Consider the following 1,153,433-nt stretch of genomic DNA (forward strand, 5'->3'; position numbering starts at 1 on the left):
ATCATGTTTGTGTCTGAATTGCTCCACTAAGCATAATGGTTTTGATTTCAACTGCGATTCGACGTTTCTTCTGGTGTAGACCAAATATTGTGGTGCCACTGTTTCCCCTTCGTTCTTAAAATGATTTTCCTGCTGCTGCGTAGCCAGTCAGTCCGCCTGGGGGCTCTCCCCATGCGCAGCAGCGCGTCACAGAAATGTCTATCTGTTGTGGGTAACCATTGCACGAAATACCCGAGTCTATGATTCTTAGGCATTTAGGGGCAGCTAACAGCTCAGATACCGACAGTGCAATGTGTGCATCGTGAAGGTACCCTAGCCCTGTGTGTATTTCACGACCTTCCACAACGCGTTGGATTCAGTATCGGAGTAAGGGCATATGCATCTATCACAGTCACCAGATGGATAAGATGGACCTACATATTTGGGTAGAAGCGGTCCTCATTATGTGACCTTCCCTGCACATGCTGTACAAATCATGAAAAAATTTGATTAATGGAGGATTAAACATGTAAAACGGACCATTCTAAATTGCTCAAACCACTGATTAGTTATTAGACACAAGTAGTAGGGTAATGGGGCTGTAACACCAATTTTGATATAAAACTGATATGCAAATTAATTAAATTGATCAATTTATTACGCCCTACCCCCTACCCACACCCCTGGATGACATCATGTCTTTTCTTCAGCTACCAAATGGGTCCCAGCCCCTCCCCCTCCTCCACCCCCTCCTCTTCCCCATCCCCCAGCTACCCTATTGGCGGGAATATCGGATGTTGGAGGGAATTTCGAATTTTTGGCGGGAATTTCAAATTTTGGTGGCCATTTCATTGTTCCAGGGCTGTGAAGACGTCCCACCCCAACCCCTCCCAAAGAAATTGGAAGGGAATTCAAAATGGCGGTGCCACTTCCGGGACATGAACCTTGATCTTTCCAGACAGAAAGCCCAAGTGCACTCCCCAAAAAATAGAAACTGTCCCGATGAAGAAGAGGAAGGTTAGGTTAATGTAATTCATTTATTTAGATTGGGAAACTGAACTGAAGATTCAAACTTCCTGGCAGATTAAAGCTGTGTGCTGGACTGAGACTCGAACTTGGGATCTTTGCCTTCCGCGTGCAAGTGCTCTACCATCGCTTCGCAGAAGAGCTTCTGTGAGGTTTGGAAGGCAGGAGACAAGGTACTGGCAGATGTAAAGCTGTGAGGACGGGGCGTCAGTTGTGCTTGGGTAGCTCAGTTGGTAGAGCACTTGCCCACAAAAGGCAAAGGTACCTAGTTCGAGTCTCGGTCCGGCACACAGTTTTAATCTGCCAGGAAGTTTCATATCAGCACACACTTTGCTGCAGAGTAAAAATCTCATTCTGAAGTGAAGATTGGCCCTAAGTAACTAAGTAATCAGAAGATCGGTGCTCATATAACTGCTATATGCATATTTCTACACAAGGAGTGCTTAAAATTGCAATACAGCTCAAAAATTGACAATAACATACAACTGGTGTATCCAGCTGGGAAAAAATTTGACAATACGACTCGAAACTAGTGGTAGACATACTCAAACTCGACCCTTCATCTACAAGTTGGTGGGAAAAAGGGTGGTGTGGGAGATACTATGTTTATTTGTTTGGTGGAATTGTGCTCAACTGATGAGATACTAGCACTGGACAGAGAAGAGTTTAATAAATGTTTTACCTATAAGAATATAGCTGAGGACTCTATCTGTAGTGAAGTCATCATGATGTCAACATCAACTCTGGCCAGCGAGATCAGTAGATTTCTCGTCAGTTGAACATGTATGGGACATGACAAAACTGGAACTCACTCGTTATCGATTGTCGAATCACAACAAAAGGCGTAAGATACTTGGGATAATGTATCGCAGGGTGCTATTCGGCAGCCTTATGACCGTTTGCATGATAATAAACGCCTGCCTTGCCGCCAACGGGTGGTACGCTATGTGTTTGATGCGAATGTTTGGGCACCCTTTCCTGTGATGTGTGTGGATCATTTGGTCTGAATTTATCATAATATACTCCTACAATAATGAACTACCTGTTATCTCAGTTGTCAATAAAATGACATTGCCCCAGGTGTTGTATATTTTTGCAGTGTTCTTTCATGCCAGCTTCCAACGATCACATGTTTCAAGCATGGAAAGAAATTTCTCAATATGACGTTCGGAGGCAGTTTGCTTCCAACTCGTATCGAATACAAACGTGTATTTGTAGCCTCATATTGATGTTGATGAGAGGAAGATTTCCGATTGGAATGAAAGTTTAATCGTGCAGTACTCGTTATGTAATGAATATATTCACAAGTTTTGAAAAAAATCCGAACTTGTACTTCATTTTCTTGCGTTCACCATCCGCATCAGTGTATAAACGAGCCGTAGTGTCTTCTAGATGACGAAACTGGGTAGCTATGATGCATCGAGCGCTAGGAGCACTGTCTGTTATCTATGCCGCAGGCTACTCCGTATCAATAGCTCTTCCAGCACCATGTACAGTGTTCAATTGGCTGTAACATGTAGCATGTAGCGGTGCTTACTGTTATTAGTGGAGGCTTCTTTGCAAACACTTGGTGTTGTTCGATGACGCTTACGTTGGTGCGGGTATTTCTGTGTGGGCAGATCCGGAGCGAGCTGTTCGAGGCGTGGAACCTGCGGAGGCACCAGGACACGAGGGAGAGCGCTCCGCAGATCGCGTCTGTGATGCAGCTGCTCGTCCAGAACGACTCCTCCGAGTCGGAGCTCGACGACTGGCGCTGACGTCACCTGCCGCAGGACGGCTACGGCGGCGCGCGTCGTCTCGACAAAGTGCGGAGCCGAGTGCGTTCAGTACCACGGCCGCTTCATCAGGCGTTAATAAGTCACTTAAGATGTTTACCCAGGGCAAAATTCGTCCGTAAACTACAACAACAAATAACCTTTCGTTATGACTCCTTACGAACACTATAAAAATTGTTATTTATGCCTTGTTACAATGTGTTGCTTACAAATTGCATGCAAGTATTTGGCAAAGAACGGAGATACTTTTATTTGGTGCCAACTTTTGTACTATTTTGACGGATAGCGAAGAATTTTTGGATACAGTGGTTTTGTACATTCGTTATGAGTGAAAGCACGCAACGGTTTACATTTGTATTTCCTTTATCCCTAGGAACAGTTTTCTCATTGTGTTATGTTATTGGACACTGTACACAGAGCTTAAGCTATAAAAGATTTATTACAATTATCAAGGACCGTTCTCGCCGACTTGTACGGTTCCCAACGATTTCGTGATTGTTATCGCTATTCATAATATAAATGCGTGTGATATCTCATACCATACCTCTTTGAGCACAACCTTGAAGATGTGATGAAGTTCAAGAACGTCAACAATACTAGCCCATTCTTTATTGTTCCTCAGAATTACGGTCCTTCATGAAAATTTCATTGTGAATGTTTTACCCTTTCGCTACTTTCTAATTTAGTAACAAGCTTGCGAGGTCCTTCCTTGCCAATTTCACACGTACTTTTCGACTACTTTAAAGACAGGTTTATAAACTTTTGAACGAGATATGTCCGTTCAACAACGGAGCGTTATACTAATCGCATTAATATAATACTTCGTCCTTCGAAAGTACGGTCAGAATCTTCAGGGTTGTTCAGATCATAATAAAGGCTAGCGTTTTTATAGAGACAAATGAATATAAAAAGAAATGCATTAGATTTATGCAAACACATGTGTTTTGTCCTTGGCATCAGCATCCTTAAGAAGCTTTTTATTAATAACAAAGAGTACCAAGGTGTTCTGGAATCATTCCAAAACTTCATCAAGAGACTAAAAAATAAATTCACAAAAACTGCTAATGAGCTTTTAGAACTTTTTAACTGTGTGCGCTATGCAGATACATAATATACAAGGGTTGTCCAGAAATTTAGTTCCGATCGGTCGCGAAATGGAAATCACAGTCAAAACCAGAAACGTTTTATTTGCAACAGTTAGGTACACCTTCCACCTACTTCTCTACATAGTCGCCGCTCCAACTTCGAGTTTTGTCGTAGTCTTGTATCAACTTTGCAATATCCTCGTCATAGAAAGCAGCCGCCTGTGCTTTCGGCCAGTTATCTGCACTGGTCTGCAGCTCGTTGTCTGTGGAAAAATTTTGTCTTCATAGCCAGCGGTTCTTGTGAGCAGATATGAGACTCAGGGGGAGCCAATTACGGACTGTATTGTGGGTGATCAAACACCTGTCATCGGAAACGCTGCAGGAGCGTCTTCATTGCACCTGCAGTGTGCGGTCCAGAAATGGCATGAAGAAGGAACTGCTCGACAGTTGTGTTATGTGGGCTGCACGACACAGGCGAAATCTCTAACCAGGCCCTCATACTTAGCTGGAGACGCTATTCCCTATGCATGTTTACGTGCTCACTGTTCACTCAAAACTGAAAAGAACGGCGCGACACGATCGACGGGAATACTAGAGACACTGCCAACACATCTGTGCAAACCTTTACCTGATTTTCCCAGTGGTTTCCATCTGGCGAACGATCGGAACTTACTTTCTGGACAACCCTTGTATACTAGTGTTAACGTGGTTGTGATAGATACGTCTTTTCATCATTCTTGGAAATGTAATTTATGAGAAGCAAATAAATACTATTTTCGCCTTTTAGCGACTTTAAAGTTAAAGGTTTTAGAATGGTTTTCAACCCAAACTGCATTGCTTGTTGGAACACCGAATATTGATTTCTAAGGTAGCCGAATAATAGAAAACTTACGACGGAGATGCCCTAATGCTGTTCAAAATAGACATTAGACACAGATGGGTGATGCACGGCTCTGTTTGGAATGTTAGTTCGATAAAGTCATAGATTCTATCTGTGACATATCTGCTTTCAGCTGGAATCTTTGACACTTTACTCAATTTTAGCTAAGCGTTGGGAAGTAACGCTAATTTAAACATTACAGATTGTAATGCAATAAATAATAATAACAAGATAAAAAGGTTGTGTTTATTCTAGCCCGCATCTCGTGGTCGTGCGGTAGCGTTCTCGCTTCCCACGCCCGGGTTCCCGGGTTCGATTCCCGGCGGGGTCAGGGATTTTCTCTGCCTCGTGATGGCTGGGTGTTGTGTGCTGTCCTTAGGTTAGTTAGGTTTAAGTAGTTCTAAGTTCTAGGGGACTTATGACCACAGCAGTTGAGTCCCATAGTGCTCAGAGCCATTTGAACCATTTTGTTTATTCTATTTAACGAATATCAAAGGTTTTAGATTGTAATGAACTGATGATTTATTCAATAATTTCAACACGAAAATAACAAAACAGTTGCTGTACAAACATCATTTAACCATGAAATAAAGTTGCAGTAATAATAAAATGCAGTAAAGCTTGCGAGATTGCCTATTTAAAGTGGTAGCTGACTGCCCAATCGCTATTTAAACATCAGTGGTCTACAATAAAACAGAATACCATCCTGTTACCTAAACACAAAATTTCATCCTGGCAGAGAGCGAGGTCAATGAATGTTTCGTTATGAAACCACAAACACCCACATTCTACACTCAACCTAAGATCCATAAGACCAGATAACCCATATGTGCTGTAGTGAATGATACTGAGAGGCCTGCATACAGAATTAGTAAGAAACTTGATAATCTAGAAATAAATTACACTTTTGACGCAGTCTATGAAAGTTAAAAATGCCATTTATGTAGATATCGAGATTAAACATCAGTGGTCTACAATAAAACAGAATACCATCCTGTTACCTAAACACAAAATTTCATCCTGGCAGAGAGCGAGGTCAATGAATGTTTCGTTATGAAACCACAAACACCCACATTCTACACTCAACCTAAGATCCATAAGACCAGATAACCCATATGTGCTGTAGTGAATGATACTGAGAGGCCTGCATACAGAATTAGTAAGAAACTTGATAATCTAGAAATAAATTACACTTTTGACGCAGTCTATGAAAGTTAAAAATGCCATTTATGTAGATATCGAGATTAAAGAAACAGTAATACCTATAGAAGGAAAATTTCTTTCATTTGATATAGTAAATCTGTTCACTAGCTTTCCAACAGCAGAAACCACGGACATTATAAAAAAGAACCTACTCAAACGCAAAAAAAAGAATAGTCGAAACTGAGGAAATTATTGAGTTGATGCAGTTAATCTTATCTTTCTATTATTTAAAAATGAAAAATATGGTATACTCACAACCAAATGATGTTGCAACGGGCAGTAAGTGTTGCTAGCACATTGGCAGATATTTTTATAAATCATACAGAGAACCAATTCTTTGAAAAATTTAAGTGATACTAGTAATAAGATTTTTTATTAGAATATGTGTGGACACAAACTTTTGTTCTCTTCAACGACACAGTAGCTGAAATCGAAAATGTGTTTTCACAGTTTAACAGTGTACATCCAAAAAAACGTTTTCAGGTTGGATCTAAAAAAACTACGATCAATTAATCTTTTAAATTTGATGATAAAGAATGATAATGGCGCCCTCAAATTCGGAATATTTCGGAAACCAACCTCCACTGACAGCATGATGCACAAATGTTCGTGCCTCCGGGAAATACATGAGAACGCTATTGATTGGCGACTCCATAGTGTCCTGTGCACTACGACCAGATAATGGGTATACTTGAAAGGAGAGACAGCATTGGTCGTATATTTTTGTTTATTATCGCAAAATCTATTTTCGGTCACTTAGTGACCATCTTCAGTGCTGTAATATATAACTTAAATTAGTAAGCGCTGGTGTCAATAAGCGATCATGTGATCGCCGTAAGCTTATTGACACCAGTGCTTACTAATTTAAGTTATATATCACAGCACTGAAGATGGTCACTAAGTGACCGAAAATCGATTTTGCGATAATAAACAAAAATATACGACCAATGCTGTCTCTCCTTTCAAGTATACATGAGAACGCCTTTTTTCACTGCATGATCAACGGAATCATTACCATTGAGTTCAGTATACTAAAGCATATTTGAAATAAATAACAGCTACAGTGCTGTAAAGCTAGACAAAATATATACTACCAAATTACATAATAAAAGCAACAGAATAGATAAAGAAATAACATTAACAAGAGAAGCAGATCCAGAAGAAACGAAAGACATTGCTTCACCTTATTATGGTGCCATTTCAGACATAATAGCCAATAATTTTCGTAAAACCAATGCATCAGACATACAACCTACAAAACAAAACCATTTAACAATCAAGGATTTATAAAATCGAATGTGGTGAGTGTGAAAATTTCTCCGTGGGGCAAACAAGTAGATGTTTCTCCACCAGATTCAGAGAGAAAACTGCAAATCTCCATGAACTGCACATCTAAGAAACTACAATCATAACACTGACAAAAGCGAGGAATTTTTGAAGGTCGATTGATGGACACACTAGAAGAAATTGAAATTTATAGCGCCTCAAAAGACTAACCACAATACATATTAAATGAGCAAACAGACCTCAGAAATAAAAATTTTCTCAATTGTTGTAGACATGTACGCTAATGTATTATGAGTGTAAGGTTTTAGATGTGTGATGTATACAATCCGCTCAAAGTCAAAGTGTATAAAATGGAATATTAACAAGTACTGTTGATTATTTGTTCTTTGATATGCGTATTACATTGTTATCTCTGCCTGACTTAAACATATATATCAGACTCTTATAAGTATGGTATATGAATGTCTACAAACTACAAAATATGTCGTACATACTATTAATCTCACTATAAATGGTTCTCGTTACGTTCTATTATGTTTAAAGATGAATGAAAATGGTTTATTGCCGAAATTAAAATCGTAAAATAAAATTATAATGGCTGAATGCAATATGAAATGGTTCAAATGGCTCTGAGCGCTATGGGACTTAACAGCTATGGTCATCAGTCCCCTAGAACTTAGAACTACTTAAACCTAACTAACCTAAGGACATCACACAATACCCAGTCATCGCAATATGAAATCATTTTAAAAAAATTATTGAAACTGTGGACGCATATTACAAGAAAGCTGCCTTCATTTCACTTGTAATGAATACTGAGCAAACGCTGTAATAAGATTTATCAATAAATCTAAGTTGCTGTCAGTTACTGAGTCTGTTGTATTATTTAACGTTTTAGTATGTCGTTCAGTCACTGCACTTCCCTTTGACTACACTACACAGTAGTGACGTTCTGTTATCGGCTTCCAATATTGTTCATTTTCCATATGCGTCTGCAGATTTCCATGGCTCCAGCAGCCATGTACTGGGTCCATATGCCGATTTGCAACCACCGTCAGGATGGGTGTGTTTTAGCTTTCGAAATGCGACTACGGTATAGTTTTCAGTAATAAGGTGCCATACGCAATCGCAATAGACCAGGCTGTGAACGCCTCCCCCTGGGAGATCGATACTTATACAAGACAATATATTGAGAGAATTTTTTAAAAAAAGGCGCTTCATTAGTTGTGAGTTGGCTTCTTCATTTGTTCTGCTGTATGTTGATCGTCCTTTTCGGTGGTCCATTTAATCGAAGGTATGCTATAGTGCCAGGACGTAGAATTGCCAATTCGACCAAGCATACGATTACTTATTGGTCACACAGTTGCTCGTGCAGTGTTTCTAGGAATCTGTGTTCTTCTGACAGGTTGGGTGGATGCCATTGCACCTCTTCACGAGTAATTATCGGATTTATTTAATTTATATTTTTTTCTTGACTTCCTGGTGTACGGGTTTGGAGTTGTGACTGAGCATTGTAACAGGGCTAATTACGCGGACACTTGTAGGTTGCAATTCCGCCACAGTTCACTCTGTATGGTAGTGAAACACGGACTGTGGGAAAAACGGAACAGAAGAAAGTCGAAGCGTTTCAGACGTGGTGCTCTATAAGAATGTTGAAAATTGGTTGGGCTGATAAGGTATGGAATGCGGGGATTCTCCGCAGAATCGACGAGGAAAGGAATATATGGAGAAGACTGACGAGAAGAAGAGAAAGGATGACAGGACGTCTGTTAAGACATCACGGAATAACTAGCATGGTACTAGAGGCAACTGTAGAGGCTAAAAACCGTAGAGGAATACAGAGACTGCAATACGACCAACAAATAATTGAGGACGTTGCAAGTGCTAATGAGATCAAGAAGTTGCCGCAAGAGAGGAACTCGTGGCGGGCCGCATCAAACCAATGAGAAAACAGATGACTCACAAAACAAAAGACGCCCCGAAAATAGTGCACGACAGTGTATATGTCGACGGTATGTAGTGTGTGTCTTCCACCACCGATTATGTAACAACCCGCTTGTACTCAAATAAGCTACCGAAAAAGACTGCAGACAGGCCTCACTTAACCTCACAACTTGTTCCTAGCAACATTGCCGGAGTCTCGGGAAACAAAATCTTTGCGAACAAGATTCAAAATAATATGTAATATCAAATACTTGACTTTACACAACAACAGTGAACTTTTTCACTCTAAACAACCCTCACCAAGTTCGTTTTTCAGCCAACACATCCTCGAGCTAGCTGTTAACTTTAATATCAAGCAAAAGGTTGCTGCCGAAGAATCACGTGCACTTAGGCCGATCACAACACTCGCCTCTGAGCGGATAACTACTCTGCTCTGGCGAAAAACTCAAACAGTTTAGGGCTGACTGGAAGTTATTCGTGCAGCGCCTCAAACTGCTCAACACCAGTTTATTCTGTAACTGTTCACATCTACGTTCCATTGACCCATTACAAATAATAGTGGCAGACGTGTCAATTTTCCTGCAAAAATATATGCGATTTCAATCAGAAGAAACAAGCATTAATACTGAGTCAAATACTAAATGAGAAATACAAAAACTACTGTTTTTGCAGCTTTGTAACACAACAACGCAGTGTATAACCTAAGAAAATTTTGTAATTTTGAGTAGTGGAGTAATTTTTTATGTAACATACTTTTTCACTATTTCGTAAATATTTTCTTATGAATGAATATGATTATGAAATTTAAATGCAATGTCTAGAAAAAAATTATATAACAACATGTAGTAAAGACGCTGGTCTAGTCAAGGCGATTTGCTATTCTGAATAGTCGAAGAGTATGTTTGTAGTAGGGAACGTTGTCGCTGGGCGCGGACGCGAGCTCTTGTGCAGTGAGAGTCTGATAGAAGCGCTTCGGCCTAGTAGTTGCTAGCGGCATACAGTGCGGCGTATTGTAGCTACCAAACTGGGAGAATCGTGCGTCATGGTCAGCCATGATTACGGTGTTAAGTAGGCACAGTGAACAGTGCAAAAAAACATCAAGAGGAATTAATATAGAAGAAGAGCACTGTGGATCCAGAATTATTTATCGAAAACCGATGATAAGAAGAGCCTGTAGCCATGCATTGTCGGCAGCTATTATCTTACGCAGCACTAGCAGACACTCACTGAAGTAAGACCGAGACCAGTTTTAATATTTAGAAGTATATCAAGGCTAGTCGGCGTAGTAGCTTAATTTTGTGAATAATTACCAACTTAACGTTAGCACTGTGTTACAAGTGCTTAAAACTGAACAGTTATCAAGTAGGGTGCTATTCTGTCATTATAAAGCCGAGTGTTACTGTTGATGATAAAAAGACTAAAATTACTGAGCTAATTTACTTTTGACAGTTTGTTTAAGAGAGTGAAAGTTATCAAAACATAAAAATAATAGACTGATCGATAAAGATAATGGACTTCGCTGCTCAGCGAAATATTCACTTAAAAACCAGTATTAATATTCAGTGTTTATGAAAAATTTATTTTAGTGAATTTTTAAGATTACTGTAGATCAGAATGTTTAATTTCTTTGTGTGATCAATAATTTCTGCTCTCATTTCCAAAACACTTAACAGTGTTATTCAAAAGTTAATCAATAGTTAATTGATGAAAGTTATTCACTAATTAAGATATATTGCTTAACGAGAAATATTTCTTTATGAACAATAACGATAGTAGGCTGCGCGAAACTATTTATGAAGCAAACTGAGTGTCAGGCAATCAGCAATCAAGTGCATATGCTAAGCGCAATTTGCTTTGGTAATTTCACAGTTAGATTTATTTCATGGTGTTAACTGTGTATATGAATCTGAGCTCGAGTCAGTGTTATTTTGCGCGCTCCCGCGTGATTGTCTTGCATTAATTATTATATAAGTGCTTTTCCGAATTGATTGACAACTATGTAATATTGTTCGCTGACACGTGAGATGGGGGTCGTTTTCTATAACCAGTGTAATCCAAACTAAAAAATATTTAACTTTATTATCTGAAATTTCACTAATTAATTTGCAGTTTTTATCATTTTTCAAAAAAATCGCGCAATAACGATTCCGTTATAATTGAGTCTACGTATTTTTTGATTTGGTTTGTTCATCGGAAGAGTTGCTTTTCCCCAGAAAACATGGACTTTAGGAACACGCTTAATAACTTATTTCAATTACCCGAAAATGTAGGTCCGTTAGAAATTGATTTGCGCAGAAATGAAACATCACATTGTTAGGATGAGGTACATTAATAGGATTTTAAATTCGCTTCATGTGGATGACAATATTTCCTTTACCTCTAGTCAGTGTGTGATCACATTTGCTTCTTGCGGGTGACATCTTCCTTCCACATTAAAATAAAACAACAAAATAATTAATTTAAATAGCAGACTATTCTTTCTTGAGATGTATTGAATTGCACCATCTTGTTGATTTGTTTTAATCACTTTAGTGAGTGGAAAGAATTGTACGTAAAATTTTTTGGAAGAGTTTAGTGTATTGATCCTTTAACCTTTTTTGGAGCTTCCAGTGCTGATCTGTTAGGTACAATGATGAGTCGTGTTTACACCGTGGCGTAGCATTTCAGTTTTCAGACGCCACTGAGAAGTTAGATTATTTTACTCGTTTCTTTGACGACTGCATGACCTGACACATTAAAAGTGAAACGAGTCAATATGCTGGTAAAATCACTGCAACGAAGTAACGTATAGACCACCTGAAACTAAACTCTATGTGGTACAAATGGTTTGCAATAAATTTACACAAAATTCTTTCATCATATCCACACTGCTGTTATCAGTGGAGTAGAACCTGACACTGCAACAGAGGGGGGAAGAGTCTAAACTCAGTTGCCCCCAAGACACTGAAGTTAGGAAAACGCTTCACATACGCAGTGAGCCTGCCCGTATTTACCCAGTTGAATCTTCGAAGAAGCCCTGTCTTCATTAAGTCACTTAAGTAACCACTCACAGTGTTCTAATATACCATCGCAAATGTAACGTGGAACGCTTCTAATCTGGCTCCCATTGGTGTTGTTGCGAAAAACACCACATGTATAAAAATCACAAGATCAGCAATTACAGAAATTCTGCTATATGCCGCTACTGTCGATCTAACTGCTTCCGTAAACCCTGCCCAAATATCATCTCTCCTTCTAGATGCAACACTCCCAACCTGCAAAAATCCTGTACAATCCTCAACTGTAAGACTGAACTCCTTGCAACTAAAACAGACATAACACTTTCCAACAAACCTACCAACATTGTTTTCTTCCTCAGCAACTTCCTCAGCCCGCTTTCCATCACTGAAAGCATCATAAGATTCTTCAGCATTTATACTTAAAAATATCCACTCATTTCAAAAGCGACACACACTACAACAAATCTCGCTTACTGTGTCTTGTGTTTTCTGTTTAAAATCTCAAACCACTTAATCCTGTAACCATACTCATTTTCATGTTTTCGCGACGCAAAGACTCTTCCATAAAATTTGGGGCGTGCAGCCGCATAAATTCAGCTAATATTTCGGCTGAATACCGTCCGTCCATCTTCAGGGTGAGCCGAGGTGACTAACGCTCCAGTACTTGCTCCGTCCTTTTAAACCAGAGGACCGAACCACTGCGTATGCGGCCAAAGATACACAAGGCGCCAGAGACGTTGATAGGCGGCAAAGAGGTGAATTTATGGGGCTGCGCAACCGAAATTTTATGGAACATGCTCATTTCATTTTCAACAGCTTCAGTTACTTCAGTAAAACCGTTTCCATGACTCCATGAATAACGCAGCATCCCTAACCTTATAACATGGCTTGGTAACATTACATCATCGTTTTACATAATTATCCACTTCTTATCAGGAAAAAATGAACCTTATTTACGCATACCCTCTCCCAACAATAAGGCCTTGTTCTTACATTCTCATGACATTACCGAACCCCTCGCTACACGGACAACACACTTTCTATGAACAGAGATCGAGTCACTGCCAGATACTGCAAGAACGTCATTGTTCAGGCACTATCCGTCTACAATACTGCTACTAAGAAGCTTGTCTTTAGTTTTTCTTTTCCTCAAAAACCTTATCGTAACCTGCGCTAGATGATGTTTCAGAACGTCGTTGATAAACTTTTAAGAGGTGACAAGTAGCACACAGGGGATTATTTTTTGTTAAGGAACATGAACAACGTAACTGTGAGTAATCTCCAGGAGTGTGTGTGTTGGTAAGGGTATTCAACGCTCCGTGGCCACCTCGTAGTTAATTGTTCTTAGCCTTCGATGTGCATATGCGATTCTGGATCTAGCATGCACTGAGAACCAAATGAACGCACTGACATTATTATGCCTTGCCGTCAATAGGTGGGCGATAGAATAGACGATTCCCATACCTGCGAGTATCGTTTTCCTAATAGAAGAGATCCACACCACAGAAACTTTGCTGTATTTTATGACAACTTTGTCTTGAGTGTATTGAGAATGGAAGGCCTGATTTTAGAACACTGGATTTTAATGATGCCGTGATAGAAAGGTTTAGTAGTGCACCTTCAGTCAGTGCACGTTGTGTGGTACGTGCAGGCGACGTAACTGTTGCGGTGGAAATGAAATGACAGTATGGCATCGTTGACCGGGAGGCCCATATTCAGGGAAGTTCGGCCGCCAAGTGCAAGTCTTATTTCAATCGACGCCACATTGGGCGACATGCGCGCCGGCGATGACGATGAAATGATGATGAGGGCAACAAGACACCCAGTCTCCGAGCGGAGAAAATCTCCAACCCAGCCAGGAATCGAACCCCGGCCCGCTTGCATGGGTGGCTAGCACGTTACCATCCAGCCAAGCAAGTGGACACTGTTGCGATTCTAATGCAGGATACAACAACGCGTGCTATCTCGTCAGACTGCGGAAGCACTAGGACTACCCGATACACAAGTCATCGGCCAGGACCCGTTGTATGGTCACTACATTTGTCCGAGTTAAGGGCCATTGATGTTTTCTCGCGGGTATGTCAAAAGTTTAGTATGATTTGGTCCCATTACCACGATGCGGCACTTTAAGTTTCCCGTGTGACATTACTCCCAGGGGCGGAAGAGCGCGACTTCTTGTGACTATTATGCAGTATCCGTCGTGCATCGCAGGTGCACATGTGCTTTTCAGACACACACAGCAGAATTCTACTTAGCACTTAACTCGAAACTTCATGCAATGTCTCTGGTCACTGTAGGCATTAGTGATCGACAATCGTTAATAATTCACCTTTATCGCTACGTTGATCGCTACAGATTATGTGCTAGATGGCAGATGACAATGATTCAACTAAAAATAGAGTGCCAAGACATTTGTTATTGAGTTCCACTGCAAAATGAATAAACCTATTCGCAAAGGTGTTGTGACTTACTATATACGAGTTGGAAAAGCCCACAAAAGGAATTGTACGGTACGTTCCACACTGTACGCGCCTGTGACACTCATTTGCCTTGTTCACAGATGAGCGACCGCTGTTAAAGCGTCCCCACCCAGTCACCGCCAAACCTGGTCTCTCGCTTTGTGATTCTTCATCATAGCATGGGCCCCTGTTCTCCCCCAGCCAACCAGAAGTCAGGAAAAGCAACGCTGTCTTATGAAGTGATGGACTGCGTCTACTCTCGTGGTCTCAGATCCACCAGCGGACGACGAGGAAGTACGATGTAACCTTATCAGGCAATACCACGTGTCTCAGCACTTAACTGTGAGTGCAAGCCGTTGTGCGCAGTACTGCCTCTTTTAGAAGCCTACTCTTAAGACAGCTACACTGTTTTAGTACACGTATACAGGTGAGTAGCCACTTAAGTTACAAAGAGAACTGGCCCTATTACCCGAATCAATGACTTTCTCACGATAAGAAGCAAGGCTGCGCCATAGACGACAGACTTGGAAGCTCATTCCGGCGAAGGTATGAAGCATGAAACTCTGCCAATAGCAGAATATTTCAAAATCTCTTGTAAATTTATTCGTACATGGTTGTAATAAAATGTAATTTATGTAAAATTGTTGTTATCCTTGTTCTGAACTTATGGATCTCTGATGCCTTGATAGATTAAAAGCAATATCTTTCTTGACATTATTTGATAGTATGTGTGAGCACCATTTCTCAGAGGTTGTTTGTGATTTCCTGGAGCACCCTACGTAGACCAAATTTCACCATCCTATTTCTTAGAGCATCACACCTACATAGAAGGATGTTACTTCACTGATTACAAAATCGATCCCAATTATCAAAGAACTTGGTAGTATGAAGCCACTTATCGGTATGACCAGAAATCCTTGTCTTCTTTCCATTTCACTTCACTGGCTCCGCTATTTCTAGATTGAGCCTTAGCGTTTCCCTTTTCAGATTTTCTAGCTTCCCTCACACCTTCAAACTTCTGACATTCCACGCCACGACTCATAAAAGGTTATTCTTTCGTTGGTTATTCCATCTTTTCCTCAAAGTCACCTCGCCCTTGGCAGTCCCTATAACGGGATGTTTTGCCAATGGAGAGATCATCATGATACTTTTTCAATTACACGCCACATGTTCTGTGGATACCCGTTATGTATCTTTAAGGCAGTGGTTTCCACTGCCTTCTGCATCCTCATGGCGTTGATCATTGCTGATTCGTCCACCTTTCCCACACCATGGGCAAGAGATTGCTCTGAACCTCTGTCCGTTTCTTCACCCTCTTTGACAAGGCCGTTGGTAGAATGAGGCCGACCTCCTGTGCCAGAAGTCTTCGGCCGCCAACACTCATGATTTTTACTCAAAATTTAAGCAGTGGCGAGGTTCGAGCCCGCGACCGAGGACGTTTTGATTAATAATCAAAGACGCTACCTCTAGAACATGGGTTCAGGATAACTGGCGAGAAAAGGGCAAGCTGAATTTCGCACGAGCGGTGTTTTCTAAAGCCATGCTCATCTCTGGACAGGAGCATTTGTGTCCAAAGAAAATTTATTATTTTCGCACTCCAATATACTCAAGAATTTTACACTAAATCGATAACAAGGATATTGGTCTGTAATTTTGCGGAACCGTTCTTTCACCCTTCTTATGCACATGAACCAGCAGGGTTTCTTTGCAGTCGCTTACAACGTTGTGCTGGGCGAGAGATTTGCGATAAATGCAAAAGCAAACGTTCGTCAGATTCGTATTATTACTCATCAGTTGGGACCCTTACCAAGTAGGATGAACAGAAGGGACAGAGAAGATCCAAGGAAGAGTGGCACATTGTGTCTGGAATCGTTTAGCTGTCGGTGCTAGAACGTTACGTAGATGCTCAACAAACTATAGTGGTAGTCGCTGCAAGAAAGGCGTTGCATATCACAGAGAGGATTAGCGTTTACATTTCAATGTACATGGATACTCTGCAAATCACATTCAAGTGCCTGGCAGAGGGTTCATCGAACCACCTTCACAATTCTCTATTATTCCAATCTCGTACAGCGCGCGGCAAGAATGAACACCTATATCTCTCCGTACGAGCTCTGATTTCCCTTATTTCATCGTGGTGATCGTTCCGCCCTATGTAGGTCGGTGTCAACAAAATATTTTCGCATTCGGAGGAGAAAGTTGGTGATTGGAATGACGTGAGAAGATTCCGTCGCAACGAAAAACGCCTTTTTTTAATGGTTTCCAGCCCAAATCCTGCATCATTTCTGTGACACTCTCCCATATTTCGCGATAATACAAAACGTGCTGCCTTTCTTTGAACTTTTTCGATGTACTCCGCCAGTCCTACCTGGTAAGGATCCCACACCGGGCACCAGTATTCTAAAGGAGGACGGACAAGCGTAGTGTAGGCAGTCTCCTTAGTAGGTCTGTTACATTTTCTAAGTGTCGTGCCAATAAAACGCAGCCTTTGGTTACCCTTCCCCACAACATTTTCTATGTGTTCTTTCCAATTTAAGTTGTTCGTAATTGTAATACCTAGGTATATAGTTGAATTTACGGCTTTTAGATTAGACTGATTTATCGTGTAACCGAAGTTTAACGAGTTCCTTTTAGCACTCATGTGGATGACCTCACACTTTTCGTTATTTAGGGTCAACTGCCACTTTTCGCACAATTCAGATATTTTTTCTAAATCGTTTTGTAGTTTGTTTTGATCTTCTGATGACTTTATTAGTCGATAAACGACAGCGTCATCTGCAAACAACCGAACACGGATGCTCAGCTTGTCTCCCAAATCGTTTATATAGATAAGGAACAGCAAAGGGCCTATAACACTACTTTGGGGAACGCCAGAAATCACTTCTGTTGTACGCGATGACTTTCCGTCAATTACTACGAACTGTGACCTCTCTGACAGGAAATCACAGATCCAGTCATATAACTGAGACGATATTCCATAAGCACGCAATTTCACTACGAGCCGCTTGTGTGGTACAGTGTCAAAAGCCTTCCGGACATCCAGAAATACGGAATCGATCGGAAATCACTTGTCAATAGCACTCAACACTTCATGTGAATAAAGAGCTAGTTGTGTTAACGATGTTTTCTAAACCCATGTTGACTGTGTGTCACTAGACCGTTTTCTTCGCGGTTATTCATAATGTTCGAACACAATATATGTTCCAAAATCCTGCTGCATATCAACGTTAACGATATGGGCCTGTAATTTAGTGGATTACTCCTACTACCTTTCTTGAATATTGGTGCGACCTGTGCAACTTTCCAGTCTTTGGGTACGGATCTTTCGTCGAGTGAGCGGTTGTATATGATTGTTAAGTATGGAGCTAATGCATCAGCATACTCCGAAAGGAACCTAATTGGTATACAGTCTGGACCAGAAGACTTGCTTTTATTAAGTGATTTAAGTTGCTTCACTACTCTAAGGATATTTACTTCTACGTTACTCGTGTTGGCAGCTGTTTTCGATTAGAATTCTGGAATATTTACTTCGTCTTCTTTTGTGAAGGCATTTCGGAAGGCTGTGTTTAGTAACTCTGCTTAGGCAGCACTGTCTTCGATAGTATCTCTGTTGCTACCGCGCAGAGAAGGCATTGATTGTTTCTTGCCGCTAACATACTTCACATACGACCAGAATCTCTTTGGATTTTCTGCCAGGTTTCGAGACAAAGTTTCGTTGTGGAAACTGTTATAGGCATCTCGTATTGAAGTTCGCGCTAAGTTTCGAGCGTCTGTAAAGGATCGCCAATCTTGGGGATTTTGCGTCTGTTTAAATTTGACATGTTTGTTTCTCTGTTTCTGCAACAGTGTTCTAACCCGTTTTGTGTATCAACGAGAATCAGCTCCGTAATTTGTTAATTTATTTGGTATAAATCTCTCAATTGCTGCCGATACTATTTCTTTGAATTTAAGCCACATCTGGTCTACACTTATGTTATTAATTTGGAATAAGTGGAGATTGTGTCTTAGGAAGGCGTCAAGTGAATTTTTACCTGCTTTTCTGAATAGGTATATTTTTCGCTTATTTTTCGCGGATTTGGGGATTACAATATTCAATGTTCACTAATCAATGAATCGGTTTTGATGCTGGTTATTAACTCAGGATTATTTGTTGCTAAGAGGTCAAGTGTGTTTTCACAACCGTTTACTATTCGCTTGGGCTCATGAACAAACTGCTCGAAATAGTTTTCAGAGAGTGCGTTTAGCACAATTTCGGATCATATTTTATGCGTACCTCCGGAATTAAACATGTATTTTCGCCAACATATAGAGGGTAAATTAAAGTCACCACCAACTACACTCCTGGAAATGGAAAAAAGAACACATTGACACCGGTGTGTCAGACCCACCATACTTGCTCCGGACACTGCGAGAGGGCTGTACAAGCAATGATCACACGCACGGCACAGCGGACACACCAGGACCCGCGGTGTTGGCCGTCGAATGGCGCTAGCTGCGCAGCATTTGTGCACCGCCGCCGTCAGTGTCAGCCAGTTTGCCGTGGCATACGGAGCTCCATCGCAGTCTTTAACACTGATAGCATGCCGCGACAGCGTGGACGTGAACCGTATGTGCAGTTGACGGACTTTGAGCGAGGGCGTATAGTGGGCATGCGGGAGGCCGGGTGGACGTACCGCCGAATTGCTCAACACGTAGGGCGTGAGGTCTCCACAGTACATCGATGTTGTCGCCAGTGGTCGGCGGAAGGTGCACGTGCCCGTCGACCTGGGACCGGACCGCAGCGACGCACGGATGCACGCCAAGACCGTAGGATCCTACGCAGTGCCGTAGGGGACCGCACCGCCACTTCCCAGCAAATTAGGGACACTGTTGCTCCTGGGGTATCGGCGAGGACCATTCGCAACCGTCTCCATGAAGCTGGGCTACGGTCCCGCACACCGTTAGGCCGTCTTCCGCTCACGCCCCAACATCGTGCAGCCCGCCTCCAGTGGTGTCGCGACAGGCGTGAATGGAGGGACGAATGGAGACGTGTCGTCTTCAGCGATGAGAGTCGCTTCTGCCTTGGTGCCAATGATGGTCGTATGCGTGTTTGGCGCCGTGCAGGTGAGCGCCACAATCAGGACTGCATACGACCGAGGCACACAGGGCCAACACCCGGCATCATGGTGTGGGGAGCGATCTCCTACACTGGCCGTACACCACTGGTGATCGTCGAGGGGACACTGAATAGTGCACGGTACATCCAAACCGTCATCGAACCCATCTTTCTACCATTCCTAGACCGGCAAGGGAACTTGCTGTTCCAACAGGACAATGCACGTCCGCATGTATCCCGTGCCACCCAACGTGCTCTAGAAGGTGTAAGTCAACTACCCTGGCCAGCAAGATCTCCGGATCTGTCCCCCATTGAGCATGTTTGGGACTGGATGAAGCGTCGTCTCACGCGGTCTGCACGTCCAGCACGAACGCTGGTCCAACTGAGGCGCCAGGTGGAAATGGCATGACAAGCCGTTCCACAGGACTACATCCAGCATCTCTACGATCGTCTCCATGGGAGAATAGCAGCCTGCATTGCTGCGAATGGTGGATATACACTGTACTAGTGCCGACATTGTGCATGCTCTGTTGCCTGTGTCTATGTGCCTGTGGTTCTGTCGGTGTGATCATGTGATGTATCTGACCCCAGGAATGTGTCAATAAAGTTTCCCCTTCCTGGGACAATGAATTCACGGTGTTCTTATTTCAATTTCCAGGAGTGTATTATCGTATGAGTCGAGTGCGTGTTTGAAATCAAACTCAAGTTTTCTTTGAACCTTTCAGCAACTGTATCATCTCAATTGGGAGGTCGGTAAAAAGATTCCAATTATTATTTTATTCCGGTTGCCAACAATGACCACTGCCCATACTAACTCACAGGAAGTATCTGCTTCAATTTCGCGACAAGATAAACTACTTCTGACAGCAACAAAGACGCCACCGCCAACCGTGTTTGGCCTATTCTTTCGGAACACCGTTAGGTTCTTCGCAGAAATTTCGGCTGAGCTTATATCCGGCTATAGACAGCTTTCAGTGCCTATAACGATTTGAGAATCAGTGCTTTCTATTAGCGCTTGGAGCTCTGGTACTTTCCCAACACAACTACGACAATTTACAACTGTTATACCAATGGTTCCTGTATCTACGTTCTTCCTGTGTTCAGCCTGCACCCTTTGTTACTGAGGCCCTTCTTGTGTTTTTCCGAGACCCTATAACCTAAAAAACCGCCCAGTCCACGCCATACAGCTACCCGTGTAGCCGCTTCCTGCATATAATGGACACCTGACCTATTCAGCGGAATCCTACGAAAGCGCGCTCGAATGAGATCTGTATAACATATTATTTTCACCACGTCGAAAAAATAAAAAGAATTAGAGCTCATACGGTAGCTTACTGATAGACGTTCCCCCAACGCAGTATTCGCGAATGAAAGAATGAAGTGGGAAGATGGTGGTGGGAGAAGAGGTGCCCACCACCAAACACCGTAAGGCGGTTTGCCGAGTATACATGTAGATGTAGATGTTGATGCATTACCTCACAGCTACAGGACTACCATTGATATTTGTTCAAACACAATCAAATACTACTTAAGCAGCAACTGATATGTCTAGCTAGAAGACGTATGGACCCATTGGGAAATCACCATTTCAATTTTCGACATGCAATTGGTATTTTCTACTCTGCCACCGTGTGCCTATCCCGCATCTTGATCCTAGGATTCGGTATCGAGACAATACGTTACAGACTGTGCTTAACACAGCAATTACAGTACACAAAATCCAGCAAGAACTTCATAAAAAAATGCAACATGGACCCCATTCAAAACTGGCGTACCTGTCGATACTTGAAAGAATCCATTTACTATTTCCTACTAATCTTTATCGCCCTGTACAATGTGATACTTGTTAGGCTAACATTATCGATGTTGTTGTGGTCTTCAGTCCAGAGACTGGTTTGATGCAGCTCTCCATGCTACTCTATCCTGCGCAAGCTTCTTCATCTCCTAGTACCTACTGCAGCCTACAACCTTCTGAATCTGTTTAGTGTATTCATCTCTTGGTCTCCCTCTACGATTTTTACCCTCCTTGTTGCCCTCCAATGCTAAATTGGTGATCCCTTGATGCCTCAGTATATGTCCTACCAAGCGATCCCTTCTTCTAGTGAAGTTGTGCCACGAATTTCTCTTCTCCCCAGTTCTATTCAGTACCTCCTCATTAGTTATGTGATCTACACATCTAATCTTCAGCATTCTTCTGTAGCACCACATTTCGAAAGCTTCTATTCTCTTCTTGTCTAAACAATTTATCGTCCATGTTTCACTTCCATACATGGCTATACTCCATACAAATATTTTCGGAAAAAACTTTCTGACACTTAAATCTATACTCGATGTTAAGAAATTTCTCTTCTTCAGAAACGCTTTCCTTGCCATTTCCAGTCTACATTTTATATCCTCTCTACTTCGACCATCATCAGTTATTTTGCTCCACAAATAGCAAAACTCCTTTACTACTTTAAGTGTCTCATTTCCTAATCTAATTCCCTAAGCGTTACCTGATTTAATTCGACTACATTCCATTATCCTCGTTTTGCTTTTGTTGATGTTCATCTTATACCCTCGTTTCAAGACACTGTCCATTCCGTTCAACTGTTCTTCCAAGTCCTTTGCTGTCTCTGACAGAATTACAATGTCATCGGCGAACCTCAAGGTTTTTGTTTCTTCTCCTTGGATTTTAATCCCTACTCCGAATTTTTTGTTGTTCTCTTTAATGCTTCCTCAATATAGAGATTGAATAACATCGGGGATAGGCTAAAACCCTGTCTCACTCCCTTCCCAACCACTGCTTCCCTTTCATGTCCCTCGACTCTTATAACTGCCGTCTGGTTTCTGTAGAGATTGTAAATAGCCTTTCGCTCCCTGTATTTTAACCCTGCCACCTCCAGAATTTGAAATAGAGTATTCCAGTCAACATTGTCAAAATCTTTCTCTAAGTCTACAAATGCTAGAAACATAGGTTTGCCTTTTCTTAATTTAGCTTCTAAGATAAGTCGCATGGTCAGTATTGCCTCACGTGTTCCAACATTTCTACGGAATCCAAACCGATCTTCCCCGAGGTCGGCTTCTACCAGTTTTTCCATTCGTCTGTAAAGAATTCGCGTTAGTATTTTGCAGCCGTGGCTTATTATAATGATAGTTCGGTAATTTTCACATCTGTCAACACCTGATTTCTTTAGGATTGGAATTATTATATTCTCTTTGAAGTGTGAGAGTATTTCGCCCGTCTCATACATCTTGCTCACCAGAGGGTAGAGTTTTGCCAGGGCTGGCACTCCCAAGGCTATCAGTAGTTCTAATGGAATGTTGTCTATTCCCTGGGCCTTGTTTCGACTTAGGTCTTTCGATGCTCTGTCAAACTCTTCACGCAATATCATATCTCCAATTTCATCTTCATCTACATCCTCTTCCATTTCCATAATATTGTCCTCAAGAACATCGTCCTTGTATAGACCCTCTATACAGGGTGTTACAAAAAGGTGCGGCCAAAGTTTCAGGAAACATTCCTCACACACAAATAAAGAAAAGATGTTATGTGGACATGTGTCCGGAAACCCTTAATTTCCATGTTAGAGCTCATTTTAGTTTCGTCAGTATGTACTGTACTTCCTCGATTCACCGCCAGTTCGCCCAATTGCAGGAAGGTAATGTTGACTTCAGTGCTTGTGTTGACATGCGACTCATTGATCTACAGTACTAGCACATCAAGCACATCAGTACGCAGCATCAACAGGTTAGTGTTCATCACGAGCGTGGTTTTGCAGTCAGTGCAATGTTTACAAATGCGGAGTTGGCAGATGCCCATTTGATGTATGGATTAGCACTGGCCAATAGCCGTGGCGCGGTACGTTTGTATCAAGACAGATTTCCAGAACGGTGTCCCGACAGGAAGACGTTCGAAGCAATTGATCGGCGTCTTAGGGAGCACGGAACATTCCAGCCTATGACTCGCGACTGGGGAAGACCTAGAACGACGACACCTGCAATGGACGAGGCAATTCTTCGTGCAGTTGACGATAACCGTAATGTCAGCGTCAGAGAAGTTGCTGCTGTACAAGGTAACGTTGACCACGTCACTGTATGGAGAGTGCTACGGGAGAACCAGCTGTTTCCGTACCACGTACAGCGTGTGCAGCCACTATCAGCAGCTGATTGGCCTCCACGGGTACACTTCTGCGAATGGTTCAACCAACAATGTGTCAATCCTCATTTCAGTGCAAATGTTCTCTTTACGGATGAGGCTTCATTCCAACGTGATCAAATTGTAAATTTTCGCAATTAACATGTGTGGGCTGACGAGAATCCGCACGCAATTGTGCAATCACGTCATCAACACAGATTTTCTGTGAACGTTTGGGCAGGCATTGTTGGTGATGTCTTGATTGGGCCCCATGTTCTTCCACCTACGCTCAATGGAGCACGTTATCATGATTTCATACGGGATACTCTACCTGTGCTGCTAGGACATGTGCCTTTATAAGTACGACACAACATGTGGTTCATGCACGATGGAGCTCCTGCACACTTCAGTCGAAGTGTTCATACGCTTCTCAACAACAGATTCGGTGACCGATCGATTGGTAGAGGCGGACCAATTCCATGGCCTCCACGCTCTCCTGACCTCAACCCTCTTGATTTTCATTTATGTGGGCATTTGAAAGCTCTTGTCTGCGCAACCCCGGTACCAAATGTAGAGACTCTTCGTGCTCGTATTGTGGACGGCTGTGATACAATACGCCATTCTCCAGGGCTTCATCAGCGCATCAGGGATACCATGCGACGGAGGGTGGATGCATGTATCCTCGCTAGCGGAGGACATTTTGAACATTTCCTGTAACAAATTGTTTGAAGTCACGTTGGCACGTTCTGTTGCTGTGTGTTTCCATTCCATGGTTAATGTGATTTGAAGAGAAGTAATAAAATGAGCTCTAACATGGAAAGTAAGCGTTTCCGGACACGTGTCCACATAACATATTTTCTTTCTTTGTGTGTGAGGAATGTTTTCTGAAAGTTTGGCCGTAACTTTTTGTAACACCCTGTATACTCCTTCCACCTTCCTACCCCGGCCGAAGTGGCCGAGCCGTTCTAGGTGTTACAGTCTGGAACCGCGCGACCGCTACGGTCGCAGGTTCGAATCATGCCTCGGGAATGGACGTGTGTGATGTCCTTGGGTTAGTTATGTTTAAATAGCTCTAAGTTCTAGGGGACTGATGACCGCAGCAGTTAAGTCCCATAGTGCTCAGAGCCAGCCTTTCTACTTTCCCTTCTTTGCTTAGAACTGGGTTTCGATCTGAGCTTTTGATATTCATGCAAGTGGTTCTCTTTTGTCCAAAGGTGTCTTTAATTTTCCTGTAGGCAGTATCTATCTTACCCCTATTGATATACTCCTCTACATCCTTACATTTGTCCTCTAGCCATCCCTGCTTAGCCATTTGGCACTTCCTGTCGATCTCATTTTTGAGACGTTTGTATTTCTTTTTACCTGCTTCATTTACTGCATTTCTGTATTTTCTCCTTTCATTAATTAAATTCAATATCTCTACTGTTACCCAAGGATTTCTAGTAGCCTTCGCCTTTTTACCTACTTGATCCTCTGCAGCCTTCACTATTTCATCTCTCAGACCTACCCATCCTTCTTCTACTTTATTTCTTTCCCCCATTCTTTTCAGTCGTTCCCTAATGCTCTCCCTGAAACTCTCTACAACCTCTGGTTCTGTCAGTTTATCAAGGTCCCATCGACTTAAATTCCCAAATTTTTGCAATTCCTTCAGTTTTAATCCACAGTTCATAACAATTTCAAACCTGGTTCCTAAATCTCTGTCTTACCATTATATAATCTATGTGGAACCTTCTAGTATCTCAAGGCTTCTTCGATGTATACAACCTTCTTTCATGATGCTTGAACCAAGTGTTAGCTATGATTAAGTTATGCCCTGTGCATAATTCTACCAGGCGGCTTCCCCTTTCTTTCCTTAGCCCCATTCCATATTCACCTTCTACGTTTCCTTCTCTTCCTTTTCCCACTATCGAATTCCAGTCACCCATGACTATTAAATTTTCGTCTCCCTTCTCTATCTCAATAATTTCTTTTATGTCATCATACATTTCATCAATTTCTTCGTCATCTGCGGAGCTAGTTGGCACATAAACTTGTTCTACTGTGGTAGGCGTGGGCTTCTTACCTATCTTAGCAACAATAATGCGTTCACTATCCTGTTTGTAGTAGCTTACCAGCATTCCTACTTTTTATTCATTATTAAACCTACTCCTGCATTACCCCTATTTCATTTTGTGTTTATAACCCTGTATTCACCTGACCAGAAGTCTTGTTCCTCCTGCCACCGAACTTCACTAATTCCCACTGTATCTAGCTTTAACCTATCCGTTTCGCTTCTTAAATTTTCTAACCTACCTGCCCGATTAAGGGATCTGACATTCCATGCTCCGACCCGTAGAACGCCAGTTTTCTCTCTCCTGATAACAACGTCCTCCTAAGTAGTCCCTGCCCGGAGGTCCGAATGGGGGACTATTTTACCTCCGGAATGTTTTACCCACGAGGACGCCATCATCATTTAACCATACAGTAAAGCTGCATGCCCTCGGGAAAAATTACGGCTGTAGTTTCCCCTTGCTTTCAGCCGTTCGCAGTACCAGCACAGCAACGTCGTTTTGGTTAGTGTTACAAGGCCAGATCAGTCAACCATCCAGACTGTTGCCCCTGCAACTACTGAAAAGATTGCTCCCCCTCTTCAGGAAGCACCCGTTTGTCTGGCCTCTCAACAGAGACCCCTCCGTTGTGGTTGCACCTACGGTATGGCTATCTGTTTCGCTGAGGCACGCAAGCCTCCCCACGAATCGCAAGGTCCATGGTTCATGAGGATGTGCGGGACTAAGGACGCACTGTAACCATTTTGTAAATGCAACTTTTTACTTAGTAATGTCAAGAATATGTTTTGTTTATCCTCTAAATTTTGATTTTCATGACTTTCTCACGTTAATACCTCAGTTTATTAATCAGCATGATATGAAATCTAACTGGTAAATGAGGCATGGAATCATAGTGTGCAATGATAAACTCTCAATAAGGAAAGATACGAGTGATAATTCCCAAGATTCTCAAATTCATAGTGCTGAAAATGTTACATCAGTGCCACTAGGGCATAGTACGTTCGAAGCGCACTGCCAGAGAGCATTGCTGCAAGAAAAATATGGAGAAGGACATAGAGGTGCTACTGGCTGAATGCACTTATGTCAGAAATACCGGTTATCTCCTCCCTGACTATATTTTCTGTAATCGCAGAAATCTGAACCCTGGTCACACATACTGTCAATTTCCAGAACCATTTTAGGAAGCTGCTGGCTTATTGTGATCGATGCATTTTCTAAATTTCCTTTTGTGACGCAAATGTCTTCAATTGCGTCGATAAAAACGATTAAGCCTCTGTCAGGTACCTTCTCCGTTGAAGGGCTGCCGGAAGCAACTGTCAGGGACAAAGGCGCTCAGATTTCATGTCAGAAACTCAAATTTTTATTTGTAAACGGAATGATATTTCACACAGCAAAATCTTTCCATTTTATCCTGAAGCCAACGAACTTTCAGAAAGCTTGGTATGAACTTTCAAGCCTAGCATGAAAATGTTTGTTTTGCGGTACAATAAAGGCAGTGATTTATTGATGTTTCTCTCTCAGTGCAGAGCTAGTCTGCATTATGCCAAATCTTCGGGTTAGAAACTACGTGGGAGACCGCAGCGCACTATAATGTCAGTTTTAAAACTACTCGTGCATCGGCAACCCGAGCTTCGACAACAATCGATACAGAAATTTTAAAAAATAAATGACCCTTTACTTATTGCAATATTAGTGGGTGGAGTGGGAAACAGTATTGATAGGGATCAGGGCTACAGCATTGAGTGTGACCTGGTGAAAATAGCCTCAGCAACGACCCATACCAATGTTGGGCTGGTGCCTGCTTTCGTGCGGCATGATCAGCCCCAGTTGAACCGCTCTGTCAGGAGGGTAAATATGGAGTTGGATCAGTTGCGTAGGGCGGCCACACTGTCAGACATTGGATTGGTTCCTGTCGAGGCTATTGATAGGGGGGATTTCACAAGGCATGGCATACATCTCAATAGGAAAGGGAGGGGTAAACTGGCAGGGTTGTTAGCGAAATCCATAAGGGGGGACATTAGTACTCATGGATGTACCTCTTTTTTAGGCTAATATCAGTGTCCAATGAGAAGTTCAGGCAGGCAGGTGCTAAAGAGGTCCAAAACCCACAAAATTCTCACAAAAGGAAAGTAAATAATAATGTTGCCATATTTAACCAAAATATTGGTGGATTAAAGATAAAAGTAGATTCGTAGAAAAGTGAAGTAAAAAATAATGTTACCATATTTCACCAAAATATTCCGGGATTGAAGAATTAAGTAGAAGAGCTCCTGGTTTGTTTAGATGACATTGAATCTGATAATGTAATAGATATACAATGCCTGTCTGAGCATCACATTGTTTCTGATATGGAAAAGGTAAATATCAGTGGTTATAAACTAGCTGCACATATGAGTAGAGAGAATAAGATGGGAGGAGGAGTTGCCACATACGTCAAAAGTTATCACTGTGTAGAAAGCTTAGATACAAAAAAGTTTTATCTAGAGCAACATATAGAAGCATGTGCCTGTCAACTTAAACTGAAGGAGGGCTCTTTTACAATTGTAACAGTATATTTGTCCCCTTCAGGAAACTTTCATTTATTCCTGGAAAACTTGAATGCCTTGTTGTGCTATCTGTCAGATAGGGGAAAGCAAATTATTATTTGTGGGGACTTCAATGTTGATTCACTGAAAGAGTGTAATAGGAAGAATGACCTGGAAGTCTTGCTCGATTCTTTCAATTTGACATCTGTCATTAATTTTCCTACTCGGGTAGTAAAGGACAGCAGCACATTGATAGATAACACTTTTATAGGCCAAGGTAGGCTTAAAAACATAAATTCTTGTCCTGTTGAGAATGGGCTTTCTGATCATGATGCTCAGCTAGTTACAGTATATGACATAGCTCCATTCAGTAATTCAAAAGTACCCTCCAAAGTTGTGCGTTCAATTAATGACTCAACAATTAGAAATTTCAGAGAAAATCTTCAGCAGTTAGACTGAGATGAGGTGTACAAGGAACCCAATGCTAATTTAAAATATAACTTATTTCATGATACACTTGTAAGAGAATTTGAAAAGAAAGTAGTTAAATCTAATTATAAAAACTATGCAAAAAACCTTTGCTTACTAAAGGAATAAAAATATCTTGTAACCACAAAAGGAAACTGTATCTAACAACAAGAAACAGTAATGACCCAGAAACAGCCAAATATTATAAAAACTACTGTGCTACATTAAGAAAGGTTATTTAAAAGTCCAGAAGCATGTGCGTCATGTCTGAGATAATACCTCTGATAACAAAATCAAAACAATTTGGAATATTATTACAAGGAAGACAGGACAACCAAGGGTACAGGATGATGGCATCACCATCAAAGCGAATGGAAACTTGATATACAACAAGCTGGAAGTCGAAAACATTTTGAATAATCATTTTTTAAATGTTCTAGAGAAAATAGGATCTAAATGTTCATTAGAAGAAGCAATGCAGTTAATGGAAGAGGCCTTACCCACACCATTTGATACAATTGAAATTCCACCCACCTCTCCATCTAAAATTAGGAAGATAATAAACTCTCTCAAACACATGGGATTGATGACATTTCCAGCAGGATAATAAAAGCTTGTTCCCAAGAAATAAGTGGGATTCTTAGCCACATATGTAATAGCTCTCTGAAGCAGGGTATTTTCCCACATAGACCGAAGTATGCCATTGTTATATCACTGCATAAAAAGGGGGATACGTCTGATGTCAACAACTACCGCCCAATCTCTCTTCTGACTGCCTTATCCAAAATTCTTGAAAAAGTAATGTATTGTAGAGTAGCTTCACACGTTTGTAAAAATAAAGTTTTAACAAAATGTCAGTTTGGTTTCCAGAAGGGTTTTTGAACGGAAAATGCTATATATACTTACACTAATGAAATATTAAATGCTCTTAGTAACCGGAAGTCACCCGTTGGGATTTTTTGTGATCTATCAAAGGCTTTTGATTGTGTAAATCATGGAATACTTCTAGATAAGCTGAAGTACTGTGGTATGAATGGGACAGTGCTTAAATGGTTTAAATCATACCTAACGGGAAGCGTACAGAAAGTTGAAATAAACAGTTCACATAATATGCAAAAAACTGGTGATTTCTCAAACTGGGGAACAATCAAGAATCGATTGCCGCAAGGTTCGGTCTTGGGTCCTCTGCTGTTCTTAATATTTATTAATGACTTGCCATTCTATATTCACGAAGATGCAAAGCTGGTACTTTTTGCCGATGATACAAGTATAGCTATCACACCCGACAGACAAGAATTAACTGGTGAAATTGTAAACGATGTTTTTCAGAAAATCATTAAGTGGTTCTCTGCAAATGGGCTCTCATTAAACTTTGACAAAACACAGTATATACAGTTCCACACAGTAAATGGAATGACTCCATTAATAAATATAGACTTCGATCAGAAATCGGTAGCTAAGGTAGAATATTCAAAATTTCTAGGTGTATGCATTGATGAGGGGTTGAACTGGAAAAAACACACTGTGGATCTGCTGAAACGTTTGAGTTCAGCCACTTATGCTATTAGGGCCGTTGCAAATTTTGGCGATATACATATGAGTAAATTAACTTACCACGCTTATTTTCATTCTCTGCTTTCGTATGGCACCATAATCTGGGGTAACTCATCATTGAGTAAAAGAGTATTCGTTGCACAAAAGCGTCTAATCAGAATAATTGTTGGAGCTCATCCAAGATCATCCTGCAGACACTTATTTAAAGAGGTAGAATATATATTCACTTATGAAATTTGTTATTAACAATCCGAACGAATTCAAAAGTAATAGCAGTGTACATGGCTACAACACTAGGAGAAAGGATGATCTTCACTACTCAAGGTTAAATCTAACTTTGGCTCAGAAGGAGGTAAATTATGCTGCCACAAAAGTCTTTTGTCACTTACCTAATAGCATCAAAAGTGTGACAGATAGCCATACAGCATTTAAAAGGAAATTAAAAGAATTTCTTAATGGCAACTCCTTGTACTCATTAGATGAATTTTTGGATATAGTAAGTGGGTAATTCCCCAATTACAAAAAAAAATTAGTATCATGTAATATTTTGTCTAATGTAATATATTGTATAGACACCTTTTATTAACCTGACACGTTCCACATCATTACGAAGTGTCGTATTCATGATCTATGGAACAAGTACTAATCTAATCTAATATAAACCCGCCAGGGTAGCCGAGAGCGCTAATGCGCTGCTTCCTGGACTCGGGTAGGCGTGCCAGCCTCGGATCGAATCCGCCCCAGTGGATTAACGACGAGGGATCGTATGATGGCCAGCCTGGATGTGGTTTTTAGGTGGTTTTCCACATCCTGCTAGGTGAATACCGGGCTAGTCTCCACATTCCACCTCAGTTACACAACTCGCAGACATTTGAAAACGTTCGCACTATTTCATGGCTTACACTAAACGCAGACAGCTGGGGTACACTAATTCCGTCCCGGGGGGATTCAGGCACCACCACCTAGAGACTCTCTCTAGGTGGTGGTGGTTCAGGGTGACGGCAGGAAGGGAATCCGGCGACCCTCTGCAACTAACAGTGCCAAATCCGTTGTAACACGGCCGACCTCGCATTGAAGCGGGACAAAGGCTGACAGGAAAGAAAGACTTATTGCAATAAGAAAGACTTATATATGACGGTTGTATCTGTTCCCGAAAGAACAGTTACCGTAGATGACGAAGCAGCTTTGCTAGAAATGAAATGATAATTAAATGGACACCCTAGCTGCAAACAGTCGATGACGTACTTCACTGCGGACATGTTGAAATGTAAGCGGGAGATCCCGGGTTCGAGTCCCGATCGGGGCACACATTTTCAACATGTCCCAAATGAAGTACATCATCACCTGTTTGCAGCCAGGGTGTCCATTCAATTATCATTTCAGAAAGACTTATTCCAATATATAAGTCTGGCAAGAAATCATGGGTGTCTGGTACAGTTATACAGCGGCTAAGCAGTGCAAAGATTGGAGTAAAATATCAGGGTGTCTCAACACACCATAGGAATGAAATGTGGCTGCAATGCCGTCCGCGGTGGCCGTGCGGTTCTAGACGCTTGAGTCCGGAACCGCGCGACTGCTACGGTCGCAGGTTCGAATCTTACCTCGGCCATGATCTGTGTGATGTGCTTAGGTTGGTTAGGTTTAAGTAGTTCTAAGTTCTAGGGGACTGATGACCTAAGCTGTTAAGTCCCATAGTGCTCAGAGCCATTTGAACCATTTTTTTGTGGCTGCAATGTGCTCAGTCACGTAGAGGCAGAACTTCTTGCTTGTTCACTTTTTCAAACTCAGAACACTTCAGTGCAACCAGCTGTCTTGTGGCCCTCCAGGTACAACCGGCAGCGAGGTTGCAGCGAACCAGAGGCGCCCGATTGGATGTGAAGGTCGAGCCCCATCCCAAAGACGAGCCTATGGAGCTAGACTGGTGCAATGCTTAGCTGAGCTCCCGCTAACTGGGGTTTTGTGTGGGCTTTCCCCAGAGCCATGGGCAAACGCCAGGGTGAGCAAGAGGTGTGCGCCCACCATATTCACCTGTCAGCAAGCGAGGAAGCATTAAACCAATGAAGCCAGTTTCATCATCCCACCCTGTGCCCTCTCCTCCCGAGACAGGGATGCTGTGTATTCAGTCACTGGTACACAGCAATATGCATCAGAGGGCGCCACAATGCAGCCATTCCAGTTGTGGTGCCATACTGAGTTCCAGTCTGTTGCCACAGAGACGGCTCTTGTAATATGTGGCGGATTTCTACTCTCGCTATAAGACTGCCCGCAAGTGTCATAATCATAAGCTGCTACTGATATCAGTTGCCACTGGGGGGTGTTGATATTCAGAATTACTTTCCTCTTCGCAGATGCAAGGTTATTTCACCAATCGCGGGACAAATAGTGACACATGACCACTCTCATCCAGTTTACACCTAGTTCCAGTTCACATCCAGCGGAGTTCATGCCGAGTTCACACGCAAGTGCCTACAGCTCTACAGTTCCAGTCGTCGACAGACAATGCTACCTTCATTCGCCATTGTAATAGTTAGCCACTACCTAAGAGTATATGTTGGACTGTTCAACACCAAGTATCCAGTGAAGTTATTAGTCACAAACAGAACAGAGTACTGTCGAACACAGCAGACCAGCTAAACATTTAGATTAAAAAGTTATTTTCAGTGTGCTAGGATAGTCAACGTGTTGGTCTTTGAATACCTTTCCACGTATCCATCATGCTGAAAGCTGAGTATTGATCACAAACTTAATAAATGCTAATTATTTTACTCATTGTGTGTTGCCTATTTCATGTGTGCTTTAGAGCCCTTTAGTTGCGTACTGTGCACAGCAGCCACCTTGCACATCACCTAAATATCTTTAGCTGGAAATTCACTTCCGGCCGGCCGGTGTGGCCGAGCGGTTCTAGGCGCTTCAGTCTGGAACCGCGCGACCGCTACAGTCGCAGGTTCGAGTCCTGCCTCGGTCTTGGATGTGTGTGCTGTCCTTAGGTTAGTTAGGTTTAAGTAGTGCTAAGTTCTAGGGGACTGATGACCTCAGATGTTAAGTCCGATAGTGCTCAGAGCCATTTGAACCAGCCAATTCACTTCCTGTTATCTGTGTTGGTGGAAAGTCTAGTGAATACAACAGTAACGTCATGGGTGAAGACCCATAAGATGTTAATTCATGAGGAATGAGAGAAACAAAACTTTAATGTAGCTACACTCATGCTCATAAATTAAGGATAATTGCAAATGTGGTGCCACACAACGTGACAGTACACAATACTGGCGCTAATAGCATAGGCACACACACGAGACGGGTCTGTATGTCCACGGTATTGGTGATAAGTTGAGAAAACCGTCCCTAAACACATGTGCTACAAAATGCCACAACTTCCTGCGCATGTACCCCGACATCAATATGGAATATGATCACGATGCACACATAAACAGGCCGCACAACGGGTTGGCATACTCTGGATCAGGTGGACGAGCAGCTGCTGGGGTACAGCCTCTCATTCTTGCACCAGTGCCTGTTGGAGCTCCTGAAGTGTCGTAGGGGTTTGAAGACGTGCAGCGATACGTCGACTGAGAGCAGCCAATAAATATTCGAAGGGGTTTAGTCTGGAGAACAGGCGGGCCACTCCATTCGCCTGATATCTTCTGTTTCAAGGTACTCCTCCATGATGGCAGGTCGGTGGGGCCGTGCGTTATCATCCATCAGGAGGAAGGTGGGACCCACTGCACCCCTGAAAAGGCGGACATACTGGTGCAAATTGACGTCCCGATACACCTTACCTGTTACAGTTCCTCTATCAAAGAGATGCAGGGGTGTACGTGCACCAATCGTAATCCCACCCTCCACCATCAAACCACGACCTCCATACAGGTCCCTTTCAAGGACATTAAGGGGTTGGTATCTGGTTCCTGGTTCACGCCAGATGAAAACCCGGCGAGAATCACTGTTTAGACTATACCTGGACTCGTCTGTGAACATAACCTGGGACCACTGTTCCAATGACCAAGTATTGTGTTCTTGACACGAGGCTTTACGGGCTCTCCTGTGACCAGTAATCAGTGGAATGCACGTTGCAGGTCTCTGGGCGAATAAACCATGTCTGTTCAGTCGTCTGTAGACTGTGTGTCTGAAGACAACTGTTCCAATGGCTGTGGTAAGGTCCCAAGCAAGGCTACCTACAGTGCTCCGTGGCCGTCTGCGGGCACTGATGGTGAGATACTGGTCTTCCTGTGGTGTTGTACACTGTGGACGTCCCGTACTGTAGCGCCTGGACACGTTTCCTATAGTTGCCATAATCTTGAGATCACACTTTGTGGCACACGGAGGGCCCGTGCTATGACCTGCTGTATTAGACCAGCCTCCAGTCACCCTAGTATTCTAACCCTCATAACGTTATTAGTACGTGTTCTTTGAGCCATTTTCAACATACAGTCACCATTAGCACGTCTGAAAACTTCTGCACACTTACTCGCTGCACCGTTTTCTGACATGCACCAATACACCTCCACGTATGAGGACTGCTGCCAGCGCCACCGTGCTACGACCGCAGGTCAAATGCACTGCATGGTCGTACCCCGAGGTGATTTAAACCCGCAAACGCTCACCAGAGCGTTGTTTCACCATGCACCAGCATTATGAGTGTAGAAGGATGCTGTGGGCGCCCACTTCATACACCGTAGCGCCTACTACATAGGCATCCCACTTCACGTCCAATCGACACGGGATGCCTGCGTCACATGGCGTATATTCACCAGGAAAACTTAGATCGTCTGTGTTCCCAACACAAATACTTACTGACTTCCACAACACAACACCAGATCTCCACCAACGACCTCCAGGAACCACAACCCGTTCGCAGAGCCTACAGAACAGCTTCACCAGAGGTTGCAGCTAGCCCAGGAACTACTTCGATACGCCAGGCACGTGATCGCAAATAGTTCCAGCAGATATATCCGCCAAACGGGCTTTATAGGGCGGCACACTGCAGGCAAAGGGCAGTTCGACGCACCACTTAAAGCATACAGAGCTGCTATCCCGACAGCCACGGCCAGACGCCTCTTCTAACTGCCTGATCTCTTGCAGATGGACTTGGTATAATCGACGAACATCTTGGCATTGTAGAATTGTTGTTGAGATCTCTCCCTGTGAAGAGTCGGGTCTTTTCTATTATTAATTGTTATTTTGTATTTCTGACGATCCGCAGTTGGGATCGTGTCTGTTGTTCTTTTGGAGACTGTATTATTGGTTAGTTCTGGTGAGTCCAATAAATTGTTTTCGGACTTGTGTTTTTCGTATCTCTATTCTGCTACAGCAGATACTTCAAACGACTGAGAAATTAAGTTGTTGACCAGGTTGTTGAAGGGATATTTAATGATTTATTTATGGATATAAAGAAATTGAGCATACAGAGCTGCTATCCCGACAGCCACGGCCAGACGCCTCTTCTAACTGGCTGATCTCTTGCAGATGGACTTGGTATAATCGACGAACATCTTGGCATTGTAGAATTGTTGTTGAGATCTCTCCCTGTGAAGAGTCGGGTCTTTTCTATTATTAATTGTTATTTTGTATTTCTGACGATCCGCAGTTGGGATCGTGTCTGTTGTTCTTTTGGAGACTGTATTATTGGTTAGTTCTGGTGAGTCCAATAAATTGTTTTCGGACTTGTGTTTTTCGTATCTCTATTCTGCTACAGCAGATACTTCAAACGACTGAGAAATTAAGTTGTTGACCAGGTTGTTGAAGGGATATTTAATGATTTATTTATGGATATAAAGAAATTGAGCATGTAAATTTTTGTAGAAATGTGTACGTTATCGAAAGGGAAATCAGGGAGGAGATTGGAGTCTATTTAATGTAGGAAACTGTGTTAAAGAGAGGACCTGTTGTTCAGATGATTCTTACAGTGGGAGCAAGGAAAGTGAAAGACATTGCACTTTCACTGTTCAACGCTAACATGAATAAAACGGCAAAAGGCCCCCTAAGACCCCCCCCCCCCCCCTTACCTCCCCCAAGTTAGGAACACCCTTTTTGCCTCACATGCAAATTTTTTGCGTAGTTTAAAAATGTACCTGTCAGAAACTTCGACACACGTTCAGCTTCACAGCTGCTCTAGTGCCTGAATCAGATAACCCCATATAAGGGATGTCGAAGGGTTTGCCTACCCCTCAGGCGCTAGAGCAGCCACGAGGCTGAACGTTTGTCGAAGTTTCAGACAGGTATATTTTTAATATGTCCAACAAAGGTGCATGGGTGGCACCAAGGGTGTTGCCGAACTAGTGGGTCCGACAGAACAGACACCACACATATAGTTATGTTCATATACGCGCCTTGATGGCGAAATGGTATCTTCTGTGGGATGCACTTACGCGTCCAAACCCTTGTGGGACACAGCTGACCAGCTGTGAGTAAATAGGGGATAATGGACTGGAGATAATACATCTGTATTATGTGGCGTATGGGAATTTGTGCTAGGCGGCAAGTATACTCAGATGGCCAAGGTAGTGAACACAACCGTCTAGAGAAGCAGATTATCTGGGTTCGATCTGGGTCTGGCAAAAGTTTTCGTATGTCGCCCTTATGATTTATGCAATGCCCATATGCAACTAACATTTGTAAATTTATGTTTCCCTTAACCTGAGATCTGAAGACCTCTGCTGTGCAGTATGCATCAATACCCTGGAGAATCATCGGTCACATCGGCGGCGGTCTCCGGGGTAGTGCTGTTGTGTAAATGGCATTGTAATGGTGTAGACCACTAGTTTTTTGGCGAACTGGGTAGGCATCTAGCGGACGGGTGTCACCGAATGGATATTAGCAATAAGCACTAAGGAGAAAGCTGGGACTGTGTAGAACATGTGTGATTCCTTAAGTGGTGCCCTGTTCAGCTAAAATGGTCTCACCACGTGCTTGCAGGTCGCAGGCCAGATGCTGGTCGTAAAAAAAATCGTTTTACGGTGGTTGGAAAGGTGGATAAGATCTTATTTGGCTCGTGAGTGTGTAAAAGTCGTCTTCGGGGAATGGAACTTTGGCTGTGTTATGTAAAGAGCCAGTCTGCTGACAATTTGTCACCAGGCTATGGAGTTTGTTGACCAGAGCGCTGCAAAAGGCAGTGGGAAGAACGGTGATTGGACACTGCCAAAAGAGGAGTTTGAGTGGGGGATTGGACTCTGTTTTCTGAGGTTAGCATTGAAACTTTCTCCAAGAATGGAACATTGTTACTAAATTGCTAATATATTGCCAACTTGGAAAGTAAGGAGGTTGATAAACAGTAAAACAAACTTTGTTTGAGGAGAGAGTGCACGTTCTGCTGAGAGATTTCCTATTGGGAGAATGATTGACAAACTTTCTGACTGGAAGACGAATGTGTTTTGGCGGGTGTTCTGTGAACAACTGGGAGCAGAGAGGATTTTGGGAGGTGACACTTGAAACAGGTACTTGGACTGTAGGTTAAGAGGAATGTCGACAGTTGGTAGAGACACATTTGGAGGCTGCAACCTATTGATGAGACTCGCATCCAGAATCTGATACGGGCTGTGAATGACAAGACGATACAAACAGGCCACGTTGCTGTCCTAATGGTGATGGATTCGGTAAGCACCCTCCTTTGTCGGCTGAGGTTTACAATGAGGTTGCAAGCATTCTGTCATCACACTTTTATGATGAAGCGTGGCGTGGCCTTCCTCATCAATGACTTACTGGAATGTGAATGTAAATGTACATACTTACGTGTGTTTTCTGAGTAATTATTTACATTTGTGGAAAATGTTTATAAGGAAGGTGCTTTTTCTACCTTCTAGGTGATCTGAATACTACGTGTGACTGCTCTTTGCCGATCAAACCACGGCTTCCCTAATGGATGATTTGTGGGATTTTTACGATCTGAATATGATATGTGAGCTGTCCCAACCATCAACCCAATGATCATGGGTTTTGGCCTAATTGTGGAGAATCAGATACATACGTAGTATTAATTCTTCTTTTTCTAAAGATAATTTTACGCTTACATGCAATACTTACGAAGCGTGTTGTTTTTCTGATGCACTTGACGAGAAAATAGCCATTGCTCTGAAAGCTGAATTAGAAGAAACAGTATTAGAATGTATATACATTACTGGCCATTAAAATTGCTACACCAAGAAGAAATGCAAATGATAAACGGGTATTCATTGGACAAATATATTATACTAGAACTGACATGTGATTACATTTTCAAGCAATTTGGGTGCATAGATCCTGAGAAATCAGTACCCAGAATAACCACCTCTGGCCGTAATAACGGCCTTGATACGCCTGGGCATCGAGTCAAACAGAGCTTTGATAGCTTGTACAGGTACAGCTGCCCATGCAGCTTCAACACGATACCACAGTTCATCAAGAGTAGTGACTGGTTTGTGACGAGCCAGTTGCTCGGCCACCATTGACCAGACGTTTTCAATTGGTGAGAGATCTGGAGAAAGTGCTAGCCAGGGCAGCATTCGAACATTTTCTGTATCCAGAAAGGCCCTTAGAGGACCTGCAACATGCGGTCGTGCATTATCCTGCTGAAATGTAGGGTTTCACAGGGATCGAATGAAGGGTAGAGACACGGGTCGTAACACATCTGAAATGTAACGTCCACTGTTCAAAGTGCCGTCAATGCGAAAAAGAGGTGACCGAGACGTGTAACCAGTGGCACCCTATACCATCACGCCGGGTGATACGTCAGTATGGCGATGACGAATACACGCTTCCAATGTGCGTTCACCGCGATGTCGCCAAACACGGATGCGACCATCATAATGCTGTAAACAGAACCTGCATTCATCCGAAAAAAATGAAGTTTTGCCATTCGTGCTCCCAGGTTCGTCGTTGAGTACACCATCGACAGGCGCTCCTGTCTGTGATGCAGCGTCAAGGGTAACCGCAGCCATGGTATCCGAGCTGATAGTCCACGCTGCTGCAAACGTCGTCGAACTGTTCGTGCAGATGGTTGTTGTCTTTCAAACGTCCCCATCTGTTGACTCAGGGATCGAGACGTGGCTACACGATCCATTACAGCCATGAGGATAAGATGCCTGTCATCTCGACTGCTAGTGATACGAGGCCATTGGGATCCAGCACGGCGTTCCGTATTACCCTCCTGAACCCACCGATTCCATATTCTGCTAACAGTCATTGGATCTCGACCAACGCGAGCAGCAATGTCGCGATACGATAAACCGCAATCGCGATAGGCTACAATCCGACCTTTATCAAAGTCGGAAACGTGATGGTACGCATTTCTCCTCCTTACACGAGGCATCACAGCATCGTTTCACCAGACAACGCCGGTCAACTGCTGCTTGTGTATGAGAAATCGGTTGGAAACATTCCTCATGTCAGCACGTTGCAGGTGTCGCCACCGGCGCCAACCTTGTGTGAATGATCTGAAAAGCTATTCATTTGCATATCACAGCGTCTTCTTCCTGTTGGTTAAATTTCGCGTCTGTAGCACGTCATCATCGTGATGTAGCAATTTTAATGGCCAATAGTGTAATATGCCGAAATATGAAGATGATCAGTTATTGAGCATACTAGCATGACTGAACCTCAGCTTAAGTATCAGAAATTACTGTTACTGATGGGTGCAAATGTATATTGTGTGTTGCACACACAAGATACTTATCAATCTTGCTTCTTTCTTTGCAAAAGTATTGGAACCTTAAGGACATGGGCTTGAAAGCTTATGGTCAGATCTGAATATGATACCTTCACTGACTCCTCCTGTAAGTCCATTGACACCACAGCAGGATGCATCGATGATGTTTCCACTTTGGGGTGGCCCCATTGACGATGCATTCACTGATACCATACGCAGGTCCTTCGACACTGTGGTCTAGCCTGCCAACGGTGCATTCACTGCCAGTACATCGCACAGAAATCGACAATGTTCTGGAAGTAGCAGCAGAAACCCTACAGTCCGCTATGTTATCGATCGTCAGCCAAACCACACAGGACTACCTGTGCTTTTGGGGATAAGAACTTAGAATCTCATACTGACAACAATAAAGCAGGTTACTTTCCTCAATGTTTGACAAGCAGTTTTGGATAGAGGGCTCCTCTAAATCATCAATGACCCACAGTATCCCGGTGTTAGGCGCAAGGTATTTCTGTTATGTGAGCTGATGCACCCCACCAAAGAAGGCTATGATGCTGAGGAGTAAAGCATCGTTAAAGTTTGGAGGAAACATGGCGTGTTATCTCACGCTGTTAATTGCAGCGTGGTTTGAAACTATTCCCAAGAGTGTCACAGTGGGCCATTTTTCCAAAGTGGGGGGTAGAGTGTCAGGTATGGCACTCAGCCGTGTACTCAACCTCGACGTGTACTTGCATTTTTTTTGACACTGCTAATGGGGAGTCCAGTTTCGTCTCCCGAAAAGATATTGCCGCTAAAAAAAGCATTTATTAATGTCCAGAATAGAGCTGAGGAAGATGAAAGCCGCTTTGCATGATCACTTATGATCTGGGACAGAAATTATCCGGATCATGGTCTGTATACAGATATATCTCGACCGTCTAATCACTGCAGGCATGATAACCTTGAAGGCATCTCATTCCCCATCAAAACCCAGGACCTATCAAAATTCAAAACCCAGGTTAATCAGTTCACATTTACGGCCTGGCTTTAGATAAGAGGAAGCCAGAAGATGACGAAGAGCACACTGCATGGAAATAAGAAAAGCATAAAGTAGTCAGATTTTCCAAAGTAGGCAGTCAGTATCCCAAACACGTTAATCTGCTGCTATTCTCCAAAGGTAAGTAGTATCGCTATGTCTGGGTCTAAAACATGTCCTGACCACTTTCCTCCCAGTTGACGAACCATCATGGTATGAGGCATTTTTGCAGTAGATGCCTCAATTCTTTCACTAAGACTGAATGTCTAGGCAGGCATCTGATCAGCTGCTCAAGCCAGGAACCAGTATGTGTGGAAATGCCCACTGAAGGCAAAAAGTAATGAAAGTTCAAGAATTTCCTCCACCAGGAATGCTGCCCTTTCATTGTGCACACTGATTGTGAGTGCTCACTAGGTCCTGTGGCGCATTGTGAAGGTGATCTCACTGCCTCTCATACGATCTTCAATGAACGAAGTGTACCATACACATGAGCATATGAAGATTTATCCTCATGTGACTGTAATCTTAATCAGTTCGAATCATGTATCAGCGATAATCCTGTGATATGGTAGCTCTCTGAGCTTGAAAAATACGTTGGGAAGTTCATCGCATTTATCGCAACAGCATTCCCATGACCGGCTTGCAGGAGAATGTGTCTAAATCAAGCAGGCAGTTGACTATCATAGTTGTGGGCTGCTGCTGGACAAGCAAGCGGAAATTCTACGTTGATACCATTGACGTCTAACAATACCAACTGCCATGACACACAGCCATCTTCTTTCATAGTTTGAGGAGCTGTGATGCTCATTTTCTTGCTGGGCATTTGGGTGATTTTGGATTGAAGGATGATAAGGTCAGTGTCATACCAGACAATGCAGAATATTACATTTCATTTTCCAAGCAAATCACGCCAAGGGTAACACTTTTCCTGGGTTCATTACACTTCATGCACGCGTTTCCTCAGAAACTTGCTGAGATAATGGGTCGTGAGGGCATGTATATTACCAGAGCTGCATATCCCGGTGATGCTAATTCCAGCTTGTGATGAAGCAGGGGCTACTTCCTTAAAAATACCTGGATTCGAAGAAGAGACTTAATGAAACTAAGTTTCCCAACATAAGCACATTCACCAGTAAATACAGTCACCGCCATAATGGAAGCAGAGTATGAGCATGCGATAAATGTTTTGCAGGAGTGCAACATCTTTGATTTAGCAGAACATATTCAATTATACGAACAATGATGTCCACCTACTTGCAGACATTCTTGAGAAATTCCAGAGTTTAGGCATGAACACGTACAATCTGGATCCTGTCTTCTATTACACTGTGTCAGGGATTTTGTGAAACACTCAAAAAGAACCCGTAACAATATCGAACTATTGACTGATATTGATATGTTGTTCCTTTTTGGTCCTAGGATTCGCGCAGGACTTTGCCTGTGTGTGTACAGGTACATCAAGTAGAGTAAAACAAGAATGAATGATTGAAGAGGAGTACATGACATCTGACGATTTGAATTACATCCTTTACTTAGATGTAAACAATCTCTACGGCACGCTACGCAACAATCTCTCCAGTTTGGAGGGTTCCGATGTCTGTCCAAAGAGAAAATCGTCAGACTGGAGAAACGGATCCAACATGTTGCCGCAGATTCTCATGAGGAATATGTCTTGGAGGCAGACCTGGCATATCACTCCCATTTGCATGGTGCTCATAGCGACATGCTGCTGTGTCCAGAGTGTCAAGTCCAACAAAAAGGTTCCGACCTCAAGCTGATGACAATGCTGGGGAATAAGCAGAGTTGTATTCTGCACTTACTGTATGGTTAAATGATGATGGCGTCCTCGTGGGTAAAACATTCCGGAGGTAAAATAGTCCCCCATTCGGACCTCCGGGTGGGGAGTACTTAGGAGGACGTTGTTATCAGGAGAGAGAAAACTGGCGTTCTACGGGTCGGAGCATGGAATGTCAGATCCCTTAATCGGGCAGGTAGGTTAGAAAATTTAAAAAGGGAAATGGATAGGTTAAAGTTAGATATAGTGGGAATTAGTGAAGTTCAGTGGCAGGAGGAACAAGACTTCTGGTCAGGTGAATACAGGATTATAAATTCAAAATCAAATAGGAGTAATGCAGGAGTAGGTTTAATAATGAATAAAAAAATAGGAGTGCGGGTAAGCTACTACAAACAGCATAGTGAATGTATTACAGTGGCCAAGATAGACATGAAGCCCATGCCTGCTACAGTAGTACAAGTTTATATGCCAACTAGCTCTGCAGATGACGAAGAAATCGAAGAAATGTATGATGAAATAAAAGAAATTATTCAGATAGTGAAGGGAGACGAAAATTTAATAGTCATGGGTGACTGGAATTCGAGAGTAGGAAAAGGGAGAGAAGGAAACATAGTAGGTGAATATGGATAGGGGCTAAGAAATGAAAGAGGAAGCCGTCTGGTAGAATTTTGTGCAGAGCATAACTTAATCATAGCTAACACTTGGTTCAAGAATCATAAAAGGAGGTTGTACACATGGAAGAACCCTGGAAACACAAAAAGGTATCAGATAGATTATATAATGGTAAGACAGAGATTTAGGAACCAGGTTTTAAATTGTAAGACATTTCCAGGGGCAGATATGGACTCTGACCACAATCTATTGGTTATGAACTGTAGATTAAAACTGATGAAACTGCAAAAAGGTGGGAATTTAAGAAGATGGGACCTGGATAAACTGAAAGAACCAGAGGTTGTAGAGAGTTTCAGGGAGAGCGTAAGGGAACAATTGACAGGAATGGGGAAAAGAAATACTGTAGAAGAAGAATGGGTAGCTTTCAGGGATGAAATAGTGAAGGCAGCAGAGGATCAAGTAGGTAAAAAGACGAGGGCTAGTAGAAGTCCGTGGGTAACAAAAGAAATATTGAATTTAATTGATGAAAGCGGAAAATATAAAGATGCAGTAAATGAAGCAGGCAAAAAGGAATACAAACGTCTCAAAAGTGAGATCGACAGGAAGTGCAAAATGGCTAAGCAGGGATGGCTAGAGGACAAATGGAAGGATGTAGAGGCTTATCTCACTAGGGGTAAGATAGATACTGCCTACAGGAAAATTAGAGAGACCTTTGGAGAAAAGAGAACCACTTGTATGAATATCAGATGGAAACCCAGTTCTAAGCAAAGAAGGGAAAGCAGAAAGTTGGATGGAGTATATAGAGGGTCTATACAAAGGCGATGTACTTGAGGACAATATTACGGAAATGGAAGAGGATGTAGATGAAGATGAAATGGGAGATACGATACTGCGTGAAGAGTTTGACAGAGCTCTGAAAGATCTAAGTCGAAACAAGGCCCCAGGAGCAGACAACATTCCATTAGAACTATTGACAGCCTTGGGAGAGCCAGTCCTGACAAAACTCTACCATCTGGTGAGCAAGATGTATGAGACAGGAGAAATACCTTCAGACTTCAAGAATAATATAATAATTCCAATCCCAAAGAAAGCAGGTGTTGACAGATGTGAAAATTACCGAAATATCAGTTTAATAAGTCAGGGCTGGAAAATACTAACGCGAATTATTTACAGACGAATGGAAAAACTAGTAGAAGCGGACCTCGGGGAAGATCAGTTTGGATTCCGTAGAAATGTTGGAACACGTGAGGCAATACTGACCATGCGACTTATCTTAGAAGCTAAATTAAGAAAAGGCAAACCTATGTTTCTAGCGTTTGTAGACTTAGAGAAAGCTTTTGACAATGTTGACTGGAATACTCTCTTTCAAATTCTGAAGGTGGCAGGAGTAAAATACAGGGAGCGAAAGGCTATTTACATTTTGTACAGAAACCAGACGGCAGTTATAAGAGTCGAGGGGTATGAAAGGGAAGCAGTGGTTGGGAAGGGAGTGAGACAGGGTTGTAGCCTCTCCCCGATGTTATTCACTCTGTATATTGAGCAAGCAGTGAAGGAAACAAAAGAAAAATTCGGAGTAGGTATTAAAATCCATGGAGAAGAAATAAAAACGTTGATGTTCGTCGATGACATTGTAATTCTGTCAGAGACAGCAAAGGACTTGGAAGAGCAGCTGAACGGAATGGATAGTGTCTTGAAAGGAGGATATAAGATGAACATCAACAAAAACAAAACGAGGATAATGGAATGTTGTCGAATTAAATCGGGTGATGCTGAGGGAATTAGATTAGGAAATGAGACACTTAAAGTAGTAAAGAAGTTTTGCTATTTGGGGAGCAAAATAACTGATGATGGTCGAAGTAGAGAGGATACAAAATGTAGACTGGTAATGGCAAGGAAAGCGTTTCTGAAGAAGAGAAATTTGTTAACATCGAGTATAGATTTAAGTGTCAGAAAGTTTTTTCCGAAAATATTTGTATGGAGTATAGCCATGTATGGAAGTGAAACATGGACGATAAATTGTTTAGACAAGAAGAGAATAGAAGCTTTCGAAATGTGGTGCTACAGAAGAATGCTGAAGATTAGATGGGTAGATCACATAACTAATGAGGAGGTATTGAACAGAATTGGGGAGAAGAGGAGTTTGTGGCACAACTTGACTAGAAGAAGGGATCGGTTTGTAGGACATGTTCTGAGGCATCAAAGGATCACCAATTTACACTCCTGGAAATTGAAATAAGAACACCGTGAATTCATTGTCCCAGGAAGGGGAAACTTTATTGACACATTCCTGGGGTCAGATACATCACATGATCACACTGACAGAACCACAGGCACGTAGACACAGGCAACAGAGCATGCACAATGTCGGCATTAGTACAGTGTATATCCACCTTTCGCAGCAATGCAGGCTGCTATTCTCCCATGGAGACGATCGTAGAGATGCTGGATGTAGTCCTGTGGAACGGCTTGCCATGCCATTTCCACCTGGCGCCTCAGTTGGACCAGCGTTCGTGCTGGACGTGCAGACCGCGTGAGACGACGCTTCATCCAGTCCCAAACATGCTCAATGGGGGACAGATCCGGAGATCTTGCTGGCCAGGGTAGTTGACTTACACCTTCTAGAGCACGTTGGGTGGCACGGGATACATGCGGACGTGCATTGTCCTGTTGGAACAGCAAGTTCCCTTGCCGGTCTAGGAATGGTAGAACGATGGGTTCGATGACGGTTTGGATGTACCGTGCACTATTCAGTGTCCCCTCGACGATCACCAGTGGTGTACGGCCAGTGTAGGAGATCGCTCCCCACACCACGATGCCGGGTGTTAGCCCTGTGTGCCTCGGTCGTATGCAGTCCTGATTGTGGCGCTCACCTGCACGGCGCCAAACACGCATACGACCATCATTGGCACCAAGGCAGAAGCGACTCTCATCGTTGAAGACGACACGTCTCCATTCGTCCCTCCATTCACGCCTGTCGCGACACCACTGGAGGCGGGCTGCACGATGTCGGGGCGTGAGCGGAAGACGGCGTAACGGTGTGCGGGACCGTAGCCCAGCTTCATGGAGACGGTTGCGAATGGTCCTCGCCGATACCCCAGGAGCAACAGTGTCCCTAATTTGCTGGGAAGTGGCGGTGCGGTCCCCTACGGCACTGCGTAGGATCCTACGGTCTTGGCGTGCATCCGTGCGTCGCTGCGGTCCGGTCCCAGGTCGACGGGCACGTGCACCTTCCGCCGACCACTGGCGACAACATCGATGTACTGTGGAGACCTCACCGCCCCACGTGTTGAGCAATTCGGCGGTACGTCCACCCGGCCTCCGGCATGCCCACTATACGCCCTCGCTCAAAGTCCGTCAACTGCACATACGGTTCACGTCCACGCTGTCGCGGCATGCTACCAGTGTTAAAGACTGCGATGGAGCTCCGTATGCCACGGCAAGCTGGCTGACACTGACGGCGGCGGTGCACAAATGCTGCGCAGCTAGCGCCATTCGACGGCCAACACCGCGGTTCCTGGTGTGTCCGCTGTGCCGTGCGTGTGATCATTGCTTGTACAGCCCTCTCGCAGTGTCCGGAGCAAGTATGGTGGGTCTGACACACCGGTGTCAATGTGTTCTTTTTTCCATTTCCAGGAGTGTAGTATTGGAGGGCAGCGTGGAGGGTAAAAATCGTAGAGGGCGGCCAAGAGATGAATACACTACCTGTATGCAGATTCAGAGGGATGTAGGTTGCAGTAGGTACTGGGAGATGAAGAAGCTTGCACAGGATAGAGTAGCATGGAGAGCTGCATCAAACCAGTCTTCAAGACTGAAGACCACAATAACAACAAGAACATATTCTGCACTACAGAGGCCTCCAGTAATGTTTCAGTGTGGGGATAAAAATTTTTGGAATCACTCACGTCATCTCCTTCCAGTTTCGTCCTTGGTTGAAGGAGGAGTACGTTGATGTAAATAGCGAGACGTGGGCTCTTGCAATGTGTGATTTTGAAAAGGATTTTTATAAATTAATGAATAATTCTGTTTTCCTGAAAACCATGCAACACTTTGGTAACCACCACGAAATTGATTAGCTTACCGTTGGGATAGGTGTTACGGTGCAAGAAATTACATCGACAGGCCAAATTTTAAGTGGGCTATTCCTTAAATGAAGGACTAGTCGCAGTGGGGATGGCTAAGGTTTTAGTGGACTTTACGAAACCTATCCATATGGGTAAATGTATTCAGAACCTCTCCGATTTCACTACGAGTTTGGAAAACCAAACATCAATGATGTCAATTTACTTTACGCGTATACAGACAGTTCCATCTACTAGATAAAGGCTGTGATCCAGATGAAGTAATTAGGTACAATCCTCAGGCATTCAACACGTCTGGATACACGGCTGATGATCCGTATGGCATGACACCCCAGAACAAGAAGGCTATTGGCCGGATGAAAGACGAGGTGAGTGGCTAGTGGATTGTGGAGTTGTTTGGGATCAGATCTAAAATGAGTGCATATCTTATAGATGCATGAATCACCTAAAGATGGGCTAGGGGCGTGCATCATGCTGCCACATAAGCTCTCATGATCGACGACTACAATGACTGCCTGTGGAGTGGTGCAGATGCTTTTCTGCACATGATGCGTCAAGTAGTCTTTTGGTCGCAAGATCATGAGGTGCATATTCCACTGCAACTGAAAGCTGGACTATCACGTGATGGCAACAAATGATTCACCTGTGGGGGCGGGATCGGGATCCTTACACTCTCACACTATTCGCTCTATTGGTTCAGTATATGGATGTGTAAATAGTATGTGTGTGTGTGTGTGTGTGTGTGTGTGTGAGAGAGAGAGAGAGAGAGAGAGAGAGAGAGAGAGAGAGAGGGAGATAGAGAGAGAGAGAGACTGCTTCACCTGTTGCTGCTTCTGGTCCACCCGTTTCCCATATATATACATATTTTATATATACAACTGACCAAACCAACCACAAAAAATGGTTAAAAGTATAAATATTGCATAAACCAATGATGAAATAAGAAACATTGTAATAGATTCTTTATTAGTTTTAGTATATATGTACCTGACAATATTAGTTTAACGAAAAAATAGATCATCTTTAAAGAACAAAAAGAATTTTTCAGGGTTGTCTAAATGTCATCTTTTTAAAGTACAAAAAATGATTGCACATAAAAAATTTAATTTCGTTGCTGTGTTTAAGTTATCACAAAAAAATTCTCAAAAAAACTATTTGTAATACTAATAAACCGTTAGTTATTTTGTTACATCTTTGTAATTATTTACAAAAGAGCCTAATCCCTTCATAAACAAATACCTCACTCACAGAGCTGCTGTGGCTGCATATCTTTATAATTGATGGGGCGAGGTAGCAGCAGACAATTTTGTTCGCAAATATTATTATTTACTATATATTTGATAAACCAATAAAAATTTGTACATTGCGTGCAATAATTATTCGTCTATAACATAAATCCACTGATTCTTTTTTTTCACCAATGAATGATGATGTCAAGAACAGTCGTGCTGCTGTGCATCCTGGTCCTGTAGTTCTGCTGAATGCGATGCGCTGCTGGAAGAAAACAGTAACAGTAACATAACTACAAACGAATATATTAATAGCATTAATAATAATGGACAGAGAGCTACTTACTTTTCAAATGTGTTTAGAAGCCGCTGTCTGAGTTTCCCAGTCAGGTGATGCATCTTCATGCTATACTGCTGCGTTGGTGTTATTTGCTGAACAGTATTCCTGTGTATACATCTCTTGAAGGCTGGGTAATCCGAACAAACATCATACGCTCTTCCATTATCAAGTCGGTCCATTCTTGGTGTAGAAGGCTGTGAAAATATTTCTCTGGTGGCTGCTTACAGCATATATAGTTTGTTCAAGTCTTCTCTGCTCGACATGAGCATCTCACCAATTGAGCGCGTGACACCCAGAGACCCAGTACTAAGAAGAAGGACTCTGATGGCTCTTCACTGTAACGTGTAGACCTCTAATGGGAGACCCATTAACTTTCTAGCGTCTCCATTGCGCGACAGCCTTTCATTTCACGTCTGAGTCTGTGGGAGTCATCTGCACCTCGATAGGGCTCAGTTGATACAGGTCAGAATGGCAGCCACTTACAGGCAGCTTTCGCTGCTACCACTGGCATCCCAAACCTTGGCGTGTGCCTCGAGAGATATGAAATAATAATGGAAAAATCATGCTATATTCTTACATCTAGTTCAAAGCCATTTTTCCCAACCTTTGTCTCAAATAACTGATCTGACACTTTCTTCAATGCTGCTCCACATGCCAGGTAAATCAGCTACTAGTCGAGGCATAAACATGCCCGTAAACCTTTAAAAATCCTTAAGGGTAGTACAAGACACTGCATAAATTGAATGATGTGACTACGATAAACTTGGTCGTCATCCTTCGCGTCAAAGCAACGACGTCATCAAATGTTTCCTGGTATTAAAAGCGTGTGTTGGCTTATAGCACCAAACTTCAGCTGGCTTTATAATCAGTCAGTGACTTAAGACATGGTCCCACACAGGCTTATAGACAGTAGGCCTGTGGCAACCCATCTAAGAATTAGAGCCAAGCAAAGCACTCCTAGTTATGGACTTATTTCACCCCTTCTAGGACTCAAAGAAAGTTAAAAATGTGGTGTACAACAGTATACAGGCTAAAGTTTTAGAGTAGAACTTGTCAACTGCCTCTTAGATTAGCTTTCGTAAAGGATGCTCTGAAAAGGACGCCACACGTAATCTCGTAAAAGATCTCAAAAAAAAAAAAAAAAAATTCTCTGCTGGTTTATTCTGTGCCCTCACCAGGTGATTACTGCGCGGGCCTTAAAATTCTTCTTGGAAAACTAAAATGTTAAGGCATCCAGTTGCATGGATGGAGTCTTATCTTCATTGCAGCAAGAAAACACTCATTTTGAGAAATTGCGCCACAGCAGTAAAACTAAAGACAGAGTGAAGGTACATGATGATAGCAGTACAAGACGAATAGTAGCTTTTTAATATAACTGCATAAGAAGCAGCTTTCATTTTTACGAAAGAACGGCTTTCCGTCTAATTTTAGCAAGTTAAATTTTGGTGCTGTAAGCGCAAATAGTCTTTAGTATAATGATACTTATTAATGCAGCTACTAAAATTTTCATCTGTTTGTCATTGTATAATTTGAAGCTATCGAAATTACTGAATATTCTTCTTCATGATAGAATGAATGGAACATGATGAATTGATAAATTACAAACAGATCTTTTATAGTGTCATATCAATGATGAGGTGCAACAATTTTCCCCGAAAGTACTATGATTTATTTTACATTTGGAGGAAGAGTCATAGTTGTAGCATATCAAAAGCAGTTCCACTCAGTTTCTCCAGTTAAGCAAAACAACTCATATATTTGCCTTCGGTATTTGCCACTAGTCTTTTCATATACCTTTTATCGCTAAGTAAATGTTGCATATCCTTAAAGTACAGAAATTTTTACGCACTCCATTTTTTTATTTAGTGCGGGCGAATTGTAATGTTACGGGACGCCCAATAATTTCTAATTACCCTATATTTCAAAATGAAGTGCTTAATATCGCAGTCGTCCATTACAAACTTAATGATACCCTACAGGTATCAGCCGAAGGTATAGTTCCCTTTGGAATTCAAGTAAAATACTGGTAATGACTGATAACAAAAAACCGTGAAGGAATGAAAGGCTGCATTGACATGAAAAGTGATCAGAAGCGGTCGTACCTGGTGTTGCAAACAGTGCACCACACTAGGACACCGGTTCCAGGGGCACGCCAGAACCTGAGCGCATCACTAAACTAGTCTACTCATGCACATTTCGCACTCTTAATTAAAGTCACACACCTTTCTTCTTTCAAAAGAGTGGGAAGATATGTTCAGAAGACAAACAGGATATGTTCAAATTTACAAAATAAAGTGAGCACTGGCTGTACTCTGTTACTGATCAAAACGATATCTTGAGAAGTAGTTTAATTTTGCTGGGCAGGGAGGATTTCAATATCATTTGCATGGTATGAGAACAGAGGAGCAGGTAAGAATGAGGAGAAATTTTGATAGTGGAAGTATTCTGAGTTGGGCAGCTTTTCTACACTCAAGATAAACCATGAATTGCTTGGCTGAGTACTCGAACGTACTCTAACATGTACACTGAGATGCTAGACACAGAACTGATTAGAATGTATGAGGACCTAGGGGACGAAAGTCTAATTTTTCAACAAGATAATGTATCTGCGTATTGTCCTGCTAGAACCAAAATATGTTTTTAAGATAAAGATGTCGATGTCTTGCCCTGTTGCCCTGGTCTGTACGGAACCTGGATTTGAACTCCATAGAAAACCTTTGTGGGATATTTGGAAGGCGTGTTTATCGCAATGGAAGGCAATTTGAGGCAGTCTGTGAGCTGAAAAGCGTTATGAGAAGAGTGGGCGCAATTTCACTGCGAGTACTACTAAACACTAGCAAAATCAACACCGAAGAGAATTTTTGAGGTAATTAGGAAGAACGGTGTTTGAACAAAGTACTAACAATGCAATAACACAACAGGAAACTGAACGCCTTTGTACCCGTTTCCACCCAGGTATTGCAAGAGCCTTATTTTGTTTCTCGTGTTATGAAAGAAACTTTTTAATTCCGCCATGATTATTTAAGTCTTATATGTATCTGCTACTTTCATAGTAAATTCGATACGTACATGCTTCAGACTTTGTACTATTACTTTCCTGAAACCGTGCCTTTGTCGTGATTTCACCACTGTACCGCTGAATATACCTGGAAAATCACATCATTTTACGATACACAGTTCAGGAAATGAAATGAAATGATCGTATGGCGATATAACGTAACAGATACTGAACTGAGTGCAAACGAAACAGCAGGCCCAAGTTCACTAGAGATGCAGGTGAAATACATGTACAGATACATGAATAAATTATGTTAAATTTATGTGGAGCATAAGTGATGTGTGCATATGTAGGAAAAGCTGTGAATGAAAAACTCCTCCCAAACCGCTGAATCCATTTCAACCAAACCTGGTACACAAATTACTTACTATCTGGAAAGAAATACTGTGTGGGTAAGAACCAACAACCTCCAATTAGTGTGGGGTCATAACATGGAGAGAGAATGGGAGAAGGAAGAGACGGAAAGACAGAGAGGGGAAAGAGGAGATGACCAGAGATATGGGGGAGGAGGAAGTAGACAGAGAGAGTGGGGAGGAGGAGATGGACAGAGAGAAGGCCAGATGGCGATGGACAGATAGCAGAGGGTGGAGGGGGTGGAGAGAGAGAGGTGGAGATGGAGATGGGCAGAGAGAGGGCGAGGGAGGAGATGGACTAATAGAAATGGAACAAATACATACCTGGGTAACGCTAAATACTCAGCTGATGAAACTTAAACTGGTTGACCTACTTCACAACAGCTATGGATCGCGTAACTTCTTTTTGTTATTTTTGAATGAGGAAAAATTTTTCATTGTGAGCTGCTGCACCCGGTACCGTGAGGTAAATTCTTAGTGCTGTCAATGAATTAGGAGTAAACTTGACTTGTTTCAAAATAAATAAGTGAGTACGTCTTTCGGCATTGTTCAATCATTAAGAAAGATTGGAAACTTGAATACTTTGACTCTCAAGTGCACCTGGGAGGAACCCACCATCTGTTTTTTAGTCGTCATTAACTCCAAGGACAGACGTACGGAGACCACCTGCAGGACTTACCTCGTGATTGCCGTTTTCATTGGCAATAACCTCAAGTGCAAGTAATTATACGCTGCTTTCTTGGACAGAGATATGATTATATTACATACCTAGGATGATCGTCATAAAACTGATTTCCTAAAACTTAAGAACCCGTTTCTATAAACTTTATTCCCACCACGAGGGTTCAAATGGCTCTGAGCACTATGGAACTTAACATCTGAGGTCATCAGTCCCCTAGACTTAGAACTACTTAAACCTAACTAACCTAAGGACATCACAAACATCCATGCCCGAGGCAGGATTCGAACCTGCGACCGTAGCAGTCGCGCTGTTCCGGACTGCGCGCCTAGAACCGCTAGACCACCGCGGCCGGCTATTGCTCATCAAAACCACACATTGCATGTTGTATCACCATACTGCGAGACCTTCAGAGGTGGTGGCCCAGATTGCTGTACACACCGGTATTTCTAATACCCAGTAGCACGTCCTCTTGCATTGATACGTGCCTGTATTCGTCTTAGCATACTCTCCCCAAGTTCCTCAAGGCACTGTTGGCCCAGATTGTCCCACTCCTCAACGGCGATTCGGCATAGTTCCCTCAGAGTGGTTGATGGGTCATGGCGTCCATAAACAGCACTTTTCAGTCTATCCTAGGCATGTCGATAGGGTTCTTGTCTGGAGAACATGCAGGCCAATCTAGTTGAGCGATGTCATTATCCTGAAGGAAGTTCAAATGGTTCAAATGGCTCTGAGCACTATGGAACTCAACTGCTGTGGTCATTAGTCCCCTAGAACTTAGAACTACTTAAACCTAACTAACCTAAGGACATCACACACATCCATGCCCGAGGCAGGATTCGAACCTGCGACCGTAGCAGTCGCACGGTTCCTGACTGCGCGCCTAGAACCGCGAGACCACCGCGGCCGGCCCTGAAGGAAGTCATTCACAAGATGTGCACGATGGGGGAGCGAATTGTCGTTCATGTAGACAAATTCCTCACCAATATGCTGCCGATATGGTTGCACTATCGGTCGGAGGATGGCATTCACGAATCGTACAGCCGTTACGGCGCCTTCCATGACCACCAGCGGCGTACGTCGGCCCCACATAATGCCAACCCATAACAGCAGTGAATCCACCTTGGTGCACTCCCTGGACAGACAGTCTAAGGCGTTCCGCCTGACGGGGTTGCCTCCAAACACGTCTCCGACGATTGTCTGGTTGAAGGCATATGCGACACTCATCGGTGAAGAGAACGTGATGCCAATCCTGAGCGGTCCATTCGGCATGTTCTTGGGTCCAACTGTACCATGCTGCGTGGTGTCGTGGTTGCAAAGATGGACCTCGCCATGGATGTTGGGAGTGGTAGGTAGCGGTCGTCCGCTGCAGTAGTAGCCACTGGGCAGCCTGAGCGAGGCATGGCATCGACAGTTCATATCTTTCTGTATCTTCTTCATGTCTGAACAACATCGCTTTGGTTCACTCCGAGACGCCTGGACGCTTTCCTTGTTGAGAGCCGTTCCTGGCACAAACCTAAAAATGCGGAAGCGATCGAACCACGGTATTGACCGTCTAGGCATGGTTGAACTACAGACGACACGAGCCGTGTACCTCCTTCCTGATAGAATGACTGGAACTGATCGGATGTCGGACACCCCCCGTCTCATAGACGCTGCTCATGCATGGTCATTTACATCTTTGGGCGGCTTTAGTGACATCTCTGAACAGTCAAAGGGACTGTCACTGCACAAGTATCCACAGTCAACGTCTATCTTCAGGAGTTCTGGGAACCCGGGTGAAATTAGTGTCACTGACAAGAATTCTGCAAATATTAAAGCTCAGGAAGTAGATTTTCTGTAGTTTTTTAAAAAATTGCATGGCTAGTTATATGTTATAGAACTGTGTATGTCACAAAAAAGAAGATTCTGCAAAATGTGCTTTTGTATAAATTGTAAGACAAAACTGATATTGCGATAAATTTTTGAACACTAGGGCTGGATTAGCTAGTGAACCATAGATCATCATCAGCTGCGAGCACCAGGATAGCGCTCGTATACCGGCGACGAAGAGGCTAGTCCGCCTCTGCAAGTGATTCATTTAGTTCAGCTGTTAGCGGTTGCTAGGGACGGCTTGCAGTTGAGGCTGCTGCGGCTGAGCTTTGGAGGAGCAACCGGAGCGCCGCACCGCGGCAGCCGCCCTAACCACCAGCTCTTGAGTCGCCTCCGACTCGGAGGCCGCTGGCGGAGGCGGCGGAGGCGGTGGCGGTGGCGGCGGCGTCTGGGGACGGACGAGCTCCCGCCTAGGGGGCAGCCGGATAGGCGGACGCCTGGCAGCTGCTGCAGCCACCGGCCGTTGCTGCGGGGAACACGACAGGAACGTACAAACAATCATCATATCTACTACACACTCAATGACGGTTTTCGATTTAGGGGGTTCTACGGCACGATCATCAGCGCCACTACTGGATATCAATAAAATCACCATGTTGAAGATAAGATGGGTAGATCATGTGACTAATGAGAAGGTAATGAATAGAACTGGGGAGAACAGTTAGCCTTCTGCCGCCGACCAATGTGTCAGCAGTGCGCAAGTAGCAGCAAGTGGCTTATTTAGCGTTCATATAAGTGAGGTAGTCAAGGTGAAAATTTTTTGAGTGTTCTTAGCGCAGTTGTTTAGTTAAATCCGTCAAATCATTGTGTAGTTTCGTAACTAGCAGGGGTAGATCTGCATTTTAATATCTGTGACGTGTAAGGTCGCGTAGTCGTCTGTGATTTGTTTATTTCTTTCAAATAGTCTTTGTACGTTACTGACAGTACAGTTAGCCTTCTGCCGCCGATCAGTGTGTCAGCAGTGCGCAAATAGCAGCATTGTTCTATTTACTAGGCAGTCTTGTATTTTAATAACCGTTTAAATTTTGTGTCGAATTGTTTGTGCTCTCTGTAGATTAGTTCAGACGTTCTTTGCACAATAGTATTTAGCATGGATAGGGACTGCGACTGCTGTGTTCGGATGCGGGCTGAGTTGGCATCCCTTCGCTCCCAGCTTCAGGCAGTGTTGGCTTCGGTCACACAGCTTGAGGCTGTTGCCAATGGGCATAGAAAAAAGTTCAAATGTGTGTGAAATCTTATGGGACTTAACTGCTAAGGTCATCAGTCCCCAAGCTTACATACTACTTAACCTAAATTATCCTAAGGACAAACACACACACCCATGTCCGAGGGAGGACTCGAACCTCCTCCAGGATCAGCCGCACAGTCCAAGACTGCAGCGCCTCAGACCGCTCGGTTAATCCCGCGCGGCAATGGACATCACTGTGGGGGTCCAGATGGGTGTTCGTCGGGGACGGCCAGCTCGTCCCACGCATCCCCCGATCGGACTACGGCTGTGGCTGCCCGGGTTACTACCCACATTGAGGCAGACCCCTCACACATAGTAGAGTGGGAGGTCATCTGGAGGTGTGGCAGGGGGCGAAAGACATTCCGGAGGGCTGCACGGAAGGCCTCTCCAGTTTGTCTGACGAACCGGTTTTAGGCTCTGTCTCCAGCTGATACTGATCTTCGGCCGGACATGGCTGCTTGTCCTGTTCCAGAGGTTGCCCCTCAATCTGCAAGATCCGAGCGGTCGCAGAGGGTGGGTTTACTGGTACTTGGGAACTCCAACGCCAGGCGCGTAATGGGGCCCCTTATGGATATGGCTGAAAGGGAGGAGAAGAAAACCAATGTGCACTCCGTGTGCATACCGGGTGGAGTCATTCCAGGTGTGGATAGGGTTCTTACGGATGCCATGAAAGGTACAGGGTGCACCCATCTGCAAGTGGTCGCTCATGTCGGCACCAATGATGTGTGTCGCTATGGATTGGAGGAAATCCTCTCTGGCTTCCGGCGGCTATCTGATTTGGTGAAGATTGCCAGTCTCGCTAGCGGGATGAAAGCAGAGCTCACCATCTGCAGCATCTTCGACAGGACTGACTGCGGACCTTTGGTACAGAGCCGAGTGGAGGGTCTGAATCAGAGGCTGAGACGGTTCTGCGACCGTGTGGGCTGCAGATTCCTCGACTTGCGCCATAGGGTGGTGGGGTTTCGGGTTCCGCTGGATAGGTCAGGAGTTCACTACACACAGCAGGCGGCTACACGGGTAGCAGGGGTTGTGTGGCGTGGACTGGGCGGTTTTTTAGGTTAGATGGCCTCGGGAAAGTACAGAAAGGGCAACAGCCTCAAAGGGTGCGGGGAAAAGTCAGGACATGCAGGGACCAAGCAGCAATCGGTATGGTAATTGTAAACTGTCGAAGCTGCGTTGGTAAAGTACCGGAACTTCAAGCGCTGATAGAAAGCACCGAAGCTGAAATAGTTATAGGTACGGAAAGCTGGCTGAAGCCAGAGATAAATTCTGCCGAAATTTTTACAAAGGCACAGACGGTGTTTAGAAAGGATAGATTGCATGCAACCGGTGGTCGCGTGTTTGTCGCTGTTAGTAGTAGTTTATCCTGTAGTGAAATAGAAGTGGATAGTTCCTGTGAATTATTATGGGTGGAGATTATACTCAACAACCGAGCTAGGTTAATAATTGGCTCCTTTTACCGCCCTCTCGACTCAGCAGCATTAGTGGCAGAACAACTGAGAGAAAATCTGGAATACATTTCACATAAATTTTCTCAGCATGTTATAATCTTAGGTGGAGATTTCAATTTACCAGATATAGACTGGGACACTCAAATGTTTAGGACGAGTGGTAGGGACAGGGCATCGAGTGATATTATACTGAGTACACTATCCGAAAATTACCTCGAGCAATTAAACAGTGAACCGACTCGTGGAGATAACATCTTGGACCTACTGATAACAAACAGACCCGAACTTTTCGACTCAGTAAGCGCAGAACAGGGAATCAGTGATCATAAGGCCGTTGCAGCATCCCTGAATATGGAAGTAAAAAGGAATATGAAAAAGGGAGGAACGTTTATCTGTTTAGCAAGTGTAATAGGAGGCAGATTTCAGACTACCTAACAGATAAAAACGAAAATTTCTGTTCCGACACTGACAATGTTGAGCGTTTATCGAAAAAGTTCAAGGCAATCGTAAAATGCGTTTTAGACAGGTACGTGCCGAGTAAAACTGTGAGGGACGGGAAAAACCCACCGTGGTTCAACAACAACTACTGCGAAAGCAAAGAGAGCTTCACTGCAAATTTAAACGCAGCTAAAACCTTTCAGACAAACAGAAGCAAAACGATGTCAAAGTTAGCGTAAGGAGTGCTATGCTTGAAGCGTTACGTGAATTCGAAAGTAAAATTCTATGTACCGACTTGACAGAAAATCCTAGGAAGTTCTGGTCTTACGTTAAATCAGTAACTGGATCGAAACAGCATATACAGACACTCTGGGATGATAATGGCATTGAAACAGAAGATGAAACGCGTAAAGCTGAAATACTAAACACCTTTTTCCAAAGCTGTTTCACAGAGGAAGACCGCACTGCAGTTCCTTCTATAAATCCTCGCACGAACGAAAAAATGGGTGACATCGAAATAAGTGTCCAAGGAATAGAAAAGCAACTGTAATCACTCAACAGAGGAAAGTCCACTGGACCTGACGGGATACCAATTCGATTCTACACGGAGTACGCGAAAGAACTTGCCCCCATTCAAACAGCCGTGTACCGCAAGTCTCTAGAGGAACGGAAAGTTCCAAATGATTGGAAAAGAGGAAGGTAGTTGCAGTTTTCAAGAAGGGTCGTCGAGCAGATGCGCAGAACTATAGGCCTATATCTCTGACATCGATCTGTTGTAGAATTTTAGAACATGTTTTTTGCTCGCGTATCATGTCATTTCTGGAAACCCAGAATCTACTCTGTAGGAAACAACATGGATTCATGGATTCCGGAAACAGTGATCGTGTGAGACCCAACTCGCTTTATTTGTTCATGGGACCCAGAAAATATTAGATACAGGCTCCCAGGTAGATGCCATTTTCCTTGACTCCCGGAAGGCGTTCGATACAGTTCCGCACTGTCGCCTGATAAACAAAGTAAGAGCCTACGGAATATCAGACCAGCTGTGTGGCTGGGTTGAAGAGTTTTTAGCAAACAGAATACAGCATGTTGTTCTCAATGGAGAGACGTCTACAGGCGTTAAAGTAACCTCTGGCTTGGAACAGGGGAGTGTATTGGGACGATTGCTTTTCACAATATGTATAAATGACCTAGTAGATAGTGTCGGAAGTTCCATGCGGCTTTTCGCGGATGATGCTGTAGTATACAGAGAAATTGAAGCATTAGAAAATTGCAGCGAAATGCAGGAAGATCTGCAGCGGATAGACACTTGGTGCAAGGAGTGGCAAGTGACCCTTAACACAGACAAATGTAATGTATTGCGAATACATAGAAAGGAGGATCCTTTATTGTATGATTATATGATAGCGGAACAAACACTGGTAGCAGTTACTTCTGTAAAATGTCTGGGAGTATGCGTACGGACCGATTTGAACTGGAATGATCATATAAAATTGATTGTTGGTAAGGCGGGTGCCAGGTTGAGATTCATTGGGAGAGTCCTTAGAAAATGTAGTCCATCAACAAAGGAGGTAGCTTACAAAACACTCGTTCGGCCTATACTTGAGTATTGCTCATCAGTGTGGGATCCGTACCAGGTCGGGTTGACAGAGGAGATAGAGAAGATCCAGAGAAGAGCGGCGCGTTTCGTCACAGGGTTATTTGGTAAGCGTGATAGCGTTACGGAGATGTTTAGCAAACTCAAGTGGCAGACTCTGCAAGACAGGCGCTCTGCATCGCGGTGTAGCTTGTTGTTCAGGTTTCGAGAGGGTGCATTTCTGGATGAGGTATCAAATATATTGCTTCCCCCTACTTATACCTCCCGAGGAGATCACGAATGTAAAATTAGAGAGATTCGAGCGCGCAAGGAGGCTTTCCGGTAGTCGTTCTTCCCGCGAACCATAAGCGACTGGAACAGGAAAGGGAGGTAATGCAGTGGTACGTAAAGTGCCCTCCGCCACACACCGTTGAGTGGCTTGCGGAGTATAAATGTAGATGTAGAAGCTGTTACTCAGCCTCGTTAGAAGAAGAGATAGACACATTCTGAGACATTGAGGGATCAAGAATTTAGTACTGGAGAGGAATGAGGGGGAAAATCGGAGAAGGAGACCAAGAGATGAATACGGTAAGGAGATTCAGAAGGACGTAGGTTGCAGTAGGTGTTTAGGGATGAAGTGGCCTGCACAGGATAGAGTAGCGTGGAGAGCTGCAGCAAACCAGTATTCGGACTGAAGACCACAACCACAACAACAACAATAACTATTGTCACAAAGGAGATTCCGCAAGAACACATTTATGCAGCATTATTCAGAATATTCAACTTTATATTATGGGCAGCCGTAGGCGTTGAAACTCATGGTAAACTGAACTTGAATAAACCGTAGACATCTGTTGAGTGATGATTTATTTACGACTGGCGTCGCTGCGTTAGAGCAGCATCTTCAAGTTGTTCTACAGAGGAAAGAAAGGATCCTTGTAATCTATATATTAAAAAACTGTTTAAGGATGGCCAATAAAAGTAAACTTAAATAAAACTACACTCCTGGAAATGGAAAAAAGAACACATTGACACCGGTGTGTCAGACCCACCATACTTGCTCCGGACACTGCGAGAGGGCTGTACAAGCAATGATCACACGCACGGCACAGCGGACACACCAGGAACCGCGGTGTTGGCCGTCGAATGGCGCTAGCTGCGCAGCATTTGTGCACCGCCGCCGTCAGTGTCAGCCAGTTTGCCGTGGCATACGGAGCTCCATCGCAGTCTTTAACACTGGTAGCATGCCGCGACAGCGTGGACGTGAACCGTATGTGCAGTTGACGGACTTTGAGCGAGGGCGTATAGTGGGCATGCGGGAGGCCGGGTGGACGTACCGCCGAATTGCTCAACACGTGGGGCGTGAGGTCTCCACAGTACATCGATGTTGTCGCCAGTGATCGGCGGAAGGTGCACGTGCCCGTCGACCTGGGACCGGACCGCAGCGACGCACGGATGCACGCCAAGACCGTAGGATCCTACGCAGTGCCGTAGGGGACCGCACCGCCACTTCCCAGCAAATTAGGGACACTGTTGCTCCTGGGGTATCGGCGAGGACCATTCGCAACCGTCTCCATGAAGCTGGGCTACGGTCCCGCACACCGTTAGGCCGTCTTCCGCTCACGCCCCAACATCGTGCAGCCCGCCTCCAGTGGTGTCGCGACAGGCGTGAATGGAGGGACGAATGGAGACGTGTCGTCTTCAGCGATGAGAGTCGCTTCTGCCTTGGTGCCAATGATGGTCGTATGCGTGTTTGGCGCCGTGCAGGTGAGCGCCACAATCAGGACTGCATACGACCGAGGCACACAGGGCCAACACCCGGCATCATGGTATGGGGAGCGGTCTCCTACACTGGCCGTACACCACTGGTGATCGTTGAGGGGACACTGAATAGTGCACGGTACATCCAAACCGTCATCGAACCCATCGTTCTACCATTCCTAGACCGGCAAGGGAACTTGCTGTTCCAACAGGACAATGCACGTCCGCATGTATCCCGTGCCACCCAACGTGCTCTAGAAGGTGTAAGTCATCTACCCTGGCCAGCAAGATCTCCGGATCTGTCCCCCATTGAGCATGTTTGGGACTGGATGAAGCGTCGTCTCACGCGATCTGCACGTCCAGCACGAACGCTGGTCCAACTGAGGCGCCAGGTGGAAATGGCATGGCAAGCCGTTCCACAGGACTACATCCAGCATCTCTACGATCGTCTCCATGGGAGAATAGCAGCCTGCATTGCTGCGAAAGGTGGATATACACTGTACTAGTGCCGACATTGTGCATGCTCTGTTGCCTGTGTCTATGTGCCTGTGGTTCTGTCAGTGTGATCATGTGATGTATCTGACCCCAGGAATGTGTCAATAAAGTTTCCCCTTCCTGGGACAATGAATTCACGGTGTTCTTATTTCCATTTCCAGGAGTGTATTTACGGTAGTGTCACATAGGCAAGGACACGGAGACGCCACTAACGTTCATTGTCACACAATCCAACCCCATGAAGAGGGGAAGTCGTCAACAAATAATAAGCGACACAGCATCGGGGCGAATAGTGCAGAGGATGATGCACTACACAAAAAGAACCGTAGTTAACGTAACACATATGGTTAAAACGTAATACAAGGAGAATAAATGAGATACGTAAGTGGAGCGTCTGTCTGAGAACTGTAACCCATTAGCCAGCCATGTCGCTATAAAGATAGGAATAAAAAATCCTAGAAAGAGAAAATTATGCAAGATTACAAATCAGGAGGCAGGACGTTAATTAAGCTGTTGAGCGTACGTGTAAATCCTTGTCCAAATGGGATGTAGATGAAGGGGTTACTATATTAAAAACCTTAAAAGGTTATAAACTTTATTTAAGACATTTACCAAAAACTAATAAGAAACGAGAATAAACATCAGGTAACAGGAAACCCCATTCATAATGACAAATTTAGGAACCAAAAGAACAGATTAACTTGAATTTCCAAGTATACCAATACACGAAATTTTCATACGCTGTAGTTGTTTATCGCAAGGGTGAAGAACAGGAGGCGGTGAGCTGTATAGTAAACTGGTGGGGGATCGCCATACGACCGGAGGAGCTAGTGTACGACGGAAGACCACAACACATGAAAGGCGTGGTTGGATTTTGAATTCTGAAGGCTGTGGAGCGCCTTAACAGGAGAACACTACATCTCTGCGAATCAAAGAATACACTGAAAACAAGATGTGACTATCATCACGATAGCTCATTGTACTAGTCTGAGTGCTTACAAATGAACATGCTGAGGAAATAACGTACCAAAAGTGAAGGAAAAATTCATGGGACGCAAGAAATAACTTTCCACTTTTTAAACAATCAAAATCACTTAGAATACAGCAGTGTCTTAGCGCCATTTGATTATTTAAAGTATACAATGGAAGTGTATTCTTACTGCAAACAACCTGAACCTCCTCGAGGAAGTTGAGAATCAGGCGTTTCTCCTGACGGTACATAATAGACAAATTGAAGTCCAAGTTTGTGACTCTTATGTTCCCCTTTCGCGAAGGCTGACTTCGAACTGGCCAAATTGATAATAAATCATCAATTAACAGCCGTTCATGATTTATTCAAGTTCAATTGACCATTTCTTCAGAATTTCTGTCTTTCTCGACACAAGCATGACATTCTACACTGATTAAATCAACATATGCGTTATCTTGTTATGTATTCAATTTCACAAACTGTTTGGACAAAACATTCTTATGACACAGTGGCTCTTATATGTGAATGAGTTAGCACTTAATAAAAAACTGTGACCGAGCTATTCGGTCAGACCTTAATGACTAACTCTCCCCAATATTTTAGGTAGGAGGCACGGATACTACACAAAATTTTTAACAGTTTGTTAAACTGTTGTGATTGTCAGATAGAGCACTGGACAGACCTCCACTAAAGCTGAGGATTTTCTGTATCTCAGAACACGAAACACATGTAGTCAAAAATTTGTTATAATAAAAGTGGTATTCCGTAAGCTTTCCATATTGATGGCTCATACCGATGGAGGAGGAAACTGTGCGTCAATGGGCAGTGTGCTATTCATAAAATGACGAGCATCACGTCCTTCCAGTGGCCTAGTTAGCGAGAGGTTCGTCATTCCTGAGTGAGCGCTTTTCATGTGAGCCGGCACGACACACTATTGTGGGAATTTCTGTGGAGTCGTAAGCACAGCACGCACCACAGGGCTTCACCACAGGCGTCGATAGATCGACAACCCACTCCAGAGACGGAGTATAGCCCAGCGATTGCCGCACCAAGAAGTCACAGTGGCGGCGCCACCAGAGAGGTGATATGCGCCAGCGGGACAGCAGAAGGGCCAGTTCCTAAATCATCTCGACTTCCGAGAAGACAGCCTTCTTCTTGTGTACTTGGCGCTACATTGTCTGCGCTTAGCGAGTCCGCTGCAGCCCGTCTTCAGTGAACATTCTAATGGGACAAGAACTGTTTACTAACTTGTCTTAGCTTCTGGAACAGCAGCTGAACTTCAGGGACTGACGCATGAGCCGATTTGTACAAAATTGAGTATTCATCAGTAAATGTGTGTGTTCTTGTCACTAGTCATTATCAGTGTTTCAGTATTTTCCTCTCATCATGTTTGCCTCAGCACACTATAAATAATTGAGTGTGGCGACGAGTAAAACCTCCTTCTGCGGTTACATCAGAACTACGATACAATTGCTTCTCAGATGACAGCGTCACTGGAGCACTGGCAGTCACTCTTAGTATGATGACAGCTGTGCACCAACCCGACACGCAAGATGTCGACTCAGCGCTGCATCAATATCGATACGTGACACTACATACTCGTATACACACGATCGTTCAGCCACCAGGGCACAGAAACTGTGGCCACGGTAACTGAGAATCCATCACATTAATTGTCTGATCGAACTTTTGTCTACTGTTCTCGGACAGTTGCCGTTCCTTGTGTTATCGAGCTGAAGGCCGGGTGCTCCATGTGTTCAGCACCTTTTGGGTAACCTCTAATATGACATTTATCTATATCGTCTATTAAATATTTATTGCTTGAAATTTACTTAATCTGCTTTGGGACAATCTGGAAGGTGGATGTAACACAGGCCTTCAGCAATTAGGGGTATACTTCTATCAATGGCTACCTAAAGAAAATGTGTAATAAAATCCTCGGATATTGCAATAAATATTTTATTTTGCATGTAACTTGAACCTTATCTTTTGCATTTCACTGTAATAGATACAGAAGTCATAAATATTCGTTGTTAATGAAATTTTTCAAATAAAAAACAAGGCGACTGGTTTCCTTCATTGGACCATGCAGTTTACGTTAACGTGTCCTAGTGTAATAGCTGTTAAATACTACATGCGAGTAAATAGGTGACAATACAGTTCATTTATATTTTATTTTAGGAGTTTTTTTGGCATCTGAATCCGAATAACATTTATTCGTAACCACGTTGTTAGAAAACATACGTATAATGGAAACCATTACTTAAATTTTGTTCATAGTGGCCCACTTAGGCCTAAGATTAGAAAAAATTCGAGGTGGTTCATTCAAGCCAACTCGCACTGCGTTGCCTAACAATACGTAGTCTCCCTCCATAGGACATACTTTCAAGTTTTGAATATGCCAAAACGGTGTGAATTTCTCGTACTTTCCAATGAGGGCTGTGGAAATGTAATCACTATTACCATATTAGTACGACGCTTCTATCATTAACACTAGTCAATTGCAAGAACACGGTGCAAATCCTACCATTTTCCACCGTTGTTTTTCTATCTTCGCGGAACAATGGCGACTAGGACGGCAACTCTTTGGCAAGATGGGGTACACTTAATGACCAGGAGTATGCACCTACATCTACATCTACACGATTACTCTGCAATTCACATTTATGTGCTTGGCAGAGGGTTCATCGAACCACAATCATACTACCTCTCTACCATTCCACTCTCGAACAGCGTGCGGGAAAAACGAACACCTAAACCTTTCTGTTCGAGCTCTGATTTCTCTTATTTTATTTTGATGATCATTCCTGCCTATGTAGGTTGGGCTCAACAAAATATTTTAGCATTCGGAAGAGAAAGTTGGTGACTGAAATTTCGTAAATAGATCTCGCCGCGACGAAAAGCGTCTTTGCTTTAATGACTTCCATCCCAACTCGCGTATCATATCTGCCACACTCTCTCCCCTATTACGTGATAATACAAAACGAGCTGCCCTTTTTTGCACCCTTTCGATGTCCTCCGTCAATCCCACCTGGTAAGGATCCCACACCGCGCAGCAATATTCGAACAGAGGACGAACGAGTGTAGTGTAAGCTGTCTCTTTAGTGGACTTGTTGCATCTTCTAAGGGTCCTGCCAATGAAACGCAACCTTTGGCTCGCCTTCCCCACAATATTATCTATGTGGTCTTTCCAACTGAAGTTGTTCGTAATTTTAACACCCAGGTACTTAATTGAATTGACAGCCTTGAGAATTGTACTATTTATCGAGTAATCGAATTCCAACGGATTTCTTTTGGAACTCATGTGGATCACCTCACACTTTTCGTTATTTAGCGTCAACTGCCACCTGCCACACCACACAGCAATCTTTTCTAAATCGCTTTGCAACTGATAATGGTCTTCGGATGACCTTACTAGACGGTAAATTACAGCATCATCTGCGAACAACCTAAGAGAACTGCTCAGATTGTCACCCAGGTCATTTATATAGATCAGGAACAGCAGAGGTCCCAGGACGCTTCCCTGGGGAACACGTGATATCACTTCAATTTTACTCGATGATTTGCCGTCTATTACTACGAACTGCGACCTTCCTGAGAGGAAATCTCGAATCCAGTCGCACAACTGAGACGATACCCCGTAGGCCCGTAGCTTGATTAGAAGTCGCTTGTGAGGAACGGTCTCAAAAGCTTTCCGGAATTCTAGAAATACGGAATCAACTTGAGATCCCCTGTCGATAGCGGCCATTACTTCGTGCGAATAAAGAGCTAGCTGCGTTGCACAAGAACGATGTTTTCTGAAACCATGCTGATTACGTATCAATAGATCGTTCCCTTCGAGGTGATTCATAATGTCTGAATACAGTATATGCTCCAAAACCCTACTGCAAACCGACGTCAATATAAGCAGAGAAATTGAGCTGGTCCATCGAAGGAACTGGCCCATCGATAGCAACCTCCCCTACATCAGTCGTGCCAAGGAGTTAAACTATCTGCTGCGCTGCATGTTGTAAAAAGGGAACATTTTAACAGAGCCGATCATGAAATCAACCAACAGGTCCGTGAAGAGAAAGTCAGTCACTAGATACCTAGGTGTCTTCCTGGACGAGCGAGAAAATTATGGCGTACGTATCGAGGAAATGAGCAAGAAACGCAGGAACATGACGAACAAAATTATTAGCCTAGCCATTTACGATTGTAAACTATCAACACAAACAATAAGAATGTATCGTAACGCTACGCTAACTTTGGTCATGGGATACTGTGCTCGTAACACCAGCACGGGTAGTTAACAGAGTGCAGTGCGAAATACGGAGTGGTTACAATTAAACTTTTGCTGCTTGAGCCAGTGTAGACGGAAAACTATTTACCGTATGAGTGCCTAACTTACTGGAATGATGTTCAGTCTGTGTGCTGTCGGTTTTGCGTAGTTAGCAGTGTTAATGTCATGAGCTGCCTTTAAGCGCCGGTATTGGTACGGTGACACAAACATCAGTGCGCATTGCAGTTGCAGACAGTCGACACTGCTCACAGCAACAATGCTGTTGCTCTTCTCGAGTACCGAAGCATTAAAGGACTTTCCGCACCGGTGTTGAAGAACATGACTGGGAAGTTAGAATTACCTGGAGATTTGGTAATTGCTCCTGGGAGAGGCCGAGGGCCAATAGCGGCACAAATTGTTGAGGAAGTTGCTGTTACCACGGCTGAGAATGCTGGACGCAGTGTGCACGAGCTGTGCAACGGCAGCTGAATATTCTATCGTCCACCATTCGGAAAGTGCTGAAAAAATTCGTAAAATGGTATCCGTACAAACTTCATTTTTGCCACGTGACACAGACATTCGAGTAGACTTTGCTCTTACGTTTCTCGCAAGGGCTGAAGTTGATGACATGTGGCCTTGCAACATTTTGTGGAGTGATGAAGCTTTACGCTCGAACTTGTCGCGTTTGGGAGCCATCACCGCCAACAAACGTTCATGAAGTTTTCTTGCATAGTGAATGCATCACTGTGTGGTGTGGCTACACGGCATATTCATGATTCGTCCATACTGCTTTGAGGAATTGGGACCGTACGACCAAGTACATGCAGCGTGAACCACAAACGATACTGTGATCTGCTTCGCCAATATGTGATCCCTGCAGACTCGACTGTTTTGATACACGATGGACCTTCTCCTCACACTGCTCGTGAGGTCATTCGGTTACTCCTAACACAGTAAGGGGAAATCGAATCATTGGCCGATCGTTCCAAACTGCGGGCCACCAAGACCACCAGATTTGAACCTCTGGCTGCGAGATTACCTGAAGGACAGGTTTTATCAACGGGACACTGACGCACTTTAGAGGTTGAAGATGAGCATAGCGAAGCAGGTAGCTAATATCCCACCTCAGATGTTTCGGGAGTAATAAAGCAATCTCTAGAGCGGTTACAGGATTTCGTGGATGTTGATGGTCATCACAATGAGCAAAGTTTATAATCTGGAACGTAAACATAGTATGCAATAAGCAAAAGTTACTCTCTCATGTCGAAATAAAAATGTGATTCTTTTAATGGTTCCTTCGTTAGTTCTCTTCCGCAGGTACTTACAAATGTTTCCGCAAAGTTTCATTGTCCTACGACCCTCTCAAGTAGCGAAAGTTTCTCTATAAATACCCTGTACTTCTTTGGTTGACAGGAACTTTTGGCAATTCAGGTGCTGTGCCCTCTCGATCTCCAGATAGGAAAAAAAAAGCGGCGATATATTGGCTGAGTCCGCAGCTCGTGGTCGTGCGGTACCGTTCTCGCTTCCCACACCCGGGTTCCCGGGTTCGATTCCCGGCGGGGTCAGGGATTTTCTCTGCCTCGTGATGACTGGGTGATGTGTGATGTCCTTAGGTTAGTTAGTTTTAAGTGGTTCTAAGTTCTAGGGGACTGATGACCACAGATGTTAAGTCCCATAGTGCTCAGAGCCATTTCAACCATTTTTTTGTATTGGCTGAACAAAGAACAGCATCATGAAGTGAAGAATTTAATAAGAACAAGCTCCACAAGCAAGCAGCAAAGTCACAGTCAGATCTTCCATCTATGGCAGAAACGGCGTGATGATGCCGAAACAGCGAGGCGCACCTAAGGTTTCCTCTCAAATATAAAACAGAGAATGGGCACCTTAGTCCCTCAAGAGGCCTGGCACACTTCTTGACTTCTCTGTCGGCAATAGCACACCTTCCTCGTTCTCACTGTCAGTAAAATTAATGATATTGACAGGGAGGTCTCGCAGCTTCCTATAAAGTTATTTTCCACAGTCAGTCTCCTTTCTCCCTCTGCGAGGTAACAATGTGCCCTGCTTTGAACTGGAATATGACTGTTGCTACTAATGTGGCTGAGTTAGTCCCCAGTATAGCCAGGTTATCGGATCACTTTGGCGAGTAACACGTTCAAACGATATTTATGCTGGAATATCAGTCAGCGTCAACAGCGTTTTTAATGTAGTGCACTTGCCGTCTTTCCCTTGTATCAGTCACGCCATATCTCTGTCAGCAAACAACAATGTTTTCACTGTTCAGTGGTGTAAAAATGGCCAGATGAGTTCCAAAATGTAAATATATGAAATAAGATTATAGGCAAAACAATTACACAGCTACAAATTTCTCATCAGGGTGGATTTTCGTTTATCACCTTGATGAGTAAAAATTACTGCCAAAATCTGAAAGCCTGCTTTTGAGGAATATTAGGATGTATTTTCATTTGATTTTATTTAGCATGTAAAACTTATGAGCCTTACCCGCTGTCTGGCGGCGAGAGCACATAGCACTGCCGAACGGAAGCCGCATGGTTGGCATGGGGAGGCTGCTGACAGCGCGGCGGTCGGCAGCCCTGCGCAGTCCAGATCGCGCACCTTTTGCAGCCACTGAGTCCGCTCTGGCTCTGGTTGACTTCGGGCCTCAGGTACGCGTTGAACTGAGGGGAAGCGGCATGCTGGTCTTGTATCTGAAATTGCCCGCAACGCATCTGTCAATAACTCTGGGCCCAAAATTTCATTTCTTTCTTTCCGGTTATTTAAACTAGCTGAAAAAAAATTAGACACCCTATTAAAAGAGGGCACAGGTCTCTTTGGAGCGCTGGAGATGAACACCAATGAGGTGGTCGTGTGACTCACTAGCACTGTCATGTATTCACAGTGAAATACTCTGTATCTACCAGACGGCTGTGTGCATTCTGTAATGACCTGACGTTAAACCATCCGCAATATGTTAAAATAGAATGAAAAGATGGCAGCAGACAAAGTAACTATCAAGATACAGCGTTATTCTAAATAAACAACTTGAATACTCAGTATTAATGTTCCACAATAATATTTATTTAATAGTTCGTTATGAACCGGCTTTCAGTTTCTTGGGCTATCGTCAGACAACGTAATACCAAACAGATAGTCCTCACAACTTCAGCGAGAACTCAAGGCTAATAAAGATTGCTATACAAAGATATAGCAATTTTTCTTAGCTGCTTGTTCTCGCTGAAGTTGTATGTACTATCTCTTTAGTATTAAGTTATCTGACGATGGCCTAAGAAGCCAAAACCCAGTTCATAACGAACTATTAAATAAATATTATTGTAGAACATTAATACTGTTTTCTCAAGTTATTAATATGTCCATGTTCCTCCAAGAACCGACGCAATATTCCATTAATATTAGAGGTTGTGCTACAAATATGGAATACCATTTTGTTTTTCATTCATAAATTTCTCACTTTTTCACATTAAGCAAACAAAATATCTGTAGCGCCTACTCTGGGATGTATTTTAATGCTTCCTATATTTTGGAATACATACTTCATTAGGAACATTTCTAAATTAGGCTTAGTACAAAGGATGACATTTTTAGCACCTCAGCTTACAGGGTACAAATATGGAATACTCCATTTGTTACAAGTTTGTTAAAGTTAAAACAAATAATGGAAAATCCAATAATTCATTGTCAAAGAAAACACTATAAAACATAATAACACAATGGAAAAACACACGAAATATACCATTTTCAGTGATTAAAAGTCCTTACTTTAAGTAATTTCACTTGCAGAAGTGACACTCGTATTGTCCTTTAAGGGGATATTCTCGTGAAAATGACCAAAAATTTGAAAAAAAAATTCTTGGTCTGTAGAGAAGAGCATTTCATGCTGATTTCAAAAATGTATAGTTTATGGGCATTATCATTTTCCGTTCGTTCTAAAATTGAGGTTGAACGTAATGCTGCACAAGGTCCACACCCATCTGTCAGTTTGAAATGCGTCAGAATACGTGATGCTTCTTCTTCTTTCTTCTTCACGGATGTGTCACTTAAGACCACGCGTAATCAAAATTTTTTGGCCTTCCTTTTAGCCCAGTATTCCCTCATACGCAACGAATTGGCTAGTTTTCGTTGCGCTGACCATGTATGTCAGTTAGTTTTTCTCTCTTCTTCCTCAAAACCCCGTGTGTTTGTGATTGTTCTGATTTTATTTCTGTCGTATATATTTGGAGACGCTAATTCTCTCAGGTCTTTTTCCATTTGTTTGTACCACTCAGGTCTTTTTCCATCTGTTTGTACCAGTTCGGTCTTGTAGTTTTTTTTTTTTTTGTTACAAACGTATGGATTTTGTGTGTTAACCTGTCTGAATACATTCTCTCTAAATGCCCCGTGAATTGTATTCTTCTCATGCGCATTGTGTCTGTTATTTTGGAGATATTTTTAAATATTTCTGCATTGGATTTTGGATAATGCACACCATCTTTAGTTCTTGGTCCTAGGATTTCTCTCATTATTTTACTTTTTTTCACTTCTAATTCCCCTTTTAGTGTTCTCTGTTGATGATTTAGTGTCTCAGATCCGTAGAGAGCTTTGGGTTTAATTACTGTTGTGTAGTGTCGTATTCTGCAGTTCCACGAGAGACCCTTTTTGTTGTAAACCTTTTTTGTTAACTGAAACGCCATCTCCATTTTCTAGACTCTTGATCTGACAGATTTCTTTTCATTACAATTTTCTGCAATCCATTAACCTAAATATTTAAATTCTTTTACTCGAATTATTACCAATTTTGTGGTCAGAAGGTGCATCTTTGAACTCGGTCATAAATTTTGTTTTTTCAAATAAAGTTTCTAATCCTATTTTTGCTGCCTGCTCTTGTAATAATTCTAGCTGTTTCTGTGCATCGGTAATTCCTTGGGCAATCAGGGCCATGTCGTCAGCAAATCCTAAACAGTCTAATTCTATGCCCTTACGTTTTGGTCCCAGTTTGTGTGCTGGTGCACTTGCTTTTCTCCATTCACCAACAACTTTTTCAAGAGCACAATTGAAGAGCACTGGGGACAGTCCATACCCTTGTCGTACTCCTGCGTTTATTTCAAATTCTGTGCTCAATTCTCCCATAAATTTTACTTTGGGTTTGGTCTCCGTGAGTGTTTCTTTTATGATGTTTGTTGTCTTTTGATCTAATCCAAATTCTGCTAACACTTCGAAAAGGGATTATCGGTGTACTGGTATATTGTCATATGCTTTTTTAAAGTCGACAAACATGATTACATAACTTTTGTTCGAAGTACTGTGCAAATATTTCATCGAGTTTTTCAAGTTAAGGATTTGTTCTACGCATGATCAACCTTTCCTGAATAAACTTTAGTATTCGCCTAGTTTTGAATCCAGCTGAGGTTCTGCTCGGTTTAGTAGAGCTTTAGACAGAATTTTGTATGTTATTTACACTAAAGAGAGTCCACAATAGTTGTTGGGGTCTGTTTTACTTCCTTTTTTGTACAGAGGATGTATGATTGCTGTCTCCCAATCTGGATATTTTTTCAGTTTTCCAGATTTCATCTACAATTTCTTTGAGTTCTGCAGTAAGATTTTCTCCTGCCTTTTTCGATGATTCTGCGATGACTTGGTCTTCTCCTGATGCTTTGTTATTTTTCAGTGACTGAATTATCTCTTTAATCTCCTGTTAGCTTTGTGGCTTTGAGTCTGGGTTTCGTTGCGTATGATGGAACTAAAATTTTTCTGCAGGCTTCCCACAGTTCAGTAATTTAGAAAAGTATTTTGCAAGAATTTCAGCGTTTTCGGTGTTGGTATGGGCAGTTTCTCCATGTTCATTTTTGAATTGGAGTGATGGAGGAGAGTACTTTGTTAATTTTTGTTTGAATACTCTGTAGAAATTTCAGGAATTGTTTTTCTTGAAATGATCTTCTATGTCTTGCATTTTTTTGTCTTCATGTTGTTTACGGACTGTTCGTTTTGCTTTTGTGGCTATTTTCCTGGTATCTTTGAGATCTTCCAGGGTCCTTTAATTTTTGTTTCGCAATCAATTTTACCACGCCTGTTGTCTGAGATTTATCACTTGGTCACACTCATCTGTCCACCATGGGTGTTTACATGTTCTTGTTTGTGGTGTTACAGTTTCAGCTGCTTTTAAAAGTCCTGCTAGCAGTTGTTGCCAATTTTGTGGTTTTAAATTTTGTGTTTCTTCTGTAAATTGTTCATTACCATTGTCTTTTGTACATCATATTTACAGTGTGGAGATTTCTTAGTAAATTTTCTTTTTCCGGTAATGACATCTAAGGAGAATTTTGTTGGGTAATGGTCAGAATCTAGGTCTAGTCCGTTAAGACTTTAAGTTTCATGATTTCTATTGTATTTATGCGGGAGATCATTACATGATCCAACTGATATTTACCTAGTAATGGATTAAGTGAGATCCAAGTTTTGGTTTTCGAGGCTCTCTTCTTGAAAAATTTCGATTTGAAAAATAGGGCATGGTTTTTTCAGATTATAATGAGTCGCATGCCATTCCGGTTGGTCTTTGTATGTCCTGACCATTTACCTACCCAATATCGATATTTCTTTTCTTTACCAATCTGTGCATTGAAATCGCCCATAAGAATTTTGACATGGTTATCTGGAATTTTTTGGAGAACATTATGTAATTGGTTCCAGCATTCTTTTACTTCTTCTACTTTGTTTTTGTTAGTGATGTTAGCTGGTACCTGTCCATTGATTACAGTGTATACCTATTAGCTGATTTTATTGTCAGGGTGGAGAGCTGACCTGAGTAAGATTTGAAAGTAATGACTGAATCAAGTATTTATTTATCATCTAAAAATACAGTTCCGAATTGTGGACGATTTGCCATGGCTCATTTTCCAGGATTTCCTTTGTATATCCCGTATCCTTCTAAATCAAAAGAATTTTCATTTGTATATCATGATTCCTGAAATATAATAATTTTGTTTTTATGTTCTCTGGATTTGTCCAGGATGTTTTTTAGTTTTCCCATTTTTAAGAGCATTATTTTGTTCTTCCGTTTTTTCCATCGTTAGTTACAGATCGTTAACACAGGTATATTCTAGAAGGCACTGACTCCTGGAACCAAAGAACAGGCATGTCTATAAGGCTATGGTTCGAATGTAAACAAAGATCTGAGAATATACGATTTCAGAATGTCAAACGCCTGTGTATTTGTAGTTACTGTGTGTTGTTTTGTTTCTGTGTGTGCGTTTCCAGTGGTACAATTGCCGAGAGTAAAAAAATTTAGCCCCAAACGAAAGTTTCGTGGTAACCAGTTCCAAACACAATCAACTAATACATATCAGTTGCCTCAAAAGTCGCCTGCAGAAACTGTGTCTACAGACAGTGCTTCTAGAAGTAAACTTTCGATTTCTGAATGTAATAATAACAAGCCTAGTAGTATTGTGAGCAGCAATAACGACGGAAATGTTATTGAGAACCTAAATATGCTGTCAAGACCTTTGAAGAATGCTGTGAAACGTATGTACTGCAATTGTGAAGATAGTATTGACGTTCCTGAGGACTTTTCAGCAAGGAAGGGTCTTTCAAGTCGGTTAGTGATTGCCTGTAACTCGTGTAAGATGCACAGTGATACTAGGACATCGCCAGTAACTGATAGTCGACATTACAGTGTAAATATTCAGCTTGCTTATGCAATGCAGTGTATTGGAAGAGGAAAGAGAACTGCGCAGTCTTTTTGTGCAGTGATGGATTTGCCTTCACCTCCACTGAGGTTTGACAGATACAATAAATTAATACATAATGCTTCATGTGGTGTAAGTGAACATTCAATGAAAAGAGCAGCAGAAGAAGCAGTAGCATTGTCTGAGAATACAGACATTGTAGAAGCATTTGCTGGATCTTGGCAAAAGAGAGGTCATACTTCTCTGAACGGGGTTGTAACTGCCACATTTATTGAAACTTGTAAGACACTAGATTATGAATGTCTAACAAAGCACTGCTAGGGTTGTTCAAGTAAATTTATTGGCACCCATGTTTGTGTAAAGAATATTGATGGCCCACATGGAAACATCGAAACGAAAGGAGTTCTAAACATTTTTAGAAGATCAGAGGTCAGTCGTGATGTGAGTTATCTAGGCTACCTTGTAGATGGAAAATTTAAAGGACACACTACTGTTGTTAATGATAGACCGTATGGGGACACACTGATGGAAAAGCTTGAATGTGTTGGGCATGTACAGAAAAGAATGGGAGCTCGGCTGGGAAAATTATGTGAAGACTTCAGTGGAAAAAAAACTGTCAGATGGAAAACACATAGGTGGTCCAGGTTGTCTTACAAAAAGTGAAATTGATTCTTTGACTCAGTATTGTGTACTAGCAATAAGGAGAAGTGTAGGAGATTTGGAGAACATGAGACGAGCTGTTTGGGCAACATGGTTTCACAGAGTGTCAACAGATGAAACCCCACAGCATGGTTTGTGTCCAAAAGGGGAAGATTCGTGGTGCAAGAACTGGTTAAGCAATGCCACAGGTATACAATACATCCACAAGCATTCCTTACCAGTTGTCGAAAAGGAGGCAATTATGCCTATGTATAGGGATCTGGCAAATAAAAATCTATTTAGGAAATGTATGCATGGTATCTCTCAGAATGCAAATGCAAGCTTCAACAGCTGTATATGGGAGAGAATACCCAAAACTGTATTTGTTGGGCTGACAGTGCTGAAGACTGGTGTAATGGCTGCAATAATGACATTCAATGATGGTGCAATTTCAAGGATCAATGTTATAAAGAAACTGAACATCCAGACGGGAAGGAATATGGCTTCAGCTCTAACTGCTATGGATAAGCGGTGGGTAACCGAAGCAGAGACAGCTGCAGAAGCTGCTACCAGGGAGTGAAGGATAAAGAAAAGAATGAAGAGAAATCGTATGGAGGATAAGGAAACAAGAGGACAACTGGGGTATGCAGCTGGAATGTTCTATACGAGCAAAGTGCTAAGTTAATAAATCTGTAAATCTTCTTTTGCGATTTACTGAAAACTTGAATTTTCATCATTCAGGTAAACTTTTCTCCTAAATTACTGACGTTAAACTCACAAAAATTGGTAGAGGTATTTATAATGACTTCTTCTACTTCCCTTGCCTACTATTTCCTGGAAAATGTATAGCATGATGATGATGTCGGTGATATTTGAGCTACATTTTTAAACACTTTTGTTGTAGTAAAATAAATTACTTGTCTTTTTTACAGATCAGCATCAGGGAAGGAAATTGGAGGCGTAAAACACTTATGTGAATGTTGACTGTACTCTGTCTCTTTTTCCAAGCTGTGCAAGCAGTGGTTCCAAAGAAAATGGTACCACAGTGAAATAGTGTTCCACAGTGAAATAGTGTTCCGTTTTTTATACTATTATAAATATTGTTGTCAGCATCAAAATATAATAAATAATTCAATGATTTTTTGGGAAATGCTTTGACTAATGACCCTAATTGTGTGTAAGGGTTTTGAGTTATCTCTCATTTATAGATCAGTTGCACTGTGAGGCTGAAGATAATGCTAAAAATGCAACCCGTTCAATTGCGTGTCCCCTTATCAGAATGTGCACATTCTGTGTGCGCCCACATTTAGCTCATTAGACACATTACTCATTCTTCTGCCTCGTTCTGCGAAAGTATACCGAAGCAAAAGAGACAATTGCCTTCTTCATTAGTTGGTACGCTGTTGTACAGAGCGCTACCAATGGAGGACGGATCATCTTCCATTCTATAACCATCATCCTCAGAATCAGATGATTCTTGTTTCCTACGCTTTTGTGGCCTCTGCTTCTTTATCTCTGGTTTTTTTTGTTGCAGTCGTCGGTACTTCAAAAGATCTCATGTATGGAGACAAGGTTAGGATTGCTGAAGGACCTGCTTTTCTTCCCTTCATTCCTGCAATGGGCGATATTTGTCAAGGTGTAATTTCAGATGTTGCAGCAGATGTTCCTCCCTCGACTTCAACCTTAGCCTTTCCACCTTTACAATCCACAACTCCTGCAGATGGTTCGTTGACTGTGTCATTAGGCAAATCCCTAATTATTCCTCCATTGCTGGCAATGAAATGTGCATTAGTGAAAATTGAGAGTTTAACGGGTAAATTCCTATCACCCTAAACCCATTGACTGCTACCTCCCCTGTCTAGCACTTGAGGTAGACCTTCCCATTCAGTTCGGCGATGTCCATGGACCTGCATTTTCCCTCATCCACACGCTCATCAACTCAGAATAATAGGCTTTTAAATGACTCACGAAAGTTCCATGCAGCGCGTGCATCTTGTGGAAAGCATGAGGGGGCAGACACAAGCTTTTGACATGGTTTCGCGTGCAAGTTTTATAACATCCATATTTATGGAGTGGCCCGCTTTCTTTTCTCTAACATTTTTAATTGCTGTTCACGTAGCGGACTCATCCCACTGCTTTCGAGATTGTGAAGTCATTTCTTAAGCAATTCCTATATGTACAACACGTTGTGAAAGTACGGTAGAAATATGGAATACTACGGTACAGTATGATAGGTCGGTTGATTTTGGAGGGAAGGGACCATCGGTCCCATCGTATCTGGGAAGGATGGGGTAGGAAATCGGCCGTGCCCTTTCAAAGCAACCATCCGGGCATTTGGCTGAAGCGATTTTAGGGAGAGCACAGGAAACCTAAATCAGGATGGCCGGACTCGGAACTGAACCGTCGTCCGCCCGAATGCGAGTCCAATGTGTTAACCACTGCGCCACTTCGTTCGGTGGTACAAATATGGAATACTAGCATCCATATTAGATACACAGCCATCTTGAAATTCAGAAACGCAAATGAAAGAGAAAATTAAATTTAAATAGGCCATTTTACGGGTTAATCTATTAGTTAGACGTCTGTTAACAAAATGTGTTAACAGCTTATGTATTATGACAAGAGTGAAAATGAAAACCAGCATTCTGCAACAATTATGTCTCCTAGTAAATTCGTTAAAATGGCTTCACTCACTCGCAATGCCTGCCAACTGTAAGACGAATGCATCCCAAAGCAGTCTATAGTTGCTGAACGTAGTTTTTGAACAGCTAACCAAAGCAGAGCACTTACAAGGCGAGGAATCATAGTATTCCACATTAATAATTCTGTTCTACATTTGCACCTCTTCCTCTACTCTCAATTAGTTACCTAATCGTGCAGAAGATTTAGTTACTTGATACAATTTATTCTCATTTCTGAAACTGAAAGAGCATCATGCATCTTTCTACAAATGTTCCATGTGGCTTCGTCTTCTCACACGCCAGATATCCCATCTGTGCGAGAGTTATTCGCACATGTGCCGGAGCCTGCTACCCGTGGCCGACCTTGGCCTTTCTCTCGATATGCTAGACAACCTCTTACCACAAACTATGCTTTTATAGTATTTGCCTGTGGCGGAGCTTTGTGATACTCCGTTCCTAAGCGTCTTCTTATAACTGGCGACTGCGTTTTGTGGTACCAAAAGCAACCCTTAGCAGATTCCGCACCGCTGTATGTCTGCATTGGTAGTGCGATCACGCACTGCTTCCGCATAAAGAGCGAATGGAATCACATCCGGAAGCGTAGGACTGAAACTTGAGGAAACGGCGAGAGGTTTGAAGAACTCCCGGATAATAATCAGTCAACGGTTTTGAAATTATTTACGATTTCATTTAGGTTGCTAATCTAGAATAACCCCTTAGTTTAAATCTCAAATGCTCCTGGGGGAGGCAGGGAGGGAGCTACATATAAAGATTTATAGTATAAAAATCCGCTTCTGTTGCTGATAATTTTCTAAATTTATTCAACAAGTTTCACCAGATAATTATGTAAACGTAAATGTGTTGCAGTCGATACAGTCAGTCATTAGGAATCTCACCCACGTCAAACAAATGCATGGGAGCGTAGGACCGGCAACCACAGCGCCCCCTGGTAAGCACTACACGGAAATCACTAGTGCACACGGTCGAAAAAACAGCTGACCGCTGCGGCGGAAGCGACTGGCATAGGAGACGACGCGTTGCGGAATCGAAGTAATAGAGAGATCGCCGTGTCATCCGAAAGGCGTCACTGGATGCGGATAAGGAGTGGCATGTGGTCAGCACACCGCTCCACCGGCCGTTGTCAGTTTTTGTAACCGGAGTCGCTACTTCTCAATCAAGTAGCTCCCAGTTTGCCTCACAAGGACTGAGTACAACCCTCTTGCCTACAGCGCTCGGCAGCGCGGACGCTCTTCCATCCGAGCCTGACAGCTCTTACCTAAGTGATCTGATGGGAACCAGCGTTGCCACAGCGTCAAGGCCGTGGGCAGAAAAGGAGAGAGAAAGGTGGGTTGTAGCTGGCCATGAAAGTGCTACAGGTATGTTGCAGGGAACAGCGTCGCCAAAATAGCGCTTAACAGCTTAGCGACAGGACGTGGTGCCCAGCAGGCGTGAATGGCCTCCGTACTGGCGTCTCTCGATTCCATATTCCTCTGACATGACGGAAGTAACAGCCGGAGCGGACTCGACACGCTTGATGCCAAGGTAATGGAGATCATTCTGCTGGGACGATGGACACATTAGCAGAGAACGGTAAATGAATGAGGAAGCGTGAGACACGGCTGAGCAAGAAATGTGAGGGATGAGGTGGACTGCAATGTCGCCGGCCATTTTATAGCACGGGTAGTGTGTATCCATGGCTAAAAGCATAGTCTGCATTGACAGGCAAGCTGCACTAACCCATCCCGGTTACATGTCTGTGGTGGGGACGAGGATTTTCCTAACTGTAAGGTTTTCATCTGCACGTGGCGCCAATGCAGGGACAACAGATACGCGCCTCGGTGCACGACCACAGTGCGCCATGAAGAAAATTTGAACAGAAACAGCTTCTCCTAACGGAGAACGAGTACTTTTAATAAAATTGATTTTTAGGTATCACACGATTATTCCGACATTACTGTCTGACAGTCCTGTCCTTACACAACACATTGGTACTTTCAGAATTTCGCGCATAATTAATTTACTGGGAGAGACTTACGTGCCAAGTTTATCTACAGACATACACCGCAAACCACCGTACAGTGCTCAGCAGAGGATACCTTATGCCTTTAGCAGTCGTTTCCTTTCCTGTTCCACTCGCAAACAGAGCGACGGAAAAACGACTGTATGCCTCCGTACGAGCCCTAATTTCTCACACCTTATATTCATGTTTCTCACGCAAAATGTACGTTGGGGGCAACAGAATCGTTCTACAGTCGGTCTCAAATGCCGGTTCTCCAAATTTGGGCAATAGTGCCTTACAGAAATGGTATGGTCTTCCCTCCAGGCATTCCCTTTTGATTTCACGACGCATCTCCGTAGTACTTATGTGCTGATCGAACCCAGCGGTAACAGAGCTAGCAGGACGCCTGCGAACTGCTTCAATGTCTTTTCTTAATCTGACGTCGTGGGGATTCCAAACACTAGAGCAGTACTCGAGAGTGGGACACACTAGCGTTCTATATGCCGTCTCCTTCATGGATGAGCTACACTTCCCCAAAATTCTTGCAATGAAACGAAACCGGGAATTCGTCTTTAATACTACAAAACTGATGTGTTCATTCCATTCTATATCGCTGTGTAACGTTAGGGCTAGATGTTTAACAGAAGTGACTGTGTCGAGCTGCCCCCTACTAATGCTGCATTAGAATGTTACATAACCGCTCTTCCCATACATCCCATTAACTTGCGTCTTTCCACATTTAGACCAAGCTGCCGTTCATCACATCAACTAAAAATTTTGTCTAGGTCACCTTGTATACTCCTACAGTCACTGAACGACGGCAGCTTCCCGCACACCACAGCGCTATCAGCAGACAACCGTAAATGGCTGCTCACTGTATACATCAGGTCATTTATGTATACAGAGAACAAAAGTGATCATATCAAAGTTCCCTGGGGTACTCCTGACGGTACCCCTGTCTCTGGTGAGCACTCGCCATCGAGGACCCTGCACTGTGTCCTAGGTATTTACTTAACATAGAGGTGTGGAAAAAAATATAGAAACACCGAAAGCGCGACACTTTCCATATGCAATATGATGTAGAAAAACTGTTGGCATTCAAAGCAGCTTCCAGTCGTCTCGTAATGGATAAACATAGGACCCGTATGGATTTCAAAGGAATTTTATACAATTCTTCCTGCAAAATGATGGTGAGATGGAGCCGGATAGCGATCGTGCACCCTTTTCTTCAAAGCAGACCACAAAGTCTCAATAACGTTGATATCTGGTGACTGTGGTGGCCACGGGACATCCGACAATTCATCCTCGTGCACACGAAACCGGTCCTGGACAATGTGAGCTGTTTGAACCGGGCCGGCCGCAGTGGAAGAGCAGTTATAGGCGCTACAGTCTGGAACCGCGTGACCGCTACGGTCGCAGGTTCGAATCCTGCCTCGGGCATGGATGTGTGTGATGTCCTTAGGTCAGTTAGGTTTAAGTAGTTCTAAGTTCTAGGGGACTGATGATGACCTCAGAAGTTAAGTCCCACAGTGCTCAGAGCCATTTTTTTTGTTTTTTTGTTTTTTGTTTTTGTTTGAACCGGGACCCTGTCGTCTTGGAATACAGCTTCGCCGTTCGGGAACCAACATCGTACCATGGGATGGACCTGATCGGCTGAAGTAGTCATATGATGCTTGGGAGTAAAGCGACCTCGCAAGTTACCGTGGGGCGCGTGGAATACCACGATATGCCTGCACGAATCATCACCGAACCCGCGCCGTGATTCACTCTTGGGACATGAGCTCAGCCAGAATCGGAAAATATGTGGAACAAGATTCATCCTAGGAAATGAGTTTCCATTGCTCCATAGTCCATGTTTCATGGCTCTGTCACCATGTTTTCCTGTTATGGGTATTCGCGTCACTAATGAGTGGTTTTGGAATTTCAATCTCTCTGAAATTCCCTGCTTAAGGAGATTCTTTTGTGTTGTTTTGGTACTGACAGGATTCGCGAGTGCGACATACAATTTTTTAGTGACTTTTGCTACTGTCGCCCTCTTATTTTTCGCCACAATCCACTTCAGTACCACCTGTCACAATCACTCACCACACACTCTTATCCGCATTGTGACTTACATGTCTTTCCGCTTTCCAGGCATACAGTGTAAGTGTTTGACACGATGCCTCTTGAAACACCAAACACTTCGACTCCCTTGGTTACGGAAGCAGCCACCATGTGAGCATCAACAATTTAGCCACGTTCGAATTCACTTAGTTCCGACGTAATGCACTCACAGTTAGACGGAACACTGTTCTGACCACGACGGGCACTTGCAACGTATCGACGTCATTGCACAGGTATCGTTCGTGGTGAAATACAACAGCGCAACCTGCAGACTTGGTTAGCATCAACACATATGCTCAAGCACGCATTTTTAGTGGTATTCCCACATTTTTGTCAAACCCTTGTATGTATAATCGTCCCATGGTTCCGGTATTGGATTCGTTAACTCATCAGCTGTCCGAATTCTTTCTTTCTTCCTTTCTTGGGCCTTTGTCCCGCTCCAACGCGGGGTCGGCTTTGTTATTACGGATTTGTGAGTGTTAATTGCAGAGGGTGGCCGGATGCCCTTCCTGACGCCACCCCGAACCCCCTGGGACGAAAGTAGTGCACCCCAGCTGGCTGCATCTAGTGTAAGTCACGAAATAGTGCGAACGTTTTCAAATGGCTGTGAGTCGTGTAACTGAGGCGGAACTTGGGGACCAGCCCGTTATTCACCTAGTGGGATGTGGAAAACCGCCTAAGAACCACATCCAGGCTGGCCGGCATACCGTCCCTCGTCGTCAATCCGCTGGGCGGATTCGTTCCGGGGCCGGCGCGCCTACCCTAGTCCAGAAAGCAGCGCATTAGCGCTCTCCGATACCCTGGCGAGTTATTCATCAGCCGTCCGAATCTGTGAGTATAATTTATTTACACTGAATTACAACATTCTCGGCTTTGTATGGACAGGATGGAATAGCTGAGTTGGTGTGAGCGCGAGTCACTCTGGAAAAGTCTGTACACACGGTAGATAAGATGTTGGCCAACTGAAAAAAATATATGGAGATAGTCATTAGATTCTCATCTGATCACTGCAATTTCAAAACGAACAGAATTACTATGGGCCCAGATGTTGTCAACAACAGTAATAATAATAATAATAATAATAACAATAATAACAAAATTCTGTTCGCAGTTGCATCCGCCATCAAAGAAGCAGGTCTCAAGACTGGGAGAAAGCGACAGCATATTTCATATCGCTATTCGTCTTTCTTACAAACTCCTAAGTTTCCTTGCCTATATTACATAGCATAACGTTCTTGTTATGCCAGAAAAATTTACAAATTTCATCTGGAAACGTAATAATAGGTTTATTGTAAACCGAGCGTTCTGTTTCTCGTTCAAAAATGACTCTGAGCACTATGGGACTTAACATCTGTGGTCATCAGTCCCCTAGAACTTAGAACTACTTAAACCTAAATAACCTAAGGACATCACACACATCCATGCCCGAGGCAGGATTCGAACCTGCGACCGTAGCAGTCCCGCGGTTCCGGACTGCGCGCCTAGAACCACTAGACCACCGCGGCCGGCTGTTCTGTTTCTCGTAGTGAAAGCGAACGGGTGGCCCCTCAGCTTTTGACGTGCGAGCAGATGAACTACGAAGGAATTATCCGTGTGGGACGGAAACCAGTAGATGTGACATTCGTCCAGAGACAAACAAATCATTGCAATTTCAGAGAAACAGCTACACAAATTGAATAATTCAATAACGCATTGGTCAACTTCTGACCCGTGTGCGAGCAGTTATTCGGCTTGGCATTGACTGACAGACTTGCTGGATTTCCTCCTGAGGGATAACGTGGAAAGTTCTGTCCAATTGGCGCATTAGATCGTCAAAGTCCGCAGATGGTTTTTCATATAGATCTTCAGGTATTTTGGGGAAAGATATTAATATCAAGATTCATTCGAGAAATTATAAAAATCGGAAATGCAGAATGCAAATGGAGAAAAAGCAGGAAAAAAATTTTGAGAAGGAAAGTACAAAAAGGTGCACTTAGGGAGCAGGTGCCAAAAATGGACATAGAGAGAGGGGAAGTAGATATGGACATAGAGAGGTGAGAGGACGAGATGGACAGAGAGAGAGGAGAAGATGGACAGAGAGAAGGGGGAGAAGAATTGGATTGGATTGGATTAGATTGGATTGTTTGGGGGAGAGACCAAATAGCGAGGTCATCGGTCTCATCGGATTAGGGAACGATGAAAAGGAAGTCGGCCATGCCGTATCAAAGGAATCATCCTGGCATTTGCCTCGAGCGATTTAGGGTAATCACAGAAAACCTAAATCAGGATGGCCGGACGCGGGATTGGACCGTCGTCCTCCCGAATGCGAGTCCAGTCTGGTAACCACTGCGCCACCGTTCTCGGTAAGGGGGAGAAGGTGGACTTAGAGAGGGAAGAGGAAGGGATAGAAACAGAGGGTGGAGGGGATGGAGACATATAAGAAGAAGAAATGGATGGACAGAGAAAGAGGAGGAGGAGAGTGGTAGAGGGAAGGGGAGTGGGACATAGACTGAGAGAAGGGAGGACGAGATGGAGAGGGAGAATGGAGGTAGGAGATACATAGAGGGGCGTGGGAATGCAATATTTTCCGAAACGAAAGGAAAAGTGAAAAATGCAATTGGCCAGGGATACACCCATGTGAGGAGCTCGCACAATGAGCAGGAATGTACAGTCCATAAACGTAAACAAACATTACTTTCTACACAAGATTACTTTTTTTTAAACGGCACATACACGTCTTTTCCGCGGAAGACTCAGAATTAATGACGGCAGGCTTATTTTCACTGCTATAAACTTGTATCCACTGAAATATGTAGACTTTACACTTTTACAAGAGAGCAAAAGTGCCACAGTTTCTGCCTTAATGTGCAGACCATGGGTTGTCTACAGCAGGCTTCAGGATTGTGAAGGTCGCCCACATTACAACAATACAGCATTACTGCACACTGTAACACCGTTTCCATTATTTGAAGTCTAAATATTCGAAAAGGTATAAGGTTTCGAGCAGTGAAACCAAGTCTGCCATCAATAATTGTACCTCTGGTTTCCACTTCCAGGGCAAAAACATACATGTGCCACTGGAAAAAACGTAACTTTGTGTTGAAATTGATGTTTGTTTACATTTATTGACTGGGTGGTCCTGCCCATTGTGTGAGTCCCCGACACAGGTACATCCCCAGCCTACTGCATTTTTCACTTTTAGTTTCTCTCGGAAATATATGAGCTGGCAAAGATATGTGGGACACCCTGTATATATTCCTTTTCGTTACGGCGAGATATGATTGGTAATACGAACTTCAATTCCTTTTATTGCTCTTTTTCTTCAGTTTCTTTGATCACCGTTTTTCGTTTTTATTTCCTCTTCCTTTCCCTTTCTCTCTGCTGATCTACTTCTGCCTCTCTCTCTGTCCATGTCTTCCTATTTCCTCTTTCTGTCCACATCCTTCTCTCTGCTCTCACTACATCTACATCTACATACATACTCCGCAATCCGCCATACGGTGCGTGGCGGAGGGTACTTCGTACCAAAACTAGCATCTTCTCTCCCTGTTCCACTCCCAAACAGAACGAGGGAGAAATGACTGCCTATATGCCTCTGTACGAGCCCTAATCTCTCTTATCTTATCTTTGTGGTCTTTCCGCAAAATGTAAGTTGGTGGCAGTAAAATTGTACTGCAGTCAGTCTCAAATGCTGGTTCTCTAAATTTCCTCACTAGCGATTCACGAAAAGAACGCCTCCTTTCCTCCAGAGACTCCCACCCGAGTTCCTGAAGCATTTCCGTAACACTCGCGTGATGATCAAACCTACCAGTAACAAACCTAGCAGCCCGCCTCTGAATTGCTTCTATGTCCTCCCTCAATCCGACCTGATACGGATCCCAAACGCTCGAGCAGTACTCAAGAATAGGTCTTATTAGTGTTTTATAAGCGGTCTCCTCTACAGATGAACCACATCTTCCCAAAATTCTACCAATAAACCGAAGACGACTATCCGCCTTCCCCACAACTGCCATTACATGCTTGTCCCACTTCATATCGGTCTGCAATGTTACGCCCAAATATTTAATCGAGGTGACTGTGTCAAGCGCTACACTACTAATGGAGTATTCAAACATTACGGGATTCTTTTCCCTATTCATCTGCATTAATTTACATTTATCTATATTTAGATTTATCTGTCATTCTTTACACCAATCACAAATCCTGTCCAAGTCATCTTGTATCCTCCTACAGTCACTCAACGACGACACCTTCCCGTACGCCATAGCATCATCAGCAAACGGCCGCACATTGCTATCCACCCTATCCAAAAGATCATTTATACAGATGGAAAACAACAGCGGACCTACCACACTTCCCTGGGGCACTCCAGATGATACCCTCACCTCCGATGAACACTCACCATCGAGGACATCAAGAAATAGATTCTCGTGAACTTTTCGTATATCGTCACGAGAATTTGGTGACGCAAATAAAGATGAAACATAGCACAGCTTTTCCCAAACTTTCTGATGCCACGACCAACTCGGTACTTCGAGTAGTTGAGCGGAAAGTGCGGTGAGCGGCCGCGTGCTGACCGGGCCTGGCGGCGGCCGGCGGGGGCAGCAGATGTGGCGGCAGCTGGCAGAAGAGGCTGCAGCGCGCCGCGTCCGCGCCGCCCGCCTCGCGCCCGAAGTCCAGCACCAGCGCCGTCCGCCGGCGCGCCCGCTCCTCCGGCGAAGGCTCGTCGCACTCGTCGCTGTCGCTGCTCAGCCAGTCCTCGTCGTCCACCAGCTCCACTGGCTTCTGCCTCTGCAACCCGGACAACCACGGTCACCGACAGGGGTGTCATCCATCGCCTTGCTAACAGTATAAATATCGGGAGTGCGCGGTGGAATACACTGAGGTGAAAAAAGTCGTGGGATACTTGCGAATATCGTGTCGGACCTCCGTGTGCCCGGCGTAGTGCAGCGACCCGACGTGCCGTGGACTCATGTGGTTCAAATGGCTCTGAGCACTACGGGACTTAACAGCTGAGGTCATCAGTCCCCTAGACGTAGAACTACTTAAACCTAACTGACCTAAGGACATCACACACATCCGTACCTTTCAATACCGGCTCCTTGACCAGTGTTCAAGTTTTACAGCTGAGCTTTTTGCTCTCTATCAGGCTGTTCAGTATATCCGTCATTCTCCCTATGCCATCTGCTCTGATTCTTCGAGCGCCATGCACAGTCTCCGTGGCCCATATTCGGACCTCCCTCTCGTGCAACGAATTCAACGGTCCCTTCAGTCGCTAGCTGATATCGGCGATCGTGTCCTTTTTTTGTGGATTCCTGGCCACATCGGTGTGCCTCGGAACGAAGCTGCTGATGCTGCGGCCAAGGCTGCTGTCCTCCTGCCTCGGACAGCTTCCTTTTGTGTCCCATCAACTGATGTTCGTGGGGTTCTTTGTCGCTGCGTTTCATCATTGTGGGATGAGGGTTGGTCCTCTCTCCGTGAAAATAAGCTTAGGGCCATCAAACCGATCCCGACGGCTCGGACGACTTCCTCACGCCCTTCCCGGCGAGAGGAGGTCATTTTGGCCAGGTTGCGGATTGGGCATTACAGATTTAGCCACCGCTACCTGTTGTCCGGTGACCCCCGCCCCGCAGTGCCCCTGTGGTCATCCATTGACGGTGCGCCATGTTTCATTGTCCTGTTCCCGTTTTATTCACTCTCGTGTTGTCCTATGTCTGTCGTATACCTTACAGGACCTTTTAGCTGATGACGCTCGAGCTGCTGCTCGTGTCCTTCGTTTTATTACACTGACGGACTTGTCCAAAGAGATCAGATTCCTTTATTTTGTTCCTCTGCGTCCTTGTAAGTGCTTTCTGATCTTGCCCCCTTGCGTTTTTCTACGCTGTTAGTGCACTAACGTTTGTGACTGGGCGCTAATGACCTTAGTAGTTGAGCGCCCTAAAGACAAATGCAAAAAAGAAAAAGAAGAAGAAAAAAATAAGGAAAAGACCTGCGACCGTAGCGGTCGCGCGGTTCCAGACTGAAGCGCCTAGAACCCTCGGCCACCCCGGCCGGCGCGTGGACTCATAGCGAAGGTGTTGCCAGTGCAAGATTTTGTGCACGAACTGATCTCTCGATTATGACCCATAGATGTTCGATGGGATTCGTGTCGGGCGATCTGAGCGACCAAATCATTCGCTCGCATTGTCCAGAATCTGCTTCAAACCAATTACGAACATTTGTGGTCTGGTGACACGGTGCAGTGTCATCCACAAAAATTTCGTCGTCGCTTGGGAACACGTCAAGTCCATGAACGGCTGTAAATTGTCTCAACGTAGCCTAACACAACCAGGACCCCGTCCATTCCACGTAAACACAACGCACACCATTACAGAACTACCACCAGCTTACACACTGCCTTGTTGACAACCTGGGTCCTTGGCTTCGTGGGGCCTGCCTCACGCTCGAACCATTCCATCAGCCCTTACCAAATGAAATCAGGACGAGCCGGCCGAAGTGGCCGTGCGGTTAAAGGCGCTGCAGTCTGGAACCGCAAGACCGCTACGGTCGCAGGTTCGAATCCTGCCTCGGGCATGGATGTTTGTGATGTCCTTAGGTTAGTTAGGTTTAACTAGTTCTAAGTTCTAGGGGACTAATGACCTCAGCAGTTGAGTCCCATAGTGCTCAGAGCCATTTGAACCGTTTGAAATCAGGACGGTTTTCCAGTCGTCTAAGTGAGCAACCGATATGGTCAACAGACCAAGAGAGGCGCTGCAGCCGATATTGTGTTGTTACCGAGGGCACTCGTATCAGTCATCTGCTGCCGTAGCCCATTAACGCTGAATTTCACTACAATGTCCTAGTAACAGATACGTTCGTCGCACGTCCCGCATTCATTTCTACCGTTGTTTCACGCAGTGTTGCTTGTCCTTTTGCGCTGACAAATCTACGCAAATGCCGCTGCTCTCCGTCATTACGTGAAGGGCATCGGTCACTGCATTGCCATGGTGAGAGCTTAGGCCGAAATTTGGTATTCTCGGTACACCCTTGACACTGTGGATCTCGGAATATTTGAATTCCCTAACGAATTTCGAAACAGAATGTTCCAACTCGAACTACCATTCCGCTTTCATAGTCTGTTAATTCCCATTGTGCGGCCATAATGATGTCGGAAACGTTTCACATGAATCACCTGAGTACAAATGACAGTTTTGCCAACACACTGCCCTTTTATACCTCGTGTACGCGATACTACCGCCATCTGTATACGTGCAAATACCTGTCCCATGATTTTTGTCGCCTCACTATATAAATAATGCAAGGCCACACACTCACTCACACACACACACACACACACACAGTTACAGACAGACGTACTTGTACGCTCTCACAGATACATTGTAGTGTCTGACTATTCTATGGGCACTGCAGTCCGACTGAGGTGAAGGCTTATATCGGGTGAAATGGTCTGCTGGATGCACAAGGCAGGGAGTGTGAGTTAGGGCTGTAGAAAAGAGTTGCTGACCCATGCGTGGGTAACAAGGAATTTCGAGACTAGCTCTGTAACACTCCAAAAGGTGCAGCTTGTGCACGAGGATCAGCACAGGAGAATCCAACCATTGCTGTCATTGCCAGTGTGTCATGTGGACCTCCGACAGGCATTCCTTGTACGTGATTTCAGCGAGCAGTGTGAAGCAGCAAGTTCATCTATTCATCTACATCTACATCTACATGGATACTCTGCAAATCACATTTAAGTGCCTGGCAGAGGGTTCACCGAACCACCTTCACAATTCTCTATTATTCCAATCTCGTACAGCGCGCGGCGAGAATGAACACCTATATCTCTCCGTACGGGCTCTGATTTCCCTTATTTTATCGTGGTGATCGTTCCGCCCTATGTAGGTCGGTGCCAACAAAATATTTTCGCATTCGGAGGAGAAAGTTGGTGATTGGAATGACGTGAGAAGATTCCGTCGCAACGAAAAACGCCTTTTTTTAATGGTTTCCAGCCCAAATCCTGCATCATTTCTGTGCGCTCTCCCATATTGCGCGATAATACAAAACGTGCTGCCTTTCTTTGAACTTTTTCGATGTACTCCGCCAGTCCTACCTGGTAAGGATCCCACACCGGGCACCAGTATTCCAAAGGGGGACGAACAAGCGTAGTGTAGGCAGTCTACTTAGTAGGTCTAAGTGTCGTGCCAATAAAACGCAGCCTTTGGTTACCCTTCCCCACAACACTTTCTATGTGTTCTTTCCAATTTAAGTTGTTCGTAATTGTAATACCTAGGTATATAGTTGAATTTACGGCTTTTAGATTAGACTGATTTATCGTGTAACCGAAGTTTAACGAGTTCCTTTTAGCACTCATGTGGATGACCTCACACTTTTCGTTATTTAGGGTCAACTGTCACTTTTCGCACCATTCAGATATTTTTTCTAAATCGTTTTGTAGTTTGTTTTGATCTTCTGATGACTTTATTAGTCGATAAACGACAGCGTCATCTGCAAACAACCGAACACGGATGCTCAGCTTGTCTCCCAAATCGTTTATATAGATAAGGAACAGCAAAGGGCCTATAACACTACTTTGGGGAACGCCAGAAATCACTTCTGTTGTACGCGATGACTTTCCGTCAATTACTACGAACTGTGACCTCTCTGACAGGAAATCACAGATCCAGTCATATAACTAAGACGATATTCCATAAGCACGCAATTTCACTACGAGCCGCTTGTGTGGTACAGTGTCAAAAGCCTTCCGGACATCCAGAAATACGGAATCGATCGGAAATCACTTGTCAATAGCACTCAACACTTCATGTGAATAAAGAGCTAGTTGTGTTAACGATGTTTTCTAAACCCATGTTGACTGTGTGTCACTAGACCGTTTTCTTCGCGGTTATTCATAATGTTCGAACACAATATATGTTCCAAAATCCTGCTGCATATCAACGTTAACGATATGGGCCTGTAATTTAGTGGATTACTCCTACTACCTTTCCTGAATATTGGTGCGACCTGTGCAACTTTCCAGTCTTTGGGTACGGATCTTTCGTCGAGTGAGCGGTTGTATATGATTGTTAAGTATGGAGCTAATGCATCAGCATACTCCGAAAGGAACCTAATTGGTATATAGTCTGGACCACAAGACTTGCTTTTATTAAGTGAATTCAGTTGCTTCACTGCTCCGAGGATATTTACTTTTACAGTACGTTACTCATGTTGGCAGCTGTTCTCGATTAGAATTCTGGAATATTTACTTCGTCTTCTTTTGTGAAGGCATTTCGGAAGGCTGTGTTTAGTAGCTCTGCTTAGGCAGCACTGTCTTCGATAGTATCTCTGTTGCTACCGCGCAGAGAAGGCATTGATTGTTTCTTGCCGCTAACATACTTCACATACGACCAGAATCTCTTTGGATTTTCTGCCAGGTTTCGAGACAAAGTTTCGTTGTGGAAACTGTTATAGCCGTCTCGCATTGAACTCCGCGCTAATTTTCGAGCTTCTGTAACAGATCGCCAATCTTGGGGATTTTGCGTCTGTTTAAATTTGGCATGTTTGTTTCGTTGTTTCTGCAACAGTGTTCTAACACGTTTTGTGTACCAAGGAGGATCAGCTCAGACGTTTGTTAGTTCATTTGGTATAAATCTCTCAATTGCTGCCGATACTACTTCTTTGAATTTAAGCCACATCTGGTCTACACTTATATTATTAATTTGGAATGAGTGGAGGTTGTCTCTCAGGAAGGCGTCAAGTGAATTTTTATCTGCTTTTCTGAATAGGTATATTTTTCGTTTATTTTTCGAGGATTTGGGGATTACAATATTCAATCTTGCTACGACAACCCTGTGTTCACTAATCCCTATATGGGTTTTGATGCTGGTTATTAACTCAGGATTATTTGTTGCTAAGAGGTCAAGTGTGTTTTCACAACCGTTTACTATTCGCTTGGGCTCATGAACAAACTGCTCGAAATAATTTTCAAGGAATGCGTTTAGCACAATTTCGGATGATATTTTATGCGTACCTCCGGAATTACACATGTATTTTCGCCAACATATCGAGGGTAAATTAAAGTCACCACCAACTATTATCGTATGAGTCGAGTTCGTGTTTGAAATCAAATTCAAGTTTTCTTTTAACCTTTCAGCAACTGTATCATCTGAACTGGGAGGTCGGTAAAAGGATCCAATTATTATTTTATTCCGGTTGCCAACAATGACCTCTGCCCATACTAACTCACAGGAAGTATCCACTTCAATTTCGCGACAAGTTAAATTACTTCTAACAGCAACAAACACGCCACCGCCAACCGTGTTTAGCCATCTTTTCGGAACACCGTTAGGTTCTTCGCAAAAATTTCGGCTGAGCTTATATCCGGCTTTAGCCAGCTTTCAGTGCCTATAACGATTTGAGCATCAGTGCTTTCTATTAGCGCTTGGAACTCTGGTACTTTCCCAACACAGCTACGACAATTTACAACTGTTATACCAATGGTTCCTGTATCAATGTTCTTCCTGTGTTCAGCCTGCACCCTTTGTGACTGAAGCCCATCTTGTGTTTTCCCGAGACCCTCTAACCTAAAAAAGCGCCCAGTCCACGCCACACAGTCCCTGCTACCCGTGTAGCCGCCTCCTGCGTATAGTGGACACCTGACCTATTCAACGGAACCCGAAACCCAACAACCCTTTGGCACAATTCGAGGAATCTGCACCCTACACGGTCGCAGAACCGTCTGAGCCTCTGATTCAGACCCTCCACTCGACTCTGTACCAGAGGTCCGCAATCGGTCTTGTCGACTGTGCTGCAAATGGTCAGCTCTGCTTTCATCTTGCAAGAAAGACTGGCAGCCTTTACCACTTCTGTTAGCCGCTCGAAACCAGAGAGAATCTCTTCTGATCCAAAGTGACACACATCATTGGTACCGACGTGAGCCACCACCTGCAGTTGGCTGCACCCTGTGCTCTTCATAGCATCCGGGAGGACCCTTTCCACATCTGGAATGACTCGTCCCGGTATGCGCACGGAGTGCACATTGGTTCGTCCCAAAGATGGTGACCCAGGAGCAGCACCGCGTTGAAGTCTGCACAAACCTCCGTCAGAGTGCCATGGATAACACATTCTTTATCCCGGGAATCATTATGGGTGGCGAAACGTGGATGTACACGTCCGAACTAGAGACAAAACAATAGTCTTTCCAATGGAAGGCTTATCATCTCAACGGCTGAAATAGGCAAGGCAGGCCACAGTGCACCCGAATGCATGCATGCTCGTCGTATTGATCTATTTTCGTTGCGTTGTGCATTAAGAATACTTTGCCATCTTCTCGAAGCTGAAGATTCAGCACAAAGGCGTCTGTTTAGTCATCACTGCAGAGATCCAAAGCGATTCGCAGAAGGTGCTTGACAAACTTCCAGAAGAAGACTTCCTGGACAGATTTCAGCAGCGGCAGAAGCACTAGGTAAGCTGTCTTGTTACTTTGAAGGTGACAGTGCCTAAACATAGATGTTGTACATAAAGTTTTTTCTTCTAAAGAGAGGTGGTCTGAAAACTATTCTTTGTGCTCACTTAAAGAAAATGTTCCTACCTGTTGCTAACTCTGGAGAATCAGGAGCCGGCCGAAGTGGCCATGCGGTTAAAGGCGCTGCAGTCTGGAACCGCAAGACCGCTACGGTCGCAGGTTCGAATCCTGCCTCGGGCATGGATGTTTGTGATGTCCTTAGGTTAGTTAGGTTTAACTAGTTCTAAGTTCTAGGGGACTAATGACCTCAGCAGTTGAGTCCCATAGTGCTCAGAGCCATTTGAACCATTTTTTTGAGAATCAGGAATTATGACTATGAATGAAACTTTTGAGTTCTAACTGATTGATGTATTCTTTAAAAGTTCACACACAGAAAATACAATATTTTCCCAGTAATGATAATAATAACAATAATAGTAATAATAATAATAATAATAATAATAATAATAATAATAATAATAATATCCCTACCAGAAACAACACCATTAACAGTTCAGAGGTGATCTCTACGGTAAATTTCAAATAAAAGGTTCTATCGCTCTGACTTATAATAACCAAAAGTTAATTGCTCGCCACTCTCCACGCGAATTTGTATACACTTACTCTACATACGAACAATTACTTCCGTGAAATCTAAGCGGTACAGGACAGTGTTCAGTCCTCGCGAATTCACTTCCTGCTTTTACAGAAAACGCATTCAAGTCTGCCCAGCTCTGACGTCATCCGAGGCACACTGCACACAGGCGTTTGACTGACGCGCACAGTTTGATTCTCGGTGCGAAGTGTCTCTCTTACTGCCTCTCTGGCCGTATTTATATATGGGTGCAACGGACTGCGAAACGAAATATCAGCTATCAACTACCCTAGGTACAGTTAGCAGCATCTAAATGGTCCCTTTCTCATGCCCATATTCATTAACATCTCTGTTGTTTTACAATTTACAACCGTCTTAATTTTTATATAAATAGAGTTAAGTTTGCTTTAGTTACTGCAGAAGTTTTAGCTCGATTGCATTCAAACCTTGTCGGCTAGAATGTTTAGAACGAAACCGACATACACGACCTCTGAACTGCCTCATTAAGATTTCTTGTAACCGTAGTTATGAATAAGGACGTTTTTGTTCCAATTTTGGTTTGTAGTAAGTAACTTGTAAACTAATAGAAATAGTTTATTGGTGTCACATACACAAGGTTTTTTTACATGTAACTGATGTTACATACGAATTTTTATCTTTGGAGTCTAATATTTAGCGCCTTCAATGTTTCCTAATAACGCCGATTTTTCCTAACATATTCATTTGATCATTCTGGGACTTAACAATGTTGACATTAATATATTAAGGCATATTCTGGCAATGTTTGGAAAAGTTATTTTAATTTTACTCTAAGATTATGGTGCAATTGTTGGTATGTTTAGCACTGACGCGTTAGTGGAAGTGAACTGCGGTAAGCCCCGGCACATACTCACTCACTTCTGTACCTCTTACAGTGACAAAGCGCTTGTTTGCCCTCATTCTACTGTGACTCCTGCACAATCCTTTTTTACGTGGACATGGCGACAAACAAGACATCCTCTCAAATGAATGGCCACTTGCAAAATGTGGCCTAGAGCGAAGTTGACTACCCAGTCTCAGAAAATTCTGCCGAGGACATGTTCGCCGTCACTAGCTGCTGCTTCACAGCGCATGGAAACCACGTCTCTCACCCCCCCCCCCCCCTCTCACCCCCCCCCCCACCCCACTGTCTCCACAATACCAACTTCTCTGAACTACATAAAAAGAAAGAAGAAGAGAAACAGACAACGATCGTCGTCAAAGAATGTGCGACACATCATTCCACCCAAAAGTGCTCCTGGCCTCATTCTCCGCTAGCCCTGGTCTCACAGTCACCTCCGTGTTATGCATTTCACGAATTATACACTTAACTCTCTTTTCCTTCTTCCCTTGTTCCAGCCATCCTCCAAGTCGACTCCCCCACGACACAGTGATCTGCCAGCAAGTTTACTGAGATCATTTTAAAATCTGATCGTAACACCTAAGAAGCTCATGACACCTCAGTAGCTATAAGATTTTGCTCAAGACACCACTCCCAGCATCCTTTCTGGCTTCTGTACAACCGAATGAAATAAGAGTATTGCACTGATTCAGTGACTCAAAAAGCATACATACAGCTCTTCCACTACATTCTCATATTCCAGTGTTTCACTGTCAGGCCACAATTAAGCCATACTCCTAAAGTGGTAAGTCTGGTAAGCAAATAATTTTTAATAGCAGCATTGAAGTCACGCCATCTCACGCCGCATAATACCACTATTGCGTCTGGTACATCACTGTACTATACCACATGACTGAGGCCCTGTACTGCCCCGTTCACGTACCATGTCTGAGTACACTGCCGTACTATTCGATCTTGTTAACGCTCTATCCTATCCCGCCTGGGTATCACAGCGCTAAACCACACGGTTCGGATAATGTGCTGTACTGCACTATATTGAATACTGCTGCTAATGTGCTCTATACTCCTGTACATACGGCTGATACTCACTGGGACAATCTCCCTCCCACAGACATATTTTGTAGTTCACCTGTACATGCTTTTAATTCTAACGTGTTCAGATCTTACAATTCCAGTCGTGTATGATTGTGACTCATCTTGCCATATGGTACAGGGCATACACTGGGTGAATATAAAGGACGTTTCAGCACATTGGTTACAAACTTTCAGGAGAGGTAGAGTATACCTAGACGATGGAAAATCACACAGCAACGCATGGTCGTAAACACTTTCCTGGCGAAGTAGTGGCAACACAAAACACAGTAAAGGGAAGACACGAACATGGTGAGAAAACATGTGTATCAGGCTTAGTACAGAAGAAACCAAGAAATAAGAAGAAAAACAGATAACGGTCGTCATCAAAGAATGTGCTCCAAATTACGACCCAGGACCGTGATGCAGGTCCCACATCTCTGGGGCCTGGAGATCAACAGATCTCACTTGCCTTGACTATTTCCTCTGGAGACCTTTCAAAACCCTTGTGTACGGGAACACTGTTAAGAGTGCTGAGGAACTCGTCGCACGCTTTAGTAGCAGCTGCAGGGGAAGTCCGGGACGGGCCTGGTACTTTCCAGAACATGAGATCTTCCATGCGCTGAACATGTGAGGCCTGCATCAAGGTGTGAAGTCGAAATTTCGAGCACCATCTTTGATGATCGTTGTCGTTTTTGATCTTATTTCTTAGTTTATGCTGTACTAAGCGCGATACATACGTTTTCTCACCCTGCTCATGTCCTTCCTATTGTATGTTCTGCCGTTACTACCGTGCCAGGAAAGCGTTTCCGACTGTGCACTGTTATGTGATTTTCCATCGTCTAGGTGTACTCTATCTCTCATAAAAGTTTGTAATGACTGAGCTGAAATACTCTGGTATGTAGGACTAACCATCTATCACAGGAGGAGTTCCTATCTTGGATTCTGTTTCGTCCAATAAGAAGAAGAAAGTGTCGTTTGCAGAAAAAAAACTAATGTGTAAGTTCACAAGATAACTGCTTGCGATTTTGCCTGTTGTGCCGCATGTGAACAGGGGCCTGTGACTGTAGTTATTTCCATAAATGTATCGGAGACCTGTCCAAAATTTTGTCAACTTGACTGGATGAATACCATAGAAGTCATACGTAGAGGAAATTTCATGAAAAAATAGATATCTGAATAAAGACGTATTAGGGGATGCGACTAATATTAAACTTCTGGAAACTGACGGGTTTTAATCTTAAAACATCAAGTGCAGCGGCAACAGAATAACTTTGGACTATGAGGCTTGTCAACAACGTTCAAATGTGTAAAATTTGTTTCCTTGAAGAGATAAGAGTGCTCTTCCCATGTAGATGTATTGCTGTAATCCATTAGATTTTCCCGGCGATCCGTTGTCACGTCGTTGAGATCAGGAGCTCTACCATTAAAAAAAATGGTTCAAATGGTTCTGAGCACTATGGGACTCAACATCTTAGGTCATAAGTCCCCTAGAACTTAGAACTACTTAAACCTAACTAACCTAAGGACATCACACACACCCATGCCCGAGGCAGGATTCGAACCTGCGACCGTAGCAGTCCCACGGTTCCGGACTGCAGCGCCAGAACCGCTAGACCACCGCGGCCGGCGCTCTACCATTAGCCCGCGCCTTTCCGACATGACATTGGTTACCAGACATATGCATCCACTAGGTGTGCACTTTCGTCGGATGATGTGCCGGTTATTTTCGACCTTTACCTGGACGGAAAATCCCCAGTGACTGACCAACGACAGTCAAGGGAAATCGACTGCACCTGGCTGACGTCTTCCTGTTATTCCTAGCCTTGATGAAGCCGGCGTGGAGTAGCGCCCGCGATACTCACGCACCTCTCGCCGTAAGCCGCTGATGCAGCCACCGCACGGCACCCTCAACAACAGCCAGAACCCTCCCGACAGCTTCCGCCAAACATCTTGGAACTGATCACGGACAAAAACCGTAACACGGCAACCCTCGACGAATCGGCAATTAAATCGTCTTCGCCGTGAAATAAAAATCGTTGTCGACCAGCACCGAAATCTGCACTGGGAGGGCGGGCAAATAGCCGGCCTTCGAATTGCGATAACAGCGCATGGCACATCACGAAACAGTTTCTGCGGAAGAAACATCTCACTCTGCTGCTACAAGTCGGGCGTGAGATTGTTTGCGAGCCGGAAGCCAAGGCAATGCGTTGGCCTGCGCGTTCGCGGAGAATTTCGCATCTATCGATGATGTTGTTGATGCAACCACATAAGCTTAGTGGAAGAGCGTTTACCTGTTTTGTTGGGGAACCTCTTTAACATTATCGTTCTCTTCAAAATACACTCCTGGAAATGGAAAAAAGAACACATTGACACCGGTGTGTCAGACCCACCATACTTGCTCCGGACACTGCGAGAGGGCTGTACAAGCAATGATCACACGCACGGCACAGCGGACACACCAGGAACCGCGGTGTTGGCCGTCGAATGGCGCTAGCTGCGCACCATTTGTGCACCGCCGCCGTCAGTGTCAGCCAGTTTGCCGTGGCATACGGAGCTCCATCGCAGTCTTTAACACTGGTAGCATGCCGCGACAGCGTGGACGTGAACCGTATGTGCAGTTGACGGACTTTGAGCGAGGGCGTATAGTGGGCATGCGGGAGGCCGGGTGGACGTACCGCCGAATTGCTCAACACGTGGGGCGTGAGGTCTCCACAGTACATCGATGTTGTCGCCAGTGGTCGGCGGAAGGTGCACGTGCCCGTCGACCTGGGACCGGACCGCAGCGACGCACGGATGCACGCCAAGACCGTAGGATCCTACGCAGTGCCGTAGGGGACCGCACCGCCACTTCCCAGCAAATTAGGGACACTGTTGCTCCTGGGGTATCGGCGAGGACCATTCGCAACCGTCTCCATGAAGCTGGGCTACGGTCCCGCACACCGTTAGGCCGTCTTCCGCTCACGCCCCAACATCGTGCAGCCCGCCTCCAGTGGTGTCGCGACAGGCGTGAATGGAGGGACGAATGGAGACGTGTCGTCTTCAGCGATGAGAGTCGCTTCTGCCTTGGTGCCAATGATGGTCGTATGGGTGTTTGGCGCCGTGCAGGTGAGCGCCACAATCAGGACTGCATACGACCGAGGCACACAGGGCCAACACCCGGCATCATGGTGTGGGGAGCGATCTCCTACACTGGCCGTACACCACTGGTGATCGTCGAGGGGACACTGAATAGTGCACGGTACATCCAAACCGTCATCGAACCATCGTTCTACCATTCCTAGACCGGCAAGGGAACTTGCTGTTCCAACAGGACAATGCACGTCCGCATGTATCCCGTGCCACCCAACGTGCTGTAGAAGGTGTAAGTCAACTACCCTGGCCAGCAAGATCTCCGGATCTGTCCCCCATTGAGCATGTTTGGGACTGGATGAAGCGTCGTCTCACGCGGTCTGCACGTCCAGCACGAACGCTGGTCCAACTGAGGCGCCAGGTGGAAATGGCATGGCAAGCCGTTCCACAGGACTACATCCAGCATCTCTACGATCGTCTCCATGGGAGAATAGCAGCCTGCATTGCTGCGAAAGGTGGATATACAGTGTACTAGTGCCGACATTGTGCATGCTCTGTTGCCTGTGTCTATGTGCCTGTGGTTCTGTCAGTGTGATCATGTGATGTATCTGACCCCAGGAATGTGTCAATAAAGTTTCCCCTTCCTGGGACAATGAATTCACGGTGTTCTTATTTCAATTTCCAGGAGTGTATGATCGTAATCTGGTACAGTAACAGTACAATTTAATTTCGCAATTAAAAATGGCGAAACGTTAGAATTACTGCCTACACGCGAGAGACAGTGTTTTGACCACCGAGCGAGGTGGCGCAGTGGTTAGACACTGGACTCGCATTCGGGAGGACGACGGTTCAAACCCGCGTCCGGCCATCCTGATTTAGGTTTTCCGTGATTTCCCTAAACCGCTCCAGGCAAATGCCGGGATGGTTCCTATCAAAGGCCACGGCCGACTTCCTTCCCCGTCCTTCCCTAATCCGATGAAACCGATGACCTCGCTGTCTGGTCTCCTTCCCCACAGCAACCAACCAACCAACAGTGTTTTGTTTCCCACACATAGATGAAATTAAATTTGGTTTGTTCCATCATACAGCGGATTTTCTGTGGCCAACATACATCAGCTCCAGTAGTCACATGACCACGGTGCATTGTTAGGTCCGCGTGAAGCGCTCTGCAGATTTTGAATGTTAGTACGCAGTTGGTATAGATTGATCCCTTTCGAAAGTACTGTGGGTTTCGTACATGTGGTTCATAGGTATCTAAACAAGTTGCATTCGATATCTGAAATGAACTTGACTTAAACATTTGAAGTGATAAATGAAAGGGGATTTCACTGGTTTCCGACTAGCGCCACACCTCCGGTGTCAGTGTCTTCTTTTTCTTGTTACACGAAAAGAAGGAATAGCCACCACTCTTTGATTTTTCTTTGTACTGCACCTAATCGTTTTCCGAATCTTAATAAATTATGCTGCGGCTTCCAGGTACGCCGAAGTGAAACTGTCCCGACAAACATCGACTTTGGAGCTACGGCATGCAGCAAACTTGCGATGTACCTAACACTTTCAAATATTTTAGGAACCAAATTCTTCCGATTCTGCTTTCTCGTTCAATGTTTTTAGTCTTTGTTCATCCTTAGGGGAACGAAGGTGTTAATCGCACAAGTTATTCACCATGTCGCAGGAACTTTATGACTACTGTAAAATAAGTACTGTGGTTTGAAAACTGATAATATGAAAAAAGTTACTCGTATTGTCATATATAAATGTTATCTGCATATAGACATTGCTCGCAATGTGTATGCTTTCAATTGATTGAATTGCACCGCACTGAGGAACATCTTTCAGACACCAGTGCATTGTTATTACAATTAATGCAACAAATGGGACAAAAGCTTCAAAAGTTAGACACAATGGAATAAAATATTCAAAAGTTACACACAATGGAACAACACCACAGACAAACACAGCAACAGTTAGACGCAATGGAACAAAATCTTCACACCACGCTTGAACAAACACGTGAAGATTTAACTACTGAGTTACATAAAATCGAATCGAAATGTCAAAAAGTCTGTAATGACGTAAAAACACAAATTTGTGAGCATTTCCAACCTATTTTTTCGCGGCATGAAAATACATTACAGAATCACGAAGCAGCCATAAAAGAACTGCAAACTATTGTTCATGAAAATCATGAGACCTTGCAAGCTAAAATTGACTCAGTTGCATCTACCGATTCGGTTACGCAACTTGCAAAAACTCAGGAAAATTTAAAGGACACAGTAGATACGATTTCAACACAAATGGACACACTGAAACTTGGTTCAGAAAAACACACTGAGGAAATAAGTACACTATCGGAGAAAGTAGCCGAACTTTCGGATCAGTTCACTAACTTATCTACAAAGGTAGATGATGATCTGAATGACACAAGACCTGTAGCCATCACTGACACAGAAGAGTATGAACAAATTAAGAAATTCAAACAAAATCAGAATCAAATTAATACGCAACACAAAAGAGAAATCCGGGAAGTACAAGATCAGTTGGCACAAGTAATTCAAAAATTACATATTTCAGAGGACACTCGGGCTCCAACACGGAAAGAGGGACTTAGAAATACGGAAAAGCCGCAAAATAATAACACAGGGCATTTCGGAAATTATGAAAGAAATTGGCAAGGTGCACCGAATTTTGAGATGGAACCGCCGACACGACGTAACAGTGACCGATATGCGACTCACCGACACGATGATTTTGACTATAAGCTGTTTATTACTACACGTAAATTCAAAACATTTAAGAATTCTGGCAACGACATTCATCCACAAGCGTGGCTCCATCAATTCTCTCATTGTTTTCCTCCCAACTGGTCATTAGAGCACAGATTAGAATTTGTGTGTGGCTACTTAGAGAATGAACCAGCTGAAAGAATGCGATCGGTCATTCACGATTGTCACAGTGAAGGAGAATTTTATCATGCCTTCCTCTCAGCATATTGGTCTCAAGCTACACAAGACCGAGTAAAACATAGCATCACAATGATGAAACATTTCGAACAATCTGAATTTTCCAGTCTTGTGAAATATTTTGAAGACATGTTGCACAAGAATCAGTACCTGTCAAACCCATACAGCCCCTCAGCACTCATCCGCATTTGCTTAATTAAATTGCCTGAACATTTACGACATATTATTTTAGCAGGACGTTGCAAAGACGACATTGAAGCTTTTCAGGGACTGTTACAAGAACTGGAAATTGACACTGACAAGCGCGGAACACGAAAACAGGAGCACAACAATTACAGGTCACATCCGTCACAATTCCGCGATGACAGAAATAATAACTGGAAATGACAAGGCTATTCTTACAACGTATCGTGACCAAAGCAGACACCACCCGTATGACAACCATTGGCAGAATAATAGTTACAGAGAAAGATCGCACTTCCGTAGTAATGAATATGACAGAGATACCCATAGAAACAGACAATATGGGAACCAAAACAATTATTATCAAGGGAGACAGAATAACTTCAGACGCTACAGTTCAGCGCGCAGTTACGATTCAGGGAGAAACTCTCCACCACGTGACTGACAAGAAAGCAATTATGGAATCTACCGATATGACGACAGACGATATAATCGTAACGACAGACCTGAATTGCATCAGAACTGGCGGGATTCAAACAGGGCAGGGCCCTCTCGACAAGGTGAATTTCTAGAAGTTAGGTCTCCTAATCCCAATAACGACGTGCGCCATTAAAGAGACGGACAATGACTTGCACCGCAGGCAGCCACGTGCGCTGGCTGTCTCAGAGAAAAATAACATAGACGACAACCTCGAGAAAAATTTTAGCATTCCTTAGCGACGTATACCGCATGATAATTGCGTTCAAGTTGAAATTCTGCGTACTAGGAAGAGTAAAGGATTGCACCACATTTCACATGTAAAACCGTTTATTGAAAGATAAACTGCTTTTTAACTTAGTCTTTGCCATAAAATTTTTCACTTCACGCTACTAGTACGTTGTCACACTTAGAAACTGTTAACATGCAACAATGTTTGAAGTTAAATATCCAGTCAAGAACCAAGAGAACTTATTTGAATATAAATTACGAATGCATTGTTATAGTGAACAGACGACACAGTGTTATTATTTGTACACTCTTGCTTGTTAATTGCACGATCACGTAACGACTACAAGGCTCACATACTTAGAACATATACCGGCACTGCTAATGAGATTTTAATGCAACATTTTGGTTTAGTTGAAAAGACATTCTTTATTTGAAGTACTTTCTGTGAGATTAAAGATGACTTAGCATTTGGTTTCTTTGACAGCTACACGATTGTATCACGACGCTACTAATGTGTGACACAATTTACATTGTTGCTTTTGTGCTGTATCTGCTTTATATCTGCACAGTTTTTATGTATTATTCTGGAAAGTAAAACATGTTTTAGTAGTAACTTTTGTGGTATAGCTACAATGAGACAGCCTTTTCCGTAGCACAACAATACGTTACAGTACAGTACTTTCTTCATCATGGCAATAAGCATAATAACTACTATATACGCAAAGCATTTCACTTTTGTTTATGATAATGTGAGTACATTGACTTCAGCAGAACTTTGCTTACAGAGGACGATAACTACGACACTTCCGCAGAATTATCTTGCAGCAAGACGCACATTTAGCACTACGGGACTTAAATTTGAGTGATTAATTTTGTACTTAAAACATTTATTTTTAGAGATTTTTGAATTACAAAGAAAGTTTTCCGTGATACATTTCATTCCATTGCTGTAATCTGTAACACCTGAGGGTATAATTACATTAATCCGCAGGGGGGTACACACATACTCTGTGTGCCATGTGTTTGGCAAGCACAAGGAGCCCTAGCTAATATGGTATTTGCTTATACAACTTTACACATCGGTACCATATTTCTCTAACACAGAATCACGCAGCTATCTGATCATTTAACTGAGAGATAAAAATTTTTTTACTACATCAGTGACACATGTTTACACAATTACCAGTTGGATAACTGCAACTTATGAAACTGTATTTTGTCCATACTTTGTGAACTGTTCATATTTTTTCGGAACCATTGTGATACTATGAGAGCTTTGAATGATGTATTTGGTATGGGATCATGATTTTTAAAGTACATTTGAGGTAGATGACACTATTGAAATGAGCAGAGAATTTTTTTAGGTTTTGAAATTATTGCAGAAAACTACGACGTTTTCGAGATTTGGCTGAGGTTTTATGATATTATTGCGATGACAATGTGTATTATGCTGCTGAGGTATGTTTATGATCAATAAACTGATGCTATATGAGGAATTTGATTATGCTATGTATTTATTATGATGAAATATTGAAGTGTCGACGAATATGTATATAGGTAATAAGGTAAGGAATAATGAGTAGTGGTTAGGCACTCTGATTTGAGTAAAAGGATGTTGGAAACCAAGAATCATACTTTAAGAGTTATGAAATGTGTGTAAATGCGTGAATATATCACAACGCCGGCGAAAATTTTTTGGACACTGTTATGTTTATAGGATTTTGTTTCTACTGTAATTTCTCGACTTGTGAAATTTTATTTGTATCAAACTGTCACTGTAGCGGAAAGGTCTGTTGTAAATTTCGGTAAGAAAGCTAAGTGACCTCGACGTAATGCGTCGTTGACGCCCAGCTGTGCGTCGCATGGAGAAAAAGCCATTAGGTGGAGAAAAAAAAGGCCATTAACCTCGATCTTAACAGTTCTTTGTAGAAAGCATCGCAAATACGACACGCTCAAACTTGAAAACATGATTACACTGTAGAGTTCTTAATTTATGATATTTACTGAAATGAAATGATGAGAAACATTTCACATCTATTGTCTTGCTAGTTGAAATATTGTTTACTGCATTATGAAATGCCATATGGCTAGTGAATGACGTTTCACGCCTTGCTTCGCCTATTTTGTTTAATATCTAGTTTCTAGCTCCACTGCAGCATTGGGTAAAATAAAATTTTATAAATGTACTAATATAAATATTTTATGCCTACAGATCCAGTAAATAATAACATTATGATGTACTTCAAAAAAAAAAAAAAAAAAAAAAAGAACGAAGGAATACAAAAGACATTTCCCTTCACAGGAATTGCATACAGAATTTTCTTTTCAAGTACTTGGTAATTTCTTTTGTAGAATAAGTTGTGGTGCACCACTTTAATTACATAGACATTAAGACGTGAATATACATTTCCCTTATCTGCATTGTTGTCTTTAGTTTAATATTTTTTCTGCTTGAGCTTTGTCATATGTAGGTATAAGTTATAGCATTTGCTGCTGCTGTTTGCCAGACATAGTGTTACTGAATTTGACTTTGTATTACTCTGTCAAGGCAGTTTTACTACAAATTTATTTTTCTTGTTTGCTGCACATTGCCTTATATTAGTTGTAATATTGCAATTGCTTTGCTAATTTATATATACTGCTGCTTGTTTTGCCAATTTCCATTTTTTGTCATTGCTGTTTGTGTTAATTTGTTATGTGCTGCTGCATTGCCTCGTCCCTTGGTATATATATCTGAGCCCAGTAGATTTAAGTTAGCTTAAGATGGGGTAGACTATATAAGAAACTAACAATGACGAATTGGAAGAAATGCATTGAGAAGCTATAAGAAAATGGTTTGGCCAAAAAAGTAGTGTACAGTGGAGAAAAACTATTTTTGAAAGAGGATGTGAACAGAATACAGAAAGCATGCTTGGATAGGATTAATTTTTTGGTGGAAACAAATGTTGAAATAAGAGGAAAGATTAAGGAAGGAAGTTTTAGGTTGGACTGCAGTACCAAATGTCACACTGAAAACAAACCCTGTCCTGTACTTTTGTATTATTACGCTATGTGAATTTGTGTTTTTCCTGTCTCTATGTGTTTAGCTAATAAGATTTACGTTGTAGAATTTTTCTGATAATATGTTATTTACTTTGTAAAGATGTTTAGACATTATTTATTCTGTTTTGTTTTAATGCTCATGTGTGAAGTTGATGTTTCAAAAGTTATTCTGATCTTTTATGTATGTACGTATGTCACAATTCTTATAACACTGATGTACATGTTTATTTCTATTCTTTTGTAAAGCCTGTTTTACTACAAATGTTATCTGTATTGTTATGTTATTTAATGATGTATTTTGTACCTTTGTTATTGTATTCTTACGTTATAAAATTGTAATTGACGCCACTTCATCAAGTTAAGTAACTTGTAAGTTACATTTCACTGCACACGTTTCTGTTGGTCATAGTATATGGACAATATTTGAGAAGTAGGGACTGTTAGTGATTGCACATGTGTTGATAATTCAGCAAGGGACTGGTTAACAGCATTGCTGGTTCTAAGGATAATTCCAAAAACTTTGTGAGTGCACAAGTGGTGGTTTATGGACTTGCTATATAGTACAAGACTCTTCGATGGTGATTGTGCACCTGCACAGTCGCAACAGATAACTGCTGGCCGTCTCTACAAGGACTGAAGTGGGTCTGCACCTTTGATGATCCACCAATACCATTATTTCTACAAGGACTGCAGTGGGTCTGCACCTCTGGTGGCCCACCAATACCATACTCTCTACCAAGACTATAGTGGGTCTGCTCTGTGATGACCTACCTACCAATATTCTTCAAAACTTCGAATGACTCTGCTGTGGGTTTGCTCTGTTGTGGCCCATTACCTGCCTGCATGTCAAGAGTCAGCACTGTCTTTCCATTGGAAGGACAACACTGCTTCTTCAAGACTGCATGGAAATCCATTACTTCAGTGTGCATTTTCTTTTACTGCTCAGACTTTGAGAAAAACACTGCAATTTTACTGTGATGAACGATCAGGACTGTCTTTATGGACTGTGAGAAAATTTTAGCTTTTGACCAACATTGTATCGATAAGTGTGTGGATTTGATTTCTTTGTTATTGTAATTATGAAAAAACTTTTCAAATCTGTATTGGCCACTGCCCAAAACAATTTGTAAAATTTTTTGTGGGGAGCATGGGGGCTATGTAAGTAGGCTGTTTAGGTTCTTATATTGGTAACGCCACCGCCACATAGCGCTCTGTATGAAAATCACTGGTTGTGCTACGTGCAGTCTGTGGCTGGTTTGCATTGTTGTTGGCTATTGTAGTGTTGGGCAGTTGGCTGTTAGCATTTGGAGGTGAGCCGCCAGCAGTGGTGGATGTGGGGAGAGAGATGGCAGAGTTTTGAGAGCGGATGATCTGGACGTCTGTCCATCAGAGACAGTACATTTGTAAGACTGGATGTCATGAACTGCTATACATATTATGACTTTTGAACACTGTTAAGGTAAATACATTGTTTGTTCTCTATCAAAATCTTTCATTTGCTAACTATGCCTATCAGTAGTTAGTGACTTCAGTAGTCTGAATCTTTTATTTAGCTGGCAGTAGTGGCGCTCGCTGTATTGCAGGAGCTTGGGCAACGAAGATTTTTGTGAAGTAAGTGATTTGTGAAAGGTATAGGTTAATGTTAGTCAGGGCCATTCTTTTGTAGGAATTATTGAAAGTCAGATTGCGTTGCGCTAAAAATATTGTGTGTCAGTTTAGTGTTGATCAGAATAGGTAAAGAGCGAAATATCTGAGTATGTTCAGTTGTGCTGAGCTGTTTGAAAATCAAATAATGAAGAGGTTTATCAGCACAGTAATTCATTAATTTTTTCTATGGGGACGTTTCACATCTTGATCAGTTGACAGAGTGGAATCCGTCTGCAGACGGCTAACTGAATACACAGTAGTTTCTTTTTAGTAAGAGTTGAGTTGGTATTGGTTTTTTATTATTATGGGAAAGTATTGTGGTGCAGTGATTGGGCCGAGAACTATGTAAAAGGAAGTAATATTTCGTTGCACAGGCGAGATAGTTTTTAAATACAGAAATTTTACTAAGTCTGTTTTTAGTTCTGTGACCTATAGGCTGAAGCGAAGGAATGATGTCATTACTGAGCAGATAAGAATGATATTTTTTCCGGGTGTTTATGAATAAATGTTACGCATTTTAAGGCGGCGTTCGCTGCACTTCTGTCTCGTAAGGAAATTTATAAAAATCAAGTACCCGGTTTTTCTTTTTCTATGTTCATGATACAAACTTCATTACTTCTTTTTACATTAAGTTCGCTTGTAGTAACAGTTTTCCCACTGATAAAGTTTGAAAGAATGTATATGCCCTTGCCTTCAAAAAGGGAGTATTTTAAGCAAACCGACCACACAAAGTATTGCAGGAAACATTTTATATACCTCAAAGATTTGTTATCAGAAAGAACCCTTAACCATGTGCTGTGCCATTATCTTTTTTAGTTCTTTCTGTATTTGACACCTAAGGCACAGAAAATAACTGGAAATCACTAATTCCAAGAAATACGCAAGTAGCGTCACTTGCTTCGGCACACGTAAGATCATTTTTTCGTACCTTTATCGGCATGGCGTGATCAATAAAATCGAATGTCATTTGTTGAAACACGGTAACATAAAAACATTTCTCCCGTTTTTTATACAAATTAACTAACGCCAAACTAATGTTTTTCCTTCTAGTCCTGCGGAACGGGAACCAAATCACGTACAGTAGAGCAAAAAACTGCAATACTCCGATGGACATGTAATTCCGAAGCTTGTTAAACTTATACGGAGGAATATTAGTGTTTCTAACTTTGGTGCAAATTCACCTGTCGGAAACATCTTAATAATATTAAAAGTTCCGCAGATATCACGTTAACTGTAGTGTAGAACGTATAATACTATACAGCAGTTCACTAAGTTCTTAAAGTCAAATCTTGGTTTCAGCAAGTAATTAGAAAAACTCTGTCAGATCCACTTTGCATAGCGCGTAATGACAATGACAACATGAATTAATTATAAAGTGGTTTCAAAGCGCAACACGACAGAGGTAGGCGCGTAAGCAGTCTAAGCAAAATACGGGTAATTTCCAAGAATGATTGCCTATTGGAATCGCGGGATCGAAACGATACATATCGAACGTACGATCGTAAATCGATCATGCGACTCCGGTGGCGGGTGTTGTGACAAATTCTTTGAGATCGTCATTTTTATCTGTTATCCGTCGTTCCCCTACTTGCTCTAAATTACATACCTCCGAGTTGTTAGGGAAACCGAGACGATTTATGTCGTTAGTGAGAGGGATGTCTTATGTTCTTGACGTTTCTTCGGCGAATTCTCTCACATGAATAAATCTAATTCCATGTTTATCAAGCGTAGAAAATTGTTTGACTTTTTGTCTCAAATAAGGAGTACTACCAGATGAGGAAAGAAGGGACTGTGGTGGTGCGAAGTGTTTAAAACTTCCTAAGAACAGTTTCGATGTTGAAATACCCTTAAAATTTCATTGCGTTGAGTGCGGAAAACGAACGAGTATCAGGAAGAATACATGGTTCGATTCTTCCAAATTATCCATCCAGACCACCGTAATGGACTTTCACATGACGACAACACCGACTACGAGCAAGGTAAGTTGTCTCCTTTGCAATTACAAGTATTTTTGTATCACTCTTCTTTTGTCGTTGCTGCAGTGACCATTGTAAACATACAACACCCGCCACTCGAGTCGCATGATCGTTTTACGATCGCACGTTCGATATGCGTCGTTTCGATCCATGACTTCGATAGGTAATCATTCTTGGAAATTACCAAAATACGCATCAAGAAATGACGTCACAGCAGCCAACTGATATTATGGCAGTTGTCAAAGCGGACGGCTACCATCGCCAATCCGGCTTCGGCACTGCCACGTGAGCTGCGTACTCGGTTACCTCCACGTCAGTTACTCACGTCGCTGCGCGCCACCGATCCGCTGCTGACGGACTCCAGCAGCCAGGCAGAGGGCGCTCGGATGCTGTAGAGGCGCGCTGCCTCTGTCACGCGGCGAGCAAAAGGCGCTATCACATCGCTCTTACGCGCGAGGTCCATCTTTTCGCCGCCTTCTTGCATCTGGAACCTGTTATATTGCAGCTCGTCGTTATTCCAAAGGGTTTACACGTAAAAATCAACCAGAGATCATGTATATAGTTTTCAGATGTTTCTTCAGGAAGAAAGCAGTCGACAAGTTACACCGCAATACATACGATTTGTGAGGTGGTGGTCATGATGGGACTTAATGGCTCAGTTTAAATTGCTGAGAGTGAAACAAATACCGACGAATTTTATAGTATGTCGCATGATGAAGTCGTAACGTTGTGAAGTAGCCTTAATGTTAAAAAATACTTATTGAATCTAGCGGTATTAGTACACTAGTAACGAAAATTCACAAAAAATAGGGTCTAAAGAACACTGGAATCGGTAACTAGAATTACGCTGTATAGGTCAATTCTAATTACCGATTCCAACCATTTCCTGGTACATTATGGTTTTTCCAGTAGTTATGTGCACTGAAGTATAATAGGATTTCGGCTTTTGTAATTGCTCTTTGAAGTTCTGCGGAAAAAAGACTAATATTGGAATCGGTAAGCAGAACTGATCTATACAGGTTGATTCTAGTTACAGATTCCAACTATTCCACGGTTCAATATGTAGACCGTTTTAACAACAAGTGTGTGCGCTATAATGTTAAAGGATTTCTACATTTGGTATTACTCTTTTCACTACTATGAAAAAGAAAAATGGTTCAAATGGCTCTGAGCACTATGGGACTTAACTTCTGAGGTCATCAGTCCGCTAGAACTTAGAACTACTTAAACCTAACTAACCCAAGGACATCACACACATCCATGCCCGAGGCAGGATTCGAACCTGCGACCGTAGCGGTCGCGCGGTTCCAGACTGTAGCGCTTAGAACCGCTCGGCTACCCCTGCCGCCTGAAAAAGAAAAAAAATTGGAATCTGTACCTACAATATTTGTCACTTTTTCGTTGAACTTCTGAGATCAATAAGAAATGCAGAAATCATACAAAAACTTAGCCCACAGATTTACTGCAAAAATATCCAAAATTATGAACCATCGAACAGTTGGATACAGTAACTAGAACTGTCCTCCTATATAGGTCAATTCTGGTTATCAATTCGAACCATTCCATCGTTCATTAACTAGATCGTTTTATCAGGTGTCTGCAACTAAAATGTAGTCTAGTAGGATTTATGCACTTGTAACTGCTCTCTGAACTAATGCGAAAAATTTAGTACTATTGGAATCGATAACTACAATTGACCTACTAGGGCAATTCTGCTTACCGATTCTAATTTTTATTATATCACCGCAATATCTTTAGAGAACAATAAAAAATAAAGAAATGCTATTACGTTTCAGAGCATCCAACTCCTGCAAATATAATTTACATACGAATCATGGAACGGCTAGATTTAGTAACTGAAATTTACCTATATAGGTTAATTCCAGTTATCCATTCCAATATTCGTTCCTTTTTGTTGATTTTCGTTAATTGTGTAAGTTTTTTCTTCTACAATTTAGCGTGTCGGTCTTTCCACATTTCATGCTGCTGTTTCGTATTTATTGCCATTCATTTCATTTTCCCGTTGTTGTGTTATATTTTAGTTTCTCCCCGTCCAAAACCCCAACTTTTCTGCGCTTCTCCCGCTAGACTCAACAATTAAAAGTAAAATGAACGCTATTTGATAATAGTATGACTTCACTATTACGTTACTGTAATGCAATTTAAAGGTTCTCTGTGCTTTTCTACACACGTATACTACGAGAATAATTCTTATCAGACATGAAAATCTGTTTTTAATTCTTCTTATTTATTTTCCTTCTGTGTAATTCGTTTGATATAATTCATAATAAATAACTGCGTGAAATGTAGTAATTTTATCACATGCTACATTCGTTTGTGTACGAGTTTGATCCGCTGCTTTCACTGACTGCCTATACGTAGCGTCTTTGCCTTAGGGATGACGTCATTGCTCTAAGCCGACGAGTGGAATCGGACACTAGAATTTATCCCATTTTTTTCGCAGCCTTTATCCATCTGCAACATGTTACATCGCAGCTTGTTGTTATTCCAAAGAAATCAACCAGAGGTCATGTGTAGAGTATTCAAGTGTTTATTCAGGAAGAAAGCCGTCGACAAATTATAGCTATTTTTCGCAATACATCACGACGTGTGAGATGGTGGTCATGATGGGACCCAATCGCTCAGTTTAAATTGCTGAGAGTGAAACAAATACCGTCTAATTTTATTTACGGAGCACAGGAAATTATGAACGAGCAACATGATTGGCTAATCACGTCCGACTCATGGTTCGTCGTGTTTACTTCCCATCACTCATCACGCGGACCGTTGCCAACAGCATGGCGCAAAAGAAAAACCTTGACACCTTAAGTATACTTTTACCAGGAATTGCGCTAACATGCCAAGAAACTCTGTCTGATTATAATGTACCCACGTATCCAGGAACATATTCTTTCATTATCTCATTATTTGTGCAGTTGCCCAGGTAAGCAAATGATATATGCAATATAGAAAAGACATAGGGCTGCGTTTTCTTGTACAGTGATTGCGCAATCTCGCCAAAACGTTCAAGAAGAAACTGAAAGCCAGCAATTTTGTGTACGATCTTTAACGGAAGCCGCGCTCCAATCGTAGCGCTATAGTATCCTTATCGCTCGATTCCGTTATCTTTGGGTTTTCTTGACACGCTTTTCAGGGGCGTTGTCCCATACGACTGCATTGTGTTCAAGTACGAGGCGGAGTAGCGCCTTGCACAGTATCACTCCGAGATGTGGGGCAATCCCGAGTTTGGACTTAGCACCGGGTATAAAGTGTTGAGTTTTCCCTTAGCCTTTCTTCTGATGTCGCCGACATACTGACGCCATGTTATACACTCGTCCAACGTGCCTCCAGAATAGTGTGCAGCGTCGCCCTAGAAAAAATGCACTGCCGACTAACTTGATGGGCCGAAGGTCTCCCAGAAAGGTCGGTGAGTGACGATGATGGACTGGGTTTTGGCAGAGTTGAAATTTAGTCTCCACTTGACGGCCCTGACGGAGAGATAATCACGTATGCTCTGTGGTCGGCGCTGGAGAATTAATGAACCCATACTGGGAGCGAACACCGCCATATCACTTGTATACAATGTCAAATGACCGCAGTCACCCCTGGGTGAGTCAGCAGCGTTCAACGTGTGAAGGATAGGAACGAGAACTGATTCGTGTGGTACACCTGCATGATACGGCGTTTGGTGCACGTGCTATTTTATACAAGGTATCATAACTTTGGAGCAGAAGAACGTGTGGTGCGAGGGCGCCATATAGAAGAAGTTGGTATACAAGTCTGTCATGCCACAGGCTGTCGAAGGCTTTGGAGATGTCCTCTACCAACCGTCGATTGATCGCATCGAAACCCGAACTGCTCTTCGGGTAGGTGGACCTTTGTTTCGATGTGACGTCGAAGACGATAGAGGCACCTGAAAATTTCAGTAAAAATATCCGTCAGCTGGGCTATGGCTATAGTTATAGCTGCTACAAGGACAGTGTTAGGAATGCCGCCCGGTTCTTCTGCCTTCTTGGTGATGAGACGATGGAGTGAAGCTGCAACCCCTTCAGCTGAAATGGGTTGACTCTCGTAGTCCTCATAGCGGGCTGCGAGACTCGTCGGCAGCCGTTTAGCTAACATGGCGATGGTATTGTCGTCCACAGGATCTTCAGTGGATCGAAAATTGGCAGGAAGTGTGTCTGCAAGGTTGTTGACTCTCTCATCAGGATCACAAACAACTTACTGGCCATCTTGAAGTTGACGAAGTCGTTGTATGCTTCGTAGAAACCTTTTTGTTGCCTTCCAAACAGACTGATCTTCAAGTTGGATCCAGGCGACTTACTGGCCCAATCTCTGTGCTTCCAACGTCGCCTTTATTTAATTGGGAAACGGGCTTAGCAGCCTCTTCATCTTAGATTGTCTCATGAGCTGCCATTCCCTGCAGGTACAGTTCTTCTCGCTAGTACTGCCAGGATGTCAGGCGGCAGCTGTCCAAGAGTTGTCTCTTGTTCTGCATGGCGGGCACTGCGTGGCTGTCTTGCTCTCAGTGCTGCCGTCGTGATGTGTTCAATGGCTTGCTTCGACGCGAGCGTCAACTGGACGTGGTTCTCACGTCGCGGTTTCGGCGAGAATGCTCTTGAACTGTTGCCAGTCGATGTTTTTAAGTTTTCTACCTCGGTTGGGCTCTGCAATTGTGTCAGTATCGTTGCCGTAAGCCGCACTCAAGTGGTCAGATGACAAAACCTTGCCCGTCGAAACATAAACACGGCGTCCTAGGCTCTTCATGACTACATCTTCCCTGATTTATGGATTACTGTCGGCTCGCAGAGCCCCACAGTAATTGACCCGTAGCTTTCAGTTACGCAAGGTAGCCACCGGCTACTGTTGTTGCCCAGCCTGGAGTTCTAAGCGCAATGTTTGGGCTGAAATTTCCAACCAGAGAGTTTTACCGCAGTGTGATAGCAGAGCGACAAAATCAGCAGCATCCAGTGTAGCAATTTGCCGCATGTGGACTGTAGTCAAGTGTATGCGGCCCATTGAAGTATCTGCAGCAACTCGAGTAGCATCCAGTGACGTTAACCCTAGTAAGGCATCTGCAAGTGAGCTGTGGATGTAGACATCCACGGTCAGTCTGTCTGTGCAGTACTCGTGTAGTTTAGCGCCCTAACATATACAACTGATTTGAGACGCGTTTCACACACCAGATAGTGTTGTCCTCTCTTATAAATAGTCTAAGTTCTTCAGTCTGTTACTGCCATTCATCAGCTACGACAGTCAGCCCATACTTGCGTGGTCCATGTCGTTTATTGAGAGTTAATGTGCGTTTTGCTGGAGCAGCAGTCTTCAGAGTTGCACTGCTTAGAGTTACAGGTCAACGGTGAAAATAGAGATGTTGGTGAGTAGCTTCTCCTCTAGGGTCGTCAAACTTGTTACTTCACTGACGGTTCCAGAGCTGGTGCCGCTACAAGGCGTCGGTTTGAAACGCTGCATGTTGTTGTGTTCTGTTGGTTCTTGAATGGCTCGCCTTTTAGCAGGACTGGGTGCTGGCTGCTCCATCGTATTACGCTGTCTCGCTTGCTTCAGGCAAGCTTTCTCTTCTTTGCAGGCGCCTAGGATGAGAGTCCAGCCACGATGTTGCAGCATCCTGTGGTGCCCGGTGTTTCGCTGATGGGGCTGCTGCATTTGCTGGCGATGAGGCGGTGGTTGTTGTTGCCTCTGGTGCGACGGATGGGCCGTATGAGATCCCAGGACGTCTGGTGGTGGCAGGTTGCTGCTCTTGGCCTCCAGGCAGGCCGCGATTGTGAGACGATAGCCTGTTTAAATGTCGTACACCCGCGACTGCTAGCAACGAGCGGGCCGTTGCAGTTAGCTTGTCCTCTTTCTTCAGTGGCCAGTCACGGCTGGGAAGGCTGTCGCTGCATTTTACGGATTTTTCAGGCATCGGGCAGCTTCTGGCGACGTGCCGAATCCCATGACAAAAAAAGCATTGCCGAGGGCCTCTTTTAGCCCTGAGATTTTCTGCAGGGGTCCTCATAGCGCAGAGTTTTCAGATATGGAAGAGCTCTCGGTCCTTCAGCATATCTTAGTAGGACATCCAGGACGGATTGCGAGTCTTGGTTAAAGCGTGGAACTTTCAGGCGAACTAGAGTTCGTGCGAAGAATTCAATCCCATCGAGGTCATCTTTAATAAAATCCGTGGGGAGGTTGTAAGGCGGTTTGCTCAGAACTATCTTCAGAAACTTCTCAGGCTGCGAAGCGTATGTGTGAAATGACCAGTTGCTTCGCAGACGTTTCTTGTATCGCCCTGCGGAAGTCGGTGACGTTCTTCAGATGCATCGTCTCGATGGACTCGATAGGAATTGGTGATAGAGCTGTAGAGGTTTCTGTCGGAAACTGAGTACCAAAAAGTCGCTCACTTTGGCTTCTTTCATCACGTGCACAGCAGGCGAAGGGATGATCCAGTCCGCCTCTGAGCACGCGAGCACTTTTACATGCGTGCGAGACCTCGCAGACAGATTGCGTGTTTCCGTAATCGTCTCGGAAACCCTGTTCAGAGCGTGTTGGAGCGGGAGATGGAGCCGGCGGAGATGCCCGTCTGCTGACTCTGAAGCGGCGGAGGCGGCTGCCTCCCACTGCTTCTTCCTGCACATCACTCACTCGGATGACTATTACTATTGCGTCACCGTATCAATAGTTTCCGCTATATATTTGTTCCAAGTTGAGGAAGTGCAGGTGTTCAGGTATGTAAACGATAAAAATAGTGTAGATAAAGACGTATGCAATGATATTGCAGTTTGAGATTACTTTTTCGCTATATTATACTTTTTCTTTAGTCTGGATTGTCAGTGCTAAGTTTACTGTTTGGACACGTCTATGTCTGCCTCCATATATCTGGGAAACTTATGATAAAGGGCACTTTCCTCTGAGCCACATATTAGGGGATTCTACTCGTTCCAACGGCGTATGGAGCTCGGGAACAATGACTGCTTAAACTTCTCTGTGCACGCTGTAATTACTGTTCTTTCACACCGTCCAGAACCAGGGCACCATAGTTCTGGAACGGCAGAAATCGGGAGAAATTGAGCTGCTAATGTTTTGTGTTCGGCCACTTCCAACAATGGTGATCTAACGATACAGTACTATAGCTGTTACAAAGTGCTTGTCGTGATGGAGAAGCTCGCGAAACGCTCGCCTTACTCGGAAGTGACCTCAAAACGGCGTGTACGTGACCAGCAACACGTTTTGAGCAAGTGGATCCTCACAGATCGCAACATCGACATAACTTTACCCTGGGTTTTCAAAGTGCCAAGTCCAGGTCCTGTGCTTCGAAATGTTCCATTAAGAAATTATCCATCGCTAGACTAAGCAGGCTACCGATGGCGACGCCTTTCAGCTGTTCATAGAAGTCACCATTCCATATGAAATAGCTCATGGTGAGACAAGCATGAAAGAGCTCGGTGACGTCATGTGGGAAAATGGAAGTTTTAAAAACTTAGACCAAACGAAATCCTAGTCATTTTTGAAGCTGCTTCTTTGTTTACCAATCTGCCACTCAGTGATTCTCTGGAATATATTATCTCCATTTTCCCAGTTTTCCCACAAAACATCACCAAGCTCTTTCATGCATGTCTCACGAAGATCTATTGCATGTGGAATGGCAACGTCTATGAACAGCTTGAATACGTCGCTGTCGGTAGTCACTTAGTCCTGTGGTGATCAGCTTCTTCATCGTACATTTCGAAGCACAGGGGCTGGACTTGGTGCCTTGTAAAGAAAAGGTGTGGGACAGACATGCCGACAATACCTTCGTTGTGCGGAGCCATGATGAGAAACAGCTGGCTGGCTCCCTAAGACACCCGATCAGTTTCCACGCAAACATAAAATTTTTTCCTGGAGGTGGAAAAGGGCTAACAGCTATCCTTTCTATATGCATTGGTTATGAGGGATGGTAAGAACCTGGGGCCACAGCGTGTATCGAAAACAGATACACACGGGCGATACATGCACAAACTATCAGATTACTAGGCGAGCCATAAAAGAGGCACGATTAAATACACTCGTATCGTGCACAAGACGAATGTGTGAACCACAGAACCTCAGGTGCGACATGCAGCACATACACTGAAGCGCCAAAGAAACTGGCATAGGCATGTGTATTCAAATACGGATATATGTAAACAGGCAGAATACGGCGCTGTGGTCGGCAACGCCTGTGTAAGACAAGCGTCTGGCCCAGTTATATCGGTTGCTGCTGCTTCAATGGCAGGTCATCAAGATTTAAGTGATTTTCGGCGTGATGTTACAGTCGGCCGACGAACGATGGGACACAGCATCTCGGAGATAGTGATGAAGTGGGGATTTTCCTGTACGACCATTTCACAGTCTATCGTGAATAACAGGAATCCGGTAAAACATCAAATCTCCGACATCGCTGCGGCCGGAAAAAGATCCTGCAAGAACAGGACCAACGACGATTGAAGAGAATCGTTCAACGCGACTGAAATGCAACTCTTCTGCAAATTGCTGCAGATTTCAATGCTGGGCCATCAACAAGTGTCAGCGTGCGAACCATTCAACGTAACATCATCGATATGGGCTTTTGGAGTCGAAGGCCCACTCATGTACCCTTGATGACTGCATGACACAAAGCTTTACGCCTCGTCTGGGCCCGTCAACACCAACGTTGAACTGTTGATGATTGGAAATATGTCGCCTGGTTGGACGACTCTCATTTCAAATTGTAACGAGCGGATATAGGTATGGACGTGTATATGTGTGGAGACAACCTCGTGAATCTATCGACCCTGCATATCAGCAGGGGACTGTTCAAGCTGGTGAAGGCTCTGTAATGGTATGGGGCGTGTGCAGTTGGAATGATATGGGACTTCTGTTACGTCTAGATACGACTCTGACAGGTGACACGTATGTAAGCATCTTGTCTGATCACCTGCTTATATTCATGTCCATTCCGACGGACTTCGACAATTGCAGCAGGACAATGCGACCCCCCACACGTCCAGGATTGCTACAGAGTGACTCCAGGAACACTCTTCTGAGTTTAAACTCTTCCGCTGACCACCAGACTCCCCAGATGTAGCCGCGCGGTCAGGGCGCCTTGTCACTGTCCGCGCGGCTCCCCCACCCCGTCGGAGGTTCGAGTCCTCCATCGGGCGTGGGTGTGTGTGTGTCGTCCTTAGCGTAAGTTAGTTTATGTAGTGTGTAAGCTTAGAGACCGATGACCTCAGCAGTTTGATCCCATAAGACCTTACCACAAATTTCCTACTCCCCAGACGTTTCTGAGTTTAAACAGTTCTGCTGGCCACCAGATTCCCCAGACATGAACGTCATTGAGCACATCTGGGATGCCTTGCAACGTGCTGTTCAGAAGAAATCTCCTCCCCCTCGTGCTCTTACGGATTTATGGACAGACCTACAGGATTCATGGTGCCAGTTCCCTCCAACACTGCTTCAGACATTAGTCGAGTCTATGCCACGTCATGTTGCGGCACTTCCGCGTGCTCGCTAGGGCCCCACACGATATTAGGCAGGTGTACCAGCTTCTTTGTCTTTTCAATGTAGAAACCGTTCTACGGACCAATGGGTACTTTACAGTTACATAAGAAGTGTTACAGAAACAAACGCTCGGCTAAGTGACATATCAGAAGAAGAATCGTATATTGCGCAAGCACGGCACAAAGATCAAAGAGTGTTTCAGATCGGAAAAGGAGGAAATGGACCCATTTGCAATGTCGATAATATATACCACATACTATGTACATGTGGAAAAGTCTATGTTGAAATGATTGAACGGTCAACCAACACCAGGATCACCGAACATAAACGGACTGCACCGTGGTGGAGCAAGCGCTGTGTGAGACCGACCACATAATAAAATTCGCCGACACGGAAGTTCTTGCTGTAGAGAAGGGCTACCACTACTGCTTGTTCAGGGAAGCTATAGAAATCCACAGATATGACAGTAGTTTTAACAAAAAAGTGGAAACCCTCATGGTGAACGGATCCTGGATTCCCGTGCTGCAGCTTACGATCTATGCACGTAGCAGCGATAATGACCACGGAAAAGCCCTCGGACGTTGACGCGCCAGGTACATATAATCTGCAGCCGCGAGCTCGACTCCAGTCCGTCACTAGCTATGGAGGGTGAAGCTATGACAATGCAGCCACACGTGCTGGCGAAACGTCAGAAAAATTATCAAACAAACGTCGGCCGAAGAACCAGAAACAGAAGCCAACAGGCACTGTGTGAATATTATTATTCAATGTAGGAACTCCTATAGGCTACTACAGAACACATGTCATTAACTGACATTTAGTTATAAGAAATGACATGTTTGTGATAAGCCTTCGATGCTTCATTGCCTTGAAACGGGATACTGTCATAACAAACAAGTTACCACACACAGAAAAAAAGAAAACGAAATATAACGAAGTATGGCGTCTCAAAAGTGGTAACATCAAGTGATATGCTATTTTGGCATTACTTTCAAGTAAGCTGTGTGTATCACATGCTTCTCCCTTGTCGTGTAGTGTAGTTCCAAACCAGACGAATTTATGTAGTGACAGCGCTGCACGGCGAAAAAGTGGCTTCGCCCCTTCCGAGAGTTGAAACTAAATTAAAATCAAATGGTAATTTTTGAAATCTGCGCCAGAGTTAAGCAAGCGAATTTACAGTATTCAGTATTCCCCAAGCAACCTTACTTTGTGTGCCCGACGTAATGTACTACCTGTACCAGTGACTTGTGCTCCCCATCCTGTTCGAACCGTGGGTGCCAAATATTAGCAGGGCTTCCCGATCTGCCAGAGCAGAGAACTATCAACAAATGAAGAACTACAGTTTTAAAAGTATTTTATTCTAATTTCGGTTTATTTGCTTTTAACATGCTTATTAACTCTCTTAACAAAAGGCTTATGAGGTTGTTGCTGTGTGTTAACAATTATAGAAAAGAAGTTACTCAGAAAAATGTTGTGAATGCTACACATTTCAGGTAATTTAATACTTTTTTGTCTGAAACAAAACACATTTTTGCAAATGTTTGATATTTTTAAGTATCAAAACAGCTTAAAACAGTAGTTTTTGAAGGTTTGTTCCTTAACTTTTGACCGAGTCCTGGGTCTTCTTTCTCTTCTAGGCAACCGGCCCCTCCTACAAAACTTCATTAATCCGCCACTGCTCCTTGGCTGCTCATGTGAGAGTCGGTGCTTCCTCAGTTCTCCATTCTCCTTCTCCACCTCCTCCTCGCCTCCCCCGCCCCCTCCCCAGTCCCACAAAATCCACGAGAGTTCGTTCAGGATTTTGTGAAATAACTGTAGACTAATCTTGATTTCGCGATCCCTACTGGATCAATAAATAGGGAAATTAAGTATATTCTTAGATTCTTCACTTAATACTGGTTACTGAAACTTTGTAAATGAGTCGATGTCTATTTTCAGGCGCCTGCCAGTTCAGTTTTTTCAGCATTTGCAGCTGCCAGAGAGCGTCAGAAAACAGGCGTTATTGTGCCTGCACATCAATAAACATATGTCTAGCTGCTAATTGTCAAACTTACATTTAGTTTTACGTCATGTTTGATTCCGTTGTTCCAAACATAAAATGCCATTTTGACAGATTTCGTACTACAGTTTTCGTACTAAGAAAACGTACATAATAGACATAAAATACCTCCAGAAAGCCCTTAGAACAAGTACACCGTTGTAGCAGAGCAGAAAAGTGTTGCCTGTGTTGGCAAGTTTTATATTTGAATTCCTTGATGAAAAGGGCTATATTTGAATTGTCTGACAATTGCTAAGGGACATAGACATTGATAGACACTAATAATCACAGGCAATGATGAACGACATGAAACGCAGTACATACATAATAGTGGTGAAGTGGTATTTGTATCGAAAAACTGTACAGATTTCACCACATGAGAAAGCAGCATAAGAGACATAAATAACGTTCATGTTTGACACAGGCCAGACTCACACCGTAGAGGTCGACATCACACTCTCAGCAAGGAATATGCACTCCTCGGGTACTAATGGACATTTTGCGCCTATTATTCATGCTGGCTACCAGACTGTTAAAAAGGCCTTAGGGGATATTGTCTCACCCATCTCTCTTGTTTTCATTTCTTGCACGGTTCGGGAAGGGGTTGTTCATCGAGAAACGAAACACGTCTGGCAAGAGTACCCAAGGCATGCTCTATAGGGTTTAGGTACACACGCCATTCCACACGTTCAGTATCTTCACTTCCCTGTGTGTCCGACACCTCTGCTGTCCTGTGTGGGCGGGCTCTGTCGCCCATAAACGGAGAATCGGGACCTATCTCACTCCTAAAACGACGAACGTGATCCAGAATAATCTCCCTGTATACCCCTGTGTTATAATGGTAGCTCACGCAACGACACGCGACTGTGTTGAGTCATTGTGCATAATGCATGCCCACACCATAACGCCTAGGCCGTACCGATGACGTTCATCAACTTTCATCGGTGTGTAACGTGTTCCCCTCTCTCTCTCCACACTAAATGGTGGCTAGAATCACTTGACAGTGAAGCAGCATTTGTCGGAAATCATCACTCTGGAGCGCTGTTGGTGACCCCAGTCAACATGCTCCGTACACCAAAGAACTCTTATCGACGATGGCGTGGTTGAAGTGGTATGCATTTAACAGACTACCGAGCATACAAAGTAGCCTGATTTAATCGCAGCTAAATGGTTCTGGCAGAGAGCCGTGTACCGCTAGTGGTTGCAAGATCTGTAGCGACATGCCTAGGAGTGAGAAGTCTGTTCCTAATGGCCACTGGGGCTACATATCGATCCTCTTGCGATGTGGTTGTCCGTCTGACACCTAGGGCACGCTTTCGCATAGCACTTCCACCGTCAGCGACCTTCTATAATCGTGAGACGACACTTTTGGACACACGCATTACTGTGGCTATAGTAGTGACACTTTGACCGGCTTCTAGCCTTGCAACTGCTTGTCCACGATTGAAAGCAATCACGACATGTACACTCATGTGACAAAAGTCACGGGATTCCTCCTAATATCGCGTCGGACCCCCTTTTGCCCGGCCTAGTGCAGAAGCTCGATGTGGCCATCAAGGTTAAAGGTCCCCTACAGAATTATAGAGCCATCTGCCTCTATAGCCGTCCATAATTGTGAAAGTCTTGTCGGTGCAGGACTTTCTGCACAAACCAACAACTCTATTATGTCCCATAAATGTTCGGTGAGACTCATGTCGGACGATCTGGGTGGCCAAATCATGCGCTCGAATTGTGCAGAATGTTCTTCAAACCAATCTCGAACAATTGTAGCCTGGTGAACATGATACATTGTCATTCATAAAACTTCCTTCGTTCAGTGGCTGCAAATGGTCTCCAAGTAGCCGACCATAGCCTTTCAGTCAATGATCGGTTCAGTCGGACCAAAGGACCCAGTCCATTCCATGTAAACACAGCCTACACCGTAATGGAGCCACCAACAGCTTGCACAGTGACCAGTTGACGACCTGGGCCCATGGTTTCTTGGGCTCTATGGTACACTCGAACCCTACAGTCAGTTCTTAGCAACTGAAATCGGGACTCATATGACCAGGCTACAGTCTTCCAGTCGTGTAGGGTCCAACCGATACCGTCACGAGCCCATGAGACGAACTGCAGTCAATTTCGCGCTGTTAGCAAAGACACTCGCGTCGTCTTCTGCTGCCATAGCCCATTAACGACAAATTTCCTAGCAACGGATACGTTCGTCGTACGTCCCACATTGATTTCTGCGGTTATTTCACACCGTGTTGCTTGCCTGTTAGCACTGACAACTCTGCGCAAACGCCGCTGCTCTCGGTCATTAAATGAAGGCAATCAGCCACTGCGTTGTCAGTGGTGAGAGGTAACACTGAAATTTGGTATTCTCGGCACACTCTTGACGCTGTGGATATCGCAACACGGAATTGCCTAACGATTTCCAAAATAGAATGTTCCATTCTAGCTCGAACTACAATTCCGCTTTCAAAGTCAAGTCCCCAGCTCACGTGCCGATCCAGGGTCAGACCGACGTATTTCCCGGTTCGTGACCCTGGGATGAAGCCTCCCATGATGCGAAGCGGTACTAAATCTGTAGGAAATATTTTGCTGGTAATGACCAGGGCTTGGCTTTTAGCCACATTAATCTTGAGTCGCCATTTGGTCGCTCAAGATCCAAGGTTATCCCATGCTTCATGCAGACGACGCCTCATTATGTGCGCACTGAGACTGCTCGCAAAGAGCGCTGTGTCGTCTGCGTGAAGCACAAGCTCGACCCTGCGAATTTTTGGCACGTCAGACGAATATAGTGTGTACAGCATGGGATAGAGAACAGACCCCTGCGGCACTCCCGCCCGGATTCTTCTTGCTGTGGATTTGAATCGGTCCGCTCGAACGTGGAAATTAGATACGATTTGAGCAGTGAGACGTGTGACACCTGTACCCCCTGTACAAGAAGCCTGTACAGGAGGCCGTTATGCCACGCGCTGTGGAATGCCTTGGACACGTCAAGGAGTACCGCCCCAAGGTACGCTCTACGTTCCAGCGATCTCATTGCCTGCTCAACCAGCTTAAGGAGCTGTTGTTGGGTTGAGTGCCCCCTCCGGAAACCGAACCGCTCATCTCGAAGGAGGCGCTCATCCTTCACGTGTTTGGCGTAAAGCCTTTCGAAAGCCTTAGTAGGCTTATCGGCCTATAATTGTGCGCGAGTCTTGTATCCTTACCGGGTTTGGGAATGGCAACGACCTCTGCGTGTTTCTACACAGAAGGGAAGCTGCCAGTTCGTAAGATATTGTTAGAAATATCGCTCAGAATATGGACTGCGCTTTGCGGCATTTGGCGGAGGATGGTGTTTTTTTCATCTGATCGGCATCGCCTGCTTTACGGTGGTTGAGGTGGAAGGTTGTACTAGCACTTCTTCCTCAGTTACTGCGTCAATGACGTCGTCCTCGTCCCAAGTTCCCAGGAGAACGCTCTTCCAATAATCTTGTCATCAGTTACGTCGTCGATAGGCGTAAAATCCTCCGCGAACGTGTCCGCCAATGCATTTTCCTTGGCTTCCGGCTCGCAAGCAATGTCATACCCGACTTGTAGCGGCAGAATGCGATGTTTCTTCCGCAGAAACTGTTTGGAAGGGCTTCCTCGTGGGGAAAGGTCCACAAAATACGGTGTAGAGGCAGCGGAGGTCCCGAATCAGAGATTAAATGTCCTTTGTCATATTGCTATGACGGATAGAAAAAAAAAAGGCGGTCGACAGCCCTCGCATCCTTTGCTGAAACAGCCAAATAACTCAGACGGAACACATACATGAGAACGTAAATGGTTAAAAAAAAGGACAATCGGTCAGGAAATCACGAACCGTCAAAGGTTGACGACAATGGCGAGGGATCACCACTTAACAAATAGCGATGGCTAAAACGACAACGCCCAACACGCAACGGAGCTACAGTGGTCTCCTCACGGCGACAGGGCCGAGATGAGGTTGGCCAAGCCGCTGGGCGACGTTTAAGTGCCCATAGCTTGTTCCCGTGAAGAGAAGAATATTGATGATGCCAAAGTGACACCACCTGCCGACAGAGGGCAACACGGAAATAATCCGAAGGATGGAAAAGCTAGCGGACGGAGTTAGGAGGACTATAGTCTTCGAAGCAGCGTCAGCAGCATCATTTCCCATCAGACCGACGTGACCAGGAATCTACATGAATATCACAGTGGCCAGATAGGAAGAAATCATCCAATTATCTCTTGTTTTGTACTCGTGTGAGACACTTTTCGTGATATAAGTAGTTGCGTTCTACTTGTGAGAAACCATGCATCTTTTACAGCGCTGTGAGAAGTTCCTTTGGTTGCTTACTTTCAGGACGAAAAAGAACAAGGGATGAGTAGTTACGTATCACAGCCAGTCTGAATGTCTCAGTATTATTTAGTGAAAGTACAGCGAAGCGAATTAGAAGACAAAACAGAGAAACTTCATACCTTATATCGCCAAAAACAGTACTGGCAGGAGAAAGAAGTTGGCATTGGGCGAGTTTACACAAGAGGAAAATTCATGAGATTGGTATGGAAAAGCAGTTTCCAAGAGTAACAGTATTTAAAAATTTTAAAGACTGAGGTGGAAGAGTTTTCTGAGACGATCGATACAGCACTTTGGCATGCTACTCGTAAACTGGGATTCAGATACAAAAAGTTCAACAAGAAATCCGTGCTGATGGAAAACCGAATAACAGGAGAACGCAACGAGTATTTGCCGGAAATAAGGCACCCTGGATGGACTATTTATTACACTAATGATAGTTGGTATGATGCAAATCGTTCCAAAAAAAGTGTACATTGCAGGAATAAAATGCCTTATGCACTAGAAAATGTATACTAATATCGCAAAGGAGGTGTTCAAGAGTGGAAGACTGGAAGGGAAGGATTCAATCTCCACCCGTCTCAGGAAAAAAGGATTATAATGTGACACATTCGGAATTAAGATGGGTTCATGCAAAATGTCTGCTTATGTTTTACAGAGAGAAAAGATGGGTTGAAAGCCAGACACTACGAAGATAGATTTAGGAGCATTCTTGAAAAATTACCGAAGAGATCTGCGATTGTTGTAGATCAGGTTTCGGGTTCTATTATTGAATGGAAGAAAAGCAATAACGTAGTGCTTCCATCTAGTGCCACGTCATGCAAGGAAGTTGCTATAGCAGGTCTACTGGAACATGTGCGATCATACTCCTGGTCACAAGAATACCATTTGGAAAATATATTACACTCAACAGACAAGGAAATTAAACTTCTGTGGTTGCCTGTGGCGGGCTGCAAATTCAACGACTTGGACTTACGTGGACCTGTATTAAGAATATGGATTTAAGAAAATTAAGAAAAATGATATTTTACGGTTGTGTCTCTCCACTCTGGAAAGTACTCCCACAAGTGTCTGGAGAAATTCAGGGAGCCATGTGCACAAACCTGAAAACGGATATGCACAAAATGTCCACCATCTTGGCATTGCAATAGAACCATTGCCTGTCCAAGTAGACGACTGCAGTAGCAGCGGAGAAACCTCAGACAGCTGTGAAAGCGATGAAGGTAGGTTTTATTTCATTTATCATTATTTTCTAAAAAATTTATTCGAGCTAGTCGATTTTCAATTCACTGTAAAAATTTATTATTTATGGTGAATCTGTTAAGGGGTACAACTAATGGGAGTGGTACTGGGGTAGACAGGGCAATTACTGCGCCGAGTTGTTAAATTATTTTTTGACTGTGTTTTATAATTACATTGGCTATCCAGTGGGGTGTCTGTTAGCCCTAGCCGCACAGGGAGAGGGCTGTCATGTAGCGGACACTGTGGACTGTTGAAGATTGTCCTATGTTGGTAATGTTGAACGAGCAGTGAATCTAAATGCTGTTCAAGTACTGGATTTTGTGGAGGCAACTTGTTGTAATTATCTTGGATTTATTTTGTATTTATAAATGTTTATCATTATACATATTCAGAGTTCTGGGCACAAATTATAATTTATTGCCGCTATTTTTGATCATTTCTTGGGCTTGAGTGCTGTAATCTTATTTAAGTGTGTGTATTTAAAAAAAAGAAAGAAAGAGGGATTAAATGTGCAGAACGTTCTAGTGGTGAATTAGTCTTGTCCTTTGCGTAGTTACTAAGATGATCTAACACTTATAACAGTATTGGATGCTAACCCAGCTGCTGGTTGTCCGACCGGACCGAACCGTGGCGGTGTACCCCACCAGCCGGCAGCCTTTACGGTGAGAGAGGGAGCGGGAGTGGTTCAGGGCGGAGGCCGGTACTGGCACCTCTTTTGGACCGCTATTCCATGCCGGGTTGCCGTTGCCGGTCGTCCGTCACTTACGTTCTTATGCTTATTGTGACGATCTGTCCTAGGGATCTTCTGAGTTTTCCATTCCTTGTTAAATTTGCCCTTGCCTGCCTTCCTCCCCCGAAATGAAGCCTCAAAATTGTGCAAATAGGAACGTTTCAAGCCACCAGACAGTTACTAAATTTCACCCAAGTTAACTATATATATATATATATATATAATGTTAACGGCCAAACTCGATTTTAGGATGAACTAGTTTCGCCTAGGTCAAACTCGTTCATCCTGTTACTGATAGGATAAAACAGTTTAGTCTAGGTCGAATAGGTTAGAATTTACATGCTTTAGGATAAAGTGGTGCGTCCTAGTCTGAACTAATTTCACCATGTTTGTATCTTCTATTAGCTTTTCAAAGTAAACTGAATAAAGAAGTAGAAATAAAATAGTCAATATGATTCATTAAAGTTATTTATTAACTAATCAGTAATTTCACATATATCACTAGATCAACTTATATCAATTCATCCACAGAAATCACCTTATCTGCAATTTGCTTATTTACTTATTTTTGCAAGGTTTACTTTGGTGGCACTTAGAATTGCTGAGTACTTTGTTTTTCTTACAATTGCATTTGTTTGTTGTACAATTTTTCATGCAACTGCATTTCACGGAGCCCTGCCCTGAACCAACAGAATGTTTTGTGGCTGCAGTCCTTAAAGATATTTCAATATCATCGTCAATATTTCCCTCATCTAAAAACTCCTGAATGCAGACGTCGAAATCAGTTCTAAAAAAATAAAAAGGAAGTTCAAACAAATGTTTTAAGGATTTATTACAAAAATTTATGGAAAATTTTAATAAAATTATACCTGAAATAATGTTTTTGAAGTACGCCATGTTTGGTGCCAACTTTGTAGAGGCCCTCATCAGTCTTTTTAAGTATTACTCCAATTATGTTTCGAAGATCACCTCTGCCTTTATCTACATCTGGAATAGGTGTGGTTACGTTGTCTCCAACGTTGTCAGAGGAAGCTTTCATTATTTTAGCTTGTTTTCTTAAAATTTTCTGTCGCATTTTTTCTGACATTTTGAATGTCACTTGTGTCAATTTTCACAATGTTATCATCACTGTCTTCGTAGTGTTCAGTATTGCTGTCATCTTCGGTTGCCTTCTTTAGGTCATCTTCATCCTGAATATCATTTATGATTTCTTGAGGCAACGAGGAAGTGGAAAGTCCTACTCTAGGTTCGATTCCGAATAATGCTTTGTAAGGTGATTGTTTTATGCCAGAATTTTTCATGAATTGGACTACCTTAATCCTTCCAACCAGTTCGTTGAATTGTTGTCCTTTAACTAAGAACTTATATTTTTAATGTCTTGGCTGGCACGTTCAACAGAACCCTGACTTTGGCTGTGCCTTGGTCTTCCATGCACAATTTTCAGTTCTGACGAAAGTTTTGCGAGTTCGCTTATAACATTGACAAATTCTCTGCCATTATCAGACTGAAGAACACATTGATAAATACAAGCATATTATTTCCTTCGTGATCTTGGCATGTTTTTTTGATGTCTCGGTTAACATCCTATCGAGACCACCATGACCCAAAGCTACTTGAGCTGCGTCAATCACATCATAAAGTTCATCAGCTGGAACAAAGTATTTTATATTCCCTTCACACTGTGCAATGAGGTTTATCACATCACCAATTTCCAAACAGCAAATCGTTTCAGTCTTCTTTTTTGTAATGATGTTGTTTTTTTTTTCAACTTTTCCGCGTCTTCTACTTGTTAAACCAAATCCGCATATTCGTCTACCATTAACACGTTATAAGACTTTTGTTTTCACTCTGCAAAATTTCCTCCAGAAACTTTTCTGTCCACAGCTTTTAACTGGATTGTCTACTACAAGAAGGCTCCCCCATGATGAAACGACTCACAATAATTATACTAGGATTATAATAAAATCTTTTAAACGCAACCAGTAACTTAACAAGCGCACTCGTCGATGCAAAATACCGTTCGAAACAGATCAGTTGAAACGTCCGCTTTGAAAAACTATAAATAACTGCTTAAACTGACACACAATATTTTTAGCGCAACGCAATGTGACTTTCAATAATCGCTACAAAAGAATGGCCCTGGCTAACAATAATCTATGCCGTTCATGAATCACTTACCTCACAAAAATCTTCGTTACTCGTACTACTGCAATACAGAGAGCGCCAATACTGCCAGCTAAATAAAAGTTTCTAACTACTGAAGGTACTAACTACTGATAGGCATACTTAGCAAATGAAAGATTTTGATAGAGATCAAACAATGTATTTACCTTAATAGTGTTCAAAAGTCATCACGTATATAGGTCAGTTCATGATATCCAATATTACAAATTTACTCTTTCTGACGGACACACTTCCAGGTCGTCCGCTCTCAAAACTCAGCCATCTCTCTCCCCACATCCACCACTGCTGGCGGCTGACCTCCAACTGCGCCACGCTACGCACTGTTAACAGCCAACTGTCCAACACTACAATAGCAAATTCCAACAATGCAAACCAGCCACAGACTGCACACAGCACAGTCAGTGATTTTCATATAGAGCGCTACATGGCGTTACCAACATAAAAACCTAAACAGCTTACTTACGTAGCCCCCATGCTCTCCACAAAAAATTTTACAAATTGTTTTGGGCAGTGGCCAATAATGATTTGATAAAATTTTTCATAGTTACAATAACAAAGAAATCAAATGCACGCACTTATTGATACAATGTTGGTTAAAAGGAAAGATTTTCTCACAGTCCATAAAGACAGTCCTGATCATTCATCAAAGTAAAATTTCAGTGTTGTTTTTCTCAAAGTCTGAGCAGTAAAAGAAAATGCACACGGAAGTAGTGGATTTCCATGCAGTCTTGAAGAAGTAGTGTTGTCCTTCCAACGGAAAGACAGTGCTGACTCTTGACATGCAGACAGGTAATGGGCCACAACAGAGCAAACCCACAGCAGAGTCAGTCGAAGTTTTGAAGAATATTGGTAGGTAGGTCATCACAGAGCAGATCCACTGTAGTCCTGGTAGAGATTATGGCATTGGTGGGCCACCAGAGGTGCAGACCCACTGCAGTCCTTGTAGAGATGGCCAGCAGCCATCTGTTGCGACTGTGCAGGTGCACAATCACCATCGAAGGGTCTTGCGGACAATATAGCAAGTCCATGAACCACCACTTGTGCAATCACAAAAATGTGAAATGTCCTTAGAACCAGCAATGCTGTTAACCAGTCCCTTGCTGAATTATCAACACACGTGCGAGCACTAACAGTCCTCTTTTTTAACATATTGTGCATATAGTATGACCAAGAGAAACGTCTGCAGTGAAATGAAACTTAATTTGAAGAACTGGTGTCTATACAATTACAAATTTACGACATGAGAATACAATTACAAAAGTACAAAATACATCGTTGAAGAACATAATAATACAGATAACATTTGTAGTAACACAGGCTTTACAAAAGAATAGAAATAAGCACAAACATCAGTATTACAGGAATTATGACATAAGTAAATACATAAAAGATCAGAATAGCTTTCGAAAATAATGTCTAAACATCTTTACAAAGTAAATGACATACTATTAATGCAAATTATATTTGAGGATAACAGTATCTCTCATCATAGTGAATGTAGCTTAGTATTAGAAAAATTCTACAACATAAATCTTATTAGCTAAACTCATAAAGACAGAAAAACACGAAGACACATAACGGAATAACACAAAAGGAAAGGACAGGGTTTGTTTTACTGCAGTATTTTGCAAACAGAACTTTCTTTACTTCTTGGAGATCTCCCTTAGTTAATCATTATTCCCAAAAAGTCCTAGCTATACCTGCTTTCTGTTATCTATTCATATCCTCTTCCAAAATAGTTAATGTTCACTGGTCACTACTTTTTTTTGGCCATACCATTTTCTTATAGCTTCTCAATGCATTTCTTCCAATTCATCACAACACGTTCTCTCATATAGCCTACTCCATCTTAAGGTAACTTAAATCTACTGAGCTCAGATGCATAAACTAAGGTATGAGGCAATGCAGCAGCACAAAACAATTAACACAAACAGCAATGACAAAAAATGCAAATTGGCAAAGCAAGCAGCAGTATATCTAAATTAGCAAAGCAAATGCAACATTACAACTAATATTAGCTAATGTGCAGCAACAAGAAAAATAAATCAGTAGTAAAACTGCCTTAACAGAGTAATACAAAGTGAAATTCAGTAGCACTATGCCTGGCAAACAGAAGCAGCAAATGCTATAACTTATACCTAAACATGACAAAGCTCAAGCAGAAAAAATATTACAGTAAAGATAGGAAATGTCTAATAACTATGTTACATCTTAACACTAGAGTGATGCATCACCTTGACTTACTCTACGAAACAAGTTACCCAGTCATTGACAAAAAGTATGTATGCAATTCCTGTGAAGGGAAATGTCTTTTTTTAAGTAGATCATAAAGTTATTATTTACATGGAAATCCACTACTTCCGTGTGCATTTTCTTTTACTGCTCAGACTTTGAGAAAAACAACACTGCAATTTTACTGTGATGAATTATCAGGGCTGTCTTTATGGACTGTGAGAAAATCCTTCCTTTTGACCAACATTGTATCAATAAGTGTGTGCATTTGATTTCTTTGTTATTTTAATTATGAACAATTTTATCAAATCATTATTGGCCACTGCCCAAAACAATTTGTAAAATTTTTTGTGGAGAGCATGGAGGCTATGTAAGTAGGCTGTTTAGGTTTTTATGTTGGTAACGCCATGTAGCGGTCTATACGAAAATCACTGACTGTGCTGTGTGCAGTCTGTGGCTGGTTTACATTGTTGGAATTTGCTATTGTAGTGTTGGACAGTTGGCTGTGAACAGCGCATAGCGTTGCGCAGTTGGAGGTGAGACGCCAGCAGTGGTGGATGTGGGCAGAGAGATGGCAGAATTTTAAGAGCAGACGATCTGGACGTGTGTCCACCAGAAAAAGTAAATTTGTAATACTGGATATCATGAACTTATATATATACACTCCTGGAAATGAAAAAAAGAACACATTGACACCGGTGTGTCAGACCCACCATACTTGCTCCGGACACTGCGAGAGGGCTGTACAAGCAATGATCACACGCACGGCACAGCGGACACACCAGGAACCGCGGTGTTGGCCGTCGAATGGCGCTAGCTGCGCAGCATTTGTGCACCGCCGCCGTCAGTGTCAGCCAGTTTGCCGTGGCATACGGAGCTCCATCGCAGTCTTTAACACTGGTAGCATGCCGCGACAGCGTGGACGTGAACCGTATGTGCAGTTGACGGACTTTGAGCGAGGGCGTATAGTGGGCATGCGGGAGGCCGGGTGGACGTACCGCCGAATTGCTCAACACGTGGGGCGTGAGGTCTCCACAGTACATCGATGTTGTCGCCAGTGGTCGGCGGAAGGTGCACGTGCCCGTCGACCTGGGACCGGACCGCAGCGACGCACGGATGCACGCCAAGACCGTAGGATCCTACGCAGTGCCGTAGGGGACCGCACCGCCACTTCCCAGCAAATTAGGGACACTGTTGCTCCTGGGGTATCGGCGAGGACCATTCGCAACCGTCTCCATGAAGCTGGGCTACGGTCCCGCACACCGTTAGGCCGTCTTCCGCTCACGCCCCAACATCGTGCAGCCCGCCTCCAGTGGTGTCGCGACAGGCGTGAATGGAGGGACGAATGGAGACGTGTCGTCTTCAACGATGAGAGTCGCTTCTGCCTTGGTGCCAATGATGGTCGTATGGGTGTTTGGCGCCGTGCAGGTGAGCGCCACAATCAGGACTGCATACGACCGAGGCACACAGGGCCAACACCCGGCATCATGGTGTGGGGAGCGATCTCCTACACTGGCCGTACACCACTGGTGATCGTCGAGGGGACACTGAATAGTGCACGGTACATCCAAACCGTCATCGAACCCATCATTCTACCATTCCTAGACCGGCAAGGGAACTTTCTGTTCCAACAGGACAATGCACGTCCGCATGTATCCCGTGCCACCCAACGTGCTCTAGAAGGTGTAAGTCAACTACCCTGGCCAGCAAGATCTCCGGATCTGTCCCCCATTGAGCATGTTTGGGACTGGATGAAGCGTCGTCTCACGCGGTCTGCACGTCCAGCACGAACGCTGGTCCAACTGAGGCGCCAGGTGGAAATGGCATGGCAAGCCGTTCCATAGGACTACATCCAGCATCTCTACGATCGTCTCCATGGGAGAATAGCAGCCTGCATTGCTGCGAAAGGTGGATATACACTGTACTACGTATCAGACAATTAGAAAAAGTAGAACGGAAAATACTTAGGAAAATATTTGGCGCAACTAACAACAATGGAATATGGATCAAGAAACCTACAGAGGAACTGTACAAACATACGGAGTCAATCACAGAAAAGATTAGAAAACGCAGACTACAATTCTATGGACACCTATACAGAATGCCATCACACAGGCTGACCAAACAGATCTTTGACTGGGTAACCACTAGAAACAACAAATGGGTGGCAGAGGTAGAAAACGACCTGAACCAGCTCAACATAACAGCAGACACAATAAACGACAGAATAAAGTTCAGAAACATCATTAAGAAAAGTAAACGACATGAGATACAATGCGACAAACGAACAGGCATAAAATGGACCGAAGAACGCAAGCAAGATCACAGACAGAAGATGAAAGAAATATGGGCAACCAAAAAGGCAATCAAGATGAAGCCGAAGACACAAAGCCGACAAGAAGCATGGACAGAGGACCGGAAACAGAAACACAGCGAGCGAATGAGGGAAGTTTGGGCAGCAAGGAAGGCAGCAAAAGGAACTGACCATGTAGTTTAGTCCAAATGCGCTCTTTAAGGGCAAAACACCAATAATAATAATATATATATATAGCCCGCATCTCGTGGTCGTGCGGTAGCGTTCTCGCTTCCCACGCCCGGGTTCCCGGGTTCGATTCCCGGCGGGGTCAGGGATTTTCTCTGCCTCGTGATGGCTGGGTGTTGTGTGCTGTCCTTAGGTTAGTTAGGTTTAAGTAGTTCTAAGTTCTAGGGGACTTATGACCACAGCAGTTGAGTCCCATAGTGCTCAGAGCCATTTGAACCATTTTATATATATATATATATATATATATATATATATATATATATATATATATATATATAATGACTTTTGAACACTGTTAAGGTAAATACATTGTTTGATCTCTATCAAAATCTTTCATTTGCTAAGTATGCCTATCAGTAGTTAGTACCTTCAGTAATTAGAATCTTTTATTTAGCTGGCAGTATTGGCGCTCGCTGTATTGCAGTAGTTTGAGTAACGAAGATTTTTGTGAGGTAAGTCATTCATGAAAGGTATATGTTATTATTAGTCAGGGCCATTCTTTTGCAGGGATTTTTGAAAGTCAGATTGCGTTGCGCTAAAAATATTGTGTGTCAGTTTAAGCACAGTCATTTACAATTTTTCTAAGGGGACGTTTCATATGTCAGTTTGGTGTTGATTAGAATAAGTAAAGAGCGAAATGTCTGTGCACGTTCAGTTTTGTTCAGCTGTTTAGAAATCAAATAATGTAAGGGGTTTATCAGCACAGTAATTCACTAATTTTTCTAAGGGGACGTTTCACAGTGCGAGCGAAGAGCGGTTGAGAGGCACGAGAGGCGAGTCAGAGATGATTCGGGGATTCCCTGTTCGTACAGGCAGCGACATGCGTTCCGGCTAGGCAAAATTAGTTAAGACCATTATGTACCAGCATTTTCTAAAGCATGTAAATTCTAACTAGGATAAACTGATTCGACCTAGGCTAAACTGTTTTATCCTGTCGGTAACAGGATGAACGAATTTTACCTAGGAGAAAGTAGTTTATCCTAAAGTCGGGTTTGGCCCGTAAAATCTAGGGATTGATTGATGAGAGGATACAACACAGAAAACGTCTAATGAACTTATGTCGGGAAATGTTTGGTTTCCATGCTGGAGACCATGTATCCAATCATAAATTGTTACTGACACTGCAGTCTAATAGGCCTACGTGCTGCATCATGCAGCCACAGTTACAGTATGTGTTGAAAATGGTTTTGGTTCAAATGGCTCACATGGCTCTGAGCACTATGGGACTTAACATCTGAGGTCATCAGTCCCCTAGAACTTAGAACTATTTAAACCTAACCAACCTAAGGACATCACACACACCCATGACCGAAGCAGGATTCAAACCTGCGACCGTAGCGGTCGCGCGGTACCAGACTGAAGCGCCTAGAACCGCTCGGCCACTCCGTTCTGCAAAATGGTTATCCTGAGCCTCAATGCATGGGTGTATGAGCCGTAGCATGTTCTGTCTCACCCGTTCACATCGGCCAGATTGCATCCGAACAGCGTCAAAGGCTGCATGAATACACTGCTCCAGAGTCTCCAAATCTGGAATGGGCTCTATATACACGATACTTTTGAGATGGTCCCATAACCAGAAGTCACATGGGTTGAGATCCGGTGAACGGGCAGGCCATGCAAATGGACCCACTTGTCAGGTCTGTCGATCAGGGAAGACACAATTGAGATAGGTGCGGACGTTAACAGCGAAGTGGGCTGGAGCACCATCATGTAGCAACCACATAGTTCTTCGAATCATCAGTGGCACTTCTTCCAGCAGGGGAGGCAAAGTTTCCTGCAAGAAATGATGATAGTTCCGGCCTGTTAGGCGACACAGAAGAAAGACCGGTCCCAAAGTACGGTCGCCAATTATCCTGGCCCACACAACCTGGTTGCACCAAAGCTGATGAATCGCTGTCTCCATATCATGGGGGTTATGCGTACTGTCCCACAGATGACTGTTATGAAAGATAAAGATACCACTCACCATAAAGGTGGCCTCATCTGCGAATAGTATGGAATTGTGGTTGCCTGGTGAAGAAATCAGTGACAAAAGTGTTCGTGATGTGGAAAGTCTGTCGCTAATAAGCCCTGCACTCGCTGTAAGTTACAAGGGTAGTAAGAATTGTCATGGAGAATGTTCCACATGGTCCTCTGGCATACCCTGTACTGGCTCAGCATCTGCCTGGTTCTGACACAGCAATCGCCTTACAAAGTGTTGATCACATTTTCCTCCAAGTTGTAACCGCTCTTTAGAGAGTCGGTATTCAGAAACGAATGTTAGATTAAATTCTGTAATACGAAATGACCTAAGAGCCAAAAAACGGTAGTTGTATTTCGAAGTAATAGTTAAAATTTTACAAAGAATAGATATTTGAAATAGAGTAATGCAAAGTAGTACAAATGGAATCCAAGGAAGACATAACAGAGCTGCGTTTTGTTTTGAATATAATATATAAACCAATTCGCAGCATTGTTAGCTCTCTTGAGTGTTTGTTTTCAATGGTGCATGTTCGCAGTCTTCCGTGGTAGTCGGAAGTTAGGGAAAATAAGCCTAATTAAATATCATTCTGATAACTGGATTAGACATTGGAGTGGTGGATAATAGATTATTTTGAGATATTGGGACAGAAAATAGTTGGACCTTATCACACTAATATCTTTTCCGATCGTTGTCAAGGCGATTTTGCTAATAAACGAGATGTGAGATATAGTGCCTGTGAAAAGACTAAATTTGTGCTGAACAGACATTGAAAGAACTGAAACTAATGATTAATACTGTGTCGTGAGAATTAAGAAGCTTAGACACTGTAAAACCAAAGACATATTTATGATTTATCAGATATTAATGGTAAAGTAAAGTGTAATGGGAAATCATATCTTTGGTTATAGGAACGCGAAGGAGTGTGGTACAGACTGACTGTTATTATACCGAAACGATATACACCAGGATCAACTCCCCCTTCGTTGATTCCCCAGCGCCATCTCTAAAAAATTTAAGAAGTGAATTGTGTCAATAAAACACCATATATACAAGACTTTCTTCGTGTTTTCTAAATCCCAAAAATCAGCTAGTACATAGACAATTATATCTGTGAACATTCAAGGGTTACTGAGAAAAGCTGATCAACCTGTTACAAACAGATAATAGGATTTAACGAAGGCATATTGACTACGAAGGTAACTAATTCAAATTGTTTGGGGAACAAAAATTAGGAAAAATAGACTGGAACCCGATTGCTACGTTATTCCCGAGTAATAAATCTTTGGATGCGTCGTGGTTGAAAGCGTATGAAATATCTCTGGGAATAGAAAACGAGATCAATTTTCAACTGCTAGTTCACACAATTAGATTCACAACGTAGTTCAAAGATGTTTTATGCCCGACCCACACGGCAGGAAATGGCTCTCTACTAGCCGGGACAATATATATATATATATATATATATATATATATATATATATATATATATATATATATATATATGTTCAAACTTGTGAGATCAGGGGGAGAACGTCGAAACGATATCTATGCAGTCGCGACGACGGTGGGTGTGCGGCCATTAAGTCTGGTGTCCAAATATTTCGGGTACGTCCTTCATATTTCCTACTTCCTGAAACGACCGTCTCAGACAAACGGCGAAACACTGTTGCAAACATTGAATGCTGTGGTTGCTGTCGGCGGGATTAGGTCTCCTGATACAATCTTGCTGCCCGCCACCTGTAGCCATTTGCGTTTCCGTAAGTAAACACCATGTCGGCAACCAAGCATATTGTAACTGTGGTTGCATGGCACAGCGCGTCTTAGATTGTAGTCTCTGTAACAAACTATGATTGAATAAATGATCTATAGCATGGAAACCATGCATTTCCAGAGATGAGTTCATTAGACCTTTTCTGTTCCGTATTCTCTCGTCGATCAATCCCTAGAGTTTGTACACGTTGGAAAAAATCACTCTGTCTATTTGAAATTGTTGCCACATTACAAAACGTTTAACTCTCTACAGGCCTGCTTGCTGTCACTGTTTTTACGTTTGTTATATTGCTGGTAGCCACCACCGTGGCCTAGTTGTTTGAAGCGGGTCATTTACTCTCTTAAATTGTTTTGGAAGAATTGTAAAATATCATGACCTATTTCTGTTAAAGCGCTTTTCTTTACTTTTTTAAGGGAATATTTCTAAGCCTCCTGGGGCTCTGTATTGATCTTGACCTTGCTGTAATACTGAAAGATTTCAAGGAAATTTCTAAGCCTTATCGATTTTGATCTTGTTGAAAATTTTTTTCAAGAGAGAATTTTAAAATGAATTCTAAGACTTCTGGCGCTCTGTGATTATTGATGTTAATCTTGTTCTAATTTTTTTAAAGTGATTAATTTCAAAACAAATTTTTAAGCCCTTCTTGTGCTCTGTGATTATTGGTTGTTGTTAACGCTTTCTGCTTCATTCCATTGTAAAGAAAAATTGTAAATGTTTTCACGAAATCAATCTAGATGTTGTCAACCACAAGTAGTGATGAAACAGGGTCTTTGCCCTTCCATGAATTCCTGCAACTGCCAATGAATGACCATTTGAATGGTGGCTGCAGAGTGTGGCTGTTCCATTGTGTGAAAGGAGGGTGGGGAGAAAAGTTTGTCCCCCCCCCCCCCCCCCTGTTGACATCACTCACGGTTTCATTACTGAACTGTATTATTGGTTAATATTCTTATCTAATATTTGTTGTGGTTTTGTATGGGCTTATTATGGGAGATCCCAGATGCTGCCTTGGCCTGGCCTATTTAGAAAGGGACCAGCTTGGGTATGAGCTTAAGTTATGGCAGTAAGAAATAAGTGGCGGCGTTGCTGAGTTAACAGCAAGGTTGCGCAAGTCCTTGGACAGCCCAATTCACATTTCTTGTGGTCTGTTTGGCGAGGTAGGTGCAGTGCTTTCTAGCTCTTCTACTGCTCCCAGTGAGCTTAGTCGCAGTATTGGATCAGCCGAGTCACAGACAGATAGCGAGAGTTCAGGCTCAACTTTTGCACTGGGCAACCGTATCTCTGATTTGAGGCACTTCCCCCTTACTAACAAGGGAACCTCGCCATCGCACCCCCCTCAGATTTAGTTATAAGTTGGCACAGTGGATAGGCCTTGAAAAACTGAACACAGGTCAATCGAGAAAGCAGGAAGAAGTTGTGTGGAACTATGAAAAAAAAGCAAAATATACAAACTGAGTAGTCCATGTGCAAGATAAGCAATATCAAGGACAATTATAGCTCAGGAGTGCCGTGGTCCCGTGGTTAGCGTCAGCACCATCTGAACGAGAGGTCCTTGGTTCAAGCCTTCCCTCAAGTGAAAATTTTAATTTCTTTATTTTCGCAAAGTTATGATCTGTCCGTTCGTTCATTGACGTCTCTGTTCACTGTAATAAATTTAGCGTTTGTGTTTTGCGACCACACCGCAAAACCGTGCGATTAGTAGACGAAAGGACGTGCCTCTCCAATGGGAACGGAAAACATTTGATCACAAGGTCATAAATCAACCGATTCCTCCACAGGAAAACACGTCTGATATATTCTATACGACACTGGTGACGGCATGTGCTTCACATGACAGGAATATGTTGTCGACCCACCTAACTTGTACACTTGGCGAATGGCTAAAAAGATTCTTCTACCTTGCCCGATTTAGGTTTTCTTGTGGATGTGATAATCACTCCCAAAAAAGTGATGAAAACATAAGAGTTTGTCACATAAACTGCAACAAATCAATGCAACAGTTTCACAGTCGTACAGTTTTCCCTGTGCTCTGTCAAAACATATGTTTTTAACGTTTTCAAATTTTTCCGTGTGTATACCGTCAAATCCTGCATATGTCCAAGCAAATCTGAACATGTCCTGGAATTTTGGAGAGCGAAGTTAATTATGTGTGAGTGCCTGAACTTTGATAATTGTCTGAAAACAAAAAATTAAACTTCTCACCCGAAGGTAGACTTGAACCAAGGACCTCTCGTTCCGCATATCTTGCACATGGACTACAGTTTGTATATTTTGCTTTTTTTTCATAGTTCCACACAACTTCTTCCTGCTTTCTCGATTGACCTGTGTTCAGTTTTTCAAGGCCTATCCACTGTGCCAACTTATAACTAAATCTGAGGGGGGTGCGATGGGGAGGTTCCCTTGTAAGGAGCAAGACGACACGATTACTCCATTGCGTACTCACGTAAAGGATTTTCAAGTAACCGCTAGCGCGATGAGTTTAGAAAGAGAGGAGAGTGACACAGAGAGGTGAGGCGACACCCAGCACTTGTGAGGTGAGGCGGGCCAGGATACTGATGTTTACCTTCCCCATAGATTGGCTATAGAATCATTTGCTAAGTTGCCTAACCCAATTAGTAAGTTGCCTAACCCAATTAGGCATTTGTTTTCGGGCGTTTCCTATCTAGCCATTGATCAACTGTCCCAGGTTGAAGAGCTGCTACCACAGAGTTATATTCCGTTTGTTATATACTTATATTGCGAGGTTCACTGAGTATTGTACTTTCGTGTCTGGACCTTTTCTTGTATTTGCTACATTGTTTTTCTTTGTTGCATGGATAATGGGATCATATCTGACGAGCCATTCCCATTGAATATTTGTAAAGACCAAACAAAAAGACGAACCATTGAAATGGTTGATGAAACCTACATTGCATACGTGGATTCAAGGTAAGACATCGCATTTTTACATTAGCAAGCTAGTCCAATCGCTTTCAGTAATTGTAGTTTGCTTAGTAGCTTTGTCAAAATTTTCCATAAACATAGCAGTCATTTTTGCGGAAGATCGCGTATTCCAAATTATTTTTATTCATATAGTTTCTTACAACAATACAGTCATACCATTCCACAAAATGGCCGAACTCTGTCATGTGCAACCCAAAATGGCAAGCAGCCATGAATGTTAATTTTTTCACCATTAATTTTAATTCTTGCTCAGTTAAGCCAACATTGTTGACATACGAAATTAATTTCATGAATTCATTCTCAAATGATTTGAAAGATTTTTCGTGCAATATACATCAAGCGTAGCATAGTGATAACGCGTAAACAATTATCAAAATGGAACACGACAGACAACACACGCAAACCGAATCCAACTTGTACAGTGGACAAAACATTGACAGTGACTCCAGAGTTGATACCAATAGTAACGAGCAATCAGCATTTAACTTGCCTAGTGACGGAAATTTCATAAATAGACAGACCAATAGTCAAATAGCTAAATCCAGCTCAGAGACCATTCTTGTCCGTGACGTCATGTCAAACGACGTAGCGGGGGTAGAGCAGTTTCAGTTGACAAACATTGCCAGCCTGTTTGACACTGTTATCAAGCAAATGACTGAAAACAAAAATCAGATGACTCAAAACAAAAAAGACACTCATGTTGCCCTTTCTGAATAGTTGCTCTAGTATTATAAATTGACTACAACTGACAATCATGATCAGAAAGACTGCTTAGTATTTGATTTCTCCATTATACTTGCTGAACATGATTTTATCTAAGACACTATTGTCTGTGCACCCGTCACAATTTTTTGTCACTGAAGTGCTGAAGTTAGCCACAGTCCTTAGATTCGAAGTGCTCATTACACATTAGAAATCTTTCTTAGCAATCAGCTAAAAGTTTAATTCTAAAACCACTTAGAACAATTACTGATTATTTATCTAATTTTATGAAGAGACTTGTTTTTTTAAAAACGAATATTAGCTGCACTGAAGAGGTGCCATGTAAATTAGTTGTTCACTTAAGGTACGTTCAGTGACAGTTGCCTTAAAAACATGATCTACACAATTTGTCATAACCCCTTACGTCATTGTCAGATTTAACAGCAGCTGCAAACGTCCATATATATATATATATATATATATATATATATATATATATATATATATATATACTCCTGGAAATTGAAATAAGAACACCGTGAATTCATTGTCCCAGGAAGGGGAAACTTTATTGACACATTCCTGGGGTCAGATACATCACATGATCACACTGACAGAACCACAGGCACATAGACACGGGCAACAGAGCATGCACAATGTCGGCACTAGTACAGTGTATATCCACCTTTCGCAGCAATGCAGGCTGCTATTCTCCCATGGAGACGATCGTAGAGATGCTGGATGTAGTCCTGTGGAACGGCTTGCCATGCCATTTCCACCTGGCGCCTCAGTTGGACCAGCGTTCGTGCTGGACGTGCAGACCGCGTGAGACGACCATCATTGGCACCAAGGCAGAAGCGACTCTCATCGCTGAAGACGACACGTCTCCATTCGTCCCTCCATTCACGCCTGTCGCGACACCACTGGAGGCGGGCTGCACGATGTTGGGGCGTGAGCGGAAGACGGCCTAACGTTGTGCGGGACCGTAGCCCAGCTTCATGGAGACGGTTGCGAATGGTCCTCGCCGATACCCCAGGAGCAACAGTGTCCCTAATTTGCTGGGAAGTGGCGGTGCGGTCCCCTACGGCACTGCGTAGGATCCTACGGTCTTGGCGTGCATCCGTGCGTCGCTGCGGTCCGGTCCCAGGTCGACGGGCACGTGCACCTTCCGCCGACCACTGGCGACAACATCGATGTACTGTGGAGACCTCACGCCCCACGTGTTGAGCAATTCGGCGGTACGTCCACCCGGCCTCCCGCATGCCCACTATACGCCCTCGCTCAAAGTCCGTCAACTGCACATACGGTTCACGTCCACGCTGTCGCGGCATGCTACCAGTGTTAAAGACTGCGATGGAGCTCCGTATGCCACGGCAAACTGGCTGACACTGACGGCGGCGGTGCACAAATGCTGCGCAGCTAGCGCCATTCGACGGCCAACACCGCGGTTCCTGGTGTGTCCGCTGTGCCGTGCGTGTGATCATTGCTTGTACAGCCCTCTCGCAGTGTCCGGAGCAAGTATGGTGGGTCTGACACACCGGTGTCAATGTGTTCTTTTTTCCATTTCCAGGAGTATATATATATATATATATATATATATATATATATATATATATATATATATATATATATATATATATCCTTTCGGCATGCACGTGCGCTTACTGGTTTGATATGGCACATCATAACAATCACTTTATAACAGCTATGGTACACACAAGAACTGTATTGTTAAATCTACGATGTTGGCACTGGCCAGATACAACACTTGTTGTGGCCTGAAGTTAACTGACTTCTAACAGCTTTAGTCAGTCAAGAACTAGAGATGTTATGATCCAATAGTACTTGTTACATACATTCTTCTCAGTTTCCACACTAGAACAATGTACACTTTTCTACTGTATCTTGCAACCGATTTTCTATTATCGCATGTGATTAAAAAACTGATGCAAAATAATCACAAACAGCATTGTCAATGACTTTAAAGAATATGCAGCAAGCTCCAAATTTCATAACCATTATAGCCAGCCGGAATGGCAGAACGGTTCTAGGCGCTACAGTTTGGAACCGCGTGATCACTACAATCACAGGTTCGAATCCTGCATCATGAATGGATGTGTGTGATGTCCTTAGGTTAGTTAGGTTTAAGTAGTTTTGAGTTGTAGGGAACTGATGACCAAAGAAGTTAAGTCCCATAGTGCTCAGAGCCATTTTTTTTCATAACCATTATATAAATTTGTCTTCATAAAATATTTTCTGATGAATGGTCTAGCTGTAGTAACATAAACATTTCCCAAAAATTGCTTTACAATTAGATGGAATTCGGAAACTTCATCTGACTGTGTGCTATAGCCTCACTGCTTGGGGTTAAAATAAGTTTTGATGGATATTGGACTTTTCTTCAACTATTACTAAATGATTATTATTATACTATCATAAACTATATTAAGGAAGTAATAGCTTGACACACTACAGAAGAATGTGTCCACAGGGCAACTTACAGCTCAAGTTAAAATCTAATATGCTGAAAAGAAAAAGAGATTATATACATACTTAAATTTAATTGGAGATAGAACATTAATACTACATTATATTTTTATCTATTTGGAAGTATTGTTAATACATACTTTTCTGTGGGCCTGTAATTTTTCTGTTCCTGTGTCCAGTCTAGCCTAAATCCAGCACTATCTATGACCTCAAATATTACATTTGTGGCACTGATGATGTCGACACCAGTATCAATCTGAGTATCGTCTTTGAACTAAGCTAAACATTATCTTTGTGCAGTTCTGCCATCCAGTTCTTTGTAAGCCTTACTTGTGTAAAGAGGTGAATAAATGAACTCCTAACTATAAGGTGTTGTTTGGTGTAACTGACCCGAGCATCCACCTCACTGGTGACCCCGAGTTGTAACGTCTTCCGTTTTTGCCTTTTTACTGTGTCCACGGCCTCCACATCAGTTATTTTCGCGTGTATTACTTCAACACAACATTCGAACAATGACTTTGGCCCAACGCCATCGTGTTGCGGGCGATGTACACCTGCCAGGAGTGCAACACGATGCCTCTCACTCGACGATTACGCCGATTCGCCAGGCGTTTTCGAGCCTGCAACAATAAGTGAGGTTAGGAGTGTGCATGACTCCGACTATCAGACGCCTTTGTTCCCACCACATGTGCCCTCCCTCATCGATGGTGCAGTTCCCTCTTACGGATCTCTGTGCAGTGCGGGATCAATGCCAATTTCCGCAAATGCTTCGTTGGATAACCTACCACCGCCAGGACAACGGTTTGTCACGCCACAATCCGTGCAGCACAGTGTGGATTCCTGCCACGTGGCTGGAACTGCTTTGTTCACAGGTCAACCTCCTCAGCATCTGACCACGCCCGCGCCTGCTTCAGTTCAGCATCAGCACATGCCTTCCTGCTTCAATACCTCGACCTGCAACAGGTACAATGGCTTGTTATCTGTGCCTGACGTCCATTTCCGTCCTATTGCTATGCCTCAGTGCTTTGTGCCACGACATTCACCTTATCCGTACACCGTTTAGAGTGGAGTGACTATGAACAGTGAACATTCACACATTCTGCCCGACGTTCGACATCATTTTCCTCACACTGCTTCTGGACAGCCCACACCTCTGCAGCCTCCCTGCAACACAGATGGCTCTGACTCTGATCGTACGTCGAGTTTTCCGTGGACTGGCAAGCGTTTTCAAACTTTGAACTTTTTCTCACCTTTCGCCCCTGCACCGACTCCAGTCGAGCTTCCGCTACTGTTCTCGGCACATCTCGGTGCCTCATCCGCGTCAGTCTTCCACGATACGTCAATTCGAACACACCCGCAATGTGTCGAACTTCCGCAACCGCAATCGACACATTACGGTGTCTCACCCACGTCGGCCTTCTGCGTAGCGATGGATCGCGCTCAACCACAACGCATCACCTTCACGCTGCCACCTGACCAGCCGTCGTCGCCACATTCCCTGGAGACACACTCTCGTGGAATACTGCAGCAACAGCAGCTCATTTCAGGCAGTGCCCCGACGAATTCAACTCAACCTGTTCTTCCGAACGTTCTACAATGCTTACCGATGCTGTCGCCGTTCAATCCTGACAGTGCAACAACCTGGTTCAAAATTGTGGACGAAGTGTTCGACCATTTCAAACTCGACGAATCAACCAGATTTCTGTGACTTATCACCCACCTGCGCGACCAGGAGGACTTGATTACTGACCTGTTCGACGCCCCAGACTCAGCTACCTAGTACACTCTAGCCAAAAAGACAGTTCTATGTCAGCTTGCGTGCTCAACTGAGACAGCAATACGGCAAGTGCTCCACGTCGAGCAACTAGGCAATGACAAACCTTCACAACTCTGGAGACGGCTACGGGCCCTGGTCAGCGACAATCTACTCTCTGACACAGTTCTCCTCGCCAGCTGATCAGATAAACTACCTCCCCACATCCGCTTTGCTCTGGCTCAGAGGTCTCCCGAACCTGTCGAGCAACGAATGACAATTACTGACAAACTACATCATGCATCACTGCTCTATTTCGCCAGCCACTGCCTACCTGGCAAGTCTCAGGTTCAGGGTCCTCGTCCCGCGGCCGGACGCGGCCGGGGCCGCACTGTACTGACTGTTCTGCTCGCTCCGGGACGCAGTATACAAACAGCTGGGACGTCACCGGCTCCGCCCTCGGTCATGCCCCCTCCTGCAACTGAACATGCTGCGGCCACCGAACCTCAACCACCGCCTCTGGCAACGAACTTTCCGCAGGAAATGCAACCGCACTACCCATACTGTTACTTCTACACACAGTTTGGTGAAGCAGCACGGAACCGCAGACCACCCTGCTGTTTCCCAAACGCCAATCGCAGGTAGGTCCGAGTGCTGCCTCCAGTGCACAACATGACAGGCACCCCCCAGTGCTCTGTTCTGTCAGGGGACGACCGGTTAATTGTGGACGACTTTACATTAAAGACATTTCGTCAGGATACCTTTTCTAGTGGACACAGGCGCCGATGTTTCACTGCTGCCCACGTCCTTAGCATCGTCGAACATCTGCCCTCATCATACTTCACTGCAAGCCGTGAATTCAACTAAACTACAATGCTTGGGTTCAACCTCACACGTCGTCTCACTCTCTGCAAACTGAAAACTCGAGTGGGCTATTTTAGTGTGCGACATTGACGAACCTATACTAGGCATTGACTTCTTGTGACACCACAAACTTTCACTGGACCTAGTGTGAAACACTGTGTTTCACCACCCATCCAAGACTCACTTCCCCTGTGCTCCGTCTAGCAGCCCACCCCGTGACACATCAGTCTGGGCTCATCTCATCCGTACATGCTTGTCTCTGTCGACGACGTTACAAGAAACCACACATAAGTGCCTTGTCGAGCTTGAACACGTTGCTCGCCTACGCAAGGAAAACTTCGAGCTCTACCTCCGGCTCCACAAAACACAGCTCCAGCTCTCCGATGCAGCAAAGGAATTACAGACACTACAGCAAGGACAAAGCAAGGTCAGTAAGTTCGCCGAATCTGCTTGCATTCCCAGCAATCGAGCTTCCATGTGTTTACCTCCTGCTACCCCTCACAACTGTGCTGTCAAGACTGCCATAACGTGTACTGACAGGGCCACACCCCCAAATGCGGCAGTGTTTGACACTCGGCCGGACACAAGTGTGCATGTGCAACGAGCGTCACGTGTTCCCGAACTGACGGCTCCTACCCCGCCCCTCGAGGACAGCACCTCAAACAATCCGACTTCGGCTCCTGCGCGCCGCCATGCAACCGCCACTGACAACACAAACAGTGCACTCGCGCCAAGCGTTTCACCCGCGACCGTGCTGCCACAGGCCGTGCCCTCGGACAATGGACTCACTAACGCTTCACGAGCTCTACTGAGCTCTCCCGAACACGGTGCTACTGCTTTGGGCCGGCGGCCATTTTGTCACATTGACTCCTGAGACACTCCATTGCCTCAGCTCCCGACGGATCCGTTGAGTGGCTCCGAACACCACGATCTTGCCTCGCCTGACCCGCCCGCCACACATTGTAAACAAACCGCCTCCCGTGCCGCCTGCAGCATTTCCGTCGTCACCAACGGCATGGTTCACAAGCTTCACCTCACGCCAGGCCCCCTGATCTCCAGTAAACCGCATCGACTTTATCCCGAGCGCCTCTCCGACCTTAAAAAGCAGATTGCTGAACTTCTAAGCTCTGGCGTCATTGAACCCTCTGCCAGTAGTTGGTCTACGCCCATTCATATGGCACCCAAGAAAGACGGGTCCTGGCGCATGTGCAGAGACTACCGTCGACTAAACACACGAACAATTATGGACACCTACCCTATAGCCAACATTGCCGACTTTACCAGTCCCCTCGCAGGTGCAACCATGTTCTCTGTCATTGATTTCAAACGGGCCTACGACCAGATCTCCATGGCTCCTGAAGACATCGAGAAGACAGCAATCACCACCCCAATTGGGTTATTTCAGTTTCGATTCATGCCCTTTGGTCTGAAAAACGCAACCCAGACCTGGCAACGCTTCATTAACGAAGTGCTATTCGAACTAAAATTCTGCTTTGCATATCTTGATGACATTCTTGTGTTCAGCTCCTCCATCGAGGACAACATTTGTCATGTGCAAACTGTTATGAACACTCTTGCGGCAGCAGGCATCGAGACCAACCAGGACAAATTGCAGCTACATCAACCTGCTGTCACTTTTCTTGGTTTTCAGGTTTCTGCTGACGGCATTTCACCGCCCTCTGAGGAAGTGCAAACAAAACTAAACCTACCCAGACCTTCGTCATTCAAAGAGCTCCAGTGCTTTCTGGGGATGGTTAATTATTATCGCCGTCATCTACCTCGTGCTGCGGAGATTCAGGTTCCACTGACGGATGCCTTGGCAGGCAGCAAGACTTCCGGAGTTTGGCCCGTTCCATGGACCCCAGCTATGACTGCCTCTTTCACTGCCCTCAAAAATCTTCTTGCCGAGGCCTGCACCATCGCACATCCTCATCCCAATGTGCAGCTTTTCATCACCACAGATGCGAGCGATACTGCCATCGGCGCTGTCCTTAACCAGACAGTCGACGGCCAGACTTCACCTCTGCAGTTCTTTTCGCGCAAGCTCACCAATGCACAACGGAAATATTCCGCATTTGACAGGGAGTTGCTCGTGGTCTACGAAGCGATCAAGCATTTTAAGTCTGACGTTTCTATGTTTTAACAGACCACAAACCCCTGGCTGCGGCCATTACAAACCCGCCAGCTGACCCGCCTCCTCGCCACTTCAGATACATGGACTTCATATCTCAGTTCACCACCGATGTCAGACACACAAAGGGTGCTGACAATATAGTTGCTGATTTCCTTTCATGAGTCGACGCCGTTCATTCGCTGTTAGACCTCTCTGAAGTGCCTAACCTCCAACCCGCCGACGAGGACACGCAAAACTTGATTTCAGGCTTTACCTCTTCACTGCACTTCGTCCGCACCACCTTCCCTGGCATTTCTGGTGAGATCTTATGCGACGACAGTACGGGCACGTTACGCCCCCTCATCCCAACTGCGCTCCGTCGAGCTGTCTTCAACACACTGCATAATTTAACCCGCCCCAGTGTTCGTGCGTCCGCCCGCCTCGTAGCGGAGTGCTTTGTGTGGAGAAATGTCAACAAGGCCCCCACCCCCCCTCGGCGCCTTTTCGGTCCCTCCTGGGCGTTCCCAGCATATTCATATTGACATTGTCGTCCCTCTCCCCCCTCTAATGGCTTTCGTTATGTTCTCTCGTCTATCGACCGAACAACTTCGAGGCTGGATCGAGGCTGTCCCACCTTCCCAATATCACGGCAGAAACTGTTGCTCGAGATTTCGTCGAGTCATGAGTATCGCGTTTCGAATGTCCAGCCAAAGACCTTGTAAAAAATAACTAGACTCACTTATGGCGCTGCAGTTGCGGGATAATTTGAACCTTCGGCTGGACGCCATTATAGTGGTTGTAGTCTGATGTGTTGTGTAGTATTGTTGTTTATGAAGACCCTGGTTCAACGTTGTATATTTGTTGGGGCGTACATACAGTATTTGTTAATCGTAATTCTACTGTCTGTACGTTTCAATCAAAAGAAGTACAATGGTGAAGAGTTGTGCAGCGATTAATTGTACAAATAAATTCGAGAAAGGAACGAATATTACATTTCACAGGTATGTGGATATTTTAAGTTGTTTTGTATGTCAGTGCACTTGCTTAATAAATGTTTTTGTAACACGGTATTAGCATAATGTGTGCATCTATTTGCAGGTTTCCTTTCTCAAAACCACAGCTGTTACAAAAATGGTTACACGATGTCAGGAGGCAAGATTTCCGACAGACAGAATAACTTTTTATATGTTCTGATCATTTTGAAGAAAGTTGGCTCATCGTAATGTTTTTATGGTCTAGGTTAGGATGAAACTTGATAATTTGGTCGTGAGTTGCCAAAGCACTATGCCATATATAACGCACTTCTCGTCATAAAATCTAAAGCAAGGTAGAGTCAGAAAATATCTGTTAATATAGTGGGCAAATCTTAGAGTATTTTGATGCATTTTGCGTACATCTATCATAAATGAACTACGAAAAATGCTACGGGTCCAGTACATAACTTTTAGCAACGGCAGATTCCATGTAGTACGTGAGATAAATTCATAAACAGTGACTAGTTGCTGTTTGTTCATAAATTAAAAAGTATATTGTAGTAACGTGTTTAAATGAGGCATTATGTTTGTGACCTAACTCAAGGGAAGGCATTTTATAACCAAAAGTGGTATAAACATTCGAACTCGGCGCGTCAGTTTACCACTCTAATGGCCGCCGCCCAGCTATTCAATTTGTCCGCTCTTCACAGTCGACCACTCGTGCGGATGTGGGGGCCTGTGTCCAGCTATCATCACGAATGACCAGGGCAGACAATTTGAGTCGGCCCTGTTCAACGAGATTTGTAACATTTGCGGCATCCGGCGCATCTGTACCACAGCATATCACCCGCAAAGTAGTTGAGTGCTGGCACCACACTTTCAAGGCGGCTCCTCAGTGCCACGAATCTCTATGGACGGAGGCCCTTCCCCTTCTGCTACTCGGCATTCGTGCGATCTATAAGGAAGACGTCAAAGGCACAACAGCCGAGTTCGTATACGGCCAGAACATTGTTATCCCTGGCGAACTTGTGAGCCCTTCTGCTTCTCTCCCTCAGTCTGACTTACCTTCCTTCGTGGACCGTGTCAGACGCCACTTCATCATACTCCACATCCCTCTGCCCACCAGCCATTCCCACTCTAAGGTTCATGTCCCGAAATCTCTGAACAATTGTGAGTATGTCATGCTCCGAGATGACACTGTCTGTGCTCCCCTCCAACCTCCATATACCGGCCTGTACCGAGTTCTCCGGCGCTCAGCCAACATCTATGACATCCAGATAAAAGATTCAGCTGTTACAGTCTCTCTCAACAGACTTAAGCCTGCTCATGTAGAGCCCGCTTCTACCCCCCTTCAGGCCACGACCACGCCACTCACTGTCGTGGCTCACAACGCTCCGACCATTCCCTCCACGTTGTACTTACACACTCGGTTGAGTGACTTCTGACTCCAATCGTCAAGCTCCTCTCTGACCTCACCCTCTACTCCGGTCTCACGCACTCCGTCGAGTGATCATATGCTCCCCACGTTGAGCTTACCTATGATAACGCCATCGCTGCCAGGCCCTTCTCCGGTCCCTTCGAACTCTCCCCGTCACCTGGCTCGCCCTGTCGAGGTTTCTCATGCCCCCCCATCCTGAACGTGCCCTCGCTCGAGGTGTTTGTGCCTGTCCCCCTGGAAATTATCCACGACATCTCTACAATACTACACGATGACACACTGTTCATCATGTGTTTCCCTTCATCCGGTGCTCATGAAACAACCTCCGCCATTCCCTGCCCCCTGGTGAAATGTGTTTCCCTCTCACTTGATGTCGACCTGGACATGCTTCGTGTATTGGCCATGCCCACCAGAGACATCATTGTCATCGCTCCGTTCCTCCCAAAAACCGCCAGCCTACCTGTCGCCGCACGACCAGCACGCCCAGTACAACGCCCGGTGCACTTCAGCGACTTCCAGGTTCGGTGGCCAGACCATCCTTCACAACATCATCTATCCACACAGCTCCCTGATGATGCTGTCCAAGCTGACCATGGTCCGGCTCCCTGCTGACGCCATAGTCTACCCCCCCCCCCCCCCCCCCGGCCTCTCAAGAGTACTCCGTACTGCGGGCTGCGGGGTGGGGGGGCTATGTGGCGCCGATGAGGTCGACACCAGTATCGATCTGAGTGTCGTCTTTGAACTAAACTAAACATTATTTTTGTGCAGTTCCACTATCCAGTTCTTTGTAAGCCTTACTTGTGTAAAGAGGTGAATAAATGAACTCCTGATTAAAAGGTGTTGTTTGGTGTAACTGAGCCAAGCATCCATCTCACATGATTTTTAACACATCAGGCTACACTGCTGGTCATTAAAATTTGAACAACAAGAAAAATAGTGAACAATTAATTTTACTTATTGTGATAATATATCACAGTACATAGCATACATGATTAAATTTGTAGGTGATCTGGGAGTATACAGGGTAGGGAACTTAGTATACAGAGCTGCCATCTCTGGAATCAACAATGGTCGAATTCTGCTGGGCACCAAGCTAAACTGATTTTGAGTGACAGATATGGGAATAACATTCCATACTGTTTTAATTCTATGCCAGATATCATTAATCATAATAGCTGGCAAATGGTGGCACACCAATCTTGTGGCAGGAGATATCTTGAACGTGTGAGAGGTCTGGAGAACATGCTGACCAGACCAACAGTCAAACACTCTCTGTATCAAAGCATTGGAAACATGAGAGGCAACATATGATCTTGCATTATCTTGTTGAAAGATACCATTGAGAATGGTTCATAAATAAGGTACAGCCACTGGCCTTAACATGTCACAAATGGTACACCTGATGTCCAAGTTACTGACTATACAAATCAAAGATGATCTAGTTGTGTGTCCAGTGGCACCCCATTCTGTAATTCCATGTGTTGGGTCCATGTGACCGTGACAAATACACCAAAGAAACTGCTACATCTGCCTAATATCGTAGAGGTCTGCCCGAGTACACAGAAGTGCCACAACATGGTGTAGCATGGACGTGACTAGTGTCTGAAGTAGTATTGGAGGGAATTGACACCATGAATCCTGCAAGGCTGCACATAAATCCATAAGAGTACGAGCGGGTGGAGATCTCTTCTCAACAGCACATTGCACCGCAAACCAGATATGCTCAATAATGTTCATGCCTGGGGAGTCTGGTGCCTAGCAGAACTGTTTAATCTCAGAATAGTGTTCCTGGAGCCACTCTATAGCAGTTCTGGATCTGTGGGGTATCACATTGTCCTGCTGGAATTGCCCAAGTCTGTTGCAATGCACAATGGACATGAATGTATGTACGTGATCCGACAGGGTGCTTACGTACATGTCACATATCAGGGTCGTATCTATACATATCAGGGGATCCATATCACTCCAGCTGCACCCGTCCCACACCATTGCAGAGTCTCCACCAGCTTGAACAGTCCCCTGCTGACATGGAGGGTCCATGGATTCATGAGGTTGTCTTCATACCCGTACACATCCATCTGCTCATTACAATTTGAAATGAGAGTCGTCCAACCAAGCAACATGTTTCCAGGCATCAACAGTCTAATGTCAGTGTTGACAGGCCCAGGCGAGGCATATAGCTTTGTGTTGTGCAGTCATCAAGGGTACATGAGTGGGCCTTCAGCTCTGAAAGCTGATATTGATGATGTTTCGTTGAATGGTCTGCACAGTGATACTTGTTGATGGCCCAGAATTGAAATCTGCAGCAATTTGCACAAGGTTTCCACTTCTGTCATGTGGAAAGATTCTCTTCAGTTGTCATTGGTCCTGTTCTTTCAGGATCTTTTTCTGGCCACAGTGATGTCAGAGATTTGATGTTTCAGCAAATTCCTGATATTCACAGTACACTCATGAAATGGGTTGTACGGGAAAATCCCCACTTGATCGCTATGTCGGAGATGCTGTGTGCCATCTCTCATGCACCAACTATAACACCACATTCAAACTCACTTAAATCTTGATAACCTGCCACTGTAGCAGCTGTAACCGATGTAAGAAATGTGCCAGACACTAGTTGTCTTATATAGGCATTGCCGACCGCAGCGCCGTATTCTGCATGTTTACATATCTCTGTATTTGAATATACATGCCTACACCAGTTTCTTTTATGCTTCAATGTATGATCTAGTAAAGATCATTATCAGTGGAGCCTACAAACTTGAACATGTCCAATTTGATACTGTACACAGAAAAGTCATGGTGACACTCATGTTCAGTGCTGTTATTGGGCGTAGCACAGTCACGCACATCTTTGCTGCCACATAGAGGGAAGAGGCAACAATGAGTGCTTTCCTGATGCCTGTGGTGTTCCAGACTCATTCACACTGTTCATGAGAATATTTGTCTTTCCGCAAACAATCCCATTTCCTGACTCAAGGTACATAAGTGCCCACCACAACACCTACTTTGAGCCTGAGCATTTGATGACAGCTACTTTACAAGTTTCTTTCTTACATGCTTATTGTAGTGGCACAAATCTGAGGTTTAAATATTTGGCAGATAGTCATAACATAATGTAGTTGTAGTCACTGTATGTCCAATTTCCTTATCACAATTTTTAGTTAATACCATGTCTTTCAATTACTTTTGAAATGATGTATCAGGTGTACATAACTGGTCACAATATGAGCCAAAATTGTGACATGATGGGAACTTTTCTTCGTTCTTCATACTTTCATTTAAGAAATTTGTGCCTGCATACTTGCGAACTGCTTTTGACACCATCTTGCAAATTTTCAGAAAACCAATTTTGGAAATTAATTAATTTTGGATGTGTTCTTTATATAAAAAGTCTTGAAAAGGTAATTGTTAAGTGCAGTTTCAAGTTCAGAGCTGAAAATTGTAAGACAGTGGAAAATTCCTGAATTTGATGAATCAGTGACCTCCCCCCATACGTATTGGGAAGAGGAAGTGGAGGACCCTTACCCCCTCCTGGAACGGTGAATCCAGAATTTTTATTCACTACAAAATTCTCATAAATTTCTTGAAATTATGTCTGTCATTCTCATAAATTGCACATTTAGTCTATTATGGCATTTCATTACCAAGCATGACCAGAAACACTGTGGTAATTGCAATCACTACAAAATATAGGTTTGCTTGTTTGCCATGATATCTGCAGCAAATGATGCCACTTTATTAAGCTCAATAGTGATTCAGTGTCATCTTACAGTGAAGACTGATGTGAAAATTTGCAGTATAATGCCAATCAGTCCCCAAATTTCTCTTTGTCTCTTTCTGATGCATGCCCTTATCAAGCCTCTCCACCTCTCCCCTCCTCCATCTTGCATAACTTAATCAGTACAGTACTAAATATTTCCTTTGTGAACAACAGAGAGCCTAGATCTGCTGTGGCTTACTGGAGCAGCATTACATTCTGTGTGGCAGTGATTGAAATAAGCACTGTAAGACACGGCTGTGAGAATGTTAGCATTGCTGACCAGAGATAACGGCTCATGGTCTTATCACTGATGGTTGATGGGAGCAGTGCAGTTTGCTCTGTGACTAGAGTGTGTTACGTCATGTATTCTTGTATGTTATTTTATTATTGTATGTATCGAGTTTCCATAAAATAAAGTGTGTTGTGTAATCTGTACCACTGTGTGTCTATCATTCGCTGTTACTATTTGCTGGAGTCCATCAGTGACCCCCAATTAGCGATTATTGCTCTCTGTCGCTATGTATGTCATGCGAAATGACACTAATTTTCCTGCACCCTCATTTTACATGTCACACTATGACATGGAACGTTTGTGTGTAATGTGTCAAACTCTGTTGGAATATGTAGAGTACTGACTGCCCAGTGCATCAAAGGTACTCTGCCCTCCATTGGTGCACGAGAAATGGCTCATTTTGGCATGGAAGATATAATTGCCATGTTTGGTGCTCCACAGTGTCACATCCGATGGTCACCAATGGCCTACGCATGGACCTTCTCCCATTGCTTCCAGTTTTCTCCCTCCAAAACACAGGTTATTGAGGCAACCAATGCCTAGATGTTGTAGCACAGTCCCATTGCTCGGGTCTTATTTTTGATAAAAAATGCTGCTACATATTCACCACCTGAAGACTACCTGAATGCAGAAGCTTAATGCTCTCTGCCTCCTGGCGCACACATCTTGGGGTGCAGACTGTGCTACTCTTCATCTTTGACACACTCTGGTTTTGTCCAGGCTAGATTATGGTTGTCAGGTTTATGGTTTGATGGCTTGGCAGCTCTTTTTACTCTGAAACTAATAGACCCTGTTCATAATTATGGACTGTGTCTGACTATCAGTGCCTTTCGTACTAGTCCTATCAACAGTCTCCTCGCAGAAGGGAGGTATCCCCCTCTACAAATACGATGGAGCCAACTCCTGGTTTCTTATGCAACCACCATTTGATGGTTCCCTGACCACCATATGTAGCTCATCCTCTTTGCAAACGAGGGAAGTCTCCATCCTGATACTATCCCTTGGGTGCCAGTGTATTTCCTCCTACAGCATCCACCCTCCCCTCACTCCTGGCCCCCCCCCTTCCCTTGCCCCCCCCCCCCTCCCCGCACTTGGCTGATGCCTCGAATGTGATTAGGAATGACCTGTTCCAGGGTCCTAAGGTCTCTGTCGCTCCTATGATATTCCTGTGTCTTATACATTCCATTCTTGAAGTGTTCCAGGATGCCACATCTTCCACACTGATGGCTTTAAAATGATAGATAAGGAGGGATGCTCTTTTACAGCCCCTACTGGAATCAAACGCCATTTACTGCCAGAATATGTTCACAGCAGAGTTGCTAGCCTTTAACAGGTCTCCCCATTTTGTTTCTCAGACCTCCTCCAACAGTGTTTTAATATGAACCAATTCAGTTAGTAGTTTGCAGCTATAGTCAGATGCTACTCTTTTCACACTTTGGTCTCTGCTATCCATGACCTTGGCATGACCCCTGGCTGTGCCACCTGCTCTGTTGTCTTCCTCTGGGTCCCAAATAATGTAGGCATCCCAGGAAACAAACTGGTTGGCTGTTTGGCTACAGAAGCAGATACTTAGTCCCCATTCTCTTTCATGATTCCAGGTGCGGAATGTGGATACACATCAAATCTCTATTTGCTCAAAAGAGGAATTAAACCTGGTGGGCTACTGCTCTCAGTAATAAACTCTGCACAATCCAGGAGACTTTTGCATCTTGGCACTCTTTCTTACACTCCTCTTGGAAGGAGTCCCATGCCTTATACCGCCTATGCATTGGTCGCACTAGGTTCACCCATTGTTTCGTCTTGCATAACGAGCCACCCCCACAATGAGGCTGTAGAGCCAGACTGATGGTAGCCCATACATTGGTGCAATGTCCCCTTCTTTTGGCCTTTCATACTAAGCATAGCCTTCCAAATTCCCTGTCAACATTAACAGATGATTCACAGACAGTTGAGTTGGTTCTCACTTTCCTACATGAAAGTGGTTTTTATTTTCAGTTATAAGGTTTTGCTTTGTTCTGGAGCAGGGGCAGGATGGTTGTAGTTGGTGCCTCACTTCATGTTTTCTAGGTCTGCGACCCATGACCAGTTCCCTGTGCAGAGACTGCTCTATTATCCCTCTGTTTTTCCAGTTTCAGGTTTTCAGGTTTGGCCTTTCCTTTTGCCTTCTACTGTGCATGGTTTAATATTATTACTTTATACTTTGGCCCTTCTGACTGGATCCGCCCACTTTTTGTGGATCCTCTATCTCATCCAGGCAACTTTTGAATTGCGGGACTGATGACCTCACCATTTAGTCCCAGAACCCCTCTCAATCAATCAATCAATCAGTTATTTGCTTCACTGCTTATTGGAGTTCCACGCGGCCATTTTTGGCAGTAGATTTGCCTTTCTAGGCTTCACCTTCAGATCCAGAAATAAAAAGAGTCATTTCCAGTGCTAGAAATGGAAACGAAAACAGTACGAAATGTTGATCAATTACAAAAAAAGTGTCAGGCTCTAGAGATGACACCTTCTCTAGCATAAAATGGTGGTAACATGACAAAAAAGCATCACACCAAAAGAAGGAAATAATGGCCATAATGCTGTGTGTCAATTAATTCTGCATTTGTATATAATGAAGTAACATTTTTCAAAGTACAAGTTACAAATGCCCAAAATACCATTTGCTTATGTATATAAATGCATGAACTCATCAGACTGTGGACTTACGCCAAATTTTCAACACTCCTCAGTTCTTTCAAATGCTTTGCAGGTTTCTACAAGACTCTGATGCAGTATTATTGTTGTATGTTGTATATACTAATTGTTTTAGGTTGTCCCAAAGGACTCAATTCGGGGGGAATGTTCAGAGCATGGAACTGGTTCTCCCCATAGACCTGTCATCTGTTCAATGCATCTCCAGCAGTGTGACTGAAGTATGCTTGTTTCCTCTTATTTTCAGGAACTAATCTTGTAACAAATCTGGATGAGTGCTCTGAAAAAAGTTCTTTGTGGGCAGCACCCATAAGACATGCTTTAGCTGACGTTTCGTTGTTCTATATAAAACAAACAGTGCTAACTTTTCTGCTACACAAGCAGCGATCTTTAACGGCAGTCAGATGATGTCACAATTTCTCCATTGTGTAGTCTCCAGTAAAGAGGTTTGGCAGTTTCAGCTAGCTAAACAAGTTTTATCAACTAGGGAAATTCTTGGCTGGATTAATATACACAAGTGTACACACACAAACACACACACTCAAATTCACACACCCATGGTGAGATTGACTGTTGATTATCGATAGCAGTTGCCTGGGGACGGTGAGGGGGTAGGTAAGGACACACAAGCTGCGGAGGGGGTGGGGGGATAGTGTGAGGCAGGTGTATCAACAGATGATTCAGCGGGTGCACAACATGACTAAAGGAATTCAAAGGGTAGAGTGTAGAACAGGTAGCGAGAGTGAGGGGGAAGGATAAGAGGCAGTGGAGGAGAGGAAGGGAAGGTGGAGATGAAGAGGAAAACAGGGAGAGAAGAGAGAAAGAGGGACGGGTGGAAAAGAGGTGTGTGTGTGTGTGCGTGTGGGAGAGAGAGAGAGAGAAAGAGGGCGGGGGGAGGGGGGGGGGGGGGAGAAGAGAAAATGCCCATATGGGGGGAAGGGGAAAGAGTTGTGAGAGAAGGTAGTACACAATCTGGATGGAGGAGAGGTGTCGACACAAGAGAGAAGGGAAAAGATAAGGCAGTAGGAAACAGGTTAGTTTAGGCCAGGGGGATTGCAAGGATGTAGAGATAATTCTTACCTGTCGAGTTCAGAGAAGGTAGTGCTCAAAGAAAATATCTGAATAGGTGTGAAGCAGCGATTAAGTCAATTTGTGTTGTGGTGCATAACATGTTTGACAACTGGATGGTCAAGTTTGAGGGTCATCACAGATTGGCAGTGGCCATTCATGTGAACAGAAAGTTGGTTACTTGATATGTCCACATAGAATGCTGCACAGCAGTTGCAGCTTAGCTGATACATAATATGGCTGCTTTTACGCATGGCCCTGCCTTTTATGGGGTAGGAAATGCCAGTGACAGGAATGTGGTAGGAGATGGTGGGCGGGCATGTGAGACAGGTCTTGCACCTGGGTCAAGCACAAGGGAATGTCCTATGAGGTGCAGGATTGTGAACAGGATTGGAATAGGAATGGACAGAACATTCTGTAGGTTGGGTGGGCAACAGAACACAACTTTGGATGATGTGAGTTGGATTTTAGGTAGGATATCCCTCATTTCAGGACATCGCAAGACATAGTCAAAACTCTGGTGAAGGATGTGGTTGAGCTTTTCAAGGCCAGGTTGATACAGAGTGATTAGAGGAGTGCTGGTCAGGGGCAAGTAAACAGTGTTACTGGTGTCAGAGGAGGAGACACCACAGGAGATCTTTTGATGGATGAGCTGGATAAGATACCATCTGTCAATAAACATTCTGTCAATGTCATTGGTATATTTTGACAACTCCCTCTTGCACTGCAGATGCAGCATCCATTGGGTGGTGAGGCTGTAAGAAAGAGACTTTTTGACATGGAACAAGTGACAGCTGTCAAGGTGGAGGTACCGTTGATGGTTAGTGCAGTTGATATGAAAATACATATTTATGGAGCCATCTGAGAAGTGGAGATCTGACATCTAGCTAGGTGGCTCATTGAGTTGAGATGGATAAAGTGAAGCAGATCCGGGAGCACGCAGTGAGGTTATGGGAGACAGAGGAAACCCTGTCCTTGCCATGAGTCCAGACCATAAAAATGACCTCAAGGACTCTAAACCACACAAGAGATTTTAAGTGGTGACTGGTTGGGAAGCAGTTTTCTAGATGGGTCATGAGTAAGTTGTCGAAAGATGGTGCCGTGTGAGTACCCATGGTAGTAGTGTGGATTTGTTTATAGATTTGACCTTAGAAAGTGAAATAATGGTGGCTCAGGATGTGGTTGGCTAGCAGAATTAGGAGAGAGTTGGTGGGCTTGGTACAAGGATGACATTGGGAAAGGAATTGTTCCAAGGCTGGAAGGCAAGTTTCAAGTCTGAAAATTAACCAGCTACATTCTTCTAGCCTTTGAAGATGTTTCCTGCAGTACTAGATGAAGTGTTAGGTGCAGAAACATGCCATTGACCACGCACACTGATATTGATAAAACGAATACCTTCAGTGATAGAATATCTGCATGCGGTATTGGTAACTTAACTGCAGCAAGTAAGAGATTTCTCTTGTCTGTCATTGCTGAGTAGATTCTTGTTGTTTCAGTTTCAGAAAAATAATAGTGCAGATACAAATTAATTTAGAAGTATGCCATTGTGTCACATTGTCAGAAAGGGTGATCGAGGATGGGAGATCTCATTATAGTGAGGTTCATCAGAGTATGTGTAGTTAGTGAGTGGATGCACACTGGAACATTACTCCAATGCATAAAATAAGATAAATTTTCTGCCTCTGTTCCTTCCATCACACCTTCACAGTTGACTCAAATAAGTCTGAAGTGGACTACAGGAGTTCATTAATGATGTTTTTCTGCTTTGTATATGATGTTTTTTGTATATGAGGAGCAACCAATCAAGACATATATTGTCCACCTGTGGACAAAATTGAGTTTGAAACAGTTTCCAGGAGTATTTTATGTGCTCTACATGACCCACCAATCAGATTGCGTCTATCTGTATATTGTAACACCAAGTGACTGTTTAAAACAAATTTCATATTGTCCACATGACTGAATGAATCAGAATGTATAATGTCCACCATTTACTTTTCAGTTTGCTTTTGTTTCATTTTGGCAGTACTGTGAAGTTTAATTTTGGTCAATGCTTGCAGCTGTTCAAAGCCTTAGTCAGCATAGTTGCTTTCTGGTACTGTTTGACATCGTTTTAGCAAAATTGCTACTTTTAGTACTGCACAGCAACAGTATTCTGTTGTGTTTTTTGTGTACTGCATCCATTGGATGTAGAAGAGGAAAGTGTGATTGTAGGGGAGGAGCATAAAGATCATGGAACAAGAAAAAGAATGAAGAAGAAATCAAAAAGAGAAGTGGAAACTGAAATCAGGTAAATCTTCTGTTTATACCTCCTTATTAGAAAAATAGAATTTGTTTCTCTAGTATTCATCAGTAAATAATGTCACAATAAATAGCACTTTCTTATTCTTTTTGTCCTAGATATTGTGATAAAGATCCTCATTCAATGAATTTTGATCCTCCATGCCAACATAGAGAGGGTCGTTTTAATTGCTGCTCTATCCCATTAAATGTTCTGTGTAGAACCAAAAGAAATGTGTTATCTACACCAAATAAAAACACAAAGTTCAAAAAATGTTGCACCTTCTGGATGTAAGCAATCCAAAGTGTTGGCACATTCACAAAGAAAGTGCCAAAGTAAAACCATCAGATATCACAGTGAACTATCACTTAATTTGGGGATTTAATACAGATTCACACTATTTTTAATTTTAATTTTTCTTCTCAATGAAATGTATCTTTGTACCAATTCTGAACAGTAAATGATCCAACAGTCTCTGTAACACTTGCAGTTATTGTTCCAACATACTAATCTAAATAAAGAACATTATTATTTCACAAAGTTAAGCAAGTAACTATCGCATGATAACATGGGTTTTTGTAAATTGCGGGGGAAATCAGGAATGAGAAAATTCCTGTACATGTTGCATTTTTTTGGAAACACTTTGGTATTGGATAAACAAGATTAAATACCATTGTGAAAGGAATTGTGTCTGGTAGAGGACTAAAAGATAAAAGATAGGGTGATCATAAGACTGCAATGTATGAAACTAAAAGAAAGCATGTGGTAGAATTCTTATCAAAATTGAAATCCACCGAAAGTCATTACAATAGGAACAAAATCTAAAGACTGTATCTCTCATGTGAATTAAACATAAACTAGCTTTTAGAATTATACAAAACCTCAGCAGCAACTGATCTCAAAGTTAAAAGATCAGCCTTTACCATAATTTTCTACTCCTGCCAGTGGTAGATGTAATTATTACCTTACAATGTAGCATGAAATTCAAAGTGCTGTAGATATAAATCAAAAGAAGAAGTTAATGACTGAACTTTGTGCTCATAGGCTGGAAGCTTGAGCTGTTCTTAAATTAATGAAGCAGTCACCACATGGAAGTAAAACCTTTGCATTTGACTTGCAGCAAGTCCAGTCTCTGCCAAAACTGAGTATTGGAGAGGCATATTATGCCCAACAAATTGCATTTTATAGCTTCTGTATTATGAAAAGGAAAGTTGCTACTCAACATCAAAAAGACTGTCACAATTAAAGCTTTTGGCAATGAAGGCCTTTGTCGGACACACACACACACACACACACACACACACACACACACACACACACACATGCAAATGCAACTCACACACACAACTGCACTCAGGCAACTGAAACCACATCACCAAGTTTCAGTTGCCTGAGACTGCAGCAGTCGTGTGCGAGAGTTTCGTTTGCATGTGTGTGTGTGTGTGTGTGTGTGTGTGTGTGTGTGTGTGTGTGTGTGTGTGTGTGTGTGTGCGTGCGTGCGTGCGTGCGTGCGTGGGGGTGTGTGTATTGTTGATGAAGGCCTTAATGGCCGAAAGCTTCAATTGTGAGCTATATGGTGAGTAACAACTTTCCTTCTCATAATATTGTTACATTCCATCCTGGATTTTCCATTGTTTGTTTTTATAGCTTCTGTGTAACAAATATTGGAACCACACACCCTGATTTCTATGTACAGAATGAAGCTGAAGCTGGAAGAGAGTCACAAGAATTGCATCAGCCACCACGGATTTTCTTTCTGAAACATCCTTTGACTGGACTACGACATCTGTCAGAGCCTTTTGCTGATGAGTGTGGTGGCCAGAATGCTATTGCATTCTGGCTACTGAAAAGTTATCCGTTACATATGAAGGATTTGTGCCTGTATTTTCCAGTTTGAGGGCATTCCTTTTTATCTTCAGACAGGGTCTTTGGATGAGTTGAGAGAATACTGCACCAAATTCCAGAAATTTTGAATCCACTGGCGTATGTACAGATATATAATGAAGTTGGGGAAATGGAGGTAACTTGAAAAGACTGGGAGCTAAAAGAACTGTAAAGAACTCACAAAGGAATGGAAAAAATAGATGGTATCAGTGAAGTAGAAAGAACAGTTTTGTAAAAGTCAAAACTGAAGAGTGTCAGTGATCAGGATACAACATTTGAAACAGAAATACATTATTACTTCAGTGGCCCTTCTAAATCATTAAGCATCAGCAAAAAGTCGACATAAGATGTTCTCTGCTACTGAAAGACCTACACCAGTATTGTCAAACATTATAAAGGAAGAGAAAAGGGAAGATGTGAAGAAACAGCTCACTTTAAGATTCAACACACAATGTAAAGAAGAAGAACAACCTAATTTTTTTTCACAGGGTTTAGAGGTTCATGCAGCAGCTTCACTCCAGAATATATTGAATGTGATTGTTTACAAGAAGAACCAGGAATGGACAAAATTTAAGTAATTCTGCCTGTAGCAAATTATTGTGTTGCACAAATTTTTTTATGTAATTTAAGGCTTTGTATCATTCCTTCAAGTAAATATTAATGTTACATTGTTCTAATAATTATTTCAGGTATTAAAGTTTGTGTGAATTAACGAAGATTTAATACTAAAAACACATCAAAATATGTAACGTCATAGGTGACTGATCAAAACATGTATTGTCCAAAACATAAATTCATTTTATAGCCATCCTAACCAAATTTTTATTTGTTGCAGAGTGGGATCAAATTCAATATCCCAACATGGAATTAACTGTGCAAACAGCATTATGTTCCATTGAATAGTTTAGCAAGTATCAGTTTGTCACTTTTCCTGAAAAATTTGAATCAATGGACATTATACATTTTGATTAGTTTCTCCTCAAATGATGTTGCATTAAATGGGCCTCACTACTAAACCTGAGAGTGGAGATTGAGTGGTGTTCACTTAGACTACTAAAAACACATCAGGCATACAGCATAGTAATAAACATATTATATATTCACAAGAGTGTTTGGAGACACCTATGATTAATGGGTATGGCTACATTGTGATGTGTGAGATTCACACTTACAGCCCAGTTTACTTGCCATTGGTCTCATATTATGTCAGAAGAGATAAAAGAAATTCTGAACAACATAAAGGTATACAGACAAATAACTGAAAATTACTTAGCTTTTCTGATAAAACCTTCTTCAGAGGAAGTATACCTTTGAATAAGGAACTGGGTAATAAAGGAAGGGGAAAAACTTAGGAGGATACATTTAAAATGAAGCAGTTTTTCATCTTTTCTAACTGCTGTCGGCCAACATCACTTCTATCGTGTGGGTAGGCAGCAATTCTCATTTACACATCATACATACATATCATGTAATTTTTTACCATAACCTTGTGCCTTCTCTTATATTCTGTAAGCTAGCACCATTTATCCTTTGTTATATTATTTTGGTGTTTTATCTTCCTTTCTTGATATCCATCTGTAAACTTCCTCTGCATCTTTTATTATCATTATTGCCCATCTCTTTGTTCAAATAAATTCTTTCTTTCAAATTTCTCATATCATCTATATCTCTGTTTGGCTGGTCAGTGCCACTCTACTTTTTTGACAAAGTGCTTGACAATACATAGACTTATTTTTCTTGCACTTTGGAATGATATCTCTAAATGCTGCAGACAGAGTAATTTTCATACTCATGAATAAAGTTTTTACAGAGCTAAACAGGAAACATATCATTTTTTGTGACCTGTCCAAGTACATATATGACAGGTTTGTATTTTTATGTCAGTGAAATATTTACGTACAGTATTATGGAAAGAACAGATTTCTACTCACCATACAAAGGAGATACTGAGTCACAGACAGGCACAACAAAAAGACTGCTAGATATTTAAGCTTTCAGTCAAAATGTCTTCTTCCAAAGTGGAAAACACATGCATACAACACAATCACAACTTGCACACACATTAGCATTGTCTCTAGCTGCTGTGGCCAGAGACAGTGGTCATGAGTGAGCTGTGCCTGTGTGTTTTTTCTACTTCAGAAGAAGCCTTTTGGTCAACAGCTTGAATGTATAGCAGTCTTCTGATTGTGCCTGTCTGCAGCTGAGTGTCTCCTCTACATGATGAGTAGCAATCTATCCTTTTCATAATAATGTTGTTATTTGATCCTGAACCTTCCAGAATTGAAAAACAGCAACAAAGCAGATACAGGTGGAAATTTAAAAATGTGTTCTCTTTTCAAGCTTTTGAAATATTCTAACATTTTACCATCAGAGTAAAGGAAGCCGAATGTCCTGTGTGGTGAATCAGTTTCCCACGTTGATGTAAATGACTCAGACAGTGAGATGGAGGTATCACAACTGTTCAAAATTGATCCATACTTGCCACCTGCACTGTAAATGGCACTGCAAGCTGTGAGAGGCCAGAACAAGCCAAATGCCCAAAAAAAGCAAGCCCCTCACAGTGATCACTGCATCACCTGGCAGGATCCTGTGGCGGACCTGCTTTGTATAAGCAGGTTGGTTGCTGGTGCTTGTTGATGCTCCATATGGTCTGCATAATACACCAGCTGCTTTGTGATGACAACTACACCTGAGACACAGACTACTTTTGGACTGTGTAATTCTGTACTTGTTCACCATTTGTGTATCCAATAAACACAGGATAAAAAGTGTTGGTAAGTGGGAACCTCAAAACATGGCTTTGCTGTTTATTCCTCAAGATGCTCTTCGCAAAATTCCGGACACAACCTAACATATTCACTGGAAGATCATAACTTGCACTGTTCACACTCCCATTGATATCATAAATTTCACCAGTGGTGGGGTTGACATGACTGATACTGTGTGCATCATGAAAGTTTTATAAAGTGGCTACTCATGTCATCATATCATAGAACATGATATGTATATTATAGAAGATGGGTGGAAGTAATTTAAGTAGTGTTTCCCTTGTTTTAGGTCATTATAACTTAAGAAAGCCATACTTTTGTAGTGGAAATCAATTTATAGATTTCAAATTCTGCATGAAAGCATGTGATAAATGGAAGATACTTTTCTTGTTTTGAAACAGTATCATTCTTTTTCATGTGTTACAAAAGCCTGATGAATTTGCATTTCATCAGGCAGACCAAAATTTTCTTATACACCCTCTGAGAGAGTCTGAATCAGAATGGATTTCACATTAAAGCCTAAGTTGTAAGGGAGGGAGACAGAGAGTTAAGAAATGAAACTTTTTAGTCATGATGGTTGTTTATATTCATAATACACATATCACACCAAGTATATTCTGGTGACATTTTGGTTGTTAAGTTTTGCATTATAAAGCTGAAACAATAAAGGGTTTTTGTATATGAGCAATTTTCCTTTACAAAATTAATACTTTCATAGCTAATACTGCTTAGCAAACAACAGAAATACAGTAACAGAAGTGAGTTCCACTTGTTAATTAACAAGAAATTATAATTATGCTATGTCTTGTCTTAATCACTGGAAGGATAAAATCACATTGCACTTTTGTTGTTCTTATCTCACATGCCTCTGCATAAAACTAATGTATCATGTGCACAAAAAATACTAAGTATATTAAAATACTATACAAACTCAATTGTAAAATACACACAGAAATAAAAGATTTAAATTTGAAACAATAGAAGACTGCATGGTCCTATTTGAATAAAGGTATGTACATGCACACAGGGCAAGTTTATGGTTTTTCAACTTCTCACATTCTGAAAATTGTGCAATAGATAATGGGTGCAGTTTATCCACTATCAAACCCCTAGAACCCATGAAACACCAACTACAGGATACTTATATTTTTAAATACAGTTATAGCTCTCCAAAAATTTCTGTTGAGAAAATTTCAAACAATTACAAATTATTTATCATTATCATCTAAAAAGTCACTCATCAAGCTCTGTAGCAGTTCCACATCATAACTGCTTTGATGAAGACATTAGATGTCTCTTTTCTGTGAAACTTAACTTCAAGCATTGTGACTAAATCATTTTTCGAATGGGTATCAGATGCATATGGGACATGAGAATGAGAGTATGGAGGCTATCATTCAAACAATGTAAAACTATCTACATTGTGCTTTGTCTTTCTTTTTCCTGCAACTTGTGATGTCTGTTTGCACAAATCAGACAGATATATTGTGGAGTATGTACTAAACTGAACTCATACAGATACTTTCCTATCAGCTAGATGTAGCTAAACAAGATTTCTCACTGCTGTACAAAAATATTATTTTAAGCCCAATATAAATTTTCAATTCCCTTTAAGTAAATTTAATAAACTGTATGAAAATGTTACTATTTCTGTGGATTCTTATATCATGGGGCAAATATTTCTGCCTGCAGAGACATATGACTTTGCAAGTGCCACTACCTATTGCATTTCTATGACCACATCACTTAAACAGTAAAATCACAGAAGAAAATAATACTGTGGTAGCACTCTCATTACTACCACTGACATCTGAAAGACAGCAAGTCTTGACACTCAATGTACATACAAAATTGGCACACAAAGGTGAAATATAGATATATATTCAAACCGTATATTCTGCAAACCTGTTTCAGTTACATTAGTTTCAGATGCAGGCTTGCAAAAGTCAGATGTCCTGATACATTTGCCATTAAGTGCCACAAAACAAGTCACATTCATAATACATCTTTCATAACACACACACGTGAGAACATGCATTATTATAACATTCAGATTACATATAATGTCTATTAATCTTATGAAGGAAAGATTTCTTGTTTTCTTGTTGAACACTTATTGTAGCTTAGAAGAACAGACAATGAGATAAATACATATTTTATTTTTAGGTGTGCAAAAATATATACATTCATTCAGAAATACCCAATGTACTCAGCCTCATTCTATTAAATTACCTACACACACAAACATAAATAAATATAGTCAAGAAAGGCTATACTCAAAAAAGTACAATTTATTACTCTTCCAGCAGAACATAAAATTAGTTACTGAAAATTGTACATTCATGACTTCTTTTCATAACTAATGAGCAAAAAAGTGTAGAAAGACATTCACTGTGAGGAGCTTGTAGCAAAAACTGCAAGTAATCAAATAGATAAAAAGCAATTGCAAAGTAAATTACAAGAAACATTCAGTTGTTTACCGGCCAAAGAGCTCCAGTCTGTTGACAGAGCAGAACATCAAAAGAAATCATGCATTATTTATTTGCACGCCGAACATTAAGTGTATCGTCCCACTCATAAGTCCTGGTTATGAACTGACTACATCCATACAATATATATTGTTAACATGTGAATATAGAGACTGAAGATTTCTGACAATCCTCTGCACCCCCCCCCCCCCCCCCCACCAACACCCCCCCACCATCACTCCCCTTTTGCTGTCTCTGCCACAGTCCTTTCCCAATACATACATCCATTCCTCCTCTCACCTTCCAAGCCCCAAAGATGCTCGCAAATAAGTTTTTGATTTGAAAAACCTGTGGAGCTAACATTTACACCATGAGTTAACCAAAGACAGTAAGTAATAAGTATAAATGACTAGTTCACAACTATCTGAATCACAGTGAGTTAATTCTCAAAGGATAATAAATTTAGTAATGAAATGATACATTCAGATAATAGAGACTTATAGACACTCTCAATTATAGATGTTTATATATAAAATATAGACACTTTTTTGCATAAAAATTGTAATTGGTTTTTTAATGCAAACCAAGTCACAGTTTTGTTGTGACATGATATTTAAATATATGATGTTCTCATGATTTTCTAAAATGTTCTCTGTTCTAGATGAAGCAACATATTCTTTCCATAAGTTAGCTAAAATTTTGAGAATTATTCTTCATATGTAATCACTTTATGCAATAAATATGTATACCACAACTCCAGAGCAACAAATAAATGATTTGAATGGTTTATTATGAGGTAATGGCACTAAAACCTTGGTGCAGAGGTTCTTTTGGTTCAATATTAGTTTCTATAACTAATGAGTACAGCCTCTCTTTAATGTGTATCTATTTATATTTGTAAGTATAAGTCACTTCGTTATTAACAGTTATAAAGTACCACTTCAGTTTGGATGATACAACTTCCATAGATACATGCATGCATCAAGTAGAAGCTCAGTAGCTAAATTAATGTGTACAATACCATCTTTGCTGGCAATAAAGTAAAGAAAAATATTTTTATTTCATAGAATGAAAATTCCAGGTGTCCATTACATTTATATACCAGTGACTATCACTGAAGACACAGAATCTTAGTTGCATGAATTTAAATATTTAATCTTAAAATTACAAGTAAAAAATTATGTTGTATACCTATTTACAATACCATTTGCTACACATGGATTAAAGTAGCAGATGAATATTACAAGTGAGAAAATATAGTTCAATGTATATTTCACATTATTCATCTCTAGTAATACTGAAATAGCTACAGAAGTGTTACAGTAAGTTCCAGAAGTTCTCAAACACTGTACACTTAAATGGGATTTGGACACATCTAAGATAAATATAAAATTAATGGTAAATGATAGTGACAACGAAAAAAAAATATTAAAGGAAATGATATATGGAGAAGGTGGAGGAATCTAAGTATTGTGGATGCCAAACATAAATTCCTCAAAATTTTTCTAGGCTTTCTATTACAGTTAGTCTTTACTGACAGCATCAAAGTGTTATTCAGACAAAACTACTTAAAATTATACAGTTTTTCTATATCCTATATGACATTCCAGAAATTTTAGTATTAAAGTATTGTTTTACTTCAAACATAGAACAAGAGGGCAAAATCATTCAATTTACTTTTTCATAATTTACAATGACACTGATGAGCTACAATGGGCAGACCCTCATAATTCTCTGAAATGTTTATACAGTAAAATCAGGGTATCATCTAGAAAAACATCACTAACTCAGTGCAGTAACCTTAAAAAAATTCTTTCCCTGTACAACAGGGTATTCAATGCACATGTAGCCACAGATAACTGGAGTGGCTATGAGAACATGTTCTTCATGACAAAGAATTACACTTGTGATGTCAAAGTCCATGAATATTTTGTCAGTAACAACAAAGCTAAAACTTTGTGTTAGACAGTTGTTGATTATTCTAGCAGCAATATTTGTGATAATGACACACTAAAATACATCATTATTTCATACACTTTGAAATGTCTGTAAATCACATTGACTTCATAACCCAATAATTACCTTTCTATTCAAGTTATTTTCATTATTATACAAACTGAAACAGAGTGATGCTACATTTCATTAAATAAAATAAATATGGTAACTCATGAAAGAAGATGTCGGGTGGTTCTGTTCAGAGCATTACCTGTAAATTGGAAAACAAACTTACAGGAACTTTTGTGCATAGCATTGATACATTTTCCAAGTTCATGACTCAGCTACAATAAAAGCCATTACATAAATAGCATTAGATTTATCAAAGGGGTGTACTAGAGTAAGTATTATAATAAATTTTGGCAATTAGTGAGCAATTTATAAGTGAATCTTTGAAACTATATCAAACAATTATGGGAAAGGAAATATAATAGTATAAGTAATGAATGTCATTCAAAACTGTTTCAGATAAGATACAAATGGCACACCCAAATCCTTCTTTCTAAATCCCCACCAAATCAAGCCAAAAATCCTTATGAGGTAAAGCATAATAAGATACAACAGTTCAAAAAAGCCATATTGTTTGATTTCATTCAATGACATTGATTACTCACAGTGTGTCCCATGAGAAAAACTATAATTAAGATGAGATTAATATAACACAGAAGTATGAGATATTGTCAATGAGTTATACATATGTCTATAGTTTTACGTATTTGTTAGTAAGAAATTGTTATTCTTCAAGAATTTAATCCTCCCTCAGAACTCTGAACTATTTTCTCATTCTTCAAATAATAAAAGACATTTTATATAACACACTTCTTTGAACTAGTGTAAACTGAATGCATTCTTTGATGATGTTGGCCTACTCTGTTGGATATAATGGGGATACACTGTAATTTGTAAACAACCTGTGGTTTATCAATATGCATTAGAGATCATGTGTCAAAAAGAAAGGTAACAAGAAACATCCAGCCATACTACTTCTTCTGATTTTTTAAAAATCCAAAACTAGTCAAATTTCCTAAAAAAGGCATTTTTTAAATTATGCTGGACAAATATGGTATTTATTTCACATAATCTAACAATTTCATGTGCAACATATTTCTTATCTGGTCCTCTACTTAGCAATTTAATTCTGTATAAAACCTAAATCATGTTGTAGCTTAGTAATGCAAGAGGCCACAAGTAGCATATGAGAGTCCAGGTATAGGCACCAAGATACTATTTCATTGCTTTAGAAACAAAAACCTTAAGTACTGAATAATAAATGTTTAAAAGTGCAGCTATATAATTTATATGCTGTGATGAATTAAGCAGTCAGAACTAATAATAAAAACAGCTGAACAACAGTGAAAATTATTAATCCCAACAGTTTTAAAACTTCCATTTAAATTCTGTTAATTTCTATGAGTGGGACTGTATCGTGAAACACAGTCATCAAGTGAAGACTGTGTGTTCTTAGTATTGTTTTTTGTAGTATTGTGTAACAGATGTTTTGTTATTCTGCAAAAGAATATTACAATTACATGACAATACTCAGTGAGAAGTAGTCATTGTTACTAAATGCACTTTCCCTGTGCACTTGTCACTTATTATTTTCTATCATGAGACTGCGACAGACAACATTATCAGCTCACAATCTGAAGTTTGACATGGGACTTAAAGCGTCTTTTGTGCCAGTTATAATCAGCATTAGAAAAGAAAAGTTCTGTGGTCCCCCTGTCTGAACAAACCATTCACATTATTATATTTAAATATTTGAATAACAGTCAAAAGAAATCATTATTGCATTGTAATGAATTAATACACTTCAGATGTGATATATAACTTGAGTCGAACTTTGATTTAAAAGAAAGATGTGTCATATTTCATGTTCATGGAAAAATAATTTTTCAAGCAAGAATATTATTCTTTTAGCATTCCTCTAAAAGATAAAATATCCTCAGATTAATCTGCCTTAAGGTAGTTTTACATGCCAAATGATACAAGATTATTTTAATAACAGTCTATATAGTTTTGATATGTATGTTGTCCTTACTTTTCCATTTTTTTATTATACCTTTGCATATTGTTTCTGCACTTTTTACAGTGCTAACTACTGTAATACTTTGCATGTGCTTTGTAATCAATCATCATATAAAATTCATTTCATATACTCACAAAAAGCAGTAACTTCAGATACCCTAATGTACTGTATACAAGAAATGTTAAGTTCAGCCTACACTTCTTCGATAAATATATACTCAAAATAAAATGCATAAAACTTATAAGTATTTATTGTATATTTGCTTTCAATAATGATAATAAAAAATTCAATGATAAACAGTTATGAAATAAAATTACTCTCTTCTTTGCAAATTTGTCCAAAGAAATCTGGTGTCATGCATTTTTCATGTAAAACGTAGTAAAGTGCAAAATGTACCAAAGACAAACAGGGTGCACAGACACAGAGAAAAAAATGTCTGCCAGTAAAGAAAAAAAAATATTTCAACGACTATGTGCTGCAAAACAAAGAAATGCAAAAGCAAAATAAGTATCTACAAATTTTGCTGCATATATAACACCATATCAGGACCTGAAAATACTGCTTCACCCGTCTAATCCTCAAAAATTGACAATATTTTGTGCATAATTTTGGTCATATGACCAGAATTTCTAGTATAAAAAATACATAGTTCTTTTTAACCAATACAAATCTGGTACATTGAGTCAAATGTCACATTGTGTAAAATATTACTTACACTGTGGTTAACATGGGGTTTAGATACTAAATTATGTGTTATATTAGCATGCTAATGTAATTCCATACAGTACAAAACACTTAGATACAATTTTTGGGAAATTCTTCACCACAATTACAAATATTACATTTCCAAATATAAAGAATGTCAATAGCAACAATGCTTAAAGTTTCTGATCTAGTCAGATACCTTCCTATCAACAAACAGGCCAGGCAAAAGGAACAAGAAAATGTGTGGAGACGCTGTCAGCCTCAGAAATGGGGAACAACCACAGATGTAACGTCATTTGAAATATAGAATAATCAAGGAGACAAACAGTGGTTAGACTGACTGATATAAAACTGCAGCAAGAAGTAAAAAGTTAACAAATTATGAGTTATAATGGGAATACATAAATTATGAAAACAAATGCTATTATTGAAAGAGCAGTCTTACATAAACTGGTATGGAGGACAAGTTCCCAGGTGACTGGCCAAGAAAAAAGATAATTGTACAAAAGGCAAGACAAAAAATCAGAAATCTTGCACCTGGGTTAAATGCCATATCCAGTTAAACAGCCATATGTAGGCATGAAAAATTCATCCATCCTGCTGCCTGAATCAATGACAGGACAAGCGTATTACCAATGTACTACCAGCATTACTCCTGTCCAAGAACATTAATTTTATCATTAAACAAAGTTTACAAATGTTCAAAATTTTTTTTTTCATTTGCTTGGAAACCTGACTGCTTGGGGCTGAGCCCAAGAGAAAATTTTAATGCATTCATCAAATTTCAGTCAGTAATACGATGATTAAGATTCAACAAGTACATGCCAACGACAAATCTGCTCTCCATGTACACCACGCATGTCATTCCAGTGAGCTAATTCCTCCTCTCCAGAGCTATTTAAACCTAAAGAAAACCATCCAATCATCTCCTTCCGCTTCATGCTGCGCTTGCTGTATACTGATACCATCAGTGTTACATCTGGCAACTGGAACAGTGCTACCTAAAAGAAGAAGAAGAGTTTTTCTGCTGCAAGGCGAACTTCCAGATAAAAGCCTTAACTTTATATACATACAGTCATTTGTTTAATACAAGTAAAAGGAAAAATGCATCAATGCATTATACATTGATAAGCCTTAATGCAGACAGGCACCATATAACAGCATTCAGTTTTGCTTAAGAGTAAACATTCCAGATTCTGATATAGATACATAGTAGCAACCAGTTGTATAGTAGAAAAGGAAATAAATTCACAGTTATACTTTATTTCCAATTTAATATATATTATCAGTTTTTAGACAGCAGTAACTTGTCGTATGTACTTGTATGAAATGAAAATAAATGCTCTAAAGCGGAGCTTCTGCATATGGTCACTGGAGGGCAGATCATATGATCATGCAAGCAAGTGGAGTTATTGAATGTTTTTAAATACCATTAAGTGTTACAAGAGCCAACGGCCTTGCCGCAGTGGTAACACCAGTTGCTGTCAGATCACCAAAGTTAAGCACTGTCGGGCTGAGCTAGCACTTGGATGGGTGACCATCTGGTCTGGCGAGCGCCGTTGGCAATCGGCGTGCACTCAGCCCTTGTGAGGTGACGAACTGAGGATCTACTTGATTGAGAAGTAGTGGCTCCGGTCTCATAAACTGATATACAGCTGGGAGAGCTGACCACAAGCCCCTCCATATCCTCATCTAGTGACGTCTATGGGCTGAGAATGACACGGCGGCGAGTAGGTACTATTGGTCCTTCTAAGGTCTGTTTGGATGGAGTTGAGTTAAGTGATACAAGAAGTGTGTGCCAGTTTGACTTGTCGTGATTTGTGCATCAGTCTCTGTGAGATCAACAATGGTGCTTGTCTTCAGATACATATCTGTATGCCTGTGCTGCTTGAAATCAGGATAAAAGGCATGTGAACATTCCTAGTATTAGTAGTATTAGCACTCATAACATCTGACATTTCTCTTCCAGCATGTTGGTCAGTCCTTTGGAAGAACCATCCTGTTTCCTACAGGCGCATAACACAGCCTTGTTGAATTGCAGTTAACTATACAAATTGTGGTTGTTGGTGACATTCTGGCATGTTTACAATGATTACTAGCATGGTACAATGCTCATAACAACAGACAGCTCTTCCAGCAAATCAAAAACAGCTGTTACATTCTGAGCATCATGATACACAAATTTTACTACATCTATAGCACAATGCTTTGAGTCAGTACTTTTACTAAGGGTAGATTAAAGGGGGGGGGGGGCAGAGGGAGCGGAGGCTAAGGGGGAGAGGGCAGAGGCAGCGATTGGCCCCCCTCCCCCCAATGGGGGTTTGAACTAAACCAAGATCAAATAGTATTTGTTGTAGTATGCACCAAAGTTAAGTATGCAAATCTAGTGTCTTGATCAGTGGATTTAGCCATTTAATTCAGTATTTCCCAAGTCCCCTTTCTCTATGTGCCTGAGAGAATGTACTACTTGTACCAGTAACTTGTGCTCCCATTCTGTTGTGGGGAAAATTGCTGAACAGGGCTTGTTTTATGTATGTCCACAGAGACATCATTACTAACAAAGAAAAAGTTACAGATATGTATATTGAGGAGAGCAGAAAGAACAGAACAGATACTTTTTCTTATGTACAGATAATATTTAATACAATGGCAGCCACTATTCTGTGATGTAAAAAGATTGAATAATTGGCATTTAAACACATAGATAACAATGTTGTATAAAGACTGAAAATGTGTGAATCAGATGCTAATATGCATGAAGCATGTCAAAAAGACACATCAAAAAAAGTTTTGCATCACCTCAGTTCTGAGAGTTCTGGAACCTGTACAGAAAATTGGAACACGAGATCAACATAAACATCATTTCTGCCCTTTTTATTGCTCACAAAAACCACACATTGCATGTTATACCAACATACAGCGAGACCTTCAGAGGTGGTGGTCCAGATTTCTGTACACATTGGTACCTCTAATACCCAGTAGCACATCCTCTTGCGTTGATGCATGCCTGTATTTGTCCTGGCATACTATCCACAAGTTCATCAAGGTGCTGTTGGTCCAGATTGTCCCACTCCTCAATGGCGATTCGGCATAGATCCCTCAGAGTGGTTGGTGAGTCACGTTGTCCATAAACAGCTCTTTTCAGTCTGTCCCAGGCATGTTCAATAGGGTTCACGCCTGGAGAACATGCTGGCCACTCTAGTTGAGCAATGTCATTATCCTGAAGGAAGTCATTCAGGAGACGTGCATGATGGGGGCATGAATTGTCATCCATGAAGATGAATGCCTTGCCAATATGCTGCCGATAGGGATTGCACTATTGGTCAGAGGATGGCATTCACGTATCGTTCAGCCATTACAGCACCTTCCATGACCACCAGCACCATACGTCGGCCCCACATAATGCTACCCCAAAACAGAAAGGGAACCTCCACCTTGCTGCACTCACTGGGCAGTGTGTCTAAGTCATTCAGTCTGACTGGGTTGCCTCCAAACACGTCTCCGACAATTGTCTGGTTGAAGGAATATGCAACACTAATCGGTGAAGAGAATGTGATGCCAATCCTGAGTGGTCCATTCAGCATGTTGTTGGGTCTATCTGTAATGCACTGCATAGTGTCACGATTGCAATGATGGACCTCGCCGTAACACGACGTCCTGTGGCTGCACGAAAAGCATTATTCAACATGGTGGCATTGCTGTCAGGGTTCCTACGAGCCACAATCCGTACGTAGTGGTCATCCACTTCAGTAGTAGCCCTTGGGCAGCCTGAGCGAGGCACATCATTGACAGTTCCTGTCTCTCTGTATGTCCTCCATGTCCGAACAGCATCTCTTTGGTTCACTTCGAGACGCCTGGACACTTCCCTTGTTGTGAACCCTTCCTGGCACAAAGTGACAATGTGGACATGACTGAACCACAGTATTGACCATCTAGGCATGGTTGAACTACAGACAACATGAGCCATGTACCTCCTTCCTGGTGGAATGACTGAAACTGATCGGCTGTTGGACCCCCTCCATCTAATAGGTGCTGCTCATGCCTGGTTGTTTACATCTTTGGGTGGGTTTAGTGACATCTCTGAACCATCAAAGGGACTGTGTCTGTGATACAATGTTCACAGTCAACACCTACCCTCAGAAGCTCTGGGAACCGGGATGATGCAAAACTTTTTTGATGTGTGTATATACTGTATGTGTACAGAACTAAAATGAAAGCTATAAACATGATTGCTTTTTGTAAAAAGATCTTCTTTGTCAGATTTTAACCATCAGTGCACCAAAAAAGACAATATTAAATTCAAAAATATGGCTTTATGTAACTGCAAGTAAGCTTTGAGCTACTGTAACAATGTAATGTCACTCTCACTGTTTACATTGTACTTCTTTGGAGGTATTAGTCTCAAATACATTGTTTTGATAACCTAATGAATATGGATATTGCATTTTTGTTCCCACAACATTTGTTTGAAAATGAGTATCATTGTTGAATTGTATTGATAATAATAATAAAAAAAATTGAATATCTTTTCAAGACTGAAGAATTATTATTTTCAAAATGCAAGTATTTATATAATTATGAACTAAACTGGCAAAAATATAACTGTCAAGAAATTAAGAGCTACAGTTTTAACAGTGTTATATTCTAATTTTAGTTTCTTTGTTTTTAATTTGCTTATTATCTCTGTTAACAACAGGCTTATGAGGTTGTTGCTGTGTGTTAGCAATTATACAAAAAACGTTACTTGGAAAAAGGTTGTGAATGCTACACAATTCAAGAAATTTTAAAAAAATTTGTCTAAAATAAAAACAAATTTTTGCAGTTGTTTGATATTGTAAGTACCAAAACAGCTTAAAACACTAGGTTTTGAAGGTTTTTCCCCTAACTTTCAAGGGGAGGACCCATGAGACTTCTTTTGCTTCTTGGTAGCCACCCCCACCCATAAAATGTCATTAATCTGTTCTTGGCATTTACTGCTATCTAACAGTGCCCTATTGGAACATAGTGGTTCTCTCTTTCATCATTAGATGGGTTCGTTTTTGTTTTGGACTTCTTTGTGTATTGCAAGTTTTTTGCTTCTGAAATACAAAAATATATTTCATAACACTGAAAATAATCAATTATTGATAATATAATAAAAATGGATAGAGCAAAAAATCTACTCACCAAGTGGTGACAGGGTAACACACACACAAAAGAATTTGGAAAGATATTCAATTTTTAAAATTTTTACAAGCTTTTCGAGCCAGTGGCTACTTCTTCTGGCAGAAGAGTTGAAGGGGAGGGAAGAGGGGTGAACCAAAAAGAACTGGAGAGGTTTAGGGAAAGGAGTACAGTTCAGAAAAGGCACCCAGAACCCCAGGTCAGGGGAGATGAGAGGTGAAGAACAATCAGTCTTTCGTTCTCATCCAGTATAGTAAGTCTCCTCTGAACTGGGGTCCTGGGTGACTTTTCTCAACTGTACCCTGTTCCCTTAACCTATCCAGTCCTTTTCCTACACCCCTCTTCCTTCCTCTTCAACTCTTCTGCCAGAAGAAGGAGCCACTGGGTCTGAAAGCTTGTAAAAATTTAAATCCTTTTGTGTATGTGTGTTACTCTTCCGCTGCTTGGTGAGTAGATTTTTTATCTGCCAATTTTTAAAATATATTTTATGACTGATTATATTGCTTATGGCAAATAAGGCCTGTAAAATGTGACAAAATTTTGAGAGGTGTAAGAAGCCTTATAAATTAGAAGAAAGTCTAATAAATATGGATCTGAAAGTGCATATTTCCTGAGATCCAAATACTTGTACATAGAAGGATTTCGACATTATGTCCATTCATGACACTTTTCTCATATGAGGTGCTCAGTATGTTATTCATCCATGATAATGCATCCCTATACCCTCCAGCATAACAGATCATACATTTTTTGAAGCTGACCAAACTGGTGTTGTACATACTGATATGATTTTAAAACACAACATGGTCTTGCAGTGCTTGCATATCATTGACTGGAGTGGTGTGAGCAATTCCTTAAAGTGCCCACATAACCAGAAGTCTAGGGAATTGACATCTGTGTAATGAGAATGCAAAAGTATGGGACTTCACCAGCCATTCCAATATTCCCGATATGCCAGCTCAGACATTCACACCATTTACTGCTAAATTATTGGAAGTAATGACATCCGTCTTATTACTTGTGTAGCAGTAGGCTTCCATTGCTAACAACTGGTTGAAAAGAGAAAAGAAAATGTACTTAACAGAACATACATACAAACAGCACAGTGTAATGGGAAACACAAGTTTTATGTAAATAGGGAAGATGCCATAATACATTTCCACAGTTGTGAGCAATTTACTACACAATAACACACACTAACATTTGATTTGATTTATATTAATCCCAGAAATCTTGCAGTGTATTGTTCCACATGGATATGGGAAAAGTCACAATCACAATTTGTATAAATATTATAAACCAGCTCAGTGATTGCTACTTCACTTGCATACACTGTATGGCCCGCAGTGATATTTTTGTTTTTATTTAATCGAATTTTTATGTTGTTAGCCAACTGTGACACCATGTAAGCTTTACACACTAATTAAAGCCATATAAGCATGGTATTTACTGAACGTATTTCAGACCAAAAAGCAATTTGGAAGTTGGAGTCCAGAGTTTTTGTTAATCACGCCTTTCGCGTTCTTGTGGAGTATTTCCATAGCAACTTTCATCCCCCGACAAATATTTCTGTATATCTAACCAAGAAGGGAAATCCAATTTTCATAAATTTAACTGTAAAATTTTTTAGTGTAGGAAAATATTTTCTTAAAACTTTTCATCTGCTACTGCACTCCCTCGGGGGTTGAATTTCCAGAAACACTCAAAAACGTATTTTTTTATTTTTTATATTTCCAACCAAGGAGTCAAATACCAATTGTCATAAATGTAGCTTTAAAAATCCTTCAGTAGTTCTTTAGCAATTATTTATTTTAAAAACATTTCATTCTCTATTTGACCCCCTTAGTGGCTCAGTTTTTGAAAATGCTGGAACACATAATTTTATTTTCTGTCTGAGAAACCAAATACCAGTTTTTGTAGTTCTAGCTTCAAAATTCCCTTAATAGCAACATACCTTCAAAAAGCCTTTCATCCCCTATTTCAGCTTCTTATGAGTGGAATCTCAGATGACCCCTTGTCAAACGAAGTCTGCATTATATGATCTATACCCCCTCCAAACTTCAAGTTTCTATCCTTAGCAGTTTGGGTTGAGCAAATATGAGTCAGCGAATCAGTCTGACCCTATTTCAGCCCCTTAGGGGCTGAATTTCCAAAAATAATGGAGCACGTATCTCTTATCTCTAGCTGAGAAGCAAAACACCAATTTTGAAAGATTTAGCTTTAAAAATGCTTTTGCAATGAAATATTTTTACAAAACATTTCACCCCTTATGGGTTGAATCACCAAAAACAGTCAGATGTGTACGTTATTTCTAACACAGAAGCCAAATACAAATTTTCATAGATTTAGTTTTTGAAAATGCTTGCACAATGAAATATTTCCATAAGAATTTTCATCTCCCATTTCACCCCCATAGTGGCTAAATTTCCAAAAATAGTGAAACATGTATTTTTTTATTTCTAACTGAGAAGCCAAATTAAAATTTTCATTGATTTAACTTTAGAAATTCTTTCATGACAAAATATTTTATTAAAAAAACCTCATCCCCTATTTCACTCCCTTAGAGCTCAACCAAGATGTAACCATGAAGTCAAACACCAATGTTCATACATGTAGATTACCAAGAAATTCCCTTCTTAAACAACACCTACAGTATAAGATCCACATCTTCTCCAAATTTCAAGTTTCTATACAGGGTTATTACAAATGATTGAAGCGATTTCACAGCTCTACAATAACTTTATTATTTGAGATATTTTCACAATGCTTTGCACACACATACAAAAACTCAAAAAGTTTTTTTAGGCATTCACAAATGTTCGATATGTGCCCCTTTAGTGATTCAGCAGACATCAAGCCGATAATCAAGTTCCTCCCACACTCGGCGCAGCATGTCCCCATCAATGAGTTCGAAAGCATCGTTGATGCGAGCTCACAGTTCTGGCACGTTTCTTGGTAGAGGAGGTTTAAACACTGAATCTTTCACATAACCCCACAGAAGGAAATCGCATGGGGTTAAGTCGGGAGAGCGTGGAGGCCATGACATGAATTGCTGATCATGATCTCCACCACGACCGATCCAGCGGTTTTCCAATCTCCTGTTTAAGAAATGCCGAACATCATGATGGAAGTGCGGTGGAGCACCATCCTGTTGAAAGATGAAGTTGGTGCTGTCGGTCTCCAGTTGTGGCATGAGCCAATTTTCCAGCATGTCCAGATACACATGTCCTGAACGTTTTTTTTTCACAGAAGAAAAAGGGGCCGTAAACTTTAAACCGTGAGATTGCACAAAACACGTTAACTTTTGGTGAACTGCGAATTTGCTGCACGAATGCGTGAGGATTCGCACATTGTGTCTGTTCACTTCACCATTAAGAAAAAATGTCGCTTCATCACTGAAAACAAGTTTCGCACTGAACGCATCCTCTTCCATGAGCTGTTGCAACCGCGCCGAAAGTTCAAAGCGTTTGACTGTCATCGGGTGTCAGGGCTTGTAGCAATTGTAAACGGTTAGGCTTCTGCTTTAGCCGTTTCTGTAAGATTTTCCAAACCGTCGACTGTGGTACGTTTAGCTCCCTGCTTGCTTTATTCGTCGACTTCCGCGGGCTACACATGAAACTTGCCCGCACGTGTTCAACCGTTTCTTCGCTCACTGCAGGCCGACCCATTGATTTCCCCTTACAGAGGCATCCAGAAGCTTTAAACTGCACGTACCATCACCAAATGGAGTTAGCAGTTGGTGGATCTTTGTTGACCTTCATCCTGAAGTGTCGTTGCACTGTTATGACTGACTGATGTGAGTGCATTTCAAGCACGACATACGCTTTCTCAGCTCCTGTCACCATTTTGTCTCACTGCGCTCTCGAGTGCTCTGGCAGCAGAAACCTGAAGTGTGGCTTCAGCCGAACAAAACTTTATGAGTTTTCTACGTATCTGTAGTGTGTCGTGACCATATGTCAATGAATGGAGCTACAGTGAATTTATGAAATCACTTCAATCATTTGTAATAGCCCTGTACTTAGCGATTTGGGCTGGGTGATGATAAATCAATTAGTTAGTCAGCCAGGACATTTCCTTTTATACATACAGATACCTCATAATATGAGGAAACACTGGATATGAGGCAAGTTTCAATGACATTATAATAAACTCATGATAAGAAAAATAGTGATCCTTGAGTTTCTCCCGGCGTATTTGATAATCAAAATATCCACAGGTGTACTGCCGGTCTACAGTGTCCAACGGGCACAATACTTCGGCGATCATACATGTCGCCATCATCAGGTGAACTGACGGACTGAGCTCCTGTGAACGTGCCGGCACGGAGATCCGTACACTATGACTGCTCAGGGGGAACTGGGTTCGGTCGCGGCTGCGGCCGATTTAAATACCCTCCGCCCGCGGCGCGCTCACTCCGCCGTCCGCGCCCTGCGCCACGGTCGTGCAGTGGAACAGATTGCGACGGCGTCTGAGATGACGTCGGTGTGATGGCTCTGTCCGCCGTGGTCGTCACAACTATACATTTGCTCGATTTACTCTTGATTAACCCAATCACTGGTTCCCAAGCCTTGCTAAGATTATAGCCACAGTCACGGTTTATGAGGTCGTCATTGGTGCGAATTTCGATGGACTCTCTAACAACGCTGTCCCAGTATCTTGACGTCTGTACCAGAATCCTCGTGCGTTCATACTCCATAGCGTGATTTTCTGACAAACAATGTTCAGCGACCGCCGACTTGCTCGGATACATCAGTCGAGTGTGCCTCTGGTGTTCACGGCATCGATCCTCGACGGTACGCATCGTCTGACCAATATACGACTTGCCACATTGACACGAAATCTGGTACACGCCGGCCTTCCTCAAACCGAGGTCATCTTTGGCGCTCCCCACCAGTGCACGAGTTTTATTCGGAGGACAAAACACAGTTCCGACGCGGTGTTTCTTCAAAGTGCGGGCGATTTTCCCAGAGAGTACGCCTGTATATGGGATAAACGCAGTGCCTACCTCCTCCCTCGTGATTTCATCCATCTCCACAGGTTGTGCTGTAGTGGGTGGGTGGAGAGCACGTTGAATCTGCCACTCTGAGTACCCATTTTTTCGAAATACAGTTCTCAGATGTTCCAATTCCTGGGGTAGACTCTCTGCGTCAGAGATAGTGCGCGCCCTATGTACTAGAGTTTTAAGCACCCCATTCCTCTGTGAGGGGTGGTGGCAGCTGTCTGCGTGCAAATACAGATCAGTGTGCGTTGTCTTCTGATACACCCCATGGCCTAGGGTGCCGTCAGGCCTTCTCTTGACCAAGACGTCAAGGAAAGGTAGTTTACCCTCTGTTTCAGTCTCCATAGTGAATTTGATGTTGGGGTGTATGGAGTTTAGATGTGTAAGGAAGTCAAGGAGTTTATCCATACCACGTGGCCAGATGACGAACGTGTCGTCCACGTAACGGAAAAAGCAAGTAGGTTTCCATTCAGATGACGACAGGGCTTCCTCCTCGAAGTTCTCCATGTACAAATTCGCTACCACCGGTGAGAGTGGGCTACCCATGGCGACTCCCTCTGTTTGTTCGTAGTATTCTCCATTAAAAAGAAAATATGTGGAAGTCAAGACATGCCTAAAAAGTTCAGTGGTCTTCTCGTCAAACTTCTGACTAATCAATTCTAGTGACTCTCGCAGGAGTACCCTCGTGAACAAGGAAACGACGTCAAAACTCACCATGATATCTGACTCACCCAACGTGAAGCTATCAAGGCGTTTAACAAAATCCACGAAATTATGGATGTGATGAGGGCATTTACCCACATAAGGACTTAATATTCCCGTCAGGTATTTGGCCAACAAATGACGATTCCTACCGGAAGATCAGCGTTGACCCTACAAAGAAGGTGGACAACAAGACGAGGTCGCTTCTCAAGGACGCAGATTTACCGGAGGGTGACGCTAAGAAATTGTTACCCCAAGGTCCGGTACCGCCTAGACTATATGGACTACTGAAGGTTCACAAAGAGGGGGTACCATTACGCCCCATTGTCAGCAACATCAGGGCACCTACATATTTGTTGGCCAAATACCTGACGGGAATATTAAGTCCTTATGTGGGTAAATGCCCTCATCACATCCATAATTCCGTGGATTTTGTTAAACGCCTTGATAGCTTCACGTTGGGTGAGTCAGATATCATGGTGAGTTTTGACGTCGTTTCCTTGTTCACGAGGGTACCCCTGCGAGAGTCACTAGAATTGATTAGTTAGAAGTTTGATGAGAAGACCACTGAACTTTTTAGGCATGTCTTGACTTCCACGTATTTTCTTTTTAATGGAGAATACTACGAACAAACAGAGGGAGTCGCCATGGGTAGCCCACTCTCACCGGTGGTAGCGAATTTGTACATGGAGAACTTCGAGGAGGAAGCCCTGTCGTCATCCGAATGGAAACCTACTTGCTTTTTCCGTTATGTGGACGACACGTTCGTCATCTGGCCACGTGGTATGGATAAACTCCTTGACTTCCTTACACATCTAAACTCCATACACCCCAACATCAAATTCACTATGGAGACTGAAACGGAGGGTAAACTACCTTTCCTTGACGTCTTGGTCAAGAGAAGGCCTGACGGCACCCTAGGCCATGGGGTGTATCAGAAGACAACGCACACTGATCTGTATTTGCACGCAGACAGCTGCCACCACCCTTCACAGAGGAATGGGGTGCTTAAAACTCTAGTACATAGGGCGCGCACTATCTCTGACGCAGAGAGTCTACCCCAGGAATTGGAACATCTGAGAACTGTATTTCGAAAAAATGGGTACTCAGAGTGGCAGATTGAACGTGCTCTCCGCCCACCCACTACAGCACAACCTGTGGAGATGGATGAAATCACGAGGGAGGAGGTAGGCACTGCGTTTATCCCGTATACAGGCGCACTCTCGGGGAAAATCGCCCGCATTTTGAAGAAACACCGCGTCCAAATAGAACTCGTGCACTGGTGGGGAGTGCCAAAGATGACCTCGGTTTGAGGAAGGCCGGCGTGTACCAGATTCCATGTCAATGTGGCAAGTCGTATATTGGTCAGATGATGCGTACCGTCGAGGATCGATGCCGTGAACACCAGAAGCACACTCAGCTGATGTATCCGAGCAAGTTGGCGGTCGCTGAACATTGTTTGTCGGAAAATCACGCTATGGAGTATGAACGCACGAGGATTCTGGTACAGACGTCGAGATACTGGGACAGCGTTGTTAGAGAGGCCATCGAAATTCGCACCAATGACGACCTCATAAACCGTGACTGTGGCTATAATCTTAGCAAGGCTTGGGAACCAGTGATTGGGTTAATCAAGAGTAAATCGAGCAAATGTATTGTTGTGATGACCACGGCGGACAGAGCCATCACACCGACGTCATCTCAGACGCCGTCGCAATCTGTTCCACCGCGCGACCGTGGCGCGGGGCGTGGACGGCGGAGTGAGCGCACCGCGGGCGGAGGGTATTTAAATAGGCCGCAGCCGCGACCGAACCCAGTTCCCCCTGAGCAGCCATATTGTACGGATCTCTGTGCCGGCACGTTCACAGGAGCTCAGTCCGTCAGTTTACCTGATGATGGCGACATGTATGATCGCCGAAGTATTGTGCCCGTTGGACACTGTAGACCAGCAGTACACCCGTGGATGTTTTGATTAAGAAAAATAGTAGTTACGTCTGCAGAATGGAATAAATCAGCTAAAAACTGATGACATTTAAAATATTTAATTTGGTTATTTTAGTTTCATAATAAGAAAAATAACAGTAACATACCTAGAATGAACTTATCAGCTGCAGAGTTGTGATATAAAGACAATATTCAACTTGAAAATTTTAGACTGGCAGCCATAAATTCTTCTACTCTGTAGAAGCAGTTCCTCTGAAGTAATGGTTTTACTTTTGCTATGAATCCTTCTCTATTTCCCTTTTGAACTTTGGGCTAGCTTTTTGTATACAAGAATTTCCATGTGCCTTACACTCCTGTGTCCTTTATATAGCTGTGGTCTAACTATATATACATCTATCGAATCATGAGTCTGATCTTTTACGAAAGATAAAGACGGGTGGGGGGAGGTGGGGAGGGGTGGGTGGAAGACGTTCCTGTTCGTAAGTGCCCACTATGGTGTTGTGGATGCTTTGGAGAGCATCTAGGTACTACTGTGAGGGAGACTTTTCTTCTAGGGCAGAAAGTGAGACTCACAAAATTTTATAATTTAGAAAGGCCCTCCTTCCCCTACGAGAGGAAAATTTTAGGGTAACTGATTGCACCTTCAGGGCATCTAATGCTGGGTGTGGATGCCTCAGCAATGAGATCATTGACAGTGGCAGAGTATGGAGGTATCAGTCAAGTCACAGGGGGGGGGGGGGGGGGAGGGGTGACAGGCGACATCCATGGTACGTGATAGCCACCATATTGGCAGTTGGGCATGGTGGCAAAATGTGTGATGTGGGAAATTAGCTGGCTGCTGCTGGTAGCCAGGGTGGTGCAGAGACAGTGGCAGTGTATGATAGCAGTGGGCAGGTGACGGGTGGGGTCCACAGTGCCTGCCTCCTGCTGTGTTGACAGCAGGGCAAGCCGGTGCAGCGTGCGTTGGAGGAAAACAAATTATCCCTGCCTGGGTGGTGAAGTGGTGATGGCAGCTTGTGACAGTGGTGGGCAGCTCCTGCATGTAATGGGCACCCTTCTCTAACATTACCTTTCTTTAACAGAAGTTATTGATACCAAAAATACTTTCTACCTTTTAAACAGGTTAATATTATCTCAACTGTTTAACTACATGAATTTCAAATGATTTTGTTTATGATGTATTATATTTCAGGCTAAAATGTACAAAAAGAAATCACTTTATTACAATCGATATGTATTAACTCTGTATGTACAGTTAAAATTACTTTTCTTTTGGAGATGTTTGAAATTATGAAACATCTGGCACACTTAAAATTCCTATTATTAATTGCACAATCTAATGCTAATTATTAAATTTCTTTCTGGATTCATTTACAAAATAATGATATAATTTGTTGAAGATTCTTCCTTTGTCAAGAAAGTTTGTAAAATTTTTTATTTTGTATAATCTTTGGAATGTTGTTAGTACTGCAGAATGAATTAGTAGTGGGCATGCCTTTGATGTGATTGGATGTGTTTTTTATGTTTGACAATAACAATGTAAATTTCTGTTTTAAAGTGGAGATTATAAAGACAGTGTGACATAGAAAAATGAGATAAAATAAAAACGTCATAGAAACAGAAATTACACAGTAGGCTTACTTAATCAGTTATCATGTCACCTGGAACCTAGAAAGTCAAAAATGTAGCCTCAAGAATCTACCCCTAGATGTGCCGAACTGCAGCCAACAGTGAGAAAATAAAGAGAATCAAATAGTTATTTGTACATGTTACTCCTCTTGAAGCTTATGAAACGAATCAATTATTATGAAGAGAGTGAAAATCTACTGGTGATGTGTGGGAGGGTAAGATTACAACTGTGGGCGTCATCCAGGATGATGTTTTGTCTTTTGCAGAAGAAGAAAGAACAATGATTTGTGTCAATTGCAGTTTATATGAAATTCCAGTCGCTCAAAGAAAGAAGACTGAGAGCTGCCCAACAAAGTTGTATCAACAGTGAAAAGATACTGCCTACATGATGGACTGGATCAATTAAGAGGACTTTACAACTATGACGAGGGACGTCACAAAGGAAAGATAAGTACAACCTATGTGTGAAATTAATTATTTTTTGTGTGGACTCTTGTGATTGCTAGCAAAATGAATAGAGATGACAAGGGACGTCACAAAGGAAAGATAAGTACAACCTATTTGTGAAATTAATTATTTTTTGTGTGGAGTCTTGTGATTGCTAGCAAAATGAATAGAGATGAGGATAGTAGTGATGAGGAAGTGAAAGCTGTGAGACCCAGTCAGGACATGTTTGAACTGAGTGAAAGCATAGTCAGCAAAGAAACTAATATTTTGCAGTTAATTTTGGCAATACAAGAGGAAGTAGCAAATTTAGTGCAGTTAATGAACAGTTAACTGGAATATGGATGGACAATGATAGCAAAGTTACTTCATTACAAGGACAATTAAATGACCTAAAAGATTAAAACAATAAGAAAATGGACAGGGTACAATACTAAATAGACCAGCTTAATAATCAGGTTTCGGAACTAAAAAATGGGTTGTCAGATGGATTAAAAAGTGTGAATGAAAAAGTTGATGTCTTGGAAAACAAATTTATTGTTTTGGAAAATGAGCTAGTAAGTGAATCGGTGAGACAATCAAAGAATGTTAATGATGTCGGAGTTGATCAGAAGGCTGTAGTGGAAAAAATGGAACAGAACTTTAGTGGTTTAGATCAAAAAAATTTTAATGCTGAAAACAATATGCAAACTAATGTAAATGTCCTACACAAAAAATTTCAACAGTTCAGGAAAATTATATTCATAAAAATCTGTATTCAATAATGGTATTGTGTGGTCCAACATTCCAATCAAAAGGTTTCCATCAGACAATTTACACCCAGTGGACTTTCTGCACCACTGTATACATAATTTTGTGTCAGGTATGAGTGATGATCAAAACATTAAACTTGTTTGGAGGTGAAGCTCTGTCTTGGGTAAATTTAAATTTAAATTTAAGTCAATGGGAAACATATCAAAGTTTTGAAAAAAGTTTCTTAACTAAGTTTTGGTTGGAAGCTGACCAGGGGAGAATTAAAAGTGAATTTCTGAATGAGAATAGGGGTGGTACTGTGAAAGAGTTTTGTAAGAATCAACTTAAGAAACTAACACACCTTGACAAAGCATTTGACATTGATTGATGCACCAAAAAAGGAGATTACCAGAAAGGTTGCAGTGGGATTTAGTACACAGACCTGATGATGGCCTTGAAATTTTTTTACGATATGTTGACAGGCCAGATAGGGCACTAGAAAGAAGCATGTACCATAATAATTGAAATGACAGAGATCACAATGGTAATAACTACAGAAATAGAGAGAACATTAACTTCTATCAGGGTCAAAATGGTAATAAAGACAGAAATTTTGAACATCAGCAAAATAGGAATAATGGGGATAACCATGGGTGATTTAATAGAAGAAACAATCATAGAGGTAAGTACATGGGAAACAGCAGTCTGCCTCAGTGAAGGTCCACAGTTTTGCGGAGAGGAAATGCAACAAGCACAGGACCCCCAATTTACACTTGGAATTAGACAATAATAATAGTCTTAATAATGTGGCACAGGTATCTAAAGTTGAACAGAAGGAATATCAGATTTATCATTTATATTTTGATCAAAAGTTTAGGGAAACTATGTTTAATAATAGTGTTGTAGGTGCTAATCACAAACCAGAATGTGAGAGTAATGAAAATTTTGATGTAGTGTGTACTAATCAATTCTTCTCTTGGTCAGAAAACAGTGTTATTGATGTATGTAAATCAGGTGTTGACTTTATTGGATCTGAATTAGGTGGTATTTTTTATTAGATGTGAATGAGAGCTGTGAAATAAGTGAGGTTGGTAAGTCTGAGACTGATAGGTTATTGCAAATGAATGTAGATGAAGTGTGTGACTATGATGGAGATGAGGCCTGAGTTGTTAATGATGTTGTTGCTGAAGTACTTTTGGAAGAATATGATGATGATGATGATGATGATGGTGTTGAGTATCAGTTGTTTGTGGAGTTTAAGAGTAATGAAGTTTCACAGTTATTTGTGAATACAGGTAAAGTAAGTAATGTATGTGTTGATGTAAGTGAGAGTTATGGAATACCAGTCCAGTCAAAGCACTTTTTCATTAACGTCAAGCAGAGTGATGATACAAACAATAAAGGTGAGTTATCTGTAAGCCAAGAGAATAAAGGTGAAAACTTTTTGAAGTTTGTTTGGGACCAGATTGATAATAACAAAGATAAATGTACATTCTGGAATACGTTAGTTGTGGTTAGTCAAAATTTGTATCCAAATTAGTGGAATGAAGTAAAAGAAGATCTAACTAGGAAACGTAATTTTTACAGTTATATATTTTGTGTTTCTTCTGTAATAAATGATGAAATCCATTCAGTGTGTTCAATCTTTACCTGTCAACATGAGTAACCAAAGTAATGCTATGATAACAGTTAAGTTGATAAAACCCTGCAAAAACAGTGTGGATGTAGCTTTTGACAAAATAGAAAGTGATGTTTTACATGAAGTGCTAATAACAGAGATGATGATTCAGATTTTGGGTGTTCTTACATTAAGAATACGATGATCAGTGAGAAGGGAACTGTTTGATTGATACAGGTAGCCCAATTTGGGGCATATTTAAACAATTGAGAGACAAGATCCAGTATAGAAAGTATTTAATGGAAATGTCCATTGCACATGTAAAGATAAGAAGAGCAACTGGTAAGCAAAGCAAGTATGTAAAATGTCTAACACTGTTAACATTTAGTACATAGGACAAGACCTATGAACATGGATACATAATGATACGTAGTCTAGAAGAAAATATACACTATGTTTGTAGGTTTATAAGATTATAGAGTTGTGTTTTGTTTGTCATGAATGTAGTATGTAAGATGATGTGGCTTCTAAAGTTGTCTTACCTATTGAGTGAGTTAAAATCTATGTATGATATGCTATATAATTATGTTCTGTAACAGACCTGTGCTTTAGAATTTGATACATATATGTTATGAGACTAAATGAGTAGATCCTTCTGTAATTCTGTTATGTTCTGTAACAGATCTGTGCTTTAGAATTTGATACATATATATGTTATGAGACTAAATGAGTATATACTTTTGCAATTCTGAAATGGGACAATGTTCATAATTTGTACTGTAAAAATAGGATTAGTATCTTAGTAAATCTGTGTGTATCACCTTGTTAGTTCATTCTTTTTTCATTGCATTTAACTCTGATTATTAATGTTTCTTATGTGAACATTTTTTAATCGCACCTGACATAAATCCTAAATATCTATCTTTTGGCAACATTTTGTACACCATTTGGCAAACCTTATAGTCTGTCACAATATATTGTAAACACATTGTTTCCAAATTTTGTCTGGGGGATATTGTAATGGGACACCCTCCTCTAACATTATCTTTCTTTAACAGAAGATATCAATACTAAAAATATTATCTATCTTTTAAAAAGATTAATATTATCTCAGCTGTTAAACTAAATGAATTTCATGTGATTTTGTTTACGATGTATTATATTTCAGGCTAAAATGTACAAAAAGAAATTACTTTATTACAGTCAATATGTATTAACTCTGTATGTACAGTTAAAACTACGTTCTTTTTGGAAACTTTTGAAATTATGAAATATCTGGCACACTTAAAATTCCTATTATTATTTGCACAATCTAATGCTAATTATTAAATTTCTTTCTGGATTCATTTACAAAATAATGATATAATTTGTTGAAGATTCTTCCTTTGTCAAGAAAGTTTGTAAACTTCTTTATTTTGTAAAATCTTTGGAATATTGTTAGTACTGCAGAATGAGTTAGTAGTGGGCATGCCTTTGATGTGATTGGATGTGTTTTTTATGTTTGACAATAACAATGTAAATCTCTGTTTTAAAGTGGAGATTGTAAAGACAGCGTGACATAGAAAAATGGAATAAAATAAAAAAGTCATAGAAACAGAAATTATGCAGCAGGCTTACTTCCTTAGTTATCATGTCACCTGGAACCTACAAAGTCAAAAATTTCAGCCTTAAGAATCTATCCCTAGATGTGACAAACTGCAACCAACAACTAGAAAATGAAGATAAGTAAAAATGTTATTTGTACATGTTACTCCTCTTGAAGCTTATGAAACAAATCAATTATTATGAAGAGAGTGAAAATCTACTGGTGATGTATGGGAGTGTAAGATCACATGCAGCACCTAGGTGGGCAGGGTGTGGTGGAAGATGAGCTAGGCAGTTTGCTGTGTGTGGTGGTGGGCAGTCGTTCAGGACATTCAATGCAGGATTGCATGCTGGACCACACTGCTGAAAGTACACCTGGTGAGGTATGATGTGGCTGTGGCTGCAACTCAAAAAAAAAAAAAAAAAAGGTGTTGTGTGATAGAGCAGTGGGTATGGAGGGGTTTTTGGACTGCATGAGATGCTATGATGTGACGCTGTCTCACTGAATGCAGGGTGTGGGGGTGGGCACTGAGGCAGGTGGGTCACAGATGTCTACACACTGTGTGGCTGGCATGTGTGATGCAGCATGGGCCAGAGGGCACAGGGACTGGTGAGTGCTACTGTTGTTGTTGCTTCCATCTGCCAATGAGATGCTGGTGCAGCAGTGAGGTACAGTGTTGACTCTGGGGTGTTGGAGACTGCATTTACAGTTATAAAGGGGGTTGTGGGGCTGCTGGAGGAGTGGTGTCTGTGACTCCATTGGTGGCAGCCATGAGGTGTCATGTGCTGTGTCCTTGATGTCTGACTCTGTGTGCAGAGAAGTGGGAGTAGGAAGAAAGGTGAAGGGAAGCGAGGTGGGTGTGTCTGGGCACAGGCTTCAGCCAGTGGATCAGCAGTGCTGATGGGGGCAGTGTCAAGAGCAGCACTGTTGGTGTCAGGGGTGGCACCACTGCCGGCATCTATGGCATCACTGGTGGGCGGGGAGAGCTGAACTGTTGGCGGAGTACAGCTGTCATCGAGGGCAAGCATGTAAGTCTGCTCTAATCTGTAAATGGATGCAACCGAAGGGGCACCGTGGAGATGCTCAGTAAATGTTTTGTCACTATATTGAAAAACAAGGTGAGGATATGAGTATTGTAAGCAGGCCAGGGGCTGATAGCTGTCAAAGCATAGCATCACATGAGTGGTCAACACAAGGTTGCGATGCACAAAGCTCTTGTGTTTACAATGGCGCTGTGGAGATGTCAGTCATAGCCATAGAATTTAGAGAGGTGCCATTAACATTATTGCTTTCTTCTTTCCTAAAGAGAGGAGCTACTTTTGCTGCCTTGAAAATTTTAGGGAATCTGTTCTACATCAAGGAACAGTTAATTATATCTATATCTGTTCTACATCAAGGAACAGTTAATTATATCTATAAGACACATGATGGCAGATTTATTTGAGAAGATAATCAGATATGCCATCAAAATCAAACCCAAATGCATGTCAGTTTGGTTTCTGTTTTATATGATCACAGATTTTGCGTGGTGTAAATGGATAAAGAAACAATCTTTTGGGAAATATCTCTAGGTCTGGACAGAAAGAGGGCACTGGAGCACCAATTTGAGGAGAAAATTTGTTGCCAGTGTTTATCAAGTAATTTTTGAATAGCTCATATATTTCTTTAGGGTCAAAGAGAACACTAACCTCATTTTTTATGAATGCTATTGAGTGTGCCTTGTTTTTCTTCTCAACCATCTCATTGATAACTTCCTACCTGGCTTTAGATTTATTCTTAGAGTTTATTATAAACTGCCAGTTGTGCAGTTTCTTGGTTTCATGAATATTATATAGATGAATAAATAGATTATTGTCCATAGTTCTGCTGTATAAAAGCAATTGCTTTTCAGTTTTGCAAGATATTCATATTCTTAAACAGGGGAATTCTACTTACTTAATGTTTTTCAATCAGTATTGCACAGATGTAAACCTGACTGAAAATGCTGTATCATAACAGCAGGCTACTGCAAAGTACTCATTAATTCAGCTACCTCACTGTCAACATCATAAGCACTATAAACAACTCCCACCTTTCCTCCAGTAATCTTTATGAAGCAAATGTATGAAAGTTAAAGCAAATGTATGAAAGTTGTCACAAAGTTGTTTATGTCCACTGATGATTGCTTGTATGCATGTTGATATGTTGCTGTTTTGTTATCTGTTTATGGCACAGCTCTATATTCAGTATCAAACAGTCATGTTTGGATGTATCATTAACAATACTGTGTAATGTTGGTTTTGACAAGAAATCTGTCAATAGGATAGGAACTAGTAGCTGTTTTCTTGTCAGTCTGTGATCCATGTTTTTCATATTTTAACATTTTAACACATTCACAAGCTGAGGACTCTTTTAAAACAACTGTGTTAAGGTCACTACATAACAAAATATTAGGGCAATTTGAGCTGTAGAGTTGTCTAGTTTTGTAATGAATATTGATATGCTACCACTAGGCGGTCAGAGGAAGCATTTAAGTAAATTCATGAATATAATCTCTGCTGCTACATATTTTTTGCACTTAAAACATTCGGTTTTAAGTAACAGATTACAGTTTGCACTGTTCTGGTAAGAAACAGACAGCCATTCCCTTTTTGTCAGTTCTGCAAAAATGATTAACGCAGCGGTGCCTTGAAGGGAAATATTGACAACTTTACTATGTGGGGACAGTCGACTGCCAGTAACTTCACCGGCGAAGCACAGAGTAAAAGGTCTTTGGAGACTCGATCTTCTTTGGCAGTCCCGTCTGCGACTTGACTAGTGATACAAGTGTCGTGAAATTGTGCATTGTTTTTCTTGTGTTTCTGTAAATATACGAACCGTAATAAAAGTGTCTTATCGTAATAAGTTGGAATTTTTGGTGCGTGGACCATCACTATAACCATAAAAACCCACATTGGTGACCCCGAGTCGCGAAAATACGTTGCAGTCGCTTGCTGTGTATCACTGGTTTCGCGCCAATAGACAATGTCACAGCCTCCAGTTTTTACGGCAGTGCACGACACCGCGACTGCAGAATGGACATTCGACTGTGAAGCGCAACGCTTCACCCCGTGTGCCACTAATACACCAGGAATGTTCGTATCTCCCGTGTTTGCCTCGCCTGGCTGGACGACTCTAACCTCTGCTGGCATACCACACTGGGCGCCGTACACATCATCGCAGACACCTTCTACAGCATTCTACGCTCAACAGAATGCCCCTTCAGCACAGGACCCCAGAAACCCCGAGTTTCTACCGCACAGCATGGACCACGCGGCTGGCCAGTTTCTGGGTCCACATGCACGGCCGCCGTTTAACGTGCCCCCCTTTGCGCCGGTCGAAGGGACACTCGCACCAACCACGCCAGACCATTTATATGGCTATGCATCCTGCCGCCCCACACACACCTCGGGCGATGCACCTGCCGTGGTTCCGCTCCATCACTCGGCGCTCAATCGCGATCTCGCACCTCTGCTCGAGATTCCGGCTGCACCGGCAGTTGACCCACCCACGCCTGCCGTGCCTTGCTTGTCGTGTGGCCGCACAGATTCCGTACCTACATAGACTGGATACCACGTCTCACCTACACAGCTAACGGATGTTCAACGCAACACATCGCCTGCCACTGAGGCACATTTCGCACCAGTGAACACCGTGCAGAATCCCCGTGCGTTTCGGGCCTCTCCTACAGCCCCACAGACACTGGCCCCAAGTCGTTTTCCAAAGCTGCCGCCGTTACAACCGGACAACCCAGTGACGTGGTTTACCTTGGTGGACAACATGTTGGACTACACGGTATTGCGGTTGACAGCACCCGTTTCGTGTGTTTAGTGAACCACCTGCACGACCACCCTGATCTCATCAGTGACATATTGCTGAACCCACCTAAGAGCAACAATATGCCTCTGCTCGCACATTACTTATCGAACGCCTGCCGGCTGATACTATTCACAACATAATTTACGACGAGACTTTAGGTGACAGAACACCCTCACAGCTGTGGCGACACTTGCGTGCACAGGTCGGTACCGAGATCCTGCCGAACTTAGCGCTCTGGGCATTGTGGTTGGTGAAGCTGCCGCAAGAACTACAGTTACATTTGCTTCCACATACCGCAGCGTCACTTGAGGATAAACTATGGCTGGCGGATCAGGCATACGCCATTATTCGACACAGCACAGTGTCTAACACCGCCGGGGTTGGTAACCCTGTGTGTATACTACCACCGTCGGGCGGTAGAGGCCGGGCGCGTGCGAATCCCGGATAGCACACGGAACAGCAGCCACCTAGTGGCCAAGACCGGGAACCACCAGCGGGTCGGCAACAGCCGCTCCCCACCCCAACAGGGCTAGCACCTGCCCGCCCCGCCTTCCCCCCGCCTGACGCTTCGGCTGGTAGGACGAGTATAGCCGACTCACGCATATGCTGGTTTCACACCACTTTCAGGGACGCCGCTCGCAACTGCCGTCCGCCCTGCGTGTTCCCAAACGCCACACACGGGCCGCAGTAGGCGCCACGGCCCGCGGATACAGGCAGGGGCGCCCACAGACATTGATTCTGTCAGATCCCCCACCCCACGAGGACGTCTGTACGCCTTGGATGTAGGTTCGTGCCGGTATTTTCTCGTCGATACCAGAGCAGACGTTAGTGTCATACCTTCCACATTTTCTGTAAAGGACACGACACCAACCAAACTGTCCCTTCGAGCAGCAAATAAGTCGACACTTCGTGTCGAGGGTTTGGCCAAGTCACCTATTGAACTCATACCTGGTAAACAGTTCACTTGGTCCTTCTACGTGGCTGATGTCAAAGATCCAATATTAGGCATCGACTTCCTTTTCCACTTCAGACTGTCTCCAGATCTTCAGTCAGCCGCATTACTGCACCACGCCTCATCCACGCACATTGCATGTTCAGTTGCCTCTTCGGCCCCCCCTCCCCCTCGGCTGCCCAAAGACCTGGACACAGCTCCCATCAAGTGCTCTTCATCGGCGGACTGCCTCACCCACCGCCCATCTCCAGCCTGAACGCCATGCAGTCGACGATCTCCTTCCTCACAATGTCGAACGGAACCATGCCAGATCATCAGCTATGCAAGCCCTCACTGAGGCATGATGCCTCGTACAACGCCTGCCAACGCCGCCACCACCTGACACCGGAGATGCACCTCGTGGAACTTTGTCGACACCGAAGCAGACTGCTTCCCTGGCACATCAGGTTAGTGACTCTTGAGTGCTACCGATCCCTGTTCACAACGGCCCCCAAATGAGTTTGCCAGCCAAGCTGAACGCTACTACGAATGGCACGACACACAAAATTGTCACGACAGATGGGCCTCCAGTGTGCCATAAAGTGCACCGACTACCACCACAGAAGCTACGCCTTGCTAAAGCGGCAGTGGAGGAACTTCTAAGGACAGGCATTGTTCGCCCATTGGACAGTAACTGGTCCTCCCCCATACATTTAGTTCCCAAAAAGGACGGCACTGTGGGCCTGTGCGGTGACTATCGTCACCTCAACACGTGGACGGTATTAGACAATTACCCGATACCTCACATACAAGACTTTGCGCAAGTACTTAGCGGAGCACGCATCTTCAGTGTCTTGGACTGCCACAAGGCATATGTATAGATACCAATGGAACAGAATGACATCCCAAAGACAGCAGTAATCACACCTTTTGGCCTGTACAAATTTTGTTACATGCCTTATGGTCTCAAAAACGCGGCCCAAACTTGGCAGCGTTTTATAGACTCACTTCTTTTTAACTGCACATATTGCTATGCATACCTCGATGACATACTAATTTTCTCCCCCTCTGACAGGGAACATGAACTCCACCTGGCCACGATACAGGACTTATTGACACGTAACGTAGTCGAGATCAATAATGACAAGTCACAACTCCGCTGCACTGCTGTGTCTTTTCTTGGGTGCACAGTCTCCTCGGATGGTATACGCCCCCCGCAGGAGCGGGTTGACTGCATTCGTGAGCTACCCCTCCCAGTGTCGTTTCACGAATTACGCCGGTTTTTAGGAACTGTCAATTTCTACCATCGTAACCTGCCGATGGCGGCAGCAATTCAAGCCCCTTTGACTGATGCATTGGCCGGAAAACAAACCTCAGGCAGTCGCCGAGTACCGTGGTCTGACAACATGGTGAGAGCTTTTGAAGACCTTAAATCAGCGTTAGCACGTGGTGTCACTCTCGCCCATCCTTTGCCAGATGCCTGCATCTCGATTACAGCAGATGCAAGTGATTTTGCAATCGGTGCAGTCCTACAACAGCATGTCAATGACACGACTCAACCACTCCATTTTTTTTCCAAAAAATTATTGACAGCTCAACGTAAATGGTCAGCATTCGACAGAGAATTGCTTGCAGTTTATGAAGCTGTAAAATATTTCTGCACAGACATTGAAGGAAGGAATATAACAATCTTCACGGACCACTGCCCCTTCGCGGAAGCTATCTGTAACCCCGCTACTGACCTTCCCCCACGTAGGTTCCGGCAAATGGACTTAATTTGCCAATACACAACAGACATCCGTTACATTCGTGGGTCAGAAAATGTGGTGGCTGACTACCTATCACGTATCACTGCAATTTCATCCCCCATTAATTTTGATGAATGGGCCTACTTACAGGACAGTGACACCGAATTGCACAACCTCAGACAGGGCCCAGATACTTCCCTTCAGATCGTTTCATGCAACCTACCGGGCTCGGCCAAGCCACTGTGGTGTGATACATCCACCGGCACCGCTCGGCCTATTGTTCCCCTTGCGCTGCGTCGCCAAGTGTTCACTACTTTACATAACCTGGCACATCTTGGTGCTAAGGCTACTACGCGCCTGGTTACAGAACGCTTTGTGTGGCCAGGTGTGAGGAGGGATTGTCGTACTTGGGCTCGTGCTTGTTTACAGTGCCAGCGCAGCAAAGTCGGCAGGCACACGCAACCCAGTCTAGGTAAATTCCACATCCCGAAAGGCCACTTCCGTCATGTACATGTGGATCTCGTAGGACCATTACCCATGTCGGATGGTTTCAGGTATATCCTGTCTGGCAATGATCGCGTTACACGTTGGGTGGAGGCAATCCCCCTGCAGGACATCACAGCAGATTCCGTAGCACGCGCATTTGTATCCTCCTGGATAGCTCGATTTGGTTGTCCTATATCCATCACCACCGACCAGGGAAGACAGTTTGAATCCCTTCTGTTTAACAAACTCTACGTCCTCTGTGGGGTGGATAGATTCCGCACTACAGCTTACCACCCCCAGAACAATGGACTGGTTGAGCGGTGGCACAGAACGCTGAAAGCGGCACTCATGTGCCACGGTGGTGAGTGGTGCGATGCCCTTCCCTGGGTTATGTTAGGAATACGCACGGCTTACAAGACAGACCTCCAGGCTTCACTCGCTGAGCTCCTGTATGGCGAGACCCTAGTCCTCCCCGCAGAGTTCATCAATGACGAAGCAATCGCCGACCTGTCCGACCTCCCCATGCTAGTTGAACGGGTCCGGACACACATAGCCACGATCCGCACGCCTCCTCCACGGCCACATACCCGCCCTCGTGTGTTCAGGCATGCGGCACTGGACTATTGTGAGTTCGTTATGTTACGGGATGACACAGTCAAACCGGCATTACAACCACCCTACTCTGGCCCACATCGAGTAGTGGCTCACAGGGACAATACTATGGACATTCTCATCAGTGGTCGCCGGCAGACAGTTTCCCTCCAACGCGTGAAACCAGTCTGGACGATCGAAGAATCTGTAACACCCCCCCCTGCCCCCCACCCCCTGAGTCGAGTGTTCTTCCATCAGCTGGTGATGACCCCGATCCCACATAGACCACCCACCGTCCTGCGTCCCACCATGATCGTATGTGCACCGAGCCTACACCTGAGGGCGACTCAGCAGTTGCGTACGATGATATTCTACCCTTGTTCCAAACAGGCACTGCGTGTGACAATCCACAACCTCAGGCTCAACCTCATGTTGCGTGTGACATTACACCGTCCCAAGTGTTGGTACCCAATACCTCCACAGAGTGTTCCAATGTTTCTCCTGAACTACGTTACTTTTTGCCCCCATCCCCCCTAGTGCACCCTACATCTACTGTCGACGAAATTTGCATCACAATCAATGCCTCTGAGTGCCAACGCGATGAGCTTTCCTTGCAGCTCCACGAGGGATCCATCTTTGTCCTCTGCATAGGGGACACTTCACGTGGGTCCACACCCACGTCACACATCACCATCCTGCGCACAGTCCTGATCCCAAATGGGGTGGATACGGCTGCCATAACCGCAACGTTCAGCACCAACGGGATGCTCAAGATTCGCATCCCCCTCTCCGCCGGTACTGCAACAACATCTCCTGTGCCCGTTCCAGTTCATGCGCGCAGGCCGACCGGTCCGCCGCCCCCACTGGATGGCGGACTATACGAGCGCTAGTCCACCCTGCACAGACAGTATGGACACTTAGCACACGCTGCTATCAACCAGTGAGCATCCCAGAATGTCACTACACAGGAAGACACCCATGTTCTTCCCCCAGTGCTCCGCACTCCTTGGGGGGGCTGTGTGGTGACAGTCGACTGCCAGTAACTTCACCGGCGAAGCGCAGAGTAAAAGGTCTTTGGAGACTTGAGCTTCTTTGGCAGTCCCGTCTGCAACTTGATTAGTGATACATGTGTCGTGAAATTGTGCATTGTTTTTCTTGTGTTTCTGTAAATATACGAACCGTAATAAAAGTGCCTTATCGTAATAAGTTGGAATTTTTGGTGCGTGGACCGTCACTATAACCATAAAAACCCACAACTATCTTTGAGATGATGTTCAGCTACACAAAGCAGATCTACAATTTATGACTGATTTTCTAAGAGTATTTATAGGTCTAAACTTTTGTTTCTTATGCTTTGCAGATTTTGGAAGAAAACACAAAATTATAATTTCTTCATTTTGTATGAGTGCATTGCTGTTTGTTGATGTTTCTCCTTCCCACAAAATACGACAGCACAATACAACCTGAATCACACTACTAACTGTAGACTACTAATATTCAGAATAATTGGCACCTTCTGTGACACAGAACAACATCAAAACACTTTGTTCACTCTGTGGATTGAGTGCCAACACAATGACTGTGCTCGTTTGAACAAGTGTTCAGACCTCAGAGTGTACGTATTTCTTGACCCATCTGTCTCGGATGTGTTTTTGTCATTAAATTATTACTTTCATTCCTTAAAATAATTGATTCTTTTTTTTTCACCCTGCATATTCGGGATGTAATAGCCACAGATATTCGTGAAAGCTATTCCAATTTTTTCCTTAGAAGCACGGTGCTTTAGTAAATTATGTTTCCTTGTAATTAATTAATAATATCCAGAGATTCATGTATTGTTATTTTTGTTAGTTTCCAAGAGAGAAAGTAGTTAGTAACAGTATAATGTAACATCCATTCATAGTATGATCAAATTTTTCAACGAAATTTCCAAAACTATTTTTACAAATCAGATCAAATTGTGATTCTGTATTATTATTTTGCTGAATATTAATATATGCACTACTTGACACATCTTTTTTCACTAACATAATACTATTTCAGACTTTTTCATTTATGTCGTGTTCTGCAGTTGCTATCATAAAGTTGTTCTACAAAATATTTGTATTCCATTATAAGGTTATATTCTACAACCTGTCATCAGTAGTTTCAGCTAAGATAGCAAAAATTACTCATAGCATACATTCCTAACAATACCTAGATGTTAAGACTAACCTGGAACATGAATGTCTCTTTAAACAATGGATTAGGCTGGCCTCGCCGAATAGATGTCTTGCTCCTTGCCATCTCCTGACCAGTGCTGCTGACCAGACAAAGCTTCACAAATGTATCAGGTGCACGTGTCATGGCCATATTTCGACAGTGACGTGGATAATTTAACAAACTGCAAAATGAAACAACTTTTTTTATTCATTAGGAAGTCTAGTAATAAAGCAAGAGTTAGATTTTTCTGCATCTTTCAAGAGTGACTCATGTAACATACAAGCAACAACAGAATTAATATGTTTATGACATACTATACACATGACCATCATATGAAATATGATTTTAGACTCCTGAAATTTTCATTTGCTGTGTATGTCGTGGATAAAAGTTTGATGCTATGACATTATTTGACTGTGACATCATCAATGGGTTAGATAACAGCCATGTGTCAGCAAGTGTCTGTTAAAAGCGTTTTACTGAAGTTCAGTGGCTAAGTGACAGCTCTGAACATCACGACAATTTCTTTACTACAAATGCTCTGATTATTTTTGATCAAGTGACAGCCAATGAAGTTAATAATGAAAATCTTACAGGCTGCAATAATCATAATAATAATAACAAATCCTTTGACTACAAAAATGGAATCATTATAGATTGTACTGCAAAATTTTAAAGAAAGTAATATAGAAGTCAAAATCCCTTTTCTATAAGGAGAAAATAGATAAATCTAATAATGAAATGAAAACTATATGGAACATTATAAAAAGTGAGACAAAGACTAAAACAAGTGACACAGATGACCTAAAAATCAGGCATGGGGGTAACTTAATAGAAAATCAAAAAAGTGTGGCTGAAATTTTTAACAAACATTTCCTGTCAGTAACCCAACAAATAGACTGTAGGCCCTCTGTTGAGGAAGCTATGACTTTATGTCAGGATGCATACTCCAACATAATACCAGAAATGTACATTAATCCTATCACTGTAGAGGAAATTCAGTCATCTGGTCTTTAAAGTGTAAGAACTCTGCAGGAGTAGATAATGTATCCAATAATTTATTGAAATTTTCATGTAAATGGATTAGTGATATTCTGTGCCATATTTTTGATACTTCATTTCAACAAGGTATTTTTCCTGAAAGGCTTAAGTATGCCATTGTGAAGCCCCTACACAAGAAGGGTGATAGAGCTGAGCTCACTAACTACCACCCTATTTCACTGTTAACAGCCTTCTCTAAAATTCTAGAAAAATTAATGCATAATAAAATTACTGAACACCTCATAATGAACAGACTTATCAACAAGAGCCAGTTTGGCTTTCAAAGGGGTTGTTCGACTGAGGATGCAGTGTATGCACTTACAAATGAAGTACTTGAATGTCTAAATCAAAAAATGATAGGAATTGGTGTTTTCTGCAACGTATCAAAGGCATTTGATTGTGTAGATCACCACATTCTCATGCAGAAAGCCAAACTACTTGGAATAAGGGGTGTCGCAGGTAACTGGCTGCAATCTTATTTTCAGGAAAGAAAACAGAAAGTAATTTTAAACAGCTCAGATGAGTCAAGGGATACCTCCGCTCAGTCTGAATGGATTTCTATTAGTTGTGGTGTGCCTCAAGGCTCAATTCTGGGTCACTGTTGTTTTTGATGTTTATAAATGATTTGCCATTGTGTGCAAGCCTGCCTTGCAAATTTACTCTTTTTGCTGACAATACCACCATCTTCATGAGTGGAAAATCAGATGTTAATTTAGAGGAGTCAGTTAACAACATACTCTCTGAAGTGATTAACTGGTTCCATGTTAATAGTCTCTCTCCAAACTCAAGTAAGACAAATTTTATCCAGTTCCATACAAAAACAAAAAAAGTGAGAGAAATAAATGTAACATGTGGAAATCAACCAATAGACAGAATGGATGTGTCTAAATTTCTTGGAGTACATATCGATAGGAAAATGAACTGGTCCTTCCATATACAACAGACCCTAAAAAAATTGAGCTTGGCTATGTATGCTATCAGAATGATGTCTTCCATTGGAGATTTAACCACTATGAAGTCTGCATACTATGGGTATTTTCACTCCGTTATGTGTTACGGAATTATCTTCTGGGGAAATTTAGCTTTGGCGAAGAAAATTTATGTGGCCCGGAAAAGGGCTATTAGAATTATGTGCAGAGTACCCCCTCAGACACCATGCCGTAACCTTTTCAAAAAGCTGCAAATAATGACCACTGTATCCCAGTACATATATTCACTGATGTGTTTTGTAATTAAGAACCCTGCACAATTTGCATCAAATAAGAACTATCACAAATATAATATAAGAGGGAAATAAAATCCTCATTGTGAACTTAAGAACCTGACAGTTGTTCAGAGAGGTGTCAAATGGTCAGAAACAAAAATTTTTAACCATCTCCCTGACCAGATAAAATGTTTAAGAGAAAATTAATCTCTTTTTAAAGCAAAACTAAAGGAATATTTGTTAAATATGTCTGTGTATACATTAGAAGAGTTTTATGGTGCAAAAAGGGAATTAGCATTTAGATAGAATTACCCATCTTGTTAACAAAGAAATGTGCTTGCAATTTTTCTCCAAATTAAAACATGAAATTTTGTATTAACACTCAAAGAAATCTGCTGTTATATGTACAATATCTGTTTTTCCTTTAAACTTTGTATTAACTATATGCAGTTATGTAGAACATTTTTCATGTATTTAATGAAGACTGTTTTGTATCTTTTTGTATGTTTGTTGTTTTGTATGTTTGACTCGTTCCACATCTCATGTGACGTGCTCACAATATGAGATCTACGGAACATGAAATAAATAAATAAATAAATAAATAAAGTCATTAAATGCTCATTATCTAATGGTGAAAGCATATGGAAGGCTGGAATATGCTCTCTGAAATCTTAAAGGTAGTAAGGAGGGAAAACAAGGAAGCAAAATGAAGTTCTAAGAGTTGAAGGACATGAAAAGGGAGCAATAGTTGAGCAGGGAACAAGACAGGGTTTTAACCTATCCCCAGTACTATCCAAAGTGTACACTCAGGTATCGGATAACTCTAAAGGCTGCAACACTATTATGAAAAGTATAGGTTACTAAACACCATACAGATGAGATGTTGATTTGTAGAAAGGCACAATAACAAGACTGCTATACATTTAAGCTTTTGGCCAACAGGCCATCTTATGGAGTAGAAAACACACACACATTCATGCAAGCATAACTCACACACATATGATCACTCTTCCTGGTCGCTGAGGGCACTGCACCTGACGGGAGAAGCAATCCATCGGCAGTGGTGTTGAAGAGAAGGCTGGGGGCAGGGATGGTAGGGATTGCAAGGTAAGGGTAGTGGAGGGTGTAGTGCTCCTTGTGGAGCCTGCAGTGATGTGGGGGGGGGGGGGAGAGGGGGAGTGGGGGGCAGAAAAAGAGAAGTATAGAAGGGGAAAAGAGTCTAGTGTGTGGGTTGGTGGAACTGAGGGCTGTGTAGTGCTGGAATGGGAGCAGGGAAAGGGATAGGTGAATGAAGGACAAGGAATAGCGAAGGTTAAGGCTGGTGGGGGGGGGGGGGGGGGGGTCATGGGGATGTAGGCATAATTCAGAAAATCTGGTGTTGGCAGGAAAGAACCAGATGGCACAGTCTGTGAAGCAGCACAACCATAATCTGAACCATTCGACTGCACCTAACTTGTCCCCACCACATCTCTGCATGCTCCTGCAAGCAGCACTACACCCTCCGTTATCCCTATCCTGCCATCCCTCCCCCCTCCCTGGCCCCAGTCTCCTCCTTAACATCCCTGCCCATGGATTGCTTGTCCCATGAAGGCAGATTGCTCGCAGTCTAGCGTCAGTTGCCAGAGAGAGTGGTCATGTGTGTGTGAGTTGTGCTTGCATGAATGTACTTGTCTTTTGTATTCCAGAAGATGGTTTCTTGGCTGAAAGATTAAATGTATAGCAATCTTGTTGTTGTGTCTGCCTGTGATTCGACATCTCCTCTGAATCTATCCTTTTCATAATACTGTCATTATTCCCTGCTGGATTTTCCATTGCTCGATTAAATATAAATGCTATCAGTTCAACTAAATTCATGGAGATAACAATTACAAACAACTTCAAATGGAATGGTCTCATGGCTAATGTTTGGGGAAGGTGATTGTAGACTGCATTTTATTGACAAAACATCTAGAATATGCAACAAATCCACTAAAGAGGCTACCTATACTATGTTTGTTTGTTCTCTGGTAGAGTTTTGTTGTGTGGTATGGGATCCTTACCAGGTAGGACTGACACAGGACATGAATAAAGTTCAAAGAATGGCAGCTCATTTTTTATTATCACAAAATAGGAAAGAGAGTGTCACTGATATAATAAGTGAATCTGTGTGGTAATGACTGAAACAGAGGCATTCTTTGTTCTAGTGAGATCTTGTCACGAAATATCAATCTTCAACTTTCTCTCAAAATGAAAAAAATATTTTGTTGACACCCACCTACATAGGGAGAAAGGATCAGTGCTGGCAGGGATAGATTTAAGTATTGCTTTTTCCTGCATTCTATTCGAAAGTGGAACAGTAGAGAAATAGCCTGACTGTGGTTTGAGGAACTTTCTGCCAGACATTTAAGTGTGAACTGAAGAGTAATCATGTAGACATAGATGTAGATGTAGATGTAGAGTGTATATAAAATACAGGCTGACAGTGGCAAGAAAAGCATTTCCAAAAAAGAGAAGTTTTCTAACATCAAATATAAATTTAAGTTTTAGCAAGTCTTTCCAGAATATATTTTCCTGGAGTATAGCATTATATGACAGTGGAACCTTGATGACAACCAGTTCAAACAGAAAGGGAACAGAAGCTCTTGAAAATCATGGTTACAGCAGTATGATGGAGATTAGATTGATATATCAGGCAACTAATTAGGAGATATGGAATCAAACTGGGAAAAAGAAATTTATGACATAATTTGACTAAATGAAGGCATTGGTTGATAAGGCACATCATGAAGCATAAAGGAATAGTCAGTTAGATAATGTAGGGGAGTATGGAGGGGTAAAAATTGTAGAGGGAGACCAAGGCTAGAGTACAGCATGCAGTTCAAATGAATGCAGGTTGCAGTTGTTGGACAGACCTAAGGAGGCTTGAACAGAATAGCCTAGCATCAAGCAGTGTTCCAAAGTAATCTCTTAAATGAAGCCCACTACTACAATAGGAAAGAAAACTCTCATTACAGAAATACCTGGAGAAGCAAATAAGAAAAAAAGAGGTGTTTATTGAAGTTCATATAAGAACAGTTTAACAACAGAATCTGTAACAAAAGGAAACTAATAGAAAGTTTTTAAGATAAACATCTGACAAAACATTCTGAAAGGAAGGGTTTAACATTCCAACAATAAAGAAGTTGTTACAGACAAATGTTCAGAAACATCAAATTATCTGATTTTTGTGGCAGTTGTCTAGAGGATAATTTTTTGTACACATTAGGTTAAGCATTTAAATTTTATTTCCAGATACTAATTAGTGTGAAAGGCATTCAAAGAGGTGTTTTCTGAGATCTCAAATGAGAAGAGAAATGAAAGTGGGAATTGATGAAAATAACAACAACAGTAGGTGGTGAGAGAAGACCATCAAAGTGTTAGCCAAATTAGCATGAGATTCAGAATTAATTATTTGATTCAACCTTGTGTACATTATATTCATCATAAGAGAGAATGTTTTATTACCTGGAATGAGTCATACTATATTTTACCACAAAAATGAAGCAATAAAATCTTACATGTTTTTTCTGACACCATGTTAGGCTTCTGTAAACTACACTAACAAATGACAGTTTTGATGTGATAGATGTCTTCCACACGTCCAACCTCCTGTCCACATGCTGTAGGGGATTACCTATAGGGGCAAAATACAGTGGTGGCTGCCAGTGTGCCCTGAGACTGCCATGGTAGCTATGAACATCTTACAGGATGCGAGCTAACACCCCAAAGGTGTTCGGGCTCACATGCGGTTCCTCTTCGTCGAAATGTCTTGCTCAAACTTGTCTAGGGATTGAACTGCAAGTGTCACAAATTAGAAATTTAAACCACAAAGTAAGAAGACAAATAGTTTTGAGAGTGGAAATCATAACTACTGTCCGAGTAACTACTATGAAAGACATCTGGGAAGTTCTCAACGGAATACAAACAACAGTTTTGATAAGGGAATTGGTAACAGGAACACACCCAATGATAAATTTCAAAGGACTAATGGGAACAGATACTTCGTGACACGGACCGACACCAAGAACATAGATTTGAGGGACCAAAACCTGGTGAAATGAACCAACATAAAGGGAGATCGGTAAACTAAGTTTCACTGCATCTCAGGTCTGGAGATGGGAAAATAAACCGGCAATCAATAGGATGCGAGTAAACGGAAATGTGATGGGTGTTAATAAATTGGCAGAAAGGCATCAGAATATTGAACTGAAATTAGTAAGAGATGAGAATCAAACAGGTAAATTTTCAAATCATATCATACATAAAAGGCATAATCCTAAGATAATGATAGATAATGATAAAGTTGATGATGACTATTTTTGGGCTAAATGATTTGTTTTATGAATGTAAGACAAAAGAATGTGTTAATGTTAATACAATGAAAAATTCTATGTGCCAAAAGAAGGCTGAGGTGGAGCTGAATTTGGTGGAGTTAGATGAGATAGAACATTCTAAAGAGGTACTAACCAGCAGTAATGATTATAGTGATGAAGGTGATGAAGTTTCAGGTGATATCGTGACGGCAAAAGTTGATAAGGAGGTTAATAAGTGCGGTGTAGCATTAGTCTCATGAGCTGTTGATGAATTTGTGTGTGTATCGGCAGATACTGGTGAATTATTTTTGAAGGGAGGTAGTAATGATGTTTTATGTGCTGAAGTTACAAAATTTGAAGCTGCTGGTATTGATACTTCAGGGAAAGAAATCTATGCATATCTTTCTACTAATGGAGGTGAACCCAAAATTTTGGATGGATCTGTGGGTCTCGAATGTTTCTTTGAGGATGAATTTGGATCTGAATTTGATGTGCGATCTGCAATTAATGTGGCACAGGAGCATGTAGGAGAGGATATGGTATTATATTCAGGTTTAAATCAAATTTGCAGCAGAATTTAATGGTACTGTTGGTTCTGAAATTGCACAATGCTGTAGCTATAATTTATGTGATTTAATGGCAGAGGCAAGTGAAACTGAGAGTTGTTTTTATATTGGTGATTTGTCAACGGAGGTAAATGAGGTTTTATGTAGCGAGTTGTATGATGTATCAGTGGCTGTTGAAAGTGCTGTTCATGAAGGTGTTTGTAATGACATGGAAGTGAAAAGTAATGAATTATTTCATGATAATGACGTTGTAGCTACTAATATCAATAATTTTAAATGAGAATACAGTGAGTTTGATTCCTATATAAAAAGTGATATATGGGCAGAATGGTATCTTAAGGAGAAATGTGATTTTACTGTAACTGATTGACGATGGTATAGTAGAACATTATGATCATTATTGCCTCATTTGTGGAGTCAAGAGAAGTTTAAGATAGCAAGAGGTCTGGAAGGGAGAAAAAATGAAATTGGGGTGAAAGAAGCATTTGATGAATTATTTTGGAACAAGTACAAGATTGAGGCATGTATCGAACAGGATTTTTGTACTCGAGACATGGAAGAGAAGGGGAAAATAGGTTAAGAAATAAGTGTATCTGTTTTTTGATTATAAGATTATTTGGAGGGGTAATTTGCAATGTTTTATTTCAGGACTTGTTGTGGCTTGTTTGTTGCTTTGTCACATAAGGATTTTTTTGGGCACAAGTTCTGTGCAGTTATAAATAGATAATTTAGATGCACATTTGGGTGCGAGGAGGTCGCAGAACTCAGTTATTTGGTGAATGGTATCAAGTCAAAAATCATTGTACTATTTGCATATAAATTGGGGTTTTGGGGGTATATAAGGGATTTATTTATGTGTATGTATGTGTTAGACTTGAGTTTTTAGATGGTTTTATGTTTATTGTAATTTCCAAATTATAAATTATGGTAGAGCCAATTTGAGTGCATGGAGGTCAGAGAAATTTGGAAAATGAAAATTCATAATGCTTACCTAGGAAGACAAATGTATGTTTATCTACTTCACTGCACGGAATTAAACAAGGTGTGAGATTTGTTCATATTTGTCATTAGTTTTGAGTCGAAGGGAGTTATTTAAATTAAAAGAAAATATTAATTTGCCAATGAAGTCGATTGGACATCTGTCATGAGATGCAAGTCTCTAGTGGGACTTGAATAATGTATCAGATTTAGTGAAGAATTTATGAGCAGCTTGCAAATGCTGTAAACCAATTGTTTACTGTATAGTTTAGATCTGTTTGTATCGATTCCACTGGGGGAAATGTTCAGTGCAGATCTTGTGTGGTTTCGGAAAGTGTTTATTTTCTGGTATGTACACCCAATTCAAAACTCAACAGATCTGTTTCCAAAAAATGATGGCGATGGAATGCAGAGCCATAAAGAATTTCATCAGTGTACTCAGCTCCAAATCTGTGGAGTGCTGCTGGAGACTTCATTGTGACAAGAAGGTTCTATGAGAGTGAGTGCAGCGGCACTGATATTTCTGCTACATTTCAGTAGACAGTCAATTTTGATAAATATATAGTTTTATTTGGCATTTATTTATTATGCCGCAATTCATAATTTATGTTAGATATAAGTTTCTTTAAATATAAAGCATGCTGCACCAACACCACTACAAATAATTACACTATTGATCAGGTGCTTAGGATAGTTATGTTATTGTATTAAGAATTTGTATCTTATAAATTTGGGTGCTACTTCATAACATATGTGGAATGGCAACATGTTATGAAATGGAGGTGTGTGAGTTAACAAGCATTGCACTCTCATTTAAATATATGGCTGAAAGTGTTGGCCTACAGGAATTGTGAAATGAACCCTGTCATGCAGGACTGTGTGCCACAAAGAGTGCAGATTCACCACAGGGTGGGGAAACTCACAGGCATCAATTGTCTATTGAGGCCTAAATGATGTAGTGCGTGACTGAGACAGACGAGAACATACATCATAGGGAAACCTAATAGAAGGACCAGGGAGACGTAACAGTGTTAAATAAGGTGGACCGAAGATAGGCCATAAAGGAAAACATTTATGAAAACTATTTAATTCTGTAGTAAGACAGAGAACGAAGCCACAGTAATTTTAATCTACATCCATAAATTTTCATAATAATCCCAATAAAACTTGAATGTTGTTCATATCTGTAATAGTTTAGGATTTACTGTTGAAGTCAAATTAACAAGTTTTGTAACAAAGACCTGAATGCTTAGGTCGATTTTAACGATTGATATTTCATATACAAGCACATGATTAAAATGACAAATCTTGAAAATATCAACTCTGTAACTTTATTTGTTTAAAAGCTATAGTAAATTTAAATTATCAGTATTTTCAGATAAGCATCAGATCATAATTTCCTCCACACAAAACACATCAAATGATGACAGCATGACATCTCATTGAGTCATTAGGTAATAGAATATTTGTTGTAAAGTTTAGTGCATAATAGTTACTTTTGTTCTTTATTTATTTATCAGAAAGCATGCTGATATGAGGCTATTGGCTATGGCATTCAAAGCTAAGAAGGAAATTATATTGGTTTTATGTAATAGAATTTAACTTTTATTATGTAATGGATATTATTATTACTTCATTTAGAATGTGAAAGTGGTCAAGCTTTGATTATTTAAATATCTTAAAATTCAAAATAATGTAGAATAAGCTGTAGCCAATCAGATGGATGGCTTCAGGAAAACGGAACTGCCCTAGTCGGTTGAGCAATGATGTTCAGTGTCCGGGGAAACACGGCCAAGGGCAGGCAGAGGGACAGTTCTGGTCGAGACACCAAAGGGGACAGTTTGACTGGAGACACCAAAGGGTATACACTCCTGGAAATTGAAATAAGAACACCGTGAATTCATTGTCCCAGGAAGGGGAAACTTTATTGACACATTCCTGGGGTCAGATACATCACATGATCACACTGACAGAACCACAGGCACATAGACACAGGCAACAGAGCATGCACAATGTCGGCACTAGTACAGTGTATATCCACCTTTCGCAGCAATGCAGGCTGCTATTCTCCCATGGAGACGATCGTAGAGATGCTGGATGTAGTCCTGTGGAACGGCTTGCCATGCCATTTCCACCTGGCGCCTCAGTTGGACCAGCGTTCGTGCCGGACGTGCAGACCGCGTGAGACGACGCTTCATCCAGTCCCAAACATGCTCAATGGGGGACAGATCCGGAGATCTTGCTGGCCAGGGTAGTTGACTTACACCTTCTAGAGCACGTTGGGTGGCACGGGATACATGCGGACGTGCATTGTCCTGTTGGAACAGCAAGTTCCCTTGCCGGTCTAGGAATGGTAGAACCATGGGTTCGATGACGGTCTGGATGTACCGTGCACTATTCAGTGTCCCCTCGACGATCACCAGTGGTGTACGGCCAGTGTAGGAGATCGCTCCCCACACCATGATGCCGGGTGTTGGCCCTGTGTGCCTCGGTCGTATGCAGTCCTGATTGTGGCGCTCACCTGCACGGCGCCAAACACGCATACGACCATCATTGGCACCAAGGCAGAAGCGACTCTCATCGCTGAAGATGACACGTCTCCATTCGTCCCTCCATTCACGCCTGTCGCGACACCACTGGAGGCGGGCTGCACGATGTTGGGGCATGAGCGGAAGACGGCCTAACGGTGTGCGGGACCGTAGCCCAGCTTCATGGAGACGGTTGCGAATGGTCCTCGCCAATACCCCAGGAGCAACAGTGTCCCTAATTTGCTGGGAAGTGGCGGTGCGGTCCCCTACGGCACTGCGTAGGATCCTACGGTCTTGGCGTGCATCCGTGCGTCGCTGCGGTCCGGTCACAGGTCGACGGGCACGTGCACCTTCCGCCGACCACTGGCGACAACATCGATGTACTGTGGAGACCTCACGCCCCACGTGTTGAGCAATTCGGCGGTACGTCCACCCGGCCTCCCGCATGCCCACTATACGCCCTCGCTCAAAGTCCGTCAGCTGCACATACGGTTCACGTCCACGCTGTCGCGGCATGCTACCAGTGTTAAAGACAGCGATGGAGCTCCGTATGCCACGGCAAACTGGCTGACACTGACGGCGGCGGTGCACAAATGCTGCGCAGCTAGCGCCATTCGACGGCCAACACCGCGGTTCCTCGTGTGTCCGCTGTGCCGTGCGTGTGATCATTGCTTGTATAGCCCTCTCGCAGTGTCCGGAGCAAGTATGGTGGGTCTGACACACCGGTGTCAATGTGTTCTTTTTTCCATTTCCAGGAGTGTAGTTCAGATTGAGACACGAAAGCAGACAGTCGGTTATTAGGCAGCTAGGAAGTGAAACAACTTAGAAAATTTCTAATTTTTCTATAAGGTCCAAAAATTTGTCTATTGAGTTGCTAGGACTCTGCACTAGATCCCACAGCAAATTTTCTGGTAACCACTTTTTCAACATCATAATTTCAGTAAGCACTCCCAATGGATGTTTCACATGCATTAATCTCACAAGTTCCCATTTACAAAATTCTCACATTGACCCATTCCCGTATTTAAATGTTGGCCCATTCAGAAGCTCATTTTGAAGTCGCATTTGCTTCGCTTAATCTCAGAACTTGTTCGGAGAACTGCTTTCAGTTATTTCATAGGTAGTGAACGTATCACTGCGTATATTTGCCCAGGATTGGGGCTCACCTTCTAAATGTCTTTTCATGAATTTTATCTTTGCCTCGTTGGTCATTCCCCTTATAAAACCGTTCCTGCATGCTGCTAGAAAATTTTCTGGGTGATATTTCCCATCGTCTCCAGAACATTTGACCATTCCTGAGTTCATCCATGGAACACTGATCACTGTAGAGGTTTGATGTACAGCTAAAGAATTCAACTCGCTTTTGGTTTCATTGATTTGCTTTTTAACTTCATCATTTTCAATTTTAATGCCAGATTCTACACTACTGGCCATTAAAATTGCTATACCAAGAAGAAACGCAGATGATAAACGGGTATTCATTGGACAAATATATTATACTAAAACTGACATGTGATTACATTTTCATGCAATTTGGGTGCATTGATCCTGAGAAATTAGTTCCCAGAACAACCACCTCTGGCTGTAATAACGGCCTTGATATGAACAGAGCTTGGGTGGCGTGTACAGGTACAGCTGCCCATGCAGCTTCAACATGATACCACAGTTCATCAAGAGTAGTGACTGGCGTATTGTGACGAGCCAGTTGCTCGGCCACCATTGACCAGACGTTTTCAATTGGTGAGAGATCTGGAAAATGTGCTGGCCAGGGCAGCAGTCAAACAGACTTGATGGTACGCATTTCTCCTCCTTAACACAAGGCATCACAACAATTTTTCACCAGGCAATGCCAGGCAACTGCTATTTGTGTATGAGAAATTGGTTGGAAACTTTCCTCATGTCAGCACGTTGTAGGTGTCACCACTGGTGCCAACCTTGTGTGAATGCTCTGAAAAGCTAATCATTTGCATATCACAGCATCTTCTTCCTGTCGGTTAAATTTCACGTCTGTAGTACTTCATCTTTGTTGTGTAGCAATTTTAATGGCCAGTAGTGTACTTGTTCCTTTATTTTATCTACTTCTTTCTCCCTTTCCCTATTCAAATGGATAAGTTGCTAATAGCCTCTGTAATTTCAGCCATTAGAGCATCTTGCCTACTCATACAATTTCTTACCTTGCCTCCCAGATCTGCCTGCAACTTCTCCACCTTATCACTGGAATTCTTCTTGGCTTGATCTACCTTAGAGTCAAGTATTCCAACTTCATCAGAAATTTTGCCCTTTTCATCCTGAATGGTTTTAAATTTTCCATCCATCAATTACTCAATTCCACTAGCCATTTTACCTGCTTCATCTGTCACAACCAAATCTATTTTGGATAGAAGCGAATCAGTTTTTAAATTTACATCATCCATATCAGTTTTAACAGAATCAATTTTGGATCCCAATTCTCTTATTATTTGCATTAATTGCCACATCATGTCTCCCCCAATGTCATCTCCCTTGCCTGATTTCGGACTGTTTACCCTACAAAATTCACCATTGTTCACACTCTCCCAATCTGACTTCGGGCTAAGCAGATTGCTAGTATTTTTGGATCCATGCAAACTGCCTGACTGCTTAATATTAGTGACGTCTATTATTGGCGACTGAACTACAGAATGATACATAATCTCGCTATAAACACAGGTATTTAGCTTTGTCGTGCTGGATCCTGCTGCCATGGTATTGCTGCCGATGTTGCAGTTGAAGCCGATGCTGAAGATCTCGTAGCCTCTGCTGTGATACTGCAACCAGCGCTGCACAATGAATCACCATTGAAGATGCCACTGCTGGCTAGAACCACGTGCTTTCGATGTTGCCTCTTCTTTCGCATTACTTTTTTATCACTCCTAACCAATGCTAAAACTCGGTGCACACAACTGTTGTAAAACTCGTAGCTCAGAGCTCCCACACAAACTGCCTAAACTGCCACAGACTTGGGACTCAGATCACAGAATATTGTTAACTGTGAAAATTACTATTGTAATTTCACAACCATTGAAGAAACCTAATATTCAGTCCTGAACCGATCTCACATTTAATTTTTGCTAGAGATCCTGCCTATCGAAGTACAGATAATACTTTTGTAAACATTTTGCAGAATTAAAATCCAATTCTAAACTTTCCAGAGTTCATATTCCGCAACTAACACTTTCCAAAATACAGTCCTGTTCCAACACTTAGCAAGATTCTTATCTCTCAACAAACCCTTTTCAGATTCTTATCCCGGGTGAGAATCCAATTGCAAGCTAACCTCCCAAAGATGTTCAGGCTCACATGCGGATCCTCTTCATTGAAATTTTACTGGCTCAAACTTGTCTAGGGTTTGAACCGCACTTGTTGCATTACACATCCTAAATTAGAGACCTGTGACCCTTTGGTTAAACTGTCTGGCTGATGGCAAGTTTGTCAAATACAGTACTAGAAATCTACTCTGTAGGAATCAGCATGGGTTTCGAAAAAGACGGTTGTGTGAAACCCAGCTCGCGCTATTCGTCCACGAGACTCAGACAGCCATAGACACGGGTTCACAGGTAGATGCCATGTTTCTTGATTTCCGCAAGGCGTTTGATACAGTTCCCCACAGTCATTTAATGAACAAAGTAAGAGCATATGGACTATCAGACCAATTGTGTGATTGGATTTAAGAGTTCCTAGATAACAGAACGCAGCATGTCATTCTCAATGGAGAGAAGTCTTCCGAAGTAAGAGTGATTTCAGGTGTGCCGCAGGGGAGTGTCATAGGACCGTTGCTATTCACAATATACATAAATGACCTTGTGGATGACATCGGACGTTCACTGAGGCTTTTTGCAGATGATGCTGTGGTGTATCGATAGGTTGTAACAATGGAAAATTGTACTGAAATGCAGGAGGATCTGCAGCGAATAGACGCATGGTGCAGGGGGTGGCAATTGAGTCTCAATGTAGACAAGTGTAATGTGCTGTGAATACATAGAAAGATAGTTCCCTTATCATTTAACTACAAAATAGCAGGTCAGCAACTGGAAGCAGTTAATTCCATAAATTATCTGGGAGTACGCATTAGGAGTGATTTAAAATGGAATGATCATATAAAGTTGATCGTCGGTAAAGCAGATGCCAGACTGAGATTCATTGGAAGAATCCTAAGGAAATGCAATCCGAAAATAAAGGAAGTAGGTTACAGTACGCTTACGCTTGTTCGCCCACTGCTTGAATACTGCTCAACAGTGTGGGATCCGTACCAGATAGGATTGATAGAAGAGATAGAGAAGATCCAACGGAGAGCAGCGCGCTTCGTTACAGTATCATTTAATAATCACGAAAGCGTTATGGAGATGATAGATAAACTCCAGTGGAAGACTCTGCAGGAGAGACGCTCAGTAGCTCGGTACGGGCTTTTGTTAAAGTTTCGAGAACATACCTTCACCGAAGAGTCAAGCAGTATATTGCTCCCTCCTACGTATATCTCACGAAGAGACCATGAGGATAAATTCAGAGAGATTAGAGCCCACACAGATCCTTCTTTCCACGAACAATACGAGACTGGAATAGAAGGGAGAACCGATAGAGGTACTCAGGGTACCCTCCGCCACACACCGTCAGGTGGCTTGTGGAGTATGGATGTAGATGTAGATGTAGAAAATTAACATAACATATAATAACAGTAATAATAATATCAGGAACTAATTAATGACCCATAAATGATGTAGGCCACACAGTTACAATTTGGTTAGAATAATGTTTATTCAGAAAGCAAACTAATAGTGAAAGTGATTGTATTTAGAGTTACCGTTACACTCAAGCACATATCCATTTGACACAGTTTGATCATTCACAATCTCATCGCAAATTACAAGTCCAATATTCCACACAATAATTTAGAGTTCACACCAAGCACATGGCTGCTCACCACTCAGAGACTAAGTCCTGTGATACCACACAATGCGAAATATTCTAATTTGTTTCACTTCCTAGCTGCCTAATGACCTACTGGCCTATTTTGTGTCTCAATCCAAACTGTACCCTTTGGTGTCTCCAGCTGAACTGTTCCCTTTGATGTCTCAACCAGAACTATCCCTCTGCCCATCCCCGGCCGCCTTTTCCTGTATGCCGAACATCGTTGTTCAACTGACTAGGGCAGTTCCATTTTCCTGAAGCCATCCATATGATTAGCTACAGTTTATGCAACATTATTTTACATTTTAACATATTTAAATAATCAAAGCTTGACCACTTTCACATTCTAAATGAAGTAATAATAATATCCATTACATAATAAAAGTTAAATTCTTTTACATAAAACCAATACAGTTTCCTTCTTAGCTTTGGATGCCATGGCCAATAGCCTTGCACCAAAGTGCTTTCTGATAAATAAATAAAGTACAAAAGTAACCATTATGCGCTAAACTTTACAACAAATATTCTACTACCTAATGATTCAATGAGATGTCATGCTGTCATCACTCAATGTGTTTTGTGTCGAGGAAATGATGATCTGATGCATACAGATAATTTAAATTTGCTACATCTTTTAAACAAATAATGTTACAGTGTTGATATTTACAAGATTTGTCATTTTAATGAAGCACTTCTATAAGAAATGTCGATTATTAAGATTGACCTAAGTGTTCAGATTTTAGTATTCAGGTCTTCGCTACAAAACTTGTTAATTTGACTTTAATAGTAAATCCTAAACTATTATACATATGATCAATATTCAAGTTTTATTGCGATCACCATGAAAATTTATGAAGGATGGTAAATTAAAATAAGTGTGGCTTCATCCCCTGTATTACTACAGAATTAAATAGTTTTCATAAATGTTTCCCATTATGGCCGATCTTAGGTCCACCATATTTAACACTGCTATGTCTCCTTGACCAAAAATGCCTTCTACTGGGTTTCCCCATGACATAGGTTCTTGTCTGTCTCACTCGCACACTACATCACTTAGGCCTCAATAGACATTAGACGCCTGTGAGTTTCCCCACCTCAAGGTGAATCTGCGCCTTTTGCGGCACATGGTCCTGAATGACAGGGTTCATTTCACAATTCCTGTAGGCTGACTCTTGCAGACATGTATTTAAATGAGAGCACAATGCTCATTAACTCACAAGGAACCCTGGAAACTGATAGCCAATGGGGCTATGGTGAAGTTATGAAGAGGCAGCAAGCCAGCTCATTTGCCTCCAACAATAAAAAAAGCCTCAGATCAAAACCAGTACCAGAAGTGACAAAGCCTTTTAGTAGATGTGTCACATATGACAACTAACATGGCCCCAATGAAACACAGATTGTCCAAACAAATATATAGGAATTGGGACTGTCAATGGTGTATCCCTAGAAAAGAATGGAACACTCCAGGAAATCACATGGACAGTGACAGAGAGGAACAATGACAGACTGTTGGAGATAAGAGAAATTGGGAAGAGGCTCTGTGGATGACCTGCTTTGGCAGAAATGAAGAAGAAGAAAGAAGAGGAGGAGGAGAAGGAGGAGGAGGAAAAGGAGGAAAAGAAGTACAGGCACCTGATACCCAAATCCTGCCGCAGTTACACAACTCCCAACATTTAGAAAATATTCATACACTATCATATGGTTAACAACACACATAGACAGTTTGGGGTAGAAGTATTCCTTCCTGGAAGGTAACAGAGTGGCTGCATGAAGGGCATCCAGCCAGTCCTTAAATTAATCATGTCAAATCCAATAGTAACCACGCTGACTCCATGTAGATGTGGGACAAAGTTACAAGCCAGAAAAAAAAAAAAAAAAAAAAAAAAAAAAAAAAAAAAAAAAAAAAAAAAAAAAACGAAGAAGAAATAAGATCTGGTAAAACAGATACAATTATAATTTACTTGTGCTTTTCTGATGATCTCTAATTTCCAGTCTTAGTTTTGTAAAAAGCCTGTCAGTAACTACCGTACAAATATAAAGAATCACACTGGGAACCCAAGAGAGTGATGAAAGTATTCACATAACAAATGTTGTCACAGTTGTGTTTGGCTCCAGCAGGGTTACTAGAAGTGATGCAAAAAAATAATATTACTGATGCCAAAGGAATCTCAGACAGAATGGCAAGACTTGTTTTAAAAATTAATGAAAGCTATTCCAAGTAAATCATTTAAATCAATACACCAAGAAGCTCACTTTCTAATGAGGAGGTATAAGACCTCTAGGAAGAGTCAAACAGTTGATAAGTAACAGCAACTCTCAAAACAAGATGATAGTGAGAGGTCTGAATGCAAAAGTAGGTCAAAAACTAAAGAATGAGGTATCAATGGAAACATATCTAATTCCATAAAAACAGAGAGCATGTGCTAACAGAATTTGGTGATAACAGTATGTTTGTTCTTAATACATTATCCAGAAGAAAACAAATTAGAAAATGGATTTAGAAAGACCAAATGAAGCTAGACATGAAACTGACTACATTTTTAACACATAATTAAGGAATGATCCAGGATAAAATGCTCCTAAATGTTTTTCAAAATGAACATTAACTTGTAAGATGAAGAGAAAAAATAGATGAAATGCTAAAACAGAAACAGATTTCTGTGTCATTAGGTCTGAAATGTAGAGTATGATAATTTATTTACAGTTTTGTGTGATACAAGATTTGGCTGAAAAAATCTGATTATTTAAATAGACAAACAGTATGGACTTCAGGGTCAACCACAAGACTGCTGATATCTGATCCTCCTCTCACCATTCCCACTACCCATTCACGGTTCCCAGACTTGCAGTTGGGCCATGACCTATGGGTGTGTGAGAACGTGTCTGCAGCTTGTCAAAAAAAATTCATAGTGTTTCAGAAGAGCAATAATTAATGTGGAATTTTTAGTGAAGCTTGGGAAGTCCACCACACAGGTCCATTCTTTATTAAGCACAGGTACAGTGACGAATGTCTCTCATGAACTCAAGTTTTTGAGAGGTTTAAGTGGTACAAAGAGGCCTGAGAAGACACACGTGAGACATGTCTAGGGCAACACTCAACATCAACAACAGATGAAAACAATGAGAAAAATGGAGGTTTAATCTGAAAAGACCATTGATTGAGTAATCATGTTGTTGCTGATATTGTAAAAATTGGCAGATTTTACATGAACATATTATAACAGAACGTAAAATCATGTATGTCAGTAATTTCTTTACGTGTAATGTTTTATGTAAAGATAGCCTTTGACTGCGAGTTTAACAACTAAGAGACGGTTATCTTTGGTCATGTGGGAAGGAGGTGGATCTTTGGAAGAGGTGGTTGGCGGTCTTTGGATCAGGAGCGTGGGTTGGAGGAGGTGGTGATACAGATGTGGTGTAAAACAATGTCTTATTTCATATGATTGTAGAAGTGTTAAATGTGAATAAATGAATTAAATAGTGATGTGCAAAACTAATGTAACATTTGCTCTCTAAAAATCAAAATACCACGTCACCCTACAAACCAGTTAGTCTCATCCAAACATAAAGAAAACCGCGGGAACATCGCAGTGGAATCACCTCTAGACTTCACGAAGACAACAACGCAGCCATCGATATGAGTTAAGTACCAAACTGTTCATACTTGTTAATGGCCTCAGACTATAAATTTGAATCTCCTGTAGTGCCTGAAGTCACCATGTGGACAAAGCAGTAGGCCAACTTATAGCCTGTGGAAATCTTAGGAAGAGGTCTGTTAAACTTGGGGGCTCGTCCGGGATATTACAGTTAAATGTGATGAGACTAATTGTGCTTGGTTTGCAGGACATTATAAACTTTATAATTCGTAAAACATGAATAACATTGTACACGTTTCCTGGACCAGAAAAAGTAGTGTGAGAACCGACAAAGTGCTGGCTTATTGGAGATGTGGACGTGTGATCGACGTCGTGGTGTGAAAAGATAAGTACAAATCTTCTTTGTTTTAAACTTTTCGTCAAAACTGTGTCCAAACACATGGTTTCATAATGACGCTATCAGAAGAAATTAAAAAGGAAGTGGGAGAAATGTTAGACTCGAACATTTGTGGTGTAAGTGACGATCCAGGTGACTCACAAACCGAAAGAAAACCGGATCAACAGTACTGGGTAAGGTTACTCTTTGCCAGAATGGAACAAATGCAGTCCGAATTAACAATGGCAATGAATTCAAATAGTGAACTCCTAGAATCGAAAATAAATGCATCCAGTGAATCGCTAGAAGTGAAATTAAACTTAACTAGTGAATCGCTGGAAGCAAAAATGAAAAGCAACGGTGATGTACTGAAAGAAGAGATCTCGAATTTAAAACTTCAATTAGGAGAAAGTTTGAAGGGCGTGAACTCCAAAATTGAGGCCATAGAAAATAAGTTTGTGACCTTAGAAAATAAATTAGCCACAGTTAGCTCAAGTCAAGGGAAAGAGATTGAAAGGTTAACCGCAGCTCAAAGAACTGTGGAGGAGAGGGTAGACAAATTAAGTCTAGATACAGAATCAAAAGTTAATTCCTTAGATGCTGAATTAAATAACATACAAGAGTCTGTAACATGTAATTTAAGTGTAATAGACAAGAGATTCACTGAAATGCAAGATAATTTTGTGTCTAGAAATTTATGTATGAATGGTGGAAGTGTGTGGAGTAATTCACCTGTAAAAAGTTTTCCTTGTGATAATTTACACCCTGTAGACTTTTTACAACACTGCTCTGACAACCTTGTTCCTGGTATGTCTGATAATCTAAAGATTAAATTTGTCAAAAAATTTATTGAGGGAGAAGCTTTGTCTTGGGCAAACCAACATCTTGATGAGTGGAAAATGTTTGATGATTTTAAGAAGAGTTTCTTAAATAAGTTTTGGTCTGAGACTGAACAGGATAGAATAAAAAGTGAATTTTTAAATGGGCCTAGTTTCAGGGGCAGAAACCACTCAATGAAAGACTTTTGCAGGGATCAACTTAGGAAATTGGTGCATCTAGATAAACCCTTCAACGAAATGACGCAAATTGATGCCCTTAAAAGAAGGTTACCTGAAAGAATACAGTGGGAATTAGCGCATGGACCTGATGACTGTTTAGACAAGTTTCTAAAATATATAGACAAATTAGACAGGGCAATGGAGAGAAATGTGTAACAGTTTAGTAATGGAAACCATTACAGTGGGAGGTGGAATTCTGATTACCGTGGGGAGAACCCTAGAAGGGACGATAGAGATTTTCGGAATGAACACCAATATGATAGAACAAGAGAGTACAATGCTAGTGGGAGAGGGAGAAACTGGGAAAACAATGGTGTAACTAGGAACAACAGATGGGAAGGTAACAACAGAATTAAAACGTATTGGAGGAGTGACAATAAGGTAGCCATCCGGAAAACTCTGGACCGCCTCAATGAGGGTTCATAGCTTTGGGGCGAACAGATTTAAACATAATAGTACCGCTAACTGTCACACAAAACCAAATAGTGTAAACAACTGTACCATTAACAAACAGGTTAAAAACCAGGAATACCTAGTGAATTATATAAATTTTGATAAAAAATTTTGGGATGCTATGTGGCACAGTAGACCACCACAAAAGAAACGTAGGAGAGATCAAAGTTCTGACTCAATTCTGGATGAGGAGATGTTAAGTGATTTTTACAGCTGGACAAAAAGGGGAAAGCAAGCCAATAATGGAGAGTAATAAATGTTTTAGTTCAGAATTGGGGGGGGGGGGGAGGGGGGGGGGTTGTTCACACAAGAAGGTAATAATGAATCAGCTAATGATAAACCTAAGCAACAGGAAAAAGAATCAACCATAGAAAGTGAGAAACAGAGAGAAATAGATGAAACTGGCAGTGAAGTATACCATAGTAGTGATTATGTTAGTATTATTGATGTGAGAAGTATGGTAAGCAAACCAGAAGGTGAGTACAATGTTTTTATTGAAATAAATAATGAAGTGTTGAAACTTGATGATAGTTGTCGTAACGAAGCAAAGGACTATGATAAGAATAGTGAAGTGACAGATGAAAATCAATTGCTACATGTCTGTCCTGATCATTTCATGGTTAATCAAAGTGGTGATAACAAAAGTGAAAATATTGTGAAAGAATTAGATTTGTGTGATATTATTGAAAGTAAAGGAAGCCAATTTTTAAAAATCCTGTGGAACCAGTATAATGAGAGTTGTAGTAGCAAAGTGTTTTGGTATCATCTAAGTATAATTAGTAGAGTTTTATGCCCACGCTGGTGGGAGAGTAAAAGAAAGAGTCTGAGTGAAAGGTACATAAACAGTAGGGAGATATTTTGTGTGCAGCCAAAAAGTGTAAACTTGATACTAGTAACTTAGAATCTGAAACTCAGGTAAACCTGATGAAGACTGAAAGGGAGGAAGTAGATGGAAATTATAAAGAAATTGAAAAAGATTTATTATATGAAGTCCCCGAGGGGAAGGCAGATGAAAAGGAATTAGGCTGTCCATACATTAAAATAAGAGTAAATCAGTGGGAAGGACACTGTCTTATTGATACAGGAAGCCCCATATGTGCAATATCAGAAAAATTTAGAGATAAAATTAGGGATGGTAAGAACTTTGTAGAAATGCTGGTTGTAGGGGTAAAAATCAGAGGTGTCACTGGTAGGCAAAGTAAGGTAGTTAAGAGTCAAGTATTGTTAACGTTTGAAATTGAAAATGTGGAATTCGAGCAGGGTCGCCTTGTGGTCTCAAGGTTAGAAGAAAATATCATTTTTGGCATTGGTTTGGTCTTAAAAGTGGGTGTAAGCTTCTCTTGGGAAGATAAGAGTGTTATAATTACTGAACCTGAGAAAAATAGTATTCTGAAAACAGAAATGTTCATCCTGAACTGTAGTAATTCTTGCAACCATATCAAAGCTGTTGTAAGCGAGGTAGATAATCAAGCCATAAGTGATAACACATCCTTTGACCTTATAAATGAACAAAATTTTGAAGAATTAGTCGAAGTCAAATTGAAGGAAGCTGTAAATCTAAGCGAAAGTCAGAAAAATCAGTTAAGAGAAGTGTTATGGGAATTTCAGGATACATTTAGTGAGAGACCAGGGAAGGTAAAAGACTATCAGTGCAGACTTCAACTCAGAGATCATTATCCTTTCTTCCTAAAACCATATGGCATTCCATTCTCCAGGAAAAAAGATGTAGAAAGGGAAATCCAAAAAATGGAAACTTGGGGGATTATAGAAAGAAGTAGAAGTGCTTACAACAACCCATTAGTAGTTGTGTCTAAGAGAAATGGTTAGGTTAGACTTGTACTTGATTCTAGGCACCTTAATAAGTTTTTGATTAGATAAAATGACCATCCTGACAATATGGATGAACTTCTGCACAAATTTGATAATGTAAAATTTATGAGTAGCCTAGACTTGACATCTGGTTTTTATCAAATACCACTTGAACTTGATTCTAGGAAGTATACTGCCTTTTTGTATGGTGGCAAAAGTTACCAATATTTTGTTGTCCCTTTTGGATTGAATGTATCTGTGGCTGAATTTATCAGAGCATTGGATTTTGTATTAGGTGATGAATTGTCTTCAAAATTAATAGTATATGTAGATGACATTCTTGTAACTGGAAAAATGTGGGAAGATCATCTAAACCTTCTGAGACAAGTCTGTTCAAAATTGAGGGAAGGGGGAGTGACTGTAAAATTGGAAAAATGTTGTTTTGGAGTTAATGAACTGAAATTTTTGGGGCATAATATTTCAGAAAAGGGAATCTTACCTGATACGGATAAACTTGAAGCCATTGTAAACTTCCCTACTCCCAAGAACAAAAAACAACTCAAGTCCTTTTTTGGTCTCACTGGATTCTATAGAAAATTTCTTAGTACCCGAGCTTTAAATGCAAACTGCTTATGTAACATACTAAAAAAGAATACTGTTTGGGATTGGACACAAGAATGTCAGGATGCATTCGTGGAAATAAAACAACAACTGTCCCAAAGTCAGATGTTGTATAGACCTGTTATGTCATTACCATTCTGTATAATGACAGATAGTAGTGAGACAGGTTTAGGGGCACACTTGTTTCATAACATAGAAGTAGAAGGAAAATTAGAACACCATTCTATTGCTTTTGCTAGCTGTGTCTTACAAAAGTATGAAAAATCATATACAGTCACAGAGAAGGAACTACTTGCCATCCACTGTGCATTCAATAAGCTTAAAAGTTATCTGTTAGGGCACAAGGTACTTGTCTTCTCTGACCATAAAGCTCTATCTTACATTCAGGAGTGCAGACTCTATCATGACTGTATAACAAGGTGGGTTTTATTCCTTCAACAGTTTGACTATGAGATCAAATTTATTCAGGGTAAACATAATGTCATTGCAGATGCCTTTTCCAGACTACCAGTAGGTGCAGATGCTGAAAATACTTATGGAAAAGAGGAGAAAGAGTTCAAACTTATTTACTTAAAGGGTGTAAAAGATGAAGCTGAAGTACTAAAAATCTGTAATGATATACATAGAAATAAAAATCATGATCAAAATTGGAAGTTGGTTAAAAGTTATATAGGGAAAAAGGGAGGAGAAAAGGTAGATCAGTATTATAAATTACAAAAAGGGATTTTGTTTAGGAGACCTAGACCTGACTTAGACAATTGGAAACTATGCTGGCCTGAGCAATGTATTGACACGTTAATCAGTTACATACATGAAAGCTTCGGACACTGTGGAGCAACAAAATGTATACAGAAGATACAGGAAAATGTATACTTCTATAATATCAGTAGGAGAGTGAAGAAAAAACTTGAAACCTGTGATCGTTGTCAGAGAGTAAAAGGGAGCAACCAAACATCTAAAGGACTGATGCAAAACATTTTACCAAATAAAAACCTTGAATTGACAGCTATCGATTTATATGGACCACTACCAAAATCAAGAGGAGGGTACAGTTACATCTTCGTTATAGTTTATGTTTTCTCTAAATTTATAAAATTGTATCCATTAAAGAGAGCAACCAGTAAAGAAATTATCATCAAGCTGACGAATCATTATTTCACAAATGTTGGTATACCCCAGGCCATCATGTCTGATAATGGGTCACAGTTTACATCTAATTATGGAAAAATTTTATTCAAGATACAGGAATAAAACATATTTTGATTTCGGTTTGTCACCCATCAAGTAACCCAGCAGAAAGGTACATGAGGGAAATTGGAAGACTCTGCAGAACATATTGTAGTAAAAATCATGTTAATTGGATTGAAAATGTTACTGACTTCGAGGATATAACGAACAGCCTACAGCATTCATCCACTGGTTTTTCACCTTATGAAGTAAATAGATGACCTGCAAATTTGATTTCCGAGAATGTTGATTTCCCACCTTGTCAAACTATGACACCCCAGGAAAGAGAGACAGCTGTTAGGAACACTATGAAAAGACATGGAGAGGTATGAAAACAGAGACATGATGCAAGAAGTAAAGGAGTACAGTTCAGGATAGGAGATCTGGTTTTAGTAAAAACACAGGAAAAATCTAAATTGATGAGTTCAGAAATAAAGAAATTTTTTGACATCTATATAGGCCCCTTTGAAATCAAGGAAAATCCGCACCCTAATGCCTATAGGCTAATCTACCCAAAATCCAAGAAGTTATTTGGACTGCGCAATGTTACAGAGTTAAAACTCTACAAACATGACCCTTAAAATAGTCATTAATAATTAAAATGCTGCTCAGAAAGAACTAGTTGACTGGCCCAACTATATCACTTTATTGTTTTATCATTCAAGGAAAACTTCATGTCAAAGTGTGGTACTATGACAGCTAAAAGTATGAAGTAGATTTTGTTTTAATGTGAATTATGTTTGTACTAATTTCTCTTTGTTCTCTAATATACCCATTCATTAAATTTGGTATGAGATCAGTGTGTCAGACTACAAACCATTCTACAGTGTCATAGTAATGTCTCTTAACAGAAACCAAAGTTAATGCTGTGGACACTTTTAAAGTAATAAGATATGAATAATGATTGTGTGTAAGAAGACAAAACCTTGTCATTTGTAAGCTATATCAGATGGAACATTATTTAATGGATAAAGCAAACTGTAGGTACTTGTCAGATTATGAGAGTGTGCTTTAAAAGACCAGGTATGTTGTAGTGTGTTAAAAATATAGTGGGTAGTTATGAAATTTAATTATGTGAATTAAGAATGTATTGAGGTTTAGAGCATCATGGAGACAGATGTTGATGTGTTACTTTTGAAACCCTTGTGATGGATTGAAGGTTATGTGATACTAATTTTGAAGTTTATATTGTGGGAGAATATTTTGTAATAGTTTAGATAATTTAATGTTAGGAATTTATCCCATACTCTGTTACACAAATTTTGTAATAGTTTAGATAATTTAATGTTAGGAATTTATCCCATACTCTGTTACACAATTTGAAATAATTTCTATTCATGGCAATATGCTATTTGAGCACAGGAGAGTAAATCAAAATGAAACACTGTTTAATAATGATGTAAAGTTAAGGTATAAATACTAACAATCTTACACAATTTAAGTGTAGAGTTTGTCATAATTTGACCTATAAAGCTGACATAGATGTACAATGTGAAGATACTGCAATGATAGTCACAATCATATATGAAACATCTCAGCTACCTCATTATAAAGGAAACATTAAACCATAAATATGTAAACCAATCTGACTATGAAAATACAGTGCTGATCACACCTAATTGAATTTGCACTGGATTCACCATGTGATTACATTCATCACGTATACATGAATTTTCCCTAAGAGACAAACATTTAACATTGTGTATAAGTATTACAATATTTTGAACTATGTCTATTTTATGTATGTGGTTAAACGAACCTGTTTATTTTAGAATAATGATTTCTTTAGATTTAATGGTTGTTTTGGGCACAAGCCATGCCATAAGGTATTTTATTGAAGCATTTATATTAAAACATTGTGAGAGATGCCTTCATTCCACAGTTCACTTAATATATTCTAAAGAAACCACTGACAATGTTTCCTGCTATCAGAATAGTGAGTTTAACTAAGATGCATTAAGTCAGTATTGAAGTAAACATCAGTTTATACATATACTATATAATTATGTACCCATCTTAACACGGCTCTGCAGCTACCGTGATCAATTAAATACAAGGTGCCATATTTTATTGTTAGCTATAAGCTCATTACACTTATTACTCAATACAGCCAATGTAACCTTCAAATTGTATATCATGGAAAGTATATATATAACTAAGATCACTTGGGAAACCAATTTTATTACTAACTTTCGGAACTGGAAATTTTATTATGATGTGTGTATTAGATATATTTTATTCCATAGTGACACAAAATCCCATGCATGCCATGCATGGACTTGTGTGTGTGTGTGTCGGGGGGGGGGGGGGGGGGGGTATTATAACAGAACGTAAAATCATGTATATCAGTAGTTTCTTTACATGTAATGTTTTATGTAAATATAGCCTTTGACTGCGAGTTTAACAACTAAGAGACTGTTGTCTTTGGTCATGCAGGAAGGAGGTGGATCTTTGGAAGAGGTGGTTGTTGGCAGTCTTTGGATCGGGAGCATGGGTTGGAGGAGGTGGTGATACAGATGTGGTGTAAAACAATGTCTTATTTCATATGATTGTAGAAGTGTTAAATGTGAATAAATGAATTAAATAGTGATGTGCAAAACTAATGTAACATTTGCTCTCTAAAAATCAAAATACCACGTTGCCCTACAAACCAGTTAGTCTCATCCAAACATAAAGAAAACCGCGGGAACATCGCAGTGGAATCACCTCTAGACTTCACGAAGACAACAACGCAGCCATCGATATGAGTTAAGTACCAAACTGTTCGTACTTGTTAACGACCTCGGACTATAAATTTGAATCTCCTGTAGTGCCTAAAGTCACCATGTGGACAAAGGAGTAGGACAACTTATAGACTGTGGAAATCTTAGGAATAGGTCTGTTAAAATATTCACATGAGGAAAGTGTGTTCACAAGTGGTGCGCAGGAAGCTAATGCCTGTCAAGTTTTAGTTGGCTAAACATAAGATCCACCTTACTCACCAGATCTCGCTCCATATGACTTTTTTTTGTTCCTGAAAGCAAAATCTGCAAAAAGGAACAAGATTTGAGACAGTTGAAGGCATGGTAGAAAAATACCGTGAACAAGTTTTCAGGAGATAACTTCAAACACTGCTTTGAGCATTGGAAAATTTGCATGGAGCCATGTGGAGAGGACTATATTGAAGGTTATAAACTGAAAGTTGTGAAGAAGTAAAAATGAAGAATGTTGTATTCTTAATATGGTTACTTTTTAGTCAAACATTGCATTAAAGGTGAAATTATGCAGTTAGATCAGATTTTAGAAAATAAAGGGAATACCAGTGAAAAACAGAGCAGAGGTATTTGTGTCAACAGCAAAAAGTGTTGCAGGTATAAACATCTGCATCTGTACTCTGCAGACCATTGAGAAGTGCACGGCAGATGGTACTTCCTATTGCACTACATTATCAGGGTTTCTGTACAGTCCATTTGTGTTCTTTGTGCTACATAATATGAGTGTAATCAACAGGACTGATACATATAGCTAACTACTGCTCACTTGAAATAGAAATTAACTGATATGGTTTTATATTTGTTAATGATACTTAACAACAAAAGTTATTCCTGAAAATTACATAAAATAAAATTAGATGGATAAAAAATTTACTCATTGAGTGGCGGCTAGAGAAACACTGATTGTTGGCAGTCCCCAGAATTTAATCTGTCTTTGTTTGTCATTCCATCTGGTAACTTTCCCATAACCTGGATTTCTGGGTGACTTTTCCATAACTTTTGCGTTTCCTAAACTTTGCCAACCCTTTTCCTTCATCCCTCTTCCTTTCCCTTCAACCCTTCTACCAGAAGAAGGAGCCACTGACTCTGAAAGTTGCCACATTTTCATAACTTTTGTGTGTATTTTTTCCTGCCATCACTTCATGAGTAGATTTTTTTATTTATCCTAATATATTATACTGTTTATATTTATCGTTTTTATTGATACATACCAGTAAAATTAAATGGCTTTCAACAATGGCTACTGCATAAAGGTGATAGTTATGACTGACTCTGCTCAAGCAGAATATTCTGCTGGCATGAGGTCATCTGACTTGTACCAATACAGAACTAGGACGTCCAGATGATAAGAAAAGTGAATACATAATAATGATGTACAAGAGGTAGATTATGTTACAGTAATCTTTATGAGTAAATGTCTATGAATTATTTTTCTTTCCATTGTTTTCCTTTTGAGTCTGTATTCTGAACCATGTTCCTCTCATATTTTAGCCCATTGTCTTGGTCACCTATCCACCCTCCTATAAATGCATGTAGTGGTTTCATGAATGTCAAAACATGTGTTTCACTAAGCATCTCTTTCAAAATAGGTTTCATTAGGTCTTTTTCTTTAAAAAATCAAATTACACAATAGATTCTAAATTTATTTGTAACAGGAAAAGAAGTTTGAAGATTTTTTTGAAATGAATGAAGCAAAAGAAGTGTTACGAAGTGAAATAACTGCTTTAATTCATTTTTGTTTTTTAGTGGATTATCCAATATATGAAAGAAATTTTGATTGAATTTTTCTATCACTTAATTATATTGGATAGCTGTACTTACAAAAAAGCAAGGATAGGATAGAAAAGGAAAAAAAAATGTTGATTATTTTTTTTATTTTATTTATTTATTTATTTTTTTTTTTTTTTGTCTTCAAGCATATTGTGAATTACCTGAAATGACTTCCTTTGACAACTTCAACAGACAGCCGTCCAGTAGTCCCATTGTATGCTAGACCAAGGAGGAGCTCTGGGACTCCTCCATGCTGCATTGAATGTGTTGATCCTGTGCTGTCACTTCTAGCCAGGCTCAGGAGGTCTGAGGCTGATGAGTTTAGCTGTAAACAAAATGAAAATAATAATAATAATAATAATAATAATAATAATAATAATAATAAAACAATCAATGAGAAGCAATTGGACAGAACATGTGACTACTTCTGTACTCTTATAAAGTTTGTAGACAATGTAGACAATTAGCTGTTGCAATGAAAAAATAAAGAAAAAATAACACCACACACATCTTCTCAAGAAATGAAGTGAACACTGTTCAAAGGAGAAAGCATGGCACAAGGTCCAGACAACATACAGTGCCAAATATAATATTGCCTGGCAATGTAAATAAGGAAACCTCACTGCAGTTTTTTGAATAAAATATGGAACAACTGAACTGATATTCCTGATACAAGATAGTGAGAGCAGTTTTATTAAAAATAATAAGTACAGACACCACGTTCCACATTGCTTTACAAAAACTCTGCTAGAAGTGCTCTTCCCTAGATCACTGACCATAAAAAAAGTCTGTGGTGGATGTGAATGAGTAAAAGTCCATAGTTCTGGCACTGGTGCAAAGGAACTGAAATGAAATACATAGTTCTACCTTCTTATGCTCTATCATGTGACTATAGCAAATCATTAAAGAGAGGTGGAGACTCATGAATTTGTGTTAAGGAAGGAGTTTGCATTGTAAGAGGGCCAACTGGACATTTCCTAAAATATTATATGGAGAAATCAGCTTTCAAGAACTGGGTAACATAAAGTATCAGAAAATTCTCTGAAACATTCAGCTTCCTCACCTTTATCAAAGATAATGAGTGTGTGGCGGAAATGTGGTCACAGCAGACACAAATAGTACCCAGCATTCGCCAGCCCATGTATGTAGATTTACTGTTACACCAAATTTTGGCAATGGTGTGATGCACACTGGACCAAATGAAACAAAGCAAGTAGTCAGTGCAAGATGGATAATGCAACGCGACACACGCCTCTAATCTTTCTCACTGCAGACCATGTGGGTCAAAACGTGACTCCCCACAAAAGTGTACAAGAATTCTTGCCTATTCATTCATTTTGCAGTGTCTTTCATCCATCTGCAAAATACATGAGACTCTGCGACCTGCACTGTAAACAACCATTTGGAGAAATGACCTTTGTTTTGTTTGGTTCACAGGCCATGGAACATGTTTATCACCAGAGTGTATGCCCTCTAGGATCGGTCGTTGAGCCATACCAGCAGAGCACTGCACCAGTACAGATATTAAGGATAAGAGTTTGTTCATAACCTCTAGCAAGGTATAGCAAAATAAACGTATGTCACTGACAGAACAACTCTTGTCAATTCCCATCATGTTCCTGTCACCAAGCCTCTTCCTTGCATATACTGCATGGATGTGTCAGAAAAGCCAGGTCATTGCACATCTAGGACTGTAAGTGGTGAAAACACATGTCCACACTTCACTGGAAATCCAACATGACCTGAGGTTAACACGTGGTGATGAATGTTCATCAGAACAAATGTCGTGGAACCACGAGTAGACTGGTGCTTATCATACCACATCTGAACAGTGCTCTGTAGAGATACATGATCGACTTTTTTGGGTGAACATATATACATATATATATTCCATTTTTTGTGTGTATGCTTCATTTGTGAACCTTCTGGTGAGTGTGTGTGTTTTTTGTTTTGTCATGTTATTTCCTTTTTTGTGCTTTTTCCTTGTACAAAAACTTGACTCAAAGCCAAGATGTTGAATTTAGAAGAACTACAAAAGCCTATAGAAGATTGTCTTGCATGCAACCAGAGGCTGGAGAGTGAATTACAGACATGCCCTGCATGCAAGGAATATGTGCACCCACAGACAGCTCAGGAAGGTTTCGGCATGCAAAGCCCCACCACACCAACTCTCCTACTGTTGCTGAAGTGGGGGCTAGCACTGGATGGTTGTTGTCAAGTATGCCTCCTTTTTGCCCTTGTGACCCAGTCAAGTGGTTCAGCCAAGTGGAGGTGGTCTTCATGAGCAATAATGTAACTCGTGACCTCAAAAAATTCAGGCATGTAGTGAGCCAGTTTGACCAAAACTACACGACCAAAGTATGGGACTTAATCACCATCCCACCAATACAGTCCTCTTACAAATGACTGAATGAACAACTGATCCATCAGATCTCGTTTTCAGAGCAAAAATGAGTGCACGAATTGCTGTGCCAAGAGGAATGCAGCCATTGGAGATCTTCTATGTTCCTGCACCACTTGCAGAGCCTCACACTGTCTGACATGGTACCAGACTCAGTTTAACACACTATCTGGGTATGCAGTCTCCCCACTCAGGTGGAGGCAGTAATAGCACTGAAGAGAGAGATGCAGGTGGAGGCCGTTGCATACTTGGCTGACGGGATGCACGAGCAACCTGCTTCAGCTAGTTCACAAGAGGTGGCAGATCTTACTGCACAGGTCAACCAGTTGGCACATTCATGGACAGAGGGCAGCAGGCACCATAGTAGCAGTCATTCCAGCCACCATTGAACTGGCTTGTACAACTGGCAATGCAGCTGCAGTCATTTTAGCAGTGCTCTATTGACAGTAGAGCAGCCACCGAGCAACTTCTTTTGGTACAACGCATACTTTGTCAATGAAGTAACAAAATGTTATCCTCCCTGCACCTACCCAAATGCCAGCTGCAACTGAGTTTCTTGTGGTACATGCGGCTGTGAAACATTACCACCCATCAGCAGAAGCCTGACAATTTTTCATTTTCACCGACCATAAACTGATAACTCATGCATTTTGAAACAATCAATCCAAGTGTTAACTGTGCCAGCTCCGGCAAGTAGAATATGTGTCACAATTTACAACAAACAATCGCCATATTTCTGGGACAGACAGTATAGTTGCTGATTGCCTGTCCCGAACGTGTGCCGTTAAGCCCCCTGTGAACTTTGACAACGTCCCCCCAGATGCAGGAAAGTGATGAAGAACTGCGTAGTTTCCGTCACGACACCTCCATTGGTCTGCAACTGGAGCTAGTGCCTATTCCTGGCTCTTCAAGGAAGATTTGGTGCAACATTTCGACTGGCACACACTGACCGCTCATTCCAGAAAAATTCCAGTGCAGTACCTTTGACCATGCCCATGGATAAACGCCACTGCAATGCTTGTGGCTACACATTTCATGTGGCCTGGGCTCTGGAAGGACTACCATGAATGGACATGCACTTGCACCACATGCCAGCAGGCCAAAGTACAGAAGCACATCCACGCACGTGTGGATGCCTTTACTGACACGACACTTTCAATTTGCACATGTCCTTGTTGACCTCGTTGGTCCACTCCCTCTCTTCCAAGGCAATTGGAATCTACTAACTATGGTGGACCACTTCACTCACCAGCCAGAGGCAATGCCCATCATGGACATCATTGCTAAGACCATTGCCATCCCCTCTGTCAACACCTGGCAACAGACTGTGGCCGCCAGTTTGAGTGTGCATTGTTCACACACATTGCCAGACTGTGTCACGTCCGATTACACAGAACCATGGCTACCATCCAGCATCGAATAGCATGGTCAAATGGCTCCTTGGGACTCCAAAAGCCACCCTCACATGCCACAACACCACCTGGACAGACGCACTCCCACTGGTGCTGATGGTCCTGCGAGTAATGCTGAAGGAGGAGATCAACATGTTGTCTGTTGACTTCATTTATGAGCAACCTCTCACAATCCCAGGTAGTTTTGTAGAGAAAGTACCAGCCTCCCGCCCTGTCAGAACATCTGTGCACTGACACGGATAGTCTCTGAGCCCACATACTGATGCGGCATGGCGCCGGAAAAGTATTCGTGCACTCTAAGCTGCAGCGCAGCATGCATGACATGTTGCCTACCAATGTAGTACAGCCACCTTTCTAGGCACCCTACTCCAGAGCACACCACGTGATTGCCTGTTGAGAAAAAACATTGGACACTGAGTGCAATGGGAAGCCATCTACAGTCTCGGTTGACAATGCCAAGCTGGCCTGTGTCTTGCCTGCTCCAGCAGCCAACCACTTCTTCAAAACAGTGGAAGATTTGAAAATAGATGGCACTCCCTCCAACAGCAGTAAGACAGAACCAGCACTTGTAGCCAACAAAGACACACACCTGCAGCCAGCTGTCATCGCACTGACACATACACCTCCCACCAACTTGCCCAGGAAGCTAGTACTGCCACCTGGACCACCCCCACCACGGGTCCATGGGTCACCCCCACCACAGCTGCCAGCACACTACCTCACACACACCAGCTGCCACATCTGCTTCAAACACCCGTGCTGCATCGTCAAAATACCACATCGTGCAATACAGCAAGCATGTGCTACAGTCGCCACACATATCTAGAATCTGGTTCCCCTCAGCCGCAGTCTGCTGTAGAGACATTGTTTCCAGCTTGTTGTGCCTGTAGCTGGTATCTACAGTTAAGTATGGGACACCATCTTCCATGTCAATGGCTACTTGTCTATCATAGCTCCTAGACTTGCTTTCACATCCCTAGGCTTCCGCCATGTTGGACATGTTGGAGGCAGGATTAGAGTCCATGCCAGTTTTCATACTCAAAATTCCTGTTGAGATTCAGACATCACCCTCTGTGCCAGCGGTCTTGTCCGTCACAGCTCCGGAACCAACATTCAAGTCACAGTGACAGTGTACTCATGCACGTTTATACTTAAAGTGCAATATCTGTACCTCTACTGTCTTGAGCATTGAGACCGGATCAAGTGCAACACTGTGCTTCCACAACTGAGTCCGTTGGTGAACTTGTGGGACAGTGTGACTCATGAACCCTGGATTTGTCATTCTGAATTATTAAAATAGTGAGCTTCATTCTACTGTAGTGCATTAGCTGTAATGCAAGTGAATGCTCTGTGCCATTATTAAGCTATCAGTGGATCAGCCTTTGAAACGTCTTTCCAAGTGACTCACAGCCCCACTTCTACACTGCAAACTGCTACAGGCACTTCTTAGCCAGCACCAATTGCCACTGCCATCACTATCCGACTGAGCGAGATCATGTCCACTGCATGGTCGCCAGCCCTGCGTGTTTACATCATGAGCTGCCGCCCTTCCACCGCTGACCGACTCCTCACCATCATGCTCATACTGATGTCACCACACAGCATGTGAACTCTAAACACACACGACACAGACTGATGACCACACTTTCTATTGAGCTATGGAAGTCCCCTCTCCGAGGGGGGATCTGTGTGGTGGCCATTCCGCAGAAACATATGAATGGTGGAACAGCGGTCACAGCCACCAACATAAGCACACAGTGCCCAGCATTCAGCAGCCCGTGTGTGCAGATTTACCCTTAGCCAAATTTTGGCAATGGTGTGACACACACTGGCCCATATGGGACAAAGCAGGCAGTCAGTGTGAGCTGGACATGTCTCCGATCTTTCTAGCCATAGACCATGTGGGTCAATTTAATGCAACTCACCACAAATGTGCATGTGAAGTTTTGCTCATTTGTTAATTTTGCCATGCTTTTCATACATCGTGAAAGACATTATGCTCTATGGGTCACGTTATAAAATGACCATTTGGAGATGCAACATTTGTTTTGTGCGGTTGACATGGTAGCACAAGATACTTATCACCAGGATCAGTGATCCAGCCATACTACCAGAGCAACAGACCAGTATGGACATTAGAGATAAACATTTGTAACATCTAGCGAGGTACGGCAAGATAAATGGATGTCACTGACAAAAAAACTCTTGTCAATTCTCCTGACAATCCCATCACCAAGCCTCTTCCTGACCATAGCACTTGGGTGTGGCAGTAAAGCAGCATCTATGACCATAAGTGGCAATAACACATGTTCACATGTCAAGTGTGACCGAAACATCTTATACTTTTTTCTCAGATACAAAAAGCCTGCAAGAACTTACTATAGGATGCAAAATGAATTCAAAGTGATAAGGCAATACAGAACCATGATGGTAACAACAAAGCAGTTTGAAAGACAATAAAACAAGTGACTGGTAGCACAAAGCTGAAAAAGATAAAGAGAGAGGTTAGAAATAAGGATTGTTTAATTGATAAGCATAAGGTTCTTCACAACCTCATGGACAATTATTTAAGTCACATAGCAATGAAACTCAAAGCACAGTTTCTTACAATACAAATAACCATACTGCTATCTGCTACTGAAAAGGAAATCAGTGAAAATGTGCATAGAGTTAAAATTAAAATGTCCATAGGCTACATTCCATTTTGCCTACTAAAAGACTGCAGTATCAATACTAAAGCACTTATAAAAGGTATTCTAAATGAGTCTTTGAGATCTGACTGTTTCTGATTACCTGGAGCAAGTAAAAGTTCTCCCCATCCACATTCATTCATTCCTTTCATTCATTCATTCATCATGTTCTGTAGATCCCATCAGTTAGGAGGAACTTCAAGGACATACAGTAAGATAACACAAAGATATGACAGAAACTTAAATTATGCGGTCTTAACAATAATCTGCCATTGCACTGATTAATATTATTCACACTTACGTCATCTATATTAAAATGAGTAAATTAGTAAGGAAGCTGCTACTCCTCAGTTTTCCTATGTATCTGCTACTAGTAGCGTAACATTTGCTTGATTAGAATGGTGTTTTTGAAATGAAATATTTTTTACATCTATAAATGCTGAGTCCTATTTGTAGTATACACTGATCAGCCAGAACATTATATCTACTGACCTACTATCAATGTAAAACCATCCAGTGTCACCTGACAAAGAATGACTGCTAGTGATACACAGGCATGGAGCCTGTAGTATCAGTGAGCACACTATCCTTGTGTGGAATGGGAAAGGTGCACAATCTATCTGCATTTGAGCGAGGGCAGATTGTGATGGCCTGGAAGCTGACAAGAGCATTTCCAAAACTGCACAACTTTTTGGGTGTTCAAATAGTGCTGGGGTGAGTGTCTTCAACACATGTCAAAACCAAGGTGAAACCACGTCCATGACATCTTGAGTTTGGTGGCCACCCCTCATCGGACGTCGCAATCTAGTCAGACTAGTAAAACAGGACACGCAGTGAACTGTGGTGGAACTAACATCAGACTTTAATGCTGGTCAGAGCACAAGTGTATCTGAACACACAGTGCACTAGACACTCTTAACTCTGCAGCCGACAACCCATGTATGTGCCAATGTTAACACCACAATATTGGCAACTCTGACTGAAATGGGCACTTGACCACCAGCTCTGGGCATTGTCATAGTGGTCTGATGAATCCTGATACCTTCTTCATCATTCTGATAGGAGAGCGCACATCCATTGTCTTAAAGGGGAACAACTCCCTGACACCTGTACTGTGGGGAACAGACAAGCTGGCAGAGGCTCCATTATGCTCTGGGGAACATTCATGTGGGCATCCATGGGTCCAGTGGAGCTCGTGCAAGACACCACGATGGCCGAGGTGTATCATACACTGGTTGCAGATTACTTACAACCCTTCATGATGATCATGCTTTCTGACAGCAGTGGTATTTTTCAACAAGATAATGTGACATGTCACAAGGCTAGAAGTGCAATGGAGTGGTTCAAGGAACACAGTGGTGAATTCTAATTGATTTTCTGGTCCCCAGATCACCAGGTTTGAACCCAATTGAACACATCTGGTATGTGATTGAATGTGGCATCAAAGCTCACGGCCCTCCTCCCCAGGAATTGGGGACTTCTGTGTGCAGCTGTGATGACAACCCCCTCCAGTGACCTACCAAGGCCTCATTGCTTCCATGCCACAATATAGCACCACTTTTATCCTTCCAGAGGTGGACATACTGGCTATTGGGGGAGGGGCAAGGGGGGGGGGAGTGCAGTAATAATGTTCTGGCTGCTCAGCATATTATTATTTATCATAGATGATGACAAACATTGCTACATGTCATGTAAGTAACAGAACTTTTCATTCCCTGAATGGAGAGATATTCAAATGATTCATAGAAAGATTTGCTGATGATGTACAGTTTTTGTCTTCTTTTGACTTGGTAGGGAATCCCAATTTATGGCTTTACATTAGATGGGGGCTTTTTGAGTTCCTTAGTACCAGAGTATATAACTCCATTCTTAGCCCTGGACCAGGAAGCAAAGTCTAGATGAAAATTATTTTTTTGTCTTGTACTGTGACTGTGTGTATCACAGATCTGTTGCAACTGCCTTTTTGTATCGGCAACAAAACCATTAATGAGTAAATATGTGGAGAAGTGAAGATAAAAACTCTGAAGATCTGTATAACGGCTTCTGCAAGAAGCACAGTTACCTATTATACTTACTATTCTTTCTGCTCACTCCTGCTGAAGAAATATTTTATATACTTTGGGTGCACTACCCCAGGAGATAATTCCATAAGGTAACAGAAAGTGAAGATAAGTAAAATAAATCAACACACTTATCTTTCAGTCAACACAGTGAGAAATGTTTTTAGGGGCATAACATGCTGAACTGACCCATCTTGATTAGTTTATCCTTGTGTCAAATCCATTTTAACTTGGACTTTCCTGGAGTTTCACACATGTGCTACATTCAGTGCATGACCATTAACGTCAGCTTCTGCTGCTAAAATATTATTATTCCTTGTTTGAAACTGCATATTATGAGTCTTCATCAGATTAAGGCTTAAATTATGACTGTGAATAACTTGTAAGTCTGTTCAGCTATCATTTGAGCTGTGTCTCCTATGGATGAGTTTCAACCATTGATTAATATGCTTGTATCATCGAAAAAGATTACAATTTGTGAACTGCCCTTTAAAGTCATTGGAAGATCATTTATATAGGTTAAATAAAACAATAGAAACCCCAGGTTGGAATATCAACCATGTAAGGAAAAGATAGATTACTACTTACTGTAAAAGTGGCACATTAAGTTGCCGACAGGCTCAATTAAAAAGACACACATTAGCTTCTGGCCACAGCTTTCATCAGAAAAAGAAAGAGAAACACACATACATTCATTCACACAAGCAAGCACAGCTCATGTACCCATGACCATCATCTCCAGCAGCTTGGACCAGCAGATTCTGGTCCAAGCTGCTGTGGACGACGGTTATGGGGGTGTGAGGTGTGCTTGCTTATGTGACGAATGTATGTGTTTCTCTTTCTTTTTCTGATGGAGGCTGTGGCCAAATCTAATGTATGAACGTCTTTTAATTGTGCTTGTCTGCAACTTAATGTATTATTTACATAGGTTAGAAATAAGAGTGAGTCCAGTACTAATCCCCGTGGTGCTCAGCATGTTATGCTTCCCATTCTGAGGTTATGTTCATGCCTGAGATATAGTCTGTTAATGAGGAGCTCTGGTTTCTGTTATGGAGATAAGATTTCAACCATGTAATAGGGTTGCAATTAATCCCATAACATTTGAGTTCAATAAGCAAAATTTTGTGATCCACATGAAGGCTTTGGCAAGTTCACAGAATATACCAACAGTGTTTGAGAAAGTGAACCAGGATGTAGCACTGACTCATTTAATGGCGCACAACTTGTTAACTGCCTCTACTTGGTTGGCTTTTGTAAAAGATTATCCCCACATAAAACAGTATACGATCTCACAAATGAAGTGCTAACAGAGCTAATGAGAAAAATTATCCTGTTGGTATATTCTGTGAACTTGCCAAAGCCTTCATGTGGATCACAAAATTTTGCTTTGTTTGTTTGTCTGTAACTGAAACACTATCAGAAAGATTTAAAGAATCTTTTATATGAATGAATTTTTATTCAAAATTTGTTGTGTTCTGTTTCGACACAAAATACATTGATTTTTATTAGAATCTCTAACATTTATTTCATACCCTATCGATAACCCTCATCCAAACATTTCTTAACTAAACAACACAGTGCGATCAAGCAAATCGTCCTCTGACTGGTATGCAGACCTGTGTGGATGGAAAAAACAGAATATATAAATCTTTCCATACAGGCATTGATTTCTCTTATTCTGTTATCATGGCCATTTCTCCTCGTATAGGATAGGGTCGCATCGTTTTATAGAACGCATCCCATGACACTCTCTCTCCTGTATGTACAGATGTTATTTATACACAAGCAGGTTGACTATCACAGTATAGGATTGTGATTACAGATCTCTAATCACTAAAGAGAAATTCATTCGATCTTTGCACCAGAGTAAACGATATTATTACCACATCTAAGAGTAAATCGTCTTTTGAGTCAGGTGTGACTTTGGCATATTTTGAAAGGCCCTTTGCTGCACCTACAGAGGTGGGAGCCATGGGCAGGGATTCCTTGCTCTTGCATTTCCCTGATTCTGCTTCAGGGTCTGTGGAGACTTAAGCTGAATACTCTAGGTGGTTGGAGGTTGTGGCATCTGGCTATGTTGTCCTTCCAGTGGATATCCTGCCACAGTTTGCATCATAGAGAATGGAGTGCCTGTGTTATCTGTAATTGGTATCTGGTTGGGGTAGCAGCCCTGTTTGAATGTGGTGCTGTTTGACAATGACTTGGCCTCTGCTGCATCTCATAGGGCAATCCTGAATTACTGCCTACTCCTCCAACAGTCGTTAATGGTGGAGGATGGATGTGGATGTCAAGGACCTGGTGTAGAAAGTGTATCCTTATCCATACTTGTGGCATGTGGAAATAGGAATGAAAGACAATTGGTTGTCTGGGCTAATGACTGCAGTCTGGTCCCACATGAAAGGGGCCCTAGGTCATAGATTTCCCTAAAAGATCCAAGGTGTGCTGTAAATTATTCTGAAGAATTTTCAGCCCAACCTGAAGAGAAGTTGAATGTGCTCTGGCATGCAGGAGCTATGAGTCTAATTTATGACTGTTGTGCTGTGCCACACTGTTTGTTGGAGAATAATGGTCTTGAAGTTTGATGGTCTTGAAGTTCTTTGAGTTTTCTTCAAAGCTCTTGGAGATCTCAGAGAGTGTCTCCCATCCAGTAGATCTCAAGGAGAGTGTTACGTTGATTGCTTTTGGAAGAGCAAGATGGAAATAAACCACACTACAACCTCACACATTCTTCTGAGACATTTTTGCTACATTGCAGCTCCTTTATTCTCTTCTCATTCCCCACCTCTTTCCCCACTTCCCAGTTGCACACCAAATCATGTGGAGTAGTTGGTTGATGCTATCAATGAAAGATTGGGGGGGGGGGGGGTGATTCCAGTCCCTCAGTGCTTCTGCCATCATCGTTGGATGTGGAGGAAGTCACTCTCAGATGACACTGAGACTTCAGTTGGTTGAGCGCTGGATCCTACTTTTTACTGAGAGTGAAGCTGCTTTCTTTATTGATCAGGCTGTCTGCCACTCATATTTCAAATCCCTCTTTAGAACACTGACCAAGAATGATGAAGTCTGTTTCCACATCTCTGTTTCTACATATTTCATTGAGTCCCCAGTAGCCACACAATTTTCTGCAACTACAGGGTTTGCTGGCTGCTGAAAGTCAGTGTGTTTTCTGTGTTCCCTGCACGTTTCTTTGACTGTCCATACAGTCTGCTCGATGTGCACCTTATTGCATTTGCATGGAATATGATAGACACCCAGTTTACAGAGCCCAAACTCATCTTTCATTATACCTAACAGTGCACACATTTTTGAAGGCAGATGGAAAATGCATTTAATGTTACATTGAGCCAGGATTCTGTCAATTTTGTTCAATACTTTGGCAAAATGGGAAGATACCCCATTGTCTTATCCTCCGCACCATGTTCTATTTTATGAGCCTTCTGCCTGAAAGCAATGTTGAACCAAGTAGTTTGGTCCATATCTACATCTGCATCAATATGGTTATCCTTCAATTCACACTTAAGTGACTGGCAAAGGGTTCATAGCACCACTTTCAGACTGTTTCTCTATTCTTCCACTCACATACAGTACATGGAAATGTGAACACCCCCTGATTTATTTAATTTTATCATGACTGTATTTTTTCTCTAAGAAGACGGGCATCAGCAGAATATTTTGAAACTTGAGGGAAACCTTATTAGTCCTATTTATTTGTAATAGCAATTTTTATTGCATGAACTCTTCAGCTGAACAGAAATAGCATTTTGTAATTGTACCTGAGGTAATTCTGTTCTCTTGCAGTAAATGAGGGAATAGTACTGCCAACACATTAACCTATAGAACACAATTTTATTTGCAAATATGGAATACACAAAAACACAGTATGTGAAAAAACCAGTGCAAAAAAACAAAGTGAAGTTAAAGCCAGAGAATTGGTGCAGGCAAAGCATAAAGTCTCTGTTTGAGTGGTTGGTAGTTGCCACATGTTTAAAGGAATTTATTAAATTTACACAAACAAATATATCTTTTGACACTTTATTATGTAGTATGTCTCATTTGTAAAACATAGTGGTTTAATATTTCTAATGCACTATTGGAGTAATTACTGTATCTGGTATGGTGATCTGATATGTAGCTCTTTGCTACATAATTTTCAATGTTTTTTCTGAGTAAAAACTGTAGTTTGGAAAATTCATTCACTCAGAACTGTCAAAATACTCCACTTTTTAAATAACTCAATGCAGTAGGATCTTTATTGACATACGGTCATTATTCTGAAGGCCTTTCCTTGCAGTGTGAATACATTTTCAACTTTTGAGCCTTTGAACGCAAGAAATTATGCCATAATTGATGATGAAATGTACATGTGCAAAGTGGCATATGTTGCTCTTAAACATGAGCTATTACTCACAGTGGTTAATATTCATAGGATACAGCCCCCTGTGCTAATTCTTTTTCCAAGTACTCTGATTGATCGTCCCATTTTAATTGCTGAATACCATACAAACCTAAAATGTTTTTGCTAGCTATATACACTATTGTCTCATTATGTATTTTAATTATTGTTGTATTAGATTTTTCATTTGTTTTTTATTTACCTGTATAGCATTCCTTTTTTATTAGACTTTTTCATATTAAGAGTTATCTTGACCAGCTGAGAATTGCTCTTAGTGTCTAACTTTTTCTAGTGCCCATCGGTAATTATTAAATTGCAATCATCAATAAATAACAGCTTCACCTTGTGTGATCCACTGGGGAAAGTCACTAGTGTAAGTAACAAATATATTGAGCCTAAACCATTCCCTTGAGGAACTCCAATGTCACATATTCTGAATCTGGAAGATGATCCACTATATATTTCAAGCCACTTGTCATATGCATGGTCTCGCCGAGTGCATCCTGTTTCTTAGATAAATTCTAAACCACTTATATTCAACTCCCTTATTCCCAGTGCTTCAAGTTTTCATGGAAGTATTTCATGATCAACCATGTCAAATACTTTACTGGGGCCCAGGAAAATATCTCTTACATGTTTTCTTCCTTGTAGGGCTTCTAAAACTCGATTTGTAAATTTTGATATAGCAGCTTTTGTTACCATTACAGACCTGAAACCAAACTCTTCTTTGTGCAGAAGTTGGTTTTGCTTAAATAATCCGTAACTTTGTTTGTGATAATGGTATCTATTATTTTTCAAAAGAAGACTGTAACGAAACTGGTCTGTAATTCTCCACATTTTCTGTGTCACCTCTTTTTGAACCATCAAAACTAGTCATCCAAATGAGATTGAGCAATCCCTAGAAAATACCTCTGGCAGAAATGGTAACACTTTCAAATCTTTGGCAACTAAATTAAATGATTACTGCTTCACAGTGCTTTTAAACAATAATAAACAGCCAAATACAGGTGTGTTTCATTTACTTGTGCAGATCCTGCATACGCCACCAATAGACTTCAGTTTCAAAAGTGCAGTCACTAAGGAGATTACACTGTTTATCAAGTCACTAAATAGTATTAACTGTACTGCCTATGATTGTGTCTCTATCAGAATATTAAACTCTTAGACTGACTTGATAGGATTATCCTTATGCTATCTTTGTAATCAATCAATTACTTAGGGCATATTTTCTGACAGACTGAAATATGCTGCAGTAACACTCATCTACAAAACTGAAGATAAGCAAACCTCCACTAATTACAGATCTGTATCACTCCTTCCAGACTTTTGAAAAGTGTTTGAGAAAGTGAACCAGGATGTAGCACTGACTCATTTAATGGCGCACAACTTGTTAACTGCCTCTACTTGGTTGGCTTTTGTAAAAGATTATCCCCACATAAAACAGTATACGATCTCACAAATGAAGTGCTAACAGAGCTAACTGGCTAGCCACGCAGTCTAACTAACGCTCTGCTTCCCAAGCGGGAAGGCGTGCCGGGCCACTGGGGGGCCAAAACGCACAACCGTGTGGAGCGGCGGTGAGGTGAGTGGACTGTTTCGGCCTGCTGTGGGGTTGTGAACTGCTGAAGGCTACGGCGGGGCTAAGCCTCTCCGTCGTTTCTAGGTCCCCGGTTCAATACTCAATACACACACAAGTTTTGACAGTTTGCTCCATACAGCGTATTACATACAACAAAACTGTAACGAACTACTCAACAGTTCTCATCCAAGTGCTTGGCATAGGTTTAAGAGATTACTTGTCGACCATTCCACTTTCGAATAGCACCTAAGGAAAAAATATGCAAAGCTTCTATTAGACACCCAAATCTTTCCATGTTAATTAATTACATCTGTCGACTTTTTCCACATATTGGAGTTCAAAAAATGACTCTGAGCACTATGGAACTTAACTTCTGAGGTCATCAGTTCCCCAGAACTTAGAACTACTTAAACCTAACTAACCTAAGGACATCACACACATCCATGCCTGAGGCAGGATTCGAACCTGCGGCCGTAGCGGTTGCGCGCTTTCAGACTGTAGCGCCTAGAACCGCTCGGCCACTCCGGCCGGCTTATTGGAGTTCGATCTACTTGAAACCTGCTGAATACAGTCACAAATCTGACGCCAGATTTGAATTTTGTTTGTTTGCTAAATGACTCAGTATAATCAAACAAATCATTTGCTGAATAGTATACAGGTTCACATGGGGGGAAAATCTGAATCTTTCCATATCAACTCTGGTTTTTCTTATTCTGTTGCATTGGTCATCTCTCTCTACGTAAGAGGGCGTTCCCAAAATTTACCATCGTTTTACTGATTGCGATCCCATGGCAGTCTGTCCCCTGTATGTATAGATTTCATTTTTATGTGAGTAGGTTGTTTATCATAATATGGAAGTATGATTACAGATTTCCGATCATAAGAAATTCATTTGATCTTTGTAACATAGTAAAAAATGACATTTCCAGGTCTAACTTCCCTGTATTATTTTGAAAAAAAAAAAAAAAAAAAAAAAAGCTCATCTTAGTTCTGCTAAAGCAATATCAAATTCATCCATACATTATAGTGACTCCTGCTAGGGTAACTTCCAACATTAACAGGTGGTTGCCTTCACCTTCTTCTTTACTTTGGTTGTTCTATACAGTTGCCTGAATGGGATGTAATGTTAACTTGGGTATGACAAATCACATACAAAAATACTATGAGGCTGCTATTTTCATAAAATTTCCCACTTAAGTAACTGTTTTGGGGTGTGGAGTAACATTGTGTGTATAAAAACACAGCGTGTTGCTTGTTGTAGTACACATGTACAATTACACTGGGGCTTTACAGTTTGTATGGCATTACCACAAAAGGATGCAAGGTAGCTGTCAAGCGACAATGTAAGTGGGAGGGAGGCGGTAATGAACCCAGCTAAATTTCCTCCCTAAGTAGGTGTTTTGGGATGGAGAGTAGCGGTATGTGTACAAAACACATACAGGTTGCCTATTATATTATGCAAGTGTGATTACAGATCACTGAACATAAATGAAAAATTTATTATTTATTAGTATTAAAAATGGCTCTAAGCACTATGGGACTTAACATCTAAGGTCATGAATCCTCTAGACTTAGAACTACTTAAACCTAACTAACCTAAGGACAGCACACACATCCACGCCCGAGGCAGGATTCGAACCTGCGACCGCAGCAGCTGCGTGGTTCCGTACTGAAGCGCCTAGAACTGCTCGCCCACCGCGGTCGGTATTTATTATATTAATTATTTATCAAAATACATAATATTTCAAGTACCAAATACATGTGACACTAAAGTTGTAATTTACTTGTTCTATAGCCATCAAAAATACACATACGTAACATATTGGTACTACTGATAAAATCGCATTACATTATTAACTGGTCGTGGCATACCCATGAAGCAGCACCATTATAGATGATCCAGCGTTTAATGTCAGAAGTCCATCAGGCTGTTCACAGAAGATGCAGTTGCGTACAAGAAGACAGCAACAACAGAAGATGGTAGGAAATTGCAGGAAGACCTAAGATGATTGCTGATTGGTGCAGGTCCTGGATGATGACACCAAATGTAACTAAACATTATGTAGGGTGCATAAATTGGCCTACAAATCCAATACTGTACAATTACAGTAGGCCTACTGATGTCAAACACTACAAACAGAAACCAATGTAAAACACCTGGAAGCAACCACCCAGAGCAACCTAAAGTGGAATGACCACAAAAACAAAACATGAGAAATAGCAGGTGCCACGTTGAGATTCTTTGGAGAAATCCTAGGGAAACATAATCCACGAAAGAAGTGGTTTACAAAACATTTGTAACTTTGGAACGTACTGTCGGAACTTGAACTTTCATCCTAGTATACTGTACTGCTTTGTGTAATAGAAAGTAGAAACATTTCATAGAAGTGTTTACTTTCGTTCTAGAGGCATTAAATAAATTATTTTTTATTACCAGCCTCTGGTCGCCGTAACTATTTAGTCATTAACTTCAGTTTAGAACACTTTGTCTATTTACAATTATTAGGCACTGTGCCTCAGCTACTATTTTGTCTTGAAACCAGAAGGATTTATTTCATTCATGACTATTTTAAGACCTGTTTCCAAGAAGGAAATTTAAGTTCCTTTAATTCAATAAAACGTCTTGACCACCTATGGCAGATACTTTAACTGGTAATGAAGTGTTTGTTGTTTTTCCAAATCAGTGCTTGCATTTGTCCTTCTAGCCCAGGTAGATAGTGTTTTGCTTGTTCTTTCGTTTCTTCCTGTGGCTTTTGTGGTTCCTGTGCCACCTTTGTACTTCTTGTCCCACAGCTGTTGGCATCATGGTAATTGTGGTTCTTTATTTTTCGCACGCAGTGAAAGTTTTGTTGTTTCTCTTCTCGTCTATGTGTTTTTTGGTCTGCTTGGTACACACTAGTTTCTGTTACCAGTTTTCCGTGTTTGTGCCCAATTCATTCCCGCTACATATTTTGAAATGGTGTATGTTGCCCCTGCTCCAGTGTCTAGTGCAGGGCTACCTTCTATCTACTCGTTACTGTGAGACTACTGGGAAATGCAACGCTGTCTTCTGGAACTGCTGGCGTGCATTCCATGACATCAGAGTTTCCCTGTGGGGTTCCTGGCCTTCAGACTCCGCCACAGTCTCAGGCACAGCATCCAATCCTGGAGTAAGCGTCTTCACAGCTCTGGAGGTACGTAGCCATTACACCTCCATGCTCCCAGGCCGACCATCTCTGGACACCACTGGTGCCACACCATACACACCAGACCCCATGGCTACCATTATTATGAAACCAGCCGCCTCTTGCCTTCGTCCCCAGCACTCCATAAGAGTCTACGACTGGACTACACCACTTCAGCTTCCTCCTCCAAACACAGCAGCTGCACAGTCTTTTACTTTGATCCTCCATGGTTCTTCCTCTGATGACTTCCAGAATGCATCCATCATTGCGCCTCCCCTTTTCCGCCTGCCCTAGCCCATCCCTATCCCATGAACGCACTTTCTGCTGCCTTTTGTACCTCATCCTTGCACATGTTTTAGACATTCCATTTCCATGCCTAATTCAAGCACGCAATACCCTAATTTCTCCCAAGTGCATCTGCACACCAGAGATTTACCCCAAGTGCATCCTCACACCAAACATTTGTCCCAACTGCTTCTGCACAGCAACTATTCATCCCAAGTACTTCTGCACAATACTTTTCCCTCCAAAGCGCTTCTGCACACCAAATTTCTCTCCCCAGTGCTTCCACACAACACTTTCTTATCCTATGTGCTTCCACACAACACATTTTTTTCCCTGATGCTTTCGCACAACATTACATCCCTAGTGCTTTCATGTGGCCAGTTTTCCTCTCAAGTGCTCCTGCATGGCACCTTTCTCTCCCGAGTGCTTCTACACAACAATTTTTATCCTACCTAATCTCACACAACATTTTTGATTCTATATGTTTTTCACAAGTAAATCTCATCACTAGTGCTTCTGCACACTCAGTCTTCTAACTCATTTTCCATGTTTTTTGGCCCACTGTTTCCAGTCTATGACTTACATTATGTGGGCTTCTTACAGACTGGCCCCAGACAACCCTCTCATTGGTAACTGCCATTGTTACCGACCACTCGAGGTCTGCCCACACCAGTCCCACAGAAATGGGCACTGGATGTGCTGGATGCTGCCAGCTAGGCTCAGCTCTCATTTACTGTCGACTACTGGGGAGGAGGGGGCGACCTCTCAGGGACTCCATGTGCTGCCGACTGGGATTCTGCTTCTCCATGATCCCCGACATGGATCCCCGTCTCTCCTCCCTTTCCAGAGGGAAGGTGGTGCTGAATCACAGTGCTTAGAGAGTTTTTCAAGAAGACACATCAGGACTGCCAGCTGCAGTGCTCATGGAAGCGGATTTCGCAATCCCCACGTTCTTTGTAATCAGCTCGAGCACAACACTGCTTGAGGTCGTTCCATGGGGGTCCAATCTCTCAGCCTAGTGATGGGGTGGGACTTTTGCAGCCCTGTCTGCAACCCACACTACATCCAAGCTACGCAGGCAGCCTGCTTCCCTACAGATGAAACTCGAGGGGCTGCCATGCTACACACGACCATCAGGAGCGCCAAATGCGCTAACAGAGGTCCCTGCTCTGGCTCCAAGGACCTCTTTTCTACGTCAGCCATGTGACAAAGCAACACCGACTGTATCGTGGAGCCAAGTGCTGTACTCAAGTCGGCGTGAGCGCCTTAGGAGGCCAGCTCACTCTCAGTGAGCTTCCAAGCCAGGCACTGCATGTTCACGTATTTCTTCAGCAGGAACTCACTTTGGAGCCGCCGCGACGACAAACCAAAGCTTCATGATAGTGTTTCTGTGAGTGGGCTTGTATGAATTCTGGACTTCACTATGTTTTCGTCGTACTGGAACATTAATAGTGGACTATTGTTCGGTGACCTTAAACTCGAACTTAGTCAGAGTTCTCAACACGTTAGCTTTGGACTGCTCTGTCGGGACATGAACTTTTTTGCTAGTGTGCTATTTTTTGTAGTAAACAGTTAGTAACATTTTGTAACAGTGTTTGCTTGCGTTCTAGATGTATTCTACTTTCGATTATATTTATCTTAATTCTTTCTATCACTGGCCTTTGCCTGCCGTGATCATTTAGTAATTAACTTCAGTTTGGAACACTTTGTCTATTACAATTACTAGGCACTCTGACTCAAGTAGTGTTTTGTGTTTAACCAGAAGGATTTATTTCGTTCATGGCTACTTTAAGACTTGTTTTCAAGAAGAGAAATTAAGTTCCCTGAATTCAATAAAACTTGATGTTCATTGCATACATGGATCTTTGCTTTTTGATCACCTTTGGTGGATACTTTAGTTCCAGTGCAGAATGGCACGCAAATGATCGTTTAGACAGTGCAAGAACTTTGTGGGGATGCTAAACAAACTCCAGTGGTAGATGATACAAAAGAGATGTGGTGCATCACAGAGAGGTTTACTGCTCAAAAATCGAGAGAGCACGTTCTGCGACAGAGATGGGCAGCGTACATCATGCGAAATCACCACAATGAGAAAAACCAAATAATTAGAGTTTGTATTGACGCTTTCCGAAATCATTCTTTCGACAGAGGTTCACAAATTGAACAGGGATGGGGTTAAGGGTGGAAGTACCAGACAATCTCGATCGCATGCCGTATGGTGTCATGTCAGTGTTATGCATCTGATTTTCGGTACAGTCTTCACACAGACAATAACATCACTGGGGAAAGCTTTATGGAGTGTACAATGTTATCTACTGTAAACAGCAGAGGGTACAAAAGTGCTGTTTAGGTAAGGATGGGAAGCTAAATTGGTTGTATCCTTCTCTAAAGAACCATCAGTCCTTTCTGGTAGGGATTTCAGAATACAAAGCAATATTCTGGAGATGTCTCGACACTCGTAGTGTATGCAGTCTCTTAGATTTGCTTCATCTTCAAAGTGTTCTGGCAATGAATTGCAGTTTCTGACTCACCCTTCCACATGACCTAAACACTATTGTAGAGTATAGTAGAGACAGTCTGATCCACTTGTGTGTATGTACAGATGTTATATGGAACATGAAACCACTAAACAACGCATAATTGTAACTTAAACGAGAGAAGTTACTATATAATACACTGTTAAAAGGTTGTACTCCTAATGGAATGGAAGAAAACTGTGTTATGTGTACTATGTAATGGTTCGTTCGACCTTGGCTTCATCATAGAGTCTCTAACCTACAATTCTTTAACCAGGGAGACATTGTCCCATCTTCGGAACGAAACTTAAGTAATAAATTTGTTTATAAAAAAAACTGTTTTTCTACCATGAGTCACGATAATCTTTTTAAATATATTGTGTGTTCTGACGGGTGGACACAGCCCATATAAATGTCAACTAGTTGGTGTCCAGATAGTTTTGATGTCATATTCTATGCATATTGTACAGCACAAAGCACTCTACAAGTAACTAAGGTGGTGGTGGTGGTGGGGGGGGGGGGTAGGGGGACGTTCATGCACGTGCACTGTCCAAGCAGCAGGAGGTACATACAACTCCTAACCGAAAACCGACGTTAAAGTAAACCATATAGACTATCTAGCCTCGAATGACAAGTGGGAAAAAACAAGGTCGCTTGTATTAAACATCTATATCATTCATTACTCTTAAAGTAGCTCTACACTGTGCTCCAACCTCACAGGGGAATTGTTGGTCCCAGGTACGTGAGATGACGGACGAAGAAAAGGTATCTCTGCTATGGGGTGCTGAGTGAGGTGAGGTAAGCTGAATGAGACAGGCATCTGTCCTGCCTTCCTTCTGTCCCACGCAAAGTGGTGTCCACTTAAATGTTTTACCATTAAATAAAGCGTCCCTTCAACTCCTCTGGTCCCAATAATGTTACCTGCACATAATATATTATCCTAATTGGATAATAAATATGAGTGATAAGCATCCTAAAGAAACATCCTTCTCCACCAACACAATAATAGTTTCCCCTAATTGACTGGTAAATTACAGTGATAATGGAAAGGGCAAGTATCTCAGGGTAATAAATTCTAGTGGTAAGGATAATAAATTGGGTAATAAACTGGGGCGATAAGAAAAAGGGTAAGAATCCTGGGGTAGTAAATTATGGCTATAGGAGAATAAATTTTTATAGTGAGAAGGATAATGAATTGTGCGCAAATTATCTGATTAAGCATTTGTATCCCCAATCAGTAGGCTGACAAACACAATTTTATATATTAGGTGTTTGATGTAGATGGGTGAGGGAAGAGTTGGGTAGGAGGGGCAAGGAGTGTGGGAGGTTGAGAGATCTGACAACAACATAGTAGCAGTCGCACTGGCTTAGCCTTCATACTGACATCACATTACACGATTGTTTGCTTATTACTCTCTTATAAAATACTGGCAGTTACTGAAGATTAAAGACTTCATGCACTTGCACGATAATATGAATTTTTGCTCACTGCACTTTGAACCAAATCACTTTATGAGTGCCATCAAACTCGTTGCTGAAGAGAGAACTGCAACTCAGTCATGATAATAAAATGTCAAAAGCAGTGAAACATAACACAGAGAGGAACGAAGCTCCACAACTACTGCTGTATCAGAGCCAGAAACATCATACCAATAAACATCATAATTTTGAATGCAAACGTCTTCTTAAGATGAAGTGATTAAATACAATTATATTTGTATGGTGGAAAATCCAGTGAAGTGTAAGAAAGCATAAATAATCAGACTCTGTGAAAAACTATTATTGAATATGACAAAGTAACATATACTCATAGAAATATCATAGAAACAAAGGAAAAAAGACAAGCATGTATTCAGAGAATTGGATACAAAAAATGATGCTCTCGATGTATTGTGAAGACAGATAGAAATGCCATTGAAGTGAAAATGTGAGATAAGATGGAAAGATGAAAATGAGTTCGGAAATATCTATTCATGAATGTGTGGTAGTTTACTTCATTTTTTATGAGCTTTGGCTCTGTTTACATTTATTGTACGATCACTCACGTCCCTCGGTATTTAAGTAATTTTTCAGATGTGATAATATTGTAAATATTTCATAAATTAAGTAGAAAAAGAAAAAAAAAACAAACATTATTCTTGCGGCTCATGCTATGTTAAGAAATGGCCAGCTTTCTCTGCTCTTGGAGCGTTAGTGTCAAGCCAGCATGTCAGTGTCATGTATGTAGGACTGAGCTGCAGTCAAGAGGCCCTGGTAGGGGATGGTGGCTCACCGTGAGGTTGGCACGAGGCTCCAGCGCCAGCCAGAGAACGGTTTCCAGCTCCAGGTTGACGGACGCGAAGCTGACGACGCACTCGCCGATCATGCGCTCGCGCCGCATGCGTTCGCAGCCGTACAGCCGGAAGCGCACGCCCATGCTGTTCACATCCTCTGCAAAACACACAATCAGCTGGCCACGCCTGTCCCACACTCAACCTATCAGTAATGGCGGCGAACGGGGCGCAGAAACGTGCATGAAACTACAGGCTGGCGCAAATAAAAGTAGCTGTAAGCGTAAAGGAAACGCAGTAAAACTACAGAAACGAAGAGCTGAAATTGACTTACCATTTATTTACAATAGTAAATACAGTGAAAAATGCACTTATACAAAATCATGAAAGTGACCCCTTGCAACACCAATACATAGCTGTCCATGTCTAAGCATATTCAGATATACCCGGCATTATTCAAAAGCCACGTACAGTAATCTACACGCTCCTGTCATCCTCCCATAACTGCTGCACAACGGTCACACAATATGGCTTAAAATCAAGACTTCTCAATCTTCGCTGGCAACTCCTCCTCCTTAGATGTATCTGTTGGACCAATTTATGTGTAGACTTCTTTGGGCTCTGAATAGTTCTTCGCCAAATGTCTCAGCTAACTTCTGCTGTGCGAACTGATGGAATTCTCTGTCATTTCACATTTCACACAGATTCGTAGGTGTGCCAATTTTTATGCAGACTTTGTATTTCCCTCTTTGCTGGTAGTCCTGTGTCCGGATATTTGACCCCGAAAATTTCAGAAGTTTCCTTAATGGAACCCGTTGTCACATATGCTATCACAATTTCAATTCTTTCTTCTATTGAGAAAGTCATTTTGCGGTCCGCAAAGAGGAACGTCTAACTGACGAAATACGCTGAAATGCTGATAGAAGAATGCTAATAACCGATTATTACATAAAACTGTCCACTGTTGTAGCTGCTTATTTCAGAAGTCGAAATACTGCATTCACATTCAAAGGGAACGTGGGCTACTACTACCTGCGGCACCCTGTTCTTTACTATCGCTGATCGTACGTCATAAGCTAAAAACTGTGACTCAAACGTTGACACCTGGCTATCATATGACTTGCACTTCCTATGAGAGCCTCTGAACATGTCTTTCAGAATGCCTCAAAAATTAACATTGAGCGTAAAAGTCAAATGTTCAGTTTCGAGGCCTTCCCCAGAAAACATTGCACGTGTGATAACGACCAAGAGTTTCGTATTATTTGTCATAATATAACATCTCCTTGATTTAAATAATGAAAACTGCACCATTTACTTATTTTTTGCTGCTTAGCACAACGCGTTTCGAGAATTTATTCTCATTTTGAAGTGAATTTGTGTGTATGTTTACATGAATATGTTTGGTGATGTTGGCATGTGTGGTTTTGAGCCTCTCTTGCGTCTTTTAGAAGTTCCACTGCAATCGGAAAATCGGACAAAATTAATTTTTGACAGTTTTTAAACGCTAACATTAGCATTTGCTCTCTTCGCTGGTAGTCCTTTTCCGATTGCAGTGTAGCTTCGAAAAGACGCAAGACAGGCAGAAAGTCATACATACCAACGTCACCAAACATATTCTTGTAAACTGCCTTGTGCGAGATCACTAATTGCATTTGAAGCATGTAAATTTCCAGAAGCGCAGAAACTCATTTGTGTAGCGTAAGCCAGTTCGTGGACGATATTATCTTTTCGAACCTTCTCCGTCCTCCTTCGTTTAGACCGATCACTCAAATAGTTCCAGGTTGTGGGAGGAAGCCCCTACGTGTCTGCCTCGCGGGGTAGCCGCGCGGTCTGGGCGTCTTGTCACGGTTCGCGCGGCTGCCTCCGTCGGAGGTTCGAGTCCTCTCTCGAACATGGGTGTGTGTTGTCCTTAGTTTATGTTAGTTTAAGTTGGATTAAGTAGTGTGTAAGCTTAGGGACCGATGAGCTCAGCAGTTTGGTCTCATAAAACTTTACTACAAATTTCCAAATATTTTTCCCAATATGTCTTTCATGGAAGTCTTCGAACCTCCATTTTCAACCGTGAAATACACAGGAACGTTGAGCCACGTCAAATTTTTGGAAGCATTTGATTTCGTTCCTGCTCACTTGTTGTCACTTATTGAATTACGATGCCAATCTACCCACGGCATCTTTCACACTTTTCGGCAAAATGTATGTATGCTTTAATTTTTTTGACACCTCCATCATAACAATGTCAGTGACCACGTTAAATTTCCCATAAGGCGTCTTGTCACGATTCGCGCTGCTCCTCCCGTCGGAGGTTCGAGTCTTCTCTCGGGCATGGGTGTGTGTGTTGTCCTTAGTATATGTTAGTTTAAGTTAGATTAAGTAGTTCGTAAGCTTAGGGACCGATGACCTCAGCAGTTTGGTCTCATAAGACCTTACTACAAATTTCCAAATATTGCGTGTCGATGGGAATGAAATGATGGTGATAGGGACAACACAACGCTCACTCCCTGAGTGGAGAAAATCTCCGACTCAGTTGGGAATCGAACCCGGGTCGTTAGGTATGACATTCCGTCGTGCTGACCACTCAGCTACCAGGGGCAGACATTGTAGCTATTAAACAATAACTACCACAATGCTTGTTCAATAGTACCAACTCGCACCAAACCATCAGCAGCATGACTTCGATATGTTTGTAATTCCAAACGATTGTGTTTCATAAATAAATCTCAAAAAAATATTTTTTTATACTTACACAAAGTTTTTCCTGCAATTAAATAATGTGGTTTCTTCACGGTTTGCACACCTACGCCGTTGTTAACTTCAGTGCCTATCTCATCCTTGATAAATACTATTCCAACTCATGGAATTACGAGTTTCCCATAAAACCGAGCCTCGTCGAAACGTTTCTCACCCGTTCGTAGCATAACTGTTTAATCACTCACTCCTCTTGGTCGTGGCGGTGTCCATGGCCTCACATATACGCTTCTCTAGATTTTAATCGTTTATACAAGCAATGCTTCTGATTATGTTCTTCACTTGCATGCTGCCGGATATGATCGTCTTCAGTACACGATATTTCAGCGATCATTCTGGCCGCCATCTTCAGGTGCGATCGCCGAGACAGAATCACGCCTGAACTGAACGACCATCAGAAACTGCGGCTCCTTTATACCCCGGGTCAAGGCCTCCGCCATTACCGTCTCATCCCGGATCTCTGCAGTTCTTTTTTATTACAAGGCGACGAACTACATCCAATAGGGGGCGCCTGAGTGACAGTGCTCCGTCCACTGTAGACCTCCCCCACCACCGCTAGACATGGAGACCGCAGATGATCTGGCATTACTACGTGCAACACCGTGCGACGAACTCCACCAAAAGATCACGGCCTACGAGAACATCTTCAAAGAGAACAACAAAACATGTAAAAATTAATACTGACAAATGCATACTGCGACAGCCTTGCGCCACGTTCGTCGGCCACTTAGTCGACGCAACAGGCATCTGGCGCACACAGGACAAAATTGAGCAGGTTACTAACAGCTCCTCTCCCACAAATTACCAATAACTACGTAAATTTCTCGGCGTTGTCAGTTTCTATCGATGATACCTATCCAATGCAGCTGAAACTCTACTTTCAATCACAGAAGTTCTACGGGGAAAAAATTACATCGGGGAAGAGGAAGCTAACATGGGCAGCCGAGATGCAAACTGCATACGACAACGTTAAAGCTCAACTAGCCCACACCGTGACACTCGTACTACCTTCACCGGATGCTCATCTTATCATTACATCAGACGCGAGCGACAGAGCGATAGGCGCTGCATTACAACAGGAAGTGCCAGGGGTGGCCAAACCTCCCCGTTTTTTTTCTTAAGGAAACTGACAGACTCTCAAAGGAAGTAGTCGACCTTTGACGGCGAACTGCTGGCCATGTACGGAGCGGTGCGCTACTTCCGCGACGATATTGATGGGGGACCACTTAGTATTTATACAGACCATCGACCGCTAGCTGACACAGTAAAGAATCCGTCTACCAACGCCACACCACGCAGGTTTAGGCACTTGGACCACAACAGACGTTGACCCCGTGCGCGGAGCGGACATTGTGATTGCGAACTACCAGTCTGACCTAGCGGCGTGGCCACTCAACTGGATTTCGATAACCTCGCGGACGCACAGGCAACAGATAAGGATCTGGAACGATTCTTGTCAGGCGGCAACACGGGATTACAACTACGACAATGCCCCGTGCCCAGAACCAACAAACTAGTTTGGTGCGATGTGTCAATGGAGAGGCAACGACCTTTCGTCCCTGCCAACTATCGCCTAACAATATTCGACTTGCTCCATAAGTTAGCTCACCCCGGAGTGCGCCCTACGTCGAAACTAGTTTCTGAGCGTTATGTGTGGCCGAATATGTAGAGGTATTGTGCCACTTGGACACTAGCGAGCATTCCTTGCCAGAAGGCGAAGACAGGACGACACAACCAGCCGCCGTTAGGAAGCTTCCCTGTCCCGAAGGGTCGTTTTTGCCACGCACATGTAGATTTAGTGGGGCCACTACCAGAATCTAACGGATTTCGTTATATCCTATCAGTAATCGACCGAACGACTCGGTGGGTGGAGGCAGAGACAGTGGCGAGGTCGTTCATCGAGCTATGGATAGCGAGATTTGGCTGTCCTGAATCGTTAACAACCGATCAGGTCAGACAATTCGAATCGACCCTGTTTACGGAACTGTGCCGCCTCTGCAGCTGCGATCGATTCCGTACCGCACCCTACCATCCACAGTCATAGGGTCTAGTGGAACGGTGGCACCGCATGCTGAAAACAGCACTGGTTTGCCACGATAACGAATAGTCAGAGGCCCTATCCTTGGTGCTTTCGGGTGTCAGAAAGACCTACAGAGAGCACCTGGATGCTTCAGTAGTGGAGATCCCCCACGGCGACGCGATTAGTCGCCTGACGGAATTTCTCACACAGACAACGGATGAAGGCAACGAGGACCTCCCAGACCTTGTACGACGGGTCAGCATCAGAATCCTACCGCCGTCGCACCACACAACACCCACTGCATTTATGGACAAAAACCTACAGACTTGCACTCACGTAATGCTGCGCACAGACAACATCAAGCCAGCGCTGCACCCAGCGTACAGTGGACCGTACAAAGTACTAAGGCGGGGACCCAACACATTCGAAATGATGCTAGCCGCAAAACCCACTACTGTGTTCGTCAATAGACTGAAGACAGCACGGACTTTGGCGGAGACGCCGGAGAACAATACCGCCACGCCATGACACAACTCCATTTTCTGTCACAGTCAGTGCCAAACACTTCCAGAAGATATCATAGTGTCTCTACATGACACGATGATCGTGGTACCTGCCACGTACGGAAACTGACAGGTCGGCAACAGCACGGTGTCGCGATCATTGTACCACTCCACACCGATACCACAGTCGGTCTATGCAGCTGCACTGTTATCTACGCTATCCAGGGATGGCGTACTACATGTGCCAGCCCCAGGATCAACCTACACCACCACCATAGGGTCACGTTCAGCGAACGGCGGACGATGTAATGACGGCACCTCCAGTGCCACCTACACAGCCAGCACCGACGTCACGAGTAGGCACACTGCTGCGCCGACCAGGAAATCTAGATGAGAACGAGCTAGACAGAATCTCCAGAGACGACCTGAACTACACCGTAACACAACTTGACCACTCCATGCCTTTGGTGAGTGGGGGGGGGGGGGGGGGGGGAGGGGGGGGGCCTGTAGGGACACAAGCTCTATGGACTTCCATCCCTAAGAACATCGCTGCAAAAACATTATCTCTGGACCTTGGACAACGTGTTCTGAGACGCCAAGTGTTTAAGTTGTATCTGTCCATATAATGTGAGTAAATAAAGATTGTGTATGTGAATTGGTAACGTTGACAGTCATTACACATCATGAACATCGTGTTCGTTACCCAAATCCTCCAAGTGTAAAGACTGTGCAAAGTCACTGTAGGCACCTGGAAACAAAAAAGAATAATACATAAAACATTCAACACATCACCAAGAGCACCCTAAATGTTGTTTCATACGTATCTTGCTTGGGGTGTTTATTCCATACATTTGTAGAACTGTTTTTTTTTCTTTTCTTTTCACTGTCTCCCTCTCCCTCTTTCTTTCCATATATCCAGAAACGTGTAGATATTTCGTTGATGCGATTTTATCTATTAAACAGCATATCAGAGAGAACTATTCGTGTTACACAAACTAACACAGGAAAAAAAGATTGACTGATACATACCCGGGTTGACTCTGTGCAACAAGAAACTCTCCAGAAATTGTGGGTTTTCACCCTGGCGAATCTTGGTCTTGTGTTTTTGCTTCTTGCTCGGGAGCATAACTAGGCGAACCTGTGTGAGATAGAAGCAGTGAAACAATTAAAACGAAATGAGAATGGTTAATGCCTGAGCAATGTTTGTATAAATGCTTAAATTTTTTATTACTCTGTGTTGCATAAGCAACGACGCCGTTATGTGTGTGAGATGACATTTATTTGTCCTGTTTTTACACATTTATTTTTTGATAGCAGCTATGATATGTAACTGTTGCTGCTACGGATGCAAATCGAAGTACATGAATGGTAGAAAAGTTACAGGAAAGTACCACTAAGGTCTAATTGTAGTTTTATACTAGTAAGAGTCACTTTATGTGTTGGTTAATATCGAGACATAGTATTATAATGAGTTAATATCGTAGGGATAATTTACGTAACTGTATGGCCATATATTTTCAAGACATGTGCTAGTCGAATTGAGTAATGTGGGAATGTGATGTCAATGTATCCGCTGAAGAAATACAAATTTCGAGCAGTTTTCACATGGAGACAAGATTTATGGACAGTATGTGTCATTACCTCCGGATCATTCACCTTTACAAACCATTCAGCTTATTTTAAAGTAGGCGTAATAGGAGCTATAGTAGTCCACTAGTTCAAATGTCGCGGAAAATGAGAGTGCCATTACTGATTTAGTCCTCAAAAAAGAAACGAAAATTAAACATACGGCAACAGAAAGGAAGGAAAAAACGAAAGAAATCGTCAGAAAAATATTTCAGTGTGTGACATCCGTAATTTACTGAATGTCATAGCTCAAAATTACATGTTTTTTCGGGACGCTTTCACTTTGGTGTGCTAGTAAGCCATTTCGCAGTGCCGATGCACCATAATGTATTAAAACACAGACGCGGCAGTGCGAGCAGGTGCAGTACAAAACCTAAGAAACAGCTCTGCTTGTGCCTTCTTTTCCTGTAACGAAACAATTAGCGGCATCTGAGCTGTGACGCCTGTCGCAAACAAGTGAAATTATACTTCTATATCCTAAAAGCATTAAGGCGAGACCATTCGACATATCGAATACAAATTACATTATCCAATAGTGAACATGTAACTGGGATGAAATAAATGTTTGTTAACTAATCGACCACGCTGGTAACGCAAACGACAGTGAAAAACTCGAATTAGCTCTCGTTTCCAAGTTAAAGGGGGGTGCGTTTAATCATATTTTATTAAAATTCATTGTCAATCCCTTCCCATATAGGCTTCGTAATCTCGCTGAAGGTAGACAGGGTGATGAAGTTCCACGCAACAATAGTTGTGCGTATTTTGTCGCTAATCTTAGCCCGGGATCGTAGCAACATGGGGAAGGGGAAGAGGAAGAGATGAGCGGAGCATATTTCATTTAAGAGTGATTTCAGTCTGCTTTTTGTTCATATGCTGGACGAACGTATTATTGAACTGCAGTTAGTGCGTGAGCCATTGTAATTTCTGTGATTCAATGTGCCTTGCAAATGCATACAGAAATCGGGGAACAGTACAAGCCCTGGTCTCTTATGTATGTTGCATATCTTGTGTCTCGAGTCTTCATTCGTGATTGAATCGTAAAAGATCTTCCATGGTCTTTGCTATACCCACAATCTGGCGACAACCATTATACCATGTGAATGCTTGTTGGTTTTGTATGACAACTCCATTAAAACATGGTATTTACACGAACAAAAAGTCTTCCTTGACATATCGTAACATAACGCCGGCCATGCGACCAGTGCCTAATGGAGGCGGACTGCCTGCTCCTGTCCCACCTGATTGTGATCGCACCTTCAAAATCCAGTTCTCTGAAAGATCCTGATTTTGTGTGTAGCGATGAGCGTACAGAGTTTCACAAAATAACACAATGATAACTTAATGACTTAGTGAGAGACCCGAAATTCCCAAAGGTAAAGCTGAGCTGTTGGCGTCAATACTACAACAGTGGAATTCTTTTAATAAGACGGTAATTGTCAAATGCCATTCCTTACAATTTCCGAAAGGGAAAATGACTTGGATGTACAGGAACTAATGGTAGCTGTGGGCATTGTCTATAAGAGCGATCAGTGGAGGTTATTCATCAACTCCTCCAAGGTAAGTCTCAAGTGTATCCTAGTGCATGGTACCATCGATTCCGATTGGGTATACTCGTACCTGAAAAAAAACATATGATGACATGAAACAGTTGCTATTGCGATTAAAATACAAGTTTAAATGGCAGATTTCCGGGGATCCGAAACTCATAGGCCTATTGTTTGGTCTACAACAGGGCAACAGCAAATGTTGTTGCTTCCTGTGCCTCTGGGATAGCCGCGCCGAAGCACTTAATTACAAACAGAAGGATTGGCCAAAGTGTCAGTCACTTAAACCAGGATCTCACAATGTTAAGCACGAAGCACTTGTCGAATCCAAGAACACAATTCTCCCTCTTCTTCGTATAAAACTAGGCCTACTGAAAAACTTCATTAAGGCCATGGACAAAATACGGGAAGCATTTTCTATTTGCACGTGAAATTTCAGGTCTTAGTGAGGTGAAAATAAAAGGGGGAATTTCGTGGTTCCAAGATACACAGATTGTACAAAGTTCAGTATTTCAACATTTTGTTGGCTAGTGTTATTCAGATGTCCACGCATTACGCGTATAACATCTGCAGTTCCTTTGAGTAGCATCAACCTGTGCTGATAAGTACTGACATTCAAAATCTGCAAAACGCTTACCGAAAAAACGTTATGTCAAAGAACAGTCACGTTACATGTTGGCGACAAATGGTCAAATGGCTCTGAGTACTATGGGACTTAACTTCTGAGGTCATCAGTCCCCTAGAACTTAGAAGTACTTAAACCTAACTAACCTAAGGACATCACACACATCCATGCCCGAGGCAGGATACGAACCTGCGACCGTAGCGGTCGCGCAGTTCCAGACTGTAGCGCCTAGAACCGCTCGGCCACTCCGGCCGGCGTTGGTGACAAAGATACTGTTCCGCGCACCTAAATACTCACACCATAGACACTCATCTGCGCCTACATCTACGCATGTAATCCGCGAGCCATTGTATGGTGCATAATGGATGATACTTTGTACCATTGTTAAACATTCTCTTTCCTGTAACACTCGCAAATAGAGCGACGGATAAACGGCTGTCTACATTCCTCCGTACGAGCTGTCATTTCTCTTATCTTGTCTTTGCAATCCTCATGCGAAGAGTACATTGGCGTCAGTAGAATCGTTTTGCAGTCAGCCGCAAATATTGGTTCTCAAAATGTTGTTAATAATGTTTCTTGCAAAGAACGTTATCTTCACTCCAGGGATTCCCATTTAATTTCACAAAGCAGCTCCGTAATACTCGCATGTTGACCGAAACTACCGGTGAGGGTACAAGGACCATCAACAGCGATAGGATCGTGGTCCAGGACGGTCCCATCCTCGACACGGTAGATCCGGCGATAATGTTCCACAAAGCAATCGACTATGTCCGCTTGGTAGGTGACCCGCTACGCACGATAATCTACGAGTTCGGTGAGTAAGTTTTGTCTGCGGTGTCTGCTATCGTGCACAATATGATGCATGGAGGGATCCTCCCGTCACACAAACTCAGGTCTGCGGGCATGCACCACAGCCCCTGTAATTTCTAGCGAGTAATAGCTAGTAGCTTCGCATAATCATGCTGCATTCAGTTTGTACGCCCAGGAAAGATGGCTGGCCATCAAGGTCGTGGAGGGCCCTGAAGTAGAAGTCTCTAGTGTGTCTGTGCCAAGTAGCCACCTCCTGCTGCAAGCGATGAATGTGCGCCGAAGTATCGGTTTGGTATATTTCAGCCACCAGTCCAAGATGGATGCGTAGGATCGGAGATGCTGTTCGCATCTTGTCCACGCCAGTGATACTTTGGCGACAATCAGGATCCTGCAGATGCTGACTGTTGAGATTCCATGGTGCTCGACTCTTACAGGTAAGGAGCAATGTAGACGTGTACGCACAGTGGTCAGAGAACACTAAAGGCCAGCACTCTACATCGAGCACTGCATCAGCCAGCCTAGGGGAGGCATAAATGCGGTCTAATCGACTAGCCGAATGGCTCGTGTGAAACGTGAAGCCCGGGTCGTCTCCGTGCCGTACGTCCCATGTATCCCGTAGGGCTAGAACATGAACAATGAGACGCAGCTCCTGGCACGCTGTAAAATTCGGTTATTGCTCTTTCCGGTCGAGTACGCAAGTAAAGTCCCCTCCAAACATAAGATGTTAATGTCGACCTAAGAATGGTCTAAGAATAGTCTAAGAACAGTGGGGCGACCTCCTCCGCATAAAATCGTGCTCTTTCACGCCGAAGTCCACGATCAGAAGGGGCGTAGACATTAATGACATGGGTGCACTGATTCTTAAAATCCATACCTCTGGCAGATGGGAGATACATAATGTCGTCAATCAGAATGTCTTCGAGTACATAGACCGCCACTCCACGGCCAAGATGATCCCCATGAGAGGCATATAAGTCGTATTCTGCTATCCGGGATAGCGCTGCTAAATGCAACTCCTGTAACAGTGGAATGTCTAGTTCCGAAACCCATATCATTTCTTTAAGAAGATGGGTCTTGACCGGCGCGCGGACGCCGTTGACATTCAGTGTGGCGAACCGTATGCGTGGAGCCGTGTCCTACCACTGTGGCGGGCTGCAAGTCGCTGCTGTGAAGATGCGTGGCACCCGGCAGCAGGAGCTGCTGCCCCCCCCCCCCCCACCCCCCAACCCTCGCCCCCGCACGGGGCAGAAACTGAGACCAGCAGGTCGCCACCCCCCCGCCTGTATGGGACCTGCTGTTTCTTCAAAATCCTCGCTCCACGCCCGCGGTGACTCCGTCGCCGTGGTATCCATATGTTCAACTGCTGCCGCCAGATCGACTGGTATCGTTCCTTCTTCGGTAGGGGCTTCAGGATCAGCAACATTCCGTTCCGTCGATGTGAGATTCAGTGAGGGCCGCCGTTGCACAGACACACTGACGACGACTCCGTCCACGGTTCCAGACTCTAAAACGATGATTTCCTCAAGAGGCAGTGTATCAGGTGGACAGGGCGAAGAGTCCCGTTCCGATGTCATACGTCGTACGTAGGGGAGGATTCTTTACGCAATCGTCCTTCCGTGTCCAAAGACGGGAGGGAGTCACGCCGGTCTGGCAGAAAGGCTGCCGTCGGGATAACCAGAGAGTCGACCAAGAAGTCACGTTCGACATCAGCGTTGGCCACAGGCGCAGCCGGAGCAATCACTGGAAGTGAGGACATGGCTGAAGTCACATCGTCAGTCACCTCGTTCGCAACAGAACGAAGTACCACTTCTCAAGTTGGTAGCTGCGTTATCCGTCGCTGCAGACATTCAAATCTGAAGTGTCCCTATTTCCCGCTCACAGAACAAGTGCGCGGCTTCCGTCGTAGCTGATTACAGCCCGACATCCGCTGATGGTCAAGTAAGGCAGAACACGACTGCGCAGATCAATTGTGATCTGACGTACTCCGTAAAGAACAGGGTGTGTGCGGAAGTGAGCCCAGCGTTCTGCCTCATGATCATGAACAGGGCCGTATGGCTGGAAACCCACTATGACGGCCTTTGCAGGAACCTCGATGGCAGTCCAAACACGCGAACACTTCTAAGCCTAATCCCGCATGTTCGACTTTGATCAAGCCGACGTTACCGTCAACGTGATCGAAACGATGTCCCTGTTTGGTCGCGTTCAAAATGCGCTCGCACGCAGCCTCATTGATAATTTTAACGTAAACGGTGTTGCTGAGAATCGAGAGGTGGATACCTAGAAGTTCCAATGGTGGGACCTTCGCCTCCTCACGGAGGAAACGTTCGACATCTAAGGCTTTCGGTCGTGCAAATTCCGGGAAAAATTCTAAACTTAATGTCCATTTCCTGAACTTATTTGCCGTGATCTCAGTGCGCGAAGCCCGCGCGCAGGCTAATTGTAAGTCGCAATGTAAACGAACACGAGCTCATATGCTCCGCAGGCGGAAGTACGGCACTACACTTCGGGCGGCCGCTAAAGCCAGACTGGCGCGTTCGGCTATGCGGGTGGGTAACTAATTGAAAAGCTGAGGGGATGTTACAATTAACGGCTTCACGTGGTACTCAGTATATTGCACTTCTTCAACCACGCCAAACAACCTGGTCAGTATTATTTGTAATGGGCTGTTGAACTTCAAGGTATCGTCGAGAATTGCAAATTCAGTGCACTGCAAACAACTGTAGAAGTCGTACACAGGTGTGCTCATTTGGGACGGGCTTGTACAAGAAGCACCTGACCACCAGGTCAGGGCAGAAACGCTGAAAATAGCCTATGCAAGTTCGATGGCACCCTAGCATCAGCACAATCCTTTGAACTGGCACAAGAGGCTAAACAGTTGCAGAGTCTCACAACTGATATAGCGTTGCTAGCAAGACGCCCCAAGATCTTCATCCAACTCCATGGACTAGCCGACCATACAGGCACCACAGGAGAGCTCTTTTCCTGCCCAGATTATTTCCAACACCACTCTCGTAAGGAATGTCCCAACCGCCAAACGTCTAGCACAAATTTTAGTTGGTGAGGCCACTTGGGATCTGTGTGTCATTTCACTAAGAGGCGAGTCCCGAGAGCTACATCGCTCATGTGAGTCGAAGCTGTTCATACGATGCAAGAGAAGACACAGTAGAAGAGCCTGTGAATACGTCTACAGAGATCTATGAATCCAGCTCCAGATCGACACAGGTGCCGATGCTACGCTGCTGTCAGTCGAAACCTAGGTCCAATTGGAGCCCCTCCGCTTCAATACCTTTAGTGAGATTTGGCAGAACCCCATTTTCGAGCAACATACAAACAGCTCACTAGAATTCTGAGGTTCTTGATGGCTGAGCAAGAAGATGTCCGAAACATCTTCGGAATTGACGCTTTTATCACATTCTAGCTTGCCACAGTGGACTCAGCTCATGAGATTATTATGGCACATCGGTGAATTAGTGAATCGTGTGCCTTATTTCCCGACTATTTGAACAAGAATTGGGATGTGTAAAAGAAGTTTCTGTACACATGGCACTCAGAGCCGATGACCGTCCCTGATTTTTGAAAGCACAACCGATTTCATATGCAATCAGAGATCAAGTCCGACAATAACAGTTAGTAGACCGCGACGTGCTATGTAGCATCCCCAACGGTTATAGTTCACAAACCAGATGAGTCCCTCCGAACCTGTGGAGATTTCCAGTTTACGGTAAACGCCCGAGCCTTAAAAACCTTATAACCCAAGACGGAAGAGTTAATTTGAAGATCAGCGGGGACCCACCGCTACTCTAGCTGCCTCTGGCTCAGGAATTACAGGAGTTCATGACAACAAACACACCATTGGACCTGTACCAATACCAGAGGTTGCGATTTGGCGTGTCTAGTGCCTCAGCCATTTAAAAAGGTACTTAGAACAATTACTGTCATATTCCACAATGCTCCAGTTACCTTGACGGCATCACTGTGACAGGATCAAAGCAGCAACAGCACTTGGGAAATATGAATTGAACACACATTCGCTGCTAAAGCAAGAAGACCAGCATTGCAATCTTCAAAAGTGCTCCTTCTTTCGACTAGAAGTCGAGTATTTGGGGCACTTAATAGGCGAGGATGAAATGTGATCGACAGAAGCCTATCTCCAAGCCATTAGGTACCTTACAGGACATAGGAATCTGAAAGAATTACAGGCAGTATTATAGATGCTTCATAGCTCAAGCAGCAGCCACAATAGTGCCATCTTTAAACATCTCCGCAAGGCAGGTGTACCATTCACATGATCAGAAGAATGTGAAAAAGCTTCCACATACTTAAAAATGTGCCTTACGTGAGCACCCCGCCTTTGACATTAACTATTCTGAGGCAACCCTTTGCAATGGACACATCTCAATACAGAGTGGGTGCAGGTCTATCCAACCAAGTACCAGATGGATCAGAATGCCCAATCGCGTGCAATCAAAAACATTATTGTCAAATAAATTGCAATACCCGAAAACCGGAAAAGAGGCGCTGGTCATCATCTTCAGTGTCCAGAAGTTTCATGGGTACATATTTGGTACTACCTTTGTTCTCGTTGCTGACCAAAAAGCACTGCTGGCTATTTTTTCCCTAGATCAGAATATTCCCCTATGAACAGCGTAGTATCTACAAACATGAGCTTTTTTATTAAGTAGTTATAAGATCAGTTTTCGTTCTACAGCCTCCCATGTCAACGCAGACGCTCGTAACAGGGATTCCAGAACGACAAGATGAGAAGTTCGATGCGCCAAGACAAATCTGCTATCAGTTGGAATATGACAACGCGGCGTGCTCACAGATCTCCCACAAACAGGGATTTCTTAGATTCCTTGAATTTCCCGTAATGAGGAGAACAAGAAGAGAACGATAGCATTCCAGGAGAGAGAGAAACAACATTAAAACGAACTATTTAAGATGGCGTACGAGGACGTGCCTAATCTTTAGGTCTTTCTGAGAAAAATCATGAAGTAGTGAAATCCATACAATGTAACTTGACCTAAGGGTGGGTCTAACTGCCGAAGGAAACAAAATCGTTTCCGAAATTTTGCAACAGATTCTGAAGCGCCGGAGAGGTTTCGGACGTCTTCTCTAATCATTTACGATTCACAAAGCCCTTTCTGGATTCCACAGAATTGTCTTTATACGAACATGGGGCTGTAATGAATAAACTAACATTGCACCTCCCACCCTCCACGCTAAAGATAAGTGTGATCAAAGTTGTTCTAAATAATATTAAGGATCCATTATGAAGTGTCAGTCAAAGACGTGTAAACACCTACTGAGATTCACAAGAAATGGAGTCCTTCACGAATTATGGGAAGGCGTAAATACGATCTGTTGAGTTGGTAAATCTTTTTATTGAAAATGTTTTAAGGTTCCTCTGGTACTCGTGAACAAGTAAACAACATGGGAGTTTAACACACTACTGACGCACAGATCATTAGAGAGAGGACTTTAGTTGGACAAGGACGCGGAAGGCAACGAGTTGAGGCTTTTCTGGAGAAATCACGCCAGTGTTCGCTTAAAGTAGCTTAGGAGAATCCAGGGAGAACTAAATCATGATGGAGGGTATACGTAGTAAGCTCATAAGGAATACAAGTCCATTCTTATTTTGGTCGGCTTTGGGTCAGTCTGACTGAGTGGTTGACAGATGTTTATGAATTAGGCAATGCCTTCTCGACAGTTACACTTTGTTTTAGTGGAATAGACGCTTTAGCTTGTAATGCGGGTAACAAGCCACTATGATGACTACAAAATCAGAGCTTTAGAATGCTGACTGTGTAGCTACAAGCAACTCAATCACACATATGATTAGTGATGATATAAATAATCAATATTTCAGACTGTTACAACTAACAAAATAGAAGCGTTTGATACTTGTCTGCCATATTCCTTGGGTTTGAGTCCGTAGTTACCGATACTGACCTTACTTCATACTTTCCGATCTACAAGAATATACTTTTTTATCATGATGATAATGATGAGAATATAATTTATTTAGTTCTCTGTTATGGTTCGGAGAAACTACGAATTTGTCGAAATGAAGTGTTAGAGTGTTATCGTGATGAAATGTAGGCCCTGGGCTGGACGGTGCTGGAAGAAACGTGTGGCTCTTCAAGTTTCGCTAAAGCAGCAGCTGATACTTTGAACAGCCGCACCTCGTAGTGGACATGATTATCAGAAATAAATGAGTCAGGCTGCATGATCATATCTGCCATTCAGTGAACTCCAGAATGTTCGCAATTAAGTATTCTCAGCACATCTTTCTTTGAGCCGCCGTATCTCTAGTCCTCAACCGATTGCAAGATTTCTGACCAGGTGTAGTGCGTTTTATCTACTGTGATCAAATAGTACTTAGCGCAGTGGTAGCCACTTCTCCGTTTTGTTTCTTTATGTACTTTGACCGTCTCAAAGTGTAATATGATATCAATATCTTTTTGAGGAACATTCAGGCGTTCGATTTGTTTCTGTGACACTTTTACCTTTGTAGTTTTCTAGTACGAAGCACAAAGTGGAAAACACAGTAGGTGGCGTTTATCAAGTGGCTGCCTGCATGGAAAAAGTGAAGATTGCTCACAGTTCACCGTTCCTCTCCCCAGGGTAGCGACATTAAACGTTTGCTTATAAACTATTTTAAATTTGGGTTGAAGGTTTCACTCTCCCCTGGTAATACCTTTATAACATTTCTGTTATTCTCTTGTGTAGTGTAGTTAAGAATAAGGTCTTCTATTTAAATGAAATGCAAATAGTTTTTCACACATATACATTTTCGATTTCGACTTAGATTTGTGATCTTAAAATGTGTTTTCTACTACACGGGGCATGAAAGTTTTTGTTGCAGGAAATGATCAAAATGTCCTCCGTTAGCGAGGACACATGCTTCCACCCTCCGTCGCATGGAATCCCTGATGCGCTGATGCAGCCCTGGAGAATGGCGTATTGTATCACAGCCGTCCACAATACGAGTACGAAGAGTCTCTACATTTGGTACCGGGATTGCGTAGACAAGAGCTTTCAAATGCCCCCATAAATGAAAGTCAAGAGGGTTGAGGTCAGGAGAGCGTGGAGGCCATGGAATTGGTCCGCCTCTACCAATCCATCGGTCACCGAATCTGTTGTTGAGAAGCGTACGAACACTTCGACTGAAATGTGCAGGAGCTCCATCGTGCATGAACCACATGTTGTGTCGTACTTGTAAAGGCACATGTTCTAGCAGCACAGGTAGAGTATCCCGTATGAAATCATGATAACGTGCTCCATTGAGCGTAGGTGGACGAAACTAAAATGAGCTCTAACATGGAAATTAAGCGTTTCCGGACACATGATTAGATTAGATTAGTTTTTCGTTCCATAGATCCGTGCTGAGGAGATCCTCGTCGATGTGGAACATGTCAATTTTTTTTAAGCTGAAATAACAATACTAATAGTATGAATATATACAATACATCATTTGTTTCTATTAAAAAATTCGTCAATAGAGTAGAAGTAGTTGGCCACTAGTAAGTCTTTCAGGCTCCTTTTAAACTGATCTTTATTTGTAACTAAATTTTTTATGTTTACTGGCAAATTATTGAAGATGAGTGTTCCTGAGTAGTGGACTCCTTTTTGAACTAAAGTAAGTGCTTTTAAGACCTTGTGCAGATCATTTTTGTTCCTGGTATTGTATGTATGAACTGAGCTGTTTGTTGGAAAAAGAGATATATTATTTAGGACAAATTTCATTAATGAGTAAATATAGTGAGAGGCAGTAGTTAGTATACCCAGTTCTTTGAAGAGGTTTCTACAGGACGTCCGTGAATTTACTCCACAAATAATACGTATTACACGCTTTTGGACTCTGAAAACTTTTGTTTAACTTGAAGAGTTACCCCAAAATATTATACCATATGACATTATGGAATGAAAGTAGGCAAAGTATGCAAGCTTTTTCATTTTGATGTCGCCTATGTCTGCTAACATTCGAATTGCAAATACAGATTCGTTAAGGCGTTTCTGCAGTTCTGTGGTGTGCTCTTCCCAACTGAATTTATTATCAAGTTGTAATCCCAGTAATTTAAGACTGTCAACCTCTTCTATCTGCTCTTCTTCGTATTTTATGCATATGCTGGGTGGAAACCTCTTACAGGTTCTGAATTGCATATAGTGAGTCTTTACGAAGTTTAATGTCGGTGAGTTGGCTTTAAACCATTTATTAATATCCATGAAAATATCATTAGCAGATCTTTCTAGAACTACACTTGACATACTATTTATTGCATTACTTGTGTCATCTGCAAATAAAACGAACTCTGCTTCTGGCAGTGTAACTGATGAGAGATCATTAATGTACACAAGAAAAAGCCATGGCCCTAAGATGGATCCTTGTGGGACACCACATGTAATTTCTTCCCATGCTGATGATGATTGATGACTTAATTCACTAGTCCCTTGCACTGACACTCTTTGTTTCCTGTTAGTGAGGTATGACTTGAACCATTTTGCAGCACTGCCTGTGACACCATAGAATTCTAATTTACTTAAAAGGATGTTGTGGTTCACACAATCAAATGCCTTTGACAAATCACAGAAAATACCTGCTGATGGTAATTTGTTATTTAATGAATTAAGTACGTTTTCACTGTAGGTGTAAATAGCCTTCTCGATATCAGAACCCTTCAGAAATCCAAACTGTGTTCTTGATAATATGTTATTTGTGGTCAGATGGTTGAGCAGCTGCCTGTACATTACTTTTTCTAAAATTTTTGAGAATGCTGGCAAAAGTGAAATCGGTCTGTAGTTTGATGGTATCTCTTTATCCCCTTTCTTGAATAGAGGCTTAACATCTGCATATTTTAGCCAGTCAGGAAATGTCCCAGTTATAATTGACTGGTTACACAAGTAACTTATAATTGTACTAAACTCATAAGAACATGCCTTAATTAACTTTGTTGATATTTCATCGTACCCACTAGAATGCTTTGTTTTTAAAGATTTTATTATGGATGTTATTTCTTTTGTTGAAGTGAGTGATATATTCATGTACTTGAAGCTATTTGTGAAGGCTAGTTTCAGATATTCAAGGGCATTATTTACTGATCCTGAAAGTCCCTTTCTATCAGTAACGGATATAAAGTACTTGTTACATAGATTTGCCACACTATGCCCATCAGTTACTAATGTGCTATTTGCTCCTGTTCCTTTCTGGTTCTACCCGCCTGCTCTTTCACTATATCCCACATTGTTTTTATTTTGTTCCCTGACATTGCTATTTTCTTCTCATAGTGCATTTGTTTAGACGTCTGAATTACTTTTTTTAATGTTTTACAGTATTCCTTGTATTTAGCTAAATCATCAGCATTGGAGCTATTCTTGGTCGACAGATACATTATTCTTTTTGTCTTACAGGAAATCTTTATTCCTTGTGTAATCCATGGTTTTATTATAGACTTCTGTTTAATTTGAGTAACTTTTAGAGGAAAACAGTTTTCAGACATGGTACTGACATTGTTCATGAATGTGTTATATTTTTTATTCATGTCATGAGCACTATAAACATCTTTTCAGTTCATATCTTTGAGCAGTTTTCTAAAACACTAAATTTTTGGTTGATTGACTACTCTCCTGTACTCAGATTTAGCAGTCTTGATAATCTGCTTAGAATTTACATCTAAAACAACGAGCTGCATGTCATGATCTGATAGTCCATTTATAACAGGTTTTATGATATGATTTTGTTCCTTTGATTTGTCTATAAAAATGTTATCAATGGCTGTCCTTGAGGATTTAGTGATCCTAGTTGGAAAGTTTATGGTGTGAGTTAGATTGAAAGACAACATCACTAACTGCAGTGAATGTTTGTTTACTGGAAGATTGCATTAGAAAATGTGTATTAAAGGCACCAGCAATCAAAATTTCTTTGTTTCTTCCTGTTAAATAACCCAAAAGAGCTTCTAGATGATCTAAGAATAGATTATAATTTCCTGCAGGTGCTCGGTAAATAGTTATTATTATATAGGATCTGTTATGGAACTCTACTTCTGTTGCACATGCTTCTAGATGCTGCTCTAAACAGAATTTATTAATGTCAATGTTCTTGAATTTATGGCAGTTTTTGATAAATGTGGCAACTCCTCCTCCATCCATATCTACTCTGCAGAAGTAGGAAGCTAGTTTAAATCCTGAAATGTCTAACATATCTATATCAGTGGTCACTTGATGTTCAGAGAGGCAGATTATGTCAATTTGGTTAGATGAATTCATTTCATTGATACAAATGAGTAGTTCATCAACTTTATTGCTAAGTCCCGGAATGTTCTGGTGTAATAAAGATAACTGATACTGCATACTAATGGGATTGTAACTGCTTTGGCGAAGTTGAACTGGCAGTTTCTGATTACTTTCTGTTAAACATTGTTTAAATGGAGGCTGTATGATAAAATCTGACTCCTGTTCATCTGTTTTCTCAAACTGAGTGTGTCTGCCAGTCTTTCTTAAAACTCGTTTTCTTTCTCCCTTCCCTATCCTAAAAAAGGCATCCCTCTGAACCTGTGACCACTGGTATTTTACCACTTGTGCCAGTGTCCCCCCTTAAGTTTTCTGCAATCAACCCCGACAGTTTTCCCTTCCCTTTCCTATTGAGGTGAAGGCCATGCCTAGTGACGTCCCATCTATCGATAGCATCCACAGGAATCAAACCAATATGGGACCCTATATCCGTCCTAAGCAGCCACTCCAACATGTCCACATAACATCTTTTCTTTATTTGTGTGTGAGGAACGTTTCCTGAAAGTTTGGCCGTACCTTTTTGTAACACCCTGTATAATGGCCTCTTCAATCAATTTTAATAAATTTTTCTTTTCCTGACAGTTTCTATATTTTTTCTCATATTCACATAGGTTCAAAAACGCGCTTCCACTTCTCTTACGAAAATCTGATTTCGACACCCACTCGTGTCTATATTTTCCATTTTCTTGTTTTCCTTTTTCCTACTCACTACTTTACTACTCCCACATAACATGAAACACTTAGCCACTCTGACAATCACTTAAGATTGATAAAATGAGTCCTGTGATGATTTTGGTCGAAGTGTTTGTTTACTTGTCGACTTTCAACCTATGATCACATGAGAGGAAATGCAGAAACCGCCACGACGGATAAAAGAAAAACATTTATTACGCACAGAGGTGAAAAACGTCATGGGATAGCGACATGTACATATACATAGGGCGTTACTATCGCGCACACAAGGCATAAAGGGGCATTGGCGGAGCTGTCATTTGTACTCAGAGGATTTATGTGAAACGTTTTCCCAAGTGATTATGGCCGCTCGACGGGAATTAAAGGAGTTTGAACGCGAATGGTAGTTGGAGCTAGACCCAAACCCATGGGACATTCCATTTCGGAAATCGTTAGGAAAATCAGGATTACGAGATACACAGGGTCAAGACTGTGCCGAGAGTATCAAATTTCAAGCATTACGCCTCACCAAGGACAATGCAGTTGCCGACGGCCTTCAAACAACCGCGAGCAGCGGCGTTTGCTTAAAGTTGTGGCAACAGACAAGCAACACTGTGTGAAATAATCGCAGAAATCAATGTGGGACGTATCCGTTAGGGCAGTGCGGCGAAATTTGACGTTAATGGGCTATAGCGGCAGACGACCGACGCGAGTGCCTTTGCCAATAGCACGACATCGCTCGCAGTGCCTCTCCTGGGCTCGTGACCATACTGGTTGGACGCTAGACGTCAGGAAAACCGTGGCCTGGTCAGATGAGTCCTGATTTCAGCTGGTAAGGGCCGATAGAAAGGTTTGAGGGTGACGCAGATCCCACGAAGCCATGAAGTCAAGTTGTCAACACGACACTGTGTAAGCCGGTGGTGTGTCCTCTGATCCAACTGAACCGATCATTGATTGGAAATGGTCATGTCTAGTTACTTGGCGACCATTTGCAGTCATTCATGAACTTCACGTTCCCAAACAACGATGGAATTTTTATGGATGACAATGCGCCGTGTCACCGGACCACAATTGTTCGCGACTGGTCTGAAGAACATTCTGAACAATTACAGCGAATTATTTGGCCAGTCAGACCGCGCGATGCTTTATGGGACATATTCGAGAGGTCAGTTCGTGCGGAACACCCTGCACAGCCATCACTTTCGCAATTATAGACGGCTATGGAGGCAGCATGGCTCAATATTTCTTCAGAGAACTTCGAACAACTTGTTGAGTCCATTCCACATCGAGTTGTTGCGCTATGCAAAAAGAGATCCGACATGATATTAGGAAGTATCCCATGACTTATGTCACCTGAATGTATTTTTCATTATTTCTGCTAGATAATGGAAGGAAGTCTTTCAACATATATGTGTTCTTGAGGAGTAAGGTATAAGGTTACTGTTTATGGTTAAACCGTTTCATTTGGTTGCATGGCTAAAAATTTATTTGGTTATCAAAATTTACGTTGCAGTTGTTTGTATTTGTGTACACTCTTTTCCTCTTCGAACTTCATTGCAGATTCGAAGCGCATAGTGGGGAAGGGTGAACAAAGAAAGTGGAATCTTTCTAAAATAACTAAAACTGTTGATGTAATTCAGAACAAGATGATGCGTTGGAACAAGGCCACAAAACAGTTTAACGTTCCCAAACAACACTTATGATGTTGTGCAGTATGATGTTTCAGGCTCCCATGTATATACATCAGAGGATGCCGAAAAAATAGGCAGAGCTAGAATTTGGTACAAAAACCTTGAAGAGAAGCTAGTTTGCTGTTGTCTTGCTGTGGAAGCTTTTTTCTTTGCGCTAAGTCATTATGTCTTGGGAAAGCGGCCGTGTAGTTGGCAGAGAGAAACAACAGTGAAAACCCTTTGAAAGACGGAGTAGTTGGCGAAAAATGGGTTACTGTTGGTCTTAAAAACCACAAAACCAAACTATCAGGAAGAAAACGTACAGGAGCATTCTAAAGCAGTGCTCTTTGGCTCAGCAAAGGAAATAGAGAATCCCTATAATCTTTTGGGAGATATTACAGTACACCTATTTTGACGCTAGGGTATATTTTCTGTGATTTAATACCTTTTTCTTGTTTTCTTTAAAGATATATTAGCAACTACTTTTCAGATTCGCTAAGTGTTATGTTTTTGAAAATAGTCACTTCATGGTAAGTTTGAATGTTATTTTCTAAGAGTAAAATATTGTTCATAATAACTTTATGGTATTTTCTAAGAGTAAAATGTAAATGGGGCGTAATACTATAAAGTAAATATTACATCCTCTTAAAATACAATTTTTATTATTTTCTATTTTTTTGAAATATGTAAAAAACAAAATGGGGGTCTGGGTTTGGGCACTTGTCTCTAATACTGCAGAAAGAAAAAAACGTTTCATTTTTGCAAATTGACGTTTCCGTCGACCTTGTACCGTAGACAGGTGCAGCTGCGGCGGTACTGACCTGCGAGTGAGTGGGGCCGCCGCGGTCCCTGGCCGGGATGTCGCGCGCCTGCAGCACGCGCACCGTCATCTTGCGCATCGGCGCGTCGTACGCGAACGCCACCTCGAGGTGTCCGCACTTGGACACCAGCTGGCTCTGCTGCTCGGCCAGCGTCAGCTCCGACACGTCGAACACCTGGTCGTGGTCGTGCTCGTTCTCCTGCGGCAGCACCACGATACACTACCATCAGAAGTGCCACCTGTCCTCTGTTCACCGTCAATGTTGATCATACAAGTCGCACAGTCTGGTCGTGTGGCTGAGTATGCAACACTTTTATGAAATGAGCATTCGCGAACACTGATAATTTGTGTATTGTGTATTAAATCGGGGATCTAGAAACGACAGGGAGGCTTCGTCCCGCCGTAGCCCTCAGTGGTTCACAACCGCACAACAGGCCACAGCAGTCCACCCACCCCACCGCCGCCCCACACCGAACCCAGGGTTATTGTGCGGTTCGGTCCCAGTGGACCCCTTCCCACCCCTCCCCCTCCCACGGAAACGTCTTATACCAGACGAGTGTAACCCCAAATGTTTGCGTGGTAGAGTAATTGTGAAGTAGGCGTACGTGGAGACAAAGCTTACGCAGCAATTGCCGACATAGTGTAAAGGGGAACCAGCCCGCATTCGCCGAACCAGATGGAAAAACGCCTTAAAAATCATCCACAGGCTGGGCAGCACAATGGATCTCGACACTAATCCAGATTCGTGCCAGGGTCCAGTATGCTTTCCCGCTCGGGTAGCAGCGCGTTAGACCGCGCGGCTAGCCGGACAGGCTCTGATAATTTACTCGAATATCTTCGCATGTTCTCTACGTACAGGAAACTCGAAGATCAAAACCCTCTTTTTGACCAGAAAATTGTCCTGACGTCTGCTCAACCTAATAGCTACAGCCCAAGTCCCAATATCCTATTTTAGATCAAAGCCTCAGTGCTCCTTCCAGCGTCCTGATTATTAAAAATTGACGCCCAGTTTCCTTCTGTCGTAAAGACAACTTCTCCTCATCCATCACACTCCCCAGCCCAACATCACCATCCTCGTCCCTAGACATAACGGTCCCTTCATTTGCACAGCTCCTCATCGTTCCACCCTCCTTTTCTACCATCACTGCATTTATCGCGAGCTGATCTCGAAGGACCTGCCAGAAGCATTATCGACTAGATCTACCATCGTCATCTGAAGTCAAAACTACACGGTAGTTTCAACTTAGTTTGAATGAAGAGCACATGTAAGTCTGCTACCAGTCCACCATACATGTTGGGAAAATGAAGTGACCAATGACGAAAGAAAATGCCATTTTCGAGAACCGTCCATAGCTCTATTTCTTGAAACAATTAATGATTTGTTGATGAAAACATAGTCTATTAAGTTCATGCCATTGGGTTTGGAATTAGTTTAGGTTATCCAACGTCTTGAGGACTACTGTGGAGTAGTGTCCGCCGGCACTAAGTAGCGAAATGCCCAGAGAGTCAGAGGACACTGACGACCGTTCTGTCCCAGAGTTTCAGGTAGCAGCACTTTCAGAACTCACAGTTCAGTGGGGAAAGACAGAGAGCCATCTGCTGAGCGGTTATGAACCTGGATTGCTGATTGGATTCAGCTGGATCAAAGTATAACCACTGACGCTAACGAGAAACAAGTGTCAAAATGTGCGATCTCAAGCGACACCAAAAAGTCGTCACTGGTTACAAGGCGGTTTGTCATACTCTGGAAGGAAACCTAAGCAACAAGGGCGTTCTGCGCCCAAAAAAATTGCCAGTACTGGTACTTTTAAATGGTATGAAAGGAACTGTGGCAACTGCAAGGGAGAACGCCTTTTGCCATTTGGCTGTAAAATTTGTAGAGGCGTATCCAAACAGGTGGTTCTTCCAGGAGAGGAAATAGCTTTACTTTTTTGTGGACGCTACACAAAAACTCGGGAAAGGGGATGCACTCATGATCTTGAAACTGTAAGAGGTCTGGAGGAGAAAGTAGTCTTCATTTTCGTTGATGGAAAAGGTAATCTCAGACCTTGTTCAAGCCAGACTTGATGCTGAGGAAGTCAGGGACAAGGATGATGAACTGCTTGGAAGTCTCAAATGTGTAGTTTGTGTATTATGAAATATGGATGTAACTGCGCATTTAAATCCTCTGTGGAGCATCAGATGAACGATTAAATTTTGTTAGGGTTTAATGTTTGACCAGTCGACAAGCGGTCTGAGGCATCTTGTCGCGGTCCGCGCGCCTCCCCCCGTCGGAGGTTCGAGTCTTCCCTTGGGCACGGGTGTGTGTGTGTGTGTGTGTGTTGTTCTTAGTGTAAGTTAAGTTAGATTAAGTAGTACGTAAGCTTAGGGACCTATGACCTCAGCAGTGTGGTCCCATAAGACCTTACCACAAATTTCCAATTTTTACCAGTCCAGAAGCCCTGTCACAAAACACGAAAAGGCGAGAAGGCAAATGCATTCTATAAGTAACTAAATATCACACGACGCTAGATATGCTGGGTATAAGCTCCGTATCCTTTTGTGATCAGCTGCTTGCCCATTGTAACCTATTCTTCAGACTCTAGCGGAGGGTGCTGATACGTTTTTCGGCGACTGGCCGTCCCCGGTAGCGGTACTCAAAGGGGCAACACAAAACGACAAGAATAAGGGTGAAAACAGACACACTAGTCATTGATTGATTTCAGGAGATGCGTGGCGGGGGAAGAAGAGGAGCCACCGCTGCTCAGCGATTACCAGGAAGGGAACGGAAGGGCGGGACTAGCAGAAGCACAATAGGGACGTCAGAATTCCCATTTCAGGAATATCGAAAGCTGACAGCTTTCCCCAATGATGTTTCTTCTCATACTGCTCAACGACATGAATGAGGCGTTACACAGAGCGCGAATGGCGATGGCTTGTACAGACTGTCATATAATCGAAAGATTATGACAATAAATACTGTATGTGCTCAACTGAAAGTCTAACGCAAAAAAGTGAGAAAATGTGTGAGCTACATGGGGGAGGACAATTGAGAAAAAAATCAAGAGTAAAGATAAGATCTGGACTGAAGTTACAGTCCTTGTAGAAAGTCGGGTGGGACAGAAAAGAGTTTGTGCTGGAAAATGTCCCACTCAAAAAGTAAATTATGGTATTCAAATATAATCAACATCACGCTTATCTCGATGCAGTTCCACGCAGATCCTTGAATTGAGTCCATAGATGTGCAATCAGTATCATAGCGGAAGAATACAAGTATGTTTCTTTGCAGTTCAAACTTTGAATTCTGTGCTAAAGTTTTATTGTCAGATGAGGTGAAAACTTTGTTCATTAACATTCATTCTTGTTTCTGGAGCTTTCGAGCGATGCTTTGGACGGTACGACTAAAACTATGTGATATTGCCACGAAATACATGTCCGTTACATTCTGGAGAAGACGTCGACTTTGGTGAAGGATACAGCAGATTGCAGGGGATCCCATGCCAGCCATACTGAAAACGACGAAAATTTCAAGAGAGGACCCAGCAAGGAAACTACAATGTTGCTACTTAGATTCGGCTGTCTACTGGACGGGCTATATTCAATGCATCGAATGCGCTGTTATGATGATGACGAAACTAAAGAGCATTGCTTGGCGAATACGCACACACTTTCGCCACCACAATCAACACGCTGCTGAAATCTTCCGCCTACAGCTGACATTACCACGTGAAGCAGAGGAGCATTTCTTAGCGACGTCATTCAGTGCATCCTCTGTGAGTCTCACCAATATTAAATTATGTCAGGAAAGACTTAAACATCCATCCAGTTCCGCGGCTCGGATCAGAACCTTCGCATTCCAGCTTGAAATGCATATGCATTGCATCAATCCTTCCTTGGAGAATCAGGATTTGTAGTCGGAGTTTACTCGCTTATAAAGTTTGGCTTCATTGCTGCACCGCCGCGGATTGCATTTCGCTTCCCTCACGACTCGATCGGCGAGCTGACGCAATTAGCAAGCTAACGCAATGAGCACCGAAGACGTAGCATGTTTCTGCCGTGCAAGTGAAGTCACCACAAAGGAAATCATTGGAAAAATCCATGATATAGTAATGCAAGACCGCCGAATAAAAATTTTTTAATTGCCGAGACTATAGGAATGAAACAGAGCGAGTACATGATAACCTGCACGAAGAATTGCTTATGAAGAAGCTGTGTGCGAGTTGGGTGCCGCGACTGCTCTCAGTCGACCAGAAGAGCATCCGGCACAACATTTCAGCACAATGTCTAGCGATGTTTAATCACAATCGACAAGACTTGCTGCACCGATTTGTGACTGTTGACGAAACCTGGATCCATCATTACGCATCATGGTCAAACCGGCAGTCAAAATAATGGAAAAATGCTACTGAAAGTGCACCGAAGAAGGCAAAGATCACTTTGTCAGCTAGTAAAATGATGGGCGCTTTTATTTGGTATTCCCAAGGAATGATCCTAACAGATTCTTGGAAAAGGGTAGAACCAAAACTGGACTCTATTATGCTTCATTGTTGGATCGTTTTAAACTTGTATTGGCTGAAAAAGGTTAAGTTTGGCGCCATCCCACACGTCAACGGTAACAATGGCGAAAGTGCATGAACTGGACTTTGATTGGTTTCTCATCAACCCTGTTCAACAGACATGGCTCCAAATGACTTCTTCCTGTTCCATAACTTGGAACTTCGGCTTGCTGGAAATAAATTTTCATCAAATGAGGAGTGATAGTTGCAGTAAATGAGTATTTTGCCGAGTTTGACAAAACCTGTTTTTCCGATGGGATGAAAAAGCTGGAGGAGAAAGTGTACATCCAAAAGAGACTATGTTGAGATGTAAGGTGACCTGTTTACGAAACAAACTTTTGTTTTGTTTTTTATCACAGTTGTGAAGCCAACGGCGTATACACTGAAGGAAAAAGAATCGCAACACCAAGCAAGAGTTGTGCGACATAAACGGAAGTTGCCAAGCGTTTTTTCTACATCTGAAAAACGATGTCTATTCAGATTTCACGCCAGTCGCATAAGAATGGCGCTAGTAGCTGATGTTAGTCAAGAATGCCTTTAAGGCGGCAAAGACGTCATTGTCGACACGTCATTGGGATTGAACGAGGTCGTGCAACAAGCCTACGAGAAGCTAGATATTCCTTATGCTGTGCTGCAGAAAGACTTGGCAGGAATGTAATCACTGTACATGATTGGTGGCAGCTGTGGTCACGTGAATGTTCGGTCGCCAGAAGATCGGGTTCTGGACGGCCACATGACACTACCGAGAGAGAAGACCATCGTGTTCGGCGTGTGGCTCTGGCGCATTGTACTACATCTGAAGCGGCAGTTTGAGCGGCAGTGACACAACGAAATGTTGTAAATCGGTTGCTTCAGGGACAGCTCCGAGACAGAAGCCATGTAACGTGCATTCTACTGACCCCAAACCACCACCATTTGCGACTTCAGTGGTGTCAAGCGAGAGCTCGTTGGTTGGCAGGATGGAGGTCTGTTACGTTTTCTGATGAAAGCTGCCTCAATGCCAATGACGGCCGTGTGCTGGTTAGAAAGAGGCCAGTTGAGGGCCTGATCTGGGGTACGATTTAGTATGACAGCAGGAACACTCTCGTGGTTATCCCACGCGCACCCTGACTGCAAATTTGTACGCCAATCGGGTGATTCGATCTGTTGTGTTGTCCCTGATAAACAGCATTCCAGTGGGTGTTTTTCAACGGGATAACACTCGTCCACATACCCTGTTGTAACCGAAAATGCTCTACAGAGTGTCGATGTTTTGCCTCGGCCTGCTAGATCGCCAAATCTGTCTCGAATCGAACACATAATCGAACACATATGGGACATTCCCGGATGACAACACCAACTTCATCCACAAACAACTTTAACCGTCCCTGTACTGACCGACCAAGTGCAATACGCATGGAACTCCATCCCACGAATTGCATGCGGCATATGTACAAAACTGTGCACGCATGTTTGCATGTCTGCATTCGACATTCTGGCGGTTACACCGGTTATCGATGTACCAGGGTTTCAAATTTGAAATGATTTCTCTCGCGCTTACATTAACCTGTGGTCTTCTAATGTTAATCACTTAAATATGTAAGTCAGACAAACGTATTCCAGAAATTTCATTACTATACATTAATTATCTTCTAGTGATGAGATTCCCTTCAGTGTATGTATGATTTAAACAGCACAGCGTTCGGCCTTGTTGCTAGATTAGACGTTTATGAGGGAACAACATTGTGTCTGGAGGAAGCTCCCAGCGTGGGCTGTTGCCCGGGAGGCGACTCACGTCTTGGTTGGCGGCGGGGTCGGGCTGCGGCTGCGGCAGGCGCCGGTAACCGCCGTGGCGCGGGTCTCGGTGGCGCAGCTCCGCCGCGGCCGCCGCCGCCTCCTCCTCGGCGCTGGTGCTGCTGGAGGCGCTGCTGCTGACGCTGCCCGCCGGCGCGCCGCCCCCGCCGCCCCCGCCGCCCACGCCGCTGCCGCTTGCTCCCGCGCGGCCCTTCTCCGCCAGTGACGCGGGGTCTCCGGAAGGCCCCGCACATGCAACCATCGCGCCGCCTCCACCGCCTCCACCGCCTCCACCGCCTCCACCGCTGCCTCCAACGCCGACGCTCGAGCAACCCGCTGTCCAACACACACGCAGACACACACACATATACACCTTGCGCTGTCGAGACACTCTCTAGTCTGGCACAGTGTGCTAACGTCAAGATCAGGAAGGTTCAAAAAGATGCATCCCATCACACAGAACTGTACGCTCTATATAGATACAGGTAGAAACTTTGGGTAACTTTGAACTTGTGGATAGAAAGCAAAAGTTTACCTTGGCAGTGGTTGACAGGCGCCCTTCCCGTGACTGTCAGTGGGCTAGCTACCTCACTCGATCGTTCACTATTCATTGTGAGTCAGATGGAGATGTCGAGAACACAACAAAAGCCGTTTTACGTTCCCCTTTACAACAGCTGCAATTCAGTTACAACTGTGCGGCATTAATGTCGCTGAGAGTGCGGCGCTGTACCTCCTAAAGCTTGCGAAACTGACGTCTTCCAATAAATTTTACACTAATATCGTACGTCTGGTTAGTGATCACTGTACCCGCTTACGACGGTCCTTTTTTTTTTTTTTTTTTTGATAGTAAAAAAAATCACTAAGACGCAACGGTTGCCTCATATTTTAGAGCAGACCACCACTGCAGTATTTCTGTAACAAAGATTTCTACCCTTCGTAGTTGATTCTTCCTGTGTGTACTGATTACAAGTGTAACAGTATCTCAGTTACGCCACCATCTACGTGAGGAAAGATAACAATGATCCTCGTTACACTGAGGTGACAGAAGTCATGGGATGGCGATACGCACATATAAGGATGGCGGTAGTATCGCGTGCACGAGGTATAAGAGGCCAGGGCATTATCGCTCAAGTGATTCATGTCAAAATGTTCCCGACGTTATTATGGACGCACGACGGGACATAACAGACTTTGAAGGCGAAATGCTAGTTAGAGCTAGACACATGGGACATTCGTTCCGGAAATCGTTAGGAAATTCGATGTTCCGATATCCACACTGTCAAAACTTCTCTTACCAGATTTCAGGCATTACTTCTCATCACGGGCAGCGCAGTAGCCGACACAGCCTTCACTTCACCACCGAGAACAGGGCGCTTGCGTAGAGTTGTCATGCTAGCGACAAGCAACACTGTGTGAAATAACCGCAGAAATCTATGTGGGACGTGCGACGAACGTATCCGTTACGACAGTGCGACGAAATTTGGCGTTAATGGACTATGGTGGTAGACTACCGACGCGAGTGCATTTGCTAACAGCACGACATCGTCTGTGGCACCTCTCCCGGGCTCGTGAACATACAGGCTGGACCGCAGACGACTGGAAAACCCTGGCCTCGTCAGATGAGTCCTGATCTGAGCTGGTAAGAGCTGATGGTATGGTTCGAGTGTGGCGCAGATCCCACGAAGCCACGGACCCATGTAGTCAATGAGACACTGTGCAAGCTGGTGGTGGCTCCATAATAGTGTGGTCTGTCTCTACATTGAATGGACTGAGTCCTCTGATCCAACTGAACCGATCATTAACTCGAAATGATTATGTTCGGCTGCCTGGACACCAACTGCAGCCGCTCCTGGACATCATGATCCTAAACAACGATGCTCCGTGTCACCGGGTCGCAACTGTTCGTGATTGGTTTGAAGAATATTCTGGACAGTTCGAGCGAATGATTTGGCCACCCAGGTCACCCAAAATCAATCACATCGAACATTTATGGGACATAATCGAGATGTCAGTTCTTTCAGAAAATCATGCACTGACAATACTTTCGCAGATATAGCTCACGATATTAGGAGGTATCCCATGACCTTTGTCAGCTCAGTGTAAAAGCCAAATACCACCGCCGTCGTCTCACAGTGTGGTACATTGTTTCTTTCCGAGTAACAATAGGGATGAGGGAGTTCCTCCGTCAACAAAGTTGAACTTTCTAGAGTGATTGTATCAACAAACTGGTCTCTCCTTTGCAGAAATATGTTCTTCGCCAGGATGACTATGTTGACACATAAATACGTAGACATGAAAAATGAAGACGTAGATATTAATTACGTTCCTTTTATTTAAAAAGCTTTAACCGCTTTCACATAAAAAATTCGGAGCCGTAGTTTTTCAGCACGAGCTCGTACATTTACAATGGTTACCTGTTTTCCTAAAACAGTCACAAATTTACTGCCGAGACAAAAATTACAAGATTTGGGGCTTATGCAAGCTACGTGAGATCTGACTCCCTGTCCAAGGCATTTAAACTCCTCAGATGCTCATTCAGTTAATATTACACCTAAGCTACAAGCAGCTTCCCAGGAGCCTGTTTTTAATGTAGTACTCTGCAGCAGTTACTAATCTCTCTTACTGGTTTTTAAATCGCCAGCAACTTTTCAAAACACCTTCGTACTTTGTTGAAAACAAGTATTCTTCCTGTGCTGTTCAGAAAGTAGCGTGAGACTTGAAGATACATAAGAGGAAGTGCAACGATTGAAAGACGACAGATAGTCTCTACGCTTATCGGGCACGCAGCCATTATTGCCACTCGTACGCAGGAGTGATATGGTCGAAATAGCATACGACGTATACGAATCGCACACAAGCATTCATCGCCAGTTCTAGCCTATTTGTATCAAACTTGCTGAAAATCTGACAGCATTATATGGAAGGGAAATGTAATAATGAGGAGAACACGCTGGTGCTGTACATATTCAGGAAGGAAGACATCGTCACGATCTCTGAATCATTTATGTATTATGCAAAATATCAGGGAGCCGCCGGCCGGAGTGGCCGAGCGGTTCTAGGCGCTACAGTCTGGAACCGCGCGACCGCTACGGTCGCAGGTTCGAATCCTGCCTCGGGCATGAATGTGTGTGATGTCCTTAGGTTAGTTAGGTTTAAGTAGTTCTAAGTTCTAGGGACTGATGACCTCAGAAGTTAAGTCCCATAGTGCTCAGAGACATTTGCACCATTTTTTTTTTTTTTTTTTTTTTTGCATCAGAGAGCCGCCTCGCGAGGGGGAAAAAGCTTTACAAGTCATTTTATTAACTTCTATAGAATATTTATCAAATAGTCTCTGAATAAGAAAGCTATTAGAACCAATGTTTGAAGCGTGTCATCGAATTTTCCCCCCACAGTCCACGTTCAGTTCGACTGCTTACGACTCTTGCATCCTTTTTCTGAGCAATAACTTCCGAGAACCACATGAAAGTTCAGTAACGTTTAATAGACAGGCAGTGGGACGAAACCTCTTTAGCTTTATAATCAAGAACCTTTTACCGCCGCAAACTCCTGTGGAGCCGGAAAATATCAGTGGAGCCTTTCTGAAAGCGGGGACTATATTTAATGACCCCAATACGAAACTCGGGTGCGAACTTTAATGAGAGCACGAAAGCTCGATACCACATACATCCGATTCCTCTGGTTCCTAAACACAAGAAACCCTTTGTTGTCCCGGACCAGGTGGAAGGTCAAGAGTCAGCTGCATAGGCGACTGGCCTGTCAGTGACAGGTCGGAAATTACACGACTGACTGGCGGTCGGCGTTCGTTACATCTTGACAGAAGACCTTTTTGTGGGACCGCATCAACCGACTCGAACATTGCGTAATCATCTGTCTGACGGACGTCTTCATCAAAGTGTACCACACGCGATAGGAATTATTGTGGTGAAGACGAGCAAAATATGTGAAACCATTCATTGTGAAAAAAAGAAAACAAAGAAATACTGTTTTTTGATAGGAAAACGCATGAAGCATACAATATTTACGATGGTTTTGCTACAAAGAAATCTCGGATCTGTTAGAGCCGTTACGTATGAGCATTATTTAGAGACGAAGGCTACATCAAGCTGCTGGTATGAAAGGCAGCAGTGTGACTCGATACTGCAAACCCCAAACTACTTTACGCCAACGAAGTAGTATGTGAAGGGAGAAGTAAATCTAGAATTTCCGTACCAGTTTTGCATTATATCAATTACATATTCCTTTTATTGTAAAGTAATCGTAACTACTGATTAGAGTCCAAGGGACAATTTAAAATATTGTGCCAGAAACATCATTTTGAAAACAGTCGTGAATGGGCGTTTGGTAACTGAAATATGTCCTGATGGGTAATAATCCGCAATAAATATTTTATTTAGTAAATAACTGAAAATATTTTGCTCCTTTATTTTTTACTATCATTGTAAATATGTAAAACGAAAAACTGTTAAAATAACGAGCGTTAACAATTCTTCATTCTTTAATATTTATTATTATTACTGTTATTATCTGTGCCATTAATACCTAAAAGGAAAAAATGCTAAACTGTGGAGCGACGGATTATCATATAATTAGAAATAATTTCTCTATTTTTGGTGCAGTTCATATAAAAATAATATAATTTCTGAAAGCGATACAAGATTAGGTCACTAAGACGAGTAACTACGGTAGGTATATCCTCAAAGAGCAAGGAATAGATTGTAGCACTAGGAAGTGTGAGGATCAAAAGGAGACGATACCACACATTACACTCATACTTAAGATCCTGGCCTGGAATCCACGGAATATTTGAAAAGGCATCACGAGGTCGCCAAAATAAACCACCAGAAGTTGGGAAAGTGGTATCAGTTAATGAAAGACTGTCCTCGATAGAACACGTACGATCCTCTTAGTGTTGTACAGAACTTAAAAGATCAAAATCTACTGGAACTGCAGCTTCATAATCGATAAAACAATCGGTTGTAAGAGACCTGACATAATAGTGATCAATAAAGCTCAGCACGTCACTTTCACGACGGACACTGCTGTGTCGTGCATCGATACCTGGCAGATTTGGTGAAAGCCCTGTGGAAATAGAAACCTGTATACATCGTCTCTGTGGTAATATCAGATGCTGTCGTCCCAAAATGGATAGTGAACAGCCTACAGGACATGCAATGCATACTTCGCTATGTTGGCAGCTGCGTAAGGAAGCTGTACTGAACACTTCCAGAATACTTCGTCGGTTTCTAGGAGAACGCAGTTAACTTACTGACAGTTTGTCGTTAAAACCGTTACCATTATATCAATACCTTGTAAAAAAGTGTGAGCCAATAAATAATAATAATAATAATTATTATTATTATATAATAATAATAATAATAATTATTATTATTATTATTTAATAATAATAATTATTATTATTATTTAATAATTATTTATTATTATTATTATTATTATTTATTGGCTCACTCTTTTTACAAGGTAATGATATGATAACAGTTTGATAACATATTGACATTAAGATAATTATGTATAATATTTTCACGTTAGTATTAATGTATACGCTCTGTAATTAAACGGGTTGTTCATGACATATTCACAACAGTAGCTACCACTGGAAAAGAAAGCATTGGACATTTAGCTACAGAGATGAAAGAAAATATAATACTAATCAAATACAATAATTATTGAAACATATAGTATATTATATAATTTTTAAATTTCATTTTTATTAATTAATTACTATTGAGAAACGCATCATTGGTCTAGACGGTTCATGTAATTTGGACATCTGTGCATTTTCGTTCATGAGATGAAAACAGTTTTTACAGGAACAGATATCACGCAAAGGGCAAATTATTTTGACGTTTGCTAAGTAGTCTTAACTTTATCCATCGAGATCTTGATGTAAGTATGTTTTCTTAACCAAAGATGATACTTCATTATATGCACAGCGCTTTAAAAAGAAATTCAAAACTGTAATGATCCTTAATGCTTGCATTGAATGTCTTTGGAACAGTAAGTAGCAGTTTTTGTATACATCAGGCTAACGACCACTTAGAGCTCGTTATGCTATGTTTATGTGTCAATGGAGATGAAATTCCACTGTTACAGGAGCTTTGCTCTTCACATGTAGCACATGTTATACATACTTCTGTGTGAAGTTTCGCTGCGAGCATATCACGGATTACATCACTGTACTTCTCTTTTTACGATGTATCGAGTGAAATTGAAAGTAAACCATTTCTTTAAGAAACACTTGATTTAGTATCTTTCTGTTTGTAATTACGTGGTTGTTGCAGATGGGACATTAACCCTAGTTTTCTTTGTGCCTTTTGCTTCAGTATCGCAGTGGAAGAAAAAATGACACAAATAATAACTACTCAGCTAAAAGTTCGTCTTTTTGTGAAAAAATTGAGGTGTTGTTGGTTACGTTTGGCACCACTAAATACAGGAATTCTTAATATTCTGAGATTAGCTAGGATTAGATCCATAGTTTGCTGCTTCCATTCATGAAGATAATCAGGAGAGTTACGGGCTTTCTTTATTGAACACTATTTGTACTCAGTGTTGGTTTCACTTCACCTTGTATAAGCCAACAATATGGTATCAGGGCGAGATGACCTATACGACAGCTTTATAAGACCAAAAACGTTCTATCACATGTAACGTTGGCTGCCGTAACAGATTCCTCGACTTGCGCCATTGAGTGGTTGGATTTCGGGTTCCACTGAATACGTCAGGAGTCCACTACACGCAGGATGTGGTTTACACGGGTAGCTCCGTGGCGTGGACTGCGCAGCTTTTTAGGTTAGAGGTTCTCGGGAAAACACCAAAAGGGCTTTTACCGACCTCCCAATTCAGATGATACAACTGCCGAAAAGTTCAAAGAAAACTTGAGTTCAATTTCAAACACGTTGCCGATTCATACAATTATAGTTGGTGGTGACTTTAATTTACCTTCGATATGTTGGCGAAAACACATGTTCATGTCCGGAGGTACGCAGAAAACATCATTTGAAAATGTGGTAAATGCATTCTCTGAAAATTATTTCAAGTAATTAGTTCATGAGCCCAAGCGAATAGTAAATGTTTGTGAAAACACATTTGCCTTCTTAGCAAAAAATAATCCTGAGCTAATAATAAGCATCAAAACTGATACAGGGATTAGTGAACACAGGGTTGTCGTAGCGAGATTGAATATTGTCCTCTAAAAACAAACGAAAAATACACCTATTCAAAAAAGTAGACAAAAATTCACTTGACACCTTTCTGAGAGACAATTTTCACTCCTTCCAAATTAACAATGTAACTGTAGACCAGATATGGCCTGAATTCAAAGAAATAGTATCCGCGGCAATTGAGAGATTTATGCCATATAAATCAACAAACGACGGAGCTCACCCTCCTTGGTACACAAAAGGGTCAGAACACTGTTGCAGAAACAACGAAAAAACAAGCCAAATTTAAACGGACGCAAAATCTTCAAGATTGGCGATCTTTTACAAAAGCTAAAAATTTAGCGGGGACTTCAATGCAAGATGCTTATAACAGTTTCCTCAACGAATCTTTGTCTCGAAACCTGGCAGAAAATCTAAGTAGATCTGGTCGTATGTGAAGTATGCTAGCAACAAGACACAATCAATGCCTTCTCTGCGCGATAGCAATGGACATACTACCGAAGACAGCGCTGCCAAAGCAGAGTTACTAAACACAGCCTTCCGAAATTCTTTCGCCAAAGAAGACGAGGTAATTATTTCAGAATTCGATTCTAGAACAGCTGCCAACGCGAGTAACATATAAGTAGATATCCTCGGAATAGTCAAACAACTTAAGTCACTTAACAAAAGTAAGTCTTCCCGTCAAGAGCGTATATTAATTAGGTTCCTTTCAGTACGCTGATACAATATCTCCATACCTAACAATCATATACAACCGTTCGCTCGACGAAAGATCCCTGCCCAAACACTGGAAAGTTGCACAGGTCAAACCAATATTCAAGAAAGGTAGTAGGAGTAATCCACTAAATTACAGGCCCATATCATTAACTTTGATAAGCAGCAGGATTTTGGAACATAAATTGTGTTCGAACACTATGAATGACTTCTAAGACAACGGTCTACTGATATAAGAGTCAACACGGATTTAGAAAGCATCGTTCTTGGTGAACACAATTAGTTCTTTACTCACATGAAGTGTTAAGCGCGATTGACAGGGGATTTCAAATTGATTCCATATTTCTAGATTTCCAGACGGTTTTTGACACTGTACCACACAAGCGGCTTATAGTGAAATTCCACGCGTATGGAATATCGTCTCAGTTATGTGACTGAATTCGTGATTTCCTGTCAGAGAGGTCACAGATCGTAGTAACTGACGGAAAGTGATCGAGCAAAACAGATGTGATTTCTGGCGTTCCCCAAGGTAGTGTTATAAGCCCTTTGCTGTTCCTTGTCTACGAGGGCCATTCAGTAATTAAAGAGACAAATTACTCTGGAGAAAAAAGCGTTTATTTTTACAAGACAATTCTTTTTCTACTTTTCCACATAATCCCCTTGAACATTTGTGCACTTGTTCCAACGGGCTACAAGCTTTTTTATTCCAACTGAAAAGAACTCTTTATCTTAACGTTTGAACCAATTTCCGACAAACTTTTTCACGTCCTCGTTGTTCTGGATCCTCTTCCCACGTAATGCCTCCTTCAGTGCACCAGACAAATGGAAATCACTATGTGCTAAATCAGGACTGTAAGGGGGATGGGGCAGTACTTCCCAACCAATTTTGTCGATGCTTTCAGGGGTTGGTTGAGCAATATGAGGACAGGCATTGTCTTGCTGGAGAATCACACCTCTCTCTCTCTCTCTCTCTCTCTCTCTCTCTCTCTCTCTCATGGCTGGCTTCACCTTATTTGAAAGCAAATCCAAGTAGTATTGGCTGTAAATTGTACGCTGCTCTTCAAGATAATCACAAAAAACTGGACCTTCAGCATCCTAAAACACCGTGAACATGACTTTTCCTGCTGATGCTTGGGTTTTGAATTTTTTCTTGACAGGTGAGTTGGTGCGCGTCCACTCCACGCTTTGTCTTTTTAATTCTGGTTTATAATAGTGAACCCAAGTTTCATCACAAATTAAAATTTTGTTGAGGAAGTGCTCATCTTTTCTTTCATAACGTTTCTTTAGCTCTGTGCACACTCTCAACCTTGTTTCCTTGGGTAGCCGCGTCAACTCCTTTGGGACCCTTCTTGCACATGTGTTGCGGTACTTCAGCTTGTTACAGATATTGTTGTGAACTGTACCAGTACTAACTTGAACCTTATCAGCTAACATTTCCAGTCACACGACGGTCGGCACGAATAGTGTCATCAATTCGACTTTCAAGTGAGGGAGTTGAAACTGCAACTGGTCGGCCAGAACGGTGTGCGTCAGTCACCATTTTTGAACGGCTCTACCCACTTGTAAAAATTTTCAAGATTCATACAACCTTCACCATAAACTTAAGACATTCTACAGTACATATTCACTGCCTTCTCGCCTTCAGCAAGTAAATAACGAGTAACAGAACGTAGCTCAACTAATGTGGACGTTTCAAGCGGACTCGCCATCTCGAAATGTATTTTTGAGGTTATAAACAAAACAATGTTGATACATCAGCCGATCAGCGCTCATCCTAGTGATACCAACTTAAAGCCATAATAGAACCAAACTTTCACTACTAACAGTTTTTCCCCCAGACTAATTTGTCTCTTTAATTATTGAATGACCCTCGTATATGAACGATTTAGGAGACAATCTGAGCAGCAGTCTCAGGTTTTTCTGCAGATGATGCTGTCGTTTATCGTCTAGAAAAAGTCATCAATAGGTCAAAACAAACTGCAAAACTATTTAGAAATGATATCTGTTGGGTGCAAAAATTGACAATTGACTGTAAATAATGTAAAGTGTGAGGTCATCCACATGAGTGATAATAATCCGTTAAACTTCGGTTACGCGATAAATCAGTCAAATCTAAAGCCCCTAAATTCAAGTAAATATCTGGGAATTACAATTATGAACAAATTAAATTGGAAAGAACATATAGAAAATGTTGTGGGGAAGGCTGCCCAAAGACTGCGTTTTTTTTTTTTTTTTGTCAGGACACTTAGAAAATATAACGGATCTACTAAAGAGAGTGCCTACACTATGCTTGCCCGTCCTCTTTTAGAATGTTGCTGCGCGATGTGCGATCCTTACCAAATAGGACTGGCAGAGTACATCGAGAAAAGTTCAAAGAAGGGCAGCACGTTTTCTACTATCGCGAAATAGAGGAGAGAGTGTAACTGAAATGATACAGGATTTGGGGTGGACATCACTTAAAAAAAGGCGTTTTTCGTTGCGGAAGAATTTTCTGTCGAAATTTCAATCACCAATTTTCTCCTCCGAATGCGACAATATTTTGTTGAAGCCGACCTACAGAATGAGAAACGATCATCATAATAAAATAAGGGAAATCAGAGCTTACACAGATAGATATAGGTGTTCGTTTTTTCTGCATGCTGTGCGAAGTTGGAATAATAGAGAATTATTGTGAAGGTGGTTCTATGAACCCTCTGCCAGACACTTAAATATGATTTGCAGAGTATCCATGTAGGTAGACGGTGCATTTATTTGGCTTAGTCCGCTGCGTGGATTATAGATAACTGCAGCAGTGTGCAAATAAGTAGGCGGGTGCGTGATGTGCTCTACAGACTGTCCCAGGAGGAAAAGTCAGTATTCAAAGATATGACATGAACGATCATTCGAAGCAAAAAGTTCGCGTTTGCACGGGCTCTAAAATACATACCTTAGAAGCTATGAGCACCCCTTAATTTGCAGTACTATGAAACAAATCACTTGTACTGCAGTCTCTTTGCGTTCCATATTTTGAGAGGTTGTAGTACGGACCAAAACAAATTAAAAAAGTGTGCAGTAAACATGGGGTCTAAAGAGAATACTTTAAGAACTAAGAGCAATTGTCCAGTGGAAGGGATGTGTTTCACAGTAGCGAAGCTGAGCAAGTGCTCATAGCTTTTAACGTGTTCACTTTAGAGCCCATATTTACGGGACATTTCTTTTGTGTTCTGGTTCATACTGCTACCTCTCAAAATATGTAAAGCAAACAGCTTGCAGTAGAAGAGATCTGTTTCACGGTACCGAAGATGAAGGGGTACTCATAGCTCCTAAAGTATGTAGTTTAAATCGCATTTTTACAAGACTTGCTTCGAATGATGGTTCCTCTCATATCTCTAAATATTTGCCTTCTTGTGTACATAGAGGGACAGAGCATACTCTACGGTGTCGCCACTGGACTGTCTCTCTGTCTCTGTCTCACGCCACACCCTTCCAGCAGTTGCCTATCATGGTAACTGGCGACGCTAGATTAGTGCCACATTGGACAACTGTTTATGCTTATGACTCTCGCTGGATAAATTAACATGTTCGGTAAACTATCGCTGTCGCTTCATAAGCTGATAATTGTCATTTTTTCTTTATGCCTCACATAAAGCACACTACAGTGACTGGGTACCTTCACCATTCAGAAACTAAAATGAAAATGGAAGCTAAATGTCTTACGTGCACCACGAAGCGAAAGCTACAGACAGACGTGGCAGAATGACATCGTAGGCTGGAGGGCCACATGGTACAACGCTCCTTGCCTCTGCGCATCGCCCCACCACCCTCCTTCTTAACACGCCCATCACTTGGTTCATTTCACCCCGTAAAAGCCAACTACAAGATGTCCAGGCGAGATTTAGTAGAACGACATCATAAGGCTCAAAACATTGGCCATGGGCGAGTAGGACTCTTGTGCGAGGGCACCGTACGAACTTAATTGTTTATACAGACAGTTCGTCCATTTCTGGAATCGAGGACTTCGACGATTTTTGGCTTTTAATGACTTTAATACTGCAAAATATCGGTCCCTGGGATTCCAAGTCTTTTGAGAACGTTTTAATATTAAGTTTGATGTCGGATAATCGTCTGATATAATTGCAGATTAATAATTTTCGTTTCTTTCCCTTTACTTGCACTGTGAAACGTTACTTCTTTCCAAATTTCGTGATTCTATGCCAAGCGAAAGTTCCCTATAGATCTGTAATGAGTGACATTGCGCGTATCAAAATATGTGGCATACGTGACCGTATCTTTTGATTGCATTGACTTAGAAAATAATGTTTATCATACGGCCAAGGAACGGTAGGCCTTACTATGTGACACAAATTTCAACTTGATACGCCTACCCGTTCCTGAGAAAAAGTCGCCTTAGCGCACGGGCGTACAGAAAGACAGTCGGATAACAAACGACAAAAAAAAGTTTTTTCAAGTGGCATAATAAACAATTAACAATTTCGGATTTGTTCCTTTATCTGTAGCGTGAAACATTGCTTCTTGCCAAATTACTTGATTCTAGGCCAACGGGAAGTACCGCATGGGTTTTGATAAGTGAGTTTGCTAGGATCAAAATATGTGACGTAAATGACCGTATCTTTTGGTTTCATTGAGATCGCCAAGTGACTATAGACCTTAGTATGTGACACATATTTTAGTTTAATATGCCTAACTGTTCCTGAGAGAAAGGGGCCTTAACAGACGAACCACGGATAGGCAGCCTGATAACAAATGACAATTTTCTTCTTGAGATATAATTGCAGATTGACAATTTTCGGATTTTTATTTCTTTGGGAGTAGTGTTAAAACGTGCTTCTTAGCAGATTTCATGATTCTAGGTCAACGGGCAGTATCCTGCAGGTTTTCATGACTGAGTTTGAGAGTATAAAAAAACGTGACACATTTGGTCGTTTCTTTTGATTGACTTAGTAGCTTCACACCTTACAGAGCCAAGGGACCGTAGACCTCAATATGTGACATGAATTTCATCTTAATACGTCTCCCTTTCTGTGAGAAAAGGGTTTTGAACAGTCGGACAGACAGACAGACAAACAGACGGAAAACAAAGTGATCCTATAAGGGTTCCGTTTTTACCTATTGTGGTATGAAATCCTAAAAAGCCGTATGTAGCATTGGCTACGAGATTAGGCGATCTATCAGGCTGTTTGCTTTATGCTGTACGCACGCTAAGCACTGCGTGAGCTTAGGTAGTACGGCTGTTGGTAAAATAATGATACATCGACATTTTCCAATAAATATCGATATATATCTAAGATAAATATTTCACCGATTTATCGAAGTCGAAAGGCAATATAGAGAGCCGATAGTTTTATTACATATTATATTTTTTCGCATTTTTCTGTAAATATTTGAAACTGTGCTTTTGAAACTGTAGTGGAACATCGTTTAACTTTCACTGTATAAAGGAGCCTTACTACTTTTTGAGCTTTCATCTCGTCCAGCAAGTATAGATGACACAAAGAGGTAGTCTGAGTGCACTGGGTAGTGGCGGTGTGAATGGAATAACAAGATTTCCGATGTGAAGAAATAGCACACCAGTTGCGTTAAAAATGCTTTTTAACGCAACTAGTCAGCTATTTCTTCACATCGGCATTCTTCAGAAACACTTGTCGAAACTGATGAACAAAAATCTAAATGACAAGATTGGTCTTTGCGGTGGGCGGAGACATGTGAGTGGAAATGCTGACGTAATCGGCGCTCGGCGCTACCATCAGAGACTGCAGCGTTCTTCACCACGCAATTTTGATATTACGACTGCTACTATCGCTGGCGTTTGCAGAAATGAAAAAGCAGGGAAGTCGACATGAAGTGTTCGAGACAAATCCGATACGCGATGAAACCGAACGACGGACCCATTGGACACCTTGTATTGCGTCACTAACATACAGTCACTATTAAAACTTCGTGGCAGATTAAAACTGTGTGACGGACCGAGACTCGTACTCGGGACCTTTGGCTTTCGCGGGCAAGTGCTCTACCATCTGAGCTACCCAAGCAGGACTCACGCCCCGTCCTCACAGCTTTACTTCCGCCAGTTCCTCGTCTCCTACCTTCCAAACTTCACAGAAGCTCTCCTGCGAAATTGTTAGCAATGTGGTTATCGCCAAGCGTGAACGTGCGTCGTTTTCCTTTCAGTTCTTGCTCTGAGGGAGAAAAGCAGGCTGCTAGCTTGTTGATGTATAAATATCTAATAATAAACCAATACTTAAATATACAACTCTCAGACTGGAAGTTTATTTACAACGTACAGCCGATATTTCTTTTGGCCGGTACATCGATATTTTTTCCCTCGATATATCGATATAATGTTAATATTTTCAGATATATTGAGGGCCGATAATGGCATTTCTGTAAATAACGATACATCGGATTTATGTTTAAAAATGTCGGCAGCGCTAGAAGGTAGGTCCGCAGCAGGATGTGGGAGTGGGTGGGTGTACTCACGTGAGGAGGCGCCGTGCACCACGGAGTGGAGGCTGGCGGAGCGCTGCAGCCGCCGCAGCACGTCCTCCTCGCTGTCCGAGCTCGACTCCGGCTCCTCGTACGAGTACGCCTTCCCTGCAAAGCACAGAAACACGCACCAGCACTCTAAGTTCGCCGGACAAAATGTTAGACACCCTTTGAAAGAGCGCACTGGTCGCTTTGGAGCGCCATACTAATGACTTACCATTCTACACTCCTGGAAATTGAAATAAGAACACCGTGAATTCATTGTCCCAGGAAGGGGAAACTTTATTGACACATTCCTGGGGTCAGATACATCACATGATCACACTGACAGAACCACAGGCACATAGACACAGGCAACAGAGCATGCACAATGTCGGCACTAGTACAGTGTATATCCACCTTTCGCAGCAATGCAGGCTGCTATTCTCCCATGGAGACGACGGTAGAGATGCTGGATGTAGTCCTGTGGAACGGCTTGCCATGCCATTTCCACCTGGCGCCTCAGTTGGACCAGCGTTCGTGCTGGACGTGCAGACCGCGTGAGACGACGCTTCATCCAGTCCCAAACATGCTCAATGGGGGACAGATCCGGAGATCTTGCTGGCCAGGGTAGTTGACTTACACCTTCTAGAGCACGTTGGGTGGCACGGGATACATGCGGACGTGCATTGTCCTGTTGGAACAGCAAGTTCCCTTGCCGGTCTAGGAATGGTAGAACGATGGGTTCGATGACGGTTTGGATGTACCGTGCACTATTCAGTGTCCCCTCGACGATCACCAGTAGTGTACGGCCAGTGTAGGAGATCGCTCCCCACACCATGATGCCGGGTGTTGGCCCTGTGTGCCTCGGTCGTATGCAGTCCTGATTGTGGCGCTCACCTGCACGGCGCCAAACACGCATACGACCATAATTGGCACCAAGGCAGAAGCGACTCTCATCGCTGAAGACGACACGTCTCCATTCGTCCCTCCATTCACGCCTGTCGCGACACCACTGGAGGCGGGCTGCACGATGTTGGGGCGTGAGCGGAAGACGGCCTAACGGTGTGCGGGACCGTAGCCCAGCTTCATGGAGACGGTTGCGAATGGTCCTCGCCGATACCCCAGGAGCAACAGTGTCCCTAATTTGCTGGGAAGTGGCGGTGCGGTCCCCTACGGCACTGCGTAGGATCCTACGGTCTTGGCGTGCATCCGTGCGTCGCTGCGGTCCGGTTCCAGGTCGACGGGCACGTGCACCTTCCGCCGACCACTGGCGACAACATCGATGTACTGTGGAGACCTCACGCCCCACGTGTTGAGCAATTCGGCGGTACGTCCACTCGGCCTCCCGCATGCCCACTATACGCCCTCGCTCAAAGTCCGTCAACTGCACATACGGTTCACGTCCACGCGGTCGCGGCATGCTACCAGTGTTAAAGACTGCGATGGAGCTCCGTATGCCACGGCAAACTGGCTGACACTGACGGCGGCGGTGCACAAATGCTGCGCAGCTAGCGCCATTCGACGGCCAACACCGCGGTTCCTGGTGTGTCCGCTGTGCCGTGCGTGTGATCATTGCTTGTACAGCCCTCTCGCAGTGTCCGGAACAAGTATGGTGGGTCTGACACACCGGTGTCAATGTGTTCTTTTTTCCATTTCCAGGAGTGTATATTCACGAAGATGCAAAGCTGCTGCTTTTTGCAGATGATACAAGTATAGCTATCACACCCAACAGACAAGAATTAACTGATGAAATTGTAAACGGTGTTTTTCAGAAAATCATTAAGTGGTTCTCTGCAAATGGGCTCTCATTAAACTTTCACAAAACACAGTATATACAGTTCCACACGGTAAATGGAATGACACCATTAATAAATATACACTTCGATCAGAAATGGGTAGCTAAGGTAGAATATTCAAAATTTCTAGGTGTATGCATTGATGAGGGGTTGAACTGGAAAAAAGACACTGAAGATCTGCTGAAACGTTTGAGTTCAGCTACTTATGCTATTAGGGTCATTGCAAATTTTGGCGATATACATCTCAGTAAATAGCTCAACTCGCCTATTTTCGTTCTCTGCTTTCTTATGGCATCATATTCTGGGGTAACTCATCATTGAGTAAAAGAGTGTTCATTGCACAAAAGCGTGTAATCAGAATAATTGCTGGAACTCATCCAAGATGATCCTGCAGACACTTATTTAAAGAGCTAGAGATCTTCACTGTAGCCTCACTATATATATATTCACTTATCAAATTTGTTATTAACAATCCGAACGAATTCAAAAGTAATAGCAGTGTACATGGCTACAACACTAGGAGAAAGGATGATCTTCACTACTTAAGGTTAAATCTAAGGGGGTAAATTATGCTGCCATGAAAGTCTTTGGCCACTTACCTAATAGCATCATAAGTCTGACAGATAGCCATATAGCATTTAAAAGGAAATTAAAAGAATTTCTTAATGGCAACTCCTTCTACTCATTAGATGAATTATCAAATTTGTTATTAACAATCCGAACGAATTCAAAAGTAATAGCAGTGTACATGGCTACAACACTAGGAGAAAGGATGATCTTCACTACTTAAGGTTAAATCTAAGGGGGTAAATTATGCTGCCATGAAAGTCTTTGGCCACTTACCTAATAGCATCATAAGTCTGACAGATAGCCATATAGCATTTAAAAGGAAATTAAAAGAATTTCTTAATGGCAACTCCTTCTACTCATTAGATGAATTTCTGGATATAATAAGTGGGTAATTGCCCCAATCCCCACCAAAAAAAAAATTAAAAATATTAAGTGTCATGTAACATTTTGTCTAATGTAATATCTTGTATAGACACCTTTTATTAACCTGACACGTTCCACATCATTACGAAGTGTCGTTTTCATGATCTGTGGAACAAGTACTAATCTAATCTAATCATAGATCGTGTAGAACTGGTACTACCACGCGATCACGTGACCCACCATCGATGGCGTAAGTCGCGGCAGTGAAGTGCTTTGTACACCATCCGATTTAATGTGAGTGCAAACCAGTAATTGGACATTAATATGGGGTGAGTCTGTATGCAGAAAAATTTAAGTTAATGCGGATGAGAAGGAGAAACAAACCCGTAATGTTCGGGTACAGCATCAGTAGTGTCCTACTTGACACATCACATCGTTTTAATATCTGGGCGTAACGCTTCAAAGCGGTATTAAATGGAATGAGCATTGTGGTAGGAAAGGCATATGATCGACTCCAGTTTATCGGGATAATTCTAGAAAAGTGTGCTTCATTTGTAAAGGAGACCGCATATAAGACGCTAATGCGACCTATTCTGGAGTATTGCTCAAGTATTTGGTTTCCGTACCAGGTCGGATTAAAGGAAGACATCGGAGCAATTCAGAGACAGGCTGTTAGATCTGTTACCGGTACGTTCGTACAACGCGCAAGTATTACGGAGATGCTCCAGGAACTCAAATCGGAATCCCTGGAGGGAAGGCGACGTTCTTTCCGAAGAACACTATCGAGAAAATTTCGAGAACCGCCACTTGAAATGATTGCAGAACTGTTGTGTTGTCTCCAACGTTCATTGCACGTAAGGACCACGAAGATAAGACACGAGAAGTTAGGGCTCATGCGGGGACATATAGACAGTCGTATTTCCTCGTTCTGTTTACGAGTGGAATAGGAAAGGAAATGACTAGTAGTGGTACTAGGTACCTTCCTCCGCGCGCCGTGAAGTGGATTGCGGAGTACATATGTTGATGTAGGCGTAGACCGTAGACGTCTGAATGTCTGTGGAGGAATGGCAACCCATTCTTTCTCAGGAGTCTAACCCAGACAAGGCAGTGATGTCGGACACTGGGATCCGGAGCGAATTTTACGTTTTAACTTATGTAAGATGTTCCACTGGGTTCGTGTCGGGATTCTGCGTTGGCCAGTCTTTTGCAGGAATCTCATTATTCACAAACCATTCCCTCACAGATGGTGCCTTATGACAGGGTGCATAGTCGTGGCCATGCAAACAATCCGAACTCTCCCTCTGCTGTATGCAGTACACAATGCTGTAAAATGTGTTCATATCGCTATGCATTTAGCGTTTTCTTACGCGCAGTAAGGGAACCACACCCTAACCACGAAAAAACCCCGTACCAAGGTACCTCTGTACTTCACTGTTGGCACTACGCATGATGGCAGGTAACGTTCTCCAGGTATTCGCCAACCCAAAGCCTTCCATCGGATTGCCACAACATAAGCGCGATTCATCACTCTATACCACTCGTTTCGAGTCATCCACTGCCCAGTTGCGCCGCTCTTTATGCCGCATCAAGCGTCGCTAGCTCTGAGAAAAGTGCGGCTTACGAGGAGCTGTTCGACGACTGTATCCCATTCTGTTTACCTCCGTACGCGCTCTGATTGTACCAGCTGGACTGCACAAAGCACTTTGGAACTCCCGGGTGATTCCTTCCGCTGATTTCATGCGATTTTTTACAACCACCCTCCGCAATGGTCGATGGTCCTGTTCGTCAGAAAGTGAGGTATCACTGGTCTTGGTTTAGATGTGGTTGTTCCTTCGCGCTTGCACTCCTCAGTCACGTCACCAACAAGTGGTTCAATTGGCTCTAAGCACTATGGGACTTAACATCTGAGGTCATCAGTCCCCTAGACGTAGAACTACTTAAAACTAACTAACGTAAGGACATCACACACATCCATACCCGAAGCAGGATTCGAACCTGCGACCGTAGCAGCAGCGCGAGTCCGGATTGAAGCACCTAGAGCCGCTCGGTCACAGAGGCCGGCCGTCACCAACAGTTAACTTCGGCGGCCTTAGAAATGTAGAAATGTCCCTGATGGGTTTATTACTCAGGTGACATCCAATGACTAGTTCACATTCAAAGTCACTGACTGTGAGTTTTCCTGACCAACCTATTCTGCTTCTCTACTGACAACACAATGTGGCATCTTCCATGTATACTCGTGGACTTGCCTCTCATGACAGCTGGAGGTCAGTCCCACATTACATAAGGGTGTCCGGATACTTATGATCAGGTAGTGTATGTTCCAGGCGGTTGCATACAATTAGCAAAACGAGGTGGGTCGACGAGGAAGCGCAACGGGTTGATATAAAGTAGCTACCGTGTTTCGACGTGCCTGCAACCGCACCGCACTATGAATGAAGTTGGCCGATTTGTTCGTGTATCAGTGTCGACTACCCGACGTATCTACAACGAATGATGTATAGCTCCCAGTTATGTAACAAGTCGTAAGAACAATACTCGTAAAAAAATCCCAGCCGGCATGGATTAGAGACATCGGAGTATTAGGATAAATGGGAACGTTGAAACACTGAGGGCATCAATAAAACATCTTCACGGCATTAATGCTACTGTCTTTTGTATCTGTGATCGATTTGACAAGAATGCTACAGTCGCTCTTTGGAATGCAACCATACTGTATGATGTTTAAGAAAAAGGTTCCCTTGAGTATCTTGCCTGGTGCGACATAGCAGAGTCTCGCTGGAATCTTTTGGTATTAGCTGTATCTTCAAATCTGAGTACACTACTACATGACCTAAGAAACGAAATGATCATCTGGCATTGATGGCCGGGAGGCTCCAACCGCGAAAGTTCGGTCGTCGCGTTGCAAGTCTTATTTCAGTCGACGCCACACTGGGCGAGTTGCGCGCCAGTCATGGTGACGAAAGGATGAGGAGAAAAACACAAGACCCAGTCCTCCAGCGGAGAAAATTTCCAACCCGGCCGCGAATCGAACCCAGGACGGCTACATGGTAGGTAAATACGTTACCACTACTTAAAAAAAATACAACGTCACATTAGTTTGTCACCACAAAATGGTGCCACGTATTACAAAACTTTCCGCAGTCCAAAACATACAAATAAACTGTATCATGCCAGAATACACCTGATTACAGTATTAATATTCAGTTATTCATATATTACTCATTCTGTATCAGCTACGCAGGCGGACACATAACCTAAAGTTTACTGTGATCGAAGACGGACAACCTTTCCTTTCAATACAACGGGGCATCAACGCTCACTTTTCATTACTCACACACGATTTTGTGAGAATTTTTTTTTCCCTGGCAGATTCCTAGTAACTAATGTCAGCGACAGTCGCCCTGATACTACTGAACTGTTAAGGAAAGAAATACAGCCAAACGAAGACGCCATTCTGCCCGTGATGACCCGTAGAGTTATGAATATTACAAATTCCGGCATTGTTTTTACAGTCTGGAGACTCTGTGACTGTTAAAGTAGCGAATTATTTGTACTTTTCCGACACACTCATAGTCGTCTCCAGATAGTTGCTGTGCTGAAGGACCACGTGTTGTCTCTCCTATGCGGCGACTGGATCTGAAGATAGCCATTTGAGAGGGGCGAAGCCGGCCACGCGTAAAGATAACTGGGACTGTGTAGTAAAGAAAAATATTTTAAGTTTTGGCTAGCTCCTGTGAATGGCTTCAAAAGTGTGTGATCAATTATGGATGGTAATTGACCGATAATATTGTTCAAAGTGACCGTTAAAATAATTGTTTCTTTATAGACTAAGGTATATTTGCAGTCCTTGTAATGTCTGATTCTTATAATCTTCAGAAAGTGGGATTTATTGGTGAACTGTCATGTATTTTATGTTACGTCCGCTGCGCAGAACTAAGCTTCTCGTGTGTCTATGCACGCACCGGGAAGCGCTGTACTAAATGCCGAGTGTGCACAACGCCACAGGATGAGATGTGCTAGCGTGGCCACGAATGCCGCTGAGCGGGCACGGACCTCCACTCGTGTCTCTCCGTTCTGCTGCCAACTTCGTACTGTCGCAAGCGCCTTCTCTGTACTTAGTATTTGCTACTGCCGAGGCTGTCGAAGCTGAAAGGTTCACGATGCCCTCGAACCTACGGCACGTGAACGCCTGCTTTATTCTGCGTTGCAGAGTCGCCTTTGTTGGAAGTACGTCTCTTACGTCTCTTACTTCGTATTCCAACACGAATAACACTTTTACTAAGCTTACTTCGTGATCTAGCTTGCTGGATTCTTTCTGTACCAAGACCGCTGATAAAACGTGGTCTGTTTCTCGCTTTTAAGCTGCCTTGCCAGACGACATTAACCCAGTACAAGTAAAACTGAAGTATATACATTTATCTGAACAACAAACAAGCTGTCGTGCAGCTCAGGGTGCTGTAGCAAGACCTTAAGTATCTTGGTGACACCCTTGAACCCTCCCTTTCACACAGAAAACATCTTCAAGATACTGCTTCCAAGATAAAAAATCCTAACAATATTATTGAAAAATTGTGTGGAACGACATGGGGAGCTTCAGCAGCCATCTTGCGCACATCATCCATTGTACTGGTCTTCTGAGCAGCCGAGTATTGTGCCCCGGCGTGGCGAAACAGCAGCCACACCAAGTCGAACGACGTCCATTTGAACCACACTATGCGGTTAAAAACTGGGACAATCCGACCAATACCGATTTATTGACTTCCTCTACTGAGCAACATCTATACGCCCGCAATACGTAGAAGCTAGGCCTTGCTTAGGGAATACCGCAAGCTACAGGGGAATCTGGAGTAATTACCCATATAGAAAGACGTACCAAGGCCACGACGAAATAGACTCCGTTCAAGAAACCCACTATTATGGCAAGCAGAACAGCTAGATGCCAGTAACACCGGGTTGAGAGACCTGTGGGATCAGAACTGACAACTTACTGAAAACCTGAAGAGCGTAAGTGATTCCGAAAGTATAACTGTGATACTGCTGGCACAGAACTAGACACAAAACTATGGGTCAAACAGAACAGAGCTCACACTGCGCATGGACGATGTGCAGATTCTCCTTACGAATGGGGTGCTACAGAGTCCCCGGTAGGTGACAGTGAGGCTCCGAAACAGACAGCCAAGCACATTAGAGATGAATGCCCCTTGCTTTCCTATCAGGGGAATTGGAACGACCTCATGAAAGCTGATGACACAGCTCTTATGTGGACTAGGAACGTAGATACTGACATTTAGTTAGTTTTATACGTAGCTTTGTATTTTAGTATTCTTGTTATGTACATATACTAATGTTATATACCGGTATTTTTAAAGTGAATGTGAGCCATACGAATAAATAAAATAGAAAACCTCACATATCAAAATCCTGCCCCTATTATATATCGCTTCGAACACAATACCTATCAGGTATTATCGCACCGTCACTCACCTATTCTTGGTGCATGTTGTTTCTCAAGGGCCGTGTGGAGATACCTTGACATGCCACAAGGTATGAGTTGATATAAAGAAATTATATTTTTATTGTGTTAGTACATCTTCCGCAATAGTGGAAGTCAAGTGTCGAACAATATTTTAACGCATATTGGGTTTTATAGCAGACATATAACGTGAGTTTTGTTCAAATACACCGACTCAAAGCAGACCGTACCTGCATTTCAACAGTTATAGCCAGGTCTCCACAAACATGAATTACTTACACGTGAATGTTCCCACCACCACTTGGGCAAGTCAGCCGACGTAAGGAAACACCCAGCTTACACACTGTCAAGCCAACCTACGTATACGTTAGGAAAATTAAAAGGAGTTTAACTTTCCTGCACGAAATCACTTCCATTGTCTACGAGCTTCAGCAACTGTCGGTGGGTAGGTCTGCTCTCATTCTGCCTTTGTTCGTTCGACAGTACAGGCGATGAATCATTTATTTATATACGTGAGCAGTTGTCATGGTAAAATATGGATTTACTCTTCGTCTAAATAAATGGAAACTTTCAAATTGCAATACGTTTTATACTGTGAAAGCAATATGTATTTTTCTGTGAGGGAATATGTACCCAAATCATGCGACAGGAATCTCATTCTATCATTATCAATTCCTTATAATCACTTATATGTAACAAGGTAACACTGCATCCTTAAAAGCGACGAAACGAATTCGAAAAATGTTATAAGTCAGAGCGTGGACTTGCTGAGAGTCTTACCACTGCAGAACAGTCAGTACTGTAAAGGTTGTCTTTATTTCAGTGTAATGACAATAACTTTACGCTGTAGTCATTGAGTGTAAACATTACAATGAACTGGAAAAACAAATTTTATTTGTGCCTTTAGAAATTTATAGCAACTTTTTGCCCTAAATTGGAAATATATATGAGTAACCAACAGTGTTCGTATTGATGCAGTCACTTAGTAATGGCTGTTCTGCACACTAGTACAAAGTTTGGTTACGAAATTAAGAACCGTTAATGAGCAAAGGATATGTTGTGTTTGCAGCACCTGTGACCTATGTAAACCTGGAATAACTTTAAAAATAAAAACGAAACAGAAGTATTGAGACGAAAGCCTTACTTTCAGATGTACCTTCAGTGTGTCGTAGATAGCACACGGTATTACAAAAAAAAAATTATTTTTATTGCTCTTCGGAATGCGTTCGTATGTTGTAATGATGGCAAAAAGTGCCTAGTTACCACATATCGTATTATTACTTGTAATTTATAAGTGTTATAAGTGAGAGCGTGGACTTGCTGAGGTTCTTACCACTTCAGATAGTCTTTATTTCAGTGTAATGACAATAAGTGTGTTGCAGTGATGGCAAAGTGTGTCTAGTTTCCAGATATCGTATTTTTTACTTGTAATTTCTTCCCCCATGAACCATGGACCTTGCCGTTGGTGGGGAGGCTTGCGTGCCTCAGCGATAGAGATGGCCGTACCGTAGGTGCAACCACAACGGAGGGGTATCTGTTGAGAGGCCAGACAAACATGTGGTTCCTGAAGAGGGGCAGCAGCCTTTTCAGTAGTTGCAGGGGCAACAGTCTGGATGATTGACTGATCTGGCCTTGTAACATTAACCAAAACGCCCTTGCTGTGCTGGTACTGCGAACGGCTGAAAGCAAGGGGAAACTACAGCCGTAATTTTTCCCGAGGACATGCAGCTTTACTGTATGATTAAATGATGATGGCGTCCTCTTGGGTAAATATTCCGGAGGTAAAATAGTCCCCCATTCGGATCTCCGGGCGGGGACTACTCAAGAGGACGTCGTTATCAGGAGAAAGAAAACTGGCATTCTACGGATCGGAGCGTGGAATGTCAGTTCCCTTATTCGGGCAGGTAGGTTAGAAAATGTAAAAAGGGAAATGGATAGGTTAAAGTTGGATATAGTGGGAATTAGTGAAGTTCGGTGGCAGGAGGAACAAGACTTTTGGTCAGGTGATTACAGGGTTATAAATACAAAATCAAATAGAGGTAATGCAGGAGTAGGTTTAATAATGAATAAAAAAAATAGGAGTGCGTGTTAGCTACTACAAACAGCATAGTGAACGAATTATTGTGGCCAAGATAGACACAAACCCCATGCCTACTACAGTAGTACAAGTTTATATGCCAACTAGCTCTGCAGATGATGAAGAAATTGATGAAATGTATGACGAAATAATAGAAATTATTCAGGTAGTGAAGGGAGACGAAAATTTAATAGTCATGGTTGGAATTCGTCAGTAGGAAAAGGGAGAGAAGGAAACATAGTAGGTGAATATGGATTGGGGGGAAGAAATGAAAGAGGAAGCCGCCTTGTAGAATTTTGCACAGAGCATAACTTAATCATAGCTAACACTTGGTTCAAGAATCATAAAAGAAGGTTGTATACCTGGAAGAATCCTGGAGATACTAAAAGGTATCAGATAGATTATATAATGGTAAGACAGAGATTTAGGAACCAGGTTTTAAATTGTAAGACATTTCCAGGGGCAGATGTGGATTCTGACCACAATCTACTGGTTATGAACTGCAGATTGAAACTGACGAAACTGCAAAAAGGTGGGAATTTAAGGAGATGGGACCTGGATAAACTAAAAAAACCAGAGGTTGTAGAGAAAATAAATGGTTCAAATGGCTCTGAGCACTATGGGACTTAACATCTGTGGTCATCAGTCCCCTAGAACTTAGAACTACTTAAACCTAACTAACCTAAGGGCATCACACACATCCATGCCCGAGGCAGGATTCGAACCTGCGACCGTAGCAGTCTCGCGGTTCCGGACTGAGCGCCTAGAACCGCGAGACCACCGCGGCCGGCGGTTGTAGAGAGTTTCAGGGAGAGCATAAGGGAACAATTGACAGGAATGGGGGAAAGAAATACAGTAGAAGAAGAATGGTTAGCTCTGAGGGATGAAGTAGTGAAGGCAGCAGAGGATCAAGTAGGTAAAAAGACGAGGGCTAATTGAAATCCTTGGGTAACAGAAGAAATATTGAATTTAATTGATGAAAGGAGAAAATATAAAAATGCAGTAAATGAAGCAGGCAAAAAGGAATACAAACGTCTCAAAAATGAGATCGACAGGAAGTGCAAAATGGCTAAGCAGGGATGGCTAGAGGACAAATGTAAGGATGTAGAGGCTTGTCTCACTAGGGGTAAGATAGATACTGCCTACAGGAAAATTAAAGAGACCTTTGGAGAGAAGAGAACCACTTGTATGAATATCAAGAGCTCAGATGGAAACCCAGTTCTTAGCAAAGAAGGGAAGGCAGAAAGGTGGAAGGAGTATATAGAGGGCTTATACAAGGGCGATGTACTTGAGGACAATATTATGGAAATGGAAGAGGATGTAGATGAAGATGAAATGGGAGATAAGATACTGCGTGAAGAGTTTGACAGAGCACTGAAAGACCTGAGTCGAAACAAGGCCCCGGGAGTAGACAACATTCCATTAGAACTACTGATGGCCTTGGGAGAGCCAGTCATGACAAAGCTCTACCATCTGGTGAGCAAGATGTATGAGACAGGCGAAATACCCTCAGACTTCAAGAAGAATATAATAATTCCAATCCCAAAGAAAGCAGGTGTTGACAGATGTGAAAATTACCGAACTATCAGTTTAATAAGTCACAGCTGCAAAATACTAACGCGAATTCTTTACAGACGAATGGAAAAACTGGTAGAAGAGGACCTCGGGGAAGATCAGTTTGGATTCCGTAGAAATGTTGGAACACGTGAGGCAATACTGACCTTACGACTTATCTTAGAAGAAAGATTAAGAAAAGGCAAACCTTCGTTTCTAGTATTTGTAGACTTAGAGAAGGCTTTGACAACGTTAACTGGAATACTCTATTTCAAATTCTGAAAGTGGCAGGGGTAAAATACAGGGAGCGAAAGGCTATTTACAATTTGTACAGAAACCAGATGGCAGTTATAAGAGTCGAGGGGCATGAAAGGGAAGCAGTGATTGGGAAAGGAGTGAGACAGGGTTGTAGCCTCTCCCCGATGTTATTCAATCTGTATATTGAGCAAGCAGTAAAGGAAATAAAAGAAAAATTCGGAGTAGGTATTAAAGTTCATGGAGAAGAAGTAAAAACTTTGAGGTTCGGCGATGACATTGTAATTCTGTCAGAGACAGCAAAGGACTTGGAAGAGCAGTTGAACGGAATGGACAGTGTCTTGAAAGGAGGATATAAGATGAACATCAACAAAAGCAAAACGAGGATAATGGAATGTAGTCAAATTAAATCGGGTGATGCTGAGGGGATTAGATTAGGAAATGAGACACTTAAAGTAGTAAAGGAGTTTTGCTATTTAAGGAGTGAAATAACTGATGATGGTCGAAGTAGAGAGGATATAAAATGTAGACTGGCAATGGGAAGGAAATCGTTTCTGAAGAAGAGAAATTTGTTAACATCGAGTATAGATTTAAGTGTCAGGAAGTCGTTTCTGAAAGTATTTGTATGGAGTGTAGCCATGTATGCAAGTGAAATATGGACGATAAATAGTTTAGACAAGAAGAGAATAGAAGCTTTCGAAATGTGGTACTACAGAAGAATGCTGAAGATTAGATAGGTAGATCATATAACTAATGAGGAGATATTGAGTGGAATTGGGGAGAAGAGAAATTTGTGGCACAACGTGACTAGAAGAAGGGATCGGTTGGTAGGACATGTTTTGAGGCATCAAGGGATCACAAATTTAGCATTGGAGGGCAGCGTGGAGGGTAAAAATCGTAGAGGGAGACCAAGAGATGAATACACTAAGCAGATTCAGAAGGATGTAGGTTGCAGTAGGTACTGGGAGATGAAGAAGCTTGCACAGGATAGAGTAGCATGGAGAGCTGCATCAAACCAGTCTCAGGACTGAAGACCACAACAACAACTTGTAATTTAGTACCAGCTGACACAGCACCTCTCATATGAGTACGGATAGAGGCAGAAAACGTGGCTCAAAAGGAATGCAAAATTTATTTTGGTCACTCGAAAATGATTTTCAAACGAAACTTCGTTTTCAGCAAATAGCTCTCTTATTATCGTGTTGCATGTCCCATAACAATTTCTAGAAAATATTCCTTTCCATAACCAACATGTATGGGTCAGTTTTCTCTTCGTCAGCGTCACTATAAGCTTTTTTGCTAAAAGCTGAGCAACCAAATTAAAATCTCAACGAATAAATTCACTTGTTGCCACCTTGAAATTTGCAGAAGTAGTTTTTCCACCTTCGATAAGCGGAAACGCTAACTTGCATGTTAAGATAGTGATGCGAGGATGCACGTGTAAGTATTTCATGCCCTTGGAAACCCGGCTTAAGAAATGGGTGGCTGAATTCATCAGTATTATACTTCTCTTGAAGATTGTCCATGTTCCAGAATTGCGGTCACAGATGAAGATATCGAGAAAGTGCGAAATATACACTACCGACCATTAAGACTGTAACGTCGTGAAGGTGATATGCGACAAATCTTCAGTTAGAATGAAGTGTACTACGGGCAGTGAATAAAAAACAAAATACTGCAGTTTGGATTTGAGCTCCAATCTTCTAATTGCACAGTAGTTTGCGTCACTGAATGCTATTGTAGAGACACACAAACCCATCATTTACTTTTATAGACGTATGAGAGAAAAAATACTTCCTGTACAACTTCCTCAAAGAGTGGAAGATCACCTATACATGTCATAAATTAGCGTCGGTCGCTGCGTTTGTCTCTATGTGAAGGCCAATCTCATGAACTACTGTCGGGATTTTGACACAGTTTCTCCAATAGGTAGACTGAGCCACGAGAAAGGTTTGCGTATAAAATGTCCTTAACAATTTCAGTATGTCACTGTTTATGAACAGTGCAACGGTGGCATCGGTAATTGATCATGTAGCCCCAAACATGGACAGGGAAAAGTATAATTGGCTATAAAAGATCTTGGCCTCTTAGGCCACTTCTGCCAAATAATAACCGTAAAATCAGGTGTGGGAGAAATACTTAAACTGTAGGACTACAAAAGACTTTTATCATAACTCGAAATGCAGGAGTTTTCAAGAGAATTAGCTAATCAAAGTTGGACTGAAGTGTTAGAGAAACCTATACAAATAGAAAATGTTCTGTATTTTATTTAAACTTAACTTTGAGAAGACATTTCTAAAGGTTGCCACGTCAGTAGGAATTCATAATAAAAACAAATGGACAGCAGACATTAGAAAGTCCTCCCGGAGTTCCTAAGTTCCATGAAAAAAAGTCAAAATGATCCAGATTTATTGATTTACTACAGTTTTCAATAAAATATGTATAGGAGGGTGCTGCAAAAAGATATTTAATGACAAAATTATACGCAATGCAGAGAAGAAAAGTAGAGAAGTCTGGAAAAACAGTAAACAGGAAATGGGGAGAGACAAAGAAAAACATAACAACATTCTGGTAAAGAACGGTGTTAAAGTATTAAATGATCCACACTAGCAAATTTTGTCAGTGAAGATTTTTCAAATGTTGCAGAGAAATTACAATACAAATTTCAAAAACAAATATATCATCTCCTTAGCAAACATAATCAAAGGGTCATTCGAATCAGGGAACTTTCCAGATTACTGAGTGAGAGTGTACGTCAGGGTTCTTCTCCAACACATCTGGCTCGATTTCAACCAAATGTGGCACACAGTCAGTTCTCAGCACTTAAGAGGTATATTCTTCGACTACTATAAGGTTTTTGATAGTACTGAGCATTAACCAAAAGATTCTATTGAATAAACTAGCATCATTAGTAATAAGAGGCATAGCTAATGACTGATTACAATCATACCTAGGTGATAGGGCACAAGGAGTAGATATATCACAAACTTCAAATGAGGACAAAACCTTACTGATACGCTTGTCAGAAACAAAATACATTAATATACGAATTTCTCCGAGTAGCATATTAAGACTAACACTGTTCCTCATTTACATAAATGACTTTCCGAATAATGTTAATCATGGGGGAAAAGTTTTCTTCCCTGATGACAGCAATAGAACAGTCACTGACAAAACAGTAAATTTATACACTGAAGAGCCAAAGAAACTGATACACATGCTTAATGTCGTGTAGGGCCCCCGCGGGCACGCAGAAATGCCGCACCATGACGTGTCATGTCTAAAGTGGTGCTGCAGGAAATTGTAACCATGAATCCTGCAGGGCTGTCCATAAGTCCGTAAGAGTACGAGGGGGTGAAGATATGCTCAATAATGTTCATGTCGGAGAAGTTTTGTGGCCAACAGAGGTGTTTAAACTCAGAAGAGTGTTCCTGGAGCCACTCTGTAGCAATTCTGGTCGTTTTGGGTGTCGCATTGTCCTGTTGGAATTGCCCAAGTCCGTCGGAATGCACAATCGACGTGAATGGATGCAGATGATCAGAAAGGATGCTTACATACGTGTTACCTGGCAGAGTCGTATCTAGACGTATAGTGTACCATATTACTCCAACTGCACACGCCCCACACCATTACAGAGACTCCACAGCTTGAACAGTCCACTGCTCACATGCCATGAATTCATGAGGTTGTCTCCATACGCGTACACGTACTCGATACTATTTGAAAGGAGACTCGTCCGACCAGGCTACATGATTCCAGTCATCAACAGTCCAACGTCGGTATTGACGGGCCCAGGCGACGCGCAGAGCTTTGTGTCGTGCAGTCATCAAGGTTATACGAGTGGGCCTTCGGCTCAGAAAGCCCATATCGATAATGGTTCGCACGCTGACATTTGCTGATGGCCCGGCATTGAAATCTGCAGCAATTTGCGGAAGGATTGAATTTCTGTCACGTTGAACGATTCGCTTCAGTGGTCGTTGGTCCCGTTCTTGCAAGATCTTTTTCCGACCCCAGCAGTATCGGAGATTGGATGTTTTTACCGGATTCCTGATATTCACGGTACACTCGTGAAATGGTCGGACGGGAAAATCCCCACTTCATCGCTACCTCGGAGATGCTGTGTCCCTTCGCTCGTGACCCGACTATAACAACACGTTCAGGCTCACTTAAATCTTGATAACCTGCCATTGTAGCAGCAGTAACCGATCTAACAACTGTGCCACACACTTGTTGTCTTATACAGGCGTTGCCGACCGCAGTGCCGTATTCTTCCTGTTTACATATCTCTGTATTTCGATATTCATGCCTATACCAGTTTCTTTGGCGTTTCAGTGTAATGAACATAAAGAAATCAACTGAGATAAATATCAGTTTCAAAAAGGAAGACGACAGTGTTAAATTAAATGCACATGTTACATCTATATATTGTATAATTAATAGAGGAAAGGTGCCTAATATGAGACACACTTTTGTAAACCCAACTGAAAGACCTAAAAGTAAGTGCAATTGTATTTTTATGATGATAATAATATCTTGCATTATTTAATTTTATCACACAATTACAGTATTTGCAATAATAAACAATCTTGCAGAGTAGTTATTAAATCTTCATAAAGAAGGCATTTCGTAGAAATGAGATCAAGATTTCCTAATATGAGACAGTAATAATATTTTGCTTTAATTATTTTATTACAGAATAATGGCATATGAATATACAATTTTTACATGTTCAGCCATTTATGTTATCCTTCACTCATTTCACACTACTTAGGTTTATATTAACGACATCTGGGGCAAACAAAATTGTCTTCTGTGACACCGCAATCTTCATGAGCCCAGCGATAACATTTCGTACACTGTGCCCATTTCTCCACGTGTTTGTCTTCAGAAAAGCGCCCAGTACAAACAGACGCTCTGCGTCATCGTCATCACTGCTGTCTGGATCCCCACTGTCATCAAGATGGACATCGGATGCCGAGTTACTAGACGATTCTTCTGCTTTAGGTCTACGATTTGAAGATTTTCCACTCTTCTCCCGAAATAACTTTCTGGCTGCTTTCGTAGCTTCATCCTCTAATTTCTTCTGTTTAGATTCTTGCAATTGCTTCACATAAGGAGTTGAAGTAAGTAACGCAGCAGAGCACGAACGCGATGTTTGACCTATTTGACTATCTCCAGGTGGTTTTGCGATGTGTGGGAGAGATCTGATGTCTGCCGGGCTGACAGCTGTCCACCGTCAGTAGTTTCATTTTCTTTTTTGGCATCTCTTTCTTGAAGAGCGTCAGCATGACGATGAACTGAAAATTCATGTTCCCTAAAGATGTTTGTGTTGCATGGGATGAAACCTGTTTTTCTGAAGACATTCTCAGATGCTTCCTTTATTGCTGTTCGGCTGTAAGCTGCCCAAATAACCTGGCTGTTAATAATGGGGTGATAACACGACCTCGGTTACTTGCCAACCATGTTTCTCTCTCTTGGGCGTAGTAGGTTTTCAAAGGTCCCATTAATCCGACGTCAAGTGGCTGCATTTTATGCGTTGAGCGAGGTGGCAAACATACAATATGAACATTGTTTTCACGTGCTTTATCTAACACATCGAGATTCTTTGTGTGGGAATAATGCCCATCAAGAATCGAAATGACAGTGTCATTTGAAGATGGCTTTACATGACTCACAAAATGATCAAACCACTGAATAGAAATGTGAGTTTGTATTCAGCCACTTGGATGACAAGCTGATATTGATCCTGCAGGTGCACCGTCGATCAATTCCTGCTTGATATTCTTCCTTGGGAAGACGACTAGTGGTGGAACACAAGTGCCAGCTGCGTTCATACACGTTACAATTGTGATCAGATTTCCCCTTTCTGCTGAAGTCAAGGCAGCAACTTGTCTCTTCCCTTTAGTAGCAATAACCTTGCTGTGTTTGTGCAGCACAGACGTCACCCCAGTTTCGTCAATATTGAAGACTCGATGCGGGTTATGGTTGACTTTAGATAGCACAGATTCGTAAATACCACAAAATCTCCCCACATTTTCTGGAGTGAAAGCTTTCACTCTTACTGCTGCAAGACCCTGAGGAGTTCTCATTGATAAAATGGGATGTCTCTTAAGGAAAGCTCGGAGCCATTTTTTTCCTGCTGAAGCGTTTTCTGAATTGAAGGGCTTCTTCAGCCTATTCCTGACAGCTAACTGGAAGGCCATGCTTCGTATGACCTTTAATTTAAGAGCATAAAATCGCTATTCCATTGCAAGGCAGTATTTCACTAGTTCATCTTCCAGCTGAGATGAAAGAACAGGCCTTCTGCCAAGATTAACACCAACCAGCTTCTCGGGTGTACGTTTTTTATCCTTCACATATCTTTCCATACTACATTTTGGTACAGCAAAAACTTTTGAGGCTTTTAAGAACCCCATCTCGCCATTTCTCACACACGTAATGGCACGAACCATGTTGTCTTTATCCCAGGTTTTCCTTTTAGGTGCCAATGCCATCTACAAAGAATAAATACAATAATCAGACATACTTCTTAAAGAACTTCAACTTCTATGATTTTATTTGTTAGATTATTTTTTATAAGTACTGTGAACGGAGTACTTTTAATTTGGAGTAATATTGATCAACTCCTGAGCAAAATACTGCCTTGAAAGAAAGTTCCACAAAACATTCGAATTTCTGATCATAAGTCTAGTCAAAGTATTCCCTGTTTATGATAATTTAATCGAATTAAAATAAACGCAGTTGCCAAAATTTTACTACAATAAATGATAAAATATTGTTATCTCATGATAGCAAAGCGTAAATTACATATAACAAATCGTGAGAGAAGGAGTTCCGCCAATATACGATTGGTATCGTAATATGCGACACTGTCGCTTATTTGGATCCCCATACTATCGCATATTAGGAATATCGCCATCTTACAAAAGAATCACGCACTTGCTGACAACGTTCGTTGGAAAATGAACCTAATTGTCAATAATTATAGGTTATACCGTCACTAATAACAACAATAAAAGAGTGCGGTAATATCCACTCAGCTTTAAGCTGAAATATTGTCTTAACACCGATGTCGCAAAAACTCCAAACACAAGAAATTTTGTATCAACTTCTACGTACTGTGTCCGGCTCAACTATGGCGTCCTACTCGCTGTGTCGTTGTCTGGCACGCAGTAGACGTGTTGAATAAACTCTCCACCAGAGTGCAGCCTCTAACATGAGCACAGTTGGGGTTTCTCATATTAGGGAACTATCGCATAATAGGCACCTTTCCTCTACAAGTGGTGTGGACAAAATTACTTGCAACAAAAAGTTATCAGCATGATATTCCCTTAAAAACCTCTCATTAGTGTTAAATAGCGAGTGTCTTTTACGCACTATTCATATGTACACTCAGTTCTTAGCAGCAAAATTCTTTTCTGTAGGACTAATGTACAAAATACGAACACAGTTTTCAAACTTTGGTGAAGGGCCATAAAACAATAGCCAAAAATAGTAATTGGGCTCTTTGTAAATTTTTGTCCAAAACATTGATGATTTTAACCAAGCAGTCTCATTATATACACCTATGTACTACGTACATCAATAATAACCATGACAATTACTGCACAAACAGTCGTCCGTGATGAGGAAACTAGATACAGACTAAAATTACATTGACAAACAACGAATAGAAATGAAACTCAAAAGAGCATTTTCTATGAAGAAATTGTACAGTAATTTGCCCAGAGAGATTAAAGGGATTAGTAAAAAGCTTATTTAAAAAGGTAGTTAAAATATTAGTTAAGCAATACATTATATACCCTGAAGGATTACATAGATAATACATAGTAAGAGTTTGGTAGAAAATGTGAGTGAGGTAAATAACAACAATGAATCAGGCTTTTGCATTATACTCTTTTCCTTTCCTTTCTTTGGAAAAACCTTTCTTCCAAAGCTCTACAACGTATAATACTAACACCTTATCCTTTGTGTGAGCTCAACAACTCACTTTTTATAAAGGGATGCTGACTAAGTTCTTCGTGCAAGCAAATGGAATCGAAACATCATCGCTATAGTCCTGACGTCAGATGATAGCTTGTGTAAAGCTGTGAAATACTGTGTGTGTAATGTGTGTAGTGTGTGCAGTGATTAGTATTGAGTAATAAATGAAGAGTGTAACACCATCTTCTTGTATTATTAATTAACTTGCAAAATGGTACTTTAGATTCAGGGATGAGGTAGCACTAGTTTAAACAGAGTCACCTTATCTTAGGGAGGATGCAGGCTCCAAATATTCATCTGGCCGTCCTGATTTAGGTTTCCTGTGGTTCGCCTAAATTACTTTAGGCAAATGCTGGGATGGCTCCTATTGTAAGCTGACGACCGACTACCTAGCCCACCTTTGTCAGACTAGATTTTTTAGTATGTAAATACGTGTATGTAACAGTTATGTCTTTATTTGTTTGTTCTTAAACTGTAATACATGACATGTCCAATGTCACAAGTGATCCACAGATGAATAAAACTAAGAGCGTTTCTCATTCTGAAATGGGATTTGAAAGTTGACTTTTTGTGAGATTACTGTGCTGTACCTCGTATAAACAGGAGGAATGTCTCCCAGCTTGTATTGGAATCCGACAATGGAAGAATCGTGGCCTATCGAGACTGTGGTTTATCGTTCCACGATCTTTCTGTTCGCGTTGGTCGAGATCCCATGAGAGTCATGCAAATATGGAATCGATGGGTTCAGGAGAGCCACACCAACACCATAAAGGATCTCAATAGCCACACATGACTTGCGCCTGAGAGGACAGACACTGTTCACTCGGCCATGCAGGATCATACAGCCAAGTCACGTATGTTAAGTGAGGAAATGAGTTTATCTGGAGCATGACAAATATCTACACCGATAATATGACGACGGCTCGAGCGTCAGGGACTGTCAGCAAGGCGACCATTGTGACGTCTTCCGTAGATGTGACAGCAAAGAGAGGCGTGCCGTCAATTGTGTGCCTGAAGACAACACTGTCCGGGCTATGCTTACAGCATGATAACGGTCTTCCCATGTGTACAGGCTCCGAGGAGAGCAAACGTTATCAGATTGCATTCGTTATCGTCACACGGAACCAGCACCTGGCGTGATGTGAGATCCCACTGGGGACAGAAGATGTTCACTTCTGGTTAGCATGGCCAGTAATTTAGACAGTAGAAGTTACCTTTCTGACATGTTAAGATCGATGATTGTGTCCTAACTTCGAGGTCTCGTGACGTTATCCTTCAACAAAATAACACAATGCCATACGTTGCTTAGGCTGTCCTGTTGTGCTACTTTTACCGTGGCCAGCTAGATCTCAGATCTCTCAACCATTGAAAACGTTGAGTAATGGGTTGACGAGAGACTGAGTCACCATTCGATAGCCGCTATGACTGATGACCTCTAATGCAGAGATGAATTAATATTTAATGACATTCCCGTACCCAATCTTAGTTCGATTCGATGCCCATCTGCATTAGTCCCCTAACTGCCGCTGGAAGTGGCAGCTTTATGTACTAAATTTCGCACCGTGAATACCCCTGAATAACCTACAAATTTCATCATGTATTTTTGCTAGTGTACTGTATACGCATAACAAGTAAAAATTCGTTATTTGCTGTCCTTCTTGGTGTCCCATGTTTAATGGTCAGCATGATCAATAACAGTGGACAGAAGAGCTGACTGCATATGATATGAAGAATTAACTACGAGAATGCTATGTGTGAAGTGGGTGTCACATTCGTTGAATACTGAGGACAACAAAATGCTACAACTAACTTCTCAATAATATTTGGTTCGTTTTAAGAAGTATGTAACTGATTTTGTGCTTCGATTTGTTACTGTGCCTGTGACATGAGCACAACTTCACGCCAAGAATGTTATCAAAGCAACTGGGGGACCTGTAGTTCTGCATAAAAAAGGTGATGTCTGTTTAATCTTTTGGCTAAAATGTGACGATCGGTGTTTTTTTGAGCGCGTACAGAATTATTTTTGTTCATTATCTTGATACGGACAAAGCAAAAACTGTACAGTACTAAGTGAGTCATCTCGACCAAGTGGGAAAAGAAATGCCGGGGAAGATACCTAGATTGCAAAGAAAAAAATGTAAATGGAATCAGAAAAACTGAAAGAAAATGGTTGTATGAGGGCAATCAAATCACTGAAAACGCAGTGATAAGAAAGAAGATATGAAAGCCCTCAGATACGTTGAATCCGAAATGTAATCAATATATCATGACCGATTAAACTTCGTGCTAGACCAGGATTCGAATCCGGCTTTCCAGTTTTTCTGCGAGCAGTCGCCATAACCATTAGTCTGGCTGACCTCCCTACCATGCCTAAGGGCACTCCAGGTGAACCCATCGCTTCAAGCAGAAAAAGAAGAAGAAGATAATGATGACGCCAATGACAGTGTACTGAAGGTCTGTTGCTACTAAATGCTGCACGAAAGTAAACGGGGAGGGAAAAGCCTTTGAGACTGAAACTTTACGGATGGTAAGTTATTCTAAATTGAGTAGCTTTAGACAAGGAGCGAATGCCAGATATCAATATATAATTATTTATTGACATAAACAGTTTATACTCCATACTATCTTACGATAAAGTTGTAATTGCTGCTCCTTGAGGAGTCTGTTCTTGAATTCTTCAAATTGTATATTTCACACGAAAGTTGACGAATATTTATTGATGAATCTTCGTCCACACGATCCAATGCAATCTCCTCAAATTATACTCTACGAACAGTTCGCTGTCGAGAACCTGGGGCAGCTTTCTGAGACTTGAACGACACAGTTTTTCATAATTATCTGCCGACGCCAATGAAGTTCTTGCAGTTACGGTGATGTGAAACTTCTCTGTGTTCATTCTTTCGACTTTTCAGACAAATACATTCTCCTGTGCTATACATGAAGTAAGTCTATGGAAGTTCCTGCAACTAGTACTACTTCCTCTTAGAAAATAAATAATGAACTTTAAACAATGGTGAACTCGGCCACGGATGCAACGCATTCGATAGTGTATTGTTTTCAAGGTGGCGCTGCAAACATTGATGCGGCAAGTTATCGCTCGTTGTCATACAAAAGCAATTGAAATGCTTCTGCTGTTCGCATGGACTCGTTTTCTAAGCACGCATATCGTCACTTCACTGTTTTCCAAAGAGGCATATACTTACAGGTACACTACTGTGCCTTGGCCAATTGTCGCCTCTCTCAAATAGGTGCAAGTGACATACCTTGCATGAATTAGCAACTTTGGGAAGCGTGAACCAATCATGCGAGTTGCCGCGGATTTTCGGTTGGTTGAAGAATGGTCAGATGGAAGTTACACTCTGGCCCTGAATCTTGTTCTGTTAGGGACCACTACGAAGCCGAATTTTGTACTGAAAATTGATGGAGTGTGGCTGCGGTTCTCATCATACTGCATTACACTTGTTACGTGAGCTTACAATATGCTTTAAATTTAAGCAACGTTTTTCAGTCGTATCTGACTACATTTACGTTGACGTGTTAGTTTTTCGAGATTAGCACAAAAAAAAATCCTCTCGTGCAATACTTGTTCAAATTGCAATGGAACTTCGCCTTCCTTTGTGATCAGTTCAGAATCTCTCCAAAAGAACAGACACTATCCTCGTATAGATAAGGCTTACTGGCCAAAGATCTTCTTCAGTGTAGATGCACTCAAATTGCCCAAACTCTTACGTGAATCGGTACATTGACTGGCGCGAGTAATGAGTATAGTGGGCAGGGGCACTACAAATGTAGTGTGTGGACAGAAAGATGGAAGTGTGGGTCTCACGGGGAGCGTGCCAGAGATAAAACCCTGCAGTCGCACCATGCTGTGTGTCCTCGGTGGCTCAGTCGGACAGAGCGTCTGCCCATGTAAGCAGGAGATCCCGGGTTCGAGTCCAGGTAGGGGCACACGTTTTCAACAGACCGCGTTAATATTTATCAACGCCTGTAAGCAGCTAAAGGTCTAAATTTCTCCTGTCCTTTCGTACATGTCCAAAAGAACATGCACCATTTTCATATAGATCCTCAGGTATATTGGGGAAAGATATTAATATCAAGATTCACTCGAGAAATTATAAAAATCAGAAATGCAGAACACAAATGAAGGAAAAGCAAGTAAAAAAATTTTCAGTACAAAAATTATGATTCCAAGACAGGTGGGCTTAGAGGGCAGGTGCTAAAAATGGACATAGAGAGAGGGGAAGTATATATGGACATAGAGAGGTGAGAGAACGAGATGGACAGAGAGAAGGGGGAGAAGTATTGGATTGGATTGGATTGTTTGGAGGGGGGAGAGACCAAACAGTGAGGTCATCGGTCTCATCGGATTAGGGAAGGATGAGAAGGAATTCGGCCGTGCCCTATCAAAGGAACCATCCCGGCATTTGCCTGGAGCGATTTAGGGAAATCACAGAAAACATAAATCAGGATGGCTGGATGCGGAATTGAACCGTCGTCCTCCCAAATGCGAGTCCAGTGTGCTAACAACTGTGCCACCGTTCTCGGTAAGTGGGAGAAGGTGATGGACTTAGAGAGAGGAGAGGAAGATATAGATAGAAACAGAGGGTGGAGGGGATGGACAGAGAAAGGGGAGGAGGAGAGTGGCAGATGGAAGGGGAGTGGGAGATGGACTGAGAGAAGGGTGAGGACGATATGGAGAGGGAGAAGGGAAGTAGGAGAGACATAGAGAGAGTGGGAAGACAAGATGGATAGAGAGAGGGCGCAGGACAAGATGTAAAGAGAGATAGGGAGGTGAAGATTAACAGAGAAAGGCGAGAGGAGAAGGTGGATACAGAGAGGGAGGAGGAGGAAATGGACAGAGAATCGGTAGAGGAGATGAAAAGAGAGAGGGGGTGGATGAGATGTGTGTCCCACATAACACTGCCATCTCATACATTTTCCGAAACAAAAGGAAATGTGAAAAATGCATTTGGCCAAGGATACACCTATGTGAGAGGCTCGCACAATGAGCAGGAATGTACAGTCCATAAACGTAAACAAACATTACTTTCTACACAATATTACGTTTTTTTAAACGACACATATACGTTTTTTCCGTGGAAGACTCAGAATTAATGACGGCAGGCTTATTTTCACTGCTCTGATCTTTATATCTACTGAAATACGTAGACTTTACACTTTTACAGGAGGGCAAAAGTGCCACAGTTTCTGGCTTAATGTGCAGACCATGAGTTGTCTCCAGCAGGCTTCAGGATGAAGGTGACCCACATTACAACAATACAGCATTATTGCAGAAACTGTGACACCGTTCCCATTATTTAAAGTCTAAATATTCGAAAAGGTATAAGGTTTTGAGCAGTGAAACCAAGTCTGCCATCAATAATTGTACCTCTGGTTTTCACTTCCATAGCAAAACCATACATGTGTCATTGCAAAAAACATAACCTTATGTTGAAATTGATGTTTGTTTACATTTATGGACTGGGTGATCCTGCCCGTTGTGTGAGTCCCCGACACAGGTACATCCCCAGCCTACTGCATTTCTCACTTTTGTTTCTCTCGGAAATATTTGAGCTGGCAAAGATATGTGGGACACCCTGTATACATTCCTTATCACTATGACGAGGTATGATGGTCATACGAACTTCAATTCCTTTTATTGCCCTTTTCTTCAGTTTCTTTGATCACCGTTTTTCGTGTTTATTTCCTCTTCCTTTCCCTTTCTCTCTGCTGATCTACTCGTGCCCCTCTCTCTATCCATGTCTTCCTATTCCCTCTTTCTCTCCACATCCTTCTCTCTGCTCTCACTACATCTACATCTACATACATACTCCGCAATCCACCATACGGTGCGTGGCGGAGGGTACCTCGTACCACAACTAGCATCTTCTCTCCCTGTTCCACTCCCAAACAGAACGAGGGAGAAATGACTGCCTATATGCTTCTGTACTAACCCTAACCTCTCTTATCTTATCTTTGTGGTCTTTCCACAAAATGTAAGTTGGCGGCAGTAAAATTATACTGCAGTCAGTCTCAAATGCTGGTTCTCTAAATTTCCTCAGTAGCGATTCACGAAAAGAACGCCTCCTTTCCTCCAGAGACTCCCACCCGAGTTCCTGAAGCATTTCCGTAACACTCGCGTGATGATCAAACCTACCAGTAACAAATCTAGCAGCCCGCCTCTGAATTGCTTCTATGTCCTCCCTCAATCCGACCTGATAGGGATCACAAACGCTCGAGCAGTACTCAAGAATAGGTCGTATTAGTGTTTTATAAGCTGTCTCCTTTACAGATGAACCACATCTTCCCAAAATTCTAGCAATGAATCGAAGACGACTATCCGTCTTCCCCACAACTGCCATTACATGCTTGTCCCATTTCATATCGCTCTGCAATGTTACGCCCAAATATTTAACCGACGTGAGTGTGTCAAGCGCTACACTACTAATGGAGTATTCAAACATTACAGGATTCTTTTTCCTATTCATCTGCATTAATTTACATTTATCTATATTTAGAGTTAGCTGCCATTCTTTACACCAATCACAAATCCTGTCCAAGCCATCTTGTATCCTCCTACAGTCACTCAACGACGACACCTTGCCGTACACCACAGCATCATCAGCAAACAGCCGCACATTGCTATCCACCCTATCCAAAAGATCCATTTCCTCCTCCCTTCCTCCCTTCTCTTTCTACTCAGTCCTGTCCCTCCACATGTATACTGTCTATAATGCATTCTGACTCTATACACACACACACACACACACACACACACACACACACACACAACATGTTAGTCATGCAGGGCAGCCGAGATGTCAGGTGTTACCAACCCTTTTCAAGTTTTCAAACCCATCCCCAGACCTAAGGGAGCCTGGTGGAGCTTACCTCTACGTACTTCTTTCGAGACTGTTAGTGGCTTGTGTACGAAGTTAGGTTGAAACCTATCGAGTGGTTTATAAGGAGATACGGAACATTCATACAAATACACAAATTTTTTTAGTATATAAGATGTATACGTATTTTACGTCACACTTGTTTCGTTTTTTATTTGCAAGACTCGTTCTAATGACCTATGAAAACTTTTCTGTAGTTTATAGTATTTTGTAATTTCTTACCCTTTTTTTCATAAAACGCACCGGTAATGAATTGAATGAATTTATGCAAGCGTAGGCTTTTGTGGTCATTGTCATAGGCAATCAAATTCTTTTGGATCTGTGACCACACGTGTAAACTTCCAACGTTTAGGCCACTAACGCAAGTGGCCTCCCTCGGGAAATGATTTTATTTATCTCCATTTTTGGTAGCAGAAGACTTTTATTGACTATGAATGAACTTAGCTTTAGAAGAGGATCAGCAGGTGTAAGAGATTTATGAGCTGACTGATCGGCTGTGTGTTACTCACCGAGGTGGTGGCTGGCACGTCCTGCGCGGGTGCCAAGCGGCTCGTCACAGCAAGGAAAGCCGCCCACGCCATAGAAGCACCACTTCTTGTTGAGGTACAGGAAGAACACCAGCAGCAGCACGACGAAGGCTGCCACGGCGCCCAGGAACGCCGTCGCCTCCACCGGAACTGCCGACAGCAACCGAGACCACCTTTCACGAACACTGTCGTGGCGATAGACTAACAAGTCTACGATTGTGTGTAACTGTTTCTCACAGCTACGTCACTGAACAATCACAGCATTAAGAAATTATAGTAACACTAAAAGTGAAACATTTAAATCAAATTTTAGTTCACTTGACCCTGGACATTTATAACCAAATTGCGTAGGATGTGTTGCCATACACCAGGTATATGGGCTGTGGTACATGTGAGATCCCCATAATCATAATAAATTTACGTATGGTACAATTACAAGACATTATTACCAAAGTTACCACTTATCAAAAACCAGAAACTCTGTGCCGACGATATGTAATTACCTTCAACATAAACAGAGAAACTCCAGATTCTGTTAATGTAAATTATACTACTGACCATTAAAACTGCAACACAATGGACCCAGTATACAACGAATGCAAAATTGGCATTCACTGAACTATAGCTTCGACATGAAAATGATCCGCACTGTAACACAGCTGCACAACGTAGGTGGGAGATAGTCTCATGCACTTCGTATACAAGCGAAGATTATACAGCGGAGTTCTCATTCCGAAATTGCATTTGAATGTTCGTTATTTGGGAGAAGATCATGTTATGCCTTATGTAAGAGAAACGTGGACTGTGAAGACTGCAGTTTAACGTTCTACAGTAATTGTTGCGCAATGACGAGTCAAACAGATATAGAAACAATAAGATGGGGGGGGGGGGGGGGCTGCTCAATATCATGCAGGATGTCAATGGTCACGTGACTAGCATCCAAAAGGACAGACATATTATTCACTCATCCATCCAGGATAGTACACCTACATCACGTACCTTGTCTGCAGCAAGGTAAGTAGCCACAAACAATTCGAAACATCTGGAACCCAATGTGCTGGCAGCACAGTGACCAACGTTTCGGTGATGCCGCTGTGAAGAAAGCCTTGCTGAGAAAGGTATGCCCAACGACACTACTGGACACACAAATGGCACAACGCTGTACTTCCAGACGAGTTCTGTTTACAGCCTAATGACGGGCTTTCCACGAGTGAGGGTTCCGAGGAGAATGGAAATTGCCATATTTGCATTCTTCATCATCATACGAGCCCAGCACATGGTGAGGTGATATGGTGTGGCATGGTGAAGACAACACCATCACCTTTGGTTCCCGTTGCTGATAATTTATATGGAAGCTGCCACATTTCTGTTGCACTAAGACCGCTGGCTGTATTGTACCTTCGAAATCTCCAAGAAATAATAGAATAATAAGATAATACAAGACCTCATTTCCCCTACTGTCGTAACAAACATGAATGCAGAGGGTTGGTCGGCTGTTGCCCTGGCCAGCGCGCCCGCTTGATCTCTGATCCACCGAAAACATCTGGTCGTTTGACGTCATGAGGTTGCCACGCCACCAGTAACCATCCACTACGACTGATGGGCATTGTTGCAGAACTGAAGCAGCGCTGAGTGACACTCCCATATCTTTCATTAGAGGTCTCGATGTCCCGCTTCGTTAGAGCAATAGATGCTTCCAGACATTTTTAGCTGTGGTTAGTAATGTCGCATTTATTATCAGGTATTATTTGTACTGTTATGTACACTGACAATAAGTAAAGTTTCATTATTTGTCGAGATCGTATTTCATACGTGAAATGACAGCAGTAATGTTCTTAGGACTTGCACTTGAATACATCTGGTTATTATCATCCTATTCATTATCTGGCGAAAGTACCCGGACACACCTATATACTGCGGAATTAACCTCTAGACATCATAAGAGGCAGACGCACCAGTATAAAAGGAGGTACTGAATACTGTGTGACAGCAGCCAAACAGAACGTCGCAATGGGTTGTTGAGAAGAGCTCAGTGACTTCCAACGTGAAGTAGTTTTTGGATGCCATATGTGTAATAAATCAACGAGCGCCATTTCAACGCTTCTAAAGGTACCAAAGTTGACTGTTGGTGATGTGATTGTGAAGTGGAAACGCGAAGAAACAAACAGTGCTATACCAAGACCAGCAGACCTCACGTACAGATGGACAGAGACCGTGAAGCAATGCGGGGGGCGGGGAGTAAAATATCGCATTAAACCAGCGAAGGAATCACTCGTGATTTCCAGAGTGCTGACAGGGCTGCAACTAGCACAATGACTGTGAGTGGCAAGTTGAAAAGAACGGAGTAATGGAGTACCGTATAATGGTAGAGTAGCTCCTCAAAAGCCACACGTTTAAAAGTCAGTGCTAAGCGATTCTTGAGGTGAGTTAAAGAACGACGCCACTGGGCAGCGGATGATTGGAAACGAGTTACCTGGAGCGGTGAACCACGCTATATTCTGTGGCAGTCCTATGGATCGTTATGTGCCACCATGTTTAGAGCCAATGGTGAAATGTGGAGGCGTTGTTACAGTATGGGGGTGTTTTACGGTGATTAAGGTGTGGTGTCCTTACTGCGCACAAGAAAAGGATGAACGCGGAAAGATTTGAACACATCTTACAACTTGTAGAGAAACAATTCGGAGATGATGATGGTTTGAACCAGCACAAGAATGCATCCTGTCATAAATCAGCATCTGTGTGGCAATTATTTGTGGACAGTAATATTCCAGAAGTGAACTTGGCTGCCTGCCCAGGGTCTCGACCTGTATCGAATGGAAAACTTTTGGGATGAGTTAGAATGTCGACTTCGCTCCAGATCCTAGCGTCCAACATTGCGACCTTCTCTGGTTTCGACTTTTCATGAATAATGGACTGCCATTACTCTGCAGACATTCAGACACGTCACGGAAAGTGTCCCCAGCAGAGTTCAAGCCGTCATAAACCAATGACTGGACACACCCTTTATTAACGTTCACTAATAGCTGTCCGGATGCTCCCGCTCAGACAGTAGAGTGAAATACAGACTAAATATCATTGATATACAGAGAGGAAAGCAGTGGATACAGGGGCTTTGTACACTTCACCGATTATCTTCTGTTATAACAGACGAAGGGCATTGTAACGTTCCCCAAGTGTTACTGGATTTCGTGACTATGTGTTTTCGCGCAGTAGTGCTGAGACGATTTTATCACTGCTTAATAGACACTGCAGTTACAATAAAACCTCTCTGTAATTTCATTATCTATGTCAAATGAACCGGACCGGCAACTTTTTTGTTCGCTCTCTTCTTGATCAGCCATTGTCCGGTACGGTCGCAACAATCTGTGTTACGTAGAGATTCTGTTCTTTTTGCTCATTTTGCGTAATAATAACTATTTTATTTCATTGTTTTTATCATATCGACTAATCATACCTTTTTTCCTCAGTTTTTTTCATGAATTTGATAAGTAAATGTGGCTTACTTTGTCTGGGGGCGTCTCTTGGTGAATGACCGCATATTAACGGCACCAATAAGTGTACTACGTTTGGTTTGCTTTCAAAATAGAACCTGCATCTAAAATTTCACTTATTGCAAAACGAAGTCCGATAGCTTTTAGGCGTAAATCACGTCCCAAAATTATACTCGCCAACAGACAATCCCGGTAGAGAAGCCTAGCTAAAAAATTTGGTGGTAATTAAACTCCAAAATTTCAATATTTAATTTAAAAATAAATAAATAATAATTTCAAAACAAAATAAAAATAACAAAATTTAAAAACCACCTCAGCATGACGATCCCTAACTTCCTGATGTTGCAGTTTTAATAGCCAGCATTGTATACACATTTAGAGAAATTAGGTGTACAGTGACAGCCATTCGGTGGTATGGCTAAAAATAATTCTCAAGAAATGAAACAGAAAGCAGGAGTGGAGCAGGCAGAAGGTGCCTGGTAAACAGGGCTCGACTTGCCTGGCACAATGTGTGGCGTCCCGAACCGTCGGGAGTTCACCGGCGTCGCCTGCACAGCCCCGGATACCGTACTCGCTACGCAAAACAGAACATAACCTGCATGCAAACAGAAAATAAGGGCAGCGAAACAGAACAAAAAGAAAACAAAGAGGGCCGAAACAAAAAGCGCCTGACGTCGGGAAGCCCGCAGTCTTTGTCACCACACAGCACTGAGCGAACGGAGCAACAAGCCCGGCTTCAGTTTTGTTTTCAATCTGATATTTGGACAACAAGTTAGTAACGATTTAAAAACGTCTGTAACAGATACGATAAATTACGAAAATCATACAATCAAAACTTAAATGGAAGTATGCTAGCATTGGAGTAGAATATTAGTCTAAGACCAGGGAAATGTTCAACAAACGTACAACATTCTTAGTTTACTCTTTCCTTAAATAAAAATAGAGTGCCAACAATATTCGCTTTTGCATGTAAAATTAGCAGTATTCGACAGTTGGCGAGTAATAGATCTTCAAGTCGAAAAAAAAAAAATTACGGCTTGTTGTGTTAGCGTACATCGACTTTTCGAGATCAGAAAGTTGTTTTTCCCACTACAGCAGCACACGAATTCCATTGTTTTCCTGGTGTTTATGCGAGATGGTGGTCCCATTTTCCTGCACAATACTTCGATGATTCGTTGGCCTCCGGACAGTGAACACATCAGAAATATCGCTTTCTCTGGATGAAGATGCCAAAATATTGCTCAGATAAGTGGAATTGCCAATCCGGTGAACACCCTTAAACGTATATTTTGACGTTAAAATCACTATAATTTAATGTATCTTAAAAAAGTGGTATACATTCCACTCCAATCAAACTGGGAACGCCATACTAGTTTCTTTCGTTGCACGTAATTCAAATTTTAACTGTATATTATCGAATGCGAGAAATGGCATCAATTGGATCAATAATATCTACTCAATTTATGTAACATCATTGAAAGATTGTTATAAGCGAAACCAGGATGATCTAACAATGTGTATGTCTATGCTAGTTTATCATCTTCGTTTTTCCCAATCAGTTCATCGAAATCTGTGAAAAATTCTCGTACTAACTCTCATTCCAAGTTTGCGTAGAATAGAGCAAAACATACATTTTCGTCTTTTTCGAATTCTCAGTTTCTGAAAAGATAAGTGTTAACGACGATTCGCTTTCTACTCCGGTTTTTGTACAAAGATCTACACGGACGCAAGGATATGTTTCTGAAAGACATAATCAAAAAAATGAATAGTAAGATAAACTACCTCAAACAGACTTACCTTGCGATCAGAGGAAGCACAACCTTTCGTATAGTCTTCCATATTTTTATTGCTATCATTATTTGACTGATATGATTATAACCTCGCACATATATGATCAAGGAAAACAGAGGAACACGATGCTGACTAGGTTAAGTAACAAGTAAATGAGAAGAAAAGTTGTTTTAACGACTGCAAAGTCATTAAAGACGAAGCACAAAGTCGCCTTCGTCGAAAATGAGTCAAGAAACAACACGTGAGCTCTTCAGTCATGGATTTACTCTTTCTCCTACTGAATGCTCTCCAATATTTCAACACTGTATTCCTAGCTTAACTGTTGCAATTGAGTGGGCCGAATAAAAAGTTAAATAAAAAACAATCTGATCTTTCGGCAAAGAAGCTTCTGTCCACAATGGCTATGTTCGCTAACACCTCCACATTTCTGAATATCAGCTGCTGAAGTTGAATACACTTGATTGTAGCAATATTTGCTGTTAACAATGTCAATTTTTGTGTACCGTTTCCAACCTTTAATAATTCGCTATCTTAATTTTGCTCTGTCTAGTGTGTGAATAAAACAAATGTCAATCAGCTCTAAATAAACGCCATTTCTACCAGTCTGACACCAAAAATTGTATTACATTTAAAAAAAGGCCAACTTGCATAGAAAAGTGAATGACGACCTAGAAGAACTTGATATAAATAAGCAAGAAGTCGAGGACAGAATAAAAAGCTGAAAAAATTATGAAGTGAAAAGTGTCTAAGACAAAACACTACGAAAACAGCAGCGAAGAACACGCACAGCAGCCAAAAGGAACAACACAGTGAAAAGATGAACATTACAATATACTTTCACATATTATTTAAAAAAAGCAGTTTTATCGCATTTAGTGTACGAAATTTTTCTCCAGACGCACCAGACTCACACATAAATTAATCTAAAGATTTATTAATGTCTTAGAAACATCTAAAAATTTCGGAGGATACTTGATTCATCACAAATCATCAGATGCTACTTCAAAGGGCATGATCGACATCTCCTAGTAAATTTAGTAAGAGATGTGAATTTAATAGCGCATTTAAATCTTAATTGTAAGAATTAAGCACCTTATCTCGACGAACTTATCGTTTCGATCTACTCTGAAATAAAATATTAAAATGTTAACTACGCTTATATGGGAGAGTGCAATAGAAGGTGATTCTCTTTCTTTCTTTCTTTTTTCCCTCATAAACTGTTAGTAGCCTATTAAGTTTAATAATGGCTGCGCTATTGCTAGTCTCCCATTGGAGGCTGCACGGAAGTTACAGCAAGAACTTCATTCAACGGTGTTCAGATAAAAGGCAAGTATAGATCATATGTTACGGCAGCTACTTCAATCACTATTTAAAATATACTGAAAAAAACATGCATTTTAGAAATATTGCTCTTGCGTTTTTGAAAGGCGAGCTGGGTAGCTCAGTAGGTGTCAGATTATAAGTGGATAGATCTGGGATCCAGTCCACATTGGTGAAAAAAAAATTCGGTCATTTACCAATCTTCTCGCCTCTGGCTATGATTTGTGTAAGCGAATAATACTGAGTTCGACTGTGCTCCGGAATCCACATTATTACACTACTGGTCCTCCTATAACTAGCTGGATAAGTCAGCTTAAATGTTAATGAAAGGCGAAGGCATACCACCTCCTTATGGCTATTCCAATGAAATGTTGCGGGGTTCAAATAAGTCTTCAGATTGAGGACAGCTTTATCATTTTACCTTAGATTGATTTAAAAGACTTACACCTTGTAGCGTATTACACAGTACCTAATGAAACAATTTTAAAGGCACTCCGAAAGCAACAGTCTGTCAAAGATTAATACGGAAGGGGTCATGTTCCAGATGAGCAACACTCAAATCTACATCTGGCCATTCTGACGCAGAAACATTTACATCATACAGCAACAAAAAATGGAGATCATAACAAAATATTTTCATTCGCCTTGAAAACAATATTTACTGGCCACAATACGTTTCTGCGAGGTTTATAAAGCTACTATAAAGTCTTCTTTTCATTTTCTGTTAGATTGTTCTCGTTTATTTCAGAATCCTCGTATGTTGGATATTTCTAGACAATACAACTGAAATGCATCGTATTTAGTGAATAGAATTTCATTAAACTTTCTGAAAGCGTACCAATGGGCTTGAACTTCAACATGGGACAGTGGATAGTAGATGCGCCAGTTATTAGCTGTAAAGCACATTATCTGATTCTTAAATCGCAATGTAAATAATATGAATGCTGTAAGTTTCGCCAACAACGAACTTAGCTGTTGATGTAATTCATTCTAGACATTCAGCCATTGTCACTGAATGAATATCTTTATTTTCCTGCAAGTCCACAAAGTTTAACATGCTTTCGGCATTGCCCACTCATAAGCTTTGGGACATCTACATTCCAAGCTTGAAATGTGCGATGGCACTAGTGAAAAGAAACTTTTGAGTAGCTCTAAGATGTTAAAAGTAATTAAACAAAAACGTTGTACTGACTAAAATGGAACAACTAAACTTTATTTCGAAGAGGAAATAATTCAGATTCTAAATGTTTAAAAATTATGCCTGGTAGATGACACGTATTCATCCACACAATCCTCTGTTGATGTTCCCCATCATTCACTCCAATATTTTGGAGAGAGTTCTACGAAATTCATCTAAAATCCATTACTTTAATTCATCAGTTGTTCTTGGATGAATCTTTTATACAAGACTCGTCAGACATCCATATTAAAACCAACGTCTGAAGAAGACTAATCGATGATCTAAGACAGGGAATGGGGAATGACACAGAATACTGAAACCAGGTAGCTGATGGAACCCCCTCCCCTTCCCACAAATACACACACACACACACAGACAGAGAGAGAGAGAGAGAGAGAGAGAGAGAGAGAAAGAGAGAGAGAGGTGGGGGAGGGGGCGGGGGGAGCTATGTTGTGTGCCTTGCAAGCGCTTCCTTGCAATCTGAACGCTGACGATCCCGTTAAGACTACAATGCATACAGCTTCAATACTCCATAGACTACTGACGCTTGCAGATCTTCCAGCTCGTCCTGCTAGTTGCTTTTTCACAACAGATCCAGGCCGCTCAAAATTTTTGAGGCGTGTATTTATCGGTTATCTCGAATACCATCGACCTTAACGCCCTAATTGGAAGAAACTTTGGAACTTCCTCTATGTGACTTCCAAACTGACACTGTTTTTCTTAAACGTGTTTATTGATACGCTGTTCCTCGACGAGGTTGAAGCTCAAGATCATTATTCCGCAGTGGAATCAACTAAACGAGTCAGGCACGATATATTACAGAAATTCTCATTGTTTTGAGTGCATTTACTGTCAAATATACATCTATACTACGGACATCGCTGTGAAGGGAGTAACAGTGGCTAATTCCGATCGCACTAATATATAATTAGGGATTCTTCCTGTTACATGGAGCGCAGGAAGAATGATTCTTAAAGACGTCTTTGAGTGCTGTAATTAGTCTAGCCTTCTCTTCACAGTCCCTGCAGGAAGCATACCTAGGGGGTTGTAGTACATTCCTATATTCCTCATTTAATACCGCTCCTTAAAACATTTCAAGCAGCGTTTCGCAACTGATGTACGTCGTTAAGTGTCTGCCAGTTCGTGTTTTTCAGCGTCTCCATGGCTCTCTCCCGTAGGTCAAACAAACCTGAGACCATTCGTGCTGTCGTTCTTTGTATACGCTCAATATCCACTCTTTGTCTTGTTTGGTGTGGGTCCCATACACTTGAGTATTACTTAAATACGTTCAGCACAAGAGTGTTTTATAAGCAATATCGTTTGCAGACTGACTGCATTTTTCCAGTTTCTTGCGAATGAAGTGAAGTTTCATTTTGATCAATCTATTTCATATTCCTAGAAGTTGTTACTACCAAATATTTGTATGAATTGAGCCATCCCAGTTGTGACATATTGATATTGTCGCAGTATACTACGGTTTTCGTTATGTGGAGTGCACAGTTTTACTCTTCTGAACTTTTAAAGAACGTTTCCAATCTTTGAATCACTTTGAAATCTTATCAAGATTTGACCGAATATTTGTTCAGAAGCTTTCAGACTGTGTTTCACTATAGAGAACTGTACCATCTGCCAAAAAACTGAGGTTACTGTCAATGAATGTAGAAGAATAATCATTATTACAAATTACAGAATAGGGGGCGATCATTAAAGTTGGTTCAGAATCTGGAATAAATACAATGAAGCAGTACTACATTGGAAGTTTTGTCAACTAAGGGATTGTACACTGGTATGAATATTATCGACTAGCTGCAGTTTGGTCCTGATCCTAGGATCTAAATCAGGTCTCTTCCTTTCAATGGCAATGGTATACAAATGGAGCTATTTGCTCACATCGCGCTGTCCGATCTGAAGCTGCAATCTGCTTCCGCTTCTCTCGGTGAGTGCTCAGTTTAGTCAATACGAGGTGTCAAGCACAGCTGACACCGGTAGTCTTTTCTTCTGATTTTTAACCTTTAATCTGTGACGTGTGATGTCCCACACCGATCGATAGTTCTAAAGTTTTACGTTGGCGCCTTGTTTTGCGTTTGCTGCCCCCAACTTCCGTCTGCCCTATGCACTAACGTCCTTGAGCATTGCTGAGGTTTCAATTTCTCTCCAGCTGTTACCGAATGAGAACTGTAGCATTATTGTGAGTACATGCGGTCTGCGTGACGCCTATGCGTAGCAGCGTTCGTCCAAGTGGTCCAGGCTTCAGTACCGTACTACAACCGTAGCTAAATGGCGCAAGTGATGTTGACGAGTGTGAGGAATACTTCTGAATGGAGCATTCAGATTCTACGATTTCTGGCGATGAAAGGGATGAGTCTGCAGTAAGCAATGTTCATAGTAAGGTGCGTTCGCGGCCCGTCGTCTTGCGGTAGCGTTCTCGCTTCCCGCGGACGGGGTCTCGGGTTCGATTCCTGGCGGAGACAGGGACTTTCTCTGCCTCGAGATGACTGGGTGTTGTGTGTCTTTCATCATCATTTCGTCCTAGTCGCCGTAGTGGCGTTAAAGAACTTGTGGAGCGGCGGCCGAACCGCCCCACGATGAGTCTCCCGGCCACCAATGCCATACGCTCATTATAATCATGTCCGCCCCCGGTAGCTGAGTGGCCAGCGCGACAGACTGTCAATCCAAAGGGCCCGGTTCGACCCCCGGCTGGGTCGGAGATTTTCTCCACTCAGGGACTGGGTGTTGTGTTGTCCTAATCATCATCATTTCATCCCCATCGACGCGCAAGTCGCCAAAGTGGCGTCAAATCGAAAGACTTGCATCAGGCGAACGGTCTACCCGACGGGAGGCCCTCGTCACACGACATTTCATTATAATCATTATTTATAGTAAGGTGTATTATGAAAAAAAGTGTTCAAAAGGTCTTCTGATAAGTGAACTTTCGTGCATTCTTTATAATAGAATGATGCTGAGAGTATTAAAAACGTGTTTTTATTCTTCTTTACAAAACATTGTTGTTGTGGATCATATGTAACAGATGCTTGCAATAGTGTTAAAAATGTAAAAACCGGAATACATTATCATACATCCAGTTTTCAATGGTTCAGTTGCACCCATTCATCCTTCAGTTTGTAATCAGTTACGTAATATTTATACTAATCCACTTAATACAAAGGCTGCAATCAATTCTCTCTTCATTTTTTTAGTTGAGTTAAAGCACGTTGTATAGAGCATACATACGCAGTTTCCCAAACACATAGTATTTTTTCAGTTGCTGTTAGTCACTAAATACTGTTCTGAACGATCAGGATATCAGATATGAGATTTCTATAACTTTGGAAAAAAATAAAGCAAAGAGGTCTGGTAGACCTCATCTCACAGGCTATGATCCAATATAAGTACCTCACAAGTTAAGGGTTAAGACGATTATGGTGCTTCAAATAGCTCTTAACAAGTTAACATGAAACGTGAAACGCAATACTCTCTAGTCTAAGAGAGTAAAGGTAACTCTCCCTGTAAGCTCGGAACTGAATGTAGACGAGGAGAGGTGCGAGGGCTGTGGAAGCCTCGAGGGAGAGGCGCGCCTGAGGACGTGCGGGGCCGAGACCGCTATCGACCGGCGCCAGCCACGCCTGCCCTGTTGCTAGGCAGCCGCTCCTCCGCCACAGCAGCCATCAAACAACAGCCTGCAGGCGGCACATGTGCTCACACGTCCCGCTTGCACCCCTGAACAGGGGCGGTGCTCTCGGGAAAGCAAAGTGCCTCTCGCATTTGGACGTAGACCCTACAAATGCGAAGGCTTGCCTCTAAGATCTGTTGCATCTTTGAATAATAAATATCATTCACCAGCTCAAGGGCCAAGATATTTGGCTGGTGCATAAGTTAGCAGCGTTTTCGCATAAGTCTAATAAACACAACAGATACACATAAGAGGCCGGCCGAAGTGGCCGTGCGGTTAAAGGCGCTGCAGTCTGGAACCGCAAGACCGCTACGGTCGCAGGTTCGAATCCTGCCTCGGGCATGGATGTTTGTGATGTCCTTAGGTTAGTTAGGTTTAACTAGTTCTAAGTTCTAGGGGACTAATGACCTCAGCAGTTGAGTCCCATAGTGCTCAGAGCCATTTGAACCAAGATACACATAAGAGGCTTTAGTCGTCAATAATACACTGAAGCGCCAAAGAACCTGGTATAGGCACGCGTATTCAAATACAGAGATATGTAAACAGGCAGAATACGGCGCTGCGGTCGGCAACGCCTTTATAAGACAACAAGACTCTACATCGACATGTCTACATCTACATGATTACTCTGCAATTCACATTTAAGTGCTTGGCAGAGGGTTCATCGAACCACAATCATACTATCTCTCTACCATTCCACTCCCGAACAGCGCGCGGGAAAAACGAACAGCTAAACCTTTCTGTTCGAGCTCTGATTTCTCTTATTTTATTTTGATGATCATTCCTACGTATGTAGGTTGGGCACAACAAAATATTTTCGCATTCGGGAAAGAAAGTTGGTGACTGAAATTTCGTAAATAGATCTCGCCGCGACGAAAAACGTCTTTGCTCTAACGAGTTCCATCCCAACTCGCGTATCATATCTGCCACACTCTCTCCCCTATTACGTGATAATACTAAACGAGCTGCCCTTTTTTGCACCCTTTCGATGTCCTCCGTCAATCCCACCTGGTAACGATCCCACACCGCGCAGCAATATTCTAACTGAGGACGAACGAGTGTAGTGTAAGCTGTCTCTTTAGTGGACTTGTTGCATCTTCTAAGTGTCCTGCCAATGAAACGCAACCTTTGGCTCGCCTTCCCCACAATATTATCTATGTGGTCTTTCCAACTGAAGTTGTTCGTAATTTTAACACCCAGGTACTTAGTTGAATTGACAGCCTTGAGAATTGTACTATTTGTCGAGTAATCGAATTCCAACGGATTTCTTTTGGAACTCATGTGGATCACCTACCACACCATACAGCAATCTTTTCTAAATCGCTTTGCAACTGATACTGGTCTTCGGATGACCTTACTAGACGGTAAATTACAGCATCATCTGCGAACAACCTAAGAGAACGGCTCAGATTGTCACCCAGGTCATTTGTATAGATCAGGAACAGCAGAGGTTCCAGGACGCTTCCCTGGGGAACACCGGATATCACTTCAGTTTTACTCGATGATTTGCCGTCTATTACTACGAACTGCGACCTTCCTGACAGGAAATCACGAATCCAGTCGCACAACTGAGACGATACCCCATAGGCCCGCAGCTTGATTAGAAGTCGCTTGTGAGGAACGGTGTCAAAAGCTTTCCGGAAATCTAGAAATACGGAATCAACTTGAGATCCCCTGTCGATAGCGGCCATTACTTCTTGCGAATAAAGAGCTAGCTGCGTTGCACAAGAACGATCTTTTCTGAAACCATGCAGATTACGTATCAATAGATCGTTCCCTTCGAGGTGATTCATAATGTTTGAATACAGTATATGCTCCAAAACCCTACTGCAAACCGACGTCAATGATATAGGTCTGTAGTTCGATGGATTACTCCTACTACCCTTCTTAAACACTGGTGCGACCTGTGCAATTTTCCAATCTGTAGGTACAGATCTATCGGTGAGCGAGCGGTTGTATATGATTGCTAAGTAGGGAGCTATTGTATCAGCGTAATCTGAAAGGAACCTAATCGGTATACAATCTGGACCTGAAGACTTGCCCGTATCTGGCGCAGTTGTTACATCGGTTACTGCTGCTTCACTGGCAGGTTGTCAGAATTTAATTGAGTTTGAACGTAGTGTTACAGTCGGTGTACGGGCGATGGGATACAGATCTCCGAGGTAGCGATGAAGTTGGGATTTTCACGTATCATCATTTCACGAGTGTACCGTAAATATCAGGAATCAGGTAAGACATCAAATCGCCGACAGCGCCGCGGTCGGAAAAAGATCCTGCAAGAACGGGACCAACGATGACTAAAGATAATCGTTCAACGTGATAGAAGTGCAATTCTTCCTCAAATTGCTGCAGATTTCAGTGCTAGGCCATCAACAACTGTCAGCGTGCGAACCATTGAACGAAACGTCATCTATATGGGCTTTCAGACCCGAAGGCCCACTCGTGCACCCTTGATAACTGCGCGACACGAAGATTTCGCCTTGCCTGGGCCCGTCAATACCGACATTGGACTGTTGATGACTGGAAATATGTTGCCTGGTCGGACGAGTCTTGTTTCCAATTGTATCGAGCGGATGGACGTTATGGGTATGGAGACAACCTCATGAATCCATGAACCTTGTATGTCAGCAGGGGACTGTTCAAGCTGGTGGAGACTCTGTGATATGGGACCCCTGATACGTCTAAAAACGATTCTGACAAGTGACACGTACGTAAGTATCCTGTCTGATAACCTGCATCCATTCGTGTCCATTTTGCATTCCGGGCGATTCCATCAGGACAACGCAACATTTCACACGTCTAGAATTGCTACAGAGTGGTTCGAGGAACACTCTTCTAAGTTTAAATACTTCCGCTGGCCACCAAACTCTCCAGACATGAAAATTATTGAGCATATCTGGGATGACTTACAATGTGCTGTTCAGAAGAGATCTCCACCCCTCCCCCCCCCCCCTCCCCGCATGTACTCATACGGATTTATGGACAGCCAGCAGCATTAATGGTGTCAATCCCCTCCAGAACTACTTCAAACATTAGTCGAGCCCATGCCAAGTCGTGTTGCGGCACTTTCGCGTGCTCACGGGGGCCCTGCATGATATTAGGCAGGTGTACCGGTTTCTTTGGCTCTTCAGTGTATATTCTCCTTCACTGTTTACAACAGTCCGCCAACTCTGGAGTAACTTCTCGATTCGGCGTCTGTAGAAATTACGTACTTTTGGGGTAAAGAACTCGTCGAGCCACGTTCGGATCGCATTTTCATCTAGAAAGGAAGTCCCTTGAAGGTTGTTTGACAGAGACCGGAAAAGGGTAATGTCTGAGAACGCAAGATGAGGTAAATAAGGCGGGTGCGGAATTACTTCCCAACCTAACTCCTGTATAGTTTTTTACTTTTTGTCAGTCTAGCTGAATGCGGACCGGTGTTATCGTGGAGTAGCATCGCTGCAAGTAGTCTTCCTGGTCTTTTTTCTTGGATTGCGTCTGCGTGACGTCTCAGTTGTTGACTATAAATGTCAACAGCGGTGGTTACCCATCGGGGAAATAATTTGTAGTAAACCGCACCGACGTTGTTCCACCAGATGCATAGCATTGTCTTTTGTGACAGCGCACAGGTATGGGGAGTTGCTGCTTTGTTTGGGCTCAATCATTCATTTCTTTTCGCCGGCTGGGGTGGCCGAGCGGTTCTAGGCGCTACAGTCTGGAACCGCGTGACCGCTACTGTCGCAGGTTCGAATCCTGCCTCGGGCATGGATGTGTATGATGTCCTTAGGTTAGTTAGGTTTAAGTAGTTCTAAGTTCTAGGGAACTGATGACCTCGGAAGTTAAGTCCCATAGTGCTCAGAGCCATTTGAACCATTCATTTCTTTTCATTATGTTAGTGTAAAAACACCATTTCTTGGCACCAATAACGATACAGGATAGGAATGCTCGGTGTTTTTTAAGAGCCAATTGATGACGAGTATACGGAGATGCACATTACCCACCTGCTGATTATTGTGATTTTGTCTTAGAGAATGGGGTTCACGTACACCCGATTTTTGTACCTTTCCCAGTGCATGCAAATGTTGCACAATGATGCAATGCTCACAGTTCATCACATTTGGCAGTTCCCAAGTACACTGACGTGGATCATTGTGGATTAATGCGTTTAAACAACCCTCATCAAATGCCGAAAATCTTCCTGAACGTGGCGAGTCACTAATGTCAAAACGACCCTCCTTAAAACGAGAAAAGTCTTTTCTTGCTGAACTCTGTCCAATGGCGTTGTTCCCATACTCGGCGCAAACGGCTGCCTCCGCTGCTGTCACCCATATACTGAAATCAGTCGGTACCCAAAACCGATATTTTAAATAAACTAGCCCCTGAAATGATTAAAACAATAATTACATGACGGAAATGTTCCGATTTCTCCACCTGGCACTCCATTTTCTAGCGTCCACAGTTCCACTCAGTATCTCCAAATGATAAAAGACAATATGTAAACTCAAGTAGCAACAGCGAACTACAAATAAAAAATGACAATCGATAAATAAACCCGTAGCAGCCCGAATGCCAACATACAAAACAAAATCGCTGCAACTTATGCACCAATCTAATATTAGTCATCCCTTTCACTGCAGACGCCGGTTGCTTTGGAGCGCTCTAGGTGGTATAGAACTCTAACTAGGAGGTCATGTGACATCCACTGGTGACGTAAGTCATGACAAGGAAGTGGTGTGTATGTGCGAGTAGCTTGTATGTAACCAGTACAGAAAGAGGGGTAGACGTCTAGACGTGGCAGAATGGCCCATAACCAGCCCATGAGTGAAGCTGACCAACAGTTTATTCACACGGATAGTCCACTGTGTCTACAAGGAATGGTGTACACCTACTATTGCAACCGTGTAACACAGACGAGCGTCTTGCCTTTTCAACGACAATCTGTTTCGAACCATAAAGGAATGGCCGCTGTAAGTGACTGTAGGTTCATCTCAACCAGTTTCCGAGAAAACATTGTCTAGAAAACTGCACGCAATGGCCTTTCCGAATCAGATAAGTGTGAGGATAGCAAGATGGGGGACTTAAGTGCTGTAGCATCTACCGTATTTGGTGATAACGCGTGTTGTGTTAAAGCCAGAGAGCTCGGGGTCGGATGCAGAGAGAAGTAAGTGCAAGTGCCGGTGATTTTTGCGTCGTGCCGAGTGGAGCTGCAGAGGATGTTGTCGCTTTAGCCATAGGGAATGTGCGAGAAGTTCTTGATCGTTGTGCTGCAAATGCTGTGGCAGAAACGGTACAGGCACATATATCTCCACTGAAGCAGGGAGAACTGAGGAAGAGGAAACGAGTTTGCGGAATGGACGGTCAAGTCGACAGGGCTGAAACTGTCGGAGAATGTACGCCAGAGGTTCAGAATTAAGCGCGAGCGAAAGTGGTGGGCCACAGCCTTGCAAGGATAAGCAGCTGACGTGTGCAGGGAGCTGTTTACAGCACAACCACACTCTGACGTACGCGACGAGTTCTAGGCGCTTCAGTCTGGAACAGCGTGACCGCTACGGTCGCAGGTTCGAATCCTGCCTCGGGCATGGATGTGTGTGATGTCCTTAGGTTAGTTAGGTTTAAGTAGTTCTATGTTCTAGGGGACTGATGACCTCAGATGTTAAGTCCCATAGTGCTCAGAACCATTTGAACCATTTTTTGAACGGCTTTCTGTAAATAACTTGTCACACATGTCAGTTGTATTTATTTCTGTTCTTAAAGGATTTCAACTATGTGAAATACTGACCAGCTATTCACAATTAAATTTTTCTGTACTTGTATTGTTGTAATGATGTTATGTTTGAGCCGTGGTAAAAGTTGCTGTTCGCGCCGCAGCGCGTAGTGTGAAGCAGTCGCCCTCCGTTTCTGGCGGTGGCGCCGCTTTGGCAATCACAGCTTTGGTGTCTCCCTCTGGTGGGAAAGGGGAAAGGTTGCCTGTTCACGTGCATTTAAGGGGCGCTATGAGCTCGCTAGAGGGCGAGTCTGGTCAGTTGGTCAGCCGGGTAAGTGTGGGGCAGTCAGTGTCTGTCTGTCGTCCGGAGTGCTAGTATGGATTAGGCTGCCAGTCTGCTCGAGTTTGTTCAGGCAATGGTCATTGGCGGCTGGATCGATCGGCTGATCGGTCGCGCACTGGGACACATGATGACCTGTCCGTCTTGAGCGTCGGCGCATGTGAGGTCGCCACGTCAGTCCAGTGGGCCGCGCCGTATAGCGAGGGGCAGTGGCTTCGCGGCCGACACGAGAGCAACAGGAGTCAACCCACGACGTCGGTCTGGCCGGTGCGAGCTGCGACGCAGTGAGACGGGAGATCGGCGCGCCTTCCTGCGTCCGTTGAAGCGGCTGGCAGCGGACGGTTTGGGAGAGCGTTTTGGGGGTGCTGCGCCAGGTCTTCGCCAGACATCGCAGTTTATTAGAAGTTAAGTGATTCGTGATATGTTGTTTCATTTACTAGTTAAATTCTACTTGTTTTCTCGGTCAGTCTTTCGTCCTCAGCTTGATCGTCTGCCTCCCGTCCTTATTTGTTAGGCAGTTAGTGTCTGTCTGTCTGTCTGTCGGTCTGCCGTACGTTAATAGCTGCCTCTGTCATGTTTGTCAGATTTGGTGTTAACTAATTTATAGCTTAAGGTGTAAAGGCCGAATTTCTGAAATAAGTTTTTATATTGCCTATCATCTTGAGAGGCGGTATATGTGTAATGTAAGACTGCATTTCATGTGTTTCATTTAAATGGTCATTTTAGTATATAAAGTTGCCACCCTTCCACCGTAAGAGTTTTCTTTTAAAAACAAGTTGCACTTTCGGTGGCAAGTAATTTTCTTTAATGTGAGTGTTTTGTACCATTTCCATCCGTCCTACGAGGTGCATAGTTTATGTGTTTGTGTGAGTTGTTAAAATTTTTAGTTTAAAGTAATCTGGTGTGTTGCGGCGGCAAGGTTCTCAGCCCAAAAACTCATACTGTCAAAAAAAAAAAATTATATATATATATATATATATATATATATATATATATATATATATATATATATATATTTCTGCCTCTGAATAAATTGTAACTTGATATTTAGAGGGTGCTTTCTGATTATAATTTTTAAATCTGTTTTTTTTAAAGGAAAGGGTTTTTAGGAGTAAAATTTCCATTGTTGAAAGAAGTTTGTTTTCATCAGTTACCCACTGGCAACTACTTCCACGCTCACCTAGTGTGATTAAATGTGTTAATGTTCTTGATGAATCGCTACTAAATAAAGTAAATTCTTTAAGAAAAGATTTTGAAAGTAAATTCACGGTTCAATGTTCATAAATAAATGCAAAAAAAAAAAAAAGTGGGTGAAGAATGCAACGCGAGCTTGAATACGCACAGGCGTAGTTCGCCACCAGGCACCAGCAAGTTGCTTCACTTAAGCAGGAGGACCAGGAAATCAAGCATTTCGGGGAGTATTCAGTCTAAATTGAGCGCTCTAGTGGGAGGAATAAGTGGGACTATTTGTCGAAGTGTTGTAAAAGATAGTTCAGTACGTGGTTCTCTCATGAGCATAGATTGTTTTGTGGGTAGGTTTGTTGGAAAAGCATAAGTCATGAGGTCAAAGTTCCGAAACTTGTTTCAAAACAAAACACTTAGAAAATGAGAGGAAAGACAGACAGGATGCCAAGCGGAAGAGTTTAATAGACCAGGCCTTGTATCGTTAAAGATGACATGTTAAGAATAAGTTATTAAGAAAGAACGAATGCCATTTCTAGTTTGTAAGTGTGGAACGGAGAGTTAGAAGCCATATGTGCATAAGCACGGCAACATGCCTAGCAGTGAAATATGTCTCGTATTATTTGAGATAATGAGCAAGGCAAGGGACCCTTGAGAGATGTTGTTAGGCTAAGCAACACGAGGAGTGATTCCAAGATTATGATAAGCATAGTAAGTGTACGAGAAATATTGTAGTATCAGAGAGAAATGTATATTTTAGACCTTACGAAGGTGAAATTGGCAGAAGCACAAAAAAGTATAAAAGATAGACTCGTAAGCGAATAGCATAAGCAGCATATTAATTAAGGCTGTATGTAGTGTCTCCCCACGTGGACAAGTCGCCAATATCAGTTATAAAATTTTTAATATATAGCTTGGTATGCAGCTGGTTTTGAGATTGACCAAAGGGACTGGGTCTTGCTCACAGAGAGCGTATCGCAGCGTAAGGACGATATATGGGCATATTAGAGTATGTCTCAGCTGTGTATTGCAGCAGCGCTAATAGCAGGCTAGCGCAGCATGTTGTCACTGCAATAACTGAACAAGCCGAAGGGAATATTGCGATGCCCGTTAGCTTCCTGAAACAGCGAACTCAGCAGTACTGAAGAGGTTAGCGCAGCAAGTGGCATGGCAGATTTCCACACTGACAGTGGCAGTAGTGTTTTAGTATACGTGACTCGTAGTGGCGCATAGCAAGCACGCTGCTGCCGCCTGTTTAAGAACTGATCATTTTTGTAGAGGAATTATTCTGAGTCTCGCAGCCCAACCAGGACGGCGGGGCTGTGCTGGGCGAGGACACCACGTGGAGCTGCCAGTAGAAGTCGCCGGTTCGAGGTCATGGCAGGGCAACAGCTCTTCGCGATGAGTCCTTCCCCGTACTTAGTGCCACAGCACAGCTTGTTATCCCAGGTCATCTCCAGCAGCAGGGAGCGGCCGGTTGCTCCTCATGTACACCAACCATATTTCTCCATCGCAGGACGAGCGTCTCCGTGCGAGGGGCATCCCCTGCCGCGACGCAGCCGGGTGGCGTCTGTGGCCGTAGCGGACGTAGCGTCGCCGTGAAACGCCACTGACGCGGGAACTGTATAGCTGGCTCACGTAACGAGGCCACCGGCGCGGTGAAGTACTACGTCAGCATCGAGGGGCGTGCAGACTCCGAGTCCAGCAGAGTCTAGCAGCCAGCCGGCCACTGGCTCGATGTATCATGCAGCGCCGATGCGTCAATAAAAGAACTTATTACATTTGCAACTGTCTTTCTCTGCATATGCATATGCATAAAATACGAAAAAGAGCAGATAGAAGAGGTTGACAGTCTTACATTACTGGGATTACAACTTGATAATAAATTCAGTTGGGAAGAGCACACCACAGAACTGCAGAAACGCCTTAACAAATCTGTATTTGCAATTCGAGTGTTAGCAGACATAGGCGACATAAAAATGAAAAAGCTTGCATACTTTGCCTACTTTCATTCCATAATGTCATATGGTATAACATTTTGGGGTAACTCTTCAAGTCAAACAAATGTTTTCAGAGTTCAAAAGCGTGTAATAAGTATTATTTGTGGAGTAAATTCACGGGCGTCCTGTAGAAACCTCTTCAAAGAACTGGGTATACTAACTACTGCCTCTCAGTATATTTACTCATTAATGAAATTTGTCCTAAATAATATATCTCTTTTTCCAACAAACAGCTCAGTTCATACATACAATACCAGGAACAAAAATGATCTGCACAAGGACTTAAAAGCACTTACTTTATTTAGTTCAAAAAGGGGTCCACTACTCAGGAACACACATCTTCAATAATTTGCCAGTAAACATAAAAAAATTAGTTACAAATAAAGATCAGTTTAAAAGGAGCCTGAAAGACTTACTAGTGGTCAACTCCTTCTACTCCATTGACGAATTTTTTAATAGAAACAAATGATGTATTGTATATATTCATACTATTAGTATTGTTATTTCAGCTTAAAAAAAATAAATTGACATGTTCCACATCCACGAGGATCTCCTCAGCACGGATCTATGGAACGAAAAACTAATCTAATCCAATCTCATCTAATCTGGAGCCATCTGGGCTGCCACCTCGCCTCCAGCACCCACTCGCACCATTCTAGCTCATATCCGCCCCACCCTGCATTAGGGGACGCTATAATGTGATCAGGAAGATCGGAAACTGGAATGTTGAAAGAGACCTCACCACGAGCGACCACAGCGTTGTAATATTTATAGTTGACTCGTGCATAAATAAACCTAGAGATGACGTTACATCGAATACGTTAAAGACACTGTTCAGAATAAGGAAAGGCGACTGGGACCATCTTAGGAGTATTTTCCGCCGTCTGGACCCGTGGAAAAATAGGACAATATGGGCACAAAAGCTGAAGAATTCGTCACCGCAGTACAAGAGCTCATGTAAGGTGCAACACCAGCCCAACCGGCTAGCCGCGCGGTCTAATGCGCTGCTTCCCGAGCGGGCAGGCGTGCCGGTCCCCAGCACGGATTCACCCGGCGGAACAGTGTCGAGGTCCAGAGTGCCGGCCAGCCTTTAGATGGTTTTTAAGGTGGTTTTCCATCTGCCTCGGCGGATATGGGCGGGTTCCCCTTATCCCGTCTCAGTTACACTGTGTCGGCGATTGCTGCGCAAACACTGTGTCCATGTACGTGTACATCATAATTACTCTACCACACAAACATTTGGGGTTACACTCGTCTGGTATCAGAAGTTCCTGGGGGAGGGGAGGGAGGGGTCCGCTGGGGGCTGAACCACACAATAAACTTGGGTTTGGTGTGGGACGGCGGTGGGGCAGGTGGACTGCTGTGGCCTGTTGTTGAGTTATGAACCACTGAGGATCACGGTGGGACGAAGCCTCTCCATCGTTTCTAGGTCCCCAGTTCAATACACAATACACAATGTGCAACACCAGTCATAAGGCAGACGGGCTAGGGCTCACAAGTACAGTGGAATGAATGCCTCCAAAGGTTGGTAATAGAAGCCAGAAGGACAGGAAGATTCTACCAGGAGGCCACACTGGTGAAGAAAGATCTCACAGACTGGACAGATACGGAGACTTAAGCAGCAGTTTAAGAGACGATCTGTAGCAGGGAAGTATAGACAGTTGGAAACAATTTGTGAAATAGAACCGGCATCGCGACCCGCGGGGTGTGCTGTATCACATCTCTCAAAAGATAAAATCTCTGACAATGTTATCAACTCTAAAACGAGCAGACGGTTTATTAACTATGGGAATCTCCAAAATGCGTTGTGTGAAGATTTAAAGCAAGTACATCGATGTTTTGTCACACCAGTAGGAAATGTTTACGTCCGACAATGTAACTAGTTTATATTACAGACGTGTTTCCTTACAAGTGTAACCTCTCCGCTAAATAAAACTGTTAGTAAGACGAGCTGCTTCAACATTTGAGTCTTATTCACTAGTACATCTCGTTAATGTTAAGACCAGAGAGGGACGACAGTAGAAGTGATGGGAAACTGTTCGGTCAATAAGGAAGATAGATATTAAGAAGTCGGCTTATTTATTTTATAGGTAAAAAGGAGGAAAGGAGAAATACAAAAATCCAGCAAATAAAGCAGGGCGAAAGGGAATACAAACGTGTAAAAAATTATTTTGACAGGATCTGAAAAATGGCTAAACAGGAGTGGCTAGAAGACAAATGTAAAGATTTAGAAGAATATTTCACTAGGGGAAAGACAGATACCGCCTGCACGAAAATTAAAGAGGCCTTTGGGGAAAAGAGAAGCAGCTGTATAAATATCAAAAGCTCAGATGGAAAACCAGTCCTAAGCAAAGGAGGGAAAGCTGAGACGTTGAAGGAGTATATAGAGGGTACATACAAGGGAAATGAACTTGAAGGCAATGCTATACAAATGGAAGAAGGCAGAGATTAATATGAGATGGGAGATATGATACTGCGAGAAATTCACAAAGCACTGAAAAATCTATTTCCAGTTCAAAAGAAAGCAGTTGCTGATAGGTGTGCAAATTACCGGACCATCAGTTTAATAAGTCGTGGCTGCAAAATACTAACACAAATTCCTTACAAAAGAATGTATAGGGTGTTTCAAAAATGACCGGTATATTTGAAACGGCAATAAAAACTAAACGAGCAGCGATAGAAATACACCGTTTGTTGCAATATGCTTGGGACAACAGTACATTTTCAGGCGGACAAACTTTCGAAATTACAGTAGTTACAATTTTCAACAACAGATGGCGCTGCAAGTGATGTGAAAGATATAGAAGACAACGCAGTCTGTGGGTGCGCCATTCTGTACGTCGTCTTTCTGCTGTAAGCATGTGCTGTTCACAACGTGCAAGTGTGCTGTGGACAACATGGTTTATTCCTTAGAACAGAGGATTTTTCTGGTGTTGGAATTCCACCGCCTAGAACACAGTGTTGTTGCAACAAGACGAAGTTTTCAACGGAGGTTTAATGTAACCAAAGGACCGAAAAGCGATACAATAAAGGATCTGTTTGAAAAATTTCAACGGACTGGGAACGTGACGGATGAATGTGTTGGAAAGGTAGGGCGACCGCGTACGGCAACCACAGAGGGCAACGCGCAGCTAGTGCAGCAGGTGATCCAACAGCGGCCTCGGGTTTCCGTTCGCCGTGTTGCAGCTGCGGTCCAAATGACGCCAACGTCCACGTATCGTCTCATGCGACAGAGTTTACACCTCTATCCATACAAAATTCAAACGCGGCAACCCCTCAGCGCCGCTACCATTGCTGCACGAGACACATTCGCTAACGATATAGTGCACAGGATTGATGACGGCGATATGCATGTGGGCAGCATTTGCTTTACTGACGAAGCTTATTTTTACCTGGACGGCTTCGTCAATAAACAGAACTGGCGCATATGGGGAACCGAAAAGCCCCATGTTGCAGTCCCATCGTCCCTGCATCCTCAAAAAGTACTGGTCTGGGCCGCCATGTCTTCCAAAGGAATCATTGGCCCATTTTTCAGATCCGAAACGATTACTGCATCACGCTATCTGGACATTCTTCGTGAATTTGTGGCGGTACAAACTGCCTTAGACGACACTGCGAACACCTCGTGGTTTATGCAAGATGGTGCCCGGCCACATCGCACGGCCGACGTCTTTAATTTCCTGAATGAATATTTCGATGATCGTGTGATTGCTTTGGGCTATCCGAAACATACAGGAGGCGGCGTGGATTGGCCTCCCTATTCGCCAGACATGAACCCCTGTGACTTCTTTCTGTGGGGACACTTGAAAGACCAGGTGTACCGCCAGAATCCAGAAACAATTGAACAGCTGAAGCAGTACATCTCATCTGCATGTGAAGCCATTCCGCCAGACACGTTGTCAAAGGTTTCGGGTAATTTCATTCAGAGACTACGCCATATTATTGCTACGCATGGTGGATATGTGGAAAATATCGTACTATAGAGTTTCCCAGACCGCAGCGCCATCTGTTGTTGAAAATTGTAACTACTGTAATTTCGAAAGTTTGTCTGCCTGAAAATGTACTGTTGTCCCAAGCATATTGCAACAAACGGTGTATTTCTATCGTTGCTCGTTTAGTTTTTATTGCCGTTTCAAATATACCGGTCATTTTTGAAACACCCTGTAAAAGCTGGTACAAACCGACCTCGGGGAAGAGCAATTTGGATTTCGGAAAAATGTAGAAACACAAGAGGCAATACTGATCCTAAGACTTATAAGATAGGTTAAGGAAGGGCAAACCTACGCTTATAGTATTTCTATACTAAGTGGAAGCTTTTTACAATAATGACGGGAATACTATCTTTGAAATTCTGAAGGTCGCAGGGATAAAATAGGGGACCGAAAGGCTAGTTACAACTTCTAAATAAACCAGATGGCTGTTGCAAGAGTCGAAGGGCATCAAAGGGAAGCAGTGGTTGAGAAGGGAGTGAGACAGGGCTGTAGCCTATCCCTGATGTTATTCAGTCTGTCTGTTGGGAAAGCAGTAAAGGAAACAAAAGAAAAATTTGGATGAATTAAAGATCAGGGAGAAGAAATAAAAACTTTGAGGTTTGCCAATGACTTCGTAATTTTGTCAGAGTGCCCAAAGGACTTGAAAGAGCAGTTGAACGGAATGGACAGGTTCTTGAAAGCAGGACAATGGGATGTAGTCGAGTCAAATTCTTTTTGGTTTCCTTTATTCCAATGCTCGACGTACGGATTGAATAATCTCAGGGATAAGCTACAATCTTGTCTCAATCCATTCTCAGCCACCGTTTTTCTTTCATACCCCACGACTATTATAATTACCGCCTGGGTTCCGTACAAGTTGTAGACAGCCTTTCTCTTCCTGTATTTCACCCTGATTCTTTTATAATTTCAAATGGTGTGTTCCAGTCAACATTTGCAAAAGCTTTCGCTTTGTCTAAAAATTCTATAAACGTAAGTTTGCTTTGCCCTAATTTATGTTCTATCAGTATTGCCTCGCGTGTTCTTAAATTTCTCCAAAGTGCAAGCTGATGTTCCCCAATGTCAACTTATACCAGTTTATCCATTCTTCTGAATAAAATTCGTGTTAGTACTTCGAACCCATGACTTATAAAACTGATAGTTTGGTAATATTCACACCTGTCAGTCCCTGCTTTCTTTGTAATTCTTACATTTCACTTGTCTCACACTTTTTGCATACTAGGTCGGACAATTTTGTCATGGTTGGTTCTCATAAGAATATTAGTACTCTTGACTAAATGCCATCTACTACAGGGGCCTTATTTCGGCTTAGTTCTTTCAGCATTATTTCAGATTCTTCTAGCTGTGTAATATCTCCTGTTTTCTCTTCAACTGCGTCCTCTTCTCTTTCTAAAATATTGCCTTCAAGTCCATTTTCCTTGTCCAACCCCTCTATATACTCCTTCCACCATTCGGCTTCCCCTTATTTGCTTAGTACTGATTTTCTCTCTGAGTTCTTGATATTCATACAGCTGCTTCTCTTTTGTACAAAGACCTCTTTAATTTTTCCTGTAGGCGATATCTATCTTTTCTCTAGTTATGCATGCGTCTAAATTCTTTCATTTGTTCTCTAACTCTCCCTGATTATTCATTTTGCACTTCCCGTCAGTCTTACTTGAATACGTTTGTATTTCTTTTCACCTATTGCATTTGCTGCATTCTTATATTTTCTCCTTTCATCAGTTCAATTCAGTATATCTTGACTTATGTAGGGATTTCTACTAGGCCTTGTCTTTTTAGCTATTTGATCCTCTGCTGCCTTCACTATTTCACCATGAAAGCTACCTATTCGTCTTCTACTATATTCCTTTCCTCCCTTTCAATCAATCATTGCCTAACTCTCTCTCTCTGAAACTCTCAATAACCTCTCGTTCTTTCAATTTATGCAGGTCCCAGCTCCTTAATTTCATATAGTTTTTCAAATTTTTAACTTTTAATTTACCGTTCATAACCAATAAATTGAGGCCAGATTTCACATCTGCTGCTGGAAGTATCTTACAGTTTAAAATCTGGTTCAGAAATTTCTGTCTTACCTTTATATAATCAACATGAAACCTTCCTGTGTCTCCACGTATCTTCCATGTACAAAGCCTTCTTTCATGATTCTTAACCAAGTGTTAGCGATGATAAAATTATCCTCTGTGCAAAATTCTAGCAGGTAGCTTCCTCTTTCATTCTTTTCCACCAGGCCATATACACCTGCTATTTTTCCTTTTCTTCCATTTCCTATTATTGAACTTCAGTTCTTCATCACAGTTCAGTTAAATTTTCCTCCCTTCTTACTATATAAATAATTTCTTTTATATCATCATGCATTTTTTCATTATCTTCATCATTCGAGGAGCTAAGCAGTATATAAACGTGTACAATTGTGGTGAGTGTCAGATTCATTTTTATCTTGGTTACAATAATGCATTCGCTGTGCTGTTCATAGTGGCTTACGTGCGTTCCTATTTTCTTATTCATTATTAGACCTACTCTTGCAATACCCCTATTTTGTTTTGTAATTGTAGCCCTCCATTTACCTGACCAGAAGTCTTGTTCCTCCTGCCATCGACCTTCACTAACTGCCACTACATCTGATATAAACCTATCCATTTCCCTTTTTGAATTTTCTAAACTACCTGCCCGATGAAGGTATCTTACATTCCATGTGACGATCAGTAGAAAGCCAGTTTTGTTTGGTCATGAGTAGTCCCCGCCCAGAGATATGAATGAAGGGCCCTTTTAACCCCAAAATATTTTACCCAAGACGATGCCATCGTTGTGTAACCATACCGTAAAACTGCATCACCACAGGAAAAATAATGGCTGTAGTTTCATCTCGCTTTCATCTGGTTGCAGTATCAGCACAGCAAGACAATTTTGGTTGATATTGCAAGGCCAGGGAAGTCAATCATCTAGACTGTTGCTCCTGCAACTACTTAAAAGACTGCTGCCCTTCTTTAGGGATGACACATTTGTCTGGGCTCTCAGAAAATACTCCTCCATTATAGTTTCATCTAAGGTTTAGATATCTGTATTGCTGAGGCATTCGAAGCCAACCACAATGGCAAGGTTCATGGTTCATTGGATGCAGGAGACAGGGAGGGGGGGGGAATTAGCTGTAATAATTGGGAATAATATTGCATTGGATGTTGGACGTAATGGTGTAGATTGTACAATCAGTTGCCAATTGTAGAAAAAAATTGTTGTTGATAATAATACTTTGTACAAGAATGAATAAAACCTGCATTTAAATTATAGGTTACAGGCAATATTGCGTTAAATAAATAAATACTATATTACTTAGAAGTCTTACATTCAATGTTAGAAAATCTTTTTGCTTTTGATAATTAAGGATATTCATTTCTCAGTCAATCAATAGGTTAATTTGTGTGTACCTACAGGAAACACCGCATGAGTTCACATATCTACGAGGTGACTTCAAAAAGTAAGTTACACGTTATTATGGCAGGCCAACTAATTTTGTTGAACACTGCGCTACAGTTAATAGTGACACAAATATATGGATATTTTTCAGCATAGTAATCACGTCTCTCTATACAATGAGCGGCACGTTCTAGCAGTTGTTCAGTTACTTGACGACACAAACCTGCTCCTTGATCACAGAGCCATTCAAGGACCATTGTGTGAATCTTCTTTGGTGGCAAATCTGTTACTGTTGTCAGTCAGTTCCTCGACTGCCTGGACACTGTCGTCTATGGTCCCTGTTGATGGCCTTCTTTGCCACTCAGCATCACCCACGTCAGTTTGGCCTTGGTCAGTTGTGGGCATGATTACACAATGGTTAGATGCAATATTGCATTTGGTCCATGTATCGGCAGAATTTAGCGGTGAATCACATGCAGTTTAGATGCGCTACCCACAAGAATTCTACTGTCCCACGTACTTCAACTGTGGAATTTGTTTCCAATTGTTGCACCATTTCATTCCCACAATTGATGCACCTGTCACCTGTACTGCAGCAGAACTGTCTCTATAGGAAACCCCTAACATGTAATCTCTTCTCACAACGCACCTCTCCTGTTGCAAAACGGTATTAGGGTGGTTTTTTTTTTTTTTTGTGACTGTCCCATCGCCTTTACACTGAGATGTGTAGTAAAAACGAAAATAGATTAACTGGTCACTCTAGAAGTAATTCAGTCTGTCTCGTTTAGCTCTTGGGCTACTCCTGTTGTAATAATAGGAGACCAATGAAACATTACAGTTGAGTGTTGAGTTCAGACCGTATTAGTGCCCAAACAGATATTGATTCTAACTCTATTCCACAGCTGGATGCATTATTTTATAAAGTAAATAGACAAGAATGCTCTTCGAAAAACGATTTTTCTGATGCCTGTCTACTGCAGATTCTTAAATAGCCCAAACATAGAATGAAATTTTCACTCTGCACCGGAGTGTGCGCTGATATGAAACTTCCTGGCGGAATAAAACTGTGTGCCGGACCGAGACCCGAACTCAGGACCTTTGCCTTTCGCAGGCAAGTGCTCTACCACGTGAGCTACCCAAGCACGACTCACGCCCCGTCCTCACAGCTTTAATTCCGCCAGTACCTCGTCTCCTACCTTCCAAACTTCGCAGAAGCTCTCCTGCATACCTTACAGAACTAGCACTCCTGGAAGAAAGGATGCTGGCGGAATTAAAGCTGTGAGGACGGGGCGTGAGTCGTGCTTGGATACCTCAGTTGGTAGAGCACTTGCCCACGAAAGGCAAATGTCCCGAGATTGAGTCTCGGTCTGGCACAGTTTTAATCTGCCAGGAAGTTTCATATCAGCGCACACTCCGCTGCAGAGTGAAAATTTCATTCTGGAAACATCCCCTAGGCTGTGGCTAAGCCATGTCTCTACAGTATCCTTTCTTCCAGGAGTTCTAGTTCTGCAAGGGATGCAGGAGAGCTTCTGCGAAGTTTGGAAGGTAGGAGACGAGGTACTGGCGGAATTAAAACTGTGAGGACGGGGCGTGAGTCGTGCTTGGATAACTCAGTTGGTAGAGCACTTGCTAGCGAAAGGCAAAGGTCCTGAGTTCGAGTCTCGGTCTGGCGCACAGTTTTAATCTGCCAGGAAGTTTCAAACCAAACATATTTTGGTATGTACTATACCAGTTTACATCTATCTGGCTCGAACATGTTATGAAAAGAACGATACCAGTTCGAAATTTTTCGAGATATCTAAACAATTATTTCTTGTGTTTCGTCACTATAGGTGTAAAAGTACGCTGTTTGGACTAGCTAGTACACCCGCCATATCTGAGCGCATTTTACTGATAGAACAACGCATTCAACAGAGCTGATACGCACAATTTACTTAAATTGCATCACCACGGTAAGTCACACCAAGAATTGGGAATTTGAGACTGCTCCTCTCACGTCTTCCCTGCCGCTAAAAAACTTCAAAGTATTGGGTTGGTGCGTAAGTTCGTAGTGTTTACCACAGTTTAACAAAAACAACAGATACACACAATGGAGACTTTGATCATCAAAACGGACTTTACAACTTCGGAATGATATCGAAATTTAATGAGATAACATGCAGAATCGGCAGAGGTACCATTTTGTAGGAAACAACCTCAGGTTTCATATTAAAGTGTCAAGTGTAATTTCGGTTCGATTTAACTACCATTTATGATGCGGCAGACATCCCACCGGTAATCAATTTCTTCCCACACTCGTTGTAGCAAATCTGATGTAACTTGTGCAATGGCAGCGTAAATTCAGTTTTTCAGGTCTGCTAAATTTGGAGTAGGGAAGGAAAATATGCACGACCTTCAATGAAACGCCAGAGAAAGAAATCCAGTGCTGTCAAGTCTGAGGAGCGAAGTGGCAATGTGACTGGTCCTTCATGGCCAATCCACTAAGATGAGAAGGGATTATCGAGGAAACTTCGAACTTCCATGAGGAAATAAGGTGGTGTATCGACTTGCTAGTAATAAACCGTCCCGTCTTGGGCATCTTCATCGATCTGTGTAAGTAAAAAGTTTTCAGGCGTATGCAGATACACAATACCAGTGACAGTTTTCTCCACAAAGAAGAAAGAGCAGTACACGTTCAGTTTGATTAGGGCACAGAACACGTTAACTATGCGGCAGTCACGAACGTGATCCAGGGTTGCATTTGAATTTACACCGAACAGTTTTGCACGGTTCGTTTCAAAAATGGTTCAAATGGCTCTGAGCACTATGGGACTCAACTGCTGAGGTCAGTAGTCCCCTAGAACTTAGAACTACTTAAACCTAACGAACCTAAGGACATCACAAACATCCATGCCCGAGGCAAGATTCGAACCTGCGACCGTAGCGGTCTCGCGGTTTCAGACTGCAGCGCCTTTAACCGCACGGCCACTTCGGCCGGCACGGTTCGTTTCATGAAACCAAAACACGCAACGAGTACACTCCTCACCAGCGAAAGTTGCCAGTTTAACTGTGGACTATGCTGGCGCTCATGGTGGTGGGATGAAGTACTGATGCACTAGATGAACGAAACTTGAGGTTGCTTACTACAAAATGACACTTCCACCTATTCTGAAAGTTATCTCAATAAATTTCTATATCATTCGAAAGTTGTAAAGTCCTTTTTGACTCACCCTGTATAATCTCCTTCACTACTTCCCAGAGACTGCTAGCTCTGGGGTAACTGTTCTATTCCACGACTATAGAAATCGAGCGTTTTGAGGCGAAGAACTCATCGAACAATGTTCGAAGCGCATTTTCATCCAGAAAGGAAGTGCCTTAAAGATTCTTCGATAGAGAGCGCTAAAGGTGAGAATCTGAGGCCGCAATATCAAGTGAATAAGGTGTGTGAAGAATGAATTGCCAACCCAACTCCTGTATATTGTTTCTTTTCAGTCTAGCTGAATGCTCGGCGGGCGTTATCGTGGAGTAGCATCACTTCACACAGTCTTCTTGGTCGTTGTTCTTGGAATGTGTCTGCAAGACGTCTCAGTTATCGACAGTAAAAGGCAGCAGTGATGGTATACACCTTGGGGAAGTCATTCGTTGTTCACCACACCATCGTTGTTTCACCAGATGCATAACTTTATCTCTTTTGGATGTGCACATGTCTTTGTACAGGGAGTTGCTGCTTTGTTTGAGCTCAACCATTCCTTTCTTTTCCTTATGTTAGCATAAGGACACCATTTCTTCTCACCAGTAACGATACAGGATAAGAATGGTTGATGTTGTTCATGAGCCAATTGACGATGAGCAAGCAGAGATGGACATATGGCCACAGCCCAGTTGCTATGGTTTTGACTTAGAGCATGTGGTACCATTACACCCGATTTTTGAACCTTCCCCATTACATGCAAATGGTGGAACGATCACAGTTTACCACTTCTGCCAGTTCTCGAGTTCAGTGATGTGGTGCATTATGGAGTAATGCGTTTAAAGATCTTCACCAAACTGCAAAGGTCTTCCTGGATGTGTGGAGTCCCTAATGTCAAAGTGATTCTCCTTAGCGCGAGAATATCCTTTTCTTACCATACTGTGTCCAATCGCATTATCCCCTTACATGGCACAAATGTTTCTGGCTGTCCCTGCTGCTGTCACCCCTCTATTCAACACAGGAATAAGAATATGTCGGAAATGTCCCGATTTCTCCACTTGGCACTCCATTTTCTAGTTTCCATGACACCACTCACTATCTCTAAATCGCAATATGTAAACTCAGATAGCGACAGTACTACAAATGAAAAATATGGATTGTTAAATGAACCCAAAACGACTTTAATACCAACACGCAAAACAAAACCACTATGAGCTTGTACATAAACCTCTTAGTTAAACCATTTTTACGAAAAACGAGTTATTACACATGGTTTCTTGTGTGCGAAATGGAAATCTCACAGTCCCTAAATTTGTTGAGTATGAAGGAGGCCTCATTAAATTGGACATCTGCATGTTACCAGGGGTTTTGGTAAAGAAAATCTAAGATTCCTACATTATTTGGCTAGATACACACCATGCAAACTTTTGCAACACCATGCAAACTTTTGCCCTTGCTTCTGGAGCCTCACATCTTGAAGTTGAGGCGCTACTGCTCCATGGAGATTCAACCTGAATCAAGGATCCGACTGCTAACAAACCACAACGTCTGGCCCCTGCATATAAAAACTACATGCTGATAAAACGTGAGGCACTGTACATTATACATAGCCACAGAAGGATTACATTTTCGTTGTATGGAATGAAATGTCATATTGTTACTAACTATAAATAAAACATTATCGATATCAAAGCCCATGTGCCAGAAAAATCTCAAATTTGATAATGTTAAGAAATACTCCTTAAGAAATATAAATAAGGAAAATAATCTTGAAAACTATATTGTAGAAAGAGAAGGAGAAGTAAATGATGATGGTATAGGAGATATGATATTTCGAGAAGTATGTGACACAACTCTGAAACACACAAGTCGAAAAAAGGCTCTTGGAGTGGATGACATTTCTTTAGAATTATTGAAAGTGTTGGAGAATCAACCACAACAAAACTATTTCATCTGTTATCCAAGGTATATGAACCATCAGTTTAGTGAATCATGGTTCCAAAATACTGACTTGAATTCTACAAGAACATTTTGGGTTCCATAGAAATACCGGGTGACTCCATAATTGTGTTACAAACATTCAAGGATGATGGAGAAGGGTAAATGTATGAATCTGAGGTAAAGAACCCTAGCATGGATATGACTAACTCGAATGGTAAGAGCGAAAATCTACTCAAGCACTGCCTTAGCAGTATTCAAACTAAGGGCCTCAACTTCCAAACCCTGATCATAACCTACCGAATTCCCAATAAATACTTCTTAAAACCCTTTGTTAATTTCCCCTGTTGATGGACTAGTAACGGCACAAGTGACTTGATGTCAGAGAGACCAAAAATCTACAGTGCAGCAATAATGATTTCCATGCACCTGCACGAGTTGCACAACCTGCAACATTTATTACAAGTGTTCAAAATTGCGTCCCCCGGCGTCTCCCTCAGTCGTATAAATCTCTGTCATAAGCGATCTAGTAGTTCAACAGTGTTGCAGGCAGTGAGCATTCTTGCCAGGAGATCCTCCCCAGTTTACACAGGTGTCTCATACACAAGACTTTTCATATGACCCTACAAGAAGGAGTCAGTTACGATGAGATCAAATGAATGTGCTGGCCATGAACCAGGACCTCCTTTGCCTATCCACTTTTCAGGGAAGGTCTGGTCCATGTGTTCATAAACCCTCAGTCCAAAGTGAGGTGGGTCTCCATCATGTTCAAACCACATAGGTATATGAATAACAAAGGGGTGTGTTCCAGGAACATGGGTACTTGTCTGTGATAAACATTGTGTACAATGATGCATTTAAGTGGGGAGGAAGAAGAAATGGGCCTAGTACTTAGCCAATGATTAAGCCTGCCACACACATATACTGATAATCTGTATTGATGACTCTCGACAATTGTAGCATACAGATTCTCATCAGCCCAAATATGACTATTGCGCCAAATTTGCATTCCGTCTCTGGTAAAACAGGCTTCATCCATGAAAAGCACATATTCAAGAAAGCAGGGTTCATCTGTAAGGCTCTGCAAGAACCATTGGCTGAAAACGACATTAGATCAGAAGTCAAAGCATGCACTTTCTGTGGGTGGTAGGGGTGCAGCCATGGTTCCATAAATCTCGCCTCACACTGATCTGCGAAACATTCATTTCACTTGCAGCTGATCGACTGCTGATTGTTGGAGACTCATCCACATGAGCAAGCACTGTATTTTTCAATTCGGGAGTCTGCATAGTTCGTCATTCTCCTTGGTTGTTGTACTGTAGTACCAAATGCCTTGTTTCATTTAACTGCTGGAACATTCTTGGAAATGTGATGAATGCTGGATCTGTTGTATGCAGGTATTTAGTTCCATACAACCTTTCCATTTCTCTACTGCTCCCAGTTTCTTGTCCATACAGGAAGATCATATCTGTGACCTATATCACCGTGTACAAGTCTAATTAGATTATGGCTAATTGACGTTAGTACTTTAACTTGTAAACACAGAGTGCAGTGTGCTACAGTACAGACATTGTGCACCAGAATTACACATACCAGTACACGGTATGCCATCTGCATTGCATTAGCTGAGTTATTATCCCAACCTCTACACTTAAGTGCCTGTTGGGACTGCTAGCCTACAATCTTGGCAACAACAGTACCAGTACATGTATTCATCATCAAAACAGTTTTCACCTTTCGAATTGCACTTTTCCTTTCCAGGGTTCCTTACTTCAGACTGATATATTTTCCCTTCTCCATCATCCCTAAGAGTTTGTAACTCCAACACAGAATCAACCAGTATAGTAACACTTGGTGCAATACTAACTCTATGGCTAGACTGAAAAACGACAAACCTACATTTATAGCACTTGTAGATTTAGACAAGGCTTTTGACAATGTTGGCTGGAATACAGGCTTTGAAATTCTGAAGCTAACAGAGTTAAAGTACAGAGAGTGGAAGGTATCAGACTGCAATTATAAGAATTGAAGGTCATGAAACAGGAACAGTAGTTAAAAAAATGCGACATGGATTTATAGCCTACCTTCATTACTATGGTATGGAGTCTGAACATCGAGCAATCAGAAAATTAAATCAAGGAGACATTTGGAAAAGCTAATTAAAGTTCAGGGAGAATAAATAAAAACATTGAGGATTGCTGATGAAATTAAAATTTTGTCAGAAATGGCAAAGAGCTAGGAAGATCAAGTGAACAGAATTGATAATACTTTGAAAAGAGATTGTAAGATTAAGGCAAACAAAAGTAGAACAAGGGTAATTCAATGTAGTCGAATAAAACCAGGCATTGATGAGGGAATTGAAGTAGAAAATTAAACACTAAGACTTTTGCTGTTTGGGCAGCCACATAACTGTTGACGACTGACAAAGACAGGATATAAAATGCAGACTGGCAGTAGCAAGAAAAGCGTTTCTGAAAAACAGAAATTTGTTAACATGACTACAAATTTAAATGCTAGTAAGTGCTATATGAAGGCATTCGCTCGAGTATGGCCTGGTACAGAAATGAAATGCGGATGATAAACAGTTCAGGCATGAAGAAATTTGAAGCTTTTGAAATGTGTTGCTACAGAAGCATATTGAAGATGAGATGTGTAGATCAATAACTAATAAAAAGGCACTTAACTGTACTGGAGAAGAAAGAAGAGATCAGTGGATAGGACACACCTTGAGGCATGAAGACATCATCAATTTTTTAATGGAAATAAGAGTGCAGATAGAAATTGTAGAGACAGACTAAAGCAAGCAGTAAGCAGGTTCATATGGACATTGGTTGCTGTAGTTGCAGAGCAGTTAAAAGACTTGCACTGTATAGACTAGTATAAAGACAGCTGCATCAAGTAAATCATTGAACTGAACACCACGTCAACAACAACTACAATTATAAGGTCCGTATTACGTCAATGTCTCAACATATTATTAAAGGTAACAGAAGTTTTAGCACTGCTCCATTGTGACCATTAGAAGACGCCACAAATGAATGCCTTCATCTGCATTCTATAAGTCCTTATTTACATACCATGGGGATCATTGCACTGAAAGCACCTTCCACATTTCCCATTTGTAGTCTGCTTTGAGTTCTCTACTACAGAAACAACAATGATGCCTACGTAACAATTTTTTGCACTTGGAAGATTCCAACATGCATTTCTATAGACAATGGTCTACAATTTATCTCTCGCCCGTCTTCTGCATTTTGTATGAAGAAAATATAGATCTTTATACAAAGTTTCATCGATAGACCAATGAGAGTGGTATGAGGCTCACGTGAAACTCAAAAACAACAGTGCTGCAATCAACAAGAAGGTCAACCTTTGGAGGCTCCCATTACATTGTTCTTCACATCAGACAAGACAACAGTGAGAAACTATAACGGCATAAATATTTCATGAATGACCCTACATCATTACCTACACCTGTTACAGTCAAGACTTTGAGCACAGGGTCATGCTCTTTATGACCCTGGTGTGTGTGTGTGTGTGTGTGTGTGTGTGTGTGTGTGTGTGCTAACTTGCACAATTGGACAGACTCTGAGGAACGAATCTTCATTTGTGTGGCCATATTGTCCATAAAAGCTTTGTAAACATTGCAGGTATTTTAAAAACTGTCTTTGTAGCTACAAATTACGAGTTTTCTTGTACACTGCGCAAAAAAGAAAAAAAACCATAAGTACACCTGGAAAGATGACATCAATTTTGATCTGATGATAGCATATGCCACCTGGAAGATAGTAATTGTACTGATAATGTTTTCACAGTTCTGGCAGCAGATGCCATAGTTACTTGAGCGCCATCTATGTCTACCATTTATTAAAGGAATGCTCACAGCCAGAACATTCAGTGTGGTGTAAATGTGTCAAGCAAGCAGGCAACCATGCCCCAGGGATGCACTCCTACAGCCATACTGAGTGAGTTTGAATGGATCAGATTGTGGCCTTCCAGGTGGCGGAATGGTCATTTGGAGAGCTGCCACACCAGTTGGATGTGCTGTGTCTGTTGGGCAATGATGCTGGAATCAGTGGTCACGTGAACATTCTCAAACACTTAGATAAGACTCTGGACGTCCACACAGCCCAGACGCCAACCATGATCGTCGTATTGTAAGGGTAGCAATGGTAGATCGTACAGCTAACACAGCATAGATAAGACAGCTTGTGAGCTCAGGCATGTCAACACAAACCTTTGTGAACCGGTTATTAGCAATGGGATTATGGGTTTACTCACCTCTAGCCTGTCTTAGGGCACGGCATCAATATGCACTGTTCTAATGGTGCCATCAGAGGATCACTTGGAAGATAGAATGATGGACCATGGTATTCAGCAATGAAAGCAGATTCTACCTGCAAGCAAAATACGGTCGTTTGCACCTACGACGTGGACCTGGTGACACCTGTCTTGTAGAGTTCATTCATCCAATACACACTGGCCTCACAGCAGGCCTTAAATGGTCTGAGATGCAATAAGTTACAACTCTCATTCACCTGTGGTGTTTATGGAGATTATGTTAACCAGCGCTCAGTACATGCAGAATGTTGTTGGACCCATTCTTTTGCCATTCTTGCAACAGAAAAGTGATGTGTTGTTCCATCAAGATACTGTTAATCCACACTTAGCCTGTGCAACTCTGAGCCCTCTGCAAGACCTACAACAACTTCCCTGGTCAGCACAATCCCCGAATTTGTCACTTATCGCGCACATGTGGGATATGATGAGACAAGAAGTAACTCATACGACTCTTCAACCAATATTTCATGCAGAAATGAGCGAACAGGTCTAGCAGGCATGGCATAAAGTATCCCAGGATATTATACATCATCTATTCAATCGAATGGGTTCCAGAACCAGCGCCTGCAATGTCGCCTGTGGAGGGTATACCATGCACTAAAATGGATTTTTCAGCATGGATCAACACCTGGTACCTCAGAATTGCTTATTCTACTGACCTGTAACAAATTATTTGATGTACTCAATATATACTGTTGCAACAATAAATTGTGAGTGAAATGGAAACCTCTAAAAGGGTGTATTAATAGCTTTCGGCATACAAGTCTGCAAACACTATTTGTCAGCTGTCATATTTATCTCCTCAATAAAATTTCTTGTTGGCCTAGACAGTCGCTCGTTAATGGACGGCAGTTTTCACATACCGTAACTGTAACAATTTTGTGTAACAAATGAGATATCTTCAACTTGTTTCAGAGTATACTGAGATTTTCAATTCCCTGCCTGAAGTTTATCAACTACCTGTTATAAACTTTTGCAACACAATACAAAATTCCATTCTGAATTCGAGATAGGGATACGTAGTCTACTGAAATGTCTGAATACTGTGGTAGTGAACTGTACAGTTTACCCTAAAACCCACTCTTGTTATGAACCACATAGGCCTATTCCATTAGCGAGTAAATGTACTGACAGACAAGTGTAAGAATCCCTATATCCCTGACAATGTTGCAAGGCGTTCCCTTATCAAATTGACAAAATATTCTGACTGCATTCATCTGAAGAATAAATATTTTTATTTTACCTACACTACGGTACCACAGAATATTGTGGCATAGTACAGTACCGAGTTAACAATAATTTTGTTTTTAAGTCTATTGTGTCTCTTTTAATAACAATTTCGTTTGAAAAATTTTTTCTGTGCAACAGAGTGTGCTGATATGAAACTTCCTGGCAGATTAAAACTGTATGCTGGACGGGGAAACCGAACTCGGGACCTATGTGTTTTGCAGGCAAGTGCTCCGCCGACTGAGCTACTCAAGCACAACTCATTGTCAGGACCCTTCCTCGTGGCTTCCTTGTGCCACAGTGAGTCGTGCTTGGGTAGCTCAGGCGATAGAGCTCTTGCACGCGAAAGGCAAAGGTCCCGAATTCAAGTCTCGGTCTAGCACAGTGTTATCTGCCAGGAAGTTTCAGCATTTTTCTTGTTTATGGTGGGGTCCGCTGCTCTTGTATTCTCTATTAAAAAATGATAAGCAGCTGCTTTCTTATGTCGATAGCTGCAATCCTTGGTCTTAATTCTCCACAAACATGTGTGACTCCTTTACATTGCATTAAAAAAGAAAGTTACTCATGCGCAGGTCTCCCGCCCTTCAGCTACGATCTGTCTGCGCAGAAGTGTTGTGCGCAGACTATCGTGCAGACAGATCGTTGCATGTTGGCCTGCCTACATGCATGCCGCAGCAAACATGATGTGTAGCCGTCTTCGCAGTGTAACTTCCTTGGCGGCAGCGTTGAGTTTTATCTGCGCCAAAGTGATTATTATAGGTTGCCGGTCGGTGAACGCGGCAAATTGTATTGAAATTAGAAGGCAGGGGGCGAAGCGCTTGGTATTGAAGAGGAGATAACTTCTGCCATGGCTTGGCAATTTTACTGCCCCAGACACTATGGCTTAACCATGAACGCAGTTAATGATTTTGTGCAACAACATTCGTTTGTGGATGTGAAACTTGTATGCAAGAACAAAAAGACTGTGTATTCCCACAAGTTAATACTGGCTTCAGCTAGCCCGTTTCTAAAGGCTGTTATTGAAGAAATGAGCAATTCCGATGATATGGCTACCTTGTTTTTACCTGATTTCGATTATAATATTGTTACTCTGTTGCTGACGTTCCTCTGCGAAGGTATTATGAAACTTACATGGGAAGAACTAGGAGAATTCCGGGAGCTTTGTAATGGGCTAGGTATGAATTTCCCTGGTGCCGACGTAGTAAAGGTATTAAATGAGTCTCATTACTCGCAAACGTCGCAAGCAACTGACATCGCAGCAAACCCAAACGCAAATACAGAACGCGGAATACGTACTTCGTCTTCGCTCGTGTCTTCCAGAGAAGCTTTCCATAGTGAGTATTACTAATAATTCCATAATTACCGAACTGTCCTTTCACGACAGAAAATCAAACTTAGATGTTTTTGTCCATTTAACATTGGAGTGACACACACAATTAGCAATCATTTAAAAATGTGGGCTAGGTACTTAATTTATTAAAAAAAAAAAAAAAAAAAAAAACCACACCGGAGCATAAAATGCTAACATCGCGCGCTGCAACATCTTTATAAAAAGTCACGGACTTCCAATATATTTAGAAAGCGCCGAGGTACTAAATTCTCGTGTATGTGTGCCTGAAGTATTTAACAAATGCTGCATGATTCGGTGATAAATTATAAGTTTGATGTGGATAACACATCGAACACAGTCTCGGTTTTCTACAGAAACACATGTGATTTACATGTTGTATGTGGGGGGGGTGTAGTGAAAAGCACTATAGCGGCGTAAACTCTTTCCTTTTTTCATTTTCAAGGACTCTAGCTCCCCTACAACTCAACAACTGCAAATGTTTTTATTCATAGTTTGTGACAGCAATTGTTTTGATCGAGGGACAGTTTTAACGTAAGTACATCCTGTTTTAATCTGTAACAGTACTCAGTCTCTAATGACCTCGTTGTCGACGGGACGTTAAACACTAACCTCCTCCTCCTGTAACAGTACTATAGATAAGTGCACATTCGCTCATGAAGCAGAATGCAACAGAAAGTCTTTCATTTGTCTCAGTGGTCTTTATTTAATGGTAAGAAACTTCGAATGAGTTTCTTGTAATCTGCCAGGTTCATCTGTAGGGATGCATATGGTTTATATAATATTCCAACTGTATTGACTTGCAGTGTGTTGAAACAGCTCCAGAATAAATGCTGTGCACAGATATATGTATGTTTATATTTAAGTGGAATTACTAAACAAAAGTTGCCCTGTCATTCATATATCTTGGCCCAAATGTATAGAAACAAACTTGGGGTCCAGTGATGACATATGGATTCTAGTGCTCTATGTACTTTTTGCTACAGATTGTACTAAATCATCGTACATTTTACTACTCTAAATTTCATTCAGAGGCAGTGAGTGATAAATTATAGTTAATGCACTAGTGAATTACATTATGAGGTCTTCAGTGTTATGTCACATACAAAACAGGAACAAAATGCCCTCTTTTTCACCCTATATTGGCAATACCAGGTTGGTACGAATCACAGATTGGTACTAACTGCAATAGTAAATTTTACAAGGGTCTATTAATCTAGAGTTATGGACCAAGCAACACAAATATTAAAAATTGGGGGAGTAACTATTTTATTCCTATATAAATCAATTAAACAGAGTTGAATTTAAGCTTTATAGGGCTTGTAGATAGAACATTGAATCCAAGGAAAAAACTATACACCTGTACATTGCCAGACTGACTTTATTGGTTTTTATATTGAAAAGGGTGTTCGAAGAAAAAAAATCTTAAAAACATATTTCACTGTTGTAATATTTTTCTGTCTCGTAATGTACGATGATTTGGAGAATTCTGCTTGACATACATATTCCTACTCCATTCATAGGTGTTGCTTATAAAATCACAGAGAATAATTTGATACAATGTGTAAGGTTATTTTCACTTTCATAGGTTAACTCTGTCAAGGTTAACATGATTTCTTTTTTCTGGTAATTTTTAATTATTTATTTATGTAGTGATGGACTATATATTTATTTATTATTGTAATATAGTTTAACATGACACAGCAACTGCAAATATTTGATCAACATTAATCTGAAAAAAAAAAAGCATTAGAAAGAAAACATATGGATAATCTTTCCTCTCTGTGTGTAGGTTTGTATTGCACAGTCTCGTTAGTAACATTGTTTCACTTTCTTAATTTTGACTCTGTGCTACTGCTTGAGAGACTGTTAAGTGAAATCTGTATGTTCCAGCACCAGCGAAGGTACCTGATACAAGCAGTGCCTTCGCATCCATAGTACCAAAGATAGAAGACTGTGAAGACTGTCAAAATATTCAACTGACGCAGCCTGTACCTAGGAATGATAGTCAAAACACAGTGCAGAATCTGGATGTTAGGAATATACAGCATAGTCTTACTGACAGTGATTATTCTCAAACAGAGGAACATACACAGATGAGTTTGGAGACTAGTGAAAGTGTTATGTATTCTAATGCCACAAGTAGTGGTGGCTCTTGGAGAAAAGTGATGTGCTCACACAGTGATACTCATACAGATTTAAATGTGTGCCATGCTAAAAGTTCAATGCAAAAATCATCACAAAGTAATGAAACATCTCGCATGCATTCCTTGCCTTCTGTGCCAATGTCTGTTGAACAAGATAATTTTCATAGCAGCAACTCTCACTTTGCTCATCAAAAATCAAGTACTCACCAAATTGTGAAACAGTCAAAAGCCACAGAACAAAGTGCATATCACCAAATAAAGAAACAGTCAAAAGCAAAAACGAAAAAACTCCATAGTGATGCAGGTGTACAAAAGACGCATTTAACACAGATTTTGAATTCATGTTCTGTTCACAAGAAGCTGCCAGAACTACCAGGTGCCACTTCTCATAAAATAAAACTATCACCACATGTGAAAAGTAGCAGTAGACCGAGTAACTCAAAAGGCCATAGTAAAACACAATCTGTTCAAAAATATGTACGTTCAAAGAAGAGAAAAAATAGTGAGGGATCTGGGAGGTAAGTTTTATTCAGGAGCGGATATGCACGAAAGTGTTACCTGTAACGTCCACAAAGTGAATTTTGTTAATCATGTTTTATCTCAATATTCATTGATAATTTCTTACCATTAGACATTAGCATTTTTACTTTCTACGACATTTTGGCCATGTAATAAAGCATGCACTCATTCAGTCAACCATTCTTTTGGTTTGCGATGTACTGGATTTTTAATGCTAAAACTTATTTTATGTTGGTAATTATTCTTATCGATAGCCTCTTAATTATACTGGGATTGCAACTACAGGAATGTCGCATTGGGGGCATACAGAGCACCTAACGATGGGTGTGTGTTTCGTGGCCAAAATTTCCTGTGTGTACACTGTTATATCATTACTCGAGGTAGCCAGCTGTCTAAAATAAAGCATAGGGCACAAATACATTGCCCATTTCCATTTTGAAAAATCACATTTCCCTGAGCCTTTGCAGTGAATCAGATCTGATTTCCTTACTACTAGTTTTATGTGGTTATTCCACTCTTGCTGGGTATACTAGTTGTTGACTCCAAGAAGGCTCGGTGGAGGGTCAGACACAGAGTATATTTATAGCTGTTTTGAGATACCCACTGCTTTATTAGTGAGCTAACTGACTCTGCCTTTGTTAACAGATCACACTGTACTGTGTGTGGCTAAATACTTGAAAATGAAACTATATTATTAAAATTTAACACTGACAAGGGGATATCCTCTGTATGTGGCTGTAATCACAGGGCAAAGTTAACATGGAAACAGTTACGTTGCAATGTCAATGTGCTAGCACGCAGTATTGAAATTTAACAACTGGAAACAAGTGAATATTGATCTGAAGTCACAGACACAATCTTGTGCCTTCTATTGAAATGGTTACGCCTATCAGCCACCCCCACCTCCTCATCGAGTCATTTTAGAGTGAACAGTCAATATTGTGTTAAATTTTTTGTGGCTCTTACAGCTTCCAATATTCTCCTGTCATGTAACTGAACAGTAATGTGTCTGTCTGTCTATTTATGTTCAGCTTATTGCTTTTATTTATATAAACTTTAACTGCCAGTCCTTACAGTGTTTATCCTTTACAAGTTCACCTGCATTATGCTGTTTTTCTAACGTTGCAACATTCCTATACGCAAAAGAATTTTGGATACTGACAATGAAAGGAAACACTGGCTTTTTCCTTGTGCCCATAACTATGAAGTACATAATTTTCACCATTTTTGTGCCACCTGAGTATTAAATAGACAGTCTCTCGGTTATTTATGAAATATGTATTGTGTGAGTATTTTCACATGTGAGATGTTTGATGGAGAAATCAAGTACTAACTAATGGATATTACCCATCCCTATACAATGTAGCCACCTTCGCCATAGTCTTATCTTTTAGAGTCTAATGATTTTTTCCCCTTTTTTTTAAAAGAGAAGTTGGCTGTCAACTTTTCATGTAATTTATTTTCATCAGGTCTTTTTTTACCATTCATGTTTTCATCTCTTATTGTTATTTTATTGTAGGCGTTGTTGTTGTGTGTGTGTGTGTGTGTGTGTGTGTGTGTGTGTTTTAACCTTATTTGGCATGTGATCCCTGTTCATTATAAGAAAATACCACAATTTATTTTTGTGAAAAATTATTTGGCACAAGACTCGTAAATAAATATCAAAATATGTCCATAGGGAGACTTCATGTAGACCCTGTAACATAATGAGTCTGTAAAAATTGGGGAAACATACAAAAGTGGATTTACATGTTATTAATTTTCAGGGGACAAAGGGAAATTTTATTAAGTGTTGGTAAGAGTGAGCTTTGTGTTTTATTCAAACATACAGATGTTTACTGGCAAATATTTTAAGTGACTGTAGTCATATATCTTGTAGCAAAGCAAGAAAGGTCTCTTGCAATGACAAAATATTTGTATTAAAAACTGAATTCTGCAAATTATAACCAGAGTTGAGGGCAGTTCCAGTATTTTTTTAAGTGTTAATTAGTGGCCACATTAATTTAAATTTGATAACGTAAACATTACTGATTTGCCAGTGACAATGGAACACTCACATTAAGATTCATGAGTAGTTTAAAGTGTCTCAGATGAGTACATTCTGCATATGTAGCAGCAGAATTTTAGGATGAATGTTATACTTGTTTCTGATAGAGGATTATGTAAATTTGGATAGAAGTTTCTGCTCTTTGTGGATAAGGGAACAGGGCTCTTCACTAGATGAGAGGCTCTGAACTCAGAGGACAGTTTGTTAATGAATAAATTGCAGTTATTGCAAAAGTTATTACTGCGTGTTTTACTTATCCTTCGATCCTCGGAAATTTTAAAATAGTTTTTTTTCTCATTGACGGTATGGTTGTTCATAATACTTTTAGCAGAATATTTTTCCCCTTGTATTAAAATGTGGAGAGTATACTCATATACACCAAGCTGTTTGATGTATTACATTTAATTTCCTTACAGTGCCCCAGAGTAGGTGGAATAAATTGTAAAAAAACTCGAGTTGATGACAATTTGTGTGAGAAGTGTGACAGTTTGTCTTGTGAAAGTTGTGTTGTATACTGTTGTGAAGAACTTCAAACTATGGGGGAGGAGACATTGTAAGAGAATAGTGTACATTCAGGTAAGAAAATTTGTCATGAGGTTATAGATTAGGCAACACGAATTAGTTTGGGATGAGGCAACTAATTGGAATTGGACATAAATTTTTTCACTACCTTAAATAAAATGAAATTAAAATTTGTAATTTTTCATGTCAATGGTTCACAACTGAATGCTTATAGATAACAGATATAAGTGGTTCTCCCATACAAAGCTTGTCATTTTATCACACATTTTCTTTTCTTTTTTCGTATTCCATGGATCATTTTTGCTAAAACCCACAATGATGTGTGATGTCAGTAGATTGACAAATAATATACATTTTCTCTGGCTACATGTTTCCATTTACATTACTGATTTTTTTTTGTTTTCAGTCTGCAACAAAATTTGCTAAATGTGCCACACTCACATTCGTAGTTGCTGTATGTACATGAGAGACAACTACTGGAAGATGGAAACTCAACTTTGGAAATATTTTTGACTGACATGTTTAAATGTTAAGACCAGTAGCTGCTGTTCTGGGTCAGTCAAATATTGATTTCCTGATTCCCAGTTTTTTTGACACAAGTGACCTCTGTAAATCACCTATTCTGGTTTTTATGTAATCAGAACAGTAGTTTTTTTTAGTTGTATACCAAAGGTAAACATTTCCAGTCTATTATTTCTATTTCACCTTCATTGCATAAAAATTAATTCTGTCTAAGTTATTTGAAAAAATTTTAAAACAGTATGTTACCTGACAGTCCAAGCACATTTCAAAAACATTTGTACATTTACAATGGAGCAAAAATAGATTGTAGCAAAGGAAATCCAGAATCTAGAACTACATATCCAGAGTCAATAATGGAGTGTTTACATGACCAACCAGATGTGGTATTGGGAAACTGGTTTATGAAATCAGGTTTTGGGAACCTCATGTTGATGTAGTGAGTATCTACTCAAAAAGTCATCAGTGGAGCAGGAGGAGTTGTCAAGTTTCGAATGTTTCGTATATTGCTCCTATTGTTGTTGCAGCTCTGTTGGGCTTATAGTGCTTACACCAACAACACACAGCTCTGTATGTGCTTTGAATGAGTGTAAGATGGGACATATTAGAACATTAGCAAGCCAAGAATTTACCACTGTGAAAATCCGGAACTAATATGTCCACACTCGAAAGATTCAGCATGAGAGCTACTTGTGTTCAGCTAGTAGGTACCTTTATGTGTGTTCTTGGTGCTGGCAGCTTGAATGAGCGAGTCAGCTAGTGTGCTCATTTGTAATATGGTAAACTCATTTTATATCACTGTCATTCAAATTCAGTTGCTTGTACAGTTGCCAATCTTACTGTTACAGACATGGAAGTTTTAAGTGCTGTAAGCTAAATAAGTGTTGTTAGTGATTTAAAACTGGTTGGCATGGTCCCATGGAGTAGTTAGTTTAGCCAGATTATGGAGATCCATAGTTTAAATCCCCATTCACTTAGTGTTGTTAAGAATTTTTTTGCTTCCGTAGATCGCTGTGAATGCATAGGTAGTTTCTTTAACAGGTCTTGAGCATTTGTCCATTTCAGCTGCTCTTGAAGTGAATCTCAACACCTTGTCCCTGATTTGTCATACATTTACTTGTCCTTCTGTATTGACATTTTCCTCATTCCATTTCGAGAAGAGGTATGGAAAAATGATTGTTAGTTTCTCTTTGTGTAAGCTCCTTGTCTAATATTTTCATGGATTCAATTTTCAGAATCATGACAATATATTAAGATGTTGTTGCCAAATTTTACCTCACTCCATTGGTCAAGATCAGATTGATATTGGGTACAATTTTAATCAGAGACCACCCACACCTGTAAGAGGTCTTTGATTGAAACTAACACAATATGTGTAGTTACTAGTGTACTGTTCTGTGCCACCAAGAAATTGTCAGTTCAGTTGCAAACCTGGCTACATACTGTTTTACTAAGTAAATGATTTTTGATGGAATTAATTTCATATTTTTTAAGCCCAAAAGCACCTAATCCTGTCGACCTATGTTCCCCTGTCACCTTTTAGGTTATTGTGTGTAAAGAACCCATTTATTTTTAACATTACATGTGTGTTCAGAATCACAGTTGATTGTCACATATGATGATTGGTTCTCTGTAGGTCATTGTGTTGTTTGTGTTGTGCTCGTAGCACTGGTGTACAGATTTTGCACATTTGGAATAATCATAATTTGCCTCAAATTATAGACATACTATTCATTATTTTTGCAGAGGAAAGCCATGTTTCCTGTAAATGAAATATTAATGATGCTGTTGAAAGTATCTGCTGTAGGAAATATGTTTCTCAGCTTTAAATGTAAGTGTGGAACAAAATAAGGAACCACACTGAAACAGTGTTCAAATCACAATCGGAGAAAGGGGAGGAATATCACCATTGAAGTAATTTTTAAGTGTAGTACTCATATTAGAAGGAAGAACAATAGAAAATGAAGGTATCTTATTTGTATTTTCAGTCTTAGATAAAGGTATTGGTAATATGAGGTGCTATAAGTCCTTCAAAGTACTGCATGGGTCACACATGTCTACAGGCAGGGCACCAGAAATAAAAATAATAATAATAAATCTACATTCTGATATTATTGACATCCACCTGTTGTAGAATCTTAGGACATTTCAGATGTAATGAGATGTATTGAACTAAAGATGTCCTCCATGCCATCCAGCACAGATTCCGAAAACATTGCTATGCAAAACCCGATTTGCACTTTTGTATCGTGGTATCCCGAAAGCTATGGATCAAGGCAATCATCCGACTCATACATTGTTGCTTATTAATGAAAGTATGATCATATAGACTATGAAACAAAATTTGTGACTGGAATGAAGATTTTGTGGCAGGGAGGGCAAATCATTCTCTTTGAGGAGTGTCATTGACAGATGTAGAAATGCAGGCATGACCTGAGGAAGGATGTCCTTGCTTTTCATGTTGTATATTAATGATCCAGCACACAGTGTTAATGGTAAGCTCAGAACTTTAGCAGATGCAGTTATCTGTAATGAAGTACCGTCTGGAGAAAGCTGCACAAATATCTAGTGAAATCTTGGTAGTATTTCAAAGTGATGTGGAGATTTGCTGCTAGCTTTGAATTTTCAGAAATGTAAAATTGTGCACTTAACAAAATGCAGAAATGAAAAGGATGGTTTGCTACTCACCATTTAAATTTCAGTGAGATGTTGAGTGGCAGCATACCAAAAAGACTGCTAAACATGTGGGCTTTTGACCAAAAGGCTTGCTTACACACACACACACACGCACACACACACACACACTCTCTCTCTCTCTCTCTCTCTCTCTCTCTCTCTCTCTCTCTCTCTCTGCCTAATGCATGTATCTGCACCAGGAAGCCTGTGTTAGGTTTCTACCTGGACAGGAGTTACCAGAATGGCCTGTCTCACTCGGTGCTTAATATTTCTTGAATGCATTTAGCAATATTTAATTCTGATGCGTAATATTTGTTATCCTCAGGGTGAACATTATTGGAGATGTAATAATTTGTTTCTGACTTTGAAGCTTCTTTGTGAATTTATGGTTGTTACAGATCTGCAGAGATATAAAGATCTTCCTTTCAATAATTCTTGATCAGATTTTTGTAACACATTCAGAAAATAACTATTGCTTTCAGATTTTTTATACTCTGAAGATCGATCAAATACATCTCTTGCTGACACATAAAGACTGTACATCTAATGATGTAGAGGGCTTTTCAGAATCCGTGGAGAAGTTGTTACTTACTCTGACACTCAATAATTTGTCACTGGCACTCTTTATAAGTATTATGATGCTCTCTTACTCAGTGGAACCACATTATCTTATCATTCTCTTTGTAGAATAAATAACTAGAAAAAAGTGACATCACAAAAGAGAAAAGTACTAAATACAACTTAGAGGTCACAACAGTGAAAAACTAGTGAATTTTGGGGGAAATTCCCTTGCAAACCTAAAAACATGTCACCATCACTCAGATAACCAATGGCTGCCATGTCTGTACTCGACACTAGTGCTCAGGGGTTGGCAAGGAGGCCTAAATTACATTGTCAATACCATTGAAGGAAAATTCAGAGGCAGCACCTGGGGAGTGGCGGAGCAAGACAAATTAACTTGTTCGGCAATCAAAGGATTAACTTGTATGACAAATGAGTTACATGGAAAGTATCCACAAAATTACAGTACAGGAATAGATCTGCAAGTAGGGAAAGTAACAAATCTAAGATTTGAGTTTTATGGTCATTCTGGCTGAAGAAATTAAAACTTATGAGCATAGAGAAATGCAGTGGATGGCACACTTAGCCCTTAGTTTCAATCAACAATTAGCAGAGCAAATTCTAGCCATGACTGGTTGAAAAGAGAATAGAGACTCGACAAAAAATAATAGTGATGATGACTCAGTTGTAGACATACTGGTGACATTATCTGCTGCATAGCTGGAGATGCTCAAAACTGATATCAGACGTGGACTGGCACAAGAAAATTATACTATCTTCAACAAAAGCCCTGCCGTCTGAAAGTGTGTTTCTTAAGCACAGAATTTCATAGAAAAGGAATGTGGATTGTGGGGAAAAGAAGGCAGTCAATGGTATTCAATTGGAATTTGGTTTTACAGAATTTTGTAAATATTTCAGTGTACAAATACAGAATAAAATTAGTAGAAAAATAGATGATGATACAGGAATATGGAAGGGACGGTATGATAGGACACTAGCTAAGGCCCGGTGTGGATTTAAATGTTCTCTGAAGGGAAGAACAGTCATCTTTCTTTAATCTTTATTGGCACTTGTTTCTTTTGATTAATGCATACTTTTTACGAGTGCATTCCCTAATAATAGGGTTTGATTTAGTCTGACAGTTGAACTAATGCACAAGTTATGATAGTGTTGACTAACAGTACTCGAGAAACTATAATTGTATGAAATCTTATGACTGAGCATTCTCTAACATATCTATGTACAAAATTAATACATTGTTCCATTCTCGCTTGGCAGAAATGTAAGGTATATCACTGAAGACGCAATGCAGTGCAGAAAGTCCACTGTTTTTATTTTCAGTTGTAACACTTAATTCTGTAGGTGCTTCACTAGTTACACTTTTTTTAGATTTATGTAGTTTTTCTCTACACTAGACCAGATGTCCTCCCAAAAGTTGTCACACATATTTTCTCCGGCATTTCAGCAGATATTTGCAATATGGTTTCACAATGTATAGCTGCTGTCATCCAAGATAAATAGTGCTAGTCACATCTTTCATGCAATGCCCAGTGTTAGTGGAAAGAGTCAGTTTGTTTTCCACTACAAACAAAATTATTTTTAAAGTGAAATTTTACATGCCCTTTTGATAGAGCGGTCTCAGATTAATATGATGTGATTCTTGTTTTATTGATGTGTATTAACAATGACATTAAAACAGGAAGAAAAACCAGCACACCAGCATCAAATGAGCACCTCTTTAGCTTAGTGACAGCAGTCAGGACAGGCCAGGGCAATGCTATTGCTGCTGGAATACTGGCTCTTCTTCATGTTATTAGATGTCCCTGTTAATACATCTCAATAAAACAAAAATCACACTAGAGTAATTTGGGCCACTCTATTGATTGGTTACATAAAATTCCACTTTAAAAATAATGTTGTTTGTAATGAGAAGCAAACGAATGATTTCCACCAGCCATGGGCATTGCATGGAAGATGTGATGAGCCGTATTTGTTTGGGATGACTCCAGCTACTCACTGCGCCGGCCATGGTGGCTGAGCGGTTCTAGGCGCTTCAGTCTGGAACCGCGTGACTGCTACGGTCGCAGGTTTGAATCCTGCCTCGGGCATGGATGTGTGTGATGTCCTTAGGTTAGTTAAGTTTAAGTAGTTCTAAGTTCTAGGGGACTTATGACCTCAGCTGTTGAGTCCCCATAGTGCTCTGAGCCATTTGAACCATTTTGAGCTACTCATTGCAAATATTTGCCGAAACACCAGAGAAAGTACACCTGATGACTTTTAAGCAGGACACCGTGTATAATTTGGAAATATTATAGAGTTTCATATGTTGCATCACACTAGAGTAAGGAAATACACACAGTGCTGTAATCACCATAATATCTAATGCAGAAGGCTGTAAAGCAGGGTGTTCAAATCACAGATTGCGTGCAGCCCAATAAGTGAGCACCTACCACAAAATCAACAAAAAAGGAAAAAAAATCCATGAAATCCCTGCTGTGAAGCATATGAAATGTATTTATCATCTCGGCTTGCTCTTCATGGTGTGGAGCAAAACAACAGAGGCATGTTTGATGGTAGGAGTATGCTTTGTTAGCTTTACTGCAAATTGGTTTCTTCACACAGAGAATTATGCTCAAATATGTTTTGAGAATGATGAGTTTTATGAGTTCTACATCTACATTTATACTCCGCAAGCCACCCAACGGTGTGTGGCGGAGGGCACTTTACGTGCCACTGTCATTACCTCCCTTTCCTGTTCCAGTCGCGTATGGTTCGCGTGAAGAAAGACTGTCTGAAAGCCTCCGTGCGCGCTCTAATCTCTCTAATTTTACATTCATGATCTCCTCGGGAGGTATAAGTAGGGGGAAGCAATATATTCGATACCTCATCCAGAAACGCACCCTCTCGAAACCTGGCGAGCAAGCTACACCGCGATGCAGAGCGCCTCTCTTGCAGAGTCTTCCACTTGAGTTTATTAAACATCTCCGTAACGCTATCGCGGTTACCAAATAACCCTGTGACGAAACGCGCCACTCTTCTTTGGATCTTCTCTATCTCCTCCGTCAACCCGATCTGGTACGGATCCCACACTGATGAGCAATACTCAAGTATAGGTTGAACGAGTGTTTTGTAAGCCACCTCCTTTGTTGATGGACTACATTTTCTAAGCACTCTCCCAATGAATCTCAACCTGGTACCCGCCTTACCAACAATTAATTTTATATGATCATTCCACTTCAAATCGTTCCACACGCATACTCCCAGATATTTTACAGAAGTAACTGCTAGCAGTGTTTGTTCCGCTATCATATAATCATACAATAAAGGATCCTTCTTTCTATGTATTCGCAATACATTACATTTGTCTATGTTAAGGGACAGTTGCCACTCCCTGCACCAAGTGCCTATCCGCTGCAGATCTTCCTGCATTTCGCTACAATTTCTCTAATGCTGCAACTTCTCTGTATACTACAGCATCATCTGCGAAAAGCCGCATGGAACTTCCGACACTATCTACTAGGTCATTTATATATATTGTGAAAAGCAATGGTCCCATAACACTCCCCTGTGGCACGCCAGAGGTTACTTTAACGTCTGTAGACGTCTCTCCATTGATAACAACATGCTGTGTTCTGTTTGCTAAAAGCTCTTCAATCCAGCCACACAGCTGGTCTGATATTCCGTAGGCTCTTACTTTGTTTATCAGGCGACAGTGCGGAACTGTATCGAATGCCTTCCGGAAGTCAAGAAAAATAGCATCTACCTGGGAGCCTGTATCTAATATTTTCTGGGTCTCGTGAACAAATAAAGCGAGTTGGGTCTCACACGATCGCTGTTTCCGGAATCCATGTTGATTCCTACATAGTAGATTCTGGGTTTCCAAAAACGACATAATACTCGAGCAAAAAACGTTCTAAAATTGTACAACAGATCGACGTCAGAGATATAGGTCTATAGTTTTGCGCATCTGCTCGACGACCCTTCTTGAAGACTGGGACTACCTGTGCTCTTTTCCAATCATTTTGAACCCTCCGTTCCTCTAGAGACTTGCGGTACATGGCTGTTAGAAGGGGGGCAAGTTCTTTCGCGTACTCCGTGTAGAATCGAATTGGTATCCCATCAGGTCCAGTGGACTTTCCTCTGTTGAGTGATTCCAGTTGCTTTTCTATTCCTTGAACACTTATTTCGATGTCACCCATTTTTTCGTTTGTGCGAGGATTTAGAGAAGGAACTGCAGTGCGGTCTTCCTCTGTGAAACAGCTTTGGAAAAAGGTGTTTAGTATTTCAGCTTTATGCGTGTCATCCTCTGTTTCAATGCACTCATCATCCTGGAGTGTCTGGATATGCTGTTTCGAGCCACTTACTGATTTAACGTAAGACCAAAACTTCTTAGGATTTTCTGTCAAGTCGGCACATAGAATTTTACTTTCGAATTCACTGAGTGCTTCATGCATAGCCCTCCTTACGCTAACTTTGACATCGTTTAGCTTCTGTTTGTCTGAGAGGTTCTGGCTGCGTTTAAACTTGGAGTGAAGCTCTCTTTGCTTTCGCAGTAGTTTCCTAACTTTGTTGTTGTACCACGGTGGGTTTTTCCCGTCCCTCACAGTTTTACTCGGCACGTACCTGTCTAAAATCATTTTACGATTGCCTTGAACTTTTTCCATAAACACTCAACATTGTCAGTGTCGTAACAGAAATTTTCGTTTTGATCTGTTAGGTAGTCTGAAATCTGCCTTCTATTACTCTTGCTAAACAGATAAACCTTCCTCCCTTTTTTTATATTCCTATTAACTTCCATATTCAGGGATGCTGCAACGGCCTTATGATCACTGATTCCCTGTTCTGCACGTACAGAGTCGAAAAGTTCGTGTCTGTTTGTTATCAGTAGGTCCAAGATGTTATCTCCACGAGTCGGTTCTCTGTTTAATTGCTCGAGGTAATTTTCGGATAGTGCACTCAGTATAATGTCACTCGATGCTCTGTCCCTACCACCCGTCCTAAACATCTGAGTGTCGCAGTCTATATCTGGTAAATTGAAATCTCCACCTAAGACTATAACATGCTGAAAAAATTTATGTGAAATGTATTCCAAATTTTCTCTCAGTTGTTCTGCCACTAATGCTGCTGAGTCGGGAGGTCGGTAAAAGGAGCCAATTATTAACCTAGCTCGGTTGTTGAGTGTAACCTCCACCCATAATAATTCACAGGATCTATCCACTTCTACTTCACTACAGGATAAACTACTACTAACAGCGACGAACACTCCACCACCGGTTGCATGCAATCTATCCTTTCTAAACACCGTCTGTACCTTTGTAAAAATTTCGGCAGAATTTATCTCTGGCTTCAGTCAGCTTTCTGTACCTATAACGATTTCAGCTTCGGTGCTTTCTATCAGCACTTGAAGTTCCGGTACTTTACCAACGCAGCTTCGACAGTTGACAACTACAATACCGATTGCTGCTTGGTCCCCGCATGTCCTGACTTTGCCCCGCACCCGTTGAGGCTGTTGCCCTTTCTGTACTTGCCCAAGGCCATCTAACCTAAAAAACCGCCCAGCCCATGCCACACAACCCCTGCTACCCGTGTAGCCACTTGTTGCGTGTAGTGGACTCCTGACCTATCCAGCGGAACCCGAAACCCCACCACCCTATGGCGCAAGTCGAGGAATCTGCAGCCCACATGGTCGCAGAACCGTCTCAGCCTCTGATTCAGACCCTCCACTCGGCTCTGTACCAAAGGTCCGCAGTCAGTCCTGTCGACGATGCTGCAGATGGTGAGCTCTGCTTTCATCCCGCTAGCGAGACTGGCAGTCTTCACCAAATCAGATAGCCGCCGGAAGCCAGAGAGGATTTCCTCCGATCCATAGCGACACACATCATTGGTGCCGACATGAGCGACCACCTGCGGATGGGTGCACCCTATACCCTTCATGGCATCCGGAAGGACCCTTTCCACATCTGGAATGACTCCACCCGGTATGCACACGGAGTGCACATTGGTTTTCTTCCCCTCTCTTGCTGCCATTTCCCTAAGGGGCCCCATTATGCGCCTGACGTTGGAGCTCCCAACTACCAGTAAGCCCACCCTCTGCGACCGCCTGGATCTTGCAGACTGAGGGGCAACCTCTGGAACAGGACAAGCAGCCACGTCAGGCCGAAGATCAGTATCAGCCTGAGACAGAGCCTGAAACCGGTTCGTCAGACAAACTGGAGAGGCCTTCCGTTCAGCCCTCCGGAATGTCTTTCGCCCCCTGCCACACCATGAGACGACCTCCCACTCTACCACAGGTGAGGGATTAGCCTCAATGCGGGCAGTATCCCGGGCAACCACAGTCGTAGTCCGATCGGGGGATGCGTGGGACGAGCTGGCCGTCCCCGACAAACCCCCATCCGGATCCCCACAGTGATGCCGATTGGCAACAGCCTCAAGCTGTGTGGCCGAAGCCAACACTGCCTGAAGCTGGGAGCGAAGGGATGCCAACTCAGCCTGCATCCGAACACAGCAGTTGCAGTCCTTATCCATACTAAAAACTGTTGTGCAAAGAACGTCTGTACTAATCTACAGAGAGCGCAAACAAATCGACAAAATTTAAACAGTTATTAAAATACAAGATTGCCTAGTAAATGCAGTAATGCTGCTACTTGCGCACTGCTGACACACTGCTCGGCGGCGGAAGGAGACTACGTGATTTTACACTATTCAGGTACTAAAACGCGATGCTACAACTCTCAAATACTATAATACACCCCAAAATTTATGAATTAAACAATGCAAGTACCAAAAACACGCAAAGAAATTAAGAATTAAACTATGTAACAAATGAGTGAGCTAGGAGTATACGACTTGCTGCTGCAGCTGCTTATCCAACGGTGGCAGGGAGCATTTCTGCAAACCAAATTGTACATAGTTACTTATCTTTTATGTGAATATACACTGATAATGTCACTTTACCACCACATTGCAGCATTTTTCAAGTTCATTTTTATCACAGACATTAGTATTGTACGTCATCTCAGACATGTAATACTCAATGCACACAGAGTGGTACTCTGTAATACACGAATTAATGCTGTAGTATGCAAGTACAACATCTGAGGTACAATTGAATAACAATGCATCAGATATGAATTTCTTTCCTCTAATGTCAATGTGTGCAGAACAAATAAATGTTCCTCAGTAACTATGCTGGATCTGTTTATCAATCATGTATGTATCAACAAATAATCTGTCAAATGCCATAATGAAAACTTTTTCACAATGGTGCAGATGTGGAAGAGGAGCATTTAATAGGCCAATAGTTTCTGAATTCATCCTCTGTTCACAAGAAACTATCAAAAAAATAGGTGCCTTTTTCACACAATGAAACAGTCAGTCACGTATTTTGAAAATTAACAGTACAAAAAGTGAGAGACCACCAGTTCAGAAGTTTTAATCTGGGAAAAAAAAAAAGAAAAAAGAAAACAGAAGAACAATCATATGTTTCCTTCATAAATCAGAATGTACAAAAGTTTTCATGAAATTTCTGCAAAACAAATTGTACATAGTTACTTATCTTTTATGTGAATATACACTGATAATGTCACTTTACCACCACACTGCAGCATTTTTCAAGTTCATTTTTATCACAGACATTAGTATTGTACGTCATCGTTTCTTCTCTTTCTATTCCTGTAGTTCAGTACATGAGCCTCCTTAAGATTAAAAGTTTTCTTCTCATTGCATGTTGTTGTTTCTTATAGTCGATAACGAGATTGGGGTTTCAGAACAAATGTAAATTAGTTGCACCCCTCAGTTTTTGCACTGAATAAAGATTTGCAGGGATGGGGAATGGCTCATTTTGAGATTGGTACAAATCATTGGAGACTCATTTTCAGTCCAGAAATTCCTTTTCATATATTGTTCGGTATATTGGTGGATCCTTCAGATGTGGTGACTTGATGCCTGACAGGGTGTACACCAAAACATTTTTCTTCCTTTTCCCCCTAGGCAAAACAGGATTTTTCACAATTTTCAGTTAAAAGCGCATGAAATAGTCTGTCAGTGACTCATGGCCAGCACTTCCACTACTTTGTTACAATGCACTGACACCACTTCTGTTATTAGCTATTTTTGACATTGGCCTTAAGTCAACAGGCCTAAATAATTGTTTGGTAGTGTAATATTTTGTTCATGTATATTGTTACTTTGTCTGGAAGCCACATGAAGAAAATGATTGTGAATAAATTATAACTAACCCCATATTCTGAACTTTTATTTTTATGTCTCTTACGTATCTGTATGTCATTACCTTGTGGAAATGGAAGATCTGATGAATAACTGTTTAGTGCTTATATTAATGACTTTAATATTGATGAATGATTCCTCTTTTAACATTGTATAATTCTGCCATTATATTTGCAGTCAAATAAATTTCCTTCTTTTTATATAATTTTATTTTTAAAAGTACATTTGTTAAGAGGACGTGGACAAAAGGCATCTTCAGCAGTTTGTAAATTGTTTCAAAATCACAATTATAATATATGTGTGTACATAATAAATAGCTACCCATGCATGCGGCTAATTTGAACAGGAAATAAAAAAAAGGTTGCTATAAAATTTAACAGGTGCACCTAAAATCCAGTTGTTCTTGAATTAAGGTCTATAGACATTATTTTGGCACCTGACCCATACTTTTAGTAATACTTGTGAATGTGGTAAGTTATCAGCCACACTGTGGTTCATATTCTTCCTTGCACTATACGTCCCCACATACATGCTGTGAGTTCGTCAGAGGATGATTAGGACCATGCCAAATAAAACTTATACTACCTTGATGCTGGTGACTGAATTTACATCTTATCTCATTCACAGTGTCGTTATTTTACTTTTTTTCAAACACATGCACAACTGTGTAGCCTTTACTATGCTTAGCATTGCAAGAAGGAAAAGGGAATCAGCAAATAGTTGCAAATCTAATCAGTTTTTTTTATTGTAGATCTAGATTTCAGCAACCAAATAGCTATCTTCTTTGCTAAGAAAATAAAAACCAATTATATGGAAATCAATACTTAAAAGATGTAAATTAAAACTACATTGTACACTAGTATTGGTGAAGTTTGATAACATACCATTTAAATTAAGTCATATAGGCTTGTTAAGACTTCGACGACATTTTATTATATGACCTTAGGACGTACGTGGTCAGATTCTGAGGCTGTTGTCTATAGAGAAGTACAAGCAGCCTCAGCGTACATCATACATGTAGGACAACCCTCTGTTCCACTAACATCGACTCGGTTCCCAGTACAATGTGTTTTACATAAAATTGATAATATAATTAAAACCCAACAACCTTTATTAAAATGAAATAGTTTTGGCATAAAGCAAATACTATGTTAAAAGTTTTGAGTCATTGAGTTTGTGGACAAGTAACCACATAATAAATGTGGAAGAAAATTCAAAATATTGTAAGACTTTTTATAAAAATTATACATTGATAAAAGCCTAGAGTAACCGTTCATACTCAATAATTGTAATTACACTGCTTCCTATTAATGTAATATGTCCATCAATAGTAATGTAAAAACATCATTTGAATTGAAATGGCTTAAAGTATATAAACTGCCTTATAGTTTAACTACCAGCATATCAATTTATACAGATTTTGATGCAATTGAAGCTAACAATGTTAATAAGCAAGATAAAAGTGAAAAATAGTAGTAACAAGATTTGTTTTCACACTGTGCATTGCCAAGTGTTGTCATATACAGAGGGGAAATTGTTAGGCATGCTACGTTTCTCCTCGGTTGTGAACATCTTCTGTCCTGAAGTAGGTGGCCATTGAAAAGCTCCCAAAAATGGTTGCTTTTCACCACCAAAGGCAGAATACTGTGTCCACTCTCAATTAGCTAGGCAGCGAAGTCAGATTTTTTTCAGATATGTTGCATTTATCCGTGCCACATGTTCACCAAGCGCAACTTCTAGTCTTCTTCCTGTCTGCCCCCAAATAAAAGGTGTCACAGTGTGGACATTTAATTTTATACACTCCTGATTGGTGACAAATACTTCTTCTGTCAACACTTTTAGTTAATATACACCCAAGGCTATTTGTAGTTGACAATGACACCATTACCATATGTTTCCTAAAGACTGGTGCTATTCTTGTACTAATTTTGCGGAAGTATGGCAAATATATATACAGTATTTATCTTTGCTACCTTCCATCTTGTTGTATTCAGTAACAGTTGTACAATAAATTTTATTTACATAATTTGGAGTATATTCTTTTTCTTTACCAATGTATTTAATGGTATCTAGCTCTTACTTCTTACTCAACTTGTGAGAGTGGGTGGTGCAAAGATAGGCAACATGCTGTAAATCTTCAGAAATGTAAAATTGTGCACTTCACAAAACAAAGAAATATCCTATCAGTGAGTAACTGCTGGAATCGGCCAACTCATACAAATACCTGCGTGTAAAACTTTGTAGGGATATGAAATGTTATGATCACATAGCCTCTGTTGTGCGTAAAGCAGGTGATAGACATTGGTTTATTGGTAGAATACTGGGTAAGTGAAATCAGTCTACAAAAGAGATTGCTTGAAAATCACTTGTGTGACCAGGTCTAGAACATTGCTCAAGTGTGCAGGACTCATACTAAAGAGGACTAATAGGTGATATTGGGCATACACAGAGGATGGCAGCAGGAATGGTCACAGATGTATTTGGTCCATGGGAGAGTGTCACAGAGGTACTGAAGAAACTGAAATGGCAGACTCTTGAAGGTAGACATAAACTGTCTCGAGAAAGTCCATTAACAAAGTTTCACGAATTGGCTTTAAGTGATGACTCAAGGAATATACTACAACTCCCTATGTATCACTCATATAGGGATCATAAGGGTAAGATTGAATAATTACAGCATACACCGAGGCATTGAATCAATCATTCCTCCTGCCCTCCATACTTGAATGGAAAGGGAAGAAACCCTATTAACTGGTACAATGTGATGTACCCTCTTCTTTGCACTTCATGGTGGTTTGTGGAGCATATATCTAGATATAGTGGGAGACTGAATAGGCAATTAATAGCAAAACTGAAAAAGCATTTTTATGTTGACTTGGATGGTTTGAATCATATTTTGCAATAGCATCAGTGCAAGTATTTTTTCCTGAAAAATCCCTAAACTGTCTTTTCCATTTTCATCTAAAAAAATTAATGGAACCATTGATTTCCACTTCACATGTAAACTTGATTTTCTTACATAAATCATTCATTAATAATGTGATTATTGCCATTGACTAACAAAGCTTGTCATCATGTATCCAAAGTAGTGCAGCATCTTTTCTGTTTAAGTGGGATTTTCAATGAAAACGTTTTACGAGGTAGTTGACAAAAACATCAGCCAAAACAAGAAATAGAGCTTTCTATGTTAAGTCCATTGTTTTGAAGGTATATTTCATAATTTAGATTTAAAATAATTAGACTTCAAGGTTAGTGACAATACATTGATGAACTAATGAATTTCATATCTAGAAATCATTTTCTGACTGATTAGATTCTTCCTAATAATTTCAGTGGTGTTATTAACTGGTATATTAGTGTAAAGTTTACCATATGTTAGGACATAAATGTCATGTCTGCTGCTATTGGTATGTTGTAAATGTTTCTGGCCAAATCACAACTATTTTTCTGTAAAAAAACTGAGTGATTGCCTGGCATCTTTACTGAAAGGACCACCTGTTCTGTCAGCAATCTGTCTTAGAATCATATATTCTTATGGAATTTAAACTGTGCCCTAAGCATAGGTGTTTGTGGATTCTGTTTGAAAATAGCTCTCTACATGTTTTTAGCTTTTTTATTAAGTTTTTCCATGCTTCAGAGGTTAGGTCTCTATTGATCCTTTTAATATTATTTTCATAAAAAATCTTCTAGTCTTAGTTATATATTCAGCATTTCCCACAACCACCACTGAGTTTACCATATCCACCTTCATAATGATGGCACCTTTAACAGTGATTCTGCTACTCGTCCCATCCACAGTTGATTTTTCAATACTTCTATTATTGGAGAACATATTGGATTCATTGTTAACAATTTTGTTTACAGCTACTGCAGTCATACTTCACCCAGTCTTTGAAGTCTTTAAATAGTCAATAGCATACTTCACATTCAAGATAATGTATTTAATGGCTGTGCCACTAATTTTAGTATTCACTTTATATTTCAAGTATTTTCTTAACATTACCTCCTTGCGTTCATTGAAGTTAATGTAATATAATGTGAGTACTATGATTAGTGATAGAGCTATTAAAGATGTTTTTTATATGTGAAATATACCATTGATGCTCTAGCAAGTTCAAAGATTGAGCAAAATAGGGTTGCAGTAGCTGTAAACAAAATCATTAATGGTGTTGATATTGTTCCATTCTTCAGTCTGAAGACTGGTTTGGTGCAGCTCTCCATGCTGCTCTATCCTGGTCAAGCTTCATCATCTCCTAATAACTACTGTAACTAACATCCTTCTGAATCTGCTTACTGTATTCATCTATTGGTCTCCCTCTATGACTCCCCCCCCCCCCCCCCCACACACACACACCTCTAATACTAAATTGGAGATCCTGCGATGTCTCAGAATGTGTCCTACCTAGCAATCCCTTCTTCTAGTCGGATTATGCCACATATTTCTTTTCTCCCCATACTATTCATTACCTCATCATTAGTTACGTATTCTTCCCATTTCCCATCTAATCTTCAGCATCCTTCTGTAGCACCACATTTCAAGAGCTTCTATTCTCTTCTTGACCAAACTGTTTACTGTCCACGTTTCACTTCCATACAGTTCGGAGAAGACTTCCTAACACTCAAATCTACATTCATTGTTACCAGATTTCTCATCTTTAGAAATACTTTCCTTGCTATTGCCAGTCTACATTTAATATCTTCTCTACTTTGACCATCATAAGGTGTTTTGCTGCCAAAATAGCAAAAGTCATCACCTGATTTAATTTGACTACATTCCGTTATCTTTGTTCTGCTTTTGTTGATGTTCATCTATATCATCCCTTCAAGACTTTGTTGATTCCGCTGATCTGCTCTTCCAAGTCCTTTGCTGTCTCTGTGACAGAATTACAATGTCATTGGCAAACCTCTTCTCCCTGGACTTTAATTCCTAATCTAAATGTTTCTTTGATTTCCTTCACTGCTTGCTCAGTGTACCGATTGAATAACATTGGGGATATGCTACAACGCTGTCACTCCTCCTCATCCACTGCTTTCCCTCTATGCTCCTTGACTCTTACAGCTGCCATCTGGTTTCTGTAAGAATTCTAAATAGTCTTTCACTCCATGTATTTTACCCCCACCACCTTTAGAATTTAAAAGAGAGTATTCCAGTCCACATTGTCAAAGATTTCCCTAAGTCTACAAATGCTATAAACATAGATTTGCCTTTCCTTAACGTATCTTCTATGAGACGTCTTACGGCTAGCAGTGCCTCGCATGTTCCTACATTTTTCTGGAGTACAAACTGATCTTCCCCGAGATTGGCTTCTACCAGTTTTGCCATTCTTCTTTAAATAAATTGTGTTAGTATCTTGCAACCACGACTTATTAAAGCCATAGTTTGGTAATATTCACACCTGTCAGCAATTGCTTTCTTTTACATTCTTCATGAAGTCTGAGGGTGTTTTGCTGTCTCATATCTTGCATACCAGATAGAAGAGTTTTGTCATTTCTAGCCCTCCCAGGGCTATTATTAGCTGTGACAGAATGTTGCGTACTCCTGGGGCCTTGTTTCGACTTATGTTTTTCAGTGAGTGATTTGTCAAATTCTTCCTGCGGTACCATATTTCCCATCTCATCTATATCTATGTCCTCATCCATTTCTATGATGTTACTTTCAAGTTCATCTCCCTTGTCTAGACCTTTTATATACTACTTCCGCCTCTCAGCTTCACCTTCCTTGCTTGGAACTGGTTTCCCATCTGATCATCTTTTGATATTCATAGAGATGCTCCTCTTTTCTCCAAAGGCCTCTCTAATTTTCTCGTATGCAATATATATCCTTCCCCTAATGAAATATGCTTCTAAAAGCTTACATTTATTGTGGTTGGTAGGTTTAATATGGACAGAGACTGTCTTTAAGATGGAGGTTAACATCGAGGAAGGTGGCACCCATATCAAACATACCAACCACCAGCAATACCTCCACTTCAACAACTGCCAGCCATTGCATACCAAGAAGTCCCTTCCATACAGCCAAGCCCGGTGCAACTCTCTGATCTTTAATGATGAGTGGTCCCTCTCGAAATAACCAAGGGTCTCACTGAGACCTTTACAGATCGTAATTACCCACCCAACCTTGTACAAAAATGATCTCCCGTGCCTAATCTTTCCATTCACACAACACCTCCCGAAAACTCACTGTCCGGCTACAGAGGAGCATTCCCCTCATGACTCAGTACCACCCAAGACTGGAGCAACTGAATTACATTCTCTGCCAGGGTTTTGACTCCCTCTCCTTGTAGCCTGAAATGAGAAATGTCCTACTCACTATCCTCAGTGATATTCTGCTGCCCACTGAGCCTACACAGTATCCTCGTCCATCCCTACACAACAACTGCTCCCAACCCCTTACCTCATGGCTCAGATCCGTGTAATAGACCAAGATGCAATACCTGTCCCATACATCCTCCCACCACCACCTACTCCAGCCTGGTCACAAACATCACCTATTCCATAAGATTCAAATGGCTCTGAGCACTATGGGACTTAACTTCTGAGGTCATCACTCCCCTAGAACTTAGAACTACTTAAACCTAACTAACCTAAGGACATCACACACATCCATGCCCGAGGCAGGATTCGAACCTGCGACCGTAGCGGTCGCGCAGTTCCAGACTGTAGCACCTAGAACCGCTTGGCCACTCTGGCCGGCTATCCCATAAGAGGCAGATCTATTTGTGGAAGCAGTCATGATATACAAGCTAATCTGCAACCATTGTGTTGTATTCTACGTTGGCATGACAACCAGCAAGTTGTCTGTCCACATCAGTGGCCACCAACAAACTGTGACCAAGAAACAACACACCACCCTGTTGCCAACCAACACCAGCCTTTCTGTATCGTGCAGGAGGGAACTCTCCCAGCAATATATCCTACATTCCCCTAACCCTCCTGCCCTCAACCTTCATTAGCCATTGTCCTTACCCGTCTAGCCCCTTCCCTGTCCCCATTCCAGCACTACGCACCTCTCATTCCACCAAAGCAACTAATCTTTTTACTTCTCCCCATTTCTACTACCCCTACTTTCTTCCCCGCCCACCATCTAATCTCCTGATTGCACCTAGCTACCCTACTCTCCACCCCATCCCTGCAAGCTCTCAGCAGCACATTACCATCCCCCAGCCCTATCCTGCTATCCCTTGCCCTCTCTATCCCAGCCCCCGCCCCCTTCCCCCACCCAGTTGCCTCTCCTATAATGTGCAGCTGCTCGCAGTCTGGCTCCAGCTGCCAGAGACTGTTATCATGTGCTTGTGAGATCCATTTGTGTGTGTGTGTGTGTGTGTGTGTGTGTGTGTGAGAGAGAGAGAGAGAGAGAGAGTGTTTGTGCATGCATGTGTATATTTTCGACAGAAGGCTTGTTGGCCGAAAGCTAACTTTCCAACAGTCTTTACGTAGTGCCTTTCTGAGTCTCAGAACCTCTGGTGTATGGTGACTAGCAATGATCCTTTTCATTATATTGTTACATTCCATCCTGAATTCTCCATTTCCCTTTTTAAATTTTCGAGCCCACCTGTGTGATTAAGGGATTTACCATTCCAAGCCCTGATCCGTAGGATGCCAGTTTGATTTCTCCTGATGACATCATCTTTCTGAGTTGTCCCATCCAGAGATCTGAATGGGGGACTAGTTTACCTCTGAAATATTTTACCCAAGAGGATGCCATCATTATTTACCCATGCAGTAGAGCTGCATGCCCATGGGAAAAATTATGGCTGTAGTTTTCCCTTGCTTTCAGCTGTTTGCAGTACTGGTACAGCAAGGTCATTTTGATTGATGTTACAAAGCTAGTTTGCTGTCTTGCAACTACTGTAAAGGCAGCTGTCCCTCTTCATGTACCAGACATTTGTCGGGCCACTCAACAGATGCCCCTCCATTGTGGCTATCTTTATCACAGAGGCAGGCAAGCCGACTCACCAGTGGCAAGGAATAGTGAACCTAAAATATCCTTTAATAATAACAGTAATGAAGAATCAGTTGTGGATCGGATCAGCACCATGATTATGAAGGCAAACAAAGGAAACTCGGTGGTGATGGGGGGGGGGGGGGGAAGCTGAATACATACCTAAGATTAAAGCTTTATCAATGAAAATAATAATAAAAGGATCGACAGGGACCTAACCTCTGAACACAGAAAAAATTGTGTGATAAGCTATTATATACTGGGTACTATATTCAACTGGAGAAATACAACAGCTTAAGGACATGGATCCATGTACACTTATGATTAGGGCACAGATTGTCCATAAGGAACATATGCCTAACTTGACAGCAATGGTCCTTTCAGTAAAGATGCCAGGAAATGTCTCACGTTTTTAAAGAAATATGTTTCACTACGATGGACAATGTTCAGTCAAAAATAGTTGTGATTTGGCCAGTAACATTTATAAACTATCAGCAGCAGCAGACATGAAATTTGTGTCCTTAGATGTAGAAAAGTTGTACCTCAATATACCAGTAAACAGAACCATAGAAATTATTAAAAAGAAACTGACCAATCTGAACAGGCTCTCTAGATATGAAATTAATTTGTTCATCAAAGTGGCTAAGCAGGAGTGACTAGAGGAAAGATGTAGGGATTTAGAAGCAAATTTCGCTAGGGGAAAGATAGTTGCCACCTACAGGAAAATTAAAGAGGCCTGTGGGGAAAAGAGAAGAAATGTATGAATATCAAGAGCTCAGCTGGAAAACCAGTCCAAGCAAAGAAGGGAAAGATGAGAGGTGGATGGAGTATATAGAGGGCCCATACGAGGGAGATGAACCTGAATGCAATATTATAGAAAGACAAGTGTACTTAGATGAAGATGAGATCAGAGATACGATACTGCTTGAAGACGTGGCCTGCAGCAGCTGTAGTAAGCGTGTGTATCTTCGGTGTTCACGCATCTCTCAAGAACAGTCCGTCTTGTCTGATCTATATATGACTTACCCCAATTTCCACAAAAAAATCTGATATACATCCCCCGTACAAAGCAATAAATCATCCTTCACAGAACAGAGTAAGGCTACAATCTTCATAGGAAGCTGGTGTTTCTCGAGGAAAGAGCTCCCTTATAATGCAAAAACGTTCTTGATCTGAAGGTATTACTTTCTTCTTCCAGATCACGTACTTGCATTCTAGGGTTCTCATTGGATGCTCTGCGAATTTATTGCTGGAATATCCATTCCTTAAAAAAAATGCAGATGGCGGAGAGGGAGGGGCAGTGAAAGTGCTTGTTCCTTGAGTTTCTGCACTTGTAGCGGAGCTTGCAAATAGATCATCTTGTCACAGGAAATTGATTTGTCCAGCTCAGGCTAATTTGATCTTTCCTCTTCTCTGTGTAACGTGTGTGCAAGGCAAGTGGGCAGAGAATATGAAGCCCCTTGGCTGCTTCATATGAAGTTTCATCTGTTACTAGCAGCGAAGCGTTGTCTGTTAACATGATACGGACACAGTAGCTTCACAGAACTATGAAAAGCAGTTGTTTTCTCACATGTTAGGAGAGATATTTGCTCAGGACCGTCAACTTATAGAACACCACCAACAACATTTGCAACATAACTCCCACCCTCATCGGTGGTTTCTTGTATGGACACCCAGACCTTTTGGTCAGCAACATTAATCCGTATTTTGTTGAGCACCTCCTCATAGCATAGGGCTAATAGTTTTTTCTCAATGCAGATTTATCTGGAACTGGGCGTGTTGTGTCCTTCACCAGAAACTGTCTTATGCCTGGATTCTTCAGCTTCTCAAGTGCGTCGTTGTAAGACACCGTCATCTCACAAAAGTCCTTGAAGAATGACTGGATGGTTGAAGAGGTCTGTCTGCTCTTCGAACAACTGCTGTGTTTGCCGGTATTACAATGTTGTTGTACATTAATGGGTTTTTCAGCACCAACTTTAACTTCACATAGTGTCCAAAACAATATTTTCTCGTCACCACTGGAGAACTTCTCTCCAGAATCACGAACAAAACCTTGCAACTTCAAGTTGTTGGAGCATTTTATTTTCGGCATGTTGAACCAGACTGAGTTTGTATTCAAACTGAATAGTGTAAACACATGTATGATGTTTGTTACAAAGGTACTCGCCTTTGTTGGCTCCGAGAGCGTTTTCTCTGCCCTGCGCAACGATGTAAAATTTGGAAATTTGTGGTAAGTTCTGTGGGACCAAATTGCTGAGGTCATCGGTCCCTAAGCTTACGCATTACTAAATCTAACGTAAACTAACTTACGCTAAGGACAACACACTCACCCATGCCCGAGGGAGGACTCGCTCTGACGTGGGGAGCCGCGTGAACCGTGACAAGGCGCCCTTGACCACGCGACACGCGACTGTCTTTCGCCAGCGAACAGACTAGTGTTTTATACTGCTTTTCTACTATAGTTTTGATAAACAAAGCTTTGTAGTAATTATTGCATTTATTTGTGACAATATCAAGTGAAAGATTGTCATGTGAGCAACATTTTCATGTTTTTATTCCTGTGTCCTTAAAGATACGTCAAATACACTCCTGGAAATGGAAAAAGAACACATTGACACCGGTGTGTCAGACGCACCATACTTGCTCCGGACACTGCGAGAGGGCTGTACAAGCAATGATCACACGCACGGCACAGCGGACACACCAGGACCCGCGGTGTTGGCCGTCGAATGGCGCTAGCTGCGCAGCATTTGTGCACCGCCGCCGTCAGTGTCAGCCAGTTTGCCGTGGCATACGGAGCTCCATCGCAGTCTTTAACACTGGTAGCATGCCGCGACAGCGTGGACGTGAACCGTATATGCAGTTGACGGACTTTGAGCGAGGGCGTATAGTGGGCATGCGGGAGGCCGGGTGGACGTACCGCCGAATTGCTCAACACGTGGGGCGGGAGGTCTCCACAGTACATCGATGTTGTCGCCAGTGGTCGGCGGAAGGTGCACGTGCCCGTCGACCTGGGACCGGACCGCAGCGACGCACAGATGCACGCCAAGACCGTAGGATCCTACGCAGTGCCGTAGGGGACCGCACCGCCACTTCCCAGCAAATTAGGGACACTGTTGCTCCTGGGGTATCGGCGAGGACCATTCGCAACCGTCTCCATGAAGCTGGGCTACGGTCCCGCACACCGTTAGGCCGTCTTCCGCTCACGCCCCAACATCGTGCAGCCCGCCTCCAGTGGTGTCGCGACAGGCGTGAATGGAGGGACGAATGGAGACGTGTCGTCTTCAGCGATGAGAGTCGCTTCTGCCTTGGTGCCAATGATGGTCGTATGCGTGTTTGGCGCCGTGCAGGTGAGCGCCACAATCAGGACTGCATACGACCGAGGCACACAGGGCCAACACCCGGCATCATGGTGTGGGGAGCGATCTCCTACACTGGCCGTACACCACTGGTGATCGTCGAGGGGACACTGAATAGTGCACGGTACATCCAAACCGTCATCGAACCCATCGTTCTACCATTCCTAGACCGGCAAGGGAACTTGCTGTTCCAACAGGACAATGCACGTCCGCATGTATCCCGTGCCACCCAACGTGCTCTAGAAGGTGTAAGTCAACTACCCTGGCCAGCAAGATCTCCGGATCTGTCCCCCATTGAGCATGTTTGGGACTGGATGAAGCGTCGTCTCACGCGGTCTGCACGTCCAGCACGAACGCTGGTCCAACTGAGGCGCCAGGTGGAAATGGCATGGCAAGCCGTTCCACAGGACTACATCCAGCATCTCTACGATCGTCTCCATGGGAGAATAGCAGCCTGCATTGCTGCGAAAGGTGGATATACACTGTACTAGTGCCGACATTGTGCATGCTCTGTTGCCTGTGTCTATGTGCCTGTGGTTCTGTCAGTGTGATCATGTGATGTATCTGACCCCAGGAATGTGTCAATAAAGTTTCCCCTTCCTGGGACAATGAATTCACGGTGTTCTTATTTCAATTTCCAGGAGTGTATATGCATTTTTGTCAAAAGTTGACCGTAACGAGCTATTATGGCAAAAATTGGCCAAAATGTGACCTATTACCAAAGAAGGTGTAAATATGACTTTACATGCACAATATAAAAACAGTTTAAACACTGCAATATCTGAATTCGAGCTTAGATTGTTATAAAACTTACCCCGAAGTTCAGGAAAAAACATGATTTGTCTCTAAAATCGGAGCTCTAGTCATGACCGGTCCCTTCCTTCATCTTTCTGCTAGTTAGTTATTGCTGTTAATTGTTGCGTGTGAATGAAATGTTGATGCCTCCCACACAATCAAGATCTTGGTGCAGCATGTCGAATTGCCGAATGTCATCCCCAAATAACTGGTAGATGTTTGCAGGACAGACAGTAAACCCAATGGGAACAACTATTTACACGTATTTTGTGAGGTACACATGTTGTGCTGTGGGACGATCGGTGAGATTGAAAAAGAACACACTTCATACGCCGCAGTCTAGACACTTCTATTGTTCCCAGATGACCGGACTCATCAGTCTTATGCTGCCATCATCTGATCTTCTGGGACTTATAAAATTGTCGTGTTACATTCACATGCAGTCAGAGCATACCAGGCACTCCCCACGTATACATGTCTTGATAAAAATGGTAAAATGCACACAAATGATAAAAAGCACACAGTTAATGCCTTAGTGGTGCTGTGTGGCAAGCTTGTGAGAACAATGTTCGCCACCAGCTTACATGGACGATACGAAAATTTTAACTGTATGTACGCGATTGGGTACTCTATCAAGTTTCTATGTAGGTCAGTCGTTAACGCAGGCATTGTACAAAACGTTATTTACATTGTAAAAGAAAGCGCTTCACAAAAACAGTCGAGTACACGCGACGATGGTTATTAGGCGAATGTGGTGATAGTCTCTTTAAATTTATTTGAATATTGGAGCGAGATGGAAAATAAATTTCGCTATTAGTCGCAACAGTTCCATTAAACGTTGTCTTGTTTGGCGATATGTCTTTCTTGTTAAACAAAACATCGTAGTTTACAGTTGGATTTTTGCAGTTACTCTGCACACCACTAAGAAGCATGAAAATGTAAACGAAAAATTAACTCAATGGCCGACCGTTTACGCTATTCAATGCTCACTTCTGCGGTACTTCCAAATATTGAGAAAATGGTCCTTCACCATTTGTTTAATGATTTGCTAGGCTAACTATACCTCGATCAGTTGGACTAAACACTACGCAGAAGCTTCACTGGTAGATGATCCACAGTTGTCCTTCGACGAAACAAAGTATCGAAGTCTTATTTGTCTGTTCACCGACGAATAGGCAGCATAATCACGCATTTTTGCATTATTGCTCCGAATCGTGTCTAGATACTTGCCTGGAATATACGATTGCCTGTGTTGGTGCACGTATCGAGTAACTGCATTGTTTAATAAACTAATAAAAAAGAATCATACAATAAAAACGAATCTCATTTTCCTCACGGTAATGCATCTGCTCAAAAAAATGCTTTGGCGGAGAGAAAACTGAGGAATCTGAAGCGTGAATTGCTGGAACATCCACCTTATTCACCACGTCCGTGATCTTGCGGTCCGAATTCGAACTCCTTACAATTTTGAAGAATTTGTGACTGGAAAATATTTTGAGCCTAATTAAGAGATTATCATAGTAATAGATTGATGTTCCGCAGGCTTGGCAGATTAGCAGTTCAGGGATGGAATATGCTCTCTAGAAATGCAGGAGGCAAAGTACCTCAAAAGGGCCGGAGACCACACCGACAGTAAGTGCATGTCTCGACAAGACGAGAACGTTACGCCACTCCAACGGGTTCATGGTTGCTTTAGTTAGACGACTGAAGAGTACGTGCGCAATGTTTCGCCGTGTTCGTATTGTGACTGGTTGCGACGGTTTGCCCTGCGGGTATTCCTAGCAGCAGCTGCATTATCTCTGTTGGGCCCAGCCCGTCGTTCTACCGCTGTCAGGCCGAGTGGCCTGCAGCAGCAGCGCCAGCAGAAGGCAACCCTGCTAATTAGCCCTGCTTAATTGCGACACGTGCCGACTGCTTGCCGACGTCTACAGTCGAACACAGCACAAGTGCTTCCTGTAAGGTAAATAAATCCACTCATGCACAAGCCGCAAAGGAACAGGAAGAAATAGTGTCTATAGCGTAGCTCGTTCACATTCGCAAAGGGGAGAAACGTCACGGAGTAAGCACAGGCAAACGTATCGCATGTGTGCAGCAAGACATGCGCGTAAGGGGTTGAAAGCATTCAACATCGCTAGCAGTCGCTGTCTTGAAAGAGTACACAACCAGAGGTTCCCTTTGTGCAAAATTCCACGGGTTGCTTGCTGTGAATATGTTTCTCCAAAAGGGAGTATTCTCGTCTACTTACCAGTATACTGTACTATTGTCTCGCTGTTATAATACCAAAACAATGAAGAGTGCAGTGCTATAATTATTTCACAGTAGGCTAGCGCCGGCTACTTCGCTTGCGCAGACTAATAGAATTTTTATGTTCAGAAATTGCAAGACATTCTAAACTTTTCACGTTAATGAAGGCCATAGAAGCATGGTGTTTTTCGAATGTACTTCTGACTAGAGAGCGATTCTGGTAGCTGGAGTCCAAGGATTTTGTTAATCATGCCTTTTGCTTTCTTGAGGAGATACTTCCGTAGAAACTTTAATTCCCTAACACATATTTCTTTATATCCAACCGAGAAGTGAAAAAACCAGTTTTCATTGAAATAGCTTTCAGAATTTTTTAATGTAACGAAATGATGGAAAAAAACTAACCCTTTCTGTAGTTGGTAGTGTACACAAAATAGCGCATTCGTACACGATGCAATATTCCATCAAAGTATCTGCAAAACTGTTGCATAAAATTTTCCCGTGCTTATAACAACCTAACGATTAATTTGGTCCTCAGGGTATAGAAGAAGTCAGTCGTTTAACTGACTCCTTAAAAAATGTTTACTTCACTTGCTCCAAATACGGGAAGTAGAAGAATTCAATTTACAAAACCTATTTGGAAGCATCTTAAAATACTACGTTGCTGATAAGTCTTTTCTTCCTGATACGAATAATTAACACCGTCATGTGTGATAGTATACTTATATATGACGAGGGTCGACCGACTAGCACTGTAAAGGTAATACCGCCAAACTGCACATCTGTGTGCCACCTATGTGACGTTTATATTTGACGCCAAGATTAAAACTTTATTTCGAGGCTTCAAAATTACAATCCGTTTCTGGAAACCCATCGGGAATTCCACAACAGAGCAGATACAGTAATTCATGATCAACTTTCAGCACCGATTTTTCAAGCGATGCATCGAAATTAATTCCCGAAAAAGAAATTTTTAAATACACCGTAAACCAAGTTTATTTCCTTTCGAGTCTTCGGAAGTTGTTTTCCTCAGAGTCTTCGTAAAGAACGGTGTAGTTGCGCGAAGATAGCTTTAATTAGACATTGTTGGTGCCGCAAGTATATTTGTTTCGACTGTTTGTATAACCAATGCGATTCATCTAGTTGTTCGAAGGAAATTGAGGACATGTAATAGTGTGAGTGATAGAGACACTGTAAATGGACCAGGATTAAATTTTAAATTATTTACTAATGCAAAATGTTTGAGAAATTTATTTACCTAACTTGTTATTATTTCCTATTGAGTTACTTATCTTATTAACCCTCCCATACCTATTAACTTCGAAACGAAAACAAAAACAAAAAACTGCACAACGCACCTGGGATTTGAACACAGGTTCTCCGCTCTGCAACCAGACGACTTGGTAGTCACACCAGCGGCGCTTTCGTTGAACAGATCTTACCTCGTGAGTGCATAAGCGCCAGTAAAAAATTTTGTTTCCCCAATTTCTGGGAAAATATGCATTTGCGGCCATCATATGTGTTAGTGAAAAATGCACGGTTTCCAGTTAATTATCGATCTCGTCATTTGTGAATCGATTGCGCGGCATGAACTTCAGCTACAGTTTTCTCAAAAATGGTGGGTTGTTGATCCAAAATATCTTAGACTTTTTCATTTTAGGTTGTACACAAGCGACCTGCCAAATGTGAGCCGAATATGTTGGCCATGTCTGAGGCCTTTCCCTTTCAGTAGTGCGGGAGCCATGGCGCTCCGCAATTTTTGCAATTTGGAATGTGATAAACTGATCCTGCAGTGTTCATCTTTGGCACATCAATACAGAAGGTGCTTTAAACAAGTAAAAAATCCGTGTATGTTTACTTACATACACTAGCCAACTGACGAATTATGTCACATTGATCCTCGAATTATGTCACATTGATCCTGTAATACTCGAGTGTATCGTGATATATTGTGTATATTCGAACATTCGCGTGTGTCGCGAAACACTATTACTATATTGTGAACTGTAAACTTAATTTGTGATTCCTAGAAGTTTTGACTATAGTATCCATGTTCCATAATTTTATTTTATATATAAGTGCGTATCTACGTGAACAAACGTATACCGGTATTTTTGAGAATTTTCGTAAGTTATGACTGTTATAGGGGAGAGTCAGGTAAGTTGACGAGGAGTCTAAGATGACGAATTTTGAACTTCTCCATTAACTCAACAGATGGTGCTACGTGCACTATGGTATTGCTTCCTTAGCGCGCTCTGCAGGCATGCCTGTGTAATTAGAACCGCTTCGTCATTTTGTTTGGTTGACAACAGAGGCTTGGAAGTGGACGGTGCTTTCGTAACAATTTTTCCTTCAGTTTAAATAAGTTTCATGTAAGTAATACTAATATTTTAATGAATAATAGTTGATTCCTCTTAAGCCTTATAGATTTATTGATGCTTTAATTGAGGTGTCACCGCCAGACACCACACTTGCTAGGTGGTAGCCTTTAAATCGGCCGCGGTCCGTTAGTATACGTCGGACCCGCGTGTCGCCACTATCAGTGATTGCAGACCGAGCGCCGCCACACGGCAGGTCTATTCTAGAGAGACTCCCGAGCACTCGCCCCATTTGTACAGCCGACTTTGCTAGCGATGGTTCACTGACTACATACGCTCTCATTTGCAGAGACGACAGTTTAGCAAAGCCTTCAGCTACGTCATTTGCTACGACCTAGCAAGGCGCGATATTCAGTTACTATTGATATTGATATTGTGAATCATGTACCTTCAAGAGCGACGTTCATCATTAATGGATTAAAGTTAAGTATCAAACTAATTACGTCCGCTTTCTGAATTCTCATTCCTTGTCATGTTCCAGACCTCACGTCAGTATAGTTCTTCCCTCCTCACGCTAGCCTGCGTGAGCTAAAATGCGTGCATTTCGGCCTCCACGAGTAACACGGTGTTGGCTCTTCTGCCAACACAACATTGGCGACGAGTGTAAAAACGGTGTTCTTATCTATACTGCCCTGATTTCATTGTGTCATGGCTTCATCACAGTCTCCAGATGTACTGTCCGAATTTTATCGCTTACGGAATCAGCAGACGCAGGCATTACTGAATGCCCTTGGACAACTCATCCAGGGTCAACGTGCAATGCAAAACGATGCAGTAGCCGACGCTCCACCGCTAACACAGCCACAACAAGCAGTTGCACCGACCTTCAGACCTTTTGATGCTGCACTGGAAAGCTGGACGGAGTGGTCATGCCAATTTGGATTCCATCTCGCCGCCTACAGAATTCACGGTAACGAGCAGCAGCCTTTTCTTTTGTCGTCCGTGGGTGTGCAAACCTATCGTGTGATAGTCAAATTATTTCCCCGACGCGACGTAGCAACTCTGTCCTACGACGAAATTTTGTCTGCATTAGATGCATATTTTAAACAATCAGTCAATGTAGTTGCGAAACGGTATACCTTCTTTCGTACAAAACGTACGGCAGGTCAGACTAATCGGGAGTGGGTTGCAACCTTGCAAGGCCTTACTAGGGATTGTGCTTTTGAGTGTCAATGTAGACTCCCATATTCAGATACTATGGTACGTGATGCAATTGCACAGAACGTTTCTGATGTTCGTATAAGGGAACAGATTTTGAAACTAGTCAGTCCCTCCCTTCAACAAGTGATGGACATATTGGATCGGCAGGACACACTTGACTTTGCTCAGGAATCATTTGAAACTTCGCCAGCCGTGTGTCAGGTTAACTGGCCCGCCAGGCGAGCTGCACGGAGCTGTACACAGCCCTCGCGGCCGGCCGCGCCACTGCCACCAGGCTCTCAGCCACGTGTGCTGTGCCAGCAAGCAAATGCAGTGCTTAAATCATGCCCGCGGTGTGCTGCTAAACATTCGCTTGAGAATTGCCCGTCACGCCAAGCTATTTGCTTTTACTGTAATAAAAAAGGACACGTTCAAAGTGTTTGCCAGAAAAAGCTCAGCTCGACAACTCAAATCCATTCCCGGCCCTTTGCTTCGCGCCGGAATCGGAATCGAACCACAGATACTCAGGCTCGCGAAACTACGCCCATGGAAATTCATGTCGTTCATTCCACTTCGCCTAGTGCTACTCTCTCTAACAGTGACTGTGTTCGTCCCACAAATAGTGTGCGTCGACATCACCAGAACTCCCGTCAAGTCGCACGTGATTTTGTACCTGTGTCAGTTCACATTGCACAAGACGGTCACTCTTGTCGTCAGCAGGACAATAAACTTTTTGTAGACTTGGACATTAACGGCAAAGTGATACCATTCCAACTCGATACCCGAGCTGCAGTTTCACTGATCAATCAAGACACAAACTGCTGGGCACACCTCCGTTGCATGCTGCAAATGTTAACTAGCTATTCAGGTCATGACATCCCTGTGTTAGGACAGTACAGCCTTCTTGCAACATACAAAGGACAAACAAAACTTGTATCATTTTACGTCCTTCGTTCTTCTTCTGCAGTGAACTTGTTTGGTTTCGATTTATTTCAGTTGTTTAACTTGTCTATAGTAAATCAGGTCCTATCAGTGAACCAGACTGTGCCTTCAGCCAGTGTTTTTCGTCTATGTGAAGAATTTGCAGACCTTTTTGCACCGGACCTCGTTTGCGCTAAGAACTATAAAGAACATTTGGAACTGAAAGTAAATGCACAATCGAAATGTTTCAGAGCGCGCAATGTCCCCCAAGCATTGTGTGATGAGGTCGCAAAAACATTACACGATTTGGAATCACAAGGTGTAATTGAACGTGTGCAGGCTTCTCTCTGGGCATCACCCTTAGGAATTTTGCCAAAACCTTCGGGAAAATTGAGACTTTGTGTGGACTTCAAGCAACAGTGAATCCACAACTAGTGATTGCAAGTTTTCCTCTACCCCACCCGGAAGATCTTTTTGACAAACTGTGCCCGGGCAAATATTTTTCGAAGTTGGACCTAGCAGATGCATACTTGCAAATACCAGTGGTCGAAGAATCTCAGCGCGTTTTGGTGGTTAACACGCATCTTGGTTTGTATCAATTCAAGCGACTGCCATTCGGGTGTGCATCTGCCCCTGCATTGTTTCAGAAATATCTACAAACTGTTTGTGCGTCGGTCCCTACTGCTGCAAACTACCTGGACGATATTGTGATCTCTGGAAAGACGGAAGAAGAACATTTAGCCAATCTCAGAACATTATTTCAGGTCTTGCGACAAAATGGTCTTCGCTTATGGAAGGACAAATGTGTGTTTTTTGCTCGTGACTTGCCATACCTGGGACATGTACTCAATGCCCAAGGCATACATCCCAGTCCCATGCACCTCTGTGCCATACAAGACTTGCCTTCGCTGCAGAATTTGAAGCAGCTAGAGAGTGTGCTGGGAAAAATCAACTATTATCACCGATATGTGCCGCATGTCTCTTCCATTTCAGCTCCGCTTCATCGCTTACGCCGTAAAGGTGTTCTGTTCGTCTGGACGATGAAATGCGAATGTGCCTTTCACCGGTTGAAATCGGCGTTGCTTTCCAATACTTGCCTTATGCCATTCGATCCCAGGAAGCCCCTTTTGTTGATGGTGGATGCATCATTTTCGGGATCGGTGCTGTGCTTGCGAACAAAGATAGCTCGCACGATCGCCCTATTGCCTTTGTGTCCAAATTGCTCTCTTCTGTGCAAAGAAATTATTCACAGATCGAGAAAGAAGCATTGGCTCTCGTATTTGGTGTTACAAAGTTTCATGACTTTTTGTATGGTCGTCACTTTACCATAATCACAGACCACAAACCTTTGACATCGCTTTTTCATCCGAAGAAGCCTGTACCTCCACGTACAGCGCAGAAATTCATTCGCTGGTCTATTTTCCTCTCACAGTACCGCTACGATATCTGGTATCGGTCTACTGCTAAGCACGGAAACGCCGATGCGTTGTCCCTTTTGCCTGTTGCTGAGGATAGGGCATTCGATTCCTCCAAACTTGCTTGCATGTTCATTGATTCGGAAACCGATGACGTGGTCGAATCGTTTCCGATTGATTTTCGTCGTGTAGCTACAGCCACAACTGCCGACCCTGCCCTTGCTACCGTTCTGCGTGTTGTTGCTACGCAATGGCCCTTGTCAAAGTCACGGATCCGGGACCCGTTGGTTCGCCGATTTTTTGCTCGCAAGGAGAGACTTTTTGTTCCACATGGTGTTTGGCTGTTGCGTTCTGATAATGATCAGTCCAGGGTCGTGGTACCACGTTCGTTACAGTCCTCTGTCTTAAAGCTTCTCCACCAAGGACATTGGGGCATAGTGAGAACGAAACAACTTGCTCGTCAGCACTGTACTTGGTTTGGAATCGATGCCGCGATTACGACTATGTGTTCTTCTTGCATGGTGAGTGCCGAATAACAATCAGCACCACCTCGGAAATTCTTTGCATGGCCAAAAGCCACTTTCCCTTGGCAACGCTTACACATCAATTTTGCTGGTCCATTCTGGAATGCTCGATGCTTGGTTGTGATAGATTCATTCAGTAATTTTCCTTTTGTTGTCCGGATGTCTTCCACGACATCATCTGCCACCATCCAAGCGTTATCTGCTATCTTTCGCATTGAAGGTCTTCCACAGACAATTGTTTCTGACAATGGCCCACAATTCATGTCCGCAGAATTTCAGTCATTCTGCAAGGCCAATGGTATTCAACATCTGACGTCCGCGCCGTTTTCGCCACAGTCAAACGGTGCCGCTTAACGATTGGTCAGGACTTTCAAGTCACAGATGTTGAAGTTGAAAGAGTAGCATTCTCGGGAGGACGCATTATTGCTCTTTTAGTACTCGTATCGCTCTCAGCCCTCAGATGGTCACTCGCCGGCTGAGTTGCTCCACGGTCGCCCTCATCGAACCTTGATGTCTTTGCTACATCCGCCGCATCAGGTTCCTGTGCAGCGGCAGACACCTGCTTTTGACCCAGGCGACGTTGTCTACTACAGCCACTATCGAGGTTCACGGCGTTGGCTCGAAGGGCGCATTCTTCGCTGTCTCGGACGCGCTATGTATCTGGTTTTGGGGGCCTCTGGTGAGGTGCGCTTCCATCTCAATCAGCTGTGCCTCTGTCGTCGCACGGGATCTGCCGATCCCCGTCTGCTTTCAGCGACGGTGCCGTCCGGTCAGCGCCCCGGGGACCCATCTACTGGCTCACCTCAGCCCCACGTGTTACTGACGCTGCCTTCCATTTTGCCCCATGGCGACGCGCCGCCGCCGCCGCCTGTTCTCTCGCCGGCGACGCCCGCAGTGGACGCGTCGCTGCAGCCGCCGGGCGCCCCCCTGGGTCACGTGCCGCCGATCGCTCCCCATGACCAGTTGTCCTCCGACATGGAACTCTTGCTCACTCCAGACCATATGTCGTCTTCGCCCGTCGGGTGCCCCGATCCGATGGAGGTCGACCCTTCGGCCCCTCCTGTCTCTCTAAAGGCGCATACACCGCATGTTGGCGTGCATCCTGGAGTAGGTTTTCAGGCGTTCCCTAGCTCCCCGTGGCTCAAATGGCAGGGTGCGGGTGGCACGGCCTCGCCTGTTGTTAGGCTCCCCACCTCGTCACATACGTCAACATGGGGTTCTCCCCACGGCGGGCGGAGGACTTATACCACAACCGTCATCCGATTTGCGGGGGAGGAGTGTGGTGTCACCGCCAGACACCACACTTGCTAGGTGGTAGCCTTTAAATCGGCCGCGGTCCGTTAGTATACGTCGGACCCCGTGTCGCCACTATCAGTGATTGCAGACCGAGCGCCGCCACACGGCAGGTCTAGTCTAGAGAGACTCCCTAGCACTCGTTGCAGTTGTACAGCCGACTTTGCTAGCGATGGTTCACTGACTACATACGCTCTCATTTGCAGAGACGACAGTTCAGCATAGCCTTCAGCTATGTCATTTGCTACGACCTAGCAAGGCGCGATATTCAGTTACTATTGATATTGATATTGTGAATCATGTGCCTTCAAGAGCGACGTTCATCATTAATGGATTAAAGTTAAGTATCAAACTAATTACATCCGCTTTCTAAATTCTAATTCCTTGTCATGTTCCAGACCTAACGTCTGTATAGTTCTTCCCTCCTCACACCAGCCTGCGTGAGCTAAAATGCGTGCATTTCGGCCTCCATTAGTAACACGGTGTTGGCTCTTCTGTCAACACAACATTAATAATGGTTAAATGAATGTATTCTGTGAGACTGTCCATGTTAAAGTTTCTATCCAAAATGTCGACTGCGGTTAAGATGACGAATTATGCAGAGGCTAAGATGACGATTTCGTCATCTTACCCGCCTCTCTCTGCTGCCATGCTTCTATTCCCTTTATTATTGTATAGTCGTGTCGTTTTAATTACAGTCTAAGTAATAAACATGGGGAAAGTATATATAAGGAAGACAGATAGGCAGAAATGGAACAAGGAATCAATAAAAGAGGCAATGCAGTATGTAATAAATGGGAATCCTGTAAATGCCGCCGCTAGGAAGTTCAACCTCTCTGAAGCTACTTTACGTCGCTATGTAAAAAAACATGCTGATGAAGTAAGCTCTTCTTTCATTCATATTTAAATATATTTGAAAATCTCATTTCAAATTAATATTTTGTTCGTTTATTTTTCATTAAAAATAAAAACTTCGTCCTTTAATCTTTTGAAAATATCACCGTGAACCTAATAATTCACGCTGCTTATTTCATTTCAGGATTTGCCACAAAATGCAGGCATTTTTAAAAATACATTTAATGATGAACAGTTACAAGAACTGGAGCAATATGTCATCGATTTTGACAGAAGAGCTTTTGGACTGACAAGGTCTTACTTTGCCCGAATTGTCTACGATTAAGCTGAACGTAAGAATATAGACCACTGATTCAACTAAGCTAAAAAGATGACAGGGAAAGATTTCATCCAAAATTTCGTGACATGGTTCAAGTTTTCTTTTCGTAAACCAGCTAGATTGGCTGCATTTAATAAAGTTAATGTAGAGGGATTCTTTAAGCGTCACAGAGAAATAAGAACAAAATACAAATTTGAGGCCCACCAGATTTTTAATGTTGATGAGACAGGATGTTCAACAGTTCCCACAAAGGTATCTCCAGTACTGAGCCCTATTGGCAAAAGAAGGGTAATAAAGGTTTCCTCTGCTGAGAGGGGAACAAATGTCAGCGTTGCTTGCTGTGTTAGTTCTACAGGTCAGTTTATACCTCCATTTTTTATCTACCTGAGGGTTAGAATGCAACCAGTATATCTTGAGGGCGCACCACCTGGATCTGTTGGAGTTGGCCATGAATCTGGCTGGATGAATGGCGAGAGTTTTGTAAAATGGTTGGAGCACTTCATTAAACAAGTGAGACCATCAGAAAGAAATCCAGTCCTTTTGATTATAGATAATTATACTTCACATCTCACTTTGGGAGCCATTACTCTGTGCAGAGATTATATCATAACTTTCCTAGGTTTCCCACCTCACACAAGCCATAGATTGCATCCGCTGGATGTGTCATATTACGGACCTCTGAAGACTACTTACAACAAAGTATGTACTGACTACCTTGCTAATCATCCAGGCCAAAAGTCATTGCAAGACTGTTCAACATTGCCTTTAGAAAAACTGCGACTGTGAATAATGCCATCAAGGGTTTTATGGACACAGGAATCGAGCCATTAAATTCACAGATATTTAGTGATGAAGACTTCGCGCCATCACTAACAACAGACAACAACATCAATGAAATTCCACACAAAACAGATGCTCTGCCTGAGAGATCAGCAAACCCACCAGCAGAATTTGATGCAATACTGGGGCCTTCATCTAACTCTGCAACTTCCTCTATTTTACCTCCCTTACCCCAAATAGAATCTCTACCAGAGCCTTCATCTAACTCTACATCTACTTCTGTTTTAGCTCCATTACCCCATGCAGAATTTGTTGCAATATCAGTGCCCTCATCCACCTCTAACTCCAGATCTACCTCTGCTTTACCTCCGTTACCTCAAGCTGCACCTAAAGGAGGTCCAAGAAAACGAAAAAATAGGTTGCCATCTCTACACATAACAAGTGCACCCGTGAAAATAGCTCTGGAAGAAAAGAGACAAAGACAAGAGGACAAAGAGAAGAAGAAACAAGACAGAAAAATGAAGAAAGATAAAAAATTAAAAGAGAATGCGAATGCAGAGGCAAAAAAGTGAACGAAGGTCCTAAACATAAACTTGCGTTCGGCGGAGGTTTTGAAACGAAACAAAGAAAGGATCCTAGAATGGACTTCTGCGACTCATGTTCGAACTCATTCATTGAGATTGAGTACGTCGACAGTGATTCCGATTTTGTCGATGAAAGAGATTGTATTCTTTTTGGTGAAGTTGGAAAGACTGAATTGTGGTATCAATGTTCTCGATGCCAAGAGTGGGCTCATGCTCACTTACAGGCATAAATTACAGAGAAGCAGAGGAGAAATGCTATGTTTGCGACTTTTTTGATAAATTGATAAGTTTCAATAAAATGTCTTTGTTTTCTAAATAAAATGTTCATTTCGTCATCTTACCCATACCCCAAAGTCATCTTACTCTCCTTGTAGGGTAAGTTGACGAATGGTACTATCACTAACAAAAATAGGTCTATCTAGAAAAACTTTAGTTTTAGGAAATGTTCAAGGGCTTGAATCTAAAGGGGATACATGAAGCAATCATTTTACCGCAAATAAAGTATTTGATTTCAATATAAGGGCCAGAAAAATATTAATATGCCCTAATGTCGTCATCTTACCCGACTTTCCCCTACATAAGGTATTTCGTAGTAAATCGGCGTTTGTGATTTGCAGTTACTGTAAATAACTAACATATCATGTGACACTAGTTTTCTCTTTGAACGAGAGTGCTTACTGTTTGTATTTATCGTTAATTAACGCTACTGTTCGTAACATTACAGTTCGTAAAGGCAACTTGTATTCTTGTAGCATATCAGATCCCTAAATTAAAAGAAAATCAGCAAGCTTAGATTAAACATAGCCGTTTATTTCTTTGTTTCTTTTCGTTGTGGTTTGCCCTGTCTAGAGTGGGACCCAGTGTACTCAACTTCTGGAAAATCTGTTTAATTTAATTTTGTTGACGGATTCCCTCCCTGTCACCGCAGCCATCAGCTACTCTAGGGAGAGAAGTAATCTGCTCCACCTGTCTGTGAATCGTGTAAACTTTGTTTGATCGTATTTTAACTGTTTGTGTATAGTATTCTCTGAGACAGAAAGTGTGGACCAACTCAGCGTTTGGCTGAGCGCGGGTGGAAAACCGCCTAAACACCACACTCAGGCTGGTCGGGACACGAGAGACGGATTTCATTCGTGTCTAGACCACCTTAGTGTCTCTAAATTGCGCTGCGCCTTACGCTATACCAGCGGGTTAAGATCAATTGTTTACTGTGCTGCAAAATATTATATCAGCGACACTGCGTCCCACTGTGTATGCTGTTCCTGAGCACCAGGTTGTGACGCACGAGGAACAAACAATGCCTATGGCCTGGGCTCTGAAGTCATACTTCAATCATTTCAGCGACTGTCAGAGGAGGCTGAGAATACTACCCTTGCTCAAGGAGTTTCAACGAAGCTCACAATCTGCGGCATTATCCCCAGAACAGGTCGTAGCCCCCTGGTTCTGATTTGAGTGGGAGGCTTGAGCCAGAGATTGCGAAAGTTCTGTGACAAGCTAGGCTATGACATCCATGAATTGCACACTAGATTTGAGAACTGTAGGGTCCTCCTAAATGGATCAGATGTGCACTACGCATCAAAGGCTGCAACCCAGGTAGCCAATTGTGTGTGGGATGCACACAAGGGCTTTCTAAAGCAGGCGACCCTGTAACAGACCTGGAAGTAAGAGTATCAGAGTAAGATTCAAAGAAATACTCACGACATGTGAGTATTTTGGGATCCTAACGGTTAACCACCGAAGTATTCACAACAAAGTGCCAGAGATTGAAGTGGTTCTAAATATGATACTAGTTATAGAAAACTGTTTAAAACCCGAAACTGACAGCAGTGGGATATTTTGGAAAGAATTGTGCTAATATTGAGAGGATACGCTAATGGGAAATGGAGACGGTGCATTCGTCGCAGTAGACAAGAAACAGGAATCAACCTAGGTAGAAATTGAAGTTGCATGTGAGACTGTTTGGGCAAGAGTTAGTATGAGTGCGGGCATAAAATTATAGTTGGATGTTGCTACCGACCACCTAACTTACCTCTTGATGTAACCGAAATCTTTAGAGGAAACCTCAGTTCGCTAATACATAATTTCGCCAATCATTCTGTTATCATCGTTGGATACTTTAACAATTCAATAACAACTGTTATAATTACAGTTTTGTTAGTGGTAGGCGCGACAAGAGATCGTGTGAAACATTACTAAATACGTTCTGTGTGAACCACCTAGAACATATAGCTCGGAATCCCACTCACAATGAAAATATATTGGATCAAATGGCATCTAATAGAACTGACCCCTTTGCAGATTTCCATATTGAAACTGGTTTCAACACACTTGGTCCATTGTTGTACAAGTTTCCTGATGCCCTCATAACAGAAGATTCACGGTTGAGCTGCATGCCAGGAATGCACCGCTTCTTTCACTGCTTCGTCCGAGGCAAATCGACGGCCCCTTAGTGCCTGTTTGAGTGGACCAAACAAGTGATAGAAGGGGCAAGATCGGGACTATATGGAGGATGATCCAGTACTTCAAATTTGAGTTTCTGGAGCGTTTCAGCAGTGTGGACAGCAGTATGCGGAAGGGTATTGTCGTGCAGCAACACAATACCTTTTGACAACAATCCTCGGCGTTCGCTTCAAATTGCAGGCTTTAGCCTGGCAGTAAGCATCTCACTGTAACGTACGCTGTTCATTGTTGTGCCCCTTTCGCTATAATGTTCCAGTACTGGACCTTGTACGTCCCAAAAAACCATAAGCATCAGTGTTCCTGCGGACGGTTGGGGTCTTGAACTTTTTATTGCACGGCGAATTTGGATGTTTCCATTCCATACTCTGCCGTTTACTCTCCGGCTCGTAGTGATGGATCCATGTTTCGTCACCATTAATGATCCTGTCTAAGAAGTTGTCCCCTTCGTTACCAGAGCGATCCAAATGTTTCTTGCAGATGTCCAAACGCGTTTGTTTATGCAACTGTGCGAATTGTTTTGGGGCCCATCTTGCACAAACTTTATGAGACGTAAGTCTGCTGTGGATGATTTCGTAGGCAGAACCGTCGACTAATTTGCAGACGATGTGCCACTTCGTCAACAGTTAATCGTCTGTCTAATAGAATCATTTCACGTGAACTCTCAATGGTTTCTTCATTTGTGGCATTAAACGGTCGTCCGGCTCCTTCATCGTGCGTAACACTTGTGCGACCATTTCGGAATTTTTCAATCCATTCGTAGACACTCCGTTGTGGCAACACAGTGTTCCCGTACTGTACCGAAAGTCTTCCGACGAATTTCGGCCCCTGATACGCCCACCGACCACAAAAACGGATCATTGAACGGTGCTCGTCTTTGGTGCAAATAGACAGCGGAGCAACCATGATTAACAGCACAGCAGCGATAACGAAACTAACCAAGCAGCTTGAAAATTGCAAAGATATAACAACAAATAAAGCATGCGTCATAAACGTGAAACGACAGTACTACCAAAATAAACAAAAATATAACTAAATTGCGGATGATAATTGACTTACTCTCGTACATATAACAACAAACTGTGACCAGGGGTTGGAATGAAACAAGGGTCATATCTATCTAGGAGAACGGCAGCATAAGTGATCCACAAAACTACTGTCCGATATCTTGACTTCAATTTGTCGTAGAATAGTAGAAACCATCCTGAGCTCAAATGTAATGATGTATCTCGAATAGAATAACCTCCTCGATACCATCCTAAATGGATTCCGAAACCAGCGATAATGTGAAACTCAGCTCGCTCTTTTCGCAAATGACAACTTGCAAAGCCGTGGTTCAAGGCCGCCAGGTAGATGTGGTATTTCTTGACTACAGAAAACCATTTGATTCAGTATCAAACATACGCTTTGTATCGAAAGCAAGATCATATTGCGCATCAATCGAAATTTATGACTGTGTTGTGGATGTCTTGGTGGGGGCGGGTGGAGGGGGGGACACAGCACGTTGTCTTGGATGGAGAGTCACCGACAGATGTAGCACTAACCACGGGCGTTCCCCAGGGATATATGTTGGGACTCTTGTTGTTCATGTTGTAAACTGATGCCCTCGCAGACTACATTAAGGATAATCTCAGATTTTTCACAGATGATACAGGTATTTCTAAAGAAGTAATGTCTGGAAAAAAAGCAGTACAGATATTCAGTCACATCTTGATAAGATTTCAGAGTGGTTGAAAGTTTGGCAGCTTGCTTTAAATGTTCGGAAATGTAAACTTTTGCACTTTACAAATTGAAAAACGGCAGTGTATTATAACTGCAATATAACTGAGTCACAGTTGAGATCGGTCAACTCATACAAGTACCTGCTTGTAACATTCTGTAGGGATGTGAAACGGATCGATCACCTAAGCTCAGTCATAGGTACAGCAGATAGCAGAGTGCGGCCCACTGGTAGAATACTAGGGATAGGCAGTCAGTCTACGAACGACTGCTTACAAATCACACGTATGACACACCTTAAAATACTGTTCAGGTGTGTGGGACCCACACCAGCTAGGACTAACAGGGATATAGAATGTATAGAAAAAATGGCAGCACGAATGTTCATCGGTTCGTCTGACCCGTAGGAGAGTGTCACAGATATGGGGAAAGGACCGCACTGTCAGACGCTTGAAGACAGACGCAAACTGTCTCGTCAAAGCTTACTTGCGTTGTTTCAAGAACCAACTTTAAGCAAAGAATCTAGGAATATACTACAGCCCCGGTAGGTATCGCCCCTATAGAGATTGTGAAGACAAAATTAAGTTTATTGCAACGAGCACAGCGGAAACTGAGCATTCATTGTCATCGCGCTCAGCACACAATTAAAGCGGGAAGGAACCCTAATGTTTGGCACAGTGGGAAGTAAGAGCGTAGTTCAATGAGTAATACAATGCTTTTTTTCTCGGCGAATTTCCGCAGAAAAAATGCAGAATTTGTTGTGGGAGTTCGAGGAATATTTCCGCTTCAGCCCCCTATAGTTTCATGACGTTCAGATAGGTGGCTGCGTTACACGTAGCCTTCGAAGTGCCGTCTGTAACGAAGGTGCGTTTCAAGCACAGAGCCGTCACTGAGTTTCTTTGGGAGGAAAAGCAGAGTATTTCAGATATTCAGTGCCCCCTGCAGAATGTCTGTAGAGACCCAGCAGTATACAAAAGCACGGTGAGTCGTTGGGCAAGGCGTCTGTCATCATCGCAACGAGGTCACGCAAACCTGTCCGCTCTCCCGCGTGCCGCCCAGGCGCTCACGGCTGTGACTCCTGCAGTGTTGGAACGTGAGACTTTAACGACGGATGAAAATGAACTCTTTCTCCATGGCAACACAAGGTCTCATATAAGTCTGCTCATCCGAGAGGGGCTAACAAAACTTCATTGGACTGTTCCTCCTCATCCACTTTACAGTTCGGACCTCGCAGCCTCTGACTTCCAGCTGTTCGGCCCAAATGAGGGATGCAGTCCAAGAGAAGTAGTGCGTGGGTGATGGGGAGGCTACTGATGCAGCAAGATGTTGGCTCCAACACTGATCGGTAGAGTGGTACCGTGCGGCCATACAGGCCCTCCCAGTAAGGTGGAGGAAGACCGTTGCGTTGAACGGAGTTTATGTTAAAAAATAGGGTTTTGTAGCCAAAAGAGTGGGGAGTAATATGGTGTATTGGAATCCTGAATACAACCAACCTGCTTTCACAAAAAAATTTCTTGCGTTACTAACTGAACGCCCCTCGTACCCTCTGTCATACACTTCACAGTTATTATTATTTTATTTATCGTATGGCTTTACCAGTGCAAGTGCGGTATTGACATCGTAAATTTACATAACATAACTGAGCTGTGTATCGACTCGTGCTACACCTTGTGTTTAGATTGCATTGGTTTTCCTTTTCTTCCCTTGACGTGCTTGTTTGAGATGTCGTCTGTCATTAAGTGGCTGCTTAGTTGTCTTTTCCCTCTGTTTTCGGTATCTGCGTTTTGCTTCCGGGAAACTGCTATGGAGGAAGTGAGATCTTTGACCGGTTGTAACCTGGTGTGTCGCGGAAGTAGGGGGTTGCGCGCAGTGAGTGAGGTGGACACGGGAGGGCAATCTCGGCGAGTCAGTTAGTCTGTCGGTCTCGGAGTCGGTGCAGTGAAGCGACAGAGTCAGGCAGAAGGCAGGGACTTGCATGTTAGTCGGTCGTCTCTAAGTCTCAGTCGCTGTTGGGTTGTGGACTGAGTCGGGTTCGTCATTACTCCGCGGTTGGACGAGTTGGCAGTCAGCAGCGGGCAGGTCCGCACAGTGCGAGTATGCGCCGGGACCGTGGCCGACGCAGACGGAAGGCCGTTGGTCGATCGGTCGGCTGGTCGTCGGAGGCGCTAGCTGCGAGAGCGACGTTTCGCTTTCCTCCGAAGCAGGATCCTCGAGTTGAGTGATTAGTGACTTCCTTTAAAATCTCGACTGTTAAGATTGGTTCGTTATTTGTGAATTGTTGCTGTTTCCTCAGCCGTTCACGCGTGTGATAACAAGTGGTGTGGTGTTGTCTAGAGCTAGCAGCCTTTTTCGGTACTCATTTGACAGTTGTGACTTGTGTTTTCTGTATTCTTTAAACTTGTCTTGAGTGGGGTTTGATGCCTTGATCTTGGTTAGGCCGAGTTAGAAAGTGTAGGTATCTTGGTTTACTCGTCATCGGCCGATATTCTCTGTTGTTTGTGCAGTTGGATCTGACGGTTGGAAATCGGTCGGATTGTCGGTCGGAGTGCTAATGTCTGTCTGTCTGTCGGTCTAGCCTGAGCATCCCTGAGTGGGTGATTTGTGGCCACCTTACACGGATCCGTCATATCTGTGATGTTCTAATGATATTCCAGGACACTTTTGTTTACAAACGTTTTAAATTCCTCCATTCCTTTATTGCCATTAATCGTGTGTTTGCTGAGACCTTTGATTTTTTTTTAATGGCGGTGTTGGTAGTTTCACTACTTCACCGTCCTTTGTTAATAAAGTTCTGTATTTACTTTAATAGCCTGTTTAGTAATGTTTTTCAAATCTTGAATTGCTATAAATTACTTGATTGCCGTTAGCGTCGTGTTTTGAAAGGCTGTTACTGCCGTACTGCTAGCTTCTGTGTGTTTTTTTTTAAGAAATTTTTAATCTGTTACATTGCTATAAACTACTTGATTGTCGTTAGCGGCGTGTTTAAAAGGCTATTTATTGCCGTACTGCTAGTTTCTGTAAGATATGAATGAAAGATTTGTGTGTGAAAACCTCAACTCTACAGTAAACTAGTAGAAATTTGGCCCCGTTTCCCAACTTGTGGTGTGGCTTGTAGTAACCGTAACCACTGTGTGTGTGTCAATAACATATAAATACAAATATACACATACACACATACATAATAATATAAACAGAACAAACACCAGTCATTATTAAATCTGAGCAAAGTTGAAATATAATCACAGCTACAATTCTTCAAAAAGTTATGTCCAAATGTGACAGCCATTTAATGGTAGCACGGCTGGACTCCACGAAGTCTCTCCAGTCACCAAGGAACCTTCGCAGTGGGTAATCTTGCACTAGATGTTGTAATGTTTGTTCATCAGTTTCACAGTCACACATTGGGTTATCATTGGCACCCCATTTGTACAGCATGGATTTAGTTCTCGCGTGTCGAGTTCTCACACGGTTAAGCTGGTTCAAAAATGGTTCAAATGGCTCTGAGCACTATGGGACTCAACTGCTGAGGTCATTAGTCCCCTAGAACTTGGAACTAGTTAAACCTAACTAACCTAAGGACATCACAAACATCCATGCCCGAGGCAGGATTCGAACCTGCGACCGTAGCGGTCCTGCGGTTCCAGACTGCAGCGCCTTTAACCGCACGGCCACTTCGGCCGGCACGGTTAAGCTGGCAGCAGACTTTACGAGGAAGCTGCATTCCTGGGAGTTGTTGGCTGGGGTCCTCTGTATTGTGTCGGTTAATGTGACTGTTGTTCCAGTTGGTTTTTCCTAGGATTTGTGGCAGTCATAGGTATTTCCTTGGGCAAGTGTTCTGTCTTTCCATATTGGCGCTCTTTATTTAAGGCGTTATCGACAATGGTCATCTAGTACTTGGTGTATCGGTAGTACTCTTGCGTTATCTGCATGATTTATTTTTTGCCATTCCTGAATTGTTGCCAGCTGTCTACGGATTTCAGGCGGAATGATGTTTGAGAGGACATGAAGCCATTCTAGAGGTGTTGACTTCAGTGTCCCTGTTATTGTCCTCATGGCTTCATTGCTCTGGGCGTCAATCTTCTTTACATGGGCACTCCTACTCCACACAGGGGCACACTAGTCTGCCACGGAATAGACGTGTGGTATTGCTGCAGCACGTTGTGTATTTGCATCCGCTCCCCATGTGGTACCTGCAAATGGTTCAAATGGCTCTGAGTACTATGGGACTCAACTGCTGAGGTCAGTAGTCCCCTAGTACTTAGAACTAGTTAAACCTAACTAACCTAAGGACATCACAAACATCCATGCCCGAGGCAGGATTCGAACCTGCGACCGTAGCGGTCCTGCGGTTCCAGACTGCAGCGCCTTTAACCACACGGCCACTTCGGCCGGCGCAAATGGTTCGAATGGCTCTGAGCACTATGGGACTTAACATCGGAGGTCATCAGTCCCCTAGAACTTAGAACAACTTAAACCTAACTAACGTAAGGACATTACACACATCCATGCCCGAGGCGGGATTCGAACCTGTGACCGTAGCGACCGCACGGTTCCGGACTGAAACGCCTAGAACCGCTCGGCCACTCTGTCCGGCACCTGTTAATCTCTGGATGATGTTATTTCTGGTTTTCAATTTCTGGCTAGTTAGTTCCAGGTGTTTCTTGAAGGTAAGTGACCTGTCAAGAGTTATGCCTAAATATTTGGGAAATATGTTTAATTCGTTTTCCGCATAACGTAATATTTAGTTCTCTGTCTGCTAGTCTGCAGACTATGGATGCAGGTGTAGACGACACGAACTTGCGGAGAAGCACAGACGTCGCGTGAAGCGTGTTGGGCAGCGCGAAGCGGCCTGTGGCCATGGCAGAGGGTGTGGGTGTGGGCGTGGGTGGGTGCTGGCGTGGGTACGGGTGCGCGTCGCTGTGAGCCTGCGAGTGTGAGCTTCCGCGCCGGCGGTCACAGGAGAGGCGGAGGCGGCGCGGCAGCACGTTTGTGTGCCCTTGCTCTCTGCGCCATTCACACCCGCTGCCGGGCTCTGCCGCTTCCACTGCCTCGACTGGCGCCGCCGAGAGACTCTGCACACCTAATATTTACTCGTCACCATGACTGTTACCACTGTGAATAATTATGGAGAAGTGTAGGCCGGCCGTAGTGGCCGAGCGGTTCTAGGCGCTACAGTCCTGCAGTCCTGAACCACGCGATCTCTACGGTCGGAGGTTCGAATCCTGCCTCGGGCATGGATGTGTGTGATGTCCTTAGGTTAGTTAGGTTTAAGTAGTTCTAAGTTGTAGGGGACTCATGGGCTCAGAAGCTAAGTCCCATAGTGCTCAGAGCCATTTGAACCTTTAATATATATTTTTTTGGATGTCTAGTCCTTGCTTCACATCTAGTGCACCAGCCACTTCTTGATGAAATTAAGGTAGACAATAAGTCACCATTGCTTACTACGAGGTTTAGGCGTCCACAAGGGAAAGGCGAGAGGAGTTCTTTATTACAAAATTATCATGCATTTCCAGCAGTGACTGTCTGCAATGTTTCTAAATCGATTTAGCATTGCCGAACACACTGAGAAGTGCCGTGGTATCTTTCTTTTTCTACTTTTATTTCTGTTCTTTTAGTGTGATGAGTATAATATTCGCGTTTTTCCTGATTATTTTGACGCAGCCGGCGGCACTTCTCACACCAGCCCAGCCAGCGCCTTGGCCAGCAGAGGACGGCAGCCACCGACCGGCCAGCACACTTCGACGCGCGCGAAGGACAGCATATTTTGTTACTGTACCAATGTCCGTCAAAACTGGACTGTGTCTAACTTAGAGTGTGGCCGCTTGCCGGACTTAGACTTTTTCTGGTTGTTTACCTACTCGGACATTAACTTTTCGCTGTCGACTTATGATACACTACTGGCCATTAAAATTCTTACACCACGAAGATGATGTGCTACAGACGCGAAATTTAACCGACAGGAAGAAGATGCTGTTATACGCAAATGATTAGCTTTTCAGGGCATTCACACAAGGTTGTCGCCGGTGGCGACACCTACAACGTGCTGACATGAGGAAAGTTTCCAACCGATTTCTCATACACAAACAGCAGTTGACTGGCGTTGCCTGGTGAAACGTTGTTGTGATGCCTCTTGTAAGGAGGACAAATGCGTACCATTACGTTTCCGGCTTTGATAAAGGTTGGATTGTAGCCTATCGCGTTTACGATTTATCGTATCGCGACATTGCTGCTCGCGTTGGTCCAGATCCAATGACTGTTAGCAGAATATGGAATCCGTTGGTTCAGGATGGTAATACGGAACGCCGTGCTGGATCCCAACGGCCTCGTATCACTAGCAGTCGAGATGACATTCATCTTATCCGCATGGCAGTAACAGATCGTGAAGCCACGTCTCGATCCCTGAGTCAACAAATGGGGACGTTTGCAAGACAACAACCATCTCCACGAACAGTTCGACGACATTTGCAGCAGCATGGACTATCAGCTCTAAGACCATGGCTGCGGTTACCCTTGACGCTGCATCACAGACAGGGGCGCCTGTGATAGTGTACTCAAAGACGAACCTGGGTGCACGAATGGCAAAACGTCATTTTTTCGGATGAATCCAGGTTCTGTTTACAGCATCATGATGGTCGCATCCGTGTTTGGCGATATCGTGGTGAACGCACATTGGAAGCGTGTATTCGTCATCACCATACTGGCATATCACTCTGCGTGATGGTATGGGGTGCCATTGGTTACACGTCTCGGTCACCTCTTGTTCTCATTGACGGCACTTTGAACAGTGGACGTTACATTTCAGAAGTGTTACGACCCGTGGGTCTACCCTTCATTCGATCCCTGCAAAACCCTACATTTCAGCAGGATAATGCATGACCGCATGTTGCAGGTCCTGCACGGGCCTTTCTGGATACAGAAAATGTTCGACTGCTGCCCTGGCCAGCACATTCTCCAGATATCTCACCAGTTGAAAACGTCTGGTCAATGGTGGCCGAGCAACTGGCTCGTCACAATACGCCAGTCACTACTCTTGATGAACTGTGGTATCGTGTTGAAGCTGCATGGGCAGCTGTACCTGTACACGCCATCCAACCTCTGTTTGACTCAATGCCTAGACGTATCAAGGCCGTTATTACAATCAGAGGTGGTTGTTCTGGGTACTGATTTCTCAGTATCTATGCGCCCAAATTGCGTGAAAATGTAATCACATGTCAGTTCTAGTATAATATATGTGTCCAATGAGTCTGCATTTCTTCTTGGTGTCGTAATTTTAATGGCCAGTAGTGTATTAATTTCAAAAATGCATGAAAAGAATGTCGAAGTATACGAAATATTCTTGCATGAGCACCATTTGGGTGCAGGTGCAGATCAGAAAAGCGTTTCGTGTTGATGCATATGGATATCTGCTACAAATTACTTGAACATTATAAGTAACAAACCACAAACCCAATACGTCGTATGTTAAATATTACCTTAACGTATGTTGTTGTTGTGGTCTTCAGCCCTTAGACTGGTTTGATGCAGCTCTCAATGCTACTCTATCCTGTGCAAGCTTCTTCATCTCCCAGTACCTACTGCAACCTACATCCTTCTGAATCTGCTTAGTGTATTCATCTCTTGGTCTCCCTCTACGATTTTTACCCTTCACGCTGCCCTCCAATGCTAAATTTGTGATCCCTTGATGCCTCAAAACATGTCCTACCAACAGATCCCTTCTTCTAGTCAAGTTGTGCCACAAACTTCTCTTCTCCTCAATCCTATTCAATACCTCCTCATTAGTTACGTGATCTACCCACCTTATCTTCAGCATTCTTCTGTAGCACCACATTTCGAAAGCTTCTATTCTCTTCTTGTCCAAACTGGTTATCGTCCATGCTTCACTTCCATACATAGCTACACACCATACAAATACTTTCAGAAATGACTTCCTGACACTTAAATCTATACTCAATGTTAACTAATTTCTCTTCTTCAGAAACGCTTTCCTTTCCATTGCCAGTCTACATTTTATATCCTCTCTACTTCAACCATCATCAGTTATTTTGCTCCCCAAATAGCAAAACTCCTTTACTACTTTAAGTGTCTCATTTCCTAATCTAATTCCCTCAGCATCACCCGACTTAATTCGACTACATTCCATTATCTTCGTTTTGCTTTTGTTGATGTTCATCTTATATCCTCCTTTCAAGACACTATCCCTTCCGTTCAACTGCTCTTCCAAGTCCTTTGCTGTCTCTGACAGAATTACAATGTCATCGGCGAACCTCAAAGTTTTTATTTCTTCTCCATGGATTTTAATACCTACTCCGAATTTTTCTATTGTTTCCTTTACTGCTTGCTCAATATACAGATTGAATAACATCGGGGAGAGGCTACAACCCTGTCTCACTCCCTTCTCAGCCACTGCTTCCCTTTCATTTTCCTTGACTCTTATAACTGCCATCTAGTTTCTGTACAAATTGTAAATAGCCTTTCGCTCCCTGTGTTTTATCCCTGCCACCTTCAGAATTTGAAAGAGAGTATTCCAGTCAACATTGTCAAAAGCTTTCTCTAAATCTACAAATGCTGAAAACGTAGATTTCCCTTTCCTTAATCTTTCTTGTAAGATAAGTCGTAAGGTCAGTATTGCCTCACGCGTTCCCATATTTCTACAGATCCAAACTGATCTTCCCCGAGGTCGGCTTCTACCAGTTTTTCCATTCGTCTGTAAAGAATTCGTGTTAGTATTTTGCAGCCGTGGCTTATTAAACTGATAGTTCGGTAATTTTCACATCTGTCAACACCTGCTTTCTTTGGGATTGGAATTATTATATTCTTCTTGAAGTCTGAGGGTATTTCGCCTGTCTCATACATCTTGCTCATCAGATAGTAGAGTTTTGTCAGGACTGGCTCTCCCAAGGCCGTCAATAGTTCTAATGGAATGTTGTCTACTCCCGGGGCCTTTTTTCGACTCAGATCTTTCAGTGCTCTGTCAAACTCTTCACGCAGTATCATATCTCCCATTTCATCTTCATCTATATCTTCTTCCATTTCTATAACATTGCCCTCAAGTACTTCGCCCTTGTATAGACCGTCTATATACTCCTTCCACCTTTCTGCTTTCCCCTCTTTGCTTGGAACTGGGTTTCCATCTGAGCTCTTGATATTCATACAAGTGGTTCTCTTTTCTCCAAAGGTCTCTTTAATTTTCCTGTAGACAGTATCTATCTTACCCCTAGTGAGATAAGCCTCTACATCCTTACATTTGTCTTCTAGCCATGCCTGCTTAGCCATTTTGCACTTCCTGTCGATCTCATTTTTGACACGTTTGTATTCCTTTTTGCCTGCTTCATTTACTGCATTTTTATATTTTATCCTTTCGTCAATTAAATTCAGTATTTCTTCCGTCACCCAAGGATTTCTACTAGCCCTCGTCTTTTTACCTACTTGATCCTCTGCTGCCTTCACTACGTCATCCCTCAAAGCTGCCCATTCTTCTTCTACTGTATTTCTTTCCCCCATTCTTATGAATTGCTCCCTTATGCTCTCCCTTATGTTCTTTAGGGAACATTAGGGAACGATTGAAAAGAATGGGGGAAAAGAATACAGTAGAAGAAGAATGGGTAGCTTTGACATATGAAATAGTGAAGGCAACAGGGGATCAAGTAGATAAAAAGACGAGGGCTAGTAGAAACCCTTGGGAACACGAGAGATATTGAATCTAACTGACGAAAGGAGAAAATATAAAAATGCAGTAAATGGCGCAGGCGTAAGGGAATACAAATGTCTAAGCAGGAATGATAAAGGACAAGTGTAAGGATTTAGAAGCACATATCTGTAGGGGAAAGATAGATGCCGCCTGTAGGAAAATGAAAGAGACCTTTGGAGAAAAGAGAACCACCTTTATGAATACCAAGAGATCAGATGGAAAACCAATCCTTAGCAAAGGAGGGAAAGCAGAAAGGCGGAAGCAGTGTGTAGAGGGTCTACACAAGGGAGAAGTACTTGAGAGTAATATTTTGGATACAGAAGAGGACGCATATGAAGATGAGATGGAAGATACGATTTTGCATGAAGGATTTGACAGAGTACTGAAGACCTAAGTCGATAAAAGGCCACGGGAGTAGACAACAGTACGTTAGAACTACTAATAGCCTTGGGAGAGCAAGCCATGACAAAACCCTTGCATCTGTTGATCAAGATGTGTGAGAGGCGCGAAATGGAGGAGGAAATTAGTGTTTAACGTCCCGTCGACAACGAGGTCATTAGAGACGGAGCGCAAGCTCGGGTGACGGAAGGATGGGGAAGGAAATCGGCCGTGCCCTTTCAAAGGAACCATCTCGGCATTTGCCTGAAGCGATTTAGGGAAATCACGGAAAACCTAAATCAGGATGGCCGGAGACGGGATTGAACCGTCGTCCTCCCGAATGCGAGGGGCGAAATACTCTCAGACTTAAAGAAGACTGTAATAATTCCAATTCCAAAGATTCAGGTGCTGTCATGCGTGAAAATTACCGAACTATCAGTTTAATAAGTCACGGTTGCAAAATACTAACACGAATTCTTTACAGACGAATGGAAAAACTGGTAGAAGCGGACCTCGGGGAAGATCAGTTTGGATTTAGGAGAAATACAGTAACACGGGAGGCACTACTGTCCCTGCGACTTCTCATAGAAGGAATGTTGACGAAAGGCAAACCCACGTTTATGGCATTTGTAGACTTAGAGTAAGCTTTTGACGATGTAGAGTGGAACACTCCCTTTCAAAATTTAAAGGTAGCAGGGGTAAAATACAAGGAGCAAAAGACTATTTACAATGTGTTCCGAAACCAGATGTCGGGTATGAGAGTCGAGGGGCAGTGTCTGAAAAGGGAGTGAGCTAATGTTATAGATATCTCCGATGTTATCCAGTCTGTATACTGAACAAGCAGTGGTGTAAACCAAAGAAAAATTTGGATTAGGCATTGAGAGTAGACATATTTGAAAGGAAGAAAGGGACAGTGAAGGGAGGAAAGATACGGACTGGAACATGGAATGTGAGGACACTTCTGCAAGCAGGAAAGCTAGAGAATGCAAAACAGGAGATGAAAAGGAACAGATTAGATGCCCTCGGTTTGTGTGAAATGAGATGGGGAGAGAATGGGGAGATAGACAGTGGAGATTATAAACTCTTTACTCAGGGGAAATCAAGAGTGGTGAAAACGGAGCAGGAATGTTGATAGGGCAAAAGTTGAAAAATAAGGTAATGAAGGTACAATATATTGATGGCAGACTGATGATGATACGACTGAAGGGTAGTTCAAAAGTTTTGGTATTAATACAGGTATATATGCCAACCAGCTAGCACAGAGATGAGGAAGTGGAAGAATATTATGAGAAAATACAAGAACTCATCGAGAAAGAAAATAGAAATGCCTGCATTATCATCATTGGGGACTGGAATGCAGTGGTGGGTGAAGGAACAGATGAAGATACAGTAGGAAAATTTGGATTAGGAATAAGAAATGAGAGAGGTGAACGACTAATTAGTTTCTGTAAAGAAAATTCATTAGCAGTGGGTAACACATTATTTGAACACCACAAAAGGAGACGTTACACATGGATATCAAATTTGAATAGGGAAAGATATCAGCTGGACTACATCCTGATACAAAAAAGGTTTAGGAACTGTTTGAAGAATGCTAAAGCTTATCCAGGAGCGGATATAAATTCAGACCACAACCTAGTGATAGGAGAAATACAAGTGAAGTTGAAAAAAGTCTGGAGAGGTAAAGCAAAGGAAAGACTAAACATAGAAAGACTCAAAGAGGTAGGAAAGGCATCAGATTTGGATAACAGATTTATGGAAAAATGGCAAAGAGGTAGTGTTGATGAAAGTGTTAATGACAAGTGGATAAAAATGAGGGAAGGACTCATGGACTCTGCCAAAGAAGTACTAGGAATTAGAGTATCCCAAAGCACCAGGAAAGAATGGATAATAGAAAACATGTTGAAAAAGATGGAAGAGCGTAGAAAATGGAAAAGTGTAGAAACTGAAGAAGGCAAGAAGAGGTACAGGAAACTGAATAATGAATTAAGAAGACAGACTGAAGAAGCAAGAGAAAAATGGATAAAACAGAAATGCGACGAAATAGAGAAAATGGAGAGAGAGGGAAAGTATGAAATGATGTATAGACTGGCTAGTGAGATAGTTTTTGAACGTAAAAGAAAGAGGAATAACATGGAAATAGAAAGAGCGGATGGTACTCTAGTATAAGAACCACAGGAGGTTTTGAACAGATGGCAAGAATATATTAAATGTCTGTATGAGGGGGATGAAATGCAAAGCGAAATTAAGGTTGAAGAGGAGCAATATGTGCCGGAAGGTGGAAAGGGATTTATCATCTTGGAAGCAGAAGTAGAAAACGTGCTGAAGGACATGAAAAATAGGAAGGCATGTGGAATAGATGATTTGCTAGCAGAACTGTTGAAGAGTCTGGGAAACAAGACAAGAAAAGAAATAGTCTACCTCTGTAACGAGATATATGACAAAGGGGAATGGCCTGAGGACTTCGCTGCAACAGTTATGATACCAATAGAGAAAAAGAGAAATACTAAAAAATGTGAAGAGCACCGGACCATCAAGACAATTTCTCATGCAGCTAAAGTCTTGCTGAGAGTGTTGAATAGAAGGTTATGTGGCAAGCTGGATAGAGGGATTGCAGAGGAGCAGTTCGGATTTAGAAGAGGAAAAGGAACAAGAGATGCTACTGGCCTGCTAAGAACTATAGGGGAAAGATATATGGAAAAGGGTAGAGAAATCTTTGCTGTTTTTATAGATTTAGAAAAGGCTTTTGACAGAGTTCAGTGGAACAAGCTGATGGATATCTTGAAGAGGAAAGGAATAGCTTGGAAAGCGAGACGACTGATACAGAATCTATATTTACACCAGAAAGTAAGGATAAGGATTGGAAATGAAATGTCAGAAGGAAGCAGCATTGGACGAGGTGTTAGACAAGGTTGTTGCCTTTCCTCACTGTTGTTTAACGTATACCTTGAAGAGATTATTGCGAAAAGTTTAGATGGGAAAAGAGGAATATGTATTGGTGGAAAGAGAGTAGAATGTATAAGATTTGCTGATGACATGGTATTAGTGGCAGAAAGTGAGCAGACAGTGAATAACATGCTCAAAGATTTGAATGAAGCTTGCGTGGAATATGGGATGCAAATAAACACAGCAAAAACAAAGAGTATGGTCATCAGTACAAGACGCAGACTGTCCAATATTAAAATAGGTCAATCTACCATTAGTCAAGTAAGTGAATTTAAATATCTCGGAAGCACAATAACTGAAGACTTGAGATGTCACCAGCGGGTGAAATCTCGAATTGCCATAGCGAAGGAGGTATTCAACAGAAAGAGAAGACTCTTATGTGGCAAATTAGATAAAGGACTAAGGAAAAGACTTGCCAAATGTTTTGTCTGGAGTGTGGCACTATATGGGGCAGAAACGTGGACTCTGAGACGAGGGGATGAAAAAAGGTTAGAAGCATTTGAGATGTGGATGTGGAGTAGAATGGAGAGAATAAGCTGGATGGAAAGAGTGAGTAATGAAAGAGTATTGGAAAGGGTTGGTGAGAGAAGATGTCTGCTGAAGGTTGTAAGAGAAAGGAAAAAGAACTGGTTGGGACATTCATTTAGAAGGGAGTGCTTGCTAGTAGATGCTTTGGAAGGATTGGTTTCTGGGAGAAGACTGAGAGGAAGAAGGAGATACAAGGTGATAGACGACATAAAGGGAAGAGGAAATTATGCAGACCTGAAGAGGATGGCAGAAGACCGGACAGCCTGGAGCACTACCATGTGAAAACCTGCCTTTAGGCAGAGCGCTGATGATGATGAGGGATTAAAGTTCAGGGAGAAGAAACAAAAACTTTGTGATTTGCTGATGACATTGTAATTCTGTGAGAGACAGCAGAGGGCTTGGAAGAGCAACTGAACGGAATGGACAGCGTCTTGAAAGGAGGATATAAGATGAACACCAACAAAAGCAAAATGACGATAATGGAATGTGATCGCATCAAATCAGATGATTTTGAGGGAATTGGATTAGAAAATGAGCCACTTAAAGTAGTAAATGAGTTTTGCTACTTAGGCGCAAATTAATTGATAGTCGAAGTAGAGAGGATATAAAATGTAGACTGGCAATGGCAAGAAAAGCATTTCTGAAGAAGAAAAATTTTTTAACATCGAGTATAGATTTAAGTATCAGGAAGTCTTTTCTGAAGGTATTTTTATGGTGTATAGCCATGTACAGAAATGAAACAGACGATGAATAGTTTAGACAAGAAGAAAATAGAAAGTTTTGAAATGTGGCGCTACAGAAGAATGATGAAGACTAGATGGGTAAATCACGTAACTGATGAGGTACTGAATAGAATTGGGAAGAAAAATTTGTGGCAAACTCTGACTAGAAGAAGGGATCACTTGGTGGGACATTCTGAGACATCAAGCGATCACTAATTTAGTACTGGACGGGATCGTGAGGGATAAAGAACATAGAAGGAGACCAAGAGATGAATGCAGTTAGGAGATTCAGAAGGATATAGGTTGCTCTAGTTATTCGGACATGTACAGGGTTGCACAGTATAGAGTAGGACGGACAGCTGCATCAAACCAGTCTTCGGAATGAAGACCGCAACAACAAAAACAACAGTGAGTAGATTATCACAGCACTTCAAATTTTTAAATTCGGTCAGTAACTGTGTGAAAAATTTTAAATCAAGGTTTTGTTGCCCCTGGAAGCCGTTATATGGACAACCTGCTACTAAAACCGTGCCTCGAGTTCGCCGTATAGTAATACCAATTTCCTGTCGATGACACGATTATTAGGGGCGGAGAACAAACTCAGATTGGCCGCGTATGGCGAAGAAAATAGACAAATTTTTTCTTGGGGACAATCATGGCATTAGCCTTACTAGATATAAGAAAATCACGGAAACACTAAATCTGAATGGCTTAACGGGGTTCTGAACGACGTTCCTCGTGAATACAAGTCCAGTCTCGTAACTATACCAATCTTGTTGCTCACTGATTGTGCAAGATGCCGAGTCCCAGCGTAAATGCGCCTCCTGGCAACAGCAGGGTGTCTGCAAGCACATTTCCAGAGAGGCATACATTGTCTAACTGAAAGATCAACTCCAATATTCCATTCAGTAATTTAAGGACATACGGAAATTAAATCAGTTTAGCAGTGCAGGAAGTTGAATCAGACACCTTTTCAATATGGATTCTTATAAGGCTTTATCATCCACTGTTTCGCTCTGCGACTATTCCGCTGTCAAGTTAGCAGCTGAAGGTTTATTTTTAACGTCACAACCATTTATATGGTCAAACTTGACGCTGTATAGTCACATTTTAAGGGCACTTCCAGTATATATAACGTCAAGATTCACATTTAATTATCCCTTGATTCACAAGGCGACTTTACTTTTTAAAATAGAGCCCTGTTTCATTTCAGGACCACAGTCGGTGTAATGACCAGAAGTGATTTGCATACTGATGAATACGAAACTAATTGGAATTCAACTGACGAAGGCATTCCACGGATGTGACCAAAACTTTTACTGCATATAGAAAAATTCTGTTTTTTTCACCACGAAATGTTGTTAAATCATGAATCGTTAAAAGTCTGTAGATGCTATTAGATGTACAGAGACTGTCAGAATGAAATAACGAAAAGGTTTGATTCCAAGTGGGAGAAGAACCGGAAGCAAAATTCTTCAAGTGTTTCGTTTACAGTTGGAATTGCTTTTTATGCTTATACTACGTTTTGATTTTTGTGGACTGTGGTTGATTTAGAGTGCAGACTATCTCACAGATTACGGCGATGTTTATCTGAACTCAGAGGAAATAAAATAATATACATGTATTGGGCTTACATGAACATCGGTATAAGCTGTGGGAAGCATAGTCATCATGAATTTCTCACACTAGACGCAGACCAACTACACTCTTCGTTTTTCATTCTCCCTTCTCTTCTCTCAAGTTTGAAGCAATTATTTATATTCCTTCCTTCCTCTTGTTAAATTTTTTCACCTGATAGTATCTGTCTCCTGGTAGCACATATTAAAATTTTATTTATTAAGTTCCCTCTCAAACCCTTATAAGCCTGTAATAGGAATTGTTAGACGCCCTGTTTAATTCACAATATGACCAGTTTCCTCTTTCAGTCCACATCAGAAAGGGTAAGAACTAAAGCTACTGTGACAATAAAAGGTTCAGTTGACTGAAGGTCAAGTCTAGAAAAACATTTAAAAGTACGTAATAAGAATAACGATCCAGGAAAGATAGTAAACTCAACTGAAGAAATGGAAAACCAAAAATAAAAGAAAGCCTAATAACTAAAGCCGAACGACTAGCTCCCATAATCAAAGCTAAAAACATGTTTCAAAAGAATAAAAAAAAACCAGTGGTATTTCAGGTCGCCGAAGACTTCATTTAAAACATCACAAGGCATTTTTATAATACTTTTAAACAAAAAATAATGAAAAATAGTGCCCAACCCAACAACTCCAAGACAAAAACGGCAATATTGCCCACAGTAACACGGATATTTGCAAAATACTGCCAAAACAGTTAAGAAAGCTCAACTGTGAAGAACTATAGAATAAATTGACCTTTGCACTTCAGCAACAACCAACCTCAGCTCAGAACCACCAATCATTGAGGAACTGCAAACGTATTGAGTCTCAAAAACTGTTCAGGCCTCCAGAGAAAATCGAATCCGAACTGAAGTTTGGAAAAATGTAAAAAAAAAGGCATAGAGACTCTACAAAACATGGGAATATTGCTCACAACAAGAGGGATATATGCAAAATATTAGAAAAATACTTCAGAAACCTCAACTGTGAAGAACTATAGAAAAACTGAAATAGCACCTCAGCAGCAACAACCAACCTTAACTTGGAAACTCCCACCACTGAGGGACTGCAAATAATCATATCGAAGCTCAAAAACTGTAACGCTTCCAGAGAAAATCAAATCACAGCTAACTTTGGAAAAAGTCAAGAAAATACATCTTTGAAGGAAGTTGAAAAAAATGAAAAAAATCCCAGATGAACGGAAGACGGCCCTCATCCACGCACTCCGTAAGACAGGGTCTGAAACAGACCCCAACAGCTACAGGACGATCTCACACCTAGACGTAACATGCAACATAGTCCCTAAAGTCCTGCTAAACAAAGTAGAACCCCAACTACATCATCTACTTAGAGAATACCAAGCGATTTTCAGGAAAGGAAGATCCTGCCTAGAATGTATCCTACACTTTACGTTGCACATGACCTACGAAAAATCAGGAGCAAAATCATATATGATCACTTTCATTGAATTAAAAAAATCATGCAATTCATTTGATCTGAAAGCCCTCATTTCTGTACTAAAGGAAGTAAATCTGGACGCCAAAACCAGAAACATAGTCAGAGAAACCTTTACTACACAGACTCCAAAGTTAAATTGATGGGAGAACTCTCCTACTCTTTTGAGATAAAAACTGGTGTACAGCAAGGAGATAGACATGAAGACAAATATTGGATCCTGACCAGGAAAAAAAAGAAAGGCATCAAAGTCAGTTCCCTAAGGTGGGCAAGTGATATGACTCCATTAGTTGAGAACGGACTCTCGAACAACAAAAATAAGAATAAAAATTGGTCTCAAAATCTCCTTCAAAGGGAGCAAAAAATGACAGACTTAAAAAACACACGGAAACCTTTTAAATTTGGAGATCAGAAAACAGAAATCGTCAAGGAATTCAAATATTTTGGAGAATGGAGCACCTGGAATGCTGTCGAAAAAAATCAGTGAAATCTAAAAGAAATAAAGCTGAACTGGCCTTCCAACTCATCAAAAACACATATAAGAAAATGTCCCTCTCATGGAATGCAAAAATGAGATGCTATTACATGGCAATCAAACTGGAAGATCCATACACCGCCGTTACACTGTCCGCCACCAGCCATGGCCCAATTGAAAGGCTGGAGATCAAAGAAAGGAAGGTACAGTATTAAGAAAAGTCCTAAGGAATCCAGTCCATGACAACAGATTAATCCACGTCAGAAGTGAGACACTTCACCAAATAACCAAAAAATGAGGAGGAGAAGAAGAACTGATTTTTGTGGACATATCCTCAGAATGAATTCAAGTAGGCTAACCCAAAAAACTGTTGACTTCCTCTGAAACAACAAAAACCATACCAAACTGGTTAAATCACAGAAAACATGCTCGAAGATAATAATAATAATAATAATAATAATAATAATAAAAAGAAACCAAAGACAATAAAGAAATGTTCCAAGTCAAAATCATAACCAAACGAAATACTCAAATGCCTGAGTAAGAAACGAAAAGAAGGTCAGAAAGAATGAAACAATACTGGACTAAATGAGAGGCACAAAACATTAAAAAGTTATTGATCTAACTTATTCCAAACTTGGGCGAATCAAAAGAAGAAGAAGAAGGAGGGGGAGAATATGGCTGACGCCCATAACACAGCATTAAGAGTATTCTGACACGAGGTGAAATCACGTCAAGACGTCATGGTGTTGGGCGGCTACCCCCCTATTACAGTCTGTCTGTGTAAACTCAAGAGCGAGCAGTGCTTTTGGTAGGGGAAGTGGCCTTTCCCGGAAAAACCCAAAATCAGTTGCCCGTTACCTAACTAGTGGTGTAGTTCGGCGTGCAGTCATATACGTCGTTTCTGTTCGCGGGATCTTAGTTGCCAATCTCAGTCAACTGACTTTGTGTACTCACTGATATACTTCAGTATACGGAAGTGATAGATAATCGCCCTGCATTGCAAGAAAATGTGCAGAATACGAAGGAGATATTTGCGCAGAACGAGCGTTCGATCGTCTTTAACGTTATTACAGCTTGTGTTAAGGAGGCTACACAAAAAGAACTGTTGGCTAATATTACCAGTCTCAATCAGAGGGCTGCAGTTTATGCAAACGTCAGCCTCGCCAAAATAGGACGCATAAGGAAGGAACGCGAAAACAAGGTGCATGGTTTACTGGAATTGCTGCGAAGAAAATCTAATAATTTAGGGAGAAAACCCATCGTTATAGACAGTTTCATAAAATCGGTCATTCGACAAACGATGAAGGACTTTTATATAAACCAAACAATAATACCCACATTACGGAAATTACTCACTGGCGTGAAACAAAAAATACATTTTCGTTGCAGAAAGATGTTTTACACAAGACATTGCGTGAAATGGGATTTACCTGGAAATACTTTTCAGACATGTTTACGATGACAATGACAAAAAAGCAGTGCGAATCGAACTAATACAACACACGTAATTATAAATTTCTGGTTATTTTTAAACACTCTTCGTGTTGCAAGAATTGTTAAGTTTTAATACAGCCCTTCAAAGAAAACTTCTACCTTTTAGTAGAAACAAAAAGTAAGAACAAGCCTTAAATTCTAAAGACTGATTGCACTATATTTGGTTCGTCTTACGAATAGAGGAACATACATTTATATGAATAGGCATTCGGTTCTATGTTTGTAGTAGAATCCTGACTTCCGTTCTTATGTTAATATTATTTACCCTATAATGGTTTGTTTCGAAGAAGCTATCGTCTTTTGTTTTCCTTATACTCTTAACCCATTAGTCTAAAAATAAACGCAGACGGGACGTATCTGTAGACGGCGTCGTCACAGATTTAAAACGCGCACAGCGGCAAGTACTGTACTACGTTGTGGAACTGCCTGTAGAAGCGCCCTGTGACGTAGCAGGGTAGGCAGAGTGGGGACTCGCGCGCTCGCTCTTCTGTTTACCGACAGACTATACATGTCGGCCGTCGTAGGCTGCCCAGACTGGTAAAACAGGACAGGCGACGAACTGTGGCGGAACCCGCAACAGACTTTCATCCTGGCCAGAGTGCAAGTGTATCTGAGCACACAGTGCACCGAACTCTCCTAACGATGTACCTCCACAGTCGAAGATCCATGCATGTGCCAATGTTAACATCACGACATCGGCAACTACGACTGAAATGGGCACGTGACGGTCAGCACTGGACATTGGTGCAGTGGCAGAACCACGAGACCTTCTTTGTCGTGGCGATGGGAGGGCGCGAATCCGTCGTCTTTCAGGGGAACAGCTCCTCGACACCTGTACTGCGGGATGGTGACACGATGGCGGCGGCGGCTCCATTGTGCTCTGGGGAACATTCACTTGGGCATGCATGGGTCCAGTGGAACTCGTGCAAGGCACCACGATGGTCAAAGAGCATCGTACACTGGCTGCAGACCATGTACACCCCTTCGTGACGGTCATGTTTCCCGACGGCAATGGCGTTTTCAGCAAGATAACGCGCCTTGTTACAAGACCTGGAGTGTGATGAAGTGGTTCGAAGAACACAGTGGCGAGTTCCAGTTGATGTGTTGGCCCCACAACTCGCCAGATCTGAGCGCGATCGAACACATCTCGCATGTGATTGAACTCGGGCGTCAGAGCTCATCGCCACCCTCCCCGGAATTTACGGGAATTAGGTGACTGTGTGTGCAGATTTGGTGCCATCTCCCAACAGCGACCTACCAAGGCCACATTGCTTCCGTGCCGCTACGCGTCGCCGCTGTTATCCGTGCCAAAGGTGGACGTATCATCTGTTAGATAGGAGTTCATAACGTTCTGACTGATCAGGGTACTATCTAGTTATAGAGGACCGTTTAGCAGCACAAAATACATGAAGAAAGACGATGAGTGAAAAGTAATTAAATGAAACAGTAACTGTTTAATTAAAAGTCTCGATGCTCGAGGGCGCATTTAGAGAACAGAACAGTCCAGGCGGCGCCGTCTCGGTGCCTGTCCTGCGGCGGTGCTTTCGGGAAGAGACCCACGCTCGATGACGCCGGTGGCCCAGTGTGGGTGGCCGCAGGCCGAGCTGCCATGTTACCTCATCGCTTGCGCCCTCTTCCCGGTACAACTCGTGTTTGCATAAGACGCACTCTGGCCATCACTAACACTTGTCTATGTATCTGTGTGTACAAGCATTGCATACTGTCAGTAGTGTGATATAGCCGTCAGACAAGCTATCTTTCTTACGTACACTTAGATTCCAGAATGAGACTTTCACTCTGCAGCCGAGTGTGCGCTGATATGAAACTTCCTGGCAGATTAAAACGAGGTAGTGGCAGAAGTAAAGCTGTGAGGACGGGGCGTGAGTCGTGCTTAAGTAGCTCAGATGGCAGACACCTGCACGGTAGCTCAACATGTTCGGTCAGAGGGTTAGATACCCTCTGTAATAAAAAAAAACAAAAAAAAAAATGAGTGAACGGATCAACGAACAACCTGAAAGGGTGTCATGAGACGTCGGCCCCGAACATATACAACGAACAAAATAGAACAAAATGAGATCAACAAACAATTTAAAAGAAAAGGATAGCAGAGCACTTGCCCGCAAAAGGCAAAGTTCCCGAGTACGAGTCTCGGTCTGGCACACAGTTTTAATCTGCTAGGAAGTTTCATATCAGCGCACACTCCGCTGCAGAGTGAAAATCTTATTCTGGAAACATCCCCCAGGCTGTGGCTAAGCCATGTCTCCGCAATATCCTTTCTTCCGGGAGTGCTAGGAGTGCTAGTTCTGTAAGGTTCGCAGAAGAGCTTCTGTGAAGTTGGAAGGTAGGAGACGAGGTATTAAAAAAAAAAAAGAAAAAGTTCAAATGGCTCTGAGCACTATGGGACTTAACATCTGAGGTCATCAGTCCCCTAGAACTTATACTTACTTAAACCTAACTAAACTAAGGACATCACACACATCCATGCTCGAGGCAGGATTCGAACCTGCGACCGTAGCGGTCGCACGGTTCTGGACTGAAGCGCCTAGAACCGCTCAGCCACCGCGGCCAGCGGTGTTTCTTCTATTTTATTTTAAAATATCTGGTGATGATAGCAAGCCGAATCCGATCATATTATGAATTATGTGACAGTGTGCGATCAAGATATAAAATTATGAATGCGTTGGTCCTAGAATTTTTTACTTGAAACTTACGTCGACTTCCATCTCTGACAATTTTTTGTGACTGTGAGAAATGACAAATCTTGCTTTTCGGCCTGCTCCCACTGTAATATCTACGGCACATGTAGACAACAGCGTGAGCAAGCTTTCAGGACCGCCTGGGCGAAACGGCGCAACGATGAAACGCTGAACTCCTTTCGGGTAATCGTTGGTTCAGATCGTCGTCCAGCCATAAGTTTACCATCGTTTCCATGATTCCATTCTGCAGGGTGGCAGGGTGTGACAAACAAAATTGGTACATAGAAACACAGCAGAGGAAAGGAAATACAGTACTAAACTGACTATAGCAGATGTTGAAAGTGACCACCATTCACCTCTTGGGACTTTTGGGGGCTGGTCTGCAAGTCGCTGAAGGCGGATCGAAGCTGGACTGCTAGAATTGCTGCAATCTCAACCGAAATGTTCTTCTGCAGCTCTTGAAAAATATGAGGGTTTTTGCGATACATCTTAGACTTGGTGGGACCTCACATAAAGTAATCAGACACTGACAGATCAGGTCACCTGGGTGGCCAGCTAGGGCCGCGACAAGACTGACCTCTGATAATAATTCTGTCAGGCGTGAAGATTGTTCGGCTGGCTGTATGGGCAACTGTTCCATACTGGTGGAAGTGGCTGTAGTTCTTTTTCTACTCTGTTAGTGCTGCCACAGGTGGTATTCACTCGTCCAGGCCACTTATATTTGCCCCACCCTGCACATCTGCATCTAAATAATACTTCGCAAACCGCAGTATGGTGCATGGCGAGGGTTCCATGTGTCACTACTATCTGTTTCTTTTCCTGTTCCAACCGCGAATGCAGCGGGGTAAAAACAACTGTTTAGATGCCCCCGTGCGAGCCCTAACTTATCTTCGCGATCCCTACGCGAAATCCACGTTAGCGGCAGTAGAATCGTTCTACAGTCAGCTTCAAATCCGGTTCTCTAAATTTTCTGAATAGTGTTTCGCAAAAATAACGTTGTCTTCCCTCCAGGGATTCACATTTGAGTTCACTGAGCATCTTCGTAGTACTCGCGAGTTTATCGGACCTACCAATAACAAATCTAGCAGCACGTTCTGAAATGTCTCAATCTCTTCCTTTAGTATGACATGGTAGAGATCCCAAACAGCCCAGTACTACTCAAGAACTCTTCTCTACACAGTTTCCTTTTTCGTGAACTACGCTTCCCTAAAATTCTTCCAATAAATCGAAGTCGACCATTCACCCATCCATACTATCGCCCTAAAGTGCTAGTTCCATTCCATTCTATCTTTAATCGATTTGATTGTGTCAAGCAACACACTACTGTATTCGAACGTTGCAGGATTTTGTTACTACTCATCTACATTAATTTACATTTTCCTAGATTTGGAGCAAGCTGTCATTCATTACACTACACAGAAATTCTATCTAACTCATCGTGTATCCCTCTGAAGTCACTCAACGATGACTCTTCCCTGTATACTACAGATTCATCAGCAAACACTCGCAGATTGCTGCTCACCCTATCCGTCAAATCATTTGTGTATATAAAGGACACGAGGGGTGCTATCACACAGTAGCGCTCCTGACGATACCCTTGTCTCTGATGAACACTCCTCGTCGAGGACAACGTAGTGCTTTCTATTACTAAAGGAGTCTCCGAGCCCCTCACACATCTGAGAACCTATTCTGTGTGCGCGGACCATCGATAACAATCAGCGGTGGGGCACTGTGTAAAACTCTTTCCGGAAATCTGGGAATCGTTCAAATGGCTCTGAGCACTATGGGACTTAACTTATGAGGTCATCAGTCGCATAGAACGTAGAACTACTTAAACCTAATTAACCAAAGGACATCACACACATCCATGCCCGAGGCAGGATTCGAACCTGCGACCGTAGCGATCGCGCGGTTCCAGACTGTATCGCCTAGAAGGAAATCTAGGAACATGGAATCTGTCTACTACGCGTCAGCCACGGTTCGCAGGATATTGTGAGAGGAAAGGGCAAGCTGATTTTCGCACGAGTGATTTTTGGACGGAAGCTTTTCTGTCTCAGATAAACTGGTACGTGATTTCCTTAATCGTACCACACTTACACACCATACCTTAAATCATGGGGGGGATGGAATCATGGTTGGTAGTCACAATTTATAATTAAGACAATTTATTGACATTACGCCTTTTAAGGAATTTGACAATTACAAATCGTGGACGAGCCACTAGAAAAAGCTTTGCAAATACAGTTAGAAACCCAACGTACTCGGTACGGAAATAAACAGTCTCTTATTAAGAAAACTGACAAACTTCAGAAATTCAAACTCCCATATAGGATTTCGCTCAAATTACATGTAATAAAGAGAATTAGCAGTAAAGGGTGACTTAATGACACTTGAACACTAGTGTCAAGCTAAGATCCACTTACATGACGTGATACAACCACTTAAATAAAAAACTGCAGGAGAAACACTGATCTTTAAAAATAAATGTTCACGTGTACAGACGTGTTAATCAAAAAAAAAAAAAAAAATACTAGAAAGAGCTGCACAAGGAACTCAGCGGATGCTACGCCGCTTAAGGTTCAGCCACTTGCCAATCCGTAATATCTAAGGAAACAGGTTCATATACGAACAGGTTACATACAATATATATTTATACAGTATATCTACCAGCTTAACCCGCCTTTGCAGAAGGAAGATAAATACTAAACTTTGGAGGGCGATATGTGAACAACTCCCGGTAGTGGCCAGGTTTTTAAACCGTGCCGGGCCTACACCTCGGACGACATTTCACTCCCCACCACAGCGCTGACACAGTCAAAAGTTTCTGCCCGAATCACAAAGACATTCCAATAACTCTGAAACATAGAAGTACTCGGCAGAACCTTTGAATCGATACATGGGTAAGCGTGTAAAGGAACACATTACACTACTGACAAAATCGCAACTTTGACGTTAAGTATTTTACACATGGAAAACTGTATTAATAGAGTGCAGGCTTTGAAAACGCCAACATAAAATCATTTGATTACAAGAGACACAAAGCACCACAAAGCACTAATAAAACTTCTGAGAAAACTTTCAAATAATGACCACCATTTAACTACGCCAACTGAACGCTTGCACACCATCTTAAAGTTCGACTACGAAAGTCTCACTACAATAATAATGTTTAAATGGCTCTGAGTGCGTCCGTCAACAAGACACAATTACGACCACTTACTTCATATCACGTACAAAATACGAGGGAGCGGGTTCCACAGCTTCACCGCTTCACTTCAAATTTTGTTCTCAGCGAACTCACAGAACTTGTATTTCCAAGCTGCCCATGTCGCCGAAACGCCCAACCAATTTCACACCACAATATGTAACGGTCATCACGCTCGTTCGGCAGACGTTGACACTCGTCTCCCCACGAATGTCACGAGATCTCGAGGGTTATCCGCCGAAGGCTAAGGACCCACTCTCTTCGCCCGCCAACCCGGAAGATAAGACATGAGATAGCTCAACTACAATAGATCTCAACGACACATGAACAAAATAACACTGGCGCCAGCTCGCCACGGCTCATAAACTTATTGTATTCGTACTTTGAATATGTTCAAGAATTCTGCAGCAAACCGATGTTTATGATACTGGCCTGCTAGAAGTGTAATCTTCCCTCTTCTCTCCTTTCATGTCTGTAATTGGCCCAAGAAAATTTATCCCCAATGGCGTTCATAGAAACATTGAAGTTGTTGACTACTTCAGTGTTTACGACAATTAACTATCTTTTCAGTTGTTACATTAACAGAATCTACTAGCTGCATTACTCGTGAAAAATATGATTTCTTTATTCAGAGAGATCCACATCCACCGATTTATTGATGAAGTCAAAACTGCAGTATAACATGTTTGGATCGGCACGTGATCTCTCTTAATTATTATATGTAGAGTGAATCCTGGTATTGAAAACTGAGAGGAAACTACAGTGTGATGGCTTACATCGTTAAGTTTCGGTTTAATTTTGTGTATTGAGAGCGTACTAAAATATTATATCAAGAGCTATTTGTGCGTCTTTCTTAGACTTACCCACCAATGTTCACTTTCGTCTGCTCGAGGTCATTGCAGGTTTCTGTGTTTGAAAAATATGTTCTGTGTCAAGCCACTGGTAGAATACGAAATTTCAGATGTAGCCAACAGTGCACTATTGAGTTGAAGACCTTACCTTGAAGCAGCTCGTTCAAGTCTGGAAAGCTACCCAAATAGCTGCTCGCCTCTCCACATACCAGAGAAGTGCATTAGCTCGGTGCTGCTGTTTCCGTACGGATACGTGCCTCAGTGGCCACGCACCACACTGGGGAGTCCCGAGGCCGGCCATTCTGAGCTTACGAGCGTCGAAGAAGTCCCGCGGGGCGCCGGGCCGACCTGCTGCACTCACACAGCCTGCGTGCCATTCCGCTCAACGACCCTCCCAGCTTCTTGATAGCGGCATGTTCTGCAACGGCCAGATTTCAGCTACAGCTATTTGCTCAGGCTGCCACTTCAATGGATCCTGGTTTATCCACTGCATTACCCCTTAGCATAGCGGACTAGAATAAAACACCTCTGTCTCAGGGAAGCCGCGAAGCCTTATTTTTGGTACGTCAGGTGATGACAACCATGCTATCACCTCGTATCGCTTTAGATTAACGTCTGGATGGTGGTATATAAATTTCAGCTTTCGGAGAAAAAGCGACTGCGATGTACGGGCGGCCATGAAGATTTGTTGATGAGCTGTTAGGCTCGACTGACGATTTTAGGACAATTAGCTGGATTTCGCGGTAATCACATCAGCGAATCATTGCATTACATTTCGCAAAAAATTGTCGGAGAAAAGTACTACCAGATTTCGAAGAGGGAAACGCCGTTGAATTCGTCTCTTTTAAAACACGACAATAGCGACAAAAATTAGGCTACCATTGTTCCATCTGAAAAGCGAAGGTAATACCGACAGCTCTATAATCAATATGCGTACGAAAAGAGACTATAAACAATTTAGTGAGAACTTTTTCCCAGTTCGTCTTGGCGGAAGTAGTATTACAGAATTATGATATCTCCAACGGCATAGGAAATATCTAAGGTGAACAGCTTTGCTGAATCACCCTATATACAGGGTGATCAAAAAGTCAGTATAAATTTGAAAACTTAGTAAACCACGGAATAATGTAGATAGAGAGGTAAAAATTGACACACATGCTTGGAATGACATGGGGTTTTATTAAAACAAAAAAAAAAAAAACACCTCATATTACTAGACGCTTGAAAGATCTCTTGCGCGCCGTTTGGTGATGATCGTGTGCCTAGCCGCCACTTTCGTCATGCTTGGCCTCCCAGGTCCCCAGAACTCAGTCCGTGCGATTATTGACTTTGGGGTTACCTGAAGTCGCAAGTGTATCGTGATCGACGGACATCTCTAGGGATGCTGAAAGACAACATCCAACGCCAATGCCTCACCGTAACTCCGGACATGCTTTACAGTGCTCTTCACAACATTATTCCTCGATTACAGCTATTGTTGAGGAATGATGGTGGACATATTGAGTATTTCCTGTAAAGAACATCATCTTTGCTTTGTCTTACTTTGTTATGCTAATTATTGCTATTCTGATCAGATGAAGCGCCATCTGTCGGACATTTTTTGAACGTTTGTATTTTTTCGTTCTAATAAAACTCCATGTCATTCCAAGCATGTGTGTCAATTTGTACCTCTCTATATACATTATTCCGTGATCTATTCAGTTTTCAAAACTATACTGACTTTTTGATCACCCGGTATGTATACTGAAGAGACAAAAATATGGGAAAGTGATATGCACTTATACAGATATTACTCAGATGAATCATGTGAAAAGATTTCCGAATTGATAATAGCCGTACGACGGGAATTAAGAGACTTTAAACGCAGAATGGCAGCTAGAGGAAGACGCATGGTACAATCCATTTCGGAAATCGTTAGGGAATTTGCTATTCCGAGATATACACTGTCAAGAGTGTGCCGAGAACACCATATCTCAGGCATCACCTCTCACCACGGATAATGCACTTGCCGACGGTCTCTACTTAACAACCGAGTATAGCGACGTTTGCGCTGAGTTATCAGTGCTAACAGACAAGCAACAATGCGCGAACCAACCGCAAAAATGAATGTGGGACGTACGACGAAGGTATCCGTTAGGACATCGCGGCGAACTTTCGCGTTAAGAGGCTATGGCAGAAGTGGACCTACACTGGTGCCTTTGCTAACAGCACGACATTGCCAGCAGTGCCTCTCCCGGGCTCGTGACCATATCGGTTGGACTGTAGACGACTGGAAAACCGTGGCCTCGTCAGATGAGTCCCGACTTCAGCTGGCAAGTGTTGACTGACTGTAGCGTTCGATTGTGGCGCAGACCCCACAAAGCCATGGACTCAAGTTGTCAACAAGGCACTCGTGTAAGCTGGTGATGACTCCATAATCGCGTGAGCTGTGTTTACATACAGTGGACTGGGTCTTCTGGTCCCTCTGAACCAATCATTGTCTGGAAATGGTTGGTACGGCTACTTGGAGACCATCTGCAGCCATTTGCTATGGAATTTTTGTGGATGACAGTGCACCATGTCATCGGGCCTCAGCTGTTCGCGATTGTTTGACGAACAGTCTGGATAATTCGAGCGAATGTCTGGCCACCCAGATCACCTGACATGAATCCCATCGAACAATTATGGTTATGGAACATAATAGAGAGTTCATCTGGTGCACAAAATTCTGCACCGGCAACGCTTTCGCAATTATGAACGCTTACAGAGGCAGTATGGCTCACAAGGGAACCTCCCCATCGCACCCCCCTCAGATTTAGTTATAAGTTGGCACAGTGGATAGGGCTTCAAAAACTGAACACAGATCAATCGAGTTGTGTGGAACTATGGAAAAATAAGCAAAATATACTACCTGAGTAGTCCATGCGCAACATAGGTAACATCAAGGAGACATTGAGCACAGGAGCGTCGTGGTCCCGTGGTTAGCGTGAGCAGCTGCTGAAGGGAAGGTCCATAGTTCAAGTCTCCCCTCGAGTGAAAAATTTTTTTCTTTATTTTCGCAAAGTTATGATCAGTCAGTTTGTTCATTGACGTCTCTGTTCACTGTAATAAGTTTAGTGTCTGTGTTTTGCGACCGCACCGCAAAACCGTGCGATTAGTAGACGAAAGGACGTGCCTGTCCAATGGGAACTGAAAACATTTGATCGCAAGGTCATAGGTCAACCGATTCCTCCACAGGAAAACATGTCTGATATATTTTATACGACACTGGTGACGGCATGTGCGTGACATGACAGGAATATGTTGTCGACCTACCTAACTTGTACACTTGGCGAATGGGTAAAAAGATTCTTCTACCTTGCCCTATTTAGGTTTTCTTGTGGATGTGATAATCACTCCCAAAAAAGTGATGAAAACATAAGAGTTTGTGACATAAACTGAAAATAAAAAAAAATTAAATTTTTCACTCGAGAGAAGCCTTGAACCAAGGACCTCTCGCTCCGCAGCTGCTCACGCTAACCACGGGACCACGGCACTGCTGAGCTGATATTGTCCTTGATGTTGCAGATCTTCCACATGGACTACTCAATTTGTATATTTTGCTTATTTTTTCATAGTTCCACACAACTTCTTCCTGTTTTCTCGATTGATCTGTGTTCAGTTTTTCAAGGCCTATCCACTGTGCCAACTTATAACTAAATCTGAGGGGGGTGCGATGGGGAGGTTCCCTTGTCAGTATTTCTGCAGGAGACTTCCGTCGACTTGCTGGGTCTATGCCATGTCGAGCTGGTGCACTTCGCCGGGCAAAAGGATGTCAGACACGATATTATAAGGTATTGTCACTTCAATGTAGTTACGTTAAACACCACCAGTTACTCGCTACAGCTCGGAGTCCTCTAGCGGCAGAGGGCTGCAGATATGTAGACACGAAGAATAAAGATGCAAAATTTTAATAAAGCTTGTTCTATTTCAGAAGCATTAATAATTTTCACAGAAAAATTCGGAGGGATTACTTTTCAGCATGCACTCGCATTTTTGCTTTTGCTTCGGAGTCTAAATGCGGATACACATTGCTAGGGTAGATGCAGAAAATCGTTCTTTTTATATTAGGCGGTGTACTACTTCTACATTTGCTCAGTTTTGCAATTTAGTAATACGTTACTTACGAGGTGTGATGCTACATTTTCAACGGATGGCAATATAAAGAAACAATTTATAGCCCCTTACATTTAGAAAATGAATTGCTTGACGCCAAAAATTAATTTAGAAATGTTGGTTACTAATGACTACGCAAATCTGCGTTATTTTATGTATAATGTGTGTGCCGCGCGGTTTGAGGCGTCATGTCACGGACTGCGCGGCACCTCCCACCGGAGGGTCGAGTCCTCCCTTGGGCATGGGTGTGGGTTTTGTTCTTAGCATAAGTTAGTGTAAGTAGTGTGTAAGTCTAGGGACCGATGACCTCAGCAGTTTAGTCCCTTAGGAATTCACACACATTTGAACATTTTTATGTATGATGTGGGGACAGGGCTAATGAACGGATGATGGTACTTGAGTATAGAGGTATTTTTCCCTGATTTTTACGAGTCAATACCTAGCTGCTTGAAAAGATTATTAGCCTAATTATCTCCGGGATGGTGGTTGCCGCTGAAAAAAAGTCTTATGTAAAAATGGTTCAAATGGCTCTGAGCACTTTGCGACTTAACATCTGTGGTCGCCAGTCACCTAGAACTTAGAACTACTTAAACCTAGCTAACCTAAGGACATCACACACATCCACGCCCGAGGCAGGATTGGAACCCGCGACCGTTGCGGCCACGCGGTTCCAGACTGAAGCGCCTAGAACCGCACGGCCACACCGGCCGGCTGTCTTGTGTAGATTTCACTGCTATCACGTTCAGAAATACACGTGCCAGCTCCAGTGGATCGTTTGAAGAGCGTAGTGGCCGGTAACCTTTGGTTCAGAGTGATCATTACAGAACTAATGCAAAAAACTTTTGTACTGCAACTTTGGTCTGTCGACTGTTTTCTTTCGGACCAAAGCAACTAAGGCGGGCTCTCACTGTTTGCTTCGCTGTGGAGTAGTCAAGACACACTTCTGCGACAATTATTCAGCCTGCAGCCCACATGAATCAGTCATCAGTCATCTGGCAGAACCCTTCTATTGCTCGCCAGTGTTTTCTGGTCTATTTCTGTAATTGCTGAGTGTGATTTTCTCCTGTTTGCTGTCCGCCTGCTTAGCTGAGTGGTAACGTGCTTGCCTCCAATGCAGCGGGTCCGGGTTCGATTCCCAGCCGGGCTGGAGATTTTTCTCCGCTCGTGGACTGGGTGTTGTGTTGTCTTTATCATCATTTTAATCTCATCAGTGGCACGCAAGTCGCCCAATGTGGCGTCGACTGAAATAAGACTTGCACTCGGCGGCCGAACTTCCCCGGATGGGGCCTCCCGGTCAAGAATACCACACGATCATTTCACTTCCTGTTTGCTGGTCCGAGATCCTATAAAAGTTGAGCAGTTTAAGCCACTTAGTCCCATCACATTAAAAAATTGAGAGACATTAGCTTGAGAATGGGCTGTCTTCTTTCATATTAATTCCTCTCTTAAGACCGATATCCTAATTTGGGAACAAATTATATCATACCTATGGTTAAAGGGATTCACAGAGACTGATGAGTGGTTACGTGGGTCCTCTGCCTTTTCACTTCATCTCTCTCTTCAAACTGCCTTTAGACCGAGTGCGTATAGTGCATATTTTAAGTAACGTCTCCTGCGTGCTAGGTTTGGAGTCTCTATGCGAGCTCTGGGGATCAGTGGAAGGAGGAAGTCAGCCTCCATTTCCTTGGAAGCTGCGTTAAAGGTGAAACTACAAACGCCCTGAGAGCCAGCGACCACGGCACGACAAGTACTGGCCGGCTGGCGTGATGCCTGGTGTCAGAGCGAACGCTGTCGGCTGGACACCCTGGTCGTATACGAGTATTTCTGCGTCTGTGGAGATGGCGGACTCACCAGAAACGCAGAGAAGAATAATGACTGCCTTTCAATTGCCTGGTTAATGCTTTTCAGAGGTCAGGTTCCAGGCCACAGACATGCGAAGGCAGTCATTTGCTAAGAGGGCTTAATCCTGGAGGAATGGCTGAATACGATTTATTGGGATTACATATTTCTACGTTGTATGAAAAGTCATTTCGGGTGATGTCTCAGTTTCTGCTCTGTGGGGGCTAAAAGCCTTCTCTGAAAATTATTTCGAGTAATTAGTTCATGAGCCCACTCGAATAGCAAACGGCTGTGAAATCACACTTGACGTCTTGACAACAAATAAGCCTGAGCTAATAAAGAGCATCAAAACGCACACAGGGATTAGTGAACACAGGGTTGTTGAAGGGAGACTGAATACCGTAACTCCCAAATCCACCAAAAATAAACGAAAAATACATCAATTCAAGAAAGCAGATAAAAATTCGCTTGGCGTCTTCATGAGATACAATCTCCAGTCCTAAATTAACAGTGTAAGCGTAGATCAGCTTTGGCTTGAATTCAAAGAAATAAAATCGACAGCAATTGACAGATTTATACCCAATAAATTAACAAACGATGGAGCTGATACCCCATGGTACACAAAACAGGTCAGAAAATTGTTGCAGAAAAAATGAAAAAAGTATGCCAAGTTGAAACAAACGCAAAATCTCCAGGATTGGTGACGTTTCACAGAAGCTCTAAATTTAGCGCGGACTTCAATGCGAGATGCTTATAATAGTTTCCCAACAAAACTTTGTCTCGAAACCTGGCAGAAAATCCAAAGAGAGTCAGGTCCTAGGTAAATTATATCAGCGGCAAGACACAGTCAATGGCTCCTCTGCGGGATATCAATGGAAACACTATCTATGACACCGCTGCTAAAACGGAATTACTAAACACTGCGTTCCGAAATTCCTTTACCAAAGAAGACGAAGTAGATATCCCTGAATTCGAGTCATGAACAGCTGCCAACATGGTTAACTGAGAAGTAGATATCCTGGGAATAGTGAAGCAACTCAAATCACTTACTAAAAGCAATTCTTCCAGTCCAGTCTGTATAGCAATTAGGTTTCTTTCAGAGTATGTTGATGCAATAGCTTCATACTTAACAATCATATAGAACCGCTCGCCAGAGGAAAGATCCGTACGCAAAGATTGGAAAGTTGCACAGGTCACACCAATATTAAAGAAACACAACGGGAGTAATCCACTAAACTACAGGCCCATATCATTAACGTCGATATGGTCGAAGGTAAGAGTCTATTAACACAGAGTCAACAAGGATTTAGAAAACATCGTTCTGTGAAACACGACTAGCTCTTTATTCACACGAAGTGGTGAGTGCTATCGACAGAGAATTTCAAAGTGATTCCGTATTTCTAGATTTCCAGAAGGCTTTTGACACCGTACGTCATAAGCGGCTTGTAATCATAATGCGTGCTTATGGAATATCGTCTCAATTATACGACTGGATACGTGATTTCCTGTCAGAGACGTCACAGTTTGTACTAATTGACGGAAAGTCATTGAGTAAAACAGAAATGAGTTCTGGCGTCCCCCATGGCCCTTTGCTGTTCCTTATCTATACAAACAGTTTAGGAGAAAATTTGAGCAGCCTTCTTAGGTTGTTTGCAAATGATGCTGTCGCTTATCTTCTAGTTAATTCATCAGAAAATTAAAAAAATTTAGCTAAACTATTTAGAAGAGATATCTGAATGTTGCGAAAATACAGTCAGTAATGTAAATGTTCATTGCACATTTTTGATATCTTAGAAAATGCCATTTTCGGCTATGTTATGATGATTTGAAAATGGATCTCGGCCCGAAACTAGTCATCGAATGAATAAAAAGTAAAAATTTTCAGCTTTGGACTAGTTTTTCGAACTACCTTTTTTCTCTTGGTAGCTTGACTGTAACCGCAGTGATTAAGCGACAGGCCAAGGTTAACTACATCGAGTTCAGTAAGTACGGATACCAGTGGGAGGGAAGTTACTGCTGAGGCTAATTTCCTCTAGAAGCGAGTGATGTTCGCAGCTAAGAAGAATGTGCACTTTAGGATTGCGTCAGTAGATCGTGTCGCAATCCATGGCTGAATATTACGTTCTAAAAATACCGTTAAAGTAACGTCGAACAATTAAACACACCACAGCAAGGCTATTGAAGACTGCCGGTACGGAAATACTTTTCGGACGCCCAAAACCACTTCCCATTAGGCAGCCGCGGTGCAGAAGGGTGTGAGGCGGAGAACTGGGTACCCGCTCTCCGTCTCGTCCCTCACTTACGTACTGCATTCGGATTACCAATTGCAGTGAGCATTTTATTGCGCAAAAGTTTGGTTCTTAGCATTAGTAAATTAATTGTTGAAAGTTTTGAAATGTTATGTTGGTTTCTTTTTCTTTTTTATGTGCGTGTCCACAGCTGCTAAAAACTTCTTAAAGTAAGCCTTTCTCTCACGTGGTTGTTCTTTTAGTATCAGATAAATGCTTTATTTCATTATTGTGTCCATACTTACATGGCTGTGCGAATCCCTGTTAGGGGTGCTACAACATGTTGCTTTCCCTGTGTCGAATGTATCATGCTGCTAGCGTACCAGTTTCTTGTGATGTAATTTGATAACCTACAAGGGGGTGAAATTAGTTGATTTCTAAATAATGTAATGACGTGTTTATTTCAAAATACAAGAACATCGTACGCAGGGGAAATGACTTCCTGTAAGCCACTAACATGTATTTGCAGATATACAACTATAAGGGCCACTCTAATGAAAATGAGACAAACGGGAAAAAGTAAGTAAACTGTTTATTTTGCAAAAGTAATCGCCATAACTGTTATTGCATTTTTTGCACTGAGAGACGAGACGGTCAGTGTCTTCAAGGAAAAATGTTTGCGGTTGCCTGCGAAACCATGGTTGTACCCAGGCATGCACCTCCTCGTCCAAAGCAAGTCGACGGCCACGAACGTTTTTTTTCAGGGCTACAAAAGTATGGCAGTCGCTTGGGGAGAAATTGGGACTATGTTGAGAATGTGTAAGGGCTTCCCAGCGAAAATTCTGTGGCGCGTTCACACGTTGTCACATTTGATTCGAATACACTGCTGAAGTTCCCCTGGGAAGCCCTTACAAGCTCATCATACAGTCCCCATACGATTTCCGTATTTTGGGAGCCCAGAAGAGAAACATTCGTGGTCGTCGATTTGCTTCGGACAAAGAGGTGCACACCTGGGTACAATCACGGTTCCACAGGCGACCGCAAACATTTTTTCCGCCATTCAGGCATTGATCGTCTAGTCTCGCAGGAGAATAAATATAGCAATGCCTCTTTTTCTTTCTAAGTATATAGACATTTACAGATCAGACACATTTTCTTGTACAAAAGAAATGAAAGACAGTGCGTACAATATAACTCAAGGATGAAAGTAAGTTTTGTATGATGTGTCACTGCCAACTAACGTAGCTCGATGAAACTTGTAGCATACATAGAAAGATCTGCTACAGTACAGTATGGTAGTATAGTACTGAAGGTAACTGAAAGGTATTGCCCTGAGGTATTCAAAGGCTATAATTACACTGAAGGCATCATGGTTTATGGTGGTCCTCTAGGTTTTACAAAAGGCGGGACATAATTTGTAGTACGATGTATGATCACCACAAACATCAATGTGTGCACCTGCAACGTGCTCGCATGCTGTCCACCAGGTTGGTAAGAAATTCTTGGGGTAGCTCGATAGGTTATAAGCCAGGAGAAGGGGCAGGTCACTCCGGTAGAGGGCCATCCTCTCGTTCCAAGAGCTCCTCTACCTACGCTTTAAGGTGCGATCGCAGATTGTCTTCCATAACAGTGAGGTCAAGGCCAATGAAAAGACGCACATGAGGAAGGAGAACAGTGTCATAATAAAGCTGACAGTACGCCCATGCAACATTAAGTCTCCGCACTTAGTAAAACACACGGACCACCAAAACCATGTTTAACAACATTTGCAGGTGCGTATGTGTTCGCACCTATCGCCATGTAAGGGTACGTCCAGAATTTAGCGTCGATGACAGATTCCACTCTCGCAGGCACACGTTCAGTCAAATACGGAAGATTTCTTGGGGAATGGCAGGCCATTCTTCACGGAGTGCTGCACTGAGGAGAGGTATCGATGTCGGTCAGTGAGGCCTAGCACGAAGTCGGCGTTCCGAAACATCCCAAAGGCGTTCTATAGGATTCAGGTCATACTGAATTCCAGCATTACCGATGGCGCCACGAACTTGTAAGTCATTTTCAGCCAGGTGTCGGGATACTTTTGATCACATAGTGTATACACAAAATTTGGTTGAAATTGGTGCAGAATTTCTCGAGTTATGTTCCTATGTCACCGCCATTTGACCTCCACTCCTACAGAAAGTATTTGGTTCGTACCTCATTAGAAACCTTCGCGGGCGTGCACACAACAACAAAAAAAAAAAAATGTTCAAATGGCTCTGAGCACTATGGGACCTAACTTTTGAGGTCATCAGTCCGCTAGAACTTAGAACTACTTAAACCTAACTAACCTAAGGACATCACACACATCCATACCCGAGGCAGGATTCGAACCTGCGACCGTAGCGGCCGCGCGGGGCACACAACAACTCAGCACAGTTTTATCGCAGTTGGATGAATGACAAAGCAACGCACAAAAACGAACAAACAAATATTCGTTTTTATATATTAGATTTTGGTGAACCGCTTTCCTGGAAGGAAAAGCGTCTCTACTAAATAACTATGTGAATTTTATACCAATATGAATCAGTGGATATTGCTTTACTATAGAAGTTATTACTTCACGTATATTTTGAATTTTTTCTTCGAAAAAACCTTTTTGTTGCGGACTTCAGTCCAAAAAACTGGTCCGGATGCAACTCCCCACGCTGAAAGCTTGAGGGTTCTGATCAACCATTTTGAAGATGAACGAAGGACTTCTTAGTTACTGTATGTACAAAGATTGTTAAAGCATCAGTGTTTTGGCTTCCAGTAGTAAAATGATATTGAATTCAAAGATAACTTGTTTACAGACTTTCATAGTGACATCTCGTCGTAAAATAGAAAAAAATGGTTCAAATGGCTCTGAGCACTATGGAACTTAACATCTGAGGTCATCAGTCCCCTAGAACTTAGAACTATTTACACCTAACTAACATAAGGACATCACACACATCCATGCCCGAGGCAGGATTCGAAACTGCGACCGTAGCAGCCACGCGCTTCCGGACTGAAGCGCCTGGAAGCGCTCTGCCACACCGGCCACCGTAAAATAGAAGAATTTTTCAGATTCGATTCTTATATTGCTGCAAAACAATCTCGTATGGCGCTCAACAGTCGCCAGACACATACTGTCGCAACGAACTGCTGTCGGCTACGCACGCCATCCGGCGTGTTTTCTTTTTCTTTTTTGTTTTGTTCCTTTTTTTGCTGATTTCGTGGGCTAGTGACGCTGCCGAAAGAATTATTCCGAGAGGACGCTTGATACGAACGTGCGTACAAGAGGAAAACGCATCCAAATTAGTATTGCTTCAAATAAAAAAATTGCTTAAATACTGTTTCTTTACCCTCCAGTTACATGTTACACTTAATGTATTACTTCCTTTCCTCCGTCGGCCCTTTTTAGACGATAACTTTATATAGTCAAAATGAATTAAATTTGAAATTGTCATTTGTGAATTGATAAAACGTGTATTTAACTTCACACTTGTGTTGATTACGGTACTGCTGCTATATACGACGCATCATGCCTTGCATGAGTTGTAATTACGTTAATACTCATTGCAGCATGTATCACAAATATATCTACGGTACCAGTCGCTTAAAAAAAGCATTGGTGTCACATAAAAAAATACTGTTTTTAAAGTTAGTGCGAGAAAATAATTAATAACTCTGCTCTTCTGTTTCTATGATAACCCGCCACGCGGAACAGCTGAATTTTTGTAGATGGAATCTTTGAAGCGGATCCGATTCGAACACTTCCTTCTAAAGGATCCCCTCTTCCTGCGAATCATCAGCGTGGCCTTTTACGATTTGTAGAAACCCAGAAGTTTTTATACGTATTGGCTTACCGAGAGAGGAAGTGCAACCGTTAAGACACTAGACTCCCATACTAGAGGTTTGCTCACCTAGCTAAAGTTTTCTGCTTATTCCAAAAAAATGACCGAGGGCAATACCAGGATGGCTGATGCGAAACCCACGCAGCTGACTAACTTCTCCACCCTTGTCCAGTGCTAGCTTGTCTTCCTTCTCTAACAACGGGATCCTTTTCCTTGCTTCCGTTTCCCTTCGTTTTCTGTACGCACGTACGTTTCACAGACACTAGAACATTGCTGAACAGCATTAAAGGACTACGAATTCACAGATACACTGTTTTGAGACGAGGTTCTTATTGAAACGGAAGGGGAAAAAGTAATGGAATAACGAAAGGTAAGAAAAATATTTTCCGCTTCTATTGCTTGTCGTATATCTGTTTTTCAGTTACGTGTTTCAATAGTTCTCTCTCATCATCATGATTCTGCGTTAAGTGTGATTGTTTTCGTGACCTTTGCAGTTAGCCATCCAAACTGCTGTGTTTATTATGTACACATTCAGCGTATGAGTTAACTGAGTAAGATGGCTCAGTGGTTAAGCAACAGGACACATCTTTTAGAGAAACAGTGTTAAAACCCTTCTGACCATTACGGTTTGAGTTCCATGGTTTTCCTAAACCATTTAATGGGAATGACAGGATGGTTCATACTCTTTCCGTGCTCATTCGACGTTAATTCTCCAAACAGTAAAAACCTCCTCAGCGACGTTGCGATGAATCCTAATACTGTCGTCCTTTCTTTTTCTCTTAACACCAGCTGGATATCCCATTGCTGTCGTCAATTCCCACTTTATTACTAATTTGCAGCCTCAACACACGACTAAATGTGGTACAGATGGCGAACGAGATGCTGTAGTATCGTTCGCATGTTGCGAAATTGTGAGCGAAACTTGTAAAAACAAAACATTTGTTCGACAGTAAATTTGAGGCAAAACATCCTCTAGCGGAGCTCTCAAAACTATAACGCGAGATTTCTTCTCCGTCTCGCTGTTCTCCTCCTACGCCGCTGCCGCTAGTTTTTCCTTCTCCAGCGCACCCACCGCTACCAGAGGGTGTTAATGCGCCAACCGCGACTACAGAACTCCATCGCCACTGAAGCGAGCCTCTCTGTCCGTCTGACCTTTCAGCAACAGGTGTGAATGCACCGCGGCGTTCCATCAAAGGCACGGCCAAGTATTTCTTTTTGTCGATAAATTCTCGCTGCCAAGTTTATTCTCCCTGTAATCACATGGTAAATCGCAAAGCCGTGCGAGGAACGCTGGCTTGAACCAAGCCATAATGCATTATGCATTACTGAACATATGTAGTGCATTCAGAACGAGTGTCGTGGCGCAGTGGTTTGCCACTGGATGAGTGATCGGAAGTTATGGGATGAAAGCTCATTCCGCAGATAATGAAATCGTATATCTCACTGTAGAATGGTATCTTCAACAAAGCGGCACATACCCCCGACTATCCCTGTGATATGTTACATAGTGACAAAACTCGCTTACGACTTGCCGACAAGTTACAAAAATGAAAGAAACATCTTTACATTTTCTCACGTGGTACATTAATCATGCTGGTGCTTTAGGTAAACTACCAACAGTGAAGGAGAAGGGTTCTCTTCCAGGCTTAGTAAGAAAAAACGAGGCTGACTTCTTCCTCAGAAAAGGAGAGAGTGATGGTGGCTGGTGGAGAAATGAAAGCTATTTACGGGAAGGTGACCCTAACGCCGAATCTCTCTCCAGTCTGACACTGCTGCAGGGCCGAGATAGATCAGCTCGATTTTCAATGGCAGTCTCGAATCTTTCTTTTCCTTTAGGCTGGTGAAACTTATAAAAATTCTTCATTCAAGAATAAACTTTTAGCACTGGTCGACTCACTGCCTTTCACATTTACTATTCCAGAGGTGCTAGTTCCTTGCGAAGTTTGGAAGGGTGGGAGGAAACGGAATGAGCAGCTTCCAAGTACGGGGCCTGGCGTGGTGTGCTGCTCGTCGCCGAAGAGTAAAACTTTGTCAAGGGTCAGTGTTCCACAGTTGTAAAGTGCCGCGAGACGGCGTCTGTGTGTACTACGAGTGCGTGCTGACATGTTTAGTAACAACGCCATCGTTTGTGAAAATTAAAACTTTTCTAAAGTACAGCTGGAATGAATCCTAAATCGAAGAATAGAGTACGACCAAAAAATGATTAATCATGCACAGAAGCAATAGAAACGTAGGCTAAATAGTAGCCGTTTCTTAAGGCTAGAAAAGTGAATGTTATGCAAAGCCCATTCAGTGAAAAGTCGTCAAACGAAGAGTATCGTGAAAACAACGGCCTTGTCTAAAAAAAAAATGGTTCAAATGGCTCTGAGCACTATGGGACTCAACTGCTGAGGTCATTAGTCCCCTAGAACTTAGATCTAGTTAAACCTAACTAACCTAAGGACATCACAAACATCCATGCCCGAGGCAGGATTCGAACCTGCGACCGTAGCGGTCTTGCGGTTCCAGACTGCAGCGCCTTTAACCGCATGGCCCGGCCTTGTCTACATCAAAAGGCGTAATACCAGTATGTGAGAGAGTCTGAAGGGGTAAGATTAAACAGCTTTAGGAAAATGGATCTGTCATAAAGTGAAACTTCGCCTCATACAGAGTGTGCAACAACAACAGTGGTGCGTTTGTCTATGGACGCATTCGAGTAGCGTAAACAGCTAGAGCGCTATCCGTGTGGATTTTGCAGGACAAGAAGGGCGTTTTAACACATATGTTTACGTCAGTAAATACTTGGCATTTGAGTGACTTACAGAAATTCTATTTACAAAATCCCAATTCGATTCTCTTCTCTCCACAGCTAAGTGTCAAAGCGTTAGTTATATATCGATGATCAACGGTTACGATTTATATGGTCGTCACAGCGGTAGCCTTGTTGATAACCTATAGCTGTTAATGATGTCATGATTTTGCAACGGAAGTGGACCTTTTTTATTATTGATGGAACATTGAAGTAATTCATTTAAAGTGTGCGGTGGCGAAATACCTCGTTTATTTAATTGAATTATTAATAGTAGATTAATAGCAGAAAAGAAACAACTTATAAATGATCAGAAAAAGCTGGTAAGCCACACACGTTTTAAACTAACAGACCATGCTGCGCAATATTAACACGCTGGCCACCGCGCGCATAATCATGGATGTTTCGCCGCCATTCATTATAAAACATTTTATAGAGGAAAGGCACGAATTTATACAGAAAAGCATATAGCTTTCATAGATCAAGTAAAAGCCTTCGATCGTGTAAATATGCTGCTGGCGTGTGGCTATGCTGTGGCCGTCGGGGTCTCGTGGCAGTCAACGTGTTAAATAATGAAATATCTCTGTTACCCACCATCCTCCCCCCCCCCCCCCCCCAAACTTAGCTCCCATTTATTCCTTACCACCTCGTACCAGCTGCTTTCCTTATAATCACTGTTTACCCCACCGCCAAATTTAACTACCTGTCCTGACCGCCCCCTTCCTCATTCCACTTGCATCTTTGCTGAACATCCAGCATCTCTGATTTACAGTCATTATAAAACAGATAATAGAGAAGAGATGCGAATTTAATACGGAAACGCGTACAGCTTTTGTAGATTACATAAAAGCTTTCGATTGTGTAAACAGCCAAATATCGTGGAGCATACTAGCGAGGCGAGGTTATCCTAAACACATTAAGAGGATGAAGGATTTAGCCACTAAGACTGAAGAAAGTTATCTGCAACAGAATAATTAAACATGTTAACAGTTTTAATTATAAAGGAAACCAAATAAGTTGCCATCGTTAGAGGTTTGTGGCGCTATTAACAGAACTTTAAAGAGCGGAGTTAGTAAGGAAACAAAAATAAAGTTTTGCAAAACGATGGCTGTTGCACTTCTGCCGTCAGGGACTGAAACCTGGCGAAATTTGGGTTTCTACAAAGAGGGATAAGAGCAAAATACAGGCAGCTGAAATGAAATTTCTAAGAACAGTGACTTGTTGCATAAGCCAAGACCGGAATAAAAACCGAAAAGTAAGAGAAGAACTAAATGTTATAGGAATAATCAACACAATAGAGAAATATATAAACAGCACGTGAGTACAAACTGACGAAACAGGTGCGGAGATACTTTCCGAGAGGAAGAAGAAACCAAAAAAGTCCAGTGAACATCGGCTCTGAAATGCTTACTTTAAGACTTTAAGAACTATGAGCACTTCTTCATCATCGATACTGTGACTCAGGTCTCTTCTACTGAACAAATGCTCATACCTCTTAAGCTATGTATTTTACAAGCGAGTGGTCCAATCTGACATATCTATACCAGCCTTGAAATTTTTTATAGAGAAAAATACACCGAAAGAAACACATTGTCAAAAATTTACCTGCTGAAACAAGCTGCAAGTATTTAAAAAAAAAATACTGAAAATTTCCAAATTCGTAGCTCGCCAGGTGGCCTACCGTAGTTGTAGCACACAGCGCATGCGCAACGTGGCAGGGGCATATCCTTGGTCGTTCGCACATCGGCAAACAGATAACACGGCACAACACCATAGTAATTTCTAAAGCGAATTTCAGTTTTCGCTGATAATTTGTCTGTCACAATTGTTTACAGTCACTATTCACTAGAATTCACAACTCACTCAATATCCATAGTAATTAACAGTTCCATTTGCAGTATCGCTAAGTGTTAACAATGGAGATGAAAATGAACTAATTTTCTTCTTGTTTTCTTCGTATGTGCTTGCTAACAGCAGCTGTCTCTGTGCAGGTTCCAGAGCTCCACAGAATGTGGAGTCTAGCAGTGTTTTAAACCTCGCAAAGATGAAAAATGAAGAACTTGGTATGCAATCAAAATCACCTACTTCTCCTGAAGACCTAAATATGTGTTATTTATTAGTTAATTTCTTGGAAATTCATTCGTATGATGTCGACATTTCGCTAGTAATTGTGGTAACTTTAAAAGAAATAGGAAATAGTTCTGACGATTCTGTGAATTATGGTTCGAACGATGATTGCTGTGCTAATTAAAGTACAGAACAAAAAAAACTTCTATTGTACATGTTTTCTTTGGGCTTGGGAGGTATTCAGCCCAAAGAAAACATGTACAGTAGTAGCTTTCAGTAACAAAGAAAAGGCTGTAAGTTTTTTGGTTCAATAAAGGAGATAGAAAGCGCTTAAAATTAAACAGTGGGAAATCCGGTTTCGTTTCAGAAAATCTGTATAAATGGAAGGAAGATTTACACGAAGTACGAAGTATGCATTAAAATGAAATTCACAGAAGTGTGAAAGAAAAACTGTTCGAAAGATTTAGAAGTGCTCGTGATAGTCAGTGCACTGTTACCGAGGGGGATCTTCGGGACCGTGCCCTCTGGTTACCCAGATTCAGGAAATAATATGGAAAAGGAAGTCGCGAAATTACAGCGGTATCATTAGTAGGTAATGCTATAGAGAAATTCGTAGCTGAAATGAAGACGAAGCTACTTCTAATCCCTTAACATGCTGTACGTAAAGGCAATCACCTAGACTGTGCAAGATGTGCATCGAAACCTCTGGCAGGGAATAATTTTCAACATTATAGTCTAAAGGTCTTCTTGCCAGTTGCAGAAATTAATTCAGTGTTTTCGTTGGACTCTTGGCCTGGACATAACGACACCTCTGTCTGTAGGACGACGACGAAAAGGTTGTTAATATATTACAGATTCCACTCGGAACTAAGGGTGTGATTCAGCCAGTTCATGATGAAATTTTTCCATTATATAAGCAATTTTTAGAAAATTGTTGGACAAATATAATTTACGATAGTACTGTTAAACCTCAGGCATTTGTGCATTATTAGTTTGCATCACCGTGTTTCACGCATTTGATCATGTATATCTGGTACGCAGAACTATATGCAGTATGGCCATGACCATTTCTTACTCCATCCCAGTTCCGTCTAAATGAAACTAATAATTACAGTGAAGTGCCTCAATACATTAATTTTTCCTTTATCTAATGTGCCTGATGTAAGGAAATTATTTGTTTTCGTCATCCAATAGATACTTCGCATTTTTGTGTGAGACTACTACTAATAATCAATTAACTGTTTCACTGTCAGTAAAATATGCATTGTTCAAAAATTATCATAAGAACTGTCTTCTAAAATTATCATAGGAACTGGGCTACAGGAAATATTATAAAATACTTCACGTCACCAAACTAAAATCCTCATTGATGAAAATCGTCTGTAATGTAACATCATACACTGCCTTGATTTTCTAGTCGTTTTTGTAACTATTACATTTGCAATAGTTTACCTGTCGATATGAACTGCAAGTTATTCAAAAAATTAATAATTCTGACATTTTTGGTATTGTTTAAGTGCTTAAAATTCAGGTGTGTGCACACACAGTTTAGTTACTTTATTTCGCAAGGTCTAGATTTCCTTTCACTGCCCCTTATATTTCTGATCATATTTTAGAGCCCCCTAGACTTTTTGCTTCGTATGATCGTTCCCGTCATATCCCTGAACATTGACCATGATTGTACCTAGGCGTGCACCTCTTAATCTGAAGCACATCGACAGCAAACGCGAACGTTTTCCATGTAGGCCTTTACCGGTGTGTCTCGCGTAAATGTGTTAACAGTGATGGCGATTACTTGGAAATAATTAACAGTTTGCAAGCCGTCGCTTGCTTTAATCACAAATATATCTCCGAGTGATGCTAAATGTTATTCACTTTACAAAAAGAAAAGTATTGTCTTATCAGTAACCTTCAACTCATGAGCTACATTTTTAATATTTTATTTATGAAGTTAGAGAATTTACTCACGGCACTTTTGTTGCCTATGTCTACAGTCACTATCAGAACTCAAATTAATCACCAAATTAATTAATTTAATAAAATTGAACCTTGAATTGCTGATGTACCCAAGTATTACCAAAAAATAAAAAATAAAAATAAAAATAAAAATGGTGAATAGCTGAGGGAGTATGAATGAGAACAGTGGCGTATTTATGTTTACAAAGATAATGACAAGTTTTTATTTGTCCGTTTACAACTACAATGAGCTGACAAATCTAAAACAAAAAAAAAAGATGACAAACATAAATCAGACAAGGGATAATGCTTGATTGGCAAAGCATTCATTGGGGTGGAAAGTATACACATTCTCCCCTGAATTAATTGCTTTTACAACGCAATCTGACTTTGTTTACATGAATCCACTGTGAGGCCGAATTCTATTCAAATGGAATCAGCTACGAGCAAGTACATCTCAAACTATGGTTCACTGGAGAACAGGGAGCCTTGAGTACCACTGAACAACCCTACGTTGGTGTAGCAATACTTTAGCCTTTCACCTCCATTCAGGCGGCAGCAGAAAACGGCGCGCTGTGCGCGAGGAGCGGCCCGCTGCAGCAGCTGTCACTAACATCTGCAAACTACGCGGACTGGCGTTCTGATTATTAGAACGCGGCAGAGCCCTGAAATCCCAGCTGACTGCCTCCACGTTAGACAAACAAATCGAACTATCCTCTACTCACTGAATCTCCCCTCTTGACTGTTCTGTTGGCCTCGTAGCTAGTCCAGACACAGCACCGTGGTTTCCACGCTGGGGGAGCAAGCCTCTGCTTTCTATATCCTGAGAGGAGCCAATGAGCGATTCAGAATCTCTTTTGTCTGAAAACAGAAGATTTTAGACTAGAGAGGCGTCGTTCTCACGGTAAGCATGGCCATGTTGCATCTACCTGGATGGAACCCAGTCCCTCACTTACCGAGAGCTTTAATCTTCCCAGGCCGACCATTTAGAATTTTTTAAAGAAGGTTGTTAAGCTTCCCAGACAGTCGTGCCCATAAAATATATGTTTTTGCCGCACGAACTTGGCGACTTTCTGTAGCCAGTGGAGTTACAGTCTTGCTTCCACTAAACACGTGCACCAGTCGATCTGTCCATATCGTTCCAGCCTCTAACACGAGAATGCTTGGAGTTTTATGACCGTCTCACCATTTGCACAAACGCTGAGATTACGGCAGTCTCTCTTATTCGCTGTGCGGCTGATACCGGTGGAGGTTCGAGTCCTCCCTCAGACATGGGTGTGTGTGTTTGTCCTTAGGATAATTTGGGTTAAGTAGAGTGTAAGCTTAGGGACTGATGACCTTAGCAGTTAAGTCCCATAAGATTTCACACACATTTGAAAATTCTTATTCGCTTCCTCCACCCGTTTTGCGCCAACTGGCCGCCTTCGCGACTGTCTGTCACCTGGCCCAGACAAAATGTTTTGCCAACCGGCGCTCTCTTGCTCTGACCCTAAGTCGGAAGAGTGGAGTGCGACAGCTGGAAGTCCCTCTGCAGGTACAATCCGCAGAGCGCTGCTTCCCAGAATCACTCGCACGGCCACATCGCTGGACGTAGCATTTATGGCCCGCAATCCCCTGTTCTCCGTTGCCTCCATTACGGCCCCTTGGGTACAAGTTCTCTACAGGCTACACATGAAGATTCTGCTCACAATTTCCTCATGTAAAAAGTCATAAAACACACATACCAAATGTAGCACTGGGGAACACCGAGATCATGACCTAGAATATGAATATTAATGTGATTGACAGTGTTGATAAAGTGAGAGAGCGGTGTGACACCTTTCAAGTGTACTTACTTTTTTTTACGCCTGTCTCATTTTCTTTTGACTGCCCCTTACAATTTTCCAAAATTCAGCCCCTCTGTAATAATTCGACGTGCTATTGCCTGCTTTCAATGAGTAAATATAAGACTGCAATTTTCAAGACTTTTTTCATTCATGCCTTTAGGAAAGTAATCTGCTGTCCCCTTTCTAAGCACATTCTTCCTGGGACTCCCTGTATCCCTTACGTTAACTGGGGACACTTTCAGTGATGTGTCTTAGTTCTTTGCAGGACTGGCAGACCATTCTTCCTTAAGAGTGGAAACCCGATTAGGTAATGGTCTCTGATGCTAGGTTCCGGAGCAAAGTCGACGTTCTAATTCATCCTGAAGGTGTTGCATTGGATTCAGATCGGGCTTCTGGGCAGACCAATCCACTTCAGGACTGATTTCGTCCACAAAACATTGCTTCACATATGCTACCTTATGACAGGATTTTTAGTCATGCTGATAACAACAATGCCGGCCGGAGTGGCCGAGCGGTTCTAGGCGCTACAGTCAGGAACCGCGAGACCGCTACGGTCGCAGGTTCGAATCCTGCCTCGGGCATGGATGTATGTGATGTCCTTAGGTTAGTTAGGTTTAAGTAGTTCTAAGTTCTAGGGGACTGATGACCTCAGATGTTAAGTCCCATAGTGCTCAGAGCCATTTGAACCATTTGATAACAACAGTCATAGCCTCCGAATTGTTCCTCTATTATACACAGCGCACAGCGATTTAAAATGTGTTCATAAGCTTCCGCATATAGCATTTCCGTTGGCATAATAAGGGGTCCACAGTCTAGCCACGAGAAACATCCACGTACAATAACACCTCCTCCTCCGTGCTTCACTGTTAGCGCTAGCATTTTTTAAACCGAAACTCTTACATCGGACTGCCGCATGGTAAAGCGTGATTCATCACTGCAAATCACTCGCTGCCCAGTAGTATCGCTTTTTACACCTTCTCATGAGTCGCTCAGCCCTACCTACAGAAATTTTTGGCTTAAGAGTTGCTGTTCGATAATTGCACTCCATTCTTTGTAACTCCTTAGGCAGCGTCATTGTTCTACACTCATGCTTATGAATTAAGGATAATTGCAGAATGTGGTGCCACACAACGTGTCAATATACAAAACTGGCGCTAATATCATAGGCACGTAAGGATCACACACGACACAGATCTGAAAGTCCATGGTACTGGTCATAAGTTGAGAAAACCGTCCCGAAACATATGTTCTACAAAAGGCCACTGTTTCCTGCGCATGCACCCCGACATCAGTATGGGATATGATCACCATGCACACGTACACAGGCCGCACAATGGGTTGTCATACTCTGGATCAGGTGGTCGAGCAGCTGCTGGGATATAGCCTCCCAATCTTGCACCAGTGCCTGTCGGAGCTCCTGAAGTGTCGTAGGGGTTTGAAGACGTGCAGCGATACGTCGACCGACTGCATCCCAGACGTGCTAGATGGGGTTTAGGTCTGGAGAACAGGCAGGCCACTCCACTAGTCTGATATCTTCTATTTCAAGGTACTCTTCCACGACGGCAGCTCGGTGGGGCCATGCGTTATCATCCATCAGGAGGAAGATGGGACCCACTGCACCCCTGAAAAGGCGGACATTCTGGTGCAAAATGACGTCCCGATACACCTGACCTGTTACAGTTCCTCTGTCAAAGGCATGCAGGGATGCAGGGGTGTACGTGCACCAATCATAATCCCACCCCACACCATCAAACCACGACCTCCATACAGGTCCATTTCAAGAACATTAAGGCGTTGTTAACTGGTTCCTGGTTCACGACAGATGAAAACCCAGCGACAATCACTGTTCAGGCTATACCTGGACTTGTCCGTGAACATAACCTGACCACTGTTCCAATGACCATGTACTGTGTTCTTGACACCAGGCTTTACGGGCTCTCCTGTGACCAGGGGTCAGTGAAATGCGCCTTGCAGGTCTCCGGGCGAATAAACTATGTCTGTTCAGTCGTCTATAGACTGTATACCTGGAGTCAACTGTTCCAGTGGCTGCGGTAAGGTCTCGAGCAAGGCTACCTGCAGTACTCCGTGGCCGTCTGCGGGCACTGATGGTGAGATATCGGTCTTCTTGTGGTGTTGTACACTGTGGACGTCCGTACTGTAGCGCCTGGACACGTTTCCTATCTGCTGGAATCGTTACCATAATCTTGAGATCACACTTTGTGGCACACGGAGGGCCCGTGCAACGACCTGCTGTGTTTGACCAGCCTCCAGTCGCCCTTGTATTCTACCCCTCATAACGTCATCAATATGTGTTCTTTGAGCCATTTTCAACACACAGTCACCATTACCACGTCTGAAAACGTATTTACACTTACTCGCTGCACCGTACTCTGACATGCACCAACACACCTCTGTGTATGTGGACTGCTGCCAGCACCACCGTACTGCAGGTCAAATGCACCGCATGGCCATACCCCGAGGTGATTTAAACCCGCAAACCGTCCACCAGAGCGTTGTTTCACCATGTATCAGCATTCTCCTTAATTTATGAGAATGAGTGTAGTGGAACTGTCGGAAGCACTTTCGAAGTCACGAGTGAATCATTCTGCTGATATCACGTAACGCTTGACAGTCCGTATGCATCAGTACATGAGGTCTGCGTCGTCTTGATTTTGCTGTCTAGTCCATGTTATATGGCACTGAGCTCTCATGAGCGGCCCATTCTCCCGTTGCTACTTCTCTGCTGACAATATAACACTCCCCGCCTCTTTTTATACTGGCGTGTACGCCTCTTGTGACGTCTAGTGGTCAGTTCTGCGTTACACAGAGGTGTGCGGAAACTTTTGAGCAAACAGTGAATTTTTGTTAAGCTGCCACGCAGAGTCTACGCTGTGTTGGGTTGCGAGTGTCAACCACGAGACACTATTAAACTGCAACTAAAGATTTTATTTTTATTACGTCGCTATGCCCAGTTATTGACTGTGGTTGACTTATTTTACTGATGTGCTTGCTTTCTTCTTCTCCCGTAAGATCTTCATCTGCTCACTGTCGTTTTTATTACGTTCTTCTGTTCTCTTAGATGTAGCACTTGGTTTGCTTTAAACTGATACTATAATTATAGTTTTGAATTCAGGTTCGTCCTGTAGAATTTTGTTTGTAATACCTGTTTCTTAAGATCTTTGTCAATTTGAAGTATCTATTTTTTAAAACTTTCATTCAGAGGGCGAGGTAGAGAATCGTTTTGGTCAGAATTTATCGTTCATTCTGACATTGTGACCATTAAATTCCAATCTTATTTTTCTGAAAGTGTCCGTTATTTTCTCCAAAGTTTAATATGTTGTAAGACTTCTGTGTATCCACGTTCCCTCAACACAAACCGGACAGAAAATTTTCCTTAGTATTTTGCTTACTTCTTTTCTATGTTTTTAACGATCTACCTCGAATGATTACAGGCGCATACGCATCTAACGGCTTATGTTTGACTACTGTGATATAATGTTTTAACTTTGCATTACGAGGTATCGTTTTTTGTTACTTCTATTACATGTATTTCCATAAGCTTTTCGTAATTTAGTGATACTGTATTTGTATGCTTCACGATCTAATCCAGAGGGATTTCTCCTAGATATTTAAACCGCAGCCATGGTCTCCGAGCTGATAGTCCTTGCTGCTGCAAACGTCGTCGAACTGTTCGTGCAGATGGTTGTTGTCTTGCAAACGTCCCCACCTGTTGACTCAGGGATTGAGACGTGACTGCACGATCCGTTACAGCCATGCGGATAAGATGCCTGTCATCTCGACTGCTAGTGATACGAGGACGTTGGGATCCAGCACGGCGTTCCGTATTACCCTTCTGAACCCAAAGTCGGAAACGTGATGGTGCGCATTTCTCCTCCTTACACGAGGCATCACATCAACGTTTCACCAGGCACCGCCGGTCAACTGCTGTTTGTGTATGAGAAATCGGTTGGAAACTTTCCTCATGTCAGCACGTTGTAGGTGTCACCACCGGCACCATCCTTGCGTTCCGTATTACCCTTGTGAACCCACCGATCCCATATTCTGCTAACAGTCATTGGATCTCGAGCAACGCGAGCAGCAATGCCGCGATACGATAAACCGCAATCGCGATAGGCTACAATCCGACCTTTATCAAAGTTGGAAACGTGATGGTGCGCATTTCTCCTCCTTACACGAGGCATCACATCAACGTTTCACAGGCACCGCCGGTCAACTGCTGTTTGTGTATGAGAAATCGGTTGGAAACTTTCCTCATGTCAGCACGTTGTAGGTGTCGCCACCGGCACCATCCTTGTATGAATGCTCTGAAAAGCTAATCATTTGCATATCACAGCATCTTCTTCCTGTGGGTTAAATTTCACGTCTGTAGCACGTCATATTCCTTGTGTAACAATTTTAATGGCCAGCAGTGTACTTTCACTATTTTTGCGATGTCCTACTTACTGTTTCTAGTAAACGATTGAACAGTTAGAGGGATAATTCGTATCCTTGTCGGATCGCCGTATTTATAACATAAGAATGAGACATTTCGACTTTGAATTTAAACTTTCAAGTGGCATCAGTTAATGTTTGTTTAATTGTAAAGTTTTGGGATAGCGATATGCATACATGCAGATGGCGGTCATACCGCTTACACAAGATACAGAAGCGCAGTGCATGGTCGCAGCTGTCACCTGTTCTCAGGTGATTCACGTGAAAAGGTGAACGACGTGACCGTAGAAGCACGACGGGAAGTAACAGACTTTGAACGCGGAATGGTAGTTGGAGCTAGACGCATGGGACATTGCGTTTCTGAAATCGTTAGGGTATTCAATATTCTGGGATCCACAGTGTCAAGAGTGTGACGAGAATATTAAATTTCAGGTATTACCTCTCACGAGGGACAACGTGTTGGCCGACGGCCTTCACTGAACGACCGGCAGCAGTGGCGTTTGGGTACATTTGCCAACAGAGGAGCAACACTGTGTGAAATAACAGCAGAAATCAATGTGGAACGTACGTCGAACGTATCCGTGAGGGTAGTCCTGCGGAGTTTGGCGTTAATGGACTACGGCAGCAGGCACCCTGCGCTCGTGACCGTATCGGTTGGACCCTATATTGCTGGGAAACCGTGGCCTGGTCAGATGAAACCCGATTTCAGTTGGTGAGAGTTGATGGGAGGGTCTGATTGTGGGCAGACACCACGAAGCCATGGACCGAAGTTGTCAACAAAGCACTGTTGGCTGGCGATGGCTCTGTAATAGTGTGGGCTGTGTTTACATGGGAAGGACTGCGTCCTCTGGTCCAACTGAACCGATCATTGAGTGGAAATGGCTATGTTCGCCTACTTGGAGACCGTTTCCATCCATTCATTGGCTTGCTGTTCCAAACAGCGTCACCGAGCCACAATTGGTTCAAATGGCTCTGAGCACTATGGGACTTAACTTCTGAGGTCATCAGTCTCCTAGAACTTAGAACTACTTAAACCTAACTAACCTAAGGACATCACGCACATCCATGCGCGAGGCAGGATTCGAACCTGCGACCGTAGCGGTCGCGCGGTTCCAGACTGAAGCGCCTAGAACCGCTCGGCCACACTGGCCGAGCCACAATTGTTCGCGATTGTTTTGAAGAACATTCTGGACAGTTGGAGGGAATTATTTGACCACCCAGATCGGCCGACATGAGTTCCATCGAACATTTATGGGACATAGTCGAGAGGTCAGTTGGTGCACAAAATCCTGCACCGCCAACACTTTAGGAATTATGAATTCCTATAGAGACGGGATGGTTCAGTATTCCTGCAGAGTATCTCCAACGACTTCTTGAGTTGATGCCACGTCGAGTTGCTGCACTACGCCGGGAAAAGGAGGTCGGACACGATATTAGGTGGTAGCTCATGACTTTTGTCACCCCAATGTATTACACAGTGTAGGCCGTTTTGAGATTTAGAAATTTTAACACGCAGAGTGTATTATTGTAAAAGTTATTAATATTAAAATCGTGTTTATATGTGGCGCACTTAACGTGGGGGCGACTGCGGTTTATGTTAGGTGAGGATGGTAGGCGAGACGACAGTTAGAAATTCCGACCCTCCCCCTCCCCTCTGCCCCGTGGCTGAGAGCGGCAGTGCTGTGGGTGCGGCCGTCCTCCGGAGCCTGCTGCCCGCTGCCCGCTTCCCTCCGAGAGGGACGAGTCCACGGCGCCGCATCAATACGGCCGGCGATGGCCGCCAGGCGCCGCCAGGCACTGCCAGCTCTCTGCCGGCTCTTCGCTCTGCCGGCGCCGGCGCCACAGGTCGCGACGCAGCAACACTGCACACCTCCCTGCTCACACTCTGCGCGCTGGTCACGAGAGCCGCGAATGACGTGTCAACCCGAACGAGCGAACCGTGGCATCTGCTGATTTCAGTAGGCGCTGCCACCAAACAGGAAATCAATACGCCTAGATCTGCACCCCGCAGCCCGTCTAGGCGCAGCGCACGCTGCACACAGCAGAGGCAGAGCGGAGGCGGGCGGCGCAGCCTTGGTAAAGCGCGCTTTCCAGTGATCCACCGCGCACTGCACGCAGGGCACTGGCTGGCGCAGCCATCTGTCGCGCTGTCCGAGCCGAACAGTATGCCTCTACCTGCGCCGACCTGCTTCGCCCTCTTGTGTGTAGGGCTAGAAAAAACCGGTACCGGTATTTTACACTCAAGAGCCAAAGTAACTGATACACCTGCCTAATAACGTGTAGGGCCCCGGCGAGCACGTAGAAGTGCCGCAACACGACGTGGCATGAACTCGACTAATGTCTGAAGTAGTGCTGGAGCGAACTGACAACGTGAATCCTGCAGGGGTGTCCATAAATCCGTAAGTGCACGACGAGGTGGAGGTCTCTTCTGACCAGCACATTACAAGGCATCTCAGACAAGCTCAGTAATATTCATGTCGGGGAATTTGGTGGCCAGTGAAGTGTTTAAACTCAGAAGAGTGTTCCTAGAGCCACTCTGTAGCAGTTCTGAACGTGTGGAGTGTTGCATTGTCCTGCTGGAAAACAGAGCCTCCATCAGCTTGAACAGTCCCCTGCTGACATGCAGGGTCCATGGATGCGTGAGATTGTCTCCATTCCCATACACCTCGATCCGCTGGATACAATTTCAAACGAGACTCAACCGACCGGGCAACATGATTCCGGTCATCAACAGTCCAATGTCGATGTTGACGTGCTCATGCGAGGCGTAAAGCTTTGTGTCGTGCAGTCATCAAGGGTACAAGAGTCGGCCTTCGACTCCGAAATGCCAGCCGGTCGCAGGTTTGAATCCTGCCTGAGGCATGGATGTGTGTGATGTCCTTAGGTTAGTTAGGTTTGAGTAGTTGTGAGTTCTAGGGGACTGATGACCTCAGATTTTTAGTCCCATAGTGCTCAGAGCCATTTGAATCTGAGTTCAGGACATGGCAAACAGAAAAAAAGACAGAAACTATTAAAGGTAGTAGAAACGAGATTAACAATAAACCTAAGGTCAAAATTTGGGACCACAAAGTAGACAATCTCAATGCAGGCAAAGTAGACCCATAGTGCTCAGAGCCATTTGAACCATTTTTTTGACTCCAAAAGCCCATATCGATGATGTTCCGTTGAATGCTTCCCCACACTTCTTGATGGCCCAGCATTGATATCTCCAGCAATTTTCAGAACGGTTGTACTTCTGTAACTTTCAACAATTCTCTTCAGTCGTCGTTGGTCACGTTCTTGCAGGATCTTTTTCCGGCTGCGGCGATGTCTGAGAGTTGATGTTTTACCGGATTTCTGATATTCACGATACACTCGTTAAATGGTCGTACGAAAAAATCCCCACTTCATCGCTACCTCGGAGATTCTGTGTCCCATCGCTCGTGCGCCGATTATAACACCACGTTCGGACTCATTTAAATCTTGATAATCTGACCTTGTAGCAGCAGTAACCGATTTAACAACTGCGCCAATAGGCGTTGCCGACTTCAGCGCCGTATTCTGCCTGTTTACATATTTCTGTATTTGAATACGCGTACCTATACCAGTTTCTCTGTCGCTTTACTGTAGTTCTGAATAACCGGTATTTTTCGGTATTTGTTTGGCCTGGATTATGACAGGTTGTTTCCATTATTTACTTATAATCGTGTAAAACAACCAGCACTGAGTTTGCCAGAACCGAAGTGCTTAAATTTTTAGTTTTCAAACAATTTTTTTAAACAACGAGTAATGTTTCCTCAAAAAATTTTCACTGATTTGAGATTGTCGTAGAGAACGGGAAAAGTGAGAAGTGCTGTTTTAATAACAACGCCGACCGTTAGATACTAGCAACAAACACATGACAAAAATCGATAAAGCATTGCTACGACAATAACGTATCTATTGCCGTGTGGCATGATGTGGCGTATTAGATGGTATGCGAGTACTTGCACCGTGCGAGACATGCCCCCACCTGGTCTATACATTAGTTGCTCGCTGTCGTCCTCGGACATCGGTCGGCTAATGGCAACATCCCTAGTTTGTAAATAATTCACAAAGTGCTTTAAAAGACTAATACGGGAGGAGGCTCAACAAACTTGCTACACCATACAATGAGAAAACATCGACAGTGTTCCTTGGGAAGGAGGTAAATTTGATTAATATACTTATAATTTCATTGACGTGCACTTAACTTGGGATAACAACTGAACCCTTAATTATTGTGGTTGTTTCAGGGTGAAAAATTGATACCATCCAAAACTGACGGTGCGGGAAAGTCATCAGTTCTGGTCTTTCGCTCTCGCCGTCAGCGCGCCCATCTCTTTCACCTTCGCCATCTTTGCTGGGGACAATGAGATGGAGTTCTGTAATCATCTCAACCCCATATTGATTGCGATCTCCTACTCCCTCACCTTCATCAGAATTTTTCAACCTTTCTTCGAAGTCTTCTTCGTTACAGGAAGTAATAGCAATCAAAAACGAAAATCGTTTATTTCAGGAACCGGGTATTTTGACCGGTTTTAACAGTCAGTCCAGTATAACCTAAAACCGTCGTTTCAGTGATAACTTGAGACCCACTGATATGGCGCGGTTGTTGGCAGTCTCACTTCACTTCATTGACGGCAGGAAGCGCAAGCTGGCCCATCTGCTCTCCTTCTCAAGCGATTGTAAAGAAACTATTCGGTAAAATAATTTGATTCTCTCAGCTTCATGACGAGCTGACTATCACTTCGTTAATGGTCATCATTACTGTGATATTTTGAAATTTGGTAAACTACTAGAAGACATTCCTGAAGTTTACATTGGGAAATGGCGCTCGTTAATTATTTGTGTTTGGTGCATGTTAGATAGTACGTTGTCGCATGTGAAATGTAGTCATCGTACTGAATTATTCTTTAAACTTAGAAATATATCACTATCTATCTCCAATCTTGAGAAAAGGGATTGTATGTGCAGAACTCCGTCCCGACCGTTCGCGCCAGCGAAATCGCCGGAATGAAATATTCATAAATTCCTTGTATCTCATAAACAGTTTGAGCCATCAATGCAAGATTTTAGCAAACGATAGCACACAGAGAGGAGAGTATTTTGCCAAAAGATTAATATGCGAAATTCCCATATCTACTTTCGGTATGTCCATTCTTGTGAAATATTAGAAGATGATAACATCCGATAGGAATATACGAGGGTTGTACAGAAATTAAGTTCCGATCGGTCACGAAATGGAAAACACAGTGAAAACCAGAAACGTTTTATTTGTAACAGTTAGGTACACCTTCCACCTACTTCTCTACATAGTCGCCGCTCCAATTTCAAGTTTTGTCGTAGTGTTGTATCAACTTTCCAATATCCTCGTCATAGAAAGAAGCCGCCAGTGCTTTCGGCCAGTTATCTGCACTGGTCTGCAGCTCGTTGTTTGTGGAAAAATTTTGTCTTCATAGCCAGCGGTTCTTGTGACCAGAGATGAGACTCAGGGGGAGCCAATTACGGACTGTATTGTGGGTGATCAAACACTTCTCATCGGAAACGCTGCAGGAGCGTCTTCATTGCCCCTGCAGTGTGCGGCCGAGAATTGGCATGAAGAAGGAACTGCTCGACAGTTCTGTTATGTGGGCTGCACGACACAGGCGAAATCTCTAACCAGGCCCTCATACCTGGCGGGAGACGCTATTCCTTACGGATCTTTACGGGCTCACTGTTCACTCAAAACTGAAAAGGACGACGCGACACGATCGACAGGAATACTAGAGACACTGCCCAATACATCTGTGCAAAGCTTTACCGGATTTTCCCAGTGGTTTCCATTTCGCGACCTTTGGAACTTTTTTTCTGGACAACCCTCACATCAATTTTCAACACCTCCGTCGGTTGTAATTTCATTGCCAATGTTTTTGCAACCAGTTTCGACGATACACTTCGCTATCGTCAGGTCCTCTAAATATACAGAGGCTGAATTTTTCCGAAAGACATGAGTCAGGAGGTTCCACGTGAAAATAACCGCTTTCTACATCAGCTCTTGTAAGGAAGTACACACGGTGAGACTGCAGCTTGCGGCGTGTCTTATGGGATGTGGCGGACGGTACTTCATGTACCACTGACATATCGCACAGGCGCGATCATATCTCTCTAATCTTGCCTTCGTGATAGTTTCATGAAATGTACGTTCGACCAAGAAAAATTTTCAACAATGTAAACAGCTGCGAAATGTTTGAAATTCTCAGAAAAATAAAGATAAGCTATAGGAACGTATGGGAAATATACAATATGTGCAAGAACCAAGAACAAACAATAAGAATGAAAGATCAAGAGCGATGTACTCTTCTTAAAAAAGGGTGCAACACAGGGACGCAATTTTTCTCCACTGCCGTTCAGTCTGTACTTCGAAGCAATAGTGACGGAAATAAAAGATATGTTCAGCAGTGGAATTAAAATTCAGGGTGATATAATATCGATGACGAAATTCGTTGATGACATTGCTATCCTCAGTGCAAGCAAAGAAGAATTCCACGACATACTGAATGAAATGAACGCATACTGAGGTCAGAATATGGATTCAGAGCAAACAGAAAAAAGACAGAAGCGATTAGAAGTAGTAGAAACGAGATTAGCAATAAAACTAACGTCAAAATTTGGGGCCACAATGTAGACAAAGTCAAAGATATCTGCTGACCTTCCGGCAAAGTAGCACACGAAGGACCAAGTAAGGTCGACTGAAAAAACAGACTCGCACAGGCACACAGGGCATTTCTGGTCAATAGGGGTCTACTACTATTACACCGGCTGTAATTTTAGGTTGAAATTTCTGACACTGCAAGTTTGCAAGGTAGCATTCTATGGAAGTGAATCATGGGTAGCTTGGAAACCAGGAATCAAGAGAACTGAAATGTATGTAATAAAATGGAACACCTACAGTTAAATTTAAGATGTTATTTATTATGTGGTTTCCAGTTTCGATGCTTTAGTACATCATCTACAGACCTTAACTGACGCTGAGGGGGTTAACTCCAATCGTATACACGATTCATCAGTGGCAAACAGCTGTGAGCTGGTTTTCGCAGACTACCTGTAACAACGATGCTGTGTCTCCAGGAATCAAACCAACTGTTTCTCCAGTTTGTTGGCAGTTGATAGTTGGAGACACAACATCGTTGTTACAAGTAGTCTGCGAAAACCGGTTCATAGATGTTGGTCACTGGTAAATTGTGTATACGATTGGAGTTAACTTCCTCAGCGTCAGTTAAGGCCTGTAGATAGTGTACTGAAGCACCGAAACTGGTAGCCATACAGTAAATAACATCGTAAGGACGGCTGTAGGTCTTCTATTTTATTACATAAGTGTACTGCCGAAATTTGTCACACGTCCAATCGGAGGATGAACACACAGAAAAAGAGAACTGAACCGTTTGAAATGTAGTGCTATACAAGAATTTTGAAAATTGATTGAACTGATAAGACAAAAAACGAGAAGATCCAGCGCAGAATCGGTGGCGAAAGAAATATGTGTGGAAATATGGCCAATAAGAAGGGGCAGGATGCTAAGACAAGTGTTACAACATCCGGGAATTACTTCCGTAGGCTGTAAGCGCCATAACATCAAGGAATTACTTCTATAGGGTGTAAGTGCTACTCTGAGGTGAAGAGAATGATACAATAGAAAATTTGTGGCGGGACACATCAAACTAATCAGCGGACTGATGATTACGCTTCGGTTATGCAGTATGTCAACTGCCAGTCTCTGTGTCGAGCGTCGATTCTTTGCAGATCTTCCATGATTCGGCAAGATTTTCTCACGCTGACACTTCTGTATGTACAACGGCACCATCCACAAAGTCTCAAGGAGATTTCGGCGTCATCTTCTACGTCATTTATGTATACCTGGCTGACAAAAAAAAAAAAAAAAGTGAAGCACCCAGAAGGCAAGCTCTGGCCTGCATACATGCAATGATTCGATTGGGTGGGGGGGGGGGGGGTCGTAAGGCTGCTAAATCTTCTCCTCTAGCAAATTGGCGCAAAAACCGCTGTAACTGGTCCTTGTAAGCCTAATTACTGCCATGGGACGTCCCAGCTGATCCCATGTATGATCTACCTGGAATAGATCTTGGCTGTTGCTCTCTCTGGAGTACCTCAATGTATCGTAGACAGTAGAAAGAGAGACGTGCCATATGTGAACGAGTACTGTCCCAATGAAAAACGACACCACAATACTGTCACATGAGAGATAACACATAGCGATGTAGCATGCCTACGAAGTGCCATTGAGCCGTCAGAGTTGCTTCAATCATCATCAGCCGTGCCCTGAAGTCTCCACACAGTCATGACTCTACACAACCATGATACCAGGAATAACACTACTATGCCTCTCCAGAACATTAGAAGAATGGGACCTCTCTCCAGCTCGCCACCATATTTGCTGACGGTGGTCATCCAGGGCAGTGTTAACCAGCGATCCATCGCTCAACACAGTGCGACACCATTCATCACCAGTCCATGCTTTCCGGTCGTGACACTTCTCCAAACACAACCGTTTGTGTTGTGTACACGGTAGCCTACACACGGCAAGGTAATTTCCTAGTCTGACCGCTGCTGTAAGATACCGCAGAATGTTGCAGCAAGTGCATTACTTGTTATTGGATGGCAGACGCAGTTGTGCTGGAGTTACGATTTGCTTGGTGCACAGTACTGTGATCCTTTCTTGTGGGTGTCAGACGCGGTCGAGCGGAACTGTGACGACGAATATGCTTGCCCTCACGTTCTCACACAGTCCATACATCGGGCTGTCACATCTGACTGCCCCAAAAATCTGCGTATTGCATGCTTCGAGCAGCCAGCGAAATGGAGCCACACTGAGGCCCCTATCAAATGCTGTCAGGTGCTGATAAAGCTGTCTCACCTACACAGTGCCGATCGGGGTGGCCGAGCGGTTCTCGGCGCTACAGTCTGTAACCGCGCGACCGCTACAGTCGCAGGTTCGAATCCTGCCTCGGGCATGGATGTGTGTGATGTCCTTAGGTTAGTTAAGTTTAAGTAGTTCTAAGTTCTAGGAGGCTGATGACCTCAGATGTCAAGTCCCTTAGTGCTCAGAGCCATTGGAACCATTTGAACCTACACAGTGTCCTTCGCAATGACTATTCGATATCTGACGCTGTCTATGCCCTTTACACAGGGTGTCCCAGAACTGTTGCAACAGACATTGAGGGGCTGTAGAGGATGCCTTGAGGAACAAAGAGGCGATAGGAACCCTCATCCAGAAACGTCATTCTACGACCCTACAGTGCATCGAACTTATAGGCGCTGGCGCCTGCCGCTTGGCCACCCCTTCGGCAGCAAATGTGACTTTTTACGCTGGCGGAATGTAGGCGGAACGTCTCACAATGTTGTTTGTTATTCGTTGATCGCCACTGATTGTCACAATCGCCAGTGAAGAAGATGGCGCTAGGTGCTGCATAGAGGGGTCTTATCTCTGTGTCCTTGGTCGATGACAGTTTCGGACACAGGTTTCCAATCCGCAATTGATTTTTCTCCTGTATACCGAAAAGCAGTGGAGATCTAGAGGGTTCTGGGAGAAAAATTAACTGCAGTTGTAAACCATGCCTAAGATATCATCGACAGAGACAAGAGAGCCTCATATGCATAGGAGACAAGACCTTTCTACGCAGCAACTAGCTCCATGTTCTGCACTAGTGAACGTAGCTATCAGTCGCGATCACTGCAAAACAAAGAACATTGCGGGACATTCCGCCTACGGTTCTCTGGCATACAAAGTAACGTTTGCTGCCGTAGGGGTGACCCAGTCGCAGATGCCAGCGCCTTTAGGTTCGACACTCTGTAACATCGTTGGATGACGTTTCCGGACATGGGTTGCTATCCTTGGTTTTTCGAAGACGCCCTCCACAACCCCTCAAAGTTTGTCGCAACATTTCTGGGACGCCCTGTATACTGTACCATGGTAACAACAGTATATGTTGCTTGCAGTAATGGTCCTGTAACATTTTCTTGTGGTAAGCTACACCAGATTTACAAACTGGACTGGGAGAAGAGCCATAGATACTGAATGATTTACATCCTCCGAAATCATTTCAGGAAAATGCCAGGATAGTTCTTTGGGCAAAGCCAAGTCCAACCACATGCCCTGTCCTCGTAAAATCTGTATATTTAAATATTGGGCTATTGTATGTACCTGTATATTACTGTGAGATCTGCCTGACAAAAGTCTGAAGCACCCAGAAGACGTCGTCGGATTCCAATGTAAGTTCGTATTTGTACATACCATCAGCACGCATGTAAATGCTTGAATTTCCAATTCTCTGTAAGAGGTAGTACAGCCACCAGAATACGTTAGCGTTGTTCGTGATTAGTGTTTGTACGAGGTCTGGTAGGGTATTTACAAGGCGTGAACAGTGTCAGCTATTGACCGACCACTGTGGAGGACGTGGAGATACCGGCTAGCCGTGTATCAGAGCATTGTCAGCTGCTGACGGAGTTTGAGAGTGGCCTCATTGTGAGTCTCCATTTGGCCGGCTGGTCGAACTGTGCAATATACAGATTTTGGGGACATTCGGATGTGACAACTGCCCTGTGTTGGGCTGCATGGGAGTGTCGGGGCCCGCATGTTCGATGTCAAGGTTCTCGTCGACCACGTCCCTCAGTCACAGGGGAATATAGCTGTGTTGTGCACCAAGCACGTCCTAACCCGTTTACATCTGCGCCTGCCGTCTGAAAATCAGTAATGGACTCCCTGCAACACTCTGTGTCATCCAATACCACTGGACCTAGTTCTGCCGCGACCCGTCTAGGGTATTACCATCCAACGCGTAGGCTGCCATTAAAACCACAAAAAAAGCGGCTGTGTTTGGAGTTGTGCCATGACTGGGAGGCGTCACATTGAGTTCTGCAGTGAATCACAGTTCTGCACTACCATGGTCAGCAAATACTGCAGAGACCTGGTGTGAGGTCCCATTCTTCCAATTTTTTGGAGAGGCACAGCTTTGTTACGCCTGACGTCATGCTATGAAGCACAGTTGGGTCACGACTGGTAGTAATTGAGGGAACTCTGACAGCACAACGGTAATACACGGAAATCCTGTGTCTTCATGTGTTGCCTCTTATGCGACAGTATCGTGGTGGTGTCAAAAGGACGGTGCTCGTCACACACGGTCGTGTCTCTATGAATTGTTTGCGTGATGATGAGGTACCTTGCCAGCAAGATCAGAAGGTGTGTCCCCTATGGAAGATGTACGGGACCAGCTCGAAGGTAGACTCTGGCACAGTTACCAGTCACCAATTATCAGACGTGGGCCAGCTTGCCTCAGGAGAGGATGCAACGTCTTTACGGCATCCTCCAGGCCGGAGCGGGCGCAACATCATATTGATAAGTCGGCTCATACTGCCAACTTCTTTATAAATTTGACTCAATTTTGTAATCACTGAATTAACATCTCGTACCCGTTCAACCTGTGGAGCTCTATTTCGTGGTGGTGGTAAGTTCCTATGGGACCAAACTGTTGAGGTCATCGGTCCCTAGGCTTACACGCTACTTAATCTAACTAAAACAAACTAACCTACGCTAAGGACAACACACACACCCATGTCCGAGCTCTATTTCGTTTCTTATATAATTGTGAGATAATCGCTGACTGGATGGATTGGTAAATAAACGTATAAGGTATACTCCAGACTCAATCTCTCAGAGTTGCTAAAGGATAAATGCCGTTGCATGTGAAGAAATAAAAGTTTTTTTCCCAGTTGGACGGCTGAGCCTACCGTAGGGGTCTCCTAGTCTGCTTATGTTTACTTGTACCGAAAGACGGCCCTGAACGCACGTCTGGAGCGCGCCGCGGCACTAGCCAGGTGCCGGGGGACCCGCGCACAGTGCCGTCCTTTGGCAGCGCTCGCGGTGACCCGTGTCGCGTTTCCACTCCGGCGGTCAGACACGACCGCAGTTGCCGCCAGTACCGGCGTCGCACCGAGGGGTGCTGAAAATCCGCTGCAACTAGCTTGTACCACACCAGCCTGCGTTACCGCATACAGCTTGCGACGTGTTACAGGAAGTAGACTACAAAAATGTATACTTGCAGATTAATTGTGCATTCCGTTTCTTCCTCATCTGTCTTGCCGTATTCCGTACATTACACAAGTTTGGTGTTCGACACATACAAATACTAAATTCTACTTACTTTACTTTATGTGAAACACAGTACTGGATTTCGGAAAAGGAAGCTTCGCTGTATTTTACTTTCTTCTTTTTTAGTTTACTGACTACTTCCCAGTTTGCACTGTATTGATTTTATTATTTATCCAGCTATAAAATATAAGCACCTTATGCGACATACCCAGGGATGTACCTAACTATCTTACAAATTGTGAATGATGTAACCATCAAATAATGTCAAACACCTTGCATAAATTAATAAAATAACTCTTATCAGTAAAATTACTCTGGATGTGTGGCTCCATTGTCAGTGTGTAAAACATCCGACGTTTTGGCCTTTATTGCAAATGGCCTTCCTCAGGGTGTTTTTAGAAAAACAAAAAGGCACCTTAGGAAAGCCATTTACAATAGAGGCTGAAATGTCGGTTACTCACTGACAGTGCATTCACACACGCAGAAAAATGTTATTGACTGTGATCATGGCCGCGGAAGCCTACGCTTACACAAACAAAAACTTCCTTAACACCGGCGACCTATCATGCATATACAGTGGGGGTGGCTGCCATGCAAAGAATCCGGGTTCGAGGCCCAGTACTGCCAAGGATTTTTCTTTCGGTGATGCGACAGAGTATTAGCGATTCCCGGTCACTATATCCGACAACGGTCGGAAGATTGGTACGCTGACCTCGCGCCCCTCCATACCGCATCTATTGACGCCATTCACAGAGGATGGCGTGGCGGTCGGTCGGTACCGTTGGGCGCGCTATGGTCTGTGAACAGAGGTTATGTTTATCAAGCGAACGTGCACAGTTTCATTTCGTCTCGCAGTCCCACTTAAACGGTATCTTTCGAGAACCTTCGGAACTGATTGTAGAGCCGAATAGAAGAAATGAAATTCAGGTGGTATATCTATCTGATGAGATGTTAGATACAGAAAATGCAACAAACAGGGCATAGTTCATAAGAGGTGCATAGGTCCGATGTTTGAAAAGGAGGTCAGATTGCCACATACCTCACTACATCTCAGAAACGTTTACCCTGTATAAGACCTTAGTTCTTAAGTTCATTACATATTATTCCGCAATTCCCACGAAACGAACATTTGTTCCCCTCTTGCTCCTAGTTTTCGGTATCAGACAACATATTACGAACTTAACATACCAATTACAGCAGAACCTGTGTAATAAATACTTCACAAAAAACGATACACCTGAAAGAATTCCTTTATCCCTTCCAATTAAACTTGCTAGCCTGTATACAGGCTACTATTCTGAGCCTTGCAAAACATTCTGTGTCCTACTCTTCCTTAAACCCAACAATCCTGCCAGTAAAACTTCCTCCTACCGGCCTATCTGCCTCACCTCATTGTTTAACAAGATCTGAGAATATATCTTCTGCCAGCGCAAACTATACTTAAGTAAACTCGTACCATTTCTTGTTAACCATAAAGGCTTCAGTCCTAACTTCTCCTCCTGCGATCAGCTCATCTGCTTTGCCATCCTCACAATCGACCAACTCAATAACCTTAAGTCTCCCACTCCTCGATTCCTCGACTTTGACAAAGCATACGATCGTGTAAGAGAATCCAGTCTTCTTTTCAAATCCCACACCTCTGCATTTCCGATAAAATATGAATGTGCGCTTACTCCATCTATTCTAACTAACGACCCAAGTTACGTAAGCATTAACAATACCAATTCCGTACAATACACTAAAGGTGCGCCACAGTACTTGACCTTTATCCACTTATGCACAACTGGATCGTCAAGATCACCTCCTCCAAGACGAAAGCAATAATAATGGCACGAATCATCCGTAACGTCTGCACCCCTCACCCTTTACGGCCGCGCTATCCAATTAGCTAATACCCTAAACTGCCTTGGATTATCCCTTGACTATAAATTAAGAAACTTAGTCTACTAAGCATACAGCAGAAAGCTAAACAGAGATTAAAACTACTGTTCTGCAGAGTGTGGTGATTACGTCCCTTCGTACTCAACGCATAGAACGTCTGTAGCAATGTCTCGTGGATTTGCACTCCACAAAACTTCTATTACCCTCTAACGTCGTGCATTCATTCTCGCCCTCCGTAGCTACCTACCCTCCACAATTTGAATCATGTATCAGTTTATTAATTCCCCCATCCCGTCACCTCTATTGCACTGAATTGGGATACCGCCTTTCCCAGAAAGCTTGATACCAATAACTGAATCATTCCGTGCCTTATTATCAACTCTCGTATTCTGCCACCCTTACATCAGCACATTCCACAACATTATATCTACATAGTTTCACATTCTGCCCCAACGATAATGTTGGGAGATTCGAGCCTAGACGGAAGCTCATCATCAATTATTTTTGCCACGCGCCATTCGCTATTTGAACGGAAAAGGTGGGTAGTGACGGTGATACACAATGTACCCTCCGCCACACATAAGGTAGTCTGCGGGCGGAGAATAGGTGTAGATGTAGATGCGATGTGCGCCAGTATTCCAAGTCGTTCTGCATTTCCTTGTAATCAACTCTCGATGATACATTTCTCCAGAGAGCGTCGTCGTCGGCTAAAGGTTTCATGGATACTTTTTATTTTATCTAAAAATTCTTATGCAACTTAATAAACATAACGGTTATTTGGTTCAACATAATTTTATAATGTTTACGACTGCCCGTAGCGGTTGTTGCAACGTATGTTGGCCGACGATAAAGTGCAGAGATGATCACAATCGATTAATCGTACTCAAAATGATACCAAACTGGCTCAGTTTTTGTCGGGTGGCCGTTTAAAAACACTCTTACACCCCCTTTTCGTTATCATAAATAAAAAATAATGTAGTTATTGCTTAGCTTAAAAAATCAAAGGAACAGTTAGAATTTACATATGCTGTGTTCTTCTCTGAATGTAAGCTGTTACTTTTTGTCCATTTCTATCTCTGTACCCCAAAGAAGTTGAAGGACGATACTGAGAAGTGCTCAACTATTGTCGTTATCTGACTTTAGCAGGGAGTCAGTGGTTGTACGGTCAAGTCTCCCTTTCACTTCATCTAGAGTGTAGAGTGCATAGTGTAGAGGTAGGTCACGTGTCGTCCCGCATGACCGCCAGCCGACCGTAAAAGGACGCTGTAGAGATCGAGTCACTACTTGGATACATCGTGGATTAGTGTCTGCTTATTCACCGAGTCATGTTTCATCGTATGAATGCTTTGCATTGTCCTTTCTCAGACACTTTAATTCTTGTGACAGTGCACATACTTGATAAATTGTTCAAATGGCTCTGAGCACTATGGGACTCAACATCTTAGGTCATAAGTCCCCTAGAACTTAGAACTACTTAAACCTAACTAACCTAAGGATATCACACACACCCATGCCCGAGGCAGGATTCGAACCTGCGACCGTAGCAGTCCCGCGGTTCCGGACTGCAGCGCCAGAACCGCTAGACCACCGCGGCCGGCCATACTTGATACCTACAATAACGGACTAGTACTTGCTGAGAACGTTCCGGTAAAAGGTTTACACGTTGATAAAAATAGCGCACTGTGACGAAGTTGTAAATCTAAAACTTTATTACACTGAATTCAGAAACGGGTCTGCACAAACAGTCCTAGTACCGGTACATGGCTCGTGTATACAGTAAGCCTAGTGACCTCTGCAGCGCATTTGGCAAACTACAAAACTATTATATTTAAAAACGCAGTGGCAGTAAGTAAGTGTGTCTGTTAACGTAACCAGATAAGAATAATTTAGTAACAACAACGTTCAGTTAAGAAATAAATAATTGGTAACAGAAACAGTCAAACAACAGTTAAAACTGGGTGTAGTATATGAATAGTTTCATTGCGATCAAAGTTTCTGGACGAGTAAGTTTAAAAGCCGGCGTCTCTGGACTCAAGGCAGTAGCGAGCCACAGCTGACACCTATACTGAAACTGTGGTGTTTTACTGAACTCGACATAAAGTTTCGGACTGCTGGTCAATTAGTTAAATTTACGTATCAGCACGTTTCTGAATGTCAGGAATCAGGAAGCGCTGTAGTTTCACTGCTCCTAAGCAGCCTGATTTTAATAGTCCGTTCATAATTAAAGCTGGCATCATATACAGCTGCGGGTAATTCATATTTAGTAACACAAAAGTTCCCTGTGTCGGTCGTAAAATATTTCTATTAACACATGACCGGTTTCAGTGCTGTATACATCATCAGATATAAAATTCTTGAGCACAGATATCACGATAATGTAAACTGCAGTATCATAAGCGGTAGACCACTTGTTTATTACTATGTAGTTACATGTATGTGAAGGTTATTGAATGAATTTGGTTATCTGGTCACGCAACTTAATGTGCAGCGTCACTGTCGTTTCTAAATTTGGCACTTTTTTTTAGATGTGACAATGGTGTTGTGAAGTCGGTGTTGTGATTACTGCATCACCGTTTTTGGTGCTTAGTTACGTCCCCAAGGATCATTTGCACGATTTTAATAAAAACTACGTGGTATTATTTGTTTTCTTGGTTGCATGCTGGCCATATATAAATGGCTCTGAGCACTATGGGACTTAACATCTGAGGTCATCAGTCCCCTAGAACTTAGAACTACTTAAACCTAACTAACCTAAGGACATCACACACATCCATGCCCGAAGCAGGATTCGAACCTGCGATCGTAGCGATCTCGCGGTTCCAGACTGAAGCGCCTAGAACCGCTCGGCCACACCGGCCGGCCGGCCATATGTAGACTCCTCAATAGCATACTGGCGTAAGTTTAACGAAAAGGAAAGTAATGCCACTGATGCGACTAGTAGCACACTTTTAAAATAAACAACCAACCAGTTGGTAAGAACTGATGGTAGGTTTCGAGTGTGGCGCAGACCCAGCGAGGTCATGGACACAAGTTGTCGATAAGGCACTATGCGAGCTGGCGGCGGCTCCATAATGGTGTGGGCTGTGTTAACATGGAATGGATTGGGTTCTCTGGTACAACTGGACCGATTATTGTTTGGAAATTGTTATGTTCTGCTACATGGAGACCGAACAACAAAGGAATTTTAATTGATGACAATGCGCCATGTAACTGGGCCACAATTGCTCGCGATTGATGTGAAGAGCACTCGGGACAGTTGGAGCGACTGATTTGGCCATCCATATCGCCCGACACGAACCCCATCGAATATTTATAGGACATAATCGAGAGGTCAGTTCGTGCAGAAAATCTTGTAGCGGCAACACATGTGCAGTTGTGGACGGCTCTAGAGGCAGCGTGGCTCAGTATTTCTGCAGGGGACTTCCAGGGACCTGTTAAGTCCATGCCATATAGAGCTGCTGCACGACGCCGGACAAAAGGAGATCCGACACGATATTAGGAGGCATCCTATGAGTTTTGTCACCTCAGTGTATTATATGGCATACGTTTTTAGGCGATATTATTATGTCGACATTCTACTGCGCTTAGTTCACGAGTTACGACGCGTGTCACATTATTTATTGTGATGAAGTGGGTATCAAAAGGGACTAATACTTTAAAAGTTCTTGGCTGCCATAGAGCTGTGCGAAGTGGCCGTGCGATTTGAGGCGCCATGTCTCGGACTGCGCGGTCCCTTCTGCCGGACTTTCGAGTCCTCCCTCGGGCATATCTTAATAAACAACATAACATTTTAGTAAACTATACGTTAAGGTAATATTTAACATACGACGTATTGGGTTTGTGGTTTGTTACTTATAATGTTCAAGTAATTTGTAGCAGATACCCATATGCATCAACACGAAATGCTTTTCTGATCTGCACCTGCACCCAAATGGTGCTCATGCAAGAATATTTCGTATACTTCGACATTCTTTTCATGCATTTTTGAAATTAATACACTACTGGCCATTAAAATTACTACACCGAGAAGAAATGCAGACTCATTGGACAAATATATTATACTAGAACTGACATGTGATTACATTTTCACGCAGTTTGGGTGCATAGATACTGAGAAATCAGTACCCAGAACAACCACCTCTGATTGTAATAACGGCCTTGATACGTCTAGGCATTGAGTCAAACAGAGGTTGGATGGCGTGTACAGGTACAGCTGCCCATGCAGCTTCAACACGATACCACAGTTCATCAAGAGTAGTGACTGGCGTATTGTGACGAGCCAGTTGCTCGGCCACCATTGACCAGACGTTTTCAATTGGTGAGAGATCTGGAGAATGTGCTGGCCAGGGCAGCAGTCGAACATTTTCTGTATCCAGAAAGGCCCGTACAGGACCTGCAACATGCAGTCGTGCATTATCCTGCTGAAATGTAGGGTTTCGTAGGGATATAATGGAGGCTAGAGCCACGGGTCGTAACACATCTGAAATGTAACGTCCGTTGTTCAAAGTGCCGTCAATGCGAACAAGAGGTGACCGAGACGTGTAACCAATGGCAACCCATACCATCACGCCGGGTGATACGCCAGTATGGCGATGACTAATACACGCTTCAATTGCCAAACATGGATGCGACCATCATGATGCTGTAAACAGAACCTGGATTCATCCGAAAAAACGTTTTGCCATTCGTGCACCTAGGTTCGTCGTTGAGTACACCATCGCAGGCGCTCCTATCTGTGATGCAGCGTCAAGGGTAACCGCAGCGATGGTCTCCGAGCTAATAGTCCATGCTGCTGCAAACGTCGTCGAACTGTTCGTGCAGATGATTGTTGTCTTGCAAACGTCCCCATCTGTTGACTCGGGAGTCGAGACGTGGCTGCACGATCCGTTATAGCCATGCGGATAAGATGCCTGTCATCTCGACTGCTAGTGATACGAGGCCGTTGGAATCCAGCACGACGTTCCGTATTACCCTTCTGAACCCACCGACTCCATATTCTGCTAACAGTCATTGGATCTCGACCAACGTGAGCAGCAATGTCGCGACACGATAAACCGCAATCGCGATAGACTACAATCCGATCTTTATCAAAGTCGGAAACGTGATGGTACGCATTTCTCCTCCTTACACGAGGCATCACAACAACGTTTCACCAGGCAACGCCGGTCAACTGCTGTTTGTGTATGAGAAATCGGTTGGAAACTTTCCTCATGTCAGCACGCTGTGAGTGTCGCCACCGGCGCCAACCTTGTGTGAATGAAAAGCTAATCATTTGCATATCACAGCATCCTCTTCCTGTCGGTTAAATTTTGCGTCTGTAGCACGTCACCTTCGTGGTGTAGCAATTTTAATGGCCAGTAGTGTATTAATGACTATCGAAATTTATATAAAATATAATCACAAAAATATATAACGTAAGTGCAATTCTTTCATTTCTGTTATAATTTTGATATTAAGAGTACTTGCATAACTTATCTAAAATCACTTTGGCGAAGACGTTATTGGTGGAAATTATTTGCAAGTTACACTCCGTGTCGTTTGGATGAGTTAATAAAAATTTGTGAAGATTTGAAAGCATACAAAATAATGAGTCAAAAATGGAAATTCAAATTAAAAGCCTGTGACGTTTAATTTAGTAATTTGTCTGAAATTAATCGGAACCCAGAAATCCAGCTTGGAAGCAGGAATTATTGTGTAAACAACGAGAATGACCCGAGACGGGTAATCAACTCTAGATAAGTAGAAGGAATGCTCATTTCTAATAATTTCAGTATACAGATAATCTAACTTTTCCTCTCATTTCGTCTAAAGATGTGAGAAAATGTGCTGCAAACAAAGTGGTTCAACAGAATTCAATTTCACGTTCAAGAAATCGTTCACACAGGAGAATCGTACAAACATACCTTTGTTGGCTATCCATATAGACGACATACTAATTAAGGATCCCTGACGTGGAGAAACAGCTGAATGAGTTGAAAACAAATAAGTCACCAGATCTGAATGGAATACCAATTCGATATTTCGAAGAGTACTGTACGGCATTGGCCTCTTACTTAGCTTGCACTTATCACGAATCTCTCATCCAGCGCAAAGCCCCATGCGACTGGAAAGAAGCGCTCCTGCGTATACGGAAGGTAAAAGGTGGGACCTGCAACATTACAAACCAATATCACTAACATCGGTTTGCAGGAGAATCCTTGAACAAATCCTCAGTTCGAATCTAATAAATTTTCTTGAGACTGAGAAGCTTACGTCCACGAATCGGCATGGTTTTATAAAGCATCGCTCGTGTGAATCTGAGTTTGCCCTTTTCTCACATGATATACTGCGAACTATGGATGAGGGGCAACGTGCGCCCCCCCCCCCCCCCCCCCCCAATTGTAGGCTGTTAAAGAAGATACGAGCACAGAGAATAGCTTCACAGTGGCTCGAAGGCTTCTTAAGTTACAGAACCCTGTATGCTTTCCTTGACGGCGAATGTTCATCAGAGACAAGGGTACCGTCAGGAGTCCCGCAGGGAAGTGTCTTAGAACCGCTGTTATTCCCTACGAACATCAATGATTTGTCGGGCAGGTGTGCAGCAGTCTGCCGTCCTTTGATGCTGATGCTGTGGAAAATGGTAAGGTGTCGTCGTTGAGTGACGGCAGGAGGATATGAGAGGACTCAGGAAACAAAAAAAAAAAAAAAAATTGTTGGTGTGATGAATGGCAGCGGCTGGAGAAGGATACAAGATGACTCAGACAAAATTTTTAGTTGGTGTGATGAATGGCAGCTAGTTGTAAATGTAGAACAATGTAAGTTAATGCAGATGAGTAGGAAAAACAGCCACTAATGTTCTGAAACAGTATCAGTAGTAGCCTCGTCGTTTAAATATCTGGTGTAATGTTGTAAAGCGACATGAAATGGAACGAGGAAAGGCGAATGGTTGACGTCGGTTATTGGGAGAATTCTAGGAAAGTGGGGTTCATCTGTAAAGCAGATCGCATATAGGACGCTTGTGCGACCTATTCTTGAGTATTACTCGAATGTTTGGGATCCGTACCAACGAAGCAATTCAGAGACGCGCTGCTACATTTTTTTCTGGTGGGTTCTGGTAGGTTCTTCCTGGAAGGAAGATCACATTCATGTCGAGGAACACAATTAAGAAAATTTCGAAGACCAACATTTGAAGCTGACTGCAGAACGATTCTGGTGTTCCCAACGTACATTTCACATAAGGATCACGAAAATAAGATACGAGAAATTGGGGCTCGTATGGAGGCCTAAGAACAGTCGTTTTTCTCTTGTTCTCTTTGCGAGTGCAACAAGAAAGGAAAAGAGTAGTAGTGGTACGGGCACCCTCTGCCACGTGCTGTAAGGTGGATTGCGGAGTATCTATGTAAATGTAGAAGACACAGCAGATAATTATGCGGGTTGTGATTTTAATTAGGCTATATTAAACAATTATTCAATGTAACTGTGTAGGAAGGAGGATAGAAGCTGAAGAAAAAGCCCTTATGAGAGAAGACTTCCTCAAAGGCACATGCTGCATGCGTCTTGCTTCGAATTGTCAGGAACAGCAGGTACAGGTCGAAGTTTTGTGCCCATATTTGCAAAAAGAATGTCTGCGTCATCAGATTTTGTACTTACTCATTCTAGTAACGTGATGTAAACTTTTTGAAACAATTTTCAAAAACTTATAAAAATTATTGTTGACTGTACAACGAAAGATGCTTGTAGAATATCCTTTTGGATATGATTTTGAGGCATGAAGATAGTTACTTATATATAGTACTCCGTCTTCAGGCCACAAGTGGCCCATCGGGACCATCAGACCGCCGTGTCATCCTCAGTGGGGATGTGGATAGGAGGGGCGTGTGGTCAGCACACCGCTCTCTCGGTCGTAATGATGGTTTTCTTTGACCGGAGCCGCTACTATTCTGTCGAGTAGCTCCTCAATTGGCATCAAGAGGCTGAGTGCATACCGAAAAACGTCAACAGCGCAAGGCCGCCCGGATGGTTACCCATACAAGTACCAGCCACGCCCGACAGCGCTTAACATCGGTGATTTGACGGGAACTGGCGTATCCACTACGGCAAGGCCGTTGCCCAAAATAGTTACTAGGTAAATTTAAAAGATTCTGTGCCGGCCGGTGTGACAGTACGGTTCTAGGCGCTTCAGTCTGGAACCGCGTGACTGCTACAGTCGGAGGTTCGAATCCTGCCTCAGGCATGGATGTGTGTGATGTCCTTAGGTTAGTTAGGTTTAAGTAGTTCTGAGTTCTAGGAGACTGATGACCACAGATGTTAAGTCCCATTGTGCTCAGAGCCATTTAAACCATTTTGAAAAGATTCTGTAATGACTCTGGGTTTCCTCTTTTTATCTCTTGGCTTGCTGAAGGGGCCACTGACTAGTCAAAACTGGTTACGGCGTTGTGAAATGTTCGTGTGACTGTTACGGAAAAGAATTAAAAAATAAAGGAACAAAAATCAATGAATTAGAGAGAAATCTTGATAATGGGAGACATTGGTAGCGTGAATCATTTTTGTGTTCTGTCGCAGGAGGTAAGACGTTCTGAGCTGATCCACGCAAATTTAATACTTCTGCAATGTCACACCTTGGTAGTTCTTTTAAATACACTTTTCATTAGTTGGACAAAAATACAATGGGAGGTGTTCAGACTATTTTAGAATTCGGTTATTTTGTGCCAAAATCTCAGTGATTTAGGAACAAGACAATGGATTCTAATTCGGATTTCTTTGTTGTGGGGGACGGGAAGAGGGTCAGCATCAGTCTTCTTATTGGTTTGAAGTGACCCACGACTGTTTTCTCTTCTGTGTCAATCTCCTAATCTCAGCGAAGCACCTACGTTGTACGTCCTCAATTATTATACGGCATCTGATCAAAAATATCCGTAAAGCTATATACGAGGGCTATTCTAAAAGTAACGTCCGATCGATCGCGAAATGTAAACCACTGTAAAAATCAAAAATGTTTTATTTGCAACAGTTTGCTACAATTTCCAGGTACTTATCTACATAGTCATCGTTCCGACGTAGACGTTTGTGCACCAACTTTCCAATACCATCGTCATAGATGGCAGCCGCCTGTACTTCCCGCCAATTCTCTACGCTGGTCTACAGCTCGTTATCTGTGCCAAAAGGCTGCCGTCGTAGCTAGCGGTTCATGTGAGCAGAGATGAACCTCAGGGGGAGTCAATTATGGGCTGTTTTGTGGGTGATCAAACACTTCCCATCGAAAACGCTGCAGGACCATCTTCACTGTCCCTGCAGATTGCGGCCGAGAATTGTAGTGTAGAACGAAACGGATGACAGTTATGTTATGTGGGTTGCATAGCTTCAGGCGAAATCGTTCACCAGGCCCTCATATTTGGCGGGAGACATTACTTTCTAGCCATCTTTACGTTCTCATTGTGAGCTCAGAAGTGAAAAGAGTGACGTGCTGTGATCGACAGGTCTACTAGAGACACTGCTCAACACATCTGTGCAAAGCTTCATCAGATTTTCACTGTGGTCTTTATTTCGCGCCCGATCGGACCCTGAGTAGTCTAAGGCGCTGTAGTCATGGACTGTGCGGCTGGTCCCGGCGGAGGTTCGAGTCCTCCCTCGGGCATGGGTGTGTGTGTTTGTCCTTAGGATAATTTAGGTTAAGTAGTGTGTAAGCTTAGGGACTGATGACCTTAGCAGTTAAGTCCCATAAGATTTCACACACATTTGAACATTTTTTGAACCGATCGGACCCTACTTTCCGAATACGACTCGTAATGCTGAATTGACCATTAGAGATCACAAGGGGCTGTCTCGTCAGAATAAAAAGAGGCAGGCATTATTGTGTTGTAGGAGAGAAGCACTAGCAGCAAAACATGTCGGTTATGAGAGCACAGTGAATTCGGACATGGGCTCGTTATTTGATATCACCTGAGTGATAGATCCATCAGGGGAAATTCAACCCTTCTAAAATTATAGAATCCTGAGTTGATAGTTGGCGAGGTGGAGACGCGAAGAAACAAACGCAGCTAGACGAAGAGCAGGTAGACCTTATTTATTGACGGACAGGGACTATCGAGCATTGTGGAGGGCGGTCATAAAAAATCGCACGAAGTCAGCGGCAGGAATCAGCTGTCAGTTCCAAAGTGCTACCAGGAATCCAGCTAGTACATTGACTATTCGTAGGGAGTTAAAAAGAAAAGAGTACAAAGGTCGAGCAGCTTATCACAAGCCACAATTTTCTGTAGTCAGTGCTACACGACGCTTGAGGAGGTGTAAAGCATGACTCGACTGGACAGTGGGTGACTGGGAAACGAGTGATTTGCATTGATGAATCACGCTGTATCATGTAGGAATTCAGTGCAAAGGGTTGGGTTTGGTGACTGCCAGGAGAACGTTACCAGCCATGATGTGTAGTGCAAAGAGTGAAGTATTGGAGGAGGTGGTGCCACGGTATGAGGGTATTTCTCGTGATTAGTTTGTGGTAACCCTAGTGAGCCTAAGAGAATGCTAAATGAGCAACGATACGAACTCATTTTACAGCAGTGTATACTGCAAACTATAGAGGAAGAGTTCGATGATGATTGTTTCTACGAGTATCAGCCTGACAATGTAAACTGCCAGAAAGAGCTATCTGTGAGGGAGTTTCTTGTGGACAATAAAATTCCTGAAATAGACTGGCCTGTCCAAAGTGCTGAGACGAACTCAGTGGAACACCTTTGGGAAGAATTCGAGCCTTGACTTCGGTCCAACATCGAACATTATTGCCTTCCCTGGTTTCGACTCTCGGAGAAGAATGGGCCGCCATTCCTTCACAGACATTCAGGCATCTCACTCACAGTGTTCCCAGCGGGGTTCAAACCGTCATAAATGTGAATGATGACACACCCCATATTAATATCCCCAAATAGGTGTCCGGATACTTTTCAGCAGATGGTATATACGTGGTCATTTGCGTCTTCCCTTGCTATTTTTTCTACGGTTCCCTCTATAGAATTTATTCACTGATGTTCCATGTTCTATCACTCCATCGCTTCTTTCGAAAAAAAAAGAGGGGGGGGGGGGTTCAAATGGCTCGAAGCACTATGGGACTTAACATCTGAGGTCATCAGTCCCCTTGAACTTATAACTACTTAAACATAACTAACCTAAGGATATCAGACACATTCATGCCCGAGGCAGGATTCGAACCTGCGACCGTAGCAGTCGCGCGGTTCCGGACTGAAGGGCCTAGAACCGCTCGGCCACAGCGGCCTCGCTTCTTTTATTTAAAGTGTTGCCCGGGAATGTATGGGATGGTGTTAGAATTCCGGTAGTCGCCTTACATCCAATAGTAACCTCCCAGTATAAAGAAATAAAATTCCGTGGAAAGTACGTTATATTTCGTTGATATTTGGTAGAGTTTCCAATCCATCGTCGTCTCGGAACACAATGGACACTAAAGTGGAGGAGAAATGGTTGTACGATTACATTTACGTGCGAGGCTCGCTTTGATAGTGGCGAGTTGTTTGTGTTTGGGATGGTGTCGGCGGCGGGCGGTGGGCAGTGTTTGACAGCCGTTTCCTTCGGGTGCGGAGCCGGTCAAGCGCGATGCGGGTCACGCCGCCCAGCCCCGCCCCGCCTCTCCTGCAGTCGATAGGCTGCTCTGCTCCGCTCTGCTGTGCTGCGCGCGGCGGCCGCTTTGTGCGGAGCCCACAGGCCAGAGGCGGCCGGCGCTCAAATGGAGGCGAGACCGCGCAGCCGGGCCACTCGCCTGCACTTTGGCTCTCCAACGCTGAAACACGAATCAATCTCACGCGAGGCAACCTACTCTCGTCAGCTTCATAACAGCAGAAAATGTACCCAGTTCCGTCAGCAGCGCGCACCCTCAAGCGGACAGGACCATATTATCTTATGTGGAGAAGAATTCCTGAAGTTTTTGTGATGCGTTTTTACGAGGTCGTTCAATAAGTAATGCAACAATCTTTTTCCGCGACAGTTTCGGCTGAACGAATGCAGAATTTATTGTGGGACATCGTGGAATATTCCTGCTTCAGCTTCTATAAATGACTCAAATGGCTCTGAGCACTATCGGACTTAACATCTGAGGTCCTCACTCCCCTTGAACTTAGAACTACTTAGACCTAACTAACCTAAGGACATCACACACATCCGTGCCCTAGGCAGGATTCGAACCTTCGACCGTAGCAGTCGCGCGGTTCCGGACTGAAGCGCCTAGAACCGTTCTGCCATCGCAGCCGGCTCAGCTTCTATAGTTTCATAAAGTTACGGCTGGTGTCACTGCTATACACAACCTTCAAAATGGCGTCTGTAACGGAGGTGTGTTCAAAGCAGAGAGCTGTCATTGTGTTTCTTTTGGCGGAAAACCAGGATATCGCATATACTCATAGACGCTTGCAGAGTGTCTACAGAGGCCTGGTAGTGAACGTAAGGACGATGAGTCGTTGGGCGACGCATCTGTCATCATCTCAACAAGGTCGCGCAAACACGTCCTATTTACCGCGTGCATCCAGCAGCGTTGGAACGTGCGGACACTCTCATTCGAGATGATCGATGGATCACAATAATACTCCTCGCTATTCAACTGGACGTACCTGTTGGTAGTGCTGACACACTCCTCCATCAATTTGGGTACTCATGGCGTGTGCCTGCTGGGCTCCTCGCCGCCTAATAGAAGACCACAAAGAGCAACGAAGGACCATCTGTGCGGAACTGCTTGTGTTTTACGAGGAAGACTGTCACAGCTGTTTGTAGAACATCGTCACAAACCACGGAGTGGCGCTACACCACCTCTTCCCGAAGAAAAAGCTCAAAGCCGCACTATCAGCCAGTAACGTCATGGCGACGGTCTTCTGGTACTCTGAAGAGGTTACTCAGTTTGATGTCCTTAATGTTGCAACGATCAACTATGAAGTGTATTCTGCTAGTCTCAGGAAATTGAAGAAACAACTTCATTATGATCACCACAAAAAAGAAAAATGGAAGCGGACTTCCGCTTCTCCAAGTGAACGCAAGGCCCAACAAAAGTCTGCGCATCCGAGAAGAGCTCACAGAGCTCCATTAGACTGTTCTTTCTGTTGGCTCCAATGAAGCATGCACTCTGCCAGAAGCACTACTTGGATGACGGGGAGGTTATTGATGCAGCAAGAAGTTGGCTCTGACGTCGACCAGTGGAGTGGTACTATGAGGGCATACAGTTCCTCCTAGTTAAGGAGACGTAAGGCTGTCCCATTGAACGTACATTATGTTAAAAACAGTATTCTGTAGTCAAAAGACTAGAGAATAATATGGTGTACTCGAACCCTGAAAAAAACCTGCTTCCAGAACAAAAAATGTGTTTGCATTACTTATTCAACGCCCCTCGCGTTAGGTCGCTTTCTTGTCTGTGTGTGTGTGGTACAAATTTCGCAATTGATTTTCATCTACCTTCTTGATGAGCTACAGACTTCAAATTTTAAGCATTGCTCAGAGCCGCACGACAGTGCAATATTGTAGGGTGTAGCCGGCCGAAGTGGCCGTGCGGTTAAAGGCGCTGCAGTCTGGAACCGCAAGACCGCTACGGTCGCAGGTTCGAATCCTGCCTCGGGCATGGATGTTTGTGATGTCCTTAGGTTAGTTAGGTTTAACTAGTTCTAAGTTCTAGGGGACTAATGACCTCAGCAGTTGAGTGCCATAGTGCTCAGAGCCATTTTTTTTTTTTTTTTTTTTTTTGTAGGGTGTAAGAAACACCTTTCTGAGACTACAAGCGAGAGGCTGGGTGTGAAAATGAAGTGACAAAGAAGCGTAAGTCAAAGCACCGCCTGTCCAATTGGAGTTCCTTCAGAATGGCTATGCACAGCAGATTGCGTCAAAGACCCTACAGTCGTAATGTGCGCAATTACCTGCTGCGGGAAGAGTTTGCTCGACAGTCCTGTGTAACGCCTGCAGCAATTTGTGGGACACTGGGCAAATATATCACATATTACTTACTGTATCAGTAAGACAACCATTCCCCCAGCGACCCTACGGCTCAGGGTGGGGACGAAAAGGACTGGTATACCATGGGCGTTCAGTAAGTAAGGGAACCATTTTTTTCCGAAAGCAGGTTGGTTTTATTCATGGTTCCAATACACCGTATTATTCTCCACTGTTTTGGCTACAAATTCCTGTTTTTCAACATAATCCCCGTTCAATGCAACGACCTTAAGCCACGTTGCTTGGAGATCAGGTATGCCCGCATGGTTCTGCTCTACTGGTCGACATCGGAGCTAACGTCTTGCTACATCAATAACCTCCACATCATCCACGTAATGCTTCCTACGAAGTGCATTCTTCACTGCGACAAGTGAATGCGAGCCGGAAGTTGTGATGTCCGAGCTGAAGGGTGGACGAGGAAGAACAATTCAATGAAGTTTCGTGAGCTCCTCTCGAGTGTGCCAGCACTACCAACAGAAACGTCCAACTGAGCAACGAGGTATTTGATTGTGGTCCGCCGATTACTTCCAATGAGAGTTTCCGCACGTTCTAAGATCTCGGGAGTCACAGCTGCTTGCAGCCGACCGGCACGTGGGAGGTCGGTCAGGTTTGAGCGACCCTGTGGCGAGGATGGCAAACGCCTCGCTCAACGACCCATCGTGCTTTTGTTCACTGCCAGGTCTCTGCACACGTTCTGCAAGTCTACGAATATCTACGATGCTCTGGTTTTCTACCAGAAGAAACTCAACGACAGCTGTCTGCTTGGAAAGCACCTCTGTTGGAGACGCCATTTTGAAGGCTGCGCATTGCTCGCCACTTAATCGGAACTGCATCCAAATATAGTGGCTGAAGCGCGATGCACGATGTCCCATAGCAAATTCCGCATTTTTTCAACCGAAATTGGCTGAGAAAAGAATGTGTTGCATTACTTATTGAACGCCCCTCGTAGAAACATAACTCATGGACGTCTGGAGAAACTTCACTCAAATTTGGTGCATAAATAATTCATTTTACTACGTTTCTATTAACTAGTTCACTGCTCTGTTTGTTGGGTACAAATTTTGCAGTTGATTATTAACTAACTTCCAGATGAGCCAGAGACATGAAGTTTTCAATATAGGTCAATTATGAACGACAATGCAATATTCACTGACTTTCTTCTCTGGTGGGTGGCGGAGGGTACTTTGTGTGCCACTGTCATTTCTCCGTTTTCCTGTTCCAGGCGCGAGTACGTCACAGGAAGAACAGTTGCTGGTAATCCTCCATATGTGGTCGAATCCCTCTAATTTTTACCTTCAAGGTCTTTTCGTGACGGATACGTAAGGGAAAGCAATATATTGGTTGACTCACATGAATAGAATCTGAAAAAATCTTGAAATTTACCGCGTGTCTCTGGTGTAATTTCATCAAGCTGTTTGGAATCGACTGAAAAATTCCAACACAGAAGACAAAGAGGCAAAAAATTATTTAAATATTAATTTATAATATAACACGTTTTAATTCGGACTAAGAAGTACAAAATAATTTCTCCTAGCACCATGCAGGCTCCTAAACCCATACAGATAGTTCCGAAAATTTGTCATTTTGAATTTGTAATAGCTATGAAAATAGTTGTGAGACTTATAACAAAAAACGTGGGGCGTATTCAACAGATAATAGTTGGGAGGTGAAGTATTCCTGCACCAGTTATGTATTGCATGTCACCCATGTCTTTCTTTACAAATATTACAATTGTTTGCATAGCAATTCAAAATTCAAAATCACAAATTTTATGAAATGTTTGTAATCCTTCCTCTTAATGTTGCTAATATTGAAGCTCTACTCTGGAGAATTAAAATGTGGTGTGGAAACACACAAAGAAGATAGAAAACCGACGATACTGTAAATCCAGGAAGAATATTTTCGAGAGACTTCAAGTTCAAAAATTTCGAAAACGTCAGATTACGTTCAGCAAATAGGTAAGTTGTAGAATTCCTTGTATTGCTTTTGCATGCAGACTCGTTGTTAGTTAGCCACGTACATCATTGATACAAATAGACCGTGCACGCTCCTATCTCTACCATACTCATCTCCAAACCATCATTTCAGTAAAGTGACGTCAGGGATAAGAGCCGGTCCTTGACATTATGCGCTGTGTGAAGTAGAACTACCAGCACAGCTGACAACAATCACAGAATTTAACATATGAGCGATCCACGATAGTAGCAATACATATTTAGCATTGCAATTAATGAAACTTCCACGAAATTCTCAAGACTATTGCGAGCATTATTATTTAACTATCGGTTAGATAAAAGCCTAACGAAGTCTGAAACACTGTGGTCACAGTTCTTCATATACATACTTTTAGAGGGGTCGGAATTGTCTCTTTCTCAGGAAATTCCCATTTTCTGCTACACCGCGGATCATCAGGTTCACCGTTCACACAGGACTAAAAGACAACGTTATCATTTTCGCAGGAATTATTTTGATTTCAGATCATACCTCAAAAACTAAATATAATGTTTTCTGCGCTGTTATCATAAGTAACAAACACGTTTACCCATCGCATTCTGTTTTTATCCAAAATAGGCGGTTACGTGTTATGATCGTCTCTGACTGCAGTGGAGGTATTGAAACAATATTAAAACACCAACACAATAATCGTAAAACACTGATTATTAAGAAAACTGTTGTAGTTTGTCAGATAGTCTTTTCGTTTCATCGATTTCTGAACCTGATTGTGAGATTCAAAATAAATTCCAATCATCTGCCCTGGCTCTGTATAGATACTGAAAAAATTTTGCTGCTAACATACGTAAATGTACTCACGTCAGCATTCTGACTATTAATACTCTGATAAAAAACGCCTGCCCTAATTCAACAGCACTCTTCAAGCCCCTTAACGGTGTCGGCAGCTGTTATGTGACTTGCAGCTGTTGGTAACGGCGCGAGAACTGACGGGAAATCACTTCGACCAACCATGAGTGAGATGTTGATAGCCAATGAGAATGTCGTTCTTCATTTCTTTCGATTCGTAAATAAAGTAAATTGATATTTTATTTCTCTCGTAGGAATTTAAGTTTTGATATTTTCAATATGCATCGTAACTAAAACGTCAAAAATCGTACATGTCTGAAAGTGATGGCCAACTGTATCTAAGGCCAACGTATTAATGCGAGGAATCGAGACTCATATTTCGGCAGTGGTGAAAGTACACTTGCAGTGCGAACGGCTTTTTCGTGGCATAATAGTGTGCCACTTCGTAAGTGCACTTTTACGGAAAAATCTGCTCATTCCACTCTCGACAATTTAATTGAGCTCTTAGATTCCTGCATAATCATACTTTAGGGAAAAAAAAATGGTTCAAATGGCTCTGAGCACTATGGGACTCAACTGCTGAGGTCATTAGTCCCCTAGAACTTAGAACTAGTTAAACCTAACTAACCTAAGGACATCACAAACATCCATGCCCGAGGCAGGATTCGAACCTGCGACCGTAGCGGTCTTGCGGTTCCAGACTGCAGCGCCTTTAACCGCACGGCCACTTCGGCCGGCTATACTTTAGGAAAACGTGACGTATTTGTTGTGCACAACAATTTTTTACAATAATATCGATAAAATTACGAATAGAATGCTGTTACATCTCACGGTCCAATGCGGATGACACTTCTTGCGTATATGCTTTGAATGGTTCCCAGCTTTCTAATTTTTTGCCATTTGATGGAAAATGCAGAGGAAAGAAATTGATTCGACATCAGCTGACTAGTTTTCCTGCGACAGCAGAGGCCTCGGGGACAAAATATTCAGGCGGCAAATGTTTAGTGTGTAACTTTGTGTGGTCGTTTCACTTACAAAAATTCCTTTTTCAGTCGCGGAACAGTCCTCCTTACTTTATTAGTGACAGAATTGTTACCAGTATTGATATTTACAAAAAAATATTATGAAGTCCGTGTCGTGCACAAAATAAAAAAGTTATTAATGTTTAATGAAGTTTCGCTCTTATCTTCATGAGAGCGATGTACGAGGGTCATTCAACAATTAGAGATACAAATTGGTCTAGGGAAAAGACTGTTAGTAGGGCAAGTTTGGTACTTTTATAGCTTTAAGTTGGTATCCTGGGATGAGCCCTTATCAGCTGACGTATCAATATTGATTTGTTTATTACCTCAAAAATACTTTTCAAGGTGGTGAGTCCGCTTGAAACGTCTACATTAGTTGAACAACGTTCTGTTATTCGTTTTTTACTTGCTGAAACCGAGAGACTAGTGAATATATACTGTAGCATGTCTTCAGTTTATGGTGAAGGTTGTACGAATCGTGCAAATTTTTACAAGTGGGGAGAGCAGTTCGAAAATGGTCGCGACTCAGTGACTGACGAAGACCGTTCTGGCCGACTAGTTGCAGTTTCAGCACCCTCACTTGAAAGTCGAACTGATGACGTTATTCGTTCCGACCGCCGTGTGACTGTGGAAATGATAGCTGATAAGGTTCAAGTTATTACTGGTACATTCCATAAAATTACCTGTAACAAGCTGAATTACCGCAAAACTTGTGCGAGAGGGGTCCTAAAGGAGTTGACGTGGCTGCGCAAGGAAACACGGTTGAGAGTGTGCACAGAGCTAATGGAACGTTATGAAAGAGAAGGTGAGCACTTCCTCAACAAAATTTTAACTTGTGATGAAACTCGGGTTCACTGTTATGAGCCAGAATCAGACAGATAAAGCATGGCGTGGAAGCACACTAACTCATCTTTCAAGAAAAAATTCAAAGCCCAAACATCATCAGGAAAAGTCATGTTGACGGTGTTGGATGCTTGAAGAGCAGCGCGCAATAAACATCCAATACTGCTCGGATTTACTTTTAAACCAAGCGAAGGCAGCCATGAGAGAGAGTCGTCATGGATCTCAGAGGAGAGGTGTGATTCTCCAGCAAGACAATGTATGTCCTCATTTTGCTCAATTGCAGCGAATTGACGCATGGTGCGGGGAATGGCAATTGAATCTCAATGTAGACAAGTGTAATGAGCTGCGAATACATAGAAAGATAGATCCCTTATCATTTAGCTACAAAATAGCTGGTCAGCAACTGGAAGCAGTTAATTCCATAAATTATCTGGGAGTACACATTAGGAGTGATTTAAAATGGAATGATCATATAAAGTTGATCGTCGGTAAAGCAGATGCCAGACTGAGATTCATTGGAAGAATCCTAAGGAAATGCAATCCGAAAACAAAGGAAGTAGGTTACAGTACGCTTGTTCGCTCACTGCTTGAATACTGCTCAGCAGTGTGGGATCCGTACCAGATAGGGTTGATAGAAGAGATAGAGAAGATCCAACGAAGAGCAGCGCGCTTCGTTACAGGATCATTTAGTAATCGCGAAAGCGTTACGGAGATGATAGATAAACTCCAGTGGAAGACTCTGCGGGAGAGACGCTCAGTAGCTCGGTACGGGCTTTTGTTAAAGTTTCGAGAAAATACCTTCACCGATGAGTCAAGCAGTATATTGCTCCCTCCTACGTATATCTCGCGAAGAGACCATGAGGATAAAATCAGAGAGATTAGAGCCCACACAGAAGCATACCGACAATCCTTTCCACGAACGATACGAGACTGGAATAGAAGGGAGAACCGATAGAGGTACTCAGGGTACCCTCCGCCACACACCGTCAGGTGGCTTGCGGAGTATGGATGTTGATGTAGATGTAGAACCCGTAAAACCATCGACAAAACGGGCTGGGAGGTACTGCCTCAGCCCCCTACAGTCCTGGTTTAGCACCTAGTGATTTCCATTTGTTTGGTGCACTGAAGGAGGCATTACATGGGAAGAGGTTCGAGGATGTGAAAAAGTTTGTGGGAAGTGGTTCAAACATCAAGATAAAGAGTTCTTCGCAGCCGGAATAAAAAAGCTTGTAGCCCTTTGGAACAAGTGCATAAATGTTCAAGAGAATTATGTTGAAAAGTGGAAAAAGAATTGTTTTGTAAAAATAAACGCTTTTCTCTCCAGACCAATTTGTCTCTTTAATTATTAAATGACCTTCGTATAATGACTTGTCGATCAATTCGAAACCTCAATAAACAAATATACATCGTAAACAGGGGATCATTTTCATATGCTCGTTAAAGATATCACTCTCTGCTTTCGTCTTGCAATTTAATTAGTCGGTTCGGACGTCATATTGTAAGCTATGTATCGTAATCGATAGCCGCGTCAGCGCTCTTAACGTTGCACTTGTTTCCCTTGGTGCAAGCGGTGACTGTTGGCGTGCAAAATGAGTGTGTTGAGATTCACAGAGACAGCGTAACAATAGCTGGATCGTCCGCTGGAGCATCAAGAGCGGGATGTGAAAGCAGAAAACTTGATTTATGTGGTGCGTGTACGAATGTGTGCCGTGTAATAATGTTGATGACACGTTTATTGCAAAAGTTAAGCCGAATCGTTCGTGATACGAACTTACGTCCATGTACAACTGCCGCGCCACTGAACCAGGAAGATGGTAATTATGATCAAGAGTAGACTTCAGTAGTTTGACTGTAAAGTGATAAATGAAGCCCTGAGAATGAACCATTGAAAATAGAGTTGAAGTTCGTTAGAACTGTGTTACCTTCATCGGTGTTATAGCACTCCCTCATTCCCTCTGTGTTATACTTCATATTGCGTGAAATATTTCAGTATAGCTACAGGGACAGTGCAGTGACACAGAGAAGAGAACAACCATGGTTCTTTAGAGGATACAGGAGCAAGGAACAGATGAGGTTCGTGGCCAGAGAATTCAGAATTTAAGTTTATTCTACATCTGATTTGAAATGGTAAAAGTAATACGTAACTTTGATTGCTGTAGTTGCAGCGTCAGTAGCTAACAGTAGATTTGAAAATTGAAATACATACGGATACAAAGGTTTATAATTCAGTCAGTCTTCAGTACAATGACTATCCGTAATGACGAGCTACAATGACTATTCCGTAGATGACAAGCCCTGACCACTATGAAATTGAAAGTTTAAGAAATGACAAACACAAAAATGAGGCTCTCTGCGTCGATGTTCTAATTTAAGTACACCCTCCGCTGGAGCTTTCACATCATTGGCAGCGACGTAAACGTTCGTGGCAGTCCTCATGGGACTGGACTCACGCGTACGGCTGCCCGGACGGCGGCCGATAATGCATTTTGCAGCCGCAGGTAGGTAGTATAGGCCGGGCCGCCTACAATGTGGCATATGCCTACGGAGCTTCGCAACTGAAAATGATTGTACTATCGAAATTGGCTAAAGGTGTTTTAAATAAATAGAAAGACATAGTTTTGGCGAGAACACTGCCGTCTTTCTTTAATTAATTTGGTATTTTGAAAACACGTTTACTTGTAGAAAGAAATATTTGTTCTTCTCTCATATTTTTGAGAGTAGAGAATCGCTGCTTGAGGCACCACTATTCCTGTTTTTGTCTTCTTTTTTTTAAATCTAGACTTAAAATGGTTTAAAATGTAGTAGAAATGAAACGAGACACATGAAAAAAATTAAGTACTGTTTATTTTTATATCAATGCAATCGCCACAACTGTTAATACATTTATCCCACTGTGAGACAAGATTGTCAACTCCTCCCGCACAGGCCATGAAAGCCCAAAGGTACCGACTGGCCGCCGTGTCATCCTCAGCCCACAGGCGTCACTGGATGCGGATACGGAGGGGCATGTGGTCAGCACACCGCTCTACTGGCCGTGTGTCAGTTTACGAGACCGGAGCCGCTACTTTTCAATCAAGAAGTTCCTCAGTTTGCCTCACAAGGGCTGAGTGCACCCCGCTTGCCAACAGCGCTCGGCAGACAGGATGGTCACCCATCCAAGTGCTAGCCCATCCCGATAGCGCTTAACATCGGTGATCTGACGGGAACCGGTGTTACCACTGGAGCAAGGCCGTTCACCTCAACGCCTCCATAGAAAAATGTTTACGGTTGCCTACGGAACCATTATCGTACACAGGCGTGCGCCTGTTCGTCCGAAGCAGATCGACAGCCACGAGTGTCTTTCTTCAGGGTTCCAAAAATACAGCATTCGCGTGGGGAGGAATCGGGACTGTGTGGAATATTTGTAACAGTTTCCCAGCGAAACTCCAGCAGCGTTGTCGACACAACTTTGGAGCATGTGGACGGGCATTGTTCTGCAGTAAATGATGCCATTTCTATTAGGCTACAGTAGCCTCGTTGGGAAGTTCTTACACATCTTTCGTACATTCCCGACCTCTCTGCATACGATTTCCATATTTCCGGAACCCTGAAGAGAGACATTCGTGGTGTTCGTTTTGTTTCGGACGAAGAGGTGCACGCCTGGTATTTCCATGCAGGCATTAACCGTCTTGTCTCAAAGTGCGATAAACGTATTAACAGTTATGACAATACAACTTTACCCACTGTTTTCCCATGTGCCTCGTTTTCATTGGCTTGGCCCGTGTACAATACAGGAAATGCCGTGTGGCTAGGGCCTCCCGTCGAGTAGACCGTTCGCCTGGTGAAAGTCTCGAATTGACCCCACTTCGCCGGCCGGTGTGGCCGTGCGGTTCTAGGCGCTTCAGTCTGGAACCGCGTGACCACTACGGTCGCAGGTTCGAATCCTAACTCGGGCATGGATGTGTGTGATGTCCTTAGGTTAGTTAGGTTTAAGTAGTTCTAAGTTCTAGGGGATTCATGACCACAGATGTTAAGTCCCATAGTGCTCAGAGCCATTTGAACCATTTTTTTGACCCCACTTCGGAGACTTTCGTGTCAATGGGGATGAAATGATGATGATAAGGGCAACACAAGACCCAGTCCCTGAGCGGAGAAAATTTCCGACCCAGCCGGGAATCGAACCCGGGCCGTTAGGTACGACATTCCGTCGCGCTGACCACTCAGCTACCAGGGGCGGACACAGAAAAAATTAGCTGATCGCAACACGGTGGCTGCCTAGTGCGAGGATCTGCGGCCGGCCCATCTCAGGCAGCTACAGTTTAGGTGGGGTATCTGTGACTGTGGTGAAAGGCCTGACCAGTCGGTTACGTGTGGAGTTCTCCGACAGAGGCTGGCTTTTGTGGGGCGGCGAGCAGTCAGCCAGCCAGCCGGCCGTGCTGCGAGGCGGCGCCGACCCTGGCCCTGGGCAATTTATAGCCCCGCGCGCACCGCGCCGTGTTTTAATCCGGAGGGCGGAGACCCAAGTGGCGGCGCGGTCCAGCGCTCCTCTCCATTCACCCCGTCCACTCCACAGCAACGGCTGCCCACGTCTACATCTACCGGGTGTAACAGCGATAACAGGTATGGGTGATAGTATAACAGAGGCAAAAACACAACAGTAAACATTGGTCTCCAAAAGTTAGTTTTGCGAGGTAGTTGTGAGCGTGTTGTTACGAGCCGGCACTAACTTCAGTATGAAACATTATCCTACTTACTGCAAATGTATTTGAGATGTAAACTTCTCGATCAGATCCTCATCTATTCTCTCAGAGTATGCTGATAAAATAGCTCCATATTTAGCAATTATATACAACCATTGGCTCACAGAAAGATCCGTACCTAAAGACTGGAAAATTGCTCAAGTCACACCAATATCCAAAAAGGGATGTAGGAGTAATCCGCTGAATTACAAAAAAATGGTTCAAATGGCTCTGAGCACTATGGGACTCAACTGCTGAGGTCATTAGTCCCCTAGAACTTAGAACTAGTTAAACCTAACTAACCTAAGGACATCACAAACATCCATGCCCGAGGCAGGATTCGAACCTGCGACCGTAGCGGTCTTGCGGTTCCAGACTGCAGCGCCTTTAACCGCACGGCCACTTCGGCCGGCCGCTGAATTACAGGCCTATATCACTAACGTCGATCTGCAGTAGGGTTTTTTGGAACATATACTGTATTCGAACATTATGAAGTACCTCGAAGAAAACGATTTATTAACACATAGTCAGCACGGTTTCAGAAGATATCGTTCTTGTGAAACACAACTAGCTCTTTATACTCATGAACTAATAAATGCTATCGACAGGGGATGTCCAATTGACTCCATATTTTTAGATTTCCAGAAGACTTTCGACACCGTTCCTCACAAGCGTCTTCTAACCAAACTGCGTGCCTACGGAGTATCGCCTCAGTTGTGCGACTGGATTCGTGATTTCCTGTCACAAAGGTCACAGTTCGTAGTATAATAGACGGAAAGTCATCGAGTAAAACAGAAGTAACATCCGGCGTTCCCCAAGGAAGTGTTACAGGCCCTCTATTGTTCCTGATCTATATTAACGACATAGGAGACAATCTGAGTAGCTGTCTTAGATTCTTTGCAGATGATGCTGTCATTTGCCGTCTTGTAAAGTCATCAGATGATCAAAACGACTTCCAAATTAATTTAGATAAGATATCTGCATGGTGCGAAAAGTGGCAATTGACCCTGAATAAGGAAAAGTGTGAAGTCATTCACATAAGTACTAAAAGAATCCGCTAAATTCAGATTACGAGTTAAGTCACACAAATCTGAAGACAGTCAATTCAACTAAATACTTAGGGATTACAATTACAAATAACCTAAATTGGAACGATCACACAGATAATATTGTGGGTAGAGCAAACCAAAGACAGCGATTCATTGGCAAAACACTTAGAAGGTGCAACAGGTCTCCTACAGAGACTGCTTACAACACGCTTGTCCGCCTTTTTCTGGAGTATTGCTGTGCGGTGTGGGATCCGCATCCAAAAAATGGTCCAAATGGCTCTGAGCACTATGGGACTTAACATCTATGGTCATCAGTCCCCTAGAACTACTTAAACCTAACTAACCTAAGGACAGCACACAACACCCAGTCATCACAAGGCAGAGAAAATCCCTGACCCCGCCGGGAATCGAACCCGGGAACCCGGGCGCGGGAAGCGAGAACGCTACCGCACGACCACGAGCTGCGGACAATCCGCATCAGGTGGGACTGACGGATGACGTCGAAAAAGTACAAAGAAGGGCGGCTCGTTTTGCATTATTGCGAAATAGGGCAGATAGTGCCAGAGACATGATACGTGAAACGTGAACTTGAATGGTCATTATTTAAAAAAAAAAAGGCGTTTTTCGTTGCTACGGGATCTTCTCATAAAATTTCCATCACCAGTTTTCTCCTCCAACTGTGAAAACATTCTACTGGCACCCACCTACATAGGGAGAAATGATCATCACGACAAAATAAGAGAAATCAGGGCTCGCGCAGAAAAATGTACGTGCTCGTTTTTCCCGCGTGCCGTTCGAGAGTGGAACGGTAGACAGCTTGAAGGTGGTTCATTGAACCCTCTGCCAGGCACTTTATTGTGAATAGCTGAGTAATCACGTAGATGTAGATGTATCTGGGTTCAAATTTGATCCATGGGCTACCCTAACAAGAAATACAGTATAATACATGTTACTATTTACTGTAAAGCCTACCTGTTGATGGAGGTGCTCCACACGTCCTCGTATTTGGATGCAGTAGTACATTTGTCTCTGCAGTTCGTTAAGAATTCTTTCAAATGTCCGCAGATCATTTCGTGAAGCTTGACAAGACGGTAAAAATTTTCTGCTCCATTTCTTCAACCATATCAACAGGTGTCCTGTACAATTATCTTTTGAGATCACCGCAGAAAGAAAACTCTAGAGTACTGATGCCAGGTGCCTTGCAGGTCAAGATGTCCACTGATCTTGGAATATACTAGTGCGGTAGATGTCCCCCTACGACAGAAGCTAAATGTGCGCAACCACACCTGGTATAGGCTGCATACATCATAGGAAGCCGAAATATTGTACATATGTTAATTAATCGCCACGCCTGCTGAGTATCCTGAAAAAAATAATAGTTCCGCTTTCCGCCACCAGGTGAAGATATAGCTCGGTAAGCAGTCAGAATGCGGTGTCAGTGCAGTAAAACGGCAGGAACGATCAAACACATGATAATGGTGGTTCTGGCACGTTTATTAGGATAGGTTCACAAACTACAAAATGTTTAAAATGGCTCTGATCACTATGGGACTTAACATCTGAGGTCATCAGTCCCCTAGAACTTAGAACTACTTAAACCTAACTAACCTAAGGACATCACACACATCCATGCCCGAGGCAGGATTCGAACCTGCGACTGTAGCGGTCGCACGGTTCCAGACTGAAGCGCCTAGGACCGCTCGGCCACAAAGGTCGGCTCACAAACTAAAACATGTGTTCAGTATGATCTCCCGATTCAGCAACATGTTGCATCAGTAACACGGCATAGTGGACAGTTGCCAATAGTATATCCGATGTCATTAGAGTCATATGTCGTTTGCTATCCTTCAATCAGTAAGAGCCCAGATAAATCCGTGACAGACACGATCTTTCACATATTCCAAATATCCGGAGTCACATGGATTTAGGTCGGAGGATCTGGAAGGCCACACATCTTGAAATTCACTAGAGGTGATTTAATCATCACCAAAGCTTTCTCGAACAAATCTTTCACCTAATAAGCGATGTGTGGTACCGCCCCATCTTGCATGAAAATAGTGGTGTGGACACAGTTGCATTCTTGCAAAGCTGGAATTTCGTGTTGCACAAGGACGTCCTTATAATCTTCAGACAGCATTGTACACCGACAGGCCCGCGAGGTGTCATCTCCTCGAGGAAAAACGGAACGAGAATGAAGGAGTTTGTGAAATCACATCACACAGTCACATAAGCTGCAGTGGATGTTCCTGCACAACACGTGGCTGGTTGGAACCCTATGTGAGAAATTTCTGTGTATTCACGGTACCGTGCAGAGTAAAATGTGTCTCGTCCTCCCAAAGAATACTCCCCGGTCACATGTCATCTATTTCCATGCGTACCAAAAAACGAAGGGCAAAGTCACGGCGTTGTAGCCTGTCTTGGGGATTCATTTCGTGCAAATTCTAAATATTGTAGGGGTGCCTGCGTAAAATTCGCCATAAAATCTTTTGAACTGTTGACCAGGCGACAAACAGTTCTCGTGACACAGCTCGAGCACTGGCTGCAGAATTTGGGGCGTGTGCTGCACGGTCGGCTCTAGCTACAGCAACTTCAACAACTGCCTCCCTCTCCCCGCTGCACCACCTAATTCTTCAGATATCTTGATCATGTTCTTTAGCCCACTTACTGACATGGGGACGCCTCGCATTCCTCACTCCAGTAGGGCGATATTCCCGCAATGCAGCGCTACTATTGCTGCCGTTCCGAGAAAACAACTTTATCGACATTGCACCATTTTTCTTCTCAATAGCCGTTGCGTTTTGTGCGCAAAACTTCGATCTTCTTAATCTTTTACACCAACAGCCACTTCACAAAAGAAATCTACACCCCTCCCTTTTCATTCGTGGTTACAGTGGCGGAAGAATGACCACTTGTGCACATCTGTGAGCGTTGTTGTTTGTCTAATCTTTTCTGGACGATTTCACGGTGTAGACACGTATCCCTAAATTCTGTCCTTAGAGACGACTCACGCTGTTTTCTTGGCAGGTTCTCGCGAGATGTACGTCCTCGTTCCTCCAGTGTCCGCTAGTTAAGGTATTTCTGTTACACTCCGTCGCCAGTCAATCAAGCCAGCGGCCATTCGCACAGCACTTCTTTTTAGTCGCTAGATCTTCCTGTCAGTCGGACCTGCTTTGGGACCCATTTCCTTAGGTAATACTGAAGCAGAGGCCGCACGAGTGTTTCCAGTTAACCTAACAATCAATCGTAGCGTGTCACTTGCTTGACCTCCTACAGCTGGCCGCTGTGGCCAAGCGGTTCTAGGCGCTTCAGTCCAGAACCGCGCTGCTGCTACGGTCGCAGGTTCGAATCCCGCTTCGGGCATGGATGTGTGTGATGTCCTTAGGTTAGTTAGGTTTACGTAATTCTAAGTCTAGGGTACTGATGACCTCAGATATTAAGTCCCATAGTGCTTAGAGCCATGTGAACCATTTGACTTCCTACATCGTTGTTCCCTTTCATGGCTCTACAAAATGTTAATTCCAGATACCTGTATGTTCTTATTACGAATATCATCTCGGAGATACAGCACGTCTATGCAAGTAAATAAATATCTGTTTGTTTGTATGTTATACGTGTTTTACTTCGTTTTATTTTTAAAGCATCCTCAGCGGCCTGCAATACACATTTATTGAATGCATACAATAAATGTGGTACAGACATATTGCTACATTGTGTGAAAAGAAGTGGAACATTCACAACACGTGGTCGGCTGTCAATGTAAATTGGTACACGTGCACACCATCGGTGAGTACGTAAATGGTTAGAATTGCAATTATTTGTGGCAGGGAGGACGCCCACCAGAGTGCATTAGTGTGGCTCCTATTCAGTAGTGGTAGGGTCTGTAAAGAGCCGAGAACAAAGTCGGATATTGAACGATCACTGTCAAAGACACGTAGAAGCTGCGTAATTCTATGAGACAGCGTTATCAGCACCTGACCGAGTTTTGAAGGGATTTCATTGTGGATCTCCATTAGCCAGCTGGTGGAATCGTGCAATTTCCACATTTTCGGGGGAATCGGATATGACAGTGGTCCTCCGACTACATATGGTCATACAAGCGAGAACAAGTGATGGATTCAAGATTCTATGTAACCTTGCACCGCTTGTAGGAGACTACTACCAGACGGACGAGGAAATTGCCATCTAATGTGTAAGCTGCCGCTAACACCACAAGACAAACTACTGCATTTGCAGTGGTGTCTTCATGAGGAGCCATGGACTGCTGATGAACGTCCTTCCGCTCTACCCATCGTCAGAGAGTATGGTGGCGGCGGACTCGGGAGCGGTTCCCTTCTCCCAACAACGTGTTGGACAGGCACAGCGGTGTTACGCTTGGCGTCATCGGGTCACGGCTGCCGGTAACTGAGGGCACTCTGACGATACAATGGTGCGCCATCGACATCATGCGCCCTCGTGATTAATCTCGCACGAGACAGTATTATGGTGCCAGTTTTAAAATAGGACAATACTCGTCCGCAAGTGGGACGTATATCTATGAACTTTCTCGGTGACGCTGATGCACTCAGGGAGCCAGCAAGGTCTCCAGATAAGTCCCCCATAGAACATGTGTGGGACCAGTTCGTACATCATCTTCATCCCAGTGCCAGCATCCGGGATATCAAGGACCAGTCCCAGCAGTTGTGGCTCAGCTTGTCCCAGAAGAGACTAGTATGGCTTTGTGACACTCTTCCCAACTAAATTAGTGCACGCATCCAGGCCAGACGGGGGCCATGTCAAACTGATAACTGATTGATTGGTTGGTTTATTAGGGGGAGGAGATCAAACAGCGAGGTCATCGTCCAATCGGATTAGGGAAGCATGGAGAACGAAGTAGGTTGTGCTCTTTCAAATGAACGATTCCAGCATTTGCCTGATGGCCGGACGCGGGTTTGAACCGTCGTTCTCCCGAATGCGAGTCTCGTTGAGCTAGCCATGATAACTGCACTCATACAGTTAATTTCCTTATAAATTTGACTCGATATTGTAATCACTGAAATAACATGACATACTCTCTCAACCGTGACGTTTCATTTCGTTTCCTGCTCCCCTTGTGAGTGCTTAAATTTTTTCTGTCAGGCAGTATATATTACAGTTTTAGCATAATTCTCCTATTGATAAGTAAGAAAACTTTTTGGAGCCCAGGTTTCATAATGCTACATTGTTGATTGATTCTACTTTAAATTTCTTGGGATGTCGGTATCCCATACGCGTCACCCTGCAATTCTACCTCGTTGTCTAAGTGCACTAAGATGCACAATTTTCGCCGTTTGCGAGCATGTTTAGTCTAAACATTTCACTTGCACAGCGCGTACTTTTTGAAAACTTTGTTGATTGTGTTTGTTTACTGTTAATAGCGGCCGCGCGGAGTGGCCGCGCGGTTAGAGGCGCCATGTCACTGACTGCGCTGCTCCTCCCACCGGAGGTTCGAATCCTGCCTCGGGCATGGGTGTGTGTGTGTGTGTGTGTGTGTGTGTGTGTGTGTGTGTGTGTGTGTGTGTGTGTGTGTTGTTCTTAGCATAAGTTAGTTTAAGTAGTGTGTAAGTCTAGGGACCGATGACCTAAGCAGTTTGGTGCCTTGGAAATTTACACACATTTGAACATTTGTTAATAGTGTTGCAGATTGTCGCTGTGTGTTTTCGGTGTCTTATGTTCGTATTGTGATGTCTGTACGCATGTCGACAATCGTTGTAGGTAGGTCGTATGTTATTGTATGTGGTCGGGGATGTTCTGGGAAAAGGATAGAAAATGATTGGTGGGAGATCGAGTAAGCTTTTATTTAATCTGGTTACATTCTACATCGCGATTGTTATTGTTTTTGTGCATAACATGATCAGTGAGCTGTTAATATTGCTAATTAGATCATTTATTATCTTCTTATTCAGATATTAGTATGACATGATCCACTATATTTATGACACTTTAGTCGAAGGATACACCAGTTTTAAGTCTCGTGATGTACACAGAATTACAGTTTTCTACATTAAGAGCTAGTTTCCAGTCTTTTCAGCAGACTAATAATTTTTTTCTTGGTCTACCTGGATATTAGGGCGTTTGTTAACGAGAAGGATTTTCTTATAGATAACTGCATCAACTGCAAAAATTGAGATACGTCTCAAAAGCAAGAATCGGTTGATTAGAAAATATCAAGTCCACAGTGATCAGTTAGAGAATACCAAATAAACAATGGAAAATGACGTATTGTAATTCATCGTCGACGATGTGACATTAACGCGCATTCAGCAATCGGTGAAGGACAGGTGGCGCGATAGATTCATGTATTTGAATGGGTAGTATGAATATGCGGAGAGAGGAGTCAGGATTAGGTTTCAGATGATTACTTTGCTAAAGGCAAAGGAAGGCGATAACGCACCGAATTATTACAGAAGAACTGAATTTTTGCAAACTATAAGGGACAGTCAAATGAAGACTAGACAAATTGAAAAAAGCACTTAAACTGTTTATTATTTCGAAATGAATCGTTATAACTATTAATACATTTATGCCAATATGAGACAAGATGGCCATTTTCTTCATGGGAAAATTTTTGCGGCTGCATGATTGTGCCCAGGCGTGCGTCTCTTCGTGCGAAGCAAATCGACGGCCACAAATGTCCTTGTGAACTCCGAAAATATAAAAATCGCATGAGGAGAGATCGGAACTATATGGGGTATGTGTGCGGGCCCACATGTCGCCAAGGTTACTCAGACTAGGCTGCAGACGTTTTGCTGGGAAGCCCTTACACATCTTCCTTACAGTGCCGATCTGTGCCCTTGCGATTTCCACATTTTTGGATCCCTGAAGAAAGACATTCCTGGCCGCTGCTTTGCTTCCGACGAAGAAGTGCACGACGGGTACGACCATGTATCCGTACGCAGCTGCAAGCACTTTTCCATGAAGGCATTGACCATCTTGTCTCACAATGGGATAAATATGTTAACAGTTATGGCGATTACTTTGTAAATAATGTACAGTTTATTGACTTTTCTTTCATATGTCTCGTTTTCATTTGGGTGTTCCTCACCTGTGCAAGAAGAGTATTATAAATGTTGACAGGCATCTTTGTGGTGTCACTGCCAGACACCACACTTGCTAGGTGGTAGCTTAAATCGGCCGCGGTCCATTAGTACATGTCGGACCCGCGTGTCGCCACTGTGTGATCGCAGACCGAGCGCCACCACACGGCAGGTCTCGAGAGACTTACGAGAACTCGCCCCAGTTGTACGACGACGTTGCTAGCGACTATACTGACGAAGCCTTTGCTCTCATTTGCCGAGAGACAGTTAGAATAGCCTTCAGCTAAGTTAATGGCTACGACTTAGCAAGGCGCCAATTGTATCACTGCATGTATCTTACGAGTCTCATTTGTATAGTCAAGAGAGATGTACCAAAGGAAGCATTAAAAGTTAAGTATATTCCAAAGATACGTATTTTCTTTATAGTATTCAGTACGTATCCTGTTCCAGACTTGACGCCAGTCGGCGTGTGTGTACGCGTGCCTTTCGGCTTCCTCCTCAGTGTGGCGTGACTAGCTTGCTACGCCACAAAAATCTTCATACGCATTTTCTAACTTGAATCAGAGATACGAAGAGTACATTTTGTTACATGGTGATGAATATGTAGGTTTCTCACGCCAATGAGGAGTCAAAGCAGGCAGTGTATGCAATAACGTCATTCAGATCCATCAATGCCGAAAACGTTCAAATAAACGAATTCTGAATTTAAATTAATGGCAGCTGATTTTTGGGAACAAAAAGATGCGATGTTCTCTTGATTGGACTCATGGAGCTGGAAACAACAGAAATTGAAGAGTGTTACGAAACACGTTCGATACTGCGGCGTACCGACTACTTGGAAAACTTACATCTCGGTTGTCTTTATTTACGATTCTAAACCTCCAAGGCAACTTTCCGGACACCCAACTCATAGACTTGATCCCGCGAACAGTGGCAATCATCGTTTCATGTTTCTCATAAAATGGCTTACTTCTCAAAGTTTTGAAGAAAGTGAAGGACTATAACCTTGAATCGATGGCTGGCTGAAACACCAGGCATCAGACTTACAAGCAGGCATGTTTTAACACTATAAATGTGCTCGAAAATAAATAAATAAATAAATAAATGAGCACATAGCGTAAGTACGTAAATTCGCAACGGATCTTAAATCTGTGATATTTTCTACACAAAATTTCACTGATTCTTAGACTTGCTTCACAGTAAGAACATACTATTTTTCTTAACTGCAATTGTAAACATCTTCATTTAACACTAAAAGCGTCACTTAAACGCCAGTTACAAGCTGTCATCATCTGTGTCGCTAAAGTAAAGTACAGGGAGATCGCGAGGTTCCAGCCTGAGAAAGAGGAGGAATTAACGTTTCTCAGTAGTCATTACAACGATTCCATTCAATGATTTTGAGACATGACAAACATTATTTTGGAACTGTTAACATTTACTGAGAAAAATCTTTTGTTTTTAAAAAGAATTCTTAGTAATCTTTATTTAAAACAAAGTAGGACCGAAATGTACTTCAAAGATATCAATAAATTACATACGAATTTCCTCACGAATTTTCCTTCTTTATCATAAATCGAAATTTAATTATTTGAAATGTTTTGAAAATTGATAACTTTTACACTCGGGATACAGTTGTCACTATTTTATCATTTGTCCCGTAATAGCATATGCCAAATAAAAGTATGTCTTAGAAGTATAATATAAATAGTTATTTAGCCTTAAGTTAGGTCAGCGAATAAATGACATTAATAATCATTTTATACATGGAATTTTTCAATTTTATCTTTAATTCAGTAACTTGAACATATATACAAAAATTATACGAGTATAACACTGTTCAATCATTCATTGTGTTCTTCAGTTTTTCGAGGTATTTGACAGTGCTTAATTAGTCTAATTAGAGTTTCAGCAGATCATATTTTCTGTAATAATGCCTTGTATAACATAAGAATTATTGCAAGTCCCAGCTGTACGCGTATCATTAACACACTTTTAGTACTTCGATAGAGTTTCTCATAGAATTTCGTCAGGCTTTGCAGAGTTTCTCGCGAAATAAAATTTCTGCAGCAGTCTTGCCAGTAAAAAAAGCAACGTCACAGTAGTTGTGTTTTAGCCCTCTCCTTCACACAGTTGTCGAAACCAATAACGTCAAAACTTACAAACTCAACTTCATGTTTAAAAACCTGACAAAAATTCGTAATATTTCATGTTGTCACTCATAGAACGCGTCTCAGCCGACCTAAACTGTCACTTCTTTGCTGTGTTGACGGTGGTGACGATAATTCAGGCACACAAAGAATGCCTCGGTGGCTGAGTTATTTCCGATACTCCCATTTCAAAGACGTGTTACCGCTGGATGTGGCTTATGCTAGACACGTAATACGAAGAAGCTGGGCTCAGATCATTCATCATTCAGCGTCGAATTATTTCGCAGTTTCCTTAAACTATTGGAAGCAAACGTCAGATAAGTGCTTCGGTTAGGCGGTGGCAGACACCATTAGAACCGACCACTGAGTAAATTTTCATGAAGCTCTCATGGCTGACGGGAGTTTAGAGAAAAAAAAGGGGCGGAGTGCACTTTTATCATTTCCTAGCATCAGCTATTTCGTGTCTGGGGCCGCTATAATGCTTGTGTGGAGAGCCCACAGTACATAAATTGGCATGTTCTAAACATCAAAGGATAAATAAATCATAGTAGTATCACGTTTCATGGCGATGCACGTGCCAGTAATAAAAATACAACATAGAAATGTCGGAATTATCTATTTTAGCGCTGCAAAGGCCGTATAGCAACATTCCTGCTAAAATTTTCGTCTAGCATTAACACAAATGAGGTAACGTTCATGGTGAACCTTATTGTCTTAAAACGAGGCTTAAAAAATTAAGTTGATTTTTTCTTCTTCTAATGAATAGTGATATTTTTCCCAGGGGCGTGAGCAGTCACTCATGAATGTCAGTGAATTGATGGTTTGCTAATAACGTTTCTCTTTTTGTTCTTGTCCAAGAGATGGAACGGTAGCTAATGGAAGACGCGTAATTGTAGAAAAGACCGGTCGCACCTTCGTTTAATTGGCAGAGCCGTTAGATAAACCCGCAGATTGCTTACGAACTTAGGATAATGTGGATATTAGGATTCTGTCTTTGGCGCTGTGTGCTTCGATAGTTACTGAGAGACAAAGTTCTGTTGCAATAAATCGTACGTTGCCTTTGCAAAACGACGATTGATTTCTTTCCAACGCGGGCGTAAGCTTCGTCTCTAAAGACTTCCATGATGACGAAACAGTAAATCTCTCGGATAAGGACTGACAAAATTTTGTGAATCGTGGCTCGACTTTAAAACTCAAAATTTAACAGATATGAGTCGATGTTTAAAAATACTTGTGGATTCCATTTCAACACATAATTTCAAGCGGCTCTACCGGCTGTGAAAAAACCGGCAAAGCGTCTTTTGCCTTTTTTAGGAAGAAGACGTAATTTGGTACATGGAATACTTCTCATATTTGGCATCCTGTTTTGTGTTCGCTGCAAAAATCAGCTTTGGTTTTACTTCAGCAGAAGATAACGCATTAAAAAAGTAGCATGCTACAGGCTCCCGAGCAGAGGTCGTGCGAATATTGGTTCAGTTTGTAAGACATCATTTTCGGGTTGAGTGCGAGGGCTGCATCCTTGGTTACTGTGAACTTCAGAGATCGTTCGCAGTATTCGGGGGGAAGATGCTTTGTTCAGGCTACAGGTGATGAGTCGGTCTTTCGGTAGTCCTCCTAAATGCTTGAGGCCTACTATGCTGGGACGAATGATTTTTCCTTGATTGAAAATGTTTCCCAGCACTTTATTGGAAATAAACTTTTGAAAAGCCCTACAGGAAGCAGTACTGCACAAAGTAGGATCAATAGCGTGAGCCGTAAGTGATCCTGCATTCTGCTCCAGAAGCTGCCTGATTGAAAGACCTGGATTACAACAGTTTCGAGAGGCTGCTTGGAGTTCGCGAAATGGAGAAGGTTGGCAGTCCTTGACAGTGCAGGAATCAAGTCGGTACAGGATGGGGGTGGTATTTTAAGTGTTGCGTGTGTGACGAAGTGACCATTTAAGTTATTCTGCTCGTAAGAAAGCCTACAGGGATTTGAAAGTACTCTCCCAGACATGGGACTAGTCATTTTTCGGTGTTCTCGTTGAGTGTTGCGGTTTACTGAGTGAACACGTGCTCGATAAACATAAGCGTCACATTAGAATGTGGAGCCAATGGCTAAATGGAGGTGCATTTGATTAAAGCGATAGACTTTGCGAAGGCTTCCTGGATTGCATTTGCTCCAGTGGAGAGTTCAAGAGGGGGGGCTTTCATACGTCTTTTTCAGTTTCTGACTTTAAGCAGTAATCTTGTTTTGTTTACAGAGATCACCGGTGGGAATTTCTAGAAACCAGATGGAGACGGAGCACTGACTTTGCACTGTATGTTTTTTAATCTGATAGTCGGCTCTGAGAGTCTTTTTAGAAATAATAGGATTTCCAGAGGGCACTTAGTAGGGATACCGGAGTAGTGGCAATGCTAACCCCGCCTTGCGGTTCAAAGTGAGTTTAGTTTTAGTTATGTCATGTTCCGTAGATCATTTTCCCGATTATTTTATCGATATGATGTGGAACAAGTCAGATTACAAGAGATATATATTCACACATGAATAGTGCTAATGTTAATATTCCTGAAATTTTTAGTTCCACACATGCATTTAGAGGTACAATTTTTTTTTTACCATTTCTGAAACAGAAACTCGTCCATGGAGTAGAAGGAGTCGTCCAAAAGAAATGATTTTAAGCTAGATTCAAAACTTGATCTGCTACCTGCCAGACACTTTATGTTGTTGGGCAAATGATCAAAGATTTTTGTTGCTGAATAATGTACTCCTTTTTAAGCAACTGACAGCTTCAATAACGGATAGGAAAGGTCATTTTTCCCCCTAGTGTTGTACGTATGAACATCACTGCTCCTCGCGAACTGAGGTGAATTATTTGTAACGAATTTCATTAGCGAATATATGTACTCTGATGATGCAGTTAAACTACCCTACTCCTTGAAAAGGTGCCTACATGACGGCCTTGGGTGAACACCACTGATTACTCTCACTGCTCTCTTTTGTGCAATCCATACTTTCTGTTTAAGTGGTGAGTTACCCCAGAAAACTATTCCATAAGACATTATTGAGTGGAAATATGCAAAGAACGTTAGGAGGCTGATCTGTTTATTACGACGACTAGCGATTATACGAAGAGCGAAAGAAGCTGAACTTAGTTATTTGAGAAGCTCAGTAATATGCTTCTTCCAGTTCAAGTTGTCATTAATGTGAACACCCAAAACTTTGGAGAAATCTACCCTCTTAACTGAGCCCTGTTCATATGCTACATCAATTGTCGGTATGACTCTATTCGGTGTACAGAACTGAGCTTCTTTAAAAGTTAAGGGAGAGTACATTTTCTGAGAATCACTTAATAATTCTTTGAAAGACATCCTCAACAATATCTTCAGCTGCTTTTTCTGGAATGGGATTTATTATAACACTCGTGTCATCTGCAAAAAGTACTAGTTCCGCTTGCTGAACGTGAGGCTGGCGACCCTTAGTTACAGTGATTTATGGTTCGGCAACGCAGACGATCAATCCGGGTCTGCCAGTGTATGTTTGTGAGTAAATCTGCCGAGCCGTAAGTCGCATAATTTGTCTCGCACTCTGCCCTTCGCTAAGAGTTCATGCATTCTGGCTCCGTCGCCAGCAGTACTTTGCACGACGCCACGGAAGCTCCGAGGAAGACACGGCAGAAAGTTACGGATTCACCACATTAAAAAAAAAAAAAGGACCAACAACCCGCCTATCAATTTGTACACTTCATTGCTTCAGTAGGCATCGTTATACTGAATGTACTACGCCCTTATTTTTCTATGACTGAAGAATCGGCTCATCCAAGTAATTAATAGGGAACCTGCAGTCTAACCATAAACCAACACAAATTTGACGTGAAAACGTTTATTCGCTCGTCGGTCGAACTTCTCTGTGAGACAAAATACCGTCAGAACTGAGACGCTAATAACTGCGGCACTAATAACGCATAAACAACGGTTGTGCCCTCAACGGATAGACGATGACATTATGCGTTTTCGAGCAGTATTTGTTTCGCCTTCGACGTCATCGTATCAGCGTAGGTGCGTGTTCATGGTTCTTACGAATTACCTTTGTGTAAAGTTATAAGCTTGTGTAGCGAGCGGGGTCAATGCTTCGGGTGTCATTATGATGAGCTTGCGGGACACTACTAGGAACCAAGGCAATAAAAATAGTCAGTAAAAATCGCTATTAAATTTAAAATTACAAAATAATGAAAGACTTCGTCTCATATAACTCGTGAACATGCAAGTCAGACGAAATCTCGCGTCGAAAAGATTCTAAAAAGCCTAGAAAGTCCAGTGCCGAGTGAATGCGAGAGGTACGGCAACGTCTAAAAGGAAATGAAGAAACGGCGCAAAGTGATTACGTAACTGGCACATCGGGCATACAGAAAAAAACTTAACTCCTCCCGAACTGGCCATGAAGGCCCAAAGGTACCGACCGGCCGCCGTGTCATCCTCAGCCCACAGGCGTTACAGGATGCGGATATGGAGGGGCATGTTGTCAGCACACCGCTCTCCCAGCTGTATGATAGTTTCCGAGATCGGAGCCGCTACTTCCCCATCAAGTAGGTCCTCAGATTACCTCTCAAGGGGTGAGTGCACCCCGCTTGCCAACAGCGCTCGGCAGACCGGATGGTCACCCATCCAAGTGCTAGACCATCCCGACAGCGCTTAACTTCGGTGATCTGACGGGAACCCATGTTACCACTGCGGCACGGCCGTTGGCATACAGTCAAAACTTGTGCTTTATGTGTTCTCTAACCATTACACTAATCCTTAATAATCGTTGTTTTAAAGCAATTGATAACTAGGTTACGTGTTAATACGAAACACTTACTACGATTTTATCCCGAAATTTTTACGAAAAATCTGCGTCACTTATCCGAACTGTGAATACAGATTGTTTCCCACGTGCACAGAAATTTTCCAGTGGCGAAAGTAACAAAAGCAGTTCAGGCTTTAACATTTTGTCGAGGATGCGATACGTAGAAAGAATGCATAAGCCTGTATTTAAAAGGATGGGGTAGGTAATCAGCTGCCTTTCTTTGAAAATACGAACAATTTTATTCTGTGACGCTTTTCTTTAGAATTTTTCAGTTCAAATTGCAACGTGATTTGACTTTGTAATCATCGAAATTCCTTATTCTTATCCTGCGTATTATTTTGATTCTGCTTGTAGTACTCTATTTACGAACATTTGATCTACTTATCCTATGTCTATACTACTGAAAGTATTATTTTTTTATCCACGCCTGGTGTTTTGTGTGGTCGTTTGCAGTTTGTATTTCGCAATTACTCTTAGAAGTCCTCAATTCCGTCATAGTTATGGCTGCAGCAGTTAACGTCGATTCGTAATTCCTTACATTAAAGTAACTGACATATGAATTCTAATGCAGACTGATTTGTGCCCTGACTGACGGAGATAAATGATTCTTAGGTCTTTACCTCTTAATGATGTACAAAATCAACTTTGTTTTAACAACTGGAAAGAGTTCATTTGACTGATCTATTGTAATGATTTTTCTTCTTTTTGTTTCAATTTCAACCGTAATTAACTTTTACTTTCGAACGCCACAGACCACGCATAACAGCGTAAGCGAATTTTCAATCGTCCACCTTAATGATAGGCGTACAGCAAACTGTAATCTTGTACTTAAACATATACACTGAACAGCCAAAGAAACTGGTACACCTTCCTTATATCGTGTAGGGCCCCCGCGAGCACACAGAAGTGCCGCAACACGGTGTGGCATGGACTCGATTAATGTCCGAAATAGTGCTGGAGGGAATAGACACCATGAATCCTGCACGGCTGTCCATAAATCCGTAAGGGTACGAGGGGGTGCAGATATCTTCTGAACAGCACTTTGCAAGGCATCCCAGATATGCTCAACAACGTTTATGTCTAGGGAGGTTGGTGCCAGCGGAAGTGTTTAAACTCAGAAGTGTGTTCCTGGAGTCACTCTGTAGCAATTTTGGACGTGGCGCACTGTCCTACTGGTGGCGCACTGTTCTGCTGGAATTGCCCAAGTCCGTCGGAAAGCACGATGGACATGAATGGATACAGGTGATCAGACACCATGCTTACGTACGTGTCACTGTCAGAGTCGTATCTAGACATATCAGGGTTCCCATATCCCTCCAACTGCACGCGCCCCACACCATTACAGAGCCTCCACCAGCCTTGAACAGCTGCGGAAGGGTTGCACTTCTGTCACGTTGAACGATTCTCTTCAGTCGTCGTTGGTCCCGTTCTTGCAGTATCTTTTTCCGGCCCCAGCGATGTCAGAGATTTGATGTTTTAGCGGATTCCTGATATTCATGGTACACTCGTGAAATGGTCGTACGAGAAAATCCCCACTTCATTGCTACCTCGGAGATGCTGTTTCACGTCGCTCGTACGACTTCTATAACACCACGTTCAAACTCATTCAAATCTTGATAACCAGCCATTGTAGCAGCAGTAATCGATCTAATAAATCCGCCGGACACTTGATGTCTTATATAGGCGTTGCCGACCGCTGCGGCGTATTCTGCCTGTTTACTTATCTCTGTATTTGAATACGCATGCTTATTCCAGTTTCTTTGGCGTTTCCATGTATATCTCCAGAAATATTACAGCTAAAATAATAAAATGTGCGATATTGTGTACAACATAATGCCTGATATTCTGTGCAATTTTTATTTGAAAATGCGCATCGACATACATTTTATAAGGATCTGAATTTTTAATTGCCATTTTTACTATAATGTACCTTTTCTCGTGAACTAATCAAACAATAAAACTGGAATTTCGAAGGTTACATCTGCATAAGAGGCTAATAAAACGTGTGGAATAGATTTTTATTTAAAGTCATAGTTGCTTTGAAGTTAATTTTCCAGTTTTGTACTACCAGGGACTGCTACCGAGCGAGGTCGCGCAGTGGTCAGCTCACTGCACTCGCATTCGGGAGGACGACAGTCCAATCCAGCGTCCGGCCATCCTGATTTAGGTTTTCTGTGATTTCCCTAAATCTCTCCAGGCAAATGCCGGGATGGTTCCTTTGAAAGGGCGCGGCCGACTTCCTTACCCATCCTTCCCTAATCCCATGAGACCGATGACCTCGCTGTTTGGTCTCTTCCCCCAAACAACTCCCCCCTTCTATTTTTTCTAAAATTTTAAAGAAAACTTTTCTCAGAGAAAGGATAATGGAAAAGTGCTGCATGGGTTTATTGAGTAAGTAATTCTTAAAAACGATGCCAAACTTGCGGATGTTAGCTTTGATAGTTCCTGAGAAAAGATACATTATAGCTCAAAAAAGTCAATTTATGGCAATTCACAATATTGCTATGCCTATAGTGGCTAATGCTGTCCATATCCGTAATCTTTATTCTCTTCCTCGGCTTCCTGTAATAATATCTTCCCGTGGCTCCTTTGCCTAACCGACTTCTGCATTTTTTCTCCCGCGGTCTGAGCTTCCTCGAGTCACGCTTCATGAATGAATCTGAGTATCTTCAGCGTTAATGCACCTGGATGGAAGCCAAGTCTCTGCTACCTACATTTCCACTACTGAACACTCGACAGGCATCGCGTGCAGCTATCTATACAACAACTGAGGACACAAATTCTGTTTTTGGACAATGCAGCCATATAAGGTGACTGTAGCTCTCATTTGTATTCTGTGAAGCAAAATACCACAGGGCAGGTAAAGAAATGAGGAAATACAAAACAGAATAGCACAGGCAAAGAAGGTATTAAATTCACTGGAAAACTCGTCTTTGGTGCTGTAAACAGCGTCATTAATTCGTTCACTAATTTTCTTCTTTAGTGGACTCAGTGACTTTGTCGAAAATTGTTCTTCACACTTAGGAGCAAGATCTGTAACACTGCGATTTAAGTTAACTGTTCCTTTACACGTGAAATTCGACAATTCCACGCTCTTTTGAAAATACATTAAAATTGCTACACCAAGAAGAAATGCAGATGATAAACGTGTATTCAGTATACAAATATATTATTCTAGAACTGACATATGATTACATTATATTAGAACTGACATGTGATTACATTTTCACGCAGTTTGGGTGCATAGATCCTGAGAAATCAGTACCCAGAACAACCACATCTGGCCGTAATATCGGCCTAGATACGCCTGGGAATTGAGTCAAACATAGCTTGGACGGCGTTTACAGGTACAGCTGCCCATGCAGCTTCAACACGATACCACAGTTCATCAAGAGTAGTGACCAGCGTATTGTGACGAACCAGTTGCTCGGCCACCATTGACCAGACGTTTTCAATTGGTGAGAGGTCTGGAGAATGTGCTGGCCAGGGCAGCAGTCGAACATTTTCTGTTTCCAGAAAGGCCCGTGCAGGACCTGCAACATGCGGTCGTGCATTATCCTGCTGAAATGTAGGGTTTCGCTGGAAATAGTAGAGCCACGGGTCGTAACACATCTGAAATGTAGCGTCCATTGTTCAAAGTGCCGTCAGTGCGAACAAGAGGTGACAGAAACGTGTAACCAACGGCACCCCATACCATCACGCCGGGTGATACGCCAGTATGGCGATGACAAATACACGCTTCGAATGTGCGTTCACCGCGATGTCGCCAAACACGGATGCGACCATCATGATGCTGTAAACAGAACCTCGATTCATCCGAAAAAATAACGTTTTGCCATTCGTGCACCCAGGTTCGTCGTTGAGTACACTATCGCAGGCGCTCCTGTCTGTGATGCAGCGTCAAGGGTAACCGCACCCATGGTCTCCGAGCTGATAGTCCATGCTGCTGCAAACGTCGTCGAACTGTTCGTGCAGATGGTGGTTGTCTGGCAAACGTCGCCATCTGTTGACTCAGGGATCGAGACGTGGCTGCACGATCCGTTACAGCCATGCGGATAAGATGCTTGTCATCTCGACTGATAGTGATACGAGGCCGTTGGGATCCAGCACGGCGTTCCGTATTACCCTCCTGAACCCACCGATTCCATATTCTGCTAACAGTCATTGTATCTCGACCAACGCGAGCAGCAATGTCGCGATACGATAAACCGCAATCGCGTTAGGCTACAATCCGACCTTTATCAAAGTCTGAAACGTGATGGTACGCGTTTCTCCTTCTTACACGAGGCATTACAACAACGTTTCACCAGGCAACGTCGGTCAACTGCTGTTTGTGTATGAGAAATCGGTTTGAAACTGTCCTCATGTCAGCACGTTGTAGGTGTCGTCACCGGCGCCAACCTTGTGTGAATGCTCTGAGAAGCTAATCATTTGCACATCACAGCATTTTCTTCCTGTCGGTTTAATTTTGCGTCTGTAGCACGTCATCTTCGTGGTGAAGCAATTTTAATGGGCAGTAGTGTACGTCCAATTTTATGATTCATTTTAAGCAAAAGAGATTGATATATGCAAAGCTAAACACAGAAATAAGTTTGTAGCACGTTCCATAAAAAAGATTTTGTAAACAAAGGAAGAAGCGAAGATAATCTTTTTTCACAGCCTTCTAGACTCATCTGCAGTGTGAACGAGAAAGGTGGGCGTAAAAAATTTCTAGCGTAGAGAAAGTGTGGATCACAGCATTGGAGCAAGGCACCCAAACAAACTTTTTTAAAACATATTTCTCGCCAGAATTCGATTATGAAACATTGTCTAAAAATTCTTAAAGGATCAATCTAATAAATAACACAATAAAATATTTTGAATATTTCGCAATTTTTCCCTATATCTGCCCGTAATTTTTTTTTTGTTCTAGTGCTTTTGCCATTTATGTGACGTACAGGAAAAAAAGGTGCAATATTCAGTCGAAAAAATATGTATGGATAGTAAGGGCATCAGGGTCGAATTTTCCGTGACAATAGTGTTGGCATCCAGTTACAGGTTCGTTATACGATACGTGGGTCGTATTTCGTCATCAGAGTGAAAGCCGTTATATAAATGGGGAAATAAATCGATAGCAACGGTACGCGAGAGCAGCGCCCAGGCGGACTCTGTGCTCTGGGAAAAAGCAGGGTGGAGGGGGAGGGGCGATTCCAAGCGTAGAGGAGGAGGAGGCGGCGGGGGTGGTGGTGGCGTCGGCGCGGGGCGGCGCCCACCCCCGCAGCGCGGGCGGTTCCAAAGAGGCGGCGGCGCCACGCCCCACGCTGTCGTAGCAGGCCGCCGGCGTATCTCTGCAAACACTTCCGTGCTCTGCAAACCGCCGTGACGTGCGTGACAGGGGGTGCTTGCTACTGCACCACCTAATAAGGGCTCCGTTTCCATCCATTCACATGAGGAGCACGGGATGAATGATTCATTAAATGCCTCTGGGTATCCTGCCATTCCGCTAAAATTGTCTACTTAGGTTCCTGACTTAACAATGGTTCTTGAAACTTTGTACACTATCTGATATGTATCCATACGTCACTACACGCTTACAGAGAGATACTCAGACTGAATTTCGCACATCAAATCTTTTGGGTAGCTTTGATCATTTTCTTTCCCTCTGCACTACTCCTCTCGTGAACTATTGAGCAAACTGGATGCAGTTAGATACCTTAGCTCGAGTAGCCCACTTAATATAATTGACGTACAGAATATAATAATGTATTATCAGGACAAGTAGCACATGTTGATATAAATTTTTACTTTCAAGGGAATTAATAAAGAAAAGGTAAAAACATCATGTATTGCTTGAAAGTAATGATATCTTACTCTTTGTAACCTTGATCATTGTCTAAGCACTCACTCACGTTTTATTCTTGCAAAAATGGTCTTTAAAATATGTTATGTAGCAGCGTGTACTCATACTGAGGCAGAGTATGACATCTGTTAAGAATAAGAAAGCACGCCTCTCAGCAAAGGTAATGCCATTTAGATATTGTTCGAGAGGACCTGCACTTAATTTTTACATGAAGTCCTCTACACGGATCACAAACTTAAAGATCAATATTTCAGCTGATATATTTAATTAATCATATGATTATATTTTTATTTCTCTCTTTGCACACTGTATGCTTCACCGACACTCTTAATGCGATAGTGTAGGTTGGCTTTTCGGGATAGTTGGCGTCGACCTGACACTTCAGGTGTCGAAGTTTCTTCGTCCAAGATAACATACTGCATCCTCTCTACCAAGAAATCCTCACACCAATCACAATATTTGTTTTATAGTGCATGTACCTCTATTAATGTACGTTGGTGTGGTATTGAGTTACATGCTTTGCGGAAGTCAGGAATGACTGCAGCTACCTTAATGCTTCGATCTGCGGCTTTCAGGATGACAAGTCAGAAAAACGTCGGCTGGCTTTCTCAAGACTGGCATGGAGGAGGTTATTCGGTTGGAGGACAGTATGTCTGCTAAGATTTTACAATATATGAATGTCAAGTAGACTGAAGGCTAGTCTCGTGGATCACTTCTACTACCCTTCTTGTGTAGGTATGTGACCTGTGCTTCCTTCCTATCACTAATCACCGTTCTTTGTTCGAGAGATCTACGATATCTTATTGTTAAAAGAGGATCTAACTCAGCAGCAAATTCTGTGCAGGCTCTGTTAGGGATTCCGCAGGAACCTGGAGCACTGTTCAGTTTTAGCGATTTCAACTGCCACTCGACGCCACGTCTACCTATATCATTCATCTCTGCAGTGGTGCGAGGTTTAAACTGTGACAACACTCATAGATTTCCTTTTTAAAGAAACATTTGTAAACGGTGTTCAGCTGTTAAAGAAGTCGTTGAAGGCTCCTTACTCTGCACTTCGATAGGCAAACACGTTGCATTTATCACTTTTCTATCTGTAGCTCTGTACTTTGTTTTGCATATACTGTCCAGTAGTCGCTCTTTCTTTAGAATTTTCCTTTCAGTACCAATGTACCATGGAGAGTACCTCCCATTATGAATTTTTCAATTAGGTATTTACTCTCCGATATCTGCAGTTACAGTGTTCAAATAACTGAAACGTTTGCGCCGTCAGCTGTCGAGCATATGGATGACATTTCGTCGATAGATATTCAGCTTTCTTTTATTCCAAGAAATGTTTATTCTTACACACTCAGTTGCACGTATATCGTTCATTAATCATCTTAAAATTCATAACTGGAAATAAAATCACTATACATATCTATTTAAGTAGATAGCTAAAAGAAGAAACATTTAAAGACATTTAAAATTGTAATTTTACCTAAATTCTGACTAAATATGATCAGTGGAAATCGTGGAAATAAAAAAAAAAACCAAAAGCTCTAATTAAAAGAAAAATACATGTCAGATGCCATCTAGGAGAAGGAACACAGACTCAAATGTTCAAGAATAATTTTCTAATTTATTTAAGTAGTGGGTAGTACAATCACAGGAGCACTGTGGGAAGAGACCAGTGAGATCCTACAATGGAAAAACACCATAGACGCTCGAAGGTACAGAGTATTTACGCGAAGGTACGCAAAATGAAGTTCTGCACCCATAACCGGATCTTTCATAGGTATAATTGTTTGAGAGTACTTCTTCATAGACAGTAACGTATCGAGTTGCTACTGTGAATGTATTTCACTCAGGCGAAGACATCCACCAAATACATAGGCCAGAGAGGTCTGTGGATCTGATCCAAACAGCATATTCGTGACGTAGTGGGACGACGAACTGCAGTCGCTCACCAACGACTCTCTCCGACTTGCAACATTTGTTTCTCAGGACAGGCACTTACTGTCAGTAGAGCTCTTGGGCACGTCATGTCGCGTCAACTCTACGTGGCTGTTAACGGCAGTTACTAACTGTGTTGGTATTGTGGAATAAATACTCCGTGTTTGTCACTCTTTCTCGCAATGAGTATCCACGGTTCCAGAATTTTTCTAATCTCGTATGTTTGGGGCTAATGCAAGATGAATGTCTCATTTTTACGTTTTATCTAGTCCTCTGAGCCTTCCTACATCCCGTTCAGGAAATATACTACCATTTTTTGATAGGGACACGTTTTGAACATTACTCGTAATGCACAATTTATTGTTCCCGATGTGAACTGAACTTTGTTACGAATGTACCTAAGCATCACAGTTTACGAATTTCCATGACAAATATGAAAAAATAACGACACCCAAACGAAGCGAAGAAGAATAGTATCAGCATCCTAACAACAAAACATAGAAACACTCCTTAATCCCTATGTTGTGTTAATAATAACAGGCGATTGTTTGATAAATGCGCACGCAATTTTCGTATCTGTATGAAATAGCTAAAAACAAAATTATGAAGTCTATAAAATAAGTAAAATATAAATTGGAGTGGGTCATTCGGGTCGAGATACCTCAATAACGTGTTTGAAGTCAGAATATGTTCTAAGATTTTACAATAGATGAATGTCAATGATACTGGACCGTAGTTTTGTGGATCACTTCTGCTACCCTTCTCATAGAAGCATTTGGCCTGTGCTTCCTTCCTGTAACTGAGCAAGGTTTTTTGTTTGAAGGATCTACGGTATCTAATAACATGTATATGACTAATGGACACTCATTAAACGACACAGGAAAAGAGAATAAGGTGGAGGGACAATAGAGAGAAAAGAGTTTTTGACATGCTTTACTTGGTAGGAAAAGAGACACAACAGAAACGGACTCAAGTTATATAACTTGATTCAAGTAGAAAGAACGTGAAACAAGATTGGCGATGACACCGCTAACTACAAAGTAAAACAAGCACCAAAGAGGACAGGGATGACCGTAGAAGTGTTTGTGGGACAGAGACGTGGAAGATGATAAAGGACGAACGTAATTCATACTTTTATGTGAGTGACAGATGATCTCCAGGAAATTGCCGCTCATAATAGCGGTTAAATACGCTGAAAAGCCATAATATTATGTTCACCTGCTAACAGCGCGCGGCCCACCTTTTGGAAAAAAACACAGTAAAGATTCTGCGTAGCATGAATTCGACAAGCGCATGATAGGTGTCCGGAGGTTCAGTTTGTAGCACTGGATGTTTACGTAAAGGTTACGCTGTTCCCGTACTTTACAGACCGGTTACTTGTAGGAGCGGAGCTGGAGCCCGACTGCATCTCAGATGTACTCCATCCGAGTTCCGATCAGGCAAATTTGAAAATCATCATATAAAAATGAGTTCACCATCATGCTCCTCAACCACTGCAGCACGGTCCTGGCCCTGTGACACGGACGGTCATCGTCGCCATCGGAGAATACGTCAAGCAAATGCTGCAATTATGTTCACGTACTCCACAGCTGTTTGCTTCCTTCCGTTACTAACGCAAGTTCCACAGAAGTTCAGTTAAGTGTCAGCCAGACCAGAGCTAGTTCATATTTCTAATAGCTATCTGCCTGGATGACGGTGCATTTGGACACGACCATCGTCCTGGTGCAACAAGAAACGTGCCTCACCGACCAGACGACACGCTTCGAGTGATCCACAGTCCAATCTCGACAGTCTCGTGTCCACTGCCAAAGTAACTGACAATATTGTTTGGTCGTCATGGGAACACGTAGGGCACGTCTGCTGCAGAGCCCAGTGCTCAACATTGTGCGCTGAACGGTGTGCTCTGAAGCATTTGTGCCTATACCTGGATTGTACTCTGCTACATATCGTCACCTATCCGACTTTACAGATCGCGAAAGCCTCGGAGCTGCAAATTCTGTGATGAGGCGTCGATGTCCAGCACCTTATCTCCTGCTCGTGGTTTCACTGTCCTGCAACATAAAGCCATAGACATACACAATAGGAGGACAGGAACAGCCGACAAGCTTCGCCGTTTCCGAAATGTTCGTTGCCAGGTGCAAGGCCATAACAATCTGCCCTGTGTCTAAGTCGCTTATGTCAGTGGATTTCACCACCTGCAGCAGGTATCGCTGCCAGTGTGATTCTCCTTTTTTTTTCCTTTACTGTAATTTTATGCCTCGTACGAGGCGAGCCGGCACCGGCCTACATACGCCGCTCTTCGGCCAAAAGAAAAACAGATAGTAAACATGGAGATTGAAATGGTTCAAATGGCTCTGAGCACTATGCGACTTAACTTCTGAGGTCATCAGTCGCCTAGAACTTAGAACTACTTAAACCTAACTAACCTAAGGACATCACACACATCCATGCCCGAGGCAGGATTCGAACCTGCGACCGTAGCGGTCGCTCGACTCCAGACTGCAGCGCCTAGAACCGTACGGCCACTCCGGCCGGCATGGAGATAGAAAAACATACATACATGAATGGTAAAACAGGGGACATACATAAGAAATGAAATGAAGGCGTTCGCTGAAGGCACTGGTTTTACAAGCAAGTTCAAGAGTGCACGCAAACGTAGACAAACAGTTTTACACGCGAACGAAGGAGCACACCGAAGAAAACACTGATGCACATAGACAGAGAGAACACTATAGCACATTGGCGACCATCTTTGGCACACTGAACACACTGATGAGATGGGGGGGGGGGGGGGAGGGGGTCTGCCACTGAGTGCAGGAGACAGGCAGGGGGGAAGGAGGGGGGGGGGAGGGTCCACTGGGAGAGAGGAGGGTGAGGGGAGGGGAGAGGTTAGGGTTGGGTGTGAAAGCCCAGGTAGGGGGGGAGGGGGGGATAACTGGAAGAGAGGAGGAGGGAAGGGAGGAAGAAAGGTGAATGAAGGAGAGAGGGAGCCCTGCAGGAAAAGGGGGAAGGATTAGAGCTGATAGCAGGGGTATATGGAAGGAATGTGCGCATCATCAAGAAGGGAGGGTTGGCGGAAACCACCAAGGGCAACAGTGTGGTAAGTGTGAAGATGGAGAGCAGGTGGAATGCAAGAGTATAGGTGTGGCAGCGGGATGGGATGGGAGAGGACAAGAGAGACAAGCGGGTAGGGAAGATCGAGTTTGTGGGAGGTGTAGGGATTCCGTATCCGTTCGAGGAAAAGGAGGAGGCGTGGGAAAGGAATCAAGTCATAAAGGATCTGTGTGGGGGATGGGAGATGGATGCGATAGGCAAGGCGGAGCGCAAGGCGTTCAAGTATTTGAAGGGACATAATAGGTGGGAGGGACAGATATTCAGGTGCGGTGGGTGTAACAAAGGATGGGGTGGGTGAAGGACTTAAAAGTGTTGAGGATTGTCGAGGGGTCCAGACCCCACGTTCGGTCGGAGAGGACTTTCAGGAGGCAGAGACAGGTTTGTGCATTGGCTTGGACTGTCCAGAGAAGGGGGGTCCAGGAAAGGCGGCGGTCGAAGATGACGCCAAGCTACTTGAGGGTGGGAGTGAGGTTGATGGGGAGGCCATAGATGGTAAGGTAGAAATCCAGGAGACAAAAGGAAGGGGTGGTTCAAATGGTTCAAATGGCTCTGAGCACTATGGGACTTGACATCTGTGGTCATCAGTCCCCTAGAACTTAGAACTACTTAAACCTAACCAACCTAAGGACATCACACACATCCATGCCCGAGGCAGGATTCGAACCTGCGACCGTAGCAGTCGCGCGGTTCCGGACTGAGCGCCTAGAACCGCTAGACCACCGCGGCCTGCGGAAGGGGTGGTGTTGCCTACGATGATAACCTGGGTTTTCGAAGGATTGACCTTGAGCAGCCACTGGTTACACCAAGTAATGAACAGGTCAAGATGGGATCGGAGAATTCGTTGGGAGTGTTGAAAGGTGGGAGCAAGGGCAAGGAAGGCGGTGTCATCGGCATATTGGAGGAGGCGGATGGGGGGTTGGGGCGACAGCATGTCCGCCGTATAGAGAAGGTAGAGAAGAGTGAAGGGGATGGAACCTTGGGGCAACACCGGCGGAGGAGTAGAAGGTGTAGGAATCGGTGTTGTGGATGGTAACATAAGAAGGGCGATGAGAGAGGAAGGAGGCGATCAGACGGACGTAATTAATAGGAAGGGCGAAGGTTTGGAGCTTGAAGAGGAGACCGGAATTCTCCTTTCGTCTCCGTTTCGCTTATATACTTTCCTTACTGTGTCACATGCCCGCAGCGCTACCTGGTGACGTTCCATCTCGCTGTAGGTAGCGGTCATAGTGGTTTGGTCCTTCAGTGTATACAATATTAGCACGTCGAAGAGTGGCAACAATTTCGAACTGCATAGAGTGTTAAATATTTATATTTTAGCTGTAGCAGAGAGACAGTGAGAATAAGTCCTGAAAACTTCTTGGAAGTATAACAACAAATACTGTAAGTTGTGACATACCGGATGATCGGAGCACCACCGTAGTTCATGAACCACGCCCCTGTTAGAGATAGCATGCCACTGTATTCCTGCAGCAGATTAACTAGCGCATTCAGAGAGTTGTAGGGGAACCTAATGTTCAACATGTAATTCCAACTACTATGCAGCTTGCATCTGTCACATACATCACACAGTCCCAGCGGTGAAGTCGAGTTGTGTCATTAATGATTATAGGACGGACTTGGCTCTAACTACGAGCCTTTGAATTCGTACTCTGCCATCCGTTATTTGTCCATGCTCTCCTTTCGTGAACTGTCTGAAAACAGATGATATCCAGTAACGTATTTGGCAGCACAAGAAAATCTACAATAACGAGCGCACTATTTTTGCCGGTTACAAGTTTAACAGTGAGATAGCCTGTGTTTGTGGCTTCGTTGCTAACTAGGTATTTGACCAGGGTAGATGACTTCATTGGAGCACTGCAAAATATACACTGAAGCGCCAAAGGAACTGGCATACGCATGCTTATTCAAATACAGAGATATGTAAACATGCAAAATACGGCGCTGCGGTCGGCGACGCGTATATAAGACACAAAGTGTCTGGTGCAGTTGTTAGCTCGGTCACTGCTGCTATAAAGACAGGTTATCAAGATTTAAGAGAGTTTGAACGTGGTGTCACAGTCGGCGCACGAGAGATGGGGCACAGCATCTCCGAGGCAGCGATGAAGTGGTTATTTTCCCATACGACAATTTCACTAGTGTACCGTGAATATCAGGAATCCGCTAAAATATCAAGTCGCCGACATCGCTGCGGCCGGAAAAACATCCCGCAAGAACGGGACCAACGACGACTGAAGAGACTCGTTCAACGTGACAGAAGTGCAACCCTTCCGCAAATTGCTGCAGATTTCAATGCTGTGCCACCACCAAGAGTCAGCGTGCGAAACATTTAACAAAACATCATCGATATGGGCTTTCGGAGCCGAAGACCCACTCGTGTACCCTTGATGACTGCATGACACAAAGCTTTACTCCTTTCCTGGGTCCGTCAACGCCGGCATTGGACTGTTGATGACTGGAAACATGTTGCCTGGTCGGATGAGTCTCGTTTCAAATTGTATCGAGCGAATGGACGTGTACGGGTATGGGGACAACCTCATGAATCCACGGAACCTGCATGTCAGCAAGGGACTATTCAAGCTGGTGGAGGCTCTGTAATAGTCTGGGGCGTGTGCAGCTGGAGTGATATGGAACCTCTGACACGTCTAGATACGACTCTGACAGGTGACGGACTGGGGCAATTCCAGCAGGACAATACTATACCCCACACGTCCAGAATTGCTACAGAGTGACTCCAGGAACACTCTTTTGCGTTTAAACACTTCCAGTGGCCACCAAATTCCCCATACATGAACATACTGAGCATATCTGGAATGCGTTCAACCTGCTATTCCGAAGAGATCTCCACACCCTAGTACTCTTGCGGATTTATGGACAGCCCTACAGGATTCATGGTGTCAGTTCCCTTCAGCACTACTTCAGATATTACTCGAGTCCATGCCACGTAGTGTTGCGGTACTTCTGCGTGTTCGCGGGAGCCCTAAACGATATTAGGCAGGTGTACCAGGTTCTTTGGCTCTTCAAAGTAGAAGGACGTCGATACGTTGCAATTGTGTAAACTGTGGGAAGTGAATGAGCATGATTGAGTGCTACATTTAACTTAAAACCTGCAGAATGGGCATACGTTTCCCTCAGTTGTAAAAACGAACTATTGTTTTAAGTAGTTTGCTGTATTTTTTAACCCCCTGACCACAAATACCAATTCTTACACATTTTCTTTACGCAGATACATTTTATGTCAGACATGTAATGGTATACAGAACGCGCTAACGGCGAGAGACACACTTTGAGTAGCACGAAAATATCTCAGTCGGATAAGCTTTGGGCTGCATACAACGTCAGCACGACAAAGAGAGTTTTAGTGAGAACGAGGCAAGTTATAAGCGTATTACGCCGTACAAGAGTGTAGTGATTGTTACTGGTAGGTCTCCGGAAGAAGTTTTGCTACTTCTTTGTTACAAACCAAAATAGTCCACGGCCTTCCAGGATAGCCATGTGGGCCTGTGGGGGTCACTGAGGATAAGACATACTCAACGTTGTAATCCATTCTACAGGCGCATGATGAGATGCCAACAGAATTTCGAACAAATTATCTTACACAGAGACCCACTGAATTGCATAATTAAGTACAGATTCAGATCTGTGGATGATGTGCTGTGTTTATGGCCGGTACCACTAGACACCCACACAGCCATAAACACGCAGCTTGCTATTCGATGATACATCGCTTCATATCTATTCCATTATCGGGATCTGCCTTTCAGACAGAACTACAGAACATCAGACATATCGCTTCTAGTAACGGCTTATAGCCCTGCTTGATAAAATCCCACGTAAAAAGAAAATGCGTAAAATTACACCACTTCTACAGCCTAGCTAGTAGGAACCAGCAAGCAGTTACAAAAACCGGTGCGTCATCCAATATATTGGTAAAAAAAGTTAAAGCCTAGGAACTACAGATCTGAGTTTTACAGTATCAACCGCATATCAAATTTTTATTCAATAGGAAAGACAAACTACAACCCTTCGCACAAAATAGTGTGCATAAAATCACGTAAAAACAAGACGGAAAGGTATATATTCGTCACTCAGGTAAAGCTGTGGCAATTAGGTTATCTGAATATGAGATAATATGAGAGATTATGGAGATTAAGAAACATTTATCCTTTGCCCTCATCTTTTAACAGAAAACTACTCATATGATGCAGCATGCGAAGTTTTACATTCTGTTAAGAAAATCGGGAAGATGACCCTACTAGAAATACCGGAAAGAAAATCGGGAAGATGACCCTACTAGAAATACCGGAAATTAACAAACGTATGACACAGAATGCCAGCTTAATATTAAATGATCAAACTCAATTTCTTTTTCCCCTCTGTCAAAATTAAGTTTCACTTACAAATAATAGATTACAACTGTATGTTCAACTTTTATTTTTATCGCTTGTCAAGTATATCACCACGCAAAAGACTTTATGTTTCGTTTTTAAGTTGATATAATATTTCTGTCTGACAAAAATGTAATGCTTTCCTATGTAAGCACTCTACGTGTCATCATTTGTATATCTTTGTATCTTCTGTATAATTCATATCTGTGAAAGTCACATGTCATTTTATTTGTGTCCGCCCCATTCAGTTATTACCTGAAGATCGCCTAAGAAGCCGTAAGACGGTTCGTAACCAAATAAATATAATTTTGCAGAACAATTTAATATTATTATCGTGTCCTGTCAAGCCCCGATGGAAAATTCAGGTAACGTCACCGTAGTTTAGTTTACTGTTCACTGCACTAATACTATCGGTTTCATTTAAAAGTTATTTCGTCTTCTTAAGCACGATCCTGTACTCAATATCACCAGTTAAATATTTTATGTGCCATTTGCATATTTCATTGTCTCTTGTTCCTATATGCCTGAGCGTTAATTATGTTTTGCATAAAATATCCCTAATTAATACTTTGGGTGTCATTTGATTTCTTCTTGACCCTTGAAACGTTTTGTTGTGTTTTTTTTATATTCCTTGAGTTTTGTCTTGATTTCGAAGTTGCTGTGATTACTAACAATACGTTAATAACTCGGTGGCTTCTGAAGATGTTGAACTTCGGCGCTCGTGCAGTGGGCGATTTTGCTGTGTATTTAAATCACTGTAAACCGACACCTTATATTCATGGTGAAACATACAATTAACAAGGTGGCTGATTATTGTCACGTATTTAATCGTGTTAGGAAAATTTAAAATTCAATTTGTTGCAAATATGTTACGCCGTGGTCGAAGTGGTGGTGTTGTCCAGTTGCCGAAATGAGGTATCCTAATGGATAAAGTTTACTGTGTAAGAAGTCACAGTCTGTCGTCTCAAATATTTTCTGTAGTGGGAGCAAGCACAATCTCCATGCATCGTGTCGTATATAATTTTATCAGAGACATATTGTAAAAATAAAAATAAGTATTACTGTGTGGTGCGAGATGACGCTCGTAGCCCATCATTTTATCATGTATTATTCAACAGATGACAGACACTACTGGCATGTTTCATGATTTTGCATAGTAATGATTCGAACATTCTCCATTTATGTAGATAGTAAAAATCCTTACAAGAAAATCATGCACGTTGGAAGGCCTTGAAGTGGCAGCCCCACTATCCAACTATACCTGTTCAGCCCCCGTAAGGCGGCCGGGCGAAATAAAAGTTACTGGGAAGCTACACAGGGAAAGCCGGACGGAAAACCATACGACGAACCGGAAAAGGAAAAAGGTTAAAGATTTTGGTATAGCGGAACATGTAAACTTAATAACATGGAACGTAAGAGGGATATCGACAAAAGAAGGAGAACTACATCAAACATTAGAAGAGAGGAGCTGTGATATAGCATTTATCACAGAAATTAAAATGAAAATAAAAGGAACTAAAGATATAGGAAATTATACTATGATACACAGTGGATTAGAACAAAGCAAAAGAGCACAAGCTGAGGATGCCATAATAATAAATAAAAAATGGACAAACTCTTTCTTTAAACACAAAGACATACACAAAAATACATGGTCTGCCAGAGGATTTAGAACCATAATTGACTACTTCGTAGCGAACCAAAAAACAGCTGATCTGTTTCAGGATGTTCGTGTGTATAGAGGGTACGACATTAACACAGACCACTTCCTGCTACAAGCAAAAGTTAGCCTAAAGCATAGATGGCATAAAACACTTAAAAAATACCCAGAGCAACCAAGGGAGGTATATAAAGTCTACTTACTAGAACTAGAGTCAGTGAAGAATCTTTATCAAAGACCCTTAGACACAATAATGGGCACAGTTCCAGTATCAGAGAGTATTGAAAATGAGTGGGAACAGATTAAGAACATATTAAGAACTACAGCCAGTGAAGCTTTAGGTAAAACGAAACACAGGAAGAAGAAAAAAGGCCACGTGATTTCCACAAAAGTTATTGAAGAGGCTGTTGAAATACAGAGAAAACTATATAAAAAGTATCACCCAACTCAGGAGAATAATGAAGCATACAAGAAGGAGACAGAGGAAGTGAAAAAACTAAGCAGGAAGCTTCATGAAGACGGTTGGGATAACTTTGTTTCCAGGATCGAAAATGATGTCCATGGGAGACAAATACTTGCATATAAAATGGTAAGACACTTGAACATCAGCGAAACGGATGTGGCAGATATCAAAGTTATAAAGAACGACGAGTGGCTGCATTATTACAAGGAAATGTGGACTGATGAAATGAACACAGAAAATGATGAGAGTCTTGAAACAAATCCAGATCATCATGAATTCCAAGAATTAGAACATGCTATCAGATATACAAAGAACCGAAAGGCAGTAGGAACTAACAAAACATTCTTCAGTAACATTTTAAAAAAAGTTCCTCAGATTTTTCTGGATAACAGATCTCACTTATAAAACCATTATTTAAAAAAGGAGACAGATCAAAATCCGAAAATTAATAGAGGCATATCACTATTAAATACAGCGTATAGGATCTATGCTAGAATAATAACCGAAAGACTAAAACCCATAATGGAGTGCCTGCTGTCAGAATAACAAAATGGATTCAGAAAGGGGAGAAGCTGTACAGACAACATATTTATGCTACAGCAAATTATAGAAAAACATAAGGAATTCAATAAAGAAACACGCATCCTTTCGTCGATTATGTAAGGCTTTTGATAAAGTAAATAGACAGCTATTGTGTGAAATTTTAATAAGAAGAGGTATACCAATACACATTGTACAGCTAGTTCAAAAGATATGTGCTAATACAAGAATCCAAATAATTGGAAATAATTATGAAACAACAAATGTTATTAATTTAGGGGTTCGACAAGGTTGCTGCCTCTCTCCACTGATTTTTAATATATACATTGACAGCACTATACGGCAATGGAGAATAAAACTGAAGAACTATGCACATAACTTCAACCAAATGTATTACATTATGACTTTGTTATTCGCAGATGACCAAGTGTTCATTTCTAATAATGAAGATGGACTGCAGAGATCTGCCTACGAACTACACCAAATATGCCAGATATATAATACGTCAATATCAATACAAAAAACAAAAGCCATGTTTTTCTGTGGAAAAAGTCCAGTAAGAACAAAAATAATTATAGACAACAAGATAACAGAGCAAGTAGACAGATTCAGATTTCTAAGAACCATGCTGACGTACAGGGGAGACCTAGATCAAAAAGATAAAATAGAGAAATTTAACTACTTAAGTGGCACTATCAGAAGAGCCCTCCAAAGTAAAGTAAGAACAGAAACATATCTAAAAAAATTTAAAGTTATGTCAGTACCAAGATTACTATATGGAAGTGAATCTTTGGTAATGAAAAAGAAAGATAAAATAAGATTACAAGCCAATAAAATGAAATTCCTCAGGTACATAGCAGGATACACCAAGCTAGACTACAAAAGAAATACAGATATCAAGAAGTAATTAAGTATTTTCGATATAAACAGTAAGGTTGACGAATACCGACAAAAATGGATATCTCATCTATTACGAATGAACAAATCAAGATTACCATTACATTTTTGGCGATATACTCCGCAGAGTAAAAGATGCATTCGGAGAACTGCAAAACGATGGAAGGCCTAGGTGTAGCTACAACAGGCTGAGGGAAAGCGTAATGCATGACGGAAGAAGAAGAAGTAAAAACATCATTAAGTGCGAACACGGACGTTACGTGGGGGAGGTTCGAAGTAAAACGAAACTTTTCCGTAGCCTAAACAAGATGAGGAACATCTTGAGCATATTAAACCAGCAAAGATCTACACATTTGATTTGCAATTTCGGCGGCCGAATATCCCGGGTGGGGTCTCCCGGCCAACAATGATGTACGATCATTTCATTTCATTTTACACGTTTGAAATTCTGTTTCTTTCCAAAACTGATAAGCTATGTTTCAAATATTCTCGCCAACGAGGTATATTGAATACGCACCCAAGCAATAGTATTAGCGTTTGAAAACATAATTATTCAGTGCAACATTAATGTCATTTAGGAAACAAAAAGAAAGTCACATGTGTTTCTTTATCAGAGTAATCCACTTGTGACTGGTCGGAAAGTTTCGATTTTCTGTTTAATTTGACGTAGGAACATAGTGTTCTGCGACGCCATGGAAGGTACGAGAGCTATTCGGAAAATAAAGTCCGGTCGGGCGCGAAATGGAAACCACAGTGAAAATCCGACAAAGCTTGCCACAGATGTAATGGGCAGTGCCTCTAGTATGTCTGTCGATCGCGACACGTTGCTCGTTTCAGCTCTGACCGCACAGTGAGCACGTAAAGATGCCTAGTTAAGAAGTGTCTCCTCCAAAGTATGAGGGCCAAGTGAGAGATTTCTCCTGATGTCAAGCAGCCCACGTAACACAACTGTCGTGCGGTTCCTCCTTCATGACAATTCTCGGCCGCACTCTGCAGGGCCGCAGCTCGTGGTCTAGTGACTAGCGTTGCTGCCTCTCAATCACGGGGTCCCAGCTTCGATTCCCGGCCACGTTGGGGATTTTGTCTGTCCGTGGACTGGATGTTTGTGTTGCCGCTGCTGGTGCTGCCTTCTATGGCGAGGGTACTGGGAAGGTGGTACAACCCTGGGACAAATGAGTTGACGGCGTTTAGCGTAGTTCTTCTCACAGATGCACACATTAATATTTTTGTTTCGCCACATTTCCTATTACGGCAAATACCTCAACCTTCTTCGAATTTTGTTATTTACGAAGATGACCCACCACCATTTTTCAATCCCCTTACGTTGAACCAGATCACGATAGACAATTAAGTTCAACTACTGCCATAAGTCCTGTTATTTCGAGCAAAATGTTGTCATTTTGTTTTGCAGATCGGATGCTAGAAGTAATCTGATAAGTTACTAAACACTTATTCCAGAACCTCGGGGATGTTATGAAATGTCTGAAAATTTAACCAACCGTTTCCTCACTCCATAAACATTTTGAAAGAGGACAAAGACTGAGTGGCTGATAACTGAGTGGAAATGTGTGCTTCAGGCTTTTTAGCAGTACACGGGCTTCTAAATTTAGGGCAAAGATTGACTGAAACCGGAAAAAATGTGCCTCAGTGGATATTAAAAACTACATTCTGGTGGTATGCAACGTGGAGCGAAGAAAGCTGTAAGTTTTGATACTTTTTTTTTTTTTTTACTAATCCTTTTGTTATGGTAGCATTATGGTTCATAATTTTTGTCTCGGTAGTACAACTATAGAGTTACTTGTTGCCATGAAAATGCTCTATGGAGTTATTTGTTGCAACGAAAGAAAAAAAAAGAACATTTACGTAAGGGAGAGCTCTGGAAAGCATTGTCCTATTTACTTGTAATACAATGTATTTATTTTAGTACTATTAGTGCAGCGGCGGGATAGTTGACATTCGTAAAAGTCAATGGCAAAGTTAATTGTCGTAATTAAACAACAAGTGACAAATTCTAGTTATTGATCACGCAGGACGAGGGGTCGTCCGTGAATATTATGGACGGCTACATGTCTAACAATGCTTAACGAAGGATGCGTTACTAAGGACGTCTTTCAGAGTCTCAACGACCATGCCTTTATGGCTGTTAGTGGCGTGTTTCTGTCCGAATTTACGACCTCCTGCTCGACAGAATGCTTGTGACTTTACTGTGGTGTCGCCTAGTGCTACTGCTACAGCAGCGCACGGCAGTAGTTTGGGATGCCTACTATCAGGGGTCAGATATGCGCTTGGCTAGTCACACCCCTCTCGGCAAGAGCCAGAGGTGTACAAATTCTCGTTCTGCCTGCCTGCATCTATCTCGGCCGGTGCTATCAAAGCAGCTCAAACACAAGAGTACATGTGTACTGAAGCACAGTGGTTAAAGCAGGCCAGCTAGCCGGACAAGCTTCATGGGACCCATCCAGCCTGCTGCACCTGGCGACAGGTCGCGCTGTCGATCCAACGTGGATAGCCAAGTATATGTTTGCACAGGTAGTTTAACTGCAACCCATTTATCATAACGGTGGGAGCATCAAAATGAACAAATCAAACTTAAAGGAGACTGAGGAGAAATTAAGAATTGGGGAACATATACCAGTCATGAGACAGAGTCTAAGTCCAGCAGCGGAAAAGTTGTCGTTTGTATATTTGACAGCTTCATACAAATTGGTAGGTGTCCGGCAATGCAAATTGTCTGATAAGTCACTAAACACTTATTCCAGAACCTCGGGGATGTTATGAAATGTCCGAAAATTTAACCAGCCGTTTCCTCACTCCATAAACATTTTGAAAGAGGACAAAGACTGAGTGGCTGATAACTGAGTGGAAATGTGTGCTTGAAGCGTTTAAGCAGTACACGGGCTTCTAAATTTAGGGCAAAGATGGACTGAAACCGGAAAAAATGTGCCTCTGTGGATATTAAAAACTACATTCTGGAGGTATGCAACGTAGAGCGAAGAAAGCTTATTATGAAAGAAAAGTTTTTTGTTTCAGATGTCTACTTTTAGATCAACATAATATGAAAAACGAACTTCGTGTTTGCTAAAATACATTTCGGGAATTTAGAATCATCTACATTGGTGACTTAGAATAAATTCAGCAAACCCTCAATACAAATGCTGGAAACAGTCATTAAAATTGGTGTATCTGGGCTCATATTTTGTTGGAACACACTAAGATTACATAAACTATACTTCCGAAACCTTACTACAGTCGGCGTTGCGGTATAATAGACATCTTCAGGTTCTTAGGTGCAAAGGATCTCGATTTTCAGAGATGGTTCTCATCACCACAGAAAACATGTATTAGAGGTGATCTGACGATGGTTTGAATTGAGAATAGCCAGTACTAGTCGAAATAGGGTGGAGTTGCAGAGAAAACCGTTCATATCTAAATAAATAAATGAGCCCGAAATACGCCGAAAAGGAAAAAAGGACAAAGAAAATCTGGCCTAAAATGCCCTAAACTGAATATATATGACAGTGAGCCTAGTCAAGCGATTCTGGGTATTTTCATCAACTTCCGAACTCTACTCACAACACTACAATGAAAGCGCGCAGAATAAACTGCTACGTAGCGTTGCACAACCGGAAGACGGGTAAGCAAGCAACACTCCATAACCTGCTTGGACTGGGCATAGCTTGGTTTGGATGGAAGTAAAGCAGCCTACCCATTCTGCTGATAACGTGCGCAGCTGGCTTGCCTGGCTAACAGGCAAGTGTGGACAGGTTAAAAGCGGAATGTGTACACCTCTGGCAAGAGCGCACTCAGAACCTGAGCTAGTTTCGAGGGAAAGGAGTGGGAGGAGTAAAATAAGCACGACTGATTAAAAAATAAAATAAATATTTGTTGAAAAACTTTGCTGTTTAACTACACACATAAAAAAGTTTTGCGTCACCCCGGTTCCAAGAACTCATGAAGATAGACGTTGACTGTGGATACTGTATCACAGACACAGTCCCTCTGACTGTTCGGAGATGTCAGTAAAGCTTCCCAACGATATAAACAACCATGCATGAGGAGCGCCTAATAGACGGAAGGGGTCCGACAGCCGATCAGTTCCAGTCATTCCACCAGGAAGGAGGTACACGGCTCCTGTTGTCTGTAGTTCAATCATGCCTAGACTGTCAATACCGCGGTTTGATGGCGACCGCATTATCACTTTGTGCCAGGAAGGCCTCTCAACAAGGAGAATGTCCTGGCGTCTCGGAGTGAACCAAAGGGATGTTGATCGTACATGGAGGAGATACAGAGAGACAGGGTCGATGACATGCCTCGCTCAGGCCGCCCGAGACCTACTGCTGCAGTGGATGACCGCTACCTACGGATTACGGCTCGGAGGTACACTGACAGCAACACCACCATGTTGAATAATGCTTTTCGTGCAGCCACAGGACGTCATGTTACGATTCAAACTGTGCGCAGTAGGCTTCATGATGTGCAACTTCACTCCCGAAGTCCATGGCGAGGTCCATCTTTGCAACCACGACACCAAGCAGCGCGGTGCAGATGGGCCCAACAACATGGCGAATGGACCGCTCAGGATTGGCATCACATTCTCTTCACGGATGAGTATCCCATATGCCTTTAATCAGACAATCGTCGGAGACGTGTTTGGAGGCAACACCGTCAGGCTGAACGCCTTGGACACACTATTCAGCGAGTGCAGCCAGGTGGAGGTTCCCTGATGTTTTGGAGTCGCATTATGTGGGGCCGAAGTACGACGCTGGTGGTCATGGAAGGCGCCGTAACGGCTGTGCGATACGTGAATGCCATCCTCCGACCGACATCGCAACCATTGGTGAGGCATTCGTCTTCATGGACGACAAATCGCACTCCCATCGTGCACATTTTGTGAATGACTTCCTTCATGATAACGACATCGCTCGACTAGTGTGGCAAGTATGTTCTCCAGACATGAACCCTATCGAACATGTCTGGGATGGATTGAAAAGAGCTGTTTATGGACAACGTGACCCACCAACCACTCTGAGGGATCCACGCCGAATCGCCGTTGAGGAGTGGGACAATCTGGACCAACAGTACCTTGATGAACTTGTGGATAGTATGCCACGACGAATACAGGCATGCATCAATGCAAAATGACGTGCTACTGGGTATTAGAGGATCGGTGTGTACAGAAATCTGGGCCACCACCTCTGTGATGTGTGTGATAGTACAAATTTATAACAGACACAGAGGGTGGAGAAAAATATGAAAACAGCAAAACCAGAACACATTACCACGCGAAATAAGATGTAGGAAACCCGCTGGCAAGCAAAACAACTTCCAGTCGTCTCGGATTGGATAAATAAAGGTCCTGTATGGTTTTCAAGGCAATCTTATACTAATCTTCCTGCAAAATAGTTGTAAGTTCAGGCAACGATCACTGAATTGGATAGTGATCACTCACGCTTCTCTCCAAAGCAGACCGCAATGGCTCAATAATACTGAGGTCCGGTGACTTTGGTAGCCAGAGAAGACACGACAATTCATCCTCGCTAGCAAAATAAGTCCTGGACGATGCGAGCTGTTTGAACAGGGGCCCTGTCGTGTTCCAACATAGCATCACCACTGGGGAACAAACATTGTGTCATGGGATGGAACTGATCAGCCAAAATGGTCACAATCTCCCACAGTGCAGTATTATGGCTTCGGCATCGCGTTTTCCTGCTAGGGGCATTTGCATCTCTGTTGAGTGGTTTTGGAATTCCAGCTTTCCTTGGAATTCCCAGCTTACGGTGTTCCCTTCGTGTTATTTTGATGCTGACAGAGTTCGCGAGTAAGAAGTTCGGTTCTCGAGTTTTTCAGCTTTCGTTCCTTATCTTCAGTGACTTCCTGTCACGATCACTCAACACACACTGTCCTCTGCGTGGTGACTTAGTGGATGGTGTTTTTTCACTTTCCCTGTATGTGGTATAAAACTCCGATATGGTACCCCGTGAAACACCAAACACTTCGGCCACCTTGGTTACGGAGGCACCCACCGTACGAACTCCAACAATTATCCCGCGTTCGCAGTCACTTTGGCCCGACATTATCCACTGACAACTACACGGAACACTGTTATTACCATGACTGACACTTGCAACGTGCTGTGAAAATTGCACACCTGTCGTTCGCCGTCAAATACAACAGCGCAACGTGCGTGGTGGTGCTTGTATTTCCCTCTAAATTTCCATATTTTTCTCCACCTCTTGTATCTACTGTCTAAAGTAGTTAGCAGAAACAGCTCAGTTTGTATGACATTTCTACATATTATTGTACTGGCAAGTTCACGATATAACGGAATACTTTCTATATTCAGATTTTGTTGGTTTTTAATATTGACTTTATTACGAGAAAAAGCATCGCGGTTTGATGGGTAAAAACGCTGCTTGAAGCTTTTAGGACCGTGCACCGTGTGGAGTTTTCATTTGCAAACAGAACAGTGGAGAATGGTGAAATATATTTTACGACGAATGTTTCTGGGTAGACGGGCTACTAATCACTATTCATTACATGTTATGGCTTTCTGCAAGCTGGTAATGAGCTGATAGCTGTGTCTAGGTGGCAGGGCAATATGCTATTTCGGTTTGCGACGATCATAATTATTTTTTGCTCCAACGACTGCAGCTGCCCCCACCTTTGGCTCTCATCATCAACTACTGGTCAACCCGCTAAAAGCGCAGTAATTCCAAAACATTTATTTCGAATCTTCTGCTTCCTTAATGCTGCCAGTGCGCCTCAACCTGCACTGGACATACAAAAAACGTCATATCCCTCTATCGAAGGTAGCTCGTTAGTGCACTCGGAAAGAACAGCAATTCTGACGTAATATGAACTACATCGTGTTTGTAAAGGTGAGACTTGCTGACGAATTTACTTCAAGGTCTACGCCTGCCCTTCTATTCATCAGTGAGCGAGAAACCGCTCCCATAAACAATTAAATAATTTCACTTGAAAATAATGGTAAAAACTTTCATGTGTTACATAAATCGAAGGACCTAGGCGGAATTGAGTCGAGTAAATTATTATCAATCAGCCTTCCAGTTTCATGTTCATTTCCTCTAATGTGGATTTATTGATTGATTAACCGCTTCATGTCTACACCTCTTAATTGCATTTTTTCCATGTGAAAAACAAATTAGTGATTTCATCTAGAAATATTTTTGATGCAACAGACCACTGTCATTGACTTGCATATGGTATTAAAGGGCTATGTTCTTTCGTGAAAATGTCGATAAATTTTATTGCAGGTAACTGAGACGTCTGATCTGACAAAAGACAAACTTCATACGCAGCGGGAAGAGGAGAAATATCTTAGTAATGTTCCCATTCCTACTGACAAGGAGAGTGCTAATAACGACTAGCCTCGGAAAGTAAAACTTACACTACTGGCCATTAAAATTGCTACACCAAGAAGAAATGCAGATGATAAACGGGTATTCATTGGACAAATACATTATACTAGAACTGACATGTGATTACATTTTCACGCAATTTGGGTGCATAGATCCTGAGAAATCAGTACCCAGAACAACCACCTCTGGTCGTAATAACGGCGTTGATACGCCTAGGCATTGAGTCAAACAGAGGTTGGATGGCGTGTACAGGTACAGTTGCTGTGATTCAGCGTCAAGGGTAACCGCAGCCACGGTCTCCGAGCTGATAGTCCATACTGCTGCAAACGTCGTCGATCTGTTAGTGCAGATGGTTGTTGTCTTGCAAACGTCCCCATCTGTTGACTGAGGGATCGAGACGTAGCTGCACGATCCGTTACAGCCATGCGAATAAGATGCCTGTCATCTCGACTGCTAGTGATTCGAGGCCGTTGGGATCCAGCACGGCGTTCCGTATTACCCTCCTGCATATTCTGCTAACAGCCATTGGATCTCGACCAACGCGAGCAGCAATGTCGTGATACAATAAACCGAAATCGCGATAAGCTATAATCCGACCTTTATCAAAGTCGGAAACGTGTTGGTACGCATTTCTCCTCCTTACACGAGGCGTCACAATGTTTCACCAGGCAACGTCAGTCAACTGCTGTTTGTGTATGAGAAATCTGTTGGAAACTTTCCTCATGTCAGCACGTTGTAGGTGTCGCCACCGGCGCCAACCTTGTGTGAATGCTCTGAAATGCTAATCATTTGCATATCACGGCATCTTCTTCCTGTCGGTTAAATTTCGCGTCTGTAGCACGTCATCTTCGTGGCGCAGCAGTTTTAATGGCCAGTAGTGTATGATACGCCACTGAAGTCAGTAGAAAAAGAATTAAAATGGATCCTCCAGGAGGAAATAAATGGCAGAAAGCGTGTCCGGCTTTCCTCGACGTGTCCGGAAGACCGCCCCCCGCGGCTTGGACCCTTCCGGCGCGGCATGGCGCGCCTCTGCGCTCTCCGTCGTAATGTGAACCATTCTGGCAGCAGCAGCAGCAGCAGCGGCAGCAGCCGATTTATTGATTGACTGGCTACTCGATAGCGGCCGCTGCGTGCACTCGTGGCCCTACGAACAGCGTCTTTACCCGCCCATCAGTCGTCACGTCGCTAGATACCTCTAGCGACGCCCTGAAAGTGACAATACAGAAACGGGAATCCGTGACAAAAGAAGAAACAGGATGAGTAATGGGTGGAGTAACTGAACTTTTTTCGTTACATGGAATTTTTCTCGCGACGTGTTTTCGAGCGAAATGGTTCCATGAATGACGTAGGTTTCTCTCTGAATGCAGCCAACCCTATCTGTTGCTTGTTATCTTCTTATGTATATGCTTTCCCCCATAGTGGCGTCATTAGACCAACACCACTAACTTGACAAGGTGACGAGGATAATGCGGGAGGAAGCAGAGAAGAGACGGGAAGGAATCTTGATGCAGCAATTTTCAGAGAAGTGTCAGAAGAACCATGGTTTAACTTTAACAGAAAACTTGCCAAGTTCAATAAGAAAATTGCAAGCAAATTCTCTTAATTCCCCGACATAATTTATCGGAGATTCCTTATTCACGGACCGATGTCCAGAGATCGGCAAAGAGTACAGGATAAACACATTAAAACAAATAAAAAATGCGCAGCAGAGATGATTCAGCCGGCCGTGGTGGCCGAGCGGTTCTAGGCGCTTGAGTCTGGAACCGCGAGACTTCTACGGTCGCAGGTTCGAATCCTGCCTCGGGCATGGATGTGTGTGATGTCTTAAGTTTAGTTAGGTTTAATTAGTTCTAAGATCTACGGGACTGATGACCTCAGATGTTAAGTCCGATAATGCTCAGAGCCAGAGATGATTCACACAACAAGAATCTTGGATGACTTATTAGTTTTGTTGCAGGATTCCAGAACATAGGCATAGTTCAAAAATAACGATTCACCGACTGCTGTATGGAACAGCACGGGTTTCCTTCGGTGACCCGTGAAGTCGAAATCTCGAATGTACAATATCCAGAACACGAAATGCATTCGTGCCCTTCACAGGTATCCTACCCAAGGACGGGTCTAGCAACGTGGTTTTAGTGTTTCTAGAATTTCAAAAGGTCCTTTTTGGAAAATGAAAGTGCTCTCTTTAGAAATTAGGATGGTTTCTGCTAATAGAGATTTTCTAAACTCAAAGAGCGCCTGAAACAACGGCTCCTAGGAAGGTGCTGTGTTCCTTGACTTTCCGAATCATTCGCCAGAGTTCCTCAGTGTCACTTTGTGAACAAAATGCGCAATTCTCAAATATCGCACCAGATTTGGAATGGATCCAGGAGTTACTAGGATAGAGAACTCTGAAAGTCGTTTTTAACTGGATAAAATCAATAGATGTGAAAGTAATTTCGGGAATACCTCATGAGAATATACAGGGTATAACGCGTAAAAATGTAGATGTTTCTATTACTGTTTGAGGACGGTGTACTAAACAGCATTACATCAGTATTAACGTCATCTGCAGAGTAGTAGTTATAATTATTGCAAGTCATATGTTTTTAGGTTGGGTAGTACCCCCAACTAAATGTGGCAAGAGCAAGCCATTAATGCTTATTCTGCCCTGAAAAGCAGGTCAGGTGTTGAAGTGTGGAGGCGTGGACGCAAAATGGTGAGCCTGTTCTAACAGGCGCACTCCACTTACTAGTGCAGTGACGGCCATGCAGTTTCTGACGTGTTTGTGGGAAGATTGCTCGACGTAGGGGGGACACAACCAACACGCCAGTGTCTGTATATATTAAGATACCACAAATAAAAATATCTGCTCTTATACCAGTTACAGCTTGTAAAAATGATCTGATGGATATGTGAGGAAAAAAGTCTTCCATAATTCTGCAACAGCTTACCCTCAGCGATATACACCGTTCTTCCAAAATCCCAAGACTGATTTTATTCATGGCGCATGAGCGACTTCAGCACAGCAACTGCGGTAGCAGCTTGAACTAACAACTATAAACAACATATGTGCATTCGACCAATCAGTTGTGAGCAGGCATTGTTAAGCAGACGTGCGACCATAGCCTACTAACGGCTTTGTGTCAGAAATCGTAATGGAACAACATCTCTAAATCAAGTGGTCACGACAATCTCCATAAAGTTATGAAGAAAAAAGTGTGTACAAAGTTTGTTACGCACATTTTGACTCACGAATAATAACAACCACTATATTAACGGTTCTCTGTTAATCCAGCTTCGGAACTTTTTGGTCAGATGCGGTAGGCCTATAACTACGAACATCCGCCCGATGACATTTCTTTAAAACTGTAACAACTTGTGATTTTCTCCATCCACATGGTACCCTTCGTGGAATCAGTGACCTGCTATTGCTAGAAGGGAACAATTCCTTTCGCATTATCTGTATGGACTTACCTGTTCCTGACATAGCGCCCACTGCGACCAACACACTCAGAAAATAATTTTTTTGCTTTAGTCTAGGCACACATCTATTTTATCAAATGACTATCTGTTTAGGTACCAAGTAACATACGTCCGGGGTGAACCTCTGTTTGAACAGCACCAAGAGCATATAACGATTGTTTGTGCATTACATTATGAGCTTCTCAGTAGAAACGAGTTATTTCTTTAGTTTTTCTAGGGTGCTTTTGAAGTTCAATGTTAAATTTTTTGCGAGTAGCTGTATTTACGAGGCACAGGTTTGCATTTTAGAAACTGTGAGTGCAGATTTAGACCGCCTGTATCAGCGCTGTATTTTGTTTTGAACAGGTCATTGACTACCGCAGACAACTCAGTCAGGTGCCAACCTCCCACGAATGTTAGCCGTTTGTCTGTGCGTTGCATTACGAGCTTCTATGCAGAAGTGAGTTACTTATTTAGCTTTGACTGTGTGCTTTTGCAGTTTACTCTTAATGGGAACCGCTATGGGAGGCCGAACGTGGCGATCCAAGGGACGTCTAGCCCGTTCCTCTTGTGTACCCCCCCGTCCCGCCATCCCTCCCCTCCGCCACATTAGTTCTCTGCTCTGTTCGGCTTAGTTACTACCCACATTGGAGTTGACCTTCAACTGCGGTCGATTGGGAGGTCGTTTCAAGGTTTCCCAGGCAGCAAAGGAGTTTCCAGGGGACTGATCTAAAGGCCTCCTAAGATCGTATGACACATAGGTTTCAGGTGCAATCTGTGGCTGATAAAAATCCTAAGATGCCTGCAGTCGTTTGAAGAAGTTTCTCCACCTACGAGATCCGGACATCCTCAGAGGGTGGGATTGTTGGTAGTTGGCAGCTCCATTGTTAGGAACATGATGGACCCCTTAGGGATATGGCTGTCAAGAAGGGAAGAAAACGGGTGTGCAGTCTGTGTGCTTACCGGTCCACTTTTGTATGCCATGAAGAGCACAGGGTGCAACCAAGTGCAACGGTGGCTCATGTTGGTACTAATGACGTACGTGGTTTTTGTAGAAACAGATGCTCTCTGGTTTCCGGTGGCTATCTGAAGTGATGATTGCTGCCAGTCTTGCTTACAAGATGAAAGGCGGAACTCACCGTCTCTGGCATCGTTTAAAGAACCGACTGCGGACTTTTGATATAAATCCAAGCGGAGGGACTCAATCAGTGGCACATATGGTTCTGCGACCATATAGGTTGAGCCATGTGGTGGAAAGGTTTTGACGCTCGCTTTGTTTTGGATAGCACTTTTTTTTTTCTAAATGTTACGTTTTACTGGGACCCTGCAGCTGGTAGAGTATATTAGCACCAAGTGAGAAGCTGGTTCTCGCGTAAGCATTGGTGATAAATGAACCATCTGGTGCAGTAGTGATTCATTGGAATGGGTACACGTACGCGAAAATGATGCTCAACGATCGTACTTAGCGGAACTATAAGATTTCCAGCGCGAAACTGAAAATTTTCTTTATTACATATTAGTCACCAAAGTTCATTTCAGGCACAGCGAATTCTACGAGGAGCCTACAGGTCATCAGAGCTTTAATACAGCAATACCATTATGCAGTAAACCAGTTAAATCAGTAGACAAATGACAGGTGAATGTGATGTACCAATAGCTACGAAGTTTTACGAAGCTTCAAGTGCGTTCGGCTGTGCGCCAGTCTCGCCATTCGGCGATAGCATGTACTCAGAGGCTGCTCTTTTGTGACAGTCGGTTTTACCATCCACTGATTTTCATTTAGTTTTTAAACGAAGCGTTTCAGGCGATGTAATTGTAACTGTTATAATGTATCGTAATGTTATCCAGGGAATGATTTCATGTAAGTTAGCTATCAGAATATCGACTTACAATAACAGGTCCGCTGATAGCTTCCTCTACAGAATTCAATGCGCTACGAGAGCTGCTTTGCGGGACAACATCAACAAGACGCCCACAGGAAACGGGTAGGAGGAAATCCTACGCGTTGCTTCATTAAGACAATCCAGGGAAGATCTAGCTTAATTAGCGCAGTCTCGGGCAGAAGCCTTGACCCGTTATTCTGTACGTCGCCTATACCACTTTCAACGGACTCGTGACTAAACTGAGAAACATTCATGGAGGTTTCATACCGATAGGCAATCTTGCAAGGGGTCAGGAGCCGCTTAATATATCAGAGGTCGATTACTTCCACAATACATCTATACTGTTGCCGGAGGCTGCATGGAGTCGACTAGGCTATTTCTGAGGTTAGAAGTTTCAGAAAAGTACAAATAAACGTTAAGTTTCAAATGCTGCAGGTTAAACATAGGACTAAGGCAGACCCAGGAAACATCGGTATTACGCGTACTTGTAAATTGTCTTAGCTGTATTGGGAAAGAACCTGATCTCCAAGTACTCACAGAGAGCACTGAAGCAGAAATCTTTATAGGCACTGGAAGCTGGCTAAAGTAGGAAATATGTTCAGTCGAAATTTTACCAAGGTTCTAACGTTGTTCAGAAAGACAGTGTAATGGTACTTGAATTACATAACCATTACGGCATCTCACTTCAACTTCTCGATACCAGCAATATTCTACTGTGTTTCTGTAGCATAGTTAACATATTTCTGTGACAACATTCAGATTTGATTTCATTAATGTAGAGGCACTTTGATACATCGATATGTTTATATTGCAATGATATTATTCTTATGTGAATTACTTCTTTTGTCACTATGATCTTTGACGTACTTGAAACTCTGATTTTTGGGCGTGTAAGCGGTTATTAAAAAGTCAAGTCTTGGTCGTCATGTTGAAAAGCCGCAACTTGTAGTCAGTTTATAAAATGTGAACTTTAACAGTGAGGAAGATGTTTTCAAGTATTTTTTAAATTGTTAAGTGATATTGCTACAAAAGTAATAAAAAAGAAGTGTAATTTAAATTCGGAGTGCTGATTACCTTTTTACATCACCATTGTGCTAACTTGCAAAGGTTTAATCTTCAAGAATGGTTTGTGAAGCACATCTATAAAAGTTTTGAATAACACCTAGGCCTCTTTGCATCCGAGCTTGGAATCATCACTACCTAGATTTTCGACGATAGAGCCATGAATTCACAACGAGACCAGCGTGGGAAACACGAAAACATGAGTACCTAGTTTATCCATTATTTCATGAAATTACTTTATTAACTGTGCTCTAATGACACCTGCCACATAACATAACTTTGCTGTTGCCCGAAAATACAGTATTTAGCAGCGTGAGCAACACCACAATCATAATTAATTTTTGACATTTGTTGTGGTAGGGTTGTTATAACAGATTAGATTCAGTTGGCAGTGGCGCGTTTGTTGCTGTCAGAAGTGGTTTATCTCATAGTGAAACTGAAGCAGGTAATTGCTGTGAGCTAGTATGGGTAGAAGTTATACTCAACAATCGGAGATTATAATTTATTCCTTTTACCGGCTATGTGATTCAGATGATGTGGTTGGTGAAAGGTTCAAAGAAAAATTGAGCATCATTTCGCATAGTTACCTGACTCATATACTTATAATTTGACACCTTCGATATGTCGGTGAAAATATATGTTTAAATTGAGTGTTAGGCATAAAAGGTCGTCGAAAACTGTGCTAAATGATATCTCCGAAAACTTTTTGAGCAGTTAGTTCGTGAACCCACGCGAATTGTAAATGGTTGCGATAACACACTAGACATCTTAGTAACAAACGATGCTGAGCGGGAGCGTCGTGTCGGATGCAGGAATTAATAACTATGACATCGTTGTTGCAAGACTGTATACCGTAACATCCTAATCCGCAAAATAAATATATTTAAAAAACAGATAAAATACGCTTGATGAGACTGTTTTCTTTCTTCCGTACTATGTAAGCGTAGACCAGATGCGGCTTAAATTCGAAGAAATAGTATCGTAGGCAGCTGAAAGGTAAATACCAAATAAATTATTAAGAGACGATTGAGATCCCACATGCTACACAAAGCAGGTCAGAACACCGTTGCGGGAAAAACGAAGATAGCACGACAGATATAAGACAAGGCAAAATCTCCAAGACTGTCGAAGTTTTATAAAATTCTAAACAGTACGGACTTCAGTGCGAGAGGCTTTTAACAGTTCGACAACGAAACTCTGTCTCGAAATCTGGCAGAAAATCTAAAAAGATTCTGGTCATATTTAAAGTATACCAGCGGCCAGCCAAGAACAGACACAATGAATTCCCTCATTGGGTGATATCAGTTATAATGTTACCGGTGACATTGCCGCTAACAGTAAGGCGGAGTTACTAAACACGATTTTCCGAAATTCCTTCACCAAAGAAGATGCAGTAAATATTTCATAATACGAATCAGGAACAACTGGCAACATACGTAATTCAGAAGTAGCGAACCATCTTAATTTACGCAATAAAAGCAAGTATCCTGGAGTAGATTGTATACTAAACAGGTTCCTTTTGGACGATGCTGACGAAATAGCCCCGTATTTAACACTAACGGCTCCTCGAAAAATCCGTACCTAAGGACTGGAAAGTTGTACAGATTATACGGATACATAAAAAAGAGAACACAAATAATCTGCTGAATTATAGACCCTTATCAGTCACATAGGATTTTTAAATATATATATTGTGTTCGAAGATCATGAAATCCTACAGTAATACGATCGGTTGTGAGATAACCAACACGGATTCAGAAAATATCGTTCTTGTGAAACATGTCTAGCTCTTCATTCGCGGAACCGGGGAATTAGAACTAATGCAATTTATTTTTGGGACATTGTTATCAGTTGTCCTAGACAAAAATTAAAATTGTGTGTGTGTGTGTGTAGCCCATAATAATGAAACACAGTGTATATAAATCTAATTTGATGGTTCACCCTCAATCCATCAAAAATACAACTGAAAGCAACCCATCTGCGAAATAAGGAAACTGTACGAAACTAAACATCATCTTACATACAGTCATATTACCAAATGCACATGCATCACCCTAACTAGCTATCATCCTCGATAGATCCATGGCATTCCAAAAACACGTTGAGAAACTGAAGCATAATATCTAATAGTGAAACACTTTAACTCGTAAACTTCTCAATTCCTCGTGGTGAGCAAGGCCCACAAACTTGTAGACTTGATATTATGCTTGCCTCGAGTGGGCTCGTTCGGTCTACGTGAAGAAGATTGACATTGCAGTAAATGACAGTTATAAGGTCAAAAAGGGGCTTCATGAATAGTGGTTAAGAATTTGGCTGATCACCAGACAAAGCTCGTATGGATCAACGGAGTGCAATTTTCAACAGCATGAAGTAGATGAAACCTGCTCACTAAATTTCTACAGAACACCAGTACGGTTGCATGGTCTGGATAAACCCTAACAGCCTGATGACTGAAATGGGCAGATAAGAGACATTTCGATTAAATAAGGTATACGAGAAAATGAGGATTACTTGTGTGAATAAGGAGAGATGCAATCAAGGTCCTGCATTTTAAGGTGCCCTCAGAATCCAAGATAGTGTGTCATGACGGACTTAATGCAGGTGAGGGACAGGGCACTAACACTGGCAGTGCACCATTGTAATGAAACTATTAGCTGTTTTTAAAAGTATCTTAAGGGGCTCCTGAAAGCCCTACAGGAGTTAGGCGAAATAATGTGAACACCTGTACTTTCTTTGGGATGGTTTATTAATTAGGGGTAGGACCCCCATTTACCCGTAATACAGCTGCGATTCTTGTTGAAATACAGTCTTTTTTTTTTTTTTTTTTTTTGGTCATCATTCTACTGACTGGTTTGATGCGGCCCGCCACGAATTCCTTTCCTGTGCTAACCTCTTCATCTCAGAGTAGCACTTGCAACCTACGTCCTCAATTATTTGCTTGACGTATTCCAATCTCTGTCTTCCTCTACAGTTTTTGCCCTCTACAGCTCCCTCTAGTACAATGGAAGTCATTCCCTCATGTCTTAGCAGATGTCCTATCATCCTGTCCCTTCTCCTTATCAGTGTTTTCCACATATTCCTTTCCTCTCCGATTCTGCGTAGAACCTCTTCATTCCTTACCTTATCAGTCCACCTAATTTTCAACATTCGTCTATAGCACCACATCTCAAATGCTTCGATTCTCTTCTCTTCCGGTTTTCCCACAGTCCATGTTTCACTACCATACAATTCTGTACTCCAGACGTACATCCTCAGAAATTTCTTCCTCAAATTAAGGCCGGTATTTGATATTAGTAGACTTCTCTTGGCCAGAAATGCCTTTTTTTCCATAGCGAATCTGCTTTTGATGTCCTCCTTGCTCCGTCCGTCATTGGTTATTTTACTGCCTAGGTAGCAGAATTCCTTAACTTCATTGACTTCGTGACCGTCAATCCTGATGTTAAGTTTCTCGCTGTTCTCATTTCTACTACTTCTCATTACCTTCGTCTTTCTCCGATTTACTCTCAAACCATACTGTGTACTCATTAGACTGTCCATTCCGTTCAGCAGATCATTTAATTCTTCTTCACTTTCACTCAGGATAGCAATTTCATCAGCGAATCGTATAATTGATATCCTTTCACCTTGTATTTTAATTCCACTCCTCAACCTTTCTTTTATTTCCATCATTGCTACAAAAAAATGGTTCAAATGGCTCTTAGGACTATGGGACTTAACATCCATGGTCATCAGTCCCCTAGAACTTAGAACTACTTAAACCTAACTAACCTAACTAACCTAAGGACATCACACAACACCCAGCCATCACGAGGCAGAGAAAATCCCTGACCCCGCCGGGAATCGAACCCGGGAATCCGGGCGTGGGAAGCGAGAACGCTACCGCACGACCACGAGATGCGGGCATCATTGCTTCCTCGATGTACAGATTGAAGAGTAGGGGCGAAAGGTACAGCCTTGTCTTACACCCTTCTTAATACGAGCACTTCGTTCTTGATCGTCCACTCTTATTATTCCCTCTTGGTTGTTGTACATATTGTATATGACCCGTCTCTCCCTATAGCTTACCCCTACTTTTTTCAGAATCTCGAACAGCTTGCACCATTTTATATTGTCGAACGCTTTTTCCAGGTCGACAAATCCTATGAAAGTGTCTTGATTTTTCTTTAGCCTTGCTTCCATTATTAGCCGTAACGTCAGAATTGCCTCTCTCGTCCCTTTACTTTTCCTAAAGCCAAACTGCTCGTCACCTAGCGCAATCTCAATTTTCTTTTCCATTCTTCTGTATATTATTCTTGTAAGCAGCTTCGATGCATGATCTGTTAGCTCATTGTGCGATAATTCTCGCACTTGTCAGCTCTTGCTGTCTTCGGAATTGTGTGGATGATGCTTTTCCGAAAGTCAGATGGTATGTCGCCAGACTCATATATTCTACACACCAACGTGAATAGTCGTTTTGTTGCCACTTCCCCCAATGATTTTAGAAATTCTGATGGAATGTTATCTATCCCTTCTGCCTTATTTGACCGTAAGTTGAAATGGCTCTGAGCACTATGGGACTCAACTGCTGAGGTCATTAGTCCCCTAGAACTTAGAACTAGTTAAACCTAACTAACCTAAGGACATCACAAACATCCATGCCCGAGGCAGGATTCGAACCTGCGACCGTAGCGGTCTTGCGGTTCCAGACTGCAGCGCCTTTAACCGCACGGCCAATTCGGCCGGCTGACCGTAAGTCCTCCAAAGCTCTTTTAAATTCCGATTCTAATACTGGATACCCTATCTCTTCTAAATCGACTCCTGTTTCTTCTTCTATCACATCAGACAAATCTTCACCCTCATAGAGGCTTTCAATGTATTCTTTCCACCTATCTGCTCTCTCCTCTGCGTTTAACAGTGGAATTCCCGTTGCACTCTTAATGTTACCACCGTTGCTTTTTTAATGTCACCAAAGGTTGTTTTGACTTTCCTGTATGCTGAGTCTGTCCTTCCGACAATCATATCTTTTTCGATGTCTTCACATTTTTCCTGCAGCCATTTCGTCTTAGCTTCCCTGCACTTCCTATTTATTTCATTCCTCAGCGACTTGTATTTCTGTATTCCTGATTTTCCCGGAACATGTTTGTACTTCCTCCTTTCATCAATCAACTGAAGTATTTCTTCTGTTACCCATGGTTTCTTCGCAGCTACCTTCTTTGTACCTATGTTTTCCTTCCCAACTTCTGTGATGGCCCTTTTTAGAGACGTCCATTCCTCTTAAACTGTACTGCCTACTGCGCTATTCCTTATTGCTTTATCTATAGCGTTAGAGAACTTCAAACGTATCTCGTCATTCCTTAGTACTTCCGTATCCCACTTCTTTGCGTATTGATGGCTCTGAGCACTATGGGACTCAACTGCTGAGGTCATTAGTCCCCTAGAACTTAGAACTAGTTAAACCTAATTAACCTAAGGACATCACAAACATCCATGCCCGAGGCAGGCTTCGAACCTGCGACCGTAGCGGTCTTGCGGTTCCAGACTGCAGCGCCTTTAACCGCACGGCCACTTCGGCCGGCCTGCGTATTGATTCTTCCTAACTAATGCCTTGAACTTCAGCCCACTCTTCATCACTACTATATTGTGATCTGAGTCTATATCTGCTCCTGGGTACGCCTTACAATCCAGTATCTGATTTCGGAATCTCTGTCTGACCATGATGTAATCTAATTTAAATCTTCCCGTATCTCCCGGCCTTTTCCAAGTATACCTCCTCCTCTTGTGATTCTTGAACAGGGTATTCGCTATTACTAGCTGAAACTTGTAACAGAACTCAATTAGTCTTTCTCCTCTTTCATTCCTTGTCCCGAGCCCAAATTCTCCTGTAACCTTTTCTTCTACTCCTTCCCCTACAACTGCATTCCAGTCGCCCATGACTGTTAGATTTTCGTCCCCCTTTACATACTGCATTACCCTTTCAATATCCTCATACACTTTCTCTATCTGTTCATCTTCAGCTTGCGACGTCGGCATGTATACCTGAACTATCGTTTTCGGTGTTGGTCTGCTGTCGATTCTGATTAGAACAAGCCGGTCACTGAACTGTTCACAGTAACATACCCTCTGCCCTACCTTCCTATTCACAACGAATCCTACACCTGTTATACCATTTTCTGCTGCTGTTGATATTACCCGATACTCATCTGACCAGAAGTCCTTGTCTTCCTTCCACTTCACTTCACTGACCCCTACTATATCTAGATTGAGCCTTTGCATTTCCCTTTTCAGATTTTCTAGTTTCCCTACCACGTTCAAGCTTCTGACATTCCACGCCCCGACTCGTAGAACGTTATCCTTTCGTTGATTATTCAATCTTTTTCTCATGGTAACTTCCCCCTTGGCAGTCCCCTCCCGGAGATCCGAATGGGGGACTATTCCGGAATCTTTTGCCAATGGAGAGATCATCATGATACTTCTTCAATTACAGGCCACATGTCCTGTGGATACACGTTACGTGTCTTTAATGCAGTGGTTTCCATTGCCTTCTGCATCCTCATGTCGTTGATCATTGCTGATTCTTCCGCATTTAGGGGCAATTTCCCACCCCTAGGACAAGAGAGTGCCCTGAACCTCTATCCGCTCCTTCGCCCTCTTTGACAAGGACATTGGCAGAATATGGCTGACTTCTTACGCCGGAAGTCTTCGGCCGCCAATGCTGATTATTTATCAAAATTTAGGCAGTGGCGGGAATCGAACCCGGGGCCGAAGACGTTCTCCAGACGTAAACCCGGCCCGATGTTGGAAATAACGTTCACTCGTCGGACCATAAGACGTGTTTCCACAAATCAGTCGTCCATGATTTATCCTGACACCGCGTTTTACGCTTCTTTACGGTGGTTGTCGTCACTCATGGTTTCGGTATAGCAGCTCGTCCATGAATATTTGCTTTATGGAGTTCTCGGCGCACAGTGTCGATAGATACTGAGTCTCGATGATAGCTATTGAGCTCTGCAGACACTTTAGCCGCCATAGTTTTGTGTTGTTTTCATACGATTCGTGTTAGCAAACGACGATCTCTGTCATTTAATTTTGATTTGCGCCCATTGTTCCGTTTACACGATGATGTCTTTCCATGTTTTGTGTAGACTGTCATGAGTGTTGAAACAGTTGCTCTTGAAGAATTAAATAAGTTGGCTGTCTTGGTTACTGATGCTCCGGCTAATCGGGCCCCCACAATCTGCCCTCTTTGGAACTCTGTTAGGTTTCTCATTGCACGTCGACCTCGGCCTTTGAATGCAAATACGCACTACTCGTAAATAACGTGCACTGATGCGTAGTCCGCACGGAACACGTACAGTCCAGCGCGTCACATGCCTCACCTGCGTAGTTGACCGTCAAACACAACCTTCCCATTACTACCACTGTTCACATTATTTTGCCTACCCCCTGTATATTTCCAGAGATAAATAGCGCTTATAAATTACATGTTTTCTCAGAAAGTATTTGAGTTAAGAATTTTACATTTTTACGTGTTATTTATTGGAGTATTGGCTACAACTTAAAACAGGGATTTTTTAAAAAAATTTAATCCAGTTGTTAGAGATTAGTTTTTTCTATTCTAATGAAAACTTACTACTTTTTTTGTGCCATTTGTTGTTCATAAATTGAGCAACATACATGTTTTTGGAGAAAGGCTGTGTGAAGTTACGCAGAAGAGATTGTGTAACATTCCCTGAAAATTTGATGCAAATTGATTTGGCAGATCCTGAGGAAACATATAATTTGTATGAAAAAATAAAACTTTTGGGAATCGAGCGACAAAATTTGGATAACCTTTCTAGTGCATTTCAGGTGCATACGATGGATTATTTTCATCTTTTGCTAATTCCTCCTCCAGCTTCTTCTTTGTCCTCCTCCTATTTACTCTGGCCTGCATTTCTAGGCTGTTTACAGCCCTGTCAGCAGTCCGAAGACGTTCCTTGTCCAAAGCAAACATCGTTCGTACCATGGTGGAACCTATCCTCATTCCCATATTTCGAAATACATTACCATCATTGAAAGTAGCAACAGCATCATACACACCAAAGTGAAGTGCTTCTATTCCTACAAGCACAGTGTTGGCGATCCTGAGCATGTAACACTACTTACACTCTCATTGGGGTTTTGAGTTTCCGATGAACATACTTTTTCAACAGTTCAGCTGCTGCTAAGTCTCTGAAAATAGGTTTTATCACCTATTAAACTGCAACAGGCAGACTATGTTTATGTGTGTACACTTCACCAGTTAGCAATCCCTTGTTGCACTTACACTAACTGTTCTCTCCTCTGGGACTCAAGTAATGATGGAGACTTTCATCGGTTGAAAAAGTATGAAAATAGGGCCCAAACAGCCTTCTTCATTTCATCGACACTGTGTGTGTTTTGCCTAATAGCCATTCCATAATAGTTGTGTATTTTGTCAATTACACTGTCAGTCAACCTTCCCTTCCCATCGAACCCTTTACCATCACTGAGTTTTTGCTTTTTGTACGAAATTTTCAGTCGCCGAAGTCTTGATCCGATTCGTTTCTGCACGAGAACAATACACTAAAATTTCTGCACTACAACATCATCACCATAGGGCTTCAGTTCTTGAATGTGTTTGAATCTTTTAGAAACATCGTCACTGTCACACGCAACAGAACGTTGAAATATATAGTAACACCAGCCACTTCCATTCTTCCACTACTACCACTATGGTTAGCTGTGCAATTATTTTCATGTGTACCTTTATTTCTTTGTGGACACCTACAATATTTAGACATTACTGCTACATCTAAAACTTTCCGTGTACAGGTTGCAGATACTACATCATGAAGAGATTTGTGTTCCCGTTCATGCCAGGTACCATCGAATGCTGCAGTTAAGTCTCTGTTACCATTGTTTTCTATTACTGCTTTTTCCAAAGCTTTCTTCACAGGTTCTATACCGACATCTTCTACTTTAGATCATATAAATCTATTATACACTCCTGGAAATTGAAATAAGAACACCGTGAATTCATTGTCCCAGGAAGGGGAAACTTTATTGACACATTCCTGGGGTCAGATACATCACATGATCACACTGACAGAACCACAGGCACATAGACACAGGCAACAGAGCATGCGCAATGTCGGCACTAGTACAGTGTATATCCACCTTTCGCAGCAATGCAGGCTGCTATTCTCCCATGGAGACGATCGTAGAGATGATGGATGTAGTCCTGTGGAACGGCTTGCCATGCCATTTCCACCTGGCGCCTCAGTTGGACCAGCGTTCGTGCTGGACGTGCAGACCGCGTGAGACGACGCTTCATCCAGTCCCAAACATGCTCAATGGGGGACAGATCCGGAGATCTTGCTGGCCAGGGTAGTTGACTTTACACCTTCTAGAGCACGTTGGGTGGCACGGGATACATGCGGACGTGCATTGTCCTGTTGGAACAGCAAGTTCCCTTGCCGGTCTAGGAATGGTAGAACGATGGGTTCGATGACGGTTTGGATGTACCGTGCACTATTCAGTGTCCGCTCGACGATCACCAGTGGTGTTCGGCCAGTGTAGGAGATCGCTCCCCACACCATGATGCCGGGTGTTGGCCCTGTGTGCCTCGGTCGTATGCAGTCCTGATTCTGGCGCTCACCTGCACGGCGCCAAACACGCATACGACCATCTTTGGCACCAAGGCAGAAGCGACTCTCATCGCTGAAGACGACACGTCTCCATTCGTCCCTCCATTCACGCCTGTCGCGACACCACTGGAGGCGGGCTGCACGATGTTGGGGCGTGAGCGGAAGACGGCCTAACGGTGTGCGGGACCGTAGCCCAGCTTCATGGAGACGGTTGCGAATGGTCCTCGCCGATACCCCAGGAGCAACAGTGTCCCTAATTTGCTGGGAAGTGGCGGTGCGGTCCCCTACGGCACTGCGTAGGATCCTACGGTCTTGGCGTGCATCCGTGCGTCGCTGCGGTCCGGTCCCAGGTCGACGGGCACGTGCACCTGCCGCCGACCACTGGCGACAACATCGATGTACTGTGGAGACCTCACGCCCCACGTGTTGAGCAATTCGGCGGTACGTCCACCCGGCCTCCCGCATGCCCACTATACGCCCTCGCTCAAAGTCCGTCAACTGCACATACGGTTCACGTCCACGCTGTCGCGGCATGCTACCAGTGTTAAAGACTGCGATGGAGCTCCGTATGCCACGGCAAACTGGCTGACACTGACGGCGGCGGTGCACAAATGCTGCGCAGCTAGCGCCATTCGACGGCCAACACCGCGGTTCCTGGTGTGTCCGCTGTGCCGTGCGTGTGATCATTGCTTGTACAGCCTTCTCGCAGTGTCCGGAGCAAGTATGGTGGGTCTGACACACCGGTGTCAATGTGTTCTTTTTTCCATTTCCAGGAGTGTAGCTCGTAAATTTGGTTGGGGTATTTTGAAGGTTCATCACGCCACAGAAAACTGCACGTGCAGTAGCATCCTTACCAATTATACGCAAGGCATAAATAAATCTAATGTTGTGTTCATAGATTTTGCTACCATTTTCTTCATTTGGAGTTTCTGCAACACTGTTCCAAAAGGAGTTCATGTATTAACACTTACCACACTTCAGTGCCATTTTAGTGGCAAGTCCTACGTGACTTTTTATAGGCAGTTCCAGACCGCCTCCACTACACTGAGTACATCTTACACAGTTCGCAAAAATTCCGTTGAGAACTGACGCATCAAACTGGCGAAGAGTTCTCGGGCTTCCAGCCGGGTGGCGTTGTCTTCAAACTGGCGAAGATGATGAGTATGTCACTCGTCAAAATGTCGCAGTTTGAAGACACCGCCACCCGGCTGGAAGCTCGAGAACTCTTCGCCAGCTGTATACGCCGGGAAAGCATACATTCACATTGACGCATCAAATATTTCACTCACATCCGGTTCGCCCATAAAACATTAATACTTTTCATTAACTGAGCCAAACTTCCTCTGCGAAGTACTTTCTATCTATCTTTTATTGCAATGGGCAGGTGTACCTGCAAGATTAGGTTCACACACTTGGTTATCGTCTTTATTGTTTACAGTAATAACACCTACCTTTGCCTTTCCAACATTTCCCCTTTTCTTAAAACCGTCAGAGGATTTCTAGTCACTTTACTTTTACCCATGATTATCCTTCAATAAAACAGAGACTTCAAACAAACGGAATCGCTGACCAGAGTGGCCGAGCGGTTCTAGGCGCTACAGTCTGGAACCGCGCGACCGCTACGACCGCAGGTTCGAATCCTGCCTCGGGTATGGATGTGTGTGATGTCCTTAGGTTAGTTAGGTTTAAGTAGTTCTAAGTTCTAGGGGACTGATGACCAAAGCAGTTAAGTCCCATAGTGCTCAGAGCCATTTGAACCATTTGAAACGGAATCCACTACGAATATTTTTCAGGATTACAAAAGAGTTAATAAACATGAAATACACGACAATCGAGGGAGCGAAATATATCGAACTATCACAGGTTAGCCACAACACTTATTTTCTCTCACATTACTAAAATGTACGTGATGAGCATGTAGACTCATGAGTACAACATTTGACAGCAGTTTAACGTCACACTGGGTCACGCCCATGCAGAACATACTTCAAAAATACTTTAAAAATAGTTTTTGTCTTCTGAACTGAATAAATTTTACATCGGCTGAAATGGGAAAGTCTGCAAAAAAGTAAAAATGAACATTTATTGATTTTGAACCTTTCTCGAGCCCCTTAAATGTATTGCAATGCCAGTGACAAACAAGTAAGTAATACAGTCAGAACATTACCACAAAAACAGCAGAGGACATCGAAATATTTTTCAGTGATGTTGAAGAAACTAGAAAATATGCGCCATAAGAATTTCAAAGGGACAGTAACATTTAGCGTAGTTGATGTTGCTGGAAAAAATTAACTAGATTCAGCATCTGGTCATTTTTAGCTGGGTCCTATAATAAAATACTCTCTATTGAAAACAAAATGGGAAATACTTGTAGCAGACAAAAATTAAAACGGAATAGAATCAGAAGTATGGTTTTAAGAGATACGAGTGGCTATACAGTTTCGGCTGAAAGACTTCGTATGGAAGGGATTATCTGAGAGGATCTGTTAAATAAGTTGTCTTCTTCATTTCTCAAGCACAGGGATCACATTACTTTTCATTCTATTATTCAGAGTAGTGACAGCTTGCAGCAAGTGGCTCAGTAATTGGTGGATTGGTAGCTCATTAATACAATGCTAATTGAGTTGGAAAATACAGTGATCATTCTGCACAAAACAAAAAGAAATCATCTGCCTATACCTTGCAAACAGCTTCTCACAGAGGAACAAACGGTAATACTTAGGCTGTAGAGCACGGTACAAAAGGTAATTGCGTATTTGATGTACCCTTAATAAGCACTAACCAGTTTATCTTGTCCTTGGGTTATAATTGTCGCAGTTCACGTTCCTTTTTCATGTGACCCGCTTTGCTGCAATTCCAACACCTCAGTTTCGAGACTTCCTTTCCCAGCTGACCTTGTTTCCCATTACTTCCTGGTTGTCCCCCTGTGTGAAACCTTCTTCCTTCCATGCTCTGCTGTCAAAGTGTTGCAGCGTACTGGGTTATCAGTGTTAAAAGGATGGAGCGATTGATTAAGTTTGCGTCATACATTTCTGTACGTAAAACATTTATTGAAAATTTCATTAAATTTATCTTTAACTCAGTTCGACATACCAAGGCCAACATGGACTCACAGCTCAAAGAAATGTGAAATTAAGAACAAGCCAAAATTACTTAGAGGGCTAAAGCCTTTACGTATACGAATAACTTAGCAAAACAGTTCAACAAATAACCTCTCATCAAGACAGCTTTAACCAAAATGCCTTTCAATTGCTTAAACAGGTTTGACAGCAACAGTAATTTCAGAAAACAATATTAGAGAAAGTGAGGCCGTCACGTAACTCAACAGTAAAAAACTTTTATCTGAAGAAATAATTAATGCTTTAGTTATTAACAAATAACAATTAATACGAAACTGTGCCGTATGAACCGCAATGTACTTGAGGGAAATATACTTCATTGAAGACGGGCCGGTAAGTGAGGCTTAAATGTAAAAGATTACATTCAAACCCAGGCAGTACACACATACATCCACAACTACCAAAGGAAACTTTTCATCATATGGTTCTCTTCGGCATAGTATTACACGAAAATAGGAAATGAAACTGCATAGAGACTGTTACGCCAATCGTAAGGAGAACTATCTCTCAACACATCCAAGTAATATTAGAAAATGGTATTATACCAAATACAGTACATTCATGGTAGCACACTGAAGAGCCAAAGAAACTGGTACACCTGCCTAATGTGTAGGGCGCCCGCGAGCACGTAGAAATGCCGCAACACGACGTGGCATGGACTCGACTAAGGTCTGAAATAGTGCTGGAGGGAGCTGACACCATGAATCCTGTAAGGCTGTCCAGCAAGGCATCCCACCTATGCTTAATAATGTTCGTGTTTGGAGAGAGTGGTGGGCAGCGGAAGTGTTTAAACTCAGGAGAGTGTTCCTGGAGCCACTCTGTAGCAATTCTGGAAGTGTCGGGTGTCGCACTGTCCTGCTGGAATTGCCCAAGTCCGTCGGAATGTACAACGGACATTAATGGATGTAGGTGATCAGAAAGGACGCTTACGTACATGTCATCTGCCAGAGTCGTATCTAGACTTATCAGGGGCCCCATATCACTCCAACTGGACACACCCCACACCATTACAGTGCCTCCACCAGCTTGAACAGTCCCCTGTTGACATGCACGGTCCATGGATTCATGAGGTTGTACACGTCCGTCCGCTCGATTCAATTTGAAACGAGACTCGTCCGATCAGGCAACTTGTTTCCAGTCATCAATCGTGCAATGTAGGTGTTGACGGGCCCAGGCAAGGCGTAAAGCTTTGTGTCGTGCAGTCATCAAGGGTACACGAGTGGGCCTTCGGCTCCGAAAGCCCATATCGATGATGTTTCGTTGAATGGTTCGCATGCTGACACTTGTTGATGGTCCAGCACTGAAATCTGCAGCAATTTGCGGAAGGGTTGCACTTCTGTCACGTTGAACGATTCTCTTCAGTCGTCGTTGGTCCCTTTCTCGCTGGATCTTTTTCCGGACGCAGTGATGTCGGCGACTTGATATTTTAGCAAATTCCTGATATTCACGATACACTCGTGAAGTGGTCGTACGAGAAAATCTCCACTTCATCGCTACCTCGGAGGTGCTGTGTCCAATTGCTTGTGCGCCGACTGTAACACCACGTTCAAACTCATTTCAATCGTGATAACCTCGCCAGATACGTGTTTCTTATATAGGCGTTGCCGATAGCAGCGCCGCATTCTGCCTGTATTTGAATACGCATGTCTATACCGGTTTCTTTGGCGCTTCAGCGTCTAGGGTATAAACAACGTTAACTTCCATTGTTCACTGCTTGCTGCAATGGTGTCACTCTCCTTCCACATGTATGGGGTACTTAGTGCATCGATTTTTTAAGTAATGTGTGTAAATGTAACCGAACCTGAAACAGACTATAATTAATAACCGGTAATCACGTTTCCTAAAATCAAGGCAGTTCAAAACTTCTTCCTTTCACTACAACTGCTCGCGAGTACACTTCCCAGTAACTAATATTGAATGACGTGGGTGTAACTCGGATTCAGAAAAAAGCAAGCAGATATGTGAGTGCCTCAAAGAATACTCTGTGTGCTTAGTGCCGGAACACAGTCTGTCGGTGGACTCAGTACAGCAGACTACTATCCAAGACGGAACTCAGCAAATACGACAATCTTTAAGCACGAGTAAGTGCAGCCCAGGCTCGCTTCACGCACCACAAATGCACACTCTTCCGTCGTACAAGCCCAGTAGAGTACAGATGTCCGACATACAATCTTCCAGAGCATAAACTTAGGGACTCACGCCAGAGCAGCTGTGGGCGTGTATTGACGAGGAAAGCGGTCACAACTGTGCTCATACTCCACTCGCTCCGTACTGTCATTGTGCTCTTCCTCCTTGCTCACCCATAGATACCCTTTCTGGCAATGATCTCGTAAATCGCAGACGGTGGACGTATTACCGACATAGGTCATACACTATGTGATCAAAACTGTCCGGGCACCCCAAAAAACATACGTTCTTCATATTAGGTGAATTTTGCTGCCACCTACTGCCAGGTACTCCATATCAGTGACCTCAGTAGTCATTAGACATCATGAGAGAGCGGAATGGGGCGCTTCGGGGAACTCACGGACTTCGAACGTGGTCAGGTGATTGGGTGTCACTTGTGTCATACGTCTGTGCGCGAGATTTCCACACTCCTAAACATCCCTAGGTCCACTGTTTCCGATGTGATAGTGAAGTGGAAAGGTGAAGGGACACGTACAGCACTAAAACGTACAGGCCGACCTCATCTGCTGACTGACAGAGGCCGCCGACAGCTGAAGAGGGTCACAATGTGTAATAGGTAGACATCTATCCAGACCATCACACAAGAATTCTAAACTGCATCAGAATTCACTGCAAGTAGTATGACACTTAGGTGGGAGGTGAGAACACTTGGATTTCATTGTCGAGCGGCTGCTCGTAAGCCACACATCACGCCAGTAAATGCCAAACGACGCCTCGCTTGGTGTAAGGAGCGTAAAAATTGAACGATGGAACAGTGGAAAAAGTTGTTGCCCGGTGAACATAATCTGCCACCGTGTGTAGTGTCAACAGTATAATTCGGAGGCGGTGGTATTATGGTATGGTCGTGTTTTTCATGGAGGGGGCTTGCACCCCTTGTTGCTTTGCGTGGCACTATCACAGCACAGGCTTACATTGATGTCTAAAGCACCTTCTTGCTTCCCACTGTTGAAGAGCAATTTGGGGATGGCGATTGCATCTTTCACCACGGGCTGGTCCCAGCGGAGGTTCGAGTCCTCCCTCTGGCATGGGTGTGTGTGTTTGTCCTTATGATAATTTAGGTTAAGTAGTGTGTAAGCTTAGGGACTGATGACCTTAGCAGTTAAGTCCCATAAGATTTCACACACATTTTTTCTTTCACCACGATCGAGCACCTGCTCACAATGCACGGGCTGTGGCGGAGTGGTTACACGACAATACCATCCCTATAATGGAATGGCCTGCACAGAGTCCTGAAATGAATCCTCTAGAACAGATGGTTCAAATTGCTCTGAGCACTATGCGACTTAACTTCTAAGGTCATCAGTCGCTTAGAACTTAGAACTAATTAAACCTAACTAACCTAAGGACATCACACACATCCATGCCCGAGGCAGGATTCGAACCTGCGACCGTAGCGGTCGCTCGGTTCCAGACTGTAGCGCCTAGAACCGCACGGCCACTCCGGCCGGCCCTGTAGAACACCTTTGGGATGTTTTGTAACGCCGACTTTGTGCCAGGCCTGACCGATCGACATCAATACCTCTCCTCAGTGCAGCACTCCGTGAAGAATGGTCTGCCATTCCCCAAGAAATCTTCCAGCATCTGACTGAACGTATGCCTGCGAGAGTGGAAGCTGTCATCAAGGGTAAGGGTGGGCCAACACCATACTGAATTCCAGCATTACCGATGAAGCGCGCCACGAACTTGTAAGCCATTTTCAGCCATGTGTCCGCATACTTTTGATCACATAGTGTATGTTGAAACAGTTCCAACCATGGCACAATCTCCACGCATACGAGCAAATGCTTGATAATTGGGAATGTGAAAGTCTCTTGAGCTGAGAAACATAATTTATGTAAACCTGTGGACCGTGTAAAGTGCGGTGTAAAGCCAAAGCAGAGTTTTCAATGCGTTGTCAGGTAGCACCATGGTGTCATTAGATATAAAAACAGCGAAAGAATAACAGATGATATAAAAATGAGACCGTCATCAATTGAACTAAATTTTCATCAATAACGCAAGGTAGAGAGAGCTTAAAATAACTTCTCATATGTCTCGTCCACTCAGTGGATGAGAGTTGTGGAAAATAGGAAGCTGAACAGAGATGCCCGTTCAGCTTTTAGTTCTGGCTGTAATGCCGTTGTCGTAGTGCAGGCACGGAAACTGCGCAGCCTGTTGTGTGCTACGCTAGTAATACGGCGGAGACCTCATCAGCAGCGCACACCCGCTACACGCGCAGCACGCAGAGTTGCGGCGGCCACTCCCCTGCGGACAATGGCCACCTTGTGGCGCCGCCACTCTGCTCGCAGACGGCGGGCGCTGCTGCTCCCAATCTGCGGCTCGCTGCAGCCCCCGTCTGCCACCGCCAAAAGAGACGAGTCTGTTTCCGTGAGTCCTGAATGTGCATTGAAGTATGTGCTGGCAGTTAACCTCTGAGTAAACTCAATACTCGGGATGTAAATGGAAAACTGCCGCTACCAGCTGTTAACTGTTTAGACAGAACAATTGGAACAGCAGAAAAATACTCCTATCGAACCTCAAAAAATGCGAATATGTTCCTGTTTATTTGATAGATTCTGCCTGAGAAGTGAGGTACTAGCTACCTCATTATACCTTCCTCAGCACCTTTGAAAATTTTCCCAAAAATTTTGTCACGGGAATATATTTGCGCTTTTTTATATATGCAACTCACCTAAAACTCTCTCAAGCTCCCCTGAAAAGAATGATCGTATAGCGTCAGTGGCGGAGAGTTCCCAGGCGGGAAGTTCGACCGCCAAGTGCAAGTCTTATTGAATGCGACGCCACATTGGGCGACTTGCGTGTCGACAATGCGGATGAAATGGTGATGAGGACAGCACAACACCCAGTCCCTGAGGAGAAGAAATCTCCCACCCCAGCCGGGAATCGAACCCGGGCCGCCGCGCGGGATTAGCCGAGCGGTCTAGGGAGCTGCATTCGTGGACTGTCCGGCTAGTTCCGGCGGAGGTTCGAGTCCTCCCTCGGGCATGGGTGTGTGTGTTTGTCCTTAGGATAATTTAGGTTAAGTAGTATGTAAGCTTAGGGGCTGATGACCTTAGCAGTTATGTCCCATAAGATTTCACACAAATCTGAACATCTGAACCCGGGCCCCCGTGCGTGGCATTACAACGCGCTGACCTTTCAGCTATTGGGGCGGACTCAAGCTCACCCCACTGTAATTGGCTCACACGCACTTGTCCATCGCCGTAAGACGCTCGTACCCATCCACTGCCAGTTGTCCTTTCTCACTCACTCATTCAGCCCAAACCATTGCATTATCCCTTTGTGTCTCTTTGTCAATGTCTCCTGCGTCACAGCCACAGTCTACTTCGTTCTGACCTACTATTACTCTCCTCTCATTGTCACTGTCTTCCTCTTGCTCTCTCCCACTGCTCATATCTCATTCCTTCCTTCCTTCCTACTGCTGCTGCTGTCTCTTCTCGTGTCACTATCTCTCTCTTCCTCATTATCAGTGTCATATACTCTGTTCCTCATCATCACTGGCTCTCACCCACTTCCACTTTATTCCCCACCCTCTGGTAGTGTGTCCTTCGCTCTCTTCCTAGCACTGCTCTGTCACTGTCAACTATGTTTCGCTGCCACTGTGTCCCTCTCTTTCTCTCACACCGACATTCTCTCCTTCACTCTTTCTATAACACTACCACCGTTTACTATCTTTCAGTATTTATTAGTTTTCCGTCTCCTTTTAACTGCTACTATCTTCTTTTCTCTCAGCATAAAAAATCTGAAATATTTTTGCATGCCCAGAGTTTTGGGAAACATTTTAAAGGTGCTGAGGAAGGTAGAACTAGGCAGCTGATACCCAACTTTTCAGTCAGATTTTTTAAAATAAACAGGAACACATTCACATTTTTTGTGCTCCGATTGGAGCATTTTCCCGCTGGATATGTAACTCATATGAAAAGAAATGGTCAGTAAAATTTGGAGAATTTACTTATGTGAGACTGAAATAACGCAAAAATAAATTTACACCTGTCTCGATTTTACACACCAAAAAAAAGAAAATTTGCATTTGTGTCAGCACTACAACATGGGATTCCCAGATGAAAACGGAGACACTTTAAAGAGTATTTCGCTGTGGTACGCCACTTTTTGGACGACGTTTTCGTCTCTCCGCGGATTTTATGTGCACAATTTACGTGTGCAAGCAGGGTAAATTTGAACCTTTGTATCTCTGAAACGGATGAAAATATGAATAAAATTTCCAAGTTTCTTCGAGATCGGGATCTTAGAAAAATTTCGCAAAAATTTCAGCCGTTTGCTGCATATAGCCGTCTTGGAATCCTTGGCTTTGGTCTGCTGATGACGGAGAAAATATAGTAAAAAAATCCTCTGTGTGGGGTTGTCCGAGAAACCGCCCATGAACTAATGGTGCCTCCATAAGTCCCATGAAGACCACCGTAGACCACATCAAACGCAAAAAGAACGAACCTATTTGCTCCATTTGCCTAAGCAGGGAGAAGTGTGTAACACTCTTACTTTGAACCTGTACTGAAAGATACTGACACTAAGATGATCCTTCTGTTGGGTAAACAAATGGCCCCTAGCCGAAGAGCTCTGAAAACACTTGACCTTACCTTTTTATCACCAATAGGTATGAGCGCCGAAAAACCCCGTTTTTACACGCAGCGTTTTGGAACGTACTGGTAAGCATGCTGTACCATGCATACCGATACTGCGATAATAACAGACTTTACACCACTGGATTCGAAATAGCTCTGCGTGCAACCTCAAACCATGTGTGCCTTGTAGGAAACCTAGTCTGTTCTAGATTAATTTCTCATATGACCTTGTCAACCTTCATAGGTTGTCATCCCGCCTCAGCAGCCAAGACCGCAAACTCACGCTTGCGCGGTGATAGGTTCGGAGGTAACCGAATAGAATCCCGATATTTGAAGAAATTTTCATCATCACTACAAAGGTTACTCCAAAAAAATGCACAATATTTTTTTCCAACCACCCAATTTATTTTCCATACCTCTGATGTTTTTACCGTTTGCTGAGACGTTCTCGAGAAGCAAAATGTAATTTTTTTCGCATAATCTCGTTGACTGTTATGCGTTTGTCAACCAAAATCAGGTTCTGATTACACTTCACATTGTCGTGTTCTTGAAGTGTTCTGTTTGCCACTGCGTGGGAGGTACCAAGTATAAGCGTGCCCATTTTCACCATTCAAAAGCGTCATTTCCATACACCCTCTCCAATCTCTTTTGTAAGTTTGTTACTGTCTCGTTCTTACAACTCAGGAACTTTCCAACAGCAAGTTGACTCAGATGACCAAGCTCAGCCAACGCGACTTGCGAAAACACGTTCAATTAAATTTGAACTCAAGTGGCAATACTTTTTCTATGACCTCAGTGAATAGTTAAGGTGCAGAACGAAAGGTGGGTTTTTGAAATAATGTTGCACATTTGTTTTAGAGTGATCCTCGTATTTAGCTGGCAAGGGGAGGAGCGGTGGTATCGTATAGTTCTGCAACGAGTAGTTTCCACCTTCTTGGTTATATTCCAATCCTCTCTCTGGAATGTTTCATGGAGTGAGAGCATGTGGCACTGTTGAGGTTATCCGTTGGTCTGATGGAGGTGTTACGCATGGCGGCCCCCTTAGTGCCACATGAAGGAAGGAGGCTTTGTGCCAGCACCGGGTTTCCCCTCTCCCTTCTCTGTCAATCTCATCAACAAAACTAACATAACACTAAAAGTTGCCCACACTCATCATTCATCATAGAACAGAGGCACAGGGACACCTAATACATAACATTCTCAGTTTACCGTCTGCTGTGTAGCAGAACAACAGTAATTAACTGTCTCTCGGGTAATTATTTCTTTTATTACGAACTAATGAAAGGTGTTGGTGGTCTAAATTTCTTTAGTGTGATAAAGATGTGTAGCGGCATAAAATAGAGGGTGTTTCGAAAAAAAAATATACGCATTACAAAGTATTATTTTGTCTAAACTGTCGATCGCTGCGCCACAGCTCGGGTATTAGAGGAACTGACAAGTGTCTAGTTTGTATTCATTGCCGTTAGATGTTAGTTGTTTTCTGCCTGCTTGGTTGCCGCCACATGGTGCAATATGACTTCTCCCCAACGAAAATAATTTTGTGTTCTCGAGGTAGCAAAGCAAACCCCACGATTACAGTGCAAAGACGTTTCAGGAAGAGGTTCCAAACTGATCCTCCGAATAGATGGAACATTCGCGGATGGTATCGATGGCTTGTAGAGACAGGATATGTATGTAAAGGAAAGTGTTCTGGCCGCCCTCTCGTTTCTCGCGAACAGCTTTCTAACGTAGCCCAACAAAATCAACTCGTCGTGCCAGCCGGGAGTTACAACTGCATACGACAATTTGGCGTGTTTTGACGCGTCGGTTGATTATCAAGCCATACAAGTTACAGCTGTTACAGGCTGTACGTCATGTCAAAAAACACAAATGTGTGGCGTTTTCTGACGAGATTAATAATGCTGTTGACACTTTCGTACAAGGCGTTGTGTTCGCAGCTCGTGGTCCAGTGGCGAGCGGAGCTGCCTTTGGATCACGGGCTCCCGGGTTCGATTCCCGGCCGAGTTGGGGACTTTTTCTGCCCGGGGACTGGGTGTTCCTGTTGCCCTCCTCCTCATCATCATCATTATCATCATCATCATCATCACCATCATCATCATTCGTGACAGTGGCTAGATTGGATTGGGTAAAGAAATTGGACTATGTAAAAATTGTGACTTTGTGCGAGCGCTGATGACCGCGCAGTATAGAGCGCTCCACTAACCAAACATCATCATCACAATGATGAAGCAACTTTCCACCTTAGTGGAAGATTTGACAAACACAGTGTTCGAATTTCGGGCCTACAGTACCCACATGCACACATTCAATATGTACGATATTTACTCAAAGTCAATGTGTTTTATACGCTATCCCACTCATATGTATACGGCCCATTCTTCTTTGATGAGAATACGGTTGACGGTCAACAGTATATTGCTATATTACAAAACTGGTTGTTTTCGAGGCTCAACGAGAGCAACTTCATTTTTCAACAAGACTGGAGTCCCCTGCATATTTGTAAGAAACTCTATCCAGCAGTTGGACTGATCGTCAAACAGCTGGCGACTTAGCACTTCTCAGTTGGCCTCCGCTGTCACCGGCTTTGGCACCCTGTGACATCTTGCTGTGGGGTTTAATTAAAGACAATATTTATAAAGCAACACTACTACAGAACCTAGAAGATTTGAAGAACAGAATCCGCACTGCCATAACATCAGTGACGATGGACATGCTTATCCGAGTATGGAAGGAATTCGAGCATCGATGTGATATTGCTCGTATTGCCGATGGACGACATACTGAACGCTATAATCCAAGATAGAGAGATTCGTTAATATATGTCCCAACTTTCATAGTTGTATGCCTTACAGTTTAATGAATATATCCATTCTGAATACCTAGGTTCTTTATAAACACCCTGTATTATTCAGCACACTTCATCTGTGTAACATTGAACTTCTAGAAGGAAGGAATGGTAGAGACGAGTTATGGGTCCAGTGTGTACCGCTGTTGTAGCAGCCGAATGGTATATAGCCCATCGGCGGTAGAAGAGACACCGAATGTGAGATAGTACCGTGTCACGTGAACACTGTGGGTTTCGTGTGGTTTTTAACACTGGGCAAAGTTGCTCCAGTATTTATTTTGTTACAGTTGTAATGCAATATTGCCCGCATCTCGTGGTCGTGCGGTAGCGTTCTCGCTTCCCACGCCCGGGTTCCCGGGTTCGATTCCCGGCGGGGTCAGGGATTTTCTCTGCCTCGTGATGGCTGGGTGTTGTGTGATGTCCTTAGGTTAGTTAGGTTTAAGTAGTTCTAAGTTCTAGGGGACTGATGACCATAGCTGTTAAGTCCCATAGTGCTCAGAGCCATTTGAACCATTTGTAATGCAATAATTTACAAGTATCCTACTGTTGCACGGAAATCTTCGGGCATAGATTCCCATTCAAACCTTTATCTACCAGCACCGTTCAATCAACCTATGAATGTATAAGGAGAATTTTGAAATGCTATGTATGTTGTTTAGTGTACTGCAGCAAATAGTACTCGAATCGATTTTATTATTCTTGTACCTTATTTGGTTATGAATGCGACTGATTACGTGAACTTAATAAAACAGAGATGTACCTCTTCGGTACAGTATTTTTCAAGTGACTGACAGGAATGGGTGGACTCTATGGGAAGGGAAGCAGCTACTGTCTAGTATTTCAGCTGAGGACAAGAAAGAGCTGCGCAGACTGATGTTCACCTATTCACAGCATTATGTACAATACACTACGCGTGAATTTTCTGTAGCAGTCGACGAATGGAAAATTATTGTAGGCAGCTTTTCAAAGTAAGCATCGGAAACAGAAGACTATCTGGTAATGGCTTGAGAGTAGCCTACATTTCTTCAGTCTTGTGTCATACTATTCTTTACTACATTTTTTATCTGTGTAACTGTGACCAAGTAGAAGGGAGCTACGAATGTTAAAGCTGAGGCTAACGTCTCGCCGAGTTCGCAGTCCTTACAAATGAAACGCAGGTTCTGACTAGGCAAAAATGGATAAAGAAACTGGGTGTGACCTGGTTTAAAGAGCTATCACAGCATTTCCCTCCTGTGCTTTAGAGAAACAGCAGAAAAACTAAATTTAGATGGTTGCACCGAGCTTTGGAGAACGCTTCCTCCGAATTACAAGCCGAGTGTCCAGCTGTGAAATCGCGCTCAGATGTCGCCCAACAGAAGATAATTTTGGAACGTATTATCTTATTAGTGTCGTTGGTTGGCCGACTTTACCGTCACTGATTGCAAAGATGCTCATAAGTAAATGTGCTTCTCAGCAGCTGTCGATGCACCACAAATATTCAAACGTTTTATTACTCCAACTGGTCTTCTGATTTTACTGCAAAACAGCATCATAGAAACATCCCTAATGCACGCTGCAGTCCGCCTTCACCGTCTTGAGTACTTCTATTGTGTATAACACAGTAAGTCACTGTGCTACTACTAACACGGCCGTTTTCGAGGCCTAAATTAATTAAAAAGCCATAGCATAACAGAACCAAGCTACAAGTGACTAATAAGATGTAAATTCCCATTCAGTACTGTGCTTGATTAAAGAAATGATAGAGATTAGATAAATAAAAAAGAGATGGAAGCGAAGTGAAGAAGACAGGTGAAGAGGGATGGTGGTTAGGCGGCAGTGGGAGTTTAAGTTGCAGAAGACAGACATTCCAAGATTCAGCTGGCCGAATACACAACTAATCATTGATAAGAAATAATTAAAACTTTCTCAGCAGTTAATAACATTCCATGTGTTATAAGAAGGTGTACATTCACTCAGTGATGGACATAGGCTAGCACAGAATGGTGTCGAGTCGACTTCACACGGTACAATATTGGCAACGCAATGCAGACAACCGGATTAGATTGGAGTTTATATAAGCAGACTCACAAAAAATAAAATAAATAATAGGCTGCAATTACAAAAAGTGCAGACAACCAAGAAGAGCACATTTCTTTTAATTCAAATTATGTAATGTGAAATGAGAAAAAAATTGATTAGGTGAGTTTGTGTGTGTTTCAGGTCATAGCTGCAAATCATTAATTTCGGTCACATGTGAGGCTTTAGAAAACAATGCGATATACTAGCATGACAACACTACTTGTTATTACTTCAAGGCACCTAAGATGTACGCCGAGATTATCGTTGAATATTTTTTAAATAAAATTCTTAGCTAATTCGTGATCCAAATTAAAAATTTGCTAACACAGATAATGCAAATAAGTGGTGTGGTGTTGGACACAAATATCACTTTTAAGAATATTTATTTTCCAACGGCAAATGGCGTCAGCTGGCATTCTCTTTATCACTCTCTTAGACATAAGTCACAGGGTTAGCACATTAGGTAGTCATTCAGTGATAGGCCGGCCGGGGAGGCCGAGCGGTTCTAGGCGCTACAGTCCGGAACCGCGCGACCGCTACGGCCGCAGGTTCGAATCCTGCCTCGGTCATGGGTGTGTGTGATGTCCTTAGGTTAGTCAGGTTTAAGTAGTTGTAAGTTCTAGGGGACTGATGACCTCAGCAGTTAAGTCCCATAGTGCTCAGAGCCATTTAAACCATTTGACCCATTCAGTGATAATGGCTCCGAAGTACATGCCGTGTGCAGCACTGTTGCTCTACGTTTGGATCTCTTGTTAAGTAATGACAAGAACGTTGTCTAGTAGCAGACTTTTTTTTCAGAAGATGTTAAGGTCGATTCCGAGAAGGCCCCGGCTATAGCGGAACCGTGGCGCCCACTGGGGCATCGACCATCCATCAGGCGGCAGCCGTTTGCTATCGGATGGCGTTAGATTAAGAGTTCGCCCCACCTGTCTGCAGATTTCCGCCTTTCCGACCTGACACCTTAATAGCGGCATCAGTCACCGCTCGTCTTCTCGCAGAAAACCATCACTTCTTGTCGTTCGATACTCTGAGTTAGACAGCTGTTCATATTCATTTTTGAGATTCAGTCCCGTCACCCTAATCTTCTTTATTCTCACGTTTTCCAACTTGGTAGGATTTATTGTTTCGCACCTTGGTATGTCGCTTTTCCCAGTGTAATGTCTTCTCTCGACGAACTGAGCGTAGCGCCACGGTGACTGAGGTGCTGTAATCCGGAATTTAGGTTCCCGGTGATTTCTCTGAATCGCTTTAGACGAATAGTGGGATGGTTCCTTTCAAAAGGACGCTGCGAATTCCTTACTCAACTTTATCTTATTCGAGCCTCCTTTCTTGTCTCTAATGATTTCCCCGTCAATGGGACGTTAACTCTGATCTACCTTTCTTCTTGGCGGAGACCGAAGTTCTTCATGTCGTACAAACGTACGCTCTTGCAGCCATTGTTTCGTTCAATAAAAGGGTTCCGGTATGTGACACCGTCACCTTGTTAATAAAACTAATGTTTCAACGATGAAGGCTTCTTAAAAAAAATGACTGGAACGTTGGTTTTGTAAACAATACTAGCTGACAAACCCAACATTCCCCGGGTATTTATTTTGCCAATTTTCGATCATAACGAAAACAAAATATGAACTGCTTTTGTCGTGAAGTATAGAAAAAATTTCATTCCATGTATTCGTGAACACACCTTTGCAATTATGAGACAGTGCTAGAAAGAAATACGGTTAGTGTACAACTGTATAAGTACAGTGTCCAAATTAAGAGCCGCGTGATTTAACGCGCCTTGCCATGGTTCGCGCGGCTCCCTCCGTCGGAGGTTCGAGTCCTCCCTCGGGCATGGGTATGTGTACGTGTGTGTTATCCTTAGCGTAAGTTAGTTTAAGTTAGATTAAGTACTGCGTAAGACAAGGGACCGATGACCTCAACAGTTCGGTCCCATGGGAACTTACCACAAATTTCCAAATTAAGAAACATGATCCCGGACAGTTTCTGCACGCTGAGTCCAATTTTTTCGTTTGTCTATAACAAGATTTTGTAAACGTCTCCATGGTAACGTCTTTCCATAACTCTGGAAACGGCTATTGTGCCAACAGCTGTTTGCACTTCGCATTTGAAAGCTGTCGAAAGCGCTGCCAAGTGTCAGGGATTTCCTCCAGTTGACCAAATTAGTTGATATTTGCTGTGACACTAAGGAACTCACTCAGCCAGGATATCACTTAATGCCCAAGTACTTCAAGTTCCAAATATCCAAGTATATGTAACCAAGATCAAGCACCTTCAAGTTCTTAATGCTGTTTCACCACTGGTAGATGGTATTAACTGGCGCGCTTTCTGGGATCGGTAAGTCAGTGTTAAAGACCTCACTGTGGTGATCTAAACTTAACAAGTTCTTTTACTGCTGCTCGAATCTCTTGCCACCCAAGTCCCTGATGCACATGTAATGTTCGACTTCATGTCTAATATATATTGATAGCCAGTTGACGTCATTCATCCTGATAACATTGATTAGTTGTGGGATATACGTGTGAAACACATACGCGATGCTACGGCATATCAGCCGTCCGCAATTTTCTCAGCCTGGGTGGATCACGTTTTAAGAAGTGCTCATACGTCTCGACAGTGTGCTATATGTGTCCAACAGGACCGGAAGCAAATGGTGACTATATCCAGCATGGTACTGTGGTAATACAGGTAAAGTTGGACGCTGCTGGCAAATAACAAAGTGCATGTCATTTACCAGTAGTTCCACGTAACACCCATACGTGAAGGACTATGACAGATATACCAAGTTCCTTGCCTTTTCCCATGTAAATGTTCCACAGTAGGCGTCAACTGTACTCGCTACTAATAGCGATTCTTGTTTTCTTCAACGCATTCATACAACAATGAACGCGACTTACCAGTATGGGTGGCCTTGTCCCATATTCCTGGCATCCAAATCCATTGCCCCAAGATTATTCTAATTTCTGTGGTTATAACATTTAGTTAATAGACTGGCACGGATGGGACGATGACCTCTGACTCCCGGGTCTGGATTATGTGGCTGCTCAAACACTGTTGCTTTCAAACGGAAATGAAAGAATGTGTGGTATGCTGCAACGCTCTACCAAGGCGGCAGCACCAAATTTCAGGTCAATATTGACGCCGACATCTTCACGAAGATGTAAGTTCACATCCCTTGAAAATGGGAGTAAATGGTTCAACCATGCTATCCCACATAAAAAAGTAAAATGAGTTTGAATTTATAATATCACTTATAACTTTCACAGATCGCCTTTCTTTGTGAGGTATGGTTTTGCTCGGAACTTGTTGGTCTTGGTACATTAAGGTACAAATGAAAAGCTCTAATAATGATCCTGTGCTATGGCGCTGTCAAGCATACAAATAAAAATCAGTACTAAAGCATCCACAATAGTGGTTTTATGCTGGGACTGAACAAAGGCATAATAAATTATAACCTCTGTCAGAGAACTAAATATGACAATTGATACATTTAAATATGCTCAGCACAGTTTGCGCTTTTGTTTTTAGTCAATTGACGAAGTACATACATGCAAATTTCTTACTATGTTTAAAGATAAGATACTCATCAAGACGAAAAGACATTACTTCATCATTAAGATTAGCTTTAATCAAATGTAGACTAAATATTTTTTTAGGAAATATTAAAATTAGTATTACAAGAAAAACAGAAAAATGATACATTACGAAGGAATTATCCGAATGAGAGGGAAATAGGTAGATGTAATGTACATATACACACAAATAACTGAATTCAGTTTCAGAAAAAATGGATGATTTATTTAAGAGAAAGAGATTCACAAACTGAGCAATTCAATAACGCGTTGGTCCACCTCTGGCCCCTATGCAAGCAGCTATTCAATCTGCACAGGTTGACAGAATTGTTGGATGCCCTCCTGGGGAATATCGAGCCAAGCTCTGTCCAATTAGCGCGTTAGATTGTCGAAATCTCGAGATGGTTGGAGAGCCATACCCATAAAGCTCCAATGGTTCTTAGTTGGGGAGATATCCGGCGACCTTTCTGCTCACGGTAGCGTTTGTCAAGCACGAAGATAAGCAATAGATACTTTCTCCGTGTACGGAAGGGCATTTCTTACTGAAATGTACGCCAAGGATGGCTTCCCTTGAAGGGCAACAAAACGAGGCGTAGAGTATCATCAATGTACCTGTGTGCTGTAAGGGTGCCGCGCATGACAACCAAAGGGATCCTGCTATGAACAGAAATTTCACCCCAGACTATGACTCCTGATAGTCGGGGCGTATGGCTTGCGACAGACAGGTTGGTATCCCACAGCTGTCTGGGGCCTCTCCAGTTATGTCTTCGGCCTGGAACCTCATTGACTGGAGTGGAATTATCTTTATTGATGAGTTGTGCTTTGAACTGAGTCCCAATGACCAGTGAAACCGTGCGTAGGGACGCCCCAAACAGCAATGTGGGGATACCAACCGGTCTGTCGCCCTCGATACCGCCCGACGACCAAGAGTGGTTGTCTGGGGTCCCATTTATTTCCATAGCAGGACCTCTTTGTATGTCATCCGTGGCACCATTACAGCACAGCGGTACATCGCCGGTATTCCACACTGCGTTTTGTTGCACTTCATACCAAACCATAGTGGGCTTACATTTCAGCAAGATAATGCCCGCCCGCACGTACTGCTTATCTTCTTGCTTCACAAACCCCGTCTTTGCCAGCAAAGTTGCCGGATCTCTCCCCTGTTGAGAACGTTTGGAGCATTATGGACAAGGCCCTCCAACCAGCTCGGAGTTTGGACTATGTAAAGGGCCAATCAGAGAGAATTTGGCTTGATATCCCTCAGGAGAACATCCAACAACTCTATCAATCGACGCCAAGCCGAATAACTGCTTGCGTAAGGGCTAGATGTGTAACAACGCATTACTTACTTGCTCAATTTGTGAAAATCTTTCTCCTGAGTAAATCTCCCTATTTTTCTGAAGTTGTAGCTATTCGTATGTCTGCACATTTACATCACATCTATCGAGTTCCGTCTCATTCGAATAACTCCTTCTTGGTGCGCCACTTCTTTTTCCTTTATTTGTCGTAGACTGTATTTTCCCGTTCATCCAACAGTAGCGTCATCTGTTGATTGTGCAGTTGGGTGATGAGTAAAGTATGTAATAACTGTCCAAAAAATAAAAAAATAAAAAAAAATTTAAAAATCGGAATCAAGAATCTATACTAGCTAGCCATCATTTAAAATGTTACAAATATTATGAATAGTACATATTAATATAGTAGCAATACGAAGAATAGACCTGCAGTACACTGATGAGCCAAAACTTTATAACCACTACCGATCACGAGGTTGAATGCAGGCACTTGACAGGATAACTTAAGTATGTAAGCGGAGTAAAGACTAATGGGGAATCGTTCTAGAGAGAACGTAGGGCGCAGATGGGTAAATTCATTGACGTAAGTGATTTTGACAGAGGGTAGATTGTTACGGCCCGGCGCCCGTGAAAGAGCATATCGGAAACGGCGATGCTGGTCGGCATTTCGCGTACTGCTGTCGTGAGCGGCTGGAGAACTGTGAAACCGCGAGTGGGCAACAAGATGTTGGGTGTCCACATCTTATCGCAGGACGTCTGTGGAAGGCCTGCCTGATCTGTTCAGAAACGTAGGCGGCGATCCATGGCATATTTGAGAACGGAATACAATTCTGTTGCAGGCCCTAGTGTTTCGTAGTAAATCGTTCAGCGTTATGTAGTTGGATATGAGGCTCTGCAGCAGACGGTCCCTACGGTGCACAACATCGTCGTCAACTGCAATTGCAGTGGGAACGGGATCATCTAGCGTAGACCGTGGTTCAGTGGAAATGTGTCACCTGGTTGGATGAATCGCGTTTCTTGGTGCATCAGGTCGATGGCCGTCTCCGGATATGCGAACTGCTGCTCGAAACTGCGTAACGGACACAGACAGATATGGGCGGTATTATTCTTCGCGGGAGGGGATCTGGGATTCAATGGGACCTGTGGTAATCGAAGTCACCATGAGACAGATGTGGACTACGCGACTATTATTGCCCCCACCTGCACCTGCATCGCTTTATCCGACGGCGATGGCTTCTTCGAACAGGATTGTATAACTGTCATAAGGCCAGAATAGTACTTCAGCGGTTTGGATAGCATAACAGTGAGTTCACGTTGATGTCTTGGCCACCACATTCGCGTTATCTGCACCAGATGGAACGTATCTAGGGCGATATCGGGTGTTAACTCCCCGCCCACAAACCAATGGCCAGTAATTTGTGGGAGTCGCGTGACATGTGCGTAGACATGTGATGCCACACACACCTCTAAAAACCTAAAAACGAACTGTCGCATTTATATCACGCAGATCGCTGCTGTTCTGCTTTCCAAAGGTGAGCCAACACGTTATTAACCAGATGGTCATAACTTTTTGGCTTCATAATATAAATATACAAACATCAAAAAATGTTTTGATTCACATCGGTTCCGAAAGTTCCGGAACCTGTACAGAAAATTGAAATAGAGATCAACATAAACCTCATTTCCGCCCTTTTTACTTCTCATGAAAACCACACATTGGATTTGTACCACCGTATAGCGAGACCTTCAGAAGTGGTGTTCCAGATTGCTGTACAGACCAGTACCTCTAATAATCAGTAGCACGTCCTCCTGCATTGATGGATGCCTGTATTCGTCGTGGCACACTATCCACAAGTTCATCAACGCACTGTTGGTCCAGATTGTCTCACTCCTCAACGGCGATTCGGCGTAGGTCCCTCAGAGTGGTTTGGGGGTCACGTCGTCCATAAACATCCCTTTTCAGTATATCCCAGGCATGTTCGATAGGGTTCATGTTTGGAGAACATGCTGGCCCCTCTAGTCGAGCTATGTCGTTATCGCGAAAGAAGTCATTCACAAGATGTGCACGATGAGGGCGCGAATTGTTGTCCATGAAGACGAATGCCTCACTAATATGCTGCCTATATGGTTGCACTATCGATCGGAGGATTGCATTCACGTGTCGTACCGCCGTGCTCTACCAACTGAGCTACCCAAGCACGACTCACGCCCCGTCCTCACTGCTTTACTTCTGCCAGTACCCCGTCTCCTACCTTCGTGCTTGGGTAGCTCAGTTGGTAGAGCACTTGCCCGCGAAAGGCGAAGGTCCCGAGTTCGAGTCTCGGTCCGGCACACAGTTTTAATTTGCCAGGAAGTTTCATATCAGCGCACACTCTGCTGCAGAGTGAAAATGTCATTACGGGGAGTGAAGTTGCGCATCATGCAGCCTATTGCGCACAGTTTGAGTTGCAACACGACGTCCTGTGGCTGCACGAAAAGCATTATTCAACATGGTGGCGTTGCTGTCAGTGTTCCATCAAGCCACAATCCGTAGGTAGCGGTCATCCACTGCAGTAGTAGCCCTTGGCCGACCTGAGCGAGGCATGTTATCGACAGTTCCTGTCTCTCTGTATCTCCTCCATGTCCGACAATATCTCTGTGGTTCACTCCGAGACACCTGGACACTTCCCTTGTTAAAAGCCCTTCCTGGCACAAAGTAACAATGCGGACGCGATCGAACCGTGGCATTGCCCGTCCAGGCGTGGTTGAATACAGACAACACGAGCCGTGTACCTCTTTCCTGGTGGAAAGACTGGAAGTGATCGGCTGTCGGATCCCCTCCATCTGCTGCTCATGCATGGTTGTTTACATCTTTGGGTGGGTTTAGTGACCTCTCCGAACAGTCAAAGGGACTGTGTCTGTGATACAATATCCACAGTCAACGTCTATCTTCAGGAGTTCTGGGAACCGGGGTGATGCAAAACTCTTTTTGAAGTGTGTATTAATAACTAATAGACTATTAGTACGGTGTCTACCATACAATTATTTTACATTATAAAACTGTTTGTATGGTATCTTGTTTACAGTTTTTAATTCTTAAAAATGTTAATGGAATCATATGAGCAGGGTGGGGTAATTTTTCAAAGATCCTCAGGGATTTGCAGTTGTCGCCGGACAACGATTATGGATATTTCAATTCCCCTTAGCCATAGTGTGATTATGGTTATTTATAGGCTGACAAATACAATATTATTTTCATAGTATGGTGTACATTGTTACAAATTTAATTACTGAGAGGTTTGCGAAGGAAGAAAGAATAAAAGTGCTCCACCTACGGCACTATTATGACGGCATCACCACCGTCGCATGCTTTTGCGTCTTACCGAAGGGAGAAGAAGCTGTATGTTAATAGACGGTGTCCAGTGTAAAGGTTTGCTATATTTACGTCAATGCAGCAGAACGACTGGAAGATAGAATCTTATTTTTCCAGACACATCTTTATCATCTCAACACGACTAGTACCTCATCAAAGTTATATCTGGTCTCAAAGTAACGACGTGTTAATGTACAATAGTTTTTTTTTTTAATAATTCACTTTTAGCTACTTCATTTGCCATCCTGTTACCGCAGATTTGGACGTTCCTTGATTCCTAGTAGGATGATATCTCTTTGTCCTAATTTTACAAAGGGAAGAAGATGCCTTCGACATCTTGCTCATCTTTTCTCCTGGGTATATTTACCAGATAGGATAATGAGACCTCAACGATTCCCACAAGAGGACGAACACCAGAACATTATCATACACAGACTGGTCGAGAGCCGTGAGAATCGCATACGACTCGCCATCTTGTATTCCTTTGGTAGGTATTTTCTGAAGACTTAGCGTGGCGAAGAAACAGAGCAGCAATATACCCTCGGTTGGAGATTCATTGTATACCACCGATCAGAAACTGTGCTTATTGAAACTATTTCGGAATGTGTTTGTTGGTAAATAAAACTTTCTTATTGTATGAACATGACTTAAGAATTGTGATGGTTCTCTGGTTCAACCACGGCGAGTACTTGGTCTATTAAAGCTGGAAAAGCATGAGCGGTTTGTTCGTAATCCTGGCAGTATTAAGCTTCGTGAGCGAACGATAAATAGCCACTGATTCAGGATGATCCAAAGTCGAATGATATATAACGCTCTGTGCTTGATCTGATCCGAAAACACTAGCTCCTGCACTAATGCTAGGAATGCGGTTTGTCTAATAACAGTCGCAAGTGTAGCTCGCACGACGTGTGCTATATTCAAGATTTTTTAATAAAGTCGAGCTTGTCCGTAGTGCTACACTCATAATTAAAATTGGAACCGAAGGAGCGCCATATAAAACTGTGGTACAAGTAACCTGTCATCATTATAGATTCCTTCTTTGTCGCCAGAGTGGGACTGCTACGGTCGCAGGTTCGAATCCTGCCTCGGGCATGGATGTGTGTGATGTCCTTAGGTTAGTTAGGTTTAAGTAGTTCTAAGTTCTAGGGGACTGATAACCACAGCAGTTGAGTCCCATAGTGCTCAGAGCCATTTGAACCATTTTTTTTTTTTTTTTTTTTTTTTTTTTTTTTTTGTCGTCAGATACGCTTTGGGTAAATATGTTGCTTATGCATCTTGTCATGTCTCTTAAGAAAGATTTGATGCTGACACGCCACAGTTCAGCGCGCGCTTGTGACTAAGATGGTTGACTGGACAGCATTTATCTTTGACCGACGAAACAACACTGTGGAGGATATCACTAAACAAACTCTGATAAGGCACACTGTGGCCCCTTTCTGAACAGACTACAAGTGAGGTCAGAGAGATTGTGGCTGCTTCTGTGCAACTGTATTTACGCTGTATTGCTAGCAGGGAGGTGAGCCAGGACAGCGTTGAATTTCTGTAACGGATTACAACCGCTGTTAGCTATCGTATTCGACCCCGGCTACTCCGAATTGCAGTTATTCTCAACATCCACCACTTTTACATGAGGGAGACTGTAGAGCACGAAATGCTATCCTCTCTTAGGCGTATTCCAACACGAAAATAATCGTCCAGACTTGTTTTGCACGATGATGCAGTTGTCGTGAACTGCGCGTTCTACGGAAGTGCTACGGATTTCCTTCAGCGACAATGCAGAGCATGGATAGGTCGAATGTACAGCATGAACCAAAACTAGGGTAGCGCAGCAAGATCAGTAGTGCTGAACTCCGTTTTCAAAGGCTCCTTTACAAAGGAAAATACGGCAGGACTGCGCCAGTTTAATGATGGTGATGACGATAATGGTTAGTGTTTATGGTGCTTGTTTGAAATAAATACAGACAAGGTTGTGAAAACCTATTAAAAACTAACAACAAATTTTAAAAACCAGTTGTATCCTCACACAAAGTGTTGCAAATACAACTCTTAATTGTGAGAGTCACAAAAGACCAACCATAAAAGTTAGGCAAACCACAGCAGAACAGCTGCACGGTTCAGCGACATTAATGTGACGTGCGCTTATGTTCGACGTGATCGTGCAATAACCACTCACAGGCGACAGGTTGCAGCACTAGCAGTGGAGGGTGTATAAAGTTTGTTGCGGGACGCGGGAAACAGTGCAGTTTTTGTCGTAATGCAGTTACTGAGCGATTTATCTGACGTCCCAGAAGGGCATGATCATTGGTTTTCGTGCCAAGGACAGAATAGAATCATAACTGTTCACGTGCCGCTGTAGTTTAAGTATACCGAGCATAGCAAAATGGTACTATGCAAAACCGGCGCGAGGCAACTCTGGTGCACCACGAACCGTAGATGACAGGCGTGGACGACGTTTGCGGGGATGTGGACTGCGAATAGGCTTGCAACTGTTGAGCAACTGATCGCCCAGATGAACCAATGGTTTACCAGCAGTGCCTGCTCAACGACCGTTTAGCGAACGTTGCTGCATATGAGCCTCCGCAGCAGACACCTGGTTGACGTACCCATCCTGACTGCTGGTCATCGGCGATGAGGGCTGGAATTTGCACTCCAGCACCGCAACTGGAGGTCCACTGATTGCCGACAGGTGGCCTCTTCAGATGAATAAAATTTTTTTGGTTCACCGGATAGATGATCGTTCGCGTGTACGGCGTGAAACGTCTGAAAGCAAACTCTCTAGATGCGTTATAGCCTGGGGAAAGTTTTCGTGACATTCCCTAAATGTTTTCCCCAATGTGGAAGGCATAATGTGTCAACACAAGTGTGCATCTATCCTTGAAGACTATGTCCAGCCCTAAATGGGGTCTACCAGCAGGACGCTGCAACGCATCACACAGCTCGCAGTGTACGTGCGTGGTTTCGACAGCAACAGGATGAGTTTACCGTACTCCCCTGGTCGACAAACTCTCTGGATTTAAAACCGAGACTCCATGGGATAGCTCGATCGGGCCATTTGAACCACGTATTCTCAACCGAGAAACCTAACGGAGCTGGCCATGGCACTGGAACTGGGATGGTTCCACATCCCTGTCGGTACCTTCCAGAACCTCATTGACTCTTTTCCTGCGCGTCTCGCAGTGGTCTGCGATGTAAAATGTGACTATGGAGCCGCGCGGTGTGGCCGCGCGGTTTGAGGCGCCATGTCACGAACTGCGCGGCCCCTGTCGCCGGAGGTTCGAGTCCTCCCTCGGGCATGGGTATGTGTGTTGTTCTTAGCATAGGTTAGTTTAAGTAGTGTGTAAGACTAGGCACCGATAACCTCAGCAGTCTGGTCCCTTAGGAATTCACACACATTTGAACATTTGTGATTATGGAGGCCTCTTTTGACAGGTGGTCACATTAATGTGACTGGACGGTGTAGATAAAAATAAAGACAAAATACCAGTACAGACACAGTTAAAAAATGGGATGACTACTTAGATGTAATGGGTGTCCGAGGCAGACTGCAAACTTAAAATGTCACAGCCAATATTTTGAGAAGAGGTCCGGACATCACACAAAGTCTTAAAACGCGAAATAAAGTCGGCTCATTATCAGGGTAGGTGCCACACTACTACTAAAATGGATGATATCTGTAGATATTAGTGTCAGTGGAATTGTGAAACTTCTGATATTGTTATAATTAATCAAGGCAGCAGAGCTGCTAGAAATCTGTGTCACAGGGCAACCTCAAAGCCATGGATCAAATCAATCACTATCGCTGTCGCTTGCGCCTTGTGCCGCGGTGAAGCAAGGTCGGCCATGGATAACCAGATTTGGCATGTTAATTGCAAGGGGTGGCCGAATGCCCTTCCTGCCACCACCCCATACCCCCCAGGACGGAATTAGTGTACCCCAGCTGTCTGTGTCTAGTGTAAATCGTGAAATAGCGTGAATGTGTTTCAAATGTCTGCGAGTCGGGTAACTGAGGCGGGACGTGGGGACCAGCCCGGTATTCACCTAGTAGGATGTGGAAAACCGCCTAAAAACCACATCCAGGCTGGCCGGCACACTGGCCGTCGTCGTTAATCCGCCGGGCGGATTCGATCCAGGGTAGGTGCTCCTACCTGAGTCCAGGAAGCAGCGTGTTAGCGCTCTCGGCTACCCAGCCGGGTCAAAGCAATCTCTATATGTAGTATTTATTGACTATCAGAAAGCATTTGACTCACTACGACATGAGCGATTACCAACAAAAGTATGATCATATGCGGTACCAAGCGTAATCTGTGAATTGAATGAAGATTTCTTGGCAGGGAGGACGCAAAATGTTATCTTGGATGAAAAGTGTTCGCCAGAAGCAGAATTAACTGGAGCTGTACCCCAGGGAAGTGCTTTAGGATCCTGGTTGTTGATGCTGCATGAAATGACGGAAATGAAAAGCGTTGCGTCATGAACGCACTGACTGAACGCTACCAAACTCATACTCTTTTATTTCTATCGTCGTGGAATAAGTTGATTAAAATTTCATCCTTACGCAAGCTTACTTTTCAGACTGGAAAAACGCCGTTCCTAGAGATGAAGAACGGTTAGTGGTCGTGGCTAACGTTATTGTAACATTTCAGGGTGGAGATCGCAACATGGAGAGTTCTAAGCACTTATTGTCGTCTTTCAGATTCTGAGAAAGATCATTTGTACGAGGAACGGGCGAATATCATACATTCGTATCACACAGAGAGTAGGCTGTAGTATAAAGCCGCCAGAACGACCGGTGACGAGGTGGACTGGGGACAACAGTGTGGCAACAAGATTAGAGACGGGTCGTTTCAGAAGGTGTACACCACGAAGAGATCGTAGGGTTGCTCGACTGGCTCTGGCGGAAAGACCGATAAAAACAACTGAAACTGAGGCAGAGGTTAAAGAACAGAGTGTCAACACGAGCCGTCGGAAAAATTACTGGTACTGGAGGCTGGGTTCAGATCTCGACTTGCTATGATTCGTTTTCCACTGATTCCACATCACAGATAACAGAGACTTATATGGTGTAGAGCAAGAGTCAACTGGGACACTGAGTGGAGTTCTGTTGTGTACAGTAAAGAGCCTTATTTCTGTTTGTGGCGGTCAGAGCAGTAGACGATCTTGTGAAAGATCACAGGACGTAGCGTTTCTCCAGAGCATTACTTTTTCAATTCTTTGAGTCATGGCATATGGAGCTATTGGATGTGACAACAGGACTGATTTGTTAACTGTCGAAGCGAGGCTAAATACCTGACATATGTAACGAGAGTGAAGCCCGTTGCCATACCCTTCACGGCCGGAGCATCAAATAGCTCATTCTAGCAGGATAGTGCGGACCCCACGCTGAATTTCACGCAACTAACGCCTCGAGAAATGTACAGATCCTTGACTGGCCTGCCTGGTCCCTTGTTTTGTCATCCACAGATCATGCCTGGAATACCAGCCTTCAGCCAGCAATCTTCGTGTACCAACACTGCACGTATTTCATGTATAGCAATGAATTCCTCATAATGACATTCAGCAACTGTTTGCTTCCATCGCACAACGTATACAAGAGTATATTCGTAACAATGGGTGTCACACCTCATACTGATAATGGTGATGGAGACCGGTTCCAATTGCAATGAAAGCCTAATCATTTAGTACCCATTATGAGACGATCATTTTCAAACAAAGTTTGATAAATATCTAATTGGTACACCATGGTATAACACTTTGCACTTCCGTCAGTACATTAGCGTCAAGTGCAGATCATGCAGCATGCAGTATTGAGCTAATCTGGGATGCCTTGCAACGTGCTGTTCAGAAGAGATCTCCAACCCCTCGTACTCTTACGAATTTATGGACAGCTCTGCAGGATTCATGGTGTCAGTGCCCTCCAGCACTACTTCAGACATCAGTCAAGTCCACGCCACGTCGTGTCGTGGCAATTCTTCGTGACAACGGGTGCCCTATACGATATTAGGCAGATGTACCAGTCTCTTTGGTTCCTAAGTTTATAACCATATGATTTGTTCTGAAATGTGTGCTTTTTTGTTACTGCGGTACTGTGAATCAGGCTGTTCATTACTGTGTAGAATAAGTTCAACTGACAGCCTAGGTGTACCCTAAAAAATACTTGCCATTTTTTCCCTTCAAGTTAGGTGAAATGACGACTACGTCAGAACAGTGAATAACAAACAAATTCCAATAAGATCCATTATAAACCTCAACTGAGATTCGAAACTCTACGATCATCTCTGTTTGAATCAATGTCTCAAAAGACGTTTAGGCTCCTTGTTTTGAAACGTCATGCGAATTTAACTATATGTCACGAATAATATTTTACTCGTCGCGCTATAGATTACATGATTCTGTCACTGTATTGGTTTGGAAAGTAATTTTCTGCAACAACGACACTAAAATACGCTTTTTTAAATGTAATGAAGCTTGAAATTCCAAATGTTCTAAACAATAAAAGTCGTCCTGGATAGGCAATTATTTAATATCGGCTGTAAGTAACCCATTTGCCGTTACTATTTACAGGGTTGTACTGCTGTGGGATTAACATTATCGCGTGTCTCTGAACTGCATGCTTTTATGAATCAGGCTGCTGGCAACGACAGTGCATCACTGCAGGCTGAGCTCATTATTGATGAGCAGGAACTATAAAGGGCATTCAAATGAAAACGAAAGAGATGGAAAAAGTAAGTAAACTGTTGATTTTTTTCAAAAGTAATCGCCGTAACTGTTAACACAGATATGCCACTGGCATACAAAACGGTCAATACATTCACGCAAGCCTACGGAACCATGATTGAATCCAGGCGTGCACCTCTTCGACCGAAGCAAATCTACAGACGCGAATGTCTTTTTTCTGGGCTCACACGTTGCCAAGGCTGTTACGAGTACGCTGCAGAAGTTTCGCTAGGAAGCCCTTATACATCCTCCACACAGTCCCGATCTCTCTCCATGTTGTTTCTATATTTTTGGAGCCCTGAAGTAAGACATTCGCTGCCATCAATTTGCTTCGTATGATGAGGGGTACGCCTGGGTACAATCATGGTTCCATAGGCAGCCAGAAACATTTTGCGACTTGTCTCCTAGTGGGATGAATTTATTTCGATTAATTTTGAAATGATAAGCAGTTTATTTACTTTTTTCCATCTGTCTTTCATTAAATGACTATTTCATTGTTAGTAAGACGAATCCCGTATTAATCAAAATTTCCAGAGCCAGATTTGTCCACATTAGAGCTGAAATCTGAGGGAAGAAGGTCCTGATGGCAGCACCCATTAAGGGAGTTGTTCTGGCTCAAATTGGCTCTCGACGTTTCGCCTTTTGTAGTTTATCTAAAGCACTGACATGTGGAGGGAGCTTTTCTAGATTTGAGTCTTCAATGCGGAGGCCGATATCCAACAGTAGGTCGGTAATATTTAAATTTACATTTGTCCTCATAAATCTAGCAGCTGGCACACGTTTTATAAATGGAAATTTAATAGCAGCCATACTCCTCTCTTAGCCATTGTTGTCTGGATATCCGCTCAACTCAAGTTCTGTGACTCCCTCCACATCATTGAGCTCCATGCACTACGTCTTGCTTTACTCGTCGTTTTACCTTCTTGGACCCTCTATCCTGTCATCATTTTCCTACCCCTCCTCAGTGTCACTGGACACTTCTGCATATCCTATTCTAACCGCAAACTAGATTTCAGTAACCTCATTTTCCCCCTCTGATCACCAGTCACGGGGCCGGCCGGGGTGGCCGAGCGGTTCTAGGCGCTACAGTCTGGAACCGCGCGAACGCTACGGTCGCAGGTTCGAATCCTGCCTCGAGCATGGATGTGTGTGATGCCCTTAGGTTACTTAGGTTTAAGTAGTTCTAAGTTCTAGGGGACTGATGACCTCAGCAGTTAAGTCCCATAGTGCTCAGAGCCATTTGTACCATTTGAACCAGTCACGGTTTGCTACCGCGGCTACACCAGCACGTCCCATCGTCCCTACGCCTACATATGTTCCATATCCTATAGCAACGTAACTTCAACCGACTCTCACTTCCGGACAATGAAATTCGCCTCGATCCTACCTACTAAAACTCCTCTCTTGTTGTTGTTGTTGTTGTTGTGGTCTTCAGTCCTGAGACTGGTTTGATGCAGCTCTCCATGCTACTCTATCCTGTGCAAGCTTCTTCATCTCTCAGTACCTACCGCAACCTACATCCTTCTGAATCTGCTTGGTGTACTCATCTCTTGGTCTTCCTCTACGATTTTTACCCTCCACGCTGCCCTCCAATACTAAATTGGTGAGCCCTTGATGCCTCAGAACATGTCCTACCGACCGATCCCATCTTCTAGTCAAGTTGTGCCACAAACTTCTCTTCTCCCCAATCCTATTCAATACTTCCTCATTAGTTATGTGATCTACCCAACTAATCTTCAGCATTCTTCTGTAGCACCACATTTCAAAAGCTTCTATTCTCTTCTTGTCCAAATTATTTATCGTTCATGTTTCAATTCCATACATGTCTACACTCCATACAAATGCTTTCAGAAATGACTTCCTGACACTTAAATCTATACTCAATGTTAACAAATTTCTCTTCTTCAGAAACGCTGTCCTTGCCATTGCCAGTCTACATTTTATATCCTCCTTACTTCGACCATCATCAGTTATTTTGCTCCCCAAATAGCAAAACTCTTTTACTACTTTAAGTGTCTCATTTCCTAATCTAATTCCCTCAGCATCACCCGACTTAATTCGACTACATTCCATTATCCTCGTTTTGCTTTTGTTGATGTTCATCTTATATCCTCCGTTCAACTGCTCTTCCAAGTACTTTGCTGTCTCTGATAGAATTACAATGTCATCGGCGAACCTTAAAGTTTTTATTTCTTCTCCATGGATTTTAATACCTACTCCGAATTTTTCTTTTGTTTCCTTCACTACTTGCTCAATATACAGATTGAATAGCATCGGGGAGAGACTACAACCCTGTCTCACTCCCTTCCCAACCACTGCTTCCCTTTCATGTCCCTCGACTCTTATAACTGCCATCTGGTTTCTGTACAAATTGTAAATAGCCTTTCGCTCCCTGTATTTTACCCCTGCCACCTTCAGAATTTGAAAGAGAGTATTCCAGTCAACATTGTCAAAAGCTCTCTCTAGGTCTACAAATGCTAGGAACGTAGGTTTGCCTTTCCTTAATCTAGCTTCTAAGATAAGTCGCAGGGTCAGTATTGCCTCACGTGTTCCAACATTTCTACGGAATCCAAACTGATCTTCCCCTAGGTCGGCTTCTACTAGTTTTTCCATTCGTCTGTAAAGAATTCGCGTTAGTATTTTGCAGCTCTGACTTATTAAACTGATAGTTCGGTAATTTTCACATCTGTCAACACCTGCTTTCTTTGGGATTGGAATTATTACATTCTTCTTGAAGTCTGTGGGTATTTCGCCTGTCTCATACATCTTGCTCACCAGATGGTAGAGTTTTGTCAGGACTGGCTCTCCCGAGGCTGTCAGTTGTTCTAATGGAATGTTGTCTACTCCGGGGGCCTTGTTTCGACTCAAGTCTTTCATTGCTCTGTCAAACTCCTCACGCAGTATCGTGTCTCCCATTTCATCTTCATCTACATCCTCTTCCATTTCCATAATATTGTCCTGAAGTACATCACCCTTGTATAGATCCTCTATATACTCCTTCCACCTTTCTGCTTTCCCTTCTTTGCTTAGAACTGGGTTTCCATCTGAGCTCTTGATATTCATGCAAGTGGTTCTCCTTTCTCCAAAGGTCTCTTTAATTTTCCTGTAGGCAGTATCTATCTTACCCCTAGTGAGATAAGACTCTACATCCTTACATTTGTCCTCTAGCCATCCCTGCTTAGCCATTTTGCACTTCCTGTCGATCTCATTTTTGAGACGTTTGTATTCCTTTTTGCCTGCTTCATTTACTGCATTTTTATATTTTCTCCTTTCATCAATTAAATTCAATATTTCTTCTGTTACCCAAGAATTTCTATTAGCCCTCGTCTTTTTACCTACTTGATCCTCTGCTGCCTTCACTACTTCATCCCTCAAAGCTACCCATTCTTCTTCTACTGTATTTCTTTCCCCCATTTGTGACAATTGTTACCTTATGCTCTCCCTGAAACCTTGTACAACCTCTGGTTTAGTCAGTTTATCCAGGTCCCATCTTCTTAAATTCCCACCTTTTTGCAGTTTCATCAGTTTTAATCTACAGTTCATAACCAATAGATTGTGGTCAGAATCACACATGCTCCTGGAAATGTCTTACAATTTAAAACCTGGTTCCTAAATCTCTGTCTTACCATTATATAATCTATCTGACACCTGTCAGTATCTCCAGGCTTCTTCCATGTGTACAGCCTTCTTTTATGATTCTTGAACCAAGTGTTAGCTATGATTAAGTTGTGCTCTGTGCAAAATTCTATCAGGCGGCTTCCTCTTTCATTTCTTAGCCCCAATCCATATTCACCTACTACGTTCCCTTCTCTCCCTTTTCCTACTACCGAATTCCAGTCACCCATGACTATTAAATTTTCGTCACCCTTCACTATCTGAATAATTTCTTTTATTTCATCATACATTTCTTCAATTTCTTCGTCATCTGCAGAGCTAGTTGGCATATAGACTTGTAGTACTGTAGTAGGCGTGGGCTTTGTGTCTATCTTGGCCACAATAATGCGTTCACTATGCTGTTTGTAGTAGCTTACCCGCATTCCTATTTTCCTATTCATTGTTAAACCTACTGCTGCATTACCCCTATTTGATTTTGTGTTTATAACCCTATAGTCACCTGACCAGAAGTCTTGTTCCTCCTGCCAACGAACTTCACTAATTCCCACTATATCTAACTTTAACCTATCCATTTCCCTTTTTAAATTTTCTAACCTACCTGCCCGATTAAGGGATCTGACATTCCACGCTCCGATCCGTAGAACGCCAGTTTTCTTTCTCCTGATAACGACATCCTCTTGAGTAGTCCCCGCCCGGAGATCCGAATGGGGGACTATTTTACCTCCGGAATATTTTACCCAAGAGGATGCCATCATCATTTAACCATCATTTAACCACGATTTAACCTCCCTTCTTATCCCACTTCATATTAAGATTCCGCTTTCTCTCTCCACCTCTCCCATCCCTTTTCCTCTTGACGCCGTGGCCCTGCCGACACACTGGACTTGAGTTCACTTAGTGTCTTCCCACTACCTACCTCAATAATTACATTCGTCTCTATAGATACTATACAAAGGACCACTATACCCACATCATTCAACCCTACAATACACTTTTTCGCCTACCAAAATCTTTTTTTTAGTGCAAGTTCTTTAGTTATTTAATGAAAGTGCAATGTTCCTTATAAATTAAACTACACTGTTTCTGCAACGTGTTTTAAACATACAGGGTGAGTAAGGAGGAAAGGTACGTGCTTTGAGGGGTGATAGTATTAGTGATTCTGAAGAAAAAAAAATTCACATGGTCATATGACATGGTTTCCACGATAACACATATTTAATGCATTTTGCTATTAATTTTCCGTATTACTGATACATTGTTATTGTTTACAATGCACCACAGTAGTGTAGAGGAAGTTGAGATGAACAATTTGGTACGAGGCACAAGTGGCCTATTAAGTTGGGAAACTACCTCAGATTAGCCTCTAAAAACTACCTAAGCTACGTCGCTCGAGGTTTCCAGGATGCTCACGCTCAGTTCGCGCCAACTATTAGTCCTAGAGATTAAATGGATTCGACGTTTTTTACAGAAAATTTAATGTAGATTAATTTTTTATTGCGACACACTTTTGCTGGAGGATGTGATTTGCGAGCCATTCAAGGAAAACGTAGCAAAGTGATGCTGGATGTGTTCTACCTCGGAAACCATTTGGAATAGTGCAAGTGTACATGTGAACTTTTCGTCCAAAATCACTGATATTATCAACCCTCAAAGCATGTACCTTTCGTTCTGAGTCATCCTGTATATATTTTTATCCTTATCTTTTAGTCCTTCGTATTTAATTTAATAACAAAGAGAATATAACCAAGAAAATCGACAGCTTAATGTTACGTAAACGCCAAAAAACTCATCTTTCTATTTATTTTAGAAATTTTTTTTCGTATTTATTTATATTTTTAAAGTTTTGGTTGAAGAACGGAATGTTGTACCGTGTGCGGCCCTTATTGAGCGAGGAGCGATGAATAACAATAAAAAAGAAAAAAAGCAACTGCACAGGAAAAGGTTTTAGAAGAGGGTGCGTTCAGGTACGTGGTAACAATTCCGTACGTTACGTTAGCGGCTGTGCCAGTCAGTATTTACGGTTCGGATCGAACCACACAAGGCTCTAACAATCTTCCACGGAGAAGTAGAGCAATTATGAGATTCTTATCACATCTATATGCACATCCTTACTCTGCAAACCAAGGAAGAAGTGGATAGCAGAGGGTATCTGCCTTTGTATAGTATATTACGGCTTCTTCTGATACTGTCTTGGTACAGAATGCGGGGCAGCTTAAACGCCTCTGTGCGTGCTGTAATTAGTACAATGTTGTGTTTGCAGCCCTACGGGAGCGATATGTAGGGGGCAGAGCAGGCTCTCCACTTGCTGGAAATGAGCTTCCTGGAACATTGCGAGCTGTGACAGTCTGTCCGATGCTGATGTGACTTTCTCGTGCAGACGAATCCAAGTGCTCAAACTAGTTACGAGAGGAAAAAGACGCTCCAAATGAAAAAAAAGATAAAATAAAATAAAATAAAATAAAATAAAATAAAATAATATTCGTGGGACACTCACAACTACACAGCAACATGTTCACGGTAAACAAATCCGCTACAGCTGTAAATCGCTTTTATTGACCGAAGTGTTACACAACAGAGGTAGCTACAAATTAGCACGGTTTCGGAGTGTTAGCCCGATCATCAGGTATATCTGAAATCTAGGAGTAGTAGGACTTCGTGTCCGTGCCCACGCAACGATTAGGTAAACATGTAACGTTGGTGGAGCTTCATAATAGCAGCCACAATTTCGGATGCTATTATGAGGGTCCACCTACGGTAGATGTTTGCCTGCTAGTTGTTTGGGCATGGACATGACGTCCTGAGATTTCAGTTACATCTGATGATGGGGCTAACACCTCGAAACCGTGGTAGTGTATAGAGACTTCTGTCGTGTAACAAGTCGGTCCATCAAGGTAATTTACAGCCTAGCGAATTTTTTGCCAGGAAGATGCAAAGAAATAACTCTTACCGGGAATAGAGTCCGAAACTTGATTTTACAAATATCGAAATTCTTTCAGTCCATATGTGGCATAAGAGCAAACCAGTGCTTAACAGTATCGGTTAAAAGTAGTCTTAGTTGCAATTTTAGTTCTTTCTTATTTTTCAACGACGCGTTTCGCCTTATTTAGGCATCTTCAGGTTATCTTTTCTAGATGGACCCGAGAGGCACCAAGATCTGCATAACGTGTTCCCGTTCACAGGAGCGAGTAACACTAAGATATGCAGATCTTGGTGCCTCTCGCGTCCATCTAGAAAAGATAACCTGAAGATGCCTAAATAAGGCGAAACGCGTCGTTGAAAAATAAAAAAAAAATAAAATTGCAACCAAGACTGTTTTTAACCAATACTATTTACAAATATCTGTAACTGGTACCCACTTAGTCAGCTTAGAATACAAGTATTAAATATAGCACGCGCCAAAATCGTCAGTAACAACTTTTCGTGATGTTTTAAGCTCTGAATAGTTTTCAAGAACCGAGGGGCAGGGTTTATCTGCGTTCTGTCTCGTCACTATAGAGACTGTGTGTGGAAGTTTCCCAGTGTCCTGATTCCCACTGCTGCCGCTTCTTTATCCGTTTACGAGCTACTTTGATAGAAGAGAACAACAGTGGTGGGGCGCCAAAGCTAATAACGACACGAGAACGGCGCGTCCGATGTACGAGCAGTGGCGGCCGCTTCGGGCCGAGGAAAGTCAATACGGCGTGCGGCGTGCGCGGCGGCGAGTCACGGCAAAGCACGGCGGGACTGGGCTCGTGGGGCCTCGTCAGCCGCCGCCTGCCCAGACACACCTGCGCGCCGGCCGGCTCAGTCGGCGTCGGCGCTGCTGTGGCGTCCCGTGACCCACGATAAGCAGATGCGCTGTATCTGCGATAGAGCAGCGAAACACGCCCGTTTTCAGACCAAAACGAATTTGTTCGTGTTTCGACGAGCACTTGTTAAAAACGCAAGGCAGCTTGTTCAATGTTATTGTAGAAACAGTATTCGGAGAAGACGATTTTCCAAGTACATGAACTGGACAACCCAATCTCAGTATTCCGTATACCAAACCTACTTTCCCTGCCACGTCATTGACACCTTCCGAGCACCGTTATTCCGCGTCTACCTTCTCCTGCCCTAACTTCAACCAACTAATATTCCCTGATGTCAGTATTGTAACGGAATGTTGTTATTAATTCAGTCCAAACATCCATAGCAGCAGAAAACTGCTACAGCTCATTAAAAGACGCAGTTGTATGTGATAATTATTAGGTGAACACTTGCTTTGACAGGGCAGCACCGTAACAGAAATCTGGCAGCACAATACGAAATAACCAATAACATCTATTTATAGAGTGTTACAAATGGTACTTAACCTCGTTACAGTTTGCTGCGTGGTACTTGATGTCTTAGACCCAATGAAATCAAAATAACTTTGCTGTCGTAAATAGTCTTCACGGGTTTGGGGCAGAATGACATTGTGAAAATTCTACAATATTTCTTCGTAGTAACTGTCCGACATTTTCAGGTGGTTCAACATTGGTGGTGGCTAGGTACGACTGACGGTATCGGCACGTCGACGCCTCGTATACAGAACACGCGCGCGAAGAATACGCAGGAGTGGAAATGACGCATGCACAATGATTTGCAGATAGAAGGCTCCGTACTCAAACGTCCTCTACCGAAAATCGCAGAGCGGCCTTCCCGAGCGTGCGTTGTACGCTGCGTTTACTAACAGTGCGGCTAGACCTTACTCAATAAAAAAAAAAATAAAAAAAAACGTACTAGACCAACATCTTGACGGGTCTGTTATCGAAAAATCTTGATTTTCTCGTCGTGATTGAATGGCAGCCAATGGAGGGTTCCAGGCTGTGCTCATTTGAAATCCCGCGTGTCTGTTGACGAGATTTATCACTTGTAATTGCAAATTTTGGAAATTTGTGGTAAGTTCTATGGGACCAAATTGCTGAGGCCATCGGTCCATAAGCTTACACACTACTTTAATGTAACTTTAACAAACTTACGCTAAGGACAACACAAACACACACCCATGCCCGAGGGAGGACTCGAACCTCCGACGGGGGAAGCCGCGCGGACCGTGGCAAGGCGCCTCAAACCACGCGGCTATCCCGCGCGGCTATCACCTATGGAGATATGTATTACTTCCTTAGTGACGCAATCCGAAGAAGATGACGCCTGGGATAAAACTTCCGTCTTTTCATAAATCATGCGATTTCCTGTACTCAGACGTCTTCTGCAATTGCCGACTTCTCCAGTTGGCGTACACGTGTATGACGCTGATGTGCAACGCAGCGCTCTTGTACTGGGCGACATGTTTGGCCTATATATGATGCCCCACACTGACAAGGAATCTTATATACAGTCCGCAGCTCGTGGTCGTACGGTAGCGTTCTCGCTTCCCGCGCCCGGTCTCCCGGGTTCGATCCCCGGCGGGGTCAGGGGTTTTCTCTGCTTCGTTATGACTGGGTGTTGTGTGATGTCCTTAGGTTAGTTAGGTTTAAGTAGTTCTAAGTTCTAGGGAACTGATGACCATAGATGTTAAGTCCCATAGTGCTCAGAGCCATTTGAACCATTTTTTGAATCCTATATACACACCACGTTTCCTCAGGCCAAGATCATCCTTAAGGGAACCCAACAGTTCCTCAGTTTTGCAGATGGTCGAAAAACACATTGAATGTCGTATCCTCTGAGAACTCATCCGATTACTGACGACATGACACCAAAATATGACAAAAAGTGTTTTTCGACCATCTGCGAAACTCAGGAACCTGTTGGGTTCCGTTAAGGATGATCTTCACCTGAGGAAACGTGGGGTCTAGGGCGCTGCAGTTGTGGACTGTGAGGCTGGTCCCGGTGGAGGTTCGAGTCCTCCCTCGGGCATGGGTGAGTGTGTTTGTCCTTAGGATAATATAGGTTAAGTAGTGTGTAAACTTAGCGACTGATGACCTTAGCAGTTAAGTCCCATAAGATTTCACACACATTTGAACATTTTGAACAGGAAACGTGGTGTATATTATGATTCCTTGTAAGTGTGGGGCGGCATATACAGGCCAGACATGTCGGACAGTATAAGAACGCTGCGATGAACGTCAGCGTCATACAAGCCTACGCCAGCCGGAGAAGTCGGCAATAGCAGAACACTGTCTGAATGCAGGGCATGACATGATGTATGAAAAAACGGAAGTTTTATCCCCGGAATCATCTCCCTGGGATTGCGTCATTAAGGAACCAGTAAATGTCCGTACAGCTGAATCTCTTCAGCAGGGATGCGGGATTTCAACTGAGCACAGTCTGGGACACTGGACTGGTTGCTATAACCACGATGAGAAAATCAAGATTTTTCATTGCGCATGCGTGATTTCCACGCCTGCGTATTCTTCGCGCGCGTATTCTATATACGAGACGCCGACGTACGGATACCGTCAGCAAGATTCAACTACCTGAATATGTCGGACAGCTGCTACGAGGAAATATTGTGAAATTCGCACAACTTCATTTGGCGGCAAACCCATGAAGACTATTTGCAACATGTCCTCCGGGAAAGCTTGAAAAGTCAAAACTTTGCTGTCCCTTGGCAACCTATTATATTGTGTCACTATAACTGATAGTAGGCTAACAATTACAGATATTCTTGATAGTCCAATTACATCGTAAATAACGACTGTTAAATCGGAAGGTAGTCTTCCAAATACTGTACCGAGTTTAAAGCGGGCACTGAACTGAACTGCGTAACTACCGGTTCGGAACAGTCTGCAGTGTGTAGAGTTTTGAGCCTGTCGGCGGGGGGCTCTCCCTGTCCACCGGTACAAGCCGGAAGCAATGCAGTCCACAGCTGACAGCATTCTCTTTGGCTGCGTCCACACTGTTGGCGGACGTATACGACGCTGCAGGAAATGGCGCAGAAGCAGGAGAGGTGGGCGCCATCTGGAGGCTGCTTCATGGTACTGGGAAGTGTCAGGCGAGTAGTTGTGCCTGTGTGGTGACGGCCCCTCGCGGTATTTGTTGTGTACCTCTTAGTACACAACACTCCCCAACAGTCAAATCCCACCTCACATACACCTGTCCTACAACCACAGCCTGTAACGGTACATCCCATCCGTGTTATAACGTTTCATATTGTTTCTCTCTCGTTCTACCTACTGCTCATTCAGTATTGCATACCACCTCCAGTTCTTCATGCTTTCGTTACTGTAAACATCTTTTCATCTCCATCGTGTACATAAATGTTTCCACTCATCATAAGGGCAACCATCACGTCATAGAATCACTGACCTCACCTTATCTATGGGCCGGCTGCAGTGGCCGAGCGGTTCTAGGCGCTTCAGTCCAGAACCACGCGGCTGCTACAGTCGGAGGTTCGAATCCTGCCTCGGGATGGATGTGTGTGATGTCCTTAGATTAGTTAGGTTTACTTCGTTCTAAGTCTAGGAGACTGATGACCCCAGATGTTCTTTTGACTGTGTGAATCATGAAATTCTTGTAGATAAGCTTAAGTATTGTGGTATGAATGGGACAGTGCAGAAATGGTTTAATTCATACTTATCTGGAAGAATGCAGAAGGTTGAAATTAACAGTACAGATACAAAAACCAGCAGAGTCCTCTAACTGGGGAGGTATCAAGAATGGTGTCCCACAGGGTTCAGCCTTGGGTCCCTTATTGTTCTTAATATATATTAACGACTTTCCACTCTATATTCATGAAGGTTCAAAGTTAGTTCTTTTTGCTGATGATACAAGTATAGTAATCATACCCAAGAAGCAAGAATCAGCTGAGGAAATTGCATGTAATGTCTTTCAGAAAAATTATTTAGTTGTTCTCTGCAAATGGACTCTCACTGAATTTTGAAAAAAACACAGTTTATACAGGGCTGTACAGTAAATGCCATAACACCATTGATAAATATAGACTACGAACGGAAGTGTTGCTAAGGCAGAATACTCAAAATTTCTGGGTGTGTGCATTGATGAGAAATTGAATTGGAAGAAACACATCGATGATCTGCTGAAATGGCTACTTACGCTATTAGGGTTATTGCAAATTTTGGTGACAAACATATCAGTAAATTAGCCTACTATGCCTATTTTCATTCAGTGCTTTCATATGGCATCATACAGGGTGATTCAAAAAGAATACCACAACTTTAAAAATGTGTATTTAATGGAAGAAACATAATATAACCTTCTGTTATACATCATTACAAAGAGTATTTAAAAAGGTTTTTTTTTCACTCAAAAACAAGTTCAGAGATGTTCAATATGGTCCCCTCCAGACACACGAGCAATATCAACCCGATACTCCAACTCGTTCCACACTCTCTGTAGCATATCAGGCGTAACAGTTTGGATAGCTGCTGTTATTTCTCGTTTCAAATCATTAATGGTGGCTGGGAGAGGTGGCTGAAACACCATATCCTTAACATACCCCCATAAGAAAAAATCGCAGGGGGTAAGATCAGGGCTTCTTGGAGGCCAGTGATGAAGTGCTCTGTCATGGGCTGCCTGGCAGCCGATCCATCGCCTCGGGTAGTTGACGTTCAGGTAGTTACGGACAGATAAGTGCCAATGTGGTGGCGCTCCATCCTGCTGAAATAGGAATTGTTGTGCTTCTTGTTCGAGCTGAGGGAACAGCCAATTCTCTAACATCTCCAGATACTGTAGTCCAGTTACAGTAGCACCTTCGAAGAAAAAGGGACCAAAAACTTTATTGGCTGAAATGGCACAGAAAACGTTCACCTTAGGCGAGTCACGTTCATACTGAGTTGTTTCCCGCGGATTCTCAGTGCCCCATATACAGACATTGTGACGGTTGACTTTCCCGTTAGTGTGGAAAGTTGCTTCATCACTAAACACAATCTTTGAAACGAAAGATTCATCTGTTTCCATTTGAGCGAGGATAAAATCACATAAATCGATTCTTTTAATCTTATCAGCTGCAGACAGTCCTTGAACCAATTTCAGACGATAAGGTTTCATAACTAACCTTTTTCGTAGGACTCTCCATACAGTTGACCGTGGACTTTGCAGCTCTCTGCTAGCTCTGCGAGTCGATTTTCCTGGGCTGCGAACAAATGCTTGCTGGATGCGTGCTACATTTTCATCACTCGTTCTCGGCCGTCCAGAACTTTTCCGTTTGCACAAACACCCATTCTCTGTAAACTGTTTATACCAACGTTTAATAAACCACCTATCAGGAGGTTTAACACCATACTTCGTTCGAAATGCACGCTGAACAACTGTCGTCGATTCACTTCTGCCGTACTCAATAACACAAAAAGCTTTCTGTTGAGCGGTCGCCATCTTAGCATCAACTGACGCTGACGCCTAGTCAACAGCGCCTCAAGCGAACAAATGTACAACTAAATGAAACTTTATAGCTCCCTTAATTCGCCGACAGATAGTGCTTAGCTCTGCCTTTTGTCGTTGCAGAGTTTTAAATTCCTAAATTTGTGGTATTCTTTTTGAATCACCCTGTATTTTGCGGCAATTCGTCATTAAGAGAGAAAGTATTCATTGCACAAAAGCGTGTAATCAGAATAATAGCTGGAGCCCACCAAAGATCACCCTGCAGACATTTATTTAAGGAATTCGGGATATTCACAGTACCTTCACAATACATAAATTCACTTATGAAATTTGTCATTAATAACCCATCCCAATTCAAAAATAACAGCGAAGTGCATAGCTACAACACTAGAAAAAAGGATGATATTCACTATTCTGAATTAAATCTCACTTTGGCACGGAAAGGGGTGAATTATGCTGCCACAAAAATCTTCAGTCATTTGCCAAATAGTATTAAAAGTCTGACAGATAGCCAACCAACATTTAAAAGCAAATTAAAAGAATTTCTGAATGACAACTCCTTCTACTCAATAGATGAATTCTTAGATATGAAGTAGTAACTATAAAAAAAATTAATTAATTAATTAATTGTTTTGTGTAAAGAAAACTTATGTTAAAGTGATACGTTCCACATCATTACGAAATGTCGTATTCATGATATATGGAACAAGGATTAATGTATGTATGTATGTAAGGGCCATAGTGCTTAGAGCCATTTGAACCATTTTTGAACCTTATCTATGATAGTCAAATGAAAACCAGACAGACGGAAAAAATAAGTAAACTATTAATTATTTCAAAAGTAATTGCCATGACTGTTAATACATTTATCCCACAGTGAGACAAAGTGGTCAATGCCTTCATGGAAAAATGTTAACGGATGCTTACACAACCACGGGCCCGACCATATGTTGACGAAACTGTTTTGACTACGCTGCACAAGTTCCGCTGAGAAGCCGTTACACGTCCTTCGTGCAATCCTAAGCCCCCCCCCCCCCCCCCCATGTGATTTCCATATATTTGGAGCCCTGAGGGATGAGATTCGTGGCCATCGATTTGCTTCGGATAAAGAGGTGCACGCCTGGGTACAACTGCAAACATTTTTTCACGAAGGCACGGACCGTCTTGCGCCACAGTGGAATAAACGTATTAACAGTTACGGCGATTATTTTGGAAGTAATAAACAGTTTACTCACTTTATTTCTATCTGTCTCATTTTCATTTTACTGCCCCTGATATTTTAAGTAAGACAGAAATCGTTTGACAACGTTGAAACTCGTCAAAGTGTCATCTGTGTGTAGTTTTTGCAAACAAAATTGTATGTTATTTGCTTTGTATTACGCAACTGTGTAAAATTTATTACAGGATTTATCCGCTGCCAAGTCGCCGTTTCGTGAAAAAAAATTTAAAAAAAATGGTTTCCTCAGAGCAGAGTTACTTTAACTCATTTCAATTTAAGCACAAGTAATACCTGTGGCAAGTCATTTTCTAGTTAAAATACATGCTGTTGTATGTAAGGTAACTTGTATTTCAGTTAGTACCTATAACAATCACAGTCTTGCTATTTGAAGTTAAACTGTTTCGTTGAAACAGTCCTTTTGGGAATTACGTACTGCTGTGTGAATGTGGGAGCGCCTTGCTCTTTGTTTCTGGTGTGAAGAACACGCCTGTTCCGGCGGGCGCCAGCGTGCAGCGAGAAGCTGTGCCCACCAGGCAGCTCTGGTCTTGCTCGTTTATTGGGCAGTAGGGCTTATAGTTTGCAGTGGTAAGACCGGTTCCCGTCAGATCACCGAAGCTAACCGCGGTCGGGCTGGACTAGCGTTTTGATGGGTGACCATCGGGTCTGCCGGGCGCTGTTGGCAAGCGGGGTGCCCTTAGCCTTTGTGAGGCAAACTGAGGAGCTGATTGAGAAGTAGCGGCTCCGGTCTCGTAAACTGACACACGGCCAGTGGAGCGGTGTGCTGACCAAATGCCCCTCCAAATCCGCATCCAGTGACGCCTGTGGGCTGAAGATGACACGGCGGCCGGTCGGTACGTTGGGCCTTCATGGCCTGTTCGGATGGAGTTCAGTTTTGGGGCTTATAGTTTACGGCAGGGGTTGCTTGTACGGTAGTGGCATATGGTCATTAAAGAAACTATTAACTGTCTTCGTAGATATTTTGTGGAACCGATAAAATAAACACAAGCTATGTTCCGTATTTGATGATTTATGGGTTAACTTGAAACCGTCACAAACATTTCCTAACCCCGGCGGTACAGTATCCTACCAACAAAGTTCGGAAGCTCGCTAGGTATGCAGCCTGCACTTCAGGACGAGTGCCAAAATAATACATAGCGAGTGGCTAATAGGGGAGGACCTTACAAAGTGAATGCTGAAGTACTTCCTTTCTATAAGCCGCATTTTTTTACTACACAGAGTTTGTTCAGCGGAGCTAGTGCTGTTACCTATGAGACGATGCCCATAACCTAATTTTATTTCGAAAACGCGAACGGCAGGTTTTTTGAGGGGTGGGAGGTTGAGTTCCCTGATCCTGCCCCCACACCATCGTCCAAATTATCTGCCTACATCTAAAGCCATAGAAACAAAAGCCAAGTATACGACGTGCAAAGACACGACAGAGTGGATCTTGAAAACGAAAAATTGTCTTTGGTTATTTTGCAGAACTTGAAATGTGCTACCTGAAAAAGCAAGATACACATACAACAGTTTAGGGACTGCTGCGATAGAGCGGAAATGGAGAGGAAAGTCATCTAGCCCAGACGGCATAGTTCCCGCTATCACAGTAATCACCCGTTGCGGTCGAACACCACGAGATAAGGAGCGTACAGTGGCCCCCGGCGAGACTGTTTGATTGTGATGGGGCGAGAACCTGAGCCCGTGATCCCTTTTGCGCGATATCCCTCGGAAGCGGCCGCCTCGGAAAGAAATGTAGGCGCGGCCGCGGCTGCGCCAAGGGCGGGGTGGGGGCTGGGCGGCAGTGGTGGGGGTGGGCGCGTGTCCGCCAGGTATCGACCCGCCCACGCTGCTGTGCCGGGTCACGGCCTGCGCCGCCGCCGACGCCGACGACGACGACGTCGCGACGCCCGGGTTCGCCTCCCGACGCCCGCCTAAGTCTCTGCTTCAGTGAGACGCCGTGGCCGACAAGCCGCGACGAGAATTCTGCCTGAAATCAGTCCTCGTACAAGTAAGGTGTTACTAGGTCAGTTCGCGTCTCTGAAACACTTCGTTAACTTCTGTGCTGGAGCGACAGCGATGGCTTGCCTTTACGTATTTTAAAGCGTTTCACGCAACAAGATCTGCAACGAAGGAATACACAGTGAATGAAATCTCCTCCACTTGATAAATGAAGATATGATGTTCCACCAGATTATCAGACCCCTTACTATCTGTTTGTCTAAAATTTATTTTATCGTTTTGTATTAACGCGAACTATGGGAGAGAGTCGCACGGATGTGACACGCGAGTTGACGTGGCATTCGCTACAACACAGGCGTTTTCGCTGCGGCGAGATTTTTTTATACAACTTCAGTCAGCAATCCTTCCAGTGCAAAAATACACTCTAAGACTAAAAAGCCGACGCACCATGAAGGATTTATCCGAATGGGACGGAAATTGGCAGATGTGATGGACATGTACAGACAAACGAATTATTAGACTTTCAGAAAAATTGGATTCGACTTGGCATTGACTGAAAAGATTATTAGAAGTCGTCCTAAGGGATATTGTGCGAAATTCTGTCCGGTTGGCGCTATAGATTGTCAAAATCCAACTCCAAACGTCCTAAATTGGGGAAAGATCCGGTGACCTTGCTGGCCAACGTAAGATTTGGCAAGCACGAAGACAAGCAGTAGAAACAATAGCCATTATCTTGCCGAAATTTAATCGCTGAATGACTTGCCATGGAGGGCACCAAAACGGGAACTGGAATATCGTCGACGTACCACTGTGCTGTAAGGTTGCCGCCCATGTCTGCTCTGACAACAAACGGCATCCCATACCATCACTCCTGGCTGTCGCGCCATATGTCGGGCGACAGTCAGGTTGTTATCCCACTGTTGTCCAGAGCGCCTCCAGACACCTCTTCTCTGGTCATCGGGGCCCATTTCGAAACTGGACTCACCACTGAAGACAATTGTAATCCAGGTAACGAGATTCCAGGCCGAACACGTGTCTGGAGACTCCCAAGACAGCAATGGGATACCAACGTGGTTGTTGCCCGCCATACGGCCTGACAACTAGGAGTGATGGTCTGGGTGCCATTTCATTTCATACCAGGACCCATTTGGTTGTCATCCACAGCACCTTTTCAGCACAGCGGTACGTCGACGATACTCTACGCTCCGTTTTGTTGACCTTCATGGCAAACCATCCTGGGCTTAAATTTCTGCAAGATAACAACCGCCCACACACGGCAAGAGTTTCTACTGCAAGGTCGCCGGATCTCTCAGCAACTGAGGACCTTCGGAGCATTATGGGCAGGGCCCTCGAACCAACTCGATATTTTGTTGATCTAAAGCACCAATTGGACAGAATCTGGCACGATATACCTCAGGAGGACATCCAACAATTCTATCAATCAATTCCAAACCTAATAACTGCTTGCATATGAGCCAGATGTGGACCAATGTATTATTGATTTTCTCAATTTGGTAAGCTCTTTCTCCTGAATGAATCATCCAATTTTTCTAAAACTAATAATTTTCAACTTTCGTAATCCTGTCTTCCTCAGTTACGGTATATTGCTGATTTTTACTTTATGGACCGTCTGACGGTCGGACGGTCGATAAAGTAAAAATTATAAATCTACCGTGTAATCATATGTTTTTCTGTACATGTACATCACATCTACCGATTTCTGGCCCATTTGAATAATTCATTGGGTGTACGTCGCTTTTTTTTAATTTTTGTTTTTTTTAGAGTGTGTTTTGATGAATCTCACATACATAAAGAGAAATGACGCTCGTAATAAAATATGGGACATCAGTACTTTGTCAAGTTGAAGAGGGGGAGGAAACGAAATGTAGCTTGGCTTGTTGAGAGGGTCTGTAATGATGGTTTAGTGATTACAAAATACAGTAGCCTAGACAAATAATTGGGCAGTTTGAGCCCATTTACCTGTATGATGTTACACTCCCTCTCGCCTGGATCAATGCACCGATTCGTTTGATAAGTGTTTCATAGAGTCGTTCTGTCCTCTGCTGAGTGAAGCTAGCCCACAACTGTTGCACCAGTCGTTAATATCTTGGATAGTGACACTAGAACAGATTCGGCGTCCGAGGTGGTCCTGCACATGTTCTGTCGTGAAGAGATTTGCAGATCTTCGTGGCTATGGAAGTACCTCAACAACAAGTCAAAAGTTCACAGATACACGTGCCATATGTGGACAAACATTGTTCAGTTGAAGGATGGCACCACGATACTGTCGCACGAAAGGATGAGGACACAAGATATCAATGACATACCGTTGTGCCGTCTGAGTTTCTTCAATTACTAGCAACCGTGGCCTGATGTATTAAATGAGGACTCCCACACCATGACACCAGCAGTAACACCTCTGGGGCTCTCCAGAGCATTGAAAGAATGGGACTTCTTCCCTGATCGCCACCTTACTCCCTGAATATGGTCATCCTGGGTAGTTCCGAACGGTGATTCATCATTGAATACAATGTGATGCCACCCATCAGCAGTCCATGTTTCCAGGTCAAGGCAACACTTTAAATGTAGGCGTTCGTGTTGTAGTACAGCATTCTTAGTCTGATTTTGGGTCGGATGTAGCTGGTATGTTTGGTACAGAAGTCACCACTGGAGAGTAGAGAAATGATGGAACAAGGAGGTACACTTGTGGAATAGTAGTAATATGCAGTTACAAGAAAGGCCTCCGCAGAACGGATTAGAGAATTCGTTAGAGGCTACACTGGCTAAACTCAGCAGAACTAATTAGATAATTCGTTAGAAGCTATACTTGCTATACTGGCTATGGATTAAGCGTAATAATGCAGTCAGACAAAACTATTACTGAACTCACTAGTCAGATCAAATCCCTCTTGGTTAAGTTCGTCGTTATGTGAATTCTAAAGCGAAACTTTCCCGTCGTTTGCTGCCTACATCTAATCCAGTGAAACGAGCCACTCAGAAAGCTTTGAGGACCTTCATTTTCCCAGGAAATCGCGGTCATGCAGATCTATTAATGAGGGTTGATTAGAGATTAGCTGTGAGAATTTGCAACAACTGTCAGTCTTCATTTTGCATATGAAAAGGAGCATGTACACAGGACCTTGCCACGTCTCTAGGCGCATTCTTGCGTCAGCATGAAGCAGGGAGTTACTTAAGAGTCAAAACTTGATAGCCACCTCACTGCTGCCGGAATAAGGGCGCCCACCGGGCTCCCAGGATCCACGGGATAATACTGAAGGTACGCAATAGGCGCTTAAGATACAGAGGAATCAACCCGTCGACACTGCCACAGCTAGATCGGAGGGCTGCTAATTTGGTGAGTTTTTCCAAAAGGGAATTGTCTCATCATCTTCGGCTAGGCGTGCCACAAAAGGCAGAGCTTATCGAATGTTTACGTAGAGTACCTGTCGAAAGTGGACGAATGAAAAAGAGTTAGAGGTCCATACCAGGTCTAATAACGTGGACGTTGGAGGGTAGATCGTTCTGTGAAGTAAAATACGTGATATGGCACAACTGACAGAAAAATACAATTCTAGGAGAGGCACAAGTCTTCAGGAGCATACCACGCGCCAACGGCCCTGCCGCAGTGATAACATCGGTTCTCGTCATATCACCAAAGTTAAGCGCTCTGGTGCTTGGTTAACACTTGGTTGGATAACCGTTCGGGTCTGCCAAGTGCTCTTGGCAAGCGGGGTGTACTCAGCACCCGTGAGGCCAATTGAGGAGCTGCTTGCTTGATGCGTACCATCACGTTTCCGACTTTGATAAAGGTCGGGTTGTAGCCTATCGCGATTGCGGTTTATCGTATCGCGACTTTGCTGCTCGCGTTGGTCGAGATCCAATGACTGTTAGCGCTATATGGAATCGGTGGGTTCAGGAGGGTAATACGGAGCGCCGTGCTGGATCCCAACGGCCTCGTATGACTAGCAGTCGAGATGACAGGCATCTTATCCGCATGGCTTTAACGGAACGTGCAGCCACGTCTCGATCCCTGAGTCAACACATGGGGACGTTTGCAAGACAACAACCATCTGCACGAACAGTACGACGACGTTTGCAGCAGCATGGACTATCAGCTCGGAGACCGTGGCTGCGGTTATCCTTGACGCTGCATCACAGACAGGAACGCCTGCGATGGTGTACTCAACGACGAACCTGGGTGCACGAATGGCAAAACGTTATTTTTTCGGATGAATCCAGGTTTTGTTTACAGCATCATGATGGTCGCATCCGTGTTTGGCGACATCGCGGTGAACGCACATTGGAAGCGTGTATTCTTCATCGTCATACTGGCGTATCAGCCTTCGGATGGTATGGGGTGCCATTGGTTACACGTCTCGGTCACCTCTTGTTCGTATTGACGGCACTTTGAACAGTGGACGTTACATTTCAGAAGTGTTACGACCCGTGGCTCTACCCTTCATTCGATCCCTGCGAAACCCTACATTTCAGCAGGATAATGCACGACCGCATGTTGCAGGTCCTGTACAGGCCTTTCTGGATACAGAAAATATTCGACTGCTACCCTGGCCAGCACATTCTCCAGATCTCTCACCAACTGAAAACGTCTGGTCAATAGTGGCCGAGCAACTGGCTCGTCACAATACGGCAGTCACTACGCTTGATGAACTGTGGTATCGTGTTGAAGCTGCATGGGCAGCTGTTCCTGTACACGCCATCCAAGCTTTGTTTGACTCATAGCCCAGGCGTATCAAGGCCGTTATTACGGCCAGAGATGGTTGTTCTGGGTACTGATTTCTCAGAATCTATGCACCCAAACTGCGTGAAAATGTAATCACATGTCAGTTCTAGTATATTTGTCCAATGAATACCCGTTTATCATCTGCATTTCTTCTGGGTGTAGCAATTTTAATGGCCTGTAGTGTATTAAAAAATGTTTGAAGAGGATCCCTCTGGTCACAAAACCGTTAAAGTTACAGTAAATCTAGTGTGTCATCACCGTTTCTCCGTTGTTCAGTGAAATGGTGATGATGAATGTATCTTCTACCTCCCAAGATTCCAACTAGAGACTAAATGTGCCTGAGGCCTCACTTTAGTTAACTTGGTGTCGTTGTGCGTGAATTGATGAACAAACATTTGGTTGAGGACTATGCAGCTCACTCATTTTTTGCTGCTTTTTTTAATTGAAAAACACTCAACTTGCAACATATTTATAAAGAAAAATTTGTGTTAAATATTACAAGAGCACATGATAAAATCTTCTCGGGTTGACAGCCGAGTCAGTGGGTCGTTCTGCGGCAAGTGTTTCAGCTAATTTCTTCTTGCCATCTTCAGGAGAAGTGTAGGGTTCCTGTCGCTATCGCTCCACTGGTGAGCTTTCCTTGCTCGGCATGTTGAGGAATGTAAGCATAAAATGCTGGTCCTGTGGCGAAGAAAAGAAAAGAACCTTACCTATACGAATTGACTTTGGGTGATGCTGGGGCTCTGTTTCTGACGTCTCGGATGTGAGGCGTCTCAAGAGATTCAACGGCAACACCTAAATGCTTCGCCGTCCTGCTCCATGGAATAGGTGCTCCCAGAATTTCGACGGGCACGAGGTCTGGCGGCAGCATTCTTCGGGTGAAGATCACAGCCTGGCTCTTCGCTGCGTTGTATTTCAGCCGCCATTTCATTGACCACGAATCCAGGGCGCCGCACTCACGTTGGAGACGGCGTTGCATTGTGTGCGCACTCATGGTGCGGGTGTACAGGGCGGTATGTCGGCAGTGTAGAGTGAGTAAAGCAAGGGGCCGAGCACTGACCCCTGCGGCACCCCAGCACCTATGTGTCGGTCTGTGGACGTACCATGGTCTACCCCGACGTGGAACGTCGCTCCACTAGGTAGGATCTGAGGAGGGCTGCGTGTGATGTTGTATCCCGAGTACAAGGAGTTTGTACACGTGACCGTCGTGCAACTGTAGGAGAATTAATCGTGCTTACCATATGGGCGTAGTGATACCTTCCTCTTGTGTATCTTGAGGAGCCCATATAACCGTGGAGGAATCGGAGCTCCGGAGTTAAGCCTTTTTACCGGTTCCTGGTCCAGACCTGAGTTGTTGAAAAGACCGATGCTCTTTGGCCTGTGCGGGCCGGTTACAAGAAAAGAGATTAGATGATGGACAAGTAAAGGTAAAGTTTCAGTCAGAATTATAGAAATTCCTGTGAACTGCACCGTACGCTGCTCTAAAAGGAAATTATTGTCCGTTATCAATATGGTTTACCTCCATGTCGCTACAGTTCATGTATGTAAAGTCATTTGTCTTATGAAATGCTATGTTACGTCGCCCCTTTGAAAACCTTTCAATTGAATATCTCATTGCAAGGCTGAAGATGCGCCACAAGAGGAGATAGCATGCAATCAAAACGGCTTAAGCATGTCAGTGATGTATAGGAACATGAACCTACATTTTACTTCCATGCTTTCAACTGCGGGAAGGCCTAGAATAACTGTCAGACAGAGGTGGTATGATGTGATATCCCACGTGATCTCTGTAATACAATGCTAGTGTATGCTGTGGTTGACAACACTGAGTCTGATGTGGAAATGTATCGCAAACAAATGCAGTTCTTAAAATTTCGATTCTTCATTTTACGGCTTCCTGTAGTTTATGCAAGCTTCTTTTCGTAAGAGGAATGGCAGAGTTCGTGATCGTGCAGTTGTTAAAATTTCGATCTTTTTAAGTACGCGCAGTTAGACCTAATATGTTCTTCACTGTCGGGAAACAGACATTTAACAGATATATGTGTTGGGAAAAGACTCCTAACAGCAGGTATTTGCTAAGCAATGTCAACGTCATTTACTTACAGCGCCGATTCAATTGCGAATTATTTCAATTACAGCTAGAAGTAAATTAGTAAAGGTAAAAAATGTTCATTACAAATTCAATTAATGCAAGCCAAGCAAGTGATTTTACATTTATTCCCACTTTTTTTTATTACTTTACTACTAGTAAACTAATCAAAGCTACGACAAACATAGAAAAATGATAAAGGAAATTTTTCATCCACGTTAATTGTTATGCTTATTTTATTACTGCACGTCAACTAATGTATCTCAAACACGACAACAACTATATCGTTCAGAAACAGAATTCTGCTCGATACGTCGCGCGTTTGAGCAAATGTATAAATGAGGATGACTTGTAAGCAATGCCTATAATATACAAGTCGTGGCGCTGTAACCTTTAATCGTACTTGCTTGTTAAATATTTATTGATGTATTTCGAGGGATTGGGTTGTTTCGTAGTTGTTCTTGGTGTCACAGTCAGACTTGTCCAAAAAACGTATGAGGAACTCACGGCTTTGTTACAGAGAAGTTACAGATGATTTTAAAACTGGGCCAACCACAGCTAAAATAGTTCTACATAATTGATTCAAAATTCATAAATTGCAGCAGGTGTTTAAAAATATTAAAATATAAAACAGAATGAAAATTCGAATAGTCTGCCGTAGCTGTATTTATTTAAGTTGGTTAAAGATCCGCACAACCGGTTTCGTAACTTGAAAGTTGCATCCTCTGGTGTATATAAATGTTATCTCATATGGTACAGACAGTTTTTACAGAATGCCGCAGGGTAACAGCTGGCGTGGCTAAGCAAGTTCCTCAGTAATCTTCAATTGATAAAAGCTAACATCTATGATGAGATTTTCACTCTGCAGCTGTGTGTGCGCTGATATGAAACTTCCTGGCAGATTAAAACTGTGTGCCCGACCGAGACTCATTCTGGAAACATCCCCCAGGCTGTGTCTAAGCCATGTCTCCGCTGTATCCTTTCTTTCAGGAGTGCTAGTTCTGCAAGGTTCGCAGGAGAGCTTCTGTAAAGTTTGGAAGGTAGGAGACGAGATACTGGCAGAAGTAAAGCTGTGAGCACCGGGTGTGAGTCGTGCTTCGGTAGCTCAGTTGGTAGAGCACTTGCCCGCGAAAGGCAAAGGTCCCGAGTTCGAGTCTCGGTCGGGCACACAGTTTTAATCTGCCAGGAAGTTTCATATCAGCGCACACTCCGCTGCAGAGTGAAAATCTCATTCTGGAAACATTCCCCAGGCTGTGGCTAGGCCATGTCTCCGCTGTATCCTTTCTTTCAGGAGTGCTAGTTCTGCAAGGTTCGCAGGAGAGCTTCTGTAAAGTTTGGAAGGTAGGAGACGAGATACTGGCAGAAGTAAAGCTGTGAGCACCGGGCGTGAGTAGTGCTTCGGTAGCTCAGATGGTAGAGCACTTGCCCGCGAAAGGCAAAGGTCCCGAGTTCGAGTCTCGGTCGGGCACACAGCTTTAATCTGCCAGGAAGTTTCATATCAGCGCACACTCCGCTGCAGAGTGAAAATCTCAGTCTGGGAACGTTTCAGAAAGTTTCTTACTTGTCATCTTGAAGCGAAGTGTCTAGGTTCACGTCTCTCTCTCTCTCTCTCTCTCTTTCATCTAGTACTTTCCCCTCTTTGGGGAAGTGTGTAGCATGTTGGCTTTTATTCCACTTGTTTACTTGTGTGTGCGATTTTTTCCTGTTATTTTCGGATGTCTGTGTATTGTGATGAATGTTCTGTGTGCCTCTGGTACTTGCTTGAGGTTGGCGAGGTGTTGATTTTTTAAGGATGAAGTAACAGAATTAGGGATTGGAGATCGGAATTTTCCCTTCGACTTAGCGAAAATCGTCATCGGGCATTTGTGCTTGTCGCGGGTTATGTATCGACCTAGGGAGTGGATGAGGTCGTTTCCAGATCTGGATGAGCTCTCATAGAATGCCCTTACCAGATCTTGGAGCTCTATAAGGAAGGGGGTTTCAGCAGCATGGTGCAGATCGTCTTTGGGAAACCCAAAAGTCAGATGCAGAGGTCTCCTGAGGGCATCGTTCTGCAGCCTCTGGAGTTTGTCTAGATGCTGCTTGGCCGCATATTCCCAAACAGGGCCCGCATATTCCATTATTGGTCATATAAGTGCCTGGTATACGTTTACTCCTATAGAGCAGGGAAGGGAACTGGTTGAATTGAGGGAATGGTAGAGGATGGACGTTCTAGCACAGACCTCCCAGTGGACTCGTCTATATGGGGCTTCCACTTAAGACGAGAATACAAGGTTACGCCAAGGTACTTGGCGGTTCTGGGCCTGAGGAGTTGGGTTCGGTGCAGGTGAAGGTGGAGGGGGGGGGGATTTGAGGGGTCCACGTCTCCCGAGCCTTCTGGTGATCAGCATAGCCTGTATCTTTTCAGAATTGATGGTGATCCGCCAGTGACGGACCCAAATTTCCGTGTCATCTGAAACCCTTTGTAGCCTATGGTTGACCAGGTCCTTGTTTGCATTACGTGTGTAGAAGTCTGTGTCATCGGCATACTGTATGACGTGTACCAGTGGGGCTGTGGGGTATCCACAAAGTATGAACTATACAGTACAGGTCCCAGAAGCGATCCCTGTGGCACCCCGGCACGGATGCGCATTTTGGTGGAGGTGGCTATTTCTACTTTAACAGAAAAAGGTTCTGTTTGTGAGATAACTTTGGATTAACTAACTACGCTTCTGGGAAACTGCGGGTTCACTCTGATGCTGACGCTGACGCTAAAATGACGGGCCTTATCCCTGGCTCAAGTTGTAGGAGTTTAAGCTGTGAGAAGCTGTTCCTCCTCTGTTCCTGGCTGGTTGGGTTGTTTTTCCTCTGGTTCTGGTTGGGCCTCTAGGTTATCTGGAACAAAGAATTAATGGCCAGAAGTCTCTGGTGGCTTCTTATTCTTCTTCTTCTTCTTCTTGTTTCCTGGCTGTCCAAACTCTGTTTTGGTCAGACAGGAGTAGTCCAATGGCGGCGATTTCTGTTTGATGTACAGGACAGCTTGTTCCGTCAGGTACTTCCAGTCCGCATCGGTGAAGATCGGGTAGCAGTTTATTAGCTCCATATCCGCACGCCGGACGAGTTCCCTTTCATCTTCTGGTTTAGAGTTTTGGACCCCCAGTGGAATGAATAGGGTTTGTGGGGGAGGGAGGGGAGAGGTATCAGTTTCCGTGTAGGTGTACGGATTTCCATGGTGGGGATAGCTGCCGTCGTGTAGGGAGACTGCAAACTTGGTGAGTATCTCCCTCACACAATTCTTGTTGGGGAGGGGCAGTCACTCGAACGACTCATCTTCTTCACCCTTGGTGTCCATGGGCGTCTCTTCCGCCGTCTGCGTATCTGCAGACGCAGAAGGGGCGGCTGTTTCTAAGGGGGCCGTCTTCTTGCTGTCAGCGGGTGTCCCCGACTCCATGACCATCTCCTTAGCAACCTGCGTTGCCGCATCGGCCACGGAGACGGTCGTTTGCGTTTCCACGTCAACCCCCATATTGGTGGGGGTCGGCGCCTCTTCAGGTATCGTGCGAGATGCGAGGTACAGGGCTACCCTCAGTTGTGTCACCTCGCAACGCATCTCGTCGAGTTCCGCCCTCAGGGTCCCCCTCTCCTCCGCCATGACGGATTTCGTCTCGTCCGGGTCTTTATAGCTGCTGGACCACGGGCTTCTCTGCATCCTGGGCGCTGGTCGGGCCAATCAGGCGCGAGCGGAATCGGCGCAGTGGTGCATGGTGGGGAGGTAGTAGGAAGTGGAGGGGGGAACCGCAGCTGCTAAGAGCGGCTGACTACTGGGACGAGATTAATTCACTGCTGCAGGATCAGGCCTGCAAACAAGTGGAGAAGGACCGTGTAACAGCCGTGACTACAATGACCATCGGTCTCCTCAACAACTCAGGTCTGGACCAGGAATCGGTCAAAAGCCTTAAACCCAGAGCTATGGTTCCACCACGGTTATATGGGCTCCCCAAGATACACAAGAGGAAGGGACCACTATGCCCAATAGTAAACGCAATCTAGTAGCTGTCATTGATCGACAGCACTAACCTAACAAAGCCACAACTCTCACAATTAAATTTCACCTACAGCAAGGGAAATGATCGTATAAAATATCTCAGAGGGGCTGAAAAGCAATTAACGAAAAAACAAGAATAGCATTCGATCGTTTGCTCCCCAAGCAATACACCTCCAACCTCTCCTATTTTGCCGCTGAAGCAAATGCAAATACAATACAAATTATATAGTCTAAATGATAAGGAGACAGGGCGTTAGTTCTTCTTAAATAATGAACTCGACTAATTATAGTGAAATAGATAATTACTAAGCCAGAAAATTACAATAGAATCGACTCAGATGTTATCAATACAAGGTCTCATTAGACAAAGTCGAATCGAATCAGATGTTATCAATACAAGGTCTCATTACACAAATACAGAACGATTGGCAGAAGACAAGTGATGCAGCCCCTATCATTTTTTCTCAGTGACTCTACGTTAACTTCCTCCACAGATAAGAGGTTTCTCTAACCATAAGTGTTCATTGGGCTTACAAAAGTGTTCGTTGGCTTACTGACAAGTTCATATTTTATCCAAAATTTTGTACATGGCTGCACGTTCAGAGACCGTGAATAGTTACAGTTGAAAGAAAACAGCCTTCGGTCACTATTTTTAACGAATTAACCGGTTTGCAACACTGTTAGGAGTGTCTTCCGCAGAATTTAAATCAAAAAATGGTCTATAACATGGTCACAGAATTGTGACTAAAAACGCATGATATAAAGTATAAGTACGGAATCATCGTGAAAGAAGTGGCCGTGCGGTTAAAGGCGCTGCAGTCTGGAACCGCAAGACCGCTACGGTCGCAGGTTCGAATCCTGCCTTGGGCATGGATGTTTGTGATGTCCTTAGGTTAGTTAGGTTTAACTAGTTCTAAGTTCTAGGGGACTAATAACCTCAGCAGTTGAGTCCCATAGTGCTCAGAGCCATTTGAGCCAATCATCGTGAAAGACTGGCAGTACTTATATGTCATTTATAAAATAATAAATATTCCAAAAGGGCATTAGTGACAAAGATATTTAAGATAAAGAAAACTGTGATGGCGAGCCACTAAGGGCTGCTCGTTACTTGCGTGGTGGAGGTTGCAAAACGGAGAAAGACACTCCCAGCATTGTTGAAACCCGGTTAATTCGTTAAAAATAGTGACCGAGGGCTGTTTTCTTTCAATTGGCATATTTTATCAGATTTATTTAGGACTGCACTGCCTTTTTTTCTCATAATGGATAATTTCAAACAAAAAATAGTACGAAACGCTTCCTCTGGCATTTTTCGCTCGCTATTAACTGATTTCATGTTGGAGACTATTGTCTGGCCGTCGTACCCTCGGCACCTTTGTTACTCTCTAGGCTAATGGCCAGCCAGCACCGTGAAGCTATTGTGCCAGCCGAACGAGATAGTCATAATGCACCATTCCCCGCTAACGACATCATAATCAATACAGGCTTTCACATTGAACAAGAATTACCATAGCGAATAAAGATTACTTTCGCCCTTCGTATGTAGGCTTCTGTCGATACATTAGTGCACGTAAAAACAGTAAGTTTTTCAGATTATATGTTTGAAATAGTCGACAGCAAGGTATTGTCACAAGTCTATTAACACTATTTCCTTTATTGTACGTTATTAATACGTAGTTTCTATAATTTTCAAGCAAAACGAAGCTAGCAATCTGATTTCAATGTACATTACATACATTGTTTACGATTATGGGTGGTTAAAACCATCCGCCGGCCACTTGAATTTGCAGCAGGATCTCTGCCTTTCGTGGATAGGATTTTACCAGATGACCCACTTCATCGCAACTTTGAATAATGCGGGAGATAATCAACAGCCTTGTTTCAATATTTTATTTATTTTAAACTATATAGAGATGATATATCCTACACTCTTTCTTCTGTGCACATCTTTATATACGTTGTATGTACTTCTTATACATGACGGCTCAAAGCCGTATAGTTCCAGCGCTTCGAACAGTTTGGTTGTGGGACTTCGTCAAATGCTTTTTCGAGATCTATGAACACTAAATGTGTTTCCAAATTTCTCTCAGATCTTACGTTCTATCAATTAGCGTTGGTAGAATACATTATCAGCACACGATCTGCCTGCTCTAAATGCACTCCGTTCTTCGATATCTACAGTTCCTGCTTGGATTTTGTTTCTCAAAATCCGACCACACAACATTCCTATCGATCTGGTTATACTGATACCGCTGTAATTATTACTACCCTAACTGTCTCCCTTTTCGTAAATGGAACTTATTACAGAAACATTAAAATCCTGTGATATCTCTTTACCTTGAAGTTACCTGGTTGATATTGCAAACAGGTAGAAATCAGGAAAAAAACGTTTCATCCTCATTACAGCAATAAAGAGGAGGTTTTAAGCACATCCCTAGTTCCACAAAGTTTCTGCCTTTTCAAACCACTGATTCATTCGAAAGTGCCAAGAAGCGTTTGCAAGTTTTACGAGGTGCATTCAAGTTCTAAGGCCTCCGATTTGTTTTCTCCGGACTGGAAAGAGATAGAAACATGCGCATTGTTTTAAAATGAGGCCGCGTTCATTGTCAATACATCCCAGAGATGGCAGCACCATACTGCAGATGGAATTTTACCGTCAGCGGCGAGAATGAGAACTGTTTCAAATACTTAAAATGGCGACGTTTTCCTTACTTGAACAGCGTGCAATCATTCGTTTTCTGAATTTGCGTGGTGTGAAACCAATTGAAATTCATCGACAGTTGAAGGAGACATGTGGTGATGGAGTTATGGATGTGTCGAAAGTGCGTTCTTGGGTGCGACAGTTTAATGAAGGCAGAACATCGTGTGACAACAAACCAAAACAACCTCGGGCTCGCACAAGCCGGTCTGACGACATGATCGAGAAAGTGGAGAGAATTGTTTTGGGGGATCGCCGAATGATTGTTGAACAGATCGCCTCCAGAGTTGGCATTTCTGTGGGTTCTGTGCACACAATCCTGCATGACGACCTGAAAATGCGAAAAGTGTCATCCAGTTGGGTGACACGAATGCTGACGGACGACCACATGGCTGCCCGTGTGGCATGTTGCCAAGCAATGTTGACGCTCAACGACAGCATGAATGGGAATTTCTTTTCGTCGGTTGTGACAATGGATGAGACGTGGATGCCATTTTTTAATCCAGAAACAAAGCGCCAGTCAGCTCAATGGAAGCACACAGATTCACCGCCACCAAAAAAATTTCGGGTAACCGCCAGTGCTGAAAAAATGATGGTGTCCATGTTCCGGGACAGCGAGGGTGTAATCCTTACCCATTGCGTTGCAAAGGGCACTACGGTAACAGGTGCATCCTACGAAAATGTTTTGAAGAACAAATTCCTTCCTGCACTGCAACAAAAACGTCCGGGAAGGGCTGCGCGTGTGCTGTTTCACCAAGACAACGCACCCGGACATAGAGCTAACGTTACGCAACAGTTTCTTCGTGATAACAACTTTGAAGTGATTCCTCATGCTCCCTACTCACCTGACCTGGCTCCTAGTGACTTTTGGCTTTTTCCAACAATGAAAGACACTCTCCGTGGCCGCACATTCACCAGCCGTGCTGCTATTGCCTCAGCGATTTTCCAGTGGTCAAAACAGACTCCTAAAGAAGCCTTCGCCGCTGCCATGGAATCATGGCGTCAGCGATGTAAAAATGTGTACGTCTGCAGGGCGATTACATCGAGAAGTAACGCCAGTTTCATCGATTTCGGGTGAGTAGTTAATTAGAAAAAAAATCCGAGGCCTTAGAACTTGAATGCACCTCGTATCTATCGACGCAACAAACCGAAAAAGTTTCTATGGAGTAAGAAGGTAAACAACCTTCCAATTCCTAACTTGTGGAGCTTCATTCGTTTTCTCGGGGTAATTTGAAGTTAATCACTAAGTTAGTCTTTATAAAAATGTCCTAAACTCTTCTAACCCGATAAAACATAGACAAAACGTTCTTAAGACCTGTGCGAAGATTTGGCGGCCGTTGGTCTTATACACTGGCTAGTCTGAGTGTATGTTATATGCGGTTTTCCACGTAAGATTAACCAAATGTTGCACTGACACCCAATCTCCTCCTCAGAAACAGTTAAAATATGATAAACCGCAGAATAAAATTTTACTTAACCGGCACGGATTCAGAAAACATTGTTCTTGCGAAAAGCAACTGGTTCTTTATTCAATGAATTAATGGGTGCTCTCAGCAGAGGCTCTCAAGTTGATTCCATAGTGATAGGTTTTCAAGCCATTGACACCGTTTCACACAAGCGGCTTCTAATCAGATTGAATGCCTATGGATACATTCTTTGGGGTTCGACTGTCAGAAGTTTCTAAACGATTTAGGAGACAATCTGAGCAGCTCTCTTAGATTTTTTCCGATTGATGTTATCGTTTACCGTCCAGTAAAGTCATCAGAAAACTAAATCGAATTGAAAAATGATTGAGAAAAGTGACAACTGACCCACAACAATAAGGAATGTGAGGTTCTGAACAGGAGTACAAAAAAAAAAGTTAAATTTTGATTACATAATAAATGACACAAATTATAAGCTGTCGATTCAACTAAATATATAGTGATTACAATTACGAATAACTTAAACTGAAATCATTACACAGAAAATGTCGAGGGGAAGGCGAACCATAGACTGCGTTTTCTTGACAGAACAGTTAGCTGAAGCAAGAAATCTGCTAAGAGAGTGATTACGCTATGCTTGTCCGTCCTCTTCTACAGTAATGCTGCGCAGTATGGGTTCCTTTCCAAACAGCAATGACGAAGAACTCTGAAAAAGTTGTAAGGAGTGTAGTTCGTTTTGTACGGTCATGAAATGGGGACAGAAAATTGGAAATTTGTGGTAAGGACTATGGGACTAAACTGCTGAGGTCATCGGGCCCTAGTATTACACACTAATTACTGTAACCTAAACTAACGTACGCTAGGGACAACACACACACACCCATACCCGAGGGCGGACTCGAATCTCCGACGGGGGGAGCCGCGCGAACCGTGACAAGGCGCCCTAAACTGCACGGATACCCCGTGCGGCGAAATGAGGATAGAGTCATGGGTATTATACGAGGGGCGGGTGGGCGTGAATCATTAAAACAAAGGCGTTTTATTGCTAAGGCGATATCTTTTCATGAAATTTTAAACTCCACCTTTCTCCTCCGAACTGCGAAAATATATTGTTGACTTGCATCTACTTAGGGAGAAATGAACGTGGTAGTAATATAAATCAGACCTCACATAGAAATATTTAGGCGTTCGTTTTCCCCAGGTGTTATTCGAGAGTGTAAAGGGTGAGAAATAGTCTGAAAGTGGATATAGCGACCCTCTGTCAACCACTTAATGTGTCATATAAATGTAGATGCAGATTCACAGGCAAACGGCGCACAGAATTTCCGTTCCTCAGGTTAATTGACGGCTGCAGGTACAGAAAGGGATTCCGTTCAAAAAGTTAATTTTCTTTTTTTTTTTTTTTTTTCTTTAAGACTGAGGGGAAGAGACCCAATGGAAAGTACAAGCGAAATTGTAATATGAATCTGGCACAACTGAATCTGTGATGCGGTGAGAGAGTCACAAAGGGCAGTAACAAATAACAGGAAACATTGCTTTTTACTTTCGGTACGTACAGGAATTCAGTTTGTAAGTAAAGTTTGAGAAATTTATGAACAGAATTTCTTTTATACCTTGTTGAGACATACTGTGGTTTCTGTAGTAGTCTGGTTTTTGCTTTTTATCTGTTATTCTTGTACAGTTTTTCATCTGCAACCATGGAGAATTTTATGCGCAAAAGCTATTTAAATATAAAATTACAGCTAGAATGTTAGACTTTTGTGGTTTTCATTATTTTATTCTATGTGGAATACTGTGTATATATATATGTGTGTGTGTGTGTGTGTATTTGCAATATATTTAGACTTACTTTTATACGCTTCCACATTGTCTTCAATAGGATACTGCACTTGTAACTTGCGCTATCTTAATGTTTGCGAGATACGAAAACAAAGTGGCGAACTTATGGCGTTTTCAATCTAGTTTTGGAATTATGCTTTGAGAGGTCTCTCTCTCTCTCTCTCTGTCTCTCTCTCTCTCTGTCTCTCTCTCTCTCTCTCTCTCTGTGTGTGTATGTATGTGTGTGTGCGTGTGTGTGTGTGTGTGTGTGTGTGTGTGTAGATTTAGCACGTTTGGCTGTACTATGACAACAGATAACAGAGTTGCACTTGAGAGATATGTCTATTTATTTATTACTTCTTTGCCTTGTAATATATCTTTCTGTATTTGGTAGCCATAGTCGAAGGAAAAGAAAAACTAAATCACAAATGGTTTAAATGGCTCTGAGCACTATGGGACTTAACTTCTGAAGTCATCAGTCCACTAGAACTTAGAACTACTTAAACCTAACAAACCTACGGACATCACACACATCCATGCCCGAGGCAGGATTCGAACCTGAGACCGTAGCTGTCGCGCGGTTCCAGACTGAAGCGCCTAGAGCCGCTCGGCCACACCGAACTAAATCACAGCTCTCTGCGATGGAACACTGTTATCTGTCCTCATAGAAGTCTCAGACGACCAAGAAGTCTCTCTCTCCTTGTGTGACATACGCGCGCGCCCACACACACACACACACACACACACACACACACACACACACACACACACACGCACGCACACTGACACAAAACACTATCACCCACTTCTCTCTCTCTCTCTCTCTCTGTCTCCAAACAGTCATTCTCATGTAATACACGCAGACAACAAACTGTAAACAACAGCAACACTGCAAAATACAGGAAGCTACAGAAACCTCAGGATGTGTTAACAAGGTACTCATTTAAAAGAATTCTGTTTTTCAGTTTGTACAAAGTTTAATTAAGAACTGAAATTCTGTACGTTCGGACAGCAAAAAGCAGATTTTCGTTTTGTTTGACGGGAAGCAAATATAAAACGTGCCACTGAGGACTGTGTAACTTCAGCTAAACGTGTCTGGGTAAGAAACAAGAAAAGGTTGTAATTGCTCAAGAAGGAACCTATCCAAAAAAATTAATTTATTTGTAAAAAACACAAACAGAAAATGAGTTCCAGCCTCAAGACGAACAGCAGGAAAGGTAGTTATTTCGTGAATGCGGTGTTGTCCTTGTGCGGCATGAATATTTCTGTCATACGGGCTCTATGCTTGCTCGCTGTTTCTCAGCTACCGTGCTCCGTACCAGTTTCAGTGGTCGCTCTCCCTGTCTCTCTCTCTTTCCGTTGGCTGGCACAGTGTGTGCCCGCCTGCTTGTGGCCCGGTGGGTCGGAAGGAGACGGCTGTGTTGTTTTGGTAGGTACGGACGTTTCGCGGTTTGGTTCGCAACCGCAGAGGAGATCACGGGCCGAGAGGTGCGCCGGACGTGGCCCGATAGGCGGCGGACGATATGCGGCTGGCGGGGTAGGCCTACAGCCAGCCACTTCCGGCGCCTCGTATCAGGCAGCGCGAGCCGGGCTGCGCTGGGCTACCCACTCCTCACGCCTGGTGCTGGCTGCAGACTCGGCTGAACTGCCGCATGGACGCACTCAAGTCTACAGTTTTCTCTCACTGCCTGCAACTCATCTACGCTGTCTTATCTTTTCCCCTTGTGTCACGGTACCTCGGGAAATGTTCTAAATAGCAGTAACTTCCGTCCTGTTCTACCTTGACGTCGGATCTTACAAAAGTCATGGGACAGCGATGTGCACATATTCAGATGACGCTAGAATCGAATACACGAGGTATAAAAGACAGCGCATTGGGGAGCTGTCACTTGAACGACGAATGACGAACGTATCAGGCCGGCAGGGGTGACCGAGCGGTTCTAGGCGCTACAGTCTGGAACCGCGCGACCGCTACGGTCGCAGGTTCGAATCCTGCCTCGGGCAGGTTTAAGTAGTTAGGTTTAAGTAGTTCTAGGTGACTGATGGCCTCAGATGTTAAGTCCCATAGTGCTCAGAGCCATTTGAACCTTTTGAACGAAGGTATCTGATAGGACAGTGCGGTAAAATTTGGCGTTAATGGACTATGGCACCATAAGACCGACGCGGGTGCCTTTGCTAACAGCACGACATCGCCTGCAGCGCTTGGCCATATCGGTTAGACCTCGTCCGATGAGTCCAAATTTCAGTTGGTAAGAGCTCATTATTATTATTCTCGAATCAGAAACATATAAATTTACAGTAGCCATACACATCAATAAATATTTACATATAGATATACACAAATTGTATTTATATTACATGTGCCCAGTACTTTGCAACCTCCAAGGCGCTTGGAGTGGCTTGCAGGAGATCAATCTTCGTGCAGGATGTAGGGCACAAAAGGCACTGGAGCATGTGGCTTGTGGTTTGTTCTTGTCCACAATCGCAGGACGTATCTTCTGCTATGAAGCACCATTTCTTCAGGTTGTCTCTGGATCTTCCAACTCCTGATCGTAATCTGTTTAAAGATTTCCACACCAGCCAGCTCTCGTTGTGTCCAGGTGGTAATTCTTCAGCTTCTGTCTTCTTCAAGTGAGGCGTCGACTTCTTCCATAACTCCAGCCTTGCCTTCTCTGGTGAAATGGTGAGCTTAGGAAATTCTTTCGCGATCTCAGCCGTTGCTGTGGTGGATTATGTCCGTGCAGTGGATGGGCACTGTCCTGTTCCACTTTCAGTCTCTCCTTGTTGGCAGCTACTGTTCTGCTTATCCATGGTGGCGCTATTCCAGCCAGGCAGTAGAGCTTATCAGTTGGGGTAGGTCTTAAGCAACCTGTGATCAACCTGCAGGTTTCGTTGAGAGCAATGTCTACTTGTCTGGCATGAGATGACCTGTACCAGACTGGAGAAGCATATTCAGCAGTAGAAAAGCACAGTGCCATCTTGGTTCTTTTCAGGACCACAGTTGACCACCATATCGATGAATATAGAAGGTAAGAGCTCATGACACGGTTCGAATGCGGCGCAGACCCACGAAGCCGCGTATCCGAGCTGTCAGCAATGCACTATGCCATTGGTGGTGGCTCGATAACGGTGTTGGCCGTCTTTACATGGAACGTACTGGGTCCTCTGGTCCAGCTGAACCGTTCATTGACTGCAAACTGTTATGTTCGTCTACTTGCAGTACTTGCAGACCATTTGCAACCATTCATGTATTGATGACAATGCGTCATCTCACTAGGACACAATTGCTCGCGACTGGTTTGAAGAATGTTCTGCGCCATTCAAGGGAATAATTTGACCACCCAGATCGCCCTACGTAAATCCCCTAGAACATTTCTGGGAATAATCGAGAGATCAGTTCGTGCACAAAATCCTGCACCGGTAACGCTTTCGCAATTACGGACGGCTCATTACTTCTGCACGGGACTTTCAATGACTTGTTGAGTCCGTGACACGTCGAGATGCTGCACTGCGCTGAGCAAAAAGAGGTCCGACGCGATGTTACGAGGGGTCCCGTGACTTTTGTCACCTCTCTGCACCTTACAATAGGCGCGGTGCCGTGATATTATACAGGGTGTCCCAGGAGGAATGGTAAATATTCATGGATATGACAGGAATGGTCACTCGAAAGGTAACATTCTAGGGCTCTAAAATGTATACCTCCAAAACTATGGGCACTTGTCGGTAGAAGAGAAGCTTTTCACAACAGTGTGAGAAAGTGCACTTAATGTTTTCTTGACATTTTTTTCCTTGTTTTGGACTACAACCTCCGAAAAAATGAAAACCGAGGAGCTTGCAGTAAAAGAGATATGTTTCACAGTGAAAAAGATGAAGAAGTGGTCCTAACTCATAAGCTATGCATTTTAGAGTCCATGTTTACTAGACTTTTTCGCTTAGAGTGATCGGTCCTGTCATATCCGTGAATACAGACCATTCCTCCTGAAACACCGTGTATAGAGCTTTCAAGACATACTTCCCCCTTTTTGTCATAGTCATCAGATGTCTATCCCTGCCCGCTAAAATATCCTTTCCTGTGTCGTGTCTTCATCTCGGAGCTTCACTTATTCAGCAATTGTACATATTTTAAATAAAAAGCCTCTGCGCAGAATCGGCGAACATGGACATGTTTGGAATTAACAAAACTGACGGTCAGAGTGATTGGATGTATGTTAACCTCCGTCCTCCCCTGCAGTTTTTGCTCTCGATGGCTCTCTTTATCACCAAGGAATCTATTTCCATATTTCTCGACACGGGAGCGGCAACCTCTGACCGTTTAGCTGGTACGTATTTTACACATACTGATTTTCTCACCTATTCTTTAGGAGCCTCCTGATTTCTTGTTTTACCGGCCCACATAATTTTCAGTATAATTCTATAACCTCGCTTCCCAAACGCTTCGATTCTCTTCTTTTCCGTTTTTCCCATAGAGGATTGGGCGATGACAAGACACCAAAACAAAACGTAACTTAGTTATAGCGACCACAGGGGGTATTAAACAGTACTACTATCTCTAATCAGAAGACCACCGCCATGAAAGCGTCTACAGAGCTTAATATATAAAGTCTAACAAACAAGAGAAAATAGAGTGCTGGAATTGGTAAGGAGATATATGACGAAGCGTAATAGAGCGGAACTGTTTTCCGACCTTCAGCTGTGAAGAGTTCCGCTCCTCAGTGGCAGTGGCTGAGAAGGTCACTACAGACGCGTTCTTCCCTTACACTGGAAAATGTGCAGTGCGAAGTCAGAAAGAAAATAAAATAATCGAGACTAATTCTCAAAATCTGTTTGCTTACCAACTACGTTCAATTATGACAATCACCTTCAAAGTCACTCACGTCTGTATTCGTAACATTCATTGCTCAAAACATTTCTGCACGTCGTTTCCCGGGAGGCTCCGCAGTCGTTGCATCTTTTCATTTTCCGGTCGGGCGCTACAACACACCTCCAACAATGTGCTCGTAGGATGCAACTGAGTACTTCGATTTAGATGAAGTTTGTCAGTGGATGAGCATGCAGTTCAGTTTCCAAAAACGGTCGCACACATATATGCCATGAAATTCTTCAAAATGCAATCAATCTTGTTATCTTCTTACTAGCCCTCACACACTTAAAAAATACAGAGTCGTCGGTAAACGGTATAGCAGATACTACATTCATGGTATGAAACGAATATATCTACAGATTTCGATTACAGATGCTGCCAAAGGTTCTTTAATTTATGAAGAAAGTAGAACAGAGTGCAGAGTCAAGTGAGTCTTGTGAGTACAATTAAGGAAATATTTGAAACAACGCTAGTCGTCCAGTTTTTGAGAGCTTTCATTAATGACCTGAGAGCAACTGTTTTTACCATGTTTTTATAAGATCACTTTCTAGTCTGTTTATTCAGTACAGCTTTTGCAATTGATTTTAAACTAAATTCCTGATGAGCTACAGACTTGGAATTTTAAACATAGCTCAGAATTGTCTGACAACGCAATGTTAACTCGTTTACCTGTCTGATGCGTGGCAAAGTGTATTTTGTGTACAGCTGCCATCGCCTCCTTTTCCTGTTGCAATCGTGAATGTTTTGGAGGAGGGACGGTTGCTCGAATCTCCCAAATTTTCATTTCACTGTGTTTTCACGAGATATCCGTATGACAAAGCGATATAATGGTTTCGTTGGGTGTTGAAAAACTGAAATAAATCTGAAATTACCGTCATGTATCTGCTGTAACCTCATCAAAATGTTCGAAATCGATTGATAAATTTCACACCCAAAGGAAGAAAAAATACAAAAATAATTATATAAATAAAAGATAATTTTTAATACACCACGTTTTTTAAATCAGCATAAATTATTTAAAATAATATCGCCTTGCAACACATAAATTCCTAACGCCTTTTAGAGACAGTCATGACAATTTGTGAGTGGGAATTTTTAATATTTTTGAAAATATTTCTAAGATTTAAAACGAAAAACGTGATACGGATGAAGTGTATAATTCGTCCATGAATAGTTCACCTCCTTGTTATTCTCTACTGCATGCGTCACACTTTTTCGTTTTAAATCTTATAAGCATTTTCATAACTGTTAAAAATTCACAGCCATAAATTTTCAGGAGTAAAGCAATACTACTTTTTCTCGGTCAATTTCGGTTGAAAAAATATGCTGAATGTGTTGTCGGATCTCGTGGAATATTCTCGCCTCAACCCCTTATAGTTTTATGAATCTCCCCTAGGCAGCAGCACTACACGTAGCCTTCCGTCTGTAACGTAGGTGCGTTCCAAGCAGAGAGTTTCTTTTGGCGGAAAACCGGAGCATCGAAGATATTCATAGGCGCTTGCAGAATGTCTACGCGAACGTGATGGCGAACAAAAGCAAGGTGAATCGTTGAACGGGGCATGTCACCATCGTAAAAAAGGTCGCGCAAACCTCTCCGATCTCCGGCGTGCCGGCCGGCCGCACGCAGCTGCCGTTCCTGCAATGTTGCGAAGTGCGGACTCTCTAATTTGAGGTGCTCACAGTCTAACACCTCTATGCACAACTTGACTTTTCTGTTGGTAGTGCTGACACATTCTTCCACCAGTTGGGGTGCTCGAAGGTGTGGACGCACTAGATTCCTCAGCACATAGTGGAAGACAATAAAGAGCAACAACGGATTATCTCTACCTAGTTGATTGCGCCTTACAAGGCTGATCGTGACAGTTTGTCGTCGAACATCGTCGCAGACGACGAAACATGAGTTCATCACTTCGAACCGGAAAAAAAACCGCAATCCATACAGTGACGCCACACCATCTCGTCCACGAAGAAACAGTTCAAAGCCGTATCCTCAGCCATTAAAGTCATGGCGACGGCCTTCTGGGACTCTGAAAGGGTTACTCTGTTTGATGTCTTCCCTCAAAGCGCAACGATCGACTGGGAAGTGTGTTGTGTTTCCTTGGGAAACTGAAAAAACGATTTCACTGTGTTTGTCACCACAAAAAAGAAAACGGACTTCCGCTTCTCCATAACAACGCAAGGCCTCACACAAGTCGGCGCACCCAAGAAGAGCTCACAGAACTCCACTGGACTGTTCTTCCTCGTCCACCCTGCAGCTCGGATCTCGCACCTTCCGACTTCCGTCTGTCTGGCTCAATGAAGGGTGCACTTCAAGGGAAGCAGTACTTGGATTATGGGGAGTTCGCTGATGCAGCAAGATGTTGGCTCCGACATCGACCAGTGGAGTGGTACCATGTGGGCATACAACCCTTCCCAATAAGGTGGGTGTAAGGCCGTCGCATTAAACCGCTCATGTTGAAAAATAGGGTTTTGTAGCCAAAAGAGTGGGGAATAATATAGTGTACTGGAATCCTGAGTAAATCCAACCTGCTTTCAGAAAAAAATGTGTTACGTTACTTATTTAACGCCCCTCATACATTTTTAGTCCGATGTAAAAACCTTGATATTTTAAACATTTTGTGGCTGTGCGCTCAGCAAACGTGTATGCAATTATATAAAATGTATTAGTTAGCAAAAAAATGGCTCTGAGCACTATGGGACTTAACTGCTGAGGTCATCAGTCCCCTAGAACTTAGAACTACTTAAACCTAACTAACCTAAGGACATCACACACATCCATGCCCGAGGCAGGATTCGAAAGTGCGACCGTAGCGGTCGCGCGGTTCCAGACTGTAGCGCCTAGAACCGCTCGGCCACTCCGACCGGCCATTAGTTAGCAACTGGTTGCACACATTTTTTTAAAAAAACACATTAACCAGCTTTCAATAGCTCTAAGACTATCTTCATCAGAATGGTAAAAGTTACCTAGAACAAGGTACAGGTAATATACATCAAATAATTATATATATGAAAATTCTCAAATAAAAACCAGAAAACTGTACTTACATGAACCCACATAACAACATTTAAATTTTCAGCAACAGTGCTATCATCAAATGATATGATTTTATTCATGAGTCAAAAATATAGATCATAATAAAAAACAGACAGTGATCACAGAATAATACAACCATAGTTGCAAGCGGCGATACAAGTTAACTGCAGTAGCCGGCTAAGACCGGCATATAAACAGCGCAAGAGGCATCAGACTAAACGGCACGTAAGCCGACGCTGCCGTGAGATGGACAAGAGGATTCGTAGTGCCATCTGCGAGGGTTGAATGAAAAGTAATGCCTCCACCTTCGTTAATTCGGTTTGGATGGGAATATTTTAATAAATCAAACGCAGAAATAATCCTTAGAATGTGATCTTTAATTACCAATATTCACTTTTCCACATAATCACCAGCCAACTGGATACATTTCTGCCAACGATGAACAAGTTTTCTGAAGCTGCCACGGAAGAAGTCGACACTCTGTTTCCGCAACCACAGTCTCACAGTTCTCTCAACGTCTTCATCAGTAGCATAATGATGTCCCCGCAGATCGTCTTTCATTACCGGGAACAGATGGAAGTCAGACGGTGCTAAATCTGAACTGTATGGAGGATGCCGTACGGTGGCGAGATTCAGTCTCTGAAGTTCTGCTGTGGTGGCACGTTAAGTGTGTGGTTTGGCATTGTCATGCTGTAGGAAAACATTTGCCTTTTCCTTTCGGACCATTGTTAGCCTTAGTTTCACAGTTTGCAGCGTTGTGATGTAATGCTCTGACTTTATTGTTGTTCCACGATCAAGGAAACTTGGTGGTTGGTGTCACAGGACGTCCAACTCTTTGTTTTTGTCACAGGTCAGATGTTCCCCCCTCAACATCTTTCAACGTGCAATGTGTCAACTGTAAGACAGCAGAGTTGTGAGGGGAGTGCGGGGAGAGGAGGAAGCAAGCATTGGCTGGCGAGTGGAGTGGGAGCCGTTGGGCGACGTGGCGGGGGGGGGGGGGGGCGGCAAGGCACAAGGCACGCCTACCAGTTGCAGGGCTGGCACTACAAATTGCGCGTCATGCTTACACGAAAGCAGACGAAAGGTTTGGAAGTAAAACTCGCTTTAAATGTTGTTCATAAACGAAACTGAAATCGTCATGTACATTAAAATCTATATATACGAATGTATGTATGTTTGTCTACTATGCGCTCACAAACCATTCATCCGATAATTTTGCTAGCATCGCTACGTAATACTGGTTTCCATCTAACCGTAGGCCTACCGGTAGGGGTTGTTGGCAACTCCAGAGATGGGCCAGCAACTGCCTCTTCACTCATTTTGATAATGTTTAGCACTACTGCACAATAAAAACACGCAGAGCAGTACAGAGCAAAACAATAACGAAGCAGACGACAATGGCTACCTTGTACAACAAAGTCAGCTACGTAATGTTGGCAGCAGTCGAAACTGCGTGCCTACCGAAGCCTCCCGACGTTTACCGACTTTTACCGATTCAGGACTAGGGAGAGGTCTGCCATCTAAAAGTTTACACACTGTACTCGCCCAACGACGCACAGTATTCACATCTACACAATCACCATAAACTGCTTTCATTCTCTGGCGGATCTTCTTTGGGGCCACACCTTCTGCTGTCAAGAATTTAATGACTGCACGTTGCTTACATCGCATTGTCATTCCGTCTGCGCAGGGTTCCACGCTTTACACTGCAGGAACACAACCGTTCAATACCAAGGCTTCCCGCCAACTGGAGCTGTAGAGAAGAGGCTACGGAACAAGTCAGTACCTGCCGCATACCAGTGCTGCCAACTGTTGAAGAGTTACGAAGGTGGAGGCATTATTTTTCAGTCAATCCTTGTAGTAACGAAACGGCAAGCTTATAAACATCTACGTTAAGAGCGAAATTACATAGCTGTAGGTACATATTAGTAATATACTCCTGGAAATTGAAAGAAGAACACCGTGAATTCATTGTCCCAGGAAGGGGAAACTTTATTGACACATTCCTGGGGTCAGATACATCACACTGACAGAACCACAGGCACATAGACACAGGCAACAGAGCATGCACAATGTCGGCACTAGTACAGTGTATATCCACCTTTCGCAGCAATGCAGGCTGCTATTCTCCCATGGAGACGATCGTAGAGATGCTGGATGTAGTCCTGTGGAACGGCTTGCCATGCCATTTCCACCTGGCGCCTCAGTTGGACCAGCGTTCGTGCCGGACGTGCAGACCGCGTGAGACGACGCTTCATCCAGTCCCAAACATGCTCAATGGGGGACAGATCCGGAGATCTTGCTGGCCAGGGTAGTTGACTTACACCTTCTAGAGCACGTTGGGTGGCACGGGATACATTCGGACGTGCATTGTCCTGTTGGAACAGCAAGTTCCCTTGCCGGTCTAGGAATGGTAGAATGATGGGTTCGATGACGGTTTGGATGTACCGTGCACTATTCAGGGTCCCCTCGACGATCACCAGTGGTGTACGGCCAGTGTAGGAGATCGCGTCCCACACCATGATGCCGGGTGTTGGCCCTGTGTGCCTCGGTCGTATGCAGTCCTGATTGTGGCGCTCACCTGCACGGCGCCAAACACGCAGACGACCATCATTGGCACCAAGGCAGAAGCGACTCTCATCGCTGAAGACGACACGTCTCCATTCGTCCCTCCATTCACGCCTGTCGCGACACCACTGGAGGCGGGCTGCACGATGTTGGGGCGTGAGCGGAAGACGGCCTAACGGTGTGCGGGACCGTAGCCCAGCTTCATGGAGACGGTTGCGAATGGTCCTCGCCGATATCCCAGGAGCAACAGTGTCCCTAATTTGCTGGGAAGTGGCGGTGCGGTCCCCTACGGCACTGCGTAGGATCCTACGGTCTTGGCGTGCATCCGTGCGTCGCTGCGGTCCGGTCCCAGGTCGACGGGCACGTGCACCTTCCGCCGACCACTGGCGACAACATCGATGTACTGTGGAGACCTCACGCCCCACGTGTTGAGCAATTCGGCGGTACGACCACCCGGCCTCCCGCATGCCCACTATACGCCCTCGCTCAAAGTCCGTCAACTGCACATACGGTTCACGTCCACGCTGTCGCGGCATGCTACCAGTGTTAAAGACTGCGATGGAGCTCCGTATGCCACGGCAAACTGGCTGACACTGACGGCGGCGGTGCACAAATGCTGCGCAGCTAGCGCCATTCGACGGCCAACACCGCGGTTCCTGGTGTGTCCGCTGTGCCGTGCGTGTGATCATTGCTTGTACAGCCCTCTCGCAGTGTCCGGAGCAAGTATGGTGGGTCTGACACACCGGTGTCAATGTGTTCTTTTTTCCATTTCCAGGAGTGTAGTATCCAGATATTAGGCAATATGAAAGTTTGCAAAAATAGTAAATAAGCCTTTTTACACGTAGTTTTATATTATGTAGAAGACTGACAATGACGGCTGAATAAAGGAAACCGACATTCCCGACGCTACTGTGAAGAAAATTCCAAAAATCAGAATGTTCTAAGTAACGGCGCTAAACCTTGAAAGAAGTTTTTATTATGCAACTGCAATTGTTCGTTAAGAATAAAACCGTCTTTAAGCGACAGGTATATGAAAATTTCTAGTTCTTCAAGGATACTGAGTCGCAGACCTTTTTTTCCGGAGTGTAGGATACTGACATCTTGCACTTCATTGGGTTTGTGCCCTGTGATAAACAAATGGTTGGCAAAGGATGAATTATGAGAATTTGTACCCATTTTTGCTAGAAGATGTTCTATAAATGTTACAGATATGGCTCGCCGTGTTTGTCCTATTTAATAGGTCTGATAAGAGTCACAGACGATTTTATGAACTCCTGAGTTTTGCAAATGAAACCGTGTTGAATCCAGATTATGAATAAGATTATTTTTTAAAGAATTGTTGGTGGAAAAAACTACTTTGCAATCATATTTGTTTTGCAAAAGACGCTGTATTCTTTAAGAGACAGGTCCAAGAAATTGTATAGAAATAAAATTTTTCTTCTCATTTCGGTCAGTAATGGAAACGCCCAGAGTGGTGGTCATATTCTTCGTTTTATTATTAAAATTGTTACTTACTATGTTGGGTTCATAGCCTTTATCAGCTGCAATAGTTTTGATCAAATTTATTTCTGCTTCAAGATTTTCATTGAATAAGGGAATGGAAGTAGCTCTATGGACAGGTGAATGAAAAAAAGGATTTTTTATGAGACTGGGGGTGTGTTGAAGTAAAAGGTACTATGTGATCAGTGCAAGTTTGTTTGCGGAAGATATTAAATGAAATTTTGTCATCTACTACTGTCAGAGCGAGTTCTAAGTTGTGTGCAACCTGTTGGCTGACTGTAATATTTTATATGCTGTAAAAACGTGGTACATTAAGAATTCATTTTTATTTAAATAATGTTTGTTGTTTAGGACAAAGCTGCAGGATAGTGTAGTGTAGACGCTAATGGCCTAACGAGACGGGCTACCATGAATGTGAACTGGGATGTTCACTTCAATATTATCAGTGGTCTTTCTTCTACATCGTCATGATAAGCATACTGCGGACACTCCAATCTTGCTAGAGGATAATAACCTGCAATGCCACACTGGGGCCGGCCGCGGTGGTCTCGCGGTTCTAGGCGCGCAGTCCGGAACCGTGGGACTGCTACGGTCGCAGGTTCGAATCCTGCCTCGGGCATGGATGTGTGTGATGTCCTTAGGTTAGTTAGGTTTAAGTAGTTCTAAGTTCTAGGGGACTGATAACCACAGCAGTTGAGTCCCATAGTGCTCAGAGCCATTTTTTGCCACACTGGGTGCACTCAGCCTCGTGATGCAATTGAGGAGCTGCTCGACCGAATAGTAGCGGCTTCGGTCAAGAATACCATCGTAACGACCGGGAGAGCGGTGTGCTGACCCCACGCCCCTCCTATCCGCATCCACCTCTGTGGATGACACGGCGGTCGGATGGTCCCGGTAGGCCACTCGTGGCCTGAACACGGAGTGCCACATTATTGTCGTCGTCTTAGACTTGGGTTACAACGGCTATTTGGAAAGAAAGGTCTGACAGGTCCAGAAAAGGAAACGAGAGTGAAAATTCGATGAAGCTTTGCACGCATGTGTTGGGCAGTGTGCCTAGTAGCCCCACCGATCAGCTCATGTTACTCTTTACAGTTGGGAGCACACAGTGAGCACTTAAAGATGCCTAGAACAGCAGTGTCTCGCACTATGTACAGGTGCCCGCTGCGAGGATTCGTCTGATGTCTTGCAACCGCACATAAACTAGCTATCATACATTTCGTTCTTCATGCCAGTTCTCGGTCGCACATTGCAGGGGCAATGAGGACGTCCCTGCAGCCTTTGCGATGCCAAGTGTTTGCTCAACCACCATACAATCCGGACTTGAGTTCCTCTGATGCCCATTTCTGCTCACATGAAGCGCTGGTTATCAAGACAACATTTTGGAACAGACAACGAGCTGCAGACCAGCGTAGAGAATTAGCGGAAAGCACAGGCAGCTGCCTTCTATGATGAGGGTCTTGTTAAGTTGGTACAAGCCTACGACAAATGTCTAAGTCAGAGCGGCGACTATGTAGAGAAGTAGCTGGATGGTGTAGCAAATTGTTGCCGATAAAATATTTGTGATTTTCCATAGTGGGTTCAATTTCGCGATCGGTCCTTACTTTTCGAACAGCCCTCGTAATTAGACGTTAACAAGCCTTTGAGTGTAGGGATGATATTCCTACATCAAGTAATTAATTTTGACTATAATTTGATCAGTGATTTCGTGTGTGTTGCAAAGGCGAACGAGAGAGCTCGAATATGCAAACAATGCCCTGGTGTAGAGCTATTGTCTATAACTCTTGCTGGCCGTAATTGCAATTAATTCAGAATTTAGTGATTTTCGCCAACATGGCATTTTCATTCATTCTAAGGGGGACCTTTGTGCTACGTTTGAAAGATCCCCCGCGCATGATTGCACCAGAGAGATGTCAGAGAAGCAGTTCTGCGCAGTAGCGGAAGGAAGCCAGGGGCTAAAATCCTAATGTAACCGAGAGGTTTACTGGCAAATGAGCACAGTTAGGTTGGCTAAGAAAAGTAAAGCGCTCCGAGCCGTCGGCCGTTTTTTTAGATATGCGTAAAAAAGGACACACACACACAGCCGGCCGGGGTGGCCGAGCGGTTCTAGGCGCTACAGTCTGGAACCGCGCGACAGCTACGGTCGCAGGTTCGAATCCTGCTTCGGGCATGGATGTGTGTGATCTCCTTAGGTTGGTTAGGTTTAAGTAGTTCTAAGTTCTAGGGGACTGATGACCTCAGAAGTTAAGTCCCATAGTGCTCAGAGCCATTTGAACCACACACACACACACACACACACACACACACACAAACACTAAAAGCTCGACCTCACTTGGATCCACGTTCTTCTATGGTCAAGTCGCGTTTCCTATGCTGGTTCAGCCAGTTTGATACAGACTGACTGAGCGCTACAGCCAGCAGAGGGTCGATAACAGATTACCGGTTAGTCGGGGAAACAGTTAGGTGAGACACTCAGAGGATCCGGAATTACGATAACAACGTGTAATTACGATGGCGACCGAACCACCTACACTTCTACGCCGCCGTTAAAATAATATGCCATGTTCTACTGTCATTTCCTACCATTAGACAGTATCTCTGTCGCACGTCCTAAATTATGTGTTGCGTGTTTTCAACTTTTGTATGCCCTTTGGTTAGTTACGTGTGTGGTTTTTCTAGACAGACTGAGCGTTGCCTCCCGGCCCAATAGTAACTACCTCGTATCAGGATACTTTTCCCACGTATTTTATCGCCTTTTCGTCTTGTTTCTATAGAAGGGCTTTATTGTTAACGTATTTGTGAGTATTGTATCAAAATGTACATATTTAATTGAGTCTATTGTCTATTCTTATTTAAGTAGAGTTGTGCTTCTACACTTCTGTTCTGAATGTATCTTCTCACCTGATGTACTTCACTGTGATTATAAAGACACGGTCGAATTCCTCCTGTACTAGGATAATGTGGGCCTTGTGCACAGCGAAGGCAGGGAGTAGGGCAGTGGGTGCTAGTTTGCAAGTCACACACGTGGGGAAGCACTTCGCCCTCTCACGTCACTGCACGCTCACGTTCCTGCCTTGACGGACACTCACAACGGAACCTCCCCATCGCACTCCCCTCAGATTTAGTTATAAGTTGGCACAGTGGATAGGCCTTGAAAAACTGAATACAGATCAGTGGAGAAAACAGGAAGAAGTTGTGTGGAACAATGAAAAAAATAAGCAAAATATAGAAACTGAGTAGTCCATGCGCAAGATAGGCAACATCAAGGATAACGTGAGCTCAGTAGCGCCGTGGTCCCGTGGTTACCGTGAGCAGCTCCGGAACGAGAGGTCCTTGGTTCAAGTCTTCTCTCGAGTGAAAAGTTTGATTTTTAATTTTCAGACAATTATCAAAGTTCAGGCACTCACACATAATCAACTTCGCTCTCCAAAATTCCAGGACATGTTCAGATTTGCTCGGACTTATGCAGGATTTGACGGTCTACACACGGAAAAATTTGAAAACGTTAAAAACATATGTTTTGACAGAGCACAGGGAAAACTGTGCGACTGTGAAACTGTTGAATTCATTTGTTGCAGTTTATGTGACAAACTCATGTTTTCATCACCTTTTTGGGAGTGATTATCACATCCACAAGAAAAACTAAATCGGGCAAGGTAGAAGGATCTTTTTACCCATTCGCCAAGTGTACAAGTTAGGTGGGTTGACATCATATTCCTGTCATGTGACGCACATTCCGTCACCAGTGTCGTATAGAATATATCAGACGTGTTTTCCTGTGGAGGAATCGGTTGACCTATGACCTTGCGAACAAATGTTTTCGGTTTCCATTGGAGAGGCAAGTCCTTTCGTCTACTAATCGCACGCTTTTGCGCTGCGGTCGCAAAACACAGACGCGAAACTTATTACAGTGAACAGAGACGTCAATGAACGAACGGACAGATCATAACTTTGCGAAAATAAAGAAAGTAAACTTTTCACTCGAGGGAAGACTTGAACCTAGGACCTCTCGTTCCACAACTGCTCACGCTAACCACGGGACCAAGCCGCTCCTGAGCTCAGATTATCTTTGATGTTGCCTATCTTGCACATGGACTACTCAGTTTGCATATTTTGCTTATTTTTTTCATAGTTCCACACAACTTCTTCCTGTTTTCTCGATTGATCTGTGTTCAGTTTTTCAAGGCCTATCCACTGTGCTAACTTATAACTAAATCTGAGAGGGGTGCGATGGGGAAGTTCCCTTGACAGAAGATACCGTGTCGCATCTCGAGCAATCTGTTAAATCACTCAAGCCGAAGAACATGTCTAAAACTACATACATCAAAAAAAGTTTTGCGTCACCTCGGTTCCAAGAGTTCCGGAACCTGTACAGAAAACTTTAACAGAGATCAACATAACCATCATCTTTTCTATGCTTACATCATCTGACCGGAAGGAGTGGAGACTATCTCTTAAAAAACCTTTAAGAGTATTTTTTGTCAACTCTTTTAAAATATTACTTTGCGTTTGTGACGGGTAGTTAAGTAAATGTTTTGATCATCATACTGCAGGAGAGAAGAATATAATAATTCCAATCCCAAAGAAAGCAGGTGTTGACAGACCTGAAAATTACCGAACTATCAGTTTAATAAGCCACAGCTGCAAAATACTAAGACGAATTCTTTACAGACGAATGGAAAAACTAGTAGAAGCCGACTTCGGGGAAGATCAGTTTGGATTCCGTACAAATATCGGAACACGCGAGGCAATACTGACCCTACGACTTATCTTAGAAGTTATATTAAGGTAAGGCAAACCTACGTTTCTAGCATTTGTAGACTTAGAGAAAGCTTTTGGCAATGTTGACTGGAATACTCTCTTTCAAATTCTGAAGGTGGCAGGGGTAAAACACAGGGAGCGAAAGGCTATTTACAATTTGTACAGAAACCAGATGGCAGTTATAAGAGTCGAGGGGCACGAAAGGGAAGCAGCGGTTTGGAAGGGAGTGAGACAGGGTTGTAGCCTGTCCCCGATGTTATTCAATCTGTATATTGAGCAAGCAGTGAAGGAAACAAAAGAAAAATTCGGAGTAGGTATTAAAATCCATGGAGAAGAAATAAAAACTTTGAGGTTCGCCGATGACATTGTAATTCTGTCAGAGACAGCAAAGGACTTGGAAGAGCAGTTGAACGGAATGGATAGTGTCTTGAAAGGAGAGTATAAGATGAACATCAACAAAAGCAAAAGAAGGATAATGGAATGTAGTCGAATTAAGTCGGGTGACGCTGAGGGAATTAGATTAGGAAATGAGACACTTAAAGTAGTAAAGGAGTTTTGCTATTTGGGGAGCAAAATAACTGATGATGGTCGAAGTAGAGAGGATATAAAATGTAGACTGGCGATGGCAAGGAAAGCATTTCTGAAGAAGAGAAATTTGTTAACATCGAGTATAGATTTAAATGTCAGGAAGTCGTTTCGGAAAGCATTTGTATGGAGTGTAGCCATATATGGAAGTGAAACATGGACGATAAATAGTTTGGACAAGAAGAGAATAGAACCTTTCGAAATGTGGTGCTACAGAAGAATGCTGAAGATTAGATGGGTAGATCGCGTAAGTAATGAGGAAGTATTGAATAGGATTGGGGAGAAGAGGAGTTTGTGGCACAACTTGACAAGAAGAAGGGATCGGTTGGTAGGACATGTTCTGAGGCATCAAGGGATCACCAATTTAGTATTGGAGGGCAGCGTGGAGGGTAAAAATCGTAGAGGGAGACCAAGAGATGAATACACTAAGCAGATTCAGAAGGATGTAGGTTGCAGTAGGTACTGGGAGATGAAGAAGCTTGCACAGGATAGAGTAGCATGGAGAGCTGCATCATACCAGTCTCTGGACTGAAGACCAAAACAACAAGAACAACTGCAGGAGACAGATAGAGCGTGGATGTTCAGGAATGTATGCAGTGTGTAGAATAGAAAGGAGATGGTAGCATCCGTGTCGTCCTGCCAGACAGATTTCCTTCGTAGCGACACGTGTGTGAGTCTGTATGCAAAACGAAGGCGTGAGACACGGAGGCCGCGGCCAGCTGTGGGGGCGCTCGATGTCGGCGCTGTGTGGGTCGCGGCTGCAAAAACTGGGCCAGGGGCGGCGGGGGCGGCAGCGGGCGGTGGCCGCCTTTTGTGCCGCCCTGCCTCCGCCTCCGCCTCCACCTGTCGCCTGCTGCCGGCGTCTCCGGCGAGGTCAAGCGGCCGGCCTTCGCCGCTCCCGCCAATTCACGGGGGACAGGCAAGAGAGGGTCTGCACTCAAGCACCGAGCACAGCAGCTGCGAGGGAAAAAGCTTGCCTCTTTCCATTTCCATACGTCTCTGCTTGCGTCCGTGCCCTCTCGGGAGTGTTATGGAGGAATAACACAACACAAATATACCACCTGTCAGAGTTGGGACTTTCTATTTACTTTCCTTTTATCTTTTTCGATTAGTTCGGAACACATCGCATTCGAATCTAAAATAAGCTGCTCTTTACTGAATAACTGCATTACACGGCCGCGCGGGGTAGCCGTGCGGCCTGAGACGCCTTTTCACGGTTCGCGCCTCTCCCCTTCCCCCGTCGGAGACCTCCCTCGGGCATGGGTGTGTGCGTAAGTTAGTTTAAGTAGTGCGTAAGCCTGGGGACCGATGACCTCAGCAATTTGGTCCCGTAGTCCTTACCACAAATTTCCAGTTTTTTACATTTTCAGGGTGGCCCATGCGAAACCGTACGTTTTCAGTTGGCTACACTGCTAAGATGCAGATGTACACGCGTAATCTACCGCATTTATATGACGCATATACGCTACCGGGAAAAAATGCAAAACCTTCAAAGTCAAGGCCACTTTATTAGTGAGTGAGGTGACAAGTAATTCATCATTGTAGGAGTGTATGATAACAAATCCAGACCAAATAAAACACACATGTCACAGTAAAGTTTACCCAAACATTCGCATCAACACACAGGGTAACCACCTCTGGCGGCAACACACGCATGTAATCTCGCGTATAACCGATCGTAAACGTGCCGAACGTCATCCTGCAATAGATTGTCCCCAGCACCTTTCACATATTATTGCAACATGAGAGTGATTCTTTAAGCTCTCGAGAATGAGTAAGATCGTGCTGCACCATGTCCAATACGTGTTTAGTTGACGAGAGATCTGGCGATCTTGCTAGCCAGGGCAGTTTTTGTACAGCATGTAGAGCGTGTGCCGTCGGAGGAGGCCATGTGGACGTGGATTGTCTTGCTGAAACTGCACATCAGCTTGCTTTCGAAGGAATGGCAATAACACGGGGTAAGAAGCCGTGCAATGCAGTGGGCACACTGGCTGCTATACCGCGAAGCAGTAACACATATGACCGTAAGTTGTAACTGATGGCCTCCCAGAACCGGGAGTAGGACCTACGTGTCGTGGGCGAATATACTCCGGAATAGGCACCTCACCAGGACCATGAAAGTATACATCCTTCTCTCGCAGATAGACGGGACCTACTGTCATCACTGACGACAGCAGAGTCAGCAGAATTCCATTGCATTCCCCAGTCGACGATTTCACGACACTAGAGTATTGGCGGTGTCGTGTTGGTGTTAGCCTGGCAAGAGGCGTACAAAATCTTAGTCCTGCTGCAAGCGGACGGTTCCTGGTTTTTCTTTGGTGACGTATCAAGTGTAACATACGGTGACGTCCAGAATCTGGTATACGGTTTTGAGAATGTTCCACAGACCATTGCTAACACACCACCAATACATTGTGTCAAACATGTGCAGCAATCCGCCGAAACGTCCATCCAGATTCCCGCAGGTACATAACGTGACCCTGTTCAAATGGCTGTAGTTGTTCAACAGAGTACTAACTCGTCGGCGAGGCGTGGTTACAACCTGTAATGAATATTAGACGCATCCTTCACCGCTAAACTCAAGTTAGTTACTGCCTACACAGTCAAAACACACGGCGGCCGGACAAGGCTCTAGGGCGCCATCTGACCGGCGATGACTGCGACAAATGAATCACTAACACGACAGCCCTGGTGTCTCTGAACACAGTCCTTGAGACTGCTGCTGTCGGCAGTGTAGTACGCCATTCTTTTGAGTACGGGACGTTGGGAAGGGCAGTGGAAGAGCTCTGTCGTGTGTAGACCGTTGCGGCCGTCGACGTGTAATGCTCCTTGGAAGAGACCGCCATTCCCTTTTTCCGGACAGAAGTGAAATGTCCAGGTGGATGAGACAGTGGTGTCAGACGAGTTCTGTAACCAACGCCAAGCGTAAGGGGCACCTCGAACGCCGGAAAATGTCCCACGAATTCGTGCAGCTGTGCAACGAAGCCCACAGGCATCTGTCGATCGCCATCCCAGAACATTACAAATCGCTCGCACGTCTTTGCAGAGGACTGTGAAACATGGTTTAAAGTTTCATACTTATAAGCTACAAGTAGGTCAATGTTATGGCCGGGAAGTATAGTGATTAGGCACAATTTCCCCACAACATTACTGGACTGAATTGATCACGATGACGTATTTCTGACAAATCTTGATATCTGATGAGGCAAAGTTCCATCTGAATGGGTTTGCTAATGAACGAAACTTACGATATTACTCGGAGACAAACCCGCAGCTTACTCATGAAAAGGTGGATGGACTTTACCATGGCCGTTACAAGTACTGTTGTACAGTCAATTTCATCTTTGGCGCTGGCAATGTCGATGTCACCGTTTACCACTGTACTTTAAGTGTAGTTTAAAGCATAAGTGTAAATACTATAGTAGAGCTGTCAGCCCACTTTAAAGGCAATCTTTAATGCTGTCAACCAACATTAAACGTAAGTCACCATACTGGAAGTAGAATATGTATTTTACGTAATGTCAGTGTAGGTTTCCTGTATTGTCTCAATTTGTATCGTTTACAGTGTATGTTTTTATACGCCCTTGTTCATTTGAAGAACGAAACCGGATAGTAAAAAATACAAAATGACTTGTAGCTGTTCCCGAAAACTTAGCTTTAACAGTCACTCCCCCTGCAGGCAACGCCTGCTCTTGGCAGTAGTTAAAGACATCGCATTTAACATGAGAGTCGTCTCAAATAAGAAATGTTTTTGTTTAATGAAGCGAGAATCTGAAATACTATTTAAAAGATGGAGAGAGCAATATTTAAAACGATGAAAACGCGCAACTGCATGGCATGCTTGTTGTTCGGTCTCAGAAATGAATTACGACTGTACTGCTTCATAAATGAGACTGTTTTAACGGAGTATTCGTTTTAACAAAACAACGAAATATTAACTTAAGTCTGATGTTCAATAACTATATGAAATTATGATAACAACCACTTGTCATTCATTTTTGTGAATGTGATGATTGATAATTATTGAGAACTTCAACCTCTTTCCCTCAAATTCGACTTTAGAAATAGTTCCACGGAATCCTATAGGCGGTTGAACACTTCATCCAAAAGCACAGTAATGAAAGGAGAAGAAACAAAGAGGACTGTGACTTAAGTAGTTCGTTAACGACGACGACCTTACAGACAAAGACCAAAACCAGGGTCCAGATGTCATCTGTGGCTTTCCTGTAGCAATCATCCTATGAATCGTGTGACGCAACTAGGTTTGAACAAGGACCTTACCGGCTGGTCTCAATATTTGTAAAACCGTTCTGATCCGCCCTCATGTGGTCTCAAGCCAGGAGAACATGGATGGGCACGACAGTGCCACCATCTGACACATCGGGTACAAAACTGTTTACAATGTCAGAATAATGAAATGACTGCATACTGCTGCTTCAAGAGCTTACATAGTCATAATAATCTAGAACTAAAGAAATGTTAAAATTATGATTCTACACGGTCATTCAAATTAATGTGACCACACGTCGAAACTGCATTAAACCAAACGTCTATACCGCAATCACAGTTTATTAATGACTGGCTTCTACTGGTAGGCAGGCGTTGCTCATTTTCTGAAGATGACTTCTATATGAAATAGAAGCCGGTCATTAACAAAATATGATTGCGATCTAGACTGTTGTTTTAATCCAGTTGCATCAGCCGGTCGCTGTAACTCGTCTGGTCCATGTTGTCCAAATTTATCACTTTCAGAAGTCCGCCCCCCGGTAGCTGAGTGATCAGCGCGACAGAATGTCAATCCTGAGGGCCCGGGTTCAATTCTCGCCTGGATCTGAGATTTTCTCCACTCAGGGACCGGTTGTTATGTTGTCCTAATCATCATCATTTCCATCCCCATCGACGCGCAAGTCGCCGAAGTGGCGTCAAATCGAAAGACTTGCACCAGGCGGGCGGTCTACCCGACGGGAGGCCCTCGTCACACGACATTTACATTTACTTGTCAGAAGCCTGAATAACTACATTTTGAGCACAGACATAGAAGAAGAGAGTGAATGAGGTTTTAGATTATCCTGACAGGAATGTGGAGCCATGATGACACCAGTGCAGTGGCCAGTTGCGCTAAGTTTCTCGACTGAGGACCTATACCACGATAAGTCCGATCGAGGTGGCCCCACAGATTCTCGATTGGGTTTAAGTCCGGGGAGTTTGGTCACTAGGGGAGTACGGTAAATTCATGATGGTTCTCTTCAAACCACGCACATATAATGCGAGCTGTGTCACACGTTGAATTGTCCTGGTGGTAGAGGCCGTCGTACCGAGAGGAAAACAAACTGCACATGGCCGCCACTTGTGCTGATCCATTGCGGCTTCCAGAATGGCAAGATCACCTAGAGAATGCCACGAAAACTTACTCCAGATGATAACGCTTTCTTCTGCGGCCTGGACCCTTAAGAAAACTGTTGCAAGGCCGTACACGTCAATGGCCATCTGTCCGATGGAGCCCGCATCTCGTGGTCGTGCGGTAGCGTTCTCGCTTCCCACGCCCGGGTTCCCGGGTTCGATTCCCGGCGGGGTCAGGGATTTTCTCTGCCTCGTGATGGCTGGGTGTTGTGTGCTGTCCTTAGGTTAGTTCTAAGTTCTAGGGGACTGATGACCGTAGATGTTAAGTCCCATAGTGCTCAGAGCCATTTGAACCATTTTGTCCGATGGAGCATAAAACGTGTTTCATCTTCAAAGACCACCTGTCGCCACTCAGTGCACGCCCAGTTGCGGTATAGGCGTGCAAAGTCCAGGCTTCATCGACGATGAATAGCAGTCAGCACGGATGCATGAACCAGGCGCCTGCTGCGGAGGCGCATACGCAGCAACATACGCTGAACGGTCGCTGAGAAGACGCCATTGGTAGCCTCTTGGTTCATCTGAGCTGTCAGTTGCTCAACAGTCGTACAGTCGTACGTCTGTTCACCCGTACACATCTACGGAGGCGTCGTTCGCACCTTTCATCTATAGTCCATGGTGCACCATCGCCGGCTTTCGATAGTATCATTTTGCCATGCGCGATATACTTTAACCACGTCGGCATGCAAATATTTTACAGACTTAGCCGCTTCTGAAATGCTTTCAGACTTGGCGCAAAAGCCAATGAAAATCCCCTTTCGAACTTCAGATAAATTTCTCTGTTTCCGCCTTACGACAACGACTGTACTGTTTTCAGCGCCCCCCCCCCCCCCCCCCAAATTTTCATACCACTGCTAATGCTGCCATCTGCTATCTGTGAGTGGTTATTGCACGTTGACGTCGAACACAGGTAGTAGTAGTCACATTAATGTGACTGGAACGTGTCATGAAAAATTGCCACCTTAGATGGTGTGACAATAATTTTACTGGATGGCTAAAATATAAATGGCACCAAGCAAGCTATTCTGGCACCAAGTACGCCTGCAACTCTTATTCGAACACCTCTTTGGCACCAGAAGTGTGCCCACGTTGCTCTCACGCTAAAAACTCTGTCTGCCCTGATTTCTCATGAGCTCATTACTATTTCGACTACATCGTAACAAAATGCGGAAATCTGTTTTTTGGCTAGTTATATTTGTCATCCTGTACTAATAGATATGGCACTACCGGTAGTAGAAGTAACAATGGCTGTTGTACTGCCCAGTATTATTAGTAGCAGACGTTAATCAGTGACTGGACAATAAGTTCCAGCACACAGACAGCAGCTTGCCTTAATGCGGATAGGTAACAATGTGAAAACAAAGCAACAACCTAAATTATTCTACTAATTAATAAATGTTATCTATGATGAAGTGACATTATCGAGCTCAGTGTAAGATGCAATTCAACCGACTGGTCGCCCCCGTCGTTTGCCGTCTACTTTGAAGAAGAAGCGTTTTCGCTACCAACAGCTCAGTTGTTGCACCATAAAATTTTATCGCACCTTCCCCCACACTTACCCCGCTCCCTCCCCAATCGCACTTCAGATGCCGTGACCGGCAAGTGTACCTGGGAACGGATGTGGGTGACGACCTGTTCAACATTCCTCCCACGCGAACACGTTCAATCTGGTTTGACTTCGTCATGGAGACAAACACCAAACTTTTTGAAAAGGAATTGCAGCTGATTTGCTATGCAAAAGATGGCATGACATGGAAACGCTAGCACATAAGTTCGTAAGCAGGAAGCAAAATTAGCTCTGCACATGGCTTCGGAAGAACTGGCAATAATCGACAGAACGAACTGCGGCTTTATTAATGTAAAAGACATCTTATGCCCCCAACGGGTCTTATACTTAGCAACCAAACACGACGCCTGTATTTTGGTCGCTGCATACCTGTTCTACTCCCGAGATATCTCTCCCGAACCTTCAGGACATCTGTAATAATACGAAGTTATAGTTTACAATTTAGTAAATAAATCAGGATCATTAGGAATAAGAGGTATACCTAATGACTGGGTCTGATCACGCCTAAAAGGCTACAAAGATAACAAAAACCTCAACTAAGTCTAAAATCTCAGTTAAACATGTCCAAAATAAAATAATACCGGAGTTTCTCAGTGTATCATACTAGGACCAATAGAGTTTCTAATGGACATAAATTGCCTTTCCAGTAGCGTTATCATGAGAAAAAAATTATTTTCGCTGATGATAGCAGTATTATACTTAATGAGGAAACAATAGTTACATTGAACATGAGCAAAACAAGCGTCATGTACTTCAGTTTGAAGAGGGAAAATGACACCACTGAATTAAACAAAGATTATAGATTGCTTACCAAAGACACAATGTGCAGCAATGAATATTGATCATCAGTTGAAATGGTGTGAACACACAAAAACGTTTGTAAACAAAATGCCATCCGTATAACGTGCCCTTAAAGCCCTGTCGCCTATGTGATACGGCCAGGCTGTTTTAGAAAGGGTAAGTCTGACAGATTTCGACCACTTTTTTCTTAAAAATAAAATTTGTGTGTTTTTCAGCTTTTTCGACTTCTGGCAGCATATTCGTATTGAGAGTCAAATAAAGTTACGTACAATGTATTTAGAGGCACTACCACTTAAAATACAAAAGATATGATAAAATGAAAATGTACATGAGTGTTGCATCTCATCCATAGGTGTATGGGTGAGATGGATCAGTGCACTGGGAGTGATGGGCCATATAAAATGGCTACACATGAAGAAAAGAGTTAATTAAAATTTCATATTTTTATATGGAATATGGTGTAATGAATATCCCATAGTCAAAACCAATTTTAGCGATTTATTATAAATCTTGATTAATCATTGGCTTTCCTAATGAGGTGTTCGTTTTGTTAAAGTGTTAGACTGTCTTTTCTTACAACAATTACATTTAGTTGCTACGATTGAACAACATTCATATGATCGTCGTGAACAGGAAATATATTGAATTCATCTGATTAACGCGGTGAGCTATTTGTAGTATTTTTCTTTTTAGCTCCTTTAGTCTGTTTTTCTTTCCACTAGTATTTCCTTTTGGTGATCTTTTTTGCCTTTTATCTGTTTCCTTTCTTTTCTTATCCCTCTTTTTCTTTAGAGTTTCAATATTTTCAGCAGAGTTTAACCATTTGGATACAGTTACTGCACTCCTATTGAAATTCATGGTTTTATCAACAGCAGAAATAAGTGATATTTCATCTAAAAGTTTTGCCTTTGTTGTCTTAGAAGTAGACAGTTTTGAGGTGATAATGTTGGAAGTTTTAGGTTTAATAGAAGCAGAACTCGAAGTTGTATCATTGAAGGAATTTGAGTTGTGCATATAACGCTGCTCCTTTGATGTTGCCGGCCGCGGTGGTCGTGCGATTCTAGGGGCTACAGTCCGCAACCGCGAGACTCCTAGGGTCGCAGGTTCGAATCCTGCCTAGGGCATGGATGTGTGTGATGTCCTTAGGTTAGTTAGGTTTAAGTAGTTCTAAGTTCTACGGGACTGATGACCACAGCAGTTAAGTCCCATAGTGCTTAGAGCCATTTGAACCATTTGAACCTTTGATGTTTCTGGAATCAGCAGGCCTTTCGATGTGTTTTGAAGTGGTTAGTTAGCCTGTATGTGAGGTTGTGCTCTTCCACTTGTTGGCACATAAGTATCTTCGAACAATTAAGAATAGTCTGAGACTGCGGCCATCTTCACGGAGATTATACCACAACCCTGCAGATAAATTTAATGGTGCTCCAATTCTCTCTTATTAAAACAAGTGGCGCATCTCTCACAAATAACAATGGTCCAACTCTCCCGATTGTCAGGGAGAGATGGGTCACCACGACTTTCATCTGCAGGTAGAGAACTCGGTAGTCATTTTGTTAGTTTCATGCCTACACATTTGTCAAGCTCGCAGTGAAGAAGCTACAACGATATTGTGCAAACTAAGTCTTAATGCTAAAATTGTGTAGCTACACGACAAAACGTTTTTGGCTTACCAGAACAGAAAATGTGATTTTTCCCCAGAACTACCTCGAAAATGACAGCAATATTTTTTCACCATGTTTGTATACAAAAGAGCTTTCCCGGAAAGAGTGGGAGCTGCTCTCATGCGGCGCATTTGTGAACGTTTCCCACTGGTCCTTCTGAACCAGTGGTCGAACGTTCCCAGATTTACCCTACATATTATTCATATGTACTATCAGTACATAACTGTGGAATTATTTTCGGCTTAACAAATACAAGAAATTTGAACACCGTTTCCAAACTATGGAAAAGTGACATTACAAAAATAATCAAAAATACCAACAGGACATGTTCAAAACAGTGGGTATTTTGGTTGCGCCTGCGCAACACCATTAAACGGTCTCGTTTTCGAAACCCCGTAATTATCCTCTACTACCACGCAGATGGTTGAAATTTGAGTCAAAGACGCCTGCAAGCTTCTTCCATACCTCTGCAAAAGTGCGGGGCCCCGCGACGTTACACTTGGGCTCGGCGAAGCTTCAAACAGCAAGGTGTCCACACGCGCGAATAAAGGCCAGAGCTCAGAAATTCGTGTGAAGTGTAAGGTGCTTTAATGGTGTCACATTGGCACCAAATTTGATGAGAAGGTCGTCACGTATCCCCATACCCACATCTCACCCTTTATCTTGAGGCGTCTGCTATGGAGGTCAGAACAACGACGCCCAGCGTTAAAAATGGTTCAGATGGCTCTGAGCATTATGGGACTTAACATCTGAGGTCAGCAGTCCCCTAGAACTTAGAACTACTTAAACCTAACTAATCTAAGAACATCGCACACATCAATGCCCGAGGCAGGATTCGAACCTGCGACCGTAGCGGTCGCGCGGTTCCAGACTGAAGCGCCTAGAACCGCTCGGCCACAACGGCCGGCCCAGCGTTGAAATCACGCGGTTTTCTTATTTGTGGTTAAAGCATTTTAGACGCACCGCCGCTCATAATCGACACGAAAAGACCTCAGGAGGTCAATAAAACAACGGTTTTCCTTCGAGCGTTCATTTACGCAAATTTCGCTGTCGCAGACGGCAGTTTGCAATGCGACGTGCAACAGAACGGCGTTCTCGACAACGTTCAACACGGCTGACAGCCTCCAGATGACTCAGTCCTTTCCTAAGAATATAGTGGGCTGCAATCGCATGGCATTGACCGTGATCTGGGACCCCTTTGTAGCGTAGCGCGACCACAATTTTTGTCCTGGTACACGGGGCGGAACCTCTAGGGAGCGTTCAAAACCATTCGATGAAATCTGAACGTGATCCGAAACAGCAAACGGTGCTTACGCTTTTTCAGCCTTCTTGTTTCGCTCCCTCAAGTGGTACGATTGTGGACGAGTCCAACATTGACGTATACGTGACTGAAATTGTGAAGAGTCCTTCTACCACTGCCCCCCCCCCCCCCTCCACACCTCTCCCAGTTCGGCAACACCCTCTTTGCAACTCGCGCACATTTTTTGAGCACTTTTAAGTTGTACCTATACAGAGAAACGTGTTCACCGATGACTATGTATCGGTGGGATAGGAAACTTTAAGGACACAGCCTCATCTGAATACTGCAATAGCGCCTACTGGCTGTGTGCCAAATCTTCGGGATGTCGAGAGTGTTGCCTATCCTGCTGACATATAGTCATCGGTGAATGCATGTTTCTCTATAGGTACATTTTCAAAGTGCTAGACAAAAGTGTGTGGGTGGCACCGAGAGTGTTGCTGAACTGGGGGTTCTTAGAGGAACCCTTTACTGTTTCAATCATGCACGAGTCAATGTCGCACTCCCCTGTGATCATGCCACAGGAAGGTGCGAAACAGGTGGGCTGAAGAAGCATAAACACCCTCTGCTGTTTTGGATGACGTTCAAATTTCGTCGAATGAGGTCGCATCACAAAGACTGAATCGTCCGGGGGGTGTCAGCAGTGTTGAAAGTTGTCAAGAAAGTCGTTCTGTTGCACACTGCATTCGAAACTGCCGTTTCAGACAGCGAATGTCTGAGCGATGGTGTGTCAAAAATAGTTTCCTCAGCCACCCATAAGAAAACCGCGTGATTTCAACGCTGGGCCTCGTAATTCTGATCTCCATCATAGACGCGTCAAAGGGAGATATGAAATGTGAGCACAATGGGGTGTGGCGATCTTCACGCCGTGTGACACATTGACAGTGGTGCTGAGTGGAACTGTGGTGAAATTTGGTGTCAACGTGACTGTGTTAATACACTACACACCTCAAGTGAACTCCTGAGCTCTGGCCTTTTTTTCATACGGAAGCATACGCTGGCTGCAGCTTCGCCGAACCCGAAGCTCACGTCACAGGGTGCCGCGCTTTTGTAGCATTACACAAGAAAAAGTTGGCACCTTTGAGAAAAGTTTGAAGCTTCTGTGTTGCAATGGAAGGCATTCACGGGGGACTATTTAATTGCGGCGCACCGTTTATTTATCAATTCATTTTGTACATCAGAAATAACTACGATAATTACTGCACAATGAGCTCTGTTCTTGGCCATGAAGCAAGATACAGACAAAGAAATAATAAACATGGAACTCAATACAGCATTGCCTACGAAGGAATAAAATTTTACAATAATCTGCCTCGGGAGATTAGAGAAATTAGTAAAACAAATTTATTTAACAAGACAGTTACAAAGTACGGTACCTGTTACGCAATACAGTTCATACAATGAATTGTTTGGATGACACAGAGGTCTGGAAAATATGTAACACAAGTAAATAATAATAACAATAATAATAATAATCATAATAATAGAACCTACCATGTCACACAAAACTTTCATTCTATTTTCTTTTCCTTTGAACGATGACCTTACTTCCAGAGCTCTGAAATATATAATACTAACAAATTATTCTCTTTGTGAGCACTACATCTGACTATGGAATGTACTGACTCCGTTTTCCAGATTAGCAAATTGTAAGTTGTGGAACACGTAATGGAAACCAACATAGTCATTATGGCCCTGATGTCAGCTGATAGACTGTGGAGTGTTATGTTACTAAACAATGGCTGTGTAATCAAGTAATGTGTGTAGTATCTCCAATGATTGGTAGTGACAATTGGATTAAAACAGCACGAGCTTTTTAAGTTATTAAATATCCTCTTTGCAAAATAGCACAATATTTTCTGGGTAAACTAAAAGAGGTAGCGCTAGGATAAACCGACTGGCCTTGTATTAGGAAGGATGGAGGCTTCAGTCTTCATCTGGCCGTCACCATTTGACTTATCCGTGGTTCCCCTAAATTAATTCAGGCAACTGTCTAGATGGGTCCTATAATAACAACCGACTACGAGTCCAGTCCTTGTAAAACTTTCCTTCATCGTAATAACACTCGGCTGCACCGTGCAGGGGCAATGAAGATGCTACTACAGCGTTTTCGGTGGGAAGTGTTTGATCATCCACAATACAGCCCGTAACTGGCTCCGCCTGAGTTTCATCTCTGCTCACATCAACTGCTGTAATTGAAGACAACATTTTGGCACAGACAACGAACTGGAAACCAGCGTAGAGAATTGGCGGAAAGCACAAGCAGCCGCTTTCAATGACGAGGGTTTGTAAAGTTGGGAAAACACTACGACAAATGTCTAAGCCGGAGCGACAACTTCGCACAAAAGTAGCTGGAAGGTGTAGCAAAATGCTGCAAACAAACACATTTTTGATTTTCACATTGGTTTCCATTTCGCGACCGATTGGACCTTACTTTCCGAAAAGCCCTCGTACAATACCATGACTCCAGAATGAGATTTTCACTCTGCAGCGGAGTGTGCGCTGATATGAAACTTCCTGGCAGATTAAAACTGTGTGCGCCGACCGAGACTCGAACTCGGGACCTTTGCCTTTCGCGGGCAAGTGCTCTACCATCTGAGCTACCGAAGCACGACTCACGCCCGGCCGTCACAGCTTTACTTCTGCCAGTATCTCGTCTCCATGACTGTCCAACATCCTTGTGTAAGTGATTCACAGATAAATAAAACTAAAATAACAACAACAACTGCTACTACTACTGCTGTTACACTGTCAGTATATGGACACACCTATGTAATGCGGAATTAACCAGTACGTGTCACGTAAGGCTGGTCCGCCAATATAAACGGGGCCAGGGATACTTTGTTGACAGTAGGGACGTAGTGACAGCTGGAGAGGCTGGTCTCGAGCGTTTGTGACTACCAACGTGAACTAATCATTCGATGTCGAACGAGTATCAAATCCATCAGGAACATTTCAACCTTTCTAAAGCTGTCCAAGTCGACTGTGGTGATTTGACAGTGAATTGGAAGCACAAACGACCAAGTCCAGGCATAATTATTGTACTGATGGACAAGGAGCGTCGAATGAAATCAGCGGAAGGAATCACTCGTGAGTTCCAAGGTGCTGCCAGCAGTCCAGTTTGCACAGTGACTGTGTATGTGGAGTTTAAAAGGATGGGGTACAATGGTCGAACAGCTTCTCACTAGCAACACATTTCTGTACTCAATGTTAAGCGACGCTTGAAGTGGGTAAAGATCGGCGCAACTGGACAATAGAACAGTTGATCTGGACTGATGAAATGGAAATGAGCGTTTGGCGTCAGTGGCTGGGAGGCCCCTCGCGGGGCAGGTCCGGCCGCCTCGTTGCAGGTCTTACTACATTCGACGCCACACTTGGCGACATGCACGCCGGATGGGGATGAAATGATGATGAAGACAACACCCAGTCTCCGAGTGGAGAAAATCCCCGACCCAGGCGGGAATCGAACCGGGGCCCGCAGGACGGCAATCCGTCACGCTGAGTCCTCAGCTATCGCGGCGGACATCTGGAGTGATGAGTCGCGCTATTCACTGTAACAGTCCGATGGAAGGTTTTGGATTAAGCGAGTACCTGGAGAACGTTATGTGTCATTATGTGTAATGCCAACAGTGAAATAAGGATGAGGTAATGTTATGGTACAGGAGTGATTTTCGCGTTTAGGTTGCTGTTTCCACATTGCGCTTAAGAAAACACTAAATGTAGAAGAATACGAACTCATTTTACGGTATTGTGGACTGCGTACATTAGAGGAACAGTTCGGAGTCGATGACGTTTGTATCAGCGTGACAACGCACGCTGTCATAAAGCAGCATCTGGGAGGCAGCGGTTTGTGGACAATAACATTCCTGAAATGGACTGGCCTGCCCAGAGTCTCTACCTGACCTCAAGAGAATAACTCTGCATTGAGTTAGAAAGTCGACTTCGCTCCAGACCCAAGCTAACAAACTTTTACCTTCTCTGGTTTGGCTCTTGAGCAAGTGTGGGTCGCGTTTTCCCCACAGACATTCAGACACTTCATCGAAAGTGTCCCCAGTACATTTCAGGCGATCACGAAGATGAAAAGTGGACACACCCAATATTAATGTCCACTTATAGATGTTAGGTACATTCGATGAGATAGTGCACAGGAGACACTCTCTTCAACCTTAAAGGGGAGATACAACAACTGTTACGGAAGCGTATCTGATAGAATACTGCTACTACTACTACTACTACTACTACTAATAATAATAATAATAATAATAATAACAATAATAATAATAAAAGCACAGAAATAATGATAATGAGTGTAATACCACAGTATGAAATAAGTAAAAATTAATATTGTGAGACGACAGTAACTAACACCAGTTTATCGTAGATAGCAGGAGCAATGAAGGTTACCTAGCGACTGCAAAGAAGCGCAGATCATCCCAGTTTTCAAGAAGAGTCGTAGGACAGTTGCACATAATTATGAGGCGTATGAGGTCAGTCAGTTGTATAATTATGGAACATGTTTTACGCTCACGTATTATATCGTTTGGCGGAACGAAAATCTCCTCCATAAAAATCGACATAGATTCTGCAAATAGAGATCTTGCGAAACTCAGCTCGCTTTGTCCCTCCATGAGATCCATGGTGCTGTAGACACCAGCGCTCCGGCTGATGCTGTGTTCTTGTACTTCAGAAAGGCATTTGACATCGTCTTGCACTGCCGTTTAGTGAAAAAATACCTTTAGCGAATATCGTAGCGGATTTTCGACTGTATTCAAGTCATCCTTGCATAGCGAACTCAAAGCGTCGCTCTTAACGGAATAAAACTGACAGACTTTAAGATAATTTCGGAGTACTCCAAGGAGGTGTGATAAGACCGTTACTGTTTATTATATGTATAGGAGATCTAGAAAAATGCGGCCGAAACTCTTTAAAGCTGTTTGCAGGTAACGCGGTTGTCTACACTCAACACCAGACGACAGCAACGATTTGCAAAGGACTTCCAGAGTATGGATGAATGGTGCAGTGATTGGCACTTGACCCTGAACGTAAATACGAGTAAATGTAACACAATGCGCATACGTAGAAAAAGAAATGCACCACTGTACAACTACACTATTGATGACGAATTGCTGTGAACAGTATCTACCGTAAAATATGTAGATGTAACCATCCGGAGCAATCTTAAGTGGGATGACCACATAAAGCAAATAATAGCAAAAACAGATGCTAGACTGAAATTCAGACGAAATGTAACTCATCCACTAAAGAACTGGATTACTGAACGCCTGTTCGACCAATCCCAGAGTACTGCACATCGCTCTGAAAGTCTTACGAGGTATGAATAATACAAGAGGTAGAAAAGATCCAACGAAGGGCAGTGTGTTTCGTCGCGGGGTCATTTAGTCGGTGCGAGAGTGTTACGGAAATGCTCAACAAACGCCGGTGGAAGGCGCTAGACGTCAGACGTTATGCATCACGAAGTGGTTAACTGCTGAAATTCGAAGAGAGTACGTTCCGGGAAGAGTCGAACTACATATTGTTTCCTCCCACATGCATCTCGCGAAATGACCACAATTAGAAAATTCGAGAAATTAGAGTGACAGTGGTAGCAAAATTAGCTTTCGTGACACCCCGCTAGGTGACTTGAGGAACACTGATGCAGATGTAGATGTGCACTACCTGTCAAGTTTTCAATTACTTGTCACTTGTTTTAAATATCCCCATTCTGATATAAAAACAAGTATAAACATTTAAAGACTAAGCGCCTCTGTTGTTTGTTTGTCTGGTTGCTCACCTGGAGGGGCGCTGATGAGTATCCACAACAACACCGACGTGCCTCTGCCTGAGATAATTCCATTCGAATATGCATCATTTCTTCTACTGTCTGCGTAGCAATCAGTTCGTATTGGTTTACAGTACACTGCGTGGATCTAGTAATGTGATTGTATACCTGATCAGATTAATATTACCTCATAATGGGACGGAAGCAGGAGACTGCTATTGAAAAACGTGCTGTAAATGTAGCTCTACATAAGGAAGGCTATTCTAGTAAGACAATAGCATCAACAGTTGGCGTAGTCCAATTTATAGTGGTGTATACGTTGCAGTGATTCAAAACAAACTGGTGCCAATGCAAGTGATTCCGGACCTGGAAGGCCCCGAGTAAAATTATACAAGGAAGATCAGTTCATATGTCTACAGATAAACATCAGATGACACGTATTGCACCCGAAATTCGCAAGGGAGTAAATAATATGCAAGCAGCTCGAATCTTTGTCTCAACAATGCAACTCCGTTTCGGTGAAAGAGGTTTAAAAGTTTTAAAGAGGTGCACAGCGGCCAAAAGATCCACAAAAATGCATGCATCTAAATGGTGATTATGTGAAAAAATATAAAAATGTTCACGCTTCAAAACTATGTACAATTTATTGTAAACAAACGTGTTTTATATTTTAAAAAATTGGAGATCTTACTTTTCTGACCGCCCTCGTGTATTACGCAAACAATAAAAAGGGAAGCGATTGGAATGGTCACAGCAACGTAAAAAGTGGAACGTGAGCAATAATCCAATGTATCACTCTTGACGAATCTAAGTTTGAAGTATCTGGAAATCGCCGAATTTTTGCTCGTCGACGTCTTGAAGAACGAACGAAGCGTCAGTGTGTGAGGTTCGGTTATGGTGAGAAGATGTTTTGCGAGTAATAATGTCGGTGATCTAGTGAGAATTGACGGAACAGTAGAGAAGGAAGGACACCACAGGATACTGATAAGCAATGCAACTGTATGTCGCAAGGAGGGTTTGCTTTGCAGGAGGACAATGAACCCAAATATGCTTCTACGTAAACTGTGCAGTGAGTATATGTATAGAAAAGGGAAGTTGGGGAACTGAGAATGTGACTGTACCAAGTCAGTCACGTGACTAAAAACCCATTGGACTCTTAGGGGATGAACTTGACAGAGAGGCTAGAAAAGTGAGGGCACCTAATGTTGAAGATAATTTACAGTAGTGTTGGACTGCGATATCTACAAAAACTTATCTTCAGTATGCCAAGAGTTTGTGCAGACGTTTTGAGAGCAAAGTATGGATAATTTTAAGAGGCTAAAATCTGAATCATAATGTATTGTACATAATGATAGGGAGAGAGAAAATATTTATTTTGCTGGTCTATTAGTTTGTACGGTGTGTGCAAGGGTGACCAAAAACTTTTGATCGGTAGTTTATATGTTATAATAAAAAAGCACTCGGTCTTCAGGCCACAAGCGACCCATCGGGACCATCCGACCGCCGTGTCATCCTCAGATGAGGATGCGGATAGGAGGGGCGTGTGGTCAGCACATCGCTCTTCCGATCGTTATGAAGGTTTTCTTTGACCGGAGCCGCTACTATTCGGTCGAGTAGCTCCTCAATTGGCAGCACGAGGCTGAGTGCACCCCGAAAAATGGCAACAGCGCATGGCGGCTCGGATGGTCACCCATCCAAGTGCCGGCGACGCCCGAGAGCGGTTAACTTCGGTGATCTGACGGGAACCGGTGTATCCACCGCGACAAGGCCGTTGCCTATATGTTATAATACTGTTTAGAAATTGAAACAAGTTGCTTAAAACAGTTTAAGTAATATATGTTGATAAAGTCACGTTATCCGCAGAAATATCTACAGCACCTCACACAAGAATAACTCATAGTTAAAAGATGTAAATTATGTAATGTAATCTACAGTCGAAAGAGAGGAGAAAAACTAGGTCTTTTAGAGAACAAGCACAGATTTGTTAAGGATTGAGAAAGAAATCGACTTTATCTTCTTCGAACGAACCAACTTAAGTGGTTTACGGATACCGCGGGAACGACGAGAGTAGGGTAGGGCAGTGCAGAGCAGAGTTGATGGCAGAGGTTCGAAACAGGTGAGTGCGACGTCACTATAGAGACGTAACCGTTTACGTCAGCATTGGCGGAGCTGCGTGGTGTAAAGGTCGACGTTAAAAAAGGGAGCGTCCTGGTGATGAAGGCCAGGCCAGGCGGCGGGCCACCTGTTGCGAGGCGAGGCGAGGCGAGGCGAGAGCGCGGGCTGCGTGGGCGGCGCCGCTGTGCGCCCGCTGCCGCTGCGGTCCGGCGCCTCTGCGGCTGCGGACAGCTCCGGGCCCTTCCCCGCCCCCACCCCCTGCCCCACCCACGGCCGCAGCAATCCATTCAGGGCGTCTCCGGCTAGTACCGGAGGCTTCTCTTGCACCCATCCTACCCGCCTTCTTATCATCAATCTCAAAGATATCCTGTCATGAAACCAGCGCTTTACAGGGAGTCGATTTCTACAAATAAACAATGACGGAAAAAATCGCAACACCAACAAATAATGTAGAGAAATGAAATTTCGGGAATACATTTGTCTAGGTAACATATTTAAGTGATTAACATTCCAAGATCACAGGTTAAAGTAAGAGCGAGATGAGTCGTTGCAAATGTGAAATCCTGATACATTAATACACTACTGGCCATTAAAATTGCTACACCACGAAGATGACGTGCTACAGACGCGAAATTCAACCGACAGGAAGACGATGCTGTAGTATGCAAATGATTGGCTTTTCAGAGCATTCACACAAGGCTGGCGCCTGAGGCGACACCTACAACGTGCTGACATGAGGAAAGTTTCCAACCGATTTCTTATTCACAAACAGCAGTTGACCGGCGTTGCCTGGTGAAACGTTGTTGTGATGCCTCGTGTAAGGTGGAGAAATGCGTACCATCACGTTTCCGACTTTGATAAAGGTCGGATTCTAGCCTATCGCGGTTGCGGTTTATCGTATCACGACATTGCTGCTCGCGTTTGTAGAGATCCGATGACTGTTAGCAGAATATGGAATCTGTGGGTTCAGGAGGGTAATGCGGAACACCGCGCTGGATCCCAACGGCCTCGTATCACTAGCAGCCGAGATGACAGGCGTCTTATGCGCATGGCTGTAACGGATCGTGCAGCCACGTCTCGATCCCATCAACAGATGGGGATGTTTGCAAGACAAGAATCATCTGCACGAACAGTTCGACGACTTCTGCAGCGCCATCGACATTCAGCTCGGAGATCATAGCTGCGGTTACCCTTGACACTGCATCACAGACAGGAGCGCTTGCGATGGTGTACTCAACGACGAACCTGGGTGCACGAATGGCAAAACGTCATTTTTTCGGATTAATCCAGGTTCTGTTTACAGCATCATGATGGTCGCATCCGTTTTTGGCGACATCGCGCTGAACACACATTGGAAGCGTGTATTCGTCATCGCCATTCTGGCGAATCACCCGGCGTGATGGTATGGGGTGCCATTGCTTACACGTCTCGGTCACCTCTTGTTCACATTGACGGCACTTTGAACAGTGGACGTTACATTTCAGATGTGTTACGACCCGTGGCTCTATCCTGCATTCGATCCCTGCGAAACCCTACATTTCAGCAGGATAATGCACGACCGCATGTTCCAAGTCCTGTACGGGTCTTTCTGGATACAGAAAATGTTCGACTGCTGCCCTGGCCAGCACATTCTCCAGATCTCTCACCAATTGTAAACGTCTGGTCAATGGTGGCCGAGCAACTGGCTCGTCACAATATGCCAGTCACTACCTGTGATATCGTGTTGAAGCTGCATGGGCAGCTGTACCTGTAGACGCCATCCAAGCTCTGTTTGACTCAACGTCCAGGCGTATCAAGCCCGTTATTACGGCCAGAGGTGGTTGTTCTGGGTACTGATTTCTCAGGATCTATGCACCCAAATTGCGTAAAAATGTAATCACATGTCAGTTCTAGTATAATATATTTGTCCAATAAATACCCGTTTATCATCTGCATTTCTTCTTGGTGTAGCATTTTTAATGGCCAGTAGTGTAACAACCAGTGTAATCACCAGGATCCCGACTTACACGCATTATGTCGTACTAGTGTGAGATGTATCTGGGATGGATATCCATGCCTATTGCACTTGGTCAGTGAATACAGGGACGGCTAATGCTGTTTGTGGATGACAGGGGCGTTGTTGTCTTACGATGTCCCATATGTACTCGTTTGGAGACAGGTCTCGTTATGGGGCAGGTCAAGGCAATATGTCGACACCCTGTAGAGCATGTTGAGCTACTAAGAGAAGAATATGATCGAGCGTTATCCTGTTGGAAAACGCATCCTGGAATACTGTTCATGAACGGTGGCACAACAGGTCACATCACAAGACTGAGATACAAATTTGCAATCAGAGTGAGTGGTACAGCCACGAGAGAGCTCCTGCTGTCATATGACCATTACAGGTCCAGTGTGTCTACATGCAAACTGGTTGGCTGCCCGTCCTCAAGTGGCCTCCTTCTAGCCAACACACAATTGTCACTGTCACCGAGGCAGAACCGGCTTTCATCAGAAAACACAACAGATCCTAGTCCGCCCTCCAATGAGCTGTCGCTTGGCACCACCGAAGTTGCAAACGGTGGTGGTTTGGGGTCAGTGGAATACATACTTCAGGTCGTCTGGCTCGGAGCTTTCCTTGAAATTACCGATTTGTAACACTTCATTGTGTCACTGTGGTGCCAGCTACTGCTCAAATTGGTGCTGCAGAGGCAATACGGTAAGCGACACCCACATGTCGAACAGGATGGTGTTCCCTCTCAGAGGTTTCAGGTGGCAGTCCGGAGCCCCGCCTTTTCGCGACCGTATATTCTCGTGACCACTGCTGCCAGCAATCATGTACAGAGACTACATTCCTGCCAAGTCTGTCTGAAACATGGTAGGAGGAGGAGTCAGCTTCTCGAACCCCCTTTACACGACCTCGTTCAAACTCAGTGAGCTGTTGATAATGGCGTCTTCGTCGTCTTAAAGATATTCTTGACTGACATCAACTCAGTGCGTCCAATTTCAAGGGTAACTAACGCTCACGACCATTACAGCGCGCCTTTAAAGCATTACTGATATGCATCCTCATAGTTGAGCTTCTAGCGTCTTTTAAGCGACGGACTTTAAATCTGAATAGCTGTTATCTTTCAGTTGTAGAAACACGCCCGCCAACTGTCGTTTATCTCGTACAACTTCTTCTTGGTGTTGGGATTCTTTTCCGTCTCTGTAACTCCTACCTGTCAAATACCTACAGATCATCGTGTGAAGCGAATGATGGAGTTGACAGCTTTGTATTATCGTATGGACATATTCACAGTGGCAGGCGGTCTGCAACTCTTGCGCGTAATGCCTGCGAAAATACTATACTGACGGGGTGGGTACTCTGGCACGTCTCTTAGAGGGTGAAAATTGCTTCGCTACGCTAGACTAGTTTGCAAATGAAGGGGTCGGGAGGAAGACTTAGTATGTGTATTAGGAGTACTGTTTTGAGGCAAGAACCTTTGGTCGCTCCTACCGATCAAGTACTCGACATATAGTGAAACTTCAACGTGAACCGTGAAGATGGGGAACATTCTCTTCTCAGATGAATCTTGTGTATGCCAGTGTATGAATGGTGCACGCTCGAGCGCTTATTGACACTTCAGGTGTGTCTCTGGGATGAAGTGTGAAATGTGTAATTATTTTATTGATATCTGTTATTTTTCAGCAACTTTTGTATATATTTCAGAATAAAATCCAATCTTCGTTGCAAATATATTTTTATTTCGCTATTCCGATTTCTACAAAATGTAATCTTCCGAAGCCTACAAATTTAGGGGTATTAGAAATCTTTACACCTTGGCCATAATTTAAGTAAAGTGTAAGAAGTGTATTACAAAATTTACTTTGTATTGGTTTAGTAGATGTCAGTATCTTCTTCATAGAAATTTAATGTCATGATATGTCCAAAAAATTACATATCGTGCGTGGTTACAGCAACTGAATCACATCTATGTACATGTCAAGCTGTTGTATCAGCAGCAAGGAACACGCACAAAAGCAAATAAAAAGTATAACTAAGGCATATAAAGAAGTTACAAGTAATACATTTGAAAAAACATGAGGCATGATTCTAGTATGTAAGAGCTGCAATACAATCAAAATAGTGTCTATTGATTAACGCAACAAATCTTTTGAATTTAGCTGGGGCTGTTTATATATTTAAAATTATTCTAAAAGATTTATTTTGAATCCCTTGTCAACCATATATAAAATTTCCACTTTAAGCTTTACATGTACATAGATCTGATTCAGTTGCCGTAAATTACCAACCTGTCAATCTGCGTTTACAATAATCACACAATATTACAATTTTGAACATAACACGACATTATGTTTCTAAGAAGAAAATACTGACCCAACTAAACGTAAGTTTCTGTAATACACTTCTTATACTTTAAGTAAATGAGTTGCCGCAGTCTAAAGATTCAAAACATCCCTGATTTTGTAGGCTTCTGAAGATGCCAAATTAATTTGTCCAAACCGCTAAAGCAAAATTAAAGTATATTTGCAGCGGACGACTGAAATTTATTCTGAAAAATGAGGAATGCTAACTCGAGGAGGTTCCTTGATATTGTGGCGAAATTTTAAATCCGCGGAAATCGATTACTTCGTCCTGAGCAGTGGCTCAACCACATTTCTGAGTTTCATTAATGAGGAAAGCATTATAAATGAAGTTTTACCAAAAGACAATTCTCAAACTGGCCAACACAGAATTGTGATGTTCGGCATAATAAACATTCAGAAGCAGACATACGGCTGGAGTGGTCAGCTAAGCCCACAAGAGAAAAAAATCACTTGTGAGCTACTGAATGAGAGGACCCGCCTAGTAGAGCAGGGTCAGCCACGGTGTGCAGGACTACGCGTGACGTCCGAGGCCCGGCCTTTTTGCGGCACCACTTGGTACATCTCGGCTTTGCTCGATCGTTCTCAGTACAGCGCAACATTTCAAATAGCAGTGCGATGCGAAACTTTCTTACGACATTGTTGTGGCTTATTTCGTTCGGCACGACTTCCTTCTGCTCAGCAGAATAGTGGCGTAAGCGCTGTTTATCCTTCCGTATTTGTTCATGGTGTAAAAGAAGTTTATAGGTCCAGCGGCTGCGCCAAAAGAGGCATTCCAAAGATCTATCGTCGCTGTTCTTTAAAAATAAGTGGGAATTATAGGGGAGCAGGATAAGAACTCTCAAACTCTATTAAGCAGTCCTATAACCGACGGGAATCGCAAATTTGCTATGAGGCGGTATTACACCGCCAGGCAGAAAGAATTTAAAGATTTAGTTGACGATGAAAGAACTAAAAATTATAACGATCGACAGACTGTTTGGACGGGATTCATTTTTCTGTACGTCAAGAAGCACTTACTGTAAACAAAAAATCGCACGTGGAACACGTGAGACAATTGGTGATGCGAATAGTAAATTTTCCGAAGTCACAGGCATTGTTACTTCATTAGTCGCAACGGCTTTTGATGGTATTGAACGAAAGCAATGAGACGTTATATATTACCGCATAGTACGTTGGTTCACTCAAAGAACACGCCTGAAACGAATTTTCGATTTAAGACCCGCTGTTGTTGAAGTCCTGAAGGAAAAAGGAAAGAAAGAACGAAAATAAGAAGATCTGGAATGAATTGCAGACTCGGATTCTAAAGAGATTTGACTACAGCTTGCCCTCAGTAAGACATTGCAAGGTGAGAAGCAAATTATTTCTGATTTTATGGGGAAGTGGTTGCATTTCAAAAGAAAATCGTGTAGTGGTTCAAAAATGGTTCAAATGGCCATGAGCACTATGGGACTTAACATCTGAGGTCATCAGTCCCCTAGAACTTAGAGCTACTTAAACCTAACTAACCTAAGGACATCACACACATCCATGCCCGAGGCAGGATTCGAAACTGCGACCGTATCGGTCGCGCGGTTCCAGACTGTAGCGCTTAGAACCGCTCGGCTACTCCGGCCGGCTCGTGTAATGGAAGGGACAAATTCTCACAAAGAAACTGTCCATTTTCGTTAGCTCACTGGCGTTAAAGAAAACGCGAATTCTGACAATACCAGGAATGGCTTTCTAAACCGCTGGAACAATCTTAAATCTGTCTTTGCGATGTCTTCGACACCGTTTGACAAAAAAATGGTTCAAATGGCTCTGAGCACTATGGGACTCAACTGCTGTGGTTATCAGTCCCCTAGAACTTAGAACTACTTAAACCTAACTAACCTAAGGACATCACACGAATCCATGCCCGAGGCAGGATTCGAACCTGCGACCGTAGCAGTCGCACGGTTCCGGACTGCGCGCCTAGAACCGCGAGACCACCGCGGCCGGCGACCGTTTGACACTTCAGTTGAAAGTGCCCCATGTGCATCTGCAGATGGAATCGGTCGACGTGAAATGTAACTCTCGATAAAGACACAAAGTCTGTTACGTTAAAACTCTCCAGGAATTATACGTTATTTTTCTTGGGAGGTTTCCATTTCTCCATAATAAGGCTGCAAATGTGATATCAACCTTTCGATCAACACATGTGCGATTATAAAAATAAATAAGTCACGATTACTTGGCTATCAAAGCGACGAAAACCTGTGAAACTGTCTGCGTCTGTCTACATGCTGTCAGTTTGTGTCAAATATAAATTTTATTATGTCTCCAGCGCACCAAAAATAATTAAATAATACTAAAAGTTTGTTTTGTTTGTCATCTGTGTTGGTGAGAAATATAAAATAAAGCCGCATCCCGCATACGGCGCTTTTGCATTTTCCCGCATTTCCCGCTCAGAGAGCATCGTAGAGCTGCGGCGTGCATCCGGGGCAGTGAGCCTGGCACGTATGCAAGAGCACCACAGGCAAGCACATTCCTTAGCCATATCTGTAGCAGAGGGCTACAGGAAATTCACGGAATTATGTGTCATTCTCCATGTCACACACATTCTAAACAACACTGGCGTCATGAGGTCATGTGATCTGAGCAAGGGAGAATGTGGGTGAAAGTCAAATTTGCCCTCTGATATCAGTTGGTGCATTGCCTTACTGAAAGTACAAGCCACTTGAGGGATGCTGCAAATGAACAAATGGCTGCACACGATTGATCAACAGTTTCCCATATTATTCGCAAGTGATGGACAGTGGTAGATTTATCAGGGTCCTATGTCATTTCATGTAAGCGTTCCCCACCTGAGAGTAGAGTGCATGCAAAATAACTTGGCCCATACCTAGGCAAATGGCGGGGTAGGGCAGAGGATAGCGCTAGTGGTAAGCCTGTAAGGAACTCTACCGTAAATGCCTACAGCGAGGTATGGGAGGTGAATTTCAACAGCTTAATTCTATGTATAAATGCCTATCTCTCACACCACGAATGCTACAGCTGTGGAGTCTACATATGATCATATGTACAGATTATATCAGTGTGGCCAGTAATTCGACGAACATATAGAACGTAGAGAACTGAAAAGCAAATTATCGCATAAACAAAGCATTAACCAAACCAAAATAAATCCGACCACGCTTAGCCAGAAAGAAAGACCTGGAATGTAGGTATTATGCAAGTATAAAATTTTCTTCTCTTTCTTCCGCACGTTTCTTGAAGTAGTGAAGTCTTGGGGGGTACTTGTAACTATGTTTTGCCTCTTGTTGTATATTCTCTTTATTATGTGACTGGAAAAGCTAACAGTTCTTCAAAAGAACTTAAGTAAACTTTTTAATGAGATGTTTCCTTCCTCGTTTGCCTGATGGTATTGCATAAAACCACACATTCTGATTATAAGGAACTTTTCCTGCAGCTATATTGTGTAAACACATTTCTGGATTGCCTCTTCTGGCATACGTTTAATGGCACTGCGTATAATCGCGCATGCCTGATTATGATGAAGTTTCCCTGCGCCTACTATGTGTGAAGACTGCTATGCAATGCTGTGTGCTACAGAGACAGTAGCGAGAACACTTAAAGTGCGCCTGTCGGCAGCTGCCAGTCAATGACGCGGCCACCCCTTCGGAACAGAGGGATGGACTCCCGCAATGCTCATGACGAGAGTGCGTAGCCTCATGTGATTATCGACGCACCCGCATCATTGCTTCAGCCTCTACCAATGTGTAAAACGACTCATCAGTCCTGATGGCCGCTCTCCGCAATTCGCATGTCTAATGCTGATGTTCTTGCATCCGTAAGAATCCCAATGCCCTATGACGTGTGCACGTGTGGCGCTATTCGTTCTACATTCCATAGTAAGAAGATGCTTCTGGATGCTATGATCGCTAACCAGTAGTTGTTGTTGTCTATCAGTGAATTTACAAGTGATTATCTGCACCGGAACCCTTCCGTCCACTGTTAGTCGACGGCAGCCCCATTAATTAATACGAGGTTATCCGAGCAATTGACCGGCGGTGATCGTTTCCCGCGAACCGAAGTACAAACAGTACGTTTAGTAAGAGCAAATATGTAATGGCGGTACTCGTCCAAATCCAGTGGGAGACGCTACAGGATAAGCTTTATACATGACGGTGTGGTTTGCTGTTGTGGAAAAGTAAAAACGTAACTTGCAAGAAGTAAGGGGTAAACACGCCACTGTTAATACTTTATTAATCACACAAATATAGACTGGCTATAATCTAACTCTGCTCTAGCTTTTGTAGTGGATATTATTCAACGGAAAACTAAATTTTATTTGTGTATCTACAAAATTTATAAAATTACAAAAAAACTTTGTAATAAACAATGTGTATAAATTAATGTGAAATGTTTCCTGCAGTTACGAGGGACGTTCAAGAAGTAATAAACCACTTTTTTCGGAAAGCAGGTTAGCTTTACTAACGATTCCAATTCATCATATTATTCTCTACTCTTTTGGTTTCGAAACCTCATTTTTCAGTATAATCTCCCTTCAATGCGACGACCTTAGGCCACCTTGCACGGAGGGCCTATATGCCCGCATGGTACCACTCTATTGGTCGACATCGGAGTGAACGTCTCGTTGCATCAGTAACCTCCATATCGTCTACATTCTACTTCTCCCGGAGTGCATTCTTCAACGGACCAAACAGACTGAAGTCGGAAGATGCGTGTTCCGCGCTGTAGGGTAGATGAGGAAGGACAGTACAATGAAGTTTTGTGACTTGCTCTCGGGTGCGTAGACTTATGTGAGGTGTAGCGTTGTCATGGAGAAGGAGAAGTTCGTTTGCATTTTTGTGGCACGAACACGCTGAAGTCGTTCCTTCAGTTTCTTGAGGGAAGCACAATACAATTCTGAGTTGATCGTTGCACAATCAGGGGGACATCAAGCAGAATAATCCCCTGAGAGTCCCAGAAGACCATCGCTATGACTTTACCGGCTCAGGCTGCGGCTCTGAACTTTTTCTTCGGAGGAGAGGTGGCGTGGCGCCGCTCCATGGCCTGCCGTTTTGTTTCCGGTTCGAAGTGATGAACCCATTTCTCATCTCCCACGACAATATTCGACAAAAATTTGTCACAATCAGCCTCGTAAAGCGCTATAAGTTCCGCACAAAAGATTCTCCGTTGCTCTCTACGGTCTTCTGTTAGGCGGAGAGGAACCCAGCGGACACACACCTGTGAGTACCACAACTGGCACTACCAACAGACGTTTAATTGAGCACAGAGATTTTTGACTGTTTTATGTCGATGACCTCGAATGAGAGTGTCCAGCATTCAAACCTTACAGGAGTCACAGCTGTGTGCGGCCGGGCGGCGCACGGGAGATCGAATAGGTTTGCGCGACCTTGTTGGGATGTGATAGGCGCCTCGCCCAACGGCTTATCGTGCTTTTGTTCACTGTCACAGACATCCTGCAAGTGACTATGAGTATCTGTGATGCTCTGGTTTTCCACCAAAATAACTCATTGACAGCTTCCTGCTTGGAACGCACCTCCTTTACGGACGCCATTTTGAAGGCTAAGTAAAGTGACGCCACCTATAGGAACTTCATGTAACTGTAGCGGTTGAAGCAGGAATATTCTCCGATGTCCCACAGCAAATTCATCCCTTTTTCAACCGAAATTGGCCAAGAAAAAAATGTTCCTTTACATATTGAACGCCCGTCGTACTTCACACAAATAAGCAAACCATAACAAACAAGCCTAGATTTACATGTTTGAATAAATAAGATCATGTCGAACAGCGCTCAGTCCAAGAGTCTTGTATAAGCGGCCGCTGAATACTTCTATACATTTAAATATATTGACAACAATATCAAAGAACACAGTGCCTAGTAAGCCTTATTTCACGCTCAGAGCGATATCCTAAACTGTGTTCCTGGCGTGGAAAACTGCTTACGAAGACGGGAATACAGTGCAATGTCCTAAGGAGAAATAGTATGCAAGTTGCAAACAGAGTAATGGATGTGCGGCCATGTCCAGAAGCAAGGTCATGTTGTATTGTTTGAACCAAAAATGCCGCCGCAATCAGTTTTCGGTCCGCGACCAGATGGCGACCTTGCCTAAAGCAGTCTGCTGTGTTACAGCGGAGAAATACATGTTACTGATAGACTGACGCCCATGCGAAGGCGCTATTCCGGAACCACGGAATTCGCGCAGGGCTACATTGCTTAAGAGGCACTGCTGCAGTCAGCTGATTGTCCTTAGCATCCCACTGAACAACGAACGTGCAATAAATGTCTTTGAGGTGGTATTGCTTATGCTACCCAATTCTAGTCCACAATTTCACTACAGTTAGAGACGTTACTGATGGTGGGTCAAAGACAGTGAAGCCTCTGGTCTCATCAGAGAACGACAAGCAGACTGTACGTTTGCAAGACACACGGTCATTACTGCCATTAGGCATGCTGTTATCTGCAACTTTATTTCCTGCTTTGGTGCAGGTTGTAGGCTGCCGAGCGACACTCGACGGCCAAAAGATGTAATTGCCAACTGAAGTATCCTCGTACTGAGGAGTGATAAAAAACGCTTTAAAAGAATAACTGTTTATTAAAGAAATCAAAACTCAGTTAACGGATGATTATCTCCACAACTAGATACATCAGAAATGTCTCTCCTGTGACGTTTTCTGTGATGTGCATCCATGACGAATCGTAGACTAGTGGTAGGCGGTGGCATGAAGAGCTGGGACGCAAAGGAGCCGGTGCCGCCAGTGCGTGACGGCTGACGTGCTGCTTGTGCAAACCAGGACGAACCAGGACCGGGTCCGCTGGTGTGGAGCGCCGAGACGGAACTGCAGCTGCTGCCAACTTGTAGCTCTGGGACCAGACTACTCATGCAGCTGGGCGGAACTATTGGTGCTGCCGTCTCAAGGTACCGGGTGATCAAAAAGTCAGTATAAATTTGAAAACTTAATAAACCAAGGAATAATGTAGATAGAGAGGTACAAATTGACACACATGCTTGGAATGACACGGGGTTTTATTAGAACCAAAAAAAAAAAAACAAAGTTCACAAAATGTCAGACAGATTGCACTGGACAGCAAAACGTCAGTGACTGCGTATGACAATCGTGTATAAAAGGAGCTTTAATGAGAGAGAGAATCAGACGCGCCAGCTGTCGCAGCATGTTGACGTTACCTGAAAAGGCGCTTTTAGTGAAGCTGTATTATCAGAATGGAAACTGTGCTAGTTCAGCGTTACGATCCTATCGCCATAGGAAAGGGATTCGAACGGGTAAAGGTCCGTTGACAAATGCAACTGTGGCGAGAATGAAGTTCGAAGCCACGGGTTGTTTAGACGATAGACCCCGTAGTGGCCGACCGAGCACAAGGCGTAATGCTGCTGAGACAGTAGCGGGCTCGTCTATGCACGGGGAAGTCAGCACTCGTGCAGTCGCACGTCGCACCGGCATTCCATACACTACTGTTTCGTTGGCACTGAGGCGTACCCTCCGATTCTATCCGTACAAAATCCATCGGCATCATGAACTGTTACCTGGCGATTTAGTGAAGCGGAAGGCATTTGCGGTGTGGGCGTTTCAAAAGATGGCGGAAGATGACGATTGGTTGAGTAACGTGTTGTGGACCGACGAAGTTCATTTCACGCTCCGAGGGTCCTTCAACGCCCACAACTGCAGAATTTGGGCTACCGAAAATCCTAGAACTGCCGTGGAAACTTCAGTGCACGACGAGAAAGTCACGGTATGGGTTGGATTTCCCACATCTACCGTTATCGGGCCTTTTTTCTTCGAGGAAATGCGTGATTCTGGTTTTGTAACTGCTACCGTGACGGGTGAGAGGTACGCCGATATGTTACAGAATCGCATCTTTCCCAGCCTGGCTGATAAACACCTGCTGGAACGTACGATGTTTATGCAGGATGACGCTCCACCCCATATTGCTAGACGCGTGAGAGATCTCTTGCGCGCGTCGTTTGGTGATGATCGTGTGCTCAGCCGCCACTTTCGTCATGCTTGGCCTCCCAGGTCCCCAGACCTCAGTCCGTGCGATTATTGGCTTTGGGGTTACCTGAAGTCGCAAGTGTATCGTGATCGACCGACATCTCTAGGAATGTTGAAAACCGACGCCAATGCCTCACCATAACTCCGGACATGCTTTACAGTGCTGTTTACAACATTCTTCCTCGACTACAGCTATTGTTGCGGAATGATGGTTGACATATTGAGCATTTCCTGTAAAGAACATCATCTTTGCTTTGTCTTACTTTGTTATGCTAATTATTGTTATTCTGATCGGATGAAGTGCCATGTGTCGGATTTTTTTGAACTTAAGTTTTTTTTTTTTTGGTTGTTATAAAACCCCATATCAGTCGAATCATGTCGGTCAATTTGTACCTCTCTATCTACATTATTCCGTGATTTATTCAGTTATCAAATTTATACTGACTTTTTGATCACCCGGTATATGGCGTAACTGACTTTGCACTGTCCGTCATTGACCAAATAGTCGGGGGCAGATGGATATCTGCGTGGCGTTGCGAGGGCACGTGACTTGCCACACCAAAACTGTACCCATCAACAGCGCTCTCTACTGTGACAGACAGGCTACCTGTTGGCGAGGTTGGCACCCCCAGACACTGTGTAGGTCCTAGATAGTGAATTGAACGCAAGTTTCGCGTCCTTGAAGCGTTCCTGGAGTCCCCACGTAGAGAATACAAGCTGGATAGATATACAGTGAAAGGACTTTCTGCTAGGACACCTCTCTGGAAGGGAGAGATCATCCTGTGACTACAAATACTGGTACATATTTCTTTTAATTATCATGTCGTCATTTTGGACAATAAAGTGTTTGTTGCACTGTAAAAGATCATCTCCATTAGGAACGGATTATGTATCCCTATATCTGGAAACGGGATGATCTTGGCAGAAAGAACCTTCAGTATCTACCTCTTCAAACACGGGGTCTCCAGGTGAGCTTCAGGGACTCTGAACTCGACTTCAAATTACTTTGTTGATACTTCGTTCACCTGACCTTTCCTACAATTTTGGAACTTGGAACTCGGTCAATGAAAACACGTATGAACGTCTCCACAAAATCCGCAAAGTTGCAATTGAAATTTACAGTAGACCTTATATTTTAATGATTTATTTGGAAGTTAAAAATATTAAAAATTTGATTAAACAGGCTGTTACTAGATTACACACTAGGGACTAATGAGGCCTCCCACATGCAGACGGGGTGAGAACAAACCACAGTTGGAGCCTGTCGCAGTTGCTGACTTCACTACGAACGTGTGATAAACTGTTTTCGCGCTCGTTTACCTTACAGATCAAGCTTCACATAGTAACTTGACACCTGCGTTACTAAAACAATGGGCCCTGAAATTCGTGTGTAAGTGGGAGTGCTCAGGTGAAGGCAAGCATTTCTTACTTATAGTTTCTGACGCAATTTCAACTACATCAGAGTGACAGCTACTTAATGAAAGAACGCCCTGACGAAGGCGTAAAAACTCTCTTTCCGAACCAGATTGACATGAGTTCTCTTTGCAATAACGTTAGTATTCGTACTTAAAAGGCTACAGTGAAGCTCTTTGCCGCAGTACCATACTTTTAAGAAGTCATATCTGGAGATTGTACGAGTTTTGTTTTTAGGTATGACTAGTACCGGCAGACGCGGTGTCCATTGCGATCCACCGACAGTGCATGATAGGTCAAGAACGGTAAGCTGCGAGTCGAGACGAAACGCAGTAGAAGCAATACTGCCTCACTTGCAGCGATCCACTGACCCAGCAGCAATCTGATACGCGTCCCCAGAGATACACGTCCCCAGAGATCTGCAGCCTGACCAGTACTTCGTAGTCTAAAGGAAATTTTCACAACACACTTCCTGAAAAACAAGTGAAGCACACGTAAGACATGGTCATATGTCAATGTAACTTCGTACACGTGCTCAACATCGGCGAATATATAAGTTATTACAGTTCCAATTCTCTGTGACATGTAGAGCGACCACCGTTAGTATGGTTCGTGTTTAGTGTTGTTACGAGGCGTGTTGAGATATCCAGGGTGGTGAGAAACAGTCTGCAAAGTTTGTAAGGGTGTTGGGTGGTAGATTGTGCTGAGACGTAATTGTTAAGATAAAAATTCTATACGCTGCGCCATTTCCGAGTTAATTAGGTCTGAAGTTCCAGAATGAGATTTTCACTCTACAGTGGAGTGTGCGCTGATATGAAACTTCCTGGCAGATTAAAACTGTGTGCCGGGCCGAGACTCGAACTCGGGACCCGGCCCGGCACACAGTTTTAATCTGGCAGGAAGTTTCAGGTCTAAAGTTAACGTGTGAAGCCGGTTCCATCGCAAATTCAAGCAACCCACAAGAGATAGTATCGCCAAATATGGTCTTCGTTTGGTTTCCTAAAACCGAAGAAGAGTGCGATACAAAAATTGGACGTGGGGCGGTAGTAAAGATCGAACGCGAGTCGAAGGATGAGCGGTCTCTTGCGCTATCTTCTACGCTATGACAACAACCGACGCTTGAATTTGCGGGCGCAACTTCAATGCTAATTAACCCAGAAAAGGCGCAACATATAGATTTCTTTCTTAACAATTATTTCTCGGCACGTCCTACCCTTCAACACTGTTATAAACTTTTCAAACTTTATAACGGCGTGAACAAAGTCGGATGTTGAGTGATCACTGTGGAGGGGACGAGCATGTTGCGTACCCGTGTGAGACGGATTATCAGTACCTGACAGAATATGAAAGGGCCTCATTGTAGGCCTCCATTTCGACAGCTGGTTGAATCATAGGAAGTCCAGGTTTGTGGAGCGTTTGAATTTGATGGCGATCCGATGTTGGACTTCATGCCAACGTGAGAGCCGGCACGCTCTTCGGTAAGATTCCTGTTGACCCCGTCTGTCCCTCAAAAAGGAGGTATGTGAACCAAGCTCGTCGTAAACCCTCCACTTCTGCGCCTGCTATCCGTTAACAAGTGATGGACTTCCTACACTTCGTTTGGATCACCTGAGCTTTTGTGGAGGCATGCTTCAGTAAAATTAACTCGGTTTACAAGCTGCGTCACTTCAAATAAAACACTTCTGATGATGGAGGCGGAGACAGCTATCGAAAGCTTGAGTGTTTTATTCAAAGTGACGCGGCTTATAAACCGAGAAGATATTTCTGAAATATTTTGTTTAATCCCACTCCATTGGTCAGAGACTAGCAGCAACGGGACTAGGAAGTTGCCGTCCTGTTCACAGGCTGCCATTAACACTATAAGACAAACGGCTGCGCCTGGAGTGATGTTGTGACCAGCAAGCACGGATTGCTGATCAGTGGCGTCGCGCTGTATTCCGCAGTCAATCGCGATTCTCCGCTACCCTAGATGACCATCGTTTGCGGGAATGGCGGCGACCTGGTGAGAGGCCGTACTCTTCCAATGTTGTGGATGCTACTCCCAGCGTCATGTTGTGGAGGAAACCATCAGGTATGACTTCGGGCTACGGCTGGTGGTGATTGCGGCAACTCTGATCGCAAAACGGTACGTCACGGACATTTCTTTCTTAACAATTATTTCTCGGCACGTCCTACCCTTCAACACTGTTATAAACTTTTCAAACTTTATAACGGCGCTGTATTCCGCAGTCAATCGCGATTCTCCGCTACCCTAGATGACCATCGTCTGCGGGAATGGCGGCGACCTGGTGAGAGGCCGCATTCTTCCAATGTTGTGGATGCTACTCCCAGCGTCATGTTGTGGAGGAAACCATCAGGTATGACTTCGGGCTACGGCTGGTGGTGGTTGCGGCAACTCTGATCGCAAAACGGTACGTCACGGACATCCAGCCTCCCCACGTGTTACCTCTCATGCAACGGTATGGTGGTTCTATCTGTCAATAGAACAGTTCCTGTCTATGTGTGGCAAGTGTCTGTGGAATGTCGAGGTACTCCCGTGGCTAACAACATCCCCAAATCTGTCCCCGATAGAACGTGTGTAGGGCCAGCTCAGACGTCAGCTCCGTCCCAGTGACATCATCCAGGATATTGAGGACCTGTTACCACAGTTGTGGCAACATCTTCCCTCAGAAGAGTATACAACGACTTTACCACACTTTTCGTAACGGAGTCAGTGGATACATCCAGGCCAGAGGGGGTGCAACATAGTAATGGTAAGTGTGCTCATACAGCCCAGCTCTCTGTGCTTTTCTACTCACTAAAGTAGCATCTCATAGGCTCACCAACCGTGAAGTTTCGTTTCGTTTCCTCCTCTCCTTCTGATGTTTTAATTTTTTTTCAGTCAGAGTAACTCGGCCTGCGATTCATGCTTTCCTCCAGAGAGCCCAAGCAATGAGCGAAGGCGCAGGTACGTGCTGGCGCTGGCCTGACCTCTGCACGTGCGGGCCACGTTGAGGGCCACGCGTGGACAGGTCAGTGACCTCGCGGCCCGCTCGATACACGCACCGCGTGACGCCGGGACGCACCCCTGCCAACACCCGCCCGCCCTGACACACTTACCGCCGCCTCGCTCCACTTGTCCCATTTTCCCACACGTGGCCTCGCACCTCCCTCCTACAGGTCGCATCTTCACACATAAGGCGGAAATTAAATACGGTATTTCATGCATGACTAGCTTTGGAAAAAAAAAAGGAAATCTGCTGGAGAGAGTCATAAATTTTCAATTCTCACCACAAAAAACCGTCCTGTGACTATCTTATGGTGATATTGGCCCTTCTCTACATGGTCACCCTATAACGTGGCACAGTTTTCAGAATGACGGCTTACTTGACATTCGTTGTAGAAGTCCGCATTTTTAACGTTTCAGTCGGTAAAAACGGGAACCTTATAGGATCAGGTTGTTCCCCTCTGTCTGTCTTTCTGTCTGTCAGTCCATCTCTTATAAGCCCTTTCTCTCATGGACAGTTTTATGTATCAAGTTGACATTTAGGGCCGGCCGATGTGTCCGAGCGGTTCTAGGCGCTTCAGTCTGGAACCGCGCGACCGCTACAGTCGCAGGTTCGAATCCTGCCTCGGGCATGGATGTGTATGATGTCCTTAGTTTAGTTACGTTTAAGTAGTTCTAAGTCTAGGGGACTGATGACCTCAGATGTAAAGTGCCACAGCGCTTAGAGCCATTTTTTTGGGGGCATAGACCTCAGCATCTGACCTAAATGTCAAAAATGGTTCAAATGGCTCTAAGCACTGTGGGACTTAACATCTGAGGTCATCAGTCTCCTAGAATTAGAACTACTTGAACCTAACTAACCTAAGGACATCATAAGCATCCATGCCCGAGGCAGGATTCGAACCTGCGACCGTAGCGGTCGCGCGGTTCCAGACTGAAGCGCCTAGAGCCGCTCGGCCACAGAGGCCGGCTCTATGGCCCCCTGATGGTGTAAAAAATTGAAGCTGATAAGTCAACGCACTCAAAAGATACGCCATTTATGTCATATTTTGATACTCGCTCACTCACTCATCAAAACCTACAGAGTACTTCCGTTGCTCTAGAACCATGAAATTTGGCAAAAAGCAGTAGAAGTAAAAGAAAAAAATAGCCCAAAATTCGTTATTTGTAATTATATCATACGTACAAAATATTTCTTTTGTCATTTCTTATCTGTCGTCAAACTTGGAACTAAAACAATCGACAGTTCTGCATCCAGGCTGACTGGGCCTCAATGTAACAGTCAAACATCATGTAAGGAATGACTTTAATGCTCAAAATGCAGTCGCTCCTGGATACTGATGATGGACAAATTCCTAAACCCGTCATAAGAGCAATAAAGTCAGTCCTTCCTGATGTTTGACTTTTACCATAGCGAGCCACTCAGCCTGCAAGCAGAACTACTGATAATTATAATAATAGTAGCCTGCCTCCGGCATAAGTCTATGTCACATCGACGCTGACCGGTTGTTAATGTACCAGCATTCCACGTTTGTAATGGGTTATCTCGCACTCACATTAAAATGTGATCTTGCGATATTAATCACATAAATGCGTTACCTAGAAAAATGTATTCTCGAAATTTCATTATTACAAATTAATTCTTTTTTAGTGTTGCAATTTTTTTCGTCAGTGTGTATTACTGAAATTAAAACATTCTCGAAACTCTTGGAATCCCTGGGACCGATAGCTTGCCAGTATGAATGTCGATAACAGGCAAAAATGTTCGACATTCTCTGTCCTCGGAACGGCTGAACGTCTGCACGGAACCCTCAGTGCGCGAGGCCTACTCGCATCCGTCCAATTTCTGCTGTTTAGGGAAAGTCCCACCTCGAAATCAACTCTTACCTATACAGGAAATACCAGACACGCAGTGGTTTCCTCATTCGAGGGAGTCACTTGGTATTATGACAGGAGACTACCGGGGGTGCAGCAATATTTGATGATTTGACTACTAATCGACCGTGACTGTTTCAGAAATATGAAAAGATTTGCAAATATCGCTACCAGCCATAAAATTTGTTGACAACTAAATTATTTATTTAGCGACATGTTTCGGGCATTACACCTCATCATCAGGCTATACTGGCATTACAAAAACATTAACAGATGTATGTACAGATATGAAAGCTTCTTTAAATGTCTGCTGTGACAATCCTGTGGAGAGAGAGAAAAGGACAACCCAGTAAGAGGCGATTTCAGTTTGTGTATTGGTCTTCTGTTCACATGAAATCTTGTAAAATGATCACTCACTTTTTTCTTGTGGTGTGGCAGTTGCCACAAAAATAAAGTGATTGAAAAACTGATAGCCAGTGAAAACAGAAACATTGCTTTTAAATGCAGTTGCATGAGTAGGAATAAAATCATATTGTTCACTAATATTAACACTAATCATGTGCACATATTCTGTAAAATTACTTGTTCCACAACATTTCGATTAAAGAATCGTGCAAATGAACTATGGAATACGTAACTAACTAACTACCCAACTAGTCACTGAAGGTAAAATCTTGGAGGATGCTAGTCGGCGCCTCGTTCCTCTTCATATTTCTGCTTACACAAGCGTCGCTGAAGAATCTATGAAGCCTGGTCCTTTTAAGGTACGTTACCACTGAAATAAGGAACCAGAGCATGCTACATTGAGAACACTTGTTACCATCAGGTCTGAACAGCCTTGTCTGCTGCCTGCTGACTGGCTACACTTCGTCACTGAGACTTGTTTTACCACACTGTAAGTGTCTGTCGCACCCAGCCACTGTGCCAAATTGTGGTGCATTGCTGCTGTACACTTCTACCAGCTGAGTGTGGATTATGTTAAGTCTGCAGGCCTCCGTCACCGTTGCCGCTGAAGGTAAAATCTTCGAGGCTGTAAGTCGGCGCCACGTACCTCTTTAAATTTCTTCTTACACAAGCGACGTATAGACTCTGGTAGAGAGATCTTCATCAACTTCTTGCGATCCGAGCTCAGAAGAACAGTTTATGTTCATTTACTGCGCTCCAAAGTTCGGATGCCAGAAGATGCAGAAGAATTTATGAAGCGTGATAACCACTGAAATAATGAAAAAGAGCACCCTATACTGAGAACACCCCACATTCCACAGGTATGAACAGCGTAGTCTGCTGCCAGTCACTGAGACTTCTTTGACTACACTGGAAGTGTCTGCACAATCTCACTTGGCTCTGAGTCATTCTTGAGCTAGCTTCAAAGTAACAATTTCAGCTCAGCCAGTGTACGATTATTGCTTTTACCATGGGGGGGGGGGGGTTACCCTAGTGGGTTGTGTACAGTGTCTCTCCTAAGAGTCTTCAGACGCATGTTTTCTGGTGTTTTGTCAAATATTTCCAATTTCGTTTTAGCAGTGTATGGTTGTTGTCCGGAGAGTGGGGTGCCGAAGCAAGGTTGGTACCTCGCAATGAAATCACAGGAAAGTACCCAGATATGATAAAAGTCGTGGGAAAGCGATATGTACGTATACAGAGGACGGTATTATCACGTAAACAAGGTACAAAAGGGCGTGTGTTGGCAGAGCTGTCATCTGTACTTAGGTGCTTAACTGAAGAGGTTCTGAGGTGATTATGGCCGCGCAACGGGAATTAACAGACTGTGAACGCAGAATAGTAGTTGGAGCTAGATGCATGGGAAATTACGGTTACGAAATTGTAAAGGGAATTTAATATTCCGAGAACATCAGTGTCAAGAGTGTGCCGAGAGTACCAAATTTCAGGTATCGCTTCTCACTACAGACAACACATTGGCAAACGGCCTTCAGTTGATGACTGACAGCATCGCATTTATGTACAATTGTCCGTGCTAATAGGCAAGCAGCACTGAGTGAATCAACCACAGAAATCAGTGTGGGACATACGCCGAACGTATCAGTTAGGACAATGTAGCGAAATTTTGCGTTAATGGGCTACGGAAGCAGGCAACTGACGCGAGTGTCTTTGCTAACGGCATGAAGTCACATGCAGCGCCTCTCTCGGCTCTTGATCCTAGACGACTGGTAAATTGTGGCCTGGCCAGTGACTTCCGATTTCAGTTGGTAAGAGCTGATGGTAGGGTTCGAGTGTGGCGTAGACCCGCTGAAACCATGGACCCAATTTGCAACAAGGGAATGTGCAAGCTGGTGTTGGTTACATAATGATGTGGGCTGTATTGACATGGAATGGTCTAGGTGTTCTGCGCCAACTAAACTGATCACTGACTGGAAATGGTTATTCTCGGCTACTTGGACATCATTTGCAGTCACTAATGGTCCTCATGTTCGCAAGCAACGATGGTGTTTTTATGGATGACAATGCTACAGGCTGTAACTGTTTGCGATTGGTTTGAAGGACATTCAGGACAGTTCGAGTGAATGATTCTGCCGCCAGATCAGTCGACATAAATCCCATCAAACATATAAGGGACACAATCTAGAGGTCAGTTCTCGCACAGAATCTTGCACTGGCAATACTTTCGTAATTATGGATGGCTATAGGGACAGCACGGCTGAATATTTCTGCAGGTGAGTTCCAACGACTTGTGGAGGCCATACCACGTCGAAGGCACAGGAATGTGCGTTGTTTTCGTCGTAAATATCTATTACCATCGTGTCATACCGTCCATTACCTTGAACATTTGCTACCTGTTACGTGATGTACTTCTATTTTGTCATACGATGTAACATTTTAATTGCCCACCCTGATAGCAGCGCGTGTTAAAGCACCGCTTCCGGGAGAGGGAGTTGCGCCAGTAACGGACCGAATGCGAGGGTCGGTGTGCCGGCCAGCCTGGACGTGGTTTCACGTCCAAATAGATGAAGACCTGGCTGGCACCCAACTCCCACAAACATTTAGTAAACTTTAGCCCACTCTCACATGACGCTTAGGAGGGATCAGTACACGTGACCCAGAGTTTCCCAGGACATTTTCGGTATGTGCTTCTTTATGGTCTTTCTGTCCATCTATAGAGAGTTCATAATCGTTCTGTACCAGGTGGGCAGTGGAGCGTGTTGTCAAAAGGCAGACAAACACTATTAAGCATTTATTAAAACAAAACATTAATTATGCTTTCACAAATTTGTACGTCCAAGCGGACGAATTAAGAAACCACAAAATTAAAATCTTTCACAAGAACCGTTACATTCAGTTTAAAAATATAACATTAAAAATCATTCATAGGAACCATATATTTACATGACAATAATTTTTTTGTAAAATTTCTAAATTCTTACCATACTCTTGTGAAGACAGCCTCTTCTTTTTTGAATCAAAATCAAATCATTTAAATAGACTCCATGAGTAATACATAAATATTGAACAATTAATTTTTAAGAGACCATTTAGGCCCTACGATCCTTGACAGCAAGTAAATTTTCATAACTTATGAGACAATCAAATGCAATGACAGTGGTTTAAACTATTATAAAATGCTAGGTTGAACCAAAGTAAGATATTTTCCTATGGCCGAACCTCGGTCAACACAAGTAAGCGTCCCTAGTCCGCTGCAGACCCGGTATTGCTAACAGCCGTGGTATTTCAAAACCAAACATTTGCTGGACCTCCAAAGCCCATCCAACACCTCGCAAGTCAGACTTGCAGAAAACAATAGTTAACGCTTGAAAAGCAAAAGGCTGACAACTGATAGCCACTGCGAGTCCCAAGTTACAAAATAATTACAGTGACAGCATTAACAACGATTTCCTCATTCTCGATTTCACTCATCACAGTAATCACACAACGGTGTCCATGATCAACACACAATATTAGTACATTTAGATAAGCCTGTACTTACATAATATGCAATATTAAATCAAACCCCTCGGCTGTTAGTAGCAATTATTTACAAATTTCTTTGTCCTTATGCCAACAAGCAGTGCAAGTTTTCGGAATCACAATAGCTTTTCCCCCCGCAGTAGCATATGTCGTACCAGACCACCAAACGTACGTAACAGTGTAAAATTCAGAAAAGCTATGCCGAGATGAGAGCAATATTAGGTGGCACAGAATAACATCACATACTGTCAGTTACTTGATACCACCACGCCCGTCGGCACTGCTGAAAATCGTATGGCTAGGGCCTCCCGTCGGGTAGACCAGTCGCCTGGTACGCGACTTTTTAGTTGACGCCACTTCGGCGACTTGAGTGTCGATGGAGATGAGATGATAATGAAGTCAACACAACACCCAGTCCCCGAGCGGTGAAAATCTCCGACCCAGCCGGGAATCGAACCCGGGCCCCTATGCATGGCGTTCTGCCGAGCTGACCACTCAGCTATCAAGGCGGACATCGACACTTCTAATACACTAGCAAATTAAGCCATCCAGTTCTGGACGTTTATTAACACAGAAGTGTTGGATGTACGAGTGTACAAGTTTACGTACCAAATCGTATTACTACTGTAAGGAAACTCAGTAATCTTCAATCTTCACCGTCTCAGTTTCAAAAGCATAAGACATTTCCACGCGCACATTAAGCCACCAACGCAAGTAAGCACGGAAGTAGTCCGAAACCGAAACCATTGCTATTCGCCGCACAATTACTTTAACAAGCTAGCACTGCTGGTATACAGGTACATCTCTGTTTTGCCGCACCGACCTCCTTCGCTCGACTTCGCACTGCTGCGCGTTCCTTCCCTCTACGATGGCAGCACCAGCGAGGATCAAGGAGGGGATGTGCCATTCGTCGTCATAAGTATTACTCCTACCATAAAGGTACAGCTCTGCACACAGACAGCTGCGGTACACATAAATCGTCCTGGGGGCTAGGATAGGGGAAATGGCATGGCGACAGGAAGAGCATCCGGCCACGCCTTAAACAAACCATGCTAAATCCGTTCTTATCCTTGTCGACCCTGCACCGATACGGGAGAAAGACACAAGGAAAAAAAATCAGTTGTAACTTCTGAAGTCGAAATAAAATAGCGTTACATTACAATTACAATCGACGGTACGAGTACGACAATGTTAGTGATACACTGCTGGCCATTAAATTAACAACACCAGGAAACGTAGCAAACAACGTGACGAAACATTTATTATGTGTGTACATACAGAAGGGAGAAGACATTATTAGATGTTTAGGTCAAATGGTAGTATACAGCAGGGTGCAGAATACCCTACATTTAGCTGCCTCCGTTGGTGACAACAATGGCACTAATTCGGCTAAGCATCCAGTCGAATTGAGGTTGGATGAGAGATACGGCTACGTCATACAATGGCGCTTCAATACTGTACCAGAGTTCATCAATCATACTGAGTAGCAACTGTTGGTTTTCCAGTCTCTCGGCAACCCAAGATCAGATGATTTTAATGAGTGAGACATCTGTGGTACGTGCTGGCCAGACCAACAGTCTGAGACACTCTATATTGAGGTAGATCGGAACAACAACGGAAACATGCGGTCATGCATTATTTTGTCGAAATATCACTAAGACCTCGAAGGTAGGGCACAGACGTCAATCTTACAACGTCACAAATGAAATGGCTGCGGTCCAAATTACCGCCTATGGGAACAAAAGTTGACCGTGTTGTCCTCCAAATGGCATCCCATACGATCACTCCAGGCGTTGGATCCGTATGATTACGAATACAGTGTAGTAACTTTCATTCTCTCTGGAGCCTGCACACACGGACAACACACTATCCGTTCGAGTTCACTTAACGATCGCGAGCAGTGACGTTTGTGAGAGTTGTCAGTGTTAACCAACATTGCATGAAGTAGCCTCAGAAATCAATGTGTGACGTACGACGAACGTATCCGTTAGGACAGTGCGGCGAAATTTGGCGTAATGGGCTACAGCAGCAGACGTCCCTCGCTAGTGCCTTAGCTAAGAGCACGACATCGCTTTCAGCGTCTCTCCTACGCTCGTGACAATATCGGTTGGACCCTAGACAACTGGAAAACCGTAGCCTAGTTAGATGAGTCTTATTTCAGTTGGTAAGAGCTGATGACCCTTTGCAGTCATTCTTGGACTTCATGTTGGCAAACGACTTTGAAATTTTTATGGATAACAATGTGGCACATCGCCGGGTCGCAGCTGTTCGCGATTGGTTTGATGAACATCCTGGCCGTCGGGACCGCCCGACACGAACCCCGTCGAATATTTATGGGACATAATCGAGAGGTCAGTTCGTGCACAAAATCTTGTATCGGCAACACTTTTGCAGTTGTGGACGGCTCTAGAGGCAGCGTGGCTCAGTATTTCTGCAGGGGACTTGCAACGTCTTGTTGAGTCCCTGCCACGTCGACCTGCTGTACTACGCCGGGCAAACAAGGTCCGACACGGTATTAGGAGGTATCCTATGATTTTTGTACGATCAACTGTATATCGGAGAGAATGTTGTTTCTGTACGCTCGGAAGCCGTAGAGTCCCTGCATGGCAATGTGTACGATCCTCCGGAACCCATCGATTCCATATTCACACTACTGTTTTGGAATCCCGAGGGATGTGAGCAGTAACATCGCAGAACGATAAACCACAGTCTCGGCAGGCCACGATCCTGACGACGCTGTCGCACTCAGACACGTGTTGGCTGACAATTCTCATAGAAACATAACACAATCCTCTCTCAAACAACCAATTCACACCACAGCGTAACATTTCATTATACACTGAATGTTGATGACGTTGCTCCTACCTGCTTTGTACGGTTACGCTGAAGTACTAATCATTTGCGTATGTAAACACGTACTACGTTTCATAGTAATTTAACGTTTGTTTAGGGTTACCAGGTCCAAAACCAGAAAAATCCGGATTTGGTAATAAATTTAACCGGATATTTTGCCGTGAAAGCCCGACTACCTATTTTAAATAGAAATAGAATCAGTTGAGTATTTGCAGCAGTTTATTATAATCAATTACAATCATTATTTGCAAGATCAACCTTACACGTTCTTAAACAGAAAGGATTAGAGAACATCCGTATAATTTGGTAGTTACGATAGCATCTAAGTGGTCAGTCCTCTTTCCAAGATAATCTTATGCCAACATGAACACGACCGTGGTCGGTCGGGGTGGGTCGGGTTGGCATCGGCTGGTCGCCACAGTCTACTTTGTCTCGCTCGCTCTGCGTGTAACGCTGTTGTAACATTGTGTGTTCCGCTCGTTCGGCTATTTTTTTTTTTTGAGTCATTAGTCCTCTGATCGATTTGATGCGGCCCGCCACGAAACCCTCTCCTGTGCCAACCTTTTCATCTCAGAGTGCAATGCAACGTACGTCCTAAATTATACTCTGTATGTATCCCAATCTCTGTCTTTCTCTACAGTTTCTACCGTCCCTAGCCCCCTCTAGTACCACAAAAGTTATTTCCTGATGTCCTAACGCGTGTCTTATTATTCTGGCCCTTCTGCTTGTCAGTGTTTTCCCGTTTTCATGTATTCCTTTCCTCTCCGAATATGCGCAGAACCTCCTCATTTCTAACCTTATAAGTTCACCTAATTTGCAACATTCGTCTGTAGCACTACATCTCAAATGCTTCGATTCTCCTCTACTCCTGTTTTCTCACAGTCCATGTCTCACTGCCATACAATTCTGTGCTCCAAATACACATTTCAGAAATTTCTTCCTCAAATTAAGATCTACGTTTGATACTAACAGACTTCTCTTGGCGAGGGATCTCCTTTTTGTCAGTGCTAGTTTGCTCTTTTATGTCCTTGCCCCGACCGTCATGCGTTATTTTACTGCCTAGGTAGCAGAATTCCTTAACCTAATCTACTTCATGATGACCAATCTTGATGACAAGTTTCTTGCTGTTCTGATTTCTGCTACATCTCATTACTTTCGTCTTTCTTCGATTTTCCATATTCTATATTCATTATACTGTTCATTCCATTCAATAGATTCTGTAATTCTTCTTTTTTTCACGTAGGATAGCAACGTCATCAGCGGGTGTTAACAATGATATCCTTTCACCTTGAATTTTAATCACTCTTTTATTTCCGTCATTAATTCTTCGATGTGTAGATTGAACAGCAGGGGCAAAAGAATATATCTCTGTGTTACACCCATTTTAATCGGTGCACTTTGTTGTTGGTCTTCTGCTCTTAGTGTTCTCTCTTGGCTCTTGTACACATTGAACATTGCCCCTCTTTCTCTATAGCTTACCCCTATTTTTCTCAGAATTTCGAACATGTTGCACCATTTTTAGATTGTCGAACGCTTTTCCTAAGTCGAGAACAAATGCTGTGAATGTGTCTTGATTTTCTTCAGTCTTCTTCCATTATCAACCGCAGCGTGAGAACTGCCTCTCTTGTGCCTCTACTTTTCTTACAGCCGAACCGATCTTCACCTAACACACCCTTAATTTTCTTTTCCATTCTTCTGTATACGAGGCGTCTTTTCTTAAGTAAGACCGTTTTGAAATTTAAAAAAAGACGTGCTAAGATATCTCAATAATTTTATTTTTACATGAAAGCCTGTACCTTAATCTACTTTTCTACATAATTTCCGTCAATATTGAGGCACTTGTCATAACGTTGTACCAGTTTTTGAATACCCTCCTCATAAAAGTCTGCCACCTGACTTGTTAACCACTGCATCACCACCGTTTTGACTTCGTCATCGTCTTGAAGACACTGACCGCTCAGGTGTTTCTTCAAGTGCAGGAACAGATGGTAGTCACTGGGTGTACAGAGGATGATCTAGAGTTTCCCATCGAAAAGCTGTGATGAGATCTTTGGTCTGATTCGCCACATGCGGATGGGCATTGTCTTGCAGCAAAACGATTCCCTTGCTCAACTTGCCACGTCTTTTGTTCTGAATTGAACGGCACAGATTGTGCAATGTCTTACAGTAAGCTGCTGCATTGATTGTCTCATTATGAGGCAGAAATTCCACAAGCAATGCTCTTTTTCTGTCCCAAAAAACTGTGAACATGGTTTTACGGGCAGAAATTGTTTGCTTAAACTTCAATTTTCTGGGTGAATCTCAATGCCGCCATTCCACGGACTATTGCTTTGATTCTGGTGTGACGTAGGCCACCCTTGTTTCATCGCCCGTAGCAATTTGGCTTAGGAAATGATCACAATCGTTGTGGTACCGCTCAAGGAAAGTCAATACACTGTCTAAACATTTGGTTTTGTGCACATCCGTCAACATTTTCGGTACACAACGTGCTCGCAAATTTCGATAATTCAAGTGCTCGGTCACAATACCATACATAACACTTCCGGAAACATTAGGAAAGTCATCCCACAAGGAGGAAATCGTAATGCGTCTGTTTCTCTCACCTTTTTGTCCGCTTCCTGCACCAAACTTTCATTAACGACTGAAGGACGCCCACTCCGTTGTTCATCATGCACATTTGTGCGGCAAGCTTTAAATGCTCTCACCCACTTTCTTACAATTTCATCACTCATAATGTTTTCTCCATAAACTGTACAGATCTAACGATGAATATCGATCGCTTTTAGGCCTTTAGCACTAAGAAATCTTATAACAGCCCGTACTTTACAGTCGGCGGGACTTACGATTAACGGAGGCATCTTAAACACTCAGTACACAACGTAAACAAGGAATAATAAGACTGTAATGGCGTCAGTGCGTAGACAACAGATGTAGGTACCCAGTGCGCATGCGCAGAACGCCGACCGCAGCGCTGCGGCCGCGGTGTGGCAAAACGGTACTTACTTAAAAAACACGCCTGGTATTATTCTTATCAGCAACTAGGATGCATGAGCTGTTAAGCTGATTGTACGATAATTCTAGCACTTGTCGGCTCTCACAATCTTGGGAATTGTATGGACGATGTTCTTCCGAAAGTCAGGTGGTATATCATCAGTTTCATACGTTCTACACACACTTATTACTCGTTTTTATCTTGGAACGGACCTTAGTTCTGCGTTCTCTACTTCATCCCTAAGAAGCCTAACAAAAGCCAGACAGGCCGGACTTGTATACATCTGGCCGGAAAAGACCGTGAAAACCCTGACTTGTCCGGCTAAAGCCGCACACCTGGCAGCCACATATTTGCTCCATGCTGCCTCTATGGTACTGCAAATTTTGAAGTCCAGCAGTGAAATTATAATAACCGCTCGAATGCCGGTGTTTATACCCTTCTGTTCGTTTATTTATATGCTCGACTTCACGTAAAACAGATTCGGCATTCCATGAGATGTCTACATTACTATTAATTTTAAGTCAACTAGAACAATTTCTGGACGGCAGCTAAACAAGCTCACAGTTGGTCCTCTTTTCAAACACTGAGCGTCTGAACACTGGCGGAGCTCCCTGTAGCAAGTTGAGTGTCGGAGGGCTCAGTTAACGCTAGGGAGCAGCGCGCGGCCAACCGCACTGCTGACGCGAGAGCGACCAGATGCTACCCGAGGACACAGCTGGTGCCACCGCGCTCAATACTCACTGCCTTCTATTCTGTCTCCTCTCGTCGCCAGTGTAAGTCACAACGATATTCCGTGCACAGATGTTAGTGTGTCCCGTGAACTGTAGTGACAGAAACAAGCTCGAAATATTCACTAACGGAAAAATGTTTTGTTAAGCACGTGTTGTAACGTTTATTGGCGAATTTCAGCAATACTTGGTTCAATTTTTTTTTAAATTCAGGAGAAGTGTGAAGCATTGTGAGCAACAGTGAGAAACCTAGAGAACTACAACCGCTTTGTTAATTAGTTAGTTAGTTACATGTTCTATAGATCATTTGAACGATTCTTTTATCGAAATGATGTGGAACGTGTCAGTTTAGAGGATAGGTTTACATGAATAGTGTTAACATAAATGAACACGTTATTATTTTTAGTCTTACCACTGCAACTATTTACTTTCTTTTTTTTTCACTGGTTACGAGTTCTTATGTTGAAATTCGTCCGTGGAACAGAGAGAGTTGTCCAGGAGCAATAAAATCACTTGTCCATTAAAACACGAATCCGGTGACGTCGTGGAGTCGTTTGCTGCAAAGCCACAGCATTCTCCTGCTTAAACCAAGTGCACAGCTATCAGCCTTCGGGTATGGTGTTTACAAATTTGAGCAATCTATATGCACTGCTCACTGCTCTCTGAACCACGAAAGAATTTGGCGAAGATTCGTCAACCCGACACTACACATCAAACACCCTCTTTTTTTTTGCGTAAGCGGAGACGTCTTCTGCAACTGATTTATAATTCGCGCAGTCCAAAATGCATGAGTTCTGGCCATTCAAAATACCGTAAAGGTGGAACCAAGTTTCGTCAGACCAAATGAGTCATCGAGTTCTTCCCATGTCGTAATTCAGATGTCATGAACAGCCGACGGAAACAGCAGGAGTTCTGTACAGATGCGACTTTAAACATTTGGGCAATGGCGTATGGACACTACCTATGGAGAGACCAGGTAGTCCAGCCGCTTGATGGTAGATTTGTTTGATGCGTCCTTACCATACGTTTTTGTGAATGAATCCTGAGTCACAGCGTAACTATGTAGAACACCTAATGCTCTCAAAATGAAATTTTCACTCTGCAGCAGAGTGTGCGCTGATGTGAAACTTCCTGGCAGATTAAAACTATGTGCCAGACCGAGTCTCGAACTCGGGACCTTTGCTTTTGGCGGACAAGTGCTCTACCAACTGAGGAGAGCTTCTGCGAGGTTTGTAAGGTAGGAGATGAGGTACTGGCGGAATTAAAGCTGTGAGGACGGGTCGTGAGTCGTGCTTAGGTAGCTCAGTTGATGGAGTACATGCCCACGAAAGGCAAAGGTCCCGAGTTCGAGTCTCTGTCCGGCACACAGTTTTAATCTGCCAGGAAGTTTCATATCAGCGCACACTCCGCTGCAGAGTGAAAATTTTATTCTGGAACATCCCCCAAGCTGTGTCTAAGCCATGTCTCCGCAATATCCTTTCTTCCAGGAGTGCTAGTTCTGCAAGGTATGCAGGAGAGCTTCGGCGAAGTTTGGAAGGTAGGAGACGAGGTACTGGCGTAATTAAAGCTGTGATGACGGGTCGTGAGTCGTGCATGGGTTGCTCAGTTGGTAGAGCACTTGCCCACGAAAGGCAAAGATCCCGAGTTCGAGTCTCGGTCCGGCACACAGTTTTAATCTGCCAGGAAGTTTCACCTAATGCTCTGAGTGACGATAAATACTCTGTGCTACAATGCTCAAACCATTTCCTTCTCGGTTAAAGAAGGATCATAATTGCACCAAACAGAAATTTCTTCCATAAAAGTACGTCATTTTAACACCCACCTTCCTTTTTCCCTTTGGAGGAACGATTTTACCTTTATAGTATTAATTTGTTCGTAACAAGATGTAAGAAAATTGTGATATTTTTGTTTTATTCTTACATATCATTCACAAGAGACTGCAAAATGGTCCATCTCATCCTTCAACCTGGATATACAGTAGATGTCACCAGTGTTGGAATTCGGCGCTGAGGCAACCTCTTGGAATCACGAATGGAGTCAGTGCAGGTGCCACGGTTGATGGCGATCCGTCCGTCGTTTGGAGATATTAAGCTTGGTTGCTTCCATGGAGTTATTCCAGAGGAGAGTGTCAACCAGCATCAGATTCCACTCTGTTCCTTCGCCATCAACAACCACCACACTAGACGAGCGATCACCACTGCCATCTTCATGAAACAGATGCAACACTCGATATCTCTATGTAGCGGTACCAATGTGCGAGAAGAAACAGGAAATTTTCAATTAGACGGCTGTAACAATCTTTCGCTATCTTCCAAATGACAATGTCATGAGAATCTGATTTCTCATGTTGATAACTGCTTCACGTCTTAAAGTAGTTATCAAGCGTTACCAGTCTCTCATCCTTCAGCGATTGGTGACTATATATCCTGTCACAATTAGATTTCATTAGTTCACCGAAATCAAATATCAACAATTGCAGTGAATTAAGGAATTCTAAAATTGTTGGAGGATGATAGTTACGATTTATTAGGATGGATTCAGAAATCTTCATATGCTACGGGATGACAGAAAAGTGAGTGTTACGAAACATGTAGATTAAGGCTCTACCAACCAGCCTGCTCCATTGGTAAGGCACGTTGTCAAATAAATAACTGTATGTACTGCCGTGCTACGGTGAGGTTTAAACAATAATAAGCAAAAGGGAACACGCATAAATTATGACAGTATATGTGATAGTTGGTCTCCACGAATTATGTCAATAAAACAACCATTGTAACTTAAATTGGTTATAATCTTTCTATTATGAAATTTGTTTGAAGATGGAGTAAGGGATCCAGAAAGTGAAATGAAAGGATTATGGACATTTTGCAAAAGTGTTCTATACAGTGTTCTATACAGTCCACTGAAGGCACAGAGAAATGGACGAGTATCTTCTTAGAAAATGAGATGGTGTCATAAAGATTAAACTAGGACGTCCATCCTAAGAATCGTCAGACACATTTCTCTGATGTTTCACCAAATACTAGTAATTTGGTTTTTCCATTATGTAGCTGGAATTTTAAGCGCCCATTTGATAGAGCGGTGCAAAACTTGTCTAGAGCGATTTTTGATTTATAGACATAAATGAACAGGGAGAGTAAAATAAGGGACTGAGCAACGTTACTGAATGGTGTCAGCAGTCGGCGTGGCCCAGGGCGATGCTGCGACTGCTGGAGTACCGGTTATCCTTCATGTTTTAGTGTTCGTCAAAACGAATATCGCAGAAGACTGGATTGGATTGTTTGGGGGAGAGACCAAACAGCTGGGTCATCGGTCTCATCGGATTAGGGAAGGACGGGGAAGATAATCGGCAGTGTCCTTTCAAAGGAACCATTCCGGCATTTCCCTGGAGCGATTTTGGGAAATCACGGAAAACCGAAATCAAGATATCCGGACTCAGTATTGAACCGTCCTCCTCCCGAATGCGAGTCCAGTGTGCTAACCACTGCGCCACCTCGCTCGGTTCGCAGAAGACTAGCGTGGTACCGTTCTATCGAACAGGCTTAAAAAATAATTTTATTTGTGACGGATAACCAACCGGTAGTTTTTGGTTGACACAGGGGTGTCACATGAAAGACGTGATGAACAGTATTCTTTTGGGCAAACTCCAGCTACACACCGCAAAAATGAAATCGCAACTACCTGCCGAAACACAAGAGAAAGTGCGCCTGGTGACTCGTAGGAGAGGCACCCTATATACAGGCTTAATACTAACAAAACCGACAATCTGTAGGGACAGATTCCTGACTGGAAATAGAGGAGAAAAGGTCGTATGAACACGTGTCCGGAAACGCATCACTGTCACGGTAGATGTCGCTAACGGATGACAGTTTCTGTGACTGCGTGCCTTGTGTTCCCTATGCGTTGCAGATGATGGGGTTAGTAGCAGTCGTCGCGCAGGATACACATAATCGTACTTTGGCATACACCATCTTGGCGGGCCACTTGCCTGGAGCTTGCACTAGAGTTAGTCTCAATATCCGGTGGAAACCTGTCCTCCATATCTGGTGTACGCACAGTCCACCGCCTCCCTGCACGCTCGTCTGTCTGCAAGGACCCATAGTCACACAAACACCCAAAAAGGTTCAAATGGCTCTGAGCACTATGGGACTTAACATCAGTGGTCATCAGTCCCCTAGAACTTAGAACTACTTAAACCTAACTAAGGACATCACACACATCCATGCCCGAGGCAGGATTCGAACCTGGGACCGTAGCAGTCGCGCGGTTCCGGACTGAGCGCCTAGAACCGCGAGACCACCGCGGCCGGACACCCAAAAAGAGCTTGAAATGTTGTGTTATGCGGTTCGTGTCTGTGAGGGTACTTGTTTTGGTATAGCTGTGCTACCTCTCGACAGTTTTCGTCTGCTTGGCAGTACACAAACACCATCTCGGCTTGCTTCCGACATGAGTACCGGAGCATTCTGCTGTTTACAGTGCGCTGCGTCGATCATACAGCCTGCAACACACGAGGAACATATGGTACGTCATTTGTCAGCGCCGTCTACGGTGAAAACAATGCATTTCTGGACACAAGTGCACAGGACCTTTTCTCCTCCATTTCCAGTCTGGAATCCGTCCCTGCAGTTTGTCGGTTTTATTAACGTTCACCCTCTAGTGAGACGACAAAAGTCATGGGACAGGTATATGCAGATATATAGATGGCGGAAGTATCGCGTACACAAAGTGTAAAAGTGCAGTGCGTCGGCTCAGGTGATTCATGTGAACAGCTTTCCCACGTCATTATGGCTGCACGACGGGAATTTACAGACTTTGAAACTTTTTTAGGTGGAGGTGGACGCATGGGACCTTCTGTTTCGGAAATCGGTAGGAAATCCAATATTCCGAGATTCGCAGTGTGAAGAGTGTACCGAGAATACTACATTTCAGACATTACCTCTCAACACAGACAACTCACTGGCCGACGTCCTTCACTTGACGAACATTAGCAGCGACTTTAAATTAACTACCGCCATTTGACTGTTGTTTATTTACAGTGCTACATTCACACTTACACAATCATGATATCGGCTTCAAAGTTCCATTATCAAGCGTTTTCTGAAAGCAGGTTAGACAATAACAGTGAAATACATAACAAGATGTATAAACGTATAACAATCCATATCTGTAACGCTTACTTACAAGGGTTATACATTGCCTAAGATGGCATACTGTCGTATCCATTAATATAAAAAATATATTAATGGATGCAGCGAATGTTATCGAGAGCTTTGTTGCTGTTCATGTTTATGAGTAGGCAACTTCATTGTATACTAAGATAAACAGGTACTGCAAAGATGTAACAACTACCAAAGAAAATAAATTGCTCCTAAACCTTTCCTATCCTACCGGACACTGAGTCCAAAGACTAAAAAAAGGTCATTTGTTGGTAACAGGAATTTCTTTGACCAAGACAATTTGATACTTAGCCAACTGTCATTTAGTCAAAATGGTGTGCCCGCATCTCGTGGTCGTGCGGTAGCGTTCTCGCTTCCCACGCCCGGGTTCCCGGGTTCGATTCCCGGCGGGGTCAGGGATTTTCTCTGCCTCGTGTTGGCTGGGTGTTGTGTGCTGTCCTTAGGTTAGTTCGGTTTAAGTAGTTCTAAGTTCTAGGGGACTGATGACCATAGATGTTAAGTCCCATAGTGCTCAGAGCCATTTGAACCATTCAAAATGGTGTACTCAGTAATGAAACAAAGCAGTAGGCTCTCCCATAAATATCGACTCTTAGATAATGTGTCTAATAGTGTATTTTATTACGACAGTATGCCATCTTAGGCAATTTATAACCCTTGTAAGTAAGCATTACAAATATGGATTGTTATACGTTTATAACTCTTGTAATGTATTTCACTCTTATTGTCTAACCTGCTTTCAGAAAATACTTGATAATGGCACTTCGAAGCCGATATCATGATCGTGTAAGTGTAAATGTGTAACACTGTAAATAAACAACAGTCTAATGGTGGTACTGACTTTAAAGAAATATATTACGACTGTGGCCCCGCATTATGAAAATATTATTAGATAGCAGCGACGTTTGCGTAGAGTTGTCACCGTTAAAAGACAAGCAACACTGCGTGAAACAACCACAGAAATCAATGAAGGCCGTATGACAAATGTATCCATTAGGACAGGTGTGGCGATATCAGGCGTTCACGGGCTATGGCAGCAGAAGCCCGACGCGAGTGCCTTCGCTAACAGCACGACATCGCTTGCAGCGCCCCTCCTCAGCTCGTGATCATATCGACTGGACGAACGGAAAACCTAGGCCCAGTACGATGAGTCTCGATTTCAATTAGTAAGAGCTGATTGTACAGTTCGAGTGTAGCGCAGACCCCACGAAGTCATGGATCCAAGTAGTCATCAAGGCGCTGTGCAAGCTGGTAGTGACTCCGAAATGTTGTGGGCCGTGTTTATGTAGAAGGACTGGGTCCTCTGGTCCAACTGAACCGATCCTTGACTATAAATGAACATTTGCAGCCATTCATGGCCTTCATGTTCCCATAAGATGCGCCTTGTCACCGGGTCACAATTGTTCTAGACTGGTTTGAAGAACATTGTGGACATTTCGAGCGAATGATTTGGCCACCCAGATCGCCCGACATTAATCCCCTGGGATATTTATGGGGCACAGTCAAAAGGTCAGTTCGTGTAGAAAGTACTGCGCCTGCAACACTTTCTTAATCATGGACGGCTATAGAAGCAACATGTCTCAATATTTATGCAGAGGTCTTCCAACGACTTATTGAGTGTATCCCACAGCCAGTTGCTGCACCGCGACATGCAGTAGGAGGACCGAGGCGATATTAGGAGGTATCCCACGACTTTTGGTACCACGGAATCTCCATGAGTTTGTTTGCAGGTAATGGTGGTCAATACAGAGAAGTACAACGGTAGAAACTTGTATCGAAATGCAGGAACACCTGCAGGGGTTCGACGCTTGGGGAAGAAATTGGTAGTTGATCCTCAAAATAAACAAATCCAACAAAGCGCAAGTATAAGGCGGATAGTCACGTTATTGTTTGATTATGCGATTTCAGAAAAAATCATGGGAAACAGTCACATCCATTAAACATCTATAAGTACGCAGAGGGAGCGCTTTTAAGCGGCCAGACCATAAAAAAGATAATCGTAGGAACGACATATTCCCGACTGAGATTCATCGCAGGAAACCTTAGAAAGTGTAGTCCACTTGGGAAAGATACAACTTAAAGAACCTTTATTAGACCTATAATTGAGTATTGAGCCTCAGTCCGGGATCCTTACGAAGTAGAACTGCTAGGAGAAACAGAGGAAGTCCAAAGAAGAGCGGTGCGGCTCGTCACGGGATAGTGCGAAAGTATCACATCCGACTCCAGTGGCAACGCTTTGGGAGAAGTTTACTACATTTCATAGATTTACTGTTAAAATTCCGAGAGCGCACATTCCTCGAATAGTTAGCGTATACAGAATGTAAACAATAACTCCAGAATGAGATTTTCACTCTGCAGCGGAGTGTGCGCTGATACGAAACTTCCTGGCAGATTAAAACTGTGTGCCCGACCGAGACTCGAACTCGGGACCTTTGCCTTTCGCGGGCAAGTGCTCTACCATCTGAGCTACCGAAGCACGACTCACGCTCGGTCCTCACAGCTTTACATGTGCCAGTATCTGACAGCCCCAGGCTGTCGCTAAGCCATGTCTCCGCAGTATCCTTTCTTTCAGGAGTGCTAGTTCTGCAAGGTTCGCAGGAGAGCTTCTGTAAAGTTTGGAAAGTAGGAGACGAGATACTGGCGGATGTAAAGCTGTGAGGACCGGGCGTGAGTCGTGCTTTGGAAGCTCAGATGGTAGAGCACTTGCCCGCGAAAGGCAAAGGTCCCGAGTTCGAGTCTCGGTCGGGCACACAGTTTTAATCTGCCTGGAAGTTTCATAAACAATAACTGTTTATAACGTACCATAGTGGTATCGGGGCAGTTGAGACGAACAGTGTGGCATAAGCTACCTGTGGTCTGTCCAGCCGGGAGTCAGACAAACTACAGCGCATGAGTGCCGTGAGAGGTTTTTAATATCCTCCCGCCCTCTTACGCAGCCGGATTAGTCGTGCACCTAAAACTTGTAAAATTGAGTTTAGTGTGAATTTTAACTCACAATTTTATCACATTAATAGCTTAAAAGTGACAATTAAATTGTTTTGTTTTTCTGGCCTTCTTAGTACCAGACAACCGTGTCTGTAAGCGTTATATTTAGAACGAACTGAAAACTTAATTTTCCTTCCGTTACCCTCTCATGAAAGCTTAACTTACAAACGGTAACTAAAGCCATTGGAATAAGAGGGCGAGAAGGTATTAAACATAACGCGTAGTGATCATGCGCTGTAGCTTAAGTGGCTTTTGTAGGCCAATCCGAGGCTGTCTCGCTGCTTGAAAATCCACAAGTATCTTTTAGATCATTGTTCGTTTCGACTTCCCCGAGACTACTGCGGTACGTTGTATACGTTCACCATTTACACCCTATGTGCACGGTATCCCAGGAGGAACGGTCGATGTTCAAGAACATGACATGAACGCTCATTTGAAGCAGAATGCGTCACAGGGACGTGTGCGCTTTTCCGAATGGTTTCCGAGACAGGACAAATTTAATGTATATTTGTTTGTGGGCTAGTGGCGCGCACTTGTTTGTGTTACCCACCCAACCTCTTCGATATTTTATTTTATCCCAACCTGTCTCGTTGCTTTCAACTATTTTGCTCTGGATGTTTTTCTGGCATTAATTTAGCTCGTAGAACCCATAGGTGTCCATGATGTGTCGTGAGTAAAGTAGAGCGAGGACTTGAGAGCGTATCAGAGAGAAGAATCGGTTAACTGTGCTTGCCTCGTACACGCGCTGGCTAAAGTACCACGTATCTACAGTAATTAAGAATATGCAAACATGGCGTACGTTTACCGATCTGCGACAGTAGTTCTCCCGGTGCTGTCGAAGCATACCGTCGGCGCTTTCCCAAACGTCGAATTCCTGGGTGTAGAGTGTTCTCCAGAGTTTTCAGAACACTGTGCGAAATAGATATTCTTCCAGGTTCATATTCTTTTTCTCTGAACGTGTAGTTCAATATCCTGTGTAAGAACAGCTACATATTGTTGAAATGGTGTAGCGTAGTGCTACTGCCAGCATACGGCGATTTTCTGCACGTATCATTGTCCCACGAACACATTTATGACGGACGTTACACGCGCAAAACTTGTACCCATTTCGCAAACAGTGTGCGCACAATATTTACTTTCGCGACAGTGCTACTGGACTTTGAATTTCGTCACTGTTTAAATGACAGTCGTAATTTGCTCCTATTAATACTATTCACCGTTGATGCTACGTTTACACGGAATGTAATCACAACACACGGTTTACACGGAGTGTAATCACAACACACGTAATAATCGTCGATGGTCGCAAGAAAATTTACATGCTACGGTGGAAACCCATTTCCAAGTTCGTTTATCAATCAATATTTGGTGCGGCATGATCGGTAACATGTTGATAGGTCCAGTAACTTAGGACTGTGAGTGATGGGACAAAATTACATGCATTTTTTTGGAAAATTCGTTTGGTGAACTCCTTAGGACAATCCTTTGGGCGAGCAGAATGCAATTTACTTCCAGTATGACAGAGAGCTCCTCCACATTTTACCAACCGTACTCAACCAAACTGCTGGATTGGTCGTGGTAGTACCACTGGTCGCCAAGATCGCCAGCCCTTACGCCATTACATTTTTGCTTATGGTTCCGCCTGCTTAGCTGGGTGGTTACGTACTTGCCTCCCATAAGGCCGGCCCGGGATCGATTCCCGGCCGGGTTGGGGATTTTCTCCGCTCGTGGACTGGGTGTTGCGTTGTCGATTCGCGGTCGGGTTAGGGATCTTCTCCACTCGCGAACTGGGTGTTGTGTTGACCTCATCATCATTTCATTATCATTACCGGCACGCCCAAAGTGGCGTCGACTGAAATAAGACTTGCACTCGGCGGCCGAACTTCCCTGGATGGGGCATACCGACCAATAACGCCACACGCTCATTTCATTTCATTTTGCGTATGGTGTTGGATGATGGCTGAAGTGTACAAACGAAAAGTGAATATGCGAGATAAAGTGCTTGGTTGCATCATAGCCTCTGCTGCCCTCTTTTGGCAACGGACAAGCAACACTGTATGTTCTCCCAAGTTTGCACAAATGCACTGAAGTTGACAGTGGAATATTCGAACATTTATTGTGAATGTATAACAGCTATAATGTGGCTTGTATGATAACGCTTAAAGGTAAATGTGATAAAAATACGTATTTTTCAATTGACACATTGTAAAATGAATGTTGTTCGTGTGTAAAAGCGACAATGTGCTGAATAATACAGAAAATAAATAACAATATAAGTAAAATGTGCTCTATCTCGGAAACAGTTCGGAAAAGGGCATATGTTGAAGTACTTTTTTTGCTTCAAACGTTGCTGTCATATTTTGAATGTTGATCATTCCTCCTGGAACACTCCGGATCGCTTCCTTCTACGTGTATCTCACGAAAAGTCCATGAAGATTAAATTAGAGAGATTCGAGAACATACGGAAGCAGGCTAACAGTGATGCTACTGTAACAGGAGTGAGGTAAAGTATGATACCACATGAGTAATCCTCCGCCACATACGGTTAGGTGGTTTGTGCAGTATAAGTGCACACGTAGGAGAGGCGAGCCCACATGTACCGCATCTCGGATGGGGAGCCTAGCCGGCTTCAGTTGTACTGCGGGTCGCCGTACCAATCTCTGACGCAGGGGCCTTCACAAGTCCTCAGTGAGGTGCGGCGGAAAGATAAACTTAACCTCCACTCCCTTCCGACGAAGCACCCATAATTCGTGTCTGTTTTGAAGGATCAAACTGCAACAGAAGGTTCGGAATGGCTTGCATCAATCGATAACGTTAGCATATTCTCTAACACGCAACAAAAAAAACCTTACACTTTCACCAAATATTGTTAGATATACGGGGTCTAACGGGGGTAATTGCAGGTATTTCCATTGGTGAGTGATGACGGTGTACTGAACAACATTACATCAGTATTCACGTCATTTTGAAACTAATAATTGTGACCTTTACAAGTCGTATGACTTTAAGTTGGCTAGTATCTCAAAGTATATGTGATAAGATCAAGCCATTAATATTTATTTTCCCCTGGCAGTAGGTCAGGTATCGAACTTTGGACGTCTGGACGCAAAACCGTTGGTCTGTACTGTCAGACGTAGTCCACTTAACTTTTGTTATTTGGGGCCCACAGTACAAAACATGTCTTTTAATGACATTATTATTTATGAATAATAGCCGGCTACACTGCTACGTAAGTCGTTTACGTTTTATCTCATTCACAATGAGCCCATTTCGGCAAATTTCCGTCGTCAGGTGCTCTGTAAATACATAAATAAGCGATGGTCTTAATATAATGGTTTTGTAACTATGACTGGAAATTTATATCATTAGGTGTTTTACCTTACACGTAACATCGTTGCTGTCATGACCTATCTGTTTTGGAATTATTACATTCTCTCAGGTGTATAGTGGAGCTGTATACCGGATGTTACTTGTTTTCCATATGTGCTACGTTTCTGGCAGCTTTGATATAAGTAGTCCACTTAATGGTGCAGTACAACCGTGCAGAAAACACCAGGTCGTAATGTTTGTGACGTGTTGACGTGTTTCTGGGAAGACTGTTAGACGCAGAGAAAAAACTACCAACACACTCATGTGTGTACTTATAAAGGAATCACATACAAAATTACCTGCACTAATACCTTTTACGTCATCCTGTATTTCATGGCGAACAGATTAATAGTGAAACCTCTTTCGCAGACCGCAGTGAAATACACAAAGGGAAATAACGACTGAAAGAAAAGAGCACCTTGTCAAAAATCTCTGGAAATTCGCCAGGTTCTCTTAACTGAGCATTTTAACCGTGGGAGAAAACTAGGCAAACCAGCGCAGGTGACTTATGTGGAATTACTCATTCTGTACACTGCACTTACCAGTTTCACGTAAGAATTTCCAGTTTTGATAGTCTGGTTAGCCTTGTTTCTTAGAATGATACTAACCATAGCGACAAACGCCATTTACCCACTATTGCGTAATGGATGAACTCATAGCAAATCCTCATGATTTAGTCACTTACGAGGAAATCGTCTTGTTGTTATTGTTTTGGTATTCAGTCCGAAAACTTGTTTGGGGCAGCTCTCCATTGTACACAGTCTTGTACTAGTTGTAGCCAAGCCTTGATCACCTGTTACAACTCCCCCACTTCCTTACATTACCCTATTAACTACCCCTTGAAGTCTTAGAAAGTGTTCTGTCAATCAAACCCAAGTTTTATCAAGTTGTGTCATAAATTCTGTTTTGTCCAGGATTCTTCATTACTTATCCAGTATAATTACCTAATCTTCTAACCGAGCGAGATGGTGCAGTGGTTAGCAGAGTAGACCCGCAGTCGGGAGAACGCCGTTCACATCCCCATCCCATCAACCAGATTGACGTTTTCTGTGATTTGTCTTAATCTCTCCAGGAGAATGTCGGGATGGTTCCTTTGGACGCCTTTCGTAATCCGAGACTGTTCTCCATCTCTAATGACTGCAGTCTCGACGGGACATTAAGGTTATTCTTCTGTCCTTTCTTTCTTCTTCTCAATTTCAGCGTTTTGGTGTAGTACTGCAGTTGAAAAGCTTCTCTTCACTTCTTGTCTATATTGCTTACGCCCACGTTTCCCTCGCATATAACGCTACACTTTAGAAAAGAGTTACTAGCTCTTAAACTTATACAAGCCTAGAGACCCGTCCCGCGGTTTTTCATGGATAGTGATCTAAGTACCTAAGGCAGGCAGTAATAAATTATGTACATAAATCTTCCTCGAGTATCAGCCTATCCGTTAGTCAAAACCGTATCAAAATGCTTTCAGTAATTCCTGAGATTAGCCTTCACATAGACAGAAAAAAAGGCGGTGACGGACTTTGTAATATATGTAAAAGAAGAAGATATGCTTAGACATGGTATTAACAATTTCGTGTCTGTTAAAGGATTATTTTTCAACTCGACGCCACTTCAGCGACTTATGGGTTCCTAGCATACCCTAGTTATCCAATTGGTGAAAGGGGACCTATGGTTTCACGTGGCATCTGAAGCACGTTTCGTTTCTGACGACATCCACATCACTGATAGGTGAATGCCAGGTTAAATGATCGGCTGAAAAATTCGTGGTCTCGCTGGGGTTCGATTCTACGACCTTCCACTTTACAAACATGCGCTTTACCGCTAGACTACCTTTTTTCAGGCCTCCTATCAACCCCTTCAGCCCATCCTTATGCTCCCAGTATTCTGGCTTTATTGCCTTTAATGTTCTCCTCTGGAACTGTGAAATAATAGGCTAAATTTTTCAATCTTGAAATTTAAAATAAATAAATAAAACAATCTTCTCTCTCAATAAAGAATACAATACTCTTAAGGCAAAATAAATCTAACACTTCTTTAAAAAGTTTTGTTTCTCATCGTTTTTATTCTTTCACGTTGTGGCTTCCGCCAAAATTAGAGTTCTTCTGAGGCACCATGACTTGTCAACAACATAAAATTTTGTGGCAGATTAATAAAAATTTTGCACACTTTGTAGGAACTCTCTTATCTGAAGTGCGCCAACCGACGTCCACCTATAGTCTTTTCAAGCATCGTTGCTTTCTGGAGTTGGGCGGCTATGGGACAGATAACAATATGTGTATGGCACACTCATCACTACTTACCAGTGATAAATTTTATACACAGCGATTCGACGGGAATCAGTCCACCTAGCAGTGAAAACGGTAATAAAATCAGTACAGTAGTTTCTAAGATTAGCCTGAACGTACTGAAAGAAATAGTAGTGTGGGACTTTATAATATGTAAAAATAATTAACAAATTCCTCGATTTCTTAAAAGTTTTCCGTGCTGTTGCAAGTTTACATTTTATATTCTCTTTCCTTACATCATCATCAGTTATTTTCCCCCCATAATATCAAAATTAGTCTACTACTTTGTGTGCTTCGTTTCCTAATGCAATTCGCACAGCGTCATCTGATTTTCAAGACACTGTACAGTCGGTTTAACAGATCTCCGAATTCCTTTGCTTACTCTGACAGAATTAAAATTTCACTGTCAAAGCTTAAAGTTTTTACTTCTCTGGACATCATGTCTCTTCCCAAATTTAGCCCGCATCTCGTGGTCGTGCGGTAGCGTTCTCGCTTCCCACGCCCGGGTTCCCGGGTTCGATTCCCGGCGGGGTCAGGGATTTTCTCTGCCTCGTGATGGCTGGGTGTTGTGTGCTGTCCTTAGGTTAGTTAGGTTTAAGTAGTTCTGAGTTCTAGGGGACTTATGACCACAGCAGTTGAGTCCCATAGTGCTCAGAGCCATTTGAACCATTTTCCCAAATTTATTACTTATTGCTTGCTCAGTTATCAGATTTAGTTACGTGAAGCGTAGGTCAAACTTGATTCACCCTATTCTACACATTTCCCTTTCATCTTCTTCGACTATTATAATTACAGTCCTGTTTCAGTGCAATTAGTGTATAGCCTTTCATTCCCTGCGTTTTGTGCTTGTTATCTTCAGAATTACAATGGGTGCATTTCAGTCAACATTGTCAAAAGATTTATCTAAATCTACAAATGCCATTAAAGTATGAGTAAGTTAATTTTTGTCTAATCTTATACCATCAGTTATCGCGTCCCTCACGAACCGTGGACCTTACCGTGGCGGAGTGGCATGTGTGCCTCAACTATACATCTTGCAGTACGTATGTGCAATCACAAAAGATCTGCTGAGAGCCCAGACTAGCGCCTTCTTAGTAAATGCAGGGGCAACATTTGGGTGATTGACTGATCTGGCCTTCGGATATAGCCAACATGGCCTTGCTGTGCTCGTACTGCGAACAGCTGAAATCAAGAATAAATTACAGTCGAATTTTTTTCTCGATGGCATGCAGCTCCACTGTATGGCTTTACGATGATAATGTCCTCATAGGTAAAATTTTCCGGAAGTAAAATAGTTCCCCATTCGGACCTCCAGGGAGGAACTACTCAGGAGGATGTTGTCATCAGAAAAAGCAAAAGTGGCACTTTACGGGTTGGAGCGTGGTATGTTAGATTCTTTAATTGCGTAAGTAGGTTAGATAATTTCAAAGGGGATATCGACAGGTTAATGACAGATATAGTGGGAGTTAGTGAAGTACGGTGGCAGAAAGAACAGAACTTCTCATCCGGTCAGTACATAATTATGAACACAAAATTAAACAGAGGTAATGCAGCAGTAGGTCTAATAATAAATAAAAAATAGGTATACAGATAAGCTACTAAGACCAGAAAAATGAACGCATTATCGCAACAAACATAGAACACACACCAAATTAGTACAAGTTCGTATGCCAACTAGCTCCGGAAATGATGAATAGATTAAAACACAATTAAGATAGATGAATATTTCATTATAATGAGGAACTTTAACTCGGTAGCAGGAAAAGTAAGAGAAGAAAACAATGTAAGGGCACATGGACTGAGGGAAAGGAGCGAGAGAGGAAGCCGCCTGACAGAAAGTTTGCAAAGAGCATAATTTAACTATCGCTAACATTTGGTTTAAGCATTATGAAAGGGAAGTGTACACTCAAAAGAGACCTGGGGACACTCGAAGGTCTCAGATTGATTATAAAATGATAAGACATAGATTGTGAAGCCAGATTTTAAAACGTTTTCAGGGGCAGATGTGGACTCTGTCCATAGTTCGTTGGTTATGAACTGCATGAAATACAAAAAGCGAGGAAATTAAGGAGATCAATTGAAAGAACCAGACGTTGTTGAGTGTTCCAGATGGATCGTTAGGCAACTTTGGACTGGAACAGGGGAAATGAATTCGATGGTAGACGGATGCATAGCTTTGAGGAATGAAATTTGGAAGGCAGCAGAGGGTCACATGGGTTTAAAACAAAAGGCCAAGTAGGTATCCCTGGGTAACACAGGAGATATTGAATTTATTTGATAAAAAGAGAAACAATAAAAATACAGCGCATGAAGCAGGCCAAAGAGAATAGAAAAGAGAATACCGGAGAGAATATGTAGGTAATACAGATATAGATGCGGAAAAGTTACAGTCTTCGTAACATCCAGTTTGGGGACAATGACAGCTCCTTATGGCCTGCTAGCTGAAAACTTATATCTATAGTACAGGCCTGAGAAACCTGCTCACGGTCATTGTGGTGGTGGTGGTGGTGGTTAGTGTTTAACGTCCCGTCGACAACGAGGTCATTAGAGACGGAGCGCAAGCTCGGGTTAGGGAAGGATGGGGAAGGAAATCGGCCGTGCCCTTTCAAAGGAACCATCCCGGCATTTGCCTGAAACGATTTAGGGAAATCACGGAAAACCTAAATCAGGATGGCCGGAGACGGGATACGGTCATTGTGATAAGCGACAACTGTGTAGTTTTCCTTATACAGGGTGAGTCACCTAACGTTACCGCTGGATGTATTTCGTAAACCATATCAAATACTGACGAATCGATTCCACAGACCGAACGTGAGGAAAGGGGCTAGTGTAATTGGTTAATACAAACCATACAAAAATGCACGGAAGTTTTACACAAACCTACGTTTTTTTAAATGGAACCTCTTTAGTTTTGTTACCACATCTGAACATATAAACAAATACGTAATCAGTGCCGTTTGTTGCATTGTAAAATGTTAATTACATCCGGAGATATTGTAACCTAAAGTTGACGCTTGAGTACCACTCCTCCGCTGTTCGATCGTGTGTATCGGAGAGCACCGAATTACGTAGGAATCCAAAGGGAACGGTGATGGACCTTAGGTACAGAAGAGACTGGAACAGCACATTACGTCCATATGCTAACACCTTTTTATTGGTCTTTTTCACTGACGCACATGTACATTACCATGAGGGGTGAGGTACACGTACACACGTGGTTTCCGTTTTCAATTACGGAGTGGAATAGAGTGTGTCCCGACATGTCAGACCAATAGATGTTCAATGTGGTGGCCATCATTTGCTGCACACAATTGCAATCACTGGCGTAATGAATGTCGTACACGCCGCAGTACATCTGGTGTAATGTCGCCGCAGGCTGCCACAATACGTTGTTTCATATCCTCTGGGGTTGTAGGCACATCACGGTACACATTCTCCTTTAACGTACCCCACAGAAAGAAGTCTAGAGGTGTAAGATCAGGAGAACGGGCTGGCCAATTTATGCGTCCTCCACGTCCTATGAAACGCCCGTCGAACATCCTGTCAAGGGTCAGCCTAGTGTTAATTGCGGAATGTGCAGGTGCACCATCATGCTGATACCACATACGTCGACGGGTTTCCAGTGGGACATTTTCGAGCAACGTTGGCTGATCATTCTGTAGAAACGCGATGTATGTTGCAGCTGTTTGGGCCCCTGCAATGAAGTGAGGACCAATGAGGTGGTCGCCAATGATTCCGCACCACACATTTACAGTCCACGGTCGCTGTCGCTCTACCTGTCTGAGCCAGCGAGGATTGTCCACGGACCAGTAATGCATGTTCCGTAGATTCACTGCCCCGTGGTTTGTGAAACCCGCTTCATCGGTAAACAGGTAGAACTGCAACGCATTCTCTGTTAATGCCCATTGACAGAATTGCACTCGATGATTAAAGTCATCACCATGTAATTGCTGATGTAGCGACACATGAAACGGGTGAAAGCGGTGACGATGCAGTATGCGCATGACACTACTTTGACTCAGTCCACCGGCTCTCGCAATGTCCCGTGTACTCATGTGTGGGTTCATGGCAACAGCAGCTAACACACCAACTGCACCCGCTTCTCCTGTGACGGGCCTGTTACGGACCCGTTTGCGTGCTACGACCATACCTGTTGCACACAGTTGGCGGTAGATGTTTTGAAATGTGCGGCACGTTGGATGCTCTCTGTCCGGGTACCGTTCTGCATACACCCTGCAGGCTTCAGCTGCATATCGTCGACACTCGCCATAGATGAGTATCATCTCCGCCTTTTCAGAGTTCGAATACACCATGGTCACAGTTCCTACAACACTACACTATCTCAGACGTCTGGTAACACGGTGAATTACAGTTGGTCTGCGTGCGGAGACGAATGCAGAATAACAATAGCAGCAAGCGCTACATGCGGGCACTGCGACAGCTAGACCAAACCACAACAGTGCACTACAGCCACACTCTAAACACGGTCGTCATCGTAAACATGTCCTTGCAGATGCTGCTCGCCGACTGTGGCCCGTGTTTGTTACAACACGCAACTGAACGTCGGAGGTTTCAAGCGTCAACTTCAGGTTACAATATCTCCGGATGTAATTAACATTTTACAATGCAACAAATGGCACTGATTACGTATTTGTTTATATGTTCAGATGTGCTAACGAAACTAACGTGGTTCCATTTAAAAAAACGTAGGTTTGTGTTAAAAAACATACTTCCGTGCATTTTTGTATGGTTTGTATTAAACAATTACACTAGCCCCTCTCCTCACGTTCGGTCTGTGGAATCGGTTTGTCAGCATTTGATGTGGTTTACGAAATATATCCAGCGGTAATGTTAGGTGACTCACCCTGTATATATGTTGAAAGATAGAAAACTATGCAGAGGTAATGAGGGGAACACAAAATTGACACTAAATATGATCATTAAATTTTTATATCAATTCAGTCAGTATTTTGGAGAGTCACCATGTGCTAAAAATAACACTTCCTTAACTGGCGACAAGAAATCAGCATGCTTCTAAGGGCAATGCAGATGCATTTGTTTATTCGTAAACATTATTCTCTCGTTGTGCTTGTCGTCCTAGAACCGATGTGTACAGAAACTTCTACAGCATGTGTGGACTATATCGCAAATACGACGGCTATTCGCAGCACTGATTAGCTTTTGCGCCGTCGTTGGCCGCGTCAGTATTTTAAGGGAATTATTGCGTAATTGCATCCGCTAAGTAAATAGGGCATGTCAGCACAATTTCTACCTTAAAGTGGATATGGGAGCCAACTGAGTTGTTCAGTTTCATACTACTACGTCACAATGAACGACATTAACTTTTCGCTAATGGGGGACAGGATGCGCAGGAGACTGAAACAGAAATACTTAATAATATCGGGGTAGTAAAGCAGTCCACAAAAATAAAGAAACGATAACATTCTACAAAATACTTCTTTCATGTGAGAGGCTTATTAGTCTGTGAAAGAATTAAACCACACTAATAAGAAGAATGGACAACAAAATTAGTCACACCAAGGACGAATTGTGCATACACCGTTTAACATCACCTCTAGCATTGATAACGGCGTTAATTCGGCGAGGGAGAAAGTCCACAGGCTTCAAGTATGCCGTATCCAGCTGAAGAGACTTATTAATGCTTATTAAGTTTTAAATCCCGTACAGTTATCAAATTGCGGGAATGAGTTGCCTACGTTGCAGCTGCTGCTCCGAGTAGCCCGGGACACTTTCTGCGGTATTCAGAGAGGGTGATTTGCCTGGTCTGTCTTACAGGGGGAAAAACTTACGGACTGTACTAACCAGATCAGTTTTCTTCATACTGATAAGGTTTGAAGGTCAGTGCCAGGAAATCACTTTTCCTTAAGCAGTAAAACAACATAAGCCGAAAATGTCGCAGATTGGAAGACTTCCAAGCGAGACTAACTACAAAACATTTTTTATGTTATTAACTTAAACACTGGTAGCTGTGTGCGAAACGTACAAGTCGCTCCAGAATGAACTTTTCACTCTGCTGCGGAGTGCGCTAGTATGAAACTCCCTAGCAGATTAAAACTGTGCAGCGGACGAGCCTAGAACACGGGACCTTGGCCTTTCGCGGGAAAATACTGTAATATACCGCTGCAGAGTGAGAAATTCATTCTGCAGACATCCCCCGGACTGTGGCTAAGCCATGTCTCTGCAACATCCTTTCTTCCAAGAGTGCTAGTCCTGCAAGTATAACACGAGAACAAGAGTGAAGTTTGGAAGATAGGAGATCAGGTAACGGAAGTAAAGCTGTGTGGATGGGTCGTCATTCTCCGTCGTGTAGCTCAGTTGGTAGAGCACTTGCCAGTGAAAGACAAAGGTCCTGAAGTCGAGTCTCGGTCCAGCACACTGTTTTAATCTACCAGCAAGTTTCATGATGTCGCTCGGTCGACTCTCATTAGCAAGAACTCCTTTCGTAAGTTTTATTAAAACTATATATTTATTATCAAATGCAAATGTTAACTAACAATTATTGAATCACATTTATAATAATAATATTATATTTTATTTCTAACTACAGATCGTAAAAGAGCAGAGTAAAATTTGACACAGTCAGGCAAAATGCACTATTGCTAAATGAGGGGGAAAATTAATTTGTTGTAATTTACAAGAAAAACTCTTTTGCATGCTGGACTTTAATTTTTTGCTTTATGTATGCACCCTGGCGATTTTCGCCTTCCTAGGAATGCATCTTCAATAGGTGTCCTGGAAACTTAAGTTACATAATTTTTTCTCCGCCACGTATTAGTTGTAGATTTAAAACAGCTCATTGAAGTATTTATAATAAAATTGAAATTTACTTCCAGTAAGGCCCCTAGTTCCTCATGTGAAACTTACGTAGCTGTTCTTCATATGGAAAACCGGTCAAGAGCCTCCACTTTTCCGTTTATTCACTGTGGTTTCGTAATATAACATTTCAACTGCCGGTTCCGGTGTCCAGAGTGTCATTTTTCTTAGGTCGTACTTAGGAGAGGAACTGGATATGTGATCATTTATTGGGATGTTTGTCTCCTACGATGTAGTGTGAACAGTGAGTGTTTGTCATATTTGCTTGGTCGTTTAGTAATAGTTTCCTTTCTGCCTTTATTTTGTATATGCGTTAATTTTGTTGTAAAGTTACCAATTGTCTTTCATTATTTATTCTGCCTAATCTCATTTCTTCCTCTATTGAAGTAGACTTGTGCTCCATTAGTCTTAAGTGTTCTGGAAAAGCTGAGTTGTTCATTTGAAGTCTGATGTGTGATTATGTCATTTGTTGGAAGTTAACAGTAAATTTCAAAGTTATGCTGGTTTTTTTAACCGTTTTCCTCTCAGAAATTTATTTGATTGTCACGTTCGTTCTCACTTTTTTTTCCTGTAAATTATTTCAATTTACATACAGGAGATATAAAAAATGAACAACACAAGAAACTTGAAAAAAAAGTATTCATCTCACTAACGATCTTGCATCTCTACATTTTTATTTTCTATTTGATATTTCACATTATTGTACCAAAGTGTAATTTATTGTGAATACTAGCACTTGCATGAAATTAGTAACTAAAAATAAAACATTTATTTTCTAGAAAAGTTATGGTTCAATATTTGTTAGTTAAGTTTTCTTTTTCCTAATAAATATGGAAACTAAATTGAAGGAGAAAAATTAAAGATGAAAATCGAAGCCGGCCGGAGTGGACGAGCGGTTCTAAAAAATGGTTCAAATGGCTCTGAGCACTCTGGGACTTAACATCTGTGGTCATCTGTCCCCTAGAACTTAGAACTACTTAAACCTAACTAACCTAAGGACATCACAAACATCCATGCCCGAGGCAGGATTCGAACCTGCGACCGTAGCGGTCACGCGGTTCCAGACTGAAGCGCCTAGAACCGCACGGCCACACCGGCCAGACTGCATAGTCTAGTAAGAAAATTGTTATAATCGCAGTGTGTAAAGGAATATCGTATGCCGCCACGGTGGCTACCTACTGCTCAGTAGCTGACAAAGGGAGCGCGTCAAGTCGCTCTAGGACGACCTTGTAAGAGCAGACAGGGGGCTCAGACTGGCGCACGGCGGCGCATCAGACAGGCTAACGACGCGAGACAAGGCTGCCCGCATACGTAAACGGGCCGAGCCACGGCAGCAAAGGCGGCCGACCTGCAGCTTCTAACGTTCTCTCTGAGGACAGGAAAGACCATGCGCTGTTCTGCGCCTGCTGGAATCTACACCACTGGCCGTTAAAATTGCTTCACCACGAAGATGACGTGATACAGACGCGAAATTTAACCGACAGGAAGAAGATGCTGTGATATGCAAATGATTAGCTTTTCAGAGCATTCACACAAGGCTGGCGGCGGTGGCGACACCTACAACGTGCTGACATGAGGAAAATTTCCAACCGATTCCTCATACAAAAACAGCAGTTGACCGGCGTTGCCTGGTGAAACGTTGTTGTGATGCCTAGTGTAAGGAGGAGAAATGCGTACCATCACGTTTCCGACTTTGATGAAGGTCGGATTGTAGTCAATCGCGAATGCGGTTTATCGTATCGCTACAATGGTGCTCGCGTTGGTCGAGATCCAATGATTGTTAGCAGAATATCGGTGGGTTCAGGAGGGTAATACGGAACGCCGTGCTGGATCTCAACGGCCTCGTATCAGTAGCAGTCGAGATGCAACCACGTCTCGATCCCTGAGTCAACAGATGGGGACGTTTGCAAGACAACAATCATCTGCACGAACAGTTCGACGACGTTTGCAACAGGATGGACTATCAGCTCGGAGACCATGGCTGTGGTTAACCTTGACGCTGCATCACAGACAGTAGCGCTTGCGATGGTGTACTCAACGACGAACCTGGCTGCACGAATGGCAAAACGTCATTTTTTCGGATGAATCCAGGTTCTGTTTACACCATCATGATGGTCGCATCCGCGTTTGGCGACATCGCAGTGAACGCACATTGGAAGCGTGTATTCATCATCGCCATACTGGCGTATCATCCGGCGTGATGGTATGAGGTGTCATTGGTTACACGTCTCGGTCACCTCTTGTTCGCATTGACGGCACTTTGAACAGTGGACGTTACATTTTAGATGTGTTACGACCCGTGGCTCTACTCTTCATTCGATCCCTGCGAAACCCTACATTTCAGCAGGATAATGCACGACCGCATGGTGCAGGTCCTGAAGGGGGCTTTCTGGATACAGAAAAAGTTCGACTGCTGCCCTGGCCAGCACTTTCTCCAGATCTCTCACCAATTGAAAACGTCTGGACAATGGTGGCCTAGCAACTGGCTAATCACAATACGCCAGTCACTACTCTTGATGAACTGTGGTATCGTGTTGAAGCTGCATTGGCAGCTGTACGTGTACACGCCATCCAAACTCTGTTTGACTCAATGCCCAGGCGTATCAGGGCCGTTATTACGGCTAGAGGTGGTTGTTCTGGGTACTGATTTCTCAGGATCTATGCACCCAAATTGCGATGTAATCAGATGTCAGTTCTAGCATAATATATTTGTACAATGAATACCCGTTTATCTTCTGCATTTCTTCTTGGTGTAGCAATTTTAATGGCCAGTGGTGTAGTAGTTCCCAACTGCTTCTGTTCCTTTGTGGTGTTTGTCCCGCAGTGGCGAGGTTCACTAACGACAGGCCAACGTTGCTCTCGCTGCCGTCACTGCAGTCAGGAAGGAAAGGGATGGTGGCATCCATATGTGAATGGTGTAATCTGTGTTTTGTAAGTATTTGTATTTAAACATCGCGTTACGCATTCCTAAGTCGGGTACCAGAAACAATGCTCTGAAGAATGTGAGAAATGCTTATAGACTGGAGACTGGCTGACTGGTATTTGATACTAACTGTCGTTAACCTGGTGTGCAGATACAGTAACGGTCTGGTTACTTTGTCAAACAAATATAAGTTCAATCTAAGAATGTTTGAAAACGGGAGTAACAGTATAAGATAGTTCAAAGATTAGAAATATCTCGCTACAGTTAAAAAGCAAATGGTACAAGACCTGCTGAATGGATTATTGCGTATGTTTCAATAGTATCTGAATAATATTTAAAATTGTGGTTTCATGTATCGATACCGCCCCATGGGCGTCGTTGCGTTGGTAACTGAACTGCAAGTTTCCGCTCGACGCCGATAGCGGTCGCGCAGGATTTGCCGGACCCAGTGGTGCGCGCCCACTGAGCCACACCTCCGGCGCCCTGTGCAGCTGCAACATGGGACGGCTGACTGCAGCCGCTCCGCCCACTCGCCTGGAGCCTCATCGCACTGACACTGTAGTTCATGCCTAGTACAGTGAGTTTCATCCTTGTTGACATGGTGATAGCTGGACTCTACTTCTTGCTGTGTTATTTTGTAATAAGTCTTCATGCATTTGGGGAAATACAAGTTACGTAAATCTTCTGTTTATTGTGTTAACTTGTTCGCTAAGCACTTCTGATCCTGTCCAGCTTCCCTACGACGACATTTACCACACTACTCTGAAGCCCACCTCTACTTATCGTTGTATATGAAGTCCTACACAACAAAAATGATGCACGATATCTAACTGTATGCCGGCCGAAGTGGCCGTGCGGTTAAAGGCGCTGCAGTCTGGAACCGCAAGACCGCTACGGTCGCAGGTTCGAATCCTGCCTCGGGCATGGATGTTTGTGATGTCCTTAGGTTAGTTAGGTTTAACTAGTTCTAAGTTCTAGGGGACTAATGACCTCAGCAGTTGAGTCCCATAGTGCTCAGAGCCATTTGAGCCATCTAACTGTATGGTAAATATGTTGCATTATGCTTTAAGGAAAACGCCTGCAGACGATTTAGAAACTGTTACATTACTTGCAATCTACTGTATGAGGTGCGTTCTAAATTAAAACTGTAGTAATTTAATGGTCAAGTGGGCCGGCCGTCTGTATGGAAGATAGATATTCTTAAAGCACATTTTTATTCACTATTGGGAGTAACTAATTTTCTTGTGAGCTGTGGCAGAACGTGGGCTGACTGGTACCGGAAAGCAACCGGGTCCCAGCACCAACGCATGGTCTGTTCACACGCCGCTGGGCAAACTCCACTCTCATGGTCAGCAGTGTTGACAAGGTGACACTTTGACTCGCCTTCGCTGGCGACGTAACGCTTCCAGAACTGCGTCGGTGGAAGCAGATCGCCAATCAAGGGGCTGGAGATGGTCACGTGACAGACGACTGCGCACTGGGGAGTGCGGTGGCGCGAAGAGCTCTACCCTTCGCGCCTGCTAGCTCTCGACCGGAGCAGACATACCTTTCCCATTCTCTTGGACAACATGTCCACCCTGTCGGTGGCCTCCCCAGCCACTCACGTATGCCTTAGTATTTAGCAATAAAGCTGGAGAATCGGCCAGTTTTACATCATAAAATCTTTTATTCTTATTCCGGGCACCCTTTTAAATAGATTCATGACCGCATATCAATAGCCAACATGCAGATTTAGTTAAATTAAGAACATACAGTCACCAGTGGTCTTTATTTTACAATTACCATTCCCTACTTTGGCCCATCTAGAGAGATACTCGTCTGCATTGAGTTTCTTCTTCCTCCTTGTAGAGAGAGTAAACGGCTTGACTGGCACCAAAGTCCCATAAGGAATCTTAGCAAGGAGTCCTGTACTCTCTGTTATACTCCATGTCTTCCAACACAATATACTAGCGTCTGGAAATGCTTCAAGGCCACCATAGTCAGCGTGGTTGCCCCACAGAACTGCCAAAGTAAGCCATGTACTGCCTCCACAAACAGCTTGTACATCACACGTAAACTGAAGGCGTAGTCCACGAAACACATTAGGACCACCCATCAGTTGTTGCTTATTGAACTGTCCAGCGAGATCAATACAATCGCCCTCAATGTCTTGTACATAGGCAAACTGCGCCAGCGACGACGGTAACCACGTCGCAGAGGCATTGCTGAGGCTGATTTTTTGTTCTTGGAAAATCCATTGACAAAACTGTGGGACTATAGGATGAGTCGCCATAGCGTAAAACCGCAGCGGAAAGCATGGAAGCGACCTGCGGCATACATGTTACAGGTTCACGGCTGGTCTCCAACTATTGACACTTCAGTTGCCAACAATTCGCATCAGCCTCTAGGCTATCATAAGAGTATTATGTACTTGATTAACAGAAAATATAATGATACTAAACGGATAATGCAACCAACTCATAGTTTTCGCGTAAGAGACCACAACGTGGACAGGATGACATTTATTTTTAAATTATTCATTTTCTTTTCCAAATTTCCTTTTGTGTATGTGTTACTTCTGTCACAAAACATCTCTACTCTGTAAATCAAACTTTGGTCGGTGTAAATGTTGGTGGCAGCGTCACGGCATCCCATCCTATTAAAACGCCTTCTTCGTCTAATATCAAACTGAGATGCACTTTAGCAGTTCTAGTATCGCACCTTCCAGAAATAAGTAGTACTGGTGTCCAGCATTAATGTATGCCTAGGACAACGGTGCCCATGAAACGACGACGATCGGTTCTTGATGATAGTGGGTCAGCGTACCTCTTGAAGTGAAACCTACTGCATGGTGCCCTTTGTATACGCAACCCTCCATGAGACCACCCGCTTAGCCAGTACAGCGGCAGAGTAATACAGGTACGTCACCACAGAAGCTGACATCAGCGAACACAAGCAAACGAGCCAGAATATTGTGGTCACCCGTTTAATAGCATGCTGTGGCATCAAGCCTTGGTATGTTACCGGAGGTATGCGGCACCAGGTTTCTACGCACAGGTCACGCAAATACCGTAAATTACGCGTTGGTGATTTGTGGGCTAGAAGCTGGCGCTCGATAGCGTCCATTTGTGTTCCACCAGGTTCATATCAAACAAATTTGGCGGTCAATACATAAACGTGAGTTCACTATCATGCTCTTCAAACTATTGTAGCAGCGTTCTGGTCTTGTGACTCAGGATGTTATACTGTTGTCAGTTGCCAATATTGTCGGAGATGACATCAAGCGTGAAGGGATGCAGCTGTCCGGAATAACGTTCACGTTTTTACCAAAACTCACCAGACAGTCGTATGTTTTCAGAAATTTTTTTATTTAGATGACCAGTTTCGGCATCTCATTAATCCTATCTTCAGGCCCCTGCATGTTAAAAACAAGTATACGTGTAGTATACAACAAGGTATACAACAGTTGACTTTACTGAAAAGGAGCGTAATAATAAAATTCCTTAAAATCTGCAGAACGCAGTTTGCAGCGTTAAGAAATGTACTTGTGCACGTAAGGCAGAACAAAGCAGAATATATACACATACCGGTCAGCATTGAAACTAACTACGAATATATTGACATCACAGAATTGTAATAGAACATGCCAAACACTATAAAAAGCCAATATACCAAACCAAAAGCACAAATGAACAAGACGAAATAAATCTCCAGTGAACAGTCTGGTGTGAGTATACAAAGGACACAATATTTCGGCAATCGACCTTGTTGCCAACATCAGGTGTGCAGATGTACTCAGCACAGATGATGATGGCAACAAGGGCGATTGTCGAAATATTTTGTCCTTTGTACACTCACACCAGGCTGTTCACCCGAGATTTATTTCGTCATGAAATATGCCTGGAGAAATTGAGGAATCGCAAATGAAGAAGGCTTATCTAGTTTTTTCCTTTTTATTTCCTTTTTTATATAAGTAGTTGTTCTATTATTTTTATTATTTTTCATAGATTTATTATTATCATTTTATATAAAAGACTTGATAATTCTTATCAGTGTGAAACACCCTAGTTCTTACGAAAACCTATACGCATTCAAAATAAAACGTCGCAATGTAACCTATGGTGTACATAATAGTGTGAATATCTATCACCTAAATTGTCACCCCAAGTGTTATATATCAGAATTAGTTTCCACAACTTCAAAGAAACGCGACCAGACGCAACATCCAACGACCGACAAATTATTAAGTTAATAACGGTAAACAAAGGACTTACGAGGAATACTGATAAAATACCTATATGGCACACTTTCCGAAAATGTCACTGACATGTAATTTTTATTCCCTTGGGGGGTATGAGGTATCATACAATCGACCTATTTACAAAGTGACGAAACCCATCCAAATAGGAATCGACACACTGCATGCTGTCTTGCAGTAGATAGCGTGGGGATGGAACAGGTTAAAATTAATGTGAGTGTGCGAAAACCAACAAAACATCAAGGTATAGGCCCACTAATTAAGGAACATACGGGCACAAAATGGGGCAGCACTTGCGAGCGAAAAAGGAGTTGTTAAATAGCCTCATACTATAAACCAATAATGGAAAGGAACAATACTAAATCAAAGCTTTCTAAAACCTGAGGAAGTCCAAGTCGATACAACAGCTAATGTGATAGCGTGAGCCTATATATGTCAGGAGTCTCGAGCCACCCAGTAAAATTTGTGACCCACAACAGTAGCACATAACATACTCGAAACCCACAGCTATCATCGGGTCGACATCAATCCAGAATTCGTAATAATCGTAAAATTCGGTTATATGATAAGAATATCAAGAATTCCCCATAAGGTGTATGATGAAGTAAAGTCACAAAGCTACTAAACCAACAAAAACACAACTCATGACATTTAGTCAAGAAACACCGAATACCCAACATGTGACTCGGGGAATATGTCAGTTTGGGTCTAAAAATGTAGCCAGCTAAAAATGGTATGCAAACGAATTGTTTGAAACAGGTCAAACCATAGCGTAACAGCAACAACCTCATCGTCCTAAATATCAAGCAATTATCGCCATCATCAGGAAAATCCCATCTTAGAGGGGTATAAGCTTACAGAATATGAAAACATTGTAAATAATAAAAACATGGTGCATACCAATAGTATGGGGCGTTATAAAGTGAGATTCGGGGAGTTGCACAATCATCAAATATCTATGATATATACCAGTACTCATAACAAGGGGACCTATCATATGTCACAGCCAGACAAACCAATGCATAAGAGTAACATTGCGTCTGCATACTAACAATAGAAGGCAAATAGACTACAGATAAAGCGTAGAATATCGAAAGCACAATGGTCAAAAACATAAGAACTTGGGTTAATAAGAAAGGTCACAATATAGGTAAACCAAGATAAACTACGAGCCAAAGAAATACAACAAAGTAACAAAGTAAAATATATTAAAATAAAACGCATAAATGACACACAGTGTCCAGACACTAAAGATACCCATATCAGTGTAAACAATTGAATCTAAGATGTCGTGTGCCAAATTCAGAACGGGTTATTATAGCTAAATGTCAAGGACAAAAATCATTCCAGGTTAATCCTTTTGGACTGGTGTCATTATTTTATAAGTAGGTATGATACCTTACATTACCATGGAAATAAAATACATGTCAATTAGATTTTCAGAGAACTCCCCTTGGTTAATATATTATCTGGAGTCTACTCCAGTACTTTCCCGCCGATTAATTGATGCCTAAGGCACACTAAGTCATATCTTTTTATTTTTGGATTTGGTATACAGCATTAAGCCCTCTAAATATTTTATGAGAATTCTTCGCAAGTTCTTTGCTCACCGTGATTAACTTAATAATTTGGCGGCCTTTCGGTTTTGCCTCTGGTTGCGTTTTTCGACGCTGTGGTAGCTAATTCTGACAGGTCACTGGGGATGATAATACTTAGGCGATAGATACGCACATTATTCTGTACTGCAAATGTTACGTCCTCACGTTTTAGTCTGAATGCGGATAGGTTTTCAGAAGAACAAGGGTGCTCATGACCTGTAAGAATTATCAAGGTTTTATACAAAATTTAGAATAAAAAAAGAAATACGTAAAACATGATAAATAAAAATAGTAAACATAAAAATGGAAACAAAGAGGAAAAAAATAGATAAGCTTTATTCGTTTGTGCTTATGATTTCGTATATTGTATAGTTTCTGGTTTTTTGTAATTTTTTGAATGTTCTATTACACCTCTGTCATGTCAAAATACCTACTTCAGATCCTAAGCAGTGTGTGTACATATTTTCCTTTGTTGCGCTTTATGTGCACAGGTACCTTTCGTAACGCGCTTGACCGCATCCAAGCAAGCATTTGCAAGCCTTTTACTCACATTCAAAAATATTAAAATTTTCTAAACCAGTTACCACCTTACGTATGTTTAGGCTCTGGTGGTAACCTTGCGCATGGTCTAAAATTTCTTCAGCTGAAATCGGAGCCCGTAATTTACATTCCACAGACTAAGAACGTAACGTAGAGGCCCATCACTATGACATTTAAGTACTTTATAGCCTGTAGTACCGTTAAAACGGATTTATTGTCATATTCTGTCGAAAATTTCAGCAACATTGTGAAGTCAAATGAAGTTATGTTACAAGTTATGGTTACAACTTTCCTACTTTTGATGTTAGTCATATTGTTCGTTTATCAAATTGACGTTAATTCATCAGAGTGTCACATTATATAAAACCAGCGGACTTCTCATCGTAGCAAGCACTGCATTCTGTAATTTTAAACAGACTGAGCTCATACGAAGTTTCAGCGACTGCCTCTCTTCCCACGTACCGTTCGTGAATGAAACAAGGAAGGGTGCGAGAGAAAGTGTACCAGAGGTCCATCTGCCACCCACCATAACATGTAGATGTACTTAACATACACTTTGACAGATTCGTAGAAAATATATGGAACATCATTTGTGTCGTACTCGAAACAAACAGAAGAGTCAGGCAACAGAAAGAAGGCACCGATGGAATGGCGCGTCCTAGAACACGCTTTATGGACCTTTGTGAAGCTTGCGGTAACTGCGTAACTGAGCATTGTCACCGCAAAGAAACAGAAGTCATCCACGCGTAAGGCACCTTAATACGACGGAAGTGAGAAGCGTTGCGGAAAATCAGGAAGAAGAACATGTCGCCATTGTTAGCCGTTGCAATGTCAATGAAACATGTGTTCTCTCTACGACACTGCTTATTCCAGTCAGTGCAGCGGAAATGCATCCTGAATGGGTAGTCATAATGTTTCACTATCACTCCGGAAAAATTAAGTTTCACAAGCTGCGACATGGTCGAGAACAGAACAGTGATCCAAAAAGTGTAGATTTTTTTTTTTTTTAATTTCCGCCTGTGTTCAGAAAATTGTTAGATCATTAGACTACCGGTTCGGTTAGCGATGACCATCTTCAGATCTATTTTAAAACATGCCACTATGGTTTCATTATACTACGACATATTTTAAAGCAGATCTGAAGATGGTCATCGCCGACCGAAACCGGTAATCTAAGGATGTTACGATATGGTGATCACAGACGGAAATGAAGGCAAAACAAATTTTAACTAATTTGTTACTTGTTTGCAGATACATGTCGCCAGTGTTGGTACACACTGAATTAATGGTTAGAGGAAAGGTTTTCGGTATTTGAAGTGGAACAACGCTGTAGCAGTCCATGCTGAGTTATTAGAAGCGTACGGTAGACATGCGTTACCATACACTGAAGTGACAAAAGTCGTGGGATAGGATACGCAAATATACATATGGCGGCAATATCACGTAAACAAGGTATAAAAGGCAGTGAGTTGATGGAGCTGTCATTTTTACTTAGGTGATTCATATGAAATGGTTTACAACCTGATTATAGAAGCACAATGGGAATTAACACACTTTAAACGCGAAATGGTAGTTGGAGCTAGGCGCATGGGACATTCCATTTCGGAAACCCGTAGGGAATGCAGTATGCGAGATCTACAGTGTCAAGATTGTGCCGAGAATACCAAATTTCAGGCATTACCTCTCACCACGGACAACGCAGTGAGCGATGGCTTTCACGTAATAACCGAAAGCAGCGGCATTTGCGTGAGTCGTCGGTGCTAATAGACAAGAAATCCCTTGCGTGAAGCAGCCGTGGAAATCAAGGCGGGACGTGTCCGTTTGGTGTTAATGTGCTATGGCAACAGACTACCGACACAAGTGCCTTTGCTGACAGCGCCTGCAGCGCCTCTACTGAGCTCGTGACCATGTCGGTTGTACCCTAGACGAATGGAAAACCGTGGCCTGGTCAGGTGAGTATCGATTTCAGTCGGTAAGAGCTGATGGTAGGGTTCGAGTGTGGCGCAGACACCACGAATCCATGGACACAAGTTGTTCGTAGTAAAAATACTTCTGTTACTGATAAATCAGATATATGTACAGTATTTAACAATCATTTTCTGAGCATTGCTGGTGAATTAAAGAAAAATTTCGTTTCTACAGGAACTCATATAACGTTCCTGGCAAATGCCTTTCCGAGATTGATGTCTGAAATACTCCTCTGTGATGTAGACAAGGGGGAGATTGAGTCAATAATTAAATCACTGAAGACTAAGGACTCTCATCATTATGATGGAGTGGCCAGCAGATTGTTAAAGTACTGTGCTCCACATGTTAGCCTTGCATTTAGCCATATTTGTAATTTTTCTTGGGGAATGGTCAGTTTCCTGAACGATTAAAGTACTCTGTAGTAAAGCCGCTTGATGAAAAGGGACAAAGGGATAATGTAGACAATGTTAGACCTGTTTCTATGCCATAAGTGTTTGCTAAAGTTATTGGAAAAGCTGTATATGTAAGGATAATTGATCATTTTGTACCACACTATTTGCTATCAAATGTACATTTCGGCTTTAGAAGTCTTTCAACAACTGAAAATGTTGTATTCTCTTTTCTCTGTGAGGTACTGGATTGGTTAAACAAAAGGTTTCGAACTCTAGGCATATTTTTTTTTTTTTAACTAAGGCATTTGATTGTGTTGATCACAAAATATTGCTCAAGAAGTTGGACCACTACTGAATACGGGGAGTAGCTCACAATTGGTTCACCTTTTAGTTTATCAGCAGACAGCAAAAGGTCATTATTCACAATGTTGAGAATGGCTGTGATGTGGGGCCTGAGCGGGATACGGTCAAGTGGGGGTTGCCCCAGTGTTGGGGCCACTCCTCTTCCTTATTTATATGAACGACATGCCCTCTAGTATTATGGGTAACTAAAATATTTCTATTTGCTGATGACACCAGCTTGGTAGTAAAAGATGTTGTGTGCAACATTGGCTCGGTTTCAAATAGTGCAGTTCATGACCTAAGTTCATGGCTTGTAGAAAATAAACTAACGCTAGATCACAGTAAGACTTAGTTTTTACAGTTTCTAACACACGATTCAACAAAACCTGACGTTTTAATTTCACAGAATTGGCACATGATTAGTGGAACTGGACTGTTCAAATTTCTGGGTGTTCAGATAAATAGTAAACTTTCGTGGAAATCCCAAGTGCAGGTTGTTGTTCGAAGATTTAATGCTGCCATTTTTACTATTCGACCGGTACCATAAGTGAATGATCGTTCGACACAAAAATTAGTCTACTTTGCTTATTTTCATTCGCTTATATCGTATGGTATTATATTTTGGGGTAACTCTTCCCATTCTGAAATGATTTTTTGGTTTAGAAATGGGCGGTTCAGGCAATAAGTGGTGTAAGTTGATGAATCTCTTGTCGACCCCTGTTCACGAGTCTGGGTATTTTGACAGTGGCCTCTCAATGTATATATTCGTTACTGTTATTTCTTGTTAACAATAGTAACTTATTCCCAAAAATAAGCACCTTTCACTCACTTAATACTCAGCAGAAATCAAACCTGCAATTGGATCAGACTTCCTTAACTCTTGTGCAGAAAGGTGTGTAGTATACTGCTGCATCCATTTTCAATAAGCTACCACTCGAATTAAAAAATCTTAGCAGTAATCCACGCGCTTTCAAATCCAAACTGAAAAGTTTCCTCATGGGTCACTCCTATTCTGTCGAGGAGTTCCTTGACAAATTAAGCTGATTCTTGTTGTATTGTTGTTTGCGTTTACTTAAACTTATGGACTGACATTTTTCGCGTTCATAAACATTTTATTTTTAGCTGTTATTACTTTTATGTTTTAATTCCGTGTACTGACACGTTGCATTACCTTGGAGAATTGAATCTTAATTTTGTCCTACGGAACTTGACGTGTAAATAAATAAATAAAACAAGCCACTATGCAAGCTGGTGGTGGCTCCATAATGGTGTGGGCTGTATTTACATGGAATGGATTGGGTCCTCTGTTCAAATGAACCGATCGTTGATGCAATTGGTTACGTTCGGCTGCTTGGAGACCATTTGGCGCCATTCATGGACTTCATGTTCCCAAACAACGAAGTCATGTAACCAGACCACAATTGTTCGCGATTAGTTTGAAGACATTTTGGACAATTCGAGCGAATGATCTGGCCACTCAAATCACCCGGCATGAATCCCACCGAACATTTATGGTACATAATCGAGACTTCAGTTCGTTCACAAAACCGTGCACCGGCAACACTTTCGCAGTTATGGACGGCTATAGAGGCACCATGTCTCAGTATTTCTGAAGAGGACTTCCAATGACGTGTTAAGTCCACGCCACGTCGAGTTGCTGCAGTACGCCGGGCGAAACGAGGTCTGGCACTATATTTGTAGGTATCCCATGACTTTTGTCACCTCACATGTAACACAGTGTTTAGACGGCGTAGACGCCTGCGTTGGGCTCAAATGAGTCAGTATGAGGAAGAACGAAGTGACAGACTATCCTTCTGTGAAGAACTGGCATCGCAAGAAAAGTGGAGGCCCTGTGCTCGGATATCGGCGTATCACAATCAAAGGGATAATATAAAAAGTGAAAATAAATCGTGAATAAGTTTTCAATGTGTTCCAGCCGGCTGCTCGGATCCGCGATTGCTCACTGCCATTCAAAAATCCAACCAAACAGAGGCAGCAGAAATGTCACTGCTGTTTAGGTATTCAATCAGAATATATCGCTATGATCCCGAGACACTGGAGCAAAGAAATTTGTGGAAACATGTAGATTCACCGTAGCGGAAACGGCCAACGCAAGGTGATGTCGAGTGTTGCTTGAGACTGCCACGCCGTGGTCCTAGCATACTATGATTGTGAGGGGCAAACCTTCACAGCAATATAATACTCAGATCTCCTGAAGAGGTTATGGGAGAGTGTCAAGACGAAGCTTATCGGAGACGAAGCTTCTAGGAAATCTGTCCAAGAGGGATGTTTCTACTCCAGCAGAAGACCCCAGCTCACTCTGCACAGTACACAATCGCACATGCTACTTCCTTGCGGTGTCAAATTTTGCCTCGACCCGTATTCTCATGACATGGCACTCATTCTATCTCATAATTACTGCCGATCGCATGAAATGCGAAAGACAAAAGTCGTAATAGTGACACTGTCCTTTAACTTTTAACCACAAAGTAATTGTTATTGCGAATTTCTGCAGATGCATTCGCGGGAGTTGACATTGCTGCAGGCTTTTATCCGCAAACTAAATATAATTGCAGACCACTGTGAGAGTGTCGCCACCATGAAGATATACTCGTAGTTGTGCCTATCCAGGTACGCAGCTTTTTCTCTGCACCGAAAATACTGGTAATGAGCTTCCATATGGATGAAGCTTTAATCAGCATTTTGCGCAGTAGGCAACTGTTTAAAAAAATTAGACTGACCAACAACAGTATCACAATACATTGACTCGCTAATGAGTTCTGTTGCGAGAAATCAGGAACAATTTGAAAATTAGGGCAACAGTCATAAATGTAACACCAGGAATAAAAAAGTTGCCTTCACTGTCCGCAGCATAACCTCGCTCTTGAGCAGAAAAGAGCACAGTATGAAACCATAAAAATATTTAGCCACATGTCTTGTGAATTAAAGGTGCAGGGAGATAGTGAAAGTTTTCAAATCAATTTAAATCCTTTCTACTTGATCTCTGCTTCTACTCCACAGATGAATTTTTGGATAGATAATATATAGGTGGTTGCTTAGATGAATTTCTGAATAGATAGTATATAGGCGGTTACTTTACATTCCTAAAATTTTGTTCTAGGTTAAGATTAAAACAAAAACTCAAATTATCTAAATTGCCAGTATGTACCCATGTATCTAATTTGTAAATCTGCTAACACATTCCACATCATGATGACTTGTTACGAATATTACACGATGCAAGGCGCCACCCACAGTATCCAATGACATCCGACAGCTTACATGTACAAACAGAAACATCGCCGACAGCATACGTATTAATCGACAGCCGGCCGCTGTGACCGAGCGGTTATAGACTCTTCAGTCCGGACCTGCACTGCTGTTACTGTCGCAGGTTCGAATCCTGCCTCGGGCATGGACGTGTGTGACGTCTTTAGGTTAGTTAGGTTTAAGTAGTTCTAAGTTCTAGGGGACTGATGACCTCAGATGTTAAGTCCCATAGTGCTCAGAGCCATTTGAACCATTACTCGACAAAGCGAACCGTGAACCTACCCGTAGTGGTAAATACCTCGGCCACGTCCCTATAGACGTCGCTTTCCACTTCAAAGTAGTGCGCCATGCTATCTCGGAGTGTAAAAAAGCAAAATGTTGGCATAAAATGTCCTCGGGGGTAGGTGCGATCCTGCTGCTGGCGTGATTAAATTTATTGACGATGAGAACTAGAAAGGAGTGATGTTGTTGACGAAACTGGTGACGGAATGTGCCAGCAAAATGTTACAAATTACGGCAGGAGAGACACGATTCTGCGTGGAGTGACTTTCAACTATCTACACTTAGAAGAAGAATCCTTATATACCATTGATGGTATGGGTAAATTTGTTATTAGACAGCACTGTCTGTTGTGTTATGAACAACGCAACTAGATACGAACCTAGAAAAAGCTTGACAATATTTGTCACACAAAACTGGACTCCAAGACTAGCAACAAAAATTGCTCTGTCTTTGGGGTTTGGTCTTAAAATATGTTAGAAGATATGCGTAAACCCACGTGCAAATGTTATGAAATATTTTCACAATTTTTCCTAATTATTTTACTAAAAAATGAAACATCAAACGTAGCTTAATACACACTGAAGTGTGAATCATTGTTGGGATAGTGATAGTGCGGCAAAAGGATTGTCAAATTAAAGTGAAGGTCAATGTTGGATTGTTGATCTACGCAGGTCAATGGCGTATAGAAGTGTAGCGTGTAACAGCACTCCAATTCACTTTTTAAAAAAACTGGAGCGCTAGCTATTACTTCCTGCCCTCCATGTTTCTCACGCGTAAACACGGCAGTGCTGCGATGCTGGCCAGGGCTTCGGTTTGTGAATTTGAGACTTTTCCCCCCTATGTATCGCTCACGATTGGAGGAGCCTCAGCAGTTGCACAACCAAGCCCCATAAAAATAAAGAGTATTTCATTTTATCCATATTTTGCAGCTTCAAACGTGACTGTATTCGATACACTGGAAGTATCAATTATAAAACGCCTCCAGTCACAAATTTTCGCCTTTTATTAAATAAACGATGCATTTCGGACTCTGTGGATCCATCGTCAGGTGTACCTTATCTTAAGACATGATTGTTTTTTCGTTAAATGAACAAACAGATTTCGCAAGCCACAGTAATTCCAATAATTTGAAAGACCTACTCTAACGTTATTCCCTGCATGTATCTATTGTTTAATAATTAGATCTCTGGCACTACGAATAAATTCATCTTGGAGACACGATGTACAACAATATCAGTTAAGTGTTTGCAAACATGTGTATGCAAATATGCCTCTTGAGTGAGGTGATACGTATGGACAGGATGGAGAAAAGAATGTATGATGGTGTTAAAAAGTTAAAATTGCTTTTCTTGGATTATGTCATAAGTTTACACTGTTCATTTTTACCACTATTTCGCACACATTTTCCGCATTTGACTCACGAAATTCATAACCTAACATCAAAATTCGGAGTAGGTATTAAAATCCATGGAGAAGAAATAAAAACTTTGAGGTTTGCCGATGACATTGTAATTCTGTCAGAGACAGCAAAGGACTTGGAAGAGCAGTTAAACGGAATGGATGTCTTGAAAGGAGGATATAAGATGAACATCAACAAAAGTAAAACGAGGATAATGGAATGTAGTCGAATTAAGTCGGGTGATGCTGAGAGAATTAGATTAGGAAATGAGACACTTGAAGTAGTAGATGAGTTTTGCTATTTGGGGAGCAAAATAACTGATGATGGTCGAAGTAGAGAGGATATAAAATGTAGACTGGCAATGGGAAGGAAAGCGTTTCTGAAGAAGAGAAATTTTTTAACATCGAGTATAGATTAAATGTCAGGAAGTCGTTTCTGAAAGTATTTGTATGGAGTGTAGCCATGTATGGAAGTGGAACATGGACGATAAATAGTTCAGACAAGAAGAGAATAGAAGCATTCGAAGCATGGTGCTACAGAAGAATACTGAAGATTAGATGGGTAGATCACATAACTAATGAGGTGGTATTGAATAGAATTGGGGAGAAGAGGAGCCTGTGGCACAACTTGACTAGAAGAAGGGATCGGTTGGTAGGACATGTTCTGAGGCATCAAGGGATCACCAATTTAGTATTGGAGGGCAGCGTGGAGGGTAAAAATCGTAGAGGGAGACCAAGAGATGAATACACTAAGCAGATTCAGAAGGATTTAGGTTGCAGTTGTTACCGGGAGATGAAGCAGCTTGCACAGGATAGAGTAGCATGGAGAGCTGCATCAAACCAGTCTCAGGACTGAAGACCACAACAACAACAACAACAACATCAAATCTTTTCATGACAGAGATATCCATTTCACCTAATTCAATAGCAAAAATAAATCATGTATTAAGACAAGTAACACCTGATGATGGACCCACGGGTCTGAAATGCATCGGGTATTTATTAAAATACGAAAATTTGTGACTGAAGGCGTTTTGTAACTCATACTTCCAGTGCAAACAAAGAGTGTTTGATTACGAAATAATAACGTTTCCAATCACAGCTTAATACAGTATACTTAATTATGATTCCAGTGATAGTAATTACAGGCCTAAAATTTTGTTATCTGACAATTCAATAAAGTAAATGACGAAATTTATACAGTAACATCAGTTTTCTTCAGCCATCTGGATCCAATTATGCCTTGTCCCGGCACAGGATCAAGGGATGGTGGAGCGGATCGTTTTTAATAGTTGCCGATCAGATAAATTAAGAAAGTCACAAGATGGCGTAAACCGATACGGTTCGGAACCTCTGCATCCTAATTTGAACCGAGAGAGACGCCTTTCTAGCGCGGCTGTTCTCCTGGGGCTAGCACAGGTTAGGCAACCTCAACGCCACGCACCTTGCCACGCCGCTGGCCAAAGGCGTCTTCGCTGCCCCGCTCCTTCTCCGACAATGTTGGCTGTGCGAACTACCTTCTCTGGGAGTGGGCATACCACTGTGCTGACTCCGTGTCCGTGATACCACAGCGGGATGCTCTCCGAGCGTCACTGCGCTGCGGATTTGTGACGGTCATCCCACTTCTTTGCAGACCTCAGATGGTATCAGTTCGTCACAGACCTTTCATAATTTTGGAATTACTGCAGTAAAAACTGAGATTAGTAGCAGGTGCGACGTGTAGCGATAGTATGATCGCGTCTACTTCTCCCGCACTTACTATGGGAGTAGACAGCGTGCGGTTTGAGCTGCCGGTATCGCGCACTCACCGGTGCCGATGTGGGTCCGCATCTCGTGGTCGTGCGGTAGCGTTCTCGCTTCCCACACCCGGGTTCCCGGGTTCGATTCCCGGCGGTGTCAGGGATTTTCTTTGCCTCGTGATGACTGGGTGTTGTGTGGTGTCCTTAGGTTAGTTAGGTTTAAGTAGTTTAAGTTCTAGTGGACTGATGACCATAGATGTTAAGTCCCATAGTGCTCAGAGTCATTTGAACCATTTGCCGATGTGGTAAGAACTGTCACGCTTATCGCCCTTTGTGTCCGGATCCTCTACTTCCCATGGTCAGCCTCGATCTCTCTTGTTAATTACTCCCAATAGATCACCTTCTTTCACTGAATAAACTCTATAGGGATTCGACGTCGTATTACCCTTTTTTGTGTTTCTTATTTTATTAATTATTCCTACGGGGGAGCCGGTTACTGACGAGTAATCCAGAATTGTGGGTTGATGTCGTTCCATAGTATAACAAGGCTACTTCGCATTTGTTGATGATCAATATACATTAGAAGCACCGCCGCCATAAGCCGTGGTTTGATGCCGAAATTTTGCTGCGAGCTTAGCACTTACGCCATGCCAACATCTCCGTCCATCGCTGGGGCGATCAATTCGACGGCACTTGGCAGACCGCGTACGTGATCTCAGCCACAACAGGACCTGCCTTGTTTCCCATCAAAGCGGACCCTCTAGCCAGGCTGATTATGTGGAGACAGGCATGCTTAGAATCGGCGTCTGCTGTGTGTTGACAGATGCCATGAGCCCTCCAAAATTCACCCAGCTGCCGCCGAGGGTCGAACCAACGCCTCCCCAGTCACCGATCCGCGAGCGCCAGCGAGCGGCCGACATGAGCTTCAGGTGGATGGGACACGGCCGGCCCGCCAGCAACGTAACAACAACATGAACGCACCACGTCTGACGCAGCACTGCCGAGGTGTGCCGATCAAGCGAGCCTTTGGCACTATTGCGGCAGCAGCTATAGTCGTCCTTGTGAAACCGCTTCTCAGCACCGTGGGTTGCGAGATCGAACCTGACCACAAGATGAGAACGCACAACTGTTGGAGTTCACATGCACACAGTCTGTCTTACTGCAGGTATGTTAGCTTCCAAAGGACTCCCATAGGCCTCCAAAACCCTTCGAACCCACAGTTCCTAGCTGGGAGAGCTGTCGCTGGCCTGATTGTTGAGTACTATTTCACACACAATGGTAAGTAGAGGTGGTCTACAGAGACGTACGGCAACTGTCGTTTTAGGAAATCTGTACAGGAGCTGAAATGATTAGCGAACAAGAAAACACAATAAGCAGAAGATTTACTTAACTTGTACACCACTGGCCATTAAAATTGCAACACAACGAAAGATGCTGTGATAAGCAAATGATTAGCTTTTCAGAGAATTCACACAAGGTTGACGCCGGTGGTGACACCTACAACGTGCTGACATGAGGAAAATTTCCAACCGATTTCTCATTACACAAACAGCAGTTGACCGGCGTTGCCTGGTGAACGTTGTAGTGATGCCTCGTGTAAAAAGGAGAAATGCCTACCATCATGTTTCCGACTTTGATAAAGGTCGGATTGTAGCCTATCGCGATTGCGGTTTATCGTATCGCGACATTGCTGCTCGCGTTGGTCGAGATCCAATGACTGTTAGCAGAATATGGAATCGGTGGGTTCAGGATGGTAATACGGAACGCCGTGCTGGATCCCAGCGGCCTCGTATCACTAGCAGTCGAGATGACAGGCATCTTATACGCATGGCTGTAACGGATCGTGCTGCCACATATCGATCCCTGAGTCAACAGATGGGGATGTTTTTCAAGACAACAACTATCTGCACAAACAGTTCGACGATGTTTGCAGCAGCATGGACTCTCAGCTCGGAGACCGTGGCTGCGGTTACCCTTGACGCTGCATCACAGACAGGAGCACCTGCGATGGTGTACTCAACGACGAACCTGGGTGCATGAATGGCAAAACGTCATTTTTTCGGATGAATCCAGGTTCTGTTTACAGCATCATGATGGTCGCATCCGTGTTTGGCGACATCGCGGTGAAAGCACATTGGAAGCGTGTATTTGTCATCGCCATACTGTCGTATTACCCGGCGTGATGGTATGGAGTGCCATTGGTTACACGTCTCGGTCACCTCTTGTTCGCATTGACGTCCCTTTGAACAGTGGACGCTACATTTCAGATGTGTTACGACCCGTGGCTTTACCCTTCATTCGATCCCCGCGAAACCCTGCATTTCAGCAGGATAATTCACGACCGGACGTTGCAGGTCCTGTACGAGCCTTTCTAGATACAGAAAATGTTCGACTGCTGCCCTGGCCAGCACATTCTCCAGGTCTCTCACCAATTGAAGACGTCTGGTCAATAGTGGCCGAGCAACTGGCTCGTCACAATACGCCAGTCACTACTCTTGATGAACTGTGGTATCGTATTGAAGCTGCATGGGCAGCTGTACCTGTACACGACATCCAAGCTCTGTTTGACTAAATGCCCAGGCGTATCGAGGCCGTTGTTACGGCCAGAGGTGGCTGTTCTGGGTACTGATTTCTCAGGATCTATGCACCCAAATTGCGTGAAAACGTAATCACATGTCAGTTCTAGTATAATATACAGGGTGTTTCAAAAATGACCGGTATATTTGAAACGGCAATAAAAACTAAACGAGCAGTGATAGAAATACACCGTTTGTTGCAATATGCTTGGGACAACAGTACATTTTCAGGCAGACAAACTTTCGAAATTACAGTAGTTACAATTTTCAACAACAGATGGCGCTGCGGTCTGGGAAACTCTATAGTACGATATTTTCCACATATCCACCACGTTGACAACGTGTCTGGCGGAATGGCTTCACATGCAGATGAGATGTACTGCTTCAGCTGTTCAATTGTTTCTGGATTCTGGCGGTACACCTGGTCTTTCAAGTGTCCCCACAGAAAGAAGTCACAGGGGTTCATGTCTGGCGAATAGGGAGGCCAATCCACGCCGCCTCCTGTATGTTTCGGATAGCCCAATGCAATCACACGATCATCGAAATATTCATTCAGGAAATTAAAGACGTCGGCCGTGCGATGTGGCCGGGCACCATCTTGCATAAACCACGAGGTGTTCGCAGTTCGTCTAAGGCAGTTTGTACCGCCACAAATTCACGAAGAATGTCCAGATAGCGTGATGCAGTAATCGTTTCGGATCAGAAAAATGGGCCAATAATTCCTTTGGAAGAAATGGCGGCCCAGACCAGTACTTTTTGAGGATGCAGGGACGATGGGACTGCAACATGGGACTTTTCGGTTCCCCATATGCGCCAGTTCTGTTTATTGACGAAGCCGTCCAGGTAAAAATAAGCTTCGTCAGTAAACCAAATGCTGCCCTCATGCATATCGCCGTCATCAATCCTGTGCACTATATCGTTAGCGAATGTCTCTCGTGCAGCAATGGTAGCGGCGCTGAGGGGTTGCCGCGTTTGAATTTTGTATGGATAGTGGTGTAAACTCTGGCGCATGAGACGATACGTGGACATTGGCGTCATTTGGACCGCAGCTGCAACAAGGCGAACGGAAACCCGAGGCCGCTGTTGGATCACCTGCTGCACTAGCTGCGCGTTGCCCTCTGTGGTTGCCGTACGCGGTCGCCCTACCTTTCCAGCACGTTCATCCGTCACGTTCCCAGTCCGTTGAAATTTTTCAAACAGATCCTTTACTGTATCGCTTTTCGGTCCTTTGGTTACATTAAACCTCCGTTGAAAACTTCGTCTTGTTGCAACAACACTGTGTTCTAGGCGGTGGAATTCCAACACCAGAAAAATCCTCTGTTCTAAGGAATAAACCATGTTGTCTACGGCACACTTGCACGTTGTGAACAGCACACGCTTACAGCAGAAAGACGACGTACAGAATGGCGCACCCACAGACTGCGTTGTCTTCTATATCTTTCACATCACTTGCAGCACCATCTGTTGTTGAAAATTGTAACTACTGTAATTTCGAAAGTTTGTCCGCCTGAAAATGTACTGTTGTCCCAAGCATATTGCAACAAACGGTGTATTTCTATCGCTGCTCGTTTAGGTTTTATTGCCGTTTCAAATATACCGGTCATTTTTTAAACACCCTGTATTTGTGGAATGAGTACCCGTTTATCATTTGCATTTCTTCTTGGTGTAGCAGTTTTAATGGCCAGTAGTGTATTTCTCAGAGCGTACAAAGACTCATTATAAATAAAGCAGCAAGAAATAAGTCCAGTTAGTTCAATGTCAACAACGATGAGGGTCGCCGTACTAAGCCCAAACGATGGTGAGTAGTAAGGAGGTTCCGAGTGCGAGCGGCCTGAGTGGCTGCCTCCGGGCGTCCTATAATGCGGTGACAGAGGTCGACCGTAGCCCACTGTTGGCGGAGACGTGGCTCAGGGCGCGCTCCATTGGGTCCGCCAGGTGCCACGTGACTAATGTCGGCTTCGGGCGGAAACTTGCTGTGAAGCCCTTGGAGCGGTATCGATACATGACACCACACCTACCACTAGAAGAACGGTTCTACCACCCCTCCATAGTGGTCACTGCAACTCCGATCCGCTAAATTTTGGCGTCCAACTTGGGGCACAGGCGACGACCGGTGACACGCATGCGACCGTCTATCTTGCTGCACGTGATTTATTCTGGCAACAGAAACACCTGTAGTGGAAAAATTAGGCCGGTGCCTCCAAGTCAGCGGGTAGGATATCTTTAACCTGCTAACAGGGCAGTTGCATCAGTCACGACAGATGGTTCACCAACGCCACTAGTTCGCTTTGTCGGGTGATGGCATACGACGTCACACTTCAATTAATGCACAGAGCCTAGCGTGTTTCTAGAGACCGGCGGTCGGCGGTGAGCGGTCATCGGCGCGCGGCTGATGTATCGGTCGGCCGGCGGCCGCACGCGAGCGCAGGCGGGCCCGCTTCCGGCCGGCTGGTCGGCGGCGCGCCGCGCGGCTCGCCCACCGAATGCAGCGGCGCCTGTCATCCGCTTACTTCCGGGCGCACAGCCGCGGCCGTGGCCGGTCGATCAGTCAGTTGCCTCGCTGCACTTCTAGCTAGGAATAGACTGCAAATTTGACGGCACCGGCCGTCACTCTGCATCTCTCGTCCCAACTTCGATTTTCCCAGTTATTTCTTCGAAGTGAGACCCTCCCAAAATCTACAGATCTAACAGGCCTCGAACTTCTCTTTTGCAAAATGTTTTTCTATAATCCGAAAAAAATTACAAATGGAATTATAATTTTATTTGACAACCACATAATACTGCTGCCTGACAGAACATAAATGTGATGTTAACTCGGTCTTACCTGTGATTTAAAGAAATCCGAATAGTTATATAAATCATCATACACCTTCTATCTTGCTGAGAGAAAATGAGAACAGCTGATACATGCTTGTTGCGGTGATTATTGATGTATTTATCCTGACTATTACAACATGCACTTCACACAGAAGTATTTAATGTTCTTTACTAACCGCTATCGATTTGTAAGCGGTCATGGCTTCTTAATCAGGCAGTTAGGATAAAAAAAGATAAAGTATATGGCGCAAGCGTGGCCTAACTGTAGCCACAGTACAGCCTTTCTTCGCTGCGGCGCTGGGAGAGACGAAGCTGGTGGCCCATCGCTCCAGCCGCCGTTTACCAGTAGAAGAAATCCACGGTACTCATTTGATAGGAAGCTGAATGAACTGTGGTCCTTCCTGGTGGAAACTGTGGTAGATTCTTTTATGTGTTTGTCTATTTTTTGTTTGTCTGTTGTCGATGTATTATGCTCGCAGTAAAAGGTCGTAACCACGTGATAAAATTGTCTCTGATAGTGCTGTTAAAAGAATTACTATTTGTTGCGCGTATGAAGAGTCTTGAGAGAGATGGCTGGATATTTTTAGCAGCTATTCATACATGAGATTGCAGGTTCGAGTGCTGTTGTCCACGTCTCTTCCCGTACACGTCGCATTCAATCTGAAACAATTCTGCTATTTCAACCAAAAATACTAATAAAGGTCGTGACGCTCACTTTTGGTCTCATGAAATAATAACGGTTTATTGTGTCTCTTGTACAATTCTCCACATAACATCAAAAGAAGCGAACAGAAAACTCTAGTTACCCTTAGTTACGAGTAAACCACAGAGAGAGTAATATTCCGAGTCTACGATATAATTATCATAGAGTCTCTCAGATAACGTCTTTGCCACTTAGCTTTCTCACAGTCGATTCAGGACATTACATATTTATTACACTGCAAAATGGAACGAACGAAAATCCCCGTCATAACCGGCATTGAACCCGGGACCACCAAAACTGGAGTGTAGTGCATTACTCGCTAGACTGCTACAGCCACTGGCAAGTAGGGCATTAACACAAAATATGCATAGTATTATTACGGGTCAGAATGGTCCTACCCTTCTAGATCCCGCAACATGACAAGATGGCGTTCCGGGATGGCTGGCTGGGCAGCAGGTGCAAAAAGAAAAAAAAAAAAAATTACGTGGCCTCCGCGGAACCACAAATGCAGTGGTAACAAGAACATGTTCATTCAGCAGAATCCACACACTCGATGCAGCCGGTGTCCCAGATAAGCCTGTGTGCCCTTGTCCAGCAAAGCATAAGACGACAACAAGGATGCCAGGCTAGAAAGGCGGCCACGGCTGAAGAGGGGCGTTAGCACCTCGGCGCCCGCACAGCTACGTCACGCCCGCAGATGTCAGTCGCGCAGTGGCAGCCGACCTGCAGGTGGACCGGACACGCTTCAGGGGTAAATGCAGTGACCAGCCACCACATTGCAGTGGCTATACTCTGAATTCTGTAATTATCATTATTATTTTCTTTCGGTGAACGTGTTCCATTCTGGTGACAGAGTTGAATCAGAAAATCTAAATAAAGTGTCAGTTGCGTCACTGTTTGTAAGTGCAGGGCTTTAACTACAGGCTTATTACTGGTAATAGGCTGCTTCTGCCACGCGTGCATTTTGGTAGACAGCAAGGCGCCTCGTCTGTGCTATTGTTTTTCCAGGAATAACCGTGCATTACTTTTGGTACGAAGTGCATCTAAAATTAGGCTCTTCATTCGGAAACTGGAAGATCGCTGGTTTTTATTTCATGACAGAAACTCTAAGAAAATACCCATACAGACGGGGCGTTAGCGCAGGAATTATAAATTAACGATAGCTACAAATAGAACACATATGTTGCCAAAACTGAATCCCATCCTTCAGCCAGATAACAGCCAAATTACTCCAGACCCTATTTGCGGGAACGTAGGAGTAATGCCCGACGAGAAATAAACTACTCAGCACACGTAGACACACAGACACAATATGAGTGAAGGCAGCTAAAATAAAAACTGCCAACGCCGGCACTGTCAGCTACAAGTAATCACTGTATACGGTCGAACTACACCAAAAAGCATTCGTGATTTGCAGAAGATGCGTCGCTTCACCTGCCATAACATAGAGCCTCCTTAAATGACTGCAGCGTGGAGTTTCCCTAAGGTTATACCTGAATACAAATTATTTTAAAGTACGGAAATGTGGTTGTTGTACCCCCACCAATCTCATTTTCTATAACATTCTGCATCTGTGTAAAATCGGTGTCTGAGGTTAACGAATCTTAAATCTACAGAAATGCAATCATATCGCTGAAAAAAGAAAAGCGTGTAACAGACAATTATGACCAGAAGATTCACAAGAATCACCAAGGAAACTGAGTAACTGGGACAGTACACAGCGGAATCAACACTTGACGAGGGCAACACGTGGACATTGTTTCCGGTGCATCCGCACTGAGCAGACCTCTATTAGAAACCACAGTGATGACATTATTCAGATCTTTGCGAAGAGCTTTATTTAATCACCTCATTGAAACTCATATTTGAACTTCGACTACGAAAGGGGAACAACGTAAGCCAGAGACCCAACTTGTGTTTAGGGAATTATGACTCTGTGAGTACTGCACGTGTTAACGTAAACTGTTTCCAACGGATGTTAACTTTTTGGTAAATAATATCTCATTTAAGACTCTTGTAAATCTGCTGATCACAATTCTTTGTCATACGGTATTCTTTCCACAGTGCTACTGTAGTCTTTACATTGTTGTTCATTATCATCATCATAATCGTCTTGTTCTTCTTCTTCTTCTTCTTCTGCAGTGATCAATCCGGGGGTTGGTTGGCAGCAGTTAAGATGGCAGCAGCTCTCCACTCTTCACATCCTTCTGACTTCCTCTTCACTTCTCCTTGGGTCTTACATTCCACATCCTTGAAAATCTTGTCTATGTTTCTTTATCGAGATCTCTTACCATTAATATACCCCTCTATTACTGTGACTAGGTGTCCCTCATATATCATTAGTTGGCCAGTAAGTTGCAATCTTATTTTTACAGCTGATTTCCACAGACATCTCTTTGTAACTACGTCTACATCTGAGTCCATACCCCGAAAGCCTCCTTACGGTGAGTGGTGGAGGGTACTTTATGTACGATTGTGACTTACCCCCTTTCCCGTTCCAGTCGCGAATGATTGGCAGGAAGAACGAGTACTGCTAAGCCTCCGTGCGATCTCCAATTTCCCTAATTTTATCTTCATGGCCTTTCCACGAGGTATACGGAGGAAGAAGAAATATATTTGTTCGAGTCTTCTAGGAACGTACGCTCTCGGAACTTTAGCTATAAATCCCAAGAGTGGCAGCGTCTACCGCTGGAATCGGCGAACCATCTCCGTAACGCTTTCGAGGTATCTAAATGAACCTGTAACGAAACGAGCTGCTTTTCTTTCGATTCTCTCGTTTAACGACTTCCTCGTTTGTAACTTAAATTATACTCAAATGACGAGTTCTACCGATAAATGACCTTGATGGATGTAGAACAGGCAAATCTCTGCATGTTAAAATACCTTTTTTTTTTACCTTTTACCTGTTCGAAATGGAGTGCTCCCTTCGTAAAAATGACGGGAGTCTTGACTGTTGCACAGAGGCTTTCCTCGTCCTTTTAGGATATACCCCATTGTTGTCACAGTAACATATGTTGCCGCGTTGTTACTGGTTCCTCTGAGACAACTTAAATGAACTACGAAAGATTACTGGTTTCAGAAAAAATTAAAAATCATTGTGAATGCCAGATGGGTTGCGACAGAGAAAATAAATGTAGAAAGGATCCCCCTTCACAGACTCCTTCACAACGTCGGAAAAAAACAAAAAACGAGTCGCATCAACCCCATTCACGAGCGTGGCTCATTTTATGACAGGATCATTTTATGAAAGGACTCTGCCGATACTCCCATCAATTAAAGGAAATAGGAAAGATATCCTCAGCGTCTGATTTCAGATGCCCAAGTGGAAGAACACAAAGGAATACCTTGGCATTGCTCAACCTTGTAACAACAAACTAATGTGGGAATGAACAAAACTACTTTTGAACAGATATGAACATCTTACAGATGTTAATGAAAGTGACGTGGTGACTGATAACGTAAATGAGAGTGCCGGGAAGGGAGCGATTGCGTGGTGAGTTAAAGTAGTAAGAAAAATACGAGTGACAACCGACAGTGAAGATATTGAAGTGGGACAGTAATTAGTGTGATTTGACCAGCAAGCGACAATGGCTACATATAGTTAACTAGCTTTAATAACAGCGGAAGACTCTGAAAACGAAATCATCACTAGCTTTCTGGTGAGCTTAAGGCTCTTGCAAGAGAAGTCGTCTTGAAACTCATTATCACTTTGTAAGACAATGTCTCATGAAAATAAATTCGTTATCATTTGCTGAGGAGCTGATGGCTCTTTATAACACTATATCTACTATATTTGAGTTATTATATTTTTACACGAGCTAATCACTCGTTTTGTGTGAATAGATGTGGTGCAAACAAGAAAGTGTTCAAATGTGTGTGAAATCTTATGGGACTTAACTATTAAGGTCATCAGTCCTTAAGCTTACATACTACTTAACCTAAATTATCCTAAGGACAAACACACACACCCATGCCCGAGGGAGGACTCGAACCTCCGCCGGGACCAGCCGCACAGTCCATGACTGTAGCGCCCTAGCCGGCCGAAGTGGCCGTGCGGTTAAAGGCGCTGCAGTCTGGAACCGCAGGACCGCTACGGTCGCAGGTTCGAATCCTGCCTCGGACATGGATGTTTGTGATGTCCTTAGGTTAGTTAGGTTTAACTAGCTCTAAGTTCTAGGGGACTAATGACCTCAGCAGTTGAGTCCCATAGTGCTCAGAGCCATTTGAACCATTTTTTTGTAGCGCCCTAGAGCGCTCGGCTAACCCCGCGCGGCCCGGTGCAAACAAGACATAAGCACTACGTGATCAGTGGAGTGTTGTGTGTGTGTTGTTCAAATTACCTTTAGCATACATAATTGTAATTTAATGCAACATAAATATATTTCTCACGAGTCACAGGACAGTGTATTCAACCTCCTTGGATTTGTGGCCGAAGCTTTGCCGAGTCACACAGTAACTGGAAGATTAATTACAACTTCATCTTACATGTTGTTTGTTGTTATGGTCTTCAGTCCTGAGACTGGTTTGATGCAGCTCTCCATGCTGCTCTATCCTGTGTAAGCTTCTTCATCTCCCAGTACCTACTGCAACCTACATCCTTCTGAATCTGGCCGGCCGCGGTGGTCTCGCGGTTCTAGGCGCGCAGTACGGAACCGTGCGACTGCTACGGTCGCAGGTTCGAATCCTGCCTCGGGCATGGATGTGTGTGATGTCCTTAGGTTAGTTAGGTTTAAGTAGTTCTAAGTTCTAGGGGACTGATAACCACAGCAGTTGAGTCCCATAGTTCTCAGAGCCATTTGAACCATTTTGAACCTTCTGAATCTGCTTGGCGTATTCATCTCTTGGTCTCCCTCTACGATTTTTATCCTCCACGCTGCCCTCCAATACAAAATTGGTGATCCCTCGATGCCTCAGAACATATCCTACCAACCGATCCCTTCTTCTAGTCAATTTGTGCCACAAACTTCTCTTCTCCCCAATCCTATTCAACACCTCCTCATTAGTTATGTGATCTACCCATCTAATCTTCAGCATTCTTCTGTAGCACCACATTTCTTAAGCTTCTATTCTCTTCTTGTCTAAACTATTTATCGTCCACGTTTCACTTCCATACATGGCTACACTCCATACAAATACTTTCAGAAACGACTTCCTGACCCTTAAATCTATACTCGATCTTAACAAATTTCTCTTCTTCAGAAACGCTTTCCTTCCCATTGCCAGTCTACATTTTATATCCTCTCTACTTCGACCATCATCAGTTATTTTGCGCCCCAAATAGCAAAACTCCTTTACTACTTTAAGCGTCTCATTTCCTAATCTAATTACATGTAACACAGATAATCGGTTTAATATGCGACAATGGTTCAGACTTCCCACCCAGTCCGAGTATCGATATGTGGGGAAGGTCATGGACACTCGCGCTTGACAGCTCGGCCGCAGCTCGCTCCCGCGGAGGGCCTGTCCACTGTGGCGAGGGCACGCGTCAGCTCCGCGACCCCGCTCTTGGTTCTCTAAAGCCTTCGCTACAAGCCACTTAAGTACAAAGACAAATGTTCTCGAGTGTGTTGACAAAGTTCGCTAAATGTCCAGCACATTCCTCCTCCTGCAGCCTTATTGTGTCCGAGATCCTTTCCACGTTCGTGGTTAGCTCGTTTGTGACTCGATAGTTACCGTCTACTTACTAAACTGCGTTTATGACTTTTCCGTGTGGTCTGCGTTCCAGGGCTTCAAGGTTCTCCTTGTTCTGACTGACCACCATGTCTAAATTCTTTGTTTGTGTGTTCCTGGGAATTTCATTTCATAATGTAGATCTTCTTTTTTGTAAACGTCTTCTGTCTCCATTCGTGAGATTCAGTCCTAAATTGGGACTTTTTCCAGCCTTTTCTCCTATATATTGATACAAATTCACCACGGTACGTGAATGACTTCACCCTTTCAGTGCAACCTGTTTGCTGAGTACTTTTTGTTCCTATTTTTTATTATCCGTTTGTCTCTTTTAGCGAGATACTGAGCCCTGTTTAGTTGGAAATCTTTGCGAGGAGGTTTCTCTTTCTGTCTATATTTCCTTCCACACTTCGCTATAGCATTACAGCTCGAAAAAAATGGTTCAAATGGCTCTGAACACTATGGGACTTAACATCTATGGTCATCAGTCCCCTAGAACTTAGAACTACTTAAACCTAACTAACCTAAGGACATCACACAACACCCAGTCATCACGAGGCATACAGCTCAAAGTCATTCCCAAATGCTAAAATCTAATTTAAGTCCACATTTTTGTGTATTGTAATTTAGATTTCTTAGGATATTCTCTAGAACACAGTTGAGTTAGAATAACAAAAATTCGACTGTTTTTCTTCTTTTCTCACGACTGACTTGAAATCAAACGAGTCACTGCCAAAGAAACGACTTACGAATGAAAATGGCATACGATAGTGTGGCGTGACTATTGTGAAAGGCATTAGCCTGCCGCAATTGAACTGTCGCTGCTTCTGTTAACAAACAGAGTCAGCGAGACTTGCGTCACGTTGCCATCTGCATGAATTGGCGCTGAGCATCAATCAAACAAACACAAATAAAATGCAACACGGAGAGACGTTTTCCTAAGGCGCCTTTAATAAATATGACTATGTTTGTTGCTGACATGTTAGCACAACTCAGGAGTGCTTCTGGTAAATTAAATAGGGTCCTAAAGATAAGTTTACGATCCGTCTTGAAAGGAAAGTTTACAGTCAATATATTTTATCAGTTTCGATTTACGACTGTAACACATTCATTTTTAGAGTAGAACCATTTAATAAGTGAGGGTTTCTTAGTGAGCAATGGAAAAATGCGTGCTGAGAATTACTGCTGGACTCAGGAAATCGTGCCAACAGGTCAGGGAACAGACCGCAATGCAAGACACAATTACGGCTGTAATAAAAGTGAAGTGGAGGAGGGCAGGAAATGTAGGTAAGTGGATGGCTTGTAGCTAGGCGAAAGAAGTTCTTTGCTGAATTCAAGTAAATAAGAAAAGACCGAGACAACGCATTATTGGGAGGTAGATAGGTGGCATCAGAAGGTATGCAGATGCGCCAAGCTTATAGCTGAGCCCATAATGCCCAGAGGGGACGTGTCGAAGAGCTGAAAATATTTAATGTAAATGAATGATAAAATATTCTTAAAATCGAAGGTTTACAACTTTCATAAAGGACTTTTTGCTGTAAATAAGCGCCGCAAACGGGTTATGGCTTTTTTTTATCATTTTTCAACTAGTTTCAGCCTTGAAGTCATCATCTCGCAGAGCCTGGATAAAATTCAGAACAAGAGCATACAGTTTTTACTAGCATAAGAAACATATCCCATTATAATATTCAGTTAAAACGTCTGATTACTTACTTTTAAATGTTTTCTTCGTGAGTACCACATGTCTACGAAGATAAAATGTAATCCACAACTAATTATGAATGTGCTAATATATATATATATATATATATATATATATATATATATACCAGACCTGTATTTGATCATACAATGTATGCTTTCACGGCCGGTAATGTCTTCACTTAAAACTTTAAAACTTCCGGGCTAACAGGCCATGGTCGATGTATAAAACTCTCCCCTGACGTTTCTCCCGCAGTCGGAGACGATACGTCAGGGGAGAGTTTTATACATCGACCACAGCCTATTAACCCGGAAGTTTTAAGTGAAGACCTGTATTTAGAGCTACATGTACTCACTTCCTCAGGAAGTGTAGTCCTTTCACGAAAGAGGTAGCTTACAAAACCCTCCGTCGACCAGTGCTTGAATATTGTTCTTCAGTGCGCGATCCACATCAGGTAGGGTACACTGTCCAACATAATTAAAGGATTATTTTTTGAAATCCTGTAACTATCCCCCGCAGCGACGCCTAAGTGTGAAATTTTGTTCAAAGATGCGTACAATCTTCCGCTCCAGCGATGCAAAATCATGGCGCCCTGCCAAGTAACCTCGAGCTCGTCGTCGCTTCAAACAGCGAGGTGTCGACACATGGGGAAAAGGCCAGAGCTAAGAAGTTGGTGTGAGGCGTATGGTGGGTTAATGATGTCACATTGGCACCGCATTTAAGTACAGTTCCGTCCAACCAGGCCTGTTGCTCATCGCACTGCAAACTGCCCTTTTCTACTGCGAAATGTGTGGCAATCAGTGCCCCGATGAAAGGGGAGGTTTCATTGATGCACTTTATATCACCCCCTGGGAGCTTGTCGTATCGACTCTGACCGGAGGTGCATCTGGAATGTCTTACTTGTCCACCCATAAACAGCGTGATTTCAACGCTGGGCGTCGCGGTTCTGGCCTCCATCGTAGAGGCTTTAAAAAAGCAGGTGGAGTATGGGTAAGATGGGGGCGCAAGGCTTTTCCCATCGTGTGACGCGTCCACTGTGGCGTTGTGTAGAAACATAGTTAAATTTGTCCCAATGTGACATCACTAACCTTCCTTGCATCTCATACGAACTTCTTAGGTCTAACTCTCTTTTTCCTTTTTTTCTTTTTCTCCGAATGTGTCGACACCTTGCTGTATGTTCTAGGTACCTGTCAGCCAAAATTCAAGCTTATACCCTGCAATGAAAGACAATCACGGGGTTTAGAAAAACTGATATTTTAATTATGTTGCACAGTGTATATAAACAAATTAGGGAAGATCCGAAGAAGAGCAGTGAGTTTCGTTACAAGTTCAGTTGATTAAGTGAGCGCGAAAGCATGAGATGCTCAGTCTAGGCCGGTGGCAGACCATGCAAGATAGGCGTTCTGTTTTAGGGTGTGGTTTCCTTTTATAGCTCCGAGAATGTACGTTCATAGAAGAGCCAACCAATACATATTTCTTCCTTCTCCGTACATTTCGCGAGAAGACCGTGAAGATAAAATGAGGGAAATTTGAGGCAGCTCGTACGGAGGCTTACCACAAATGGTTCTTTCCGACAACTATTCACGACTGGATCGGGAAACGTGAGAAATGACAATGGTACACAAGTCACCTTGTGAGGATCCTATATACCCCCACGTCAATACATTTGTCATCTTTGTTACATTCTATCGCAAACTCGTCGCTCTGCTTCGTCGCAGAGTGTATATTATGTTACTACAGCCATCACTGAAGGGAGATTCGAACTCACAAGGAAACATACCAACAATCGTTTGTATCACGAACCATTCACGACTGGAACAGGAAAAGGAGGCAAGCTACAATGGTACACAAACACCCCTACCTCTGCGAGTAGTGTAGAATAATAACAGGCCACCATCATGCCGATGTCGAATACCACCAACTTCTGGTAGGGGTTTCCTCTAGGCATAACACAATCTTCTCACAAACAAACGACATTTAAATGCGATTACTGAATGAAAAAGGCGCTACGTAATCTCTTTCGATATAGAAAATCTATGTATAATATTACTGCTACCTACTTTGTGTAGTTGCTTTGCAATAAGTAATTATTTGCATATCCAGGCTTGCAGTACAGATCATGTCAATATGACATTAGTGCATACCACCTTCATGGAGCTGAAATTGTAACGGCTAGTGGTGTGCAAAGGAGAAAAGTATTATTAGACGCGCATGGTACAAGTGCATGAGGTTGAAATTCAGCGTACAGTATACGGATCTGATTGGGGAACTTTCTTACATTCTCAGTGATGAATGTCCCTAATTGCAGCGACGTCTCGTGTAGGCTTTTAGCAAAATCGACTAGTGACGTTAAGTTTACAAAGACAATAAGTTCGAAGAAGAGATTATTACCGGCGAAGAAGCCTCTATGTCTTGTGTGTAGATACCTCTGCAGCTCATTAGTAGCAATCCCTGCTTGCAGTAATCTTAAGCAACAAATGGTTTACGCGTCCTTTTCAGCCCTCTTCCGCCCGACAGTTCTTTTTTCGGAATATAAATGATGTGCCGGCCTCCTGAACGCTGTGATTGCTGACGGAAGACAGACACATTTAGAAGCTAAGGCGCCACTCTGGTCACAAGTTCTCCTTTTTTTAGAAAATGTCCACAAATAGCCGTGGGCTGCTTCTCAGGAAGCGGCCCCGTAACTATTGATCACGCCGCCCGACAAGTTGGACTCTTCCTGGGTAGGCCGCGCTTTCGCCAAACCCAATAGCGGTCACCACATCCGCCGACGCTCCGGGAAATGCGAGCTGTCAGACCTCGGGGGAGCACCGTAAAACTAGCTAAACGACCACACACCGCAGCCATGCACTGGTTCCATTGGCTAGCGAGTCAGCGCCTACACCTTATAAACAGTCAGTAGAAGGGCGGCCGGGGAAAGGTACACGTAAGAGCTGTCCCATATCACGTTCTTTATATTTAATACGTTAAGAACAAAATGCTCGATAAAACAAGATTTAAAATTCCATAAATTGTTTCGGAGAAGATGGAAGACGTGTAAAATAATAGCCGATAACAAGGAGCCGTTGAACAGCAGTTCAAATTAACGCAGTACGTCCTGTCAATCACTTTTTTCTTTTCTTTTCTTTCTAGACTTTTACGTAACTGCCATGGAAATGGGCAAGTAACGCGTTAGGAAAAAAGAGTTCCGGTGCCTTGTTGGCAGCTTCTACAGGCTCCTATACACTAAAATAGATAACTCATATCGTCGTTTGTGCTATTATAAGGACCACTGTATTCCGTAGACTTCTAAAAACTTCCCGGTCGACGTGGACCCTTCAGACCTCTAACGACAACTGTCGAGTTGAAGTATGTTTAGTTTAATTACTTAGAGTATCGAGTATGTTTACTTTAGTTTAATTATTTATGTCTTCCAAGAGCCATTTCTACGGTACATTGTAATACCGCAGAAGGAGTTGGTTTACGGTCACCTTAATGTGATCTGAATCTAAATATGTGCTGGTGATTTGCAGCTGACTTTATATAAAAATAAAAACAGCCTAATAACAAAAGTAAAAGTGGATTTAGAAAAGGATAATATTTTTAACATCAAGAGAATTTTAGAAAAACGACGAGAAGTCATTTTAGAAACACATGTTGATTTCATTTACATCGAAAAAGCCTTTGACTCGGTCATTAGAAATAGCCTACTGGCAGTAATGGGAAAGCAGTGATACTCCATGCAACTTATGCGCATAATCACAAGCATATGTGAGGATATCATGACAGTCGTAAATTCAGGTACTTCAGAAAGAGATAAGGTAGTGATAAATGTTTCTTTCAGGGGTGTAGCATGCCACCGAGTGTTTTTAACATATGTACTGAAGGCTTCAGAAGAAACTGGAAAAGAGAAGTCCAGGCAGGTATACAGGTGAGAAGGAACTACCACCTAGACGCTGTGCTGTATGCAGACCTTGTAAATGTATTACAGAATACAGCCGTAGACTTACGTCTCAGATTTTTAAGAACTGTCAAATCTTGCTCAAGATAGGGCCCCATAAAAAATGATGACATCCAGGCAAAATTAGGATTTTATAATTTAAACGAGAAGATTGAAGAATACAGGGAAGAATGGCGACATCATCCCAAGCGGATGGATGAAGACAGAATTCCAGTCGTCGTAAACAAGTACAAAACCTCAGGATGAAGAGTTGTGCGACGAGCGAGAACAGACGACATTATTATTTGAAGTCGTAACAGGTATACTGCCTAAGCCTTGAAGTGCAGAATAAGAAGACGACAAAAAAAGTAATTGCCTAATTCGTTGTGTTACGGAAAATATAAATATCCGAATAAAAACTCTTCTCTGAATTACAATCAATTTGACAGACGAAGCTTTTTTGGCTTGCTTTCAAATTTAGCTTTGCTATCTGTCATTAGGTAAATAATGATTCAGTTACCAACCCTCTCCAAGATCAGGTTCGTTTTAATGAATATTAGGGACAATTTCTCTTTCAGTATTGTAATCGTTGACGTTATAGTTCTTTCTAATGACCAATGGATTAATTGCAACACATTTCTTGAGAGAATACAGTAGTTTGAAACTCCTCCATACATCGACTGAAATCATTCACAGATACGGTTTTGAGTCTCTGTAAGCTCCACCTTCCCAAGAGGATGAGTAAGCGATTATAAGGGAAAATAGGAAGGAAGATTTACGTTTAATGTCCTGTCGAGAACGTGATCCTTAGAGGTGGAGCACAATCTCGGATCAGCGATGGGTGGGAAAGCAAATCGGCCATGCCCTTTCACTGGAACAACATCGGCATTTGGCTTAAGCGATTTAGGAAAAATCGTGAAAACCTAAATTTTGATGAGCGGACGATCTGAACCATCGTCCTCCAGTCTTAATAGTACGCCACCTCTGTCGGTTTTTTGGTCCTGTAAGGAAAATTTCCCGTGGTGGTTACCCTTACAGACGATGACTCTCGTAGATAATATTTGACTGAATTTTTCCTTCTGTTTCTGCAGGATATCTCTCTTAGGGAGAGTACAATTAAAAGAGAAGAACAATTAAAACAAACATATTACGAAAGAGTATTCATGGATAGCCGTTATATAGGCAATAATAAGTTATGTACATATGATTTTTCGTTAGAATTTATTTTTATCATCTTTTAGCATCTTCCCACCATTGGCAAAATGGTTGAAGATTTTTGTGGCCGACAAATTCACTCAGCACCACAATATGCCTCACAAAGTACACCTCATGTTTTAAGGAGAAAAAAAAACTACACTAGGAAGATATCAGCCTCAAAATCGATGACGCGCGAAAATTTGGGTCATAATTCAATTAGTACTCAGTTATGCCCTTCTAAATGTACAGCTTTTAAACTTTCGACCGCATAGTTTACTTGTCATTCGTTCCGCGCTACTGCAGCCGCCTAACGCCCGAGCGCGAAGTTGTGTACAGCGGCAGGACGAGTGACAAACAACTAGTATGCGCGAAAGTTTAAAAGCTGTACATTCAGCAGGTCATAACTGCATACTAGTAGAATTATGGTCCAGATTTTACGCGAGATAGACTGCAGCGGCTGACATTGTTGCCTTGTTAGTAATGTACAGTGTAAGTAATTTCTGCAGTAGTCTACGCAGTCCTGTTTGAAGAAGTTAACAGAGCGGACAGTTCTAATAGTACCTCGCTCCAGATAGTGGCAACGAGGGAGTGGATGAAGGAAAATGAAATATGATTGGCTCTGAGCACTATGGGACTTAACTTCTGAGCTCATCAGTCCCCTAGAACTTAGAACTACTTAAACCTAACTAACCTAAGGACATCACACACATCCACGCCCGAGGCAGGATTCGAACCTGCAACCGTAGCGGTCGCGCGGTTCCAGACTGTAGCGCCTAGAACCGCTCGGCCACAACGGCCGGCGGAAATATGATTAAGCTATAACGTTTCGTCGCCGATGAGATCAGTAGAGACGGAACACACGCACAGAATGGGGAAGGATGGGATATGAAATCGGCCGCGACCTGTCAGTAAACCATACCAGCGTTTGTCTTTCACTATTAAGGGAAATCACTGAAAACCTAAATCTTGATGACCAGACGGGGAACTGAGCCGCAGTCTTCCCGGAAGTGAGTCGACTGCCTTACCGTTGCGCCATCTATCACATTGGGAGTGACGAGTGTTGGGGTGAATGTAGGTGCGTGTGTATTAACCCGGGGACCTAGAAACGACGGAGAGGCTTCGTCCCGCCGTAGCCCTCGATGGATCACAACCCCACAACAGGCGACAGCAGTCCACCCACCCCACTGCCGCCCCACACTGAACCCAGGGCTATTGTGCATTTCGGCCCCCTGTGCCAGTGACCCCCCCCCTTCCTCCTCCCCCGGGGAAAGTCTCAAAAGTCTCATACGAGACGAGTGTAACCCCAAATGTTTGCGTACTAGAGAATTATGGTGTTTACGCAGCAATCGCCAACATATGTAGCAGACGCGGAATAAAGGGAACCAGCCCGCATTCGCCGAGGTAGATGGAAAACGGCCTTGAAAATCATCCACAGGACTGGACATCGACACTAATCCGCCGGACGAATTCGTGCCGCGGCCCCGCACGCCTTCCCGCTCGGGAAGCAGCGCGTTAGATCGTGCGGCTAGCCGGGCGGGCAGTGTTGGGGTGGTTCGGCCTTGCACAAGGCATATCGAGGAATAGAAAAACCGAAATCAAGAAGGAGGGCCGAGATCCGAAGTCATTTAGACCCCAATATAAAACCTCGTGCTTCAGCGAATTTTCAATTTCTACTCTTCACAGTTGTTTTCCTCTGATAAACAAATAAGCGCGTATGGTATTTGATCTTTAACAGAAGGGGACAGCAACGCGCTACTACCAATATAACATGTGCGTGTTGAAATCTCTTCCAAAATATTTTCCTTAAGTTTTATGTAGACTTACATTTTTTTCTGAGAAGGAGACCGCGCCTGTAGGCAGCAATCGGCACAGCAGAAAGAGTACGGAACGGTAGTCGGAGGACCGTGGGATCGAGTCCTGACGCGGAAACGTTTTTTAATTCCATTTTTCATGTTACTTACACTGGAAATAAACCGATAAAATACTGAGTGTATTGTATTTACTAATATTTTCGTAAAAGGCATGAAAAGGATGCAAAGCAAAATTCGGAATTCTAAGTAAATTTAGAGGAAGGGATGGGTTGTAAGACATACAACTTCGTATTTAAAAATGGATAGTTTTAGAGTGATGATTTACACGTATGAGGGTGGTATTCATCGCAAAAACAAAGGAAGCAGTATTTTCTCGGCATTTTGCACACGTTATAACCGTGGAATTTTTTATTTACGTGGTTGTTTTAAGCTTTCTGTGGAAAAACATACTTTGTTTACACTTATAAAAGGTTCTTTCTCGTCGTACAGTTTGGCTAGATATTGGTGACGGTTGCTGGTGATGTACAGTGGAATGCGTTTCGATTCATTCTTATCGAGGTGCGACTTGTTTTTCTCTCTCGATGAGATAAGATAGTATTGACGCTTTACGATCAAATTCTTTACCCGACGATAAAGATAGACATCGCAGGGTTGCAGTAGAGGAGCGCATTTGGGGGCAATCTTTTCGATACTGCATGAGGCAGTTCAACAAAAATAATAAGAGAATTTAATTTTATTACGAAGTTTTCGTTACGCTTTATAATCCCTTCTTGGAAATTTGTTTGCAATCCCAATTATTCTTTTGCCTTTCCTTGTCAGGCCTTACGAAAGTATTAACAAATCCTACATACTGAGCATTACTTCGTTTTATCTGCAGTGTAAATAACAAAACTGAAAATAAAAACAATTTTCGCACAGGGACTCGACCCCACGACCCTCGGTTATCTTTCTGGAGTCTTTCCGCAGAGCCAGCTGCTGCCACAAAACTATGATGACATAATTGGCTCGTATACCGATGACCTGAGCCAAAACTACTATTTTTTTCTAAACGCTTCGTCATCTGACGCCCCCATTCCTGTCACTTTCATTTCTGGCCAAGTCTTGCGTACACCGTAAATTTGCACAAAATCGGTGATGACGTGTAGGCGTGGTACCTTCATAAGCAAAATTCTTACAAATACTGTGACGGCGCGCAGATCGACAATGTTATAACACACACAAAGCAATGTTTTGTTTCAAAAACCAAGCTTTTTGAAAACTACGGTCTGTGATCTAGTAGAAAAGATGTTCGAAGTTCTTGATACTACCCCACAAGCGAAGCTGAAATTAGCATTACTGGGAAATTAGTTATACGTGACTAAAATTACAGCATGACACTGCAAGAAAGGGTTCAATAGTAACAGAAGGAAGGTAGTTTAATGTTTAATGGCTTCCCACGCCCGGGTTCCCGGGTTCGATTCCCGGCGGGGTCAGGGATTTTCTCTGCCTCGTGATGGCTGGGTGTTGTGTGCTGTCCTTAGGTTAGTTAGGTTTAAGTAGTTCTAAGTTCTAGGGGACTTATGACCACAGCAGTTGAGTCCCATAGTGCTCAGAGCCATTTTTAATGTTTAATGACTCGTCGATGATGAGGTCATTAGAGACGGAGTTTAAGCTCAGTACAACAGGAATGGAGCAGGAAATCTATCGTGTCATTTTCAAAAGTAATAATGTCGGTATTCACCTTAAGCAATTTACGCAAATCGCAGAAGATGGACGAACAGGGATTTGAAGTCCTCTTCTACTGAATACAAGTGCAGAATGTGCAATGTCCTTTGGATGGTAAACCTGTCCTGTGCTTTATTAGGCAAGATCCTACTGGGGACGAAACGTCTTTGCTTTCCTCCGACCTCTTTACCGAATTACCCACCCAGTTAGAGCGGAACATACAGTTTAACGCGGTGTCGTATCCACGGTGCAACTCGAAGTTTTTCATACAAAGGATGAAAATTATTAAAATGACAAACTTCAGGGACTGATTCCTGACTGGCAATAGAGGATAAAGGTCCTATGAGCCTGTGTCCAGAAATGGACGGGATGCGTGCAACGGCCGGCCGCGGTGGTCTCGCGGTTCTAGGCGCGCAGTCCGGAACCGTGGGACTGCTACGGTCGCAGGTTCGAATCCTGCCTCGGGCATGGATGTGTGTGATGTCCTTAGGTTAGTTAGGTTTAAGTAGTTCTAAGTTCTAGGGGACTGATGACCACAGCAGTTGAGTCCCATAGTGCTCAGAGCCATTTGAACCATTTGATGCGTGCAACGACAACAAATTGTCCCGGAACGTAACAGAGAGCTGCATCGCATCCGCATCACAACAGATGTCCAAAGTGGTCCACATAAGAAACAATGCACGCGTTCACACATATCTGCCACGCAAGATCCACATAATCGTTCTTATACTTACACCATGTTGGCGGGTCACTTGCCTAGACCTTGTACTATTGTTCGTCTCAATGTCCTGTAGGACCCGGTCCTCCTAATCTGGTGTACGTCCAGTCCGTCGCCTTCCTGCACGTTCGACTGTGTGAACGGACCCATAGTCACACAAACGCCCAGAAAGCACTTGAAATGCTGTGTGATGTGGTTGGTGTCTGTGGGGGTACTTGTTTTGGTATAACTGTACTACCTCTCGACAATTTCCGTCTGCTTGGCCGCACGGAAACACCATCTCGACTTGTTCCCGACACGAATACCGGACGATTCCGCTGCTTACAGTACGCTACAACAGTCACACAGCCCGCAACACTCAACGAACCCACGGCACGTGGCCAGAGGAACTTTCATTCGTCAGCGACATCTACCGCAGCAACGTTGCATTTCCGGACACATGTTCATGCGACCTTTTTTCCTTCATTTTCAGTGGAGAATCCGCCCCTGCAGTTTGTTAGTTTTATTTATGTTCACTCTGTATAAAAGTGGGTGGAACAGGAAAACTTTCGATCCTTAGTCTGGGACTTAAGTACTGAGCCACCGAGTGCGGCAGTTCTTTGTGACGAACGTCTAGGGTGGTAGATCACTTAATGGGGAACAACTTTTGTTCGAGACAAAATGTTCGCTGACGGTTTCCGGCTATTCTAGGATGTGTTTAAGACTTGTGTCCGTTAGAGGTGTCAGAGTTCGTATCAGAATGTCTTACGTATCATCCACTCATCTGCTTCGCGAGAAAGTTCCTTTTCCGTATCTCCGCACACTGACACCTATTCTTGTAGTTTTCTTGTTGGAAATCATTCTATCAGTTTAGTGGGGTAAGCAGTGCTGCACACAAAATGCGCCTCGTGACTGACAAGGGAACCTCCCCATCGCACCCCCCTCAGATTTAGTTATAAGTTGGCACAGGGATAGGCCTTGAAAAACTGAACACAGATCAATCGAGAAAACAGGAAGAAGTTGTGTGGAACTATGAAAAAAATAAGCAAAATATACAAACTGAGTAGTCCATGCGCAAAGTATGCAACATCAAGGAGAGCGTTGGCTTACGAGCGCCGTGGTCCCGTGGTTAGCGTGAGCAGCTGTGGAACGACAGGTCCTTGGTTCAAATCTTCTCTCGGGTGAAAATTTTAATTTTTTATTTTCAGATAATTATCAAAGTTCAGGCACTCACACATAATCAACTTCGCTCTCCAAAATTCCAGGACATGTTCAGATTTGCTTGGACATATACAGAATTTGACGGTCTACGCACGGAAACATTTGAAAACGTAAAAAACATATGTTTTGACAGAGCACAGGGAAAACTGTGCGACTCTGAAACTGTTGCATTCATTTGATGCAGTTTATGTGACAAACTCTTATGTTTTCATCACTTTTTTTGGAGTGATTATCACATCCACAAGAAAACTTAATTCGGGCAAGGTAGAAGAATCTTTTTACCCATTCGCCAAGTGTGCAAGTTAGGTGGGTCGACAACATATTCCTGTCAGGTGACGCACATGCCGTCACCAGTGTCGTAAAGAATATATCAGACGTGTTTTCCTGTGGAGGAATCGATTGACCTATGACCTTGCGATCAAATGTTTTCGGTTCCTATTGGAGAGGAACGTCCTTTCGTCTACTAATCGCACGGTTTTGCGGTGCGGTCGCAAAACACAGACACTAAACTTATTACAGTGAACAGAGACGTCAATGAATGAACGGACAGATCGTATCTTTGCGAAAATAAAGAAAGTAAAATTTTCACTCGAGGGAGGACTCGAACCCAGGACCTTGCGTTCCGCAGTTGCTCAATCTAACCACGAGACCATGGCGCTCATCGGCTAATATTCTCCTTTATGTTGCTTATCTTGCATATGGACTACTCAGTTTGTATATTTTGCTTATTTTTTCATAGTTCCACACAACTTCTTCCTGTTTTCTCGATTGATCTGTGTTCAGTTTTTCAAGGCCTATTCACTGTGTCAATTTATAACTAAATCTGAGGGGGGTGCGATGGGGAGGTTCCCTTGTGAGTACCAGATTCTGAATTACGACAAAGGTTAAGCATTTGCGAACGTGATCATAGAATGACGACCGGATGACATAGCTGCTGGTAAATCTTTCGGGATGTGAGGTCGTAGTCCAAGAAACTCTTCTCTTTCTTGGAGCACGACCTCAAATCCCGTAAGGTTTACCAGCAGCTAGATTTGCGAATGTGGTTTATCGTATTTTGCAATCATTCTCTGTACGGGGCATAAAGGTAGATGGCCATGTTTTTATGCAAAACGTGAACTAAGAGAACGAAGAAGGCATTAACCTGACAACCGAACACAAAATCTAACGTTAATAAGGGAGTGTACACTGACGCGACCCAAGTCACGAATAGCAACGTGCAGTTATAGAGATGGCGGTAGTATCGCGCACACAAGGCATTAAAGGGCAATGTATTGGGAGGGCTGTCATTTGCAATCAGCTGATTCCTGTCGAAAGGTTTCCGACGTGATTGTCGCCGCACAATGGCGATTAACATACTTTTAACGCAAAATGGGAGTTGGAGTTATATTCGTAGGACATTCCATTCCAGAAATCGTCAGGGAATTCAATATTCCAAGATACACAGTGTCAAGAGCGTGCCGAAAATACCAAATTTCAGGTATTACCTCTCACCGCAGACAACACAGTGGCCGACGGCCTTCATTTAACGATCGAGAGCGGCAGCGTTCGCGTAGAGTTGTCAGCGCTAACAGACAACCAACACTTCTTGAAAAACCGCAGAAACTATGTAGGGCTTACGACGAACGTATCCGTCAGTGCAGTGCGGCGAAATTTGGCGTTAATGGACTATGGCAGAAGACGGCCGACACTGGTGCCTGTAGTAACTGCACGACATCGCCTGCAGCGCCTCTCCTGGGCTTGTGTCCGTATCTGTTGAACCCTAGACGGCTGGAAAACCGTGGTCTGGTCACATGAGTCGTGATTTGAGTTTGTAAGAGCTGATGGTAGAGCTTCAATGTCGTGCAGACCCCAGAGCCCGCAGACCCACGAGGCACTGTGCAAGCTGGTCGTGGTCTCACAATGGTGTGGGCTGTGTTTACATGGAACGGACTGGATCTTCTGGTCCAACTGAACCCATCATTGTCTGGATATGGTTATGTTCCGCTACTCTGAGACCATTTTCAGCAATTGATGGGCGTCATGTTCCCAAACAACGACGGAATGTTTATGGATGGCGATGCGCCATGTGTCTGGCCACAATTGTTCCTGATGGCTTCGATGAAACGGTTTGGCCACCCAGATCGTTCGACAAGAGTCCTATGGGACATAATCGAGAGGTCGATTCGTGCACAAAATCCTGCACCAGTAACAGTTTCGCAATTATGGACGGCTACAGAGGCAGCATGGCTCGATATTTCTGCAGGACACTTCGAGCGACTTGTTGAGTCCGTGCCATGTCGAGCTGGTGCACAATGCCAGGCAAAAGGAGGTCCGGTACGACAGTAGGAGATAGCCCATGACTTCTTTCACCTCAGTGTAAACACCTCGTTTTCGCGACAGTGGGGGACCGCAGAGTTATGTCTCGCGTCTTAGCATAATGCTGTGACAATGCTGTTGCTATAACACTATTTCTTACCCCCACAATCAGTAATCATCCGTCGTGGAGTGTCGCACATACTCGTTTGTGCAAGTTGAAACAGCTACAGTGGAACTGCAACTCCTGCGTGGCAATTTTCATCAAATCATACCTGTTTCGTTTCATTATAATCGGCACTGGAAGCCCAGTGAACAGGAGGAAGAAGCAGGACGCCTACTCTTAGACTGATTTGCCCAATCGCACGGCTGTCAAAAAAAAAAAATGGTTCAAATGGCTCCAAACACTACGGGACTTAACATCTGAGGTCATCAGTCCCCTAGACTTAGTTACCCTTTGCACTATACTGTAGCGGTACTTTCTATAAACGCGCCAATTTTCATGGAGCTACGTTACTTGACAGTGACACACAATCCGAAAGTTACTTTGCGTCCTTAAGTTCAGCATACCACTGTATGATTATACAGGGTGTATAACAATTAGTAGCGAAAACTCACATGGGTAAAGCATACGACAGTAAAAGGCAATACGTTCCAGGAAACATTAAAGTATGTCTCTGCTTATTTTACGAAAGGAGTGGGTAAGTGAAATACTGCGTCCGTCTTACCTGGTGTTGACAGTAAATGTTCAACAGTACTACGACCGTGGCTAAGGGACTATAATCAGAAAGAAACAAGTGAGTTCTAACTATGTCACTAATTATTACGTACAATAGAGTTCATTACTGGGGTTCACGCCTGACAAAGTGGTAAACAGTACATACTTTAATATTTATCTGTCACAGAGAGAGACAGTTTCACTCTTTGACACACATAGTAATTAAAATTACTATTTCCCATAAATCATTTATCATCATCGTATCCAAAGATGCTTGACGTTCTACTCGAATGAAAGCAGAAATTACGTAATACTTTATTACAGAGATCAGACTACATCATAAGTTTCATAACGAGCATCAGAACAAGAGTATGAATTGATAGGACAAATCATTATCTTATATCTTACGACAACCATCCAAAAAAAATTTTGATAGGAGTTAATGCAGGGTCACAGCCATGCGTTCCATGACAGTTCGTCGTATTCGACAAAGATCATAATTACTGCGCACAGCGCGGCAGTGTGGGAATATTGAATTTTCTTACAGTATGGCAAAAGTTACTACAAAACGTGGAGAGTCCACGAGTTTCTTCAGGTACGCTTTATCCAGCTGAAGCCACTGATTGAAGACTGTAAGGGACAGTCGAATGAAAACCAAGCACGCGCCACAACGTTGCAAGGTAACGCCTACCCCATAATGCCAAATGGACGAAGTCTACGCTTGAGCGATTTCGTTCGGAAACACTGCAACATCCTCCGTACGGCCAGGATCGTTCATCACGTGATTTCCACACCTTTGGCGACCTGGAGAAAGACATGTGTGGATGTCAGTTTCAGTCGGACGAGGAAGTGAAAGAGTGGGTGCGGTTGTGGGTCCGTCAACGGCCGATCGCTTTCTACGAAACAGGGATCGATCGTCTCTCTCCCAGTGGGATAAATGCCTTGGCATATGTGGTGATTACTTTCGTATGGAACTGTTCCATGGTCCCGTTGTGGCAGGCGTTCGGTTTTTATTTGACTGCCCCTCATACATCCCGCAGAGCATCCAAATTGCGGGAATGTTGATTGTTACGTTTTCCTCGCTGTTCCAAACGGTCCTAGACATTTTATTTGAAGTTAAGATCGACTAATTTAGCAAGACAGACGAGGTGCGATATGTCACGAGTTCGAGTCTGGGTCCGGCACACAGTTTTAATCTGCCAGGAAGTTTCATGTTCTTATGTCATCCTCAGACCAGAAACGAATCCATGCGACTCTCTGAAAACGGGAATGTCCACAGCATAATCTTCGTGAAGATGTAGAAAGAGAGCAACACTTGGGCCACCGAGAATGTTGCAATAAACATCCTAGCTCTTGTTCATGGTCATCTGAATGGTTGGGACCAAGTCATACTACGAAACACATCCCCAAAACATCACAGAATCACCTCCGGCCTGAACTACAGCCTCCATACACTGCAGGTTGAATGTCGCATTGATACACCAACAAATCGGGCAACTTCACTCGTAGTGTGGTCATGGACACTTCTACACATGATGCCTTATTTCTTTAATTCTGTCACGTCACACAGCCAACTGGTATATACAAATCACTTCATCACCGTGACTAACGCCAGCTGTGGCTGGCCACACTACTTCCGTACAGCGCCCCAAAGCAACCAGTGTGCTCTTGAAGGGGGCGACTAATTTTTTTGGTGAGCTTATTTCTTGTGTGTTTTCAACCTGATTAGCGTCTTCCACATGACGAATTATATTAACGCTGAAACAAAACTGATATTCCTTTTCGCACTGAATAATTTAGTTTCAAGTAAATCTGGTAATCACTGAAGTGATGTGATTAAATACATTTTGCTGATGTACAAAACGATAAGATGAAGAATGGAAGTAGTGTGTGTCGTTAGCAGACAACTTGCAGATAGCTACCAACAGTACGGAGGAGAAAGTTGACAAACTTCACGATGGGATTCGTACATTAAATTTGTACCACACATTAAGGACCAAATAAGACAAGCACGGAAGAATCTGACCGGCAATCCTCCCCATAGTGCTTCAAGTGCTTTTCAATCTTCCCAATGTTTCCTCAGATTTGACTGAGAGTCTGGCTCTGTGCTTTCAGTACCTCTTCGCTACCTAGCATCGCGAGTACTTTACAGATCCATTTTGAACTTGATCCATTTTCTCATTTGCCTTCGATGTAACTCCACTGTTTATGGTCTCTCGGCTATCCCCGATTTGGTCATTACCTATTTACATTCCTGACAACTAATGGAAGAATTCGTATGGGCAATCTGTGAATTGTGCAAACTGTTGTGTGTGTGACCTCTCAGGAATTCTCGGCGTGACTGATTAATGATGTACTTCCGGTTGTTCAGCCAAATGGCTGTTTTACATTTTATGTACAATATTTCGACAATCAACCCAGCTGCCTTCTTCAGGTCTGCGAGTTTTGCTGATATGTCTACTCACTGCCTGGACTCCAACCAGACTGTGAGCTATTGTTAGTTGGCGCCACTATTTCTAGCTTATTTTGAGTTCGGCTCCAAACGCCCATTACACCACTTGATACTTTCTTGTGTTTCAGACGGAGCGGTGACATTCTGTAAAACGCACATTTTCTCAACGTTTCAAAGCTCTGGTGAATGTGGTTGCCGATGAGATCCTAACATGAAAAGCGTTCGATAAGCAAGCGTTTTTTCGGCCAGTCTCGGTTGAAAAAATGCGGAATTTGTTATGGGACATCGTGGAATAGTCCCGCCTCAGCCTTTGTAGTTTCATCCTATTAGAATGAATCACGTTTCTTATTACTCTAGGTCGATGTTCGTGTCCAGTTACATCATCCAAGCTCGAAACATTCTTGTCTGGGCTACCGTGGAACTTTGGTAGTAGTTGAAGTCACCATGTGAACTGTGGACTACGTGAACACTATTGGCGGACCATCTGCATACCTCCATCCTTGATATCATACTAACTGGTTTGAGGAGCATAATGGTGAACTCGCGTTAATATCTTGGCCACTAAATTCGCCCGATCTGAAGCCAATGGCACATATCTGGGACGCTATCTGGCTCCAGCTGCGCGTCCACACTCCACTGACACGTAACTATCGGGAATTGCGTGACCTTGCATATAGCCACCGAAAGTTACCAAGGAGTTGTAGAATCTGTACCACGCGGGGATACCTACTGCATTGCGTTCCAAATGTGGACCAACAAGCTGTTTAGCAGGTGATCATAATGTTTTGGCTCATCAGAGTTCGTCTCGTTTCCTTTACTCTGTATCTTGTCATTTTGTTTTCCATTTGCTGTCTGTATTTTGCATTATGAGAATTGTAATGAGAGTATTGATAAGTCCGTTTTGATTCCCGTACATACCTGAGGGTGAGGCAACTTAGACTTGCATTCTGTTGTTGTTGTGGTCTTCAGTCCTGAGACTGGTTTGATGCAGCTCTCAATGCTACTCTATCCTGTGCAAGCTTCTTCATCTCCCAGTACCTACTGCAACCTACATCCTTCTGAATCTGCTTAGTGTATTCATCTCTTGGTCTCCCTCTACGATTTTTACCCTCCACGTTTCCCTCCAATACTAAATTGGTGACCCCTTGATGACTCAGAACATGTCCTAACAACCGATCCCTTCTTCTAGTCAAGGTGTACCACAAATTTCTCTTCTTCATAATTCTATTCAATACCTCTTCATTAGTTATGTGATCCACCCATCTAATCTTCAGCATTCTTCTGTAGCACCACATTTCGAAAGCTTCTATTCACTTCTTGTCAAACTATTTACCGTCCATGTTTCACTTCCATACATGGCTACACCCCATACAAGTACTTTTAGAAACGACTTCCTTGCATTCTATAGAATTGTAATGAGAGTGATGATATGTCTGTTCTGATTCCCGTAGGTAACTACCGGTGAGACAACGTAGACATAAATTCTACTGTACACGAATTAAATATCAAAATAAATCGTGCTATACAGCTGTACGGAGGTTGTCATCATTACTGGAATAAATGAAAACACAGCTGACAAAAGACCAATCTGGCTTTCCTACTAACAACAGATTTTTCATCGTCATCTAGACAGATAGGGCAGCTTCATGCCATGGGTGATTACCTATCGGAAGAGCAAATAATAGGCTCATAATGCGGTCCCATCTTGGACGTTGGACCTTCCTTAATACACTCCTGGAAATGGAAAAAAGAACACATTGACACCGGTGTGTCAGACCCACCATACTTGCTCCGGACACTGCGAGAGGGCTGTACAAGCAATGATCACACGCACGGCACAGCGGACACACCAGGAACCGCGGTGTTGGCCGTCGAATGGCGCTAGCTGCGCAGCATTTGTGCACCGCCGCCGTCAGTGTCAGCCAGTTTGCCGTGGCATACGGAGCTCCATCGCAGTCTTTAACACTGGTAGCATGCCGCGACAGCTTGGACGTGAACCGTATGTGCAGTTGACGGACTTTGAGCGAGGGCGTATAGTGGGCATGCGGGAGGCCGGGTGGACGTACCGCCGAATTGGTCAACACGTGGGGCGTGAGGTCTCCACAGTACATCGATGTTGTCGCCAGTGGTCGGCGGAAGGTGCACGTGCCCGTCGACCTGGGACCGGACCGCAGCGACGCACGGATGCACGCCAAGACCGTAGGATCCTACGCAGTGCCGTAGGGGACCGCACCGCCACTTCCCAGCAAATTAGGGACACTGTTGCTCCTGGGGTATCGGCGAGGACCATTCGCAACCGTCTCCATGAAGCTGGGCTACGGTCCCGCACACCGTTAGGCCGTCTTCCGCTCACGCCCCAACATCGTGCAGCCCGCCTCCAGTGGTGTCGCGACAGGCGTGAATGGAGGCACGAATGGAGACGTGTCGTCTTCAGCGATGAGAGTCGCTTCTGCCTTGGTGCCAATGATGGTCGTATGCGTGTTTGGCGCCGTGCAGGTGAGCGCCACAATCAGGACTGCATACGACCGAGGCACACAGGGCCAACACCCGGCATCATGGTGTGGGGAGCGATCTCCTACACTGGCCGTACACCACTGGTGATCGTCGAGGGGACACTGAATAGTGCACGGTACATCCAAACCGTCATCGAACCCATCGTTCTACCATTCCTAGACCGGCAAGGGAACTTGCTGTTCCAACAGGACAATGCACGTCCGCATGTATCCCGTGCCACCCAACGTGCTCTAGAAGGTGTAAGTCAACTACCCTGGCCAGCAAGATCTCCGGATCTGTCCCCCATTGAGCATGTTTGGGACTGGATGAAGCGTCGTCTCACGCGGTCTGCACGTCCAGCACGAACGCTGGTCCAACTGAGGCGCCAGGTGGAAATGGCATGGCAAGCCGTTCCACAGGACTACATCCAGCATCTCTACGATCGTCTCCATGGGAGAATAGCAGCCTGCATTGCTGCGAAAGGTGGATATACACTGTACTACTGCCGACATTGTGCATGCTCTGTTGCCTGTGTCTATGTGCCTGTGGTTCTGTCAGTGTGATCATGTGATGTATCTGACCCCAGGAATGTGTCAATAAAGTTTCCCCTTCCTGGGACAATGAATTCACGGTGTTCTTATTTCAATTTCCAGGAGTGTATTTAATGTAAAGCTTTGCGTTTCGGAAATCGATGGCGAGTCTTAATTCGGATTTCATGATGAACTATGGTACAGCAGCCCGCCGTTTTCAGTGTGTAACACACGTAACGCATACGGTATTCTGTAGACTCTGTACCATACTGCTAGACGCGCAGAGAGATTTTATGTGTTAAAAATGCCTATTGCTGAAAGAACATGTTGCTCTAGGAAGAGAAAAGCATACATTAGATGGAAAACTCTGTTGATATTATTATGAAGTACACGTGGTAAAATCTGTACAAAAATCAGTAAAAATTCACAATGCGCGTACAGGTATCTGTGTAAGGATGCAGTTATCTTATCTTACAGTACACGAATGACAGTAAAAGCTGTAAGTCAGATGTTAAACATGATTTTCGAAGTATGAAACTATCAATTTCTTTCACCAACAGCAAAACTAAAACTGAATGTGCCATTGAAACTGTGTGTTCGGGACTGGACGCGTATCCGTATCCTCGCCTTCCGTACGGGTAAGCCGGCCGAAGTGGCCGTGCGGTTAAAGGCGCTGCAGTCTGGAACCGCAAGACCGCTACGGTCGCAGGTTCGAATCCTGCCTCGGGCATGGATGTTTGTGATGTCCTTAGGTTAGTTAGGTTTAACTAGTTCTAAGTTCTAGGGGACTAATGACCTCAGCAGTTGAGTCCCATAGTGCTCAGAGCCATTTGAACCATTTCGTACGGGTTCAAGTCACGGACCAGCACACAGTTCACCTTCTACGAAAGATTCATTATTGCAGACACTATGTCGCAAAATGAAAGAGAGAGTTTCGGAACGTTGTTGCTGCTGTGCTCCAGTTCCGAAGACTGGTATATTGTGGCTCTGCACGAAAGTCTCTCCTGTGCAAGGCTCTTCACCTCCGCATAAAATGTAGATGTAAATAAGCTGTAAATGTAGATAATTACCGCTTCCTTCACACGCTTAACAGTGCTTGCTGCAGTCACGCCTTGATGTACGTCTACAATTTTCACCTCTCACACTTCCCTCCATTGCAAAATAAACTGTTCCTACTAGCTGCCTCAGAATGCGTTCAATCATCATATCCCTTCTTTTAGTCATGTTGCGCCATAAAGAGAAGATTACAATTTTCCATTCAGAAAATTCTGCACAGGTTCTGCTCAGGTTCTTCTAACCCCTTAGCAAAAGCCGCAAACTATCTCAAAGAAAAGTAGGAAAATAAACGCCATTGGTGAGAGTCTCTAATGACTCAGTTTCTGAGCGAGCACTAAATACGAAAGTGGAGAAGTAGACGCAAATCCTTTTCGGTCGTGTTACGAATGAAGGGAGTAATGCAGTGGGTGTTCCTTTCAGTTGCCTTTCAGAATGTTTTACACATACTAATATCAGTAATCTTTAAGGATAAGAAGCCTAATCGAAATGAGACGTTGTTGACAAATTTGCTGACAATGTTACGCCGGAATATTCAAAAAAGATTACATCGACTATCACGAGGATAAATATTTATTAACGTTTGAATACAAAGATATTACCTAAACTTTACACAATGAAATGTGTGCTCGCACTTCTGTACGCAATCACATGCTTTGGGTCATTGCCATTTGATTCAGTGCCACCAATTACACGCGGGATCAGTTTACGAGAAGCATACCGTCAGTTTTGGTGCGCAACAAGTCGATTATCAAGCAATGTGTCGCGCTGTTTTCAAATTATAGAAAGTTCTAGATGGACAGACACTTTAGTCTATGTTGTTCACGTCGGTATTCAGACGTCCGGTGGATTGCACTCCATATGAGCTTGTTCTGAGAACGTGAAATAGCAACTGTGTAATTCAACAAATTATGATAAAGTTTGTGACTTTTTAGTGTCTGCCTATGAAGTTTCACCTCTGTGTGCACAGTTTCTTATTAGAGGGGTGCAATATTATCACAACGAAAATGGACTAACGTTATAACCCTTAACACATGCAGTGTTTTGTAGGCACAATGCTATTTGCAAAATTATTTGGCTCTGCTGCAGAGAAACTTTATACTCACCTCATATACATCATGCGCACTATAATATATTTTCTTTCCACGGTTTTGGTTTCTGCTGCGCTGCTTGCTGCTTTTACTAAGCTTTTAACAGATGCAGAACTTCGTGGTGGGTCCTTTAAATGATGTAGGCAATCCAAATATGATGAAACTCACCATATATGCTTCAAGACTCTGTACAATTAAGATTGCACCTTTAGATTTGCTTTCTTTTTTTTATATCAACTTTCGTGGGTGCGAAGAGAAAATTTCTCAGCAGCAGAGATGTATTTTGGGCGTTTAAGTGTGAGCGCCTAATCGAATACAAAAGATATGAAACGAAAAAAAAGTGTGGAGCTACTTTAAAGCAAGAAGCTGAATGGGGGAAATGTGTGATGTGACAGCCCTACAAGAATTATGTGATCACCAGCAAAGGTGTTATTTACAATTAAATCGAAGAACCAAGCTTCATTCAGCAAAATATGTCGTTCGTTTTAACAGTTAAGTACGAATTTGAGCCGCCACCCGCACACACCATAATAGAGTTTAGCTATTTTTAATGCCTGCTTACAGATGTTAACAAGTAGTCGATATCACGTGCCCGACCCGCAGGCCGCGCCGCGCTCTGCGAATGACAACAAGCTCGATGGTGGGGGTAGGGGTAGGGTGGGGCGGGGAGCAGCGAACACTCACCGTTCATGAGGCTGTCCGACCCGGCGATCATCGCGGCTGGTGCAGGTGCGTGCGCCTATCCCATGAGCGAGCTTCCGCCGCGGTAGCGACTGCCTTGCGCTGCTGCTTCTGTTGCTGCTGCTGCTGTTCGTATCGCCGGTTCCGACTCGCGGTCGCACATGTGCCCCTGACGGCGTCGCACTGTAGACTGCCCGCAACAACGGGCTACCCTGCCAGCGCCGCGCCGCCAGTGCGCATGCGTGGTCGCTGCGCGGAGCCAACAAGACGCGCCGCCGCCACACGACTCGCTCTATTATTTACGCTCGCGTTACAACACCACTTCCAAAGGCGTATAACTTGCCGGTGTCATCGCTCTTCCGGCACGCAGTGTCACGGATGCATACAGTGCAGAGTGACTTTGTTCCGAGAGTGCACTATGTCTTGTTGCCTTGTACGGGGTGAAATCTGTAACAATCAACAATTGCTCCTGCATAAATTGAGATACCAAATTTTAAAACATTTCGTATGCAAACATAAAGGTGCCGAATGACGTCCCGAACATCTTGCCCCTTTTTTCGCAGGCCCTGGAGAAAAAGTAAGTTCCTGCTTCATCATGTCCCATGTGTGTTCAACTGGCGAGAGATAAGGTGATCTTAGTGGGTAGGGCAGTTGTTGTATATTACGAAGAGCAGAGCAGAGGCCGTATGTAGACAAACACTGGCTTACTGAGTAAGCGCATTACCTTACTGTCGAAGAAATTGTAGTGTTACGGGGATAAAAGCTGGTACAATGTAGCGCCACCGGTTACTTTAGCCTGCAGAAACACCAAATTCAACCGCGAGTTGTAACTGATGCCCCCCACCCCACTCCATGAGGCTTGGAATGGCACCTGTTTGGCGTTGGCGAATGCACTCACAAGGGAACCTCCCCATCGCACCCCCCTCAGATTTAGTTATAAGTTGGCACAGTGTATAGGCCTTGAAAAACTGAACACAGATCAATTGAGAAAACAGGAAGAAGTTGTGTGGAACTGTGAAAAAATAAGCAAAATATACAAACTGAGTAGTTCATGGGGAGATAGGCGACATCAAGGACTCTAAGAACACAGGAGCGCCGTGGTCTCGTGGTAACGTGAGCAGCTGCGGAACGAGAGGTCTTTGGTTCAAATCCTCCATCGAGTGAAAAGTTTAATTTTTTTATTTTCAGTTTATGTGACAAACTATTGTGTTTTCATCACTTTTTTGGGAGTGATTATCACATCCACAAGAAAACCTAAATCGGGCAAAGTAGAAGAATCTTTTTACCCATTCGCCAAGTGTACAAGTTAGGTGGGTCGACAACATATTCCTGTCATGTGACGCACATGCCGTTACCAGTGTCGTATAGAATATATCAGATGTGTTTTCCTGTGGAGGAATCGGTTGACCTATGACCTTGCGATCAAATGTTTTTGGTTCCCATTGGAAAGGCACGTCCTTTCGTCTACTAATCGCACGGTTTTGCGATGCGGTCGCAAGACACAGACACTAAACTTATTACAGTGAACAGAGGCGTCAATGAACGAACGGACAGATAATAACGATGTAAAAATAAAGAAAGTAAAATTCTCAGTGGAGGGAAGACTTGAACCAAGGACCTTTCGTTCTGCAGCTGCACATGCTACCACAAGACCACGGCGCTCCTGAGCTCACATTCTCCATGATGTTGCCTATGTGGCCCATGGACTACTCAGTTTGTACATTTTGCTTATTTTTTTCACAGTTCCACGCAACTTCTTCCTGTTTTCTCAATTGATCTGTGTTCAGTTTATCAAGACCTATCCACTGTGCCAACTTATAACTAAATCTGAGGGGGGTGCGATGGGGAGGTTCCCTTGTCAGGAATGGGTAGCTCACCAGGTCCGTGCCATACACGTGTACGTCCATCACTCGCAAACAGGCAGAACCTACTGTCGCCACTGAAGACAACACTCCACTCTCCAGACAGCTCTTTCACGACACCAGAGCAGCTATGTCTGGTGTTGTCAGTGGCAGCTTGACCAGAGGCACACGCGATCTTAAGTCCTGCTGCAAGCAAACGGTTCCCAGTGGTCCGTTACGACACAGGAAGTGCAACAAGACCCCGGCCTTTGTCCCTGGATGATATTCAATTGGCCACTGCTGTTCGCATAATATGTCTATCTTGACGCACACCTCTACTGTGAGGCGTCCAGAACCTGTTCTACGAGTGTAGGAATGTTTCACAGACCACTGCTGAAAGCTGCGCAAACCAACAATAAATTGTGCCCAAAATGTGTAGCAGTCCGTAAATATGTCCATCCAATTTCCCGCAGACCTACAATCTGACCCCGTTCAAATGGCTGAAGTTGTTCAAACGGAACAAGTACCCTTCGATGGGGCATGGTTGTCCCTGAAACGAATGTTGCAAACACTGTTCACCTCTAAACTCTTACTGTGTACAGCGTCAAAACCGGGAGCGCACAGACAGGCCTACGGAGCGCCATCTAGTGACTACAACCCCTCAGGATGCACATATTATACCCTGGTGTAACTGAACACTATCCTTGGCGGTGTAACATTTTTTCGCATCTGTGTAAGATACAAGGTATTCTGATGTGCATTCAATTTTATTGTCAATATCTTTGGAATAAAATGAAGATTTAACTCACATTCTGGATTTTCACCGTTACATGTAGACTGCACACGCCGAGTAGCTCCTATACTTCACTTTGCTACGCAAACAACAATTAGGCCTGCTTATTAAGGCTGGAACACATCCAGACCAATATTTTCGGCAAATTTCCCTTGGTCGCATCGTAAATGCTCGCATCGCAAATGCCGGAACTAGAAATTCTGTTCCAAATATTGCCACTTGGTTTCTCTTCTGCTCACTACCAGCTCGCCAGATACTTGGCTAAAGTGATTCGAGATCTACAGTGGATCCAAACTAGATAAGTCTGCATCCTTTGATGCAAACAGGATACACTTAATAACTGTTTACGAAGATCCAGAATGGTGAACGGGAAGACGAGACGAATAATTCGATAAAAAAGATTGTGGTCTACAAAAACCACCCAAGCTATAGCGCATTCTGGATTTTCACCGTTACATGTAGACTGCACACGTCGAGTAGCTCCGATACTTCACTTTTCTACGCAAACAACAATTAGGCCTGCTTATTTAAGGCTGAAACACATCCAGACCAATATTTTCGGCAAATTTTTTTTCGGCAGATTTTTTTATACTCTCGTCCTCTTATGCCACGTGCTTTCGTTAATATTAGTAATTTGAACTCTTCTGTGAGAGTATGGAGGAAGAGACGTTTGAAAAAGTTATAGAAAAACTAATTATTTTTACAACTCAATCTAAACCTTACTTGCGCAGTTGTCTCTTAGTAAGAAGACCAGAGAATCAAAACTATTGAATTATCATTTTTACACTGTTAAAATGCGCAAAATTATGGGATGAAATTTACACAAACGTCAGTTTTATTATTTGTTTAAGTACACGAATGAGTGGGCGGTGCCGCGCGAAGTGGCCGAGCGGTTTAGGGCGCCATGTCACGGACTGCGCGGCCTCTCCGGACGGAAGTTCGAGTCCTCCCTCGGGCATGTGTGTGTGTGTGTGTGTGTGTGTTTGTGTGTGTGTGTTGTTCTTAGTATAAGTTAGTTTAAGTAGTGTGTAAGTCTAGGGACCGATGACCTCAGCACTTTGGTCCCTTAGGAATTCACACATTTGTGCCGGCGGCTTAAGAGTGCGAGGGGGTATTCCAGAAATTCTCGTTGTGCGCATGCGCTGTAGCTTAGGTGGCTTTTGTAGACCAATTCTAAGGTATTTCCCGACTTGACAGACCACAAGGGTCGTATCATATTGTTCTCACACCACGGTGGTACAATGTAAATACTTACCGATTAACCCTGTAGAATGATAAGTTCAAAAAAGGCTCTGAGCACTATGGGACTTAACATCTGAGGTCATCAGTCCCCTAGAAGTTAGAACTACTTAAACCTAACTAACCTAAGGACATCACACACATCCATGCCCGAGGCAGGATTCCAGCCTGCGACCGTAGTGGTCGCGCGGTTCCAGATTGAAGCGCCTAGAACCGCTCGGCCACACCGGCCGGCAGAATGATAAGTGTATAACAAAAGTTCTTTAGTCAACAGATTAACAATAACTGTCGTGGAGAACATACTTGTTTGTAAATATCGCCACATCCTGTTTCACATAACGCCATCCAACTGGTCAAATTACACTCATCGTCATAAAAAGGGCTGCAACGAGGAAGCAAAGGTACACTGCGATCATTGTTGACGGGTAGGTAAATGGTACCAAATATTTGGTAGGTACCACAGATATGAAACGACTACTAGGTCTGGGATGTAGTCCTGTGATACTCCATCTCATGGCGCTTGCACCTGAGCGCGCAGATTTCACAGATTGATGGGTGGAGCGTAGAGATGGCGGTTATGGCTGAAACAGTCGGTGTTCGGTTACATCGGGTTTCTTCCACTCCAGTTTATCCTGACTGTTAAAACGGCTTAGAATAACAGGTTTCTGAAATATCCGATTTTCGGTCTCCTATTCTTGTTATTTCCGGCAAAAACGTAGAAATCGAGCAAAAATTGAAAAATTTAATCTCTCAGTTTCAAGATACATATAAAAACATGAAATGTTAAAATATAAAATAGTAATTAAATACGCAAATGAAAGAAAAGTTAGTCCGTCCACCGTTTGCTGCTTTCCACGAAAAGCGGTAAGTGGTTGAATACTACTAAATCACCAGTATTCTCCTGTTGATTCTAATTTTTTTGAAACTGTACTCAGAAATCATGTTTTCATTGGGGATCATACCATTATTTGGGCATTACGAATAGTCAGTGCCAAAGGGTGAACACTGAATTTGAGGAACTCTATTTTTTGCGTTAATTTGGCCGTTTCAAGGGCTATTAGACGATAAAGTCATATTACGTAGTCACAGCCCAGCTACTTTCTATTTTTATTGGATACTGCGAATGAATTGTTAAGTTTTTAATTTAATATGTTGTTGTTGTTGTGGTCTTCAGTCCTGAGACTGGTTTGATGCAGCTCTCCATGCTACTCTATCCTGTGCAAGCTTTTTCATCTCCCAGTACCTACTGCAACCTACATCCTTCTGGATCTGCTTAGTGTATTCATCTCTTGGTCTCCCTCTACGATTTTTACCCTCCACCCTGCCCTCCAATACTAAATTGGTGATCCCTTGATGCCAGAGAACATGTCCTACCAACCGATCCCTTCTTCTAGTCGAGTTGTGCCACAGGCTCCTCTTCTCCCCAATCCTATTCAATACCTCCTCATTAGTTATGTGATCTACCCATCTAATCTTCAGCATTCTTCTGTAGCACCACATTTCGAAAGCTTCTATTCTCTTCTTGTCCAAACTATTTATCGTCCATGTTTCACTTCCATACATGGCTACACTCCACACAAATACTTTCATAAATTAATTTAATACTGTTATCATAATTTCATTCCTTTGTTATTATTTTGTAGAAATGGCAGACAAATGGTTCAAATGGCTCTGAGCACTATGGGACTTAACATCTATGGTCATCAGTCCCCTAGAACTTAGAACTACTTAAACCTAACTAACCTAAGGACAGCACACAACACCCAGCCATCACGAGGCAGAGAAAATCCCTGACCCCGCTGGGAATCGAACCCGGGAACCCGGGCGTGGGAAGCGAGAACGCTACCGCACGACCACGAGATGCGGGCGGCAGACAAATCTTTAACCTTGTAAAGCAGACGATGCATTGTACCTCATCGCTAGGTCTCTTCGTAAATATATTTCCAGACTAGGTTTGGCACCATTCTGCAGCACACAGGATGTCCGGCGACGACAACGAGAAACTAGAGTGTAGACATGGCGGGGGCAGGCCTTGCACGCTGCACGCCTTAAGCCACGACACACGTTATTGTCTCAACAGTGCTGTACCAATTCTTACGCCTTGTGTTTGCTGCGCGTTTCTGTCGGCATTATTATTAAAATATCACTGGCCGATTTCCCCCATATTCTACAATGACGCAAAATTTCAAACCAATGCAAATTTTACAGATAACAATTACTCCTTCTTTAAAAATCGGTTTATTTAAAAACGAAAAATTTTTGCGCTACCCTATGGCAAACTGGTAATTCCAGTTTTTTCCTCTGCTATTAGTAAAAACGAACAAAAATTGTTATAACCGAGACCAAATACATAGCGAAAAATATAGTTTATTCATTAATAAAATACCGGTATCGGTTTTAACACATCAGTTTTTCCCATCCCTAGGTGGAGGTGAAGTGCTGATGAGACCCTTGCACGGCGTCCCACGCATCCTGGGCCGGGGAGAGATCAGGCGGTGGGTTGGCCATGGCAGAGCATCCACGGCTGCAGGCCACGCTGGGGAAGTGGCAGCGATACGAGGACGGGAGCAGTGCTCTAGAAATAGGACATGGGTTGAAGCGTTAGTGCACCGTACACTAACGCTGAACAGGCACTGTTCCCCACGCCACAATACTAGATTGGCCGTATGTGTGATGGGAGCCTACAAACCTCTCTTAGTGGCGTTCTCCATTGCGCCTCCAGAATGGCCCGGCGGTTGTCGCCTCGTCCGAAAGATGACCCGCTGCCAGCCAGCCAGTCTGCAGAGCCCCACGTCCGTCGTTTGGTGATACCAGACGAGTCGGGCGCGACGCTGCGGGGGTGTGAGTGGTAGTCGTCGTAAGGGTCGGCGTGCGGCTAGCTCTGCGTCACGCAGCCGCCTGCAAATGGTAGTGGCACTCACGGGATGTCGCATAGAAGCCAGGACAGCCAACTGAAAGACTCCTATCGTTGCCGTCGGACCTGTTCGCTTGTGGCGAACAGCCCGACGCTGCTCCCTCCTTGTGGTGTATGTCGAATGTCCAGATCCTACGCGTCGTGCATGCGTGCCATCCTGTACCTGCAGAGTGTTTCTGTAAGAGCACGCAAAAATTTAACAGATCGTAGGAGATGCTCAACTGAATAATTTGAGGTAGTGAACGTGGGGTCGGCGAAGTCAGCTTAAGGAGCTATGGAACAGAACTTGTCTACCGCTTTGTCTAGCATTACCATTTTCCATCTTATTTACAACTAACATGCCTACAAGTTTACACACCGAGCGAGGTGGCGCAGTGGTTAGACACTGTGTAGGGAAGCAGCCTACTCACGCTATAGTAAATTCACATCAGTTTCCATTGTGCGCCAGCCAGTCTGCTGTAACTAGCTCTGACGTCATAAATGTTGCGCAATACCTTAAAAATCAAGCAAATGACCTAAAACTTTTCTGGCATGTCAGAAGTAATACTAAATTAATATGTGTTGAATATCAGTTCGATAACTTAAGCCATTTCCGAAATTTGGACGTTTTTCTGTAAAAATCATTGGCGCAACAGAAAAGAGCTAGAGACTTCAAAATTTATATTTAGATTTATCTTTCATAATGATTTAATAAAAACAGTACTTTGGATTTCACAAATTAAGATTTTAGTGGAAATTCATGATTTTGTGGTTTTCGTCTCAAAACTGAAGGAAGCAAGATAGATTAAGTAGGCTATTAACTAAGGCTAGGATGTTTAGATTTAAATAGGTTGGAGGTCCGCTATGACTATGAAGATGTGAAAAGTTTCTTTTGAATACCTATAAAATTATAGCGATAGCGGATCTCAAAAGGGCCAGTTCAGAGCTCATCTACTGCGTGCAGAGCAATTAAATTAATTCTCTCGCCAAAAATACTTAACTTAGCCACGTCAAAATTTTATTATCAATACTTACCTGCGTGCTGAATGCACATTTAAATTAAGAGCTTCATCGGCCATCAGCAAAAGAAGCTATAATTTATTATGTAACTTGAAGTGGTGCGTTACTTGCCCAGCGGCTAGTCGGGAGAGCCGATTTGATCAGGCGTTCCCTTAGCCGTCCGCACCGCGGCTTTATATACACTCCTGGAAATTGAAATAAGAACACCGTGAATTCATTGTCCCAGGAAGGGGAAACTTTATTGACACATTCCTGGGGTCAGATACATCACATGATCACACTGACAGAACCACAGGCACATAGACACAGGCAACAGAGCATGCACAATGTCGGCACTAGTACAGTGTATATCCACCTTTCGCAGCAATGCAGGCTGCTATTCTCCCATGGAGACGATCGTAGAGATGCTGGATGTAGTCCTGTGGAACGGCTTGCCATGCCATTTCCACCTGGCGCCTCAGTTGGACCAGCGTTCGTGCTGGACGTGCAGACCGCGTGAGACGACGCTTCATCCAGTCCCAAACATGCTCAATGGGGGACAGATCCGGAGATCTTGCTGGCCAGGGTAGTTGACTTACACCTTCTAGAGCACGTTGGGTGGCACGGGATACATGCGGACGTGCATTGTCCTGTTGGAACAGCAAGTTCCCTTGCCGGTCTAGGAATGGTAGAACGATGGGTTCGATGACGGTTTGGATGTACCGTGCACTATTCAGTGTCCCCTCGACGATCACCAGTGGTGTACGGCCAGTGTAGGAGATCGCTCCCCACACCATGATGCCGGGTGTTGGCCCTGTGTGCCTCGGTCGTATGCAGTCCTGATTGTGGCGCTCACCTGCACGGCGCCAAACACGCATACGACCATCATCAGCACCAAGGTAGAAGCGACTCTCACCGCTGAAGACGACACGTCTCCATTCGTCCCTCCATTCACGCCTGTCGCGACACCACTGGAGGCGGTCTGCACGATGTTGGGGCGTGAGCGGAAGACGGCCTAACGGTGTGCGGGACCGTAGCCCAGCTTCATGGAGACGGTTGCGAATGGTCCTCGCCGATACCCCAGGAGCAACAGTGTCCCTAATTTGCTGGGAAGTGGCGGTGCGGTCCCCTACGGCACTGCGTAGGGTCCTACGGTCTTGGCGTGCATCCGTGCGTCGCTGCGGTCCGGTCCCAGGTCGACGGGCATGTGCACCTTCCGCCGACCACTGGCGACAACATCGATGTACTGTGGAGACCTCACGCCCCACGTGTTGAGCAATTCGGCGGTACATCCACCCGGCCTCCCGCATGCCCACTATACGCCCTCGCGCAAAGTCCGTCAACTGCACATACGGTTCACGTCCACACTGTCGCGGCAATCTACCAGTGTTAAAGACTGCGATGGAGCTCCGTATGCCACGGCAAACTGGCTGACACTGACGGCGGCGGTGCACAAATGCTGCGCAGCTAGCGCCATTCGACGGCCAACACCGCGGTTTCTGGTGTGTCCGCTGTGCCGTGCGTGTGATCATTGCTTGTACAGCCCTCTCGCAGTGTCCGGAGCAAGTATGGTGGGTCTGACACACCGGTGTCAATGTGTTCTTTTTTCCATTTCCAGGAGTGTATAAGAACGCTGCGCGAGGAAGTAAGGCCCCAGTTCTCTCCAGACGCTGAATAACACGCCATCTGTGTCGGCAGCCGCGTCGCATCGGTATCACTGCTATTAACAGCCTCGGATGCCGTATTCAGTTACTAGAGATACGCGGAACCATGAAATCATTTCAAGTGAAGTGTTAATTCTGGGATGATTTTCATTATCTAGCTTCAGTTTGCGTATTGTCGTATTTTCACATGCCGTCGCGGGACAGACATTCTACCAATTATTTAGCGTGGCGTTTGATGAAATACTCTCATCAAATTATGGCGAGCATTCTTTATAACATTTAATTCGGACATTTATAGTTGCATCAGCGCATTAGACTCTGAACTGGTCTGTTAGTTAGGTTGTAGGGATACTTGTGTTTTTTATTTGTGACTTTGAGAATATACTCAACTATTTTGGAAAATCGTTTTTGATTAGAAATCCCGGACAATCTCCTAATTCCTCAGAGCTATAAGCTGCAGCTATAATGGTACTCTCAGATGAAGTGGGCACTAGGAACTCTAATTACAGGCTTCACGTTTTGTTAAATCACTTTCTGGGTGCCTAAAAAGTAAATAGAGAGCCAGTGTTGAGAACGGCGAAAGACAGCATTAACAACATTCTAATAGCCAGAAACTGATTCGACATTCAAACGTTTTGTACAGCAACAACAATATTTACAATCAAACAGCGCCGCCCCACATATGGTGCATCGGCCGGGAAAACAACTAAGTGAAAGTGATTTTTAGCTATTCGGATTCGCGAGTGGAATGCGACACGTAGCTGAGTAATAGAACAGTGAAAGTGTTACGTGTGCATGTGGACGACGCAATTGGATTAACAATGCATCTGGATTGACGGAGCTGGCACTGAGTCTAGCGGTGCTGCCGGCATCGAGAGAAGCCAGTTTCACCTCACCGCAGTCGTCCGCCGCAGCAGCCGGAGTCGAGCCTGTAGTTACGGGCCACGCAAACACACAACAGCCGTCGGAGTGCCGTCTGCAGTTCAACGTGCCACGTCGCATCAGTAATCCTGGTACGCCGCGCCGACAACGTCGTGCAGAAGGTACTAAGTTAAGTGAAAAGCTGTTAAAAATTTTACTAACCTGCACTAAAAGACTGTCGGCGATGGAACCGCCAAAAGAAACTGAGTTTAAACTTAAATTAGAACCTATGTCTGTTGAGGGAACTGTAAATCCAGACAACGTTTCAAGTATAAACATGCATGAAAGTAGTAATGTTAAAGTGAAATATGAAGTATTGTCTCCTGACAGTAGTGTGCGAAGGGGCAATGTTTCAATAATAGAGACCCCTGTAGTAAAGCAGAAAGCAGAAATTGTTAATTTATTGGATGATAGTTTCTCTGATGAATTAAAAATGAAACAGTCATCAGAGATGGTAGAGTTTAAACAGGAGAAGTTAGATATAACTGATCAATCTGAAGTTTCATTTAGTTTTGACGATTCAGGTATTGGAGCTAGTTTTTCGTCACCTGAGTGTGAAAAGAAACCAGCTAGTGAGCAACCCAAAGATACTGGGGCTATTGATTTAAATGTTATATTACAAGCAATAGCTGCCAGTAATGAAAAATTGTCAGCCAGTAATGCTGAATTAAAATATGAGATTGTGGCCAGCCAAACTAATTTTAATAAACGGTTTGAGGCAATGGACGATACCTTCAAGGCTGGTTGCAATAAGTTGAAAGAGGATCTAGACAGTTTGAATTATAAAATTGATTACAATCATGAGGATATTAAGAGAAAGGTTGCTCAACAGTTTTCTGAAATGTATAAAACAGTTAAATCCGAAGTTGCTGAGGTTCGCAAAGACTTCCAAATGGAAGATGCGAAGCTGGAGCACAAGTTAACAGAAAAGATCGAGGCGGAATCTGAACTGTGCTCAGGTAGATTTAAAGATGTTAATATAAAGGTAAACATATGTCAAGCAGACGTAGATGCAATCAAAACTGATACTACTCATATTGTACAAAGAGTAGATAATGTTGAGATGAGAGTAGAAAATATCAGTACTAACATTGCTAACATTGAGAGTAAAGTAGCTTCAGTAACTTCTGGTAATGGTAGTATACAACAAGTTGTAGCTGCAAACGCCGCTTTTATCGGGTGTCGGCAGTTCTTGCGGTTCGATCCAGATAAAAATATTCACCCGCTAGATTTCTGGAACGATTTTGAAGATGTGATTCCACCAACTTGGTCTGAACGAGAGAAAATCTCATTTATTAGAAGCCATTTAGCAGGTGACGCCATGCGTTGGTCAGCTGATGTTATGTTGAAGTGTAAAACATTATCGGAGTTTAAAACAGCTTTCATTAATGAGTATTGGTCTAGTAATAAGCAGAATGAAGTGTTGAGAGAATTTTGGAGTGGAAAACGCTTCAATGCAGGCAAGGAATCTATTAAAGAATTTGCTAGGTCATGGATCTCACGTTTGTCACATTTGGCGGAAAAGCTAAAACCGGAAATGATTATACTGGGTCTTGAAGCCAAACTCCCATGGTACTGGCAAACTAGAATTATATTTGCCCCTAGAGACAATCTGGATCGTTTCATTGAGTATTTGGAACGTGTAGAACGTGTTGCTGCCAATGAGGAGCAAGCACGTAATAACAGAAATGCCAATAACAATTTTAGGAACGAGCAAAATGGCAATGTAAACATCAGAACAGTAGGTGTTCGCCATCCTAAGAGAGGTAGGAATTGGGGAAATAATTATCAGAACCAACAATGGCATCCAAATGACAGTAATGTTGTGCCAAACAAAATTATGCAGGTAAACAACAATGCGGAAGGCAATGCTGTGCCAGTTAATTATAATGGAAATAGAGCAAACTGTAGTAGGCCGAGGCAGGAAAACTAGTTCCCGTCTATGAGGACACTGGCGCTCACCAGGCGGTTACTTTTCCTAAGCCAGTAGTTAAGGGAATTGGTAAGACAGATCAGAATACTCAAACTGAACATCTGGATGAAGAGTCGGTAGCACCTAAGGATACAACAGAAATATTAGATCACTCACAGTATTTGATAGATACCGTGTTAGAGACGTTTTCTAAGTGGGAAGAGAAAGAGAAGGCGCAGCTGTGTAACGATAGGGAAGAGCTACAAAATATTGAATTGTCAGGTGAAGAAGCAGAAGAAATTCATGCTTATATTTACGATGAAGATGATGTGCTCTTATCTAAAGTGCCTGTGCAGGATGTTGATAATGTACTAATAGATTTAGGACAGGAGATAAGTGAGAATGTAGAGGGTAGGCTGTTGAGGGTCGATGAACCCAGTAGCTGTGACCAGTTGCCACTTGAGAAGGAAACCGACGATAATGGTGAAAGTGATTTAGCTGTAACTAGTGTTATGCCCGGTCTGGAGGCGCAGAATAGCTCAGACTACAGTAATTTGGGTTATGTTCAGCAAACTAAATGTAATGAAGTCGTGCGGTGTTTCGATTTAAAATTAATAGACCGACTGGAAAAGGCAGCTGAAAATGTAATTCAGGAAACCCCTACACACTGTGACCTAAATGTAATGAAGACAGATGTCGATAACTTTAGTTGGAGACAAATCCAAAAGGAACTATTAGATGAATTTGAGGAACCACCTGTACAACCTAGAATAAGCCACCCTATAATAATAGTGAATATGTTGGGTATCAATGTACGTTGTCTCTTAGACAGTGGAAGTGAGGTGAGTGCGATATCACAGTCCTTCTTTGATGCATTACCTGGTAAAGACAAGCTTACTGTAATGAGGGTATCAGGACTAAGAATAATTGGTGCTACTGGCAAGGTGTCAAAAACGGTAAAGCAAGAAGCTTTACTGCCCTTTAACATTAATGGTAATTTAATTGATCATCCATGTTTAATTGTAAACAATCTCAGTATTGAGGTTTTAATTGGCATAGATTTCTTGTCAAAATATCAGAGTGTTGTTGACTTTGAAAGAAGCCAGTTAAAAATGGTCTTGCCAATAACCGGAGTAATTACAGTCCCTTTTAGTGATAAACATGTAGTAACTAATGATGAAACTTGGGAGGTGCCTATACGAGTTCTGAAAAATAGGAGGTATTGGGACGCAAGTGTTAATCTTAGTAACAGTAAGCTAAACACAGAAGAAGAAGCAATTATTGTGGATAAAATAGAAGCTAAATTGCAAGAAATCGATAAAATTTCCGCCAATCAGAAGGAAGAACTGAGACAGGTTCTAAAAAGGCATCATAAAGTATTTTCAGATCGACGTGGCGTGTTCATAGGCAGCCAATGAATGCTGTAGGGAGGATGTTGTTCTGTAACCTCTACACAGTGTGGCAGCTGTGCAGTCCCAGCTGTGTGAGATCTTCTTTCCCTTTCAGGTCTCACTCATTCTTCATCTTTCCTATCTACAAAAATTTCGACCTCTTCTTCCCAACACATGAAAATTTTCTGTCATGGCTATCAAGCCATGAGTTATGTAACTATTCTATCCACCGATTAGTGAAGAAAAATACCTAATGTGACAAACCTGATATGACAAACCTAATAATGACAAACAATAGAGAAGTATGACGTAATTAAGGTAAAATGTATTTGAGTAACAAGTATGTATAGAACCCTGGTAAAATAGTAAGTACAAAGTGTTGTTTTATTGGAAATGGTCCCACAATAATATTTTAAAAAAGATGTACAAATTCATGTACAAGCAGGATCTGAAGTGGTAGTGAAACCTAGTGTATGCATTAGAGCTAACTAATAAATAGTAAGAAAGAGATTGCTTAGTGTTATGAAAAAATGTAGATAAGTTGTAAGGATAAACTCACCTTGTGTAGCAAGGAAAGGCAGTGTAATAGAATTGAGCAGTGTTTGTGGTTGAGACGTGAAGGACACGTCCCTGAAGGATTCATAAGGTTGGAGCTGGCCATTATTTTGGTGTAGTGTGTGACAGGATACACCTACATGTATTGAGGTTATGAGTTGGAGGCGTGAATGCGACCATAGGTACCCCTATGTTAGATGAGACAGAGCAGCTCATGGTGTCCTATAGGTTTAAGGAAATTAGCATTACGTTCGTCCATAATTACTTGATGCATTTTAGTGGTAAGTCGAGAGAGACTACCTGTGGTTTCAGCGTCCGATCGAGTGGAAATGAATTGCCACGTGAGCAAACTGATCAGCTGCAATACACTAAAGATATGAAATAAATGTGCTATCCTATGCTTTAAATATTAATAGAGTGAGTGTTAAATAAGTACATACACTAGCAAAGTAAATAAGTAACATAATGGCAGACGTAAAACATTATTTTAGCTCAGCATAAATACACTTCAAAGTAAGTAAGTACCTAATTGCAGATGTGGAACTGACAACAGCAGAGGACCAATAAGTGGATTTAGTAGTCAACTAAACGTAGTGTGTTTTGAACACTCACAACTGTACTATTACCAAAAGTTACTCACATGTACAAGGAAGCTGAGAAAACAACTACTAATCAAATGTACTCATACTATCTCTAAGAATAAGGTAATCGAAGATGTCAGCTAAGTGAATAAAATACAAATTTATCAGGAATGTACCGAGCATTGGTTCAGTGTTCCGGCCCAGAAATAATAAATTCAGATTAAATATGATTTATGATTGTATGCCTTAGGAGCATAAATTTTCTCTAGTACATGACTAAAGGCGTTTTGAGCCATTTGTTTAACGATTTTATGACAATTAAGTAACCGCGAAAGTAATACTGAAAAAGTTCTGTTAACTTTGTTCCAGCAAAATATTGAAGGATAAAATGTATATATCCCCATTTCATTGTGACCCACCCATAGATATTAAGTGAACAGAGTCTGAGGCACTCTTTTTGTTTGTTCTACAGGACAAACCAGATAATGGCAGCCTGGTAGCTGCGTGAAAGCGTGGAGTGACTTGGACACAACTCACAGTGACCCCTCCCCTTTCCCCATGTAATTTAGAGAGAACGTGAAGGACGCACACCATAGCAACTTCCCCTCCTCTACCCTTGTGAATGGAAGTGTAGGACGCCAACCAAAGCGGCTACAACCACGTGTGTAAAAAGTATTTGTGAACTTTTCTTTCAGGTTTAGAAAAGACTGCTAAGAGATCATCATCTGTTTATGTATCATGTTATTTTCTTTGAATTTGTGTATGTAAAAATGTAAAAATGTATTTAATGGATCTAAGATTTTCATAATTTTTCAATTTGTATGTGTTTGTTTGTCTAAGGCAATATTTATGCCAAAATATTTCATTGGCTTTGCTTAAAATTTTGAGTAATGACATTGTTTAAAAGGCAGTGAACATGCCCACAATTTAAATAATTAATGTAGGTAATCAGTTTTCTTTTAATGTTTCTACATGTTTACATTTCAATTTTGATTTTTCATAGGGAGTTAAATTGTACTCTTGCTTCCCTTTTTGTAATTAATTTTTTTTTCATTCATTAACATTCATAAACAAAAAATTTAAGTAGAGGGTGATGTAGGGAAGCAGCCTACTCACGCTATAGTAAATTCACATCAGTTTCCATTGTGTGCCAGCCAGTCTGCTGTAACTAGCTCTGACGTCATAAATGTTGCGCAATACCTTAAAAATCAAGCAAATGACCTAAAACTTTTCTGGCATGTCAGAAGTAATACTAAATTAATATGTGTTAAATATCAGTTCGATAACTTAAGCCATTTCCGAAATTTGGACGTTTTTCTGTAAAAATCATTGGCGCAACAGAAAAGAGCTAGAGACTTCAAAATTTATATTTAGATTTATCTTTCATAATGATTTAATAAAAACAGTACTTTGGATTTCACAAATTAAGATTTTAGTGGAAATTCATGATTTTGTGGTTTTCGTCTCAAAACTGAAGGAAGCAAGATAGATTAAGTAGGCTATTAACTAAGGCTAGGATGTTTAGATTTAAATAGGTTGGAGGTCCGCTATGACTATGAAGATGTGAAAAGTTTCTTTTGAATACCTATAAAATTATAGCGATAGCGGATCTCAAAAGGGCCAGTTCAGAGCTCATCTACTGCGTGCAGGGCAATTAAATTAATTCTCTCGCCCAAAATACTTAACTTAGCCACGTTAAAATTTTATTATCAATACTTACCTGCGTGCTGAATGCACATTTAAATTAAGAGCTTCATCGGCCATCAGCAAAAGAAGCTATAATTTATTATGTAACTTGAAGTGGTGCGTTACTAGACCAGCGGCTAGTCGGGAGAGCCGATTTGATCAGGCGTTCCCTTAGCCGTCCGCACCGCGGCTTTATATATAAGAACGCTGCGCGAGGAAGCAAGGCCCCAGTTCTCTCCAGACGCTGAATAACAAGCCATCTGTGTCGGCAGCCGCGTCGCGTCGGTATCACTGCTATTAACAGCCTCGGATGCCGTATTCAGTTACTAGAGATACGCGGAACCATGAAATCATTTCAAGTGAAGTGTTAATTCTGGGATGATTTTCATTATCTAGCTTCAGTTTGCGTATTGTCGTATTTTCACGTGCCGTCGCGGGACAGACATTCTACCAATTATTTAGCGTGGCGTTTGATGAAATACTCTCATCAAATTATGGCGAGCATTCTTTATAACATTTAATTCGGACATTTATAGTTGCATCAGCGCATTAGACTCTGAACTGGTCTGTTAGTTAGGTTGTAGGGATACTTGTGTTTTTTATTTGTGACTTTGAGAATATACTCAACTATTTTGGAAAATCGTTTTTGATTAGAAATCCCGGACAATCTCCTAATTCCTCAGAGCTATAAGCTGTAGCTATAATGGTACTCTCAGATGAAGTGGGCACTAGGAACTCTAATTACAGGCTTCACGTTTTGTTAAATCACTTTCTGGGTGCCTAAAAAGTAAATAGAGAGCCAGTGTTGAGAACGGCGAAAGACAGCATTAACAACATTCTAATAGCCAGAAACTGATTCGACATTCAAACATTTTGTACAGCAACAACAATATTTACAATCAAACAGCGGCGCCCCACAACTGGACTTGCATTCTGGAGGACGACGGTTCAATCCCGCGTCCGGCCATCCTGATTTAGGTTTTCCGTGATTTCCCTAAATCGCTCCAGGCAAATGCCGGGATGGTTCGTTTCAAAGGGCACGGTCGACTTCCTTCCCCATCCTTCCCTAATCCGATGAGACCGATGACCTCGCTGTCTGGTCACCTTCCCTAAAACCAACCAACCAACAAGTTTACACGTATTGTGTTATTTACTTACATGGCCCGCGAAGTCACCTGATCTGAATCCCCGCGATTATTTCCTATGGGGATATCTACAGTCACTTGTGTATGAGACCCCAATGGATACGGAGATGGAATTAGTAGCCACAATCGAAGCCGCCTGTGATGTGATTCGAAATACACCAAGGATATTTGTCAGGGTGGGTCAGAATCTTATTCGCCGATATCATGCTGGCATTCAGTTTGATGGCCGTCAGTTTAGGCACATATTGTAAGATACAGTACAAATGATACGTTCATTGTGTCTATGACGATATTTGCAATTAACTGTAACTAATGAAACTAAAAGGTACACGGTAATGTGATTTTATTCCTATTACCTCCTAAGTTGGCACCTCCGACCCCAGGTTCAAAAATGTGTGTGAAATCTTATGGGACTTAACTGCTGAGGTCATCAGTCGCTAAGCTTACACACTACTTAACCTAAATTATCCTAAGGACAAACACACACACCCATGCCCGAGGGAGAACTCGAACCTCCGCCGGGACCAGCCGCACAGTCCACGACTGCAGCGCCTCAGACCGCTCCGCTAATCCCGCGCGTTTGACCCCAGGTTCTCTACCTCGAATTTTTTAGTGCAGCGTCCTCTATCTCTTGTTAGATTTTTGCAGCTCTGGAAATGCCCCGTATAACCGCCAGCAACGGGTAATGGCGGTGTCCATACGAAGGGTGTGGCGCGTAGTACGACGACAGCAGCGACCAGTATCCCGCAGCCCCACGATGCGGCCACTCTCGACTCGCCCATGCGGTGAAACTACTGTCGAACGTATCGCTCGGTCATAGTGCTCGTTCAGCTGATACTCCAGTGATACCACCCGCTGTCGTACTGGCAGGCAAGGCCGTTTGAGGCCCCGCTATATCATCCGCTGGCCACGAGGTAACGGCCCCACTCCCGCTCTGCGAGTGAGCAGCCGAAACAGGAAAAGTAATCACTGGCATAGCTGATAGTGTGCAGTGGATCAATAAGGTACTTTTGTGTGCAGCTCTTCTTACGACGGTCAGGGTACTTTTGGCCAGTAACTTCCTCTCCACATTCCGTCAGTATCACCTACACTCCTTTACCCAGTTCCACTCACCCAGATGAGTAGGAACTGATCATTTGCAACCAGTGACGCTTCGTGCACGACAGCATCGACCAGAGTACCCGCAGCAGCACTATTAGAATCACTAATACGACAACAACAACATATATTTGTGCCGATAGTAACCTACTTTTAAAATGGCTCTGAGCACTATGGGACTTAACATCTGAGGTCATCAGTCCCCTAGAACTACTTAAACCTAACTAACTTAAGGACATCACACACATCCATGCCCGAGGCAGGATTCGAACCCGCAACCGTAGCAGTCGCGCGGTTCCGGACTGAAGCGTCTAGAACAGCTCGACCACTGCGGCCGGCTCCTACTTTTAAAAAGCATTATCAGATCTATTTACTGTAAACATAGAATTTGTGCAGTGTAGTCTGCAACTTGAAATGATCAATGTATAATGCAACAGTAAGTTGAGCAATTCCGTTAACTTAGAACATGTCGTTGACCCCCACTCCACAGGGAAAAAAAATCATCTTCGAAAGCCGGCCGGTGTGGGCGAGCGGTTCTAGGCGCTTCAGCCTGGAACCGCGCGATCGCTACGGTCGCAGGTTCGAATCCTGCCTCGGGCATGGATGTGTGTGATGTCCTTAGGTTAGTTAGGTTTAAGTAGTTCTAGGGGACTGATGACCTCAGATGTTAAGTCCCATAGTGCTCAGAGCCATTTGAACCACCTTCGCATATCTAACTCACCGTGTACCGCCAGGTATCTTGGCTACATCAGTTCAGAATCGCTCTAAAGCAAGTCAGAAGGGACCCAAAGCCACTTGTCGCGAAATCTCAAAACTATTTCGCCGTCCGTCGCACGTCGTTGCACGTGAATATGCTGGGTGTCAAAAGCTTTCTGCAGCATGTTAACTTCAATTCGCGATGGGTTTTCTTCCCTCCTGTAACCAGCCAAAACAGAAAAGTCTAAAATCTGAAACTATATTCCGTATAAATATATTCTCTCAGACCAGAACACTGCTGGTAGTAGAGACCAATTATGAAGTGATAACATTAGAACGTCTGATGATCAATATCATAGCTTTTCAATGGTTTTGAGTCTTGCTAAATACACGACTGTCTTCATTTCCTCTACTCCTCAACTTTCATAACATGTTTCGTGTCGTCATTCACGCCTTCGCACCCTAGTCCCCAGCAATTCCCCCCCCCCCCCCCCCGCCCTCTCCCCGCACCACACACTCAGCCACCTCAGCTACTGAATACGCTCTTGCTTCGAAGTGTAAGCGATGTTGGCTATTGCTAACATAATGGTGGTGAAAAGATTTTTCGTTCATGAAGCTTAGAAAGCGTAACTTGCATTTGCGTGGAATTAACTATTATTTAGCCTCGGCTCTTCGAATTGCCTAATTTTGAATCGTGAGCTAACTTATATAGCACACTGAATTCGGTAAGAGAGCACCATCATTTCCTCTCGGTTTGCCCCTCCTCTCTTCCCCCCCCCCCCCTAACCCGTTCGTCTCCACCTTCTTCAAAGCTAGCTGCAGCTTTCATAAAAGCTCAAATTTGAGTTTTCATGAACTACCTTAATAAGAAATGGGAGTCTTCAATCACAGCTGTTATCTCTATGCACTTCCCCTCCCTCCCTAGATGGCTTATGAAATTATTGAATTTTGACCGTGGTGGTTGTGTATGAATATTTAATTCGGAACCGTAATGAAGTAACATTTAATGACTTGAGAGCTGGAAGAACTCGTTTCGATATCGAAGTTATAGTAGAAGTTAAGGTAGCAATCAGTAAAAAAAAATCACAAAAATATAAAATGTGAAAATACCGTCAATACCTTTCTGAAGCAGCCAAACGAACTGTGACATTGTCCAAATCATAGCTGCAAAAGTAAGCTTAGTCACCACTCCGTGTATGTCGCAATATGACGAGTTCCAGAATGTGAACATGAATTTGTTTCTTCGTACAGCTCTAGGTCGGAGCTAGAAACATAATGGGGTAGCCGCGCGGGATTAGCCAAGCGGTCTATGGCGCTGCAGTCATGGACTGTGCGGCTGGTCCCGGCGGAAGTTCGAGTCCTCCTTCGGGCCTGGGTGTGTCTGTTTGTTCTTAGGATAATTTAGGTTAAATAGTGTGTAAGCTTAGGGATTGATGACCTTAGCAGTTAAGTCCCATAAGATTTCACACATTTTTAACATAATGGGGTAGCCCACAGCTTGCACGCAGTTTACAAAACATAACAGTTGACTGCGCATCTACATCTACATAGATACTCTGCAAATCACATTTAAGTGCCTGGCAGAGCGTTCATCGAACCACCTTCACCATTCTCCATTATTCCAATCTCGTATAGCGTGCGGAAAGAACGAATACCTATATGTTTCCGTACGAGCTCTGATTTACATTATTTTGTCGTGGTGATTGTTTCTCCCTATGTAGGTCAGTGTCAAAAAAATATTTTCGCATTACGAGGAGAAAGTTGGTGATCGGAATTTCGTGAGAAGATTCTGTCGCAACGAAAAACGCCTTTTTTTAATTAGGCTATGTCCAGCCCAAATCCTGTATCATTTCAGTGACACTCTCTCCCATATTTCGTGAAAATACAAAACGTGCTGCCCTTCTTTGAACTTTTTCGATGTACTCCGTCAATCCTATCTGGTAAGGGTTGGGTTGTTTGGGGAAGGAGACCAGACAACGAGGTCATCGGTCTCATCGGATTAAGGAACGACGGGGAAGGATGTCGGCCGTGCCCTTTCAAGGGAACCCCGGCATTTGCCTGGAGCGATTTAGGGAAGTCGAGGAAAACCTAAATCAGGATGGCCGGACGCGGGATTGAACCGTCGTCCTCCCCAGTGCGAGTCCAGTTTATCTGGTAAGGATCCCACTTCGCGCAGCAGTATTCTAAAAGAGGACGGCCAAGCGTAGTGTAGACAGTCTTCTTAGTTGATCTGATACATTTTCTAAGTGTCCTGCAAATGAAACGCAGTCCTTGGGTTAGCCTTCCCCACAACATTTTATATGTGTTCCTCCCAATTTAAGTTGTTCGTAATTGTAATTCATAGGTATTTAGTTGAATTTACGGCCTTTAGATTTGACTGATTTATCGTGCAACCGAAGTTTAACGGAATCCTTTTAGCACTTAAGTGGATGATCTCACACGTTTCATTATTTAGGGTTAGCTGTCAATTTTCGCACCATTCAGATATCTGTTCTAAATCGTTTTACAATTTCTTTTGATCTTCTGACGACTTGATTAGTCGATAAACAACAGCGCCATCTGCAAACAACCTAAGACGGCTGCTCAGATTCTCTCCCAAATCGTTTATATAGATAAGAAAGAGCAAAAGGCCTATAACACTGCCTTGGGGAACGCCAGAACTCACTTCCCTGACAACCTGACTCAGCAAGACACATATGCCGAAGCACATCCTCCAGTTGAAACATGCAGGGTGGTCAGAAACAGTCTGAAAAGCTTGTAAGGGCTTGCAAGGTAGGTTGCGCTGAGAAATAATTTTTAAGAAAAAAATTCGATACATTTCCCCGTTTCCGTGTTAATTAGCATTGAAGTTAGCCAATCAGGCCGTTGCGTGTGAAAATGCCACTGGCCGGCCAAAGCTAATAAATTAGTCTAAGTTGTTCGCGTAGTGTAGATGATAGAGCGCGAAGCCGCTCACCCTTGGCTCCAGTTCAATCCTTACTACTGGCCCATGTCCAATTTTTGTATCGCTCTCTTGTTTTATATTAGGAAACCAACCGAATAACACGTTCGGCAACACCGTATCTAACACAGCACTTCAATAGGCGCGCAACAGGCTGGTTGGCTACCTTAAATGCTAATTAACTAGGAAGCGACGCAACGTATTAGAATTTTTCCGAGCAGTTACTTCTCAGCACAGATTATCCTGCGACGCCCCTACAAGCTTTCCTCACTGTTTCTGACCATCTTCTATAACAGCAAACAAAAGCAAAAAAAATTAAAAAAAGGCAAAGTCGGGAAACAGTAGTGGGCGGAAATAATACGGCTCTCATTGAGCATATATATACCTAAATTCAGTTGCTATAGAGCTACATGTATTGAAAAAGAAACAAGTATTTGATAAAGCCAAGTAAAAATTTATTTACGTTAGAAATTTTTTGGACTGCTTTCAGAGTCTTTACCGAGAGATGCGGAATTCTAAATTGCTTACCTCTGCGTGAGGGATGACTTTCGATGTCATCAGCAGCTATAGTAGAGTCAGCGAAGGAAGCTTCCTGACAGCTGACAGCGCAGTTACGACTCCAGATGCAAAGCGCAAACGGGTGCAGGCGAAAACAGTAGGTGTCGCAGAGTTGCTGCAACACGGAGGCGTTGCCACAGAGGCGTGTACAAAATCGCGTCACGTGACTGGTTGTCGTGCACACGCGAAGCAGCCGCGACAAGCCCACTGCAACTGTCACAGGGACCTCCTTCTGCTGACTATACTAAAGGCGAGAGCGGCGGCGAAATTGTAGCACGGCAGTCAATATTAAAATGCAGCTGTTAAATTCTCTCGCCGTGTGCGTCAAATTTGGCGACGATGTAAAAATTTTCTGTCGACTTCCACTGCATATGGGCTGGTGAGGGAGAACTAATATTGTATTACTGACGTTCTTATATACACGATGATAGCGTTTCTACCACGTAATACAGTGATTATTGCTGTCAAGCTCGCAGTTATTAAAATGTACAAAATCACGTCAGCTCACGGAATGTATACTGCAGCAATGCAAAGAGAGAATAGAAGAGAAAAAGTGATACCACTCAGAATCAGCGATGTCTTCGCATACCTTCGAAGCCATAACCTTCAGTTTCTTACCCTGCCCGTCTACAGTGTAGATCCCAGGTATTCCGGCCTGGCACAGAGAAACAGAAACTACCACTTGGTGTGAAACGACACATAGCGGACCTTATGAACTTAGGTCTAGGGATACATAATGGAGCATCGTGTAATATGTGTTTAACTTTGCGTTACGTTAACTAGGAAAACATTATTTTTTGTTTGCTATAATGTGTCTCATTTTCTTTCGAGAAACACTTTGATCCTAAGGAGGGAGGATATTCGTTACATTTCCATTCTCTTAGGTGGAGTCGACTATTCAAAAACATGTTTATAGACGTTTCTGCTCAGGCCACCATAGAGGGAATGCTAGCGGACATACGGAATAAATAACAGGAATTGAAGCTTTGCTACAAGAAACTGGGGGTTCAGTTCCAATAAGTGATAGACGAAATTCCGGAGTGACTAGTGTAAAAGAAGAGAGGTAGATTAGAAGCTGTGGATTGTGTATGAAGCCGGGGACCTAGAAAAGACGGAGAGCCTTCGTCCCGCCTTAGCCCTCAGTGGTTCACAACCCCACAACAGGCCATAGCAGTCCACCTACCCTACCGCCGCCCCACACCGAACCCAGGATTATTGAGGTTAGACGCTGGTGGAAAGCTGCTTAAAACAGCGTTTGGGATGCTAGATAACGGGAACATCACGATATTAGATAATACAATAGGAATGGTGCAAGAAACAGCTTTGAACACAGAAACAACTATTAGCTTTTAACAGTTAATATTAAACAATACTAAAACAATGCATAAAGTAACAACGGAATTACAGCAGTATACAACAGAAACTATGGATACGCTACGCAAGGATCTGAAGGAGATAAGAAATCACCTGAGTATACTAATTGAGAGATTAGTAATAGCCACATTGCTCCGAGAACTAACTAATAACTTGAGAAACCCCATAACCGAAATCGAGAGGATACATGATGCAGTTCACCATGCCACACATGGACAGCTAACTATATCGGTGTTAACTCCACAACGATTTCTATTAGGACTACTCCAAAAGGAAAAAGAATTTCCAATATTGTTACGACATGTCGTACCTCTAACAAAAAGTAATACTGCATTTTTCCATCAAAGTTCCACAGTTAAGATCTATACACATCAGGACAAATAATGATATACAATTTCCAGTAGTAGGTTTAAAAGCTTGATACCAGTATTTTACCATCCGTTCGTCTCCAGTCAAATGGGAACTTCTAGTAAATGGGGACAGGCTCAAACTCACAAGGTAGTACTGGTTTCAGAGCAAAGGTATACTCACGTTGTAATGTCAATAGGTGATCTCATCAATTGTATCAAGGACTTAGTCGCCATTTGTCCAGTTCATATACTTGGACTGACAAGCGTTCGTGGAAATCCAGCTACAGCAAAAAAAAAAAAAAAAAAAAAAAAAAAATGGAAGCACCAGAATGTCGATGCCAATCCAAACTTTCAGTGAATTGGTAATCATTGGATTTATTTCATTTGCTTACGAGAAATGGTATTAGTTAATTGCTGTGATAATAGAACATTTACAACCTAAACTAGATTAAAGTCCAAACAGGCCTCGGAAGGCTCAATGGATCGACCGACTGCCGTGTCATCCTCAGCTGACAGGCGTCACTGGATGGAGATATGGAGGGGCATGTGGTTAGCACACCGCTCTCCCGGTCGTTGAGAGCTTTCGTGACTACTTCCCAACCAAGCAACTCCGCAATTGGCCTCACAAGGACTGAGCGCATCCCAGTTGAAAATGGTGCTTGGCAGATCCGATGTTACCATGGCGGTAAGGCCGCTGGCAGGATATTTACAGGTAAATTAGAACTGCCGCACAGTGGATTATTGATTAATGGAACCAAGTGTGGCATAGCCGGAACGCAGTTTTGTCTTCCCGTTACGAGTACAGGAACCACTACAGTTACAGGCACTTGACCAATCATGTATCGCCTGGAGAAACCTCTAAGCGCTGCACCCGTGCAAAACCAAGCCTTCCTGAACAGCACCTTGGAACAATAGATAAAAAGGTCAAATTTCGGTAAATAAAATTCTACAGCATGTACATAAATATCAATGGAAACGTAGACGGAACATCGCTATTGGCTTTATGGTGAAATTGGCACTCATTTGTGCAGTTTACTTTTGTCTAAAAAGGAAAATCACACAGCTGAATGAAGCAACCGTTCATGAAACACCCAAGGAAGTAAGAAATTCTACAAAAAATGTATTAAAGAACAGACTACGGAAAATAATGTAAAATTAGATTAAGGTTTTATTCTTGGGTTAAGGAATCAGTATCCAAAAATGAAATTGTAAATATGTAAGATATTAAACAAGTAAACTAAGGAAAAAGTAAAATTAGGGATGAGTTTTATTGAAGAAGTGTTACGCACCGAGATAGTAAGAAAACAGAACAGTAAGGATATTCTAAGTCCCCACAGTCCAGCAGTATTGCTTCAATGCAGGGATGTGTCAACACAGGCCACCTGCAAGGCGTAAACATTTCGACACAGTCAGTTACCAAGTGTACGACATTAACACTTACGTATGTGAATGCAAGAGAGCTCAGCGGAAAAGTGTAAGACAAGCACACTTTGAACTGCCTTTGTTGGTCTCGCAACATTACGTAACTTGCACTAGTTAGGACGCAACAACGGCTATCAGGGATCTAACGGACCAGAAGTTCTACCTACAGGCGGCTCAGGTTCATCTTGCATTGTGACATCAGACTTCGTGGCACCCAAAACTGCGGTCCAACTGATAGGACGATGTGGGCAGTGACCAGAGAGGGAGCAAGCGCTCTCAGGGTGGCGTGTGCATCAATTACACAGACGCACCACGGTCACGCCTTCTTCATAGCGGGAAGCGCCTAAAGATAGGTGTGCCGGCAACCCGCCAGACCCCGAAGCGCCGGCCGATGCTTCGGCTGACACTGACCTCCGGCGCCTTGAATCTGCCGCTGATAACAGCAGATTCCGCTACAGCGTACGCAGCAGCCGGCTGTCCCTGAGGCTACAGCTACGAGGCTTATGATGAACAATAAATTGAGTAATAATTAATCTTGTTTTATTGGCTTCTAGTGACACCCAACAGCTCCTCAGGCCCACAAAACAGGAGTTCCAGTCCAGGAGTGGATAAAACCTACAGAACATTTTCAAAAAATTGTTGATATACGTAATTTCGAGATATTTCTGGGCAAAACTTTTATTATGGTAGACATTATTGCAAACTGTACTTTTTTAAACATTAAAAGTTTGTAAACTTCTGCACTCGCAAGGGAAGTTGTTTTTGTTGAAAATTCATCTTGCAGTATTTTATAGAGAGATGAGGTGCGTATTCGCTCGTATCGCAGGCCTAGCTGATGGAGAAAATGATTGCAGTTGCCTAAGTGCCTCCTCTAGTGATGCTAATCATGATTATAGTTATGTGCCAACATAAAGGGGCGCTGTATCAGGCAGTTTTGAAACTAGTAAGGTTTCGGCTTTTGTCTTTCGGTTGCACTGCATCGCTATTTATAACAGTTTTTACACTAAAAGACTTAAAAATGTTGCAAGCTGTTGACCTTTCTTGTCACTATCAGTGCCGGGACGATGTAGGACGTTTGCTACTTGTGTCTGAGAAGAGAGGCGGATGCAAAACGGTGAATTCAAGGTAAGTCCATCAACCAACTGCGAAAAGCGTAATGTTCTTTCGTGCAAAGAGGAAAAAAAGACCTGTTCTCTGGACTTCCGCAAAGAATAAGAACCGTATAGATCAAAAGTCTCAAACTGTCATGTAATTATTCAGAATCCAACATTTACTTCATCTCTATTTTTCCTGTACAACTGCTAGTATAAGAGATATTTAATGCTATCAAATAGTTACGTAAACGCGACTTATATTTTTTTATCAAAAATGTGTTTATTGCATCTCTCAAGTAATACCTATATACAGTACTTACAATTGATTATCTTTATTGCTGAGAATTCGCTTTATCAATTATTATCACAAACGATTAGGGTCGAATAAATGTTTTCCTCTTTGTTGTGCACCTGATTGGCTGGTAAGGGCTGTATTCGCGTACAAATGAAAACTGGCACTCAAGGCTGCAGTGGTGCAAGTGTTGTAGATAGGGGGAGGCGCTGCTCAGGCATACGGTCTTAAAGCATCTTCTCAGGCGAGTCGGCACGAGACGAGGTGTTCAGGTAGTCGCCAAGGTGTCTGCGTCCGCACCTTGCTAGTCTACCGGAAGGCAGAAATATTTCCGTGGGTTGTTAAATACCCACACTTAAAGCTGCACACCACGGTATTGAATGCAGTTGTCTCTCTTAACAGTCGTCAAGCGCATTTTCTCTGATGTTTCGGCAGATGTTTGCATTTTCGTTTCTACGACGCTGCTTATCACGGCTTTTATGCGATACCCAGCGCCGATGGAAAGCAGCGGTTTGTTTCTCGTTAGAAAGAAAACGACTTTAACTGCGGAATTTTACGTGCTCATTCAACAGAGCGGTCCGAAATTAGTCTAGTGCGATATTCGTTTCTCCCGTATGTATTACCAACGGCAGTGAAACGCGAAGAATAACAAGTACTCCGGCAGTGTCAGCATTACCCTGGGCCGGGCTGACTGCTACCGCCATGCATAAGCGCACTGCTGCAGTACTCGTTATTCTTCGTGTTTCAGTGTCCCTGCTGATACACATCGGGATACGTATCGCACTACTGAGTAATATGGGACCGCTCAATCGAACGCACAAGTAAAATTACAATTTAAAAATAATTTTGTGTGGTATGGGATATAAATCGACGCTTACCCTTGACACTGGATTTCATATGTGGAACTTCATGAGCAGGCTTTAATTCGACTGACTCGAGCTACCACGTCTCAAAAACTAAATGGCAAATGTCTGCTGAAACACCAGAGAAAATGTGCTCGACGACCCATAGAAGAGAGACTCTGTATGTACAGCGTGGTCAGAAACAATCTAAAAAGCTTTCAAGGGTGTTAGAGGATAGGTTGTATTGAGAAATAATTGTTGTGAAAAAAGTTCGATGCGGTAAACCGTTTCCGAGTTAATTAACGTTGTAGTTAGCCAATCAGGCCGTTGCGAGCGCAAATTCAAGCGGTCCGCCGGCTACAATATGTATTAGTTGTTCTCATTACGTAGATGATAGCGCACCAGTCTGCTGAGCCTTTGGCTGAGTTTTGCAGAGGTTCGAAATATAGTGCATACTCCAATACGGGATGCTTTTAATAATTTCCACAACGAAACTCTGTCTCGGAATCTGGCAAAAAACCCAAAAAGATTCTGGTCATACACACCAGTGGCAAGACGCAATCAATACCTTCACTGCACGATAACTATGGCAAAGTCACTGATGACAGTGCCACTAAAGCAAAGTTATTAAACATGGTTTTCCGAAACTCCTTCTCCAAAGAAGACGAAGCAAATATTCCTGAACTCCAATCAAGAACAACTGCGAAGATGAGAAACATAGAAGTAGATGTCCTCGGTGCAGCAAAGCAACTTAAATCACTTAATAAAGGCAAGGCCTCCGGTCCAGATTGTATACCATTCAGTTTCCCTTCAGAGTATGCTGATGTGATAGCTCCATATTTAGCAATTATATACAACCGCTCGCTCACAGAAAGTTTCGTACCTAAAGACTGGAAAATTGCTCAGGTCACACCAACACCCCAAAAGGGAAATAGGATGGCAAATAACTCTGAGCACTATGGGACTTAACATCTGAGGTCATCAGTCCCCTAGAACTACTTAAACCTAACTAACCTAAGGACATCACACACATCCATGCCTGAGGCAGGATTCGAACCTGCGACCGTAGCGGTCGCTGGGCTCCAGACTGTAGCGCCTAGAACCGCACGGCCACTGATGAATTACAGGCCCATATCAATAACGTCGATTTGCAGTAGGGTTTTAGAACATGTACTGTATTCGAACATTATGAATGACCTCGAAGAAAATGATTTATTGACGCATAGTCAGCACGGGTTCAGGAAACATCGTTCTTGTGAAACACAACTAGCTCTTTGTACTCATGAAATAATGAGTGCTATCGACAGGGGATGTCGAACTGATACCATATTTTTAGATTTCCAGAAGGCTTTCGACACCGTTCCTCACAAGCGTCTTCTAACCAAACTGCGTGCATATGGAATATCGCCTCAGTTGTGCGACTGGATTCGTGATATCGTGTCAGAAAGGTCACAGTTCGTAGTAATAGACGGAAAGTCATTGAGTAGAACGTAAGTATATTCTGGCGATCCCCAAGGAAGAGTGATAGGCCCTCGATTGTTCCTGATCTATATTAACGACATAGGAGACAATCTGAGTAGCCGTCTTAGATTGTTTGCAGATGATGGTGTCATGTTCCGTGTTGCAAAGTCATCAGATGACCCAAACGAATTGCAAAATTATTTAGATAAGATATCTGTGTGGTGCGAAAAGTGGCAATTGATCCTGAATAAAGAAAAATGTGAAGTTATTCACATGAGTACTAAAAGAAATACGCTAAACTTCGATTACGCGATACGTCACACAGATCAAAAGACTGTAAATTCAACTAGATACTTAGGGATTCAAATTACGGTAACCTAAACTGGGACGATCACATAGATAATGTTGTGGGTAGAGCAAATCAAAGACTGCGATTCATTGGCAGAACACTTAGAAGGTGTAACAGAGCTACTAAAGAGACTGCTTACACCACACTTGTCCGCCCTATTCTGGAGTATTGCTGTGCGGTGTGGGATCCGCATCAGGTGAGACTGACGGGCGACCTCGAAAAAGTTCAAAGAAGGGCGGCTCGTTTTGTATTATCGTGAAATAGGGAAGATAGTTCCACAGACATGATACGTGAATTGGAGTGGCAATCATTAAAACAAAGGAGATTTCGTTGCGACGGGGTCTTCTCATTAAATTTTATTCACCAGTTTTCTCCTCCGAATGCGAAAACATTCTGTTGGCACCCACCTGCATAGGCAGAAATGATCATCACGATAAAATAAGAGAAATCAGAGCTCCCACAGAAAAATTTAATAGCTCGTTTTTCCCGCGCGTGTTCGAAAGTGGAACGCTAGAGACAGCTTGAAGTTAGTTCATTGAACCCTCTGCTCAATTGTGAATCGCGGACTAATCACGTAGATGTAGATGGCTCGGATTCGATCCTTACTACCGTTCTATGTCCAATTTTTGTATCGCTTTCTTGTTCGGCTTTAGGAAACCAAGCGAAGAACACGTTAGGCGACGCTGTCTGTCGCGTGTCGCTTGGATTTGCGCGATAAACGGCCTGACTTGCTAACTTCAATGGTAATTAACTCGGAATCGGTGCAACGTTTCAGAATTTTCTCCTGAACAATTGTTCTTCAGCACAACCTGCCCTGCAGTACCCCAGGCTGTTTCTGACCACCCAGCATTCATAATTCTTTAACAGTACACGTGACTAACCAGCTGTGGTTTAAATTAGTTAACAAGAAATACTCAGATCAGCCTACCCAAGCGTTCAGCTATACAAACACACACACACACACACACACACACACAGAAGGTTTGATTATTCGATGTATGGACGAAGGCTTCCACTGATTGCCTGTACGAAACAGAAGACTTCTAGTAATGAGTGCAAACGATAGTTGTACACGATGCAAAAATCTTTATAAGAATCACATAAAAACATTATTGGAAAAGGTTATTTCTCAGCTGTTATGTGTGAACATCAGTCAGGTGTATTGTCTGTGTTGAAAGAGCATTTTAGACATGCCTATTTTCTTCATTGTCAAGCCCATTCGCTGAACCTGGCCCAAGCAACAAGTTAGTACACGGACTTAAGCTTTTTTAATGTCCATAGAGAGATTCCTACTTCCTTTTGTAATTCTTCCCAGCAAACAGCAATGATGGTGAGAAATTTCCTTGTGATTTCACTTGTGATGAAATTTTTAATCGATAACGATGCAAGTCGTAAACGGAAATGAAGAGTTGCTTGTAGAATGCCTGGAGAAAATTGAGCTCCATCTCGGCAAAGTACTGCAATTATGCAAGCAAGAGGGCTCCGTGTGACGTTAGAGCACCCGGATTTACATTTTGACCGTCTGTATTTCATCATATAATGTCACAAGTTGACGTATTGTATAGTCGATCACAAAAACTATGGATTGGTCCACTGACTGTACAACAAGGACCAGAACATTTCAAAATTACCATGCAGAGATTCCGAGGTAGCATCACTGACAGAGAGCTGCGGCATCCTGGAAGGAGATAAAGACAGGAAGCTGAAATTCTAAAAGCTGTCCAGAAAAATAACTGTTTTGCAGACTTATAGCCCGAGTTTTTAAACACTTTTACGTCATGAAGCAACTTGTCACTCTTAAATCTGAAAAGTTTGTTACATATGGAAGTCAGATCCTGCTCACGTGGCAGCAAAGTTCTTGCGGAATACATCCCTATTTTGAACGTTGTAAGCTGAGAAGAGAGATTCATATATTCTACAATAGAAAAGAATTCAGAGTTCTCACAGGTGCTGTTCCTCTTATGCAGCTACTGATCGAAAATACTTTGCAGGAGGTTTTTAGCGAAACTATTAAACTTATCAAAATGCGTCTTACCATACCAATGATGTCGTCTAAGGCGGAGTAATCTCTCTATACATCAAAGAGGATGAAACCGTTTCTGGCATATACCGTGAGTCAAGAGCGGGTAACAGTATTAAACGTGGTTTCTATCGAGAAACACTCCATATGCAGCGTCGCTTACATAGTGAATGTATCACAGAGATATTCTCTGCTCTTGAGGAGAGGATTATGTCAACTCTCACCCATATTATAGCGCCATTTGTGATCTTTGTTTGTGACTGGTGAACAATTTTTAGCGGTAGAACCAGAGCGAGATTCCAGTTCGGCAGCCGCGATTTTGCAATATTGCTACAGAATGCAGTGTATCCTCAGACAGTTGGGGAATCGTCGTCAGTGAAATATGTTTCCAGAGAGCAATACAGATCGCAGAGTTGAATGACACTCTAAGGTGATGAAACACCGGTGCGGTAACAACTTAGGGACTGGAACGAGCAAGCACTTTTTTCATACGTAACAATATTATTCTTTAACTAACACTGATGTACACTATCGGCATGCTTTGATGTGACAGAAATTTGTCAATAGTCATATCTGAGCAGAGTTGTAATTTCACAATATGTATAGCGCAAATGAAGACATGGAGAGTTGACCAGAAATTGCATGTCTGTCCATGTCGTACTGTGCTGTAATGTCACATTCTTTGAGAGTCAATAACATGTTCGAACATCAGAGCAAAGACGTCTTCTAAAGTGTTCTAGCACCTGAGTTTTATAACAGCTTAATCAAACAATTCGTTAAAATCTGTACATGTAAGGACATCACACGCTGGATGGCTTTCGTAGCATACATCAGGTTTCTGAATGTGGATTTCTTAAAGAGAGTATACTGCACGCTATTCTTGTTGTTGTACATTTTCACGGTTCTTGGATAGTCCCCCGTACATATTGTACGACAAACTAGTAACTCTGTGAGAATTTGAGAGTTGAATATTTTAGTTCCAAAAATCGATAATTCAGTTTTGAGAGTTCTATATGCATAGCTATACAACATTTATGTAAACTGAGAGGCATTTTGTTATAATTTGATTGAAACATGATGGCAAGTTGGTACAAATATGCTGTAACATGGAGCCCTTTTTAAAATCGTATGGTGTCGTGTTTTGTTACAACTTTGGTATAACATGAAGCGTTCTGTTACATTTTTTGCTGAGGCAAGGGGTAATTTGTTAAATTTGACAGGCAGTTTGCTACAAACACGCTGTAACATGTTTATGTATAGGATGATGCATCATGTAGTCTCCACAGTACAAAAGCATTCTTAATCCACAACATTTATTAGTTCCATAACAGGCTCACACGATGCAAGTTTTATACCGAAACATGTCACAACCTAGCAACTTGTAGAAGTTCTCAGAGCCGGATGTGTCGTTATTTTCCACATCTCCCAACACTCATGGTACAGTGGTTTAAGTACCACCCATGCTTGTGTCCTAGGCATCAAATTCGTCTGATTGGGACGCATCTGGGACGCACCTGAACGTCACCTCTGCACCCTTAATTTATGGGAATTGTGTAAACATGTGATGCCAGGTATGCCAGATACCTGGAAGAATCTGCTGTAGCATTGCTTCACTATCGTGTGTGATCCGCCAACAATCCTACGCCACCATATGGAGTGCAGTGTAAGCGATAACAGCAGACGTTTTCTATCATGACCATCCTCATTATTGATCAGTAAAGGACTCTCCTTACCATTTCCCCGTAGTAGGAACTGCATTTATCAGAGCTGGTACTGATTCTTGTGCAAACATGCTATGTCTATGCCTAATAATTAACTAACTGCTTGTCTTCTGCAACGCTTCCAAAGAGCATACGTCACCATCATTTATCTTCGCTCACAAACATGTGATAATCAAAAGGGCTGTTCTGCCATATTTAGAGCTATTTGTATCACTTGTAGGTAAAAGAGTTTCACGCTACTTCTATCAATCTATAAACTATTACTGGAAAATACTATTCAATACAGGATGGATTCTGTGTTTTCTGACATAATCGAACTGTGCAGAAAGGTGGATCAATATGCTCTTAGTAATCATCCCCATTTTCGAGCACGGCCATCGATATGATGCACATAACTACAGGCTCTCAGTTATTGTTTGCATGGTTTAAAAGTGATAGAAAAACTACATTTGATTCTTCCATGTGTAGCTCAACAGTAGAGGAGCAGGTTTGACACAACATTCCTCGAGTTAGGTACAAAATTCAGTGATTTCAGTTCCATATTCATTGATTTCGGCATAAAATTTCAAATTCATTGATTTCGATGTAAACTTTGAAAAAATATTTGTACCTTTCCCGTTGATGTTAGGGTCTGTCAAACAAATAACTGAACTACATCATTTCTGTGTTGCATCTGGTATATTTGCAAGCAGCTTGGAGAGAAACATAATCATTCATCACAGTTTATATGGGGAATCACTTAAAAATGCAGTGTTATCTCAAACACTAGATTGCCTTCTGTTTATAGGAGCGAAGATTGGAGATCAACCTATGTGTACTTTGAGATCATTATAGACAAAGCACTAACTCACTCTAAAGAGGGTATAAATCAGTAGTGACCTTACTAAACGAAACACACATGCATTTGTCAGAAATGACATAGAAGGCCTCAGGGAGCGTTCGAGATGACATACTTCTCCTGGAAGTACAAATTTGAGTTCTCAGAACAACTCTGTTACACTTTCATATGGGCATATTGACCAGTTATGATCCTAAATTCGTTTGATAAATGCTATTATATCTACTTGATAATGATACCAAACCAGTGGGTGAGCCTCTAGAACTGAGTGTGCCGCAATGACTACACGCTCTTATAAACCTTTATGAACATGTTTTCAGTATGTGACTACTGTACTGGAAATTCATCCCTCTAAAGTTTCCTTCTGTTCTGCTATTTGTGATGCTCTCTAAGAAACACATTTCACAACGATCATTTTCCGACTTTCCAAATTTACTGTGCGTTCTGTCGGAAAGGTGGGTAATCGCAACTGCCAAACCGAAATCTGGAAGGAACATTTGACGCCATGTACTTTAAGGCTTGTGTCACAAAGAAACGTCAGTGTATCTGCAGGAAGTATACACGAATACTATTAACTCCTCAGTTGCAGGCAATACACATATGTGCATTCAGCTCTTCACGTAAAATTCTACGGGACACGCGGTTATCGCACTGGATATAATTTCTGGGTTGTTTGTACGTCTGAAGTCGCTATTCTTCCATCAAACCTAAACTGTTTTTCTGTGACATCGGAAGTCTCTATTTTCACGTAGAACTTTTTCTGTTGTTCTGGAACATGGAGATTCGCATTTTACACATTCTCAAATCTCACCCACACATTAATACGTATACCTTCTCATGCCAACAGTTTCGTAACCATTTCCGCGAGCTTGTGTTTGGAGCCCCTTCAAGATGTACCACATTCAGAAAAATTATCAATAATTTTCTCCTGTGTTTATAGCGTTGATGCGAGTTTCGCATTTCTGGAATTGTAAATCACTTCTGAATTCAGTTTCTGGTTTTTGCCATATTTCTTTAATACAGTCTTTGTAACTGTTCTAATTATCAGAACAAAATTGGCGCACTATTTTATGCCGAAAATCACCTGCAGCTGGAGGGTTAAACATATCTTTATCTGCGCTTCTCATACTGTGCAATTTGATCTCTGCTTGGATATGACGTCTTCATTTGCTCTACTAATACTGTGCAATTAGAACTCTGCTCGTATATGACTATTGGCAAATTTCTGTCACATCAGAGCATACCTACAGGTACATCAATATTATTTAAGGAATAATATTGTTACCTACCAAACAAGTGCGTGGTGGTTTCAGTCCCTATGCGATTACTCCACTGGAGTTTCATCGTCTTAAAGTTTCATTCAGCTGTGCGATCTGTATTGCTCTCCAAGAAACACATTTCACTCATGACCATTCCGCAGCTGTTTGAGGATACATTGCACTCTGTCGGAATAATAGAAAATCGCAATTGTCGAACTGGAACTTGTCTCTGGCTATACCCGTAACAATTTTTAACCAGACGCTTTGGAAAGGTCACAAATGGTGCTAGAATATAAGCTAGAGATGAAAAATAACATTCGTTTATTTGAAAAGGTGAGTAGATGGTCTGTTTGATTTTGTGGAAGACTGGACTCGAGAAAAGCTATGATGCTGCATATATGAAATACTTCACATCTGAACAGATCGACAGCAGTCTGCAGAAACGTTGTGCCTGGGTATAAATAACACAGCTTTCCCCCATTCCTGACAGAACCACTTACAGTTAGTCAGAGGAGCCCTGGTGTCAGTTTGGTGGTGTGTATTGCTGTGAATAGCAGTGCTGTGTTTCTCCACATAGTTGAATGTTTGTACTTGGTGAGGGTAGCTTGAAGCTGCATATTACGGGAAATATCTCCTATGGCCACTATAGAGAGACGCTGTCGCATAACGCACGTCTGCATTGCTGTATTCCTGACTAATTAACATGACTTCATATCCAGATGTAACAGAGAGATGTATACTCTCGAGAAGTGTTGGTAGGCGTGCATCTTATGACATAGCTGTTGTCAGTTCTAAAATTGGAATGTGATTAAGGCCTTAGGACTAAGTCTGTGTAAGTGCCTATAAAGTTGGTCCCTAAGATGGAATGTCGTGCATGTCCCTACATTCCAGAGATAGACACTGCACTGTACTAGGTGAACTGAGGCAGAGACGGGACGAAATGGTGTCATGTGAAACACAGACTTCCTTCACGCCATTAAAGTTGCACCATGCTAGCCCATCGAGTATGTAGGATGTGATGGTAAAGGGATACAGCTCTTAGGACGTCCAGCAAACTGCCTGTCAGCAGTCTGCTGTTAGCATTGAGGCCACATTGTACCACATTCCAAACTAGATGACATCTAAATAGTCTGTTGGTGCATTAAATGACTACACTCTGAAGTGGGCAGTGCCAGAGCTGGTTGACAGTTAGTGACCACAATGGACCGAGGAGTGTGCTCTGTATGTCAGCTGGTAGCTGGTGACAACTGTGACTTGACCAGGCAGCAGCGTTGGGAGGCAAGTGGCTAGCTGCATAGCAGTGGAGCCGATGCTGTGTGAGTGAATAACTGATGCGTGACTCATACTGTTTAAACAAATAAAACTCAAGTGTACAGCTCCCCTATTCATATCTTACTACACATGGCAGTGGCAGTTGTTTTGACAGCCATACAGACTTCATCAGTGAACTATGCAGTTTTAAATTTAGGACCAGTGGCCTTGTTCTAACAACTATTTAGGCCGGACCAGAGCGATTCTCATCGTTTTAAACTTAGGATACGTGGATTTTAGAATTTCTAGCCACTTTGAATTTATGACAAGTGAATTTTTTGAATTTCCCTTCATTTTAAACTTAGGTCATGTGTTTCTTTAATATCTTCTAATTTCAAACTTAGTGCATGTAGCTCTTAGTACAAGTGAACTGTAATATCAACGGAAAATCAACGATTTTGAGTTTCCTACAATTTTAACCTTATCACAAGCGATTTGATAACTATGCAAGCTGTCTCAGTATACACAAAATCCGCCATCTTAGATTCTGACTTTATAGGGCTAGGGAAATCTGAACCTCATGCAGGCTGTTCCAGCAAGTGGTGGTCAGCCATCTTGGATTTCCCAGTAGCAGGAGAATTTGCCATCTTTGAATTTTCTGTCAATTCACACTTAGGACAACTGGGCCCTGGGTCTCAGAGACAGGGGAGGGGGGAGGGGAGGACCAGAAATCTGGCAGCAGCGGATGGTGGCATCATCGATGATATCACTGGAAATTTTGCAAAAATGCAAGCTTCCCTGAAATGCACTCAGCCCCACTACTCAGTATCCCTGCACCTGTTTCCCTGAGCTCATTCCCTGAGTGTGTGACTCCTCTGACTTTTGACTCTGAAACAGCTCTCTGTATTCTAGTTGATTTATGCACTGTGACGGACATCTTTCAGCATCTTCGACTGTACCTATGACTGATCTGAAACCAAAATGTGTATCGATGATTATTTTCTTCTCCTGAAAGCAATTCGCAGTTTGTTTATTCAGAGCGGCTCCTTGTACTTAACATCAGTTCATTTCCAAACATTTAACCTGGATTATTGTCTCGATGCTGCTATCACTGTTGCATGAAAACTATGTCTGGATTCACTGTCATCGCTGGACTGTCTCAGAACTCTACCTCCAAAGCTGTTATCCAGCATATCCTTGCATCTCCTCTCTTACGTACCCTCAACCACATCTGTGGTTACAATGCTCACTATCCATCATGGCGCGACACAGACAACGTCTGGCACTGGAATCAAACCACGCCGATTCTGCCCCCCCCCCCTCTACCCCCACTACCCCCCTCCTCCCCTAGTACAATGCACCAGCCAAGGTTGACGCAGCAGAGACTCAAACTCCATGTTTACATGCGACAAAACTTCTGGATGACAACAACCGAATTTCGGAAAACGTTTCTCGATGTCGTGTTTACATGTAAAGGCCTGTAGCAGTTTTGCTAGAGCGGTCAAACATCGATTTTCCGATCGTCAGTTATTTCACACAAATGACGTCTGGAAATCAGATGTTCTGGTTTCTGATTCAGCCAGCACAATGGCTGTTGCTCTTCAGTCAAATAATAGAGGTAGGTTCATTCTCAGTCTTCACTTCTCTTCTCCTTTACTGCACAGAATGTCGGTCCTTTCAAATAAGGTAAAAAATAACTTTTTTGAAACAAGACATTATCTGATAAGCCAAGGATGTTTCAAAAACGTTTGTGCGTTTACAGGATAGCGAAACTCGACTGTGGAAGTAGAAATGCGGCAGCTATAATCGCATTTCCAGAATCGATTTTCAGGTGTTTACACGACCCACCGGTATTAGAAGGAAATCAGTTTAAAATTTTTATTTGGGAACCCCATGTAAATATGGTAATTAGAACCAGCTTTTCGCGGCCAATCCTTTATGCACCTGCCATTCACAGTTGCAGCGTACCAAGAAAATTTCATTCTGACTAAATCTGTTCTCCTCGTCCACTCCGTTTAAGTAACGGCCGATCTCTCGGAAAAAAAGAAAGTAATGTTTTTATGTCCGATTAACAATCAGGTCATTGGAGATAGAGGATAAGCTCAGTTTGGACAAGGATGGGAAGCTAATTACGGATTTAGAATTTAGAGAAATTATGGGAAACTTGAGACGAAAATTTAATAGTCATGGGTGACTGGAATTCGAGTGTAGGAAAAGGGAGAGAAGGAAACGTAGTAGGTGAATATGGATTGGGGCTAAGAAGTGAAAGAGGAAGCCGCCTGGTAGAATTTTGCACAGAGCACAACTTAATCATAGCTAACACCTGGTTCAAGAATCATAAAAGAAGGTTGTATACCTGGAAGAATCCTGGAGATACTAAAAGGTATCAGATAGATTATATAATGGTAAGACAGAGATTTAGGAACCAGGTTTTAAATTGTAAGACATTTCCAGGGGCAGATGTGGACTCTGACCACAATCCATTGGTTATGACCTGTAGATTAAAACTGAAGAAACTGCATAAAGGTAGGAATTTAAGGAGATGGGACCTGGATAAACTGAAAGAACCAGAGGTTGTACAGAGTTTCAGGGAGAGCATAAGGGAACAATTGACAGGAATGGGGGAACAAAATACAGTAGAAGAGGAATGGGTAGCTTTGAGGGATGAAGTAGTGAAGGCAGCAGAGGATCAAATAGGTAAAAAGACGAGGGCTAGTAGAAATCCTTGGGTAACAGAAGAAATATTGAATTTGATTGATGAAAGGAGAAAATATAAAAATGCAGTAAATGAAGCAGGCAAAAAGGAATACAAACGTCTCAAAAATGAGATCGACAGGAAGTGCAAAATGGCTAAGCAGGGATGGCTAGAGGACAAATGTAAGGATGTAGAGGCTTTTCTCACTAGGGGTAAGATAGATACTGCCTACAGGAAAATTAAAGAGACCTTTGGAGATAAGAGAACCACTTGTATGAACATCAAGAGCTCAGATGGAAACCCAGTTCTAAGCAAAGAAGGGAAAGCAGAAAGGTGGAAGGAGTATATAGAGGGTCTATACAAGGGCGATGTACTTGAGGACAGTATTATGGAAATGGAAGAGGATGTAGATGAAGATGAAATGGGAGATACGATACTGCGTGAAGAGTTTGACAGAGCACTGAAAGACCTGAGTCGAAACAAGGCCCCCGGAGTAGACAACATTCCATTGGAACTACTGACGGCCTTGGGAGAGCCAGTCCTGACAAAACTCTACCATCTGGTGAGCAAGATGTATGAAACAGGTGAAATACCCTCAGACGTCAAGAAGAATATAATAATTCCAATCCCAAAGAAAGCAGGTGTTGACAGATGTGAAAATTACCGGACAATCAGTTTAATAAGCCACAGCTGCAAAATACTAACACGAATTCTTTACAGACGAATGGAAAAACTAGTAGAAGCCGGCCTCGGGGAAGATCAGTTTGGATTCCGTAGAAATACTGGAACACGTGAGGCAATACTGACCTTACGACTTACCTTAGAAGAAAGATTAAGGAAAGGCAAACCTACGTTTCTAGCATTTGTAGACTTAGAGAAAGCTTTTGACAATGTTGACTGGAATACTCTCTTTCAAATTCTAAAGGTGGCAGGGGTAAAACACAGGGAGCGAAAGGCTATTTACAATTTGTACAGAAACCAGGTGGCAGTTATAAGAGTCGAGGGACATGAAAGGGAAGCAGCGGTTGGGAAGGGAGTAAGACAGGGATGTAGCCTCTCCCCGCTGTTATTCAATCTGTATATTGAGCAAGCAGTAAAGGAAACAAAAGAAAAATTCGGAGTAGGTATTAAAATCCATGGAGAAGAAATAAAAACTTTGAGGTTTGCCGATGACATTGTAATTCTGTCAGAGACAGCAAAGGACTTGGAAGAGCAGTTGAACGGAATGGATGGTGTCTTGAAGGGAGGATATAAGATGAACCTCAACAAAAGCAAAACGAGGATAATGGAATGTAGTCGAATTAAGTCGGGTGATGCTGAGGGAATTAGATTAGGAAATGAGACACTTAAAGTAGTAAAGGAGCTTTGCTATTTGGGGAGCAAAATAACTGATGATGGTCGAAGTAGAGAGGATATAAAATGTAGACTGGCAATGGCAAGGAAAGCATTTCTGAAGAAGAGAAATTTGTTAACATCGAGTATAGATTTAAGTGTCAGGAAGTCATTTCTGAAAGTATTTGTATGGAGTGTAGCCATGTATGGAAGTGAAACATGGACGGTAAATAGTTTGGACAAGAAGAGAATAGAAGCTTTCGAAATGTGGTGCTACAGAAGAATGCTGAAGATTAGATGGGTAGATCACATAACTAATGAGGAACTATTGAATAGGATTGGGGAGAAGAGAAGTTTGTGGCACAACTTGACCAGAAGAAGGGATCGGTTGGTAGGACATGTTCTGAGGCATCAAGGGATCACCAATTTAGTATTGGAGGGCAGGGTGGAGGGTAAAAACCGTAGGGGGAGACCAAGAGATGAATACACTAAGCAGATTCAGAAGGATGTAGGTTGCAGTAGGTACTGGGAGATGAAGAAGCTTGCACAGGATAGAGTAGCATGGAGAGCTGCATCAAACCAGTCACAGGACTGAAGACCATAACAACAACAATGGGAAAGTTAAATCTGTATCGGCATATGCATGGCCACTTTAAGACCCAAGCAACACAAGCGTCTGCATGGGGCTACAAGCTGAGAAGCACGCCCGGGGCCCCACATTGCAAAATTTGTATACAGCCTGAATCATTATTAGTAGTGAAATCTGACACAGGTGAAATTATATAATAAAGAAGCAAAAACATTCCCGTAAACATAGATTCACAAACGGGTTGTTTGCAAAATATTTGCGAATGTGTTTTTACGAACAGCCACTGACTTCATATCACACATTGTACCATTTATAGTACGAGGGTTATTCCAAAAGTAAGGTCCGATTCGCCGTAACTATTGAAATTTGGCGCCAATGACAAAACACGCATACGCGCCGACTCCCGGCAAGCCTTGCGCGTCAAACGCCGCCATTCGCTTTGTTACTGTTGCTGAGTGTAGTTCACAGTGTCACTTTACGATGTTTAAGACAATTGATCAGCCCGCCGATTGTGAAGTAAGGGCAGTGATACGGTTTTTGTCTGCAAGAAACAATTCAGCGGCGGAAATCCATCGGCAGATTACTGAAGTGTACGGTCCTAACATAATAAGCGACAGTAAAGTGCGCAAGTGGGTGCGAGCTTTTAATGAAGGACGGGATAATGTGCACGATGAACCACGGTGTGGCCGACCATCAGTGATTTCAGACGATTTGGTCAATGCGGTTGACAAAAAAATTCGTGAAGATCGCCGAACCACTACTTTTCCGTTACTTTCCGTTACTTAAAGGAGTTTCTCGGCGGCAAGCGCTTCGACACAGATGATGAAGTGAAAGAAGCAGTTAAGGACTGGTTATCGTCACAGGCGGCCGATTTCTATAACATGGGCATTCAAAAGCTTGTAGAACGATGTGACAAATGTTTAAATACTTATGGAAGTTATGTAGAAAAATAGATAAAGATGTAAGGAATGTAAATAAAACAATTGTTTTGAAAAAACATTTTAGTTTTGATTTTTTTTTATAACCGGACCTTACTTTTGGAATAACCCTCGTATAAGTGTATTTGAAATGTAAACTTTCCAATTAAGTCCCCAAATAACTGGCCTCAAAACTCTTTCAGACAACCCCAGTTCATCTGCTAAATCTCGACAAGACTATACAATTTGCTGAATCTGTTCTTACAATGAGTCAACAGGTGTTTTGTGCACTTATGACATAAGCAGAGACAAAAAAGTTCAGATGGCCTTGGGGGCTGTGTTCGACCAATCCAGCGGTGCATTAGATGCCGTCTTTTACTGGCAGCATCTGTGTCCCATCATGCATGTACCACATTCTCCTATGCTGCACAAGGTAAAGTAGACCATGGGTGAATTTTGACCTCATTTAGAAAGTTAATCGAAAAGTATACATCTTATGTATATTTGTACTATACAGCCGATATACGAATATATGATCCGCACATTTAAATGTATTTTCAGTAACGTTTTCCTTCACATTTTTCACAATCCTGACAATGGAAGTCAACGAGACTGTTGACGATACCCTGTTTCTAAGAAACTAACCTGGAGGGAGGACGACCAGGCAATCATGATTGATTTTAAATAAGTAATACGAGTATTTAATCGTACAGATGGAACATGAAGTGACCAATTAAAGAACTTCCATATATTCTAACTTCTTTTATTCAGCCTGCCTTTATGCCAAATCGTCGAAAGTCCACTCTACACTGTTTTTGAATCATAAAAAATATTTTTCGCATCTACTAGTATTTATCATTTCTGAAGTATAGTTTATAGTGTTACTAGCTGATTACCCGGCACTGCCCATTGATGTATTTATTCTGATTCCATTAGTCCATCTCCTCCTTCCCTCTTTCTCTGTCCATCTCTTCTCCGCCCTCCTCTCTGTCCATCTCCTTCCCCCTCTTCTCTCTGTCTATCTCCTCCATCCCGCCCCCCCCCACTGTCTGTCTCCTCTTGGCCCCCCTCTCTAGCCATCTCCTACTCCCCTTCTGTCTCCTCCTCACTCTCTTTACCTCATCTTCCCCCTCTCTGTCTATCTCCTCCTCTCCCTCTCTCTGTCGATCTTCTCGTCTCCCTCTCTCTCTCTGTCTGTCTCTTCCTTCCCACTCTCTCTGTCAATCTCCTCTTCTCCATCCCCTCTTCCCTTTCTCTGTCCATTCCCTCCTCCCTGTGTCTCTCTGTCCATCTCCTCCTCCCCCTCTCTCTCTCCATCTCCTCCTCTGCTGTCTCTCTGCCCATCTCCTCTTCCCTCTCTCTGTCCATCTACTCTTCCCCCACATTTTCTCCATCTCCTCTTTCCTCTTCTCTGGCCAGCCGCGATGGTCTAGCGATTCTAGGCGCTCAGTCCGGAACCGCGGGACTGCTACGGTCACAGGTTCGAATCCTGCCTCGGGCATGGATGTGTGTGATGTCCTTAGGTTAGTAGATTTAAGTAGTTCTAATTTCTAGGGGACTGATGACCACAGATGTTAAGTCCCGTAGTGCTCAGAGCCATTTGAATTTTTTTCCTCTTCTCTGTCTGACCATCCCTTTCTGCCACCCCTTCTCTCTCCATGTTAACACTCATTCCAACAAGAGTTTTCTGGTTCTAACCCCCACAGTACATGGTAAATACATGTACCTAGTTTGGATGAAATATATCTAGGCATTTATGTGGAGTTGGGTTGCATGCAGCTTTACCTGCATATGCACATGTTGCATTTATTTCCCATATATTAAGTGTATTTCATCCATATTTGTATACATATTTCACCTGTATCTCCAGCGAATTTCGCCCTGCAGTATCTTTCTCCGAAAGCTCAATGTTTATGAGGTCATACATCCTGAACTGTGTGTCATAAGTGATACAATTTTCTATATATGTTTAGTGGCATATGTGGATACTGTCTGCTAAATGTGTTTGGAATAGAGTTAGTAGCAAAGAAGCAATAAATTGAAACGTCACGCACGATGCGGCAGTTTTTCATGCATCTCAGTGTTTATCATATAATATCTCCCGATTATGTGCTGTATAATGACATAATTTGGCAGGAACATTCAGTGGTATATGTTGGTATATGTGAATACTATCTGCAAATACTGTCAGTACTAAAGAAGTAATAAATTAAGCCTTCATGCCAGTAGTTAGTTAGTTACGTGTTCCATTAATCATCTCACAGTGGCCATTATGATGCGGAACGTGTCAAGTGCATAAGAAACGCACACATGAATTAAGTTTTTTTTTTAAAAAAAAGCTTAAAATTTTTATTACCTACCCCATTGCCTTAAATACCACAAAATGCATAAATTATACTTATAAATTCATTTATTCTTATTCAAGAATTCATCTATGGTATAGAAGGAGTTGTGAAGGACACACGATTTCAGTTTATTTTTGAAATTATCACTGTTGTCTGTCAGATATTTTATTTCATCTGGTAATTTATCGATAAGTTTCACAGTGGCATATTTTACTCTTTCTGTGACAAAGACATGATAAGTAGAGGATAGTGCAAGTCTTTCTTTCTTCTGGTATTGTAACCATGAATGTCACTGTTATTTTTAGACTGGTCCATGTTGTTAAGAACAAATTTCATTACTGAGTAAATGTGCTGTGAGGCTGTTGTAAGAATTCATACCCTTTTAAACAGATGTCTACAAGATGTGTGACACATTATGCCTCACACATTATGCTAACCACTTTCTTTTGAGCTGTGAATACTTTTTGTCTAAGTGTTAAGTTACCCCAAAGACATCATTCCATATGACATTATAGAGTGAAACTATACAAATATGTTAGCTTACTAATTTCTGTATCCTCACAATTGGCAATTATTCTGATTGCAAAAGTCGCTGACCCTAGTCGCTTTAGGAGATCCAAAATCTGAATTTTCCAATTAAGATTCTCCTCTATATGTACACCCAAAAAACTTAAAATACTCTACCCTAGCTACTGACTTCTGTTGATATGTTGTATTTCTGGCAGGAACTGTACTCCTTGCAGTAGAAAATTGTGTGCACTGTGTTGTTTCAAAGTTCATTGCAAGGCCATTAGCAGAAAACCAATCAATAACTTTTCCAAAGACATTATCTGTACCACTTTCTATTGGAGTTTCTTTTACTGGATTAAAAATGATACTTGTATCATCAGCAAACAGTGTCAGTTTAGCTACTTGTTTCAAATAAGAAGGGAGCACATTCCCATATATCAAGAACAGAAGGCAATCCATGATCAAACCCTGTGGAATAGTTGATGTCATTTCACCCCAGTCCTTAAATCACTTAAACAACATAAAGAAACGTTTTGCTTGTCTTCTGAAGATATGATTTAAACCACTCATTTGTTGGTCCTTTTATACCATAGAATTATAATTTCTGTGCCGTAATGTCATGGTTCACACAATAAAATGCTTTGGATAAGTCACAGAAGGTATCTATAGGTGACATTGTAATTTTTAAAGACACTATCTTGTGGACAGTGAAACTATATATTGCTACCTCAGTGGAACAGCGTTTTTGAAATCTGTACTGTGATTTACTAAGTATCCCACTACTGTTGAGATGGCTAACTACTCTTGAGTACGCTACTTTCTCGAAGATTTTTGAAAATGCAATAAGCAAGGATACTGGCTGGGAATTATTGACATCTGTGGTGTCCCCTTTTTTGTAGAGATTCTTGGCAATGGCATATTTTAACCTGTTAGTTAGTGAAGCATTATATATGTGACTCAGAATATCAGCTGTAACTACTCCACATTGTTTTAATATCTTGTTAGAGATGTCATCTACTCCAACAGAACATTTATTTTTCAAAGATTTAATGATTTTTCTTATTTCACAAGAGGTTGTTAAATGAAAATTAATCTGACTAGGATTTCTCAAAACTGACTCTTCCATATACTGCTGGGCTTTTCCTTTTAAACTACTCTATCCAATTTTTTCACCTATGCTTAAGAAATGGTTGTTACATACATTAGCTAGTTATGCACTATTGGTTAATATGGCTCATTCTCTTTAACAGTAATGCTACCTGTCCCAGTGGTTACTTTTTCCTATCGCCCTTTCTAAAAACATTCATACTGGTTTGATTTTATTGCCCCAGCTGTTGATTTCATCTCTAATATACATAATTATTGATTTTCTCACAACTTTTCTCAGTATATAACACTAATTTTTATAATGTAAAATTACTTCTGGGCCTTTACTAATTCTTGCTGTGTCATACAGTTTTCCTTTTCTTTCTGAAGACACTTTAATACCTGTAGTAATAAAAGGTGTAATTGAAAACTGTTTGGTATTACATTTAGTATCTTTTAGGAAACAATGTTAAAAAAGCGATATTAATTTATCAAGAAATATGTTGCATTTAACATTACCATTGTCTCATTATATACATCTCCCCTAATTAATATTTCTTAAACTTACTCTGAAGAGCTCTATAGATCCAAGGTTGAGCAACCTTACACTTTTACTTAATGGTTTCTGAACTGCACACTCTACTACATTTTGTAAGTTAATCAATTGTGCATCATGGTCTGATAATCCATTTATCATAGGGAAAGCATGTGTTAGTTTTACATCCTATTGCTCTACAGATAAATTATCTATTGGAGTGCTGCTGTCTTGAGTTATGTGTGTATGGAAATTGATCACTGATTCTAATTTATATGTCATCAGTAACACTTTTAGTGCGCTTTTAGTATCACAATTGCTTAGAAAGTTTATATTGAAATCACTGCAGATTAATAACTTCTTTTTTGTTTGACAGACAGCATAATAGGGACTCAAACTTTTTTATGCATAGCTCCCAATCTCCTAATAGGAACCTGTACACTGTTTATAATAACAACTCTACATTATCCACGTTTAGTTAACATGCTCAAACTTCAAAGTGATAATTGACATAAAATCTGCCTACTTCTACAGTTTTGTATTTGTATCTTTGTTTTGTGGAAATGTCAACTCCTCCCTAATCCGTGCTAGATCAACAAGTGTAAGATGCTAAATTATACCCATTTATACTGACACTTTTCAACTCCACACTTACATGGCTTTCAGACAGACAAAGTATATCGATCCCATTCTTATTTTTGAGATCATCTAAACACACTAACAGCTCATCTACTTTATTTTTTATTCCACTTATATTTTGATGAAGTAAATTGCTACTACCCTTAGCTTTATTCCTATTTAATGTACATGAAGGTTCTTTCATTCTATTTTTCTTGATTGGTGTCTTTCTGTACTTTGGCTTTAACCTTAACCTGTCTGCCTCTTCCTATCAACCACAGGGATCATCGCTTGTTTGACTGTGGCCCCTCTTGCAGTATCTGCTAATAGAGAAGCTAACTTATCTTACCCCTTCCTATTTAGGTGCAGGCCATGTATAGTGTATCCCCACCTACCAATAGCATCAACGGGAACAACACTTATGAGAGATTTTGCTGGTACCTGAAGCATTCTGTTCAGCTCAGTGTTAACATGCCTGTCAGCAGTGTTTACCCAGGGCCCATCATAGCGCTGGAAGACCTCCACAAACGCCACATTTGTGTGCCCAGTTGCTGCTGCTACTTTATCCAGATCACTCCTAATACTATTATCTTGGATTCATAGCCACGCTGTGTCCTGCTCCCTCAACTATAATTGCCTGATCTTCCTGGCGAATGTCCCTGCATAGTTGGCCTACGTTTTCTGTACCCTGGGTATGGCTAGCACTTGGTTTCATAAAACTTTTGATCTTGTACACTGCATCTAATTTCTCCTGAAGCTGCTGACCTACATCCCTCGCATGACCGCTACCTAGAAGCTGAATTTTTTTTTTTTTTTGTATTCTGATTTGATCCAGACCTGTCTTTTTTCTTTATGCTAATATTCTGCTTCAACCTACATTCAACTACATCTGTATGATGCTCTCTATCCACTCCTTCACATAGCAGGCCAAACTGATTTACTAACTGAATTTCGAAAGTTTTTTCAACAGTTTCCCTTTTTCCTTCTTTGCTTGCTACCTTTTCCCAGCAGCCCGTCTCTTTTTCCTCCTTTAGCCTACATTATCCAAATTCGCGTTTTCTGATACAGCCTTAAGGACACTAATTTTTTCCTCCTGTTCAGCGATTTTTGTGTCCTTTCTACATAACCTACATTGCCATGGAGGAGCCTCATTATCTATCCCCAGTTTCGTCGCCCCAATGAAACCATAGCCTACAGTCTTCACAGAACACCTCCTCCTTCAGATTTCTATGGCAACCACCACGTTTGTCGCACATGGTTTAATAGAAAAATTTACACAACAGCAAAGAATAATTTGGGACAAGAGCACTGAATTTTCATAACCTGTAGAAATACGTAACTAAACGCTAATGTAAACAAACTTTTAAACTAACTTTCGAAAGCTTTAATTAACTACCCTAAACTCCATATGACAGAAATGAATTAATTTAACTTTGAACCGCTAAGTCTAGTCAAAAAATAAAGATCTACACCCGCATGAAATTTACGCACAAAATGTAAACAAAACTGTCGACTACAGACCTTTACGAAATACTTCCTTTTCGATCTAAATACGCTCAGAAATGCGAAACCTTCGATAGACAGCCTAGCGAAGAAGTAAGAGCACTAATCTAAAATGCAATATTAACTAAATTAGCTCTTATTTCAATATTAATTACTTAACTTAGTGAGAGCTTCCAGAATGAGATTTTGACACTGCAGCGGAGTGTGCGCTGATACGAAACTTCCTGGCAGATTAAAGTGAGAGCTTAGTGGACGCGAGTATCTTTTTCGGCTTCCCACGTCACTGTAGTTGCAGTTTTACTGCTTGAACACTGTTAATGTTGTAAGAAATAAAAGTTTTTCCTTGCATCGTTTAGTGGAAGTTGTCAGCAAAAAACATTTCGTAAAGGTTTGAATTACGTGTAGAGTTTGTTATAGGTCACTAAGTGTTCTCATTCTCAAATACTGGATGAGTAAGGTCTGGGTACTGAAGCGTCATTGGTAGGGCTACACCCCTTTGATAGATAGGCGATTCTTATGCTCACAACGATTCTTTCCAGACAGTAAGTGAAATGTGTATGAAGTTTGGTTAAAATCGGTCCAGTGATTTACGAGGAAGTTTGGAACATACATACGTGCATGCATACATACTTACGTAAATACAGCCTTTATTTTTATAATATGTATGGTTACACATCAGTTTCATACGAAAAACATGACACATTAAGTAGTTTTTTTTGCTCCGACCGCTTGGTGACGTGTTATCATATGTCATGTTTGAAACAATGTAGCAAGCTTTTTTCAGGAATCTAGCTCAGCAGTGTACGGTCATACGGGCTGGCACAGCTGCATCTCGTGAGCTATAACACCATGTCACACAGTGGATGCAGATGATGTTTAGGAAAAAAGTCTATGGGAAACATTCAAACGTTTTCTTTGGTTTTGACAAACGAAGTTTCTGTAGCGTAAATTGACCTAAGAAATTATATCCACACTAGTGACCCACCCCGATTTTGCGCAGGTAAAACTAAGTACACACAGTCAGACGACTTGTAGGGCGTAAGACTAATAAATTATTTACATAAACCTTTCTTGTGAACCAATCTGAGAGTGAAAATGGTATCAAAATCCCTACAGTAGTTCCTGAGATTAGACTTCATAAATAGACAGTGTGGTGTCATCGCCAGACACCACACTTGCTAGGTGGTAGCCTTTAAATCTGCCACGGTCCATTAGTATACGCCGGACCTGCGTGTCGCCACTGTCAGTAATTGCAGACCGAGCGCCACCACACGGCAGGTCTAGAGAGAGACGTACTAGCACTCACCCCAGTTGTACAGCCGACTTTCCCTGAGATGGATCACTGACAAATACGCTCTCATTTGCCGAGACGATAGTTAGCATAGCCTTCAGCTACATTTGCTATGACCTAGCAAGGCGCTGTATTCAATTGATATTGAGATTCTATTAATGTATGATCAAGAGCGATGTTCTACAAATGTGGATTAAAGTTAAGTATTCCAGAAGCTACGTACTTTTCTTTATAGCATTCATTACGTATCCTGTTTCAGACCTCACGCCAGCCTGCGTGAGTTTAAGCGCGTGCCTTTCGGCTTCCTCTCATTGTGTCTAGGGTGTCTTGTCTAGACACAACATATTTGGCGACAAGGATGGGATACGAACCCACGCGTGCACAGCACATTGGATTAGCAAGACACACTTGACTTTGCTCAGGAATCATTTGCAACTTCGACAGCCGTGTGTCACGTTAACCGGCCCGCCGGGCGAGCTGCACGGAACTGTAAACAGCCCTCGCGCCCGTCCGCGCAGCTGCCGCCACGATCTCAACCACGTGTCCCGCGGCAGCAAGCAAATGCAGTGAAATCATGCCTGCGGTGTGCTACTAGACATTCGCGTGAGAATTGCCCGTCACGCCAAGCTATTTGCTTTTTCTGTAATAAAAAAGATGGCTCGCTTGATCGCCCTATTGCCTGTGCGTCCAAATTGCTCTCGTCTGCGCAAATAAATTATTCACAGAGAAAGAAGCTTTGGCTCTCGTCTTTGGTGTTACAAAGTTTCATTATTTCTTGTATGGTCGTCATTTTACCATCATCACAGACCACAAACCTTTGACATCACTTTTTCATTCGAACAAGCCTGTACCTCCACGTACAGCGCAGAAATTCATTCGCTGGTCGATTTTCCTCTCGCAGTACCGCTATGATATCTTGTATCGGTCCACTGCTAAGCACGGCAACGCTGATGCGTTGTCCCGTTTGCCTGTTGCTGAGGATAGAGCATTCGATTCATCCGAACTTGCTTGCATGTTCATTGATTCGGAAACCGATGATGTGGTCGAATGGTTTCCGATTGATTTTCGTCGTGTAGCTACAGCCACAGCTGCTGACCCTGTCCTTGCTACCGTTCTGCGTTTTGTTGCTACACAATGGCCCTTGTCGAAATCACGGATCGAGGATCCGTTGGTTCGCCGATTTTTTGCTCACAAGGAGAGACTTTTTGTACGACGTGGTGTTTTGCTGTTGCGTTCTGATAATGATCAGTCCAGGGTCGTGGTCCCATGTTCATTACAGTCCTCTGTCTTACGGCTTCTCCACCAAGGACATTGGGGTATAGTGCGCACGAAACAACTTGCTCGTCAGCACTGTACTTGGTTCGGAATCGATGCTGCAATTACAAATATGTGCTCTTCTTGCATGGCGTGTGCCGAACAACAATCCGCACCACCGCGGAAATTCTTTGCATGGCCGAAAGCCACTTCCCCTTGGCAACGCTTGCACATCGATTTTGCTGGTCCATTCTGGAATGCTCGATGGTTGGTTGTGGTAGATTCATTCAGTAATTTTCCTTTTGTTGTCAGGATGTCTTCCACGACGTCATCTGCCACCATCCACGCGTTATCTGCTATCTTTTGCATTGAAGGTCTTCCACAGACTATTGTTTCCGACAATGGCCCACAATTCATGTCCGCAGAATTTCAGTCATTCTGCATGGCCAATGGTATTCAACATCTGACATCCGCGCCGTTTTCGCCTCAGTCAAACGGTGCCGCTGAACGATTGGTCCGGACTTTCAAGTCGCAGATGTTGAAGTTGAAAGAGTCGCATTCTCGGGAGGACGCGTTATTGCTCTTTTTGTCTTCGTATCGCTCTTAGCCCCGAGATGGTCGCTCACCGGCTGAATTGCTCCACGGTCGTCCTCATCGAACCTTGATGTCTTTGCTACATCCGCCGCATCAGGTTCCTGTGCAGCGGCAGCCACCTGCTTTTGCTCCAGGCGACGTTGTATACTATCGCAACTATCGAGGTTCACGGCGTTGGCTCGCAGGGCGCATTCTTCGCTGCCTCGGCCGCGCTATGTATCTGGTTTTGGGGGCCACTGGTGAGGTGCGTCGGCATCTCAATCAGCTGCGCCTCTGTCGTCGCACGGGTTCTGCCGCTCCCCGTCTGCTTTCAGCAACGGTGCCGTCCGGTCACCGCCCTGGGGACCCATCTACTGGCTCGCCTCATCCCCAGGTGTTACCGACGCTGCCTTCCGTTTTGCCCCATGGCGACGCGCCGTCGCCGCCGCCGGTCCTCCCGCCGGCGCCGCCCGCAGTGGCCGCTTCGCTGCAGCCGCCGGGCGCCTCCCTGGGTCACGCGCCGCCGATCGCTTCCCGTGACCAGCTATCCTCCGACGTGGACCTCTTGCCCGCTCCGCGCTCCGGACCAGATGTCGTCTTCGCCCATCGGGTACCCCGACGCGATGGAGGTCGACCCTTCGGCCCCTCCTGTCTCTCTACGGGCGCATACACCGCATGTTGGCGTGCACCCTGGACTAGGTTTTCAGGCGTTTCCTAGCTCCCCTCGGACCGAATAGCCGGGTGCGGGTGGCACAGCCTTGCCTGTTGTTAGGCTCCCCACCTCGTCGCATACGTCAACATGGGGTCCTCCCCACGGCGGGCGGAAGCCTTATACCACAACCGTCCGCCGATTTGCGGGGGAGGAATGTGGTGTCACCGCCAGACACCACACTTGCTAGGTGGTAGCCTTTAAATCGGCCGCGGTCCATTAGTATACGCCGGACCTGCGTGTCGCCACTGTCAGTAATTGCAGACCGAGCGCCACCACACGGCAGGTCTAGAGAGAGACGTACTAGCACTCGCCCCAGTTGTACAGCCGACTTTCCCTGAGATGGATCACTGACAAATACGCTCTCATTTGCCGAGACGATAGTTAGCATAACCTTCAGCTACATTTGCTATGACCTAGCAAGGCGCTGTATTCAATTGATATTGAGATTCTATTAATGTATGATCAAGAGCGATGTTCTACAAATGTGGATTAAAGTTAAGTATTCCAGAAGCTACGTACTTTTCTTTATAGCATTCATTACGTATCCTGTTTCAGACCTCACGCCAGCCTGCGTGAGTTTAAGCGCGTGCCTTTCGGCTTCCTCTCATTATGTCTAGGCTGTCTTGTCTGGACACAACAGACAGAAAACCTGACTGGGAACTTTAATTTAAAATATATAGTGATACATGTAGATTCTAGTCAAGGTTCGCTGCTGTCTCGAGTTAGGGCGGATGTTTACTTAACTGCTTTTCGCGGCAGATACCACCTGCTATGTAGCTGACCAAGTCATTGCTCCCATCATTATCACGAGATGTCAGTACAGGTGCCAATTATATATGGAACAGATAACAACACATATATTACAAACTCATAGTTACTAAATATAAATTACATACACAAACCTACTTCATGAATCGATCTATCTACTAGTGAAAACGTATCAAAATCTCCACAGTAGTGCCTGAGATTAACCTTCACATGCAGACAGAAATGTGAGCCCAGATACTTTAGTTTACAGTATGTGTACATTACAGAGAAAAAAATTCACATAGCTTTGACAGGTGGTACTAGCAAGCACCTCCTTTATTAGGCTGTTGCATATACGGCACTGCGACGACTCAGTTGTCACAAGGCAGCACAACACATCACCTTATAGTCTGTTTCCAGTTTTAACTGTTACCATTACGAGTGACTATTTGTACACATGTTCTGCTGTCTTGATAGCGATGCATGATGGATTACCTCTCGTCACACTTGCTCTGGACACTAGTTCAAGATACATATGAGTGCTCTTGTCCTATGGAGAATAGCTGGAGCTGCCTGAAAAACATTCTCTACAAACCATCTATAAACCATCAATCTCACTTTAACCTCTTGAGAGATTTAGTAATCAACGTGCAAGTGTGCAATCTGAGGTTGACAAGCATTACTTCATTTAGGGAAAAGGTCTATTCATGCTGTGCCTTTGTTCTACACTGACTTGACCTTCTTTTATTTTGTTTAAAAGTGAAACTATCTACTAATATAAACAACATATTTCTTGAATTGGCTCCAGCATTGTGTATAAGGAATCGAATATTAACATGTCTGTCCCACCCAAAAAATGGTTAAAATTAAAGGCTGAAAACCTGCAGAAAACACATTACACTTTTGGGGTCAGGAGAAAACCCCAGCAGTGTCAGAGGAAATGACTGTATGAAAGTCAGGATCAGCACAACTTCCGTTTTTCTGGACATGGGTTGAGAATGGTGGTGGTGACTGGAATTGAATGTCCCACCCTTAGTAAGACACCTCTGAATGAATCAGACTTTTATTCACGTTATGTACAAAGGTGTAGTAGTGACTGCAGCAGAGACTGTTGGTTCCACATGATGTAATGAGCTGCAGAAGCTCAGCAAACTGCCGTCAGCAAGACAACCAGGGGCAGTGGCGTACACGGAAAGCTTCACCCACTGATGTCAGCAGGACAGCAGTAGCTGGTAGACACCACACGTTAGTGCCAATGAATGGCAGCCACGTCCAGGGTGCCTGCTCATTTTGAGATACAGAATACAGTATGGAAATGACAGTACTCAAACTGTAGCCCCCTGCACGATCAATGTCGACGATGTGTACCTGCACTGGATGGTGACCAGCAACAAGACAGTCCACAAGGAACAGATTGCACCAACAAGATAGCCACACAGCCAGACTCGAATACACTTTTCACCAGGAAGCTGAAATTCTCAAAGACTTTAGGCCCTGGCATCAACATGTCCTCTGTTTACTATCCCTGCAAGCTGCACAGTGAAATTGCTCTTCAGCATTACAAATTCACCCATCAGCCGCCAAGTTTACCATTTTCCTGTTGATACCAGTATGAATACTTAACTCCTTCGTGGTGTGCCTTTTCTTTACCTTAGAGTATATTTAAAAAAAATGATCACCATAACTCTTAATATATTTACTCACTGTGAGACAAAATGGTCTATGCTTTCATGTATTAACAATTATGGCAATTGCTTTTGGCGTAATAAATAGTTTACTCACTTTTCGCCTATCTGTCTCGTTTTCATTTGATTGCCCTTTATACTACTCTCTACAGTTCCCTCTAAAACTCAAAAAGTCCGCAGGACCCTTTGGTTTCTCAAAATACACCCACAAATTCATATCCACCTCAGTCCTTTCCATCAAGGCCACACCCAAGAACAACACAAAAAGGCCACCAAATTCCTACCACTGAAACCGCTAGCCAGAGCTGGCAGCGACATTGCAGCTGGGGTGTTCTCCTTGACGGGTGACAGCAGCTGACTTTGCAATAGACGCTTCCAGTACCAGATTCTTGGGGTGGAAGGTGATCCCTCCAGCGGTCGAGGAAGAAGCAGTGAAAAAATCAGGATGACACACCACTTCCTTTGTTTGGACATGAGTTAGGAGCAGTGTTGGTAACTGGAACCGAGCGACAGCCTAATAGTAAACATCCCTCAGTAATTTCTACTTTTATTCGAGTTAGGTGCAGAGATGTCGTACCCGCTGCAGTGGGGGCTGTTTGCCTTGTGATGACATACTGAGCTGCAGAATCTCACTGAGTCACTGCCAGCGGAACCCCGGCAACAGCGTGCATGGGCAGCATCTCCATCTAATGTCATCAAGGTGACAGTAGCTGACAGGGACTATACACTGTGCCTCATGAATGGCAGCCATGTCCAGGTTGCTAGCCCATCTCAGACAACAAAATAGAGCACAGTAAAAGATGGTTCCCAAACCATACCTCCCAGCATGGTCTACATCGAAGACAGGAGCCCACCCTGGATGGTGGTCAGTGACAAGATGGTCTACAAGGACCACATTGCAGCGACAGTGTACCCATGCAGCAATCATTCTGGACTCAAACACATGTCCCAGTACGGAGGTAGATGCTCTTAGGAAGGAATCACCCAGTAGGTGACTTGACAGCGTGAAGACGCCAGGGAGTCCATTTACAATCTTCTGCTCAGGCAGACACCCATAGCTTCTGTAGCCTAAGTTCAGAGTAAGTGACTGGCTGCATCACTGCATACTCGAAATGGCCTTCATCTTGAAGCTAGCACTTATGGCATAGAAGGGCATCACATACACATCTTGTTACTGTCTGAGAACTTCTGAGCCTACTGAGGGAGAGGGTCTGATTCAAATAGTATTTATGTGTACCAGACTGGCTAATGTTTTCCTCTCACCGCCACTTTAGCTCAGAAACAGAAACAAGTCAGCTCACTCACTCACACTGTGAAGCTCTAATTGTTTTACTTCACCTGCTTTTCTCATCCACTAAGCTCTTCTGGACGCCCTGTCACAGCTGAAAGATGTCTCAACTTTCTTTTCAGAAGTGGTGCGGGCAAATGTAGCACCCTCAGCATGCTGAATAGGTACTCTTGTACTCTGAACATGTTTTCTTTCTTCCTAGTGTGTTGTCACCATAATGGCAGCACCTCTCTCCCTATAAATCGTATTGCTGCATTGGCACCAGGCAGTTCAATGCTCCACACTAGATCGTAGTGCAGCATTCCTCTCTCCTTTGAAGACATCCAACACCCAGATTTCGAGCAGTTCAGATACTAGACAAAAAAGTCTGAACACATGTTTTACTAGTTGACATAATACACAGTCCACACACTCTAATGTGATCACCATTAATTATGTACGACATCAGTGCGCAATAATCATTCACAGAGTAGCAGCACTAGCAGTGGAGGGAATGGAAAGTATGCCAGGGAAATGCAGGAAACGATGTAGTCTTTGTCGTAAGTCACAAACGGAGTGAGTTCTACGACATCCAAAATAATCGTTATTCCCTTTCCCACAAGGCATATCATTGACTAATAGTCCATTATCTTGTAATTCCGACCTGGGCATTCCTCCTTCGTAACAGTCCACTACCACTACCTCCAAAGTAAACCAATGCATCCCCACCCTCTGAAGTTATAGCTGTGGTTTCAGAATATATCTTTGGCATCCTGCTGCTGCTTCTTTACCCAAGAATAACTGCATTTCACATGCTCATATGCCAGTCTGAACCAGCTGTGCCAGTTGCACCCCTACTTAGTCTGGATCAGTGAAATGGCAACGACCAAAGCAGCAAAACGACGTCATTATGATGACCAAACACTATGAAGTAAGAACACATACTCAGAGCTCAAGAGTTCTTATTCAATATGCCAATTCTGCAAAATGCGCCCGCCACAACTTCTGAAAATCTAAGATGAGGCAGTTTTCAGCTATGACAGGGTGTCCAGCAAACCTGACCAGACGAGAAAAGCAGGTCAAGTGAAATCACCATTGCTCTAAGATGTTGAGAAAAATGCTTTGAATTCCAGGCTAAAGTATTGGTGACAGGAAAACACTAGGTGGCTTGGTTCATATAAATAGTACTTGAATCAGACCCTCTCCCTCATTCTGCATGGACGTTCTCAGACAGTATATAAAGGTCAACTATGCCAACCAGCACCAGCCTCTAACTTTGAGATGAAGAACATTTGCAGTACATCGTGATGCAGCCAGCCACCTACTGTGAGCTTCGGCTCGAAAAACTACAGGGATCCACCTGAGAAAAAGATTGTTGCGGGCTATTAGGCTTCTTCACACTCCGGAGACACATACTGGGTATCTCGTGAGGGCTTCCACCTCCCTAGTGGGACACGTGTTCGTGTCCAGACTGGTAGCTGCCAGGCTACCCAGTCCCTGCACTTTGGTCCTTGTGTACCACCTTGTCACTGATCGCTTTGATCACCAGTGCCTTTGACATCAATCATGCTGCATCTGCTGTCTGAGTAGCACCATTCCCTGCACTGTATTTCACGGCCTGAGGTGGGTGGACAGCCTCGACATCGCTGCCATTCCTGGCGCCTGGTGCTCATTACCTGTCAAATACTGCCTTTCTGCTGGCAGCAGGGTGTGATGCTGACCCTGCATGCTGCTACCCAGGCAGTCCCGCTGACGACAGGACTGACTGATCTTTTCGCTGCTTACTATGTCATCCCTAGGCCAACAGTCTCCAATGTGCTGCCGACCATGTGTCTGCCCCTAACATGAATAAAAGTCTAATTTATGTACAGATATCTTAATAACAGTCAAATACAGCTGTACAAGTATTAGGATGTCCGTCGCCAGCTCTGGCTGATGGTTTCAATAATATGAGTTTGGTGAGTGGGCTTTATATTTTTGGTGTTCTGTTTGTGTTTTTGTTGTATATGGTCATGGTGGATAGGACTGAGGTGCATAGGAATCTGTCGGCACAGTTTGAGAAACCAGAGGGGACCGTGGACTTGTCACAGTTAAGAGAGAGTAATAGAGAGTTTTATTAATGGTCAGCGAGGTGTCAATATTGTCATTTCATAGATCACAAGTTTCCATGTATGCAGGCAGTAGAAGCCAAATGTGAGATCCACCAACTTTAAAGGCATAAGGCTTGGAAAAGTATGGTTGCAGAATCCAAATGATTTGGCTACTAAGGATGCTATGCAATTAGAGGAAGTAGACATAGCGACTTGGGTGCAGGGTCAGTGGAGTGTATTTTCCTCAGAAGTGAAGTGCTGTAAGTGAGAATGTGATGGCCACATTCAGAAACAATGCCACCAACCACAATGCTACGAATGTTGCATGGTGGGGCATCAGGTATAAAATTCACAATATAATGGTAAGCATTAGTTAAAACACCAATGGGAATTCATCGACCACTGGATGGCATTCCAAGTGAGCTGTAATGCTAAAAAAGGTGTATGCAGAGGCAGAGTACTGATTGATGGGCTTGGTAAACAGAACAGAGAACAGGTTTATAGTGGGCATATGGTTCATGTGTCAGCAACTAGTCTGAGCTTCCTGGGTAGCAAGAGACTGAATTTTCTGTGATATCGATTAGGGATCTAAAAACATTTTAGCTGAAAGGCTACACTGGCTCTTCTGCCAGCCCCAAGGACCAAAACCTAACTAGAGTCTCTCCAAGTTTTCTTGAGGCTTGATACCCTAGTACTGTTCGGACCTCTTTGGTACAATTCAAAAGATTTAGTGATGCTTACCACTGCTGTCAATCATTACGAGCTGACACAGAATGGAAGTACAGTAGTCATTATGCAGTGAGCTGTTGTTTGTTTGACCTTGAACTGTGGCCTGAATTTCATTTCAAATACATTGCTACAAATAAGTACTGCTCATGAAGGTCTCTGTAACGTGGTTTTACTAAACCTTGTTACTACCGTGCCTCATAGCGGCAGGCGGTCAGAATGCAGCACAAGCTGCTTACGGTATCAGCATGTGGGATATCTTTCCATCGCAATATTTCTCGCCATGCAGAGGCAATAGTAGTTACCTCTTCGTTCCTCACAGTCACTACTGGCATAGCTCGAGAAAAGTTGGGCAGACTATAGTTCATCATACCAACATAGTGTAAAGTTGAATTAGGCGCCAATTTTCGTTTCAGGACTGGACGGTGACTGAGATATCTATAGCATAAGGAGTGGAGGATGATTCCACTCTGCAATTTCTTTTGGCACTTAAACAGGCAAGTGTCCAGGTCATTTCAGTGCCACGATGATAGCCAATGCACGTGTGTTGCTTTACATATTTTTACGACTAGTTCCGACAATGCTAAGTCTATAGTAGTGACGTCTTCCAGAGAGTAGAGAAGTTAAGTACAGCATTATCACGTGGTTAGCGGCAACGTGTACGATCTGAAAAGCAAAATATAGTGGAACTAGTGTGTTTTGTGACTACAGTTTCTTAGTGAAGATACAGCGTGTTTAACAGTGAGTAATTTAATTAAAATTGCCTTAAACATAAACATACAGCAGTTCTTTACTCAGCACCTTTGCTCTTAATACTATTAATTGGCATCATTTTGATTTACAGCAACGTCCTATTGGTGTGAACTTGTGTAAATATGGAAAAGAAACCGAAGATCGAGAGCGAGTACAAACATTTTGAAGAGCAGTGTGGACGCCAATGATTCGTGGCTGTGTCAAGTAATAAGCCAATGTGTATAATTTGCAATAAAATGATATCAGTGCTCAAAGAATACAATATAGAACGTTATTATGTCGCTAAACCTTATTTGAGTTATCCCAAAATTACCGGACGCCAACGATTAGATATATATGCGTCTTTGAAATGTCGTTTGAAATCTCAGCAAACGCTGTTTAAGAAAGTAAATGCTAAACAAGAGACAGCAACTCGTGCTAGTTTCCACATGGCTCACTCACTAGCAAAACATGGAAACCACTCACTGACGGCGGATTAATAAAGCATTGCATGATTGCAGTAGTTGAAATACGTCCAGAAAAAGCTTATTCAAGAACTTGAGATTATCAGCGAACCCTATGGCTCAAAGAGCAAACGATATTGCTGAAACTATATTAACTCACTTTTCTGAGAAACTCGACACTTAGGGTGGTGCTCTTTGGCTGTGGATGGGTCAACAGAACTTTCATTTACTGCTTACGTGTTAATTATTACATGTATGAAGAGTTTCTTGACATTCATTCACAAAAAGGCCTTCGGAGACAATATTTTTGAAGGAGTAGAAAATGCTATTCAGAAATAAATCTTCAATGGAAAAGCTTGAGGTGTATCACAACTGATGGTGGCAAAAACATGAGTGGAAAAATGAAAGTGTCATTGCTCGTATGTCAAAGGCAGTAGAAAATAACGGCGGATCGAAATCATTAATTGTACATTTCACCATCCATCAACAGTCTTTGTGAAGTAAATACTTGGACATGTCAGCAGTTTTAAAGCCAGTCATGTGAACTGTTAATTATATAAGATCACATGCTTTCAGTCATTGTCAGTTCTGTGACTTTCTTAAGAAATTTAAGGGAGTGACTTAATGTATTATACAGCAGTACACTGGCTTAGCTGTTGAAAAATTCTGACGCAACCAAACAGCAATCAAAATTTTATTGAATAAAAGATATTATCCTCTGGCTGTATTACAAAACAGTGAGTGGTTATGGAAGTTATCACTTTATAGAGATTTAACTGAACATATGAACCACCTTAACTCAGAATTATAAGGAGAAAACCAGCTACTGCCTGATTTATAAACTCTTATCAAATCGTTTGACAAACACGTTTTCGTTTCAATATCATCTGAACAAAAAATGTTTCATATATTTTAATACATGCCAAACATTCAGTCAGCAATCAGAGACTACATTTCCAGTAGATTTCACAATTGTAACTTTGAGTGTTATAAAAATAAATGTTGAATTTCTTTTTAATATTTTGATGAAACTTCAAATGATATCGAGATTTTTTAAAAAATCCTTTTAACGCCAGTACACAAACTCTTGCCTGAGAATTAGAAATCGAAATGATTGATTCGCAATGCAGTGATTTTTATAAAGATAAATATTTAAATTTAGTGCTTGGTTTCTAAAAAAAAAGTACCAGTAAGTGGTCTTTGGGGTGGGGGTTGAAAATTAGACCTATTAAAATGTAATTTTAAGGCTTTTCTACACATTTTAAAAGTGCGAATACAAAATTTTTAATGATAAAATAGTTCTATCACACCACATCTAAAAATTTGCGGTTCTGAAATCAAGCATTGTTTAAACTCATTATTGCAAAAATTTTATAAAAGTCGTCCACTCAGTTGCATAAGTTTGCTTATGACTTTTTCCCACTTTTGTCACTACTTATCTCTGTGAGAACTTTCTCCAAAATGAAAGACACAAGAAAACACTTACACATCTAAACTAACTGATAAGCATCTGAAGTCACTGCTGATAATTTTCAATAGTAAATTTGATCCACAACAGAAAACAGTTATAAGTGGGAAGTTAAAGCTACATAAATTTCATTAATCATAATTACAGTGCTCAATTTCATTATGTGAATTACCTACATATATCACTTAGAAATGCTAAATTTTCAGCAAGTCTCATATAATTAAAGACAGTTAAAATGTTCAATTCCATTATTTTTCAGTTACTGTGGTCTTAGTTGGTCACAGTGTAAGAAACAACAAATCATTGTACATATGTTGTATGATTTATTTGCATTGTAAATTTTACACTGTACATGTTACTTTAGTTAATGACGATGATTCCTTCCTGAACCTTACTTGTAATTTACACTCATTAAGTGAAACACTTTTTTCCAGAGGAATCTTTATAGAATAGGTCAATGTGTTCCATTCTGACAAAATAGAGGCACAAACAGATTTATGATACAACATTGTAATTTTTTATTCATAGTACAGTACATCCTGTTTTTGAAGAAAGTTGTCTGAATATAATTGTTTATGTCTGTACTTCAAACTTTGTCGAAAAATAGACATAGCATTATCATTAATTAAATTCTTAGTACACTTACCTATTGCCTTACATGTATCTTTAAAGAATTTGTGTCGTTTAACAACGACAAATCAGAATTGGATTGTGAAATAGAGACTGCAAGGGCAAGGATTACAATGGACCAGCGAAAAAAAGATCTTGCAACATCACTGCAGAGAATTTTCAACATGAGTGCAGAAGCACGAGCAGCTGTATGAGTAGAACAATTGTGGCACAAGGTGTACTGCGATCAGCACAACTGACTGAATATAGCAGTGTCAGAGCTTCTACTAAACAGACAGGTAGTTTATAGAACATATGACTTAGGATTCGTTTATGATGGCCAAAGAGACCGATACAGTGCAGAAGATGATTTTTCAAACGGTTTTTAAAGACTGAAAAATAACACTAAACAGACTTCTTAAGTAAAACATCATTCGTTAAGTGAGTCAGTTTGTTACATTTTCTTCCACTCATTGTGTCAGTCACTTCGTTTGGGAGGTGCTCAATAATCAGTGCTTGATGTGATCAAAAAAAATTATTGTAGCCCGAATACCATCCATGTCTGACCCATTGCCATGGACCAGATTGATGTTGTTTACGGGCTAGTTTTGGCCCACATGCCATAATTTGTAGATCCTGATATAGACTGCGGGAAGCAGGAGACAGTAATGTTTCATCTTTGGGATCAACACTTCTCATTTTCTGTTTTGGAGCAAGAAATTTTAGGAAATATATGAAAATATTGCCCATGTCAGTGAGGGGTATTGTGTGATTGTAGAGCACGATTTTCTTAATAATTGTCACAAAGAAACTAATCTTTCACAGCCCACTATTGAACTCATGGGGACATAGCTTCCGCTATGAATGACCACTGTAAATAATACACTGTCACAAGATTCGCCAATCATGAAGGTGGAGTTGAATAAACTGCAGACACACTCATTCAAGTTCAGTCTAAATGATGAAGTAGCGAGTGGTGTGGGAAAGCTACAGTGGATAAGTGGGGATTATAGGGTTCCAGTGAGTGTGAATGATTTTGGTTCTGACAAAGTGGAGGCACTTAATAGATTATTATTTGTCAATTTGGCTGTCCTGTATGAGGATGACTTAGATAGGCTAAATGGAAGCATTCACTGCAAGCAAGCCATTGATGCTTCTGCATTATGTGAGAAAGAACAGCATTTAAAAGGAAACTGTAGGCAGTTAGGGATTTCTCTTCATATGATTTGCGGATTTATTCAGTCCTAGTGGACCAGTGACAAGTATAAAACTGATGGGCAATAACTCACTGGTCAACAGAAAGTTATTTACCATTCAGACCACCTTGGTAGTTGCAACCAGTAATGGAAGATTTTATCAATCAGTAGTTGAAGAATCCTATTGAGGAGAGTAATAGTCCATCAGAAACACCCACTGTCACTGTCCCAAGGAAATCAACAGATTGAATGAAGCAATACAGGTGTTGTGATAACTGATATGTGAATGGTGATAGATGCATACTCTATACCGAATCTAACTGAAATGCTGGACAACCTAGGTCACTGTAAATACTTCTCTGTGATGGATTTGAAGAGTGGATATCACTGGTTAGAAGTTGTTCCAGAAGATCAGCCAAAGAAAGAATTCATTCCATGGAGACACTACCAATATTGACAGGTGCTGTTTGGACTTCACAATACATCAGCCACGGTTCATACCGTATTGGATCCAGTGCTATGGGGTTAAAACCACATCAGCATATGGTCTATTTAGACAATATCATTGGGTTTTCTTAAGATCTAGAGGAGCATGTGGAGGAAGTGTTTAAAAGATTTCATTTGGGACATAAAACGTTATGTATTGAAAAGTGTCATTTTAGCCCACAGCGGTAAACTGTGTGAAGACTGACCCAAGATAGACATGTGCTGTCTTTGATGGCTTACTATAAAAAACGATGAAACAGCTTCAACCATTTTAGGCCTACATAATTATTACACAAAATTTGTCAAGGGGTTTGCTGAAAGTGTCAAACCATTAATTCATTTTTTTTAAAAAAGGTGTAAAATTCCTGTGGACAATCGACTGCCAAACTACAATCGAGAATTTGAAAGAAGCTCTAACAACTAGTCCAGTATTAATACACGGATCGGCAAATCTTGTGGACAAAAGTAACTTTCCCACTATGGGTCAATGCCAAGTAACACAGCTTTATGAAACTTGGACCATACATAGGAAAACTGCTACAGTATAGTACAGAAAACAAATGAAATAAACAGAAGTGATATTTTTCTTTAAAGAAAATAATTATGCTGAAGGCATCACAATTTATGAAGGTCGCCCAGACATTACAAATAGTGGGACATGGCTCTTAACAGGATGTGTGATCGCCATGGACAGCAATGCATGCTTTAAAACATGCACCCGTGCTGCCCACAATGATAGGAATTGGTTCGTATGGTGGGACATTCCATCCCCTCACCTTCGCAGCTGACAACTGCTGGATGGTCATTGATGCATTTGATGTGCTGCAATACATATCCCCAATGCAGCCCACATATACTTAATGAAATTTAAATTATGAGAAAGGGCAGGTCAGTCCATTAGTTAAATTTCTTCTCATTCCAAAAGCTCCTCCACCTGCACTGTTTGATGCAATCTCACATTTTCATCCATAAAAATGAAGTCAGGGCTAAAGATATCCCTGAAAAGACGCATGCGATGTGAATGTACTTTCAATGATTAGGAAGTCTGTAAAACCATACAGCATTATGCCTGCTCACACCATAACATCTCAACCACCAAACCGATCATGTCTAGCAATGTTCCTGGGTGTGTTAAATTTCCAACCTCTCGCTATATGATGTTATGTCCAGATTCACTAGTGAGACTGAATTTTCTAATCCGAGAAGAGCAAGAGACCCTATTCTTCGTTACTACAAGTTCTATATCCTTCACATAATCACAAGTAGTGTTCCTAATGCATCAATGGAACACAACATACAGGCTGTGGTCAAAGATAGCCCTCAAATGCAGTCGCCGTGCCACTGTGGAACTTGACATTGCATTCCTTTGAGTTCAGTTAAATATGGTTGCAATTGCACCTACTGTTTGATGCAGGTTCTTTCTTGCCTTTTGCACAGTGTAGCAGTCATCTGCTGTTGTAGTTGAGCATGGTCGACCACTTCCTCTCCTTCGGGCAGTACTGCTTGTAGTTCGGAAAGATCCCCATGCACGTGAGACAGTGCTGTGAGCAATACCAAAGTCCTTCACTTCATCCTTCTTCCAGTTTCCCAGTGATCCTTCTCCATGTGAAATCATCCATATGTTGTCTCTGGGCCATGTTGTAATGAAGAGCACTACCACAGTTCACTGTAACTGTTCGCTGATTGATGCGCACTGTCTTTTCCCGCCCATTCAAGTGCCTTGTGTTGTCGGGCCAGCGCCTTGTGGCGCTATAGTCACGCTGGTCTCACGCCATATACAGCATCCAGATTGCTGTGCAGGACTGGAAGACCTCTGGCATCATATTCCCACAAACATTCATTTCCAACTCTTTGCTAATACTATTTTGTTACTATTTCTATCTTGTTCTTAAATTTTACAGAGCAGTGTATTTCCATATCACGTAAATGAATTTGTCCTATCTTGTGACGCAGGTAATCAGACGATTGGATAAATTCTGAGTCAGCATATAAATGGCACAGAACATCCACTAGTTGAATAAACCTGATCAGAATTATTCAACCATAAAGAAAGAGACGTTGTGTTTCGTAAGTGGTGTTACCAATTTCCGTTGTGAAATGTACAGTAGGAAATTCAAAGTTGTAATGGACCATGTGGCGTTAAAGTGGTTATTAGAATTGGAGGATCGTTTGAGCAGATCAACTCGTTGGAAATAAAGGTTGGATGACTTCGATTACGAGGTAGTACCAAAACCTGTCAGGAAATATGGTAATACCGTTGGCTTGAGCAGAAAGACTGGGAAAGTGTGAGAGCTTGTTAGAAGCCTTGCAGAGTGGCAAGAGGTGCATACCACTAACGCAGCTTGCGATGCACTTCATGATGCACGATGATTGTTGCGTAGGATGACGAAGTTCAAGCCACTCTTTTTGGTATGTGCAGCTGATTGGGAGCGCCAGCAACATCAGTTGTAATGGCTTTCAGGCTTCTGTAAACAGGAAAATAAGATCCATGTCTTCTATGAGGGTGTGCTGAAAAGTAACGCCTCCGAATTTCTTATGTGAAAACTCTTATAATTTTTTAAGTATAACAAACTTTATTAACATTCTACATATTTATTCTTTGTGTCTACATATGTTTCTCAAACCAGTCGTCCTGGTGACGAACACATTTCTCCCAACAAAAGGCCAGTTTTTTTGATACCATCACTGCAGAACGCTTGCCTTTGTTGACGGAGCCGCAAATTCATTTCTGCTTGCACAAGTGCATACTATCAAAATGCCTGTCTACAAACATATTATTAGCCTGGAGAATAAACTTGGAGGAAATGGAACTGCCCAAGCAGTCATATACAAAAATTTATTTCTATTCTGTGACAACCATCGTGTATGAATTTGTAGAAAAGCAGGAAGTACTGACCTTTTGATTACCTTGTTCTCAAACATTAAGATGTCTGTAGACTACTAATTTTTCACTTTTTTGATGAGGGTATGAGCTATGTATCGTTTTATTTCACATTTTCAAAATGCATTTTTTACTTACTAGATGACCGTGGGCAATGGCTAGGTAAAATAACTGGTGGCATACAAAGTCGCGCAGAATGAGGACCTTTTCAAGCACCTGTTGTTAGCTTTCCCGCTGGTAGGAAAGATAGAAGCTTTACTCCTGCAAACCACAAAAGAAAATTGTCTAATAGCTAAGGCGTCTGTTTTAAGCAACAACAGATAATCTCTTCAAAGGAAACAAAAGAAATTTCTTGAAACATATAGAACACACTGCCAAATTTGAAGTTGTGTTGAAAGAGCGTAAAACAAATTTCCACTATTTCAGCAAAGATATACAAACTCAATTAATTTATCACTCTGGTAACAACATGTATTCAAGAGTAATTTTAAATGAAATTAATAATGGTCGTCCATTCCATTTGCACAGAGCCTGTTGAAGAAAAGTTGTGGTTTGTTCACAACATCCTGAACAGAGGCCCCTTAGATCTGGGTTGGCTGAAGCTGGTAGATGTTCTGCTGCTACCAACATTGCGATCTAATGATACAGTACCTGTGGGTACTTGACTGTCGTGTCATGTCATGCCAAGCCAGTAAGAACACGTGTAGCGCCAGCGCTGCCATATAAAAGCCTAGATTGTTCCTCCCACATTGCCACTCTCCCTGCAACTATCAAAGTGTTGGGCTTCAGTAGACAGAGCTTGCTCCCCCTTCACCCCACACGCCACGAAAACTCTCACAGTGTAGTGAACAGATTATTTTAAGAACATTTTCTTAGGTTCATCTCAGTTACAGACACATACTACTGGTGAATGTCTACTTATGTGCTCTTAAACGGGTTGGTAAGCTGATAGATTACTCTGAAAAATATGTGAGGGCAAGGATATTACAACAGTGTGAATATGAAAGAGAAAAATATAGTTCAAGAACGAATTAAAGACCTTAACCCTGGAGCACTTTTGTTCCATGTTGAGCTCATTCAGTAAACCTTGTGAACAGTGTAATGCTATCACACCATGTTGCTCTCAGTTTTTTCAGTACAGTAGAAAATGTTTTAATTTCTTTTCTCTATCTGCCTATAGATGGTGTTTTTTGAAGAAGCATCTAGTTAATCTGACTGTAAAAGGGTGAAGAAATAATTTACTTTGAGTTGTCTGACAAACCTACTGATGAAGGTGAAGCAGAATGCTCCTATAATTCATGCTATACAGAAGTGAAATGGTGAAAAAAAAAAGCCACGTGCATGACACTTGAGCATGTGTTAAGCAATGGTGATGAATGAACATCAGTAGAAAGGAACTAAACAATGAATTATTGATCTCATCGCTGATTCTACCTGCTGAAAGTTCACTACAATGTTCATTACCTCATATTACAAAATATAATCTTCATTGGCATATTTACCAATGCTTTTGCAAGGCAACGAACACTCTTGACTTTATATACATCTGTAGCTAGTGGTGAAAGGAGTTTTTCAGAACTCCAAGCTGATAAAGACATACTTTATCTCAACACTTCCTCTAGAATAAGCGTGTAGACTGTCCAATTCAGTCATTGAATGTGATACCTCGAAGCCAAAAATGTGTATTTTATTTTCAAAGATTTTGCTGAGTAAAGACTAGAAAAATTTCAATGCAATGTTTTTATCCAATAGATAATTGTCAGTACATATAACAAACAAATGTATGAGTTATACATTACTTTAATTACAGATATTTTTCTTTCATATCACACACAAATGTGTGTTTCTTCTTTAGTTGCATATATAAACATTTTGATTATCTTTTTCAATTTCAACTATTTTAATGGCAAATTTTCTAGAATTGAGATGTTTACTGGTGGCCTTTCTTCACATACAAGAAACAACTTCTGCAGTTAAACTGTTTAAGGTCATGTCAATATAAAATTACAGTATATTTTATTCATCTGTCCTGCTTCTCTGATGGAGAGTGAAAAAATTTATAAATCACAGAAATAAAAAAATGGCAGTATTAGAATTGAAAATAACAGAAATTTTATGTTTTCATTTTCTATCAGTTTCACATACAGTATGGCAGATATTCACTGAAACAGCACAACATGTCTTCTTTTCCTGTTTTCACTAAGACTCAGGAATCCCCTCAAATGGAAATGAATTGTTTCTTCTTTCAATATTTAACATTGGAATGAGATTCAGAAATTTCCTTCCATTACAGTGGCATGTCTATGTAGTACATACGTTAAAAGAAGAACAATCCATTGTCATGATCACTAGATTTACATTTATGCTTAAGGGTTTCACAAAGAACCCAAGGGAAGGTAAGTATACATCTCAGAGAAGGGGAAGGGGGCTGCCAAATAATATGTCAGTTGTGTGAAAAAATATTCTCAAACCCGCCATAATTAGATGCAGATGCGAAGTATTAACTTTCTAACCGTGAGTGCAATGTCTTACAACCATTCTACCTCTATCAGTCTGCACACTCAAGGAAATAAAATAAAGTAATGGAAATTTTTCTGTGATATTCTGTCTGTAACAGCTTGATTACAAAAGATGGGACAATCCATGGAGGTGAAAGAGTCCAGAAAGAGAAAGTGGAATCACAAGAGATATTAAATGTAACAGAATGCAGCACAAAGACAGAAATTGTATAAGAACTTACCATGAAAGAAACTAAAAGTAATAACATCTGAAGAAAGAAAGAGGAATGAGCAACAGCAACAAGAAATTTCTGGAACAGAAGATAAGATTGCAGCTGTACACTTACTCTGAATTTCTGTTGAACAAATATTGGCTGTAAAAATTAATGGCAACTGGAAAAAATCGTTGAGTTCTAACAAACAAAATAGCTAGAGAGTTGAAAAATTCATAACTTACTGCCATCTTACACGAAGTAATGGCAAAATCGATTAAAGTGCTGACATGCTTTAAACTGTAGACTGTAAGAACTATTCTGTACTTATTAAAAATGCTGCAATGGTCCCATTGCGGTCCTCACTTGCATGTAATCTTTGGAACTTGCGTCTACATTTCGATTTATGAATGATGGTGGTTCAAGCTAGTCGAGACAGAGACGGAGTTGCATTGTTGCCACTTCCAAGCTACTGTAATGATGTGCACAAGCATGTGCTTTGCGTTTGAAGAAAGCAACTAACATGAAAACTACGTTTATCGCTTGCTTACATAGAATTTGTTGCTTACTACCACCGTCAGCGATGACAACTCACAAGAAGTTTGATAAAACTTCCCTAAATAACCTGTCACCGTCACATTTAATGTTTGGACTGCCTACGACTTTCACAGCAGAGTGCTCAGAACACTACTGCATGCTCATTGGCTGTTGTAGAATGCGTGACGTCAAGCGCATAGAGTGAGCTTAAACTCGCCGGTCGCAGTCGTGACTCCAACTACAGCTCTTGATGGTATACAATGTAATAGCTGGTCAGATCTCTCAAGGGAAGAGTCAAAGCTTTACATGACAACAGACAGAGAATATGCACTTATACACGCTATGTTGTCTGGCGCTCTTTAGAGCGCAGAGTCTGTTGTGTAACTATGTGTGTAATTTTTTATAATGTCGAGTGTGATTAAAGTGTATACATTAAATGAAAACGCAAAGAAGTAGCAAACAGGAGGCGTCTGTCCTGCCAATACTGAAGTTAATTGAAGCTAGAGATGGTAGCTATAAAATCAAATATGTAGCTATCCACATGGATTTCTACGTCATTTAGACTTGACAGATTCAGAAAGAAACATGTTAGCTGTTGACAGTGAATACAACACTCGACAAAATAAGAGACACTTTAGTGTTCCCACGTTAGAGTGAATAAGTCAGCTCACAAAAAAATACTGAGAAATACAATAATTTGCATTCAGGTTGTAGAAGACATAATAAGGATGGAATCAGTGTAGAAGCGTTGATCATCGAAATTAATACTTGTGATAACCCCTTGGTGTTGTTCTAAATGCCACATGATTTCATGCGCCAGAGGCGTCCCACTTCTGGAAAAGAACGTCTTTGTTCCCAATATTATGAGAAGTTCACTAGGCGAAATGCTGAAAAACGATGGCAGCGACTATATTTGCATCGATGGAACCAATGGTCAATGTTTTTAATTAATTATGTTTCTTGTGCCCGATGATACGAGACAAGATATACATTGTGTCTAACTCATTTTGAGAAAAAAAGAAAGAAAGAAAAATAAGTATGAATCAGGAGAAATATGTGATCAGTTGTTTATGCCAGATTAAGCTGAATCGTTTACAATGCTTTGTGACTTTCACAAACCGAAGAACGGGTGAGTGTTGTCCATGACACACTGATGGTGCAGTGAGAGAATATATGTTCGAAAGTTAAATTGGAGAAAGGCAATTTGAATTAAATAAAGTAGAAGTCTGATGCAGGAAGGAGAAGTTACTACCTTCTCCTTTGAGCATGTGTTTCCTTTAGCACTGGAGCTACTGACTGCAGATCATGTTACACCTGAGTTTCATTTTTATATCCAAGAACATTATTCTCAAATCATTAAGTTTTGTGCATTCTGTGACAGAGAAACTAGAGAAATTAACATAAAATGTATATAGAAAGGATTTAACAAACAATAAAATGCATATACATGTGCAGTAGAAAAGTGAATTGCATCAGCAAAGCAATTCATGCATTAAGGGCCATTGTCAGAGACAAATTGCTTGATAGTATTATTATTCTGACAAAGTAAAAACTCATAAGCAGACTCCAAGTGGTTCAAATGGCTCTAAGCACTGTGGGACTTAACATCTGAGGTCGTCGGTCCCCTAGACTTAAGTCCGGTCCACACGCAACGATCTGTCTGCGCAGCCATCGGCGCAGATGTCTGTACATGCAAAAGATCGCTGCAAATGTGGTGTGTTCACACGACACAAACCCCAACCTACTACTCGCCCGCCATCTGTCGGTGTAGAAAAGAAATATCAGTGGCAAGCGACTACACTCCCCGTAAACGTCAACGTCAAAAATTTAATTGAATTATTTAGAAATATAGAAATGGAGGAAGTTCTGTTGTGGTCTGTGTTCGCAACTTGTGTTGCAAAAAACATTCAGACCAACCGCAGGAAACAGAGAAAGCGGTCAAAATGGTGTAGACAGTGGCTGCTAAAGCGAAAGCAGTTTTCTCACGTAAATTTAATGCGAGAGTTGCAGGGCGAACCTAACGACTGGCGAAGTTATTTGCGGATGGGTGTAGAAACTTATAATTATCTCTTAAAGCTTGTAACCCCTCATATTATGAGAAAAAATACTTGTATGAGAAGGGCAATTTCTCCTCATGAACGGCTTGCGGTAACATTAAGAGTCCTAGCAACAGGAAGGAGCTACAAGGATTTGAAATTTTCAGCTGCAATATCGAAACAAGCGTTGAGTGAAATAATACCCAACACATGTGAAGCTATTTACGCTGTCCTGAAGGACGAGTTCATGGAGGCAAGTCAAGTAAAGTAAGTCTGCCAAGTTACAGATAATATTTTTGGTGTTGTAGACGTGTTTGAAACACAGTAGGCCTACATAGCCAATGAGCTATGGTTTACTCTGTTTATGAGTAGGCATTTTTAGTTCGCTACTGTGTAGAAGCAACCTGTTACAAACTTTTGTTCCAGGATACAAAACTCCACCCTGAATTCTAGACAGAGATTCGTTATCTACCTGAAAAGTTTTACTTGTAGTACTGAGGCTGTAATACTATAGTTAATCTCTAAGTTACTATTGTATGCTGCTGTCTTTTTGTCTCGGTCACTATATTCTTTACTTTTAATCTTCCACAAACATGGGTGGTTTCTATATATTTCAATGAATTCCCTTACAAACTCTCGAGAACACTGACGAATATCAGCCATTTTAATGCCTCGTGCGCACAAATACAAACACTAGAATGAGCAAACAGTTGTTTCGCGCCAGATTTGCGGCGATCTGCTGTCCACACGCTCCAACTTGTCTGCGCAGATGTGGTTTGAACCCACAGATTTGAGAGGTTTCGCTCAAACCTCCAACTCCAACTTCCAGGTTTGCACACACCTCAGGTTGGTGCAAATCTTCTGTCCACACGCAGCGATCTGTCTGCGCAGATGTGATGTGCGCAGACATTTGAGCAGACAGATCGTTGCGTGTGGACGGGCCTTTAGAAATACTTAAAACTAACCAATCTAAAGCCCGGTCCACACGCAATGATCTGTCTGCGCAGACATCGACGCAGATGTCTGTACATGCAAAAGATCGCTGCAAATGTGGTGTGTTCACACGACACAAACCCCAATCTAGTACTCGCCCGCCATCTGTCGGTGTAGAAAAGAAATATCAGTGGCAAGCGAGTATGCTCCCCATAAAAGTCAACAATTTAATTCAGTTATTTTGAAATATGGAAATGGAGGAACTTCTGTTATGGTCTGTGTTCGCAACTTGTGTTGCAAGAAACATTCAGACCAACCGCAGGAAACAGAGAAAACGGTGAAAATGGTGTAGACAGTGGCTGCTAAAGCGAAAGCAGTTTTCTCACGTAAATTTACTGCGAGATTTGCAGGGCGAACCTAAAACATGGACAAGTATATTCATGTTTCTTTTTATAACAGCAGTTAATTTTCTATTATGTTTGAACACAAATATATTCTTTTGAATAAACTTTTGATAAACGTATGTGAAATATATTGTTTTACATTACCTCGTGTTCCATTTCCTTGCACATTGACACTCCAATTTCATCTTCAATTGTACTCCTGCTTGGTCTTGGCGTTTCTTGATCACTAAGAAACCCAAGCAGATCAAAATACCATAACGTTGGCTGGTATACTTGATCTACTCGTACACCAGATCTTTTAGATTTCTGAACTTTGGATAACTCTTTTCGGTAAACAGTTCGCAACGAATTATTTTTTTATACTACTGTTCCTCTGTTTGCCGAGGTGTCAACTGCCCGCAATTTTTCAATTAGAGGATGGTATGCTGCTGTCTTTTTGTCTTCGTCGCTATATTCTTTACTTTTAATCTTCCACAAACATGGGTGGTTTCTATATATTTCAATGAATTCACTTACAAACTCTCGAGAACACTGACCAGTATCAGCCATTTTAATGCCCTGTGCACACAAATACAAACACTAGACTGAGCAAACAGCTGTTTCGCGCCAGATTTGCGGCGATCTCCTGTCCACACTCTCCAACTTGTCTGCGCAGATGTGGTTTGAACCCACAGATTTGAGAGGTTTCCCTCAAACCACCAACTCCAACTTCCAGGTTTGCACACACCTTAGGTTGGTGCAAATCTTCTGTCCACACGCAGCGATCTGTCTGTGCAGATGTGATGTGCGCAGACATTTGCACAGACATATCGTTGCGTGTGGACGGGTGTTATGGAAATCACACACAACCATACCTGAGGCAGGATTCGAACCTGCGACCATAGCAGCAGCGCGTTTCCAGAATGAAGCCCCTAGAACCGCTCTGTCACAGCGGCCGGAAAAACATACTCCAGGAAGTGCAGCTCAGATACAGTGGTGGATCATGAACTCACCGTTAAAAGAGAAAAGAGCTGGCTTGTGCCATCTACTTCTGAACTGACTTTTACTTATTTTATTAAATGTTACAGGGATATGATGAAAGGTATAGAGTTAGAAAGTTAAATCAGTCTTTGATAGCAAGAATTGTTTAAATATTATTTGATTTCTGATTTACAACAGTCATCATCATCTTTAGATCTGTTTGTGTTGATTAAAATGATACAAAAACATAAAATATTTACTCAAAAGTAGCAGGATCAGAAAACATAAAACATAATGAAATTGAAAAGAGAGTAATTGTATGTAATGTACACGATGGGCCCAACATCAGCATGCCACCATATTCATCACCTACAACTGTCTTTCAGTTTCATCATGTGTTATATTTTCTGAAGTTGCCATTCTGGTGAATGTTTCCATGTGGTTTGTGCTATTTTTTTTATCACAGATGAATCTCAAGATGGTCATAATTGACCAGGAATAGTGATAAAATCTGATACAAATTCCACAGTTACTCAATTTGTTTAAAAAAAATTTACATAACGTAGCCACTAATTGATTTTCATTGCATGTCAAGCCTATATCCATCAAATCATGTCTCATGTGCATTTGCATCTATAGGAGTTCTTCCAAGAAGGGGCAAATTACCAGGGTTGATGCAATTGATTAGGTGATTCCGAAAACATAACAAACCCCAAAAACTAAATTTGGCAAGAAACACAAAACGTAATGTACCTCAACAGATAGTTATGTAGTTATCATTTTAAAGGAGATTACATTAGTATCCAAACGGTAGCCTAAGCATATTTTAATTGTACACTGAATAGTGTCGGAGGAGGGGGGGAAGGCTATAAAATGTAATATACAGGGTGTCCCAGCTATCCTGTCCACCCAAAATATCTCTGGAACAATAACAGCTATTGGAAAACGACTTTCACCGGTATCAATGTAGGGCTAGGGCCCATGAATGTACATATTTAGAAAGATTCTAAAACGAAAGCAAATGTGTTTTTTAATACAAACTTATGTTTTTTTTTTTTTTAATGGACCTCCTATATTTTTTCTTCAGCAATCCATAGCATGACAAAGCACATTCACAATGGCGTTGATTGCATCGCAATATTCCCATTACATCCCGAGATATTGAGACGCGAAGTTGACGCTTGAAACACCCGACATGCGCTGCTAGCGCACGTCCTGAGGCTCAGGCGTGAACCCCATGCTGCCCGTAATCGCGATGTGATTAACATGTGTAATCACACCTCGATACTTATCAAGAGGTCCGAAACGAATAATACGGTCTGCTGCCATCAACTCTCATAAGCACATAATGGTTTCCCTCTTGCTCGTTTTACGTATCTACGTACTCAATATGAACCAGTACCGATCGGTAAACACCCGTCAGGTTGTCTTATTTATCCTGCACACCCAAAATAAGGTTTATCTAATGCGTTATATGACCCATTGTGCCTGTCGCGCAGGGCCTGGCTCTACCTAGTCAAGTGTCCAACGTAGTTCCCACTACTGCCACAGTTACCACTTCGCCTTGTTTATGATTTGCGACCCATGCAAACTCCTGTACTCCACCACCCTCCGAGCATCCCATTTGTTGTTGCTTTGGCGTGCAGTACACCGCTTGCCAGTGTAGTCATGCATCAGAGTAATCTAGTGACGGCACGGAGGTAGTACACATTGTGAATAAACGTTGTGTTGTGGAACTTATACTGTACAGTATAATGTACACATATGAAGATATGGTAGAAATGCTGCTGATCTATGGAGAGTGTACGTTGACGGGAAAGACGTTATGAGATTGCTTTAAAAAAAAAGGCTAAAAAATGGTTAAAATGGCTCTGAGCACTATGGGACTTAACATCTGTGGTCATCAGTCCCCTAGAACTTAGAACTACTTAAACCTAACTAACCTAAGGACATCACACACATCCACGCCCGAGGCAGGATTCGAACCTGCGACCGTAGCAGTCGCGCGGTTCCGGACTGAGCGCCTAGAACCGCTAGACCACTGGGGCCGGCTTGAGATTGCTTGTTTGTTGATAGTACTGTTAGCGAACATTATGATTATTAAGTTAATATGTCTGTTTTCTACCCTACTCTACATACCTGTACTGTACCCTGTTGTAGGTGGACGTAATGCTGTTCAGGCAGAACGACTGTACAGAAGACGATTCCCTGACAAGCCATCGCCTTCACACCGGATGTTTGGTCGTCTCACATCTCGTCTACGTGAAACGGGAAGCTTGAATCCAAGACCTCGACATCGTCCTAGAACACGCACAGATGAATGTGCTGAAGTTGCTGTGCTCGCTACCATAGCTGTGAATCCTCAAATCAGCACACGTCAAATTGAACATGAAGTTAGTGTGTCGAAATCAAGTGCACAGCGTATTCTTAAACGTCATAAATTTCGTCCTTACCATGTTCATTTACACCAGGATCTTCATGGAAATGACTTCCGCAATAGGGTAACATTTTGTCGGTGGGCTCAGCAAAAACTTCTGACTAATCCAAATTTTTTTGCAGATGTTCTCTTTACCGACGAGGCATCATTCTCCAACAAAGGAATTGTCAATATGAGGAATATGCATTATTGGTCCGCAGACAATCCAAAATGGCTCCGTCAGATAGAGCATCAACATCCGTGGAAAGTTAATGGTTGGTGTGGGATTATTGGAGATACCATTATCGGACCTTTCTTTATAAATGGCATCCAAAATGGCAGACAATACTCCAGATTTATACGACACAATCTTCCTGTTCTCTTGGACACCGTACCTCTGAACCGGAGAATGGTCAAGTGGTATCAGCATTGCGGATGACCTGCACATAACGCCTTACGAGCACGACGACTTCTGAACCGTAAGTTCCCTGGTAGGTGCATTGGACGAGGTGGCCCAGTTAGGTGGCCTGCCCGATCTCCGGACCTTACACCGCTGGATTATTTTCTTTGGGGAGCAGTGAAGGATGCTGTTTACCAACATGAACCAACAACAGCAGAGGACATGAAGCAACGCATTATTGATGCTTGTACAGCCATCAAAGAGGAAACAGTAGCACGAAGTAGGGCATCCTTCATTCGCAGAGTGACCCTATGTATGCAAGCCAATGGGCATCACTTTTGAGCGTGAGATGTGAACGCTATGTTTAGTATGTAGTGCTGCTATCACAGTGGAAGCTTCTACAAAGGGCCATTTTACCCAGTGATGTTAAGAAACATTTGTTTGCAACAATTTGTCATTTAACGCATTAGATAAACATAACGTTGATAATTATGTGATAATAAAACTAATTGGTTAAAAATGTTTACATTCATCTTCTATGTCCTACCTGAACTTCGCAAATCAAAACATTTTTACCTAAACAACGATAAAACTTTTAGTCCACTTGCTCGTTTCACTAAAACCAACAACATGAATGTTACTATTATGAGTGTATGATTAACTGTCACTTGCGCTAGATCTACAGTAAAGTAAAGTTTTAACGTTGAACGGCATTACCTTTTTAGTAACGGATTAACGATAAGTGAAGTTAACTTTGTGACTAACGTTGCGGTACACAGATACGTTACAGAACCGCATCACCCCTAGCCTATGGGATAAATACCTGCTGGAATGTACGACGTTAATGCAGGATGGCAGCAGACCGTATTATTCGTTTCGGACCTCTTGATAAGTATGGAAGTGTGATTAAGCATGTCAATCACATCGCGATTACGGGCAGCATGGAGTTCACGCCTTAGCCTCAGGACGTGCGCTAACAGCGCATGTCGTGTGTTTCAAGCGTCAACTTCGCGTCTTAATATCTCGGGATGTAATGGGAATATTGCGATGCAATCAACGCCATTGTGTATGTGCTTTGTCATGCTATGGATTGCTGAAGAAAAAATATAGGAGGTCCATTTAAAAAAAAACATAAGTTTGTGTTAAAAAACACATATGCTTTCGTTTTAGAATGTTTCCAAATATGTACACTCATAGGCCCCAGCCCTACATTGATACCGGTGAAAGTCATTTTCCAATAGCTGTTATTGTTCCAGAGATATTTAGGGTGGACAAGATAGCTGGGACACCCTGTATAATGGAAACATTAAAAATTGCTACTTAAATAATTAAAACGGAAATTTTGAAAGAATAATTGAAAGAAATTGGAAGGTACACATATCCTGAGTGAACTTTAACTGACATTAATATCAACAGACCCTCAATATTCAATACATATATTCAGCATTTAAATTTACGTACTTCCTTTCTTGTTAGCGCCATTGTGCATTGAGCTTGTTATGACAATACTGGTTCTGGATTGCCCCTCTTCTGCTCATGTAAATTACTCTCGTTTGCTTCGATCCTCCTGATGCAGGATTCTCGGCGCGTCGCGGAATGATGAACAGTCGGGTATGGTTGTCGTGAAGGTACGAATAAACTTTTCTATCTCGATCTGTTTTTATTATACCTTTTAATGCACCATGTAATACGCATTTTTTAACAATATTAACTCGGCGGAACTCGTCATACGTCCACCTGCTACCACTTATAGACACAGACAGATGAATATTACGAAATTAAGAAATTGAAGAGTGTATCTCTACTTGTTTTGTTTGTGACCTAATAGTATTGCTGGTACATGGTACAAAATAACTTATATATATATATATATATATATATATATATATATATATATATATATATGAAGAAAAGAACAAAGGAGAAAAGAAAAAGTAAAATAATAATAATATGTTATATTACAATTGTCCCCCACTGTGCACTGACGTCATACGGAGGTGCACAGTGTCTGAGCTTATTTCTCTTTTTGTGGGCTGTTAACCCTGGCTGATATGGGCGTAGTCTTTATTTTTCGGCCATTGGAGTTATCCTATAAGGTTACCAATTTATATAGGTATGTTATCTCCCATAACACATATATTCATAGGTTTTCCTTCATAACAAAGTGCTTGCTGTACGTGCATAGTCCCATTATTGTCAGTCAGTATCTAACTAGTGTTTAGCTGGCGAAGCATGTTCGTGCAGATCAAGGTCCATTCCCATCCCTGCTCACTTTCACGTGTTTAATATATAGTCAGAGTGCCCTTGTTGTAGGTTCATATAGCCTTCACTGCACAAATTCGTGAAGCTCGTGTTAAGCGGCGTGATCCTTTATGAAATCTTCAGTGTTGCGAAAACTGATTTCCATATCAGCGGCCCAAGGAATGTATTTCAACTCGTCGCTTGCACTAATTCAGTGGGGACACCAGCCGTACATTCGACATCCGCTGACAATAAGTTTCTTGACGCTTCTACGACGTTGCCGTGCACAGAAAATTCATGTTACACGAAGTATTGTCATTTTAAGCTCATCACATGAACACCCACATATCTCACACACACACTTAATACTTTGCAGGCAGCTTTCGTATGTTTGTGTGCTTTGTTTTTGAGCGTCTGGATGTTATTCAGCGTATGTATGTTACTTTTCTGGTCGAATTCCGCTGTCTATGGGTTATTCGGTTGTCTGTTAGTGTTTTGCGTTTGCCAAGCGATCGGCTGATTATTGCCGGTAGCTTGTGTCTGCCCATATTCTACGGGTTGGCCATATGCTACTCGCCCATTGTATCGGGGTTGCACTTGTCTCTCTTTGTGTACTAAATCTGTTGAGTCCAGTACAGATAGAAAGTATTCAGTGTCGTGTTCCGGGATGGTAATGACTTTTTCCCTAATGTTGGCAGGAAGATGGCTCTTTAAAATTTTCAGCACATCTATTTGAGATACTGGGTTTGTCCAGTATCTGGTTTTGTTCAAATATATTCCGAAGTAGCCCATTAAGCTTCCATACTTGCTATTGAAAGGAGCTGGGTTCAATACTTCACGTCTGACCCTCTCTTGTACGGCCTCAGGCCAATACTCATCCAGAAATGCTCTCTCAAACTGTTCATAATAGTGGCAACGTTCCGCCATGTCCGTAGCCCATAGCAGAACGTCACCCCGTGTGTATCCAACAACAAATCTAATTTTCTTGGGTTCGGTCCAGGTACGAGGTGAAACATTTCCAACTGCTCTGATAAAGACCACAGGGTGTGTTCTTTTCCTTTCATAAGTAAATATTGGGAATTGTCGATGCCTAAGTAATCCCTGATCTACAAGTAATGTTGACAACCACGGCGCGCTGTCAGTAACAGGCGTGTTTATGTTCACTCATGGGGTGGCGCATGGCAACTGCGCTTGCATGACAGGTGTAACTGCTGGAAAGTGTTGTTGCATCGTGTAGCCTTCGCTATTGTCCTTCGGCGGGCTAGCCCTATTCAGTGGGTAACCAGTGAAGGTATGGAACTTCTCTAAAAATAAATGTTTTGCAATGTCAGTAGTTTCAGCAACACTGCCTCGTAAGCTTTCCTCTGCTTCATTAAAACCTGAGTCTACTTTACCTAGAAGTTGATGTTCTTTCTCTTTTAGAGCTTCTTCTAGAGTATCTATATAAATTTATCATTTTGACACTACCTTTTCAGCAAGGATGCTGCCCTTATCCAGCAGCCCTGCTTCAGCGTTTTCAGTTATTTCCTTTACATCTGCACATAGCTTATATCTCTGTTTTTGGGCAAATTCTGACTCTAAACCTAATTGATCTACTCTTGGACTCAACTCGTGTATTTCTGTAGGTAGCTTTTTGCATACGTTTTGCGGCTCACTGACTGCATTCGTCACATTTTTTACTGACACATCCACTTGGGATTGCGTCTCCTGAATATGAGAATATGCGTCACTGAGATTTCGCAGTTCACATGCAAGTTGTTCCTGTTTACAATCTATGTATGTTACCTTTTCCGTAAATGCATTTATATTGCGGGACATGTCTGTCATTATTTCTTGTTTTAGTTGTTTACAGAGCTCTGTCAACTTCCTGGATAGTTCATCTGATGATTCAGTGCGTATATTTTACTCACCTCACTGAACTGTTGAGTAACACTTTTCTTGAAATCATTAAATGCCTGATTTTGCTGTGTAAGCTGTTGCCTATATTTTCCTGATGTCTTGTGAACTGCTGTGTTGCACTCTTAAGCTGTTGTGTTACACTTTCTTGAAATTCCTATTGTCTTATAAGCTGTTGTTTTATTAGTTGCATGAGTTGAGTCTAATTGTGGATGTCACTAGTATTTACATTGCTTTTTCCAACTGTTTCCTACTCTTGTCTTCGCGACATCATGAGCGAATGATCAAAGGAATTTTTGCTGTCGTGAGCTTGAGTTTCACTATTTGAAAAAATGTTTCCTGGTGAGAACTGAGAAGTTGTCTCATCGATCGTCATAACAGTGACAAAATGATTAGTTATGTCATCAGTGCCATCATTTTTTAATAGTGGGACGCCACCCTGGTTGTTTTGGTAGCTATCGGAGAGTTCATGAGTTGGCAAGTGACTTTCAACTGTTCCCAAGCTCGGATTTCCGATATCGTGGCATATTGCATTTTGTAATGAGTTTTCAGCAATGGCCATTTTCTTTGATTCCATTGCGAACAGTGTTTAACAAAATTGAGAAAAGAAAAAAATTTGATTTTCAAAAACGAAATTTTCTTTGTGTTGGTACTTTTCAATTAAAGCAGTTTTATATGAATATTCATTAATGAACCTAATATTCTCTGATACAGTCTTACAACATTTGAATGAATTATATTGCATTTTAATGTTAACTTCATACAAATTTTCGTCTTTGCTATAGACATTCACTTTCCTTAAAAGATATTAACTGTAAAGAAAAGATATTATTTACTGCGAGAGAGGCGGCGCCAAGTGTGGCTATATAACCATACAGCATAGCAGCTTCCTACCTGAACTGCTGAAATCTTCGTTCCTGGCGCATCTCGTTTGTAGGCAGAATTTAATTTTAATTTGCTCTTTGAAGTTTTTATTAGTCCAAATCTTACAGACATATAACAATTGCTACAAAGGCCTAATTAGTTTCTTGTAATGTTAAAATGGATTATTTATCTCAAAAAAATTTTATCTCAACAATTGAAAGGTCTGTTCATTTTCTTCTCAGCACCTTCTTGTCACATTCGGCATTGAATAGTGGGGATAAAATGTAATATATAATGGAAACCGATTAAAAATTGCTGCTTAAATAATTAAAAGGGAAATTTTGAAAGAATGATTGAAAGAAATTGGAAGGTACACATATCTTGAGTGAACTTTAACTGGCATTAACATCAACAGACTCTCAATATTCAAAACACAAATTCAGCATTTAAATTTACATACTTCTTTTTCTTGTTACCACCATTATGCATTGAGCTTGTTATGACAATACTGGTTCTGGATCACTCCTCTTCTGCTCATGTAAATTATTCCTGATTGCTTTGATCCTCTTGATGAAGGATTTTCGGCATGTCACGGAATGTTGAGCAATTGGGTATGGTTGTCATGAATGTACGAATAAACTTTTCTATCTTGATCAGTTTCTATTACACCTTTTAATGCACAATTGGAATACAAATTTTTCAACAATATTAACTCGCTACCACTTATAGACACAGACAAGGTGAGCATTAAGAAATTAAAGCATTGAAGAGTGTATCTCTACTTGTTTTGTTTGTGATCCAGTAGTATCGCTGGAATAAAATAATTTATTGTTATAAAATATACATCTTACATGTATAAAAAGAAAATATGAGGGAGAAAAGAAAAGAAAAAGAAAAATAATAATAAAAATAATATGTTATATTACAATTTACAAAGCACATCCTTTATTTATATTAATATGGATGCTGCCTTCTTGTTTCAATGATTTGAAATGACATCCACATATGATTAAATCCATTGTATCCAACGACTTATGGAATAAAGCTAGGAAATATTCACAAAAAATTATCTCCATTCCCATAATGTTAAGCTGAAACTGAAAAAAATATCAACACAATTGTGAAATGCCACATTGTCAATGAAAGACTTCAAAAGACTTAACAGACTTCACAAATGATCATGTTAATTTATTTGTGACACTACTTTCACCCTTTATAATTTTTATTGTAAGAATCATAACAAAAGTCGAACAGAATATATTTTGCAAGCCAGTATGCAAGATGATGAATGTGGAAATCTCGCAAAACCACCCTCGAACTGCCCTCCAAAATCTACTTTCAGCAGTCAAGGACTGAACCAACACAATCCTCCTCTCTCATGTTCGTCCCATTATTGTGCACCCATACAAACTGGAATGTAAAATTCATTGGTCTGTGGCTGCATTTGGTGCTGTTTTGCAGACATAGACTTCGACAAAGTTCCAATCCTGGAGAGGACATCTTTTTGACCTTAAAAGTTTTACAATTTTACCGTTGTGAAGACAATGGTATTTTATTTTTTCGACTGATGTACACTACCAGAAAAAATTAGTACACCTGTAAAGATGACGTCGATTTTAATCCAGTGACAGTGTATGCCAGTTGGAGTATAGTAGATTTACTGGTAATATTTGAACATCGTATGCCAACAAATAGCGTAGTGAAATAGCATTCAGAGCGCCATCTGTGTCTACCTTTTTCTAGGGTATGCTCACAGCCAGAAGTCTTAGAGTGGTACAGTGGTGCAAACATGTGAAGCAAGTGGGCAACCATGCCATAGAGACCACTCATGCTTCCTGCAGCCAACTCAGCTAGTCTGACTGGGGTCAAATTGTGGCTTTCTGAAGGTGGAAGGATGGTGTTTTCAGAGAATTACCATGCAAATTGGATGTGCTACGTTGGCTGTGCAACGATGCTGGTATCAGTGGTCACATTCTCACATCGATAGATGACGTTATGTATATCCATGTGGATCCATGCAGCACAGAAGCCCGCCACAATCGTAGTACTTCAAGGGCAGCAGTGCACATCATACAGCTACTATAGCACAGATAAGGAGGCTTTTGAGCTCAGACAATGAAAATCACGGTACATTAACCGAACCCAGCAGGGAATATAATCATTGACTGCTAAGGTTAAATTCTGCAAAATGAGAAAATGAAGTTAGGAAATTTTGACCTGATCGACATAGCATCTTCTACATGGCAACTGAATGTTTTAAAACGCCAAATGTCAGTCATGAAAGCGAGATTAGCTGATGTTAACTCGAGTACAGATCATGAACAGATTGGCCCCTACATTCCTGAAAAGGAAGAGGAGAAAATTAGTGTAGCATAAACACTTTGATAACTCATGTACAGTCATTACTGTATCTCTATTACAAGACAATAGATACATCGACTTTCACACAATACATACTAGTTTTCCTACTATTCTGTAACGTTTCATAATGTTTTGCACTTTATATTGTGAATCTACACTTGCTGTTATACATCACTCTCTAAAACAAAAGGTTACTTTTTCCTTTGATGAGTTAGAGGCCTGGGGGCAAAAACATGGTAACCTACAAAAATCAAGTTCCAAGACAACTGAGCTTTTCCTGCACTGAAATGTATATTACATATTGTAAGCTGGAAAATTCAGAGATATCGTACTTCAGTGTAGAGAAGCAGTTTATCAAATCAGAATAATCTCTTTTAATATTTTCTAACCATTTTGTGTGGCCTTCGATGTTTTTTGTGGGAAAATTCATCTAAAATGTTGCTTATCATGCTTTTTAATACTAATAATTACTGTATGTAATTTCAGTGTAAAGGCTCATTTAAATTTATTATTTAATTCCTGAGAAAACTGTACTCTGTCATAATATGTAACACATAGCTGTATTATTCAAACAGACTTATGGAAATAATCTTCTTACAATGGAAAGTTATTTCTAATAATGTTCAGTAAACACCAAGTGAAAACAAAATTGTCTCATACAAACAGATACACATGTGAAAATAATCTTAATATCTGGCAAATGATTGCATGTTTAACGTCATATAACTCTTAAGGAATAAGTATCAAATAACAACTGTTTAAAACATTATAACATATCACAAACAATATACTTATGACAAAGAACGAGCTGTGATTGGAAAGTTTTAAGAAGGGGCTTGTAATTGTACAATGGTGTTACTTACATCCTACTGTGATGCATCTCCTTCAAAATAGTCCCCTTCTGACTGAACACACCGGCTCCAGCGGTGTTTCCACTTTTGGAAACATTCCTCGAAATTTTTTCCCTGAAGTGTGTTAAGGATGCTCTCCGTATTTGCCTGGATGTCTTCAATCGAGTCTAATCGCTTCCCTTTGAGTGAAAATTTCAGTTTAGGAAACAGGTAGTAGACCGCAGGAGCCAAATCAGTGGAATATGCGGTTGTGGAAGAACAGTAATTTTGAATTTGGTCAAAAATTCAACGATGGAGAAGGCAAGATGAGCCGTAGCATTGTCACGGTGTAGCACCCAACTCCTGTCTTTCCAAAATGCAGGCGTTTTCTTCCTCACCTTCTCGCACAAACGCTCAAGGACACATTTCTAGTAGTCCTGGTTACTTGTCTGTCCTCCAGCGGTAAATTCATGATGCACAATACCGGTAGAATCGAAAAAGTCACCAACATTGTCTTCACCTTCGACCGACTTTCCTGTGCTTTCTTCTGTCGTGGTGAATCTGGTGTCTTCCACTGTGAAGACTGCACTTTGGTTTCAGGATCGTATCCGTATACCCTCGATTTGTCACCTGTAATTACCCTATTTAACAAATATGGGTCATTTTTAGTCCGATTAATCAGTTCATGGAACGCTTCAACTCGGTATTGTCTCTGGCCACTTGACAATACTTTTGGAATGAATTTTGCAGACACTCGACACATGTTCAGAACTTTAGTTAAAATTGACTGAACTGCATAGAAACTTAAATTAAGTTCATCAGCCATCTCCCTAATAGTAGGTCTGCGATCAGAGCACACTAAGTCGCTAACTTTCACAACATTTTCATTCGTTTTTGAGCTGGAAGGATGGTCAGACAGTGGTTCATCTTCAAATGATTCGCAGCCATTTTTAAATCTGTTGAACCAGACAAAAACATTTGACTGGCTCATACAATTATCTCCAAAAGCTGTTTTTAATAGTTTGTAAGTCTCAGATGTAGATGCAGATGAAATGGGAGATATGATACTGTGTGAAGAGTTTGATAGAGCACTGAAAGACCTAAGGCGAAACAAGGCTCTGGGAGTAGACAACATTCCATTAGAACTACTGATGTCCTTGGGAGAGCCAGCCTTGACAAAACTCTACTATCTGGTGAGCAAGATGAATGGGACAGCAAAATACAGTCAGACTTCAAGAACTATCAGTTTAATAATCAAACATAAACATTTTATTTTATTTGTTATTACTATTATGTTGTAGTTTCATGTACTGACACGTTCCATGACCCTGGCGATTTGCTGCTCAATTTGGTCCTACATAACTAGATGTGCAAATAAATAAATACTTATAATTGAGTGTTCATTTCCAATACAAACCCTTTCTGTGTTATCTTTCCAGCTGTTATGACTTCTGTATTTCGGAATTTTGTTAATGTGGTCAATTACATACTCTCTCTCATCGTCACTAAAAGCATTATTTTTAGTATCATGAAGGCCTCTCTGGTCCAAAGAATGGGTGTTCTGACCTAGAGCTAGTTTTTTAACCATAATATCAACCCGTCTCCTCGATTTCTGAAATTCACATATGTTTAGAAATGCTACTTTACGAACTACTGCTTCAAAATCATATAAACCACACTATTAGATCTTCTATTTCCATCACCATTCTTCATGTATCTGCCTTTAATTGGGATGACTTTGGTTCATCCCAGAAAATACGAGTTTTGGAGATCATAGTTTTTCGTGTCCCAGAATTCTGAAAATATTTTTCCCAAGTTTCTGTGGAAGCTTACAAAACACTGTTTCTTGCACTCACAGTCATGACCTATTTCCCGTTTTCCCATAATCATTCCTTTGTTAACCACTGCGTATTCAAGGCCAGCGTTCCTCTTAGGTTTCCTTCTTTTGGTTAATTTTTTTTTTAAGGAACATTTTCATTTCCACTCTCCTGCACCTCAAATGGTTCTGTCATGATTTGTGTACTTTCAAGGTTCGCCTGTGTTTTCCTTCTTTTTCCAGCGAACTGAAAATATCAATAATAACACTGCGATTAGCCTATTAGCTTCAGACCTAACTTTTGCAAGTGTTCATTTCAAAAGTGCATAAGATGGTAAGCCAAATAAATACGTGCAGACGATTGCAGAAAGTAGTTCTATTAGAAGTGATGACCTCACTTTTTGGTCCCATCCCCCCCAAATCAACCAACCAAAGTGGTTCAACAGTTTATAGTGCATAATAGGTAGTCTAATAATGTTTTAAATTACACTTGTTTATTCATAATATGCACAAAGAAATGTGATTAGTTTTGCCAAGATCAACACATTTTAACCAATATAAGCTAAATGTATGCTGAGCCAAGTACTTACATTGGTGATATCATGATCTTCATCGCTTTCTTCATCATAGGATGAATTATACTCACTGCCAGATTCTTCAAACAATATATTACTGTAATTAAGATCTTCAGAATTCAATTACATTCTCGGGTTCCTTTGCCTTTGAGAGGAACAAATCCCACTCAGAATTCAATTACATTCTCGGGTTCCTTTGCCTTTGAGAGGAACAAATCCCACTCGACCCTCCCATTGCGTCTGTGGGATTCCAACGTATGAATTTTAGATGCTGCAATTGTGGCTCAGCAAAATATGTATTACTCTGCCATCTGTTGGATTTTTTCTGGAACTACTAGGTATTCTGGTGGCGTATCACATGGACAGTCTCAGAGTTATCATAGCTCAATTTTTAACGAAGTGTGGGGTACCATGTTTTGCTCCCAGCTCTTCAATTTAAAGAAGTTGAATTTGTGCTTTGGACTCTGTTACAACGTTGTATTTTCTTCTGTTTCTTATAAGTTGTATTTTCTGTTAACTCATATTTAAAACGGTTACAAATTATGTCAAGCGGCGTCAATGCGAGTGATGTGCAACAAGAAGCGACTTGCCATATCGCAATTTTGGAATCAGTTAAGAACGAATATATATCATGCAGTAGATGCACTTTAGAAATTGCACTTAATTTCACCTTATTCATGTATTTTTCAATGATAATACAATATAGTGGGCAGCTATACAGATCAGACTGTCTTCGTGTTGAACGGCGCGTGAAATCAGGGAAATTCGAACGTCCCGCCAAAACTGTTCGCTTCGTAACCGTAGCTGCACTTCAGGGACTTTGCACATCTTCCAAACGTTTCAGTTGGGTTGGCGAGCCTGGGGGGCTAGTATGCCGAACTGAATTGCACGCGTAGAAATGGTAGTCGGTGCTTTTCCAATAGCCAAACTCGGCTCATTACTGTTGCGACAAATAAGTAAACCAATAGCAAATGCTGTCAAAGAGCGCGCTAAGGCTAGCCCATTTTTTCGCACTTACATATGTATGCCACCAGCACAGTGTAAGTAAATTAGTTTCCTAATTGGAATGTAAACACAGCAGATTACACATCCTTAGTTGTCACTAATAAACAGGAAATTGCAATTTGTGTTTAAGGACTGTTGTAAGGTACCTAAATGCGAAGTTCCTCCAGCTATAAAAAATATATTGTTTTCACATCTTTGTCAAAATTTTATTCCCATTTCAGCGTGTGTTTTTATTCCATGGCTTACTAAGGCTGGCATTTTTGTTCATTTTCACGGAGAGGATGTGTGTAATTAAACCACAAATAATTTTCTTGAGTATCCATGTAAATACTGCCCTGTTTAGATGCCGTGAAAAACCCCAAACCTTCTCTTATAGTGTGCAAATAATATAAACATTTTGTCCATTCTAATAGCCATCTCTGTACCTGACCTGCAGTCTACAATTGGTGCGAGGTGAAAGCAAAGATGTGGATAATGAACCTGGGTAAACCTGTGAACATTCCAAGCCTGAATGAAGCAATGGCCATAGAGCTAGGTGCAAACCTGGTGGGAGAAGGAATTATATTTGGAGTTGCTGCTGGAATACTGTACATAGAGTATAATAGACAGACGAGGAAGGAAACTGCAAAGGAACAAGCTCGTAAAGAGGAGCTTGATACACTTCTCTATACAATACAGGTGGTGTAATTTTTTTAATCTATCATGTAACAATTAAATTTAAAATTAAGGCATCATATAAATGTTATTGATTGCAGTGAATCTTGTATTGATTTTGTGCCCGTAAAGAAAACGATTTGTGAAATGCATTCATGCTTGGTACCTCAGCAAACCAAATGTGTCTACATAACTAAAATAAACTTGTCTGGTATATTGTGTGTGCAATGCCAAACATGAATACCAATCCTGCTACATGCTTTTCATTTTTCATTTGTTGATTTCAGTATACAGTGCACTAATTTTGACTGCTGCTATATTTCTAATAAATTAGACAGCAAAAAACACACACACACACACACGAGAGAGAAAGAGAGAGAGACTTCTGCGTGCTAGTTATAAAAAATGCTAATACTTTAATTATGAAAACTCCTGACAGCAATAACAAATGGGCAGGATACTATTTATAATTAAAACAATCACTCTTTTGATGATGTACATTGGCTTACAAAAAAAGTGAAGCACACAGAAGGCATGGTCAAATGTGTCACTTTGTACGCGGGTACACCATCAGATGATACATAAATGATTATAGTTAAGATTGTCTATGATAGGTGGAATGGCCACCATGATGCATTAGTGTTGGTCATATTTAATGTTGTTACTATGCTTCCTAGTGTGTACAAAGGGTGTGAGCAGTCTCAGTTGTTGAATTTTCACTATGAGGAACATGGAGGTGCAGTGTAGTCACATGAGAGAGCATTTTCAGCACCTGACAGTTTGAAAGGAGCCAATTGTAGGTTTCTATTTGACTGACTGGTTGAATCCTACAATATCCAGATTTGTGGGGAATTTGTGACAGTGGGTCCTATGTTGGACTGTATTGAAACCTGAGGACAGGTTCTGGTTGGCCACATCTGACCACAAGTAAGGATCACCATATTGTGCACTAAGCAAATCATCAGCCTTTCAAATTTGCACCTGCCACTGAAGAACAAGTAATGGACTCCTTGCAATATTCTGTGCCCTCCTGCACCATTGGACGGAGACTAGTAGCAGCCAAGCCAGGAAATTGCTGTGCCATGCATAGACTACCATTGACACCACAACACAAATGGCTCTGTGTAGAGTGGTGCTACTGTGATGAGGAAGCATGGATTACTGTTGAATGGTGTCACATTGTGTTCAGTGATGAATCACTCTGTTGGGCTACACTGAATGATCCTCGTCAGTGAGTATGGCAACAGTATGTGGAGGTCTCATTATTCCAATGTTTTGGAGAGGCACTGTGGTGTTACTGCTGGTGTCAGGGTGTGGGGAGCCATTAGGTATGACTTAAGGTCACAGCTAGTAAGGACTGAGGGAACAGCATGTCATGAACATCCTGCCCCTCGTATGTAATCACTTATGTAGTAGTATCTTGGTGACATTTTTCAACAGGACAATGCTGGTCCACACGACAGGTGTGTCGATGAACTGTGTTTGTAATGTTGAGGTACTCCCATAGTCAGTGTGTTCTCCAGGTCTGTCCAAATAGAATGTGTGGACCAGCTCAGACATCAACTCCATCCCAGTGCCAGTATCCAGGATATCAAGGACCCATTGTAACAGTTGTGGTCAATTTGCCTCAGGAGTGAATACAACAGCTTTGACACCCTTCCCAACTGGAACGTACATCCAATCCAAAGGGGGTGCAATACCATAATGATAACTGGGTACATAACACAGAGTCCTTTGTAAATCTGACACGATTTTATAATCACAGAAATAACGTAACACATCCTCTAACTTGTGAAGGTTCATTTTGTTTCCTTCTCCCCTTCTGAGTGCTTTAGTTTTTTAGTCAAACAGTGTAAGCATTTTTGTGTAGTATACTACCTTGTTAATACCTTTTAACTGTATAACCATTCTGGACAGAAAAATCCTGAAAGACCATTATACCATACATACCCACTTCTGTAGCTGAGGTTATTAACTCATGCCTGTGCAATGGTGGTCTCAGCTCAGTTCAAATCTGGGTGGTGAATGAGATTTTCCTCACCAGTATTTGACCTGCCAGTAGAGGAGAGATGGCGGTGTACATTTTCTGATTGTTAGTCTTTGTGCCAATGTCCTGGTTTAAATTTCAAATCTCTGATGAGCATCTCACACTGTTGAAGTTGACCTGTCACTGAGATGGGGATGTCAAGCTTCCCACATGGATCTGTACTGAATGCCACATCCTCTGCAATTGTAGTGAATGATTTTGTAACCATTGTGGGTCTTACTGTTCCATCACCATTACAAATGGATGACTTTTGTGTATATTACCTTAGCGCTACGTCACACTGTGCTGCAGAATGTCACCTTGAGAATGCTATAAGGAGGATACAAGATTAGGCCAAGGAATATGGGTACTGTTTTGAAATATCATGTCCTGCATTTTTGCAGACTTCAGTCAGTACGTCCGTACCTGGAACCATCTACTAGAAGTAGTTCTCCAATGTTGATTTTTGGGATTATCGTTGTATAGCAAAGTAACATTGTCATCAGACATACAAGTCAAGGATAATGGCTTGAGGTAACTAAATGCTTTGTTTCTGCAGTGACACCTTGTGGGGAACAGATTAAATGGATTTATTAAGTTTTATCAGACAATAATTTTATCTCACTTAGACTATGGATGTGTTCCTTATTGTTCAGCAGTGCCACTTGTACTCAGTTTATTAGACCTTGTCCACCATAACAGAGTAATACTAGCAACTGCAGCCTTTCATATGAACCCTGTAGTTAGCCTTTTTGTGGAACCTGTTATCCCATCTTTGAAAGTATGACACCAACTGCTCCTGATCTACTATGCAATCACTATAAACTAGACCACGGTTATTCCAGTCTTTTCCATAATGAAAGAATCTAGCTGCTTTTGAATTGTCTGCAGACAGGTAGACCAGCTGAGGTATCGCTTGAGGACGTATGTGGAGAATTCAGATTCCCCCATTTGCTTGTATCCAAAAAAACCGTGTCTTGGACTTCTCCATGGTATGTCACTAGGCCACAGCAATATGGATGGAGTGCACTGTAGCACTGAGGGAACTCTACAGGTTCCACTACTTACAAACGGATAATTAACTCTTGTATACCATGATTATCCACTTAATAAAGTTGTTTATATAGGCCTAGATGATTTTTAAGTCAGCAACTTTTTTGTATTTTTCCTTTTTCTCTGTTCAGTCCCCAATGGGTGTTTTGAGTCATGTACTAAATATGTTAGAATGCAGCTTTCCTTTTTCAAATTAAATCCTTCTGGAGTTGTTAATCTAGTATAATGTCCATAACAATTATGCAACTATTCTTTTTACTATATAAGACTTAAAATTTTTAGACGTGTTAGAGTGGATGCTTCTTAACAGATAATATTCTTTCTTCACAATACCAGTGGGAATTTGTAAATGAGGAGTTTGCGTTCAGTTACTTTGTAGAATGGATAATAGAAAAAACTTTCAATTTGGCTGTCTTTAAAGATTGCCAGTTTCCTACTGACATTAGAATACTGCGGGGGAGAGCCCAGTGGTCAGGACTCTGGACTCCGTTCAAGAGGACTATTCTTGAAGAAGACATGAACTTAAATTCCTGTTCTGCTGCCCAGATTTAAATTTTCTGTGGTTTCACTAAATATTGAGCCCTTGGGATATTCCATGTAAAGTAGGACACACGATATTTAAAAGTTTAAAATGAGGTACTTTTATATAGTTTTTTTTTTTTTTTTTTTTTTAATGGCTGGACTTATTACTGTATGGCAAGAATGGTTTGAGAACATTATTGCTTTCCCTCCATAATTTGTAGCCATTTATATAATGCCATATGTTTTTCATGTGATGAGAGTGGGAATTATTGGAGGTTTTGGACCTTCATTTCAACTAATTGGCCAGTAAGAGTTAGCATATCATTATTTATATTACTGTTATATACCCTAATGTACTGCATAAAAAGCATAAAACTGAAGTATGTAAATTATATGTTGGGGTAAATTATATAATACAACAGCATGAACTTTCATGTAATAAAGTTTTTATACCAAGAGAGATATTAGAGATAACATTATCTTGTTCAGTAATTTACTTTTTAGTGTAAAAACAGAAAATTAGTCGCAGTTGTATTACTTTTTAGGTTAGAAGAAGAGGATACCCGTAGCAGCAGCAGAAAGACATAGTAGGAGGGGGGGAGGGAGTTAAATAGTAAAGGAAAATGTGAAGAATTTAAGAAGCAGCACCGGGAAGAAGCTCAAAAAACATAAGTCAACATAAGCAAGAACTGTTAGTAGAAGAAAGAAGAGCCAAAAATAGGGTGACGGTTAGAAAACAGAGGCAACATAAGATGCAAGATCAGCCACCTAGTAAAGCAAGTTTGTCGCGTATAAGTCACGTAGTGCTCTGGATAAAGCCATGGCTAGAGTGCTGCAATTGCTTACATGAGCAAGTTACTGTCAACTATACCTGAAAATGTGAAGGTAGTTTCAGTCTGGTCAGATGGACCTGCCTCGCAGTTTAAAAACAAATATATTACTGCTGCTGTACCTCAATTTCAGTCATTTCATAATGTGGAAGTCTATTGGAACTTGTTTGCTACATGCCATGGTAAAGGAGCCATAGATGGAATTGATGCAGTTGCGGAATGGCTAGTGGGGAATGCTGTAAAAAAGCAAAAATTCACTGTAGGTGATGCATCAACTTCCACTCAGGTAGCTGCAAGTACCACAACTATGCAGGTTTTTCATGTGTGTGTTGATGAAATTCAAGGAATCAACATGAAACTTAATCTGGCTCAGATATTTTCTTCAGCACCATCAGTACCAAACATAAAAAGCATTCACTGCTTTCACTACAAGAAAGGAGTACTACAAACATATCTGCAGTCTCCAAAGAATTTTGCTGCTGCATATCATCATATTGAAGAAACTATAGAAAGTGTGAAAATTGGAGACTGGTACAAAGTGGAATATGACAGTAAATACAGTGCTGGAGAAATACATGCAGTTTTTGGAAATTCGTACATAATCAGTGTGATGGAGTTTGCTGGCCACTATTGGAAATGGCCTGTAAATTGTGATGAAAGTATAAAGAATATTAATCCACTTAATGTTGTCAGTGCAAGAGGATATTTTCAGTTCTCTGACTTTTAATTGAATTTACAGTTAATTTTCCCAGATGTCATGCTCTTTATTATTTTTCATAGTGTTTGTAAAGTGAAATGTTAACGTTAAGTTTGTTATTTGGCATATAATGTCATACTTTCATTTTTCTGGATGCAGCAAAAAAGTTTTTCAAACAAGACGTAGCAAGTAACATGAGTCATGTAACATTGTCACGCGCCTTTTTCAGTATATTACAATATTTCATATGGTATAAATATTTTTAGAAATCTGTAACTCTCTCATTTGAATGCCAACCTAATATGCATTTTCTGTGATAAAAACCAGATCCATACTAATAGTTTGAGGACAGTTTTGACATAAAGTGCACATTAGGAGTAGGATGTCCCAAATTTATAACACGAGTCACAACATAAATTATATTCTTGTTTTTTTAATTTTAATGTTCTTCCATGCATAAATAACGCTTCAAGATTGTTGCCTGAATAACACAATTTACAATGATGATTTACAAAAGAAAATGTGGGTTTATAGATTGATATCAAGTGAACATAATAAAACACTAATTTCAAAATGTAACATGAGTCACCATGGAATCTCCCCCTTTGAAAAAGGCACACTGATTTCCTCCCTCATCCTTATCCAATTCAAACTTGCTTCTGTCCCGAATCAGCTCAATGTCAGCCATGTGCATCATAGTTCCTTTGTAATCACAGTTCATTTGTAACTGGTTTTTATTTCCCATGAATAGCATTAATCTGAACATGGACTGCCACTTATATTAAGATTTTTACTGAACTTGCTGTCAGAGTAGTGGACAGATTAAACATGTATTCAGGCATAATACCAATTTATTGTGGCTACGTAGTGGAGCTGAAACTGATAACAGGTGAAGTACACATTTATGATTATGTGTCTGATAATTTTTACATGTTCGTTAATTCTCCTTGCATGGTACACTGGTGGGAAAGTTTTTGTGGTTTAGCATTTATATAGACATATATATAGTTTGCCTTTATTGTACGGTTTTTGTATCCAAGTTGGGATAGGAAAATTCCATGTTTCTTCCCCATTGCCTGTGTTGTATTTGTAGAAAGTTGCAGTTCTGAATTACTGTTGAATTGATTGTTCTACATGTATTAGTAACATTTCTATTTTACAGGAACTCTACTTTACTACAGAGCGTCAGGATGCACAGATACGTGAGCTGACGCGAATGATTGTGGACTTGGAATGTGAAGTAAGCCACAAATCTTGGCTTGGACGGATTAAGCATCCAAAGCATGCACATCACCCTGCTCCAGATACTGAGATGCATGTAGTACCTGACAGACATCATCATAGCAGTGAGACCAACCACGCAAGTTCAGGAAAAATGGGAGAGAAAGACAATGAAAGTGAAACCAGTTTTGTTATGCGTGCACTTGAAATGCTTCGTGCTGATATGGAAGGTCGTCGATAGTGTATAAATGATATATGTTAAACAGATGTAGCAAATATGTATAAAGAAAAGACTGTATTTTGACAACTGTTGCATCACTCATATGAAATTATTTAAGAAGTAAGTGGGATGCTGCTGTATTTGGCCAGTTGTTCCATAAATAACAATTTTCTGTATAGTGAGAATTAAGAGAAGCAATGCTGTGTTTGCTGCACATTCATAGTGCAATATGTTGTAGTAATCTGCTGTACAGTGCCCTCTTTAAGTTGACATTTTATGTGATAGGCAAACAAGCGAGGGAACAAGTCTTCTTAGACATTTACACTAAAACATAAACAAGCTTCAATTAATATTTGCTGTCCCACATACCTGATTTATTCATTCTTTTTCTGGTACTGTAAATATTCCACTCATAGCTGGCAGTGAAGGATCAAATTAGTTTTGCATGTTTATATTGATTAGGAGGGAGTTTTGATCTAAATTGGTGTGTGGCTTGTTACCTATGTGATATGGAAGGTCCGGTGGGAATAGATACAATATGTAGTTGTTGTGCAGCGAGAGAGAAGAAAGAAATTAAAAATCAATGTGGTTAAAAGGATGTTATGCACCAATAGAGACCAGAACTCTCCTCCGTCTGCTGCAAAATGTCAGATCACACACCAGAGTCCAGATTTGTAATTCCATCACACACAAAACATGAAAATGCATTCTGGATAAATGTACCTATGTAATTTGTAGAGGTTGAAAGGGTAGTACTGTCAGGATCCGTTAAGTGTCAGAGCCAATAATGAAGCCTGCAACATTGTTTGTGAAATAAAATCCCCATAAATGTCACATACTGATCTGAGCAAAACCTGTTTTTTAGTGTTTTTGGGTGGTATATGGCTGCAAGGACAGAGAGAAACAGTTCCAATTTATGGAGATATAGCTTGGTCCAAAAGGAGAGCAGCTGGTATCTGCTAGTCCCAGAAGAGTGGGGCTGACACAGGCAAAGTGCCAGGAAATTCCTTTTTTTATATTGAGTTATTTAAGATTTGTTACTGTTGTATGATATCTAAAGTAATTTTGTTCACTACACAAAAATACTGAGCAGAAAGAAGCACACAAGAGAGGCATACATTACTGTCATTTATTTTTTTAGAATTTTTCTAGCAGATTGGATAAATATTGTGGACTATGTACCTTTCGCACTGTAATGTTGAAAGTGCTGTTCTGTTTTATTTTAGTGCATCTATGTTCTCATTTTCCATTTCTTGTTTCTTTTGATATTAAAATTTAAGGAAGTGGAAAAAAATGGCAGTTTGTGCCAAGTGTTGTGAGGTTACAGCTGTTCCTTCTCCAACATTTGTCATTAGATCAATTATAGGACCTGGAGTTAGTAACATAATTTATTATATTGTTGACTTTGTCATGCAATGAAATTCAGTTAATTCTACAATTTACTTGTATGATAAAGAAACTTCCATTTTATTCTTTAAATGGCAAAATTCTCATTTGTTTGGAGCACTTTACTAAATAAATGTTATTGATAGATTGGGTAACAAGCTGTTCTTATGATCAGTATGCATTAAAAATTAAAGCAATCAGTATTGTAATTTTTATGTTTATAATGAATACATTTCTCAATGATTTTCCCTATGTTAACAGATGAAATACAATCATGAAATCTGTGAACTTTTTATTTTTACAAATTATTTAATTCATGCTATCATAAGTTGATTGGTTTCATATGTAGCATACAAATGTTAACTTTCCAAATTGTTGGGGAGACAAACTATCAGGCTTGCATGTATCTCAAAAATATTTATTAAAATATATTTTATTAAATCTTCAGCTTGATTAATGAACAGACATTATAAATTTACATCTAATCATGCAGAGGGCAGTGTTTTTCATAAATGTCTAATGTAAGTGCAAGCAAATGCTGTTGACAAGTGATGTACCTTAATGACCCTTGAATTTACAGCTATCTCTTGTCCTGATGCTGAGTTCATGGATGAATATCATTGAAGATCAACTACATTAAAGATCCTTAATGATATCTTCACTTCTGTAGACAGAAAAAGAAGAAAAGAAATAGGTTCAATGATATTGAGAATTGGAGCCTAGATTCCAGCAGAGGAAGGACTATATTTTACTAGATTCTTCTCTTTGTCATTCAGCAAAGTCATTGTAAAAAGCAGTAAGGATTAGCAATGGAACTTTGGGATAAGATAACTCAGAGAATTAAACAAAATCACAAAACAAGCAGAAGTGAGTGTATAAAATGTTGAAAACTAGATGAGCAAAAGAGACTTGTCAGAAAATAAATTTTGCTAGGAAAGCAGTATCTGAATCAGATGGGTTAATAATACTTTTAAGCAGAAAATGGAAGAACAGTGTGATTAATAACCACCACTTACCATCAGAACAATAGAATAACGATAAAATCAAAGGCTCCTTCAGTAGATGGGGTGCATAAGACTTACTTCCCAGTGACAAATAGTAAAATTGAGGAAATCAAAGTTACTGGAATTTTCTGAGAATTGGGGATTTGTCTTAAGGTGCGAGTGCTATGATGCAGAGGCAGTTGTCGCAATTTAAGTGATGTTCACGGGAGATGTGGTAATGAGTTTCTCACACAGCAGCTGTGACCAATAACAGTACATGAGAAAAATGAGTTTTCAGATTTTCTTGCAGTAAGAAAATACTATTTGTACAGAGTAGCAAAATAAAACTGTTGGAAAATATTTCATGCTTCTTAAGACCAGAAGAAAACTGCTTATCTCGGAGCACAAAGACAAATACGATCCTTTTTATGAAAAGACACTAACTGAGCAGCATGGTACCAGCTGACTCCTCCTACCTTCCTCAGCATCTTTAAAAATGTTGTCACACAAACATATTAACTTTTTTTTTTTTTAATGGGCAACTCGCTTCCACAAACTCCTTGCACCCACTAGTCCATTGCTGTTTTGCTCATACCCATCCGTTCCCACTTGCCCATTCTCACTCACTCATTCAGCCCACCTCATCGTCATTAACTATTTGTGTGTCTGTGGCACTGTTCCCACTCTCATAGCCACAGTCTCATTTGTTCTGTCTTAGTAAATACTGTCTCTTCTTCCTGTCACCATCTCCCTCTTACTCTCTCCTACAGCAAGTATCTCATTCATTCCTTCCCACTGTCATTACTCTCCTTTCCTCATTGTTGTTGTCATAGACCCCATCTCTCATTATCACAGGCACTCACCCGCTTCCACTTTCTTCTTCTCTTTTATACCTCTCCCTCTGGCACTGCCTCCTTCACTCTCAGCATGAAAAAGCATAAATACACTCCTGGAAATTGAAATAAGAACACCGTGAATTCATTGTCCCAGGAAGGGGAAACTTTATTGACACATTCCTGGGGTCAGATACATCACACTGACAGAACCACAGGCACATAGACACAGGCAACAGAGCATGCATAATGTCGGCAGTAGTACGGTGTATATCCACCTTTCGCAGCAATGCAGGCTGCTATTCTCCCATGGAGACGATCGTAGAGATGCTGGATGTAGTCCTGTGGAACGGCTTGCCATGCCATTTCCACATGGCGCCTCAGTTGGACCAGCGTTCGTGCTGGACGTGCAGACCGCGTGAGACGACGCTTCATCCAGTCCCAAACATGCTCAATTGCTCAATGGGGGACAGATCCGGAGATCTTGCTGGCCAGGGTAGTTGACTTACACCTTCTAGAGTACGTTGGATGGCACGGGATACATGCGGACGTGCATTGTCCTGTTGGAACAGCAAGTTCCCTTGCCGGTCTAGGAATGGTAGAACGATGGGTTCGATGACGGTTTGGATGTACCGTGCACTATTCAGTGTCCCGTCGACGATCACCAGTGGTGTACGGCCAGTGTAGGAGATCGCTCCCCACACCATGATGCCGGGTGTTGGCCCTGTGTGCCTCGGTCGTATGCAGTCCTGATTGTGGCGCTCACCTGCACGGCGCCAAACACGCATACGACCATCATTGGCACCAAGGCAGAAGCGACTCTCATCGCTGAAGACGACACGTCTCCATTCGTCCCTCCATTCACGCCTGTCGCGACACCACTGGAGGCGGGCTGCACGATGTTGGGGCGTGAGCGGAAGACGGCCTAACGGTGTGCGGGACCGTAGCCCAGCTTCATGGAGACGGTTGCGAATGGTCCTTGCCGATACCCCAGGAGCAACAGTGTCCCTAATTTGCTGGGAAGTGGCGGTGCGGTCCCCTACGGCACTGCGTAGGATCCTACGGTCTTGGCGTGCATCCGTGCGTCGCTGCGGTCCGGTCCCAGGTCGACGGGCACGTGCACCTTCCGCCGACCACTGGCGACAACATCGATGTACTGTGGAGACCTCACGCCCCACGTGTTGAGCAATTCGGCGGTACGTCCACCCGGCCTCCCGCATGCCCACTATACGCCCTCGCTCAAAGTCCGTCAACTGCACATACAGTTCACGTCCACGCTGTCGCGGCATGCTACCAGTGTTAAAGACTGCGATGGAGCTCCGTATGCCACGGCAAACTGGCTGACACTGATGGCGGCGGTGCACAAATGCTGCGCAGCTAGCGCCATTCGACGGCCAACACCGCGGTTCCTGGTGTGTCCGCTGTGCCGTGCGTGTGATCATTGCTTGGACAGCCCTCTCGCAGTGTCCGGAGCAAGTATGGTGGGTCTGACACACCGGTGTCAATGTGTTCTTTTTTCCATTTCCAGGAGTGTATGTTCACATGCCAAAACTTTTGGGGAAATTTTTAAAGGTGCTGGGGGAAGTAGAACAAGTCAGCTGGTAACCCACATTTCAGTCAGTCTTTTAATAAGCAGGGGTACACTCATTCTTTTTGTTGTCTGATAGGAGCATTTTTTTCCCTGGTTACCTCCTTTTTGCTGATACATCGAGGTATGTCATATAAAAAGAACTTTAAGGGTAAGTAAAATTTTGACAGTTTACTAATTTGAAAAGGAAATAGTGCAAAACTAATTTTACACCTCCGACCAGAGTTTAGGCAGATAAAAATTTTGCATGTGCTTTAATACTACAACAGGGGTTCCCACAATAATTCTGATGATAACAGAGACTCTTTACAGCATATTTCTCCATCCTACATTGCTTTATAAACCATTTTTTTGCCTCACTGGATTTTACATGCATGTTACACGTACAAGTAGGGTAACTTTGAACCTCTGTATCTCGGGTAGATAAAAATATCAAGAAAATTTTCAAGGTGGTTTGGGATTTGCGTCTTAGGAAGCTTTCATAAAAATGTCAGCCATCATGGAATCCACAGCTCAGTTTTGATACCCTAAAAACGTGTTTTTCATCTTTTCCCAGGACTATCCATGAACTAGATGGTGCCCCCATAATCCCCTTAAGTTGCACCGTAGACCGCATCCAATGCAAAAATAACCAAGCAATTTGCCTAAGCTAGAGGAAGTGTTTAATATTCAAATACAGTAAGATGACCCTTCTGTTGAGTATACAGATGGCCCTAGCCCTATGGCTGTCCAAAACACACAACCCTACCTTTCTGTTACCAACAGAACCCATGGTACGAGTCCTGGAAAAGTCACATTTTTATACGTGGCATTCTGGAACAATTGCATAGGGAATGCTATCGCATGCGTACTGACAGGCAACCTGACTTACATCATCCGCACATGGAACGATGATGTAAGTTGGGTTGCCTATTTTAAGGTGCATGAAATATTTTCCAAGCCAGTTTCATTTTGCATATCCCATATATGAAGCAACTCCTGGAGTTAGTTTTTTTATTTATCTTTTGTTAGATGTTCTGTTTCCTTTAAAAAATTCACATTTCCAGATTTTTTTTCCTTCATTATAAATACATCTCATAGGATGTTGAGGAACCTGATGACATACAAAACTGATTTTTTTGTATCTTATAGTTTTGCATCACTTATTGTGATACTTGGAAACTCAGTAATCCATCACATAAAATTTGAAGGGTTTGCAACAAAATATAATTAACATGTCAAAGTGTTTTTAAAAATGGTATGAAAGCCAAAGCTCACTACAGTATGGATGAAATAGAAATTAAATTATTTCATTTGAAGACCCTGCAGTGAAGTGCAGTGCCTGTTCATGCCACACACAAGTTGCCTTCTGCTCAGTTTTGTGATTCAGTTCAGTCATGAGCAGTTCATGGAAGTAGGAACTTGTATGTCAAAATGAGTGCTCACAATTTATTACTGTACTTACTGCTGGAAGAATTGAAGAAGATATTCTACTCCAACGGTTACATAACAGAAAAGCTGAAACATATCCCATCCTTAGCACAAGACTTTCTTTATGACGCTCATCAACTGCCATTTATTAAAGGGCAGCAAAAAGTTCTTTTATGGAGGGGGTCCAAATACTCCTGCCTGCAGAGCTATGAATGGCAGTTGTTAGTTGTAATGAATATGGGATTAAGCCTTGCCTGTTGAACACTTACAGTAGCTGTTAGATTGCAAAGTTTGCAGCAGCAAGAAGTGGCACTATATCTATAAGCTGTCAGTGATAAGTTGAGCTTTGGCCCCCTACTTGTTGCCAGTCCATGTTGGTACATTTTGTGTCAAATGTCTTACGGTTATGACTGCTCACAACTTCACAGATCTAACAGCAACATCGCTGTAGTAACATGGTGAAGCTTTATTGTGAGCATCAACTGAAAAATAAATAGCATAATGAGTGTGTCTGAACATGAAAAGCTGTACAATATTATTTCACATAACCTTGTTACTTCCATGTGTAATTTACACCATGGCTGCTGACTATCAGTGCATAAAGTGGCATCAATGTGTAGCAGACAAATAACATGCTCCCTCTTTCGTCCCTCCTCAACACAGTGTCAAAGTTCTCCTTCCTGCTTTCTCTGCACCTGACATTCCACTGTGGCCAAAACTTATATCAGTATCTATGGAGTGGAAGTATGGTGTCTGAGATCACTAAAAGTTGAAGAGAGAATCATGGCTTAAACAGTATAGTCATTACCAAAAACTTGGATGCTTTTAAAACTGTAGACTGTCTCAAAGTTTCATTTGTACTGATGTAACAATAGTATGTTGTTGTTTTGTTGTCTTCAGTCGTGACACTGGTTTCATTCAGCTCTCCAAGCTACTCTCTCCTGTGCAACCTTCTTCATCACCGAGAAACTACTGCAATCTACTTCCTTCTGAATCTGTGTCGTGTATTTATGCCTTGGCCTCCTCCTACAATTTTTACCATCTGTGCTTCCCTCCAATACTAAATTGATGCTTCCCTGATGCCTCAGAACATGTCCCACCAACTGATCTCTTCTTCTAGTCAAGTTGTGACACAAATTTATCTTCTCTCCAATTCTATTCAGTACCTCCTCATTAGTAATGTGATCTACCCATCTAATCTTCAGCATTCTTCTGCAGCACCACATTTCGAAAGCTTCTATTCTCTTCTTGTCTAAACTCTTTATTGCCTATGTTTCACTTCCATACATGGCAACACTCCATAAAAATACTTTCAGAAATGACTTTCAGACACTAAAATCTATACTCGATGTTAACAAATTTCTCTTCTTCAGAAACGCTTTCCTTGCCATTGCCAGTCTACATTTTATATCCTCTCTGCTTCAACCATCATCAGTTATTTTGCTCCCCAAATAGCAACACTCATTTACTACTTTAAGTGTCTCATTTCCTAATCTAATTCCCCCAGCATCACCCAACGTAATTCAATTACATTCCATTATCCTTGTTTTGCTTTTTTTTATGTTCATCTTATATCCTCCTTTCCAGACCCCGTCTGTTCTGTTCAGCTGTTCTTCCAGGCCCTTCGCTGTGTCTGACAGAATTACAATGTCATTGGCGAACCCCAAAGTTTTTATTTCTTCTCCATGGATTCTAATTCCTACTATGAATTTTTCTTTTGTTTCCTTTACTGCTTGCTCAATATACAGATTGAATAACATCAGGGATAGGCTACAACTCTGTCTCACTCCTTTCCCAACCACTGCTTCCCTTTCATGCCCCTCGACTCTTATAACTGCCATCTGGTTTCTGTACAAATGGTAAATAGCCTTTTGCTCCCTGTATTTTACGCCTGCCACCTTCAGAATTTGAAAGAGAGTGTTCCAGTCAATATTGTCAAAAGCTTTCTCTAAGTCTACAAATGCTAGAAACGTAGGTTTGCCTTTCCTTAATCTATTTTCTAAGATAAGTTGTAGGGTCAGTATTGCCCCATGTGTTCCAACACTTCTATGGAATCCAAACTGATCCTCCTTGAGGTCTGCTTCTACCAGTTTTTCCATTCATCTGTAAAGAATTCGTGTTATTATTTTGCATCCATGGCTTATTAAACTGATAGGTCGGTAATTTTCACATCTGTCAACACCTGCTTTCTTTGGGATTGGAATTATTATATTCTTCTTGAAGTCTGAGGGTATTTCACCTGTCTCATACATCTTGCTCACCAGATGGTTGAGTTTTGTCAGGACTGGCTCTCCCAAGGCTGTCAGTAGTTCTAATGGAATGTTGTCTACTCCTGGGGCCCTGTTTTGACTTACGTCTTTCAGTGCTCTGTCAAACTCTTCACACAGTATCATATCTCCTATTTCATCTTCATCTACATTCTCTTCCATTTCCATAATATTGTCCTCAAGAACATCACCCTTGTATAGATCCTCTATATACTCCTTCCACCTTTCTGCTTACCCTTCTTTGCTTAGAACTGGGTTTCCAGCTGAGATCTTGATATTCATGCAAGTGGTTCTCTTTTCTCCAAAGGTCTCTTTAATTTTCCTGTACGCAGTATCTATCTTACCCCTAGTGATTTGCGCCTCTACATCCTTACATTTGTCCTCTAGCCGCCCCTGCTTAGCCATTTTGCACTTCCTGTCGAGAAGTGAGACGTTTGTATTCCTTTTTGCATACTTCATTTACTGAATTTTTGTATTTTCTCCTTTAATCAGTTAAATTCAGTATGTCTTCTGCTACTCAAGGATTTCTATTAGCCCAAGTCTTTTTACCTACTTGCCCAATAAGTTTCTTTATTTATATTTTGGAAGAGTGAAGTGTTACTGAGCCAGTGGAAAAAAAAAACAAATTTTTATTTTATTTTATTTTTTGGGGGTGGGGGGAGGTTCTGGACCCTCGCAGACTAGTGAATGTTAACACGCATGTATATGATAGAGCGCATTTTTGACCAAAATTTTAAACATGTGCTTACAGGACACAGTTGGACCACCCAGAATTTTTGAGCTGCCGAGGTATGGTGGAAACAGTGGCAGTGTCAAAGAAAGACAAAAGGACGCAATATAAGCGAGAGAAGAGACAATGGCTGCTGGATGTAAATTGTCCAATGTAGACTGATAATTTTTTTAATTTAATCGTGCTAACATTACTTGGCAGTGAGTGTAACTTTTGTATCATCCATTCAATATTAAGGTTATGAGGTTACAATTGAAATAAACAAATTAAATAAATAATAATGCTTTAAATAAAAAAAAATAGCAGTAGCCTGTTGCTAGTGACCTTTTAAATGCATTAAAAAATAAGGGTCAGAAGATAGATCCGTTGGGGTAATAACACTTTAAGAACGGAAATGTGACTTTACACATACTGTAAAGCATAGAATAATGCTCACAAACAAACAGAAAATATTTAATTACTCACTTAATTACATGGATGTAATTACCAGAGGAGAGGCCACAAAGCCATCCTATAGTTTGGTATACCTAAATAAGCAATTTTGCTTTCAGTTCATATTTCATTTTAGTGATAATTCCAAATGGCTGCCAACACTTTCCTGACATGTGACATCTACACATTATGCTTCAGTGCATGCTGTGTCTAAAGTATTTTCAATGTACATTCATCTGGATAACAGCAAAAGCTGATAACATGATGAAAAAAAAGTGAAAACTGTTCAATACAGCGAAATCACATAGATCCAGTATGCTGGATCTTAATTTTTCTGCCATAAGCCAACAGCAGAGAGATTGTTCAATTTTTCTTGCATCATTTCAGTGGAGGGTGTGGGGAACAAACTAGTAAGCACCATGGCCCATCGCAGTGAGAGGAATGCTACGGATAGAAATCTCCCAAAGTGTTGACAACATTTGCACTGCACTCTGGCTAACAGCTGTGATGGAGATGATGCAAGAAAGTAACCAGGTCACAAAAATGTGCATCACAGTGCTGTTCATGTTCACATATGGCATTTGGTTGTGGCTATGAATGTGAAATGCAATTAAATAAATGACATAGCACAAAGCCAAGAAGTACACTGTTTAACAGCTAGTGCAGTGCCACTCAGTGCCAGCTCATACAGATTGGCAAGTACCATGCTAACCATCAAGAAAACTTCCATAGTGTATCAACAAATACCAAGCAGTAGTAAGGATAGCATCTTCGACCAATAATTAAAACATTCTAGGTCCCATGGTCAAGCCAGCCACTGCTGAGATTTACTCTCTTGCCCTTCAGGTGAGATACAGCCCTTAAGAGGTGGAAGAATCAGCAGTGCGCATGAGTATGCAGAAGGTGATGGAACTCAATGCATTAAAGACACATAATGTACAGGGTGATTATAATTAAACTTTCAAACCATTGCAAAAATAACACCACTGGTCAGAATGATGTCAAATTGCAACGGAATATTATCAGAGAAGGGAAAGATGTATGGCAAAAGAAAAATAAATAGTTACAAAATGTAGCAATGAATAGCACTGTAAGCATCATAATTCATTACTGGTCGACTACAGATGACAAATGAATCACACAACAATGCGTAAGGTGTACGTTTGATGTTAAACAAACTGTTCTGCTCAGTGTGCATGGGTGTATGGGTGTGATACTGTTAGTTATGTAAGCCCTTCCACCACAACAAGGTCATATCACATCGGATGCGAAAAATTGGTTTTTAATTGTCCTGAGGCCAAAAACTGCATAAAAAGCATCAATCACATGGGTTTTAAATTGTCCTGAGGCCAAAAACCGCATAAAAAGCATCAGTCAAATTCAACTTGGAATATTAATTTCCGTGTGACAAGTGAAAACATGTTCAATATGGTGTCCACCGTTTTCTGCAGTTGAAATTGAGGAACAGCATGTTTCACAACTGATCGAAGTGTTTCTGGGGTCACATTCAGAATGTATTATGAAATGCATGCCTTGAATGCAGCTAGGTTTGCAATAGGAACACTGAAAACAACATCTTTCAGATAGCCCTAGAGCCAGAAGTCACACAGATTAAGATCAGGGAAATGGTGGCTGGTATTTCTAGCTATGGTACTTCAGCAGCTGCATAACTGGATTTGCAATGTGTGGAGGTGCGCCATCTTGCATAAAAATGATCCCATCCACACATCCATACTGTTGGAGAGCAGGAATGACGTGGTTGCGAAAAAGACACTCATAGCGCTTACCATTGACAGTACAGTTAACAGAACCAGAAGCACCTGTCTCTTCAAAGTGATAAGTGACTTTTTCAGGATGAAGTGGTACTGGTTGATTTGGGTGTGGATTTTCTGTTGCCCATATTCGACAATTCTGTGTATTGACATATCCTGTCAGATGGAAGTTGGCTTCATCTGTCCACAAAATCTTCCTTGGGCAATCATTGTCCACTTCCACACAAACAGGAAATTCTAAAGCAAAGGTCTCTCTTCCTGGCAGGTCAACAGGAAGCAACTTGTGCACATGGATAATTTTGAATGGATAGCAAAGAAGGATGTTTTGTAGGATTTTATGTGCTATGCTCATGAGTATGTCCAATGTTCAGGCTATTCTCCATGTACTACATGTTTGCACACCACCATTTGTCTCCTCCTGAATTGCTATGGCCACTGCTTCCACTGATATTGAATCAATTTGTTTTCTCCCTGTAGCAGGTTGCACACCAAAAGGACCTGTCTTTTCAAATTTCTGAATCATTTTCATCAGACCCACAGTAGTCATCGGACTAATGCCTTTTTTCTAATCCTTCAGAGTCCAGAACTTCTGCAGAGTGACATGTGCACAGTCATCATTCTCGTAATATGGCTTTACAAGCAGAGCATGATACTGAGACAGTCATGGCGAATGTTGCAGATGTGAAAGGAGGAAAAGCCACATACCCAGCATGTTTATACCAACTTCAATGGGTCGTGCACATGACAGGTGTTTTAATTTTCTTATTCTGACACATACAGTGCCATCTATTGATCGATTTTCACAGTATTTTTTTTTCTTTTGCCATACACTTTCCCCCTGCTCTGATAATATTCCATTACAGTTTGACGTCATTCTGTCCAGTGGTGTTATTTCTACAGCGTTTTGAAAGTTTAATTATAATCACCCTGTATATCCACAGGACACATGGCCTGTCAACTGAAAAAGTGTCATGATGATCCTTCCATTGGCAAAAGATTCCAGATCAGTGCCCCATTCAGATCTCCACAAGGAGCCTGCCAAGAGGGAGGTGACCATGAGAAAAAGATGGAGTAGCCAATAATGGGATGGAACGTCAGAAGTTTCAACACTGTGTGAAAGCTAGAAAATCTGAAAAGGGAATTACAAAGGCTCAATCTAGATGTAGTAAAGTGCAGTGAAGTGAAATGGAAAGAAAATAATGATTTTTGGTCAGACAAATATAGGGTGATATCAACAGCTGCAGAAAATGGTATAACAGAAGTGGATTCATTATGAATAGGAAAGTACAGCAGAGAGTGAGCTACTGTGAACAGTTCATTGACAGGCTTGTTCTCACCAGATTCAACAGAAAACCAAATCTGACAACTACAGTTCAGGTATACATGCTGATGTTCCAAGCAACATGTGAAGACAGAGACAGTAAATGAGGATACTGAACATGTAATTCAATATGTAACAGAAAATGAAAATAGTCGTGGGGGATTGGAATGCAGTTCTGGGGAAGGAAAAGAAGAAAAGGCTATGGGAGAATATGGGTGTGGCACTAGGAATGAGAGAGTTCTGCAATAAATTTCAGATAGTACTAGCAAATACTCTGTTCAGGAATCACAGGAGGCTGAGTCACTGGACACGGGAAGGTTCCAGCTGGATTACATCATGGTCAGAGATTCAGAAATCAGATACTGGATTGTAAGGCATACTCAGGTGCAGATTTAGATTCAGACTACAATTTAGTAATGATGAAGAGCAGACTGAAGTTTAAAACAACTGTCCAGGAGAATCAATGTGGAAGGAAGTGGAAAACAGAAGTACTGAGGAATGATGAGACCCATTTGAATCATGCCAAGGATCTGGATGCTGCAATAAGGAATACTAGAGTAGACAGTTCAGTTGTAGAATTGTGGACGTCTCTAAGAAGGGCAATCAGAAATGATGGAGAGACAAGCATTAAGTACAAGGAGGGTAACTGTGAAGAAACCTTGGGTAACAGATAAAATACTTCACATGATCAACAAAAGGAGGACAAAAATGTTCAGGGAAATACAGAAATACAGCAATATGAATCCATTAGGAATGAAATAAATAGCAAGTGCAGGGCAGCCAAGGCATAATGGCTGTGGGGAAGATGTGAAGAAATCAAAGAAGAAATTATTGTTGAAAGGAATGAATTAGCATATATAAAAGACTAAACACACTCTGGTGGAATTAAGAACAAGTATGGTAACATTAAAAGTGCAGTGGGAATACCACTGTTAGACGCAGAAGAGAAAGCAGATAGGTGCAAAGAGTACATTGATAGCCTCTATGAGGGGGAGGATTTGTCTGATGATGTGAAAGAAGAAGAAATCGAATTGATCGAGATGACATAGAGGATCCAGTGCTAGAATCAGGATATAAAAGAGCTCTGGAACACCTGACATCAAACAAAGTGCAAAGAATAAATAACAATCCATCAAAATTTCTAAAATAATCGGGAGAAGTGGTAACCAAACGACTATTCAGGTTGGTATGTAGAATCTACCAGATTGGCAACATTCCATCAGACTTTTGGAAAAAATATCATCCCCACAATTACAGAGACAGAAAGGGCAGATATGTGCTAAAAACAACTGCACAATCAGCTTAACAGCTCATGCATCCCAGTTCTGACAAGACTAATACACAGAAGAATGGAAAAGAAAATTGAGGATCTATTAATTTGGCTTTAGGAATGGTAAACGCACCAGAGAGATGGTCCTGACTTTGGGTTTGATAGTGGAAGCATGGTTGAAGGAAAGTTTACACACACTCATATGATTCACTGACCTAAAGGGTTTGACAATGTAAAATGATGCAAGATGTTCAAAATCCTTAAAAAAAATAGGAGTAAGCTATAAAGAAATACAGGTAATGTACACTATGTGATCAAAAGTATCCGGACACACCCAAAAACATATGTTTTTCATATTAGGTGGATTGTGCTGCCACCTACTACCAGGTACTCCATATCAGCTACCTCAGTAGTCATTAGACATTGTGACAGAGCAGAATGGAGTGCTCTACGGAACTCACGGACTTCAAATGTGGTCAGTTGATTGGGTGTCACTTGTGTCATATGTCTGTACGCGAGTTTTCCACACTCCTAAACATCCCTAGGTGCACTGTTTCCGATGTGATAGTGAAACGGAAACGTGAAGGGACACTGGTCTGAGCTTCCAGAGATGGTGGTTTGTCAGCATAAGGTGTGCTTGCTTGTGTGAATGAATGTGTGTGTTTTCTTTTCTAAAGCAGATTTTATCCATAGGTGAAATTGTAATAGTCTTTTCAGTGTACCTGTTTGCAACTCAAATATTCATCTTCATGGTGAGTAGCAAACTATCCTTTTCCTTACATTGTTAATGTTGAAAATTAAGTGGACCGGTAAGATAAGGAATGTGGAGGTTCTACGCAGAATCAGCAAACAAAGGAACATACGGAAGGAAACACTGACAAGAGGAAGGGACAGGGTGACAGGACATTTTACCCCAGGGAATAGCCTGGTGGTGGTGGTTGTTGGGACGTTTAAGGGGGACTAAACAGCGAAGGTCATCAGTCCCCCAGGGAATAGCCTCACTCATACTAGAGGGAGTTGTGAAAAGTAAAAACTGTAGGGGAAGACAGTGACTAGAATAAATCTAATATGTAATTAAGGATGGAGAGGGTGCAAGTGCTACTCTCAGATGAAGACATTACTGCAGGAGAGGAATTCCTGGCAGGCCACATCAAACCAGTCAGAACAATGATGACTCAAAAAAAGAAATTTACAGGACATTGTTCAAGGAAAGATGGACAAGCTATATAACTTATTTTCCTTTGTCCACCTTTTCCACTTACCCACTGCCCCATACACCTTCCAACTGCATCCTGCATCCAATCCCTTCTCTATGCATCACCTCATCCCACTCTCCGTCTATTTCGTCTTCCCCCCCTCCCCTTCTCTGTCCACCTCATCCTTGCCCCTCTCTAAAAATCCATCTCCCCCCCCCTCACTATGCCCAACTGTGCTTACCCACACATGACATGTAGACCCTGCAAGGCATACTGATGCTACCCACCTGTCGTGGAGGGCGCCCAGCATGTCAGAGATGGACAACATCTTTTTCAGCCCATATCTTCACTCCTGTCGCAACTTGGAGGTTCTAACCCCTACAGTGCTGTTTCTCTCATAACTAGTAGTATATGTATCATTTGGTTTAAAACGATCCAATGGTTTAGGTGCATATACCAATCATTTACCACCACTTCACCCTCAAATGCTTTTGACACATACATAGCACACACTTCCTCCTTCTACCTCTCTGTGTTAACCTCATTCTCCCAACTCTGTTTGTATACCTGCTCCTCCATACTCTCTCTGTCTCTTCAGTTGTTTCTAATCCCTCTATTTCTCCACTTCCTCTGCCCCCTCTCTCTGACCACACACTGCCCCCCCCCCCTTATCTCTGTCCATCATCTCCTGTCTCCCTCTTCCTTTCTCATTTGTTCACTACTCCACTACATCTTCCCCTCCTCCTCCCTTTTGCTCAGAGCATTTCCTCCTCATCCTCTCTCAGACCATACCCTCCTTGCACCTCTGTCTATCTCCTCTTTCTCCTGCTAGGTCCATTTCCTTGTCCTCCACACTCTCTCTATCCATCTCCTACTCCACCTCTCTCTGTCCCTCCTATCCTCCCCCACTAGATCTATCCATCTCCTCCTGACCCCCTCTATCTCCCTACTATCTTCTGCCCCCTCTCTCTCTATCCATCCACTCCTGTCCCCCCTCTCTCTCTGTCCAACCCTTACTCTATCTATATCACTCTTCTTCCAGCCATGACCAACTTCACGTACAGTCCCTGCAAAACAGGTTGATAAAGCAGGCCATTAGTACTCTCACAACAACGCTATCAGGGCAGCCTACACATCAGGAGCTTGAAACCTGTTCATCCCCTGATGTATAGGCTGCCACACAAAGCAAGTCAATAAAGCACGCCGACACTACTGCAATACAACACACTTGTCATGCTACGCTGCCGAAACAACAGGGACTGGAAAGCTGTTTCTTGTTACTAACGTGTAGGATGTCCTGAAGACCAGTTTGATAAGGCAGGTCAATACCATAGCCTCACTACTCAGCTGTCATACAGGACAGCCTATCTAGCAGGGGTGAAAAAAACTCATTTTTGCAATTATCTTTGCCCCTACTTGAGTTAGGTGGTTAAAGACCTCATGGTGCTGATACTCGCAAAATTTGCTGCCTGTGTACCAAATTTGGTTGAAATCAATTCATGGGCTTTGAAAGAGATTCCAGACATACAAATTAATCAGTAGAACAATATGCTTGGTACGAATGTCACAAAAATACTTCATACAATGCTTCTTATATTTAGCCCTAAAACACTTAAACCTTTTCAGAAACAGAAGTTCTCTGGATGACTAATGATTTGTCGATTTCTTCGGATTTGTGCTGACTTTTGTAAAGTGCTTTCTTTCCAGATCTGCTATGCTGAGAAAGAGAGCATCTGAAACCAATAGCCACATAACATGCAATTTATAGACACTAAATACTCACAATTCAGGAAGCGATTCATGTCAACATCAATACATGTCACATTTTTTCTACTCCAGTGCTTTAATTTCCATTCACTTGTATTATAATTTTCACTAGATGCAATCTGTATACCAATTCTAAATGCTGAAACAGTTTACGACAGTTCAGTTTTTAATATCTTGGGGTACTGATCTGAATGAATGTATCAATTATATGAAAATGAACCACATTAAATTTCAAGTAATGAGGATGGAATAATAAATGAACACAGCAGCTAGCAAACTTTGTGAATGAGAGTTTTTCAAGTACTGCACAGATATTACTCCAAAAATAGTAAAACCATTTATAACACCTGTAAATAAATTTGCATGAAGTACAAACATGTTATTGTAAAACACCATGGAGATATAATAAGGGGAGTTGTCATGATGTCACAAATTTGAAACTGAAGTCCACCATGTTAGTGGGGCCAAACATTAGTTTTTGGTGACAGTGTTTTGCTAAAATATGTGAGCTTGCACCATTTGCAGGTGTACTACATGATATGATTACACTCCAAAGTGTAAAGGAAATACATTTCATTCGTACGTGGACTTGTTCGTGTGGTATTTATTTTCCTGTAGATGAATTTTAGTTGTGCAGGTTACTTTTACTGTAGCAGTTTTATTTCTGTCCTTTGACTTTAGATTTCCTATCTGTACAACTCAAATAGTGTTCATGTAGCAAAGTACGTTCTCAGCATTTTCGGGAAGAGGACATGATCTGAATGAAAATCTTGTATTTAAACAAAAGCAAACCCTCCACTCCCACACGCCCCCTCCCCCTAAGAAGCAAAAATCATCTATCCTCCTGTTTCAGGTCTTTAGACTGATTATTGGCCAATATAACTGTGTCCTATATCTGGTCAAAGAAGGTATGAGGAAGGATTCAGTAGAAACTTTCAAATGCCAAGAACACTAGTAAAGCATTTATTAGATTTAGATAACTGGTTTCAGCAAGACTGTTGCCATCTTCAGAACTTATGCTTTATAACATTACATCATCTTTTTCATCAGTATTGTAAAGGGTGTTACAAGATGTATATACATTGAGGTGACACCCCCTAATATCATGTTGGACCTCCTTTTGCCTGGAATAGTGCAGCATGTGGCATGGACTCAAGCCACTGGAAGTCCATTGCAAAATATTGAGTCATGCTGCCTATATAGCACTCCATAATTGCAAAAGTGTTGCTGGTGCAGGATTTTGTGCATGAACTGATCTCTCAATTACATCCCATAGAAGTTCAATGGAATTCATGTCAGGCGATCTGGGTGGCGAAATAATTTGCTTAAACTGTCCAGAATGTTCTTCAAATAAATCACAAACAACTGCGGCCCGGTGACATGGTGCATTGTCATCCATAATAATTCTATCATTGTGTGCTGCAAATGGTCTCAAAGTACCCAAACATGACCATTTACAGTCAATGATAAGTTCAATTGAGCCAGAGGACTCAGTCCATTCTTTATGAACAAAGCCCAACACCATCACCTTGCTGAAAACTTGGATCCAGGGCTTTGCGGGGTCTGCACCACACTTGAAACCTACCATCAGCTGTTACCAACAGAAATTAGGACTCATCTGACCAGGCCACAGTTTTCCAACTGATATGGTAACGAACCCAGGAGAGGCACTGCATGTGATGTCATGATGTTAGCAAAGGCACTTGGGTCAGTTTTCTGCTGCCATAGCCCCTCAACACCTGATTTTTCCACACTGTCCTAATGGATACAATCATCATATTTTTCATATTGATTTCTATGGTTATTTCTTGCAGTGTTGCTTGTCTGTTATCAAGGACAACTCGACACAAATGCTGCTGCTCTTGGTCATTAAGTGAAGGCCATTGGACAATGCATCGTCCATGGTGAGAGGTAATTGTGGATCTTGGAATACTGAATTTCCTAACAATTTCTGAAATGGAATTTCCCATGCATATAGCTCCAACTGCCAATGCACATTCAAAGTCTGTTAATTCCTATCATACAGCCATAATCATATCGGAAAACTTTTTACATGAATCACTTGAGTACAAATGACAGCTCTGTCAATGCACTGCCCTTTTATATCTACATCTACATGATTACTCTGCAATTCACATTTAAGTGCTTGGCAGAGGGTTCATCGAACCACAATCATACTATCTCTCTACCACTCCACTCCTGAACAGCGTGCGGGAAAAACAAACACCTAAACCTTTCTGTTCGAGCTCTGATTTCTGTTATTTTATTTTGATGATCATTGCTACCTATGTTGTGTAAGCAGTACCTCTGCTTTTGCTATTCCACGACTTTTGTCACCACAGTGTATACGCCAGTGTTGTGAAATTCACTGGAAATAGACATGTCAAACATTAAAGAAATACTATGTACAGACATATACTAATGCACTGACTATGAGTGCTCACATGCATTAACATTGACTGCCGTCTGAATTTGTCAATGTGTTGAGTACAACTGAAAATGGAGAAAACAGAGTTTCACGCTGTTACTAAACATTTTCATTTGAAAGGTTTAACTGCTGCAGAAATCAAAACAGAATTAGATGAAGTTTAAATGGGCTCTGCACCATTATTTAAGACCATTTACTTTTGGATTAATGAATTTAAACATTGTTGGACAAGGACCAAAGATGAAGTGCACACCAGTCATCCAATGTCCCGAGAGGAAACCATTGACAAAATCCATGATAGTGTAATGCAAGACCACTGAACAAAAATTTCGTGGGATTTTTGAAACTGCAGGCATCTCATCTGAGTGAGCGCATAATATCCTGCAAGAAGAAATGGCTATGAAGATGATTTATGGGAGGTGGGTGCCGCAACTGCTCAACAGCTGGCCAAAGGCACATCTGGTACAACATTTCAACACAATATCTGGCGATATTTAATCACAATCTGCAAGACTTTTTGCACCAGTTTGTGACTGTTGATGAAACATGGATCCATCATTATGCAGCAGAGTCAAAAGGGCACAAAAAAGAATGGGAAAATGCTGGCGAAGGTGCACCGAAGAAGGAAAAGGCTATTTTGTCGGCCGGTAAGGCGATAGCCACTACTAGTATGGATTCCCAAGGAACCATCTTCATAGGTTACTTGGAAAAAGACAGAGCCATAACTGGACCCTATTCTGCTTCATTGTTGGTTCATTCGAAACATGCATTGGCTGAAAAAAACACTAAGTTTGGCACGCAACAAAGTGCAATTTCACCATGATAAAGCACCAGCGATAACAATGACGAAAGAGTCTGAAATGGGTTATGCACTGGTTCCTTACCCACACTACACACCACACTTAGCCCCAAGTAACTTCTTCCTGTTCCATAACTTGAAACATTGGCTTGCTATGAAGAAATTTTCATTAAATGAGGAAGTGATAATTGCAGTCAACAAGTATTTTGCAGAGTTTGACAGAACCTATTTTTCTGATGGGAAGAAAAAGCAGGAGGATCACTGGACCAGGTGTATGCCCATCAAAGGAGACTATGTTGAGAAGTAACATTAGTTATTTACGAGACAAACATTTTTTCCTGGCTTTTTTAGCAGACTTATCGAAAACCACTCTTGTATGTAAGTAGGGTAACACAACTTACAGTACTGATGAAAAAGATTATGTAATGTCATAAAGTATAAGATCTAAAGATGGCAACATAGTCTTGTGAAAACCAGTTATCTAAATTTAGCGATCTTGGCATTTGAAAGTTTCTTCAGAGTCCGCACTACTGCAGATCAACTCCCTGATGATACAATGTCTGGAATATGTCTCACAAGGGAACCTCCCCATTGCACCCCCCTCAGATTTTGTTATAAGTTGGCACAGTGGATAGGCCTTGAGAAACTGGACACAGATCAATCGAGAAAACAGGAAGAAGTTGTGTGAAACTATGAAAAAAATAAGCAAAATATACGAACTGAGTAGTCCATGCGCAACATAAGAAACATTAAGGATATTGTGAGCTCACGAGCGCCATGGTCCCGTGGTTAGCGTGAGGAGCTCCGGAATGAGAGGTCCTTGGTTCAAGTCTTCCATCAAGTGAAAATTTTACTTTCTTTATTCTCGCAAAGTTATGATCCGTCCGTTCATTCATTGATGTCTCTGTTCACTGTAATAAGTTTAGTGCCTGTGTTTTGCCACTGCGCCGCAAAACCGTGCGATAAGTAGACGAAAGGACGTGCCTCTCCAATGGGCACCGAAAACATTTGCTCGAAAGGTCATAGGTCAACCGATTCTTCCACAGGACAACACGTCTGATATATTCTATACGACACTGGTGACGGCATATGCGTCACCTGACAGGAATATGTTGTCGACCCATCTAACTTGTACACTTGGCGAATGGGTAAAAATATTCTTCTACCTTGCCCGATTTAGGTTTTATTGTGGATGTGATAATCACTCCCAAAAAAGTGATGAAAACATAAGAGTTTGTCACATGAACTGCAACAAATGAATGCAACAGTTTCACAGTAGCACAGTTTTCCCTGTGCTCTGTCAAAACATGTTTTTAACGTTTTCAAATTTTACCGTGTGTAGACCGTCGAATCCTGCATGTGTCCAAGCAAATCTGAACATGCCCTGGAATTTTGGAGAGCGAAGTTGATTATGTGTGAGTGCCTAAACTTTGATAATTGTCTGAAACTAAAACGTTTTTCACCCGACGGAGGCTTGAACCTATGACCTTTCGCTTCGCAGCTGCTCACGGGACCACAGCACTTCATAGTTCACAGTTTCCTTGATGTTGCCTATATTGCGCATGGACTACTCAGTTTGTATATTTTGCTTATTTTTTTCATAGTTCCACACGACTTCTTCCTGTTTTCTCGATTGATCTGTGTTCAGTTGTTCAAGGCGTATCCACTGTGCCAACTTGTAATTAAATCTGAGGGGGGTGCGATGGGGAGATTCCCTTGTCAGTAAGGGTTCATCAAATCGCTATTTGTCTCCAATAATACCTGACGAAAGTCAACCATAGCGCTATCATAAGGTAAGAAAAGTCTAAATACTACGTAGACTAGAGTGCTTTATTTAACATTTCTTTTGTTGTGGAACAATGAACACCATTAACAATGATATTAAATTTGTTATTCTATCCAATTGTGCATGATAAGTTACTTCAGCTGCATTGTTGTTAATAAAGTTTGCATTCAATAGTGATGAAGATGTGACAGTATTTACAGTTGGGTATGTCAGACATGGTAATTGATAATGCTGAAATTTGTTAGAATTTCCCAGATCGAAAATTATCGGCAATTACATCAAGTTTGTGTATTTGATAAAGTCTGGTCCCAGTCTTTTGGATAGAATGGAATACAATATTATTCTTAGTTCATATCTGGACAAAGTCTTCCATCTCCTTTCTTTCAAGTTGTTATATTAATTCACAGAATCAGCTGCATCAAAAATGCACAGAAACTTCCACACTATTTCCCCACTAGATTTTTCATCGTCTCCAGCCATACATAAAAGATACTTTTGTAGCAGACATTGCCAGTAACTAGATCAATAATAAACCATTCTGTACTGTAAACCATACTGCTCACCAAGTGGCAAGGTCATACGGCTAACTTGGCTCACCTGTTGTTACAGCATGCAGGCACTGCTAAGAAAACTGCTCACGATACTTTCCAACAGAGCAAAAGGCTGGCCAGCTGCCACAAACACCAGCTGCATGATAGGAACTGCACTCTTAACTAGCGCTCTGTTGAAACGTCTTAGCAGAAGGTGTACCCTGAAAGCACCGGTAGGTTGTAGTCAAGTGCTGTATTAGATTTGAGTAAAATTGAGAGTAAGTGGTGAGTCCAAAAACTAAAAACTGAGTTTAGAGCTCACACATACGGCAGGAAACTGTAGGCTGAGAGGGGAAAAGAAAGTTTTATTTGATCATTTCATTCATTCATTGCATTTCACAGAGGCCATGAAATTTAACTAGGAACAAGGAAACTTAAACAAAGGTCCCAAAAGTGTGACACAAGAAAAGATGGTTTAGAAAGAGATGATTCAAAGTAATTGAAAACCAAATAACCCAACAGTTTTGCATAAAAAATGTGACTAATTGCTGAGACAGAACCTGCTTAAGAAAAGGCAAATCCAAATTATACTCAAAATTAAATCACAATAATTCAAATATAGGACTCATGACAACATATTTAGATATGAAAAAAAGGCAGTGTTCACTTTCAATCTCTCAGTGAACAGAATGCATTAAACTACATAATGCAGAAGATATCAGAAATGTTGCAAATTACATAATTGTGGTACAAATTGTAATGAATTTATGGGACCACCAATTACCAGATTAGTTTTCCATAATGCTTTAAACAATTTAAATACCAGCGAAGTGACTAGTACAGACAATAACATTGCTTAGTCAATAAGAATGTTGACGACAAAGTGAATGAATAGTACAATGTTCTCTCTATGCTATAAGAAAGACCACTACAATTGTAATTTACAAAAAGTAAAACCATTACCATACAGAAGAAAAGAAATATCTATGAGAGTATTCAAATCTAGTAACTTGGTCTTGCAGTCCCATGCTTCAATAATGTTACTAGATACTGAAGATAGGTTAAAAGCTAGAATTGATCAGTATTTAAGAGAGGATCAGTTGTCCCTTAGGAAAGTAAAATGATTAAGAGAAGCTATTTTGGGATTATGAGTTATTTTAGGAAGAATTCAGATAAATAAGAAAACATATATAGCATTTGTTGACTTAGTAAAGACGTTTGGCAAAGTGGACAGGGTTACTGTTGGATAAGTTGGGGGGGGGGGGGGGGGGGGGAGGAAACACCACACATAGGAACATAGGGGCCATGGTTGGAGGAGGAGGAGGGGAGGGGGGAGGAAGGAGGAGGAGAATGATTTTAAATAAAAATAACATCCATCACATTCATAAAAGATTAGAATGAAAGCAGTGGATGAGAAATCTGTCCTCTCCCTACTTATTTGATTTGCTAATTGAAAGTGCAATGAGCACAATGAAAAATTGGTGGTGAATAAATGTATTGCATCAGATTTCCAGGTGATATAGTAAACTAGCAGATTCAAAGGCAAACACGAGTCAGTGTTAGGAGTTTTAGCTAAGGCTCTTGATAATGAGGAGCTAAAGACAAAACAAACAAAACTGTAGCATACAGAAAGTGGAACAATGAGATTCACTTGCCACAGTGGCTGCTATTGTTAAGATTAAATCATTCTTTTGTTTTATAGTGTTGATTATTATGTAGTTTTGGCTGTGTACCCATTTCAGAGTATAAACCATTAAACGATATACCTGGGTTGCAACCAATGTCTTTGTCTGTGTTACATAAGTACTTCCATGTGTAAAATTATGTTCTGCTCCCATCCACGTTCCCTGATGCATGGAAAATACTTACTGGTGACTTTTGTGCTTCCCTTTTCTTTTTGCACTGAAGCATTCACTTTGGATTTATTCTTTTACTTTTTTGAGTTTTGTATCAATTATATGAAAATGAACCACATTAAATTTCAAGTAATGAGGATGGAATAATAAATGAACACAGCAGCTAGCAAACTTTGTGAATGAGAGTTTTTCAAGTACTGCACAGATATTACTCCAAAAATAGTAAAACCATTTATAACACCTGTAAATAAATTTGCATGAAGTACAAACATGTTATTGTAAAACACCATGGAGATATAATAAGGGGAGTTGTCATGATGTCACAAATTTGAAACTGAAGTCCACCATGTTAGTGGGGCCAAACATTAGTTTTTGGTGACAGTGTTTTGCTAAAATATGTGAGCTTGCACCATTTGCAGGTGTACTACATGATATGATTACACTCCAAAGTGTAAAGGAAATACATTTCATTCGTACGTGGACTTGTTCGTGTGGTATTTATTTTCCTGTAGATGAATTTTAGTTGTGCAGGTTACTTTTACTGTAGCAGTTTTATTTCTGTCCTTTGACTTTAGATTTCCTATCTGTACAACTCAAATAGTGTTCATGTAGCAAAGTACGTTCTCAGCATTTTCGGGAAGAGGACATAGACAGAACAGCAGTTTTCCAAATTAAGGTAACACAGGATTACGAAAGCAGCATTTTCATATCACATACTTTGCTTCTTGGTTATTCAAAACATGTAACAAAAAAAAAGTTACATCAGCAAGGCCAAATGTGTCATATTACTAGATCAAATATGCCTTTAAGACCAGAAAAACAAACTTCTGAAAATACCTTTCTGACACTGTTATTTATAAAAGCATGCCATGTGGTTTGAGGCATCACGTCATGGACTGCGCGGCCCCTCCCACTGGAGATTCGAGTCCTCCCTCGGGCACGGGTATGTGTGTTGTTCTTAGTATAAGTTAGTTTAAGTAGTGTGTAAGTCTAGGGACCGATGACCTAAGCAGTTTGCTTCCTTAGGAATTAACACACATTTAAACTTAAAAGCACTGTAATATTTACTGCTTAAAACAACTGTGACGTGGACATGACAGAAATTAAGAACTGGAAGCAATTGTAAATAGTCGTTTTCTAATGTTTGGCCCTACTAACATGGCGGCACCAGCTTCAAAGCAATATACAGAATAAGATTGTAGTGCCCCCTCCCCTTCTTATCTCTCAATGTAAACCATAAAGCATGAAGCCAATAAAAATGTTGTTGCTCTCTTCAGTCCAAAGACTTGTGCAATGCAACACTCCATGCATGTCTATCCCATGCAAGACTCGTCATCTTCGAATAACTACAAGTTTCACTCATTTGAACCTGATTATTGTATTCAAGCTTTGGCCTTCCGCTACAATTTTTCCCCTCTACACCTCCCTTCATTGACAAATTAACAATTCCTTGATGCCACAGGATGCGTTATATACCATGTCTCTTATTTTGATAAAGTTACGTCGTAATAAATTTCTTAAAGAACCTAAAAATAAAAAGTTTACAGGCCTAGATGAAGAACCAATCTGTGTGTTAAAACAATGCATTTGGAATTAACAAGCTGCCTTTACAAACATTACTGAGTTATTCACATCATGGAACTTAACAGAGTTTTTACAGGCAAGTGTTGTGGCTCTATTAAAGGAAGACAATGCAGAAAACATAGAAAACAGCAAGCCCATTTCACTTTCATCACTCTCAAAAATAGCAGAATCAATTACCAAAGACACATTAAGAAATAACTGAATATACAGGGTGGTAAAAACATTCTGGAAACTTTTTAAGTATTTTGCAGAGGAGGTTGTGTTGAGAAATAATGGTTAAGGAAAGAACTTAAATACACTGTACCATTTCCCAGTTATTTAGCACTGAGGTTAGCCAATCAGTTCATCGCGCATGTAGATTCAAGCAGCCTGCTAGAGACAGTGTCACAGAACTTATTTTCATGTGATTTCCTCAAACCACACAAATGTACATTTTCCTCACCTAGCTCATTTGTGAAAAACGCATATTTTAATTGGTAATGAGCATTGGAACAAGTGGTAACCCATAGAATTGCAGATGTATGTGCATTGCCATATTTTAGCAAATGTGAGTGTGTGAATTTGCATGCACAGCTACCTTATTGGCTAACTTCAATGCTCCATAACTTGGAAATGGCACAATGTATCAGAATTTCTTCTTAACAGTTATTTATCAGCACAACCTTCTCTGAAACACCCTTACAAGCTTTTCAGATTGTTTCTGACCACCCTGTATACAGTGTTCCAAGAGCATCACAGTTTGGGTTCCAAAGTGTGTAAGTACTAAAAAGCAGACAAACAGGTTTTACAAAAATTGTACTCTATGCTCTTAACAAAGCTTCTAAGGCTTTTGGTGCTGCTCAATGAAAATTTATACTAAATAAGTTACAAGGGTTAAGAGTATGGAGTGTGGTTGATGTCAGTTTCTGATCACACTTAACTGTAATGAAAAAAGATCAGAGATAATCCAAACTAAGGCTAAACTTTTAGCGAGACACTTCTCAGGAGAAAAATTCATTGATACAAGAGTTCCTCATATTAGAACCAACGCTGTACCTCATACCCATGAAAGGCTTTTCCAGTAGTTAACCATGGGGAAAACATTCTCTTTGCTGATCACAACAACATTAAATCCGCTGTGAAAAAAATTGCAATGAAATTACGCTGAACATAAAGAAAACAAATGTCATGAATTTCAGTTCAAAAAAGGAATACAACAAAGTAAAATTAAATGTAGATGGTATATCTACAGAACTGTGTAACAAGTACAGAAAGTCTAGGAACTGATTCGTAGTTGAAATAGTATATACATACTATGATACTATCATCAGTGTTTGACATCCAGTGCCCTTTAATTACACACATATCATAAAAACACTCAGTTCTTACCCATGGGACTCTATTCTGAGGAACAACTGCACCAAATGTGAACTATAGTAATGTACCATAACACTTACAACAAAAAATAGTAAGTGGGCTCATTGTAAAGATCTGTTCAAAATTTTGGGGATTGTAACTGCTCCAAGTGGGTACATTTAACAACCAGCTACGAACATTAAAAGTAATCTTTTTAAGTTACTACACAAACAACTCTGTCCATTACCATGGAACAAAATCTGGACGGAATTTACGTCTACTAAGAGAGAACAAACATGAAGCTCAAAATGGTATTCCCAACCAAAGAATAATTGTACAACAAATTGACCACGGAAATGAGAGATTATTAAAATAAACTTACTTAAAAAGATAGTTAAACAGGCCCATTTAGCAATACAGTCTGTATGCTGGAGGATTAATTAGGTAACACAGATTAGAGATTCACTAAAAATGTTAACACTGTAAGTCATAATAAAACGGTCCAGTTATTTCACCACCCACACGCTATAAGCAGTTCTCCTGACAACGACCCCTCCCCCCCCCCCCCCCTCCTTTTGAAAATCTTCCACCAAAGCTCTCCACTAAATAACAACAACATATTGACATATTTCTGAGCACAACATGCTATTAATTATGAAGGGTAACTGAACTAATTTATCAGGCAAGGAAATGGGAAGTTGCAGTATATGAAAAGGAAACCAGACATTTTCATGGTTCCAATGTCAGCTGACACTGTGTGCAGTTTTACTGTCACGAATTCAGGTATACAGTGACTGGTGGAACTTAGAAATGCAAGTTGTAGCACTAACTTTTTATGTCATTTAAGAACTTCTTTTCAAGAATGTGAGAACAGAACACTATTGTGATATTTTATGTTTCCCATTATTCCTTAGTTCACTTTATATTCTTGGAAAACAAATGAGGTTTTTCTGCTTTAAACGGACTACCCTTGAACTAGGATGGAGGCTCTATACTTCAAGCAAATGATGGGATGGCTCCTACTATGCGGCCAAGGCCAACTGTTTGTCCCACGCTCATCAAACTAAGCTCGAAATTAGGTAAACACATACAACTTCTTTTGTTATTAAACTGCAGTAATACGTGTCCAATATTCTTAAAAGATCAGATCCTACATAAGCGAAAGAAGTGACCAACAGTGTGTAACAGTTTCAGGCAATATAAAATGACTGCAGGTACAGCTACGGAGGTGTCCTAACTTGGTGATATCCATGCCATAAATGGGTGAAGTTTGAATTCAAACATGTCTGACTCCTGTCACTGTAGCATGCGCAACAGTGACCATGATGGCTGAGTCTTCTTGGTGAAATGTTGGAGCACACGCACTGGCTGCTATGAAATACTTATCATCCGATTTTAAGAAAACTATTTGGTGAAAAAAATTTGATAATTTTTCATCTTACAGCTTGATATCTTTGGTAGATAAAGGACTGGATTTCTTTTTGTTATTTTCCATAGTTAATGTGCTACTGGAAACATAGTAAATGACTGCACAAAAATTTTGAGAGTTTACAGAAGTAAAAATGCATTGCCTAGATTTTGCATTTAATTCATTTTAGGTTATACATTTCTACGTATGAAATGTAGCCAATATATCAAAATTATCTTTAAGTTGAGAACAGAATGTTGTGTCTTCTTAGTTTCAAGATTTTGGATTGTATGAGGTGTGTTCAAAAAGAAACCCAACTTTTGAAATAGTATGCCAACCAGCAGAGAAAGAACACTACGGCTGCCAAGCACACCTAGTGGCAGGTTTAGACAACAAACTGCCATTTGCCTCATGTTGCTTGGACAATTAGCAAGCGAACCTCAGGCACTGAAGTAATCACACGTACATCCTGCTCGTCGGATTAGTGCAATGAAGAAACTTGAAGAACAATGTGTGTGTGTGTGTGTGTGTGTGTGTGTGTGTGTGTGTGTGTGTCCGTGTCCATAATTCTGCTACAAAGTTGGCAAAACTTTAACAGAGACATTTCAAATGCTTAGCCAAGCATTCGGGGACTGTATGAATCGCTTGCAGTGCTACAGGTGGGTTAACATTCTCAGCTGGGCAGAATGGCGGTCTGTGACAATTCTCAGTCTGGGCATCCTTCCACATCAACAGATGATGGTCATGGAAATCATCGTTTAACTGTTCGGGAAGTTGCTGACGAGATGGGCATCAACGTACGATCGTGTCATCAAATTTTGAGTGAAAAACTTGAGATGCGTTGTGTCAGTGCAGAATTCGTACTGTGTTTGTTGACTAAGACCAGAAACAGACCCATGTTGAAATATGCGAGGAAGTGCTTGCCACTGTTAATGACAATGAAAACTTTTTTAAGAATATAACAACATGTGATGAGACTTGGGTTTACATCTATGACGCTGAAATTAAGATGCAGTCATCACAGTGGGTGTGCAAAGGGTCACCTCATAAAAAAAACAGTCAGTCAAAGATCAAAGTGGTTATGGTTGTATTTTTTTACTACAAAGGCATTATGCTTCATTAATTTGTGCCACGTGGTCAGATGGTAAACAAGGAAGTCTACCAGGGAAACCTAATGCACATGAGGAATGCCGTGCGCAGGAAGCGGCCTGAATTGTGAGAAAACCAAAGTTGGATGCTGCATCATGACAATGTACCAGTCCATGCGCCACTCCTTGTCTGCAGCTATCTAGCAAAACACCACATTCCTGTTGTGCCCTGTCCACCTTATTCTTCAGACCTAGCCTCAGCAGACTTTTTCCTGTTTCCGAAACTGAAAAACACATTGAAAGGACATCATTTCCAAACCACAGAGGAGATACAGGACAATACAACAAGAAAGCTGCGCGTCATTGCACAAAATGTGTTCCTGGAGGCAATCCAAAACTGGAAGAAATGAAGGGAATGGTATATTGCCAGTAGATGGAACTATTTTGAAGGGGACAGTGCTTAAAATGTTGTACAATAAGTAATAAACCTGATACAGCAAAAGTTTGGTTTCTTTTTCAACACACCTCGTATATGTAGTGGGCAGGTTGCACACGGCACCTCCAATTCCATCCCTGCGCATCAGCAATTATGTAAGTCACAAAAACTCATATTTTATACATGGTTCAAGACACTAAAGTATTTTGATATATGACTGACACTGAAAACATTTTGGTCAAATTTTTGAGCAAAGCAGAACCAAGACTTCCTATAAATTACACAATGGTTTTTGCTCAGTTTTCAAAGCTAAACGAAGAGTGGGAAATGGACAAATGGGGTATCAAACTGACCAGCATGCAATCTAGTTTAAAAGAAAAAAAAATTACTTGAATGTAATCAGGGTTATTAAGAAAAATTTAATTAATTGAGAGAAAACTGAAATATTTCACAAACAGCTGCTGCTAGCTATGTAAAAGGAGTGTCAAAAAGTTCACCTCCTCAAGATCCAGCTACTTCATGCATAAAAAGGTACATTGATGTGATACTTAACTGTCAAAACGGCTTCCTTCGAATATGAAATTCAGGTCATTTTGAGAACAGAAGATACTAGGAAGGCAAGTCACATATCAATAAGACGACGCTTTCTGAATTAAAAAAAAATTGAGTCAACCTTTTGTATAAAGGTAATAAATGAAACAGATTATAGAAACATTTGACATGTCTTTGAATGATGCTAAAAATCATGATTATTTTATTTCTTAATTCAAACAAATCATTTCACATAAATTTTTATCTCTTTTTTTATATTAAGAAATTATGCTTTATTTGTGAATATTAAATAGATTTAGTGAAAACTTGTAATTAACATTGACTGTGGTTGAATCATGTTCCCAACAATCAAATAACAGTAAAATTTCCAGGTTTTTCAATGTGTTTTGTTAGGAATTTAACGCATGTGTGGTACCTTAGGGTAGGTGAGTACACACTTAAAGTAGGGTAAGACCTAAAAAACATTCTTCAAGATGCAGAGTAAGTAGTATATATAAAACTTAGTACACATAATAAATGGTAGGATTGTAGTGGAGTAAGGATCCATCACAATTCAGATTATTGGTCAAAGAACCACAGACACCTCAGTATTAGACCCCATCACCCTTCTGTAGTTGCGATAGGCAGTCATTCTCCCATGCTTACCGACTGCCGAAAGTTTGAGCCCAAATAACAAAACTTTGTCTTTAATTCATTGATGAAGTAATCACTCATATCTGTGCTCATTGTCATATTTTAAAAGAATTTGGTTGGTGATCTTTGTAGTTGATTATACAAATGATGAAATTCTCTGTGAAGATTCCTCCCTTTGTAAATTTCCTACATACCATTCATTTCTCGCCTTATTTTCTTAAGTAAAGCTAATTATGTTGCCTTATTCTCAATCTACAACATTGAATGGTTTATAGGCAAAATTTTTTAGAACAGCTGGTCTGTTCTTGGAGCCATCTTGTAGAGAGAGTTTTTTGCTCAACACGCATGACAGCCGAGGGATGTAGCCCCTATACTGTTCTTTGTTGTAGGATTGTCATGCATGCTGGTGTTGCACGCTGTCAGTCACTTCTGTCACTCCTGGACGACATGGCCTAAGAAAGATCCATGGACGCATACCACCATTACTACTCTACTACTAAGAAATGTAAATGAAGGTGGCTTAGTGGTCTGATTTTCTCGCTTCAGAATGTAAAGAATTTGAAGTTTCTATAACAGTTCATTATTTAAAAAAAACACAAATTGGTTATAGCCGCATGTTGCATTTCATACACAATGATTCTTAAAGATATTTCTGAAAAATTATCTTCACGTTTAAACACAACTTGATATTTACATTTTTGTATATGGCAATAGTTCGTACATATATTTAACCTCTTGACTTACATGATTTTAGAACATGAAACTTAATAAAAAAGTGAAAGTTGCAAACAATTATGTTAAAGTTGTTGGGATATTGACACACAAGCTGAAGGAAATCACCTTCCATTTTATTTGTTAAGGTTCAGGTACAATTTATTTTTAGACAAAACTTGTGTAACAAAAATAAATAAATGCCTTATGAGCAGATACAACACATACATGAAACTTACAAGAAATTACAGCTTTTATGTAAGATTACAGCAATTAGATCCAGTTTGCGTGATGCATGAAACACTGGAGAAGTACATAAATTATGATCGACATTTGAAATTAATTCAATTGCTGGCACTGTTACAACAATGTAGAAAAATTTGTAAAGACATCATAGTACCTTTACAGGCAATATATGTATTTGAACATTTCATCAAAGATCATAATTGAAAACTGCAGTAGAAAATTTTACAGTTTACAAAGTTCATCAATTAAAAACTACAATACTTTTAACAAAATTACATCTGTTTCTTTTCTCACATAACGCACAATATTAGTTAAGTAGCACTTATACTCCTTCGAATACGAAGACCTGCAAAAATATAAAAGTGGTGATAAAGGCACACTATACTCCACTGTTAATTGAGTGTTGGCCAATTATATAAGTATTGTTCACAGTAATTGTACTTGTAAAAGATATTGTTGTTCTAATTATTGTTTGCAGTACAGTACTCAGTATTCTGATGTCATTACCACACACCTACCATTACACACTTCCGAAAAAAAAGAGTATGGGACAATCAATCACTCAGTTCAATACTGATCTTTCCTTTCTCACAATTCTATTCAGTAAACTAGTGCATAGACAAAGATATGTACTGACCAGGAAAAGTACAAAGATATGCACTGACTGTGAAAAGGAGAGCTGAAGGAGCAGGTTTTATATTAGGTACACCACCTCAACAAACTGGGGAAAATCTCAAATATAAAGAAATATGTTTGTCTAGACACGTTAAAAGAAACAGAGGTATAATATAAAATCAATGTTTAGTTGGAGGTAAGAGAAAAAGACAAGCAGAGGTGGTTTGGGCATAGCAAACAAGATCTGTGGTAGAGAATAAAAATTGCAGGAGATATTTCCTACCAATACCTTAACAACAAAAAATGTACGAGATCAGGCTTTTATACTGCCTAACAGTGTAAGGGCAATGTGAGCGAGATGTACTGACTAATATATAAATGCAAGCGTCTTCGATATCCTTCACTTGCAACACTTTCCAAATGAAACTGAAATACTGTTGAGATAATATCAATCTTCTATAAAGGGATTACTCAGACATATTTTATTGTAATTTTTTAATGAAATCTGTCATTAACCCTTTGAACATTTGTGTGAAAGAAGAGTTTTATGATAATTTGGTGTGTCTGTTTAAGTGAGTTGTCAGATGTTTTCCTATGATTTATGCAGTACTGTAATAGTAAAATACAACTACTATTTCACTTATATATTGATGATATATGATCATTTAGACAACATAAGCTGAGGTAATCAGCTATAGAGGAAAAATCAGAAACTGTGACACTGATATTGGGTTTTCACCTAAGGCATTACACTCATAGAATGAACCGAGCTGAACACCCTGGAACAAGATTTTGTTCCAGTCTATCTTATACACCTTGGCTTTCAATTGAGTGAAGTGGTGCAAGTGTAAGTGTACTTGACATGATATTCTTTGGCTGTCAACCGTACACTGCAGCTCACTGTTGAGAAAAGTGACATATTACTCAGAACTTCTGTCCATCATTATATCGAAGCTATATCTACATTCATCTTAGCAGATATTTCATTATCTATGACAGCACTGTGAAAGCTTTAATTTAGAGAGTACGGTATGTTTTTGAAATCTGATTATGAAGGAATCTGCAATCATATTATGATTATATTGTTTACAACATTATTCATCATCATTCCTGATCTGAAAGAGCCAAATGATTATTCTTTTTTATGATTTAGTCTCATTAGTTTCATGGCAAACACTTACCCATGATTATTTCTTACTGGGGTAGTGCATCCTGTGTGTTCTGGGGGAAAAGCATACCATAATGCACACTTCTCCTGGTCCTATTCTGTCTTTGTAAAACAAACTACAACTATGGTCCATTTATAACACAGTAAAAGTAAAGAAAAGGAAGAGCATATTTCAAGGAATTATTACAAGAAGCACTATCAAACACGGGGGAGGGGGGGGGGGGGGGGATGATAGATTTCAACAATGAAGACATTATTTCAGATGCTGAAGACTGTATGGAGGACACTGAAAGATTTTCATCTAAAAAGACAAAAAAATTTCTTAGTGGACAGAATTTTGGCTGAAGTAAAGAGGAATACTGAAACAATGAAATCTGCAAGAAAAATTCAAAATGGTTCTCCTTCATCTACACACGATCAGAGGACAATGATATTTGTTATATGGAATGGGAAGATGGGTAAATGTGTTTACCTTATCCAGAAATTTGAAGCCATGGATATATTGAAGGGTTTGCTACAAAATGTAGATAGCTTAACCCTGAGTGAGTTTGGAATTACTTGCAAAAGCTTTGGGGGAGGGTGTGTGTGTGTGTGTGTGAATGGAGAGAGATAGAAAAGGCATTTCGTTGTATCCAAGAAGGGTGTAGCTCCAGCCCTTTGTTCCCTGTTAATCAAGATGGGGAGGGGGAGGGAAGGGGTGACTGCCAGTCTTGCTGGTTTGTTTTCTTTGTTGCATTAAACAACAAATGTGATCTGTTTACAGAAATGGTGTTATCACAAGCTGAATGTTTTTCAGTTGTGTCTCACAGTAGTAGTTCTAATAAATTAAATACTGCATATTATTGTAAGAATAATGAGTAATTCCCAAGAGATGAGTGTGTATTTCTGGTTGTAATAATTTATACGAACCTGCTAATGAAGAAGAAATCACTTCTAGCAAAGCTAGTGTAAATACTAATTGTATTCCTGTTTGGAAAAAGGTGAATTTTTTGAAACTTTTTGAATGGATATGAAATGTAAGGAAATGATAGATGACTGAATGCAAGACATACAAAAATGTACGTAGAGAAGATAAATTACTTCAAATTGCTGGCTATGATTGTGTGGGCATACAAAAATGTATGTAGAAAAAATAAATTACATTGATTTACTGGCTATAATTGTGTGTTTCAGTAAACCTGCTACTCATGGAAAAGTGTGCCTACTAGATTCCTTTAATAAGATACGTAAAAAGTGAGCACAAGATGCTAATTATGAGGACTCATAAGAATCAAGTGAGTTTAACAAAGAAGAGTGAAAATGGGCAAGGTCAGATTAGAGCATCCTCAATTATATACTCTGTTCCCCTTGGAGATAAAAAGGAACAAATTTGTAAAACGACATTTGCATAGTGTCATGGCATATAAAATTTACTTTTTATGAAATCTATTTCCTAAAAGTAGACTGAAGATCTATTTTGTGACAAGAAAGAGAAAGCTCCAACAATGAGATACATCACATGATCTGAGAAATATATTTTACAGTGAAAAGGCTATCATAACAGGTTAGAAGCATTATAGAACTTTATCTTAAAGAATATTTTTAACACAATAAGAATTCTGATTTTTAAAAACATTTCTTTCAATATATTGAAAATTTGAAAAACTGGAGCTATCTCCCTTTCTTGCAGCAAACCTTTCAATTATCTCTTCACATCATTCATTAGTTACAATACTGAGTTAACAATGTATTGATGTACATAAACTGATTGTCTGCAATAAAATTCATTCTTGCAATGTTGTACTTTCAGATAATGAGTGACAATTTTCCATTAACAATTCAATTTCATTTATCACTCTTTTAACAAAATTTTCATAATAAATACCTAATAATGATATTGGACAGATTCCAGAACCATGGTATTAAAAAAGAGTGGCCCTTGCACTTCACCCCTGTTGCCCAATAAATGCATATACTTAGCATTAACATGGAACTTGGAAAGGAATATCATGAGCCCAGTAGTTTTGATGCCTTTTTAAGTAAGCTAAGAAAAAAAAATCCTTTCTTCTGTAAACTGGTAATATAATTGACAAAAGTAAAAGATTTGTATTGTTTAAGTCTAACCAGTGCAATTTATGGTCTCACTTGCCCTGTTTCACCTTACATAAGATTGACCGATAATAAAAACAGTCATTACACTTATTTTCAATGTAGTTACATAAATTGTAGTGCCATAGGGATTCCACCTGGTTTTAGTGTACTCTCTCTCTCTCTCTCTCTCCCTCTCTCTCTTCACAATTTTGTTTCAATGAGATCTTAATCTTATCTTTTTTCGTCCAAAAAAGGTATGTAATGCATAAAATTGGTAAGGATGCAAGTCAGTCAGTGTTTACCAGATGACATAAGTTGCACTTGAGCAGCAGAGGGCGTACATCACTGGTGAAGCGAGTTACCTGTGCTTGGCCAGAAGCAGAGCTGTGAAGCTGTGCTTGGACTGCGGTGTGACGCTAAGCAAATTGTCGTGCGTCGTTATTATGACACAGCAAAATTGTTGTGTCTTCGTGTCTCAGAATGGGCAGAAGAAGAAGGCAGACACAGAGAAGAAGCCTTCGACACTGAAACCCACCAGGAATGCAGAACAGAAGTGCGACAAATGTCATACACCTGTCCCTCCCTCCTCTGTACATTTGGTGCAGTATTAGGGTCATGGGCAGTGATGTATGATATCATAGTGTAATGGATCTGGGAGATGTGTTATTTTCAACCGGATTTGTCGATACCAAATTGTAAATATTTTCTTATATATTTGTCAGAATTTTTTTTACTGTAATTTGTCTTATCTTATGTTAATTTACTTATATTTTTGAAAGTGACAGCATATTGATTACTATTAGTAAATGTGACGAAGAATATCAAAGAGACTGATTACAAGTGGAAGCTTGTGTGATGTGTAAAATGTCTTTGACGCTGGAGTTGTCTTTGACTGTAGTCAGTCGGCAGTTAACTCTTGGTGTGTGTTGACAGTAGAACAATGTGCAGGTCGCCGTCATAAATAATTTGCTAGTGAACAGAGAAAAAAAATGAATTATGTTACTATTTTTTTTATATAAACTTTAAGAAGAAACCACATTCGAAGAAATGGTGTTTGAAGCACCAAAAATGAGGCAAACGCATTGAACCAGGTCATTTCTGCAGCCGACAAAGATGCATTGTGGAATCATACTTCCACTAGACAACTGAAGCCAAGACCAATATCGCCTTGTAAACATCTAACGGAAAAGGTACTGTCACGAAATATGCCAATTTTAAGTAAATAAAAATAGTGAGCACATTTCAATAGCCAACTGCTGCAGGGAAGAAGTAGGCGTAGAGTTCCTGGACTCAGACGCCACTGTCCAGCTGCAGGCAGCGAGCGTGGCCGACCAATGCGCACTGAAGAGTGCTGTGGCTGCCCACATTATTAAGCCACCTACTATGGAGAAGAGAACTGCACCAAAACAGCATGAGAAGCACTCCAAGACCCTGATCTCTTATGATGAACATATGGCTTGACACAGTATCCGCTTGCACGATACCTGCCTCTAACTTAACTTTCTTGACCTATTACAGTCAGTAAGACAACCGCTACTGCTCTTACTACCCAAACTAACTATCGCTGAGGTTTTCTTCCCTTGGCGCTTGCCTTCACACTGTTTTCCCTCTGCCCTTCAAACTGCTGCCCTTTGTTTGACTTTCGACCTAGTCTATCTCCAGATGAGCACATGTAAATAGTTAACCTTAACCAGACATACGCAAACATCACAGTACCCACATCCTGCGACACCTCACTTTAGTGAAAACTAACCCTTATGCAGAGATGGCAGCAGACCTTTCAAGTTGGCCATCATGCCAGTGTGGGCATGGAGGGGCTCCACATCTTTAAAAAAATAAAAATAAAATAAAATCACCAGATGACACGTATTATGGTGCCGCCCCCACCCAATTTTTTTTAATGAAGCACGTGAAAAATCTTCGAATAGCCTTCATCAGAGAAAATAACAATATAATAGCCATTATCAAAGAACATCATATCACTATATATACTAAAAACTTGACTGCTAAATATGATCAGAAATAGAAAATTGTTACCATTGTATATTGAAAGCAAGAGATCTTGATTCAACAACAGAACAAAATAGGACTGATTAAATACCACAAGACTGTTTTAGGAAAAGGGGAATGACCAGTGGGACTATAATGAAATTACACAATATTCACTTATGAAAAGGAGTAAACTAGTGGACTTTTGCAATAAAATTCCTGATATTCTTTCTGATTAATCACTGGCTTTCCCCAGTCTTATATTAACCTGTTCTGCTTCCATACAACATTTACTTATGAAAAGGAGTAAACTAGTGGACTTTTGCAATAAAATTCCTGATGTTCTTTCTGAAGAATCACTGGCTTTGACCAGTCTTATATTAACGTTTTCTGCTTCCATCAATAATTAAAAGTTTACTGTGAAAGGGGGGCAAAACAGTATTTCAATATTGCCTTGGAAGAATGTACACACAAACATTTGTCACGTACTCTTCTGCTTTTATACAACACAAACTTACTTATCAAATAAGAAGTGAGAGCAAATTGATTATGATCAAACTATTCAACTAACATAGCTTAGTTGAATTTTCTACAGTACACATTGTGCAAGCATTCAGTATACTATTACACAATAATTAAGTAAGGCAGTGTAAAATTCTGAAGTAATTATAACAAAAAGTAGCTCACATTTTTAAACAGAAATAATAAGTAAACTATGAAAGGTTGTACAGGATATACAGGAATAACTGAAAAACAATGATTGGTGGTTGTTCATGTATATCCTGTATCACAAAACAGTTGCAAGAGTTTAACACTGACTTTGTACAGCAAGGTCATTACAGACCTTTTTAACTCAAAACAATTGCTTTTGTCTTGTATGCTCTCAAACAGAAACTTTTCAATTTGTGAAGCAAAAATAACATTCATGAACACTAACATTTAACATATATGCTAACTGCGAACACAATAACTAAAATGCCACGTAAAGAAAATTAATTTATAAAAATATTTACTTTTTTACCATCGCTGGCAGTTTCATTTCATAACATATTTCACCTTACATCAACATTCTAATGACATTTTCTTCGACACTGTATAAAACAATGACTGGACTATTCTTTCCACTCCTCAAGTCCATTATTTCTTCACAGATTCTTATGATGTACTTCTTATGACGGGGATGCCTAGAAAGAAAAAGAAATTCAAATGATACTTATAATAATGTAACATGGTTACACACTACAATTAGTTTTCTCCTTCTCCTTCCCTTGACATTATCCAAGATAATGTTTCACCCAGCTACTGAAGGCTATATACAGGGGTGCCCCACTCCATGGGTGCTCCAGTGCTCATGCACCCTACCTGAAATTTTTTGTAGCACTCAGTACCCACACAAAATGAGGAAGGAAAATAAAATAGAATAGAATATTTAAAAAAAAAAATGGAGAAAACTTGTAAGGTTTCACTTATTTCAGTTTTGATGTTGTGCCCTCACACTGGTCCATAAAAGGTGCAAGCACAGCCTAGCACTTCTTAGCCATCCAGAAACGACTGACAAGTGTTCAGTGCTACTCTCTTGCAGAAATCTCACGCAAGTTTTCAAATGTTCCATCCAATGGACACGGTTGGCAGAGATTTAAAATGCCTACTTTGTGACGATAGCTACTGTTCTTAGTGGAGCAGTAAGTTCTAGTCTACTTTTTTTTTTTTTTATTGTGTATCATTTAAACAAACGATGTCTGTCAACACAAGAAAGTTTTGATTTCCTTTATTTTTTGGTTTCTATACTAGCGAATCTTACTATCGCTGAAGTATTGTGGACAATTTTAATTGACGTTCTCACTCATTTTTCTCAAGATATCAAGTCGTGCAGAGGTATTGCTACTAACAGAGTGGGCAATACATGTGCCACCTTTTTTGGGTGGCAAGCAAAAATCAGAGAAATTCATGATTTTTGCATGTTCACTGTATTGCCTGTTCTTAGAATTTTGTGACTCAAAGGCAATGTAAAATGATACCGTAGTGAGAGATTATAATTCAAAAGTGAAAGAAATAGCCAAATTTGAATGTGGGTCCCCCCAAACAACTAAAAGTGATTGCAAGCTGCCCAATGTGCAAGTTTTGTTCATCCTGTAGCTCTTTGGACTTTTTATCCTGTCATGTGGCAATGTAGAATAAGTTCACTGAAAACTATTTTCCAGAATTATAAACAATTAATTTTGTTCTTCAAGGAATTTGAGCTCAAAAAATCCTATGCTGGTGCTAACAATGAAGGTTTCTTAAATTTTCTGTGTTCTTTTGAATTTATCATTGTCACTACACTTCTTATTAAAATTTTAGAGTCAGCTGAAATTTGGAATCCATTTCTACCAAATTCCCCTCTACAACTCCAAAAGACCATGGACAATAATTCTGTCCAAGACATTTTGAGGTTATCTCGAACTAATGAAAGTTTCTGTGAGGAACTGATAAAAAAATTCTGATGTTGAAGACCTGAAACTTCCAATAGTTCAAAAGATTTCTTGAAAACAAGATGATAGGTGTTCTACCCTACACTTTTGCCACACCCCATGATTATTACCAGAGGATTTATTTTGAGATTTTAGATATTGTGATTCAGTGTTTCAAGGACCAATGTTCTTGACTCACTTCAAAGAAATATAAACCTTTATTCTTTCAAAAGTTAAGAACTGGAGCCATGTAATAGAATTTTATATGGATGACTCTGATGCAGAAAGATTAACTTTGCTCAGAAATGTGGTGTTGGAGGTGTGTGAATCCAAAAATTATCCCATAGGAAATATGGACGACTTAGTGAGCTTCTTTTCCTTGGACGTGCACATTGGTGAATTGGTTCCAGATGTCATGAAACTGATGAAGATTACCTTAAGTATACAAGATTCTAAATGCAAAGCAGAACATTTTTTTTACACCCTTACAAGATCAAAAAATCACTTGTGCAACGCCACAACGAACGAGAAACTGAACACCACTATCATGCATGTCCATAAGAAAAAAGCAAAAAACTTGAACCATGACACTGTGGTGAACATTTTCATTAAACAATCCGCTGTTCATAAGAACACATTCTTTATGAGTGATAATCAGAAATTACAGAAGGATTTGAAAAAATAAAACAAATCTGTGTATATTGTGGATTATTTTTTGTATCAATTAACTAGAATGGAAAAAATGAACCTAATAAACAAGTTTGTTTACCTTTATCAAGTGGTGCTCATTTAAAAATACCTTAACTGGATTTTTAGGAGGACTTGTTTTCAAAACATTTGTGAACTGTGATTTACAGCATCCACACTGATTTTCAAAAGCCGGCACCCTTGGCTATAAAGTTTTACAGAATGGTTCTTAATTTGCAGGGATGAATATATGTGCCACAATAAGGTATGAAACTGTTTAAACTGAAGTTAAATCAAAAGTCTCATTCTTGCTTAGTCATTTAATTTAAGGTAATTATGCAATTAATAATGCTAAAGTAAAATAATTGCATTTTTCATGAAACAAACTGTATAAAATGTAATATTTCTAATGGAAACTACATAAATACATGCTGAATGTACACAAGCTGATGACAGTGAACATAAACTCAATGGACATTATCCTCAAATTATGGAAGCTTTCTGTATACATTTTTCACTTCTTTCCCGTTAACAAGATCCTGTACTTGCAACATAAAACAATAAACTGTTTTAAAGGGCAGTGTTTCCATTCCAAAATAATAAAGGTATTAGTGGTAATTATCAGCTCTCTGCATGCATAATTATAATTTAAACAAGCTGTTACCCATTGCTATGGCTGGGCACAAGCAGACAGACATGAGCAGATGCTTGCGCATTTGTGCACTGTGCTATGTAAGCAGCTATACATTATACACCAAATTGAATACTTTTTTTTTTTTTTTTTTTACATGGTTTATGATCACCGATAAAAAAATATGTTCCACCCAATATTTCACACTTCTATGTGCCGACTTTTCCTTTTTTACTTTCTAAAGATGCTTATTTTCTTCCTCATTATAAGGAAAAAGATAGACTGCTACTCACCATTGAGATGACACACACTGAGTTGCAGATAGGCACAACAAAAGAACTGTTATGTATTTAGCTTTCAGCCAAAGCCTGCTTCAGAAAAAGATGAGGAGGTCATGTGTGCGGAAGGCGTGCTCGCTTGCGTGAATGAATGACTTTGTGTGTATGTGTGGTGTAGAGTGCTTTGGCTGAAAGCTAAATGTGAAATCGTCTTATCACCTGCCTGTCTGCAACTCGTGTCAACTTTGCAATGAGTAGTAATCTATCTTTCTCCTTATACTGCTGATATTCCAAGCTGAAGTTTCTATTGTTTTATTTTATTCCTCAGGTTTCAAGCTATCTACATACCTAATTTCATCAAAATTGGTTCACCCGTTTTGTTGTGACAAGGTAACAGACAAAAGCGCTTTTGCATATATATAAAACATTAAACTGCAACATGTTTTTTTCCCCTGTGATCCAATTTTAATTAAATGAAGCCCGTACGATGCACCAAGCTATGGTCAAGTAACCTGTGAAAATCCTTTGAAAATTTGTCTAGTAGTTTTGGAAATTAGCATGTTCAAACAGACAAATGTGACAGTTTTGGATAAAAATTTAGATCATGATACAGGGGACCATCAATTTCACATTCTCCGATTTTATGTTTTTCATGATTCTATGCCATAAATTCGTAGCACCTGTCAGAAATCTATAAGATCAATGCTAAAAATTCCTAGAGTTTACATTTCTTCCTAGTAAGGTTTACCTCGATTCTACATTTTTACTCAACGTCTCACTTGATTTTGTCCCGTTTTCTTCCTACTGACATTTGATGTGACAGAATGAGTTATATGTGACACAAAAGACAGATGGTTCACACCACAAGTGGAGGTGGAGTTGGGGAATATTTTATGCCATTGTGGAGAGGGGAGACATGTGAGAGGAAATGCTGAAGTAATCCACAATTGGCACTGCCAACACAACTCGCAACGTTTAGCTTCACCATGCAATTATGATACGACAACTGCTAGGTTGCGGCAGCAATGGAAACAGGACAGTTGACGTGAAGTATTCCTGTCCAAGCCAATATGTGAACAAGGGGCCCAGCCACCACCTTTCCTTCTGTCACTTACAATGCAGTCTCATCATCCCGCATGTATTTCTGATGTACTGTGTCGAGCAACAATATCAACTGTAAACTTTTTAAATTCAAACACTGAGTCTCAAAGAATATGTTCGGTCAGAATCAAAGAAACATCGGTCATTTCCAGCTAGTGAGCTCTTATTGGCTGGCAACTGCTTTTGTCACCCAACTGCCAGCGCAGTCACCACCCGAACTAACACATGTAAAATGAGCTTGCCTGCTGGATGTGTGCACAAGGGGAGTGGCCCTTCAATGACAGCAATGCTGGTAGGGGTGAAAGCATTCTGTGAAGTCTGAAAAACCTGATCAAGTGCTGTGTTTTATGATAGTGTATTTTAAAGACTTTCAAGCCCAAATCTGATGCTTACAGTTGCAACAACTACATACACTACTCATGTATATACTTTGCACCAAACACTCTAGATCGTGCAGATTGGCAGCAACGATAGAAGGCATGAAGCGAAACTGTAGCACCTCAGCTTTCTTTTAAATTTAAAATTTACACAGTGTACAGAAATTCACTGAACTAATTTCTAATAAGGTTGTTATGTCAACTGGGGTATTAAACTTATTTTTTCACATCTCTGTTTCTCTTATTAAAGAAGGAAATCACGCACTCCACATGTTAGATTCTGATTCCTTTCACCATACTCTGCAGTTGTCTGTTTACTTCACCATGTTCACCAATTTTCAATTTTTTCTGAGCAGGCACAAAGGAAAGAACTCTCAAAACGTGTGTTTTGAGGTATAATTTGTGGTTTTTTACTTGCACACATGTGTGACTTTTTTAAGAACTGATGAAATTCATTAACATAAATTATTGTATAAACATTGTATTGAAGAGGATTACAATTTTTAATCATATATATTCCAATTACATATGTTTTTGTTCGTATTTTGGAGATTTTAATGTTTTCCTTGATTCTGCATTTTCCTCAATTTTGCATTTCTTCAGCCTGGAGCAAGGAAACAAAAAATTGGGGTTTCACTGTACCTTTTCTGGTGGCTTGATTTTGACAACATACTGTCTATACATTGGCACAAGCTATGTTCAAATTCCATGTGAAAACCCCATAAAAAGTTGTTTGGAGATTAGTGTGTTCAGACAGACAAACAGATGGTTCAATAGTTTTATTATTAGTGCAGATAACGTTTTTATTTTCATTTGCGACTTCCTGAAAAATTTTACAATCCTTGGAAAATATCCCTCGACAAAGAAGATGTAGTAATTAATTGTTTCAAAATTGTTTCATCTTTTTCAACTTTTCATCTTATTTTTCCCATAAAGCACAAATTTTGTTTCAGTGAAGATCACTGTTTGCGTAAAATCACATTTATATTCTCATGAACAAAACAGAAATGATGATGAAACAATATATGCCAGTAAAGTAGATTTATAAGTTAGAAGAACAGCTGGTGCAACAAGGTGGCAAAGAATAATTCATTTTACAGTTTTAACTGCGGTAGACTTCGCCGATGACATTGTAATTCTGTCAGAGACAGCAAAGGACTTGGAAGAACAGTTGAACGGAATGGACAGTGTCTTGAAAGGAGGATATAAGATGAACATTAACAAAAGCAAAACGAGGATAATGGAATGTAGTCGAATTAAGTCGGGCGATGCTGAGGGAATTAGATTAGGAAATGAGACACTTAAAGTAGTAAATGAGTTTTGCTATTTGGGGAGCAAAATAACTGATGATAGTCGAAGTAGAGAGGATATAAAATGGAGACTGGCAATGGCAAGGAAATCGTTTCTGAAGAAGAGAAATTTGTTAACATCGAGTATAGATTTAAGTGTCAGGAAGGCATTTCTGAAAGTATTTGTATGGAGTGTAGCCATGTATGGAAGTGAAACATGGACGATAACCAGTTTGGACAAGAAGAGAATAGAAGCTTTCGAAATGTGGTGCTACAGAAGAATGCTGAAGATTAGTTGGGTAGATCACATAACTAATGAGGAGGTATTGAATAGGATTGGGGAGAAGAGAGGTTTGTGGCACAACTTGACTAGAAGAAGGGATCGGTTGGTAGGACATGTTCTGAGACATCGAGGGATCACCAATTTAGTATTGTAGGGCAGTGTGGAGGGTAAAAATCGTAGAGGGAGACCAAGAGATGAATACACTAAGCAGATTCAGAAGGATGTAGGTTGCAGTAGGTACTGGGAGATGAAGGAGCTTGCACAGGATAGATTAGCATGGAGAGCTGCATCAAACCTGTCTCAGGACTGAAGACCACAACAACAACAACAACAACAACAACAACAACAACAACAGGCTTTATAGGAGCTACATTTCAAAAATAGGCACCATAATTACAAATAAACCAGCAATTTGTGTTGCAAAATGACTATTGAAGTATTTTAAGTGAAATTGAATCTGCAACATTAAGCATTACTCTACCCTGCAACTAATGGAGAATGAAAGAAAGTGCGAAGGGTAATCAATACCTTGTTCGTATACTGCTGCAAAAAGCAAAATAAGACCTGCTTTGCATGTTGTAGTGGTAAAGGCTGAGATAACACGAGGAGCTGATCAAAGAATAATATTTTCATTAATAAAAAACTGTCTCATAAAAAGACATATGGGCACTATAATTTAACTGATACATTATAAATAAAAATAAGTACAAAAATATAAAAGTAAATTTGAAAAATTTAACAATGGTTGCTAATGTATTGAAGTGAACAGTAGAAGACATTTTCTATAGATTCTTGCTGTTCCATTCAAGGATGAAAAGTGGAAAATAATGACTGCTATTTCAGCTCTACCATACTTTGTATTCTTTACATAAGTGATACATAGGAAAGGGTGGGAGAAGGTAGCCAGACACACCATCCTATGATTGGATATAGCCATTTTTCAAGTAGATAAAATTGTGATATATTCCGCATATTCATAGAATTATTTGCCAGCAGAGATTTTTCAATATCAGTGCTATATTCTCAGTGATGAAAAAAAGCCTGTCATCAGACACATTGCTGTTCTTTATATCCACTCAAACCACTGCACTCACATGTGTGTCTCACACAAACATTAGTGAAAGATTGTCTGCAAATTTGTCTCTAAAGATTTTTACAAATCATGCTCTGCAGCTGTTCATTACTGAAATTTTATTTGTAAGAGGGTGGTTACTTATCCTCATTTTCTATATATTTCATTTGATATAGCCTTGCACAATAGCGTACACTGCAGGCGTAGTCTGGACCAAGGATTCCTGCAAGGGTAGTCAGTATCAAATCGAAAAAATAAAGTTACATAATTAATTTTTTGTTTGCTTGCAGGTACTTGTCTGTAATCCTCGCACACTTGTAAATCCTTGCTCCACAGTACTGTAGCACACCACTAGGTGAGCCAAAACAAAACAGTGCAGCCTGTTGACAAAAGCTCAGTAATTCCTTTCCAGCAGGTCCAGCATTCCACTGCCACCGAAAACAAATTACTGCATAATAATTCATTTTATCATGTGCTCCACAGTTTTGTTTTTGGTCCTCTGGTGGTGTACTACGGTAGTGTGGTGTGAGGATTTCAATGTATACTGCAGTTGTGTAGCTGCAAAACAAACAAAGAATTAAATATGTAACTTTGTTTTTTCGAGGCGATGATTAAAAGTCTTATGACTATTCATCAAATATCTGAAGTTATAGTTTCTAGGCTGCAGGAACATTCCCTTCAGGGAATGTTGACCTGAGAAGGAAACACCACTAACGTCACTCTTCCAAACCATCTGAATATGATGGAGCAATGTGGAGAGTGTTCTCTGAGAGCTGGAGATAATTTCTTTTAGTTTTAATCTACTGTCAAGCCATTGACAAAAATTACCACCGCTCTACAACGGTTCTATCTCCCCCTGTAATATATTTTGTGCTGTCTGTTGAACAAAAATAATATGAATAACTCCTATTTTTGGCTACAGTGCATAAATGGACAATTCTAAACATGGGCAGAACAGTGGTTGTGACATGTCCACAAGGAGACTCATATTTTCCTTGAACCGTTGGCATACAGTGATCCTCTGTAAATGAAACAAATTCTGTTACAGTTTGTGTAGCCAGTTCGAATAATTCAAAATATACCCTTCCATTACATAACAACCAACAAAGCAATTTATCATTTTGTTGGTACGCATGAGTTAGGGAGAACCAATTACTGCAATCAAATAAGAGAAATCAGAGCATGCACTGGAAGATTTAAGTGTTTTTATTTTCCTGCACACTGTTAGAGAGTGGAAGGGTGAATAAATAGCTTGAAGATGGGTAGTGATGTAGATGTTGATCATCTTCCCTCTAATTTCAATGAAGTCTTTGGTTTAGATTATACACACAATAATTAATATAAAACAAAGGAAAACCCAAGAATACTTCATATACTACTCATTAAAAAAAAAAATCTGAGTAACTGGTATTTCTTACTTTTCAATTACTGCTGTCACTGATTGCTGGAAGTCAAATTCAGCATCCACATACGCTGACAAGGTTCTAATAACACTGGCATCGAGATTAAGTGCCAAGACCTCAACACGAACTTTAGGTGACAAACGAGCTAATAAAGGAGACAGAGCTGCTTTCATCTGGAACAGATTAATGAATTCCCTGTAGTTGTTTGAAATGAGACAAAGTGAGCATATTATGGTGCGATTTCAAATGTATCTGTAACTACTCCAAAATATAATCTAGAGAGAGAGAGAGAGAGAGAGAGAGAGAGAGAGAACTGTACAAGGTGTGATCAAAAAGTAACAATGTTTTCTTTTTCTTACAGAATCGTTATTCATCAACATCAATTTTATTGCCTTTAAAGTAATCACTCTCTGATATAATACACTTGTACCAGTGCTATTTCCGATCTTGGAAGCACTTCAGGAATTCACTTTGCGTTTTGGTATTCATCTCCTTTGCGATTCTGTTTTTATCTCCTCAATGGTCCAACACCGACACCATTTCAAGGGTCTCTTCAACCTAGAGAATAGAAAGAAATTGCAGGAGGCTGTGCCTAGTGAACACAGTTGTTTCTTGCCAAAAACAATATGAACAAACATTGACATGTGAGTGGGAGCATATTGCAATGCCATTTTCACGTGATGGTTTTGCCACAATTCTGGTAGTTTTCTTCAGATTGCTTCAAGCAAAAGGTGCATAACTTCCAGATACTATTTCTTATTGGCCGTACGACCACAAGGACCAACCCAGGATGCACTATCCCATTGTAATCAAAGAAAACAATGAGAAGAACTTTCACATGTGATCACACTTCTTGAATTTTTTTTGGTCTTGGCTCTTTGGGCAGTTTCCATTAGGACAACTGTCTTTACAAGTTCTGGATCATTGCAGGCTTCATTCAACAATTGCTGAGTAATGTCTATGCAACATTGTTTTTGGTCAAAATACAACAATTTCACAACAAACGTTGGTGCGACATGTTTCATGCCCATAAAATCTGAAAAAGGATATGTCAACATCATGAAAAATGTTTATAATGGAGGTTTGGCAATTTTCAACCATTTTCTTTACTTCTTCCACATTGTCGTCAGTGACTGACGTGCTAGGGCATCCAGGCAGTAATCTTCAATGTCTTCTTGATCCACTTTCAAACATTTATACCACTCATAAACTCTTGTCTTACTCAGAGTGTATTCGCTAAAAGCCACAGTCAACTTTATTCCATTTTTCAAGCAAAATTTAGTGGAAACTCTTTGATCCATTTTTTCGAAAGTAAAAATTTGCCAAGCACTCGAAAACACCTATAACCTTTTTGACTGTCAACAATAAACTAAATATTCAAAACAGCTGCCAATGCAAACATACATCAGGGACATGTGTATATAAAAGATAAAGAGCATTTTTTAATTTTATTTTTAAACTGTATATATAAAATTTGTGAAATTAAAAATTCATGTTACTTTTGGGTCACACCTCAAACCCACCCAAAAAGGAAATCACTTATGAATTATTGGCAAGGTTGGTATAATTAGCAGTATTGCTATCTTTGATCAAGAGCTATATAAAATCTCAACAATTTACCAAACTCGTTGTCACTGTTTGGATTAAAATATACATTTATTTTTCCCTGTTGCACAGCTAACCAAAAACAGTTTGAAAGATATATTTGAGAAGTAATTGATTAGTCAAGTGATAAAAATGTGTTTACTGTTTACTTTAACATTTCTTCTTTATTTACAATAACATTAAATCAGTGAATGAAATATAAGTGGAGGAAATCATCAAGTACAATCATCTTAAATGTAACTCTTCAGAAATTTGTACTGACAACTAAACACAGTGTGGAAAAAAGTGCGTAACATCTGAAGAGGAAAAGTAGTAAAAATTGGACCATCACAAAAGGGAGGTGTGCCACATGAGAAGAAAAGCAGAGAAATGGCTGTTAAGGAGTGTGCAAGTGTCAAATGAAAGAAAGATAACTGATCAGTAGATAAAAGAATACAAGCAAGAAAGACCATAGGAAGAAGAGGAGAATGAATGGTACTGAAACTTATTATTCAATTATCTATCTAGAGGAGCTTGTATAGAAGTTAGCTTGTTGAAATTATCATGATTTCAGAGTCATTGTAAGCCTACCTCTACATTCATGTACTCATATAAATGAAAGTGAAATACACTGACAAAACATTGGAACTTACCAGCCCTTCATGGCGTCGCCGTTGACTGACATTTAACTTATCAAGTGTCAGATTAAAATTGCAATTAACTAGAGGGCCACTGCTTGGAGGTCCTGGATTTGTTTGAGTAAAAAATTCATTTTTCGCTTCAACTCGTGAATTTGGTGTGCTAGGTTCCTTACCAGTTAACCTTAGCATCAGGTCTACCAATTCATTTAATTGCACTTTACGTTCCTGGAACCTAAAAACGAAAGAAAAAAATAAAATAAAATAAAATAAAATTCAATCATGCTTAAGTTACAGATCCCTCTCTCCACCTTTCACCCCCATTGTGTGCGCGCACACACACACACACACACACACACACACACACACACACACACACACACACACACACACACACACACACACACACGTAGCGGTGCAGCTGGGGGATGCGGAGGAGGAGGAGGAGAGATGTTTAGGAGACAGAACCTTGAGATGGGAGAGGGGCAGGGAAGGGAGAGATGGGGAGAAGGGGCAAGCAAGGTAAAGAGGAGAAAGGCAGAGAGGGGGGCAGGGAAAGGGGAGAGGGAGGGCAGGGAAGGGTGAGAGGGGAAAGAAGGAGAGGAGGAGGGAGAAGGGGGAGGGCAGGAGGGAGCAGGGGGTAGGCAGGAGGGCAGGAGGGAGCAGGGGGAGGGCAGGAGGGAGCAGGGGGGGGCAGGAGGGAGAAGGGGGAGGGCAGGAGGGAGAAGGGGAAGGGGGAGGGCAGGAGGGAGAAGGGGGGGCAGGAGGGAGAAGGGGGGGCAGGAGGGAGAAGGGGGAGGCCAGGAGGGAGAAGGGGGAGAGAGAAGGGGAGGGAGAAAAGCAAAAAGGGCAGGATATATATGGTGGGGGGGGGGAAACCCTAGATTCTTTTTCCCAGTTAAAAGTACAATTTTTCCACATTAAGTGACATACATTTTCCCCCGGAGTTATAAAATTTTCAATCATTTGAATGGTAAAGGTTCTACATACTTGCAATGCACTTTTGTCAGCAATTCATATTTCACGTCACGCGATCTCACCAACTTTTGATTTAGTCAGCCAGTAGTAACATCTCTGTTAAGTAGTACGAACACCAAAACAGAAAAGTTCATGGTTTAAATTAATGTACATGTAGTATAGCTACACGGGAAGGACCCGTTATTTTTCTAAGTTGCTGGTCCTCTAAGTGCTAGGCTTTGAATGAGAGTCAAATGCTCTTGCCTAAAAGAAAATTTACTTTTAAAGTAAAGCTTCTCAAATCACCATTCACAATATTTTCCCTGCAACCTGTTGGAAATAGGTTCATTTTAGCAGATGCAAGAGAGCACAAGAAAACAGGTGTTACTGCGCATGCGCAGCTACGATGAAGAACTCTGTCGTAACACCTTTCATCTTATTTCTGTTCGGAATTTACCCTTTGTCAAATTTCTGTTTGGAGTTTACCTTTCGTCAAATTTCTGTTTGAAATTTAGTGCATACTGAGGCATCACTTGAAGATGCGCAGCACTGCGGCACATTGTTTGGTAGGGACACACGAAGTTACTGCACTTACGGAAACTGTTTTATCATATCCTATCCAGATAATGAAGGCAATAAGAAAGCAGTCCTTGGCATAATATTCATTTTAAAACTTGGCTCTACAATTTCAAATACATTTTCAAATGCAGTGACAGATTTTTAGCTCGTGCTCTAAAATAATGTTATGTAGAGTTTCCAATCAGGTTTACAACCATGAAGCAAAAAAGCTAGTAAGAAAGAATACAAATTTCATGAGAGAGAAAAAAATATGGTGGTCCGTCAGTCTATAATTTACCAAAGGATGACATTCTGTAAATTTAAGGTGTAAACAACAGGAATTACGAAATAATGTCAAGCCTAGAGGAGGTAACAGACACGTGTTGAAACATGTCTTGTGACTGGAAACACCGAGTTTCACAAAAGGCAAATTTGTAAAATAAAGCTGTCAATATATTTGAAACAAAACATTTTATTCAGTACTACTAATCAAATTTGCTTGCTTAGTCATCTTCAATTGAACATTTACATATGTTCATACATATACAGCATTATCAGATCTTACGGTAAGACATAAACGGAACAGGTCATCAGAGAACAGCCCAAGAGAATCAGAATTTCATAAGCCATAAATTTGGAGGCTTGACATTATTTATTAATTTCAATTGTTTACACCTTAAATTCAAAGAATGCTGAGGAAGCAGAGGCTCTTGCACTCTCAGTTCAAAAGGGAATACACAAACGACAAAAAGCGAAGGTTAATAGAGGTTCGTGTGTCTGTGAAAAGATCTATGCGTGAAGCATACAACTACCACTGTCACGTCTTAGCAAAAGATCTGGCAGAGCACCCCGTAAATTCTGGTCATATCTACAGTCACTAAGCAGGTCTAAGGCTTCCATTCAGTCCCTTGTTGACCAGTCTACTGGGGCAGTTGCAGATAGCAAGTCAATAGCTGAAGTTTTAAATTTCACATTCAAGAAATTGTTCACACAGGATAATCATAAAAACATACCATCTTTTGACCATTGGACAGACTCTCATATGGACGACATAGTAATAAGCATACTTGGTATATAGAAACAACTGAAAAATTTGAAAGCAAATAAATCACCAGGTCCAGATGGAATCCCAGTTAGATTTCACAAAGAGTAGTCTATGGCACTGGCCCTTTACCTAGCTTGCATTTATCGTGAATCTCTCGCCTAGCACAAAGTCCTAGGAGACTAGAAAAAAGTGCAGGTGTCTCCAATATATAAGAAAGGTAAAAGAACCCGCAAAATTAACACCTATATCCCTAATTTCTATCTGCTGCAGAATCCTTGAACATATTCTCACTTTGAATACAACAAACTTTATTGAGACTGAGAAGCTTATTTCCACCAGCATGGTTTTAGAATTCATCGCTCGTGAAAAACTCAGCTTGCCCTTTTTTCACATGGTATACTGAGAAACATGGATGAAGGGCAACAGGCAGATTCCGTATTTTTAGATTTCCAGAAAGCATTTGACAAGGTGCCCCGTTGCAGGCTGTTAACAAAGGTACAAGAATATGGAATAACTTCACAGATATATGAGTGGCTTGTAGAAGTCTTAAGTAATAGAACCCAGTATGTTGTCCTCAAAGCTGAGTGTCCATCGGAGACAGGGGTATCATCAGGAGTGCCCCAGTGAAATGTGATAGGGCCACTGTTGTTCTGTATGTACATAAATGATTTGGCAGACAGGATAGGCAGCAATCCCTGGTTGTTTGCTCAGGATGTTGTGGTCCACAGTAAGGTGTCGAAGTTGAGTGACAGTAGGAAGATACAAGGCGATTTAGACAAAACTTCTAGTTGTTGTGATGAATGGCAGCTAACTCTAAATGTAGAAAAACGTAAGTTAATGCAGACATATAGGAAAAACAAACCTATAATTTTCAGATACAGCAATGGTAGGGTCATACTTGACACAGTCACATCATTTAAATATCTGAATGCAACACTGCAAAGTGATATGGACTGGAACAAGAAGAAGAGGATAGTGGTAGGGAAGGCAAATGGTTGACTTTGGTTCATTGGGATAATTTTGGGAAACTGTGGTTCATCTTTAAAGGAGACTGCATATAGGATGCAAGTGTGACCTATTCTTGGTACTACTGGAGTGTTTGCAATCCACACCAAGTTGGACTGAAGGAAGACATCGAAGCAAAGAGGTGGGCTGCTAGATTTGTTACTGGTAGGTTCGAACAACATGTAAGTGTTATAGAGATGCTTTATGAACTCAAATGGGAATCTCTGGGAGGAAGTTGACGTTCTTTTCTAGAAACGCTATTGAGAAAGTTAACAGAACTGGGATTTGAAGCTGACTGATGAATGATTCTATTGTAGCCAATGTACACTGTGCGTAAGAACCATGAAGGTAAGATATGAGGAATTAGGGCTCATACTGAGGCGTACAGACCGTCGTTTTTCCCTCACTCTGCTTGGTTTGTGGGGGTTGAAGGGACCAGACTACAAAGGTCACTGGCCCCTTTTTCCATGACCATGAAAGACCCCCCCCCTCCCCACCCCCCCATGAACCATGGACCTTGCCGTTGGTGGGGAGGCTTGCGTGCCTCAGCGATACAGATAGCCATACCGTAGGTGCAACCACAACGGAGGGGTATCTGTTGAGAGGCCAGACAAACATGTGGTTCCTGAAGAGGGGCAGCAGCCTTTTCAGTAGTTGCAGGGGCAACAGTCTGGATGATTGACTGATCTGGCCTTGTAACATTAACCAAAACGGCCTTGCTGTGCTGGTACTGCGAACGGCTGAAAGCAAGGGGAAACTACAGCCGTAATTTTTCCCGAGGACATGCAGCTTTACTGTATGATTAAATGATGATGGCGTCCTCTTGGGTAAAATATTCCGGAGGTAAAATAGTCCCCCATTCTAATCTCCGGGCAGGGACTACTCAGGAGGACGTCGTTATCAGGAGAAAGAAAACTGGCGTTCTACGGATCGGAGCGTGGAATGTCAGATCCCTTAATTGGGCGGGTAGGTTAGAAAATTTAAAAAGGGAAATGGATAGGTTAAAGTTAGATATAGTGGGAATTAGTGAAGTTCGGTGGCAGGAGGAACAAGACTTTTGGTCAGGTGATTACAGGGTTATAAATACAAAATCAAATAGGGGTAATGCAGGAGTAGGTTTAATAATGAATAAAAAAAATAGGAGTGTGGGTTAGCTACTACTAACAGCATAGTGAACGCATTATTGTGGCTAAGATAGACACAAAGCCCATGCCTACTACAGTAGTACAAGTTTATATGCCAACTAGCTCTGCAGATGATGAAGAAATTGATGAAATGTATGACGAGATAAAAGAAATTATTCAGGTAGTGAAGGGAGACGAAAATTTAATAGTCATGGGTGACTGGAATTCGTCAGTAGGAAAAGGGAGAGAAGGAAACATAGTAGGTGAATATGGATTGGGGGGAAGAAATGAAAGAGGAAGCCGCCTTGTAGAATTTTGCACAGAGCATAACTTAATCATAGCTAACACTTGGTTCAAGAATCATAAAAGAAGGTTGTATACCTGGAAGAATCCTGGAGATACTAAAAGGTATCAGATAGATTATATAATGGTAAGATAGAGATTTAGGAACCAGGTTTTAAATTGTAAGACATTTCCAGGGGCAGATGTGGATTCTGACCACAATATATTGGTTATGAACTGCAAATTGAAACTGAAGAAACTGCAAAAAGGTGGGAATTTAAGGAGATGGGACCTGGATAAACTGAAAGAACCAGAGGCTGTAGAGAGTTTCATGGAGAGCATAAGGGAACAATTGACAGGAATGGGGGAAAGAAATACAGTAGAAGAAGAATGGGTAGCTCTGAGGGATGAAGTAGGGAAGGCAGCAGAGGATCAAGTAGGTAAAAAGACGAGGGCTAATAGAAATCCTTGGGTAACAGAAGAAATATTGAATTTAATTGATGAAAGGAGAAAATATAAAAATGCAGTAAATGAAGCAGGCAAAAAGGAATACAAACGTCTCAAAAATGAGATCGACAAGAAGTGCAAAATGGCTAAGCAGGGATGGCTAGAGGACAAATGTAAGGATGTAGAGGCTTGTCTCACTAGGGGTAAGATAGATATTGCCTACAGGAAAATTAAAGAGACCTTTGGAGAAAAGAGAACCACTTGTATGAATATCAAGAGCTCAGATGGCAACCCAGTTCTAAGCAAAGAAGGGAAAGCAGAAAGGTGGAAGGAGTATACAGAGGGTTTATACAAGGGCGATGTAGTTGAAGACAATATTATGGAAATGGAAGAGGATGTAGATGAAGATGAAATGGGAGATATGATACTGCGTGAAGAGTTTGACAGAGCACTGAAAGACCTGAGTCGAAACAAGGCCCCGGGAGTAGACAACATTCCATTAGAACTACTGATGGCCTTGGGAGAGCCAGTCATGACAAAACTCTACCATCTGGTGAGCAAGATGTATGAGACAGGCGAAATACCCACAGACTTCAAGAAGAATATAATAATTCCAATCACAAAGAAAGCAAGTGTTGACAGATGTGAAAATTACCGAACTATCAGTTTAATAAGTCACAGCTGCAAAATACTAACGCGAATTCTTTACAGACGAATGGAAAAACTGGTAGAAGCGGACCTCGGGGAAGATCAGTTTGGATTCCGTAGAAATGTTGGAACACGTGAGGGAATACTAACCTTACGACTTATCTTAGAAGAAAGATTAAGAAAAGGCAAAACTACGTTCCTAGCATTTGTAGACTTAGAGAAAGCTTTTGACAACGTTAACTGGAATACTCTCTTTCAAATTCTGAAGTTGACAGGGGTAAAATACAGGGAGCGAAAGGCTATTTACAATTTGTACAGAAACCAGATGGCAGTTAATAAGTGTCGAGGGGCATGAGAGGGAAGCAGTGGTTGGGAAAGGAGTGAGACAGGGTTGTAACCTCTCCCCGATGTTATTCAATTCTCCCCAATGTTATTCAATCCGTATATTGAGCAAGCAGTAAAGGAAACAAAAGAAAAATTCGGAGTAGGTATTAAAATTCATGGAGAAGAAGTAAAAACTTTGAGGTTCGCCGATGACATTGTAATTCTGTCAGAGACAGGAAAGGACTTGGAAGAACAGTTGAACGGAATGGACAGTGTCTTGAAAGGAGGATATAAGATGAACATCAACAAAAGCAAAACGAGGATAATGGAATGTAGTCAAATTAAATCGGGTGATGCTGAGGGGATTAGATTAGGAAATGAGACACTTAAAAGTAGTAAAGGAGTTTTGCTATTTAGGGAGTAAAATAACTGATGATGGTCGAAGTAGAGAGGATATAAAATGTAGACTGGCAATGGCAAGGAAATCGTTTCTGAAGAAGAGAAATTTGTTAACATCGAGTATAGATTTAAGTGTCAGGAAGGCATTTCTGAAAGTATTTGTATGGAGTGTAGCCATGTATGGAAGTGAAACATGGACGATAACCAGTTTGGACAAGAAGAGAATAGAAGCTTTCGAAATGTGGTGCTACAGAAGAATGCTGAAGATAAGGTGGGTAGATCACATAACTAATGAGGAGGTATTGAATAGGATTGGGGAGAAGAGAAGTTTGTGGCACAACTTGACTAGAAGAAGGGATCAGTTGGTAGGACATGTTTTGAGCCATCAAGGGATCACAAATTTAGCATTGGAGGGCAGCATGGGGGGTAAAAATCGTAGAGGGAGACCAAGAGATGAATACACTAAGCAGATTCAGAAGGATGTAGGTTGCAGTAGGTACTGGGAGATGAAGAAGCTTGCACAGAATGGAGTAGCATGGAGAGCTGCATCAAACCAGTCTCAGGACTGAAGACCACAACAACAACAATGAAACACCCATAAGGAAGAAAAACTAGCAACGGCGATGACAAGGAACTGCACAGAACAAGGAAGACACACACAGACAAAGGCCAGAAAAGAGGAACAAAAAACACACAGAGTGTTACAGTGGTTGGCTGACCATGGAAAAAAAAAAGAAAAAACGCCAACCACTAAGAGACACACTAAAAACCCCAATCTAAAGCCGTAGGCCAAAGGCCAGACTCTACACAAAAAAAGACACACACCCTCAGATCGAGCGATAAAAGCCCCCTGCACAAATAAAACTCAAAACTAAGCCTGCCATCACAGTGTCCTCCGTTAAAAGTGCGGAGAGCGTATCAGGCAGCGCGAACATCTGCCTGATCGCAGTTAAAAGTTGATAGTTCAACAATATGGGGGCCCCTATCAACGCTGAACCACAGCGACAGAGAGGTGGGTCCTCGCGGCACAATAAATAACTGTGTGTCAGCCAGGTGTGGCCAATGCATAACTGGCAGAGTAGAATGGAGTCCTTGTGAGAGGCCCGCAAGGAGGAGCGCCACATACACGACACGACCCGAAGTTTGCTGGGTGAAGGCAGCGTGCGCCACTCAGCACCCCAGGTACCAAGGACCTTGTGCTGCAAAACTGACTAGAGATCACAATCCGAAAGGCCTATCTCCAGAGCCGATGCACCAATAGCCTGTCAACCTGATCATTACCCAGTACGCCAACATGACCCAGGGTCCACACAAAAACCACAGAATGGCTGCAATGGGCAAGAGTATGGAGGGACTCCTGGATAGTCATCACCAGACGAGAGTGAGAAAAACACTGGTTGATAGCTCGTAAACCGCTCAGGGAGTCACTACAGATGATGAAAGACTCACCTGGGCAGGAGCGGACATACTTGAGGGAGCGAGAGATGGATACCAGCTCCGCACTGAAAACACTGCAATCATCCAGTAACGAGTGTTGTCCACAGCAATCCCCAAGAGTAAAAGCATAACCAACTCTACCAGCAACCATTGAACCATCAGTATAGACTACGGCGGAGCCGGCAAACGTGGCAGGGATGGAAACAAAGTGGCAGCGGAGGGCATCAGGAGGGACCGAGTCTTTCGAAACTTGCACCATATCCAGCTGAAGGCTTGGACGGGGCACACACCACAGGTGTATACAGGCATAGCCTGGATAGGAGGCGGGAGAGGGAAAAACTCGAGCCCTGAGACCGGACGCAAATCACTATCAGACACCCTGACCAGGGTCACCATTCCAGAAGGTGGATGACCAAGTTGGGGAACAGGAGGCGGTAATTGGGATGCGCAGGCAAGCTAAAAACATGCGCAGCATAAGCAGCCAGCAGTCATTGGCACCAGATTCACAATGGAGGGACACCAGCCTCCACAAGTAGGCTGGCGACAGGGCTCGTGCAGAAAGCTCCAGCGGTGAGTCGGATCCCACAGTGAAGGATGGGATCAAGCAACCGCAATGCAGAAGGTGATGCCGAACCATAAGCCAGGCTCCCATAATCGAGACGGGACTGAATCAATGAGTGATACAGTCGGAGAATGGTAGACCGATCGGCACCCTAGCTGATGTGACTCAAGCAATGAAGAGCGTTAAGATGGCGCCAGCACGTTTTTTAAGCTACCAAATATGAGAGAGCCAAGTCAATCGGGTATTAAAAAGCAAGCCCAAAAACCGATGTGCCTCCAACAAGGCAAGATGTTCGTCATCAAGATAAAGCCATGGCTCAGGGCGAACAGTGCGACACTGGCAGAAATGTATGATGCAAGCCTCGGCGGCCGAGAACTGGAAGCCGTGCAGACGGCCCAAGACTGCACCCTGTGGAAAGCGTCCTGTAGTTGCCGTTCAGCAACCGCAATGCCAGTGGAGCTGTAGTACAGGCAGAAGTCATCAGCATACAAAGAAGTCGATACGGACGTTCCCACAGCTACAGTTAGCCCATTGATAGCAACTAAAAAGAGGCAGGCACTCAAGACAGAGCCTTGTGGGACCCCATTCTCCTGGACTCAGGAGGAACTATAACTCACATGCGAAAGGAATGAAGTGACACAAAATTTTAAATAAAAATTGGAAGCAGGCACATTAAAAAAATGGATAGAGTTTCACTTTCTATACATGTATATCTTATATTATTAGATTAAATTACAAATTTGCACTAATTCAGCTGCATCAAATGAAGTTATAATGAGATCTAGACCTTTTGCTGCTTACAGGTGTTGATAAATATCAACAGGTACAGTTGAAAAATGTGTGCCCTGACCGGGACTCGAACCCGGGACCTCCTGCTTACAAGGCAGATGCTCTATCCAATTGAGTCACCGAGGACACAGATGATAGTGTGACTGTAGGGACTTCTCTCTGTCACACTCCCCACACTTTCGAACTTTTTGTCCACGCACTAAATTTGTAGTGCCCTTGCCCACCATACTCATTACTTGCAGCAGTCACTCTACCAATTCCCGTAAGAGTCCAGGCAATGTGAGTGCATCTGCACTGAAGACGATCATTAGCCAGTAAGCCTTATCTATATGAAGATTTATCAATGCCTGTAAGCATCAAAAGGTCTAGAATTCATTATAACTTCATTCTTCAAGAGCTGCAATATCACAATAGTATCTGTACAGATACCAGCTTCATATGCATGAAATGATGTTCTCACCTGTCTTTTTCCCAGCTTCGGACTCTGACTGATTCCACTTCACAGTCTTTTAGCATTATAAAGTGGGGCACAGACATCTCTCGGCAGTAATCTTGAACCTCTTCCAGGGTCTGCAGAACAAATGTTTTAGTTTTTATCCAATAAGAAAAAGCAAAAAGAAATAAAGAAGAAACAAATGGGATTACAATTAATTTTTTTTTTAAATTAATTATTTTCATTTAACTTTTTCCAATTACCTGCCATCAAAGCTATCCACAAATCATTCTTCCTAAGTTTCTTGTGGCAGTTATTGCAATATCATGATTATTTCCATCACTTTCTCCCACTTACTTTGGTGAGTATTTCTTTATTTCTGTGGCTAACTAGCACAGACCAGACAAGTCCAAAACAAATTGTGCAGTTGTTCTTTGAATAATCCCTGCCTACTTTTCTTTAAGTTCAACTTGGCAGTCTCAGACTGATGAAAAAATGCTCAACAACCAGAGGCTTAAGAAGTCATTCTTCTTGCAGGTAAATTACATTTCCTTAGGCTTCATCCAATGAATCAGCCTGTCATTATCTTGCCCACAACTAAATTTATACAGTGCTCTCACCTTACATTGTTACAAATGAATATCTCTAGATATTTGAGATAATTTTGCCTGATTCCAATGGCAATGTCATCAAACAACATCAGGATATTTTTGGCTCATTTGTGCACAATACATTAGATTTCTTTCTGTAAAAAGTTAGTCACCAGTCTTTGCACAAAGCACTGACAAACTACAAGATTTTTTGTAGATTCAACAATGATTTTCTAACGATGCAGCCAAGTCACTATTGAATAGTTTCAGAGAGCTACCTACATTAATTAGCAAGTTACATGTATCTCTACTCATTAATGGAATGATAAATGGAGTGCAAAGTTTACTCAGCTCTGAAGGCACATATTCTGCTTATTACCATTGAGAAATTTATTGAAGGCTCTTTGAAAGGAAAGAAAAACTTTGGCTCCGCTATTTACTGCCTCCCAGATATTGTGAATGAAAAGAGTGAGCTGAATTTCCCATTATTAGTACTTTCAGAAATCTTGAATATACAGTTTGGTTGCTCTCCAAAATAATCATCATGTAGGAGAAGAACTCATTGAATTTGATGATACAGGCCTGTAATTTTACGCATCTGTTCTCTTCTTAAAAACTGGAATGAGCTACTTCTTTATCACTTGGAATGTTCTACTGATTCAAAAATCTATGATGTACTGTTGATATAAGAAGAGCCAATGTTCTCTCATAATACAGATGATTAAAGATACTCAAATAGGTACACTGAGCTTTTCTCTAACAAGTAACTGTGGTTGCTGCTTGATTTCACAATCAATGATCCATTTCCATCTCTGCGCTGTTACCGAAAGAAAGAATCGTAGTTGGTTAGAATTTAGGAAAAAATGTTTGAGGCAACAGTGTTGAATGGGTGGCTAAAATGGTTTCAATATTATGTGCAAGTCCTAACATGTACCTGAAATTAATTACAGAATGGTTGAAATGTTTCTTACAGTGATTATTCAGTATGATTATAATTTTTGAGGAGAAATTTTTGATATTTTAAGAAACTAATATATTACCTGCATGCTATCAAGAAGTAATGTTTGCACACCATGAGCCCAAAGTTCTTTGGCAATACTAGCTTTCTGCTTGAAGAGGAAGCGTTGTCCTAGGGAGCAAACAACTACATCTACTGTACTAGCTGCTCCAGACAGGACAGCTCGAGCCTCTTGCAAGGCTAACACTATTTTATCCAGCGAGATGCTTACACCAGCAGCTGATTGAGTCATTCCGCGTGTTGCCAATCCTGTCAGCTCAAGTGTGTGCCTACAGCCAAGAAAGAAACACACATTGTAAATGCAGAGTGTGCCTTAAATGTAATGTTCTCATCACATACTGAAAACTTTACATTAGCTTTATCAACAAATAATCAAACTAAAGAAGAAAACACTCTCAAAAGTATATCTTTAGCAGAATATTTGCTAATTCAAAAGTAAGAAAATAAACCACAAAATTTAAATGAAATTTCATTCTACACTGGAATGTTCACTGATGTGAACGTTCTTGACAAGCTGTGTTGTAGATTGTTTCTTTAAACCGTAACTTTGTCTATTCTTGCCCAGTAGCCACATTTAAGAATTCTTTTATTAAATTATAAGATAACAGACAGGAACAAATAAACAAAACTAATGACCAGGGGCACCGACTTATAAAAGATATTTGGGGGGCGGGGCGGGGGGTGGGGGGGGCATACTGAGGGGGTCCTGCCCCTGGAAATTTTCTAGATTTTAGATGAAAAATAGTGAGTTTTAAACTTTTTCAAGAATTTTTGGGTCATATGATCAACATTAGAAACCTGTAAACAGGACTCTTGATAACTCAACACCCTGGGAAACTTGACAAGCCTGACACATTTTTTGGCTTTCAAAAAAGAAACAAAACATGAACACGCATGGTATTTTCGTAAAAAAACTAATTTAATTTACAGTAATAATCATGCTTATAAACTATTAAACAGCAGTGAATTTATAGCTCTGAAAAGCCTGAAATTATATTTAAATAAATCCTAAACTATCATTAAAAAAATAAAACATAAAATATTGCTGTCACACAGTAAAAGCACTTTGATTAATAAGTGAAAGAGCTAATTTAAGCTTACTCTGAATGAGGCTCAGGGCTCATTAAGTAAAAACAATATCTCAAAGTTAATGCTTTAATACAGTTAATAAAGTTAATACAGTATGCCTAGTTAATACAGTATGCCTAATCTTTCAGCCAGAAAGTATGTAAACAGCAGGTTTTAACTTGCAGATTTTGCAAAAAGCTTTTTCAGTAGATGCTTCATATTCTAGCCATGTATATTTGATCAACCAAGACTTCTAAATGATTTTCCCTTACCAGATTGTCCAGGTTTCAGCTGTGAATGGTTCTCGCCTGAAAACGACGAAGCAACTGATGACTTGCAGTATCATCAACTTCCAAGTCCGCCTTTTTGGTAACAAATTTATCAATTGCAAACGTAATTCACAATACACAAAGAGACTAAAGTAAACGAATAAAATATAGTCATATAAAATAGTCCACTGGCCTGCTGGTGCCAGACTTTACCTACAGGTTCGCACACTGGGACAAATTCTCTAAGTGTGCCTGCAGCACCATAACACTATCGTAATTCACACCACTTGTTTTCAGTTAATCTGCTTACTACCGTAATAATCATTTGTTTTAATTCAGTACTGAATGTATTTTAAAAGGTAACTATCATCAAACAAGGAAAATAAAAAATTCTAACATAATTTTGTGATTCTACAAATAATAATACAACTAATAATTTTCTTAAATTACTGGGAGGGCTCAAAACCTTGATACGGCATCGATATCCTGTTTTCATTTACATCTTTGTATCTATTTTTATTTTCCCAGTTGTTCTCATTTCACTTTCTAAATTTAGTATATTTCATTATGTGACACTACTGTGATAATATTTGGGAGGAAAAATGTTTGTTTAAATGTAATGGCCTCACTGGTCTTCTTGCTGCTTGTTATCAGAAGAATAAATGACTAATGGTGAAGATAACCACTGTTGTTTCCACCGAAGATTGACTTGTGAGACCCCCATGTGCATTTGCACAAATAGAAAAATTGAATAATTGGCCGCCTAAAGTATAGTTAGATTTTAAAATATTGGCTATGTCACTGTCCAGGGGCCAGGCAACCCAACCTATACATCTATTACATTAACCCAAATCTACATCTACATCGATACTCTGCAAATCAGATTTACGTGCCTGGCAGAGGGTTCATTGAACCACCTTCACAATTCTCTATTATTTCACTCTTGTATAGCGCGCGGAAAGAATAAACGCCTACATCTTTCCGTACGAGCTCTGATTTCCCTTATTTTATCTTTGTTGCTCCCTATTTTCACATTCGGAGGAGAAAGTTGGTGATTGGAATTTCATGAGAAGATTCTGTCGCAACGAAAAACGTCTTTCTTTTAATGATGTCCATCCCAAATCCTGTATCATTCCTGTGACACTCTCCCATATTTCGCGATACAATCAAAATGTGCTGCCTTTCTTTGAACTTTTTCGATGTACTCAGTCAGTCCTATCTGGTAAGGATCCTACACCGCACAACAGTATTCTAAAAGAGGATGGACAAGCGTAGTGTAGGCAGTCTCCTTAGTAGGTCTGGTACATTTTCTGAGTGTCCTGCCAATGAAATGCAGTCTTCGGTTAGCCTTCCCCACAACATTTTCTATGTGTTCCTTCCAATTTAAATTGTTCGTAATTGTAATACCTAGGTATTTAGTTGAATTTACGGCTTTTAGATTAGATTGATTTATCGTGTAACCGAAGTTTAACGCGTTCCTTTTAGCACTCATGTGGATGACCTCACACTTTTCGTTATTTAAGGTCAACTGCCACTTTTTGCACCATTCCGATACTTCTTCTAAATCGTTTTGCAGTTTCTTTGATCTTCTGACGACTTTATTAGTCGATAAACAACAGCATCATCTGCAAAAAATCGAAGACCGCTGCTCAAATTGTCTCCCAAATAGTTTATGTAGATGAGGAACAGCAAAGGGCCTATAACACTACCTTGGGGAACACCAGAAATCACTTCTGTTTTACTCGATTACTTTCCGTCAGTTACAACGGACTGTGACCTCTCTGACAGGAAATCACAGATCTAGTCACATAATTGAGACGATATTCCATAAGCACACACTACGTGCCACTTGTGTGGTACAGTGTCAAAAGCCTTCCGGAAGTCCAGAAATACCGAATCGATCTGAAATCCCTGGTCAATAGCACTCAGCACTTAATGTGAATAAAGAGCTAGTCGTGTTTCACAAGAACGATGTTTTCTAAACCCATGTTGACTGTGTGTCAATAGACTGTTTTCTTCAAGGTAATTCATTACATTCGAACACAATATATGTTATAAATTCCTGCTGCATATCAACGTTAACGATATGGGCCTGTAATTGAGTGGATTATTCCTACTACCTTTCTTGAATATTGGTGTGACCTGTGCAACTTTCCAGTCTTTGGGTATGGATCTTTCATTGAGCGAACAGTTGTATACGATTGTTAAGTGCGGAGCTAATGCATCAGCATGCTCCGAAAGGAACCTAATTGGTATACAGTCTGGACCAGAAGACTTGCTTTTATTAAGTGATTTAAGTTGCTTCACTACTCCAAGGATATTTACTTCTACGTTACTCATGCTGGCAGCTGTTCTCGATTCGAATTCTGGAATATTTACTTCGTCGTCTTCTGTGAAGGCATTTCGGAAGGCTGTGTTTAGTAACTCTGCTTTGGCAGCACTGTCTTCGATAGTATCTCCATTGTTATCGTGCAGAGAAGGCATTGATTGTTTCTTGCCGCTAACATACTTCACATATGAACAGAATCGCTTTGGATTTTCTGCCAGGTTTTGAGACAAAGTTTCGTAGTGGAAACTGTTATAAGCATGTCGCATTGAAGTCCGTGCTAAATTTCGAGCTTCTGTAAAAGATCGCCAATCTTGGGGATTTTGCGTCTGTTTGAACTTGGCATGTTTGTTTTGTTGTTTCTGCAAGAGTGTTCTTACCCATTTTGTGTACCAAAGAGGATCAGCTCCGTTGTTTGTTAATTTATTTGGTATAAATCTCTCAATTGCTGCCGATACTATTTCTTTGAATTTAAGCCACAGCTGGTCTACACTTATATTATTAATTTGGAATGAGTGGAGATTGTCTCTCAGGAAGGCGTCAAGTGAATTTTTATCTGCTTTTTTGAATAGGTATATTTTTTGCTTATTTTTCAAGGATTGGAGGATTACAATATTCAATCTTGCTACGACAGCCCTGTGTTCACTAATCCCTGAATCGGTTTAGATGCTTTTATTAACTCAGGATTATTTGTTGCTAAGGGGTCAAGTGTGTTTTCACAACCATTTACTATTTGCATGGGCTCATGAACTAATTGCTCGAGATAATTTTCAGAGAATGCATTTAGCACAATTTCGGGTGATACTTTATGCGTACCTCCGGAATTAAACATGTTTTTTCGCCAACATATCGAGGGTAAATTAAAGTCACCACCAACTATTATCATATGATTCAGGTACGTGTTTGAAATGAAACTCAAGTTTTCTTTGAACCTTTCAGCAACTGTATCATCTGAATTGGGAGGTCGGTAAAAGGATCCAATTATTATTTTATTCCAGTTGCCAACAATGACCTCTGCCCATACTAACTCCCAGGAAGTATCTACTTCAATTTCGTGAAAAGTTAAACTACTTCTGACAGCAACAAACAAGCCTCCGCCAACCGTGTTTAGCCTATCCTTTCGGAACACCGTTAGGTTCTTCGCAAAAATTTTGGCTGAGCTTATATCCGACTTTAGCCAGCTTTCAGTGCCTATAACGATTTGAGCACCAGTGCTTTCTATTAGCGATTGGAGCTCTGGTACTTTCCCAACACAGCTACAAAAATTTACAACTGTTATACCAATGGTTCCTGTATCTACGTTCTTCCTGTGTTCAGCCTGCACCCTTTGTGACTGAAGCCCTTCTTGTGTTTTCCTGAGACCCTCTAACCTAAAAAACCGCCCAGTCCACACCACACAGCTCCTGCTACCCATGTAGCCACCTCCTGCGTATAGTGGACACCTGACCTATTCAGCGGAACCCGAAACCCAACCATCCTTTGGCGCAAGTCGAGGAATCTGCAGCCTACACGGTCGCAGAACCGTCTGAGCCCGATTCAGACCCTCCACTTGGCTCTGTACCAGAGGTCCGCAATCGATCCTGTCGACTACGCTGCAAATGGTCAGCTCTGCTTTCATCTTGCAAGCAAGACTGGCAGCCTTTACTACTTCTGTTAGTCGCTCGAAACCAGAGAGAATATCATCTGATCCAAAGTGACACACATCATTGGTTCCGATGTGAGCCACCACCTGCAGTTGGCTGCACCCGGTGCTCTTCATGGCATCTGGGAGGACCCTTTCCACATCTGGAATGGCTCCACCCGGCATGCACACGGAGTGCACATTGGATTTCTTACCCTACTTGTCAGCCAAGTCCCTAAGGGGTCCCATAACGCGCTTAACGTTGGAGCTCCAAACTACCAATAATCCCACCCTCTGCGATTGCCCGGATCTTGCAGGCTGAGTGGTTTCCTCTGAAACAGGACAGGTGACAGCATCTGGCTCAGCGACAGTGTCAGCCACAGACAGCACCTGTAACATGTTTGTCAGACAAACCGGGAAGGCCTTATGTGCACCCGCCTGGGAAGTCTTTTGTCACCTGCTTCGCCCTGGGGCGACCTCCCACTCGGCCACAGGTGGTGAGGGGTCAGCCTCAATGCGAGCAGTAATTGGGTTGGCCACTGGTGAGGACCGATCGGAGGACTCAAACGTGCTGGACGTCCGTTGGATCCCCACGGCCGGCCCACAACAGTGGTGCCCATCCACTGCAGCCTCAAGCTGTATAACCAAAGCCATCACAGTCTGAAACTGAGAGCGATGTGTCACCAACTCGGCTCGCATCTGCACACAACAATCACAGTCCCTGTCCATACTAAAGGTCATGGAAAACTAAGCTATGCAGATAAACGGACTATCAGCTTGTGCTGTGCAACTCTACTGTAGAACCTGATGAAAACACACGAATGCAGATATTCAAAAACCTAACTACCGAAGCACTCAGGTGAAACTAAATAATTTGACCCTGATTTGGAACTTGAAATATTCACAAAATCGGTTTACTTTCTGATGCAAATGAAAACGCGTGAAGTGTAGCTATTAGATGTTAAATTTACATGCAGAAACTCAAGAAACTAAAGTATTAAAGCACACAGATGATATAACAAAATTCGCTCCTGGTTAGGAACTCTTAAATGACAAATTCGGTTACTTATCTGTTGCTGCGTCTGTCGCGGTCAGCTACTGCTGCCTGACTGTATGTCACATATTTATTACATACGCAGGCAGGAATTTGCATTGAAATAATATACACTTCTAATTTTTCACAACCTGAATTTATTACAGAAAAGTTAAAAGAAACATTCTCCCACACTATTCACAACAGATTATTATTAAAATAAAATTTGTCAATGCGAGAACCTAAGTACATCGAACAGCATCATGTGCTCACTTCACCTTAAAAAAATATACAAAAATTATTTAAAGTACTTCAGTAGACTTCTAAGCTGCACCATATGTTCTTATTTACGAGTGACACTGTATTAATCGTTTTGTCCGCACACGACACATGGCTACATGACCGCACTGAATGTTGATGCAGCATCTCACGTCCCACATTGCTCCTGCCGATATCACAGTCTTAGATCTTCAAATTGATCACTCTTCCTGCATCTCTCCCGTACATTTTCATGTGTTATTTTCCATAACTTCCTGTGCCACACAAACTTATACCTCATCCTATCTAGACCTCCCCATCCGCCACTCTTTCTCCTCTCTTATTCCAGTTCCCACACACCAATCTCATCTAATTGAGTCACATCTGTTGTCTGCCTGCTCCATACAATCAGCCCACATACCTGCAACCCAGGTCTTTGATCTTACTGTGTCTTCTTGTCAATTTAAATTCGTTTTCAAATTCCTCCACGTTTCATCTTGTTTAACCATACTTCATACTTTCCATCCTTACAGTAACTTGTCCCATGTACTTTATTGTATTTATGTGAATATTTTTGCACATATTTCAATGATATTTACATATTTTTACATGTTTTTACCCTCCATCATGGATCCTCACACCTTCCATCTGTGCTACTGTGCCAATACAGCAAAGTTCCCTTATACCCTGCCAGAAACCAGCCCCACATACTGTTCCTGCATTGTTGCTTGGCTCATGGAATCTCCCCAAATGACATTACCATCAAATTACCCATCTCCGGCTGCAACCCCTCCTTCCAGAATGACTGCCACCTGTTCAGATTCTGTCAGTCCCTAACCCTTATCAACATAATCCTGCAAACCCATATCAGTCAGGTCCAGATCAGCTTGCAATACCTCATCCCCATCCGCAAAATTCTCCTGCTGTGCAATCCCAAATTCCCTATAGGAACTAGAGCAGCATGCACAATGTAACCTCAAAAAACTCTCCAATCTATTCCGCAGAAGTAGCAGTCCTTCCCACAGGCCAAACGTTCTGCCTCAATCCCAAATTCAGACATGCTGGACTTGCTAAAGACCTTCTCTCCTTCTCTTGGTCCCTACTGTGGAAACACTTTTTCACCACCAATCCTGCCAATTAGACTCGACCAAAGACCAATGTAGAATCCTGCCTGACTCAGCTAACTTCTCCATCCAATTGTGACTGACCCCCATTGCCACCAAATCACCCCCTGCTAACTTTCCAGAATTTCTTAACCTTGAAACTTGCCCCACCATCATTCCCCAAATCCCTCAACATGCAAGCTAACCTTACTTCCGCAGAAAGAACCGCATTCCACCATCTAAAAACTAATCCTAACCTTATAAATCTACCTGCTGACAAAGACTGCATCACTGTTGTTTTGAAATGCAAGGATTACCTGGCAGAAGGACTCCGCCATCTGTCAAATTCAGAACCTGCCACAGCAACTCTAATATCAAGATCTAGCAGGATTACAAATCTCTCCTCAAATCCTTAGGCCCAATCCTACCCCCCCCCCCCCCAAATAACACTTGCCGCACTCCTACCTTCTACATGGTTCCTAAAAGACCATAAACCCAATCACCCAGGACGCCCCACTGTGGCCGGTTACTGTGCCCCCACTGAGAGAATCACTGCTCTCATAGATCAACACCTTCAGCCTACTACCTACAGTCTGCCTTCATATATAAAAGATACCAACCATTTGCTCCACCAATTCTCCACAGTTCCTGTTCCTTTAGCACACGGTGCCCTGCTCACCACTATTGATGCCACCTTCCTTTACACTAATTCCCTAATGTCCATGGCCTTGCGGCTATTGAACAGTATCTTTCCAAAAGCCCAACGGATTCCAAACCTACAACCTCCTTGCTAGTCACCATGAGCAACTGTATCTTCACCCACATTTTTTCTCCTTTGAAGGCATCACCTACAAACAAATCCATGCTACAGCATCCTTTGCCAACCTAGTCATGGGCCATGTAGAGGAATCCTTCCTAAACACTCAGAATCCCAAACCCCTCACCTGGTTCAGATTCACTGATGACATCTTAGTGATCTGGATCAAGGATGAGGACACTCTATCCACATTCCTCCACAATCTCAACACTTCCTTCCCATTTGCTTCATCTGGTAGTCATCAACCAAACAAGTTATCTTCCTCAATGTTGACCTACACCTCAAAAATGGCTACGTCAGTACCTCTGTCCATATCAAACTTACCAACCACCAGCAATACCTCCACTTCGACAGCTGTCACTCATTCCATTCCAAGAAGTCCCATCCACACAGCTTAGCCACCCACGGATGTCGCATCTGTAGTGATGAGCAGTCCCTCTCAAACTATACCCAGGGTCTCATTGAGGCTTTCAAAGACCGCAACTGCCCTCCTAACCTTGGGGGGTACAGAAAAAGATCTCTGATGCCTTATCTCTCCAGTAACACACTATCTCCCAAAAACCCACTGTCCAGCCACAGAAAAGCATTCCCCTCACAGACTCATTACCACCCAGGACTGAAGAAAGTGAATCACATTCTGTGTCAGGGTTTTAACAACTTTTCATCACACCTGAAATGAGGAATGTCCTACCAACTATCCTCTCCTATTGATATTCTGCACCCTCCAAACATGAATTATGTCTTCATCCTTTCCTACATGACCCTGCTCCCAACCCTTACCCTGTGGCTCAAATCCCTGTAATAAACCCCTCACCACTATCTACTCCAGTCCGGTCACAAGTACAACCTACCAAACCAAAGGAAGGGCTACCTGTGAAACCAGTCATGTGACTACAAGCCAAGCTGCAATTACTGTACTGCGTTCTAAGTGGGCATGACAGCCAACAAACTGTCTATCCACGTGTATGGCCACCGACAAACTGTGGCCAAGAAACAAATGGACTACCCAGTTGCTGAGCACACTGCCCCAAAACATTCTCCATTGTAATGACTGGTTCACAGTCTGTGCCATCCAGATCCTTCCTAACAACACCAGCTTTTCTGAACTATGCAGGCGGGAACATTCCCTGCAATATATCCTATGTTCCTGTAACCCTGCTAGCCTCAATCTTCAGTGATCATTGTCCTTTATCCACCTACCCCTTCATCAGTGCACAAACAGTCTTTTCACTTCCCTCCTTTACCAATCTCCCCCTCCCCCCCCCTCTGCCCCACCCCCTCTGACCTCTACCTAACCTCCCAGCTGCACCTAGCTGTTGTACCCCCTTTGCACCTCAGCTCAGAATGTGATCACTTTACTGCTCCCCAGCCCTACTATGCTATCCCTCCCCCTTCAGGTCTCCTTATCGCATTGCTTCTCCCATCACTCACAGTTGCTTGCAACTAGTTTCAGCAATCGGAGAGAGTAGGCATGTGGGCGAGTCTTGCATTTGCTTGAGTATGTGTATGTTTTGTCTAATTCAGAAGAAGGCTTTTTGACCAAAAGCTTACTTGTTTAGCAATCTTCTTGTTGTGTCTAACTGTGATTCAACATTTCTACTATATGGTGAATAGCAATCTATTCTTTTCACAATACTGTCATTCATTATTCCATCATGGATTTTCCATTTAATGCTATATACACATATTACGCAGGAATTTGAGCAAATGTTATTAGCTTTTTAATGGTGCTCTAATTGTTCTCTTACAAAAAGTTTTTGCTCATATGGATGCTATTTTGCATCATTACATCACTAATAGATATGAAAGAATTGAACTAATTACAGGCCTACAGCTCTAATGGCTTCTGTTTACTAATGTTGCCACTACTTTCACTGTTTTGTGTTTTATTTACTAGAAAATTCACTTTTCCATGCACGGAATATGCATTCCAGCCCATAATCTGAAATTCTAATATTCACAGAAAATCTCTTAGAACACATCGATAGGGTTCACCGAGCCCTACCCAATGACAATACATTTGTCTGAGTAAGTTACCAATTTTTGAAGATTGTATATCCAAAACATTTAATAAATCATAAACTAGATCCCATAGCAGCTGCGCATCTTCACTCATGCACTTGTCTAATTTTTGTCTTTAAAACCATGTGACTGGGTTCTCTGTCAATGTTTCGATTCAGTTTTTATTCAGAGTTTCTCTTATTTCATATTTCTTCATTCCGCTGGTTCAGCCATGGTGGCTACCTTTCCTGGTCAACTCACATGGTCGGGTTTAACCCACCATATGGCACGCATCTCCAGCTAGGTGACCTGCAGTCAGGATTTCTCATACTTCGAGCACTGCCAATCATTGCACATCAATAATGGTGCCCATGACCAAAAGCTCACCCAGACAATCATAGCTGCTCCACAGCTGTATCAAAATACACTCTTTGGCTGTCATAACACTCCCAATTCGGCTGTTTGCACTACAACAGGACACACACACTTGATGGTGTCTGTTATTTAAGTTTCTCATAGGCCTTTTCAGGATGTATTATCTCGACTAGAATCTAAATCCTTCTCATTATATGATTAGATTCTCGGATGTGTGATCTCTAATATTATTTTATATATTTACACTGTCTCTTTCCCTTTACATGAGTTTTCTTGATACATGTCCATATGTCTCTTGCTTCCTCTTCTTCAGTGACACTGCCTCTCTGCTGCTGTCTCTTGTCTTTCTTCTTTATGATGCCACAGTGTGCTTCGTCTATGATAGTGTGTTACTTTCTCTGTTCTCTGTCACCGCAGTATGTCATTCTCCATTACTTCTTGCTGACTTCTACTGAGAAGTGCTTCACTGAGATTGTCTGTGAAACTTTTAAAACATCTTCAACCTAGCATTTTGTTTCTTCTACAGGAGACATCATCAGCAGCCAAGAATATAGTCTGTTACTCTTACTTGAACTGCTTTGACTGACACTATGTGCATGACACAATGATGTAACCACCATTATTCAGGCCCCAAGCAAACAATACATAAGATTTCACTGTCATAGTAATTAGGTGAGAAATCAATCATTTTTCAAAACAGCAAACGTTTTAAAAATTATGTTCTCATTGTCTTGCCTGTGTCCACAGAAATTGCTGCTAGGGTTCTGGAGTGCACGTTATATCCATGCAGCTGTGGCACTGCCAAATGAGGGCTTTCCAGGTCCGGATGGACCATTGGCAAACGTGCAGTCAATAGGCATGGACAGAGATGGTTATACATGGCAGTGCTCCAAATGACCTTGGAGTGTCTGCTCTCGTAAGGCGCCACCCATGGGTGTTAACCACTGCAACCAGCATCCACACGTCTTTTGCCCATATGAGCATGCCCACTCTGTTGTGTATGGGAGATATCGCCTCGCATGCCACATGCAGGGTTCCCGGAGGCTGTGGGGCTTGGAGGTGGAGGAGAGTTTGCGGTTGTTTCCTACAGAAGGCAGAAGGAGTCCACTGCACTAGGGTCATGAATGGGAGTGGTCCTGAACATGCTCAGGAACATTGTAAGCATTGCTGCGGTGGTAATGGTTCCCAATGCCTTTAATATTTGCTAATTGAATGTTCGCACCATTCGGTCTGCTTTACCATTGGAGGATGGTTGAAACAGCAGACTAAATATATCTGTGATTATGTTTGAGGGGCACAATTGTTTGAAAGCTTACGCTGTGAATTGGGACCAATAGTCCAACAAGATGGATGAGCATGTTAATAGTGGTATCTACTGTGGTGGATACCATGCTGACAATGTTGCTATCTGAGTTCACATATTGTCATTTTGTCATCTGGAAATAGTGGAGCTCTGCACACTAGAAAATGGAGTACCAACAGAGGAACCAGAACATCTCTGACATATTCTTCTGTTCGAGTTCAATGGAGGAGTGAAAGCAGTGGAGGCAGCCAGAAACATCGTGTACGGGGATAATGACACTGGACAAGAGCACGGCAGGAAAATGGTTTTCTCATTTTGAGGAGAGTCATTTTGACTTTAGTGATTCTCCACATTTAGGAAGACCTCTGGGCTTTGACACAGATCATTTAAACACATTAATCCACAATGAACCACATCAGTGTAGTCAAGAACTGGCAATGTGGTGAACTGTGATCATTTGGCCATCATGTGACATTTGCTTGCAATGGGGAAGATTCAAAAATCAGGTGTGGGTACTGCATGCTCTACGCCACAATCATAAAAATCAGCAGGTGGCAACACGTGCATCTCTGCTTGCTTGCCATCAACTGACTTGGAACAACACTGATTGTTCCTATCCCATGTCAACACTGGTGACAAGAAATGGTACCTTTATGCTAACATAAGGAAAAGGAAGGAATGACTGAGCCAAATAAAGTGGCAACCCCCCCTACAAAGACCTGCGCACATCAACGAAATATAATGTTACACATCTTGTTGAACAGCAATGGCATGGCGTACCATGAATTGCTTCCATCACTGCTGAAATTTACTGTCAATAACCGAGACGCCCTGCAGATGCAAGTCAAGAAAAGTGACTAGGAAGGCCACGCGAAGTGATGCTACTCCATGATAACACCTGTCCGCATTGTGCTAGACTGAACAAAAAAATGCTATGCACGAGTTGGCGTAAGAAATCATTCCACACGTAAATTATTCACCGGATCTTGCACCCTCTCATTTTCACCTTTTCCACTCTCTATCGAACAATCTGCAAAGAACTTCTTTTCCAGATGAAAATGCGCTCCAAAAATCGCTTTATGAGTTCTTTGCCTCAAAACCAAGTGATTTTTGTAGTAGCAGAATCAAAAAGTTACCACTGCATTAGCAGGCTGTTGTAAATAGTGAAGGATATATTATTGATGACTAAACTCTGCTACGTGTCTCTTTTGCGTTTATTAAAATTACGGAAAATGCTATGAACTAATGCACTAACCCAATATGTAGGCCAACCATGGAAAACAGTGCATGACTTGCTGTAAGATAGTGTCTGGTGCGTATCTGCTGCAATTCGAACAGCCGTAATAGGAAAAACATTCAATGTTTGTCACTGTGGAAACATTAGATTTCCTGCTGGTTAAAGTCTAGGTCTGGTCTCATGGGTAGCATCCTTGTGTGTGTTGTGCTGTGAGCTCATATTTAATGATAAAATTGTAGAAGCTGAAGTGCCCAAGCCTGCAGGCGCTGCGCTGTAAAGACTGGAGTGCACCTCTAGAGAGATACCAGCAGATTGTGGCCCATAATAAAAGTAAGTTGATCCCAAACAGGTAGACACGGAGCTTCTTAATGGCAAAAACAATTGCTACGGGCTCTTTTACTACCTGCGAGCAGTTCATTTGAGTGGGTGTCAGCATCTTTGACACAAAGGCAATTAGTTCTTCAATAACTTCATCATTCCTATGTGCCAGCAATGCACCAGTGCTGTACAGAGCCGTTGTCAGTTTTCACTACTTGTCAGTCAAGTAGCTCCTCAATTAGCCTCACAAGGGCTGAGTGAGCCCACTTGCCACCAGCAGTGGGCAGACCTGGACGGTGACCCATCCAAGTGCAAGACAAGCCCAACAGTACTTAACATCAGTGATCTAACGGGAACCAGTGTTACCACTGTGACAAAGCCCTTGGCAACAAGTGCGCAAGGCAATGCACAAAGTTCAGCATACCCTTCAGCTGCGTGAAAATGTGCTCACAGGCACTTCACGTCTACTGCATGCCTTTGTTCTACGACTGATTTAGTTGGTACGTGATAAGGGACGCTTGTGAAATGAATTTAGAATAATAATAATAATAATAATAATGATGATGATGATGATGATGATGATGATGATAATAATAACAATTCAGCTTTCCCAAAAAAAGCTAGCAGTTCCTGAATGTTTTGGAGACAGAGGAGAGAGTCAATAGGTGTGACATTGCAGCGAATGTGTTGGATTCCTTCTTTATTTAGCAGGTGTCCAAGTTAGGCATTTGTCTAAGTGGCACTTTAACCCAACGTCAGGTAACACAGTAAATAGGGTGAAAAGGTTCCACAGATAATTCCGATGTGTAGTACCCCTGACAACTGCTTCACTGAGATAATTAGTGCAAGCAGGGATGAATGTGGTTAACTGTTCCCTGTAACTCTCGAACACTGCTGAAGCAGGAATGACCTCAAAAGGCAAATGTTTGTATTTGTGCAAGTCAAAAGGAGTGTTTAGAACGATCATGCATTGTGATTCCTTGTTCAGCTGGATTTTGGAAAAATGCATCAGCACTGTATATCTTAGAAAAATATTCTCCTCTGATAACTACAACAATGTACGAAAAGACAAATTGCTACTTACTGTAAAGATGACACATTAAATTGCAGACAGACACTACTAAAAGACACTTACACATTAGCTTTCGGCCACACCCTTCATCAGAAAAAGAAAGAGAAACACACAGTATTCATTCACACAAGCAAGCACACCTCATGCAGACATGACCACCAGCTCCAGTAGCTCAGAATAGAATGCAACTGTCATGATGAAAGTAAACAGAAATCTGGAGGGGATGGGGAAGAGGAAGGGATAGCAGTGTATGGGTGGTGGTGGGGGTGGAGGGGGGGCAGGAGAGCTGCCTGACAAAGTGCGCAGGGACTAGACTGCCAACAGGCGCAGTGTCAGGAGGTTGTGGGCAGGGAGATGGGGAAAAATGAGTGAAAAGGGAGAGGAGCAGGGAAAGATGGACAGGTGTGTTGCCGGAGGGTGCCAAGTAAAAAATGGTGGGAGACAAGAATTGGGAGGAGCTGATATGACACAGGGGGTGGAAGCTGTTGGGTGGAGGGTGTGGGGACAGTACGTTACTGTAGACTGAGGCAGGGATAATTATGGGAGTTGTCAGGGTAACTCTCATCAGCGCAGTTCAGAAAAGTTGGTGGTGGAGGGAAAGATCCAGGTGGTTCGGGTAGTGACGCAGCCATTGAAATCAAGAACGTTACATTCAGCTGCATCTTGTGTGACAAGCTGATCTACTTTGCTCTTGGTCACAGTTTGTGTGGTAGCTGTTCATCTTGTGGACAGCTCACTGGCAGTCATACCAATATGAAAAGCTGTGCAATGATAGCAGCAGAGCTGGTAAATGACATGGCTGCCTTCACAAGTGGCTCGGTCCCTGATAGGGTAGAATGAACCTGTGTTAGGACTGGAATAGGAAGTGCTGGGTGGATGGATTGGATGGTTTTTGCACCTGGGTCTTCCACAGGGATATGACCCTTGTGGCAAGGGACTGGGATTGGGAGTGGCATAGGGATGGAACGGATGTTGTTGAGGTTGGATGGGTGACGGAACACCACTTAAGGAGAGATGGGAAGTACCTTGGGTAGTATGTCCCTCTTTTCAGGGCATGATGATGCGTAATCAAAGCCCTGGTGAAGGATGTGATTCAGTTGTTCAAGTCTGGGGTGGGTATGAGTGATGAAGGGGGTACTACTTTGTGGCTGGTTCTTGGGGGTGGTGACAGCATTGAGGGTGTGATGAAAAATGACAGGAGAGATCTGTCTGCTGATTAGGTCTGGGGGATAGTGCCTGTCTGTGAAGGTCTTAGTGAGACCCTCAGCATACTGGGCAAGGGAGTTCTTGTTGCTGCAGATACGCCTTTCCCAGATGGCCAAGCTGTATTTTGCCTGGGCACTGATTGTTAATTTAAAGTCTTCACACAGCCAGAGGGAGCAATTTGGTTTCTTCACCACACCAGGAGTGTGGCCCAAGCACAGTTTCAGTCACCCCAGCCTCGTGGAGTCATTCGAATTTCAGCAGAATGGCTGTCTGCTATGAGACGAGAAAGGGGCATGTCCAGCAGAAACCGGTCACTCTGTCTGGAAGCAAGGAAATATGAACACGGGATCCATAGAGCACCCCAACCCAGGTTCAAATATACATGCAAAAGTGGCACAAATGTCGTCAAGGGAAGATAATTGTGGTATAGATGACTTGAACCTGATCATTAATGGAGAATCCGAACAACAAATAGGTATCCAATCAAAAACGTTTCCAGCTTTGTGACTATCATTACCAAAGTGCATTATCAGATGTGTGACCTCTTTGTAGGCAGCAGGGAATTGATCCCAAAGGGGAATGGAATTGTCACCATACCCGACAAATATTTGGTAGGGCACAGCCAATTCTGGGGGACCTTGATGAGCTTTAGTTTGAATGATCACAAAGGAAATGGTTGCTCCTGTGTCCACCTGCAAACAGACATCTTTGTTCACGATTATAAGGTCGATAAATGACTTGGTAGTGAAAAGATGGCTCTGGGGAACAACTGCCTGAAATTCCTGAACCGTCTTTTGATACATCTGTGGTATGGGTTCAGACATGCCCATCTTTTCCACAACAGGTGCTGTGTGCCAAGCAATCCAGACAATCCACACATGTATTTGCTGCAAAGCAGTCTGGATGTCAAGGAAGACCCCACTGTCCATGTCAAAGGGGAGTGACTGGCTGCTCAGAGACCATCGACACACTAGAAACTGACGAATCATGCCGCAGTCATCTGAGAAATGGTTTACAAGTATTCCCTTCCTCCTTTCCCTCACTAGGGGTGCAATGTGGTTTCTAGACCACAGCTACTTGCGATCGAGCTACAAGGTGCTGCATGATTTCGAAAGAAGGTACAGGTGTTCAGCCTGAGCGCTGTAATGTGTACTTCTGGAATGGGAGCCAAGTGGACCATTCTATGTTGAACTAAAGAGTGTGCATGTGAGGTTTTAAATTCTTGAATAAGGAGGGAAAAAAACCCAGGGAAGACTAAGAAACGGAGAGCAACTGTTGGAAATCATTATCAGAGACCCGAGAGGCTGTGAAGTGCTGTTTCAGTCACTATAAATATGTCTCAATTCTCTTTGGCATTGTTAAAGGGCGGAAGCATGGGTGGGTGACTCACTGTCCGGGAAATCACTACTGGCTGTACGGGTGGATATCCTGACTTTGCAGTTGAATCTTAGGAGCTGAGTTTCTTGATGGAGCAAATCATTCCGGTGCTGTTGGCATTGTTGCTGTTGTAGAAACTGCTGTTGCAACTGCTACTGTAGTTCCAAGAGCTGCACGAGTTTTGTGTCCACTGCATGATAACAACATTTTAGCTTATCACCAACTGTTGTAATAAGAATTTGACAAGACTGGAATGAAGCAAAGAACCCACAGAGGCTGACAACAATGAAAAGCAAACATGTGGAGTCCGCACAAGAAACAAACAAGTCCACTGAGTAATCCAAACAGAGAGACCAAGACATAGCAAAGCCGAAGACAAAGAACAACACAAGGCAGAGCCATGGTATGGCTAACTTTACAGTACATCCATGAGCACTACTTGGTTGACAAGATGATCATAGCCTTGCAGCACAGCGTGGCCGATGTGGAAGTGGCAATATTTTCACTTGCAAATGTAGCTGTGCTGCCTAGCAACCGAAGTTGAGTTCCATCCCTTCCAGCAGGCTTTGGAAATCCCTGGGCTGGGATACCAGACATAGCTCAAAACTTCCACTTTTCTATCCTCAGTCTGTCGTATTTCACACCAACAAATACACGCTATTTTCTTCCCAACATAAAAAGTACTACAGTTCTTACCTGAACTTGGCAAGCATGCCATCATACCGCCCACCAGCTGCAATAACATCAAGTCCAGTTTTCCTACGTTTTTTCTTGAGTTCACAGACAAATTGACATGTCATTCCCGAGTACTGGGGCACAGTAAAAACAAGGCCAGGTGCTACCACAATTGGACACTGTAATGTAAGAAACAATCTAGTACATATTTAATGAAAGTTACATTATCATATTTTTAATTATTTTTGGCAAAAATTCTAAGTTTTAATATGGCACTAAATTACTAATAGGAATTATTTAATTAAACTTCATGGTTGAACTACTGAAACATCAACAACATTATTTTTACCCACCATTAAAAATGAATGAAACAATTTGAAGTTTAAAACTACTTCACAAAAAAGTGAAATAGTATGCAGCACATGCCTTATAAGATGTGAAGGTTACAAAAGCAATATAATAGCCATGAGAATAATTCAAAGTTGTTGATTCAACTAAATGCTGAGGGATTAAAATTACAAACAACTTAAGTTGGAACCATCACACAGAAAATTCTGTGGGGAAGGTAAACCAAACAATGCATTTATTGGCAGGAAACTTAGAAGATGTAACAATTCCACTAAACAGGTTGTCAATACTACACTTGTCTGTTTTCTGCTAGATTATTGCTGTGGGGTGTGGGATTGTTACCAGATAAGATTGACAGAGGATACCGAAAAAGTTCAAAGAACAACTAATTTTGTATTATCACAAAATAGGGGAGAGAGTATCACAGATATGATACAAAAGCTGGGGCGGCAATCAATAAAAACTGACTTGTTTGTTGTCGTAAGATCTTTTCACAAAATTTCAATCACCAATTTTCTCTTCCAAATGCAAACATAATTAGTTGATTATCAGCTATAAGGAAGAAATGACCGTCATAATAATATAAGAGAAATCAGAGCTTGCATGAATGTTCATTTTTCCCACATACTAATTGACAGTGAATGATCAAGAAATTGTCTGAAAATGATTCTGTGAACCTTCTGTCTAGCACCTGGATGCAGAGTAGTGATGTAGATGCAAACAGAAGTTACAAGTATCTCAGCCTCTATCAGCAATAAAAAACTATCTGCTATAGTGGAGATATATAACTGTTGGCTGATTTTTTAAAATTACTATGTGTATGTGGATAAAATCAGAAACACGTCAAAGGGGAAGTTAGAAACGAAGCTAGAGCAGAACACCAACACAGGTAAAGCTGTCATCAACCCGAAGGTTGGTTTGAAAAGCACATTATTTGAAGTAATAATTAAAACAATTTCAAGTACTTTTAGTTCTTCCCCTTCTGGACTAAAATTTTAAAAAAGGGAATACACTGTACAATTCTGAGTGTCCATATCATCTTCATGTTCTTCCAGCAAGCCGGTTAAGGTGTTCTGAACAGTTTGCCACCATTTTGCTATCTCAATATTCTTCTTGTTTTGATACTGTTTTTGAGTTTTCTCCTCTAGTCTTCAGGTCTTCCTTACGCTGATTCTGGGTCATCCTGTTGGTCTTTTCCGCTGCACATTTCTATCCAAGTATTGTATTAACAGGTGGTTATCCTTCATCCTCTTCATATAGCTGAACCGCATGTATTGTGCAGTATTCAATCTCTCAGTCTTGCATCTCTCCGCCGACATCTTAATTCCTAATTTTCTCTCTTCTAGTATGCTGCAAGGCTGATTGCAGAAACTTCATTTCGTATGCTTATAACTCGCTCAAATCTGCCTTCTTAAAAACACAACAGTCCAAGCTGTACGAGGTGTGGCTAGAAAAAAACCTGACTAGTACTGGTGAAACAATAAAACGAATGCAATAAGGCTGAAAGTCGCGTGGCCTGTCACGTGACTCTCGCTCCGCCTACTGCTCGAGTTTCATCTGCCTCCTGCACTCAGTCTGCCCGTGGCGTCTGTTTTAAGTAGTTGATGTTTTGTCTGTGCGTCGGAAAATGTTGAGTGTACAGAAAGAACAGCGTGTTAACATCAAATTTTGTTTCAAACTAGGAAAATTTGCAAGTGAAACGTTTGTAATGTTACAACAAGTGTACGGCGATGATTGTTTATCGCGAACACAAGTGTTTGAGTGGTTTAAACGATTTAAAGATGGCCGCGAAGACACCAGTGATGACACTCGCACTGGCAGACCATTGTCAGCAAAAACTGATGCAAACATTGAAAAAATCAGTAAACTTGTTCGACAAGATCGCCGTTTAACAATCAGAGCAGTGTCTGAGTTAACAGGAGTTGACAAGGAAAGTGTTAGGCAGATTCTTCATGAAAGTTTCAACATGAACAAAGTGTGTTCAAAAATGGTTCCAAAGTGTCTCACAAATGAACAGAAGGAACGCCGAAGAATGATTTGTTCTGACATCCTGGAAAACATTGAAAGTGATCCCACCTTCTTACAAAATGTTATTACTTGCGATGAATCGTGGTTTTTTACTTACGATCCCGAAACTAAACGCTAATCGATGCATTGGAAAACTCCTGGTTCTCCACGACAAAAAAAAGCACGAATGTCAAAATCGAAATTCAAGGCAATGATGATGATTTTTTTTTTTTGACATCAAAGGGATTGTGCACATTGATTGGGTACCAGAGGGACAAACAGTGAATCAGCATTACTACATTAGCGTCCTGGCTACCCTACGTGAGCGAGTACGGAGAAAACGGAACGATTTGTGGAGAAAAAAGTCATGGATCCTTCACCAAGACAATGCCCCGGTTCACAGTGCGTTGTCAGTGAAGACGTTTTTGGCAAAACACAACATTCCCATCTTAGATCATCCACCCTACTCACCTGATTTGGCCCCCTGTGACTTTTCTCTTTTCCCTAAAGTCAAGTCAGCTTTGAAAGGAACTAGATTTGAGACTGTTGAAGCAGTAAAAGAAAAAGCGACGGAAGTAATGTATGGACTTACCGAAAATGATCTGCAGCATTGCTATGAACAGTGGAAAATTTGTATGGAGCGGTGTAGAGACTGAGGAGGAGAGTACATTGAAGGAGATAACATGAAATTGTAAATAATTGTAAATAAATGTTTTTTCCAGCATCAGTCCGGTTTTTTTCTAGCCGCACCTCGTATGTCATAACTGGCAGGAGACATGTTTTAAACATGGTCCGTATGGCTCTCAAAGGAACTCTCGTGTCCCACACAAGGTTCCGCACTTAATGAAAATGTGTTCTGTCCTTCTAGTTTGGCAGTTCCATTGCTTGATATACTTCCCAGATAATTGAAAGCTTCTGCACATTCAATTTTCTTTCCATCTAGCATTAGGTTGTCCTGGACAGAAGTCCTGCTCACAATCATTGCTAAAGCTTTGCTCATGCTTACTGTCAGCTGGTACTCTATAAACTTGGAGTTTCATTCATATATTATTTTCCCTGTATCTCCAACTCTGCTTCTCCCCAAATAGAAACACCATCAGCAAACACTAAAGCATTAAGATCAACATTTCCTATTTCCTTGATTTCCTTTCAAATAACATCCATGTTTTTGTTGTTGTGGTCTTCAGTCCTGAGACTGGTTTGATGCAGCTCTCCATGCTACTCTATCCTGTGCAAGCTGCTTCTCCCAGTACCTACTGCAACCTACATCCTTCTGAATCTGCTTGGTGTATTCATCTCTTGGTCTCCCTCTACGACTTTTACCCTCCACACTGCCCTCCAATACTAGATTGGTGATCCCTTGATACATGTCCTATCAACCAATCCCTTCTTCTAGTCAAGTTGTGCCACAAACTTCTCTTCTCCCCAATCCCATTCAGCACCTCCTCATTAGTTATGTGATCTACCCATCTAATCTCCAGCATTCTTCTGTAGCACGACATTTCGAAAGCTTCTATTCTCTTCTTGTCTAAACTATTTATCGTCCATGTTTCACTTCCATACAAATACTTTCAGAAACGACTTCCTGACACTTAAATCTATACTCGATGTTAACAAATTTCTCTTCTTCACAAACGCTTTCCTTCCCATTGTCAGTCTACATTTTATATCCTCTCTACTTCAACCATCGTCAGTTATTTTGCTCCCCAAATAGCAAAACTCATTTACTACTTTAAGTGTCTCATTTCCTAATCTAATACCCTCAGCATCACCCGACTTAATTCGACTACATTCCATTATCCTCGTTTTGCTTTTGTTAATGTTCATCTTATATCCTCCTTTCAAGACACTATCCATTCCGTTCAACAGCTCTTCCAAGTCCTTTGCTGTCTCTGACAGAATTAAAATGTCATCGGTGAACCTCAAAGTTTTTATTTCTTCTCCATGGATTTTAATACCTACTCCGAATTTTTCTTTTGTTTCCTTCACTGCTTGCTCAATATACAGATTGAATAACATCGGGGAGAGGCTACAACCCTGTCTCACTCCTTCCCAACCACTGCTTCCCTTTCATGCCCCTCAGCTCTTATAACTGCCATGTGGTTTCTATACTAATTGTAAATAGCCTTTCGCTCCCTATATTTTACCCCTGCCACCTTCAGAATTTGAAAGAGAGTATTCCAGTCAACACTGTCAAAAGCTTTCTCTAAGTCTACAAATGCTAGGAACGTAGTTTTGCCTTTTCTTAATCTTTCTTCTAAGATAAGTCGTAAGGTTAGTATTGCCTCACGTGTTCCCACATTTCTACGGAATCCAAACTGATCTTCCCCGAGGTCCGCTTCTACCAATTTTTCCATTCGTCTGTAAAGAATTAGCGTTAGTATTTTGCAGCCGTGACTTATTAAACTGATAGTCCGATAATTTTCACATCTATCAACACCTGCTTTCTTTGGGATTGCAATTATTATATTCTTCTTGAAGTCTGAGGGTATTTCGCCTGTCTCATACATCTTGCTCACCAGATGGTTGAGTTTTGTCAGGACTGGCTCTCCCAAGGCCGTCAGTAGTTCTAATGGAATGTTGTCTACTCCCGGGGCCTTGTTTCGACTCAGGTCTTTCAGTGCTCTGTCAAACTCTTCACGCAGTATCATATCTCCCATTACATCATCATCTACATCCTCTTCCATTTTCATAATATTGTCTTCAAGTACATCACCCTTGTATAAGCCCTCTATATACTCCTTCCACCTTTCTGCTTTCCCTTCTTTGCTTAGAACTGGGTTTCCATCTGAGCTCTTGATATTCATAGAAGTGATTCTCTTTTCTCCAAAGGTCTCTTTAATTTTCCTGTAGGCAGTATCTATCTTACCCCTAGTGAGATAAGCCTCTACATCCTTACATTTATCCTCTAGCCATCCCTGCTTAGCCATTTTGCACTTCCTGTCGATCTCATTTTTGAAACGTTAGTATTCCTTTTTTCCTGCTTCATTTACTGCATTTTTATATTTTCTCCTTTCATCAATTAAATTCAATATTTCTTCTGTTACCCAAGGATTTCTACTAGCCCTCGTCTTTTTACCTACATGATCCTCTGCTGAATTCACTACTTCATCCCTCAAAGCTACCCATTCTTCATCTACTGTATTTCTTTCCCCCATTCCTGCCATTTGTTCCCTTACGCTCTCCCTGAAACTCTCTACAACCTCTGGTTTAGTCAGTTTATCCAGGTCCCATCTCCTTAAATTCCCACCTTTTTGCAGTTTCTTCAGTTTTAATCTACATAACATCCATAAGTGAATAAAAAATAATGGGGAAAGTGCATTCCATTCCATGTAATAAATGGAATGTGAGAACCAAATACAAAATAAAATGGAGAAATATCCAGGTCAAATGAAGTATTGCATCTCCTGCATATCTCAAATTAGTGTGGGCTTAGATCCAATGTGTGAAGGGAATGAAACAATAAAGCCAAATTAAAGAAAAAAAAATATTTACTATGAATTACAAACAAAACAATACCTAAAATTAGGGCAGTCTGCAGTTTAAATCTTTGCACAGCTATGAAATCAAAATCTGCTACCAGGTAACACACTCATTATTACCTCCCTATTCCACCCTGTGCCTTATTAGAATTTTGTCAATATGGTTGATGAAGCATGTCCCAATCTTTGTTAGCGGCCCTCCTGAGTTCACACTGTGTGATGGTTCCTGTGATGACAGTGTATTACAAGTTTCAACTGGCCCCAAGCATTCATTTACAAAAATTATCAGGCATTGGACAAATCCAGCATTTGCCAGAGAATAAAACCTGATGCCACTGATTTTAGGTTCCATTTCAGGTCCTCCTCACCTCCCATTTCTGTCACACTCTCCTTGGCAAGTCTATGAGCCATAACTTATATGTAGTGATCAACAGTTGATGTTAACTATGGGTGACCACTACGGGACAGATATTCAATGTTTTGTGTCTCACAGAAGAGCCTGAATGTTCAAAAGACAGTAGTCTTGGGGTACACCAATTCAGCACTTAACTTCCCATTCTGACAACAAAATGGTTCAAATGGCTCTCAGCACTATGGGACTCAACTGCTGAGGTCATTAGTCCCCTAGAACTTAGAACTAGTTAAACCTAACTAACCTAAGGACATCACAAACATCCATGCCCGAGGCAGGATTCGAACCTGCGACCGTAGCGGTCTTGCGGTTCCAGACTGCAGCGCCTTTAACTGCACGGCCACTTCGGCCGGCGTTCTGACAACACCTCTCACCACAAAGTGACACAATGTCTGTAATGTAAGCTTCAAATGACATCTGAGGCATATTGAAAGGCTGAAAAACTTACACAACCCACATTTTCCTCATCACTATGGAAGCCAGTACACGCTACTGAATTGCGCTCAGAATATAGGTCTACTTTAACTACCATTATTCAGGTGGTCATACATACTGAATTTCTGTGATCAAAATGTGCTTGAAAACGACGCAATGTCAAAATCAGTGAATTGCACACATTAAATAAAGCTCTTTAGCATACAACCTAAAATGGACAATGTTTTCATTTGTGAAGTACTGACAAAGCCATTTTGCGTTATTATTAAAAAAAATTAATCACCCTCTTCCAAACAATAACTACACAGTTTACAGTATAACATAAACTCACCTTTACACCAAGAGCTTCAGTGTGGCTAACAATCATCTCAAGTTCTCTAATGGCTTGCTTTGCAAGAATAGCAGCTTCACCTTTCCTTCGGGTAATGCTACGGAAATTCACTGCCAGTTTTTCGATAGAGCATTCTGATTCAATGAATGCAAACAATGAATCAATAGCTTGGTCGGTAAGGCACAGGCTGATCAGTCGAGTCTGCAGCTGAAATCTGGAATACTTCTCATCCTGAACAGAAGAAATTTTAAGTAAAATTTTAAAACATCATGTACTATTTACCACATAGAAAGTATAATCATTTGTGTATGTCTACAAATAAATCAATGGGGAATAAAATGTTCATATGAGAATGAATGAAGCATTCAAAAGAAACTAGAAACTTGTTGTTGTTGTTGTGGTCTTCAGTCCTGAGACTGGTTTGATGCAGCTCTCCATGCTACTCTATCCTGTGCAAGCTTCTTCATCTCCCAGTACCTACTGCAACCTACATCCTTCTGAATCTGCTTAGTGTATTCATCTCTTGGTCTCCCTCTACGATTTTTACCCTCCACGCTGCCCTCCAATGCTAAATTTGTGATCCCTTGATGCCTCAAAACATGTCCTACCAACCGATTCCTTCTTCTAGTCAAGTTGTGCCACAAACTTCTCTTCTCCATAATCCTATTCAATACCTCCTCATTAGTTACGTGATCTACCCACCTTATCTTCAGCATTCTTCTGTAGCACCATATTTCGAAAGCTTCTATTCTCTTCTTGTCCAAACTGGTTATCATCCATGTTTCACTTCCATACATGGCTACACTCCATACAAATACTTTCAGAAACGACTTCCTGACACTTAAATCTATACTCGGTGTTAACAAATTTCTCTTCTTCAGAAACGATTTCCTTGCCATTGCCAATCTACATTTTATATCCTCTCTACTTCGACCATCATCAGTTATTTTACTCCCTAAATAGCAAAACTCCTTTACTACTTTAAGTGTCTCATTTCCTAATCTAATCCCCTCAGCATCACCCAATTTAATTTGACTACATTCCATTATCCTCGTTTTGCTTTTGTTGATGTTCATCTTATATCCTCCTTTCAAGACACTGTCCATTCCGTTCAACTGTTCTTCCAAGTCCTATGCTGTCTCTGACAGAATTACAATGTCATCGGCGAACCTCAAAGTTTTTACTTCTTCTCCATGAATTTTAATACCTACTCCGAATTTTTCTTTTGTTTCCTTTACTGCTTGCTCAATATACAGATTGAATAACATCAGGGAGAGGTTACAACCCTGTCTCACTCCTTTCCCAACCACTGCTTCCCTTTCATGCCCCTCGACTCTTATAACTGCCATCTGGTTTCTGTACAAATTGTAAATAGCCTTTCGCTCCCTGTATTTTACCCCTGCCACCTTCAGAATTTGAAAGAGAGTATTCCAGTTAACACTGTCAAAAGCTTTCTCTAAGTCTACAAATGCTAGAAACGTAGGTTTGCTTTTCCTTAATCTTTCTTCTAAGATAAGTCGTAAGGTTAGTATTGCCTCACGTGTACCAACATTTCTACGGAATCCAAACTGATCTTCCCCGAGGTCCACTCTACCAGTTTTTCCATTCGTCTGTAAAGAATTCGCGTTAGTATTTTGCAGCTGTGGCTTATTAAACTGATAGTTTGGTAATTTTCACATCTGTCAACACCTGCTTTCTTTGGGATTGGATTTATTATATTCTTCTTGAAGTCTGTGGGTATTTCGCCTGTCTCATACATCTTGCTCACCAGATGGTAGAGTTTTGTCATGACTGGTTCTCCCAAGGCCATCAGTAGTTCTAATGGAATGTTGTCTACTCCCGGGGCCTTGTTTCGACTCAGGTCTTTCTGTGCTCTGTCAAACTCTTCACGCAGTATCTTATCTCCCATTTCATCTTCATCTACATCCTCTTCCATTTCCATAATATTGTCCTCAAGTACATTGCCCTTGTATAAACCCTCTATATACTCCTTCCACCTTTCTGCCTTCCCTTCTTTGCTTAGAACTGGGTTTCCATCTGAGCTCTTGAAATTCATACAAGTTGTTCTCTTCTCTCCAAAGGTCTCTTTAATTTTCCTGTAGGCAGTATCTATCTTACCCCTAGTGAGACAAGCCTCTACATCCTTACATTTGTCCTCTAGCCATCCCTGCTTAGCTATTTTGCACTTCCTGTCGATCTCATTTTTGAGACGTTTGTATTCCTTTTTGCCTGCTTCATTTACTGCATTTTTATATTTTCTCCTTTCATCAATTAAATTCAATATTTCTTCTGTTACCCAAGGATTTCTATTAGCCCTCATCTTTTTACCTACTTGATCCTCTGCTGCCTTCACTAGTTCATCCCTCAGAGCTACCCATTCTTCATCTACTGTATTTCTTTCCCCCATTCCTGTCAATTGTTCCCTTATGCTCTTCCTGAAACTCTCTACAACCTCTGTTTTTTTCAGTTTATCCAGGTCCCATCTCCTTAAATTCCCACCTTTTTGCAGTTTCTTCAGTTTCAATCTGCAGTTCATAACCAGTAGATTGTGGTCAGAATCCACATCTGCCCCTGGAAATGTCTTACAATTTAAAACCTGGTTCCTAAATCTCTGTCTTACCATTATATAATCTATCTGATACCTTTTAGTATCTCCAGGATTCTTCCAGGTATACAACCTTCTTTTATGATTCTTGAACCAAGTGTTAGCTATGATTAAGTTATGCTCTGTGCAAAATTCTACAAGGCGGCTTCCTCTTTCATTTCTTCCCCCCAATCCATATTCACCTACTATGTTTCCTTCTCTCCCTTTTCCTACTGACGAATTCCAGTCACCCATGACTATTAAATTTTCGTCTCCCTTCACTACCTGAATAATTTCTTTTATCTCGTCATACATTTCATCAATTTCTTCATCATCTGCAGAGCTAGTTGGCATATAAACTTGTACTACTGTAGTAGGCATGGGCTTTGTGTCTATCTTGGCCACAATAATGCGTTCACTATGCTGTTAGTAGTAGCTAACCCGCACTCCTATTTTTTTATTCATTATTAAACCTACTCCTGCATTACCCCTATTTGATTTTGTATTTATAACCCTGTAATCACCTGACCAAAAGTCTTGTTCCTCCTGCCACCGAACTTCACTAATTCCCACTATATCTAACTTTAACCTATCCATTTCCCTTTTTAAATTTTCTAACCTACCTGCCCGATTAAGGGATCTGACATTCCACGCTCCGATCCGTAGAACGCCAGTTTTCTTTCTCCTGATAACGACGTCCTCCTGAGTAGTCCCCGCCCGGAGATCAGAATGGGGGACTATTTTACCTCCGGAATATTTTACCCAAGAGGACGCCATCATCATTTAATCATACAGTAAAGCTGCATGTCCTCAGGAAAAATTACGGCTGTAGTTTCCCCTTGCTTTCAGCCGTTCGCAGTACCAGCACAGCAAGGCCGTTTTGGTTAATGTTACAAGGCCAGATCAGTCAATCATCCAGACTGTTGCCCCTGCAACTACTGAAAAGGCTGCTGCCCCTCTTCAGGAACCACATGTTTGTCTGGCCTCTCAACAGATACCCCTCCGTTGTGGTTGCACCTACGGTACGGCCATCTGTATCGCTGAGGCACGCAAGCCTCCCCACCAATGGCAAGGTCCATGGTTCATGGGGGGGACTAGAAACTTATAGTAAATTTAAAAGTAATGTATGGTATGTAAATTAGTAGAACTCAAAAATAATGAGTGTGTATGTGTGTGGACCAAGAAATGCCTTCTGAACAGATATGCTAGATGCATTTATTAAAGACTGTAAAGGAAAGCTGAATGTTGTGGGCACAAGGGTTTTTTCGTTTAGATGACCATCCATCCAATCCAGGTAGCAATAGCTGTAGGAAACCTAGAAGTATCATGTAAGGTCAAAAGAAATGCCTCTCATAGGCAAGAGTATTAAAATCCTAATGGTAAATTGCCAAAGCATTCACTATAAAGTGCCAGAGTTTGAAGCACTCATGGAAAGCAGTGAACTCACGTAATACTACACACAGAAATCTGGTTGAAACCTAAAATTGAAAGCAGTGATATTTTTGGGGAAAATTTATGTGTATATCAAAAGGATAGACAAATGGGAAATGGAGATGATGTATTTGTCATATTAGACAAGAAACTCAAATCCACTCAGGTAGAAATTGAAGTTGAGTGTGAGACTGTTTGGGAAAGACTCAGTAGCAGTGATGGGAATAAAATGATAATTGGATCCTTCTACCATACACCAAATTCATCTGCTGACTTAACCAAATACTTAAAAGAGAACATCAGTCCACTTGTAAGTTCCTCATCATGCTGTAATTATCAGTGGAGACTTTGATCATCCAACAATTAATTGGGAAACTTAAAGTTTTGTTAGTGGTGGGTGTGATAAGAGATCCTGTGAAACTTTACTAAATGCCTTCTCTGAAAACTACCTAGAACATATAGGAACCCTACTCATGATGGAAATATATTGAATCTAATGGCAACAAATAGACCCAATGGCTTTGAGGATGTCCACTCCGAAACTGGTTATCAGTGATCATGATGTGGTTGTGGCAGCAATGATTACCAAAGTACAAAGGATAACTGAAACAAGCAGAAAGATATAAATGTTCAGTAGACTAGATATAAAATCAGAAGTGTTGTATCTCAATGAGGAACTTGAAACTTTCAGCACAGGGCAGACGCATGTAGAGGTACTCTGGCTCAAGTTTAAAAGAATAATTGACCATACACTGGGCAGATATGTACCCAGTAGATCAGTTAATAACAAGAGGGAATCACTGGAATAAAACTTCTAAAGAAACAGAGATTGCCAATGTGTGATGACTTCAATGACTACCGTAGCAGAATATTGTCAAGTGATCTTTCACAGATTCCAAAGAAATTCTGGTCATCGTAAAGGCTGTCCGGGCACCAGAGTTAGTGTCCAGTCCCTAGTGAATGAGTCAGGATGAAATTGAAGGTAACAATCCAAAAACTGAAATGCTTAATTCCATTTTCAAATGTTCCTTTACAGAGAAAAACCCAGGAGAATTGCCCCAATTCAATCCTCATTTCACTGAAAAGATGAATGAAATTAGTATTAGTGTCAGTGGTGTTGAGAAACAGCTGAAATTGTTAAAATTGATGAAAGCTCCAGGGCTTGATGGAATCCCAGTCAGATTCTATACTGAATTTGCAGTTGAGTTAGCTCCTCTTCCAACAATAATCTATTGTGGATCCCACGAAAAGAAAACCATGCTCAGTTCTTGGAAAAAGGCATAGGTCACGCCCATGTACAAGAAGGGTAGTAGAATGCTTCACAAAATTACCATCTAGTAACCTTGATATCAATTTGTTGTAAAATCTTAGAACATATTCTGAGCTCAAACATAATGCGATATCTTGCACAGAACGCATGGATTTTGAAAACTTTGATCATGTGAAACCGAAGTTGCACTTTTCTCACTACAGACTGGAATCTCTGGATTAAGGCAATCAGGTAGATGCTGTATTTCTTGATTTCTGAAAAGCATTTCACTCAGAGCCACACCTACACTTATTGTCAAAAATATGGTCATATGGAGTATCAAGTGAAATTTGTGACTAGATTGAGGACTTTTTGGTAGGGAGGACACAGCCTGTTACCTCGGATGGAGAGTCATCATCAGATGTAGAAGTAATTTTTGGTGCACCCCAGAGAAGTGTGTTGGGACCCTTGCTGTTCATGTTGTATATTAATGACCTTGCAGAAAATATTAATAGTAAAATCAGACTTTTTGCAGATGATGCAGTTATCTACGATGAACTACTATCTGAAAGAAGCTGCATAAATATTCAATCAAACCTTGATAATATTTCACAGTGGTGCAGAGATTGGCAACTTGTTTTAAATGTTCAAAATATAAAATTTTGCACTTCACAAAACAAAACAAAAAGGTAGTACCCTATGACTATAATATCAATGAGGCACTTTTGGAACTGGCCAACTCATACAAATACCTGGGTGTAACACCTTGTAGGGGTATGAAACGGAATGATCACATACATTCAGTTGCAGGTAAAGCAGGTGGTAGACTTCAGTTTATTGATGAGAATTCTGGGGAAGCACAATTAATCTGCAAAGGAGATTACTTACAAATCATTTGTGTGATTGTTGTAGAAAATTTCTGAAATTTGTTGGCCCCATACCAGATAGAACTAACAGGGGATATTGAATGTATACAGAGAAGGGCAGCACAAATGGTCACAGGTTTGTTTAATCCATGGGACATGGGAGAAAGTCACAAAGATACTGACAGTACTGAATTAAAGACTCTTGAAGACAGACGTAAACTACCTCGAGAAAGTCAATTAACAAAGTTTCTAGAACCGGCTTTAAATGATTACTCTGGGAATATATTACAACCCCCTATGTATCGCTCAGATAGGAATCATGAGGGTAAGAGTATAATAATTACTGCACGCACAGAGGCATTCAACAATCATTCTTCTTTCATTCGATACATTTATTGAACATTAAGAAACCCTAATAACTAGTACAATGGGACATGCCATCTGCCATGCAGCTCATGGATGTTTGCTGAGTATAGATGTGGATGTAGATTCTGTAGCAACAAGAACAGATTGTGAAAATCTTGGATTTTCTTTTTATGGGTGCTGTCAGCCAAATTAATAATAGAGAATTTGAAAAATTGACCACCTCTATAAGATTTCTTAGCTTACTACTTAGAATGCGAATTGCATGCGCACCCACCCACACATATGAGCTGCAGGCACTGATGCTCATGCCGAGGAATGAGCTCCCACACATCTTTGCCTTCCTTGCAATCTGGCAACTGCCTTACATAATCAACAACATACTTGTAGTGTTATGTTATGTCAAAGAAATAAGAAGTAGACATAATCAATTATAAACCGGTCTGTTAAGAAACATGTTATATGTTTCACGGTATTCTGAGACATTTTTTCAGACCAAGAGTGGAAAAATCAGGTGTCAACGGGTTTATAGTGTTACTGGGGAGGATGATCATCATTATACTGGTTTGAAGAAAAGAGTATTGGTTTTTATTCTTTTTGTGGCAAACTAAAACAGCCCACAAAAGTATTTAGAATAAAACTTGCACATAGTGTGAGTTGCAATTTCGAACAGCATGGGAAACTCTTATTTTTTTTAATAATGAATGATACCATCACCATGACAAATTCAGTATATTGTAGTATTTGTTTTTGAGAAAAGTTAAATTCTGCAAATATATCACTTCTAACTGGATTGTTGGCACTAAACTATCAGGTGAAACAAGGACAGACATAGTGAATAGTTTCGTTTCCATTTCCGAACCAGTCATCTCTTAGAATCTTGAGATGAACTGGTTCATCTTTGCTTTGTTATCACTGAAACTAGCATTTTCAAGTAATTATAAAGCAGCCAGGTGATGGAAGAACATGAAATTGCCATTCTCATTTGCCTTTAAAACACACACATATTTGAGGTTGGTTTTGTGCATGCCAATTGTTAGCTTCTCTTTACCCTGTGGCAACTAAGTAAAGTTGTCCACATGCACAGTTATGTTGCTGTGAACACTAGGTCTAATATCCATTCTAAACCTTTCAGCTATTTCATACTGAGGAAGTAAGATATAGTTCCTCACAAAGACCAAAGAAAACATCAAGAACTTTTCTCTATCTAATCCATTAAATAGTGCTGTGGTGAGTTATGTCCATGCACCCTGGCTCAATAGCTTTTAGGAATCCTTTAAACTGATGGTTATTTACTCCATGACATCACACAAAATTTACACACTTCATCACAGCTTTCATTGCTTGACAGAGTTACACTGTTTCAGTACACAATGCCTCTTCATAAATAAACACATGACCAGTCAAACCATCTGTCCTGAATACACTTTTCAGTTAATTTCATAAATGAAGAAGGATTTGGTGATGTATGACCACTTATTGTGCATTATCTGCAGCTACAGAACGGATTGTCTCCCACAGCAAATTCATACTGTTCACTAATTCACAAACAGCGTCATTAATATCCAGCGTTGGTGGCATAATCAAGAATCAAGAAGCTCTTCTGCTATTTCCAGCTCTTATCAACACGATGCATAAATGTTTGCTTGAATAAAAAACTGAACAGTGTCCAATCAGCCACTGTTTCTTGTCAGTGAAAACAGTGGGCCACATCCTGGAATGTGTATTTCCCTCACCATTTGTTAACAACTTTGGGTATTTAAAAAAAAAATAATAACTCACTGTTTAATAATATAATGGGGAATGTCCAACGAGTGTTGAATATGGCGGACTGTGATTAGGAGTTTCATATTTGCAGTGGTTCTGGAAATAATAAAAATAAGTAAACACCACAATGCATTATATTATTGGATAATCCATGTATTAAACGAAATTATGAGTATAGTGGAACACAAAATAAAACTTTTTTTTCTGAAATTTACTTATGTGGAATACAAAATAACACATCAAACAATGGAATATCCACTATTGATGCCACCTCCCTGTACACTAACATTCCTCATGCCCATGAGCTTACTGCTATTGAACACTACCTTTCCAGATGCCCTACGGATTCCAAACTAACAACCTCCTTCCTAGACTACATGACCAACTATATCCTCACCAACAATTACTTCTCCTTTGAAGACATTACCTACAAACAAATCCGCGGTACAGCTATGGGCACCCGCATGGCACCATCCTATGCTAACCTATTCATGGGCCATCTGAGGAATCCTTCCTAAAAACACAGAATCCTAAACCCCTCACTTGGTTCAGATTCACTTATTACATCTCTGCTATCTGGATTGAAGGTGAGGACACCTTATTCACATTCCTCCAGAACCTCGCCAACTTCTCCCCCATTTGCTTCACCTGGTCCTACTCAACCCAACAAGCCACCTTCCTAGATGTTGACCTTCACCTCAGAGATGTCTATATCAGTACCTCCACCCATATCAAACTTACTAACCACCAGCAATACCTCCACTTTGACAGCTACCACCCATTCCATACCAAGAAGTCCCTTCTGTACAGCCTAGCCACCCATGGTCATTGCGTCTGCAGTGATGAGCAGTCCCTCTGAAAATATACCGAGGGTCTCACTGAAGCCTTCACTGACCGTAATTATCCTCCCATCCTTCTGCAAAAACAAATCTCCCATGCCTTATCTTTCCAGTCTCCCACCACTTCCCAAAGTCCCACAGTCCGGCCACAGAGGAGCATTCCCCTCATAACTCAGTGCCATCTGGGACTGGAGCAACTGAATTACATTCTCCGTCAGGGTTTTGATTATCTCTCGTCGTGCCCTGAAATGAGAAATGTCCTGCCCACTATCGTTCCCACCCCTCCTACACCATATACTCGTCCATCCTTACACAACCCCCGTTCCCAATCCCTTACCTCATGGCTCATACCCCTGTAATAGACCTAGATGCAAGACCTGTCCCATACATCTCCCTACCACCACCTACTCCAGTACAGTCACTAACATCACCTATCCCATCAAAGGCAGGGCTAACTGTGAAATCAGTCATGTGATTTACAAGCTAAGCTGCAACCACTGTGCTGCATTCTACGCAGGCATGACAACCAACAAGCTGTCTGTCCACATGAACGGCCACTGACAAACTGTGGCCAAAAAACAAGTGAACCACCTTGTTGCTAAACATGCTGCCAAACATGATATCCCTCATCTCAATGACTGCTTCACAGCCTGTGCCATTTGGATCCTTCCCACCAACACCAGCTTTTCTGAATTGTGCAGATGGGAACTTTTCCTGCAATACATCCTACGTTCCCGTCACCCTCCTGGCCTCAACCATCGTTAGTCACTATCCTCACCCATCCAGTCCCCTCCCTGTTCCCATTCCAGAACTACACAACCGTCCTTTCACCGCCAAACCTAGTCTTTTAATTTCTTTTTATTTCTCTCCTTTCCGTTACTAACGTCCTCCCCCCTCTGCGCCTTCTCTCCTACCCTCTGTCTAAACTGTAACACTTCACTGTCCACCACTCCCACTATACTATCCCTCCCCCTCCCCGCCCCAGCCTCCGCCTTACCCCCACCCAGTCGCCACTCCCATCATGCACTGGTGCTGCTGCTCACAGTGTGGTTTCAGGTCTCTGAGACTGCAGACGTGTGTGCAAGTTGCGTGCGTGTGTGTACTACTGACAAAGGCCTTAATGGCCGAAAGCTATAATTGTGTGAATCTTTTTGTTGTGCCTATCGCGACTCAGCATCTCCGGTATAAAATAACACATCATATTGAAATGATTTGTCTTAAGACTTTTGCTGGCAATAAGACTTGCAGCCCATTAAGGAATGGACCTACATACAATGTTTCAATGAAAATTTTGATATCTAATATTTTGAAGAAAGACCTGTGTCAAATATGCGATAAATCTAAAATCATTCTTTTGCAGCTAGATTTTGATGCCCTGTTATATGCATAGTCCTAAGAGAGAGATGTGGCTTTCATAATTTTTTTTTTTTTTTGTATTCACGCCTAATTTTTATAGTTTGTCTTTATAAAATATTCAGCAATTCCTGATTTCATCTTGCTGGTGGTCAGGGCACTGTTTATATTCAGTGCATCTTTCTTCAGTCATGTGAATGGTTTGTCCAAATATACTTTACATTACGACAATACTGAAAATTGTCAAAAAGCAATCATAAAACAAGGTATCAATACACAAAAATTTTGGAAAGTACCTCCCCTTCTGGAACTGTATACAAAGAGGCCATAAAAATCTGGCTACAAAAGAAACTGACATGGACAATGTTTTCAACTTAACAAACCATGGAATCAAGCAGCGAAGCTGTTCCAAACACGGTAGAGGCAGAACACTGAGCAGGATTTACGCTATGGTTCAAGGCATTAGTCTGCAGAAGTAACCTGATTTTCAAGTAAATTTAAAATTGATAACCAGACTGGAAAGGAAGGACAAACGGAAACAATGAAAAATTATCATGAGCTGCATCTGCAGAAGGCACAGGCAGCAAGGGTGAATCTCCAAATTCAAAGAATGAAGCTTCTCTGGAAATAATGTCTTCTACAAATCAAAACTTAGCCTACTACTGCAAGCAAATTACATGGTTTAATCTTGGAATTAATAACATTGGGAGCAGGAAAGCTAGACTTTTTTTATGGAATGAAACGGATAAGCTGAAACTGGGGACATGCATAATCTGATGCTGATGTGCAAACCTGAATAATGGAATGAAGGATATTATAACATATTCTGATAATTGTTGGAGACAAAACAGAAATTATGAAACAGCTATGGCAGTATGTTATCTAGTTAGCAAAATCCACATTATTTCACACAAATGACATGCTCTTGTAAATTCCTTGGCTTTCACTGTCACTGAGAAAGCATGGTACAAACATAATATTCAAGTGTCGGAACAATGTATGAAAATGGTGCCATAAGTGATTTGAGGTGCAGAGAATGCAGATAAATGACTTTGTGTCACTTACCCGGTGGATTAAAGAGCTTCCCATTTACAGAAAGCAGGCTACCAATAGACAACAAGTAAAATGGTTACAAATTAAGAGGCTCTGCATAGAATGTAACTCTGCTAGAAGGAAGATTGGTTGCACTCAGATCTCAAATGTGCCAGAACCTACGATGATGTATCCAAAATTGTTTCTTATAAATCCTCTGGGTATCATGTATTCTACCTGAATCCAATGTAGGAAGATGAATCTGAATTAACAGTTGCTCCAGCACTGGTAACAAAGTTGGTTACATTATTGTTTGGCTATGACGCCAATTGTAAAGAAAATGTATAATGTAGTACAGTTTCCCTCAATATCCCAGAAAAAAAAACCACACACAAGTGCATTTTTCTTCAATGTCAGAACATAAACAGGGCCCACTTATTTTACTAAAGCATCCAAATATTCAATGCTGAGCAGAATCATGCATGTCTACGCTTTCATCAAATGTGAGCAAATAAGCAATGAAGCTCTGATGCATTTCCTCCTGAGGTGCCATTCTAAATCTGCTGCCTTGTCCAGGGTTCAACAACACAGTGTTTTTGCTTTGGTAGACAAACTCCTGCAAATTGCCTGCAACTTCCTTGGAATTAAACATTCTGCAACTATTACTGTACTTGATTTCACAAGAGCCCCCACAGAAAATGAATTGACACTCATCACTATACTGTGAGCGACTTTGTAGGCTGCTGGTACTGGTGCATCACTGCCACTTTCTTTCCCATCATTCACTTTCAAAGTTTAAATGCACTACAGTACATTAAAATACTGCTGCAAGCTTCTACAAGCTCTGTTGTTGATTTCTTTCTTCTCTCCCCTCCTCCTTCCTCTTTCTTTTCTTTGAGTTTCAGAGTATGTTGCTTTTAAGCACAGTTATCAGATCGGCAGGGGGGGGGGGGGGGGGGTAGTCACATTGAAACATGGTATTTTTACATGCAATAACATAGGCAAAGCTTGCACATTATTTTCAGCTATTCTACCCATAAATCTCCACCATTCTACTCTTTTTTATTATAGTTTTTTGTCTAATTGCTCCCTCTTTCAGATTTAGCCCCTATACAGAACACCAATGTTACATACTGTGCAGACGAGTATGAAGTATTAGTTCTTTATGTACATTTGTTGTTATTTTTCTTTTTTTCTAAGCTATGTAAAAGCTATCAAGAAGGAAAATTAATCTGGGATGAAGAACTGAATTGTTTGATTTAGATACTGACAAACATATGACACCTACCTTGGCTTCACTCAAGATACTGCTAACATCTGCATGCTTTTCTTCTTCAATTCCACAATGTAAAAGAATTGCTTTCAGAAGCAGTGTATGACTGAGACGAAATGAGCAATTCTTATCCCGTAAATTGGGGAACTCTGTCACCACCTCCCATACAATTGCAAGCAATTCAGCCTCGGCTGTGTTGGTACCTGAAAAAATGTTATGTTAGTGCACACACAGGCTACCAGTAAACTGGCAGGATGAATGATTACACACAAACAGTCTGGCCCTGGAGGTGACCAACATCCAATTGCCGAGATACTCCACAGTATTTACTCATGAGGTTTAAGTGCCTCCTATACCAAATGGGAAATTTTTATATTCATAACTCAGCAAGTGTGCCTAAGCTTTGTAACTGTTAGAATCTTTCAAAATTGATAAATATGCAAAACTTCACATGTCAAGTCATATTAATGTGCACAGCATACAGCAATGTTTTGGAAAATTGACTCAATTTGCCACATCAACTGATACTGACGTTTCTAGTTATTATGATCTATGACTCGCATAACGAAGTTAAATGGGACTTAATGGAAATTATATGGAACATCCTACGATTTTACAGGAGAATTATAACATTTCATGAGTGATAACTGAGCAAATAGCAAGCGGGACAAGAGATGTGAGCAAAATATTCTACAATTTACTCTCTTTAATAAAGAGACAGATGAAGTGCCCAGTACTTTTCTCCAGAAGGCACAACTGTTAGTACAGTAAACACCAACACATAAACACAGATAACAATACTTCTAGATTTTAGAAGCCCATGTTCCATTTTCTGATAGGATACAGGAAAGTAATTTAGACAACTTCGGGAGTTCATTTCTTACACAAACAACAGAAATGCTCCTATCAACTTGTCTGGAAATAGATGGTGAGTCTAGAATAGAACATTTATTATCAACGGCACATCCTCAAACACAAGACAGAGTGTTCTGTAGATATTACACTTGTCTCTGATAAAACGTGCTGAATCACTGATGACGAACTGTTGCTGATGTGACAGTTCAACTATCTCATAGATATTTGCTGTAGCTCACAGATAAGAGTTACAATCATTAATGATGCTGTGTCCCTCAAATATGTACTTTTCATCAAAAGTAGATGGTGATAATCAGCTCAAAATTGTGGTTTCTTTTTGCAGAATTACTTATAAACAAAGCATAGACCCTTGTGTAGATGGTGATAATCAGCTCAGAATGGTGGTTTCTTTTTGCAGAATTACTTATAAACAAAGCATAGTCCCTTGTAAATTAGCTTAGAAGGTCACTTGCCTGGATTTAGTTCCAAAGTAATGACCAATGTCTGGTAGATCCTTTCTTTCAATTCCAGTTCACAAACACAATGTGTCCATCCTCCACGTCAACTCTTCCATCGCCAAAGACTGTCCAATAATGACAAAGATTCAAAAATTCAGCACTCCAAAGCTAACTCACAATAAAAAGCTGTGAGAGCATTTTCCATCCATGGAAAGTACCAGTTATGGACACAAGTTATCTTCTAAAGTGGGAACCAAATACTTCTATTCATCAAATGTATGTAGAGGAAGGGCTTGAGAATGTAGCAGCAATTGTGCATTAACTATCATTCACCAACATTTCTTCATCATATTCGTAGCAGTGAAATTCAACATTATGTTATGTGTCTCTATAGAAAGTTTCCCAACATCTGTATATGTGTTATATTAAGGTATTAAACTTCTATTTATACCAAAACCATTATACATGCCTCGCATATTCACTGGAAACCAACCTGGGTTTGGTGTAACAATATCCACTGCACATTCGTAAAGCTCTCTAGGATGAAAGCCAAAAACTTTCTTCTCTCGATATACTCTGTCAATAGCATATCGCTTGAGGGTTGATATTCCATTCCACGCAACATAACGAGCAAACGGAACTCTGAGATTGTGAGGCAAAGACACAACACCTCCTGAATGTGTCATAAGCTGTACACCTGTGTCTGCTGGAAGCAGAGAGTTATCACGTGGCATTAGAAGAGGAGTCGGTACACAGACAGCTCCATGGCGACGAAATACACGAGTCACTGTCTCCTTGGCAAACTCTTGCAGTGCAGGAGATGGCTTCGGTAAATTCATGTCATAAGTGAGGTCTTCAGCTGGTGTCACTTCCTAAAGGTACAAAGAAATAATTTATATAGTTGTGTAATGCTAACTGAAAAGTCAACACATTTTATACAGTTTCTAATTTTAGACTGGCAATTTGGCTATTTTTGTAGAATGTGCAAATTCCTTTGTACCCCCATGCCAATAGTGAAAGGGATCACTGAGACACAATGGAGGGTGGAGGAGGCGGCGGGGAGGGGGGGGGGGGGCAGTGGGGGTTGTAATGTGGCAATTCATAATGGCAAGAAAATGTATTGTACACACACACACACACACACACACACACACACACACAAGCGAACGCGCAAGTAAATCCCAAAATCAAATCTCATATATAAAACAGCTTCAATCGTCCTATTACTTTACAAATGTGTTGATGTGTTAGATATGTGACTTAAAGCATGCAAGTGAAAATAGCTTAGGAAAGGTTTAACATTATGCTTAAAATTTGTTAGAAGTTGCTAAATGCTCTTATTATCAAATACTGGTTGAACAGAGTCAGCGTAATTTGTTGACCATTTTAAGCAAACACAGTTTTAAGTGCATCTCGATGTTTATGATATCATATCTCCTGAACTGTCTCTTGTACAATGATATAATTTTGCAGGTACGTTCAATGGTATGTGTGGATACTGTCTGCAAATTGTGTTGCAAATTTAGCTAGTAAAAAAGAAGTCATAAATTAAAACATCATGTCTGGTGCTGCTGTTTTATTCTACAAAGTGAAAAAGTAGTAAGTGAAACTTTGTCCTCTCATGATTTTTGGGGGGATGTCAATAAGAAAAAGTTTTGAAAACGTTCAAAATTACGTGTAAAGTTTGTTGGGGATCACTGAATGCTCTCATTTTCAACAAATACTGAATGAATGAAGTCTGAGTATTTGCTTACCATCAGTTAACACTGCCTCAAGACAAACATACAGTATGTAATTCTAATACTCATCTTATTGTGTTACGCTTTTAACATAAGATTATACCTCTTACTGAGTGGATTATGGCATTAATTTTTTTAATTCAGTCAATAATTACATGATCTATTCAAAATTAAATTTTTGTTTTATATCTGTAAGTCATGATGCTGTTGATTTCTTTTCCCAGAAACAAAGGAATATTAGTATCATTATACTGTTCTTGATCATTCAGAAGAGGTGTCCAAAGATGATTAACTTTCGCTTTGCCATTACTTCTGATATTTTCTGTATATTTTCATAGATCTCCGTGTTGCTTCTCATTTTTCAACCACACATAGATTGTACTGCATCCACTATTTTTCTAAAAATCTGCCTACTCTGTCCAGCTTATAGTTCATCATTAAGCATTCACGTGGATACAAACATTCTGGTGGTGCACATTGAGGTACAGTGTTTCTAGTTTTCTGTTTTTAGACATGCATTTCTTGTTGCAGATAAATATATAGTACACCCCTGAAAAAGCTGTGTCCAGTATTTGGAAGAACGAAAACGTCACACCCAGATACAAGAAGGGTAGCAGAAGGGATCCACAAATCCACCAAATGGTATCCTTGATATCGTTTCATTGTAAAATACTAGAATGTATTCTGGGCTCAAGTCTAATAAGATATCTCAAACAGAATTAACTGCTCCATGCCAACGAGCATGGATTTCGAAATCACTGATCATGTGAAACCAAAAACACACTTTTCCCACACGGTATCCTGATCCAGCTAGGTAAATACAGGATATACATAAAGTCCGGGAACACTTTCATTTATTTATTTGATAAGAGCCAAACATTGTACAGATACCATAAACATCTCATTTTGAAGAGAAACCCTGGAAGGGTCCCCCCCCCCCCCCCCCCCCCCCCCCCCCCACGTATACTGCCAACAGCTTAGTTTGGTAATTTGCCGAGTCAGCGCTAGTCGCAAACATGGCGAGTTCAGGTGTGGAGCGAGCTTTCTGCATTGGAGTTCGACAAAAACAAATGTGCTACAGCTGTTCAATGGATGTTTAGAACCAAGTATGGTAAGAAACAACCAACAAAGAAAGCCATTTACCACTGGCAGAACAAATTCGTTACAACGGGTTGCTTGTGCCCGGCAAAGAGAAGCGGACGTCCCAGTGTGAGTTAAGTGAATAATGTGGCAAGAATTCAATTACCGTATTGACATCGGCCGGGTCACTCATGGTTCGCATATCAAATTTCTGTATTAAAAAAACAAACTTTTAGAGTTTCTCTTCAAAATGCAATACATATGACATCCGTACAATGTTGGTTCTTCTGCAATAAAGAATTGAAAGTGTTCCCGGACTTTACGTACACCCTGTACAGTATTTCTCGACTTCTTTGAAGCATTTGATTCACACGTCTGCCTATTAATCACAGTATGATCACATGGGCTATCAAACAAAATTTGTGACTGGATTAAACAATTCTTGGTATGAAGGATGGAGCAGGTTATCTTGGATGGAGAATGAACTGACATACGTAGAAGTACCATGGTTGTTCATGTTAATGATCCAGCAGACAATGTACGGAGGTGCCTCAAATAAAACTGGAATATTTCTTTTATCCATCTTTTTGTAAGCAGAGAATGTTACAATCTCTGCTCATTTCTGTTTTCATTCCCAGTGAGAGTACTCCACAGCTAGAAAGCAGTCAAACCGTTTCTTTACTCAGAATGATAATGTCAGGAAGAGGTAGCATCATTCTGTTGCACAATACATTATACGAGGTGCTATCCAAAATTTTCAGGACTGGTGCTGCCATGTGTTGAAAACCTTACCTTTGGACTAATGGTCACCATCACCCTCGAAGTAGTTGCCATCCGCACGTACACACTGGTCCCAGCACTTCTCCCACTTGCGAAATGTTCTCTGGAAGTCCTGTTCTTTGAGGGTGTTTATCACCACCACCGATGCTTCTTGAATCCTCTCTAGAGTGTTGAACCGATGGCCTTTCAACTTGAGTTTCAGTTTTGGGAATAGTGCGAAGTCGCAAGGTGCCAAATCTGGTGAGGATGGTGGGTGAGGTACAACCACCATATTGCTTTTTGTCAAAAAGGTCCTGGTGTGCAAGGATGTGTGACAGGGTGGGTTGTTGTGATGCAGCAGCCAGTTCCCTTGACACCAAAGTTCGGGCCGTTGTCGCTGCACGTTTTCATGGAGCCATCGCACAATGTCACAGTACACAGCATTCACTGTTCGGTTGGGTGGGATGAATTCTTTGTACACAATTCCCTTGTTATCAAAGAAAACGATGATCATGCTCTTCACCTCTCTCGCTTTTTTGGGACTTGGAGAGCCCGGTCTCTTCCACTGGGAAGATCGTTGCTTTGTCTCTGGGTCATAACTGTAAATCTAGCTCTTGTCGCCGGTGATAACCCATGACAAGAAGGTTGGATCATCAGATGCGGTCTGATGAAGGTCCATGCGCACTTCAACACACTGTGCCTTCTGATCGGCAGTCAAGATCCTTGCCACAAATTTTTTGGCGACACGATGCATGTCCAATTCATCAGTCAACATTCGTTGATATGTCTCATAACCATTACTCACTTCATTCACACGGTCTTGAATGGTTCCACATCGATCCGCACGATCAAACTGTTGAAGTTTGGCAACAATGTCTGGTGTCGTGCGGCTAACGGGCCTTCCAGTGTGAGCAACATCTTTGACGTCTGTACAGCCGGCCCTGAAAGCATGTCACTGAAACACAAGCATACGGCTCATGCTCTGTCCCCCAAACACTTGTTGAATCACTGAAAGGGTTTCCGTAGCACTTTTCCCAAGATGCGCACAGAATTTGATACACACATACTGTTCTGTTCACAAATCCATCATAAAATCGCCACACACCAAACACAGAGTATTACGGAAATCACTGTGGACATGCAACACGTCCTCCCAGCTGAATGCCACTCTGCACACTGAGTCATCAGATATGCAGCTCTTGCCACCTAGCGGTGCAAAAAACTACTACTACTACTACTACTTTCCAGATGGCAGCACCAGTCCCGAAAATTTTGGATTCCACCTTGCGTTCAAGCTTCTCACAACAGAGGGCTTAAAATTTTGAAAAGTCTTGCAGCACAAATTGTGGACAACACCCTGAAAAACACAAGAGTATGCATGGCACACACAGTTTGTACAACAATGAGGAAAGCTGAGAACTCAGCTCACTGACATCGCCTGAGGGACAGCATGACTGAGGAGAATATTTGCGCTGTTAGCCTTCTTGAAGACAATCACTGAACAACATTTGCTGAAATTGCAACTGAGGTTGGCATAAGCTATGGTATTGGGCAGGCCATCATTACTGACAACCTGGGATTTTGGAAAGTATCTGCAAGGTGGGTGCCTTACTTCAAAGCACAAACTTCATCATCTTCAGGTAAGCAAATGGCTACTGATACGCTACCGAACTGAAGAGGAACACTTTTTGGACCACATTGTGGCCTGTGATGCATGGATGTACCATTTCACCCCAGAATAGAAAAACAACAGCATGGAATGCCACAAAAAGTGCGAATCTGCACCTGTCAAAGCCAAAAAGCATTTCGGCATGGGGAAGGTTCCAAGAGTCTTTTTTATTTTAAAGTTGTTCTCATCAGTTTTATCTACGAATGTTGTACCGTGAATGCTGCATACTACTGCAAACATTTGGATTGAATAAAATGTTTACATCTTTAGAAAAGGAGCCCTTCTCCAATCTGGGATGTGACTAGGCTTCGTGACAATGTTTGACCCCATACAGCTGCCAGGACTCAACAAAAAAAATTCGGGAATTGTTCTGGACCACACCACAACATCTTCCCTACAGTTCAGTTCAGACTTATCGCCCTGCCATTTTCATGAATTTGAACCACTAAGGGAAGCAGTCGGAGTACAAAGACTTGATGACGATTGCACTGTTGAAGCATTCATGTGCAACTGGCTGCTGTCACAGTCACGTTCATTTTACGAAAACAAATCGAGAAACTGCCCGCGTGTTTCCCATTCAGGTGCCTACATAGAAAAATAAGATTGTGTGTATGAATTTTTCTGAACCTTAAATAAACTTATGAAAAAAAAATTACTGTTTATATCTGATTCATCCTCAGACTTTTCACACATAATGTGGTTCTGCCCGCGTGTTTCCCATTCAGGTGCCTACATAGAAAAATAAGATTGTGTGTATGAATTTTTCTGAACCTTAAATAAACTTATGAAAAAAAAAATACTGTTTATATCTGATTCATCCTCAGACTTTTCACACATAATGTGGTTATTTATAATGAAGTGCTGACTGAAGAAAAAAAAACTGCACAAATATTCAGTAGGGCCTTGATATGGTTTCAAAGTGGTGCAAAGATTGGCAACTTACAACTGTGGGCCCACAAAATTACAGACCAATGGTCCCTAAAATCTGTTTGCTGTAGAACTCTGGAACACATACTCAGTTTGAATATAATAAATTTTCCCTGAAACTGAGAAGCTTATATTCACAAATCAGCATGGTTTTAGATTTAGAGAGCATCACTCATGCTAAACTCAGCTTGCCCTTTTTTCACGATATACTGTGCATTTTGGATGAAGGCCAACAGGCAGATTCCATACTTCTGTATTTCTGGAAAGCAGTTGACACAGCACCCCACAGCAGACTGTTAATGAAGGTACGAGCATACGGAACAAATTCCCAGACATGTGAGTGGCTCGACGTCTTCTTAAATAATAGAATCCTATGTGTTGTCCTTGACAGCGAGTGTTCATCAGAGATAAGGGTATTGCCACAGAAAAGTGTGATAGGACTATTTTTATTTTATTTATTTATTTATTGTTCCGTGGGACCACATTTAGGAGAAGTCTCCATGGTCATGGAACGAGTCAATACATGAAATTATAACACGATTGTAGAAACAGATGAAATGAAATATAAGAAACATATTCAGGCAACAAGTCGTTAGTTTAAATAAAGAAAATCAAGAATGTAACACTGGAATTTGCTTAATTTTTTAGCTCTTCCAGGAGCTCCTCGACAGAATAGAAGGAGTGAGCCATGAGGAAACTCTTCAGTTTAGACTTAAAAGTGTTTGGGCTACTGCTAAGATTTTTGAGTTCTTGTGGTAGCTTATTGAAAATGGATGCAGCAGAATACTGCACTCCTTTCTGCACAAGAGTCAAGGAAGTGCATTCCACATGCAGATTTGATTTCTGCCTAGTATTAACTGAGTGAAAGCTGCTAACTCTTGGGAATAAGCTAATATTGCTAACAACAAACGACATCAAAGAAAATACATACTGTGAGGCCAATGTCAAGATTCCCAGACTATTGAATAGGGGTCGACAAGAGGTTTTCGAACTTACACCATACATAGCTCGAACAGCCCGTTTTTGAGCCAAAAATACCCTTTTTGAATCAGAAGAATTACCCCAAAAAATAATACCATATGACATAAGCGTATGAAAATATGCGAAGTATACTCTTTTCGTGTTGAAATGTCACTTATTTCAGATACTGTTCTAATGGTAAATAAAGTGGCATTTAGTTTCTGAACAAGATCCTGAACATGGGCTTTCCACAACAGCTTACTATCTATCCGTATACCTAGGAACTTGAACTGTTCCGTCTCGCTTATAACATGCCCATTCTGTCTGATTAAAATGTCAGTTCTTGTTGAATTGTGAGTTAGAAACTGTAAAAACTGAGTCTTACTGTGATTTAGCATCAAATTATTTTCCACAAGCCACGAAATTATATCATGAACTACATTATTTGATAATGTTTCAATATTACACACAAGATCCTTCACTACCAAGGTGGTGTCATCAGCAAACAGAAATATTTTTGAATCACCTGTAATACTAGAAGGCATATCATTTATATAAATAAGAAACAGCAGTGGCCCCAGCACTGACCCTTGGGGAACGCCCCATTTAACAGTGCCCCATTGGGACTGAACATCATAACCACTCTCAATATTGCGGAGGATTACCTTCTGCTTTCTGTTCTTAAAGTAGGAGGCGAACCAATTGTAAGCTACTCCCCTTACTCCATAATGTTCCAACTTCTGCAGTAATATTTTGTGGTCAACACAGTCAAAAGCCTTCGTTAAATCAAAGAAAACACCTAACGTTCGCAACCTTTTATTTAATCCGTCCAAAACCTCACAGAGAAAAGAGACTATAGCATTTTCAGTTGTTAAGCCATTTCTAAAACCAAACTGTACATTTGACAGCAAATTATGTGAATTTAAATGCTGCAGTAACCTTCTATATACAACCCTGTCGATAACTTTAGCAAACACCGATGGCATAGAAATAGGTCTATAATTGTCAACATTATCCCTGTCTCCCTTTTTATAAAGTGGCTTCACTACCGAGTACTTTAATCGGTCAGGAAACTGACCACTCCTAAAGGAAAAGTTACAGATATGGCTAAGTACTGAGCTAACATACGTGGAACAATACTTCAGTATTCTGCTAGATACCCCGTCATATCCATGAGAGTTCTTGGTCTTTAGTGATTTAATTATTAACTCAATCTCCCTCTTGTCAGTATCATGGAGGAGCATTTCAGGTAACAGTCTCGGAACACTTTTTTCTAAGAGCGCTATATGATTCCCTGTTGGGACTAGGTTTCTATTTAGTTCACCTGCTATATTCAGAAAGTGATTATTAAGTACTGTACATATATGCGACTTATCAGTAACACGGACATCCCCACTACGCACTGATTCTATATTCTCGACCTGTCTCTGCAGACCAGCCACTTCCTTTACGACTGCATTTAGATTGTGACTGTTTCTAACGTTTTGATATAATTGCCACTTTGTTCTACAAGATATTCTTATCCCTTTAGTCAGCCACCCAGGCTGCCTGCTTGTGCTAGTACCCTGTTTTGAATGTTCTAACTGAAAGCAACTTTCAAAGAGCACAAGAAAAGTCTTGAGGAAAGCATTATATTTATCGTCTACTGTATCAGCACTATAAACATCTTGCCACTCTTGTTCCTTGATAAGGTTTACAAAAGTCTGTACAGCAACTGGATCAGCTTTCCTAAAAAGTTGGTAACTATATTTAACATGTGTTGCAGCACAAAAATCTTTCAGACTTAAAATTTGTGCATCATGATCTGAAAGGTCATTCACCTTTTTGCTAACAGAATGCCCTTCTAATAATGACGAATGAACAAAAATATTGTCTATGGTTGTTCTACTGTTCCCTTGCACTCTCGTTGGAAAGAATACGGTTTGCATAAGATTATATGAATTAAGGAGGTCTACCAGCATCCTTTTCCTTGCACAATCACTTATACAATTAATATTGAAGTCACCACATATAACTAACTTTTTGTATTTTCTATAAAGTGAACCAAGAACCTCCTCTAGCTTTAGCAATAATGTTGTGAAATCGGAGTCTGGGGATCTATAAATAACAACAGTAAGAAGTTTAGCTCCACTACATTTAACCACACCTGCACAACATTCAAACACCTTTTCAGTGCAGTACTTTGAAACATCAATTGACTCAAATGGGATACCGTTTTTCACATACATGGCTACTCCCCCACACCGCAAAGAGCTCCTAGAAAAGCTGCCAGCCAACCTGTATCCTGGTAAAGGAAGCCTCTGAATTATCTCCTTATTTAAGAAGTGTTCAGATATACCAATAATTTCAGAGTCAACATCTATAAGCAGTTCACTAACTTTATCTCTAATACCTTGTACATTTTGATGAAATATACTAATTCCCTCATTAATCAGATATTGTTATCTTACCGTATTTACTCGAATCTAAGCCGCGCTTTTTTTCCAGTTTTTGTAATCCAAAAAACCGCCTGCGGCTTAGAATCGAGTGCAAAGTAAGCGGAAGTTCTGAAAAATATTGGTAGGTGCCGCCACAACTAACTTCTGCGTCGAATGTATGTAGCGCTACACAGGCATGCTTTGCATTTGCAGGCACAGAGAGAAATACTGGTCCCAAAACATCTGCGTCAGTAAATAAATTTAAAAGAAAGGTGGAAGACGAGCTTTTGTTCTCCGCCCCAAGTTTCGACCACTGCATTTTCATACATAATCTAACGAAGTAAATACAAATTCCGTATTGTTCACATTAGAATGTAGCACCATTTCAATGTACTACGAAAATCCAACTGGCAAGACTGTTTCGATTGTTTGTCAATATGGCCAACTCTACGTTCTGAATTTTTTCCTACCTGTGAGAAGAGATGGTTGCTAATAGGAACTTTTATGAATTGTGAATCACATGCAGTATTCTCTTCACCATAAGAATAATATGAATATTTTGCCATGTATTCTTTCGTGTTTGCTGCTATCTCATTTAAATCCTGTCTGCCTAATAAACTATGAAACTAGAGTGTGACAACAGCAAACGCGGAAGAATATACATATCATGTCATGTTTAGGTCATGTCATGTTTATATTCATATTATTCTTATGCCTAATTGTGATACAGTCAGAAATGAAGCACAGCAATTGACTAGATTTATCTAAGATGACTCTTAATTTCTTTGCAGAATCTAATGTACAAAAGAGGCGTTTGCAAAGATTTTCAAACGGAGAAAAATTTTTGCTAAACTCTCGTTCAGAACATCTAGCATACGCAGTCTATTATTTGGTTCTTGTTAATCTTTAGCAAAGAAAGCAGCAGTGTAAGTAAAAACAAATACCAGTCTCTTGCCATTGTTTCGCTAATGAGACGATTCCTCTTTTTTTTTAAAATTATAAGCGATGGTAGCGCACACAAAAGGAAGCCAGGTCGCGAGCGGCGACAGGCCGTAAACACGCACTCTCAGAATGCAACAAACAATGCATGACACAGTACTGTAATGCATTTTCAGCTTAGAGTGACGTAAACACCTATAACAAAGAGAACGGAGCACCTGACGCATAGCAATGGCTACCTGGTAAAGCTTAACTGCTAAGCTTACGACTCGAACCAAACTACTGTAGCTGTATCGTCATTCATTCGACCTAAATTGTGTCTCACATTACAATGGACCAACTTTGTTTCAATTTGGAGATGCGGCCTAAAACTTTTCTCCCCACTTGAATTTCGAGTATCAAATTTCAGGTGCGGCTTAGATTCGGGAATTTTTTTTTTCCTTGATTTCGAGTCTCATTTTGTAGGTGCGGCTTAGATTCGAGTGCGGCTTAAATTCGAGTAAATATGGTATATACATATAAATGATCTGGCAGACAGGGTGGGCAGCAACCTGCAGTTGTTTGCTGAAAATGCTGTGTTGTAAAGGAAAGTGTCGAAGCTGAATGAGTGTAGGAGGATACGAGATGACTTAGATAAAATTTCCAGTTGGTTTGGTGAATGGCAGCTAACTCTGAATATAGAAAAATGTTTAAGTTAATGCAGATGAATAGTAAAAACAACCCTGTAATGTTCGGATATGGCATTAGTAGTGCGCTGCTTGACACAGTCATGATGTTTATATATCTGGCCGTAATGATACAAAGTGATATGAAATGGAAAGAGAAGGTGAGGATTGTGATAGGTAAGGTGAATGAAAAACTTCGGTTTATTGGGAGAATTTTGGGAAAGTGTCATTCATCTGTTGAGGAGACAGCATACAGGACATTAGTGCAACCTAATCTTAAGTACAGCTCGAGTGTTTGGAACCTGTACCAGGTTGAATTGCAGGAAGACATCAAAGCAATAACAGGTGGGCAGCTAGATTTGTTACCAATAGTTTCGAACAATTTGATGACCAGCATTTGAAGCTGACTGCCGAATGATTCTATTGCTACCAACATACATTTTGGGCAAGGGCCACGAAGATAAGATGCAACAAATTAGGGCTCATACATAGGCATATAGGCAGTCGTTTTTCCCTCGCTCTATTTGCAGGAAATGACTAATAGTAGTAGTAGTAGTAGTAGTAGTAGTAGTAGAGGGTACATTCTACCACGCACCATAGTTGGCTTGCAGAGTATAGATGTATAACATTCAAAATAATCAATTTTTGACAATATAATGCAATTGGACAGATAAGAAATCTACTCAACAAGTAGCAGCAGGACAACACTGTAACATGCAATAAGCTGTTTGGACCATGTGTATTCTCAAATTTACGATCTCATCCTTTTTTCGATCTTATTTGAAATGTCTTAAACTCCGACTGTAAAGTAGTACACTAGACTCTCGCTAATTTGGTTATTCCTGGCACATATGGGTGCCAGATTAGCAGAAGTGCCACATTATTGAGTATCTGAAATTAATTTTATTCAATTACTTCGAATACATAGTAGATACAGTGTACTGTACTTTATTAAACTGAAGGATACAATTTTAAAACATAGAGGATATACTTTATTAAATCCAAAACTACATTAATTTCCAAAGAAAATTTAGTCCTTGAGTGTATACTGTACATAATTACACAGTCGTATCACTCATTATGAAACATGTCCCTAATTTTTAATTGTCACAATGAAGATAAGCGACCCTGGCACTATTTATCACGCAACCGCTTTGAAAGCATTACATTGATACTGCATGTATCTGATTGTTGCATAATGTACTCCAGGAAGACCTCGGCAGCTTCAGCACCGGCAGTGTGAGAAAACTTCATGCTCTCTCCTCCTGTGTCCTCTTCCTCATCACTTTCATCATTATTTTCATGCATGCGTTTGATTATTTCTTCATCTGTTAAAGTTTGGTCCGTATCACAGTTTTCCTCATTCAGCCACTTAGTAACATCTTCATCATCAATTTCTTCTCCTCCTGGGAGGCTATGGAACATGTCAGTGTACAAAGCAATTGATAATTCCAAATTGACTGGCTCATCGCTGTCACTCGCTACTGGATCCAACTTGACATCAATGGATGGCCACAATTTTCTCCAGCTCTTCATTATGGTAGAGCTCTCCACTTTATTCCATGCTTCGGCTGCTTTGAAAACAACATCATGTATGTTAATTGCTTTCCACACCTTCAGCATAGTCTCGATAGTTGTTTTAACTTTCATTCAGCACGGAGACAAGACGTGAATGTCGATATTGACGTTTAATTGATTCCAAAATTCCCTGGTCCATGGGCTGAATCAGGGCTGTCACATTGGGTGGGAGAAAGAGTGCTTGTGTATCATCGGACTTTAGAGAAACATCTGAAGGATGACTGGAAGCACTGTCCATTATAAGGATAGCTTTCAGTGGAAGCTTTTCCTACTTTACCTCTTATCTCACTGCTGGTACAAACGTTTCATCGAACCACCAAGATAATATTTGTCTGTCCATCCACGCTTTCTTCTGAGCACAATACTGCACTGGTAGAGCATTTATGTCTGTGCTGAAAACAACGTGGATGTTGGGATTTTCCAATCACCATAAGCGGTAGTTTATGATTCCCATTTGCAGTACAACGTGCCATTAATGTTACACGCTGTTTCTGTTGCTTGTAACCATGAGCTTCCTTCTTGCACTTGGCAGTAAATGTATTTGATGGAAGCATCTTATAAAAAAGTCCTGTTTCATCAGCATTATACAAGGCATCAGCAATTAAATCTTCATCCTCTTTTATCTTCCGTATCTTGCTTACAAACTCAGAAGCATCATCATCATTAGCTGAGCGACTTTCCCCGGTGACTGTCAGCTGCCGAATGCTATGTTGTTTTTTCCAATTTGACAGCCAACCTTCGCTCACTGCAAAATTTTGTAATTTGTGGTAAGGTCTTATGGGACCAAACTACTAGGTCATGAGTCCCTAAGCTTACACACTACTTAATTTAACTTAAACTAACTTACACTAAAGAAGACAGACACACACCCATGTCCGAGGGATGACTCAAACCTCCGACAGGGGGGGAGTCACGCGAACCGTGACAAGACACCAACTCAGACCGCGCAGCTACCCCATGTGGCTTCGTTCCCTGGAAACAAGTTACTACTCCTAAGTTGTTTGTTAAATGCAGCTGCTTTTTTCTTTTATAATCGGGCCACTGACTGGAATTCCTTTATTGCATCGTCGTATGAACCATCTAAAAACAGCTACGTCCAGTTCTTCATTCTCACACTTTCGCATAACCTTCCATTTTCCCAACTCACTATCCATTTGTGTTGAATACTGTCAAATAACATCTTCTATCTTTTGATGTCATAAATACACACATCAAAAAAAGTTTTGCACTACCCTGGTTCCTAGAACTCCTGAAGATAGACGTTGACTACGGATATCACAGACTGTTCAGAGATGTCACTAAACCAGTCCAAAGATGTAAACAACAAAGCATGAGCAGCACTTATTAGATGCAGACGATCCGACAGCTGATCAGTTCCAGTCATTCTATCAGGAAAGAGGTACACAGCTCTTGTTGCCCGTAGTTCAACCATGCCTAGACGGTCAATATCGCGGTTCGATCACGTCTGCATTGTTACTTTGTGCCAAGAAGGGCTCTCAACAAGGGAAGTGTCCAGGCATCTCGGAGTGAAACAAAGCGATGTTGTTTAGACATGGAGGAGATACAGAGAGACAGGAACTGTCGATGACATGCCTCACTCAGGTCGCCCGAGGGCTACTACTGCAGTGGATGGCTCAGAGGAACTCTGACAGCAATGCCACTATGTTGAATAATGCTTTCCGTGCAGCCACAAGACGACATGTTACAACTCAAACTGTGCACAATAGGCTGCATGACGTGCAACTTCACTCTTGATGTCCATGGCGAGGTCCATCTTTGCATCTACGACACCTTGCAGCGGGCCCAACAACATGCCCAATGGACCGCTCAGGATTGGAATCACATTCTTTTCACCAATGAGTGTCTCATATGCCCACAACCAGACAATCATTGGAGACATGTTTGGAGGCAACCCAGTCAGGCTGAACGCCTTAGACACACTGTCCAGCGAGTGCAGCAAGGTGGAGGTTCCCTGCTGTTTTGGAGTGGCATCATGTGGGCCGATGTACACCGCTGGGGTCAAGGAAGGCGACATAACCACTGTACGATACATGAATGCCATCCTCAGACCGATAGTGCAACCATATCAGCAGCATATTGGGAGGTATTTGTCTTCATGGATGAATCATCATCGCAGCCCCATTGTGCACATCTTATGAATGACTTCCTTCAGGATACTGACATCGCTGGACTAGAGTGACCAGCATGTTGGCCAAACATGAACCCTATCAAACATGGCTGGGATAGATTGAAAAGGCTGTTTATGGATGACGTGACCCACCAACCACTCTGAGGGATCTACGCCGAATTGCCGTTGAGGAGTGGGACAACCTAGACCAACAGTGCCCTGATAAACTTGTGGATAGTATGCCTTGGCGAATACAGGCATGCATCAATGTGAGAGGAAGTACTACTGGGTGTTAGAGGTACCGGTGTGTACAGCAATCTGGGCCACCACCTCTGAAGGTCTCGCTGTATGGTGGTAAAACATGCAATGTGTGGTTTTCATGAACAATAAAAAGGGCGGAAATGATGTTTATGTTGATCTTTATTCCAATTTTCTGTACTAGTTCCGGAACTATTGGAACCGAGGTGAAGCAAAACCTTTTTTGATGTGTGTAGTTGCTCATCCAACATTGAACTCAGCAGCAATGGCTTTCTGCGAAGAATCTCGATTTAACTTATCTAAAATTTCTAGTTTCTGCTTGAGGTCTAGCATAATGTGTTTCCTTTTAGAAGACATCATTCTAAACTGTAAAGAAAGTTACAATTTCAAATACAGTACATAAAGCATTGTTTAACTACGCAATGTTGCGCACGATAATTCATTGTGCACGTGTTTTTGGGTGTGTGCCGGATGACTGAGAGGCCGGATTAGCGAAATCTAGTGTATATGTCATGCTAACACAATTATCCCCTGTGATTTAAAAAAAAAATCATAAAATTACTGTACTACAAAAAGATAAATTTTTCGTTATATGAATATATATTATCATAATTGTTATATTGTGCTGTTGAGTGAATTTCATTTTCTATACATTATTTTCGATTTAATGTTCTATGTTATTTCAAGAAACACATCAACCTATAGGGTTTCCAGATCTACAAGAGAATCTGGTTTCTAGACAGAAGATATTCAAACAACGGATGGAAGGAGATCCTTACGAAAACAAGATGAGTATTTTTTCTTTAAAGCTACCACCGGAGTCGGCCAATATTTTTACTGAACATTTATTACAATTAAGATTCATCCAATTGAGTGTAACAAAGGAGGTCGTTAAAATGTACACACAAAAAGGTTTAACTTAAGCAAGCTTTCAGAGCCAATGGCTCCTTCTTCCAGCAGAAGAGTTGCAGGGGAAGGAAGAGGTTTAGGGAAAGGGGTACAGTTTGGAAAAGTCATCCAGAACTCCGGGTCAGTGGGGACATAGTGTATGGGATGAGAAAGAAAGATGGACTGTTGGGGACTGCACTGGATAAGATTTGAAAACCTGAGAGCTTAAAAGTGGAAGACAGGGTAATATGCAAGGCAGAGACTACTACTAAAACATAGCACATGAGGAAATAAGAGTGAAAAGCTAAGTGCATTCAATGTAACAGAGATGGGAAGTGGACAGCAAAAAATAGACAGTCCAAAAATGAGAGATTTAGAAAGCTAAAATGGACTGAAGACTGGAGTAGTTACTGTGAAGAAATACTGAGCTGGAAAGAATTAACGTAAACTAAGGCCAGGTGGGTGACGAGAACTGAGGACATGTTGTAGCGCTAGTTACCACCTGCTGAGTTCTGAGAAACTGGTGTGTTGGGGAAGAATCCAGATGCCGCTTGTGGTGAAACAGGCACTGATGTTACGACTGTCATGTTGTTGAGCATGTTCTGCAACAGCATATTGTGCGTTGCTTGTATACATTCTCTGCCTATGGCCATTCATCCTGATTGATAATGGGTGGTAGTCATGCCAATATAAAAGACTCCAAACAGTGTTTCATAACAGTTTATATATGACATATCATTTCATAAGTGGTTCCACCTTTGACAGTATGTTTTTCCAGTTACGGGGCTGGTATAGGTGGTGGTAGGAGGGTGCATAGGGCAAGTCCTGCAGCAGGGATGGTCACAAAGATAGGAGACATAGGATAGGGAGATGGGTGCAGAAGGAGCTTAGGGCCTCACAAGGATATTGTGGAAATTGGGAAGCTGACAAAAAGCTATTTTAGGTGTAGTGGGCAAAATCTCTTTCTCATCCCATACACTAAGTCTCCTCTGACCTGGAGTTCTGGATGACTTTTCTGAACTGTACCCCTTTCCCTAAACCTCTTCAGTCCTTTTCCTTCACCCCTCTTCCTTCCCCTGCAACTATTCTGCTGGAAGAAGGAGATGCTGGCTCCAGAAGCTTGCATTAGTCGGATCTTTTTGTATGCATGTTCTCCTGTTGCCACTTGGTGAGTCGATTTTTCATCTATTCAATTACACTGGAGTATAGACATAGATGTACCGTATTTACTCGAATCTAATCTGCACTTTTTTTCCAGTTTTTGTAATCCAAAAAGCCGTCTGCGGCTTAGAATCGAGTGCAAAGTAAGCGGAAGTTCTGAAAAATGTTAGTAGGTGCCGCCACAACTAACTTCTGCCGTCGAATATATGTAGCGCTACACAGGCATGCTTTGCAGGCACAAAGATAAATACTGGTGCCAAAACCTCTGCTTCAGTAAATAAATTTAAAAAAAAGGTGTAAGACGAGCTTTTTTCTCTGCCCTGAGTTTCGACCACTGCATTTTCATACATTATCCAATGAAGTAAATACAAATTCCGTGTTATTCATCTTCGAATGTAGCAGCATTTCAATGTACTACGAAAATCCGACTGGCAACTATTTGGGATGTTTGTCAATATGGCCAACTCTATGTTATGAATTTTTTCCTACCTGCGAGAAGAGATGGTTGCTAATAGGAACTTTTTTGAATTGCGAATCACATGCAGTATTCTCTTCAACATAAGAATAATACGAATATAAACATTTTGCCATGTATTCTTTCGTGTTTGCTGCTATCTCATTTAAATCCTGTCTGCCTAATAACCTACGAAACTAGTGTGAGACAGCAGCAAATGCGGAAGAATATACATATCATGTCATGTTTATATTCGTATTATTCTTATGCCTAATAGTGATACAATCAGAAATGAAGCACGGCAATTGACTAGATTTTTAAATCTAAGATGACTCTAACTTCTGTGCAGAATGTAATGTACAAAAGAGGCGTCAGCAAAGATTTTCAAACGGAGAAAAATTTTCGCTAAACTCTCGTTCAGAACACCTTCTATCATATGCAGTCTATTATTTGGTTCTTGTTGATCATTATCAAAGAAAGCAGCAGTGTAAGTAACAACAAATAGCAGTCTCTTGCCATTGTTTCGCTAATGAGACAATTCCTCTCTCTCTCTCTCTCTCTCTCCTTCTTCTTCTTCTTTTTTTATTTTATCTAAGCGGCGGTAGCGCGCACAAAAGCAAGCCATGCCACGAGCGGCGACAGGTCGTAAACACGTATTATCAAAATGCAACAAACAATGCATGACACAGTACAATAATGCATTTTCAGCCTAGAGTGACGTAAACACCTATACCAAAGAGAACGGCACTTATCAGATCAAAGAAAAATAAGCAACCGATTCAAACCAGACGAAGCACGCCTGACGCATAGCAGTGGCTACCTGGTAAAGCTTAACTGCTAAGCTTATGACTCGAACCAAACTACTGTAGCTGTATCGTCATTTATTCTACCTAAACTGTGTCTCATATTACAATAGACCAACTTTGTTTCGATTTGGAGGTGCGGCCTAAAACTTTTCTCTCCTCTTGAATTTCGAGTCCCAAATTTCAGGTGCGGCTTAGATTCGGGAAAATTTTTTTTCCCTTGATTTCGAGTCTCATTTTTTAGGTGCGGCTTAGATTCGAGTAAATATGGTAAACGTCCAGAAATGTAGAATTGTGCGTTTTAGAAACAAACTATTCTATTACTACAATATCAATTTGTCATAACTCGGATTGGTCAAGGGATGTGAAATGGAATGATCACATCAGCTCAGTCATAGGTGAAGCAGGCAGCACGCTTTGGTTCATTGGTAGAATACAACAGTAAGGCGATCAGTCTACAGGGGACATTGCTTGCAAAACATTTGTGTGACCCACCCCAGAATATTGTTCAAAAGTATGGGACCTGTAGAAACAGTACTAATAGAAGATATTTGACAAAGGCACCACAAATGGTTGGAGGTTTTTATGACCCGTGGAAGAGCTTCATGGTGATGCTGGCAAAACTGAAATAGCAGATACTTGAAAATAGACAAAAAGTATGCTGAGAAAACCTGTTTACAAAGTTTGCACAACCAGTCTTAAGATATGAATCTAGAAACATACTACAACTGCTAATTATCACTCCTGTAGGCATCATGAGAACAAGGTTATACAAATTACCACCTGTTTAAGTGCTTAAGCAATAATTCTTCCCATATACCACTATGTGAATGGAAGGAGGAGCAGCCCCAATAATATAACCTATGTCACGTAGTTCACTATGGTTTGTAGTGTATGGATGTAGATGTAGATGTACACGAATTTGAGGGAGGGCGGACATATGCGTTATATGACATATAGTCATTTCCATTCACTGATTTTACATTTTTCGCGATTCTACACCATAAATTCATAGCCCCTGTGAAAAGCTCTTAAGATCATACTAAAAATTTCTTGTTTTAACATTTTTTTCTAGTAAACTTTATGTCAATTCTATCTTCTCACTCGACGTCTCGCTTGACTTTGTCCTGTTTTCTTCCTGTTGACATTTGATATGACTCAATGAGTTACAAGTGGAACAAAAGACAAATGGTTTGCACTGTGAGTCATGGCAGAGTTTCGGGAATATTTCAGGTCATTGTGGAGAGGGGAGATGGGAGACAGGAAATGCTGACATAATCCACCACCAGTGTTGCCAAACACATCTTGCAACGTTCAGCCTCACTGCACAATGATGATGGGTCGAGTACATTCCACACTACTGTTTGCAAGAACTGGTGTAGTAGTAAAGTGATGTCACTGTGAAGGTGACCAGGAACGAGGCTACTGATTTGTTGATTGCTATAGTGTCAAGTTGATGTTTTTGGACGTGTTAGTGACAGGAGAATCTCCGCTGTAGTAAGAACTCTTTGAGGAATAAGTTTGTGGTTGCACAATGTGTGAAATATTTGTGACAAGGAAGAATATGCATGTCATTGCTCACCAATTCACTTACAGTAATTTAAGCTGTCCTCTTAGGTTCCTGCTTAACAACACACTCGGAAATCAGCAAATATTCAGAAATAAACAGCGAAGTATTTGTGACAAGGAGCAATATGAATTTTACTGCTGCTCATTTCACTTGCATTAATGTAAGCTGTCCTCTTTAAGTTTCTGCATATCAACACATTCGGAAATAACCACACATTTGGAAATAAACAGGCAAGTATTTATTTCATTCTTCCTTCTCTAACCAGCCAGAAATGTTTAACAACATTGAATAATGCAGAACAATCATAACAAATGTGATAACAATGCTAAGATGAAAAAATATTGGTAAGCAGCGAATTGCTAAACTATACCCTCTAATTCAGCTAACCACGATGTTATCCATTATGCTATGGCTTACTCATCTGAATTCTGTGTTGTGCATTAGTCATCATAAGATCTCTTGATGCCTTACTTCACTGATGCTTTATTAATTGACATGTCATGATAAGTGTGACATATTTATGATACAGTACTTTCAATGCACCATTGCTTTGAAACAGCGTACTGTGCTCTTACGTCACACACTACAAAGGAAATGAATAATCAAAGTGCACACAGTTCACATTGGTTGTTCACAACAGCTAGTAGAAGTTAACAGTCGAAAGCCCACCAGCGACCTCACCACTGCAAAAAGTAGTGAGAAGTGATGTCCACACTGTCCCTGGAAACATGTTTCTGTTGGAAACATTATTTCCTACAGTGTATCACATCTGTTTCTGACTTTATTTCTTGTCTCTGTTTCCGTCCACACTGGCAGCAAACATTTTATTTATTTATCGTGACTTGTGTCCTGAAGGCCATAAGCATCTCACAGTGTTTCATAGTTTTATAGAGTAAGGTCGGATATGTCAAAGAATTTCATAATTGGTTTTTAAACTTTGATGTTATTCTGATGGGGAGTTGGTATTGTAGTTGGTAACAGTTGATAAAATGTGATTAGTATTCGTAAGAAGTTGATTTATTGGTTTGCATACAGCTGTCATCCGTAGTGAGCAAGAAAATTCTAGAGAACACCTGGCGGGATAAACTTGCTATGTATGGGAACTGAATATGGAAGACAGCTATAGCTTTCGTAATTTCACTTGGACATCATCTAACGATTTTGAATTTCTGGCAACCAAACTTATTTTCTTTTCTACACAGTAATTCTTAGTATTCAACCAAATGTAGCACCAATTTTCTGTAGAGCGTCTTGTTTCATTGCTGTTCTTGTACGGCTTGCTTCCTACATTCCACAAGCATCTGTCACCCCCCAACCTGCCCCCCCCCCCCCACATACACAAAAAAACACCCTTAATGCAGCAAGAGAAAACAAAAGATCTAACAACTCTATACAACAGATGACACAATGAGACATATAAACATACACTTGTGCCACGCAATGGTGACAAGTAGTAGCTGGCCTGAAACATTGTTTCCTTTGATCTGTACAGACACTGCTATGGATAGATGTTTCCCTGTTTCAAAAGATATTTCCAAATTGTGTCCACATCAAATAGCCAGAAACATGTTTTGAAGACATGTTTCAAGCTTAGTATGTACATGGCTTGAAGTCTACTCAACCTAAGTAAACTGCCATTAGCTGCTGAAGGAACACACACACACACACACACACACACACACACACACACACACACACACACACAACCTTCCTCCATATATTCTGACATCTTTTACTGCACTCCAGTTGTCCGTTTCATTCATTATGTTCATCAATTTTTCTGTTTTCTGGGTGAACACAAAGGAAAGATGTCTCAAAAAATGTGTATTTAGACATATAATTTGTGGTCGTAGCCCATAGGAAAACAGCTCAATTACTTTGTACACAGATACCAATTTTAATTTTTTTATGAGCTTTTACTTGCTGTTACATATCTGTGATTTTTTAAGAACTGATGACATTCATTACCACAAATTATTGTATGGACATTGTATAGTACATTTAATTTCCTTTTATACCGATTTTATACAATGTATAAGAGAGGAGTACAATTTTTAATCATATATGCCAATTATGCTTAAAATGGAGTGCAAAGTAAGCGGAAGTTCTGAAAAATGTTGGTAGGTGCTGCCACAAATGACTTCTGCTGTCTAATATATGTAGCGCTGCATAGGCATGCTTTGCAGGCACAAAGATAAATACTAGCGGCAAAACCTCCGCGTCAGTAAACAAATTAAAAAAAGAAGGGTGGAAGATGAGCCTTCTTCTCCGCCCGAGTTTCGACCACTGCATTTTATACATTATCCAACGAAGTAAATACAAATTCTGTATTGTTCATCTTCGAATGTAGCAGCATTTCAATGTAGTACGAAAATCCGACTGGCAAGACTGTTTGGGATGTTTGTCAATATGGCCAACCCTACGTTCTGAATTTTTTTCTACTGTGAGAAGAGATGGTTGCTAATAGGAACTTTTATGAATTGTGAATCACATACAGTATTCTCATCACCATAAGAATAATACGAATATAAACATTTTGCCGTGTATTCTTTCGTGTTTGCTGCTACCTCATTTAAATCCTATCTGCCTAATAAACTACGAAACTAGGGTGAGACAACAGCAAACGCGGAAGAATATACATATCATGTCATGTTTATATTCGTATTATTCTTATACCTGATAGTGATACAGTCAGATATGAAGCACGGCAATTGACTAGATTTTTAAATCTAAGATGACTCTAATTCCTGTGCAGAATGTAATGTACTAGAGAGGCGTCTGCAAAGATTTTCAAACGGAGAAAAATTTTCGCTAAACTCTCGTTCAGAACGTCTTCTATCAAAAGCAATCTATTATTTGGTTCTTGTTGATCATTATCAAAGGAAGCAACAGTAACAACAAATAGCAGTCTCTGGCCATTGTTTTGCTAATGAAACGATCCCTCTCTTTTTTTTATTGTAAGCGGCGGTAGCGCGCACGAAAACCAGCCATTCCGCGAGCGGGGATAGGCCGTAAACACTCATTATCAGAATGTGAAAAATAATTCATGACACAGTACAGTAACGCATTTTCAGCTTTGAGTGACGTAAACACCTATAACAAACAGAACGGCACTTACCAGATCAAAGAAAAATAAGCAATCAATTCAAACCAGACGAAGCACGTGTAAAAGGAAAGGTACCCGTATATATACGGACGGAGCGTGTGACGCATAGCAATGGCTACCTAGTAAAGCTTAACTGCTAAGCTTACGACTCAACCTACTGTAGCTGTATCGTCATTCATTCGACCTAAATTGTGTCTCATATTACAATGGACCAACTTTGTTTCGATTTAGAGGTGTGGCCTAAAACTTCTCTCTCCCCTTGAATTTCGAGTCTCAAATTTCAGGGGCGGCTTAGATTCGAGTGCGGCTTAGATTCGAGTAAATACGGTATGTTTTTGCTTGTATTTTGGGATTTTAATGTTTTCCTCAATTCTGCAGTTTCCTCAATTTTACAGTTTTTAAGTCTGGACCCCACAAAAATGTAAAACAGAGGTTTCACTGTATTCATTTAAGCTGTTGTACAACATATACTGGATAAAAACGTATTATGCAAGCTATCAAGTGACGGGAAAGATTAACAGCGAAAAATTACTAGAAAAGTCAATGCAGGTTTGTAAGTTTATCTTCAATGACAAATATATAGAAAATAAAAACGAGCATGTGAAACATCAAGTAATCAATCACAGACTTTAAAAATAAAATATTATCATGCTATTTACCAAAATACACAAAGATGTTTTCACTTACTTAAGTCAGTGAATGTCAAAATACATTAACATAAACTCTAATTCTCAGGAAACAGGAGGAAATGCTCTATTCACTTGCAAAACTGTGCGCACATTACTGTATCACTGATTACAGCTGAAAACAATCTCATGATACAACAGCACTAATTCATGAAACACACTTACTCAAGGATTAAAGAAATAATTTACGTTAACTGTCAATACTTGAAGACTGGCTAAGAACTGGAAATGCATACAGTGAGAATTGGAAATGCACAGAATGATGTAAGAAAGAGTACACATTTTTGTGGCTGGAGTGGTTTTTGCATACACTGGGGAAATCCACTGACACAAGTGACTTTGACAAAGCATGACAGGAAGTGATATATGACAGATCTGACATCAGGGTACACTGCTGGTGCAGACAAGCATTTTCGAGCAGGTAGTTTAACACACATAGTTAAAGATGGACTTCCACAGCAGATGACCCCCATGTGTTTCCTTGTTGACCCAATGACTATGTTGGTTATGTTTGCAGTGGGCAAGGGATTATTGAGTCTAGAGCATGAATAATCAATGAAATTTTGTTGCCAGATGAATCACATTTCTTGATATACGAGGTCATTGGTTGTGTCCTGGTGAATGGCTGCACAAAATATACAGAGTGCTGTGGGTGGGGCAGTATCATGCTATGGGGGAGAGGGGGGGAGGGCAGTGATCTCGGCCTGCATGGGACCTTAAATAGTAATGGACAGCACCATAATAACTGTGGACTATGTGAACATTTTTACAGGCCATTTCCATTCCTTTATGTCTGATGCCTGCCCCTATTGTAATCGCATCTTCCAATACGATGACTGTCCACGTCATGCGGCCAGAATCATGCTTCACTGGTTTGTGAAGCACGACAGTGAACTTACGATGATGTCTTGGTTACCAAATTTGGCTGGTCTGAAGCTGATATAATACTTCTACGATGCTATAAGGTGCAAGCTCCACATTTACAATCTCCTGGACTGTAATTTATGGGATCTGTGTGATGTGTGTACACCTAATTGTCAGAACTATGCCACAAAGAATCACTGCTGTATGCATTCTAAAGGTGGACCAACACACCAGTTTAGCAGGCAGTCATACAGTGTATTTAGGAGTCTTCATTCCACCTCATAAAATGTACACAGTTTGAATCCAATTCCCATGTTTGCTTCAAAAAAGATGAACACAAATGTGCCAGTTCGGTGAAAAGCACTATCAATTTGGAGTTGTAAGGATATTCGATTTGGAAGAGTACCCATAATATTCCACAATAAGTGAGTAACATACTCATTTTAATTAAAGAGGCAGTTATTGAATGTTGTTAGATTCAGGTGCCATAACCATTTTTAAGATGGGTCTCTGGACAATAGGAAAACTGTCAGATTATGCCAGTTGGTTGAATGTGTATCCACACAGGCTAACAGTAATTTTATGGGAAATGATATGAATTTTGTACAACATGCTAGTCACATGAAACTCGGTTCACTTTATAGGTAAGAATGTTAACAGACGTCGCATATAAGACTATGCTGAAACTATAAATAAGTGAGTGCACTGTGATAATGAAGTACTATAGTTGAAGTGTTTGGTTATTTATAGTTATCAGAATCACCTTACTTATTACCAAGGTTTATGATGCTGAATTTCATGGTAAGCAGGCTAATGATACGGTTTCTTAACAGGGCAATCAGTTTTTACAAATTGTATAAATGACATATTAGTTAATTCTGATATCCATCAAAGGTTTTTTTTTCCATTTGTATTCAAAGTGGTCACAACATGATAAAATTTCTGCTAAGACAGGTTGCTGGCTCCCAATGCTACCAAACCCACACATAAAAAAAAGTTTTGCATCACCTCGGTTCTGAGAGTTCCAGAACCTGTACAGAAAATTGGAATAGAGATCAACATAAACAACATTTCCGCCCTTTTTATTGCTCATGAAAACCACATATTGCATGTTTTAACACCATACGGCGAGACCTTCAGAGGTGGTGGCCCAGATTGCTGTACACACCGGTACCTCTAATACCCAGCAGTATTTCCTCTCGCATTGATGCATGCCTGTATTCATCGTGGCATAGTATCCACAAATTCATCAAGGTACTGTTGGTCCAGATTGGCCCACTCCTAAACGGCAATTTGGTGTAGATCCCTCAGAGCGTTTGGTGCGTCATGCCGTCCATAAACAGCTCTTTTCAATCTATCCCAGGCATGTTTGATAGGGTTCATGTCTGGACAACATGCTGGCCACTCTAGTTGAGCTATGTCATTATGCTGAAGGAAGTCATTTACAAGATGTGCATAACATTCACAAGATGTGCATAATGGTGACACGAATTGATGTCCATGAGGACAAATGCCTCCCCAATGTGCTGCCGATATTGTTGCACTATCGGTCGGAGGATGGCATTCATGTATCGTACAGCCGTTACGGTGCCTTCCATGATCACCAGTGGTGTACGTCGGCCCCACATAATGCCTGACTGGGTTGCCTCCAAACACATCTCCGATGATTGTCTGGTTGAAGGCATATGCGACACTCATTGGTGAAGAGAACGTGACACCAATCCTGAGTGGTCCATTGGGCATGTTGTTGGGCCCATCTGTACCACGCTGCATCGTGTCATGGTTGCAAAGATGGATCTCACCATGGACGTCGAGAGCGAAGTTGCGCACCATGCAGCCTATTGCGCACAGTTTGAGTTGTAACACGACGTCCTGTGGCTGCATAAAAAGCATTATTTGACATGGTGGCATTGCTGTCAGGGGTTCTCCGAGCCATAATCCGTAGGTAGCGGTCATCCACTGCAGTAGTAGTCCTTGGGCGGCCTAAGTGAGGCATGTCATAAACAGTTCCTGTCTCTCTGTATCTCCTACATGTCCGAACAATATTGCTTTTGTTCACTCTGAGATGCCTGGACACTTCCCTTGTTGAGAGCCCTTCCTGGCACAAAGTAACAATGCGGACGTGATCAAACTGCGGTATCTATGCGTGATTGAACTGCAGAGAACACGAGTTACGTACCTCCTTCCTGGTGGAATGACTGAAACTGATTGGCTGTCGGACTCCCTCCATCTAATAGGAGCTGCTCATGCGTGGTTGTTTACATCTTTGTGCAGGTTTAGTGACATCTCTGAACAGTCAAAGGGACTGTGTCTGTGATACAATATCCACAGTCAACATCTATCTTCAGGAGTTCTTGGAACTAGTGTGATGCAAAACTTTTTTTGATGTGTGTACAATACAATGTGCATAATTAGACAAGAAGATCAGATAGTATTTCAGTATGATATAAAAGGCTGATCCTCAAGTCAGTCAGAATATCAGCATCTTATACTTTTCATTTACAGTAATTTAAAATTGAATATTCTGATAAATGTAGTATTTGAGAAATCAAATATTACTCAATGATTCTTCAGAAGGATTCTTGAAGTACACAAAATATCAGTAACACAAGTCGCTTACAAAATGATTATCTGCTTTGCTACTGAAAACTGTTGTCCCACCCGATATCATAAAGAAATTAGGATAGACACAGGGAGGGAGGGAAACAAAGGTAAGAAAGGGGAGAACTATGAGGGGGGGGGGGTTGGATGGAGAGGGAGAGGGAGGGGGGGTTGGATGGAGACGGAGAGGGGGAGGTTTGGATGGAGAGGGAGAGCCAAAATAAGAGTTATTTAACTCCAGATTACTTTGAGTGTATTATTAAGATGTGTAACAAACACCAATCGAAAATTCTACAATGCTGTGCCTTCCGAAGTGAACCAAATAACAAGTTACCATCCATATATAAAATTAAAGAACTTTGATGAATACAGAAATATTCAGGTAGTCATTCTTCTGCTATAACATTTGCAAATTGAAAAGAAATTGCTGTGATAGTATAACAAAAAGATGCATCCTCCATCAAATAAAGTACAGTGGCATCTACAACACAAATTTAGTAGCAAAATAAACTTGTTTGTAAAACATATCTACTATTTTAAATTACCTAAAAGACTGCAGGTTTTCGATACGTCACAGGACATATTATATGAAATGTGCATACAACTTATTTGATAAGATACTTTCAGACCTGTGAAAGCCTTAGTAAATTTTTTGCAAGTACCAGAAACTATTTTCATTATTCTTTACTTTTTATCCAAACTTCCAAAATGATGTTGAATGCACTACAAATGAATTTTTGTTAGTGAAGAAACCTTGAAGACATTGGGTATATGCGTAATACAGAAATAACAGTTTTTTGATTGTTGTTCTGATAACAGATTCTGAACCCACACCATATTTTTCTAAAAAGAACAATACATGTTTTACTAAAATGACTTTAGTCTCTGGCTTTCAACAAATTTTAACAATCTTTAAGTAAAAATCTGATTATTGGCTGCTGTCTCCAATCCACAGAAACTCAACTATAAAAAAATCACAATGCAATGTGCAAAATTATCTCAAGATGTTCAAAATAAGTACAATATATAAATATTGTTAGAAATTTTCAGTGATCTTATTTACTGTATTTCTTGTAATTTACAAGGGTGATGCTGAAATAATTACCTGTGAGAAGCATGATGCCACTAGATACTTATAAGCCTTGCTCTGTGGGTTTGATAATGTGTGACGCACCATTTCTTGCAATTCTGCCTCTTCAAGTTGTGGTGGTGGTAAGAAGTCTGACTGCAGTAATTCCAAGGAAGTAGGTCGAAGACTAGGGTCATGGTTGAGCAACCACCTGTGACAACCTATAATATTGCATCTATTTCTGACAAAGTATGCATTGAAAAACATTAAATGTATGCCATCTTACTGCAACAACAACAACCACAAAATGATGTACAACATAAATGGGCTCACATTTAGAGGGAAACTATATATATAATTATTCTCACCGTATTATATACGTCTGTCTGGGCATTTTTTCTTCATTGAAATCAGATGGAAGAATTATATCTTTGCTGCGCAAATTTACCAACACTTTCACTCTCTCCATCCCTGTTTTTAGTGGATGATAACACATTTCGAAAAGAATGATGCCCAAGCTATAGATGTCCACCTTCTGTAACAAATGGGAACAGAAAGTCACGTAAGAGAATTAGTAATAGTAAGTATGTACTGCTTGTGAATTTCCAATTCCAAAAATTTACTAGTGCTACCAATAACAAGATCTTACGTTTAGCATGTGTGTGACAAGTGTAAATATTTACAACAGTACTCTGATTTGTCCATCTTCAAAAGTCCTTGCAGCTATTACAGAAATGCTTTTTGTGCTGCATGTCATTCCTTTGGTGCCTTCATTGAAGTTTACTGTATTCTTGTTATGACTAAACTAACCACAATGAGACTCTTCTTAAGCTCTTATATGTATCCTATTCAGTAAAGGTCTCAAAACAGAACAACAGTACTAAAGAATGGGTTGAATGAAAATTTTTCAAACAACCAACTTATTTTCAAACACTGTGTGTGTGTGTGTGTGTGTGTGTGTGTGAGAGAGAGAGAGAGAGAGAGAGAGAGAGAGAGAGAGAGAGAAGAGGGGTGGGGGGAGGGAAGGGGTATGGGGAGGGGGTATGGGGAGGGGGGGGGAGGAGACTATTCCATCCTGGTTTTTTCATTGTTTGAAGGCAGACTACAGCAGCAATACAGAAAATTTAACACAAGTGCACATAGATATTAGTTTCCTTGTACAGTCTTAACATGTGGTGTGGTCATCCTGTGGAGAAAGAGACATATAAACTAATAAGAGGCAATGTCACTTTGTATGTTTGCCTAATGTTCACATAAAATCATCACTCACTTTGTTCTTGTGGCATGGCAGTCTTTCTATGATGTTCTGAGGTACCTACATTTCTATGGCCCCTTTGCACTTTTTAGTCATTGTTCACAAACTTCTAAATCCGGGTGTATACATGTACAAGGAAAACAAATTCCCGGGTTTTCCCAGATTTCCTGGTTAAAAATACACCTCTTTCCAGGTGAAAATGCACCTTTTTTTGTTAAGTGACAGTACAGTTTCCCTCAAAACTGTAAAACTTATCAATCCTTTGAATGGTGAAGATCTTACACACTGGCATAGAACTTCCTCGTACTTTAGAAAACGAACCCCCAAAAAGAAAAGCATTTTACAAAGATCTTTGATTTAAAGCAACATATATGCTGCATATTTTCATATTACGATACACTGCATATTTTTGTATTATGAAAGTATATATTTGAAGTCAAAAAAAGGCCCCGGAAATAGACAACATTCCATTAGAGGTACTAATAGCTGCGGGAGAGCCAGCCATGACAAAACTACCATCTGGTGAGCAAGATGTATGAGACAGGCGAAATACCCTCAGACTTAGAATATAATAATTCAAAACTCAAAGAAAGCAGGTGTCGACAGGTGTGAAAATTACCAAACTATCAGTTTAATAAGTCACGGCTGCAAAATACTAGCACGCATTCTTTACAGATGACTGGAAAAACTGGTAGAAGCCAAAAACTGGTAGAAGCCAAAATCTGGGAAGATCAGTTTGGATTCTGTGGAAGTGTTGGAACATGCGAAGCAATATTGACTCTATGACTTATCTTAGAAGACAGAGTAAGGAAAGGCAAGCTTATGTTTCTACCATTTATAGACTTGGAGAAAGTTCTTGACAATACTGGAATACTCTCTTTAAAATTCTGAAGGTGGCAGGGGTAAAATACAGGGAGCAAAAGGCTATTTACAATTTGTACAGAAACCAGATGACAATTATAAGAGTCGAGGGACACGAAAGGGAAGCAGTGGTCAAGAAGGGAGTGAGACAGGTTTGTAACCTATCCCCGATGTTATTCAATCTGTATATTGAGCAAGCAGTAAACGAAACAAAAGGAAATTTTGGAGTAGAAATTAAAGTCCCTGGAGAAGAAATAAAAACTTTGTGGTTTGGCGATGACATAGTAATTCTGTCAGAGACAGCAAAGGACCTGGAAGAGCAGATGGACGGAATGGACAATGTCTTGATAGGAGGATATAAGATGAACATCAACAAAAGCAAAACGAGGATAATGGCATGTAGTCAAATGAGGTCAGGTGATGCTGAGGGTATTAGATTAGGAAATGAGACACTTAAAGTAGTACATGAGTTTTGCTATTCGAGAAGCAAAATAACTGATAACTGATTATGGTTGAAGTGGATTGAAGTATAGAGGATATAAAATGTAGACTGTCTATGGCAAGCAAGGAGAGAGGATATAAAATGTAGACTGTCTATGGCTAGGAAGTAGAGAGGGTATAAAATGTAGACTGGCTATGGCAAGGAAAGCGATTCTAAAGAAGAGGAATTGGTAACATCGAATATAGATTTAAGTGTCAGGACGTCTTTTCTGAAAGTATTTGGAGTATGGAGTGTAGCCATGTGTGAAAGTGAAACATGGACAATAAATAGTTTAGACAAAAAGAGAATTGAAGCTTTCAAAATGTGGCGCTACAGAAGAATGCTGAAGATTAGATGGGTAACTAATGAGGTGGTACTGAATAGAATCGGGGAGAAGAGGAAATTGTGGCACAACTTCACTAAAAGAAGGGACCTGTTGGTAGAACACGTTCTGAGGCATCAATGGATCACCAATTTAGTATTTGAGGCAATTGTGAGGGTAAAAATTGAAGAGGTAGACCAAGAGATGAATACATTAATCAGATTCAGAAGGATGTAGGTTGCAGTAGTTATTCAGAGATGAAGAAGCTTGCACAGAATAGAGTAGCACAGAGAGTTGCATCAAACCAGTCTCTGGACTGAAGACCGTAACAACATATTCGAATTCCACCAAACACAGCACGTTAGTTTCTGAAGCACAGGAATTGAGATTATGATGCGCTTTTGTAAGCCAAGCATTGCTCATGGCTCGTGATTTTACCAGCCAATGATATCAGATAGAGCATAGGACACATGATGTAGTCAGTCAATTGCAACATCACTGTTAAGTAGTGTGAACACACAAATAGGAAAAGTTAATGGTTCAAATTAATATGCATAGTGTAGCTAAAAGAAAAGCTAAGCTTTCATATACAATACTGGTCTTTTTTGTGTGTTTCTACTTTATGATACATAAGACAAATGTGCTTGTAAAATTTTAAGTAATTCCATACATGTCTGGTCTTTTGACTCTAAATTCTTCTAAGTGGCTTGCCCTCAAAGTGTTAAGCTTTAAACAAAAATCAAACTCTCAGTGATTTAAGAAATTCAAAGCAATTATGTGCAAGTAATGTAATTCATGTTGCATAAAATGAAATTTACTTTGAAAGTAATGATTTTCAAGCCACTATTCACTACACTTTCTTGTCACCTGTTAGACTCCATTTCGGCAGTTGTCAAAGAGTGCCAGAAAACAGGCATTGTTGCACGTGCACAGCTACAATGATGCAGGAAGCCTGCATGTTTGTATGTATACAGCCTTAAAATCTCTTATATTATGTTATAAATGAAATAGGACATCAGAGGACACTCCAAAAGCATAGGAATTTCGTAAACAATACCAAAATGCGCAATTCGGCTTAAAGTGCACATTCATATGTCCAGATTCACAAAGGACTAGGGTACAACGTGATGTTAAGCTTTTCAGTGTGGTTTTGGGGATGCAAATTTTCTTGGAGCACCAGTACCCTGTTATCTCATGTTTGGTTCTTTATTATGGCGTAATGCTATACATGCCAGAAGATAAAAACACGCACTTGAAACAGTTGACACCAGCCAACAGTGTTTCAAATAAATTCACTGAGAATATGGAAAAGATTAATAAAAGCTAAATTTCTTTAGAAAATTGTCAAAAATAACTTCATTGGTCTGCAAGGCAATTAATGCCTGACTGCCAAAAACCTAGAAATAAAATAAAACCAGAAAACTGAAACTAATAACATATTTCAGCCTTTCATAATTGTGTGAATGTATTTTAATTCACTTGATAGCTCCAGGCCACAGAAATCCATTTTGTTGTCTTTTGACATAAAAGCTGTAAACAAAGAGGAAACAGCAAAATCACTAAATGTAAACACGGGTTATGTGGAGACTACCTGTATCCCCACTGTAACTCAGACTGCTCTGTGCAGGCTCGAATCTTGCAGCTTGGGCACACCAGAAAATTTTGTTCCAGGTAAAGCCTGCTGCTTATTGCTAATGCTGATACAGTTAACAGCCCCACTTTAAGTAGTCAAAAGCAGGAGAATGTGCTGTTCATAAGGGACTCAACTTTGCGTGCGCATGAGCCCATTGGCAACTGCTCAAACGAACTTAATGTAAACCATTGTGATGTCATGCTCATCAGAAGCAGTTTGTTGTTATGAAATATTGCATAGTCTTTGTCCTAAAGCCTTTGACACATTTTGCTGTTAGTAGACGATAGTGTGTGACTGTTTTCTTGTTGTAAACGGCACATTTCCTTTGCAACTTAAGTTTTATTTTGGTTTATTCCCCTTCTTTATGTTTTATTGCTGCAGTATTATTCTGCAGTAGTGGGATAAAGTAAAATTCTTTGCTAAAGTATCAATTCTTACCAGTTGAAACCACAAAAATTTAACAGAAAAAAAACAATGAAAAATTCCAAGAATTCTAAAAATTTCCCGTGTTTTTCCTGGATGAAAAATTTCCTGGATTTTGTTAGAAACACAATGTCGCAAGATAAACCACAAGTTGTCGTATAACATATGTTCATTCGATCATGTTCCACTGTGGTTTCTTACAATAGCCACAGGTGGTAGTGTTCTATGTTAACTATGCTAACTGTATATACCTTCGTATCTGTATATCCAGATGGTGTGGTCAATATATGGGCATGCAGTGGCCAAAACCCACAATGAAATAAAAAGGGTTGTTGGCTGTGGATGACGAGTGGTGCTTTCATGTGGAAGGTGCAGTGAACTCCTTAGAGCAAGAGGAACACTGACAGAAAGACTGCCTTTGAACTTGCATAATCTGAAGGTATAGATTGCTTGAAATGCTTCAATGTTTGTTGGGTTATATGATTGTCATTATTCAGAGTAGTTAAGAATTGTCTTTCAGCACCAACCTGCAGGAAGTAGTAGTCCGATGAAATCAAGTTCGTACATGACTGTGGTACAGGATAGATGGACCCTGAGAACTTTTACAACAGCAACTGTAATTATCTACAAGAATTAGAAAAATGTAATGCTGAATTTGAATGACAGATCCAATGCAAATGTTACATGCTCACACATAACTATCCAGAGTGCACGTTTAATCACAAAGTTCAGAAAACTGGATGGCTGTCAAAACAAAGCTTATTTCGATTTGACTACTGATATGTTGATCCTGTGGTTGTCAGTCACTTGCAATGTCTTCCGAGTGCCTTGCTGTCGTACTGCTGATGTTAGTCAACAAAACATGTTAAAAAAAATAAGTAACTGCGACAATTTTCTACTACACATGAGAGTACAAAAAATTTATTTTAAGAATTACAAAGGTGGGACCTTGACTCCAATATAATCTTAAAGTTACATATTTTCTAATATTTCCTACTTTAAGGGTACTGAGTTGAAACTGTTGAAGAAATGCGAATTCTTAAACTCCATCATTTCATTTAGGACCTCATTTTTCCACTTTTGGCCATGGATGAGTAATTCCATTTCCTTTTGTTTTGACCGCCATTTCAAATTCCTCCACTGACGATTTATCTTGTGACACTGTGTTTCGAGTTACATTTAGTAGTTTGTGAACAACAGCTATCAAGATCAAAAGAGCCACAGAAATTTAGGTACCTCAACAAATCACACAAAGACGGACATGCCACAAAACAAAATGAGGATCACTTAAAAACCTTTCATGTGAACAGAAGACTAACATACAAAATGTCATCATTTGTTATTAAGTTATCTTTCTCTTTCTACACAGGGTGACCACACCACATGCCAAGACTACACAAAGAAACTTGTGTTAGATGTTTCTACTGGCATTCTAGCATGATGATGAGATCTATCCTTGAAATATGTTGCCAATTAAATAATTTATATTGTCAACAAATTTTTGAGAGTGGTAGTGCTATCTGAATACCTTTTCTTGAAAAGTGTGTGGTCAGCTCCTAATAAACTTTTACCTAAATTCTTGTAACGTAACAATTTAATCTGCACCATCACACATACCTGATTGTAAACTACTTTGCCACCTGCACTACCTAATTCTGGGGAAACGTATAGTGCAGTGCCAACCTGACCAGTCATTGATCCATCTCCAAGATCATTTGAAAATGACATTTGGTCAGATACTATGTTGTTGGGCTCCAGATGTGCAAGTGCTCCAGGTCTATTAAAAAGAATAATATTATGTAATAATATTGTAAGACTTCACACAATTTATATATCAAGCTTCTAAAAAAAACCACAAGCTATTAAAAACATGTAATGTAACTAACAGGACATATAATAGATATAAAAAGTATCTCAGCACCTACCAAGAAGTGTGCTATAGGCACAGTGATGTCTGCTGCCACGCAAAACATACAAATAGTGTCTGCAGTCACAAAAAAAGAGAATGCTGTGGAATAAATAGAAGTTCCTTGTAGAGCTCAAAGGCTTCCAACATCTTTGAGAGACTGGTGCCAATGATATGGCAAGATTGTGTGTGAAATTTCAGTCCCACTCACAAAACACATGTCAATAGTTTCTATTACCACAATCAGGTAGAAAGAAATAAGTATGTGTGCATCCAAAAAGTGCCCAAGTTGAGTGTGTGTGTGTGTGTGTGTGTGTGTGTGTGTGTGTGTGTACACACACACACACACACTCTGTAGTATTACCATCATGATTATTTCATGTAAAAAGTGTAAACATACTTTCCAAGCTTCTCAAAATAAGATACAAGAGATACTCTAGGAAGTTCTGTGTTGGATTGTGTGGTGAGAGAGTGAAATGCGAGACCATCAACCACTGGCAACAGTTTACATCAAAACTATATTATGTGATGATTTGATGGATTTGTTGTCACATTCTAAGGTGACATTTTCTCACCAGCTGGGTAAAGAGTTGTTACAAAATTTTTCAACAAACTGATCTAACACATCTCAAAGATGCCTGGTGGAGTTCTGTTATGCCTACACCACTCTTAAGTAAATATCATGCAGTCACGTGATCAGAGGCTTTACATAGCAGTGCAGAACGAAAAGATAATCATTTTATCTGTCAATGGAACATTTCTTCACTGTTCTTGATCTGATTAACAACAGAAGACCTCCACAATATCTGATAAGAATGCCTGAGTGTCAGTACAGCATGCATTTGCGTTCAACTGTGTGAATCAGTTAGTGTCTTAGAGATAACAGATGTAGATTTTCATTCTTCTTGGACGGTTTTACTTTGTTATAATGTCACATGGACATATTCAATGGTGTGTCTGGAGACTTCAAGCAACAGCACGTTTTGACTGCACTGCAACACTTAACGATGTTGGAACTGAGCGCATAGCTTATCAGAAACAGTATGAAGTTCAAATGGCTCTGAGCACTATGGGACTTAACATCTGAGGTCATCAGTCCCCTAGAACTTAGAACTACTTAAACCTAACTAACCTACGGACATCACACACATCCATGCCCGAGGCAGGATTCGAACCTGCGACCGTAGCGGTCACGTGGTTCCAGACTGAAGCGCCTAGAACCGCTCGGCCACACCGGCCGTCCAGTATGAAGTTGTTCAGCATACTAAATGGATTTAGGGAATTCATTTCCTAGTAATATATATCAGTTGTGGATTGACTGACTTAAAGTTACAATATGAACAGCTTTTCCAAGGTCAATTTTGTAGCATATTGCAAAGACCCAGACCAATCCCTGTCCTATTTGCTACTGTAAAAAGATTGAACAAATGTTCTACAGCATATTTTTTTAATGTCTTATAACTAAAATGCCTACGTGAAACAGTACTGTTATGTGGGTGTTAGTAGAAACACTCTCATCAGATGCTAATACATCAGATGGACTGATGTGGACACTTCACAACTGCAATTCAGATTGGAGTAACGTTATTTTTGCTAACATAATGCATTTATAAATAGTAGTTGCTTCATACTTTTTGGATTTGAACATCTGTACTCAGACATCAATTTCCTAAAGAAGTACAATGCACTTATAATAAAAAAAAAAAAAAAAAAGATCTTTGAGGGTTTCTGAATGCTGTTAAGTACAAGAAGTTTTGAACATTCTAAGAGCGCTGGCAGGGAATGTGTAGCTTATAAGTCTTGTATTTTCAAAATTGTCACTTTGATTCACACTAATAGCAAGCTTTTTTTGAAGTTTTTATAAGAATTCTATATTAATAATCATAATAATAATGTAAATGTTAATTAACAAAATACTGAATCATAATTTCTTAACAAAAAAACATCTTTTCATGTAAGGTAGGTCATGACCTACAGAGGAACAGAGAAGGAATGAAGTTGGGGAGTAGCCTCTATTGTAAACAAGCAAATTAAAAACAATGTAAGTTTAACAGTAAAACTTGACAAAAACTGACAAATGATTCTTCAATTGCAAATTCGGGTGTGATGGAAAAAAAATGATGGGAGGTCACACGTTAGTACAATCTGCCAAGAAGAATACCAAATTTGTCTAACACATTCTTCCAGATGAAAACAAATAAAAATCGGATTTGGCAAGGACCTAATGAATTTAAAATGAAACTGACTGCAATTTATAATATACAAATTTCGAAGACTGAAAAGGTCCTCAAGAACACTTGATTCACAAGTGATCATAAATTTGCAACAAACAGAGTAAAAACTGATACAAAGCTAAAAAGAAACAACATCAGGCAGAAGGCCAGATACGTAGATTATGAGCAATTGAGTAAGAATGGGAGGCATTCCAGATGAAAATCAGCAACAAGTTCCACATCGTAAGAAATCACAGCTACATGCTGTAGATAAAATGAGCAGTTAGTTAACAAATGAAATAATATAACCATGAAAGATGTTACAGGTATGAAAAATAAAACATAAAGCAAGAATTTCAAGCAAATGATGGAACAGACATAACAAAATACACTGAATTAAACAAAACTATTGATAAAAGCATTCAAAGATGATGAGAGACTCTAATGAAAATGTGGAAAGATAAACAACTGAAAACAATAAAAGAATGACGAAAAAAATAAATAAATAAATACATAAATAAGGTGAAATGGTGACTTGCGTTGGTTAGACAATGCATTTCACCGGTCGAGACATTTAACGAACACCCAACAATTAATAACCGGGGATGGGGGGTGGGTAGGTGGCCAGGTGCATGCAGCTTCCCCACACTTGAGAATCCTGTGTACAAACTTATACATGTAGACAGTCCACCTGCCACAGATATTGAGAATCCTGACGATTTTTGCCTGTTATCGACATTGCTCCTGGCACAATATCAATCCTGGGAATTCCAAGACTTTTGATAATTTTAATTTTGAAGTCGGACAACAAATGACACAAGAAATATTTTTTTTTTGTGTGACATAATCACAAATTAACAATTTTCTGATTTTTTTCTCCTTTATTTATATCATGAAAGGTTGCTGCCTAACAAATTTCAGGACTCTAGGTCAATGGGAATTATCATGTAGATTTTGATTAATGAGTATCCGAGTATCAAAATATGTGACATAGCTTTAAAAATGGTAACAATTTACACACTGGTTGAATACTCTAATGGTTAAGATACTGACTTCATATGCAAAAGGAAGTGGGTTTGAATGTTGTCAGGTGCTTTGTTTTTTTATTTTTAAATCTTTATTGAAATGATTCTGATCATTATTTTTATTCAGTTAATTGGTTTACATATTATTTTTTCTATTCATTTATCACATCATACTTGCTCTCATTTTTCTTCCTATCAGTCTTTTTCCACATCGAATTCCAGTTCATGTGATCTTCCTTGTTGTTATATGTTAACTTCGATTTAATTGCTTCCATTTTATCATCTTACGTTTTTGTCCGTGTTATTGCATTCATTATTTCTATTTCCTATTTTGCTTGAATTTTGTTTTACTTATAATCCCTGCTTTTGTAGAATCATCATCCATGTTATTTTGTCCATAGTACAATAAGAACAACTGCCATCCAAAACACCTCATAACAAAAAACTACATTGTTGACCCCATTGCACAGTCAATATAAATAGATTATTTCATCGTTTGTTTTCTAACCAACAGATCAGCATTTTCAAATGTTTAAATGTTGTTAGAGATAAATAAAAATAACTAAATTCACATGCAGAAAGATTCAGAGTGGACGAAGAAGAATAGGATGAAAAGTAAGAGCAACACTAACTTTGAGCCTGGGATCAAAAACTCGTCCATTTGCTGGAGTTGCCAGAAAACAAATTAAAACCAAGTGAAAACATAACACAAAATTGATTTTGACTCTCCTGTACCATTGCCTAGGAGTAGAACATTCAAAGGTACTCAAAGTCGTGAGCCTGGACACCAATACATTGGTGCACTCGTTGAATGAAAGAATGATTTACTGCTTCCAGGATTGCCTGCTGAAGAGAATTACAAGCAAGCACAATACTTTCCTGCACATCTTCTGGAGTTATTGGAATATCGCGATAGACAACGTCTTTAATGCATCCCCCAAAAAAAGTCCAGAGGATTTAAAACAGGAGACCTAGCAAGCCAAGTAACTGTTCCTCCTCAACCAATCCATCTGCCAGGATACTTTCAGTTCAGAACACGATGTGCACATAGGGCATTATATGCTGGACATCCATCTTGTTGATACCACACAAGCATTCTGGTTCTTAGTGGCACTTCATCCAGAAGAGGAGGAAGAATTCATCTGAAGAAGTTAGCATAGGCTCTGCAGTTTAGACTACCATTGATCAAATAAGGGCCAATAATTGCAGTACTAAGCATCCCACAGCAGACATTAACTCTCCATTGACGCTGATGTCCCACCTGTCTAAGCCATCGCGGGTTGTCGCTGGACCAATAATGCATGTTCCTTGTATTTACCTGTCCTTTGTTTGAGAAGGAACATTCATCGGTAAATAGAACATTGGAGAAGAAGTTCGGGTTGGCAAGGACCTGCTGCTGTGCCCACTGACAGAACTGTAAACAATTTTGGAAATCATCCCCATGCAATTCTTGATGTAGGTGTACATGGTAAGGATGGAACCGGTGACGTGTAACAATAGAATGCACACTGGTTTTAGGAATGCCAATCTCGTGTTCAAGCTGTCGTGTGCTCACATATGGAGAAGGTGGGTTCTTGTCAGCATATCGCTCTCTATACAGTTCCGCTGCCAGTGTAGCATTTCGCCTACCTTCAACAACAACAATAAAAGAAACGTTATGTCAATGCAGTTTGTAGGATGGACAGCCTTTACTATATGCCTACTCTATACAACAGTATTGCAATTACTGTTCTGCTAACTTACATTCCCCATACATGAGTAGCATTTCCACCTTCTCTTCATTGGTGTACATTCTACTCACACAACTGATGATGATTGATAGAACGACAGGTGTGCATTGTACTTATGTTTACATTTGTCCTATGTCAATGTCAGCACGTGGATGTGTTCCATTGCTCTGAGTATCTAAGTGCCGCGAGGATCAACGTCAATGTTGTGTTATGTAATTAATAATGTTGTGTTTCAGTGAATGGTGCACTGTGGTACATTTTTGAATAAGTCTTTAGGAGCGGAAATGAATTACTGAATAAAAAATTCAGGGTGTCATTTAAAAAAGGCATACCGCTGTTCATATTTTTGTAAAAAAGAAAGCTACAATGAAGGCAATCACGCTGACTGATGTCCCCCTGACAGCTAAAGAACATTTGCTTGAATCATTCTGTAATTTGCATTTGGACAAACAGTTATTTAGGATGGTCAAGATAAATTGGACACACACACACACACACACACACATATATATATATACACTCCTGGAAATTGAAATAAGAACACCGTGAATTCATTGTCCCAGGAAGGGGAAACTTTATTGACATATTCCTGGGGTCAGATACATCACATGATCACACTGACAGAACCACAGGCACATAGACACAGGCAACAGAGCATGCACAATGTCGGCACTAGTACAGTGTATATCCACCTTTCGCAGCAATGCAGGCTGCCATTCTCCCATGGAGACGATCGTAGAGATGCTGGATGTAGTCCTGTGGAACGGCTTGCCATGCCATTTCCACCTGGCGCCTCAGTTGGACCAGCGTTCGTGCTGGACGTGCAGACCGCGTGAGACGACGCTTCATCCAGTCCCAAACATGCTCAATGGGGGACAGATCCGGAGATCTTGCTGGCCAGGGTAGTTGACTTACACCTTCTAGAGCACGTTGGGTGGCACGGGATACATGCGGACGTGCATTGTCCTGTTGGAACAGCAAGTTCCCTTGCCGGTCTAGGAATGGTAGAACGATGGGTTCGATGACGGTTTGGATGTACCGTGCACTATTCAGTGTCCCCTCGACGATCACCAGTGGTGTACGGCCAGTGTAGGAGATCGCTCCCCACACCATGATGCCGGGTGTTGGCCCTGTGTGCCTCGGTCGTATGCAGTCCTGATTGTGGCGCTCACCTGCACGGCGCCAAACACGCATACGACCATCATTGGCACCAAGGCAGAAGCGACTCTCATCGCTGAAGACGACACGTCTCCATTCGTCCCTCCATTCACGCCTGTCGCGACACCACTGGAGGCGGGCTGCACGATGTTGGGGCGTGAGCGGAAGACGGCCTAACGGTGTGCGGGACCGTAGCCCAGCTTCATGGAGACGGTTGCGAATGGTCCTCGCCGATACCCCAGGAGCAACAGTGTCCCTAATTTGCTGGGAAGTGGCGGTGCAGTCCCCTACAGCACTGCGTAGGATCCTACGGTCTTGGCGTGCATCCGTGCGTCGCTGCGGTCCGGTCCCAGGTCGACGGGCACGTGCACCTTCCGCCGACCACTGGCGACAACATCGATGTACTGTGGAGACCTCACGCCCCACGTGTTGAGCAATTCGGCGGTACGTCCACCCGGCCTCCCGCATGCCCACTATACGCCCTCGCTCAAAGTCCGTCAACTGCACATACGGTTCACGTCCACGCTGTCGCGGCATGCTACCAGTGTTAAAGACTGCGATGGAGCTCCGTATGCCACGGCAAACTGGCTGACACTGACGGCGGCGGTGCACAAATGCTGCGCAGCTAGCGCCATTCGACGGCCAACACCGCGGTTCCTGGTGTGTCCGCTGTGCCGTGCGTGTGATCATTGCTTGTACAGCCCTCTCGCAGTGTCCGGAGCAAGTATGGTGGGTCTGACACACCGGTGTCAATGTGTTCTTTTTTCCATTTCCAGGAGTGTATATATATATAACAAAGATGATGTGACTTACCAAATGAAAGTGCTGGCAGGTCGACAGACACACAAACAAACACAAACATACACACAAAATTCAAGCTTTCGCAACAAACTGTTGCCTCATCAGGAAAGAGGGAAGGAGAGGGAAGGATATATTTTTCCTACGTGGACTGTTTCCCTCTATTTTTTATATATATATATATATATATATATATATATATATATATATATATATATATATATATAAACAAAGATGATGTGACTTACCAAATGAAAGTGCTGGCAGGTCGACAGACACACAAACAATCATCCCGGCCGCCCCATTGTAGCTGATTACCAAGCCCCCACAGAACGTATAAATTGTTTGTGTGTCTGTCGAACTGCCAGCACTTTCATTTGGTAAGTCACATCATCTTTGTTCTTAGATATATTTTTCCTACGTGGAATGTTTCCCTCTATTATATATATATATATATATAAACAAAGATGATGTGACTTACCGAACGAAAGCGCTGGCAGGTCGATAGACACACAAAATTCAAGCTTTCGCAACAAACTGTTGCCTCATCAGGAAAGAGGGAAGGAGAGGGAAAGACGAAAGGATGTGGGTTTTAAGGGAGAGGGTAAGGAGTCATTCCAATCCCGGGAGCGGAAAGACTTACCTTAGGGGGAAAAAAGGACGGATATACACTCGCACACACACACATACATCCATCCGCACATATACAGTGTCTGTATATGTGTGGATGGATATGTGTGTGTGTGTGTGTGCGAGTGTATATCCGTCCTTTTTTCCCCCTAAGGTAAGTCTTTCCGCTCCCGGGATTGGAATGACTCCTTACCCTCTCCCTTAAAACCCACATCCTTTCGTCTTTCCCTCTCCTTCCCTCTTTCCTGATGAGGCAACAGTTTGTTGCGAAAGCTTGAATTTTGTGTGTGTTTGTGTTTGTTTGTGTGTCTATCGACCTGCAAGCGCTTTCGTTCGGTAAGTCACATCATCTTTGTTTTTAGATATATTTTTCCCACGTGGAATGTTTCCCTATATATATGATAGAGGGAAACATTCCACGTGGGAAAAATATATTTAAAAACAAAGATGATGTGACTTACCGAACGAAAGTGCTGGCAGGTTGATAGACACACAAACAAACACAAACATACACACGAAATTCAAGCTATCGCAACAAACGGTTGCTTCATCAGGAAAGAGGGAAGGAGAGGGAAAGACAAATATACAGTCTTCTTGTGTCTGTATATGTGCGGATGGATGTGTGTGTGTGTGTGTGTGTGTGTGTGTGTGTGTGTGTGTGTACCTGTCCTTTTTTCCCCCCTAAGGTAAGTCTTTCCGCTTCCGGGATTGGAATGACTCCTTACCCTCTCCCTTAAAATCCACATCCTGTCGTCTTTCCCTCTCCTTCCCTCTTTCCTGACAAAGCAACTGTTGGTCGCGAAAGCTAGAATTTTGTGAGTGTGTTTGTGTTTCTTTGTGTGTCTATCAACATGCCTATGCTTTCGTTTGGTAAGTTACATCATCTTTGTTTATATTGCTCTATTGGAACTGACTTTTCAGTAACCCATCATCAGACAGGTATCTGCATAGTACTCATGAATTGCAACAATACCATTTTGATTTGTTGGTGTAGGAGGCAGTTCAGAGGAAGACTCTTCAATGATGGGCATTTCGCCCTTTAAAAAAAATGTTCAACATTTGTCACTATACTCATTGCTCTGTAGAGATCCTGCAAAGACTGGAACATAAGCAGCAAGGCTTGTAAGAGCAGAAAGCTCACTCCCTCTACATTCTATCTCTTCTCATGCTGTGCATATGTGATTATGTTTTGCCTAATTTTCCAGTTCCATGCCACTTACATTGGACATAAGGTACAGAAAAATAAACCTGAGACATAGATGCTACAAACGTAATTCAAATGAACTATTAAGTTTTTAATAAATTAAAAATTTAAAAGCTTAATAAATTTCATTCATTTAAGGACCTTGTCAAGATGTTGGTTGTAGCAAGCCCGAAGTCACCAATCTTGACATGGTCATTGCAGTCAAGAAAAATATTTACAGGCTTGAGGTCTCTATGAATCATACCCTGCTGGTGGATGTGTGCCAAGCCATCAACCATCTCTCGAAAAAGTCTCCAAATTCGATCTTGATCTTCATATAATCCACTGTCTATGGCAGTCCTGTGACAAAAATCAAAAGAATGACTACATCAAAAGAATGACTTATTTTGCAATGATAGGAAAATGCACACCATTCAAATTTTCAATTAAGACAAATCATCAGAAGATGAGGTGAATGTGGTGAGCAGCAGATTTGTCAGTAAAACAGGAGGAAAACATCTTAGTTATCAGAAAAGTTCTTTGTCAGAGTCTCTTCCTCTCTCTAAAACACACACACACACACACACACACACACACACACACACACACACACAGAGAGAGAGAATATTCTGTGTGTGTGTGTGTGTGTGTGTGTGTGTGTGTGTGAGAGAGAGAGAGAGAGAGAGAGAGAGAGAGAGAGAGAGAGAGAGAGAGAGAGAGAGAGTGGGGGGGGGGGGAATTTTTTTTATACAGTAATGTGCAATGCTAGAGTTTGGATTCTAGTATGAAGGAAAAAAGTGGAAAATAAATAAAATAACATAACTCACGGTTTATTTGGAAGCCTGGCTCAATGTAAAACCTGGTTACAATGATATAGGAGGAGATTCTTCACTGTGCTAACTTAAAAGTTGGTTTCTTAATTTATGAGTCAAAGAAATTCATTAAAGCTGGTAGCAATGTTACACAGTAGGTTGAATGAAGCACTCAATTTCAACCTTCAGCATTGCTTGCTGCTACTGTTTGCTTCTTTCACAATAGTAGGCTGTAAAGTACATGTGACATTAGCAGTTTTGCATTTATTCAAGGATTTTGTTTCCTCTTGGTGTCAACATTTAGTAGTTGACAGTAAGTCAAATTACACCTAGTATATGTGGTACATATAATTAGAGTATTTATACTACAATCTGTCAGAAAGCATTTTATGCAGCACATCCTTCGTGTAGTCCCAGGACCATGACGGATGGTGCTAGTCACCTGAGCTGCTACTTTTTGCATCCAAGCACCTGTGGCTCTTTATCAGACTACTCTGATGATAAAATCCTCAAAGCAGAAGCTGACCATTTATTTTGTTAAATATTACATTTACTCCACTGGAAGAAGTACATATGAGAGGAGAAAAAGCCATTTTTATTTTTTGAAGTCAGAGACGTTGAGAAGCTACTGTCCACTTGACCCCATGATCTATCGGCAGTACTACGTAGTTGAAATGGACAAGGATAGGTTAGGAAAATGACTACATGCTTTTTAAGGAGCCATTACATCATTAATCTGAAATGAGTACAGAAAACTGCGAAAAATCTGGATTAGTACAGCCCAAACTTCTGCAAAATAAAAATATATATTTGCCTCATGTTAATTAGTAAAAGGGAGCTAAAGTTGTGTTTTGTGATGGCAGGGAAAATGGCTATCTTGTAAACGGTAATTATAACAGCTGACAACTTGCCAAGGTGTAACTTTTTATGAGGCATGTCCGGAAAGTAAGTACCATTTTGCAAAAAAAAAAAAAAAAAAAAAAAAAATCTCATAAAAACATTTTTCAAACCAAAATTTATTTTTACAATAAACAGCATTTCTTAAACTATCTTTCTACGTAGTTGCCACCATCGTCCAGACATTCTGACTAGGGCTGTGTGGTGGTTTGTTATACTTCACCTCATGCACCAAACACTTAAATAAGTTGCCACCTGAACATTCCTTTTATATTCAATGAATGTTGCTTACCAAGTAATCGGTTGCCATTCAGTATTATTAATCAGGGCCCAGCTATCTGTGCCTTCTTCCTCTAACTTGGCTCAGACTTCGCCTATTCGCAGGCTGCAGATAAAGCTGCTAAAAATTAACTTATAGTTCTCATTAACTCCATCAATAAGAAGTGATAGATAAGGACAGCTACCAACTCGTGTACTGCCTCTCTGCATTAAATACACAACAGATTTTATTTTCAACTTGATAATTAACAATTATGATACATTTATTTTCTCTGACATTTCACATTCTTAGATTTCGAGGAGCTCTTTCTTCTGCACCACCCGCTCCATGGAACTCTTATCTCCACCTCCGCAAGTAGGGTCATCTGACTGCTATCCATTACCGTACAGTCAGTGGATCATTAGCTCTGCTATCAGCACCTACGATTTAAAACACCTCCCAATAGTGGGGTGGTTACTAATTATCAACTACTATCAGTCACAAACATCCTTTCTGCATCATAAGTATTTAAGGATGTGTTACTTCTCACTCAAGGAATGGGATGTATCACTACAATTTGTAATAGTGGGAAACCTACTCTTCTATGCCCTCTTCACAGAAAGTGAAGACAGTCATTGCTAAACACTGCTTTTCATGTCGTCATCAGTGTGATGCATCTTCCTCCAAAATCACACTTCACATTCAAGACCAAGTGGTAGTCTGAAAGAGCGAGATCAGGGCAGTGTGGCATGTGATCTAACTGCTCACAAAGGAATTGGTGAACAATGTTTTGAGTGACACCAACAGGATACCTGGCCTGAGCATTTTGTTTTGGATTGTTCATTGATGTTTTCTCAATGTTTCACAGTATTGTAGTGCATTGTTGGTTTACCTCTCAGAAGGGAACAAGCAAAATGATCTATCTGTCTCAGAATGCAGTGTGCATGAAGCTTTGTGCTAACAATGTTGTTATGATTTTTTTTTTTTTTGGGGGGGGGGGGGATCTTGAGTGTCTCCATTGTATCAACTGTTGCTCTGACTGTGGACTGATATGACAATCTAAGTTTCAACACCAGGCACAATTCCGTTTAAGAATTCACCTCTCTCGTCAATCTATTGGGTAAGGAATGTCAGAGCACTGCCAAGTTGTTTCATTTTGTGGACATGCTTTAATATTTTCGGAACACATTAGGAAGACAATTTGTGAAAATTTAAGCAATTTGTGACAATCTCATGCAAAACAGTATCTGAAATTTCTCACAAAATATTCTTATTGTGAACCAAATTTTCTCATTCATTTACTCAAGCAAACTATTATTGACAACAGAAGTCCACCCACCATGTGCTACATCATGAACATTGGTTCGTCATCAATGAATTGTCTCCCCCACTTCTCACCATTACATCGGTCATTTCATTTTCACTGTAAGTTTCTACAAGTTGATGATGAATTTCAGCTGGCTTAACGTTCTTTGCTTTCAAAAACCATATTACAGAAGACACTTCACAGTCTGCAGACTCCAAGGTTGTCTTAAACATTTTGAACGATCACTGACACATGTAAACACAACATATTCCACCAGCAATACCATCAGTGAAAAGACAATGAACCAGAGACACGAGAGTGAAAGTGCAGAACTGTGACTAGTGCTGCGTTAGCAATAGAATAAAATGGTACTTACTTTAGAGACATGCCTACAATTTGACTGCCACTGGCTTCATCTTCTTAATGTAAAAATTTCATTTAATATTGTTGTTATTGTTGTTGTTATCTTCAGTCCTGAGACTGGTTTGATGCAGCTCTCCATGCTACTCTTCATCTCCCAGTACCTACTGCAACCTACATCATTCTGAATCTGCTTAGTGTATTGATCTCTTGGTCTCCCTCTACGATTTTTACCCTCCACGCTGCCCTCCAATGCTTAATTTGTGATCCCTTGATGCCTCAAAACATGTCCTACCAACCGATCCCTTCTTCTAGTCAAGTTGTGCCACAAACTTCTCTTCTCCCCAATCCTATTCAATACCTCCTCATTAGTTACGTGATCTACCCACCTTATCTTCAGCATTCTTCTGTAGCACCACATTTCGAAAGCTTCTATTCTCTTATTGTCCAAACTATTTATCGTCCATGTTTCACTTCCATACATGGCTACACTCCATACAAATACTTTCAGAAACGACTTCCTGACACTTAAATCTATACTCGATGTTAACAAATTTCTCTTCTTCAGAAACGATTTCCTTGCCATTGCCAGTCTACATTTTATATCCTCTCTACTTCGACCATCATCAGTTATTTTACTCCCTAAATAGCAAAACTCCTTTACTACTTTAAGTGTCTCATTTCCTAATCTAATCCCCTCAGCATCACCCGATTTAATTTGACTACATTCCATTATCCTCGTTTTGCTTTTGTTGATGTTCATCTTATATCCTCCTTTCAAGACACTGTCCATTCCGTTCAACTGCTCTTCCAAGTCCTTTGCTGTCTCTGACAGAATTACAATGTCATCGGCGAACCTCAACGTTTTTACTTCTTCTCCATGAATTTTAATACCTACTCCGAATTTTTCTTTTGTTTCCTTTACTGCTTGCTCAATATACAGATTGAATAACATCGGGGAGAGGCTACAACCCTGTCTCACTCCTTTCCCAACCACTGCTTCCCTTTCAATCTTTCTTCTAAGATAAGTCGTAAGGTTAGTATTGCCTCACGTGTTCCAACATTTCTACGGAATCCAAACTGATCTTCCCCGAGGTCCGCTCTACCAGTTTTTCCATTCGTCTGTAAAGAATTCGCGTTAGTATTTTGCAGCTGTGGCTTATTAAACTGATAGTTCGGTAATTTTCACATCTGTCAACACCTGCTTTCTTTGGGATTGGAATTATTATATTCTTCTTGAAGTCTGTGGGTATTTCGCCTGTCTCATACATCTTGCTCACCAGATGGTAGAGTTTTGTCATGACTGGTTCTCCCAAGGCCATCAGTAGTTCTAATGGAATGTTGTCTACTCCCGGGGCCTTGTTTCGACTCAGGTCATTCAGTGCTCTGTCAAACTCTTCACGCAGTATCTTATCTCCCATTTCATCTTCACCTACATCGTCTTCCATTTCCATAATATTGTCCTCAAGTACATTGCCCTTGTATAAACCCTCTATATACTCCTTCCGCCTTTCTGCCTTCCCTTCTTTGCTTAGAACTGGGTTTCCATCTGAGCTTTTGATATTCATACAAGTTGTTCTCTTCTCTCCAAAGGTCTCTTTAATTTTCCTGTAGGCAGTATCTATCTTACCCCTAGTGAGACAAGCCTCTACATCCTTACATTTGTCCTCTAGCCATCCCTGCTTAGCTATTTTGCACTTCCTGTCGATCTCATTTTTTAGACGTTTGTATTCCTTTTTGCCTGCTTCATTTACTGCATTTTTATATTTTCTAATTTCATCAATTAAATTCAATATTTCTTCTGTTACCCAAGAATTTCTATTAGCCCTCGTCTTTTTACCTACTTGATCCTCTGCTGCCTTCCCTACTTCATCCCTCAGAGCTACCCATTCTTCTTCTACTGTATTTCTTTTCCCCATTCCTGTCAATTGTTCCCTTATGCTCTCCATGAAACTCTCTACAGCCTCTGGTTCTTTCAGTTTATCCAGGTCCCATCTCCTTAAATTCCCACCTTTTTGCAGTTTCTTCAGTTTCAATCTGCAGTTCATGACCAATATATTGTGGTCAGAATCCACATCTGCCCCTGGAAATGTCTTACAATTTAAAACCTGGTTCCTAAATCTCTGTCTTACCATTATATAATCTATCTGATACCTTTTAGTATCTCCAGGATTCTTCCAGGTATACAACCTTCTTTTATGATTCTTGAACCAAGTGTTAGCTATGATTAAGTTATGCTCTGTGCAAAATTCTACAAGGCGGCTTCCTCTTTCATTTCTTCCCCCCAATCCATATTCACCTACTATGTTTCCTTCTCTCCCTTTTCCTACTGACGAATTCCAGTCACCCATGACTATTAAAGTTTCGTCTCCCTTCACTACCTGAATAATTTCTTTTATCTCGTCATACATTTCATCAATTTCTTCATCATCTGCAGAGCTAGTTGGCATATAAACTTGTACTACTGTAGTAGGCATGGGCTTTGTGTCTATCTGGGCCACAATAATGCGTTCACTATGCTGTTTGTAGTAGCTAACCCACACTCCTATTTTTTTATTCATTATTAAACCTACTCCTGCATTACCCCTATTTGATTTTGTATTTATAACCCTGTAATCACGTGACCAAAAGTCTTGTTCCTCCTGCCACCGAACTTCACTAATTCCCACTATATCTAACTTTAACCTATCCATTTCCGTTTTTAAATTTTCTAACCTACCAACCCGATTAAGGGATCTGACATTCCACGCTCCGATACGTAGCATGCCAGTTTTCTTTCTCCTGATAACGACGTCCTCTTGAGTAGTCCCCGCCTGGAAATCCGAATGGGGGACTATTTTACCTCCGGAATATTTTACCCAAGAGGACGCCATCATCATTTAATCATACAGTAAAGCTGCATGTCCTCGGGAAAAATTACGGCTGTAGTTTGTAGTTTCCCCTTGCTTTCAGCCATTCGCAGTACCAGCACAGCAAGGCCGTTTTCGTTAATGTTACAAGGCCAGATCAGTCAATCATCCAGACTGTTGCCCCTGCAACTACTGAAAAGGCTGCTGCCCCTCTTCAGGAACCACATGTTTGTCTGGCCTCTCAACAGATACCCCTCCGTTGTGGTTGCACCTAAGGTACGGCCATCTGTATCGCTGAGGCACGCAAGCCTCCCCACCAACGGCAAGGTCCATGGTTCATGGGGGAAGCATTTAATATTATCTGATGTTATTTAATATTATCTGATGTTATTAACAGACAGATTTTATTTGGACTATAGTACAATCGAAACCAGGTTTTCATAATTACCTGAGAGTGCTTTTTTCACAGAACTCCATCTGTATGTACATGAACTGTATCTCTCGAAGTTCTGGTTGGTGGCGATCCTCAGGGGCAGATTCCTCGCGATCTGTAGAAGGTGCTGTAGATGAATACTGCTGCTCAACAACAGATGTGTCTCTTTCAAATTCCACTCCATCAGATGAGTCGCAATCTGGTCTACAAAAATGTAATAGATTTTCCTTCTCTCCCAACTGAACAATAATATTAAATAAAAACACTTATTACTCAACTACTAGATGATGAAGCATTACACAATAAATGCCACTGATTTTTGTAATCTTAATTGTTTATTTTCCTGGAGCAGAAAACAGGGTGTCAGAACTCTCATAAAAATATTCTGCCAACACAGTTTGCTACCAATCAAGCCGTCTTTCTCTGTCTGTTATATTTATGTAGTGAATGGAATATATACTTTGAATTTTCAGTTATACATATTATATATAATTTTCAGTTATATATATATATATATATACTTTTAATTTTCAGTTTTGCTCAAAGTATGCTTCTGATCTCTATACAGTGATTAGAAACTGTTTGGCAATAGTACAGGGTGTTTATAAATGAATATCGGGGTTTTAACCTTTATAATATTTAGTATATTAAACTTACAGTTATAAATGATATGTCAAATTAAAGAGCAACTCAAACAGTTTTACCAAGAACCTTATAAATGTTCAAGGTGAGGACCATTTGTCACACGGCACACATAGTGTCTATAGCAGAGTTCTCCCCACGCCCAATGACAGGACTTGCTCTGCATGGTCTCCATGTTCACCCGACCTAATGCCATGTGAATTTTTCCTTTGAGGCTTCATCAAGGATTGTGTGTATGTGCCTCCGCTACCAGCAAGCCTCCCCAAATTAAGAAACCGGATTGAAGCAGCTGTTGCTACAATCACTGAAGACACACTTATCAACGTTTGGGAAGAACTCGGCTATAGACTTGATGTGTGCCGTGTGACAAATGGTGCTGACATTGAACATTTATAAGGTTCTTGGTACAACTGTTTGAGTTGCTATTTAATTTGAAATGTCATTTATAACTGTAAGTTTAATGTAATAAATATTATAAAGCGTTAAAACCCTGATATTCATTTATAAACACCCTGTATTACTATGACCCCCAATTTTTATAGGAGAACTATTCATAAATTCACCTCCAACTGATTATTACATCTACATCCATTCTCCACAAGCCACTGTACAGTGCACGGAGGAGGGTATCTTGTACTACTACTAGCTGTTTCCTTTCCTGTTCTACTCACAAATCGAGTAAGGGAAAAACAATTGTCTATATGCATCTGTATGACTCCTAATATCTCTTACTTTCATAGTCCTTAAGCAAACCGTCCTTCGATGGCAGTAGAAAAATTCTGTAGTCAGCCTGAAACGTCAGTTCTCTCAACCGTACCTTATGAAAATAGTGTCATCTCCCTTCCAGGAATTCCCATTCGAGTTCATGAAGCATCTCCTAATACTTGCGTGCTTATCGAACCTATCAGTAAAAAATCTAGTAGCATGCATTTGAATTGATTTTATGTCTTCCTTTAATCCAACCTGGTAGGGATCCCACGTACTGAAGCAGTACTCAAGAATGGGCCGCACTAGTGTTATATGCTGTCTCCTTTATAGATGAGTTACATTTTCCAAAAGCTATCCCAATAAATTGAAGTTGAACATTTGCCGTCCCTTCTTCTGTCCTTATATGCTTGTTTACTTTCACATCACTCTGCAATGTTAAGCCTAGATATTTAATTGATGCAACTACGTCAAGCAGCAGATTATTAATGTTGTACTCCAACATTAGAGGATTGTTTTTCCAACTCATCAGCATAAACTTACATTTTTCTACATTTAGCACAGGCTGCTACTCATCACACCAACTAGAAATTTTGTCTAAGTATCCTCCCACGGTCACTCAATGACACCTTCCGACACACCACAGTATCATAACTAAACAGCCACAGATTGCTGCTCACCCTGTCTCTCATATAATTTGTGTGTAGAGTACAGGAGTGGTCCTATCACACTTCCCTGGGGCACTCCGGACAATACCTTTGTCTCTGACGAACACTCGCTATTGAGTACAAAGCTCAGGGTTCTATTATTTAAGAAGTCTTCAAGCCATTCTCCTATCTAGGAACCTATTCCATATGTTCATATCTTTGTTGGCAGTCTGGAATGGGGCAGCATGCCCAAGTACTTTCCACAAATCTAGGAACAGAATGTGGGATATGGCCAGCCCCCACATTGATCCTCCACCTCGTGTTTCTTGAACGCATTACAAGTGACCACCCATTTTGCGACGGGTATGCTACAAGGTGTCTCATTGACAGAGCCCATTGGTGAAACAAGTGACATCTGATGTATCCCATGTGATGCCCCATCCCAAGGCAGCAGCCTGCAGATGGCTGAATGCGGACATTAGCATCTTCAGCTGCTCACAAACTGTGCCAAGGCTCATCCTGTGTAAGTGCACAGCATGCATGCACCCTACCTAACCTACTACTATTAACTTATGAATTAAAGTATGAAAAACAAACAATGGAAGTTAAAGATGTGACTTGCAACTCTCCTGTTGCGTCACCAATGGAGGCCGTTGACTTACTGCTGTAATCAGTGGTCACTTGACCTTTGATACAAATAACAAATATGCTATAGAGTGCGCAAATATATACTAAACTGATACTGATTTTTAACATAATATGGCAAATCAAATTTACAAACTGTTTTACTGACAAAGTATTGGCCCAAAAAGTTAACATTACATGTTATTCTAAAGTTATGCTCTTTATTCATTGTCTACATTTTCATAATACACGCAGAAATAAAATAAACAAAAATGAATGGTTTACGGGTACATTCATTTTTAACTCTACAATATTTTCTGCTAACTAAGCCCGTCCTCTGTGGTGTCATCATTTTTAATCATCATTGCAACAGCACAGTGGGATATTCTGTATCTTCATTGTCACATAAATTTGACTGTGGCTATATGGGACCTGAGAACACAGCTGTTGCTGTTCTGAATACATAATGGAATTCGCTTCTATACTGAACTAAGAATGTTCCAATGTCTCTTGCTTCCAAACATTTCATCTGCTTGTCACTTTCTCATTCATTACGTAAAACCAGCAGCTGACATAACTCCTTTCATTTCCATCATACCTTATGGTGAACGTCAACAACATTGCTGCACCAAACACATTAAGTCTGCCATTGGCCTCTATCTAGATGCTTGCCATCTCCTGCAGAAACACTCATTATTGAGTATTTGTCCAATTTTCAAGTCAATTCAACTCTGACTACAAACAGTTTTACAAATGGGTTCAGGTAAACTGTAGTTTAAATGTGGTAGATGTTCATAAAAAGCCAAAGCAGGAGGTATAGATCCACATGGTTGACGGAACGAAATTTGCTGCCCACTCGCCAGACCCATCCTTGCATTCATCCTCGATCACAGCCAAAATGGTGTCACAGTTCTCCCTCCAATCCTTCTGTAGTACAGTGCTTGAGCAACTGTGGAAGGCAGACTGCAATATCTTCTAAGGTGCAGGTCATACGTAACAACAGCAACTAGGATACAAGTAAAAAATTGCAATCACAATTCAGTCCACTCTCGAACTTTCATTCATCTCATAATGTAGTTATGTCTATTGGTCATATCTCAGTGATGAGTCTTGCCACTGCTATTCTCATGATAACAATTACAGCCAATTTACTACGATTTATTTTGTTTGTCAGACATTGAATTCTGAATTAATTTTCTTTCTTGTTTAATCTGAATGTCATCATAAAGTTCTAAAGCCGATAAAAAGCTGGCGATATTCTTACTCAGCATACGTGAACTGACAACTCATTTGTAACCCATTTGGTATATCATTACAGTCTCTCATAACCAAATAAAATACCAACTTGTGTTTCTGACTGACAACATTTTGCCTTTGAATGTTATCTTGACTTAAAAAGTAGCAGAAATAAAATAAAACAATGGATAATACAGGAAGGAATAATGACAATATTAGGAAAAGGATAGTCATTAATCTCCATATAGTGGAGATGCTGAGTCACAACAAAAAGACTGTCAAACACAGCTTTCACCCAAAGAGGCCTGCATCAGAGATGCATAGAGAAACAACTGAAAGATTTGAGAGCAAATAAATCACCCGGTCTGGATGGAATCTCAATTCGGTTTTATAAAGAGTACTCTATGGCACTGGACTGCTCAAAAAATGGCTCTGAGCACTATGGGACTCAACTGCTGAGGTCATTAGTCCCCTAGAACTTAGAACTAGTTAAACCTAACTAACCTAAGGACATCACAAACATCCATGCCCGAGGCAGGATTCGAACCTGCGACCGTAGCGGTCTTGCGGTTCCAGACTGCAGCGCCTTTAACCGCACGGCCACTTCGGCCGGCCACTGGACTGCAATTATCTTGAATGTCTCACCCAGCAAAAAGTCTCCAGTGACTGTAAAAAAGTGTAGGTGAATCCAGTATATAAGAAGGGTAAAAGAACGGATCACAAAATTACAGACCAATTTCCCCAACTTTGGTTTGCTGCAGAATCCTTTAACATATTCTGTTTGAATATAATAAACTTTCTTGAGACTGAGAAGCTTATGTCCACAAATCAGCATGGTTTTAGAAAGTATCGCTCATGCGAAACTCAGCTTTCCCTCACCTCACGTAATATACTGAGAACTATGGATGAAAGGCAACAGGCAGATTCCATATTTATACATTCCCAGAAAGCATTTTGCACAGTGCCCCATTGCAGGCTGTTAATGAAGGTACAAGCATACGGAAAATTTCACAGATATGCAAGTGGCTCAAAGACTTCTTAAATACTAGAACCCAGTATGTTGTCCTTGTCGGCGAGTGTTCATCAGAGACAAGGGTATCGTCAGGAGTGCCCCATGGAAGTGTGATAGGACCACTGTCATTCTCTATGTACATAAATAATTTGGCAGACAGGGTGGGCAGGAATCTGTGATTGTTTGCTGATAATGCTGTGGTGTACGGTAAGGCATCAAAGTTGAATTACTATAGGAAGATACGAGATGACTTGGTGTGATGAACAACAGCTAGATCTAAACATAGAGAAATGTCAGTTAATATGAACGAGTAGGAAGACCAAACCTCTAAAGTTTGGATATAGTATTACTAGTGTCCTGCTTGACACAGTCAAGTCGTATGAATATCTGGGTGCAATGCTGCAAAGCAATATGAAATGAAATGAGCATGTCAGGGCTGTGGTAGGGAAGGTGATGGTCGAATTCAGTTTATTGAGTGAATTTTAGGAAAGAGTGGTTCATCTGTAAGGAGACTGCATATAGCACGCTCATGTGACCTATTCTTAAGTACTGATCAAGTTTGAGATCCATACGAAGTCGGGCTGAAGGAGGACATCGAACCAATTCCGAGGTGGCTGCTAGATTTGTTACTGTTAGGTTTGAATGACATGTCAGTGTTACAATGGGAGTCCCTGGAGGGAAGTTGATGTTCTTTTCAAGTAACACTATTGAGAAAATTTAGAGAAAAGGCATCTGAAGCTGACTGCCACAGGATTCTACTGCTGCCAACATATTATGTGCGAAAGGACTGTGAAGACAGGTACAAGAAATTACAGCTTGTATGGAGGCATATAGAGTGTCATTTTTCCCTCACTCTATTTGCGAATGGAACAGGAAAGAAATGTGACAGTTGCATTTGCATGAGTGTGTGTATGTTGTCTAATTATGATTTTTTTTTTTTCCCACTCAACATCTCTGCTATACAGTGGGAGCAACTATCCTTTTCATAATAGAGTGGCAATGCGTTTGAATATGGTATCCTTATTTATGTGTGAGAACTTTTATTGCAAACGTGTTCAAATACAAGTCTTTGTAATATGACAGAATTTGATGCTATTTCCTCCCACATTTCACAAAATAGTCACATTTTAAGAAGATCAATAGACTGTTACAACGCACAATTCATAGTTTCTGCGCTAGTCAAATGACATGATTGTTTGAGCAAGGTCAATACTCAGGATGTATTCATGCACAAGGAAAAAAACACCAGATTTTCCCCGGATTTCCCAGTTAAAAACACTTTTTCCCCAGGTGACAATACACATTTTGGCAAGTGAAAATACACTTTCTCCATGTTAAGTGACAGTATATGTTTGCTCTGAACTGTAAAACTTATCAATCATTTGAATGGAAAAGGCTTAACACACTGGCATAGAACTTCGAGGCATTTTAGGAAAAGAAACCCAGCAGCGATGCGCTTTTGTCAGCCAATCACAGCTAACATCAAATTATCTCATCAGCAAATAACAGCAGATAGTCAGAGCAAAGGACATGTAATAGTCAGCCAACCCTGTTAAATAGCGCAAGCACACAAATAGGAAAAGGACATGGTTTAAATACATATACACATAGTATAGTTACAAGAAAAGCTAAGCTTTCATATATAATATTTGTCTTTTCTGCGGTGTTACCTCTAAGATACATCAAACACAAATATGCCAGTAAAATTTTAAATGATGACTTAAATGTCTGGTCTTCTGAGGCTGAAATTTTTCTAAGTGGCTGGCCCTCATAGTGTTAAGTTTTCAATGAGAGGTAAACACTCCGTGATTTGAAAAATTCAGTGCACATTCTCACACATAACATAATTCATCTTGTGTAAACGGAAATTTACTTTGAAGTAACACATCTCAAACCAACATTTGCGATATTTTGCCACGACCTGTTAGAAATATGCTCATTTGGGCAGTTGCCAGAGAGCACCAGAATATGGGCGTTGCTGTGCATGCGGAGCTATGATGACACAGGAAGCCCGTGTTTGCTGTCTACTCTGCTCATACAACTTTCGCTCCATTTCTGTTTGAAATTCCGTGCCTAGTGGGGCATCATGTGACCATGTGTAGCATGTTGTTTGTAGGGGATGTACAGAGTTATTTACACTTAGGGCAACTGTTTTATTATATTATATTCAGATAAGAAATGCAAAATTAGAAAGCAGTCCTTGGCACAATATTCGTTTCAACACTACAACACAAAGTTCCCTAATATTTTGCTATATGGAGACTTTAACAGAGTTGCTCCCCCTCCACACTTGTATCCTGTAGTGCTGTTGTGTAGCATTTCAAAACGAGTTTGCATCCACGCAGCACTGCAAAATGCTATTAAGAAGGATCACAAATTTCTTGACTTGGGGGAAAAAATATTATACCAGAACTAAGAACAATAAGGTTTTCGCAACTTTTTCAAACTGTATAGAAATTAACATTGTTGCTAGTGAACCCAAGAAACTACATAACTGGCAGTTTATATTCTACTTCATGAGTAAATATCAAGCCTTATTGGAATTTACAATGACAAAACATGGTTTGCTTCCCACCTATAATTTACTGAAGATTGGTGTCCTGCAAATTTAAGACAGACAACACAAATTAGGAAACAACGTCAAGCCTACAGGAGGCACCAGACAAGTGTTGAAACACATCTTGTGATCGAAAAACATTGTGGTTCACAGAAGGTAGGTATGTCAATCCAGCTAAAGCTTTCAGTGTTGTTTTCAGGAAAACCATTTTCTTGTAGTATCATTACTGTATTATCTTACACTTGGTTCTTCATTATGGCATAATGCCATAAGATGGAAACATGCATTTGAAATTCAGCGAACAGTTGGAACTTACTAATACAGGGTTACACGTGGACAAGGAAAAAAATTCCCGGGTTTCCCGGTTAAAAATACACTTTCTCCCGGGTGAAAATACACTTTTTCCGTGTTAAGCGACAGTATACTCTTCCTCGGTACTGCAAAATTCATCAGTCCTTTGAACGTTTATGGTTTTATATACCGACGTAGTTCCCGGCACTCTAGAAAACGAGAATAGGGGGAGGGGGGTGGACACATTTAGAAATACCTTTGATGTACAGCAATATGTACGCTGCATATTTTCGAATTACGAAGGTATAAATTTCAGTTCCGCCAAACAACGCATGTCACTTTCTGAAGCATTGAAATCGAGATTATGATGGGCTATTGTAAGCCATTCATAGCTCATGTCACGTGATCTCTCCAGCTGATGACAGCATAGGACACATGATATAATCAGACAATAGCAAGATCACTCTTAAGTAGCGCGAACACACAAATAAGAAAAGTTAATGGTTTAAATTAATATACGTAGCATTCACAGATAATATTGGTCTCGAATATTAATAAGCTGGAAGAAAAGTTAAGCTTCCACATATAATGTTGATCTTTTTTGCGCGTGTTACACTTTAAGATACATCACACAAATGTACATGTAAAATTTTTAATAACGACGCAAATGTCTCATCTTCTGGGCTCGAAATTCTTCTAAACGGTCGTTCTCAAAGAGCTGATTTTTAAATCAGAGTCAAACACTTTGTGATTTAAGAAATTCATCGTACATTCTCGCACATAGTACATTTTGCGCAAAAGGAAATTTGCTTTGAATGTAATGCTTTTCAAACCACCATTCGCAATACTTTCCCGCGACCTGTTAGCAACAGGTTCGTTTCAGCAGTTGCAGGAAAGCGCCAGATAACAGGCGTCACCGCGCCTGCGCAGCTACGATGACGCAGGAAGCCCATATTTATGTTCTTAGGTGTAAAACATTACAAGATCTTACATTATGTCATAAAAGAAACAAGACATCAGAGGATACTTAAAAAGCGTCGGAATTTCGTGAACCATACTAAAATGCATAATTCAGCTTAAAATGCACACTCGTATGTAAATTTTCTTGGAGTACCAGTACTGTATTATCTCACGTTTGGTTCTTTATTATTGCATAGTGCCATGTGCACTTAAAATGCAGCGAACAGTTGAAACTACCTAATAGTGTGAAATTAAATACTTCGATCCAAATAAATTGACTTCCTCAGCAGAAAAGATTAATGAAAGCCAAATCTCTTTAGCAAACTGGCAAAAATAACTTCACTGTTCCGCAAGGCAATTAATGCTTGACTGTCAGAAAGGTGGAAATAATATCTGAAACTAAAAAGAGATTTTGGCCATCCGTAACTATGCGAACGTATTTTAACAAAATACACAAAAATCTGTTTTGTTCTCATTTAATGTGAGAGCAATAAACGAAAAGGAAACATCAAAATCACTGAACGTAAAAACACAGGTCACGTGGAGACCCACCTCCCCACCACAACTGAGACTGCTCTGTGCATCAGCCCCGATCTATGATATTTCCGAACAGGGGCTATATTAAGTAGTGGCATCCAGCCGAACTTTTGTAACCAAAAGCGGGAGAAGATACTACTCATATGCGACTCAACTGCGCATGTTATGAAGCATTGCAGTCTTCCTAAAGCCTTTGACACACTTCGCTGTTGGCAAATGCTTGTATGAGCACTGTTTTGATGTTGTATATGGCGCATTTCCTTCGCAACTTTTCGTTTTTTTTTATTTTCTCTCGTTCATGTTTTGTTGCTGCAGTATTATTCTGCAGTAGCGGGATACAGTAACATCCTTTGTTAGAGTATTGGTTCTTACCAGTCAAAATCACAAAAATTTAACTGAAAATTAAAACAATGAAAAAATCCCGGAATTCTAAACAATTCCCGGGTATTTCCCGGTTTTCTCCCAGATGAAAAAATTCCCAGGTTTTTCCCGGATCTCCCGGTTGTCCTGGGTCATATACACCCTGTAATAGTGTGGAATGAAGCACTTCATTTCAAATAAATTGACTGTCTCTGTGGAAAAGATTAATAAAAGCCAAATATCTCCAGCAAAGCAATTCGTGCTTGATTGCCAATAATGTGGAAATAAAATCAAATCAGAAAACTGAAACTAATAACATATTTTAGTCTTCAGTAATTGCGTGGATGCATTTTAATTGATTTGATAGCTTCTAGCCGCAGAAATCCATTTTTTTTTTCATTTGACGTGAGAGCTGGAAATGAAGAGACAACATCAAAATCACGGAACATAAATGCAGATCATGTGAGGACTACTCCCCACTATACCTCTGAATGTTCTGCACATGCGTGAATCTGGCAGCTTGGACACGCCAAAAAATTTTTCCCGGTTATCATCTGGCTGCCTGCTGCTACTGCTTACACACCTAATGGCCACAATACAAATAGTGAGAAGCAGTATAAAGCACTCCTCATACGAGACTTCAGCTCTGCGCATGCAAATGAGCCTGCTGGCAACTGCTCAAATGAACCACACTCATTTAAAGCAGTTTGTTTTTACGATTTATTGCGTAGTCTTCATCCTAAAACCTGTGACACATTTTGCTGTCGACGGACGCTTGTGTGCGCACTAGGGTTGTCAGGTTGTACGTTTTTCCCGTATTCTTACGTTTTTTTACTGTTAATTTCACCTTACGTTTTTTATATCCCCGTACAGCACTTTCCTCCGTTTTTTTTAATATTTGGCGCTAAACTATCGCAGAACCCAATACATTTCTTCCCCTTAATATACATATAACAAAAATTATCACCGTTCAGATACAGATTTTAGGCTGGTCTACGTTTAAATTGGTACTTCTGACGATCACTCAATCGCATAATCAATAATGTTGTTGATATACTTATTTCCAATTCTGATGTGTACAACTACAGATGTTTGTAAACTAATAAACTTTGTTGTAGTGATAATTTCTTGAATCTATAAAGTGGAAAGTCTAGTTTTCTTAATCTACTTTTGTTCAAGAATTGTAATGAGTTCACCAGCGAAGAAGAAATGCGGCAAGCAACAGCAGTACAGTCAAGTGTACTTAAAGAAATGGGAAGATACTTTTGCGTGGGTTAGGCATGGTTTAACTTCTGATAAACATGCTTTTTGTACCTTGTGCAGAAAGGAATTCAGCGTTTCTCATGGTGGACACTTTGATCTCAAGCAACACGCTCAGTACAAAGGATTTCAGTTAAAGGAGAAAGCAAGTAGTCAAACCATGAAAGTTTCCACATATTTTGTGAACTCTAAGAAATCTGAAGCCAACGTTGTCATAGCTCGTGAGTTAGGACTTTTGTATCACACAGTCAAACACAACCTAAGTTATTCAAGTTTGGATTGTAACAATAAATTGACGTAATGTATATTCACAGATTCAGAAAGCACTGTAAAACTTTCCTGTGACAAGACGAAGGCAGAAATGTTGGTGAAAAACGTATTAGCACCTAAAAGTGTCAGTGATGTTGTTAATATTCTAAAAACTCCTGAAAATAGTAAGTTTTTCTCAGTAGCAACAGACGCTTCGAATAGAGGCAACAGAAAGATGTTCCCAATTTGTATAAGATACTTTGAACTTTTAGTAGGTGTACAGAACAAACTGTTGACATTTATTGAACAGCCTGATGTAACTTCAAACGCAGTGGCAAAGTTAATTGTTGATAGTCTGGAGAGCCATTCACTAAATATTAATAATGTAACTGCATATAGTGCTGACAACGCTAATGTGAATTTTGGCAGGAAACAATCTGTTTATCAATTACTGCTTTCCATAAATTCCAACCTGAAGAAAACCAGTTGTTCAAACCACATGGTTCATAATGCGATGAAGCATTCTATGGAAGAGCCAGAAATGGATGTAGAGAATCTTGTTTTGAAGATCTATGATCATTTCTCGGTATCAGCTAAAGGGCGTGAAGAACTGAAATCTTTTTTTGAATTTATGGATTTTGAGTGGTCTGAGATATTAAGGCATGTGCCCACACAAGATGACTGTCCTTTACTCCTGCCATTAACAGATTGATTGAGTGCTGGCCAGCTATAAAGAGTTATTTCAGGAGCATTGATGCCTGTTCAAAGCAACTTGCATCAGTATTTTTAGCTGAAGACCCAGTGAAAGGAATTATTCCTGAAATTTACTTGCATTTTGTGTCAAATATAGGTCAAATGCAAACAGTATCCAAATACCTGGAGAAAAGGGAGCTAAGCATCATTGAATCACATAACAGTATGTGCATGATGTATAAGAAGATTACACAAAGAAAAAAGGATAAATTCTATGGGAGTGAATCCAAGAAATTAATGGGAGAGATTTCATCAACATCTCTTAATAAGATTTTATGTGAATTTGATTCTTTCTATGACACATTGTTGAAATATCTTGAAAACCATTATGACTTCTCAGCTAGTAATAAGTATGCAAGGTTGGAACCTCTTTCTTTGAATGGGGTATTACAATATTGTGATTTTGAACTTGCAGTGGAAACACTTAGTCTACAAGATAGGATCAACCTGGATCAGCTATATGAAGAATTTTGTGAAGTGAAAGATAACTTTACTAACTGTATCACTAAGGATGGTGATGTTGCATCTAAGTAGGTAAAATTCTTCACACTAGTGCCTCAACAAAAAGTGACAAATATCTCTCGGCTCATGTGTTTTATACTAAGCATACCAGGTTCAAATGCATTTGTGGAACGAGTGTTTTCGATGATGAAGAACAAGTAGACTGATGTTAGGAATTGGTGTTCACCAGATCTTATAAAATCAGAGCTTCAAATAGTAATAAATTTTGACATGTCTTGCAAAGATTTTTTTAACCAGCTAAAGAATGACAGTACATTCCTACATAAAGCTAAATCAGTTTCAAAATACCATAGTGATATGAAGGAATAGGGCTTAAGATGTAAATGTGAGTTATTTTTGATTGAAAATGGCATTTAATAAAAATATGAATGCACTAGCCATTAAAAAATGTCCATGAAAAATCTTCCTTTTTTTTGTGAAGAAAGTGGCAACCCTAGTGCGCACTGTTTCATTGCTGCAAATGGTGTATTTTCTTTGCAATCTATATTTTATAATGGTGTTTTTCTCTTGTTTATGTTTTATGACTGCAGTACTATTCTGCAGTAGCGGGCTAAAGTGAAGTTCTTTGTTAGAGTAGCAGTGAAAATTACAAAAATTTAACTCAAAATTAAAACAACGAAAAACTGCCAGAACTCAGTAAGGTTCCTGGGTTCTTCCCAGTTTTCTTCTGGATGAAAAAATTCCCAAGTTTTCCCATATTTCCTGGTTGTCTCACAGTGTGTACACTGTATTGAGCACTTTGACATATCGGGAAATCTTGAGCCTGTTTGAATGCGAGTAATCTTTGCCGAATTCTTCAAAATAAATCTGCATGTGACCTCAACAGCCAAAGCTTCATCTGTAAATGTAAGACGACCCCCATACTAAACTATTAAACAACATAAAAATCTTGGCCTCAACTGCAATGGTTTCAGCTATGAATGTAAGACAACCATGTTTTTTGAACGATGAACCTGGGAAAGAAGCTCATCTTATAATCAGGTAAATTTGGTGTATATAATCCGTAATTACATGTTGACATTACTTGTTTACAGAATCACCACCAAAAACAAACATTTGTAGTACCATGACTCTAGTTTCTTTCTTGTTTCATTAAAAAATGGTACTACCGGATGCTTCAGCCAGTTTCTGACAGCATCCTTGAGCTCATCGTCAGTTGTGAAGTTGTCAGTAGCCAGCCAGGCCTCATCCATTTTGGGGAAGAGATGAAAATTACTGTGCAAAATCAGGACTATATGGAGGAGTTGTAAAATATCTCAGCCAAGAAGTCTGAGTTTTCCTTTGTTCATATGGACAGGCAGTCATGATTCCTTCGGTAATCATCCCATGCCATTTGTTTTAGATATATCTTTGGAGTTTCATTAACAGTATTTTCAGGTATTACTCTAATTAAATCGGTTGTCAAAATTCCTTTGCAATCACAAAAAACAGTAATCATCATTTTGCAGTTTGACCATGTCTTCTTGAATTTTTTGGGATTCTTTGGGCAATTAGTATGCTTCTACTGTATGGATTGTTCCTTAGTTTCCAAGTTCACACATCTGCACTTATGTCTCATCTCCAGCCACAATTCTGTCCATGAATTTCTTCCCCTCTTTGTATCAGTGCTAGAGGAATGTCAAGGCTGAACTCATTCTTTCAGTTTTTAGCAAGACATTTTGGTACCTCCAGTGCACAAAACTTGTGGTAGCATAAAATCTCTTTGACAATGTTAAAGTGGATTGTCTGCGAAATCTGAGGTACTTCTTCAGAGAGTTTGGAAATTCTGAACAGATAGCTTGCATGCACAATTGAGTCAATATGTTGCACAAGTTAATCAGTCGCATCTAAAAGTCTTGACCACTCTCAACATGCACATCTATGCAAGCAGCCTTGAATTTTCTACACTGCTCCCTCACACCATCATCACTCAAAACCACATCCTTATTCATACAAAACAATCGACGATGAATGCCAGGGCACTGATTGCAAATCAGCAAATAACAGACCATCCCTCGCCACTGGTAGGAGATGTGATAACATCATCCTTTTCACTTGCTTGCTGCTTACACAATGTAGAATGCAAAAGAGTGTTGACTGACGTGACATAATCTTCTAAGTCCCCTTCTCCAACTGTTATCTTGAAGCTGCAAGCATTCATGTATTTGCAATAGCCAACTGCAGGTATTTTTCCACTTACAAAAAACTGATCCATTCTTCATCTTCTGAGCTTTCTTCAGAACTGACATTTCCATCAAGGATACCACTCGCATGACTTTCATATGATACGCTCCACTCCACACTGAGTTCTTTCAGAGGTGGTGGTTCAAAGTCAGGAATCAATAAGGTCTGTAAAAGAACAAATGATTGAGGTGTAATAATTCATATTATGAAACATATTATTTCTTGTATTTTCTGAAAATAAGTCTTTGTACTCTATGTATAGCTACAATGTTTTGTTAACAACAAAAAAGTAAGACTAACTGTGTATTATAAGTGTTCATAACTCTGCAGTAGATATATAAAGGTTTACCATTCCTCTCAGTCCCCCCCCCCCTCCCGCCCCCTTTTCGCAATGCCGGTTCCACATGGAAAAATTGGTGTAGTTTTTTTTTCCGCTTTCCGTGACTTTTTCTCTCTCATGACATTTTGATTTCAGGAAAGATTTCAACAATCCAATCTTCATTTTCTGTCTGCTGATTCTCTCCTAATAACATTTTGTGAGCAGATTGGAACCTCTCATTATTCATCTTTCACTTTTGTTAAGTTGTACCCTTTTGTTGGCAAATTGCATCTCATTTGTGTTATCACACTAAATCATGATTAGGGTGCTGATAATTTTTCCATTAACGATAAAACTGTGACTATTAGTGGTTACAGAAAAAAGTATTTATTAATTTTAACAAACGTTCATAGTTGAAAAACTGCCAATGTGACTATTATGTCATACATGCAATTGCTCTTTTAAGGTTTACAAGATCTTTATAGTCAAAATGCAACGTAGTTCCAAAATTACTGTGTTGACAAGGCTCATTGCACCCCATTTTTCCTATTAGACATGTCTTGTTCATTTACAGTTATAGTTGACAGGCTACTACTGATGGTAAGAAATAGACATAAGAAACAGACAGAAAAAAAAATTCTGATTAATATTATGCCTCTGTTCTTTTGCTTTGGAAGTAGACCAATTCTTAAGCAACTGAACATACTAAATCTGTGACTGACTATTAATCAAATCTAAATCCTATCTTACCAAACACAAAAGAAACTTGCCATATTGAATTTGCTTTCTTATTGGATTTTCCTAGGAAGATGACAAAGTTTTTCCTTGGTGCAGTGTTGAAGTTGTTCATTTCTAGTTAGTAATAAAATGTAATCAGGTGGCTCATTTGCTCTGTGTCTGTTACAATGGTATTTGCTCTGTGTCTGTTACAATGGTACAATACTACTATACTATCATAAAAGAAGTGAGATTTTCTACGATTTAGTTTTTGAAATATCCCACACTCTACAATTTTTGAAAGTAGGGGTGAACCCATCAAATTTTTTCTCTCTTTGTAAGACTATTTTTATTTTTGAAACTACTTCAATGTGCAATAATTGTTTCTGCTAGTGGCAAGCAGAAACACAACCGATAAAACTTATTCACTGGTAAATAAATTAGATTTCTATAGTTGGCTATGAAGGTAAGTTTCTGACCTTCATTTTACTCTGACTCGATTGGGTTCCAGCAGGGGAAGGTGTCCGACTGCTAACTGTTGTTGCTGGTTGTTCAATAGTTGCACTTTCAATCCAGGAATTAAAGTAGCGCACAACATTTTCATGGTTCAATCTGGACAGCAGCTTCACTTCTCGAGTGATTTTACGGTTTAACTGACGATTTTTGGGATTCAATTCAATACGTTTGATAGCATACACACCACCATCCAATTTGTTCCGAACCTGGAAAACAGGGAATTTTTCTAAGCAGAATATGTAGAAATTAAAGAGACATATAGCAAAATACTATTATAATAATGTGGACTATGTTTTACGAAAGTAACTTTGTCAAAGTCTTACTTGTTTAGAATTTTCCAAACACAGTAATACATCTACCATAAAACAGATATTCCAATCCACAGACCCATTTTGTAGTTATGAGAGAATAATAATAATAAAAGCATGCTTGACAAATTTATGATCCTGAGCTGAGAAGGGTACATTCACTAATATTTTGATCACTTCCCTTCGAATCTGTATCCGAGACTTGTTTAATTGATGTACCAATATGAGTCAGTAAATCAGTTGTTGTTCTGTGAGCTACGCTAGTATCCCTTTTTGACTTGACAGACAATAGTCATTCGACTAATGAGGAACATGCACATTCAAGAATGTGAGTAATTATTGAAAGTAAAAATTGAAATACCTTTGTCTCCAACATAACACAAACAACAAGCACAAATAGAGAATAACTGTACAATAATTAGGCAAAGTTATACAATCGAAACACACCACAAGCCTAGATATTTTACAGGAAAATCTTAAAACTACAAGTATGTTGCAGCAAAGTTCATTATGTTAATATGGTGCCAACAAAGAGGAAAATACTGACTTCATTTAATGGCATTGTACAAGTGTGGGGGAGGAGGGGGGCTGAAAAACTTCCTAGCAGTTTGAATTGAAAAATGAATTTTGTACCTTATTAACAGTTGATACCTCATTATGTAAACATAACATTTGTTTAAATTATTATAGCTATTTTTAATTTCAAATGGAGTCTGAGAGGGCAATTTAAGATTCATGGAGTTGTAAGGGATCACAAAGTTTTTGTTGTCGAATTATAGATCAACATGCAGTTTTTTTAATCCAAGAAAAATCTGCCAAGGACTTCCACACTGAGATGTCACACATCCCAAGGGAGACATGTTCTTCCCACAACACTGTTAACACCATAAGAGTCTTATTTCAAGATTGGGCTTTTCACCACCGATCAACATGGGCAGCCCACATCAACAGACCAGCGACAAGTAATACTATCCACAAGCCAATTGATAAGGATCAGTTTTAAACATGAATAATACAGCTGAGATACTGGACATATTCTAGGGCTGTGTTAGCTTCTTTATTAACAATAACCTAAACAGGAGGAAGTGAAGTGGATGCTGAAATGTTTTAATAATGAAGAGAAGGCACAAGTGAAGATAGTCAGAGCGTTTTGGGTCCACTCTGGGGTAAAAATGTCTTTTTGGCTGAGTTACTAACTGAAGATGAAACCTGATCCCAAAACTAGGGAACAATCTCAAGAATTGCACCACAATGGGTCTCCACATCCAAAGAAACTCTGCACCTTGACATCAGACAAAACAGTCATGGTACCTGCTTCCTGATGGTGGTCTGCCTACCTCTGGCTGACGTATAACCTGAGAGTATTATCCCAACTTCCTTGACCAGGTGAGGCAGGAATTTAAGACAAAATACATGGAAAGCTGACCATTGTGAGACAAAGCACACTTGCACATGCCCCACACTGTGGCTGCCAAATCAAACATCCTATGTTGCCATCAACTAATGATGTGACTTCTTTGGACAACCTCTTGATTCTTAACCAGAAGAAACACCTCAAGAGTTCTCATTTCAAGACAATGAGGATATCAAAAATGCTACTGAGAGCTGGTCTGACCATTTATGACACAATTTCTTTTTTTAATAGCCTAGAAAAGCTACAACAACAATGTAAAAAGTGCACTAGCCAGAGGGAGAAGATGGAGGATGGATGCACAAGGATGTTCAACCATTGACTTCATTCTTTCTCTGTGAAGCCAGAAACTTACAAATCCACCTCTCCCCTCCCCCCCCCTCCCCCTCGCAGGGGCACAATAAATATAAGCATGGTATTCAGTCTACTGATATTTACTACAGTAATTCATTGTAAATGGATGTCAAAGAAGGCAAGTTGCAAGAGAGGTAGACTTCCATGTGAATATATGTTAAATCTTTACATTAACATCAAGGCAGGAAACAAAGAAGTCCTACAAGAACAATGTGCCTGAACTAAACAATGGGAAAATGATTTATGCACTTTCTTATTCTTCTTGCTTATGTTCAATGATTTTTATTACCTTCAGTACATCACCAAATGCTCCTTTGCCCAGCCACTTGAGCACTTCAAACTCATTTTGGATTCTGGACTGCCCCTTGAGATTGGTTGGCAACATCATGTGAATATCAGTATCAGGTTCCTCTTCACACGTTTCATCCTCAGGTGGCTAAGACATACCAAGAAAATATTTCTGAATACTTAATAATATGTGCAGATACAATGGCTGGTATGGATGTAGTAGGTTCATGCACCCACTCAAAAAATTTAGAGTGGGTAAAATACCTACTATGGATTTGAGTAAACATAATATATACTGAGAGAATGTTTGTGGAGCAGATATGCTAATTGTATTTACAATGGCATACTTATGTTTTAGAGTGACTTCTCTCCTACTTTTAAAAAAGCTGCTCTTCCAGATACAAGTAGAAACCCATTCACTCCAACATGTTGGACAATAGTAAGTTTCCTCTTTGGGAGAGCTGCTCTCGCAAATGATAGAGCAGCCATTCCAAAGTGGGGCAGCAGCATCACAAATGTGTCGTGACTTTACTAACCTAACATACTGGTTTAGCTGGTACCCCACATTTGGGAATGCTACGGTCCAAATTAAAGAGTAGCTTACCCAAGTGATGAGATGGCTGCTAATCATCATGAGGTATAGCAGCTGTTCTGATAAAGACGGCAGCTCCACCACAGTTCTCCCAGTGTATGAAAACAAGCATTTATGAAAATAGACACAGCCAGACAAAAAGGTGAAACAACCAGAAGATATAGTCGGGGTGCACATTCACTCCAACAGTGTGAATGTAAATGATAAAAGTTGCAATTTTCTGCAACTTTTAGAATGACCACCAGAGTGCAAGTGTGTTGTTCATGTTTAGTGTTGTTACGAGACCTTGTACAGCGTATGAAGGATGTGAAAGTTGAGACTATAAGAACAATGGCTGCATCTGGAATGGTGCTGTGATCAGGAGGCATGGATTACTGATATAAGGTGTCGCATCACGTTTAGCAATTAATCATGGTTCTGATTTACCAATTATGACACTCTCAGGTGGAGACGACCTGGGGAACTTTCTTCCAATGTTTTGGAGATGCACAGTAGTGTAGCTCCTGGAGTTGTGGTGTGGGGAACCATCAAGTATGAGTTTAGATCACGACTAACAGAGATCGAGGGAAATCTAAAGGCACGCAGGACATCACGTACAGCCTGAGTCCTCAATGTGTTACCTCTCGTGTGACACTGTCATCATGTCATTTTTCAACAGGAAATACATGTCTGCGTAATACTGAGAAACTCCCATAGCCAGCAAGATACTCAGATCAGATGTCAACTCCTTCAGAGTGCCAGTATCCAGGATGCCACAGAGCAGTTACAATAATTGCAGGCCAACTTGCCTCAGACGAGGATACAATGGTTTTATGACACCCTTTCGAACCGGGTCAGTGCGTGTATGCAGGCCAGTGGGGTAAATGCCATAGTGGTCAGTGGGCTCCTACTGTGAAGTTCTTTGTAAATTTGAATCAATTTTGTAATCACTGAAATAATATCACATACCCTATCACCCATCAGGTTTCATTTCCTTTTATTCTCCCATTCTACATGCTTAACTTTTTTTGTCAGACAGTATATGATTGAGCTTTTAACTGAGCATCTACTGGTGACAAACAGCAAACATGCTAGCAGTAAAAGTAGCTTTTCATATTATTACGCGTTTATTAAAGACACATTGCCTACCAATTTTATAATATAAATAAAATTAGCAAAATAATTTTTCATCAGACACTGTTTTTTCTGTAGCCATGGCTAGTCGATTTTCAGTGCACTTTTAGCATAAGAACATCAGTAAACATTTGTCTTTCTGAGATATTCTTACTTTATCACCAAGTGAAATGCACCCCGAGTGAGTGAAGAATAATATAAGAAAGTAAGTAACTGGAACTTCCAGGCAGATTAAAACTGTGTATCAGATCAAGAGATCAAGACTCAGAAGTGTTCTACTGAATGAGTTACCCAAGAATGGCTCATGACGACCCCCCCCCCCCCCCCCCCCCAAGCTTTACTTCTGTCAGCACCTCACCTCCTACCTTCCAAACTTCACAGAAATTCTCCTGTGAATCTTGCCCAGTTAGAACTGCTAGAGGAAACAAAATTGTGGAGATATGGCTTGGCAACAGCCTGTTCAGGAAACAGTCCCCCTGACTGTGGCTAAGCAGTATCTCCTCAATAGTATTTCTTCCATGAGTACTATTCAAGCAGGATTTATAGGAAAACTTATGTGAAAACTGGAAGGTACAAGATGAGGTACTGGCACAAGAAAAACTGTGAGGACAGGTTGTAAGTTACGCTAGGGAAGCTCAGTTGGTAGAGTACTTGCCTGCAGAAGGCAAATGTCCGAGGCTGAAGTACCAGACCGGCACATAGTTTTAATTTCCCAGGAAATGTCAGACCAGTGCACACTCCACTGCAGAGAGAACATTCACTCTAGAAGAGACTGTCTACAAAAGGCTGAACAGTGTTATATCTCAAGTTTCCCTTTCATTGTAAAAGCATTCACAACAGACATGGACAGATTTGTGGTGAGAAACAAGAGAAAAATTGAGGAGAGCATACTTGAAGCAGTTAGGCAGCAGAACAGGGAAGAGAATCTAGAACTATTGTTGTTTAGTGATGAACATGTTGATGTAGCCAACTGTGAAAATCCTGAGTGTACTTTAAAATCACAGAGCCTTTTCTGTTTTTAAAAGAAATTCCAATAATTTTGAAGTGTAAATATTATTTTTATTTACACAAAATTAAGACCTACACTGTAAATCCAAATATGTGCTTTTATATTTTTACACTCCAATGCATGTAGTTTAAATTCCTGTTGTTTACAAAAAGCATTATAGTGATTTTAATAACAGTTTGCTGTCTTCGAGAAACAAATAAATGGAATTTTTCAAATCTTTACGAAAGTGTGTGAGTGAAAGTTAATAGCCAGTTCTGACCAACAGGCCATAAAATCGAGGAATGTTTGGCTTGACAATGGATTTTCAAACAGGAAACATGAAGCACAGAGGATAAAGACTCGTGCAACAAGTTCTTTTACTATTAATTACACTGAAGCATTCCAAAATGATGAAACTACTAAAGTCATTCAATTGATATTGTCATTTCAATTGAAACAAATGGTGGATAATCAAAAAGAGTTATTGGAAATATTCAGCACGTTAAAGACACTGGTGAGACATGGTCTTCTGGTACGAGAATCCAAAATGACAATGAAAATTCAAACTTCTGTTGTTTTAAAGGCTCAAGTACGTGATGTGGCAGAATTAAAATCTGGGTTACAAAAAGTGCGATAGGTTGCCAGAAAAAAGAGAAAAATCATCTAAGAATGAATATTAGCTGTAAGCCTTGTAACTTAGGTGAAGTGCAGAGTGTAAGCCGCTTTCGTCAATCCATTGAGAAGTCACGTGCATTGAGAAACCACTGATTTCACGCGCATTGACTAAGAATGGGGGGGGGGGTAAAAAGTGATGCAGTTATATATCATCCATAAGCAAACTGCCTCAGCATCATATTTAGAAGTCCTCAAATGCCAGTCAAGGTAGAGTTCGAGAGTTCCAGCGAATAGAAGAGATAATGGGACAGCTGTCTTGGAAGGACGAACCTACAGCAGATGCTAAGAAAGCAGTCAAACTCGATTAACTTTGTGCACTAAGGACTTGCAAAGCTTGCATATAAGTACCTCTTAGCTAGGGTTACTAGTTTCCATCATACTTTTGTCTACGTGTACCTATGTCTGTCTGTATGTCACTTACACTGTGACAAGTACTTGAACATAAGGGTAGCATTAGAACAACAGGATGTGGCATTTCCATGGTTCATGCTCTTTAGTTCCATAGATTACTGTATATATCTGAATCTTCGAATAAAGTTATAGGCCGGTTTGGCCATTTGTTCAGGTTTCTGATTGGATAATCTAGCAAGCCTCATCTATGTTTTTATAATTCAATGTCTGTGATCTTCTGTATGTTCACTGTTAACATGTGAGGCAGCAATAAAAAAAAAGCAGCAAAAGCTCATTTCACCTATCATCTCCATATCTACCTCCTCAGTCTAACATCTGAGTCTTTCTATACTGTCTCCAACAAAAGATACCTGGAAAATCTATCTCGCCTTGACCCTGTCATCATTTCACTCCTCTATGCAGCTGATTGGGTACCAAAAAAAAGATGAACAAACATCCAGCTTCAGCTCTGATATGAGTGTGAGCTTATAAGAAAGCATGTCTTGACCCAAGTCAGGTTAGCATTGCAGAATTTTTTCGGTTTTATTGAATGAAACTTATGGCATGTTCCAAACTGAGCAAGTCTCTGTTTGTCTCAAAGTTATTTCTGCAGATAGTACTTCAGCAGATATCTTGTTTAATCTCATAAATGGTATTTTAATCCTGCACAGCACATTATCACCCTCAAAACTCAAAGGCCAGTATTACAATGGGGCATCAAATGTTTCTGGCTAATTCTAAGGATTGAAGTCATGAATATGCAAAGAAGAATCTTAACTATGTTTGTGCACTGTACTGCTCACAATCTTGTCATGTAGGATGGATCTAAAAAGTTTTATCAGCAAGAAAATTTATCGAAGTAATGAAGTACTTAAACGATTGTTGGGGGCTCACTGAATTAGTGTGCTGCGCTCAAAGACCTGAAAACTGAAGTTGTGAAAAAACGGAGAAATTTTTACCTTTTTATCAGCTTACTATTTAACAATGTACATGTTAAGATTAAAAATTTTGCTGAATTGTGGCGATTGTTTTATGTTTACACTAGCTGAGTACCCAGTGTTGCCCGGGTACGCATTTACTCCAATCTTCTACTTGCCTGTCTCCTCTTCCCCCACCCTTCTCTGTCCCATCACTCCCACCCAATAGGAGGTTAGTGGTTCTTAAGCCCACAGTATTTCTCTCCTGATAGTAAGTGACATGCGTACCAAGTTTGACTGAGATCATTTCATGGGTTAGAAAGAGCTTTTTAGCTGTGGCTTCACCCATGTATGCACATATCACATATTTGTACACATATTTCACCTAAATCTCTAGCAAATTTCACCCTGCAATTTCACTTTCACACAACTCAGTATTTATTATGTCCCTCAGAACTGTGTGGTCATACACTAATATAATTCTGAAGGTACATTCAGTGGCTTTTGTAGATAATGATTGCGGAACGTGTTGGGAACAGAGTTAGTAGTAAAGAGGTTATAAATTGAAAAGTTATGCATGGTGCAATTGTTTCTAAGCATCCAAGTGATTATGACATCATATCACCTGAATTGTGAGTAGTAAAATGATACAATTTTGCAGGCACGTTCAGTGGTATGTGTGAATAGTTAGTATTAAAGAAATAATAAATTAAAATGCCATGTCTGATGGGGCAGTTTAACGGCATGAAAATCAAAAACATAGTAAGCGATAAACTTACTACACCAGGCATGACATTTTGATTCATTACTTCTTTAATACTAATTCTATTTGCATGGCATTAGTTCATATATTTGGAACTCATACTTCTACAAACAAAATATCGTAATGCTGCCCAACAGATAAAATATTGATCTAATGGGACTGAGGTAACACCACAAAGCAGCAATTCCTACATAAGGCAGCCAATCAAATATTTACAGAGTCATCTCCATGTTTAATACTAGGGGGTAGGCAGCTCCCTCAGACATCTGCAATGTAGCTCATTTGGCATCCTCACACTCATCTAATATTTATTGATCCATAGTGTCTTGTCATAATACCACTTGCTTCTAGTCTCTTGGGGCTGACCAGACTTTCAAGTGCAGATTCCATTCACACTACTGTCCATATAAAGCCCACTATCAACAATACCTGCATTTTGATACTTGTCACCCTTCCACTCCAAAAATTCACTCCCACATAGTCTGGCCAACCGCGAATAGAGCATCTGTAGTGATGAGAATTCCCTTGCCCATTAAGTTGAAAGTCCCACTAAGACCTTCACAGACAGGCACTATCCCCAAACCTATTTCACAGATAGATCAACACACCTCTAATCCTCTCACCGCCTCTTAGAATCAGCTGCAAAGGAGCATTCCCTTCATTACCTTTTATCATCCTAGACTGAAACAAATGAACCATATCCTTCACCAGGACTTCTACTATTTTCTACTGTTCCCAGATATGAGGAACATTTTACTCACAATCCTTCCCACCTCTCCCAAAGTAGGGTTCCACTGGCCACCCAGTCTACATGATACGATATCCTGCTCCATCCCCATGCCACACCCATTCCCAACCTCTTGCGACATGAATCATAACCCTGTGGAAGACTCAGTGCAAGATCTGTTGGATACACCTATCCAGCATCCCCTACTTCCCACCGACCACAGGTTTATCCTGTCACATTAGTCGCAAGGCCTTTTGTGAAAGCAGGCATGTCATGTAATAGCTCTGCTGCAACTTCTGCACAGTATTTTATGCTAGCATAACCACGAACAGCTGTCCATCTGAACGAATGGCCACTAACAAATTGAGGTGAAGAGATAAGACGGCACCCAAAAGTGGAACATGCTGCTGAGCACAACATATCTGACTTCAATAGCTGCTTCACAATTTGTGCCATCTTGATCCCCTCCCCCCTCAAGCAAGCCTTTCTGAACTACATAAATGTGGTCTGTCATTGTAACACATTCTACTTCACTCCCATAATCACCCTTGCCAAAAAAGTTTTCTGAATATTAGATAAAGAAAGAAACGTTCTATTACACATTTGAGATGCTGCTGGTGATACCGAAAAACAAGATTACAAACACTCTGAACAGCTTCATATAAAATCAGCAAAATTACATATGTCAATTAACATTCAATGGCTGTCATTCAACATGTGTGCAAAAGACAGATATAAATTTTATAATAAGATACTCTGAATGCCTAAAGCACTGAAAAGTGGAAACACATAGACCACATTTGTGAACCACCTCAAATTACAGAATCATCAACCTACTAGCATAAAAACAGCACTAAGCAGTAATAATAATACATAGAAAGCTAATGCCCAGATACCACAATAATAATAATAATAATAACAACAAAAACAATAAATCCACTACAGTAACTTTAAGCATCATAGTTGATATATGTCTCCTCTCTCATTTGAACACAATTTTTTTGAAGTTATAATCTGTGCCTAAAATTTCCAATACAGATTTCGCCTGCATCACATGCTGGATTTTAAGTACACAAAAGAAGCTGAAATAAAAGCCACAGAACATGCGTAATATAACACTAGGTAATGTTCAATTAATTATTATTAAAGTTATAAGTTGCTCAAAACTTGTGGTTTCTCAGAAAGTAGCAATTTCAGACCACGGATTCAGAGACTTATACTTGTTATTACATTTCTCATCCTCAGGATGTCACAAACTAGTCCTTTCTTGCACTAAACTTAAATGTTTATCAGAATCTATGTTTCAGTTTGGGAGTGTTGATCGACTCAACCAAATAAAACAAACTGATTTAAATTCCACTGACCATTGTCCAAAGTCTGTACATCGGATGCACTGATACCATGCATGTAATGGTGTATTGATTTGAAAATATCACCCGACTTTGGGTGATGGTTGTCAGTGGAAAGTCCCAATGTTGGTGCCATTGTGAACAAAGCCTAACTTAACTTATCCTACACCCACACATTCTTCCCTAGAATTTCCTCTTCCTCTGTTCTGTCGCCCCTTTCCAATCCTCTCTTCCATGTCATCCTCACAGCGCACTGCAGAAACTCATTGATACAGTGTCACTGACGCATTTCCTTCTCATGCATCTGCTGCATCACTCTGAGCTGTCACCCCCATTCATCACCCCTTCCTGCCTCCTTTCTCCACTCCCCAACTGCACCTCACACAAATCCTCTCCCCAATCATGCTGCAGAACTGCAAACCCAATATTGTTCATTCAGCCAACCTCATGCAGCCATACAAGTGTGTAAGTGGTGAAGTGCGCACACACATATCCGTATGGGTACTTTAAATTGTAAAAACATTCATAAAGGAACAAGTACATTTTCAGTCTGGTTTATATACGTATCAATGACTCAAGGCCTCTATTATTCAGTGAGTTATCTCTAGTCCATAATTATTTACAAGCTTTGAAGGCAGTCATCCAACCTAGATGTTCTCACATTACAATTCTTATCAGACTGTGACTGCACAAACAAGGTGTTTCGGACACTTACTGTTGTCGAAGTATTTAAAAATGTGTATTGTGGAAATACTTTATCAATGTTTGACTTTCTCAGTCATTTAGGACTACTGTCCACACCTGTCGCTGAGTGGTCAGCACAACTGACTGCCAGGTGGGGGACCTGGGTTTGACTCCCGGTACTCAAATGACTTTTCCTTGGTGAAGGACTGGAATAGGATGCACTCAGCTACATGAGGCCACTTGAGGAGATACTTGACAGAGTAATAGCAGCTGCAAGGTCAAGAAACTCAACAATGGCCTGGAGAACAATGTGCTCATCACATGCCCCTTCATACCGCATTCAATGACACCACTGTCTGAGGACAACACAGAGGACTGAGGACAACACGGAGGTCAGGCCTGCAGTACACTATCTATTGACTCCAATTATTTCTCACTGATAACTTCTTGTCCTGAATCCTCTGTGCCATTACTACCAAAGTCATTTGTATTTTCAATGAGCCCATCACATTGGTTAATTGTAATACATAAACTTTAGTTAGTTGCACCATAAGACCATGCCTTCACTGAAAGTCAGTAGCACTTACACTTTTGCTCTTCTGTACCTGATTTATTTTACAGATGAATACATGACACACTATTTTATTAAAATAATACATGACAGTCACACCACATGAATGATCAATCAAATCACAGAATATATTACCTGTCTTCTGGAACCAATGGTTTCCATTATTTTAAAACTATCTGAAATTTTGATTCATTTATAATAAGCAAAGAAATTCTTTTTAATATTTTATCCTATCAAATAGTTTAGAGAATCTATTACCTGTGCGTCATCGGCACTTTTACAAGGACTGGGAAGACGTTCAATGGGAATCCGTACGAACTGGTGTTCCAGGAGCTGTGCTGCACTCCAACGCACATGTTCATCCTTTGCAAAACATCTGAAAGTTTAAGAAAAATACTAAACCATCCAATGCAATATTTTACACTCATGATAAAGTGACTTCACGACCATTTCATTCACCAGAATAGTAGTCAGTACATACAATCGTGTTATTTGCACAAGAATTGTCCAAATGTTACATCATCTTCCAAAGAAATGGTAACTTTCATTCATCTTAAGAGTAAAGGAATAAGCATACAAAGTGGAGGTAGTATGACTAACAAAACCTTTGATTCAAGTGTTAACTGCAGTGTGTTTGTAGTCATTTCATATGAACAACAGACTCCTGAGCATCCTTTAAAATCAGGCACAGGAAACTCACATTTATTTCATCATTAACATAAGTGGTTATTCTATCACCTATAAAAAGTTATATGTAAACATTTTACTATCAGTAAGTGGTTTTCTATTTTGGGTCAAAACTTTCAGCTTGTGACCAGTCTCAAAATGAGAAATATATGTGTTGTACAATATCATGAAAACAATGAACCCTTGTGTGTCTACCTTGCAAAGTCTAAACAGAAATAATAAGTTAGAAAAAGCCACTTAGCCTCCAAAATATTCCAGAAGCGTAAAGTTATGGTAGGACCAGGGAACTGAGGAGCCAGGCTAAGTGCTGTACTCCATTTTTGTACCTATCCATTCTCATGAGGATATAAATCTGACTCATCTTAGAACAAACATAATCCAGGATGAAGCAATGCTTGGACCACCGATGACAAATGTCATGCTTTTAAATAAGTCCTTAACCACGGATGTTTACACTGTGTGATTCTCGCTGCACTATACTGGTTTATATGGCATGCTGTAACATTCATCTCAAGAGCTTTTTGGACCTGTGCAGGCTAGTTTTATTAGACCACTACCTGTTTCACTATGCAAGTACATCTGACTGCAGAATATAATTATTTTTCCCCTACAGTGCAATTTCAAAGATGACAACATTTTTGCTGTACATTCACATGCAATAGAGAAATGATTTTTTTGTGAGGCTTGTTCCACAAGTATATTAAAGACTCAATCCACTGAACTTCATTATATAACCCTTTTATACAGTAATTTGTCTTCTTAATTTTTTTATTAGCCTTAATCATGTAAATGACAATCTTTCCATTCAGCAATAACAACTATTGAATCATTAAAAATGGAAAATAATTTGTAGTATCCTTAAACACACTTTTGACTGATTGACAAAATACAGTGTATTCCATTTACCTGATGATCGCTTGCACGGGGTGTTGCAAGCCAGCTACAGAAGCTGCCCTTGCCCGTTGAATGGATCCCACAGGGGCCCACTATGACCCCCCCCCCTCCCCCTTTTGTGGGTTTTACCCTGAAGACCATACAGGCATATGTGTCTTGTTGGCCAGTGTCATTTGAACAGTGAAACAGGCATCCTAAGTGTAACAGTGAAGTCTGCGAATGCAATAATGGCAAGAGCGAATTATTGTTTATTTATGATTCATATGTGTGTACAGTGTCCTCTTGTACAATTCATAGATTGTTTGAACAGAAGTTTCCAAGTGTTCGAGTTACGAGTTGTGATGCAGCTGTTATGAAACACTAATTACCTAATTTTAAGAAAACTATTAGATGAAAAATTTGATTTTTGCATGTCTTACAGTCTGATATCTTTGCTTGATAAAGGACTGAGTTTCATTTCTTTATATGCCATTGTTACTGTGCTGCATCAAATTAAGTACAACTTTGTGCAAAATTTTATAGATTTTGCAGAGGTCAAAACGCATTGTGTAAACTTTGTGTATGGCTGATTTTAGCCCATACATTGCAGTGAATGAAATGTATGTAAGATATTGATATTTTAATTGAAATTGAGAGCAGAATGGTATTTCATGTTGTCACTGAGTAACTGGGTTTTATGTGCAGTGAGTGGATGGTCACCCCTTCACGTACTTGCACAATGTGATCATATGGTTATAACAACTGTCATATCTCTTAAGCAATTCAAGATATGGAAATGAGTTGTTGTTGTTTTCCCCCTTTTCTTTTCTTTAAATGATAGCATGCAATGAGGCACATATGTTGTATGAGGAACAGCCAAATCTTTTTTATTCACCAAGATATGGAAGTAATTCGTCCACAGCAGTTAGAGGTCAGCAACTCAGGAGGGATACAGATGTCCACAGCACTGTAGGAAAACTCAAGCGGCACATGTATACATATCCACAGCATCTAGGGAGTAGCATAGCAGGGCGTGTATTCACATCCACAGTATCGGAAGTGTTAAGCTTAGTTTCACATGTATGTTTCATATATAACAGTGCCTTGAGCACTGTTCAAGTTACATAGAGAAATCAGATTCAATGCTGAAACCACAAATTTTGTAGAAAAATGTAACTTAAAGCATGTTGTTCTACTGAAATTTGAAGACAACTGTAATAACACTTCATTATCTTAAAATAAATGCAAAACTGGATCTGGATGTCTATGCAGCTGGCTATGATATCACCAAATTAGTACATGAGGCAGTTCTGGAGTGAAAATTATCAAAATTTTTCAGGAGATTTAACAGTCTTGATATCATCATTAGTGCTAGTCATGACAAACATATAAATAAGCTAAATTTCTTTAAAGGAAATGAAAATTTTCGAACAATTAAAAAGTGTGTTTGTGGACAGGTACTGATATTACATTTAAAGCAACCTTATTCCTTGAATCAAATAGCATGTTTCCAATATTTTAATTTATAAAGTGATTGTAATTCCTACATGAAACTTTTATAAACTGTGTAATATATCAAGAATTTTCTCATCATCTACTTTACTTAATTACTTGGACAGGAGGTTTGGTCAATCAGTCTTAGCGAGAAGTAAATTGGTCATCTGACTAAGTACAGTAATGTTTAAACTCAAAATAGCAGGCTGTGTTGTCTTGCAGGGTGAGAGTGAAAACAGACCATGAAAAATCCTTCACAGGAAACCATGGCAATTTGCTGTTAATACCGCTTGATCAAAAAGTCAGTATAAATTTGAAAACTTAATAAACCATGGAATAATGTAGATAGAGAGGTAAAAATTGACACACATGCTTGGAATAACATGGGGTTTTATTGGAGGGGGGGGGGGGGGGAGTTCACAAAATGTCCGACAGATGGTGCTGGACAGCAAAACGTCTGTGACTGCGCATGACAATCGTGTATAAAAGGAGCTGTAATGAGAGAGAGAATCAATTGCGCCAGCAGTCGCAGCATTTTAACGTTACCTGAAAAGACGCTTTTAGTGAAGCTGTATTATCAGAATGGGGAATGTGCTAGTTCAGCGTTACGATCCTATCATCATAGGAAAGGGATTCGAACGGGTAAAGGTCCATTGACAAATGCAGCTGTGGCGAGAATGATTTCGAAGTTCGAAGCCACGAGTTGTTTAGACGATAGACCTCGTAGTGGCCGACTGAGCACAAGGCGTAATGCTGCTGAGACAGTTCACGAAGAAATGGAGACTGTAGCGGGCTTGTCTATGCACGGGGAAGTCAGCACTCGTGCAGTCGCACATCGCACCAGCATTCCATACACTACTGTTTGGTTGGCACTGAGGCGTACCCTCCGATGCTATCCGTACAAAATCCATCGGCATCATGAACTGTTACTTGACGATTTAGTGAAGCGGAGGGCATTTGCGGTGTGGGCATTTCAAAAGATGGCGGAAGTTGACGATTGGTTGAGTAACGTGTTGTGGACCGATGAAGCTCATTTCACGCTCCGAGGGTCTGTCAACGCCCACAACTGCAGAATTTGGGCTACCAAAAATCCTAGAACTGTTGTGGAAACTCCACTGCAAGACGAGAAAGTCATGGTATGGGTTGGATTTACCACATCCACCGTTATTGGGCCTTTTTTCTTCGAGGAAATGCGTGATTCTGGTTTTGTAACTGCTACTGTGACAGTTGAGAGGTACGCCGCTATGTTACAGAATCGCATCATCCCCAGCCTGGCTGCAAAACACCTGCTGGAACGTATGATGTTTATGCAGGATGGCGGTCCACCCCATATTGCTAGATGCGTGAAAGATCTCTTGCGCGCGTCGTTTGGTGATGATCGTGTGCTCAGCTGCCACTTTCGTCATGCTTGGCCTCCCAGGTCCCCATACCTCAGTCCATACGATTATTGGCTTTGGGGTTACCTGAAGTTGCAAGTGTATCGTGATCGACCAACATCTCTAGGGATGCTGAAAGACAACATTCGACGCCAATGCCTCACCATAACTCCGGACATGCTTTACAATGCTGTTCACAACATTATTCCTCAACTACAGCTACTGTTGAGGAATGATGGTGGACATATTGAGCATTTCCTCTAAAGAACATCATCTTTGCTTTGTCTTCTTGATATTCTGATCAGATGAAGCACCATCTGTTGAACATTTTTTGAACTTTTGTATTTTTTTGGTTCTAATAAAACCCCATGTCATTCCAAGCATGTGTGTCAATTTGTACCTCTGTATCTACATTATTCCGTGATTTATTCATTTTTCAAATTTATACTGATTTTTTGATCACACGGTATTATGAATTTTATTGAGAATGAAAGAGAGGTGATACTGCTACAACAGCCTGAGACAGTGGTCGTATGTGAGAGTTTTTCTTATGTGAATGTGGGTGTATTTCCTACTTTGGAGGAAAGCCTTTTACTCGAAAGCTTAAATGTTTAACAGTCTGTTCATTGTGCCTGTCTGCAACTCGGTATCTCCACTTTATGGTGGGTAGCGATTTATTCTTATTGTAAAACTGATGTTATTCCATCCTGGACTTTCCACTCTTAGATACGAAATTATCATATTTTTTGTATGAATGTTTGACTTTACTAAGCATTAAATGCAGAGGTTACACAATATCTGACTTTTTAGTCAAGGAAAAAAGCTTAAAGCTTTTTTACAAGGAGCCTATGAATTAATACTATTAAGCTATAGGTTATTTTTCATCCTCTCCTAACTATGTACCATGTTTACTTTCTATCAGGCAGCATTTTTTCAAGTAGCTGTTGTATTAGAAGCAAATCATACAAAATTAGGTATACTGTGTAATGAGTATTACTGTCACCTACATTAAAATAATCAAACAAACAACAGTAATCCACATAAACTATTTTTGTAAATAGCTTGTTTCTAAGCATTACGATGCAACATTTTACATGCATGGAAAGCATCCTAAATGTTGTAACAATTGTCTACATGATTTTGTGTGTTGTCTATACTAAACCCAACTTTCTTTTGTCAATCATATACACTTACTTCTCTAGAAAGTCTCTTAGATCTGATGGAGTACACGTAGGTATTTCTGGTAGCATATCTGTCACTATACACCCACGAAGTAGTGACAAAATAAGAATTCCAAATCGATATATATCTGATTTTTTGCCACCACGTCCCAATGATGGGGGAAAGGTATTTTCAGTTCTTTCAGTTACTGAAGATTGATAGATTTCTGATAATCGTTTATCCAGACTATAATCACCAACACGCACCAAACCTGAAGGAAAATGGAACAACAATAACAAGTTTAAAAACAGTGCACACTTTGCTGCAAAGTAAAAGAGTTACAAAGGCCACAGTAGCACCAGCAACAACAACTATTATAAATACATTGTACAAGAAGCTTGCAGACTATCATGCAAATTACTAACATTAGAGGCCTGACTCCAACCAGTTAACCTGCTTTACTCTTATTATAAGAAACAGTAACATGAAAATTAAGTGAACCATTTATTATTTCAAAAGTAATCACCATAACTCTTAATACATTTATACCACTATGAGAGACAACGCCAATGCTGCCATGGAAAAATGTTTACGGTTGCCTACAGAACCATGACTGTACCCAACGATGCACCTCTTCGTCCAAAGCAAATCTACAGCCATGAAAGTCTTTCTTCAGGGTTTCAAAAATTTTGAAACCACACGGGGAGAGATCGGGACTGTATGTAGGCATCCCAGTGAAACGTCTGCAGTGTAATCGATAAACCTTGACAACTATTGAATGGACGTTATTCTGCAACAGGATGGTCCCATTCACAGGCATTTGGAATTGCCTGCACACTTTTTTTCAAAATGTTCACATACCTTGCATGTTAGTTGCGGTGCCATGTTCGAGAAAATTGATGAACAGAGGGCCCTTGCAATCGTACAAAAAAGTCATCATGACTTTCCAAAAGCTGGCATGTCTGTTGTTTCAACTACACTGAGGAAGAAGTGCTGAGCCCTTACACATCCTCCATACAGACCCAACCTCTCCCCAAGCTACATCCATATTTTTGGAGCCCCGAATAAATTTATTCAAAGCTATCGATTCGCTTCAGACGAAGAGACGCTCGCCTGGGTACAATCATGGTACTGTAGGCAACCACAAAACATTTTTCCATGACAGCATTGACAGTGTTGTCTCACAGTGGACTAAATGCTGTCTCACAGTAGACATGCTTTACTGATTACAAAGAGGTTTTTGATAAAGTTAAATATCGCATCACTGTTGGCCTGCTTAAATGGTGATGCCTTCACAGTAAAGGCAGCAATGAAAAGCAGTGAGTTGTATTAGAACGATCTAGCCTGTATGAATGTTATGTTACAAACAAGATCAGAATACTGAAAGCTGTCAGAGAAGGAGGCAAATTACTCTTCAAATTTTACTTCTGAAGTTATTTTTGGAAAAGATTTAGATTATCGGGAGAGAGGAATCAAGATCAAAGTTAATTGTATGCAGATAACACTTGTCATATTAATTATCTTAGCTTACCGGGGACTAATTTACTATCAAATTTTGCTGCTGTTATTTTCATTCACATGATGTCAGGTACTACTATTATTTTAAGTCTATGAAATGAACTGGTTAAGAGTTTAGTATACCATTAGCATCAAGGTAATTAGAGATGAAACATTAGCTCAGGTGGACAGGGATGGAGATGGAAATCTGGAATGAAACAATGATATAATTGAATGAAGCCCCCCTAGTATAAGCCTGATGTGATTAAAGTGAACCAAGGAGAACCGGGACAGTCCCACAATGATTTCAATCTTCTGAATATGAGTCCTGTGCCTTAGCACTGTGATACATTGTTCACATTTTTACTCAGTAAAAATAATTCTGTAGACAATTTTATCAAAAGGAAATTTTTCTTGAGAAAACTATAAAATTTATGAGACAGAACTGGTGGGTAGTTCAAAATGGTTCAAATGGCTCTGAGCACTATGGGACTCAACTGCTGAGGTCATTAGTCCCCTAGAACTTAGAACTAGTTAAACCTAACTAACCTAAGGACATCACAAACATCCATGCCCGAGGCAGGATTCGAACCTGCGACCGTAGCGGTCTTGCGGTTCCAGACTGCAGCGCCTTTAACCGCACGGCCACTTCGGCCGGCTGGTGGGTAGTACTTAACTTCAGGGTAAGTGTCAGTATGGCAGATACACTTAAGAGTACATGCAGTATCCTAACATTTGGACTAATAGTTCCTACTGCAGCGAGGAGAGAGGGAAAGACTGGGAAGACTAAAAAAGAAGAGCAGATCACTCTCACCACAGGATGAGAGGGATTCACTTCTTGTGACACCTTACTTCCACACCTTTGTTCGAGCTATGTCATTAAAAGACAGGAAAATTACTTGGCATTCTAAAACTAGGTATCTATATATAATAGCCATTATGTTACAGAAGCCCTGGTAAAGCAAACAGTGTATACTTTCTTGTTTTATTTCTAGTTTAGGCAGCAGATATTGCAATGGTCACTTAGAAGTTATTCATTGCATCTCCTCCTATTATCTTTCTTTTATTTTTAGAATTTGAAAAGCATTTTGTAGTGTGAAATACCATATAAACAAAGAGGGGATCAGTAACCAGAACAGTTCAAAAGTGAAGCTGTGCTGGCACAGAAAGTACTGTCACCTATAAAAAAATTCAGTATAGAGTAAATGTGTTTCTAATTATGTTACACTAAGAAATAAATATAGAATGACATTGTATGCTAAACATTATAACATTGATGTGCATTTCTTTGTCTGAAAGGCTGCTCATGTTATGCAACTAAACATGTGGGCTCTGTGTGCAAGAGATGATTAGTGCATGATAACACAGGGAGCACAAAAATCAAAGTACTGCATCAAGCAAACATATGCAATAACGTCCTGAAGAGTAATGTAAACATCGGAACATTCAATAATGAAAATTCCTAGGTGGAAGGAAACGTATCAAAAATGGAAGATAATCATCATCTGAAAGTGTGTTTTGAGTGCGCACAGGCACATGAACATCTCTGTGAAATGCTGCTTACTTCTAATCTAGTTGCTGCCACTGGGAATGTCATTTGTCAAATCTTTTACTATTAAGAATAAAGATAACTAATATACTGTTTAGTATAACAAAAAACAAAAACAAATAACACAGCTAACTGGAAACTAAATAGTAAAAGAATAGCCTTTATTCATTATAAAAAATGGTTATTTGTAAGTAGCAATTTGGCAGACGACTGTGTGGCGGCAAAGGAAAGGATTCAGGTATCTGAAAGAACATTATGCGCACACTTCAAGGTGACAGTTTTAGGTGGATGGTGTTTTGAACTACAATTGCGTAAGGGGATCAGGTCCACCAACCACGTTTACATCACTGCCAACCCATGCAAACTAAGGAATAGAAGAGGAAAATGATAATACAGGAAATGGTAGTAAGTGCAAGGGAATTAGAGAGAATTAAATGAATGAGAGGGGATTGTTACAGAAAGTGTAGTAGTGAAGAACTAGCCTGCAGACACGTAGTAACAGAGAATGTTAGCAAAAACTGACTTAGTGTCTTTTGGAGATAATTTGCAATCAATGGTGGTAGAGCTCACACAAAATAAATCGGTCCATGCACAGAAATGTATTCTCATTCTCAGCACTGGGCACTGGGGAAGTCTACTGCTTTGTTCAGAAAGCCAACTGCCTCAGTTTGCTGTCACTTGCTGAACTATGCACTTTATCCATTGGAAACAGCCATCTTAAGTTATTCATGCATTAATTTTCTTATATGGCACTGTAGTCAGACAATATTCACTTGTTGAATTATTGAGTACTGATGCAACCTGTTAATACGATCATTTGCTGACTCACTAGTTGTAGCTCTGAAGTTCCACTTGTGAACAAGTATCAACCATTGAACTGTACCTCCACTACTGTGTGGTGGCAGCTCACAGCAGAATCTCCACCATTATCATTGTCCCCTCCCCACTGTGTCATCTGTGCAGGTACGTGGCATGTTATTTTGTCCACACTCTAGAACAAATTTTATTCTCCACCTAGATTCCTTACATTTGTTAATTTGGTGACTGGTTTTGGTTTCATCAAACACTCTTCGGAACCGAGTAGGTTGGCTACAAGAGTAATTCATCAGTTTCGAAACACAAATTTACTATACACAAATCTACAATGACATAGCATATAACTCTATGTACAGACACTGATAGGTTGCTCTTGTCATTGACGTACTGTGATCTGAAGATGATTTGATGAAACTTAAATCCATCACAATTTTACAAATGTAAGCAATGTAGGTGGCAATAAAATTTAATGTAGGATGTGCTGCAGAGACGCTCCAAACTTCCTCAGTTCATTTTGGAATTAGTGGAGTTATGGGATGAAGTACATTCAGCATCCAGGTTGTAGAGTTTTAAGTCAATCACATATTTGGTAAATACTGCAGCAAGTGGAAAGTTTCAAGTGTCTGAGAAGCAAAAAGAAGACAGTGTGAGGAATGATTAAGGATGTCGGCGAAATGGGAAGGTAAGCCTATTATTTCTGCAGACTACCAGAAGTCTGCTACAGAGCAAGAATGTATCATCCATAACATGGATAATGAAGAAAAGGCAGGTGAATAGGACACAGACTTGTGAGATGAAATTTCAAGGAAACAGGATAGGACTTACTAGAATGGATAGAGTTAGGAATGAGATGTTGAATGAATTAGTGAAAGAGAAGCCCAAGCAAGATATCATATAAAAGACAAGACTAAAGTGATATGGGCATGTTAAAAAAAAACTGGAAGATGACATGGTACCAAGCCAGGCGTATGAAATAACAAGAGGAGGCAAGAGAACTACTGGAATACCTAGAAAGATGCATCATTGGAGTGAAGGAATGTGTGACTAAGTGAGGAGGAGACTGGGACAGAGTAGAAAGAGAAATGTGGAGATAGGACAGGAAAAGATGGAAAGGTGTATGTTCCAACAGACAAAGCCTAGAACTGGGCTAGAAACTGTGGTAGCAGTATTGGTGGTGGTGGTGGTGGTGGTGGTAGTAGTAGAAGAAGAAGCAGGTGGTGGTGGTGGTGGTGGTGATGGTGACGACGACGAAAAAATGTTGGTAGCGGCCATTTATAAGGGTAGACAACTGCTTAGTTATTGTATGCACAAAGAATTCTGCATAGTATTGGCTGCATACCTGGCAGATGACGGCTTCCACACCTGGTCATTCATTTGATGAGATAAAAATGCTGTAACTACATTCACTTTAATATGCAGGATGGTTGCATGGTAAATAGTTCATGGGTTGTGGGATTGGAAGCAGAATGGCACAAGTACCATATTTAACCGATTACCAGATTTAAGGTTTTTTCCCAATTCGTCATTCAAAAAATACAGGGGTGTCTTATAGTTGTAGATTGAATTATTGCTGCCGAGGTTAACATTTTTACGTTGTTTAACAGAGTTGTTGGGGTTGTCATAGATTTACAGATGAAGCTTTGGCTATTGAGGTCAGTACAGATTTATTTTGAAAAATTCAGAAGGGCAGGGCTAGGCAAATGATACTTGCCTTCGAACAGGCTCAAGACTTCTCAATACTTGGAAGTGCTCAACACAATATCAACACTGCTCAATCAATCATACAACATTTGAATCACGTGGTGCTAGTTCAAAGGATATGCGAGAAAGCTATGATCTAGGTACCACAAAAATCTATTGCTCTGCTTAAAATTTGACAATTTTGTGAAACAGAGGAGGAGACAACAGCACCGAATTCTATACAAACTCTTGTATTTGAACAGGTTTATTGCAAAAGTTATCATACACGTATGGATATCTTCTACAAACATTATGCTGCTTTTTAAGAAAATGTAGCATTCAAACATCGAAATGTCGTCCTCCAAAAAACATTACTTGATTCTGAACCCAGATCAATATTTTATTTGATTATGTGAAGCAGTAATAATATACTAAGAGGATTGCAAATGAGAAATTTGATAGCTATTCACATACTAGAATACTTGGTAAAAATGTTAGCAGCTTTTAATCGGCCTTAGAACATGATGCTGGCAGTCAGACGAAACAAGAAAGAAAACTTATCCAGAATGGAATGTCTAACAAATGAAATAAATCATATAAAACTGATGGTGGCTGTACATGAGAACAAGTTACAGTGGCAGGATATGTCATGGGGACGATACCAACAAACATCAGTACATAGCGGGATGAGTGCAAGTTCGAGCATTGGACTGAATTGTGAATATTTTCTTTCACACTGAAACCCATATTTTTTGTTTTCATGGGGTCCAGACTTAAATACCATAAAACAGAGAAAAATGTAGAATCAAAGAAAACATTAAAACCCGCAAAATACGAGCAAAAAGATATGTAATTGGCATATATCGGAGATAGTGAGTCGCAGATAGGCACAACGAAAAGACTCTCACAATTAAAGCTATCGGCTATTAAGGCTTTTGTCAACTGCAGTCGTGTGTGTGTGTGTGTGTGTGTGTGTGTGTGTGTGTGTGTTGCTGACAAAGACCTTAATGGCCAAATGCTTCAATTGTGACTGTCTTTTTGTTGTGCCTATCTGTGACTCAGCATCTCTGCTATAGGGTGAGTAGTAACTTTCCTTCTCATAGTATTGTTACATTCCATCTTGGATTTTCCATTGTTTGATTTAATTGACATATATGATTAAAATTGTAATCCTCACCAATTGTAGAAAATCTCTATAAGTGAAGGAAATTAAATGTATAATACAATGTTTTTACAACAATTTGTGGTAATGAATTTCATCAGTTCTTACATGATAAATTTTCAGTTTCTCACCTTTAAGTAACACCTACAAAATGTATTATTAGTTGGTTTTATTAAATTGAAAAATAACTGAAGACAACTGAGTACAGAACAATAACAGCAGTAAAGCCTTCTTTCTATGAAGATATTTTATGTGAATCAGAATTATAAACATTAAAATTGCTCTCTCCAACATTAAAAAATCACAGATGTGTAACAGCAAGTAAAACCTCATCAAAAAATTGAAATTGGTATCTGGGTACAAAGTAATCAATCTATTTTCCTACACACTACGGCCACAAATTACATGTCAATACATGTGTTTTTGAGACATCTTTCCTTTGTATTGACCCAGAAAAAAAGCAATAACTGAGGAACATGGTGAATTAAGCCAAAAACTGAAGTACGGTGAAAGGCGTCGGAATATAACGTATGGGTGTGTGTGTTTTCCCCTCTACAGCCAACAGAAGTTTAACTGGGTCAAGTAAACTTCAAGCTTCATACACACTAAGCATGAAATATATTTTTGAAACATGTAGCTGTCTACTTGATGTGGACACCATTTGGAAACATCTTTCGAAACATGGAAACATCTATCTGTAGCAGTGTCCGTACAGATCATAGGAAACAATGTTTTAGACCAGCTATCACATGTTACAGTTGCATAGCACAAGTGTATGTTTATATATCACATTGTGTCATCTGTTATAGAGAGTTGTTACGAGTTTTGTTTTCTCTTGCTGCATGGGAGTCTATACTGCGTACTTTGCCTTTTTAGGAACATCTACCACATTTAAACTGCAGTTCACTTGAATCTATTTACAGTCAGAATTGAACTGACTTTGAAATTGGACAAATACTCAACAAGAATATTCATTTCTGCAGGAGACTGTATAAGCCTAGATGGAGGCTAGCGGCATACTTATGTGTTTTGTGCTGCAATGTTGTCGGCAGTCATTGTGATGTATGATGGGAACAAAAGGCGGGTGTCAGCTGCAGGTTCTATCCATCCAATGAAAGAGGGGCAGGCAAACGGTATGTTTGGAAGCAAGAGACATTGTAAATAAGCAAAATCCAATACATATTCAGATAGAAACAGCTGGGTTCTCGGAACCCATAACCGCAATCTCAGAAATTGCAACATACTTCGAAGAAACAGCCAAATATTTGTGACAATGAAGATATAAATTTCACAGCTCTGCTATGAGGATGATGATGATGATTAGAAATAGTGATACAATGGAAAATCCAGGATGGAATGTAACAATATTATGAAAGGAAAGTTGCTATCACCATACAGTGGAGATGCTGAGTTTCAGATAGGCACAACAAATACACTGTCACGAATAAAGCTTTTGGCCAGTAAGGCCTTCGTCTACACACACACACACACACACACACACAAATGTATCTGACACACACCAATGCAGTCTCAGGCAACTGAAACCACACTGTGAGCAGCAGCACCAGTGCGTGATGTGATGCGAGTGGCGACTGGGTGGGGCTAAGGAGGAGGCTGGGGCAGGGAGGGGGAGGGATGGTTGGTTTGTGGGATTTAAAGGGACCAGACTGCGATGGTCATCGGTCCCTTTTTCCAAAAAAAATTAAAACCGCCCAAAGAGAATAAAAAAAAAACAAACAGCAGGAAAGACGTCAGACGACACAGAACGAGAAAGACTCCGACAGAGATCAGACAAAACAAAGTAAAACACACAGAGTGTGACGGTGGTTGGCCGACCATAGAGAAAAAAAGAGGAAAAGCCAACCACCAAGAACACATTAAAAACTCAGTTTAAAATCAGAGGCTAAAAGCCAGAATCAACGCTAAAAAAAAAAAAAAAAACAACACTCAGATTAAACTATAAAAACCCCCTGCCCGAATAAAACGCAAAACTAAGTCCACCATGGCAGAGTCATCTAGTAAAAGGGCAGGGAGCGTGTCAGGCAGTGCGAACGTCTGCCTGAGCACAGCTAAAAGCGGACACTCCAATAAAATGTGCACCACAGATAAAACGGAGCCGCAGCGACACAGAGGCGGGTCTTCACGGCGCAATAAGTGGCCGTGTGTCAGCCGAGTGTGCCCAATGCGCAGCCGGCAGAGGACAACAGACTCCTGGCGGGAGACCCGAATGGACAACCGCCACACAGTCGTCGACACCTTGAGACAACGGAGTTTGTTCGGTACGGGCAGGTTGCGCCATTCAGCGTCCCATAAAGCGAAAATTTTGCGGCGTAATAGTGCCCGCAAATCAGTCGCCGGGAGGCCAATCTCCAGAGGTGGTTGACTGGTGGCCTCTTTCGCCAGGCGGTCAACAGTCTCATTCCCGGGGATCCCAACATGGCCTGGGGTCCAAACAAAGACCACAGAGCGGCCGCAACGGTCAAGAGTAGACAGGGACTCCTGGATAGCCATCACTAGACGGGAACGAGGGAAACACTGGTCGAGAGCTCGTAAACCGCTCAGGGAGTCGCTACAGATAACAAAGGACTCACCTGAGCAAGAGAGGATATACTCTAGTGCTCGAAAGATGGCGACCAGCTCAGCAGTGTAAACGCTGCAGCCAGCCGCCAAGGAACGTTGTTCGGACTGGTCCCCTAGAGTGAGCGCATAACCGACACGACCAGCAACCATCGAACCGTCAGTGTAAACAATTCCAGAGCCCTGATACGTGGCCAGGATGGAAGAAAAGCGGCGGCGGATGGCCTCTGGAGGGACTGAGTCCTTCGGGCCCTGTGCCAAGTCGAGCCGAAGGTAAGGGCGAGGAACACACCATGGGGGTGTACGCAAAGTGGCCCGGAAAGGAGGTGGAACAGGGAAAAATCCAAGCCCGGAGAGAAGCTCCTTAACGCGCACGGCGATCGGACAACCCGACCGGGGCCGACGCTCTGGCAGATGGACGACTGACTGTGGGAACAGCACTTGGTAATTTGGATGCCCGGGCAAGCTAAAAACATGGGCAGCATAAGCAGCCAGTAATTGTTGGCGTCGGAACCGCAGTGGAGGGACACCTGCCTCCACTAGTAAGCTGTCCACAGGGCTGGTGCGGAAAGCACCAGTGGCAAGGCATATCCCGCTGTGGAGAATTGGGTCCAGCACCCGCAACGCAGACGGGGATGCTGAGCCATATGCCAGGCACCCATAATCCAGACGGGACTGGATTAACGCCTGGTAGAGCCGTAACAGGGTAGAGCGGTCGACGCCCCAGCGGGTGTGGCTCAAACATCACAGTGCATTGAGATGCCGCCAACATGCCTGTTTGAGCTGCCGGATATGAGGCAGCCAAGTCAACCGGGCATTGAAAACCACCCCCAAAAACTTGTGTGATTCCACCACCGAAAGAAGTTCGCCGTTAAGAGAAAGCTGCGGCTCCGGGTGGACAGTACGTCGCTGGCAGAAATGCATAACGCAGGTCTTGGCTGCCGAAAACTGAAACCCATGCGCTACAGCCCAAGACTGCGCCTTACGGATAGTGCCCTGTAGCTGACGTTCAACAGCTGCAATGCCAGTAGAGCTGTAAAAAAGGCAGAAGTCGTCAGCATACAGGGAAGCGGAGACAGAATTTCCCACGGCCGCAGCAAGCCCGTTAATGGCTATTAAAAACAGACAGACACTTAAAACAGAACCCTGTGGCACACCGTTCTCCTGGACGTGGGAGGAACTATACGAGGCCGCGACTTGCACGCGGAAGGTACGACACGACAGAAAATTGCTGATAAAAATCGGCAGAGGACCCCGAAGACCCCATCCATGAAGCGTAGAAAGGATGTGATGACGCCATGTCGTATCGTACGCCTTCCGCATGTCGAAAAAGACAGCAACCAGGTGCTGACGACAGGCAAAGGCAGTACGGATGGCCGACTCCAGGCTCACCAGATTGTCGGTGGCGGAGCGGCCTTTACGGAACCCACCCTGAGACGGAGCCAGAAGGCCCCGAGACTCCAGTACCCAATTCAAGCGCCGGCTCACCATCCGTTCAAGCAACTTGCAAAGAACGTTGGTGAGGCAAATGGGACGGTAGCTGTCCACCTCCAGAGGGTTCTTTCCAGGTTTCAAAACGGGGATGACAATGCCTTCCCGCCATTGCGACGGAAACTCACCCTCGACCCAAAGACGGTTGTAAAGATCGAGAAGGCGCCGCTGGCAGTCCACTGAAAGGTGTTTCAGCATCTGACAGTGGATGCCATCTGGCCCAGGAGCGGTATCAGGGCAAGCAGCTAGGGCACTGCGAAATTCCCACTCACTAAATGGAACATTGTAAGATTCTGGGTGGTTGGTGCGAAACGAAAGGCTCCGACGTTCCATCCGCTCTTTAATGGAGCGGAAGGCCTGGGGGTAATTCGCAGAAGCGGCACTCATAGCAAAATGCTCTGCTAAGCGATTTGCAATGACGTCGGAGTCAGTACAAACTGCTCCATTCAGTGAGAGCGCAGGGACGCTGACAGGTGGCCGATAGCCGTAGACGCGTCGAATCTTGGCCCAGACCTGCGATGGAGTGACATGGAGGCCAATGGTGGACACATACCGCTCCCAGCACTCCTTCTTGCCTTGGCGAATAAGGAGGCGGGCCCGCGCACGCAGCTGTTTGAAGGCGATAAGGTGGTCTATGGAGGGATGTCGCTTGTGACGCTGGAGCGCCCGCCGGCGATCTTTAATCGCTTCAGCGATCTCAGGCGACCACCAAGGCACGGCCTTCTGCCGAGGGGACCCAGAGGAATGGGGAATGGCAGATTCGGCGGCAGTAACGATGCCGGTGGTGACCGATTGAACCACCGCATCAATGTCATCAGTAGAGAGAGGCGCAATAGCGGCAGTGGAGGAGAACAAGTCCCAGTCAGCCTTATTCATAGCCCATCTGCTAGGGCGCCCAGAAGAGTGACGCTGTGGTAGTGACAGAAAGAGCGGAAAGTGGTCACTACCACACAGGTCGTCATGCACACTCCATTGGACAGACGGTAAGAGGCTATGGCTACAGATGGAAAGGTCAATGGCGGAGTAGGTGCCATGCACCACACTGAAGTGTGTGAAGGCACCATCATTTAACAGCGAGAGATCGAGCTGCGACAATAAATGCTCAACGATGGCGCCTCGACCTGTTGCCACTGACCCACCCCACAGAGGGTTATGGGCGTTGAAGTCGCCCAATAGCAAGAAAGGTGGCGGCAATTGGGCGACCAGTGCAGCCAGGACATGCTGCGAGACATCACCATCCGGTGGAATGTAAAGACTGCAGACGGTAACAGCCTGTGGCGTCCACACGCGTACAGCGACAGCCTCTAAAGGCGTCTGGAGAGGGACAGACTCGCTGTGCAGAGTGTGAAGGACATATATGCAGACGCCACCAGACACCCTTTCATAAGCTGCTCGGTTCTTATAATAACCCCGATAGCCATGGAGGGCGGGGGTTCGCATTGCTGGAAACCAAGTTTCCTGGAGAGCAATGCAGAAGAAAGGGTGAAGGCTGATAAGTTGGCGGAGCTCAGCTAGATGGTGGAAGAAACCGCTGCAGTTCCACTGGAGGATGGTATTGGCCATGGCTGGGAAAGGCGTGACGGGACTGGGAAGGCAGATTACGCCGCCGGGTCACCTGCTGCCTCCGATTGAGCACCTGCGCTAGTGCTATTCATGGCGTCTGAGGGACCGGCAAGATCGAGGTCCTCAGCGGACGCCAGAATCTCCACCTCATCCTCAGACGCAGAGCTGGAAGGTTGCGGTGGGGTGGCTGCCACCGCGAGTTCCTTGGGCTTAGAGCTCTTCTTCTTTGGTTTCTCACGCTGCTCCTTGGGTTTAACTGGCTGGGAGGGCTTCACCGATTCAGTCTCCGGGACTGAGGAGGATCGTGAAGCCCTTCGACCAGCTGATTGTGGGCACTTATGCCACTGTCGGTCGTCAGCCTTCCCGCTGCTGGAAACCTGGGAAGGGAGGGACCCAAGGGACCCCTTGCGAGTGTGAGAAGCCGAAGAAGTTGGACACTTCTCTGGCTTAGAAGCAGGGACGGACGTCCCTGATGGGGGGGATGGTGTTGCCCCTGAGGTAGGTGGCGCAGGAGCAACACGGTGGGTAGAGCCCCCACTGGCAAGGGGGCAGGAGGAGTTGTACCACTCAGCGATCCGGCCGGAAGTCGCGAAACTGATAGGGCGAGCACAGGTGTTGTAGCAGCGGCATAGGAAGATGTCATTCTCACTGGATGTAATCGGTCGTATTTCCGTATGGCCTCAGTATAAGTCAGTCGGTCCAGGGTCTTATATTCCATGATTTTGCGCTCTTTCTGGAATATTCTGCAGTCTGGCGAGCAAGGTGAATGGTGCTCCCCGCAGTTGACGCAGATGGGAGGCGGGGCACATGGAGTATCGGGATGAGATGGGCGTCCGCAATCTCGACATGTGAGGCTGGAAGTGCAGCGGGAAGACATATGGCCGAACTTCCAGCACTTGAAGCACCGCATCGGGGGAGGGATATAGGGCTTGACGTCACATCGGTAGACCATCACCTTGACCTTTTCCGGTAACGTATCACCCTCGAAGGCCAAGATGAAGGCACCGGTAGCAACCTGATTGTCCCTCGGACCCCGATGAACGCGCCGGACGAAATGAACACCTCTACGTTCTAAGTTGGCGCGCAGCTCGTCATCAGACTGCAAAAGGAGGTCCCTATGGAAAATAACACCCTGGACCATATTTAAACTCTTATGTGGTGTGATCGTAACAGCAACATCCCCCAACTTGTCACAAGCAAGTAACCGCCGTGACTGGGCAGAGGATGCCGTTTGTATCAGGACCGATCCAGAGCGCATTTTTGACAAACCCTCCACCTCCCCAAACTTGTCCTCTAAATGCTCGACGAAGAACTGAGGCTTTGTGGAGAGAAAAGACTCCCCATCAGCTCTCGTACAAACTAAGAATCGGGGCGAATAACTGCTACTGCCATCTTGAGATTTACGTTCCTCCCACGGCGTGGCCAGAGAGGGGAACGTTTTCGGATTGTACTTTTCAGCATTAAATTGAGCCCGAGAACGCTTAGAGACTGCTGACGGCTGGCCGCCAGCGAGAGATGATGTACCACGCTTCATTGCGGGTCATCCGCCCTGATGCCACCTACTCCGACCAAGGGCCCTCCCCACGGGCGCCACCCAGCCGCAGCAATAGCCACCTGGCAGGACGGCCATTGCCGGGAGTCCCGATGCCCCAGGGAGATGGGCATCTACTCCTTGGCATACGTGGGGAGTTTACGGCGCAGGCATCAGTAGAGCGATCCCTGTGTTGTCAGGGGGCTACAACCAAGAGGGTACATGGCGGCCCCACCACAACGGGCTGGCTACCGTGCTGGATCTTAGGTGCAAAACTGTCCAAGGTCGTCGTCGCAGTTAAAAGAAACACTGCAGAGTGCAGCGTGGGAATCGCACCGAGGGACGTATCCTCGCCCAAGAGATGGAAAACGAGTGGGGCACCAGTGCAACGACGAAAAAGCCGGCTAAAGGTCTCAACGCACGACGGACACAGTGCACCATGTAAGGCGCCCTTCCCCAATTGGCTCGCTCTTCGGAATAATTTAGAAAGATGGAGGTCAAACCCGAGAGGGGACCATCACATAAGGCCGAAAAATTTGAGACTCCTTTTAGTCGCCTCTTACGACAGGCAGGAATACCGCGGGCCTATTCTAACCCCCGAACCCGCAGGGGGGAGGGGGAGGGATAGTAGGGTAACTTCTAGCAGAAAAGGAGAGAAGTAAAAACACTGGGCATGATACCACAGATTAAAGGGTCATCAAACGAAACATGTAGAAAAGAAAAGTCTGCAAATTAATGTAAATTTCCAAATTTTTTGTTTTTTTTTTTGTTTTTCCTTGTTGTTGTAGTTGTGGTCTTCAATTCAAAGAATGGTTTGGTGCAGCTCTCCATGCTACTCTGTCTTGTGCAAACATCTTCGTCTCCAAGTAACTACTGCAACATACATCCTTCTGAATCTGCTTACTGCATTCATCTCTTGGTCTCCCTCAACAATTTTTAACACCCCCCCCCCCTCCCACAAACACTTTCCTCCAGTACTAAATTGGCAATCCCTTGATGGCAGAATGTGTATCAACCAATCCCTTCTTCTATTCAAGTTGTACCACAAATTTCTTTTTCCTCCAATTGTCCTCAGTACCTCCTCATTAGTTACGTGACCTACCCATCTAATCTTCAGCATTCTTCTGTGGCACCAAATCTCAAAAGCTTCTACTCTCTTCTTGTCTAAACTGTTTATTGTCCATGTTTCACTTCCATACATGGCTACACTCCATACAAATACTTTCAGAAAGGACTTCCCAACACTTAAATATTTTGCTTCCCAAATAGCAAAACTCATCTACTACTTGAAGTGTCTCATTTCCTAATTTAATTCCTCAGCATTAGCAGACTTAATTCAACTACATTCCATTATCCTTGTTTAGGTTTTGTTGACTTTCATCTAATATCCTCCTTTCAAGACACTGTCCATTCCATTCAACTGCTCTTCCAAGTCCTTTGCTGTCTCTGACAGAATTACAATGTCATCAGCAAACCTTAAAATTTTTATTTCTTCTCCCTGGACTTTAATTCCTACTCCAAATTTTTCTTTTGTTTCCTTTACTGCCTGCTCAATATACAGATTGAATAACATCAGGGATAGGCTTCAACCCTGACTCACTCCCTTCCCAACCACTGCTTCCCTTTCATGCCCCTCGACTCTTATAACTGCCATCTGGTTTCTGCACAAATTGTAAATAGCCTTTCGCTTCCTGTATGTTACCCCTGCCACAAGAGGATGTCCCTGTGACGATTTTTGGTGCAAACCAAGTGCTTTGAGAAGTTGATGTAGATAGTGCTGAACTCCTAGACCAGAATCTTAATGATAAAGTTTGTAAGAAAAAGTGATAGATACCTGTCACAGATCGTCAGCGTCGATAGTTACTGGAGTTCATGACAAAAGTAAGAGTATACATATACTGGCAAGAATGTTTATATCAGGATGTATTTTTGGGTTAACAGATCCTTCTGCAGCAGGAGAGAAGGAGAGACAGTGGAACGTTAAAAATAAAGGCCAGGTCACTCGGGCCACAGTTCATCCAATGGTAGACACCATAAAGGATCTACCTCTGTAAACAGAATGAAAATAATTTCTGTATCTATGGTTCCCATAGGAAAGTCCATATATGCCCTCAATATATTTTTATCCACACACATTCATTTCTTAGCTTATTAATGGTTTCAGCAATTCTTTCTCATCTGTATCACAATACTGCCAGCAAGAAAACCGACAAAAAATATAAAATAAAATAATTTAACATATTCTTCTCATACCTGTCCTGTCAATGAATACACTTGTGTCTCTGAGGTCTTTGTGAACAACATTGTTCTGATGTAAAAAGGCAAGAGCTTCAAGTACACCTTTGGACAAATGCCTCAACAAGTCACCTTCAACTGGAAGATTCTCAGTTAGGTATAATGATAAGTTCCACCCATACACAAACTCCTGTGAACAAAAGTAACATTTAATTTAGTGACAGGGAAAACTGAATACATTTAATCTTACCACTGGGCAAGGTTGATTCATCAATGTTGCTCTCAATTTTTATGAACTAAATATAAGAAAAATTATTTTGTATGATACATCAAAAAGTGCAGTAAATTGTCAGATGAGGATTTACATAATAACAAATTAAAAGCAAATATCTGTGTCATGCACATATCTTAAAAGGGCTGCTACTGTGACGTAATGAGCTATAACCAAAGTAGTACACCATTTGTTCATTTATTCCAAAAGTATTTACTACCATTTGCACCACAAACAACTTTAGGTGACTGCATGTACAACACATTATCGAGGATTTTGTCATAACTGTTACTGTGTCCCCTTCATTGACCAGTAATCAGACCATATTTGGACAACCTACCTCATTTTTAATCCTTGAATATGATAAAGAGTAAATATTCATGAGATGCCAAAGACTTTCCTGACAAACAATTTGACATTTTTCTGAATCATTCAGCACTAAATTCTTGCTTCTACTATCCTTGTTATAACTGGGGCTCTTGACTGACAGAAACCCAATAAGTAGATGTCACTGAAATCATTATGTTGAAGTCAACTTGAAGTGACAAGAAAACACAGAATATCATGCTACATCTGTCTTTGGTTAAAATGTTCTCAGTTTGAAATCCATGTCAGCTGAGATAAGATTCTCTAACCTTTGACAGCATACATCATCATCATCATCATCATCATCATCATCATCATCCTCAAGAGTTAATACTTCTGACTTCTGGTGTAGACAAGATGTCCACCCCACATAAGCAACGCAGCAACATTGAGAACTTACCAGAGGAGGGCTGAACTAAAGCGTCCACAGGATTTACAATTTCAGTGGGCAATATGAGGGAAGAAGATGATTTAGAATCACTGCATGTGCAACATTTATTTTACTGCAAGAAGCTCACCACCACCACCACCTTCAGAAGAAGAAGAAGAAATAACACTGGCAGATGACCTCTGACCTCTCTTTTGAAAAGTGCAGAGCATGTTCAAATTCATAAGAAAAAATTATGTCTGACCTTAAGGATGAACTGGAGTGGGAGCTGATTCATATTTTTTCCAGAAAAAAAAGCCCCTACAGATTTTGAATTGTTATTAAATTGCAAAGGCACTAAAATAGCCAAAGATGTCACTTTTATTAGGAGAGCTGTACCTGCAATTGAAAGATTAACAGTCACACTGAGATATTTAACTACTGGGTACCAGCAACACACCCAGTTTTATTAGTCTGCCTTTGGGACTCATGGCAAAAAATATCAATAATGGTCTCAGCTCTCTTTTTCAAATCAAGCACATTACTTTCTAACAACTCATTTATTTCCCTCCATGCACCTCACCATTTCAATTTGTTTTTATAATCACAGTTCGTAGAGTCCCATAAACATTCCTGTTAGTGATAAAACTGTCAGCTTTAACGTTGCATCTGTATTCCACTCCTTACTCCAGCATTTTTAAACACAATAAATAGATACCTGTTCAACAGACACAGCGAATTGCTACTGAACTAATGAACATTCGACACAATGTCCATACTAGGAGAGGGGTCCCAACCCACCACCAATGATTTGATGTTACTGCCAGCAATCAGAAATGCAACGAAGGTCAACCACTTCATTGGATCCAATTTGCTGCCTGTACACACTAAGCACTCTTGGCCAACAAAGCAGTTGATTCTCATTGTTGGCCTAGAGACACATGTGGGACAAAACTTTGCACACAGACAGAACTTCAGCCTATTCAAATCTTGAGACGTCACTTTCCAGTCCTATTTAATCAATTTAGCAAAATTACCTATCTAGTTCCAGAATTGAGTGACAGAATTCAGCTAAAAGGGGGTGTACCTTTCAACTTGCACAGATAAGCTTACAGGATTAATTTAAAAAGTGTGCAAAAGCAGAGAAGTAGAATTGATTTTGAAAAACTTTACAAAAAGTGTGAGTGATGAGACCACAGCCCCACTGTCACTTCCACACCTATCACACAGTTGGTACAAATAGCACAGTTGAATGCACTGCTCTGTGTGACAGTGCAACAAGAATTACAGAAGCTGTCATAAGAACATAAATATGCCTTGAGTTCCACCAGCGCCATGGACGGCACTGAGGATGATGATATCGATCTCGCCTCAGCCAATGACTGGACAACAATGGACAGGAGCCTACTTGGAAGATAGAAGAGCAGCTTTCACCCACTTGGTTAGAGATCATTGTCCAGGGCATACTTAGACAGGGGACATCATTCACTAAACTCTTAGAAGCAGACAGTCAGTTGTTGTAAATTGCATTTGCTATGTACTGTGAAGTCTACCTATGATTATTTTCAATTAGCCATTGAGGGCCTTTTTTGTGTTATGTGTCACGCAGTATTCATTATTCAACATGTCACAAAGATAAGTAAACCTTTTAACTCATTGTGTGACTTCGTTACTAATTTGTTGGAGTGTTGTAGAACCTTCGATCTCCTACCCTGTTACCTGACACTGGGGCATAGCTGTGTAATAGAGGCACAGAGAAATTGTCTTAGTGGTGTACTGCACCAGAAGCCGTTTCACAAACTCACAGACTCAGCCTACCATAACAACAATGGCAACTTGGCTTCTACAGAAGTAGTGACAAGGCCTTTACAAAAGTGGCAATGAGGGTTTACAAAAAAATCTTAAGAAACTTCATAAAAACAAATAGTGGGTTTGTACACTCAATGTGTTTCCCCAGTCCTTACAGAAGTGGGAAAAAATGTTGATGAAAAACACTTCAAATTGTTGAATATTAAGGCTTTTTCCACTGATGAAACAAGTTGATACCTTGCAGTTCAGAACTTAGAAAACACATTAAGAAAGCGAGAAGAATATACAAAGCACTTTGTGTGATGACAATCTTAGACTGATGCAAACCAGGCAACCGTAAGAGCAGTACAAATCTGTGATAAGGTCTGTCAGATAGTAGATCACTGGGGTATACACTATAAAATTATTACTGAGAAAATAAGACCCCTTCCTATTCTACTCAGAATCCAGATGGAAGGCTGAAAGACGACAAATGTCAGGATGCTGCTGCTGGCATTCTCTTCCAAGTTTTTCTTCCAAATGACAACAAAAAAGATGGCACTCATTTTCACAGAACACTAAGAGACAAGCTGAAGGATACTTAGTAAATTACAGCTGCCCTTAATCATGCACAGAGACGGAGAGACGGCTGAAATCACATGCAAATGAAAAAGAACAGAGCTCCATCTCCAGAAGGCGTGCCACAAGAAGTGGTACACTCAGCACGTCCCTATGTAGTTTCACACATGAGTTGATTAATCAATGAATGCATGATGTTTCCCAATATGATGGGAAGCAGCAAAAAGTAGGCATTCTAAAAATAAAATTAAAAAAAAAGGAGATCCCATAGTACCAAAATCACGCCGATCTATCTGTCTGCCTAATAAATGTTATGGGTACAGTTTTCAAAAAAATACAAATCAATAGATTAATTTTGTAGGAAAGTTCTCATAGAATGTAAATATTTTGAGTATTTTGTTGAATTTCAGCAAGTGGACTACATTGGGGTGGAGGTTGTGTCATGTGGGCGGGTAGAGGGGGGGAGAGGTGGGAGATAGAGAGAGGGGTTGGGTGCATAGTAGCTCAGAGAGAGGCAGCCAGTTTGCCAGCTCAGAATGCAGGAGAGAGAAAGGAGTAGCAGGAGTAATCAACAGATTAAAGTGCCACGGGATTCTCATATGATTAAGTAACACCCAATACTGATTCAGAAATAGGAAATGTACGAGCAACCCAATTAACAAGTGGAGGTTGTGTTGTGTGGAGTGGGTTGGGGGAGAAAGGGATGGGAAGCAGGGAGAGGGGCTGCAGTTGGGTGGCTAGCGGTACAAAGGGAGGCAGCCAGTTTCCCAGGTCAGAATGCGGGAGGGAGGGGTAACAGATGCACAAGCTAGGAGTGTGATAAACAGTTATTGGAGTCAGTGGGGAGTGGCACATGCTGAAGGTGATGTGGGGACATGAAATAGGAGGCAGTGACAGGACAAAGGAACTGGAAACTGATGAGTGGAGGCTATGGGGATGTAATAGGTATCATGATAGATATAATGCTGTTTCATTAGCTTGCAGTATCCTTTATCCTTTAGAAGGAGAAGGGAAGTGGGCTGCTCAAGAATGTTACACTACTGTCTACTAGATAAATTTAGAGACCAATATGTGACACTGTCAAGTCCTGTATCAATAGTTAACACATGTACTACCAAAGGATGCCCTTGTGGTCCTACAGGTTATGTCCTGTCAAACCAGCTGCTGTGTTGATAAAAGTACACAGATGACATCTAAATCATATCCTTGAATCTATATTCCTGGACACCCAAATAAGAAAAAGGGCAGCAATCTATTGGAAGAAGAAAAAAATGGAACAAAAAATTCAAAAAATTATTGTGTAAGGAACAACTAATTTATTGACAAAAGATAATTTAATATTTACGGATTGGCAATAGAGTTGGGATTCGTCAGACACAGGAAGCAGAATGTTTCAGTTTATTACTGATATAAACTTATAGCTTCAGCTAGCACTGGTCCACTATCTCTCCAGACACAGTCTATGTCCTACATATGTGAACAGAATTGGCAGGACAGCAATCACCACATGTGATTGTGATGAAATCAGCATGCATGGTCATCTCCTACAGGTATGAGCCCAAGCTGAAAATATAGCAAAGCCTGCTTCAAAAGTTAAAATAAGTTTACAACATAATTAAGGTCCAGTAAATGTGTGATCGCTTGGCCCAGTATCATAATAGAGAAGGGAATTAGGCACATTTATAAATGAGATAAATCAATGGTTCACAATGAAAGATATGTGATGTGCTCTGATTAGTTGCCTTGCAGTCTGGAGTGAGCATGATACTGTTGAACCCAACAGTGTGTTCAGTCTATTACACAGGGAGAACACAGACACTAGGTGCAATCCAATAATTGTAAGTGAAGAGAAATTAAATGTAGTAACATGACGACGATATACTACTTCACTGTGCTCTGAGGTCAGGGATCGACATTTTGTCCAAAGTAACCCTAGCAGCGTGTAGTACCATATTTGCAACATAATTTTTGTAGAACAGACACCATATACACAGGGTGGAGAAAAATTATGTCACAAAATTTTAACCCTGGATAGCTGATGCCAGTAGGAATGAAAATTACTACTGTTGTGTTAAGTCGAAAATGCACAATTTTTAAACTACAGTAACTTGGCCCCACGCGTTCCGATTGGCCGTGGGTTGCCGGATGCCTCTGACGTGAGGTGGAGAAAAACAGCAAGACCTATCTGACATGTGTGCGTATCACGTTGGGGCAGTGGAGGGGCGAGGGATGTTTGTATGTGTGAACAGACAACCATAGCACTGTCCGTCAACCAATGAATGGCAATAGGGCAATCCCACGGCCAATCGGAGTGTGTGGTGCCAAGTTTCCATAGTTTAAAAATGGTGCATTGTCGACCTACACAACATTAGTAATTTTGGTTCCTACTGGCATCAGCTACCCAGGGTTAAAATTTCGTGACATGATTTTTCCCCACCCTGTACATAATTTTTGTAGTAGTACTACTTCTTGTTGTCATCGTTGCTGCTGCTGCTGCTGCTATAAAATCAAGGTGGTGGTTGTGGAATGGTGGTGGTGGTGGTGGTGGTGGTGGTGGTGGTGGTGGGTGGGGGTATTAATTGTGATGTGTTGTGTTGTGTTGTTGTTGTTGTTGATGATGATGATGATGATGGTGATGATGATGATGATACATTACCCAGCAAAGTGAACTGATTACCTAGTCAGCAAGGCAACACCATATCATTTACACTCAAGAAGCAGAGAGGGGAGGTAGTAACGGTGCACACTCCAGGACTCTCACAAGTGGAGTGATGTCACACATTACATATCTGCAAGTGGAACGGAATGAAGTTTCCATTTAGAACAAGAATAAAACAAGGCATACAGTCCATCTCACTTTGGCTGCTCATGATGCCTCACTGGCAATATCGATATAACTACCATTGCTGGTGATGTCATTACTTTGCACAGCTGTGTCTGTTGATTTGTCCCATTATTTCAATACGAGTGATACTGTCGACTCTTTGATAGAATTTATGGCAAATTCCTTTTTCGTCAATATATCTCTCCTCTAGTCTTTTATTTTCACAACAGTGAAAGATCGTGTCACAGCAGAAAAGCAAAATGACTGTGTGATCAAGTGGTTAACTTATTTGGATAGTAATGTCGAGGTTCCAGGTTTTGATTTCTGGTGACTATTTCAAATGTTTCTCTGATGGAATGGTGTGTAAGGAGGTCCATTCAGCCCTGTGCTGACAGCTGAAAAGATGTTTGATTATAAAATCAGCAGAATGGACACACACATCACCGAGGTAGCGTTACGATGAAAGGCTTGTAGTAGGATAAGTAACACAAAATTTAGTTACTAGCAGCAAAAGCATCAACTGTATTTTTTATGAGAGAGAGTGATACGCTTGACATATTATGACTACAAATGCCATTCTTTGCAAGAGTCCACACCAGTTCTATAGGATTTAGGTCTAGATGGTTTGGAGGAAGTATGAAGGAAACAATTGTCTTGTAAACTTTCCTCAATGTAATAATGAGAAGATGGATGGTAGACCTTAATTTATGCTAAAATAAAAGTTTGGCTTTCCTTGTCTATAAGCACTTCTAATTTTGTTAGTTTCCACTTCACGTTCTGAAGTTGTTCTAGTGTTGTTGCAAAAATGAAGTGCACATTTTGTGTGCACTTCATTTTTTTTCACTTTGCATTCACAAGAATTCACTGTGTAGTGCTTATGAATCAACAGCTGTCTAAATAAACCATGGCCACTTTAATTCCTATGCTTCATTTTTAGTTAAAGATCTAATAGAGTTTGTTCTTTTAGCAACTATCTCTCATCTGCTCATTATGACATTTTCATTATGTTACTTTTTCAAATCAACTCCCATAAATGGAACAGTTTTTCTCAAAGTGTTTAGGCTAGTCTGGAAGTCCAGTTCTGTGCAATGGAGATGGATTTCCTAGTATTATTCATAATATCACAGAAATTGCTGCCTAATAACACTTCTAGCAATATCATAAACAAAATATTTATTGTACGTGCTTTCCTTTTTATGAGTTGCAGCATTTGCCTCACTGCTTCTCCACTGAGTATCATGTCGCTACATCCACAATTTGCGTATTATTTACTTACTTGACTTTCAAATGTCAACAATTACTTGCACATCCTATCACCCTCTCTGTCTGTACTATCAGACTTTTCTTGTTCTTATTGTCAATAAAATTAACTTACGTTAACAGCAAGTTTCTTTTTGTGATCTTTTATCGTGTACAAGGTAAAAAAATGCACAAATCTGAATTGGAATGCGACTGTGAGTTGGTCACGTGACCATGTTAGTTCTTTCTACGCCTGGATAAGAAGTTCGTCTTGCTGATTAATATATACTATTGGTATTTCGAGGGAAGTACTGATGCCACTATTTTTCCTTCTCTTCCTTTTCACATTCTCAAAGTACAGTCACCCACCAAATTAAATTGGGCACTGAAATAATTCAATGGTGAAATTTGAAAAGTTGTGCCAGACTGGGACTAGACATCACATTTCCCTCTTTACCCAAGTGGTTGTCTCAACTGCTTCAGCTATCTGAGCATGCTTCACAACTGGCCCAAAGTCTCAACGTGTCACATGCTCTACTAACAAGGGAACCTCCCCATCGCACCCCCCTCAGATTTAGTTATAAGTTGGCACAGTGGATAGGCCTTGAAAAACTGAACACAGATCAATTGAGAAAACAGGAAGAAGTTGTGTGGGACTATGAAAAAATAAGCAAAATATACAAACTGAGTAGTTCATGGAAAGATAGGCAACTTTAAGGATAAAAGGAACGCAGGAGCGCCGTGGTCTCGTGGTAACGTGAGCAGCTGCGGAACAAAAGGTCCTGGGTTCAAATCTTCCTTCGAGTGAAAAGTTTAATTTTTTATTTTCAGTTTATGTGACAAACTCTTATGTTTTCCACTTTTTTGGGAGTGATTATCACATCCACAAGAAAACCTAAATCGGGCAAGGTAGAAGAATCTTTTTACCCATTCGCCAAGTGTACAAGTTAGGTGGGTCGACAACATATTCCTGTCATGTGATGCACATGCCGTCACCAGTGTCGTATAGAATATATCAGATGCGTTTTCCTGTGGAGGAATCGGTTGACCTATGACCTTGCAATCAAATGTTTTCGGTTCCCATTGGAGAGGCACGTCCTTTTGTCTACTAATCGCATGGTTTTGCGGTGCGGTCGCAAAACACAGACACTAAACTTATTACAGTGAACAGAGACGTCAATGAACGAACGGAAAGATAATAACTATGCAAAAAAGAAGAAAGTAAAATTTTCACTCGAGGGAAGACTTGAACCAAGGACCTCTCGTTCTGCAGCTGCACACGCTACCACGGGACCACGGCGCTCCTGAGCTCACATTGTCCATGATGTTGCCTATGTGGCCCATGGACTACTCAGTTTGTATAGTTTGCTTATTTTTTCGCAGTTCCACACAACTTCTTCCTGTTTTCTCAATTGATCTGTGTTCAGTTTATAAAGGCCTATCCACTGTGCCAACTTATAACTAAATCTGAGGGGGGTGCGATGGGGAGGTTCCCTTGTAAGTAGTGTCCCAGTTCATTTACCTCATTCACTTGCAGCATTTCCCATATTCCTGCAAGAGGTTCGGACTCTATCGTGCATCTGCACTGAGGATACCGTAGCAGTCATGCTTACAGATATACTAAATGTGTCTGATGTCTGTTCTGTTGGACATACCTGACTTGGCAGTGGCTTGTCATCTCAGTTCTTGATATTATTGTTTCTCTTCTCTCTGAAGTTGTCTCTAATTTTCCTATAGGCAATGTCTATCTTTCCTGCAGTTCTTGCTTCTACAGCCTTGCATATTTTTTAATAGCCATTCCTGCACAGCCATTTTGCACTCTCTGTCAATCTTTTTTCCAATGTCTGTATACCACCTTTCAATCTCTTCTACACCTGAAGGCTAGTTGGCATATAAACTTGGACTACTGTGGTGGGTGTTGGCTTCATGTAGAGTAGCCATCTAAATATTAGAGTGGCGAAGAAAATAAATGGAAGGAGAGGGGAGGGGGATTGATGGCATGGGGGGGGGGGGGGGGGACTGACGTAATGCTTCACTATAAGGGGTGATAAAGAAGTTTCCATTTGAGGGTGCTGGGTGCTATTACATGTGCAACATAGTGCGACTCTGATGCATGTATGTAAGCACTGACGTGCAGGCAAGGGATTAGTGCGACATTTGTGTCCCTCTGAAGTGCACGTGGTAAATGTCGAAACATGAACTATAGCGATATTACCACTTGTGTCCAAACAGGACCAACATGCTGTTATCTGTTTCTTTGTTGCCGAAGGATAATGGAGAATGAAAAATGTGGTTGGGGCAGCATATCTGCCAAAAGCCACCATTGGGGTGGTGCTGCTTCACAATAATGCACTTTCCCATATCACATATATCATAAAACAAAAGTTATGCCAAGTGGGAGACAATGTTGTGTTGTCCTCACCGTCATTTCCTCATCATCGATGTGCAAGTCACTGAGGTTGCATCAAATAAAAAGACTTGCACTATACAGTTGAACAACTTCTGGCCAAAAATGCCACACGACCATTTCATTTCCCATTGCATAAACAAGACCACACAACAGAGAGAAAAAGAAAGAGAAAGAGAGAGAGAGAGAGAGAGAGAGAGAGAGAGAGAGAGAGAGAGAGATTTGTGTTTCCAGCCCCACATTGCATCAGTCTACCACTAATTGTACTGGAGCAAATTACCAGTAGTTCACACACATTTGTCAGGGAAGGGGAGTACATTTTTTGGAAGCAGTAACGCAAATGTTCAGCTTGTCACATAACATTTAATTTTATAGAGGCTGGGGGCAATTATCCGTTTAACATGTAAGGATATAGGTATGTCACAGGATGCACACTCTAGTGCAACATGAGATTCTTCAGAGTAACAAGATCTTCTATTATCTCATAAACTGATGAAAGATATTTGAGTATTAAATAGGTATTTTAAGTAGTTAGCACGTGTGAGACAGCCAACTATACACACTCTTTGTGGTGTATATGCAGATGAGGAAAGAGGATCCTCCAAACACCAGCAAGGCGGGGCAGCAACTGCACATGTCCACCTGCTGTGAGGGCCCACTTATGCTTTGAAGCTCCACCTCAGCAGTGCCTTGGAACTCAAGGAGAAAAGTGGTGCTGGTGACAATGGCCATGTCCAGAAACAGAGGCAGAGATGTCCAGAAACAGAAGAAGAGATAATCTGTAATCTACTGACTATTCTGTTATTAAATGTTTGAAGGAGAGCTACTGTTACAAGCTTAGCTATATGAGAGTAGTAGCATAGCGATCTGTATACCCTCAACTGTATGTTCTTACGAAAGAAGCAGATTACAGAAGAGTTTGTTAAGAGTGGTTATGTTAGTTTGCAGCAAGTTGGAGTAGTTGTGCACTCTTTACAGCAAATAGAAATGAAGTCTCATAATTAGAAATAATGGAACTGAGTCTACTGCATCAAGACTCTACGATGAGGTGACCGTTATTGAATAAGGCAAGATTTATTATGAACAGCATCAGAGTAAATGAAGCTGTCTGAAGCAGGTCTACCACAAGAACCCACTATTATTTCACTTCAATTCTCAAGACATATTATTGAGAAAGAAAGCACTCTCAGGACATTTCTGACAGGTTCACAACATTTGTAAAGATGCATTAACTGATCGCAAATTCCACCGCACCAACCTGCGGCAATCTGCACTGCATCTGCGAGTCTCCAGAGGAACTGTCTAGTTATAATATAGGAATCTGGCCTCCACACATGAGAATTCTATGTGCCATTCATTCTTAATTCACATTATAACACAGTGAATCATAAATGGTGCATCAAATGTTACAACTGACTGTAGGAATGGCTTATCATATTCCATATCGTGGCTGCAGCAGGGTTTGAATTCACACTGGACAACTCAACACGCAAACACTGATGCAGATGTGCTGCACCACTCAAATGCCAGGCAGTGTAGTTTGAGAAATATTGGAATCTGATTACCTCTTCCATTTTGTATGAGGACCCACGGTCCTCAAGCAGGTTCCACAGATCCAGTAAGCTATTTCTGCATGGGAAGCCCAACAGTACTGCAATGGAAGCTATGTGACAAAGGCCTTCCACATAGTGTTGTCAGGAATGTAACATCACTGTTCTATAGCTGGACTGAGCAAAGAAGACTTGTTACCATCCACATGATCTGTCACTCTGATGCTGTCCACGATAATTTTTCACCTTAATAGCTATCACCTTACTTGAAATTTCTTGATCTAGTGGATCTGCTATACAGTGCCACCAATTATTCCCTGTGACTTCTTCATCCTCTGCCAAGGATGTGGCATCGTATTGACCTGGCTCACATTTTTTTTCACTATTTGTAAATAATAAATGTTCACCCACCTCTGACAAGGGTACCACCATGTCCACAGCTGCAGACAGACTGGCTACTCAAGGCCACAAGTCTCTCCCACCACCTGCCACTAATGCATACATGTTTTTGTCACTCTCAGGTCATTTTGAAAAGTATGTTGCAGAGGGAAGGTTAATGAACTGCAGCAAGAAATATTTTGCAGCAGATCTGGCTCCAATATTTGGGTATCTCAGACAGAAGAAAACAACAACAGTATTGTTTCAAACATAACAACTAATTTTGAGACAATACCGAAGTTGAATCACTTAATCTGTTCAAGTTTGAACTGTTTCAGATGAATGCACACCTCCCATGAACGTAAATGAAGGTCCTAATCCCAGCGACATAAATTCACATTCACATAAGAGGTAGAAGATGAGTGATCAGGGCACGACGTGCAGAATTTAGTGACGGATTTACAACTAAAAAATTAGAAGTTTAATAAGAGTACGTGAGAACAGACTGAAATTATTTGAGACTGCCAATCTTAAAAGTATGATAAAAGAAAATGCAAGTGTGATTTAATTTTTACTACATCGTGTAAGTTTCTTAAAAGCAACTTGACTTTCAACAAACATGGTTTACATAGAATTCTTTCTCTCTTTGTTGCTGTAAATCTGTTTGTGGTAGTAAAAATAAATAACTTTTGTCATAGGGATTCAGTGCTATGCATAAGTTATTATCTAAATAATATGCAAGATTGTTAATAAACAGCTTTCTCCCAAACCTTTTCACTGTCTTCACCTCCAACAATAAATGTGACAGCAAATAACAGGAAGGGACTGAATCACCATCTGGGAACATTCACTTTTAATAAGAAACTGGAATTACTTCACATTCCACCATGTGTAAAAAGTTATGAGTTTGATACACCATTACAACTGTAACAATGAGAAATATCTTGTTTTAAATAATTGTAGATAAAAATCTGTGGACCTAAGAAGAAAATTAGTGCCACTGCAAGTTTTTTAGTTGCACTGATGGGTTTCTTGAACTAGATGCACATATTTCTTCTGTATATAGCTCTCTGTAAGTTGCAAAACTGACTGACATTAAATCTAAAATGAAGTTTGAATTTTTTGTCATCGTTTACAAAATGCTTGTTAATCAAAATGTTATAACAACCTCCAGAGTAATGTGGTGCAAAAATCCTTAATCTTCTTCTTCTTCTTCTTCCTCCTCCTCTTCCTTCTGTTGAGGAGCCACAATAGCATTAACATTTCACCTTTTCCTATTTGTAGTAATATAGCTAAGTAGTTCAAAGTCAAATCCAATTAAGGCATGCTTCTCTCCATCCTGCTGCTGACTGCTCAATGTGGCGGTGGCTGGAGCCTCTCCTTGGTAAATGGGGGTGACTGTGGCTGAGTGTTGAGTACATCATTGTATACCTGAGCAACAAATGGCGGTCAGGTTCAGATGCAGTTGCAGGCAAGAGGTGCACCTTGGACATTGCACCTTTAGCATGAAATTTCAATAGAATGGAATATTATGTTGTTGCTTCAATCATCACAGAGGTGACCTTGTTCCTTACTGAACAAATATCTTGTTAACCTGTTAATATCTTTCTCTGGAGAAATGCTTATAACATGGCTCCTTCATGATGAAGTGAACGACGTAAGTCCACTGGTGCTAAATCTGGAATAAGGGAAATGTGTATGATCTGGTACCCATAATTTTCCCCTAGATTGTTTAATGAAAACTTACGTATGTGCTGCAGCACAGTCAGTGAGAAGAAATTACTTTACATACAGGGAAATATATGATCTGTAAGGTTTTACAGCATGCAGAGGGATTATACAAGAAAGCAGACTTTTTTGGGAAAATCCACAGAAGAAATCCCTTGGGTTACCAACCATGTAATATATGAAACATTATAAAAAGTTTAGTTCTCCTTTGCCAGATGATGATGACGAGGATGATGATGAGGGATTTGAAACACTGCCAAAGGAGAATGTTTACTTGGATAGTAAACTGAGAAAATTTCTTCAAAAGCAGGAGATATACACACACAATACTTCAGATTTTTGCAGCTAGTTATCATAAAATCTGTCTGTTCCTCACAGAGGAAACAGCAAAATATTGGCACACCAGCAGTAAGCCACAACAAGATAATAACTAATTCTGCAATTAGTACTGAGATCCTCTGAGAAGATAAGAAAAGAGGAGAGGTTACAATGGTGTGTCTCTGCTTTATCATTACAGGGTGTATACGGGGACAAGGAAAAAAAATTCCCGGATTATTCCCGGATTTCTCCCGGAAATCCCGTTTAAAAAATATGCTTTTTCCTTTTCCTAGCACTTTTTCTGTGCTAAGTGACAGTAGGTTTTCCGTAGATTTTCCCTTGGAACTGTCAAACTTATCAATCCTTTGAATGGTTAACGTTTTATACAATCGCAAAGAAAAGACGAGGCAAAGAAGTTTTGGAGTGTGATTATATATATATATATATATGGTTATAATAGAGGGAAACATTCCACGTAGGAAAAATATATCTAAAAACAAAGATGATGTGACTTACCAAATGAAAGTGCTGGCAGGTCGACAGACACACAAACAAACACAAACATACACACAAAATTCAAGCTTTCGCAACAAACTGTTGCCTCATCAGGAAAGAGGGAAGGAGAGGGAAAGACGAAAGGATGTGGGTTTTAAGGGAGAGGGTAAGGAGTCATTCCAACCCCGGGAGCGGAAAGACTTACCTTAGGGGGAAAAAAGGACGGGTATACACTCGCGGGAGAGAAGTTTTGGAAAGACCTTTCATTTGCAGCAACATATATGTTGCATATTTTAGTATTACGAAAGTATAAATTCGAATTGCACCAAACACAGTGCATTAGTTCCCGGAGCGTTGAAACCGAGGTTGCGATGTCCTTTTGTAAGCGAGTCATGTCTCAAGCCACGAGATCTCGTCAGCCGATGACAGCAGCTATTCAGAGCATAGGACACGTGATATAGTCAGCCAATAGCAAGATCACTGGTTACATAGCGCGAACACGCAAGAGGAAAAGTTAACGGCTTACATTAATGTACGCAGTACCGTATATCTACAAGAAAAGTTAAGCTTTCACGTATTATGTTAGTCTCTAAGATTAACACGCTACAACAGAAGATAAGCTTTCACATGTAATATTGATCTTTTTTTGCGTGTGTTATACTTTAAGACACATCACACAAATGTGCCAGTAAATTTAAAATTATGACATACATGTCTCGGCTCCAAATTCTTGTAAGTGGCTGGTACTCAAACTGTTCAGTTTCGAACGCTCTGTGATTTAGATAACCATCCCACTTTCTCGCACCTAATATAATTCATCTTGCGTAAAAAGAAATTTACTTTGAAAGTAACGCTTTTCTAACTACCGTTCGCAATACTATCCGGAGACTGTTAGAAATAGGTTCGATTTACCAGTTGCCAGAGAGGGCCAGAAAACAGGCATTATTGTGCGTGTGCAGCTGCAGTGATGTAGGAAGCCTGTATGTTCGTGTGTATAAAGTACTAAGAGAGCTTACATTACACCATAAAAGAAACAATGCATCAGAGGATATTCCAAAAAGCATCGGAATTTCGTAAACCATACTAAAATGCATAATTCAGCTTGAAGTGCAAATTGGCTTTTTCCAGATTCACAATGAAGTAGGTCCCTTCTGATATTAAGCTTTTCAGTGTGGTTTTTGGGATGTAAATTTTCTTGGAGTACCAGTACTCTACGATCTCATTTTTGGTTCTTTATTATGGCATAATGCCATATATGGCAGAAGATGATAAAAAAAACGTGCACTTGAAATTCAGCGAACAGTTGGAACTAGCGAATACTGTAGAATGAAACACTTCGTTTCAAATAAAATAATTGCCTCGGCGGAAAGATTAATAAAGCCAAATTTCTTTAGCAAACTTGCAAAACTTCACTGTTCTGCAAGGCGATTAATGCTTGACTGCTACTAACTTAGAAATAAAATAAAACCAGAAAACTGAAATTAATAATATATTTTTGCCCTCCGTAATTATGTGAATGTATTTTAATTCACTTGATAGCACCCGGCCACAGAAATCTATTGTGTTTTCATTTGACGTGGGAGCTGTACACGAAGAGAAGCAGCGAAATCACTTAACATAAACAAGGGTCACGTGGAGGTTAACCCCCTCCCCACTACAACTCTGTGCAAGCGTGAATCTGGCAGCTAGGGCGCGCGAGAAAATTTTTTCTCGTTTCCATCTGGCTGCTTGCTGCTACTACCGATACAGCTAACAGCCAAACTTCAAGTAGCGGGAGAAGGTACTGCTTAATATGCGAGTCAAATGCGCATGCGCAACAGACCGCTGGCAATTGGTCAAACGAACCTAATGTGAACAGTTGTGACGTCATGCTCATAGCAAGCAGTTTATTGTTACGAAGAATTAAAGTCTGCACCCTACGGCCTTTGACACATTTTTGCTATTTGCAGACGCTTGTGCGTGCACGGTTTTTTGTTGTAAATTGCACATTTCCTTTGACACTAAAGTTTTATTTTTTTCCCTCTTGTTTATATTTTATTGCTGCAGTATCATTCTCCAGTAGCAGGATACAATAACATTCTTTGTTAGAGAATCAAGTCTGCAGTCAAAATTACAAAAATTTAACTGAAAGCTAAAACAATGAAAAATTCCCGGAATTCCGAAAAATTCCCGGGTTTTTCCCAGTTTTCTCCCGGATGACAAAATTCCCGGGTTTTTCCCGGAGTTCCCGGGCCGTATACACCCTGCATTAGTAATTTCGTATGTGACATGCTTCACCTACTATTCAGTTAACGATTGTTAGTAGTTCCACACAGGACTCTATTTCTTCATAAGCTTGGAAATATATTGGATCATTTCATAGCAACTGTCACATGTACAACATGGTGTCTATTTTATTATAACACCCATACTTTTAATTTATGTGAAGTACCTACAGAAACTATTGTTCGCTTCTCAACTTACCTGTAACACATAAATAATGAGGCAGTCTTTCTCCTGGGAATACTTCATGTTGAGATAGTGAATTAAATTGGGGTGCCTCAATTTGTGGAGGTAATTTAACTCCTGTTCTATGCTTGAAACCTGAAATGAAAGGAAGGACAAAACATTTACTGACAAAACAGTGAAAAATACAATGCATCACCATTATTTTAGATACATATCCACTACTATTTAGTTTGACTGAAGAAGGAGAAGAAGAAGAAGAAGAAGAAGAAAGGAAACAGACCAATATTCAACATTATAACATTTGGTCAGTTACCAAATCTTACTGTTGAACACTTTGGTTTCACTACAGACTGTTGTTGGAATTAATCTGTATTTCAGGTGACTTGCAACTGTTTCTGTCTTCTTGGCTGATAAGCACACATCTTCTGTCAAAAAATATTATTAGTTGTGATGAACTGGTTTACGCAATACCCCACTAGTACAATAAACAGTAGATAATTACTGTTCAGAGCTTGGACACCTAATGTCTATATTGCCTGGATAATTGACAATAACTCAGCACTTTCAAGACATTGAATACTATAACACAATTTTCACCAGATCCTCTCAACACACACACACACACACACACACACACACACAAAAAAAAAAAAAACGTGCACACATACATTCACATAGTTACTGTGCCTGTATGCTTAGTAAGTCTGGAATCTGTGCTGCTACATTCATCTTCTTGTTTACGCAGATGTCTACTGTTCAACACTTCCATTATACAATAAACTGTTCTTTTAGAGATATCAAAATTTGAATTTCATCCTGTTCATCCCATTACCATATTAAAGAAATTTAACTTTTGTTGCTTATTACTTAATTTGTGTATCATACTTAGTAAATTATCACCTATGGCTCAGTAACAAAAGTCACCTTATAGCTGCCTGGCCACTAACTGGAGAATACTAGTTTCTCAATGCAACCAACGAAAGAACTTCTTGTCATAATAGCCAAGAATGTATTAAACATGTATTCCACCATGGTCAACAGAGATTTCCACACACTACTTCTTGGTAACATACTAGTTGACACCTTCATCTGAAAATGCAATCAATATGAGTGTAAACTGTATTGTGAACAAATGCGTTACCATTTTTTATCTCTATTATAAATAAAGCCATACTTTTTTTAATTACTGTCTCTTGGATTTAAACGTGCTCACATCAACTACAAGTTTACAGTGTAACTTAACTAATATCAAGTAGCAATGCCCACAAACAATATTTTACTGATAAGTGTGCAATACTAAAAATGCAAAATTTGTTTATAGTGCTGACATTTGAAGCAAAGGTTTGAGATATAAGGACTCATTTTACGTACAATGTAACTAGTCATTATGTATTTGGGAAAAATTGGTGTATTATTTGTCAATGTAAATTTAACTGTTTTCTAAAGCTTGGGATGTCTATTGAAGAGATCTAACACTCACCAGCCTTGCTAGAGATGAGGGATCGTAATTTCAGTGGCTATTTGGTTGCTCTCTGGATTTAACTGCCTGATGAGACATAGCTGTCTTTCACAACAGAGTCCTATTCTTAGAGGCATCACATACTTCGAAAGTGCTATACGCTGGATGCCTGTTTGTAGGTAAAATGGATAATCTGAGGAAAATAAAAGCAACAGAGATGCACTTTCAACAAGGGATCCTAGGAAAGACAAGAAAGGACAGTATAACGAATGAAACAATACAAAACACCCTTCAGATCAATCCTCTAAAAGAAACTACAAAGAGAAATATGCTTAAATGGCTTGGCCACCTTAAAAGAATGGGACAAGAAAGACTTCCAAGATGAGCTCTAAAATGGACAGAACCTGGGAGAAGACCAACTGGAAGACCAAGAAAAAGTTAGAGAGCCCAGATGAAGGATGATGAGTACCGATTAGGACTGCAATGGAAGGAAATGCTGTACAACAGACTGTAGGAGAAAAGAGTAGCTTGGAAAAGTTTTTGTGAATGACCTGTATAAGCAGAAATATTTCAGCGAAGAAGAAGAAGAAGAATAAGAAGAAGAAGGAGTAAAAATTTTGAAGTGAGTCCTACTGGATTCTTACGATTAGAAAAACAATATTGAAAATATTTAGTGCTCTGTTACTATGAAGAGTATGTTTCTCAGGGGATGCTCTCTGTTGACTATCAAAGGCTCTTCTTATAAGTGGACATAACTGCTGACAAGCTGTACTTTAGGATGGCCCTGGTTTGTCGACTTTTTAGAAGATCAACTCCCATGCCCTTATCTGGTTCCAATCAACAAAAGACCAATCTGTGAAAAATTTTAGCTTCTCAAACTACTTCAAAGTGACACCCAATGGCAAAGAAGTTTCTGAAATTTTCACAAATTTGTTGGTAGTGAATGATGTTATCCCACCCACAAATCCATTTGTTTCCACAGCTTTGAGATACCACCCATGGTCTAGTTGTTTATGCCACTTTCAGCTGTAAAGACTGCTAGAAAATTAATCACATCACAATTAGCTTTTATTCAATACCATGTTATGATGGTATGTGCAAAAGATTCCTCTCACACAATATTATTTTGTAACATCAGTATTTTTAAGTTAAGTGTTTGGTTTCCTTATTTTGTAACCACTTATGAAGCATCCTTCGTGAATGATTTTTCATTTATTGTTTCAAACTACATCAAACCAGCAAGTCATAAGCATTTGCATCTACAATATAACCCCGTTAGCGCGAACTCGCATAAGACTAACTCATGGTTAACGCGAAAAAAATATTGGTCCTGCCAGCAATACATTAGTTCTTATGGTATGTTTTATCAGTTAACACGAATTTTGGTTAAGGCAAATTACGAACTCTGTTTCAGTTCCTAGCCTAATTAAATTTCACTGCAACACAAACTTCCGATCTTAAAGAGTATTCTAACGCGTAATTTTTTTTACGAAATGAATGTAGGAAATGTAGCTACAAAGCTAATTATACTTATTGCTGACTCGTTTGTAACGTATCGTAGGTCGGTAGCCGCGATTATCACCTCAACAATCAGAGTATGTTGTACATCGTAAGACATTCAATAATGTGTGCAGCAGCATTTGGGAATGTACTCAGTGCCAGATTTGACAGGTGTTCTGTTAGTCATAGCCATATCGAGTTGGAATACTGAATAAAAACTACAGTTACAACCGGGACCATAGCACGCAAAAATGGCAAAGAGGACACAGACAGCTCTAAATGTACAGTTAAAGCTTAAGATTCTAGATGAACTGGTCTGTGGTACCAAGAAAACAGCAACTGCAGAGCAGTTTGGAATGCCTAAATCTACTTTATATACGATTATTAAGAATCGAGAAAAAATTATTAATGCTGCGGCATCATGTTCTGGAAACAAATCTAAACGACTTCATACCGCCAAGTAGGGAGACATCGAGACGTTAATGCTAGAATGGTTCAATTATATGCGTGCATCTAACATACCTTTAACTGGCCCTGTGATTTAGTCAAAAGCAAATGATATTGCTAAAGATATGGGCATCGAAGACTTCCGTTGTTCTGCTGGTTGGTTGTATTGGTTCCAAAAGAGACATTCAATTTCATCTGTACAAATTTGTGGTGAAGCAAATAAAGTTGATGAAGAAAGTGCGAACAGCTGGTTGGTTGCATGAATTCAACCAAGTGAGGGAAAAGTATGCATCGTGTGATGTGTTTAACAAGGACGAAACTGGATTTTTCTACAATCTTTTTCCAAATCACATCCTGGGGATAAAAGGTGATAAATGTCACGGTGGAGCACGAAGCAAACAACGTGTGACTGTTGTACTGTGCTGTAACGCTGACGGCAGTGAGAAGTTTCGTCCCTGGGTTATCGGTAAATTCGAGAAACCCACGTTGTTTTAAAAACATAAATATGGACACTTTACCTTGCATCTACTATCACCACAGGAAAACGTGGATCAATGGCACATCATTTCGCAAGTGGCTTCTTCGTTTCAGCAGTCAAATGGTTGCTCAAAATAGACATTTCTTCTTACATTGGACATATGTACTGCCCATAACGTTCATGATCTGAACCTATCAAACATAAAGTTTCAGTTTTTTCCACCCAACGCCACAAGCCGCCTTCAGCCTTTGGACCAATGCATAATCTCTCTCGTAAAGAGAGCTTATCATGAGCGACTTGTAAGAGCTGCAATTCGTGCTGCTGAAAACAATAGTGCAAACCCCAAATCGGAATATGCTTGATGCAATAAGTCATCACAGCAGCCTGGAACTCAGTATCGCCACATCATATAGGGAAATGCTTTAACAGAGCTTGGAGACATAGCAACACTGAAGATGTCCACGAGTTAGAAGATGCCACTTCACCTGATGAATGGACAGTTCTCCGGACGTTGCGAACCCTGGGATTAGTTTCAAAGAATTCATTAGTGTAGACGACGATGTTACCGTATGTGCTTCTGTGGAATCGAATGTGCCAAAAGCTGTGAACGAGATGCAAGAAGGACCATCAGAAGAAAGTGAAGAGGAAGAGAATACAGATACCATTCCACGTACCCGTCAGGAGATGTTTACCACTTTGGACTGTTTAGAACGGTTCACTTCAACATCGAACGTCACTGCTGGGTTTACGGACGCTATCATTACAATTGGTTGTGAAATTAAAATATATTATAGGGGGGAGGGGGAAGGGGGGGAGGGTGGGGGGGAGAGAGGAGAGACACCTTCACGATTGGGATGGGTAAAAAACTAAAACATGAGGAACAAGGATCACTGAAGCCCATTTCAATAAAAACTGCTAGGAAAAAAAAAAATATCTGCGAAGAAATGAAACCCCGTTTTGCCATTCACTAGCTTGCTGCATCACAAATAGGGGATTTGACTCTAATGTGCAGATCACCAAGTCAGTTTGATAAGTATTTAAATTTATTTATTTTATTTTTAATTTTTCATTTTGATATTCCCCTGTAATGTTCAAGTATAATTCACTGTGCCCAATGTTCTCAGTAGGACTGTTGCTACGGCAAAGGTTGTTTGTTCCTGTGGAATGGGATCTGCTGACAACATGCTCATATGTGGACATTCTTGGTAGCCAATAGGAAGTGTGGGCAATAAATCTCTTCTTAACTGATGGCCATCAACTGAGAATTGTTGTCAAGCTGCATACTCACTCTGATCCCTCCTTTCAGCTAGCAATATTATAATTCCTTTATCATTCCTGTTTTCTCAGATTTTGTTCCAACACTGAAATTAACGTTTTCTTATGACCACTGTGCATTTAGCTAAGATTTCACAAACCAATGTGAGTGAGACCATTCATATTCTGAAGAAGGAATAAACTTCCTATTTGTTCATGAAAATCTACACTTTATAATTCAACGACCCCTAAACAATACTCACAAATGACTATGATGACATGCTCCCTTTTGCACTTGTACAAACTGGTGTCAGAAATGCAACAGCCCAAGTTTCACTCTGTAAGGAAAGCCATAATTTCACGATAAGATCTGCCATGACTAAAACATCTGATGCTAACTGGGCAGTAAGAGAATAGGTAGGGCAGTCACACTGTTTCACTCGCTACGTAGCTGCCAGGACCTTGACACACAACAATGGGCTGCCTGTGCAGATATCTATCCATCATGAGACACAAGTTGTCCAGCTACCGTATTTACTCGAATCTAAGCCGCACTTTTTTTCCGGTTTTTGTAATCCAAAAAACCGCCTGCGGCTTAGAATCGAGTGCAAAGCAAGCGGGAGTTCTGAAAAATGTTGGCAGGTGCCGCCACAACGAACTTCTGCTGTCGAATATATGTAGCGCTACACAGGCATGGTTTGTAGGCACAAAGATAACTACTGGCGCCAAAACCTCTGCGTCAGTAAATATTTTTTTTTTAAAAAAAAGGTGGAAGACGAGCTTTTATTCTCCGCCCCGAGTTTCGACCACTGCATTTTCATACATTATCCAACGAAGTAAATACAAACTCCGTATTGTTCATCTTCGAATGTAGCAGAATTTCAATGTACTACAAAAATCCGACTGGCAAGACTGTTTGGGATGTTTGTCAATATGGCCAGTTCTGAAAAATGTTGGTAGGTGCCGCCACAACGAACTTCTGCTGTCGAATATATGTAGCGCTACACAGGCATGGTTTGTAGGCACAAAGATAAAAACTGGCGCCAAAACCTCTGCGTCAGTAAATAAATATTTTTTTTAAAAAAAAGGTGGAAGACGAGCTTTTTTTCTCCGCCCCGAGTTTCGAAAACTGCATTTTCATACATTATCCAACGAAGTAAATACAAACTCCGTATTGTTCATCTTCGAATGTAGCAGAATTTCAATGTAGTACGAAAATCCGACTGGCAAGACTGTTTGGGATGTTTGTCAATATGGCCACCTCTACGTTCTGAAATTTTTCCTACCTGTGACAAGAGATGGTTGCTAATAGGAACTTTTATGAATTGTGAATCACATGCAGTATTCTCTTCACCATAAGAATAATATGAATATAAACATTTTGCCATGTTTTCTTTTGTGTTTGCTGCTATCTCATTTAAATCTTGCCTGCCTAATAAACTACGAAACTAGAGTGAGACAACAGCAAACGCGGAAGAATATATGTATCGTGTCATGTTTATATTCGTATTAAGTGATACAGTCAGAAATGAAGCACGGCAACTGACTAGATTTTCAAATCTAAGATGACTCTAATTTCTGTGCAGAATTTGATGTACTAAAGAAGCGGCCGCAAAGATTTTCAAACGGAGAAAAATTTTCGCTAAACTCTCGTTCAGAACATGTCCTATCATACGCAGTCTATTATTTGGTTCTTGTTGATCATTATCAAAGAAACAGCAGTGTAAGTAACAACAAACAGCAGTCTCTTGCCATTGTTTCGCTAATGAGACGATTCCTCTCTCTTTTTTTTTTTTTTTTATTGATAGCGGCAGTAGCGCGCACAAAAGCAAGCCATGCCGCGAGCGGCGACAGTCCGTAAACACACACTATCAGAATGCGACAAACAATGCATGACACAGTACAGTAATGCATTTTCAGCTTAGAGTGACGTAAACATCTATAACAAAGAAAACGGCACTTATCAGATCGAAGCAAAATAAGCAATAGATTCAAACCAGACAAAGCACGTGAAAAAGGAAGAGTACCCGTATAAATACGGACGGAGCGCCTGAAGCATAGCAATGGCTACCTGCAAAGCTTAACTGCTAAGCTTACGACTCGAACCAAACTACTGTAGCTGTATCGTCATTCATTCGACCTAAATTGTGTCTCATATTACAATGGACCAACTTTGTTTCGATTTGGAGGTGCGGCATAAACCTCTTCTCTCCCCTTGAATTTCGAGTCTCAAATTTCAGGTGCGGTTTAGATTCGGGAAATTTTTTTTCCTTGATTTCGAGTCTCATTTTTCAGGTGCGGCTTAGATTCGAGTGCGGCTTATATTCGAGTAAATACGGTAGCTGCCATCATTGAGGTGTTCTTGCCAAGTCATATGAATAATAAATGCCTCATCGTGTCTCTACCTCCTTGACGTCGAGATGACTGTCTCAAGTGTCACGGTTACAGCTGCCTACCTACCCAGCAGAAGATGCCAAGTAAGCAACAGCAATCAGTGAAGAGAGCAATAATTGTATACTGATGTCTAAGGGGGCAGTCAAACGAAAATGAGACAGATAAAAAATGTATATAAACTGTTTATTATTTCAAAGGTTATCACCATATCTATATAACATATATAACATAACAGTTATCTCACTATGAGACAAGCTGGTCAATGCCTTCATGGAAAAATAATTTTGGTTGCCTACAGAACCATGATTGTAGCCAGTGGTACACCTCTTCATCTGAAACAAATCGATGGCCACAAATGTCGTTCTTCAGGATTCCAAAAATATGGAAATTGTGTGAGGAGAGATTGGCAGAAGATGGAGAATGACTAAGGGCTTCGCAGAGAAGCTGCTGCAGCGTAGTTGAAACAGCATTGTCAACAGGTGGGCATAAGTCACTCAAGGAAGCTATTACACATCCTCCATACAGTCCCAATGTTCCCCACGTGATTTCCTTATTTTAGCAGCACTGAAGAATTAGATTTGTGGTCAGCAATTTGCTTTAGATAAAGAGGTGCACACCTGGGTATAATCATAGTTCCTTCAGCAACCGCAAAAATTTTTTCATGAAGGCACTGAGTAGTGTCTTGTGTCTCAATGGAATAAACACATTAACAATTATGGTGATTACTTTTGGAATAATAAACAGTTTGTTTAGTTTTTTTCTACTTGTCTCATTTTCATTTGATTATCTCTTATAATTTCAGGTGCAGCGTCTGAGGAAAAATGCCTAGTGGTGTTGAATTCTGGTCAGAGCTGATGATGGTGGCAGTGGTCATGTGTGCAGCTTGGTTGTGTGTGTGTGTGTGTGTGTGTGTGTGTGTGTTTTCTTTGCTGCAAAAGGCTTTGGCCGAAAGCTATAATGTGTAAAAGTCTTTTTGTTGTGCCTGTCTGTGACTCAAAGTGTCACCTTTATGGTGTCTATACTTTTCTTAATATTACTGTTATTGAACTTGTCTTAAGATGCCTATGATATGCTCTCAAATGAGGGAGCTGCACAAGCAATCAAAGGATACTCTAAAAGCTCTGGTAGATCCTACAGCAACTCTTGTTCTTGTGAATATTGAACTGCAGGAACAGGTGTAAGCACAATAAGAGCCTTCAACTAATCAAAAAGTAGGCTTTAATGTTCAGGCAACTCTTCAAGACACCATTAGAAATTCCTTCTCTTGTATCACAACCCGAAGTGATAAACAGTTCCCCTGCCGTTAATTTCGTAAACTCCAGGAGCTCATGCTTGTGTTGTGAGTATGTGGACTGATGACCATGGAATATCCAAGATGTGTTTTCCTTTTTCATTCTTTCTGGCATCACTCTCGACCCTCTACACTTACTTCCTCTCTTTCCTGTCTCATCAGAAGCAATTAAAGCATATTCTCATGTATTTCCTATTGACGGGTAAATGATAAATTTTCAGAATACTGATCTGAACATTACCAAGGTTGATTCAGAATACTGACCTGAACATTAGCAAGGTTGACATGTCATAAATTTCTACCACCTCTGGTACTTATTTTCTAACACTACGATTCTGTCTTTAAATAATGATGATGAAACAACGGTGATTAAGAAAAACAGTGCAAGTTATGCTGCATGCTGACAAAGGTAAAAAAAGGCGAAAAAAGAGCCAAGAAGCACTAAAGGGTTAAAAATCGGTGCAAACGTGATTCTTCTTCCTTTACAAACATTTAGTTCTCGTATTTTCTACCTCTTAGTACTTGCTCAATGAAGAAACTGAAAAACACGCTCTTTCACAGGTCATTGCTGGAAATGTAAAATACACTCCTGGAAATGGAAAAAAGAACACATTGACACCGGTGTGTCAGACCCACCACACTTGCTCCGGACACTGCGAGAGGGCTGTACAAGCAATGATCACACGCACGGCACAGCGGACACACCAGGAACCGCGGTGTTGGCCGTCGAATGGCGCTAGCTGCGCAGCATTTGTGCACCGCCGCCGTCAGTGTCAGCCAGTTTGCCGTGGCATACGGAGCTCCATCGCAGTCTTTAACACTGGTAGCATGCCGCGACAGCGTGGACGTGAACCGTATGTGCAGTTGACGGACTTTGAGCGAGGGCGTATAGTGGGCATGCGGGAGGCCGGGTGGACGTACCGCCGAATTGCTCAACATGTGGGGCATGAGGTCTCCACAGTACATCGATGTTGTCGCCAGTGGTCGGCGGAAGGTGCACGTGCCCGTCGACCTGGGACCGGACCGCAGCGACGCACGGATGCACGCCAAGACCGTAGGATCCTACGCAGTGCCGTAGGGGACCGCACCGCCACTTCCCAGCAAATTAGGGACACTGTTGCTCCCGGGGTATCGGCGAGGACCATTCGCAACCGTCTCCATGAAGCTGGGCTACGGTCCCGCACACTGTTAGGCTGTCTTCCGCTCACGCCCCAACATCGTGCAGCCCGCCTCCAGTGGTGTCGCGACAGGCGTGAATGGAGGGACGAATTGAGACGTGTCGTCTTCAGCGATGAGAGTCGCTTCTGCCTTGGTGCCAATGATGGTCGTATGCGTGTTTGGCGCCGTGCAGGTGAGCGCCACAATCAGGACTGCATACGACCGAGGCACACAGGGCCAACACCCGGCATCATGGTGTGGGGAGCGATCTCCTACACTGGCCATACACCACTGGTGATCGTCGAGGGGACACTGAATAGTGCACGGTACACCCAAACCGTCATCGAACCCATCGTTCTACCATTCCTAGACCGGCAAGGGAACTTGCTGTTCCAACAGGACAATGCACGTCCGCATGTATCCCGTGCCACCCAACGTGCTCTAGAAGGTGTAAGTCAACTCTACCCTGGCCAGCAAGATCTCCGGATCTGTCCCCCATTGAGCATGTTTGGGACTGGATGAAGCGTCGTCTCACGCGGTCTGCACGTCCAGCACGAACGCTGGTCCAACTGAGGCGCCAGGTGGAAATGGCATGGCAAGCCGTTCCACAGGACTACATCCAGCATCTCTACGATCGTCTCCATGGGAGAATAGCAGCCTGCATTGCTGCGAAAGGTGGATATACACTGTACTAGTGCCGACATTGTGCATGCTCTGTTGCCTGTGTCTATGTGCCTGTGGTTCTGTCAGTGTGATCATGTGATGTATCTGACCCCAGGAATGTGTCAATAAAGTTTCCCCTTCCTGGGACAATGAATTCACGGTGTTCTTATTTCAATTTCCAGGAGTGTATATCCTACTGGTCCAATCCTTTCTTTAATAATAATAATAACAATAATAATAATAATAATAATAATTATAAATACTGTTTAATGTCTATTTGCTCAAATGGCTAGTTCAAAGAAAGTTGTACATTAATACGTATTGCGTGCACACTAACAAACACACAAATGTTTTTAAAGTTTTCCCATTTTTCAGGAATCTTTGAAAATATCTTTAACAAAATTTGATTGATTATGTATTTTATCAACTGCTGCAATGGACTTGACATTTCTCTACAACTTTTACGTAGAATAAAAATGGAAATGGTGGGGTGGGGGTTGGAGGAAAATGTATCTCTTTTGCATAGAATTAATCAATGCATATACTTTTTTTCCCCCAAATTTATGCATTTGGGGATTGTTTAGCAGTTATCAGATTGAGCAGAAAATTTTCACACACCATGTTTCAGGTGAGTGGAATAGGATTACAGCATGGGGATAGCTAAATTTTACCTTTGAGAAAATTATTAGTAGCTAAATGGCACACTACAACATATGATCCCAAAGACATCATGTCATTTTACATATCAGAAACTATTCCAGCCAAGCAGCTAGGGACTTAACGAGTGAATCAAGTAAAAACAGATGCAGTAGGAGCGAGGTGCACCAGACACTGTCCACTAACAACTGCTTCAACTCAACATCCAGAGCCGATGGTATATATCTCATATTGAACTGAGAGAGAATATATGTGTACTTAACATATTACAGAAAAATGTTCTGAACTACTGTGAGGAATACCTACAAAGAATAAGATTGTGCCACATGAAAAACCTTTCAACTTTGATTTGAGTGCTTGGGGTTTGTCACTAAATTTTTTTCAGCTCTGCTGGAATCCTACTGAAAACAGTATCTGGCTAGTAGTGCAAAACTTTCTGTGTAATGGTGAAGGAAGTGTTACTGTCTTGTGTTCACTGGGTGGATGTTGCAATTCCTTCTGAATGAGTCAACACTGTTAACAACAGATCCCATAATGGAATATATATACTGGGCTGGCAGAATTAGAATCTTAAGATACCCGAACAACAGCCTGCAGAAAGTTCGCAAACTGACACTGTAGCTCAGTCTGACAACCCTTTTTTTGGGCTAAGGATATTCTTGATGAGTGCACGAAGTTACACAAAATTAACACCATGTAAGATTACATTGGGAAAATGAGCAAAATAAATGAGACTTCATGTTTCAGTGTCAGAGGCACTGGAGATTATTTTTATAATGAAGATGGCAGCATTCTTTTCTGTACAAGATTTTAAATGTGATAGTCTCAAGAAATCTCTCCATCTACCCTCAATCCAAATAATTTAAAACAATCAACTTAACTGACTGTTTGACAAATCTGAGGCAATAAATTTTTGCTTTTAAAATAGTTCTATATCAGAAACTCTACGCATTGAGTTTTGTGAGTTAAATGTTAATCTTTTCTCTGAAATTGATTTTCTGACTACATTGTTAGTAGGGACTGGAAAAATTCGCATTCTGTGATAAACATGAAATAGATGCAGATTTTGCCATAAAATGGAAATAACTTAATATGAGGTGCTATCCAAAATTTTCGGGGCTGGTGCTGCCATCTGTTGAAAACCTTACCTTTGGGCTAATGTTCACCATTACCCTCAAAGTAGTTCCCATCCGTATGTACACACTGGTCCCAGCATTTTGGCACAGGTCAAATGTTTTCTGGAAGAACTGGTCTTGAAGGTGTTTATCAACGCCAGCGATGATTCTTGAACCCTCTCTAGATGTTGAACCAACGGCCTTTCAAATCGAGTTTCAGTTTTGGGAATACCATGAAGTTGCAAGGTACCGAAACTGGTGGGTACGGTGGGTGGGGTACAACTGTCATGTTGTTTTTTGCCAAAAAAGTCCTGATGAGCAAGGAAGTGTGACAGGGCGCATTGTCGTGATGCAGCAACCAGTTCCCTTGAAGCCAAAGTTCAGGCCGTCACCGCCGCACGTTTTCACCGAGCCATCGTAAAATATCACAGCAGTCCATGGAATTCACTGTTTGGTTGTGTGGGACGAATTCTTCACGCACAATTCTCTTGTTATCAAAGAAAACGACCCCCCACCCCATGAACCATGGACCTTGCTGTTGGTGGGGAGGATAGCGTGCCTCAGCGATACAGATAGCCGTACCGTAGGTGCAACCACAACGGAGGGGTAGCAGCCTTTTCAGTAGTTGCAGGGGCAACAGTCTGGACGATTGACTGATCTGGCCTTGTAACACTAACCAAAACGGTCTTGCTGTGCTGGTACTGCAAACGGCTGAAAGCAAGGGGAAACTACAGCCGTAATTTTTCCCAAGGGCATGCAGCTTTACTGTATGGTTAAATGATGATGGCGTCCTCTTGGGTAAAATATTCCGGAGGTAAAATAGTCCTTCATTCGGATCTCCGGGCGGAGACTACTCAGGAGGACATTGTTATCAGGAGAAAGAAAACTGGCGTTCTACAGATCGGAGCGTGGAATGTCAGATCCCTTAATACGGCAGGTAGGCTAGAAAATTTAAAAAAGGAAATGAATAGGTTAAAGTTAGATACAGTGAGAATTAGTGAAGTTCGGTGGCAGGAGGAACAGAACTTCTGGTGAGGTGAATACAGGGTTATAAACACAAAATCAAATCGGGGTAATGCAGGAGTAGGTTTAATAACGAATAGGAAAATAGGAATGTGGGTAAGCTAATACAAACAGTATAGTGAACGCATTACTGAGGCCAAGATAGATACGAAGCCATTGCCTACCACAGTATTACAAGTTTATAAGCCAACTAGCTCCACAGATGACAAAGATATTGATGAAATATATGATGAGATAAAAGAAATTATTCAGATAGTAAAGGGAGGTGAAAATTTAAGTCAGGGGTGACTGGAATTCGATAGCAGGAAAAGGGAGAGAAGGAAATACAGTAGATGAATATGGATTGGGGGGGGGGGGGGGGGGGGGAGAGATGAAAGAGGAAGCCGTCGGGTAGAATTTTGCACAAAGCATAACTTAATCATAGCTAACACTTGGTTCAAGAATCATGAAAGAAGGTTGTACACATGGAAGAAGTCTGGAAATACTAGAAGGTATCAGATAGATTATATAATGGTAAGACAAAGATTCAGGAACCAGGTTTTAAATTGTAAGACATTTCCAGGGGCAGATGTGGACTCTGACCACAATCTATTGGTTATGAACTGTAGATTGAAACTGAAGAAACTGCAAAAAGGTGGGAATTTAAGGAGATGGGACCTGGATAAATTGAAAGAACCAGAGGTTGTAGAGAGATTCAGGGAGAGCATTAGGGAACGATTGACAAGAATGGGGGAACAAAATACAGTAGAAGAAGAATGGGTAGCTTTGAGAGACAAAATAGTGAAGGTAACAGAGGATCAAGTAGGTAAAAAGACGAGGGCTAATAGAAATCCTTGGGTAACAGAAGAAATATTGAATTTAATTGATGAAATTAGAAAATATAAAAATGCAGTAAATGAAGCAGGCAAAAAGGAATACAAACGTCTAAAAAATGAGATCGACAGGAAGTGCAAAATAGCTAAGCAGGGATGGCTAGAGGACAAATGTAAGGATGTAGAGGCTTGTCTCACTAGGGGTAAGATAGATACTGCCTACAGGAAAATTAAAGAGACCTTTGGATAAAAGAGAACCACTTGTATGAATATCACGAGCTCAGATGGAAACCCAATTCTAACCAAAGAAGGGAAAGCAAAGGTCGAAGAAGTATATAGCGGGTCTATACAAGGGTGATGTACTTGAGGACAATATTATGAAAATGGAAGAGAATGTACATGAAGATGAAATAAGAGATATGATACTACATGTAGAGTTTGACAGAGCACTGAAAGACCTAAGTCGAAACAAGGCCATTGGATTAGACAACATTCCATTAGAACTACTGACAGCCTTGGGAGAACAAGGCCTAACAAAATTCTACCATCTGGTGAGCAAGATGTATGAGACAGGCGAAATATCCTCAGACCTCAAGAAGAATATAATAATTCCAATCCCAACGAAAGCAGATGTTGACAGATGTGAAAATTACTAAACTATCAGTTTAATAAGCCATGGCTGCAAAATACTAACACGAATTCTTTACAGACGAATGGAAAAACTGGTAGAGCGGACCTCGGGGAAGATCAGTTTGGAGCCCATACGAATGTTGGAACACGTGAGGCAATACTGACCCTACAACTTATCTTAGAAAATAAATTAACAAAAGGCAAACTTATGTTTCTAACATTTGTAGACTTAGAGAAAGCTTTTGACAATGTTAACTGGAATACTCTCTTTTAAATTCTGAAGGTCGCTGGGGTAAAAAACAGGGAGCGAAAGGCTATTTACAATTTGTACAGAAACCAGATGGCAGTTATAAGAGTCAAGGGGCATGAAAGGGAAGCAGTGGTTGGGAAAGGAGTGAGACAGGGTTGTAACCTCTCCCTGATGTTATTCAATCTGTATATTGAGCAAGCAGTAAAGGAAACAAAAGAAAAATTCGGAGTAGGTATTAAAATTCATGGAGAAGAAGTAAAAACTTTGAGGTTTGACGATGACATTGTAATTCTGTCAGACAGCAAAGGACTTGGAAGAGCAATTGAACGGAATGGACAGTGTCTGGAAAGGAGGATATAAGATAAACAACAACAAAAACAAAACGAGGATAATGGAATGTAGTTGAATTAAGTCGGGTGATGCTGAGGGGATTAGATTAGGAAATGAGACACTTAAAGCAGTAAAGGAGTTTTGCTGTTTGGGGGGCAAAATAACTGACGATGGTCGAAGTATAGAGGATATAAAATGTAGACTGGCAATGTCAAGGAAAGCATTTCTGAAGAAGAGGAATTTGTTAACATCGAGTATAGATTTCAGTATGAGGAAGTTGTTTCTGAAAGTATTTGTATGGAGTGTAGCTCTGTATGGAAGTGAAACATGGACAATAAATAGTTTAGACAAGAAGAGAATAGAAGCTTTTAAAATGTGGTGCTAAAGAATAATCCTGAAGATTAGATGGGTAAATCACATAACTAATGAGGAGGTATTGAATAGAATTGGGGAAAAGAGGAGTTTGTGGCACAACTTGACTAGAAGAAGGGATCTGTTGGTAGGACATGTTCTGAGGCATCAAGGGATTACCAATTTAGTCAGCAATTTAGTATTGAAGGGCAGCGTGGAGGGTAAAAATCGTAGAGGGAGACCAAGAGATGAATACACTAAGCAGATTCAGAAGGATGTAGGTTGCAGTAAGTACTGGGAGATGAAGAAGCTTGCACAGGATAGGGTAGCATGGAGAGCTGCATCAAACCAGCCTCTAGACTGAAGATCACAACAACAACAGCAAAGAAAATGATGATCATGCTCTTCACATTGCTCTTCACTAGTCTCGCTTTTTTGGATCTTGGAGAGCTCGGGCTCTTGCATTGGGAAGATTGTTGCTTTGTCTCTGGGTCATAACTGTAAATCTAGCTCTCATCGGCAGTGATAACCCATGACAAGAAGGTTGCATCATCATATGCGGTCCGACGAAGGTCTGTGCACACTTTAACCCACTGTACCTTCTGATCGGCAGTCAAGATCTTTGGCACCAATTTTTTGGAGACATGATGCACGCCCATTTCATCAGTCAGCATTTGTTGACATGTCTCATAACCAATACTCACTTCATCCTCAAGGTCTTGAATGGTTCAATGTCGATCCACACGAACCAACTGTTGAAGTTTGGCAACATGGCAACAATGTCTGGCATCATGAGGCTAATGGGCCTTCCAGTGTGAGTAACATCTTCAACGTCTGTAAGGCCAGTCCTGAACCGAGCAGGCCACTCAAACACACACATACGGTTAATGCTCTGCCCCCAAACACTTGTTGAATCACTGAAAGGGTTTCCGTAGCACTTTTCCCAAGATTTGCACAGAATTTGATACACACGCACTGTTCTGTTTGCAAATCCATCGTAAAATCGCCCCACACCAAACACAGAATATTACGGAAACCACTGTGGACACGCAACACGTACTCCCAGCTGAATGCCACTCCGCACACTGACTCCTCAAATATGCAGCCCTCACCACCTAGCAGTGCAAAGATCTACTACTCATACTTTCCAGATGGCAGCACCAGTCCCGAAAATTTTGGATTCCACCTCATAGTGCTATTTCACAGCGAACTGTGTCTAAATGGACTAATTTATCAGAGAGAGTTTGAAATAGCTTTGTTTTCTACAAACAAATATAGAAAATTTAACCAATTCTCAGTTAGTGGTATCGTACAGCATCTGGCAAAGTCCAATGTAAAAAGATAATGTATGTAAGAACATGTTTGCAAAATAAAAGTGTACAAATGCAATGACATACCAACATGCTCAATGACCTGGTCCCATACCAACTGGGGAATGTTGAGTGGTCTGTTGAAGATACGTGCTGCGTAATGCAACATAATACTCAGCCATCGGACCTAGCATTTTATAACAAAGAAATGAGTACATAAAGATTAGAAGATGGTGTAATTCAGACACCTTTAACATGGCACATTAGGAGGCAGATGTTTAGAACTGTGGCTTCATCGAATACCACTAGAGGTCAGGGCTGAACTATCTCATTAACAATACTCTGCTAACCTCAACAAACAATTGCCAGTAGCTGTTTCTGAATACTTTGTGTTGTGTGTTGCTTGTTGGTTTCTTTTCTAATTCAGAAGTAAGCAAAATCCTATTGTGTTTACACTTGTGGCCATCTGCCACTGCAGCCTATAGTGCCCGCATTCTGCGCTATAGGAACTGGAAAACAAAATCTGTAACATTTTCTGACTGGGCCGAACTTCTTCCAGAGTCTTTCTACATTTGGTTCTTGGTCTGTGCTCAAGTGTCTTGTCAGTTCTATCTGTAGCATTGTTAAGCGTGGGTCTGCAGATTTTGGAATCTGCCACATTGGGCGGTAAAAGACAAAGAAATTCCAGAAACACTTTAAATCAAAGATGCTCAGTTCACTAGTGGGAAAATGCTGCTGCTTTTCAACAGAACTATCATTTTTGAAAGCTTAAATATAGCCAAACGAAGGAAACAAACCCCATTTCAGATGAAAAAGATGAAGTTTTTGCAAAACATTCCAGTCAAAAAGTTCCCAATCAAAACTTTTCTTTTTTAACAGCCAGTTTCACAGAACTAGGATTCATCTATCTTCACTCATGTAGCATGACAGGGTTTTAAATTTGCATGTCTAATCATTTACATGCAAATAAAGAGATGCGAATTTCAACAAAAGTAGGAGCAAATTTTGCAAATAATAGATGCTAGATTTTCCGGTCCCTGCTTATTAGCTGTATCATTTATATTACATTACATTACATGTCTTTCACAATAATGCATGTGTCATTGCACTCTCTCTGGCCCAATTGGTTGGAAAGCTGTTGTATCCTTTCCTGAGACAAACAAGGTCAACAATTTTTGCACCTGGTCCTCGATATCATGGAAACTGGCAGTGGGACGGAGCTGGTCCCGTACGTGCGGGAAGAGGCTATATAGATCACCCGAAGTATTAAAAGCATCATTTCAACTTTTCTCTATTTTTATTAATCCAGTCTCTCAACTTTTTGGAATGACAAGCATAATAAATACATATCTACACTCATGCTCATAAATTTAGGATAATTGCAGAATGTGGTGCCACACAACGTGGTACCACACAAAACTGGCGCTAATAGCACAGGCACATAGGAAACAGGCACGACACAGATATGTAAGTCCACGGTATTGGTGATAAGTTGAGAAAACCGTCCCGATACACACGTACTACAAAATGTCACTGTTTCCTGCTCATGTACCCCGACATCAATATGGGATATGATCACCATGCACACGTACACGGGCTGTATAATGGGTTGGCATACTCTAGATCAGGTGATCGAGCAGCTGCCTGTCGGAGCTCCTGAAGTGTCGTAGGGGTTTGAAGACGTGCAGTGATACGTTGACTGAGAGCATCCCAGACGTGCTTGATGGGGTTTAGGTCTGGGGAACAGGCAGGCCACACCATTCGCCTGATATCTTCTGTTTCAAGGTACTCCTCCACGACGACAGCTCGGTGGGGCCGTGCGTTATCATCCATCAGGAGGAAGGTGGAACTCACTGCACCCCTGCAAAGGCAGACACACTGGTGCAAAATGACGTCCCAATACACCTTACTTGTTACAGTTCCTCTGTCAAAGACATGCAGGGGTGTACATGCACAAATCATAATCCCACCACACACCATCAAACCACTACCTCCGTACAGGTCCCTTTCAAGGATATTAAGGGGTTGGTATCTGGTTCCTGGTTCACGCCAGATGAAAACCCGGCGAGAATCGCTGTTCAGACTATACCTGGACTCGTCAGTGAACATGACCTGGGACCTCTGTTCCAATTACCTTGTACTGTGCTCTTGACACCAGGCTTTACGGGCTCTCTTGTGACCAGGGGTCAGAGGAATGCACCTTGCAAGTCTCCAGGTGAATACACCATATCTGCCCAGTCGTCTGTAGATTGTGTGTCTGGAGACAACTGTTCCAGGGCTGCAATAAGTTCCCGAGCAAGCCTACCTGCAGTACTCCGTGGCCGTCTGTGGGCACTGATGGTGATATATCGGTCTTCTTGTGGTGTTGTACACTGTTGACATCCCGTACTGTAGCGCCTGGACACATTTCCTGTCTGCTGGAATCGTTGCCATAATCGTGAGATCACACTGTGTGGCACACGGAGGGCCCATCAAACAACCTGCTGTGTTTGACCAGCCTCTAGTTGTCCTAGTGTTCTACCCCTCCTAACATCATCAATATGTGTTCTTTGAGTCATTTTCAACACACAGTCACCATTAGCACGTCTGAAAACGTCTGCACACTTACTCGCTGCACCATACTCTGACATGCACCAACGCACCTCTGCGTATGTGGACTGTTGCCAGCACCACCGTGCAATGACCGCAGGTCAAATGCACCGCATGGTCATACCCCGAGGCGATTTAAACCCACAAACCACCCACCAGAGAGTTGTTCCAGCATGTATCAGCATTATCCTTAGTTTATGAGCTTGAGTATAGAAAAGCAATGAACCCAAAACAGAATCCTGTGGAATCCCACTTTACATGGAACCAGTCAGGTGAGGGCAACCTTCTGTTTCCTATTTTCTAGATGGAAAGTGAGAAATCCAATAATTTTTCAAATTATGCACAAGTACTGCAAGGTTCAATCACATGCCTTTGTTAAATTAAAGATAATACCTACTTCCCTCAACCTATCATTTAATCCTGACAGTGCCTCACATATAAAATAATAAATTCATTTTCGGTGTATATTCTTTTCCCAAAGACAAACTGCAAGCCTGACAGCAAATTACCTGATACACACTGTTTCGTAGTGAATTTTATCCAAAAGAACTATTTTATCAGAAATAGCTCAAAATAGCTTTATTTTCAGCATATCAATATTTGAAATGTAACCAACTTTCAGTTATTGGTGAAGAACAATTTGGAACGATACTGTGCATTAGAGTCTGACTGCACAGTAAAATGTACATGAACGCGACGAAGTATCAATGCACTGAATTATCTTGTGCCTCACCAATTATGGACAGTTGAATGATATATTTAATATACACATAGCATAATGGAATTTAATACTCAGGTGTGTGGCCTAGCTTTTATAATAAAGAAATGGAAACATTTGTTTGCTACATGAAGTTCAGAAGATAAGATAATGCGGACCACTTTTAAATTGGCAAATTAGATTGAGGATATGGAGGATGTTTTAAACTGTGGTTGCATCCAATACCACTAGAGGTTGAGCCCCCGAACTACCTCGTTAACAATACTCAACCAACCTCAACAAGCAATAGCGCGGTAGCCATTTTTGAATGCATTGTGTTGTGCACTGTTTCCTTTTCTTATTTTGAAATTAATGAGGTGACTGATTCTAGTCCGTCACAGATTTTGATTACAACCCTCACGACACCAGACGGGATCAGCAATTCCTGTGACAATGTGTCAGTTCCGCTTTGCGGAACATGAGTGTAGGCTGCTGCCTTGCAAGAGGGAGGTGGAGCTTAGCTCCCTTCACTGCTTCTCTCCCATCTGATGATCAGAATTCTAATTTGCTTACCCTCAAGGCTCGCTGCCACTATACGAGGTGCGGCTAGAAAAAAACCGGATTGATGCTGGAAAAAACATTTATTTACAATTATTTACAATTTCATGTTATCTCCTTCAATGTACTCTCCTCCTCGGTCTCTACACCGCTCCATACGAATTTTCCACTGTTCATAGCAATGCTGCAGATCATTTTCGGTAAGTCCATACATTACTTCCGTCGCTTTTTCTTTTACTGCTTCAACAGTCTCAAATCTAGTTCCTTTCAAAGCTGACTTGACTTTAGGGAAAAGAAAAAAGTCACAGGGGGCCAAATCAGGTGAGTAGGGTGGATGATCTAAGATGGGAATGTTGTGTTTTGCCAAAAACGTGTTCACTGACAACGCACTGTGAGCTGGGGCATTGTCTTGGTGAAGGATCCATGACTTTTTTCTCCACGAATCGTTCCGTTTTCTCCGTACTCGCTCACGTAGGGTAGCCAGGACGCTAATGTAGTAATGCTGATTCACTGTTTGTCCCTCTGGTACCCAATCAATGTGCACAATCCCTTTGATGTAAAAAAAAAAAAAAAAAAAAAAAACAATCATCATTGCCTTGAATTTCGATTTTGGCATTCGTGCTTTTTTTTGTCGTGGAGAACAGGAGTTTTCCAATGCATCGATTGGCGTTTAGTTTCGGGATCGTAAGTAAAAAACCACGATTCATCGCAAGTAATAACATTTTGTAAGAAGGTGGGATCACTTTCAATGTTTTCCAGGATGTCAGAACAAATCATTCTTCGGCGTTCCTTCTGTTCAATTGTGAGACACTTTGGAACCATTTTTGAACACACTTTGTTCATGTTGAAACTTTCATGAAGAATCTGCCTAACACTTTCCTTGTCAACTCCTGTTAACTCGGACACTGCTCTGATTGTTAAACGGCGATCTTGTCGAACAAGTTTACCGATTTTTTCAATGCTTGCATCAGTTTTTGCTGACAATGGTCTGCCAGTGCGAGTGTCATCACTGGTGTCTTCGCGGCCATCTTTAAATCGTTTAAGCCACTCAAACACTTGTGTTCGCGATAAACAATCATCGCCGTACACTTGTTGTAACATTACAAATGTTTCACTTGCAGATTTTCCTAGTTTGAAACAAAATTTGATGTTAACACGCTGTTCTTTCTGCACACTCAACATTTTCCGACGCACAGACAAAACGTCAACTACTTAAAACAGACGCCACGGGCAGACTGAGTGCAGGAGGCAGATGAAACTCGAGCAGTAGGCAGAGCGAGAGTCACGTGACAGGCCATGTGACTTTCAGCCTTATTGCATTCGTTTTATTGTTTCACCAGTACTAGTCCGGTTTTTTTCTAGCCACACCTCGTATAGTGTCTCCACTTTCTGCTACTTTTTTTATGTACTGAAATTCTTCTCCTAAACACAGCCTTTTACATTGGGATGATGACAACTAAACTGGCTGAGCACATGAACGAGCACAGACGAACTGTCTGCCTAGGAGATGTCCAATACCCAGTAGCAGAGCATGCCCTCCAGCATAATTCTAGGGACCTAGGAACCTGCTACACTGTATCTGCCATTTGGCTTCTCCCACCCAACACCAGTCCCTCGGAACTGCGGAGATGGGAACTTGCACTCCAACACATCCTTTCATACCGCCATCCCCCTGGACTGAACCTACATTAACCAACCTCACTCCCATTTACTCTTCAGTCTTCTCCTCTTTCCCTTTCCTCTTTAGCCATTCATGCACCTTTTCATCCTACATAATTGTGTTTATCTTTATACTATATACCTCTTTACTTCTGTATGCATCTTCTTTGGTTTGAAGCTGGCACAGTACTTACAGTAGAATATCTTTGGCTTCCCTCTGACACCCATGCCTCCATCTTTGCTACCTTCCCTGTTTACCTTTCCCCTGTTGCTTCATAACCTGGGTTGTGAGTAACTGAATCCACTTTCCCTTCTTCCCCTTTTTTCCCCTCTCTCCTCTCTGATGAAGGAACAAAGTTCCGAAAGCTAGGATACGTAAATTTTCTGTTCTGTTTTGTGTATCTTTTGGTTGTACTGAGCTGAGGTAAGTACTGGCCAGCCCCTCTATCTCTTTGTTACTATCTGTAGCAGTGTCAAGCATGGGTTGCACAGCTACGAATGCCCATGAAAGGTAGTAATTAATATTCTACAGATTTTGTACTCTTCAAATTGGGCAGGAAAAGACAAACAACACTGAGAAACACCTTAAATTAGAGATACATTCATTCCACCAGCAGGAAAATGCTGCTGGTTTTCAACAAAACAATCATTTGTTGAAACCTTAAACAGATCCAAAGGAAGATAAATCAAGGCTATGTTGGGGAAAAAAAATCCCTGTTTAAGTTTCTGCAAAGCAAACATTCCAGTCAAAAAATTCCTACTCAGCACTTTTTTTAAATAATCTTTTTTTCAAAGAACTACGACTTCGTTTGTCTTCACTCATATAGTCTGACCTTTTAAATTTGTGCATCTAATCATTTTAAAAAAATTAAAAAATTATGATTTTAGACAAAAATAGATGCAAATTTTGTAAAAATATATGCTACTTTTTCTGGTCCCTGGCAATGAGGTGTGAGATTTTTCTCATATACACTGCTTTTTCAAAAACTTTTGAAAACACTGGATGCAAAGAAACTGATTTGTAATTGTAGACATTACCTCTTCCAACTTTTCACACCTCAAAGACACACAACGTGACAGAATAGTGAACTAATACAGAGTCCACCAGAAAAATGTATACTCTCTTTGTCAGGCTCTATCGAGATATCGATATTGTCATTAGATTTGAGTTATGAGTGAGTTTGTAGTATGGTTTTTGGCTCAACAGACGTTAGTTCTTTCATCCCAGTATTGAGAAAACAAGATGGCTGAAGTATGCTTGACATTCGAACAATGAAAATGTATTGTGAAGTGGTTTCTGAAGTTTGATAATGCCGTTGAAGTGCATAGTTAGTGGAGGTGGGAATTTGAAACAGAACAGCCAACCCACCTAACAATTAAATGCACCATTGACAAGCTTGAATTAAATGTAATGATTGGTGATATTCACAAAGGAAGATCAGGAAGACAGCATGCAGCTACAAGTCCTGCTTCATTGGCTCTCGTGTTGGAAACATTTGTTAATTCTATGCCGAAGTCTGCTACACAATGTGCATGTGAAGTGGAGTTAGCAAGACAAGTGTACGAAGAATTCTGAAAGCTGCAAAGTGGAAAGTTTACATTCCACAATTACTGCACTTGATTGATAAGAACGATCCTGATTGCCGAATCCAATTTTGTTAATGGTATCAGCAAATGGTAACTGATGACGAACAATTTGTGACAAAGGTAGTGTGGGGTGACGAGGCACAATTTAAACTTAATGGAACCGTGAATTGGCATAACAGTGTGTACTGGGCACCAGAAAGTCCGCATCTTTATGTGGATAAACTAGGCAGTCTACCAGGGTTCATGTTTGGTATCGATTATCACCTAGGGTCTTAGTAGGACCCTTTTTATTTTATGTTACTGTCACTGGACAAGTGTACCTGGAAATGTCACACACATCAATTTTTCCAGGTAAAGGTATGCTTTATGGATCTGATGAAGACATTTTCTACTAACAGGCGGGGCACCACCAACTACCACCTAGCCATACAATCTTCCCTGCATGACAATTTTCTGGGGCATTAGATTGGATGAAGAGGGCCCAGTGAGTTCCCTCCATGGTCATCCGATCTAGCACCTATAGACTTTTATTTGCGGGGAACTGTCAAAGATAACGTCTATCGATGTAAGACACGCACGCTGGTTGAATTTTGGCAGGAGAATACAGCAACAAGTGCAGCAATCTCCACTGTAACACTGACAAACACAGTTGAGGTAATCGCTCGTCGTTCTGTTGTATGTGTATAGCCGCCAAGAGTGAAGATTTTGAGCATTTAAAGTAACCAAGTGCTAAATTGAAGGTTGTACAACATGTGTGATCAATTATTAACTGTAAAATATACACATAACTAATAATTTGTTCCTTAAAGTGTGTATCTAAGCTGATTCAGAAGGATGTAGGCTGCAGTAGGTACTGGGAGATGAAGAAGCTTGCACAGGATAGAGCAGCATGGAGAGCTTCATCAAACCAGTCTCGGGGCTGAAGACCACCACAACAACAACAAAAAACAACAACAAAGTGTGTATACATTTTTCTGGCAGACTCTGTATATGGTGCACTGATCTTTGTGATTCTATTTGAAATTTAGTTGTATCCACAGAAATCTTTAGTTTTCCGTGATTTACATAAATCTCTTTCAGCAAGTGGCATCTCACAAGCATTACCGTTATACAAAGTTTCAGAAATTTAAGCTGAACTGTGGTCTTTGAAAGTGTGTAACAGGCATTTACGATACTGGAAAGGTTGACGAAAACCTAAGTACAGTTTAACCCTGCTTTTACATTCCTGGAATTAACGTTTTCCTGCCATTTACGACATTTGTTTATTGTTCCCGTCAAATTTCCTATGTCCACAATGTTAATTTGAACCCGATTTTGCATCAACATATTTATAATTCTCCTGCAATTTACGCATTACGAAAAAATATCCATCTTGCAGCGCTAGTTAGCACTGTCATTCACTATGCGTTGCTCAAATGTTTTTAGTTTAAACACAATGCCGCTCCTGTATTTTTTTCATGATGCTGGATGTCCATGTTACATGGTTACGTTTCTTGACACAAGGGCAGTCTACTCAGTGGATTTGAACCAGTAAACGTGTAGAAGTTTGAACAATTTGTGTCGTATCTCCTGCTACTGCCAAGCACTACTTGGCGTGATGGCTGATGGGAGTAATTGGGTTCATTCGAATAAAGATATCATGACCATTCACAACCATTTCCAAACTCTCTATTGCACAAATGCAGTTTCCCGATTGCTGTGATCATCATAACACCTTTGTCGAACCATATTTAGCATGTTTCAGCATTTGGCCTCTTGTAGCACTAGCTGACACCTTCATTCACTTTGCATTGCTCAAATGTTTTTAGTTTAAACACAATGCCGGTTACGTATTTTTTCCATGCTGAGCAAAATGTGTTTCGAGAATTTATTTTTGTTGTCAGGTGCAATATTTCGTATATTTTTTTGTGATGTTACAAAAACAGTGCGAGTGATAGTTTGCATGTGTGGGGGTTTTCTACATAACTGATAACCTCAAAAAGATGACTACAGTGCATGAGACAGAATAACACATATTCAAACACCACACAAAATACTTACGTATATATTTGCACTTGACAACGAGAAAAAATTCTCGAAATGCATCATCAAGTACAAAAAAAATATGTGACTAGTGCAGTATTTCATCATTTAAATAATGAATAAGAGCTGCAGGCTTTCAAAAAACATCGATTCTTATGTCCGAAATTAAGTGAAACGTTTCTATTTCCCAGACAGTTATCAATTCCAGTTACATCAGCGGTTTTTATTAGCTAGTAAACCTCTATCAGATAATAAAAAAGTCCATGACAAGATTAAAAAAGTCCATGACAAGCCTTTTGATGCCTGGTATGTACGTGTCATACATAAAGCGCAAAAATGCAAGGGGGTATCCTATACGTAACTTTTACAGCTTAAAACATTATTTCCCATATTTTACACCATTTTTTGGAGTCCCTTGCTGCAATCCAAAACCCAATCACAGAAAATTATGCTAAATGAAATGGAAGTTGAATGACTTCGAACACACCGTTCTTCCAATTTAATCCTCTGCTGCTCTGATACAAGTGCCAGCAGCCATACAATTGCTGATCTGTCAACAACACTGAAATCGTAAGAACTTCTGCACCTTTCATGGCCTGCAGTGGAACCAGGTTTCAACGTGAGTATGTGTGATAGCATGGGAGAAAGTGGAAGGAGAAAGGTGATCACTTCTATTGCAGTGATGTCAAAAAGAAAAGATGGAATTTATGTTCTATGCTGCAAAGTTTAAACTGGAAAAAAATATTTTTTGATTATTAATAACAAATAAAGCATATGCAATGAGTTGTGGGTGAAAATCTTGATGGGCCATGAACTGAATCATACTTTGTTTTTGCACAAAATACCCAAAAAACTAACAGAAAGATACAATTTAAATCGAATACTAAACAGCTATTGAGGTACTGAATTGTGATTGTATAAATTGTCAAACACACAATTTAACAAAAATCATCTTTTTCTGCTGAATCTGGAGCATGGAGGGGGAAAGGCAAACAAAAAGTGTGCAGATATTGAATATAGTTTCCCTTCACATTGTAAACGAAGACACAAACAAAAAAGAACAAGGTCCGGATTATATGTGATTGGCTTTACTTCTTGGGCACTTTGCAAATGGATAGAATGGTTACTAACTGCTGTCACTAACCAATCTGTAACCACATAGTTGCTAATAATCTCTGCACAAAGTGAAAATGAAGCTGAGCATTAGTAATGACATTGTCAAATGAACAGGAAATACTGAATAGCCTGGTGAAAAAAGATATACTAATTTCGGCAATGATGGCAAATAAAATCAATCATGTTCTATTTAAAGGACATTTCCAGCATTCATCTTAATGATTTAAGGAAACCAGAGAAAATCAAAATTTAGATGATCCGATGGTGATTTGAAGACTACACTCCCAAATAGGAGTCAATTGACTTGATCTTCAGTATAACTTGTCAGTTTACTTCAAAGGCCACTGGGTAAGGAAGAGAGCACAAAAAAGTTTTCCAAGTTCTCTCTCTTGTACAGCAAGAAATAGTGTGTAATCTTTTAGTAGCAACTAAGGAACAACAAGAAAAAAAAATTGATGTGTACTGCCTACATCCAAAACTATCACAAAAGAATTTTGAAATCATATAATACTTCACTCAGTACTTCTCAAGTATTGTGCTGGACTGGAATTATAAAGGCAACAGTATTTCTCCATCCCTTTAGAAAATTTAGTGTCTGTAGTTTGATCATTTGTTGCATAAACACTACATTCAAATAGTTAACTTCACGAAATCCAGGTTACTTTCTGACCTCTGCAAGAAGCTGCCAATGACAGTTAATTTGTTCAATTTCAAGTGGCACTGTGTGCAGAGTTCTGTAACACTGGACCAGTATACAAACAAATATGTTAACATGTAGTTGCCAAATTGAGCTGCCCACTAGTCGAGATTTCATCAGACAGCCTTAAGTCACTTCATAATGAGTGGAAGCACGTTGCATATTTCCCAAGTATACACTGCCAGAAGAAAATGTGACATCCTCATGGATAAGGTCACTCATTTTATTTTATTTATTGGTGCTTGTTCATCATTGTAGAATCATACAATAAAAAAATTCAAACCAAATGAAACAAGTCACAGTAAAAGGTGCCCAAACCGTCACAACAATACACAGTGTACTCCCCTCTGGCTGCAACGCAGGTGCTTATTCTCATATGCAAATGATCGTAAATGTGCCAGATGGCATTATGTAGTAAGACTGTCCCAAGCATCTTGCACATTTTGTTGCAATCTCACAATGGTTCTTGAATGCTCTGGAGAACGAGTAAGTTCCTGCTTCGATGTGTCACATATGTTTTCAATTAGTGAGAGATCTGGTGATCTTACTGTCCAGAGCAGCTGTTGTGCACCAAAAAGAGAATACTGCATCGCAGCAGCCTAATGTGTACATGCACTGTCCCACTACAAAAGCACATTACCTTCCTGTAGAAGAAATGGCTGTAGCATGTGGACAACACCAGTGTAATGTAATGGATACTGGTTATGTTACCCAGTAGAAACACCATATGTAACCATGAGTTGTAACTGATGGCAACCCACAACGAGGATTAACGTGGGAGCCTGGCCAGAGGCACACATGATCTTGGTCCTGCTACATGCAGACGAATCCCAATTTGTCCTTGGTTGACACCGCAGGTGCAATATGTGACTAGTTTTCTTCCCTGGATGATGATCAGTCTGTCACTGCTCTTCGCACCTAGGGTCAACCACTACACAGGTGCCTAGTAAGCAGATGACCAAAACTTGGTCTATTGTGTGGGTATGTTTCCCTGAACATTGCTGGAAGCAGTGACACACCATCGGTACATTGTGTCCAACATGTACATCAATTTGCCTATCACGGTGTATATGCAGGAGGGGGTGGGGGTGGCGGGGTTGGGGGGGGGGGGGGGGAAGGAAAAATTCCTGGATTTTCTCAAAATTTCCCAATAAAAAATACACTTTTACTCAGTTAAAAATACACATTTTCCATGTTAAGTGACAGTATACTTTGCCTAGGAACTGTAAAACTTATCAATATTTTGAATGGCTACACAGCATGTTACTTTAAATCTAGATTGTGATGACCTTTGGCCAGCTCATATCATGTGATCTCGCCAACCGCTGACAGCGGATATTTAGAGCATAGGGCAAGTCACGTTGTCAGCCAATAACCATATCACTGATAAGTAGCGCAAACACACAGTTAGGAAAAGTTAATATTCTAAATGAATGTACAGAGTATAGCTACAAGAAAAGCACAGCTTTTACATATAATACTGGCTGCGAAGATTAATAAGCTGCAAGAGAAGCTAAGTTTTCAGATATACAAGGGTTGGAACTTTAATACTGGCAATTATTTATTTACAGCTCGTACAAAATAGATACATGTTTCAAAGTTTTACTGACCTTCAGAGTAGTTACCAGCATTGTGTATAACCCATTGGCAGCAATGTGGAAGTCGTACAATACTCTTAGCAGTGCCAGTTGTGTTGACAGTTCGAGCGGTGTGGTCTATTGCCTGACAAATTAGTAGCAGTTCTGAAGCGAACGACGTTAAGTATTTCCTTCAGTTTAGAAATTGAGTTGAACGTACGAGGGCTTAAGTCAGGGGAGTGCAGTAGGTGGTATAGCACTTAGCAGCCCCATCAGTCAAACAAATCATTAACTGCTTCCACTGTATGTGCTTGAGCACTGTCATGCAAAATGATGGTCAGCTCCTGCAGGAAGTGTCATCACTTCAGTCTATAAGCTGGTCATAGGCTGTGTTCCAAAACTGAACTGTCAACACAACTGGCACTGCTGAGAGTATCCTACAACTTCCACATCACTGGCAACGGGTTATACACAATGCTGGTGACTACTTTGAAGGTCAGTGAAACTTTGAAACAGGTATCTACACTCCTGGAAATTGAAATAAGAACACCGTGAATTCATTGTCCCAGGAAGGGGAAACTTTATTGACACATTCCTGGGGTCAGATACATCACATGATCACACTGACAGAACCACAGGCACATAGACACAGGCAACAGAGCATGCACAATGTCGGCACTAGTACAGTGTACATCCACCTTTCGCAGCAATGCAGGCTGCTATTCTCCCATGGAGACGATCGTAGAGATGCTGGATGTAGTCCTGTGGAACGGCTTGCCATGCCATTTCCACCTGGCGCCTCAGTTGGACCAGCGTTCGTGCTGGACGTGCAGACCGCGTGAGACGACGCTTCATCCAGTCCCAAACATGCTCAATGGGGGACAGATCCGGAGATCTTGCTGGCCAGGGTAGTTGACTTACACCTTCTAGAGCACGTTGGGTGGCACGGGATACATGCGGACGTGCATTGTCCTGTTGGAACAGCAAGTTCCCTTGCCGGTCTAGGAATGGTAGAACGATGGGTTCGATGACGGTTTGGATGTACCGTGCACTATTCAGTGTCCCCTCGACGATCACCAGTGGTGTACGGCCAGTGTAGGAGATCGCTCCCCACACCATGATGCCGGGTGTTGGCCCTGTGTGCCTCGGTCGTATGCAGTCCTGATTGTGGCGCTCACCTGCACGGCGCCAAACACGCATACGACCATCATTGGCACCAAGGCAGAAGCGACTCTCATCGCTGAAGACGACACGTCTCCATTCGTCCCTCCATTCACGCCTGTCGCGACACCACTGGAGGCGGGCTGCAAGATGTTGGGGCGTGAGCGGAAGACGGCCTAACGGTGTGCGGGACCGTAGCCCAGCTTCATGGAGATGGTTGCGAATGGTCCTCGCCGATACCCCAGGAGCAACAGTGTCCCTAATTTGCTGGGAAGTGGCGGTGCGGTCCCCCACGGCACTGCGTAGGATCCTATGGTCTTGGCGTGCATCCGTGCGTCGCTGCGGTCCGGTCCCAGGTCGACGGGCACGTGCACCTTCCGCCGACCACTGGCGACAACATCGATGTACTGTGGAGACCTCACGCCCCACGTGTTGAGCAATTCGGCGGTACGTCCACCCGGCCTCCCGCATGCCCACTATACGCCCTCGCTCAAAGTCCGTCAACTGCACATACGGTTCACGTCCACGCTGTCGCGGCATGCTACCAGTGTTAAAGACTGCGATGGAGCTCCGTATGCCACGGCAAACTGGCTGACACTGACGGCGGCGGTGCACAAATGCTGCGCAGCTAGCGCCATTCGACGGCCAACACCGCGGTTCCTGGTGTGTCCGCTGTGCCGTGCGTGTGATCATTGCTTGTACAGCCCTCTCGCAGTGTCCGGAGCAAGTATGGTGGGTCTGACACATCGGTGTCAATGTGTTCTTTTTTCCATTTCCAGGAGTGTATTTTGTACAAGCTGTAAATAAATAGTTGCCACTATTAAAGTTCCAACCCTCGTAATATTGGTCTCCGTTTGTGTGTTACACTTTAAGATACAACACACAACTGTGCCATAAAAATATTAAATAATGACATAAATGTCTGATCTTCTGGGAAATTCTTCCAAATGGGATGTCCTCAAAGTGTTAATTTCTAAACAAGAGTCAAACACTCTGTGAGTTAAAAAATTAATTGCACATTCTCGCACATTACAGAATCCATCTTGCGTAAAAGGAAATTTACTTTGAAAGTAACAATTTCAAACTACTATTCGAAATACTTTCCAGTGACCTGTTAGGAATATGTTCCTTTCAGCAGTTGCCAGAGAGAGTCAGAAAAAACTGTTATTGTTTGTGCACAGCTACGATGACATAAGAAGCCAGTATGTTTGTACATGTAAAACACTAAGAACTCTTACATTATATCATAAAAGAAAGATGATGTCAGAGGATACTCCAAGAGCACCGGAATTTCGTAAACCATACTAAAATGCATAATTCAGCTTAACATGCACATTCGTTTGTTCAAATTCACAATGAAGTAGGACTCAACCTATTATTAGCTTTTCAGTGCGGTTTTTGGGATGTAAATTTTCTTGCGAGTACCAGCACTGTATTATTTCATGCTTGGTTCTTTATTATGGCATAATGCCATTCCTGCCAGAAGATGAAAACATGTACTTTAAATTCAGTGAACAGTTGAAACCAGCCAATAGTGTGGAATGAAACACTTTGTTTGGAAGAAATAGACTGCTTCAGTGGAAAACAATAATAATAGACTGCCTCAGCGGAAAACACTAATAAAAGTCGAAATTCTTTAGCAAACTGACAAAAATAACTTCATTGTTCTGCAATGAGATTCATGCTTGACTGTCACAAAGATGGAAATAAAATAAAATCTGAAAACTGAAACTAATAAGATATTTTAGCATTCAGTAATTATGTGCTTGTATTTTAATTCACTTGATAGTTCCTGGCCACATAAATCCATTTTGTGTGAGCACTGTGTTTGCAACTTAAGTTTTATTTTTGTTTTTCCCCTCCTTTCTGTTTTATTGCTGCAGTAGTGGAATACAGTAATATTCTTTTTTAAGGAGTATCGGTTCTTACCACTCAAAATTACAAAAATTTAACCGAAAACCAAAACAATAAAAATTCACGTAATTCTAAAAAATTCCCGAGTTTTTCCCGGTTGTCTTGTGGTGTATATACACCCTGGTCTATACATCCATCCAGCTTCCCCCAAGACCACAAGATGAACCTGTTCAAAGGGCAGCAGTTGTTCAACAGGAGTAAGTGCCTGTCGGTGGGAAATGGCTATACCCTATACTGCATTCCCCATATAAATAAACCTGATGCAAACATTACACCTTGTATTCTTCCACATTTGCTCAAATCCCATTGGGTTTCGTTTCACATGGAACGGAAGCCAAGCTGTGTCTAGTACAGTCAAGTACAATCATAAGGATACACATTTTACGCTGTTACACACACACAGATTGAGCGATAATGTGGGATGACAGCTTTACTGATGTATTTAACTTGGACAACACTGGCCAGCCAGTTAGTCCAACTAACCTAAAATGATGTGAGCAGTTGCAGTTAAAATGCAAAAACAGAGAAGTAGGGAAACAATACAGCTTCAAATGTATTTTAATTTTTAAAGAGAATGAAATAACATTCGGTAAAACTCCAGCACTACCGCACACTTCGTAGGTAACCAGATGGAAAGCATAAAATACTCTCGTGCTCACCTAACATAGTATTCTAATCACAAACAAGAGTAGTGAAAATTCGTTAAACACTGGGTAATTTTTCTCAGTGAGCTGTGTGTGCTGCAAAAACATACTGCATGTATTTCACAATACTACTGAATTCTGACGCCACTGAAAGTATTAGTTATAGCCAGTCGTCTGCTAATCTCTTAGCTTCTTCCTTATCCGAATCCGAGAAATGCATTTCACTTCTGGAACTGTCATCATCTACGTTGATAAAGATTCGATCAAAAACAGAATCCATGAAGCCACCCATGTGGCACATTTTCTCCTCTTCTTTTACGATGTGCCATTCTATATCCCACCAGTGTTTGACATTGACGTGAAAAAGCTGTGTGCATTAGTTCCAGTACATCTGGTAGCTTAACAGTCATGTTATTTCTTGCGACAAATCACTTAACTAGGCTCCAGATCAGTTCTGTTGGGTTCATATTGAAATGGTACAGTGTCAAATGTAAAAATGTGGCATTTGTAAGGTGTGCTTGATGCTATGAAATTAATTGTTTTTCATGTTTCTATGACCCCTATCACTCTGAGATTACATCTGTGGTATAAAACAATGGACATAAAGATTATTCGGTTTTTCATTTTTGTCATAAATTTTTTTAATTTAAGAAATCTTTGTTAACAATCTTTCATAAAATATGATAAATAAGAATTTATATTTGAAATGAAAACAGGAATTTCGCATGCAATATGCAATTAGAAACAAGAAGACATGCATAATTCACAAAAAAGTGTAGGTATTTCAAATTGAACAGGGGTGGAGGGAGCATACAAGATGTATTTAACCAGCAATCCATGAACTGCTGCACCTGATTATCAATGTACTATGCTAACAATTTCTTTCTACATCCAATGTGTATTTATATCTCAATTCTATCAAACACAGTCCTTCGAAAAAATTCAAAGCTGATTTTTCCTGTAAATTTATGAAAAACATTAAGAACAATCTATTTCTTGGCACTTTTTAACTGTGTTTCACAAGCTATTTCACTAATGAGCAGGAAGCAGCCTCACCCATTTTCATACTGTGTATTAACAGCAAGATAATCAGAGCACAACAGTACAGAGGCTGGGACTGTACATAATTTTTGAAATAGACACTACAGAGCTGAAGTGTGATGTTATTGTTCTGGTCTTCCGTCCTGAGACTGGTTTGATGCAGCTTTCCATGCTACCCTATCCTGAGCAAGCTTCTTCATCTCCGATTACCTACTGCAACCTACATCCTTCTGAATCTGCTTAGTGTATTCATCTATTGGTCTCCCTCTATGATTTTTACCCTCCACGCTGCCCTCCAATACTAATTTGGTGATCCCTTGATGCCTCAGAACATGTCCTACCAACCGATCCCTTCTTCTAGTCAAGTTGTGCCACAAACTACTCTTCTCCCCAATCCTATTCAATACCTCCTCATTAGTTACGTGATCTACCCATCTAATCTTCAGTATTCTTCTGTAGCACCACATTTCGAAAGCTTGTATTCTCTTCTTGTCCAAACTATTTACCGTCCACGTTTCACTTCTATACATGGCAACACTCCATACAAATACTTTCATAAACGACTTCCTGACACTTAAATCTATACTCGATGTTAACAAATTCCTCTTCTTCAGAAATGCTTTCCTTGTCATTGCCAGTCTACATTTTATATCCTCTCTACTTCGACCATCATCAGTTATTTTGCTCCCCAAATAGCAAAACTACTTTATTACTTTAAGTGTCCCATTTCCTAATCTAATTCCCTCAGCATCACTAGACTTAATTCGACTACATTCCATTATCCTTGTTTTGCTTTTGTTGCTGTTCGTCTTATACCCTCCTTTCATGACACTGTCCATTCCGTTCAACTGTTCTTCCAAGTCCTTTGCTGTCTGACAGAATTACAATGTCATCGGCGAACCTCAAAGTTTTTATTTCTTCTCCATGGATTTTAATACGTACTCCGAATTTTTCTTTTGTTTCCTTCACTGCATGCTCAATATACAGATTGAATAACATCGAGGAGAGGCTACAACCCTGTCTAACTCCCTTCCCAACCACTGCTTCCCTTTCATGCCCCCCTTGACTCTTATAACTGCCATCTGGTTTCTGTACAAATTGTAAACCGTCTTTCGCTCCCTGTATTTTACCCCTGCCACCTTTGGAATTTGAAAGAGATTATTCCAGTCAACATTGTCAAAAGCTTTTTCTAAGTCTACAAATGCTACGAACGTAGGTTTGCCTTTCCTTAATCTTTCTTCTAAGGTGAGTCGTAAGGTCAGTATTGCCTCATGTGTTCCAATATTTCTACGGACTCCAAACTTATCTTCCCCGAGGTCTGCTTCTACCAGTTTTTCCATTCGTCTGTAAAGAATTCGCGTTAGTATTTTGCAGCTGTGACTTATTAAACTGATAGTTTGGTAATTTTCGCATCTGTCAACACCTGCTTTCTTTGGGATTAAAATTATTATATTCTTCTTGAAGTCTGACGGTATTTCGCACAGTCTCGTACATCTTACTCACCAGATGGTAGAGTTTTGTTAGGCCTTGATCTCCCAAGGCTTCTGTAGTTCTAATGGAATGTTGTCTACTCCTGGGGCCTTGTTTCAACTCACGTCTTTCAGTGCTCTGTCAAACTCTTCATGCAGTATCATATCTCCCACTCATCTTCATCTACATCCTCTTCCGTTTTCATAATACTGTCTTCAAGTACATCACTCTTGTATAGACCCTCTATATACTCCTTCCATCTTTCTGCTTTCGCTTCTTTGCTTACAAGGGAACCTCCTCATCGCACCTCCCTCAGATTTAGTTATAAGTTGCCACAGTGGATAGACCTTGAAAAACTGAACACAGACAAACCGAGAAAACAGGAAGAAGTTGTGTGGAACTATGAAAAAATAAGCAAAATATACAAACTGATTAGTCCATGCATAACATAGGCAACATAAAGGAGAGTGTGAGCTCAGGAGTGCCGTGGTCCCGTGGTTAGCGTGAGCAGCTGTGGATCGAGAGGTCCTTGGTTCAAGTCTTCCTTCGAGCGAAAAGTTTAATTTTTTATTTTCAGACAATTATCAAAGTTCAGGCACTCACACATAATCAACTTCGCTCTCCAAAATTCCAGGACATGTTCAGATTTGCTTGGACATATGCAGGATTTGACGGTCTACACATGGAAAAATTTGAAAACGTTAAAAACATATGTTTTGACGGAGCACAGGGAAAAGTGTGCGACTGTGTGACTTTTGTATTCATTTGTTGCAGTTTATGTGACAAACTCTTATGTTTTCATCACTTTTTTGGGAGTAATTATCACATCCACAAGAAAACCTAAATCGGGCAACATAGAAGAATCTTTTTACCCATTCACCAAGTGTACAAGTTAGGTGGGTCGACAACATATTCCTGTCATGTGACGCACATGCCGTCAGCAGTGTCGTATAGAATATATCAGATGTGTTTTCCTGTGGCGGAATCAGTTGACCTATGACATTGCGATCAAATGTTTCCGGTTCCCATTGGAGAGGCACGTCCTTTCGTCTACTAATCGCACGGTTTTGTGGTGCGGTCGCAAAACACAGACACTAAACTTATTACAGTGAACAGAGACGTCAATGAACGAACGGACAGATCATAACTTTGCGAAAATAAAGAAAACCAAGGACCTCTCATTCCGCAGCCGCTTACGCTACTCACGGGACCACGGCGCTCCTGAGCTTAAATTACCCTTGATGTTGCCTATCTTCGCGCAGACTACTCAGTTTGAATATTTTGGTTATTTTTTTATAGTTCTACACAACTTCTTCCTGTTTTCTCGATTGATCTGTGTTCAGTTTTTCAAGGTCTATCCACTGTGCCAACTTATAACTAAATCTGAGGGGGGTGCGATGGGGAGGTTCCCTTGTTAGAACTGGGTTTCCATCTGAGCTCTTGATATTCATACAAGTGGCTCTCTTTTCTCCAAAGGTCTCTTTAATTTTACTGTAGGCTGTATCTACCTTACCCCTAGTGAGATAAGCCTCTGCATCCTTACATTTGTACTCTAGCCATACCTGCTTAGCCATTTTGCACTTCCTGTAGATCTCATTTTTGAGACTTTTGTATTCTTTTTCCCTGCTTCATTTACTGCATTTTTATATTTTCTACTTTCATCAATTAAATTCAATATTTCTTCTGTTACCCAAGGATTTCTACTAGCCCTCGTCTTTTTACCTACTTGATCCTCTGCTGCCTTCACTATTTCATCCCTCAACGCCACCCATTCTTCTTCTACTGTGTTTCTTTCCTCCATTCCTGTCAATTTTTCCATTATACTCTCCATGAAACTATGTACAATCTCTGGTTTAGTCAGTTTATCCAGGTCCCGTCTCCTTAAATTCCCACCTTTTTGCAGTTTCTTCAGTTTAAATCTACAGTTCATAACCAATAGATTGTGGTCAGAGTCCACATCTGCCCCTGGAAATGTCTTACAATTTAAAACCTGGTTCCTAAATCTCAAAAAAATGGTTCAAATGGCTCTGAGCACTATGGGACTCAACTGCTGTGGTCATAAGTCCCCTAGAACTTAGAACTACTTAAACCTAACTAACCTAAGGACAGCACACAACACCCAGCCATCACGAGGCAGAGAAAATCCCTGACCCCGCTGGGAATCGAACCCGGGAACCCGGGCGTGGGAAGCGAGAACGCTACCGCACGACCACGAGATGCGGGCTCCTAAATCTCTGTCTTACCATTATATAATCTATCTGAAATCTGTCAGTATCTCCAGGCTTCTTCCATGTATACAACCTTCTTTTGTGTTAGCTATGATTAAGTTATGCTGTGTGTGATTAAAAAAACAACAACATTGATGGCTGTTAATACATTAGAATATTTTAATGTTCCATTTAACATAAATTAGTAATAAGATACCTAATATATAAGTAAAACATACTTCCGAGATCGTAACACCACCAGTGTACGTGTGCTATGGCTTCTGACCAATCACCACATTTGTGTTTGTCTACATAAGTTCATTCTTGTGATGAACAGAATAAATGTTGCAAACACTGCAGACCTCTAAACTCGGCACAGTTACTGCTGCTCAGAGTGTCGAAACAGAGTGCACAGACAAGCTGCATTATTATTACTCTTTTTGGGGGGTGGGGAAGGTGGATGGGGGGCAGTGTCATTAAGATTCAGAAGGAAATTTCCAAATTCTTAGATTTTCATTGGAAATGTAGTTGTACATAATTTTATGCAATTAACATTACAGCTCTCTTGGTGATAAAACCTCAGTAATAATTACAGAAGGCAGTTTCCAAATGAAGATCGGACTACACAATGCACTCAGTTTCTTCAATAAGCTACAAACAGTTTTTCTAAAAATGTACAAAAGATACACGGGATGTACCTGCTTCATGTAATTGGTCATTTCGCTTGGCTCTGAATCATCGCTTGGTGAAGCATGTCTTGTATGTCTGTTCTGATGGCAGCGCAGGCACCACTCAGTGATTATCAGTAGTTCCCCTGTAGTCATGTCCATTCCCGAATATACCACACATCCTCTTGTTCCATGACCTACAAACAAACATCACCTAATTATTATACTTGAGAGAAAAAGAACAATGACATTAAATCTAAAGGATATCCACTCCTATTTTCCACTGTGCACTCTGCATACATTCAGAATGTTCCAAACGTCAAGTGAAACATTTCTAAAATGCACTGTCATAAAAGAATGTATGTTCTACAGTCACGATCAACAGGATTGACCTATAACAATCCTCCAATACAAAGAAAGGAATAAATGCAACAGATCTGTGGTGTCCTTTGTGGAAAAACACAAAAGAGTTATCCAAAGTCATATTTATAAAGAAAGAAAACTGTTTCCTGCTCACAGACAACTTGAAAGTTAACTGATGCTTATAAATGAAAAGTAAAAAAGTTGTGGGTGTTCTACAGTATGTTCCAGTACTGTAGAACTTTAACAATTTTGTGCTTTGTCCCTCACAATTATGAAATTGTTCTACCAAGAGGTTTTTTATTTATTTACTGGTCCTGTGAATATAGGGACTGAACAGTGTACAAAAGATATTGGACCATTCATTCATTACAATACATATTGCTTGATTTTTTTTCTTTTTCTCAGACATCATTCTAACAAAAGATAAAATTTTCACTATTTTCTTACTCCACACATTTTACAAAAACAATCATAATTGGTGATGCAGTTTTGTATTTCTAGGTATATCCTTACTGTATAGAAACAGTACCCTACCAAGTAATCCTTCACAGTTGATTTAAACTTGTTTAAGTCCATTATTATTTTTGTGGATTTGGATAGTGCATTGTACAATTTGATGCCAGGATGGAGCATATCTTTCTGTAACAACATTGTGTTTGTCTGTTGTACATGTACATCATTTATTCGTATTGTGTGGTAGCTATGTACAGATTCATTATGGGTGATGCTCGGACTGCTGCTGTTTAGTTTTTCTTTTATAATAATTACATTTTCAAGTATATAAATAAATAGAAGTGATAGTATTTTATTTTTCCTAAATAGTCACTTGCACGATGATCTTTGATCCAACCCTTCCATTAATCTAATAATATTTTTCTGCAATCTAAATGATTTCTGACTAGCTTCACAATTTCTCCAAAACACACCATATTTCAATATTGAACAAACATAAGCAAAATGTATAGTCCTGAGCTTATCATGTAATACACAGGTTCTTATCACTCCCCCTCCCCCCCATAAACTATGGACTTTGCCATTGGTGGGGAGGCTTGCAAACCTCAGCGACATAGATAACCGTACCGTAGATGCAACCACAATGGAAGGGTATCTGTTGAGAGGCCAGACAAACATGTGGTTCCTGAAGAGGGGCATCAGCCTTTTCAGTAGTTGCAGGGACAACAGTCCGGATGATTGACTGATCTGGCCTTGTAACATTAACCAAAACAGCCTTGCTGTGCTGGTACTGGGGATGGCTGAAAGCAAGGGGAAACTACAGCCGTAATTGTTCCCAATGGCTTGCAGCTTTACTGTATTGTTAAATGATGATGGCATCCTCTTGGGTAACTTATGCTGGAGGCAGAATAGTCCCCCATTCAGATCTCCGGGCAGGGACTACTCAGGAGGACGTCGTTATCAGGAGAAACAAAAGTGGTGTTTTACGGATCGGAGTGCGGAATGTCAGATCCCTTAATTGGACAGGGACTGGAATTCGACAGTAGGAAAAGGAAGAGAAGGAAAAGTAGTAGGTGAATATGAAATGGGGATAAGGAATGAAAGATGAAGCCACCTGGTAGAGAAAATTTAAAAAGGGAAATGGATAGGTTGAAGTTAGATGTAGTGGGAATTAGTGAAGTTCGATTGCAGGAGGAACAAGACTTCTGGTCACGTGAACACAGGGTTATAAATACAAAATCAAATAGGAGTATTGCAGGAGTAAGTTTAATAATGAGTAAACAAAAAAGGGGAGAGAGTAAGGTACTACGAACAGCATAGTGAATGCATTATTGTAGTCAAGATAGACACGAAGCCCATGCCTGCCACAGTAGTACAAGTTTATATGCCCACTAGCTCTGCAGATGATGAAGAGATTGAAGAAATGTATGAAGAGATAAAAGAGATTATTCAGATAGTGAAGGGAGATGAAAATTTAATAGTCAAGAGGGACTGGAATTCGACAGTAGGAAAAGGAAGAGAAGGAAAAGTAGTAGGTGAATATGAAATGGGGATAAGGAATGAAAGATGAAGCCACCTGGTAGAGTTTTGCAGAGAGCATAACTTAATCATAGCTAACACTTGCTTTAAGAATGATAAAAGAATAGTGTATATGTGGAAGACGCCTGGAGACAATGGAATGTTTCAGACATGTTATATAATGATAAGACAGATTTAGGAACCAGGTTTTCATTTGTAAGACATTTCATCCAGGGGCAGATGTGGATTCTTGACCACTATCTATCGGCTATGAACAGTAGATTAAAACTGAAGAAGCTGCAAAATGGTGCGAATCCAAGGAGATAAAACCTGGATAGACTGAAAGAACGGGGGGGTTGTAGAGTGTTTCAGAGAGAGTATTAGAGAACGACTGACAAGAACGGGGGAAAGATACACAGTAAAAGAAGAACGGATAGCTTTGAGAGATGAAATAGTGAAGGATCAAGTAGGTAAAAAGAGGAGGGCTAGTAGAAATCTTTGGGTAGCAGAAGAGCTACTGAATTTAACTGATGAAAGGAGAAAACTTAAAAATGCTGTAAATGAAGTAGGCGAAAAGGAATACAAACGTCCCAAAAATGAAACCGACAGGAAATGCAAAACAGCTAAGAAGGGATGGCTAGAGGACAAATGCAAGGATGTAGAGGTATATATCACTAGTGGGTAAAATATATCTAAAAACAAAGATGATGTGACTTACTGAACGAAAGCGCTGGCAGGTCGATAGACACACAAACAAACACAAACACACACACAAAATTCAAGCTTTCGCAACAAACTGTTCACTAGTGGGTAAGATAGATACTGCCTAAAGGAAAATTAAAGAGACCTTTGGAGAAAAGAGAACCACCTGTATGAATATCTTCTGCCTTATTTGACAGCTGCTCCATAAACTCTGACTTATTACATGATCCCCTATGACTTCCAAATCGACTCACTTTTCTTCCTCAATCAAAGCACCCCCCTTCAGAGATCTCCAATGTTCTTTTTTCAACTATCAACTCTCTCCTCTGTGTTGAAAAGTGGAATTCCCCAGCATTCTTAATGTTGATACACTGACTTTTAATTTCACCACAGATTGTTTTCATCTGTGCACGTGTTGAAACAGTTCTTCTGACAAACATTTCATTTCCAATTTATTCACATTTTACCTGCAGTCCTTTCACCAAGGATTACCTGTATTTTCTATTCATTTCCTTCCTGTGTCTCATAATTCTGTATCCCTGAATATCACTTCCTGCTTTCATCGATCAAACGAAGTATTACTTTTACCCAAGATTTCATCGCAGTTATCTTCCTTCTATGTATGTTTGTCCAACCAAATTCTGTGATTGCCTTTTCTGAGACAATCATTCCTCTTCAACTAATCTGTCCACTTTAATATTCAATATAATGGTATCAGTAGCCTCACAGATCTTCATATGCATCTCATCATTCCTCAATACTACAGTATCCCCTTCTTTAAACAATGATTCTTCTGGATGAGTCTCTTAAATTTGGCCTACTCATCATCATTACTACAATGTGATCAGTCTCTATATCTGATCCTGGGTATACCTTAGACTCCCAACATCTGATTTCTGAATCTGTATTTGACCATTCTTACCGTAATGTCAGACCTTTTCCAAGCATACCACGACCTCTTGTGTTTTTTATCAATGTACTTACTACTACTAGCTGAAACTTATTGTACAACTCAATTAGTCTTTCTTCTGTCACATTCCCACCATCAAGTCCTCACTCTCCTGTATGTTGTTGTTCTACTCCTTCTCCTAGTACTGAGTATTAGATTATCATCTCCTTTTACATGCAGAATACCTGTTCAATCCTGATTATTAGCCCAAAGGTTGAAAATACCGCTTCAGTTTTAAATTTCTTTTATTATCATGGACAGTTTTGGGCTCTCATAAGCCCATCCTCAGGTGTTGCAACTGTGCTGTGGTTCCCGAGTGCCACGGTGGACATGAACTAGGCATTATAATCTCCTTGCAGCAGCTGAATTACCTGTTCAAATCTTCACATATTTTCCCTGTCTCTTCATACTTTGACTTTTACGTTGGCATATATATGTGAATTATTGTTGTTGGCATTGGTTTGCTGTGAATTCTGATGAGAACAACCATACTATTGAACTGTTCTAGTACCCCACTTTCTCCTTTACAATCCCATTGCCAGTATACCATTTTCTGCTGCTGCTGATACTGCTCTACGTTTGTCTGACCAGAAATCCTTAGGTGCTTTCCATTCCACTTCACTTACCCCACACTACATCTAAGCTGCACCTTCACATTTCCGTTTTCAAATTTCCTTGCTTCCCTACCATGTTTCAACTACTAACATTCCACACAGTAATTTGTGATACGACATCCTTTCATTGGTTATTCACAATTTTTCTCATGGTTACCTCCCGCTTGGCAGCATGCTCCCAAAATGGGAGACTAATTCAGAATCTTTTGCCAATGGAAAGAAGATGACACTTCTTTAATTACTGACCACATGTCCTGTGAATACACATTACGTGTCTTTAATGCACTGGTTTCTGTTCCCTTCTGCATTCTCATACCACTCATCACTGCTGATTCTTCCACCTTTTAGGGGCAGTTTCCCATCCCAAGGACAAGAAGTTGAACTGAGACTCTTTTCTGCTCCTCTCCTCTATCTGACAAGGTCATCATGACCGTTAGCAGAACGGGGGTGACTCCTTATACTGGGAGTCTTCTGTTGTCATTGTTGACTGTTTTTATTCAAAATTTAAACAGTGGTTGGGTTTGAGCCTGGGGTGCAGAACATTTCAATCACTAATCACGGTAATTCTAGACACACAAGTAATCTTTCAGGACCATTACCAGAAATGATATATTTACAAAATTCTTAACTGTGCTGTATGATGATTTTATTTTTAACACAATTTATATGGGCAGTTTTTCTTAACAGTCACATAAAGTGGAAGATCAGGGTCCCTTGGTTTGGAGCCAAATGAAGGGCCTCAACCAGAGGCTCCGTTGATTCTGTGTTGGTCTGGGCTGTAGATTTCTGGATCTGCATTATGGGGTGAAGAATGGTAAGACTTTCCTCGATAGATTAGGTGCACACCACACAGAGGAAACAGCTCCTCAGGTAGCATTGTACTTGCGAAGCGCACATGGTTCCCTCCACCCTGCCCAAAGGCCAGGCGAATGTTAAAGATGCTCTGATAAACGCTCACCATCCATATGAAGGGAGTGAAATCAGGCCATTCACAGACAGTCAAATGTCAACATTTTACCAGCAAATTGCTGAAGAATTTGTAACAAAGTTCTTGGGTTTAGTGCCTCCCATGACAGCTGTCGTGCGCAAATTTATACTCTGAACCAAGAACTGGATGAAACCTGAAGTCGAAAGCTTTGAAATATTTAACGAGACATAGAACATGTATCGAAAAGACAGGTTATACAGCATTACAATCAACAAAAACAGTCTCTATAAGAAGTCAAAATTGAATCTGACTGTGACGTTATCTGGATGCAACTGAAGTTCTTACCGGGCACCTCCACAACTGTTGCAGAATGATTCAAAGTAAGTCTATGATCAGTATTGCGAAAGTACCCTGATTGAGCAATATTAGTTGTAAAGAACTTTAACCTACCACGTATAGACTGTGATGTCTATGGATTCACTGCAGATTGTATGGACAAATGGTCTTATGAGTGGTTCTGAATGCATTTTCAAACCATTGTCTTGAGCAGCCAGTTCAACACACAATGGAAATACTGTAGATTTTGTAGCTACCAACAGGCCTGACCTTATAAATGGTACTAATATAGAGAAAAGGGTTAATGATCATGATATACTGGTAATGTGCAGTCAAGTTAATAAATACATCAAGAAGGCTATGAGAGTTTCCATGCTATACAGATAAGCAGTTGCTGGTATCCTGCTTAGACCATGAATGGACACCATTTAGTTCCAATATGATGGACATTAAGTAATTATAAGCAGGCTTAAACTGATTGTAAATTGGCTCTGGAGAAGCACATGCTGAGCGAGTGGATTAAAGGTGGAAAAGACTCACCATGGTTTAATAAGAAAATGCTGAGGAAACAGACTGATGCATTCTCGGTACAAAAAAGAATGTGGAAATGCTGAAAGGCAGAAGTTAGCAGAAATTTGTGCATCTACAAAAAGAGTGATTCATGAATCATACAACAAAATTCTGGTACTATATGAAATCACTAGGGTGGTTACAGGTTTCTAACTAGTCTCACATCAACTGGTTGGGTGTGAGAATAGAGAAAAGCAAAAGGACAGTTGAAGTAATAAATTTTGCATCTTTAATGCAGGAAGATACCATTGTCTGATCATCACACAGACTCCTTTATGGACATATAAACAGGCATACCTGGTGTTGAGAAGCAACGTAAAGAGTTGAAAACAAATAAGTCACTGGGTTCGGAGGTATTTCCAGTTCAGTTCCACAGAGAGTATTCTTTTGCACTGGCCACTTACTTTGCATTTATCGTAAACCTCTCTCCCAGTACACAGTCTCAAGCAATTGGAAAACAATGTGCTGATGACTCCTGTATATGAGAAAGGTAAAAGAATGGACCCGCAGATTTACTGCCAATATCCTTAGCAACAGTTTGGTGCAGAATTCTTCAGCATTTATTCAGTTCAAATAGGATAAATTTTCTTGGGACAGAAAAGATTCTATCTACAAATCAGCAAGGGTTTAGTAAACAACACTCATGCAAAACTCTGCTCATCTTTTACTCGCACAACATCCTGTGAATCATGGATGAAGGGCAACAGGCAGACTCCATATGAGAACATGGTATGTGCGTTACTGATTTAGTATGCACGTACAATCAGGCTAAATCAACTATTTGCACTATTCTCAAAACAATGTCCGCCCCTGATAGCTGAGTGGTCAGCGCGACAGAATGTCAATCCTAAGGTCCCGGGTTCGATTCCCGGCTGGGTCGGAGATTTTCTCTGCTCTCAGGGACTGGGTGTTGTGTTGTCCTAATCATCATCATTTCATCCCCATCGACGCGCAAGTCACCGAAGTGGCGTCAAATCAAAAGACTTGCACTAGGCGACCGGTCTACCCGATGGGAGGCCCTTGTCACACGACATTTATTTATTTATTTTAATGGTTTCATATTCTGAACTATATTGAAAGGTTGCTCCTTATATGAATAAATGAAATGCAATTGCAGGGGGTGACACTATTAACGAGAGCATAATTTGTGAAAAGGCAAGAATGATTTTTGCTGAACTCGTTTAGAAGACACCAGGATCATCAACAGCCAAAGATGTGTTTAAGGGAAGCCGAGGGTGGTTCGAGAAGTTTAACGGAAGAAATGGCATCCATAGCATTTTGAGGCACAGCAAAGCAGCCAGCTCCACCACAAAGGCACCAGAGAACTTCACAAGTAACATCAAGATGCTCACAGATTCTGAAGGTCATCTGCCACAACAAGTTTTTAAATGTGACAAGATGGGTCTATGCTGGAAACAGATGGTGAGGCATACCTTTATAACAAAGAGGAGAATGCGTTACATGGTGACAAGCCAATGAAAGTCCGTCTCACACTGCTATTCTGTGCCAATACAAGCGATGATTTGAAAATTAACCTGCTGCTTGTTTACCATTCAGAAGCTCCATGAGCCTTCAAGAAGTGTAAAGTCCAGAAGAGCATGTTAAATGTGATGTGGAGACCCAACAAAAAGACTTGAGTGACGTGATCTTTTTCGTGATTGGATCAGTGAAGTCCTTCGATGAAAAATTATTTGCTTGAGATTGTCTGCCACTCCATGTCTTGCTTGTTATGGACAACACTCCTGCCCATTCTCCACGCCTACAAGACCACCTCCTTGAAGAATTTCAGTTCATCAAGATCTGGCTTCTGCCTTCCAACACCACTCTGTTACTCCAGCCTATGGGCCAGCAGATTATTTCTGACTTTAAGAAGCTCTATATTAAAGCACTCTTCGAGCACTGCTTTGAGTTGACTGAAGCTACCAATCTCACTATCACAGAGTTTTGGAAATATCACTTCAACATCGTTGCATCCAACAAGATGATCAAAAAGGCAAAAGGAGGAGGCAGTAACAGCAAAGACAGCAATCTTCTTATGCAATAAGAGAAATGCAGAAAGCATGAGAATTGGTAGCATCACCCCAACAAAGCAGTGGCTACGCACGCTACAAATTTATTTGACAATGATGTGTCGCATTTTTGTCAAGCGTTGAAATGTTGGCAGAAACAAATTACTATACATAGCTTCCTAGTATAAAAGAATTAGTTATGTATTGTGAATAATAAAGTACATAATACTATAAACAAAGATGCTCTAACTTACCAAACGAAAGCGTTGGTATGTTGATAGAGACAATGAACAGCCGGTCTAAGTGGCCGTGCGGTTCTAGGCGCTGCAGTCTGGAACCGTGAGACCGCTATGGTCGCAGGTTCGAATCCTGCCTCGGGCATGGATGTGTGTGATGTCCTTAGGTTAGTTAGGTTTAACTAGTTCTAAGTTCTAGGGGACTAATGACCTCAGAAGTTGAGTCCCATAGTGCTCAGAGCCATTTGAACCATTTGACAATAAACACACAAACAAATTTCAAGCTTTCGCAACCCAAGGTTGCTTCATCAGGAAAGAGGGAAGGAGAGGGGAAAGATGAAAGGATGTGGGTTTTAAGGGAGAGGGTAAGGAGTCATTCCAATCCCGGGAGCAGAAAGACTTACCTTAGGGGGAAAAAAGGACAGGTATACACTCGCACTCGCGCACGCGCGCGCACACACACACACACACACATATCCATCCGCACATATACAGACACAGGCAGACACATGTGCGGATGGATATGTGTGTGTGTGCGCGCGAGTGTATACCTGTCCTTTTTTCCCCTAAGGTAAGTCTTTCTGCTCCCGGGATTTGAATGACTCCTTACCCTCTCCTTTAAAACCCACATCCTTTTGTCTTTCCCTCTCCTTCCCTCTTTCCTGATGAAGCAACCATTGGTTGCGAAAGCTTGAATTTTGTGTGTGTGTTTGTGTGTCTATCAACATGCCAACGCTTTCGTTTGGTAAGTTACAGCATCTTTGTTTTTAGATATATTTTTTCCCACGTGGAATGTTTCCCTCTATTATATTCATATCATTAAAGTACATAATACTGTATGTATAATTTTCTTTGAATAAATGGCATGAATAAGATAAAAACTTGTAGCACTTTTTCTGCATGGAACACATTATCATGTTTTACATTAATTTATGAGATAAATTGTTTTGCTTAATGAGTGTTTCACACTACGAGTAAGATTATGGAATGACTTATGCTCGCTATGCAAGGTTCCACTGTACTTACAAATTAACAATTTTGGGTTTTTTCTTTGCTTGTACTGTGAAACCTTTGCTTCATGCCAGGTCAACGGGAAGTACCATATAGGTTTTGATCAGTGAGTTACTGAGTATCAAAACATGTGACATAAATGGTCATATCTTTTGTTAATGTTGACTTAAAAGCTTCATTTTTTAAATCTCCAAGAACCTGTAGACCTTAGTATGTGACATAAATTTCTACTTGATATGTGTATCCATTCATGAGAAAATCAGTTTCTAACAGTAGGACAGAGATGGACGGAAAACAAAATGATCCTATGAGGGTTCCATTTTAACTGACATGTACAGAACCCTGAAAAATGGTAGAAAATAAACTTGGCAAGGCTCAAATGGAACTAATACTGAAGTGGACTACATTTCATCAAAAAAGTAACAATGCAGGCTGTGATGGTCCTAAATCACAAACTGGATGTATTTATAGACTCATTTTATGTCGAAGTGCAAAATTTCACCTTCTGTGAGGTTTTGTACAAATTGTTAGTCTTAAGGGTAGTTATTTAGTTGTTTGCATGTGCTCTAGATCATAATTGTGATTTTCTCACTATGACATGGAAGATGTTCATTGTTCACAATTGTAGTAAACTTTCTCAATGAAAAATACGAGCAAATGCTTTCAGATTGTGTTTGAGGTTAATTTTATGACCTATTAGATTTTTTACAACAATAGGTAAGTGTGATTCTTGAGTTTCTCCCGGCGTATTTGATAATCAAAATATCCACGGGTGTACTGCCGGTCTACAGTGTCCAACGGGCACAATATTTCGGCGATCATACATGTCGCCATCATCAGGTGAACTGACGGACTGAGCTCCTGTGAACGTGCCGGCACGGAGATCCGTACACTATGGCTGCTCAGGTGGAGCTGGGTTCGGTCGCGGCAGCGGCGGATTTAAATACCCTCCGCCCGCGGCTCGCTCACTCCGCCGTCCGCGCCCCGCGCCACGGTCGCGCGGTGGAACAGATTGCGACGGCGTCTGAGATGACGTTGGTGTGATGGCTCCGTCCGCCGTGGTCGTCACAACTATACATTTGCTCGATTTACTCTTGATTAACCCAATCGCTGGTTCCCAAGCCTTGCTAAGATTATAGCCACAGTCACAATTTATGAGGTCGTCATTGGTGCGAATTTCGATGGCCTCTCTAACAACGCTGTCCCAGTATCTCGACGTCTGTACCAGAATCCTCGTGCGTTCATACGCCATAGCGTGATTTTCCGACAAACAATGTTCAGCGGCCGCCGACTTGCTCGGATACATCAGTCGAGTGTGCCTCTGGTGTTCACGGCATCGATCCTCGACGGTACGCATCGTCTGACCAATATACGACTTGCCACATTGACACGGAATCTGGTACACGCCGGCCTTCCTCAAACCGAGGTCATCTTTGGCGCTCCCCACCAGTGCACGAGTTTCATTCGGAGGACAAAACACCGTTCCGACCCGGTGTTTCTTCAAAATGCGGGCGATCTTTCCCGAGAGTGCGCCTGTATATGGGATAAACGCAGTGCCTACCTCCTCCCTCGTGATTTCATCCATATCCACAGGTTGTGCTGTAGTGGTTGGGCGGAGAGCACGTTGAATCTGCCACTCTGAGTACCCATTTTTTTTAAATACAGTTCTCAGATGTTCCAATTCCTGGGGTAGACTCTCTGCGTCAGAGATAATGCGCGCCCTATGTACTTGAGTTTTAAGTACCCCATTCCTCTGTGAAGGGTGGTGGCAGCGACCGAACCCAGTTCCACCTGAGCAGCCATAGTGTACGGATCTCCGTGCCGGCACGTTCACAGGAGCTCAGTCCGTCAGTTCACCTGATGATGGCGACATGTATGATCGCCGAAATATTGTGCCCGTTGGACACTGTAGACCGGCAGTACACCCGTGGATATTTTGAATAGGTAAGTGGTCAAAAGATTATCTCACTAACTCTGGGTGACAATGAAGGCACCCCTTGAAGACTGTGCTCTTAACCAAACATAGGAGAGAAACAATTTGGGATACCTTGGGCAACATTGGTTAACAACAACAAACTGCTGTCACTAGAGAGCATAAGAAATGCCTGATAACAAAAGGCCATTATTGTGATGATGTCTCCAATATGGAAGGATTAGCAAAGAACAAAGGAGTGTTACTCTATAATTTCTGCAAACTACACAATATATATTCACTCAAATTAATGTGACCACCTGTCAAAAGCCTGAATAACCACCTTTTGCAGAACAGACCACAGTGAGATGTGCAACACTGGAGTCAATGAAGTTCTGAAAGGTAAGGACAAGAATGTGGAGCCATGCCGACTCCAATGTTGCGGCCAGCTAGTTTTCTCGGTTGAGAATCCATGACGTGAAGAGCCTAACCGAGGTGGTCCTACAGATTCCTGATTCCGTTTAAATTCAGAAGATTTTAGTGCCTGCAGGAGTATGGTTAACTCATTCCAGTGCTCTTTCAACCACAAGAGCTGTGTGACATGGTGCATTGTCCTGCTGGTAGATGCCATCGTGTCGAGGACAAAACAAACAGCGTGTAAAGGTAGACTGGGTCCTGAAGAGTAGATGCACACTGCATACTTGCTTGTGTCAATCAACTGCACTTTCTAGAATGACAAAATCATCCACTGAATGCCACAAAAACATTTCTCAGAGAATAACACTTCCTCCTCCAGCCCGGAACCTTCCCACGATTGTTGCAGAGTGTTGCTAGCACATTTTCACATTGATGGAGCATAAAACACAATTCATCTGAAAAGGCCACCTGTCACCACTCAGTGGATGTCCAGTTGTTGTACAGGAATACAACTTTCAGCCTCTGATACCGATGAACAGCAGTCAGCATAGGAGCTAGAACTAAGTGCTTGCTGCAGGCGCCCATACGCAGATATGTTCACTGAAAGATCATTGGGGAGACACTGTCAGTAGCTCCTTGGTTCCTGTGGATGGACAGTTGCATGCCTGTCTGCCTGTACCCGTCTCCTTAACCATCACTTAACAACTGTCATTTATGGCATGTAGTTCACCATAGTTGCTTCTGCAACAGTTTTTGACAGCACCATTTTTCCAAGCACAATATACTTCAACCACGGTGACACACAATGGTTTACACATTTAGCTGTTTTAAAAAGGATTCCACCCATGGCATGAAAGCCAATGATGGTAACCTTTTGGATGTCAGATAAATTGGTGCATTTCTATGTTACGACAACGACTGCAGTTTTCCATGTTTCCTGGGCCCACTTTATATACCTTCCACTGCTAGTGCTGCCACCTGCTATCTGTGGGTGGTTACTACATGTTGACGTCGAACTTTGGTGACAGTAATTTAATGTGATTGGACCTTGTCAATTTAGCAATAAAAGTTATGGAATATTTGAAAGCTACGGTTCAGGGAACTCAAGTCTCAGAAACTAAGTCAAGATTCATAATTAACATGAAGTTCCATCACAGTGTGAGTCGACAATTATTTTATCACCTTTACATCAAACTTCTACTATTGCTGGCAGTGCCATGGAGCAGTAACTGAATGCATGAGACAATGCTTATAATAGATAAAAAGGAAAAAAATAATAGTATTGACCCTAATGGAGATCATTTGGGAAATGTGTGTGTGTGTGCGTGTGTGTGTTTTATTACACAAGATCAACTGCAAACTTATTTGGCTACAAACATACTAAGCAAAGAAAAAGGTTCAAAACTAGAAAGTGAACTTCTGAAATTATATATGCACTTACCCAGGCAGCGACCACGACGTACTTGTCGCTCACCACGGTTATTGAATTGCATCAGTACTGAACCCCGATGTTCACAGATGCAGCCATCACTGCTCTCTGAAGTACTGCTACACCTACACGAAATAGTTACATCATGATGTCTAGAATACAAAAACGTTTTTTAAAAGCATTTACAGAACATTGAAATTTTGTTTACTGAAAATAAATAGCAGGTTAATACTGGCTAAATGATTGAATATTTGTGAGACCAATTCTGTTTTTGAACTTAAACATCTGAGAATGATTTTACAACAAGGACAGTTATTTAAAGAAACAAATTCATTATACATCCCAACTGAAGAAAGTGTATTCAAGGGATTGTCATGAAGAAGTGGATACTTTTTGGATATACCTCATGGGTTGTTCTTCAAGTACAGGAAAAACAATTAACATAACAATGAAAGCTATCAATATTTGACAAAATAATTTAATTGAATAGATAAAATATCTACTAACCAAGCGATGGAAGAAAAAAAAACACACACACACACACAACAGAAAGTTATAATTAGGCAAGATTTCGGAGCCAGTAGCTTCTTCTTCAGGCAGAAGGATTGAAAGGGAAGGAAGAGGGGTGAAGGAAAAGAACTGGAGAGGTCTACAAAAAGGGGCAGATTTCAGGAAAGTCACCCAGAAGCATGGGTCAGGGAGACTTATCAGACGGTAAGTCTCTCCTGACCCATGCTTCTGGGTGATTTTCCCAAAATCTACCTCTTTTCCTAGACCTCTCCAGTCCTTCATCCCTCTTCCTCCCCCTTCAGCCATTCTGCCTGAAGAAGGAGATACTGGCTCCAAAATCTTGCCTGATTATGACTTTCTTTTGTGTGTGTGTTCTGCTGCCGCTTGGTGAGTAGACTTTCTATCTATCAAATAGAACAGACCACACAATAAAACACTCTACACTATTCATCTTCAAGTACTTTTCTTTATTGCTGGGTAAATGCTACATGTCAAGCTCCTATGACACGAGGGTATCTTCCTGCTGTAAACCAGCACTCTCAAGCTGTGTAGCTTGTTAACTATCTTGATTGAAAATGATAAAGCTGCATCTATTATTTATGTTTATATATATAAGAGCCATACACATTTATGTTCATGTGACATAATGTGATCAAATACTGACCTACTAGCTAAGATAAAGTAATAGTAGGAGCATCCTCAGCACAACACAAACCTCTTACGAGACAGAGAGCTATTACGTCCAAATGAAGATGATCTAATTCGTTCTACTGCTGTGCCTTGAACAGCAGGTGGAGATTTCACATCTTTTGTGCCTTCAGCACTGACAGTGCGAGACTGTAGTCGATGACGGCGCAGTTCCTCTCGGAGAGCCTCCTGCCTTCGCATTATCTCCCCTTGAAGCTCTTGTCTCTGTGAACATGAGTGTCAAGATATTTCATTGCTCAATTTCCTCACTGAACAACTGATGACCAACAGAATTACACATTCTTGCTCTTCATCAGGGGATGCATGGAAGTTTAATTTACCAGAGATTTCAACTAGTAGTTCAAGGCAAGCATTACAAATTATTTGCTATTATTATTGTTGCTATATTGTTGCTATATTGTTGGCAAAGAGTGTTAAAGAGCACATTAATTTGCTATATTGTTGCTATATTGTTGGCAAAGAGTGTTAAAGAGCACATTAATTTTAACTATGACTGTGTGGAAAGCACAAAATTTCTTGGAATGCATGTTCACTGCCAAAGTGAGAAGAGCATGTAAAAATACTTAGGAACAGAAGCAAACAATGGAAAATCCAGGATGGAATAATAACAGTATTATGAAAAGGATAGACTGCTACTCACTGTACATTGGACATGTTGAGTCGCTGACAGGAAGAAAACTGCTAAACAAGTAAAACGAATGTGAGTGCCATGATGGAATAGAAGGCTGTGTAGTGCTAGGGTGGGAACAGAGAAAGAGACAAGTGTGTGAAGGACAATGACTAATGAAGGTTAATGCCAGGAGGGTTATGGAAATGTAGGGTATATTGTAGCGAGAGTTCCCACCTGCGCAGTTTAGAAAAAACAGTGTTGATAGGAAGGATTCAGATGGCAGGGCTGTGAAGCAGTGATTACAGTGAACAGCATTGTGTTGGGTAGCAAGCTCAGCAACTGGGTGATCCAGCTGTTTCTTGGACACAGTTTGCCAGCTGCTATTCATACGGACAGATAGCTTGTTGTTTATCATGTCCATGTAGAATGCAGCACATCGGTTGCAGCTTAGTTTGTAGATCACATGACTGGTTTCACAGGTATCCCTGCCTTCAATGGTATAGGTGATGCTTCTGAGCGGACTGCGAGTATATGGTGGTGGGAGGATGTATGGGACAGGTCTTACAGCTAGGTCTTTTACAGTGATACGAGTCATCAGGCAAGGAGTTGGGAGCAAAGGTTGGGTAGGGATGGAAGAGGATATTGTGTAGGTTTGGTGGGCAGCAGTGGGTATCATAGCATGATGAGAGATAGTCAAAATACTGATAGAGAACATGATTCACTTACTCCAGACTATTTTCTTGTGCATGGTTGGGAGAGTAATTACAATCTCTGCAAGCCTGAATGAGATTGCTGATATATTCTGAGAGGGACTGTTCATCAATACAGATGCAACATCCATGGGTGGCTAGGCTGTGTGGAAAGGACTTGTTGGAATGGAATGGCTGGCAACTGTCGAAGTGGCAATATTGCTGGTGGTTGGTAGGTTTGATATGAACAGAGGTACTGATGCATCCATCTCTGATGTGGAGGTCAACATTGAGTATGGTGGCTTGTTGGTTTAAATGGAAGAAAGTGTTGAAGTTCTGGAGGAATGTGGGTAGGGTGTCCTCACCCTCGATCCAGATTACAAAGATGTCATCAATGAATCTGAGACAGGTGAGGGATTTGGGATTCTGGGTGGCTAGGAAGGATTCCTCTAGGTGGCTCATGAATAGGCTGGTATAGAATAGTGCCATGTGGGTGTCCATTGCCACACCACAAACTTGTTTGTAGGTGGTGCCTTCAAAGATGAAGTAATCGTGGATGAGGATTGAGTTGGTCATAGTGAACAGGAATGAGTTTGTAAGTTTGGACTCTGACGGGCAATGGGAAGAGTAGTGTTCAATAGTAACAAGGCCATGGGTATTAGGGATGTTAAGGTGGTTGGGTTTATGGACTGTAGGAAGCATGTAGAAGGGGAAGTGCGAGGAGTGGCGGGGATGAGGTGAGAGATAGGAAGAGGTTCGGAATGTGTTGAAGGTTTTGATGAGGTACTGGAGATTCTTTTGGATTTCTGGACTGGGGTCACTGTGGCAGGGCAAGCATTAAAATGTTGGGGTCAGTTTTTAAGTGGTGGATTGCAGTTCTTTCTGTGTAAGGATCGATTGCATGTTGAGGGCTTTAGGGAATCTCTACAGCATGCTGTGCCCTCCAGATTCTTACATCAGTATGCAGAATTTCATGTATCAAATTGGTATATGTGGCTTAATAATAATAATAATAATAATACAGAACTTCTTAAATTAAGTAACCTGGTTTAAATCAGGTACTCCATTACCATACTAAAACTATTTTGTAAATAATCGTTTAGTAATGGAGTACCTGATTTAAACCAGGTTACTTAATTTAAGAAGTTCTGTATTATAAAATACATATAATATGCATATATATTATAAATAATTATTGAAGACTAAGAACAGGCAGTAATAGCCGACCAAGACAGACGCAGCAACAGGAAGTAACCACTTTTGTGACATTTACGAGTTCCTAACCAGGAGCGAATTTTATTATATCATCTGTGTGCCTTAATAGTTTATTTTCTTGAGTTAATGCGTGTAAATTTAATATTTAATAGCCACAGTTCTCGCGTTTTCGTTTGTGTCTGAAAGTAAACTGATTTTGTGACATATTACAAGTTCCTAATCAGGGTCAAATTATTTAGTTTCACCTGAGTGCTTCGGTAGTTAGGTTTTTGAATACCAGCATATTATTAGACACAATGCCTGCATTTTCGTCAGGGTCTACAGTAGAGTTGCGCAGCATGTGCCAATAGTCCGTTTATCTGCACAGTTTAGTTTTACAGGTTCTTTAGTATGGGCAGGGATGGCGATTCTTGTGTGTGGATGTGAGCCAAGTTGGTGACACTTCGCTCTCAGCTTCAGGCTGTGATGGCTTCGGTTACACAGCTTGAGGCTGCAGTGGATGGACACCACTGTTGTGGGCCGGCCGTGGGGATCCAACGGACGTCCAGCACATGGTGGCTGCATGAAAAACCTCCCTGGTTTGTCTTACAAACAGATTCGAGGTTCTGTCTGTGACTGACACTGTCGCTGAGCCAGATGCTGTCGCCTGTCCTGTTTCAGAGGAATCCACTCAGCCTGCAAGACCCAGGCAATTACATAAGGTGGGATTATTGGTAGTTGGGAGCTCCAACATTAGGCGTGTTATGGGGCCCCTTAGGGACTTGACTGACAAGAAGGGTAAGGAAACCGATGTGCACTCCGTGTGTATACCAAGTGGAGTCATTCCTGATGTGGGAAGGGTCCTCCCGGATGCCATGAAGAGCACAGGGTGCAGCCAACTGCAGGTGGTTGCTCACGTCAGTACCAATGATGTGTGTCACTTTGGATCAGAAGAGATTCTCTCTGGTTTCGAGCGGCTAACAGAAGTGGTAAAGGCTGCCTGTCTTGCTTGCAAGATGAAAGCAGAGCTGACCATTTGCAGCATAGTCGACAGGACTGATTGCGGACCTCTGGCAAAGAGCTGAAAAAAGGGTCTGAATCAGAGGCTCAGACGGTTTTGCGACCCTGTAGGCTGCAGATTCCTCGACTTGCGCCAAAGGATGGTTGGGTTTCGGGTTCCGCTGAATAGGTCAGGTGCCCACTATACGCAGGAGGTGGCTACACGGGTAGCAGGGGCTGTGTGGCACATGGACTGGGCGGTTTTTAGGTCAGATAGTCTCAGGAAAACACAAGAAGGGCTTCAGTCACAAAGGGTGCAGGCTGAACACAGGTAGAATGTAGATACAGGAACCACTGATATCACAGTAGTAAACTGTTGTATTATCGTGAAATATGGGAGAGGGTGTCACAGAAATGATACAGGATTTGGGCTGGACATCATTAAAATTAAGGCGTTTTTTGCTGCGGAAAATATTTTGTTGACACCGACCTACATAGGGAGAAACTATCACCACGATAAAATAAGGGAAATCAGAGCTCATACGGAAAGATTCTTTCTGCGCGCTATACAAAATTGGAATAACAGAGAATTGTGAAGGTGGTTCGATGAACCCTCTGCCGGGCACTTAAATGTGATTTGCAGAGTGTAGATGTAGAACAAACGTAATTAGAGTAAAAGGAAATGCATTTTCAATAACTGTACTACGAACAAATGTAATTAGATCGAAAGAAAATTCATTGTCAAGAGTTGTATAAGATATTAATTTTAAGCTGTTAATTTTTCAATGTTTTGAATGATGAAATCCATACAGTGTAAATGGTTTCACGGATTAATAAAGAAATCAATCAATCAGTGAAGTTAATTTCAGTCAATGCCAACATAAATAGTCAAATGACTGTGCTGCTTCCAACTGACTATTCATCACCACGTGTGCTATAAAAAGTAAGAAACAGTACACATATAATGACACTACATTAATAAACAAAATAAATAAATAACTAAAGTTCATAAAATTTAAAAGTGATACCATAAACAATGGGTGTGGCAAAGCACGTTATAAATAAATACTTCCATGAGGCTCCACTAGAGAACTGGCTGGGGCTAGCCACTGGAAGCCCTCATACAGCCAGACATGGTCGTGGGAGTTGCTACAGTTTGGTTTGTATCCACAATTTAAAATTAAGTTAACCCAAAATAAAATATAATAGGGCTTTACAACAATTTAATGCAGTCAAGTATTCTTTGATACCTAACAGTACTATTTCAGGGAACACATGAAGCAGCCAGTGATGTACTCGGTAGCACGATACCTATGGGCTACTTTCCTGGAATGATGGCATTCACATCCAATGGAGACCCCATAACTGACAGATGAAGTGTGCTATAAAAAATACGTGCATGTGTTACTGTTTGTTACTGACTTGTTTCGAATTCAAAAAGGAAGGTTGACTGAGATGGAGGACCAAACAGCGAGGTTACAAGTCCCATCAGATCAGAGAAGGATGGGAAAGGAAGTTGGCCGTGTCCTTTAAAAGGATCCATCCCATTTGCCTGAAGCAATTTAGGGAGATCACAGAAAACTTACAGCAGGATGGCCAGTCACACGTTTGAATTGCCATCCTCCCGAATTTGAGTCCAGTGTGCTAACCACTGCTCCACCTCACTCAGTCAAAAGGGAAGAAAAAAGGTTACGAGTTTAATGTAGTACATACAATTAAGATATTCGACACTCAATATTATCTACATTGGAAAAAGAGGGTGGAAGGAACTGGCAGTGGCTAGATCAGAGAAACCATCCAAACATTCGCCTTAAAGAGAGTTATGTAATCATTGGAAAATGTAATTCATGATGGTCTTATGGAGAAATGACATTTGTTCCTGCCACATTTGAGTCCACTGCCTCTGAAAACAAATGCTTTGGCTGGAACTGTGTTTTGCATTGTATTTATGGTGTAACATGTGTTTTACATATTCAACAAGTTTCACCATGTTCAATGCATAACTTTCTTAGTTAGCATTATACTTGTGTCCCCCCCCCCCCCCCTTTTATACACTCCTGGAAATGGAAAAAAGAACACATTGACACCGGTGTGTCAGACCCACCATACTTGCTCCGGACACTGCGAGAGGGCTGTACAAGCAATGATCACACGCACGGCACAGCGGACACACCAGGAACCGCGGTGTTGGCCGTCGAATGGCGCTAGCTGCGCAGCATTTGTGCACCGCCGCCGTCAGTGTCAGCCAGTTTGCCGTGGCATACGGAGCTCCATCGCAGTCTTTAACACTGGTAGCATGCCGCGACAGCGTGGACGTGAACCGTATGTGCAGTTGACGGACTATGAGCGAGGGCGTATAGTGGGCATGCGGGAGGCCGGGTAGACGGACCGCCGAATTGCTCAACACGTGGGGCGTGAGGTCTCCACAGTACATCGATGTTGTCGCCAGTGGTCGGCGGAAGGTGCACGTGCCCGTCGACCTGGGACCGAACTGCAGCGACGCACGGATGCACGCCAAGACCGTAGGATCCTACGCAGTGCCGTAGGGGACCGCACCGCCACTTCCCAGCAAATTAGGGACACTGTTGCTCCTGGGGTATCGGCGAGGACCATTCGCAACCGTCTCCATGAAGCTGGGCTACGGTCCCGCACACCGTTAGGCCGTCTTCCGCTCACGCCCCAACATCGTGCAGCCCGCCTCCAGTGGTGTCGCGACAGGCGTGAATGGAGGGACGAATGGAGACGTGTCGTCTTCAGCGATGAGAGTCGCTTCTGCCTTGGTGCCAATGATGGTCGTATGCGTGTTTGGCGCCGTGCAGGTGAGCGCCACAATCAGGACTGCATACGACCGAGGCACACAGGGCCAACACCCGGCATCATGGTGAGGGGAGCGATCTCCTACACTGGCCGTACACCACTGGTGATCGTCGAGGGGACACTGAATAGTGCACGGTACATCCAAGCCGTCATCGAACCCATCGTTCTACCATTCCTAGACCGGCAAGGGAACTTGCTGTTCCAACAGGACAATGCACGTCCGCATGTATCCCGTGCCACCCAACGTGCTCTAGAAGGTGTAAGTCAACTACCCTGACCAGCAAGATCTCCGGATCTGTCCCCCATTGAGCATGTTTGGGACTGGATGAAGCGTCGTCTCACGCGGTCTGCACGTCCAGCACGAACGCTGGTCCAACTGAGGCGCCAGGTGGAAATGGCATGGCATGCCGTTCCACAGGACTACATCCAGTATCTCTACGATCGTCTCCATGGGAGAATAGCAGCCTGCATTGCTGTGAAAGGTGGATATACACTGTACTAGTGCCGACATTGTGCATGCTCTGTTGCCTGTGTCTATGTGCCTGTGGTTCTGTCAGTGTGATCATGTGATGTATCTGACCCCAGGAATGTGTCAATAAAGTTTCCCCTTCCTGGGACAATGAATTCACGGTGTTCTTATTTCAATTTCCAGGAGTGTATATGGAAAACAGTATCTAACAAAATAGAGAGATATGTCTGTTCTATCACCTATCAAGGTAATTTAGCTGTACAATTTTACATTTGTGCACAAGTACAATTGATGTTTCAAGACTGGAAAATATAAACAGTGCGGAAGTATATGTTGCTGAAGAAACAATAAATATGGTGTACCAGACAGTCATGACTGGCAGATTCACAATAGTAGTAAATGAGAGATTATCTGGTAAAGGTAAACATCTGCTTGATATGTTGTTGTTGTGGTCTTCAGTCCTGAGACTGGTTTGATGCAGCTCTCCATACTACTCTATCCTGTGCAAGCTTCTTCATCTCCCAGTACTTACTGCAACCTACATCCTTCTGAATCTGCTTAGTGTATTCATCTCTTGGTCTCCGTCTATGATTTTTAAACTCCACGCTGCCCTCACATGCTAAACTTGTGATCCCTTGACAGCTCAGAACATGTACTACCAACCGATCCCTTCTTCTTGTCAAGTTGTGCCACAAACTCCTCTTCTCCCCAATTCTATTCAATACCTCCTCATTAGATATGTGATCTACCCACCTAATCTTCACCATTCTTCTGTAGCACCACATTTCGAAAGCTTCTATTCTCTTCTTGTCCAAACTATCTATCATCCGTGTTTCACTTCCATAAATGGCTACACTCCAAACAAATACTTCCAGAAACGACTTTCTGACACTTAAATCTATACTTGATGTTAACAAATTTCTCTTCTTCACAAACGCTTTCCTTGCCATTGCCAGTCTACATTTTATATCCTCTCTACTTCGACCATCGTCAGTTATTTTGCTCCCCAAATAGCGAAACTCCTTTACTACTTTAAGTGTCTGATTCCCTAATCTAATTCCCTCAGCATCACCCGACTTAGTTCGACTACATTCCATTATCCTCGTTTTGCTTTTGTTGATGTTCATCTTATATCCTCCTTTCCAGACACTGTCCATTCCGCTCAATTGCTCTTCGCAGTCCTTTGCTGTCTCTGACAGAATTACAATGCTATAGGCAAACCTCAAAGTTTTTATTTCTTCTCCATGGATTTTAATACCTACTCCAAACTTTTCTTTTGTTTCCTTTACTGCTTGCTCAATATACAGATTGAATAACATTGGGGATAGGGTACAACCCTGTCTCACTCCCTTTCATGCCCCTTGACTCTTATATCTGCCATCTGGTTTCTGTACAAATTGTAAATAGCCTTTCGCTCCCTGTTTTTTACCCCTGCCACCATCAGAATTTGAAAGAGAGTATTCCAGCCAACATTGTCAAAAGCTTTCTCTAAGTCTACAAATGTTAGAAACATAGGTTTGCCTTTTCTTAATCTATTTTCTAAGATAAGTTGTAGGGTCAGTATTGCCTCAAGTGTTCCAACATTCGTATGGGCTCCAAACTGCTCTTCCCCGAGGTCGGCTTCTATCAGTTTTTCCATTTGTCTGTAAAGAATTCATGTTAGTATTTTGCAGCCATGGCTTATTAAACTGATAGTTCGGTAATTTTCACATCTGTCAATACCTGCTTTCGTTGGGATTGGAATTATTATATTCTTCTTGAGGTCTGAGGGTATTTCGCCTGTCTCATACATCTTGCTCACCAGATGGTAGAGTTTTGTTCCCAAGGCAGTCAGTAGTTCTAATGGAATGTTGTATACTCCAGGGGCCTTGTTTCGACTTAGGTCTTTCAGTGCTTAGAACTGGGTTTCCATCTGAGCTCTTGATATTCATACAAGTGGTTCTCTTTTCTCCAAAGGTCTCTTTAATTTTCCTGTAGGCAGTATCTATCTTGCCCCTAGTGAGATAGCCTCTACATCCTTACATTTGTCCCCTAGCCATTCCTGCTTAGCCATTTTGCACTTCCTGTTGATCCAATTTTTGAGACGTTTGTATTCCTTTTTGCCTGCTTCATTTACTGCATTTTTATATTTTCTCCTTTCATCAATTAAATTCAATATTTCTTCTGTTACCCAAGGATTTCTACTAGCCCTCGTCTTATTACCTACTTGATCCTCTGCTGCCTTCACTACTCCATCCCTCAGAGCTACCAATTCTTCTTCTACTGTATTTCTTTCCCCCATTCCTGTCAATTGTTCCCTTATGCTCTCCCTGAAACTCTGTACAACCTCTGGTTTGGTCAGTTTATCCAGATCCCATCTCCTTAAATTCCCACCTTTTTGTAGTTTCTTCAGTTTTAATCTACAATTAATAAAACCAATAGATTGTGGTCAGAGTCCACATCTGCCCCTGGAAATGTCTTACAATTTAAAACCTGGTTCCTGAATCTCTGTCTTACCATTATATAATCTATCTGATACCTTCTAGTATCTCCAGGATTCTTCCATGTATACAACCTTCTTTTATGATTCTTGAACCAAATGTTAATTATGATTAAGTTGTGCTCTGTGCAAAATTCTACCAGACGGCTTCCTCTTTCATTTTGATATAGTATATGTTAAAATACGCACGAAGTACTTTCAGACCAATACTTCACAAAATAGAAATTCCTATGTTGTTGTATGTTCTTCCCATTCTGGTCATCAAATTGCAGAGTGGTAATAATTAAACATTAGCTACTTGAGCCAATGTTGACTGAAAACTATTCATCATTAGGGTGACCAACTTTATAGGAACGATGTTTACACTGCGCGCGGCAGGATTTGCATTGTTTGTAGTTTGCTGTCATGACTTGCCATTTGGCACCGAAACTGGCATGGCGATGTAGGGTTGAAACACATGCATCAGTGCAAATTACAGTTGCAAACAGTCAACACTAATCGGGAAACGGTGAGAAGGGGGCTTTACTCTTAAAGCTGCTTTATCAAAACAACAGCAACAGTGCCACTGCGCTTTGTGAAAATGACACATTATGGAATACAGAGAGATCCTCTACCTGCACTGGGGTGGAAGAACATGATTCAGAAGTTTGAATTAACTGCAATTTCAGAATTGCTGCTGGGGAAGGCTGATGGTCAACTGCACAACAAACTGTTGAAGAAGTTCTTGTTGTCATGGCTGAGAATGCTGGACACAACGTGCAATCTTCAAGGAGTGCATGAGCTGTGTCATGACAAGCAAATATTCCAGAGTCCACCGTTCAAAAAGTCATGTAAACAATTGTGAAATGGTATCCATACAGACTTCATGTTAGACAGCAACTTTTGCCACATGACACTGAACAACAATTGTAGAGCCTGGAATGTAAACACATGGTATGCAATTAACAAATGCTACCCTATCATGTGGAAATTAAAATTTGTTTCTTTCAATGGTTTATTTGTTATTTCTCTTCCACATCTCCTTACAAACATCTCCATAAGTTTCAGTGATTAACGATCACTTGTTCTCTATGGGGGTCCTCTCAAGTAGTGAACATTCAATTATAACCAACAAGTACAAATGTGGAGTTTCAATGAAGTAATTACAACACAGAGGAACTGAACAGTATGCACACCTGAAAACGCAACATTTGTGGTGCATCCACACTGCAGCATGTAATAATGGTCCATCATTACAGCTCGATTCATTAAGGTCACTATCATTGTCAGCGACCACACAGCAGAGATGACAGTATGTGCGAAATTCAAAATCTATGCCATCTTTCAATTCTACTCACAGGTTAATTAAAACAATAAAAGGGTATGTTGGCCACTTTTAATTCCCATTCTGTTCTTGTTCTTTCTCTCTGTGGTTCAATCTGAAGGTATGAATATTGTGTTATGATAAGAAATGTCATAACTTTCAACTGAGCCTTTGTATATTATTTACAAAGATCTTTTCACTGAAAGAAATTCCTTATCAGTATTTTAACCAATTTTTCTCTTGAAGATAAGCCATTATCAATGCTAGGATTTATAACATGTAATGTATTCCTGTTCCTATCTGGAGCAGCTATGAATAGGGACGGCTTCTGCTCACATTTACGTTGGCAATAATTCAAGCCTGTAATTCGCAATCTCTTTCAAAAAGAGTAAGTTATGAAATAGATTTCAACAAAAATTATTTTCCTTCACACAAAGCCATCAGACAGGATAAGCGTGCATAACATCATTTATAAGATATTATAAATTTATAGATATTATAGATATATAAGATATTATAAGCATTACGGTATCAAAAAAACAGTGACCACTGCCTAGTGAAATCATTACAGAAAAGGCACAGGAACAGCCAGACAGAGTCAATGCTCCTGCACCCACACCCCCGGTTAATCGTGTCCACTGCTATACCGTAGGTGTCGGCAACAATTAAATTAAACTATGCAAGCTTTTAGCTGCACGTTAATTGTTTCAGTTTAGCTTGTACACAGTTGAACTTGTTTACGACATGTAGTGTGTTTCAGTTTAGCTTGTACACAGTTGAACTTGTTTACGACATGTAGTGTGTAACGTGTTGTGCACCATGCCATCCAAAACATGAAACAGTTTCGTGGATAGCTGACCATCCTGGTGGTGGTGGTGGTTAGTGTTTAACGTCCCGTCGACAACGAGGTCATTAGAGACGGAGCGCAAGCTCGGGTTAGGGAAGGATTGGGAAGGAAATCGGCCGTGCCCTTTCAAAGGAACCATCCCGGGATTTGCCTGAAACGATTTAGGGAAATCACGGAAAACCTAAATCAGGATGGCTGGAGACGGGATTGAACCGTCGTCCTCCCGAATGCGAGTACAGTGTGCTAACCACTGCGCCACCTCGCTCGGTGCTGACCATCCTGGAACACTTACATACGACGGAACTGTTTTACACTGCCGAGTTTGCAAGAAAAAAGTTTTGCGCAAAAAAAGAAGGTTCCAATAGACCAGCATGTCAAGACAAGTCTTCATATCACAGGAATGCAGAAGAGAGGACCGTGAACAACTTCTGACAACAGCAAGTTGCAGTAGCAAGGATGTGTCCAAAGGTAACCAAAAAATGTCGATTTAGCATGGATCTATGTGAAGCATTCATTGCAAGCAATATTACTCTTTACAAACTTACGAATCTATCCTCAAAGGCTTCCTGGCAAATATTGCTTAAATCGAAATATTCCAGGTGAATCAACATTGCGTAAAAATTACATACCAACAATTTACGTAAATGTTCTGGAAGAAATACACAACAAACTCAAGGGCAGTATTATCTGGCCATCAGTTGACGAAACTAGACACTTGTGGCCGTTACATTGCAAATTTAATTGTTGGTGCTTTAAAAGAAGAGCCTTCCTCTTCCTATTTAGTGGCCTGGCGTTGAATGAATCTATTCAATTAATGAATAAAATTATTCTAGTGAACTCCTCATTGTGGGAGGTATTCCCAAGAAAACTTAAAGAAAAGTTTGAAAACATTTTTAAAAATACCCTAAGCTTTGAACCCTTGTGCCAAATTGATAGTTTTATTAATGGGACAGGTGAACTTTTATTAGAAACAATAAGTGTCAACATAGTATCCAAATTCAAATACTGCCCAGTAACCTCAGTTGATGTAGGACAGTCCTTTTCTGCTTCTAAAAATGTTTTGAGTGATTGAAGACACAATCTTACTACTGAACATTTGGAACAGTGCTTTCTTGTTTATGTTTACAATAGCGGAAAAATGTAAAATAAACGGTAAATGATGCTTTTGTCCAAAAGTATTAATTAAAAGTAAACGCTGTTAAAAAAAATGCATGATTGTATGTTGTTTATTAAATAAAATATTACAGAGTTGCGCCCATCTGCGTGCGATATATCCCGAAGTTGGTCCTGTACATGTCATTTGTTTCACTGCAACTCACTCGCATCGCATTTGAGTGTTACAGACGACAATAGCAAAGAAGGAACAAGTCATGAAATACGGTATGTGTCCCCCTTTTGCATATTTTTTGAAAATAATCCCAAAAAGGGCCCCTTTCTAACATCTACCAGCAAGTATTCAGAAAATGATATCAGCGTTCTAAATGTATGGATTTTTCATGTGGCTGGCACTCTTCCTCACAACTGATATGCACAGGTTCGACTTTGAGATATAATGCACACAGTAACTAGCATGTTTTTTTTTTATTATTATTATTATTTGATCTTGCACATTTAAACTCTTTTCATGCATTTTTTAAACATTTTTCATGGATCTTTTAAGGTTTTTATGATGCATATAGTCCAGTCTCTAGTGATCACGTTATCCAGATCTTTGTCAGAAGCTGGTCCAAATGCATTTTGTTTTCATCACTTCTTTGAACCATCAAACTGCACTTCAATGACCAATAACGGAAGAAACTATGACAACACAGCAATCTTTTCAGAAAATATGACTATGTACATACCATTTCTGTTAATATATACTGTTCCAAGCAAGTGTTTAGATTTGGCAAAAAAAAGCTTCACTTATGACTCTTGTGTATTGCTGATCATAGCTGCCTCTTACAGTATTATTTCTTCATTGACATATGCTTCTGTAGTCATCAGACTTGTAAATGTATATTTCAAACATAAATTGTACACATGTAGAGTTTCACCAGATAAATAGCTTGATGGGTGGTAGAACACACATCTCCATATCTTTATTCGGTTTCAGCTGGTCGAACTGTGGTATACCCTCTGTAAATACTGGTCTACTTTAAGTAGTAAACAAAGTAAACATTGTACAAAATATGTGCATTCCAGTAAAAGCTAAAAGCAATTGAACTATATCAGATAATAAAATATTATAACCTAGTTAAACCATTTTCAATTATGACTCCATGCAGATAATGTATGTTACACTCACCTGGCGATCTTCTTTCATTTTTAGTGCAAGCTGCTGATTTTCTCTCTGTTCATGCTGACGAGTTACCATTTCTTCATAAAACGATTTAAAGGCTGGTTTATTATGTAAATGCAAAAATTTCTGCAATGATAAGAAAATTAAAACAGAAATGAAAAACAGACAAACAAGAATAATAATGTAAATAGTCTTCATGGGTTTGCTGCCGGACCATGTTGTGCTAATTACACAATATTTACTCAGAGAAACTGTCTGACATCTTCAAGTGGTTCAATCTTGCTGGTGGCTAGGTACGACTGACGGTATCCGCAATTACATAATCTGGAAATTACCTCTGCTGAAAGGGATTCTCCTAACTTGATTCCTCTTTCAACTGTGAAATAGTTGCAAGTCAAATAAAGTGTAATGTAAGTTGTAACATTGACATACATACTCCTCAGGTTTAACCTCAAGAGCCAGCAGAGCTGATTTTGTTTAAACTGAGTCAGTAAGTTTTCTCTAAATATGTGAATCCCAGACAAAGTGGCAATACATACTCATCACTCTACTCCAAAATTTCAGTCAGACTTGCAAATGGTCCAGTGCATTGTATCCAACTCCAGAGCCAACTTGTTCCTTTGCTGGACACTTATTTTAAGAAGAATGAAGAGTTTGAAGATCAAGTAAACAACATTTCTTCAATATGCACATGTCAGGTACTAATGAATTCATATGAGTGGTGAGTGCCTACAGGGTGACAATTATTGAACTATATGAAATTAAATAGTCAGAACTTCTGAACGGTTTACGTCAGGACGTTCAAACTGCATGGTTGGGTGTGGGGCATGATTGGAATTAGTATGTGCCTGCGCACACACCTTGTCGCTGTCGGCTATTTGCACGTGAAAATGTCACGGTAAAGCATGCCTGAGCGTATAGTGCTTGTGAAGGCCTACTGTACAAGCGACAAAAGCCCAACTGTGGCTCAAAGGAATTTTGTGACCATGTTCAAACCGAAGACAGACGGTCCAAGTGTGTTAACAATCAAGAACTTGATTTGCAAGTTTGAGAGGACGGGTAGTGTTTGTGATGACAATGTAGGCCATGTCAGTCATCCAAAGAGGGTAAAAACGCCTAAAAACATCATGAAGACATGCGCTATGTTTAAAACCAGCCCCAGGGAATCAGTCAGATGAAATCCACAAAGGTGGGAATCAACTGGGGGACACTGCAATAAGTAGTTGTGAAAACCTGCATCTCCACCCATACAAACTTCAAACCCACCAGCCATTAAGCCCCAGGGCCAAGGAAAAGCGGTTGTGTTTTGCCAACATTATTGTCCACAGAATTGATGAACAGGACTTTGATGTGAATTGGTTTGGTTTAGCGTCAAAGCCTACTTCCATTTGGATGGGTTCGTCAATAAGCAGAATATGCGCATTTGGGGACTGAGAACCTGCATTTTATAATCGAGATGTCTCTTCACCCTCAGTGGATGGCTGTGTGTTGTGCAATGTCCAGTCATGGAATGTTCAGTGTGATATTCCTTGATGGCAGAGTGACTACCGAATGGTACACGAAGGTTTTGGAAGATGATTTCATCGCCATTATCCAAAGTGACCTATTTCGACAAGATGTGGTTCTTGAAAGATGAAGCTCGAGCCCACCAAAGCAGGAGGGTATTTGATGTCCTGGAGGAGCACTTATATGGGAACCACATTCTGGCTCTGGGGTACTCAGAGGCCACTGCCATGGGCCTCAATTGGCCACATATTCTCCAGATCTGAACACATGCGACTCCTTTTCGTGGGGTCATATTAAGCACAAGGTGTACAGCAATAAACGCAAACCATTGCTGGGCTGAAAATAGCCATTCAGGAGATCGTCGACAGCATTGATGTTCCAACACTTCAGCAGGTCATGCAGAATTTCACTATTAGTCTTCGCCACATCATCACCAATGATGGCAGTCATTTCAAACATGTCATAACCTAAGTCCAAATATCTGTAGTGACGTTTACATATTGAGTAAAGTGTGTGCACACTGTAATCTGTAACTAATTTACTTTTTCCTTTCATATAGTTCATAATTGTCACACTGTGTCATGTAATAAAATAGGATGTACAGTGAAATTACTAGGGACAAGAATAAAATTAACACGGTTAATATCTGTAGTGACGTTTACATATTGAGTAAAGTGTGTGCACACTGTAATCTGTAACTAATTTACTTTTTCCTTTCATATAGTTCATAATTGTCACACTGTATCATGTAATAAAATAGGATGTACAGTGAAATTACTAGGGACAAGAATAAAATTAACACGGTTAAATTCTTCGAATCCAGTATATGTATGCAACAATTCATGGCTCATAGTTTCATAGTAATTTCTAAGTTGACTCAATTCTTAATGATGAACGTAGAAATTATTTGTGCATTAAATGCATGAAACACATTACTGAGTGACAGAAAAGTCTACAATAAAATAAATTTTGACATTTTGCTGAGTGATGAAAAAATTCATAGATGACTGATGCAAGACTCTTATGATTTCTGATGGTGCAACAGGAATGATGAAACAAGACAGTAAACAGGGAAATGATAAAATCAAACGATATATATTTGCGCGTAGCAGATGATGAGTGCATGGGTTGCTAGATCTTTTATGGCAGAGCTTTGTAATTATTTAAGACATCTCCAATTTAGACTTTCCACATGACAGGCATTAAATGCAGCCAAGTGTTGTGGCAGGGAAGAATCCAAGAGGAACATCAGAAAATGCTACAGTTATGCTGAATGTCTTAGGAACTGCAAGTCATCACTGAATTTAATGTCTGAATTTTATGAGCCTGCAAGCATTTTTCCTGTAGTATATACATATGTAATCAAACAGATGCACATACCTTATAACTACTGTATAAAGATGCCTAAAATAGTTATTCCTTAACCTTCAAAATTTTAAGATACACTGTACAGAAAAAACACAAAAATACATTACTAACCCCCCACCCCCAATCCGAGAGCGATTTTTCAATTTTTCTCTGTAGAGAATTGCGTACCAATTTTATTCAAAATTAGAATAGTTATAAGAATTGTATTCAAAGAATATAACACAAAAACCAAGAACTGAATTTAGAAGCGCTTTTTAACTGACCTTTTATGTACATAATGTGGGAAATGCAAAAATTGCATTTAAAATTATAAACACGGGAGAAACCTCTTTATAATTTTTCTGAGTGTGGTGTACCTCGAAGCAGATGTCCATAGACTACCGCGTGCTAAAGGTTACAAATTTGCTGACATGAGAAGATATGTGGATGAAACTTGAGAATATGTAAAACGTGACACTCAATGTACCAGAGCATCAGAGAAAGATTCGTTGGGAAAGCAGCAACGTCTGGCATACAAACAGCCTAGCAATTATATCAGACATGATAACAGCATGCCACGCAGAATCATACAGAAAGAGCACGCATGTCACTCACACCTGGAGGGTTAATGCATTACACATTCAAATTACAACTGCAATATGTTATTATTTGAAAAACATATGTCTTAGATGTTCTCTTAATGTTAAAAATTTCTTCTTTGAAAATGAGATTTCAAACTGCCACAGAAAAAAAAGCTTTGTGTTACACAGGACAGAGAATAGGAGATTTATAAAACAACATATATTAATATGTAAGGTATCTAAATGCAACCTGGACATGTTGTGCCAACTCGAACACCATCACTTCTCCTTTTAATTTCTGGGCTAAATTTTCCAGTTCTGTCTTCAACTGAAGGAGCACTGCAGCAGATAAGCCCTTACTTCTTTCCAAAATAAGTGTAGGAACACTGGAAACATAAAAAAATAGATACATTTGCAGCAGTGTATACTAGCTAACAATGTTCATTAGAGATAAACTAAACACTTGGAAAGAAAGCTCAGTTTCGCAAACTGAAAGTTCAGAAACAGTGGCCTGAAGCATTAAGAAGAAAAAGGCTGATCAATGATGTCAAACAGGCACACACTACATAATATTACTAGTATTGAAAATGTTTTCTGTTCCTTATTGTTCAGTACACTAATGTACAATTTGCTTGTGACTCCTGCAAAGAAATGCAACATAGTACAGTAAAATAGTCTAAGAGCTTCATAAGCTTACAAGACCCCAAGTTTCATTTCCAGACATAACAAGCAAATAGCAGAACTTGGATAACAAAATAATAACGGCACAGCATTTTCCTTGTGTGTTATTTGATTAATGCTAATAGCTATTACGGACCTGTCAACAAAACAAAAGTTCTTAATGAGATGTTTATTTTTACACATTCTGAAAGCTTTCTCTGAAGGAGTCTTCTGTTTTCTGTTCAAATTATAATGGACAAAGGTGAAATATTATGCAAAAAGGCTACAATCCAAGACAGTATCTCTTTTATAAGCAGAACTAAAAAAACAATGGTTATCGATGAGTAGAAGTTTAATCCTGTAAAAATTATGGTACTCTATTCTGTTTTGAACACTCTTGTCTGAAAATACTAAAGATTTTTTTTGGAATGCCACTGTCCCTTACCAGACATGGTCCGGTAGGAGATGGTTTGTCAGTCTTTCTCCGACCTTTCAACTGACTTACATAGCCAGTTACAGGAGGACCTACAGTAGATTCCGGACCACAGTGCACCTCGGCATTTTTCGCAACAACAAACACTGCCAAAAGAAGTGATAAGTGACCCACAAAAATCCTAGGATTGACCATGGATTGAACCAGAGACATTTGGATTTATGGATTTATAATCTGGCACTTTACTACTGAGCCATATTACACTCACACATCTGAAAAAAAACACCTGTTTTTTAAATGTGGTTTGATATTTTAAAGTTTTTAACACGTTTAAAGGCATTAATAACAAGACCATGCCCGACCAAAAATCCCTACTGGTACCTGTTAGTTTGCTGGTTTTCGTTGTGTTTATGTTTTTGCACTGTTGGTGACACCATCAATTACTCATCCATTTCTCAAGGAGTACCTCTCTGCCATATCGATGGTATCATTGGTCTGTCTGTGTGGACTGTGACAGCTAGTAACCTTTTTGCTCATTCACTCTCTCTCTCCTCTCTTTAACTTCTTGAACTCAGGTATATAATGAAAATACACACACTGTTCTTCTTTATTACGTATCCCCAATGATCAGTTTACTTCACATCAACAATTACTCTTGCTGATAGCTCTAATTTGTTTCTAAGTGTCACAGAACATAAGAAAATCTCTTATTTTTATTTTAAAGGAAAAACAAGAGACCACATAGCTTCTTCCAATATGGCAGCAGGAGGAAGAAATGGCAGGCCAATGATAACAAGCTTAACAACCATCTGTATATCCACCATTCACTAATTAAGAGAACACAATAGATATGTCACAATATTTAACAAACAGAAACCTAATATGCTTTAAGTGATTGTTTATAATTTAAAAAAGGAAAATCCAGAATGGATAATGACAATATTATGAAAAGGATAAATTGCTACTCACCATATAGTGAAGATGTTGAATCACAGAGAGGCACAATGAAAAGACCACTGAAAAAGTAAGATTTCGACCAGAAGGCCTCCATCTGAATTACACAACATACACAAACAAATTCACACAAACACAGCTCACACACACCAAAACTGTCTCTGGCTGCTGAGGCCAGATTGCGAGCAACTGCACTTGATGGCAGAAGCCAACTGAGTAGTGGGGTAAGGAGGAGGTTGGGGTAGGGAGAGGGAGGGATAATGGGGTACGGGGAGGGTACAGAAAGTGCTGCTTGTGAGAGCATATAGGGATGAGAGGGAGAGATGGTAGGGCTGCTAGGTGCAGTCGGGAGACAAGATGGAAGGCAGATGGGGAGGGGTGGGCGGGGTAGCAAAAAAGAAGGGAAGTAAAAAGATTGCAGGTCCGCTGGTGGAATAGAAGGCTGTGTAGTGCTGGAGTGGGGGCAAGGAAGGGGATAGGTAGGTGAAGGACAATGACTACCAAGGTTGAGGCCAGAAAGGTAGGAAGGATCCAGGTGACATGCTGTGAAGCAGTCATTGAAGTGAAGAATGTGAAGTGAAGAATGTTGTATTAGGCAGTGTGTTCAGCAACTGTGTGGTCCAGCTGTTTATTGGTGGCCATTCATGCTGACAGCAAGCTTCTTGGTAATCAGGCCCACGTAGAATGCAGCACAGTGGTTGCAGCTTAGCATGTAGATCACGTGACTGGTTTCACAGGTAGCCCTGCCTATGATGGGATAGGTGATGTTTATGACTGGACTGGAGTAAATGGTGATAGGAGAATGTTCAGGACAAGTCTTGCATCTAGGTCTGTTACAGGGATATAAGCCATGAGCCAAGGGGTTGGAAGCAGGGTTTGTGTAGGGATGCATGAAGGTATAGTGTAGGTTCGTTGGGAAGGTTAGGACACTTCTCATTTCAAGGCATGACAAGAGGTAGTTGAAACCTGGTGAAGAATGTGACTCAGCTGCTCCAGTCCTGTACGAAACTGACAAGTAACACTACCCAAGTCCCACTCACCGATTCCAACACACTTCTAACACATTGGAGTCTAGGTCAGAATATGAGAGAGATTTCTTTTTTTATACATGGCCATACAATCACTGAAGAGGTCAAAACCCACCTGAGGAAAATGCAGTTGTTATCTTTCTGAGCATATATTGTTGAAACAGTTCAAGATATAACAAAAATGTTGAAACGTAATTTCCATGATGCAATCACATCTTTAAACATTTTAATATATTTCAAAATCCTCTTCCCACCTCACAATTTTTGAAATTTTATGTTTAGTAAATCTAATAATTCATTTAACAACAAATTGAACGATATATGATAAAGTTACATCCCCAAGTCACAATACTCAGATATATATACCCCTATATACCACTATATGCGCGTTCTGTCCACAGTTTGATTCTTATCAAACATGGTGATAGTCTTGTTTGCAATTTAACACTGCAATCCTAAAATATGGGCTCCTGAAGGTTTTAATTGAACAATAACATCTTGCGCGCTGTCAATTCTGGGAATTATCAATGTGGAGGTGGCAAGGTGCCATTCCAATTTTGTTTTTTTCATAGTTTTTGTTTTATTTGCTTGTTGTTTCTTTTGTTTCATTTCTTTGGCTGTTTGGTTTTGGATATTATGATTGACATTTACTTTGTTATTTTATAGTATTTCGTTTGGTTGCATTATCTTTGATAGTCAGTGCAACAATGAGGGGACGTTGTATTATCCATTGCAAAGAAATGCTGCACACACATACACAATGTGTACCACACACATCTGATTATTGCAATATTATTGCACAGTTTACAACATGTATCACTATCATACAATGTAAACTTTCACGGCCGGTATTGTCCTCACTTAAAACTTCCGGGCTGATAGGCCGTGGTCGAAGTATAAAACTGTCTCCTGACGTTTCGTCTCCGACTGCAGGAGACATCCTCGGATACAGTTCGCCGCTTTACCTCCGAGGATGTCTCCCGCAGTCGGAGACGAAACGTCAGGAGAGTTTTATACTTTGACCACGGCCTATCAGCCCGGAAGTTTTAAGTGAGGATGTATCACTATGTTTAAAGCAATAATTAAGAGGAGGTTAACATTTATAAGGCTTTTTTGTGACGTATCCACTCTTGGACCACAAATACCTGTTCACAAATTGAGGGGATAAAAACTGATTATGGATCAAAGATTGAATTCTGAGGATATTATTCCTCAGGTGCAAATTTACATCATAGCCATACAGTAGGATTACATCAGAGAACTGTTTTAGAAAATTCTTCCATGGTCTGACTGTGTTAACATCAAGTGGCTGGATTATGCTGGTTGTTTCAACAGAAACATCATACAGTGTATATCTCTGTTTCCTTATTCCATATATTTGCGAAAGATTGTCAGAACAGGGTATTTACAGGAAAGAGCAATCTAGTCTATAAATTATTACAAAACCTGCAGTAACTATGAGCATTTAGGAGGCATTAATATGGACTTATTCAGGCCATGTGTATATTGAGACCTATATTGCGACTGTACTATGGGGGGAGGGTGGTGACAAGAGCCCGATGCCCTCAGTCTAGACGTTCGTAAGCAAGTCCATGGCTGCCTCAGGTTCACACAAATACACGTCATGTGGCAGGGTGGGTATGGACACCAAATTGCTCAACAGAAACATGATGAAGAGCAAGTGCTGGATGGCTGAACAGTAGGATAGGTATGCAATAATGTATGCATGAACTTCAACTGCATGCGTACAGGTGCTGATACTGTCATTTGGTGATCATCGTTTCTATAAACAGGTAGCCGGAATTTGTGGACTGAGTGTTGGATTCAAATTGAATAGCATATAGAGAATGTAACAGACTGAGTGTATATACGTGATTCCGAATACAGCATGATGTATCCAAAGAATGTATTACACCTATTACACAAAAGCTTCGATCGTCCGCAGTACGATGTTGACTCTATCATTACCAACAAGGAAATATCATTCGCATTACATTTAGTGAATCTGATTAAGGAGTCCATCGACAATGATGTATTTGTAGACAGATAAAGTACTTTGACCTATGATGACAACACCGTATTTCCTGAGGCTCACTGTGAAAGAGGTGTTTGAAGAGGATTATGAGGATGTTGTGGAAGACAGAACGAAGAGTAAAATGGTGACTGATTTGGAATATAAAAAAAGAGACAGTTATGTTTTGGCTTGGAAATAAAGAGTTTAAAAAGTCCAACATAATTTCCGAAAGGTTAAGGATACAAAATCACTATATAGACAGGAAAAACAAGTCACTGAAGATGACACACGAAGCGACAAATTATTACAGATTTCCAAATACTTATTGCAACAATTACAGAAAGAATGCAATAAATCACTACCTATTCATATCTTGGATCTGAAACAATGGGCTTTGAGGGAGAGATGTGAAATTAATCTGTCATGCCACCTATTCATGGCATCTGTGAAATGGGTTCACCATTTTAAAGTAAGGCATTGAATTATTTCCAAAAAGATTAATATATTTGTTACTCAAAAACCAATACAGAATAATCAGTAGAACACACTAATGCATTTGTGGCAAACATAACATCAAATACTGCATCATTAGGAGAGGACAATGTTTACAATTTGGACCAATCTGTGTTTAAACAGGGGACACATGCAGGAAAACTAAAAATTGAATGTTTCGCTCAATCATTGAATTCGTTAAGCTACACAATTCAACCAATCCTATCTGCAATTGGTGTTTTACAATCCCCTTTGCTCTTAGTCCTGCAGGAAACAGGTGGCCAGTTTGGATCCATTGTTCTACTAACTAGGTACAAAAGTGATAATATTGGTGCATTTGCTTCAACACCTGATAAATTAAATGGTTCGTGGATGTTTACTTACCTAGTGTTGGTGAATGATCTGTGTTTGGGTTCCTGAATAGAACAAATGGAAAAGAAATTTAACAACATAGATGAAGGTAGTAAGGTTGTAAAAATTATGATGATTCCTGCAGGAACTGGCACAATCCAGCCACTTTATGTTTACATATTCAGACCGTGAAAGAATTTCCTATAACAGTTCTCTGATGTAAATATGCACCTGAGGAATAATATCATGAAAATTCAATCTTTGATTCATAATCAGTTTTCATCACTTCGATTTGTGAACATGTTTAGGTATGCGTGGTTCAAGAGCAGATACATCTTAGAAAAATCTGATAACTGTGAACCACCTGTTAATTTTTGTTTTAAAAATTGTGATAAATGCTGTAAATTGTGCAATAATCAGATTGTGTGGTGCACTTTGTGTATATGTATGCAGCACATCTTTGCAATGGATAATACAATGTACCCTCATTATTGCACTGACTATCAAAGATAATGCAACACTGTAAAATAACAAAGTAGATGTGAAATGTAATATTCAAAATCAAACAAACAACGAAACAAATAAAGCAAAGTCCACAAGGGGAGGGAGAACAACAAAACAACGGGAATAGCCTCTCGCCACCTCCACACTGATTATTCCTGGACTCGACAGAGAGTGAGACCTTATTGTTTCAATCAAATCTTTCAGGAGCCATTATGGTTGCACTATGAAATTGCAAACATCACTATCACCACGTATGACAAACATCATGCTGCGGACGGGGCGCACATAAAGTGGTACTTCAACTTATATCCGACTACTGTGACTTCAGGATGTAATCATATCATATATGGTTCAATTTGTTGTTAAATGTACTATTAAATTTACAACACATAAAATTTCAAAAATTGTGAAGTGAGAGGAGGATTTTGAAATATATCAAAGTGTTTAAAGATGTGATTGCACAGTTTCAACATTTTTGTTATATCTCGAGCTGTTTCAACGATATATGCTCAGAAAGATAACAACTGTGTTTTCTTTGGGATGGTTTTCACTAGCTCAATGGCCATATGAGTACCTATAAAAAATACATGTATCATATTTGATCTAGATTACAACACATTCGAAGTGTATTGGAATCGTGAGTGGCATTTGAGTAGTGTTACTTGTGAGTCACAAGGGGAATACTCCTCTCTGACCAGACGGTGGGATATTGGGAGGTGGTAGGTGACTGGAGAGATAAGGCAGGGAAGATCTGTTTCTGTATAAGGTTGGGAGGGTAATTAACGTCTGTGATGGTACATTTCGAGAGAGACTGTTTGTCACTACATATGCAACACCAAAGGGTATCTGGGCTGTATGGAAAGGACTACTTGGTATGGAAAGGGTGCCAGCTGTTGATGTGGAGGTATTACTGGTGGTTGGTGTGTCTGATATGGAAGGAGGTACTGATGTAGCATCTTTGAGATTGAGGTCAACATTGAGGAAAGTGGTTTGTTGGGTTGAGGAGGATCAGGTAAAGCAAACAGGGGAGAAGGTGTTGAGGTTCTGGAGAAATATGGATAGGATGTCCTCACCCTCAATCCATAGAATGAAGATGTCATCAATAAATGTGAACCAAGTGAGGGGTTGGGGATTCTGGGTAGTTAGGAAGGATTCCTCCAAAAGGCCCATGTGCAGGTTGGTATAGGTAGGTTCCACGTAGAGGTGCCAATGCCACATTCCAGATTTGTTTGTAGGTGATGCCTTCAGAGGAGGAGTGATTGTGGTTGAGCATGTAGTGGGTCAAGGTGATGAGGGAGAAGGTAGTAGGTTTGGGATCCATCAGATGTTGGGAAAGGTACTGTTCAGTAGCAGCTAGGCAATGGCCATTAGGGATGTTAGTGTCAAGGGAGGTAGCATCAACAGTGATGAGCATGGCACCAAGTGGTAAACGAACAGCAATCATGAAGAGTTGGTAGAGGAACTGGTTGGTATCTTTTCTATAGGAGGGTAGGTTGTGAGTATAGGCTGAAGGTGTTGGTCTATGAGAGCAGAGATTCTCTCAGTGGGGATAGAGTAACAGGCCTCAATGGGGCATCCTGGGTGGTTGGATTTATGAACTTTAGGAAGCATGTAGAAGGTAGGTGTGTGGGGAGTGGTAGGAATGAGAAGAGAGATACGAGGTTCTGGGATGGGGTTTAGGATTTGAGGAGAGACTGGAGATCCTGCTGGATTTCTAGAATGGTGTCACTGTGGCAGTGTTTGTAGGTGGTGAATCTGACAACTGGCGGAGTCCTTCTGCCAGGTAATCCTTGCAGTTCAAACAACATTGGCAACACTGGTCGAGCCTTTGTCATCTAGTAAGATTATTAAATCGGGATCAGATTTTAGGTGGTGGACTGCAGTTCTTTCTGTGGATGTAAAGTTAGCTTGCATGCTGAGGGATTTGGTGAATGATAGTGAGGCAAGATTCAAGCTCTGGAAAGTTAAAAGGGGGTGATTTGGGGCTGTGGGGGTGGATCACCACTGGATGGAGAGAGCTGAATCGGGCAGGGTTCAACATTGGTCTTTGGTTGAATCTGATTGGTAGGGTTGCTGGTTAAAAAGTGTTTCCGCTGCATGGAGTGGAAGAAGGAGAGAAGACCTTTAAGTCCAGCATGATTGAATATGGGAGTGGGGAAAAGGTGAGGCCTTTAGAAAGGCTAATGGAGGAAAGGTTCATGACTGTGTTTTGGTTCTGTCTAGGTTCTGGATTCTGTATGGCAGTGGAAGGGAGTTTTTGAAGATGGGGCACACGTAGTAGGTCTGCGAAGGATGTGCATGAGGTTTGGAGGTGGTTGTACAGGTGGCGGGTAGTTGTAATCCAAGGCAGTAGTAGGAAGTGAACAGGTTGGAGAGTTTTTTTGAAGTGGCTTTTTGCAAGCTGCTCTAGTTCCTCAGGGTCAAGAGTTTCAGTATGTGAGATGTGATCCAGAAATTAGAGATTGCACATTAGGAGAATTTTACAGTTGGAGAGGAGGTACTTCCAGTAAATTTGGGCCTGACCCTAAAACCATGCAAGAGTAAGTTGGTGAAGATTAAGGACTGGTGGAATCTGAACAGATGGGGGTCCATTG

The 1,153,433-nt window shown here is 41.9% G+C and overlaps 4 protein-coding genes and 1 non-coding gene across 6 annotated transcripts in view; 2 read left to right on the forward strand and 3 right to left on the reverse strand.

Annotated features, from left to right (window-relative positions):
* Nucleotides 1-173,445: 173,445 nt before the first annotated feature.
* LOC126208232 (synaptotagmin-14) lies at nt 173,446-760,106 on the reverse strand. The gene is made up of 12 exons (XM_049938886.1): nt 759,938-760,106; nt 329,797-329,871; nt 325,789-325,956; nt 298,319-298,432; nt 284,134-284,285; nt 283,951-284,043; nt 277,643-277,861; nt 260,614-260,722; nt 254,319-254,476; nt 231,708-231,871; nt 202,325-202,493; nt 173,446-174,702 (listed from the first exon to the last, which is right to left on the reverse strand). The coding sequence occupies exons 1-12, from the start codon at nt 759,966-759,968 to the stop codon at nt 174,505-174,507; spliced, it is 1,650 nt and encodes a 549-aa protein (XP_049794843.1). The 5' UTR covers nt 759,969-760,106; the 3' UTR covers nt 173,446-174,504.
* On the forward strand, nt 365,308-371,757 carry LOC126263137 (transcription factor Ken-like). 2 transcript variants are annotated; one of them, XM_049960165.1, is made up of 3 exons: nt 365,308-365,872; nt 367,780-368,551; nt 371,528-371,757. In XM_049960165.1, exons 1-3 carry the CDS (start codon nt 365,386-365,388, stop codon nt 371,568-371,570), a joined length of 1,302 nt encoding a protein of 433 aa, XP_049816122.1. In that variant the 5' UTR covers nt 365,308-365,385; the 3' UTR covers nt 371,571-371,757. The 2 variants fall into 2 exon arrangements, with proteins under 2 accessions (XP_049816122.1, XP_049816131.1); XM_049960174.1 differs by lacking the exon at nt 371,528-371,757 and adding an exon at nt 371,016-371,334.
* An 89,147-nt stretch (nt 760,107-849,253) lies between the features above and the next one.
* Nucleotides 849,254-858,315, forward strand: LOC126263147 (putative OPA3-like protein CG13603). Its single transcript, XM_049960184.1, has 3 exons — nt 849,254-849,450; nt 849,852-850,093; nt 856,360-858,315. The coding sequence occupies exons 1-3, from the start codon at nt 849,309-849,311 to the stop codon at nt 856,657-856,659; spliced, it is 684 nt and encodes a 227-aa protein (XP_049816141.1). The 5' UTR covers nt 849,254-849,308; the 3' UTR covers nt 856,660-858,315.
* A 30,540-nt stretch (nt 858,316-888,855) lies between these two features.
* Nucleotides 888,856-1,153,433, reverse strand: part of LOC126263157 (eIF-2-alpha kinase GCN2) — a 322,298-nt gene continuing 57,720 nt past the window's right edge. The window contains exons 3-29 of the mRNA XM_049960195.1: nt 1,144,654-1,144,789; nt 1,140,976-1,141,095; nt 1,127,289-1,127,485; nt 1,126,076-1,126,188; nt 1,112,647-1,112,813; nt 1,073,903-1,074,022; nt 1,057,148-1,057,319; nt 1,041,062-1,041,299; nt 1,035,696-1,035,813; nt 1,026,670-1,026,816; nt 1,024,271-1,024,513; nt 1,022,772-1,022,920; nt 1,008,253-1,008,441; nt 1,001,484-1,001,681; nt 992,296-992,455; nt 986,072-986,238; nt 985,740-985,914; nt 957,876-958,254; nt 956,085-956,272; nt 943,313-943,543; nt 936,319-936,476; nt 918,261-918,507; nt 916,658-916,767; nt 906,636-906,855; nt 904,414-904,571; nt 895,841-896,011; nt 888,856-889,331 (exon numbers count right to left, since the gene is read on the reverse strand). Coding sequence (XP_049816152.1) covers nt 895,885-896,011; nt 904,414-904,571; nt 906,636-906,855; nt 916,658-916,767; nt 918,261-918,507; nt 936,319-936,476; nt 943,313-943,543; nt 956,085-956,272; nt 957,876-958,254; nt 985,740-985,914; nt 986,072-986,238; nt 992,296-992,455; nt 1,001,484-1,001,681; nt 1,008,253-1,008,441; nt 1,022,772-1,022,920; nt 1,024,271-1,024,513; nt 1,026,670-1,026,816; nt 1,035,696-1,035,813; nt 1,041,062-1,041,299; nt 1,057,148-1,057,319; nt 1,073,903-1,074,022; nt 1,112,647-1,112,813; nt 1,126,076-1,126,188; nt 1,127,289-1,127,485; nt 1,140,976-1,141,095; nt 1,144,654-1,144,789 — 4,627 coding nt within the window. The 3' untranslated portion in view covers nt 888,856-889,331; nt 895,841-895,884. The remainder of the gene's footprint in view (nt 889,332-895,840; nt 896,012-904,413; nt 904,572-906,635; nt 906,856-916,657; nt 916,768-918,260; nt 918,508-936,318; nt 936,477-943,312; nt 943,544-956,084; nt 956,273-957,875; nt 958,255-985,739; nt 985,915-986,071; nt 986,239-992,295; nt 992,456-1,001,483; nt 1,001,682-1,008,252; nt 1,008,442-1,022,771; nt 1,022,921-1,024,270; nt 1,024,514-1,026,669; nt 1,026,817-1,035,695; nt 1,035,814-1,041,061; nt 1,041,300-1,057,147; nt 1,057,320-1,073,902; nt 1,074,023-1,112,646; nt 1,112,814-1,126,075; nt 1,126,189-1,127,288; nt 1,127,486-1,140,975; nt 1,141,096-1,144,653; nt 1,144,790-1,153,433) is intronic.
* On the reverse strand, nt 916,250-916,324 carry Trnat-ugu (transfer RNA threonine (anticodon UGU)). Its single transcript has one exon. It is a non-coding gene; the product is annotated as a tRNA-Thr (tRNA).

This window comes from Schistocerca nitens, chromosome 1, assembly GCF_023898315.1.
Source record: "Schistocerca nitens isolate TAMUIC-IGC-003100 chromosome 1, iqSchNite1.1, whole genome shotgun sequence".
Taxonomy (NCBI): domain Eukaryota; kingdom Metazoa; phylum Arthropoda; class Insecta; order Orthoptera; family Acrididae; genus Schistocerca; species Schistocerca nitens.

What these genes read in the sequence shown, in the direction of transcription:
- LOC126263137 (XM_049960165.1), top strand. Translation starts at nt 365,386, where the DNA reads ATGGCTTGGCAATTTTACTGCCCCAGACACTATGGCTTAACCATGAAC. An exon ending in TTCCAGAGAAGCTTTCCATA is followed by an intron (nt 365,873 to 367,779) that starts GTGAGTATTACT and finishes TGTATGTTCCAG; the next exon opens with CACCAGCGAAGGTACCTGAT. An exon ending in AATAGTGAGGGATCTGGGAG is followed by an intron (nt 368,552 to 371,527) that starts GTAAGTTTTATT and finishes TTTTGTTTTCAG; the next exon opens with TCTGCAACAAAATTTGCTAA.
- LOC126208232 (XM_049938886.1), bottom strand. Translation starts at nt 759,968, where the DNA reads ATGATCGCCGGGTCGGACAGCCTCATGAACG. An exon ending in GACGCCACACATTGTGCCAG is followed by an intron (nt 325,957 to 329,796) that starts GCAAGTCGAGCC and finishes TGCTGTCGGCAG; the next exon opens with TTCCGGTGGAGGCGACGGCG. An exon ending in GCGGCCCCACTCACTCGCAG is followed by an intron (nt 260,723 to 277,642) that starts GTCAGTACCGCC and finishes TATCTCACACAG; the next exon opens with GTTCGCCTAGTTATGCTCCC.
- LOC126263147 (XM_049960184.1), top strand. Translation starts at nt 849,309, where the DNA reads ATGGTAGTCGGTGCTTTTCCAATAGCCAAACTCGGCTCATTACTGTTG. An exon ending in ATGTATGCCACCAGCACAGT is followed by an intron (nt 849,451 to 849,851) that starts GTAAGTAAATTA and finishes CCTGACCTGCAG; the next exon opens with TCTACAATTGGTGCGAGGTG. An exon ending in CACTTCTCTATACAATACAG is followed by an intron (nt 850,094 to 856,359) that starts GTGGTGTAATTT and finishes TCTATTTTACAG; the next exon opens with GAACTCTACTTTACTACAGA.